At 39.6% G+C, this 1153433-nt stretch overlaps 2 protein-coding genes across 5 annotated transcripts; both read left to right on the top strand.

Annotated features, from left to right (window-relative positions):
* Nucleotides 1–23175: 23175 nt before the first annotated feature.
* On the top strand, nt 23176–168013 carry LOC136886233 (diphthine methyltransferase). 4 transcript variants are annotated; one of them, XM_067158970.2, is made up of 4 exons: nt 23176–23449; nt 146080–146762; nt 161038–161176; nt 167584–168013. In XM_067158970.2, the coding sequence occupies exons 2-4, from the start codon at nt 146102–146104 to the stop codon at nt 167954–167956; spliced, it is 1173 nt and encodes a 390-aa protein (XP_067015071.2). In that variant the 5' UTR covers nt 23176–23449; nt 146080–146101; the 3' UTR covers nt 167957–168013. The 4 variants fall into 4 exon arrangements, with proteins under 4 accessions (XP_067015071.2, XP_067015090.2, XP_068087136.1 ...); XM_067158989.2 differs by lacking the exon at nt 23176–23449 and adding an exon at nt 23963–24080; XM_068231035.1 differs by lacking the exon at nt 23176–23449 and adding an exon at nt 24109–24777.
* A 17155-nt stretch (nt 168014–185168) lies between these two features.
* LOC136886224 (uncharacterized) lies at nt 185169–1090826 on the top strand. The gene is made up of 24 exons (XM_068231034.1): nt 185169–185228; nt 383305–383370; nt 753594–753689; nt 773690–773799; nt 796432–796509; nt 799738–800021; nt 845856–846079; nt 846261–846358; nt 846672–846812; nt 863982–864152; nt 892413–892552; nt 895867–895993; nt 918555–918674; nt 943802–943993; nt 949142–949264; nt 956897–957101; nt 993364–993520; nt 1015660–1015862; nt 1022805–1022953; nt 1027752–1027864; nt 1066719–1066914; nt 1071488–1071697; nt 1081298–1081494; nt 1085220–1090826. Exons 4-24 carry the CDS (start codon nt 773752–773754, stop codon nt 1085782–1085784), a joined length of 3741 nt encoding a protein of 1246 aa, XP_068087135.1. The 5' UTR covers nt 185169–185228; nt 383305–383370; nt 753594–753689; nt 773690–773751; the 3' UTR covers nt 1085785–1090826.
* The last annotated feature ends 62607 nt before the right edge of the window (nt 1090827–1153433 follow it).

Here is a 1153433-nt window from a genome sequence, read left to right as displayed (position 1 = left end):
GAAATATATCTGCAACATATGAACGCATTCAAAAGTTTGAAATCTTCAAATAACGTTTTCTAATACTCCAAGAGAAACTTACGTCAAGAAATCAGCACAAGCCTCGACGTATTCAATGTAGCGGAAGCAGAATCTATTCGAGACAAAAGGCGTGGTTTTGTAGATACAAAGAAAGTTCGACTCGAATTGAGAAGAAGAGCTATTGACAACTGGAGCAAGAAAGAGCATAAAGGCAACGGTGTAGTCCTATTTAAACGAATACATGGATTCGTGATCATTAATAATAATAATAATAATAATAATAATAATAATAATAATAATAATAATAATAATAATAATAATAATAATAATAATAATAATTTATAATATAATATAATAATAGATTTAAAGTGTGATGTCATGAAACAAGATATAATACTGGAAATGAATGATGTAAAAAAATTTCAGCTACAAAATAATGATAGATGATAAATATTAAACATGAATTGAATATTACTGCGTCAAACGTTGAGTAGGGACTTGTGAAAGAAACCATTCGTCCGTGGAGATAGAATTTGTTCTTCATTAAGATTTCATTAAATCATTTTTAATTTATTTAATTATTAAATTCAGTGGAACCGTATTTGTGAAATAACTTTAAAGCAAGCGAATAACATGGAGATGCATTATGGAAATCTTAGTTTATTTTTCTGGGAATATTTAAATGTTAACGTAACGATTAAGGGGACATATCGGAAGGTAATGGATTTTACTGCCACAAAGTATTGTGAGCGTTGTTGTTGTTGCATTATTTGACTTTGATGGATTGAGCAGTAAATGTGCTGGGGTTAGTAAAGGGGAAACTTTGGTCATCAACCGATGTAACTTAATTGTGTTTAGCCTTCAGCTTAGAAACTTGGATGGTCATGGGGGCATCAAACTCAGTGACTTAGATTAGGGCCATATGCCACCGTAGCATCAGTATCCTTGCGGCCATCATCCAAAATGACCTTATAGTAACTTAGTTTAGAGGTCGGTCCACGACATAGTCGCAGGTCACATCGATTCAATTAAGGATCCATGCCGTATAACCACTGTGTGGCACACACCGATTGGACTGTCTTAATATAACCAGAGCCGGGCTGAGTGGCTCAGACGGTTAAGGCGCTGGCCTTCTAACCCCAACTTGGCAGGTTCGATCCTGGCTCAGTCCGGTGGTGCTCAAATACGACAGCCCCGTGTCGGTAGATCTACTGGCACGTGAAAGAACTCCTGCGGGACTAAATTCCGGCACCTCGGCGTCTCCGAAGACCGTAAAAGTAGTTAGTGGGACGTAAAGCAAATAGCATTATTATTATTATTATTAATATAACCAGAGCCCAGAGTTCGTGTTACGAGGGCTGGACCATCAAGAATCATTATGATGGTACATGTAGTCTCACATGGAAGCCGAATTTAGGGATTTCCAGATTTTCCTTTCTTTATTTAATAATTTAGACAATGGTTTCCAGTAAGGATGCCCATTAGGCAGTTACGTCAAAAGCTCAAACCAGCGTACGGCCCCTCAGTGTAAAAATGAATGTGGTGGAGTGGACAAGATAGAGTCCGAATTATACATGGATTTCAAATTATTAATTTTTTCAGTAAATTATTCCAAAATAAAAATACAAATATTTTATGAAAAAGACCTGTCATTTGAGTAGATAGATTAGGATTACTGAACCCTACCTTTACCTCAGCAAGTGACGAAGAACCCGAAACGACCCAAGAGACAGATCTCATGAAAATTTCTGATAGGTAAGGAAGGAAGGTATCCTTCGGAGTGTACCAAAGGGTTCAATACAAATTACATGTTTCACGGTGCATAACCTCTGATTGTGATTCACTCCTCTCATTTGATGTTAACCAGTGTTTCCGGCAGTGTTTAAACATGGCCAGTTGAACATCGGTTTTAGACAGTGTCTAAGTGATACATAACGTCTCTGCAATGCGAGAGCCACACGTAGACATTGTTTAACCGTAGACATCGTCTAAATACTGTTTCTGCAATCGGCCCTCACCCTTTACCTCTCTGTCGAAATTCGCTCAGAGATAATTAAAAACTTACCAGTCTGTAGACTTTTTTTCATTTTTGATCTATATACCCCCACAAACACCACCGTTATATCCCACAAACCCGGATACTTTTTGTTTTCTGTCCATTTTTCCCCTCCCAATTCCCAATGGCCGCTACTTGCCATTATGCCGTTTATTACGTTTCGCTTTTTCATCATTTCCTACAAGAAAAGTAGGCCTACTGTACAGATGCTGGATTGTATCACAAGGAAAGCAACATAATTATGATAATCGCCAGAGACTGTGTACCTTACTAAGAAAAGGTATTTGATACATCATTTTTGTTTTTTCTACGGTTTGTGCAATTGTATGCCACGCACTAAGACGGCAAAACTTATTGGGCCGATTGCAGAAACCATGACTACTTTTTAAGCCTTAAAAAAACGTCTACCTAAACAACGTCTAAGTTGCGCACGCTCTTTCATTGCATAAACAATTTTTCAGCCGGTGTTTGACTAGACATCGTTTAAAGTTTCAATATTTTTTCTAAAATGGAAATAGAAGTATCTTTCATGCAACTCTTTGCTTGTCGCAACCAATGAAATTTGTCGGCGTGCGCTCCGAACGCCAGTCAGCTGTTGTCTTCCTACACATTAGTCAAATATGGCTAAACATGAGCGTGACTTGCCCACGGTTAAGAACATCGCTTTCGGGGGAAATAAAATCTCATAATTAAAACATTATCGACATTACAGTAAAGCGACACGCCACCGCACGAGGAAGTGTAGCTTTAAGTATAGTCTTGTTATGGTGAGTGTAATCTAAATAGCTTAACGATGGGAAGATGAAACAATAGTTCTGTGTAACCGAATGAGTTGTACGGGTCATATAGCTGTAGCTTGCATATTGGAAATCATAGGTTCGTAACGCATCATCGGCAGCGCTGAAGATTGTTTTCCGTAGTTCCCTATTTTTGCACCAGGCAAATACTGGGGCTGTTATTATGGCTATGGCTCTTCTTCCCTAGTCCTCCTCTTTAAACAGTAATCACCACCATCACAACTTGCCTTTTCCTACCTCATAGTTGCCGAAAAAATATCTCAATTAGCGCGACGATTATATATACAGGCTGAAGCGTAATTCGCGCACTCGGGCGTCGCAGCGCGACTCCTCACATGCCAGCAATAAAAAAAAGTCCCTTACAAAATTTCATCTTGCGAGTATATCCGGCAGAGAAACGACATTGAAGATTAGCAATCTGGCAACACTGTAACCACATGTACGGTAACTACCTCTGTCGGCAGACATTACTCGTATTGTACAGTTGGTGCAATGGATAGAGTCTTGAGTTAGCATGCAGGAGGTCGAGTGGTCGATCCTGAGGCGTATGTTTTTTTATTTCGTAAATGTAGTCCAGGTGGTATGGTATGGTGGTATCTGGCATCTTAATCGTCAACAGCGATTGCAGTGGGTCCTCTAGAAACCATTTGCACTTACATACTACGATCCTAGAAATGGGCGAACAATCATTTTCATTGGTCAGCTTTGAAAGGCGCCATTTCCACGGCGTGGGCGTGAATTTATTCGCACCACTTCATCTACTAGATGTGAAACCTGTTTTCTTTGTACACCCCCACAATGGTCCCATAGATTAGTCATCATCATCATCATCATCTGTTTACCCTCCAGGTTCCGCTTTTCCCTCGGACTGCCTCAAGGGCAGTGTCCTGGAGTTTCAGACTCTTGGTCGGGGATACAACTGGGGAGTATGACCAGTACCTCGCCCAGGCGGCCTCACCTGCTATGGTGAACAGGGGCCTTGTAGGAGGATGGGCAGATTGGAAGGGATAGGCAAGGATGAGGGAAGGAAGCGGCCGTGGCCTTAAGTTAGGTACCATCCCGGAAACCACGGAAAACCACTTCGAGGATGGCTGAGGTGGGAATCGAACCCACCTCTACTCAGTTGACCTCCCGAGGCTGAGTTCCAGCCCTCGTACCACTTTTCAAATTTCGTGGCAGAGCCGGGAATCGAACCCGGACCTCCAGGGGTAGCAGCTAATCACGCTAACCACTACACCACAGAGGCGGCCCATAGATTAGTACCAACTATTATTCTTGCCTCGTTCAGGTCCATTACATTTCGTTAGGGCCTTAGGTTACCAGTAGGCCTAGCAACGTGCTCTGCGAATCATGTCCAAACTCGGTTACAATATGTATGTGTTATCACCATGGTCCCAATAATTCTGCCTTTCAACATTGCGTGTTGCGTCTGGTAACCGCATGCTGTTTAGTACGTATCTCAATGTATTATTATTATTATTATTATTATTATTATTATTATTATTATTATTATTATTATTATTATTATTATTATTATTATTATTATTGTTGTTGTTGTTGTTGTTGTTGTTGTTGTTGTTGTTGTTGTTGTTGTTGTGTTGTAAATGTAGGATACATGTCTCAATGTATTATTATTATTATTATTATTATTATTATTATTATTATTATTATTATTATTATTATTATTATTATTATTATTATGTTGTAAACCTAGGATTCATATGACCTCAGAAACGGTGTCTTACTGTATCACAGTAGGTAATATCAGATGGAAATTAGCAAATAAATAATGCGCCTCAACCCAGGATCGAACCATCGACCTCCTGCATGCCAACCAAAATCTCTACCCACTGTACCAATTGTACAGCACGACGTGGATGTGCTGACAGCGGTAGTTACCCTACATATGGTTACAGTGTTGCCAGATTGCTACTCTGTAACGTCCGTTTTCTACCGGATATACACGCAAGACGAAATTTTGTAAGAGGCATTTTTTTATTGCTGGCATGTGAGGAGTCGCGCTGCGACGCCCGAGTGCGCGAATTACGCTTCAGCCTGTATATATAAACCACATACAACTTACTTTTTAGTTTTCACTATTATGTGTGCTTGCTTGGCAGTAAATATTTGTGAATCCCTCCCGGTTGATGTATGTGACAACCCTCTGACGCTTGGGACAAGTAATTCTGACATGTATGTAGCCGAAGTGACCTATAATTCCATGGAAATTACCCCAAGTATAATAAAATACATCGATTGCCAAGAATTGTAGTCAAGTGGACAATTACGGAACTGTCCCTTTGTCAGTCTCAAGAAACGAGTCTCTTGAAAAGAAATCGTATTTTAAGTTCTTGGTCCCCGAACATTTCAGATGAATTGCTGCGATTTGACATCGGACGACACACAGAGAGGCCATCGGACTAAGCTTTATTCCCGGGATCGTCTCAACATGACAATACACATGACATGTTTCATGGTACATAAACTCTGATAATGATTCACTCCTCACATCTGAGGTTAAACAGTGTTCTCGGCAGTGTTTAAACATGGCCGATTGAACATCGTATTTTACAGTTTCTGAGTGATAAATAACTTCTGTGCAATGCGACACCCATACTTCGTCTAAACAGCGTTCCTGCAATCGGCCCGTTCGATCTAAGTAAACGGAAGTGTATGCATGGCGCTTAAACTATGCCGTAGCTATTTCGCCTTGGCACCACCCGGTGCGCTGTAGAAGTCACGTTAGCCCAGGTCTATAAGCACAGGTCTGGAAACGCTCCCATAATTATTTGCGACAGGAGTCATTTTGGGACCATAGCTCTCTAGTCTCCGTCGTCTACCTCTTACCCTTTGCAATGATATAAAAGTTACAACTGGTTACTGGGTGGTATGAATAAAACCTGTGTTCTTACTCAAAGTATATACTCATGAGCATGATCACTTTGTAGGAGTATATTCTCAGCTCAAGTATTATATACTCCATTTCGAAGGAATAAGAAGGTTCTCCTTCGATGTAGTAGGTACTCAAGCGCACCGCAATGTGGATAATTTAAAATGAGTAGGTATTCATGCTGGGTAAAATTGTCATCATACATAACCTCAATTACTGAGATTCGATTTCAGTACCGTCTGCATGTACATCAAGTTGTATTTTACTAATAGCAATGGCAAATATTCCGCCAATAACATTTTGCTAGAATATTCTCTTCTGTTCTCCAGAGTCCGTTTAAAAGAAATTATAAGCAATGTACCTGTACTGTAGAAGGTAGAAACGTGTGTGATAACGTGAAAGATACACAATATGAAAATGAGAGTGTGATAGAATATGTAATTTTAAAGCATGTAGATTATGGCACGTTAACAGTTTCATAGTATTTCCCCATTAGCATAATATCCCAAGGTTTGGAATAATTTGATGATGATGATGATGATGCTTGTTGTTTAAAGGGGCCTAACATCTAAGGTCATCGTCCCTGGAATAATTTAAACCAAAATGCAAGCCATACGTGGGCAGAATGTAGAAACCTGCACTGTGACTCAAATGGTAAATAACAAGAAAATTTGAATGAAATAAATGTGTGGCTTAAACCGCACATGCATAATTAATAATTTCTTTACCGGCACCTTACTTCTGTGTAAGCTATACTCATCATAATTTTAATAAATATCGGAAGGAAATGTCTGAGGCTTTGGGATTAGGCCTAACTCCAACCAAACTACAAGTAATGTGCAGGAGGAACGAAAGAATAAATAAATTTTACTCATTGTTATTTTACGCCGCACCGACACAAAAGGTCTTGCGGCGAACATGGGATGGGAAAGTGGTCTTAAAAATGATACAGCCACAGGATTTGACAAGAGAGAAAATAAGCTACGGAGAACCATCTTCTGAGATGCCGACAGTTGGGATAGAATCCCTATATCCTGAATCGAGGATTTAACTAATACGTGACCATAACAACGTAGCAAATTCGCTCGGTAGATAAATAGGTCTAATGTGAAAGTAAGAGTAAGAAAAGAAGTTCGTACCTTATGTATGTGTTTAATTTAAAAATTCACATGCCCATGTCCCTCCTGGAAACAGTTCCCACATTATTAATAAACTCAGCCATTTACATAATACTTTTAAGAACAATAAACCAGTAAATGCTCATACATGAGACTCATAGCAAACCTACTCAAATCAGACTGAGATTATACTCATCAATCTGAGAATGTAGTCTCTTATATTCATACCACAATGAGAATCTACTCTCAGACTTACGATTGTGAGTTTATACTACACCACCTCCATGGGTTGTATGAATAAAAATGAGAATATAGTATGTACTCAACTTTTTCTCAAAATATACTCCACTATATAAGAATAAAGTTCTTGAGAATGCACTCACTAGCTGAATATATACTCATGTTATGGATGAGGTGTAGTATATACTCATCTTCCTAAGAGTCTGAGAGTAGATTATCATATGTGGTATGAATAAAAGGAGTACCTTCTCAGACTGATGAGTATATACACATTTTGCTTTGAGTATGGCTGATAGTTGTTTCAAACTTGAGTATATACCGATTTTTAGTTTCTGAGGAGAAAGAACATGGCTGAATTTATTAATAATGTGGTGCCTCGTGGAAAATTTACAAGGAGAGAAGTAAACATGTGAAAGTCTATATCGTTTTTCAAAAGTTAATGTGGACTGCTTAAACCAATACTTATTTGAACCGGAGAAACTGGAAACAAGAGGTGGTGCTGTTAAAAATACAGTTAAATTAAAAGCATTTTTAAGACCGTTAGGTGACCCACGATTTCACTGTGGCATAAGAGAAGATCGTGGACTACATCAAACAACCGTTCTATAAATCTTGTTGAGTTTATGGATCGCATCATGGCTGCAGTGTGGATAAAGGTTCCAAAAACAGATACGGAATATGAATTTGCAAAAGAAGAGTGGCAGGAAAAGTACTCCCTTCCAGCAGCAATATGTGCTCTGGGCTGCACTCGTGTTGGAATTAATAAGCCTACACATTATGGTGATGATGATGAATACACAGTGGTCTGCCAAATCATTATACTCACGGGTAGGTACTGCATTTTTAAGTCGCCTGTGTGTTGTTCAAGGAACAATGGAGAGGGATCAATGCGAGCTAGCTTTAAGCAACGAACTTCTATCTCAAACAAATATTATACATTCACACTTGATACTTCACAGCGACATGAGGCAAAATCTCTTACAGCTATCCCATAGAATCAAGAAATTAATGTCTAGGACTGGCCAGCAAATTCTCCTGAATTCAACCCAATAGGAAACATCTGTATCACACAGAGGGAAGCAATTAAGCCTGATTAAGTTATAACAACCTAGAATATGCCCATAGAAAGAATATACAAGACTTCGAGAATCCCAGGAACTCACAAGAGTATGCATTTCAAGTGATTGTAAGTAAGTCTGACTTCATAAAGTACTAATACTTCAGTTAGTTCAGTGCGAAGAAAATTGGTGATTATCAAATCGTTTTTGTATAGAAGGTGTATTGTAAATCATGTAAAATATTCACACAATAGAGGGAGTGTAATCTTTCACCAGTCTGTATAATATACTACCAGCATATTTTCCAGAAAGTTAAGAAAATATCTCATTCTCTTTGTGTGTATAATAATTTGGCAGATAACTGTATAAACAGGAAAGGGTATGTAAGTATTAATGTACGGACAATGTGCAATACCAAGAAAGTTTTCACTAGTGTCGATGCATCATGGCCTGGATCTGTGCATGATTCACGAGTTCGGAGAAATTCAGCTGTCCAGACAACAGTAAGTTTGAATAGGGTAAATGCGTTACTGTTAGGGGATAGTGGATATGGTATTACACCATGGCTTATGATACCGTTTAGAAATCCACAGACACATCAAGGAATTGCTTATAACAGGTGCATTACGAAAGAAAATGTTGTGATCGATCGATGTTTTGGGCAACTAACACAACGTTTCCCAATTCTTCAGCACAAAGTACGCCTGTCTATAAATAACGTGCTAAAACTTATCATGTGTTGCTGTGTTTTGCACAATATTGCTAAGTAATTACAGGATGAGGACCCTGAACTACAACCATATTGTGGTATTATATTATACAGACTAGTGAAAGATTACACTCCCTCTATTGTGTGAATACTTTATGTGATTTACAATACACTTTCTATACAAAACGATTTGATAATCAATTTTCTTCGCACTGAACTAACTAATGTTAGGTGGAAATGTGAGGTTAGAAGATGGAAATGAGGATGACATGGCAGCTGCTGGGAATATCAGGTGAAATGGTGAAGCTAGACGAAATGAATTGGCAGAAATAATATATCAAGGTGTTTGAGTTGCAGCAAGTACCAGTGTCACACTTCCTTATTGTTCACTACCAAAAATCAAACATGTAAGCAAAACAAGTTATACTTTAAAAAAATACAAGTTAGTTATTCTAAATTTCAGATTTTTAACTTTTGTCTTCAAATCCAACACTCTTAATTGCTTTAGTAGCACCAAGCGCTGAGGTTCAGTGAATTTTCTCGTCTCTTCAGTCTCGTATTCCTCGAAAACACTTCGTTTCCTTTTAGGGGTGGATATAGGTGGGGAAATCATGAATTCCTTAGTGCTGCCTCCTTCTCCCCTTTCCTCTAGTACTACGGCTTCAACTATAGGTGGAAGAATGTGGTCTGGTTCTATCTCCTGCCATCCATCCGACCTACTCCATCCGCAGTGCTCCTATGAAAAAATGAAAATTCTTTAAAAATCACTTATATAGTTTATAGTTTCTATAGTTCCCCAAATTCAATTAATGAATTAAATGCTACTAACATCCCAGGACCAGGATTCAAACCCGGGTGCTCTGAACCAAAGGCCTGGGTACAGTTTGGTTCATATTGGCCTAAAGCAACAATGCATTACTAAAGAAAGTGTTGTGATCGATCGATGTTTTGGGCAACTTAAGATCCTTAAGATCTGGAGTGTTGGCACACAAAATACTCTCTACAACCTTTATAAACCCTTTCAAGGAAATAAATCGTGAATATACTTTGAGTATATACCTGGAATTATTGTCAGTATTGGATTGGTATCCCCTTCCATCAATTCGTGAATAATCTTCTCCGAGTCCTTAAAAATAATCTTTCTGCTACCCGTTTTATTAATATCACACTTTTGTTTAACTATTATTTTCATGTTGTTAATCTTCTTCGTTATGGTGCTCGTCTCCAAGTTCTTGCCGCAATGGCTTGCAGCTTTACCTGAACTGCTTCCAACGATTCAGATTTTTTCTTCTGAACCGCCGGCAATAGACATTTGCTAAAATGTACAGCATGTTCCCGAAAAATACTGGCGAAATTCAATGGGGAAATAGATTCCATAGCGAGGAACAATACACGCTACACGCTTCAACTAAACAGACGGAGAATACTGTACGGTTTGTGTTTGGTGTACGCAGTTGAGATTATGTAGCGAAACAAAGAGCGAACATTTGACGATCGCGCAGAACACGAGTATCTGCTTGATTTCGAATGATCCACATGGCGGTGCTCTTGAGTATCTACTCCATCGAAGGAGGACCTTCTTATTCTTACCAAATGGAGTACATACTACTTGTGCTGATAATATACTTCTACTAAGTACTCATGCTCATGACTTTATTCATACCACCCCATGGCCTGATTTAGTGAGTACATTCCCTTGAACTTTATTCTAATGAAGTGGGGTATGTACTCAGAAATGTTGAGTATATACTAAATACTAGTGTTCATTCATACCACCCATTGTGTCGCTCCAAGTCTGTAAAAGTCGCTCATCTATAAGGACTAGATTATTTAAATTCCAGAAAGATAAGTATAGGAGGGGAAAATGAGTGCAGAATTGCCGACGTTATAAATGGCACCCAACAGAACATTCACGGCTGTGTGAGGTTAATATATTTTTTCAAGAGAAAAATGAATAATCACCAAGCTTATTCCATTTGCTTTTGTGAAAAGCTTCTATATCAAAGTATTTTACTGACCATATCTTGATTATAATCTTTACCTCCAGCTTCGTTTTAAGGAATGTCAATTCTAAGAGTACTGACGGAAGGAAGCTTAAATACAGTAGAGACAATACGCGGAAGACAATTCGGGAGTGGCGCTCCTAGTGGCGTGACCTGAAAATTCGCGCTAAATTCAAATATCAATGGAAATGTATATACGGAAATGGATAAATAAATTACGTTTAGAAAGAAAGTGTTACTAAAATATTAACTTCAAAATTGCTAAAGCAATTCTGGATACATGAATGACGAATTATTAAACAGGTTATTATATAAAAACTGAAATTAGACATATAATCAAGTGAAATGGACTGATGTGAAAGGGCTTGATCTTTCGTTCATGCATTACTTTTTTACCTTTAGCATACCTGCCTGAACTTTCACGGCTAGATTTGTCTTTTATCTCATTTAAAGCATTGTACATCACATAAGGACACTTGTCAATAAAAATATCGGCACATGCCTTACACACATGATTCAATGAATTTACATTTAAGAGCTGGACAATTTTCCTTTTAACTTGAAGCCTATTAACAGAAAGAAAATGTATAAATTAAGCCGCAAAAACATTCAAAATTTCCCTATAAGAATTACTTGCCATTAGATCAGGGTAAAGCAAATTTGCATCATCATCACGTTTCTTAAACCACCCATAACGGCATTCCAAATGGGGTAACTTGGAACAGAACCAGACACACACATATGCATATGCATTTTCCTTAATTAAATCAAAACGCATAGATCACACCTACAACAACAACACATCGGTATTGAAGGTAAACTGCTGCACTAATACAATAAAATAAGCTTATTAGCCAGTTAAAATATGGTTCGAGCAGGTCAGAGGTTTAGGAAGTAGGCCTTCTATAAAAATATCTTTGTAAGTGGAAGTATATATATATGCAAACACAGTATTTACTTACATTTTCTTGTCACGAGGGAAACGGAAGAAATTAGTAGGAATGGCCGAAAATAGTTAAGAATATGATGCAGAATCTACCATGCGTGTGTTTATGGCTTTATCATTGCATTCTGGGAATAAAGATATCATTGGCCTTTTTTTTCCTGGTGAATAACATTAACTCAGACACTTAAAGTGTTAGAATTCATGGTTGAATTAGGTTTTGATGTTTTGTACTTTACTGCTGATACCATTTTACACAAAATATTTTGGTCATTATATTTGATTTCCTTAATTATCTTGTTTTTCTTGGAACTGTCGTGGTCCCCGTTTTATAGAACTTCAATATAATTTCAAATCCTTGTATTATGAAAAACAAAATTGATATCGAGATATATCGATATTTTGTTTTGATAGTAGGATAATATCGGCATATCGATATCGAAGGAAATATCGATATTTTAGTACGGTATATCGGAACGTCCCTAGGTGTTATCGTTGCCTACGAGATAAGTAAAGGCCTCCGCATGCACGGTCTCTTCAAGTACTAAATTGACAGAGTAGCAGCAGTTCAAATAGCGCCGCTGGATGTCAGGTTTTCCCTCCATTCCTCAGCACGATTCCAATTGGCATTACGAGAATAACTTGCACATAAAAGCACATTACAAACATAAAACATTGCGTTTTGAGTAGGAAAGTGATATTTCTATGACGTTTAATGAAGAAAAATAAACGTACCACCCAGTAATTCAAGATGAGGTAGTATGATTGCAACCGGAAAGTTCACGTCCTAATAAAAATGAAAATACTCCATAGCAAATTTTAAAACACTGCAGTATTCACATAGCGTACGTCGATGAATGCAGAGTGGGTCTCGGTCCGCAAGTGGCCACGGCTGGCCCGTGGTCCCTCAGTTCTGTACTCCGACCGGCCAACCGAACAGAGGAGGTGTGGCCACGGCTCTACCGTGGCTCTTCACCTCTGTATTCGGAAGACGGGACAGGGCTGGACTTCACGGCTGGTCCCCACTGTCGACTGCCCTGAGAATGGTTTTACATTCTCCTGCACTAAGGCGAATGCCGGAACAATTCCTAGTATAGGCCACGGCCACTAACCCTCTCACCTTCTCCGAGCATCTCCTTCAACGTGACAAATCTCCCAGCCTGAGAGACGGCGTCACCGTCTAAGAGGACAGCCTCCTCCTTCAGGTGAGAAATGAGAATATTTTAGTAGTAGTACATAGCCTAGTCTTGCCATGCAAATATGACGGATACCCTGAGGAAAGTGTTGGCATTGATTGCGGCTAGTTTTAGTAGAAATGCTAAAGAATGTGCTTTCAAAATGTTTACTACATACTACAGACTTCGAGGAAGGTTGCCACATGCTATTCTTCTCGTCACCCCGACATGATATAATTTTGACCCATTTTTCTCGTAGTTCTACATTTGGAAAGAAATGCCACTACCTTTCTGAAGTTTACTTTGGCAGAATGGTACACAGCAATAAACCATTATTTATCACGCGCATTAAACATCCTGTGAATATAATGTTTACAAAAAGCTCTCTCGGCTCTTGCATATTTATCAATATGCACAAAACATTTCCTTAATATAAATCCTCAGCTTGTTTAGTCATTTGACCGGGTCAGGAATGGAACGAATAAGGCCTCATCTAGCAGCGAGGATGGGAACTATGTCGGCTGCCGAAGCCTGTCGCACTTCTTGGGGCAATTAATGGCTGACAGATGAAATTAAATGATAGTGGAGAGTGTTGCTGGAATGAAAGATGACAGGGAAAACCGGAGTACCTGGAGAATAACCTGTCCTGCTTCCGCTTTGTCCAGCACAAATCGCACATGGAGTGACCGGGATTTGAACCACGAAACCCAGCGGTGAGAGGCCTGTGCGCTGCCGCCTGAGTCATGGAGGCTTCTATTTTCTTAATGTTACGTTGAAATATAAACCATATACACACCCCAAGCTGAACACACAAATCAACGCCTCTTATAATTAATTTTAAGGCTTATCTCACATAAAAACTCACTGACTTACCTTTTTGCTTCACAGTTTCCTTATACCAAATACAGTAGAGACAATACACGACACTGAGCGAGATATCGAGGGACAGCTATTGGAGCTCACTCTAGCGGATAGACCTGAACGGTATTGATTCTGTCATAAGAGCACGTGTATTTTTGTGTGAAGTTTTTGGTGTTATTTATGCGTTTTCAGTGAGATGACATAATTAAATAGTAGCGTGTGTCATTCCTTGATATCTCCTCTCAACATGAGGGGAAAGGTATGTGCTGTGTTTGGCTGCAGTAATTACGAAGTAGAGAAAAATGCGCGCTCGTTCTTCTGGTTCCCTCGTGACAAGAACATGTAAGTAATATTGTGTTTGCATATATATTCTTCCAGTGACAGAGATTTTTATAGTACTTCATTATCTTCTGACCTGCTCGACCCATGTTTTAACGGGCTTAAAATATAATACGCATATTTTATTGTATAGTGCAGCAGTTAACCTTTAATACCGATGTGTTGTTGTAGGTGAGATCTGTGGGTTTTGAAATGTCACAGAAGCGATTTGGATAAAGTGTACAAGAAAGAAGGGACGTTACGCTTGTATAAGAATTATAAGATCTGTTCAGATCATTTCCAGGCCAGCGACTTTAAAAATCCTCGACCATACAGCCAAGGGTATATTACATTTTTACTCTAATTGTACGTAAATATTCCTCAAAGCATCACTATCGACAACATTTTAAAACTTTTCTTTCTTTTATCCCTCTTCTCAGATTAAAGCCGGGATTTTATAGATTTTCTTTCTGTTAGTAGGCTTCATGTTAAGAGGAAAATTGTCCAGCTATTAAATGTTAATTCATTGCATCATATGTGTAAGGAATGTGCCGATATTTTTATTGACAAATGTCTTAATGTGATGATACAATGTTTTAAATGAGGAAAAAAGACAAATCCAACCGTAAGGCAGGTATGCTAAAGCTAAAAAAGTAATGCATAAATGAAAGATCAAGCCATTTCACAGCAGTCCATTTCACACCTTGTTTATATGTCTAATTTCAGTCTTTGAATGATAACCTTTTAAATAAATCTTCATTCATTTATCCAGAATTGCTTTAGCAACTTCGAAGTTAATATCTCAATACCACTTTTTTTCTAGACGTAATTTATTTATCCATTTCCGTATATATATGTCCATTGATATTTGAATTTAGCGCTATTTGCTCAGGTCAAGTCACTAGGAGCGCCACCGTCGAATTGTCTCCCATTTTAGCAAGGCGAAATCCGTAAGTGTCGTGTATTGTCTCTACTGTATTTGCTTATACGTCTGTGTTGTTAAATAATGGAGGGCTAACACGAAGTCTAGCGGCGACTCTGGAACTAGAACGTATTTCACGCTGCGTAAACTGCCATGCTGAGGCCTTATTACTAATCAAGTAGGCAACGGTGTTACATATTCCACCGTTTGTATTCGAATTATAATCCAGCCTATCAGAGGCTCAGAGCAAGGTATTGATTAAATTGGATATTTCCAGGTTGCAATTCCACTTTCACTAGCACCATCTCTTGAAGAATTATAGGCGTTCTCTAGTGCGGATGTATTTATGAAAATAATAATTGAAAGAAAAACGATACATTTACGGAAAAACCGATATATTATTCGGTAAATTGAATCAAAATTTCGGTATCGATATACCGATAAATCGAAAGGAAAATATCGGTATTTCGTAAAAACCGATATATCGTTGTCATACCTACACCCAGATATTTGAAGTGACTAATCCTTGTTATTTCTTTACCATTGTAATGGACTATATCAGTCACTGCTGGCGATCTGAAGGTCTTCTCTTTTTCTCGATCCTATTATCATATCATCTGCATAGGCATAAAGCACTGTCGATATATTATCTGTTGTTCTTGCGATGTCTGTTGTAACTACGTTAAAAAGCGTAGGGCTAATGGGGTCTCCTTGTAACACACCGTTTGTTTGAGTGATGGGGGAAGAGAGTGATACCCCATCGTCTATTCTCACACTATTGTAGGCTAGAAGATTATTTATTAGAATCTTAAGTTCATTGTCTGCTCCAATCATACCGTCTAATTTTCCCATTAACTTTGATCTGTTGAGCAAGTCAAAGGCCTTACTGAATTCAATGAATACAGCATAAAATTTTCCTTGTTGATGCCTAAGTGCTTCTTGCACCTCATCTAGTAAATTAGCGACAGCTTGTAGAGTTCCTCTGCCTTTCCTGAACCCGAATTGTTCCTCTGGGAGATGATCATCTATTAATTCGTTAAGTTTGTTATTAAAGATTTTTGTATATACTTTCATAATGTTGTTCTCTAACGCTATCCCTCTATACGAGTTTTCATCATCAGGCTCTCCTTTTCCCTTATCTAAGATTTTAATGTGGTATGTCCTCCAGCTCTCCGGGATTCTACCCTTTCTAAACGTTTATTGAATATTTTGGTCAAATAAAGTGCTAGCAATTGTAGAGTGTCTTTTAGATTCTCGTTGTAAATTCCATCCGGACCGGCTGCTTTGTGTTTTTTAGTGTCTTGAAGTGTTCTCGTCACTTCATCTATTGTTATTTCTAGATTTTTTGTCGAACTACATTTTAAGACATCTAGTGGCAATGTTCGTCCTCCTGTATTTAATACATTATTAAAGTGGTTTTCCCATTTATTCATATTTATTTGACTCGATGGATTCACTCTTTCCCTCTTTAAAGCCACAAAATGATCTCTTAAAGCTTCTTGGTCTTTCTGTTGTGCCTGCATTTCGGTATAATTGTTCCTTTTCGTTTTCAATAATTGATTATAACTTCTTCGTTTTATCGCGTAAGCTTGTAAGATTGTTTCGGTTTTAAGTCTTCTGGCTATCGGTAGTAAGTAAATCGCATTCCTTCTTTCTATGTAGCATTCTCCATCAAACCCATTCATCGGACTTCCGAGGTTTCTTGTGGAACTAAGAATCCTTTATTATTCCATTGATGGCACCTAAAGCTGTTTCGAGATTACCTTCCTCAATGAGCTGATGAGTCTCTTCTATCCTTTGGCTGTTTTCCCTGAGTTTGTTTTCATCTACACTTCTTGACCTTATGTGTATATTCTCTGTTTCATGTGGGACCTTTTGTCTAATTAAGAAATTTGCCGATACTGGTAGATGTTTCTTTTGTGCGGCGATAACTTGATTTCTCATAATCTGATGTCCTATCAGTTTAATAATTCTTCCTCGGTAGAAGATTAAATCCATGGTACTGGAACCGTTTGGAGCCAAGTAGGTGACCTCCTCACTTTTAATGATTAGACTGTATCCTTCCGTGAGCAGCGGAACCGTTTGGAGCCAAGTAGGTGATCTCCTCACTTTTATTGATTAGACTGTATCCTTCCGTGAGCACCGGAACCGTTTGGAGCCAAGTAGGTGACCTCCTCACTTTTACTGATTAGACTGTATCCTTCCAAGAGCAGCACTTCTATTACGATATCTGTTTTGCTATTCTGTTCATCCGAACGACAGTTAAAATCTCCAGCTAGTATTACATTTTCATCCTTGTCAGTAAAGGCTAGAAGATTGGCTATTTGCTCGACCGTGTCTTCCACTTTTTTCAACGGGCTAATATATGTTCCTACTATAGTAATTTCTTATGCTTTCAGGATTACTAAGTTTTCATCTATTATTGTACCTCTAAGTCTTCCCATTTTGTTGTTGTACATGAAGGTCACTCCTCCTTCTGGCCTTCCTCGATACTTCTGAAGTGACAATGCGTGTTTGCTGTAGTAGCCTGGGGTATCCATCCTCTCTGTCAACATTGTTTCTGTGATTATAATTATATCATGTCCTGCCCAAGGATTTTCTGGAGTTGTTGAATCAATCAATCAATCAATCAATCAATCAATCAATCTGCATTTAGGGCAGTCGCCCAGGTGGCAGATTCCCTATCTGTTGCTTTCCTAGCCTCTTCTTAAATGATTGCAAAGAAATTGGAAATTTATTGAACATCTCCCTTGGTAAGTTATTCCAAACCCTAACTCCCCTTCCTATAAATGAATATTTACCCCAATTTGTCCTCCTGAATTCCAACTTTATCTTCATATTGTGATCTTTCCTACGTTTACAGACACCATCCAAACTTATTCGTCTACTGATGTCCTCCCACGCCATCTCTCCACTGACAGCTCGGAACATACCACTTAGTCGAGCAGCTCGTCTCCTTTCTCCTAAGTCTTCCCAACACAAACTTTGCACAATTTTGTAACGCTACTCTGTTGTCGGAAATCACCCAGAACAAATCGAGCTGCTTTTCTTTGGATTTTTTCCAGTTTCTGAATCAAGTAATCCTGGTAAGGGTCCCATACACTGGAACCATACTCAAGTTGAGGTCTCACCAGAGACAAATATGATCTCTCCTTTACATCCTTACTACAACCCCTAAATACTCTCATAACCATGTGCAGAGATCTGTACCCTTTATTTACAATCATATTTATGTGATTACCCCAATGAACATCTTTCCTTATATTTATACCTAGGTATTTACAATGATCCCCAAAGGTAACTTTCACCCGATCAACGCAGTAATTAAAACTGAGAGGACTTCTCTTATTTGTGAAACTCACAACCTGACTTTTATCCCCGTTTATCATCATACCATTGCCTACTGTCTATCTCACAACATTATCTAGGTCATTTTGCAGTTACTCACAATCTTGTAACTTATTTATTACTCTGTACAGAATAACATCATCTGCGAAAAGCCTTACCTCTGATTCCACTTCTTTGCACATATCATTGATATATATAAGAAAACATAAAGGTCCAATAATACTGCCTTGAGGAATTCCCCTCTTAATTATTACAGGGACAGATAAAGCTTCACTTACTCTAATTCTCTGAGTTTTATTTTCTAGAAATAGAGCCACCCATTCAGTCACTCTTTTGTCAAGTCCAATTGCACTCATTTTTTGCCAGTAGTCTCCCATGATCTACCCTATAAAGTGCCTTAGATAAGTCAATCGCAATACAGTCCAATTGACCTCCTGAATCCAGGATATCTGCTATATCTTGCTGGAATCCTACAAGTTGGGCTTCAGTGGAATAACCTTTCCTAAACCCAAACTGCCTTCTGTCAAACCATTTATTAATTTTGCAAACATGTCTAATATAATCAGAAAGAATGCTTTTCCAAAGCTTATATACAATGCATGTCAAACTGACTGGCCTGTAATTTTCAGCTTTATGCCTATTAAAGCAAGCCTCTTATTCCTTCTACATTCCATAATATCAGGTCAAGTGTGAGATTTCCTGAATCAAAGTTATCTTTTTTTTATTAATGTGTTAATTGACCTATTGAAATTTTGCGCCTTCTTGCCTTCTGTTTCGAAAATGAAACTGTTTTACTAGAACTCCAGCTGGCCAGAAATCTGGTTCCATGGCTCGTTCTTTTTCCGCAATCGGGATGGAAATCTTAAAAGCTCAAGGAACTTAGAATACTCTACAGGTAGGCCATTCCGGGCATAGTGCTGCCATTGGTCAGCGGCTTGTGACGTCATCGGGAAGAACACATCTCCGGTCTGTAATATTCTTTTGCATTAAATGCTGAATGCAAAGTAATATTTATCGTTTCTTTTGCGCTTTCAAACTGGAATGTTTTTCTTTCTTGACTTGGAACATATATTTAAATCATGAATATGTTTAATGAATGAGAGAAAAATAGAAAATATTTATCGTAGGGCAAATTATAGTGCATAATGTATGTGCCAGCCTCGTAAACCTTAATTAGGTGTGGGTTTTTTGTTAATAATCATATTACAATGAATAGGTAGTTCTTAAAATTGTTTTAACGTTTTTCTTCTTTATCGGACAAGACGGATGTGGATTTCGCAAGGCTATCCTTCCACTGTCTGCTACGGCGCTCAGTGGGATGTTTTTGCCACAGTGGGTTGTAAATATGCTTCAAAAGTTGAAGTTAGCAACACTGTCACCGGCTAAAGCTTATTTTTTTTATGTTAAGGCAGGAAATATAATCTATGGCTGTTAAGGAGATACAACCCAGAGTGGGTTCTTCTTTACTGCGTTCGTCTTCATTGCTTCCCATTTGGCCTTTTTGTTCAAATGTCTCATACGAATGAAAGTCCCTGTCCTTCCATATAAGGCAATGATTTTCCTATCGACTTCGGGAAATTTCGAGTGTATAGTTGATGTTAATGTTTCCATTACTTTGTAGCACCTTGAAATACAGTGCCCGTGGAAGGAAGCAAAAAAAAACTTCAAACTCCATTGTCGTAGCCAAACACTCAGGGGAAGTATAAATGATAGTAATCCGGTCTTGTTCAGAGGATAGTATCGGATCAAGACGATTTATATCCGTTTTTGTTCCCAACGAACTGTCAATGTTTTTACACCTGTAGACGACGTAACCTGCCAAGTATTTTAAAGCATCGTCTGTTACATCTTCATTGGGAATCGTTAAACTGCTTAGGTCAATATCAAGTAGCAGGTTTTCTTCACTTCTATCAAAACTCAAAACATCGGACGGGTTGTCAGTCACTTCGATGCTAAGTTCGCTGGAAAGGAAATTCTAGAATTTTTCTTCAGTTCCTTCGTCAGGTGTCAGAGGGTCAGAAAATGTAGAAAGTTGCCTTCTGTCCTGAGAAACAGAGGCTCCACGAGACAGAGGCATGTCGTTCGCGTTCCCAGTTAGTATTAAGAGTCGCATTCTGTTTTTCACTTCGAAAGGAGTGGGATTGTTATAAAATATACCGAGACCCGGAAGTCTAGAAAAATAATTTTCCAGAAAGTCTGATTCAGTCTGGAAGTCAAAATGTACTTTGCCCTAATACCTTTCACATCTCCAAATAGTCCAATAAGGGAGTTTATGGATATTAAAAACCCTTTCTGGAACGGAAGGAGACTGCTTCTTTTCCCCAACCGCATACTCGAGCAAATGTCAAAAAATATTTTTAAAGTGTTTTCTTGACTTCGATGTTTGAGGCCATAACCACTTCTAAGAGGAGCTTTTCCGTCGTTAGGGACCCTTGAGTTCAAAACAACGAATACATCATTTATTAATGATGTTTGTGTAGAATATATTTAATTTCTGGTCTTTCATTACTATATCTGGATCAGGAGCGGGTTTTGTGTTGGTTGCCTGGTCTAGTTTCTGGTTTCTTCGGAGATAATGAGTCTAATACTGTTACGGCCCTTTACCTAACTGATCTCATGTCACCGCGGTGTTCTCCCTCCGTTATAACCTAAACAGAAAAGAAAGGTATTGTGGTTTCTGAGTATGGCACTTTTTTTTTACAATTGGCTTTACGTCGCACCGACATAGATAGGTCGTATGGCGACGATGGAATAGGAAAGGGCTAGGAGTGGGAAGGAAGTAGCCGTGGTCTTAATTATGGTACAGCCCCAGCATTTGCCTGGTGTGAAAATGGGGAACCACGGAAAACCATCTTCACGGCTGCCGACAGTGGGATTCGAACCCACTATCTCCCGCATGCAAGCTCACAGCTGCGCGGCCCTCAACCGCACGGCCATCTCGCCCGGTATATGTTACTATTAATAACAAGCATTTCAAGTCTGAATGTAATTTTAAATTTAAAAACATCAAAATAAAAGCCGAGAATAAGGAAAGTGAATATGACTTACTGCACTAGCCTCAGTTTTATTCTTCTTCTTTTTAATTCCTTTACCCTCCAGGTTTGGTTTTTCCCTCGGACTCAGAGAGGGATCCCACCTCTATCACCTCAAGGGCAGTGTCCTGGAGCTTCAGACTCTGGGTCGGGGATACAACTGGGGAGAATGACCAGTACCTCGCCCAGGCGGCCTCACCTGCTATGCTGAACAGGGGCCTTGTGGAGGGATGAGAAGATTGGAAAGTACAGGCAAGGAAGAGGGAAGGAAGCGGTCGTGGCCTTATGTTAAGTACCATCCCGGCATTTGCCTGGAGGAGAATTTGGAAACCACGGAAAACCACTTCGAGGATGGCTGAGGTGAGAATTGTACACACCTTTACTCAGTTGACCTCCCGAGGCTGAATGGACCCCGTCCCACTTTTCAAATTTCGTGGCAGAGCCGGGAATCGAACCCGGACCTCCGGGGCTGGTAGTTAATCACGCTAACCACTACACCACAGAGGCGGACCTCAGTTTTATTTCCATGCCAATTCGGTATTTTCTAGGATGGAACAGCGTCCGATTTCAATATCTTCCGTATTGGGAGACCCAGTAATTCATTTTTAAATTCTCGTTCATAATCATCCGAAAGAAAATGTTCTGAACATACGCTTGCATTATTAATATTTATCCTGTACATTCGCTTGCACCGAGCTACCCATGTATTTTGCAGTGCCTCATTCTTTGGGAATCGATGGTAAACTATGACCTCAGTTTTGTAACCAATATTATTACACAGAGCAACGGCACAGTTAGTTCTATTTTTACTCATCTCGCTTAAATACGTAGAACACTAAAGCAACCAATCGCTTGTTAAATGAGAAACGAAGTGTTTACACAGGCAAGTTAGATTTTATAACATAGACTTTACTATTTATCACCCACAAACTCAACACAACCAAGACTTCAAAGCGAGTGGCGAGTTCAAAGCTCACTGAATCTTCCCAGTGACGTCACGTTAGTCTTGACTCGTTTGCCACCAAATGCGCGGGAAGCCGGAATACACCCCCCCTGTTAAAAGCTTAGAAATATCCTTTAGTTTGTAATTCTTCTCCAGTTACCTCGTTTGTTATTCTTTTTTTTTTTTAAGATGTTCGTTAATGTTTTCTACGAATTAAGACATATTGTAATTAGATTTGCTGTTCATGGTTTTCACTTTAAGGTTTGCAGAACCAAAACATTTCATGAACCTGAATTCGGATGCATGTGTAAATTGTGCGATCGTGAATGTTTTATATACCACGTCTTGACATGTCCTAATAGAGGGAAATCGTTGATTAAGTTCTGTTCAGAAGAATGAGACGTATGTGGCTTGGAAATGTAAAAAGTAATGCTGTAATTAAACTATTATAAGTAACATTATTTGTGTCCAGGTCTGTGTATTTAGACCTTGATGTTAGCCACTCATACTAGCGCTAAGTAGTGCATAAACATTATCAAACAGCACCAGTGGCCTAACGGAGATATTGTATTTAGTCAACTATGGGGAAACCCTATTTTTGATTCTATAAGCTATGGATGTACCTTCCTGGCTGGTGCGGCTGAGCTATTTGTTTTGTGTGTTTGTTTTTCCCCGTAGGGGACTATGGGCAATGGTTTTCCTAGGGAGGATCCAGACGGCGGTGGTTTTCGAATTTGCATACGTTAGATCAGCTTCTAGTAGTAGTAAGTTTCGCTAGATGGCAGGCAGTTGTAAGTTGTGCGCGGATCATGTGTTAATTATTATTTTTGTAGACATAATTTATTACAAAATACTTTGATTTGTGCTGTGGCCTGTGTATCATTTATCATGGCCAAAGAAGAAAGTAATTAGAGTATTTTATTAACAAATATATGCATAGCACAGTCTTTTATTTCATCCGAAGTTCTGAATCTCCAAAATTCATTTAAATATTTCTTAAGAAAGAGATCTGCAGGTAAGTTGAGATTCTTTGTAGTAAACTCTTATTTTGAGTATGGGCTATCGTATTTATTTTGAGTTCACTCAAGTGTGTAGAAGTTGTAAGCTTAGGTTTGTTCTCTCCATTTATGGCCTTTGAGGTTAGATTTAATCTGAAACAAATATCTCGTCAGCAGGAAGAAATCTTCACACTGTGAAATATAAATTCCGATAGTCATGATGATGGACGATGATATACAAGCAATGGACTCACCAATGACTGCTAGTCCTGCTGCAATGATGAGTGCTGCTGATATTATGTCATCACCTACAGTGACAGGAGCATTTCCAGGGGGAGCAATTGGTAGTCCAGCAACTGTAATGCGCCAACAGCAGCAGCCAACAGTTCCTCCTGCTCCACCAGGCCAGTCAAAGTATGCCCAGTTGTTAGCTGTCATAGAAGAAATGGGAAAAGATATCAGGCCAACATATGCAGGAAGTAAAAGTTCAGCAGAAAGACTGAAGCGAGGAATTGTGCATGCTAGAATTCTTGTCAGAGAATGCCTCATGGAGACAGAACGAAGTGCAAGGCAATGACCCACGGGTATGCCAGATGTCTCTTTTGATGCAGTACTACACAGTCTACTTGAAGAATACATGCACAAAAAGTAATGGTTTCCTCATCACATTTTCGCATGTATAAGTCACATCTCGCAAGCATTATGGTTGTTGATCATTAATTTTAGCTCTGTGTGTCATTAATTTAAACTGTTATTATTTATAAAAAATATTTTTTTTACTAGTTAAGTACAACCTGGTTTTTGTGTAGATGTCTCTTTTTTCTCTGTCTTATTTTATTTTCATTGTGTCATGTGTACATAAAGTTATGTTCATTTCCTGGTTTATTGTTAACTTTTTGGTTTGTTTTCTCACAGTTTGTTCTTTATGGGTAACTTTCATAATTCTTGAATGTACTCTTAATCATTCTTTTAAACATATCAAAGAGGCAGAATATTACCTACTATACATGTAATGAAATTAATTCCTCAGAGAGAAATTCACCAGTAAGGAATGTCCAACTCCTAACTTACCAGTAACCTTGAAGGATTTATCACAACAGAATTGTAAATTCCCTCAAGGAGCTGAGTTTTGTAAATGAAAAAAAAAAAGAACGTTGTAGATACCGGTATATTCTGAACTAAAACTAGTTAGGTTGTCATTCTATCATAATTGTTATGTAAGTGGTTTGATCAGAACTAATGCGGTATATATACAGGTTTGACTATTTCAACCTTGGGAAGAGTCCAAGTTGGTAACGATTGTCTTCTTCCCCCTGAGCTTGGCCTTCAGATTTGTTGAACTATTGTAAGTACTGTTAGACATTATACCTACACGTTTCAATCATGTAGGGACCATATTGACATCATATTGGAAATGATTGATCATATTGATCAAGGTTGTAGAGTAGTGGGTTCTCTAAAATGTAATACAGTGGTATCAGAAAAGGAGTGAAATTTTTCGCATGCCATCTTTTGGTGAAGTACTTTTATTTTTAATTATTATTTCCTTTTTAAGATAGTGATTTAGAGTTCTATTCTGTGAAGTCTTTTTCCATTACTTCTCACTGATATTATTATGAACCTGCATGTTGCCAGGATTCTTAATGAAGAACTTCGTCTCAGAATATTTTCTCAAACTTTTGCTAAGGGGAGTCATGACTGAAATTTTGAACTTCTACAATTTACCACTTATCGAAAACAAATTTAAAACACAAATACATATTAATAAGATATAGCCGCACACAAAACTTGGCATTGATATTCAGTTGCTTGCAAAATTATTTTTATATGCCGCATGGAAAAATGCTCTTTGTGGCATAGTTTTCATTTTTTAGGGTTATAATTTGGCAGACTTGTCAAAAATACTCATATATTCAAGAAAAACTCCAGATTTTGCAATCAGATATAAATTATTGGAGATATATTTTTTCAGTTTTTCATTATTCATTCAGCAGGCAAAAATCTAGTTTCATGGTATTTCAGGAGTAAAAACATGAAGGTAATATTCAACTGATAATAAAATGCAGAACTAATTTTAATTCCTGTACATATTCGAACATTCTCTTAAAATTTCAGGTAAATCCAATACTGTAAGAACTCTCGTCGCAATGAGCATTTATGCATGGCAAAGATCTGAAAATTTTTTAAGGTAGATACAAGCAATTGAATGTTTTTAGAATCATATTGAACTACCCTGAACTGTAAATTACTCCCTCAGATATCTTTCTCCTCTTACGCACAGTGTAGGCCTACTACAATGTAAGCAGCCTATATTCCAGCGGTATTATTGAAATGGTAGTCCAAAAGAAATTTGAAACTAATTTTGTCTGACAACGTGAGAGAAGGGTGTGTGGGCTTGCTCCATATATGCCGAACCGCTACCCATTAAATCAGGCATTTAGAACTTCGAAAATGGCATTAGGGACAAACTGATGACAGGATTCGAAAGAGGAAGAATTGGGGGATTTTTAAGGTTAAAATTGAACGTTTTATTTTTTTTTTGTTCAAAACTTGCAACATTTCAGTCATGAATCTCCTTAAGGTTTATTCAAGTTACCATAACGTTTTCGTCTGTGTAAATAGCATATTTACTGTAAAACATAAATCTATGTTTTTAAGTTGACTCGGGGATCTGAAATGTGACAGAAATTTTAGAATTAACAATAATTTTATAATGACGTCACAGTACTAAACTACTTAAGTGAATCATGGATGATTGCTCGTCTGTAGATAGAATGTAGATTTTTGTAAAAACATTTAAGTAACCAAGGTAACTTATGTTGTACTAAAGATTTACTCAAGCTCTTAAATGTAACCAGTTAGTATAATAATCTAAATATTACTGAAACAAATTTATCCAGTGCCGTAAGATAAGAAATCTAGCTGGTTTATTGGTCATCACATGAGGAGTCTCTGAGAGCACAAATAATATGAATGTATCATTGTCCTGAAATTGTATACATATTATTTGTGTTAAACATCGTCTGAATTATTAATTGTTCGTCATCTTTTTCTGGAGCCGATGACCTTTGATGTTAGGCCCCTTAAAACAAGCATCATCATCATCATCCACTTTTTCTGAGTGGATGAATGTCTTTTCTTATTAAGCAGGCTTTCTAAAGCTGCATCTATTGTGAACAGTTTTTTAGATGATGTAGGCCTATATGCTATGCCTGTTGGACCTTTTCTTTTTCCCCTACATTTTACAAACTTGTCACTGTTTTACTTATTTTTAATCTTGGAACTTCTCACTGGCTACCATATTAGCATATGTCAAGAATAAGTGAAGGGAAACGAAGAGATAAAATAGGGACTCATACAGGGACATTTTTTTATCTATGCAGGGGATTTGCTGGCTTACTGGAAATGAACTGACGAAATGGCCAATTTCTTCTGAACGCCAATAATCATCAACAGTGGTATATTCACTGGGAACGTAATATTTTTCAAAGCTATTGACTACAAGTTCAAATAAGTCCTGTATTGGAGCTAATTTGTCAATTTCTTTGTGGCTGGTTCTGTTCCTAATATTGTCAAATCTGATGGACCGCAAGAGAAAACAAAATCGCTTTTCGCTCATAGTCAAGTAGCATGATTCAAGACCATTCCCTCTAGAATTGTCCCATAACTGATGAACAGTTTTTCTAGGGTATCTTCGAGTGCCTATCATGTACACAACACCCAGAAATACCCTAATTTCACCACTGTCAGTATGATGGGCATCTCTTGTTCATTCAAAATTTAATTTTACAGTTTCAATATAGATATTGATTGAAGTCACAATAATGTCGATCACGGTTTCAGACAAAAACAAATTGAAAATATCAATAGCTGTTTTTGTTTCTCGAGTTTTACCTTTCAGACCAGGAAGATGCAATATAATGTTATCCGCACGAGGTCTAATGTTCACCGGAGGACTTGTTTTCCTCCACTTTGTTTTGGCATCCCTACTGGAGTAGTAATTTCCAGGTTGATCCTCATCATTAGTTTTATCAACTTCGGTCTCACTGAATTCTTGTTCGGACACTGAAATGTGGTCACTTTCTGTAATGTGATCTTCATCGTGCTCACTTTCGTTACTGCTTTCCTCTTCCTTGCTCTCTTCAAACATCCACTTTATAATAACATCCAGATCCCTAGTGTGTTCTGATTTTCGCTTCCTCGTTTGACTTGTATCCATTTTCAGTGGCTGTCAATATTCAAGAAATATCTGAAAACAAGATAACCGCATTACAGTTTCTGTCTTTGAAAAATAAACCTGCCATTGAGAAAATCCTACAAATCATAGGGCCTACCAAGGTTGTGATTTGGCCTGAGGATGACAATACTCATCCAGGTAAATAAAATGCCCTATAATAATGTTGTATACCCAATGTTAGAATTTGAATGAGCCATTAGTTCAACCTTTGTCCGAGAGGTACATAAAGTGGCACATGCGCAACTCTGCTCAGTTTGAAACAACAGTTACGATAAGTAGACTGGATGACACCTGTCATCCACGTTCCTAACGGAAGGTTAATCTTTGAACTGTTTTGACTTGGATGAAAGACTAATGGAAAAGAACCAGGTACAGCATTTGAATGTTACAACTACACTATAGTCTTTCTGCTAATATGATGTCCCAGTCGTCACAGCAAAATCCATTTGTGAATTAAGAACCGTTTGTAATTATGACACTAGCTGATGTACCCGTGCTTCACTACGGGAATCTCAGAAAGACTGATTTTGTGGTTTTCCTAACTGAAGTCAACATAGGTCAATACAAAAACGTCAGTAGGAATGTAGCCATTAAAAGCAATGTTATCATATAAAATACTTGATCAAATGAAAAACCGCACATTTTATCACTTTTAACGAACAATACTATGGTGACAGTCTAACAGTCCAAAGTTCCAGAGCTGGAATGACCAGGCCGCAGACTGCTGTCAACACTACTCTGCCATTATTCCGTTAAATATGCACACTGCTCATTCCAATCAGTGCCTCAGAGTAGGGATTGAATAGTTTGAATGCTATGATTAACCAGTGTGTTACGTACCAGTAGTATCAGAAAATGTACGAACCAGAGGAATGGCATGCTAAAGACCAAAGTTATCTAACTCCCCAGCTACTTCCCATCAATATTCAGGCAGGCTGTTACACTCTGTACGACCGGGCGAGTTGGCCATGTGGTTAGGGGTGCGCAGCTGTGAGCTTGCATCAGGGAGATAGTGGATTCGAACACCACTGTTGGCAGCGCTGAAGATTGTATTCTGTGGTTTCCCACTTTCACACCAGGCAAATGCTGGGACTGTACCTTAAATTAAGGCCAAGGCCGCTTCCTTCACACTCGTAGCCCTTTCCTATCCCATAGTCACCCTGAGACTTATCTGTGTCGGTGCGACGTAAAGCAAATAAAAAAATACTTGGTACGCAGCAGTAATCCTATCTACCAGAGATGAGTGGCATAAGAAGACACAAAGCACATCACAACAAACAATGGTCAATGTAATGTTATTGTTGATCAATGTTATGAGCTTTCTATATTGTAGGCCTTCCATTTAGTTTTCTTTCAACTCTGTGATTTGTAAAATTATTTATAGCATAGAGTGTAGTTCCTTATTCTCCGACTTTACGTACCGATTTTCATTAAATTCCGTTTACCCACTTTCTCGTGACTCGGTGCTGAATTGGACTTAATAACAACAATCCAAATTCATGAATATCTTTGTGATCTTAGCCAGTACGGTAACGATGTATAAGACCTAAATGATCGGAAATTTAATACTATATAACTTGTGTAGTATTTATCGATACGATCTCTAATAACAAATATTTGAGAATTAAATTTTAGGCCTTCCCCTAAACTACCATTTCACTCAGCATGAATAAAATTATTTATGGCCTAGATTGTAGCGACTTATTCTCAGACTTTGCATACCGATTTTCATTGAAATGTCGTATGGCTTTTAGTGCTGGGAAATCCCAGGACGGGTTCAGCTCGCCAGATGCAGGTCTTTCTATTTGACACCTGTAGGTGACCTGCGCGTCGTGATGAGGATGAAATGATGATGAAGACAACCGATTTTCATTAAGATTGGACCACTAATAACATAAATATTTAAGAATTAAATTTTAGGCCTTCCCCTAAACTACTATGTTTCTCAGCGTGAATATAATTATTTATATCCTAGATTGTAGCAACTTAATCCCCGACTTTGCATACCGATTTTCATTCAAATACGGCCACTAATAACATAAATATTTGAGAATTAAGTTTTAGGCCTTTCCATAAACTACAATTTCACTCAGCATGAATACATTTATTTATAGCCTAGATTGTAGCGGCTTGTTCCCCAGGCTTTGCATACCGATTTTCATTAAATTCTCTTCAGCTGTTTTCTCGTAATGCGTGTACATACAGACAGAAATTACGGAAAAGTAAAAAGTGCATTTCCTTGTTACTGTGGACATGACTGATACATAAATGCCATCCTTTTTCAATTCTGAGCAATGTACAGACAAAACTCTTATTTTATATATATAGATAGATTGTACTGAATTGATATCTAGATTCCTTTTCTTTAATGTAGAAATAAATGAAAATACAGGGTGATCAGATATGCTTTACCCTGGCATGCAGGTTTTTACTGTTGGTGAGTTCATGCTTATTTGCCGCGTGCCGGTGAAGGCAGTTGTGGGAAGGTGAACGGTTCATAATACAAACTATTTTAAGAAGTTCATTGCTTACCAAATTATAAAAGGACATGCTGAAACTATCCACCTTCATTCTCCACACATTTTTGGCACCACATTAGAAAACTATTCATCACTCACTGTATTCATGTTGAGTAATCTCAGCAATTTCCTGATGAATATTATTTTTCATTTCTTGTATGAAGTGTGGGTTTGTTTTGTACATGACATTTTTTAATTTATCCCAGAGATAATAAATTGGGAGACCGAGGGGGCCACAAATTCTTATTAATAACTCTGTTTATGAAGACACTGTGGAGAATTTCTCTCATGGAATCATTCACAGTGTGAGCAGAGGTAGAATCCTGTTGAAAAAAATGCGAAAACTCTCGCCCTATCAGTTAATTCTCTAAAACTTTGATAAGCAGTTTGCATGTTGGAATCGTAGAAAAATAATGTTGTATGATACCTCGATGATTGGCAGAAACTCATCCCAAAAATTAATATGTATATAGAATTAAAACCAAACAGCCTGAAATTTTAAAAAATTAGACTATTTACTTTGTTACTGTTGGCCAGCTTTTGATCAGCTGTCATGAAGGCAATCTTCATATTGTTTCCAATAGAGTGTGCATGATTTGTGGCCACAGGGTTACCACATTAGGTGAAAGGAGACATGGTGGCTCCTCCAGTTTGTACTCTCATCCAGCTCATTGTTTCACCTGTGCTAATAAAGGTAAGCCGTTGGTCATTAATTATTTTGCCCCGTGTCCAGGCCGATCTGCACGAAACCAAAACAGTGGTCCCTGTGTGAGGCTCTTTTCTATGGCCACAGCGCATACTGTCTGCACAGGAAGAAAAAAGTCAGTCAGTAATTCTAACTTATCTTTCTTATTTGTTACGAAACAACCCCACGCTCCCTTCGAGGGTCTCTTTTCTACAGCTGCAGCGCATATGGTCTGCACAGAAAGAAAACAGTTATTTAGTAGCTCTAACCTATATTTAATTTTTTGTCACAGGCCCAGCACCACGCAACTTGGGAGCGTGGGTTGGCGACCACAGGGCTCTTAGCTGAGTCCTGGCATTGCTTCTACATACTTATGCTAGGCTTCTCACTTTCATCTATTCTATCCAACCTCTCTTGGTCAAATCTTGTTATTTTTTGACCCCTACGGTATTAGAGCACTCGAGGCCAAGGTAATCTTTAATTTGTATGCCCTTTGTGGCCCTTGTCTGCCAGCACAGCAACAAAAAGTCATTTTAGTAGCTCTAATCTATCTTTTGTGTTTGTCACGGGCCATTGTATAATATGCAGACTTCAGTGAGTCTCTTCAGAGCATTGTAAGGTTGTTGGAACTGCCACGTTGTTCGATATGCAACCTGCAAACCAGTAATGGAAGTTATATCCTCTAAAAAAAAGTGGGGGTTAATTAATATGGTGTTTACATAAGTAATAGAATCAACCATATTCTCAAAAACAAAATGATCCTATGATACTTGCACCACTGATGGTACACCATACACTGATTTTTGTATCATGGTAGGGCACTTCATGGATGAAATCAGGTTTAACAGAACTCCAGGAACAATTAGTTTGTGTACACACATAACTATGGAGGTGGAACCAAGCCTTGTCTGAGAAGTATATTATTAATTTTGGGTCTATTTGTCCATTGTATAAAATTTTCCAGGCACCACTCGCAAAATGTGCACCATGTACATCTGGTTAAAGAACATATGCCACAATTATTGTATAGGCTATGGCTTTAAGTGTAATCATTTGGTAGCCTTTTGCCAGACCCATAATGGACACTTGTGCAAGTTAATGAAGTGAGTTTTTTAGGTAAATTTTCCATATGATGACCAATGTTATCTAATTTTTCTTTGATGAGAACTCTACACTGCTTTTTTTTGTTCCTTAGACTGGAAGTATCCAGTTTCCCAAAATTTATCATAAAGATTATGGCCTGCTTTGCAACTTGGAACATTTACACCCCAGAATCTTTCTTGAAATCATCTTTGAACTTCATGAACTGATAGAGCGAATCATACACAATGATATGCGGTGCCGTTGAACGCACTTGAGCGATAATACCCTCTATGACTAATTAAAAAAGAAGAAAAAAATACATACATACTGAGACATTGGACATGTCTACACTCCATGGACATGGTCCTTAAGGTCACCTGTCCAAAATCCTATTAAGCATGAGCACATCTAGGATGCTGTCGAGAGATGTGTGCGCCGCTGACCCTGCTCCAAACCATTTCTGTGCATTACGGGAGGCTGTGCAGTGGTCATGACTTCTCACACTTCCTGTATCTTGTGTTGTCCCTGTCACGCCACATTGTCATCATCACACACTAGTCAGGTATCTCTAAGGCCGCGTGCACACCGAGCGTGCTTCGCATAGTGTGTCGCGTGTAGCGTGAAATGCTATGCATAGCGCAAGGCGTGCTTGCTGTTCACACCGAAAACTCTACGCCGTGCTCTCAGCTTAGTTTGGCGCGAGGCGTTTTAGGGTCGTCACAAACTAATGCCGTGATCCAAGTACACTAGAAACAGTTTACTGATGGATAACAGTTACCTAAAATAGAAAATTAGGAAAAAGAATCGAAAGTGGGTTCATGGATTTAATGAAGAACGAATTACTTTCAGAGAATTCCATCGTTTGCACAGAGATGCAAGACTTTATCGCGATAAATTTTATGATTACTTAAGAATGACAAAAAATACCTTTGACCTTCCAAACCCTGCAACTGAAATGTGGCGTCAAGTAGCAGAGAAGTATTCGGTGAAATTCAATTTTCCGAATTATCTAGGAGCACCGTGCAGCAAACACGTGGAAATTAAATTTCCGGCTAAATCACGCTCTTTATGTAATAATTATAAATAGTATTTTGCAATGTTGTTACAGTTAGCATACACAATTAATCATCGTAACAAAAGTGGAGTAAATGTGTGACAAATATACTTAATAAACAGAAATATTTACTTCTAAGCCCACTACTAGCCTGCGGGGCCAATGACCTTCGATGTTAGGCCCCTTGAAACAGCAAGCATCATCATCATCATTACTAGCCTGCAGAGTGATATTCTTCATGTTACCACCCTCCATTGGCAAAATTATAAACCGATATGACAGAGTCTGGGAGATTCTATGCACTTTGTCACAAAGTGTCCGGCTACATGGCTAAATGGCTACCATACTAGCCTTTAGTCACAGAGTCCCGGGTTCGATTCCCGGCAGAGTCGGGAAATGTAATCATAATTAGTAAATTGCATTGGCGCGGGGGCTGGGTGTATGTGTGTATTTATAATCATTTCATCCTCATCATGACGCAGGTCATCTACGGGAGTCAATTCAAAAGACCTGCACCTGGCAAGCCGAACTTCTCCTCGGACACTTCCGACACTAAAATCCATACCCAATTTCATCCTGTCACAATGTTAAGCCCAGTAAAGTGTGACAGTAGAAGTAATATTACTGTATATGTTTACTGTAGGAATGCGATACAACTGTTATAGATACTTAAGTCCACTTATTTTGCAAAACAGTTACATTTTGATAGTTTTTGTGTCTTGGGTTCCATATTCCTTCTCTTTGAAACACCGCATGAATAATTTCTTCTTCCATAACTTCAGAACAAGCTAGGTAACGCTAAGCAATTAACCAACACTGCGCGTTGTCTGGCGCTTCGCTTAGCTGTAAGATAGGCGTTCAGCGCAGCAGAGCGCGGACGGTGTGAACACCTAGATTACGAACAAAGCACTGGTTATGCTTAGCGTGACGCTTAGCGTTGAGCAACACGCGACACACTATGCGAAGCGCGCTCGGTGTGCACGCGGCCTAATTCATTTGGTCATCAATGTACATCTTAACTACTGTAATTTGAACAGACATTCAAATTTTTCATCACCTTCTTGTTATATTGTCTAGAATTCCACCTGTAAGGAACGTTTTGCTGTAGAATTATGTTAGGATAGGGATGCCTGACCATTCTCCTCTCCAGTCCTACCAAACATTTCTGCCAAAATCCATGATTGACAACTTCTTTTTAAAAAAGTTACGGATAGGCTGAGGGTTGATATATCTTAAAAGTTTGCCGTATTTCAATTTTATTTCTTGTTAAGATACAAAATAAGAATACAGTAGGCCTACTACTTATGTCTCATTAGGCCTGCAAGAAATACAACATTATTGTATTTGTCCCACAACCTAATATTTTGCTTCACTCTTAGCTTGGACTAGTAATATTGCATTTAATCAATTAAATAAATGGTTGTTTGACAGCTGTACTGAAACTTGAAAGAAACTTTTCAATCACAGCTGTTGATCTATTCTTGTCATCACAGTGTTTAAGAATTGGGAAAACTCTTACAACTAAGGAGTTCGATTCTAATATACTCAAAACATGTCTCGGCACTAAAATATTTGGTTAAGTCTCTTTGGAAAAGAGAACCACTTATTTTGGGCTTAATCAATCAAAATTCATGATGTGTTTCACTCAGAGGTCCGTTGTAAAAATATCAACTGTAAAACCTTTACAGATTTTAATGAAATTCAGTGGATTACTTTTTTCTTCAGCAAGATCTCTAAACAGTACAACTTGTGTATGTAGCTGTAACCTTGCATTTGGGAGGTGATGGGTTTGAACCCCACTAAATGCAGATCAGTATTGATTGATTGACCTATTTGACAAAAATCAGAGGCAAGTATTCATTTATAGGAAGGGGAGTTAGGGATTGGAATAACTTACCAAGGGAGATGTTCAATAAATTTTTAATTTCTTTGAAATCATTTAGGAAAAGGCAAGGAAAGCAACAGATAGGGAATCTGCCACCTGGGCGACTGCCCTAAATGCAGATCTTTATTTATTTATTTATTTATTTATTTATTTATTGATTGATTGATTGATTGATTGATTGATTGATTGATTGATTGATTGATTGATTGATTGATTGATTGATTGATTGATTGATTGATTTACCTATTTGACACTATTGGCAGCCCTGAAGGTGGTCATCTGTGGTTTCTCTTTCTCACCTTGGAAATGCTGAGGCCAAACCATAATGAGGCCACAGTCGCTTTCTTCCTAGTCCTAGCCATTCCCTATCCCAGCATCACTGAAAACCTACATATGAATAATAGAAAGGAATAAACAAGTGACAAATCAAATTATAGTACATATAAGACAGGTACATGAAAAGGAACACACAACAGGATAAGCACAATGACAGATCAGTGAGGGACTTGTGCAACACTAAAGAACCAACATAAGAAAGTACATCTTCAGAATCTAAAAATGTAATATTTATTAAATGTAATATTCTTTGATTCTTGGAAATATTAGTATGATAGAAATTGTATGAATATTTCAAAGAACTAACTACAACACTTAATTTCCTTTAGTTTTAACTTTAAGAATATTTAAGCCTAGCTTGTCTTCCACTAGCCGGCCCCGCAGTGTAGGGGTAGCATGCCTGCCTCTTACCCGGAGGCCCCGGGTTCGATTTCTGGCCAGGTCAGGGATTTTTACCTGATCTGAGGGCTGGTTTGAGGTCCACTCAGCCTACGTGATTACAATTGAGGAGCTATCTGACGATGAGATGGCGGCCGCGGTCTAGGAAACCAAAAATGACAGCCAAGATAATTTGTTGTGTTGACCACACGACACCTCTTAATCTGCAGGCCTTCGGGTTGAGCAGCGGTCTCTTGGTAGGCCATGGCCCTTTGGGGCTGTTGCGCCATGGGAGGGAGTGTTGTTTTCCATAAAAATGTGTCCTCACATCGTACAACTTCCTGTGTTAAACTATGGCACTCTTAAGATTCTCAAGATAATCATACATTAAAAAGGTGTGTTTTTGCATTATTTTTTTTCCCTCCCCAACTCTTGTCATGGTCTGGTTCAATTCCTCACCCTTCCTGAGATTTTCCTTAGCTTAGGGATTTTAATGGGGTTTTCAGCATTGTGGGGACAATTGGAGAGTTATCAGTCCACAAGATATTGACAGCAGTAAAGTCTGTCGCACTGGTTGTGCAATAAATCCATTTCTGCCCCATTAAGGACACTGATCAGTTACTAGGTCAAGGTTCTGTAAGTCCCTTGTTCCACTTTATTTTCTGGAATTTTCTTATGTGTATTTATTAATTTAGAGTGACATATTCTCAGAGGCTCCTAAATTACTCATGTGAAAGGTGACTTACAAGGGTAAGATGTATCCTAATTACATGCAATAAGACTGAGAAACAACTTAGTCCACTTAGTGAAGTTGTTATTTGTTAAGATGCTTTAAAGAGATTTAAAATGTAATTGATGTATATATTTTAAGTTTATCCTTAATACTTTAGATGATACTAACTTGGTTAACATTTTATTGGACTTGGTTCAGGAGCATTATTACACTTATATTGTTGTAGGTATTTTATTCATTTATACAGTTGGTGTTTGGAGAAAAATGTTTCAATGTAACTACAAGAGTTGTTTTCTGACAGGTGTAATAGTAAAGCTCTGAATTATCACACATTGTCATTGGGAATCAGTATTCTGCATTTTTTTCAGGACAGGGTCGCTTGCAGTCTGAACATCATACTGCCTTTCAAGCACTACTTTGAAAATTACGAGTAATTGAGTATTGTACTTGTAAATCTGAACCTGATATGAAGGTCTTTCATTTAAACATGCATTGAAGCATGATACTGTATTTGTGGTAGAATATGCTAGTATGCCTGATGAAATATTTGAATGTGCTGTAAAAGTAAGGCTCTAGGTTGTAGATTTAATTACTATTTAGAGCTGTCATAACGGCACAAGTAAATAAAAGCAGGTATTGGTCTATGTCAGTGGTTCTCAAACAGTGGGATGCGACCTCATGGTGGAGGAGGGGTCTTGTTGCTGGAAATAGGGGCACAGTATACTCTTCTACTGATGAAAATTAAAACTGATCTAGATGGATTAGAAATGCTAAGAGATAAAATACATAAGTGATTTTGGCATATTTAATTTGATTACGAATCTACTTGGAGGGGTCCTGGACTATCATCTCTCAATACAAATAAGAACAGCTCATGGATTTCACTGTTACCTACATTGTCCTATTTCCTTTCGAATGAACATCTTACTTATGTGAGTCGAGCTTTTCTTCGCTGGCAGCACTGGAGTACTGCAAGGTGCATTCAAGTTACAACACCTCTTATTTTTTCCTCACTAACTTACCACACAAAAACCATGAAACTTGTGTTACTTCTCAATGTAATCTCCTTGTAGCCGTACACACTTTTCACAATGTCACCGCCATGATTCCATAGCCGCTGCAAACGCTTCTTTAGGGGTCTGTTATGACCACTGGAAAATGTTGATGCAGTAGCAGCACAGCTAGTGAATGTATGGCCACAGAGTGTGTCTTCCATCATTGGAAACAGCCAAAAGTTGCTAGGAGCCAGGTCAGGTGAGTAAGGAGCATAAGAAATCACTTCAAAAATGTTTTCACAAAGAAACTGCTGCGTCACGTTCACACTCACCTGGAGGACACTTTTCGCATTTTCGGGTCATCATGCAGTATTTGTGCGCTGATTCTGCGGAAATGCCAACTTTGGAGGCGATCTGTTCCGCACTCATTCAGTGATCCTCAAAAGCAGTTCTCTTCACTCGCTCAATCAGGTCGTCAGACCGGTTGTGCGAGGCCAAGATTGTCTTGGTTTGTTGTCACACAATGTGCTGCCTTCTTTGAACTGTTGCACTCACAAAGGCACATTAGACACATCCATGTCACCATCACCACATGTCTCACTCAACTGGCGATGAATTTGTCGGTGTCACACCACGCAAATGGAGAAAACGAATGATTACACACTGATCTTGTAATGAAAACTTTGCCATGTTATGTAAATATTTTATTTTCTTTACAGAGAAAAGTTTCTTACTTATTTAAATTATTGTTTCATTTGAATACTTTCATGTTGGTCAGCTACAAGAGTTACCCTGAGTAAAAGAAAAACCTACTAAGAAGTATGAACAAGAACACAAGTAAACTGAATAAAAATAGGAACCTTGACTTCTGTTTTGATAAATAAAGCTGAAAGGAGGGATCTCAACAGTAACTTATTTTCTCTTGTTAGAGGTAAAATGTTTGAGAACCACTTAGTAATGGGCGTTACTGACTGTGAAAGTAGGACTGCAAGCATGATGCCCTAAAACGCTCCAGTACAGTTATAGTGGGCGACATGCATTGATTGTTAGTTGTTTACCAGCTGTTTCTTAATCTCTGCACTGATGTCAGAGTCCAGCTCTTATTAATATGCATACCTAATACTTGTACTTGCTGATGGTTACTCAGCAGCAGATTATGTGCAATGTATAGCTGTGAAAAAACAAAACTGGTTGTCAGTTATATTGTTTAAATAATATATATACAGGGCAAAAACAACATAAACTTGTGGTTTGTATTTGATTGTATGTGTGTGTCAGAATTCTTACTTTAGGAAGGAATTGTATGAATGTAGTCATTTAAGTTTCAGCTGTCTTTTTTAAAATACCAAATACAGTAAGTTGTGACCAAAGTTCATTGTTAGACCTGAGTGGCAGCACTTTCCTCATTGCATCACTGCCTTATCAGTAAAACATAGTTTAATATATCATGGAATTTAACGGCTATTAGTATATTAGAGTGATATTTTAATTCACAATAAATATTTGTATCATTTTTAATCCAGCTTCTATGTCTTTATTGTAAATTCCTTGCCTTTTGAAGTTCTACATATAAATAAGTTGAACAGTTAACAAAACGTAAATTTGGAAAGGTTGTTGGGTTGATCCTGAATGTTGCAAAAATATTTTACTGCAATATAATTTAACAACTCTTTTCATCTTGGTTGTTAAGTCTTGATGGATAAAGAAACTGTCTTTCTAGAGATAAATTCAGGCAAAGAAACTAGATCATGCAAGTGGTGTGGTGTGGTTCTCAAGGTGCAAAGAACGATTGTCCCACCCACATTTTGTTCAGTTTTTAGATGTATAAAAACTATAAAGTTGTCTTTCTGAATGAAATACCTGATGTATGTCGACACAAATCTAAAATTGAATTACTGTATAATACAGTCAAATGGCAAATTATCCATTGATATAGTTCATCTGGTGGGACATCACTTGTGTGCAAAGTCATTGTGTATGTGGCATCTATGGTTTAAATTGTAGCCACAGCAACTCTGAGTAGGGATTACATGCAGATTTGACCTCACTCATGCTAGAGTAATTATCTAATCCCAGAAATGTACGACGACTCAGTGGGACATAAAACTTACAACATTATTTTGTGCATTTACTCTCTTCATGCTCCTTATGACACTCTTGATGGTGATTCGTCTGTCAGATGGAGATGTTTTAAGCTTTGAGCAGACCCCTTGGTGCTATTTCACAGGAGTGGGCTAGATTCACAACTAAGTAGGCTATGTGCCAGCACCAGGTTTCACTCTCTCCCTTCCTACTATCATGTATCACGTCATTCATTTCATCTCATTAACTCCTCTGATAAGGCTGACATCAGAAAGGGCATCTGGTTGGGAAAACTTACTACGAAGATTCATCTCACTTCATACCCAAACAAAATCTACTACCTTATTTTAGACAGTGGAAAGAAAAATGAGGAATATTCAATGGAGAATCAGGAATCTCTATAGGATATTCACAGTGTATCTGTGCATATTGTAAGCTCTGTTGACCTATAGAAGTACCTTATTCTTAAAATGAAATGGAGTTGTATCATTAGTCCTGGAACAGTTCTTTGGATTTTTGAAGTGTGGCAGGGCATGTTAGCCAAGTGGCATTGTCATTAGATTCTCATCAAGGTGGCTGCAGTTCAGATCCCAGCCATTGTCCCTGCTATTCAGATTCCACATAAAACTGGAGGTCCCATGGCAATGATCACATATCAACAGTCACTTTAAACTACAAGCTAGCTTACAGTACTTGTTTTGCATTTACCAAGTGTGTGAATTCTTTCTGATAATTTGTATTACTGCAATGTCTATTTGTGATAAAATGCGACAAAGTACAGTATAAGAAAAGAGCCTTAGCCTAGAGATAGTTGTGATCATAGAAATTACCCTAGGGTTGGAATCATTCCTAGGTTGATTGATTGTAGTATTTGAACCTATCTGTCTTTCTCGTTCCTAGGTTGTCTTGCTGAGCACTTCAACTTTCTGAACTGCTCTGATTAGTAAAAGAATATCTGTGAGAGAAAGTCGAATAGCCTAATTCATCATAATGTTCATGAAGGTCATGTGAACATGTTCAGCTGTAATATCTCAGTGTGCAAATATCTTAATTCACTAGTAGAAAAGTCAGTGAAGTGATACGACCTCATCGGGCAACTTTAAAGTAAGATTGAGGGTAAAATTAATGAAAAACGCCTTGTTTTTTTCGTCCTGTAAAAATGTTTTGACATTTTTTTATGTAAAATTTGTATGAATTGGAGACATTCTAGACAATCTAATATTTTTTAAAGAATCAGTTCCACCTAAAAATCTTCCCTCTTGGATACATCAAGCTACTTGAATGGACATATCTATGAAATCTTGCAGTTTAGAAGGCTGTGTTTTGTTTTGCTTGGAAATTGGTACCGTAGTTGCTTGGACTTGTAAACAGTGTAGTGTGGAGCTTTCAGCATTGTTGTTTGCTTGTAAATATTCAGTATTATAGTGATCTCTTACTTGATTTTTTTCTATGGTATTGCTGCTTCATTGAATGTTTGTATAAAATGACCAAACCAAAGAGAGTGTTTAAGGAAACGCACATGTAAAGTAACAAACGCTTGAAAGTTAATCTGATTGAGTGATGTTAGTGGAATTAGTGAGATAAGTGTGGATGTAAATGTTGAAAGTACCAGAATAACAATTCTGGAAGTAAAGATGAAGTGACAGTACTCCCTAGTACTTCAAAAAATAAACCGAAGCTGGAGACACACATTATTGCAGTGGAACGATTGTTTAGATAATGTGTTGGCCATCAAATTCTGAAAACTGAGTTACTGTTGATGTTTGTCATTCAGTAATTTAATGCTTAATATCTCAAAAAGTATTTTTTTAAATAAATGCCCTGTTTTCTTAGACTAATGGTGATGCAGCAGTGAAATTTTGACATGTTGCTTATACCTATATTTTGAAATTTTGGTTGGTGGTAGAATTACCAAGTGAGTTGGCCATGCAGTTAGGATTGCGTAACTTTGAGCTTGCATTTGAGAGATGGTGGGTTCAAATCCCACAGTCGGCAGCCCTGAAGATGGTCTGAATATTCTTACTTCGATAGTAGAATAACTAACAGTGGCAGAAGCAAGGGTTGGTTCACACTATGGGTTCAGTCACAGTATGCTCTCATCGTAATCCAATCACAGACAGCAGGGAAGCTCCAGTCTTGATCACTCAAGTTGATATCACGCCACTGTTGCTTTAATAATGTCAGACAAGTTTTCTACAACATAGTTAGCAATTATTATGATTACGTTGGACAGCAAGGAAGATGTATATAAACTGAGAGCATGTTGGATACATCCGAGATTAATCTATAGGAAAATTGAAGGGAATTTTATATCCTCTTCCCTCATTTGACGGACGATGAAGGTAATTTTTTGCAATACTTTTGAATGAAAAGATACTGTCAAAAATTGCTTCCGGACTTCAGAAAGAAAACTCAACATTTAGAGAAACCATAACTCCAAGGCAGAAACTGACCATGTGTTTGAAGTAAGTAACAGAATATTTCACACTTGTATTAATCTTAAATGAGTGATTATTTTATTTATGTTGTCTATATTTAATTCTTATCTCAAACAAACTCAAAATGGCAAGTTTAACTGTACAGCTGTTTAATATTGGAGATAATTTCACTGTTTTCATCCAACACACAGAACGAATTAAAGTCTCCCACACGTTCCTTAACAATCTAGAAAAGTTCTGAGCTTCAAGGTGATATCACAGAGTCGACTGGAAACTGGGATGGGGGCTTAAAAGCATGGGCACTACGCGTGCTGGTGTATTCACACTGCCGGTCCAGTCATGGAACAGTACAATCATGCTCCAGTCAAATACTCTTTGAAAAGATCGTTGTTGCTTCCGCATTCTCGTCCCGTGACCGTACTGTGACAGCTAGTGTGTACACTTGCCATCACATCAGTTCAGTAATATCTAACTGGACTGTGACTGTACCCATAGTGTGAATCATCCCTAAGGAGGACATCAAATGCAGACTAGCACAAGCAAAGAAGGCCTTTCTTAAGGAAAGAAATTTGCTCAAAACAAACGTTGATATACAAATTAGAAATGTTTTTGAAGACTTTCGTCTGGAGCATTGTATTGTATGGAAGTGAAATATGGACAGTAACTAGTTCAGAGAAAAAGAGAATAGAAGCTTTTAAAACATTATGTTGCAGAAGAGTTCCGAAGGTGTGATATGTAGATTGAATCACGAATGAAGAGGTACTAAACTGAATAGGTGAGAGAACAATTTGGCAAAATTTGACCAGAAGAAGAGATAGAATAATAGAACACATCTTAAGATATCCACGGCTTGTTCATTTAGTTTCTGAGGAAAGTGTAGGCAGTAAGAATGGTACGAATAGACCAAGGCATGAATATGACAAACGAATTAGAGTAGAAGTAGGATTTAGTAGGTATGTAGAAACTAAAAGCATGGTAAGCTGTATCAAACCAGTCTATGGACTGATGACCCAAACAACAACAACAACATAGAACATACAGTCTTACCTTAAGTGATATGAAGAAAGTAAAAATTGAAGCCCTTTCTCTTTAATCAATTTTTTTCATTTCTAAATAATAACTTTAAAAAAATGCAATTTTGTTAAGTTACAAAACAGCATTTGACCACAGGAACTTCTTATAGTCATAATGAAGATCTGATGTAGGTTAGTTAGCACCACTATCTTACATCATTGTATTTTCTTCACTGTGCAAAAATTGACGTTTGAAAGGAATATGGTGTTCTCTTCTGTAGTTAGAAAAAGTTAACTATGATAGGATATCCTGTTTAGATCCCCATAAGTTAACTGATAAACTCTATAGTGTTACATGGGTCAAAAAGCAGTAACTAGAGGCAAATCAACTTAATCTTCCGTCTATATGTTAGGCAATTTTTAACTGCTGAACTCAAAATCCAAGTGAATTGAGTGAATCATAACAATGACTTCAAAGATCTTTTGCCATACCTGTGTGCTGGCAAGAGCTTCATCTCCAGACACATCATATAGCTGGAAGTAAATAATAAATACAAATAAAAATAGTCTTGTAAATCCCTCTAAGGGCTATGTATGACCTCCTGCAATGCAGAGACAGTGTTCAGTTTAACTCATCAGGTGGGGCAGGTCCTGAGGAGCATTAGTATCATTGGTTTGTCCTTGTTTGTTTCGTGAAAACTTATTACTGCATGTTGTATACATGTGTAGTCTCCTCTCTGAGTGGAAGAACAATATAATTAATTCTAGCTGCTGTATCCACTGCTGTTGTAGTACACTTCATGTTGATAAGATGAGAATTTATCTTAAATTTCTTCAGCTAGAGATGATCATAGGAACTTTCCTCAGGAATTCAAAGCTATTAACATACATTATTCTCTGTTGAGGAAGATGTCCATACTGATCTAGACAAAAAACCCAATTGTGAACCATTAAAGCAGTCCTACCTAGTTAGCCAAATAACAATAAAATTATGGTTAAATCTCAAAAAGGGAGCTTGCAGATATAAGCTCTTCAAGAGAGAAAAATCAAGTGGTCCCTCTTACCATCAACTGTTGAGGAGGGTTATTCAAGAGGAGGAGGCAGGACTGCTTTTCCTCCTTATTCATATCTTACTAATGCTAACAAGCAACTAAACTTGGCAGTTTATGTGAATTGTAAGTCATGGAATGTATAACATAAAGTAGAATCTGAACCATTGCAAAATGACTTTCTGTTTTGCAAGTATCACTTGCACTGAGTGAGATTCTGACTAGGTCACCTTAATTTTCACCTTTAGCGTTCTTCCAGTCAGTCTGTGTTCTGTCTGATACTTTTATAATGTACAATTTCTTGATAGGACATGCTTTCAAGAATTAACTTTTAGGCCATCCTCTAAACTACCGTTTTACTTTGCTCTTATCAAATAATTTATGCTCAGTTCCTTTCCTTCATCCTCTTACTTAACGTTCCCTCAATTCTGAGGGTCATGATTCCCGAGGAAGCTATTGTTATAGTCTTCTCCATCTTTTGTGGTCCTTGACCATATGTACTGCACCAGAGAGGTTCAGCCTATTTACATTCTTGATAATATTGGACCAGCGAGCAGGAACTCTCCCACGATTTCTCTTCCCAGGAAAGATTTCAGATTTTCTAAATTGTCTTTCCCATGTTTCATAGTGTGTCCAAAAATTGTAAACATTGATGAAAGTCGTGATTCTGAGATCAGCTGTGTAGTTATGCCAACAAGGGAAACATTTCTGTAATGCATTCTAACAGGTGACAAAACTTAGTTCCAGTTAATAATGACGTGGAGAGGAAGAGATTGTGTATGGAATGTTACCATAGGACTTTACCATATAAGAAGAAAGTAACCTGCCAACTGTGCATGTCTATAGTATTCTGGTACTAAGCCGGAGTACTGCTTTGGTTTTCATGAAGAGAATAGCATGATCAGCTCAGAGTGATGGGTGGAAGCACTAAAGAAATTGGAATCTGGTACTTGCATGGTTTGATCCAAAATAAACATGATCTACCTCCACTGCAACACAACTCAGAGGTCAGTCCAGACAAGGGAAGAAGTTGCTAGAATTGATTGGACTGTTTCTGGAACCCTCACATTGCCATTTTTGCCCCTTGAAGGATATGTTTTATGAACACCATTTTTCAGATGAAAGCGTACTGATGGGAAGTGTTCTGCTGGCTTCTGAATCACATCAAGGAATTATACGAGGTTAGGATACAAGTTATTGAGTGGAAAATTGGCAGGATGTTTGTGAGAGATACTGAAATAAATATAATCACGTTTAGTAATTCAGGTTTTTAAGTAAGATGAAGGCATTATTTTTATACAGCTGAATTACAGTCTAACCCTTCTGCTTCAGAGCTTTTGTATGAGACAGCATCAAAGTTTAGAGTTTGATATGTTGAACATTTTATCTTAGAATGACTAATAGTGGAACCATATGTGAGGAAATTGATATATAAGATGTTCTGCAAACTATTAGAAGATGAATAAGATCCATGGATAAAAGTGTAAAGCCTCCTTAAAATAATGAGAGAAAATGCTAGATGATAGAAGTAAGCAGAGAATTTTCAAGACAAAGACTTGGTAAGACTGATGGAATTTGTTGACTTTTATAGAACATAGTTTTATCAAAGTATCAAAGGAATCTCAACACTACAAAAGAGATGAGTTCCCTCAAACATCATTTTCTGGAATATTATACAAGTTCATGAACTGTAAAGTTAGTTTAGTAACAATGTTGCTACATGTCACTATGTTTGAGTCATATATAGAACATCAGATTTTCAAAATTGAAACTAACACCTTTGTGGTCATACCATTCACAAAAGGATTACATATATTTTTTCAAATTTTGTTTTTAATTGAACTATATTGCATAGAAATATAATCCCCAACACAGTATGTAGTGTCAATCAATCAGTCAATACTGATCTGCATTTAGGACAGTCGCCCAGGTGGCAGATTCCCTATCTGTTGTTTTCCTAGCCTTTTCTGAAATGATTTGAAAGAAATTGGATATTTATTGAACATCTTCCATGGTAAGTTATTCCAGTCCCTAACTCCCCTTCCTATAAACAAATATTTGCCCCAATTTGTCCTCTTGAATTCCAACTTTATCTTCATATTGTGTTCTTTCCTATTTTTAAAGACACCACTCAAACTTATTCGTCTACTAATGTAATTCCACACCATCTCTCCATTGACAGCTCGGAACATACCACTTAGACGAACAGGTCGTCGTCTTTCTCTCTTCTTTCTCTTGAGAGGCATGTCAAAGCAGCTCAACATAATCTTTTACTTAGAGGTGGTTTAAAACTGAGTATTAAATCCTTATGACGATCTGTCCTGAAATAATTTGTTTAAATCCCTCAGTGGAAATAAACATGTGATTATAAACCTGTAGGTAAATAACAGTCTCAGATTCTGATACATACAAGTAACAAGCAAGGTGACATGTTTCATTACAGTATGTTGACGTGACAGTTTTGATTGACATTGGACACTTTTCTGCAGTAATCATCCTCACGTTATTAAATTGTAATATCTCTATATCTGCTATTACTTTTATTATTTATTAGACCTGCGCCAGGCCCCCATTGTAATTCCTTGATACTTACTATTACTTTTATTAGCCACACACTTGGGTGCCTATTGTAATATAACTATAATACTTGCTCCACACTGCGGCGTTAATTGTAATAATAATAATAATAATCCAAAAATCCAGGTAAAGGGGTACCAGAGTTCACCAGATGATCCCTAAAATTGAAATAATAATAGTGGCAAAGCAAATGGAAAATCTCATCCCAGGTCACATTAATGAAATGCAAGATTGTGTGATATTCTGTTGGCACTGAAAACAGAATTGAGGAATAGCATACCACAAGGATTTCTCCATGTAGAACAAACTAGGAAAAAGTAATGTATTTAAACAAACATCTTGAAATACTATACAAAATCCGATCAGAATGGCATTAATTATAACATGTTTGCAATTTGTGCATTTATCCCCTGTCCTGTTGCAATTAGTTTTAAATCAGCATTTTAACAGGCCCACATTTCTCATTACTTAATGAGATTTGGGTTATCTTGTGGATTTGTACCACGCTGGATACGTAATAGTCTGCGTTCCGTTCCTCCCTTGTGACTCAAATAGCTTCCAGTGAAATTGTTGATAAGCTTGACTTGAGATCATTGAACAGTGTACAGACTGTTATCCCACAGCGAGCTATAGTCTTGAGGATTTATGTCATATACTGAATGCCGTTACACTATGCATTTCACTGAATGAGAACTGGTAGCAACAAACTAATCTCCATACTGTAGAATTATGTTATACACAAATATGCTTGAAAAGCCAGTTAAATTCACAAATTAATAGCTTGTAGACGTAATCACCGTCTCACACTTACCGGCACTGTTTCACAAAGAAAAATATATTTTCTGGCAATGACACCACCTCACTCAATCATTGCTGCAATATCATAAGTCACTTCCTGATTATATGTCCTGCCATTTATACGAGGGCATGCAAGTCTCTGGTGAGACCCCAACTAGTGTATGGTTCCAGTGTACGGGACCCACACCATGATTACTTGATACGAGATACAAGATATCAAAATCATTCTGTATTGATGTTTGTCACTTTACAAAGGAAAGGATTTATTGAGTTCTCCTATTCAATACATACATATCCATCTTTAGATGGAGATGGTGTAATTCTAATCAAACCTGTTTTGGCACATTTTTGAGCCATCTTAAGTGAAAAGTTAAAAACTATGTGATTAATGCTAAAGGAATGTTACTAAAAAGCACGATGGGAAAGAACGTATAAAAACTTGTGCAACATGATGAAGTAAATACAGTGTGAGTTATTAGAAAGGTTGAGAACTGTTAGTCTGAAAGTTCAGTATGTCACACTAAAAAACGAGAACAAAATAAAAATAAAACTTGTAAAACAGTCTATCTTCATTGAGTCACATTCTCGAAAAGTCCGAGAACATATTTAGAGGAAACAATGCCAAGTGATGAGTGTGTGACTCAGTAGTGGAAACTGTCAATAAAATCCCAATCTGTAATGGAAAAAAAGAATGAGTATGTATGAGAAGCTTGGGCTAATAAAATGAAAGAGAAACTAAAAGAAAACTTTAGACTTATTAAATAATTGCCCTCTCGAATGGCCAGACCTCAGATTAGAGGTCCCACTTCCACTGGTCATGCTTTTAGCTGGCTCAGCTGTGTTTGCGAGGACAGGGGAAGAAGTGAAAGGAGCCGATGGGGAGAGAAGGATGGAGGGGTGGTGTTGAGTTGGAGAGCTGGAAGCGGGGTTTGTTTTTCTTATTGTTGACAAACTAATGGAATGAACGTTTTGAACAAAATGTTATTTTTATGTTGATCTCATTTAAATTATAAGAGGGGTTTCTAAATTGATCAGTATCAATGTGGATGTTCTCAAGAATGTTGAGCAAGGTGCCCTTTTGCTCACAATGGAGGATCTTAAGATCATTAATAACATTCTTGTAACATTAATCATGTAGTTTTTAACATTTTCACTGAAGATGGCTCAAAAATGAGCCCGAAACTTGTTTGATTAGAATTACTCCATCTAAAGATGGATATACAGGGTGAAGCGAAATTCACACACTCGGGCATCGCAGCACGACTCCTCACATGCCAGCAATAAGAAAATGTCTCTCACAAAAGCTCGTCCTGCGAGTATATCTGGGAGAAAAAGATCGTTGAAGAGTGGCAATCTGGCAACACTGTAACCACATGTAGGGTAACTTCCTCTGTCAGCACTTACCAGTCGTGCTGTACAGTTGGAGCAGTGGATAGAGGTTTTGGGTTAACGTGCAGGAGGTCGATCCTGGGTTGAGGCGTATGTTTTTCATTTCGTAAATGTAGTCCAGGTAGTATGGTATCTGGCATCTCAATCGTCAACAGCGATTCCAGTGGGGTCACTTGAAACAATTTGTGCTTACATTCTACGATCCTAGAAATGGACGAACATTCATTTTCATTGGTCAGCTTTGAAAGACACACTTTCCAGGTCTTGGGTGTGAATTTATTCGCACCACTTCATCTACTAGATGCGTTAAAACGTGTTCAGCATTACTAAATTGTGTAAATGTGACCTAAGAAACGGTGTCTTACTGTGTTACAGTATGTAATGTCCTATGGAAATTAGCAAATAAAAAACATGTCTAAACTCAGGATCGAACCCTCAAACTCCTGCATGCTAACCCAAAACTCTATCCAATGCACTAACTGTACAGCACAGCTAGTGTGTGCTGACAGAAGTAGTTACCCTACATGCGGTTGCAGTGTTGCCAGATTGCCACTCTTCAACGACCTTTTTCTCCGGGATATACTCGCAGGACGAACTTTCATGAAAGACATTTTTTTTATTGCTGGCATGTGAGGAGTCGTGCTGCGACGCCCGAGTACGCGAATTTCGCTTCATCCTCTATATGTATTGAATAGGACTCAATAAAATCCTTTCCTTTGTAAAGTACTTGATATGAGGACTGGAAAAAATTCAAAGAAAAGCAGCTCAATTTGTTCTGGGTGATTTCGGACAAAAGAGTAGCTATATTGACAAAGTATCAATGCTTGAGATGAAGTGTCCTTAAAATTAACATAAGCAAAATTGTGAAAAAAAGAAAAATTAAAAAACGAACAAAGTAATAGTGAAGTCTAAAGTGGTGCTATCAAGGCCATCTGCTTACCTATTTCAACATTCAGATATAATAGTTACAGTCAGTACATGAAGACCTCAACATTGAAGGAGGACATAATTCTACTTGCAAAGCATATGATGCTGTGTATACCATTAGAGTTGTGATAACCCAGTAGCCTAAATCTAGGATGTAAATAATGTAATTCTGTTTGTTGTGGTTTCGAGTACAGGAGGGTGGTTCCGCAAATGGCAGTGCTAAAATAGACAATTACAATAATTATGACTCATCAAACAAAACTGAAAATAAAGATGTTCATTGAACTAACAACATTGGTCGGGTTGATTAGTTCAAGCGGTAGAGTCCTGAGCTCAGATTAGTAGGTTCGATCCGTACTCAGTACGGAGTATTTGAAGGTACCCAAATATGCCAGCATTGTGTTGGTAGATTTACTGGTACAAGAAAGAACTTCTGCTGGACAAAATTTCTGCACCTCAGCATCTCTGAAAGTTATACAAGTGGTTAAAGTGACATTAAACCTATAATAGTGTTATTGTTACAACACAGGGTTTTGGTAGGATTATTTGGCTCTCTTTTCCTTAAGATTGCATTATCACCAATAAAAAAATATTAAGAGGTAACTTTATTTAATGATAACATTTCATTATATTCTCAGTTAAACATTCTGTGTACCATTGTAAGGCCAACCATCCCGGATTTGCGGAAGTTTGTAACCATCTCATATAGAACAGATTTTGTCCCACATTGTTCATAGGCTCTTTTGTTTGTGTTGATGTATTCTTCAAAATTAATATTTCTGATGTTGTGTTCCCCGAATTTTGGTCCCGTTTTCAGAGTACAAGCCAATATTCTCACAACTTTCCCTGGTTGACTCTTGTTGATTACTCCATAATCAAACTTGCCTTGTCTGCCACCATCTGATGGCAGCAGTTGTTGAAAGATGTTCGGTGTTATGCATGTGCTGTCAGCGTAGCAGCCATTTTTAAGTGCAAATAAATCAGAGAAATGAGATTGAGTTTGAATAGTGATAATTTTGATAAGATATGTCTGGCATACATAGTAAAAGAAGTAAAATTTCAGCTGACAGGGTAAAAACAAAAGCAAAGAAGCGTTCAAGTACTCCTAGTAATAAATGGAAAATGAACTAGTCGTATGTCCAGTCACCCACACAACATGTACAATGCTTTCTGTAAATTGATAAATAAGACATTTAGTGTTGGTCAGGGGAAGTTTAATAATGTAATAAAACATGGAAAAGAACAAGATTTTTTAAAATTATGAGTTTAGCTGTCAAAATCAAAACTATTGTATCTATTTTTTGTTCCAGTGCAGGAATGAGTATTTGAGATAGAATTAACCAATACAGCTTCAGAGCTCACTGCGGTGTATCACAATGTTGTACCTAACTACAGATGTTTTGATTGCAATACCATTTTTTATTTGATTTTTATTATTATAGTCTGCACATGCAGTTTTCCATCAAGTTAAAAATTGGTTATCTGCTTTCGATTTAAGTTCTGCAGAAGATGCAGATGTGAATTTTGGTCTAACACATTCCATATTTATACCCTGAAGCCGGGAAATAGGATATTCAATACCATCATCTTGCTCAGTTCATAAAATACGTTGTACAGCTAAACATATTATTACTGGGTGAGTTGGCCGTGCGGTTAGAGGCGCACAGCTGTGGGCTTGCATCCGGGAGATAGTGGGTTTGAATTCCACTGTTGACAGCCCTGAAGATGGTTTTTCGTGGTTTCCCATTTTCACACCAGGCAAATGCTGGGAGTGTACCTTAATTAAGGCCACGGTTGCTTCATTCCAACTCCTAGGCCTTTCATATCCCATCGTCGCCATAAGACCTATCTGTGTCGGTGCGACGTAAAGCTACTAGCAAAAGAACATATTATTGATAGATTCAATGCTTCTGATTTTTTTCTAATGTCATTTAAAATGAATGTAAGAACTGAAGGATTGTTTTGAATTTTGTGGGATTAATTACCAGGAAATTTTACATGTCCCTACAAAATGACTTAGTATTTACCCGGCTGTCAATTGACTTTTGCAGTGTGTTCCTGCTGTTCTGTCCTCTATTTTTTTAAATCTTACTTGGGAAAGATTGGCCAGCATGAATCCATAATACTGTAGAATCATTTGAAAGAACTAGATGTTTGCCAAAAAGCCCAGGTTTAATTTCAGACCTCTCTGCAATGCTCGTATGGAGTGAGGGAATATGATGCTGTTTAAGGTGATTCATCTATCATATGGAGATATACAACCTTAAGCTGACCCCTTGGTGTTATACAACAAAAGTAGTCTATATGCTGATATTGGGTTTCATCCTCGGCCTATATCATCATCACCACCACCACCACTACCGCACACTCAGACGTGCAGATAGTCCATGGGCGTCAACTAGGAAGACCTAAACCAGGCCTCTCTGGAAGCCACACATCACATCACTTGAAAGAAATGATTAACTGGCTGTAGAAGTTTTTGATATCATGGAAACACTGAAGAAATAATTTGAAAGCAAATTTCAGACAAATTTTTTATGCAAAAACTACAGCTATGCTTCATGTATTGCCAAAGAAAAAGGCTCTGGTAATACAGAAAGAATTCCTAAAAGAATATGACAGAGCACTGAAGTATCTGACTTCCCAGTTTGATTTTTCAGCTGATAACAAACTGTTTAAGTTTAATGTCCCTAAATAATCAAATAAAACTATGCACCGGTCAGAAGTTAATTCAAGTTCTTATGTTGGAGAGTTAAATAAATGTTAATGAATTACATAAAGTTTGCTGAAGAATTCAATCATTGGATCTGTGTGTTTGAAAGGGGCATTTGTTCATAGCAAGTAGATGATTGTTACAAACTCCTTATCAGAAGGAAGACGTAATGGGCATTTCTGTAAGTTGCTTCAATTTTTATTCTCAATTCCTGCATCAAATGTGTTTGTTGAAAGAACATTTAGTCATGAAAAAATGCTATGGTCTGATATCAGAAACAGGCTTCATGTGGATACACAGCTGAACTACAAACAAAAGTAACTTTCACAATGTAATACAAAGAATTTTAGTGCCATGTTAAATCAAAAAGAAATTCTTTCATGTACTCTCAATTAAGTAATCTACTGATATTAGGGACAGTGACCTCTTTGCTGCCAAACAGTGCTACCAAAAGAGGGTGATATGGAGAAGGAAAACGATCATCATTGTTGCCTATTTTCAATGTGGTAAGGGACTCCACTAGAGGTGCCTTAGCTGGACTGAGTGGCTCAGACGGTTAAGGCGCTGGCCCTCTGACCCCAACTTGGCAGGTTCGATCCTGGCTCAGTCCGGTAGTATTTGAAGGTGCTCAAATACGTCAGCCTCATGTCGGTAGATTTACTGGCATGTAAAAGAACTCCTGCAGGACTAAATTCCGGCACCTCGGCGTCTCCAAAAACCGTAAAAGAATAGTTAGTGGGACGTAAAACAAATAACTTTTTTTTTTTTTTTGCTAGTTGCTTTACGTCGCACCGACACAGATAGGTCTTATGGCGACGATGGGACAGGAAAGGGCTAGGAGTGGGAAGGAAGCAGCCGTGGCCTTAATTAAAGTACAGCCCCAGCATTTGCCTGGTGTGAAAATGGGAAACCACGGAAAACCATTTTCAGGGCTGCTGACAGTGGGATTCGAACCTACTATCTCCCGAATACTGGATACTGGCCGCACTTAAGCGACTGCAGCTATCGAGCTCGGCATTATTATTATTATTATTATTATTATTATTATTATTATTATTATTATTATTATTATTATTATTATTAGAGGTGCCTTAATTCAGACTCTGGTGATCTTTTATAAACCTGTACTTTTTTGTTTTTCATTTGCAAGCATCCGCATTTCGAGCGAGTTTTAAATTATTAACATATTTTCTTCATGTAGAGGTTGCCTAGCTGAGGCTGTAAAGGTATACTCAGTTCACCCGGAAGGACGTGGGTTAGATTCACCATCAGAAAGTCAAAACATTTAAGAAACAAGATTTCCACTTTGGAAATGGCCTCGAGGTTCACTCAGCTTACACCAAAAATTAGTACCAAGTTAATTCTTGGGTTAAAGGTAGCTGGGCATAGAGCTAACCACTATATCCCACTAAATGCCAAGGTTACAAGTAGTGGAAGCCTTTATCTTCCACACCTCCAAAGGTCGTATGATCTGTATGGAGATGGCTTTGTTTTTATTTGTATTTTTTTTTTTAGTTTCTACATAGACCTACTAAAAGAAACATTTTCATTTCAAAAGTGCATTTCTTCATATGCCAATTTTTCATATTAAAAGCACAAAATATAAGTTTTGCATGTTAAGACATAGAAATAGCAACACAATGTATAGTAAAATGTAATGCCATTATTGGTTTCCCAGCCACAAATTTCTCAAGTTATTTTACTTAATATATTTTTCTTGTATGGTGTTGGCTATTTTCGTTACATACTTTTTTTATTGTCATTATTCTGGAGTAATGTGGACAAACCTAAAAGGTTGTCAAGTCATTTCAGTTGTACATATATTTTTATTCTGCATATTTAACCAGGTATTAATTCATTCATACAAACATTGTGGACTTACATTTCTGATAAAAAATAGATGTCCCTCAAAATTTTTCAATGCCCTCCATTTTATGCTCTGATGTCCCTCATTCTTAAACTTTAGAGTTGGTCACCATATGCATTAACTATGATTTCTTACATCTGAGACCAGTCGTATTTCTCAAAGGCGTGGACAGAAGAGAGGAACTTAGTTTGGTTTTGAATGAGCTTATAAAACTCAATGCAAGTTACAAATTTCACACACACACACACACACACACACACACATATATAATTTTGTGTGGCTATTTCTAGCCAAGTGCAGCTCTTGTAAGGCAGACCCTCCGATGAGGGTGGGTGGCATCTGCCAAGTGTAGGTAACTGCGTGTTATTGTGGGGGAGGATAGTGTTATGTGTGGTGTGTGAGTTGCAGGGATGTTGGGGACAGCACAAACACCCAGCCCCTGAGCCACTGGAATTAACCAATGAAAGTTAAAATCCCTGACCTGGCCGGGAATCAAACCCGGGACCCTCCGAGCCAAAGGCCAGTACGCTGACCATTCAGCCAATGAGTCGGACATATTTTGACAAACTTGACCATATCGGTCCTTAATTGGTCCGTATTGACTCATAATAACAATAATGTACAAGGGTGATTGTTTGGTCCGCCCTGTCAGACCAAACAATCACCCGTTGTACGTTATTGGACATATTTCACAAGCATTTCTCTGTCCATTGTGTGATCATCAGAGGAAACACTCACTCTACATTGATATTATGAAGAAGAACAGAGAAATAATACTCCACCATTTTAAGCAATTTAGAATACAGTTCATCAGAAAGAAAATAGGAAAACTTTCTCCAGCTTATCACAGTTAATTCTGGGTTTGCTGGAACCACCCAGGCTTATTTTGGTTTTGGCAGCAGTTTATGGTCAGATGCCCTTCCTGGCGCCATGCAAATTTTTCAACCCAGATTCGACCAGGATTTGTGTATCTCTGCTTTCCGGATGGGAAGCCAGGAGCTAAGCTACTGGGCCAATCTTGCCCACCTCATCAGAAGCACAGTCTTGAAAGGAAACTACCCAAATCTTCTAAAGCAATGTATCCTGCAAACCTTTACCCTTGGACTCTGCTAAGAAACATTTCAATTTCAGTACTTGTTAAAGAGAAGATTCTCATTGATTTTACAAGTTTATTTTCATGCACTACTTTTGTTTTGTCAGTCCAGACTTTTTTTATACACCACAAAATTGCATATTGTCCATGAAATCCATAATTGTGGCAATCCTGGATAAAAGTGATGCTAGTTTCTTGTGAAAGCAACTACTAACAAAAGTGTTTCTCCTTATTGTTATATTTTAATTGTATCCCTATTTCATCATTGTTTTTTGAATCATTAGTCCATTGACTGGTTTGTTGCAGTTCTTCCTGCCACCTTATTTGCTCTCCTCTATTCATAACCATTCCCTCCTACATTTACTCTAATCTGATTGTCATTACTTTATGTTATGAACAGAGAATCGTTTCAGGTGAAATTAATTTGAGACCGGTAAATGTGGTCGCATAATTGTTATGCTTGTTGTTATAGCTAGGTCAACTTCGTGCTATATAAAAACCAAGAATAGTGTTCGCATCCTTTAATATTCTCTACGTACAGCATTGTGGCAAAGTTGCTATGAATTTTACTTTCACCGAGCAGATTAGCTTCGGCTAACAATGGTCACAGCTTTTCAGCTCTGTGTTCGGGAGGCAGTGGGTTGGTCCCGCCATCGACTCTCCTGAGAATAATTTTCCATGGTTTCCATTCTCCTCACTAAGATGAATGTTGGTAGAGTTCCTTTCATAGGCCATGGCCATTCTCCTTTTACCTTCACCGCAATACATCTCCTGGCTTGATAGAGGACGTCACCTTCTAGGAGACTCGCCTTGCCCCACCACAGTATGGAATGAAAACATTTTAGTAGTTGTCATTGAACACTTGGTTGTTAAGACTATATTCTCAACCTAAACGTTTTGGCTGACAAAGCATCATAGTACCATAATTCTTTCTTGTCACTCTCATTGGTGATTATTCTTTATTCTTCAATTCCTAGATTCTATAATTAGAAAGATTCATCAGTGAATTTAATTTCACACATGTCAGTTGGTTCAACTGTTTGAAACTGTATGAAACTGAAACTGGGAAGAGGAGGAGACTTCCACCTGTATGTATGCAGATTAATATACGTAGAAGTTTACATACTCTATTACGAATGTGCATATTTTTCCATACATTTCAAAAGTAATTCTAAAATCTATGGAACGGAAAACAATGGAATTCAGCAGCTCATCATAATGTAAGCAGGGACAGACTATGCTTGGCTAGTGTCAGTTGCAAAGAAGTAGGAGCGAAAGTTTCCGAAGTACAACAAGTGGAAGTATTCCTGGAAAAATACAAAATAATTCTATACTTTACCTTTTCATATTATTTAGCATGAAACTCTTATTCTACTTCCTGCAGTTGGAGACTACCTAATTCAAAAAACTTACAATGCATAGAAATTTTAAAAGAAAGGTATTTGAAAAAAATCTGAAATTTTACAGTATAATGATCCTCGTAACCAAGAAGAATATAAAATGGCTTAATTTGTTCAGGAAATAACACTATTACTTGACATCATCGCATTTCTGTGGTATTGTCTAAATTCAATGTAGTAAATAAGGAGCTGCAATGTAAAAAAAGAAGAAGATAGATTCTTTGTACTTGTATTTTACCACTGCATAAAAGGCCAATATGACTTAAGCAGACGGATCTGAGCATTATTATTGTATAAGTGGATAGGAGAGAATAAATTAGTGAAGTGAATAAAGACTAGCTGAAGCTAATTCTTAAACATTTTTGAGATGTATCCCTGTTTCATGTGAATAAAGACTAAAACCTACTTACACCTAGATGTATCTTGCTTTTTCCGGGTAGGCTAGATATATCTTCATTTTGGTGTGAATGAAGAGTAGATTCTACTTATTGTGTTTAGATACATCTTAATTTTGTAAGACTGTGGTGGGGCATGCTAGCTTTTTCCTTGCTGCTTGTCAGTTCTCATCATGGTGATGTTCATGCCAGTTAGACAAGAGAAAACATATTGTAATGGTTATAGCGTCCGACATGCCAACTTGCTACGGGCCGAGCTCGTCGCCCATCGCCCCACCCCCCTTACGCTCGACCGCGCCAATCGTGAACAATATTTAAGTGCTGGGCCGGCCCTTCCCTCTTCTATCCGTGGTCGCGCCGCATGGGATGACGGAAATTACTCGACTATTAGTCTGAAGTCTTCCATCTCGCGAGGTTTCTGGATCCATTGAGCATCTGGACGATTCTAGAAGGGCCAGCGCAGGTATATAAGAGAGGAACAACCTGCCTGCAGTTAGTGAGTGAGCGAGAGCGAGATTGAGTTCGCTGGTGTGAGTTAGCGAAGAGCACAGTCAGTGATAGCCTGGGCTGAGATGTCAGCCTGATGAAGTATCTGCCTGTTGGAGCCGAGGACTCGTTCCTGTTTCCCTGATGTCGTGTGTGTGTCCCTTGAGGCCAGCTGCTGGAGAAGAACCTGGGGTGTTCTGGAGCAGCGCGAAGGGAACACTGGGTGCAGCCATGTGCAGACTGCGAACGGGGTTCGACGGATTTAGTGAACAGCGGATACTATCCCGACCTGCGAGGCTGACGTGTAGGCTGTGGACTGTGACAGCGCTAACGTGTGTGACTGAGTGGCTGTGTGAGTGTAGCGTAAATAATCGATGACCTTGTGTGTGAGTGTAAAACTGTGTAGAATGAGAACAAGTAAGAAACTGAGGAAGAGAGAGAGCGCGCGCGAACCGTGTACACGTGTAAGTTGTAAGCTCAGCTATCGTCTGTGTGTGTGTAAATCTGTAATTATAGTGCTTAGTTAATAAATCTTAGAAATAGGACGCTACCAGGTTCTGTACTCAAGTTATTTACTTATTTACCCCGCCAACGCATTACAATATCGTGTTTGAAGAGATGTGAGCAAATGTAAGGAACTGTTATGTAGACTTTTTGACATCGGAATTTTTGGCAATAACTGAAGAAATGTGAGGGGAGTCCTATCTCCCAGAAAACAGATGGGGATACTGCTTCATTATATAGCTGATACAGGCTTCCAGGGTGGAGTAGCAGAGCACTTCGGAGTTGAAGTTGATTGAACAACAGTATGTGAAACTGTTAATTTTGTTATGGATCATGTTCTTGACAAAGCTAACAATTGGATAAAATTTCCTTCCACAATGCAGGAAATTAATAATGCTAAGTTACACTGGCAAACACGTTTTCATCAGCCAGCCATCATAGGCAAATTGGACTGCACTCAAATAGAAATTAAAAAACCATTTGTGCACAGCAATGAGTACATAAATCGAAAAGGGCATGCCAGTATTAATGTGCAAGCTACTGTCAATGCTGATGACAAATTTACAAGCATAAGCACAGAGTGGCCTGATAGGGTGCACGATGCTAGGATATGGAGACGTAGTCCAATTAGAAACAATTTCTCAGTTCGATGGTAATGCTTGCTTACTTGGCGATTCAGGCTATGAAATATCTCCATGGCTTATCACTCTGTTTAAGCCAGCAAGAAATGCTATTCAACGCCATTTCAAATTGACTCATGCCAGAGAGAGAGTAATAGTGGAAAGGACCTTTGGTCAGTTAAAAAAACGGTTTCTGATCCTTGGTAATTCTGTCCGAGTTGCCCTGGAAAGAATCTCCAAAGTAATCATGATGTGTGCCGTGCTGCACAACGTTGCTAAGCACTTGAATGACCCATTTGAGTATGAATTTGAGTATGATTTGGAAGACGGAGAAGAAGCAGAGGACGAGAATGACGAAGATTGCAAAGAACCTGTTGGTGGACAGCATGAGAATAACGTAACTAAAGTTTATGGTGAACAGAAGTGCCAGGACATGTTAGATTTTGATATAGTCTTTTATATTTAGTTATATTTTACATTTTGATATAGTTCTTGGTAGTTACAGAAATAGAAGAAATAATATAAACTGTTGATAAATAAAAAGTAATGAAAATAAAATGTTAAATTTCAAGTTGAAAAAGTGCAATAAACAAAACTTAAAATTAAACGCATGTGCTGAAAGAAGGAAAATTATAAATTAAATAAAAATCAGGCTTAAAAAAAAAAACGCATCGCTCCAATTTCACGACACACAGAAGTTATGTGACATCACGATTGTTGGCGCATAACAGGAATAATGCCGTTTTATGCGTGACAGTTGGGTAGGCCCTGCTCACTTATATCGAACGGGTGTGCCACCATGTGCATGTCTGTACTGAGCTCAGTTGTATTTTTTATTTTATATATTATCCATTTTTAATTTATTTTACATGGATAGGGGTGAAAAATACAATCCAATTACAATCCAAGTAACAAATACAGTACAATCTACAATTGATATAAGGTATTGCAAGTTATGAATCTCATTCCGTATTGACGGTTATCACTTTACAAAAGAAAATATTTATAAAATCCTCCTATCAATACAATTCAAGTCATCTGTTAGATGAAGCAAAGTCTATACATGTTTCAGCCTAATCTCAAGGCCATCTTCAGTAGTAAAACAATGATTACATAATATACAAACAAATTAAAAAACGTAATGATGTGAAGTGACAGTGATCATGATTAGCGAGTTAAAAAGATCTATTAGACGAGAGGACTTTGCACCTCAATGTGTTTTTAACTCACTAATCATGATCACTGTCACTTCACATCATTACGTTTTTTAATTTGTTTGTATATTATGTAATCATTGTTTTACTACTGAAGATGGCCTTGAGATTAGGCTGAAACATGTATAGACTTTGCTTCATCTAACAGATGACTTGAATTGTTTTGATAGGAGGATTTTATAAATATTTTCTTTTGTAAAGTGATATAAGGTATAGCAATAGTCATCTGTTTCAGTTGAGTTGTCCACTAAAGTTTGACTCAGCTTCTCAAGCTCTTTTGTCTCTTTTAATTTGAATTTCCTGCAATTTCAACTGCTGAAGTAACACAAGCCTTTGCAGCTGAGGAAGTGACAAATCTTTTGTTTCGTCGGTTTCATTGGACCAGACCTATCATATGAGTTTATTGTAGGCGTGGTTTTAGATGTTGATACGGTCGTATTCACTGATAAATTGCCATCACTTTGCTCGTTTGCATTACCAGGACTGATCACTTTGGTTGCTGAATCTTGTTTGGTATCTGGCTCTTCATATTTATGAATAGTTTATTCAACTGAGCAACAGTAACATTTTTACCTGTTCTTTTTTTTCTTGCAGAACTTAGGTACTTCAGATTTTTCAGATAATAATAAACAAATAATTGTTTATTTCCATAATTTTTATCACATTGTTCACCTTCACTGGATAACATGCTGGAGTTGTGAATTTGTGTGCTGTATGTTATCTTAGCCATGTGAAATATCAACTACTGGCTGTGCTGTATCGGATGACAGGGGCAGAGGAGAGAGAAGAGGAAGTGCTGATAACAGGTCGCAAGCGGAAACCAAGATGTATCTTACTTCTTTTCCTCAAAATTAGTTGACACTAAGTCTAGGTACTAGATTCTACTAGGGGGCCAATGACCTAGATGTGAGGCCCCATCATCATAAGATTCTACTAGGTAGATTCTACCTTTTATTCACTTCACCCATTAGCCATTATCTAGAGAGGGGAAAGAACACACCCTTATTGTAGCTTCTAATTTATCGCGTTGGTATGTAGAAGTCTTGCATTTATGTCCTATGCATTGTCTTGAACAGGTATATACATTTTATTGTTTCAGAGGAAATAATAATGATAATAATTCTAACCTTGAGCAGTTAACAGCAGTATTAAGATAAAAAATTAAAACTTGAAAAATTTTCAATTAAGAAAAATAAACAAATAAAACTGGGTAAAACTAACGACAAAGGCCAGGATGTGGTAGGTGGAATGGACCCCACGAGGCATGAATCAAAGGAATCTTATGAACTGAACTTCAAGAAAACAACATACCTATCTAAGAGAACAATTTATTTCTATAAAATACTAGATTTTAAAATGAACCCTGTAAAATTGAATTAGTAGTACAACTAAAAGGATCAGAACGAAGATAGATAAAATAAAACTTACATTTTCCAAGAAAAAACTCTGTATGTGTCTCACTTAACCTACAAAAGTTTGCCAAATAACAAAAGCGAAGTCGCAGTTTAGAAGGTAAAATCAAGTGACCCTCACACGAAATCAGAAACCCTACTTAGATGATTCACATGTATTTTACAGTGAGCTAATCCCATAACTACATTTAAAATTGCAAAATGATTATTAAAGTTTGCATCTTAAACAAAGTTGAAAAGCGAAGAGAAACATCTTCGCAGTTAACATTTTTAATGGGTTTAACAGCAATTACTGAGGCGAGGCTAATGCACGTCCTCAGCGGTGTGTGAGCGAGCCGGAAGATAGGAAATTAGCACATCAAAATTTAATACCCACTAAGCGTGCAGGATTGACCTCACTGGAAACTAATCGCATTTTATTTTATTTTAACCAATATGGTGAATCTTCTTTCTTGCTGATACAAGTAATTTAAAATTTTCTCGAAGTCCAAGCACACTATTTTGGAAACAGCATGTGTACCATAGGGTACAACTTTTATTATGATTTGTGTCCACCTTATTCAATACATAAAAATTGTTGCATAGATTTAATTACAACATATATTTCAATCGGTACTAGTTTCGATGCCCCTCTGCATCATCAGCTGATAGAAGTTTGTAGAAAAATTGACAATCATATAAGTTTATCAACATCAAATTGATCACAATTTAAAACCATATTAACAACGTGTAACTGTGTTAAAAATATACTGTCTCTAAGTTTATATTTTCTACAAGTCCAAGCGAGCCTTATGCCATAAACTGATAAAACATATGCAAACCGGTTTGCTCACTTACGATATAGAGTGGATTTAAAAGAACAACAAATTTAAATAGGATAGTCTTGAAGCACTATGTCCTTAATTTATCGCACTTCTTAAAACTTGGCGTCGTAGCATAGTAGAAATAATTCAATAAAAACTACAGTGTCACTTTGATGGAGCAATCCTAATGAGGTGGAAACGAGCAAGAACAACGTTCCCAGTTCAATTTGGACCTCTAATAATAAGAATATAATAAACTATCACTTCACCGAAGAGGCAAGATATAAAATTGCATCTTATAACGTAATTGTTTTTACGTGACTCACCTCAAGTAGCCTGGAATGAGTTAGCTGAAAAGAAAAAAATTTATGATGTCCAATAATGGACCATTTATAAATTTACTCATAAATTATACTTATAAATTTACTCATTCATGACAAATATTTCAGGTTCCTTATGGGAATCAACATCTATATCATGTGATGGCCAAGCAGGCATCAATTTTTGGTAATCAGACAAAGTCTCTCATAGTGCATTAGCACTGCCGGTGGCTCCAAGTAGTCTACGCAGTGGCCTCCACGGTATGCACTAACCATGCGTCTTGGTTTATGTGCTAAGTAGCAACTGATGAGCCCAACTTAGCACATGGGGGCGAAACGCTGGCAACCAGGAATGAGTTAGCTGGAAAATTTATAATGTCCAATAAGGGATCATTTATATTGGTATTATAAAATTTTTTTTTTTTTTTTAATGCAGTAATGCATCATTTCAAACAACCTGGTATAAGAGACCCACGGCAACCTCTCGCACCCATGGAGCGAACACGACCTCTCTTGGGTTAAATAGGGACCATTAAAACTATATATTTTTACTGTCTAACCTTATTTACTGCAGTACTTCATAACATGAACCACTACAAGATTATGGAGTCTGTAGAAGGAATTATTACTTTTTTAAACTTCTTCATCTCCTTTTATAAAGTTTGTCCTTTAGCTTTCAAAATTGCTTTGCAACCTTCATAAGAGATTTTCCATTGCTTCTTTTTTTTTTAATTGAATGAAGCTAACTGCTATATTCCACTGCAGTGTTAGTATTTTGAATTTATGAATTATAACAATTTATAATTTAAAGGTAGATCAATGAACTGGAATGCTAATAAATCCCTAAATGTTAGAATATCCTTCATAATTACTTCACCTTCTTCTGAATATCCTTTCATAATACACAGTTCTAATTTGAAGCTTGCACATTTATTTATTTTTCATATGGATTTTAGTGCTAGGTGTGTCCGAGTATGTGGTCGGTTCACCCGATGCAGATTTTTCTATTTGACACACATGGGTGACCTGCACACCTGGATGTGGAATGATGATGAAGTAGAGAGAGGATGAAACCTAGAGTCGTAACAGTACTCCTGTCGAATAACACCAAGAGGTCTGCTCAAGGCTTAACTTCCCAATTGAACGGATGAATCACCATCAGCGACGTCATATGCAGGCTTTTGACACACAATCTAGTGATTAGAAAATTGTATATTTCACCCAACATTCTGATAGTGTTTTTTTCCCCAAGTGGACTGAACCGCTAATCACAGTGACAGATTATACAAACTTGAAGCCTTAATGATCATTGCTACCAGGCGGGCTTGCACATAACATGCCTTACGAACTAAAAATTATGCTATTAGCAGGGTTTTATTTCAACCACCAATATTCTAGTCTGTAAAAGATTCGTGTTGCTGTAACTAAACTTCTTTGGTCAAACCTAGTATTCATCAAATATATGTTTAATGTAAAAATTGAAGGGAAATTTTAATTTTGGCAGCTAAAAGATTTCACAAGGTTAGCCTCACTCCCCTGTAGGACTATGCTTCATTGATAACGTGGGAACTTTGGACTACTGCTTGTTTCTTGTTACATTCAAATCATGATGATACCTTTAATTGTCTTGTTACTCTTGAGGTAATACATGAAAGTGTGTACTCTTCATATTACTTTCATGCAATTTTAGGATACATCTGTAGAGAGTCAATATTTCCTCTGCATTGATTACAGAGAAAAAGTGTTTCTCTGTATTTTATTTACAGCTGGGATAATCTAGGAGTGCCGTTTTGATTGGCTACTATAACAAATACAAGATAAGATACTTTTTCTTGTATATTTCCATGGTGCTATTCATATAAAATGATAGCACACAAATAACAATAATAGAAAGATATTATTTTACAAACCTTTCACATGAACTTCTACTTCATAGTATCTCTCAATTTCTCTTTAAAAGAAATCATATACAGTATCATAGTTGTGTCCATCATGAAGTAGATTTTATGATGTTTTTTAAGTGAAACTAGAATTATTATTACATAGATCTTTATAAACACTGGCATGGAATATGATTTTTCTTATTTTATGAATTATCTTCTTTCACCGAATTTTATGTTTATGGATATTAAGTATGTCATGTAGGCCTAGTCTGTAAATCATGCCACATGATACCCATTAAGAATTTTTTGCAAGTTATGCTCATAAGTCTGTAAAATATGTCAACACAATTTGTTTTTGGTAGTATGGAATATAGACTGGATACGTACTTATATAGCGGTATCATGGTACAATGTATTGTTTGAAAGTGAATAAATAGATGTTATACTTTCTAAAACTGCACAAGGCACAGCCTTGGTGAAGTGTCACCAAGACACAGGAGCCCTTTTTATCAAGAGATGCCACTCTTCTTGAAATCAAAAGTTTATAAGACCAATCGCATTGTACAGGACAAAGCGCTGGCCAGCCATTAAAAACATTGGATGTCATGGAGATGAAGGTGCTCTAGTAGACCACATTACTAACTAAGAAGTTCGCAAGAAATTTGACGTAGTGGCAATCATTAACAGACTGCGTAAAACTTGGCTATGATGCTACGAACATGTACTGCACAACTATGGCAATTATTTTCAAAAACAGCACTCCATCTGTGTCCAGCTGGGCAACGACCCCAAGGACAAACAAGAAGCATTGGTTTGACATACTATGTGGAAGTAGCCATTCAAGATTCTGTTGAATGGTCGTCAAGGTGCAAATAAACGGACCCTGCACTAAGGCAGGATAAGCGCTAGAAAGAAGAAGGTACGGTACTTTCCAAGACTAAAATTTTCGCTCTTGAAAAACCTAAATATCTAGTTTGTATATTGAGTAGTTTCTAATTTCACATAGCACAATGTGAAATGTGAGCCATCAAGAACAGATGGGTATCAATCAATCAATACTGATCTTCATTTAGGGCAGTCACCCAGGTGGCAGATTCCCTATCTGTTGTTTTCCTAGCCTTTTCTTAAATGATTTCAAAGAAATTGGAAAAGTATTGAACATCTCCCTTGGTAAGTTATTCCAATCCCCAACTCCCCTTCCTATAAATGAATATTTGCCCTAATTTATCCTCTTGAATTCCAACTTTATCTTCATATTATGATCTTTCCTACTTTTAAAGACGCCACTCAAACTTATTCATCTACTAATGTCATTCCACGCTGTCTCTCCGCTGACAGCTCGGAACATACCACTTATGAAGGATGCTAAATAGTTTATTATGTCACCTATTCAGTACATCTTCAATACGGATCAATAATGATATTTATCACTTGCAACATACCACTTAGTCGAGCAGCTCGTCTTCTTTCTCCCAGTTCTTCCCAGCCCAAACTTTGCAACATTTTTGTAACGCTACTCTTTTGTCGGAAATCACCCAGAACAAATGAAGCTGCTTTTCTTTGGATTTTGGGTTTAAGATTCAGTGACTGTATTGCTAATTTGTCTGCCTAATGGCTACAGCTTTTTACCACCAGGTACGGAGATAAATATGGAATAAATATGTGCCAGTGAAGGCTAAAGAAGTAATCTACAAGGGATATTACCTATAATGACATATGCAACAGAAACTTGGACGATGACTCAGAGAGATGAGAGTAGAGTAAAGGCAGCTGAAATGCAATTCCTGAGGAGTATGGTACAGAAGAGGAGGGATAGAGTGAGAAATGAAGACATACGAGAAGAGCTAAATGTGCAAAAACTAAATGGCAAAGTGGAACAGAACAGATTGAGATGGTTTGGTCACGTCAAGTATATAAAAGAAGACTGCCAAGACAAGCAGTAGGAAGACAGATGACAGGGAAGGGAGGACAAAGACGAAGAAGATTGCAATGGATGGACTCTGTGAAGAACAGCATTGGACAATGGAACCAACACAGTGTTGGATGAGGAATGGTGGAGAGACAGGACAAAGTGAAGAGGAACCATATCTGCCCCCACCCGATGTCAGTGAAAATAATGATGATGGGTGTGGTTCAAATTTGATGAGATTTTTTAAAATAGGAAACTCAGATTTGGTTGTTATATAAAGGAGAAAACGATGGAGTTAAACAAGAGGAAATTTGATGTTGAAATAAGAGAAACTGTGATCATAACCAGAAAGAGAGAGATATCCACAGAATAATCTTCAACAGGAAAAACTGAAAAAACTGGTATCAGCAAAGTGTGGTCAAAGAAAGTAGGAGAAATGATAATGCGTTGATTTGGAACAAAAAGATTCCTTGGAATATTATGATCACCTACCTAATAGCCGGTACGTCCACCTTTGGCACGGATAACAGCGACGATGCATCTTGGCATGGAAGCAATGAGGCTGGAGGGAGTTGGCACCACATCTGCACATAAAAGTCACCTAATTCCCGTAAATTCCGGGGAAGGGGGCGATGAGCTCTGATGCCATGTTCAGTTACATTCCAGATATGTTTGATCGGGTTAAGATCTGGCGAGTTCTTAACTTAAATCAATTGCAACGCGCCACTGTGTTCCTCGAACCACTCCATCACACTCCTAGTCTTGTGACATGGCGCATTATCTTGCTGAAAAATGCCACTGCCATTGGGAAACATGATCGTCATGAAGGGGTGTATGTGGTTTGCAACCAGTGTACAATACTTCTTGGCCATCATGGTGCCTTCACGAGCTACACTGGATCCATGGATGCCCACATGAATGTTCCCCAGAGCATAATTGAGCTGCCGCCAGCTTGTCTCCGTCCCAAAGTACAGGTGTCAAGGAACTGTTCCCCTGGAAGACGACGGATTCGCACCCTCCTATCGGCATGAAGAAGGTATCTGGATTCACCAGACCATGCAATGCTCTGCCACTGCGCCAACATCCAGTGACAATGGTCACGTGCCCATTTCAGTGGTAGTTGCCGATGTAGTAGTGTAAACATTGGCACATGCATGGGTCGTCGGCTGCGGAGGTTCATCCTGAGGAGTGTTCGGTGCGCTGTATGTTCAGACACACTTGTACTCTCCCTAGCATTAAAGTCTGTTGTTAGTTCTGCCACAGTTCACCGCCTGTCCTGTTTTACCAGTCTGCCCAGCCTACGACGTCTGACATCTGTAATGAGGGGTGGCTGCCCAACCCTTTGGCGTTTGAACATGGTTTCACCTTGATTTCGCCACTTGTTAAAGACACTCACCACAGCACTCCTCCAACACCCGGCAAGACGTGCAGTTTCCGAAATGCTCGTGCCGAGCCTCCAGGCCATTACAATCTGCCCTCTGTCAAACTCGGATAGATCCCGCGCCTTCTCCATTCTACACACGAACAGCACGCTCACTGACACTACATGCACCGTGCGTGTGTCTGACTAGCAGTCATTCCTCATCAGGTGATGCTGCTATCACCTGGACGGGTTTATATCAATAGTAGGCAGCTAGTCATAATGTTCTGGCGATCAGTGTATCTGTACTGTTAAATATGTTGGAAATATCAATACTGAAGAAAGCAGAGTAAGAACAGGACATGAAATTTCTTAGCAACAAGATAAATGATATGGATGTATAACCTGGTTAATGGCATCAGAGAAGTAGTAAAAGAGGAACCTTTTTGCAAGAAGTAGTAAACAGGTCTTACGTAATTTAGAATCTTTGTATCCAAATAATGTGTACATTGAACTGTAATAAGAAAACTAAAAATGAAATAGCGCTTATATAATCCTTCTTTCCTTGCTAGCTTATCTGTTCTTTTCTTTCTCTATATCACTTTATACAGGGTGAAGCGAAATTCGTGCACTCGGGCATCGCAGCGCGACTCCTCACATGCCAGCAATAAAAAAATGTCTGTCACAAAATTTCGTCCTACGAGTATATCCGGGAGAAAAAGAACGTTGAAGAGTGGCAATCTGGCAACACTGTAACCACATGTAGGGTAACTACCTCTGTCAGCACATATTTGTCGTGCTGTACAGTTGGTGCAGTGGTTAGAGTTATGGGTTAGCTTGCAGGAGGTCGATCCTGATTTGAGCCGTTTGTTTTTTTATTTTGTAAATCTAGTCCAGGTGGTATGGTGTCTGGTATCTTAATCGTCAACAGCGATTGCAGCGGGTCCTCTAGAAACAATTTGCACTTACATACTACGATCCTAGAAATGAACAAACATTCGTTTTCATTGGTCAGCTTTGAAAGACGCTCTCTCCACGTCGTGGGCGTGAAGTTATTTGCACCATTTCATCTACTAGATGCGTTACAGCGTGTTCAGTGTTACTACATTTTGTAAATGTAGGACACATGTGACCTAAGAAACGGTGTCTTACTGTGTTACAGTATGTAATGTCCGATGGAAATTTGCAAATAAAAGAAGTGCGCCTCAACCCAGAATCCCACCCTCGACCTCCTGCATGCTAACCCAAAACTCTATCCACTGCACCAACTGTACAACACGACTACTGCATGTGCTGACAGAGGTAGTTATCCTACATGTGGTTACTATGTTGCCAGATTGCCACTCTTCAACGTTCTTTTTCTGCTGAATATATTCGCAGGACAAACTTTTGTGAGAGACATTTTTTTATTGCTGGCATGTGTGGAGTTGCGCTGTGACGCCCGAGTGCACAAATTTCGCTTCACCCTGTATGTAGCCTCCTTGAAAATCTCCACACATGCAACAATCAGTTTTATTTCCCTGTTTTTTTTTCTTTTAATAATAATTTTGCATAGACTATCATATTTCTTTCTGATGTCCTGAAAAACCTACAGTAGATCTTTTCTGTACATCTGATAGCAATCTTTTAAGAGTCTTAATATCAGTGTTTACCGTGGTCAAAAATCATAATGCTCTTCCTTCAGTCCTCTGAATTCTTTTTTCTGAATATTTCCAAATATCTTGGCATACTGAAAAATCACTGATGTATCTCCTGTACAATGTAGCATTGTCATATCTGCATTCTTGAAGAAAAGTAGGATTATTTTCATCTTCCTGGCTTCATTCTTTTTCCCTTTCCTCATAAACATTATCGCACAATATTATCTTTCTATACACAACCATATATGTAGTCCTCGTTTCCACATCTGTTATGCTATTTTTTATCATCTTTCTAGTCGCTTCATATAGCCGTGAACCATTCTCTCCTTTGATATTTCCATCGATGCCTTCACTTCTGCATTATGTTTAATTCATCTGGCCACTGGCATTCTAGACATTAGCATTGACTACATCATGGAATTTCACTTTTAAGCTTCCTGGATGGCTGAGAAATAGAATCATGATGGCTGCAATAGCATCAGGGGTTTATTAGCATGCTGCATATATGTACCCCTGCAGCCCCGAGAAGTCATTGAAGTCTACAGTCAAAATTGACCTAGGAAGCTTCTCAACTGGAACGTTGAGGATTAAATCTCAGTCCTCTAAGCAGCTATTATGAGTATGGATTTTATATTTACTTCAAGAAAATGCTGGCTGGCATAGTACAATATTTCATTTATCTCAGGACACCTATTCTGTTTCTAGACCTGATTCCAATTATACATACTGCCATAAATATTATAATATTACAAGTTATAAAACAGTTCCTTAATGAAGTGACAACTACAAGATTTTTAGAAATAGCAATAATATGAATTAATTTTCCGAGTTGTGGCATGTTTTCTTGAGTTTCATAACATATTTGTTATTCACAGATCACTTTCTTTATTGGAAAGCTAGATAATATTTTTTTAAAGACATGGGTAACAAAATAACTGTTTGCAAAATAAGAAAGTCATATCCATTTTAATGACTCATAGAGCAGTTTATGCACTTCAATAGTTCATGAATTTTTTCTTATTCATAACATAGGTAGCATGTAGAAAATAATGTGTATAGAATTTTGTCTATCTGGAAAACATTGGCCTTGTTGTGGCAGGTGCAACAAAACCTTAATTGATTAAAAAAATTAAGTACATTGATTGAGTTAGCATAATTAATAGGTTTCATCGCCAAAAGACCTATCTGTGTCGGTGCGACTTAAAGCCACTAACAAAAAAAAAAAAAAAATAATAATAATAATAATAATAATAATAATAATAATAATAATAATAATAATAATAATAATAATAATTAGTATGTTGACAATTGTATTACTAATATGATACAGTCTGCCTTGTATTTTAGATTGATAAACTATCTCAAGATTGCTGTAAGTGTTAATGGACAGCAGCTGAAGAATGAAATAGCACTTCATTACACTACCTTATAGTTGGCATGATATATAGGATATTTTAAGAATTGAGGGAATTGAGAAGACACAATTACAGATAATGGTATACAAAGCGAATTTTTTAATGATTCTTGTATTTTTTTTTAATATACTTCAGTTCAGTTGTTTGTAAAATCTGAACTGAAAGTACCTTCGGTAGCAGAAATGGATGTGAATATATGTTTGTTATATTCTGTTACTGTTTGAGGTGAGCTAGAAAATTTGAGTTCAAAATAGTTCTTTACTTTTATATAATCTTACTGGTCAAACCCCAGCAGTAACATGTTACACTGTTCTCTGGATGTTTGAAATGCTGGAAATCATTAACATTTCTTAATATAACCTATTGTTTCAGGCTTCCTACGTGCTTTGGAAAATTTTTGTGATTGGTTGCAACTTCAGTTAAGCATTGGCAAGAGATTCTATGAAACCATCATCAGTGAGATTTGTTCTTCAGATCTATTTATAACTAGCATTTGTACCCATTATTGATGGAACCATCACTTACTATATGCATGATTACATTTCTGTCAACCCCTCGTGTCCTTGCTGAGATTTGAGACACATAGGTGGCTCCTACTGGTATAAAAGCCAAATATCTAGTCATCATCATCATCATCATCATCGTTTCCCCTTTGTCCAGCTGTAGCCGGGTAGGGGCAAATATGGTTCCTCTCCACTTTCTTTGGTCTTTCTACCACTCCTCCTCCAACACTGTGTCCCAGTCCAGGTTTCTTTCTATAATACTGCGTTGGATTGTATCCTTCCATCTCAATCATGGTTTATCCACAGCCTCTCCTTCCTTGCATTTGCATTTCCATCACTTTTTTTTTTTGCATTCTTTCATCACTCATTCGCTTTATGTACTCTTCTCTATTCTATCATTCATTTTTTCCACTTCAATTTCTTCCCAGATTTTCTCATTCCTTATTTTGCCTCTTCTGCTCTTCTGTATCATACTCCTCAAGAACTTCATTTTGGCAGCCTGTATTCGACTCTCATCCTTCTTTGTCATTGTCCAAGTTTCTGTTCCGTACGTTGTTATGGGTATGTAATACATCTTGTACATAGTTTCCTTTGCTTCCATTGATGCATCTTTGTCCCATAACATGTTTCTTACACTATGATAGAAACAGCTTCCAGCTTGAATCCTCTTACTATTATCAGCATCCAGTCAAGCATTCTCCATTAATTCACTCCCCAGGTATTTGAACATCTGTATTACTTCCAGGGGCTTGTCTGCAAGTCTAATCTGGCCTTTCCCTTCTTTCTCCCCTCTAGTCATAACAATAGTTGTACTCTTTTCTGCACTTATTTTCAATCCACACTCTTTGATCTTCCCATTCACCACATCCAACTGTTCTTGAACATTCATGTCGTCTTCTCCCTAAATCACAATTTCATCTGCAAATAACAACACGTTCATTTCTCTTCTTCCATATGTTACTTTTGCTGTTCTCATGATGTCATCCATTACTATTGTGAACAGGATTGGTGATAGAACACTTCCCTGTCTCAGCCCACTAGTGATTTTAAACCAACTTCTCCTGCCAACTTGTATTTGCACGCAAATACAACATTCCTTGTACATTGCCATGATAATTTTTATTAATCCCTGTCCAATTCCTTTTTGCACCAGACTGTCCCAAACTTTAGTCCTGGAGACACTGTCATATGCCTTTTCAATGTCAATGAATGTTATCACCATATCATTCCCATACTCCCATTGCTTTTCCATTAGTTGTTCCATAATAAAAATGGGCTCTATTGTTGACCTTTCACTTCTGAAACCAAACTGATTTTCCTGTATGTGATTTTCAACCATCAACCTTATCCTACTTTCCAGTATCCTCCCCATTATCTTAGCAACATGGGATATCAGATTAATTCCCCTGTAGTTCTTCATTGCTGTCTTATCGCCTTTCTTGAAAATTGGGATGATTATTCCTTTTTGCCAATCCTCAAGGACCTCCTTATTCTCCCAGACAATCCAGAGAACTTGATATGTCCACTGCAGGTCTACAGCTCCAGTTGTCTTTATCAATCTCCACTGAAATTTCATCTATTCCAGGAGTTTTTCCATTCTTCATCTTTTTTACTGCCATTTCAATTTCATTCATTGTAATTTCTTTATCCATTTCTTTATCAGCTAATTGCCTTTCCTTGTCATCCATTAGTCATTAGTTCTCACGTTCATCAACTTCTGAAAATACTCTCTCCATCTACTTCTTATTTCTTCTGGCTTTGTTAATATTGTGCTGCCTTCATCCTTCACAAATCTGGGGTTTACTTGATCTCTCTTTTTGTTTCTTAAAATACCATACAGTAATTTCTTGCTGCCGTGCATATCATCTGTCAATTTCTATGTGAATAAGACCCAGCTTTTCCTCTTTTCTTCCTCCACTACTTTCTTGGTCAAATTCTTTGCCTCCACATATTTTCTTCTACTATCTTCAGTCTTAGATATTTTCCGTACTTTCCATGCCATTTTCTTTTCCTTTACTTTAATCTTTACCCTATCATTCCACCAGTGTGTCTCTTTGTCTTTCACATTTCCTGATGTTCTACCACATACCTTTCCTGCACATCCAACCAGTGCTTCCTTCAATCTTTTCCATTCATCTTCAACATTTCCCATCTCCATCCTGGGTACCAAGGGTATTATTTCCCTTTGAAATTCTTCTTGTATGCTTTTCTCCTTCAACTTCCATTACTTTAATTCCTTTCTCTCTTCTTAATGGGGGTTTTTCAATCTTTCCTACTTTCAATTTTCCTATCACAACTCTATGATCTCCACCAAAGGCTTCTTCAGGCTTGGCTGTAACATCTAAAAGGTTCTTCCGGTGTTCTTTATGATATTACAATCAGTCATGGTCTTTGTTCGTCTGTCTCCCCAACCATACCTTGTAATTTTCTGACTGTTCTTCTTCCTAAACCAGGTGTTTCCAACAATCATTTGGTTCCTCATGCAAAAAACCATCAACAACTCACCTTCTGGATTTACATTTCCATATCCAAAAGGCCCTACAACATCTTCCTTTCCTTGTCTTTCCATTCCAACTTGTGCTTTTAGATCTCCCATCAATAGCACTTCCTTATCTTCTATTTGTCCCTCCTATTCCTCTAAAAAATCCTCTAGATGTTTATCTATGCAACCTGTTTGTGAAGCATATAACTGAAATAGATCTGAAATAGATATTAAAAAAGTACAGAGAGATGTACAGGGCATTTAAATCATTGCCGGTATGATCTCCATTGCAATTTTCCATAGAGTTAGTTATCAGCTCTTAGACTTAAATGTGTATTGCTGGAGGGTTTTTTTTTAATGGTTTATTGCTGTTGTGGGAACAATTAGATGCCATGGAATAGAATATTATTTTTCTGTCTTCAGACATGTAGGCTATAGAAGTTTTATGTGTATTTATATTCATTGGTACAGTCCCTTATAGTTCTGTCCCTCAAATTTTTAATTGGGAAGGAATCCTCATATCTTGTTTATCAATGTATATTTATTATTATTACTGTGGAGACTTCTGTTCTCAAATACTTAGAGCTGTGTCTTGCCACCATGCTTAGCCTTCTACCTATATGTTTTAGAGAAAGAACCGTACTGAAAATCCTCAGTTGCCAGCCACTTACAGGCTTCTGTATCCTATACAGTATTCTAGTAACTAAACTAAAGCATAAAAGTGTCTAATGTTAAAGTGAAATGTTTGAGTTCTTGGTTAGTCAGTAGCTTGTCTATACTAATAGTATAAAGAGGAAAAATTTGTATGTATGTTTGTAACGGATAGACACAAAAACTACTGAACCGATTTTAAAAATTTCTTCACCTATAGAAAGCTACATTGCCAGTGAGTATCATGGGCTGTATGTTATTTTTAAAACATTTTGAGGTGGGGGCACTTGGGGGAAGGTATAAAAATAATAGGCTAATATAGGCAAAATATTGAATTTGTCGTATAAGGACGAGACAAAGCTCAATTTAATCCTCTTGACGCAAAGAACAAAACTTGGTGAGCCCTAAGGGCCCGAAAACAATGTTTTAAGGCCCTAAAACCAACCGTTACGGAGATATTGGCACCATACTACCCCTGCTCTTCTTCTTCTTAAGACGCAGTCTCTGAGCAGAGGTTGGCGATCCGCGTAACTAGCTCTGATCTTGACAGCGCAGAATGGAATGCCATTTCTTAAGTACAGCAGTGCCATCTTTGAAGATCTTTCAGTCATGAATTTCTTCTTCTCCAAACAGATCTCTTCCCCTGTATCTTTCCTTCGATAATAAGCTGTAATAACTGATACCTCTCACCTCTCATGATATGTCCTGGGTATTGCGTTTTCCTCTGTTTTATGGTGAGCAGTAGTTCTTTTTGCTTTTTTATCTGACGAAGGACCTCGGCATTTGAGATTTTCATTACCCAGGATGTCTGCAAGAGACGGCGATACAGGAATATTTCGAAGGCATCAATACGTTTTTCTATGATTGGATCCAGAGTCCAGCTTTCACATCCATATAGGAGAACAGAAAATATATAGCAGCGGATCATACGAATTCGTAGTTGGAGACTGAGATCTGACCTCGCAAAGAATTTCTTTATGGTAATGAATTGTTTTCTGGCCTGCTCAATTCTAGATATTATCTCCCGTTTGGAGTTACATTGGTCATCCAAGATGGTACCCAGATATTTGAGAGAAGACACTTGCTCAACTATTTTATCTTTTATTGTGAGATTTGTCCAAATTGTCTTCTTAGAGAACACCATCAGTTTCGTTTTTGAGGGGTTAACATATAATCTAAACTCTTCACTGTGCTGAACTAAGGAGTTTATCATGCACTGAAGGGCAGGCATGTCATCAGCTATGACAACAGTATCATCTGCATATCTGATGTTGTTGATGATTTTCCCGTTAATTTTGATCCCACCATAGTCTTCCAATGTTTCTTTAAAGATTGCCTCTGAGTAAATGTTAAACAACAGAGGTGACAGTACACAACCCTGGCAGACGCCCTTCCTGATCGAAGCAGTTTCTGAAGTTCCTTGATCAGTTTTGACATTTGCAAACTGATTCCAGTACAGGTTACTGATTATACGTAAGTCACCGGAGTCAATACCTGTTGATCTCAGAATCTCTATCAGCTTATTGTGTCTGACACAATCAAAAGCTTTTTTATAGTCTATAAAACAGGCATAGACATCAACATTCATATCTCTGCACCTCTGTAACAACACATTTAACGAGAAGAGTGCCTCACGTGTACCAAAGCCATTTCGGAAACCGAACTGAATCTGATCCATGTGGGATTCACATATTTTGTATATTCTAGTGTGAATGATTCGCAAGAATATTTTGAGCATGTGAGACATCAAACTTATCATACGATAATCATTGCACTGAGACGAGTTAGGCTTCTTCGGTAGTGGTATGAAGGTTGATTTCAGCCATTCTGATGGTATTTCTCCTGATACATATATTTAATTCGATAATGATGTTAAGATATTGAGGCCGGTAGATTCCTGTTCTGTTATTACTTTGAGAACTTCAGCGTACACACCGTCAGGTCCAGTTGCTTTATCATTCTTTTGAAGTTTTACGGCATGTACAACTTCACGTTTTGTTATTTCAGGGCTATTTTCATTTATTCTCTCGTCAGGTGAAGGAGGATCATTTCTGTCATCATTGAAGAGATTTTCTATACATTCCTTCCATCGTTTGAGTTCCTTCCACACCCAAGATGATTTCATTATTGACATCTCTCAAAATTTGACCATATCGTCTCCGTTTCAAACCAGCAAGTTCTTTCACTTTCTTATGCAAGTTAAAATAGTCGTGCTTCTCTTGAAGGATCTCAATTTCTTTATATCTGTCTGTCATCCATAATTCTTGGGCTTCCCTGCACTTTCTACGAACAGCTTTGTTTAGAATTTTGTATTGAATGTGATCTGTATTTTTGTGCTTTCTCCTTTCATCCATAAGTTCTAGAATTTCATATGTCATCCAGCTCTGTCTTTTGATGTTGTTGCAGTGTCTAGTTTCATTTTCCTGAATTTCAATCACACTATCTTTAATGGCGTTCCATGTGTCTTCTACCTCTGATGATTCAGTATGTGTCTTCTACCTCTGATGATTCAGTGTATCTTATTAATTCCATCTTCTTTTCCAGTGCAGTTCCAACATTAGTTCTTACTTTGGGATCCAATAGTTTCTTAATATCTAAATGCTTGGATGGTTTAACATTTCTTTTAATTTTTCTAAAACGTATCATTTTAAGGTCCATTGCAACTGGATTGTGGTGACTATTTACATCAGCACCGGGATACGTCTTAACGGATGTCACATATTTCTTTAGTTGTTGTTTTACCAAAATGAAATCAATTTGATTTCTTATGATCTTTTTGTCATTATCGGCGGGTGATATCCATGTGTAAAGCCGCCGAGGAGGAAGTTTGAAGAATGTGTTAGAGACAAACAGATTGTGCTCCATACAGAACTGAACAAGTTTATCTCCTCTTATGTTACGTTCACCAAGACCATGACCAATGTTATTTCTCGATTCTTAGTTATTTTCATAGTTTCCTCTAAGGTGTCATAGAATGCTTCTACTTCATCATCATCTTTATCGGCAGTTGGTGCATGGACCTGAATAATGTTCATGATCCGGTGTGATGTTTGTAACCTCAGCAACATTACTCTATCACTAAGTGGTACAAAATCTAGAACTGAATTTGCGATCATTGATGAAATAAGCACAGCAACTCCATATCTGTGATTGGTGTCGGTTCCTCCCGAGAAGTACATGTATCCTTCCTTCATGTTCTGAATTCCTGATCCAGTCCATTTTACCTCACTCAATCCAAGGATGTCTACTTTCAGTCTACATCTTTCTGCTTCCACATTTGCTAGTTTACCACTCATATACAAATTGCGTACATTCCAAGTAGCAACTCGTAATTTCTTGTCATAGATTTTGATTTTCCTAGCACTGTCAAGTACACAATCGTTCACAACTATGTTCACAGCATTTCCCCCTGGAGATCCAATTGGGGGAATAGAAACTCCAGATACTAATTTCCGAGCCATGTTATGTGAATTTATAGGGATGTCCTTCAGGACCTTTAATGCAGTAGTTTCCCGTTGCCTTCTGCATTCTACTGCCGTTGACCACACTTGGTTCCTCCGCCTTTAGGGGCAATTTCTTACCCCTTGGACAATAGAGTGCCCAGACCTACACCCGCTCATCCACTCTCAAGGAGACTGTTGGCATCAGGTGTAGGGTGTCTCCTTATACCGGGAGATATTCGGTCCCCTTTTAGTCACCTTTTACGACAAGCATAGGTTACTGTGGGTGAATTCTAACCCGCAGACCACACCTTCCAAAAATGAATTGTAGAGTAGACACTATCAGTAAAATATTCTACAATATGAATTTTGATTAGTAGTATCCTTTGGAATACGACGTAGCATATGTACATTATTCTTATATGAAGCCGGTTCCTCATAGAAAGAATCCCGTGATGTCGTTATCATACCATCTCCTTTAATAGGCTTATCAGGATGATTGTAAGACCAATGAATACGAAGACATTTCATGCCTTTAACGAATTTATCGCAGATAGGACAGTTTTATTAATTCGCACAATGGACACAACCAGAGTCAGCAGCGCTGGTAAGAACTTAAACTTCCACATCAGAGATGCCAGCGTAAACTCCGTGAATCCTCAGATGACATATCTCACAGAGAAGTAATTCAGTGAATATAACGTCACCTTATTTCCCACACAGACGTCAGGCAATTGTTCGTTATCTTCTGTCTGACATGCACAATAACAAAGAATAACTTAAACATTGAATATCATACTGGAAATACACGACGCATGAAGACTAACAAAACATGGCTACCGTTCCATAGTTGGTGCAAAGTTAACTAGGAATCGGATAAAAGAAATGAACTGCCGTAGCCATGGCAACATCAGCTCCAGGATTCTAGAGCAGCGAGATTTATGTGTGTACGTTTGGGCATAGCTTCCAACCAAAATTGGTACAAATAAGACTATCTGGAAAAAATATACTGTTGTGTAAGGCACTCATAGGACTCCTTTGGATGGGGATGGAAAGGGGGTGAAGTATAAAAATCTTACTATATATATAAAAAAGAGAGAGAGAGAGAGAGAGAGAGTGTGTGTGTGTGTGTGTGTGTGTGTGTGCGTGCGTGTGTGCGTGTCAGTCAAATCTCCTCCTGAACCACTGGAGCAATTTCAACCAAATTTGGTACACATATTACTTACTATCGGGAGACAAGCACTGTGGGGGTAAGCCATCCCTAGCGCCCTTAAGGGAAGGGGGTCGGGGGGGGTAGTTTTAAAAATAATCGAGAATATTGTCGAATTCGTAGTTTTTGGAGTTGCTGACTTGAAAAGTAATACTCCAGAATTTTTTAAAGTCACCAAGTTCAGCCCCCTTTTAGGTGGGGAGCGAAGGAGGCTGAGATATAGAAATAATTAAAAACAGTTTTGAATCCATATATTTCAGGGTCTCTGAGATGAGTAGTAATACTCCGGATTTTTTGCAAGTCCAAGTGGGAGGGCAGAGGGAATGAGATGTAAAAATAATCGAAAAATATATATAAAAATCTTATCTCCTTCTTACTATATATAAAAATGGATGTATGCGTGTGCATGGGTGTGTGTGTGGGTGTGTAAATGACACGTCTCCTCCTAAACCACGGGAGCAATTTCACCAAACTTGGTACACTTATCAATTAGTAGCAGGAAACAAACCGCATTGGGGTAAGACACCCCTAGCACCCTTATGGGCAGGGGGCGAGGGGGGTGGTATAAAAATAATCTAGAATATTATCAAATCTTTTTAAAGTTCATGTTCCGCCCCCTTTGGGGTGTTGGTGAAGGGGAAGTGAGATATAAAAATAATCGAAAACAGTGTCGAATCTACAGTTTTCTGGGTCGCTGAGATGAATGGTGACAATCCAGATTTTTTTCTCTTAGGGGTGGGGGCGAGAGAGGGACAGTCTCATTGACAGTTGAAATCCTGTACATCGTACCTATAGTGCGATGGCTAAATACATGTAGTTATCACTTATTAATTTTTGACAGGATCAAATATTTCCCTGTCGATTCAAGCTTCCATAAGGACGAAGTTTAACTCAAAAATTAAATAATCTAAAACTTGAAATCAAACACATCTAAATAATTCTAAAACTACATAATAGATCATAACATATCAATCTGCAAGTCAAAAAGGAATTCTATAAAAATTCACATTACACATAACTACGTGGTAATGCAAATCTTAAAGGTAAATATTCAGAAACTATCCGGGCAACGCCGGGTGCTACACCTAGTACTAAATGAAATTGACATTGACTAGGGAAACAGAAGACTCATCCGCAATCTATGTCTGGGACAAAAAGTAAATGTAGGTCTGCACCACGGAGAAATAGATAGTGTGCATTTCATTCATCTTATACAGCCTCCACGAAAAATGGTTGGCGAACGAAACCTCGAAAGGACTCCCAAGTCTTCATAATAGGAGATTGAGTCATTAACACCATCAAGTACGCTAGTAATATAATAAATTCATTTCTGCAGAATAGAATTAGTGAGTCATTTACAAGATAAGGTTTAAGGAAGAAGGGCACATGGGTTAAGGCTCTGTTATCACACATTCAAGACACATATACTGTATTTGTGAAGGTTTGCTATAAAGAAAATCCTATTTCACTGGTTTTTGTCTGCATTACTTGATTGAGAAAGACTGAAACCTTACCTTTGTTCCTTTGAGATTACATGATTGTCTATTTGCCTTGAGTAGAAGTTCCATTGAGTATGTAACACGGTTATGTTTCTACTATTACCGGGCAAGTTGGCCATGCAGTTAGGGGCATGCGGCTGTGAGCTTGCATCCGGGAGATCGTGGGTTTGATCTCCACTGTTGGCGGCCCTGAAGATGTTTTTCCGTGGTTTCCCATTTTCACCCCAGGTAAATGCCGGGGCTGTACCTTCATTAAGGTCATGGCCGCTTCCTTCCCAATCCTAGGCCTTTCCTATCTCTTCGTCGCCATAAGACCTATGTGTCGGTGCGACTTAAACCCAATTGCTAAAAGTTTCTACTATTTTGGACGAAAATAGCTCATGATATGTTTTAATATCAAATTCCATTCTTCACCTGCTGACTTGATCAAAATCATTGAAAATGCTCTTCATATTATGTGTTAGTACTTCATTGTAATTTGCCTCAACATGACCTTTGTAAAATACTGCTTTATTTATTGTACATTTTAGCTGTAAGCTACTAACCAATAACAGTTAATATAGTACAAATCTAATAGTGATACCTACGAGACAGAGTAGTTCCGATACATTTTGGTAAAACTCTTTGCTGTACCACAATTACAATCAGATGATAAAATAGTTACAGGTGTATTTTTATGATATTAGGTATAATAATTTTCATAACTGGTATTGAAAAGTGAAAGATTAAACTTTTTTATTTTAAGATACTGGGATGAGTAATTCATGTATTATAAATAAAAGAACATCTTTCTTTGACTGTATATTGTTATCAGCATGTATGATCAACTTATCTCATGAGCTCAACATCAAAAGATATTTTGTTCAGTGTTCATATTAATTAGAGGTTCTTTTTTAACCATGTAAACAGAGAAGAGTTAAGTACGCAGAGTAGAAATGTACTTGAAGTTATGTGCAGGTTAAAACTAATTTTATCAGAGGTATTATATGAAAATGTTTTTTCAACACAGTTTGTAGAAACTACAATTTATTTTGTGGATGTTGGAGGATATTTCAGAGTACCTCATTTTGTCTTGATTAGTGGAAGATGATTAGTTTTTCTTTCCTCTGTCATATCTATACTGGTAAAGAATGAAAGTTATTTGTTCTCTTACTTATCATTCAGTAGCTTCTTACATTATGCAGTTTATCTGTGTTGTGTGCTTTCTTAATTCCAGTATTCAGATATTATGTATAACTACAATTTCCATGTGGGAAAACCTACACACATGCGCATTAAATTTTAAAAACTCCAGAATTATAAATTACTTTAAAATTACTCCTACATAGTTTCTGAAAAATAGAGCAACTAATTAGTAACCTTTTGTTATCATTACGGATATTACCGCTACAAAACTTAGCATAAATCTTGCGAAATATCTTGCATCAGAATGGTGTATTTAAAATAATATGGAAAAGTCACTTTGCTGTTGAAAAGGAAAGCATGTGTAAATAATGCAATGACATTGTCCTGTTATATTTTCCTTTTCTCTCCTCTTCCTCCCCCACTCTTTATCTTTCTCACCATATGACTTGATTTGACTCTCTTGTTTGTTCCTTTCGAATACAAATAACGTATTGACTGTACATTCTCTTTTCATTGAGCATGCACCTGACTTGTAAGAATATTAAAAATATGCAGGATTTTATTAAGAAGGTATACAAATTAGATATAATATGAATACAAATAAATAGATAAGACAAGTTTATTACTATTTTGTTTTCAAACAGAAGAAACTTCCTCAGCCCTAGTGCATAGAATGCCCTGTGTTTCTGTTGTGATCACACCTGGTTACACGGGTGGTATTATAGAGGCTCAAAAAGTATCAGGGAGTAATTAGATATTTAAATTATTCAAAATAAGAATCTTATTGAAAAATTTGACCTTAGCTCTTCATTAATGATATTAAATTTAATATATATTTATTTTTTACCATGTTTAAGTAAAAATACTGAGCTGTGTTGATTTATCCGAATGTTACATGCAGGTAGTAGTGAAGAATGCACATCTCTGAAGGCCAGATATATCCCTACCCTCAAATGTAAACAAATTTCTATAAAAAAAGAACATATTAAAAGAAAGAAGAGAGAAATTGCAAGGAAATACACCTCTGCTGGCGATCACGCTTACAAGCATGGCACTTGAATATGGTATAAGGAAATACCATATTACATTAATACTGTTTCATTATCACCATTGCACCACCACATATTCGAAGAGAAGTGGATGCCAACAAGGAGAGGACACGAGTTGAAAAAGAAAGTGCTCATCCACTACTTGGTCTCCCAACATCCCTGGACAGATAGCAACTGAATGCTTACCACCTGGCTACAAGGAGAACTGGACAGCCTGGAAATCCTGAAATAGGTTGGGTTGCAACTCGCACACCACACACTACACTATCCTCCACCACAATAACACGCAGATACCTACACCTGGCAGATGCCGCCCACCCTCATCGGAGGGTCTGCCTTACAAGGGCTGCACTTGGCTAGAAATAGCCATACAAAATTATTATAACCAGTGCTACTTTATCTAGATCCAATTGACTTCTTCTGATCATTATTGGTAAACCTGCTCACTAGAAGCACTTGTTGCTAGAATATACAATGTTTGTTTTGCAGATGTGGCTAGTAATGGTAGATGTAATTCATTTTCTTTTCACCAGGTGAGATCATTGTCATTTTCCATGATGTTCAGATCCACCTCATTATTCACAGATGAGTTTTTGCTATGCCATTCTTTCTTTTCTTTGGTGGTGGATTATGACTTAATGAACCTACAGCCAGGGATAGTGAGAGGTCATTTAATTGAGAACACATCTGCCACACCTCTTCATACAATGTGTGATCAATAAATACGGCGAATGGATTGCTGACATGCGATGTAGTTGGCACTGTTGCAAATAAAACTCCATCAGTTTTATTAGCCAATAAATGCACACACGCATATACACACACAATTCTAATCAGCTACAGTATGAATGGCCACACTTACTAATTGCAAGTCTATTTACAAGTCGCTCTCTTCCTTACAGCACAGCAGGCAGTCCGGCCCATTGCTATACCGGGGGACGTTTAATCTTTACTTTCACTTCCCCAAGTCCAATCACCTCATACAGCAGCTGTGTGTAGACCACTGGATCTGAACACAAGGGCTATGGGCTACTCGACACACAATGACTGTTCATTGGTTTGACTCCACAGACAGTCCAGTAATTCACACAGTCACATGCTGTGAACAACTAAACAGCTCAACAGTTTTCAACAGCAGGATGATACTCACAACAGCGAACATTAACACAGGTCCATTAACCCTCACACTCTCGATAGTGGCTTCCCTCACTGACTCACACTGAACCTCAGTCCACAGAAATACACAAACACACAATACAGTCTTCCGTTCCGTTGTCTCCAGCCCACCCACTCACTTGTCTCTCCGACACCACAACAACAGTTCCTGGTTCAGACCTCGGTAGGACACTAGCGACAGCCAACACCTTTGTCGCCCTCAGCCCAGCCACCGAACCCCAACACTATGAATCTCACACTGACTCCACCACAGAGCCCAACTCTGACTATAGCTCCACCACGGAACCAAAATGTGACTGACTCTCTGAGGCTAGCCTCCCTTTTTATAGCTCGGGTGATTTGAGCCACAATTTTTGCGAGGTGGCTAGAGGCAGAACATTCCCATAGAATCTTCAAGAAACTCACCGGTAAGCCGGCTGACGAGAATAATACACGGAATGGCTGTCTCCACCGGCTGGGAGAACCCAGGTCATTTGAGTTACTAGCACCTTCCTAGAAGTACCGAAAGGGGCTACCACAGGGCTGGCACGAAACAGTACTATAGGCCTGAAATCAGTTGGTCATCATTCATGAAACCGAGTGGTTGTCCAGTACGCAGTTTGTGCATACACGTTGTGGAAGTATGGTGTAGTGCCACAACGTTATTAAGAGCAAAATATAGCAATGTACAAACATGAAATTTTACTTCAGACTTGGGAAAACGCCAAAGGAATGTCATGACATGCTGCACCAGGTGTATGAAAAATAACAGGATGGAGGCTCGAGGAGACTTTATCGGCATGGTGGATTGCGACTTCGCCTTTCTTGAATGCATTGTTACAGTCATGGTGCCAGAAGTAAGACCCAGAATTGAAGAGACAAAGCATATAGAGTGGTGCGATCTAGGGTCACCAAAATCCAAAAAAAAATGTTAGTCGAAGTCGCACAGCATGAGAATACTCATTACTTTTTCTTATGCTAGAAGGATCATTCATAAAGAATACCTTCCAGAAGGCATGAATGCGACCACCTATGTGGACATTTTGGATCACCTCCTGAAAAGGATCAGGTGTGGATCCTAGTGGCTGCTGCATGATCATGCACGCCCCCATACCGCCATACCCATGCAAAAGTTCCTGTCACGTCAGGGGGTGGTCGTGCTCCATCACCCCTCTCATTCACCAGATCTGGCTCTTGTCGATTATTTCCTTTTCCATCTCTTTAAGAAACATTTAGAAGGACAGTGGTTTTCGGACATTCCTGACATTCGTCGTAATCTCTGAACTCAATTCGCATCCCAGAGACTGCCTTTGCCCAAAGTATGCGAGACCTTTACAAGCAGTGTCAGAAGTGCATAACCATGGGAGGCAATAATTTTGAAAGACAATAAACTGTATTCCTACATACATATAAACATAAATCATGAAATCAATAATTCACCATATTTATTGATCACAGGTTGTATACTTGATCTCCTTCATGCTCTATGCACACTTTCAAATGTTGGAGATAGGGTCAGAGGAATGCCCCAATTTTGTAAATGGAGCTGATTTCCACCTTGGCTTCTAGCAGTTTATATGCTCATTCCTTACTCTTTGCCATTTTCTCAAAATCACTCAGAAACGGAACACGAGTTATGAAGAGATTTCCAACTTCTGCTTACATCTTGTTTCAGAGTAGCCTCCAGCATCTCCCCACATCCACTCTTTCTCATATAACGACAACTTTTGCAGTGTTTATGGTACAGAACGCGCAACTGTAGGATCTTGTTGTAGAAGAAAGCCTCATTGATGTATGAGGCACCGGGCGAGTTGGCCGTGCAGTTAGGAGCGCGCAGCTGTTAGCTCACATCTGGGAGATAGTGGGTTCGAACTCCACTGTCGGCAGCCCTGAAGATGTTTTTCCGTTGTTGCCCATTTTCACACCAGGTGAATGCTGGGGCTGTACCTTAATTAAGGCCACGGCCACATCCTTCCCATTCCTAGGCCTTTCCTATCCCATCGTCGCCATAAGACTTGTCTGTGTCGGTGCGATGTAAAGCAAATAGCAAAAAAAAAAAAAAAAAAGAATGTATGAGTCAAAACAGTGTTTAGACAATAAGCTGTGCAGGGGTAGCAGATGTCAGCTCATGCTGCATATTGTTGTACATGAACATTCTTTAACTAGTCAAGAAACACACATATGCATAATGCGTGGAGCACACAATGTTCTCTAGTGGTTCACAATTTGAACTTTCTTAGATTAGTGCAGGTCTCTAGTCTGTACTTGTGTATGGATTTGTACTTAACTAGGACAAGGATTGTTAAGGAAGTGTCTATGGTCGTTATATGAGGTACGTCACTGAAATTCTCCTCTAGTTGAAGTGTGAAACCATAGCAGTCAGCATGGCTAAAGTGGAAGTTTATTTTACCAGATGCCGAGTGCACCCTATTCCATTCCCTCAAACTAATCTTAAAGTGATGACAGAACCAGGAATCAAACACCAGCAAGCTGGGTGGGATGCTGCAGTACTGTTTTAATCCCTTGATCATGGCAGCAGACTATGAGAAAAATGCTTTCATGCTGAAAATTCTGATGGTGCCATCAGAATTATCTTTACATTTTAAACGACTGTGACTCAATTAGGCTCAGTTTAATAATAATAATAATTTTATTTGTTTTTTACGACCCAGTAACTGTTTTTGCAGTTTTTGGAGATGCTGAGTTTCTGGCATTTAGTCCCACAGGAATTCTTTTACGTGCCAGCAAATCTACCAACAAGAGGCACATGTATTTGAGCACCTTCAAATACCATCAGACTGAGCCAGGATCGAACCTGCCAAGTTGGGGTTAGAAAGCCAGCGTCTCAACTGTCTGAGCCTCTCAGCCCAGCTTAGGCTCAGTTTCTTAGCGACTATAAATAAATTCCAGAATCAAAATGCATGGCTGAAGAATAACTATACATTGCTCTTTCCTAACTCATTTTATAACATGATAACTTCAGTAGAAACATACTTTGTAATGAAGCTTGGTGAAGCCAAACACATTTTCCAGTATTTGCTAAAATAGTGCTTCAGGTCTAATAGTGATTTGTTAATATTAGTTTAAGGAGAAGTTCAAATATGTAGCCATCCTCATGTTTCTATTTTATTACACTTTCCATATAGTGTTGTTATCAATCGTGTTTACTTTTCAAAAAAGACCAAGGCTCTACAGCCCTGAAGGTCTGCAGATTATGAGTGGATGCATGGTCAACATGAGGAATCCTCTTGTTCATTATTCTTGACTTTCTAGACCAGGGCCTCTACCTTACTGCCAGATAGCTCCTCTATTGTTCCCACATAGCCTGAGTGGACCTCGAATCAGCCCTCAGGTCAAGGTAAAAAAATCCCTGATCTGGCAGGGAATCAAACCTGAGGCCTCCAGGTGAGAGGCAGGCTCTCTACCCTTAGACCACAATGCCCACATTTGTTCCAGCTATCTTCAGTGGATGACATTGTAGAATTTGAGATTGATGGTTTCAATGCTGCTTTGATGGTAGCTCAATGTTCTACTAGTCTCCACCATTTAATGCATTCAATCTTCATGCTGATACACAATCTGTATCAACTGTGGCATCTAGTACAGGCAGTCAGTGTTGAGGAGCAATGCTGTCATATTGGATGCAGCCAGTCTGTGGGGCATAGCATGTCACAACTGAAATTAAGCTGGTCCCCATGTTGACCTTTATTGACATCAGGCAGTCGCTGCTGCGTGTTACTTCAGAGACGCTGTCATGTATCCACTGGCCTACTATCATACCTACACCATTTGCACTTTTCTTACCATTGTAGATTAGCTTTTATCCCTCTTTGATATCTCTTGATTTTGCACCTGCCCCTCTGGTTTCTTTAACACAAGCTGTGTCCACATTCCGCTGCTTCAAAGAGGCGGCCATTTCTCGGCTTTGGCCTGTCATTGTGCCAATATTGACAGTGGCTAGTCTGATACTATTTGATGTCTTTTTGGTCTAGTTCCTTGGCCGACATCAACCACGCATCGGTAACTCTTGTCCATTTTCCACATCGTTTGGGAGAAAATTTTGTGCGTCGCTTAGAGGGGATGTTCATACTGCATGTTGATATGACAAATAATACCTCACCCGACGTGTCACTCCGTCTGTCGTCAAGGGCATTTTATACCTACTGCCAGGATTTCTTGACGTTGCCCCTAACATGGGAAGAGTTGCCTTTCGCAGCCACTCCTGACATGGAATGCAGATGCTGCGTGTTGGCTTTCAGTGGCATTTCCTCCAACACAGGGACCACCACCCTCCCAAAGGAGCTTCCGCCCAAAGCCGTTGACTCCTTCAGGGTGTTGGGTTATTTCCCACCACCCAGCACTCATCGTTGAGTTACTGGCTATGCAGTCTACTCTATTACTGTAGCAGGATAAACCTTGCCAGGCAGGAAAGCATAGATATAGAGATATCAGTGGGAAAAGATACACCATTTGTACATTGAACATCTATCAGGTAAAGCTTGGGAGAAAGCTATTTATGAATTATCTATCCATGATGAATGATAGAGGCATGTTGTTTTCACATCTTCTCCAGGTGTAGATTCTTTCTTTCCTCAGACCAGGGATACCTTTTCTCTTCAGTGGTTTTTCTTAAAAACCACAGAATTTCTTCAGGATCTGTCTCGCAGCCTGTCTGTTTTTTAAGTCTGTCAGACACACTTCTTTTATGTCCTTCTTGGTCTCAGTCAGCCATGTGGTACGGACTTTCTGGTTTTTCCAGAATGTAAACATGCCATTCGGAGACAGTCTTCTTGCTCAACCATAGAAAGCAAACCTCCTTGGGACAGTCGCCTTCTTGAATAGGGCCTCCTTCAGTTTATCCTAGTTATTCAGATCTCCATTGTTCAACCTCTCACTTATTTCTTGGTTATTCTTCAGTCATTCTGTGCTGAATCTTTTTGCCCCAGGGGCTTTGTGCCGTCTGTTGTTTTGTTGCAGAAGTCTCACTTTGATCGAGAGGTATTGATCCAAATCCAGGTTGGCACCTTTCCGTACTTTTACATTTTATATTTCCCTTTGTTACTTTCTGAAGATAACCACATGTCTATCTGGAATTCACCAAAGTTACTATTGGGAGAGATCCCCAGGTCTTCTGTATCCTAAGTAGGTATCTGAAGGCTGTGGTCTTTATGACCAAGCTGGAAGTCCTACACATTTCCACCTGTCATTGTCTGGGGTTAGTTTGCTTATGTTATTTAAATTAAAATTATAATGAAAAATCCAGTTAAGCTTATATTGCCTCATTTCCCCACTGTTTCTGTCAGCCTTTCATGGATTGGGTATAAAAGGTGGATTTTTTTCTCCTAGATATGTATGATTTATTTTTTGTTATGTTGTATTGACACAGACAGATCTTATATCAGTGACAGGATAGGTAAGGGTTAGGACTGGAAAGAAAGTGACCATGGGCTAAATTAAGGTACAGCCCTATCATTTATCTGGTATGAAAATAAGAAACCACGGAAAACCATGGTCAGGGCTGCCGACAGCGGGATTCGAACCCACTATCTCCCAAATGCAAGCTGACAGCTACGGGCACATAGCCAGCTCACTTGATGTATGATTCCCCTCTTCCCATTTCTCTCAACACGGTACATAACTTTATTTTATCTCATAGTTACGTATTCCTTGATCTTGCACCATGATGCTGAAAAGCATTACAATGTAGCAATAAATTTAGAAATTGTAATAGATTACATTGAATAGAGAATGTCACGAAGTATGAGTGATTACTACTATAAATAGTATTAACATATATTTTAATCTGTAATGGTGGTGTGTTACCTGTTGCTCAGAATGTTCCTCCAACTCCACTTTACTTCCTTTTTATTTATTTTATATTGGTGATATCTTGCATGTTGGCTATGAGATCAGTTTGAGTCTGATCGACCTCTAGAATACTAAAATCTAGATTGCCCCATGAAATAACACCATTTTCATTTGCATGGACAACCTTGAATTTCCATGCATTAATTTGAACCAATAATTCAACATTATATCATACTCAGGTATTTAACACAAATTATTGATTTAATTACTGACATCATATCAAGGGTTGTGTACTACTATATTAGCATAAGTAATTTAGAATAAATATTATACATAAATAATACCTGTACCAGACTGCATCATTGGGAGCGAAGAGATTCCCATGTATGATAAAATGAAATTGTTCTGAAACTGCAAATCTGTGAATTTGTTTTTCAAAGGATATTTGTATCTTTTAATTAATTTGTTTCATCTATAGTCCCCCCCTTAGTAAGCCACGATTCCGAAGCAAATATTGTATTTCATTATGTGTACCTCATAATTTTGTAAATCGTTCTGCACTTGCTCTTAAAACTTCATGTACTGTACATCATTTTTTTGCAGTGCTATATTGTTCACACAATAGAATGTATTCACTTTTTTGTGGTTCCATTCAGAAGCTGATTCTTGTAGGGTGGCCAGTTGGCTTTGAGTTCACGTCGAGTGATCATTATCTCTTGTTTGTTGATGCATCATTCGTTTATTCTTCACAGAAATTTATCGTTGAGACCTTTTCGAAAAGTTTGAATCGTGCTTTTACAGAAGTGATAAAAAGCACTGTAAGTTTACAACTCCTTTGATGTCATACATCTTCCATTTAAAGAACAACTTTCATATTGTACACATGGTTCTTGAAACTTTAAAGAACATTGAAGTAATTATATTTTTATACTACCATTATATTAAGTGATTTTTCTTATCAGTCCATAATGTCCTAGGGTATAAGCAGGTATGACAGTTGAAGAATGCATAGTACTGCTATTAAATAATGGAAGAAAAGAATATATTAGTACTGTAGGTGACTTGAACAGAGCTCTAAACTCAGCAGGTGTAACAGTGAATTAAGGTTTAAGTTTTAGAATGTTCTGTAGTTTTCATGTGTGTATATATTTGTGTGTGTGTCTGAGTGTGTGCGACTTGAGTCAGTGAATGTACCTGGGAAATTCTCGGTAAGTGTTTCTTTAGTTATGCATGGTAATGGCTAAGACTAATGAGCCTGTACTTGTAGCAGATGACAAATTTCTGCATTCCATTGACCCGGGCATGTTCGAAAACAATGACAATCCTCTTTCACTATCACCAGTGTCCGGCTCCATGGCTAAATGGTTAGCGTGCTGGCCTTTGGTCACAGGGGCCCGGGTTCTATTCTCGGCAGGGTCGGGAATTTTAACTATAATTGGTTAATTTCCCTAGCATGGGGACTGGGTGTATGTGTTGTCTTCATCATCATTTCATCCTCATCACCGCGCGCAGGTCGCCTACGGGAGTCAAATCAAAAGACCTGCACCTGGTGAGCCAAAGTCCTCGGACACATCTCGGCACTAAAAGTCATACGCCATTTCATTTCACTGTCACCAGTAGCTCTTCTCCCCCAACCTGAACCCACAGGAATCCTATTGAATCGTGCCTTGTCACAGTTTCCTAGAACCCTGCAATGTTGCCACATTAACTGTCTATATCACTTTTAAGTCACTTTGATGAAGTCCGTTCTGTAATTACTGATACGAATATGCATTTAATTGGTCTGAGTGAAAGCTGATTGACTAACAGTATCAGCTCTGCGCTTGTAAAAATAGATGGGTATACTTTACACAGGCATGACTGTGCAGGTAAATGAGGCGGCGGTATGTCAGTGTACTGTAGGGATGACATAAAGAACAAAATTATCTGTAAATCTCCTGATGACACCCTGCATACTGAATATATGTTTCTTGAGGCGATTGTCAACCACCAGTAGGTGTTAATAGTAGTAGTTTATAAGCCACCCAGCACAAGAAATATAGACGCACTTGAAGCGGATCTGCTGAAACTTATACTGGGTTATGAACACATCATAATCCTTGATGATTTTAACATAAACCTCCTGACCCAGACTAGTGACTCGGACCGAATTCGCAGACTGTTCATTTCAGTGGACATCTTACCATTAGACGCAACTAATCACACACAACACAGATCAACCCACATTCTAATTGACTACTTAGTGACTAATAATCCTCATAAGGCTGTCAAGCATGGACAAATCTCTGTCCGTGGTCTCTCTACACCGATCTTATTTATCTCTGCTACTCAGTGCAGGTGCCAAAGCGTAAAGCTAAATATATAAACTACAGAGACATGAAAAATATAGACTTAACTCAACTACAATATGACGCATATAATTTGGCTTGGCACAACATACGACAGTTGCACGACGTGAACTTAAAAGTACATCGATTTAACTCCTTATTGTTAGGACTCTCTGACAAGGATGATCCCGCTCTGCAGGCAAGCGTTACCCGCTCTCCTGCTCCGTGGTTAACCACTACGATAAAAGCAACAATAGCCCACCATGATGCTTTGTTTTGCCGATATAGAGCAACAAAGGAGCAAACGGATTTTGAACAATACTATCTTTTACGGAACAAAACAAAACAACCTATTAGAAATATTAAATTTAAATATATCAGAAATAAAACCAAAAATCTCAGTACAGCTAATGCGTTGGAATCAGTTACTTTGAATAGGAATAGGTAAAATTAAAGAACCTAGTTTTCCAACAATATCGCTTGACACATTTAACTCTCATTTCACTGGTAAACGAATTAAAGAAACTTGATCCCAATCCAGAATCCCGTCACATAAAGATGGCAATTACTTGAATACTGAACCAACATTTTCATTATGAACTGTCAGTATAAATGAACTAAAACAAGTCTTCCATTCCATGAAATCTCAAGCGAAAGGAGCAGATTAATTTCCAATATGCTTCATAAAAAATTTCATCGGTGCAGTATTACTGATCATTACCCATTACTGTATAAATTTAGAAACTTTTCTGGCCATTTGGAAGGATGCTCTAGTGATCCCAGTATTAAAAAACTCCACATCAAATTCTCCATTAGATTACTGCCTTATATCTATCCTCCATCCGCTTGTGAAAACCTTTGAAGACTAATACACGAGCAACTAACTGAATATCTCACAAATCATTCACTATTAGACCCGCTGCAATCTGCCTTCAGGAAGGGCCACAGTACGACGACAGCACTTCTTCAGATAACAGATGATATCAGGCTTGCTAAGGATAAACAACAGGTGACGGTAGTCACGCACCTTGATTTTAGCAATGCATTTGATACAGTCAACATACAACTCCTCCTTTCAAAACTGCGCTCCCTTGACGCCGACAGGACAGAGCTCAATTTCTTTATATCCTACCTCACAAATCGTCGTCAGTGTGTATCAGTAAACAATGTTATGTCTAAATGGGCTATCACATTATCTGGTGTCCCACAAGGATCTGTGCTGGGACCTTTATTATTCGGCCTGCATATGAATGATATTTAGTCTCCACTTGCCCACTGTAAATACCATATATATGCTGATGACTTACAGGTATATTACAATACTAGTATAGATAGTATATGCAAAGCGATCTAGCATATGAATACAGACCTATGACGACTCACTACATATGCCAGAAACAATGACTTACTCATCAACCCATGAAAGATCTAAAACATAACAATTGGACACAAAAATTTACTATGTGCTGTAAGTAATAATAACAGTCCTCTGCCAATTACCATTAGTGATACTGAAGTGCCATACTCCAAGATAGTTACAAACCTTGGGGTCACCTTAATTGAGACTCTGACTTGGAATGAACATATAACTAATGTGTGCAGAAAGGTACATGCATCCCTTTATCCTTTAAAGCGTCATAAAAACGTTCTCGCTCTGGACTTTAAATTAAAACTCACACAACCACTTCTATTTCCAATTGTGACAGTATACTGATTGACCTAACCTGTGAACAGGCAGCAAAGCTACAACGTGTACAGGATTCTTGCATTCAGTATGTCTTCCAGCTCCGACATGATGCTCATATAACACCATACTACAAAAAGTTGGGATGGTTATGTTTAAACGACAGTAGAAAAACCCACCAAATGACCCTCGACTATCATTTGCGTTCTACAAACAGCCCCACCTATCTGTCGTCCAATTTTAGGCTTCTTTCTTCATTCCAAAAAATTAACACTCGATCCGAATCAGTACTTGAAATAGCACCACATCAAACAAATACCTACAGCCATTCATTCCTGGTCTCTGCTTCGAGGTTATGGAATATGATCCCGGAAGGTTTTAAAAAATTTTGCTCGTCTAGGACGTTTAAAAAAGCCTACCTTAAATTCCTCCAGAGTACATACAGTTGACTTGAATGTAAGAGTGAATGACGTGAATGAAACCCAAAAATTACGCACTAGATTTAAGTATCTTATATTCACGATCATTAGCTTTTCGCAAAGGGAAAAGTTTTTTCTGTTCTACCTACACTACCCTACATGCCTTACCTAAAATACACAAACTACACATACCAATATATCGCATCATGAACAACACACATGCTCCTGCCTTCAGACTGCCCAGATTCATGGATAAATTAATGAAAAAGAGTTTGTCTAAATAAATGGGAATGACGCAGTCCAGAATATTGAAGATCGAGTTTCTGTACTATTCAACATTAGCATTACTTGACATTACAAATATGCTCACTAACACACCTGTTACAGAAACACTAGACCTATTGTAGAACAGACTAGAAAAGTAAATAACAAACCAAAAGATCATTACAGAAACCATCAACATTCTAAATAGCAAAGCAAAATTATTTCACCTTTAACAACAAAGACTATGTACAACTTGAAGGACTCTCCATGGGATCACCTACTTCTGGCATACTTGCTAAGATAATTTTACAACACATTAAATAAACCAAAATTCTACACACCAACTATAAACATGTTCATGAGGTAATATACTGGAGCCAGTATATTAATAATGTTACCTCCTATATGCAGATACCCCACACAATATCAGGAAATGACAAAAACTTGCAGTCCACAGCAAAATATCAGTCCAACAGATCCATCAGACTTCATTTCAGTCTTCAGTATCACAAAATACTACTCAGAAACATTAATTCAAGAAGTACAGAATGCCCACAGTGATTGACAACCATGATTTGTATGTATGTTGGGTATTCAGCCTAAAGGCTGATTTGATCCTTCACAGTTCCACCAACAGCTGTCATAGATAACGTATACATCACTGAAGAGGCATACTAGGGAAATGAGGAGTGAGGTAGTTTCCCATTGTTTTCCTCACCATGCCAGAAGTTGCTATTGCATATCAGTCAACCAAGTCCACTGAAATGCATGCAACAACCGACCTTCACAGTGCAAGGATGAAGGAGTACTGGTCAAAGAAGAAAGCTGCTAGAGATAAGAACCACGTGGTCCATAGCAGGCCCAAACGGAACTAAAAAAATAAAAAATAAATAAATAAATGTTTGTCTTTTCTAACATGCTTTAACATACTACACTAATACCCTAATAGTAAACTTCTTCTGCAATCAGATCATACAATATTCTTGTTCTTTGTCTTCAAATGTTCATATAGGTGTCACAGATAAAATTATTAATAAATCTGTTGCTCAAAAATGGTTGAATCTGGAGGAATGATTAGACACCACAGATGTAAGATTCACTTGTTAAATATACTTGAGCTCTTGAAATCTTTTTCTTTTTTTTTTTTTCCTTTCCTAATGAGTTTATGCTAAGTTTGTATAATGGATTTTCATCTGTCATTTTTTATTTTAAACTTATATCAAAACAATTTTTCTGTGCAAGGTAAATTTCCAAATTTTCTAAAATGTTCATAAATATAAGTTTTTGGACCAAATGAATTAATTGCATAATGCTATTAATGTCTGTGACTTTATGAATATTTTCTGCCATGTGTTCTCCCATTGCTGAATATCTCCTGAATATATGTTTAACATGATTACCATGCCCCTTATATCTTATTCCCAAACTTCTTCTTGATTGTCCAATGTGCTGTTGCTTACATGTTTGACATGTTAATTTGTAAATATCTGACTTATTATACATATTTTTATTCTCAAATTTATATGAATTAAAAATTATCTTATTAGTATTAGTTCTGAAGGCGATATTATCGTTCCTTTTCTTTAAAACTTTATCTTGATAACAGTGCTTATTTCCAAGAGTCAAAACTTCACATCTTTTTTCTCATTTCAATCATTAAATAAATTTGTTTCAGGTTCATTTTTTTTACCTTATTAACAAATTTTCTGGAATATCTGTTGTTCTGTTATCATAATTCTTCTTAGATATGAGTAATTTCATAGCTCTGTTAATTAAGATGTAAAATGTTGTCTTTTTATGTTGACCTGGGTGATAAGAGTCATTTCTAATAATAGTATCTGTTTGAGTCCCATTTAAAGTCCCATTTGGATGTATCGTCATTTTGATTTTCAAATTCTCAGAAAGCCAACTCATACAGATACTATTATTAGAAACAACTCTAAATCACCCAGGTCAACATAAAAAAGGCAACATTTTACAGCTTAATTAATAAAAGCTATGAAAATACCCATGTCTAAGAAGAATTGATAAATATAATCCACCGAATTGCTCGTAACAATGGATATTCCAAAAAATATGTTAATAGAATGATGAATAAGGTAAAAAATGAACCTAAAACAAATTTATTTGACGATTGAAAGGAGAAAAAAGATCTGCAGTTTTGATCTTGGAAATAAACACTGTTATCAAGATAAAATTTTCAAAAAAGGAATGTTAATCAAATCAAAATCAATCAATACTGATCTGCATTTAGGGCAGTCGCCCAGGTGGCAGATTCCCTATCTGTTGCTTTCCTAGCCTTTTCCGAAATGATTTCACAGAAATTGGAAATTTATTGAACATCTCCCTTGGTAAGTTATTCCAATCCCTAACTCCCCTTCCTATAAATGAATATTTGCCCCAGTTTGTCCTCTTGAATTCCAACTTTATCTTCATATTATGATCTTTCCTACTTTTATAGATGCCATTCAAACCTATTCGTCTACTAATGTCATTCCACGCCATCTCTCCGCTGACAGCTCGGAACATACCACTTAGTCTAGCAGCTCTTCTTCTTTCTCTCAATTCTTCCCAACCCAAACATTGCAACATTTTTGTAACGCTACTCTTTTGTCGGAAATCACTCAGAACAAATCGAGCTGCTTTTCTTTGGATTTTTTCCAGTTCTTGAATCAGGTAATCCTGGTGAGGGTCCCATACACTGGGACCATACTCTAGTTGGGGTCTTACCAGAGACTTATATGCCCTCTCCTTTACATCCTTACTACAACCCCTAAACACCCTCATAACCATGTGCAGAGATCGGTACCCTTTATTTACAATGCCATTTATGTGATTACCCCAATGAAGATCTTTCCTTATATTAACACCTAGATACTTACAATGATCCCCAAAAGGAACTTTCACCCCATCAACGCAGTAATTAAAACTGAGAGGACTTTTCCTATTTGTGAAACTCACAACCTGACTTTTAACCCCGTTTATCAACATACCATTGCCTGCTGTCCATCTCACAACATTATCGAGGTCACGTTGCAGTTGCTCACAATCTTGTAACTTATTTATCACTCTATAGAGAATAACATCATCCGCAAAAAGCCTTACCTCCGATTCCACTCCTTTACTCATATCATTTATATATATAAGAAAACATAAAGTTCCGATAACACTGCCCTGAAGAACTCCCCTCTCAACTATTACAGGGTCAGACAAAACTTCACCTACTCTAACTCTCTGAGATCTATTTTCTAGAAATATAGCAACCCATTCAGTCACTCTTTTGTCTAGTCCAATTGCACTCATTTTTGCCAGTAGTCTCCCATGATCCACCCTATCAAATGCTTTAATATCACCTACAGAACTAATACTAATAAGATCATTTTTAATTCATATATATTTGAAAATAAAAATATGTGTAATAAGTTGGGTATTTACAAATTAACATGCCAGACATGTAAGCAACAATACATTGGACAATCAAGAAGTAGTGTGGTAATAAGATATAATGAGCATGTTAATGATGCTAAACATACATTCAGCTATGGGGGAACACATAGTAGAAAATATTCATAAATTCACAGACATCAATAGCAACATGGAATCAATTCATTCGGCCCAAAAACGTAAATTTTAGAAAATTTGGAAACATATCTTGCACAAAAAGAACAAAAGAAGAAAACGAAAAGATTTCAAGAGCTCAAGTATATTTAACAAGTGAATCTTACATCTGTGGTGTGTAATCATTCCTCCAGATACAACCATTTTTGAGTAACTGATCGATTAATAATAATTTTTATCTGTAACACTTAGATGAACATTTAAAGACAAAGAACAAGTATATTGTATGATCTGATTGTACAAGAAGATGGTTTACTATTAAGGTATTGGTGAAGTATGTTAATAGCATGTTAGAAAAGACAAACATTTATTTTCAAACCAGATTATATTTCATTCTATTATCCGTTTTTTTTTTTTTTTTCAATAAGATAATTTCATCTTATTTAACAACATCATAATAATGACTATTTTTATATCTTAGTAGTTCCATATGTACTATGGGTATCTTTCCAGTATCCTATTTCGACTAGTTTTTAATGACATAAATGTCAAGTGATCAAATTCTGGTGCAGTCAGTTGGCAATTGACGGCTATCACTACAGCTTATGCAAGTACATAAAACAACACTCTGAAAGACAGGAGATATTAAAGCCATATTTATTATATAGACACCTGCTGGTACAAGAACATAGTTATTGCACTTAATGCTCAGTTCAACTTTTGGAATGTTCATCTCATTCTATTTTATTAACTCCTCTGTTTATAATGGAGGGAGAAATAAACTCTCACTACTCACTACATTAGTTACCTAAGTATGCTAGTACATACATTTGAAATGTCTTTAACAGTAGATTTACTGGTATGTTAGAGGGTCTCATAAGCAAAATTGTAACTCTTTTGTGTGTCTCAGGGCCATCATCTATTGAAGGAACATCAATTCCATAGCATTATTACACATCTTTGCTTTAATTCCCACTTAATTTACAGTGTATGTTTCCAAAAACCAACCAGTCTCTGAACCGATCACTCAGTAAACAACTGGTCACCCTAAATTATCATGTTTAGTTTTGGTTGTACCTCAACCCCCTGAAGATCAACAACTCACTTCATTTTGATTGTGTGTTTTAATATCTTATAACTTTTTTTCCAATTGAAGTAAGTTTGTTGATTGCATGACTAAGTTCCTGATATATTTAGACCCTGACTAATGGAGTTTATATACTATAAAATACTGTGGCCTATGCAAGAATGTTCCATATATAACACATTTCATAGATTATCTATAGTCTAAATCATGCAGTTACTATATATGCAAAGTGTAATACCCTTATAGTCTTTCTGTTATTCAAGAAATGAGTATTTCTGACCAAGTTGTATGTTAGAAACAGTAGTATAGTCAGTGAATTGTGTAGAAATTGTAGATAATGAAACCTCTGGATTACCAGAAGATAAACCTCGTAATATAGTGCAAATTTTGTTACATGTTTGAAGCTCTACAAAGTGAATAATTTTTGTAAATGGCATAATATAAGAATATAGATTGTATTAATCATACCAGTTCTGCATCTTTTATTCTGCCCAGACATTTCCTTTTCTAATGCAAAACACAAGCGCATGGTTAAAAGAACTATTTTTAAAATTTTATTGTTCTATATTGTGTGACAGAAATTACCATTAGGTGGAATTCAGAAGAACATGGCTGGATTGCATTGAGAAAATATAAGCAAAGGAAAATTGTTCATAATAGGTCATTGTAGTTATATTTAAGACCCCTCATTTTTTTATCTTACTACGGAGATCATCAGAGTTAATAATCAACAAACTCATATATTATATCTAACCTAAAAGAATTTGTGCCTGATCCTATTAAGTTATTACAGCTATACCGTTGAGTTCATGCTTGAGAATATAGATAAACCTAAGAATCAAATAATTATTTAGCCACCTAATCAATACCTTAAAAGACGTTTTTTATCTTGTTATTGGAAGATAAAACTGTTCAACAGTATTTTAGTTAAGGACAAGTTGTTAAGTACTTTTCAATCATTTCCCCTTCCCCTCCTCCTCCAACCCCCCTCCCTCCTACTATCATCCTCCCTCAACAAACAAAAATTCAAGTTTCCCATGAGAAGATATCAAGGCTAATACTAGAACACATATTGTGCATCCTTTTACCTTATTTACGCCTAAGCATACGTGAATGTAGCTGATGATGACTGCGAAGCAGTCGAAACATGTACTATTAATGATTTTATAAAACTGCCAAAAACAAATAAAGCTATTGATTAGGTGACTAAATAATTCTTTGATTCTTAGATTGTCATATTGATATGGACATGAAGTGGATAGTTTGTACAGTAATATAGATAAAATCGTTAGCATCAATGTTTTTTCATTATATAAACTACAATGAATGTTTAAAACAATCAGAGCTGCAGAGCTGCAATAACACTACAGAAAGTGTCTGTTGATGATGATGCTTGGTGTTTAAAGGGGCCTAACATCGGAAGTGTCTATTAGGACTACAAACAGATTCCATATGTGCCAGTCATTTGCCACAGCTCTTTATAGCGAAAGTGGCTATATCATGCATCACTGCTGTTGTGGAGCAATCTACAGAAAACAGGTTCAATTCTTAGGCTGGTACTTCTTTTTTTTTCTTTGCTTTATGGCATTTACTGTGAATGTGATATGATTACACACTTACTTGTTCCAACAATAATTTTTATTTGGTCCTAAAAAGGATGTTTTTATCGGATGTACATAGCCAGTTCGGACTAAGACATGAAGGTCTGTAGGAAGCAGGCTACCCTGCATATTCAGTGCATCAGTGCAGCGATTACTTGAAATTTTGACCACCATGGTTTATACAGATTTCAGCACAACAGTGTAAAGACATTCTTGCTCTTGTAACGTGAACTGTAACAGCTTGTCAGTCCGGCTCCATGGCTAAATGGTTAGCGTGCTGGCCTTTGGTCACAGGGGTCCCGGGTTCAATTCCTGGCAGGGTCGGGAATTTTAACCTTAATTGGTTAATTTTGCTGGCACGAGGGCTGGGTGTATGTGTCGTCTTCATCATCATTTCATCCTCATAACATTGCGCAGGTCGCCTACGGGTGTCAAATCAAAAGACCTGCATCTGGCGAGCCAAACTTGTCCTCGGACACTCCCAGCACTAAAAGCCATACGCCATTTCTTTTCATGCCTTGGTGATCCATTGCCAAAGGTGGTAGGATTTTCAGGCTCCTATGCAAAAATACCTGCTTTAATTAACCCCACAGCAAGAAGTCAAATGGCATAAGATTGGGTGATATGGCAGGCCAGGGAACAGGTCCTCCCCTTCCTATCCACTTATTAGAATATGAAGCATAAAGATGGTTCCGGACAACTACTGATCTTTATGGTGGGACCCTGTCCAGTTGAAACTGTAATCAGTCAAGAAGTGGCATGTTCTTCAGTAATTGTGGGAGCTCATTTTGAAGAAAATGAAGGTAGCATGCTCCCGTCAGATGGCCACCAAAGAAATATTTTCCACATCAGACATTTGCTCCCAACTGCACTTGATGTGTATCCTGTCATTCCCAATGAGGATTCTCTGTGCTCCAGTAGTGCATTTTGTGCCAATTTACAGTGCCATTGGTCACACTGAGTAATGCCCATTGACAAAATATTACTCGAGCATTGAAATCACACCAGTGGAGTTGCTGATGTAAAATGCAGATGGCACGGATGAAAAGTATTAATTATAGTATTCGCATAACAGATGACCGGCTGATATTGGTCTTATAAATTTTGGTATTATAAATTTACTCATTCGGAACAAAAATTTCAGATTCCCTATGGGAATCAACATCTATATCACATGATATTGGTCTGTCATGCAAGTGTCCAAGTACTAATATGAGGATTATTCTGGACAGCGTCCAAAACAGCCTCTTCATTTGGGCCAGAATTTATCTTTATCTCCAGCAGGCTACTTCCTTTCATACAGAATCTGAGAATTCCTGAAATTTTTACATCTTCTTTTGATGGAAGCCGGCTCATTATAGATTCTTTACGACTGCCATAGAATGTGCAAGGAAAAATTGGTGGGTGTCCTGTTCCCATACTTTGGAGTGGAACGTTACTAAACCTGAGGATTTGTACAGTTTGTACAGCCTGCTGAGCTGCTTTGTAGACTGCACCAGTGTTTTCTTTTTGCTTTTCAAAGAACTTCACTCGGGTTTCTATATTGGTATGATTTTTTTTTTTTTTTTACATATTCATGTTTCTTTCTTGCAGATCTGAACTCAAGTCTGAAAGTTCCTACAGAGCATCAGACATGAATCATAGATCCAGAACAAAGTTTGTTGAGGTTATCTTCTTGTGTAGGCTTTCATACTTGCATTGTTCGCTCTTATCATGGTTCTTATCAGTTCTACCTATTTTAAAGTGAGAAATCAAAACTTCTTAATTTTGCCAGATTGTAAGAACAATGTTGTAGCTAGATATCTTCCGTACGGTAGACAAAATCCTGCCAGTTCTTAAAATCTGTGTTTCAAGAGAGTAAACTTAAATACTGAGCTCTCTGCATATTTTAGTGGTATTTAGTTTATCAAGGAAACCTATTTACTGCCCCAGTCTCCCCGACAGGATCATTTACTGAGAGTTTGAGTGCCAAACAATGACATTTGGAAATTTTTCTTGTAACAGAGCAGCCACACTGCTTTGCAAACCTAGCATCCCAGTAGCTCCCCGAGTTGGCCGTGCGGTCACAGGTGTGCAGCTGTGAGCTTGCGTTTGGGAGATAGTGCATTCGAACCCTACTGTCAGCAGCCCTGAAGATGGTTTTCCACGGTTTCCCATTTTCACACCAAGCAAATGCTGTACCTCAATTAAGGCCACGGCCGCTTCCTTCCCACTGCTAGCCCTTTCCTACCCCATCGTCGCCATTTGACGTATCCGTGTAGTTGCGACATAAAGCAACTTGTAAAAAAAGAAGAAGAAAACAACAACTCCATTACAAGTTATTGACATAAGATGATCCCTCAAGATTTCCTCCGAAAATCCCAATTCTTTCAAGCAACACATCGAACAGTTGAAGATCCTTCTGGCTGTAACACTGTTGATTTCAATCAGGACCACAAAAATATTTACCGGGTCTTCATTTCCAATTGATTCATGAAAAACACAAAAATACAATTAAAACAGATTTGTGGCCAACTGTTGTTGATTCTTATTAAAAAATAAATTTCTCATATATTATTTTCAATACGAATTCGCTATGATTTTCATTACTTGTAGTGTCATTGATTCATCAATGATAATTGACAAACTACTTTTATATTTGATAACTTCCTATATCAGCAATTTTCTAATTTCTTCACATGTATGATTCGTGGCAATGCATGAATTCATTGAATGCAGAATCTTTACTATATGTAAACCACCATTGCATTCTTGTAGGTTTTAGGTTGATTTCATCTTCAAAGTTAGTCATTTTTTATTTATTTTTTCATTACCTTGTAACATGTGATTTCCTTTTCTTTTGACAATGATTTCAGATGGACAATTTCAAGATTTATTTCTTTGCCCTGTTATCAAGCCTTGTGATCAAAAATCTGTTTTCTAAGCGACCTGATTTGTTGTTTTCTCTTTTCACCATAAAAGTAAACTTCACAGGTAACCCACTCTCTTAATACCAACACAAATAGTCCGCCACTGGACACAACAAATCCTCCAGCCAATTCACTCCTGGCTGCCTGCGCCCCGCCCCCGTATGCTAGGTTGGGCTCATCAGTTGGTACCTAGCATACCTACCAAGATGCATGGCTAGTGCACACCGCGGAGGCCACTGCGCAGGCTACCCAGAGCCACCGACAGTGCCAATGCACTCAAAACTTTGTCTCATTGCCAAAAACCGATGCCTGCCCGGCCATCAGACTACGTGGATGTTGATTCCCATAGGGAATCTGAAATACTTGTCCCGAATGAGTAAATTTATAATACCAACACAAATAGTCTGCCACTGGACACAATAAATCCTCAAGCCAACTCATTTCTAAAAATTCTAGAAGGTCCAGAAGCTCTTGTAGATGTGGAAATAGAACACAGCAATGCACTTGTGCCCGAAATGTTCTCGTTTGACTTCTGCACAGACAAAGTTATCAGGAGTAGTGGTTTCAAAATAAATCACTAGTTATGACAGAATGTCACTGAAATCTGATCGCACTTGAAAACTTTTAGAGTAAATGTTATTAAAATTGAACACACAAATGCATTTCATCGAATGTGTAATGGGATCGAACTTGTAATGCAAAATAGAATTGAACTTGTGATGCAATCAGCCACTTAGGAAAGAACAGAAAGTATGTCACTTTTCACTGTCAGGAGTTTCCAAAATCGACTGAAGAATAACGTGAAAAAGTACTCCACTCATGATTACACGTAAGTTTACACAGTTTTTAAGTGAAATTAATCACTGTAATAAAGCTTTCATCTTGTGAATTTAGTCCCGTTCACTTCACTTGGTTATAAACAGCAATATTGTAATGCAAGCAAAGTCTATTCGAGAAGAGTCCTTGGTTCGATCTATTTACAGATACAGGAACGCGAGGTATGTCTTTCGTGCATAAAACACAAGTTGTGAATTTAGTTCTGTTCACTTCACTTCACAGAAATATTGTAATGCAAGCATAGATTGTTCGAGAACAGTCCTTGGTTTGATCTGCAAGTTCTATCTTAAGAATGCGAGAAATGTCTTTGGTACGTAAAAGCACAGGTTTAAGGAATCACAAGTCGTGACAAAGTCCTACTTAGAATGGTATTCACTAGAGAAATTCTAAGTTTGATCGTAATGTTTTACTCAGTTAAACATTTAAAGTTAAAAATTTCATTGTTCCATATTGAAGAATATTACAGTTAAAATTGAAATAATTGATAAAGAGATTCAACCTATTCAATACAAAAAAATAAGAAATGTAGTGAATTACATTCCTATTTAATAATTAGTAGAAATGGTACCAGTTTCGACCCTAGTCCAGGTCATCATCAGCCGATTAAAACTTATAACCTTTGGGTTTTTACACTGAGTTATATTTAATCACTTGGAAAAACGTTGCACTCGTGAGAGAAATAAAATACAAGTTCTCATAATACTTGAGCTGGTCACTAAATAGTTAAATCACTTGGAATACACGTAAAATTAACATGTCTTAATTCACAGTGCAACTTCTCTATCACACGCGAGTGATGTTGAAATTTCTAAGTCCGATACGAAGCATTGTAAAGTTAAAGTTCTTGTCATGCAGACTTTCAAACACTCGACAAGAATCAAGCTAGTAACTCACAACACAGCATTAAACAACCATCAGCCGACCGTCCAGTCTCGACTGTGGCACATAGTTGACTGACTTGACATGCAAATACGCTTTCCTTTTATACAAAATTCTGGAGATTTGAGGCTATTCTATTTTATTAAATATCTCCCTTAATCTTTGTTGGATTTCCTTCAAACTTGAGAATAATGATGGGAAGAAATTGGTCAACACAGTGACATTGTTCATTTAATCGTACTCTAGTCCAAACAAGAGTTATTCACGATAGAACATTGAGAATGTTCTCCCAGCTGACATAATTTAGCCTTGACCGAGATACAGGATGTGACGTCATACCCTCCACAATGCTCGCAGCTGATGTGCTTATAGCCGGCTGGGTGTTAGCGCATGGCGCGGAACTTGACTTTAAACATCAGGAACTCTGTTTTGGACCAGCATTTCTGGTATAACATGAACTCGCCGGACCAAAGATAGACACCATTGTCGATGCTGAATGACATCACAACACAATTAAACACATAAACACTCAAGAAAAACACAGAAATTATATACACAACACAGGTGAAACACAACTCCCCAGTCCCAACATTGTTAGACTCCCAGTCATACACCCAGAGCCAAACCCAAGATCTACAAAGTTTGCAGAGGACCTGAAATCTCTACTAATGATTTTATATGCACAAGAAACAATTAAAAAAGGAAAACTGGGTCATTGATTTCTGACATCTATCAATTTGGTTGAGGAAATGAATTAATTAGCACTCCCCGCGGGGACAAAAACGAGACGGACCACAACTTCACAGTGCGGGGTTGAAGGAACAAAAAAATACAAGGTACTCACTCGTAACTACCAGTCCCTAGGTCTTCCCACCCTTTCGACCGTAGGCGTGGCAGTGGGACACAACTTACCACTGTCAGGAAAGAACAATATTGTCCCTTTAAAATATCACTTAAACACATCAATTCGCTATATAGAATAAACACTCTCATTATGGTGAGGTGATTCATAATTCAGTTCTCAATTCATAAGCCTTCACATGTGTTCAACCACAATCTGACTTCAAAAATTAAAACCATGAGTCCTGACTTCAAATCCATTCTAACATCGTCACCTGACACATTTTTCAGCAGACTATTTCCTTATTTACGCACACAATCTTTTACACAGCTGGTACAATAGTAACCCAGCAAACACAGAAATCTAAATAACAAAACACCGACTTCTACTACTATTATTATTGGTATGAATCTCTTAAAATGGTCCTAATCTCTACCTGATGGGCCTACGTGACTTAAATGGTCACTAATTCATTACTTTACACTTACATCATGACAACAGAAACACACACATTAATTATAAACTAGCACAATTGTAATTTCACATAATTAAAGTGTAATTAGGGTCCTACTGTTATTGAAACAAACGTTATAGGCATACACAATTTAAAAAATGGGACCTAGCTATATATTTCATGGGAGGTCATCGCTTGGCTTTCTGGGTGATTTCACAGCAACATTTTTTCTTTCACACGCACAAATATTACTCGGCATTCATGATAGGTCAGCCGGTTGAATACCATAATCGATCCCAAGAACTAATGAAACTAACCATTGTATTCAAAGTAACTACACAGAAAAGTAACCCCAAGGATACTAGGAGTATTCCCCAAATAAAATGGAAAAAAACTTTCCCATAAACAAATTTACCCATATCTACAAGTTAATTCACTCAGACTTGTTACTAAAATAAACTCTGTGCCATGCCTTTGCGCATTTACAATCTAACAAACTAAGAATCCCTATCAGTTAATAGCTGCAGCTTTGTTAAATGAATTCCCCGTACCCTCCATGTCATGCATAATAGAATGGTATTACTCAGCCTCATTGTCCCTCCATGACACCTCAGTTAGCTACGGGACGTACATCCTTGGGTTTAGCGTTGACTCATGTCCACGTCGAAAGCTGTTAATTCTATCTGCTGGCTGCAACTGCTAATCTCCATAGTCCTAAGCACTGGAAATCTTCAGCATCTAAGGCACAGATACACACACAGGTAATATCCGTTCCGTTCGTCTACGTCACCGCGCACTGATCAACCCAAACTTTGATTCAATGTCCCAGCATCAAATAGATTAATACAGGGTATGTCTACACGTATCATACAGCTTATTGATAGCATGACTCCGAATTAACTCCTTTATCATTGCTCATAGTGATGCTTATATTATTACATGTGTCCCTTCTTTATCTCGGGCAACGGAAGTAATAATAATTCTACGAGTTCAATTTATTGTTCAAAAATTGTCAAAATTTTTAACCGTGCAGTTAATTGTATCCCTCTTCTTAGTTCACTTCATCTACCACTCGAATTAAGTCATTTTGCCTATTCTCTGCTTTAACAGTACTTACACAAAGGCACTTAGTGCCCAATACAGACATCTGTCCCTCGCAAGACGAAAACACTGACTGCCCTGGGGTGACGCTTCTAAAGCCTTATATTACCTGAGAAGATTCACCCTCTCAAATTTCCTATATACCCTGTTCTCAGTGTATTTGAGACTCAATAGTGCAATAACCTGGTGACCAGTAATCTTATAATATAGTTAGAACACTCCCTTGTGAAATCCGATTGCAGAATCTCCTGTAATAAAAAAATGTCTTCAGATTTCCCCTCGCTCACAAGATTCCCCTTGTCAAGAGAGTGTGAAGACATTTGATACAAGCCTCTGTAACTTTCCTCTATTATGTAATCATCTGTTCCTTTTTTTTTTTTTTTTTTTTGACAGAAGATTATCACCTTAAAGGACTTCAGGCACTCTAAAGAAATTCTCAAATCACAAACAGCTCTTGTGAATCGTTGTGCAGTGCAAATTTATTAAAATTGAAATTCCTCTATTATAGAAGACGAAATTGGTCATGCTGTTTTAAAGATGGTTCCCAGATTACGATGCTAAAAATTGTACCTCTCCCACTCGCCAACAACATGTGGTGGGGATGACTTCTCCCTTATTTTCAGCCAGGGATTCCGTAGCTCTGCCACACCCATGGCGTTCCAAGCTTCGAGTTCCTGTGAGCTCGCTAGCAGACAAAGAAATGCGTGTCCTCTTGATCACTAGTCCTTGGCTCATGTCCCTGTTGGGTACAATGTATTGTGTATTGTGTTTCTTTTTACATGGCTATGCAGGGATATAGGTTCTCTGACGGCCTGGGCAACAATTATTTCGCCCCCCTCCCCTCTCAGGCTTATCACCGGAATGACAAAGTATGAGGTCTAAGATAAACAAGAATTGTGGTTATAATAAGTTAATTTCTTAATGAACAGGTAGGATACGAGTGAAATCATACATTAATACCAATGTAAATGTTTAAAAAAACATAAGAAGCCTAAGCTTAACTTAAAAATCAACTTTATCGAACAATATTCTTAAACAACGCAAAATATTTCATGTTAATTAAAAAGATAAATGTAGACTTACAAAGTCAAGTCTAGTTTTATTTGAACACACCACTATTTTCTCAACATAAGCATTACATTGCCCAGATTTTAAAGTCATCGTCCATTAATGCCTGCAGCTGAGCTCCGTGTAAAAGCCCAAACAAATTGTTTACATTTTGTAATGCATGAAACCTGTTCCTCAGTTCATTAAGGATTTGGTCTATTATTTCAGGAAATTCACATTTAAAAAAACCCTTGTTTTCAAAACTTTCTTAAAGTTATTCTAACATAATATTGGGTTTTTACTTGAAGTATAAAAGAAGAATTGATTGCACGTGAGTCACAAGTTCCTGAATTGGTCACACTTTATAAATATCTTTGCAAAAATCAATTTATTATAAAAGTTATAAACAAATACATATTTATGCATTGTTGTTTGCATAATTAATAACTTGAGAAATATTCATTCAAAATTTATGAAGTTTATAACTATAATTTATTTTGATTAGTACTTTCATAATATAATACAACTGCTGCATTTCATATACGCAGGTGAAAAAACGTGACCACTTCACGAACTTTGACTCTTGTGCAATACGCATAAATACATAAGACTACAACTGATTATGAAAAACACTTGGAATATGAGGAGTATTATCAGAGGTAAATTAATTGAAACACAATGATTCAAAATCATGATTCTGACATATTGAACCCTTTAGGTCCATATTGAGGGATACCTACCTACCTTCCTTACCTATCAGCAAAGTTCATGAGATCTGTCTCTTGGGTCGTATCGGGTTCTTCGTCACTTGCTGAGGTAAAGGTAGGGTTCAGTAATTCTAATCTATCTACTGGAATGAAAGGTCTGTTTAAAAGATTCCTATTTATTCAGGAAATTCTGAAGTAATTTACTATGTCAACGGTGTCATAGTCAATTGTGTCCACTGGACACCACAATCATTTTTACATAAATGTCAGAACACTGGTGTGAGACTTTAACGTAATTGCCTGATGGGCATTCTTACTAGAAACCATTGTCTCAATTATTAATCATTTAAGAAAGGAAAGTCTGGAAATCCTTAAATTCGGCTTCCATGTGAGACCACATGTACCATCATAGTGATTCGTTATGGTCCAGCCCTCGTAACACGAACTCTGGACTCTGAGTATAATTAAGGCCGTCCAATCGGTGTGTGCCACACAGTGGTTCTACGGCATGGACCCTTAATTGAATCGATGTGACCTGCGTCTATATCATGGACCGACATCTAATCTTCTAAGTTACTTTAAAGTCATTGTGGATGATGACCGCAAGGAAATGATGCTACGATGGCATATGGCCCTAATCTAAGTCACTGAGGTTGATGACCCCCTGACCATCCAAGTTTCTAGGCTGAAGGCTAAACACAATTAAGTTACATCGGTTTATGACCAAAGTTCCACTTTACTATCCCCAGCACATTTACTGCTCAATCAATCAAAGTTCAATAATTACAACAATAGCAATGCTCACAAACTTTGTGGCAGTAAATCCATTTCCTTCGGATATGTCCCCTTAATCGTTACTTTACATGTTAACATTCCCCAGAAAACAAACTAAAATTTCCAGAATGCATCTCCAAGTTATTCGCTTGATTAAAGTTATTTCAAATGCGGTTTCACTGAATTAAATAATTAAATAAATTTAAATGATTTAACGAAATATTAACGAACAACCAATTTTATCTCCGCGGACTCTGGTTTCTTCACAAATTTCTACGCAGCTGTGATGTGAGTTCAATATTGCGATGTTTATCTGGCTGGAAAAGAATTTTACATAATTCATGTCCAGCTATATATATATCCTGTCTCGTGATATCACGCTAAAAAATCTAATCTAGTCCTAACCGTAATTAACACTTGGATATCCTAATAATCTACGCACAAACCAAACAACTCGCCATATAATTACGATGTCATATCTCGTCATTACCATAATGAATTTTGCACACCCCTCACAGACAAACCGATCATCACGACAATCGCTCTATATTTTGGACAACCCTGAATTAGGTTACTCAGTTCCTTATACTCAAAGTTCGTGATTTCAAACGTTCATTACATCCCCAATTACAGTATTTCACAATACTTAGATCATTACCGGCTATGAATTTCAACTAAATCCAGCATTTTAACGTTTCCCCTGGCCGAGAATTACAGTACAATCTCAACTCCACTCTTTTCCCGTTATCATAGCTGAGGCCTCTCATCCCCCCAAGCTCGCTCGGCAGTTATAGGAAACACCTGGTTTATTCACAGTTGACTGACTTCTCAAAATGCTCCCTTTAAACTCTGCCGACATAATTAAACAAATACGATATTCTAACCAACAAAATGCACAGATTATGTTTCAAGATGCCCACACTAATTACACGCGTCGCCAATTGATACCGCTATGGATTTCTATGAATTTCTTTCCATTCCCAACATTACAAAATATTCCTCGGGCTATCATGTCCCGGCTTCAAATGACAGGACTCTAACCTGATTCGCACATCTCATCTCAACTCATATAAAACATTCCTCGGGCTTCCGTGTCCCGGCTTCAATGACAGGTCCAACCTGATTCACAAACTAACCTCTGTTTCCCAGCTCCACAATTATCATCGACAAAGAACTGGAATAAAATCTTCACTAGAAATCCCGACGTCTAATATCGCACAATGCATTAATCATGAATAACTTCGCATAAATGATATCGTATTTAATAACTCGATTTTTACGAGAAATGACTGAAACATTCTACTAGATCTTCTATTGTCAGTCAGACACAGTTTAAAATGGGCATTAAAAAAAGAAGTTTCTCTCCGTGACCAAATTCATCACCCTAGGTTCTCACCCGACAGCGTGCTTCCACTCGATTGAAAATGAGTAACCATGGATTATTATTATTAACGTCAAATTGCAGACAGAAGAATTTTACGTCGAATGAATATCTTACTTTGACATCACAAAATACAGGCAGTACACTCACACGGATAACGATCTACATTGGACGTGATATCACTTCGGAACCCTATGCAATAACTTTTTACAACATTATACGGCACTCGCAAGACTTCAAATTTTTATCCAAGTGGAAAATAAAACATTTACAAAACTTAGTAGGGGTGACCACTGCGTCGTATATCCCCATTCAAATACAAGAAATCACGAGACAAGATATAAGAGGTAGTAAGATGGAAAGTCACCTACCTCATGTCGTCACGCCAGTATTCGTCATAGGGCTCACCTGTGACCCTGGCATTTTATTTAGCCATTTTTACATTCATGGCTTCACAGTTCATTATTAATTTTCTTCAGGTTTCCTGGAATAAAGCATAAAAAAAAAAGAAAATACCCTTCACTTGTTTGTTGAGTGCACACGATGGACTATAGTTATTTACGCACACGAATTACTTAATCACATTAGAATTTATTCAGTACTTTGACCGTCTTATCTGGTACAATTATTTCACTCAAGAAAACTATCTCCTCATGGAGTCAAGACTTAGCCGCAATGGCTAAAATCTGCAGTTGAACTCAATCTACTTTCGTTGGTTTGATTTCGCAGTGCAGCTCAACAATTTTTCGTCCGCTTTGTATCACAAATGCCGGAGAAGGAGAGTTCGCCATGGCGTCCCTTCATATTTATAGCAGTTACCCCCTCTCTTCGGATCTCTCCCTTTGCCGCCAAGAAAATTTCTATAAATTTTCTGACTTACCTAAACTGCAATTTCAAGAGTTTTGAAAGTGACTACATGCTTGCTACATTTCTGGCGGTAGTGTTCACGGACATTTAAAAATTTTACGGGTTCGATTTGTGAGATGATTGACCCCCTTTGATAGGCACTATATTTTTTTGACTTGGCGTGGTCACGCCATGTACACGCGCTTTGAAATAGTTCATAAAAATTACTTGAGATTCTTCTGCCGTCGACACGTGTGGTTGACGTCACGTACCCCAGAGCGTGGGACCGAAGGTAATCACCCCCTCGTCACGTGTCAAATCCATGCTATCAAGAATCCAACTTTTAGTTTAATTGTTACATTATGCATAATGTTCTTAGGGCACAAAGGTCATGGGTTCAATATCTTGACTGATCTGACTAATCTTGCTTATAATGCACTCACCTTCTTTATTTCCTCCCAACTAAGTTGACATTAATGAAGAAGATTTCTATGCTTCTTCCTCCTTTTCTGAGGCTTTCCTCCTGAATGCTGCTCCTGATAGTTTTTTGGCATGTTTCTGCACTCCATGTAAATAATAGGCTAATATTTGATATTCATTTATTGTTGTTATTAAAACAAATAAACAGAGTTAAACCAATTAGAACTATTTTAGTTTCCAACACCAGGAATGCATCCAACAACAAGTAAAACAACAACAGCAGATTTCAAACAGCAAATTAAAAATAACAATAATAACAAGAATCTGTCAGATCAATTATGATTACAAGAATTGATAGTACATGCAATATAAATTCAGAACTTGTGTTCCTGCCACTATGGCATGGTTGTCACAATATTACAGTATAAACAAATTTAATGGTCCGTGGTCGGCGGGTGACTGGAAACTCAGCCAGCATTTGTCATCTAAGAAGCACAGGCGCAGCTGAGGCATTTATGTATTTAAAAGTTGTAAAATGGGCAGGAATACAAATAAAAGTATTTATAATTAGTTACTACAAATATATAGAGGCACCTGTTTGTGGTGATTTCTTTTTGCCTAATTTTGTCATTTTAAAAAAATATTTTGATATCATTCTTTGCTATTTTCATTTTATTTAGTCAATAATTTTGCTAAATTTTATTTCCACATTTCTGTAATAATACTTAAATCAAAAGGTAGTTAATAGCATATTTTCAACAAAACGTATTTTATTTCTACATATGTACAAGAAACATGAGATTTATGCTTGTGCTGAAAACACATATTGCATATATCAAAGCAAGAATGCTTGGAAAAAAATTATCCTGTCACTTTAACAAGCCGTAGGGCTTAGCCTGCGGACATAATGTACACATCAGTCTTGATATAGAGCTGTTCTCTTGTCAGATATCATAGTACACTACGTTGAAAATGACCTCTCACATTACTGACCGGGATCCATAAAGCCTTCTTTGCAGCTTCCACAAAATGCCCATTTATTTTGATTTCAAGGAAAGAAGAGTGGCTATCACATCAATACATTAACCTGCTCTACATGAATGACCAACTAGATCTCTAAACACTGTGTATAGTTGGATATTCTGATGCTGAAGGTTCTTGTAGGATGGGAATTTGCATTATTAGATGAGGAACTGCATCATTTCCTAAATGACCTTTCATTATGCTTATTGAATCAAAGAGTGATTCCACATAATTTTGTCAATTATTTTGCGATTTTGCTTAAAGGTAAATACTTTCATGTTTTGAGCCAAATTTGTATAAAATTTCACAATTTTGCACTTTTTGAAAAACAGGTGCCTCTACTAATATAATGTTATATATAGCTTATATAAAGATTGGTTTATTCATTTGTTTATCTCCACAAAAACCATAATAATTATTATAACGCTTCTGTCCATTTTGGCGTCCCCCTTAACTCTGCGCCCGGGGCAGCTTGCCGTCCCTATCCACCCCCCCGATCCGTCACTGTTGCTATGTAATAATGCCACCTTCACCAAAACTCTTGGAGATGTAAAATTCAGATATGTTTAGTATGTGGGTCAGTGAAAAATTTTATAATATTTAAAAAAAGAGAAAAAAAAGGTGGTGCACTCTGCCAGAATAAAAGCACATTATTATTATTATTATTTTTATCATCATCATCATCATCATCATCATCATCATCATCATCATCATCATCATCCTTCTTGCAGGTATTGGGCCATGTCCCCCATTACAGTCTTGCATTTTTCTTTTTGCAAGACTTGAAAGCAATCAAATGTCCTTCTGACGGGTTGCTAGCCTGAAGGAAGTAAGACCATTGGTGGGCTGCCACCTCTCAGCTAATGGACTAGCTTAAATTACAGCATTTATTTATTTTACCTGTATATAAAGCAGAATGTCAGTCTGTCTGTTACTTATACAAATCTGTACCATTCCACCCTGTCTACAAGAAATTTGACAGCCCTTTCCATTCTCTAGATTTAGGCCCTTCGGCACATTAACATAGGCTAATCTAGGCAAAATATTGAATTTGTCATACAACGACGAGGCAGGGCTCATTGAATGCCCCACGATGTGAAGAACAAAACTCGGTAAGTCCGTACAGGACCGAAAACCATGTTTTAAGGCCCTAAAACCAACTGTTATGTATATATTGGCACCACACTACCCCCGCTATAGGAATCAGATGAAGTGACCAGCCATAACCATGGCAACGTCATTTCAGCATCAAGATTATGGGTGCATGTTCCAGCATAGCTGTCAACCAACACTGGTACACATATGGCTTACTATATGGAAAAAATACTGTGGAGGCAAGACACCCCTTACACCCCAAGGGGAGTGTGTGAAATGTAAAAAAAATACTGATATTAGTGTCGAATCCATAGTTTTGGGAGTCACCGAGTGGAACTCTGGCACACTCAATGTCGTTTGTCGTAGTTCATCCACAGTCGGAATAGAGTTTGAGAAGGGCTGAAAAATAATATCCAAAATGACTGAGATTATGGATGTGTATAACTGACTTCTTCTTCTTTTCCTACCGCTTTCCCCACACCTTTCAGTACCTTTCCTTATAAAATGTGGGAAACAAACTAAACTTATTTTCATTTTACATCCCATTAACTGCTTTGCCAGTTGATTTTTGGAGACATCTTGGAAAGATGTGGCAATCCAGCTGATGAGCTTTAGTTTGTGATGAAGTTAAACAAATATTGAGGAAAATCTTTTCACCCAAACAAATAAGACAGTTAAATGGATCTAAATGAGTCCAGTGGAATAAGTAGGACATTTGTAAAGCATGCTGTTTTGCAGATATGCTACATTCACTTGCGAGAAAAATGGGTCACCCACTGCCTGCAGTTGCAATGCTAAGAACGTGGATAAACCGCTCTTTTTGCTGTTGGCTAGCCATATTACAAGATGTTCTACTTCTAATGAAAATACAGGCTGAAAGACTGAGCGACAAGGAACAAATCTGCATTGTATCATTCAATGAAATGACCGAGAAGAAGACAGAATAGCACGCCCACATAGCAATGTTCTTGTTATTACGGTACGAGGGTTGTTTGCATGTTGGAAACATATCTGCTTTGATTTTGACATGTAAATTACAGCTACACTCCTGAAAAGAATAATATTGTCCTTGGAGTGAATCTCGTACAATGTTATAGGTACTGTGGCAGACATGGCAGCCAAGAATGCATCTGTGTGGAAAGAACTTGAGGTTACATACCTAAACCCTCATTTTCCTAATCCTCACAACTTGAGTAGAAGTGTGTGGATATTTGCTGTTGTAATTTATTTAAGTTAATGAGAAATAATTTCTTGGGCAAAGATATTGTACTACTTTGCAAAAAAGAAAAAAATTGTGATAGAAAAATTATTGGTTTCGGATAATGGTGAATTTAAGATGTGTTCTACGCTCAGGAACATATTAATGTGATAGGCAGGGAATGACAGCGTGTACGATTAGCAGCTGAGCTGTTTCCTAACACAACAGCACAGGCTATCCAACACTTGATGCCAGACAAAGAACATGTTAGTGCATTCATACAGCTTGCTGATGAAATACAAGACATTTTGAATTCTAGAATAACTGAGAGTGACAAGCCACTTGCATGTGGGTTTGGCATTCTTTGCGATGCACAGGAGAAATGCCTCACAGAATTTTATGAGTGTTGTGAGAACATGCATGTTGACTCTGTGAAGCTTCCCTTTCAAAAAAGATTTTTTTTTAAAGTATCTGGTCCTTGTTTGGCCTTTTCAAAGACTTGGAATCTTTTGGTGTTAAATACATTCTCACAGCATGTTTGAATCAAGACTGCCTGGAAAATTTATTTTCATGCTTAAGAGATCGCTGACATTTGTATTACCTGATGTCAAAAGTAGGATCAGATTGTTATTGTTAGGAGCCAATTCCAGTGATATTCCTCTTTCCAATGTGTCATCTGTAGCTCCTGCCAAAGGAGGAGAATTTGTTACGTCAGCTATGTTTGGTAACATCCTCCCTATATGGATGAAGCTCTGGCAATGATTGAGGGTGAAAAGGATATTGATGATATTGAACTGTCAGCTATTGAATCTGTCTCTTGGAGGCTTGCCCGTCCCTTCCGATGATTTAATTGCAACAATCAATAAATTTGAACTGATATTTGCTGAAGTTCATGATAAATGAATTTGAACTGGAACCAGAAGTTGTGAACAATATGTTTGTGAAGCTCAAAAGCCATTTTCCTAATGTCCATCCCCAAGTCTTGAAATCATATGCTACTCATATGCTAATCATATGCTTACTCCGTTTGGGTTGGTTGGCCACAAAACAGAAATCAAAAAAATAGAGGCTGCTCATAAGTAAAAAGCGAGGATGTGGCATTTATTAGCAAAGTAATGTTTTCATGGTCAAGAAATGTTCATGACCATTGTATGTATTGTTTTAAACTTCACGCACAAAGCCACAGGAGCTTTGCCTTTTATGCAGAATTTGTAAAGAAACTTGTTTTGTATCCTGCCTCACCTTCATCTACTACAATTCAAACCGCAGCCCTTTAATGAAAATCGATTATTTAATGTTAAAAACTTCATAGAGGTTCCACATTTTCAATACACTGTTATTAAGTTGCACCAATATTAAGTTACAACATGTTATCTTTGGGACCGGTTTCGACACATTTAAAGTGTCATCATCAGCCGATTAAGAGAACAGGGCAAAAGGACTAAATCATAAACACTTATAAACACACATAACAAATATAAGACAATATTCACAGTCAAAAAGTGTGCGTAGAAATATCAACACTTTTTACATACATACATACATACATACATACATACATTATCATTATAGACTGTTATGCCTTTCAGCGTTCAGTCTGCAAGCCTCTGTGAATTTACTAAACGTCACCACAGTCCTTGATTTGCAACTAGTGTTGTGGCCTCATTTAGTTCTATACCTCTTATCTTTAAATCGTTAGAAACTGAGTCTAACCATTGTAGTCTTGGTCTACCTCTACTTCTCTTAACCTCCATAACAGAGTTCATTATTCTCCTAGGTAACTTATCCTCTTCCATTCGCCTCACATGACCTCACCACCGAAGCCGGTTTCTGTGTACAGCTTCATCCATCGAGTTCATTCCTAAATTAGCATTTATCTCTTCGGTCCAAGTACCCTCTTGCCATTGTTCCCACCTGTTTGTACCAGCAACCATTCTTGCTGCTTTCATGTCTGTTACTTCTAACTTATGAATAAGATATCCTGATTCCACCCAGCTTTCACTCCCGTAAACCAAAATTGGTCTGAAAACAGACCAATGTAAAGATAGTTTCGTCTGGGAGCTGACTTCCTTCTTACAGAATACTGTTGATCGCAACTGCGAGCTCATTGCATTAGCTTTACGACACCTTGATTCAATCTCACTTACTATATTACCATCCTGCGAGAACACACAACCTAAATACTTGAAATTATCGATCTGTTCTAGCTTTGTATCACCAATTGACATTCATTTCTGTTGAATTTTTTACCTACTGACATCAATTTAGTCTTCGAGAGGCTAATTTTCATACCATACTCTTAGCACCTATTTTCAATCAATCAGTCAGTCACTACTGATCTGCATTTAGGGCAGTCGCCCAGGTGGCAGATTCCCTATCTGTTGCTTTTCTAGCCTTTTCTTAAATGATTGCAAAGAAATTGGAAAATTATTGAACATTTCCTTTGGTAAGTTATTCCAATCCCTAACTCCCCTTCCTATAAACGAATATTTGCCCCAATTTGTCCTCTTGAATTCCAACTTTATCTTCATATTGTGATCTTTCCTACTTTTAAAAACACCACTCAAACTTATTCGTCTACTGATGTCCTCCGACACCATCTCTCCACTGACAGCTCGGAACATACCACTTATATTAAATAACACTTGAAAGTTTCACTATTCATCCACCTATTCAATACAATACAATACAATACAATGAATTTTATCACGTGTAACATACCACTTAACCGAGCAGATCGTTTTCTTTCTCCCAAGTCTTCCCAGCCCAAACTTTGCAACATTTTTCTAACGCTACTCTTTTGTCGGAAATCACCCAGAACAAATTGAGCTGCTTTTCTTTGGATTTTTTCCAGTTCTTGAATCAAGTAATCCTGGTGAGGGTCCCATTCACAGGAACCATACTCTAGTTGGGGTCTTACCAGAGACTTATACGCCCTCTCCTTTACATCCTTACTACAACCCCTAAAACCCTCATAACCAGAGATCTGTAGCCTTTATTAACAATCATATTTATGTGATTATCCCGATGAAGGTCTTTTCTTATATTAAGACCTAGGTACTTACAATCATCCCCAAAAGGAACTTTCACCCCATCAACACAGTAATTAAAACTGAGAGGACTTTTCCTATTTGTGAAACTCACAACCTGACTTTTAACTCCGTTTATCGTCATACCATTGCCCACCGTCCATCTCACAACACTATCGAGGTCACCCTGCAGCCGCTCACTATCTTGTAACTTATTTATTACCCTGTACAAAACATCATCTGCAAATAGCCTTCTCTCTGATTCCACTTCCTTACACATATCATTGATATATATAAGAAAACATAAAGGTCCAATAATACTGCCTTGAAGAATTCCCCTCTTAATTATTACAGGGTCAGATAAAGCTTCGCCTACTCTAATTCTCTAAGTTCTGTTTTCTAGAAATATAGGTTCCCATTCAGTCACTCTTTTTTTTTTTTCTAGTCCAATAGCACTCATTTTTGCCAGTAGTTTTCCATGATCTACCCTATCAAATGCCTCAGATAGGTCAATTGCAATACAGTCCATTTGGCCTCCTGAATCCAGGATATCTGCTATATCTTGCTGAAATCCTACAAGCTGAGCTTTAGTGGAGTAACCTTTCCTAAACCCAAACTGCCTTTTGTCAAACCAGTTATTAATTTTGCAAATATGTCTAATATAATCAGGAAGAATGCTTTCCCAAAGCTTACATGCAATGCATGTCAAACTGACTGGCCTGTAATTTTCAGCTTTATGTTTGTCACTCTTGCCTTTATACACAGGGGCTACTATAGCAACTCTCCATTCATTTGGTATAGCTCCTTCTACCAAACAATAATCAAATAAGTATTTCAGATATGATGCTATATCCCAACCCATTGCCTTTAGTATATCCCCAGAAATCTTATCAATTCCAGCTGCTTTCCTAGTTTTCAACATTTGTATCTTACTGTAAATGTCATTGTGATCATAGGTAAATTTTAATACTTCTTTAGTATTACTGACATCCCCTATCTGGACATTATCCTTGTAACCAACAATCTTTACATACTGCTGACTGAATACTTCTGCCTTTTGAAGATCCTCGCATACACACTCCCCTTGTTCATTAATGATTTCTGGAATGTCCTTCTGTGAACCTGTTTCTGCCTTAAAGTACCTATACATACCCTTCCATTTTTCACTAAAAGTTATATGGTTGTATGACCACCAATTATGCTTGCCATCATGTTATCCTTAGCTGACTTCTTTGCTAGATTCAATTTCCTAGTAAGTTCCTTCAATTTCTCCTTACTTCCATAACCATTTCTAACTCTATTTCGTTCCAACCTGCACCTCCTTCTTAGTCTCTTTACTTTTCTGTTATAATATAGTGGTTCTGTACCATTCCTTACCACCTTTAAAGGCACAAACCTATTTTCACATTCAAGTTCCAAGATATTAGACTGCAGCTTTCGGCACAATCTGCCATTAAGACCAAGTTGTCAGCATAGGCCAGACTGCTTACTACATTTCCACCTAACTGAATCCATTTCTGCCATTTTATACCTTTCAGCAGATGATCCATGTAAACTACAAACAACAAAGGTGAAAGATTACAGCCTTGTTTAACCCCTGTAAGTACCCTGAACCAAGAGCTCAATTTACTTTTTACGAAGAAATAAATTCAGTTGAAGTTCATTTGTAACGTGACAGTCTTGTATATTCCTGCTGTGCTGTAATTACGTAAAAAGACATTGAATTCATGGTAAATAATGAATTAAAAAAAGCTTGACCCAGCATGAAATCTTGAGGGATGACTTGTTAAATGATTGATTTTGAGAGATGCAGCTTGTGTGCAGTTGTTGCTAAGCAAGGTCTTATAGGCATTTGTTTTATCAGCACATTGAAGAGTGGAAAGTGACATACATGAAGTCCTAGGGTACAGTGTAGGACTTAAGTTCCTCAGGTCGATGCAGATATATGACGTCTAAAGAAAAGGAGACTTAAATAGAAATGAAACAAGGGGTAAGAAATTTAGAACAAGTTAAATTATGAAGCTCACCTTTATCAGTGTGCCATGATGATTGACATGTGTAGGGGAGGCAAAATATTGAGCAAATGAGGAAGTACAGAATAAGTAGAGGTAGCAGAGGGATAAAGGAGATTTTGTGAGGGGAAGGCGGGGAGGAGGGATTGTCTAAGGTGGATCAGCGAGGTTATTTGGAAGGGGCAAGTAACGTGAAAAAGTGTTGTGTAAGAAGTGAAAGATCGATCGACTACTTGTGAACTTGAGGTTATTCTTTTTTTTTGCTAGTTGCTTTACGTCGCACCGACACAGATAGGTCTTATGGTGACGATGGGACAGGAAAGGGCTAGGAGTGGGAATGAAGTGGCCTTGGCCTTAATTAAGGTACAGCCCCAGCATTTGCCTGGTGTGAAAATGGGAAACCACAGAAAACCATTTTCAGGGCTGCCGACAGTGGGGTTTGAACCTACTATCTCCTGAATACTGGATACTGGCCGCACTTAAGCGACTGCAGCTATTGAGCTCGGTTTGAGGTTATTCAAAATTGAGACGAGGAAGTCAAAAAGATGTTTGGCTTCTCAGAAATATCATTCAGGTTAAAGTTGGGATTGAAAAACTGATCAAGGTGTATAAAACAGTTTTCAGTGATATCAAGGAGAGGGCCTTTGTTTAGGGTGCTGAGAATTTTGAAATCTTGGTTATAACAGATTTTTGTTGAAAGAATAATTAACAAATTTAAACACCGTCCAAAAACAACACTCTTAGAAGATAATTCTAAACCAGTTGCTTACCCCACCTTTACCTTCAATGAAAACGTTTACAGTATTGTTAATATCTTCAAAACACATAATACCGGTACCAAACTTTCATTTCAGACTAACAATAGAAGCTTGGAAGTATTACATAACTCCAATTCAATAAACAAAACTAATGTCTTTTCAAAGTCAGGCGCATACTGGTTTAAATGTAATAACTGCAACTCTTTTTACATAGAACAAACTAGTCACAACTTCAAAATTAGATACTCTGAACACATTAATGCATTAAAATATAACAGGCTTTCGGCAGTAGGGCAACATATGCATGACGTAAAACATAGTTTCACTATGATAGACCAAGCTTTAGAAATTCTCAGCACCCTAAACATAGGCCCTCTCCTTGATATCACTGAAAACTGTTTTGTACACCTTGATCAGTTTTTCAATCCCAACCTTAACCTGAATGATATTTCTGAGAAGCCAAACACCCTTTTCGACTTCCTCGTCTCAATTTTGAATAACCTCAAGTTGACAAGTAGTCAGCATCTTATACAACACTTTTTCACACTACTTGCCCCTTCTGAAAAGCCCCCTGATCCACCTGAGACAATTCCCCCTTCCTGCTACCTCCTCACAAACTCTCCTTTATCCCTCCCCTATCTCTGGGTATTCTTTACCTCCTTATTTGCTTCACATTTTGCCTCCCTACACATGTCAATCATCACGGCATACTGATAAAGGTGACCCTCATAATTTAACTTGTTCTAAATTTCTTACCCCTTCTTTCATTTCTATTTAAGTCTCCTTTCCTTTAGACATCATATATCCGCATCGACCTGAGGAACTTAAGTCCTACACTGTACCCTAGGACTTCTTGCATGTCACTCTTCAACGTGCCAATAAAACAAATGCCTATAAGACCTTGCTTAGCAACAACTGTACACAAGCTGCATCTCTCCAGATCAATCTTTTAACGAGTCATCCCGTAAGATTTTATGATGGATCATACTTTTTAACTCATTCTTTACCATGAATTCAATGTCTTTTTATGTGATTACAGCACAGCAGGAATATACAAGACTGTCACGTTACAAATGAACTTCAACTGAATTTACTTCTTTGTAAAAAGTGTTGATATTTCCACGTACACCTTTTGACTGTGAATATCGTCTTATATTTTTTATGTGTGTTTATAATTGTTCATGATTTAGTCCTTTTGCCCTGTTCTCTTAATCGGCTGATGAAGACACTTCAAATGCGTTGAAACCAGTCCCAAAGTTAACATGTTGTAACTGAATATTGGTGCAACTTAATAACAGTGTATTGAAAAGGTGGAACATCTATACTTTCTTTTTAGTATTGTGAAAATCGAATAGGTAGTGAATATACTGGATTGTGATACTCTTTTTGATGTATGTGAATGGGAAAAAGGCGCACCATTCATATGATGCTAGTGTTCCAAGATGTGAAGTGATTGCATATCGCAGTGTGTCCTGTAAATTTTCTTTGTTAAGTGCTGAACAAATTAACAATTGTTGTGATACAAAGGAAAGCAATAAAGATAAGAACACAATTCACAACTCGTCTTGTTCTTCAACTGTATTACCAAAGAACTTAAGATAAAACATGTGACACAATGAACGAACAGTGGACACAGTTAAGAGTCCTTCACCAACAAGAAAGTGTGCAGGAGTCAGGTGTTCAGCCTTGTCTCCATGGGAGACCGGTCTTGAGTTCACCACACCTTCGATGTTGACTAAAGTGGTGCAGAGCTGTTCTTCTCTGAGTCTTGGTTGTCCCAGTACCTTTTGTAGATGTCACTTAATTCTGCCTATCATCCTCTCCCACCATCCTCCCCACCAAGCTGTCTGTGGGGCGATACATTTCCAGGTGATACCACATTTTGCAAGGAATCAATGGCTCTCCGAAGATGATAATGTCTTCCAAAGCTCCTGCAGTTCTGATTTAGCAGCCTGAAACACCTTTGTGTTGTCCATATAAATGGTATGTGGGAGTCTGCGCCTACCAGCAAACCTCTGAAAAGCCATCAGAAATGTGTCGGTGGCCATACTGGAACATAACTCTACATGTACTGCTCATGTAACAGCACTAGTGAACAGAGCTATATAGGCCTTTACCATATTCATGCCCATTTTGATGTAGAGAGGGCTGGCGAAGTCTATCCCAGTGACTGCAAAAGTCTTTTGTGATCTTACCCGATCCACAGGTAGTGAAGCTTCAATTTGCTGCCCTCTTGGGTTTTTCGTTATTCTGCATGGGAGGCATGCGTACAGGACCTTCTTAACCGTTTGACAGGCTCTAAGGATCCAAAATTCTTTCCGGAGTTCTGGCAACACTATCCGGACTCCAAAATGATGCAACCTAATGTGTATCACCAGAAATATTTTTCATAATTAATCCGTATTGTCAGTCTCAACAAGATAGGTCTTAATGATTGAGTGAGACTCCACCTTTACAATACAGTACAGTATTATTCCTTTTTTACTTTATTTTAAAAACGGGTCATGTTTCATCTTTTCCTTGTGAGATATCTTCAGCCTAAAATATTACAATGAACACATGATATTCTTAACACTAAAAAGCAGTGACATATCCTTATAATGTTAAAGAGTCTAGATGACTCAATCTGTCCCATTACAATAGAGTAAATTAATATATTATTTTGGGTCCACCTTTTCAATACAAAATGTAAATAGTTTAAATTACATAGGGACTAGTTTCGACCTAGTAATAGGTCATCATCAGCCTGAAGTAAATTAAAGCGTAAATATCGATGAAAAAATAAACAATGTAAATACAAGTACAGTCTTATTAAAAGTACATACCATGTGGGATATTGAGTAGCAATACATTAAAAATAATAACTCTTCCAATTGACGAAGCACTGAGCGGAATTTATGTTGTTTATTTATGAATAAAGTTCAGTGCGCCGTATAGCATTAAAAGTCCAGTGTGCACTAAAAGATGTTATAAAGAAGAATTATCAGTTGAATGCTGGCTTCTTGAGTTTGCTGTTGTATATTCGAAGAAGTTATGTCATTTTTTAAGGTATTCATAGACGTCAAAACACATGGATGTTGGAAACGTTCTTCAGTTTTTTGGAACTAGGTAATTGTTGCGCATGGAGGCTTAGGAGTCCAGAGAAGCGCTATATTATGTTAAAAAATAGAGATCTATAAAAAAGGTCCCGTGCGTCGTATAAAAATGACAAGTTGTGAAAGTGGAAATCGAAAAAGGTTGGTTTTCAAGCGATGATGTTGTTCATTCAGAGATCAATTGAAATTGAAGTACCGTAACAATGTCTTCTCAAGATGTTTATAAACTAGAAATAATTGTCGATGTGAAGTAAGATGCTAGAAGAAAGCTCTTCTGCTTCTGGAATCTTGAAGGACGATGGATGTTTCACGAGGCGGAATAACATATATGGAGTTAAATAAAGGTGGATATAAATTCGCAGTTCAATGCGGACCATGAAATTGACTCTGAATAAATGACAGTAGGAAATAAATAAATTTGGTCAGGTGGAAGAAAATGTTTAAATAAAATATGTCATAAGGGAATTTACGCGTGTTGTGATAAGATGAAGAGAGAAATGGTGGTAGGTAAGGTTCAAAGGAAATCTTGAGGAGGTGAAGGGAGAAAAATAAAGGAAGGAGAAGAAAAGGATTTTTTTCTTTTTAAAGGTGGGGCTGAGGGATGTGGGAATATGGAAGAATGATTAAGAAAAGTACTATAAATAGAATGAAAAATCGGACCTTTAATATTAGATTTTGATTGTCTGAAAAGTTGAATGAGCAGGTCAAAAAGAATGTTTGATTTTTCGGAAATGTTATTAAGATTAAGATTGAAATAAGGATTAAAATATTGGTCTAGATTTATAAAGCAATTCTCTGTTATGTTAAGGAGGGGTCCTTTATTCATAATTTTTAGAATTACCATATCTTGTTTAATGTCAGTAAATTTATGATTATAATCATTCATGTGTTGACCAACTGCAGAAAATGTATTGTGTTTTTGGGCATTGACATGTTCCAAGTATCGTATTTTAAAGCTTCTTCCTGTTTGTCCAATATAAGAAGAATTGCAGCTGTTGCATTTCACCCTATATACACCAGATTTTGAAAAAGGATCAGTTCTATTAACAGATGATGAGTTGTGTAAGACTTTAGCGTTATTATTGTTGGTTCTGAAGGAGATTTTAACATCATGTTTTTTAAAAAGCGTTAGTGACCTTATAAATATCTTTATTGAACGTAAAGGTAGAAAATAAAGAAATTCTTGGTTTTTCAGAGTGGTTATAGGACGATGTTTGTATTTATTGATAATACCTTCAATGAAAGAACTAGTGTATCCATTGAGTTTAGCAATCATACGGATATTGTTCAATTCTTTTTTAAGATCACTTTCAGACATTGGGACCATATAGGCTCGATGAACCATACTATTATAAGCCACTCTTTTATGGATTTGCGGATAAGAGGAAACTTGATGAATAGTGGAAGATGTTTGGGTAGGCTTTCTGAAGATGTTGAATTTTAAGGAATATAGTTGCCTAATGATGGTTAAGTCTAAAAAATTTATTCTTCGTTCAGATTCAGATTCGAGCATAAATTTTATGTGTGGGTCAATATTATTAAGGTTGATAAGAGTGTAAACACAGGTTTGAAAAGAGTTCATGTTGTTAAAAATTGTCTTAAGACCAGTTACTAAATAGTGAAAGTCCCATTGAGTTTCGATACTCAAAATCAAATTAATACAATGATCACAGTGTTCTAAAATTAGAATTAAATCTTGAAATTATGTCAATGTCATCTCAAGTTTGAAACTTGAATACGTATATGTCTGGTTAAAACAGGGCTTGTTATTTAGGTGGAATTACTAAATATGTTGGATTATGTAGCCGGACAATTCATGCGATCCACATATTATTGAAGCCCAAAAAAGGGCGACTTTCTTCAGTTTGATCCATAGAGATTTCGGTGTCCCTTTATCAGCTAGCAGTCTAAAGAAGGAAATGAACATAATCTATAGTCTAGCTATCAAGAATAGTTTCTGTTCAGGGATTACCCGTGGTGCAGAAAGAGGTTAACGAATGTGCTGGGGTGAATGGGTCTATCTACAATATCAAAGTTGAGTTAAAACTTTAAAAGGTTATATTTCTTTTCCAAAAACAAAATAATATTTCACTGAATGAACAAGACAATATATCAGGTACAAAGCAATCTTGAAACAAGACTAGGAAAATCCAAGATTCAGAACTTTAACAATTTTGGGCTTCAAGCCCCTATTCTATAATGTCAGAGATACCGGATTCAGTTTACAGAACTTCAATTGAAATAAGAAATCCTTTAGTTAAGGGCAGAAATCCCGTAATTCAAGAGCACTTGCTCCCTCAATTACAAACTTTGAAAAGAGCAAACAGGCTCTCCATTTCTTACAGCCCGCTCAAGGCAATATTATCTCAAAAGTTACACTCTCAGAATTACAAATAACAAGGTTTAATACAGGGATATCTAGTACCCAACCTACAGGGCCTTTACGAAAAAGAGCAGTTAAAAAAAAAAAAAAAAAGGCCCGAACACAAAATAAATGGAGGCGTACACTTGCTCTCCTAGATAATGAAGAATAAAATCCTAACAGGGTTCTTGGCCCAGAGATACAGGGGCTAATCCCAAGCTACTGGGGTGACATAAATAAAGGTTCAATTAATGCATTACGGAAAGGAAGAAAAACAGTTACAAAACATAATCACCTCAAACCCAGATGAAGGGGAGCTCAAGAGGGTACATCGCTCTCTATCCCCGGTTTACAGTTAGAGATTTTATGAAATTTTTACATTAGCCAGAAGAAAGTTACATTTTAGAAAAGTAGGTTACATAACTAAAGATTCAGACCTTTCCCCTCGGATTAAGCTGCAGAGGTAGCTACAACAAGAAAGATGTAATTTATGTGGCCATTACCTTATAGATGTGCTTAAACACACGCACTCAGATAGACGATGATCAAATGGCCAGGAAACACAAAAAGCCGCAACTTATATACCCTCAGGGAAGGTTAGAGAGAATTCAAGACTAAACCAGCCACACCGTCTCAATTTAATTGGTTAATCTCAAAGTTACACTCAGAATCGAACAAGAAGCCTGTGATAAGTTGAAAATTAATTACAAAAATTTTTGATTGGCAGATTCAAAACTGGTGGAAAGAAAAAGGAACTATTGCCAACCCAAAAATAAATGAACATAGATCAGTTATGGAAAATCTAGGAGTATGAAACTTCTTTGAGTTATAAGTTCTTACACCTTGCACCAGGGTGCATGATCATAGTTTTTTTGGTAGTGTCATCTGTGGAAGAATGTCCAAACTTCTTGATGAATGGCAAACAAAACAAGGAGAAATCCAGTCAGTTTAGGAAACTTCACAACAAAACAATTACTTAACTTTTCAGTGGTGACATCTTCTGATTAAAGTTCTAAGTTCCTGTTGTATAAGTTTCCACTTTTGTTCGATAGAGGACATTAAGGCAGTTATTTTGAATGCGCAGCATTGAGGTGTACCTCCCGGTACAGACCTCCCCCCACAAATGTCCTTCCTTGGGGTGACACTGAAGAATTTAGAGAAAACATTTCCAATTGAAAAGAAAAATTTTAAGTTTTTCGGAAGTTGATTCGTAGAAAAAAATTATTAAATGCAGATTTAGATTTTCCTTGTTGTAGCAGTTGAATACATGTTGATAGATTTGACGGCAAGACCTGCTGCCGCTGCCGATACCCGGTTGAGGTTGCCTGGACCCCTCATGTACTCTGAGATACACCTCTCCTGCTACTATGAGAGGGGTAGTCGTGGTGATGGTCGCCACAGATTAGAAGTATATGTACAGTCCACAGATGAGTTGGCGGTAGGGTCACCGCACTTCAGCCTTTGCCAGGAGATGGCGCGCGCCATTCACAAGGAATTCTCACGGGAGTGGAGTGGGCCCTTACCCCACTTTCTGTTTTTCTCACCAGGTGTTGCAGTACAGCGGCAAATGGCTGAGGGGGCACTGAAACAGTAAGATCTAGGTGACAGAGAAGTGTTGTTGGAGACTTGAGAGTACGATCATTATTGGTGATGCAGAGGGGCGGGCGACATGGAAAGTGCTTGTGCACCAATAGTGCGGAGATGCAGAAGGCGGGGATTTAGTAATGGCCACCAAGGAATAAATAGCAGGAAAAGCAGAGGGGAAGATCGTACATAAAGATCATATACATAATGAAATAAAATAATTTGGGGCAGAAGGCCTCCAATAAAAAAAAATATAACCTTCAAACTCCTGCCAAATTTAGAGGCTAACGAAAATAACAAATCAATTATACAGGTTTCACCTGGGAGAGGTGCTCTAAAGATCCTCTCTGTGGCTGGATTGTTTACCAGTAAGGTAACTGGTGTCAAAAAATCTAAAATGACGCACGGCCCATGGAATCTGGGGGTAAGCTTGCCCGCAGAAACAAAATTCCTAACCATGACTTGATCGCCAACTTTTAAATTGGTGGGCCTCCGCCCACAATCATATCTTTCCCTAACCTTTTCATGGGACACTTTAAGATGGGCCTTAGCCTTCTTCCATATATCTCTAATATTATTGGGATCTATTGTCTCTGGTAATACCTCATTAAGTGACCAAAGGTTAGAGAGCGGCGTGTTAAACATAAGAGAAGCTGGCGTGAACTTATGGGACTCATGAACCACCAAATTTAAAGCAAAGGCCAACTAATGCAGGGACGTATCCCACCTGGAATGATCTTCATGATGAAATGTGATGAGAACTGATCTAAGATTACGATTGACCCGCTCAGCCAGAGATGGTTGAGGATAATACGCCGATGTAGTTACATGTGATATAGACAGATCAAAACAGAATTTGCGGAACAAGTTGGATGTGAATGCCATAGCATTATCAGAAACGATATATTGATAGGGGCCAAAAGAAGCAAATATAGTATTTAAACAAGAAATGGTGGACTGAGCGGTTGCCAGCTTAGTCGGAAATAACCAGGAAAATCTCGTGAAACCATCTACACACACTAGAATGAATTTGTTGGCATTCCCCTTGATTGGAGGAAGGGTCCGATGTAGTCTATATAGAGGCATTCCATGGGGCGCGACGCTTGGTGAGATGATAATAGACATAGCTTAGTGGACAAGGTGGGTTTACTAAGCAAACAAGATTTACAAGCTTTTACCAATTCTCGAATTTTGCCGTCCATACCTTTCCAAATGAACATCTCTGAGATCTTTTCCCAAGTTTTGAAGATGCCTAAATGCCCCTCTAATGGGGTCTCATGATTGTACTTGAAGATCACAGGCACAAGAACAGCTGGAACCACTACTTTCATATTTTGATCATGCCTTGACGGGCATTACAAAACCCCGTTCCTCAATACATAAGGGACAACATGTTCCCCAGAAGAAAGGGTTTCAATAATAGGGGCCAGCACAGGATCTTCACGTTGATATTTTTTAATATCCCTAAACAATATGGGGGCATCAGTTAGAATGGCATTTATACCTGAAGGTATGGGCACGGGAAGAGAAGAACTATCTTCCTGTTCGGTGGTCTCCACATCATGAGAAAACATGCGGCTTAGTCCATCCGCAACAACATTTTCAGATCCTCTGATATACCTAACATCAAACTGGAATGCAGAAATCCTGATGGCCCAACGGGCTATACGACCAGTACGACGCGGCCTAGCTAATACCCAACTTAAGGCTTGATTATCTGTTTCCAGGTCGAACTTAACATGTTCCAGATAGAGTCGGAACTTCTCTAGTGCAAATAAGACTGCCAAACCCTCAGGTTTATAGATGGAATATTTGGCTTCTTGAGCCGATAATGTCCTAGACGCATAAGCTATGGGTCGTCTTCCAAGTTCAGTTTCCTGAAGAAGGACAGCAGCCACTGCCGATAACAAGGCATCGGTCTGAACAGTCAATTTCTTTGAAAAATCAGGCATAGCAAGGACAGGGGCGTTGCAGAGAGCTAATTTCAGGTCTTGAAAAGCGGCTTGTTGAGAAGGCCCCCATTCAAATTTGATGCCTTTCCTACAGAGTAAGTTCAAGGGTGCCGCTCTGTTAGCAAAGTTAGGAATAAATTTTCTGAAGGAAATTCACCATGCCAATGAACCTGGCAACACCTTTGATATCTTTAGGGGTTTTGAAATCACGGATGGCCTGTGTTCTAGAATGATCAATAGAAACCCCATCGGGCAACACAAGCAAAAGCTACCTTAGATAACTTCCCAGTCAACCCGGCCTTACGAAAGCGATTGAGTACTTCCTTTAGATGATCTAGATGTTCCTCAAAGGTCTCAAAAAGTATGACGACATCATCAAGATAGTGATACAAGTATTCAAATTTGATGTCGGAGAAGACCCTATCTAGCAATCTAATGAGCACAGCCGCCCCCGTGGCAAGCCCGAAAGGCACACGGTTGTACTCATACAAGTTCCAATCCATGGCAAAAGCTGTTAGATGTTTCGATTCTTCAGCTAGAGGGATCTGATTGTACGCCTGATTGAGATCAAGGATGGTAAAGAACTTAGCTTTCTGAAACCATGAAAAACAAGAGTGAAGGTCGGGAAGAGGCACAGATTGTAACACCACCTTCCAATTTAAAGCCCTGTAGTCAATCACAGGCCTGAAGCCACCTTGGAGTTTCGGCACCAGAAAAATGGGCGATGAATAAGCCGACTTGGAGTGTCGAATAATACTGTCCTTTAACATCTGATCGATGATCTCTTTAAGAGCCTTAATTTTTTTTTGCTAGTTGCTTTACGTCGCACCGACACAGATAGGTCTTATGGCGACGATGGGACGGGAAGGGCCTAGGAGTGGGAAGGAAGCGGCCATGGCCTTAAGTAAGGTACAGCCCCAGCATTTGCCTGGTGTGAAAATGGGAAACCACGGAAAACCATTTTCAGGGCTGTCGACAGTGGGGTTCGAACCTACTATCTCCCGAATACTGTATACTGGCCGCACTTAAGCGACTGCAGCTATCGAGCTCGGTAGCCTTAATTTTGGGTGGAGACAGCCTGTAGGGTGGAAACCTAACTGGGATCGAGTCCGTAACTTCAATCTTGTATTCAATGAGGTCAGTAACACCAAGAGTATCAGAAAATACATCCAGAAACAACTGACACAACTTACGACGAATACTTTCTTTTTTCTTTTTTTTTTTTTTTTTTTTTTTGCTATTGGCTTTTTGATATGCTCTATTGGTGGAAAAATATCTAATTCCCTCCATGGGAACTTAGAATTTCCATTGGCTTTACGTCGCACCGACACAGATACGTCTTATGGCGACGATGGGACAGGAAAGGGCTAGGAGTGGGAAGGAAGCAGCCGTGGCCTTAATTAAGGTACAGCCCCAGCATTTGCCTGATGTGAAAATGGGAAACCACGGAAAACCATCTTCAGGGCTGCCGACAGTAGGGTTAGAACTTACTATCTCCCGAATACTGGATACTGGCCGCACTTAAGCGACTGCAGTTATTGAGCTCGGTACGAATACTTTCAGCCTGCTCCTCAGGTAGATGTCTAAGGTCTAACAACATCTCATCCTGGGTAAGCGAAACAGATGAACATGATACAGAATTATATTTGAGCAAAGGAATTTTATGATTATTAGCAAATTTGAAGGTGCACGACTTGCTCTGAATGTCGAGCACTAGACCATTAGAAGACATGAAATCCGCTCCCAATATTACAGGGTAAGACAAGTGCTTAGCCACAAATAATTTTATTTTCCAAGTGAATTTAGAAATACGAATTTGCGCAAAGATGAAACCTAAAATTTACAATGGAGAGGAATTAGCCGAAACACATTGGACCGAAGACGAAGAATAATCAGAAAATTTACAAACAGTCTTTAATTTGGAATACCACTCAGCCGAAATTATAGAACACATGCTCCCTGAGTCTAATAGAGCAGTGACGGGTTCACTATTCAATTCAATTAAGAAAAGGTACCATTGCGGGGTTCTCCACCGCAATCCTGAGGCATTCTTTAGGACCTTCAAATGATAGGTTAGAACAACTTTTACCTGTACCGGAGCTTTCGGTGGGTTTAACGGGGGCTGAGCCTTGGGAAGATGAACTTGCCGACTCAGGCAATGACACTAGTCACTTTTGATTATTAGAGTTCACGGAGGTTGCACCAGAAGTTGAGCAGGAGGGGGTGCTATTGGCATTAGGGCAATTCTTGGCTAGATGAGTAAAAGAGCTGCATTTGAAACATCCTTGGGATGACCTTGCTCCATTCTTTGTTCCACTCGATTTTATCACTGGGCACTTGTTACGTAAATGATCCGCAGTCCCACAAGCATAACATTTACGGGTGTTGAAATTTCGGCGAGGTGAAGGCTGAAAACTATTAGAAGAACTCATAAGGTGTCGGTGTACCTTATTCCTTTAGCTGAGACTGCCATGGCCTCTAATTCAGAAAAGTTTTGAGGGCGTGACGCGAAACACAAATACGACCTGTAGGGCGGGGAAATCCCTTCAACAATCGTCTGCACGATTTGATCTTCGGGGAAATGAAGAGCGAATACCCTGGTGTAAAACTTAATATCTTGGATGAAGTCTGCAAGATTTTCATCCAGTCGCTGTACTCTGAAATAGTACTTTTGGATTAATGAAGACATGGCTTGAGCCAGAATGAAGTTAGCCAACAAATGTGTGTGGAAGTCTTCATTGGAAGATTGTTCAGCTATTGCTTTGACTATTTTGTCTGAGAGGACACCTATGGAGTAAGGGTAAATAATTTGAAGAATTTGAGAGTGAGAGAGGGAAAACACTAGTGCGTGATCCTGAAATTCAACTAGGAATCTTAGAAATGAAATAACATCATTGGTGGAGTTTACTGAAAATTTAGAAATTCCCCTAAGCAACAAAGCCAATGGATGAGGCAAGCAACTAAACCCAGGTGACATAATAGGTAACGGCCTAGAAGGTTGAGAAGTCTCTACCACCGCATTATTTAGAAAGAAAGGTGGAAGTTGTGTACGACGATCAGACTCATTTTCTAATGGGGCAGAAGTTTGTTGAGTTGCCACAGATTTTCTACTTTCTACAACTTTGGATGAATCCTCCTCAGCAGGCAAGTTGATTGAAGGGGCTTGATTGGTTTTGGGAGCAGCTGCCCCGGTCAACAATTGACTAACTTTATTTGACATTTCAGAAAGGTGTTCAACAAGATTACTAGCCTCCTTAGCATGATCTTCTTTTAATTTGAGAGACAATAGGTCCCTAACTCTGCGGTAAAAATGGAACAGTCTAGCCTGCACTCTTTGAAGTTGGTTAGCAGAAGGATCACTCACTTCAAAAAAAACTTACTACCGATGCTAGTTGAGTGATATTGTCAGTGATAGTGGATAGAGCCTCATCAATTTCTTTTTCTCCCAAATTTGGGATACAAATAGGTAATTCTAATGACTCTTTAAGTTTGGTGGTATCTGATGCAACTGTGCCTCCAGATTGAACATTTCTAATAAGTAATTCATAAATTAATTCCTCCTTGCGCAAGTACCCGGGATGAAGGACTTCACGAGGACCAGACATGATGACAGAAAATTTACAAATTGAGAAAAAAAAATTCCAGCGACTGAGAAAATTCTTACAGTTCGATGCGGATTCTATGTTTAATCATCAACAAGGGCTTAATTGAGACCCACTCAACCATGCTCTGCTACCACTTGTTCCGGGATTACCCGTGGTGCAGAAAGAGGTTAAAGAAGGTGCCGGGGTGAATGGGTCTATCTACAATATCAAAGTTGAGTTAAAACTTTAAAAGGTTATATTTCTTTTCCAAAAACAAAATAATATTTCACTGAATGAACAAGACAATATATCAGGTACAAAGCAATCTTGAAACAAGACTAGGAAAATCCAAGATTCAGAACTTTAACAATTTTGGGCTTCAAGCCCCTATTCTACAATGTCAGAGATACCGGATTCAGTTTACAGAACTTCAATTGAAATAAGAAATCCTTTAGTTAAGGGCAGAAATCCCGTAATTCAAGAGCACTTGCTCCCTCAATTACAAACTTTGAAAAGAGCAAACAGGCTCTCCATTTCTTACAGCCCGCTCAAGGCAATATTATCTCAAAAGTTACACTCTCAGAATTACAAATAACAAGGTTTAATACAGGGATATCTAGTACCCAACCTACAGGGCCTTTACAAAAAAGAACAGTTTAAAAAAAAAAAACAGCCCGAACACAAAATGAATGGAGGCGTACACTTGCTCTCCTAGATAATGAATAAAATCCGAATAAAATCCTAACGGGGTTCTTGGCCCAGAGATACAGGGGCTAATCCCAAGCTACTGGGGTGACACAAATAAAGGTTCAATTAATGCATTACGGAAAGGAAGAAAAACAGTTACAAAACATAGTCACCTCAAACCCAGATGAAGGGGAGCTCAAGAGGGTACATCGCTCTCTATCCCCCGGTTTACAGTTAAAGATTTTATGAAAATTTTACATTAGCCAGAAGAAAGTTACATTTTAGAAAAGTAGGTTACATAACTAAAGATTCGGACCTTTCCCCTTGGATTAAGCTGCAGAGGTAGCTACAACAAGAAAGATGTAATTTATGTGGCCATTACCTTACAGATGTTCTGCTGCCGATGAAAGAGGCTGCCCACCTCCTGCTTAAACTCACGCACTCAGATAGACAATGATCAAATGACCAGGAAACACAAAAAGCCGCAACTTATATACCCTCAGGGAAGGTTAGAGAGAATTCAAGACTAAACCAGCCACACCGTCTCAATTTAATTGGTTAATCTCAAAGTTACACTCAGAATCGGACAAGAAGCCTGTGATAAGTTGAAAATTAATTACAAAAATTTTTGATTGGCAGATTCAAAACTGGTGGAAAGAAAAAGGAACTATTGCCAACCCAAAAATAAATGAACATAGATCAGTTATGGAAAATCTAGGAGTATGAAACTTGTTTAAGTTATAAGTTCTTACACCTTGCACCAGGGTGCATGATCATAGTGTTTTTGGTAGTGTCATCTGTGGAAGAATGTCCAAACTTCTTGATGAATGGCAAACAAAACAAGGAGAAATCCACTCACTTTAGAAAACTTCACAACAGAACAATTACTTAATTTTTCAGTGGTGACATCTTCTGATTAAAGTTCTAAGTTCCTGTTGTATAAGTTTCCACTTTTGTTCGATAGAGGAGTTCATTACGGTGCTTATTTTGAATGCGCGGTGTTGAGGTGTACCTCCCGGTACAGTTTCAATAAAATTAGAAATAAGCCTGTGACTACTCTTACGAGAGAACCAAAAACAAATAAAAAGAGAGAACTACATCGCATTTACTTATAATAATGATAAGATATATCAAATCACAAATTTTTTAAAAAGACAGAACTTTAATATAGCTTTTAAGACTGTCGACAACAATTCTACTTTGTTTTATAATCATCACAAAATCAATACTAGATCTAAATTCTCAAATTCAGAAGTCTACAAATTGACTTGCACCCACTGTCCCGTCGGCTATATTGGGCAAACAGGGTGCAGTTTCTCTATTTGTTATCAAGAACATGGTAATGCCAAAAATATGGTAGATTCTCAACCATGAGTAGTCACATGTCTGACTTTAACCATTCATTTTCTGACATTGAACAAGATCTTTCCACCCTAAAAATAATTAATAAAGGCACTCTTCTCAACATATATGAAAATATTTTTATTAACATCGATCAAAGAATTAACCCCAACAGTAACCAAAATGAAACTCTGAAACTTGTAACATTACCTTTGAGGAAATCCTAAAAAAAATTTTTTTTTTTTTTTCAGAATACGAATAATTCTAATGCTTCTAATTCATCTGTTCCCCTCCATCTGACTCCCCCCTACTACTACTCCCCTCACCCTTGCTCTGGAACACACTGCTCCTAGCTTACAATCAACAGCAGACAGCAGTCCCACACAGAACCACATGAGCCGACCGGGTAAGAGACAGAAATAAACAGGGTGGAGAAATTAGTACTCAGACACCATAAACACTTTATTTACCTTCGAATGTTGCATCAGTCTCTTACCTTTTTCTTCTTTTTCTTTTTTTTTTTCAGAATCTTTCGTACACCAATAATATATGGATTGCACGAATTGTCTGGGAACATAATCCAACTTATTGAATAATTCCACCTAAATAACAAGCCCTATTTAACCAGACATATACTTATTCAAGCTTCCAACTTGAGATGGCAGCGGCTTAATTTCAGTATTTAATTCCAATTTTAAAATCTTGTCATCATCATTAATTTTTTTTTTAGTATCAAAAGTCAATGGGATTTTCACCATTTAGTAATATTGGTCTTAAGACAATTTTTCACAACATGAACTGTTTTTAAATCTGTGTTTACACACACGGCAGATTGAGTCATCTTGACTCTTTAACATTTTATGGATATGTCATTGTTTTTTAATGTTAAGAATATCATGTGTTTATCATAATATTTTAGGCTGAAGATGTCTCACAAGAAAGAGATGAAACATGTCCCTTTTTTAAAATAAAGTGAAAAAGGAATAATATTGTATTGTAAAGGTGGAGTCATTCAATCATTAAGACCTAATGTGTGTTTGCCGAATAAGGAGGATCGTGAATTGATGAGATCCGTCAAGGAATGTGGAATATCGTTGCTCCCTAGCAAGGTCTGAATAATCCAAGTGACCCCGGAGGTGAATGAGTCTGTCTTCAACAAAGGGATTCTACTATTCTGGAGTGCTTGAAGCTGTAGGGCAAAACATTCCCATTGAATAGCTCTTAACCAGTAGGTAAGTACTTTTGTGAGTTTAACTGATGTTAACTCTCCTGCAAGTTTTTCTCATTGATGAATTCTGTGTGCGAACCGAAGTATCCAATCAGTTACACGAATCAGCTTCCAATAGGAACTGAACTTGGAGCTGTCGATAAGGCTGGGATGTGTGATTGCTGTCTTTACATGTTTTAAGTTTCCTTTCTTCTCCTCAGGAAGTTGCTGGCTCGTTTTAGGACCGCATGGCCAACATTCCTCTGATCACTGTGCTAGCCACAGTGGCCCACTCTACCATTTACATATAAACTGTATCTGGTCACCAAAAAATCTACGTGTAAGGTGATTAGCCCGGTTCTTCTCTCCAGGGCAGTGCCTCCATTTCTCGGAGTTGCATATGATTAAATCCCCATTACTCAGTTACAAACAAAGGTCTTCCATTTGTTTGAGTCTCTATGTACCCAACCTAAGGTTACAGTAAGATCTGTCTATAGTACCGCCTGAGTGATATCGTGGCCTCTGGGTGTGCAGGAATAAGGCAGTAGTCGAGCACCCACTAGCGGCGCTAGGGGCTCAAACCGTGGCAAGGTTACCTTCTTAACCAGTGTGAACCTGTTCTCACTGCAGGCCAAGTGAGCCTCGCAATTGCTCTCTGTGTTTGTGCGAGCGTACAAAGCTGCCCCACATGGACTTTCTGAGGCATCACAAAATATGTGTATCTGAGCTCTACGCTCTGTTGAAGTAGCTAGCCATCATGGAATTTGTATCTTGACAGAGAGGATAATTCATTATTGAAAACGTGCACATGCCTTGCAGAATACCATTGCATTACATTTACATTACTTTCCTTTGCTATAAGCTACGATGGATTTCTGTCTATTCCTGCATTTAACAATATGGTATCTATCACAGAATTCCAAGCACAACTCACACACACATTCGTCATTTGGTTCGTGAAATAATTTGTTGCAGCCCACCTTGTGATGGAAACCATGGATCGCCAATCTCGTCATCACGTGTCGCATATCATGGTTAGCTTCCATCCAGGTCCTGTCTTGCATAGCAGATGTTGCATAGAAGTCCTCCAGTATGTTGTTTTTCTTCTCATACAGATCTTGTGTAAGCTGTTTGAAGCTGATACTAGCTGGAAGTATGAGCTCGCATCTCAGATCCTCTATTAAGAAGGTCTCTCTGGTAAGCTCATACACTAGCCTCGATCTTACATTCTGCGGGACTCCTAAAATTCTCTTCAGGTATCTAGCCTTTACTCATTCCAATTCTTCCAGCTGTTTATACGTGAGGTATTCTCCTACTAATTCTAGGCCATACGTCAGAACAGGTAGTATCTTTAACCTAAACAGGTCCTTAGCTGTGCTGATTGATAGTTGTGTGATGTTTCTGATTTCATTCATAGCTCTAGTGGCCACCACTGCTCTAGATCTTATATATAAACTGAAACTCTTTCCCGTTGTTTGAATTGTGATACCTAGATATTTAAAATTATTAGCCCACTTGAGTAGTTTGCCATTGCATTTGACGTTCTCTGCTTCAGTGAGTCTTCCTCCTTTCCTAAATACTACCAATTCTGTCTTCTCTTCATTTATCTGGATGTCTTTTCTCTCCGCTCATTCACATAGTGTATTTAGCGATACTTGCAGTTTATCTATATCTGTCGCTGCGATGGCCATGTCATCATCGTATACGTATGTGCTTGTTTCTGCCATTCCTTTGGTGACATCGTTCGTGAGAACATTAAACAGGATAGGGCTGAGTGGATCGCCTTAGAGGACACCGTTTGTCTGTGACAGCCAGTCAGATATGCCTATTCCATCATCTATCTGTATGTAGTTTTCTGCCAATATATTCGATATCAGGGTCATTGTGCTTGTTCTTCCAATTAGTTCCTCCAGTTTATCTATTAATACGTTTCTGTTGACCATATCAAAGGCTTTTGAGTAATCAACAAAAACCACATACAGTTTTCATTTTGGTCTTTCTATCGTCTGTTTTATTTGTTCCAACAGGTTTTCTACTGCCAGAGTCGTGGACCTTCCCTTTCTAAAACCAAACTGTTCCTCTGGTAGAAGGGGTTCTAGCTTCTCTGCCAGCCTTTTGGCGAGGATGCTTGTGAGGAGTTTCAGTAATGTAGATTCGAACGCTATTCCTCTATACGCATTTGGGTTCTCTGTGTCTCCTTTTCCTTTGTATAATAGTTTGATTGTTGACTTTCTCCATTCGTCTGGCATACTCGATAATGCGAATGCCTAAGTGTTCCATAGTTCTACAAGATCAGGAGGTAGCAGCTCGTTCCAGTCAATTCCCGTTCTCCATGTATCCTGGAATATCAGTTTACCAATAAGGGATATGGGAGATAAAGGTCCGAGTGAATCATAGAATTTTACCATGGTCTGCAACAGCTTCCTCTTGGTAATTGGTAATGTTTTAGTAATTTCCTCTGGATTGATGAGGATGAAATGATGATGAAGACAACACATACACCCAGCCCTCGTGCTAGTGAAATTAACCAATTATGGTTAAAATTCTCGAACCTGCCAGAAATCGAACCCGGGACCCCAGTAACCAAAGGCCAGCTCACTAATCATTCAGCCAGAATATGTCAATATTTAATTAATTGGTGGGACTGACATGGAAGTCAGTATAATTTTTTGTGGTGCTATTTTAGATCTACATCATTTATTGTGTTTTTCCTTCATTTTCATTATTGTTGACATTATTGAATGTTGTGTTATCTTTAGAATTATTTATTTTTTCCTAGTTTTTCCCTTTTAATTTTCTGCCTGTGTTATACTAACTATACTGGTGGTTTCAGTGATCATCCTAAGGAGAATAACAACATTACAGTTTTGATAATTTTAAGGTGTGATCTACCATGTATTTCCCTAAAGATTAAGGAGCTCAAAATATAAATCTAACTTTTTTTCTGGATTATATTTTAATATTCATATATCCCGTGTTACTTTTCTCGTACATCCATTCATTTATTTTTTAATGTATGTTGAACACATTTATCAGTTTATTTATTTCTAATTACATTTACTTACGTAATGAGAACTATCTACTTTCAAATAGTTTACCTTTTCTTCAGTTTTTTGCTTATGAAATATTTTGGGAATAATCATGTGCAGCAAGGCACAGCCTAATATTAATTTTAGTCTTAATATTATGATGCATTTGTACTTGATTTCTAGATAATTTTGAATTTTACCTGCACAAGTAAAAAAATAAGTTTTAAAAGGAAATCATGTTTATTGAGGTGAAACTTGAAGTATATGCATTATTTGAATTATTCAATTCTGTTCAGATTCCCTATGTTCTTTTGTTTCATTTATGGGTCTGATGACCTTGGTTGATCACAACACCTTTCTTTTTCTAATGATTCTTGTTCGTAATTCAGATTTTCACACTATTCACAACACCTTTTCTCAGCAGCTATCTGTTTTCCCACATCCTTTGGCCCCGCCTTAATCTTCCCTTCCCCTCTCTCCCCATTCCCTTCCCTGCCTCTCCCTTTTCTTTGAATCTCACAACCATAATTACATGTGCGACCGTAACCACACAGCTAAATCACTCAGCCATTTAAATGTGATAATTGGGTTATAGTAATATGTCACAACCTCAGGACACTGTAGGTCATTCATTATAATTTATTAAGTTACTTCTCTAAAAAACAACTGTACATTTACTTGTGGTATCATCTTAGCAGCTTGAAACTAATGAGTTACAGAATATGTTAAAGAAATGGTATATGGCTTTTAGTTTCGGGAGTGTCTGAGGACAAGTTCGGCTTGCCAGGTGCAGGTCTTTTTTTTTACTGATGCCCATAGGCATGATCAAAGGAGAGGGCATATAAGTCTCTCCTTTAAATCCTTCCTACAACCCCCAAACACCATCATAACCATGTGCAGAGATCTGTACCCTTTATTTACAATCCCATTTATGTCATTATCCAATGGAGATATTTCCTTATATTAACACCTAGATACTTACAGTGATCCCCAATAGGAACTTTCACCCCATCAACACAGTAATTAAAACAGAGAGAACTTTTCTTAATTGTGAAACTCACAACCTGACTTTTAGGCTTTTACGTAATTTTTTCTCCTTTATACCAGAACAAGAAATGATTGAATACTTTATCAAATTCTGCTTAAGTAGTCATGCTGAAAAACCTAAAAACACTAATTTACTCCGAATATCTTGTTTTGGTCTCTTTTATTGTATTTTGGTTTCTTTGTGTGGAAAAAAATGATCATTATCCTGAAATAGAGGAAATAAAATCCTTTTTCCCTGTTTTTTCACTGTAAATGGCATTTTCCTCTATCCATATCAGTCTCATTTAGAAGTTAAATTGCTTGCAGTTAGCTGAATAGAGTGGGATGAACTGTTGTTCTGCTAATCAGCTTGAGGTCCTGGGGTTAAAGTAAATAGTTTTCGTATACTAGATGTTTCTCACTGTTGTTAATTGCCCACAATAATTTGAGCTGCTGGGTGGGGAAGAAGTTTACTGAAGTTGTCAATGGTTCAATATTTCCAATTCAGTATTGTTTTTTAGAAAGACCAAAATCAAAACAGAATTCTTCTATCTGAGTTTGATGTTTACGAGTGGATGTTTGCTCTTAGTATTGCCCTGGAATCCATACTGAATGATCACAGTCTGCATTTCATATAGTGTCAAGCATGTCAAGAAAGCGAAGTCATATATTTTAGGGCAATGGATTGGTGACCTCAGGTGGCAAAGTGATGTTCTACAAAGCCTGCTAAAAACACATAAGTGTCATTTGCCTTTCTGGGGGAGAAGAATAAAGAGCCTTACATTTAATTTTAGAACTAGTAAAACTTGATCGACTCGCCACCACCGGCAGGACGTCCCACGAACCATGCCAGTTAGACACCGACGAGCGATGAACCGACAGCGTGGGACACAAATCCAACTACGAGCTTTTTAACCACAACAACTTTAATATACGCTATTGGAGCTGGAATTACCGCGGCTGCTGGCACCAGATTTGTTGATCTAATATATAGTTTCTCTTTGTAACAGTTCAAAACTAATAATTTAATGTGATCAGACATTTCATATTATCCTCTGCCAAGGATAATCAGTGCTTTGTATAGAATCATTGTATTCAAAAATCCTGAAATGAGTAGTTTCTCAAGAAATTAACACTTTTGCCCTCCTTCACCTAAATTTTTGGTAATCTTTGATGAGTAAAATGGTAACAGGTTTTATTTGCTGTACCATAATGATCCATGTATTTGTTGGAAATATCAGTAGACAGAAGAACAAAGTTCATTCCTTCCATTATGGGAAACTATAATTTGTGTGAGGTCAACGAGCTAGAATAACATAGAGGGGTTGTATGCCTGACATCAGCGCTCCTTGCGGAGGCAAGTTGATAAAGGGCAGCCATGTTTCGAGTTGTCAAAACAAAGTGAGCTGCCGTGAGAACATAATATATTATGATTAGATGACCTGGAGGTTGTTTGCGGCAATTGAACATCGTTAGTTTTAAGAAGACCGAGCTTGATAGCTGCAGTCACTTAAGTGCGGCCAGTATCCAGTAATCAGGAGATAGTGGGTTCGAGCCCCACTGTCGGCAGCCCTGAAGATGGTTTTCCGCGGTTTCCCATTTTCACACCAGGCAAATGCCGGGGCTGTAACTTAATTAAGGCCACGGCTGCTTCCTTCCAATTCTGAGGCCTTTCCTTTCCCATCGTCACAAAAAGACCTATCTGTGTCGGTGCGACGTAAAGCAAATAGCAAAAAAAAAAAAAAAAAAAAAAAAAAAGATTTAAGAAGTGAAAAGTTAGATTCTCTCCAACAATGCCAGCTAGCCGTATTCTCAACATATGACTGCACTAATCGGAGTAAAGTGATTGATAATGTTCCCTTTTTCCAGACTTATCAGAAGTGATGATTTCTTGGTGCCTACCTATTTATCTTTGCCCTTGAAAGTTCATTTTTGTTGCCATCTGATATTGGTGTATGATTCATTGAAGTTTTATATTCAGGTTCTCTTTTTTTCTTTCTTTCTTTCTTTCCATAACGGTCCTGACAACTAGTCTTGTGCTTGGGCATTGGTTTGATGTAGGCCTGTTTCAATCAAACGTACACCAAGCATGGTAAATACAGTATTGTACAGGTGTTTGTGAAATTTATGAAGTGTTTATTGTACACCAAGTGAATTGGCCATGCGGTTAGGGGTACACAGCTGTGAGCTTGCATTCAGGAGATAGTGGGTTCAAACCCCACTGTCGCCAGCCCTGAAGATGATTTTCCATAGTTTATCATTTTCACACCAGGCAAATGCTGGGGCTGTACCTTAATTAAAGCCACAGTCACTTTCTTCCCACTCCAAGCCCTTTTCTATCCCATTGTCGCCATAAGACCTATCTGTGTCGGTGTGACGTAAAGCCAATTGTAAAAAAAATAAAAATTAAAGATGTTTATTGTAGACATCAGTAAAACCCTGCATGGATATACAAAATAATTTCCGCATCCGCACTTCCTTCATCCGCATCCGCGAATGGTTATCTGCGGATATTGTAAATATTTAACTACAGTATATTACATCCAAGGTATTGAAATGGATGTATCTGTTAACGTAATACAATAGGCCTGACACCTGGCATCAGACCCGTACAGTCACAGGTTTATGAGGGATTCTCTCTTGCGACAACTACCGATGTATTGACCTTTGTTTTTTCCTTTTATTAATTGTGGGAAGGAGCCAGTTAGGCTTAGGTCAGATTTACGGCTTTATGGTCTCACAGCCCTTTATACAGTATATCACCATCCTCCCATACCACTGTCAAGGGTTGCCTAACCACAAGCAAAAATAAGAGTATACCTGACTGAAAATCAGTAACCGTCATTATTTAGAAATTATCCGCTCTGCCATACAGTTTGTATCCGCTAAGACACTAACTTCGTAGATATCTGCATCCGTGCAGGGCTCTATACATCAGTCGCATTAATATTTTAAACTAGGATACATTTCATAATTGACAATTTTTCAAGGTTACCGGTACCTTTCAGCTGGTTATTCTAGTAGATACAGTAAAAGGAAAAAAACAAGTATATGTCTCCTAGAGTATAATAAATCCTTTTTACAACCGAGTTGACCATACAGTTAGGGTCGTGCAGCTGTGAGCTTGCATTCGGGAGATAGTGGATTCATTTTGCACCATCAGCAGCCCTAAGATGGGTTTCTGCCGTCTCCCATTTTCACGCCAGACAAATGCTGGGGGCTGTACCTTCATTAAGGCCATGGCCGCTACCTTCCAATCCTAGCCCTTTCCCATCCTTCCATTGCTTAAAACCTTTGATGTGTTTGTGCGATGTTAAAAAAAAGGTAGCAAAAATAAATAAATAATTACATTAATCATTTACAGTGGTACTCATTGGGATGCAGTATGTTTAAAAATATGATCAGAATGAGGTTGTAACCTATCGTAGGGCACTTTCGTTTTAAGGACTTCTTTCATAAATACTCATTTATGTCCATGGTTTTTGTTGTAATTTATGCTTAATCACAACAGACAATCAGGGTAATGCTTGTGTTCGGATTTCGCGGCCTGTTTCTATGTCACTGTATGACAATTTTCCTTATATCCTTTTCAAACTACCCTGTTACCAACTGATCATGATGCTGGCCTGGCGCCGTAACATCGATGAAGTGACGCTATTCACACTGGATTATTAATGCTCTAAGCTTTTGTCTAACTATCTTTAATTTTGCACCAGTGATTCTGTAATGCATATTTTCAATATTTTTTGTCATTCGACAGCCACGCCCCCTTGTTTCTGTGACCACCGAAAACATGGGAGGTATTTGTTCAATTAGCTTCATCCAAGCAGCGCTTCTGTCTCTCTATTTTATTCTAGCTCATTGTGCAAGGTATTTCTTTCAGTTAATATGCCATTTCATACCATGTTATGTGAAATGAAGGAAATAAAAATGCCACTTATGAACTAGTGTGGATTGCATGACAAGATGATACAGTCATAAATGTATGAGTACAATACATTTATAATGAATCCATCCTACACTCTTGCATGTCTATCGAATTATATTTTGATCCAAAGGTGATAAATCAGTGACAATGTCACTATCTCCTGATTAGTGTGGCCGAGATTCAAAGACATATGAGGTATTTAAAATGGAAATTCTTGTAGGCCCACCCATGGTTTGGAATCCACATAAAACTGTAGAACCCACGTATGATCATCTAATTTAAGATACTAGCTATAAACGTGTTTGTATTTAAATAAAATAAAATTGTTGTCCATTTAATAGTATTTAAAAGCCTGTTTTCTTTCCCATGGATATTAAACTATGTACTGTACTGAGCGGTCAGTTCAAAATGTATAAACTTGATATGGAAATTTTCTTTGATATACAATGGAAATATTTATTTTTCAGGCATTGTCAGAGATAAGATCACATGGAAACACTTCATACTTGGGACACTGAGTACAGTGCTGATTCAGTTGAATGGTGTCCTGTTCAACCGTATCATCATATCTTTGTCTGTGGAACTTATCAGCTGTCTCAAGAATCTGAATTACAAGAGAATTCATCCTCATCAGATGTCAGAACTGGAGAGGAAACAGTTTCCAGGAAAATACAGAAATTTGGACGACTGTACCTATTTTGTATTGATTCATCAGCAAATTTAGTTCATCTTCAAACCCTAGAAACACCAGCAATTCTGGACACAAAATGGTGTCATAGAAAAATAAATGATAGAGTACTATTAGGAGTTGCAAATGCCAAAGGAGATTTAGCTGTGTATGAACTTAGTGAGAAACATCCTGAGAATGGTGATAATGCAGTAGAATGCCATAATTATAAATTATTGCTGGTAAATAAAATCAACATAAGTGATGAAGATGATTCAGGAGTTCTTGCTCTTTCGTTGGATTGGTCTACTGGAAAATTTGATGAAAGTGAGCCATCTATCATTGTCAGTGATTCCCGTGGGGTAATCAGTCTACTTTCTTTAAGACATTCTTCAATCCAACAGTTTCGTTCTTGGAAAGCCCATTCTTATGAAGCCTGGATCACTGCTTTTAATTACTGGAATACTTCTGTGATCTATTCAGGTTTGTAAATGTTACTTATTACAGTATTTATGAATTAGCTTCATAAAAACATGCAGAGTCTTGATTACTTACTAATAATCTTCTTTATTGTTATAAAGGGATTTACCAGGTGATTTAAGTTGGAGAAATTGCCCACAATCTTAAATAGATCAATTCTGTTAACTTTTATATTTTTATCAATGAAATTAATTATATATTATTACTTTTCTTGCTACTCTACTGTTATGCACTCAAACTGCAAAAAGATAACTTTCTATCTGTATCTTTTGTTGATTTGCCAAATCTGTTTCTATGCAAACACTTCTGTGCATGAAACTGCTACAAATTGCTTTGTCACCAAGTTTTTGTAATGTAATAATTATTTGGTCATTTGAGCTGAAAGTAATGTTTATTAACCAAGCAGATAAGGTCATGTACCAGTCGGTACCCCTTCTCCTCTGGGGTTCATACTTTCACGACATCTAGTATGAATCTGGTCTGGTCTAAACAGTACCATATCTCAATTTACCTTACCTCTCATCAGAAGTAGTCTACTAGTTGAGTCGGTAGTCTACTAGTTGAGTCAACCAGAAAGAGATATGATATGAAATGTCTGTCACTGCTGGTGTATGAATAGAATTATCATAAAGTGGGGATACACTGAACACTTTTTGACTTTACTATAGAATTTCAGGTATGTTTTCAATGCATTTATTTGTTACCTTTTCACCAAAGTTCAGTAATTCTCATGGAACAGATTTTAATAACTTATTGAAAATAAAAAATAAAAGAGTACTTTTTAGTCTTTACCTGCAGTTGGGCTAACATTGAACGCTTAATTTTCTATTGGTGTTCAAAGCGGTCTGTTCCAGGCTGTCAGTGCAGAGAGAGAGCATGCAATGATATTAGGACATGAATAAGCTTGAGTCAAGTTTTTAAAAGTAGGAAAGATCATAATATAAAGTAGGGATTCAAGAGGATTAACTGGGGTAAGTATTCATTCATAGGAAGATGAGTTAGTAATTGGAATAATTTACCAAAGGAGATGTTCGATAAATTTCTAACTTTTTTGAAATTATTTAAGAAAAGATTCCATAAACAATTGATGCAGAATTGCCACCTAGGATACAGCCTTAAATGCAGACCAGTTGTAATAATGTACTATGATGTAAGTAGTACCAAAAAAAAAAAAAAAAACTGTGAATGATCAAATATACTTCAAATACTAAGTAAAACAAATAAACAATTCCACTGCGAGTACATAAACATGAAAAAGGCCTAATGTCATACAAATGTAGTTTGGACATTAGTAAAAAAAAGAGTTAATGCAAAAATGAGAATGTTCAGCCCTTTTGTGATCAGAGTAGGCTACTGTTTGTATTGAAGGATCAATCAATCAATCAATCAATCAATCAATCAATCAATCAATCAATCAATCAATCAATCAAACACCATTGATCTGCATTTAGGCTAATCACCTAGGTGGCAGATTCTCTATCTGTTGTTTACCTAGTCTTTCCTTAAATAATTTGGAAATTCATCAAACATCTCTCTTGGTAAATTATTTCAGACCGAGCTCGATAGCTGCAGTCGCTTAAGTGCGGCCAGTGTCCAGTATTCGGGAGATAGTAGGTTCGAACCCCACTGTCGGCAGCCCTGAAAATGGTTTTCCGTGGTTTCCCATTTTCACACCAGGCAAATGCTGGGGCTGTACCTTAATTAAGGCCACGGCCGCTTCCTTCCCACTCCCAGCCTTTCCCTGTCCCATCGTCACCATAAGACCTATCTGTGCCGGCGCGACGTAAAGCAACTAGCAAAAAAATTTATTTCAGTCCCTAATGCCTCTTCCTATAAATGAATATTTGTCCCAATGTATTCTCTTGATTTCCCATTTTATCTTCATATTATGGTATTTCCTAATGTTAAAAGCCTCGCTAACGTCATTCCAAGCCATCTCTCCACTGGCAGCTCAGAGCATACCGCTTAGTCGAACAGCTTGTCTCCTTTCTCCCAAGTCTTCCCAGCCTGAACTTTGCAATATTTTCATAACGCTACTCTTTTGATGTAAATCACCCAGAACAAATCGAGCTGCTTTTCTCTGGATTTTTTTCCAGTTCTCAAATCAAGTAATCCTGATGAGGGTCTCATATGCTGGAACCATACTCTAATTGTGGTCTTACCAGAGACTTATATGCCCTCTCCTTTACAGCCTTACTACAACCCCTAAATACCCTTATAAACATGTGAAGAAATCTGTAACCTTTATTTACAATCCTGTTTATGTGATCACCAAAATGAAAATATTTCCTTATATTAACACATAGGTACTTACAGTGATCTCCATGAGAAAATTTCTCCCTATCAATGCATCAATTAAAACAGGGAACTTTTCCTCTTTGTAAAACTCACAACCTGGCTTTTCACCCTGTTTATTATCATATCATTGCCTGCTGTCCATCTCACAATATTGTCAAGGTCTTTCTGTAGTCACTCACAGTCTCACAGATAGAACAAGGATCCACAAAACATTACATAATTAACAACACTTAAATTAAAATGTTTTGTCGATGACAAGGCGAGTCAATCAATCAAACACCATTGATCTGCATTTAGGCTAATCACCTAGGTGGCAGATTCTCTATCTGTTGTTTACCTAGTCTTTCCTTAAATAATTTGGAAATTCATCAAACATCTCTCTTGGTAAATTATTTCAGTCCCTAATGCCTCTTCCTATAAATGAATATGTTCGAGACGTGTATATTTGTTAATCTTGAAGATAAAATTAGAGATATACAAGATTTTCTTAACGTATAGTTATCGGGGGAACTCTTGACAAAACAACCATAGTTGAAGTTGAGTTGCAGTTGGACTATTAAAATGAGTCTGAAACGAGAAGAGAATGAGTAAAAAGGAGGATATTTTAAGAGGAAAAAAACCTTGTAAAAATGTATGTTCGTGAGAATAAAGGATAATGGAGTTGATTACCTTATAGTTGATCGTGTCGTATTTGATGTCCTTCCTTATGCCGTGTCGTTAACTGACTGAGTTCTGTGTACGTATGTGAGGCACTTGCGGTGGGCAGGGAATATCGGAAGGAGAGGTAGGTGAAGTGAGGAAAGCGGGTGAAATGTTGTGTAGGGTGGAGCTAACTGAGGAGTGGCGCTGTGATAGGCTGGGGGAAATGGAAGGAAAAGTAGGGGGAATATTGTGTAGGGTGGAGCTAATCGGAAGGAGGTGTTGGTTGTCTTTTGGGATCCTTTTTGATGGTTTTTCTAGATGAGTCTAATTTGGTAGCCTCTCCTAATAATATATTGATATTGTCCATGATTTCGTTAATATTCTGGCTGGGATTTTGTTTCTGATCAATCTCAATATAGATATTTTCAAGAATATTCATTAATTTGCCTTTGTTTAACTTTCATAGAATGGTCAAGTCCCTTTCTATTGATGTAAAACTGTGTTTATATTCAGTCATATGAAGACTCATGGCCGAGTACTTCCTATGTTTTTCAGCATTAATATGTTCTTGATATCTTACTAAGAAATTACAGCCTGTTTGCCCGATATGAGAATTGGCACAATTTGAGCATTTAAGCCTATATATCCCCGAATTTAAATATTTGTTCTTACTTGCAACGCTTTGGTGATTGAAAATTAAATGTTGATTGTTGTTATTGGTGCGAAAAGCAATTTTAAAATTGAGTTTCTTAAAAATATTAGTAATCTGGTAAATATTCCCATTATTATAAGTAAAAGTGGTGAAGTTTTTCTTTTTATGTTTTTACCAGCTGCGTTTGAGGTTTATTCTTCATTTTATTCATTAATCTATCTATGTAGTGTTTTGTGTATCCATTGCTTATCGCTATTTTGTAAATGAGATTAATTTCTTTTTGGAGATCGTTTTTGGACAAGGGAATGTTAAAGGCTCTATTTAACATGCTTAAAAAGGAACTCCTTTTATGTGCCTCAGGATGGTACGAATCTTTTTGTATGGTATTTATAGTTTGAGCCGGTTTTCTAAAGATTGTAAAGGACAACTTTTCTTCTTTCCTTTCGACTGTTAAATCAAGGAAATTATTTTTTTATTGTTCTCGGTTTCTAACGTAAATTTTATGAAACTGTTGATTTGGTGTAATAAATTAGTGCTACTATTGATTTGTTCATCTATAATTGCAAAGATGTCATCGACAAACCTTAGCCAGATAATGATACCTTTTTCGTAATTTAAAATTTTATGTTTTTCTAAGTGAACCATGTATATTTCAGCAAGGATACCGGACGCTGGAGATCCCATAGGGAGACCACTTTGTTGATGTACTGTGTTATTGAAGGAAAAGTAATTATTGCTAAGTGTAAATTCTAGGAGTAACATAAATTCTTCTATTTCATGGTTACTAAGTTTCCTGTGTGTCCTTAAGTTGTTCTTAATTATATTTAGAGTTTCTTTCGTGGGGATCGTAGAATACATATTAGTAACGTCGAATGAGTTCAAGGTGAAAGATGGTTTTAATTTAGTGTTCTTAATAATTTTACAAAATTCTATTGAATTACTGTTTGTGGTTCTGCTTTGAAAAGTATAATACTTTTTTAGAAAGCTGTTTATAAATGTAGAGGTAGGTGGGGCTGGTTTTGAAGTTAATGATTGGTCTTATGGGTATCTCAGGTTTGTGTATCTTAGGCAAAGCTCTTGCTGTTGGTAGTCTTGGATTCATATTAATTAGGCTTGATATTTCATTCTCATTAAGGATGAAAGTAATGTTTTTAAGTATTTGTTTTAGTTTTCTGTGGACAGAGTTAGTCGGGTCTTTTTTAATTTTGTGAAAGTATTATCTGAGAGAAATGCTTTGGTTTTTTCTATGTATTTTCTTTGTGCATAATAACTGACACATTACCTTTATCCGCCTTTGTGATCATAAGGTCATTATCTTTTATTTTTTGTTTTAAGCCTTTGATGTCTGTAGAAGGTAAATGGGGTGTGTTAATTTTCTGATCTTTAAATAATTCTTAAAGTTTCTTTTTGACTTTGAATTTAGTTTCAAGTTGTTGATCTGTTGGCGGCTGAGCTATGACTTGTTCTACTTCAGCAATGGTTGTTATGTATTGCTTTTGGTTGTATGGATTAGACCAATTATGTTTGGGTCCTTTGTTGATAATCTGTAACTGTTTGTCCTCGAAAACAACGTCGGTTAGATTCTTAGTTGGAGGGAAAAGAAAGAAAAATACATATACTACAGTATTTTGAATTCCTGTGTGTGAAAATCTACGCATTGGCCTCAAAATATCATTTTAAAAAAACACAGAAATTAAGCCCCAAAAACCAACACAAATAAAAGAAATTATCAAAAATGGTAGGTAATAAAATAAAAATAGTAACTCATTTTAAATATCTTGGAGAAATAATAACACATAAACTAAATGAAAGAAATATCAATCCAAACAAGAACAAATAGATTAGCTAAAGCACAAAAATTAACATGGGACATCTACAAAAAGAAATGTCTATCAATAAATGCAAAAATAAAACATTACAACACAGTTATAAAACCGGAAGCTACATATGCAGCAGAAACACTTTTTCACCTGAATAAACAATGAAAGCCTGACAGACTTGGGAGGATTGGAAGAACCTGCATCAACAAAAAATACCAGAAGGATGAACAGTGACAGATAATACCTAAAAAAGTTGTATACAAAGAGCTAGATCCCATTACAGATACTATGTGTGAGAGGAGACTGGGATTCTTTGAACATATCATAAGGATGCAGGATTCGAGACTTCTGAAAAAACTAGAACAACACAATCTCATCTCAAAATATACAACATGATGTAAATGGATCAGAGAAGTAAGAGAGGATATGAAGGAGATATGCCTTACAATAGAAGACACCACAAACAAGATAAAATTGAATACAAAACTTACGCAAAACAAACCCACAACACTCTTATTTTCAACCAAGGAAAGGGCACGAAGATCAGAGCATCTGCAAAAGTACTGGGAGTACCACAAAGCCCAAACAATCCCTTCAAAGAGACCTGAATGATGGACTGACTAAAGTGATCCTATATGGTCATAAAACATGAAGAAGAAGAAGAAGAAGAAGAAGAAGAAGAAGAAGAAGAAGAAGAAGAAGAAGAAGAAGAAGAAGAAGAAGAAGAATAGGATATCTTGAGTCCACCCAACTTTCACTCCCGTAGAGCAAAGTTGGTCTGAAAACAGATCGATGTAAAGATAGTTTCATTTGGGAGCTGACTTCTTTCTTACAGAATACTGTTGATCGCAACTGCGAGCTCTCTGCATTGCTTTACTGCACCTTGAGTCAATCTCACTTACTATACTACCATCCTGGTAGAACACACATCCCAAATACTTGAAATTATCTACCTGTTCTTTAGATTGACATTCAATTCTCTTGGATTTCTTACCTACCGATATCAGTTTAGTCTTGGAAAGGCTAATTTTCATACCATACTCCCTGCACCTATTTTCAAGTTCCAAGGTATTAGACTGCAGGCTTCCAGCACAGTCTGCCATTAACACTGAGTCATCAGCATAGGCTAGACTGCTTACTACATTTCCACCTACCTGAACCCCCCTTCTCTCTGTCACTTTATACCTTTCAGCATATGATCCATGTGAACTATGTGCCACACCAAATTACCCTTATGTTGTACCTTCTGACATTGTGTTCTTTATTGGTGCCATAGATTAATCTGACTGCTTTAATATTCTCAAACTTGACATGTAATTCACCTTTATTTGACAGATGGCAGCTCTTGTTATGATAGATTGATGAAGCATTTCTTTCTTACTATTCTTTGCTTCTTTTACTCTCTGAGAGAGAGGCAAGAATGACTTGGATTGAAAAGATAGAGGCTTTGGGTTATGAGATGATTTTAATAGATTTCTAATGGTATTCTAAAAAAAATTCCTTATTTGCCATATATCATTCTCCTTTCTGAATCAATGTTTGTGATTAAATAGAATCTACGGATTCTATTTCTCAAGACTTCAGGTATTTATCTCTTTTGCCTTTCTTGGCTTGCCATATTTATGCTGATCTTACATGCTGAGAGATTTCTGTTCTGTAGACTGATTTTATTTCATTTGCTGCAGACCTTTTATGCCTTTCATCTTCTCGTCTGCTTGTTGTGTATTTATCCCTACATATGGGGTGGGAGATAATACTGGTCCATGTGATCCATGTGGATGATGTATTTGTGTGTGATTATTAGAGACCTTTTATCATTCTCTTCGGTTTCTACATCTGGCTGGAGCTTATATTCTGTCTATATGGTTTAACGCTAATGCTGTGCAATTCATGTTAGTCTTCGGTTTCTACATCTGGCTGGAGCTTATATTCTGTCTACATGGTTTAACGCTAATGCTGTGCAATTCATGTTAGTCTTTTTGGACGATGTGAATGTGTTAAGTAGCGTGTGTGCTGATATTCGGTTATGTTGACAACTGGGTGAGCCTTGCCTATATTTTGGCAAACCAGGATTCTGATATGCATTTGGATCAAGCGCATGAGCCTATGATTACTTTTTTCATGCTGTTACGAGTCTCATCATAATGTGTCTTGACACTGTATCATTTATTCTACCTTGCTTATTTTGGTCTCTGCGTGTGTGTTGATGTTGTATGATTGCTGGATCCATGTTATTTTTCGGGTCTTAGAGATGTTGCTTTCTTTCTATTACTTGTTAATTAATCTTACACTTGTTCTTGGCTGTATCTGCCTGTTTATTTGCCCATTTTCGGGATTTTTCTCTCAGTTCTATTTATTTCATTTAAGACATGTTTATTTACCTTCGTAACTATGGCAACTCCCTTAATCTCTTTGTATTCCTTGTTTATTCTTTTTCTGCCAGGTTTATTTTTCTGACTTTTTTTCTACAATCTTTTTTCAAAAGGAATGAATTGCTTTCTAGTCTTGTCCATTCCGATGCTACATATTATAGTATTCTTTTGATGTGAAACGTTGTTTCTTTCATATATCATTAATGTTTTATTCTGAGGAAAGAAATGCTTGGCATCAAATCAGTTATTTTTGTCAAAAAAGGAAAGAACTGAATATTATTGTAATCACTTTTCCCTACGCTCCTGTGACGCATATTCTGAAATTCATAAGATTGGATTTTATGATTGAAATGACTCGACTGTGTTCACAATACCCTAAAAGATTATGAACGTGAGTATCCTTTCTCCCTTTGTATTCCCCTAATAGTTTTTTTTTTTGGTGTTCTCATTTTCTTCTATTTACCAAGTTATGTCTTTAAACCTTATTTTATGCCCCTAATTGTTCTGTGTTTGGTACATGCCTTTTACTGCTATTCTTTAGTTTAAAAGGCCCAAATTCAGTTCCTGGCAGTTTCTAGCCAGTTATGATCGGTCCACATGGGTTTGTTAGTTAGGTTGGTGGGTTGATTGGTAGCAGAGCATGGTTTTGCTAGATAATAGACAGGGACAGTGGGAATCTTGTTAATCCATTCATGCGCATCAGTAATTAGATGATGAGGCATTTGGCTATGTTCTATCACCAAGGTGGAACTTCCTCTTTTTGCCTTACGGCAGGTCGAGGTACCCTGTAAGGGGTGTGCAACAGACTTTTGGCTTACCCTAGTTTCGCCAGCAAGTCTTAGGCATAAATGCATGATTAACAGAACCCCCGACCCTGAGCAGCTGGCCTTCACATAGCAAGGAGGGATGGGCACCAAAATCTTGGGAGAATTAGGAAGCGGGACCCTTCCGGATAGTGAGCTTTAGTGTTACCCAGGGAAAACCTTATGGAGGTACCCACCTGACTGCTCCCAATAGTCACCCGCCACCTACAGGGTGTATAAAGCCCTGCAGACTCACACGTCACTCCCTAACCATGTGTTGTTGAGCGGGTGGAATGTCCCTTGTCAAGGGAGTGATGGCTGGGCCAACTTGCGGAAAGAAGTGAGAAACTTGAGATTCATTGGGGCGAACATTCAATAGGTCAACCAATGATCCCATAATATGTGTTAAGGAAGTAGGTGACTCCCAAATTGGCCGTATGCCCCAGGATGATGATGATACTCCTCTGTAGCACCACCAGAACCAGCAGGGTGGCACTACCCAGGGATGGACTTCCCCCTGCAGCATACGCCTGGCATAGCTTCACACTAGTATCCCGCTTCGGGGGAGCTTCCCACTCAGCAGTAGTCCGTATATTTTACGTCTGAACTCATCCCAAAGGAAGAGATGACCAACCACCCCCGCGGCAGAGGAGGAGACCCATAGAACTATGGCCTCGACCGCAGGGACCCCTTTCCACGTTTCCAGACCGGATCGAGTTGGCGGCCACCCAACCGCGGGACAAGCCCCGGAAAGTCACCTGCCTGCATCAAACCCTCCTGTTTAGTTCATCCCGAACAAAGAATGGGATTTTATCTGCACCCGGGTGGCCTTGCTCAAGGGCCGGACCCACAGGTTGGTACATGGGGCAAATACACGCAGGACTTGGGCGGATGACAGGGCCCACTTTGTACGCACAGTATCCACCTCCTTTGACCACAGGTGGACGTAACGACCTGGGGGGCAAACGGGGTGATACTTGAGCTGCCCCAGAGGCTTCTTCTCGGATACTAGATCATATTACATGTGATAAATATCATTTTTGATCCATATTGATGATATTTGATTGGAATAATAACAATAAATTAACTTATTGTTATTATTCCAATACTAGATCTTATACGCCCGACACCTCAAATGATGAGCAAATATCGTATGCTTCATCTTGCATACTAGGACATACATGCCCAACACCTCAAACGACGTGCCTCCCCAAGATCTATGTGTTGTAACCAAGGTTGAAATTTACAGAACACAACTTTTATTGCTTCACTTTATGATATTTACACAAATAACTGAAATTTATTTTGAAGCAAAAAGGAATATTGAATCTTGAGAAAAGTCTGTCTTTATACAATATGTACAGGTTTACAGTCTTTATATACACTTCTATCTTGAAAAGATAGTCTTTGTGAATTGACACGTTGATAGTCGAGAACTATCTGGCACACTAACATAAATGTCTTTGAGAGTCCTTGTTTGTTGAAGTGCCTGAATTCCTAAAAAGCAAGTTCAATTGATTGAAGAAATTCCACCTAGCGAAACTAAGGGAGCTTGCGTAAATTAGGGAATGAAAATGGCTTGTAAAAGAATTACGGAACATAGGCAGCGGAAACAGGTAAGGGAGCGGTGACCAGAGGTGAGACCTCGTACTGCCAGAAATTCAGTCCACCTGGTCGAAGCACATTTTCAAGAGGAGTAGCCTCCGTGCTCGACGTAGGGTGTATTCTGGAGCTGGACACCGGGGCAAGTGGGCAAGTGAGCAGGCAGGGAGCTCCTATTTATAGTACACTCGATGGTCAGGCACGCGCACTGAGGGCTGCGCGTCGAAGCTAGCAGAATGATACACAGGCGCGCGTGTAGCTGGCTGGAGGAGCGAGAAGGGGAGCGCCGGACATACAACACCCTCCCCTCCTAAATACGCCGGTACGGCGTGAAACGGCGGCGGCGCTGGCGGCGACTGCGATGCTGGGGTGGAGCTGCTGATGTCTCTGTTGTATTGTCCGGAGCTGGAACTGGGCGGAGTGGCGCTGTCTCGTCCTGAAAGGAACCCATTGTTATTAAATGATCTAAAGCTCGTTCAGCAATAGATTTATCTGGTGTAGCAATAGCATCAATAGCTGGACAGGGGCGGTAGCGCAGACGTATCTGATCTTGATGGCGGCAGATACGTTTCTCCGTAGTCTGTATCTCGTATAGACGATGACCCAAAGATCTGCAGATGACTCCAGGTATCCAGAGTGGGTTGGATTTGAATGTCCTGGTGTAGACCTTGTCGTTGAGGGAGAACTTCGTTGGTGAGGTCTTATGCTGGGCCGGAAGAGGCTGTAACAGAGAAAGTAAAGTTCTGTGAGGTCGTCCATGGAGCTTCTGTGCAGGAGTGATATTATCAGCGCCGGGTAGAGTTCTGTAGTTGTTTAAGAGTTGGAGCAAGGCTTGGTCTTTAGTTAAGCCTGAAGAGACAGCTTTCTTCATACTTCTTTTAAATGTTTGTACGAAGCGTTCAGCTTCACCATTAGATTGAGGGTGAAAAGGTGGAGCTAGGATATGACGAATGCCATTATGTGTACAAAAGTTCTGAAAAGCAGTAGCTGTAAATTGAGGTCCGTTGTCCGAAATGAGTACTTGCGGTAAGCCTTCTGTAGTAAAGATTTTCTGGAGAGCACGAATGGTAGCTTCGGTTGTAGTAGTCGAATGCATATCCACGACATATGGAAAGTTTGACAGTGAATCGATGACTATTAACCACATGGAATTGAGGAAAGGACCTGCGAAATCGATGTGAACTCGTTCCCATGGAGTAGTAGCAGGAGGCCATGAAGCAAGATCAGAAGACGGGGCGTTCTGATTCGTTTGACATTGCTCACAATGACGTATTAGCTTTTCGATGGCGGCATCAATACCGGGCCAGTAGCAGTATTGACGGGCGAGTTGCTTTGTTCTGGAGATACCCCAATGGCTTTGGTGTAATAATTCGAGAACTTGTTTCTGTAGGCTAAGTGGGATAACCACTCGGAAGATGGTGCCTGCTTCTAATAATACAACTCCGGCACGAGTCGTGAGACGATGCTGCATACGATGATAAGGTGCCAGGTGGGCAGGAAGTGTGCTCTGAAGAGGCCAACCGTTGCGTTTTACCTCGTCGCCATAGAGTTGGCAACTGGGGTCGAAGAATTGTAGGTTGTTGCGTTTTACCTCGTCGCCATAGAGTTGTGTTGTAACCAAGGTTGAAATTTACAGAACACAACTTTTATTGCTTCACTTTATGATATTTACACAAATAACTGAAATTTATTTTGAAGCAAAAAGGAATATTGAATCTTGAGAAAAGTCTGTCTTTATACAATATGTACAGGTTTACAGTCTTTATATACACTTCTATCTTGAAAAGATAGTCTTTGTGAATTGACACGTTGATAGTCGAGAACTATCTGGCACACTAACATAAATGTCTTTGAGAGTCCTTGTTTGTTGAAGTGCCTGAATTCCTAAAAAGCAAGTTCAATTGATTGAAGAAATTCCACCTAGCGAAACTAAGGGAGCTTGCGTAAATTAGGGAATGAAAATGGCTTGTAAAAGAATTACGGAACATAGGCAGCGGAAACAGGTAAGGGAGCGGTGACCAGAGGTGAGACCTCGTACTGCCAGAAATTCAGTCCACCTGGTCGAAGCACATTTTCAAGAGGAGTAGCCTCCGTGCTCGACGTAGGGTGTATTCTGGAGCTGGACACCGGGGCAAGTGGGCAAGTGAGCAGGCAGGGAGCTCCTATTTATAGTACACTCGATGGTCAGGCACGCGCACTGAGGGCTGCGCGTCGAAGCTAGCAGAATGATACACAGGCGCGCGTGTAGCTGGCTGGAGGAGCGAGAAGGGGAGCGCCGGACATACAACACTATGACCTGTTGAAGAGAGTCATAGTTACTCCCGCCGTTTACCTGCACTAGCTTGAATTTCTTCATGTTGACATTCAGAGCACTGGGCAGAAATCACATCAATCAACCCACCAACCTAACTAACAAACCCTCGTTGACCAGTTGAAACTGGCTAGAGACTGCCAGGAACTGAATTCGGGCCTCTTAAACTAAGGAATAGCAATAAAAAAGGCATATACCCAACACAGAAAGATTAGGAGGATAAAATAAGGTTTAGTTCCTGGTAAATTTCCTGGGAGTCTCTAGCCAGTTTCAACTTTCCACGAGGGTTTGTTAGTTAGGTTGGTGGGTTAAACTATGAACAACAAAGGTGAAAGATTGCAGCCTTGTCTAACCCCTGTAAGTACCTTGAACCAAGAACTCATTCTACCATCAATTCTCACTGCAGCCCAATTGTCAACATAATACCTTTGATGGATTTTAATAATCTACCCTTAATCCCCCAGTACGACAAACATCTTTTTCCTCAGTACACTGTCATATGTTTTCCCTAGATCCACGAAACATAAACATAGCTGTCTATTCCTCTTGTAACATATTTCAGTTACCTGGTGCATACTGAAAATCTGATCCTGACAGCCTCTCTGTGGTCTGAAACCATACTGGTTTTCATCCAACTTTCTCTCAACCACTGCTTGCACCCTCCCTTCTAAGATGCCAGTGAACACTTTGCCTGGTATACTGATCAATGAGATACCTTAGTAGTTGTTGCAATCCTTCAGTAGGTGCAATTACTGCTTTTGTCCAAGTCCAAAAATAATTGTATAGTCTAAGGGTTGAAAATATCCAGCCACCTTCAAGATGCCTTGAAGTTGCCAACGACTTTGGAAATGATGAGAGCCTTGTTCTTTAGCAATGGTTGAGAAATTGGTAGGTTTCTCAGATGTATGTTCAGGGACCACTCTGTTAATATATCTGTGGCGGAACACTCAGTCAGTCAAACTCTGGAAATCTCCTCGTTTGAAGGTCTGTATGCAGTATATATATTTAGTAGTTTCCTTTCTAACAATAAAAAGAGGTTAGTACCACTGATTAGTTTTTTAATTGTGCATTCATTAACTACACCGGTGATCCTGACATGATTTCTTCATTGTTTTAACTTTTTTCTTCGTCTGTCTATAGCACTCCATCCACTGCTTCAGTAAGATACCCTTTTGTTTTAATGTACCCTAAATTCTAGCATTTCAATTTCTAAAAGGCCATTTTTCATTCCCTTAACAACTATAACCTTCAGCCTTTTATTCAAAGTTAACCTTTTAGTCATTATCATGCCTCTAGAAACATGTCGCAAGTCTATTGAAGATAAGATATCGTTATCTCAGAGATGCACTGAACAACAGCCATAACAAAGAAATGCCCGCATTCCAGTCATTTATCAAAACAGCGATAATTCAATCAGGAGAAATAAATCCCTTTCTACTTTCTTCCAAGAAGGCCATGGAAATGAATTCCAGTTGAATTTAAATTGGAATTTATATAATAAATCATACTTAATATGTTGTGATGTAGCAGATACATAATTTTGGAATTAATAATAATATACTGTATTTATTTTTGTATAAATTTAATGTGTATATAAATGGTATATCAATCAATCAATCAATCAATCAATCAATCAATCAATCTATCTATCAATAAATCAATCAATCAATCAGTCGATCAATCAATCAATCACCACTGACCTGCTTTTAGAGCTGTTGCCCAGGTGGCAGATTCCCTGTGAGTTGTTTATCAGAACTAATGAACTTGTAATTTTGTAGGTGGTGATGACTGCAAACTGCATGCATTTGATCTACGATATGATTCTGACAGCCCTGTTATGACTAGCAAAGCACATGAGATGGGTGTAACAAGCATACACTGCAATGTTGTTCATGAGAACATTATGATTTCAGGAAGGTAAGTTCATAAATGAATGAAATCTTTGGTATATCCAAAGTTATTTTGGTGTTTTATAGACATGTCCACGTAGATTAAAATTTCGGTCTTCACTCTTTGAGAACTATTTTTGTCTTGGCCCAGTGACCTCGATGTTAAGTTACTTTAAATCCCAATAATCATCATCATCATCATCATCATCATCATCATCATCATCATCTTCATTATTTTGCCTTGTTTTCCTTTAGGTTGCCTAAATAACACTAGTCAATAAGATTGAAATAGTCTCAGTCATCCAACATAAACTACCTCATTCTAAATGTTTCTAATGCAGAATACTAAACTGCCAGGTCTACCACAAAATCAAGCAGACTTCTTACAGTTTCACTTCACACTATGAATCTTCTTTGCACCTTAACCAAGATCATCTACCAGTTTCATGAAGAGTCTTCCCACCGAGCTTGATAGCTGCAGTCACTTAAGTGCGGCCAGTATCCAGTAATCGGGGGATAGTGGGTTCGAGCCCCACTGTCGACAGCCCTGAAGATGGTTTTCCGTGGTTTCCCATTTTCACACCAGGCAAATGCCGGGGCTGTACCTTAATTAAGGCCACGGCCGCTTCCTTCAACTTCCTAGGCCTTTCCTATCCCATCGTCGCCATAAGACATATCTGTGCAGTGCGACGTAAAGCAAAAAAAAAAAAAAAGTCTTCCCAGCCTTCTGCATTGTATAGAGATATTGGTAGTACCAGAATATCACCTGAAAAAATGTTGCAAGCCCCATTATTCACATCCAGGTCCACCAAAACAAATTTGAACTGTTGTTTCACAGACAACATTCTAAAACATTTACCTTTGTCTTCCCTCACCATCAGTTTGAGAGACTGCAAGATTTGACATCTTCTAGTGCTTAAATCCAGGGAAACATTTGTCCTCATTATCCACTTCCACATATCTTTTTTTCTTTTCTTCTTTTCTAAACAGTGTCCTTGTAACATTATTAACAGAAGAGTGACTTTCCTTCTTGTTCATGTAATGAAATTCATTTTTAACATCTGCATTGACGTAAATACTCTAATCAATAATTGAGAAGGGTCCATCCTTTTCAATACCAGTTATTGTATTATCTTTAAAAGACATACACTTTTCAGCTAATTTATATTAAAAGTACATGTTTCATCCCTCATTAGGAAGATGCATATTCCAAAATAAGCAAGTACTTATCAAGTAAAGACTGTAAAATTTAAAAAGTTTGAAACATTGTGTGTATGTAACATTATTATCTTCCTTGTTCTACTTTTTAATGGACTGCCAGGTCTTATGCTAATGGTATTTCAGTTTATAAAAGATGATGTAATATGATGACATTTAAAGTTTGAATTAAAATATCTTCTTGGAAGTTGTTTGTACTTAAAATTATTGTCCTGATAAATTTTTGATGGGTTTGTTATTGTAATCATCCTAGCAAAGGAAACTCCTCTCAGTAGTGTTTGACTGCTGTACAGATGCAAAGTTTACCAGTTGAAATATGTATTGAGGAGTTTTTCTGTTGGTACCTTTAGAACAGTGAACACACAAACAAATTCTTCAAGTTCAATCGGCAAACTATGCATCTATACAACAGTCAAATAATATTGAGAGGAGTTTCCCTTGCTAGGATAATAACAACAACAAACCCATCAAAAACTCAACCAGACAATAATATTAAGTATAAACAAACAACTTCCAAGAAGAGATTTTAATTCAAATTTGAAATGCCATTATATTACATCACCTTTTATAAACTGAAATACCATTAGCACAAGATGTACTATGCAAGAATGGTGTATTAAAAAGTAGAACAAGGAAGACAATAGTGTTACATATGCACAATGTCTTAAACTTTTTAATGGATTTTAAAGTATTTACTTGTTATGTATTTGCCAGTGTATTTTGAAATATGTATCTTCTACAAGCTGAAGATGACCCCAACGAGGGATGAAACGTGTACTTTTAATATAAATTAGTTGAAAAGTGTATCTTTTAAATTATTGATTTCCTTCTCTTCTCAACCTATGAAGGTTGATCCATATACGGCGTCACTAATAGTAAAAGGAGCCTCAATGTATTCGTTTACAAAAAAAAAAAAAAAAAAAAAAAAAATGGACAAATGTGATGTTCTTTCAAGTGATTTCTAAACTAGCATCTTATTGTTTTCATCTGTTCCTTTAACTTTTAAGTATGATATGGCAATAATAATTATTTGCATACAGTAATGTAGAGGTTACAATAACGTAAATTCCACTTGCTCCAACAAATAAGTATTATGTCCACAAATGTCCCTACTCCTTGGTAATTATTGTCTTAAGAGGAAGTACAACTAGGCAACCATTCCCTCTTAACACTAATCAGAAGACATTCAATCCAGCAAGGAATGAAGTTATCAGCAAAATAAGGGAAAAACGATGAATGGCATAGAAAGTCCCTGAGCCTCGTAAACCTAATACCATCAGGGTCAGAAAAGAACAGGAGTTGACTAGGTGAGGACAGGTAGGAAAGATGAAAGTGAAGAGCGTGGCACAAGTAAGTGAAAACAATATCAGTCTCAGTGGCATTTCTTTGCCAAACCATGCTCCCAAGTTGGGAGCCCTGTGGTGTTAGCCCATCATTTGCCTTTCACAACAGGCAGGGAATATGATGGATGTATTCTATGTCCCCACCCCCAGGAGGCAAAAAAGAAACAAAAAACCATGACACTAAAGCCCTAATGGGCCTTGGCCTGAAGGCCTGCAGATTACGAAGTGATATGTGATCATATTTCTATAGAACACTTTCCCACCTTGTGTTTTATAGAAATTTGAATATAAGTCAATACGGACAAGATTAACCAACATGGTTAAAATAATCAATTCTGATATGTGATCAGCACAGAAAATCCTCTCAGTCATTATTCGGGGCCACTGTTTCACTGTCGGGTAGCTCTTCAATTGTTCTCTCATAGGCTGAGTAGACTTCAGACCAGCCCTTAGACCCATATAAAAATCCCTCAACTGGCTTGGAATCGACCCCAAGGACTCTGGGTAAGAGGCAGTGACACTGCCCTAGACAGCAGGCCCACAGCGGGCCCTAGTCCTTCACTTGAATTGGCCATGTTGATAATTTACACTACATTGTTTCTAAGTTGTTCACACTGTACATTCAATAATATTAATAATTGTATCTTATAAATATGAGACACATTGTTACTGGATTTCTGTTTTGAGGTTTCCAAGCATTGTTTATTTATTTATTTATTTATCATGCCTTTGTAGGTGGCGAAGTTAGGGCTCTTGGCCCTCTCTTACACTTAACCTTGTTTTCTTCACTCAGATACTCAAAGTTGAATCATGATGATGAATGTTCCAAATAGGTAGCTTGAGTTTAAAAAGTAGAAGGGCAGTGTTTTCTCTCAAAAACTTGAGCATGGTGTAATATCCTAGATAAGCTATTCTCACATTTGTCAGTTCTGCAGACCTCCTCAGAGTGATAATGGGTAAGTTAGGTATTGGGATGAGTGTTAAGTGAATATAAGTAGTCACAGTTCTGTTATATTTAATAAAATTCATTCCATTGTATATTTAAAGTTTCAAATGCTAAACTAAACGAATAATAGCAGTTCATAGAAAGCAAGAGCTTAACTGTTTCCTAATGCAATTTTTTCAATAATACTTCTTGTTTGTTCAATTTCTTCACCTTTCATTTTTTTAATATCAACTGACTTACTAGAATGATCTGTATGTCTGTTTTTAGATGTAGCTAACAGCTTGCATTTGGGAGATAGTGAGTTCGAACCCTACTGTCAACAGCCCTGAAGATGGTTTTCCATGGTTTCCCATTTTCACACCAGGCAAACAACACACAAACATATAGATTTTAGCTAGACAATGTTCAATCAATCAATACTGATCTGCATTTAGGGCAGTCGCCCAGGTGGCAGATTCCCTATCTGTTGCTTTCCTAGCCTTTTCCGAAATGATTTCAAAGAAATTGGAAATTTATTGAACATCTCCCTTGGTAAGTTATTCCAATCCCTAACTCCCCTTCCTATAAATGAATATTTGCCCCAGTTTGTCCTCTTGAATTCCAACTTTATCTTCATATTGTGATCTTTCCTACTTTTATAGACGCCATTCAAACCTATTCGTCTACTAATGTCATTCCACACCATCTCTCCGCTGACAGCTCGGAACATACCACTTAGTTGAGCAGCTCTTCTTCTTTCTCTCAATTCTTCCCAACCCAAACATTGCAACATTTTTGTAACGCTACTCTTTTGTCGGAAATCGCCCAGAACAAATCGAGCTGCTTTTCTTTGGATTTTTTCCAGTTCTTGAATCAGGTAATCCTCGTGAGGGTCCCATACACTGGAACCATACTCTAGTTGGGGTCTTACCAGAGACTTATATGCACTCTCCTTTACATCCTTACTACAACCCCTAAACACCCTCATAACCATGTGCAGAGATCGGTACCCTTTATTTACAATCCCATTTATGTGATTACCCCAGTGAAGATCTTTCCTTATATTAACACCTAGATACTTACAATGATCCCCCAAAGGAACTTTCACCCCATCTACGCAGTAGTTAAAACTGAGAGGACTTTTCCTATTTGTGAAACTCACAACCTGACTTTTAGCCCCGTTTATCAACATACCATTGCCTGCTGTCCATCTCACAATATTTTCGAGGTCACGTTGCAGTTGCTGACAATCTTGTAACTTATTTATCACTTTATAGAGAATAACATCATCCGCAAAAAGCCTTATCTCCGATTCCACTCCTTTACTCATATCATTTATATATATAAGAAAACATAAAGGTCCGATAACACTGCCCTGAGGAACTCCCCTCTCAACTATTACAGGGTCAGACAAAGCTTCACCTACTCTAACTCTCTGAGATCTATTTTCTAGAAATATAGCAACCCATTTAGTCACTCTTTTGTCTAGTCCAATTGCACTCATTTTTGCCAGTAGTCTCCCATGATCCACCCTATCAAATGCTTTAGACAGGTCAATCGCGATACAGTCCATTTGACCTCCAGAATCCAAGATATCTGCTATATCTTGCTGGAATCCTACAAGTTGAGCTTCAGTGGAATAACCTTTCCTAAAACCGAATTGCCTTCTATCGAACCAGTTATTAATTTCACAAACATGTCTAATATAATCAGAAAGAATGCCTTCCCAAAGCTTACATACAATGCATGTCAAACTTACTGGCCTGTAATTTTCAGCTTTATGTCTATCACCCTTTCCTTTATACACAGGAGCTACTATAGCAACTCTCCATTCATCTGGTATAGCTCCTTCGGTCAAACAATAATCAAATAAGTACTTCAGATATGGTACTATATCCCAACCCAGGTTACAGGTGAACGTGTTATGAAAATACAACAACACCACTATATCACTTACAAAGAATGAAACAGGGTGAATTATTTCTGAGCAGCAGTTTCCATAAAAACCAGGAGAAAACCGTGAACCGGACGGGGCACCGGGACAGAGCTTCCAAACCAGTATGGTCCCGGCTAAACCGGGATGTATGGTAACCCTAATAAGCCCTATCTGTCGGTGCGACATAAAGCAAATTGTAAAAAAATTCTTTTTTAAGAAGCCAATGAAGTTCAATAGGTTTTATTAATATTAGCGTGATTTTTTTTCATCCATATTTTTATTAATTTTTAAGCCAACAATAATTAAAACAAAACATAAAATGTTTGTGATATTTGCATTTAAATTCAGTCTTACACTGATTTATAACTTATGAAGGTTGTCAAGCAAAGCAAAGCAAAGACATCTCCGTACAGGCCATGAAGGCCCTTGGAGGGGTGGAAGGTAAAGGCTTCCACTATCCGTAACCTTGGCACTTGATGGGGTAGAGTAGTTAGCTCTACGCACGGCCGCCTTTGCCCCCAGTAATTAACCTGGTACTCATTTTTGGTGTACGCTGAGTGAATCTCAGGGCCATGTGCACCTCCGGAAGTGGAAATCTTGTTTCTTAAATTTTACGACTTCCTTATGGGGATTCGAACCCACGTCCTTCCGGGCGAACCGAGCACGCCTTTACCGCCTCGGCCAGGCAGCCCTGTTATGAAGGTTGTCAACAATAACAAAATGAATGCATTTTTACCAACAATAATGTAATGAATTTATTACTGATGCACTTTTGACATTATTGCTATATAAAAATCCTTCTGAAAGAAGAAATTTCCCTATCGAGAATATTCATTCACAGACCCTCGATAAGAGCTTTGGGGGCCCCTGGAGGTCTGGAGACCACACTTTGAGAACTACTGTCCTAGAAGATTTGAACAATGTTTGTATATTATTGCTAATATAACAAATTTTAAATAAAAATGTTTAATTTAATGTTTAAAATTGTAATGTATTTATTTTATTTATTGTAGTTATGATGAAAAGCTTCGTGTTTGGGATACAAGATCTATGAAGCAACCACTGAGTGTAAGGTCCTTAACAGGTGGTATTTGGCGACTTAAGTGGGATCCTCACCACTGGCAACATGTTTTAGCTGCTTGTATGCATGGTGGGTTCTGTGTGATCAACTGCCCCAGCAATTCAGATTGTCCCAACATTGTGACAGAGTATAAAGAACATAGTAGTCTTGCTTATGGTTCAGATTGGTGTCACATGGAAGGCACACAAGTCAGAGCAATTTTAGGAAACAAAGTGAAACATAAATCGGCCAGTAATGACACTTACGTTATTGCTACTTGCTCTTTTTATGACCACAAATTGTGTGTCTCTATTTTGAATACTTAATAATAGGCAACAGAATTTGTAGATGTAAAATGTCTCTCAGGATAAAAAATATATTGTTTCCTAAATTCTGTTTTTGTATTTTTTGATCTTAAATATATACAAGATCCTTTTTCGTGTAGTCCTTAGTCCTTATATTCCTCCCTGTCGTATCTTAAGTATTATACACTGTTGTTCTTATAAGCATCTACTTTTATTCCTAAAGAGATCTCAGAATATATATGTAGTCTGTAATATAGCTTACTGAAATAAAGAGGTGGGTTAAGAATTAACTTCTCCGACAAGTGGAAATAGAGGAGATTAAGACAGTATAGAACATTCAGGCATTACAGTAGTAAATTGGACATAACGTCCCTTTCTTCATCATACATAGTCCTTCTCATGCATAGCATGCTTGCCAATTTTCTGCAAATATGAATGTTGGTTGTTAAAATACAGTATATTAATATAGTCATGACAGAAATATTAATGCAATACAGTGTTTTTTTAAATATATGGATCTGTATAAGTGCAAATTCAAACGAAAAATTATTAATGATTAATATTAATATGTTGTTATTGGAATATATATGGGATAATTGGCCTACGTAGAGATATCATGTAAAACAGTTCCCTAATGAACAGTATGTTCCAAGACATATCACGAAGATTTGTCGTAACAACTTAGAGGATTACAAGTAATATATGACATGTTTAGCTCATATTGTCAAGTTTGAACAGTTTAAAAATATTAACATTAAAAGATCCACCTGTATAATACTTACAAAAAAATTTATTCTTAAAACAAAGTTAAAGGTACAAGTTTTGTCGCTCTTGGGGACATCTTCAGCCTAATGAAGAATGAAAGTTAAATACTAAAAGGTGTTATAGACATGCTATAGGCTTTTGGGCTTATGCCATGTCAAGAAAATAAGTTGAAATTCTTTAGGATTTGTAGAAAACTTAGATCTTCAGAAGCCTTTGAGAAGCCTTTCTCGTGGACAGTTGAGATTTTCTTCTGAAGATGCAGAGCAAAGTTCTCTGCGAAACGTAAAGAATTTCATCTTATTTTCTTGACACGGCATAAGCCCAAAAGCCTGTATCATGTCTATAAATATGGACTGTAAAAGCATCAATGGCAACAAAAAAGGTGTTACATACATATAAATCAATCACTACTGATCTACATTTAGGGCAGTTGCCCAGGTGGCAGATTCCCTATCTGTTGTTTTCCTAGCCTATTCTTAAATGATTGCAAAGAAATTGGAAATTTATTGAATTTCTCCCTTGATAAGTTATTCCTATCCCTAACTCCCCTTCCTATAAACAAATATTTACCCCAATTTGTCCTCTTAAATTCCAGCTTTATCTCCATATTGTGATCTTTCCTACTTTTAAAGACACCACTCAAACTTATTCGTCTACTGATGTCATTCCATCCCATCTCTTCACTGACAGTTCGTCTCATTTCTTTCAAGTCTTCCCAGCACAAACTTTGTAACATTTTTGTAACGCTACTCTTTTGTCGGAAATCACCCAGAACAAATAGCGCTGCTTTTCTTTGGATTTTTTTCAGTTCTTGAATCAAGTAATCCTGGTGAGGGTTCCATACATTGGAACCATACTCTAGTTGGGGACTTACCAGAGACTTTATGCCCTTTCCTTTACATCCTTACTACAACCCCTAAATACTCTCATAACCATGTGCAGGGATCTGTACCCTTTATTTACAATCATATTTATGTGATTACCACAATGAAGATCTTTCCTCATATTAACACCTAGGTACTTACAATGATCCCCAAATGGAACTTTCACGCCATCAATGCAGTAATTAAAACTGAGAGGAATTTTCTTATTTGTGAAACTCACAACCTGACCTTTAACCCCGTTTATCACGATACCATTGCCTACTATCCATCTCAAAACAATATCAGGCACTGTGGTTTCAAATGCCCAAAGTAAAATGGAGAATAGCTTGACGATCCAGTAATTTTCCTCGGTCGTGGGAAAGTAAGTATATAGATAAATATAATACAATTCAATATAATTGAATAAGTAATTGTGCTCCTATAGAATTCTAAGTATATAGATAAATATAATATAATTATTGTATTGAATGCGTCGCGCTGATCACCGGGAGCTGGCAAGTTGCTTCAATGGATCTACTCATCTTCAACTCCTGCACGATTATGGATCTTCGTACGTGTTCGATTGTGATGTGACTTTATGCCTGACAGTATTTAAAAACTGGCTCATTTAACCGTTCTCCGCTATTCGTAAACATTGTGGGACTTTGCCTAGTGCTGCGTGTGCTATGCTACCGCTCAGAGAATTGCGCACTGTTTTCTTTTGAGTGATTTGCATTTTACTTCTTCTAAATTTTACAGTGTCTACCCCCATTTCATTTTTATATTGCCTCTTCTACTGATCCTATGCATTGTTTTTCGTCTTAATCAGCTGACAATGACCTGGACTAGGGTCGAAACCGGTACCATTTCTACCAATTATTAAATGGGAATGTAATTCACTACATTTCTTATTTTTTTGTATTGAATAGGTTGAATCTCTTTATCAATTATTTCAATTTTAACTAGAGTGCATAACACTCGTAGGGAACTGGATTCAGTCTCCTGAGAGTTGTTTCGTGTACATCTGCTGTTAAGCAACACTCTCTCTCGGGAATTGTGGTTGGCTTTCGATCGCATTACTGCTGTACAGTTTGAACAAAAATTCAACCAGGTGTCATTCAGACAGAAATCGAAGTTCCTCCGGCTAGCTCAGAAACAGGCGGTCTCTTGCATGAAACCGGTTCCTAGTAAAACTGTCATCAATCTTTCCAAGAAATCCTTGGACAAGAACCAAACGGCAGTTCTAGCTAGGGGTCTTAATTTCCCTGTCCGCTCCCTCTGAAATTCCCACTGAGGAGTTAATTACTTCCATTGAGGCAGCCATCCACAAACTACCTACAGATGAGGCTGAGGTGTTACGACAGAAATGTGTGAGATTCATAAGGTCCGCTGTTGTACTCGCGCCCAAATTAACAAGAGGCGAAAGGAGAGCTCTGAAGGAACTTAGAGATGATTCTGAACTGACCATTCTCTCATCTGATAAGGGTAATGCAACAGTGGTTATGGACACTGACGAGTACAAGCATAAGATCTCGGCTATATTGTCAGAGCCTGTTTACAGACTGAGCTCACGTGACCCCACCACTCGTGTGTCCAACGCCATTTTGAAGCTCTTAAGGCAATCTTCAATTCCAAAAGAGGAGGCTAAACATCTGTCCCCGGGGGATGCAGTGCCACCTAGATTATATGGACTGCCTAAGATCCATAAAAAAAGATGTTCCCCTCAGACCTATTGTTAGTGCGATTTTTCCTATGTATGGTCTGGACAGAAGGTCCTGAGAAACTTCATCTATTTCTAAACCACCTAAATCAGCAACATCCGTCAATAAAATTCACTATGGAGATGGAGTCAGACAGATGCCTTCCTTTCTTGGATGTTCTGGTAAGCAAGAAACCGGACGGCTCCTTAGGACATACCATCTATCGTAAGCCTACCCGCACAAATTGCTATCTTCATGCAGATTCTCACCACCATCCAGCACAAAAACAATGCATTCTCACGACACTCGCCAAGAGGGCGAGACGAATTTGTGAGCCATCACATATCCATGTGGAGATGGACACGCTCAAAGTGCGTTCAGGGGTAATGGTTACAGCGATTTGCAGATTCATAGAGCCCTACATCCCAGAGAAATGACCAAGCAAAGCTCATAGAAGGAAGAAGTGAAGGGAACTGCCTACTTGCCTTACATTCACAACACCACAGATCGAATTGCCAAGGTCCTCCGCAAACACAATTTAAAAACCGTGTTTGGCACTGCCACTAAAATTGCTCGGTCAGCTTCCGCTTCGAACGCTAGTGTTGTGCCACATCCTGGGGGCCATCTGGTGGCGAATGAACATACCATTACCACTTGTATTATAATCTCCAAATTTTAAAGTGTCATTGTTTTAGGAAGCATTTCTCATGGTCAGTTGAGATTTCTTCTGAGGACGCAGAGCATAGTTTTCTGCAAAACGTTAAGAATTTCACCTTATTTTCTTGACACGGCATAAGCCTAAAAGCCTATACAGTATCATGTCTATAAGTACAGTCCGTAAAAGCAATAATGGCAACATCTATATCATCTGATGGCCAGGCAGGCATCAATTTTTGGAAATGAGACAAAGTCTCTCATAGTGCACTAGCCATGCGACTTGGTGGGTGTGCTATTTACCAACTGATGAGCCCAACTTAGCACACTGGGGCAAAACGCTGACAACCAGGAATGAATTAGCTGGAAAATTTATAATGTTCAATAACAGATCATTTATATTGGTACTTTCATAGGTAGACCTTCTTGCTGATATACTGTGTTGTTAAAAGAAAAATAATGATTGGATAAAACAAACTTCAGGATTGTTCTAAACTCATCAATTTCATGTCTATCTAGTTTACTGTGTTTAATTCAAAATAATCTTCTTTTAATTTTAAGGGTACCAGGCAAACGTTTTTCTTTGACTTGCTTCATATTTCTTTGCAATACATGCTCCACGTATGAGATAATGTGATTGCAAAACACAGAAAAGTTTCTTTTGTTCTGGAATACTGTTAGAATTTTGAAGGTAATGCTTTTCTAGGAAATTGAATTTTAAGTACATTTGCTGATTCCACTGTTTGATAGGACTAACCGTTTAAGAAGGGTATTTATTTTTAAGGGTCCCGGACATACATTTTCCTATGATTTGCTTCACATTTTATTTCCCCACATGGCCCCCTTAAGGTACACTGTAATAGTAAGTAGCCTGTATGTTAACCAAAGGTTCCTGTTGTATACTTGCCAAATTTGAACACGGTCTGGCAAGTAGTTTTACGTGAAAGAAACTGACAAAAGAGACCAAGGATAAAGCCTACACCAAAACACAACAAAACTTTTTTTCTTCTCGAAAACTATTTGAGATTCAAAGAAAATTCATATAAACTCTTTTCTGGGAAAACAAATTTCAAGTGCACAAGGTGCTCTCCATTGTTCAATAGGACTAACCGTTTAGGCAGTGTATTCAATACTTAGGATCCCAAGCATTCATTTTCCTCTTGACTTGCTTTACGTTTTCTTTCGGTACATAGTGATAGTAAGTAGCCCTATATGTTAACCAGCTATAAGTTATCAGCTATAAGCTTACCAAATTTGAACTACTATAGGTCAAATAATTTTTATGTGAAGAAAAAAAAACACATACAGGCAAGTCAAGGCTTCCACTACTCGTAACCTTGGCATTAACCTCGGCAAACTTACAAACTTTCAGAATTATTATTGCTGTCATATTTTCCTTCACTTATGGTTCTTGTGAGAACCCTTTGATATTACTTGAAAATTGTATGACAGATGCCTTGAGGTTCCACCTATTCAATACAACTTGTAATCATATAGATTACATATACTTTATTTTTCATATTTATTTTCTTATAGTAAAAACATGGGACATGTTTCATCTCATATTTGAGATATCTTCAGCCATAAAAAGTCGTTAAGATTAAAATGCGACAAGACTGGCCGCTGAGAATATTCTTATTATACATTTAAACTTTTAATTTTTTTTGTAAAGTTTTTCTTCATCCTGTAGAGAAAAGTCCTTCTCATTTATTAATTCAAAAAAACAATGTTAACCATATATATATACAGTATAATCTAAAACACTTTAAGAAACACACTTTGTTCTTCTGTTGGAAACAGGACTAGAGTTTATGTAAAATTGGGCTTGTTTTTGTAAGTAACTCTTCAATAGACTGGGAGGACCGCAAAGCCCGAACAATCCCTTCAAAGAGACCTGAACGACGGACTGACTAAAGTGATCCTATGTGGTCATAAAAGAAGAAGAAGAAGAAGACATGATATAGGCTTTTGTGCTTATGCCGTGTCAAGAAAATAAGGTGAAATTCTTCTCAAGAAGCCTTTCTCGAGGACAGTCGAGATTTTCTTCTGATGACGCGGAGCAAAGTTCTCTGCAAAACGTAAAGAATTTCACCTTATTTTCTTGACACGGCATAAGCCCAGAAGCCTATATCATGTCTATAAGTACGGGTCGTGAAAGCATCAATAGCAACTCTTCAATATTTAGTGATTATACAAACTGTTGTTTTTTGTTGTAGCCTTATTTCAAACTGTATGTAAGAGGGGACTTCTCAAGGTGTATTGTAAACCAATACAGACCTAGTATTCCATTTCAAAAATCTCAGTAGATATATGGTATTTAGATTTATCCCTCTCTACCGTTCCACAGTTGACTACACTTGCCCAGACTTGCTGGCTGCTGCTGTTCGTCTCTTATTATAATTGTGTTTCTTTTCTTTTTTTTTTTTTTTTTTTTTTTTTGCTGGTGGCTTTACATCGCGTCGACACAGATAGGTCTTATGGCGATGTTATCTGTGTTTCTCATTGAGCAGCAAAACCTGACTGAAGTTTATAATATGCAACCCTTTGATATTCTAGGATGATACATAGCTTATGTTACCCAGAATGATATATTTCAAATGATGAAAGAAATTTCAAAATCAGTCCAGTAGTTTCTGATATTATCCGTTGCAAGCAAACAAAATTACGGTCACCTTTTATACATTAGTATAGATATAATACACTGACTGACAGAGCAAATGCAACACCAAGAAGGAGTGGTTCGAAAGGGATGAAAGTTGGGGAAAAAGCAGAGACGGCACGGATGAATAATTGATGTTTATTTCAAACCGATATGCAGGTTACACAATGCGCACGGCATCGACTCAGTAGGATGTAGGACCACCGCGAGCGGCGATGCACGCAGAAACACGTCGAGGTACAGAGTCAATAAGAGTGCAGATGGTGTCCTGAGGGATGGTTCTCCATTCTCTGTCAACCATTTGCCACAGTTGGTCGTCCGTACGAGGCTGGGGCAGAGTTTGCAAACGGCGTCCAATGAGATCCCACACGTGTTCGATTGGTGAGAGATCCGGAGAGTACGCTGGCCACGGAAGCATCTGTACACCTCGTAGAGCCAGTTGGGAGATGCGAGCAGTGTGTGGGCGGGCATTATCCTGCTGAAACAGAGCATTGGGCAGCCCCTGAAGGTACGGGAGTGCCACCGGCCGCAGCACATGCTGCACGTAGCGGTGGGCATTTAACGTGCCTTGAATACGCACTAGAGGTGACGTGGAATCATACGCAATAGCGCCCCAAACCATGATGCCGCGTTGTCTAGCGGTAGGGCGCTCCACAGTTGCTGCCGGATTTGACCTTTCTCCACGCCGACGCCACACTCGTCTGCGGTGACTATCACTGACAGAACAGAAGCGTGACTCATCGGAGAACACGACGTTCCGCCATTCCCTCATCCAAGTCGCTCTAGCCCGGCACCATGCCAGGCGTGCACGTCTATGCTGTGGAGTCAATGGTAGTCTTCTGAGCGGACGCCGGGAGTGCAGGCCTCCTTCAACCAATCGACGGGAAATTGATCTGGTCGATATTGGAACAGCCAGGGTGTCTTGCACATGCTGAAGAATGGCGGTTGACGTGGCGTGCGGGGTGCCACCGCTTGGCAGCGGATGCGCCGATCCTCGCGTGCTGACGTCACTCGGACTGCGCCTGGACCCCTCGCACGTGCCACATGTCCCTGCGCCAACCATCTTTGTCACAGGCGCTGCACCGTGGACACATCCCTATGGGTATCGGCTGCGATTTGACGAAGCGACCAACCTGCCCTTCTCAGCTTGATCACCATACCCCTCGTAAAGTCGTCTGCTGGAAATGCCTCCGTTGACGGCGGCCTGGCATTCTTAGCTATACACGTGTCCTGTGGCACACGACAACACGTTCTACAATGACTGTCGGCTGAGAAATCACGGTACGAAGTGGGCCATTCGCCAACGCCGTGTCCCATTTATCGTTCGCTACGTGCGCAGCACAGCGGCGCATTTCACATCATGAGCATACCTCAGTGACGTCAGTCTACCCTGCAATTGGTATAAAGTTCTGACCACTCCTTCTTGGTGTTGCATTTGCTCTGTCAGTCAGTGTATATATGTGATCAAAAATAATTTGAACAGTTGTTAATTGAAAACTTATTCTGAAATTTGTAGTAAAGTTCGTTCTTGTGTTCAAGAGTTCATACAGTAGTTCAAACAACAAAGCAGAAAGATGTGGAATGGATACTCAAAATAAGAACTGTTTCATAGGTTCATGCAGGGAAAAAGGCTGCTGTACTAAGAACATCCTCGACTACTTTTAGAAAAATAATAAAGGTGTTCTTTAATCCACCTAATCAATGCTTTATTTCCACTTAAAGTGGTTACATAAACACAATAACACTTATTTGGGACATGTTTCGCCCTTAATTTAGGGCATCTTCAGCCTAAAATAATTTTCAAAAATACATATAATATTACAAATTCCGTAGGTTCATGCAGGGAAAAAGGCTGCTGTACTAAGAAGAACATCCTCGGCTACTAAATCTTTTAGCTTCTATTTGTAATATTATATGTATTTTTGAAGATTATTTTAGGCTGAAGATGCGAAGGGCGAAACATGTCCCAAATAAGTGTTATTGTGTTTATGTAACCACTTTAAATGGAAATAACGTATTGAATAGGTGGATTAATGAACACCTCTATTATTTTTGAACTGTAGATTTTCAATACGGACCAATAATGAGGTTTATAACATGTAATACTTTTAGAAAACCATGAATCGCCGTCGTTTAATTAGTGAAAGAGCAAAAGTAACAGGTTGTTTTAAAAGAATAAATTATTCCATATGGATTGAAAACACAGAGGACCTTTGTAAACTCCCTCTAAGAAGAGGCAAGAAAGAGAAAGACACTATAGAATTTATACCACCTGAATCAACTGCTCCTACCAATATTTTGTTCTGCAACCCAGCAAACATGAGAGATCATAAAGTTGATATTTCTCTGCTAGTATCCCGTATGATACTAATGCACTGTAAGCACATCCTGCAAATGATTTTGAACGCTATTATTGTTCCCACCATATGATTATATGCATGGGCGCCCGAAGGATCTTTTCCAGGGGGGGGGGGGGCACATTAACAATTTTCTTGAATATAAAAACCAATATAACGTCAGCAACATTAAATTGTTTACAGAAACTTCCAGTTATAACATATGCTAGATGACTGTCAGTAATTTCAGTTTATGAACTAATCTGGTATGATATTAAACAATTGAACATCAACATCTTTAGAATTCCGGGGGGGGGGGGGCAAGTGCCCCCCCTTGCCCCCCCTTGCGGGCGCCCATGATTATATGACATCAATTTTACCATACAGCAGTCTATATGTAACTACATGAAAATTGACCAAATAACCGGGTAGCACAAAACTTGAAATAATTATTAAAAAGTGTGATACAGCAATGTGGAGAGCATATGAAACAGCAAACTGGAGGAATAACACACTCTATAAAACATTTGTAATACAAGTCTTGCTTACAGCTACGGCATAGTGCATGTGGTCAAACACTAGCCTACCAATTAACAGAACATCATATAGGTAGTTCAAATCCTACACCATACCTTTTTCTTTTACATCAATATGAAGCTTTAGTGCTTAAACACGGGCCAGTGTGTGCCACACACAAGTAGTAAAACACTGCTATTATTGTTTTTGCGCGCTCTACACACTGTACAGCCATACGGTGTGATAGTACATATATCACACCCTCACACTGTATTCAGAAGTAAGAGTTTATTATTATTATTATTATTATTATTATTATTATTATTGTTATTATTATTATTATTATTATTATTATTATTTTGAGCTGGAAGGTATGAGTAATTTTTTTGTACAAACGGATGGGAAAACAGTGTTATTTACAACTTGGGTAGTTGTTATACGGAATGACCGAGAGTCTGATGACGCAGCCTGGTTGTTGTTGTCATGGGATCCGGAAGTGGTTCAGGGTGTGGTCTTGACAAGAGGATCTTCTATTTGTGATTGGATAACCAGGATCAATCTAGATGTATCATGTGAGAGGAAGGGGGAAGCTGAGGTCTATATAGGCATGTGATCAAATGGCAAAAAGGACTGATCTGGACTTCAAACTTTGGTGAAGGAGACTTGACTTCAAACAGTGGAGGAGAGAAGATATAACTTTTGTGGAAAGTGGTCTTATTATGTTTGTGAAGTGTGGTAATAACCTACAACTGTGTGGAGTGCGTAGGCACTTGGTATTGTATGACTTGTGGTGGCTTGGTATTACATGTTGGTGAAAGCTGTCGGGTGCTGTATCTCAGATTTTCCAGAATTTGTGTTTTAGAATGATAAGCATGTGTTGCTCAATTGAATGTATGTTTAAACCAACTCTTACAGTCAATGAACACAGTATTATAAGGTATAGTATCCGTGTGATATAACAAGTGCCAATAATGAGAATACGCAAGTTGTGTTGATATACAGAGACAGTGAAGGGTATTCATCCACATATACAGGGTGAACAAAAAATTGCTGCACTTGGAGGTCGGCATGCGATTCCTCATCCCAATGCAAGACAAAAGTTTCTATAGCCAAACCGGATCTGGTGCTGTTGGAAAACAAGTCAAAAACGAGAAGCTGGCAACACTGTCACATGCTGCAGCGCATCGGAATGTAATAGAGAAACGTGCATCATCCCACTCTACCATACCCGCCATCGCAGCTCACTGAGTAGACGGCTGGGTTATCAAACCCACATGCACCATGGAGCTACAGCTTGAATCTACATCAGGTAGTTTTTTTCTTTTGTATGTGTGACGTCAGGTCCCTAGTTCCTGTCATGTAACTGCGTTTGTAAGCATGACATCCTGTTGTCACATGACAATAGTCGAACACATGACAGTGTGATCCATTCAACTGAATGCATGAGTCGACTAACCATGCAGTGCACAACCATAACTTGTCCTGTCAAGTGCATGTAGGGGGGCTTCCTGATGGAGTACACAAACGGCGAATACGTCGATATGCTTTTAGTGTTGGGTGCATCCGATAACCAAGCTTCTGCTGCTGCTCGTGAATATGCAGCACGGTACCCTCAAAGGCGCCATCCCGATTAGAATGTTTTTCGTTGCCTTGAGCAACGCCTGCGGGAAACTGGTAATCTTCATCCACAAGTAGTGGACAGAGGTCGTCCAAGGACTAGACGTACTCCACAGACAGAGGACGACATTCTTGAAGTCGTTCACCAATCACCTCGGCGAAGTACCCGTGATATTACAAGGCAGTTCCAGGTATCTCAAACACTGGTTGTTGACGTGTTGCACGACGAAAAACTGCATCCATATCATTACACGTTAACTCGACACCAGTGGCCAGAAGACCGCATTCAAATTATTGAATGTTTTATCTTCTGTTCCTTCCAGGTAAGTTGTTATATATTATGAGTTTGCTTATGGTGCCTTTGATTGAGTCTAATGTGGAACTTTGAAGCTGATTGCTGATCAATTTTTGTGAAGGGAGCTTCGTTTCAATTTCTTGCTATGTTAGACTCCAATTCTACTGGGACCCTGGAGGGACGTGTGTTGCTGCTTTGCGTCTTGTATATTCAGTAATAATTTCAATAATTTGAACAGTGTTACGAAGTCAAACATTTTTTACAACTTTTAACCGCAAACAGACATTTTAATGCAACAAAATGAAATTTTTAACAACTATTCAAATGAATAGACATAGTTTTTAAGCTGACCAACTATGTAATCATCCGTTCTCATATCATTAACACACTAACCCCTACATTGTTTTTAATATCATGTAATTTAATTGGTATTTTTAGTAGTTTTTAAGTGAATCAATGTACCTGCAAATTAACGTGTTTAAAATCTTAGCAATTCACCTAAGCTACAATAACAGCTGAGGATGTTCCTAAATAAGGAACGAAACATGTACTGTTGACAAATAAAAAATTTGCCAAAAAGCAAAAAAAGTATCAAAACGGTGGAAGAATTTTAAATATTGTAAAACTTAGTGCATAATGGGTAATCCAGTGTAGCCTACCTACTGTACTGTATTGTTTCCTTGTACCGGATTGGATAGAGACGATGTTACTGTATCCACTATTATGTTCTACGTATTGGCTTTATTTGTACCATGGACGAAACAAAGTGGTCGTTTACCTCTGTAAAAAGTTCATGTTATGTTTGAATGTTTAAATAAAGGTAACTGTAATGGTAAGACAGAACATAGTGTATTGCTTAGTGGAGGTGTATTGGATACAATTTGATACATTAACTGGAAAAAAAACAAAAAACAAAAAAAACAAAAAAAAGCGCAAACGTGACTCGAACATCGTCGTGTCTGCACAACCAGCATTTATGGCATTACATCGCCACACTGAGCTAATGAGACAGCTCTGGCAGTTAAAGACAAAAATTTCATTGTTCCGTATTGAAATTATTGATGTTAAAAATTAAATAACTGGAAAGGAGGTTCAACCTATTCAATACTCAAAAGAAAGAAACGTAGCAATCACATTTCTATTTGACCGGTTTCGACCTTAGTCTAGGTCATCATCAGCCATAAAAAACATGTAAAATGTTTATGAATGTTGGAGGTCAGTTTCACACTCTGTTAGGCACAAAGACACGACACCACATTCTGTCCTGCAACAAAGTCACAACACTACCAATCAACATGCGAAGATCAAAAAGGCTTGAATTCGCAGACGAACAGATCTGTAGTAGAAAGCCGCCAGCTCCCGGTGACCAGCGCGGCACACTCAAGGTCACGCGCTGCGGCCAAACACCAAAGTAGAGTGGAGAACGTTTCGAAGGTCCAGAACCTGTCACGGCTGCGGGAAGCCAAGTACGGGTGCTCATTCGGTTGTACTAATTGGCGTCGTATATTTTTATATAAGTACTTGGCTTCCCGCAGCCGTGACAGGTTCTGGACCTTCGAAACGTTCTCCACTCTACTTTGGTGTTTGGCCGCAGCGCGTGACCTTGAGTGTGCCGCGCTGGTCACCGGGAGCTGGCGGCTTTCTACTACAGATCTGTTCGTCTGCGAATTCAAGCCTTTTTGATCTTCGCATGTTGATTGGTAGTGTTGTGACTTTGTTGCAGGACAGAATGTGGTGTCGTGTCTTTGTGCCTAACAGAGTGTGAAACTGACCTCCAACATTCATAAACATTTTACATGTTTTTTATGGCTGATGATGACCTAGACTAAGGTCGAAACCGGTCAAATAGAAATGTGATTGCTACGTTTCTTTCTTTTGAGTATTGAATAGGTTGAACCTCCTTTCCAGTTATTTAATTTTTAACAGCTCTGGCAGAGCGCCGAGTTCATGCGACCTGTGCTTGACCACGCTGCACACCATTACAGCGTTGCGAGAGCCTAGTTTCTTAACTCGCATTTCTATTAAACCTATTGGTGGGACTAGGTTTTGCAAGATAAACTTTTGTCATGAATTTCGACGAGGAACCACATGCCGACCTCCACGTGCGGCATTTTTTGTTCACCCTGTATATGCTTTGTAATGAACTGGCTGCAAACGGTAGCTTGGTCCTCGCTTTTGTTTCCCCACGGTGGTGGTGGTGGTGGTGGTGGTGGTGGTGGTGGTGGTGGTGGTGGTGGTGGTGGTGGTGGTGGTGGTGGTGGTGGTGGTGGTGGTGGTGGTGGTGGTGGTGGTGGTGGTGGTGGTGGTGGTGGTGGTGGTGGTGGTGGTGGTGGTGGTGGTGGTGGTGGTGGTGGTGGTGGTGGTGGTGGTGGTGGTGGTGGTGGTGGTGGTGGTGGTGGTGGTGGTGGTGGTGGTGGTGGTGGTGGTGGTGGTGGTGGTGGTGGTGGTGGTGGTGGTGGTGGTGGTGGTGGTGGTGGTGGTGGTGGTGGTGGTGGTGGTGGTGGTGGTGGTGGTGGTGGTGGTGGTGGTGGTGGTGGTGGTGGTGGTGGTGGTGGTGGTGGTGGTGGTGGTGGTGGTGGTGGTGGTGGTGGTGGTGGTGGTGGTGGTGGTGGTGGTGGTGGTGGTGGTGGTGGTGGTGGTGGTGGTGGTGGTGGTGGTGGTGGTGGTGGTGGTGGTGGTGGTGGTGGTGGTGGTGGTGGTGGTGGTGGTGGTGGTGGTGGTGGTGGTGGTGGTGGTGGTGGTGGTGGTGGTGGTGGTGGTCGTCGTCGTCGTCGTCTTGTCTCTTGGCCCGACAGATCACCGGATTTAACGCTGTTAGACTTCTTCCTGTGGGAGCATTTGAAACAAACAGTTTATATCCAGGAGCCAGAACGTCGTGAGTGTTTTCAACAACTCATCGCCCAAACCTGCAGATTAATAACACTGGAAATGATGCAGTGCACAAGAATATCCATTCTCTTGGTGCTAAGTACCAACTGATGAGCCCAACTTAGCACACGGGTGCGAAACACTGGCAACCAGGAATGAGTTAGCTGGAAAATTTACAATGTCCAGTAATGGACCATTTATATTGGTATTATAAATTTACTCATTCGAGACGAATATTTCAGGTTCCCTATGGGAATCAACATCTATATCATCTGGTGGCCAAGCAGGTATCAATTATGGTAATGAGACAAAGTCTCTCAGTGCATTGGCACTGCCGGTGGCTCCAAGTAGCCTATGTGATGGCCTTCATGCTATGCACTAGCCAGCGTCTTGGTGGGTGTGCTAAGTACCAACTGATGAGCCCAACTTAGCACACGGGGCGAAACACTGGCAACCAGGAATGAGTTAGCTGGAAAATTTATAATGTCCAATAACGGACCATTTATATTGGTATTATAAATTTACTCATTCGGGATGAATATTTCAGGTTCCTTATGGGAATCAACATCTATATCATCTGGTCGCCAAGCAGGCATCAATTTTTGGTAATGTGACAAAGTCTCTCATAGTGGATTGGCACTGCCGGTGGCTCCAAATAGCCTATGTGGTGGCCTCCACGGTATGCACAAGCCAGCGTCTTGGTGGGTGTGCTAAGTACCAACTAATGAGCCCAACTTAGCACACGGCGGCAAAATGCTGGCAACCAGGAATGAGTTAGCTGGAAAATTTATAATGTCCAATAACGGACCATTTATGTTGGTATCATTTAACAGGTGCACATTAGCTGCACGTTCTATGCCATGAACTCTGACTTCTGGTGAAGGATGTGCCACTTGGAGAACTTTCAATGGTCTGGTTTCAGCAGGATGGAGCTCCACCACATTGGATGTTAGCCATCTGTAACCATATTAATGAGACACAAGCAGGAAAAAGGGTAGAATGAAGAGGACTTGTCTCTTGGCCCGACAGATCACCGGATTTAACGCTGTTAGACTTCTTCCTGTGGGAGCATTTGAAACAAACAGTTTATATCCAGGAGCCAGAACGTCGTGAGTGTTTTCAACAACTCATCGCCCAAACCTGCAGATTAATAACACTGGAAATGATGCAGTGCACAAGAATATCCATTCTCTTGGTTCTCTCCCCTCCCCCTCCACCACTACCTATCCCATCTTCTTCTGACCCTGATGACATCTCAGCCCTTCTTAGGGCCACAAATACTTTCATTCAATTAAAAGTCCATAGAAGAGTATATTTCATATACATTAAGAAATGGTAAAAAACAAAATAAAATCGAAATGTCTTAGAGATCTGAATGGGGGACTATTATACCTCCAGATTATTTTATCCAGGAGGAAGCCATCATCAGTACATCATTCATTTATACGGAGAGGTCTGCATGTTCATGGGAGTTAGTTACGGCTGTATTTTCCAGTTGCTTTCAGCCTTGTAGCAGTATCAATACGGCTAAACCATGTTAAATATTATTCCAAGGCCATAACAGTCAATCATCCAGACTGTTGCCCCTGCAACTTTTTAGTCTCTCCACAGATACCCATTTGATATGGTTGCACCTACAACTAGGCTACTTGCTTCATTGGGATGCACAAGCCTCTCCACCGCGAGGTCACATTGTTCACATGGTACAAAATAAGATGAATACAGGGTCTTCTTGCATATCACTGGTACATTTTCATTGCACATAATGTCTCTAACACGTTGATATAATCGTGTGCTTGCTCAATTCCTGAATTAATTTCTTTGCCCAATCTTCCATTGTGTGATACGCTGCCAAGATATCTAAAACTGCCATTCAGACATTACAACATCAGGTCGTCCATCATACAGCTGCTCCATGAAAAGGGATTTCTAGTGTATGATGAAGTCCATGGCATCAGAGTAAATGGCAGCACGAGAAGGATAAACTTGATTGCCATTAAAGGGCGAAAGGGATACTTATTAGACCCAACAGTAAGATTTGAAACACACTCTGACCAACCAGATGAAGTAGACAGAGAAAAGAAATCCATCTACCTGCCTACAATGCTGTATTATAAAAATAATTACAAGCTGGACAACATAGATGTAAGGAGTCTGATGATCGGTATGAGAAGGACAGTCCCTAAGCCGACAGAGCTAATGAAGACCTTCATCATCAGTACAAAGGAGTTCATTGACTGGGGGCTGAAAGCGTTCAGGGTTCTCTTTTGACCCTCAGACATCACTTGTATTTGCCAGACTTCGATCATGGATTTTCAGTGTACTTTTTATTTATTTAATTTTTAACAAAATTGTTTTAGTACCAGTATATTCTTTGTCTTTGGTAGCCTCCAAGTGGATGAACATTTTATTTTACTTTCACAATTTGTTTTACGTCGCACTGACACATATAGGTCCTATGATAATGACGAGATAGGAAAGGGCTAGGAGTGGAAAGGAAGGGACCATAGCCTTAATTAACTAAGGTACAGCCCCAGCATTTGCCTGGGGTGAAAATGGAAAACCATAGAAAACTATCTTCAGGGCTGCCGACAGTGGGGTTCGAACCCTCTGTCTCCTGAATGCAAGCTGTTAGCTACGTGACCCAAACCGCGCAGCTACCTGTTCGGTGTTTTTTTTTTTTTTCCAACATTCATAAGGAATTACAAAACAAATGGAAAACCACATACATATTTACATAATTGAATGATGATATTGTATTTCGGCTTATTTTAGGTTGGACCCAAAAGAACACAGAATTTAATCCGAGTCGAATACGAAGTTAAGAATCTTAAAGAACAAAATTTTATAGGTTTTAAAGAACCCGCGAGTATTGTTCGTTTGTTGTGGTAGATGACAGCACTGGCGCTCTGCCGGGGCGTCTCGTGAGACTCTCGTTTTATGCGTCATGAAAACGAGATCTGTGTGTCTATGTTGTTTGTGAAGGCAGTAGTGGATCGTTTCTTTTGTGAAATTTGAAGGTAAGACTTAAATTCATTTTCTTCAAAGTGACATGACACTGTTCAAACGCCAGACCTACCTTTACTATCAACCATGTTTATGGCTGAATATTGCTAGACTCGATATTAAGCCGCACATGTCCCTGTCATTTACTTCTGGTGTTCCGCCCTGTCTTGTAAAGTCAGAATTGAAAGGGATGTTTTTATGTTCTAGTATCTCGTTTCCGAAAAGACCTCCGTGTGGAAATTGTTCTCTGTACACTCATTTGTTATTTTATTCGTATAAGACTGCGTCAGTCATTCATCCTGTACAGGTTATTCTCGAATGTTTCGTAGATAAACCAGCGGGCGCACCTGAAAGGTGATTTAATTTTTTGCGGGAAGATTGAACTATCCGTCATTTATTTAGTGATTTATGTCGTTCCTTTGCTTTCGTTATAACTGTGAATAAACAGCTGATAGTGATGTTTCAGTAATAGAATTTCAGTTGGTTATGTGGATATGTAATTTAGATCTCGTTGTTAGTAAATGCATTTGAAATTAATATTTCTGTGTATCATGCTAATTTCTCGCAGTTATCTTGCATTTTAAAAATAACTAATGACTGTTTAGTATTACGTCAAGAAATGTAAATTTATAATCTTAATAACTTGCACAGTATTAGTTGATTTAGGTACGTTTAATGAGTACAGTTTTTGCTTGTAGGCTTCGATTCATGCATGTCCAAATGTTATAATTTTCCATGTTGAAAGGTTTGTACATTTTTCCTGGAAAGTATTTTAAAGTCCAGTCTGACAGATAGCTGGCTGTGTAATTATAAACACGGACATTGATCCATATGTAGGTCACATAGAGCCGCTCCGCCCAGAACTCATGTGTCCAATGCTGGTTGCAACGTTATGTTATCGTGTTGTTTAGCGAGTGCTTGACGTACAGTTTTCCCATTGTTAATCGCATATGTTTGTGTAGTACTGTATCTGTCAGGTTTGTGCCGAAAAGTTATTTTTATTAGGTATTCTAATTCCAGTCATTTTTGTTTGAGATGTTCATTCATTTGAATGAGATATGCGGCTTACATGATCATTAATAATACGAATAATAATAATAATAATAATAATAATAATAATAATAATAATAATAATAATAATGTAATTTATTTAATCCCTTGAATTGCTGTTGGTGTTTAAGACATAGGAGTTATTTATCGTGCTAGTAGAAGCCAGTGAGTGGGAATTAGCTAGGATCGAACCCGCTATCTTGAACAGAAGGAAACGACTTCGTCACTCGTTTTGGAGAAAGTCTTAGAATGGATAGGTACGGTAGATTTAGAAAATATATAACAAGGCGTAATAAATAGAATTTCTGCAACACTTGAACACGTTGCGAATGAACAAGCCTTGACCAATAGAAGATGACGGGAAGAGTATACCGGTACCACAGGTACATTAAGTCATAACAATTGTTCTGAAATTGTTCAGTGACATTGCGGATTTAGCAATGAATTATGCATTTTGTAAGACTTAACTGCCATCTGCGAGCCCTATAGTGTAGACGTAGCGTATCTGCTTCCTACCTGAAGGTTGCGGATTCCATTCCCGGCTAGCTCATTGATTTGAATCCTGAATTAAGAACTGGATCAGGGTTCACTCAGTCTCGTGAGATCAGGTGTTGTTACGAGAGGCTCAAGAAAAAATACGGGCTGAGGATGTCTTCACATTGGATCATATAATTAAGACGATTGCAGTAGGCCTATTTGAAGGCCAAGCCCCTTAAGAGCCTTTGTATGCAACGGGAGAGCAGAAATTTTCGCTGTGGTAATCAGTAGTGTATTTGTATGATACCTGGATATCGCAGAAGAGTAGGCTACTGGAAAATGTAACCGAACGAACTTGGTATTTGCTCGCGAGTTCTCTAGATGTTTTTGTTTATTTTAATTTAGATTTCATATTAGTAATTCTTAAGCCTACTTCGAAGGCGTGAATGCGTTGATTAATATATAATATGAACTAATTAACTCATACTTCCGTTCGCAGATCGCCAGAGATATGAAATGTAAAAAGTTTGCGGCCTCAAAAGCCGGCCGGTCGTTGATGGTTCCCTGAAATGAATGTGTTTTGTGTTGTCAATGCGGAGACCTGGATTGGTGTGACTCTACGATCTGCATAAGTGAACAACAGTAATTGCTAAGTCGTCCTCTGCGGTTCTTGACACCCCGATCTTCTTCATGTAGGTAGCCCTGGATGCTTCTAAGATGTGCACTACCCATTTCTTCCTATTACACATAACGTACATTTTCCTTCTGCCATCCACCGTTAAAAAAAAATCTTTTACTCAGTCTTCTCATGCTATTTCATTGCTTTCGAAATACATTGTATGTTAACGCTTCTCTTCCCTTGTACTGAACCAACAGTCTTAGGTGTCGTTTATTATCGCCGTACTCATTACGTAAACGTTAAGTAAATACTTTGTCCTGACGTACTTACGAAGATTTATTTATTTATAATATGAGTCTTTATCCACCTGCAAGACATTGGAAATCCAACACACAGTAAATTATTCCCTGGAATAACTGGAACACTACGGCCTAAATGGCATTGCACATATTTTCATGGTCTGGTATCTTCATGTAAACTTTCTAGATTTCATTTGCATTGTGCACAAATCCTTTTGTTGGGTACGTGAAAAAATTGTCAAACGAGATTTTTGGTTGTTGAATACAAACTGGTTTCGTTAACTTTGTGAGAGCGGTTAAGGTATATGACTTTTATCTGCAGTGGAACATGTGTTTCTCACCGCACGATGTTTAGCAGTATTACCTATATCTAGGCGGGTATCAAACCCTTGATATATCACTGATAGATTGTTGTGTAACATGTCATTTATCAGCGTATGCAAGTATAATAACCAGTTCTAAAACTCTATTAATGACTTGTTCTGTTACTTTACGGAGGGCATGCATATATTTAGTAGGCTCGCCCATCTGTGTTGTACCTTCTAAAGCCCACTGTGGTTGCCATCAATGCACTCTAGTTTTCGAGATGTTTGCATTTTTTGAATGTTCAGCCTCATTGCTAACGTAGCTTGATGAGGAGAGGAGATTTTAATATGCTAGTGTTATAAACTAATTAAATAGTTTGTCGTCGTCCCCTCCCCGCCCTTTTCTTTCTCGGAGATGGTAGATTCGAAACCCAATGTCAGCAGCTTTGAAGGTTTCCAGTGGTTTCCAGCATGCGAATACCGGCGCTGTAGGTGAAAGAGGGTAAAGCGAATAAGTTGACAAGAACAAATCATGGGAGGTTTTTTTACACACACGCTATGTTTATAGCCAATGTTTCTATGGGGGTTCGCAGTGTGATGTGTTGTATGTAAATGGAGATATGTAAGGCAAACACAAACATACAGCACCCGAGCTACATGAATTAACTGGACAAAGTTAAAATCCCCGACCGGGCCGGGAATCGAACTCGGAGCCCTCTGAACCGAAGTCCACTGCCCTACCAATTCAGGCAGTGAGCGAGACTGCCACTATCATTGTTACCACTTTTGTGTTATCATAATATACCGTCTCGCAAATCACTTACAGTAATTATAGGAATAACTCTTGGCAATAATATATATTTAATTCTTTTCAAGTCCCAGGAGTGCTGGAAGGATGTCTATGTAGTTCTAATTTTGTTGACCCTGGCAACTTCTGTAGATGATTTTTATCTTATGCAACTTAACTGTAGTTTTTAAAAGGCAGGTTAGCTCGCATGTTATATGCCTAGTAAATCCGTAGAAATACATAAGCGTACGAGTGTAGTGATGTCTTAGCATTATCAGGCTGAGACAGCATAGGAAAACTCCTACTGATTCTAAATATTTTCTGTTTAGGGGAACTAACTGTTATTGTTTAACCTTACCCAGTGAAAGACATCCATTTCTATTATTATTATTATTATTATTATTATTATTATTATTATTATTATTATTATAAAGAGTCGTTTTCGTAATGACATAATGAAAATGAGGTCTGCCTTCAGTTATTGAACACATGCATTTGCTTGCTTCTTGTAAATACTGTATTTGATTGGAACAAACCCCCAAGGCTATGGCCAAGGTGCTCCTGTTATAGTGAGGTTTTCGAAATTAAATTCGGACTCCACATGAAACTAGACATTTCGTGGCTGTGATCTTGGTATCAACAGTCACGTTATTTTTCGTTTTATTTATCATATCCTTAAGTAAATAAATTAGACTGGTCATAGACGACTCGTAAATGAACGCAAGCTTAGTCGTTGTAAAATCATTCCCCAGTAACATAACCATGGCAAGGTTAACACAAAGAGCAGTACTATTATATACATAAAATGCACTCGTGGGCCCTAAATGAGGTTGTGACTTAAAGGCCAACTACAAGCAGTAGCGGCGATTGGGGGTCGCATAATTAGTAACAGTGGCGCAAGACAATTTTGTTTCATTTATATTAGGCCCTCATAATAGTCATGATGATAATTACACATACGGCTACTGGATATATTACGCCATAACACAAGTTGGCAGTTTCCGCATATATGAGTACGTAGGATTTGTAACCGGTGATCTTGTTTGCTAATTAAGTCCAATCAGATTGTCTGTGATTGTAAACAAGGTCGTAGTTACACAAATGTCAGTTTCCACTGTTTTATCAAATATGCCAACTCTGTGCATTTCCGAAGATTCTCTGAAAATATTTGGTGCTTTTTATATTATTATTATTATTATTATTATTATTATTATTATTATCATCATCATCATCATCATCATCATCATCATCATCATCATCATCATCATCATCATCATCATCATCATCATCATCATCATCATCTCAGGTCATCCAGTGTTTGATCTGAGTCCCTATCGGAATTTCAGTTGTCAAATTTGTAATCGTAACCAGGTGATTAACTTTCGACGACTTAATAATAACGTCCGGCTCCATGGTTAAATGGTTAGCACTAAGTGGTCCCGGGTTCGATTGCCGGTCGGGTCGAGTATTTTAATACTCCGTAGTTAATTTATATAGCTCGGACAATTAGTAACAGTGCCGCAAGACAATTTTGTTTGTGACGTTTTCAGCATTAGATTTCATCTTAGATAAGACCCCGTCCTCACAGACACGCAGGTCGCCTATACGGCGTCAAATCGAAAGACCTGCACCAGGTCTCTCCGAAGGCCACACGTCATTATTTATTATTATTATTATCATCATCATCATCATCATCATCATCATCATATGACTTCAACTACCATGTTGCTCACCTGAAATTGAGCCGTTAAGACGGACTGCATAATAATAATAATAATAATAATAATAATAATAATAATAATAATAATAATAATAATAATAATGTTTGAGTCATCAGTCCACAGACTGGTTTGATGCAGCTGTCCAGGCCACCCTATCATGTGCTAACCTTTTCATTTCTACGTAACGGTACTGCATCCTACATCTGCTCTAATCTGCTTGTCATATTCATACCTTGGTCTACTCCTACTGCTCTTACCACCTACACTTCCTTAAAAAACCAACTGAACAAGTCCTGGGTGTCTTAAGATGTGTCCTATCATTCTATCTCTTATTCTCGTCAAATTTAGCCAAATCGATCTCCTCTCGCCAATTCGATTCTCTTCATGTGTGATTCGATCTATCCATCTCACCTTCAGCATTCTTCTGTAACACCACATTTCAAAAGCTTCTATTCTCTTTCGTTCTGAACTAGTTATCGTCCATGTTTCACTTCCATACAATGCCACGCTCCACACGAAAGTGTTCAAAAACATCTTTCTAATTCCTATATCAATGTTTGAAGTAAGCAAATTTCTTTTCTTAAGAAAGCTCTTCCTTGCTTGTGCTAATCTGCATTTTATGCCCTCCTTACTTCTGCCATCATTAGTTATTTTACTACCCAAGTAACAATATTCATCTACTTCCTTTAAGACTTCATTTCCTAATGCTGGCAAGATTACAGTGCGCTGTTGTCTTCTGGTACGGGCTAGAATAAAATAGTTACTTTCATTGACCTGTCTCAGTCTTATTCTTGGTTTTGACAATATGAAAGTGGCTGAGGTATGAATTACGCTAGTAATGGCATTCCTTATGCAGCCAGTCCCTGCTATGAATGGTGTGAAAATGTCGCTTATAGGGTCGGTTTGGTGCACGCATTTCAGTGGGCTTGACCGACTGATGTGCAATAGCAACATCTGGCTCAGTGAGGAAAGCAACAGGAAACGACTTCACTCCTCATTTCCCTAGTACGCCTCTTCAGTGACACCTAGGCCATCTATGACAGCTAAGTGTGAACCTGTTGAGGATCCAACCAGCCTTCGGGCTGAATACCCAATAATAAAAATACTGATACTAATGTCGACGTTCCAGTCACTGGCGACGAAGCGGACTGATAAGACTAATTTTGTCTGGTAGACGCAGATTACGTTACCAGAGATCTTTCTAACATTCCGGATGCCCTTCCTGATGCTAACTCTGTGTGGAGGGATGTAATCACTATTGCGTATTTCTGTAGTGCGTTGTCTGAATATGACGAGGAATGTGTTGAGACAAACACAAATACCCAGTCTCCGAGCCAGAAGAATTAAACATACACTATTAAAATCTCTGTCAACGCTGACCATTCAGTCAATGAGTCGGACCATACCTGCACCTTTATAGAGGCGAAATACGTATTCAAACAGTAGAATTGTATGCACGCTTCTGGGTCCTTTATTCCCTTCAGTATGGGCTTTTTCAACGCGGCAGTGGTACACACGTGTCCTTGTAGGGCATACCTATATAAAGTTTTAGTTGCTGCGCTGTTAGCGTGTTATAGAGAACATCCCTCTAAAATGAGTCGGAAGCCGAAAGAAATTACTTTTGGAGAAAGAAAGGCAATTATTAGATTTCACAACCAATGTAAATTACTGCGAGACATATCTAGGATAGTACATAGAGCTGTAACAACAATTCAACTGGTTCGGCAACGAAAATCATTACAAAATTTGCCACGAACTGGACGGTCAAGAAAATAAGTGACGCGGATGGCAGAGCTATTTCTAAGAACAATCAAACAATATCCGAAGATCAGTGATCGCAGCGGAGCTGAAACCAGATTTCACTATGAACTCGCTAATGTACCCGTGCTTCGCTACGGAATTCTACATTGCATACAGAATTCTAGATTAGGTAGTGTACACGTTGTGAGCAAGATTGTATTAAATTTCTTAGCTCTTAACGTTACCATAGAAACGCGACGGGGAAGTGACCAAACGTCTTTTCTCATATGAAGACTGGGTTAGAGAATTTTCATTGTAATGGTAGGCCCGCCTGTTTACCATCAGTCACACTCAGGTTGGGGAGTTTTCATTATAATGGCAGACACTCACTCTCCACCTGCCTTTTTACATCCTCAGAAAGACTGTGGTTTTCCCAACTGAAATGAACATTGGTCATTACAATGACGTCAGTAGGAATGGCGCTTAAAATCAATCCTTTCATATGAAATACTCGATCAAATGAAAAACCACACATTTTTTCACTTTTAGCGCACAGTACTACGCTGCCGATCCAACAGTCAGTGGAGAGTCCCGGGGCAAAAACGATGCCCTTTTACCATTGATCTCTGATCAGTGCCTTTTACTAATCTGTTTCCTACGAGTACCCGATGCATACCTGCCAACTTGCCCGATTTAGGCGGGAGACTCCAGATTTTCGACATTTTTTCCCGCCTCCCGATTTTTCTATTATTTCTCCCGATTTTACCTCATTTTTTGGTGAACTTCAAACATTTGTTTTCAAATCCTGCCATTTCAGCTTTGTACGCAGGTGGCCGGAATGCCTTCGCTCATTGGCTGCTTTCAAATGAAATATTACCGGGCGAGTTGGCCGTGCGGTTAGGGCACGCGGCTGTGAGCTTTCATCCGGGAGATAGTGGGTTCGAATCCCACTGTCGGTAGCCCTGCGGATGGTTTTCCGTGGTTTCCCCATTTTCACACCAGGTAAATGCTGGGGCTGTACGTTAATTAAGGTCACGGCTGCTTCCTTCCAACTCCTAGGCCTTTCCTATCCCATCTTCGCCATAAGACCTATCTGTGTCGGTGCGACGTAAAGCCGCTAGCAAATGAAATATCGACGTTTATTAATAGGAAATAGCGAATGTGTGATGTTTGTTGAAACCTGTATATCGGGGCGCGTATATCGATTGTCATTCCCTCGTTGTTGCGTGCTGCGTGTTCGTTCACATCAGTCTAGTCGATTCTAGAAACTAGTCGCCGGATTTGGAGTCTTTTTTAGTAATTTAGTGACAGAATGTCAAAGATAGCGACTAGTGACTTCTCTAGAGATTTTAGGAGGCATTGGGAGACATAATCGCGTGAGCGCGTGATGCAATATATTTATTTATGCATTTGCTAAGTAATGGCCTCAGAGTGCATGACTGATTCACGCGTGTGGAGCATGAGTTCATACTATTTTCGGAAGACTTATCAGAGACCAATCATTTCTCTCACATACTTCCTGTGAGGGAATAGTGTAAATTTTAGCGTTGTATCCTCGTATAGCAACAGTCGGGTTTTGATACAGTAAGTGTTATAATATACCATATAACTCCTATATTGCGCAAGACATGTACAGTAAGGAGTTTTTACCAATTGCATCTCCTGATTTCTCCCGATTTTTCATGATTTTCATATCTACATCTCGTAATTTTTTGTTTTGTAAAGTTGGCAGGTATGCCGATGAGTCGAAAAATCTCAATTCACCACACTGGCGGTGGAAAAATCCATCTGACTTGGAGGCAAATTTTTCCTTCAAGCCAGAGGAGAAAACCCCTCTTCACTGCTAATTTGGAATAAAAGGAATGTAGACATTTTAATTAAAGCGAACAGGAAGAAGCTTTTATTAAGAAACAGCTCTTTTCTGGGTTGAATTTTGAGTTCCTTAGTGAATTGTGATGCTATAACTTGGAATACCGGTAGGCCTAAATTGTATTTCTAGACCAGGTCATACTACTACTACTACTACTACTACTAAGTGAGCCTCTGCTTTAAGTGTGCACACTGTTCATTCAAAACAGCGCGTCAGCGTAAGGAGCGAATAGCTGGAATTATATGACGAACCAGTGTGTTACGTACCAGCAGTATCAGAAAATGTATGAACCAGGGGAAAGACATGCTAATGATGAAAGTTTTCTAACTCCCCAGCTATTGCCCGCCAGTATTCAACCAGGCTGTTATACTCGGTACGCAGCAGTAATCCCATCTATCGGAGTCGACTGGCAGCATAAGAGACAAAGAACATCACAACAAACAGCGGTCAATGAAATGTTATTGTTGATCAATATTATGCGCTTTCGATATTGTAGGCTTTCACATTTAGCCATCTTCCGACTCTGAAATACCACTATCATAGTCGGTACGGTAAAACTGAATAAAACATAAATGATCGGAAATTGTATTCTCTATAACTTTTGTTATGTAGTACTTTTCGATAGGACCAATAACATAGGTACTTAAAAATTAAAATTTAGCCGCCTTCCCCTAAACTACAATTTCATCCATGGTGAATAAAATTATTTAGAGCTTAGATTGTAGTTTCTTATTCCCCGATTCTATACACCGATTTTCTCGTGGCTCGGCGTTGATATGGACTTAGCAACAAAATATACAAATTCATGAATATCTGTGTTGTCATAGCCGATACGGTAAAAAAATGCATGTTGTTGCTATTTTGCTTTACGTCGCACCGATACCGACACGTTTTATGGCGACGATGGGACGGGAAAGGCCTAGGAGTGGGAAGGAAGCGGCCGTGGGCTTAATTAAGGTACAGCCCCAGCATTTGCCTTGTGTGAAAATGGGAAACCATCTTTAGGGCTGCCGACAGTGGGATTCGGACCCACTATATCCCGGATGCGAACTCACAGCTGCGCGCTTCTAACCGCACGGCCAACTCGCCCGGTGGTAAAACTCGTATAAGACATGAATGATTGGAAATTTAATTATATATAACTTTAGTTACGTAGTATTTATCGAGAGGACCACTAATAATATAAATATTTGAGAATTAAATTTTAGTCTTTCCCCTAAACTAACATTTCACTCAGCGTGAATAAAATGACTTTTAGCCTAGATTGTAGTGACCCACATCCCCCGACTTAACATACCGATTTTCATTAAATTCTCTTCAGCCGTTTTCTCGTGATGCGTGTACATACATACATACAGACAGACAGACATTACGGAAAAGTAAAAAGTGCATTTCCTTGTTCTGTGACCTTTTTAATTTTCCGTCATCTCTGTATGTATGTATGTATGTATGTATGTATGTATGTATATACAGCATGTACGCCCGCGCATCACAAAAAAAATGGCTGAAGAGAATTTAATTAAAATCGTCATGTAAAGTCGGGGAATAAGGCACTGCAATCTAGGATATAAATTTTATTCACGCTGAGTGAAATGGTAGTTTAGGGAAATACCTACAATTTTAGTCTCAAAACATAGTAGTGGTCGTGTCGATAAATACTACATAACCATAGTTATATATGAATTAAATTTCCGATCATTTATATCTGATATACGCTCATGTTTATAAAAACCAGAACACCTTGAAAGACGTGAGATAAGTTCATATTACGGGTCGTGTGCATTAGTGTGTTTTGAAGAAATGATTAGCATTTGAACCATGTCGGCCCTCAGGTTCAAGGTCCACGTCGATATCTCGGCGCACTACCACCGATTGGTAAAATGTGCCAGCGGCTCTCGTTGTCACTATAAACCGAATGTAATGGTTCAGTGTGACTTGAGCAGACGTGCAGGATGCCTCGCAGACGTATGCGAGAACCGTACCATCGAATGAGTGAGTTTGAAAGAGGGCGCATTATTGGCATGAGAGAACGTGATACATCCATCCGGGAAATCGCTGCTCGTGAGGGACGAAGTATGTCGGCAATGCAACAGGTGTGTGCAATGGTTCACAGAAGGCCGTAGAACACGACGAGGTGGGTCTGGTCGCACCACCCAGACCACACCCCGAGAAGATCGACACCTTATCCGAATGGCATTGCAGGACAGATCTGCGTCCTCCTCGGCTCTGGCACAACAGTGGAACAGTGTAACACATCGTACACTATCAGGAGTGACATTCCGTCGCCGTTTGTTACGGTCTGGGTTACCGGCGCGTCGTCCACTTCTCCACCTACCTTTGACTACTGTGCATAAACATGCTAGACTGCAATGGTGTATGGAACGACGTCACTGAGGACAGGGATTAAAGCAGATAGTGTTTTTGGACGAATCCAAGTTCTGTTTGTTTGAAAATGATGGCCGTATTTTGGTTTGCCGCAGACAGTGTGAAAGGCATTACATTGACTGCATTCGCGCAAGACATACAGCGCCACCAACTCAAGGCATTATGGTGTGGGGTGCTATTGGGTACAACCACAAATCACAGTTGGTGCCTGTCCAGGGCACTGCGACCAGTTTGGCCTACGTAAATGACATCTTGCGTTCCGTAGCCACACCCTTTCTGCACGACACCCCAGCCGCCATATTTTAGCAGGACAATGTGCGACTACATGTTGCTGCACGAACACGTGCCTTCTTGTCACAGGTTGTCAGACTGTTGCCGTGGCCCGCCCGATCACCGGACTTGTCGCTAATCGAAAATGTGTGGGATATGGTGAAACGACGGGTGCGGCGCTGTGACCCATTGCCAACCACCAATGATCAACTGTGGAACCAGGTGAATGCAGCATGGATAGCTGTAACCCAGGACGCCATTCACGCCTTCTACGCGTCGATGCCATCATCACGCATGGAACAAGTTATCAGTGCCCATTGAGGACCCACTGCCTACTAGGCAACAGGAGACATGCTGAATCTAGGTGATTGAAATACTAATCGTTCCTCCAGAACATACTAATGAACATGTCCTGTGAATATGAACTTCCTCTCTCTAGTCATTCATGGTGTTCTGTTTTTTATGAACATGAGTGTGTTTTTTGCCATATCGGCTATGATAACAGAGATATTCACGAATTTGGATTTTTTTGCCAAGTCCATATCAACGCCGAGGCACGAGAAAATGGGTGAACAGAATTGAATGAAAATTGATATGTTAAGTCGGGGAATAAGGCCCTGCAGTCTAAGCTATAAATAATGTTGTTCTCGCTGCATGAAATTGTAGTTTAGGGTAAGGGGCCTAACATTTAATTTCTAAATACCTACCGTATGTCATTGGTCCTATTGAAAAGTACTAACTTGCATAAGAAAATTATACGTTATAGAAAATGCAATTTCTGATCATTTATGGCTTAATACAGTTTTACCGTACCGACTACAGTAACAGAATTCATGAATTTAGACTTTTGTATTTGAGAATTCAAATTTAGACCCTCTCCTAACTACAATTTCACTCAGCGTGAATAAAATTGTTTATAGCCTAGACGGTAGTGCATCATTTATTTCTGATTTCTGCATGCTGTAAATTCGGCTGGGCGCGCGTGCACACACACACACACACACACACACACACACACACACACACACACACACACACACACACACACACACACACACAATCGCTTACTTCTATTAACTATATAAATAAAATTGTAACGACCGTGTGTCTGTTCATCGACTATTTTGGCGAAATTTCCGTACAGTTGTCAGTTTTAGGTGTATTAATGACCATTGCATATTTTTCAGCGTTGGTGTCTGTTTACTGAGTTCTTATAACTTGAAAACTACTGGATATATTTCTACCAAACTTGATATTTAGAAGCCAAGATAAAACTTGGAAATTGGGAAGGTCCCAGAGAAATAACAATAGGCTCTGCGTACCTCCATACAACTCAACGGATCCGCCTCCATCGGAAGACGTTGAAGAATTGATTTGCAAAACAAAGAAGAAAGGTGAACACCTAGTCCTCGGAGCAGATGCAAATGCACATCACACGGCATAGGGCAGTAACAAGTGCAATGCAAGGGGCGAGTCTTTACTAGAGTTTATTATTAGTACAGATTTGATAATATTAAACATAGGAAATAAACCGACATTCATAAATAAGAATCGTAGAGAGGTAATAGATATCACATTGAGCACCACGCATATAGCAAACTTCATTAGGGATTGGAAGATACTGGAGAAGCCATCCTTGGCAGACCACCAGCATATCCAATTTGCGATAGTTGCGAGGCAATGTGATATTGAATTGTACAGAGATCCTAAAAGAATGAACTGAGATGGTTACAGAGAAGTTCTATACAAAAGATCCAGACAAACGTAATGGGACGGAGGGAATTGGATGAGGCAGTGGAACAATTAGAAGAGGCCATTTTAGCCTCATACAATGACAACTGTCCTCTTAGAGAAAAGAAAACTGCCAAAAATGTTAGGTGGTGGAATAACAACCTAGTCAAAGTGAAGAAAGAGGTTAAAACATTGTATAAAAAATAATCAAGAGATGGTATGTGGGACGTATATCATAGGAAACTCACTGAGTATAACTTAGAGATACGGAGGGTAAAAAGAAAATCTTGGAGACTGTTTTGCGAGAAAGTGGAAACAAACACTGAAGCAGCAAGGCTCCAGAAGGTTCTTAAAAAGGTACATATAAACCAAGTGGGAACACTGGAAAAACCCGATACTCAGATGGGAAGGGAGACGCTGTAGCTTTTGCTAGAGTGTCATTTTACTGAGGCTGAGGAAGAAGGGGAAGGAATGGTTGAAACAGAGACCAGATAAGGAAGGGCGGATTGGAACTGTGCCAATCGATTAATTAAGCCTAACCATGTGACCCAGATAACAAAAAAGGAAGACTGGGACATTAACAGATAGAAAACTGGTACGGAAGATATTGTGTGGTGGACAGATGGCTCAAGTACTGAGAAAGGAACAGGAGGAGGGATCAACGGGGAAAGACCTGAGAGATCACTCCAAATGAGTTTTCCAAGCTGAAATGATAGCCATCACAACATGCCTTGAGGAAAATCTGAAAATGAACTACAGAGATAAGTACATTTTCATATTTACAGAGAGCCAAGCAGTCAGTAAGGCACTTGAAGCTGTCCGAAGTACATCCAAAATTGTTTGGTATTGTCATACACTTCTCCTGAAGCTCTCAGAGTACAATGTTTTTAAAATAATATGGGTACCAGGGCATGCAGGTATAGAAGGTAATGAAAAAGCAGATAAACTGGCAAGAAAAGGGTTTGAAACACCTTTTGTGGCCCCAGAATCGGTATGTGGGATCTCTTATAGACAAGTCCGACTTTACATAGGCAAATGGATACAAAAGAAACAAATGGAAAACTAGAAAACTGGAACCCAAACAAGAAACATACTAAGGAACTGCTGGAACTCAGCAGATAAAATATAAGATGGGTAGTAGGACTGCTGACTGGCCACTGCCATCTTAAAAAGCACCTACATAGAATTGGAGTAATAAGAGAAAAAGTATGTAGGAAATGCAATGACGCGGAAGAATCAGCTGAACACATACTCTTTGAATGTACGGCGCTGGGAAGAATCAGAGAAAAGAAATATCCGAGAAGACCCAATAAGGAGAACCTGAAACTTTATGAAGGGAGCAGGGATAACTAGATGGCAATGAAGGAAAACACATGGTAGCAAAAGATCTTCGAGGTCGACGCTAAACAGGAACTTGTAAAGAGACCCCATGAGTAAAGGAAGAAGAAGATATTTAGAATCCACCTGTCCTTGGGTAGGTTTAGGGCATATTATTTCTGAATATCTACATTTACTGGGGGTTTATTCGAAACCATAAGTTTGTAGTCCCACAGAATACGTACACACATTTATCGGGCAAGTTGGCCGTGCGGTTAGGGGTGCGTAGCTGTGAGCTTGCATCCCGTTTTCACAACAGGCAAATGCTGGGGCTGTATCTTAATTAAGGCCACGGCCGCTTCCTTCCCATTCCTAGGCCTTTTCTATCCCATCGTCGCTATAAGACCTTTCTCTATCGGTGCGACGTAAAGCAAATAGCAAAATACGCACATCCAAAAATGAAATCTAACATCCTTAATGGAAATCAATTTCTAAGACTTTTTTTCTTATGTGCATCATTTCGATAGGATTAATAAGGGAGATACCATTAAAGGGCGTTTTTTCAGCACAAGTCCCAACGGACTTAACTCAAAAGCGGGTCCGTGTAAAACTTATTTCTTATAACTTGACAACTACTGAAGATATTTAAACCAAACTTTATATTTAGCATCCACCTGTCCAAATTTAGGTTTTATGGTCCTTACCATTTCAAATTCCCGAAATGGACTGGGGGTTTACAGGGAACCGAAACAGTGATTTTACTCTCCCAAAATATATAAAAGACCAACCTGACTGGAAAGCGACCAACCTTGATGGAAATCCATTTCTAAAACTTTTTTTCTGAAATGCATTTTTTCGACAGGAGGATTGGTAAGGGAGATATCATGAACGGTTGGTTTTGCAGGCTAAGTCCAGCGGACATAGCCCAAAAGGTGTTGTACGTGGAGAAGATTCCTTATCTGTCTATATAAATAAAATCGTAACGAGCGTGTGTGTGTACAGTTATTTTGGCGAAATTTTCGTACAGCTATCCGTTTAAGGGGCGATAATGACCATCTGCATATTTTTTACACTTTAGTTTCCTGAAAGTCCTATTTTTACCACCCCCTCCCCCACCCCCCCCCCCCTCCCAAAATCGAGACTGCGGCATAATCTGCCAGGCAAGCCCATCATCATTCTTGCAAGTATTGGGCCATGTGACCCGTTACGGTCTTGCATTTTCTTTCCATCGCTTCATTGGACGTCCTATAGACCTGTGTCCTCTTGGTTGGTAGCGTAGGATCTCCTTTGGTAGTCTTCCAGATTCCGTCCTTTGAACATGACTTTTCCACCTTTTTTTTTTTCGTAACCATAGGTGTAATGGATGACTGGTTTCACATTAAGTCCTTTAAGCACATCTTCATTTCTTTTACGATCCCATTTTGTATAGCCTGCTGTTATGTGCATGAACGTTATTTCACGTGCTGTAATTCTGGATATGTCTTGTTCTTATTGTCCATGCCTCACTGCCGTAGCAAAGGGCTAGTCTGGCTAAAGTGTTATAAAGACGTAAGCGAGTATGTTTTTTGACAAGAGATGGCTTCATAATGTGATTTATAATTCCTGTTGTTCTGGTAAATTTGATTTTTTTTTTGCAGAGATTTCAATTTCCCTTTGGTAAGATAAATTGTATCTCAGATAATTGAATTCATTGACTCTTTTCAAAATTTTATTCTAAACAGATTTTACTGAGGATAAGATCCTTCCCCTTAAAGGCCATTATTTTGCTCTTTTCTGGTGAAATGATCATGTCGAATTTTGAAGAGACTTTCTGGAGATTAAATACTGACCACTGAAGATCATCTTCTGATGATGCTACCAATGTAACATCATCAGCAAAGAGTATGGCATCTAGATGAGTGAGATATCTGCTGACTGGGATTGATCCATGCCTTTCATGCCTCCACTCCTGCATTATGTTGTTCATATAGCTTATGAACAAAGGAGAAAGTCCACAACCTTGTCTCACACCTCTGCTGATCAGTTCCCATTCAGTCCGATGATTTTCTAACTTTACTGCAATAAAGTTGCCCCTGTACATGTTGTATATGTTATCTGTTAACTGTTGTGGGACATTATCTTCTGCTAAGATGTGAAGAAGTCTGTTCCTGTTAACTAGATCAAAGGCTTTCTTAAAACTAACAAATGCTATGCGAGTTTCCAAGTTAAATTCCCTGTATTTTGTGCTAAGACTTTCAAGGTAAAGTAAGCATCAGCACATGAGCATCCCTTTCGAAATCCGTGTTGTTCATTTCCAGTCACATTTTCATAATGCCTGAATAATTTTTCTTTGACAATATTAAAGTAAATTTTGTTACCTGATTTGAGTATACTTACCCCTCTGTAATTTCCACAATCTTTTACACTGTCCTTCTTATGAAGAGGAATAAATATAGCTTTTTGCCAATTCCCTGGTGTCTGTTGCCATTCCGAAATAAATTGATGAAATTGAGAAATCTTTGCTTGAAGATGTCACTGGAGTACTTGAATAGTTCTGCGTGTATTGAGTCTCCTCCAGACGCTTTTCCATTTCTAAGTTTTCTGAGTTCTAGCTCCAGTTCTTCGAGTGTAAGGTTTTCGAAGTCTTGTTAAGTGTGAGTGACCGCGCTCGATAGCTGCGGTCGCGTAACTGCGGCCAGTATCCAGTATTCGGGAGATAGTGGGTTCGAACCCCACTGTCGGCAGTCCTGAAGATTGTTTTCCGTGGTTTCCAATTTTCACACCAAGCAGATGCTGTAACTGCACCTTAATTAAGGCCACGGCTGATTCCTTCCCACTCCTAGCCCTTTGTCTAGCCCATCGTCGCCATAAGACCTATCTGTGTCGGTGCGACGTAAAGCCAATTTAAAAAAAACTTAAGTGATGTTGGCAGAAGAAATGCTCAATATTTGAACCCCTCCAAAGGTTCCGAAGATAAATGAGTCACTCCATTAGAGGTACTGGATTAATGTGTGTCTTTTTTTACATCATTATTCAGTGTTTTGAGTATTGTATAAGTCTGTGGTTGTGGTCTTGTTATATCAGTCTCCAGGTGTGAAACAAAGTTTTCCCAACTCTTTCTGTACTTTTTCCGCTCTTCCCTTTTTGCTATTGCTGCCTTGTGGTGATACTCTTTTATTTTCTAATTTACTAGTTGACAAAAACATTTTATAAGCGTTTCTTTTGTCTGAAATAACTATTTCATTTTCTTCATCCCAGATTCGTAAACCCTTTTTTCTCTCCCATTTTTTCTTAACTTCCGTACTCTCTAAAGTAGACAAACAAATCACATGATAGTAGGACACCGAATGAGGAGGAAAAGACCTCCCAAATTACAACAGAAGAGGTTGAAACAATAATCAAAAACACAAAAAACAAAAAGGCAGCAGGACCAGACGGTATTTATGAGATGTTAAAGGAATCAACAGGAGTGTTAATTGAAATATGGACAGAGTTATTCAATAAATGCCTCAGCTCAGGAGAAATTCCAGATAGCTGGAGAAAGTCGACAATCAAAGTCCTATACAAGGGATCAGGGGATACAAATAATCCGAATTCTTACCGTGGTATAGCACTTGAAAATAACATATTTAAAATCTATACAAAGTTACTCAACAAACGTCTCACGGAGACAATAGATCCATTGATTCCAGACCAACAATTTGGCTTCAGAGAAGGAAGGTCCACCTTACAGGCCGTATGTAATCTTCTTAATGACATTGACCAAGCGCTGAGACATCCAAAAGGCAAATTCAGAACCGTCTTTATCGACTACACAAAAGCCTTTGATTTGTTGAATAGGACAAAACTCGTAGCAAAAATGGAATCCATGACAAACGGAGGAAATGAAGTTACAACAGCCATAAGAAATATACTGACCTACAACAGAATACAAATAAAGGACGGAATAACAACTTCAAGAGAGATCCTGCAGACAAATGGGGTTCTACAGGGGGATCCCATCAGCCCCACCCTATTCAACATCGCCACCGCAGATATCGTGAAGATCTTAGAAAAATCGAATTCATTATCTTTATATATGTATGCAGACGACATGGTCATAGGTTCCTCAAACAGACTTGAATTACAAGAAGCACTAAATGACTTACATAACTGGGCAGAAGAAAATGACTTCAGTATAAATAGTAACAAAACAAAATACATGGTGTTCCGGAAAGGTGGAAGATTAGCAACAGAGGATAAAATGACTTTAGGAGGGAAAGAACTGCAGACAGTAAACTACTATAAATATCTAGGAATTACCCTACAAACAACACGCAATTCATTCAGGATACACGTAAAGGAAAGAATAACAGCTGCTATAAGAGGAATATATGACATAAAGAACATAACCAGTCTATCCCTCCAGACGGCTATGATCTTATTTAATGCCAAAATATCGCCAATGCTGACCTACGGATTAGAATTGATATGGGAAAACCTATCTTTTTCAGACCTAAACTCAATGGAGAAAGTAAAAGCCCGATATCTGAAAAGAGCACTTGGAGTGGCAAGAACAACACCTTCCAGGCTTGTTTACGAATTGGCAAGAGAAACCTTCTACATCGAGGACTTACGTTACAAACTATCCCTGCCATCTACTGAGCAAGCGACAAAACTTATCCAGACAAGAGAGAAGAGGCGCGAAGAAATCCCTCTGGACTTCTATAGCACAGATGCAATGATCGACAGGAGATGGGTAAAAGAAAATCAAGAACTTAGAAATGTAATTACAAGATTGGCAGTGCATGGTTTTCACCATAAAATTTGTAAAAACAAAAAGTTTCATGAACCAAACAATAAATGTGTATGTGCATTGTGTAATAACCACTGTGACAGATACCATATAACCATGTGTCCTAAACGAGAAAGATCGATCGTGGACTATAGCAAAGAGTAACTATATAGGTGCGAATTTTCCTTTTACTTCATCTATGTACATTAGTATGCAATAATAATAATAATAAAGTAGACTGCCTTAAAATTGAACACAAATTAGACCACTCCATTTCCACGTTGTCACTGACTGTGTAAGATTATTTAGCCTGTTCTGGTATAACCATCTTACACTGGGGTCTCTTAATAGAAGTTTTAATTTTTTGTGTTGTTTGTTTCTTTCTTTTTATACCATCTAGGCCTCAGACGAATAGGTGCTACTAATAGATAGTGGTCAGTTTGCAATTCAGCGCCTCGATAGACCCTTGTATCCAAGACTAAATCTGCCAATTTACCCTTACAGATTATATAATCAATAATATTGATTTCTGATTTCGTGCAGACCATGTGTACTTGTGGCTGTCCTTCTGTGGGAACGGTGTGTTCATGATCTTTAACTGATTGAAGACAGTGAAATCTGTTAATTTTGTTCCATTGTTCATGTTTGTGGGTTACTGTAGTCACGTCCTAGTTCGTGAACCATGGGCAACGGCTGAGTGGCCTAGTAAGTGGTCCTGAGAGTCGGGATACCAGTTGCTATGGAATGGGAGTGGGCATCTCGGACATATTCTGAGTCGTGGCCCTCCTTGTGCTCAGGCGGCTAGGACTATACAATTCACCGGTGGTCCATAACCCGTTAGAGGAGAGATCCTCACTTGGACTATGTGCAAGTAGGGCAGCATCCTGCTTCATGAATTTACCGAGCTCAGAACACTTTAAGCAAGCCTCGGACCTATGGGAGTACTGGAGTCCCACTCCCATTTGACAGGCGAGGGACTCCTTGGAAACAACTTGGCGAACGAAATGGAATTCGATGAGGATCTATCAATATTAATGGGGCTTACGGAAGAAAGAAGGTAGAACTGGCTGAGTCAGCAAAGAGGATGCATCTGGATGTGCTAGGAGTAAGTAATATTCGGGTAAGGGGAGATAAGGAGGAAGAGATAGGAGATTATAAAGTGTACTTGACGGGTGTTAGAAAGGGAAGGGCAGAGTATGAGGCAGAGCTGTTCATCAGGAATACTACTGCACGCAACATAGTTTCTGTCAGGCACGTAAATGAGCGAATGACGTGGGTAGATTTGGCAGTTGGAGGAATTAGGACGAGAATTGTCTCAGTATATTCACCATGTGAGGGTGCAGATGAGGATGAAGTTGACAAGTTTTATGAAGCTTTGAGTGACATTGTGGTCAGGGTCAACAGCAAGGATAGAATAGTGCTAATGGGCGATTTCAATGCGAGAGTTGGGAATAGAACTGAAGGATACGAAAGGGTGATTGGTAAATGTGGGGAAGATATGGAAGCTAATGGGAATGGGAAGCGTTTGCTGGACTTCTGTGCTAGTATGGGTTTAGCTGTTACGAATACATTCTTCAAGCATAAGGCTATTCACCGCTACACATGGGAGGCTAGGGGTACCAGATCCTTAATAGACTATATCTTAACAGACTTTGAATTCAGGAAATCTTTTAGGAATGTACGAGTTTTTCGGTGATTTTTCGATGATACAGATCACTATCTGATCTGTAGTGAACTAAGTATCTCTAGGCCTACGGTATAGAAAGTGAAATCTGTCTGCAAACGAATAAGGGTAGAAAATCTCCAGGACGAGGAAATTAGACAGAAATACATGGATATGATTAGTGAGAAGTTTCGAACAGTAGACAGTAAGCAGGTTCAGGATATAGAAGGTGAATGGGTGGCATACAGGGATGCTGTAGTACAAACAGCAAGGGAATGCCTAGGAACAACTGTGTGTAAAGATGGGAAAAGGCGAACATCTTGGTGGAATGATGAAGTGAGAGCAGCCTGTAAACGTAAAAAGAAGGCTTATCAGAAATGGCTCCAAACAAGGGCCGAGGCAGACAGGGATTTGTACGTAGATGAAAGAAACAGAGCGAAACAAATAGTTGTTGAATCCAAAAAGAAGTCATGGGAAGATTTTGGTAATAACCTGGAAAGGCTAGGTCAAGTAGCAGAGAAACCTTTCTGGACAGTAATAAAGAATCTTAGGAAGGGAGGGAAAAAGGAAATGAACAGTGTTTTGAGTAATTCAGGTGAACTCATAATAGATCCCAGGGAATCACTGGAGAGGTGGAGGGAATATTTTGAACATCTTCTCAATGTAAAAGGAAATCATCATGGTGGTGTTGCAAACAGCCAAGCTCATGGGGAGGAGGAAAATGATGTTGGTGAAATTATGCTTGAGGAAGTGGAAAGGATAGTAAATAAACTCCATTGTCATAAGGCAGCAGGAATAGATGAAATTAGACCTGAAATGGTGAAGTATAGTGGGAAGGTAGGGATGAAATGGCTTCATAGAGTAGTAAAATTAGCGTGGAGTGTTGGTAAGGTACCTTCAGATTGGACAAAAGCAATATTTGCACCTATCTATAAGCAAGGGAACAGGAAGGATTGCAATAACTATCGAGGTATCTCATTGCTTAGTATACCAGGCAAAGTATTCACTGGCATCTTGGAAGGGAGGGTGCGATCAGTGGTTGAGAGGAAGTTGGATGAAAACCAGTGTGGTTTCAGACCACAGAGAGGCTGTCAGGATCAGATTTTCAGTATGCGCCAGGTAATTGAAAAATGCTACGAGAGGAATAGGCAGTTGTGTTTATGTTTCGTTGATCTAGAGAAAGCATATGACAGGGTACCGAGGGAAAAGATGTTCGCTATACTGGGGGACTATGGAATTAAAGGTAGATTATTAAAATCAATCAAAGGCATTTATGTTGACAATTGGGCTTCAGTGAGAATTGATGGTAGAATGAGTTCTTGGTTCAGGGTACTTACAGGAGTTAGACAAGGCTGTAATCTTTCACCTTTGCTGTTTGTAGTTTACATGGATCATATGCTGAAAGGTATAGAATGGCAGGGAGGGATTCAGTTAGGTGGAAATGTAGTAAATAGTTTGGCCTATGCTGACGACTTGGTCTTAATGGCAGACTGTGCCGAAAGCCTGCAGTCTAACATCTTAGAACTTGAAAATAGGTGCAATGAGTATGGTATGAAAATTAGCCTCTCGAAGACTAAATTGATGTCAGTAGGTATGAAATTCAACAGAATTGAATGTCAGATTGGTGATACAAAGCTAGAACAGGTCGATAATTTCAAGTATTTAGGTTGTGTTTTTTCCCAGGATGGTAATATAGTAAGCGACATTGAATCAAGGTGTAGTAAAGATAATGCAGTGAGCTCGCAGTTGCGATCAGCAGTATTCTGTAAGAAGGAAGTCAGCTCCCAGACGAAACTGTCTTTACATCGGTCTGTTTTCAGACCAACTTTGCTTTACGGGAGCGAAAGCTGGGTGGACTCAGGATATCTTATTCATAAGTTAGAAGGAACAGACATGAAAGTAGCAAGAATGATTGCTGGTACAAACAGGTGGGAACAATGGCAGGAGGGTACTCGGAATGAGGAGATAAAGGCTAATTTAGGAATGAACTCGATGGATGAAGCTGTACGTATAAACCGGCTTCGGTGGTGGGGTCATGTGAGGCGAATGGAGGAGGATAGGTTACCTAGGAGAATAATGGACTCTGTTATGGAGGGTAAGAGAAGTAGAGGGAGACCAAGACGACGATGGTTATACTCTGTTTCTAACGATTTAAAGATAAGAGGTATAGAACTAAATGAGGCCACAACACTAGTTGCAAATCGAGGATTGTGGCGACGTTGAGTTAATTCTCAGAGGCTTGCAGACTGAACGCTGAAAGGCATAACAGTCTATAATGATAATGAATGTATGTATGTATGTATGTATGTTATTACAGATTGTTTCTCTATAAATTCTGACGTTATTCAGAATTTTCTCATTACAAACTAGCATTGACGTCTCCCAGTAATAGTAATCATCTTGGTTGTTAATTTTATTGACTATGTTTTGCGGATCATTATAGAACCCATCACTTTCTGTTGAATTACCCTCCACTGTACCGTATACCCCTATAACTGTAAGATAACCTGTGGATAGTTTTAGTCTTAATTGGATAATCCTGTCATTCCAAAAATTCTAGCTATCAATTCTTGATCTTAATTTTTTGTGTGCCATGAGCAGTACACCCGCTTGTGCTCTAGTATGTCTGTCAACCCCACCTTAAAACTGTAAATAATTTACTGTTTCTTTGATCCCTGAAGCTTTCCTTTTGTTTCTGAAATTGCCGCAATTAAAATGTCTTTTTTTCCTGCGAGAATGTCGTCCAGCTGGTCATCTTTGTGTGAGATACCCTGTACATTCCGGGTAGCACATGTAAACATATTTTTCTTATTCCAGTCTTTGTCCTTTTTTGCTAAGTTCGTCATCTTTATAATCCGTCCAGTTTTTCTTTCTCCTGCAAAACTTGAAAGCAACCAAATGTCATTCCGGCGTGTTGCTAGCCTGAAGAAAGCAAGATCATTGATGGCAGTGCTATCTCTCAGCCCATGAACTGGCTGTAATACAGAATTTCCTCTGTACTGGATGTAACGGGTTAACCGCCGTGACTCGGTTGCCAGAGCCTTGTCTTTGGAAACGGATTAGTTTACCGTGTTAAGGAAAGGTTGGTATTTGGATAGGAGAGGTTATAGATTGCACATCACTACCCCTTGAACACCCTTGAACAACGAGCTAAATATTGAAATTATAAGTTTTAGCCTGTAACCGACGGAAAACTTCCAAGATCTGTAATTTTTTCACTTTTTATCCCCGAAGAATATCTCGAAATATTGAGGCAATTTTAATGACGGCGCAGACCTTCTTTTCGAGGTATTTCGTGGCTAAACGGTAAGGCCTATCACAAATCGGATGGTAGAGTCTTGGTGCAATTTGGAGTGATCTACAACTTTGGTCCTATGACTTTTTGTCGTATCTCTATGCCTTATACGTTAGATTTGTCTCTATTTCTCGACTGTAAGTACATTTTGCACCTTTTACACACATAATTCATACTTTGAATCACTTATAAGGATGATAGGATCGTCAAATTCTACACGAACATTGGCCCACTCAGTAGCCATATGTGAGCCAAATGCTATGTTTGTAGCTTTCACATAATTATCCGAAGAGTAATGCACTGTGCGACTATCTTGCTCAAATTTTACCCTATTCAACGTTTCTGACCCAAACTAACCCATGAATAGATTAGATACGAGAAAATATCCTAGGCAAAGCCATTTAGACCGCTAAGTGCGGGGTCTTATGGTGCAATCCGTTTGGCGATATGACGTACCATTTAGCAGCAGTTTATCTATTTATATAAAATAAGAGTTTTGTCCCTACATTGCTCAGAATTTGAAAAGAATGGTATTTCTGTATCGGTCATGTCCACAGTAACCAGGAAATGCACTTTTTTCTTTTCCGTAATTTCTGTCTGTCTGTATGTACACGCATCACTAGAAAACGGCCAAAGAGAATTTAGTGAAAATCGGTATGCAAAGTCGGGGAATAAGTCGCTACAATCTAGGCCATAAATAATTTCATTCACGCTGAGTGAAATGGTAGTTTAGGGGAAGGCCTAAAATTTTATTTTTAAATATTTACGTTATTAGTGGTCATATTTCATTGAAAATTGGTATGCAAAGTCGGAGAACGAGCCACTACAATTTAAGCTATAAGTAATGTTATTTACGCTGAGTGAAATGGTAGTTTAGGGGAAGGTCTAAATGTAATTCTTAAATATTTATATTATTAGTTGTTGTATCGATAAATACTACATAACCAAAGTTATAGAGAATTAAATTTCCGACCATTTATGTCTGATACATTTTTACCGTACCGGCTATGATAACACAGATACTCATGAATTTGTATTTTTGTTGCCAAGTCCATATCAACGCCGAGCCACGAGAAAATGGGTTAACAGAATTTAATGAAAATCGGTATATAGAGTCAGGGAATAAGAAAATACAGTGTAAGCTATAAACAATTTTATTCGTCCTGAATGAAATTGTAGTTTAGAGGAAGGTGCTTAAAATGTAATTTTTAAATACCAATGTTATTGGTCCTATCGAAAAGTACTATATGAAAAAGTTATAGAGAATACAATTTCCGATCATTTATCTTTTATTCAGTTTCACCGTGGTATTTAAGAGTTGGTAGAAAACGAAATGTGAAGGCCTATAATATCGAAAGTGCATAACATTGATCAGCAATAACATTACATTGACCATTATTTATTGTGATGTTCTTTGTCTCTTATGCTGCCTCTCAACTCCGATAGATGGGATTACTGCTGCGTACCGAGTGTAACAGCCTGACTGAATATTGGCGGGAAAGAGCCGGGGAGTTAGAAAACTTTCTTCTTTAGCATGCCATTCCTTGGGTTCATACATTTGCTGATACAGCTGGTACGTAACACACTGGTTCTTCATAGTATTCCAGTTATTCGATCCCTAATCTGACGCGCTGTTTTGAATGAGCAGTGTGCATACTTAAGGCAGAGGCTGACTTAGTAAGTGTAGTAGTAGTTGTTGTAGTAGTAGTATGGCCTCGTCCAGAATAACAATTTAGGCCTATTCCAAATTATAGCACCATAATTCACCCAATAACTCAAAATTCAACCCTGAAAAGAGCCGTTTCGTAAGAAAAGCTTCTTCCCTTTTATTAAATTCTACATGCATTTTAGTCCAAGTTATCAGTAAAGAGGGGGGGTTTTCCTCTGGTTTGGAGGGAAAATTTGCTTCTAAGTCAGATAGATTTTTCCGCCACCAGTGTAATGAGTTGATATTTTCCGACTCATCGGGTACTCCTAGGAAACAGATTAATAAAAGAGCATAGTTTTTGCCCTGGGAGTTTCCACTATTCGACCCTCTCCCCGCCGAAAAATGACAAAGAGTGTTCACGAATGACGGCTGTCTGCAGCTTGGTCATTCCAGCTGTGGAACTTTGGACTGGTAGATCGGCAGTGTAGTCCTGATCGTTAAAAGTGAGAAAATGTGTGGCGTTTCATTTGATCAAGAATTTCATATGAAAGCATTGCTTTTAATCGCGCCATTCCTACTGGCGTCATTGTAATATATGTTCATTTCAGTTGGGAAAACCACTAAGACAGTCATTCTGAGGATGTAAAAAGACAGGTGGAGAGTGAGTGTCTACCATTATAATGAAAACTTTCCAACCTGATTGTGACTGATGGTATGCAAGCGGGTCTACCATTACAGTGAAAATTCCCTAACTCAGTCTTCATATGAGAAAAGATGTTTGGTGACTTCCCCGTCGCGTTTCTAGGGTAACGTTAAGAGCTATGCAATTTAATACAATCTTGCTCACAACGTGTAGGGCCTACACTAGAATTCCGTATACAATGTAGAATTCCGTAGCGAAGCACGGGTACATCAGCTAGTCTGTAAATAAAGGTCTGCAATATTGTAAACATGCATATACTTTGGTATGTTGATATAGATATATTCCTTGATGTCGATTTGTAGCGATCGAGAAAGGACGTGTCTGCTATTGTAATCAGTACTCTCCACATCGACTTTGACTGGCAATAGGAATGGGGTCCTTCTCCAACTCCTGTGTAACTGGCATTAGTAAGGAGGGCCTACGATTTTAATGAATAATTCCCTTCTCTATTTGATTCGCAGAAGGCAAGGGAACATGCAATTTTGTTCAAAACTCCCCTACCCGTTTGTGTTTGGTTGTAGGCAAATGTGCTCGCCATTATAAACAAATGTACCCATCTACAATGTGACTGGCATTAGGCATAGTGACCTGCTATTTTAATTGAAACTCACCAACTCGGTGTGACGGGCAGTAAGCTGGCTGGCAGTAGGAAAAGTTTGCTAGGGGCTTTACGTCGCACCGACACAGATGGGTCTTATGGCGACGATGGGATAGGAAAGGCCTAGGAGTTGGAAGGAAGCGGCCGTGGCCTTAATTAAGGAACAGCCCCAGCATTTGTCTGGTGTGAAAATGGGAAACCACGGAAAACCATTTTCAGGGCTGCCGATAGTGGGATTCGAACCTACTATCTCCCGGATGCAAGCTCACAGCCGCGCGCCTCTACACGCACGGCCAACTCGCCCGGTAGTAGGAAAAGGGGCCGGTCATTATAATGATAACAGCCCAACTCAATTTTGACTGACAGTAGGGAAGTTGCCTCCCATTATAATAAAAACTTCTCAACTGTAATCTGTCTGGAAGTAGGAAAGGGGGCCTGCCATTGTAACGAAAACTTCCCAAATCGATTGTGACCGCGCAGTAGGCAATGGGGTCTGCCATTATAATGTAAACTTCCCAACTCGATTGTGAATGACAGTAGGCAAGTGAGCCTGCCGGTATCATGACAACTCCTCAATTCACAATTTACCGCGGAAACATCGTATGGGAACCTGCCCATGCTGTTTCTCGGATACTGCTAAGAGCCATGCACTTTAGACATCTTATTAACTGCATGTACAGTAATTTACTTCGATATCCGTATCCAATGTAGATTACCGTAGCGAAGCACGGGTACATTGCTAGTTATAGAATAAAGATTAGTACATCTATACGCTTTGTCTCTTTCCAATGCCTGATCTTTATTAGGAAGATTTTGGTATCTCTGACCCACAAGAGGTCATTTAGAGGATATCATCTCCTTATCTGTGGAATGCAGCGACCAGTCCAATTTACGTCCTCTTATGGTATCCGCCTGATGTATGCTGCCAAAGATCTCCAGCGAGGCAAGATTTAATGATGCGGGAAGAGCATTTTACAGTACTAAAAACAAAAGAAAAGTTTTGCATATTCTGTTTAGTGCAGTGTTTAATTTAATATGTTTTTGTACGTACACTATGCCATATGAATGGCCATCATCATCACAAATCGATTTACTTATTTCTGAGTGTCGTGACTCCACCGGCTTTGTCTCTGCTGTAGCATCTCCATCCCGGACACTTCTAGTTTCCTTAGAACACATTGGAAATATAAACCGGCGATAGTTCCATCCATCCGCTTGCAGTCCTTCCCCGTGGTCCACTGCCCTCAATCTCCTCTTCCAAGATTAACTTCTTGATTTTCTCCAGGTCGTTTCGCAGTGTGTCCAAAGAACTAATTCTTTCATTGATAGGAAAAGAAATACATTTTAAAATATTCAGCTCCTGAAAAATGAACGCATTGGCTTTTCTTGCTGCCCAAGGCACACGTAGCATTCTACGCCAGTACCACATTTCAAAGGTATGGATGCGTTTTCTGTCCAGAGCCTTTACGGCCCAGATCTCACAGCCATAAAAGAAAACAGAGAATACAAGGGTATCAACGAGACAGTTATAAACAAAGAAAAAACATGCAGTCATCTACGAAAAAGCAGCATGAATGCAACAAAAGCTCAAAGTTGGTAATGTGCATATTTGATCACAAAATGATCATTCACTGTATGGCAAATCAGTGTCGTGTATAGCCATTTCGGGCCCTGAGGCCTGCTTGAACATGGCGAAGCATATTCAGCATCAAAGAATCCAACTTGCTGTGGGGCAGATTATCCCACTCTTGGATAGCAGCTCAGTCATTTGCTGAATGTTAACCGGAGGAGAACGACGGTGGGCAGTAGCTCTCTTCAGTTCACGACATGCACGTTCAGCGCAGGGCATGTCCGCAGATTATGACGGCTATGTGTCATGCTTCTCAAGGAACTGGTTGACCATTCTGGCTCGATTGGGACGAGTGTTATCATCCACTAGTATAAAGCCCTTGCAGCAAATCCTCTAACTACAGGTTGGAGGATGTTGACTCTGTGTACCAGACCAATAATGTTACTCTGGATAGGATTTAAAGGCGTACGTCGATCAAACATAATCCCTTAGGGACTGATGGCCTAGATGTTAGGGGCCTTTAAACAACAACAACAACGGTAAGAACAACAACATTCATCATCAAACATTGATCCCACCCGTAAACATGGTGGAACCCCTTTGCTGCTGACGGCGCTACAGGGTGAAGGGCTCGTTCCATCTCTCACAGAATGTCTGTATGGGTGCAAGGTTATGGTGACATCACCAGAAAATAGGATACGCTTCCACTGTTCGTGGTGCCATTGGGTTGTTTTCTCCTTCACATGAGTTGCCTTCTGGTGTAGTTTAAGGGGAGCTTTTAGCGCAGTTTTCGTTGATATTCCTCCGTCGTGCAGCTGATTTCGCACTGTTTAATCGGATGCATTTACTCCGGTGGCGTCCGATGATCCTGGCGGAACGAGGTGGCAATAGCAGTTGGCCTACGACGTGCTGGAAACAACAAATATAATAATGTTATTGGTTTTACGTCCCACTAACTACGTCGACCCTCTGTGATTTGTTTTGAGTATGATCGTTGTCGATCAGCAACCATTTGTTCCCCTGGACTTCTTCCAAACTCTGTAGACTCACCAGTCTGACTCACTCCAACAAGAGCGGCGACATTCACTTGTCACCATCCATCTTGCAGCAATACCACGTTTCAGGTGCGGTCAGCAGCAGAAATGCGTATTCTTCCCATAGGCTATTCATCTCAGTCCTACAGGTGATGTCTATACACCACCGATCTTTTACAAGTGATGTTACTAAACTGACCAACACGACAAATGGCTCCTATCGGATTAATATCAAATTTGATATGGGATTGGTGTTGCTGTGTGTCTCGGACATTAGCTAATAGTACATGCTGTAAGCAGGTTTGAGATACTGTGAAATTGTAATATGCAAAACTTTTTTTAAGTTTAGTGGGTTCAAAACAAGCCGGCATTCAGTGTGGAATTATTTTTATCGGTTTCCCATTTGAACTTCAATTTCTAGATTGATCTACCATAACTCTAGACTTGACTTGTTCATCTGATACACTCGTGTAGGTATTTTTTATTTACAGTTGCAAGTTCACTGCAAGACACTGCCGATTGGTCACAGTAGATTTGGTCGCTCTTAAGAGCTGAAAGTGATGTCGAGCTTGGGGGATGAAGTGTTAGGAAAAAAATAGATCTGTCATACGTAGACCCTTATGTGTAAATGATGTAAGAGTACTAGAATATCGGAAGAAAAGGAGTGAAATCATTTTTACACATTTTTAAATTTTGAAATACAGCAACGGTTTGAATGTCGATTTTCAGTTATAATATATTTGATGTTCGCAATTTCTTCGCAATATGTTTTTAATATATTAAACAATTTGATAGGATTTAGACTCCGTAATTCCCAAAGAGGAATGGTTGAGTTACATTTATCAGCAACATTGATTCACTATTGAAAATTTAACCTACTGAAAAACATACTGTTCGTTATTGGCGTGAAGGGACTAATCTTTGAAGGTAATCCATGTTCTAATTTAGACGAGAGATAACCCTCAGTCTCCTCCTGAGATGTGTGTTTCCCATATATCAGCTATGCGCTTCAAGTTTTCAAGATTTAAGATTATTATGTAAAAAAAATGTTTGATTTTTTATGCGACCACGATGCCATCTTACGTGGAATCCAAACCATTGGGACATCCCTTTTCATTCCGAAATTCTCACATAGACTGACCGGGATGTGAATCGTGGACATCTTGGTGCGAAGCTTGCGGTGAAGACCCTTATTCCCGCTACATTCGAGAATACGGTTATGTGAGTAGCCACATCGAAATCTCGCTGTCTGAACCGGGGATCCTTTGTCCAAATTGAATGAGAACTTGACTGAAAATAATCTCTCGATGTGACCTGAAAGAATAATTATGACACGACCTGCTTTGGTAACAAGAAGTAATTAAATCTGTTATAAAGGAAATAGGGCACGAATAAAGTCAATACTTAAAATTGGTTGAGTTACATGTTAAAATTGGCATTCTCGAGGGATATAGTTCAGTGGATGGAGCAATCACATGAGTTGATTGTGCGACTTATCGGTTTTGTCTGGAATCTAGTCAGTTGTACAGTCTTCGTGCGTTATGGCTCATTATCTTCATCATCGTTATTATAAAATTCCTACATCTTCGCGCTACTTAATTTTCGAACAGCTTTTTTCACTGTCTGCATTAGCGCGTAAGGAATGCCACAGGAGGCTACTCTGACGCTAAACTCCTGAAATATGGTGTAGAATATTCTTATCTGTAGTAAATTCTCTGAAATGCAGCGTTGTCGCCGCTCGAGACGTTTTAGTAGATTATTATTATTATTATTATTATTATTATTATTATTATTATTATTATTATTATTATTTTGCTAGTTGTTTTACGTCGCACTGACACAGATAGGTCTTATGGCGACGATGGGACAGGAAAGGGCTAGGAGTGGGAAGGAAGCGGCCGTGGCCTTAATTAAGGTACAGCCCCAGCATTTGCCTGGTGTGAAAATGGGAAACCACGGAAAACCATCTTCAGGGCTGTCGACAGTGGGGTTCGAACCTACTATCTCCCGAGTACTGGATACTGGCCGAGGTTATTATATATCACAGAATAATGTCATACACGATACTCCTTAATTCAGTTCCCCACTTTTATTTCATCAAAATCATTATCATGCATTTACTCCTTAATACACAGAAAGACATTATAGGATGACCAAACAATACTTTCCTTCCCCTCTCCACTGAACAATTATTCCCTACAGCATTCTCGGGACATTCCCCTCATCCCTCTATATTGCGACCACTATCGGAGCAGGGGAACTGGCTTCAGTTCAAACGTTGTCGTTAGAGGTAACGGATAGATACGTACAGAAAAATTCTTGAAGTTACTAAAGTATCAGTAGAGGACTACTACGATCATAATTTGCCTCACTTGTTCATAACATCACCCATAATCTTTGACAAGGTTACGCAACGTAAACAATATTCTACACATATAACTCACCCGTGTTTTAAAGTTTGTATGGAAAGTATGGCTTCCTTCTTAACAAATTAAAGGATGTTCTTGTAGAACGAAACTTGTGATTTTTGTACGGGTATGTTGTATATGTTATTATTAGTGTTTTTGACAGACTGAAGGAGCTTTAAATTTGCAGTTAAGTTTTCGACAGACAGAAAACTAAATTTACAATAAATAGAATGATAAACACATAGTTCGTGTGTTCGAACCTGAGTGTGTGAAGCAGCTGTGTGGAGTGACAGTGGTGCATGCGAAGTGTAAGTTGAAACCTGTCTATCAAGATAACTGACGGAGCGTCCGGCTCCATGGCTAAATGGTTAGCGTGCTGGGGCCTTTGTTTACAGGGATCCCGGCTTCGATTCCCGGCAGGGTCGGGAATTTTAACCATTATTGGTGAATTTCGCTGGCACGGGGGCTGGGTGTATGTGTCGTCTTTATCATCATTTCATCCTCATCACGACGCGCAGGTCGCCCACGGGAGTCAAATCAAAAGACCTGCACCTGTCGAGCCGAACATGTCCTCGGACACTCCCGGCACTAAAAGCCATACGTCATTTCATTTACTGAAAGGATCGCTCTTCCCAGGTCAAGACCGCCACCGGTAACAATCTGTGAGAGGACAAGATTCTTTTGTAAATCCACTGATTAGTGGCGTGTGTCATTCGTTGTCGAGTATAATTGTGTGTATGTGTGTGTGTGTGTACTAATAGTCATCCTCGATTACATTAGTTCAGTAAACCAGCCAGTGTTTTATTCGTAACGGTAATTAATTAGATCAGCGTCTTTAAATTGTAAGAAATTCGTCGACGTCTATTGCATAATTGAGGAAAATGTAGGTGTTATTCTGAAGCTGATTATTATAGTTATTGTTTCGTATTAGTAGCAGGAGACAATTTGATCATCAGACCTGTATATTTCTATGAGTACAGAGGGAGTTGGCTATGCGGTATGGATCATGTTGCTGAAAGCTTGCCTGTACGAGGTAGTGGGCTCGAGTCCCACCTTCGACAGCCATAAAAATATTATTATTATTATTATTATTATTATTATTATTATTATTATTATTATTATTATTATTATTACGGGGTTACCCGTGGACCAGCAGAGGTGAAAGAAGGTGCCGGGATGAATGGGTCTAACTACAAAGTCAAAGTTAATTTAAAATTTTAACAAAGGTTATATTTTCAAAAAACAACCAAATTTTAACAACTTTTCACTTAGTGAAATAACAATGATATAGCAACTTAGAAACAAGACCTAGAAAGATCCAAGACTTCAGAATTTTAACTCTCTTGAGCTACAAGCCCCTAGTTTTACAATTTTGAGCTCCTAGCTCAACTTTACAAAACCACAAATTTGTTCAAAGGGCAGAAATCCCTTAATACATGGAGCACTTGCTCCCAATTTACAATATCAAGCCTCCCAGAAGCATTCTTACAATACTTGAAAAGAGCTGACGTGCTCACAGTGTTCCCAGCCTACTCAAGGCAACACAATGTGAAAATCTAATAATCACTGGCCTTGCAAGGCACTATTTACAAATAGCAATCTTATTACACAGAGGTATCTAGTACCCAACCTACGGGCCTTACTGAAAAAGAACAGGTTCAATAAACGGCCCGAGTACAACTGGAATGGAGTCAAAGATTGAGCTCCCCCCAAAACATTTACAGGCCTATAGGGCACTTGGCCAACGAAACAGGGGCTAATCCCAAACTACTGACGTAGCGCGAATGGAGATAACTTCAATACATTGGAGAAACAAAATGCAGTACCTCGAACCAAGATGAAGGGGAGTTCGAGAGGTTATATCACTCTCTATCCCCGGTTTACAGTTAAAGATTTATGAAATTTTACATGAGCCGAAAGGAGATTTACATTTAGAGAAGTTAGTTACATAGTTACATTTTCGAACCTTTCCCTCGGGTTAAACTGCGGAGCTAGCAAAAGGTGAAGAAGTTAAGTGGCCATACCTTGTCGGAGTACTGTTGCCTGATGAAAGAGGCACCTCCCGCCTCCTGCTTGACACACGCACTTAGTTAGATGTTGATCAAATGGTCAAGAGACGTGAAAATCCGCAGTTTATAAACCCTCGGGGAAGGTTCGAGACCTTTCATGAATAATCAAGACACACCCACAGAGTTTTATTGGTTAAAATCAAAAGTTACACCCAAAATCGAAGAAGAAATATGGGGTTGGTTGGAAATTAATTACAGAAATTCTTTATTGGCTAATTTCAAAACTGGCGGAAAGAAAAGATAAATATTGCCAACCTACAAATGAATGAACGAAGTTTAGTAAAGATAAAACTTATGAATACAAAGTTTGTTCAAAAAAAGGTTCCTTCACTTCGTACCAGGGTGCATGATCAAAGTTTGTTAGTAGTGACATCTATGAGAGAATGCCAAACTTCTTGATGAACGGAAAACAAAACAAGTTGAAATTCACACAGTACTGGAAACATCACAATAACTAAAATTACGGTAGTTACATCTTCTGAGAAAAAGTAGAGGAGTTTTTGGGCGCAAGATTTAAATGCGCGGTGTTGGGGTATACCTCCCGGTACAATTATTATTATTATTATTATTATTATTATTATTATTATTATTATTATTATTATTATTATTATTATTATTATTATTATTGTCACCCCCGTTTAGAAATGGTAACATAATGTAAGGTACATATCAAACAAGTCATAATATAAAAATCCAAAATAACAAATCTGAAGTAACATATAGCCGCCGATGATGCACCGTGAAAAACATTTCAATGTCAAGAACATACACATGGCTAGAAACAGCGATACGCAGGATTACCAACATGACAACAAGAGAAAGGATATTGGAAGCAGGCCGGGAAACCCTACAGAGGACGTGATCTTACGTGACGTAGGGAAAAAGACTTGAGAGCGATTACCCTTCTTCAAGTTTAATAATTAAGAAAAATTTTAAAAAATAATATTACAGCAGTTAAAAGAATAACATCAACCAGAAAACAAGTTGATACGGAACACGAGCTTTCTGTCCATGGTTCTTCAGAAAATTAAAATAGCGATAAAGTGTTTTAACTACTTTTAAGGAAGGTGAGCAGTAGTGATGGGACATTCGATTCATTTGATTCCGTTCACGTTACTGAACCGATACACTGATCCGATTCACGGCGCATTAGATTCACCGCTCCTACTGCATCTGTGTAGTATGTACTGGTAAGACGGCAGCAACAGCATTCAGTGCTCGCTGCTGCCATCTGGTCTTCATACTATGAACTCCTTTCTTAGAAAAGAGTGCTAGTCAATCTACAGTAATACATCGAAGGTTTCCGGCGATGGAGGATGGGAAAGGCCTGGGATTAGGAAGGTAGCAGCCATGGCCTTAATTAAGGTACAGTCCCAGCATTTCCTGGTGTGAAAATGGGGAAAGTACGGAAAACAATCTTAACGGCTGCCGACCCACCATCCCCCGAATGCAAGCGCATAGCACGTCCAACTCGCTCAATCATTTTTTGAAACTATGTACACTGACTAAGAAAACGTCATGGGATAGCGGAGCACTGATGCGCAGGTGTGTTGTCTGCGCACCACACGCCCCCTGTGCCAGCGGCAGTTGTGTAGGAGACCTTGTGAGCAGTGGCTGTGCATGTGACAGGTTTAACATGGAACGTCGTCGTGAGCTGACACCGTTCGAACGGGGTATGGTGGTCGGTGCCCGACGGATGGGAAGTGCGATTTCGGAAGTGGTGCAGGAATTCGGCTTCACACGATCAGCCGTGTCCAGGGTGTAGCGTGAATGGTTGAATGCGGGTGTCACCGTCCACAACAGACAAACGGCCGGCCGTCCAGCCACCGTCGGACCGTGACCGGCGACATCTGAGACGGATTGTCAATAGTGACAGACGGGCAACCGTGCAACAAATCACGGCTCAATTCAACACAGGCCGTGCTAAACACGTCTCCCAGTGGACAATCCGTAGGAACATGGGTTATGTGGGGTATGGGAGCCGGCGCCGCACACGGGTGCTACTGTTAACCCAACGTCATCAGGCACAACGACGCGCATTTGTCGCCAGTCACCAGGGATGGACACTGGAACAATGGCGTAACGTGATATGGTCGGACGAATCACGATTTCAACTGCACCATGCCGATGGGAGGCACCGTGTATGGCGCAGACCACATGGAGCGATGAATCCCGCCTGCCTCGAAGGTGTGGTCCAGGGCGCTGGTGTCTCTGTTATGGCCTGGGGTGCATTTTCCTGGTATGGAATGGGGCCCCTAGTTGTTCTGGTAGAGACTTTGAATGGTACGCGGTATGTTGAGCTGCTCGGAGACGCATCTGCACCCATTTTTGGCCTTCCAGCGAGCAGACGGTTCTGCTATGTTTCAAGATGATAATGCGGAGGTCAACGACTGCCATGGTCACCCAGGTGCCCCGATATGAACCCTATCCATGAAACTACTACGCTAGCGTAGCAGGGGGAGAGGAGATTCTCCCACGTGGCGCGCCCCATGTGGCCAAAAGGGGGGGGGGGTGGGTCCTGACCAGCTTGCCGGCGGACTTGAGGGAAATAAAATACCTCTCGCGGACCAAATACACAACCCTCTGTGGGTGGGGGATGCAGACGAAGAATACGCCCACGGTATCCCCTGCCTGTCGTAAGAGGCGACTAAACGGGGCGACCAAGGGATGATTTTCTTAGAACTATGAAACTACTTGTGATTAGTACCACCACGCGGGGAACACCATGGATCGCTTTTACTTGCGCGTAGTACCACTATATTAGGTGCCAAATAGGTTTGTGATTATTAGCACACAGGAGCACCGTGCGGTCGGCTTTTGCAGTGCTTGTGATTAGTACCACCGTATGAGCAGGACCATGGGATGATAGCTATCATGGTTCTGCCTCGCCTGTGATTAGTACCCACTATATGAGGAACACCACGGGATAGTGCATGTCCCTGTGGTTAGTACTCTTATGTCATAAACACCATAGGTTTGCGTTGACTGTAAATGGCGCCGCAATGTGCGAAACACCATAGGTCTGTAGTATATGCCGAATATCATAACCTGTGAGTAGTACCATAATGTGTGGAATACCGCGAGTCTCTGCTACTTTTGATTAGTACCGCAACATGACAAATACCATGGTTCTACTTTCCTAGCGATAAGTACCGTTATGAGGGGCCAATAACTTGGATTTTGGACGCCCTTTAAACTGCAAGTATCATCGATTCAGTGTTATGCTATTGCAGCAGTCCCTTGGTCAGTAATACTATTGTTTTACGTCAGTTTCTGTGAATGTAAGGCATTGCGGGTCGCATCCACTGATTGTTTTAAGTTCATATCCATCCATTCCATTTCGTCTCATTTCGTACCATTAGGGGCCGATGACCTCGATGTTAGGCCCCTTTAAACAAGAAGCATCTTCATCGTGAACCCTATCGAGCATATCTGGGATGTCCTGGAACGCAGGCTCCGTGCCATACATCCTGCACCCACGAACAGACCACCATTGGCGGCCGCACTGCAAACGATTTGGTGTCAGCTGCGTCCAGAGGACTACCAGGGACTTGTTGACTCACGTCCACGGCGTCTCACTGCAGTTCGCAGGGCCAGAGGAGGCCCCACACGCTATTAGGTGACTATCCCATGACATTTGCTAAGTCAGTGTATTGCTTCAGAGGAAGTTCGGCTCCCCGCCAGTGTCCAGTGTGTCGATAAGGAGCCGTGTGTATCTTGTGTCTCACTGAGCCCCAGCAGGGTTGCGAATCCGTCTCCGGGTATCGCAGCACCCCTAATCCTCAGGACTTCTTCGAGAAGCCGCCCCCAACGACCAGTCAAGATTGAAGAACAACACGGCCACCAAACTACATCGTCATCGCCTGGAAAGAAGATCTTCCAGCATTAGCACTCAAAGCCCAAAATGAGGCTCTGCATTCCGACCGACCAACTGAGCTGAGGACGGCTCTACCGTGGCTCGAAACCTCTGCATTCGGGTGAAGCTGGAGGACAGGTCCCCACCGTCGGCTGACCTGAGAATGGTTATCCGTGATTTTCCATTCTCTTGTACTAAAGCGAATGCCGGGACAGCTCCTAGTATAGGCCACGGCCGCCCCATGAGGCCCGCTTCCCTCCTTCAAGGAAGGAATGAAACTAATTTAGTAATATTAGTCTTCTTCTTCCATCGCCTTTCCCACATCTGTGGGGTTGCGGGTGCGAAATGTGACGCACATGTGAATTTGGCCCTGTTTTACGACGGGATGCCCTTCCTGACGCCAACCCTATATTAAGATACGTAATTACTAATTCGTGCTTCTGTGGTGGTTGGTATGTAGTGTGTTGTCTGAATATGAAGAGGAAAGTATTGGGACAAACGCATACACCCAGTTCCCGGGCTAGAAGAATTAATCAGACGCGATTAAAATCCCCTGACCTGGCCGGTAATCGAACCCGGGACCCTCTGAGCCGAAGGCCTCAACGCTGACCATTCAGCCAATGAGTCGGACTTAATTTAGTAGTATTAATAGTAGTTTATTTTTGCTTTCTTTCTTCATTCATCAGCTTCATACATCCAGATCATCTTAGCCTATTTTTCTCCATTTTGTCATTGTACACCGTGCTTAATCCTGTCCGTTTGTTTTCATTCATCTTCTACTTCTACAAACTTCTCAGAAATGTTATTTCTGCTGTCTGTATTCCATTTTCATTCTTGCAACTGATCCGATCACAATAGGTATGTAATATGTCCCAGTTAATTGCATATTCATTCTCGAGAACAGACACCACAGAAATACAGGTTATCAGAAAAATATGTACTATGGACACGAGGTTGATGACCACAATGCCTGAGGGTGATCGCTAGGAATAACGCTTTTTCGTTGCTCTGGAGCTTGTCATAGTTTCTGCCCTTACTGAACTTCCAAACCTTGCAAGTGTACACACTTCAGTGGTTTTTTACTGTTCTTTATTCTTTAGTGTATCTGATTCGTTATGGCCATTTTCTATCGTTATTCTAAACAGTTCATTGCGGAGTCACATTGTATTGACTAAAGCGATACGGTGTGGAGTTAAACTTGTTGGTGTGCAAATTGTATGCTATAAATCCTAGCGATCACCACTCGACTAGCGCCAGGCCGAACGAGATGGGCTGATGTCACGCAAGCTGTATGCGGTTGATGAGCGTAATTGTATGCGACAACTGCGGCATTCTTTGGCTACTCGACAAAATTTATGGTACAGTTGTGGGGTCTGATGAAAGCGTTTGTTACACTAGACAAGCTTTGATCTCAAATGCCCCCACACTGATAACCTAGTCTGTTAAATACAGACGTACTATAGAATGAGTTCAATGGCAATCTCGGACGAATAGTACTCGAAGTGCTGTCCTTGAGGGAAAGAATGCATGCATTTAGCTCACTGTATACGCACTGCTTGGAATTGTTGATCATTTCCTTAGTTGGGAACCTAATTCCAGCAGCATTACTTCTTCTTCTTCTTCTTCTTCTTCTTCTTCTTCTTCTTCAAATATTTGGGGGTTGCAACACATACAGATATGTCCCAGTTTTGCGGCCGAATACCCTTTCCGATGCCAACTATATTTGAAGGGATATGTTCGCTATTCCGTGTCTCTGTGGTGGTTGGCAATATGATGTGTGTGGATGAAGATATGTGTGTCAAGACGAACATAAGTATCCAGTTCCCGAGCCGGAGGAATTGACCAGACGCGACTGGGAATCGAACCCTCGAAATCGAACGCTGCTGTGATTACTATTAAACCAAAGAGCCAGACTTATTCCAGAAGAAGAATGGAATAAAATTTTTGTCTAGAACTGTCAGTAAGATAACATTTTGAACATGGAAATAATCGTTTCCTAGATGACCTAAGATGAAATTGGAAATTTAATAGAACTATATCTAGGTATGCAGACCATAGTCTATTGGTTTCAGACCAATTTGATTATTTACACAGCACACTTTTGGTTCGAATGAACCATACGAGGCTGTTGTATTTGATCTCCTTCAAATATTATAACGTCGGTCTAACCCGGGATGGAATCCGCCATCTTCGGCTCAGAAAGCCAACACTACCGTCTCAGCCACTTGCTGTGTGTGAAGTGTTGTGATCCCTTGTCAAGCATGCCTAACCGACAGAGAGGAGCACGATAATAACAACTGTCGTAGTTTTAGAGGCCTTGAGTGTCTTTTTGAGGGTTAATTTTCTGTGGGGCCGATGACTTCGATGTTAGGCCCCTTTAAACAAGCAGCATCAGCATCATCATCATCATCAATTTTCTGTGAGGATTGTAGTTGGCGGACACGCAACTGCGATGCAACGTGTATGACATCAGTGATCATAGACACACATGCTCGTAGACGTGGCACAGAACCAACCAGGCAGGTAACAGTGCGCGAGGAACGTCGCATTATTTGGATCCTCAAGGGGACCTCCGTACAAAATCGGTACAAATTCAATATGCCGTGTTACGCAACAAACAATCGGTAATCGGTTGCGTCCAGCTGGTTTACGAGTCCGTGTTCCGTTGATCCAAAATGTTAAATTTTCTATTTTTTTAAAATATTCCAGAAAATACAAAAATAATTTTATTTTGACGACTTTCAGTGATGGTTATTCATACACGTGTGGGGTCGGATCGTTCCTTCCCGCTAATAGAACTGAGATTGTAAGCTCGATACAAGATACAAGCCGCTCCCCTGGAGCACGCTTTTTGCAGCCACTTCACTGAAACGCTGGTAGGACAAGGGGTCCTCCTCCGCTTTCAGAACCGTTGACTGTCTTCTCCTGTAAGCCTAGAGAGGGCCCTTACAAGGTCCCACGAGCCGGGCCAGCTGGACTAGTTTTTTTAACTTGTATTTTTACAAAGTATTACTCCTCTCGCTCCCTCTTGCACGATGAGGCCCCGGTCGTGCGACCGGCATAGTGGAGGTGGAATCAGGGTAAGCATGCGAAGGCGCTGGCTGATGGGTTCAAGAAATACTGGTAGGATGTTAAAGCCTGGAGAAGAACAAGATCTAGACACTAAAATGAAAGTGGTTATCATGCAAGCTCAACTCGATACGCTAAAATACCTTTTTTTTTTTCAACTGTAAATAAAGGCTCTTAGCTTTTGAATGTGGGATGGTGAGCCTCTAGCTCAGTCTGATGTTGCTTTCATTTACTTGCGCCAGCGACGTGAAGCAACTCGTAAAAAAAAAAAAAAATAATAATAATAATAATTTTAAAAAACAGAACACTAGCGCCAGCTACTTCGTTTTCATCTTTCCTACCCGACCTTCCAAACGACCCTGGCGGTATTACTGTAAGTTTATGAAGCCTAGGGCGTAATTTCATTTTCACGCATTTCATGGCCTTTCCTTTCCTTTTGTAGGTATTCTCATTCTTCAAAGGGTTGAACTTATCCCCCGCCCCCAACACACACACACTTTTTATTAGCGTTAACAAGGAATGGTTGCGTAGTGTACTTCCCTTTAAAACAGTTATTACCACATAGGTGTACATTTTCCGATTTGTTTCTGCTCGCACTTCATAATCACAATATAAAGCTGGAAGCTACATTTTGCAAATTACTGAATTTTCTTGAAACGTTCAAATGTATTGTCATCTTAACTGTTCATAATTGTGATGGGTGATATCACGAAGGGCAGCACAAATAACTTTAAGATAAAAGTGTTAGGAAAGATAGCGATCACAGTTGCACTACCTTCGTGCTTTATCCAAATGTCCCCTTGGGACCTGATAGCCGAGTAGTATAGTCACTGGCTCCTCATCTAGGCGGAATCCAACCCAATCCTTGTGAGACTCTTGAAGTGAAAAGCCACGTAAACCTACACGCTTGCTTTCTTTCGTTCAACCCCCCCCCCCCCCTTTTAGTCAACATTGTAGGCCTGCATTAATATTAATTAAAATTCGACATTGACGAAGTTAAGCAACCTATTCGACTGTAATATTTTAGATGCGTAACTTCCTTTCGCTGTGTGTTGAATGAAATATTACATCACCGTTCGAGATGCTGCATGGTACGGACCCAACTACCAAAAACCACACCGGTCGAAATTCACATTATTTCACTTTAAAGGAAACAACACACTGTTACTCATTGTTAATTATCTTGGGAGTTTAAAACAACATTTAGATATAGAAGTTGTTTGATCAATAAAATCTGTAAATTTGCGGACGGGAATTAGAATTTTGGACCTGTCTTGACTGCTTATTTATCGAAGATGCTACTGTTTCACTTCCTCACAATTTCTGCTATATGCGGTGTGTGACACTAGGGAACGGCCTAACTTTCAGGACACATTCCTCACACATACAAGGAGAAAATATGATGTATGGACATGGATCCGGAAATAACAAGTCCTGGGTGTCTTCAAATGTGGCCTATCATTCAATCTCTTCTTCTGGTCAAATTTTGCCATATCGTCTCCTCTCAACAATTCGATTCAGTATCTCTTCATTCGTGATTCGATCTACCCGTCTCACCTTCAACATTCTTCTGTAACACCACATTTCAAAAGCTTCTGTTCTTTCTGAGCTAGTTATTTTCTATGTCTCACATACAGTGCCATGCTGCAGACGTAAGTCTTCAGAAAACGTCTTTCTAATTATTCCTATATTAGTATTCGAAGTGAGCAAATTTAGATTTTTAAGAAAGGCTTTCTTTGGTTGTGCTAGTCTGGATTTTAAATTATTATTATTATTATTATTATTATTATTATTATTATTATTATTATTATTATTGTTGTTGTTGTTGTTGTTGTTGTTGTTGTTGTTATAAGCAATTTAGGCACCGGGCGAGTTGGCGGTGCGGTTAGGGGCGCGCGGCTGAGAGCTTGCATCCGGTAGATAGTGAGTTCGAATCCCACTGTCGGCAGCCCTGAAGATAGTTTTCCGTGGTTTCCCATTTTCACACCAGGCAAATGCTGCGGCTGTACCTTAATTAAGGCCACGGCCGTTTCCTTCCAACTCCCAGACCTTTCCTATCCCATCGTCGCCATAAGACCTATTTGTATCGGTGCGACGTAAAGCCACTAGCAAAAAAAAAAAAAAACCCCAAAACATTTAGGCAACAAGTTGACTTCGTGGAACAGGTGATGTTGCTGTACACTTATATTCAGGAGATGGTAGGTTCGAATGGCACCGGCGGCGCAATCCTATTGATGGTTTTCTGTCGTTTCGCCTTTTGCATACCTGGCAAAGGCCGAGGCTCTCTTACTCAAAGGCTCTGGTCGCTACCTTTCCAGTTATAGCCCATTCCTAACCCATCGCCGCCGAAAGCCTGAGTTGGTCCGATATTAATTCGTAGCTAAATGTGTTCATTATTATCTTCATTTGTACTCTGAAATACCTGCGGTCCTGTATTTTCAGGTACTTACAGTCCTATCACGTATTACCTTCTATGGGTGGGGACCATAAACGAAGAATACATCCACAGTATCTCCTGCCTATCGTATGAGGTGACTAAAAGGGGCGACCTAGGGGCGGAAAAGGATTATGGCATTGGAATTATGAATTGGGCCCCCTGTGGGCGGGAGAGTTTGAAACATCCACAGGTAATCCCTGGCTGTCGTAGAAAGCGACTAAAAGGGTCATGTGGCCATTGGTTCCCTCTCGAGAGTTGGTTGTAGACCGATAAAAAATGTATGTGCGTGCTGCTTGGAAAAGGGCCTCTTACGTGTGCGATTACGCTAAAAAATTCAGACGGTATTACTACCAGTCGGGTGGGAGCTGCATGTACCCTAAAGTAGTATCCGCCTGATGACACAGGTTTCCGCACAGCCGAATACGAGAACATATTATTATTATTATTATTATTATTATTATTATTATTATTATTATTATTATTATTATTATTATTATTATTATTATTATTATTATTATTATCTCTGTGGCAAGCAGTAGTGGAATGGCACTGAGAAGTGGGAGCTGAGTGTCAGCCCGCCCTAGGCATCGGACCCCGGGCAATACCTGCTATGCCAGGTGGATATTGCCTTGGCTGCGTGGTCGGCTACAGAGGCCCCAGATCGGAGTGGGTGGCATTTGGGGAGGACGTTTGCGGACATGGCTCATAAACGTCAGAAACTTGTCCAGGGTGGTCCCCCATCCAAGAACATGCGCAGCGTGAAATGATGGAATCCAGTTTCCCTAGGTTCCTAGTTGCTACCAGAACAGATGGGCATAAACATCAAGCTGGTCAAGTCTATCTTGTTCATTAGACACATCGACGGTGTATACGGCGAACTTGAAGACATCGAGAAGATGCGCAATGGTAGCTTGTTGCACACCGTGCATATTACAGTTCAGGCTCATTGGTTGCTCAGCTGCGAACATTTTGGCAGAATCCCCGGCAAAGTAAATGAGCACAAATCCTTGATTCTGGTTCGCGGAGTCGTCTTCCACTATGGCCTGATCTTGAACACTGGCGATAAGCAGATGGAAGTTATGAAGAACCGTAACGTGACACCCGTCCGCCACATTACGCATAAAGTCAACGATGAAGATGTCACCGGTGCTTTCATTATCTCATTCAAGTTTTGTTACCGCAGAAATTCAAGATAACATATCGCTGCGATGCGAGGCCGAACATCCTGCCTCCCTTGTGATGCTACCCTATGACTTCCAGAAGTTCGAACACCGTGGCATCTCGTTCGAATCAGTCTATGTATGGTACACGTGGAAAAGAAGCTGTTGGCGCGCAACAATGCACACATTCGAACAAGTGCACTAACTGCCCTGGTCTTTATTCTCCTCGAGATAGAAACTGCCCTGTCTATCTCAGTGAGAAGAAGATCCAGGAGACAAGATACTGGATGACCTTTTATACCAGGAAGCGCGCCTTAAGTTTAATTCCTTGAATGCACCTGCCAAGCTACTAGACTTCGGCGTTATAGCGCAAAGCCTACCAAGTTCGTCGTCTCTTCCAGCGCCGGGCTGAGTAACTCAGACGGTAGAACGCTGGTCTTCTGAGCCCTTCTTGGTAGGTCCGATCCTGGTTCACTCCGGTGGTATTCGAAGGTGCTCAAGTACATCAGCCTCGTTTCGGTAGATTTACTGGCACGTAAAAGAACTCCCACTTACTTTCCTCCTCTTTTATTTTAACGCCCATCACCCATTATGGGGCTCTGAAATGCCTTGCCCCAGAAGAAGGGAGCCGGAGTTGATAGAAGAGCTGGAGCTATGCATTTTGAATGCAGGGGAACCAACACTATTTAGCGTAGCGCACGGAATCTTCTCCCGCATTTAAGTTAGTCTGTGCAGTCGTGCGCTCGTTCCCTTGCTTCGGTGGGATGTACACGACGACTTCGGTGGCAGTGACCATTTCGCCATAGTTCTTACTTTGTTGAAACAGAAATCAATCGAGGCTCCTTGAATAGCCGGAGAGTAGACGATGATATGACTTATATCACACATGTTATTCTTGCTGCTGCTGCTGCTGCTGCTGCTGAGGAGTCCATCCCATCTTTTTCTGTGACTCCTCGACGAGGACTCGTTCCTTGGTGGAACGAAGAAATTGCAGCAGTTATAAAAGAGCAACGTCACGCTCATAAATGTCATCGTAGGTAGCCTATTTTGGCCAATTTGGTAGCGTTTAAGAAACTCCGCGTTAAGGCGCGAGTTCTTATTCGACAAAGTAAGAAAGCTTTAAGGGAAAGGTATATGTCGTCCTCTACGGCACATACACAGTCATCTCAAGTGTGGACTAAACTTCGACGAATTTGGGTTGTACAAGGACCATAATTTGTACCGGGAATTTCTATTGCAGGCAGTATTGTCACTGATCCATTCACGGTTGCTATCGTCTAGCAAGTCATTTCGAGGCTGTGTGGTTCAGGGAATTGCCATCCTGATTTCCTTGCTCTGAAGCGGGAGGCAGAACGTCATCATCTTAGTTTTGCTACTTACACTTTAGAGGATTATAACGTGCCCTTCACGGAGTGGGAACTCAGCAGCGCCCTGCTTTGCAAGGACACGACTCCCGGACCAGATAACGTCCACAACCAGATGTTGAAATATCTCAGCAAAGATAGCCTAGTATATCTTCTAATATTGTTGAACCGAATCTGGTTAGAGCAGAGGTGCTCACACTGGGCATTTCATCCCGCGGATGCCCAGCACTGTAAGCGGGCCGGCAGGCTAGATGAGCGTATGCTGTTTAGCCACAGTGACGTTGTGGTTTCGTCGCAAGCCGTGAAGGTTGGCGAAGTTCTCCCAGTCTCGATCACTGCGGCGATACGGTACACGGGTTTGAAATGGAGGCAAAAAATACTGAAAGAAACAGGACAGAAATCCACGTCACGTTGTAAGAAATAAGTTATTTATGTTCATTGCAGTCAATGTATTTTGACGAGATGCAATAAAGAGTCCTAAAGCCTCAAATATTTTTGTAATGTACGTAGTGAATTACAATGTTCACTATTCAATTTTAAGATGTACTTTAGAAGCATTCCGAATATAATACAGAGTTACGGTGGATAAGGTGTGGCTTGTGGTTGCTTGGGATATTCAAACAACACTACAATACTGTGCACAATCAAGCAGTAACCTTGTTGAATTATGTAAATATATTGCATTTTGCTGAATGACTAACAGATAGATAGATAGATAATGCCTTTATTGGTGGCGAAGTTAGGGCTCAAGGCCCTCTCTTACACTTAACCACTAGATGAGTATACATATACATAACTTATAATTTCGAATACAAATAAAACAAATAATACTAATAGTAATAATAATAATAATAATAATAATAATAATAATAATAATAATAATAATAATGAAAGAATCCTTAATTTTAAAATACACAAAATAACGTACACTTAATTTATGTAACTGCAGTAATCCATTCATTCATCCCATTCATTCCTTCATTCACTCAACAATTTGTAACTTTTTGATGATAATAATAAATAAATTCATGAATAAAAATATATAAATCAAATTACTCAAAAACTTAATAAAATTAATAAGCATAATTAACCAAAATGTCCGTAGTATGGGCGCCAGAGTTCACCAGAATGGATCCCTCGAATTTAGATAAGAGCATGATAAACTTTATATCCCAGGGCGTGTACATAATGCTGCGTACTGGTACATCTGCTGCAGGCCTTACCTAACCTCCTGAAAACGACTAATTAGGTAGGAACTGCACCTAGGTTTATCAATAACACTGATTCTAAAATAGCTAACTATATTCTGAACAAATTCCGTGCATGAGCACCTCATCAACATACAACATTATACATATAATACACACATAAAATATTGCTGGAAGACTCCATATTTACAACAACAATAATGAAAACCGTGGGAAAACGAAAGTGAGAACTAAGTTACCATTTGTAAATAGTCCGATGAACAATGTACATGTATGAAGATAAATACCCTTCACTGTCTCTATGAATTCGACTTACCGATTCTCATAATCGGCAGTTATCACATCACACAGATACTGTACCTTGTACTACTGTGTTCACATATTTTAACACTTGTTGTAAAGATATATACACACGTCTGTCGATCCTCAACATAAATTTATGGAAAGTCTGAGATAGCTTTCACCAACGTATAATGCTAGGCCGCCACAAGTGCTACAATACTTAATGCGCAAGCACTCTCCACAATCAGCCACTTTCTACGAACATAACACGACTACGCTCCACGAACGTTTGAAGTCCAGTCCATTGCAGCCATGTCAATCCAGTACCGTGTATCAGCACCACTTCCTTCCCGTACAGTGTGTCAGTTGTAGTTGTAGTTATCTTCCTTCTCGTTCCTTTACAATCACCTCTACAATCACCCTTACAATGTCTCATACAATCTCTCTTACAATGTCCTAATACAATTATCTGGTTGCCGCCGTATCATCAACCTTTATAGACATCAACATCCCCCTCCTCTCAGATGAGACGTCTGGATTGGTGCTTGCCAGCCAATCATGAGTGATCTCAAATCAAGACCAAGCCCTGAACTACTTCTTCCTCCCAAGATAATAACAAACTCTGGGGAGTTTTCATGAATCACCAAACTTTCCCTGGTACAACAACAAGCTCATCTCATCAGGCTGGGATATATACATGACAAATGGAATTCCCTGACACAAGTACATCACAACACACACTGGGGTAGCCAGATGACTCATTCAAATTACCAGAGTTATTACAGCAATGTTTTCCCACTCGTGCAAAACAAATTACTCATACCTACATATGTGGATATCTTCCAGCTTATAAATATAAATGACAAAACATACACATGAAATACCGATAATAATAATGATAATAAATCGAATACTGACAATAATATCTCTACCTTCTACATATAATTCGGGGGTGTGATATATGTACTATCACATAACGCCCCCTTGGTGAATCGATGATATCACATATTATGATTCACCATAAAACAGAACTTCAAACATAACCTTATAATGGCATAACTGAACACATAATTTACTGTAATAATGATATATACATTGCGTCTACTGCATTGTATTCGCACACACGAAATACAATTTGTCCAAACAATAATAATAATAATATGGCTATATACACACAACTCCGATTGTTTCATATAGCATTGAACACAATCCCTTCTTGCTACTGTACACATACATTAAAATTGATAATATATACATCCAAGGTGCAGATCCTATCTCTTATATCTGCGAAGGCTATAGATATTAAATGTCCCAAGGACCTTTTTGTCAGCGGTTAGGAGCCTATAAGCACACTTGCCTATTCTACTGTCCACAGTATACGGACCCTGATATAAATTTAAAAAAACTATACATTAACTTAACATTGGCATCGATAAGCGAGGAATGCGTACCGTAATAAAACTAACTACTTCTAGAATACACTCTATCTCACACACAAAGATTCGTACCATCCAGTCACACAAGAATCATACAAACTTTCATTCGGAACATAGAAATCCCAATTTCTGAAATGCGCGGGAATCTCACTACGTTTACTCTTCCACAAAACCATAATTAATGCAAGCAAACAGATCACATACTTTTTCACACATTCCACATCGCTATCACTCAGCACGTCGTTCACATCATTCACACAACTCTCAGTCTTAAATGAAACATTACGCACTCGCTTGGATAGACTTTCTTTCATCTCACGCACACTTCCATACTTACACACGCTTACTCTATCACAGAAATTATTACTATAATACACATCGAAATTGCTGTCATTACTACTTAATGACCCAACAATTAAACCATCTTCACCACATTTCATATCAGCTCCCACTTGCACCACTTTCATGCCAATAACACTGCTACTTTCGACTCTCTTATCAGAAGTTTCATTAATCTTAAAGTCACCATTTTCACACATAATGGTCCTAACTTTACTCTCCTCACTTACACTTAAATCAACAAAAACATCCTCATGATGTATACTCCGTGAACACTCTTCACTTACTAAACAACCTTCATCAACTTCACAAAAAACTTCACTTTCAATTTCAGAAACTTCCACAAGATTATCGATCGCAACACCGCTATTACCATCACCACTAGCACAAAGTAAGTCATCCGACACAGCTTTCTTACTTTCATCACGCCCCTTATTCTCAAAATCTCCCTGAACACAAAACACATGGTCATACAATAATTCCTCCTTCACGTCTACCTCGTAACTTACCTGTTTCGTCGCGTGAATAGGAATTTCGGTATCGGACTGCCTATCTGACCCAACTAAGAAGTCCGATTCCGATTTAAATTACTTGACGTAGACTGTTCACTGTTATCGTGTCTCGGCACTTGATCTGGAGGTCTTTGATCCGTACGCCCCCTACTTTCTGATTCCCCTTGATTAGGACTTCTGCCATAACATTCCTGGTGATTAACTCCCTGATTAGACTGTCTGTTTCCCCTTCCGGAATTACCACCCTGATTCCCTTGCCTAGAATGACTAAAATTCTGATTATTCCTATCTCCCCCTAGCTGATTACCTTGTCTCCCATTATCCCCGTAATGTCTACCTTCACTTTGCCTAGTCCTCCCTTGCCCTTCCAAAGCATCAAACCTCTCTAACAGCTGTTCTAATTCTTTAATCGTAACAATATTCTGCATACATGCAGCTAATCCGACCTTCTCAGGAAAATGCCTCAACATCTGGCGGACTGTATCTCTCTCCGATGCTAGACCTTCAATATTCTGGCTGATCAGAACATGCGCCAAGAAATACTCCGTCATAGATACACCTTCCTGAGGTTTATACTTGCCAAATAGCACGCGATCTCTTTCCCTTCCCTGAATAGCTTCACTCCAAAATTTAGAACTAAATTTCTCCCTAAATTCCTCTAAACTCGAAATACCCTGTCTATAAACTTGAAACCAGGATCTCGCTTCTCCAACAAATGCAATATCCAACATCTCATCAACCATACTCCACTCGATCAAACCATCGTCAAGATTCTTGGAAAACCGTTTCTCCACCGTTTTCAAGAATTCCATCGGATTAAACTGCCGACCATTAAACTTGGGTAATTCAGAGTCCTTCGTACCAGATACGTACCTATTACATATGCTGCTACCTAATTGGATTTGACTGATCTCCTGCCTTAATTTCACATGACATGATTTAATTCCTTCTTCCACTACCATTCTGGCATTTCCTTCTACTGACTTGAGGTCATCTTTTACCGACTTAAGGTCTTTCTCCAATTTCTCATTCTTCTCATCTATACGCTTCGCTAAAACGTTCTGATTGGATTTAATTCTATCTATTTCTTCTACTTTATCTTCCACTATTTTTATTCTCTTATCACATTCCTTGCTGTTTTCAACAAATTCTTTCCTAACTACATTAAATCGGCATTCAATTTTCTCAGTCAATTCCAAGCATTGAGCTTCTACCTTATTATTGACTTCCTGAATTTCCCTGCTTTGATGGTCAAATTTCTGGTTTAATTCATCTATTCTACCATTCACAGCACTGCTTAAACTATCAATTTTACTAGACAATTCAACACTCACTAAATTTAACTCCTTACTTTGATTCTCAATCTTACTGGACAATTCCGTACTAACTGAATTTAATTCACTATTAATACTGTATATTTCATTACTTAAAAAACTCAATTCACTTTTCAACTCTTTACTCTGACTATCAATCTTGCTAGACAATTCAACATTATTATTATCGATTTTACCGGACAATTCAACATTATTATTATCGATTTTACTGGTAACAGCATTTAATTCAACACTCACTGAATTTAACTCTTTACTCTGGCTATCAATCTTACTGGACAATTCATTAAATAGTGATTTAATCATACTAAAAGTTAAAGCCTCCCCTTGATCCCCTACATTCTGAATTTGAGACGGGTTACTCGGTTCCTCACCCATCGTTGCAAATTGATCTTTCCTACTATCAGCCATTTTGCTACTCTCACTTAAATTAGATAAACTCAATGTGGTGGAATTCTTTTGCCTTCTCTTCTCCTGATTCTTAGTACCAGCAACTTTCAAAACCTCTCTACTTCTCAACTTTATAATACTCGACTCGCTACAACATTTCTTCATACTCCAACATACATATCACGTACATATAAAACACTTCACTGACATAGTTTGCAGAATTCCAACCACACCTGACAAGTGCACCTACGCTTATAAGCCTAACAGATGTACCAATCATTCAGCCACACGTTGGGAAGCCAATTGTAACTTTTTGATGATAATAATAAATAAATTCATGAATAAAAATATATAAATCAAATTACTCAAAAACTTAATAAAATTAATAAGCATAATTAACCAAAATGTCCGTAGTATGGGCGCCAGAGTTCACCAGAATGGATCCCTCGAATTTAGATAAGAGCATGATAAACTTTATATCCCAGGGCGTGTACATAATGCTGCGTACTGGTACATCTGCTGCAGGCCTTACCTAACCTCCTGAAAACGACTAATTAGGTAGGAACTGCACCTAGGTTTATCAATAACACTGATTCTAAAATAGCTAACTATATTCTGAACAAATTCCGTGCATGAGCACCTCATCAACATACAACATTATACATATAATACACACATAAAATATTGCTGGAAGACTCCATATTTACAACAACAATAATGAAAACCGTGGGAAAACGAAAGTGAGAACTAAGTTACCATTTGTAAATAGTCCGATGAACAATGTACATGTATGAAGATAAATACCCTTCACTGTCTCTATGAATTCGACTTACCGATTCTCATAATCGGCAGTTATCACATCACACAGATACTGTACCTTGTACTACTGTGTTCACATATTTTAACACTTGTTGTAAAGATATATACACACGTCTGTCGATCCTCAACATAAATTTATGGAAAGTCTGAGATAGCTTTCACCAACGTATAATGCTAGGCCGCCACAAGTGCTACAATACTTAATGCGCAAGCACTCTCCACAATCAGCCACTTTCTACGAACATAACACGACTACGCTCCACGAACGTTTGAAGTCCAGTCCATTGCAGCCATGTCAATCCAGTACCGTGTATCAGCACCACTTCCTTCCCGTACAGTGTGTCAGTTGTAGTTGTAGTTATCTTCCTTCTCGTTCCTTTACAATCACCTCTACAATCACCCTTACAATGTCTCATACAATCTCTCTTACAATGTCCTAATACAATTATCTGGTTGCCGCCGTATCATCAACCTTTATAGACATCAACATCCCCCTCCTCTCAGATGAGACGTCTGGATTGGTGCTTGCCAGCCAATCATGAGTGATCTCAAATCAAGACCAAGCCCTGAACTACTTCTTCCTCCCAAGATAATAACAAACTCTGGGGAGTTTTCATGAATCACCAAACTTTCCCTGGTACAACAACAAGCTCATCTCATCAGGCTGGGATATATACATGACAAATGGAATTCCCTGACACAAGTACATCACAACACACACTGGGGTAGCCAGATGACTCATTCAAATTACCAGAGTTATTACAGCAATGTTTTCCCACTCGTGCAAAACAAATTACTCATACCTACATATGTGGATATCTTCCAGCTTATAAATATAAATGACAAAACATACACATGAAATACCGATAATAATAATGATAATAAATCGAATACTGACAATAATATCTCTACCTTCTACATATAATTCGGGGGTGTGATATATGTACTATCACAAATTATCCAGCAAATCAGCGGGATCTACCCAGCAAATGCTCCCGGCAAGCCACTTTAAACTTGCGATGAGAAATGGCAATTCTGTTATTCCCAAACGACGAATTGTAAATCGTAGCTTGTACGCTTAAACCCTGTACGTTTGTAAATGCAACACAAAAATTATAACGTGTTAATTTTCTTTGAATGTATAAATATAAGAAAATAAAACTGGCTGTTTATATCTAGCGCAGTTTAAATCAAACCGAAATATCTTAAAGGTCGGTTTATTGCGATTATAGCGGTTTTTCTTAATTATTGTACCCTATTCAATATTTCGCTGAGTAGTAGAGGAGAGCTTCGCAGTGACGATCGAACGTCACTGTTCCCTTCCCTGTGAAGTGTGTTCTCTCTCTCGCTTCACTCTGACGTATGCTTGCTACGTTAGCTGACCTCATTTACGTCACGTCAGCCCGGCCGCACTGGGCTAGCCTCAACTGGCGCCCAGCTGAGCACCTCTAGGTTAGAGGGTGAGTTTCCGTCACAGTTGCGGAAGGGGATAGTAATTACTCTCCTCAAGGAGGCTCTTCATGTCCGTTGTTAGCCGGTAGTCACGGTTAGTAGTGATTTACACGGATCTTTCGAGGGCAGAAACGAAGGTAAGCTGTGCGTTCATTATAGTATACAAACCTATTTCTTAAAAATAACTGGGTAAACTATTTGAAGAAATGGTGAATCGTCGACTTGTGTGGTGTTGGAGAAAAGAGGACTTTTGTCCGAGTATCAGTGTAGTTATCGAGCTGCTCGCTCTATCATTAACCACCTGGTAGTCCTGGAGAGACTGAAAGAATGTGTAGAAATCCATTGCATAATCGTTCTGTTCATAATACAATTTCATAACGTCTAAATTTGTAGTCCGGATAAGGAATAGCCAACAGGCTTACCCTTCTTTTAAAAATAAAATGCAGCATTTACCTTATTCGTCATCCTCGTCACTGAGCTTTCTGAACCGATTGTTTCAATTCTTTTACACAGAAGTTGACACACACGAGCATTCAAAGTTGGGATAACATTATTTTTCCTAACATACGACTTCAATTAAACTCAGATCATTTCTATGAGGTTTATATTACAGTGATATGGAGGATGTTGCAACACTTTGTGTCCGCATGAAGATGCTATCTCTCATACAGCGTACCTTTTACTGATATTGGCTGATTTGATTTCCTGCAACATAACTGCCTTGATGAGGATAGGTTTTGGCATGGAATGTTATAGTACTCCGTTAACGTACTAATGCCCATAAATTGCCGTTCACTCTCTGTGAACACGGACCCCTCCCCTTATTGGAGGCTCGTCATGTCCGTTGTTAGCCGGTATCCAGGGTTAGTAGTGATTTACACGGATCGTTCGAGGGCAGAAACGAAGGTAAGCTGTGTGTTCATTGTAGATAACAAGAGGTTTATTTTTCTTCTACCGGAAACCTATAGCTTATGCACAGCAGAGCTCTATGCTATCTTTGAAGCTCTGCGGTACGTGCGGTCCAGTGAACGTCAGCACTTCCTGCTGTGTGCTGATTCCTTGAGCTCGTTACAGTCCATTGATGTAATTTTCCCGCGGCACTACCATGGTGCAATAGATCCAGGACCTTCCGGTCGAGTTGTGGAGGGTTGGCATCAGAATTATACTTCGGTGGCTCCCATGCCACATGTGTATAGCGAGAAATGAATTAGCTGATAGGGCTGCCAAGGAGGTAGTCGCATTGCACCCCTTGCCTTACAAGGTTCCGGCCAGTGATATTCGTTCTCAGCTGAAGCATTTGGTAATGAAGCTGCGATCTGTCATACAGCGTATCTTTTACTGATATTGGCTGATTTGATTTCCTGCAACATAACTGCCTTGATGAGTATAGGTTTTGGCGTGGGAATGTTAAAGTACTCCATTAATTGAGTAATGTCCATACATTGCTGTTCACCCCTTGTGGGCGGGAGACGCAGACGAAGAATACACCCACGGTATCCCCTGCCTGTCGTAAGAGGCTACTAAAAGGGGCGACCAAGGGATGATTGTCTTAAAACCATGAAACTACTTGTGACTAGTACCATCACGCGAGGAACACCATGGGTCGCCTTTACTTGCGAGTGGTACCACTATGTTAAGTACACAATAGGTTAGTGATTTAGTAACAGCAGAGTGGTTCACTGTGGGTTTACAGTACCTATGATTAGTACCCCTATATGCGGAACACCACGGGCTTACGCTGCCTGTGATCAGTTCCATTACGTGAGAAACACCACGGGTCTGAGCATTGCCTGTGATTAGTACCACTATAAGAGCGACACCGTGGGTCTGCGTTACCTGTGCTTAGTGCCCATTATGTGAGAAGCACCATAGGTCTGCGTTACCCGTGCGACGTACATTACTTGTGAGTTGTACGCGCACGCACATTAATGGTGTCGCGATATAAACAATCAACACTGCCCCACTCCAGTACTGAAAAGGAGGGGAGAGAGTAAAGGGATAGTGTTGAAGGCCACTCTAGTACTGAAAAGGAGAGGAAGGGAGTGAAGAGGTAGTGCTGAATACACAGTGTGTGTATTCCGGCGTTATACTGTAACATTGTAATAAGATGGCTCCTATCTTATCACAGATGAATCGAGGACGTATTATTGGCATGTGGGAGGCTCACAAGGTCCCCCAAGCAATAGCACAAGCAATAACATGCAGTCTTGAGACAGTTTGGAGATGGATAGAAATATGGCAAGAACGAGGTGAAGGATTGGTAGACCCGATATAACGCAGCTACAAAATATTCCTGACTAGTATAAAATACTTTTCGGTTAAAAACCTCCTTTACCTCTTAATACTGTAATTATCAGAGTAGGTTACTTTTTAATTTTTTTAATGTTAAAGTGCTATTTGTTCGGGGCGTCGACCTATATAGTTCTTTTGCCCCTAGTTGCACAATATATGAACCTGCATGTAATTGGAATTGCGGAAGTGTTGAGTGTTGAATGTGAGAAACGTTAAGGACGACACAAATACGCAGTCCCCAGGCCAGGGATATAACCATTTACAACTAAAACCCCCTGACCCGGCCGGGAATCGAACCCGGGGCGGCCGGACACGTTGCCCCTTACAACGCGGGGCCGGTCGAGTGGGTAACCTAATGCTGTACTTCAATACATCCGCCACTGTGCCCATTTCGATCACAACGAAGTCTTGTAGCGGGCTGTCTGCATGCAGTCCATGCAGCAATGCGTTAAGCGAGAAGGTGAGTCATTGTACCTTCGACACTACCCCTTCACTCCCTTCCCCCATGTTTTGTACTGGATTGGCCTTCAACACTACCCCTTTACTCTCTCCCCTTCTTTTCAGTACTGGAGTGGGGCAGTGTTGATTGTTTATGTCGGGACACCATTAATGTGCACGTCTGTACCATAATGTGTGGAACACCGCGAGTGTACGCTACTTTTGATTAGTACTGCAACATGAGAAATACCATGGTTCTACTTTACTAGCAATAATTACCAGTATGAGGGGCCGTTGACCTGGATTTTGGACCCCCTTTAGACAACAAGCATCATCGATTCAGGATTGTGCTTTAGAAGCAGTCCCTTGGTCAGTAAAAATATTGTTTTAAGATAGTTTCTGGGTAGGTGGGACATTGCGGGTCGGATCCACTGATTGTTTCAAGTTCATAATCATTGTCCTTCGTCGTATTTCTGAATTCTGGTCATTGGATGAATTTTGGACTTTTAAATTGCCATTACATTTCGTCTCATATCGTACCATGAGGGGCCGATGACCTAGATGTTAGGCCCCTTTAAACAACAAGCATCATCAAATTGCTGTTCATTGAAGGAAACCGAATCAGGTACCGCCCCGAGGTCTGCACGTTATTGCATGAAGCTAACTGAAAAGCAATACATATAATTAAAAATATTAATTAATGAAGTACATTTACAAGACTTTCCAACAACAAAACAGAAACAGGTATTAATTGACTGAGCTGAAAAGACGCGTCTATTGCAGTAAGAGGTGTACTGGCAACATAGCTGTGAGGATTTGTATTGAGGAATGAAATATTTCGTTTTAAAGCCCACTATTGTCATAAATCACCACCCCCCCTGCAGCCGGGCTGAGTGGTTTAGGTGCTGGCCTTGTGATCCTAACTTGGCCGGTTTGATCCAGGTTCAGTTCGGTGGTATCTGAAATACGTCAGCCTCGTGTCGGTAGATTTACTGGCACGTAAAAGAAGTCCTGTGGGACAAAATTCCGGCACCTCGGCGCCTCCGAAAACCGTCAGAAGTAGTTAGTGGGACGTAAAAACAATAACAGTATTATTATCACCCCCTGCAAGGAGGGAGCCAGTTTTTTCTGGCAGGCTGGGGGATCCGTAGCCCGTCTCAACAACTACGGAGTGCGCAGACCTGCCCGATCCGCGCCGCAGTCTAAATCTTCCGAGTAAAATCTCCCTCATTCTACGAGATGACGAACAGTCGGTAGACCTCACGTCCGTTTTATGAGGGATAGTGGCCTATTTTATTATATTTGAAAGTGTTGTGAACTTTTTTTAAAGTTCTGTTATTGTTAAGTTTTAATATGTTTTTAGCTTTTAAGTTTAATAACATAAATTATTTCACTTCAAAGGTAAGCGCCTTATTCAATTTTATTACATTTTAATATATTTTTCTAAAATCATTGTATAGGAAAAAATGCCACTGCGAATTAGACCCATTGGTTATTTTAAATTCATAATCATGATCCTCATCGTTATCATTTTTCTTCAAATCCTAGTCAGTGAGTAAATTTTAATCTATTGTTTCATTTCGTTTCATCGCATATCATCAACGACTGATGACTTAGATGTTCGGCCCTATTAAACAACAGTCATCATCACCATCGTCATCACTTAATGCGCATTGATCGATTGTAAAACTCTTTTGATCATGTGTGCTAGACGTTTATCTTTCATTTTTCCTACCCTGCCTCCGTTCGGCATTTATGGCAAATTTCTTTCCGATCCCGATGATAAGGATACGTGAAGTCAGTCTTCCTTAGATATTCCCTTCATTTAACCGATACTTTCATGTTCTAATTTCTTTAGGGGTCAGATTTCCTCTTCTTTCACGAAATGGTACAAGGGGCCGATATTCTCATTGAAGTGTCCATTTACCCTCTGTATCGACACTATTTTCCTAATCCAGTACTGAAATGCCGTGTAATTCAGCCGCCCCTTCCAATGTAGTTTTATGCAACCCGCAATATTAATTCCGTCCTGGAAACATCTGCCCTGCCGGTATGCTCAGACAACACTACCGGATATCTCGGTATTTATCGCCTCACCATGATAGGATGCCGTAATATTATTATACTCGCATTAAACACTGGAAGGACCGAGCTCGATAGCTGCAGTCGCTTAAGTGCGGCCAGTATCCAGTATTCGGGAGATAGTAGGTTCGAACCCCACTGTCGGCAGCCCTGAAAATGGTTTTCCGTGGTTTCCCATTTTCACACCAGGCAAATGCTGGGGCTGTACTTTAATTAAGGCCACGGCCGCTTCCTTCCCACTCCTAACACTTTCCTGTCCCATCGTCGCCATAAGACGTATCTATGTCGGTGCGACGTAAAGCAACTAGCAAAAAAAAAAAAAAAATGGTGGCATTATTTAGTTTCAGGCGGTTTCTGTTTTAATTCTATATAAGCAGGACGAATAGAATATTTATGTTCGTCCTGATATAAGTAAGAATACTTTTATTTGAGGGGAGGTGTAGGTTGGTCTGTCAAGTATCGAAGACGGATCTCTCCTATTTGCTCCTTCAGGTGTCGTAAAACATTTTTATATGATTCCAACACCCGAACCGAATGCGCCAACGAAAAAAAGACACATTGTCAAGATCTTGTTAATACTGTCGACTATCAATAGCAATGCATTCTAAAGACTTCCGACGGCTAACGGAAGCTTTACACTTTCATTTCTTTGCATTGTGCCGATTTGAATTTCAATATAGAATATTATGTTTTATACAAAATAATAAAAACTGCAGTTATGAATATTTATGCACGTATGTTCAGAATATGCGCGCATTCCTTATATATGCATTTATATGCGTTATAAAACTTTGCCATTAGATTTCAAATGGTTAGATCGCCTTTACGTATGGGTATATCATTTTTTGAAACAGACAAAACATGCACATATGCCAAAATCCGCCCTCTAATAATTACGAATCCAAAAAAGTAGACAAAAAGTACCTGGTCATATATAAAATAACATGTCCTGACTGACTGATTCTTCATCGCCGAGCCAAAATTACTGGACATAAAGAAATGAAATTTTGAGGACACATTTATATTGCAATGCAGGTGCTCACTAAAGGGAGGATTTTTGGATATACCTTCGGTAAGGGGGTAAAAGGGGGGGTTAACTTTTAAAACCTAACAGTTTAAAGACGTGAAAATTGGCAATTGAAATCTCCTTTAAAAATAAGGAAACACGTATTTTTTTGTTTTCGGAAAATAATCTTGTGGGGGGGGGGGGAGTTTAAAAAGGGGTTGAATACCTTTTATGAGGATACTTATTTCTCTAAAAATGTCCGGCTCCATTGCTAAATGGTCAGCGTGCTGGCCTTTGGTCACAGGGGCCCCGGGTTCGATTCCCGGCAAGGTCGGGAATTTTAATCATCATAGGTTAATTTCGCTGGCACGGGGGCTGGGTGTATGTGTTGTCTTCATCATCATTTCTTCCTCATCAAGACGCGCAGGTCGCCTACGGTCGTCAAATCAAAAGACCTGCACCTGGTGAGCCAAACATTTCCTCGGACATTCCCGGCACTAAAAGCCATACGCCATTTCATTTCTCTCAAAAAATGAAGATATTACAGTCATAAAATTTGGTATTTAGTAGACTATCTCCTTTAAATATAGAGACTGGTATTTTTGGTTTGTAGAAAGTCTACTTAAGAGGGGGTAAACAGGAGTGACAAATGAGGTGAATTTTTAAAATGAGCATATCTACAGTACTGGTAAATCTCAAAAACTCAACATATTACAGACGCGAAAAGTGGTATTTTTAATCGTTCAAAAATAAAGTAACACGTATTTTTTGTTTTCGGGAAAAACACTTCAGGGGCAGGGGGGCGAAAGTGACTGTAAAAGGGGGTTGAATTATTTTTATTAGGATACTGGTATCTCCAAAACTGAAGACATTAACAGGCGTGAAAATAGGTATTTTGGGGTCTCCTTTAAAAATAAAGAAACACGTATTTTTTATTTTCGAAAATTCACTTCAGAGGATTATAGAAAGAACTGAAAAAGGGGTTGAATTTTTTGAGGATACTTACATCTCAAAAACTGAAGATGTTACAGACATGAAAATTTGTATTTGGAATCTTCTTTAAAAATAAGGAAACAGGCATTTTTTTGTTTTCGGAAAATCCACGTAAGGTAGTGGGGTGGGTGAAGAGAAGTGAAGGAATTGTTGAATTATTTTTATTAGGATACTTATGTATCAAAAACTGAAGATGTTACAGACATGAAAATTTGCATTTGGAATCTCTTTTAAAATAAAGAAACACGTATGTTTTTCTTTTCGGAAAATCCAATTAAGCGGGGAGATAAATGAATTGAAAAATGAGTTGAATACTTCTATCTCGGAAACTAAGGATGTTGCGGACGAGAAAATTGGTATTTGGAATCTCCTTTAAAAATAAATGCACACGTATTTTGTGGCGGGGAGGGGTGGAATCAACTTAGGGGAGGGTTGTAAAAGGAGTTGACTTATTTTTGTGATGATACAAATAAGAAGTGGACTTAAACAATACACCCCTTAGGGGGTTTTGACTGGGAGTGAGAAATGATGTCAAAAATATGCGTTTATATGAAACCGTTTGAATTACGAAGTTAACATTCAAATGACATTCTACGTGTTCAATAACAGAAAGTTTGAAACACATTTAACCGCTCAGAGAGTTAAATGGGTGTTTAGATCCGAAAACAAATATATTCATTCCTTCCTCCGAAATGGTTTAACGTACGAAGACAAAATTCCAAATATCAATATAGGCCTATATTTTAAATCCTAGGTGTGAAATATGTATTAACGTTCCACCCCTTAAGTGTTAAATGAGGTTAGCTCTGTAAACGAAATTAATTATCGCTCCAGAACCGTTTGACGCAAAACGTAATTTTACGAGAAGGGTCTTCTTTTAGGTCCTAGGTATAAAGTATCATATACTTCAAAATATTTCTCCCCTAAGGGGTTTAGATGGTGGTTGACTTTCAAAAACACAATATCCATTCTTCCGAAACCGTTTCAGGCACGATTTTTTTAAATGAAAGGTGGTCTTTTATGTCCTAGATCAGGGATGGCGAACCTTTTCCAACTAGTGTGCCATTTTAAGTCTGGTTCATTATTCTCACCTGTTGACTGTGCCACTTGTTTTCCATTAAGGGATGTCTACAACCTACAATCCAACTCCCCCCCCCCCCGAGACTTCCTTTCCAAATTCCCGATTATGTTTAATAATATGCTATCTATTTATTTATTTATTTATTTATTTATTTATTTATTTATTTATTTATTTATTTATTTATTTATTTATTTATTATACATATATCTTGTAAATACATTTGATTGCATGGCTGTACCTCAATTATGGACACAACGGTTTCCTTCCCACTCGTAAGCCTATCCCATCGTCGCCACAAGTCCTATCTGTGTCGGTGCGACGTAAAACAAATTGTAAAAAAAATATTAGATATAAAAATCAAAAGTACTAATATTCAGAATGGACTTCACTTCCTCCATTAGCTTCATTATCTTCCCATGTTGTAGTTTGTACGCTCAACAATTAAACTAATTTCTCCCTCATCACATTTCCATAAGGAAATCTTAAAAAAAAAAAAAAACAGCTATCCTTGTTTGTAAGGTCCCATTCATGCTTTCATCAAAATATACTGCATACATGTGGGAGTTATCCAAATTAGCTTTCAACTACTCCGAATCTTCTTCACTCATTTTTATTATTCTATCCTTGACAGCAGTTCATCTGGCTGGCATTCCTTTAATTCTGTTAATTATTAGTTGTTTGTTAGGGAAGTTTTCAAATAACGTGTCGGACGTCAATAAGAAACTTTCTTTCAACAACTCACCGTCAGAAACCGGTTTCCCATGCATGCTGTACTGTGCAGCCTCACCGATATTATTCCTAGGGCGGAAGTGTGATACACAAGAACTAGTTTGTTTTGTGTAATGTTCGATATTTTGTGAAACGAACTCTCTTCTTTCTTCATTTGAAATCGAACAAATATCTGAATGACCAGTCTTGAAATTGCGCTTTACATTAAATGTGGGGGATAGAATTGTTTCCGAACACAGGCAACATATCTTTTTATCAGTCCGAATTCCCTTGGCCAGAGTTCTTGAAAAATACGGTCATCACCACCTTTGTTAAGTTTCTGTTCTTTTCGGCACCGAAAACATGTTTGCGACGTCCGTATAAAAAACCACCAGAAAACGACACTATCTCACTTGACTTTCGGAGCAGTGTTGCCATATTGCACGTCCGAATGGAACTAGTATTTAGATTTTCGATATTTATTTCTTACACGTGAAACACTATAAGATATGCATTGTCTGTAGTACGAGACGTATATATAAAGTATTATGTTCATGTGGCGTGCCACCGAAATCGTGTTCGCGTGTCACCTAGTGACACGCGTGGCATAGGTTCGCCATCCCTGTCCTAGATGTTAATAAATATTTAAAAACATTCACCCCTTAACACTGTATTCTTTCCTCCATTACTGTTCGACGTAATATTAACTCCTATGGGACTACCTTTCATTTAGACGTACAAAATCAAAATTTCACAGGTTGGTCGCTTTTCATCCTAGATGACATACGTCGGCGTCTACGAAAGCCGTAAAAGTAGTTGATGAAACGTAAAACCTGTATTTTTTATTTTTATTTTTTACTTTGGGGGGCCCCCGAAGCCCGCTCCCCCCGCGTGACCAACGACTCAATCTACATGGCCTCCGACATGCTATTATTTCTAAGAAGAAGAAAGAGATAGCAGGGAGGAGTGGGAAGTGATACAAGGAGTATCTGCCGGTTTCCGAGTCAGACTCGCTACCACGGCAAGAGTTTGTGTTAGGTATATGGTGTTGAAGTATGGTATTGAAGGGTCAGGGAAAAACCACATAGGCAGAAAGAAGAAAGAGCCTACATGTAAAACCTGACATCTTTTGATAGCACATGCAAGGATGTGGGCTGGAAAAAGACCAGAGGTTGTGTTAGTTAGGAACAGGTAACATGCACAAAACATAAACCAATTCCTCGCCATTCCATCGCCTGGGGATCAGTCCGTCTGGGCACTGCTGGGACTAGCGCGGTCCTTGCCGGCTGCGGAGCCATGCGTCGAGTACCACTAGGGCCTATCGCACGGCTCCACCACCTTGGGGTACCTCGTACCCAGTCTCCGATCCCGGAGAATGAGGCCAAGCCCGCCGAGGCGGGGGCCTCCTGGAATGGGGTGGGTCATGGCGCCGGGCCTCCCTCCTCTCTGCCCTCGCCATGGCCCTGTAGACTGGGCAACTGCGGTGGGAGGCCGGGTGGCCCCCAGCGCAATTGGTGCACACCGGCGCCTCCTTAAGTGTTGCGCAAGCCGTGTAGTGGTGATCACCACCACAGCGGTTGCACTTCACTTGGAGTCCACAGCTAACTTGACGGTGGCCCCACCTCAGACAGCGGAAACACTGCAAGAGCTGCTGAGGGGGACGTTTTACTCTCACCTGACTGCCGCTACCCGCTGAGGTCCTCTCCTGATTGGCTCCTCGGTTGACTGCTGTCCTGGGAGCAATCTTGGGTTGCGGCTGGGCGGCCCTCTCCTGGTGGGCCGGCGTCGCCTTCTGCTTCGTGGTCCGGCGTCGTCGTCTTCTTCTTCCCGGGCGTGTCTTCTCGGCAGGGGAAGAGGCCTCGTCCTGGTAACGCTCCTCCCGGTCTGGTGACCCCAGGGTGCCTGATGGCTCCGCTGCGTCGCCGTCTTCTTCCTTCTCCTGGCTTGCGGCGGCGGCGTCGGTCGGTGCTAACGCTTGACTGCGTTCCCTGTCCTGTGGGGCGCACATCGAGGTCTGCAGCTCGATAGACGTGCTGGCAGGCTGGGCCTGGACAGCTGCCTCAGAACGCCAGGGGGCGTCCTCCTCCACTGAAGTCGCACAGTCGCGGCGCCAGAGGGCGTCATGCCCCACCTCCGTGGTGGCGTCGCTGGTCGCCGGCTGGGTGACCAGGACTAGGTCGGTGTTAACCGCCCTATTCCTTAGCCTCCTCGGCGTCTCCCTGGTCTCCGTCGCGGCCCTGACTGCGCCGGTGTTCATCCCTGGCACTCCGTCCCTCCCTGGTAGACGGATGACCTGGAACAGAGAAGAAGGCTCCCTCTCTGCGTCGCGCATCCGCTCCTGGTCGTGATGCCTGATGATGAGGCCTCCTGGTAGGAAGCTCTCGACGGCCATGGTTGTCGAGATGATCCTGCCTCCTCGGCGAGGGCGCCGCATTCTGTCCAGGACGAGGCCCCGTTCAGAAGTTACAGGGCGCCTCGGCCTGTAGTACACGAGCAGCGCTTCGTGCGCCGGGTCGGTGTAGCCTTCGGAGAAGAAGAAGCCGTTAGGGGGGTCACACCCGTCCCTGTAAGGCTCCGTCTCCACCTCGATCTCTGGCTCCTCCTGCGGCAGCTCCGACTCGGGTGCCGGGGTCTCCGGCACAGGTTCCAGCGTCTGCGGCTCCGTGTTGCTCTCCGGTGTCGGTGTCATGCCGGTGAAGAGATCTCGGAACAAGTGCCCGATCGCCACCGCCCGTTCTTGGGTTGTCATCGTATCCGCCTGGTTGTCCATCCTGGCCCTCCTGTAACAAACTCTGAAAGAGAAAGAGCGAGCACTGAGAAGTGCTCAGCTCAGACAAATGCTCTTCCGAAGTCGTACTAATAAGTACAGCTGCCTGGTTAGCACTAGAAGTACTGAGCGCCTGGCAAGGAGAGAGAGAGAGAGAGCACAGCGAGAGGCACGTACGTCCTTTCACTTCGGCAGTCACCTCTGAAGCCCGCTGGCGGCGCTGTTATCAACTTGAGCACATCAAAACGGGGAGTGATATTTCATGTCTGTACTGAGAACGTGTGTGTAGAGTTTCGTGACATTAAATACAATGATGCCGAAGCGGATTGGCCCGTACTGGGAGGGCTACATAACAGCCATTTACGATGCGAAATACCGAGTTCGATGGCTTGCAGTCGCTTAAGGCTGATTCTCCACGAGCAGCTAAAACGCCGCTGTTCGCCCGCCTGAACTCTCAAACTTTTTGCCTATTCTACACGAGCGGTTGAATTGACGCCTGTAAACAGCGCCAAAAATGCCGGCGACACGCGCACCCATTCTCCACCAGCAATAAACCCGCCATACTGTAATGATGGATGTCGTAAAAATAGGTTGTGTTGTCGGAGCTGTTAAACTACAGTTATTAGCAATATTAAAAAGTAAGCCGGGTAAGAAAAGACGTTGGTATCTCACCCTGCGTTATCAAATCGGCTCACCACTGGACAATTTCATTTAAAGTTGTGCGAACACAGGAACTATCCGGAAATGTTTTTCCAGTATTATAGAATGTCATTTGCTTCATTCGATGAGCTTTTTGAACTTATTAAGTTGGGTATTACTAAACGAGTGAAGTGGTAGTTTAGGGGAAGTCCTGAAATTTAATTCTCAAATATTTATATTTTTAGTGGTCTTATCAATAAATACATAAATCAAGTTATATAAAATTAAATTTCCGATCATTTATGTCTCTTATATGTTTGCCGTACCGGCTATAACAACAGAGACATTCATGAATGTACATAGAGTCGGGGAATAAGAAACTACAGTCTAAGCTATAAACAATTTTATTCACCCTGGATGAAACTGCAGTTTAGGAAAAGGCACCCAAAATGTATTTTTTTAATACCTACAATAAGTTATTGGTCCTATCGAAAAGTACTGCATAACGAAAGTTAGAGATAATGCAATTTCCGATCATTTATGTTTTATTGCCAAAGACCGTAGCCGTGTTGAAACACCGGATCCCGTGAGATCTCCGAAGTTAAGCAACATTGGGCGTGGTCAAGCTTGGGATGGGTTGCCACACGCGGTTGGCGGGGGTAAGGGAATGGAGGAGCGAAAAAGAACTGGCCACTCCACCGCACATAAACTCCGGCTCAGGCACACCTCTGTGGAGGTTCGGACCTGCTTCCGAGCAGAATACACCCTTTCCTTTATGTTTTATTCAGTTTCACCACACCGACTATGATAAGAGTGGTATTTCAGAGTCGGAAGAAAACTAAATGTGAAGGCCTACTATATCGAAAGCGTATAACATTAATCAACAATAACATTTTATTGACCATTGTTTGTTGTGATGTTCTTTGTCTCTTATGCTGCCGCTTAACTCCGATATATGGGATTACTGCTGCGTACAGAGTATAACAGCCTGACTGAATATTGGCGGGAAATAGCTGGGGAGTTAGAAAACGTTCATCTTCAGCATTCCATTCCTCTGGTTCATACATTTCCTACTGCTAGTACGTAACACATTGGTTCATCATAGTATTCCAGCTATACGATCCCTACTCTGACGCGCTGTTTTGAATGAGCAGTGTGCACATTTAAGGCAGAGGCTCACTTAGTAGTAGTAGTAGTAGTAGTATGACCTGGTCTATATTCACAATTTAGGTCTACTCCAAATTATAGCACCACAATTCACTAAATAATTCAAAATTCAACCCTAAAAATAGCCGTATCTTAAGAAAAGCTTCTTCCGCTTCACTTTTATTAAATCTATATTTATTTTATTCCAAATTAGCCGTGAAGAGGGGCTTTCTCCTCTGGCTTTGAGGAAGAATTTGCCTCCAAGTCAGATAGTTTCTTCCCCCGCCAGTGTAGTGAATTGAGATTTTCCGATTCATTGTGTATTGCTAGGAAACAGAGTAGTAGGTTTTCCCCTGGGACTCTCTACTATTCGACCCTGCCCCCCCCCCCCGAAAAAAAAACGAGTGTTCACGGATCACGATTGTCTGCGGCGTGGTCACTCCAGCTCTGAAAATTTGGATTGTTAGGTCGCAAGCGTAGTACTGTTCATTAAAAGTGAGAAAATGCGTGTTTTTTCATTTGATCGAGTATTTCATATCAAAAGATTGCTTTTAATCGTGTCATTCCTACTGACATCATTGTAATGACCTATGTTCATTTCAGTTGGGAAAATGACTAATACAGTCTTTCTGAGGATGTAAGAAAGGCAGGTGGAGAGAGTGTCTGCCACTATAATGCTCTCCAACTTGATTTTGACTGACGGTAGGCAAGCGGGCCTATCGTTACAATGGTTATTCCCTAATACATTCTTCATATTAGAAAAGACGTTCGGTGACTTCCCCGTCGCGTTTCTAGGGTAACGTTAGGAGCTATGGAACTTAATACAATCTTGCTCACAACATGTACACTACCCAACCTAGAATTCTGTATACAATGTAGAATTCCGTAGCGAAGCACAGATACATCAGCTAGTAAATAATATACTACACTTCAGGCAATTCCTATCGTGCGACAGAGGCGGGTGAACTGCTCTCTGCCGCCACGTGGAGTATGACTCGCTGTTCTTCCGCTAGCGGGAATAACGCCTCGGCTGGCGTTAAAGACCCGCCTGCCCGCTCATGGACGCTTCCACCCGCGGCGTGCAAACCGCCCGTGTAGACAGCTCTACACATACCCCATAGTTCTGTTCCGCAAGCGGGTTTGTAGCGGGCGAACAGCGGCGTTTTACCTTCTCGTGGAGAATGAGCCTAAGTGCGGCTAGTATCCAGTATTCGGAAGATAGTGGGTTCGAACCCCACTAGCGGCAGCCCTGAAGATGGTTTTCCGTGGTTTTCCATTTTCACACCAGGCAAATGCTCGGGCTGTACCTTAATTTAGGCCACGGTTGCTTCCTTCCCACTCCTAGCCCTTTCCTGTCCCATCGTCGCCCATAAGACTTATCTGTGTCGGTGCGACGTAAAGCAACTTGAAGAAAAAAAGATGCTAAATATAGCTATTCTGCAATTTGAGGAACGTGCAAGAAGCGTGAATTCTTGATATCAAAGAACAGGTTCATTGCTGTATTTAATAAAAAAAAAAAAAAGGCAAAGGCCGACTGGGCTTAATTCCAGAGTGGAAAAAGCAGGCAAATCCACGAACAGCCACCAGCCGTACACAAGAAGTGGTGAGGAAAGTGAATGCCCTTGTCTCAGGTGGTAATCCTTTCCCCCTCCGACTCCCCCTTCCCCCTACATAGGACTATCACATAAGTTGGGGATGTCTGTTTCAACAGTTAACACCATAATAAATAAGGACTTGCAGTTAGAAAAGCGGCATAAGCGCCTATTTCACAGGCCGTTGCCTCGTCACATTTCGGAACGTCGCACTAACTCGAGAAAGCTGTATGAGGGCTATCTGGCAGGGGACAGATAGAAAAATGAGGTGACATTAGACAAAGCATATGTGTACCTTAGTGATTGTTTACTGGTCCCATGATTATTACCTGAAAAAATGACTGATATGGACAAGAAGCCAACCTCATTGAGGAGAATAGGTGTGCAGTAATATCGTAATCCTTTTACTAAAGGGTGGGTCATTTCAGTAGAAAGATTCACGTGCTTGTATGTAATAAATTTTGAAGAAAGGTGTATACGCAACATAGCCAATACACTTATTTAACATTTTTCGCAAGTAAAGGAAATAATAATAATAATAATAATAATAATAATAATAATAATAATAATAATAATAATAATAATAATAATTAGCGAGAGGATTTTAAGGTGCAGCACCTTTTCAAAAATAGATATTTCCTATCAGATAGGCCAATATATGTATTTGAGGACATGAAATGAAGCGAAATAAACAGTTTGTTGAATCTTTTTTGTGACATTACTACATTTTGCCCCCTTTTCCCTTCTATTTCATGTTCCAGCACTTTTCTCCCCCACTTTTATCTGCGTTTAAGAAAATAGACAGTGTTCTTCTCTTACTGAACAGATTTTCATAATGTTTAATCAGAAGACAGCGATAGTCAATAAATACATAACATAAATTACTGAACATCTTGTTTCGGACCATCTAACTCTGTATCGCTTGCATGAATCACTAACATTTCCCTCTCTCTTCAATCCACCTGCTAATTGCCATTAGTTCGCCAGCTTTGATTCTAAATTAGACTGCTTTGTCCCAAAGAGTTGTGGGATGACTGGCTGTTGTCCAACGTTTCAATAACCTTAGGCAAGACGCCCATCATTGAGAATTCTACCTTTGAGAGTTATGTTTTAACGTGTTTTGTTTAATCATTTTGCTTTTTTAACCAGGATAAAATAATGATGTTTCCTAAAAGAAGACACAGTGCTATTTTCCAGAAAGTAAAAGACTATAGTTTAAAGTTGTAACAAAGACTTTCCAGCCAGTCATATGGTAAGAAAACAATCCATTTGGGCGGGCGATAAAATTAAATAGCGATAGTGGGATAACTGAAATTAATCTCAAATATAAACAAGGATTAAGTGAAGAGAAATTATTAATGGCACAGATATTAAAAGCACCTAGGAGAAAAATATATTTATATACAACAGTATTACGTTAATATGGAAAGGGGGATCGCCTGTTCATATTGGCAGTTAATCTTCTTCACACTGGCCTCCCGTTCAGAGGGTCCCGGGTTCGATTCCCGGCAGGGTCGGGAATTTTAACCAGCATTGGTTAATTTCTCTGGCACGGGGGCTGGGTGTATGTGTAGTCTTCATCATCATTTCATCCTCATCACGACGCGCAGGTCGCCTACGGGAGTCAAATCGAAAGACCTGTACCTGGCGAGCCGAACATGTCCTCGGACACTCCCGGCACTAAAAGCCATACGCCATCTCATTTCATCTTCTTCACACTTCTAAAAATTAATTTCTAATATTAGTTGAAGTAAAATAACTCTCCAACATGTAACCCCATATTTTCTACACTAGTGTCCAAAAGTGAAGCGTAAGTTACGAGTAAGCAGGGCAACAGGAAATAGACCGCAAATCGCACCACAAATGCATCTACCAACCTTGCATGTTCGCTCTGTATAGGAAAAGTGTGTTCCCTCCTTTGACTAGCTGCGTAACCGCAAGGTACACACAGCCAATGCCTGCGTCCCATATTCCCTCAGTCGTGTTTGCCCCGTTATAGTGTGCGGAGTGTAGCCTCGTGGTGAACGTGACAACTTCATGGCACAATGACGCCATTTGGACCCCGTTTTGCTGGGTAGAGTATTCGGCCGCCTGGAAGTAGGGCAGACACAGACCGAAGTCGCCGTATCCTTGAATGTGCCACAAAGTGTCATTTCCAGGCTTTGGGGACGATTTCGAGACACAGGAGATGTTAGTCGTAGGCCAGTACAGGTCGACCAAGGGTAACCACCCCACAGCAAGACCGATATCTGGCCTTAACCGCCCGACGAAATCGGAGTGCATCTGCAAGACAATTGTCGGCGCGGAGTGCATCTGCAAGACAATTGTCGGCGGAGCTTGCAGCCGTCTCAGGGGTTGCCGTTTCCCAGCAAACTGTGCACCGGAGGCTCAGAACAGCAGGACTGTTTGCCCGACGCCCAACGGTGTGCGTCCCGCTCACTCCAGCACAGAAACGGACAGGGATGAGGTACTGAGACCACATGTTCGACTCTTCCGAGGTGCGGTTGGTCCAGACTTCCTCTTAATGGACGATAATGCCCGACCGCACCGCGCTGCTCTGGTGGATGAATTTCTGGCTGGGGAAGACATTCATCGCATGGACTGGCTAGCGAGGTCTGCGGATCTGAAACATATAAAACATGCCTGGGATGCTTTGGGGAGGCGAATTGCATCCCGCCAGTCTCCACCAAGGACCCTCCAAGACCTTCCCATCGCCCTTTCGGAGGAATGGAATCGACTGCCACAAGAGCTTTTGGACCATCTGATAGAGAGCATGCCTCCTTCCATTTCATTGGTTGGATGAAAAGGTAATTTGCTCCGATCCAGGTAAACAGCTGAAGTGCTGGCGTCCAGTTGGAAAGCGTTACAAATATAACTAATTAGTCTGGTTGCGTCACATGTGGCGTATTGGGGTGGATATGTTGTGCCAGTCCAGGAGAGTTGATAGAGGTCACTCCACATATGACTGCTTGTGAATACGTGCACATTTTAGAAGGTGCTCTTCTTCCTAGTGTTCGAGCTATTTACCCCTTAGAGGTAGTTCCCGTTATCAGATTTGTGGAAGATACAGTAAGTGCTCTGTTCACACTGCACATTTGACTGACTATTTCTTCAAACAGCACCCTGACGTTCACGTGTTTGACTGTCCTCCCAAGTCGGCGGACTTAAACGTAATAGAACATTCCTTCCTTTCTTCAATTTCTTCAACTTCAGATGGCATCTCATGACTAACAACTTGTGGTCAGAGTCCACGTCTGCTCCTGGGAAAGTCTTGCAATCTAGCACCTGTTTTTTTTTTAATTTGTGCCTAATCATAATGATGTCTGTTTGATACCTTCCAGTGTCTCCAGGTCTCATTCACGTACCAGCCGTCGTTTATGATGTTTGTATCAAGTATTAGCAGGGACTAAATTGAAGACATTTTTACAAAAAACAGCCATAATCCAAAAATTGGATTTTTTTTTTTTTTTTTTTTTTTGCTAGGGGCTTTACGTCGCACCGACACAGATAGGTCTTATGGCGACGATGGGATAGGAAAGGTCTAGGAGTTGGAAGGAAGCGGCCGTGGCCTTAATTAAGGTACAGCCCCAGCATTTGCCTGGTGTGAAAATGGGAAACCACGGAAAACCATTTTCAGGGCTGCCGATAGTGGGATTCGAACCTACTATCTCCCGGATGCAAGCTCACAGCCGCGCGCCTCTACGCGCACGGCCAACTCGCCCGGTATGGATATTTTTACCGGTGACTACCACTCTATACTTTGCAACATGATGCACCGTTTGACATTGAAATATTTCCAAAAAAAAAACATCCATAGTCCCGTGATAAATTCATGTTAAGATTTGGCCTGTTTTACAAAAAACACGTCCTTTGATGATGATGATGATGATGATGATGATGATGATGATGCTTGTTAAAGGGACCTAACATCTAAAGTCATCGGCCTCTCTATTGTCCTTTAATTTTGTTACAAAAAGTGCCAATGCCCAGAATAATCTAGAAGACATATCGTTATCAAGTAAGAAGTGACTTCGAAATGGCTGACGTAGAGAGGGACGATGTGTATACTGATCCTACAAACTCAAGAAATTGGAAGCGGAAAAGAGAAGATGTAATTAAAAAGAAGAAAATACCTCGCGAAACACACATTAATCACCAAGGCAAAGAGGTTGCTGTGCCAACAACTGGACCATATTGGAGGTAAACATAACCGTACTTTACTCATAATAACAACGATGTGCGTCATGCAGCTAGCATTAAATGCTATTGTTTATTTGTAGGTGTTCGAGATTTCAATACCTCGTTAAAATCAAGGCCGAAGAAAGGGCCAATATTTTTACTCTGTTCAACAAACTAGCAACTAAAGATGAACAAGATTCTCATTTTGAGTGGTCTGATATCATTTCTTTCGCCACAGAGGATGAGATATCGAAAATCTGTTCACACGGATAGTGAAGGTTGTGCAAAAAGGATGTGAAAAACAAAAATTGTGCAAGCTTCTGCTATAAAGTTCGAACATCAGACAAGGAGATTCCAGTTTGTGTTGCCGCATTTGCCTCTATTTTTGGAATCACACGTGGACGGTTGCGAAAGATTCATCAGTTGCAGGTTAATACAGGATGTTCACCGAATGATATGAGAGGAAGGCATGATAATCGTTTTAGAAAGACTCCTCCGGCAGTTATTGACCTGATTATTAATCACATGCAGTCATTTGAAGTACGAGTCTCATTATTCTAGAAGAAGAAGAAACCCTAACAGAATGTATCTTCCTGAAACTCTGACTGTGAAAGCAATGCGCAAACTCTTCTTGAAATCCTATAGACTGAATGTGTCATATCTCATTTATCTAAAAGTTTTCAAAGAGAAATTCAATATTGCCTTCGGCCTACAAGAAGTGATACGTGTTCAACATGCGATTCACTGCACCTGCAGATTGATTCAGCTAAAACTGAAGACGAGATTAGCAGGTATAAAGTTGAAAAGCAATAAGCCTCCGTGGCTCAAGCGGCAGCACGCCGGCCTCTCACCGCTGGGTTCCGTGGTTCAAATCCCGGTCACTCCATGTGAGATTTGTGCTGGACAAAGCGGAGGCGGGATAGGTTTTTCTCCGGGCACTCCGGTTTTCCCTGTCATCTTTCATTCCAGCAGCACTCTCCAATCTCATTTCATTTCATTAATCATTGCCCAAGAGGAGTGCGACAGGCCTCGGCAGCCGGCACAATTCGCATCCTCGCCGCTAGAAGGGGGCTATGACTGGAAACAGGTTGTGGATTTTCAAAGTTGAAAAGCACGTCCACCTATGTAAAGCTGATAATTATTTTGAATTTAGGAGAATGCTCAACTGTTTGGCTTTAAGGAACAAGGTTACCTGCATCTCTTTTGATTTCCTGGAAACCCCTCCCATACCTCGTACTAATAGTTGTGAGGTTTTTTTATGCCTGCCAGCTTTGGTGCTATGTATTTAGGATTCATGACATGGAGACGAAGATGGTCGGCATGAATGTATATGATGAAATGACTGCCAAGATAGGCCAGATTAATGCAACTTCAGTGTTACTTAATCATTTCAATATATATGGCACTTGAACTGAAATATTGGTACTTATTAGCGACGGATGTTCAGGCCAGAACAAGAACAAGAATCAAGTTGTAATCCGATTCCTCTTTGCTATGCTTCACTTTTTCAAGGTAGGTATTCAAAACTATAAAATACATATTCCCCATTATAGGTCATAGCTATCTCCCCCAGTGATCAAGATTTCAGTCTCATTGAGACTAAAAGAGAAGCACATTGCAGAAATCCAAGGTGATTGGGACAAATTGATCAAATCTGCTGGAGTCAGCGCTTCACCGTTTGATTTAGTGAACATTAAGCAAGATGTTTTTGATGTAGCCTCGTCTCCGTCTCTATATTTTCGTAAGCAGTGTAAGCAATCTATGAAGCTTAGAAGTGTGAGAATCGTCAAAATATATACAGAGACGTCAGATATTCTAGTGTATTACACCTACAGTGGGGTTTGGGAGCACATTGTTATACACTAAGCTCAATCCCAACCCACGACACTTAATCTAGTAGATAGGGCCTACCCAACTACCATGGGCCACTAGCATTGAAATTTGCAAAGTTGCAGGACATACGAAGATTGGCTTCGTTTCTTAAAAAACCTCAGAACAGAGAATATTATGAGTCTTGAAGCTGAAGTGAGTGTTCAAAATGATGAAGTGTTACATGACATTGATTCTGATGATAATAGCATTGATGATGTAGCACCACAATAAATCAATGGACTACGAAGTATTATTTTCATTTGTGATTTTGCATAAAAACAACCAATGGCCAGTGAATTAATGACAAGTTTATATTTTTTCACATTCAGTACAATTTATAAATTTAATGTTAAGTTCAGTGCCAAGTTAAATAAATGCCATAGTCTGATATAACATTAAGTATAATACGATTTAATGGTAAGAAGAGACTGGACACAGGTTTTTTTTTACTATCCTGAAAAATTTAATTTTTGAACTATGACGGTTTTTTGTAAAAGTGTCTTCAATTTTGATCGGTGCAGAAATCATCCCGTCGACTTCCTCTTTCATTCCTTTGTCCCAGTCCGAATTTTCCTACTGTATTACATTCTTTTCCTCGGCCTACCACTGCATTCGAGTGTCCCATGACAATTAGATTCTCGTCACCTTTAACATACTGTATTAAATTTCTCTCTTTATACAGTCTTTCATCATCATCCGCTGAACTAATAGGAATATAGCTCTGCACTATTGTGATGGGCATTTGCTAGGTATCTTTCTTGACAGCAATAATCCTTTCACTATGGTGATTGTAGTAGCTTACCCGCTGCCCTGTTTTCTTATTATTCAACAGACTCCTGCATTTTCCTTGTTTGATTTTGTGTTGATAATGCTATAGTCGCCTGACCAAAAATCCTGCTCTTCCTGCCGACGTACTTCACTTGTACCAACTACATCTTTTAGTCTATCCATCTCCTTTTTCAGATTCGCTGGTTTACCACGACGATTCAAACTTCTAACATTGCACGCCGCGACTCGCAGAATGTCAGTATCCATCTTCCTGGTTGTTGCCCTCTCTCGTGTAGTCCCCACCCGGAGATCCAAATAGGAGACTATTTTACCTCCGGAATATTTTACCCGGAAGGAAGCTAACGACAGTACATCACTCATACAGAGAGAGCTGCACGTCCTCGGGAGTTAGTCACGGCTGTAGTTTCCCGTTGCTTTCAGCCGTATAGCAGTGTCAATATAGCTATGTCATGTTAAGTATTATTACAAGGACACATCAGTTAATCATCTAGACTGCCGCCTTTACAACGTCCGAAAGGCTGCTACCCCCCCGTTCAGTGAGCCATTCGTTAGTCTGATCTCTCGAAAGAAAGCCATCTGATATGTACGGGTTGCACCTGCGGCTCATCTGTCTGCTTCACTGGGATGCACAAGCGGCAAAGTCACATGGTTCGCATGGGAGGCCTGTCCGTCATACGAAGTGGAAACAATTCAGGTGCAGTCTCGTCTACTTCCTGATGACAAGGTTTGAGTACACTGGCGAGGTATCACAAGCCTGTAACATCCCCTGTGTTGACAGTGTTTGTCTCCCAAACATCACTATCTCAAGAGTAATGTGCTTTCGTGCTTTGTAGACGTAAATTTTGTAAAACTATTTATTTCTTAAATAACAGGATCAAAATAAAGTAGACTCCAGGCATCATGGAAGCATTTTTAAAATATTTGTTATGGACTTCACTCCCGCTGGATTGATCACAATGTTTCCTTTCGTGCGCTGCTATGGCGGCTGAAAATTCCATAAAGTAATGTTGTCTTTCAATACAAATTGTGTACCGGGAATATTTACAATAATAATGGAAGGAGGATCGAATTTGGTAGGAGGAAGGTCGTCTCCTGAAGTCTCACTGTCGTGACTATGATGATGATGATGATGATGATGATGATGATGATGATGCGTGTTGTTTAAAGGGGCCTAACATCTAAGGTCATCGGCCCCTATGTCGTGATTATTACATTATCATATGGTATCAATACATCACATCATCTGCAGACGAGAGAGCACTAGAACAACAAATAAAACTGTAACGGAAAATGGTAAATCATGTGAAGAGCTGAAGTTTATGGGAAGAGATATTAAACAAACAATTGCAGAAAATAAACAGTCCTATGAGGAGGTGAAAAATGGAATGGAAGAATTAACCCGTACGCTCACGGAAAAAATGGCATTCATTCTTGATGCACAAATACAAGAAGCCACATATATTGAGCAGAGTGATGGTATGCATCCATTAATAATGATAGCGGACAACAAGGAAGTTGGAAACAACAGCAGAATATCAAGACCTTCAGTGATTCGAGAAACTGAGTCTCCTGTGCAAATTACCCAACAAGAAACAGGTCTCAGATCAGGAAGAAACTCATCATGGAATACGATTACGAAAATAAGCAACACACAATTTCCCAGGCCAAGGCAAACCATCGGGACCAAAGGAATTTTAGATCCCGGCATTGAGGCAACTCCTATGATAGCATGGCTCTTTGTCGGTAGGTTAAACAATAACACAACTCCGCATGCTCTGAAAAACTACATTAAAAAGAATGGCATAACAGGAGAAATTGATTGCGAAGACCTGAAAATTAAAGGAAACAACAAGGCCTTCAAAGCAGGAATCGCCTTCAGCGAATTATCGAAAGTTGATTCGCTAGAGTTTTGGCCTAAAGGAATAATAATAATAATAATAATAATAATAATAATAATAATAATATAATAATATAATAATAATAATATGATTTATTTGTCGCCGTTGGTACCAAAATGGAGTATCACTTGAAGCTTAAGATGATTAATTGGAATGTTGAAGGACTTAAACACGTCGTGCCCTTCCTAGAGCCAGAAGAAATTAACAAATATGATATCATGATCTTCACTGAAACATTCATAATGGAACCTACTCACATAAATAGTTTTTAAGGAATACATTCATATGCTATCCCAATTAAAGGAAAACCATCCGGTGAAGTCTCTTGTTTTATAAAGCTAACACTAGGAACCTTCGAAATTTTACACAAAGAGGAGAACATGCTGATAATAGAAACTATAAACTTGACAATAATAGCTATGTATGCTAGACCACAAATAAGCACTGAAGACATAATAGAAACCATCATGACAGCAGCATCTAAAACAAAAGGAAACGAAAATGTCATATTGGCAGCAGATTTCAACTGCCAGATTGATAAAGAAAACTCTAAAACAGCCATTTTACTCGAAACTTCAGGTGAAGAAAGCTACACACTGGTGAACAGGAGAGACATGCCAATATATATAGCTCCAAACGGCACGAGCGCAACGGACCTAACATTCTGTAAAGGACACAACATTACAGTAGCAAACCAACAAGGAATGTGGACTTTGGCCGCTGCCCCCATCAGAAAGCATATCCCTATTGAAGCAGACATTCAAATTAAGATAGACTTGAGACAGAATACTCCAGTCACTCCAGAAAATAGAGTACAAAGACTTCTGGATAACGCTCTTTTACTAAGAAACAAAACAACTTTGGCAGAAGCAAGGACACGTATAACAGAAGGAAGATTAGATGCCGCATTAGAGATAACAGCCTAATTAGAGGAGCTTGTAAACCTTTTACACACACAAAAAAAAAAAAAAGCACAACCATGGTTTCATGAGTCTTGCTATAAAGAAAGAAAAATTACTCTTCAAATACTATGAACAGCCAAAATGACTAAAACAATACCAAATCTAGAAATCTAGAAATCTACGCAACCCAGCGGAGGAAATACAAAAATATGATAAAGGACAAAAGGAAAGAACACATTGAAGGTTAAGCCATAAAAAAGCCGAGGACGCAAGAAGCGATCATTTCATTTTTCTTAAGAAATATCAACGTAGGAATGCAGACATCCAATTGAAAAATGGGAAAAACACTTCTCCGACATATTGAACACAGAACGAAAAAATCAGACACACTTAATAACCCAAGGTAAATGTAAACAATGGAAATGGCGTATGGCTTTTAGTGCCGGGAGTGTCCGAGGACATGTTCGGCTCGCCAGGTGCAGGTCTTTTGATTTGACACCCGTAGGTGACCTGCGCGTCGTGATGAGGATGAAATGATGATGAAGACGACACATAGGCCTACACCCAGCCCTTGAGCCGGCGAAATTAACCAATGATGGTTAAAATTCCCGACCCTACCGGGAATCGAACCCGGGACCCCTCTGACCAAAGGCCAACACGCTAACCATATAGCCATGGAGCCGGACAGGTAAATGTAATAGAAAATAGATAGAGAACTAATACTTTCACGGGAGGAAGTTGAACTTACCATTGCAACAATGAAAAACAAAAAGGCAACTGGACCGGACCAAATAGCATACGAACACCTGAAGGCATCAAAGGACATACTTGTTCAATTGTTCAATTCCGGACAGAATTTTTCAACGAATGCTTGAAATCGAGAACAATCCCTGAAGAATGGAGACGAGCAACGCTAAAGATTCTCTACAAAGGAAAAGGTCACACAGACATGAACTCTTATCAAGGAATTGCCCTGCAAAACACCAGTTTTAAAACCTTCACAAAAATCTTGACAAGCAAATTAACAGAAATTATAGATGAAAAAAAAAATACCTGATAACCAATTTGGCTTCAGAAAAGGAAAGTCGACGCTTCATGCAGGAAAGTTTTATTAGACGACATAGAAAACAACTGGAGGTTTCCGAAAGGGAAATATCATGCAATCTTCATAGATTATACTAAAGCCTTTGATTACGTAGACCGCGGAACACTCATATCAGAACTCGCAGACATGATTAGAGAAAACCATACAATAACCAAAATTATACAAAAACATTTTAAAATACAACATGCTTCAGATCTAAAGATATTGTACAAACAAATGGAGTCCCACAAGGTGACCCCATTAGCCCCCTTCTTTTCAATATTGTAACTGCTGACATAGGGACATTTTTGGAAGGAACGAAAGGAACATTGCTTATTCTACATGCTGACGGTATGGTCCTAGGTTCGTCCAACAAGGAAGACGTGCAGTCAGCTTGAAGCAACCTTGAACAATGGGCACAAAGGAATAAATTAAATATATCTAGATAAAACGAAGCAAATGACTTATAAAAAAGGGGGAAGAAACGCGGGATTGACCCTTGTTAATCAACATCATAGAAGATTCTGGAAATAACCTGATCTGAAGAAATGAAAACTGAGGAGTTCAAAGTCCTGACTCCACTTCATTCAGAAACTACCGACAGAACTCAACGCGTGAAGGTTCGTCTGGACACTTTAACGCATGCACAACAGTAAATTCGTAAGGATACAGATGTAGGTCCTTTATGATAATGTTTCGACACGACGATCTCGTATTTCCCACTTGCACAGATAAACGGCGTTGAGATTTCGTCAGACTTCGTTCGAGGCTTTACTTCACTCCAGCATTGTTTTCTGGTGGTCGAACTTTTTTCTGCTAGTTACTGTTCATTAACATGGGCCAATTCCGCGTCAGTCTTATTTTCTGAGCCAATTTTATTTTGCCCAATCTGTATAAGAACCAAGTGCTAGTTAATATTCAAACAATATAGAGAAATGCACAAACCACTTAAAGTTTTCACTCATACTGATATTTAATTTCGTGGTTGATTTTACATTTTTATGTGAAAAGTATATTTCAATCATGGATAGAGACGATGTTATCAGAGAGTGGTTGGAAAAGAGTGACAACGAAGTAAACACTGAGTTACACGCAGGATGAGAGGTATATGAAGAATATAATATTGATGAGTCATATTTTTATTGTTAATGAAAAGGTGCGCCCGAAGGTGCATTTGATACATTCTGTTAATTCTGTACCTGAGAACCAGACTATCTTAAGTCCATTTTTTGCCTTTTTGAGATAATCCGGCGTGTAGATGATGAAAGAGCGCTTTATTGAGCCAGACTATGTTAAGTCTTGTAAAACAATAATTTTACGAATTAGCAGTGTCAATATAATCTTTAGTCCTGAGAATCCTGTGAGCCAACTTATCCTAAGTCCACTTACGATACTTTGGTTCTAAGCAAATCATAACTTGCGATAGCCTAAGTCCGTTTAAGATAGCTTGGCATTGAGATTTTGCGTTACCATTGTAGTTCAAGTCACATTATTGACAAGGATTTTGTTGACTTAGGCGGGAATATTACCATTGTTTTGCATGTTCTGCTCGGTTTCATTCATAAGGAGCAATGAGCCGTGGACGGATGTTGGTTGATCTTGCACTGCAGCTAAACCAGTGTCCAGGAGGTAAGAATAATGTTGATTAGTACAATATATTTCTATTTCTATGCTCTACAGATATTGAAAAATAATTTTTTGACGTTTTAGGAAAGAGTCTTCCTCTTTATGAGCCTCACAGTAATTAGCTTGTTAATCAATTTCTTTTACAGGGTTTAATGACAATGACAATGAGCTTAAGGGAACAGAAACTGCCTTTCCTTCTATGAATCTACAAGTAGATAAAAAAAGTGGAAGTAAGTGAATCCTCTAGATTCAAAATCCTCTATATCCACTTCCACAAATTGTTCAGGAAGTGACTTTTTCTGTGACAGGTTATTCTTAAAATGTTATTGAACAATTTGTGTTATCTACACATGCAAAGAGGATCCAGAAGCAATTATAAGTCATATAAAATACATTGAGAGATATTAATATGCAGTAAAATCGGTGTTAAATATGAACATAGGGGGTTTTGAATCTCAAATACTAACATAGGGGATTTTGAAACTCATAATCATGAATACTACTGGATATGGAGCATTTTGAAACTAACGCACTATACTTCAGCTTTCCTCATGAAAATGGTGTTAAACAATACATAAGATCACTGAATCACATTTTTATACAACTGTTTTGTATTCTTGGACTAATAAACATGAATACAAACTTCTAAATCACAGCCAACAATGTAACTATGAGCACATTAACAACCCTTCTTCCTGTCTATTCCAGACTGAAAGGAGAAGTTCTTGAACAGCATATTACACAATTAATATTGGAACTTCGTTGAAATCTTCACAATCAAACTGTTCGTCACATTCTGCGCTAACAGACTGCTCTTGAGCAACACTTTCTAGTCTACTATAAAATGAGAGGCTTGCAAGATCTCTCCAATTTTGCCCATAATGTTTTGCAAGTAGCTTGCCCACATCCGATACTTTGTTGAGGTTCAGTGCGATATTACCATGAACAATAGGAGTAGGATTTATATCAGTAACAGTTTTCCCCTTTTTTGTTATATATTTTGAGACACCTAGATCAATTTTATATGCATATTCTCCTCGAATGTTGATATTGTTCCTGGTTTTCGTTATGTAGAATCTTTTAGACTGGTTGAATTTGAAGTGCCAAGATCCTGTGTTCTTGAAACATTTAGTTGCTTCTGACTTCCAATTGTACACTTGCACATCATCACTTCCTAGCTTGTGTAGGGTACCATGCTCACTGATAATGTTCTCATAGGTGGTGGGCTCCACAACAACTTCTTTCCTCTTCAATACTTTTTCTATTCGTGCAAAGACCCTATCTGGGGGAATGAACGAATGTCCAACAACCGGAAAAATAATTTCTACATTGGATACACTATGAGGAGCGTCTGAATAGAGCCATTTGCTAGCCATAGCAATTACACTTGAATTCTTATTTTGCCCTCCGCAGCCATCTGCTACTAACCTAACTGTATCTATTCCCTGCATGTCTGTGTGTTTAAGTCTATGGTAAACACAACTAGCTATTTCATTCGAACCTTTCGGACGATCACTCTCATTCCAACAGTAACAATGGACGTTCTGTTTTGACAAAGGACTCCTAGAACTGCCACTTACAACAGTAAAATTGTAAAAATTATACTGTCTACTAAAATAAGCAGCCTGATCAGGTAGTTTCGGCAGTAACATATTCTTTTGACAATCATAAGAGACAATCAAAAGTCCCTGTCTTTCCTCTCGTAACATATCATAGAATGCACTTGCTTTTAATTTATGAATTCTTTTCTCTGTCATAAGTTGTTGCTTTACACTAGTAGTTTCTTCTACCTTAAGTCTTTCTCCCAATTCCAAGCACACAGAACAAACATCTGTTCTGGGACTTCCAAAACCAATATTGTAATTTGTACAGAATACTTGACGAAAAAAACACTCCTTAACCTTAAGTTCACTTTCAACAGTTGTGTTGTACATTCGCCAAAGCTTTTTAATATTTAATTCTGGTGGCAAATATAATCTACGATCACTTTTCCTGCTCCGACAGTAGTGAGGCTCTGTACACTTCAAGGACTGTATGTATTTGCCTATAGCTTCTCTACGACTTTTATTTTTAACACTTTTTCTGTCCCCACCCCTGTTTTCCCTTGCAGTTTGACCTCCACTAATATGTGATCTTCTAAGAACACCTTGCACACGATCCTTCTTCAACCCCAAAATGCTGATAAATGCGTCACGACACACAGGAATGAGTGAACCACAAGTTTTCTTCCGCACATGGTACGTGAACGTTAGGCTTCGTTTTGAATCTCCTGCAATTCTCCTCCTCTTTGCTTGTGAAGTAATGCAGTGCTTGATTATGAAATTGTCCTGATCTAATTTGTTTTGTGTTATGTAAAATGCACGGTTAAATTCTCTGATATCCTCGATCTGCAGCGTAGAACACTGTAATGCCTTGCTATTGTGCTTGCATTTTGGGTATTCAGGTGGAAAACTGGCACCGTATCTGGAAGAAATAATAATATGACATAAGAATATGAGATATTCTTCTACTTTATACAGGACAACAAACTGTCAGTTGTGTGATCAACAGAAAAACTGCCGCTCATAACCTCTAAACTCGCTAAATATTACTCACCTTTCTCGCTTTTCCCTGGACCTTTTCCAAGTATCCACCTGCCGCAACCTTTTTCGCCCTCTTCCCGGAGTTGCTTTAGCAACAAGAAAACTTTCGTCACTCATATTTCAGTAAATGATACCAAGGAAATAGACAACGAATATCTTTCTCCTTAATGCACTAGGAAGCCATCTTACTATCAGAGTAACAATAATTGCCAATATGCTGCTTTAGAATTCACCTGTCCGAGGTAAAAAGAACGAAAAATGTGTCCATTCTGCAGCGATTAAGGCTTTTACTTTTATCCAAATCACCGGAAATAATTCAAAATATCCTCTGACAAATCATATTGTTTCGTCTTCATTCGGGTCTATTAGTATACGAAAATCTGTGGCAAAGAGAAGATCGCAACAGGTGGCTGCACTGATAGACAAGTGACGTCATCCTTATTCCTCAATATATCTCGAATTTCTCATTGGTTGATACACATAGAGGCTTTTGAAAGTAACTGGTGGTGGATATAGAGGATTCTGAAATTAACAGTGATTTTCAAGTAGCTTGTTCTACGTAAATTAGCGAGTTTTGAAACTGAAACGTTCACTAACCGATGGAACTCATCCTTGGAAATCTACTGCTATGCTTATCTCAATTTTTAAAAAAATGGTCTTTAGGGGGTTTTGAATCTAGAGGATTCAAGTATTAAGTTCACCGCACTTTATAATCATGAAAGGTTATACTGTATTTGTTTTCAAGAGCCAATGCAATGTGTTCAAGAACTGTTATTCATGCGTGTGCTTTTATCTGTTGGATAGTAGTTTAAAAATGTTTTTGGTCCGCAGGCCCCTACTGTTACGAGGCCCGATTTTGTGAAGAAGAAGAGGAAGAAGAAGAGGACGAAGAAGATAGTGGAGACAAGGTGTACACTCAATTAGAATGTGTTAAAGTGAATTCGCATTGCACTGACGTAGGTTACAATGATCAAGTCTCCACGCCTATTTACCCGCCGCTTGTTGCTGAAGAGACTGAAATAGAATGCAGTGCCAACTTTCAAGGGCTTGTGGGTAGTTCTAGTAAGAGATCACAGCCCCCACAAGAGCATTCGTTGGAGAGTGACTCTAATGATACCCCATCCAGTGCCCTTTCTTCTGTTTGTGACGTCAAGCAAACAGAGAGCGGAACATTTTTGCTCCCCTCTTGTACAACTGGTGCTAGATTGGTTCCGTACTCAGATTCTGGAGATGAAGTTGAAGATTTTGAAAATAATAAGAATGGTTGTAGGAAAGGGAAAAGATATACTCTTTTGTGGAAGAAGAATGTGAGGAAAGTAAAGTTATTGGGTGGATAAGAATGTGTCTCTTCAGCTGGTAAGTTAGTTGGTAAGCGTGTTCTTCGTTCAGAATGTAGAAACTGCAGAATGAAATGTTCAACAAAGGTAACTGAGGTTGAAAGACAGCAAATATTTAATGAATTTTGGAGCGCAGAGAAGAGTTGGGACCTGAAGAGACAGTACATTATTTCCCCGTTTGTCAAGGAATGTTTTTAAATACACTGAAGATAAGTATTCAAATGGTGAAAACTGCCTTGAAAAAGGCCAGTGGATGTGGTATGATTGAAGTTGATGGAAGAGGTAAACACACGCCATCAAATAAAACCTCAGAAGAGCTTTGTCGTGACATTAGAGCACATATAGACAGATATCCAGTTTATGAGAGTCATTACAGCAGGGAACGAACGAAGAGGAAGTACATAGGAAGTGAACTGAATCTATCAAAAATGTATTCTTTATACTGCCAAGAATGTACCAAGGAAGGAAAAATAGCAGCAAAAGAATGGTTGTTTCGAAAAATATTCAATGAAGAGTACAACATCGCTTTTAAGTTGCCAGATAACGATATGTGTGACAAGTGCGATGAATATAATATCCAGATAAACCAACAATCGTCCACACAACATGAGATATCTGAAATTATGAAAAGGAAGAAAGAGCACTTGGAAGAAGCCACCCGCCGCTACAAGATGAAAGCAAATGACAAGGAAACTTGCGGCGAAAATGAGAAAGTCGTAATGGTGGACCTACAAAAATGTTTACCGACACCATATCTAACAAATTCAGAGTGCTACTACCTCAGGAAGTTATGGGCACTAAACTATACTCTATATGATTCCACACTAAGACAGTCCTATAGCATGATGTATGATGAAACCTGTGGAGGCCGTGAAGGAAATGAGATGGCTTCATGTTTCTTGAAATGGGCAAATAATCATCTAACTGATGAAACTCACATCCTCACTGTCTAGTCAGATAACTGCTCAGGTCAGAACAGAAATCATCAAATGATTATCATGTACTTCTGGCTTATTTCAAAATGGAAAAATTTACAAGTTATTAACCACAAGTACTTGTTGCGTGGGCACACCCACATGGAAGTGGATACTGTACACAGCATTATTGAAAGGAATAAGAAAAGGATCGAGACACAAAACATCTTTACTTGTAATGATTGGATAAACTTAGTAGAAGAAAGTGGGAAAAAAATCAAAGTTGAAAGAATGTGTTTGGCAGATTTCAAAGATTTCTTGGGTTTTTCAAGCAAAGACAGCAACATGATTGTTCTGAGGAAGAAAAACACCCTGGGTGAACACGCACATATTTCTGAAATGGTTTGGATCCAGGTGAGAAAAGACAAACCATACACCTATCAGTACAAAACCTCGTTCCAGGATGAAATGTTCAAAGAAGTCGATTTGAGGAGGAATACCAGAAGTGCCAGGACATCTTTTCCACAAACTCTTCCTGTGATTAGAACTGTTAAGAAGTCAATTAGTAAAGAAAAGTATAAGGATTTGTGCACCATCTTAAAGTGGGTTCCAGAAGAATATCACTTGTACTTCAGGAATCTCAAGACTGAAGAATCCGTCAAAGGAGACTACCCTGACTCGGAATAAAAATTGCCTGGTTAGCAGTTTCGGCTCATGATCTATAAACTTTAACATAAGCGCAGTAGCGCTCAATGCTGTACTGAATTTTATTGATGTTTTCTTCCTTGTGATTTTTATATGTTTAAAATAAAGTCAATTTGAAAGGAGTTAGTGCTATAATTTTATAGTTTAACACGTCTTTTTCCTATCCTAAGTCCTCTCCACATCCTGACAAACAGATATCTTAAGTCCACAAAAGTATTTAAAAAATGAGAGAACAAAAACCCGTCATCACAGTATGAAGTACAAGTGCTTATGATTATATAAATGTAAGATAAATGTTATTTCAGTCTTTTGTTACGACCTTGTAGGGAAATTTGCGAGTAAAATTTCGTTTTCTGGTTCTACTGTTAAACTTAACATTTGGACTTAAGATAGTCTAGTTCTCAGGTACAGAATTTGCTGCACATAAAAGCATAGGATCAAACTATAACTACCTTCCACCGGACCGTACAATGAACTAATAGCAGAAAGAAAACGGAAAGCAGAAGAGATAGACTACAATTTCCTTGGGACGGACGCAATGGTATACAGGGATTGGACCGGAATAAACCAAATACAAAGACCTGCTATCATTAGGATAGCGATACATGGGTTTCACCATAAACTATGTGTAAACAAAAGGTTTCATCAAGCAAATGATCAATGTATTTGCACATTATGCGGTCAGAAATGTGAACAGTATCATTTTACGGCTTGCAAGAGTCGAACAAACTTTTTATGCTCTTATAGCATTTTTCCGTATATTGGTCTGGATACGTTAGGTCCGGGTAGTGACAAAGCGATAGGTCTCTGAACAAGCAAACGTTACAAGCCGCGAAGCGGATTTAGCGCTCTATTTTTTATTAATATTAAATCATAAGTGGCGCAATCTATTCTTTACACTTTACAGTGTTCAGATCCGTAATTACTGCATGGCTAGTGACAAAACGATTGGTCTGGGTAGGTTAGATCCGGCTAGTGACAAAATCATTGGTCTGGATTCGTTAGGTCCGGCTAGTAACAAAACTATTGGTCTGTGAACAAGCAAACAAACCTTTTTTTTTTTTTTTTTTGCTGTATACGTTGCACCGACACAGATAGGTCTTATGGCGACGATGGGACAGGAAAGGCCTAGGAATGGGAAGGAAGCGGCCGTGGCCTTAATTAAGGTACAGCCCCAGCATTTGCCTGGTGTGAAATGGGAAACCACGGAAAACCATCTTCAGCGCTGCCGGCTGTGGGGTTCGATCCCACTATCTCCCGGATGCGAGCTCAGAGCTGTGCGCTCCTAACCGCACGGCCAACTCGCCCGGCCTAACCTCTATTGACAAAGCGATTGGTCTGTGAACAAGCAAACGTTAGAGCTTTAGGCTTCTATTTCTTATTAATATTAAATCATAAGAGTGGCGCAATCTATGCTTTCCAGTGTTCAGAATCGTAATTACTGCATCGCTACTTCTGAACTATTTCAACATGTTGTTATTTCTCTTTGGTGTTCATATATCATGGCCGGAGATGGCACGAATGGATCTTGCCATTGGCTGAAGATTTGCCCTATGAAACGTCACTCCCATAATTCAAGACAGCGAGATATTGTTATTCTTATTTGTTTCATATGCTTATTCTTTCATATTGCCTCATTCTCTTAGGTCTTTTTATACCCCGTAAGTTGGTCATAACTTCTCGCTGTCTTGAATAATGGGAACGACATTTCATTGCCGCAATCTTCAACCAATGGCAGAGTTCATTCGCCCAGCGTCAGCCATGATTACTTACCAACATTGGAAATATACAGACAGTTTTTACAATTCTTTGAATGAGCGTTCCATCAAACTTTATTATTGAAGTTCGAAGGTGGAGAGTCCGTGGCTCAGGGGGCAGCGCGCCGGCCTCTCACCACTGAGTTCCGTGGTTCAAATACCGGTCACTCCATGTGAGATTTGTGTTGGATAAAGGGGTGGCGGAACTGGTAATTCTCCGGGTTTCCCTCTGTCAGTCATTAATCTTTGTCCCAGAGGAGTGTGACTGGCTTCGGCAGTCGGCACAATTCCCATCTTGCCGTTATATGGAGGCTTCACTCATTCCATTCCTGACCCGGTCGAATGACTGGAAAGGCTGTGGATTTTCGGAAAAGTAAAGATTAATCGTATTTTAATTACGTTTAGGAATATTAAATATCTAACTTGCAAAAAAAAAAAAAAAAAAAAAAAAAAAAGTATTCTTGTCATGATCAGTTAACCATCTGAGACTCGCAACTAATGAGAAAAGTAAGGTAAGGTAAGGGTCATTCTGCCTGAAGGCAGGACCGAACCTCCGCAGAGGCGTTCCTGAGCCGGAGTTTACGTGCGGTAGGGTGGCCAGTTCCTTTCCGCTCCTCCATTCCCTTACCCCCCACCAACAGCGCGTGGCAACCCATCCAACTCCTGACCACGCCCAATGTTGCTTAACTTCGGAGATCTCATGGGATCCGGTGTTTCAACACGGCTACGGCCGTTGGCATGAGAAAAGTATATCTGGTTATTTTCAGGAGAGGGGAGAGAGTAGTGAAAATACGGAACTCCACTAGTGATATCCGTTCCTTCTAAAATATCTACTGTTCGTACACATCTGCTGTCAGCAACATACCAAGACCTTTATTGAGGCATATTTTACTATAGAAAGAAGCGTATCCTCTTCACATGGAAGATCTTCGAATGAAGAACCATCGTTAACCATGTATTTCACGCGCGGTTGCAGGAGCGCCTTGAATGTGGAGTGGGAATTCCCGGAAGAAGCAGGTTGAACGAGTGAGCCCGTGACCTCTTATCTGCAAGAGAGTTGCGTCATAGCACTGACCTACTCATGATTAGGTCACGCACGCATCTCCCGTGCTCACGGTTTTAGTTCAGCCTTGTGTGGCGTTCGGCACCATTGCAGCCAGCAGACGCTCAGGGTCAAGGTGCCAGGATGTGGATTTTCTTACAGTACGATATGTCCTTCGCCGGTTCGAATCCGGGCTCGACCATAGTTGTGTTGCTTTCAGTATTTAATTATATCCTATCGAATCAACATCGCTAATAATAATAATAATAATAATAATATGTTTTTACTTCAACAGTTAACATTTTTTTCGTGGTTCCATTAATGGTGTGTGGCCTCAGGAGGTGCCTGGTGTAAGTCTTCGGAGTTGACGCCTTATGGGTGACCTGTGCGTCTGTGAGGATGGTGCCGTAATGATGAATTCTAATTCTGAAGATGCACATACCCCGCCCCAGTCCATCGGAATTAACCAGTGGAGGTTAAAATTCGTATCCCGACCGGGAATAGAACTCGAGACCTTGGACCAAAGACCAGCGCGCTAACCATTTAGCTGTAGAGTCGAACAGTTTCGTGGTGGATTACTGCAAGATCACTTAGTTCAACTAGACACACAAACGCCTGAGATATTAAGTTCCTGGCGAACCAATTTCCGGAGTGTTGTTAAGTCATTGCTAATTGTAAAATGTTTCCTGTGTATTTTTCACCGATTTCTTTCGAAACAAGGAGCAATGAATCTTATTTTCCATCAAACACAACTCGTACATAAACCCAATCACGGGGCATTAAACAGAGTGCAGAGTCCTGAAGTCCTGAAACACCACAATACATTGTTTTACATCATTTATTTAAACGTGAAATTCTGAATTGAAACACTTCGCATTCCATTCAAAATCACGGGTGCGGCGGTTTCGACTCCCATTAAGCGGACTCGCCGTCTGACTGCTGATTGGGACAGGTGGTTTCAATTGCCGTCTCAACACTTAAGTTGGGCCGGGTTAACATTTCCCCTAACATTTAACAGGCTTAGGACTGTCAGTTAGCAACCATATCAATATATTACGACTAAGTATGATTCATTCATGTTATAAACATTTACTGAATTTTTTTTTTTTTTTTTTAATGGCAAGGTAAAAGTAAATTCGTGTCCTCGTCCCGAGATGGTGCAGATTTTTTCAGGCACACCCCCAATGGGCGTGAGCTGCATGTATAATTTTTACCACATATGAGCCCTCCTGTCAATGTTAAATATCTGGCAGTACCGGGAATCGAAGCCGGGCCTCTAAGGGCGGCAGGTAATATTGTCAACCGTTACGCTACGGAGGCGGACATTAGGATGCTTAAAAATGTTGTTAACGTAAGTACGTTTCAGTTCTCCAGAGTGTTCTTTTGGTGCCGAATTCTCTGCGTCCCACATTCTCGCAGAGTGCGCGGATCTCTTTGGCCTAGGACGAAACCTCAGTCTACAGAAGACACTCGAACTCATACTAGCTGGTGACGAGAATACTGCTGATCTCGGTCATTCGCTTTATGTGTGAGAGTGGTTTAATCAAGAGCATATCATTTCAAGTGTTCTGTTACTCAGGGAACTTGCGTTTTCTTTTGATGAGTTTGTCTTTTTTCGGCTTTATAAAATACTAGCTGATGTATCCGTGCTTCGCTACGGAATTCAACATTGTATTAAATTGTACACGTGAGAAATGTATTAAATTGCATTACTCTTAACGTTACCCTAGAAACGCGACGGGGGAGTCGCCATACGTCTTTCCTCATGTGAAGACTAAAAATAAACACCATGGCGCAACAGCCCCAAAGACTGAGTGGACCTCGAACCAACCTTTAGATCCAGGTAAAAGTACCTGACCTGGCCGGGGAATCTCGCCCGGGGCCTCCGCGGCCGGCCTCATATGAAGACTGGGCTAGCGAACTCCATTGTGATGGCAGGCCCTCTTGCCTACTGTCAGTAACAATCAAGTTGAGAGTTTTCATTATGATGGCAGGCCCACTTGCCTACTGCCAGTCACAATCATAGTGGGCAGTTTTCATTATAATGTCACTCACTCTCCACTTGCAATTTTACATCCTCAGAAAGACTGTCTTATTGGTTTTCCCAACTGAAATCAACATAGATCATTACAATGACGTCAGTAGGAATGTCGCGACTAAAAACAGTGCTATCACATGAAATTCTCGTTCATATGAAAAGCCGCACATTTTCTCACTTTTAACGGCCACTACTACGCTGCCAATCTAACAGTCCAAATTTCCAGAGTTGCAAAGACCAGGCCGCAGACAGCCGTGAACCCTCCTCCTACTACTAAAACGTTTTCATTCTGTCCCTGAAGGGGACGGCGGCCCTCCTAGACGGTAACGCTGTCTCTTAGGCCAGGGAGATTTGCTGCGGTGAAGGAGATGTACGAAGATGGTGAGAGGGTTGGCTGCCGTGGCCTTTACTAGGAACTGTCCCGGCATTCACTTTAGTGCAGGAGAAACGGAAATCACGGAAAACCATTTTCATGACAACCGACGGTGGGGACCAGCCCCTTGCCGTCTCCCGAATACAGAGGCGTAGATCCACGGTAGGGCCGTGGCCACTTGTGGACCGGAACACTGCTCTGCCATTATTCCATTAAGTGTGCACACTGCTTATTAAAATCAGCGCCTCAGATTTGGGATCGAATTGCTGGAAGACTATGACGAGCCAGTGTGCTACGTACCAGTAGTATCAGAACATTTATGAACCGGAGGAATGACATGTTAAAGAAGAAAGTCATCTAACTCTCCAGTTTCTTACCGCCAGTATTGAGACATGCTGTTGTACTCGGTACGCAGCAGTAATCTCATCTATCGGAGATGAGTGGCAGCAAAAGAGACAAAGAATATCACAATAAACAGTGGTCAATGTAATGTTATTGTTTGTCAATTTTGTGAGCTTTCGATATTGTAGGCTTTCACATTTAGTTTTCTTCCGACTCTGTGATAGTGGGGCATTTAAAAAGGGAGTCCTCCTTTCTTTCATAACTTCCTCTTGTCTTATTATTCAACCGGTCGTTCCTTTGGGACCTTTTCTCATTTTTATAATCTAGATTTTTTCTTGTGGATATGGACTGATGACCATGCATTTTTACACCTTGAGACAATCATGACAAAAACCATCGCCAGTTAACACGATTGAACAATATTTTCATGTCAGTATGTTCAGTGTTGATATGGACGAAAAAACAAAAGTCTAAATTCATTTAAATTCATGTAATCTCTTATTATAGTCATCCCTCTGTGACTGGTGGCAGTAGAATTACACACACGGTATCCCCTGCCCGTCGTAAGAGGCGACTAAAACGACCCCCAGGGGCTCTGAACTTGGGAGAATTAGTTGACTACGGGGTCCTTAGCTGAGTTCTGACATTGCTTTCATTTACTTGTGTCAGGCTCCTCACTTTCATCTATCCTATCCGACCTCCCTTGGTGAAATCTTGTTCTTTTCTGACCCCGTTCAGCATTATATATGGAGGCCTAGAGAGTCTTTCATTTTCATGCCCTTCGTGGCCCTTGTCTTCCTTAGGCCGATACTTTCATTTTTCGAAGTGTCGGGCCCCTTCCATTTTTTCTAATTACTTTTATATAGAGTTGGTGCCTAGTTGTATTGCCTCTTAAAACAATAATCACCACCACCACCACTGTTATACCCGGTACGGTAAAAAATATATACAATTAAGGCTAAGATCGCTTCCTTCCCACTCCTAGCCCTTTCCAATCCCATCGTCGCCATAAGACCTCTCTGTTTCGGTGCGACAACAAGTAAATCCTAAATTTTTTTTAAAAAATGTGTAAGCCCTATATGATAGGAAATGTAATTCTATGCAATTTTAGTTATGTAGTGTTTATCGATAGGACCATTAATAACATACGGTAAATATTTGAAAATCACATTTCAGGCCTTCCCTTAAACTGTCATTTCAGTCAGCGTGAATAAAATTATTTATATCCTAGATTGCAGTGCCTTATTCCCCGACTTTACATACTGATTTTCATTAAATTCTCTTCAGCCATTTTCTCGTGATGCGCGTACATGCAGATGGATAGACAGATAGACGTAGTTGACGGAAAATTTAAAAGTGCATTTCTTTATTACTGTGAACACGACCGACACAGAAATGCTATTCGTTTTAAATTCTGAGCAATGTACAGACAAAACTCTTATATAGATGTATTTCGTTGTATTTTTAAAATTCATTTTCAAATTCCTCCGTAGAATAAATAGTTTTCATTTTATTTAATTTTTGTCTCCATTTAATTTGTTCAAAGAGGATGATTACCTAGTTATACTTCCTCTTAAAACAAAAAACCACCATCACCGCCATTACCACCACCACCTGCACAGAAAACAGTACATCTCATCAGCGATGGATCTGGGTTTCGTAACATTAACAATATGTTCTGAGCTATAGGCCTACACAATCTCAGAAAGTTGTATAATTACCAAACATTATTAGTAGACTAGAAATAAGTTTTAAAATGTGCATTTTTACTTGGTTAAATAATTGTCCGTGTTAAATTCTTCTACCGAAATAGTTTCTTATTCTCTGGTGTCTGAATTAAACTAAAACTAAACCAGTTTCTAATAGAGCCCACTAAAGGCCTTTCAAATTCATTGCTAGCTAGGTGGATGGTCTGCAGATATTGAAGCCGTATTAAGTGGCTTCTTGATTTCGTTCGCTGGCTTTCTCAGGCAGTATCTCAGGTGAACTCATGAGGCTGAATGAACCCCGCTTCAGTCTTCAATCTTCTTCTTCCTGGTAATTTTCCCTACTTACTGGAGTCGGAGCGTGGTACGTATTTGACCCAATTTTGCGACCGGATACCCTTCCTGGCTCCAACCCTACATGTAGGGATGTATTCACCATTGCGTATTTCTGTGTTGGTTAGTATTGTGATGTGTTGTATGCAAATGAAGAGAAGTGTATCAAAACAAGCACAAACACTTAGTCCCGAACCTGATGAATTAACTATTCATAGTTAAAATCCTCGGCCCGGCCTGGAATCGAATCAGGAGCCCTCTGAACCGAAGATCAGTATGCTAACCATTCAGCCAAGAACCAGGCTGTTTCAGTCCACTATCCAGGATTAAAATAAATGAGTCAGGACATGTGGGTTGGAGGCAGATACATTACCCCTACACCACGCGGCTGACATTTTCTGATGTCTGAATTTTTGTTATTTCATTTTTAGAATTCTGTTAATTACACGAAGAAATAAGTCATATTGCATTGTCGTTCAACTCGTAGACAGACGTAGACAGACATATACTGTACGTGTGCCGTCATTATCTGAACTAACAGGTGGTAGAAGATAAGCGCAAGGTTATACGTATGCTTGATTATATTATCTCTTGTTCTTGGCTTCAAGAAATTAGTACAAAGTAGAATTTTGTAGAATGGAAATTGATGGTTTTGGAGGTTAGTAAAAACTGAAACACGCAGTCTCCGATTACCATTTCAACTTGACTTTTCAATACCTTGTAATGGACAGCAAATAGCGACTTATTAGTTATTCCTCTCAGTAAATGACTACATTAGTAAGTTGTCTTCGTCTTACAACTGCGAGAAAATTGGCGTATCTTAACGATCATATGTCAGAAATAGTCACTAGACTTTCAATTAACTGAAGATCATAGTAACAAAATAATAGTAATAAATACACCTTCAATGAGAAACAAATTTCCCAGTGTTAATTTTAACATTGTAATTATTGTCTATAATTGGAGATAACCTAACATAGCTTCGTCGGGCCCGTGGCGTAGGGGTAGCGTGCCTGTCTCTCGCCCGGAGGCCCCGGGTTCGATTCCCTGCTAGGTCAGGGATTTTTCTCTCGACCCGAGGGCTGGTTCGAGGTCAACTCAGCCTTCGTGATTGGAATTGAGGAGCTATCCTACGGTGAGATGGCGGCCCTGGTCTCGAAAGCCCAGAATAACGCCGAGAGGATGCGTCGTGCTGACCACACGACCCCTCGTAATCTGCAGGCCTCCGGACTGAGCAGCGGTCGCTGGGAAGGCCAAGGCCATTTCAAGGGCGTTAAGTGCCGTGGTTTTTTTTAACATAGCTTTGATTTTAACCTCAAATCACATCCCTCTCGAAATGAGAAAGGCAAATGTTCTTACAAAACTTTAAAGGTACATGGCAATCGAAGACTAACGGGTTCCAGATATCATACACTGTCTTCGGTATGGATCAAATAACAGCCTTACAATTTTTCTATAATATAGATTCGCCACTCTACTTACATTCGCTAGCATTCATTAAGCAAAAAAGAATCTTCATTGACATGTGCTGTAATTTCATCACTGATTCATCGCGCTGACCATTTACAATAAAAGGACGAGAAGAATGCTTACTCGATTGTTCAAGGAATTTATAGGATTAACTTGTCAGAACACAATGATGTGAAGCTTATCAGTATCATTCCTTGTGCCAGAGGTTAAAAAAAAAAAAAAAAAAAAAAAAAAAATCAGGAAGTACAATTAAATTCCATACATTGAAACATAGACTATTTACCCCCTGTGAGCTAGGGACGCAGATGAAGAATACACCCACAGTATCTCTTGCCTGTCGTAAGAGGCGACTAAAAGGGGCCCAAGGGGCTCTAAACTTGGGAGTATGGGTTGGCTGAGTCCTGGCATTGCTTCCACTTACTTGTGCCAGGCTCCTCACTTTCGTCTATCCTGTCCGACCTTCCTTGGCCAACTCTTGTTCTTTTCCGACCCCGACGGTATTAGAGCATTCGAGGCCTAGGGAGTCTTTCATTTTCACGCCCTTCGTGGCTCTTGCCTTTCTTCTTCTGTTACTTCATTTTTTAAGTGACGGATCTCTTCCTTTTCTTTTTTCTCTCTGTCTGCCCCGTGTGGGTGGGGGATGCAAACAAAAATACACCCTCAGTATCCCCTGCCTGTCGTGAGAGGCGACTAAAAGGGGCAACCAAGGGATGATTGTATTAGAACCATGAAACTACTTTTGATTAGTATCATCTCGCGGGGAACACCAAGGGTCGCCGTTACTTGTGGGTAGTACCACTATACTAGGTACACCAGAGGTTTGTGATTAGTAGTAGCAGAGAGTGGTTCACTGCGGGTTTCCAGTACACGTAATATCATTGTGAGAAACACCACGGGTCTGGGCGTTGCCTGTGATTAGTACCAGAGGGAGGGGAAGGAAAGGGAGGAGTTGTAGAAGACAGGTGGTCTAATGTTCTAAGGGGAAGGAGATTGCAGGCCAAGGGCTCTATTCAGGATCAGAATTCAGGATAGGTGTCTGTGCGAAATCGGTACGAGTCACTCCAGGTAGAACAACAGAGGGAAGATGAGGGACAGGGAACTGTTGCTGAGATACGTGGAAGTAGGAGGAAGGGAAAAAGTAGGAAAGGGAAATGTAGAGTAGAGGATAGGAAAAGACAGGTGGAACAGGGTTATGGGAAGGAGAAAAGGGAGGAGGAAGTAGCTTCTGCAGCTATCAGGAAAGATAGGGCTGACCAGGAGGGGAGGGGATCAAATGAGGTGGGTAGGGTTGAGGCTCTGGTCATGGGAGATTCCATCGTTAGACACGTGGGGAAAGTGTGTGGAGGAAAGGGAACCAGGGTAGAATGTTATCCAGGAATTAGGTTGAGGCAGATGTTGAGGAAAGTAGAAGAGAGGGAGGAGGGGAAGGAGAAAGTGGTAGTGTTTCACGTTGGTACCAACAACGTAAGGCAAGCTGATATAAGTACCAACATAGTTGGAGATGTGTGGGATCTGGTAAATGCAGCACGGGTGAAGTTTAAGAAAGCGGAGATTGTTATTAGTGGAATACTGTGTAGGAGGGATACTGACTGGAGGGTGATTGGGGATTTAAATGAGACTATGGAGTGGGTATGTGGGAAACTGGGAGTGAAATTTCTAGATCCTAATGGGTGGGTAGGAGATAGGGATCTGCGCTCGGATGGCCTTCATTTAAACTGCAGTGGTACGTATTAGTTAGGAAATTTGTTTGGAAGGGTAATAGGGAGGTACTTTCAGGGAAAAGGGATGGCCTAGGGAGCGGTGATAAGGGAACAGGGAACTGGAAATCAAGTAGGGATGACATAAAATTGTTAGTGTTGAACTGTAGAAGTATTGTAAAGAAAGGAATAGAATTACGTAATTTAATAGATATATATTTACCAGATATTGTAATATTAGTTGAATCATGGCTGAGAAATGATATAACGGATGCAGAAATTTTCTCACGGCACTGGAGTGTGTATCGTAGAGATAGGATAGGAAAGGTGGGAGGGGGAGTTTTCATTCTGGTGAAAGAAGAATTTGTAAGCTACGAAAAAGTTAAAGATGAGACACATGAAATTCTAGGTGTAAGGCTCATTTCTAAAGATAATAGGCAACTTGATATATTTGGAGTGTACAGATCGGGAAAGGGTAGCACTGATGCGGATTCGGAATTATTTGATAGGATAGTCAGCTATGTGGGAAACGACATGGAAAGAAATGTGATTATAGCGGGAGATCTGAATTTGCCAGATGTCAATTGGGAAGGAAATGCGAACGACAGGAAGCATGACCAACAAATGGCAAATAAGTTAATATGGGAAGGACAGCTGATTCAGAAAGTGATGGAACCAACCAGAGGGAAAAATATTTTGGATGTGGTGCTGATAAAACCAGATGAGCTCTATAGGGAAACTGAAGTAATAGATGGTATTAGTGATCATGAAGCTGTTTTTGTGGTAGTTAAAAATAAATGTGATAGAAAGAAAGGTCTTAAAAGTAGGACTGTTAGGCAGTACCATATGGCTGATAAAGCAGGTATGAGGCAGTTTCTAAAAAGTAACTATGATCGGTGGAAAACGGTAAATAAAAATGTAAACAGACTCTGGGATGGGTTTAAAGAAATTGTTGAGGAATGCGAAAACAGGTTTGTACCTTTAAGGGTGGTAAGGAATGGTAAAGACCCACATTATTATAATAGAGAAATAAAGAGGCTAAGAAGGAGGTGCAGACTGGAAAGAAATAGAGTTAGAAATGGCTGTGGAAGTAAGGAGAAATTGAAGGAACTTAATAGAAAATTGAATCTAGCAAAGAAGGCAGCTAAGGATAACATGATGGCAAGCATTTTAGTGAAAAATGGAAGGGTATGTATAGGTATTTTAAGGCAGAAACAGGTTCCAAGAAGGACATTCCAGGAATAATTAATGAACAAGGGGAGTGTGTATGTGAGGATCTTCAAAAGGCAGAAGTATTCAGTCAGCAGTATGTAAAGAGTGTTGGTTACAAGGATAATGTCGAGATAGAGGAAGAGACTAAGGCCAAAGAAGTAATAAAATTTACATATGATAACAATGACATTTACAATAAGATACAAAAGTTGAAAACTAGAAAAGCGGCTGGAATTGATCAGATTTCTGGGGATATACTAAAGACAATGGGTTGGGATATAGTACCATATCTGAAGTACTTATTTGATTATTGTTTGGCCGAAGGAGCTATACCAGATGAATGGAGAGTTGCTATAGTAGCCCCTGTGTATAAAGGAAAGGGTGATACAGGCCAGTAAGTTTGACATGCATTGTATGTAAGCTTTGGGAAGGCATTCTTTCTGATTATATTAGATATGTTAAGTGGTTCGATAGAAGGCAATTCGGTTTTAGGAAAGGTTATTCCACTGAAGCTCAACTTGTAGGATTCCAGCAAGATATAGCAGATATCTTGGATTCTGGAGGTCAAATGGACTGTATCGCGAGTGACCTGTCTAAAGCATTTGATAGGGTGGATTTGGGAGACTACTGGCAAAAATGTGTGCAATTGGACTAGACAAAAGAGTGACTGAATGGGTTGCTATATTTCTAGAAAATAGATATCAGAGAATTAGAGTAGGTGAAGCTTTGTCTGACCCTGTATTAGTTGAGAGGGGAGTTCCTCAGGGCAGTGTTATCGGGCCTTTATGTTTTCTTATATATATAAATGATATGAGTAAAGGAGTGGAATCGGAGGTAAGGCTTTTTGCGGATGATGTTATTCTCTATAGAGTGATAAATAAGTTACAAGATTGTGAGCAACTGCAACGTGACCTCGAAAATATTGTGAGATGGACAGCAGGCAATGGTATGTTGATAAACGGGGCTAAAAGTCAGGTTGTGAGTTTCACAAATAGGAAAAGTCCTCTCAGTTTTAATTACTGCGTTGATGGGGTGAAAATTCCTTTTGGGGATCATTGTAAGTATCTAGGTGTTAATATAAGGAAAGATCTTCACTGGGGTAATTACATAAATGGGATTGTAAATAAAGGGTACCGATCTCTGCACATGGTTTTGAGGGTGTGTAGGGGTTGTAGTAAGGATGTAAAGGAGAGTGCATATAAGTCTCTGGTAAGACCCCAACTAGAGTATGGTTCCAGTGTATGGGACCCTCACCAGGATTACCTGATTCAAGAACTGGAAAAAATCCAAAGAAAAGCAGCTCGATTTGTTCTGGGTGATTTCCGACAAAAGAGTAGCGTTACAAAAATGTTGCATTGTTTGGGTTGGGAAGAATTGAGAGAAAGAAGAAGAGCTGCTCGACTAAGTGGTATGTTCCGAGCTGTGAGCGGAGAGATGGCGTGGAATGACATTAGTAGACGAATAGGTTTGAATGGCGTCTATAAAAGTAGGAAAGATCACAATATGAAGATAAAGTTGGAATTCAAGAGGAGAAACGGGCAAATATTCATTTATAGGAAGGGGAGTTAGGGATTGGAATAACTTACCAAGGGAGATGTTCAAGTAAATTTCCAATTTCTTTGAAATCATTTCGGAAAAGGCTAGGAAAGCAACAGATAGGGAATCTGCCACCTGGGCGACTGCCCTAAATGCAGATCAGTATTGATTGATTGATTGATTGATTGATTGATTGATTGAGCGACACCGTGGGTCTTCGTTGCCTGTGATTAGTACCCACTATATGAGGAACATCATCGGTTTGCGTTGCCTATGGGTGGCGCCATTATGTGAGAAACACCATAGGTCTGCGTTATCTGTGCGACGTACAATACTTGTGAGTTGTACCATCTTGTGTGGAATACCGTGAGTCTACGCTACTTTTGATTAGTCCCCAACATCACAAATACCATGGTTCTACTTTTCTAGCTATAAGTACTATTCTGAGGGTCCGTTAGCCTGGATTTTGGACCCCTTTAGCCAACAAGCCTCCTCGATTCAGGATTGTGCATTAGATGTGGTCCCTTGGCCAGTAATATTGTTTTAAATTCATATCCCTCCATTCATTTCCATGATATTTTTCATTTTAGTCAGTGGATGATTTTGAACTTTTAATTTGTTATTACATTTCGTACCATTAGGGGCCGATGACCTAAATGTTAGGCCCTTTAAACAACAAGCATCATCATCATCAACATCAACATAGCCTATTCATGAAAATACGAGTCGTATCATTGTAGGTAGTTCTCCTCCAACAGTGTACAGGAGATGGTAGGTATACAAGAGAGAGGGGAAGGAAGTGGGGGAGTTCTGGTTGAGAGGTGGGCTAATATGTTAAGGGGAAGGGAATTGAGGGCTACGGATTCTCAGCAGGGAATGAGTTCAGGAGAGGTATCGGTGGGGAATCGGTATGGGTCACTGCAGGTAAAACGGCTGAGGGAAGATGGTGAACATGGAAGTGTTTCAGAGAGGGGGGGGGGGGGGGAGGCAAGAGGAAAGAGAACAGTAGGGAAAGGAAACGTTGAGCAGAGGATAGGAAAAGGGAGATGATACAGAGTCGTTGAGAGGTATAGAATGGTGGAGGAAGAAGGTGACTGTATTGTTAGGCATGTGGGGGAAATAGTGTGGAGGAAAAAAACTAGGGTAGAATGTTATCCAGGAAAAAATTAGGTTAAGGGAGATGTTGAGGAAAGCAGAAGGGAAGGGAAGGGAAGGGAAGGGAAGGGAAGGGAAGGGAAGGGAAGGGAAGGGAAGGGAAGGGAAGGGAAGGGCAACGAGAAGGTGGTAGTTTTTCACGTTGATACCAACAACGTAAGCAAGCAGAAATAGGTACTCAAATAGTTCGGGATGTGTGGGATCTGGTTAATGCAGCACGGGAGAAGTTTAAGGAAGCGGAGATTGTTATTAGTAGGATATTGTGTAGGAGAGATACTCATTGGAAGGTGATTGGGGATTTAAATGTGACAATGGAGTGGATATGTAGAAAACCGAGATTTGGAGATCCTAATGGGTGGGTAGCAGATAGGGATCTGTGCTCAGGATGGCTTTCACTTGAACCGCAGTGGTACTATAACGTTTGTTTAGAAGGGTTATAGGGAGGTGCATTCAGAGAAACAGGATAAACAGGATGGGCTAGGGAGTGGTGATGAGAGCTCTGGGTTTTACTCCATTTTGTCGCCTTTCCTTGATAGTCAGGAGACGCCGTGGATCTGTTATACGTCCCTCTCCCCACATCAGGAATTTAGGCACTTGAATGTGAAATGTTTATTAAAATGCCTATTGAAAGACTTTCACAGTTCTAAACATGTAATAATAATAATAATAATAATAATAATAATAATAATAATAATAATAATAATAATAATAATTGCTTTACGTCCCACTTTTACTGTTTTCGGAGACGCCGAGGTGCCGGAATTTTGTCCCGCAGGAGTTCTTTTTACTTGCCAGTAAATGTACCGACAGGAGGCTGACGTATTTGAGCACCTTCAAATACCACCGGATTGAGCTAGGATCGAACCTGCTAAGTTGGGGTCAGAAGGCCTGCGCCTTAACCGTCTGAGCCATTCAGCACTGCAGTACTAGTAGTAGTAGTAGTAGTAGTAGCATCTTTAATAATTATTCTAGCATTTCATTTTTTTAATTTAACACAACATATAGGCTACATCCATCCATTCAGAAATTCACTATGCACTCATAATGAATAGTAATTTAGATATTTAAAGTCATAGTCAAATTATAGTTTGGAATATGACGTTTCACCTATAATATTAAAAAACTGCATTTGTTTCAATAAACTAAATGGTTTTCTCAAGAGTAAATACTTAAGCATTAGCTTATTGGTTACCTCAAGAAATGTATCCGCTGCGGTCTGATCACAGTCCGACAACTCCAGGCAGTTGGGTCAAAACCAGATATCTCCATTTTCTTGAGTTTAATACCTGGGAAATGAAAATGGATATTTCACGTTTGATTTAACTCTCGGAATACTGTTTCCTCTTACTCTCTTTGGTATCGTCTGTTTTTTAACTTGAGCAGCCACAACTTTATAAGTGTGTATTCCATTCTCAAAGAAGTGCTTCTCTGAATTTATCTGTTTTTTCAATGACGCTCCTCAAATGTGGTGGCACACACCACCAGACTCAGTGCGTTGATTTCTAACCTATTTGTGTGCACTGTAAAGGATGTCATGACATCCTCAGAAAACGTTGTCCACAGTTCAACAAAAAATTACAGATAAGTGAAATTTTCGCGAAACATAATGTAATATTTAAGGAATGTTAGCCACCCGAAGACCATACACAGAAGTTGCAAGTTATACAACATGCACTGCCTAACAAAAGAATAGAAGCATCCAGAAGAAATGGTCGGATGTCAATGTAACTTCATACACGTACACACCTTCGGCAGGTACTGTAAATGATTAGAATCACAATTCTCTGTGACAGGTACAACGGCCACCACAGTGCGTTAATGTTGTCGTGTTTAGTGTTTTTACCAGTCCTGGTGGGGTATATGAGGCGGGTGAACAGCGGCAGATGTTGAGCGATCACTGTGAAGGACACGGAGTTGCCGTGTATTCGTGGGAGACAGCGTTATCAGCACCTGACAGAGTTTGAAAGGAGCCTCAATGTGAGTCTCCATTTGGCCGGCTGGTCGAATCGTGCAATATCTAGACTTGTGGGGCATTCGGATGTGACAGTGGCCCGATGTTGGACTGCACTGGAACGTGAGTACAGGCATACCCGTCTTCAAGGTTCCGGTCGACCACGGGTGATCACCAAATGAAGACTCGCCGTATTGTGCACCAAGCACATCGCAACCCCTTCACATGTGAGCCTGCCATCCGAGAACAAGTAACAGACTCCTTGCAGCATTCTGTGTCATCCCGCACCATTGGTCGGAAACTAGCAGCAGCCGGACTAGGGAATTACCGTCCCATGCGTAGGTTGCCGTTAACACCAAAACACAAACGGTTGCGTTTGGAGTGGTGCCGTGACCGGGAAGCATGGAATGCTGATGAATGGCATCACATTTTTTCAGCGATGAATCACGCTTCTACACTACCCCGGATGACCATTGTCTGCGAGTATGGTGGCGACCTGGGGATAGGTTCTATTCTTCCAATGTTTTGGAGAGGCACAGTTGTTACACTGGCGTTATGGTGTGGGGAGCCATCGGCCATGACTTCAGGTCACGTTTGGTAGTAATTGAGGGAACTCTGACGGCACAATGGTACGTCATGGACATCCTGCGTCCTCGTGTGTTACTTCTTATGCGACAGTATCTTGGTGCCATTTTTCAACAAGACAGTACTCGTCCACACACGACAGGTTTCTCTATGAAACGTCTGCGTGATGTTGAGGTACTCCCGTGACCAGCAAGATCCGCTGATCTGTCCCCGATAGAACATGTGTGGGGCTAGCTCGGACGTCAACTCCGTCCCAGTGCCAGTATCCAGGATATCAAGGACCAGTTACAAAAGTTGTGGGACATTTTGCCTCAGGAGAGGATACAACAGCTTTGACACCCCTTCCAACCGAATTATTACTTGCATCCAGAACAGAGGGGGTGCAGGGTCATCCTGATAAGTGGGTTCGTACTGCTAAGTTTTTTGTACTATCTGCGCACTTTTTAGCGATAGATTTACACCCTAGTGCTGAATCGATCGACTTCGGTTATCTTCGAGATTCGTATTGGCAACTTTTGAAACACAAATTAAGAATCGCTTATCATCGCTGTGCGACATCTGGCGTACACTTTAAGTACTCGTACTGTTGTTGTTTACACAGCAAAGCCAAACTATAGAATTCATGCTAGGAACAAGATTCGCATCGGGAAATATTATATAGTATTATACATTGTGTGTGTGACACAGTTGTTGGCGTTAAGATAATAAAGGTTTAGAAAATTCATATCGATCGGTCATCGATTCAATTCAGATTTCATTTCCATTCAGTTGGCAGTATTTACCGGAACCGACAGTGCTTCCTTCTTACTCCTCACCGAGTACAAAAATCTATCACCAAAAAGTGCGCGTGCAGTAAATGTGACTCGATTTTGTAATTACTGAAATAACATCACATACCCTTTCAACACATGATGTTTCATTTCGTTTCCTCGTCTTCTGGGTGCTTCATTTATTTTTTTAAATTTATTTTTTTGTCACGCAGTATATGATGAACAGGCTTATCCTCGTTTACCGCGACAAAAATCGCACTAATTACTGTTACTCAGTGGCGGCGTCTCCCATCAACGCCGAGCCTTCCAACTTTCTATCTATTCCATGAATTACCTAGTGGCTCAATTGGACCAAACCCATACCCACCCTAACCGCACCGTGTAATCGCTCCGGATAATAGTTCTGATCCCTCACCACGAGAACCGTTGTCTACTGCCGCCTGATGCGCTCGTGACAAATATTTGCTACTTGATTTGGAAGTACATTCCAAACAAGTTATCCCATTACCAGACGAAATACGACACTTGATAACACAAAATATTCACGATGACTCACGCAGATAGATCTTATGGCGACGATGGGATAGAAAAGGCTAGGATTGGGAAGGAAGCGGTCGTGCCCTTAATAAAGGTATATCCGGAGTATTTGCTTGGTGTGAAAATGGGGAACAACGGAAAACCATCTTCAGGGCTGCCGACAGTGGGGTTCGAGCCCACTATCTCCCGAATGCAAGCTTATAGCTGCGCGCCCCTAACCGCGCGGCCAACTCTCTCGGTGAATTCATTACTTCTGTGTGGCCTGGTTAAATGTACATCCTCACTGATGGCTCTAAACCCGAGGGCGTTGTGGAATTCACGTACTACAGCCTGTGTACTGAAGATGAAGGCATGTTCTCCTTAACAAGTGAGGGATCCATTTACTATGCCGCAATTCTCGCTTTCAGAAAAGTTTTCGGGTTTTGTTGGCGCAGGAAATTCCGACCAGCACACGTTATAACCGTTTCGGAAAGTGTTCTCCAAAAACTTCAGAAACCCCAATGGAATACTCAGCCTGTCTGTTTGATATAATCGGCATTACACTTAAAGCCATCAGGTTATTAAGTAGTATTTCTCTGGATCAAAAGTCATTCTGGCATCTTCGGACACGAGAAAGCTGATGAATTGGCAAAACATGGTGCTCGTGATGGACTTGGCAACATGCCACCACTGCCGTATGCGGACGTTTATCCCCTCGTTGACAACAAGCATACCAACACTGGCGATCGGACTGGGAAATATCAAGACTGATAGGACGTGGCTATGCTGTAATTCAACTCATCATCCCTCAACAGCCATGGTTTATGGATCACAGCTGGGAGTAGGAAATATCCGTAATTCGTATTTAGTTCAACCACGGTACATTCCCGACACACTTCTTCCGCATAGGAGACTAGGAGTGATCAATTCTTCAAAGTTGCAGTATCAATCCTCATAAACTGGTGATTTGAATCACATTCTATTCCAGTGTGTTTATTATTCTGGGCCAAGAATTCAATTCATTCATACGGTGGTACGTTTGGGAATTCCCTTTCCAACGCAGTTTTCCCTGCTTCTGGATGTACAATTTTCGAAATCGTGTGGTATTAGAATATAAAAGTGTAATTATAATGTGATGTGTTCTGAGTTACTTGGACTTAATAAGAACACGACTATTTAAGGTTGGAATAAGATGTATTCCAAATCTCGATTATTCGGTAATACGTGTTGTAAAGTTTTCTGTATTGCTCTATGTATATTGTTGTATATCGATGTCTGTGATGACCGAATGGTAATGTCGCCATAGATTAAGAAAAAAACTGTCAACAATAAATTGACAGCTTGTTGATAGGCTGGCTACCCGCAACGCTAGTGGAACCGTAGGAAACACTTGGCTCCACTGTAAATATTAACTTTTGATGTTTTAAATCTAATAATCTCATTACATGATTAAAATAATTAATTACTGGAAAGACAATTATCTCATTAATTTCAACTTTTAAATTAAAATTCACGTCACTGTGGTTCGGACACCACGTGAAACTAGAGGTCCTGCAGTTATGATCATATCAACAATTACATAAAATTACAAGCTTACTTGCTTGCTCGACCCAATAGCTTCAGTTTTTGGAGAGAAGAAGAGAAGATAGAACTCGGATATTGTACTGATACGTGTCAGAAGAGGTGGGACAGGGAGTTGGAAACCGTGCTGGTTAGCTCGGGTTAGTGTGTTTACCATGCACACCTCACCTGTTGTTAGACCTAGTTGGATGTTGATGTTAGTTTTATAGGCTAGTATGGTCGCAGTTATCAGAGCTGGAGAGTGGTATGTACTGTGGCAGTGTAGACAAGCTGAAGTTATTCTTAGTTTACGGGCATGTGGACAAAACAAGAGTACTTCGTTGGTACGTCGCTCTCTGGCGGACTGGCGACTGTCCAAGCAGGTGGCAGGATACCACCACCTCTTTCCTAGAATCGTCAGTTTAGAACTGATTGTCGGCGTCCACCCTTCGCATTCCTTTCACATAGCGAGCATTGCCATTGATAGTTTAAAGACAGTGTCTGAACATTCGTATACTACAAGGGATCGGTGAATGTTCCAATGACTGTTTAAGAGACGGACCAGAAACCCTCAAATTTGCACTTTTTTTAAACCCGCGAAGGGTCACATTTTTAAATTCTTAATAGTTTACGGTATAACGCTTCCTCCCCTCGTGTACCTTTCAGTGGACTTGTCCTCTGCTCGTGTTGACGTTCCATCACTAGTCAGTAGTCACCGTGCGCGGCTCGTGGCGTTGCCTTATTACCCGGTTCTTTTCTGTCTCATTGATATATTTTTCATTAATAATATGTGTTTTGCAAGAAAAACGCTGATTTTGTTTCACAAACATATTTTTCCTTAATAATACAACGCGTTTTGCTTCAAAAACTGTTCTTTTTATATTCCCAGTGAAGTTGACCGTGCGCGACCCACCACGTAACTTTTTTGATCCAACCTCTCACGGGTTAAACATAGAAATTATTTCTGAATGGAAGCTTTCGGGGGCTGTTGTGGAACGGTAGATATTGATTTTGATTTGGGGAACCCATGACCTCTAGTACCTTATTGCTGAGTAATTTGATACTAATGTTGGATATATGTTATGTAGAGGAGGAATTAGCTAATGACTTTCCACCTGGACGGTCGATATTCAAATTCAACTCATCGTCATTGTCCACCCTTCGCATACGGTGCCTTTCACATTGCGAGCATTGCCGTAAATGCTTTAAAGACAATCCCTGAACATTTGTATACTAGAAGATTGATTCGGAATTCCAATGACTGTTTAAGGGACGGAGCAGAAACCCTCAGATGTGTACTTTTTAAACATCGAACCACCACGAGGCTGACGGATTTGATCACTTACAAATACCACCGGACTGGGCCGGGATCGAAACTGCCAATTCGAATCCAGAATGCCAGTGCTTCTACTGTCTGAGCTACTCAACCCAGCATTTCACCTGCTGTCATCGTCTGGCTTTAAACTCCCGGCTTATTCTCAGAATGAGCCACGATTCCTCCGGCTACCCCAGAAATAACCGTTTCGGCTCAAGGAAATTTTTAGATACTATACCTCTTCGAGGGGTTCTGGTTCATTACATAAACAAACTACTACTACTCTTCTGACGTACTGTAACGACATGAATAACAAAACAAATATAAACAATTATATGACTAATGAAACAACCTCTCGACAGTCTCGTGTTTGTTTATATGCTACATATATCTGTTTCCTTAAAGCAGTTGTTCAGAATATCGCACACCACCATCACAAAAAACTATACAGTTGAGTGACGTATCATGGACTGTTGCACACTCTTTAGCATCCCAAGCTATTTGCGCATTTCTTCAGCGGCTGCTACGATCCCATCAACCAGGTCCATGGGCGTGTTGACTGGAGTATCATAACTCAAGCTCTTCACATACCCCCAGAATAAGAAGAATTGATTTAACTGGTTTATTTATCATCAACAGAGTCAGTAATAATTTTTTCTAGTGATCGAGTTGGTCATTAAGGGTGTAGTATACGTATCGTCAACAATCTAAAAATTTGCAATTTTTTAAAATGATAAAAAGTTCATATTCTGATATGACATTTAACTTTATAAATGGTATCATCTCTCTGGTTCACATCCTTCGGAAATCTTTATTATATTTATATTATATATTATATTTGTAGGAAAATGCGCTATTGTTTCATACCAGGCGCCCAAGTTGAAGAGCTGGAATGTTCGGCATTGTCTCTCTGGAAGCTGCCTTTTTTTAGAATTCCTGTTGATCGTACATGAACGCCCTGCTCACGACAGTTCCACTGGCACCAGTACTGTTATGATAAAGATCAATATTTCGAAATTTTTATACTGTAATCTCGTAAAGCAAAGATAATTATTCACTAAGCAAGCACTAATTATACGTATAGACCTATTTAGGCGATATCAAATTTAACTACGTGCATCGAATAACCCTGAAATATGCTGGTCAGTTAAAAAAGGTTATGATTCCTCACGAGGAATAAAACAAGAAAAGAAATGGGACCATCATGAGTCGCAGTGACTTGCCTGCAATTTATTTTCTCTGTATACAGGGTGAACTTCAATAAAACCGACAAACTGCAGGGACTTATTCCTGACTGAAAACGGAGGAAGAAAGGTCCTAAGAACATGTATCCGGAAATGCATCGTTGCGACGGTAGAGGGCACGAACGAATGAAATTTTTTCTGACTACTTGCAGTGTGTTTCTTCTGTTGCAGATAGTTTGATTGAAGCAGCGTACTGTCGGAAGCAGAATGGTGCGCACACACACACACACACACACACACACACACACACACACACACACACGAGACAACTGTGGGTGTCTGTGTCTTAATCCTCTATCGCTGTTTACTTGTTTATTAATCGGTGAGAACAGGCCTTGGGGGAAATATGGAGAGCTCGTGAATAAATTATATTCAAGTACCTCTTCTAGGTAGTTGATTTATCCCTCGGCGGTCATTGCCTCACGCCCGCGCATATCTCTTCCGTGTTGAAAGAGCGGAGGTAGCAGGTTGCGCGGCTGAAATGCGGCAGCTATTAATTTTTCTGCTAATTTAGAAATGTTGACCGATCTCTCTGCCCATGATACTGCATCGCTTGGCCCTGATATACGGCCCGACTGCTGACTTAATTTAGCAATAAACCGTCGTACATGTTCCACGGCGTGTTATTCGACGTATTAGCCTCGCGAGACTGTTGGTGAGAGCGTGATAGCACTCTTTGGCTAGATGATTGAGATAGACTGTTGCTCCGCAAGTAAAGCTGTGAGGCATTGGGACTTGGAACATCTTAGGTCACCAGTCTCATGAATTAATTCACATCTCAACAAAAAGTTGGAAAGACATCGTAAATATAACTTGGATTATAATGGAACGAATTCTATATCCCATTTTACAAGGTCAAGCCGAACACGTCTTGTCTTGATTTAATATGCAAATTAGCATAACATAGACTGCATACATCTTTATTACAGACTGTGATGCCTTTCAGTATTCAATCTGCATGCCTCTCGTATTTACTAAACGCCTGCACAGTAATCTATTTGTAACTAGTTCTATGGCCTCGTTTAATCCCGTGCCTCTTATCTTTAAATCATTAGAAACTGAGTCTAAACCATCGTCGACCCCCTGTGGGTTGGGGCGGTAGAATAACACCGACGGTGTCCCCTGCTTGTAATAAGAGGTGACTAATAGGGGCCCCAGGGCCTTGGAACGTGGGTTGGCGACTACGGGGCCCTTAGCTGAGTCCTGGCATTGCTTCTACTTACTTGTGCCAGGCTCCTCACTTTCATCTATCCCATTCGATCTCCCTTGGTCATCTCTTGTTCTTTTCCGACCCCGACGGTATTAGGTATCGAGGGCTAGGGAGTCTTTCATTTTCACGCCCTTCGTGGCCCTTATCTTTCTTTGGCCGATATTTCCATTTTTCGAAATGTCGGATTCCTTCCATTTTTTCTCTCTGATTAGTGTTACCGGTATATAGAGGATGGTTGCCTAGTTGCACTTCCTCTTAAAACAATTATCACTACCACCACCTAACCATCGTCGCCTTGGTCTCCCCCTATTTTTCTTACCCTCCATAACCGAGTCCGTTATTCTCGTAGGTAACCGATCCTCCTCCATTCGCTTCACATGACCCTACAACCAAAGCCGGTTTATTAGTACCGCTTCATCCATCGATCCATTAACTTAGCAGTACGGAAGTAAAACCTGACCGGACTCGAGATATCTTGGCCATCATTACAAACTCTGTTGAGGTGTGTACAGTATATTAAGATAATATAACTAATAGTGTGGAGGCACACATTGTTGAGACTGCTTTAGTTAAACATGTGTATTAATGTTTTCCTGTTTTAGTTGGAAGAATTTGGAATCCACTACTACCCTATACGACGCACAGTTCTGCTGTTATAGGGTCGCATACCTCATCGTTAAAGATGATTTTTTTTTATCGGGATATACTGTATTTAACAAAATAAAGCTTTTTGTTCGTAAGAAAAAAACAACGTTCAAGTTTCAAATGCCGTTCGTAGATATGCAGAAGTTTGAAAACTTGTTTGTGAATGGAATTGCCTTTCATATTTTCTCAAGGAGTGTGCGGGTGAATTAATCGCTTTATTCTCCCTCAAAAAAAGTTAGGCCACAAAACTCGAATTGCAGATTTTGGAGTTGTTGTAAACGGAGAAGACAGAATAAGTCGAGCAGTTTGTTTCCTTTCTCCCAAGTCTTCCGACGCTAAACTTTGCAGCATTTTAGTGGCGCTACTCCATTTGTCGGAAATCACCCAGATCAAATCGAGCTGATTTTCTTTGGATTTTCCCCCGTTCTCGAAGCAAGTATTCCTGGTGAGGGTTCCATACACTGGAAACGTACTCTAGTTGAGATATAACCAGATACTTCAATCAATCAGTCACTACTGATCTGCATTTAGGGCAGTCCCACAGGTGGCAGATTCCCTATCTGTTGTTTTCCTAGCCTTTTCTTAAATGATTGCAAAGAAATTGGAAATTTATCGAACATCTCCCTTGGTAAATTATTCCAATCCCTAACTCCCCTTCCTATAAACGAATATTTTCCCCAATTTGTCCTCTTGAATTCCAACTTTATCTTCATATTGTGATCTTTCCTACTTTTAAAGACACCACTCAAACTTATTCGTTTACTGATATCATTCCACGCCATCTCTCCATTGACAGCTCGAAACATACCACTTAGTCGAGCAACTCGTCTCCTTTCTCTCAAGTCTTCCCAGCCCAAACTTGGCAACATTTTTGTAACGCTACTCTTTTGTCGGAAATCACCTGGAATTAATCGAGCTGCTTTTCTTTGGATTTTTTCCAGTTCTTGAATCAATTAATCCTGGTGAGTGTCCCATACACTGGAACCATACTCTATTTGGGTTAATTAAAACTGAGAGGACTTTACCTATTTGTGAAACACTCAACCTAACTTTTAACCCCATTTATCATCATACCATTGCCTACTGTCCATCTCACAATATTATCAAATTCATTTTGCAGTTGCTCACAATCTTGTAACTTATTTATTACTCTGTACAGAATAACATCATCTGCAAAAAGCCTTATCTCTGATTCTACTTCTTTACACATATCATTGATATATATAAGAAAACATAAAGGTCCAGTAATACTGCCTTGAGAAATTCCCGTCTTAATTATTACAGGGACAGACAAAGCTTCGCCTACTGTAATTCTCTTGAGTTCTGTTTTCTAAAAACATAGCCACCCATTGTCACTCTTTTGTCAAGTCCAATTGCACTCATTTTTGCCATTAGTCTCCCATGATCTATCCTATCACAGCCTTAGATAGTTCAATCGCGATACAGTCCATTTGACCTCCTGAATCCAGGATATCTGCTATGTCTTGCTGGAATCCTACAAGTTGAGCTTCAGTGAAATAACCTTTCCTAAACCTGAACCGCCTTCTATCAAACCAGTTATTAATTTCGCAAACATATCGAATATAATCAGAAACAATGCTTTCCCAAAGCTTACATGCAACGCATGTCAAACTGACTGGCCTGTAATTTTCAACTTTGTCTATCATCCTTTCCTTTATACACAGGGGCTATTATAGCAACTCTCCATTCATTTGGTATAGCTTCTTCATGTAAACAGTAATCAAATAAGTACTTCAGATATGGTACTATACCTCAACCCATTGTCTTTAGTATATCCCCCAAAACCTTATCAATTCCAGCCGCTTTTCTAGTTTTCAAGTTTTGTATGTTACTGTAAATGTTATTGTTGTCATAGGTAAATTTTAATACTTCTTTAATATTAGCCACCTCCTCTATCTGGACATTATACTTGTAACCAACAATCTTTACATACTGCCTACTGAATACTTCTGCCTTTTCAAGATCCTCGCATACACACTCCCCTTGTTCATTAATGATTCCTGGAATGTCCTTCTTGGAACCTGTTTCTGCCTTAAACTACCTATACATAACTCTTCCATTTTTCACTAAACTTTGTGTGGCCACCAATTATGCTTGCCATCATGTTATCCTTAGCAGACTTCTTTGCTAGGTTCAATTTCCTAATAAGTTCCTTCAATTTCTCCTTACTTCCACAGCCATTTCTAACTATTTCTTTCTAGCCTGCACCTCCTTCATCTCTTTACTTCTCTGTTATAATATAGTGGGTCTTTACCATTCCTTGCCACCTTTAAAGGTACACACCTATTTTCGCATTCCTCAACAATTGCTTTAAACCCGTCCCAGAGTCTGTTTACATTTTTATTTACCGTTTTCCACCGATCATAGGTACTTTTTTAAAACTCCCTCGTGCCTGTTTTATCAGCCATATGGTACTGCCTAATAATCCTAATTTTCATACCTTCCTTTCTTTCACATTTATTTTTAACTACCACAAAAACAGCTTTATGATCACTAATACCATCTATTACTTCGGTTTCTCTATAGAGCTCATCTGGTTTTACCAGCACCACATCCAGAGTATTCTTCCCTCTAGTTAGTTCCATTACTTTCTGAATCAGATGCCCTTCCCGTATTAACTTATTTGCCATTTGTTGGTCATGCTTCCTGTCGTTCGCATTACCTTCCCAATTGACATTTGCTAAATTGAGATCACCTGCTACAATCACGTTCCTTTCCGTATAGTTTCCCACATAACTGATTATCTTATCAAATAATCAGCGTTAGCGCTACCCTTTCCCGGTCTGTACACTCCAAACACTTCAGGTTGCGTATTATCTGTTGAGATGAGCCTTACACCTAGAATTTCATGTTTGTCATCTTTAACTTTTTCGTAGCTTACAAATTCTTCTTTCACGAGAATGAATACTCCCCCTCCTACCTTTCCTATCCTGTCTCTACAATGCACACTTCAGTTCTGTGAGACGATTTCTGCATCCATTATATCATTTCTCAGCCATCATTCAACTCCTATTACAATATCTGGTAAGTACATATCTATATGCCCTCTCCTTTACATCGTTAATACAACCCCTAAATACCCTCATAAACATGTGCAGAGATCTGTACCCTTTATTTACAATCCTGTTTATATGATTATCCTACTGAAAATCTCTCCTTATTAACAGTGAATAAGGATCTTTCACCCCCATCAACGCAGTAATTAAACTGAGACGACTTTTCTTATTTGTAAAACTCACAACCTGACTTTTAACCCCGTTTATCATCATATCATTGCCTGCTGTCCATCTCACAACATTATGAAGGTATTTTTGCAGTTGCTCACAGTCTTGTAACTTATTCATTTTTCTGTACACTGTGGTATAACATCATCCGCAAAAAGCCTTATCTCTAATTCCAGTTATCGGAAAACATGAAAATCCAGTAATACTGTCTTGAGGAACTCCCCTCTTAATGATTACGGGATCAGAAAATGCTTCACCCACTCTAATTCTCTTGAGTTCTGTGTTGTAGAAATATAGCCACTCAATCAGTCACTCTTTTGTCTAGTCCAGTTGCAGTCATTTTTGCCAATAGTCTCCCTATCAGATGTCTTAGATAGTTCAATCCTGATACAGTCCATTTGACCTGAATCTAATATATCTGCTATATCTTGCTGGAATCCTATAAGTTGAACTTCTGTGGAACATCTTTCCTAAACCCGAACTGCCCTTTATCGTACCAGTTATTAATTTCGCAATCATGTGTAATATAATCAGAAGGAATGCTTTCCCAAAGCTTACATACAACACATGTCAAACTGACTGGCCTGTAACTTTCGTTTATCACCCTTTCTTTTATACACAGGGGCTTCTATATCAACTCTCCATTAATTTGATACAGCTCCTTCATGGAAGCAGTAATCAGATAAGTACTTCAGATTGTATTTAGTACATCCCCAGGAACCTTAGCAATTCCAACTGCTTTTCTAGTTTTCTACTTTTGTATCTTATTATAAATGTCTTTGTTATCGCAGGTAAATTTCAATACTTCTGTAGTATCAGTTACCTCCACACACAGTATTCAGTGTAAACTATATGACTTAATCCTTTTTTCATTCCCCATTGTTTTGTGTTTTATGTAACTCATACGCTAAATAATAATAATAATAGTAATGACTTAATACCTAAAATAGTCGGCTCATTAGCGTAATCAGCCAGTCGCTTTTCTTTTGTTCTTAAGATAACTTCTTCTCTGAATCAGCTTTAGTGTGTCGGCTTCTGCGTTACAAGATTGTGGTTTCAAACCTGGCAGATGTGGTTGGATTTATGACGGGTGGAAGAATGTCCATTCATCCGACTCCTTGGCAGAATGGTCAGCGTTGTGGCCTTCGGTTCGGGGGGTACTTGGTTCGATTCCCGGCCGGGTCTGGTTTTTATCGCGTCTGATTAATACATCTGGCTCGGGGACCGGTTGTTTGTGTCTGTCCCAACTCTCTCCTCTTCATATTCAGACAACACACCTTACTAACAACCACCGCAGAAACACGCAGTAGTGATCATATCCCTCCACATATGGTTGGCGTCAGGAAGAGTATCCGGCCGCAAAACGGGGCAAAATCCACATGTGCGACACAGTTTTCATCCGCGACACCACGGGGTATGGGAAAAGTAGTAGTAGTGGAATGTCCCGTTCGAAACTCCTTGTAGTACGTTTTAGGATGCTGAAGACCTCGTAACATGGCCGGTAGTTATCCGACAACATTTCAAAAACTCAGCTCAGCAGTTTATCCAATAGAGGTCATCTTGTAAAAGAAAACGGAATATCAAAACTGACAAGTAGCTTATGTGGGGTCAAATCAAAATACTTGAAACGTTCGCTGAAGCAATGTGATGACGATGATGATGATGACCGTGATAAAGATTATTATTATTATTATTATTATTATTATTATTATTATTATTATTATTATTATTATTATTATTATTATTATTATTATTATTATTATTATTATTATTTAAAAGTATAGGCAGCATATACAACTGAGGTGAATTCAAGTAATAGTGTCAATAAAATTTCCTCAGGTTTTCCCAGTTCTGGGGTTGCTGGAGTCACTCAGTCTCATTCTGGTTTTATCCAAGGTTTTAAGACCGGATGCCCTTTCTAACGCAATGTGAATCTTGAGATTTTTTTTTGTAAGCTGCTTTACGTCTCACTGACACATATAGGTCTTTTGGCGATGGGACAGGAAAGGGCTAGGAGTGGGAAGGAATCAGTCGTGGCCTTAATAAGGTACAGCCTCAGTATTTGCCTGGTGTGAAAATAGGAAACCATGGAAAACCATCTTCAGAGCTGCCGGTAGTGGGGTTCCAATCCACTATCTCCCGAATACTGGGCATTGGCCGCATTTAAGCGACTGCAGCTATCAAGCTCGGTATGAAAATCTTGACACAAAATCGATTGCGATTCGAACCTCAGCCTTCCAGGTGGTGAGCCAGGATAGACGAAAGTGGGAGGCTGTTCAGGGCTATAAGGAATAAATAAACAGGAAGTACAAACAGGCAAAAGGCGCATTCTTACAGGAAACGTGTAAAGAAGAGCAGATGATGTATGGGAAGTTTGAAACTGCATTTGCCAAAGTAAGGGGCTTCCTGGTAAACAAAGAATCATGGGAGCGGCGATTGAGGGTGAGGATGGAACGCTCAACACGAACAGGTTGAGAAAGGGGAACGATGGAAGGAATGTGTGGAGAAGCTGTACAGCGGAAGAACCGTACCAATAGAAATGCTGGAACCTCTTGAAGGATTGGAGAAGGCGAACTATGTGATGACGATGAAGGAGGTACAATTCTGGGGAAAGGATTAAATTTGGCAGTGACCAGAATGAAAGATAAGATAGCTTCAGGCATTACCAGTATATCAGTTGAACTGATGAGAGCATCACGAAGCGACTTTGCGGAGACGTTCCTGTGGACTTAAAGAATTGCCTACTTGTTCCAATACCAAAAAAGTGCTTTAGCGAAAAAAATGTGAACAATACCGCACTATCAGTTTGATTTCACATGCTTCTAAAATTCTAACAGCCATAATAGTAGTAGGGCAGTGTGTGTTCTAAATCACTCGCGTCAGCATTTTTTGTGTCGAGTCAGCACCCGAGGTCATTGATCCCTAGTAGTAGGGGTGAGGGGTTATGACCCGAAGTCATTGACCCCTAGTTGAGTAGTAGGACAATGGGGATTCGCGGATTTTGCGTACGAGAGCAACCCTAACCTCACAGTCGCCATCTTGGAGGGGCCTAACCTCACAGGGCCTAGTTTTATGGCCAGATACCCTTCCCGGCGTCATATTTTGTGTACGAGAACAATCCTAACCTCAACGTCATCTTGAAGGGGCATAACCGTACATGGCGCAGTTTTACGGCCAAATGCCCTTCCCGACGCCATCTTGGAGAGGCCTAAACTCACATTGACTAGTTTTACGGCCAGTTGCCCTTCTCGTCGCAATCTTGAAGGGGCCTAGCCTCACAGCCTGGTTTTACGGCTAGATGCCCTTCCCGGTGCCATCTTGGAGGGGCTTAACTTCACAGGGCCTAGTTTTACGATCTTAGATGTTTGGCCCCTTTAAACAACAAGCATCATCATCATCGTCATCATCTTCATCACCTCTTTCTCCTAAAACGCATCTGTACTTAGTTGTGCACCTGTGTTAGAGTTGTCTCCGACGTGACAGAGCATATGTAATACTAAGGTCATTCTGTTTTAACATGCAGCGATCACGTCGACATGATTATGCATGTTTAGACTTGTTCGTTATCAAGGTTACTCTCTAGCAAACTCAAGCCTTTACGATAGGTATAATGAGGCAAACGGAATGCAATAAGTAGAACATTTTAAATTTAATAAATTATTTAGTGTGTAATTATTTACAAAATTAAACAAACTACTACCGGTGTTATCTCATTCCTACGTGTGATGTCGCCGTCTACAACGGTAGGTGCGATGAGTTCGTAGTTGTAACTCATGTGCGTCTTCTCTTTGAAGAGTCATTACACAATAATACCCTTACGGCGTAATTCTTCCTCTATTTCTTGAATCTCTCGTTCAAACACTGTGTAACCAGCTTCTTGATAAGCTCGTAGGAGTTGTAATCGTTCAACGAGTAAGTTAAGGTCTTTTCAGTATCTTACATCTGCATAGGATAACAGTCTTGCTGTTAACATTGAGAATACGTGTAGACAGTTGATGCGTAGGAAACGGAAAACTTGTTTTGATGTAGTATGTGCTTCTGCAATGTCATCTGTAGATAAAAACTTAACATGTTTGATTGTGACGAAGCGGTAAAATCATCTTTTTTTTTATCTTTTACTACCACATCTTGCTTCTCTTCTTGGGATGTTTGCACAGCGACAGAACGTGTAGTCGGCGTAGAAAATAAAGTAGAATGATAAAGCTCCGATGATAAAGAAATGCTGTGTTCTTCCTCTTTCTCCTTATGCATCTCCTCTCCTTGCTTCTCTTTATCTGGTGGTGAGGTTAGTAACAGAACTTGTAGTAGGCTGAGACGATGTTGAATCGTTTGGATCACGCTTCTTTATATTGCGCATTCGACATCTAGTCGCAGCTTCTAAGCGTTCTACTGGTAGATTACTTAAACAAATGTGTTTAGTATTCACATGCCGTGTGGGATTATCACGTCTGTTGAATGTAGCAGTACATTGTTTGCATGCAAATATTCCGAAGTTATGCTTTACAGCTTTGTCATTGAAAATTTGCTCGTCTTGGAAAAAAATCACACTACAAAGATCACACATAAGCATAATATATGTTTTAATATTAACGTGCACACTTAGGTTGATATGATGTATAGTTTTTACACTGCAATCAGTAACAACTGTTCATCTGTTATAAATATAATTGATTGCCATGTGAATATAAGTAATAACATTTCCTTTTCTTATAGAACTACAGAGTCTATAAGGGCAAGAGTGAACAGCGTTGTTGTGTTCGGTTTAGAGGGTCCCCGGGTTCGAATCCAAGCCAGTGTCGAGAGCCACAACTGTCAGAGCGACTCACCCTGGTTATTATTTTCCACGGTTGAATGGTCAGCTGTGAAACCCTATGTCGGCAGCTGTGAAGATAGTTTTACGAGGTTTCCTATTATCACACCAGGCAAATACTGGGGCCTTACCTTAAGACCACTGCCGCTTCCTTTTCAATCCTAGGCCTTTCTTGTGGCCTTCTATTCAGAGGGTTCCCTGGTTCGAATCCAAGCCGGGTCGAGGGCCGCAACTGTCAGAGCGACTCACCCCTGGTTATTATTTTCCACGGTTAAATGGTCAGCGTTAAGGCATTACAGGATCTAGGGGTTCGATTCGGCACCGAGTCGGGGATTAGAATTATTCTGAGTTAATTAGTAATAATAATGATACTGGCTTTTCGTTCCCACTAGCTACATTTGTCGGTTTTCGGAGACGCCGAGTTAGCAGAATCCACCCCGCAGGAGTTCTTCTATATACTAGATAATCTATCAGCTAGCACCAAGCAAATGCGGGGGCTGTAACACTCAATCCAACATTTATTATTATTATTATGATTATGCAAATGCTGAGCTGTAACACTCAGCTCCGACAATTATTATTGTCCAACTCCTTGGTGAATGGACAGGGTTGTGGTCTTCGGTTCAGAGGGACCCCTGGGTTCGAATCCAAGCCGGGTCGAGGGTCACAAACCATATACACTATGTAAACCACAAAATAGCCCCCAGATGCAGGTACAAATCCCTAACCTGGCCGAGAATCTAACCCGGCCACGATCTATCCAATGTAGTCTGTGTAGACCACGAACTAGCCCTCAGATGCAGGTAAAAATCCCTGTCCTGGCCGGTAATCGAACCTGATGCCTCTAGGTAAGAGGCAGAAACGCAACCCCCCACACCGCACGGCCGGCGCAACATTTTAAAATAGTAGATTCTGTTAATTATTTCATAATTTTATAATTCTGTTCTACTAGTACTGTATGCCAGAGATTGTAACACAGCGAAAACAGCAGTTTTTACATGTGTGCTGTCACGATGAAATTTGAAACATCCGTTTCCTGTTGCGGCAGCAGGCGGACACAATGTTGAGCAAGTAACATTCATTTCTTAAGATATCCGACTGACTACAGTCGACATACAAAAATTTTATTTATGTTTAATTCCCTTATTTTACATATGTAAGTAGTATCAATTACGGTAATCTGAGGTAAGCAATTAATTCTTTAAAAGTGATCGATGTGTGTGTGCAGAATTAAACACGCTAATGCTTCTGTAAATACGTCATTTTCTAGAAGATGCTATTTCATATCAGTGTTTTAAGCCTAAAGTGTTGTTTCTCAATGTTGTGTGGTAACCTACTAAAGTCTAGAATCCACGAACCTGCTACGCATGCGTTGCAGGGGGAGAGGCGATACTCTCACGTGGCGCGTCCCAGGTGGCGGATAGGGGGATCCTAACCGGCTTGCCGGCGGACTTGAGAGAAATAAAATACCTCCCGCGGACCAAACACACAACCCCTGCGGGTGGGGGAGGCTGACGAAGAATTCACCCACGGTATTGAAACAGGAACGCCCGTACTTCAGTTTTGCGGAGAGCATGGATAACGCCAAGGCGTGTACGGTTCATGCTTTAGAGAGTACGCGAGAAGGGTAGTGAAATAAGTTCATATTTAAAGTGGAACTTGCAGTTTATTCAAAAGAAATGCATAGAAATTATATCACCTTTTACAGACGAATAGTTCGAATGCCCTTGAAGATGTGGAGGCGGCGTCGTTCTGGGGCGCCGACGTCGTCTCCCGTCGTCGGCGCTGGCGTCGTCCCACGTTGTCGGTGTTGACCCACGGCTGTTGTCAGCCCTTGATGTTGACGGAGACTCGAACCTGGGGCGGCCGTCTAATGATAGTGCAGGGTGGAATAGTTGTTGAGTTTTGTATTCTACAAGGAAAGGAGCAGAGAAATGTGTAACTTTCACACAGAATGTCAATGGAATCTGATACGACACTTCTCTACCGCACTGCACTGCGAATTAAGGTGAGACACTGTTTGCTGATCGAATAGGTTCCACTGTAAATGGTGTTCGACGCACTTTTGAAAAAAGAAGATGAATTCAAAGTCACAGTTCTGTGAGAATAATGCAATAGACACTATCGAACGTATGATAAGCAATGAAAATAATCTGGAAATTTCCGAGATGCGATAGTTTAGCACTTCACTCAATCTCAAAAGAAAATAAATTAAGTTCTTTGGACACAGTCTCTGCACTGTTTGTAACAAGTACATGCAATGTCCTAGCACACACACTCGTAGAAGACAGAAAGAAACAGTTTTATGACAGTCTTGTGAAAGGGAAGCAAGTTCTGTTACGACTCAGTCTTAACAAAAATCACGTAACTTCTCAGAGGTAAAGTTATCACTGAGGCACAATATTACACGTAAATTTAGACAGTCTTTATGAGGGGAATTGACATAGTCCCTCGAAAAGAAATAAAGGTGCCGTATTCCACGAATCAGCACTGTCCTTGAAAGGAAATATCGGCACAGTTTTATGCAAAGGAAATGTTGACACTGTTTTTCCCACGGAGTGATTGACACCGTCTTTGAAAGAAAAGTAGGCACTGTTCTTTTACGAAATAAAGTGACACTGTCCATAAAAGAATTGTTATGTCGCTAGGGCACAATTTTACGAGATAGCCTAACACAGTTTCTTGTAGAGGAAACAACTAAAGCACAGTCTTTATGCCCTAAGTCCTTGAAGCACAGTTTCAAAATGTACAGTCTCTTCAATTACACAATTCACAAAACGAAATGAAGTTACACGGCTCGACAGACTGATATTAACAAGAATAAGTTTTCGCTTACACGCAATAGTCCACAGAGAAGGCTTTCAACACTAGTATTACGTACTTTCGAACCCCGGTCCTCAGCCGGACAGAGTAACGAACCGTATCACATAGCGAGGCGACTGGTTCACGACGATGTGCTCACACACACACACACTCTCTCTCTCTCTCTCTCTCTCTCTTTCTCTTTCTCTCTCTTTCTCTCTCTCTCTCTTCTCTCTCTCTCTCTCTCTCTCTCTCTCTCTCTCTCTCTCTCTCTCTCTCATCCAGTGGCACACTGACCCACTCAAGGCTGGCAACTTCCTTTTATTGCCGAAGGTCGGACGGCGAAACTGTAAATATGAGCATCTTAAAAAATTCATATGTCGGCCATCCTTCCGCCGATTTTAATGAAATCTTGGTTAGCAGCATTTATTGTCCAGACCTACCAGGTGACGTTCTCAAAATTATGATTTAACTTTCCATTCGTGATGAAATGCCATAGAACAGAAGAGAACTTTCGGTGTGACGTCACTTGTCCTTGGCTGGCACTCTGGAGCGGCGCTTGCTTGCATGCTGTCCCCCACAATGCCTGCGCGCTCGGCGCTCGTTTTGAATCCATACAGCCGGGTGTTAGCGAGTTCCTCTCAAGAAATACATGAACGCGAATGCTCGCAGGGCATTCCCGTTTCAGTATCCCCTGCCTGTCGTAAGAGGCGACCAAAAGGGGCGACCAAGGGATGATCCAATTAGAACCATGAGACTAGTAATTAGTACCATCACGCAGGGAACACCATGGATCGCATTTTCTTGCGCGTAATACCACTATGCTAGGTACGCAATAAGTTTGTGATTAGTAGCGACAGTGTGTGAATCAGGAGGTGGGTCGTAAGGAGCGACACCATGGGATTAGCGACACCATGGTTCTGCCTTACCTATGCTCAGTTCCCACTATGTGAGGAATTCCACGGGATAGTACGAGTCCCTGTGGTTAGTCCACTTATGTGAGGAACGCCACTGGTTTGCGTTGCCTGTAAATAGCGCCGCAATGTGCGAAACACCATAGGTCTGTGTTACACTACCTGTGAATAGTACCATAACGTGTGGAATACCGCGAATCTCCGCTACTTTTGATTAATACCGCAACATGACACATAGCATGGTTCTACTTTCCTAGCGATAAATATCATTATGAGGGGTCGATGGCCTGGATTTTGGACCCGCTTCGACTATAAGCATAATCGGTTCAGCATTGTGCTATAGAAGCAGTCCCTTGGTCAGTAATACTATTGTTTTGTGCCAACTTCTGTGCATGTGAGGCACTGTGGGTCGGATCCACTGATCGTTTTAAATTCATATTCGTCCATTCATTCATGCTTCTTCCTCTCGCTTTGAATTCTGGTCAGTGGAGGATTTTGGACTTTTAAGTTGTCCTTTCATTTCGCCTCATTTTGTACCATTAGGGGCCGATGAGCTCGATGTTAGGTCTCTTTAAACAACGTCAATCAATCAATCAAGTCTAGAATTTCACTCATGGTATCCCTTGCCTGTTATAAGAGGAGACTAAAAGGGGCACCCACGAGCTTACAACTTCAGTGCGCTTGTTGACGACCACGGTGCACTTAGCTGAGTCCTCGCCAATCATTTATCGACTACACAACAAAGACAGAAATAATAATACTCGTATTGTCTCAGCTGCTTGGGTGCGCGGTGTGCGTGTCTATTCATCTTACGATATAGTTAAATCGCGTTCGATAATGCCGGGATTGTACTAACTTAACGCCACGACCTGCTACCTCTAGAGGTCCGATTTCGATTCCCGGCTCGAGGCGGGTTCGATTCCCACCTCAGCCATCCACGAAATGTTTTCCGTAGTTTCCCGCTTTTCCAGGCAAATGCCGAGACAGTACCTAACTTAAGGCCATGGCCGCTAGCTTCTTTCTTCCTTGCCTATCCCTTCCAATCTTCCCATCTGTTTACAAGGCCCCATAGTTGTCTGTCTGATGGAGACGTAAAGCCTTAAGCAGACCTCACAATGACCCAGGTGCGCAACTATGTAGAGATGCGTTTTAGAAGGAAACGTGTTCATACTTATTTGTCTGTTGGGTATAAACGTAAATGCTTGAGCTGACCTCTCGATGGCACAGGCGTACAACTAAGTAGTCCATCGGATGGAGGCGTAAAGCCTTGAGATGACCTCTCGATGGTATTGAACAGTTGAAGGCTACCTGGATTCGCATTTTCACACCGGCAAATACTGGGACTGCAGTTCTTTATTGTCTCCCCTTGAAGGAGTTGAATATGTAAGGTTTCTTGTTGGTGTGGTTTACTCTCCCCTTTCAAATGTGCCTCAGTTACCGACACAATCTTTTTAGAAGTGTTAAAATAGTCATTCACCAGAAAACATGTAGATGTTCTTTTTCTGTTCAGAACACAAGAGATTGTGTGCTGAATATTCAAATCTTTCCTGTTCATTATAAAATACAGATGTAAAAATTGGAAACCACGTAAAACTCTTTTCAGGGCTGCCTTCATGAGGTTCGAATTATGTCTGACACGATCTGTCTAACAGCTGTTACATGTAGTAATAATAATTATTAAATTATAAATCCATTTGATTAAAAATAATTTTTCTACTTTTCCCAAACCTGTTAGCTGCTACGAACAGAGGTCCGGATTCAATTCCCAAGAACATACTGTTAGATAGCACATCAAATGTAATGATTATTATTCCGCTTAATCAATAATAATAATAATAATAATAATAATAATAATAATAATAATAATAATAATAATAATAATAATAATAATAATAATAATAATAATAATGTCCTTCGAGAATACGGTGTTGATAACAAAACAGTCATGTGAATCCAACAAACCTTAACAGATACAACCTCTAAGGTGAAGTTCATGGGTGAAATCTCTGCACCCTTTGAAATAAAAACAGGCGTTAGACAAGGTGATGGACTGTCCCCACTTCTGTTCAGCCTAGTACTGGATAAGGTCATTAAAACATGGGAGAAAGAGGTACCCGGAATAAACATGGAAACGAAAAATAAACGGATTAACATTAAATGTCTTGCCTTTGCTGACGATCTAGCAATAATTACCCGGACTCCCGAAGAAGCCAGGCACGCCATCGAGAAGCTTCACGAGATTGCAATCAAAACTGGTCTCCACATCTCTTATGAAAAAACGCAATATATGGACTCCAAGTGCACACACCTAACATCACTAGCGACCAAATATGGCAACATTTTGCAAGTCAAACAGTTCCAGTACTTGGGTGAAGTTATTGGTAATTCAGGCAATGAAAAAGCAGCCAACAAAATGCGCGCAGAAAAACTACGTAAAGCATACCTAATCACCTGGAACTTCTACAATAAGAAATTAATATCCACAAAAGCCAAACTCCGACACTACCACACTGTTGTCCTCCCTACTCTACGCAACTGAGACATTAACACTTACCATTAACATCAAGGATATTGAGAAAATTGAACGACAGGTACTGAGGAAGATATTCGGGCCCAAGTTTCAAGAGGGTATATGGATGCGAAAAAGCTCGGAAGAACTCTATGCATTAACTGAGCGATTGACTTCAGTCGCACGCAAACGGCGTGTGAAATTTTATGGACCGGGCTGAGTGGCTCAGACGGTTGAGGCGCTGGCCTTCTGACCCCAACTCGGCTGGTTCGATCCTGGCTCAGTCCGGTGGTATTTAAAGGTGCTCAAATACGTCAGCCTCGTGTCGGTAGATTTACTGGCACGTAAAAGAATTCCTGCGGGACAAAATTTCGGCACCTCGGCGTCTCCGAAAACCGTAAAAGTAGTTAGTGAGACGTAAAGCAAATAGCATTATTATTAAGTTTTATGGACATTTAGCACGAATGGATGACTCACGACTGACTAAGAAAATATTTCTTATTATCAATGCAAACCGTCAAACCAAAGTTCGCTGGCTAGTGGATGCACAAAAGGACCTCGCAGAAGTCGACATTGATCCAATGGCAATCACAAGGAATACATACAGACAAAAGATCAACAGCCATAAATTTGCACCCAAGAATCCATCTGAGAAAAGCTTGAAACTCAAAAACTCATGGACGCAAGAAAGACGGCAGACCCATAGTGAAAGGATGAGGAAGTTTTGGGAAGATAAGAAGAACAAGAAGATGAAGAATACCAGTGCTATTTAATGGTTCCACGTGCTCTTTAAGGGGCTAAACGAATGTATATAATAATAATAATAATAATAATAATAATAATAATAATAATAATAATAATAATAATGGCGTATGGCCCCCCGACAGGCGTGGTGCAGGATTTTTCTAGTACGTATACGGCCTATAGGAGACTTGCATGTCTGTAAGTATAGGGCCTTTCTTAAGATGATTTCTAATGATGAAGACACCCGGCCCCGAGCCGGCCGAGAATCGAACCCAGGACTCTCTGGACCAAAGGCCAGACTGCTAATCATTTAGCCATGGAGCCTGACGGTTGAAGACAATGTTGGAAGTAATGGATAGTACCTTTCGAACTGGGTACAACATTAACATTAATACGAACAAGACACGCATATTGGTGGTAAGCAGGCGCTACACAGAAGATGAAATAACGCTGCAAGAGAAACATGTCAATAACGTTGGAAGAGTTTACTTAAGTAGGAGAGCAAAATAACAGCTGGACATGTGTGGATCATGTTCCTCTATGGAAGCGAGACCGGGACACTAGGCGTGACAGAAGAGTCGAACCATTCGAGTTATGATGTTGCAAAAGAATGCTGAAGATATTTTTTTTTGCCCCATCAGCCATACAGCCAGCAAACCATTAAAAATTTACAATTCACACAACAATGTATATATACATATGACAGACACAGGAAAGAGATGGCAGGAATGGCAGATATAAAGTATCACCTGAGTTCTCTTTCATACCACACACTCCCTGCATGTTCTGACCTTCAGAATTCACAATTTGCACTTTTTTTGAACGTGACTAAAATCGGTACAAATTTCTGATTAAATAAGAGGGGCAAAAACACGAATTATATATTTAAATAACTATTTTTGAGAATCTCGGCTAAAATCGCATACACTCTCTGGTTGACAGGAGAGAGAAGAAGTGGCACGCTGGTGGAAAATGGACTTATAATTTTAATCAATTTTGAGACCATTACTGTTCGTGCAGCACTGAACTTTGAACAAACAAATGCGACGTGGTTCAAATTTGCAACACATGGAGGGTCAAACTCACACGTGGGAGAGTCCAACACTTTTATACGGTAGAGATGGTTGGCATAACATCCGTGTCCGAGTTGCATGCGTATGAGTAATGCCGAGGCCGACGAGAAAGACAGGCCGCGGCGCGCACGTAAGGCGGGGAGCAAAGCAGAGAGCACAGCAGCGAGCAAAGCATTTTATTATCAACGCGCCGAGGAAAGAGGTTGGTGGTCATAGTGAAGCGGAGGGCAAAGCGGCGAGCCTTGCGCGCCAAAAGTCTTCGCAGGCAGGTAGTGAATGATGGACAAGTTGTTTATGCTAGAAAATTCTGCATTAAAAATCTGGCATGTGCTGCAAAACGCGTAGATACCAGTACCAGTAGAAGTTGTAATGTGCACCCAATAAACAAAGACAGGAAAACACTGGGTGAATTTCACCACCTCTATAATCAATTACGCAGTGATCCAGATACATTTCATGCATATTTTCGAATGACTACACTAAATACCATTTAAATGTTATTCTAAAATATATTATTAAGCCTTTACTACAGGCCACGTCCGTAGCTGCCGCCCTCCAAGGCCCGGATTATTCCCATAAGCCAAAAGTGTAAGATGGCAAGAGGGCCGGTATGTGTTTTAAACCAGTAAATGCATCTCACCTCCTTTGACGGTGTACCTGATGAGAGCTGCACCACCTCGGAATGAGAACAACGAACGTTTTAACTACGGCAGTGACCAAGATGTTAAGCCCCTTTAAACAACAAACAGCAATCTGTAGGCCTAAAAATGTTTCAGCCGCCGGGACTCCGCATTTTCCCCGTCCGGAAAACCAGCTACTGCTACGGTCAACCGACTTACGAGAAGTCCCGTAGAAATGCCGCTACGCAACGCGATAGTTTAAACATTAGTATAGTTAGGGACCTACCCTAACAAAACTCACCTCATCTCCTATAGGCGCAAAATGTCAATACACTTTACACTGATATCTCAAAAAGTAGTTACGGTAATACAGTACATATTCTGTAATGGGAACAAAGATTCCCCAACCTCGCTCTCAGATGAAAACAAGAAAACTACCAGTCATTACCGCACGATTTGAGATGTTACGAATTTTCAACTAACATACCTAATAGAACAAGTAACAAAAGCCTATTATATTGGAATTAATCAAGTTTGCCCAGATTCCTTAAATTTATGGCGCGTGTAAAGTCATCTAAAAACTACTACAGTCATTTAGTATATCTACATACTTGTTTTCATTTCTGCAGCAACTTCATCCCAAAGCTTATCTAAAACAAAGCGATTGTGGTGTTCTGCGTCCTTCTGGTACCACAGAGCATTACGAATATAAACAACACTAATTAATTGATCGATATCCATGTTGCATCCAAGGTAAGAGCAGCGAGCAAAGCAGCGAAATCAAATTATTTTGAACGCTCCGCTTTGCTCTCTCCTCACGTTAAAAGTGACGCTCTGCTCTCCGCTGCACTATGCAGGCTCCCACTTGCAAACATGTGTTTGGTTTCGCTGCTTTGCTCCCCGCTCCACTATGTTTTCAGCCTAAGGGTACGTCCATAGTTGCACCGCTTCCCGCTTCTCGCTTTGTCGCGTAAACCGCGCCAGTTGCAAGCAGCGAGGTGAAACCGCGCGATTCTAGCTGGTGGTGGTTATAGTGCCCCGCTCGCGGAAGGCCGGAAGCATCTGTCAGTAGGCAAGATAGAGGTGTCACACGAGGATCTAATGTGTATGTTGTTGACAACAGATATTATTTATCATAAAATTAAACAAGAAGGAATTAAAAACGTCCACGAAATGAACATTTTTTTGCTAGTGGCTTTACGTTACACCGACACAAATAGGTCTTATGGCGACTATGGGATAGGAAAGGCCTAGGAGTTGGAAGGAAGCGGCCGTAGCCTTAATTAAGGATGCAAGCTCACAGCCGCGCGTCCCTAACCGCACGGCCAACTCGCGCGGTACGAAATGAACAGAACTCGCCTTAAAGTAGGGGAATAACGTACTTTGTTACCTCAACTGAAAGCTCACCCCGAGAAATTTTACGAATATTTCCGAATGGATGAACAGACTACATCTTGAACAAAATCGAATACCGGATAAGAAAAGGATGGTGTAACTTTCACCAACAGAAAATTCAAATGGAAATTCTAAATTCCCATGGAGGGAATTAGATATTTTTCCACCAATAGAGCATATAAAAAATCAGATCAAAAATTAGATGTATGGCTTTTCAGGCGTTTGCTCTATTAACCAGTATTTCGTCTTAGGTCTGACACTAGACTCGTCAGAGTGGGATGTGTCAGACCCTACCCACCTGCATACACCCCAGCATCATAGACATTTTAATCTCCAAAGTATTTATGAAAAGTATAATTTGGGACAAAAGGTTGCAAGCTCATGCCAAAGTTGTTGACAAAGCATGGAAGGAAATAGCTGCTGAAATGGGTGTTGAAGACGGTAAGTGAGAAATAGACAGTACTTTTATTATTATTATTATTATTATTATTATTATTATTATTATTATTATTATTATTATTATTATTATCAGCACACATTAAGTCGTCATTATTATATCAAACAACTACATTCGTAGTTACTAAACATTACTGCATTTCCCAGTAATGTGTTTTCAGGTATTTCCTAATGGTTGAATAGTTTTGAACGGGACTTCAGATGATCAGCGAGTTATTAACAGTATAAAATTAAGTAAATAATCAATCGATAAACTAATAATTTTCTTTTCTCAGATGGGGTTCTGCGGAAAAAGTGGAAGTATCTGAGAAACCAATTCGCCATAGAAATGGGAAAGTTCCCTCCCTGTCGTTCAGGTGATCCTGGCGGTCATCCAGAATCCAAATGGCCTTATTTTAAATCACTGATGTTTTTAGTGGGCATCATCAACCCAAGAACTACATCGAGCAACTTGAAAAGCAGTAAAACTCCAGCTCAACAGGAAAATGAGCATTCTGAAATGGTTGCCCACACTGCTGCTGGGTGTGGAATTGAACTTACGGAGGGGATTCAGGAAGTGGAAAAACAACACACAGCTCAGGAAACACAGCAGGATGAAACCATAGGCTTGCCGAGAAAAAGGAAGCGAGACGAATTAAGTTCAAAGTATAACCAGAAAATGATACTGATTGAGGAAAAAAAAGCTTCTTTGTTGGAACGCGTCATACAAGAACGCAGATGTGACCGATGTGACGACAATGATGATGCATGATAGTTTTTTCGAACTGTTTTGGCTTATGTAAGCAAAATACCGCAACATTTGAAACTGCGGCTCAGAAATAGAGTTCAGCAATTAGTTGACGAGTTCGTTTACCCGAGTACCCAGGATATTCCACACATTCCCAGCCCTAATTCCAGTCATGGTACTTCATACTCAAATGAAGAGACCGTTCAGACCGCACTTCATGGTGATGCATTTTGTTAGGTGAATTTTTGTTACGTTAAAAAGTGTAATGCTAAACATTTTCATAAATATTTACTTCGTATTCATTCTCCAATAAAATTAGTTTTGAAAAAAGTGTACGTTTAACGCTTCCACCATTAATTTATCGTTGAAATTATGTTTTTATTTTATTTTATAAGACGATTTACGTCGCACCGACGCAGATAGGTCTTATGGCGACGTTGGGATAGGAAAGGTCTAGGAGTGGGAAGGAAGCGGCCGTGGAAAAATGGGAAACCACGGAAAACCATGAACCATGTTCAGGGCTGCCGACAGTGGGGTTCGAACCCACTATCTCCCGAATACTTGATACTGGCCGCACTTAAGCGACTGCAGCTATCGAGCTCGGTAATTAAATATTTATAGCCTAACTATTGTTATAAAATCCTTTTCAAAATTATCACACCATCTCATTTTCCCTTTTCTATAAATAAAATAATCAAAACTAATAATTCAAGACTACTTTCCTCAAAGTTACCATAAGACGTTCTTCTGGAAGAATTGTCTGTTGGTGAAAGTTACACCATCCATTTCTTATCCGGTATTCGCTTTTGTTCAAGATGTAGTCTGTTCATCCATTCGGAAATATTTCTCGGGGTGAGTTTTCAGTTGAAGTAACAAAGTATGTTATTCCCCTACTTTAAGGCCGTGCGGTTAGGGGCGCGTGGCTGTGAGCTTGCATCCGGGAGATGGTGGGTTCGAATCCCACTGTCGACAGCCCTGAAGATCGTTTTCCGTGGTTTCCCATTTTCACACCAGACAAATGCTGCGTCTGTACCTTAATTAAGGCAACGACCGCTTCCTTCCAACTCCCAGACCTTTCCTATCCCATCGTCGCCATAAGACCTATTTGTGTCGGTGTAACGTAAAGCCACTAGCAAAAAAATGTTCATTTCGTGGACGTTTGTAATTCTTTCGTGTTTAATCTTATGATAAATAATATCTGTTGTCAACAACACACATTAGATCCTCGCGTGACACCTCTATCTTGCCTACTGACAGATGCTTTCGGCCTTCCGCGAGCGGTGCACTATAACCACCACCAGCTAGAATCGCGCGGGTTCACCCCGCTGCTTGCAACTGGCGCGGTTTACGCGACAAAGCGAGAAGCGGGAAGCGGTGCACTATGGACGTACCCTATACACTGCATGTCACGTGACTTGGCCGGTCTTGCTGTAGAGAATGCATCCCCAGGTTCACACGAGAAACTATCGTAGCGTGGTAAATAAAATATATTTAAGCGTATTTCAACCTACTAAAATAACACTACTGAACTACAGATCAAATGAAACATAGTGTCTCTTATTATCCTTGGTTGAACAAACACAAAAAATCTTACTCAGGTACAAATATGCACACTTAATAATGTTAACGGTTAATGTACAAGTAATCCTATATTCATAATAACATTCGTGTACGAAATATCTTATTGAATCCAGAGTGAAACGTAGGCCTACTCTAAGCTATTTACAAGCCTTACATTTGTTCCACTCCATACCTGGCTTGAGCATCATATCTAATACTTAAATGTTGGTACCTTCCTGGAAGTTATCTAGGCCTATTTTAAGCTATTTACAAGTCTTGAATTTGTTCCACTCCATATCTGGGCTTCAGCATCATATCTAATACTTAAATTTTGCTACCTTCCAGGAAATTGTCTTGGAACCGCTCTATTGAATTAGAAATTAAATGAAATGGAGTGTATCTCACTAGACTTGGTTGACAACATCTAAAAATCTTACTGCTGTAAAGAGAAGCACACTAAGATAAGTCAAATGTTGCTAATGAAAGTGATTAATGTACAATTAAGCCTATATTTACAATAAAATTCATGTAGGCCTAAGGAATATCTTATTGAATCCAAGGTGAAAGGTAAGCCTATTGTAAGCTATTTTCAAGTCTTATATTTGTTCCCTTCCATACCTGGCTTGAGCATCATATCTAATACTTAAATTTTGCGACCTTCCTGGAAGTTATCTAGGCCTATTTTAAGCTATTTACAAGTCTTGAATTTGTTCCACTCCATACCTGGCTCCAGCATCATATCTAATACATAAATTTTGTTACCTTCCAGGAAGTTGTCTTGGAGCTACCCTATTCAATTATAAATTAAATTAAATAGAGTGTATCTTACTAGCCTTGGTTGACAAAATCTAAAAATCTTACTGCAGTAAAGAGATGCTCACTCAGATGAGTCAAATGTTGCTAATGAAAGTGGTTAATGTACAATTAAGCCTATGTTTACAACAACATTCATGTAAGGAATATCTTATTGAATTCGGGATCAAAGGTGGGCCTATTGTAAGCTATTTACAATCTGGTTTCAGCATCATATTTAATACTTAAATTATGCTCCCTTCCTGAAAGTTATCTTGGAACCACCCTATTCAGTTCGAAATTAAATGAAACATTGTGTCTTCTACTAGCCTTGGATGACAAAAACTGAAATTCTTACTGCAGTAAAGATATGCACACTCAGATAAATTAAATGTTGCTAATGAAACTGGCTAATGCACAATTAAGCCTATATTTAAAGTAACATTCATGTAAGGAATATCTTATTGAATCCAGGGTGAAAGGTAAGCCTGTTGTAAGCTATTTACAAGTCTTAAATTTATTCCACTCCGTACCTGGCTTCAGCATCATATCTAATACTTAAATTTTCATTTTCATATATCTGTAATTAAATAGGATATGAATGCTACCTCTAAATCGTCAGCACTGGTGTTGTAATTTATCCAACTCGTGTACTGCAGCCCAACATTGCTGAATGATGTGAACAACGTTGAGGTTATATACACATTTTTGTAAATTAATACTTACACTTCCGCACACAAGACTATGAATGTAAGGAACTGTTGCACAACACCAACATATTCACATAAACACAAAATCTCCGTTATTTCCTTCCATAATCCACAATAAACTAGGAATAACACCGCAAGAACACGTGTAATAAACGGCTTCACCCTACCATTGCTGGGACTGGACTTGTCACGTGACTTTAACGGACCGCGGCCTGTCTCTCTCGTTGGCCTCGGAGTAATGCGATGTGACGTGACGTCTGGCGAGTTTGATGCTGTCGAACCATGGTTTGTTGGGGATATTAGCTTGTAAGGATTACCGTTTTAGTCACCTGTTACGACCAAAGACTTTAATATTACTTATTACGACGGTCAGGGAATACCTTCGGTGTGTTCTGTTCCCCCTACCTACAGGAGAACCACTTAAAGCGGCCTATACACATACGAGCATAGTCTATCTCAAAGTTCACGAACCAAGATCGCTTGTATGTGTTGTCTCACAAGCCATGTTCGTGGCGAATATGGATTTCTGTCGAGTTGGAAAACTTGGTTCCTGGAGCTGCCAGCGTGTGTAGTAGAGGGTGCGAACATGGTCTTCCTGTCAACTGTACAAACCGGTTTTGACCGGTTGAGTTGATAATAAGAGACCAAGCATTGACAGCGAACGGTTGATTAGTAGTCGGGGTTGGCGGTGTCCGGACATTTCGTACCACGGACATTCCGTACCATTTGATTTTTGAGGACATCGTACCACCTAGGTCGTTATCTATCTACCTGCGAACGGTTTTCCCATAATCCCCAAATATTTACCCCAGGACAATCCGTACCACGTGATGTCAAATTGGAATTCCATTTCCACGCCAGTGGGTGTAATGAGCCTACCAGACACACTTTAGAAATCAGAAACAAAAATAATTTACAACATCTGCTGAAGAGAACTATATTATTTTAATAATTGCCGTTTAAACTATACTTATCACTTATATTTACGTAAATATCAAAAGAAAGTCGATTGTTTGAAGTATAAAGCCTGAAACAAAACAATACAATATAAATATACATAGGCTACATTACGTTCGGGCGCAATGTGCGTAACGAGCACAGTTGAATAATATTACTATTAAACTTATTGTGATTATTTATAAACTACTGCATTATTTCATTATCAAGTAAAATAAGAGATTCTGTTGAACTGGCCGATATGGGCTTGAAGATCACGCGGAAATAGTAAACTACTGAAAGGTGGAAGTAGTAGCTAGGTCCTCGCGAATGGGCACCAATCAGGTCAGTTACGCCCGACGGAAGGTTAACATTAGAGCCCGGATTTTTATGCATTAATAGGTTAGAATGCACATTTAATCAAGCGAGTAGCAAGTATAGTCTACCTTCACAACGTATAAGCTATCGGGCTTGCATAAACATTAGGGGTACGGCCCATCAGAACCCCTACAATTTATGTTACTCTTGCTACATTGTCGAAGAGCGGGTGGCCGACACTCCCTTGCTAAACAAATTAGTTAGTAATCTAACCTGTCACTGCATAAAAATCCGGGCTTTAGTTAACATAAGCAGTGGTCACACCGTGCCGAGACTTCCGCGCCACCAGTGGGGACTGGATATACGCATGAATACAGTACTGCACATTCATTAGGAACTCATTTTAACTTCGCGATACTTCCATTCTCTTTCAAGCAGTACGGAATGTCCTCTCCTAAATATTTAACTGACACTTCGCAGGTAATCAGCCGGTCAAGTGGTACGAAATGTCCGGTGGTACGAAATGTCCGTGGTACGAATTGTCCTAGAACCGGGGTTGGTAGACACTGCGACCTTCATGCATGCTAGCTTCTTGACAAATGTTATAGTCTTCCAGAGGCTTTCCTTGTTTTCGGAAAGCGAAGCCAAGTGAATATAGAGACAGGTATAAGCGGGATGAGGCATTATAGGAGCTACTGAGAATGACGCGAAGAGAAGATACCCGAGGAAGATTTAGCGATTTTAACTGCTTGAGTTGCTTCGTTGAAACAAAGTTTTGGTAGGGAAATGAGGAAAGTTAGTCGAAACGTAAAACGGGTTCGTCGTAAGAAAGTGTCCGTGTACCGAAATTGTGGTATTTCGGTATTCTTTCATTTATCACCGACCAAGAGGAAATACGAAACTCGAAATCCAACATTGATGTTCCAGTCACTAAGGAAGGGGAGCCGGATGATGACAGCCAGTACGAGGAAAGTCAACTACTGGAATTGCAGATAATAATTTCTTGCATTTAAATATTAGTATTTATTAAACTGATTCTAACAATGATTTAAAAATGCAATGCATTATGTTTCATATTGTTCATTTTAAATTGATTATACCATTCGGGCCTGCCAGGCAACTTTTCCCCGGGCACTAAAATGATTTACATAATCCAGTCTGCTCAGCTTTTTAACTGATTTCTATATTCGACATTTGGCATTCGCAGAAAATTTTGATAATATTTTTGGCAGTTTAAAAAATTAATATGCATCCACTTGTCTCTTTGCCGTAACCAGTCACACTACGTGCTCTGTTTCTTCCTCTTCTTCCTAAAAAAAACCCAACTCGTCAAGAACAATAACAGCAGCCGCAACCTTAAAAACGCTCATTTACACGACAAATGTGAGACAGAGTTCTTCGTGCTGGGTGAACGTGTGTGTAGCGCAAGAGAAGCGAACTTGGTTCGCCAACCAACTTCAGGAACCAAGTTCGCCGAGCCATGTTCGTATGTCTGCAGGGCGCTCAAAGATGGTGATTGTGACAAGATTCAGAGCAGCCCTAAAGTCGACTATAACAATAGGTGTTTTCTTGTTTGATCGTGACTGTTAGACCACACTTTACTGTACTGTCTTCGTCATTCGTTTGGGATGTAAGTGCTCCCTGTTTCCCAAGGATTACGTTTCCGAAACAATCTTACACTAAAGCATAGCATGGGAAATGCTTACCTCCTTGTTCATAGTTAGTACGGACCATTTACTGAAGGGTATTCATGGCGGAGTGTGTTAAAACTTGTTTTTCAATGTGTGGGAATTTAAAGATAACTGGAACAAATATTGATATTACAATTTTCATTACCGAGACTAAAATGATTTCTAATTGGATTGAATGGCATGTAAGGAATACGGACTGAACAGGTAGATCATGTCAGGTACTTGGGATGCGTGTTCTTCCTGAGTAGTATTGCAAGTGATGTTGAATCAAGGTGCACCAAAGCTAATACTGTAAAACCGCAATTGCTGTCAACGGTGTCCTGTAAGAAAGAAGTGAGTTTCCAGACGAAATTATTCTTGCATTTGGGCCGATGACCTAGATGTTAGGCCCATTTAAACAACAATCATCATCATCATCATCATTCTTGCATCGTCCGACTCGTTCGCAGATTGGCCAGCGTACTGGCTTTCGGATCAGAGGGTCCCGGGTTCTATTCCCGGCCGGGTCGGAGATTTTAACCTTCACTGGTTACTTCCAATGGCCCAGGGGATGGGTGTTTGTGCTGTCCCCAACATCCCTGCAACTCACACCACGCATAACACTATCCTCCACCACGATAACTCGCATTTACCTACACATGGCAGATGCCGCCCACCCTCATCGGAGGGTCTGCCTAACAAGGGCTGTATTCGGCTAGAAATAGCCACACGAAATTATAATAATATTCTTGCATCGATCTGTTTCCAGGCTGACATTGCTGTACGGGAGTGAGAGCTGAATGAACTCAGGATATATGTTTTTCAGGCTGGAAGTAACAGACACGAAAACAACGAGAAGATGGATGGCACAAACAGGTGGAAATAGTCAGGAGGTCTCTCGTAATTGAGGAGATGCAGGCTGTTATGAATTAACTCTTATGTTGACACTGTGCATATGAACTGGTTTCAGTAGTAGTGCCATGTGAGGCGAATGGAGAAGGATAATTGTGTTAATCACGGAGGGGAAAAAAGGAAGACCCTGTAGACTTTCATTAGACTTCGTTTTTTTTATGATTTCAATGTGATAGGCGTAGAAGCAGATGATACATCGGTGCTAGTTGCAGATAAGGAATTGCTGAGGCGCTCTCAATAGTTAATGCACAGAGGTTTGCAGAGTGAACACTGAAAAGCATGAGAGTTTATGAAGAAAATATCTGTTTCTTTGTGTATAAGTCTCCGAAAACCATTAAAAAAGTAGTTAATAGAACGTACAGCAAATAGCATTGATATTATTAATATTATTATTATGTGTATAAGTAATAGACATCGGATTTATATGCTGTATAAATCACCAATATAAGCATGCAACTATTCTACAAAAATGGTGAAATATGCACTTAAGTATGCACTTATTTTCATGCTATTAAACATTTGTACGAAATGCAAACCTAACATTTCTTTACTAGACACACGCGACTCACCAACACCATTGCATAAAAACATGATCATGAATAAACAACCGAATGAAAAACAAGAAAATCGCATTACTTACAGCTACGGCTGTTCCATAGTACAAACAACCTGTGCATAGTTTGTGAGATGTATCAATCTACCAGTGTTCCCTCTTAAAACAATATGCACACGTCTTCGAGATAAGACACAGTGTGTCAATTAATACACATGATCAATCAATTAGTAAGCTTTTTAAGAAAACCGTATAAACAAACAGGATCACGAAGAAACACAAATACACATTCCTCTTTCATTTTACACTGCACACACTACTTTTCCTGTCTGTAATTTGCTCTGCAGTACACTACAACAATCTTCTCCAAGTTTTCTGGTTTAAATCTGTGGCGTTTGTCTGTTAAAATTAGCTTCAATGCGGAGAATGATCTCTCAACATCTGCGGATGTGATAGGACAGTACTTGAATTCGTGAGCGAGTGCAGGTGTTAAAACAATCTGGTAGGTCCGCATTACCAGTACCAGCCAAATATTTGTGTATAGCTATCATGATGTCATAGCCCGGATTTCGTTTAAGGACATCACGATATTTTGTTTGCAGACGGAGTCCGAGGTTTCCTGGGATACCTTCCAATTCACGCTTCACCTTCTACATAATGTCTAGCGAATTACCAAGACGCAATCTACGTGTTTATAGCTTCTTGATTGATTCTGGTATGATTTGGAAGTGTGTCTTGATAAGTGCCAATTCCCTTTGAACCGTTTCATTGCTGTAGGAGTTCACGGCATTAAATACTTAACATTTTGTTGAAGACTGTTTGTAAAACACGTTAAAATATGCATAATAAAAATCCAAACATGCACAATAAATCCGGAATTTGAAAGGTATGCTCTAATCTCAAATATATATTATTTTTATTACGTGTATAAGTAATAGACATCGGATCTATATGCTGTATAAATCACCAATATAAGCATGCAACTAGGCTACAAAAATTGGTGAAATATGCACTTAAGTATGCACTTATTTTCATGCTATTAAACATTTGTATGAAATGCAAACCTAACATTACTAGACACGCGCGATTCACCCACACCAATCATATATATATGAGGCGTATAGTTTCAAACACGACCAAGTCCATCTTTTTCACGTTCTGATATTTTGACTTCCATGGATTCCTCTTTACAAGATGAATACAACGGGAACGAAAGTGGGTTTCAAATCCGGCCAGATCACATTTAAAATTGCAGCAAAGAATGAGGTTTCATATCAAAGTCGGCCAAGTCCCTGTTAACTCGCACGGACTAATAATCCTGCGCTATCCAGTCACGTGTTTTCTTCCGGTAATATGGCGGCCTGACGTTTGTTCGAGTCACATGTGGTGGTTTTGTTTGCGTGTATTTTAATAAATATTTTATAAATTATAAATATATACATAATTAATTGGTCGTTTTTAATAGTATTCATATTTGCTGTGCAATAAAATGGAGGACATTAATAAACGCCATACCAGAAAGCGGCAACGTGATCTTTCCACCTGGAAGCGCACGAGGGAAAGACAGCTGAGATGAGTACAATCAACAACGTGTTGTTAGTGGTGATTTAATCAAGGCTCGGTGATGTGTTTCAAAGGCGCGATGGTATTGAATAGGTATGATATGAAGAATATACATTGAAGTAGCTACATGAATCCATATATTTGCAAAATATACGCTATTTAAATGTTAATTAGCTTCTACATTGGTTACAATTTTGGGTAATTTTACACAAACATAATGTTTAAAATAATAATCTTTATAAAGATTTTTCACTAAATCTTATATCATTTGTAATAATATTTGTTCTAAATAAAGTCAAGATGAACACAGTTGGAAAATAGGCCTAATCTAGATTTTCTTTTTCTTTAGGTATTAGGCCAAATTTTCTAATCTAAGTTTCAAAGATGGCCAAGTCCTCTTACGTAAGTTTCAAAATCGGCCAAGTCCCACAGTTAGTTTCAAACATGGTCAAGTCTAAATTTTAAATACTTTTTCAATTCATGTAATATATTTAGACTGTAAAAATTGTATAGTAATGAATCAGAAGCCTGTGCTAAGCAACATAATGATTAAAGTGTCTGAATATATATGAATTAATACCCTAAATGAGTTTTTTTGCTTCTCCTGAAAAAAAACCCAGCTCAACGGACTTGGCGATGTTTGAAACTATACGCCTCATATATATACTATTAAACTTATTAATTACCGGACGAGTTGGCCGTGCGGTCAGGGGCATGCGGCTGTGAGCTTGCATCCGAGAGATAGTGGGTTCGAATCCCACTTTCGGCAGCCCTGAAGATGGTTTTCTGTGGTTTCCCATTTTCACACCAGGCAAATTCTGGGGCTATACCTTCATTAAGGCCACGGCCGCTTCCTTCCAACTCCTAGGCCTTTCCTATCGCATCGTCGCCAAAAGACCTATCTGTGTCGGTGCGACGTTAAGCAACTAGCTCCAAACTTACTGATTCGTCCAATTTCACCTTCAAACGCACTTCTTTGTCGGTTTTGGAGGTCTACATATCAGCAAACAAAATATGGATGTGTATATAAACCGGATGTCTAGTAACAATAATTTTATTTATTTTACGTGTGTGTGTGTGTGTGTGGTTGTATAATTGTAATTCTCTTAATAATAATGACGTTCTTGAACCATTTTTGTGAATTTTGTTACCTACAACTTATGTATCTGCTCTCTCTTGTTCTAGGTAAGTACTCGTGCTACGTGACTACTGTGTGTGAGTATTCCTTTCATCATCCTTGAAAGCAACTGAGTATCTTCATTTATAATGACAATTTGTTTTTTGGAATGGATTATAATTCCAACCAAGAATTATCACCTTCAGTTTTGTACAAGTGTAGAGGCGTTATCCGTATTGGTAATCAAATAGTTACGTCATCTTCATCAGTGTGCTGCCATACGGCAGGTCTTCATATGGCAGCTCTCCACGCAATCCTCTCTCTTGCCACCCTCTTTGTTTCCTCATACTTATATTCTATCCTGATACTGTCTAGCATCTGATATCTTCTCCGTCCTCTTTGTGTTTTTCCATTTACCGTTCCTTCTATAGCATCTATAAGCAAGCAATTTCTCCTCATCCAATGACCAGTCCAATTGTGCTTTCTCTTCTTGATTACTTTCAAAATATTTCTCTCTTCCCCAACTCTTCTCAAGACTTCTTCATTCTTTACTTTTTCTATCCATTGTATACTTTCCATTCTCCTCCAAATCCACATTTCAAATGCTTGCAGTCTTCTTTCATCTTTTCTCAATGTACGTCTCAGCTTCATACAGTGCCACGCTCCATACAAAGCACTTCACGAATCGCTTCCTCAAGTCTCTATCCATGCCCCCACAAAAACGTCTGCTCTTATTAAATGCTTCCTTCGCATTCGCAATACGAGTTTTCACCTCTCGACTGCACCTCATGTCCTCTGTTATTACACTTCCCAAGTATTTGAAAGCATCCACCTGTTCTATTATTTCCTGCCCTAACTTTATAGTTGTCTTCACTTTTCTTGTTGTGCTTATCACCATACATTTTGTCTTTTTCTTATTAATTCTCATTCCAAATTCTTCACAGACAGCATTTAGATCTGTTAGCATCGCCATCATAGTTCGTTCACTCTCTGCCGTTATGACCATGTTACGTAAGATAAATAGTAGGACTTCACTTAACTGTTCGGAGATTCGAGATTCAAATCCTGCAGTACTCGGTGACATCCAGACATGTGCTGATCTCTTAATCTCTACTCAACTATTGTATCCTACATATTCTCCAGTGCGTGCCCCTTATCCCGTTTCTCTACAGGGTCGGGTATGAAGTGAGATAAATCTTCGCAGCGAGATTTTATGACCGGATGCCCTTCTTGACGTCATCCTCATCAGAGGAGTTAATGAGATGAATGACGTGATATACGATAGTACGAAGGGAGAGGGTGAAACCCGGTCCCGTCATATAGCCTACTCCTGTTGAATTGCACCAAGGGGTCTGTTCAAGGCTTTAGGTCACCATCCGACGGACGAATCAGCATCAATAGCGTCATAAGGCCTCGCTTCATATAAGCACTGCGGAAAGGTTTGAAATTGAATCCAGGCTTTTGGCTCACAAACTAGTGATTAAAAATTATATACCAGCACTTCTACCCTGTCGCTGTCATTCTGATGGTGAAATTGTTTTCGACTCAAGTGACTCGAAGCGGCTACCCACTGAGTTACATCATGTAGACTTTTTATTTTACAAGTTGCTTTGCCTCGTACCGACATAGATAAGTCTTATGGCGACGATGGGATAGGGAAAGGCTAGGAGTGGGAAGTAAGCGGCCGTGGCCTTAATGAAAATGGGATACCACGGAAAACAGACAGTGGGGTTTGAACCCACTATATTCCGAATGCAAGCTCAAAGCTGCACGCCCCTAACCGCACGGCCAACTCGCTCGGTGATTTGTCACCTTAACGATCATGGCCATCAGATGGGCTTCTTGAACCTGTTTGTATATTCATGTTTTGGCCTCTTCCTAGCATTCTTATCTCCCAACATTTCCCTCCAAATCCATTTTTCTCTCACTGATTTGATTCGTTGTTTCCGACCTACTCTTCTAACCTTTAACACTCTTCGTTAACTTCACATTTTAACGGCTAATATTTTCTTTCGTTCTGCACCGTTATTGTCCAGGTTTCTCTTCAGTGCAGTGCCGTGATGTACACAAACGTCTTCAAAAGCGACTTTATAACAAGCTTATCTTTTCATGCGAACAGCATTTTTTTTTCTAATGAAAAGCCTTCGTTACTTGTGCTAGTCTACATTGTCCTTATTTTTTGCCATCATTGGTTATTCTACTATCCGGGCAGTATTTCATCTACTACCTTTATGAATAACTGAGAGTTTCGGACACGGTGAAATAACTAAAGACTCAATTTCGTAATATGTTATTTCTTGTATAATCTTATTTCATTCGACTGCAATTAATTACTGTTTATTTATTTATTTTTTCAACTTGTACTCCTCAAAGACAGTATTCATGCCATTCAGGAATTTCTCTAGATCCCGTGAAGACTTGTATAAAATAACAGTATCATCCACAAATCTCAAGAGTTTTGATTTCCCCACTTGAACTGCGATTTCTTCTTTCAAATCAATGATACCTTTTTGTTAGCGTTGAAGTAGTAACGCAGTTTTCTCTAAATACCGTTTAAGTACTTGTACTGTAGTTTTAAAACTCAGTGTCACAGCAGTTGAAAACGTTGAATGATAACATAAAATATAAGCTCACCGAATAAAAAATTAGTCACGCGTCGAAAAAGCGTTACAAGCATCACTTAATACCGTGTAAATCCGCCTCTAAACGTAATAATAGCCTGGATTTGGTTAGGAAGAGAGTCCACAAGGTTGCGCAGATACGTCGCATCCAGGTTTTTTTTTTTTTTTTAAGCCATTCGCTGATGATTTGCGGGGATGCTCACGTCGGAGTTTTACTCACGGTTCCAATATGTCCCGCAGATCCTCAGTGGGGTTCAACTAGGTAATTTTGCAGGCCAGTCGAGATGTAATATGGTGGGGGAGTGTTCATAAAACCAGTCACATTTGCGTTCAGCCCGATGAACTTTGCTGTTCTCATTTTAAAAATCGGGATACCAGTAGCATACCATCATGCAGATGTTGATTGAAAGGCAACACCTGATCGTCCAGAATGTTTAAATAAACATGCTGGTTCATGCTAGTGGTCACCCCAATGAGCGGGCCCAATCCATGTCCCCAAAACATCACAGACACACCTCCTACTTGAACCAACCTTGCATACAGCCAGGATGAAATGTTTCATTTCGCCTTCCGTGGCCTCAACGACGTGCGTATTTGGAATACAGACAAAAACGTGATTTTTCAGGCCACATTACGTTCCGTCAGTCAGCTACTGTCCACGTTCGATGAATTCTAGCCCATTGAAGATGTGCAGCTTTATGTACCGGTATAAGCAATGGCCTCTTGCGAGGTAGCTGACTCCAAATATTCATTGTATGCAGATCCTGTCGCAATGTTCTCTCCATAACAGGTTGGGATGGACCTTCATTCACTGACTGCAGCAATTCCTGTCTGGTTTAGAAGTTATTTTGATTCACAAGCCGTTAAACGCGTCTCCGGTACCTCTCAGTCAGTATCTTTTTTCCGACCACAATTCTGACGTGTTTCCTGGCCACGTGTAGTACACCACTGCTTGTAGAAATGCTGAACAATCCGCTGCGAAACCCCAACGAACCTACAGCTGCTCGCATAAGTAATCGTCCACGTACGTCATGGGAGGACAATGGCCAATAGCACCAATATTATAAAGAAGTTAATGATAAACAACTAATAGTATGTTTTATTTGCCATCTGAACATCTCAGAACATAATGTATAGCACTGTAAGCACTGGCATTTGGAAAAAATATGAAACAATCGCACTGCTTGCAGAAAAGTCACGTTGCAAAAGTATTCGTCCACAGTAAGAAGTCGAGGAATGTACAGTCATCAGTAGCGCATCGAACGTCCTTTGGAAGCAGTCACGGCTTGAAGGCTTTCGGCATGGATGTCACCAGCTTTTCTATCACTTACGGGCCTATTTTGTGCCATTTGTCCATGAAGTATTGCTTCAAAGCTTCCTTATTTATAACACGCTGCTTGTTCAGTTTACATTTTAATTCCGCCCAAAAATGCTCTATGTGGTTTAAGTCTGGAGACTGGAGTGATGTCTGCAGCACATGAGGTGTATTGTAGAGTAGCCATTTCCTAACAACACGAGCAGTGTGCTTACTGTCATGATCTTGCTGGAAGAAGTACCCACTATCAAGACCTAATTTTGCTACGCTGGGTGATATGTGTTGTTTAAATTATTCAAATACAGCATCTTATCAATCCGTTCAGGTATTATATGGCAGTTAGCTAGCCCAACCGCCGACATACACCCCCATACCATAATGGAGCCTTCTCCATATTTTACGGTTGGTTGCAGACTTTGATTTTCGAGCTCGGCGTTCTTCTTTCTCCATACACGTCACTTTCCAGAGCAATCATATAAACAGAATTTGCTCTTCTCGGTAAACAACACGTGTTTCCATAACCCCGGAGGCTAACGTACCCTTTGGCGAATGCCAGCCTTTTCTTACAGTTTACCTGACTCATCCAGGGGGTTCTTCTGTCTTTTACGGCCCTGCAAAACAGCTCTCTACAACACGTCGTACGGTGTTTGTGCTGATGTTCTTCCCAGTGAAGGTTTGTACATCTGTCCGAAGCACAGGTCCAGACACATGGGAATTTTGCTGGACTGTGCGTATAATGCTTCGCTCTTTTCGTGCTGTCAGCTTTCTTGGCCACCCAGTTCTTGTTCTGTTGAGTACAATTACAGTGGTCTTATATCGCTGAATGATACTTGCGACTGTATTTCGCGGTATTCCTGTTTTCTCAGCAATTACTCTCTAATAATCATCAATTTGGTGGAGTTGGATAATTCGTTCGTGTTCAACAACAGCTCGTTTCCTTATCTTAACCATTGTAGTCGGGCCATGCACTAGATGTTCACTCACTGACAGTGTCCGCATCACTGATTGGCTGAACTTGGTGATATGACTAACTTCCTCAATGCTGTGATCGTTATGCAAGACAGTGCACAAGGTGGACGAATACTTTTGAGTTGCCATTTGTTAGCCCAATCACACTAATTATTTTTTATTAAAGAGTAATGACCTGCAAGAAGGTATATTCTGCCGTTATCATTGTAAGTATGTATTGCACATCCACTGCTTACTTCTTTCTTAACGTACCTTAAGCTTTGTAGTGTATTCTTGGTGTTCAGTGTATGAAAAGGTCAGATGGACGAATATTTATGCGAGTGACTGTAGCTATAGCTGAGACGGGCATTCAAAAAGTTCGGCAAACGTTTGATCTCCCTGGCCACTTACTTGCCTAGCAGGGGGTGATTTATGACGGCAATGGGCTTTAAAACGGAAGTTCGCATTCCCCTTCAGAAATCCTCACAACTCAGTCTCTTTTTTCAGCTCAGACAATTCACACTTGCTTTGTTCGCTGTTTGAAAGTTTTGGATTATTTCTTTGCTTCGTTAATTAATATTTGTGAAGTGTGTTGCTTTTCATTTCACTTCATGCAGTGATGTGGAGACCATGGGAATCACACCTGGGAATTATACAACCGGGGAGAATTACCAGTACCTCGCCCAGGCGGCCTCACCTGCTATGCTGAACAGGGGCCTTGGTGGGGGATTGGAAGATTGGAAGGGATAGGCAGGGAAGAGGGAAGGAAGCGGCCGTGGCCCTAAGTTAGGTACCATCCCGGCATTTGCCTGGAGGAGAAGGGGGAAAACACGGAAAACCTTTTCCAGAATGGCTGAGGTGGGAATCGAACCCACCTCTACTCAGTTGACCTCCCGAGGTTGAGTGGACCCCGTTCCAGCCCTCGTACCACTTTTCAAATTTCGTGGCAAAGCTGGGAATCGAATGCGGGCCTCCGGGGGTGACAGCTAATCACACTAACCACTACACTACAGAGGCGGACAATTATTATTATTATTATTATTATTATTATTATTATTATTATTATTATTATTATTATTATCGCAGTCCCTAGTTCGTGATTTTACTTTTCCTTTGCTGGGCGAGTTGGCCGTATGGTTAGGGGCGCGCCGCTGTGAGCTTGCATCGGGGAGATAATGGGTTCAAGCCCCACTGTCGGCAGCTCTGAAGATGGTTCTCCGTGGTTTCCCATTTTCACACCAGGAAAATGCTGGGGAAGTACCTTAATTAAGGCTACGGGCACTTCCTTCCCACTCCTAGGCCTTTCCTAGCCCATCGTCGCCATAACACCTATCTGTGATGGTGCGACATAAAACAAATTGTAAATACTTGTTGTACTTTTCCTTTCTTTACTGAAAGCGAGACACTGATATTAGCAGCATGAAATTACGTATAATATTTGAATAGGCCTACTTTGGTATCAAATTTAGTCTTTGTCGAGTTTATTTGCCAATTCCTTCCTCCTGTTTTTTCTTTCTTTCTTTCTTTCAACATCTGCGACCACCGCACGTGTTAACCACGAAACAAATTATTCTGCGATATCGGTGTGTGCTGTGGTTCATGATCAAGTTTTTATATTTATATTTTGACTTTAGAAAAATGTTAACATGTTTAAATAATCGACGCAAAATATGACAACCTTGCTTTTGACAGAGCTCACTTGCCTTTTAAACGACACGCGCCTCTTGTGTCCAGAGGAAAGAAACCGACTGACAACCCTCATTATCACTAGGGCGGGCAGACTGTCAACCCTCATTATTACCAGGGTGGGCCAAGTTTTGTGATCAGAGGATACCGCGTCATAAAGTTTTGTTATTGTTTTGCGAGCGAGGTTAAGACGTGTGACAATCCTCACCCTTTCCCAGCATGCTACTCCTTTCATAATAAAATCCATTATAACTACATGACCTTCATGTAACACAAATAATTATTCGTAACTTGAACATAAATTCTACCTAAATTGGTAACGTTGCAGACCCTATGAACGACAAAACATGTCGTACTTGAGTGGGATTCGAACCTTTAAACACCGTCCACTATCACAACTCCCACCGCGCCCCTGCCAATTGCTATTGCGAGGCAGCGCGCAGTTTCCTGGTCTGTGTGTACACTTCCTGTTCTTCGTATCTCTGCTCGTTTTACGCATTCATTCGAGGTACCCGTAATGAAGTAATAGTGACGTTCACGATTCCTGCTGTCTTCTAGCCCGTAAACACACATCTTGTTATATTGCCCCGTTTTAGGGAGAATTGTAGTACAAATGGCGGGATGCATAAAACTAAATCACAAGGAGCTGGAGAACCACCCGGTATTTATACACAGACGCAGTATACACGTAACCTGGGGTAGCGTCGCGAAAAAAATGTCGTTAACCTCTCTAAATTTCCAATACAGATTGACATAATGGTCTTCCTATACATAATTGTCCTCATATTCATTATCTATATCCGACGACTCTAATAGAATTTCAACTCCGTGGCTTACAATGCAATTATTTTTTTCATATTTAAAGGCCTCATCATCCATTATATTTCACGAACGCATATCCGTCACTTCCCGTATTAATCATTTCTGACTTACATTGGGAAGACTGCGTTATTCATTCCGCATTCCAATAAGCCAGCCTAGCTAATAAGTTACCAGTATATATTCAAATTACACATTAAAAAGAGTTCAGTTTTTTATTTTACGATCCTCACAAATTCACCAGTATACGGTGAGAATCAAAAGTAATCGGACACTTCAGCATTTTGGATGTAAAAGGTAATATTTCCACTCCTGTGATTATGAAGTGAAATTCGGTACGTCAGATGTATTACCAGTGAGCTTACTTCCGAAAACAAGCGGGATTTGTTCACCGGTCCATTTCATGCATCTTATACTAAACAGCAGTTGGAGAAGCTGGTCTGTTCTACGCTCCAAAAGTATTCGGATACGTAATGAATGAGAGAAACAAATGAGTATTGTGTCGTCCCTAACGTGTTTCAGAACCGTATCGTGCCTAAGGACTAGTAGTGTGACACATTGCAGTAGGTGGACAGCGTGAAATCAACTGCGAAAACAAGGAAACATAGAATGGGTCGGAAAAGTAGGTAGACAACACAGGATGAGAGAAAATTTATTATAAGGCTATATAATGAAAATCATTGAATGAGATATCGGGATTGTTAATATACCTCGTGCAGCTGTTTACGATGTAATAGACAAATTCAGCAGGGACAAATCCTTCTAAAACAGGTTAAGAACGAGATGACAGCAAATCCTCACACCATACGATAAGCGTGCTATCCGTCAATCTATCAAGAAAACCCCCTGCCTCAGTGCTCCGAAAATTGTGGTGTCAACAGTTTCTGCAAGCACAGTACGGCGTGTTTGTAATTGTGAAGGATACCATGGTCGAGTCGGTCGGAAGAAGTTCTGGGTGAGTGAAACGAACAGGAAAAAGCGTCTGGAATTTGCTTTGAAATATCAGTTTAAGACTGAGGAATTGTGGAAACAATTTATATGGACTGGTGAGAGTAAATTCAACGTAGTTCGAATGGAAAATCGAAGGTATGGCGGAAAGTAAACGCTGAACTGGAGACTCGGGACATCTTCCCAACTGTTTAACATGGCGGTGGCTCTTAATATGTGTGGGGCTGCATGAGTACACTCTGCATGGTAAAGCTGCACGTTATTGATGGTGTAATGGACTACAGAATGTACCTGAACATCCTTAAACAAGAACTACCACCCATTGAAGGAAAATGGGAGTAATTGATGACTGGACCTTTGTGCAGGATAATGACCACAAACATGTTGTTCATAATGTCGAACTGTGGCTTTTGTATAATACTCTCAAACACCTACACACTCCACCCCAGTCCCCTGATATTAGTCCCATTGTGTATACTGTATATGGAGCCTGTGGAAGAAGAACGTAAGAGGGAAAGAGAGGCTAAAAACAAAGATGATCTCAAACATGCTTTGCTGGCTGAATGGGAATTAATACCTCCGATAGAAAGTGCACGTTACGTGAACTCCATGCAACGCAGAGTAAAAGCGATATTCAAAAGTAAAGTACTGAAATAACAGTTTTGTAGGGTAAATTGTGTTATATCTTTACTGGGACTCTCAGTATCCGAATTCTTTTGATGCGTGACCGGTTGTTTCCATTGTTGTTATTTATATTTTTTGTGAAGGTGAAGTGTAAGGTGTAAGTGTCCGATATTTTGTATGATAATATATTCAAGCTTGCGTATGTATGCCACTCTACGCGTAAATGGCTCAAGAAGCTTGCGATGTCCGCATACGTTTGGTTCTGTCTGTACAGTATATATATATATATTCATCTCGTATGATATACGTCACACCGATATCTTTGGCCATAACCCTCATAAATATGAACTCGAGTTCATCACAACAGCTGGTCTAAATTCAAATACCCTTGACATTATTATACTTGGCTCTGAGGACGTTACCTACACTGATCAGCCAGAACATTATGACATCCTATCTAATAGCCGGTATGTCCACCTTTGGCACGGATAACAGCGGCGACGCGTCTTCATGGAAGCAGTGAGGCCTTGGTAGGTCGCTGGAGGGAGTTGGTACCACATCTGCATACACAAGTCACCTCATTCCCTTAAATTCTGGGGAGGGTGGCGATGAGCTCTGACGCCACGTTCAGTCACATCCCAGATGTATTTGATCGAGTTAAGATCTGGCGAGTTGAGGGGCCACCGCATCAATTGCAACTCGCCACTGTGTTCCTCGAACCACTCCCTCACACTCCTGGCCTTGTGACATGGTGCATTATCTTGTTGAAAAATGCCACTGCCGTTGGGAAACATGATCGTTATGAATGGGTGTACGTGGTCTGCAACCAGTATACGATACTTCTCGGCCGTCATGATGCCTTGCACGAGCTCCACTGGACCCCATAGATGCCCACGTGAATGTTCCCCGGAGCATGATTGAGGCACCACCGCCGCCAGCTTGTCTCCGTCCCGCAGTACAAGTGTCAAGCAGCTGTTCCCCTGGAAAACAACGGATGCGCACCCTCTCATCGGCATTATGAAGAAGGTATCGGGATTCATCAGACCATACAACGCTCTGGCACTGCGCCAACGTCCAGTGACGATGGTCGCATGTCTGTCTCAGTCGTAATTGCCGATGTCGTGGTGTTAACATTGGCACATGCATAGGTCGTCGGCTGCGGAGGTTTTATCCTGAGGAGTGTTCGGTGCACTGTGTGTTGTTCAGACACACTTGTACTCTGCCCAGCATTAAAGTCTGATGTTAGTTCCGCCACAGTTCGCCGCCTGTCCTATTTTACCAGTCTGCCCAACCTACGAGGTCCGACATCTGTAATGAGGGGTGGCCGCCCAACCCTTCGACGTTTGAACGTGGTTTCACCTTGGTTTCGCCACTTGCTGAAGACACACACCACAGCACTCCTCGAATACCCGACAAACCGTGCAGTTTCCGAACGGACCATCACAATCTGCCCTCGGTGAATCTCACATAGATTGTGCACCTTCGCCATTCTACGCACGGACAGCACGCTCACTGATACCACATGTACCGTGTGTGTGTCTAGCAGTCATTCCTCGTCAGATGACGCTGCTATCGCCTGGATGAGTTTATATCGATAGTAGGTAGGTGGTCATAATGTTCTGGGTGATCAGTGTAAATCATTTCAACCTAGCACACGTACGGAAAAATTTGGCAGTTATAATACACGTTCCACGATATATGATGATCCTTTGTTGAAACTCTACTTATTCCCTCAAGCTACCAGTCTGTTTTACGTAAACAAATCCCAGCCTTACTTTACTGAATTATAGCAAATGTACTATAAACAATACTCGACACTTCCGTATTCTTCCGTACTAAAGTGGAAGACATGTTGACGGTAGCGCACGTGGAGGCCCGACCTTAAATGTCAGGCGGCAAGATTGAAACTACAAAAGTGGCATATTATAATCGATAGAAATAATGAAACTAAATAATGATTTCGTTTTGTCGGAATCCTTGGATGAATTGTTAGCGTTGAGGCCTTCGGTTCAGAAGGTCCCGGATCAGGGATTTTAATCCCATCTAATTAATTCTTCTGGCTTGGGAACTCGGTGTTTGTGTTTGTTCCAACACGTTTATCTTCATATTCATACACCACATTACACTTCCAATCACCACAGAAACATGCAATAGTGGTTACTAGACCTAGGATTTGTAGGTGCTTAAATGTTATTTTAGCTCCCTAAAATAGACTCTCAAGTAGATTCTAAAATATTTTTATGCAGCTTCAAATTTAGTCAATTAAAATACCATGTTTATTTTGCTAAATTATGATAACTCATTAGAGGGAAATATAAAACAAGTTTCACTCATCTCTTTGGTGCGAACGTCACAGCATAAAATTTTACCATCCGATGTGAAACGGGGATGTATTGTGATAGTACATATATCACACCCTCGCACTATATGTAGAAGTTAGAGATACTATTGTCAGTATTCGATTTTTATTATTATTATTCCCGATCTAGGATGCCAAGAATAACGGCCGAGAGGATTCGTCGTGCTGACCACACTACACCTCGTAATGTGCAGGCCTTCGGGCTGAGCAGCGGTCGCTTGGTAGGCCAAGGCCCTTCAAGGGCTTTAGTGCCATGGGGTTTTGTTTTATTATTATTATTATTATTATTATTAGTATTTCATTGGTATATTTTGTCATTAATCTTTGTAAGCTGGAAGGTATCCATATAGGTAGTATGAGTAATTTGTTTTGCACGAGTGGGAAAACATTGCTATATTGGACTCTGGTAATTTGTATGACTCATGCGGGCATCCCAGTGTCTGATGAGATGTGCTTGTTGATGTTGTTGTACTATGAAAGTTCTATGACTCATTCGAAACACCCGAGCGTTTGTTTATGTCTTGGGACCAAGTATGAGTTCAGGGCATGGTCTTGACTAGAGGATCACTCATGATTGGCTGGCAAGGACAAATCCAGACGTATCATCTGAGAGGAAGGGAGAAGCGGATGTTTATATAAACTTCGACATCACTACGGAAGAGAACCACAACTGACACACTGTACGAGAAGGAAGTAGTGCGGACGCACTGTACGGGAAGGAAGTGGTGCTGATACACGGTACTGGAGTGACACGGTTGCAATGGACTGGACTTCAAACGTTCGTGGAGCGTAGTCTTGTTATGTTCGTGGAAAGTGGCTGATCGACGGATTGTGGAGTGCTTGCGCATTATGTATTGTAGCACTTGTGGTGGCCTGGCATTATATGTTGGTTAAAGCTATCTCAGACTTTCCATAATTTATGATCAGGATCGACAAGCGTGTGTTTCTCAAATTATATATCTTTACAACAAGTGTTTAAGTCTGTGAACACAGTATTACGAGGTATACAGTATCTGTGTGATGTTATAACTGCCTATTATGAGAATCGGCAAGTCGTATTGATACAGAGACAGTGAAGGGTATTTATCTACATATATGTACATTGTTCATCGGACTATCTACGGATGATAGCTTAGTTCTCGCTTTCGTTTTCCCACTGTTTTCATTATTGTTGTTGTAAATATGGAGTCTTCCTGCAATCTTTTGCGTGTGTATTATATGTATAATTTTGTGTGTTGATGAGGTGCTCATGCACGGATTTTATTAAGAATAGCTATTGTTAGAATCAGTGGAGTTATTGATGAACCTAGGTGCAGTTCCTACCTATTTAGTCGTTTTCAGGAGGTTAGGTAAGGCCTGCAGCAGATGTACCAGTACGCAGCATTATGTACACGCCCTGGGATATAAAGAATTATCATGCTCTATCAAAATTCGAGGGATCCATTCTGGTGAACTCTGACGCCCATACTACGGACATTTCGGTTAATTATTTTTATTAATTTAATTTATTTCAAATATTTTATTTATGTATTTATGAAATTTTTATTCATGACTTTATTTGGTAGTCATCAAAATGGTTACAGTATAATATAGAGAATGCGTGCCACTTTGCGAGATATCGCAAGACATTGATTGCCAGCTCTCCTAGCGGGACTGCATGGAAACTGAGTGCAATAGTGCACCGAACACTATGAAATACGCCGAAAGTGTCAGGTTACAAGTCGCCGTTAATTAAAATGTGGTTACAGTAGTTTCCCACTGCGTCGACGGACATCTGCCTATGTCTTAGGAATGTTAACTTCAAACACACTTCTTATGTGGCATATATTCCTGTTCCAATCATTTTCAGTCAGAGCCGGCCCCGCTGTCTATAGCGGCAGCGAACCTGTCCAATGGTTAGATTCAACAGGAGAAAATCTCAGTGTGTCAGTACGTGAGCAGTAGCTGAAATTGCCTTGCACTTTACTCGACTTTTGTGTCTCACCAAGTTGACGAGAAACCGGCTCAGGATCACGAGCCGGCATCCCTTGCCATATCGGATTCCGGGAATGTGTTTCAAGTAGACCTTGTTGGCGTGTTGTGAAGCGTGTTAAGTAATCCAGTCGCCGAGTGAAGCCGAGCGACGTGCCGCGACCACTGATCACATCAGGTCCGCCGTAGTTTAATAATTATGCCTACGAGGCACGTAGAACCCGCTTGCAGTGCGCAAGTTTGTTTTAAATGTAGAATTTATTGCTCCTTATATTGGGTCGTTTATTTTTTGTTACAGAATGTAAAAGGGGCGGCGATGGAATGCTTGTGTGCAAATTAATCGGCACGTTTTGAGAGTGATGGAATACATTTGTAGAATTTATGAAGTATTATTATTATTATTATTATTATTATTATTATTATTATTATTATTATTATTATTATTAGGACATCGCCTGTTGGCACCAAGCCCCAAATGGTCGATATTTTCTTGAGGTTTTCTCACAAATATTCCAAACACATGCTGAGATAGTACCTACATATTAACTTCTAAGTCATTTTTACTAATCTTCGTCATCCAAAGACCAGCACGAAAGAGGTTCGTGATGTTCTCAAGATAGATTCATTCGGAAGTTCTGAAGGCCCGAATAGTATGTATTCCTTTAATATTGGTCCAAGTATAATTCGAAAGAGTTTTTGAACACTTGGAAAAATTTATGGAACTCAGATAACTTTGAACTTATATGAAAATTGTGAACCTACCTTTCAGGTGACCCTTTTCGAATTTTTACTTTTTCGTGATGACCCCGACCTGGTTTGAAATCTGTAAGTTTATCGCAGTCTAGCTCGAGCGGTCGAGGAGAGAGGTTGCGTAGCGAAGTGCGTGCTGTAAACATGGTCGGCATTGAACAGTACCGGGCCGCTATTGGGAAATGGCAGGCAAGGCAGAAGAAGGAGGCCAGGAGTGGATTGGTGACGGACGGATTGAAAATGAGTGAAGCGGTGCTGGTGGTGACAGTGATAGCAGTGTTACTGGTTATTGGGGGGGTGGAAGTAAACCCAGGCCCAAATACCAGTGGAAAATATAGTACGGAGGATTTGGCCGCACTCAGGGTGGTTGTAAGTGAAGTTATGCAGGATAAGGTGCAGGAAATAAAGGACATGATGGAGGAGCAGAGAAGGGAGATAGGGAACATGAAGAAATGGCTTGAAACGAAGACAGAGGAATCGAGCAGGAGAGTGGTCAATAACGAGAAAGAAATCGAGTTATTGAGAGGGGAAGTGAAACATCTGAAAGATGAGGTGATGAAGTTGAAGAAAGAAGCGGAGGGGTACAGGCAGGAGAGATTGAAAAAAGCCATATTTATATATGGAATTAAGGAAGGGGCGAGAGAGAGCAAGATTGAGCTGATATTTAAGGTGGTGGAAGCTATACGTGATGTTATGAAGATAAACTTTAGTGAGGTAGACATTGATGATGTAGAGAGAGTTGGTAAAATCAAAGGTCGGAGGCCAATTAGGGTTAAATTGTTCTCAACCTTAATGGCAGATTCTGTGTTAAGGAACAGCAAGAATTTACAAGGGCGGAAAATAGGGGTGAAAGGAGACATGGGAAGAGAAGGAAGTGAAAACGCGAAGATCTTGAATAGGCACCTATAGAGAGCGAGGAACCAGGGGCTAAAGGCCCGAATAAGAGGTCTGAGGTTGGAGGTGACAAACGGGCGATGGGTCAGAGTTCATTCAGTGACTAAGCTAAAGGAAATGGACGAAAACGAGAGGGTTGAGAGTGGTGAGAGGACAAGGCAAGATGGGAAGAAGAAAGAAAAGAAGAGGAGGAGGGACGTGGCAGGAGAGCAGGGCATCTCGGAAGAGAATGGGCAGTGCAGCCGGGAGACAGAAGACCAAGATAGTGAAGTGGACGGTGAGAGTGGGCCGCAAGAAACTGGGAGAGGAGAGTGTAGAGGTGCAGTGAGCAAGAAAGGACAAAGGGAGGTGGATTCAGAAGTCCAAAATAGTGAGGGGGAGAGTGGGGGTGAGCAGCAAGAAGGGATGAGTGCAGGGTGCAGTGGTGTAGTGAACAAGAAAGGTCAAGAGGAGACAGATCGACAAGAAGGTAAAAAAATTATGAGTAAAGTCAGGAGTAAGAGCTTAAAAGACATATGGGGAAAAGTACGTAAAGGGATGGAGGATACAGAGGGAGAGAGGTCGATAAATACTAGAAGTAAGAATAGAGGGGGAGACCTAGAAGGGAGGGAGGGAAAGTTATAACAATATTGGAAGATAGGATGTGTGAATATTGAAGGAGTAAGGAGCAAATTAGGAAACAAGAAAGTTAGGGAAGTAATTGAAAGTTTCGATGTTGTGGCACTCTTGGAGACGTGGTTGGAAACAGGGAGGGAGATTGCATGGAAGGGGTTTGAGATAAAATATAAATATAGAAGAAAAGAGAGGAATAAGGGACGAGCACCAGGAGGGATGATAGTTCTAATTAGGGAAGAAATTAGTGAAAGAGTAGAGGATATAGAGACCGATATGATGGAAACCATATGGCTGAGATTGAATTTGGGAGGGAGAGAGGGATGGAGGAAGAAAATAAACCTAGCTTTTGTTTACTGCCACCCTAGTAATTCAGAATATGCAAATAAATATTTTTTTGAAGAGTTATTGGTGGATATTGGTAGGATAAGGGGAATGTATCCAGGGGAGGAGGATATGTTGTTATTTGGGGATTGGAACGCGAGAATAGGAGAACAGAGCCCAGTTTATAGTAGGGAGGATGGAATGTGTTTGTTAGAAAGCAGAAGGAGTGAGGACAAAATTACAAATAGTTATGGAGAGAAGCTCCTAGAGATGTGTGCTGTGGGAAACTTGTATATTCTGAATGGGTGGATAGAGGGTGACAGGACGGGGAAATTGACATATGTTACGGAGAAAGGGGGTAGTGTGATAGATATGGTTTTGAGCTCGGAAGGGATGATTGAGGAAGTTGTAAGTATGGAAATAGGAGATTGGATTGAGTCACACCATTTCCCGGTGAGGGTTATGCTGAAAAGAGAGGAAGAGAAGTGTACAATGAAGGAAAATGAGACAAAGGATAAACGAGGGAGGGGTTATAATAAGTACAAATGGACAGAGAAGTTGGGCCGGGATTGGAATAGGGTAGTAAAGGAGGAGCTACATCTTCTGAAATATGGGTGGGAAGGGGCGTTAGAAGAGAATGATACTGATAAAGCCTTGGAATTGTTGCTACATCCAATAAAGATGATAGCGCAGAAGGTGAAAGCTAGAAAAGGAAATAAGAAAGAGGGAGAAGAATGGTTTAATAGGGAGTGTGAAGGATTGCGGAGAAAGGTGATGGACGCGTTAGGAGAATATAGAAGGAAAGGTGGGAGCCAAGAAAGGGAGTTTTTCTGTAGATTGAGGAAGGAGTATAAAAAGAAAATCTCTGAGACAAAAAAGACGTGGTTAGAGGAACAAATGGAAGCCATAAATAATGACTGCAAGACTAACAATTTTGAGAGAGTCTGGGATAAGATTAATAGAATTATTAAGGGTGGAAGGAATATGGAGAGAACGAGTATTGAGGAAGTGCAATGGGTCAGGCACTTCGATGAATTACTAGGAAAAAAGGGGGGTGATAGATGGAGAGGTTCGGGAGAAGAAGTAATTTGGAGGAATAGGGGAGTGGCAATTTATGACTTGGATAAAGAAATCACAAGAGAGGAAATCCGGGGAGTGATAAGCAGAGCCAGAGCGAAGTCGGCCGGGGGGTGTAATGGTATAAATAATAAGTTTTGGAAGGAAATTAGTAAAAATGAGATAATGATAGAGGGCATGGTGAAACTATTCAATAGGATATTCGAGGGAGGAAATTACCCTAGGGAATGGGAAACAGGAATTATATGCCCTATATATGTAAGTTTATCGTTCAGCTTGGCCTCTCCTGTGCGTACTCGGGCTTGGTAGTCTGTGAGATCTTTCACGATCATATGCTATTCCGGCTTTGCCTTCAGACAGCCTCGTCATTGCGGCTTTGTCCTGTCACTTTATCTTCATCCACAAAACCTAAAGGGCCATGATTGCTTAGTGGCATTGTCATTAACTTCTCCCTGATGTAGCCGTTATTTCGTTGTTTCTTTTATTATTATTATTATTATTATTATTATTATTATTATTATTATTATTATTATTATTATTATTATTATTATTATTATTATTATTATTATTATTATTATTATTATTATTGTACCGGGCGGTACACCTCCACGCCGCTAATTTAAAAGTTGCACCTGTTGAAACTCCTCTGCTGGAGGAAGTCTGAACTTTATTGACGGTATTAATTTTCAAGTTTCTCAGAAGATGTCACTACCTGGAAATTTTGGAGTTTTTGAACTGTGTCATTTTCGACGTATTTTTGTTTTGCTTGTAGTAAGAAGTGTGAACTTTCTCTTCTAGAGGACACTACTGAAGATCAACAATAGTGCACCCTAGTGCGGAGTGAAAGAACTGTTTTTTGGAGAAATTTTTATTTCAAAAGTTTGTTTCTTGTTAAATTTCTTTCTGTTATTGTTTAAGTTGGCTGTATACCCCTCTCTTTCCCCTTGTTGTGTATTTACCCAATCCCGAATTTCTTTTATTAATTGCTGACCAATCCGAGGTATCTTCCCCCAACTTGAATATGTTGCTGTATCCTACCCAATAAAGACTTTGTGGGAGGGTGTTTTCATTCCCCTAACGCCTCGAACCTTCCGCGAGAGGATATAAACTGCTGATTTTAGGGTCTCCGGGCCACTTCTGTTCCATCTTTCAGTGTGTATACTACATAGCAGGGGGCGGGAAGCGCCTCTTTCTCCGGCTGCGGTCAACAACCAGGTAATGGCCAATTAATAACTTCTTTCTTTGCTAGCTCAGCAGTTTAACTCTCGGGGCGGGTCCGAAGTTTTTCCGTTATGTAACCTTCCTTAAAAATGTAAAGAATCTGGTATCTATTTTATCTTTTAAACTACGTATTGGGATAGAGAGTGCTTAACCCTCTCGATCTCCCACTCATATTGTTTTGAGGAGAACTTTTTTTCTCAACCTATTCTTCCTTAACATTATGTAAATTTGTTTCTTTTCTAAAGTCACCTCCGTAGTATGGGATTAGCCCTTGCATCAGTGGCCTACGAGCCAAATTAGGTTTTAAAAACAAAGTGTATTAGGAGTGCAGATCGCCTCCTCTCAAATTGTTATTTTGGAGGTCATGTAATCAACCTTCTTTTCATTTAATAGACCTCAGTAGGTTGGGTATTTTACCCCTGTGTCTATGTCCAGTGAGGACAACTCGAAGGTGGAGTTTGGTGTGGCCTTTGAGAGGCTTAAAGTTGAGAGCGAGTGGCTCTTTTGAAAATTGAGTGTTGCATGCCTCGTGGAGGCTTTTCAGTGTAATTTGGAGCAAGGGCTCCTAGGCATGAATGGGGTTTTCTGCCCCTCTGTTGAAACTTGTGTTTGGGGTAAAACTGAGCTGATTGCCCAAGCATTGTGAAGTCAGGGCGCGAAGCCCAAATCCTGTAAATATTGTAACTACCCTTTTGACTTGCTACTTTGTACCTGCCATGCTTGTTATTTCCTTATTTTGAAAAGAAAATATAACCTTGTTAAATTTTAAATTAATTTTACTTTTGTAGCTTGAGACCCGTTCACACCCGCACCTTCTTTCACCTCTACCTACCGCTAAAACACGGTAACAATTATTATTATTATTATTATTATTATTATTATTATTATTATTATTATTATTATTATTATTATTATTATTATTGCAAAGTAGTATGTTCTGATATGTACGAGGCAGTGAATTCCACGACCAACCAACCAACCAACCAACCAACCAACCAACCAACCAACCAACCAACCAACCAACCAACCAACCAACCAACCAACCAACCAACCAACCAACCAACCAACCAACCAACCAACCACGCAGCCAGAGCCAGCCAGCCACCAGCCACTAGGTTTTGTCCGCGTAATTTGAGACAGAGAACATGTGTAAATAAAATAGCGTGGCAGCAGATGTTATGGGGGACCCCTCCGATGCAGTGCGAGTTATTTTAGCGCTCTCCGAACTGGTGTGGCAGAGGGCATGCATCTTGCAGTACTATTTCCAGTCTTATCTCCCACTGCGGAAGACCACTTGTAGATGTTTCTCTCCACTGACCAGGTGCCAGAACTTGCGGTTCGCTCGGAACAACGTATTATTATTATTATTATTATTATTATTATTATTATTATTATTATTATTATTTATATTGTTATTATTAATATTGTTATTATTATTACAATAAAACTTTTAATCTTGTTGAAGGTTTCTGATGACGTCAACGACCATTCTTGGCAAGATTCTGTCATCATAGGCTCGGGGGGTTCATAACTTGTGAGGTCAGCTTAGTTTAGCATTGTACTATACGCAGACTCCTATCTCTCTACCAATTCTCGTGTTCAACTCATGTTATTTTCATACCAAGACGGAATTAGGTTTGCGAGTCCTGTAAATCACTTCATTCTCTCGCATTTTGTGGCTCTTTCCTTTCTTTTGTCGATACCCTCATCCTACCCTTCCTTCCTTCCTTCCTTCCTTCCTTCCTTCCTTCCTTCCTTCCTAAATAGTATGAAGGCCTGAATATACCGTTATTTCCACTTTAAAACAACAACCGCCAACTCCACCACATGAACACCCATGCATTTCTGCCGTTGACTTTCAATTTTCATGACTACCAGATCGTCAGCGAAACCAAAATCGGACTTATTTCTACTGTATGGCCTTCAGTGAGTGATTCTTAGGATTATGGATTTGGTTTGTATAATGGGAGTGGTCCTTTCTCTAAACAAAGCTTGTTGCATCTGCCATGATGTGGGAAGTATTGTTTTATGTAGGTTTAAATTCTATGTATCGACACTGTAAAATGAGGATCTAAACCAAGTAGCGTTGTCATGAGTATGAGACAGACAAGTTGAATCCCCTGGCGCAAGGCTATCAACGACCTTCACTCACTGTCATGGTCTGTGTCAGCGAGACCGTGGCACAGCCGCTTGTAGTTAAATTACAATCGAGATGATATAATTATGCCACGGAGAAAGGTGTGATATATTGTGCTGTGTAGTTTGTTTTCAATTGGTTTGATATTTGTTTAAAAACTACATTGGTGTTACTACAAACAACATTCATCAGCGCATATTATTAAATAATGATAATAATAATAATAATAATAATAATAATAATAATAATATCATTTGTAAGTTACACGTCTTTTTAGTGCGATTCTTTTATCACAGTTCCACAGTCTTCATATGATTAAAGACGTTTGGTGATTTCCCCATCGCGTTTCTAGGGTAACGGTAAGAGCTATGCAATTAATACAATCTTGCTCAAACGTGTACACTACCTAACCTAGAATTCTGTATACAATGTAGAATTCCGTAGCGAAGCACGGGTACATCAGCTAGTCAAGATATATGTGAGAATAGCCAAACACATTACTACGCTACTACTGTATTTTCTAGATTATTATTATAGTTATGCTGATTAGTTACGCCTTATTTATGAATAACGTAATTAATATAAACAAATATACAACAAAATAAAGAGCACATAATCAGTCATAAACGACAAGAGAAAATCCCCATATTAAGTAGGTACATATAAAGTTAACATATACATTACATATACGAAGTGATCATAAACCGATAGTTCCATTCGCTTCTGCGTCGCTGTGACGGGAATGCGACTGAATTCAGTCGACTTGTTTTGTGCTGACTGGAGAGTGAAACGTGGAGAGATCCGTGACGGGAATGCGACTGAATTCAGTCGACTTATTTTGTGCTGACTGGAGAGTGAAACGTGGAGAGATCCCTGACGGGAATGCGACTGAATTCAGTCGACTTGTTTAATGCTAAAATAATAATAATAATAATAATAATAATAATAATGGCGTATGGCCTCCGGAGAGGCCTGGTGCAGCTCTTTTTCTAGTAGACGGCCTATTAGGCGACCTGCATGTCTGTGAAGATGAGGGCCCTACCTAGGACGATTTCTAATGTTGAATACGCCACACACACCCAGCCCCCGAGCCATTGGAATTAACCAATTAAGGTTAAAATCCCCGACCCGGCCGGAAATCGAACCCGGGACGCTCTGAACCGAAGGCCAGTACGCTGACCATTCAGCCAACGAGTCGGACTTGTTTTGTACTGACTGGACAGTGAAACGTGGAGAGATCCATGACGGAAATGCGACTGAATTCAATCAACTTGTTTTGAGCTGACTGGACAGTGAAACGTGGAGAGATCCGTGACGGGGACAGCGACTGAATTCAGTCGAGTTGTTTTTTAAAGTGTTCGATAGTTATCAGTCGATAGTGCCCATCTCTACTACAGCGTATGTGCTCGCTTGCAGTTGCAGTAGTGGTGCGGAGCGGACGTGCTTTCGACGTGGTAATGCGGCTTTATACATATTATGAAGAATGCGAATATATGAAGTATGAACATATGTACATTCTTATTTATCGTTTAATTTGTCGATTACCTTCATAACAATTTGCTTTACGTCGCACCGACGCGAATAGGTCTTATGGCGACGATGGGATAGGAACGGCATGGAGTGGGAAGGAAGCGACCGTGACCTTGATTAAGGTAGTCCCACCATTTGCCTGGCGTGAAAATGAAAAATCTCGGAAAATCATTTTCAGGGCTACCGGCAGTGGGGTTCGAACCTACTATCTCACGAACACAATCTGACAGCTGTGTAACCCAAACCGTGTAGCCACTCGCTCGGTATGTAGATTACTAGAACACTCATTAAAATGCCAAGAAAGTCGTCTGATGCTTGGCATTTTTTGAAGTACATGTGTGAAGAAAACAAATCCGCGAAATGTAAGTTATGTGGTAAGGTTTATTCCACGGTGATGGAATATCTCTAAACTAATGGAACATATGACAAGGGCCCACAACGAGAATTTTGATGAAGTGACCTCTCAATCTTGTAGTAGTAACCCCTGTTGCAGTATACGATCGTAACACTGCGGAAAAGAACGACTCGCACAACTCTTTCCCTCTGTTCGTGGTAACTGATAGTGATAAGCAAACTTTGCAAATTGTGGAGGACAAAGTGTTTAAAACGTTTATACGTAAATTAAACCCTCGATACGAACTTCCTTCATGCTGCAATTCATCGGATGTAAGTAATAAAATGTGATATGTTTGCATTACAGACAAGGCCTGATTACTGTATGTTCAGAATGTGGAGGTTGGAACAACAATATGTTATACCCTCTGTGATGTGTTCCAGGTACATATGCCACAGATTTATGTGGAAATACAGGCGAAAGTTTCTAGCGACTTGTTTAAAGCAAAGCATGTCACATAAACAGGTGATTGTTGGTCTTCTCACAGACATGACATTGACAGCCCATTTTGCACTTAGCGGGGAATTCAAATGTTATCTTGAGACGTCTATGTTAAGATGTGCATATACAGTATATATGTAAGAGAAACACTATTGTACATAATGCATCTTCACTTGGCCTGGCATACAACTATTACTTAAACTATGTTATTGTATACGTGCCGCTAATATAGTAAATACAATATATGGTTGTATGGAATTTACATAATTCTGTCCACCTGACTGAATCATACTGTATGGTCAGCAAATCACTATCGTTCATACATAACGTAACAGCGAATACGTAGATTTTGAACGTACGACACCAGCATTTGCGTAATATAGCACATCACATGCATCTGTCGAGGCCGTATTGAAACATAGTGTGGCCTTGTCCAAGCACTAGTTGCAGCCCTGAAGATGGTTTTCCTTGGTTTCCCACTTCCACACCATGCCATCTACCTTCCTAATCCTACCACTTTCCCATCCTTGCATCGCCAAAAAAATGTCGATGTGTTAGTGCGACGTTAAACTGCTAGCAAAAAGAAAACCACAACTATGAAACGGTAGTATGACTGAAACGGCACTATCGGTATTGTCCGGTATTAAATCAGTCACTGCTCAGTCGGAGGATTGTAAAAGGCTCAGAAGCAGTCGACCGATTGATGTCGTTGCCTACGTGTTACCTTGTTTAGGTAGATTACAAGTGATAAGCTTTAACAGCTTCACCACTTAGTTATAATATTTCAGTTTATCTTTAATATTTACTAATTGATTGTTTAGGTAGATGCAGTGAAGTCTGCACGTTCAAGTAGGGATAATTTGTGGAGATGGTGCGATTTACTTTGTATTTGCTATTTTTGCTTTACGTCGCACGGACACAGATATGTCTTATGGCGACGATGGGATGGGAAAGGTCTAGGAATGGGAAGGAAGCGGCCGTGGCCTTAATTAAGGTACAACCCCAGCATTTGCCTGGTGTGAAAAAGAGAAACCACGGAAAACCATCTTCAAGGGTGCCGACAGTGGGGTTCGAACCCACTATCTCCCGATTACTGGATACTGGCTGCACTTAAGCGATTGCAGCTATCGAGCTCGGTTACTTTGTTTTTAAAATTGAACTGGTTTACTTTCAGTTTCACGGAATTTATTCTATTTTTCATTTCTCCGTTTTCCTTTGTTCGTTTCCAGCATTTGTTTTATTGAAATAATGCATGCTATGCAGGGTAAATCTTGGATGCTTGACTTTTTTTTTTTTAATTAGGTTGTTCATGCTTCTGGGATAATTTCTTCCCAGCCATTGCACTTGCATCCTACAGCTACGTCATATGATCAGAGCAACCACGCAAGACAACCGAAAATAAATCAACTGTCAATAAAGCAGGCTAACAACTTTTTGAAGGAAGACTTTGTCTAATTCATAAAGATTGATTTAAAATATCCAGCGCGAATCTTAGGATAACCCGTACTGTATGTAATCAGGAGAGAATAGGGAACATGCATGATCCGGGGTTTTAATTAAAAATATGCTAATCTGATTCAAAATTTCATGCAGAATTCAAAAATGTGATCAGAATGTACAAATAATAACTCCAAACATGATAAAAATCTAAATCAATGTACGAAACTGTCACGTGACGCAAGTACGCGATCTCATTGGTCTGACGTCATCGTACAGGTTGACTGAATTAGCAGACGAAATAACACATAGTGTGCTGTGAGAAGCAGGATACACTTCGCGTATTTCTACTTTATGTTAGTGTCTGGTATGGTTAAATTCGAGGTCTATGCATTGGATAATAATCTGAGTGGTATATTTTAGACTTAAAATGAATCCTGCGCAGACAGTGAGGCAGAAAACTTATAAATGGTGTAGAGTTCCGATGTGCAATAGCACATCGCATACCGTCCGACTCGTTGGCTGAACGGTCAGCGTACTGACCTTCGGTTCAGAGGGTCCCGGGTTCGATTCCCGGCCGGGTCGGGGATTTTAACCTTAATTGGTTAATTCCAATGGCACGGGGGCTGGGTGTGTGTGTTGTCTTCATCATCATTTCATTCTCATCAAGACGCGCTGGTCGCCTACGGGCGTCAAATAGAAAGACCTGCACCTGGCGAGCCGAACCCGTCCTGGGATATCCCGGCACTAAAAAAAAAAGCCATACGACATTTCATTACATCGCATACCATCCCAAACAAATTGTTTATAAATGTTCCAAAGACGCTAAAACTAGGGAGAATGGATTTTGGCGAGCCGGAGAAATGCTGGTGATATATCGGAAAAGTCTACAGTTTATTTTTTTGAAGATTTTAACGCAAGATGAATTTGTTTGAATTTTCAATCACTTTTCCATGTCAGCTGTTCTAGTGGTAAAACTTTAAATTTTAATGTATGATGATTTATTTAAATGCTTCAATTACATCTTGGGATATGAAAGTAATAAACAGTGCATTAATTAACGCTGATTAAAGTATTCTCCAAACCTAACCTATGTTTTGGGTGATCCATGTCAAGATAATAAATCAAAGGGGTTATGAACCATTTTGACAGCTCTATTTCTACCAATTTATCTTGGCATGCGACAGTTATTTATGTCTTTATTGAAGAGCTTAATTTGTAAAGAAATTTAGGCTATATCTAAATACTCTATAATATAACAAAGAATAGGCGGGTACATCATGAAAGGAAACAATGTGAATTTAACAAATGTATAACTCTGCACAAAAACCAATGCTTGTCTGTTGGGGTCTTATAAGTTAACAATGCTCAATTATAATAATTATCATAATATTAATTAAATAAATAACATAATTGCACACAGGTGAAAATAGTAATGTTGGTGTTTAAAATATTATCCAACTTAGCCTAAGTTTTAGGTTATACAAGCCGAAGTCAATAAACCGAAGGGTAAAAATACTGGGCGAGTTGGCCGTATGGTTAGGAGCGCGCAGCTGTGAGCTCGCATCCGGGAGATAGTGGGTTTCGAACCCCACTGCCGGAAGCCCTGAAGATGGTTTTATGTGGTTTCTCATTTTCACACCAGGCAAATGCTGAGGCTGTACCTAAGGCCACGGCCGCTTCGTTCGCATTCCTAGGCCTTTCCTGTCCCATCGACGCCATAAGACCTATATGTGACGATGTGACGTAAAGCAAAAAAAAAAAAAAGTTAGTCACAGCACCCAAAGACATTCCTGTATTGAACGACTAAAATGTCACCAGAACACTTCTCTTGCCTGACATGCTCAGATTGTTAAAAGCCAAATGTAATTAATGTTATTGGCTTTACGCCCCGCTAACTACTTCTACGGTTTTCGGAGATGCCGATGTGCAGGTATTTAGTCCTGCAGGAGTTCTTTTACGTGCCAGTAAATCTACCGACACGAGGCTGACGTATTTGAGCACCTTCAACTACCACCGGACTGAACCAGGATCGAACCTGCCAAGTTGGGGTCAGAAGGCCAGCACCTCAACCGTCTGAACCACTCAGCCCGACTTGTGAAAACTAGATGAAGTCATATTTATCTTTATCATGTTTAACTTTTCCCCTCCACAAAGATATTTAATGTTTCTCTTTCATGGGCCCCGGAAGTGGGTAGGCCAGTTGTCCCAACCATAAATATATATTTTGGGGGGAATGATAGATTATAGCCCTATAGTACTATGATCTATCTTTATTTCCTTCTTTCTTTCTTAATCAGTTTATCCTTCAGGGTTGGTTTTCTCTCGGACTCAGCGAGGGATTTCACCTCTACCGCTTCAAGGGCAGTGTCCTGGAACGTGAGACTTTGGGTATGGTGATGCAACTGGTGAGGAGGGCCATTACCTCGCCCAGGCGGCCTTACCTGCTATGCTCAACAGGCGCCTTGTTGGAGGATGGGAGGATCGGAAGGGATAGACAAGGGAAGGAAACGGCCGTGGCCTTAGGTGCCTGGAGGAGAAGTGGGAAAATACGAAAAACCACTTCGAGGATGGCTGAGGTGGGATTCGAAACCCCTCTACTCAGTTGACCTCCCGAGGCTGAGTAGACCCCGTTCCAGCCCTCATACTATTTGTTTTCAACTTTCATGGCAGAGCCGGGAATCGAAACCGGGCCTCCGGGAGTGGCACACATTAACCACTACACCACAGAGGCGGACTAGTACTATAATGCTACCTATATGTTTATGTTAGTGCTGAAATCCGATTTCTTACTGTACTAATGCTGAAAGCCAGAAAATGTAATGTTATTCTTTAATATGGGAATCAGTCTAGAAGGAAATTTTGAAAGTTAATGTGATATCTATCCAGGTTCGTTGTTATCCTTACTATGGGTTACAGTACATTGCATGTATATAAAAGATGCCACTTACATACTTGCTTTTTATCCGCGAATTTCTGCGGCCACAAAAGTCACTATGTTTCAAGAATGATGACATCTACACATGGTAGATTGTCTGATTGTGCTGTTTTGAATCTTTCTTCTGTCATTTCGAAGTTATTCGCGATCATGAATAATAAACAATCGGCTTTTAGCAACGGCTGATGCGCAACGGCTGGTAGAGCTGCATGCGGTACTGGATCGTGACGTCACAGCGCGCCGCTTACGTCAGAGGCCGTTCACTCGCCTTGCGGAAAGGCACTATTCAAAAAAAATTTAATGGTAGAAAACAAGGCAACTTACCACAATGTAATACGTTTACGAACTATTTCAATGGTGTACTTTTCAAAAAAATTTTTTTTTTTGAAAATTATGCATGTTCCCTATTGTGTTTAAGATTCTGGGCATACAAAAAGTTGAGGTGGTAAAACATTCGGCTATATTTAGTAACTCTTACGTGTCTCCAATTTGACGTGGAAGGATTAAAATCTAATTTTGATCATTTATCGTAAGATATATGACCATACAATTGTATTTAGAAGGTCCGAAATAATAAAATACTTCCTTTTGGAAACAAGGTATTGGAAAAAGAAGGTATGTTGATGCTTGTGTTGTTTGTTGTTTTAAGGGGCCTAACATCGAAGGTCATCGGCCCAGAAGGTATGTTAACAAACATGGTATTTTAACAAATATGGTCTCATAACACCAAATGATTTATCTCTCATCACACCCACGTTTAAACGCTTCTTCGTCTCTCTGTGGCAATTGCTGTTCATGTTCTTTAGGTTACTTTCCTCCTCGAGATAAATGAATGCTGTTATGCGAAGGTTGATTGTGGAATATGGTTGGATAGATATCAGGTGACAAGTTTTAGGGATGCGAGTTGGTTCACAATTCTCAACGGAAATACATATTTGCGTATAATAAACTTAGAGTGAAAATTTTCGTTACACGCGAGTTGAATTATTTACAGTAAAATTACCGCGATCGATGCACCGAATTAATTTCTCTCGACGACTTTGTCTTTCGGTGAGGGTAGAATACCCGAAGAATTTCCGTTATTTGACTTACAAAGTGGTATACAATGATAAACAGACACTTAACCTATCGAACACCACGATCAAATACGAAATAATTAACCTACAGGTAGTCCGACTCGTTGGCTGAATGGTCAGTGTACTGGCCTTCGGGGATTTTAACCTTCATTGGTTAATTCCAGTGGCCCGGGGGCTGGGTGTTTGTGCTGTCCCCAACATCCCTGCAACTCACATCACACATAACACTGTCCTCCACCACAAAAACACGCAGTTACCTACACATGGCAGATGCCGCCCACCCTCATCGGAGGGTCTGCCTTACAAGGGCTGCACTCGGCTAGAAATAGCCACACGAAATTATTATTATTATAACCTACAGGTATGTTAAGCTTCCACGTAAAAGCAACTAGCAACTCAAATACTTCTTTATCAGTATTGAAAATCACGAAGTACGATCGCAAGCAGACTCGAAATACGTATTTCACAGTGATTATTTTAAACTCGTATCCACGATCACATTGGACCTATGCATAGCCCGCGCCCACGGCCATATAGCCGCTAATCGAAACCTGCCTTGAGATCGGAGTATTGAGGTTGGTCTTGGATAGATGAAGCATTGATTACACATGAACTTTCCATCATATTTCTGATTTTATGATGTTATCGGTCAGTCACTTAGCGATTGTTCCTTGTCAGAGTTAACACTCCTAGCTTAACTTTCGATCGCAGTTCCGCTAGACTGAGTGATTAAAACCGTAGGAGCCGCTGGCCGTCTGAGCGCGGGGTGGGGGTTCAATCGCGGTTCAGTCCAGTGGTATTTGAAGGTGCTCACATACGCCGGCCTAGTGTCGGCAGATCGACCGGCACGTAAAATAATTCCTGCGGGACAACATTCCGGCACTTCGTCGTCTCCGAAAACCGGAAACGTAGTTAGTGGGACGTAACTATTCTTCTTATCTCAATTTCACCACGTTTTTATCTTGCTAATCCATTTTTATTGATCTTGTACCAATATGTGTAGGATAAATAACTTTGTCATACTTGACGCTATAGCAGCACGATACGTCACACAATTCAGCAAGACTTACGTGACTTCGTCAGTGAAACGTTAAGTGAAGACTGTGAGCAAAATTTCTTTTATTGTTCAACGCAAAGCTCAGCAGACATAAGTTATCCTGTGTAAGAATGCTTGACTGCTAGAAATAGCCAATGGGTAGTGTATTATTTAGAACAGAAGGGTCCAGTGAAGGATGTCAAGCAGTTGAGAAATGTAACGCACAGATATTTGTCACTGTTAATTGATTCTTTGAAAAATGAGCAAACCTTAAATAGGGCCTATTTTAATAATTATTATAATGCCGTTATGTTTAATGTCCCTTCAACTTCAGGGCTCGCCTTTTACGAGTTTGTACCGCAGTGGTCTCTCTAACCCTTCCTGTTTTCTGAACTTATCCATTTAGTCTTTTTCGGTAGAGGTTGGCGTGTCTGTTATGCGACTCTCTTCTTAATACCTCGTTTTGAAGTCCCAAGATTATCATTTTCGTTTCCTTTTGCTATTTTTCTTCGAACTAACATAATGACCTGTTGAATAGTTCAGCTTCTGGAAAGTCCTAGTGAATGCCTTGGATGTAGCCTCTGGATCTGCCACTGTGTTAACCATGTGGGCAATGTGCTGGTGTGTGTGCAGAGTGATAACGCTGGCTGATCTGCTGACAGAGGCCTGCTGTGTGAGAACGGTGCGATGTGCGATCCTACATGCTTCACAGCCACCTGCCTGTCGCTCAGTCGGGTAGAACTTCAACAGTCATAGAATTTCGTTCCTCATCCTCTCCCCAAAGTGTGTGCATTTGTTGCACTGTAACAAATATAGTCTTCTTCTGAAATGTCCACGATGTTCTTTGACACACACTTTTTGTTCTCCGTTATTTATACTAATGGAGAAAGTTTGCGAGTTTGTTTATAGAGGCTAATCTTGAGAACCACACAATCGATTTTTAAAAATATAGGTGATGTGTATTATTATGCTATGTTACCAAGGACGCAGGTATTATTTTTAAGTAAAGCAAATTGGAAAAGTTATTCGGTCCGCACTATTAAAGATGGAGCCACGCAGGTCTACACAGAATTAAGTTTTCTCAAAATAAAAGTTCGTACGCATTTATTTCCTCTGCAATTTTGCATGAAAAAGTACCATTATTTGTTTTGACACATGCTTTATCCGATAGAAACCAACGTAATGAGTGAACTGTTGGTTGAATTTAAATAAAGGAGCACAGATGTCCACACGCATGTTCTTCATAACTTTAGTTTGCTTGACAATTGAGCGTTTACATGTAACAGGAACATTTCGAGCATACCACCCGGAGGACTCGCAAGTCTAAGAATCGTTATTATTTCCCACTGTTTGGCAGTGGAAGAAGACGGCGGGGAGCAACAGATAAAATGTGGAGCAAGCCAAAGTAAATCTGTTCGAGAGTATAAGTAATTAAGTTATGTTCGCTGTATACGGGAAGTGACTCGTTCATTGATGTAGAGACTGAAGAGAGATGAAACATGTCAAACAGGTTAACAAGATAAAGTCATTATTGGACTGTGAGTATTACAATACAGGGATTCGGCCGCCGCCTCCTCCTCCGGGCTCCCAGGGGCCCCTCCGCCTCACGGGAGGCCCCCTCCGCCTCCGCCTCACGGGTGGCCCTCCCAGAGGCCTCCTCCGCCTCCGCCTCCCGAGGGGCCTTCCCAGAGGCCTCCTCCGCCTCCCGCGGGAAATTTGAATTTGTAAACAAAGCCACGTGCTTTTTGACAGCTGTCATCGACAACAACGCATCGCTAACCTCACTGCTGCCATCTTGACGGGCCTAAACCTCAGTGGTACCAACTTAACCTAACTAGCGCGAGGTAAACAAAGCCACGTGCTTTTTGACAGCTGTCATCCGCCATCTTTAAACTACAGAGCACCGTGCTGCCCTCTTCATCGCAGTAGCTGTAAATTCGTCACCTGTCATCGGCAGTGCTGCCATCTTGACGGGCCTAAACCTCAGTGGTACCAACTTAACCTAACTAGCGCGAGATAAACAAATCCACGTGCTTTTCTGACAGCTGCCATCCGCCATCTTTAATCTATAGAACACAGTGCTGCCCTCTTTAGCTACTTACCGCCCTCTTTGTGGCGGTGGCAAATTCCACGTACTCTTGTTTGGAAACAAACTCACGTGCTTTTTTCTGACAGTTGTCATCCGCCATCTTGCATCAAAAACCTCAGTGCCGCACTCTTTAGCTAGATACCTTTTGAAATGTGGTGGCGGCAATTTGAAAAATTCTATGTGCTCTTGTTTGGAAACAAAGCCACGTGCTTTTTTGACAGCTGTCATCCGCCATCTTTAATCAATAGAGCACTGTGCTGCTATCATGCGGGCAATTTCGTCAGCTGTCATCCGCCATCTTTAATTCACAGAGCACCGTGCTGCCCTCTTTATGACATGTAGTAGCGGGCAATTTGAAAAGTTATGTTAGCTGTCATCCGCCATCTTTAATCAAGAGAGCACCGTGCTGCCATCTTTAGCTAGATACCTTTGAAATGTGGTGGCGGCAAATTGAAAAATTCCACGTGCTCTTGTTTAGTAAACAAACTCATGCGCTTTTTGTCAGCTGTCATCCGCCATCTTACATCGCAAACCTCAGTACTACACTCTTTAGTTGAAATATGGTGGCGGATAATTTAAAAAGAAAAATTCTTCAGCAGCCATCTCTCGACGCTAATTGCACTAGATGGTGGCTATACATGACTCTTTAAAGGTGCTTATGCAAGATGGCCGCTATACATAGGTTCTTATGAGGCGCCCTTAGGATGCTTGCGCAAGATGGCGGTTATACAAGGCTCCTCATGAGACGCCCTAGGGATGCTTGCGCAAGATGGCGGTTGCTCTTATGAGGTGGCTTAAGGGTCCTTGCACAAGATGACTAGAGACGCCCTAAGGATGCTTGCGCAAGATGGTGGACGCAAGATTTCGGCTATACATGACTCCTTGTGAGACGCCTTAAGGGTGCTTGCGCAAGATGGCCGCTGCAAATATGAAGAAAGCTAGCTTAGAGGCTAACGTGTCATGCTAGTTCGATTCATTAAATTTGGGGCTCAAATGCAAAATGTTAAATATCTCGAAAACGGTGCATCGTAGAGCAAAACGGACAAAATTTTTCCGCCTTATACGTAGGTTCGCAGTATCAGGAACAAGAGAAACATAGTCTAATGATGAGATCGACGGTTCGGTTCCTACTTAGGCCCTTTGGCATTTGCTCTGTTTTAGCTTGTATTGAAGCAAGTCTTCGTAACATGATCAGGTCTAGCAGTGATAGAGAGTATAACGTACCGTGCTGGTTCGATTCATTAAATTTGGGGCTTAAATGCAAAATGTTAAATATCTCGAAAACGGTGCATCGTAGAGCAAAACGGATAAAATATTTCCACCTGTTACCTAGGTTTGCAGTATCAGGAACATGATAGCATAAGAAAAACATAGTCTAATGATGAGATCGACGGTTCGATCCCTACTTAGGCCCTTTGGCATTGGCAGCTATCTAATTCTACAAGATGGCGGCTATACATAGCTTCTTATGAGGCAGCTTAAGAGCGCACATGATGGCTGCTGCTCTTATGAGACTCCCTAGGGGTGCTTGCGCAAGGTAGCAGCGACAAGACGGAGAATATACACAGCTCCTTATGATACGGCCTAGAGGTGCTCACACAAGATGGTGGCTACTCTGATGAAGAAAGCTAGCTTTGTATCGTGCAGGTATCTTTACAGCACTAAACCTCATACCTTTGAAATGTGGTGGCGGGTAATTTGAAAAATTCTACGTGCTTTTTCTTAACAGCAGCTATCTTTAAACAATAGCGGCTATACATAAGCTGTTAAGGCCTCCTCTTATGTCAAGGCATAGCTCTATCGAACAAGTTTAAACCTGCATCGGGATAGCTAGAGTAAGCACGTGCTGCAGTGATGACGTCATTATGCATGTTTAGACTTGCAAATCACTAAAGAAACATAACAAGACTAGAATCGAACACTGTACTCTATGCCGTTAACTTTATCATGTGATCGGAACATTGATTGAAGTGTTTAGAACACTAAATAAGTGATCAAGACTAAAATAGAACACTGTACTCGATACAACATGTGTTTAGAACATGTCAGGGGATACCTTTGTTCTAAGAAGATTAGATTACCGCACATTCCTTGTAGGGCTAATAGGCTAAAGGGCTAATGGGCAAAAGGGCTAATGGGAAAAAGGGCTAAAGGGCTAGGGTGCCTCTCCTCTCTTTATCCGGGCTTGAGACCGGCTCTACAACTAGAGGCGGAGTTAACACCCTAAAGAAGGGAGAATGTTGGGAAATAATCTATACGAATATAGCTACTCGATCGACTATATACTACAGATGGATGACTTAGGTGAGGGTAAGCGCTTACTTAATAATACCTACACGACGTAATTCATGCTCTATTTCAAAAATATCTTCTTTGTACTGTGTGTAATCAGCATCATGATAGGCTCTTAGCAGTTGTAAACGTTTCACGAGTACGTTGGGGTCTTTACAGTATCTTATATCTACATAGGGTAACAGAGGCTTGTTGCGAACTTTGAGTCTATATGCAGACAGTTGATGTGTAGGGACTTGTTTTGATGTAATACGTGCTTCAGCAGTAGCGTTTCTAGGTACAAACTTAACTTGTTTCGATAGCGATGAAGCGTTGAAATTTCCTTCTTCTTTACCTTGCATCTCTTCTTGAGATGTTTGCACTGCGACAGAACGTGTAGTAGGCTTAGGAAATGAAGTAAAATCATCAAGCTGTAATGGCAATGAAACATTAAGATTTCTTCTTCTTCTTCTTCTACTACTACTACTTTCCCTTTACTACTGTTTTGATCAACATCATTATCCTTATTATCATAATCATGATCTTGCCTCTCTTTATCTTGAAGTTTGTGCTTAGTAACAGAACTGCAGCAGGTCTAGAGAACAAGGGAGAATTAAAAAAAATCTCGCAGAGGTGTACTTTTTAAACATAAATCAGTGTTCCCTTGAATATGGTTGAGCTCTTTGTCTTTTGTTCCCGATGAAGCTACATTACACGCGGCTTCATGACGTTGAGCGTTGTATGCGTTCTTGAACTCTCTTCTACAATGTTTGCATTGAAAAATTGTCCTACATGATATCTCATGACGTCTCCTGTGATAACTTCGGGAAAATGCTTTTCCACACTCTTCGCAAATATACCTAGAAGTAGGTTTTTCCATGACGGACTTTTATCTTCTGCTAACAGATTCTTCTTTAAATCTACTTGACATTTGTTACTCTCTACTTCGATGATGCGAACAGCTTAGCGATTAACAGTAAACTAACACTACTACTACTGTACTACTACTGTGCATTGTTGTTTCCAGGAGTGTTCAAATTTGATTTCTAATTCTGACTTCAATGCGCATGGAACCGCGGGCATTTCTAGTGTTCTATAATTGAAATTACTGTACATCAGAGTAAAATGGAATAAACTTATTATAATTAAATATTATATCTGTAGGGTAATTGTAACTAGATGCACATAGTTTTAGGACATATTCCTCGTCGAATTCTATACCAACTAAACCGAACATACAATGCCTTAGTGGAAACATTTAATAGTCTGTCATATAGATAAACCTACATTTTGGTACGTTAGATGACGATTTACACTAGTGTCCAAAAGTTAAACATAATCAGTAAACGAGGCCATACCGCCTGCTAGGAATGTCAGACGGATTGTTGAACAAACGGAAGCTGACTCACACCATATGTCACACAACTTGTCCAAAAGAAGAAAAAACAGTGTCAGAAAGGTTCTGATAGCTAATGTACACCTTTGACAACAACTGACAAAACTTGGCAATGTCTGCCACAACAAAATATGTTGTTAATAGGGTGTGTTTGGTTACCCCTAACGGCCGCACATGCTTCGCCGCGACGTGGCATGCTCTCTATCAGATGGTCAAAGAGCTCTTGTGGCAGTCGATCTCATTCCTCCGAAAGGGCAATGCGAAGGTCTTGGAGAGTCCTTTGTGGAGACTGACGGGATGCAATTCGCCTCCCCAATGTATCCCAGGCATGTTATATAGGATTCAGATTCGCAGACCTCGCTGACCAGTACATGCGATGAATGTCTTCCCCAGCCAGAAATTCATCCACCAGAGCAGCGCGGTGCGGTCGGGCATTATCGTCCATTAAGAGGAAGTCTGGACCAACCGCACCTCGGAAGAGTCGAACATGTGGTTCCCTCTATCTCCGAGCGTTAAGAGTGTTCCTCCGACTACCCATAAAGATGTGCAGGTCCGTACGGCCATCCTCATGATGCCGCACCACATCATGACGCCACCACCACCATACTGGTCCCGTTCCACGATGTTCCTGTGGTTGTATCGGATACTCGGTTCTCTCCAGATTAATGTGCGACGGGAATCGTTCTGCAAACTGAAGCAGGATTAATCTGTGAAGAGCACATGCCTCCATTCATTCATGGTTTAGTTTCGATGTTGACGGCTCCACAGTAAACGGGCCCGTTTCTCTACTGGAGTGAGCGAATCGAACACTGCTGGACGTCAGGCAAACAGTCCTGGTGTTCTGAGCCTCCGGTACACAGTTTGCCGGGAAACGGCAACCCCTGAAACGGCTGCTAGCTCCGCCGGCAATTGTCTTGCAAGTGCACTCCGATTTCGTCGGGCAGTTAAGGCCAGACATCGGTCCTGCTGTGGGGTGGTTACCCTTGGTCGACCTGGTATTGGTCTACGACTAACATCTCCTGTGTCTCGAAATCGTCTCCAAAGCCTGGAAATGACACTTTGTGACACATTAAAGGGTACGGCGACTTCGGTCTGTGTCTGGCCTGCTTCCAGGCGGCCGAGTATTCTACCCTGCAAAACGGGGTCCAAATGGCGTCGTTGTGCCTTTATGTTGTCATGTTCACTATGAGGCTACACTCTGCACACTATAACAGGGCAAAGACGACTGAGGGAATATGGGGCGCAGGCGCTGGCTGCGGTTACACCGCTAGTCAAAGCAGAGAACACTCCTTCCCTATACAGAGCGAAAACGTAAGGTTGGTAGGTGCATATGTCGTGCGATTTGCGGTCTATTTCCTGTTGCTCTGCTTACTCGTAACTTATGCTGAACTTTTGGACACTAGGGTATGTGATGAAATATGTTGGTAATCATACGAAACATGACAGTCAGTACTTCAGTAGAAGAGTATTAAGTCTTTCAAAAGTGACGCGTGAAAAACTTGTTTACAGTCATTTTAATAAATTATTACCTTTCCTTTTGTTTTGTCGTTTGTATCTCTTAAAGGTACACTTTTGCAAACCGTTGTTAATTTCTTAGCAAAGCAATTGCCGTGTGTTGAATAATTATTAGTACCTTATTTTAATTTTTCCTATCACAGAAATGTTTGTCTAAAATTTCCAACTTTATAATTGTCTGTCTCATAAAGTGTTAGAACTTGTTCTAGGGTATATCGTGTTAAATATATTTAGAATGTAACTAAGAATATGCACCTAAAATTATGCACATTTAGTTGCGATTATTTTATATCAAATTGTGGAGCCTGAAAAGAGCCTAATGATTTTTTAAACTTTCAATCAATCAATCAATCAATCAATACTGATCTGCATTTAGGGCAGTCGCCGAGGTGGCAGATTCCCTATCTGTTGTTTTCCTAGCCTTTTCTTAAATGTTTTCAAAGAAATTGGAAATTTATTGAACATCTCCCTTGTTAAGTTATTCCAATCCCTAACTCCCCTTCCTATAAATGAATATTTGCCCCAATTTGCTCTCTTGTATTCAAACTTTATCTTCATATTGTGATCTTTCCTACTTTTAAAGACGCCATCTCTCCGCTGACAGCTCGGAACATACCACTTAGTCGAGCAGCTCGTCTTCTTTCTCCCAGTTCCTCCCAGCCCAAACTTTGCTACATTTTTGTAACGCTACTCTTTTGTCGGAAATCACCCAGAACAAGTCGAGCTGCTTTTCTTTGGATTTTTTCCAATTCTTGAATCAGGTAATCCTGGCGAGGGTCCCATACACTGGAACCATACTCTAATTGGGGTCTTACCAGAGACTTATATGCCCTCTCCTTTATATCCTTACTACAACCCCTAAACACCCTCATAACCATGTGCAGAGATCTGTACCCTTTATTTACAATCCCATTTATGTGATTACCCCAATGAAGATCTTTCCTTATATTAACACCCAGATACTAACAATCATCCCCAAAAGGAACTTTCACCCCATCAACGAAGTAATTAAAACTGAGAGAACTTTTCCTATTTGTGAAACTCACAACCTGACTTTTAACCCCGTTTATCAACATACCGTTGCCTGCTGTCCATCTCACAACATTATCGAGGTCACGTTGCAGTTGCTCACAATCTTGTAACTTATTTATTACTCTATACTGAATAACATCATCTGCAAAAAGCCTTACCTCTGATTCCACTTCTATACTCATATCATTTATATATAGGCTATAAGAAAACATAAAGGTCCAATAATACTGCCTTGAGGAATTCCCCTCTTAATTATTACAGGATCAGATAAAGCTTCGCCTACTCTAATTCTCTGAGATCTATTTTCTAGAAATATAGCAACCCATTCAGTCACTGTTTTGTCTAGTCCAATTGCACTCATTTTTTCCAGTAGTGTACCAAGATCCACCCTATCAAATGCTTTAGACAGGTCAATCGCAGTACAGTCCATTTGATCTCCTGAATCCAAAATATCTGCTATATATTGTTGGAATCCTACAAGTTGAGCTTCAGTGGGATAACATTTCCTAAAACCGAACTGTCTTCTATCGAACCAGTTATTAATTTCACAAACATGTCTAATATAACAAGAAATAATGCCTTCCCAAAGCTTACATGCAGCGCATGTCAAACTTACTGGCCTCCGTTATCGGATACCAGTTTTTGAAAGATAGAATCAGGAATGTTTAGAAACTGCGTTCTTCGGTACTGCCATGCCAGGGTTCCTTAGCTTTTCAGTCATTATGTTAACTGAAGGCAAACAGTTCAGCCAGATATGGGATCTTGAAGCCACATTTCCTACATTTTTATGTTAATAGTGTCGTAAAATAATGCCTCGGTCTTGAGCGAGTATTTACTCATTTTAATTTGCCTAGGAAAATTATACACATGAGTCGCATTGTAGCGTTCTTCTCATAGTTAACTGCATGCGTTACCACCGATACTTCCAATTGATTGTAACATTCATTGATAATGTTCGGAATGCCGTTGTAGTTTCAGAGGGGAAACTGCGAAACGTATAGGACTCCAGACACTTAAATGCTGACGGGTGATACTCATTTTAGTACGTTAGTAAATGCTGTACGTATCCGACAGATGGCACTATTTCCTGATGTTCCACTTGTTACAGGTGCGTCAGTCTTGTCTATCTGTGCTGTGCCTGGTGGGACACGTAGTGCACCGGTTTTAAATTCAATCTGTATGGATCCATTTCTGTGTTCACGGTTTAGGGAGGACGACCCAGCTTCGTGCATCACACAACTCTGTTGCAATGGGTCCGATTGGTCCGTGCCAATTTTTTCCGTATCGTTGTCTGGTGATGATGAGGTGATTATTCTCGTAAGAACTACTAGTATACTTCAATCAAAAGCTGAAAAGATGGTCGTACCCTTCGAAAAGTGAAGGTATCAGGCTATCAGCAAAAGAAGGAAAGGGCCACGTAAGGCGAGAAAATGGTGGACTGCCTAGGCCCCTCAAACTTAATACCATCCGACCTCTCAAAACTTTTTTTAATCACTACTGATCTGCATTTAGGGCAGTCGCCCAGGTGGCAGATTGCCTATCTGTTGTTTTCCTAGCTTTATCTTAAATGTTTGCAAATACATTGGTAAGTTATTCCAATCCCTAACTCCCCTTCCTATAAACGAATATTTGCTCCAATTTGTCCTTTTGAATTCCAAGTTTATCTTCAGATTGTAATCTATCCTACTTTTAAAGACACCATTCAAACTTATTCGGATCAGAAAAGAACATGAGCTGACCCAGGCAGGTCGAGTAGAAAAGATACGCTAGACTCAACTAGGGGCCCCGTGGTCATCAACCCATGCTCCCAGATTGAAAGCCCCTAGGTTACCCATTTTAGTCGCCTTTTACGACAGACAGGAAACCCGTTGAAATACTGTATTCTACAGAATGCCGTTATCCTCTGAGGTTATTTTGTTGTATCTGTTCTAGAGTAAGATCATGATTGCGAATGCGAACGTACAACTGAAATGTGCATAAACTTTGAGAACTTCGACGTCAAACACTGGCATTATTATCAATCCCGCACTTATGACCTGTAACCAGATCGTCATGGAGCGCGACGTTTATAAATGTCTGTTCCACTCGGCATCAAATGGCGTGTCTACTATACTAATCATCTCATCATTTCCCATTATAGACTGTGAATGAATCCTTTTCATACTGTGCGGTAGAAGAATGTGAAGCGGATGAGGTAATGGCTGCTTGACCTCGTGTACAGTCATGTGAGCAGAATGAGAATGAAAGTCAGTATGGGGTGAGCCAAAAGGAACACCTTAATAGTCTTTTCCCCGTCCCTGTTTAAGTGTTATAATTTGTTTTTACATGTTTTAGATCGTAGAATATATACAGTTTGAAAATATTGCGTTTATTTATTTGTTTTAGTTTCGACCGAGCTCGTTAGGTGTAATCGCTTAAGTGCGGCCAGTATCCAGTATTCGGAAGATAGTTGGTTCGGACCCCACTATCTACAGCCCTCAGAATGGTATTCCGTGGTTTACCATTTTCACACTAGGCAAATGCTGGGGCTGTACCTTAACTAAGGCCACGGTCGCTTCCTCCCCCTCGTGGCTCTTTCCTATCCCATCGTCGCCATAAGACCTATCTTTGTCGGTGCGACGTAAAACAACTTTCTTTTTTAGACATGATATAGGCTTTTGGGCTTATGCTGTGTCAAGAGAATAAGATGAAAGTCCTTATGTTTCGCAGAGAACTATACTCTGCGTCATCAGAAGAAAATCTCGACTCCTCGAGAAAGGCTTCGAAAACAATGAACGAGCTTGAATTTAGAAGTTACCCAATAGAAGTGGAAATGGTATGTTCATTCATCACCAGATGGCTCCTCTGACGCGTACATCGCTAGCTTTCGAAGCGGAGGCTGACGGAACCATCAGAATCATTCTGAGAGGGTCATATATCATAACAGGCGTACGCACATATGAAGGTATGACATTGACACAAGTCTGGAATGAAACATGTGGCGATGAGGAACGTACGAATTTGGGAAACACCGATACGAAATAACAGTAGTGAAGGGACAGGGAAGGGAACTGCCTACGTAAATCCTTAATGGTTCGCAATCAGGTATTACTTAATTGATAGCCAGTGTCCCTGTTGAAATTGTTAGGATTTCTACGTATTTCCACAGCTTCCCGTATAATCTTGGACCTGTAGTGTCTTGTGTGAGTAAGAGCTCGAGCATCTTGGACCATGACATCATGACCCGACGATAGAGCGTCCTCAGCTATTGCTGGATATTTGATGGCTCACAAATTCCTCTCGCCCTTTTGGCGAGTGTCATGAGAATGCCTTGTTTTTATGCTGGATGGTGGTGAGAATCTGCATGAAGATAGCGATTTGTGTGGGTAGCCTTACGGTAGACGGTATGTCCAAAGATGCCGTCCGGTTTCTTTCTTACTAGAACATCTAAGAAAGGAAGGCTTCCGTCCGACCCCATCTCCATAGTGAATTTAATTGAAGGATGTTGCTGATTTAGGTGGTTTAGAAATAGACGAAGTTTCTCAGGGCCTTCTGTCCGGACCACAAATGTATCATCAACAAACCTCCATAGTATCATAGTTTTGACGGGCGCCGAAGCAATAGCCTCCTCCTCAAAATACTCCATAAGTAAATTAGCCACTACGTGCGAAAGTGGACTTCCCATAGCCACTCCGTCTGTCTTTTCGTAAAAATTCCCACCCCACAAGAAATAGCTGGAGGTCGTGCAGTGGTAAAATAGCTTAGTAATGTCCTTAGGGAACAGGTGTTCAATGGGAGACATGACCGAGTCAATCTGTATTTTAGTGAACGTGGACTACACACCAAAAGTGCATTAGGTTGAAGGGTTATGGCTGACAGTTTGTTGACGAAATACGAGAGTCCCTGACGTATGATTCAGTACGTCCTCTCTGTGGCTGAAGCAGTTTGCTTAGGTATTTAGCCAGAGCATACGTAGGAGAACCTATCGCACTAAGAACAGGTCTGAGGGGATCATTTTTTATGGATCTTAGGAAGTCTATATAATCTAGGTGGCACAGCGTCCACCGGGGACAGATGTTTAGCCTCCGCGTTTGGAATTGAACATCTAAGACAAGCTGTCAGCCATAACCCTTCAACCTAATGCACTTTTGGTGAGTTTCGATGTGGAGTCCTTGTTCACTAAAGTGCCGATTGACTCGGTCATGTCTCTCATTCAATACCTGTTCCCTGAGGACATTACTAAGCTATTGTACCACTTCACGACTTCCAGCTGTTTCTTGTATGGTGGGAATTTTTACGAACAGGCGGACGGAGTGGCTATGGGAAGTCCACTTTCGCCCGTAATGGCTAATTTCTTTATGGAGGATTTTGAGGAGGAGGCTATTGCTTCGGCGCCCGTCAAACCTATGATATGGTGGAGGTTTGTTGATGATACATTTGTGGTCTGGACAGAAGATCCTGAGAAACGCCATCTGTTTCTAAACCACCTAAAAAAGCAACATCCTTCAATTAAATTCACTATGGAGATGGAGTCGGACGGATGCCTTCCTTTCTTAGATGTTCTAGTAAGAAAGAAACCGGACGGCTCATTGGGACATACCGGACATACCGTCTATCGTAAGCCTACCCACACAAATCACTATCTTCATGCAGATTCTCACCACCATCCAACACAAAACAAGACATTCTCACGACACTCACCAAGAGGGCGAGACGAATTTGTGAACTATCAAACATCCAGATGGAGATGGACACACTCAACGTCACGTTCAAGGGTAATGGTTACAGCGATTTGCAGATTCATAGAGCCCTCCATCCCAGAGAAACGACCAAACAAAGCTCGCAGAAGGAAGAAGTGAAGGGAATTGCCTACCTGCCTTACATTCATTCATTCATAACACCACAGATCGAATTGCCAATGTCCTCCGCAAACACAATATAAAAACAGTGTTTGGCACCATCACTAAAATTTCTCACAGTGTGGAAAAAACCAAGGACAACTTGTCCCCACTTTTACATCCTGGGGTATACGAAATTTCCTGTACTTGCGGCAAGGTATACATTGGCCAAACATGCCGGCCCATTCGTGCTCGCATCAAGGAACATGAACGTAATATTCGTCTCAACCAGCCAGACAAATCAGCAATAGCTGAGCACGCTCTATCGTCGGATCATGATGTCATGTTCCAAGATGCTCGAGCTCTTACTCACACAAGACACTACAGGTCCAGGATTATACGGGAAGCTGTGGAATTACGTAGAAATCCTAACAATTTCAACAGGGACACTGGCTATCAATTAAGTAATACCTGGTTGCCAGCCATTAAGGATTTACGTAGGTAGTTCCCTTCTAGTGTTGTGCAAAACACGCTCTATGCTCGGTTCATATTTGGCGAGTATGGCTATGACCGAGCCTCGCTTCTCACAGGCGAGGCGAGCTATGTTCGTTCGAAGTTGCCCCTTCGAACTCGCTCCTTCACGCGCTGTCTCAGGCACAGGTGGACGTGCTAGCTTCCCCTCGTTCTTGTTTAGCCGTACTCTGTTGTTTGTCTCGCGCACGTTTATCTATGTAAACGTTCGCTTTTGCCTCAGTGGTGGACTTATGACTGAGCATGTAACTGTCAATAATTAAACTCGTATTTTTACAATATACTGAACTCGGGCGGCCTCGTGTATATATATAGGTAAGCAATACTGGAAAATAATGTAGTAATTATCGCTCCTGTCGGAGAAATGGTTAATGAATTTCACGTGCTACCACGTGTATTCCTCCTGCTTAAGAACAGACTGTAACATCGTATAGAGACTATTCCACGTCGTCATTACTTCTTGCTGTACCGTTGTTTGAAGCTGGGCAGCAAGACCCCTTTTTTCAGGTACCTCACAACTGCCTTTGTGGCGTTTATTGTGTTTGCAGGTACTGGAGCATCTTCCATAAGAAATCTCGTTTCATCGAATACGTGCGCAAGTGCTGTATTTATGCAGTGAGCATCACAAGGCACACGTCTATGTTCTTCGAAAGCTGTCTTTATGTTTGAACCCTGATCTGTTACAAAAAACATATCTTATAATCACACTGAGGAATGTTTAACTCGGACATTATTTCGTGAACGTCCTCAATTATACTTGCACTTGTTTTCTTTGTACTTCGAAATTTTGTAGTAAAAAACACATTACTGATCAGCTTCCACTCTCTGTCTATATATTGCGTAGTCAGCGTCAGATAATGGGTTTGGTTGTATTGGTCAGTCCACATATCAACAGTAGCCGAGCAACATTTGTCGTGCATAGCAGAAATAATCAGCGGCATTATTTCGCTTCGTATTTCATCTGCCTTTGCTTGGACGTTTCTCCTGATGGTGGAAGGATGCGGTAACACATCAACAGTATCTACTTTCCCAAAATTAGCACCCATATGAATCAGTTTTTGCCTTAATTCTTTAATGCATTCTCCGGCAACAGTGTTAAACGGTCGGAAATCTTTGGCACACATGAAATCACACCCGCTAGTTATGGTTTGCTTTGTAATGCCGGGCAATACTTGGAGAGAAAAGCCAGCATTAAATTTGCAAACGTGTTTCTTTTTAAATGAGTTGTACCGGGTTTATATGTTAACAGTGCATTGCACATTTCACAGGAAACATACCATATCTGCTGACTATCTGCAGTGACTACAAGCAGGAACTTCTTCCAAACATTAGAACTGGGCCCATCTCTCTTGATTAGTTTATATTCACTGCTTTGAATTTTAGTCATAACGCAGTCCGTCGATTCACGTGCCATGGTGAGCTTCAGCTCAAAACAAAAGGGTAAGTCAACCATTCCTTCGCCCTTTTATAGCTCCGAATACCTGGGCTTTGCTGTAGGTAAAGAAGGGATTCCCTATATCTGGAGAAAACTACATTGCTTGCAACGTCAGTAAGGCAAGCAAGGCCATCGTCCCTAGTCAGCAAACTTCGCTCCGAACATGACCTGTCGAACGAATTGGAGCAAACTCGGGCATTTTAGCTTACACGCTCCACTCATACGTGATACTGGTTGCATATGCAGCTAGGCACATGATATTCTGTCTTGGTTACCGGTCTCAAGTTCGAACAATGCACGACACTATTCCCTTCCCTGTCCCTTCACTATTGTTATTTCGTTTCGGTGTTTCCCAAATTCGTACGTTCCTCGTCGCCAGATGTTTCATTCCAGACTTGTGTCAATGTCATACCCATTGAGCTATAGGTTATACTGGAATGCTGACTGTAGTGGTAGCTCTCGGAGAAAACTGCTTCCTGTTCCTTGGCTTGTCACGCCCCCTCGTGTATGGCAAAGTGGACAAGATACAGTGTGTGGAAGTTAGCTGATGTGTTGTGTTTGATGGACTCTTTTGGTAATATCTGACCGTACATCATTGTGATACAATCAAGATGCTTATTTCTTGTGTATCGTACGGTTATACTAACAGACAGCAGAAGGAAACAGATGTGAACTCACAAAAGCTTCGTTTCCACAGGTAAACAGTCTTAAGCACTATCTCACTGCAAAGCAATAAATATGGTATTTTAAAACGATAATTACTCATTTCTTCCGGTTTGGCTCTTGTCATTAAGTATTCTATGTTTATTGAGATATCTTACATGATATTTTGGCATATTCAAAGTCGTACGTTACGTTTTATAGGTTATAGTCAGAATGATATTGTTACCAGTATAGAATTTATAACTTCAATTGCAGATTTCCGTAGAAACGTCCGGAAATATTTTAAAAAGTGGGTTATAGTTGTGAGAAGGGTACACTGGACCCTAACAAAATGGGAGATGTTCGATACATTTTCAACTTCTTTGAAATAATTTCAGAAAAGATTAAAGAAACAACTGATAGGGAGCCCTAAATGCAGATCAATGGTGATTGATTATTTTGTAAAGTGTATATATTTTGTTTATTAAGTGTATATTCCGACGTGAAGTTGTGTATTGTGTATTAATACATGCACGCATACGTATGCTGCCTTTGTCCTGATAATAAATATGGTTCAAAAACTGATTTCAATGTCTTTTCAATTGATCGTCATTCGCAGATATTTCCCGTCTGAAATCACTACCGGTAGGCTATAATTTTGTATGCATATGTTTCGTTTGTATGGCGTCTTTCTAGTGTACGTATTGGTCTCGAAAGCCAAGAATAATGGCTGAGAGGATTCGTCGTGCTGACCCCACGACACCTAATCTGCAGGCCTTAGGACTGAGCAGTGGTCGCTTGGTACGCCCTGGCCCTTCGAGGCTGTTGTGCCAGGGGTTTGGTACTTTTTCTTTAGTGTAGATATACGCATTTACTGTCTTGTGATCTTAAAGAAAAAATGTTTGAGAATAATCGGGTCTAGAATATAGTTTCATTTTATCTAATATTCCTAGGCATTTTCAGTTTCAAATTGCTATTAATCCGCTGAAATATATATTTAATCGTAAATCAGGTGAAATTTGCAAGAGACATTCCGCCTAAATGTTTAAAATTCACTAAGATACCTGTGTACGTATACGTCAGTCACGACTCCATGTCGTACAGCTAGTCGCCCCGGAAGCCGCACTTCGCTCCCATACAGTCAGCGTTCCAGTGTTACCTACAGTTCAATGGTCATGCCTTCATATGTGCGTACTCCTGTTATGTTGTGTGACCCTCTCAGAATGATTCTGATGGTTCCGTCAGCCTCCGCTTCGAACGCTAGCGATGTACCGCGTCCGAGGAGCCATCTGGTGACGAAACGAATGAACGTACCATTTCCACTTCTATTGGGTAACGTCTAAATTCAAGGTCGTTCATTGGTTTACAAGCCTTTCTCGAGGACAGTCGAGATTTTCTTCTGATGACGCAGAGCATAGTTCTGCGAACCGTAAAGAATTTTACCTTATTTTCTTGATACGGCATAAGCCCGAAAGCCTATATCATGTCTATAAGTACGGGCCGTGAAAGTATCAATGGCAACTTTAAAGAAAAAGTTTGTTTAGTTTTTCAATAATTTTTATTCAAAAGCAAAAGGAATTCTTATGGCCTCAGTTACCTAATTGGAGCCCGTAGGGGGCCTGGCCTTTAGGCCTATATCAATTTCTGCGCTTCGATTCCGCTGACAGCGAAGCGGTAGTCTGCTGGCCGGAGCCGAACTTAGTGATACAGATGGTAGGGATTATAGTTTCAAGGGGAAGTATGACTGGGCAACCATCCCTTCTTAACACTAATGAAAGGAGAAATTGGAAGAGGTGAGTCTTTAGATCTAGAAAATCTAACCTCAGCGGGGTCGGAAGAGATAAAAAGTTGATCAAGGGAGGTCGGATAGGATGTTGAAACGAACAGCCTGTCACAAATAAGTGGAACCAATGCCAGAGTTAGGTAGGTGACCATTGGTCGCCGACCCACATTCCCAAGTTGAGAACCTGTGGAAATAATAGACTCAACTAGGGTCCCCCGTCGTTGCTCAGTCACTCTCTCTCGAATTGCGAGTTCCTGGGGGTCCGTCTGCAGAGGTACTATTGTTTAAATGGGATAACTCCACGCCTTTAGATTCCGGTACGGTAAGGAACTCCTGTTGAGCAAAATCTCTGGTATCTCTTTAAGAATCTGTAGCAGTTGAATAGACTTTACAAATAACATTGTTGGGCAGGTCCTAAAGTTGAGTTATGCTTATCTAGCGTACAGAGTGTGTTCCACCTGATGGTAACATGCCAATAATTGTGACATGGAATGCCAAAACGTATTTTCTTCTCCTTCGAAAATAGATTACCTCAGCCGGGATCGAAATCGGAAAATTAGGATCATGAGTCGAACCGCCTACATCTAATCCACCGAATCAGCATATAAGAACGGTAATCATTTGGAATGATTCACATAAAACTTATGTTTTTCTATGATATGTCGTTTGAACATCAGTGCATTGCTAGCTTTAATTTTTCTTTCAAATTGTGTAGGAAATCTTAGAGTTTCACCCATGTGTTGCAAGATGGCAGTTGCAATCGCATTTGCATCGCAATGTTTCGTTTTCCTTGGAAACTGAGCGAGAGGTTGGAGTTTCATGAATTTGAGGCGGAGGGAACTTTCAGCTCTGTAAAGGTAGACTGATCTCCCAGATACAGTATACTCTAAATTTAAGATGCAGCACATAGCTGACAGCATAATTCGTGTTACAATATACAGTACGCAGAATGAAACGCATGAGTTCTATGCGATTCGCTCTGTATTAAGCTTACAGAACATGCACCTCATTGAACCCGTTACTCGATCCAGCCAGTTTGTGCGTTTGATATCCATTTAACTGGTACGATAATTTGTTCAATGCAGTAATAACACAGAACACATACACAGTATGTACGTATGTACAGTGAGTCAAAGTGAAACTCATACATCACTGTAACGAGTATGTGTTTATGGATTGAAATGTGGACAATAATTTATGTTCGCATTTTATGTGTGGAAAAAGACATGTCCTGAATTATTAAGTCACCACAGGCTAGTTAGCGTATCCCTTAACTTAGCAAGATATAACAGGTTCTTTGTCTATATGTTGTTGGGGCACGTCAAAATGAAACTCATACAGTTCTATATGGGCAGATAAAAGGGCAGTATAACTGCTGTATGTTTGTGTTTCGACACCACATTCAGTTTGTTGTGGAATGTTGTGAAGTATGGACAATCTCCGGTGCTATCATTGAGCGTCAAAGAGGACAATCTTCGTAAGAAAGAGAAATGATGATTTTTCAATTTCGAGAAATTGGTAAACTTGTAATCAGGAGTCATGCAACTGTACAATGCCTTATAAATAAATATGAAAGTACACTCAGCATTGAAAATAAACACAAAGTGAGTGGGAGAAAAATGTTCTACCTCAGGGAGGATCGTTGGATAGTAAGACAAGTGAAGAAAATCCCGTGATTAGTGCTCCGAAACTGGCTGTGATAGCTGAGGTACATACCAGTAAAAGAGCATATTCGGAAACTGTTAGACTTATCGTAAGGAAAAGTAACAGGCATGGACGAATAGCTAGGAATAAAACATTTTTAGCAAGATTAATAGGAGGAAAACGTTGAGCTTCGTTAAGGAGTATGTGGAAAAAAGGTTTTGACTTCTGGAAGACCGTTATTTCTGCAAATGAAAGCAAATACAATCTCTTCGGATCAGATGGAAAGGGGAAATCAAACGAGGAGTTGAAACCTAGCAATCTACGCCCAACTATTAAACATGGTGGAAGTAGTGTAACTGTCTGGGGTGCATGTCAGCTAGTGGACGAGGATAATTAAATTTTAATGATGAGACCATGAATAAACATGTGTATCTAAATATACTGAAGGAAAATTTACGACCTAGTGCTCAAAATCTTGGAATACTTGATCGATTTAAGTATTACCAAGATAACGACCCGAAGCACAAAGCTCATATAGTACGGATGTGGCTGCTGCATAATTGCCCAAAAGTACTGGAGACATCTCCACAGTCACCAGACTTAAATGTCATAGAAAATTTATGGCGTTACTTGGAAGTAACGCTAAGGAAACACCAGACTTCGAACAAAGATGATGTCAAAATGGCTTCAATGTGAAGAATTAACGCAAATAGATCCATCTTATTGCGAAAAGTTGGTACAATCTATACCTAACAGTTTAAGAGCCATGAAAAGTACTAAAGGGTATCCTACAAAGTATTGCCTGTTAAACACATTGTGTTATTAGAGATCGTTCAGGAACAACTACTTGAAGGTGTATGAGTTTTACTTTGATCTGTTTCATGCATGTTTAAGAATAATGTATTAAAGCAGAACCAAGACTAAAATAAAATAACAGGTATTTTTTGTTGTTGAATCCAAATAAACAAGCTCTCCTCTAGTGTATGAGTTTCATTTTGACTCACTGAATGTATGTATAACATGGACGAGCTATTCTTCTCATATAAACAGTGTTGTTGTCTAACCATCTTTCTGACTTATTTCTTCGTGTTTCGTCTTCCTACTAGATCAGTCGTTATTTGTAAAGTTGCCCTTTTTTAAACTTATTTATCTGCTAATAGCTTGAGCATTTTGTTAGTACCTAGTTTTTTAGACACTCAACATCCAAACTCCCTCAGTGAATCAGTGGTAGTTTGTTGGCTTGGGTATACTAAGATCTCGGATTCAAATCCGACAAAGTCGGATTTTTTGAAGGGCAAGAAAGTCCGTTTGGCACTCCATGCCGTGCGATATCGACATGTAAACGATCTCTGGCGAATTTTTTGTGTTTACCCTACAAAACTAATTGAAAATAACTCAGCCATAGGTCGCCCAACAGACATCGGTTTCTCAGCCATCTAGTAGAGTAAAATGAAACGTCGAAATTGACACACAGGCAGCCTAAATGGCGTTAATCTGCGCAGGGTAGGTGATGCCATATTATTATTATTATTATTATTATTATTATTATTATTATTTGCTAGGGGCTTTACGTCGCATCGACACAGATAGGTCTTATGGCGACGATGGGATGGGATAGGCCTAGGAGTTGGAAGGAAGCGGCCGTGGCCTTAATTAAGGTACAGCCCCAGCATTTGCCTGGTGTGAAAATGGGAAACCACGGAAAACCATCTTCAGGGCTGCCGATAGTGGGATTCGAACCTACATCTCCCGGATGCAAGCTCACAGCCGCGCGCCTCTACGTGCACGGCCAACTTGCCCGCTGTTGTTATTATTATTATTATTATTATTATTATTATTATTATTATTCATTTTGGTCTACAATGGACCACGTGGTTCTTAACTCTGGTGAGCTTTTTTCTTCTTCTTAACCCAGTATTCCTTCATTCTAGCGCTATTGATGTCTTTTCTTTCTTGAGTTCATTTCATTCCTACTCCTGGAGCTGTTAGAGACTGGAAAGAGTCAGAATTCTTGATTAACTTTCCGAACTTATCTCGGTTGTATATGTCAATGTGATCAATGTTTATGTATTGTAGGTCCTTCGGAACTAAATTCGTCCACTTGGCATTTGTTGCTTTCCCTCTAGATACAGTGTTGAAGATCCTTGAAGTGAGTCTCTGGCTCTCCATCCTGACTATGTGACCATAGAACGTTAGTCTTCTCTTTCTCATAGCTGTTGTAATGCTCTCTGTTTTACTGTATAGTCCTTTGTTGTGCCTGATTCTGTACCCATCTCTTTCTTTAATGGGACCCATAATCCTTCTGAGGATCTTTCGTCTTTCATTTCCAGTTTTCTGAGTTGTCTTTTCCGGGTCATGTTTAGGCATTTTGAGGGGTACAGTACAGATGGTCTTACTGCGGTGTTGTGTCTAAGCTTAAGATTCATGGAGAGGGATTTAGTGTCTAAGATTCAAGGAGAGGGATTTAGACTTGTATATGTTCTTACAAAGATAAGCTCTTTCTAATTTACTGCATCTGCTCTTCATTGCAAGGTGCTCATTAATATTTCAGGTTATCCATTCTCCAAGATATTTGAATGAGTTGGCCTTTCGTATTTTTTTGTCCCCCAACGAAATGAAGTTGGGTGCTTCTCTGATGTTGGTCAGAAATTGTGTTTTGTTGATAGCTATCTTCAGCCTTATTATTATTATTATTATTATTATTATTATTATTATTATTATTATTATTATTATTATTATTATTATTATACTCTTTTCCACACTGGATTTCTTATTGAGCGAACGTGCCTCTATAATATTGTGGTTCATCTCATATGCCAACTTTGCGAAGCGGAATTAAAATGATTCAGTCTGTTCCCTCATGTTCTCGTTCGTTTTGCAGGTCTGTCACGCTAGGCACACTGGGGAGAAGCGTTTTACTTAACAAGACCGCGTATGCGTTTTATTTAGCCGTCATAAAACTGGTTGAACACGATCCTTTTGTCATTTTGTTAAACTCTTTAGGCTTGAGTAAAGCTATGCTATTTTATTATCATTGTGTAACTAAGCCCTATGGCTTACATGTCCACTCTGGAGTAATATTAATCAGTCCTAGTACCTTGTATAATGGTAGCAAAGTAAATGTGTTTCTATTAGATTGAACCATTGCATGAAAAATGAAATGGCGTATGGCTGTTAGTGCCGGGAGTGCCCGAGGACAAGTTCGGCTCGCCAGATGCAGGTCTTTTGATTTGACTCCCGTAGGTGACCTGCGCGTCGTGATGAGGATGACATGATGATGAAGACGACACATACACCCTGCTCCCGTGCAAGCGAAATTAACCAGTTATGGTTAAAATTTCCGACTCTGCCGGGAATCGAACCCGGGACCCCTGTGACCAAAGGTCAGCAAGCTAACCAACCATTGCATGTTGGAATTAGTGATGGGACATTCGATTCATTTTACTGAATTGATTCATTTGATTCCGTCCACGTTACTGAATCGATACAGTGATCCGATTCACGGCACATTAGTTACCGCTCCTACTGCATCTGCGTAGTATGTGCTGGTAAGACAGCAGCAACAGCATTCGGTGCTCGCAGCTGCCATCTGGTCTTCATACTATGCACTCCTTTCTTAGAAAAAAAAAAATGCTACTCGCTCTAATACATCGAAGGTTTCCGGTGACGCAAGGTAGGAAAGGTTAGGATTAGGAAGGTAGCAGCCATGGCCTGAATTAAGGTACAGTCCGAGCATTTCCTGGTGTGAAAATGGGGAAACTACGGAAAACCATCTTAACGGCTGCCGACGGTGGGATTCGAACCCACCATCCCCCGAATACAAACGCATAGCTACGCGATACTAAGGGCACGACAACTCGCTCAGTCATTTTTGAAAATATGTATTTTTTAACAGCTGAGGATTTTTTAAAATCGTCATATTTCGTATAGGCTACCCGAGATGTACAGTAGCCCGCTGGTTTTCTGATTCAGCATACTGTTGGTGAAGTTATTGCGTCTGTCCGCATATGATTGAAGTCTTGTGCAACGATGTGACATATGAACCGAGGGAATACTGAGCCGTTCTTCCCAATATAAAACAGGTACTTTTGAATGGTCATGAGCATGACTCATAGTCATAGGACAGGCTAGAGTAGAGTTTAATTGTCAAATGTCAACTAAGTTATAATACTAAGATACATTAAACTAATAAATAGTACAACCTAATAGCCTGCCTACTTACTAGCTACTTCAGAATTATGTTTTGACTACCTTTTTAACACTGCAAATAAATCCATCTATTATTTAAACCGCCCTATGAGAAGAGGACAGTGAATGCAAATGGGTATTATTTTCAAATGAGCTGAGCTCGAGAGTCTATTATAACATACGATTTTTTCAGTGTACTATGGCTCAGTGTATGTCTCGCTGCAGCGGAAGCTCGGCTCTCCGCTAGTGTCCAGTGAGCCGATAAGTATAGTCCTGACGCTCAACGCATACCCAAGCGGTATCTTGGGATCTCAAAACTTGGCCCGCCCTAGTGATAATGAGGGTTGATAGTCGGCTCCTTTCCTCTGGACAGAAGAGGCGCGTGTCGTTTAAAAGGCAAGTGAGCTCTGTCAAAAGCAAGGTTGTCATATTTTGCGTCGATTATTTAAACATGTTAACATTTAATTTATTCTAAAGCCAAAATATAAATATAAAAACTTGATAATGAACCACAGCACAAACCAATATCGCGGTAATAATTTGTTTCGTGCTTAATCCGTGCGGTGGTCGCAGATGTTGAAAGAAAGAAAGAAAGAAAGAAAGAAAGAAAGAAAGAAAGAAAGAAAGAAAAACAGGAAGAAGGCATTGGCAAATAAACTCGACAAAGACTAAACTTAAATTGATACCAAAGTAGGCCCATTAAAATATTAATTTTAAGCTGCTAGTATCAGTGTCTCGCTTTCAGTAAAGAAGTGAAAAGTGCAACAATTTTTTACAATTTGTTTTATGTCGCACCGACGGAAATAGGTGTTATGGCGACTATGGGCTAGGAAAGGTCTAGGAATGGGAAGGAAGTGTCCGTGGCTTTAAATAAGGTACTTCCCCAGCATTTGCCTGGTGTGAAAATGGGAAACCACGGTGAACCATCTTCAGAGCTGCCGACAGTGGAGCTTGAACCCATTATCTCCCCGATGCAAGCTCACAGCTACGCGCCCCTAACCGCACGGCCAACTCGCCTGGCAAAGGAAAAGTAAAATCACGAACTAGGGACTGGGATAATAACAATAATAATACCGCCACTGTAGTGTAGTGGTTAGTATGATTAGCTGCTACCCCCGGAGGCCCGGGTTCGATTCGCGGCTCTGCCACGAAATTTGGAAAGTGATACGAGGGCTGAAACGGGGTCCACTCAGCCTCGGGAGGTCAAATGAGTAGAGGTGGGTTCGATTCCCACTTCAGCCATCCTGGAAGTGCTTTTCCGTGTTTTCCCTCTTCTCCTCCAGGCAAATGCCGGGATGGTACCTAGCTTAAGGCCACGGCCACTTCCTTCCCTCTTCCTTGCCTATCCTTTCCAATCTTCCCATCCCCCACCAAGGCCCCTGTTCAGCATAGCAGGTGAGACCGCCTGGTCGAGGTACTGGTCATTCTCCCCGGTAGTATCCCCCGACCAAATGTCTCACGCTCCAGGACACTATCAAGAAGTGAAGATTTAATCGTTGAAGCAGTTATCTTCGTTTTTCTTACTTCCGAGTACAGAGGTTGGTCGAGAATTTGACCGATTTCATTCACGATAAAGTTCTATACCAGGGTATTCGCTCTCCATTTTCCCGAAGATCAAATTGTGCAAACCATTGCCGAAGGAATTTCTCCATCTTATAGGTCGTACTTATGTTTTGCCTCTCGACCTCAGTCCTTCTCTGAACTTGAGACAATGGCAGTGTCAGCACAGGGAGTGAGGTACGCTGACACCTTACGAGTCGCCAGGGAGCCTCCTCCGTCATCTATTAGTTAAATATGCACCAATAACGTCTTGTGCCGTAGAAATGGTCTTCTCTTCTTACAAGAATGTGTTAATTGATAATCGGAGGTCTTTTGCGCCTGATGCTTTGAAGATGAAACTTGTCATACACTTAAATACCACCTGCGGAGAGGAATAAAAACGTGCGAGTTTGCACTATATGCTGAGCCGCCCTACCATAATGTATCGAAAGACATCTACTTAATTCGTTTCGTGGTGCTCAATTTAAACTTTAACACGTTTGAGAAATATTAATGTAATCTGGGCTTCACGTTCCAAAATATTTTTTTTAATTGGTAGATTTCTAGTTTTCTTCATATTTCAAACCACCAATGAAGGGTACAAACATGTTTTGACTTTTAAAATGTTGTGTGATCTGATAATCTTAGCGAACTTAGTACTTGATAGGTATGTATTCACAAATGTTTGATAAGTGAATCGAGGACAATATAAATCTTCATTTCTTAATATTTTTAAACTCCATTTAAATTGAAACTGTATTTCGGATCCAAATGGTCACCCTCATTGGAGGACGGACGATTTATTTCTTTAATAAATCTCTCTCTCTCTCTCTCTCTCTCTCTAGGAATATGGACAATAATTTATGTTCGCATTTTATGTGTGGAGCAATATAGATGTCTTGAATTATTAAGCCACCACAGGCTACTTAGCGTATCTCTTAACTTAGCAAGATATAACAGATTCTTTGTCTATATGTTGCTGAAGCACGTCAAAATGAAACTCATACACTCCTACATGGGCAGATAAGAGGGCAGTACAAATGCCGTATGTTTGTGTTTCGACACGACATTGTTTGCTGTGGAGAGTTGTGAATTACAGACAAGTTCCGGTGCTATCATAGAGCGTCAAATACGACAATCTTCGAAAGAAGAGAACTGATGATTTTTCACCATAAGAGAGGAAAATCACTCCGAGAAATTTGTAAACTTGTAAACAGGAGTCATGCAACTGTACAGTGCGTTATAAATAGATATAAAAGTACACGCAGCATTGAAAATAAAGACAAAGTGAGTAGGAGCAAAATTTTCAACCTCAGGGAGGAACGTTGGATAGTAAGACAAGTGAAGAAAAATCCAGCGATTAGTGCTCCGAAACTGGCTGTGATGGTTGAGGAACATACGATTAAGAGAGTACATCCAGAAACTATTCGATTTATCTTAAGGAAAAGTAACATACATGGACGAACAGCTAGGAAAGAAACCATGTGTCAGCAAAATTAATGGAAGAAAAGGTTGAGCTTCGTTAAGGAGTATAAAGAAAAAGATTTTGACTTTTGGAAGAACGTTATTTTTGCAGACGGAAGCAAATACAATCTCTTGGATCAGATGGAAAGGTTAATGTCTGGAGGAAACCAAATGAGGAGATGAAATCTAGCAATCTGCGTCCAGGTGTCAAAAAATGTGGAGGTAGCATAATTGTCTGGGGGTGTTTGTCAGGTAGTGGACCAGGAGAGTTGACTTTTATTGATGGGACCATGGATCAACATGTGTATCTAAATACAGTGAAAGAACATTTACGACCTAGTGCTCAAAAGCTTGACATACTTGATCGATTTAAGTATTACCAAGATAACGACCCGAAGCACAAAGCTCATTAAGTACGGATGTGGCTACATTATAACTACCCAAAAGTTCTCGAGACACCTCCGCAGTCACCAGACTTAAATGTGATAGAAAATTAATGGCATTACGTGGAAATAGCGATAAGAAAACACCAGATTTTGAACAAAGATGATCTGAAAATTGCTTTAAGTGAAGAATGGAAGAAAATAGATTCATCTTATTGTAAAAAGTTGGTAAAATCTATGCCTAACCTTTTAAGAGCTGTGAAATTTGTTAAAGAGTATCTTATAAAGTATTGACTGTTAAAAACATTGTGTTATTATAGGTCGCTCAGGAACTAATTGAAGGTGTATGAGTTTTACTTTGACCTGTTTCATGCATGTTTAAGAACAATGTATCAATTTTCTTTGTAAGTATAAGAAATAAGAAATATTCTCGCCACAAGATGGGGGCTTCATTCTTTCCATCCCAACCCGGTCAATGACTGGAAAATCAGGTTGTACGTTTTCATTTTCACTGTCTTATACGCTCAACAGTCTGATATCTTTAACATGAAATGAATGAAATAGATTTTAACAGGAGTAACAAGTACCCATTCTACGTGGCCTTCGATAAAAATAAAAGGTTAAAGTTACTTGCCAAAAACCAAAATGGTAAGGAGGCGAACTCTTGCACTCCTAGAAATTTAGAGAACTGTTTAAAACTCTATTTGGGCTTATGACCATACGTCACAGAGGCTACGCCTATACTACGGAGGTGACTAGATGGCGAAAAATATATTTAAGTTGCAGAAATTACAAGATAGATTTTAAAGATTACGAAATCCTAGTCACCTCAAGATCAGGTTGAGAGGAAATACAAGCGGGTACCTTACTCTCTATTCCCTGATTTCGGTTAAGTTCTTTCGACTTGTTTGAAATTTACATTTATAGTTAGAAATTTGTATTTTAGAAAATAAAGTTACATTACTAAAGATTTGAAACCTTCCCCTGTAGCTAGCTTTAAAAGACTATCACATGTTAAACAACATCTGCCATTACCCTGAGCTGGTGGACCTCCCGAAGATGGATGAGATGGCCCCGCCTCCGTTACAAACACACTCTGGACTAGAGCGAACACTAAGAAAACCTGATGTGAAATATGCCAGCTTTTATAGCCGAGGGGAAAGTTCCAGAAAACTCTGGGCCAGGGCCCTGACACACCCCCAGTTTTCATTGGATAATCAAATAAACATCAAAATTTTATCATTGGTGAATAAACAAATGTACAAAAATTTTCATTGGCCAACGCTTTAAGTTGGCGGGAAGAGATAGAAGTGTTGGTAACTTTTGAACATAAAAAAACAAACACTAAACATTCCAGTTTAGAAAACCTTAACACACAAATTTTATCTTGAATTTTAATAGTTCTTCACCCTAGAGGGCGAGACATAAGTCGGTAGTAGCGACATTTGTTGAGAAATGTCCAAACTTCTTGTACTAGTAGTTTCAGATGGCCTTATCGAAGACGCTTAAATTAAATATGCGGGCCGGGTGTACATCTGGTACAAACTTTATTATTATTATTATTATTATTATTATTATTATTATTATTATTATTATTATTATTATTATTAATGAGATCTGGGAGCGATGGTCTATTCGCGTGTATATGTTGTTTGTTTTCAGTTTATTTTAAAATAACTTTTGCACTGTCGTGCTAATGTGTTTTTCTCCTACTTTTCCAGGTGCGTGTAGTTTCGACTTGTGATAGGCAGTGACAGTACACTGGAGGTCGCAGCTCCTGCTACAAGGTGAGCAGATGGTATACATTACTGTATCGAGTTGCTCGGGGAGGTATCGCTTCCACGACCAGCGCCAGGGAGCCGGCTGTGCTAAATGTGCAAACATTTTGTTGTGTACTTGTGTACTTGCATCCTTTCGCTAATCTGTGTAAAGTGATCCATACTGAAGTAAAGCAACATGAATTTGGGAGGGTTAGGTATATATTTTGTGTGTGTGTGTGTGTGTGTGTGTGTGTGTGTGTGTGTGTGTGTGTGTGTGTGTGGAGATTAATTGAAGAAATGGCTTTACGTCGCATCGACACAGATGTCTTATGGCGGCGATGGGATAGGAAAGGCCTAGGAATGGGAAGGTAGCGGCTGTGGGAAATCACCGAAAACCATCGTCAAGTCTGCCGACAGTGGGGCTCGAACCCACTATCTTCTGGATGCAAGCTCACAGCTGCGCGCCCCTAACCGCACGGCCAACTCTCCCGGTGGCCCGGAATGTAAGGCCAGACACTGATCCTAACACCACGTGATTTTTCAGATGAATATTTCAACCCGAGACCTACCGGGATTCAAAGCTCCAGCGTCTAGGTCGAAAACCAGCAGCCGGTGTGGATAACTAATAGGTTAAATTATCCAAGCTCAAGCAGTATACGGAATAGTATATCCAACCTAAATATGTAACTCTACCATGTGTTATGAACGAACTTAGATTGGTGTCAATATTTTCTGATTCTGATCCAGCATTAACAGATGCTATTCAAGCAAGTCGTGACAAGCTTAAGCCAGATGATAAGACATTCAGTTTTACAGAAAATCCAAATCAATGTAATTTGACTTCCTACATCGAAAACATCACTTGTATTGATCAAGATTCGCACCACGGCCGCCTTGGCCGGGAGCTAGCCTCGAAATCACTCAGTTGTCACGCCTCGGCTGCAATTAATGCACCGGGCGAGTTGGCCGTGCGGTTAGGGGCGCGCAGCTGTGAGCTTGCATCCAGGAGATAGTGGGTTCGAGCCCCACTGTCGGCAGACCTGCAGATGATTTTCTGTGGTTTCCCATTTTCACACCAAGCAAATGTTGGGGCTGTACCTTGATTAAGGCCACGAACGCTTCCTTCCCGCTCCTAGGCCTTTCCTATCCCATCGTCTCCATAGGACCTATCTGTGACGGTGCGACGTAAAGCAAATTGTAAATTCCGGGGAAAAACATAGAATGGTCACATTGGCTCCAGCGACCACATAAATATCGGATTGCGCAGGGCCGGTTGCTCATAATTGCAGAATGACTGGCGCGAGAAATCGGAACGTGCAATGGATTTTCTGTGATGCAGACCAGATTCAGAACCGTCTCGAACAATCACGGCAGTTGAAGACCAACGCTATCACGGGGATTATTACAAATCGTGTCACTCAACAATCCACATTCCAGATGTGATTGCAGGTGAAATCCAGCCATGCTTAAGCAGTCCAGAACTGTGTAAGATAATTCTAGTGACAAATTACATTAATAACAATTCATAACCACTATGTCGTCTCCAAATTTGTCATTACTCCTTTTGGTTTTCAAAGTTTTGCTGTATTGAAATTATTCCTGTGGCGTAGCCCTTATTCATCAGTACGAAATGAACAATATTTTCGTATGTATTCTTGAACTTGCATAACGCGTTGCGTTACGACCGTCGTGTATAGAATATCTCCATGTTTTGAATTGCAGTCCTTCCTTTGTTATACGTTTTATTCTCTAAGTTTATTTTATAAAAAGATTTGCTCGTAGTATGCAATTAATTAATGGAACTGCACCCAGCGTTTGTAGTGCCAGCAAAATATTCTTTAAAATAACAATCGTTATTGCAGTTCTTGTTATCAGGCTAGGGACATCTGGCCAGCACAGTCTTATGTACTTAGAGAGTGCGTACTAAGTATACCTTAAAACTCGTGTAATCATGGTGCCTTTGTTTTTAATAGATATCATCCTAGCATTCGCTTGGAGATGATGTTACGTTATGTGACAAAGTGAGAATTTTAATTCATTTTGCATACTAATGGTCTTATCTCGGTATAGCCTCCAGTTTGTAGCGCAAGCGTGAATGTGGAGGTGGTGGTTTTAAGGGCCATAAAAATAGGGTTATCAGCCTTTCTTAACAACTATTACAAGAGAAAGGAGATGGATTCCTCAGAGATGGAAGGGGCGTTAAAGGCGAGAAAATTATAGACCTGATAGATAATCTTGGCACCTAATACCGCCGGGATGAGAAGATAAGAAGGGTTGACTAAGGAGTGGGGGGGGGGGTGTCATGTGAGTCGTTAGTTTCAAAAACAGATAAATCAAACGTACAGCATTTTTCAGCAGACGTATAAACCACTCTAACTCTACTGCATGAAGAAGTAAATCTTGAACCTCTGGCAAGATTTTTGCACGAGATAATTGCACACATACCTCAGATATAAACTATCATTAGTTTATAATTTCGTAAATAATTGGGAATTTATTTTGGATGTATTTGGTATAGAAGCAAGCTGCACGAATGTATCCCGTTTTGAAACAATATAAGTACTTATTAATAATTACCATTGTCAAAACATTGTTAACCAGGCATCGACCGCGTGGTGAGTTGGAACGGGAGCGGGCGTGTGGTGAATTTTTCTCTCACCCATGAAATGAATGAAGAAAATCATCTTTATAGCACATATTTAGATTTAATTGGTGATTTAAAGCTTTCTGTATTTATTTTCATAAGAATTATTGTATTTTACAATATTTTAGTTACAAATGTAGGATATTACTTGACTTAATTATATCCGTTACTCCACACAGGAAGTTACTTAGTAATATAGAAAAGCCACAAAACCACAACAAATAAAATTCTAAGATGTTGTATATTCAAACCGAGTCCAGTGTAATTGCAACGTTTTAGTTATCACTGTCTTCACGTTGTTCACGTCCTCGGCACCTGATACAGAGAACAGCTGGAGCGTCTTCCTTGTACACCGGTACAAGACAGTGGGCACAGCATGGTTTGTTGTTACGATTGTTTTTCCTTAGACAGAAGCTGCCCCCTTTAAAAGAAAATCACCATCCCTTTATGGTAATTCAGAGGGCACAGCCTCTGCAGAGTCTACAACGATCCTATTTATCTGCGATCGCAAAAGTGTAGGCAAACATCCTGCTGTTGCTCTCCTAGTGAGGTGAGGCTTGCAGAGTTTCGTTGCTAACTTTTTCTGATAGAGTTGTCTTGGGCTAGCATTCTCACAGTTAAAACTGTATAGCATGTAACTGTTTAGAGCAAGTATATCATGGAGTGTATAGAAGATTCGTAATCTATTGCCAAATCAACTCCACAAAATCCCTGGCTACTCTGTTTGTCGCACGGATAGAGTAGCAATCCTCATCCGGAATAGAAGTTCATATGAGTACGTAAAAGGTTGGTGAATGTTGCGCGTTTTTGTCATATACCATGTTCATTCCAGTTTAGGATAGTTGACTGGCTAATTGGTGAATGGGGATTATTATCTATGATGGAAGACTCGTGATGTAATAGATAGGCTAAATTCTTGAATTTGTGAAAGGTAAGACAGGATTAATGACTAGGCTGGTAAGCTGGGAGAAAAATTCGTTTGGGGAATGTATAGGAGGTGGAATTTGAGGGTTGTGTTCAGGTTGCCTATGTAGATGTTGCCTCAGTGGTCGTGAGTTTAGTCCATAGTGGGAATTGCTGTTTGGGAGGAATACGTTTGGATCGTGGTGATACTGAGAAACAAGTTAGGAGAGGAAAATGGGAAAAAAATATTTGGAGATGCGGGAGGGGGTTGAATTTGTAATTTGTTGGCGACGATTTCTTGGTGGTGCTGCTGCTGGTGGTTGTGATTGCTGTGAAAGATTCTGTTGTACTCGTTGCCAGTCAGAGGAATTTTTGTTGGTTTCGGTACGGCGCACGTAGTTTTAACTTTAAATAATGAGGACAGCATTTGTAGTTAGCAGCAGCGAGATTTTGGTTTCAGTTAACACATTGTGGAGGTACGGTTTTCGAAATATGGCATTTTGAGCAATAATGTTTACCTGTACATCGTGCACACCTCGCCTCCAAGAAACAATATTCTTGGGGGCCTATAATTTGACAGCGTGTGCGTTAGGAATATCTCAATTGTAATGACGTAACTCAACTTCCACAACATTGCGAGCAATTTTGGTTAAGTTTAATATCGCTTTGTTCGCGTCATTGTTTTTGAGTTGAACTGCACACAGAGGAGTGGATTGCTGGTTTTTGTTTATAAATCGTGTCACTGTATGTATTATCGTATAATAATACTTTTCGTGACTTCCGAGGCCCACGTTTCAGTTATCCTCCAAGGCAGAAAATTACATGATGTTTTATTTTCACACATACAGTATAATTCAGGCTTTTTAACAATATATATGAATGTGTGTTGTTCATGATATTATTGAAATTACCATTAAAGTTGTATATTTATTTCAGAATGGAGGATGTATCTGAATACATCAGTGCCTTTAGTTACGGCAGTTGAATAAATCTGCATTGTAAAATTAATGGGCCATGAATGATCTACAAATAGAGGCTGATGATGGTGGTGTGTGTGTGTGTGTGTGTGTGTGTGTGTGTGTGTGTGTGTGTGTGTGTGTGTGTGTTCACCCGGAAGTCATGGGTTCGATTCCCCGTCAAGAGGTTAAAATATTAAGAAGCGACATTTCCACTTATAGAGGCACACGGCCCTGAAGTTTATTCCGCCTGTACCAAAAGAAGTATGGAGCATTCCATGTGGAACTGGGCGGAATAAACAGTATTTTTAAAATTTTAATACGAAGTATCTTAGAAAATAAAGTTTTTGGAGATAATCATTACTGCACAATATCAGCTTTCTCTGTTCAACGTTGTCTGTTCTCAGCTATGCCGGAGGTATCTTCTGCTCCCTCGCCTCTCACCCTAAAAATAATGAGATACAGACTCTTTTATCGTCTTCTAAATCGCCCTCTGCTACCTCTGTTGTCTTGTGGAGGTAGTACATTAGTCTCCTAGGTAACCAACCCTTCTCAGTTCGCTTTACCCACACCATATGGCGTACCATACGAGCAGATGTATTGAAGATGGTCATTTTGAACTTTAATATGTTATTTCTGCCATTTTCCCTCTTATTCTTCCTACGAAAACATTCTCGCTACTTTTAATTGTTGTTATCCCCAGGGTTACGAGATCCATATTTGATCTGTATTTGATGATTTCTCTTGAGTTTAATTTAAGCTCTGCGTTTATTGACCGCGATGTTTAGCTGTTGAGTGTGCCTTCTGGTGTTTCTTCTCTGAACTCTATGATCGTCATCATCATGAAAATAATACCTGTATTAGCTAGAAATGTATTCATAAACTTCTGCCTCAGATTCTAATTCCTTAAAAGCAAAAGCTTTGTATATACGAACATTCAAACACTGATTTAAATTTTTAATTAGGGTATACATTTTATTAATTAATTAGTTGTTTGATACGTCCACTGTTAAAAATTCATAAAGCACTCTGTGACAAAGTTCATTGAAAAGGTATAGAAATGTGGTAGCGCTAGTGGCCGACGACCACATCAATATTAGCGAGAGCACGGAGGGACCATTCCGAGTGCAAAGCTCGTAAAACGTCGTGGACCATATGTTCTTTACTGCTCCATATAGAACAGCAGCCAAATGAACGGCGTCCTCTAACGTAGTTACTCCTGAAGGGGTTTTACGTCGGATTAAGGTGCTTCCCCTGCTTGTTAATGTTTCAAGACGGTTGGTTTATATCCTATTGCTGTCCCATGATACGGAAATTATATCTTTGATCAGCATTTTGTCCCCTTGTGGAAGGGTCTTGTTTGTGAGATATACTCAGTTTGAAAATCAAACTAGAATTCGTTCGTTTACATCATGTGCATCAGTGTTATACACGTAACCTCGTTAACTCAAAATGTGTAACTCGTTCGTTCGTAATTCGCAGTTGTGTGCAGTAAGTTTTTTTGCAATAAAATTTTACGTTTGAGTTCAACTGCAGTTAATTGGTATATTTGAAGAGGTGATCGGAGATTCTTTCCTTCAGAAATGTGTAGAATTTTTCTCGGTCTTAGCAATAATTCGCGAGAAAAAAGTTCCGATGGTCTGGCTTTGCTCGTAGGGAATTCAAACACTTAACAAAATTGTTACAGTGCCTGAATAATTTCGCAGAAATTATGAAAATCAAAGAAAAAACTTCTGATAATATTTAATCACGCTCATGTACTTTATTTTACTATACAGAGTGTTAGGTGTATACGTGCAGATATTTCTTGTAGCAATAGAGAACGATGTGACGAACCACTATATATCAAACTTTTAGTAATCCGCGGAAGTTATTTTCGAGAGCAAAGTGATATGATGTTTTTAGAATAGGTAGTATGCCTCGTTCTGCGAATGAATAGCTTTCCGTTGATAACAGGCAAGTCACGCGCCATCCGTACCAAACTGGTTCTACTGTAACAGCTGAACGCTACCTTTGTAATGCCACGAGATGTTACGTAATATACTTGCCAAACTGGTTTTATGTTTACGAGCAACTGAACTACGATAACAGCTGAAGGCTGCTACCGGTGTTCACCATGTTACGTTACATTCTCGCCAGACTGGTTTTGTTGTTAGTATTTAGTTTCCGTCAGACAACCCTAGTTATCGGTTTCGGACCCTGGAGCTGTATCGAATTGTCAGCGTTAATACTGGTTCATTTGCTGTTACGTCACTTAGGGGATTGGGATATCTGTGGTCGTCAGCCCCGTGGTCTAGTGAGTATGGAAATGACCTGAAAACCTATGTCTTTACGCCAACGAAAGCAAGCATGGGATTGAATTGAATTAGGCAAGCACAGAGTCAACGTTTTACTTCAAACGAATAATGGACATGTTATACAAATAAATAAATTAAACGTACCTACATTTCGTGCCTCCTGTCGGGCTGTGTGGCTCAGAAGGTAGAGGTGCTGGCCTTTTGACTCCAACCTCGCAGGTTCGAACTTGGCCCAGTCCGGTAGTTTTTGAATGTGCTCAAATACGTCACACTCGTGCCGGTAGATTTAGTGGCACGTAAACAGAACCCCTGCGGGACTAAATTCCGGCACCTCATCGTCTCCGAAAACCGTAAACGTAACGCAAATACTATTATTATTATTATTATTATTATTATTATTGTTATTATTATTATTGACTACTCGCCAATAATGTCTGCCTAGAAAATACTTCTCATCGTTTATAACTATGGATCTCGACAGTTGTATAATGTCCTAATTATGATGATTTTCAAAATTGGCTTTAAGTCGCACCGACACAGATAGGTCTTATGGCGACGATGGGACAGAAAAGGGGTAGAAGTGAGAAGGAAGCGTTCTTGACCTAAATGAGGTTCAGCTCCAGCATTTTCCTGGTGTGAAAATGGGAAACCACGGAGAACCATCTTCAGGGCTGTCGACAGTGGAGTTCGAACCCAGTATCTTCCCAATGAAAGTTCGCAATTTCGCGCCCCTAACCGCACGACCAACGTATTCCAAGCAGGTTCGATGGAGGCTCAATTCGGGGGTATTTGAAGGTGCTGAAATACGCCAGTTTCGTGTCTGTAGATTTACTTGCATTAAAAAAAGTCCTGCGGTACAACATTCCAGCACCTCGGCATCTCCAAAACCCGCCAAAGTAGTTATTGGGACGTAAAAAATTACATTATTATTTCGTGCTTGCAAACGAAAAGCATATGTGTAATGGTAAAATAAAGCAAAATAAAAGTGGCCAGTCTGACTTGCTCAGACGTTTAAAGCACTGGTTTCTTGTTTCCAACTTAGCAGGCTCGATTTTGGGTCCGTCCGGTGGCATTCGAAGGAGCTCGTCAGCCTCGTGTCGGTAGATTTACTGGCACGTAAAAATAACTCCTGCGGGACTAAATTACAGCGCCTCCAGAAACAGTATGAGTAGTTAGTGGGACGTAAAGCAAATAAAATTACCGGTATTATTATTATTATTATTATTATTATTATTCAGTCTTATTATTATTGCTACTACTCATATTGAACTTCTTCTTATTACTCTTTTTTCTCGTTTGATTATTATTATTATTATTATTATTATTATTATTATGCACCTGTTCATACTTTCGTCTTATTCCTCTTTTTACTCTCCTTATAAGTCGTATACTTGTTATTCATATTTGATGTTTTGTTATTAATATTATTGTTATTTTTATATTATTATTTTTATTATTTAGTTTAGCTTCATGTGACACAATACTTTTTCCGTCTTTAATTCAAATTTGTGTCGTGTGCCGGTATACTTCTATGTTTCTGTCCTGTGTTTCAAGACAGTGCTGCAAGATCTGTGTTTGTTTCCCCAGCCCGGGTGTGTTTCGTTTCTCATGTGACAGAGTTACATCTTACGTTCTGTTACATGTTTAAGTTTGGCCTTGTGATAGATCGCCTTTAATCTGCTCTGTAGCCTTTAAAAGTGTAGCATGGTCAATGACCTCAGTGCTTGTTTTGTTCACATATCTGGACTAAGAACTCGTCTCACTCGGCACAGCAAGTTCAAGGCCAACTACTTCTATCTGTTTGTTTGTTTGTTTATTTATTTATTTATTTACCCAGGTATGTATGTCAACATTGCACTATGTCAACACCGTACCACGAACATTTACTCAATAAACGGGGTGTTTGGGGGGGGTCTCTGTCCTGGGTGGTGTGTTCTGCGGGCCTACTCTGGGGTCCGTGTTGTTGCTGCGGTTATCTCTCTGTGCGTTCAGGTATTTACTAACATGTTCAATTCAATTTATTGTATGTACAAGACATACGTCCCACTTGAATTATTTCATCCTCACAACTCTACTTCCTTACTCCATGGTCCAAGAGCTACACGTATAGCTGACGGCCCACCCACCCCTCTACGAGTGTGGGAATGAAATAACTAATTTGATTGAATTCTTTTCATATTTCAGTAGTGATGAATATAAAACAAGCATTTTTTTGAATTTTTATACGTGTTAATGATGATGATGATTGCTGTTTTAAGGTCATCGGCCCTTAAAAACGCAAAGTGTCTTCTGTTTTAACTCGAGCTCGATAGCCGCAGTCACTTAAATGCGGCTAGTATCCAGTATTCGGGAGATAGTAGGTTCGAACCCCACTGTCGGCAGCCCTGAAAATGGTTTTCCGTGGTTTCCCATTTTCACACCAGGCAAATGGTGGGGCTGTACCTTAATTAAGGCCACGGCCGCTTCCTTCCCACTCCTAGCCCTTTCCTGTCCCATCGTCGCCATAAGACGTATCTGTGTCGGTGCGACGTAAAGCAAGTAGCAAAAAAAAAAAAAGAAAACATGCAGTGTAGGATTGAGCAACTGCCGAAATGTGTTGAAGGTCAATGTCTAGCGTTTTAACAAGCACGTCTTCCGCACTCGCGCACTGAAACTCTCGATTATAATTTTTGTTACCGGTACATAAGTTTCCCTGCTCGGATTTATGAAAATATCGACCTATCGAGACTCAAAATACTATAACGATACTGTACTGTACTCCCAAGCCATTACGTTGCACAAATGGCGTAACATCTGACATACCAAAGTAAAACTCGTAGCAATTGTTCAAAGTAATCACCCTGGGCTTCCCTGCAGGCTTCACTTCTCCGAATCCAGTTGCGACGCATTCGAGCCAAGACACCAGGGTTGTGTCCGACTCGTTGGCTGAACGGTCAGCGTACTGGCCTTCCGTTCAGAGGGTCCCGGTTTCGATTCCCGGCCGGGTCGGGGATTTTAACCTTAACTGGTTAATTCCAATGGCACGGGGGCTGAGTGTATGTGTTGTCTTCATCATTTCATCCTCATCACGACGCGCAGGTCGCCTACGAGAGTCAAATGGAAAGACCTGCACCTGGCGAGCCGAACTCGTCCTGGGATATCGCGGCACTAAAAGCCATACATTTCATTTCATTTCACCAGGGTTGTTCAGAATATCCTCTGCTGCTTAAACAATACGTTCACGGAAGTCGTCCGAAGTGGGTACTTCAGTTCGATATAGTTTGTGTTTCATGTTCCCCCAGACATTAAAGTCAATTGGAATAAGGTCTGGAGACCTGGCTGGCCAATTGATAGTTCCACATCGTCCTGTCCACCGTTGAGGAAATGTCTGCACCATCGTGTTAAATCCACGTGGTTCTGCGTAGTCGAAGCGACACGTCCTCTGAAAGCTCAAGTAACGTACTGTATCTACAGGAGCAAGGTAACATTAATAAAAAGATGATTAGTCCACGTAACCAACTTCCTACTACACCCATCCAGGTATTAATTCATAACCGGTGCTGGAAATTGCCTTCTTCTACTGAATGGGGATGTTCCACAGCCCATGAGTGGGATATAGTGGGTTCGAACTCCTCTGTCGGCAGCCCTAAAGACGGTTTTCCGTGGTTTGCCATGTTCACACCAGGCAAATGCTGGTGCTGTTCCTTAATTAAGGCCACGGTTGCTTCTTCACCATCCTAGCCCTTTCCTGTCCCGTCGTCGCCGTAAGATCAATCTGTGTCGTGGCGACGTACATCAACTCGTAAGAAAATGGTAATCAGCTGTCAAAGACACTGCACCCGTTGAATATGGTCAGGATGAACTAGTTCTTCATGCAGTGTCCTACGTATGGTCCAAGTTGGTACACCAACGGCACGTGTTATACTACGCGTACGGCGCCCGGGATCATCGTTTACTATTGCTAGGATGCCCGGCTCCATGGCAAAACGGTTAGTGTGCTGGCCTTTGGTTACAGGGGTCCCGGGTTCGATTCCCGGCAGGGTCGGTATTTGAACCATCATGGTTATTTTCCCTGGCGTGGGGCTGGGTGTATGTGTTGACTTCATCCTCATTTGATTATCATCAAGGTGCGCAGGTCACCTACGGGAGTCAAACCAAAAGGCACCTAGCGAGCCGAACCCGTCCTGGGATATCCCGGCACTAATATCCATACGCCATTTCATTTCCATTGTCAGGATGTCTTCTTCCGCGTCTAGAATTACACGTGGCCGTTTAGGTCATCGCTTCTGAAAGCGTGATGTAACACAACCTGCATCGCGAATACGCTGCAGTACAGCAAGTATCGTTGCGGGATTCGGCACCCGTCTGTTGGGAAGCCTTTTCCGATAGGTTCATGGAGGGCGACCCGTGTTCTGTTCTGCCACACGATACACTAACAGCATATCATGGTATTCGTGGTATTCATACACTGGCATTATTCAAATACAACGACGTTGCGCAACACATCTGCGCAGCGGTTCATCATATATTCGCGGGCGTTTGACTGTCGCGACCGATCGGACCTTGAAAAAAAATAGCCCTCGTACTACTACGAAGTAACTCGCGTACTAGTACGGACGATAATTCGCCTCTCTGACAGCTGTTATTCAGGTCAAGGTCAGACAGACAGCTCATACCTCTAGTCCGGTGGTTTCATGTAGGGGCGGGAACCCGTCCCACCACACCCCCGTCGCTAGGAACAGCACACGACCAAACCGGCACGTGACAGGTCTAGTGAATTTGTCAAACTGCTTACGTGAAATATTGTCCCACAGTGTGATTTCAATACCATGGATTCTTGGGAGACCAACTCGCCGTATGCAGAAACACCCCGTGTTGACGTGTACGTAAATAAAGTTTCTTACGTAAACGAAAGAATGCGTGGGATAGGATTTCCAAGTGAGTGGTATCAGAATTGAATTGTCAAAGCACATCGAACGTTTTGCTTCATATCAATAAGGGACATGTTATAAAAATAAATTAATTAAACGTACCTCCTCTTCATGCTTAAAAATGAAAAGAACTTGTTTAATTGTAAATTAAAGCATTCTGCTTTTGCAGTGCCTATTAAACGTATCAAAATAAACGTTGCCAGGCTGAGTGGCTCAGACGGTTCAAGCTCTGGTTTCATGAACTTAGCAGGCTCGATCCTGGCTCAGTCCGCTGGTATTTGAAGGTGGTCAAATACGTCCGCTTCTGATCGGTAGAATTACAGGCACGTTAAAGGATACCCGTGGGCAAAATTCCGAAACCGCGCGTCTCCATTGGCACGTAAACATTTATTATTATTATTATTATTATTATTATTATTATTATTATTACTGAGCGAGTTGGCCGTGTGATTAGGAGCGCGCGGCTGTCAGCTTGCATTCGTCGTAAAGCCACTTACCAATATTATAATAAAAACTGTGTTAGTCCATTATTACTAACTATTACTAAAATAAAAGTTAAACGCCCCACTCAAACTCCGTAGCTGGTAATCTGTCAGAAAACACTACAGAAAACACTGAACTTTTAACAAGTCCGAATTATTATTAATCTTATAATTGCGGACATGTCTCCGGAATTACCGAAACATGTACTTACAAATTGTTTTACGTCGCACCGACACAAGTAGGTCTTACGGCGACGATGGGAGAGAAAAGGGATACAAGTGGGAAGGAAGCGTTCGAGGCCTTAATAAAGGTACAGTCCCAGTATTTCCCTGATGTGAAAATGGGAAAGTACGGAAAACCATCTTCCCGGAGTTCGAATCCACTATCACCAAAATGCAAACTCACAGCTGCGCGCCCCTAACCACACGACCAACTTATTCTAACCTCTAATGCCGGACTGAGTAGCTCGGACGATAGAGCGCTGGTCTTCTGATCCCACCTTGGCAGGTTCGATGGCGGCTCAGTTCGGTGGTATTTGAAGGTGCTCAAATAAGCCAGTCTCGTGTCTGTAGATTTACTTGCACTAAAAAACACTGCGGTAAAAAATTCTGGCATTTCAGCGTCTCCGAAAACCGTGAAAATTAGTTAGTGGAACGTAAAGACATTATTATTATTATTATTATTATTATTATTAGTAGTAGTAGTAGTAGTAGTAGTAATATTATTATGATTACGGAAGTTCTAATTAAGCGGGTCCATTACAGTCATCACTTTACCTATCGGCACTTACTGTCCAGTAATAAGCCTTCTGTCCGCCTGTGTGGTATAGTGGTTAGTGTGATTAGCTGCCACCCCCCGAAGGCCCGGGTTCGATTTCGAGCTCTGACACGAAATTTGAAAAGTGGTACGAAAGTTGGAACTTGGCCCATTATGCCTCGGGAGGTCAAATGAGTAGAGGTGGTTTGATTCGCACCTCAGCCATCCTGAAAGTGGTTTCCCGTAGTTTTCCACTTCTCCAGGCAAATGCCGCGATAGTACCTAGCTTAAGGCTACGGCCGCTTCCTTCCCTTTTCCTTTTCTATCCCTTCCCATCCCCCGCAAGGCCCCTGTTCATCCTAGCAGGTGGGGCCGCTTGGGCGAGGTACTGGTCATTCTCCCCAGTTGTATCCCCGACCCAATGTCTCACGCTCCAGGACACTGCCCTTGAGGCGGTAGAGGTGGGATCCCTTGCTGAGTCCCAGCGAAAACCAACCCTGGAGGGTAAACATATTAGGAAAAGGCAGAATAAGCCTTCTATTACAAATGCCCGGCGGCAATTCCACAGTAGCTCTTTTTCCTTCGAGCAATGTTCACGATGGATGAAACTACGGTTTTTGAAATTTGTCTCATTAATAACAATTTCACTGAATACTTAAAGTCTTTTCTTTCAGTGCCCACCGTCCTTTCATTGACCTGAAAAGTTTATAAATAAGCATAGACAACTCGCATTGTCTATTGTCAGAAGTTCATCGTAGAGTGTCGCAATAACAGCACAGAAATTTTGCGCCCATTTTTCATTACTTATTAACTATTTCCTTTAATTTTGTCAGCTTGGATCACTGAGTAATGCCAATGACGTCTTATAAATCACACACAACTACACAACACTTGATTCGCATGCATGTAGTGGTACGGATCTTCAACGTCACTGTAAGAATTCTGTGTACTTTTCACACAGACTACCCTAGACCGGTTTTCGAGTACAGCAAGTGGCCAGGCACGTGAGTCAACCTCTCCTACTTGCCAAGCCTTTAGGGGAAGTGCACAACAACATGTGTTGGCCTGCGATAAGAAACAGGTTCAACAAGCCCTATACTCTGCTACTGTACTTCCACTACGCGTGGACAGAATGACGTAACCGGCGTATCCTACTACGGCCGTTCAAAACACATTAGCTCCTGAAATATTTGGCTCAGTTACGGGCAAACTAATAGGACAAGGTAAAAAGTTCATATCATATATTGTGAGATGTATTTTTCTTTGCCGACTAGCTTAATATCTGCAAGGAATACCCCTAACACCCTGTATATAGAGAGGAAATTCAACGAGTGAAACAGTTCTAATACCTACCTCGAACAAATATTAATGGAATATACAGTTTTCGGTGTGGAACTACCGAGTGCAGTGGCCGCGCATGTTAACTCGCTACAGCTATGTAGCCGAGCTCTGCATTCGGGAGACGCGTGGGTTCGTACCCAACTCTCGGCTGTTCTGAGGGTGATTTTCTGTAGTTTCCCATTTTCTCTTCAAGGCAAATGAAGGGGACCGCTCCTATTCATAGGCTACAGCCGATTTCATCCAAATCTTTACCCAGTTTCATTAACCATCATTCATTTCATCTTTATTAACACCTCGCCTGCGGTTGGTGTCTGAAAGGACATCCGACCTTAAAACACGTCATTTCAGTTCATCTCACCTCATCGCCGACCTCGTATCAAGGAACGGGACTAAGGGGTAGGCATACATATGTTCGGTGTGGAACTGATATAAGGAGTCGTAAGTCCTACAGCTATGTCTTAATAGGCATTTCGCGAAAAACAGTCTCTAATACGTCCATCATCTTAAGACCTACACGACCCCCTGTGGGTGGGGGACGCAGACGAAGAATACACCCACGGTATCCCCTGCCTGTCTAAGAGGCGACTAAAAGAGGCGTCCAAGAGATTATTGTATTAGAACCATGAAACTACTTGTGATTAGTACCATCACGTGGGGAACACCATGGGTCGCCTTTACTTGCGAGGTTTGTGATTAGTAGCAGCAGAGAGCAGTTCACTGTGGGTTTACAGAACTTGTGATTAGTACCACTATATGCGGAATACCACGGGCTTACGTTGTCTGTGATTGGTACCATTATGTGAAAAACACCACGGGTCTGGGCGTTGCCTGTGATTAGTACCCACTGTGTGAGGAAAAGCACGGGAATATCGGCGCCCGTGGTTAGTACACCTAGGTGAAAAACACCATAGGTCTGCGTTACCCGTGCGACGTACATTATTTGTGAGTAGTACCATAATGTGTGGAACACCGTGAGTGTACGCTACTTTTGATTAGTAGCGCAACATGACAAATACCATGGTTCTACTTTCCTAGCGATAAGTACCATTATGAGGGGCCTATGACCTGGATTTTGGAAACTTTTAGTCAACAAGCATCATCGATTCAGTATTGTGCTTTGGAAGCTGTCCCTTGGTCAGTAAATACTATTGTTTTAAGGTAGTATCTGGGAATGTGGGGCATTGTGGGTCGGATCCACTGATTGTTTTAAATTCATATTCATATATTCATTCTTTGTCATGGCGTTTTGAATTCTGGTCAGTGGATGATTTTGGACTTTTAAATTATTACATTTGTACTCAGCTGATTTTCTCCAAACGACGTCAGCACCATATCTCAATGCTTTCTCTTTTCTTAATGTCATCTTTGTTCATAGTCCAGGTCTCGCCACATGTAGGTTTTGATGTTGATTCTTGTTGTTTAAACATCTAGGTCATCGGCCTCTAATGGTACGAAATGAGGCTGAATTTGTGAGGAACGACAGTTGTTGATTAGTCAAATACAGAGGAAGAGGTCATCGAGGCTGGGGTACAGGCTACGACATGGTGGACTGATGATCGGTGTGTTAGTGAGTAAAATACTTGGAAAATGTCTTCGCCTGATACGTGGTGCCTGGTGCCTGAAGAACTATGAAGGTGCTAAGAGGACAGCTGAAGGTAGATTCACTTCGAGGAAACTCATATTAGAGACAAACCAGTCACAAGACTGAATACGCATCATGCGGTTGCTCCATCATACTTCAGTCCGGTTCCATGGCTAAATGGTTAGCGTGCTGGCCTTTGATCACTGGGGTCCCGGGTTCGATTCCCGGCAGGGTCGGGAATTTTAACCTTGATTGGTTAATTTCGCTGGCACGGGGGCTGGGTGTAAGTGTCGTCTTCATCATCATTTCATCCTCATCACGACGCGCAGGTCGCCTGCATCTGGCGAGCCGAACTTGTCCTCGGACACTCCCGTCACTAAAAGCCATATGCCATTTCATTTCATCGCACTTCAAAATTCATTCTATGCTATTAATAAAAATGATATAGTATATGTTTGTTCCGGTTAGGCTTGAACTCTGCTGGACCAATTGAGCTGAAATTCGGTAAAGATGTAGCTCGGAATCCCGAGTTACACAACGGATGTCTTCGATTTTGATATATTTCACCGTTTCGAATTAGTTTTTTTCACAGGTGTATGTTCCATATTTGGGCAATTTTTGCCCTACACCAACTAAAATAACGGGTAAACCGTTGGTCGTACCGAAAAATGACGTGCACCATGAGGCCTTGAAAGTAAATTTTCTAGGAGAAACGTCGTATGCATTTTCTTCGTAATCCTGACAGTTGTAGAGAAAATTCAACTTTCTTGTTTTTTAGTGTGTGTGGGTTTTTTTTCCCTGTGGTCGCCTTCAGTAATGAATAGGCTACTCATTTCGCGCGTGAGTAGTGGTCACTTGAAGCAATGTTCTTTACCATTCATTTAAAGTCGTTGCTCGTTAGTTTAATAGGCCAACTGAAGAATGAGTGCGTCATTCTGCGTAAAGCATTCAGTTTTACTGAGAGTACTAATATTTTTAATATTTGAGAACTGCTGTGGGCTGTAGTTAATTTATCGAACCATTTTCATTATTATCATCGTATTATAGTTATATTCCTTATTCCTATCTTTTTAATATTGTGTAGGTTTAGGATTCATATCTAACGGGTTTATAATTCAGATTTCATTTTGCGTCGTTAACATCGTCATCGTATTATATTTATATTCCTTCTTTCTATCTTTTTAATATCGTCTATTGATTGATTGATTGATTGATTGATTGATTGATTGATTGATTGATTGATTGAGAGATAGTATTTATATTCAGTAGACTTAGAATTCAGATTTCATTTTACGTAGTTTTAGAATTCGCATCTCTTATTCAGTTATTTGAATTATTATATTTTTTTAAAGTCTCCCGTTTTTATGTATAGCAAAATCTTTTATAATATTGTGAGACGTTGTGTGACGACTACGGGCCCCGATCTGAGTCGGGCATGGGTGTCACTTGTGCCAGGCTCCTCCTGTAATCCTTCCTGTGCGACCTCCCTTTGTCAGATCTTGTTCCTGTCCGACTTCCGCGGTATCAAAGCTTTCGAGGTTTAAAGAGGCTTTCATTTCCCCGCCTCTCCCTGTTCTTTACTGTGCCAGAGACCAGAGTGTTTTCATCTCGCGCATCCCACTAATATCATCAGAATTGTGCCATTCGACTTCAAGAGACTGCAGTTCCGTGCAGATTGGCCTTTGCAGTGTCAATGAACAAGTCGTCAGGTCATTAGTAGGACTGTATCTAGAGAACCAGTACTTCAGTTACGGCCAGTTTTACGTAGCGTGCTCTCGAGTGTCGATTGGGCATAACTTGTATATGTATGTATCCTGTGAGATTGTCGTAAATTGGAGTGCCGCCCGAGCTTCGGTCGGAGAAGGTTGTGTTTTATTCGCTGTGCTCGGTTTGTTGCTACGTTTTCTAGAGCTCGTTATCGCTTTTTTTTCTTTTTGCTTTACGTCGCGCCGACACAGATAGGTGGGATGGGATGGGAAAGGCCTAGGAATGAGAAGGAAGCGGCCGTGGCCTTAAATAAGGTATAGCCCCAGCATTTGCCTGGTGTGAAAATGAGAAACCACGGAAAACCATCTTCAGGGCTGCCTAGTGCCCGTTGAACTGTGTTTACAGAACAGTATAACAGTATTGTATAATATAAATATTTATTGCAGCTAATAGCCAAAAGAGAGAATGATACAGACAAGGTAAAAACGAATATACAATACATTATAAGTGCTAGCAGGCTAGTCGTTACAACAGAAAGACGTCAAGGATTCAAGTCTATGTGTACAGTGCGTCGCATGATACCTTTCACAATATTTGCCGCAGCGTTCGCAAACACATTCTGCGTCTGGTTGGTGAAACTTCTTCAACCTGCACAGCTTATGATGGAAGCCATGTACGGCGAAACGTGTGACCGTGTGTCTTAGTTCGTAATTTCCCCGTTTCCAATCGTTGCAGGTCATTGCGTCAGTGATGTAAAAATCCCACCAGATGTCTCTCTTCTTTGCTTGCAGGTTCTGCATGAGTGGCACGTATGCTGGTGTCTACTGTAGCGGCAGGTGGAGGCGGAGCTCTTCCAAGTAATATAATTCACGTGTTAGTTCGTAAACTAGTCTTGGTGGCATGTATTTTGAGACACACAGAACCTTCTTCAAGAAAGACGCCTTTAGATTTTCTAGCTTTTCCAGGTGTTTCAGCTTGAGGTGTGTCCAGATATTCTCTAATCCGTATGTTAAGACAGGTGTAACCTTGAGATGAAAGAGTTCCAATGCTGTTTTGACGGAGAGTTTTCTCAGCTGTCTGCCATAACAGTATTATATAGACGAGTTCAAATAAGGGATTACCGGGCGAGTTGGCCGTGCGGTTAGGATCGCATAGCTGTGACCTTACATCCGGGAGACAGTGGGTTCTAATCCCACTGTCGGCAGCCCTGAAGATGGTTTTCCGTGGTTTCCCATTTTCACATCAGGCTAATGCTGGGGCTGTACCTTAAGGCCACGGCCGATTTCTTCCCATTCCTAGACCTTTCCTATCCCATCGTCGCCACAAGACCTATCTGTGTCGGTGCGTCGTAAAGCAAATAGCAAAAAAAAAAAAAAAAAAAGAAGAAGATTAGCATTAACTGTGTGTGGGGACGAGGATCCACGGGACTCGGTGAGGATAGAGGAATCGCCAGGTGACCAGGGAATTCTAACCATAATTTAGTTAGCTCAGCTGTAGGAACTGCATTAAATGTGTGTTATTTAGACGAGCCGATAAGTGATGTAGAACAATTACATTATCATGTGTCTGCACTGTGTAAACATTGACCCCTCGGACGTACATCATGTTTACTGAAATGAAGAGACTAAGTTTGAAGAAACTATCAGTGGTGACAGTAAGTACCAGTGAAAATACCTAGCAACCTCAAACTAGCTGCCTAATTCTGGCAGCCCCATCTGCGGTCGCTGTACAGTCTGTGGGGATGAATACATCACAGCCTACACCAGGCCGGCCGGCTCGCTCCAAGTCATCAGGTACAAAGCAGCCGTCAGCCCGAGTCACACTTCTATAAACTAGATGATGAAGGGTTGTTGATTGTGTATGCAGAACATAAACCAGATGTGACAGGTGTGGTACCTAAACACATCGGCCGGTTACATCCAATGTCCGTAGGAAAGTGTATTAGGGCCTTAATACCAGACATGCGAACTGAAATAATGAGCATTAATAAGAAGGGACGTAATAGGGTGCAAATAGAACTTTCTTCCGCGATCCGTGCGAACAGGCTTGCACAGTTACAATCTCCCTCACTCAGTCTTTACATACCAAGGCACGGAACTGTGAAGACAGGTCTAATTTGTGAGGTGGATACGATAATCTCGGAGGAAGAATTCCTTTCAGAAATACAGTCAGATAAGAAAATATTAGAAGTACATCTCTTCCACCGTAAAATCGCGTGAGACGGACAGACTGTACTAGTGGCTCGACAACTGTTGCATGTTGTATTTCAAGGTCGTACTTTACCATATTTTTGTATACTGTACATATTTACCACTCGGTGTGATGTAGAGCCATACGTCCAGAATGTTACCCTTTGTTACCAATGTCTTAAATACCGACACGTAAACAAACAGTGCCGAAGCAAACCACGTTGTGCATGCTGTGGTGATGGTCATGTAAGTGAAGACTCCTTTGCTCCAGATCCGCCTAGATGTGTCTGCTGCTCTGGTTCTCATCGTACAAATGATCGATCCTGTTCAGAATACGAACGACAGCGTAAGATTTAATATAATATGGCACACTTAAATATAATATTAGGGAGCAAGCACTAGAAATGAAATCCACAAGTACGCCAATATTGTGAAGCAGAATAACACTCCTCCAGCAAATAAATTATAGTACAAGGAATTTACATCCCGTCCTTTCCCTGCACTTGTGCCATTTCCCATCAATAACCTCTCCAACTCTAAGGTGTCCTCTAGTTTTACACCTAAACGTCCTTCCACCCCAAAGACCAGAGTTCCAGTTCACAACCACTGCAAAACATACTTCAGCGGACAGCGTTCTCGTGTCAACTGCATTGGACCTATATACCCTTCACAACAATTTCAACCACGGCAACAGCTTCAAACAAAACCGCAGGCGAATGCTGCAACTCCATTGCTTCAAAACATTCTGCAGTTTATATTGACTCTTACAACAACACGTCTCCTGGGAGATTGATTCCTCTCATATATGTGACGTTATCTCACTGCTTCTGAATCACAATAACCATGGATGACTTCAATTGAATAGAATAATTCATTGCAAACTGTCACTCAATCTGAGCGCATAAACGTAGCCTACAGACTCTAATGGAACATTTCTCTTTACGATGTGTGTAGTTAGCGAGACCTGTCTGATGGATACAACCCCGTTTCAGCTCCCAGACTACAATTTAATAAGAAGCGATCATGATGATGGATATGCATGGGTCGGAATTCTCCCCAAGACGAACATCATTTATGATCAAGTAACTATTAGTATTAGAGGAACTAGATTGAAAATATATAACATTAAGGTTAATTACAGAGGTTCATCGTTAAATATTGTTCACCTTGTAACTGATCGTTCTCCTCATCTTAACACTTGGAGAGACGAAAGTTAATACCTGGGGGACACATGGATATAAAATAAACTATATGTGGCTTGCCTGCAAATTGCTACGCAAATAGAATCACTAATCATTCCATTGTTTCCCATTTCTCTATGTAATGTATGGGCGCCAGCGTTACAGTTTTAAACAAAACTGTAAAGTAAAATTTATATATACTAGCATAGAGACTTATACTTAAATCACAGGGGTAGGATTTTAAATAATTAACCATTAAGTATCGCTTGTGAAAGAAAATTAACGCAATATTAAATACAAATGAATTTATTATACAAAAATGAGATGAATCGGAAAAGTTCCTTAAAGCTTGGAAGGATTTTAGAATTTACGTTACTGAAATTAACTATTGCTTGCTTTATCTAATTGAAGCTCACCAATTACAGCTTCCGTTGAGGTCATCTATATTCCGTAGTTACTCGTTCCCCTCTTCTCGTTGTAGAATTGGCTCCATGGACATCCTTCCTTCCTTCTGTGATATGGCTTGGGCTATCTGGACTAGCACTCCCTAATTGCCTAGTATTTAAATTAGACATTGGCCCTATACTTGTGAAAATTGATCACCGTTGATCGTACGAGGACAAAGTTCAGAGTTATGAATTTTTCCATGTTATTAGAAATCTCAATCCAACTTAGGTATTCTACTGATACAATGCAGACTTGTACGAAATTCCGTAGACTTGAACTAAATATAGTTCTTCGTCCAGAATAATTACTGAATATCTCACAACCCGTAAGCTTGTTTCGTCTCACCCTGATCCGATAGCATCACAGCAGCTAAGTACTGTGTCGAAGCGACAACACACCTGTACGGAAAATCACTGTCTCGAAGCGACCACTCACTGTCTCAAAATAATAAAGTAGTTGTGGTTCTGTTAGTGTGCGTTAGATCTTATACCCGGGCTCTCCACACTTGGTAGCAGCTCAGTACCAAATCTCAGTAGAACGAAGCATCTGATTCGTAGATCGCATTATCATCTCCCTCTCTTCATTCTTCACAAGTAACCAGTAGGCGTAGCGATGATGTAGATGCCTGGCTTGTTAGCCTCGCGCGTGGGTCGCTGTATACTACCTTTACTCATGAGTTAAATCCGTGAGTCATCCAACTTCCCCACTTCAAGAATACTTTTCCGTATACACAAGTATGAGATGAAATGACACCAACTCTGTCTCAACATTGACCATATATACAGTACATAATGAATTCCTATCCTACATAATATAATAATTTAAATAATAAATGATCTAATATATACAATATGATTCCAGAAGCCTTATTTACATATGATTGAAGTTAAATTAATATCTAATTATGAACAATTTCCGATGGCGGTTAATCTTGATATCGAGTGATATCGCGTAAAAGGATTGAACACTAAATTAGTATGGGTGGAGAAGCCTGGACGTTTACAACCTAACCAACTGGCAAGTGAGCAAGAACTGTTTCGAATATTTTTCACAACTTTCACAGCCTTTACTAATCCTTGGAGACTTTAATGCACACCACGTACATTAGGGAAGAAATTGTGCTGACTCGCATTGAATACAACTAATGGGAGTAGCTGAAGAAGAAAACTTAGTGCTAATGAATGTTGGGCCTCCTACCCCTCTTTCCCGACCTAATCAAGCTCCTTCAGCAGTAGAGGTTACTTTAGCATCTCCTTCAGTAGCACTTGATTTCTCCTGGCAGGTTGTCCAGGACACTCTAGGATCTGACCACTTTCCAATATTATTAACGTCGTGCAGTCCATCAAGCACTCCTCATTCCATTTACCCAACATATCGTTGGAAAATTCGACAAGCTGGCCGGGCAAGTTACAAGGTGACAGTAGACCTAGTTCATCCTGGAGGAATACATTGTCAGAGATTGCGTAACATTCTGTGACTTTGTTAATTGAGCAGCCTGCCTTAAAATTCCATATGCCGAGCTCGATAGCTGCAGTCCCTTAAGTTCGCCAGTATCCAGTATTCGGGAGATAGTGGTTTCGAACCACACTGTCGGCATTTTGAAGATGGTTTTCCGTGGTTCCCCATTTTCACACCAGGCGGGCTGTACCTTAATTTAGGCCACGGACGCTTCGCTCACACTCCTCGCCCTTTCCTGTCCCATCGTCGCCATTAGACCTGTTTGTGTCGGTGCGACGTAAAGCAACTTGTAACAAATAACTACAGTTACATAGATCAAACCATATGAATACAGCAAACGACCACTAACTCCCTGATGGGATAAAGAATGTCTAGCCGCGTTGGTTGACAGGAGTGAAGCACTCCATCAGTATAAACAGGACGCTTCAGAGGTTAACTTGCTCATCGTACAACAAACTCAAGCGAAAGCAAAACGCTCATTGAAACTTAAAAGCGACAGTGTTGGCGCCAATATTGTAATTCACTCAACTCTTCTATCTCTTCTCTTACGATGTGGCGGAATATTCGCCGTTTTCGAAACTCATAGAACTGCCTCAGTTTACTTCGTTCATGTACGATACCAACGATATATACTGAGACAAATGGCACCTGCTTCAGCTCATGTAAGCTATACACTACGTAATGCCCATGAGGAGAACTTCCACATCCAGTACTTCGTCCATTTAATTTCAAGTACTAAAGCCTTAAAGACGAGCAATAATACAGCCCCAGGCCCAGATAACATTCACTATCCATTGTTACTGAACTTGTCCAGTGCTACTTAAGTTGATGTACATAATGCGGTTCCAGAGAATGCATCCTCCAACATTCAAAACTTATTCGTCTGGTACTGTCGTTGAAGAATGTGAAGAATCCAAGGCTGTCTTCATATCGCTCAATCTACTTGATATACTGCTTGTTCAAGGCTACGGAAGGAATGGTTAAGCAACGATTAGAATGGTGGGTAGAACATGACAAGCTTCTACCACCTCAACAGATGGTTTTTCAAAGTGGGAACGGTGTAGTAGACACAATTGTACGGTACATATGACAGACAGCCAACTTGGTCTGAGCAATAACAATTACGTTGTAGGATTGTACACTGATCTCTCTTCTGCTTATGAAGGTGTACTTCTCCCGGTGATAGAAGAGTAATTGCGCTTCCTACATGTCCCAGAAGTACTTACGGGGGACCTCAATTTTAAAGGAATTTTAAAGTCAACTCTAGCAATTTCTAGACGGGATGAAATTCACCAATTATTTTACTACATACATACAGTACATGCATCTTCATTACAGACTGTTATGCCTTTCAGCGTTCAGTCTGCAAGGCTTTGTGAATTTAAAATAGCTGCCACAATCCTCTATTTTAACCAGTTCGGTGGCCTCGTCTAGTTCTATATCTTTAAATCGTTAACAACATAGTTTAACCATCGTCGTCTTGATTTCCCTTTACTCTTCTTACCCTTCGTAAGAGAATCCATTATTCTCCTAGGTAACCTATTCTCTTCCATTCGCCTCACATGACCCCACCACCGAAGTCGGTTTAAGCGTACAGCTTCATATATTGAGTTCATCCCTAACTTATCCTTTATTTCCTCATTTAGAGTACCCTCCTGTAATTGTTCCCACCTGTTTGTACCATCAGTTATTCTCGCTACATTCATGTATGTTACTTCTATCGTATGAATAAGATATTATGAGTCTACCCAGCTTTCAATCCCGTAAAGCAAAGTTGGTCTGAAAACAGGCCGATGTAAAGATAGTTTCTTCCGGGAGCTGACTTCCTTCTTACAGAATACCGTTGATCGCAACTGCGGGCTCACTTCATTAGCTTTACTGCACCTTGATTCAATCTATTTATACTACCATTCTGAGAGAACGCACATCCTAAATACTTAAAATTATCTACCTGTTCCAAGTTGGTATCCCCAATCTGACATTCAGTTCTCTTCGATTTCTTACCTACTAACGTCAAATTATTTTTAGAAAGGCAAATTTTCATACCATACTCATTGCACCTATTTTCAAGTTCCAAGATATTAGACTGCAGACTTTAGCCACAATCTGCCATTATGACAAGTCATAAGCATAGGCCAGACTGCTTACTACATTTTCACCTAGCTGAATCCCTCCCTGCTACATAATACCTTTCAGCAGATGATTACAGCCTTGTATAACACCTGTACGTACCTTGAACCAAGAACTCATTCTACTATGAACTCTCATTGCAGCCCAGTTGTCAACATAAAAAATGCCTTCGATTGATTTTAATAGTCTACACTTAATCACATAGTCCCCTAGTACTGCGACCATCTTTTCCCTCTGTACTCGGTCATATGCTTTCTCTAGATCTACGAAACATAGATATAACTGTCTGTTCCTCTCGTAGCAATTTTCATTTACCTAGCGCATACTGAAAATTCGATTATGATAGCCCTTCTGTGGTCTGAAACCACACTGGTTTTCATCCGTCTTCCTCTCAACCACTGATCACACCCTGCCTTCCAAGATGCCACTGAACACTTTGCCTGGTATACTGATCAATACAATACCTCGATAGTTGTTGCAGTCCTTCCTGTTCCCTTGCTTATAGATAGGTGCGATTACTGTTTTTGTCCAATCGCAAGGTACCTTACTAACACTCCATTCTGAGTTTATCACTCTATGAAGCCATTTTATCCCTGCCTTCCCACCATATTTCACCACTTCAGGTCTACTTTAATCTATTCCTGCTGCTTTATGACAGTGCAATTTATTTAGAATCTTTTCCACTTCATCAAGCGTAATTTCACCATCATTGTTCTCATCATGAGCTCGGTTGTTTGCCACGTCACAAGGAATATGTCCTTTTACATTGAGAAGATTTTAAAAATATTCCTTCCACCTGTCCAGTGATTCCCTGGGCTCTATAATGAGTTCACCATATTTACCCAAAACACCGTTCATTTTCCTATGCTCTCCCTTCCTATGATTCTCTATTATTGCCCAGAAAGGTTCCCTGCTTTTTGACCTAGCCTTTCCAGGTTAATACTGCAATCTTCCAACGACTTCTTCTTGGATTCAACAACTACTTGTTTTGCTGTGTTTCTTTCCTCTACGTACAATTCCCTGTCTGCATCAGTCCTTGTTTGGAGCCATTTGTGATACGCCTTCTTTTTATGTTTGCAGGCTGCTGTCTTCTATCTAATTGCTCTTAAAACAATAATACCACTCACCACCATCCTATTCTATCATTCCAACAAGATGTTCGCTTTTTCCCATATGTATACACAGTTGCTCATAGGCATTCCCTTGCTGCTTCTACTACAGCATCCCTGTATGTCATTCATTCTCTTTCTATATCCTGAACCTGCTTACTGCCCATTGTTTGGAACTTTTCTCTAATCGCATCCATGTACTTCTGTCTAATTTTCTTGACCTGGAAATTTTCTAACCTAGGCTTAGAGATACTTCGTTCACTACAGATCAGATAGTGGTTTAAAAAAAGGGAATACCGGCACATTCCTAACAGATTTCCTGAATTCAAAATCAGTTAAGATATGGTCAGTTACGGATCTGGTGCCCATACCTTTCCGTGTGTAGCAGTAAATAGCCTTGTACTTACAGGATGTATTCGTAACTGCTAATCTCATACTAGCACAGAAGTCCAGCAAACGCTTCCCATTCGTATTATCTTCTATATCTTCCCCACATTTACCAATAACCCTTTCATATCCTTCGGTTCGATTTCCAACTCTCGCATTGAAATCGCCCATTAACACTATCCTATCCTTGGTGTTGATTCCGACTACGATGCCAATTATTAATGCTTCTTAAAACTTGTCAACTTCCTCATCTGCACTGTCACATGGTGAGTACACGGAGACATTTGTCGTCCTAATTCCTCCAACTGCCAAATCTACCCACATCATTCGCTCATTTATGTGCCGAACAAAAACTATGTTGCGTGCAATAGTATTCCTGATGAACAGTCCTACTGCACACTCTGCCCTTCCCGTGAAATACACTTTTTTTTTTTTTTTTTTGCTAGTGGCTTTACGTCGCACCGACACAGATAGGCCTTATGGCGACGATGGGATAGTAAAGGGCTAGGAGTTGGAAGGAAGCAGCCGTGGCCTTAATTAAGATACAGCCCCAGCATTTGCCTGGTGTGAAAATGGGAAACCACGCAAAACCATCTTCAGGGCTACCGACAGTGGAATTCGAACCCACTATCTCCCGGATGCAAGCTCAGGGCTGCGCGCCCCTAACCGCTCGGCCAACTCGCCCGGTGAAATACACTTTATAATCCCCCATCTCTTCTTCGTTATCTCCCCTTAATCGAATATCATTAACCCCCAACACGTCCAGACCATCCTCTTTGCTGACTCAGCTAGTTCTACTTTCTTTCTTCCCAAATCCCCATTAATATTGATGGCTCCCCATAGAATTCCATTTCCTTCACCAAGTTGTTTCCAAGGGGTCCCTTGCCTACCAAATTTGAGTGGAACTTCGTTACTCCCATAGGTCAGATGCTTGCTTAAAACGTTCTTGACGTGCTCGGTGAAAACTCTGTGAAGCAGGATGCTACCCTTACGTAGACATAGTCCAAGTCAGGATCTATTTTCTAACGGGCTAGGAACCACCGGTGGATTGTGTACTCTTGGACGCCTGAGCAGAAGAGCCATGTGTCTCGGAATATGTCCGAGATGCCATTCCCCCAATCCATACCAGCTGGTATCCCGACTCTCAGGACCACTTACTAGGCCACTCGGCCGTTGCCCATGGTTCACTAACTAGAACGTGACTACTGTAATCCACACAGTGAACCACTTTAATATCTTTTTTTTACAATTTGTTTTACGTCGCACTGACACAGATTGGTCTTATGGCGACGATGGAGTAGGAAAGGGCGTGAAGTGGGAGGGAGCGACCATGGCCTTAATTGAGTAGAGCCTCGTGTGGAAACGGGAAACTACAGATCTTCAGTCTTGCTGGCTGTGGGGATGGGATCCACTGTCTGCCGAATGCAAGATGAAACCTACGGTACTCAGACCGTGCAGCCACGCTCGGTAAATCGTTTTTTTTTTTTTTTTTTAGGGCTACGCTTTTTGTTCAGCTTTTTGTGCTCAACAGTTCTTCCGCACATACTTAAGTTCAATGGTTGACGACTTAGGCATCGTCAGCCAAGAATGGCTTTGGATGGCAGTTTTCTCTTTTGACTTCCTTCACTGCTCAACTCCCTTTTGTCGTAGATTAATATTAGGGCACCTGAACCTTCCTCGATAACTGTTCTGTACAAAATCCGTTCGATGGTTAGCATGCACAACCACAGACAGACACGAGGAACTTTCTTTTATTGCATGTGTAGGTATTTTCTCTTTAACACTTAAAAAAATGGCGTAACAGTCCCGAAGGGCTATGGCCTATCAAACGACCACTGCTCAGCCCAAAGGCCTGCGGATTATGAGGTGTCGTGTGGTCAGCACAACGAATCCTCTCGGCCGTCATTCTTGGCTTCCTAGACTGGGCTCGCAATCTTATCGTCAGATAGCTCCTCAATTGTAATCACGTAGGCTGTTTCCTCTTTAATATGTAAAGAAAAAACCCTCTACTGCTACTGCCTCGGAAGATTTGTTTATGAAGATCGATGTATGTCACTTGCTACATCTTACACTGTCATGTTTGTTGCTCATTTTCCGTAACTTTTTTTTTTCAGACATGATTTTTCTACTTGCTAGTCGTTTAACATCGCACTGACTTATCGAAGATTTTCGGCAACGAAATGATCGGAAAGGGCTAGGATTGGGAAGGTAGCGGCCGTGGCCTTAATTAAGCAGCAGCTTCAACCTTTGCCTCGTGTGAAAATAGGGAAACCACGGAAAACTATCTTCAGGACTGCTGACGGTTGCATTCGAACCCACCATCTCCTGAATGCAGGCTCACAGCTACGCGAACCTAACCGGACTGCCAACTCGCTCGGTACACGTGATTTTTATCATCCAAACAGCATTGAAAAATATTTGCATGGTAGTAGACTTTATTTATATAAACATGTTCTAGGCTTTTAATATTGACACAAGTAATTTCATTTTTAAACTAATTAATAGCGTAAAAATAAGGAAAAATTATACTTAAAGTAACGACGAAGAAAGATAATATTGTAAGAAAGAGAATATTTTCTTATGGGACATCTTTCAGACAACAGAAATCTTTTTTTATTCAACAGTATTTACAACTGCTTACAATTATGTACTACATAAAACTAGATTTCACTTCAAACACTGGCAAAATATTGTCCCGATTTTTCTTTCATATTGCTGTGAGCTTTCATCCGGGAGATAGTGCGTTTGAGCCCCACTGTCGGAAGCCCTGAAGGTGGTTTTCCGTGGTTTCCCATTTTCACACCAGACAAATGCTGGGGATGTACATCCTACCGCATCGTCGCCATAAGACCTATCTGTGTCGGTGCGATGTAAAAAACAAAAACAAATTGTAATTGTTCTTTCATATTAGACCACACTACAAATAAAATCAGTAAATACACTACGCACTCCGGCTTCTCACCGCTAGGTTTCATGTTTCAAATCCCGGTCACTCCATGTGGGATTTGTGCTGAACAAAGCGGGGGTGGAACAGGTTTTTCTACGGGTACTCCGGTTTTTCCTGTCATCTTTCATTCCAGCAACACTCTCCTATATCATTTCATTTCCTTTCATCTGTCATTCATTAATCATTGCCCCAGAGGAGTGCGACAGGCCTCGACAGCCGGCACAATTCCTATCCTCGCTGCTAGATGGGGGCTTCATTCATTCCATTCCTGACCCGGTCGAATGACTGGAAACAGGCTGTGGATTTTCATTTTCACACTACGCACTCACTACATCGCTGTAATCCACACTAATTGGTAGAGCAGTCTATTTCTACTTCACTGTCACAACCACGGCCTCAAGTGACCATTCTACCCTGCTAATTCACCTTCAGAGACTGAGGGACAGCGTGGGAAAACCCCTATCAGAGCCCTTAGTCACCTTTGTCGGGTGCCAGTGGTATACTCACATAGAAGTCACGAGTTAAGCTGATGGCATCCGACACACATACAGTAGTTTCTTCTTCAGATGCAGATATTTCTTGTTACAGATTGAACGTAACACCTTGTCATTAGCCGAGTCCCAAGATCTCAGTGACCCAACTAATATCGCGTCCACCGCCACAGATGTAAATCGAGCAAGAAAAGCCGTCGCCAAGGTCGCATATTTTTCTCTTTTGGCCTATCTGGCTTCTTCGAAGGCGGATATTCTGTTGTTAAAATGTAAAGGTAAAAAGCAAGAACCAAGGCTTTTCCATTATTTACTATAACCAGGTCTGGGTGTAGGTTGTAATGCACGGCGTGGTTATCACTGAAGATATGTTTACCTGCCGGTAGCTGCCCTCCGGATCTTGGATACTACAGCGTTGTGTCTCTGCTGATATAGTGCCGAGTACCTCATGCAGTTATTGGCTACATGAGACAGGGTCTCCGTTTCGTAGCCAGATCTTCAGCACTTGTTGTTGCCATTAGATGTTATGCGGCGACTTCCTTTGAGTGGTAATAAATTAGCCTGACTCGATGAATGAATCTCCAGTCTGCAAACCTGGTGAACACACCGGTACGTTAAAGTGCAAACTCGCTGTACTGCGGATACGCATTCCAAAACTTTCCCTTGGTTTGGCAAGTTGATCATCCTATGAAGGTACTTCGACTGGAGTTTATTTCTCAGTGTATGCTATCTTGTGTATCTATCTGTATCTGTTATTGTTGTACAGGTACGCCTTGTCCTTGGGCAACCTGCAGATGTTGCACGAAGATTGTGTAATAAGTAATTGGTAGATTTAAATAATGGCGGCTAGAGTAGACACGCGCAGGCTTAGTGCTGCTGCAGTTTGTGTTGTTTGTGTGGTAATAATCAGAGTTGTTGCGCTTTACGGTTCTTTGCACGGGTCTATTCGAGTTAAGGAATCGGTGTGTGCAAGTGAAAAAGTGATTTCTCCTTTTGCTTGACTACTAGCAGAGAGAAACTACTACATTCCGGCGTTCTCTCTGACTGGATGCGCCATTTTCCAGACTTATAGACGCCTCCCTACTAGCTCTGAGCCGAACGAGCCTAGGCCTGGTCGCTCAGCGATTAGGGGCTTGCTTTGCCTCCTACTACTGACGGGAGATATCCACTTAAACCCTCGTCCCACCACTTGTGAAATGAAAACAGACATAAACATCTATTGTCAGAATGTGCAAAGCCTAAACAATAAGCTGTCTGATTGTGAACTATCCCTGCCAGACTTAAGAGAAGTTGACGTGATCGAACTTACTGAAACATGGCTCTCGTGGGCTAGTGACAGTGAACTACCACTCAGTGCTAATTACAGCATATTTCGTCGCGATCGCGCTACTCTAGGTGGTGGAGTGATGCTAGCAGTAAACAGTGCGTTACCGTGTAAACGAACGACAGATCTCGAACGGAACTGTGAGTTAGTGTGGGTGGAGCTACTCTTTCCTCGACGCCCTGTACTTGTGGGATGTTACTACAGACCGCCAAACAGCCCATTCAGTGACCTTGAACAGTGCCTGGACTCAGTAATTGCAGCTCTCCCTCATGGTGAAGTAATTTTAATGGGCGACTTTAACTTGTCTATAAAGTGGTCTTCTCCAACTTCCGAACTGTCAGCTAACAACTGTGACACATGCTTTATAGACAGTTTTATTAAAGGCCTCGGACTGAAACAGTACCCAACCCGTGGACCCAACACCCTGGACCTCATACTCTCCTCGTTAGAACTTAAAACAATAACACCAGGCAAAAACCTTTTCCTGTGCGACCACCAGTCTCTCGATGCTACATTCCTCCTTCCCTACCCCTCCTCAAAGCCTCACAGCAGGACATCCTACCGCTCTACCTACATCTGGCGCCGTACCGACTGGCCTGCAATGTGTCGTGCCCTGGAATGCCTTCCCTGGAGTCTGCTCGAAATAGCTGATATCGAATCGGCTCTTGACCTGCTGTACGACTGGCTGCAAGCTGTAATTAAAGACTTCGTACCTGCACAACGGGCTACTACCAGCAAATATTAACACTGGATATCACAAGAGACCAGACTGATACTATTTAATAAGAAGAGAGCTTGGCGCCTATGGAAAGACTTCCCTAACCCACACACTCACAATACTTTCGTTAAAATCCGCCGCCACGCAAGGTTTATGGTCAGAAGAGACTACAAAACACACGTAGACACTGTCACTGAAAACGTCCGCAGTAATCCCAAGCGCTACTGGAGTCTCATCAACACACGGGGAAGGACGGAGCGGATTCCTGTCAGCGTGAATCACACCTATGCAACAGCAGACGGCGCCGATCGCAATAAACTGTTCAACAGGTATTTCTTCCCCAACTTCTCCCCTCCCGTACAAAACCAACTGCTCCCTCCCGTTGGTACAGCTTCAAACATAACCCTATCGAGCATAACTACCACACCAAGTGAAGTTCATAACCTTCTTCAAACTCTTCGTACCAACAAAGCTACCGGTGCCGAGACTATAGGTCCTCTTTTCCTAAAAAATACTGCCAGCACTCTTTGCGTCCCTCTCTCTAAATTATTTAACAGATGTTTTTGCCGCGGGCTATTTTCATATTATCTGGGAAACAGGCAAATGTTGTTCCACTTCTCAAATCAGGCAACAAATTTAATGTTTCATCTTACCGACCAATTTCTATTCTCCCCACACTATCCTTTATCTTTGAAAAAATTATACACCAGCGACTCCTCGCATTCACTTTGCCATATATCTCAACCAAGCAGCATGGTTTTCTACCAGGTGGCTCTTGTCTAACAAACCTGGCCACCCTGCATAGCTTTGCATCACATGCCATTGCAGCTAAATCACAGCTGGATATCTGTTACGTAGACATTTCGAAAGCTTTCGATTCTGTAGACCATACTCTGTTGCTCCACAAACTCTCCGAACGATTTAATATACATGGCAGTCTTCTGACTCTTCTTGCTGGCTTCCTACATAACGGTTGGCAGAGAGTGGTAATATCAGGCACTTCATCCTCATGGTTACCAGTCACCTCCCGTGTACCACAAGGCAGTACTTTTGGCCCCTTGCTGTTTTCTTTGTTTATGGACGATCTGCTGTCCGAACTCAACGAGACAGCGAATACCCTACTCTTTGCTGACGACTGGAAGATATTTAGGGAGATCAGGAATCCAGCAGATGCAGCTCTGCTACAATCCTCACTTAATGCCCCCTCGAACTGATGCCGTACTTGGAAACTTATCCCCAATCCACAAAAAAGCAGCCACATGACCATAACACTATGTAAATCTCCTCTACCGACATATTACCTACTCGACAAGCCCATCACCGTAGTTACGCAACAGCGTGACCTAAGTGCAATATTCGATACTAAATTACAAATCTAAGTCCCACATAGAAACATATACAACCAAGGCTATGAAATTACTAGGCATTCTCTATCGCTTCACAGAAATTTCTGACCCCATTGCTCTTCGTCACTTCTTCCTCACGATCATTCAACCTTTCTTAAACTACTGCTCTCCGATTTGGACAACAGCCGCCCCCTCCAAAACTAAGCAGTTCTTTGCTGCAATTGTAAGGAACAGAAACCCCAAGCTCAGAAATCTGTCTACGCAGCAGGTATTAATGGCAATTAATGTGTCACCGCTGCACATCACGCGACATGTAGCTGACCAGAGTTTCTTCCACGGGAACTTAAATGGACATTACCGCTCGGAACATCTTGTCTCACTCGTCTCTCTCCGTGTTCCTTCCTGCTCCACCAGAACCAAAGACCTTCTCCACATTCCCCACACTCAGCACTCAATAATTCAACGATCTTTCCTAATCCGCCTCCCAACAGTAACAATAGTAATAGGAGACAAGAGCTTGATATAACATCAAATAAAAGCATATTCGAGAGGAGTGTAAATAGTCTCTTAAAGATAAGTTGATGTGAAAGGGATTATACCGCCATCTTGACCCACGACTTGGCTATGAACATGGACATTCTCATGGTTTTCGATTTGGACAGTTGTTATTAGTAGACTGTGTATCTGATCTTGTTATATTTTGTTATGTTTGTTATATTTTATTATGAAAGTTGTGGCGGCCCCTTTTACAATGAGTATTGTGGTAAACAATATATAAATTATGGTATAGTCCCTAGTAGTTGTAGTTAAGCAGGCCAATTCAAAACAACACTTCAACTAAAATGGAAGCGAATCTCACAAATCAATCCAGGGTCAAATGTGCCCAGGAGTAAGCAGAGCGCAGGGAAGCGTAAAGTACTCGAATATTTACACAGTTCGAAGGCCGTGTTTAAGTCACCACATTAACAAAGCAACGTGCAAGGAGTATTTTGGGCCATAACCCTAGAGAAAATCCGCAGTAAGTACATGTAAGGAAAAACTCCCCAAACAACAGGTTTTGAAAATAACAAATATATTGAACAACATCAAAGGTAATGACAGATATTTCCACAGGAACAGATAAAATGTATCATCTTCGGGTACATACAAGTATGAGTTATGTGCAAATCACACAAGTTATTATTATTATCGCAGGTGCATACAGATACTGGAAAAAGGGAGAATACACTACTTATTATTGTTGTCTTGGGTATGCGTTGCTACAATTTACAGATATCTATCATTGGCAAATAGGAACACGAAAACAAGGGAAAAAATATAAGTTACAATTGCTTTGAGTAGTCTATATACAAGGACACAATGAAAGACAAATTTCACTCGTTATTACGCTCATCTTTGGTAAGCACAGGTACCAAAGGAGAACCATGCGAGTTCTTCTTCTTCTTCTTATTATTATTATTATTATTACATTTGAGATTCAGAACGGAGACTTTGACAAGAATCGTGACCCTCAAAACAACAAGTTCTGAAACGAACATTCCCGAGGCTAGTGAACGAGCAAGTATAAATGACATATGATCCCCCAAAGCTCTAACACGCTTACTTGAAAGGGGCAATATGCTAAAATGTTCGAAAGGTAAACATTAAAATTACAATCGAATAGGCAGACCACAACATTTCCACAATCACTTCCCCACTATGATTAAATCTAACTGATAAGAAATCGGGAAAGTAGGGAGGAAAGGAAGTAAAAAAAAGGAAGGAGCAAAAAAGAAAAGTAAGTAAGCGAGAACGATGGGATGGGAAGTCCTGGGAAGATCAGGCTACCGAGTCCCCAGCTCAAGATGACGGAAAGCAATGTTCATTACACCACCCGAGAAGTTTACAAGTTACTATTTTGTTGCAAGTCCAGCACTCCTTTGCCTCCACATTCCAAATAATAAAGTCCAAATGCAAGATATTAGTGCATCACAGCTACGTCGAGTCCTGATGGGACTAGAGTTCAAAGTTTCAGCAGTAGCAAAGCCCATGCAGGGGAAAAAAAAGCAGTTATGAAAACATGACAGTAATAATAAGTATCCTGCTCACCCAGTCAGTAGAGAAGAACGAAGTGAAGTTAAAATCCACACGGTCCAGCCGTGTACACTACTACAACTCCCACTGCCTATTACAGTGTCCGAAATCACAGCTGATCGCCGAACGAAGAAAAACGGCGAGTATATATACACGGTAGGGAGCGGAATCTAGAAATTACTGGGGCAGATGACGTCAAGTGGATGCGCAGAGAGGGGCAACGGCCCAAGCAGTAGTAAGACAGACAAGCAAGCAGACAGTTCGTAAAGTCGCGCAGTATAACGTGCACTAAATCGAAGCGGTGAAATCACATAAGGTAAGAGAAAAGAGCTCGTAACAAAGTTTACGTTTGTTAAATAGTCTGTTGACTGTGCAAGTGAAATTTGCTCAGTGTAGCTGTATCTTGTGCTTCGTGAATAAATAAATAAATAAATAAATAAATAAATAAATAAATAATTTCCGCAAAAAAATGTGTATTTCATGAATGACAATGTATATACTGTATGTTAGACAGACAAATTTTATTTAAGGGGGGAGGCCCAGCTTAACAAAGGAAAAAAATAGGTTGATATTCATTCGATTTTTAAATATGCTACAATTGTTGTTGACAATTGCTGCACATATCCCAGTATTGGCATGCTTCCTGGCAACCAGAAGCAACTTCAATAATGTCAGAATTTTAATAATTTTGATATTTTAAAATAAAATACTCAAAATTTCCCGCCTTTTTAACACTATATCACTGTTTCCCTTATAAATTCCAAGTTTACAAGAATTTTCGTACTTATCCTTTTTTTAAAGAGTGTATCAAAACTCCATCTACAAAATGAACCTCAATCATTAACATAGACTGTGATTTGGATTTTTTGTCGCGTTTTTATTCCGAGCACCAGAAAATATTAATAGCTTTTTAAATAAAAATGTTATATAAAATCGAATTTAAATCCTATTGGTCTGAATGAGGTACAGATTGTAGTACAACATTATTGGAGGAAACTCTGAAAAAATCATAATTATCCGTGAATCAGTAAGAGAATTATGAAGGAAACCGTGAATATTGTTAAAAAGGTGGGAAATTTTGAACATTTGGCGTACGTGCAGCATTTGTCAACAACGTTTGTAGCATATATAACAATCGAATGAATATTGGCCTATTTTCCCCGTGTTGATCTAGGTTTCCCCCCTTAAGTACCTTGTATAGTTGTGGAGTTATAAATATTTAATTTTACTAAATTTCAGCTAGCGAATTGTGTGCCTGCTCCCTTGCAGCAATCACCACTACCATTCAACAGTGTCGGTTGCGCTTTCCTTAAAGAGAAGAGAAACTACCGTATATAGCCGTCCCCATCGGCACAGCGGTCAGATCTATATGGATCAGGGGCCGATGACCTTCGATGTTAGGCCCCTTTAAACAACAAACAACATCATCATATGTACGCCAGTGCTTCAGTGGAGATGAATGCTTTTGTCACATTTCGACAGCACAGTTTTATGTTACGAATGTCAAGTATTACCAATGCGCTGTTGTGTGAATCGCATTAGTGTCAGCTGTCCTGCACAAAGATTACCAAGCTTACCGAGTTAACTAGCAGGTTGCAGCAAGGAACATACACTAGTGTCCAAAAGTTAAGCATACGTTACGAGTAAGCAGGGCAACAGGAAATAGACCGCAAATCGCACGACATATGCACCTACCAACCTTACGTGTTCGCTCTGTATAGGGAAGGAGTGTTCTCTGCTTTGATAGCGGTGTAACCGCAAGGTAAACACAGCCAGAGCGCCTGCGCCCCATATTCCCCCAGTCGTTTTTACCCTGTTATAGTGTGCAGAGTGTAGCCTCATAGTGAACATGACAACATAAAGGCACAACGACGCCATTTGGACCCCGTTTTGCAGGGTAGAATACTCGGCCGCCTGGAAGCAGGCCAGACACAGACCGAAGTCGCCGTATCCTTGAATGTGCCACAAGGTGTCATTTCGAGGCTGTGGAGACGATTTCGAGACACAGGAGATGTTAGTCGTAGGCTAGTACCAGGTCGACCGAGGGTAACCACCCCACAGCAGGACCGATATCTGCCCTTAACCGCCCGACGAAATCGGAGTGCACTTGCAAGGCAATTGTCGGCGGAGCTTGCAGCCATCTCAGGGTTTGCCGTTTCCCGGCAGAGGGAACAGAGGGCTGTTTGTCCGACGTCCAGCGGTGTGCGTCCCGCTCACTCCAGCACAGAGACGGTCCCGTTTACTCTGGGGCCGTGATAGAATGGAGGCATGTGCTCTTCACAGATGAATCCCGCTTCAGTTTGCAGAACGACTCCCGCCGCACATTAATCTGGAGAGAACCGGGTAGCCGATACAACCACAGGAACATCGTGGAACGGGACCAGTATGGTGGGAGTGGCGTCATGGTGTTGGGTGGCATCATGTTGAATGGCCGTACGGACCTGCACATCTTCATGGATGGTCGGAGGAACACTGGAAACCCTCGGAGATACAGGGATGAGGTACCGAGACCACATGTTTGAATCTTCAGAGGTGCGGTTAGTCCAGACTTCCTCTTAATGAACGATAATGCCCGACTGCACCACGCTGCTGTAGTGGATGTATTTCTAGCTGGGGAAGACAATCATCGCATGGAATGGCCAGCGAGGTCTGCGAATCTGAATCCTATAGAACATGCGTGGGATGCATTGGGAGGCGAATTGCGTCCCGTCAGCCTCCACCAAGGACCCTCCATGACCTTCGCATTGCCCTTTCGGAGGAATGGGATCCACTGCCACAAGAGCTCTTGGACCATCTGATAGAGAGCATGCCCGACGAACCTGCTGCGCAGGTGTAGCAGGGGGAGAGGTGATACTCCCACGTGGCGCGTCCCAGGTGGCGCATAGGGGGGTCCTAACCGGCTTGCCGGCGGACTTGAGGGAAATAAAATACCTCTCGCGGACCAAACACACTACCCCCTGCGGGTGGGGGACGCACATGTAGAATACACCCGCGGTATCCCCTGCCTGTCGTAAGAGGCGACTACAAGGGGCGACCAAGGGATGATTGAATTAGAACCATGAAACTACTCTTGATTCGTACCATCATGCGGGGAACACCATGGGTTGCATGTACTTGCGAGTAGTATCACTAACTTGGTACGAAATAGGTTTGTGATTAGTTGCAGTAAAAAGCCTGGCCTGGTGGATTCCAGTACCCGTGCGTTGTACCCATGTGGGCAACACCGCGGATCTGGGCGTAGCCTGTGAATTGTACCACTATATGAGCGACACCGTGGGTCTGCGTTGCCTGTGATTAGTACTCACTATGTGAGGAAGACCACGGGGCCCTTGGGACCGGCACCCGTGACTAGTACACCTAGGTGAGGAAACTCATCGGTTTGCGTTGGCTGTAGGGGCGCCATTGTGTGCGAAACACCATAGGTCTGAGTTACCTGTATGAAGTACAATACTTGTGAGTAGTACCATCTTGTGTGGAACACCGTGAGTCTTCGCTACTTTTGATCAGTACCCCAAAATGACAAATACCATGGTTCTACTTTACTCGCGACATGTACCATTCTGTGGGGCCTTAGTCGTGGATTTTGCACCCCTATTGACATCAAGCATCATTGTGCTTTATAAGTGGTCCCTTGGTCCGTAATACTATTATTCACGTTCTTTTTTGTGTCTGATCCACTGTTTTTGTTTGTTTGTTTTTGTTTTTTGTAGGGTTCATGTCCATCCATTCATTCTTCATGACATTTTTATTTCATTTTGGTCAGTGGATGAATCTGAATTTTTTGTTATTTCATTTCGTACCATTAGGGGCCGATGACCTCGATGTTTGGCCCCTTTAAACAACAAGCATCATCATCATCATCATCAGAGAGCATGTCACGTCGCTGCGAAGCATGTGTGGCCATTAGGGGTAACGATACTCCCTATTAACAGCATATTTTGTTGTGGAAGACTTTGCCAAGTTTTGTTAGTTGTTGTCAAAGGTGTACCTTAGCTATCAGAACCTTTCTGACACTGTTTTTGGGCAAGCTGTGTGACATAAGGTCTGTGAGTCACCTTACCATTGTTCAGCAATCCGCATGTCAGACGGTATGGACTCGTTTAGTGATTGTGCTTGACTTTTGCATACTAGTGTAAATTCTCTTGAAAGCAGGTGACGCTGTGTGGCAGGTGGAGCCAATAAATTTCAAAATTCGGATCCGGTAATGTCGGTATTTGGCAGGTGGTGTTCTGGATAGGGAGGGTCGTTTAGCGGAAGTCTTCTTCAGCTGAATAATAGGCACAGGCAGACGAGCGATCTCTTCCCTTTCACAAAATGTTCTCCCCTTAGTTCTGAATAGGATGTTGAGTAGATGAAAAGAAAACATTTTCTAATAATCAAGAAGAGTTTCGTTAATTTAGTCGTAAAAACTAAGAGAAAGGAATTTACGGCACTAATGAGCCGCTGTCATACTAGAACAACATGGTTAAAAAAGTGAGAATCCTGATCACTTTTCATTTACAGAGTTTTACGGGACTTCAGGTATTGTAATCATAACCGACGTAGAATTCGAACGAAAAGATCGTAACTCTTCTTAATTCGAAAATCTCACTTGAAATGACTTATACTTGAGCTAGTGACATCAAACAGGTGTCACGTACAGATAATAAACGATAGGAATGGTGCTGGTGGTGGTGATTATTGTATTAAGAGGAAGTACAACAGGGTAACAATTATCTTTTATCACTCACCATAGGAAAAGTAAAACTATTCGACCCTTCGAAGAATGAGGATGTCGGCGAAAGAAACGGGAGAACAATGAAAGGAATGAAAATGAAAGACAATAAGAGTTGACCTAGGGCAGGGATGGCGAACCTATGACACGCGTGCCACTTGGTGTCATGCGAACACGACTTATGTGGCACGCCAGACAACTTACTACCATATTTTAAAGTTTTCATCGTTTAATAAATAGGTCAAAAAATCAGGCAGCATAGCATATTTTAACATTACGCTTTAATAAAGAAGTATATCTCAATTAATTTGATGGCCATATTTTTTTTTACAATTTTATTATTGTACATTAAAGCAAAAGAAAAATGAAAATCCACAGCCTGTTTCCAGTCCTTCGACCGGCTCAGGAATGGAATGAATGAAGCCCCCTTCTAGCGGTGAGGATGGAAATTGTGCCGACTGCCGAAGCACTCCTCTGGGGCAATGATTAATGAGTAGCAGATTAAATGAAATGATATTAGAGTGTGTTGCTGGAATGAAATACGACAGCGAAAACCGCAGTACTCGGAGAAAAACCTGTCCCGCCCCCACTTTATCCAGCACAAATCTCACATGGAGTGACCGGGATTTGAACCAGGGAACCAGCGCTGAGAGGCCGGCGCACTGCCACCTGAGCCACGGAGGCTCTTTAGTTTAAAGCAAAGATTTACCTTATTCTGAAAATGTACCTGTTTTTTCAAAATGTAATTTTCAGTGATGTTTGCAAAATAAAATCACGAAACATTCAGTCGAATGGATTTATACGTAATGCAATTTAATACGTAAATGAAATCAAATGAGGGGTTGAGTGGTGATTTTAAAGGAAAATAACTGATGGCACATTAGACAGTAAAAATTAATAAACAAGACCTTAATTGACAGCTACTCGGTAAAGGTTTGCCGTCCCTGACCGAGGGAGAATGGTTTGGAGAAATGAGTGAGGAACCATCAATCAATCAATCAATCAATCAATCATTACGGATCTGCATTTAGGGTAGTCACCCAGGTGGCAGATTCCTTTGATTTCCTAGCATTTTCTTACATGATTTCAAAGAAATTGGAAATTTATTGAACATCTCCCTTGGTAAGTTATTCCAATTCCTAACTCCACTTCCTATCAATGAATGTTTGCCCCAATTTGTCCTCTTGAATTTCAGCTTCATCTTCATATTGTGATTTTTCCTACTTTTAAAGACGCCACTCAAACTTATTCGTCCACTAATGTCATTCCATGCCATCTCTCCGCTGACAGCTCGGAACATACCACTTATTATACATGAAAAAATTCATTTTTGGATCCGTATTGAAAGTATTTGTGTTAAATAGCACTAGTATGTTTTTATTGTTTAATGTACTGAATAGGTAGGAAAATAATAAAAAATATATTCGTGTTCTTTAATAGACACACCACTTAGTCGAGCAGCTTGTCGTCTTTCTCCCAATTCTTCCCAGCTTAAACTTTGCAACATTTTTGTAGCGCTACTCTTTTGTCGGAAATCACACAGAACAAATCGAGTTGCTTTTCTTTGGATTTTTTCCAGTTCTTGAATCAAGTAATCCTGGTGAGGGTCCCATACACTGGAACCATACTCTAGTTGGGGTCTTACCAGAGACTTACATGCCTCTCCTTTACATCCTTACTACAACCCCTAAATACTCTCATAACCATGTGCAGAGATCTGTACCCTTTATTTACAATCCCATTTGTGTGATTACTCCAATGAAGATCTTTCCTTATGTTAACACCTAGATATTTACAATAATCCTCAAAAGGAACTTTCACCCCATCAACGCAGTAATTAAAACTGAGAAGACTTTTCCTATTTGTGAACCTCACAACCTGACTTTTAACCCCGTTTATCATCATACCATTGCGTACTGTCCATCTCATAACATTATCAAGGTCATATTGCAGTTGCTTACAATCTTGTAACTTATTTATTACTCTATACACAATAACATCATCCCCAAAAAGCCTTACCTCTGATTCCACTTCTTTACTCATATCATTGATGTATATAAGAAAATGTAAAGGTCCAATATTATTGCCTTGAGGAATTCTCAATTATTACAGGGTCAGATAAAGCTTCGCCCACACTAATTCTAATACGGTAAATTGATTAATGAAACATGGTGAATATGAAATAATTTCGGACCTTGTAGGTGGTGGTTGGAAATGTTCTTCTACTAGGAGTATAGATAAATTTTTCGACTAAGGACTGGTTGTCGAGAAATGAACAAGAATCTAAATTTGAAACTTAAATTCATAGGCTCAAACATACTTTCTTTGTGTAACTGGCTAATAAAATATTCTCACAAACATGGAGCTCTTGAACAAATTATTATATATTTTTTTTAAATAAGTTAAGTGAGGAACGTTAATATTGCATTTTGGTATATCTCAAAATGTCCATATCCAAACATTGCGTAACCATTTCATCCTCTATAGTCCTGTGTTTCTCTTGCCCTTATGTTGTATTATTGTTGTTGTTGGGTACTATTCTATAATATTGTAACGTGTTGTAAATGAGTCACAACGCTGGCGGCGTTTACTCTAAAATATAACTCTAATAATTACTTGCACAACTACACAGGTACACCGTCACGCTAGTCCGCGCACTCTCTCTTCTCTCACTATCCCGTCACATTCACTCTGACACTATAACCAGAACAGTCACACTACATACCCTGACACACACAGCTGACACTTGGAAGCTAAAACAATTACACTGGTATTCTCGCTGTCGCTCTCACAACCCGTCAGCCCGTGAAAATTAATTTTAGAGGAAAATGTTCATCACTTAATCCACATTGATTCACGTCTGTGGCTGAAGAATCCGTTTGGTTTTTTCATTACAAGGGTTGTATCACGGGGTAAAAAACACTCTGTTTTGCTCTACAAGGCGGAGCTGTGAAGGAACTAGAGTGAAAATGAAATTTACATTCGCGGTTAATGTCCAGCACAATGAATTGAGGAGCTCAGGCGGTAGAGCGCCGGGCCTCCCGATAAAACTGCGTGGTCATCAGCCCAATGGGCCGAGTAACTCAGGCGGTAGAGCGCTGGGCCTCTGACGTTACCATGCTGATACCAAAATCCAGAAGCTAAGTCAAAGGATTGCTGATCGGGAGTGGATACATACACTGATGTTTCGGGGACTCTAGCCGTACAATGGGGAATGGTCTACTCCGCAGAAGAAACACTGATTTTTACACTTTCATCCTTACGATTATTTAAAAATCATATGAAAAACGGAACGTTTTCAAAGCCTTGAGTACTAATTTGCAATAGAAAAAAGTACTGTATGTAATCTCTGCAAAACAAAATTAGGTCAGTTTTTTAATACTTAAAGTGTGTGGCCGAATAGGGATCTATGTTTCATTTCCCCCCATTTTCAAGTATTTGGCAGAGTAAAGGTCTATGGGCTCTCGTACACGATTTCCACAAGTTATGTTAGAGAATTAGGTTGTGCGGAATAAGGGTTTACATGCGCACTTGTCTATAGCCAGGCATACTGAACTTCTCCAATATTTTCAAGCTCATAACTCGAAACTCACCGGGTGTAACATAAGCCTTTATACGGCCGCACGCTCCAGTTTTTATAACTCTTTTGCTTCACTTCGCACAATATAGGTATAACACCAGCAAACGGTAGTAGTTTTAGCGTTTTGAACCTTGAACAGACGTTACAGACCTACGATTGACTGCTGTTGGCTAAGTGTCTCTCTCAACTCCCAGTTGCTTTGCAATGGAAAGGTGGAATCATCTCCGTGGTGATGGAAATTCCAGTCGTAATGATATTGAGGATCTCGCTAATTTAAAAAAAAAAAAAAATTTGCTATTTTGCTTTACGTCGCACCGACACAGATATGTCTTATGGCGACGATGGGATAGAAAATGACTAGGAAGTGGAAGGAAGCGGCCGTGGCCTTAATTAAGGTACAGCCCCGGCATTTGTCCGGTGTGAAAATGGGCAACAACGGAAAACCATCTTCAGGGCTGCCGACAGTGGGGCTCGAACCCACTATCTCCCGATTACTGGATACTGGCCGCACTTAAGCGACTGCAGTTATCGAGCTCGGTCGCTAATTCTTGTACTACGTTGTGAAGAAATTCTACTCTTGACTTTTCTTTGTTTTCTGTAAGAATAGTGTTGTCTTAGTGGAAGATAATGTAGGCATTCAACATGCAGTGTTCAGCATATCATACAGCACGTAAAGTGACTATCACCTCTTTTATGGATGGTAGGTGTACTTGACGACAAACATTTGGTCCGAAACGTCTCTTCTTCTTTGAAATGTACTCGTCTTCAACACACAGGACCTCTGTATCATTAGTAGACGCATCAGTAGTGGTTTCAGCTTGAACGCCAATGTCTGTCTTAATTCGAGGCTTCTTTCTCGTAACTTGTTCTGCTCTTTCTTCTTCTGTTTCCTTCTCTTTGCTGTCTGATGTAGGATGTACTCATCTGCTGAAACATCAGGGAAAATGCATTTTTTCTACCATATCACCATCTTCAACAAAGTCTATCTCATTATCGTTTGAAGCATATTCGATATCATCAGGATTGTCAGGCTCAGACCTACACATTTCTAGTAGGATATGTTCATCACTTTCTAGGCTAGCGATTTCAAACACATTCAACATTAAGTGCAACTTTACTTGCTAAAAACATCAGAAACGAAACTGGCTAAAACAAAATAAAATCATTCACTTTACACTGGGAACTGCATGCCCCAATCATACGTTTTGAGAATAAGCAGATGTCGCTCGTTAATTGAAAAAGACGTGGAAGTCAAAGAAAAATCATGGCGGTAGGAGGCTATAAGGGTTGCCAATACCCCGGTGTACAGTTCCATGACCACCAAGGATGGACATATTTTTTTAATTCTTTTATAAGACTAATATAATTTGTTTCGGTCTTTTTTTTAAATCCACAATTCTCTACTAGATGGATCAGATTAAAATTATGCAAAGTCGCAACGTTGTGTTTAATGTTTATGCTTTTTCATAGTTTGCCTATTTTTAGACGAATAATCTTGAGTGGAGTTTCCAAGAGCAGGAGAGATAATAATATTGTTAGGAATATAACACTGTCTGTTTTATCACTCGTGTACATATACGAGTAATTCTAGTCATCCACGATTGACCACATTCACTAACTGCTGCCTATTTACAAGTCTTTGTTCCCTTCACACAGCAGGTACATAGTCCGGTTCGTTGGGATTGCCTGAGACGGCTTTAATCCTTATTTTCACTTCTCCTCGAGTCCATTCACCCCACACAGCAGCTGCGTGCAGGGAGCTAGGTTTGAACACAGGGCTACTGGCCCCACAACACACGATGACTGTTCATTGGTTCGACTTCAGAGAAAGTCCAGTAATTCACATGAGTCGAATACAGTAAACAACTAAACACTGACAGCTGTGCAGCAACAGCGCAACAATGCTAACCAGGGGGATAATAACGCACGGTAAAGACCACACTGTTCCAATTACATTCAGGATAGCCAGTCCAATCGCTGACTGTACGGCGGCCTTCAGTGCACACACACTACTTTAAGGCAGCACACGACGATACTCTGACTCCGGTGGGCAGTCAACACTACTAACAGCCATCCTCAGTCCAGCCATCGAACACCAACACTCAACCCAATACACTGACTCTGACTGGTAATACTAATCAGAAGAGTATAAAGAAGAGGCTTGTTCCTTCAAATATGGGAATATCGACAAAAGAAAGGGAAGGGACGTGCAGGGTGTGAAAATGAAAGGCTACCTAGGCCTCACAAACCTAATACCATCGAGGTCGGATACGGTATATGAAAGCCAGAAGGCTGACAGTAACTAGAAGCAATATCAGGCTCGGCTTGGGGTCCTGTGGTCGCCGGCTCCATCTCCCAAATTGAAAACCGCCAGGAGTTACCCCTATTAGATGCTCCCCCCTATCCCGCCCACCCACAGGAGGTATTTGATGATGTTCTGCCGGGTGGGGATTTTCGCATCCATATTGTGGATCTTTTTGTTTCCCGTACTGCATCTCTGCCAAAAGAATCGTTTGTTTCAGAAACGACACTTCTCCAACGTACCAAATTGTTCAGAAAACAGGAAAAAATTGTCTCTAGTGTGTAATGTCATTTCTATCCTTCCGATATTTATTATGCTTATTGTACTGTTGAAATGACTATGACAGATAGGTTGTTTGTATGAATTAGTCCAATACCTTCCTTTACAGACTTTGTTGAAAATGGTGGAGACGTGTTGTTTCTGCGACAAACACCATTAATGAGAATATAAGGAAGTGTAACATTGATTTTTTACGTCATTTCAATTTCAAAAGGAACTTTATTAAATAAAGTACAAATTTTGTACTGTGGAAATACAGTGTTTAAACCCATTATTTAATAGTTATTTGTAAAACTTACTTATTTGCACATATTATGATTAGACCACTTTGTATAGAAAAATAAACAGAAGAATACTCCTTTTATGTCCCTTTCCAAAGTTCGTAAAACAAAACAACACAATATAATACAAGTAACATATAAGTCTCTTATCTTTGAACAATGCTTCTCGCTTCTATTGCGCTGATGTCCGTGCAAACAGTTCATTATAAAACTCATGGTGTTCTTGTGGTATGTAAGATTCCAACTTCTTTATGTCTGCTAATTTCTTTTCATTTAATGGAACACAGCCTTTTGGATAAGCAAGTCCAGTTGGCAACAAAGGGACACGGGTTGCAGAAATAAACAACTTGAAAGCATGAACGCACAGTCCATCATTACAGTATTTTCCTAAGACATGATTTGCCTCATACTTAAACTCCATAAATTGATTTATATGAAACGCGACTTTTGCATCTCTTTTCACACCTCTTCCTAGCGACTCAAGTGAAGTAAAAACAACACCTCTCCAGGATAAGTGTTCTTTCTGCACAAAACGGAAACTTTCATTCGCGACTGACAGGCAGAGATATATGGTAGAAGTGTTTTTTTCTTTTTGCACAAAATGGTAGCCCTTCGTGCATTAATCATGGCAGTATTAATAACTCATATAGTGTCAAAAAGTGGAGAAGTGCTGTTTCTGCAACAAGCGATTCATTTGTAATTATTTAATTCTTCCTTGTCGTCAAATAGAGCTGGGTTAACAGGTGGCGGTGGAGCGTTTGATAATGTCACGCATTGTAATGTAGTTAAAATCAATTGCGCGATGATAATGAAGTAACATTGTACCTCTGGAATTGAGTTACTGAGCTGCTATTGTGTGGAGAAGACGCTCCTCACAGGCTCCGGAACTCGTAATAGGAAAATCTAATCGAAGTATGCAGTATGTAAATTGTTCATTGAACCAAGCTTAGACGAACGATCTGTATAAATTCATTAAATTCATATGTGGTGTCTGTGTGTCGGCCAATTTGGTTTGTAGCGAAGAAACTGTAGTACTTGCTGCATTACAAACAGTTTTATATATTCAGAGGCAGATTTTAGCACACATGGTTTCAAAATCACTGCACGGACAGAGGAGATACTGGAAGACCTTAACAATTGTTTTCTCTTCATTCCCTGCGAGTTTGCACGGCCTACTGAGGATTATCAGTTGCAGGGGGAGGGGAGGGAGAAGGAGCAATCTTATGGTTTGCGGCATTGCACATCTGCATATCACATGAGATAACACCCTCGGAAAGCAGTGTAATAGGGGAGGGCAAAGAGCAGCTTTTACGCAGTTCTAGAATTGTGATGATGTATATCCATTCTATAGCGAGTTTCCATACTGTGAGTAGTAGGACAATAGCGGTTCTGAACCACGGCGGGCGATTTGAATTTTACTGAATCGGTAATTTGATTGCTGTAGATAACAGCAAGGTCAGTGAACTGACTTCATCATGACGTCATAACATAACATACCCCAACCTAACAGTCCTAATCTAACCTTACAGGCTCAGCCCGACATCTGTTAGTTGAAGGCTGCCTGCGTGAAGAGACTTAATATGCTTAAGTTTCTCAGCTGTACCTCCTGGGGGCTGACTGTGCGGTGTTGTTACATATTTAAACGGCCATGATTCTATCCCGAATGGACTATGATATTGCGGCTTATGGTTCAGCATCAAAATCTACGCTGGAACTTGTAGATATTGCAGTTAGGTTGGCTACCGGAGCTTTCCGTACTAGCCCCATTCCCGGCCTACACGCCAAAACGGAAGTTCCACCTTTACGAATAAGACGGCAGCAGATATTCCTAACGTACGCTGTCAAAATTTGTGAAATGCTGCATCGTCCAGGCTATCAATGCATCTTTAGTACCCGATACCATCTCAGATACCAAAACCGAACAAATGCCACACAGCCGGTTGGGCTTCGAATTGACAGCTTGTGTCGTGAATTAGATGTGGCTATCGGTGGTTGTCTTGAGCGAACCCATAGCGAAGTATCTCCGTGGCTAGTTCCACGGCCGGATATACGGCTAGATATACTCCGTGGACCCAGGGTGAACACGGACGCCTCTGTTCATCAGAGGCATTTCCAGGACCCGTTCACCAATATCCGGTCGCGCGACATTTCCTTACTGATGGTTCTAAGATCGGGGGAAAATAGGATTCTCTTTTTTTCTCCCGATGATATTAGATCTCGCTTCCCAGTGTCTGTAACATGTGTACTGTGGAGCTTCTCGCTAGCTTAGAAGCTCTTCAGTTTGCACTGGATGACAGAGAAGACCACTTTGTCGCATATACCGACTTGTTACATTCTATACAGTTTGTTGACATCTGTTTCCCAGTATACCCACCGGTGCGGCGGATTCATGGCCTAGCCAGATTGGGTGATGCTGACACCAGAATGTCTTTCGCGATGCTCCCAAGCCACGATAGGATTGCGGGAAATCACTTTCCGGATGAAGCTGCCAAAGAAGCGGCAATTTTACCACCTACAGCTATGAACGTAACTATTACGGATATTTGTTGTCAGCTACGTCGAAACACCTTGGCGTCCATGTCCTGGGAATCGGAGTAAATAATCACAGAATTTGAATCCAAACTCCCAACAAGCTGAGAGCATTAAGAAGACAACTGCCGTATGGCGGTCCTGTTTCCGGCCTTCACGGAGAGAAGTCGCAGTTCTGCGCAGGCTGAGGATAGGTCATGTTAGATCTACGCGCTCTTACCTCCTGAAGAGGGAAGACATTCAGTGTGTTCTTGTGGTGCCGAATTCACCGTGGCCTACATCCTCACAGTGTGTGCCAATCTCTCCGGCCTAAGGCGGAACCTCGGTCTGCAGAAGACACTCGAACTCATACTAGCCGATGACGGTAATACTGTTGATCTCGTCATTCGCTTTATGTGAGAGAGTGGATTGATCAAGGGGTTCTAAATTTTAAGTGTTCAGTGTCATTTTCGGCTTAACACCATACATTATTATTATTATTATTATTATTATTATTATTATTATTATTATTATTATTATTATTTTCGTTTCAGCCATCTATGGGCTACAATTACGCAACTTCATTGTTTTCTCAAGTTCTTTCTCCTTCCTCTTTCGCCAGTATTCCTTCATCCGTTGGCTTGCTCGTGCTCGTTCTTCTGCCGAGAATACTCTATTCTTCCTCGTTTTCTCATCAGTTAGGTCCTTCACCTCCGCAACTCTGTGCCTGAAGATTTTTCTGTTTGTTATATCTTCTGCCGTGATCCCACATTTTTCTAAATCTCGGTGGACTTCTTTTACCCATGGGACTTGTGTCTTCCTGTTCTCCTGGAAGGTGAGGATCCTGTTGGCGAGTCTCTCCGATCCCATCCTTTTAATATGTCCGTAGAACGTCAATGTTATTATTATTATTATTATTATTATTATTATTATTGGGATTATTTATTAGAATTCATTTTCTAATCCCTCCGTTTAGTAAATACAGTAGTTTAATATTAATTTTCATTTTTGTTTCCACTTCATTTGTTCAGAGAGGATGGTTATCTACTTGTACTTCGTCTTAAATCAACAATCACCACCACACCAACACCACCCCAGAGATCATCGGTTAGGTTAATGACCGGTATGGGGGGGATCTGACCGTCTCCTGGTCCACCAAATTATTTATTTATTTATCGTATGGCTTCTAGTGCCGGAAATGTCCGAGGACATGTTTGGCTCACCTGGTTCAGTTCTATTTGACGCCTATAGATGACCTGCGCGTCTGGATGTGGGATGACAGTGATAATGAGATAGGGTCAGGGTGAAACCCGTTGCCGGCACGCAGCCCACTCCTGTTGAGTAACACCCGGGGGTCTGTTGAAAGCTTTACATCCGCATCCGACGGACGAATCTCCATCAGCAGCGTCATATACCCTTACTCCATATGAGAACATCGGAGAGGTCTGGAATTTTATCTAGGCTTTGGCACGTAGTCTAGTGATTAGATATTGTATAACACCACCTTCCATACCTGCCTGGCCAACAGTCTAATGGTGAAATTTTTGCGACGAACGGGGCTCAAACCGGCTCATAACGATCATGGCCACTAGGCGGGCTTGGTCCATCAACAGGTTTGAGGGAGAGGGAGATGGGATCTCCCCGTTGACCGTCTCTCGGTCCATTAAAAAATTGCCGGTATTCTTAGCTGTCCTCGTCAAGCTTGATGCCCGAGGGCGGTAGACTGCTGGAGACTCGATCTGTGCGAAGGGACGACCTTTTTCAGGGGGAGGGGGCACCCAAACCGGCTCTTCCCCCTACCCCGCGTGGCGATCAGTACAATTTACATCGTCTCTGACATTCTGTTAATTCCGAGAAGAGAAAGATACAGAAGCGAGGATTGGGAGTAAGTGGTACTGAAGGAAGTATCTGCCTATCTCCATGTTCTGCATGCTACCAGGCCAGATGAGGTATCATAGCAGTGTAATCGAATAGTAAGGTTCGGAACAAAACCATATAGGCAGAAATACATGCCTACATGTAAAACCTGACAAATTGCAGATAGCATATGCAAGGATGTGGGCTGAAAAATTCCATGTAATATTGTTAGGTAGTAACAGGTATCGTGTTCAAGTCAGTATCCCATTCCAAGCCGGTCCAGTTATTCCGGGGAGCAGTCCTTTTGGGCACTGCTGTGACTAGCGCGGGTCTTGTCGGTTATCAAGCCGTGGCGCGAGAAATCCTAAGCCCAGCTTGATCTCCTCGGGGTCCCTGGTACGTATTGTCGGCGCAGAAAGCATGTGTGGACGAGTTTAAACTCTAATAATATTTGAACCAGTCCACCAATCTAAAATATAATCACCCCATCGTAAAGCTTGTTTTACTCTCCGTTCTTTGGTGGTATCTGCATATTTTTATGTTTCTTATGAAAGTTATATTACCGAACTCGATAGCTGCAGTCGCTTAAGTGCGGCCAGTAGCCAGTAATCGGGAGATAGTAGGTGCGAGCCCCACTGTCGGCAGCTCTGAAGATGGTTTTCCGTCGTTTCTCATTTTCACACCAGGCAAATGCCGGGGCTGTACCTTAATTAAGGCCACGGCCGCTTCCTTATACTTCCTAGGCCTATCTGTGTCTGTGCGACGTAAAGCAAATAGCAAAAAAAAAAAAAAAAAAAAAGTTAGGTGGAATGCAAAAGGTACCTATTTTCTTGCCCTTTTTTTAAACATCTTTGTAGTACCATTACATGAAAACGCACTGTCCAATTATGAAACTGTGACGATGATCACGTGGCTTACTGTGCTATTCCCCCAGCTGATATTCACGTGTGTTAGCTGAATAGAACACTCAATTTCTGATCTTAACACTTGTGCTTATAGGTCTGTACTCGATTGAGACTTCTAATAGGCTACAGTAGTTTTACATTACTCGGAGTTCCAACCCTCATTTTCAGAAAACATTAGAATCGCTGACTGTCCACGCCACGTGATCTATGTACATATGTACCTGTCATTGTACTTAGATGGTGCTCAGAGCAATTACTTCTTCAAATGACATACGGCTTCAGAATATGCACATTTTGTGAATTCACTCTGTTGACCGATATATACATATATGATTCTACAATTTATCTTGCAGCATCTGTCTCTTCACTGTTGTTATTTCGTCTCGGTATTTTCCAAATTCGTACGTTCCTCATCGCCAGATGTTTCATTCGAGGCGTGTGTCAATGTCATACACCTATCAGTGTCATATGTTACGTACACATGTTATTGTACCACGGGCACGTGAACATACTGGTAATTCCAAAACTCTTGAAACTTACACGATATTGTATAATAAGAACAGCATTTCTGTACGTTGATAACGTTGTAAGTGCCGATTCACTTTCCGTTTCCATTTGAATCACGCGCCACGCCAGCCGATCACAACCTCGTTTTGAACTACAAACTTCAGCGAATTGCATAGCTAGAGCTTCAAGGGGCAGTGCTGTGGGCATGGCGAATATGATCACAGTTTGCTGTGTGATCACGGCACTGCCTGCTCGATATGCATCCGATGGCTGCTTCATATTCAGCGGGCAGTGGGTTGCGGACCGCTACCTCCCTTCCAGTGCCTTCTCTAAAAGTTCTTTCCAAATCCCAAAGATGGCAGCACGTATCGTGTAGTCCATGGCAGTGGTTAGTGCACTAAGCTGTTACCCCGGAGTGGTTAATTGACTGACCGCTTGGTGTTGTCGACAGTCGCACGTGTAACATAATATTGCTTAATGAACCAAAGGCATGACACAGTATAGGCTAATTGAGCTCCTGTGAACGTATTGACCGACTGAGGAGGTAACGAACAACTTAGACCTATACACCGGACTTTTTTTATCTACTCTCAGCTCTGTGTGAACACCCAAAGATTTTAAGCACACGACGCCCCTGATTCCGCTTCTCTATTAAGGAAAAATTATTATGAAAAACGAAATTATCACAGAAAAGAATTCTACAAAGAATGGAATGCATCTATTGTGCTTGTTTCTACGCACACTAGTGGACCGGCATACTATTCGAACGACACTTCCTTTTACTAAAGAAACTGGGAACTTATGCCTGAGTTTCTGAACGCTACCATTCATTTCTGTTACGAGTGTGTTTAGAAACTGGCAAGCTCACTCATGCCGATTTCAAGCATACAGTCCCTGAGAAGCACAGGCGTTAGTTTGAAGAGCGATTGACTAATGAGTTGCTGCGAGCAATGTAATTCGTTTTCCTTGGTTGTAGTATAACTTGTAGTGGCTGTGTACGATGGGTTTACTGATAACCCACTTCACAGATTGGCACTTTATGACAAGTTCTAGCTTGTTTGACTTATGATGGATTTATCTAAAGTTCTTTATGCCATTATAATTGTTCGTGCAAAATATGTTTCTAGATGATGATCCTAAAGTATGATAAACATGCTCGAGCGTCACTCTTATGTACCATGTCCCACTAATTTTGATGCAGGGAAAACAGATTTAGGTTACTATGGCTCATTTCACGTTAAGAAAAATTGCTCTTACGGACCTACAACGAGTGAACATACCCCCTCTGAAACAGCCATAACTCCTCGTGATTAAGAGATATTATACTGTACGTTGTAATGTATTATGAAAGATAGAAAAAAGGATGAGGCATTTTTGTCCGTGAGATATAAAATAACTATATAACATTTTATTTTTCATAAATACATTCGTAGGGAGGAAGTACAATGGCGGGAACGGCCATCGCTTCGTTGCCTAGCTTCATTTGCCTTCTATGTTGCTCTGGTACACGCATCTGTGAACCGCGGGCAGCTCACTTCTGTAGTGAAGTCATGTACAATGTTTCTTTATTGCATGTGTATTTTTAGGCTGTAAATCAGTGCGTACTTGCCTTCTGTTATAATAATCTTCTGTTGAGTGAGACCATAAAGTTGTCTAATGGCAGAAATTTTAGTTTGGTTGTATAATGCATAGTATGTGTGTGTGTGTTGTATTATTTTCGTACTGTACAGAAGTTGTTACTGAAGATTTTGATGCTGTGGTGTGCAGCGATAAGTCATGGCATAACTTGTACTGATACAAAAATTTGTCATGTGTTTTGTTTGTGCTTGGTTTTGTTATTTAGCTGTTCTTTCTTAAGCGTATTTTAATTACCGCTGTTTTCTTAAAGACCGCATTTAATTTTTACTCTTGTCAATTGTTAAGCGATACGACAGCGCAGTAGTACCCCGCGTTGACCGGTGAAATTTAATAATAATAATAATAATAATAATAATAATAATAACAGTTTTACGTCCCATTAACTACTTTTACGGATTTCGGAGACGCCGAGGTGCCAGAATTTTGTCCCGCAGAAGTTTTTGCGTGCCAGTAAATCTACCGACACGAGGCTGAAGTATTTGAGCACCTTTATATAGCACCGGACTGAGCTAGGATCGAACCTGCCAAGTTGGGGTCAGAAGGCCAGCGTCTCAACAGTCTGAGCCACTCAGTCCGTCTGGGGAAATTTATTATATGCATCCTTCACCCTTCGAGCCCATAAAAATATTATTTGTCTATTTTCTCCGCCGATTTACCATACACTTCAATGCTGAGGTTTTTTATGTGCCGTAGTTTACCTCTGATTCTGTACAAACCAAAAATAGCCCCTGTAAACTCTCCGTCCCCTTTAGTTCACACAAATTATTTGCAGCTTAGTTTATTCCGCTTGTTATCTTGAAATTAAATATTGAATTTCACAGATTTATGTGCTACCGTTTCACCGTGATTGTGTTGCGCAGAGCCGTTCGATATGGCAACCCTGTTGTCATAAGAGCAATACTATTTTCTTAACGTGGAATGAACCATAGTGGGAATCCTGCTCCAGTGTCAGTCCTTGCTGAGCCATGTAGCGTAAAAGAAGCATGTTCATAACTATCACAGCCGCAGACTAGTTCCGTTTGTGGGGACATGAATAGTCACACTGATCAGCCAGAACATTATGACCACCAACCTGCTATCGATATAAACTAGTCCAGGCGATAGCAGCGTCAGCTGATGAGGAATGACTGCCAGTCAGTCACACGCATGGTGCATGTAGTATCAGCGAGCGTGATGTCCGTGTGTAGAATGGCGAAGGCGCGCGATCTGAGTTTGACCGAGAGCAGATTGTGATGGCCCGGAAGCTCGGCACGACCATTTCGGAAACCGCATGACTTGTCGGGTGTTCGAGGAGTGTTGAGGTGAGTGTCTTCAACAAGTAGCGAGACCAAGGTGAAACCACGTCCAAATGTCGAGGGGTTGGGTGGCCACCCTCCATTACAGATGTCGGAGGTAGGCTGGGCAGACTGGTAAAATAGGACAGACGTCTAACTGTGGCAGAACTAACATCAGACTTTAATGCTGGGCAGAGTACAAGTATGAACACACGGTGAACTGAACACTCCTAAGGACGAACCTCCGCAGCCTACGACCTATGGATGTGCCAGTGTTAACACCACGACATGGGCAACTACGACTGAAATGGGCACGTGACCATCGTCACTGGACGTTGGCACAGTGGCAGAGCGTTGCATGGTCTGATGAATCCCGATACCTTCTTCATCATGCCGATGGAAGGGTGCGAATCCATCGTCTTCCAGGGGAACAGCTCCTTGACACCTGTACTGCGGGATGGAGACAAGCTGGGTAACATTCACATTGGCATCCATGGGTCCAGTGGAACTCGTGCAAGGCACCATGATGGCTGAGAAGTATCGTACGCTGGTTGCAGATCACGTACACCCCTTCATGGCGATCGTTTCCCAACGGCAGTGGCCTTTTACAGCAAGATAATGCACAATGTCACAAGGTCAGGAGTGTGATGGAGTGGTTCGAGGAACACAGTGGCGAGTTGCAATTGATGTGCTGGCCCCCCAACTTTCCAGATCTTAACCCGATCAAACACATTTGGAATGTGATTGCACGTGGCCACATCTCATTCCCCCCCCCCCTTTTCCCCGGAATTCACGGGAATTAGGTGACTTGTGTGTGCAGATGAGGTGCCAAATCCCTCCAGCGACATACCAAGGCCTCATTACCTCCATGCCAAGACACGTCGCCTCTGTTTCCGTGCCAAAGGTTGACCTACCGGCTATTATTTAGGTGGTCATAATGTTCTGGATGATCAGTGTAAATTGCTCGGTGTTAAGTAAAGCAAGGGGGTGGGCGGTTTGAGTCAGGAAAGAGTAGTGTTCGGACACATTTCCGGCTCAGTATTGGTCAAATGTCGGTTGGAAGACTGAACCATAGTTGGAGTGATTGAGACATCGGCATTCTCTGGGTGTTCTTCGGTCGTATAAAAGTTGAATCGTAGAGTAGTTTTACCGAAATAATCTCCAAGTTTTTTGTGGGAATCAATTAATTAGGTATAAGAATGGATAAAAAAATTCCCTCCTCGAACCAGTTTCTTTGAGCACACCCAAAAGTATTGATAATATTTTCTGCTTTAGTCCTTCTGAAGAATATTCAGTCTGAAAATAAATTCTCCCTGTGGGTGCGGATGTTGTGTTCTGGACCTAAGGCATTACGAATCGATTGCAGCCGACTGGCTGCAGCTATACAGCGCGCATGTACGTGACCTGATGGAATAATTCCATATGTTTGGGTTTACAGCTGACAATACAAACTGTGGTGCGAACATCAATCACTATTGCTAACTGCCAGTTGGGAAATCGGGAAAACGAACCTTGTTAAGAGTTAGTGTCGAGCTTAATGATGTTTCCATCTATATCTTCCAAGGCATTCTCAAACATGGAGTTTGTAATGTACTGCTGCTGTACTATTTCAGGAATACAATCTAGCACGTAACTTGTGGCCACATTAGCCAGGTCAAGTAAGTACAGTGTATACGGGAAATCACATTTCCTAATTCGAAAAGTGGTTAAATTAAAGTAAGTACGAGCACGACCGAACGGAACACATTATCATAGGGTTTTCCTCACTAGTTAATACGCATAGGATTATCTACACTTCGACAGTAAAACATTGCACTTCTTTGCTTTTAGAACGGGTTTAAATGTTACCGTTCTCTAGAAATTGTCTGAAACACTTCTCGTCATTTACTTAACATAATGATATCACAGAGTCGAAAGAAAACTAAATGCGAAAGCCTGCAATATAGACAGCTCATAAAATGCTTGTTGTTTGCTGAGATGTGTGGGAGTAGGAGGAAGGGAAAAGGTAGGAAAGGAAAATGTAGAGTAGATGATAGGAAAAGACAGGTGGAACAGGGTCATGGGAAGGAGAAAAGGGAGGAGGAAATAGCTTCTGCAGTTATCAGGAAAGATAGGGCTGATCAGGAGGGGAGGGGATCAAACGAGGTGGGTAGGGTTGAGATGGGGTCATGGGAGATTCCATCGTTAGACACGTGGGGAAAGTGTGTGGAGGAAAGGGTACCAGGGTAGAGTGTTATCCAGGAATTAGGTTGAGGCAGATGTTGAGGAAAGTAGAAGAGAGGGAGGAGGGGAAGGAGAAGGTGGTAGTGTTTCACGTTGGTACCAACAACGTAAGGCAAGCTGATATAAGTACCAACATAGTTGGAGATGTGTGGGATCTGGTAAATGCAGCACGGGTGAAGTTTAAGAAAGCGGAGATTGTTATTAGTGGAATACTGTGTAGAAGGGATACTGACTGGAGGGTGATTGGGGATTTAAATGAGACTATGGAGTGGGTATGTGGGGAAACTGGGAGTGAAATTTCTAGATCCAAATGGGTGGGTAGGAGATAGGGATCTGCGCTCAGATGGCCTTCATTTAAACCGCAGTGGTACTTATAAGTTAGGAAATTTGTTTGGAAGGGTAATAGGGAGGTACATTCAGGGAAACGGGATGGCCTAGGGAGCGGTGATAAGGGGACAGGGAACTGGAAATCAAGTAGGGATGACGTAAAATTGTTAGTGTTGAACTGTAGAAGTATTGTAAGGAAAGGAATAGAATTAAGTAATTTAATAGATATATATTCACGAGATATTGTAATAGGTGTTGAATCATGGCTGAGAAATGATATAATGGATGCAGAAATTTTCCCACGGCACTGGAGTGTGTATCGTAGAGATAGGATAGGAAGGGTGGGAGGCGGAGTGTTCATTCTGGTGAAAGAAGAATTTGTAAGCTACGAAAAAGTTAAAGATGAGACACATGAAATTCTAGGTGTAAGGCTCATTTCTAAAGATAATAGGCAACTTGATATATTTGGAGTGTACAGATCGGGAAAGGGTAGCACTGACGCGGATTCAGAATTATTTGATAGGATAGTCAACTATGTGGGAAACGACATGGAAAGAAATGTGATTGTAGCGGGAGATCTGAATTTGCCAGATGTCAATTGGGAAGGAAATACGAACGACAGAAAGCATGACCAAGAAATGGCAAATAAGTTAATATGGGAAGGACAGCTGATTCAGAAAGTGATGGAACCAACCAGAGGGAAAAATATCCTGGATGTGGTGCTGATAAAACCAGATGAGCTCTATAGGGAAACTGAAGTAATAGATGGTATTAGTGATCATGAAGCTGTTTTTGTGGTAGTAAAAAATAAATGTGATAGAAAGGAAGGTCTTAAAAGTAGGACTGTTAGGCAGTGCCACATGGCTGATAAAGCAGGCATGAGGCAGTTTCTAAAAAGTAGCTATGATCGGTGGAAAACGGTAAATAAAAATGTAAACAGACTCTGGGGTGGGTTTAAAGAAATTGTTGAGGAATGCGAAAACAGGTTTGTACCATTAAGGGTGGTAAGGAATCGTAAAGACACACCTTATTATAATAGAGAAGTAAAGAGACTAAGAAGGAGGTGCAGACTGGAAAGAAATAGAGTTAGAAATGGCTGTGGAAGTAAGGAGAAATTGAAGGAACTTACTAGAAAATTGAATCGAGCAAAGAACGCAGCTAAGGATAATATGATGGCAAGCATAATTGGCAGTCATACGAATTATAGTGAAAAATGGAAGGGTATGTATAGGTATTTTAAGGCAGAAACAGGTTCCAAGAAGGACATTCCAGGAATAATTAATGAAGAAGGGGAGTGTGTATGTGAGGATCTTCAAAAGGCAGAAGTATTCAGTCAGCAGTATGTAAAGATTGTTGGTTACAAGGATAATGTCGAGATAGAGGAGGAGACTAAGGCCAAAGAAGAAATAAAATTTACATATAACAATGACATTTACAATAAGATACAAAAGTTAAAAACTAGAAAAGCGACTGGAATTGATCAGATTTCTGGGGATATACTAAAGACAATGGGTTGGGATATAGTACCATATCTGAAGTACTTATTTGATTATTGTTTGGTCGGAGGAGCTATACCAGATGAATGGAGAGTTGCTATAGTAGCCCCTGTGTATAAAGGAAAGGGTGATAGACATAAAGCTGAAAATTACAGGCCAGTAAGTTTGACATGCATTGTATGTAAGCTTTGGGAAGGCATTCTTTCTGATTATATTAGACATGTTTGTGAAATTAATAACTGGTTCGATAGAAGGCAATTCGGTTTTAGGAAAGGTTATTCCACTGAAGCTCAACTTGTAGGATTCCAGCAAGATATAGCAGATATCTTGGATTCAGGAGGTCAAATGGACTGTATCGCGATTGACCTGTCTAAAGCATTTGATAGGGTGGATCATGGGAGACTACTGGCAAAAATGAGTGCAATTGGACTAGACAAAAGAGTGACTGAATGGGTTGCTATATTTCTAGAAAATAGATCTCAGAGAATTAGAGTAGGTGAAGCTTTATCTGACCCTGTAATAATTAAGAGGGGAATTCCTCAAGGCAGTATTATCGGACCTTTATGTTTTCTTATATATATAAATGATATGAGTAAAGGAGTGGAATCGGAGGTAAGGCTTTTTGCGGATGATGTTATTCTCTATAGAGTGATAAATAAGTTACAAGATTGTGAGCAACTGCAACGTGACCTCGAAAATGTTGTGAGATGGACAGCAGGCAATGGTATGTTGATAAACGGGGTTAAAAGTCAGGTTGTGAGTTTTACAAGTAGGAAAAGTCCTCTCAGTTTTAATTACTGCGTTGATGGGGTGAAAGTTCCTTTTGGGGATCATTGTAAGTATCTAGGTGTTAATATAAGGAAAGATCTTCATTGGGGCAATCACATAAATGGGATTGTAAATAAAGGGTACAGATCTCTGCACATGGTTATGAGGGTGTTTAGGGGTTGTAGTAAGGATGTAAAGGAGAGGGCATATAAATCTCTGGTAAGACCCCAACTAGAGTATGGTTCCAGTGTATGGGACCCTCACCAGGATTACCTGATTCAAGAACTGGAAAAAATCCAAAGAAAAGCAGCTCGATTTGTTCTGGGCGATTTCCGACAAAAGAGTAGCGTTACAAAAATGTTGCAATGTTTGGGTTGGGAAGAATTGAGAGAAAGAAGAAGAGCTGCTCGACTAAGTGGTATGTTCCGGGCTGTCAGCGGAGAGATGGCGTGGAATGACATTAGTAGACGAATAAGTTTGAATGGCATTTATAAAAGTAGGAAAGATCACAATATGAAGATAAAGTTGGAATTCAAGAGGACAAACTTGGGCAAATATTCATTTATAGGAAGGGGAGTTAGGGATTGGAATAACTTACCAAGGGAGACGTTCAATAAATTTCCAATTTATTTGAAATCATTTAGGAAAAGGCTAGGAAAACAACAAATAGGGAATCTGCCACCTGGGCGACTGCCCTAAATGCAGATCAGTACTGATTGATTGATTGATTGATTGATTGATTGATTGATTGGTTGATCAACAATAACATTCCATTGACCGTTGTTTGTTGTAATGTGCTTTGTGTATTCTGCTGCCATTTATCTCCAATAGATGGGATTACTGCTGCGTACCTAGTACAGTGACACTATATGTACAGTGTGGCCAAGTCCAGTCCAGCCGCCATGTTTTGATGATGATGATGATGATGATGATGCTTGTTGTTTAAAGGGGCCTAACATCGAAGGTCATCGGCCCGCGCCATGTTTTAGCCAATTACTCGTACAATCGGTCACTACTGATGTGCATTTAGGGCAGTCGCCCAGGTGGCAGATTCCCTATCTGTTGTTTTTCTAGCCTTTTCTTAAATGATTTCAATGACATTGGTAATTTATTGAACACCTCCCTTGGTAAGTTATTCCAATTCCTAACTCCCCTTCCTATAAATGAATATTTGCCCCAATTTGTCCTCTTGTATCCCAACTTTATCTTCATATTGTGATCTTTCCTACTTTTAAAAACGCCACTCAAACTTATTCGTCTGCTAATGTCATTCCACGCCATTTCTCCGCTGACAGCTCGGAACATACCACTCAGTCGAGCAGCTCGTCTATTATTATTATTATTATTATTATTATTATTATTATTATTATTATTATTATTATTATTATTATTATAGTGCATGGCCTCTGGAAAGGCTTGGTGGTGCCATATTGAGGATGAAATGAATTGCGAAGACGTCATAAACAACCAGTCCCCAAGCCAGTGGAATTAAAAGAGTGCGAAGAGGTTGATTTCGAGGACAGGCAGAGGATACCAATCATATTCTACCACACCTACCTACAAGGAGACCTCAACTAGGGAGCGTGGGTCGGCAAAGTCGGGGTCTCTCTCTGTTTCCACTTACTGTACTTATCCCAGACTTTCATTTTCCTATGCGGCCTCTATTAGTCAATTCTTATTCTCTTCCGATCAGATGGTATGAGGTTTGCAAGACCTAAGGAGAATTTCAATTTCACACCCTCTATAGCCCTTCCCTGCTTTTGCCGATAACCTCCTCCTTCGAAGGCTTAGAACTCTGAATTTTTCCTCTGATTAGTTTTAAGAAGAGATAATTATCTGGTTGTTTTGGAGCCCCCTAGCTGAGTCTGACATTTATCCCACATACTTGAACAAGGCTCTTAATTTTCACATTTCGTATCTGATACCCTAACGCTATTTTTTTTTCAGAGCCTTCGTGGCTCTGCATTCCTGAATATAGCCTACTATGGATTTCTCGTAAATTTTGTTTCACTTCAAATTATTGAACAAAACATACACATTTCAGTGAGAACCATGTGCTGAGTAAAGAGTAGTAGACTATATTGTAAAAGTCCTCAGTGCAGAAGTACACTTGAATGAAAACCTACAACCTGTTTTCCAGTCATTGACCGGGTCAGGGATGGAATGAATGAAGCATCCATCTTGCGGCGAGGATAGGAAGTGTGCCGGCTGCCAAGGTCTGTCGCACTCCTCTGGGGCAATGATTAATGACTGGCAGATGAAATGAAATGATAATGGAGAATGTTGCTGGAATGAAAGACGACAGGGGAAACCGGAGTACCCAGAGAAAAACCTGTCCTGCCTCCGCTTTGTCCAGCACAAATTTCACATAGAGTGACCGGGATTTGAACCACGGAACTCAGCGGTGAGAGGCCGAAGCGCTGCCGCCTGAGCCATGTAGGCCCTGCAGAAGTACACTTCTTGACACAAAAACTTATCTCAGCTGTGAAGTACTTCAAACCATCGAACAGCAAACACATATCTTAAAAAGCCAGTACACGAACACTGAAGCAATGGTTATCATATCAAATACCAACTTTGATGAGCCGGCCGCGTCATCTGCATGCCTACCAGTGGCGTATACTGAGGGCTACCGCTATCGGTGAAGCCCAAGTCTCAAATGAGAATGATGGAAATCTTAAAGCACATTATAATGTAAGTATCTGACACATTGTTCCATTTACAAAACTTGAACGCAATGAGAAAAAAACGTCGCTCGTATTTCCGAGTGCAAAGCATCTGAGACTGAAAGTGCAGCCCAGGCGCTCCGTCCCTCTCCCCTCGACCCACCACGCACGTCTTGCTGCTGAATGTCCGATAAGTGCGGGGACCAGGGGGATAGATGTGCAAGGTTTCGCTCCGTCAGTTCTCCACTGGTAACGAGCTAAAGAGAACTCGAATACTTGAAATTCTCCAGAAGACTCCGAACTGACACGTCTGACCCCATGTACTACGGTATCACGTGATTGTTGTTGCATGTACAAATCTTACTGTTTTTAGTTGAGAAAATTGCTTGTGTATTTCAGTATTATTATCGTTCACAGAACAATTTTAGTTAATTCGAAGCTACAGTGTATAACGTGACTGACCCTATGGGGGTTACATTTGTAAAATAGCTAAACCGTGTGTAATACAATAGTTACCGGTACTGGATAAACCATTCTCGCAACTGAAGTATGCAGATAAATAGCTGATATTTTAGGATGGTAAACCTACTCCACATCTTCCTTGAAATCAGCCTCTTCGTACTGTTAATTTCCTGGCTTAGGGACTGGTTGTTTACGACGTCTTCGTAATTCATTTCATCCTCAATAGGTCACCACCAAGCCTTTCCAGACCATGCACTATAATAATAGTAATAATAATAATAATAATAATAATAAAATTAAAATGTAAAATTTTACAGCATTACTAACGGTCGTACCCGTCGTACCTCCGTAGCATAACGGTTAGTGTCATTAGCTGCCGTACTTGGGGGCCCGGGTTCGATTCCCGTTACTGCCAGAAATGTAAGAATGGCAGGAGGGGTAGTATGTGATAAAATGGTACATGCAACTCACCTCCACTGGGGGTGTGCCTGAAAAGAGCTGCACCGCCTCGGGATGAGGACAGGAGTTTACTTCTGACTGTCGTAAGAGCCGACTGGAAGGCGGGTCAGGCCTCTCAACTTCGGACTATGGGTTAGTGACCACAGTTCCCCTAGCTTACGCTGGCATTGTCTCCATTTACAGTACTTGTATCAGACTTCTCGCTTTCATATTATTTCCTATCCAACCTCCTTTGGTCAGTTCTTATACTTTCCCCGATCCCGTCGATGTTCGGTTTGCGAGGCCTTGTGAGACTTCCATTTTCACGCCCTTCGTGGCTTTCGCTTTCTTTCGCCGTCTTCGAAATGTCGGACTTTTCCATTTTCCTACTGATTAGGGTTAAGACAGGATGATTGCCGAGTTGTACTTCCTCTTAAAACAATAACCGCCATACAACTCCCTAGTTGAGAGCTCACAGTGACCGTGGATGTATAGTGCACCCCACTTACAGTGATTACGGATACTGAAGTTGTGCTAGATCATTGTCTTGTACAAATTTTAAAGCACTGGTCGAGAATTGAACTGAAAACACAACATTGAAAGACCGTTGTCTAACCGCGTGAACGATGGAGGTGGTCTAATAATAAGTGCTAACGCAGAATTTGAATTAAGGAGATTGAAGTTATTAACGTTAAGATAATGTTAGTCTCCGAGCGTCGCACAAGTAATCCCTGAAGGTCACCAGAATGTTCTATAGCTCATCCATGTTTGAGGCGCGAGTGCACAGTAAAAGCCTTGTTACAATGGAAGGAGCGTCTATTATGTCTTGCTGCACAATGAGCTGCTTGCTGTTCCTATGCACAAAAGCTCTCCCTCTTACAGATAAATATGTCATACACGGCGGAAGGTTGCAGCCCGATATTCTTCTCGATCCTGTCACTGGTTTTTAATAATGCGGCGCAGCATTCCTTACACAAATTTTGCAGAATTGTAGTGCTACAAATCTAATGCTTGAATTTGCTTGTATGACCGTAGAAAAACATGAGGTATGGGGTGTTCGAATTTCCATCACAGCTTTTTATAGACAGTACACTATATTACCCGGAGTGCCCGGTAGATTTTGAAGCTTGGAGAAATGTATTTAAAAAATCAGAGTAGATGACTGTTAATAACCTCTTCTACATCTAGTTCATCCTAACTGAAGCTGACTATTTAAAAAAAAATCTAAAACGGCCATTCTTGAAAGTATGCTACTCAACTAATTTCAATTAACCCATGTCCATACAGCGACGGGTTGTATTTAATTCGGAAATGCAGTACTGTGACTGCTTAATTCACTTATTTTACCTTGTAAACTTTTTAGGCCTAATTCCGCACGTTTCTGTAGTGTACTTCTTTTTAATGGGCTATCTTGTTCATTGAATACCTTTTTGTATCTTCGAACCTAAATTGTATCACGATTTTGGGTGATAAAAATTAATAATCGCATGGCCTCAGCTATCGTGTGCAGGCATTTGAATTCGACGCTGTTTAGGTTGCCTGGGGGAGGGGGGGGGCGTCGTCATTTAATTTTACTTCTACCAGATCGTAGAACAAACTGGATCTCTGTTGAGTGATCTGTGGCTGAGTTTCAAGAAATGTGATGAGTAAACACAAAATGTGTCATAAAAGATATTTGACATGCCGACATCGCACGACATAGTGTCGAATGAACTACTTGCCCCCTTCAAAATCTGACTACATCTGCCGGGATTTGAACCCGCGATCTTGGGATCCGCAGGCCGACACTCTACCACTGATCCATAGAGGGAGCTATTGGGTAATAATCTATATATTAAAAAGGTTTACTAAAAGTAGCTTTGTCCAATCTGTCCGTCCTTTCTAGTGGGCCGATTTCCTTCATCTATATATTTAAAACACTGGGCTAATTTTTGTTACATCGATTTTGAGAGAACGGCTGAACCGATTGACGTCGTAAGGCATTCTGACGAAAGCTCTTGGCCTGTAGATTTGCAGGGTGTCTTCAAAATCATAAACATTTCTTGTCGTATATTTTTAAATTATTAAAGAAAATATAGCATTCTGATGCCTGAACCATGAGAGAGCAGTCGGTGTCTGCTGGTATTTCCAGGACAGGAAAAATAGCTGTTTCGCTGCCCATCTGTTAAACAGTGCACATTACATTCAACATTCCTTTAAATTTAAATGAGTATTCGATGTCTGGTTTAAAATTAAATTCCAAAGCAACTGGCGATATTCGATTAGCACGGCTCATTATCGGATAAAGCCCCAATGGCAAATAGTTTCATTAATGTATGTGAATCGCCTTCTAAAATACATCATAGGTAACGACATTCCATTCCTTCTGGTGGGAAAATTATTGTTCTTGGGAGATATTTCATAAAGGTTTTGTCTGTTTTGCCACATACTTATCACCAAACAGTTATTTATGAAACCAAACCCCATGGTGTAAGAGCCCCGAACGGCCATGGCCTACCAAGCGACCGCTGCGCAGCCCGAAGGCCTGCATATTACGAGGTGTCGTGTGGTCAGCACTTTGAATCCTCACGACCGTTATTCTTAGTTTTCTAGACCGTATTTATTTATAATTGTATTAAATAATCTCCTCTTTGAACCTTTTTTCAAAATTCGCCACTTAACTACAAAAAAAATATGCTGGCAAAACCACAAAAGAAATAGAATTGGCTGGTTTGTTTTGCAAAAAATTGGTAACACCGACTGCCCCTCTGTAGATAGTGTCGGATCATATGTTATTGAACTACCAGACAGAATTTTAGCACATGATAATATCGTAATTGAAATTTATAGCAAAACGTTCACTTCTGCGGAAGATATTTTCTCGAAAATTGTTATTCTTAATTAATTAATTAACTCATTAATTAATTAATTAATTGGAAAGTCATTGGGCTTATACCCGGTGATTCAATACCGTACACTAGCGTCAACCAATGAATACTGAAGATGAAAGCTAGCTACTTCGATTTCCTACATAATTCTTGAATTTCTTGGAATTAAAGGTTTGCCCCCACATATTCTTATTCTAAAAATTAGAGCCATAGTTACGCTCCTTAAAAATCGGAACGTTTCTCAGCGGCTCCTAAAAGGGAATCAGATTAGGGCCTAATTCTAGGAAGTATGTACGAAAATTGTTTAGATTTTTAAAAAAATAAGTGAAGATAAAGCTGGACAGAGAGCTCTAATCCCTCGAATTGACTTAACAATATCTGATAAAATACTTCAATGTTCTTTCAGGAGACATCAGTTTCCTATTCGTTTGGCATTTTGTATCGCGATCAGTAAACCTCAAGGTCTCTGTTTACCTCAGCCAGTTTTCAGCCATGGCCAGTTAAATGTTGCAATGTCAAGAGAGCGACATTTTAAAGTTGCTATAGTGCCGAAAGGTGCAACGTTTGAGGTACAAGGAATGCACCGAGCAAGAGGCTGCGTGGTTTCCGTCATGTAGCTATCAGCTTGCATTCTGGAGACAGCAGGGTCGAACCCCACTATCGACAGCCCGGAAGATGGTTTCCCACGGTTTCCTATTTTCACACCAAGCAAATGCTGGGACTGTAGCTTAATTAAGGCCACGGCACTTCCTTCCCACTTCTAGCCATTTCTTATTCCATCATCGCCGTAAGACTTATGTGTCCGTGTAACGTAAAGAAAAGGGTAAAAGAATAAACTACAAGAAATGTCGTATATAAGGAAATCTTTCAGTAAATATTTACCCCGTTGGCCGCCATATCGTGATGGGTTTCAGCTAGTTTTTATTTAATTTCCTCCGGAATTACCTGCTGGTGAATCATCAAGCATTGATAGGTTTTTAAGTTCAGTCATCTTTGAGTAATCATAAAATCAAGTCACTAAATGACCACTGCAATAATTACTAGCGAAGATTTACCGGTGCCCGAAATACAGCGTAGCTCATGCATCCTCACACCATGACATGACCTCCGCCATGCTTGACAGTTGGTATAATGTTCTTAGGATCAAGTTTTTGATTTTGTTTACGCCACACATACCTTCGCCCATCAGATTCAAAAAGGTTGAACTTGCTCTCATCCGAGAATATGAGCTTCGCCCAGTATTCCATGGGTTTGTTGAGATATGAGCGAGCAAACTCCAGTCTTTTCACCCTATTGGGGTGGTTAATGAATGGTTCTTTTCTTGTCACTCTGCCTTTTAAGTCAGCTTCGTGACTGTATTTCCTTATGGTTTGAGGGTTACTTCCTTGCCTGTTGCTGTTGCGACGTCTTCAGAAAGCATTCGGGCCCTAATGCACGTGTACTTGCGCCCTTGTTGTACTACATATCGTGACTCTCGGTCCGTTACGCTCTAGAACGTCCAGGCCTTCGCGTATTCGCCGTAGATCTTGTTCTTTTGTATTTCTTCACAATATACTGGACAGCAGCGTGCGAGATGTACAGTTTTTTAGCAATGTTTCGGTAACGAAGTCTCTCTTGCCACAAGGAAACTATTATTTTCCTTCACAACAGTCTTCAACTCACCCGATCGATGTCCTGGATACACTATGAATGATTTGTTTACAGTTGTCAGTCGGCGACGTTTGGGTACCAGACATGACTACGATCTAATTGTATGAAAACTTCTTTTTGTGCGTCGTTAAACAATACTTTGTTCTAAATCAAAGAATATAGTGCGTACGCCCATTGTACGCAATGTGCATAATCACGGGATGCATTCGGAGCACGAACACGCTATGGTTTCCTGTTCTCAGCAATATTCCACCTCCAGCCCTAAGACGATCAGAAGCTCTCCTAAATGTTTGGAAAAGCATTCAGTAGAAAACTACCCATCCATCAAGATATTACACACACTGAACATCAACGACTGAAATCAAGGAAACCACCCTGGCGTATAGCAATGGATCTTGAAAGAACCTCTTTTCATGTTAACATTTCATGGAAAGCCCAGTGGGATCAGTCATAAGTAGTCAACAAATCCTTGAGAATCCTTCTAAACGCGTACAAGGATTTGATCTTCCAAGACGACAATGGAGAATCATCAATCGTATAAGAACTGGACAAGGCAGATGTGGTTATCTATTGTGCGTATGGGGTTGGACTAGCTCTGCTGGTTGTGATTGTCGTGCATCTTCTCAGTCAATCCACCACATTGTTGCTGACTGCCCAATTCGAGCTTTCAAAGGAACGCTAATGGACATTCACCGCACATTGGATGAAGCGGTTGATTGGGTAAAAGTACTAAACCTAGAGTTGTAGTAATGTACGGACTTGTGACTACGCACATTTATCCTGAAACTATATATATGTACATACATTCATCATACGATAAATAATAATAAATAATTACATCAAACAGTAGTACATCTGTAGTGTTAGTATAAATCGCTTACCGATAATTCCCGTTTGTGCATCGTTTGAAACCATTCATGTATGAATACTTATTTTACCCACCGTCCATTACATTTTTTTCTAGAAGTACTTGTCCGATTTTCAAAATAATCATGGTGCAGAATTTGTAATTTTTGTAAGTTCAAGGCTATTTGTAGAAAAGAGTGTAGTTTAATTTATAAACCAATGTTAGTACCATTACCTCAGAAGATATTGACGGCATGAAAATATACTGTAAGCCCAATTATGAGCCCTTAGTACTATCAACGGAAGTGAGAATAAAAAAAATAAAATGTCGATATCTTGAACCGTTCACGAGTTATTTGCGGTGGACAGCTTAGTTTAATAATCTTGTGTATATACAGTCATGGAAATAAGTATTCGTACAGTATGCGCTGAAAATAAATTGATTTCTTTTAATAGCAAATGAAAAACTACATCCATAGGTACCATGATGTTGCGTAATATAACTTAGCCATTGGTTATACACCTTTCCATATGCCACGGAAATGGTCTCTGATTAAAGTAATTCGCACAGCATTCAACCAGGAACAAAGTATTCATACACCAAACTAATTGTAATTTTTTTTTAAAAGCAGCTGATCCAACCTCGTAGTGCAAGGAATACTTGTGTAGTCGTGTGGTGTACCGTGAAGTACGAGCTGGCAATATGTGCATACTTTGGAACAGCAGAATGGTCTACGAACGGAAGGAAACGGCCGTGGAGGAAAGAAACATTGTTGTCTCCCAATATCTGTAACACAAATCATATTCTGAAATTGTAAGTATAATTGGAAGAAATAGAGCGACTGTGCAATCCATCATTAAACGATATTAGGACAGAAAAACAGTAGTCAACGGTGAAGAAAAAAGTAGTTCACAGAAGCTTACGAGAAGAGAAACTATAATTCTGATAAAACTGATTTAAAAAATCCATAAATTGGCGGTGTCTACGCTATCTGCACATGCGGTGACTGGTTCGGAAAGGATACCACTCCATGGGCAATCCGTACCATTCTCAACCTTCGGGTTACACAGCTAGTGTACCTAGACGAAAACCCTATATTAGTAAGCAGAACAAGAAATGAAGATTGGAATTCACGCAACAGTCTGTATCCAAGACAACAGGTTTCTGGGATACTGTATTATTTATGGCTGAAAGTAAATCTAATATCTTTCACAACGATGGTAGGTTATTGGTCTGGTGGAGACCAAATACGGAACTAGACCTTCAAAATCTCAAGCCACGGTGAAGCATGGTATGGGGAAGTATGGCAGCTTCCGGTGTTGGGAAACTTGTGTTTATTGAAGGTAACATGGACAGATTTGAGTATTTGAATTTGAATATTCTCTAAGAAAACATACAACAGTGTTGATGTCTTGCGAAAAATTATTACTTTCAACAAGACAATGACCCCAAACAACATCGGACACTGTACGTCTGTGATTGATGTACCACACTCCACATATTCTCAGAAGAGTCCAGACCAAAACCCAATCGAGCACTTGTGAAGAGAACTTGAAGCAAGTGTGAGAAAACACGAAATTCGTAGTAAGACAGCTTTGAAAGAATGTCTGTCACGGGAATAGCAAAGTTTTACGCCAGAGACTACAAGAAAATTTGTCCATTCCATGCCAAAGTGGTTGAGAGACGTGATACGAAGTATAATAACAAGTTGTGGCTTTGTTATAAATATTATTTTCAGTCAATGTGAAAATGAAAATCCACAGCCTGTTTCCAGTCATTCGGCCGGGTCAGGAATGGAATGGAATGGAATGGAATGGAATGAATGAAGCCCCCATCTAGTGGCGAAGATAGGAATTGTGCCGGCTGTCGAAGCCTGTCGCACTTCTCTGGGGCAATGATTAATGAATGACAGATGAAATGAAATGAAATGAAATGATATTGGAGAGTGTTGCTGGAATGAAAGATGACAGGGAAAACCGGAGTACCCGGAGAAAACACTGTCCCGCCTCCGCTTTGTCCAACAAAAATCTCACATGGAGTGACCGGGATTTGAACCACGGAACCCAGCGGTCAGAGGCCGACGCGCTGCCGTCTGAGCCACGGAGGCTCTCTTCAGTCAATGTATGAATACTTATTCCGCACTGAAAAGAGCATTTGACATTATGTTCCTGTATTATATTTTCTAAGTGCTTGTTTTATACCTGCATAACTAAACTTGTGAACGAACAATGCACGTGTATATGTTACAAACGTAATGCATATTTGTATTTCCATATTGGCAAAAATAAGGTTTATTTTTTTCTACACTGCAGTGTATGAATACTTATTTCCATGACTATATACGTAATGTCAGTGCTGTATATCTGTAGTGTATTTACACTGCATCTGTAGGCTACACCTGCTTTCACGAATTTTGCATTTAGAACTGCGGAGAACATTTCCTGACGCCCGTTAGTAAAATGTATGTAGGCCTACGTGTACATTGCGTTACGTGCGAGGCAGAAAGCTTTTGGATCTTACTGATTATTATTGTAGTCAGAGGGTCGAACTGTAAAAAACAAGTCTCACCGTTACCTCCGATTTACCTCCGGAGATCCGCAATTTATTCACCTCCATCGGTGACATCGGAGACTACCGGAGGAGCGCTGTAATCGCATTCTCCGATTCAGTTAGATACCAATGTGGCCGTGATAATAAGCAGTTGCGTTTTATAGCTGTGCAAGTGACCATACGACCATGGTTTGTAGTTGAAACAGAATAGTGGAGGGTGACCGATCCTATTGCACTTGCAATATTCTCGATAATGCTGATCGAGAACTCGCAGTGATGTCATTATTTAGTCACAAATTCAACAGTGGATGAATTACTTTAATACTGTATTAAAGTTAGAATGATAGATGACAGCTATATGTTTCAAAGAGCTTGCAGTTCGAACATATGTTTACAGTGAATAGAATTTACAAGCATTTCATTGTCAAATGAAAAATGATAATGCGATTTCTGACAGTTTAAAGAAAAATGAAACTCTACAGTCTGTTTCCAGTCATTCGACCGGGTCAGAAATGAAGACCCCATCTAGCGGCGAGGACAGTAATTGTGCCGGCTGCCGAAGCCTGTCACACTTCTCTGGGGCAACGATTGATTACTGACAGATGAAAAGAAATGATATTGGAGAGAGTTGCTGGAATGAAAGATGACAGGGAAAACCGGAGTACACGGAGAAAAACCTGTCCCGCCTCCGCTTTGTCCAGTACAAATCTCACACGGAGCGATCGGGATTTGAACCACGGAACCCAGTGTTGAGAGGCCGGCGCGCTGTCGCCTGAGCCACGGAAGCTCTTTGGCAGTTTAAAGAAAGGGTTTTAAAATAAAGATGGGCTTTTACTCCGGTTGTTAGTGTTGTATCCTTCTGAAGAACATAAAGCAGTCTCTGAGATCTCGCATCCACGTCAGTGTTATAGATAATGCTGGGCTGTACCTTAATTAAGGCCACGGCCGCTTCCTTTCCACTCCGAGCCCTTTCCTATCCCATCGTCCTCACAGGACCTATCTGTATCGGTGCGACGTAAAGCAAATTGAAAAATAAAAGAAAGGAACTGGTCCGACATTCGAAGAATGATGGTATCGGCACAAGAAAGGAGAAGGCTCTAAGGGCATTAAAATGAACGACACCCAAAGGTCCCTCTTGAACTGGTCCGACGAGTAGTTGGCAAGTAGAGGCAGGAATTCCCGAATAGGTTACTAAATTACCCCCACCCCCACCTCTCAACAACTGTCTCATTTCCCAGTGTCAGTTCTCAGACAGTTTGAGTGCAGTGTAGTACGAGTAGAAGTGTACAGTGTTTTCCATGTTAAACGAGAGGGGCTTTAAGTAAGTCGTTTTTGAGGGATTTAAATATTCGAAAGGTGACAAGACACAATCATGTCAAAAGAGGTAACCCTAAACTAACCTAACCTAACTGAAAGGCTACTACATATACAATATGCGTTATTTGACAAGGCCGAAAGGGCGCTCCATACTGTAGTCTATGTTTACTATATTGACCGGGTGAGTTGGCCGTGCGCGTAGAGGCGCGCGGCTGTGAGCTTGCATCCGGGAGATAGTAGGTTCGAATCCCACTATCGGCAGCCCTGAAAATGGTTTTCCGTGGTATCCCATTTTCACACCAGGCTAATGTTGGGGCTGTACCTTAATTAAGGCCACGGCCGCTTCCTTCCAACTCCTAGGCCTTTCCTATCCCATCGTCGCCATAAGACCTATCTGTGTCGGTACGACGTAAAGCCCCTAGCAAAAAAAAATACTATATTGGATTGCGTCATTTTATTGGACAGAGAGCGGACGATAAGGCTTCTTCGATCCTTGTTTTTGATATTTTGGCGTCGGACCAGTTCGACCCCACCCCCTGTGTTAACTATCGGACCATTTCGACCCCACGCCCTGTGGTAACCGTTGGACCAGTTCGACCCGACTAATTGGTTGATCTCCAAATACCTATAACCATCAGACCAATTCGACAACACCCGATAGAGAATACCGTGGGTGTATTCTATTCCTAACCAATGGAGTTGGGAGTGGAAGCGAAAATGCTAGCTCGACTCATCTCTCTCAACGATGACTGTGCAGGCCGCACATCGGTGGCGGATAAAAGTGGTTTAATGGCTGTGCACATGAGTAGTACTGGCTAGGGTACAGAACAATGCGTAGCATTCAGTCTCTCTGACTTCTTTAAAAACACATTCCATCGTGTAAGTGGAACGTCAGAAGATAGGCAAGGATAGAAACAAGTGTCCAAGCATCGAAATTTCACGGTTTACCATTGTTTAACTGCTGTATAAACGTTACAGAATACGTTTATAACCGAAAGACTCATGTGTATAATAGCCATATTGTTGTCGGAGCAAGGCAACATGCTAGCCTTATTTCTTAAGAAAAAATCTCTGCTCCCTTTAAGGCTGCAAAGAAAAGAAGAAATGTGAAGTGCCAGGGGAGAAAAAAAGAGCAGCTTGTTGAATGTGAAGGCGGCATTGAGATGTGAGCGTGTGGAGATAGAATTCCAACCAGTTTTGTACAGTGTAGATCTATTTCCGGCCTGCATTAAGATATGAGAGAGGCCTGGGAAGAAGTGCTCCCGGTCGTACGACAAATTCTGAAGTACATGGTAATAAAGTACCCAGTATCCTTTTATTAATGTAGTTTTGTCTGTGAATTCGAATCGTGAATTTGAAATCCCCATTGAAAGAATAGGAGCATTACCCGGTATAGGCGTTTCCGAGGAAGAAATTCAAATATCTTAGGTTGAACTTTCGTTTTACAGGAACGATTGACTCAAAAGTTATTTTCTTCGGACCAATACAAAGAATTTAAATAGTTAATAAAAAAATAATCTAAATGAAGTTTCTGTTAAATGGGTATTTTAAGAAATAAAGCGAGAAACGTCGTGTCTGTTTTAGGTACATCGTAAGGTTCATGTGAATAGTATTCCCTCCACTCACCTTCCAAAAAATCTGAACATTTCTGATTCATCATGTGTAAGATATCTGTTTAGATATCAACACTGTTTAGATGTTTAGAAGGGACAAACGCAACATCTCTGCTTGCACTAAGGTTAAACTTTTCTCAGTGTAAAAATGTCAAAGTGAAAGTAAACGGGAAGTGGAGTCGCATCTGTTCATCTTGGTTCTTTTCTCCACTGCTTTATAATAGCTTGTAAGCTGCGTTGTTAAGTCGTCTGTTTTAGATCGGGTGACACATTACGTTTCTGACTGCTTTCAATTGTTGTTTTTAATAATAATAATGTTATTGGCTTTACGTCCCACTAACTACTCTTTTACGGTTTTCGGAGGCGCCGAGATGGCGGAATTTAGTCTCGCAGGAGTTCTTTTACGTGTCAGTAAATCTACCGACACGAGGCTGACGTATTTGATTACCTTGAGATACCACCAGGCTGATCTAGGATCGAACCTGCCAAGTTGGGTTCAGAAGGTCAGCGCCTCAACCGTCTGAGCCACTCAGCCCGGCGGTTATTTGTTTTTTTACCGCCTTTCATTCTCGTTCAACTATACAGCCAACCGCAGTTTGCTTTAAAAAAATAATGTTGATGATAGTGGTGGCCATTATGGTTAAAACAAAAAAAGTAGTACAGGTGAACAACTAGTGGCGTACGCTAAAGGGGTGGCGAGGGTGATAACCGAGTTTAACCCCAATGAATTTGTTAGTTTAAGGTGAACCTCTCCTTGACGAAATGCTGTACACGCCACTTGTAGGCAGCCATCCTCTCTTAACACTAATGGAAGGACAAAATGGAAGAAATCCGATCTCTCCAAGAATGAGAATATCGGCAAAAGGAAGGAAAGGGCCACGAAGGGCTGGAAATTAAAAACAGGTTCGATCCTGGCTCTGTCCGGTGGTATTTGAAGGTGCTCAAATACATCAGCATCGTGTCGGTAGATTTATTGGCATGTAAAATAACTCCTGCGGTTAGGGGATCGAAGCTGTGAGCTTGCATCGAACCCCACTTTCGGCTGTACCTTAAGGCCTCGGCTGCTTCCTTCTCACTCCTAGGCCTTTCCTATCCCGACGTCGCCATACGACCTGCCTGTGTCGGTGCGACGTAAAGCAAATAATAATAATAAAAACAATAACATTATTGAAATTAAAAACATCCTAATTCCATCGGGGCCAGAGGAAGGTCGTATATGAGAGATGGAAGTGATTTGCCCGGCACAAGTGAAAGTAATGTCAAGCTCAGACACGAGTCTTGTGGTCGCCAACCCACTCCTGGAGGGGAACGTTGGTTCATGTTTAATTATCAGATTTACTGGTAATATTTTACACATTACGTTATAAAGTAGTGTTTCGATGCGATTATAGTACAGTCACTGACAATGATAAATTTTGAGTGGTGTAGAAGAATCAGCGTCAAACTTCATTCATCTCCTCCCATGCTATGATCATTTGTAATAAATCATTTTTTGTTTTACTTTTTAATATGGATTTGTCCACTTCACTCTCGGACAATACACTTGCGTAGTTCTTTTACGTAAATCGAAGGGGTGTTTTTATAAACCATTAAATCTTTTAAAATGAAAATTTAAGAAGCTGCCAATTTTTGTGCGAATTAGTTTGCGGTTAGGGTCGCGTAGCTGTGAACTTTCATTTGGGAGATGGTGGGTTCGAATACCACAGTCGGCAGTCCTGAATGCGGTTTTCCGTGATTTCGCAGTTTTGCAGTAGGCAAAAATTTTGATAGGGTTTCTTCAATTTTATATGCCTCCATAACCCTATTATTGCATCTCTTTTTCATTATATCAATTTTCTCAGTAGTATAGGAAATACACACGGTAACAGCCGAGGTAGTGGACATAGCACCACTCTTGGGACGTCACAGTTCTTTGCGACAAGCTATATCAAGATGGCTGTGGCTCGGCCCACTTACTTGTCGCGTGCCTGAGTTTGCCGGACCTGTTGTTTTGCTTGCTGTTGACCCCGCCGACATAGTCACCGCTGCGCTTCACGATGGCCGCTCGCACTCTCGTCCTTTATTGACACATTATTATAGTATTACCAATTATAATTATAATAAATCATTTCTAGATTACAAAATAGGGCCTAATATTAATGCTGTCTTTTGTTTCTTTTTTAGGTGAGTTTTTAGTGCTGCTTTGCGGAGAACCTGAACTGCTGCCTGTAAGTTATGAATAATCAGCTTTTATTTTCGTATTTTATTTCTTACACGTTTGACAGTAAGGTTCTTGACACATCAAACAATTACAGTAAGTTTTTCCTAGAGTGTTCTTTCAAATGTGTGTGTGGAATTTAGTACCGGGAATCAGGTATGGGCTGTCATTGAAATAGGAAGGAAAGTAGTTGTAGCAGAGATACATTGTAATGACGCGACCTTTATTATTAGATTAACAAGTGTGATATGTGTATAATATCTAGACTTATTTTATATCATGGATAGGTATGTGTAATTTGTATTGCATACAGAGGGAACAATGACCAGGAGGTAGCTGGAGTGAGGATATAAAGGTTAAATTAAGAAAGAAGTCTGTGGATGAAGCTGTACTTTTAAACCAGCTTCAGTGGTGGTGTCTTATGAGACGAATATAGGAGACTAGCAAGATACCCGTGCTTCGCTACGGCATTATACTGAAATTTATAATTGAATGCTTATTGTTTTAGATATATAATCCGACGAAATTCGCGATCTGACTCGTTTTCTGCGAGAATCCACCAAAATTCCCGATCTGACTGGTTTTCTATTATTTTACGCACGTTTCCTCCCATTTTTCAATCGTCCTTTCCAGCAATCGATTTCGTACTTCCCGGGCTAGGCTCAGGTATTCCTCCCGGTCAGATGGGTCCGTAAATCTTTGCCATCTTTTCCTATAATCATTTTTAATATGGATAAAATCCTTCAGGAGATCCGGCGTGGTGTCATATTGGGTGCCTTGGCGGCACTGAACCCGCGGCCGGACTGCATTCTTAGTCATTACCCGTCCAGGAGCCGTTTCCAGCGCGGTCCGCACATTTGACGACGGTCGGGATTATTATTATTATTATTATTATTATTATTACTATTATGTGTTGCTGGAATGGCTGATGACAGGGAAAACCGGAGTATCCGGAGAAAAACCCGTCCCGCCACCGTTTTGTCCAGCACGAATATCACATGGAGTGACCGGGATTTGAACCACGGAACCCAGCTGTGAGAGGCCGGCGCGCTGCCGCCTGAGCAACGGAGGATCCTTATAAGTACATTAATAACAGCTAAAATCAATTGGTCTCATCTACTTCTACACCCCACCGATGTTAAGTTTATTTACCGCCCCCCCCCCCCAAAATTAAAAGAATGCTTGTTTCTTCATGTTTAAGGGAGATTCCAAACACCAATGTTCACGTCTATTACCTTCAGTTTTGAGATATAAGTATCCCAATAAAAACAATTTACTTTCTGCACTTCATATCACAATACTCCCCCCCCCCCCAAGTGAATTTTCCCGCAAAAAATACTTGTTTCTTTAATAGTAAAGGATCTTCTTAAATACCAATGATCACGACTCTAACTTCTTCAGTTTTTGATTTATGTGTCCTCATGAAAGGAATTCAACTCCTTTACACTCCCGCCCTCCAAGATGGTTTCACCACCAAAACACGCTTTTCTTTGTTTTTAAAGGAGATCCAAATACGAATTTTCACGTCTGTAACAACTTTATTTTTATTAGATGTATGTATTCTCATACAATTAAGCCAATTCATTTTTCAATTCTTCCCCCCCCCCCCCCTCCCTTCATTGGATTTTCCGAGAATACGTGTTTCTTTACTTTTAAAGCAGATTGCAAATATCAAATTTCACGTCTGTAACGTCTTTATTTTTGTGATATCAGTAGCCTAATTAAAAGAATTCAACACCATTTTCAGTCACTTTTACCCCCCCCCCCCCTCCACCCAAGTGGTATTTCCGAAAACAAAAAACACACGCATCTTTATGTTTAATAGAGATAAAAAATACCTTCACTTCTGTAACATGTTAAGTTTTTTTTTTAGATATACTGTAAAAATTCTCATTTTAAAATTTCACCCCTTTTGAGTTCCCCTTAAGTGGAGTTTCCAAAAACAAATCACATATGTTTATTTACATTTATAGGAGATTCCAAACACCCACTTTTTACGTCTGTAACATTTTACGTTTCCAAGATATTCTGTAGATATAGTCTTTCAAAAAAATCACCCCAATTTGTCACTCCTGTTTAACCGCCATTAATTGGATTTCCCAAAACTAAGAATTACGTGTTTTTTTATTTTTAAAGGAGATCCCATATACACATTTTCAGTTCTGTAATATCTTTCGTTTCTGAGATATATGTATCCCCATTAAAGGCATTCAACCCATTTTTCACCCCTTTTACACCCCTCCTATTAGGATTTACAGGAAACAAAAAAATACGTGTTCCTTTATTTTTAGAGGAGATTCTAACTACCAATTTTTACATCTGTAAATTTTAATGTTTTAAGATGTAGACGCACTAATTTAAAAAAAATCACCCCCCCTTTTCACCCCCCAATATTTGGATTTTCCAAAAACGAAAAAAATACGTGTTTCTTTACTTTTAAAGTAGATCCAAAATACCAATTTTCAGGTCTGTAATATCTTCAGGTTCTGAAATATAAGTAGCCTCATTAAAGGCATTCAACCCATTTTTCACCCTTTTACACCCTTCCTATTGGGATTTTCCGAAAACAAAAGAATACGCGTTTCTTTATTTTTAAAGGAGATTCTAAATACCAATTTTTACATCTATAAACTTTAAAAGTTTTGAGATATAGATACACTCATTTTAAAAAATCACCCCCTTTTCACCCCCCCCCCATTAATTGGATTTTCCACAAACAAACAAACAAACAAACAAATACGTGTTTCTTTATTTTTAAAGGAGATTCCAAACACCAATTTTCAGGTCTGTAATATCTTCAGGTTCTGAAATATAAGTAGCCTCATTAAAGGCATTCAACCCATTTTTCACCCCTTTTCACTCCTCCTATTGCGATTTTCCGAAAACAAAAAAATACGTGTTTCTTTATTCTTAAAGGAGATTTTAAATACCAATTTTTACATCTATAACCTTTAAAAGTTTTGAGATGCAGATACACTCATTTTAAAATATTACCCCCCTTTTCAGCCCCCCCCCCTTAATTGGGTTTTCCAGAAACAAAAAAATAAGTGCTCCTTTATTTTTAAAGGAGATCCCAAACACCAATTTTCAGGTCTGTAATATCTTCAGTTTCTGAGATATAAGTAGCCTCATTAAAGGCATTCAACCAATTTTCACCCCTTTTCACTCCTTGCGATTTTTCAAAAACAAAAAAATACGTGTTTCTTTATTTTTAATGAAGATTCTAAATACCAATTTTTACATCAGCAAACTTTTAAAGTTTCGAGATTCACTCATTTTAAAAATTCACCCCCTTTTCACCCTCCCATTAATTGGATTTTCCAAAAACAAAATATACGTGTTTCTTTATTTTTAAAAGAGATCAAAAGTACCAATTTTCAGGTCTGTAATATCTTCAGTTTCTGAGATATAAGTACCGGTATCCTGATTAAAGGCATTCAACCCATTTTCCCCCATTTTCACCCTTTCTCACCCCTCCTATTGGGATTTTCTGAAAACAAAAAAAATACGTGTTTCCTTATTTTTAAAGAAGATTCTAAATACCAATTTTCACATCTATAAACGTTTAAAGTTTTGAGGTATAGATACACTCATTTTAAAATTTCACCCCCCCCCCTTTTCACCCCCTTACCGAAGGAATATCCAAAAATCCTCTCTTAGCGAGCACCTACATCATAATGTGAATATATCCCCAAAATTTCATTTCTTTATGTCCAGTAGTTTTGGCCCGGCGATGATGAATCAGTCAGTCAGTCAGGACAAGCTATTTTATATATATATATGAAACTTTAAAGCTTTTAAGTCTGTCGAAAATACTAATTGTCTATACCAATATATAAAATAACATTCATCATCGCCGAGCCAGAACTACTGGACATAAAGAAATGAAATTTTGGGGATACATTTGTATTAGAGAGTAGGTGCTCACTAAGGGAAGATCTTTCGATATTATATCGCTAAGGGGGGTGAAAAACAGGGGGCATTGTTTAAATGAGTATATCTATATCTAAGAAACATAACAGTTTACAGACGTAAACATTGGTATTTGGAATCTCGTTTCAAAATAAAGAAACTTATTTTTTATTTTCAGAAAAGCCCCTTAAGGGGGTGAAGAAAGGTGAAAAATGGGTTGAATACTTTCATGAGGTTACTTATTTATTAAAAACGAAGTTACATGGAAATTGGCATTTAGACTCTCCTTTAAAAATAATGAAACATGTACTTTTTTGGTTTTTGGAAAATCCACTTAAGGGGGTTGAACAGGAGTGAGAAAGGGGTGAATTTTTGAAATGAGTGTATCTACAGTATATCTCAAAACCGTAACATGTTACAGACGTGAAAATTGGTATTTAGAATCTCCTGTAAATGTAAAGAAACACAGATAATTTGTTTTTGGAATATCAATTTAAGGGGCAAACGAACAGAAATGACAAAGAGGGTGAATTTTTAAAACGAGTATATCTCAAAACCTTAACATATTACTGACGAGAAAATTGGTATCTTAAATCCCTTTAAATAAGAAACACGTATTTTTGTTTTCGGAAAAGCCACTTAAGTGGTGGTGGAGTGGGTGGGGTAAAAAGGACTGGAAAGGGGGTTGAATTCTTTTTATTAGGATACTGATATCTCAAAAAACTGAAGCTGTTACGGTTGTAAACATTGATATTTGGAATCTCCTTTAAAATAAAGAAACGTTTTTGTTTTCGGAAAATCCACTTGGGGGGGGGGTGAAATAATTGAAAATTCAATTGAATTCTTTGTATGAGGACAGTTATATCTCAAAAACTGAAGTTGTTACAGACATGAAAATTCGTACTTGGAATCTTCTTTAAAAATAAAAAAATGCGCATTATGTTTTCAGAAAATCCACTTGAGGGGGGGGAGAGAGAATTGAATTGAAAATGTACTTGAATTCCTTGTATGAGGATACTTATATCTCAAAAACTAAATATGTTACAGTCGTGGAAAATTGGTATTGGAATCTCCTTTTAAAATAAAGTAACACGTATATTTGTGTTTTTGGAAAATCCACTGAAGTGGGGAATGAAAATAAGTGAAAAAATGGTTGAATTACTTTTATAGGAATACTTATCTCTCGAAAACTGATGTTACGGACGTGATAATTGGTATTTAGAATCTCCTTTAAAAATAAAGAGACACTGATTTTTTTGTTTTCAAAAAATCCATATCGGAGGGGGGCTGAAAAGAAGTGAAAAAGTATGAATAATTTATAAGGATACGTATATCTCAGTAACTGAAAATGTTACACATGTGAAATTGTTATTTGGCATCTCCTTTAAAATTAAAGGAGTGCGTATTTTTTGTTTTCGTAATATCCACTTAAGAGGGGGGTTAAAAGGACTAAAAAGGGGGTTTATTTCTTTTTATGGGGATACTTACATATCAAATACGGATTTTACGGACGTGATAATTGGTATTTGGAACCTCATTTAAAAATAAACAAAACCCGTATTTTGTTTTTGAAATATCCACTTAGGGGGTTGAAAAGAAGTGAAAAATGGGTCGAATTCTTTTTATGAGGATATATCTCAAAAACTGAAGATGTTACAGACGTGAAGCATGGTATTTGGAATCTCCTGTAAAAACAAAGCAACACTTTTTTTTTTTTCGGAAAATCCATTTAAGGGGTGGAGGGTGAAATGAGATGGAGTTGATTTAATTTTATGAGGATACTTATATATCAAAAAAATGTTGTTTTCGGAAAACCCACCGAGAGAGAGAGAGAGAGTTATAAACACACTTGTGTCTTAATTATTGCCATAATGGGCTTGTTGCATAATGTCCTAATCTTCAACTTTTCTGATTTACAGTGCAAATATAATTGTATATCGACAGCGTCGATGTGGTGTAAGCAGTTGTTAACCGATGACTAAATGACGTTGATATAGACGGAATATAGAGTGGGTCCTAGCATAGACCCCTGTACGACACAAGTCTCTACGGATCGCTAGGATTAATAATCATTATTGTTATTTTTTACACACTGCAAACGACCCTGGAGATATGAGTTCATTCACTGGAGACTGTTTGTTGAAAAATGGAGCTTAAATAGTTTGAAAGTAGTATCTCTCTGTCAAATGAGTCAAAAACCTTAGATAAGTCACCATAAATTAAAAATTGCTCGTCAAAGCCGGGGTGGGTCGCTGTGAAATAGAAATTCTTCGTAGATCGCTATTTTTCATGCGCATCTCTCTATATAAAAGAACATGTACTGACTGACTGACTGACTGACTGACTGACTGATTCATCATCGCCGAGCCAAAACTACTGGACATACGGAAATTAAATTTTGTGAAAACATTTATAATACAATGTAGGTGCTCGCTAAGGGAGGATTATTTAATATACCGTGGCTAAGGGGGTGAAAAGGGGGGGGGGTTGAATTTTTAAAATAGGTGTATCTATATCTCAAAACTGTAAACATTTACAGATGTAAAAATTGGTATTTAGAATCGCCTTTAAAATAAAGAAACTCGTATTTTTTGTTTTCGGAAAACCCCACTAGAAGGGGGTGAAAAGGGCGAAAAAGGGGTTGATTGCCTTCAATGAGGATACTTATATCTCGGAAACTAAAGATATTACAGACCTGAAAATTGGTATTTGGAATCTCCTTTAAAAATAAAGGAACACGTATTTTTTTGTTTTCGGAAAATCCAATTAATGGGGGTTAAACAGAAGTTACAAATGGGGTGTTTTTTGAAAGAGAAACGTAAAATGACAGAAGTAAAAAATTGGTATTTAGGATCTCCTGTAAAAGTAAAGAAACATAGGTGATTTGTTTTCGGAAACTCCACTTAAGGAGAACTAAAAAGGGGGTGAAATTTTAAAATGAGCATGTCTTTAAGGCAGAAACAGGTTCCAAGAAGGACATTCCAGGAATCATTAACGAACGAGGGGAGTGTGCATGCGAGGATCTTCAAAAGGCAGAAGTATACAGTCCGCAGTATATAAAGATTGTTGGTTGGTTACAAGGATAATGTCCAGATAGAGGAAGTGACTAATACTAAAGAAGTATTAAAATTTACCTATGACAGCAATGGCATTTACAGTAAGATACAAAAGTTGAAAACTAGAAAAGCAGCTGGAATTAATAAGGTTTCGGCGGATATATTAAAGACAATGGGTTGGGATATAGTACCATATCTGAAGTACTTGTTTGCATGAAGGAACTTTACCAAATGAATGGAGAGTTACTATAGTAGCCCCTTTATGGAAAGGAAAGGAAAGGAAAGACATAAAGCTGAAAATTACAGGCCAGTCAGTTTGACATGCATTGCATGTAAGCTTTGGGAAAGCATTCTTTCTGATTTATATAAGGCATGTTTGCGAAATTAATAACTGGTTTGATAGAACTCAGTTGGGTTTAGGAAAGGTTATTCCACTGAAGCCCAACTTGTAGGATTCCAGCAAGATATAGCAGATATCCTGGATTCAGGAGGTCAATTGGACTGTATCGCGATTGACCTGTCTAAGGCATTTGATAGGATATATCATGGAAGACTACTGGCAAAAATTAGTGCAATTGGGCTTGAGAAAAGAGTGACTGAATAGGTGGCTCTGTTTCTAGAAAATAGAACTCAGAGATTTATAGTAAGTGAAGCTTTATCTGTCCCTGTAAGAATTAAGAGGGGAATTCCTCAAGGCCGTATTATTGGACCTTTATGCTTTCTTATATATATCAATGATATGTGTAAAGAAGTGGAATCAGAGATAAGGCTTTTTACAGATGATGTTATTCTGTACGGATTAATAAATAAGTTAAAAGATTGTGAGCAACTGCAAAATGACCTCGATAATGTTGTGAGATGGACAGTAGGCAATGGTATGATGATAAACGGGAATAAAAGTCAGGTTGCGAGTTTCACAAATAGGAGAAGTCCTCTCAGTTTTAATTACTGCGTTGATGGGGTGAAAGTTCCCTTTGTGGATCATTGTAACTACTTACGTATTAATATAAGGAAAGGTCTTCATTGGGGTAATCACATAAATATGATTGTACATACATTGTACAGATCTCTGCACATGGTTATGAGGGTATTTAGGGGTTGTAGTAAGGATGTAAAAGAGAGAGCATATTTGTCTCTGGTGAGATCCCAACTAGAGTCTGGTTCCAGTGTATGGGACCCTCACCAGAATTACTTGATTCAGAAACTGGAAAAAATCCAAAGAAAGCAGCTCGATTTGTTCTTGGCGATTTCCGACAAAAGAGTAGCGTTACAAAAATGTTGCAAAGTTTGGGCTGGGAAGAGTTGGGAGAAAGGAGTCGAGCTGCTCGACTAAGTGGTATGTTCCGAGCTGTCAGTGGAGAGATGGCGTGGGAGGACATCAGTAGACGAATAAGTTTGAGTGCTGTCTTTAAAAGTAGAAAAGATCACAAAATGAAGATAAAGTTGGAATTCAAGAGGACGAATTGGGGCAAATATTCGTTTATAGGACGGGGGTTAGGGATTGGAATAACTTACCAAGGGAGATGTTCAATAAATTTCCAGTTTCTTTGCAATCATTTAAGAAAAGGCTAGCAAAACAGCAAATAGTGAATCTGGCACCTGGGCGACTGCCCTAAATGCAGATCAGTAGTGGTTTGATTGATTGATTGATTGATTGATTGATTGATTGATTGATTGATTGATTGATTGATTGATTGATTGATTGATTGATTGATTGATTGATTGATTGATTGATTGATTGATTGATTGAACAGTAGGCTTATATCTCAAAAACTTAACTTGTTGCAGAAGTGAAGAGTGGTATTTTTTATCTCTGTTAAAAGAAAGAAACCTTTATGTTTTCGAAAAAAGCACTTGGATGGGGGTAAAAATGGCTGAAGATGGGGTTGAATTCTTTTTATTAGGATACTGATATCTCAAAATGTGAACATGTTTGTTACAGACGTGAAATTTGGTACTTGAATCGCCTTTAAAAACAAAGAAAAACGCATTTTAGGGGGAAAGTCATCGGGGGGGGGGGGGGTGAAAAGGAGTTGACTTCCTTTTATGAGGACACATATTTCAAAACTGAAGATGTTACAGTCGTTTTCATTGGTATTTAGAAGATCCTTTACTAATAAAGAAACGAGTATTTTTTTCCGGAAAATTCACTTAGAGGGTTTGGGGTGGTGTGAACGGAAGTGGTAAAAGTGAATTCTTTTTATGGGGTAACTTATACCTCAAAACTGAAGGTAACAGACATGAACATTGGTATTTGGAATCTCTTTTAATCATAAAGAAGCACGCCTTCTTTCTTTGGGGGGGGATCAACTTATCGGCTGTGGGGTGGATAGGGAATTGAGACCAATTGATTTTACCGTTCATAATGTACTTGATTCTGATCATAAACCGATAATTTTTAATCTTTCCTGGGTTCGTTTTCCTTTGGAGAAAATAAAGTTAGATTACAGTAGATTCTCCTGGCACATAAATAAAAATTTAAACATATTTGAAATAAACGATGGGAATGATAATGGCCGTGCAATATTTTCACCTCTATAATAAGGTCAATAATGCACGGAAGTATATCATTCGTATCGCCAGAAATCCCGCGCACTTGCCTACAGTGACAATGGTAGCAGTTGTAATTTACCGCCAAGTAGGATCTTGCATCTTTCTGCGGGGTGCATAATAATAATAATAATAATAATAATAATAATAATAATAATAATAATAATAATAATAATAATAATAATAATAATAATAATTGTACCGGGCGGTACACCTCTACGACGCAAGTTCAAATCTTGCGCCAATTGAAACTTCTCTACTGGAGAAACCCGGAACTTTAACAACTGAACTAACTCTACTGTTTATCAGAAGATGTCATTGTGTGATTTTGATTTGCTTTTGTTTTTCATTGATCAAGAAGTGTGGACATTCTCTAACAGGTCTCTACCAAAAAACTATGATTATGCACTCTAGTGTGAAGGAATGAACTTTCTTGAAGAAATTTTGTATTCATAAGTTTTGTCTTTACTAAATTTTGTTCTTTTATTTGAGGGTTGGCAATATTAAGCTTCCTTTCCGCCTGTTTTGAATTTAACCAATTCTAAATTTCTGTAATTAATTTCCCACCAATAAGGTGTTTCTTCATCGCCTTGTGTATAAGTTTTTGCTGTCAACCAATAAAAATTGAGTGGGTGTGTCTACTCATTCCTGAAAGGTCTCGAATTTTCCACGAGGGTATAAAAACTGCTGATTTTCTTGTCTCCGGGCCATTCTTATAACATCTTGCTCAGTGTGTGAATATGTAGCAGGGGGCGGGAAGCGCATCGTTCTTCAGGCAGCAGCTCTTCATCAAGGTAATGGCCTCTTAACATCTTTATTTCTTGCTAGCTCAGCAGTTTAACTCCCGGGGAAGGTTCGAAACCTTTAATATGTTACCTATATCTTTAAATATGTAAGCCTTTTCAATCTTTGTAAATACTCCACTTAACTGGAACTGTAATTCGGGGATAGAGAGTGCTTTACCCTCTCGAGCTCCCCTTCATTTCGACTTGAGGTGACTACGTTTTCGTAACCGTTTTTCTCTTCCTTCTTAATGTGTTAAATTTATTGTGCAGTCTAGTCACCTCCATAGATTGGGATTAGCCCCTGTATTATCGGCCTAGCGCCACATAGGTTTTAACAAACTTTAGTATAGGAGTGCAAGTACTCGCCTCCATTCATCTTTGTGTTTGGGCCATTTAATTAACCTTTAATTTGCTATTCAGGCCTCGTAGGTTGGGTACTAGATACCCCCGTGTCCTTATAATTGTGCCCTGAGAGGCAGTTTTGAGGAATGTTTGTTGTTGCCTTTAACAGGCGTGAGAAATTGAGAGCAGGTTAGCTCTTTCTGATGTGATAGATGTGCCTCTAGGAGGCCCAATATGTGTCTTTGGAGCTAACGCTCCCGGTAATGAAGGGGTTTTCTGCCCTTTGGTAATTTGTGGTTGTGAGCTGAGAGCTCAGACTTTGGGGCTCGTAGCCCAGAATTTGTAAAGTTGCATTGTACGTGATTGTTCTTTGTTATTTTACCTAGTGAGAATTGTTAACCGTTGTTATCTGTTGAAAATATAACCTTTATTTAAATTTTAAATTCATCTTTCAGACTTGTAGTTAGACCCATTCCAGCCCGCACCTTCTTTCATCTCTGCCTTCCACGGATAACTCCGTAGCAATAATAATAATAATAATACATGTTCTCGACCGTCGTCAAAATGTGCGGACCGCGCTGGAAACGGGTCCTGGCCGGGTAATGACTACGAATGCAGTCCGGCCGCGGGTTCATTACCGCCAAGGCACCCAAGACTACACCACGCCGGATCTCCTCAAGGATTTTATCCATATTAAGAATGTTTATAGGAAAATATAGCAAATATTTAGGGACCCAACTGACCGGGCGGAATTCCTGGACCTAGTCCGGGAAGTACGAAATCTATTGCTGCAAAGAAAGATTGACAAATGGGAGGAACTTTGCCGTAATCTCCCAGAAAACGAGTCAGATCACGAATTTGGCGGATTCTCGCAGAAAACGAGTCAGATCGCGAATTTGGCGGATTCTCTCAGAAAACGAGCCAGATCGCGAATTTCGGTGGATTATATATAAAACTTGAAGCATTCAGTTATAAATTTCAGTATAATACAGTTGCGAAGCACAGGTATTTTGGTAGTTTGATATAGAACTTACATTTTAAGATAATAAAATTGTGGAATAATTGTTAGTAGAAGAATTTCTGTGCTTTTACCCTACGCAGGGCAGCTTGATGTAATTCAGGCTGCTACTGGAGAGCTATCGTGATTCGTTGGCTTGAGTCCAGATGCGGATGGCTTGCTACTCTTCTATTACAGTATCAGAGTTACAGAAGGCTCTTAGTAATCCGGTGATCTATTATGCAGTGCATCTTCACGGATGTCTGGATTGAAAATAAAACCACCTTGTAACTGTTTCTACACGTACATAAATACACATTTGTATAGCGGTCTCATCCTTTTCACAGTCAGTCTGCAAGCTTCTGTGAGCTAATTCTGTAACTTCATGGTTCAAAGATGGTCGTCTCTTAGTTTTCCTAATAATTGTCAACAGTAAAGTCCACATCTGTGGGTAGTTTACACCTGACGAGTATTTGGTCGAGAAACTCGCTGTATTACTCGGTCGAACGCCAGTCTTGACCGAGTATGCCCCTACACACATAACATTTTGAGCGCGACAGTTCACTTCCGACTTCATGCTGTCAGGAACGTTTGCAGAATCAAAGTACGAGAATGAAGTTTTCAGGGTTTACGCCAAATGTATTATTCCTACTTTGACTCAGCTACTAGAAGAAGATGAGTTGCAGAATGAACATACGCAGATGTGGACTATGAAATAGGTACTCGTGGAATCTCAGTTGGACTTCTGCGAGAACGGTTAAGCGAAGATACGACGGGGTATAACATGAATACGGAACAATTTAATATGCTATTACAAAATATGGGTGATAACAACTTCACTGTTTTGAAAGAATCTGTCCCGACTGAAGTGAAGTGCACTGCCACTTCGAGGCCATTTTACATGCAAACCTTACAAAACTTCGCATGGAACATGTGAAACCTTTTGCATACTCGACGCTCGCCAACAACAGACTGTTCAGACAAGCCTAATAGCCAGCGAGTTTACTGCTACTGGTGGTGGAGGGCATCCACTCGCCAAACTAGATAGAAATGATTCTGTTTGCTCGCTCGGTCTTTCTACTCGTCACATCACTCGACAGAGTGCTGTACTTCGCATTCACACTGAGAAAGTATTCGGCCGAATACTCGTCAGATGTAAACTAGGCTTACGTCTCGCCACCTAAACCTATCTATACGTTCAGAGCGTAACATTTTTGTAGCCCAACATAAAAGCGTGCGAGGATTTCGCGAGCTGATTCATTTTTATAGCATGTAGGTAATTGTGACGGATATAATCACGAAAGAAACTAAATTCATAAATGTTTAAACAATTGAGATACGTAAGTTATGTATTCAAAATAAATCTGGGTTCGCAGTAGGTAGACTATGTTTAAAACCTACATTCTGTATATCAGAGAAATAAAATCACTGCTAAACTAAAGCAGTGAGTGCTCGGTTGTAATCTACTGTATTTTACACAAGGGCCCAAAGTCATCCAGCGTGTTTGTTATCTTCATACTTATTTCTTTATTACAGTGCCCCTGTCTTTGTTTCTAATTCTTTGTGCCATGTTGAATACTGTTTTCTGAAATTAACTAGTATTCTCTCTCGTACTGCGGGATCCGTTTATTATCACGAATCTACTATTGAGGGATAATTCGGGGTTCGAACTATTTACTAAGTGATTTTAAAGTTGGAACTGGAGTGTTTACGATATCCTTGAATCGAGAAGGTCAAAATGCAGTGAAAATAAGCTGGGAGAACTCCGTCCTCTGTTTCTTCGGCTGACGACATTGAAGTTAGTGTTATTACCTCATCCCACAGTAGAGAAGATTGTAAAATAAAAGGTAAATGCCTTCACCGCACAGAATAGTCTGTGGATATAAGAGATGGAAAGCGTTTTTTAATGGTTGAATTTACGTCGCCTAGACACAGATAGGTCTTATAGCGAGCCTAGGAGTGGGAAGGAAACGGCCGTGGCCTTGATTAAGGCACAGCTCCAGCTATTGCCTGGTGTGAAAATGGGAAACCACGGAAAATCACCTTCAGGACTGCCGACAGTGGGGGTTCGAACCCACTATCTCCCGAATCCAAGCTCACAGCTGCGCGCCCCTAACCGCACAGGCAACTCGCTCGATGGAAAACTGTTATATTTGTCCAACGGTTAGTATGCATTACAAATACTACGTTAAAACTGTGTTAATACTCTCCCACCGTTATAGCAGTTCATCGTACCAGATCGGATACCGTCTTCAGTTTGTGTCCAACCAGACTGACTGCGCTCAGAAAAGTCTGAATTACGTGATAGATCCGGAGGTCCAACGCAGCAACTTGCTTGCATTAGCTGCTTGACTGTGGAGAGGTGAACATAATTATAGAATAACAAACTTGCAATAAAGTTTAAGGATTCTAATAAAGAAGTGGAGTATTTTTTTTTTCCCACTCTATAGAACTTTCACTGGCCTTTCGCCCCTTAACATGTAATTTCTTTATAGTACTGCATTGCTTCCACCTTTTCCGTTTAAGTCACTTCACCGTAGGCCTATGTCCGTGTAAGAATAATTTAAAGTATTTCATTTATATTGTAGTGATTCATTAATAGCCTTGTAGTTTGTCTCTGTAGCTATTCCGTATTTCTGGTTCGCGAATGTAAAGGCGTTCTTTAAAATGAAGTACTGCTTCACATTGATGATAGCTTCACCGTTCTCATGCTGCTTGTTACTGCCCAGCTTGTCTCGTCTCGCCCGCTGTAATGGACGGCTTCCGGACTCATGGTCATTCATGGCGCAGGGCCAATAGCTGCACATTCCAACAGTAATCGTGTCAGAATAGAGGTCCATTGTGTCACCGCAACCAACACGCCCTCCTGCAGGATTTGCGTGGACAATTCTGCAGTCACATTTAGATCACGTGATACCGCCGCTACTCCCATGCAGTTCTTACAGAAGTTCGTGTTCATGGTCTATGAGAAAATTCGTTAATACTCGGAGAGTGTCGTTTTCAAATATATTGTATCACATGTTTGTGCCATAAATCTTTGTGAGTACTGCAGATCAACGCCTTCTGAAGGAACGTGTTAGTTAAAACTCATGTTAATGAATATAATTCATTGGGTTATCTTGCTGTACATCTTAAAATAACAATCGCCACCACTACTATGAACACCATTCTCGGGCTTCGCTGCCAGTGTCATTAATGAAATGAAGTAAAGTTTGGGATGTCTCTAGCTTTTACTGTCGTACAAATGTTGTTTAATTTTGAACGTAGTGTCGGGGATTTTACTTGTTATCCGAAACGGTATTTCATCTGAAATACTCTGAGAAACCGAACCATTCTCGAAACGAATGGGGAGTGGAGATAATAATTTCGCGTGGCTATTGCTAACCTGCTGTAGCCATTGTGAGGCAAACCCTTCGACGAGGTTGGGCGACGTTTGCCGTGTGTGGGGAAACGTGTATTGGTGTGGTGGAGGATAGCGTTGTGCGTAGTATACGAGTTGCAGGAATGTTGGGGAAAGCACAGCCGACCAGTCCCCGAGACAAGGGAATTAAACATAAGATTGAAATCCCCCGACCCTGTCGGGAATCGAATCCGGGGCCTTCTGAACCGAATGTCCCCACTCTGACCATTGAGCCAAAACAAGTATGTGCCCGATACGATTTCAAAGACAGTCAGTACTAGAGAGTAAGCTACAGTACTACTTCAGATGACCAGTCTGTATGTTCAGTATAGTCTATTCGAAACATTATTCCGAAGCATTGAACAAAAGAGACCAAAACTGGTGAACAAAAGGACGTATTCCTGAAAGACAGACGGTATAGTCTCGCGTAACTTAGGTACACACAAACACAAAATTGGCTGGTCGTTTGTCTACACCAAGAGACGTATTCCTACAGAAAATAATGTTACATAACTGTATTATTTCGATATTTGCCAGTACCGCTATAGGAAACCGTACGTCGTTTATACCTTCATTATGTCGTAATAGGACATGTATAACAGTACAGACGTGCATCAACGATATACCGGTATAAAGTATCCAATATCAAAAGAGTAAAATCTGAATACTTAAGAAGGGATTTATGTAGTTCTGACAGGCCTAGTCATTACGTTTGTATGGTAAAGAAGTGGCCCTTCTGATCGGCTGCTTGTTTCGTTGAGGTAAGCACTGACCTGTGCAGTCTGCTGTTTCGTTACCTTTAGTCGGGTTGCAGTTGTAAGACCTGTTGTGTGCTGAGCAAGTCAAATGTGTAGAAAACAAATTCCGTGTACCGGTACTTTGAATATCAGCGAACATCAAACACATCCAGATGCGCAATAAACAACTGCTTGCATGTTGTGAAGGTTTGTACATTACATTACGTACTACTACTACTACTACTACTACTACTACTACTACTACTACTACTACTAGGATTCCTGCACATCGCAGACTTGCTCTGCTATGTTGTACTTTCGATGGATAATTATTGGTGAAGATATAATCATAATAATGCGAGCCTTATACGAACTAATTTATTTCTAGGGCAGTCGTGGCAGGAATTTGGAGATACATTTGAGCAACACGCATACAGACGAATTCATGACAATTCCAGCCACACAAGCTTTCGTGTGCCTTCACAACCACATCGGGACGGCACGGCTGAATGTCATGTGCATGTATTCTGAAATGTGATGATACTGTAACCAGAAAACATCGCTTACTGTGGATTAGTCCTGATAACAAGGTATCTTATAATATATCACTGCCTAAGTTGGAACGATGAGGAGAAAGTATGTACTTCAATGACGAACGTTTATTATCCTTATTTAATATTCAGGATCATTTTTTGTTTTTAGTGTTTTGTTTCCGACTCGGCTCGGTACGTTTAGGCTCACTAGTTTGTCCTAATGCTCGTGAACGTTTACTCTGGAATCTCCCTCTTCGTAATGTATATTCTAATGTGTGAATTCAATCGCCGATAAGGTATTTCTTTACGATTGTATTTACCGATAATGTAACCTTTATTATATCGGTATGAAAACACCGGTATTAAACGTATTTTACCTGTAATAATAACGGTTTCCACAATTACGCTTGCATATGGGTACATGTATTTTTTAATATCGGTATTCTACTCAAATCTAAATTATTCCGATATTAGGTTTCTCAGTAGAATTTTTCAGCAGAAAGTGGCTTGTTCTTTGTGGATTCCACACTGTCAAGAAGCATTCGAATGATCCTCAAAATTAATCCAGTTCTGCATGTAGGCCTACAGAATTTAAATATGTTCAGATAAGGGGACAAAAGCCACAGACAAAACGGAGGATACTTGAATAGATTGTGACTTCTTAAACGTTAAAATGTAGCTTAAGAAGTGCATATTACGTGACTGTTGATAACACGACCATAACCATGGGACCTTCAATTTTGCGTAGTGTCTAATCGACAGGTCCTTCTTTTCTAAATCACGTGCATTGGCTGGGATTCGGACCGTATCAGAACTTCAAGAAAAACCTCAGTATTATTAAATATTGTGCTTACACGATTATATGTCATGTCTCTCTTCATTAATCATCTCTAGTCATACTTGGTTCTTCTCTTGCAGGCTGTGTGAGAAATGTAAATAGATTTGTAGAGTACTTTTGGTCTTTTTCAGTCTTTCAAATCTTCTGATCATGTAATGTTTTGGGTTGACTGGAGTTACCAGAAAAAGAAATGGAAAGTAAGACTCGAGCTTTTGAATGTGGGGTAAAAACTGGACAGGAGCTACCAAAAGCAGGACACAAGTTTTTGAGATAAACGTCCTGTAAACAAAATCGAACAAAGGTTTAACTTTGCACACACTTTTAAATGGTTCAGTAACTATACAATACTGCAGCCGTTGGACTACATGTCCTTACAATGTACGATACCTGCGCAGCCTTCTAGATCGTTTTTTGATTTTGAGGAGGCAATGCATTGAAAAACTAAATCGATTATATTTTACTCCTTTTACTAGACACATGGACAGTCAGACAACATATAAAAAATGCGGACATGTCCTCCTAATAATCCTAGGTTTGGCCTCAATGTGAGATCGTCGTCCGCAGGTCTTGTAGAACGACCCGTCTCTCCTAAACGGAACGGAATTACAAAACTAACTTCGAACTACCTCCACCACCTCGCTGTCAGCACTTTGAGCATGCACTTCACGTATGATATTACACATCTGCAGGGCATTTTTCTTACTTGTCATAAAGAAGAAGAGCACCGTGTTAGAAACATAAATTTTGCTTATTCATGTTCGAAACTAAACAAAGCGCTCGACTGTTTGTGATTGCGAAACGTCAAATGTCGCGCAATAATAGCCTAATAAAGTAGGATACTCTATGCCTGATGCTGATGATTATTATTTTAAGGGAAATTACGAGATAATCATTCTTCTCGTAATTTTAATCTTAGGTTAAGTAGGATGAGGTCCGACCATTTGTCAAATGAGTAGTTGACCAAGTCGGATAGGAAAGATGAAAATGTAGAGCCTGGCCCAGGTAAGTGGAAATAACTGCGGATTCAGTTAGGGACCTCGCAGTTGTCATCCTACGTTCCCAGGTTGTGAGCTCCTGGAAGGTGGTGATACTAAGCCCGTAGAGGAGTGGAAGATAAAGGATCCCACCAACTGCAAACTCGGCACTAAGTGGGATGGATTGGTTAGTCCTGTCGCCTTCTAACCACCGCACAGAATTAACCTAGTACGGTACTCATTTTTAGTGTAGGCTGAGTGGGCCTCAGGGGCATATACGTCTCCAGAAGTGGAAATCACGTTCCTAAATGTGTTGATTTCCTGCCGGGCATTCCAGCCCACGTCCTACTGGGTGATCAGAGCACCTTTTTACCACCTTCTCTGGCCCTAAGCGTACATGGTGTAAATTACAGTAACGCTCACAGTTATGGTATCCATTATCCTGGTATTCTAACAACTATTTGGAATTACACATGAAACAATATATTCTCTAGGAAGCGCTTATGACTAGTTCATTTTGGAGGTTCGCTTTCGTTCCCAATATATCTTGAGCCCGGTCAATGATTTAACCATATGGAGTGGTCTAGGACATCCAGGTCAGAAATCCAGCGGGATCTAGGTTATCTTAGGCTTCGTTGAGCCAAAGACTTCCAGCTTTTAGTTAGTAAGCCTGTTGTCCATTTGTCAAAGGTGCTTGCTGAATTTAAGCCGCCTACTTCGTTTGTCAACTTTTTCCAAGTCGCCCATGGTACCTTTCCTGTTCCTTAGCAGAGTCCCTGCTGCGTATAGAAACTGGGGTCTGACTACAGTTTTGTTGTGAGATATCTTGGCATTTAGTTTTCGCGACAGGTGGGAGATTGTGTTGAATTTCATACGTCTTTCTAGGAGGGAGTCACTGTCTCTGCCACTGAGGTGAAATCATGCACAGAGATTCAGGAAATGTTCAACTCTTGCAAACTTTCCATGGATGGTTGTCAGAGGGGTTTTTCCGCGGTGCAAGTTCTTGAACTACTTGATCTTGTCATACGATATCAGCAGTTTTAAGTTCACCGCTGTCTCATGCAGGACTTGGACAGCAGTGGTAGCTTCCTCGTAGTTGTTGTCTAGGATCTTCTTGTCGTACCTCGATTTTGATCTTGAAACTCCGTGACAGTTCTCCTCTGAACGATGATGTTCGTGAGGGTCTGTTCAATGAGGGTGCGCGTGTGATGGTCTATGCCTCGTTCTCGTAGCACTAAGAAGAGCATCTAGCAGTCGATCGAGTCATGATCCTTCTTGAAGTTGACAAATACCACAGCAGTGTTAGTGCTTCTTACCAAAAATTTTAGTTGTAGAATGGTACAGTTGTTAATTCTGACGTCTTTCTTGTGTAATGGGTGTATTAGAGCTGTTTTCCAGTCGTCATCATCAATCTCCCAGCATTCTGCGAGGATCCAGTGTATGGCCTCGATGATTGCACTTCCATCTGCTTTCAGAGCTTCCGCAATGACGCAATCTTATCCACCCTCTGTGGGGGGGGGCGCAGATGAAGAATACACCCACGGTATCCCCTGCCTGTCGTAAGAGGCGACTAAAAGGGGCTCTCAACTTGGGAGCGTGGGTTGGCGACCACTGGGCCCTTAGCTGAGATCTGACATTGCTTCCACTTACTTGTGCCAGGCTCCTCACTTTAATCTATCCTGTCCGACCTACCTTGGTCAACTCTTGTTCTTTTCCGACCCCGACGGTATTAGAGCATTCGAGGCCTAGGGAGTCTTTCATTTTCACGCCCTTTTGTGTCCCTTGCCTTTCTTCGTCCGTTACTTCGTTTTTGGAAGTGATGGATCCCTTCTTATTTTTTTCCTTTTTCTCTGTCTACCCCCTGTGGGTGGGGGATGCAGACGAAGAATACACCCACGGTATCCCCTGCCTGTCGTGAGAGGCAACTAAAAGGGGCGACCAAGGAATGATTGTATTAGAACCATGAAACTACTTTTGATTAGTATCATCACGCGGGGAACACCATGGGTTGCCTGTACTTGCGAGTAGTACCACTATATTAGGTACGAAATAGGTTTGTGATTAGTAGCAGCAGAGAGTGGGTCACTGTGGGTTTCCAGTACCCGTGAGAATTCGACGTGCAGCCCAGCGAGAGAGCACCTCGGAGAGCTAACCTCGACAGCCGCGACTGGTCACCCAGACTGCCAGCTCGCCGCCCGTCAAGCGAAGACTCACCGATCCCGACTCGCCGCCGCCTAGCAAGTAGGCCACCTGTCAGCGATTTACAGCGAGGTCTGACCTTTTCGATACGCTCCTACAGGTCTGCCTGCGAAGCAGCTACCCAAACTGAGCTGGACGCAACAAATACAGCAACTCAAACCAACCCTACCCCTCTAACATACACTAAATTTTCACAAACTCACTCCAATCATGCACACCAGACAGCACAGACAGACGATACACTAATCATCACAGACTCACCCCTATCCCCTCCACCAGCATCCGAACCCGGGACTGAGACCCCATTAGTCTCACAACCGAGTACGGAAACACACTCCAGATACACCCAGACTGGGAGCAGGCGTAAAAAACCTGCCCCTAAGTCCAAGAAACCTCCAACATCCAACACCAACACCACAGAGACTCGAACCCGCACACCATCCCACACATCACTCATCACACAGTGTTTCAATTGCCTTCGACTGAACCACTCTGCAGCCTCGTGCTCAGAGGCTCAACGGTGTAATAGGTGGGGCGGTCCTCATCGTCACACTGAGTGCACTGTACCACGCAGCCAGCCGAGGTGCGCGAACTGCCAAGGCAGTCACGCCGCCTCATATCCTGGTTGCCCGTTCTTGAAGAGGGCAATACGAAACCACTACAGACGCGCCAGGCATTTACAGGCTCACCACTACATACCTCAGACTCAACCCAACCTTAATAAACTGCACCACTCGAACCCAGGACCTTCCACCAATGCACATACCACCCAGCCCTGCCAAGATACCTACGCCCTGATCAGCCTACTCTCCAAGCTATTAACAATTCAGAATCAGCCTTTACTCCCTACTATGCCTGCCAAGCAACTGATTCTCAACTAAATCCCGCCCAGTAACCGTCCCTGCTCAGTAAAAAGCAAAGACCTCACTTCCTTTCAAAGCACTGGAACATACGGAAACCGAGGCGGGAGCACTACATATTATGCTGCTTAATTAATAATGCTGTATTTTCCAAATTTAACACCTACAGATGCTGTTAACTTATTATTTAACATCCGCAGATACTTGCACTTTTAAAGTAAAAGAACAAGTTGCGAACTCAAGATACGATGAAGCGTTACAAACCTCCTAACGTGACAATAAGCTAGGCAAACTCTGCTCCGACAGGGTGAGCCACATCGTACACTAAAAAAGCTGTGCTAGCCATGATCACTGAATGAGAACGTTGCCTTAGGCACCTAACACACAAAAACACTACTCGCACACAAACAGTTAAGCAACATCGGGAGTGGTCACCCACTGGATGGGCGACCGCAACATGTACACACACACACACACATACATTCAACAGCAACACGATACTATCAATATACTGAGAACTAACACACAACAGATAAATCAAATATACTGACAACACACACAGCTGTAAATCCACCACAAAAGGTCGACAGAGGAGTCTCGAAGAGACACCGGTATCGGCACAACACAAACATCTATCTCTTTGAGATAGGTGTAACATACTGAGTCCTAGGGCGCTGCTTGCCAGTCCCTCCAGCGAAGCTGACGCTAGCACACGCTAGCCCCACCAGCCAAGAAGACCAGCGCTACCACCAAGGGTAGCCCCAGAGCAGTTGTCAGCCAGCTTGGTGTCCTGAGATCGTGCCTTGCCTGTGGCGTAATCCACTCAAAAAACTAGCCTGACACGACTCCGGCAACAAGTTGAAAACGAATAGCCCGGTCCGCCTGTGCATTTGACCTCCAGTATTCATCCGCACCTATCCCTACCACACCCAGTCAACCTCAACCAAGGAAAAATCCCACTATGCCCCAAAAATCAGGATCGCGGAACAAGCCCGATGAATCGAGTAGCCGGGCCCCTTTTCCCCCGACAACCAGAAGCTACCAAACACGCAGTAACACTGCTTCCAAGAAAGTAACCCAGGTATCCCCTCCCCCAATCACTGACCATTGAAATTCAAGCAAAACCCCGTCACCAGTGCCTTCTAGCAAGCTTGACACCACTTCAAAATGTAATTCCAGAATTGAAGACCACAATTTCGAATATCCATATACATATATCCGAAATAACTCTCCATTCCTAGTCTCGCCAAGATCCAAAGTATTTATCATCCCCCTCAGTGTCGGAGGACTGTACCACTAAATCGGTACATCATCCTCAGTGCTTTTCAAGATCTTGTTCAAGCACACATCGCCCTAATAGAAGAAACACACAATAACCTACTGCTAATACAAACTGAACTCAACGACCACCGCTCCGAAGATATTGCAGACCGCTTATCGGCACTTGACGAGATCCCCGCACCAGTAACCTTCCATCCATCGGACACATACCCAGTCCACAAACCACGAGACTTCCTTGAAGTGGGAGAAGACGACTTGGAATACACGAATATAGAGGAAGAAGAAACAACGGAGGAAGGGCCCACATACAGTGAATGCGGCTTCCGAACCACTTCTCAAACAACTGAACAAGAAATCCAAACTGATCCTTGTCTTCAAATCATACCTCAAACTGCAGAAAAAGAAATCCAAACTGATCCACCAACTGAACCCACAGAACTTCCAGGTAATTCTCATACCCCTACTACATCTCCACGACCTCCGCCACCCAAGACTCGAACCCGCACCGCACCAAAGAAGCCTCAACCTCACTCACTACTCATGTGCTTCAACTGTTTACAGCTGAACCGTCCAGCTGCAAGCTGCGAAAACCAAACCCGTTGTAACCGTTGTGGTGACCATCACCACCACTCAATCTGTCCAGTTCCCCGAGACCAGCCCAAACGTGCAAACTGCAGCGGTAAGCATGCCGCCTCTTACCCAGGCTGCCCTTTCTTCAAAAAAAGCTATTAAAGCCCACCACATAGCCAGAAAACATCTCCGACAATCACAACCAACAAATCTCTCTACCGAAGTCTCAAATCAAGGCCACCACCACATCTCAAATATACCTCACTCCTGGATCTCAGCATAAACCCTTATCATGTAAACAACCAAAGCCGCACATCACAACCCAACCTCAACACACAACTTCTCAGAAATCTCCTTCTCCTACTAACCAATATCACATAAACCAAGTATCCTCCCCCCACCCAGCAATACTGCATGCCCCAACACCCCACGTCGCATCCCACACCACATCACGAGCACCTCCTAAATACTGACAACCTCTTTACCGAAGTCTCAAATCAAAGCCACCACCACATTTCAATCGATCCATTTCGTCTCTCCTATCCTTCGAAATACTGGAATTTTACCAACAAAACCAAAAGTCTACGCTCTCAGGGCCTCACATCAAATTGAGATAAAGGACCAAGTAGGTCGGGGATCTCAAACCCACAGCTGCCGCTCAAGGGCGGCAGCAATCGCAATGCGAGGTTCAGGTTCAGTACCCGTGAGTCGTACCCTTGTGAGCAACATCACGGGTCTGGGCGTTGCCTGTGAGTTGTACCACTATATGAGCGGCACCGTGGGTCTGCGTTGCCTGTGCTTAGTACCCACTATGTGAGGAACACCACGGGAATGCCGGCGCCCGTGATTAGTACACCTAGGCGAGGAAAACCATCGGTTTGCGTTGCCTATGTGTGGCGCCATTATGTAAGAAATACCATAGGCTTGCGTTACCTGTACGGCGTCCAATACGTGTGAGTAGTACCATCATGTGTGGAACACCGTGAGTCTACGCTACTTTAGATTAGTACCCACAACAAGACAAATACCATGGTTCTCCTTTACTAGCGATAAGTACCATTATGCGGGGCCGTTGACCTGTATTTTGGACTCCTTTAGACAACAAGCATCCTCGATTCAGGATTGTGCTTTAGAAGTGGTCTCTTGGTCAGTAATACTATTTTTATGGTGGTTTTTGTGTAGGATCCACTGATTGTTTTAAATTCATATCCATCCATTCATTCTTCATGCCATTTTTTTTTATTTTGGTCAGTGGATGATTTAAAACTTTTAATTTGTCATTTCATTTAGTACCATCAGGGGCCGATGACCTGGATGTTAGGCCCCTTAAAACAACAAGCATCATCATCATCATCCATCTTCTCCGGGCGCCTTGCAGTTTTTGAGGCGTTTGACGGTGATAGTGACTTGCTACAAAGTCGGTGGTTCAGATAGTAGCGGGGTATCTGACGGATCCTCTGAATATCAGCTGTTGAAAGTAATTGGCCAGACGTTCCACGTTCTCACGATTACAGGCGACCCACTTTCCTTCCGGGTTATTGAGATTACTGGATGGTAGATTATGCTCTGAGAGTTCATCATTGAAGGTCCGGTAGAAGTGTCTGGTGTTGTACGGTCTTAATTCTACGTCGCTGGGCCGAGTGGCTCAGGCAATTAAGGCGCCGACCCTCTGATCCCAACTTGGCAGGTTCGATCCTGGCTCAGTCCGGTGGTATTTGAAGGTGCTCAGATACGTCGGCCTCGTGTCGGTACATGTACTGGCACGTAAAAGAACTCCTGCGGGACTAAATTTCGGCACCTCAGCGTCTCCGATAACCGTAAAAGTAGTTAGTTAGACGTAAAGCAAAATAACATTAATACTACGTCAGTGTTTCTAATCTTGATCGATCGCATAGTCTATTCACACGCTTGACTGTCTTCGCACTGCTGTGATGTCCTCCCAGTCTTCCTGTCGTTTAGTCTAGTTCTGTTTCGTCCAAGCTGTGTCATATTCATAGATCACACGGTCCCAGTCAGTGTTCCATTACTGGTTACATCGCTTTCTTCGAGGGTAATGATAGTTACACATACAGTGGACTTCAGTTGGTTCCAGTTATTTATTGCTCTTTGCAAGATGCCAGTTGAAAAGCGTTCTTCATTCTCACGAAAGAATGAGGATCAGTATATAGAAGTCCATTAATAGAGGTTTCTGTGAAGGTCATACTGAAACCAGTGAGCAACAACGTTTCCTCAGCCAGGATTTGTTATTTTTGTAAGACTACATGCACTATTTTTAATGTACAGAATTTTAAAAAACTTTTCAACATAGTCTCCATTTCTTTACACCCGTAGAAAAAACCCGTACGATGGACTCCGTTCCAGCAACTAGAAGACACTGATGCACTACTTTCTATATTTCCTTCGTCGTATCGTAGCGTTAGCATCGCGTCTATTCCTTCGCGAAACCGAAGTGATGCTATTTGTAACGTGCTATGTAAGCAGTGTGTGACAGAATTTCCCATCCCGTTTTCCAGTTTCTTCCGTGGTGAACTGAGCAGAGCGAGGACGTGCATTATCGTCTTGAAAGTTGAACTTTGTAGAAAGATTAACACACAATGCACGACGGAGTGACATCGTACTTAGGGCCAACAGCAAGGATAGGATACTGATAATAGACGAATTCAAAGCGAGTGTTGGAAACAGAACTGAAGGGTACGAAAAGGTGATGCGTAAATATGAGGAAGATATGGAAGCTAATAGCAGTGGGAAGCGTTTACTGGACTTGTGTGCTAGTATGGGATTCGCAGTTACGAATACATTCTTCAAGCATAAGACTATTCATCGCTACACATGGGAGGGTAGAGGCACCGTACCCATAATAGACTATACTATAACCGACTTCAAATTCAGGAAATATGTTAGGAATGTGTGAATATTCCGTTTTTTTTAATGATATAGACTGCTGTCTGATCTTCTGCAGTGAACCAAGTATTTCTAGCCCTTGGATGGAGAAAGCGAAACCTGTCTGCATACGAATAAGGGCAGAACATCTCCAGGATGAGGAAATTAGAAGTAGGCCTATATGGATATGATTAGTGAAGAGTTCCAAACAGTGGACAGTAAGCACGTTCATGATATAGCAAGAGAATGCAATGATGTTGTTGCACAAACACCGAGGGGCTAGGGAATGCGTAGGAAAAACTGTATGTAAAGATGGGGAAAAAGCTAACTTCTTGGTGGAATGATGACGTGAGAGCAGCTTGTAAACGTAGAAAGAAAGGCGTATCAGAAATGGCTCCAAACAAGGACTGATGCAGACAGGGAATTGTACGAAGATGAAAGAAACAGAGCGAAACAAATAATTGTTGAATCCAAGAAGAAATCGTGGGAAGATTTCGGTACGAACCTGGAAAGGGAAACCATTCTGGACAGTAATAAAGAATGAATAGTATTTTGGGTAACCCAGGTGAATATGTAATAGGTCCTGGGAGTCACTGGGAAGATGGTAGGAATATTTTGAAAATTTTCTCAGCGTAAAAGGAAATCTTTCTGGTGATGTCGCGAAAAACCTAGCTCATGGGGGGCGGGGCGGACAATGATGTTGGTAAAATTACGCTTGAAGAAGTGGAAAGGAGGGTAAATAAACTCCATTGTCGTAAAGCAGTAGGAATATATGAAATTAGACCTGAAATGGTGAAATATAGTGCGAAGGCAGGGATGACATGGCTTCATAGAGTAATAAGATAATGTTAGTAAAGTGCGTTCTGATTGGACGAAAGCAGTAATTGCACCTACCTATAAGCATGGTAACAGGAAGGATTGCAGGAACTATTGAGGTATTTCATTGATCAGTGTATCAGGCAAGGTGTTCACTGGCATTTTGTAAGGGTGGGCGCGATCAGTGGTTGAGAATAAGTCGGATGAAAACCAGTGATTTCAAACCACAGAGAATTTGGCAGGATCAGATTTGTAGTATGCACCTGGTGATTGAAACATGCTAGGAGACAAATAGATAGCTAAATTTATCTTTCTTAGATTTAGAGAAGAGTACCGGGAGAGAAGACGTTGGCCCGTATTGGGGGACTGAGGGTTTAAGGATTAAAAGTAAGCAAAGGTATTTATGTTGACAATTGGGCTGCGGTGAGCATTGATTGTATAATGAGTTCTTGGCTCAAAGTACTCGCAGGGTTGGATACGGCTGCAATCTTTCACTTTTGTTGTTCATAGTTTACATGGATCATCAGCTAAAAGGTGTAAAGTGGCAGGGAGGGATTCAGTTAGGTAAAACGTAATAAGCAGTTTGACGTATGCTGACGACTCGGTCGTAATGACAGATTGTGCCGAAAGCCTGCAGTTGGAAATAAGTGATGTCAGTAGGTAATGAATGTCTAGTTTGGTATACAAAGCTGGAACAGGTAGATAATTTCAAGTATTTAGGATGATTATTCTCAGAGGATGGTAGTACAGTGAGATTGAATCAAAGGGCGTAAATTCCTGCTATGCTCGGCTAATTCGATATTAAATTCAGTGAGACATATGTCCTTAAAATTATTCACATTAAGTTACGACCACTTTATATGAGTTGTAAGGCAACGCCACACAGTCACAAAGTTATTCTAGGCTTGGAGTAGTAAAATATGGAGACCTCATTACCACATAGTGGTCAATTACAAAACCGCATGTTGGACAACGCTGATAGTTTATTCCCTCTGGGCTGCATTAGTGGGAATCAGCTATTGCGGCAGTGAATGGTGTTTCGTGCCAGTGCTGTTGGCGGGATTATTGGACGATGATGTTCCATTAGCCAGACTGTTCCACTCCCGGCATTGGAAATACAGACAGGTTGACTCAGTGCTCTACAAGAATCTGATCCAGTTCCCGAGTCTACCACAAATTAGTTCTGGTTTTTGGGTGAGGAGCGGGTTGCACACAGCTTCTGTTAACATAATCTCTCTTTCAGCCACTCTAGTAGAGGTTTTTCATGGTTTGTTACGTTTATTCTGGACTAGTGGAATGATAATACAGCTGTTCTTCCAACTTAGTTTACAGTTAATTAGAGAGAGACGCATCAATACAGACACCATACATTCAGGTTATCACACACCTACTGTTGAAATGATGTTCCAAGCTATCATTCATTAAACAACAGTGACGAAAACATTTCTTTCATTTGTCTGTGCCAGGTTATTCCTGTCAAACTTCGCCTTCGACATTCGTTGCTTAATATTTGTTTTCTTCCGATTTTGATTTAAATAATCCTTTGCACTGACTTGGTAGCCGACGACCATGACTGGATACGACACTAATCCTAAGTCTCCTCTTCCTACCACATTAACTGCTGAGTAACATCATCACTGGTTTCTTACCAGCATGGCCGCAGTTTTAATCCCGGCCGATGCTTGAAGACATTTTCAAATGAAAAGTCGCATCTGTGTGGGTTCGATTCACGTAAAACTGGAGGCTCCGTGGCTATGATCACGATGTCAACTTTCGCGTGAAACTTGCAGGCTTGTATTTTTTTAATTGTCTGATGACATTACTTTCATTATTTTGCAGTACCTTTTCTAGTTGAGAGTATTTATATGTCTTCCCCTTAGTTTCGTTTCCTGATACGGGGTCGGGAATGAGGTGAGATGAAATTCTCTGGCATGTTTTTTACGGCCGAATGCTCTTCCTGTCCTCAGTTGAGGGGTTAATAAAGATGAAATTAATGTTAGTGAATGAAACTGGGTAAGGAAGTGGAAGGAATCGGCTGTGACCTATGAATAGGAACTGTCCCTGCATTTGCCTGGAAGTGAAAATGGGAAGCACCCACTTGTCTCCCGAATAATGCAGAGCTTGCCTCCATAGTCGTAGCTCGTACACGCGCGGCTGCTCCGCTCGGTAATTTACAGCGTTTGTGATGGTGATATTGTTTTAAGGAAGAAATTAGAGGAAACAGTGGAAGAAGTCCGGTCCTACAAATCGACTTCCATCCATTTATATGTAAGTAAGTAAGTAAGTAATTCGTCTTTATTCGTGGCGAAGTTAGGGCTCAAGGCCCTCTCTTACACTTAACCACAATATTTAAAATAATTAACATACATACGATATTTAAATACAAAACATCTTTTTAAAATAATATATAATACTATTACTAATAAGAAAATATAGAGATTGTAATAAAAAACGATTATAGAATGTACAACATGACAATCTAAATGTACATGACAATAAATATAAAACTAACACTAGTGATAATAAGAGACGGAAACACAGTAAAAACCTATAACTAGCAAATATATTTCTAATTTTTATGAAAATATGCTTCACGCACTCATTCACACTACACACATCGCAAAGTCAGCTAGAGGTATTCAGAAAGTGATTTCGGCAATCCATCTTAAATCTCCTACGAGAACGCAAATCCCTAATGGTAGCAGGTAGGGTATTCCACAGCCTCGCGGCAGTGACTACAACGGAGCGGTTGTAGGTCCTGGAGTGACTGAGAGATATTGTTAAACAGGAGCCAGATCGTGTATCGCGGTTGTGATAGGAGGAGAGGTAATTAAATTTTGATGAGCGATAATTCGGTACACCTGTGTTTAGAACTCCATGCAGAAGGGACTACATGTGGAGACTGCGACGCTCACGAACACGAAGCGATGACAACTTCCTGTAATAGGGTGAAATGTGAGAACCATATCGCAGCTTAAATATAAATCACCGAGCTCGATAGCTGCAGTCGCTTAAGTGCGGCCAGTATCCAGTATTCGGAAGATAGTAGGTTCGAACCCCACTATCGGCAGCCCTGAAAATGGTTTTCCGTGGTTTCCCATTTTCACACCAGGCAAATGCTGTGGCTGTACCTTAATTAAGGCCACGGCCGCTTCCTTCTCACTCCTAGCCATTTCCTGTCCCATCGTCGCCATAAGACCTATCTGTGTCGGTGCGACGTGAAGCAACTAGCAACAAAAAAAAAAGTATATATAAATCGAATACAGGTGTTTAAACTCCGTTCAAGCATCTTGTTACTATCTTGAGATATGTCCGTAAGTACAGTGTCGCAGTAGTCTAGAATTGGTAAGATTAGGGATTTTACCAGTTGTATTTTAAGATGTTTTGGAAATATAGTGGAGTAGCATTTGAGAGGAAAAAGGGATTTCTGCACTTTACGGCATGTATTTGTCACTTGTTCAGTCCAATGTAGTGTCTCAGTCATTATAACGCCTAAGTTTCGTACTGACGTACAATAGTGCACGACAATATTATTTAAAATAATTGGGGGTACATGTCTACTTTTTAACGAGTTAAGGTTCCTTTTGGTACCAAATATAATAGCCTGAGTTTTGTTAGGATTTATTAACAAGCTGTTATTTTACGCATAGTCATTCAGTCGTCGTAAGTCAAAATTTAGTCAATGGCTACATCTATGTCTTGTGGATATGAGTGATAATAAATCTGAAGATCATCTGCATAGATATGGTACTTACTATATTTCAATGCGTCCCCTATGTCGTTCACACTAACAACAAATAAAAGTGGGCCCAAAACCGACCCCTGAGGGACACCTATTGACTTGTTCTGCCATCCTGAGTACCTTGTTCCCACTGATACTCGTTGCCGACGGTCAGTCAGTTAGGAGCTACAAAATTTAAGAGATGTCATATTAAAGTTGAGACTATGGAGTATCCCGTCCATCCATCCATCCATCCATCCATCCATCCATCCATCCATCCATCCTTGACATTTTTGACATTTATTTTAAGATATGCAGAAGTAAAATAAAATTTTAACAAAATCATCTCTTGCTGAACGTTGACGAACTCCTTCGTATCCTTGAATAATAATTGATCCATGCTAATAACATCCGTAAGTGATCATTGTGACATATTTAAGCATAATACCAGCTGCATTATTTTAAGCAAAGATATAATAAATATTCACTTAGTGCGCGTGGTTGATGGCCATGCAATCCCTATACCTAATCTGTACACTATATTACAGTAAAACACGCGACTCTATCTTAAATGAAGATAGTCTCTCAACTAACACAATTTTGCATTGTTAATTAGGATTAATATTTTAATTATTAATCCTTGAAAAGTTATTATATGAATATTTAGGGTCGACTATAGCTTTAAATGTCTGTCTGTCTGTCTGTCTGTCTGTCTGTCTGTCTGTCTGTCTGTCTGTCTGTCTGTCTGTCTGTCTGTCTGTCTGTCTGTCTGTCTGTCTGTCTGTCTGTCTGTCTGTCTGTCTGTCTGTCTGTCTGTCTGTCTGTCTGTTAGGTCATCAGCCCAGAGGCTGGTTGGATCGTCAAATAGCACCACCAAATGCTGTGCAGTTATAGGGAAACAGAAAAAACCAATGACAGAGCCCAAATGAGGCGTACTAGGCAAGATGTGGAGTGAGGTAGTTTGCCATTGCTTTCCTCACTGGGCCAGAATGTGCCGTTGCAGCACGACTGACCCTATGAGCAACACCTTTCGTAACACTCAGACACTATTTTTGCTCCGAATGTCATTATTCAGCACCACCCATACCCCAGCAATTTCCATCTTGTCACAGCTATGGATGAGACTGGGACTTCAGTGGAAGTTACACTTTGCTCGGGCCTGTGCCAAGAGACGGATACAAAAGTACTGCATCCATCAAGAAATGGCAACAGGCTTTAAATAATTACTGTTATTTACATTTTACATTGCAATCCTTTACCTTGCTTGTACTTTCTTATTTTTAGAAAATTAATCGATCTTATTCAGTTCAAACTAAATCATTTTATAACTGGGTAATTCTGTCACTAATCTTTGCCTCAAGAATTAAACAACAATCCACAACAAAGCCGAATCCACAATAAACGAACAAAAGCACTGACAACCCTGGAATAATCTGGCCCACCGTGATGAACACGTGGTCAGATTAAGAAACACATTTCAAATCAAGTGGCACTGAAAAATATTTCTAACTACAATCGCATTCATTCCATTCATTCAGGATACTCGAAATTTAGTTACGAAGTTATATTCGAATCATAGACTTCATTTTTATTCATGATCATGACTTAAATGGGGAAAAGAAGGTTGGATTGCATCGACTGATGACCTTCTATTAAATTCTGTATTTTCAACACCTGTCGTGACTTGTGATTGAAGAAGAATTATCACTTAATCGAATATTATTCTAACATTACAACGACGGTATGCTCCAAAATCATTTTATTATTCAGAAGACTGGGTAGGAACAATAACTATGCATATCACCTGGGTTATATTTGATTCTCTTCTACCACGTGGTCATTGAGTATCTAAAATGTATTATTATTATTATTATTATTATTATTATTATTATTAGTAGTAGTAGTAGTAGTAGTAGTAGTAGTAGTAGTAGCAGCAGTAGTATCACAACGTTGAAATAATTTTCTTGAACGGTTAGGGGCGCGCAGCTGCGAGCTCGTATCCGGGAGATACTGGGTTCGAACCCCACTGTCGGCAGCCCTAGCACAACTTCACTTATTCCATATGAGCAACTCTAACTTCATTTATCACTCACGACCTTTATATATTTCCAATTAATTTATTATTATTATTATTATTATTATTATTATTATTATTATTATTATTATTATTATTAATTTTTTAGTCTACCACGGACGTCTGAAATAAATATTTCTAGAATATGACACAATCTGCAATATCGCGTAGCAATGCAGTGAATGAAACACAACCTAGAATTTATCCCACAATGTTTTATGAGATTCAGAAATGCTCTTTACATTCTCATTTAGGCTATCCGAGAGGGTAATGAAATGATTATTTAACTCTTACTTTTAGAAATTACACTAAGGTAGTAACATTTCAGAAGACAAACTACTGTACTTCTAGTCTAATAGAACCCAATACACACACGTTCACTCTCAAATCTACTTATACCTGGGTAAGAATGAAGTATAATAATATCTCAAAAGTACTCATAATTAATAGAACTACAATTCTACTGAAGAAGCTCGTTAAATTTTCTAAATAGATGGACAGATGAAAATGAAAATGAAAATGAAAACCTACAACCTGTTTTCCAGTCATTGACCGGGTCAGGGATGTAATGAATGAATCATATATAGGCTGTTAGTACGATGGGGTCGCCACTCCCAAAGTGATTTATAAATGACTGATGGATGCTATGAAATGAGAATGGAGAGTGTTGCTGGAATGAAAGATGACAGGCAAAACCGGAGTACCCGGAGGAAAACCTGTCCCGCCTCCGCTTTGTCCAGCACAAATCTCACATGGAGTGATCGGGATTTGAACCACGGTATCCAGCGGTGAGAGGCCGACGCGCTGCCGTCTGAGCCACGGAGGCTCAGATGGACAGATAATATTACAAAATTGTACTTAAATTTTATGATGAAACTCGATTCCCGTCTGCATTCTGCTGGGTTCCTTTGCCCCTCATGTCCTTCTTTCGATGCTGGCGACGCTTACATGTTTAATGCCACATATTCGTAGTTGATGATGAATCCCACGTTGCTAGAAGTGGCCCTCTTGAAATTTTAGATGGCACTGTCGTTCGATCCTGTGTCTGTAATCCTCTTTCTGAATGAAGTGAGTATAAGCTGAAACTGACAAATGAAAATTTACGAAAAGTGTGTGCCAGACCAGAACAAATATTTCACGTGTCACACGAAACTTAACTTACCTCTACGATGAAGATTTCAATACGTCTGGAAATTCTCCTACTACTACTACTACTACTACTACTACTACTACTACTACTACTATGTTTTCATTCCTCCCCTGAGAGGAGGCGGGCCTCTTAGACGGTGACGCCTCTTGTGACGGTGAAGGAGATGCACGGAGAAGGCGAGGGGGTTGGCGGCGACCGTGGCCTATACTAGGAACTGGCCCGACATTTGTTTTAGTGCAGGAGAATGGAAAACCACGGTAAACCATTCTCAGACAGCCGACGGTTGGGGCCAGCCGTGAGGTTCGGCCCTGTCCCGTCTCTCGAATGCAGAGTCATAGAACCACGGGAGAGCCGTGACCACCCCTCCTCTGCTCGGTTGGCCGGTCATGATGCAGAGCTGTTGGACCACGGACCAACCGTGGCCACTTGTGGGCTGAGACCCGCTCTGCATCTACCGACCCCACGTCTGGAATAATAAGGGAAGGTTTAGGCAGTATCATCGGTGTTGCATATACTTGAGGTTGGAAGCGTGACTGTTAACAACATTACAGTTGACGTTTTTACTACACAATTGCTCCCCATAATTGGTTCACTTACTTCAGAGAATGTTCCACCTCGTGCACACTCGATAGACACAAGTTTAGCCTCGAGCTGGGCCAGCATATCACGTGATCTCACACAGACACACTTTACTGCAGAGGGTGAAAAGGCAAATAAAACAAAATAACTTCAGCTCGCCACAACACCTGTCTGAATGATATGGAATCTATCACCACTAATATCTCTTGAAAATAACACATATCATAGGAATGACACTGGCTATTAAGACACATAATTATTTACGCGGAAAGGGCAATTTTTACGGGGACAATATAAAATAAGGGTTTTGTCTGTACATTACTCAGAATTTAAAAAGAATGATATTTCTGTATCGATCGTGTTCACAGTAACAAGGAACTGCACTTCTTACTTCTCCGTAATTTCTGTCTATTTGTACAGTATGTATGTATGTACACGCATCGCGAGAAAATGGCTGAAGAGAATTTAATGAAAATCGGTATGTTAAGCCGGGGAATGAGCAACTACAATCTAGCCTGTAAAGCATTTTATTCACCCTGAGTGAAATGGTAGTTTAGGGGAGGGTCTAACATGTAATTTTCAAATATTTATGTTATTAGTGGTCTTATCTTATTGACTGTAAAACTAAAGTTATATAAAATTAAATTTTCGATCATTTATATCTTATACATTTTTACCGTACCGGCTATGATAACAGAGATATTCATGTATTTGTATTTGTGTTGTTAAAGTCCATATCAACGCCGAGTTACGAGAAAATAGGTAAACATAATTTAATAAAAATCGGGACATAGACATATAACTCTAAGTTATAAACAATTTTATTCACCCTGGATGAAATTGTACTTTCAGGGAAGGCGCCTGAAATTTAATTTTTAAATACAGTACTTATTTTATTGGTCCTATCGAAAACTACTACATAACAGAATTTATAGAGAATACAATTTCCGATCATTTATATTTTGTTCAGTTTTACCGTGCCGACTATGATAAGAGTGGTATTTCAGAGTCGGATGAAAACTAAATGTGAAGACCTACAATATCGAAAGCTCATACAATTGATCAATAATAACATTACGTTGACCATTGTTTATTGTGATGTTCTTTGTCTTTTATGCTGCCACACATCTCCGATAGATGGGTTTACTGCTGCGCACCGAGTATAATACCCTGCCTGAATATTGGCGACAAACAGCTGGGGAGTTAGATAACTTCTCTAGCATACTATTCCTCTGATTCGTACATTTTCTGATACTGCTGATACGCAACACACTGGTTCATCACATTCCAGCTATTCAATCCCTACTGAGGCACTGATCGGAATCAGCAGTGTGCACATTTAACGGAATACTGTCAAAGGAGTGTTCCTGGCTGTCTGCGGCCTGGTCATTTCAGCTCTGGAACTTTGGACTGTTATATCGGCAGCGTACTACTGTTCGTTAAAAGCGAGAAAATGTGTGGTTTTTTATTTGATCGAGTATTTTATATGATAGCATTGCTTTTAATCGCAACATTCCTACTGGCGTCATTGTAATGACCTGTGTTGTTTTCAGTATGGAAAACCACTAAAACAGTCTTTCTGAGGATGTATAAATACAGATGGAAAGTGAGTCTGCCATTATAATGAAATTTCCCCAACTTGATTGTGACATGGCAGGCAAGAGGGCCTACCATTACAATGAAAATGTGAGTACCGTCGCCTGTCGTTTATCTATAGCAAGCCTGATATCATCCGTTACCCGAAGAAGTGCTATCGTCGTACTGTGACCCTTCCTGAACCCAGATTGCAGCGGGTCTAATAGTAAATGATTCGTGAGATATTCAGTTAGTTGCTCGTGTATTAATCGTTCAAGGGCTTTCTCAAGCGGAGGAACGTAATCTGATGGATACTTTGATGTGGTTTTCTTTAATACTGGAATCGGTTAGGGAATCCTTCCAAATGGCCGGACAAGTTCCTGAATTTATAAAATAATTGAAGATATGAGTAATGATCGGTAATATCGCGCCGATGACATTTTTATAAAGGTTATTAGAATATGATCTGCTCCTTTCGCTTGAGATTTAATGGAATTTAAGACTCGTTTTACTTCATTTCTGAGAGTTCGTAATGAAAATTTTGGTTTAGTATTCAATAATTGCCATTTTCATATGACGGGATTCCGAATTGGGGTCGAGTTTCTTCAATTCGTTTACCAGTGAAATGAGAGTTCAGTGTGTCAAGCGATATTGTTGGAATATGAGGTTCTTTAATTTTTCCTATTCGTATTGAACGTAATTGATTCCACGTATTTGCTGTATTGAGATTTTTGGTTTGATTTCTGATATATTTAAATTTACTGTTCCTAGTTAGTTGTACGGCACTGCTAACCGCTATGTCCCAAGTCTATAGGAACAATAGTATAAAATTTGCCACATCAATAGTGAGCGGGAGTGCTAAGTTTCTTGGCTGCCGTTAAAATGTCGAGTACCTCGGCTAGGATCGAAGCCGGCGAACTTGGGATTATGAGTCGGACACACTATCACTGATACACTGAGGCATTTTCAAATTCAACATAAAACTTGTTCTTTCAAGTCACGGTTACTCGTGTGATCCGCAGAGATTATCGTTCGTATTATGGTTGCCGAAAGTCTGGGCAGGCAATGCGATGCGGGGTCCAGTTGAGGTTTCAGAAGACACCACCAACAAAAGCATGGTGGTGTTAGTTCGGGAGAAACGACCGCTCGGTTCTAGCAGCTTAGAAGAAAGTCCGGAAAGTGTTAAGCGCTCGTCTATCGGAAAGCAAACTCTACTGACATTTTATGATCGCTGTAGACCATAGGTGCTCACTCTGGGCATTTCGTCCCGCGAGTGCCCAGCACTGTTAAGCGGGCGGACTGGCAGGCGATGAGCTTACTGCTGTTCAGCCAGTGACGTGGCTATATCACAGGCCATGAAAGTTGGGCGCAGTTCTCCCAGACACTTTCGATTGTGGCGATACACGAGTTTGAAAAAGAGGCAGAAAATAAACGAAAGAAAGAGGACAGAAATCCACATCATTTTCAATTTACTTTGTAAGAAACAATTTCTTTATGCTCATTGCATTGTATGTATTTTGACCGGATACAATAACGAGGCCTACAACCTCAAATACTAGTTGCTTTACGTCGCACCGACACAGATAGGTCTTATGGCGACGATGGGACAGGAAAGCGCTAGGAGTGGGAAGGAAGCGGCCATGGCTTTAATTAAGGTACAGCCCCAGCATTTGCCTGGTGTGAAAATGGGAAACCACGGAAAACCATTTTCAGGGCTGCCGACAGTGGGGTTCGAACCTACTATCTCCCGAATACTGGATACTGGCCGCACTTACGCGACTGCAGCTATCGAACAACCTCAAATATTTTTGCAATGTACGTAATGAATTATGATATTTATTATTAAATTTCAAGAGGTGCTTTAGAAGCATTTCTAATATAATACAGAGTTAAGATTGATAAGCTGTGGGTTGGTTGCTTGGGTTTAAATTATCTGATAAACTCACCAACAATCCAATCATGTTTATCGAGAATAACATCAGTTAGGTTATTTAATTAGAAGGGATACCGTACATCTATTTGGTAGATACATTTGCATTGTTGTATTTAATCTTCGGTAGTAAATATCTATGTCCCCATTCGTGATGAAACTCCTCGCCGTTAAGAGGCTAGCTATTATCATCGGACGCCTGATAAGTTTTAATTATTATTTTCATATTCAATGAACAGGGAATTTCAAACAACACTACAACACTGTGCAAAATCGAGCAGTAAACTTGTTCAATTATGTAAACACTAGCATGTGCCCGCGGCTTTGCCCGTGTTTATTAATTCAACCGTTAGATGTTTCTAAACTATTTATTTAAAAGCAAATTAAAACTTTATATTTATTAACTCACATCGTTTTGACGTAAATTTCACGAAATACATTATTTTATTTTTATTATATTGTTACTTTCAATGCTTAAGATACCGGGTTGATGGATGGTACAAATAATGAGCCCCACTGTCGGCAGCCCTGAAGATGGTTTTCCGTGGTTTCCCATTTTCACACCAGGCAAATGCCGGGGCTGTACCTTAATTAAGGCCACGGCCGCTTCCTTCCACTTCCTTAGGCCTTTCCTATCCCATCGTCGCCAAAAGATCTATCTGTGTCGGTGCGACGTAAAACAAATAGCAAAAAAAAAAAAAAAAAAAGGTACAAATAATATTAAAACCATGTAAAAGACATGTTATATAATACAAAATATATTGTTTCCTTATAGAGCTTAGGTATAAACTATATTAATGTCCTTCCATTTGGAGGTAAGATGTATACTGTTTGTGTTTGCTTTTCGAACTCTTGAACAATCTACGTACAGTTGACAATGGCAAAAGCACCGTTTTCGAAGATGGAGTCCTACAACTTTAAGCGTCTGTGTGTGCCGTAGATTTGACTGGGCTTCGCACACATACACCCGAACACTTCCGAATATTACGGGCTGATGGCTCCTCGTGTCGCAGACCGAAAATGGCTTCCTATTCAATGGACTTACAGTCCGAGGAATACTACTTCGCCCGCGGCATGCTCAGTCATGATGGTGGCGTCAGTAATATTCTTCATCAGTTTCAGAGCCGTGTTCATTGCAGAGCATCAACAGCGTCATATGCCCTCACACCATATAACACCAAAAACGGTTTCCTACGCCCTGGACTTAAAATGGCTCCTTGAATATTGTATTCTCTACCTATCTTATGTACGTTGCCCAGCGACAGCGACTCTATGCATTTAATCTTGGTGGCAGCACGTTGGATTGTCATATCCCAATGCACGTTTTCCGATGGTTTTTCGTTCATAACTCACCAACGAAAGCGAAAATGAAAATTCCGGCTTCGAGGTGCATTCGGACCCCTTTCCATCTACCTATGTTCAAAATTTCAGATCTCTGCGTGCTGTAGATTTTGCTGAGCATCGCGCACAGACAGACAGACAGACAGACAGACAGACAGACAGACAGACAGACAGACAGACACTTCCTTTTATAATTATAGATATTACTTTTTGCTGAATGAATAACAGGAATTTTACCTTTTGAGACATGAAAATACTGTCATTCCCATCCAAGGAATTGTAAATTGTAACACAAAATTATAACATGTTAGTTTTCTTTAAATGTATAAATATAAGAAAATAAAACTGACTGTTTACACCGAGCGTAGTATAAATCAAACCGGAGGTGTCTTGAAAAGGTAGGGTTTCTTGTGATTGTACAGTTTTTTCGCAAATACGGCGAGTTGTGTTATATAAGCGCATTGTCCATGAATATTTACGAAATATGGTTTGTTGATTATTTGGGGGTACAGTAATTCGAGCTAGACGTTACGGGATTAACTGGACATATCTCAAATTTAACAGCAGTTCTGCCCGTTGACTTGATGTGGTGAGGGTGTTTCGGGCAGCAGAAGTCAGCAGTTGGTAACATATATTATCTCCCGCTGACCAATTTTGGTAGTGTTTTCGCTTGCGATCCCAACACATCAGCTTCAGCAAAATTACCATACTAACGAGTTGTGTTCAGCTCCACTGCTTGCATTAATTGCTTTAAAAATGCAATTAAAATGTGTGCGCAATCCTGGTGATGGAAATGTGCCTTTGTGATCTCCACCACGCCGTGTAGAATGTATGCCAGAAGTCCGGCTCCATGGCTAACTGGTTAGCTCTGGCCTTTAATCCTGGGGTCCGGGGTTCGATTCCCGGCTGGATCGGGGATTTTAATTTTAATTGGTTAATTCCGATAGCTCAAGGGCTGGGTGTGTGTGCCGTCTTCATAATTATAATTCATCATAGGTCATAGATGGAGATAACTCCAAAGATCTGCACCATGCGTTTACGGAGGCTACACGCCATTTAAAATAGGTCGAAAGGGACGATATAAGTCAATGTGAAGACCTCTGCGCTTCGATTTAGTACGAATCTCATTAAATTGTAAGAAAATGCCAACGATAAATATATATTACCATTGGAATGGGCCGTGTTACATAATAATATTAATAAACAAATGAACCAAGTCCATAGCATTTTTCAAATTATAGGGCAAGAATATATATATATATATATATATTTGCTATTTGCTTTACGTCGCACCGACACAGATAGGTCTTATGGCGACGATGGGATAGGAAAGGCCTAGGAATGAGAAGGAAGCGGCCGTGGCTTTAATTAAGGTACAGCCCCAGCATTTGCCTGGTGTGAAAATGGGAAACCACGGAAAACCATATTCAGGGATGCCGACAATGGGGTTCGAACCCACTATCTCCCGGATGCGAGCTCACAGCTGCGCGCTCTTAACCGCACGGCCAACTCGCCCGGTCAGAATAAATTTAGTAAGATAGATGTATGCATTATTTCTTTCCTGTAGATTTATTTAACATTTGTAATACACGTCAATACACGTGTTTTGTTATTAAGCACATGGTTTCAATGTTCCTTATACTGTGTACTAGATTGTTTTAATTAATCCATATTTATGATTTTTTTTTTAGTATACAGTATGTTGAGGATCGTAGTCGGGCGCTTTCCAGTATGAAGATGTCATGGCTTTAGTTACATAGAATTCGGACCATATTTGTTTCTTCTTAGCTTGTAACTTTGTTAGCAGGTCTTGGCAGTTGGCTGTGGATGGTAGACACATCTGTAGTCTCTTGACCCACGACGACTTGGCTATGAACATGGTTTTCGATTTGGACAGTTATTAGTAGGATGTGTACCTGATCTTGTTATATTTTGTTATGTTTGTTATATTTTATTATGAAAGTTTATGTTTGTTAAATAGTCAGTTGACAGTGCAAGTGAAATTTGCTCAGTGTAGCTGTATCTTGTGCTTCGTGAATACATAAATTATATACTCTATATAAAAGGATTCCCTGGCTAATTCATAACATCATAAGTTAGTCTGGACGGGGCGTATCGCGACGAACACAAAATCTTCCTCAGATAAGTTGTCTTTGTTTTTCCAATTACTTTTAGGTTGTTCTTGGTGAGACAGGACATCAACCACAATAACGTGGAGCATTAGATTAATAAATCTGAAATTCGAAAGATATGCACCTCAAGGAATATTATTAATTTACACCTCATTTGACCGATTCGTTGGCTGAATGGTCAGCGTAGTGGCCTCCGATTCAGAGGGTTCTGAGGTTCGATTCCCAGCCTGATCAGGGATTTTAATCTGAAATAGTTAATCCCTTAGTTTAAAGACTGGGTACTTATGTTTCCTCAAAATCCTGCATTTCATACACCACGCAAAATTCTGGATCACCACAATAGAAAGCAGTTTCCCATACACGACAGGTACACCCACCGTCGTCAGAGGGTCTGCATTACAATGGCTGCACCAGGCTAGCAGTAGCCACACGAAATAATTATTATTACTCAGTTATGTGACATGTTGGGACCTTATATTTTACTATCTATATTTTGGCTGATGACCTATATGTTAGGCCCCTTTAAACAACAAACAGCATTATCAATATAAGATCTTTAAGCCATATTTTAATAATAATAATAATAATAATAATAATAATAATAATAATAATAATAATAATAATGGTGTGTGGCTCCGTAGAGACCTGATACTAGTCTTACGAATTGACGCCTATAGACGATCTGCGTGTCTGCGAGGATGGGGCCTTACCTAGGTTGAAATCTAATGTTCAAGGTGGCACAAATACCCAGTCCCAGAGCCAGAGGAAATAACCAATGGCGGTTTAAATCCCGACCCGACTGTGAATCGTTCCCGGGACCCCTTGGACCAAAGACCAGCATGTTAACCAGTTAGCCACGGAGCCAGACATTGACAAAAATAAACAAACAGTTACAAGTCGTACTCATAAAGGAACTACTAAACCTGCGAAATAGGTGATAAAATACACACTAGACACTTAATCGGTACTAAAGCAACGGAATTGCCAGTTTAATAGGCAATAAAATTAGAAGTCTGGAACTATGTAGATAGTTACTATAAGGGTTGTTTCGAAGCTGTATATACCAATATTTTCTTATTGAAATTCCAAATGGTTCGAACCCCACTGTCGGCAGCCCTGAAGATGGTTTTACGTGGTTTCCCATTTTCACACAAGGCAAATGCTGGGGCTGTATCTTAATTAAGGCGGCCGGTTCCTTCCCACTCCTAGCCATTTTTCTTGTCCCATCGTCGCCGTAAGTCCTATCTGTGTCGGTGCGACGTAAAACAACTTGCACTGTACAAAAAAGAAATTCAAAATACTCTACAGTATTGATCAGCCAGTATGGTGTTTGGAATGTCCTATTACCTTAGGTAAAACGTAGTTACTGTTAATGCAAAACAAGAAGCCGAATCTTTAAACTATACTAGCTATTTGTATATGTAAATATATATAATTGAAGTAATATTAGAACCATAGTCTTTAATGGTCAAGATGCTAATTACTCTCAATTTCGCATTGTTAGAAGGATCGTGTTTTCTTTTGGCACAAAGCAAAGGTCGTTATAAAACGTTATAAACTAAGCATTTTGCCTCGTTTTGTTCCCCATAAATACAAACAACTGCCACATGTAGTGTAGTTGTGTGGACCGTGCAAGCTTCAGTGATATCTGCATAAATATTGCTGACTTCTAGAGGGAAATCATAATTTATACATTTTGTCTCTGCTAATTTCAAATAACTTCTGTAGGAATGCTACATGTTTTGTTGATCATCTTCGATATTCTGCTAATAAGTGTGATACTGCATAAATTGGCAGGGTACTTGTTTTCCGTGAAGTACTACTTATCGATTTTTTAAAATAATTATTTTTATTAATACTGTTTACAATTATGGTAGCTAGAAGGTAATTTTAATAATGTGTTATGTTTCAGACATCGCGAATAATGTAACTTTTAATTCAACTCGAGTTGGTATATGTACAGTTTTGTACAGTACTAATATAAATATGTTAATATTACATTAATTTTGTATATATTCTGAGCTTAAAGGGGCTTTTCAGCCTCAGTGGTATGTGCACTAACATTAAATTAAATTCAGTTTGTCTAGTATAGTATTACCAAAGACTGCTTATATCTTTTGCTCCTGCAGTTATTAGTCTAGGTCAGTCATTCCCAAAGTGTGGTCCGCGGAGCCCTGGGAGGCCGTGACGATAATCCAAGGGATCCGCAATAATACTGTACTTGGAGAGGAAATTCTATTATACACACACACACACACACACACACACACACACACACACACACACACACACACACACACACACACACACACACACACACACACACACACACACACACACACACACACACACACACACACACACACACACACACACACACACACACACACACACACACACACACACACACACACACACACACAATTAATAGATTATTATTTTAAATTTAGGAATTATGTCTTCACTGTTGTATAACTTACATAAAATATATATTACGGTCGATCAAGTATAAACGGGATTTTTGTTCCATAACATCAACAGTTGGTATGACTGGTCCCCCGCTTCTGCTATGCTTAGGCGGGACCGTTCGGAGTGGGGAGCGCGTGCTGTTAGATATTTCCCGCCGTTTCGTCAGTAACGCTCACGATGTCGGAGCAACAGTTGCACCCCTCAACTGCGCAACGCACAATTATAAAATTTCTTGCTTGTGAAGAAGTTACAGCGGCGGAAATTTGCCAGAGATTGACCGCACAGTTCGGTGATCAAACATTGTCAAGGACGCGTGTGTTTGCCTGGCATAAAGAGTTCAAGGAAGGACAACAACGTGTGGAAAATCAGCAACACGTTCGCCGTCCTCGGACCAGCATTACAGACGAAAACATTCGTGCGGATAAAGACATTATTGACGACGATCGACGGGCGACAGTATCAGAAATTGCAGAACAAGTCGGAATCAGTTATGGAAGCTGTCAAGCAATCATCACAAACGACCTACAGTTCCGTAAAGTGTGTTCCAGATGGGTCCCTCGCCTTTTGACCGAAAATCTGAAGTTGAGACGTTTGGGGGTCTGTCAGAGCTCACAGCAAGGTTTGCGGAAGAAGGTGATGCATTTTTGTGTCGGATCGTCACCTGCGACGAAACATGGGTCCACCCCTACACTCCCGAATCTAAACAAGCCAGTAAGGAGTGGCGGAGGATAGGGGAGGCAGCACCAGTGAAATCCAAGACTCGACTGTCAGCTGGCAGGGTTCTTGCAACGTTTTTTTTTCGATCGACGAAACATTTTGCTGATTGATTTTTTTGCATGAGCGACGCGCAATCAATGCTGGTTATTATTTTAGCTGTTGAGCAAGACGAGGGTTGCATATCGCCGCAAAAGACGAGACCAACCGATTCGACAGGTCATCCTTCTCCACGACAAAGCGCGGCCCCATACTGAAGCTCTGTTTCCAAGCTACAGGAAATGCACTGGTCTGCACTTGATCATCCTCCTTACAGTCCGGACTTATCGCCCTGCGATTTCCATTGGTTCGGACCGCTTATAGAAGCTCCTTTGCGGGCAACGATGTGAAGATGATGACGAGTGTGTAAGACTTCGTGCGCAATTGGTTGGTGACACGACCCTGTTCCTTTAAAGCTGCCCATACACCGGGACAAACGCATTTCCAAACCAGGAAACTACGTGGAAAAATGCATTGTAATTGCTTTGTGTTTTCTCAATAAATTAATACATACATAATCATTATAGACTGTTATGCCTTTCAGCGTTCAGTCTGCAAGCCTCTGTGAATGTATCAAACGTCGCCACAATCCTCGATTTGCAAGTAGTGCTGTGGCCTCATTTAGTTCTGTACCTCTTATCTTTAAATCGTTAGGAACTGAGTCTAACCATCGTCGTCTTGGTCTACCTCTACTTTTCTTACCCTCCCTAACAGAGTCCATTATTCTCCTAGGCAGCCTATCCTCCTCCATTCGCCTCACATGACCCCATCACCGAAGCCGGTTTATGCGCACAGCTTCATCCATCGAGTTCATTCCTAAATTAAACGTTATCTCCTCATTCCGAACACCCTCCTGCCATTGTTCCCACCTGTTTGTACCAGCAATCGTTCTCGCTACTTTCATGTCTGTTACTTCTAACTTATGAATAAGATATCCCGAGTCCATCCAGATTTCGCTCCTGTAAAGCAAAGTTGGTCTGAAAACAGACCGATGTAAAGATAGTTTCGTCTGAGAGCTGACTTCCTTCTTACAGAATTATGTTGATCGCAACTGCGAGCTCACTGCATTAGCTTTATTACACCTTGATTCTATCTCACTTACTAAATTACCATCCTGGGAGAACACACAACGTAAATACTTGAAATTATCAACCTGTTCTAGTTTTGTATCACCAATATGACATTCAATTCTGTTGAATTTCTTACCCAGGCTAATTTTCATACCACACTCATTGCACCTATTTTCAAGTTCCAAGATATTAGACTGCAGGCTTTCGGCACAATCTGCCATTAAGATCAAGTCGTCAGCATAGGCCAGACTGCTTACTACATTTCCACCTAACTGAATCCCTCCCTGCCATTTTATACCTTTTAGCAGATGATCCATGTAAACTACGAACAGCAAAGGTGAAAGATGACAGCCTTGTCTAACCCCTGTAAGTACCCTGAACCAAGAACTCATTCTACCATCAATTCTCACTGAAGCCCATTTGTCAACATAAATGCCTTTGATTGATTTTAATAATCTACCTTTAATTCCATAGTCCCCCAGTATGGCGAACATTTTTTTTCCCTCGGTACCTGTCATATGCCTTCTCTAGATCTACGAAACATAAACACAACTGCCTATTCCTCGCGTAGCATTTCTCAATTACCTGCCGTATAGCCTACTGAAAATCTGATCCTGACAGCTCCTCTGTGGTCTGAAACCACACTGGTTTTCATCCAACTTCCTCTCAACCATTGATCGCACCCTCCCTTCCAAGATGCCAGTGAATACTTTGCCTGGTACACTAATCAATGAGATACCTCGATAGTTGTTGCAATCCTTCTTGTTCCCTTGCTTATAGATAGGTGCAATTAATGCTTTTGTCCAATCTGAAGGTATCTTACCAACACTCCATGCTAATCTTACTACTCTATGAAGTCATTTCATCCCTGCCTTCCCACTATACTTCACCATTTCAGGTCTAATTTCATCTCTTCCTGCTGCTTTATGACAGTGGAGTTTATTTACTATCCTTTCCACTTCCTCAAGCGTAATTTCACCAACATCATTTTCCTCCTCCCCATGAGCTTGGCTGTCCGCAACACCACCAGGAAGATATCCTTTTACATTGAGATGATGTTCAAAATATTCCCTCCAGCTCTCCAGTGATTCCCTGGGATCTACTATGAGTTCGCCTGAATTACTCAAAACACTGTTCATTTCCTTTTTCCCTCCCTTCCTAAGATTCTTTATTACTGTCCAGAAAAGTTTCCCTGCTGCTTGACCTAGCCTTTCCAGGTTATTACCAAAGTCTTCCCACGACTTCTTTTTGGATTCAACAATTATTTGTTTCGCTCTGTTTCTTTGATCTACGTACAAATCCCTGTCTGCCTCGGCCCTTGTTTGTAGCCGTTTCTGTTAAGCCTTCTTTTTACGTTTACAAGCTGTTCTCACTTGATCATTCCACCAAGATGTTCGCCTTTTCCCCATCTTTACACAAAGTTGTTCCTAGACATTCCCTTGCTGTGTCTACTACAGCATCTCTGTATGCCACCCATTCTCTTTCTATATCCTGAACCTGCTTACTGTCTACTGCTCGAAACTTCTCACTAATCATATCCATGTACTTCTGTCTAATTTCCTCGTCCTGGAGATTTTCTACCCTTATTCATTTGCAGACAGATCTCACTTTCTCTACCCGAGGCCTAGAGATACTTAGTTCACTACAGATCAGATAGTGGTATGTATGTCCGACTCGTTGGCTGAATGGTCAGCGTACTGGCCTTCGGTTCAGAGGGTCCCGGGTTCGATTCCCGGCCGGGTCGGGGATTTTAACCTTAATTGGTTAATTGCAATGACTCGAGGGCTGGGTGTGTGTGGCGTATTCAACATTAGAATCATCCTAAGAAGTGCCCCCATCTTCACAGACATGCAGGTCGCCTAATAGGCCGTCTACTAGAAAAAGACCTGCACCAGGCTTCTCCGGAGGCCATACGCCATTATTATTAGTGGTATGTATCATCGAAACATCCCCGGAAAAGACGTACATTCCTAACAGATTTCCTGAATTCGAAGTCGGTTCAGATATAGTCTATTACGGATCTGGTACCCCTAGCTTCCCATGTGTAGCGGTGAATACCCTTATGCTTGAAGAATGTATTCGTAACTGCTAAACCCATACTAGCACAGAAGTCCAGCAAACGCTTCTCATTAGCTTCCATATCTTCCCCACATTTACCAGTCACCCTTTCGTATCTTCCAGTTCTATTTCCAACTCTCGCATTGAAATCGCCCATTAGCACTATTCTATCCTTGCTGTTGACCTTGACCACGATGTTACTCAGTGCTTTATAAAACTAGTCAACTTTCTACTCATCTTCACCCTCACACGGTAAATATACTGAGAATTCTCGTCCTGAATCCTCCAACTGACAAATCTACCCACATCATTCGCTCATTTACGTGCCTAATAGAAACTGTGTTGCGTGCAATTGTATTCCTGATAAAGAGCCCTACCCCAGACTCTGCCCTTCCTTTTCTAACACCCGTCAAGTACACTTTATAATCTATCTCTTCCTCGTTATCTCCTCTTACCCGAATATTACTTACTCCTAGCACATCGAGATGCATTCTATTTGCTGACTCAGCCAGTTCTATTTTCTTTCTTCCATAAGCCCCATTAATATTGATAGCTCCCCATCGAATTCCATTTCGTTCGCCAAGTTGTTTCCAAGGAGTCCCTCGCCTCTCAAATGGGAGTGGGACTCCTTTACTCCCATAGGTCCGAGGCTTGCTTAAAATGTTCATGAAGCAGGATGCTACCCTACTTACACATAGTCCAAGTGAGGATCTCTCCTCTAACGGGTTATGGACCACCGGTGGATTGTATAGTCCTACCCGCGTGAGCACAAGGAGGGCCATGACTCAGAATATGTCCGAGATGCCCACTCCCATTCCATAGCAACTGGTATCCCGACTCTCAGGACCACTTACTAGGCCACTCAGCCGTTGCCCATGGTTCGCGAACTAAGACGTGACTACATCAACCCACACCATTGAAATAAAAAGTAAAATCCCGTTTATATTTGATCCCCCCTCGTGTGTAAATTTTAACTTGACCGATAGACGGTACTACTTAGCAGCGGACTGTTAGTACGAGTAACTCTTATAGTATTTGTTACGGGGTTACCCGTGGAATGCAGAGGTGAAAGAGGGTGCGGGCTGGAATGGGTCTAACAACAATCCAAGAAATTAATTAAAATTTTAACAAAGGTTATATTTTCGAAAATGGCAACTTAACAATTTTCACATAGAATTTGAAAATTTAACAACAAGTCAACAAAATCAACATTCAGGTGCATGACTAGGAAAAGCCGAGATTCGGAACAATTCTGGGCCTTACGCCCCTCGTTTTACAATTTCCATGCGTTCATAGCTCAAAACACATATCTACCAAAGGGCAGAAATCCCCTAATTACATGGAGCCCTTGCTCCCACCTAGCAATGTCAAGCCTCCTAGAGGCACATATCCAAATACAAGAAAGAGCTGACCCGCTTTCAATTTTTTCAGCCTATTAAAGGCAATACCACACTTTTACACAAAATTGCCATCAAGGCACAGCTTACATCAAACGAAACGGGGGTATCTTGTACCCAACCTACTGGGCCTTACTAGAAAAATAACAGGTTAAGTTAATGGCCGAAAATGCAAAATGAATGGAGGCAAGAGTCTGCACTCCTACATGAAACTTCTTAAAACCTAAGAGGCACTAGGCCTATGAAACAGGGGCTATTCCCAAACTATGGAGGTGACTCGTCTACAGAATAAATTTAACACATTAAGCAAGAGTAGAAGTACGGTTACGAAAACGTAGTCACCTCAAATTCAAAATGAAGGGGAGCTGGAGAGGGTAAAGCACTCTCTATCCCCGAATTACAGTTAAAGATATATGAAGATTTACAAAACGATGGGAGATTACGTGTTTAAGAGATAGGTTACATAATAAAAGATTTCGTGCCTTGCCCGAGGGATAAACTGCTGAGATAGCAAGAAATAAAAATGTTAAACGGCCATTACCTTGTTGAAGAGCTCTGCCCGAAGGAAGAGGCGCTACCCGCCCCCTGCTACACGTCCATACACTAAGCTAAATGTTGATGATGTGGCCGAGAGACAGGAAAATCAGCAGTTTTTATACTCTCGGGGAAGATTCGAGACCTTTTGTGAATAATTAAGACACACCCACAGGCGTTTATTGGGTAGCTTACAGTTACACATCAAAATCTAAGAAAGACAAGATTGGTCGAAAATTAATTATAGAAATTTTGGATTGGCTAAGTTCAAAACTGGCGGAAAGAAATATTTATACAGCCAACCCACAAATGAAAGAACGAAATTTATTAAAGAACAAACTTATGAATACAAAATTTCTTCAAATAAAGTTCTTCCACTTCGCGCCAGGGTGCATGGTCATAGTTTTTTTGTAAAGACATCTATCAGAGAATGTCCACACTTGTTGATCTATAGAAAACAAAACGAGTTGAACTTCACACAGTACTGACAACTTCGTAATCACAAAATTTACGGTAGTGACAATCTTCTGAGAAACTTATGAATGATACAGTTGTTAAAGTTCAGAGTTTCTCCTGTAGAGGAGTACATATTGGCGCAATATTTAAACTTGCGGCATAGAGGTGTACCGCCCGGTACAGTATTCAATAAATGTCACGGAATGTCTTCATTCGTATTATTTATTTGTGCATGTGTATATTTATTTATTTATCTATCGTATTTCTTTTAGTGCCGGGAGTGTCCGAGGACATGTTCGCCTCCCCTGGTGCTGGTCTTTCTCTATGACTCCCATAGGCGACCTGCGCGTCTGGATGTCGAATGATGATGATGGTGATAATGATGAGGTAGGGTGAGGGTGAAGTCCGGTGTCGGCACATAACCTACTCCTGCCGAATAACACCAAGGGGTCTGCTCAGAGTTTTACGTCCCCATCCGATGGACCAATCACCGTTAACAGCGTCATATGCCCCCACTCCATATGAGCACTACGGAGAGATTTTGGAATTTAATCTATGCTCTTGACACGAAATCTAGTGATTAGAAATTGTATACCACTACCTCCCCTACCCTGCCCGCCAATATTCTGACGGTGAAATGTTTTTCGACCAACAGGACTCGAGCCGGCTAACCACGTTGTCTTCATTGGTAGTTTGGTTTGGTATAAAGCCAGTTGCGCCAGTACAGTCAAGTGTGTTGTCTGCTGCCATCATTTTATATTAATTATCGATAATCTTAAACAACACAGTCTTCCATTACTTGTGCCACTTTCATCTATCCTACCTGTCCCCCGGTGGTCAACACTCGTTCTTTTCCGACCCCGATGCTATTAGAGTATTCCAATGCTAGGGTGTCTTTGATTTTCACGCATTTCGTGGCTCTCGCTTTTCTTTCGCCGATATATTCATTTTTCGAAGAGTCGGATCCCTTCCATTTTTTCTCTCTGATTAGTGTTATATAGAGGATGGTTGCCTAGTTATACTTCCTCTTAAAACAACACCACCACCTTCGAAGAGCGAGGTTGTTTGTGAAAGAATGGAAACTGCCACGAAAATGAAAATGTCCTAGGTCTCGCAAACCTGATACCGTCAGGTCGAAAGAAAATGAGAGTTGGACTAGGGATGTCACATAGTAAAGATGAAAATGATAACCCTGAAACAAATAAGTGGAAGCAACGCCAAACTCAGCTTGGGAACACGTGGTCTCCAAACCACGCTGCCAAGTTGAGAATCCCTGGGGCTTAGCCCTTTTAGACACTTCGTACGAACGACACGCAGAGGATTCTATGGATGTATTCATCACCCCCACGTACAGGGGGTTAAGTGCCTCAGATCTTCTGATGAACAGAAATTTATTTCTTAAAGATATATATTTTCTAAAATTTCTACCTAAAAATACACTAAACCTGTCAATCTTTGTAGGTCAAGACAACAAATTTTGAAATGAAAGTATTTTAATTCTAGAACAGTCTTTTGCATTTGAGGGGCATTTTCATAACACTTGTGATCTAGAAAACAAAATTTCAGTATAACATTTTGTTTTAATTATCTCAAGTTTGACAAACGTAAAATGGTGATTTTTTTACATTAAACAATATGGGCCATTACCTTCATATGAAGTGCCATACAACAAATTCTTGAAAATACCAGTCATGTAAACACATTATAAAACACAAGTTTTTCACAAGTTGTATACTCTTAATTTTTGTTCCTCTTTAAGGTTATGTATGCATGACTTTACACCAGAGAAAACACTAGGAAACATCGACTTAACAGTATAACAATATTAGTGGATCTCCGCTTCATCTACAAATCTGCAGTTTTGGAAGATCTTCATAGAATGTTTTTGTTTCTTCTCCTGATGTGTTAAAGTATAACAGTAGTTTTTTATATCCTCACTTTTTCTGGCTCACATGATTGGTGAGCAAAACTTCATCAGCTTGGTCCGAGAGTTTTAATTTTTTTTACACCTGTTGCTAAACACTACCTCTATACACGAACCTGCACTGCAGTAGGTTTGAACAAACACATTGGTTCTCTTGTAGCATATAACACGTACTTCAGTCATTCTAAAAGGCATCCTTTTTTAGGTTTTTTTTTTTTTTTTTGCTAGTTGCTTTACGTCGCACCGACACAGATAGGTATGATGGTGACGATGGGACAGGAAAGGCCTAGGAATTGGAAGGAAGCGGTCGTGGCCTTAATTAAGGTACTGCCCCAGCATTTGCCTGGTGTGAAAATGGGAAAGCACGGGAAAAGATTTTCAGGGCTGCCGACATTGGGGTTCGAACCCACTATCTCCCGGATGCGAGCTCACAGCTGCGCGCTCCTAACCGCACGGCCAACTCGCCCGGTGTCTTCTTTAGTAGGACTTGAGATTTCTCCCTGAGGTTATAGGCCTACAAATCCAATCTTTCCCCAGCACATAACATTTTCCATGCCGATACATTATGCTATGATATTCAGAAAGTACAGTGATAATGTAAACTTTCCTGTAATTTTTTTCGGTATTGCCAAATACACGATCTGGTGGCGTGAAGTTATGTCCTCTAATAGGAAAGTAATGTATTTTTTTTTTAAACACCTTAGATCTTTCCACAATGCACATTTCTGTATTCTTGTTTTGTGAGTATCAGGAGTCTGAGAACAACCGAAGGACAATAATCTTTTTCTTTTGTAGTAGTTGATTTTCTAGATTGTTAATATAATGTCTTAAGGCAGAAGCAATCTCGTTTGAACCTCAAGAACTCTGTGTTTCTAACCATGCATAATGTGCAACATCTTTATTCATCCTATCTTCTTCCATTGTCAGAAACATGCAGTTATATAGCCACATCTGCCAACTGTAAACATTTCTCCTACAGTTAACTTGGGTAAAGGTTGGTTTTGTCGACCATCAAAACAGACTGTTATTGTAATATCTCTTCTCATTCCCATTATATTAAAAAAAACTGCTTAGTTCTTATTTTGTGAAGTCTGTAGTCTGTATGGATTACTTTTTTACGTTCCACATCTTGTTCATTCTTAATCTTCACTAATAATTCTGCACAAGTAGAACAGGTATCTGATTTGGGACTGCCGAAACCCAAATATAAGTACTTGTAGAAAACTGATTTGTACTTCGATAATGAACATCTGGCCTTGCCACTACGAACATTCTCACCGCAGTAACGTTCCCACATCATCTTCGTGTTAGGTTCTGGTGCCAGGTAGCAACGACCTGTGTCTCTCCTGGAATAATTAACCTCTCTGCATTTCTACTTTAGTATATTTCTCTTAATGGATTCGGTTTGCTCCTCATCCCTCTTTCAACCGCCTCCCTCCCCGTTTTTCAAAAGGCATTTCTCCTCTCAGTAACTTTTAGCTATTCATTGTACTCTAGTTCGTGAAATACCCAATATGCCTAAAAAGGTATTAGAACACACAACAGTGTTTCTCATTTGTTCAGGTTGTACATATATACACAGTAGGATATTGAAGTAGATCTTGTCTTTTGCGTATTCCTGTCCTCTGTTGTCTTTATAGCAGGTTCAGCAACAAGAATACACTTCAAAATAATCCTCTTCAACCTTTGTCTTATTGCAATGAAATCTCTCCTTAAACCACATGAGATCATTGTACGTGAGATGTGAAGCATTACAGTTACTACGCTTAGGATTATTGCTTTCATACCTTATTCCATGACATCAAGATATATCTTGTTGAGATTCGTACCTGGGTGATTTTTGGCTTTTGGTCCATCGACCATACAGCCAGCAAAAAACATTACAAATTCACAAGTCACACAGTAGTATATATATACATATGACAGACACAGGAATGAAAGGACATAAATGGCAGACAGAAAAATCACCTGAAAGTCTCTTTCACTTCACAAACTCACAAACTCCCTGGATGTTCAGACATTTACATTTTTTTAACTTGACTAAAATCAATATAAATGATAAAATAAGAGCGGAAAAAAGGCACAAATTATATATTTAAAACGCTATATTTGAGAAATTGTACTGAACCCCTTAAATTCTCCGCTTGATAGGAGAAAGAAGAACTGGCACGCTGGTTAAAGACAGTCTCCTTCACACCACATATTCCTTGGATATTCTGACACAATTCATGATTTGCACTTTTTTCCTGACCGTGCGGAAAACCATTACATATTTTTGGTTAAGAGAGGTAAAAACAAAAAGGAGACGAATTAGATATTTAGATCACTATTTTTGAGAAATTCGGCTAAAATCGCATATACTCTCTGGTTGGCAGAAGAAAGAAGAACTGGCACACTGGTTGGAAATGGAGTTCCAATTTCAATCAATTTTGAGAGCATTATTGTTCGTGCAGCACTGTACTTTGAACAAACTAATACAACGTGGTTCAAATCTGCGACACACGGAAGGTCATACTCGCACGTGGGAGAGTCCAACACTTTTATACGGTAGAGATGGTCGGCGTAACATCCGTGTCCGAGTCGCATGCGTATGAGGGATGTGATGTGACGTCTGGCAAGCTTGATACTGTCGAACCATGGTTTGTTAGGGATATTAGCTTGAAGTGCGGCATAGTATCGACCTTTGTGCAGATCCTGTGTATTCCATTCCGTTGACCATTTTCTTTTAGTTTTCATACGGATAATGGGGAGGAAGTCTGTATAAGGGAGTTGGATGGCTCGTAAGTTGGTTGCAGTTGTACTTTGTTTAGCGAGGTGGTCTACTGTTTCATTGTGTTCGATTCCAGCATGTCCCTTGATCCATAGAAAGTGAAGTGTTATTCCTCGGAGTTCTGCGTTTCTCACTAATTGCATAATGTCAAGGATGTACTTATTAGTCTTAGTGGGCCAGTCAGGTTGTTTTAAACGTTTGTTTTAAACGTTGTAACACGCTGAAGCAGTCTGTTAGGATGAGAATTTTCTGGAATTGTTGTGAGGTACCATAAATTATAGCTGCTTGAATTGCTAGCATTTCCGCTGTGTAGATGAAGGTTGGCTCTGGTAGGGACCGTTGTTCAGTAACTGCTGTTAATGGGCAATAGTAAGCATATCCTACTCCTTCTGAAGTTTTGGAGCCGTCTGTGTAGATGCATGTGAACTCTGACCAAGCTGTTTGTAAGAGTACCTTGACTGAAGTGTTCATATTCGTTCCTGCAATCAGTGTATCAGATATAGAGAAAGTGTTCGGTGGTCAGGATATAAGCTCATAGTCGTAGCAAAATGCAGGTACTGAGGCGTCCTTGAGCACAAGGGGGGAAATATACCGTAGTTCATGGTAGCTCGTCACCAGCAATGGAGTGCGACAATTTCGTAATTGCTGATATGAATTTATTAATCTACTGAGGGTAAGTACTTTAGTTGAAAGAGGATGGTTGATCTGGGTAGCTCGGCGTAGGAAAAAAAAAAAAAATATCTGATAGCACCTGTCGTCTGATTGAAAGTGACATTTCGATGGCTTCGACTAAGAGAGCGTTCGTGGGTGAAGCGCTCATATCTTCTAAACAGAGCCTGATAGCCCGATTCTGAAGGACATCAAGTTTACGATGAACGTATTTTGGCGCGTTGCCTAAGAAAATGCTCCCGTAATCCAGGACCGGTCGAAGAAAGGCGCGATAGAGTGTTAACATAGTGGACGGGTCAGCTCCCTACCACGTGCTAGTAACAGCTCGAAGAACATTGAGCACACGTCCGAATTTTGTTGTTACGTGGTTCATATGTCGACTTCAAGTCAGACGCCTGTCTAGATACAGACCCAATAATTTTGCTGTTGTCTGAAGTGGAAATGAATATGGACCGAGTCGAATGAAAGGTGAAGCAATTGACTGTTGTTTCCTGGTAAATATTACCACTGAAGATTTAGCTTCCGAGAGACTGAATCCATTTTCAAATGTCCATGTGGAGAGAGCCTTTGTTGCATCGTCAAGCCATAATCGTGTGACCCAGAAGCAGGATGAGGACGCGTTGAGGCAGATATCGTCTGTATACTGGAGGATCTTAATGTTTGGTTGGAATATGGTGTCTAGGTCGGCCGTATACAGAGCGTATAGTAACGGACTAAGGATGGCACCTTGTGGCAAGCCTTTCGTTACTATTCGTGGTCCGTAGAGTGAGTTATCACGTCGAGGGATATACATCGTACGTCGTTGAAATAAGGTATGAATCTCACGAAGATAAACTTCGGGCAGACCCAGTCTGTGCATTTTGCGAACAAGAATTGATATAATGACGCTATCGTAGGCTCCTGATATGTCTAAGAATAAAGCTGTAAGAAATCCTTGTTTAAGAAAGGTCATCTCGATATCTGCTGTGAGGAGGCTTAAATTATCTAGTGTGCCTCTTGATTTACGAAATCCACACTGAGAGGTAGATAAGATGTTGTTGTATTCTAACCACCACTCTAGTCTAAATTTTAATGTCTTTTCAAAGGTCTTACAGACACAAGATGACAAAGCTATCGCTCGATAGGAAGCATCTTCCTCTGGATCCTTTGTGCTCCTTGATTTACGAAATCCATATTGAGAGGTAGATAACATGTTGTGTTCTAACCACCACTCTAGTCTAAATTTTAATAGACCATGGTAGAGAGCTGGCCTTGTTACCCCAACTTGGCAGGTTCGAAGTCGGTCGGTCGGTCACTTGCTTTCTTGGCTTACGCTGCCTGAACCGTCAATGATATACCCCAAGTGTAAGCGTACGAATTGTAGAGCATAGAAACATCTACAAAAAAGTCCGGGATGGCATATACCTATTTCCAACCGGTTGCCCTCTAGAAGCGATTTTATGTTATAGTCCGCGGTAAAAAAAAAATAACTCCTTAAGATTCAATAAATATTTCGATATTATCCTCGAACTCCTCATCGAAATAAATTGTTTGACCTCCTCCACTATTTCATAAGGATTGCAATAACCTTTTCAGGACATTATTTGCATGAATGGTTCAGAAGTTATGACCATTTTAAACTATAGTGGTAATTCGTTCCCTGTTGCCTGCTAGCAAGTTGCCTCTACCTCGCCGCTTGGAGCGCTGTAGTCACCTCGGATGAAAAATATAATCATAGCTTCGCGACTGTATATATTAGACTGTGGTAATAGTAATACATTTGAGTTAGAGGTAGGTAAAGATGGGAATTCCTCTTGACTTCGCCAACGAGGGACAGATTGGTTTACTGTGGACGCATATGTCCTGTTGTGGAACAAGTGAAGAGCGGCCTACTGTGTGATGTTATTGTGTCATGACGTGTTTAACGTAACTCCACTTCTTGTATTCCGGGCAGTCTTTATCTGTCGACATGTGTGCAGCGTGACAGTGTACACAATATGGAGGTATACTGTCCGAGCACTTTCTAGTCTCTATTCTCCCGTCACCGAGAGAACCGAACCTGATGTAAACAAAGAAAAATGTGTATCCGTATGTATCCATCCGCGGTCTAAACGCTGATTGGAGAATCACTGGGCTACTCCCGGACGCATGGCAGGAACCACGTGGGCAGTCTTGAAACTGTTGTTACTTCGCTTGATTGCGGCGATTACATCAGGATTAACTCTACATGGACTGTTGCCGGATACCACTGACGTCAACATGTAGTTGACACGCAATTGTGATGTGGATTACGGCACAGATTATACTCACTGACTGCGAGAAATAAACAACAATGAATGATAAATGGCATCTCGATATTTAACATATCAGAAAAGAAAGGTAGATTTGAATTTATGGCCGAAACGTAAATACGTAATAAATTAATCATAACAGCACATATAAGTAAAACACACATTTAATATTCTAATAAAATAAATTTCTAGCGAGGAACTTATAGCATAGAAAGGCAATATTAAAACAATAAAATGTACAGTACTTTACCTAATCAGAAAATGATAGAAGACGAACGCCTTCCAAGTCGGCACTTCTTCGATTTCCCAGGTGTTCTTACCAATCCTTCGTGCAGTCGTTCGCTGCGCGTGGTTATAATGCTCCACTCCGAAACACAGTTGAACTCGGATGTCAGCTTCGCAAATCCTTTAAAGCTGAAGTCGGGTATTCCTTACAAAATTTATGAAACACATTCAATGCAATTGCCTTCTCGCCACTTTTCAAAGTTTTCCCTTTGCGATGCTTAACGAACTCAACTCGGTGATCCACGTTGCACAAGAACAAGGAATGTCTCACTCACTCACTCACTCACTCACTTACTTACTCACGCACTGTATCTGCTTGGTTCCCAATCTTACAGCTTAACAAAATGGCGGGTCAAGTATGAGATTTCTCTGACTTAAATTATTTGAGGAATTATATTTCGGACATTTTGCATCTAGGATCGCATTAGCCATGATGTGGCTAACGAACTAGTTTCATGTCTCCGCGTAGGTGTCCCGCGGCAGCACTAACCAATAAACGTTAACCCAGGCACGTGCTTATGTTTACATCACGACCGGTTCTCTGGGTGAAATCTGTATAATTGAATGGGGCCCTGTGCACCGACTGCAGCGTACTGCAGAAAGGCAAGCTGAAGCAACATGGTTATATCTGAGACATTTTTGACATTGAATGACAGGTAAAACATATGGTAATACTGTACATCTTGTTCCATGTATATAAACATATTCTGGCAGACACTGAGTGCGGAAAGTAAGCAAGCAGACAGGTATTGGTCTTGACATTGTCTGCCCATTTGTAACATATTGCTTTGTAAAACGTTTAACTTTTACTACAGGGAAGGCACTCTGTATTTCCTGCATTATTCCCTCCTCGCTAAGTGTGACGTCAACGTCCTTGATTATACCCTGTCTGTGCACGGTGTGATGCGGTATGTAAAAATCTAAATTCCTCTGCTGTAGGAGTTTTGATTCCACAAGGCGATTCGCTGCAACACTAGTGGTAGTTTCAATACGTAACCTGTTCTTCCCTATAGGAGTGATATTAACTATGTCCTGCTTGCAGGCAAGGCGCTCACCAAATATCATTCTTCCCACTGACATGGGATGCAAATTTCCAGTGGACTGTTCTAAACTTTCTAGTATTACGTAGTAAGGGCCATTATCTAGGCGGCTGTAACGGTTAGTATTATTTCTTAGGTTGTTGTTGTTGTTGTTGTTGTTTAGATGAGGAGGAGACTGACTAGACAACTGAGATGGAATATTATTGGGTGGGACATCGGAATTTGATATGACTACTCGCCGAGGTTTCTGTAATTTCAGAGCTAGAAGTCGAATCGAGTAACATTTACTTTCGATCTCATGACGGTCATTTGAGCAGAAACGTTTAGTTTGAGGATCTAATTCAGTATTAAAATAAGATCGATTGTTCTCAATACCTGTTTGTTAGGAGACTGTAGTGGTAGAGTAGTTGACATACTCACACCTGGTCCGTATGTCAAGTTGCCTTGGAGGTGCTCCTGCGGGAATTCCTGCTGCTGGGGCTGTTGCTGTTGTTCACAAAATGGGGTAGCAGTTGGTTGAAAGTTGACGGGATATTGTTCAGGGTCCCCATAACAAGTCTGTAATGCCATGTTTAAAACTTGACCGGTATCAGGAGGTTTCTCCATTGCTGGAGATGAGTGAATAAATTATAACTCTATAAGAGTACACTGGTTATACTGACACTTGATAATGAATTAAAATGAGCACACACACTATTTTCACACACGTTCACCGCGTCGCTAGGCTAGCACTGGACGATGCGTGCGCTTGCTACGTCTGCCTAAGGTAAACTGGGGTGATTTCGTCACTTCCTTGTCATCAGACTTCTTCCTTTTGCGACCTCTTTCCATCATTTGCACAGGAGACGAATACTCATCCATTGCTTTTATTTACGGCAGAACCAAACTACAGAACAACTTACAGTAACTCGAACATTGCCTTTCTAAGAATGACCAGAATACCACGACAATGGATCAAACTAATGAAAGGAATGCATTTTTAAGATCTCCAGTAAAATTATCTTTTTTTCCCTCCAAACCGATTATATTTCCATTCTTCCCTGGAGATAAGTTTTGTGAAAATACTGAAAACTTAGATAACAAGTTTTGTAAAAACTCACCAAATTCTCCATTAAATTTCACAGGTAGAGAACGACTTTAGAAAAATCTGACTATTCCAATGGATTTCTGAGTCCTGAAAACAATGGAAACCAGTAATGTTCGGGACTTATAGGCTCTAATTAAAGGGTGAGTGTTCGAATATCGCAAGACTAGTACATACTGTTACTCATTTAATGAGTATTCGACATAGGATGTATTTAGTCTTCTGGCAGATTCTACGATGTCTCAAGGGCGAGAGGGAGGTGTATACCGTTCAAATCTGCATACCTCCTGCGTCATTCCGTTCACACGATGAATGACACAAATGACTGCCGTAAGGCTAAGATCTAGGATAGATTCTGGCTCAGATTGTCTTGTAGTTCTCTCAGATTTGTAGTGTTATACTTCGATAGTCGTGCTCCAACAGTATTCCACAGATTCACAATTTTGGACTCTTATGTACACCGTGCATAACAGTCTTGTTTGTACACCCCATTTAACAGATATAATGTCTTTATAATTTCTAAATACTACATAACCAATGCACGAGACTTGGTTAAGTTAGTGCTCAAGGTGTTGAGAACTTGATGTTCGCGATCAAAAGTCTCGGTACATCATTTTTAAAGAATGGGAGTGAAATATGTTGTGTAGTGGCCTACTTGCTTGCAACAGTCTTGTTTGTACACGTTCACTACCTCGTATTTGCTCGGGAACACTCCTAGTCAGATGGTGTGTATCTGTGCTGTGCTAGTGTGTATATTTTCGCAGTTTGTGCACCAGACCATGAGTTACATAATAGGTAAAATAACAGAGTTACGTGACGAACTAAAAAATGTAATTTTATCTCTTGGATTGCAAGGGTATTCTTTGCCTGAAATTGGACGCAAAGTAAACAAACCGCATTCCACAATACACTATGTGTTGGACAAATTCAGATATAGAGGAACCACAAATAATTTGCCAAGAAAAGCAAAAGAAAAGATACTGAACAGGAGAGACGAACGTTATATTGTGAAACAAGTAAAACAGAATCCACAATTAAGTGCACATAAGATCCGCATAATGCTGGAAGGAAGTACGAAGAAGAAAATATCAAGTCAGACAATTCGTAGCATATTATGGAAATATGATTATCACAGTAGACGGCCACGGAAAAGGCCGTTTGTTACTAAAACAATCGAAAAGCCAGAATGAATTTTTGCAGAGTGTGTGAAAACAAGGATTGTACGTTCTGGAACAAAGTTATTTGGTCAGATGAGACCAAAATATCTCTATACGGTTCGAATGGAAACAGTTCTGCATGAAGACAAGTAAATATAGCCAATAAACCTGCAAATACCCTAGCCACCGCAAAACATGGCGGTGGATCAATTCTGATTTGGGGGTGCATGTCGTCTTGTGGAGTGGAAAATATCGGAATCATCAATGGCATCATGGACAGATGAGGTTATTTAAACATTTTAAATACCAATGTCAAACAGAGTGCAGTAAAAATGGGGTTGGGGTCTCACTACATCTTTCAGCAAGACAATGACCCTAAGCGCACAGCTAATATTTGCAAACAGTGGCTGATATAGAACTTACCAACGCAACTGCGAACTCCTGCCCAATCCCCTGACTTGAAACCCACAGAAATTTTGTCGGTCGACCTAAAAATAAGGGTTCATGCAAGGAATCTTCAATCATTTGAGCATTTAAGAAGTGCAGTTGACGAAGAAGGGGTAAAACCGATCCAGAAAGATGTAACAAACTGGTTCATTCCATACAGCGAAGGTGCAAGGCAGTTCTCAAGGCCAGAGGATACTCATCGGGGTATTAAATCCAAGGAAACAAGTATTTTGAGTGAAATTTTCAGTTTCTTCTGCAAGTGTACAAACAAGATTGTTGCACGATGAAACGCCCGGTTGTGATACATTGCTTGTATTTGTGTTAAATTGTAAGGTCACGTATGTCTCTTTATTATTTAAATTGTTTATTAATGTATCTATTACGATATGGGTAATAAAATACATCACAATAATTGTATACAAAAGTTTAACCGTTATTTCGTTGCAATAAGCTGGTGTACAAACAAGACTGTTATGCACTGTATACTACGAGATGGCTGTGAGAGAACAGGGATGTCATTTCTCTCAAAGCAGTCTCCAGTTCTTCTTGACTTTTGACAGGATACGTTATACTTCGGAGCGAAGAAGTAGCGTCTATCAGTCTGATCTGTAGAATGCTGCGCATTTTCTGCCACCGTTTGCGAATATTACTCTCTTTTTCCTTTTTCTTCTTTTAACGCCGTCTTGAGACTGTTTTCTTCACATCTTTACTCATAATTAACACGATAAATTCATATTAAGGAGCTTAAAATACACGAAGGAACGACTCAATGTTTTAAGAGTATATTTCAGCAATAAATGTCGCAATGTTTATCTAAGATGTTCAGCAGAGAAAATATTAAAAATGTGTGTTTGTACCCCAAATTTAATTTCACTAACGACGACTTGCACCACCTTGCTTGTTGCGCGTTAACTATGTCTAAGTCAGTCCTTCGCAAACTTTTTATGTCGCGTCTCTTTTCTGGAGCATAAATTTTCGTGCGCCCTCCGTTACTGTTTTTTCGCTCCATCCCTCTCAGTACCGGTACTCATCAGACTGCATAAACATCCACATCACGATAATTTCTTGTCAACTTGCATTCGAGATGTGGTGGGTTCGAACTCCACTATCGGCAGCCCTGAAGGTGGTTTTCCGTGATTTCCCATTTTCACTCCAGGTGAATGCTAGGGCTCGGCCGCTTACTTCCCATTCCCAGGTCTCCCTATCCCATCGTCGCCATAAGACCTATCTGTGTCGGTGCGACGTAAAGCAAGTTTTAAATTAATAATAATATGCTAGTTAAAACCTCTAAGGATACTCTTAGTGCTTTCTAAGGAATTGAAGCATGCTTTTCTAAGAATTTGACATTTACTTTCAGTTGCTACTCTGACGCTTAAAAAAGTCAATAGGTTTAATCACATGTTATGGATGTTTTGTATGAAAGTGTCTTGTGAGTTTTAGGTTTCAAACTATCGTTGATCCGGGAGATAGTGGGTTCGATCCCCACTCTCGGCAGTCCTGAAGATTGTTTCCCGTGGTTTCCCATTTTCCCACAAGGTAAATGCTGGAGGTGTACCTTAATTAAGGCCACAGCTGCTTCCTTCCCACTCCTAGGCCTTTCCCATCCTGTAAGACCTATCTGTATCGGTGCGACGTAAATAAGTTGGAAAAATATCTAAGCAAAGAGCAAACTGCAGGCGTTCCTGATTATTCACAAGATATTAGTGAAATCTAGTTTTAGATAATCGCCTTGACATTTGCGCATTTTTTGTATTTTTCTAATAATTAACCTTACTGGAGAGAGCTGAAGCAGATGTGGAACGCAAGCATTCGACTAAATTCGCTCCCTCTTCTTTATTCGGTATTTTCATGAGAGAACAGGCATTCGACGGCAGGGCGCTGGGTAATTGTTATGGTCAAAGACGTGAGCCAACACTTAAGCCACGAACTCGTTCCGGTAGGATCTGATTGCCAGCCCTTCTGGTTAGCATTCGTGAAATTCTAAGTGAGGTAGTATGCTTCCGTGAAACTATATTCGTTTTAAATAGGGGTGGAAGAGCTTCTTGCCTGGCTTACTGTGCTGAGAATCTGAGGATAGTAATAGTTGTTAAAAAATTAGATCAAGTTTGTATCGTTATATGAACTTCCGAACTTAGACGCCCTCCCTACCCCGTCCTCAAGGTCCCGTCCCCTCCCACCGCTTTGCGGACCACTGTGTTAGTGTAGGCCTATTAGGACACTTTTGCAAGTAGTCTTCTGCCTCTTTGAATGTAGTTTTAGGGCACACTTCGCACCTACGCATTTAACCAGACAACAAACATCGGGCCATGCCGGTGTGCACATATTACGGATGTTATTGAGTACACTCCGTAGAGCTCTGACGCACTTATGCCACGGATTTGGACTTCTGCTGTTCTGAATGAACTCATTAGCCATTCTCTACAGCGAATAAACCTTTAGTGTTCATTAGGTCTATAGGCCGGTCAAAATCGACTATAAATTAACAAAACATGATGTATCTCTGATTTTAATATGTTGTTTGGACCCATTAGGGCTATGTATACCCAAGTTTGCAACTCTCAAAAGGATGTTGAAAATTTTTTACACCAAAAACAGACATTTTTGGACTTGTTTCAGATTCTGCTCTATATCTCATAATCCATGTATTTTGCGTCGAAAGTTACTCTATACGTTTTAAGAGCATTAAATTTGTGAGAAATTAAGCCCAACTAGAGCTCCGCAGGTCAATTGGTTACCGAATTAAGGCACTTTGAAAATAGGCCAGTTTTCCAAAAATTGTAAATTTTAGTTTTAGTCCTTTTTTGGACCGAAATGGCGTCGAAACCATTGATCCTACGAGTAGAACTCGTAGAATATAATTTGTAGGTAATTTAACGAGCTTTAAATTAAGCGCAGAGCGGGGTCTGTAAGCCTCTTGGTTCTCTCAAATTCTATTTTTTAAAAGAAACATATAAGGTAAAATCGCATTTTTCCAGAAATGTTTCATAACCTTTCCTATCTTTTTTTTTTTGGTTTGGTAATGAAAAAGAAGGCATGTAATCTTAAAAAAAAACGGTGAAATGTATTTTAATATAAACATAAATAATCAACAGTAGAATAACTTAATCAATCAATCAATCAATCAATCAATCAATCAATCAAATTAGACACATAGTCAAACTCGTCACCTTGTTTTTAATGGCCTTGGGCCGTCACTTTCGTTGCTCTCTTCAATAGGTAGGTCTTCGTCCCCTATAGGTAGGTACTCCAGTATTGGTGGATCGTCAGGATTGTCTTGAGGCTCGTCATCGTCGTCGTCCTCTTCAGTGATGATAAGGGCAGCGTTCTGTCACGTTTCCCCAGAGCAGGTAGCACACATCACAGAACATTTGAGCCCTGCTTTCAGGCAAGTGCAGCCACCTCTGCACCCCTTCTTGCATTTGCAAGAGAGGAGTTTCAGGAGCTCTGCGGGTGCAGGAGCTTGCCGACTGGTAATGGGGATGAGTCCAGCCGAGGTCACTTAACAACCCCAGTCGGTGGCATCTTTCTCCACCCCCAACCACTTTTGCACCTGGTGGTATGTGCGGTAGTGGTGATACGACGCAGCCTCTGTTGTTGAGACAAACGGTCCAGATTCGCTTTGGCGTTGGCTGTTGTCTTCACAAAAGTACGGAAGCAACGAAAGTGACGGCCCAGGACCATCAAAAACAAGGCGACGAGTTTGACTATGTGTCTAATTTGATTAAGTTACTCTACTTTTGAATACTTATGTTGATATTAAAATACATTTCACCGCTTTTTTAAATGATTACATGCCTTCTTTTTCATTGCCAAACCAAAAAACAAAAGATAGGAAAGGTTATGGAACATTTCTGGAAAAATGCGATTTTACCTCATATGTATTTTTAAAATAGATTTTGATGTAACTAAGAGGCTTACAGATCCCGCTCTGCGCTTAATTTAAAGCTAATTAAATTGCCTTCAAATTATATTCTACAGGTTCTACTCGTGGGATCAATGGTTTCGACGCCATTTCGGTCCCAAAAAAGTCTTAAACTAAAATTTACAATTTTTGAAAAACTGGCCTATTTTCAAAGTGCCGTAATTCGGTGACCAATTGGCCGACAAAGCTCTGGTTGGGCTTAATTTTGTCACAACTGTAATGCTCTTAAAAACGTATAGGGTAGCTTTCGACGAAAAATGCATGGATTACGAGATATAGAACAGAATCTGAAACAAGTCCAGAAATTTCTTGGTTTTTCGTGTGTAAACATTTTTCAATATCTTTTTGAGAGTTGCAAACGTGAGTATACATAGCCCAAATGGGTCTAAACAACATACTAAAAAAAATCAGAGATACATCATGTTTTGCGAATTTAGCGATTTAGTGTCGATTTTGACTAACCTACTACGCCAAGTGTACTGGATGAAGTGTTATCTTCCGATGACCGTCTTGGTGTCTCGTTAGCTCATTTGGAACCGGTACAGTGAATTCATGAGCGGCACATTTGGGCACGCCATTTTTAAACCAAGTTTTCGATTTCGGTTTTATCGACCGTGCAGCGAGTTGCACTATTGTATTTTGTGGCTTGCAGACTGAACGCTGAAAGGCAAAACGGTCTATAATGATGTATGTATGTATGTATGTATGTATGTATGTATGTATGTATGATGAATTGACTTGATGAATGGAACTTATACATTCAAGATGCGCACACACACACACACACAGCCCCCGAGTCAGAGAAATTAACCAGACAAAGTTAAAATCCCCGATCCGGCCGGGAAACGAACCTGGGGTCCCCCAAATTAAAGATCACTACAGGGCACTAAGATTCTGACTTGCTGGAGCATGTTAGGCGTAACAGATCTGCAGGCCTCCGTAATAGATTTCGAAGGCTCTCAGGATCTTCCCGACTGTTGTGCGTAGACTACATGTTTTAAATGGCCCCGCAGAAAGAAGTCCTGTGGTGTTGAATCTGGTGATCTGGCGGGACAGGGAACAGTCCTCTCTTTCCTATCTATCGACCGTGGTGTGTAACATTCAGGTGGTTGCGGACGACTGCGGAACTGTGCAGTGGAACTCCGTCTTGTTCAAACATAACACGTGTCGTAGGGGCAGATCCTGTAACAATAGTGTTAATTGATAGCGGAGAAAACGTAGGTAGTGGGCTCTTGTCAAATGGCCCTCAAATGTGGGCCAATTAGGTGGGCACCCAAAATACCACACCAAACATTTACTCTCCATCGAACCTGAAATGTTGCCTCTCTTTTCCAGTGGGGATTATCAACGCTCCAATAATGCTTGTTGTGGCAATACACGGTGCCGTTATTGTGAAACCGTGATTCGCCCGAAAACTCTATTTTCGGAACGAACGCCCCATCATATGCCACTTGCCTCAGTATCCATTCACAAAAGTTGACCCGAGTTCCGAAATCGCCCCCGTGGATTTCCCGGTGTAGTTGTCGGTTATAGGCGTGAAAGCGACTGTCATGCAAGATACATACTATAGACGACTTTTGCCTGTTGTGTAACTGCCCCTGTACTCGTGTGTGGGTTATCCGTAATAGCGTTCACCACACCTCTGCACTAGCTCTAGAAGTCACAGATGCCTCTCTAACTGGCGGCAGTCAGGAGAGTGATCTTGTTGTACACGAACGGCGTTCCACATTACTGAAAGTAACTGCGACCAGTTGACGTCTGTGTGGAGATCACTTTTTGTAAATGCGTTGTGCCTGCAGTGCGTTCGCCCTTGATTCACCGTTAATTAGGAGCATATCAACGTACTCATCCGCTGAATACGTTGCGAAGGAATGATCAGCACTACTGAGACCTCGCGCTATGGTATTCCAATAAAACGGTGTCCTATTGGTCGAATGTGGCACGAAGAGGCTGTGTTTGACAGCCGAAGCCCCGATTGCAACTGCAAAACAAAATCAAACAAAAAATATTTCGAGAGGAGATTCGAACATTCGCCGAGCGACGCGACAACACCTGTCAAATGTCTACAAATCGTACTTAATTTGCAGTCACTTCCTTTCACTAAGTCGAACACTTGTATTTATTTATAAATGGGAAACCACGGAAAACCATCTTCAGAGATGCCGACAGTGGGATTCGAACTCACTAACTGCCGAATGCCGGGATGGTATCTAACTTAAAGTTAACGGTCCTCAGTGGTCTAAACAGCGATTCTAGCCGGCAAAAAATCGATAAAATCGAAGCCAAGAAATCGCTGAAAAAAAGTTTAGGAACTCATTCTAGACACCCCAGGTACCTCATATCTGCCCTACATAATGTGCTTGGAGTGTGCAGGTGGCGGGGAATGAAGCACGAATATGACAATTTTAAAACTTTGAAAAAAATTAACCATTTATATCTTATTGGGACCAACCAGGATATTTTTTTTCCTAGGGGCTTTACGTCGCACCGACACAGATAGGTCTTATGGCGACGATGGGATAGGAAAGGCCTAGGAGTTGGAAGGAAGCGGCCGTGGCCTTAATTAAGGTACAGCCCCAGCATTTGCCTGGTGTGAAAATGGGAAACCACGGAAAACCATCTTCAGGGCTGCCGATAGTGGGATTCGAACCTACTATCTCCCGGACAACCAGGATATTGAAGAACCTCTTCTTGGAGGGTATTTGTTGAGTAAATTCACAAGGATAAGTCCTTCTGCACGCGCTAAAAGGACCGTATCAACCAGTTAACTTCTCCATATTTCAGACTTCACTGTACTTTGATTTTACTGCGTTTTCAGGGCCGGAAACCGAAGTTATAGGTAGTTATGTGTTACTGATTGATTTAATCTATATTATACACCATATTAAAGATTTTCCATCAAAAATCAACTGCCACTTTTTTTTTTTTTTTTTTTTTTTTGCTGGAGGTATTTGCTTATAAGCAACCCGAAAAAATTTCACCGTACTACTTTTTCTTATCAGTGTCATTCCCCTCCCCCCTACCACCCTCTACCCGCAACGAAAAACCCACTGTCTGTAACTCATGGCCTACCGCTCTCCGAGCCTTTCTATACCATGGATCTGACTGTATTTCTTTACATTGAAATTTGTTGTTCAAAGATAATTTACGAAACCCCACGGATGAACAAAAGAAAGATGTCAAAGATCGAAAATCCACTATTCAGGAGGCTTTGTAGAAAGAGCTGGGCCTGAAAGTTGACAGGGTTGTTCAAGGGACTGGGACCTCGAACACCGGCAACATTTCAAGGTCTATCGCAATCCGAAAAAGGCAGCGGAAGCAACCGGAGTCAGCGAAGAATTTATCATCAGATTTACTGTTATATTGCAGGTACAACAACAAAACCCATTCCAACTATATTTGGACTTAGTTTTTTCGCTTCACGATATTTATACTCTTCTCTGAGTTTTAGGTTTTGTCCAGTGGTCATCAGGTGAACGATTAGGCTTTCGGCGCGTACGCTTTAGACACTGCAAAATTGTACGTGTACTTATATAATTGTTATCCTATGCCTCCGACCGTTCACAAAGTCTTAATTCATGGTGCTCAGGCGTTCAGATACGCCCTACTGCCAATCGGAAAGCTGTCCAAGGAGGCCCAGGAATCCCGACACAAGGATTACAGGTTCTTCCGGGAGCACCAAACCCGGAGGACCTCCAGAAAGGACACAACAACTGATCTAATACAGTCTCCTGTTTTCGTCGGACGTAGTAGTTACAAGGCACCTCATCAAAACCGAAATTCACTGGAATGAACTGGCCCTTGAAGTACACGCTTTGCTCGTGTTCGATGAGGACACAGATGAAGAGGAGGCTTCGGATGAAGAGACTTCCAAAGCAGAAGAAGAGGACGTTGAAATGCCAAATACAGCCAGTGAACACAAGGCATAGCTCGTAAGTAGTCTTACTAATAAGTAATATAGGGCCAGAAGATCAACATGGATCCACGCCCCGAACAAATAGCATATAAAAAAATAAGTAACATTGCTCTAAAAAATCGAAACATTTCAAATATAACGCAATATATTCTTATTCCTTTTCAGGATTTAGATGGCCGATTCTTATGAAAATAAAATCATGACATTTGTCAAGGATTCCATACGTTTTTCTTTTTAAACGCTGTTCATAATTTAATTAAAGAGTTAACGAGAGCGTAGAGCGCCATTTACCATGAATCCATTCGCGGAATACTAAATTTTGTCCGAAGTTTTGCGAGTTAGCGGTCGTGTAGTGGATCCGGTACTCCGTTAATCGAAAATCCGTTAACGGATTCGTAATCAGCGACCTCGAAAACCCCCGAATATGAATTTTCATCGGTATTTGTGAACCCGGAAAGATGATACGATTTATTGCCGGCTAGAATTGGTGTTTAGACCACTGTGCGGCCCCTTCCTTCCCTCTGCCTTGTCTATCCGTTCCAATCTTCCCATTCCCCCTCAAGGCCCCTGTTCAGCATAGTAGCTGAGGCCGTCTGGGCGAGTTACTGGTCCTCCTCCGCAGTTGTATCCTCCCTACCTAAAGTCTCACGCTCCAGGACACTGCCTTGAGGCAGTAGAAGTGGGATCCCACGCTCAGTCCGAGGGTAAACGGATTAAGAAAGAAGGAAGAAATGCATTTGCATACATGTTTTTACAACGATCTTTCCGTGCTGACGTCATCTGGAGGCTAGTTTCCTCTTCAAATTCTACTCATTGCCATTGTACAATATCACTGATAGGCGAAGGAATTTAGACCTTCTGTATCCTTGTCGTTTGAAGGGTGGTCGAAGATCTAAAATTCAAAGAGGCAGAAGTCTCACACCGTATAACAGCTATATTATTAAGAAATAGGAAAGCCCCAGACATAGATGACTTTTCTATTGAACTCATCAGATCAGCTAATGATATGATCACCGACGACCTGTACGACCTAAGTCAGACAGTCGTACGCAAAGGGTATTTGGTCATCCGAATTTCGGAACTGCACCATTGTCACTTTACTAAATTAAGGAAATGTGACTAACTGTAGCATGTACAGAAGAATTTTAGTTTGGTATATATCCAAAATCAGATTCCGAATCATGCAGAGAAGGCTAGAACGGGCAACCTATCGCTACATTCAAGAAACACTATTTGGTTTCCGTCGAGGAGTTGGTATCCGAGATGCCATTGACACTCCAAGAATTCTTGGTTTACGTATGGTGAGCAGGAGCCAAAATCTGTGCATATGCTTCATTGACTATAAAAAGATATTTGATAGTTTCCTGGCATAAATTATTCCTGTTAATACGGAAGTGGAAGAACAACTCATCTCATTCGTATGGGACCTCTACGGTGGTCGTAATGCAGTTTTATTTTCGAGACAAGGTCTTACTAATCCAGTCCCTACCATAAAACGAGTAAAAGGATGCGCCTCTCACTCTCTCTTTCTCTCCCTATCTTATTTTGTTTAATGCTTTTGGTGAGTTTACTATGGCGGAAGCTCTGCAGCACGTAGAACTAGGAGTAAAAACCAGTGCAATGCTTAAACAAGTAATTCAATGAAGTTTGCAAACCATCAGGCCATTCTAGCTGAAAGCCCTTGTAGGCAATGCTGTCAATAATACGGTATGAAAATAAATACCACAAAGACAAAATGTATAGCAGTTCTAAAATTTCAAAAAACCTCTTCGCATAATGATTGATGGCTCAGATACGGAACAAGTCGAAGTCTTTCACTCGCCTTGGTCAGATGATTAAAGTGGATGGATGGTGCACCACTGAAGTTAAATATCGTGTTGCTCAGGTCACAGTAGCTGTTATACAATAGAGAAAAAATACTATGTGTTAGTCAATATAGTCTTTCTTTCGGTCTGATGATACGTGCATTTGTATGGAGATTTATATTAAATGCCTTCGAAACGTGGACATTAAGTATAAATGTAAAGATCCGTCTTCAGGCCTTCGAGGTGTGGTGCTATCGTAAGATGATAAATATCACGCGGAAATATATTCAGACACCAGAGCTCTAGACTCAGTGAACCAACGCAGATGAATCCTTCTCATAATCCAGAACCTACGTCTCGCATGGTACGGTAACGGCCACTGCAACTTCTGAACTATTGGAGGTAGGTTTCATTGAAGAAAAAAATCGAGGGGAAGTTCTAGAAATACCTTCTAAATGACATCCTGGAACAGAACTATATCAATGAAGGATCCGCAAACAGCAGGATGATGTGGAAATATTTTACGGTAACTGATCAGTCGTAGGGCAGTAAACTAATGATGATAATGATGATGGATATTTACCGAGGGGCCCAATAGTAGAACGAAACGATATACGCATTCTACGTCAATATAACGTTCTGTGCGTTTCAGAAGTAACCTTGCAGTTAGGCCATGCGGCGGCAGCGTTGTCCACTGCTATGGAACCCCGCCGTTAGCGGTGTGGTCCTTGCTGAATCGATCGGCAGTGCAGGCGAACAGACCTGACGGTCCCGCTGTGCAGAGGCGTGCCAGCAGCACCCATCCGTGCGTGGTTCAGGTTGACAGTGTGACAAAAAATGTTCTAACCTGCTCAGGTGTACATGCCACGTGTTAGATCAAGCTCCTTCTGTTATGAATATATGGCGTGCATCTAGGCCCACATTTATAATATTTCAGGTCAAGTGTTGCCACATTGAATGACCAAAACGTCTTATCTTGCGAGATTAAAGCTTTGTTAAGTTGATGTTTAATAATATCCACAGAATTGGAACTGAACCTGAAAATTGGGCTATGTCTCGTAAGAGCAGTATAAAATATGTTTGTTGAAGGATCCATTGGCCTACGGTTCTTTTCCTTTTAAATTGTAAGTATAATATAAGGTACTGATAGTTTAAATTTCTCCTTATGTTTTAATTTCTTTGGTAAAATAGGCCTCTCAGTTTCACTGGTAGAACTGTAAGGAAATGTTCCAGATTTGGACTGAAGTTTCACTGTTCGGAGATATGAAATATGAGTCATAGAATTCACAACAGCCAGGCTGAGAATGGTTTTTGCAAATTAACTCCTGGGAAACCGTGCAACTATTGTAGTATTCTTATGTTCTTAAATACGTGGGTATGGTGACTTAAGATGTTCCTTAAATAAATACCGCTTTTGAAATTACGAGAATCTGCGAATACTGATGGTAGTGTTGCCAAATATTCATGATAGATATCAAATAAAGCGAACTTTTTTTTAGAATTGGGGATTTCTCATACAAATTTCTATGCCTGTTGTAGTACTGCATCCCTCTGTAGGTGCGGGCGGGAACACATCCAAGGTATCCCCTGCCTGTCATAAGAAATGTCTAAAATTGGCAATCCTCCAGGGGCTTTCAGCTTGGCGTGGGGTAGTATCAACGGACCCCAATCAATCAATCAATCAATCAATCAATCAATCGATCGATCGATCTATCAGTTGTTTACTGTGCCTTTTCTTAAAAGAATTAAGAGAAGTTGTCGAACATCTCCCATGGTAAATTATCCCAATCCCTAATTCCTTGTCCTATAAACGAATATTTGCCCCAATCTGTCTCTCTGAATTCCAACTTTATCTTAATATAATTATCTTTCCTACTTTTAAAAACTCAATTCAAGCTTATTCGTCTACTAATGTCATTCCACGTCATGCCTCCGCTGACAGCTCGAAACATACCGCTTAGTCGAGATCTCCTGGTAAATATCACATCACACAACAGAACAAGAATGAGGCGAGAAATGGTCCTTTTGAGGACTATCCCTCTAGAAAGGACAATGTGCAAGAGTTTGTCAGTTGAATATTGAAGGCATTAGATGAGCAAAATGTCAAGTACTGCATAAGATTTTAGTTGACAACAAAATTGTTTTAGTTGCAATCTAGGAAACCCACGCAGCAAACGGAGCTCAACTTAGTTCAAGAGGAAAAATACCTGGATATGACGTACAAGGTGCTACCTACGATAATGTGTATGGTGTGGCAACGTATGTCAGACAAAATATAGAAAACGCAAACCTTCCCTGCTGATGGTATTCATGAAGTTGTCACAAGAGTAGGCGAAATGACCATAAAGCTTCCAGGCATCAAGTGGCCTTCTAAAGTGCTTAATACTCACAATCATCCTACAACATATTTCGGGGACTTCAGGAGCCATCATGAACAGTGTAAATACAGGCACAGTAATGAAAATGGATACGCTCGGTGGGGTGGATTGAAGAACATGATGTTCATCTAATCTTTGATGCTAAGGGCCAGGGCATTTTCAGATCTGGTGCCTGGAAAACTGATCACAATCCGGAGCTTTACTTTCTCTCATCTGATAGAAGTCAACCACTTCCAGTAATAATAAAAAAAAGTCCTTGGAGACTTCCCACACATCAACACCGCCATTTTGTCTTGAATTTGGGACTAGCATCCCTTTAATGAGAGCATTTTCTAGGCCCAGATGGAATTTTATAAAGGCCGATTGGGACACTTTCTCGGACAATCTGAACAAATGTGTTGGATGGATCCCATCAGCAAGTTCAAACTACAATTGGTTTGTTGAAGTTTCAATTAGTACAACAAAGAAGTGTATTCCAAGAGTTTTCCGTATGGTATATAGGCAGAAGAGTTTGGACACCTACACAAATAATTATTTGAAAGGAACGATCATGAAATAGCAGATGAGTTGCTGAGTAACATCGACGCAGCTAGACGTTGAATCCCTGGACTCCCGTACATCAAGTAGGAAACTTGGTATTTGCTCACAGAACGAGATGTTGGCACCCCACGAGATCGCACATATGGTGCTGTTACCCCAACCAAGTTGCAGCCAACATTGTGACAATCAATCAGTCAATCCCTCACTGCAGATCTGCATTTAGGGCAGTCGCCCAGGTGGCAGATTTCCTATCTGTTGTTTTTCTAGCCTTTTCTTAAATGATTGCAAAGAAATTCGAAATTTATTGAACATCTCCCTTGGTAAGTTATTCCAATCCCTAACTCCCCTTCCTAGAAACGAATATTTGCCCCAATTTGTCCTCTTGAATTCCAACTTTATCTACATATTGTGATCTTTCCTACTTTTAAAGACACCACTCAAACTTATTCGTCTACTGATCTCGTGCCACGCCATCTCTCCTCTGACAGCTCGGAACATACCACTTAGTCGAACAGCTCGTCTCCTTTCTCCCAAGTCTTCCCAGCCCAAACTTTGCAACATTTTTGTAACGCTATTCTTTTGTCGAAAATCGCCCAGAACAAATCGAGCTGCTTTTCTTTGGATTTTTCCAGTTCCTGAATCGAGTAATCCTGGTGAGGGTCCCATACACTGGAACCATACTCTGGTTGGGGTCTCACCAGAGACAAATATGCTCTCTCCTTTACATCCTTACTACAACCCCTAAATACCCTCATAACCATGTGCAGGGATCTGTACCCTTTATTTACAATCATATTTATGTGATTACCCCAATGAAGATCTTTCCTTATATTAATACCTAGGTACTTACAATGATCCAGAACTCCTCAAGTTTGAGCACATACCATTGCGGCTGAGAAAAAATTAAAGGCTCTTAAAACAGTTTGCAAAGGTGAAACTGAATATTCTCTACCATTCAGTATCGAAGAAGTAACGACTGCCATAAAATAAATAAACCAGGGAAAGCCCCGGGCTTTGATGGCATTCACACGGAATTCTTTTAGCACTGTGACAAGTATGTGGAAAGGTGGCTGGCCCAGTTCTTCACGAACATTTTGCAAACGGGCAAGATACCACATGAAACTAGCGGCAATCGTAACATTACTGAAACCAGGTAAACCAAATGACAAGCCAGAAAGTTATCTACCTATAGCTTTACTTAGTATGTTATATAAACTCCTGGAAAGAATAGTGTAAAATAGAATATGTCAAAAGATCTTCGAAAATATACCGGTCGAACAGACGGAATTCAGACCTAATCGCAGCTTCACAGATAAAGTCCTCTCCCTAACAACTTTCATAGAAGCTGACTTCCAGAATCAAGATAAGTCATCAGTCGTATTCATTGATCTGGCAGCTGAGTATGGTATTGTCTGGAGGCAAATAGTCATTTTGAAACTTCTGCAAGTAATCCCAAGCCTGAAAATTAGCAATCTCATCAATGAAATAATCCGTAACTGATGTTTCCAAATACTAATGGGCAACAAGATGAGTTCACAGATGAAGCTAAACAATGGGCTACCACAAGGAACATTCCTGGTCCCTCTCCTGTTCAGTTTTACATATCAGATATGCCGGAAATAACAACAAGGAAGTTTGGGTATGCTGATGACTAGGTACTCGCCATGAGGCATAGAGATCTTAAAATTACCGAGTCCGTATTTACCAGTGACTTAATAATATGAATATTTCCGCAAATGGAGGTTGCAGCCAAGGGTTGCTAAGACAGAAGTCTAAACATTTCACCTAAACAAGAAGTTGGCCAACAAAGAACTCTACGGTTTAGGGGTCACGCTTAATAGAACGCTCCGTTACTAACAACACATTAAGAACAGCTGCCAAAATCAAAACTCGAAATAATATTCTCCAGACGCTGTAGCACATCATGGGGGATCCTCTGCATTGACAACTCCGTACTTCAGCTCTGGGGTTGGTTTACCCTGTTGCGGAATATTGCTGTCCAGCTTGGATGAATAGTACTCACACAAGACTTACTGACACACAGCTCAGCCAATACCATGAATCTTATAACTGGCACAATCAGACCTAGACCTACTTTCTGGCTACCCATACGTATCCACATAGTGTGTCCTTCTATGCAGCGGGAAAGTACATCTGTAGGTACAAAAAACTACAGAAAAATCGCCACTTCCCTCTTCACGCAGACATCTCAGCCATCAGTAAAGGAAGGCTTCGCTCTCGTCACCTAGCCCTCGAAACTGCAAGGATGTTAGATGGCAACGGCTGTAATGACTGCTGGAGACACACATGGCAGATTAATGCTACGACGGAACAAATAGATGCCATGAGTATCGACCAAGTCATCTGGCTTTGAATTGTCACGCAAGATCTGGTCGGTTCGTAACCGAATAAGAACCAACACTGGCAGATGTGCCGATGTCCTGCACAAGAGGAAGAAATGAACTCCACGTTGTGACTGTGGCGCTGAAAAGCAGACTATTCACCATGTAGTTCAAGAATGTCCTCTGAGAGTTTTCCCTGACGATCCAACAGAGTTACTAGTTATGGCGGAGGTATCAGTAGAGTACATTCGTGGCCTGGATATTAGTTCGTAACGTAAGATAATTTCTAGTGATGTCGGCACACGCTAGTAAATAATAAATACTCCTTAGTCGAGCTGTTCGTCTCCGTACTCCCAAGTCTTCCCAGCCCAAATTTTACAGCACTTTTGTAAGGCTGCTTTTTTTTTTTTTTTTTTTTTGTCGGAAATCACCCAAAACAAATCATGCTGCTTTCCTTGAGATCTATTCCATTTCTCGAATTAAGTAATGCTTGTGAAGGGTCCCATACACTGGAATCATACTCTATCTGTGGTCTTACCTGTGACCTAAACGCCCTCTCATTTACATCCTTACTAATCTCTTTACAGTAATACCCTCATAATCATATGAAGAGATCTGTATCCTTTATTTCCAATCCTGTTTGTGATTACCCCAATGAAGATCATTCCTGATATTTTCAGCCTATCAACGCAGCAATTAATAATAACAATTATTATTAAAAACGCAGCAATCGAAACTGAGAATGACTTTTTCGACCCGTTTACCATCACACCATTGTTCGCTGTGCATCTCTCAATATTGTCGAAGTCTTTTTGCAGTCGCTTACAATCCTGTAACCAATTTGTTACTCTGTACAGTGTAACATCATCTGCTGAAAGCCTTATCTGTGGTGCAAGTTCTTTATTCTCATCATACAAGCTGTATACGAATCTAATACAGTATAAGAATCTGAGGTCTGTTTTCTAGAAATTTAGCCATGCAGTCAGTCACGCTTTTGTCTAGTCCATTTTCCCCCATTTTCGTGTGCTGTCTCCCTTAATCTATCCTATCAAACGCCTTGGATAGGTCACTAGGGATACAGTCCATTTAACCTCCTGAATCTAAAATATATGCTGTATCTTGCTGAAATCCTGTAAGTTGAACCTCCGTACAATAACTTTCCTTAACCCGAACTTTCGTCTATCAAACCAGTTAGTAATTTCGCAAACGTGTCTAATATAATAGGAAAGAATGCTTTCCGAACTTTTACATGAAATACATATCATGGTTTTTTTTTTCATGTGGCTTTACGTCGCACCGACACAGATATGTCTCATGGTGATGATGGGAACGGAAAGGCCTAGGAGTTGGAAGGAAGCGGCCCTGGCATTAATTAAGGTGCAGCCCCAGCATTTGCCTGGTGTGAAAATGGGAAACCACGGAAAACCATCAGGGCTGCCGACAGTAGGATTCGAACCCACTATCTCCCGGATGCAAGCTCACAGCCGCGCGCTCCTATCCGCACGTCCAACTCGCCCGGTCATGTCATGTTTATCTTCCTGCAAATCCCCATTCATTTGGTATAGTTTTTTTTAAATATTGGCTTTACGTCGCACCGACACAGATGTCGTATGGCGACGACGGGACAGGAAAGGGCTAGGGCTGGGAAGGAAGCGGCCGCGGCTTTAATTAAGGTACAGCCCCAGCATTTGCCTGGTGTGAAAATGGGAAACCACGGAAAACCATCTTCAGGGCTGCCGACAGTGGGGTTCGAACCTACTATCTCCCGAATACTGGACACAGGCCGCACTTCAGCGACTGCAGCTATCGAGCTCGGTTGGTATAGTTCCTACATGCAAACATTAATCAGGTATGTACTTCAGATATGGAACTAGGCCCTATATCCCAACCTATTGCCTTTTAGTACATCTCCAGAAATATTATCAATTCCAGCAGGCTTTCTGGTTTACAACTTTTGTATCTTTTTGTATTTGTAAATATCTTTGTTGTCATAGTCACACATTGCTTCCGCTTACTTATACCAGCGTCATTGGTTTTGTATCTTTCCTGTTCGATTTCGCCTTTTAAACTCTTGTTCTCTTCCGACTCCGCCGGTATTATGATTGTGAGGCTAGAAAGTCTTTCATTTTGACGCTCTTCGTGGCCCTCCCTTTTGTTTTAACGTTGCCTTCATTTTTCGAAATGTTGGACACTTCCATTTTTTCCTGTGTTGCATAGTTATGCTTCCTCCTGAAAATAGTAACTAACGTTTTAGTGCTGCACTTTTTATATGGGAGAAGTGACGTGATCAAACAGATAGTATTCAGGGACGCCATTGTCATTCTAGGAACGGTCTGCCGTAGTATATCCTTGTGCTGGGACAGAAAATGGAAAAAAAAAAAATGTGTTGTGGTGCTATTGTAGAGATCAACGGCAATCTTATATGTTATAGTTGTACGTATACAGTATGTTAGAATCTGAACATGGATAGGAACATATAACAGGATAAACTTAACGCCAAGTCAGTAGGAGAAGAGGGGAGCAACATAAGGAAGAAACAAGGACATACATGAAAATACGAGAGGTCAAGGACACATCTTCATACACTGCTGTCTCTTTTTCAGTCCCATTTCTCCTAAATCCATTTCTTCTAAGCCTCCGACGAACTGTTCGCACCCAAGCAGTCGAGTGGCATCACTCCAAGAGCTATGAACTGTTGAGGAAAGGCGAAATCATGCAGTAAATGGTACCATACATGATGTTAGAATACAAATATGTGCAGTATGCATTTCTACAGCAATTTAGGCTCGGTAGAATAGCGACTGAAGAAGATGGAACTATGAAGTGTGAAGCATTAAGTAAACCCAATAATTGATCGCATAGCTCACTTCGTGTGTAGGAAGTACACTGTACACATTACACTATTTACCTCGTACTCATGGGTCAAAGTGCAGTCCTCATGGTAGCACTGTAGTCGTATTCTCGTGTATGGATTTACAACAACAGGCGGGCTTCAGTGACAGATGGAGTTTGTAACATGCAGTTTTGTGGGTAAGTCGACCTCCTAACCCAAAGGGCCTGAAACGCTTGAGTCTTCCATGGTGGTTACCACAAGATCCCAGCTGAGTCGGACATTTGTTCTTAGATAATTTTCACAATTTGTAACTGTTCCACCTCGTCAAAACACTTGGGGAGATGAAAGTTTCAATAATTCAAATTTTCAATAATTAACCATTAAGTATCGCTTAAGAAAGAACATTAACGCAATATAAAATACAAATGAATTTATTATACAAAAAAAAAAAGAGATGAATCGGAAAATTATTAAATAAACTATTTGTGGCTTGCCCGCAAATTGCCACGCAAATAGAAACAATTAACATTCCATGGTTCCCCATTTCTCTATGTAATGTTTGGGCGCCATGGTTACAGTTTTAAATAAAACTGTAAACCAAAATTTATATTTACTAGCATAGAGACTTATACTTAAATCACAGGGGTAGGATTTTCAATAATTAACCATTAAGTATCGCTTAAGAAAGAACATTAACGCAATATAAAATACAAATGAATTTATTATACAAAAAAAAAAGAGATGAATCGGAAAAGTTTCCTTAAAGCGTGGAGGAATTTATAATTTACTGAATTTACCATTGCTTGCTTTATCTAATTGAAGCTCACCAATTGCAGCTTTCGTTGACGTCATCTGGTTTCCGTGGTTACTCGTTCTCTTCTTCTTGATGTAGACTTTGCTCCATGGACATCCTTTCTTCCTTCTCTGATATGGTACGGGCTATCTGGACTAACACTCCCTACATGCCTAGTCTTTAAATTAGACATTGGCCCTATATTTGTAAAAACTGATCAGCTTTGATCGTAAGAGGAGAAAATTCAGAGATATGAATTTTTCCATATTAGTAGAAATTTCAATCCAACTGAGCTATACTATTTATACGGTACAGACTTGTACCAAAATTCCGTAGACTTGAACTAAACATAGTTCTTCGTCCACAATATTTACTGAATATAACACAAGCCGTAAGCTTGTTTCGTTTCACGTAGATCCGATAACATAACCGCACCTAAGTACTGTATCGAAGCGATAATACATTGTACAAAAATAACTATGTCGCGGAGCGACTACACACTGTTTCAAAATCAAATCACGTCGTTCAAAGTAGATGTTCACAGTAGAAGTACTAGTGATGAAGTATCTCGTTAGGTTGTAAGGTTGTAAGTTCCCGTTCTCGTGTTGAGAATCAGTATATATCCGGGCTCACCCCCACTCTTGGTAACAGTTCAATCTCAAAACTCATATACAACTAAGTATCTGATTCGATAGATCGAAGCATCAACTCCCTTTCTCTTCTTCCTCGACAAGTCCAGAAGGCGTGGCGATGATATAGCTGACCAGCTTGCAAGCCTCGCGCACGGGTCGCTGTTTACTAGCCTTGGTCATAAAATAAACCCATGACTCACGCAAAATCCCAAGCTTCAAGAATAACCCTCCGTATACACAAACATGAGATGAAATGAAAACAACTATGTCTCAACATATTGACCGTATTTACAACATAATGAATTCTTATCCTACATAATATAATAATTTAAATACTAAAACGATGTTATTATATATACAATATGATTCCAAAAAGCCTTGATTACAAATGATTGACGTTGAATAAATATGTTATTACAAATAATTGCCGATGGCGGATAAACTTGATATCAAATGATATCGCGTAAAATTATATTATATTAAATTAGTAGGGCTGGAGAAGCCTGGACGGTTACAAATTTTCCTGATTTTACCATTGTTGACCATGTTTGAACTCATTTTCTGTCTGTTAATGTTACACGTAAAACATTCATAATTATCAGTAATTTCAGCTGTTGACCTGTGGTTGCATTGCCTTAGGTGGTGCTGGTTGAGGATCCAGCTATACTCCGAGCCGAAGACTTATGTGGCACCGTTAATATGATACAATGTTATAGGAAGTGCAGTTTTTCCATTGTGCAATGGCTGACGGTTGATGCATTTAAAGGGCTCTGCTTCGATCAGTAATGTTTACTATAAAAGCAAACCATTTCATTGTCTTTCAAAACGATAGTCGTTATTGCGCTTTGTCTTACGTTAGCTATTCTAGAGCGTCTTCACTTATATATTTTGTCGAATTATGCTAGTTGCTTTACGTCGTACCGACACAGATATGTCTTATGGCGACGATGGGATAGGAAAGGTCTAGGAGTGGAAGGAAGCGGCCGTGGCCTTAATTAACCCTCTACTGCATACTGTTGCCTTTAGGCAACAAATAACTTTTCACCTGTATAAATGGGTAAATATTGTAGACAGAGGTAGTTTTACGGCACACCTTCAACTGTACAATCAATTAAACACATATCCCAGTGATGCCTTGTTTTTTCTACACATAAGACAAAACAGCCCTACAACCAAAGGTACTCCTTCCACTCCGTCAACATCCACGCGAACCAACCACCGTTTATTTTACGTGGGCCCTCCCCATCACATTACCACAGGCTTCAGGAGTACCTCTGGCTCAACCTCAAAGACATTACCGACCTACGGTTCTGCAAGTTGTACTTGCGCCCTGCAATACGTACCCATGGCCAGTAGGTGGTAATGTTCGGTCTTTGAATGTTAAAAGCTTAGCGTAAAATCGTGAAAAATCGTATATATATTCCAATATGGCAATCCACATCACATACGAGTGTTAAGCTATTAGCCCCAGTTAAGAATTGCTGGTACATCTAATACACTGAACGTATGTTGAACATTAAAGCTTGAAATTTTCTTCACCAAACGAAAACGAAAAATAATTCATGCAGTAGAGGGTTAAGGTACAGCCCCAGCATTTGCCTGGTGTGAAAATGGGAAACCACGGAAAATCCATTTTCGGGGCTACCGACAGTGGGGTTCGAACCCACTACCTCTCCGTTGCAAGCTCACAGCTGCGCGCTCCTAACCGCACGGCCAACTCGCCCGGTTGTCGAATTATGTACTTTAATATTATGTTTAAATAGGTAATATTCGTCAGCATTTTCAATTATACTTCATTTGAAATATTGTCTTCCATTCGTCTCCACAACAATGAAAGGAAGCAAACCCGAAATATAAGGTGTATCTAAAAAGTACGGTGAATGGACCGATATCGCAATGGCAATAAATGGTAACACTGCGTGCATGCGCATGCGAATAAAGACACATCTCGAGAAGCACCACGAAGCGTTGAACACACGGAGCTGAAGCAGGTTAGTCTGTTGCAGCCAGTCAAACGTAGTGCGCGTGAACACTCGTGTCATAGTGTGATGGAGCAACGCATAAACATCAAGTTTTGTCAAAAGATTTTAAAATTGGCGATGGAGAGGCATGCGATGTTGGTACAAGTGTACGGAACAGAAGCATTAAGTATCAAAAGTGTTAACGGCTGGTTCAAACGCTTTCGGGAAGGACAGGAAACTCTTGATGATGCGCCACCTCCGGATCCACCGTCAACACGCATAAGCGTAGAAAACAACGAACAAGTGCGACAGTTGTCTGCGACTGCCTATAAGGACATCAGAAGATAGGGATTAACAAGGACAGTGTGAACACCGTCATTCACAATAGTTTGGGTAAGCGGAAGATGTGTTCTGCATTTCTGCCGCGCACATTGGGTGGCCTGCAGAAGGCAACACAAAATAATGTAAATTGCTCGAGATTTCAGTGATACGTGTCTTTTCTGAAAACCACCATCACAGGCAATGAGAACTGGTATTACCAGTTCGATCCGGAGACCAAGCGGCAATCAGTTGCATGGTGTTCACTGGGTTTCCACACGTCCCTCTTCCAAAAGCCCTGGATCAAGACACTGTTGATTGCCTTTTTCGAAAGCAGTAGCATGATCCACCAGGAGTTCTCACCGTAGGGTCGAAGTATCAACGCCGCGTTCTTCGAGAACATTTTGAAACGGTTGTGCTATGCATCCGTCGTGTTCGGCCAGAGTTGTACAGGGCTGGAAAATAAAGGCTCTTCTACGACAAAGTCCGCCCGCACACTGCGATTTGTATGCGTAACTTCTTGGTTAAGAGGCGCGTATCTGTTCTCGAACATCCTCCGTATTTCCATGATCTGGCGCTTGCAGATTTCTGTTTGTCTCCCTGCCTCAATGGAATCCTGAAAGGCATACATTGCGCTGACATACCGGGCATCCACAAAACGTGTGACATCGGTGCTTCGATCGATACAAAAATACGCCTTCGCTGCCAGTTTCCAGAAGGTGTTACTCGTTACGAAAAGTGTATTGTGGCCAATCGAGGGTACTTTCAAGGCGTCTAAACGTATTTTGCTTGTAACTTCTGTTTCCTTTGTGTTATGTTATCATTAGAGGTTAGCTTTTAGCATATTTGCATGTTTTCTCTATTTGAAGTTATATGCCCATAAGAAATAAACTCGATTCATACCATTTGAAATGGAATGGTTAAGTTTTATAGCGCATATAAATCCATATATACATAATACGAGCATATTCTTGACATACATGCATATAAATGCATAATTGCAGTTTACTTATTTTGTATAAAGTAACATATATATGTGTACAAGGTATTAGGGCGTAACATGCAGATAATTTACTAGTAGTCCGGCTCCGTGGCTAGATGGTTAGCGTGCTGGCCTTTGGTCATATGGGTCCCGGGTTCGATTCCCGGCAGGGTCGGGAAATTTTAACCATAATTGGTTAATTTCGCTGACACGGGGAACTGGGTGTATGTGTCGTCTCCATCATCATTTCATCCTCATCACGACGCGCAGGTCGCCTACCGGTGTCAAATCAAGAGACTTGCATCCGGCGAGCCGAACTTGTCCTCCGACACTCCCGGCACTAAAAGCCATACGCCATTTCATTTCATTTGCTAGTCGATAATGAAAAATAGATCTTAGATCATATGTTATGTACGGCTTACCTTGTGCTATAAGTTTCCCCATAAATGAGCCAAAAAATTTAGGACCTAATGTGTTTTGAATGGCCGTAGTAGAAAACGTCGGTTATGTCGTACTGTCGTCGTGTTGTGGAGTTAAAGGGCTGGTTTACACGGGTAGAGTAGCGAGGCGAGTAGAGTAGTTAGTAGAGTAGCCACGTTCCTCTACTCTACCGCTGTCTGGTAGAGTTGACACTCGTATCGTTCATACGGGAGTAGAGTCATACAGTAGAGTAGAGTACAGTAGTAGCACCATGTCAAGACGTAAGCACATCGTAAGGAAGTGTTTAAAGACATTTACAAACATATTACTGCAAGAGGTTAGTGAAGCGTTAGAAGAAGAAGTAAATGAGGAAAAAAGGGAATGGGTAAGAGGCTGCCTTAGTAGGAGAGATACACTCGGGGCATCGGCATTAATTCTGAGAGAACTTGGCAATTTGGAGAAATATGGGGGGACAAACTCGACACAGTTGGCCAAGAACATGAGGGATCGTCTCAGGAATCATTTTGTTAATGAAGGAGCAGTTCCCTGGCAGTACAAGCATGTATTTTAACCCAGGAACACAAACGATTGAATTGTTATGACTTCATTCATTGTTGTACAGAAAGTAACGACAGTGTAATCATCCCCTCAGGATTTTACTAGTCTTCGTCTGTAAATACTGTAGTGGTGATTTCTAAGATAAAACTATATGAACGAGCTCCAGTCTAATTATAAATCATAATTCTGGCGAAGGTTTTTGTTCCACGGTGAAGGGGTGAGGTACTCCTTTCCCCAGTTAGACTGTAGTGATGTTTCTATTTCCTGTTTTTTTTTTTTCAGCCAACCTAAATCTTATCCGAATGAAATTTTACAGAATTCATTTCAAAAGTTATAGAAAGAATACCCATTGGCCATCAGTGTGTCGTCTCAGAACCCACGAGTCTCAAAACTCACGAGTATCAAAATTCACGAATTCTAAGAAGAGGATTAGCAAGACTAGGTTTCTCTATCTGGGCCAGTCTCAAACCTCACGAGCAGGACCAGTTCTTCTTTGAATGGATATGTGCCCACCCTACTAGTGATGATATAATCGGATATTTTTTAAAAATCAAATAGCTTCCATCCGGTTATTTAAATAATGGAATAAATAATCAAATGAATTTCAAATATCATTCAGTTATATCGCATAGAATAATCGGTTGCGTCATGAATATATTTTTCGGTGTGTGTCGGATGGATAATCGATTGAATTATGTGAATAGATGAAAAATAGAAATACGCCTCTTTTTTTGCAATCCATGAAGTCCAATGCTGAAGACGGCACAAACACTCAGTTCCCGAGCCATAGGAATTAACAAATGAAAGTGAAAATCCCGGCCAGGAGTCGAACCTGGGACTCCCTGGACCCATTGGACCACAGACCAGGATGCTAACCATGTATCCATGCATCCGGACGACATAAAATTAAAGTAGGTATATTGCCTGCTGCTAGTTAAAATAAATTTTCAGTTGGTAGTAATTACCGGGGCTTAGTTCTATTATGAGGCCAGAAGACGGCATTTACTTATATAAGAAACTTTATTTTACCGATATTAAATATTACGACTGTTAATTCACTCATTTAGTTTCATTAGAGATTAATTTGGTCATGAATCTCATCGCAGGGAAATTAAATTACTTATCTCCATTCCCTTCAGAAAGTGGGCGAGTATGATGAACGGTCTCTGATACGCTTTCCGAAAATAATATGAACTCATGCTCCACACGTATGACTGAGTCATGTACTCCCAGATGCCTTACTTAGCATAGATTAATATATTACATCACGCCCCCACGCGATTACACGATACGCAATGTTATATACTTGTAGTATTGACTACTTGGCTCACCAAATTTATAAAATCATAAGTTAAAATGTGTCAGAATTTTATCTGAAATATAGCGAAGTAGCCAATCGCTATCTTGGCGTTCTGTTGCTATATGACTTAAAAAAGACTCCACAGCGCTGGCTATATGACTTAAAAAAGACTCCACAGCGCTGATGTTGATGATATTTTATGATGGTGGTTCTTTCCCCAGCCAAGAAAATGTGGAAAGGTTCATTAAAAATCAATAAGTGTTGAAAACAATGAAGGAAAAGGTGGTGGTGGTGATTACTGTTTTAAGAGGGAGTGCAACTGGGCAGCCATCCTCTATTAATACTAATCAGAGGGAAAAAATGGAAGGTGGCCCATACTTCGAGAAAATGAAGGTTTCGGGCAAAGAAAGACAAGGGCCTTTTCTAAAAAATGTAAGTACCCCTGGGGCCCCTTTTAGTCACCTCTTACGATAGGCAGAGGATACTGTGGATGTTACTCTGCCACCCCAACACACAGGGGAAAATAATGGTCGATGAATGACACAGAGGTGTATTATTATTATTATTATTATTATTATTATTATTATTATTATTATTATTATTATCAAAACATTTTTCTGTGGTCTTAAAGGTAATATAACGTATTTTTCCTTTTGATATAAATTTAATGTTAATGGTATTGTGGCCTCAGGAGAGGCCTGGTCAGTGAGTCACCGCTCACCTCACCCCTCCTGCAGTCATCGCAGGCACCTGCTATCCGGAGTCGTGGATTTTGAGACTCATTGGAATATTAATTTAGCTATTAGTTTGCAGTCGTGAGTTTTGATACCATTTGCTACTAATTTTTGCACGTGAGTTTTGAGACGAAACCGGCCATAAGTACACTGTAAATTACGCTGGCGTAGGCGTAATTTGCAGTAGCTTCTTCACCATAAATATCCCAATTACTGATCTTTTTTTTTTTTTTTGTTCTTTTTGTTCGTTGCTTGTACGGCCCAAGTGTAGAGCTTAAGCTTCTAGATCTGACACTGTACTGTAAACAATAATTATTTTGGATATTTCAAACAACATATGGAAACTATTCAATTTGTTGGGGAAATTATTGTTATTGCTGAAAATTAACGGCAGTGGCAAGTGATATGTAGAAGATCCCTATGTATGTTATTAATATGATTAATGTACACAGTCCTGCACCATTGTATTGCCTAACTTAAACATGTCGAGACACATGATGAACACGCTGTGTAACATTGAAACTTGAGAAATCTTCATATTAAGTGAAAATCCAGCTGACACTTGTTTATATTTTATGTTGCATCTTCGAGTGTAGATGTCTGCGGCACCACCTCCAGACTTCTTGGATCTTCGTATTTTCATGAGTATTTGATTGTATGTACATCGTAATTTTTTTATTTTCTGTTTCAGTTCCGTTAACCCAAAACCCTCTTTACCCATTTTCGCAATCAAGTCCTCTTCCGCCGCCCGTCACATTTTCTTATTTCTATAAGTAACGCTGTTTATGTTCCATAAACATTCTTTTTCGCTGTAGAGCTCCACAAATTTGCAAGTTTCTTCTTCCGTCCACTTCATTTTGCCGCCAAATAAACGCTCGACGTAATACCACCGCATAAGTAATATTAAAGTCTTTGACCGCATGTACACACATGCAAATACAGCAGTCGAATGACGCGTCAGCTGAAAAATCGAACGTCCTCGGACTTCTCCGCCAGCTCTCGGAGCTCGGTTCCGGTGGAGGGGGAAGGATAGTGGTAGAGTTACTTTACCGCAGCGGAAACCCACTCTACTCTACTGCCTACTAACTACTCTACTCTACTTGCTACTATCCCGGTCGTTTACACGATGCTAGTAGCTCTACTATCCACTCTACTCGCCTCGGTACTCTACCCGTGTAAACCAGCCCTTACGTGTTAAAGTAGGGTGGCAGAGTATAGGGGTTGTTGAACCTGTCTGTTATAGCAGGCCAACTCTCGTTGCTGTGCTCTTCCCCTAGCCGCTTAGCAAGTACGGGAAGGATACGCACTTGCCAGACCACTTGCTGTACCCGCGAACCGGTCTAGGGTACTCTCTGAGAAGTACACGTTACCCTTACCGAGGTATCCACTCTTGTACCTTGTCATGTTGCCGCCGAGTGCTATTTTTTTGCTAGTTGCTTGACGTCGCACCGACACAGATAGATCTTATGGCGACGATGGGAGAGGGAAGAGCTAGGAGTTGGCGGGAAGCGGCCGTGACCTTAATTAAGGTACAGGCCCGGCATTTGCCTGGTGTGAAAATGGGGAAACCACGAAAAACCACGGTTGTATGTTCTACCTGGATGGTAATATAGTAAGTGAGATTGAATCAAGGTGTAGTAAAGCTAATGCAGTGAGCTCGCAGTTGCGATCAGCAGTATTCTGCAAGAAGGGAGTCAGCTCCCAGACGAAACTATCTTTATCGGTCTGTTTTCAGACCAACTTTGCTTTACGGGAGCGAAAGCTGGACGGACTGAGGATATCTTATTCATAAGTTAGAAGTAACAGACATGAAAGTAGCAAGAATGATTACTGGTACAAACAGGTGGGAACAATGACAGGAGGGTATTCGGAATGAGGCGATAAAGGCTAATTTAGGAATGAACTCTATGGATGAAGCTGTACGCATAAACCGGCTTCGGTGGTGGGTCATGTGAGGCGAATGGAGGAGGATATGTTACCTAGGAGAATAATGGACTCTCCTATGGAGGGTAAGAGAAGTAGATGGAGACCAAGACGACGATGGTTAGACTCGGTTTCTAACGATTTAAAGATAAGAGGTATAGAACTAAATGAGGCCACAACACTAGTTGCAAATCGAGGATTGCGGCGACGTTTAGTAAATTCTCAGAGGCTTGCAGACTGAACGCTGAAAGGCATAACAGTCTATAATGATAATGTATGTATGTATGTATGTATGTATGTATGTATGTATGTATGTATGTATGTATGTATGTATGGAAATGTGTAACCCCAAGGAGGGACATTTTTTTTTGGGGGAGGGTAGGCCTGTATCGGGTGGTACACCTCAACACCGCGCATTCAAATTAGCGCCTTAAAACTCCCGTATCGATGAAACAGTGAAACTAATAAAACACAACCAGTTGGAACTTTAATCAGATGTCACCACTGAAATATTAAGTAATTGTTTTGTTATGAAGTTTCCTAAACTGATTGAATTTCTCCTTGTTTTGTTTTGAAATACATCAAGAAGTTTTGGACATTTTTCTACAGATGACACTACTAAAAACTTTGATCATGCACTCTGGTTCAAGGTGGAAGAACTTATAATTTAAAGAAGTTTCATATTCCTATGTTTCCCGTAACTGATCTATGTTCATTTATTTTTGGGTTGGCAATAATTCCTTTTATTTCATCCAGTTTTGAATCTAGCCAATCATTAATGTTTGTAATTAATTTTCAACCAATCCCGCATTTCTTGTTCACTTTGAATCGGCCAATAAAAATTAAGAGGGTGTGTCCTGATTAGTCTTGAATGATCTCGAACCTTCCCTGAAGGGTTATAAACTGCGGCTTTTCACGTTTCCTTGCCAATCGATCGTCGTCTTTCTGAGTGTGTGTGTGTGTGTGTGTTTAAGCAGGAGGCGGGCGGCCTCTTTCGTCGGCAGCTAGAACATCTACAAGGTAATGGCCACATAATTCCATCTTTCTTGCTGTGTCCGCAAATTATTCCGAGGGGAAGGTACGAATCTTTAACTATGTAACAGTACTTTTCTAAAACGTAACTTTTCTTTTGGATAATGTAAAAACTTCATAAAATATTTACTTGTAAATTGGAGATAGAGAGTGAGTTACCGTCTCGAGCTCCCCTTCATCTTAGTTTGAGGTGTCTGTGATTTTGAAACCTTTTTGTAATGGATTACAATAAATTTTATGCGAGCCACCTCAGTAGTTTGGGAATAGCCTCTGTTTTACCGGCGTAGAGCCCTGTAGGTTTTTAAGTTTTCATTATCTTGGAGCGCAGTGTTCGGCTCCATTCATTTGCGTTTGGGCCAGTTATCTAACCTGTTCTTTTTCCATGAAGGCCCAGTTAGGTGGGTATTAAATTACCCTGTAAAAGTAATTTCAATTGTAAATTGTGCCTAGAGAGGCCAGAGAGCGTAAGAGTTGTGTGTAATATTGCCTTAAGTGGGCAGTTAAATTTGGACGAATGTTGGAGAGCCTGTAAGCTCTTTTTTAAGTTGGCTGTAATTTTGAGGAGTGCCTCTAGAAGGCTGTAAATTTGTTGGAGCAAAGTGCCCTTGATTCGGGAGATTTCTGCCCTTGCCTAAGTTATATCACTTTGAAATTGTAAATTTGTTAACTAGAGGCTTGAAATCCAGAATGTGTAAAATTCACTATCTTGGATCTTCCTCGTTTTGTTTCAAGGTTGCGTTGTACTTGACATGTTGTTATGTGAAAATGTGTTGAGTTGTTGTTTTTGAAGAAATATAACCTTCAGTTCAAGTTTTAAATTAATTTTGGTATTGTAGGTACCCGTTCACCCCGGCACCTTCTTTAACCTCTTTCTGCTCCATGGGTAACCTCGGAACAATTATAATTATTATTATTATTATTATTATTATTATTATTATTATTATTATTATTATTATTATTATGATTGAGGCTCAGGCGGCAGCGCGCCTGCCTCTCACCGCTGGATTCCGTGGTTCAGATCCCTGTCACTCCATGTGAGGTTTGTGCTGGGCAAAGTGGAGGCGGGACAGGTTTTTCTCCGGGTTCTGCTGTTTTCCCTGTCATCTTTCATTCCAGTAACACTCTTCAAAATAATTTCACTTCATCTGCCAGTCATTAATTATCGCCCCCAGAGGAATCCGGCAGGCTTCGGGAGCCCGCACAATTCCTTTCCTCGCCGCTAGATGGGGGCTTCATTCGTTCCATTCCTGGCCCGGTCGAATGGCTGGAAACAGGTTGTAGATTTTCGTTTCATGTTTACCGGTACTCTAAATGTACTGTTTTCAACCTCAACACACTGTTAAGTCTACGTATACCAATCAGACGAGGAAACGAACTGACGCAGCTGTTACACAAGCAATCCGAGTGACGTTACACTGAGAGGTGGGATGTGGTAAGTGAATGCGGCACTGGATGTAGCTTCCACTGGCGCTCAGTCGTGGAACAGTTGTAGAACTAACATCACTGTAGGCAGTTGATTACATAATGGAAACAGTTACTTGTGCCGAATTAGCTGATACTCACTTCGTTTACAGAGCAGCTGAAGAATTGCACATGAAATGTGGGAGCTGTATAGACAACGATTTTCATATCGCCGTATTACCAATAGCCGAACGTTATTCGCTGTGCACCAAAGGCTCCGGGACACAGGTTCGCTTCATCGTCGGATTGAGGGTCGTGGACCGCATCGTGATCTGCGGAGCTTCGGTGGAAAGAAGAAAGTGCACTATTTGTCGAAGAGAGACCGACTACAAGCACAAGGAGCTTGGCAAGGCAAATAGGTACATCTAATTGGACTTTTCACCGTACATTGCGTGAACGGGTATTATATCCATAAATACCACTACCAGAGAGTTCAGCATCTCCAAGAAGCGGATTACCTACCAAGAGCTGAATTCTCTACCTGGTTCTTGCAACAATGCGAACGTAATGCAGACTTTCCGCACGACGAGTTGGGTACAGATGAGGCATCCTTTATCCGGGAGGGTATCATTAAATTTTACAATGCCCATACACGGGCAGAAGTAGACCCTCATGCCATTCACCAAGGTCATTTCCAGCACAGGTTTTCTATAAATCTTTAGGGCCGGAATTTTGGGAGATCAGCTTCTTGCATCGTTGGAGCTGCCTGCAAAACTGGCTCTGGTTACCTCCATTTTCTGCAGTCTTCTCTGCCAAAGCTTCTGGACGACGTTTCACTACAGATACGTCAGCGGATGGTGTTCAAATGTACGGCGGAGCACCTCCTCACGCCAGTATGTACGTTCGTTGATTTGTAGATCAGTTTTCCGAATTGGTGGGTTGGTTGGTATGGTCCCGTCAGCGGGCCATCGAGGCCCCCCGATTTAAATCCACTAGACTTTTAATTCTGGGGCACCTCAAAGACTTGTGTACCAAGTGGAAATTGCCGATGAAGCAAGACCTGTTTACACGCGGACAGTAATTTAGTGGTAACTGCATTTTTAACTTAATTTTAAGTGACTTGCAATGTGTGAACTGGGTCTTTAGTGGTTAGTGGTAAGTAAACGATTAAGTAACAATTTAGCCAAGTGGAATAGCAACCCGTCTATTTTTCCTTTCAAGTAGACTTCCCACAAGCCACGCCCGCACCCATCAGTAAAGTAGGGGAAGCACTGTACTTGCTACTTACCACGTGCGAACAGGCGCTATTTAGTCAAGTTTATAAATAATGTGGGTGAAGCTATGGAGTTGATCATCGCTGTGAGTTAGTTTTTCTTTCGATCGTTCGTTCTAATTGCTGAGAACAATGGCTACATGGACAGAGGATAGCACTCTAAAATTCCTTAGTGAATAAGTTCAGCACGAGTGAGTGCCTTTGTAATACTAAAATGCACTTCGCATGATCATATCTGTCTTTTGTATAAAAGGTTCAACTTTGTGCACTAACTCATTAAATGTTACTTCTGACATTCGCAAGGTTAACAAAATATTCCTGATGATCTTCCTCGCCTAATTCTTGAAAGAGAATTGTTCTTGCTCCGAGATTATTCCTTCTGGTTATCAATTTTCACCCCCATTATCTTTTTCTTCTAACTTTGGTCACCTAAACCTCAACTTCCTCTAAAATGTCATCTAACTCGCAACCAACAACGTTATTGACGTATTTTACATGTTGATGATGGCCAGCCCTCTTATCTGTGATCTAGTTGACGACGGAAGTACGACTGAATCACCTGACTTGAGTGACAACATTGCTATTTGCCACTGTACTAAACAGTGCCTATGTGTAAACTGGCAACAAGAAAACTTACCTGGGATACCGTCACAACTGTGAGAGTTGACGTGGAAATGTGGAGGCAGCTGAGGGCTTCGTGGTGTCACCGCATGAAAGCTTGTCGTTGAGTTAACGGAAGGCATTTCGAGCATTTACTCTAAAGGAATAGAACAGTAACTTGGAATATTCAAGTTCATGTTCCAGTAATCTCGGGGACATGTCCAGAGAATAATAATACTCTCTTACATCCCATCAGAGATGCGAGGTGTCGGAATTTTCCCCGCAGGTATTTAACGTGCCAGTAGATTTATCGGTAGGAAGCGGACGTATTTGACCACCTTCGAAAACCACCGGACTGAGCCAGGGCCGAGCTGTCAAATTGGTACCAGGAAGCCAGTGCTCTAACCGTCTACCCCCTGTGGGTGGGAGACCCACATGAAGAATACACCCACGGTATCCCCTGCTTATCGTAAGTGGCGACTAAAAGGGTCTACCAAGGAATTATTGAACTAGTAATAATAATGTTATTCGCTTTACGTCCCACTAACTACTTTCGGTTTTCGGAGACTCCGAGGTGCCAGAATTTTGTCCCTCAGGAGTTCTCTTACGTGCCAGTAAATCTACCGACACGAGGTTGACGTATCTGAGCACCTTCAAATACCACCGGGTTGAGCCAGGATCGAACCTCCCAAGTTAGCGTCGGAAGGTCAGCGCCTCAACCATCTGAACCACTCAGCTCGGTGATTGAATTAGAACCATGGTACTGCTTGTAATTAGTACAATCACGCGGGGAACACGTTGGGTCGCTTTTACTTGCGAGTAGTTCCACTATGTTAGGTACACAATAGATTTGTGTTTAGTAGCAGCAGAGAGTGGTTCACTGTGAGTTTACAGTACCTGTGATTAGTACCACTATATGCGGAACACCACGGGCTTACATTGCCTGTGATTAGTACCATTATGGTGAGAAACACCACGGGTCTGGGCATTGTCTGTGATTAGTACCACTATATGAGCGACACCGTGGGTCTGCGTTGCCTGTGATTAGTACCCACTATGACAGCAACATCACGGGAATACCGGTGTCCGTTATTAGTACAGCTATGCGAGGAACACCATGGGTTTGCGTTGCCTATGAGTGGCACCATTAAGTGAGAAGCACTATAGGTCTGCGTTACCTGTTCGACGTATAATACTTGTGAGTAGTACCATAATTTGTGGAACACCGTGAGTCTACGCTACTTTTGATTATTACCGCAATATGACAAATACGATGGTTCTACTTTACTAGCGATAAGTACCATTATGAGGGGCTGTTGACCTGGATTTTGGACCCCTTTAGATAACAAGCATCATCGATTCAGCATTTTGCTTAGGAAGTAGCCCCTTGATTAGTAATACTATTGTGTTAAGATAGTTTATGGGAAGGTGGGCATTGCGGGTCGGATCCACTGATTGTTTTAAGGTCATAATCATTGTTCATCGTCGTCGTTTTGCATTGTAGTCAGTGGATCGATTTTGAAATTATTTTTAACTTTCAGTCTTATGAGTTGGATCCGCTGGTTATTTTAAATTCATATTCATTCATTCTTCATCGTCACCTTTTGAATTCTGATCATTGAATGAAATTTGGACTTTTAACTTGTCATTACATTTCGTGTTATTTCGTACCATTCGGGGCAGATGACCTAGATGTTAAGCTCCTTTAAACAACAAGCATCATCTTCATCATCTTCATCTTTAACCGTTTGAGCCACTCAGCCTGGCAACTTTTATTTTGATTCGTTTAATAAACAGTGCAAAAGCAACAGTAAGTTGTAATGCTGCTTTATTTTACCATTACACATGTTTGTTTCGTTTGGAAACACGAAATGTAGGTACGTTTGATTATTAGTTTTATAACATGTCCATTATTTGCTTGAAAAGGAACGTTCGATGTGCTTCGACAATTCAATTCCGATACTACTCATTAGAAAAACCTATCCCGTGCATTCTTTCGTCGACGTAAGGAACTTTGTTTACGTACATGTCAACACGATTTTGCCTTGTTCCCTTTACCTTTACGCAATGCAAATGGGATTGTACCAAATTTTACGTCCCGCAGCGCCTATCTCAACGTTACGCTCGAATAATTATAATATCTCACGGTTGTCCAGACGCCGCACCGACACAGATTGTCAGGTCATTTCCACACTCACGAGCATGGGGCTGATGACCACAGATGTCCCAATTCCCTAAAGTACGTAACGGCAAAAGTACCCGCATTAACTCTAACTATTCGATACATCTCCAGTACAGGAGATCGATGACCAAGGTATCTGAAGCCTCTAAAAATGAAATAATTACAATTTATCAACAAATGCAAAAACTAGTCTGGTGAGAATGATACGTAACCTGGATGCCCTAGTAGCCACAGCCTTCAGCTGTTATCGTAGAACAATTGCGTTGGAACAAAACCAGTTTGGCAAGAATGATACGGCGTGCCTTAGTAGCCACAGCATTCAGTTGTTATCGTACAGCAGATGCTCTTTATATATGCAAAACCAGTTTGGCAAGAATGATGCGTAGCGTGTCTGTTATCGAAGCAAACGTATTCGTTCAAAACAGCAAGGCACCTATAAAAACATCATATCCCGTTGCTGACGAAAGTAACTTCCGAGGATTCTAAAAGGTTGATATACATAGTGGTTCGTCACATCGTTCTCCATTGCTACAAGAAATGTCTGGACTCATACCCCTAACCTTCTGTATATTGGTATTGAAATCTGTACAACAATGCAAATGAATGAATATTTAACAATTTTATTCGCCGCCCGAATCCTTTAAAAAGCATTGTTGTTAATAGTTCACAATATTAACAACAGTTGACAATGTATAACTCTTTTTTACAATGTTTGCTTTACGTCGCACTGACACAGATAGGTCTTAAGGCGTCGATGGGATAGGAAGGGACTAGGAGTGGGAAGGAAGCGGCCGTGGCCTTAATTAAGGTACATCCCCAGCATTTGCCCGGTGTGAAAATGGGAAACCACGGAAATCCATCATCAGGGTTGCGACAGTGAGGTTCGAAGCCGCTATCCTCCCAATGCAAGCTGACAGCTGCGCGACTGTAACTGCACGGCTAGTTCGCTTTGTGTAACTCTTCTTTTTTACGGTGGCGTTTTGGTAGTCAGTTCATATTATGCTGAAATCATAGAAAAATTATGTTTACGATACCTGAATTAGCAGAGAGGGGAGATCCTTCCTCGATATATGTCAGGACCCATCGCACCCACTAAAATAGTATTCCTACTTATAGAGATGAAATAAAACGGAGACAGCCTGAAACTAAATAATGCTACAATTTGATTTGTTCTTATGGTCTTGTCACTAGTCCGACCAGACCAGTTGTCTTGTCCAGACTTAATATTTTGTAGCTCTAACCTATGGATCATATTTCCTGTTGTTGTGTATGTGGATAATGCGCTGACGTTGGCAAACCTGTTCAGTGCATTGCGTACTCGCCAGTCCTGTCTAGAAACAAAACCAATTTGGCAAGAATGATTCGTAACATGGCGCGCCCTAGCAGCCACAGTCTTTAGCTGTTATCGTACAACAGATGCTCTTTATATAGACTATGCTGCTATGTTGGATCTATAACTTATACTTTATCTCATCGTTGTATGAAGACCAGTAACCACTAGCAGTCATGCCAAAAGAAAAAAAAAACAACCTGCTGCAAGTATACTACTTCAGCAGTGGATATTTGGAGAAAACGAAAAACCTTACAGTTAGAGGAAAATTAAGTATATTGCATACCGGGCGACTTGGCCGTGCGGTTATGGGGCGCGCAGCTGTGATCTTGCATCTGGGAGATAGTGGGTTCAAACCCCACTGTCGGCAGCCCTGAAGATGGTTTCCGTGGTTTCCCATTTTCACACCACGCTGTACCTCAATTAAGGCCACGGCCGCTTCCTTCCTTCTCCTAGGCCATTCCCATTCCATCGTCGCCATAAGACCTATCTGTGTCGGTGCGACGTAAAACAAATTGTAAAGTATATTGATTGCATAGTGTGCAATAGTGCATATATTCCTGTTTTTAGTGTATAGATGCATGCATAATTTGCCCTTTTTAGTGCATATGACTCCGCCCTCTCGTCATTCACCGAACTTTCGAGACGCATCTTATGCTTTTCTCAAGTGCGAGGGATATTGTGTCTTAGTACATAACTCCGGATTATTATATGCAATATACTTGCAATATCAGGGTCAGTTTCAGTTTGAAGTTGTTGTATGTGCTTGCTACTTAATCTCTCTTGATTTATTGACACCGCATATTTTCTTTTGTTTCAGGTAAGGTGTCGCTTAGGCCAGTGCTGATAACACATTGTTCTGGTCCATGTGCAGTGAGGTAAAATTAGATGAGATTTATAACTTTTAAAGTCCATTTCCTTACGTAAAAACAGAACGGACTCTTGCATAAAGGAATTAGCGTCAAACTTTGTATATATCATCCCGTACTATTGTATTGGAACGTTCTGGACGAGTCTCACAAGTACCGTAGAGAGAACGGGGCGAACGACAGTAGGCTAAATTGAAGTTTCATCCGACGATTGTTGGTGGCGCCCGATATCGTTCGCTAATTCATCCATGGGGCACGAATCTCCAGTAAGTCGGCCATAATCAGAGATCGTCGACCCCAATTTTATTTTTTCGCACGAATGCGAGATCTACCAAACAAATGGAAATATACAGGTGGGAATGGTGATCATATGGTGCTGTAGAGTGTATGAATAATGTCGATTAGGTTTATCAGGTGTAGGATATAGTGCTAGGAAACTGTTAGCCATGAAATCCTTGCGCTACATAATGTTTATTCTCATGGTGTACAGTTAACCTGTACTATAAACCCTCAAAGTAGTTCCCTAAATTGTCCACAGCACGTTGCTAACGATGCTGGAGACGTCGGATACCAGTCGCCTCATCATGTGTGAATTTTAATAATAGAGAAAATATTCGCACAATGTGCAAAGAAAATTGTAGCTCTCATTTTTATCGAGACAGAATTTAGTCAGTGACACTAATCTTTTCCAGCATGATATTGCGTGGTACCTGTGAGAACTTTTCCTGCACAATTTGCATAAACACTGTAATTCGTTTGGTTCATTATAGTTGGCTCTGCTGCATATCCGGTGGTGTGTGAAGTGTCGTATGGCTTTTAGTGCCGGGATATCCCAGGACGGGTTCGGCTCGCCAGGTGCAGGTCTTTCTATTTGGTGAAATTCGTGAATAGCAAATCGCGTCATTGCGTGTCTAAGTTCATATCCGGGCTTTTTCTATTCGCTGTTTAACATAGCGTCTGTAGAGTAGAACTCCAGCCATATACACTGACTGACAGAGCAAATGCAACACCAAGAAGGAGTGGTTCGAAAGGGATGAAAGTTGGGGAAAAAACAGAGACGGCACGGACGAATAATTGATGTTTATTTCAAACCGATATGCAGGTTACACAATGCGCACGGCATCGACTCAGTAGGATGTAGGACCACCGCGAGCGGCGATGCACGCAGAAGCACGTCGAGGTACAGAGTCAATAAGAGTGCGGATGGTGTCCTGAGGGATGGTTCTCCATTCTCTGTCAACCATTTGCCACAGTTGGTCGTCCGTTCGAGGCTGGGGCAGAGTTTGCAAACGGCGTCCAATGAGATCCCACACGTGTTCGATTGGTGAGAGATCCGGAGAGTACGTTGGCCACGGAAGCATCTGTACACCTCGTAGAGCCTGTTGGGAGATGCGAGCAGTGTGTGGGCGGGCATTATCCTGCTGAAACAGAGCATTGGGCAGCCCCTGAAGGTACGGGAGTGCCACCGGCCGCAGCACATGCTGCACGTAGCTGTGGGCATTTAACGTGCCTTGAATACGCACTAGAGGTGACGAGGAATCATACGCAATAGCGCCCCAAACCATGATGCCGCGTTGTCTAGCGGTAGGGCGCTCCACAGTTACTGCCGCATTTGACCTTTCTCCACGCCGACGCCACACTCGTCTGCGGTGACTATCACTGACAGAACAGAAGCGTGACTCATCGGAGAACACGACGTTCCGCCATTCCCTCATCCAAGTCGCTCTAGCCCGGCACCATGCCAGGCGTGCACGTCTATGCTGTGGAGTCAATGGTAGTCTTCTGAGCGGACGCCGACGCCGGGAGTGCAGGCCTCCTTCAACCAATCGATGGGAAATTGTTCCGGTCGATATTGGAACAGCCAGGGTGTCTTGCACATGCTGAAGAATGGCGGTTGACGTGGCGTGCGGGGCTGCCACCGCTTGGCGGCGGATGCGCCGATCCTCGCGTGCTGACGTCACTCGGGCTGCGCCTGGACCCCTCGCACGTGCCACATGTCCCTGCGCCAACCATCTTCGCCACAGGCGCTGCACCGTGGACACATCCCTATGGGTATCGGCTGCGATTTGACGAAGCGACCAACCTGCCCTTCTCAGCCCGATCACCATACCCCTCGTAAAGTCGTCTGTCTGCTGGAAATGCCTCCGTTGACGGCGGCCTGGCATTCTTAGCTATACACGTGTCCTGTGGCATACGACAACACGTTCGACAATGACTGTCGGCTGAGAAATCACGGTACGAAGTGGGCCATTCGCCAACGCCGTGTCCCATTTATCGTTCGCTACGTGCGCAGCACAGCGGCGCATTTCACATCATGAGCATACCTCAGTGACGTCAGTCTACCCTGCAATTGGCATAAAGTTCTGACCACTCCTTCTTGGTGTTGCATTTGCTCTGTCAGTCAGTGTATCTTCCCCTTTTCTCTGAAGGTTTGTGAGCAAATTCTGATATGCCGGTGTAGAGGACAGTTGCAGTTGTAAGCGGAGATCTTCTATGAAGAAAGTTTCTCTTGCCAGCACATATACCAGGCGCGATCGGATGTACTTTGATACATATAGATATTTTTTAAGAATTTGGCTTTTACTTTTTCTATATCTGCTAGATTGCTTTTGGTAAGGTGCTCCCAAATCAATGGCATGCCATGTTATTACGGGGGTAATTTTCAATTTAAATATTTCCATTGCGGTACCCAGCAAGATCTTTGATAGATTTTTACACTAGTCATGGCTAAGGTTGTAGCTGTTATTCTTTCTTTGACATGCATCGTGAAAACTGCTCCATATGCCTGCAAGGCGATCCCTAGGTATTAAAGTGTGGGACGATTGCTAGTGGATCATTCTTGTATGTGAATTTTGCAATCTCGTATTTCACAGCGCACGGAGTCAGGTCTGGCGAGTATGGCGTTGTCATGGAGAAGGATGGCATTGTTGAGAATATCCGGGCGTTTGTCCCTAATGGCACGACGTAACTGTCTCTGCAGGAAGGTTATGTAGTACGTTGCTGTCTCCGTTGTGCGATGTGAAATGAAGTAGCCTCTTGACGTCGTTAACCACCTGCTTTCACGGGGACAGGGGCTTACCGGAACATCTGTCTTCGTGGTGATCCTGCATATCGCGCCATTCTGCAGAGTGGCGTTAGAGCTCTGGTTCATATGCCCTGGTCCAAAATTCGTCTGTTCTCTCCAGCATTGTTAGCTTTCCTGCTGGTAGCGTACCGAGTGGTCAGAGCATATGGCATACCATGTCCATTTGCGCACGTCAGTGAGTGCGCGTGGTACCCACCGTGGTGCAATTTTAGGCAGATGAAGATCTTCCCGTAAGATTCTCCGGATGGTTCGTTTTCAGTACCTGTTTCGGCTTATAACTGAAGCGGTGTCCATTCTGTCGATGTCTATGCACCGGGTAATTCCTAGAGTTTGGAATTTTAGGTGCTGCTCCTTAATTTTTTGCTATTAAAATATTCATATTGTCTTACAACGAAAATAAGAAATAAACAATCTTAATTGTTTGGTTTGCACTTTTTTGCACCTTTTCTCAATGCCAGCATCTTTCTGCACCTTATCTCAATGTCGGCACCTTTTAGCACTCTCCCCCGCCTCATGTTTTTGCTTCTTTGCCGCGTTTTCGCCATAATAATTAAACAAAGGAAACAGAACATCTACGGCTTAAGCTTTTCACTCCCACGTATCTTCCCTGCTTATACATGCCCCATTCCAGCTCATTTTGTATATTTTGACACTAGCTGAAACAGTCCAATGATGTTATTAACCGAATGCAACCAATCCGCTTCGCGCCTTAATCTTTGTACCACTAGTTCGTAAGTTCAAAAATTGCGCTGCCGCACCAAACAATATAAGACTAGTTCTTAATTTCAAAAGTTGGCAGCCTTGTGTACCGCACGATCACGTCGACCACGAGAAGTGCATGAAAAAAACAAAACAAAAAAAAGAACGAAAGACCGTGCAATCGCGCCTAGATGTCTGCGCTAAAAAAAGGGCTGTAGTAATTGAACTTATGCCACACCGCTAAAGGACAGCAAGTGAAACCCGTACTTTTGATTTACTTTCTGTGTAAACAAAACAGACAATTTCAGTGTGATGCAAAATTTCAACAATGCATACGTTCTATTGTGGCTATTGCCAACCCGAAACATACTCTAATCTAAAACATGTAACCTACATTACACATAAATTGCATGACATTTGTGAGGTACTAATAATAATATTGTTATTGGTTTAACGTTCTACTAACTACATTTTAATTCTTTCGGAGACGCCGGAATTTCGTCCTTCAGTAGTTCTTTTACGTCCCAGTAAATCTACTGACACGGGACGGACATATTTTAGCACTTTCAAATACCACCGGATTGAGCCAGGACCAGACCTGTTGGACTCACAAGCCTGTGCTCTACGGCTGTGCTACTCCGCCGGGCATACGTATTCATTTGCAAATGAATTTGTGTCTTCCATTAAGGCAATTCTGAAAAAGGAAAGGCTACTGTTATTATACAATAACCATTTTAAGGCTACATGCGATTTCCTAGATGATTTACCGAATTATTTCTCAGCTGTTACAAAGAACGAAGATCTAGCACCCAAAGATGAATTGCAAGATGAACTTGTACTGTGCACGGTCATTCTTCCCTGACAAATGTCGTTAAAATTGGAGGAACAGTGTCACAGAAAGGTGCGATGGGTTGTTCTGATGGATGGGAAGGAAGCAGTGGAGGAGGCAGGTGGAAAGCGAAAGCTGGAGCAGGTCTTAGCCATAAACACTGACATTGAGGATTTTGCAACAAACTAGGATCTACGTTACCGACTACAAACAAAATATGCACCACTTACGTCTACTGACCTGGAACATTCCTTTTCGGCACATAAGTACTTATTTAGTGAGCGGAGGTGTAGCTTCACTGATTAAAAAAAAAGTTTCTGGACGAGCGACTTTAATAACATTGTTTTAGGGACTGTTTTATAGGCAGCCTTTCTAATACATGTGTGAATTTGTGTCCTAAAATGCAATGCTCTTGGTTATGGTTCAGTTTGTAGTGAATATTTACATTTTAAATTTGAAACTCTTTTCACATCTTTTCAAATAAATTATTGCACCTTTCTTGGACCTTTCCTCCCCTAATTTTTCACCTAAAATTCCTAGCTCGAGTAATTACTGCACGTGACATACCTGTCCGGATTCTAACAGGTCTTCCGGACCGCTGCACGTAGCTGCGTGCTTCACATCCGGGCTGAAGTGCGTCTGCCATTCTTGCAACGGTTCGGTACGGAAGGCCATCATTCCCCACAGCTTTCACAAGCTCTTTGGCATTGCGACCTCGGCCAGTTTGATGTATGCACGCTGTTCTTGTCTCGTCGCATCCATTCTGCACGGAGCCTGATTCACTACTGCAGTCCCATCGCCGTGCGCGTGTTACCTGTTATTTCCAAGACATATGACCGTTGTATGGTAGCACCGTGCAAATGTGAGGAAAAGGTAGGTGTCATGACTTATGGGCATGGCCCAACCCTCTGTAGATAATGGTTGTTCTATTGGTGGTGTGTGTGCTTTGCCTTCTAGAACTCGACAATTTCAAGCAGCACATTATACCCAGGATTTTTGGAGAGAACGTTTGCTATGTTTGTTTCATTGTTTCTCCTACAACCCCTTTAAAGTGGACACGATTTTGTCAAATTTTGCAAATGAAAGTAAAGTAAACTCGTGTCCTCATCCCGAGGTGGTCCAGCTCTTTTCATGCACACCTCCGATGGAGGTGAGCTGCATGTACCATTTCAACCGCATACCAGCCCTCCTGCCATTCTTAAATATCTGGCAGTACCTGGAATCGAACCCGGGTCCCCGAGAACGGCAGCTAATAGTGCTAACCGTTTCGCTACGGAGGCGGACAATTTTACAAATGACTAATGTAAAGGAGTCCAGATTGCTTCCAATGACGTAATAGCTTTAGGAATACAATGAAAATTAGCTATTATAAACACAAGGTTACTTTCTAATTGTTTGCTTGACAATGTTTGCTGAGCCAGCTAATAGATGCTGCTTCATTAGGATGTATTGTTTTACAGCTTCTCTAATTTTCGGTAAATGTTCAGATTAATAGAGCACTGCCTCAAGCCATGGTCCCCAGTGCAAGAAAATAGGTTGTGATGGCAAGGGAGTATCGGGTGCTATTGTTCTGAATATCTTAACCCATGGTGGAGGTTTTACAAACATTTTCTTAACATACGACACTACATTGTCCACTAATGGATACCATGAACGAATAGTCTCTGCTGTGCGATGGGAGTCCATGTGTGAAACATGTTAAATGAATTAAATTAGGGAAAATACTTGTTACGTTGACTCAGTGCTAGCAATATTTTAATAAGCATTTCTCTGCCCTGGTGCAATGATATGGGTAGTTTATTACTAGCAGTTGGCAATATGATACGTATTATGTATATCAACTTGTAGACTCTGATGTCATTATGTTATGTTCGTTTGTTTTGAATCTTAATTACCCTTACTAATGAATAAATGTTGGGCTGTAACGTTTGGTAACTCGTCTATCATTGAATTTGGTTAAGGTGCTGGGCAATTTGACTTTGTTCCGTGGAAGGTACAAGAGGAAAGAAAACCTGGGCAAACAAGAGGGGACTCTATCCGTGATCAATCTAGGGTCTCAAAGGGGGTGAAATGCAAATGGGTGTTGAGGCCGGAGTGGGAGGTTTGAAAGTGCATATTAAGCGTTTGGTTGGCCGCGGCTTGCAGTTGGCTCAGGGCCATGGGGGGATGGAATGGATGAATGTTAAAGAGGGATATTAGTGATGAATCGAATGATGTCTTCAAGGGTAGGAGGGCGAAAGATTGAGCGAGCTGGTTGGATGGGGGAATCTACGGTACGGATGGGAGCGACTAATTCAGGGCGGTTTTCAGGATGGGTGGGACGGGCCTTGCATTCACGGGCGTACGTGGTGTGGGGGTCACCATAGGTCTTGCACTCGGGTGGTCGTTGAACATTGGGGCAACGGGATGTAGGATGTGGTTCTGAACAGTGTCCGCATACTGGATGTTCGGCGGTGCAGTATGGTGTTGGGTGCTGGTTATAAACCAGGCAGCTTTCACAACGGATGGGTTGGGGAGCTGGGGCGCGGGAAGGTTCCACCCTGTGGTGGTGGCGACAGATGGAAACCCCACTAGCAATGACTCTATCCATATCCTCAGTTGTAGGAAGTAGGATCCTCACCATGAAGGTGGGTCCTGATGAGTTTCTGATGCGGAAGGCTTTCAGGACGGGACCGCCCTCTGCATTCAGCTCGGGAACGATGGTGTCTTCTGTGATATCCCGGTGCACACCCCGGATAAAACACAACTGAACAGGCTGTGATGAGTGGGGGCGGTGGAGGAGTTTTAGTAGTGGGAGTGGATGCGGGCTTCAGGTGTGATGTTGATCCTAACTGGACGGCTCCGATGGTGTTGGTGAGCCGGCGTGCGGCATCCTCCCCATTGACTTCAAAGATTACACCATAGAAGTTGGAAGGATATCAGCTATCTCATGGCGCTGCATGTTAAATCTGACGAGGGTGGCGAAGATGTTTCTTGGCTGGCGGAACTCTGGTGAAGGGTTGTGCGTGAGAAAGGTGTGTGTGCTTGGGGAGTTTACTGAACAGTGCGGAGGGAGGTGAGGATTGTTTTCTATTTTACTCCATAAGTTAAGCAGTGACTGAGATCTTCTTTGGAAAGGGGTTGGTATGTGGCTTAGGGTGGGAAGCCAGTGTGTGTTAGTTGGTCGGATGTACCCTGTAATGATAGGCATTGCTTGGTTCAGTTGGGTGTCTACTAGTCCAGTGTGAGCACTGTTAAGCCAGGTTGAGCAGCAATATTCAGCGACGGAATAATAAAGTGCAAGAGCAGTGGATCTGAGGATTTGAGAATTAGCACCCCAGGATGTAGCCGCCAGGTTTTGAAGGATGTTATTCCTGGTCTTGATCTTGGCTGAAACACTACAGAGGTGATTCTTGTAGGTCAACGACCTGCCCAGGGTGACTCCCAGATATTTTGGTTTGATTGTAATCCAGGTGTAATTATCGTTACTTTGGTGAAAGTTTTATTGTAGTTTATTGAATCAAAATCTCAAAAATATTACCGCGCTTAAGTTGGTAAACTGTCAACCTTTACTTCTCTGTCGAAATTCGCTCAGAGAGTATCAAAAAACTTTCCACTTTGTAGCTTTTTTCCTTCAGTTTTGATGTATATAGGCTATATTCCCCCCACCCCGCCATATTCTAGAAACCCGGGTACTTTTTGTTGTCTGTACATGTCCCCCTACGACGACTTCCAGTTCTCGCCTCTACTGCATGCATTTATAAGTATAATGAAAATGATAATAACCTTTTAATATACCATTGTAAGGCATAAAACCCAAAATATGATGCATTTCTTTTAAAAGGCGAAATATATGTATTTTTATGCTCAATAAAAATGGTTATATTCCGTTCAGATATTAGTGATTTGCATAAATAATTTACCAGCATTTTCGTACAGCTGTAGGAAAAATATATGCAAATACATAACTTCCGATCCCTTGTAATTATTAATGTTTCCTCTTCCCGGAAGGACTTTTTAATATTCGTAAATATTCTGTGTGATAATAAGATTGAATTAATGTGGATGTAAATTGAGGATAAGTGCAAGCAGTGGTTAAGTCGGAAACAACGACGCTAGTTTGAAAGGCCTAATTGTAGCATCTAGCATACCTTCATCCAAGTCTGGTAAAAATATTATGCATGGTAATAATAAGATTGGACGATAGTGAATGAAAACTGAGGTTGTGCAGTATAAACAGCGCTCACAGGTCAGGATACAAATCGATGGCAATACTTGTAGGAGTAATTATTTACTTGTTATCGTCTAATTGGCGCGGAGATATGTTTTTATGATAAGATTGAACGAACTCTGAATGAAAGTTGAGATTTTATTGTTAAACCCCTCAAGTGGCGAGTGTAGTAAATATCAGTTTTGCACTGGTTGTAAAATGATATGAAACATTTCACTTACAACAGTTAAATATATTCTGGACACCAAAGCAAAGACTGACTACCAGCTTAATTAATAGTGCTAACTTAATAAATATTGACAAGAAAGAAACTCGTAATACTAATCAAATTCACTTGCATGGCGAGAACACCGTAACTAAACAGAGAGCTCTTCCAGCACGTGGGTCGGATGTTAGCTAAATAAATATAGCCGTGGTTATTCCCGCTGTTGACTTTAATGCACAGGTATTGATTAAGAATTGAAAGTACTGCTTTTTGAAGTGAAAAGTGAAATTAAACGGCAAGAGATGACGTAGCCTACATTTAACGTTCACATGGAAATAACATTAATCTACACATTTGAAGTATTTGTAATACTTTAAGGAAAAGTAAGCTGTTCCACATCATTTCCCAATTTTTTGTTTATTTTTCTCCCAGTTCATTTGAGATAGAGTTAAGTAGTGATTTTCTAATGGAAGAGTCTTTAAATTGAGTGTGTTGTACTGTACTTGTAAAAATGTGCAAGAAATTTGCCTTTTAACTTAAAATGAGTTAATCCAGGCCGAAAACTGGATCCAGTATTGGGAGGATTTAAAAAAAAAAATCTTCTTACTTTAAGTGGAAAGAGCATGAAAGCTACATATAAATCATGCAGTTTAAACATGCATGTATTACTTGCCAGAATGAAGTTAATTATTCAGAGATGTAACAACACAATATATAATCAAGAAAAATTGTTGATTCTGCAACATCTGGTAGTGAAGATCAAAATTCAGAGACAAATCCAGTAGTTTCACCTTCAGCATCAAAACAAAAGAAATTATTAGTTACGAATCAGCTCTGCTCATATTTTGTCTTCTTTCCAGGATCTTGTCGAGGACACTTCAGACATAAAGGAACATGCAGTGGAAATTATGAAATACTTCTGCAATAATAGTTTTGCCAATGCAGAATTTAAAAGTGAAGGAGGACAGTCATTAATCCTGCATCAAGAATTTCGATTGGAATCCATTGTTTGACTGCCTTCAATCTTACAGTACATTAAAAACTGGCCACTACATGTGAAGATTTGTGAAGAATATAGAGACAAGATTCAAGATTCCGTTAAGAGAAAGATTAGTGACCTTCAAATAAAGCGAAATGAAGCCGTTTCAAACGTGTTAAAAGCCAATAGCACTGGCTCCTATGGTAACCTAGAGAAGTGACTACAATTTCACGAGCAGTGAAAGTGTGGAAAAAATCGAAGTTTGACTTAGAGGAATTACAAGTGTTAAAGAAATCTGGAATTAATGACATAAAAACTAAGATGTTTGAAAAATATTATCAAGCATTCATAGGCTGCACCACATTTTCTGGCTTTCATTGTTCATACAACTCAGAATATGTTTTACATCCACCCGAGCATGAATGAGCATTTCAATTCTCCCAAGAAAAATACGTGCGAACTTAACTTCTATCAATACTTGTGAAATATCAAGCAACATCTCATCCGTTCGTTCTAACGATGTTCTCCGAAGAAGTAGTGCAAGGTGTGTCTGCCTTTCAGAGGTGCAAATCTCAAGAAAATGTCATTGGCAAGTTGTTAATAGACAAAGCTAAGCAACTCTTCAACAGCTAGAGCGTCATCCGCATGTGTAGAATGTTTTTTCTACTTTTGGTGGTGTTCATTCAAAGTTAAGCTGTGAAAGTGACAGAAGATGAAGAACTAGTTTAGAAACGGTCTTGGTGTAAAAAAAAAAAAGAAAGAAAGAAAGAAAGTAAGTTCTGGTTTCTAGTTCGTGTTATTTAAAAGAATGTCACGAGACAGAAAAATTGGTTTAGAAAAATATGTTAATTTATCATACGCCAATTCAAAATTAAAACACAGAATTTAGGTTGATCCTTCATTATCCATCGTAGGTACATAAACAATGATGCATACACGAATCGGAAAATAATATCAAATGATTAGTAAAAATGTAAAATAGAAAAAATCTTATTTAAATAAAAAATAATTGTTCAATAAAAATCGTGACTTTTTTTTACACCCTGCTTTGTGGCCACCCGCGCACAGAGGAAGTAGATACATCCACGGTCACCCTGTCTGTTGTAAGGGGTGTCACCTTTAGAGCGTGAGTTCGTGATTACAGCTCCCCTAGCTGAGTCTAGCATTGTTTCCACTTACTTGCGATAGGATCTTCACCTTCTTTCATATTCAGCCTCCGTTGGTCACCTTCGTTCTCTGCCGACCCAGACGGCATTAGATTTTGGAGGCCTAGGGAGTATTTCATTTTTACGCCCTTCATGGCTCTTCTCTTTATTTTGCTGATACTGTTATTTTTTGAAGTGTCGGAGACTTCTTTTTTTCTTCTTCTCTGATTAGTGTTAGGAGGTTGCCGATTTGTACTTTTATAACAATAATCACCAACACTTTTGTTGTCCACTCTGTACTACGCGACTTGACGATTTCGTCGTGATGACTTCCGGTTACTACACCTTGCGTGATGTCACCGTCCCCTACCTCTGTTTATCAAAATGCATACACCTCATTTGTAGAACCTGTTTGGAATTTTAACAAGGGCTTCAAACAATAGCCTACCCAAATCAGGACTTGTACGGTGGCTTTGTGATTGCGGGTTGCAAAAGGGAGTTTCACCCATTGTTTTGAATTCTGTCTCTCTCTAGGAATAAGCGGGATTTCTGTCAGGACGAAGGTATTTCGCGGTTTTGTTATCTGCTTATCTGTCTTAATAATGCATGTACGGCATAGTAGTGTTTTTCATTAAAAATTGTTTATTTTAGTACTATCATTTTTGCTGATACCTTAATTACATCTGGCACTTTTAAACACAAAAAGCAAAGCCATCTCCGTACAGGCCATGAAGGCCCTTGGAGGGTTGAAAGTAAAGGCTTCCACTATTCATAACCTCGGCACTTGATGGGGTTAGCTCTACGCCCGACCGCCTTTGTTCCAAGGAATTAACCTGGTACTCATTTCTGGTGTAGGCTGAGTGAACCTCACTCAGGGCCATGTGCACCTCCGGAAGTGGAAATCTCGTTTCTTAAATTTTCCGACTTCCTGACGGGGATTTGAACCCACGTCCTTCCAGGCGAGCCGAGCACGCCTTTACAGCCTCGGCCAGCCAGCCCCTACTTTTAAACACGGTGATCAGAATACCCGATGACTTCGTAGGATAAAAATAAATAAATGATAATAACACCGGCCTGCGAAGATTTTCCGGCAAAATTAATTGTATGTGATATACGTTACATTTAGTGTCCTTATGTAAAAAATAATAATAATACCAGTTGTTTCGTATCATGTACAAAAAATGGCATATGGCTTTTAGTGCCGGGAGTGTCCGAGGACAAGTTCGGCCCGCTTGCAGGTCTTTTGAATTGACACCCGTAGGCGACCTGCGCGTCGTGATGAGGGTGAAATGATGATGAAGACGACACATACACCCAGCCCCCTTGCCAGCGAAATTAACCAATTATGGTTAAAATTCCCGACCCTGCCGGGAATCGAACCCGGGACCCCTGTGACCAAAGGCCAGCACGCTAACCATTTAGCCATGGAGCCGGACCGTATCACGTACAGATTTGTCACAAGTCCGTCTCGTGTTTATGCTAATGGAGCTTCGTTGTTTTAAAAGAGGTTTGGATTGGTTGTATGGAATGGAGGTATGGACATGTCTGAGAGAAAATACTATAGGCCTATGTGCTCTGTTTTGGAGGGGAGTAGGTAATCATACAGGAACACTGGAAGAACAATTAGAACAGTTGCATTTTGCTCATGCGCAATGTCAGACAAGGTTAAAACGCCAAGATCGCGTTTCTCCGTAGTCTGAGAGGAGAATCTGAGAACGTGTGTCACGCCTTTGTCTACAAGTTACAACGTGCACTTGCAGTCGATTGAGTGAACAAGTGAGTTTGTGTTAAAATGGCAAGTGGCAGTGATGTTCGGAGGCGAAAATGTGTGAACAATCTCAATTCTTTCTTTTATATTGTGCCCTTTCCACACGAACACGTGCGATCCACTTGACGACTTGGGCTCCGCCAGCTGTAAAAGAAAAGGACTTACCACCACGTAGACTCTCTTCCCAGGGTTGGACCGTCCGACGATTTCCCATACATAGGCAGATAGGGGTGCAAACAACTAACTGATGACCAAGCTAGCTACTAAAATTATGTAATCCAAGACCGATTAAAGTTTGAACAGATAGCGTTTATTAAATAAATTGAAATTGAATTTAGGATAAAAATGCAAAATTAAATTGAAATTAATCAGTTACAGGACTAATAATACGATAAATCGGTAGAGAAAAATGTGAAATTCAAATAAATTGAAACTCAGAAATTAACTTAGCAAAACTGAACATTTAAGTTACATTTAAATATCTCCAAAAACATCTAGTCGTCTAAGCGAACTCAAACATGATTGAAACACATCAAAATGAAAACCAAATAAACTGTGATAAGCATTGATACAACTAACCAAAATACATCACTAGTTACATAGAAATCAGACCCCAAATTTGTCCTCCTAGAATTTGTAATTATTACAGGAATAAAAGTGTGACCTAAATTTCTAAGTCACCATGAACACACATTTCCTTGTGAAACCGTTTCTCTTTCTCAGCTTTGAACCACACTCAACATTTAAATGGCCGCAAGTCGCCTATCATGGCTGTCTTTACGTTTAACAACACAATAATGTTATAGACCAAATTATCTGCCATGATAAAAGTCTAATTAACTACACTGTGATCTCAATGGACTTAATTTTACATTCGTTGTCAGAGGTCAACTTAAACCTTTCTATACGTGAGAATTACTTTAATAATCCCTGATTACCTTTGCAACATTTAGCATCAATCACACTGGTATTACTTCTCACCCTCATTAGTTATACAGGGTGATTAATTTAAAAGTTCAGAGCAGAGTGCCGAGGATTAGGCGCGCTGGGAAGCGGAGACAGCGAGCGCAGTGCCCGCCATGACAAGCAGGCATAGTCGGCTAAAAGAAGCGGCATGATTACGCCTATAGAATCAAACGAAACTGAACTCACCGGCTACATAGACGCTCTGGACAAATAAGTAAATGAATAAACAAATAAATAAATCCCGGGGTATCCGACGGGCTTCATGCAATGTCTAAGGAGTACGTTTGGGATGATCACTACTATTATCATTTATTGCGGGTAGTATTAATTTTATTGGTAGTTTGTGTTGTCTATTTCTGTTTATTATTATTTATTTATGGTATTATTATTTTATTAGTAGTGTGTTTTGTCAATTTCTGTTTGTGGAGTTGGTGACTTATGTTGAACATTGTAATTTTTCTCATTCAATGGATCGAATGGGTTAAACTTTTCCTTTAAGATTTCCCCATAGATAAAAATCACATGTGCTTAAATCAGGCGAACGAGGGGGCCATAAGCCTTTACTGATGATCTGATCATCATCGAACACTACCCGTAACCGTCGCATAGAGCTACGCGCCGCATGGGCCGTCGCACTATCCTGCTAGAAATAGCCGTACCTTTTCTCTTCTTCAGTCAGTTCAGCAAAAATTGGTTCCAGAATGTTGTGAATATAACGTCAGAAGTAATCATGTCCTGAAAAAATATCGGGCCGATAATTCGTAGGGCACTGATAGCACACCACGCACCCACCTTCACATGGTGCAGAGGTCTCGGCTCTAAAATGTGCGGGTTGTCTGTATCCCAGATTCTATTGTTCTATGAATTGACATATCCACTCAAATGAAACCAGGCTTCGTCGCTCATAGAAAGAAAGTTCGGATCCACAATACCGTCTTGGACACTATTCATTAGCCAATTGCAAAATCGTATTCTTGCATTGAAATCTGTAAGGCAGTATGTTATGCACTGAATAAATCCGATAAGATCGTAAACGTAACAATTTTGTTGTTATTACGAGCTGAAGAAGGTGAAATGCCACTTTCCTTGGCTACTCTCCGAAGCGACTTATGTGGACTGACCTGGAGTCTTGCCTGTATATCTTCTAATCTCTCCCGTGTGAGGGCTGTTCTTCGGTTCTTTTTCTTATTGCTTACGGAACCAGTACTACGCCACTTGTAAACGAGCTGATGCACTTAACGTTTTGATGGTACTGTCGCACCGGGAAATTGTCTACGGAATTTTCGTAGGCACCTTTTAACTGGTTTCTTCTTCTTGTGCAAAAAACACTCGACCAAAAATATTGTTTGCTCTGTAGTGTATTTAACCATCGTGATAATAACCTCACAACACACCTTAAAAGTCCAATAGCTTCTAGCGAACTGAGGGACAGAGTGCTATACGGCTGCGCGCTGACAGTGAACACTTCTTATCTCGCCAGTGTTGACACATGTCATATGGCGCTCGCTCGGGACTTCCCACGGCATGCGAGCAGAAATCTGAACTCTTAAATTATTCTTCCTGTGTTTGTGGCATTTACTTACACTATTAACCTAATACAGAACCGTTTAATTGACATGATCTAACTTTAAGTTAGAAATGTTTGACTGTGACGTCTAAATTCAAGTCAATTTGGTAATATGTTTGGCAGTGCCATGGCCTTAGCCTTTTGTAAAAACAATGCTGACATTTATTAGACTACAAACACGAGGTTGTCCTTTATCTTACCCTAACATTTACATGAATATAATGCACTTCATACACTAGTATTTACAAATATTTACATAACACTCAGCGTAGCGTTCGCTACATAAAGCAACAAAACAAATCAACTGAATAAATACTTACAAAGAAACTTTATTTACAAATTTTAAATCCACAACCTTTATACCTGATTTTATTAATGAAACCCATTAATTCAAAACAAATCTAAGTGGCACAATTACCTGCGCGAAATTTACTTTACGTTAAGTTTTATATAAATGGTATTAGTTCAGTATATGCTTAAGTCCACATGATCTATTAAACAAATTTTTATTTTCAACAACTCGAGATACCCTAGTAAATTTAAATACAAAATTATCCTCGTCATTTATAAATTATTCACATGCGGTGACAAAATTATTATTATACTTTCCAGAAATGTGGAGCGGAAAGGAACTGGCCACCCTACCGCACGTAAACTCCGGCTCAGGCACACCTCTGCGGAGGTTCGGACCTGCCTTCGGGCAGAATACACTCTTACCTTACCTTACCAGAAATGTGGAGTTACTACTGTCGGCAATCATTTCCCATGCTTGTTACACTTTAACTAAATTACCACCTACAGTTAGACAATGTCTCATCAACAAATCCAGCTACTTTCCATTCTTATCTCGCTCTTTCATCTCATACTGTTACTATCTTCCTCGCGAAGCTAATACACGTGTTCACAGGCTAAACTCTCATCTTATTTATCTCATCAGTCGTCTTCTATCATATAAGACGAAATTCATTATTCATTATTTTCTGGGATAACATTTACGTTCGTGATCACATTTTCTTGCCTTTCGATTCGGACCTTAATTATGACATTCTTTTACCTCATGCGAGCTAACAATGAGCCTGCTCAATGAACAATGTAGCATATCTATCTGTCTTCAACATGATTGCCTTCACATTAGTTTACTCTCCCCTTTGATTCAAATTCGCGTACAATAAAAGTAAATGTATCCAGTTAGATCCTGACGTCGTGTATCTATATATCTATCTATCTATCTATCTATCTATCAATCATTATTATTATTATTGTTACCGTGTTTTGGTGGTAGTTATGCATGAAAGAAGGTGCTGGGTGGTGAAGGGGTCTCAAGCTACTAAAGTGAAATTAATTTTAAAATTTAACAAGGTTATATTTTCTTTTCAAAATTAGGGAACAACAAATAGAACAGGTACTTAGTAGCCGAAACACGATTGACAAATACATTTACATAGGTACCCCATTTGGGGCTTCAAAAGGTCAGAAACATAATTCTTGAGCCATGAGCCCAACCTTACAATGAACACCATACAACAAAGGGGCCGAAAACCCCCAAACATGCCAGAAACACCGGCTTCCAATTACATCCAAAAGCCTCCTTGAGGCAGAAACACAATTTTCAAAAAGGGCAACTTCCCCTTAAAATACAAGCCTATCATAGGCCACTCCGAACTCCACCTTTAAGCCGTCCTCAAAGGACATACACACAGGGGCAAAATACCCAATCTACTGAGGTCTGTTAAATGACAAGAAAGTTAATACATGACCTCTAAAATCACAATTTGAGAGGAGGCGAACTTGCACTCCTAATACACTTTGTCTTTAAGACCTATTTTGGCTCTAAGGCCACTGATGCAAGGGCTAATCCCATACTACAGAGGTGACTTAAGAAACTACTAACTTACATTACTGAAGAATAGGTTGCGAAAAATAAGTTCACCTCAAACAATGTGAGTGGGAGCTCGAGAGGGTTAACACTCTCTATCCCAGTATGTCGCTTTACAAGAGAATAGAAGAAAAGAGAAGTTACATTTTAGGAAAAGGTTACATAGGGGAACGCTTAGAACCTGCCCCGAAAGTTAAACTGCTGAGCTGGCAAAGAAAAAATTTATTAATCGGCCATTACCTTATTGTTGACCGCTGCCGAGGAAAGAGGCGCTTCCCGCCTCCTGCTATGTACTTAATACACTGAAAGATGGAACAGAAGTGGCCCGGAGACCCTAAAATCAGCAGTTTAAATACTCTCGCAGAAAGTTCTAGGCGTTAGGGGAAAGAAAACACCCTCCCACAAAGATTTTATTGGGTAGGACCCCGCAACAGATTCAAGTTGGGGAAAGATACACCAGATTGGTCAGAAATTAATTGAAAAAATTCGTGATTGGATACATTCAAAACAAGGGGAAGAAAGGGGTAAATATTGCCAACTTAAATAATGACAGAAAGAAATTTAACAAAGAACAAACATCTGAAATTAAATTTTCTCCACCAAAATAGTTCTTTGACTCCGCACTAGGGTGCACTATTGTTGATCTTCAGTAGTGTCCTCTAGAAGAGAAAGTTCACACTTCTTAATACAAGCAAGACAAAAGTACGTCGAAAATGACACAGTTCACAAACTCAAAATTTTCCAGGTAGTGACATCTTCTGAGAAATTTGGAAATTAAGACCGTAGATAAAGTTCAGACTTCCTCCAGAAGAGGAGTTTCAACTGGCGCAACTTTTAAATAAACGGTGTGGAGGTGTACCGCCCGGTACAGACCTCCCCCCCCACAAAAGTTCCTCCACGGGGTAACACAGAAGAACATAAACTTTTGTTTGAAAATAAGTTCCAAGTTTTGATGTTGCTATTAAGATAACTTGCAGAAGTATTTGAGAAATTTCTTAATTCGGTTCCAAAATTTTGTTGTTGGAGGTGAAGTGAAGTCTTCAGGTTTATAGAAGTTGAATTTCTGAAGATAAGCTTTTACTACTTAAAAGTGAAGGAAAAATTTGCAATGTCCATCAGATATTGCTGTTGAATTCCCAAATGTAGTTATCTCTTATAGTAACTGTCCATGTAGTTGATGTTGATGAAGTTGGATGGCCGGACCGGCCGTTGCCGCTTGCGTCCAAAAGGAGGCCGCTCGGACCCCTTAAGTACCCTGAGATACCGCTCGCCCGCACTATGAGGGGAGCAGAGTGTTGAAACACGCCGCGCCCGCGGTGAACATATACAGGCTACGGGCCAGTAGCAGGTCGTGCGCCGCACATCAGCCTTGGCCGGGAGGAGAGCTCCGGCTCGCCGTGCACATGTCGTCCTCGCTGGAGAGGAGGGGGCCCATCCCCCTCCCCAGTTGCTGCACGGCGCTGCGCGGCTGCGGGGGCACTGAAACATTAAGGCTAGGCGGCAGAATTGTGTTGGACCATCGTCTTTTTGAAGGCACAGGCATTATGGAGAGGTTGAGGGGCCAGCGGCGTGTAGATATCCGTGGCATTTAATCTTATGAAGCCACAGTGTAAGGTGGAGCAGGAGACGGGAGCGTGGTAATGGCCGTGGCAAGAACAGGATGGCAGTTTAACGGATCGGGGCGGGTTTTACAAAAGGCTTACATCTAAAACCAAAATATTATAGAAGGGGCAGAATGCCATAAAAGTGAAACTCAAAAAAAAAAATATAACCTTCATATCCTTTCAAAATAATATGAAGCAAGTTAACACAAAATTACACCGGTTTCACCTGGGACAGGTGAACCCTAAATATCCTCTCGGTGGCTGGATTACTTACTAACAATGTAACCGGTGTGAGAAAATCGAGAATGATGCATGGCCCATGAAATCTGGGGGCAAGCTTGCCCGCGGGAACAAAATTTTTGACCATAACCTGGTCACCTACCTTCAAAGGGGTGGGTCTCCGTCCACGATCATACCTTTCCCTAACCTTTTCATGAGACACTTTAAGATTGGCTTTAGCCTTCTTCCAAAGATCTTTAATGTTATCCGGATCTATTGTCTCGGGTAGAATGTCATTCAGAGACCAGAGGTTAGAGAGCGGCGAGTTCGGAACAAACTTGAACATCAAGGAAGCTGGAGTAAACTTGTGAGATTCATGAACCGCCGAATTCAAAGCAAAAGCTATCCAATGCAGGGACGTGTCCCACCTGGAATGATCTTCATGATGGTAGGCAATAAGTGCTGACCTGAGATTACGGTTAACCCGTTCAGCCAGGGATGGTTGAGGGTAATAAGCAGAAGTCGTTACATGAGAGATGGACAAGTCAAAACAGAATTTACGAAAAAGATTAGATGTAAAAGCCTTAGCATTATCAGATACAATATATTGGCACGGACCAAACGAAGCAAAAATAGAATTTAAGCAAGTAATTGTAGACTGAGCGGTAGCCAGCTTAGTCGGAAATAACCACGAAAATCTTGTAAAACCATCTACGCATACAAAGATGAACTTGTTGGCATTCCCCTTTGACTGGGGGAAGGGTCCTACATAATCAATATACAGGCGTTCCATGGGGCGCGACGCTTGCTGAGAAGACAAGAGGCCTACCTTGGTGGACATGGTCGGTTTACTGAGCAAACAAGATTTACAAGCTTTTACAAGTTCACGAATTTCGCCGTCCATACCTTTCCAGATGAACATTTCACGAATCTTTTCACGGGTTTTAAAGATTCCAAGATGCCCTCCTAATGGGGTCTCATGATAATACTTGAAGATCATAGGTACAAGAACCGCTGGAACAACAACTTTCATCAACTTATCATGCCTCGAAGGGCAACATAGAACACCATTCCTCAGAACATAAGGGACAGCATGTTCCCCAGAAGAAAGGGTTTCCATTATCGGAGCCAGCGTCGGATCTTCACGTTGGTATTTCTCAATATCCCTAAAAAGCATGGGAGCATCTGTTAAGATGGCATTAACACCAGATAGTATGGACTCGGAAGGTGATGAACTGTCGACCGGTTCGTGGGTCTCGACGTCGTTATGAAACATACGGCTGAGTCCATCAGCAACAACATTTTCGGTACCTCTGATATGTCTAACATCAAACTGGAAGGCGGAAATACGAATAGCCCAGCGGGCTATACGACCAGTACGACGCGGCCTACCTAAGACCCAGCTTAAGGCTTGATTATCTGTCTCCAGGTCGAATTTGACATGTTCCAGATAGAGACGGAACTTTTCTAAGGCAAATAAGACTGCCAACCCTTCGAGCTCATAGATGGAATACTTGGCTTCTTGAGCCGATAGAGTCCTAGATGCATAGGCGATGGGTCGCCTCCCTAGTTCAGTCTCTTGAAGAAGGACTGCAGCTACAGCTGACGATGACGCGTCCGTTTGGACGATGAATTTCTTTGAGAAATCAGGCATAGCAAGGACAGGGGCATTACAGAGAGCTAATTTCAGATCTTCGAAAGCGGCTTGTTGAGAAGGTCCCCACTCGAATTTGATGCCTTTCCTACGAAGAAGGTTTAAGGGCGCTGCTCTATTAGCAAAGTTAGGAATGAACTTTCTGAAGAAATTCACCATACCAATGAACCTGGCGATACCTTTAATGTCCTTGGGAGGTTTAAAATCACGGATGGCCTGTGTTCTAGAATGATCGACTGCTACACCATCGGGTGACACAATATGCCCTAGGAATGACATATAGGGCTTAGCAAAGGCAACCTTGGACAACTTAACAGTTAACCCAGCCTTACGAAGGCGATCGAGAACTTCTCGCAGATGATCTAGATGTTCTTCAAAGGTCTCTGAAAATACGACGACATCATCTAAATAGTGATATAAGTACTCGAATTTGATGTCGGAGAAGACCCTATCTAGTAGCCTAGTGAGCACAGCTGCTCCCGTAGGGAACCCGAAAGGCACGCGGTTGTATTCATATAAATTCCAGTCCGTGGCAAACGCTATAAGGTGTTTAGACTCTTCGGCAAGGGGAATTTGATTATAGGCCTGATTTAAGTCCAAGATGGTGAAGAACTTGGCCTTACGAAACCATGAAAAACAAGAATGAAGGTCAGGAAGGGGCACAGATTGCAACACCACCTTCCGATTGAGAGCCCTGTAATCAGTGACAGGCCTGAAGCCTCCTTGGGGTTTCGGGACTAGAAAAATAGGCGATGAATACGCCGACTTAGAGGGCCTAATAATACCATCCTTCAACATCTGATCGATAATTTCTTTCAGAGCCTTCATTTTAGGTGGAGATAGCCTATAAGGTGGAAAACGGACAGGAATCGAATCCGTGACCTCAATTTTGTATTCAATAAGGTCAGTAACACCAAGAGTATCAGAGAACACCTCGGGAAACGACTGACACAGTTTGCGAATACTATCAGCCTACTCCTCAGGTAGATGTCTAAGGTCTAACAACATCTCATCCTGGGTAGGCGAAATAGAAGAACATGACACAGAATTACACTTTAATAGTGGTATTTTACAACTAGAAGCAAATTTGAATGTGCACGACCTAGACTGGAGATCGAGCACAAGACCAGTGTGAGAAATAAAGTCAGCTCCCAATATAATGGGGCAAGACAATTGCTTGGCCACAAACAATTTAATTTTCCATGTAAACTTAAAAATACGAATCTTGACCAGTAAGGAACCTAGAATTTCTAATGGAGATGAATTAGCCGAAACGTATTGAACAGGAGAAGAGACATAGTCAGGAAGTTTACAAACAGACTTCAATTTCGAGTACCATTCAGCCGAAATAATGGAACAAACACTGCCTGAATCTAATAGAGCTGTTATAGGTTCGTTATTTACCTCAATCTTAAGGAAAGGAACAGGTGCGGGGGTATCCGCCGCAATCTTAAGACACTCTTTGGGGCATTCAAAGGACAGATTAGCAGATTGAACGTTCCCAGAATTTTCGATCTGCTTACCAGGGGCTGAGCCTCGGGAAGATGAATTAGTTGACTCAGCCGAAGCCACTAGTCACTTTTGATTGTTGTTGGAAGTTACCCCAGAAGTTGAGCAGGAGGGGGTGCTATTCGAATTGGGACAATTCTTGGCGATATGTGAGAAAGCCCCACATTTAAAACAGCCTTGTGATGAACCAGCTCCATTATTTGCCCTACTAGACTTGATCAGAGGACACTTATTGCGCAGATGATCAGGCGCCCCGCACGCATAACATTTACGGGGATTGACTGGTCGGCGAGGTGGAGGCCGAGTGTTACTAAAGGAAGGCGGGGGTTCTTTCGCGACACGCAAAGAATCGGCGTATCTAACTCCTTCCGCCGAGACGGCCAACGCTTCAAGTTCCGAGAAGGTTTGCGGGCACGCCGCGAAACACAAATATGACCTATAGGGAGGTGAAATTCCCTCTACAATAGCCTGCACAATCTGATCTTCAGGAAAATGAAGGGCAAACACCCTAGTATAAAACTTAATGTCCTGTATGAAATCAGCTAAGTTTTCATCCAAGCGCTGTACCCGATAATAGTATTTCTGAATCAGAGATGACCTCGCGCGGGCAGGAATGAAATTTGCAAGCAAGTGTGCGTGAAAATCTTCAATAGATGACTGTTCAGCAATAGCTCTTACTATTTTATCTGAGAGAACACCAATAGCATAAGGATAGATTATTTGTAAAATTTGACAAGGGGAAAGAGAAAACACAAGGGCGTGATCCTGAAATTCAACTAAAAATCTTAAAAATGAAATAACTTCACTGGTGGTGTTGACAGAAAACTTAGAGATACCTCTTAGCAACATTGCCAATGGATGAGGCAAGCTGCTAAACCCGGGTGACATAGTAGGTAGAGGTTTCAGGGGCGAAGAAGTTAATTCAGAACGGATGTTACTCAACGATGCACGGCGTTCGGACTCGTTGTCCAATGGGGCAGAGATAGTTTGAGCAGTGGGGGTTTTCCTATTTACTTCTCCCTTAGGAGACTCTTCCTCGCTACCTACATTCACTATGGTGGGTTGATCAGATTTGGGAGGAATTTCCCCAGTTAACAATTGAGTGACTTTACTAGACAATTCAGAAATAGTTTCAAGGAGCGTATTAGCTTCCTTCCTCTGAACGTCATTCACCTTTAGAGACAACAGATCATTAACTCTATTTGAAAAATGATATAGCCTGCCTTGCACACGCTTAATTTGATTAGGAGACGGATCATTTTCATCAAAAAAACTAACGACCGATGCTAGCCCAGTAATGTTCTCGACGATCGTGGAAAGAGAGTCATCAATTTCTTTCTCTCCCAAATTGGGGATGGAAATGGGCAAATCAAGGGAGTCTCTAAGCTTGTTAGTGTCGATAGCAACCGTGCCTCCAGATTGCACGTTTCTAATAGTTAATTCGTAGATCAACTCCTCTTTGCGCAAGTAGTTAAGGAGGAGAACATCGCGAGGGCCGGGCATGATAACAGAAAAATTTTGAAAAACCTCAATAAAAAAAATTTCCAGCAACTGAGAAAATGGTTAGAGTTCGGATCAAAACAGAGCTTAGCCGTCAAAAGGGGCTAAATTGAGACCCATTCAACCACGCTCTGCTACCACTTGTTACCGTGTTTTGGTGGTAGTTATGCATGAAACAAGGTGCTGGGTGGTGAAGGGGTCTCAAGCTACTAAAGTGAAATTAATTTTAAAATTTAACAAGGTTATATTTTCTTTTCAAAATTAGGGAACAACAAATAGAACAGGTACTTAGTAGCCGAAACACGATTGACAAATACATTTACATAGGTACCCCATTTGGGGCTTCAAAAGGTCAGAAACATAATTCTTGAGCCATGAGCCCAACCTTACAATGAACACCATACAACAAAGGGGCCGAAAACCCCCAAACATGCCAGAAACACCGGCTTCCAATTACATCCAAAAGCCTCCTTGAGGCAGAAACACAATTTTCAAAAAGGGCAACTTCCCCTTAAAATACAAGCCTATCATAGGCCACTCCGAACTCCACCTTTAAGCCGTCCTCAAAGGACATATACACAGGGGCAAAATACCCAATCTACTGAGGTCTGTTAAATGACAAGAAAGTTAATACATGACCTCTAAAATCACAATTTGAGAGGAGGCGAACTTGCACTCCTAATACACTTTGTCTTTAAGACCTATTTTGGCTCTAAGGCCACTGATGCAAGGGCTAATCCCATACTACAGAGGTGACTTAAGAAACTACTAACTTACATTACTGAAGAATAGGTTGCGAAAAATAAGTTCACCTCAAACAATGTGAGTGGGAGCTCGAGAGGGTTAACACTCTCTATCCCAGTATGTCGCTTTACAAGAGAATAGAAGAAAAGAGAAGTTACATTTTAGGAAAAGGTTACATAGGGGAACGCTTAGAACCTGCCCCGAAAGTTAAACTGCTGAGCTGGCAAAGAAAAAATTTATTAATCGGCCATTACCTTATTGTTGACCGCTGCCGAGGAAAGAGGCGCTTCCCGCCTCCTGCTATGTACTTAATACACTGAAAGATGGAACAGAAGTGGCCCGGAGACCCTAAAATCAGCAGTTTAAATACTCTCGCAGAAAGTTCTAGGCGTTAGGGGAAAGAAAACACCCTCCCACAAAGATTTTATTGGGTAGGATCCCGCAACAGATTCAAGTTGGGGAAAGATACACCAGATTGGTCAGAAATTAATTGAAAAAAATTCGTGATTGGATACATTCAAAACAAGGGGAAGAAAGGGGTAAATATTGCCAACTTAAACAATGACAGAAAGAAATTTAACAAAGAACAAACTCCTGAAATTAAATTTTCTCCACCAAAATAGTTCTTTGACTCCGCACTAGGGTGCACTATTGTTGATCTTCAGTAGTGTCCTCTAGAAGAGAAAGTTCACACTTCTTAATACAAGCAAGACAAAAGTACGTCGAAAATGACACAGTTCACAAACTCAAAATTTTCCAGGTAGTGACATCTTCTGAGAAATTTGGAAATTAAGACCGTAGATAAAGTTCAGACTTCCTCCAGAAGAGGAGTTTCAACTGGCGCAACTTTTAAATAAACGGTGTGGAGGTGTACCGCCCGGTACAATTATTATTATTATTATTATTATTATTATTATTATTATTATTATTATTGTCTCAAATCGGCTACCGATTGTTATTTCTTAATTATCACTGTGTCCATACTCTTCTTCTTCTTCTTCTTCTTCTTCTTCTTCTTTGTCGTTTAGGTCTACTGAGGACCACGGGGCTCGTATCTACTCTTCGGTTAAGTTGTTGCTTTCTTCTTCTTCCAATACTCCTTCATTTGCTGACTATGAGACAGCTTTCTCTCCTTTGTCCACTTAGTTCCTGTAATCTTCTTACTTGTAAGGGACGTTGGGAAAACACCGTGTCGGATGGCTTGACAGAACAATATTAGGTCATGAGTTTTTCCCAGTGGGATACCTAGTTGTTCCATATCCGACTTAACTGACGTGATCCATTTGTTCTTAGAAGCCTTGCCTCGTCCTGTTACTGTGAATATCCTGTTGGTGAGTCTTTCGGAATCCAGACGGGCCAAGTGTCCAAAAAGGTCAGGCGTATAAGGAGACGATGTCCTCCTGGTGTTCATACAGTTCATCATTATTGCGTATTCTGTAAATGCCTCCTTCCTCTCTGATTGGTCCTAATATCCTCCTCAGGATCTTCCTCTCTTTTAACTCCAGCTTTCTGAGTAGGCCCTTCCTAGCCATTACAAGGCACTCGGAAGCATACAGAACAGATGGTTTGACGACCGAGTTGTAGTGTCTGAGTTTGAGGTTCTTGGAGAGGTACTTAAATTAATAGATACTACGACACGAGTGATAAGCCCTTTCAAACTTGGTACATCTGGCATCTATGGCTAGGTTCTCGCTCTGATTCGCAGAGATCCATTCTCCCAAGTACTTAAACGCAGGTACTTTTCGTATGGTAGCGTCTGGAGAGGAATTGCAGAAGGGGCGTCCTTGATGTTTGTCATAAATTCAGTCTTCTGGATGCTGATCTTCAGACCAGTCTTAACCGCTACACTATAGAGACTGTAAGTTGTAGGTAGCCTCCTCTGTATTGTTTGCTAGTAGAATGAGGTCATCGGCAAAGGCTAGGCACAGGACAATGAGCTTGTCTCTCTTGTACGCAAGCTTCAGTCCGGCTCCCGGTGGTAGCATCGTTCTCCATTCCCTAATGATCTTTTCCGGGACACAGTTGAAGAGAATGCAGGAGAGACCATCACCCTGTCTAACTCCTGTTCTGATTGGAAAGCTTTCGGATAGTTCACCTCTGAATCTGACCTTGGACGTCGTGTTCCTCAGAGTGGCTTGAAGTAATCGTAGGGTCTTCCATCCCGACCAAGTTCCCATAGTATGGAGAAAAGGGTGTCTCTTTACACAGAGTCATACGCTTTCTTAAAATCTGCTAGGACCACCAGCCAGGGATGTCCACCTCGGCTTTTGTAATTGAGAACTATCTTAAGATTGTGTATCTGTTCTGGACAGGATCTAGTCTTACGGAAACCAGCTTGGTATTCACCTAACTGTGAGTCTAGCTGTGTGGTGACTCTATTGAGCAGGGCTACAGAGAAGATCTTGTAGGTAATTTGTAACAAGGAAATACCTCTATAATTGTTGAGGTCTGTCTTACTTCCCTTCTTGTGGAGGGGATGAATCACGGCAGACGTCCATCCTTCGGGTAGGGACTCTGTTGTCCATATGTCCGTTGTGATTTGATGGATGCTCTGCAAAGACTGGTCGTCTGCATGTTTCCACATCTCGGCAACTATGCCGTCTTCACCTGAAGCCTTGTTGTTCTTGAGACCACCGATGATGTCCATTATTCCTTCTCTCGTAGGTGGTTGAGAATCGGGGTTCCTGTGTGAAGGCTCATAGAAAATACGCTTTTCTTCAGGTTCCTCCGCGTTTAATAGCTTCTGGAAATAATCTGCAAGAGTTTTGGTGCAGTCTTTATTGTTCGGTTGAAGTTTTCCATCTGGTCCATGGAAGATGAGGGTAGGAGCTGTGTACTGGGTCGTTTGCTTTATAAGTCCTTTGTGCAGGTCTCTTGAGTTGTTTCTCTGAAAATTATTTTCAGCTTGTTGCATTAGGCTTCTGAGGTAATTTCTCTTGGCATTGCGGATGGTGTTAGCTGTAGCTTTTCTTTGCATGAGGAAGGCTTCATAATAGGCTTCAATTTTATGTTGGTTCCACCTAGTCCAGGCTTTACGCCTTTCTTCTACAACATCATCACACTTTGTACGCCACCACGGGTGTTCGCTTTTGGTTGATGAGGCAGGGATAGTTTCTTGAGCGGCATCCAGCAAGGCCTTATTTAAGGCAGGCCATCCTTCTTTCTCTGTATTCTTCCGGAGGGTATCCTGAAAATCACAATTCTCATCGCGCAGTCGCAGTACTTTGGAGATTTGGTGTTCTCCTAAAGGGTTGCATATTAATCTTGACAAGTGAAAGGTAGTGATCAGAGTCTATGTTGGCTCCTCGTAATACCTTGACGTTCTGTATGTCCATATGATGTTGCCGTGCTATAGTAACATGGTCTAACTGGAATTCACCTAGCATAGGATTTGGACTCTTCCAGGTTTTGGCCTTTCTAGGTAGACGTTTGAAGGCTGTTGATTTCAGGACTAAGTTGTACTTTTCACAGAGTTCTATGAGACGTTCTCCATTTCTGTTTGTTCTCTTATGGGCTGGATAATGGCCTACTATTTTCCGATACTTTCACTCCTTACCGACTTGTGCATTGAAGTCTCCCATGAGTATGCTGGAATGGTGGGAAGGGATCTTATCTATAGTTTCTTCTGAGGTGGCCCAGCATTGTTCTACATTTTCCAGGTTTGAACGGTTTGTGTCATTCGTGGGTGAGTGGAAATTTACGATTGTGTATGCTCTATTACGAGACCTGAAGGATAACGAGGAGGTCCTTCCGTTAGGTGAAGTGAAATCTAAAATATGGTCAACCATCTTGTGGTGTACCGCAAACCCAGTACCAAATTGCGGAAGTGTCTTGATAACTCTTTCACCACGTTTCCCCTTGTAGATTCTGTACACTCCGGACTCTATTTTATCCTCATCGGTAAGCCTTGTACTTTTCCAGCACGTCAAGCGTTTGTTTTAGCTTACCTACCTTCAGTAGCGAATTAATGTTTATTGTAGCAAAGTACTCGAAGTTTCTTTTTGGTTGTCGTTTAGCAGAATTAAATAGCAGTGGGAAGCATGAAGGTGTAGGTTCCCAAGAATCCGATGACCTGCTTGCCCCAGACTGTGTGGGGGTGGATTGTTTACTACCTGGGGTACATTTCTGAATATTCGTTGTCTCCATATTTCGGGTATTACGAGAGTCTTAATGGTAGTTACCTAAAAGGGAACGGGTTTTTAACTATCGAGGTTGTAAGCCTAGAATCCACCAGCACTGATCGGCTCACCGACCCAGTTTCCCGCTGGGATTCGTTACCCAACCTTCCACTGCGTTGCTCAGTTTAACAGGGACACCTCTTGTAGGTTACATGCTGGAGTTGGAGTGAAAGAGGCTAAGTTGGGTTTTCTTGTTGAACCCAATATGTTACAGTTGCAGGTTATTATTAATTTCGTGTGGTTATTTCTAGCTGAGTGCAGCCCTTGTAAAGCAGACCCTCCGATGAGGGTGGGCGGTACCTGCCATGCGTAAGTAACTGCGTGTTAGTGTGGTGGAGGATAGTGTTATGTGTGGTGGAGAGTTGCAGGGATGTTCGTGACAGCACATACACCCGGCCCCCGGGCCATTGGAATTAGCCAACGAAGGTTAAAACCCCCGACCCCGCCGGGAATCGAACACGGGACCCTCTGAACCGAAGGCCAGTACGCTGAGCATTCAGCCAACGAGTCGGACATAGTTGCAGATGACAAGCAACGACGCATTTCACTCCCATTTGCCCAGAGCCATGTGATGACAAAAGCCACATGGACTCCTCCCAGGTTAATTCCTGGGACTTGTGTCCATACTCTAATTATCAAGGATTGCATGATTAGCTTAAACATGTTTTACTGACTTTTTTTTTTTGCTATTTGCTTAACGTCGCACCGACACAGATAGGTCTTATGGCGACGATGGGACAGGGAAGGGCTAGGAGTGGGAAGGAAGCGGCCGTGGCCTTAATTAAGGTACAGCCCCAGCATTTGCCTGGTGTGAAAATAGGAAATCACGGAAAACCATTTTCAGGGCTGTCTACAGTTGGGTTCGAACCTGCTATCTCCCAAATACTGGATACTGGCCGCACTTAAGCGACTGCAGCTATCGAGCTCGGTTTACTGACATTTACTCCTCTTATTCTTCTTATTATTGAAACAATCGTTATTCTTATTATTAATAGGGTAACACACGGCGAAATCAAGTCAATTATTATTATTATTCTGTATCTACGTTAGATCTTACCATTTATACACATACAATGAAATTTGATATAGGGAAATTTTATAAGCATCACTATGTTCTTCTTCTTATTAATCTTCGAGTTTACAACATTCAGGTCACGATCGCAAACCTGACTGTATAAATATCATCGATAGGGTCTGATTTTTACCACCAACGCCTCTCATAACTATTATTACAATCAATATTACTGGGTGCGTGAAATCAATCTGATACTATACTATTAAATTCTAATTTAAACGGACAACGTTTTATTCTACAGTCTTACATTAACACAAGTGATAAGTTCAACATTTCTTTACCTTGGACCTGTTGGCTGCCACCGCATCTCTACGACCCTCGTTATATGGTATCTACTCCATGGTGAATTCCATTATTGCCTCGTAATCAGCATGGCACACGCCACTTACACACATTTTGATATTACGTAGCACTCGCATTATTTTTTCTACCGTCTCTTGATGTGTTAAGTTATAACACATCTTATTCACTAACATACATTGTCGGTATTTATAGTATTATATATTTAATGATGTACGTCATGTGAGATTTGTTGAGATAATTATAAGATGATTAATTTTTGTAAGAAACTGGCAAAATAAAACTAACATCTGCGAATTTACGTGTGAACCAAGTGTCGTATTGGTGTATTGGAAGAATAAGTGCTACATTGTCATGTGTTGTGTGGCAAAAGCGGAGAACAGGACATTGGACAGTTATCTACGATAACAATATGCGAGAAAAGTTCTCATATAAGTGATATTTCACAAAAAGTTTTGATATGTTAAAAAAAAGAAGAATGTTGTATAATGATTTAAAATTATTTGTGTGTGTTAAATTAAGGGCTATGCTCTTGTGAATTGTATGAGAATGGGACACTGAACAGTTATCTACGATGGCAATGTGCGAGAAAAATTCTCATATTTGTGATATTTTATAAAATGTATGGATGTTGAAAAAAAAATTATTGTTGTATACTCATTTAAAGTGTTTATCTGTGTCAGTGTTATATATATAATTTTGTTCATAAATCAATCGATTCTTTGTTTTTCGATTTATTTATGAGGGAGGCGAATTGTAACGGTTCAAATCCCGTTACAAGATGATATCTGTATTTTTATTATTTTATCTGTATTATTATTATTATTATTATTATTATTATTATTATTATTATTATTATTATTATTATTATTATTATTATTATTATTGTACCGGGCGGTACACCTCCGCTCCGCTAAGTCAAACTTTGCGCCAGTTGAAACTCCTCTACTGGAGGAAGCCTGAACTCTAACAACCATGTTAATTCTAAAGTTTATCAGAAGATGTCATTACTATAAATTTTGAAGTGTTCTGAACTGTGTCAGTTTCGATTCATTTTTGTTTTCTCTGTAGCAAGAAGTGTGAACATTCTCTTCTAGATGGCACCACTTAATAACTACAATTGTGCACCCTAGTGCAAAGTGAAGGAACTTTTCTTTGAAGAAATTTTGTAGTCATAAGTTTGCTCTTTGTTAAATTTCTTTCTGTCATTGTTTGAGTTAGCAATGTTAATCCGTTCTTTCCGCCAGTTTTGAAATTGGCCAATCGTAAATTTCTGTAATTAATTTTCCACCAATCCTGGTTTTCTTCTCCAGTTTTGACATGTAATCTTTTGGCCGTCCAATAAAAGCTCGTGGGCGGGTGTTATCATTCATGAAAGGTCTCGAATGTTCCACGAGGGTATATAAACTGCTGATTTTCGGGTCTCCGGGCCACTTAAGTAACATCTATCATTGTGTAAATTATGTAGCAGGGGGCGGGAAGCGCCTCTTTCTTCGGGCAGCGGTTCGTCAATAAGGTAATGGCCTTTTAATAACTTATTTTCTTGCTACCTCAGCGGTTTAACTCTCGGGGCAGGTTCGATACCTTTTACCATGTAACTTTCCTCTAAAATGTAAAAGACACTTTGTATAGATTCTATCTCTTTAAACTACATATTGGGATAGAGAGTGCTTAACCCTCTCGAGCTCCCACTCCTATTGCTTTGAGGTGAACTTATTTTCACAACCGTTTCTTCCCTTCCTAATGTAATATAAATTATTTTCTTATATAAGTCACCTCTTTTGGTATGGGATTAGCCCTTGCATAAGCGGCCTAGTGCCAAATAGGTTTTAAAGAAATGTATCAGGAGTGCAGTTTCGCCTCCTCTCAAGTTGGTATTTTGGAGGCCATGTAATTGTCCTGTTTCTTTATTGAGTAGGCCTCAGTAGGTTGGGTATTTTTACCCCTGTTTTCATGTGCTTGGAGGTCAGCTTGAAGGTGGAGTTTGGTGTGGCCTTTGATAGGCTTGAACTTTGAGAGCGGGTTGCTCTTTCTTAAGTCGGTTTATGTGTGCCTCGAGCAGGCTTTACTGAGTAATAGGGAGCTAGTGCTCCTGGGCATGATTGGGTTTTCTGCCCTTTTGTCAAACCTGGTATTTGGCTAAAGTTGGGCTAATTGCTCAAGAATTGTGTGTCTGGCTCTCGGAGCCCAAATCCTGTAACAACTGTAATTGTACATTTTCGATTTGTTGCTAGGCTACTAAGTACCTGTTATATTTGTTATTTCTTGATCTTGAAAAGAAAATATAACCTTGTTAAATTTTAAATTAACTTTAATTTCGTATATTGAGAACTATTCACCCCAGCACCTCCTTTCCCCTCTGCTGATCCACCAAACCTCCGTAACAATTATTATTATTATTATTATTATTATTATTATTATTATTATTATTTTATCTGTGATATTGTTACTATTATTGTAATTATCAGTCTTATTCAATTCAGTTTTGTAATGCTTGTTGCTTGCAGGATTGTACTTAGATGTATGCATGTATACGTACGTGTAGAATAACATTCAATACATATACAGTGAGAACTGTTATATATCAGATGGTGGATATGGCATCGTTACATTGTGCAATATTGCTGGCGATTCTGCCAAGTCATTGCCACGTCATGGCTACGTCATCGTATTCAGTTAGCACTAAGCTCACTTTTTTTGTGAAACCCAACGAGCCGGAGGGCATTTCACCATTACATGCAACAGTTTGAGGCGTTGTGGGAGTTTGTCATTGTTATTTCTGGAGATTACGTAGCTGTGTCAACCAACGTCTATATAAGGTGGATGCATATTGTAGCGTCAGTCATTAGTTAAACGGAAGCTGAACAGTGAAGAAGTCTACGAGATGAAGAGACCTCAGTCGGTCAGTCAACGAGTGTGAACGTGAGATAGAGAAGACTCAGTGAGCCATTAATCATTGGTCATTGAGAGAGTGAGGCCAAAGTTGGTCCGTCACTTAGTGGAAGACACGGACGCAAGGGCTTACCATGGAGTCAGAGAGGGCAACCCTGGACCTGCCAAGAGGTAATACCATATTGACTTACAAAGAAGTCAGATGATATGGAGAAGAAGCAGTCACAAGGATGTATCACCAAGTTAGGCGTGATACATCTACAGTAAACACCAGATCAAAGGAATACGTCGTAATTATACTAAAAGTGTTGAAGGTACAGTCAAGTGAATCAGTGAGGGAAATATTTCGAATAAATTGTTAAATGTCCGGTCAAGAAGAATTCAAATTCATGCCTAGTTTCTTTCATTTGCAATGTCATAATTTCATATTCTCATCTGTTTTATCGCAACAAGACTCACTATTTTTTGATATATTATTTAAAGAATATATATTGTTCTACGAAACGAATTCATAGTTTCATTTCAATGACAGTAAAATATCTTAACCTCAAAATTAATGGGGAAACCGAACGCCAATCTCCTTTTCCCAGAACTTAAGCTTATTACCCCACACCCTAGAGATAGTCAAGAGTCTCATTCTATTATTGCTGCACTGAGTGGTAGCTGGCGCCCTTCAAACAACGTATGTGTAAGTAAGCATTTAACAAGTAAGTGTGAGTACAAGGTCCGACGAGTGTGTATTTTATTTAATGAATATTAATTGTCATAATTTCCAATATAAATGCAGATATTTCAGATATTCAGATTTTTCCATAATAAATTCAGATTTATATGTTTCAAAAGTTAGTCGACGAGTTAGGAAAGTCTCAATACACATACAATGAAATTTGATATAGGGAAATTTTATAAGCATCACTATGTTCTTCTTCTTATTAATCTTCGAGTTTACAACATTCAGGTCACGATCGCAAACCTGACTGTATAAATATCATCGATAGGGTCTGATTTTTACCACCAACGCCTCTCATAACCATTATTACAATCAATATTACTAGGTGCGTGAAATCAATCTGATACTATACTACTAAATTCTAATTTAAACGGACAACGTCTTATTCTACAGTCTTACATTAACACAAGTGATAAGTTCAACATTTCTTTACCTTGGACCTGTTTGGCTGCCACCGCATCTCTACGACCCTCGTTATATGGTATCTACTCCATGGTGAATTTCATTATTGCCTCGTAATCAGCATGGCACGCGCCACTTACACACATTTTGATATTACGTAGCACTCGCATTATTTTTTTCTACCGTCTCTTGATGTGTTAAGTTATAACACATCTTATTCACTAACATACATTTACACCTGAAAACAAAAATCAACGTTGTATCCTGAAATAGCCTACTTCTGTTATTGATATACACGTCGATCAGCTGGTCGGCGCTCCCGTTCCAACTTCGTTCCTCCTACGAAATGTTTGTCAACAAGCTTCTCGTGTCTTTCCCCTGCTTCTGGCGCCTGCAGTTTGACCTTGGCGGACTGTCCTTGTTCCTTCCTACCTGCGAGAGACTACCCCTTCGTCTCTAACGACCTGTTGTAGTACATTTAGTTCTTTATTTGTACCGTCTTCCTGAATGTTAGCCACTTCCGTGTTTCCCTCCGGTTTTCCGTATGATCAATTCCCTGCATGAAGTCTACCGTTAATAGCACAATTTGTCTCGGCTTTCTAATCCACAGTAAGCATAACTGCTTAATAATAATAATAATAATAATAATAATAATAATAATAATAATAATAATAATAATAATAATAATAATAATAATAATAATATTTGTTTTACGTCCCACTAACTACTCTTTTACGGGTTTTTCGGAGACGCCGAGGTGCCGGAATTTAGTCCCGCAGAAGTTCTTTTACGTGCCAGCATAACTGCTAGTGTCTCCATTGTTTGCTACATTTAATACAGAAACGTTCAATTTAAATCTCCTAAACTGTCCCAAAATTGACCGTAAAGTAGCAACGAAGCAACGTCTTCACTCTAATTTATCTAAGGGTTCGTGACGATTGACATAGACTGTTCAGTTCATATGGTGCGATCAAGCATTATTAACTTTTCCTCAAAAATAAGACTGCATACTGAAATATTGTATGCTGAAGATCGCATAGTTAAGCTTGAGTTTGGCTGAAGGTTGTGTTAAAAACTAACACTCGCCTCGACCGGCACTAGTACTCACTGACGATCACCGAAAGCTTCCGGGTAACCTCTGCGTGTCAACTAAAATGATTGAGTCTAAGTTGCGAGTACTGGCGCGAATGACTGTAGGGAAGTGACAATTGGATAATTATTTCAATGTCCGTCACCTAGTTCCATATTAAATTATATGTGGTGACTCCATAAATTGGTGCGGTTCCATTGTTTTACGTTATTATGGAAATGGATCATACACTTTCCTCGAATTTCGCAAGCGTCACTGGCGTTATGTTGATAGGTGGATGTTCACAGGGTCGGCGCCATGCGAGTGTACTCTTCGGATGAATCCATTCCACTATAGTTACGACGTAGTTGCTGATTATTAATTACGAGATAATTCACTACCAAAATAACCACAAAAATTTTCTTTAATTTATCCCAGATGCGGGCACACAAATTCACCTCTAAGTTCACACTCGCGAAAAGACTGGTAAATAATTCCTTCTGGTCATGGCGGTTATTTCTTCTAAATGTTGTGATTGTCCGTATTTTTCCTTAGGCTGTTGTGACGTCTTCCAAACACGGACTGAACCACCTTATTGAAGGGGTGTCTGGCACATTCCTCATGCTCAAGTGAACCCCCTCTGTCTAAACTGACGGTGCGGCTTCTTTGTTCTGAGTTCCCGCTTTCTGTGAGAAAGTCTTAGCAGAAGGTTTCACTAGGCGGCGAATTAAATTTTATTTGACCGTGTTTATGGCTATGGGTCCATCCTGGTCGTGTCTAAAAGCAAGTAGAGAGGACTTACTCTGGCCCCTCAAATCTCTTCGTTGCAAAACCTGAAAGTCTCTGCTGTGAATGTTCACTACGCAGTTTCGTGTACGAAATTTGACGAATTAATTCTAATTATCCATAGGCTATTTGCATAATGGGTGCAATATATGTGACCAGTATGTAATAAAGGCCAGCAGCGAAATATTACGCCATTTAAAAAGCCTGTGTGGGGTTTCATCACCTGTTTCTGGCGTAGCAGTATGACGTATATTTTACCAAATGTCTCCATGATCCATCTTCCAAGCCTTCAGTAGCCAGTAAAATGTCTCATTTCGTCTACTGACAGCTTTCATTCCGTTCATGTGGAGTTACGTGTGTTATCATCATCATCATCATCATCATCATGCACTAAAGACTAAGCCTTGTCGCTGCATCGATTCTCCTCTCAGTCCTGCTGTTCTCTTCACTTCCTTGTAGTCTTTACATGCCATTAAGTGCCCGGCTCTATGGCTGAATGGTTAGCTAGCTGGCCTTTGGTCACAGGGGTCCTGGGTTCGATTCCCGGCAGGGTCGGGAATTTTAACCATCATTGGTTAATTTCCCTAGCATGGCGACTGGGTGTATGTGTTGTCTTCATCATCATTTCATCCTCATCACAACGCGCAGGCCGCAAACGGGCGTCAAATTAAAAGACCTGCACCTGGCGAGCCGAAACCATCCTGGGATCTCCCGGCACTAAAAGCCATACGCCATTTCATTTTTCATCTCATTTTCTCACATCCTCGAAGTACGCCTTCCTCGATCTTCCTCTTCCTTTCTTTCCTATATTTTTCCTTCAAAGACGCTTATTAGGAAGTCATGTCAGGATATGACCAAGATTTATCTTCCTTCTTTCCGTATCCTTTATCAGTCTCCGTTGCTCATTGATTTCCTTAGAACATCTCAATTTGTCTTTTATTCAGTCCTGCATGCCATCGTCATTTTCCTCCAAATCCACATGTCAGTTGCTTCCTATGAATTTCTTTCTTTTCCAATAGTCCAGCTCTCACAATTGTAAAGTAGTACACTTCAGACAGAGGATTTTACAAAAGCCTTTCTTGTTTCTAAACTTATATGGGTATTTTTAAAGACTTTTTTTATTTAGAAAGGCCTGTTTAGCAAGAACTAATAAATGGAGCCTAATACATGGATTTCCCTGGTTATCAGAACTCTTTAAGTTCGCTATGTAGAAGACCATTCAAGTAGCATATCCTTAGGCGATCAAGAGCTTGATCATTTTCTTATCTTCACATCATCATTTTCGTTTCTAGCTCCAGTACTATTCTACATTATTTTTCTCTTCCATCCAGACAGTGTTCCCTCATCCTTCAATGGATTTTTGGAAAAGGTTAGGGTCTAAATTTGAATTTTATTCGAATTAATGATTATAATATTAGAATTAAACACGAATAGTTAACTCGTGTAGGAATATCAAGGGACCGTGAGTAAAAACGAGTTAAAATCGTTCGAGTGAACTAATAAGTTATAGTACATGCCAAAAAGATGTTAAGTTCCTCCGGTGCCCAGTTCGCCAGTTTTGTTCCGTACTTAATGTATCTTTAGGACCGGCTCCTTGATTGGTCAGCCTGCTGGCCTTCTGTTCAGAGGGCCCCGGGTTCATTTCCCAGTCGGACTTAGAGTTTTAACTGAATATATTTTTTTTTGCTAGGGGCTTTACGTCGCACCGACACAGATAGGTCTTATGGCGACGATGGGATAGGAAAAGCCTAGGAGTTGGAAGGAAGCGGCCGTGGCCTTAATTAAGGTACAGCCCCAGCACTTGCCTGGTGTGAAAATGGGAAACCACGGAAAACCACCTTCAGGGCTGCCGATAGTGGGATTCAAACCTACTATCTCCCGGATGTAAGCTCACAGCCGCGCGCCTCTACGCTCACGGCCAACTCGCCCGGTGTATATAGTTTATTACTCTGTGTTTGTCTTGATACGTCTCTTCATGAGCATATAGCATACTACCAACCACCACAGTAACATGGATTAGTGAATTCATTCCTCCACATAAGGTTGACGTCGGGAAGAGCACTTGGCCATAAAACTAGGTCAAGTCTACGTCAAGTACCGATTCTAATAATTCGGAAAAAGAGCCAGGGAGAAAATATTCATTCCTGTGAGGTTTTGTTTCAAGCTCTGCCAAACGACACTGGGCTCTCCATCGCAGATTTACGGACTCACGACTATAACCAAGAAAGCCTCTGCCTCTGGCTGTTGCTGTTATGGTTATGCAGTCTGTCTGACAGATCGACCGTCTTTGGTTGGCCGACCTTGGAAGTTGTATTATGGTGGGCGATCACTACGTCATTGGCACGCGGTTAATTAACGCTCCATTTTGTTGTAACACAGTAGTGACCAAGTGTTCCATAGTTAGGGTGCTTCAGTTCGTGTATAGATGTGTGTGATAATCCTAGATTTTCAGCTGAGTTTGGCAATTCTTCTATCTGGCGTAGTAGTGAGTCTTCTCTCCCTTGTCTTTCCTATTAGGTCTTCTTTAGACCCCAGCAGTGTTCAAAGCAAAACAAAGCAAACAATGTCATCTCCGTACCGGCCATAAAAGCTCTTGGAGTGGTGGAAGGTAAGTGCTTTCACTATCCGTAACCTCGGCACTTGGTGAAGTAGTGTTTAGCTCTTCGCCCGGCCCCCAAGAATTAATTAGGTACTCATTTTGGAGTAGGCTGAATGAACCTCAGGGCCATATGTATCTCCGGGAGTGGAAATCTCGTTTCTTAAATTTTTCGACTTCCTGATGGGGAATCGAACCCACGTCCTTCCGCGTGATCCGAGCACGCCTTTACCAGCTCGGTCAGGCGGCCTCTCCCACCAGTATGCATGTGGTGATATTTAAAAGAATAGATGTAAGTTTTAATTTTCTAAGAAATTTTATCATTTATGACTACAGGCTCATTACGCTACCGTAGGGTTCACGACACGTTGGTGACTCCGAAAATCATAAAATTAGTTACCATACTGGGATGAACACCCCATAATTTTATTCTCCTTGTCGCTTCATAAGTCGATGGTGGTGATGATGATAATAATAGTAATAATATAACGTTTTCGCCGACCCCGACAGGAGCAGCTAGGTCGAGCTACATTTAGGGCATAGGAAAGTAGAACAAAAATCATTTAACGTTACTGGAATTGCTATAGATTTTAAGACACACATTTTCTTCTTATTCTTCTTCTTCTTCTTCACGGATGCCCTTCCTGACGCCAAGAGATCCCTATCGCGTGTTTATGTGGTGTTAGTAGTGGCGCGCGCGCGCGCGCGCGCGTGTGTGTGTGTGTGTGTGTGAGAGAGAGAGAGAGAGAGAGAGAGAGAGAAAGAGAGAGAGTGAGTGAAGAGGAGTGTGTTGGGACAGTAGAACACCCAGTCTCCGAATCTGAGGGATTAACCAGACGCAGTTAAAATCCCCGACCCGGCCGGAAATCGAACCCGGGAACCTCTGAACCGACAGCCTCGGTGCTCACCATTCAGCCATGGAGCTGGACTGATTCTACGAGACGCCGACATGTCGAAATTATGTCCCGCTGGAGTTCCTAAATGAGCTGAAATCCAACTGCATGGAGTTGTCACACTTCTTTAAATGCCACCCTCCTCAACTGGGATCGAACCTGCTATCTTGAGAACAGAAGGGCATTGGCAGCCCTACTACGCCACTGAGGCTACCAATAGTGGTAAGATACTCAATAGAAAATTCGGTGTTTTACTGTTGTGCTGTTTGCAGCAGTGGATAAGTATGAGGTGGTAATACTACACATACTTTGGAATCATGGTTCTTCTAATTGTTAATATATTATTTGTTAAGAAGTAAGCCATATCGAAAAAAAATCACCATCAGAATGTTGGCCAGCAGGGTAGGGGAGGTGGTGGTGTACAATGTCTAATCACTAGATTGCGTGCCAGAAACCTGGATTAAGTTCCAAACCTCTCCGCATTGACGCTGTTGGTGGTGATTCATCCGTCGTTTGGGGACGTTAAGCCTTGAGTAGAACCCTTGATGCTATTCGACAGGAGTAGGCTATGTGCCAGCACCGCGTTTCACCCTCTCTCTTCCTCCTATCATACAGTCATTGGCAAAAAAAAGAAGCGAAACACGACGCATTTCAGACAAAATTTAATGTTAGTCCATTTGTGGTAAAAACCAAATATTATTACATTACAACAATATGACAATGTATCACAAGTTAATAAGCCCATTTGAAAAGTTTCAGCGGAATAAATGATAAAGATTGTTGATCGTGACAATCACAACAGTCCACCAACACGAATTTGGAACTTTCGAAACCTAGAGCTCTGCACAGTTTCGTATGCAGTCCGTTTATCCACATGTTTTCAACACATTTCCATTGCCTCGGTAACGGGTATTACCACCTCTAGCCGCAGTTACAGCTGTGATTCGATCAGGTTCCAGGATGCAATCTCCAATATTCCCTTGTGGAATGAGCTCCCATTTTGCCTGGAGCTCAGCCCGAAATTGAGCCAGTGTGTCATGGGAACGACTCTCAGCATGTCTCCCAAGCATATCCCAGGCATGCTCTATCGGGTTTAGGTCGGGACTACGAGCAGGTCACACCATGCGCTCAATTCCGGCTTCATCCAGGTGCTCACGTACACAAACAGTAACGTGTGGGCGAGCATTGTCACGCATCAGGATAAAGTTCTCGCCGATGACAGGTGCAAAAGGCACCACGTGATACACTAAAATCTCCTCGATTCATCGGTGGGCTGTCAGACTTCCATTCTCGACGAACACAAACTCCGTACGCGCATCAGTGATAATGCCAGCACGTTTTTTTTTTACAACTTGCATTACGTCGCACCGACACAGATAGGTCTTATGGCGACGATGGGATAGGAAGGGCCTAGGAGTGGGAAGGAAGCGGCCGTGACCTGAATTAAGGTACAGCCCCGGCATTTGCCTGGTGTGGAAATGGGAAACCATGGAAAACCATCCTCAGGGCTGCCGACAGTGGGGTTCGAACCCACTATCTCCCGGATACAAGCTCACAGCCGCGCGCCCCTTACCGCACGGCCAACTCACCTGGTAATCCCAGCCCGGGCCATCACAGAGCCTCCATTGAACGGTGTCCTTGCAGAGAAAGCACAGGGTGAATAACGTTTTCCGGACTTTCTCCATACTCTCTTCCTTCCATCCGGTGCGTTCAAACAGAATCTGGATTCATCCGTGAACACCACTTGAGGTCCAATGCTCCACAGTCTACTTTCGATGGACGTTGGCAAATTGCATCCGAGAGATGCGGTGCTCACGTGTAAGCCGAGGACCTGTGGCGTGCCTCTTGCACTTTAAATCCGCTTCATACAACCTCGTTCTTACCGTCCTTTCGCTTATGTTAATGCCCGGAACTTGCTGCTAACGATTTCTGGCCTCCGCAGCCGTCGTGTGAACTTGCATTAGGAGAAAACGATCATCGTGCTCAGTAGTGCTTCTCCTACGACCAGAACCGGACTTCTTGGTGAAGATAATGTCCTCTCTGTACCTTTGAACGGTTCTGTACATGCCAATAACGTCTGCTACGTAGCGTATACTGCGCCGATGCTCCGCTAATGCTACCGCCCTTCCTGCGCTTTCAGGTGAAAGATCCATTATGACCTGACTTAGAAGTGAGACTAACTGTTCTAAACAATCCGTAATGTCCACAGAAATAAGCGGACCGAGAATTCACAGCAAAAATCCTATAGGCAGCTGTTAATGGTTGTTCTTGTCAAAAGGCGGAAAACGGGAAACGAGGTTGTATTATTGCGTTGAAACTTCTCAAGTGGGCTAATTAACTTACGATACATTGCCATATTGTTGTAAATGAAATGAAATGTCGTATGGCTTTTAGTGCCGGGATATCCCAGGACGGGTTCGGCTCGTCAGATGCACGTCTTTCTGTTTGACTCCCGTAGGCGACCTGCGCGTCGTGATGAGGATGAAATGATGATGAAGACAACACATACACCCAGCCCCCGTGCCATTGGAATTAACCAATTAAGGTTAAAATCCCCGACCCGGCCGGGAATCGAACCCGGGACCCTCTGAACCGAAGGCCAGTACGCTGACCGTTCAGCCAACGAGTCGGACGCCATATTGTTGTAATGTCATAACATGTAATTTATACAAGGTTTCAAATGGACAAACATTAAATTTTGTCTGAAAGACGTAGTGTTTGGCTTTTTTTTTTTGCCGGTGAGAGTATATCACGTCATTAATTTCATTTCATTAACTCCTCTGATGAGGTTGACGTCAGGAAGGGTATCCGGTCATAAAAGTCCGCCACGACAGATTCATCTCTCCTCATACCTGACACCGTAGGTAAACGGGACAGGGGTTGGGCAAACGAGAATGAAGCCATACATTTCCGTGTCGACTCAGTTAACGTAACTTTAAAACTGTTAAGACTGTCGAAAACACTAATTGTAACACATAACAACACTATAACGTACCTGTAAAATAACACTTATAAAGAAAGAATGACAAGTTTCGTTCTGCAAGAATATCCTCAGATTCTATCATATCACTTTTAATCGTGTGTGTACAGTATTGTTCACGTTGCGTAAACTTGTCATTGTGAATTGATGATGTTATGAACAAGTGAGACAAATTGTGATTGAGTAGTCCTTCACTGTCACCTTAGTAACTTCGAGAAAGCTTTCTATATTAAACCAAAGCTGCTGATATTCCATTACCTCCAGCGACTACGTTTGGACTGAAGGTAAACGAAACATATCATTCTTTGTTTATTAGTGTGTGTTTTACTGGTGTGTAATATGTATTATAATTGGTGTTTTCGACAGACTGAAAACTTTTAAAGTTAGTGTTATTTTCAAGAGTCTCTGCTTTCATTTTTTTTAATGTGTAACAAATAATCCAGTACAGTACCTTCTTAATGCACCATTATTAATGCGGTAATGCATACGTAGGAAAGCATAAATACAAATTAACAGATAATAATTGTAACCGGGATTCCGTGGCCCGCAGAGGAATAGGACGCGCCTGGGCTGAATGGCTGGACAGAGGATCACTTAGAACAAATTTTTAAAATTTTATTTCTCCGTGCTTGAAATTCGGACGGAGTAATTCAACTTCATAAGAAGGAACAGTTGAAATATTAACAAGCTCGTCAGCTCCAACAATGCATTGGACTTAGAACTCCTAAATCAGGTTAAAAAATAAATTGGGATAAACTCCCAGTAATTAACTTACGTACGAAAGAGCATAATTGCTCCTGACAGGTACAATATTAAGAAAGAGCGTAGTTGCTCCGAAAAGGTACAATCTATAGGAGTCTCAGCTCCAAGATACAAGAGGCTAGCCTCAATCAGGCAATCAGTTGCTTTTCAAAATCTTAGTTACACTCGGCAACCTCTAGGGTGATCCCACTTTATAGTGTTCATACACTGGGTGCCCCATGATGTGCTTATATATTACCAAGGTCCACAGTTAGTTTAAGTAATGTTCCCAAATGGAACCAAAAACCTAGACACGGTTATCCTAAAAACTATAAAGAATTAACAGGGGCATAATTACCCATACAAGGTTACACGCAACTGACCATTAACAAAAGCCAAGAAGGCGAAAAACCAGCACTCCTCAACGAACATTCTGGAAGACATTAAAACCTACGTGGGCGTCAGGCCCAATGATGCAGAGGCTAATCGCATTCTAAAAAGGGTGACTAAAGGGGGGAAATTTAAAAGCCGAGACAAGGTTTCCAAAACTTAGAGGTTGAAAACTTTAGTCGCCCAGTTCAATAGTTAAAGGGGAGAGACCTGAGGGTTACCACTCATGCTCCCGTACTTGAAATGTTTTCCCGGTAGGGAATATAAATAGTCCGAAGACTGCGCAGAAGGTCCTACATTTCAGCCCCCACCCAAAATTACATATAGCCTAGGTATTATGGAAACTGCTGAAACCTTCCCTTCGAACGATCACATGGTTAGGTAAATACTGCCATTACCTTGTAGCGCTGGATCTTCAACCCGGCCGCAACCTGCCCCTAACCCTCTCTGGCCTCCGTCAAGTTGCTCTCGCAATAACTGGAGCAAATCAGACAAGACGGCCCTAAAGTGGTCTTAAATAGTTCCGTAGCGGAAAATTCCAGACTAAATTAAAATACGCAGTGCAGCACATGGCTCAGCAAGACCAAGCGTTATTGCGAAGCTGAACAACATCCATCACAGCGGTGTTAGGTTGGCGACGGGAGCTTTCCGCACAAGCTCAGTTACCAGCATGCTCGCTGAGTCTGGTGTGCCGGCTTTACACCTGAGGCACCAGCAAATGCTTTTTTCGTATGCTGCAAATTTGCGACAGATGCCACTTCATCCAAGCTATCCTTGCGTGTTCAACAATGGCAACCGTTTGCTGTACGCTGCTTGTCCTCGAGCAACGCGGCCGGTTGGAATACGCTTGGATAACAGTTACAGATTGTTTCACGTACCTTCGGTTCCTTGCCTTGTCAGACAACCAAGTGGGATACCTCCGTGGGTAGTACGGCGACCTGAAATAATCCTGGACCTGCACACTGGCCCGAAGGAAAACACGGACCCTTCGATTTATCAGAGGCTCTTCCTGTCCGTTGTTGGCCGATATCCAGGTTCAGTCGTCATCTACAAGGATGGTTCAAGGACAGAAAGGAAGGTGGGCTGTGCGTTCGTTGTTGACAATGATAGGCTCCTTTTGCTCTCCCGGAAACCTGTAGTGTGTACACAGCAGAGCTCTATGCTATCCGTGAAGCTCTGCGGTACGCACTGTCCAATGAGCGCCGACACTTTCTTCTGTGTACCGACTCCTTGAGTTCGCTCCAATCTATTGATACTTGTTTCCCTCGGCACCCTCTGGTGCAGCGGATCCAGGACCTGCTGGCCATGTGTTCGGATGCCGGCACCAGAATCACGTTTATGTGGCTCCCAAGCCACATGGGTGTAGAGGGAAATGAATTAGCAGATCAGGCTGCCGAGGAGGCAGTTACACTGCCCCCGTTGCCTTTCAAGGTTCCAGGAAGTGATATTCGCACTCGGTTGAGACATCTGGTTATGTCCCGTTGGGAGATGGAGTGGCAGGCCACTTCACTTCCTAATAAGCTGAGAGCGATAAAAGGAACAACGAAGGTATGGAGGACTTCCATTCGTTCTTCGCGGAGGGAAGCAGTGGTATTATATCGTCTTCGGATCGGCCATGGTATCCTGACTCACTCGCATCTTTTTAAAGGAGTACCCCCTCCGGTGTGTATCTGCGGCGACCATCTTACCGTGGTACACATCCTTACGGAGTGTAATGACCTGGTCGATCTTCGCCGTAGTCTTAACCTCTCGAGTACAATCTCCCTTATCTTGCGAGATGACGAGCAGTCAGCAGACCTCGTCATCCGCTTTATGCGGGATAGTGGTCCGTTTTATCGTGTCTAATGATGTCCTTTGTCCTAGTGTATTTGTGTCAATTGCGCTTTTATCCCATTGACTTCATTTCAGTTTGTGTTGCGTATTTTAATGTGTTATTTTAACGACTAATGTAAATTATGTATATATATCTGCACTACCATGCAATGCCTTATTCCTTTTTTCCTGTATTTTCTCTTATCTTAAAAGCGAATTAGATCCACTGAATGTTTTAATCTCATACTCATTTTCTCATCACCATTTTTTTAAACTCTCGTCAGTGGATACATTTTAAAATTTTAAATATCATATATCATGTCGTCCATCTCGTTCCATTAGGGGCCGATGACCTTCGATGTTAGGCCCCTTAAAGCAAGCATCATCAAATTAAAATACAAAGTGTGTATGGGCTAAATTTCTATACACCACCACCCCATCCCCTCCGCCACCCGGATTTGGTTGACTAGAGAACAGTTACAAGCATGCGATAGGCAGATTACAATAGGGGAGAAACGAGGTGAAGAGTTGGCAACTTCGGTGCATTAAAAAAAACAGTCCTCAGAAAAGAAGTTTACAAACTACAAAAACAAAAATATCTTCACCAATTAGTTTGTCTCAACCTTTAAATGTCGCTAGAAAACAGATAGCAGAGCCATCTAACCCTCGAAGGAGAAAGTTTTTGAAAGTTTTGAAAGGTCCGTGTTCACCGACATAGATGGCCATAGATAAGGCGCGCAGTTTAAGTAGCCGGGGAAAGTATAGCCGTGGTACAATAATAATAATAATAATAATAATAATAATAATAATAATAATAATAATAATAATAATAATAATATTAATAATGGCGTATGGCCAGGCGTAGGGACGTGGCGCCCCCATCGCCCAGTGGGAAACCACTGCAATCAGCCACCCGAGTACCGGCGGGAGAACCGAAGCATGGGGTATGGAGGAAATGCCATCCCGAGTCGAACATCAGGCTCTCTCCAAGGCTTACAACCTTGGAAGTAACCTGGTCGATGTAAAACTACACCGACCCCAAACTACAAGTTTTCAACTGCAAAGCATGGAGGAAAATTCAACAGGAAATTGTACCCCAGGTGGTAACCAATCCACCGTCGCCTTGAGTGACGCAAGCAGGCCTTCGGATTCTGGGGAGCCTGCACCTAAATGCAAGGAGGTATCGGAGACTCCTAAGAACAAAATCAGCCACAAACATCGACATTTTTTTGCTACCTTCAATGCCAACTCCTTCTTGAAAGTTGGTAAACTCAAACATCTTACGGATGTCCTCTCCCATCATGAAATCCTAATTACAGTAATTCAAGAGTCAGGGTTTACTGATGAACATGAGTTTGAATCACGAGGTTATAGAATCTTCAAAGGGAAAACTGGCAAACGTGTGATGAAAACTGTTCCACACCTTGGCACAGGATTTATTGTCAGCAAGAAAATCATTGATTTAGTCACTGATTTCAGCTCTCCTAACAGCAGGGTCTCGATGCTTAGCTTTCGGAGTATGACCAACGTACACACGCTTGTGAACGTACATGCGCCAATCAACCAGGCAAACAAGAAAGACCCAGAAGGAACAGACAAATTCTGGGAGGACCTGGAAGATGTTATATCAAAAATTTCTGACAAACACACAATCATTTTGCTTGGAAACTTCAATGCCCAGATTGGCAGAGAAAGGAAATTCCAAAATATAGTTGGAAACTATCCAGCCCACAGACGAACCAACCGAAATGGGGAAAGGCTTATAGAGCTTTGTAAGGCATTCAGTCTTGTTTTTAAGTAAACAGCCTTCAAACATCTACCGAGAAAACGAAAGACATGGATATCACCAAATCCTCACTTGGGAAAATTTCAAATATATCATGTTGCCATTGCACGAAAAGCAACACAAGAGATCCAAAATGTTAAAGCCCTGAGAAGTGCTAACCTTGACTCAGACCACTATCTATCCAAGATCAAAATTAAGCTTCATCCAAGAAACACCAAAAGAGTTAAGATAAAGAAAACTAGCAAATTTGATACAGAAAAGCTGAAAACCAGCGAAGAATTCACTCAAACTTCAGTCTTTGGACACAGAAAATTGGGAACAACTGAAAAATGCCATTGTTGAAACGACTGAGGAGACAGTATTGCTAAAGAAACCAAAGAAGCATCCGTGGTGGACTCAAGAATGTGATGAAGCCATAATACAAAGACAAATCGCTTGGCAAAGATGGAATTCCCTGAAGAATCCAGAAAGATATGAAGACTTTCTGGAGGCTAGGAAACATGCAGCGAAAGTGATCCGCCAAGTAAAGCGCGCATTTGACAAAAACCAACTGACACACATCGAGCAGGACTTCAATAAGAATAATACTAGGGATTTCTATAGAACCTTCAAACGCAACCTCACCAAGTACACTCCATCAAGTCTACATTTCCGAGATCACAATGGAAAAGTTGCCTACAACGACAAGGATAACTGCCAAATCTTGGCTAAATATTTTGAATCTCTTCTTTACTGTGAAGAACCAGAATCAGAATTCACCTTTGAAGAATCCAGACATCCCAACCCAGACTCTTCTCACCGAGGAAATCAAACAGTTTATTACATCATTAAAGAACAACAAAGCACCTGGAGAATATGCGATAATTGCTGTACTCTGGAAGTCTGCAGGTGAAAAGGCGATCGATAAACTGAGATCATTCGCGAGATCTGGGAAACAGAGAAGATCCCAAATGATTGGACAGCAGCCCTGATTCATCCCCTACATAAGAAAGGTGACAAAACAGATGTAAACAACTATCGCGGCATCTCCCTTCTCTCAGTAACATACAAAATTATCTCCAAAGCCCTTCAAACTCGGGCAGAAGAGCAACTTGATTCACAGTTGGGTGAATACCAAGGAGGCTTTAGAAAAGGACGATCTTGTGCAGAGCAGATCATGAACCTGTCGTACCTAAAATCCAGGAATAAGAATTTTGTAGCAACTTTTGTTGACTTCCAAAAAGCTCACGACTCCATAGATCGACGCACTCCTCCGCATTCTGGAGGAAATGAGCTTAGACAACAAAACGAGAGCTATCATTCAACAGACCTTAACCAGCACTGCGTCCAGGTTGAAATTCAGGGGAGAAATTTCGAACGTCTTCGAAATCAAGACTGGTGTTAGGCAAGGGGATGGACTATCATCGCTTTTCTTCAACTGCGTTCTGGAGAAAATCATTCGGGAATGGCGCAAGGAGATGTGCAAGGAAGAGGTTGAGAATGGCCTTAGAATAATAATATAAGAAAGATGATCTTATCATAGACTGCCTAGCTTTTGCAGATGGCCTAGCGATCTTTTCTGATTCCCTAGATACTGCTGAAAAACAAATTAACCAACTGAGAATCCAACCAGCAAAAGCTGGCCTCCAAATCTCTTTCCAAAAAACAGAGTTTATAACCAATATCAAGCTAGCTCCCAGAGAGCTCATTGTGGAACAGGGAAAAATCAAGCAGGTGGAAAAGTGTAAGTACTTAGGCGAGTGGATAGTACCTAACAACTATGAGAAATAAGCAATCGTGTGCAGAATCAACAAGATGGAGGTGGCATATCAGCTGACTAGGAATGTCTACAATAAAAGATCAGTGTCCATCAACGCCAAGCTTAGGCATTATTGTTCGGTTGTACGCCCGGAAGCACTGTACGCAGAAGAATGCCTTGCAATGAACAGAAAATGTCTGAAAGAGAAGCTAGAAGCTCAAGAAAGAAAAATCCTGAGAAAGATTCCTGGACTAATCAAAGAAAATGGTGAGTACAGGAGACGACACAACAGCGATCTGTACCAGCATATGGAGAGGATAACGGACACGATTCGGGAAAGGAGAATGAACTTTTATGGCCATATAGCATGCATGAGCACACAGAGACAGACCAATAGGATCTTTTCCTACTTTCTTAACAAGAAAACCAAGGGACCCTGGTTTATCGAAGTTGAAAAAGACCTTCAAGAAATAGGAATCACACTCGAAGACATCCAGAAACGTGCTCCTCTCCAGAAAAAGCTCCAGGGATACAAGAGGTTCCAAGAAAGTTGAAAACAGGCAAGAAGTGGACTGATGAAAGAAATGAGGCTCACAGAACGAGAATGCGTGAGTAGTGGGGAAGAATTAAAGCTCAAGGATGCAAACACTTGAAATAACGTGGTCCACAGCAGGCCGAAACGAAGAAAGAGGAAGAATGGCGTATGGCCTCCGGAGAGGCCTGGTACGGGTCTTTTTCTCATAGACGGCCTATTAGGCGACCTACATGCATGTAAAGATGAGGGCGCTTGCTTGCTTGCTTGCTTGCTTGCTTGCTTGCTTGCTTGCTTGCTCTACAGTCCTTGTAGGTCCTTGGCCTCCTTTATCACCTGCCTCCATTCATCTCGGTCCTCAGCTTTTCTTCTCCAACGTTTAACTCCTTTCTAAGGTCATCCTCAACATCATCAATCCATCTTTTCCTGGGTCTTCCTCTCCTCCTTCCATCAAGTTTTCCTATAAACACCTTTTTAACGGTGCAGGTTTCTGCCATTCTCTGAACATGACCAGCCCTCTTAATTCTTCCCTGCTTAATTTTAGTAACAATATCTGGCTGGCCAAACAGTCCTTGCAGCTCTATATTTGTCCTCATTCTCCACCCATCCTGATCTCTTACTGCACCGAATATCTTTCTCAATATCTTCCTTTCCCACCGTAACAGCCACTGTTCTTCTCTGGAGGTCATCAGCCAGCATTCTGATCCATACGTAACTATTGGTCTTAGGACTATTGTGTATATTTTAATTTTTGTATTCCTGCTGACATTCCTGGATTTAAACATATTTTGCAAGGCGTAAAAGCATCGGTTTCCACTTGTTATCCTCTCCTGTATTTCCACGGAGGTTTTATTGTCCTCTGTTATTATAGAGCCTAGATATCTGAAAGATGTGACTCTTTGATATACCTTCCCATTTAATCTTAATGTGGCCCTTCCTCCTACTCCCTCTGTATCTCCCATCTTCACATATTTTGTTTTGTTTATATTCACTTCTAGTCCTAGGTCCCGTGCTTTCTCTTCTAATACTGAGTAGCTCTCTTAAAGAGCTCTTTCATTTCTTGCAATTATTGCTACATCATCAGCATATGCTATCACTTGTACTAATATGTTCAAAATGGTTCCCCCTGGGTTAACGGGCAATTGACGGATTACTTTTTCCAATGCTAGGTTAAAAAGGAGTATGGAGTACATCTCCCTGTCTTAGTCCTCTCTCCACTAAAAACTCCTCTGACAGATCTTGCTCCACTCTACCTTGCATACTGTTGTTTTCAAGGTCACTTTCTGTTAATCTAATCAGTTTCCTCGGGATTCCAAATTCTTTCATAATCTTGTAAATTTTACCCCTATCTAGACTGTCATATGCCTGTTTAAAATCAACATACAGCTGATGTAGCTGTTTGTCAAATTCATAAAACTTCTCTAGCACGTGTCGTAATATAAATATCTGATCCAGAGTAGAGCGATGTTTTCTAAAGCCTGCTTGGTAATGCCCTAATATTTTTTCCATCCATAATTCCAATCTTAAGGCTAGTACCTTACCAAAAACCTTGTACGTTCTATCCAACAAGGTGATCCCTCGATAATTTCCACATACTGTCTCATCTCCCTTTTGGGTAAATTATACCCAATGATCAATCCTTGGGCATTTCCTCCTTTGTCCAAACCACCTTAATTCATAAACAGCCTTTACTATTACCTGTCCCCCATATCTCAACAACTCTGACTCCATTCCATCTTCACCTGGGGCTCTATTATTCTTTGATGCATTAATTGCAGCTTTGACCTTTTCTAAGTCTGGCTGTTAAACTGATTCCTCTTCCAATTCTCTTTCTTCACCATCAACATTTATATTTTCCTCCTCTTTATCATCATTATTTCCATTGAGTAACTCGTAAAAATACTCCTGCCATCCTCCAAGCACTTTGCTTTTATCACCCAGAAGGTTTCCATCTTTATCCTTGAAGAAAACAGCTCTTGGTTGAAATCCTCTCTTAAGGTCTTTTGTTCTTTCATAGAACTTTCGTACCTCGTTTCTATCCTTCATTTCATCCAGTTCTTCGATTCTCTTTCTTTCAAAAGCTCTTTTCTTATATCTACATATCTTCGTTTCTCTCTATACTCTTATACTGTTTGTCTTGTTCTCCTTTGAAGCATTATGTTCCTAGCATCATTCCTCTCTTGGATTAATGTTGCACATTCCTCATCAAACCATTCTGCTCTCTTTACCAATTTCTTCTTTCCCAGGGTACTATCTGCAACTTCACTGATAGTTGTTTTCGGTATTTCCCATTTATCTTCCACTTCTCCTATCTCCCATAATTCCGTTTTTATTTCCAAAGATTCAGCCATTTTCTTGTTGTATTTCTCTTGCAATTCCTCATTTTTATACCTTCGAATTGTGCTTTGCCTTTCTTTTTACTTTTTCCGTTCTTGCCAAATCTATTTTTTGTCTGTACTTGACTCTAAAACAAGATAGTGGTCTGTATGTGCATCAGCACCTCTGCAGCTTCTAACATCCATAATATCTGACGCATGTCGCCTGTCTGTCATAACATGGTCTATTTGATTTCTTGTCACACCATTTGGTGAAATCCGTGTCTCCTTGCGAATGTTTTTCCTAGGATGCCAAGTACTTTTAATTACCATCTGCTTTCCACTCACAAAGTCAGTCAATCTCAATCCGTTATCATTACTTACTTCGTGCAGGCTTTCTTTCCCTAGTAAATGTTTGTACACCTCTTCTCTTCCAATTTTTGCATTTACATCTTCAAGGATAATTTTCACATCGTGTCTTTGAACTTTATTAATTTCTTCTTCCAGTGTAGTATAAAATGCATCTTTCTTCTCATCTTCTGCCTCCTCAGTAGGGACGTACACACAAAACACAGTTACGTTGAAGAATTTTTCCCTAATTCTCACAGAGCACATCCTGTCATTGATTGGAGTAAAGTTGATCACGCTTTGCTTTACCGACTTATGTATGAGGAATGCTGTGCCATTACTGCCTTCTTCTTCTCCACTGTACATCAAGATATGTTGTCCAGACATCGTCATCCCTTGCCCTTTCCATCTTAGTTCCTGTAGAGGTGCCATTTTCACTCCATACTTATCCATTTCATTCCTTAATTCTTTCAACTTGCCAGGTCTCTTCAATGTCTTAACATTCCACGTTGCTAATATAATATCCTTTTTCCTTCTCTTTAGCCGTTTTTCTCGCCGGTTCGTCACCAAGTTTTTCCAGTCCTGCTTTATTCATTCTTAAGGTATCCGTAACAGTTGTTATTTTACGAGGTAAGGGAGTTAACCCTACACTCAACCCCCAACCTGGAGGACCAGGGTATCACTCTTAGTCTGGATCATCACCTTAGACCTGTCCAGCTTGGACCAGGAGCAGATGCTCCCGCCGGCATAGCTCTAAGGATCATTTGACCACGCAAGCCTCCAATAAACACCCGGCAAAATATATTTTGCCTTCGTCAAGGTGGTGATACCTTCGGGAGGATGAGGGCCCTACCTAGGATTATTTCTAATGCTGAATACGTCGCACACACCCAGCCCCCGAGCCATTGGAATTAACCAATTAAGGTTAAAATCCCCGACCCGGCCTGGAATAAAACCCGGGACCCTCTGGACCAAAGGCCAACACGCTAACGATGATAATAATAATAATAATAATAATAATAATAATAATAATAATAATAATAATTGAATAGGCATGCAAATCAAATAATAATTGGAAGTTCGTATAAGATTTTGTCCATACTGCGAATATTAAGGAATTAAAACAAAGACAGAAAGAATAGGTGAACAACAGCGATTGCTGAGGTGGGGGAGGGACTGGCGGAGGGGCACTAGTTTTTCACAAATTTACGTTCTTACTAAACACACAAGTAAACAAATGCATACCCGGATACACATTAAACAGTATGATATAGTTGATCATTATTCATCTAATTCAGTGTCTTCTTCTGATTATTCTTCTTCATTTTAAGAGAAAATGTGGAATGAAATGTTGATGACCATTCGAAGAAGGCGGCGATCTAGATTCTACACACAAACAAACGTTGTTGACAAATGCTGCACATATCCCAGTATTGGCATGCTTCAGAGCAATCAGAAGCAACTTCAATAATGTCAAAATTCTAATTCTAATTTTTTAAATAATATGTTCAAAATTTCCCGCCTTTTTAACAACGTATCACGGTTTCCTTCATAACTCTGTTACTGTTTCACTGATAATTATGATTTTTTCAGGGTTTCCTCCCATAGTGTTGTACTACAATCTATACCTCATTCAGATCAATAGGATTTATATTAGACTAGCTGATGTACCCGTGCTTCGCTGCGGGATTCTCAGAAAGACTGACTTTGTGGTTTTCCTAACTGAAATCAACATAGGTCATTACAAAAATGTGAGTATGAATGTAGCGATTAAAAGCAATGCTATCATACAAAATACTCGATCAAATGGAAAGCCGCACATTTTATTACTTTTAACGAACAGTGCTGCGGTTAGATTGAGGTGCCAGTCTAATAGTCCAAAGTTCCAGAGCTGGGATGACCAAGCCGCAGATTGCCATGAACACTCATCTGCCATTATTCTGCTAAATATCCACACTGTTCATTCCAATCAGTGCCTCAAAAGAGGGGTTGAATAGCCCGAATGCTATGATGATCCAGTGTGTTACGTACCAGTACTATCAGAAAATTTATAAACCAGGGGAATGGCATGCTAAAGAAGAAAGTTATCTAACTCCCCAGCTACTTCCCATTAATATTCAGGCAGGCTGTTACACTCTGTACGACTCGGCGAGTTGACCGTGTGGTTAGCGGTGCGCAGGTGTGAGCTTGCATCCGAGAGATAGTGGATTCGAACCCCATTGTCGGCAGCGCTGAAGATGGTATTCTGTTGTTTCCCACTTTCACACCAGTCAAATGCTGGGCCTCTACCTTAATTAAGGCCTAAGGCACTCCTAGCCCTTTCCTATCCCATCGTCGCCATAAAACCTATGTCGGTGCGACGTAAATCAAATAGAAAATACTCTGTACGCAGCAGTAATCCTATCTACCGGAGATAAGGGGCAACAGAACCCACAAAGCACATCACGACAAACAATGGTCAATGTAATGTTATTGTTGATCAATGTTATGAGCTTTCTATATTGTAGGCCTTCACATTTAGTTTTCTTTCGACTCTGTGATTTGTAAAATATTTTATACCGTAAACTGTAGTTTCTTATTCCCCGACTTTACATACCGATTTTCATTAATTAAATACTGTTTACCCATTTTCTCGTTACTCGGCGCTGATAGGGACTTAGTAAAAAAAATCCAAATTCATGAATATCTTTGTGATCATAGCCAGTGCGGTAACAATGTATAAGACACGAATAATAGGAAATTTAATACTATATAACCTTAGGTATGTAACATTCATCGATTACACCTCTAATAAGAAATATTTGAGAATTAAATTTTAGGCCTTCCCCTAAACTACCATTTCACTCAGCGTGAATAAAATAATTTACAGCCTAGACTATAGCGACTTATTTCCTGACTTTGCATACCGATTTTCATCAAGATAGGACTACTAATAACAATAATATTTGAGAATTAAATTTTAGGCTTTCCCCTAAACTACGATTTTTCGCAGCGTGAATACAATTATTGATAGCCGAAATTATAGCAACTTATTCCCCAACTTTGCATATCCATTTTCTTTAAAATACGGCCACTAATAATATAAATAGTTGAGAATTCAATTTTAGGCCTTCCCCTAAACTACCATTTCACTCAGCGTGAGTAAAATGATTTATAGCCTAAATTGTAGAGGCTCATCCCCCAACTTCACATACCGATTTTCATTAGACCACTAATAACATAAATAGTTGAGAATTCAATTTTAGGCCTTCCCCTAAACTACCATTTCACTCAGCGTGAGTAAAATGATTTATGGCCTAGATTGTAGAGGCCCATCCCCCGACTTCACATACCGACTTTCATTAAATTCTCTTCAACCGTTTTCTCGTGATGCGTGTACAGACAGACAGACAGACAGACAGACAGACAGACAGACAGACAGACAGACAGACAGACAGACAGACAGAAATTACGGAAATGTAAAAAGTGCATTTTCTTGTTACTATGGACATGACCGATACAGAAATACCATTATTTTCAAATTCTGAGCAATGTACAGACAAAACTCTTATTTTATATATATAGATTTTATGTAACATATTTATTTACAAATATATTGATATTTTCATGTGCTTGGAATAAAAACTCGACAAAAATATCTAAATCACAGTCTATATTAATGATTGAGATTCATTTTGTAGGTGGAGGTTTAATATACACTTTAAAAAAGGAAAAGTACGAAAGTTCGTATAAACTGGGAATTTTTGAGGGAAACAGTGATATATTGTTAAAAAGGCGGGAAATTTAGAACATTTTATTTTAAAATATTATAATTATTAGAATGTTGACATTATTGAAGTTGCTTCTGGTTGCCAGGAAGCATGCCAATACTGGGATATGTGCAGCAATTGTCAACAACAATTGTAGCATATTTAACAATCGAATGAATGTTAACCTTCTTTTTCCTTTGTTAAGCTGGGTCTCCCCCCTTAAGTATATTGAACTGTTTTAATGTACCTGCTGTCACAGGTCTATCTGCAATACGTTCACAGCGCTGTATACATTATCGAACGAACTGTCGTTGAATGGCTAGGTCATCCGTAAGTCCATCAAATTACTGTACCTACTGATAGGCCTACTAGTGAGTCTGTTGCCTGCATCAGGACGAATGAAAAAGTAGGTGTACTCGTGCTTGACATACAAATGAAGAATATCGTAGGGCCTGTGCATTGTTCGACGATGGCGGTATTATTCTTTTACTTAAACAACGAAGTCCATTTTCTATGCCATAAATGCAAAAAACTTAGAAAATGACTTTATCGTCAAGGTCAGGCTTTCGCAACAGAAATCATTGCCAGACTAGAGAGTCGTTCTTCGATCATTGTATTACGTAGAAATGTCTTAATACGAACCAGTGTCGAGAAACAGCGGTCTGCTTCAGCTGTGGACATGGGTGTAGTCAGAATTATCCTGAGAAGCTTTAGAGATTCTTTGAACGTTGATTTGAGATGATTTTCTAAAATAAAAACGAGGAGTGGTAGAGCTCTTTGACTTGCCTGAAATCTGTCCATTTATAAATCACTTCTGATTCCTTCCGTCTTTAACCTTTCTTTCTACAGAATTGGGTAATGTAACACAGTAGAATTTAATACATTTTGTGGTAAGTTATTGGAGAATTTTTCAAATGAATCGGAGTACAATAGTGTTGTAGCATTATTATACCCAGTAAATATAAACCTATCATGCACCTGGTTCATTACGTCACAGACTTCTTTCGCTGCAATGGTCCTTTTGTCACTCTATGTCGAATATTATTGTAGTCTTTGAGATCACGTATAATGATATCTACACTGCCGGAAAAGAATATGTCCAAACCCCACGACATAAGGAATGTAGAATACGGACATGTTGCCAATATATTTTTCGATGTAACATATTTAATTGAGAACAGGTACAAGACTACAGGTTGATATACACGCGAGAAAAGCCATCGCAAATGTGCCATGCTGGTCCATTAATAACCGGTGTAATCGCTTGACTGTTGAGGCATGCAAACGTGCATGCATTGTGTCGTACATGTGCCTGTTGTCAGCTTGTGGGATGGAGTTCCATGCATGTTGCACTTGGTCTGTCAATACAGGGACGGTTAATACTGGTTGTGGATGACGCTGGAGTTGTCGTCCAGTTATGTCCCATACGTGCTCGATTGCGGACAGATCAGGGAATTGAGCAGGCCAAGACAACATGTCGACACTCTGTAGAGCACATTGGATTTCAACAGCGGTATGGAGGCGTGCATTTTCCTGTTGGAACACACCCCCGGGAATGCTGTTCATGAATGGCAGCACAGTAGGTCGTATCACCAGACGGACGTACACATCTGCAGTCAGGGTGCGTGGGATAACCACAAGAGCGCTCCTGCTGTCATAGGAAATTGTTTCCCGGACCAGAACTCCCGGCGTAGGTCCAGTGTGTCGACGCCGTAGACAGGTGAAATGCAGGTGCTTATCTGGCCTCCTTCCAACCAACACACGACCATCACTGGCACCAAGGCAGAACCGGCTTTCATCGGAAAACACAACGGACCTCCACTCCATCCTCCAGTAAGCTCTCGCTTGACACCACTGAAGTCGCGGACGGTGGTGGTTTGGGGTAAGTGGAATGCACGCCGCAGGATGTCTGGCTCGGAACTGTCCTTCACGTAACCGATTTCGAACAGTTCGTTGCGTCACTGTGGTGCCAACTGCCGTTCGAATTGGTGCTGCAGACGCGAGCGTACCGTGACCACCGATAAAGAAGGCCTCAGCTTTGCCTGGCGAGCTATGAGTGACGTCATCATGAGTGGTGACACCATATACAGTAGAAACAATACGCGACACTTACGGATTTAATTTAGCCTTGCTAAAATGGGAGAGAATTCGACGGTGGCGCTCCTAGTGACTTGACCTGAAAAAATCGCGTTAAATTCAAATATCAATGGAAATGTATATACGGAAATGGATAAATAAATTACGTCTAGAAAGAAAGTGTTATTGAGATATTAACTTCGAAGTTGCTAAAGCAATTCTGGATAAATGGATGAAAAATTATTTAATAGGTTATTATTTAAAGACTGAAATTAGACATATAAACAAGGTGTGAAATGGACTGCTGTGAAATGGCTTGATCTTTCACTTATGCATTACTTTTTTAACTTTAGCAGTCCTGAATTAACTCTTACGGTTGGATTTGTCTTTTTTCTCATTTAAAAACATTGTATCATCACATTTAGACACTTGTCAATAAAAATATCGGCACATTCCTTACACATATGATGCAATGAATTAACATTTAATAGCTGGACAATTTTCCTCTTAACATGAAGCCTACTAAAAGAAAATCTATAAAATCCCGGGTTTAATCTGAGAAGAGGGATAAAAGAAAGAAAAGTATGAAAATGTTGTCGATAGTGATGCATTGAGGAATATTTACGTACAATTAGAGTAAAAATGTAACATACCCTTGGCTGTATAGTCGAGGATTTTTAAAGTCGCTGGCCTGGAAATGATCTGAACAGATCTTATAATTCGTATATAAGCGTAACGTCCCTTCTTTCTTGTACACCTTATCTAAATCACTTATGTGACATTTCAAAACCCACAGGTCACACCTACAACAACATATCGGTATTGAACGTTAACTGCTGCACTATACAATAAAATACGCGTATTACGTTTTAAGCCAGTTAAAACATGGGTCGAGCAGGTCAGAAGATTATGAAGTACTATAAAAATCTCTGTCACGGGAAGAATATTGATGCAAACACAATATTACTTACATTTTCTTGTCACGAGGGAACCTGAAGAACGACCGCGCATTCTTCTCTACTTCATAGTTACTGCAGCCAAACACAAGCACATACCTTTCCCCTCATGTTGAGAGGAGATATCAAGGAATGACACACGCTACTATTTAATTATGTCAACTCACTGAAAACGCATAAATAACACCAAAAACTTCACACCAAAATGCACGTGCTCTTATGACAGAATCAGTAGTTTTCAGGTCTACTCGCTGGAGAGAGCTCCAATAGCTGTCCCTCGATATCTCGCTCAGTGTCGCGTATTGTCTCTACTGTATTTGGTGACACTATCTTGGGTTTTCTGTATGTACGGAATGTAATGGTGGTGACAAATTTGTGCTGAGTTACATTGCATTTACCTGAGTGATATTTGCGTTTTTTGTCAATTCTGTAAACGAGTTGCGTAATATAAATCAACTCAAACATCCCACACTGCGTACCCTCTCGTGACCACTGCTGCTAGCACGCATGCACAGTGGAGACATTCCTGCCAAGTCATTCTGCAATAGCGCGGAAGGAAAATTACCTTCACGTAGCCCTATTTTACGGCCTCGTTCAACCGCAGTGAACTGTTGATACTGGCCTCTTCGCCGTCGTAAAGGCATTCTTAACCCATTCAGTCACTCCGTCCAATCTCACAGGTAACTAACGCTCTCGCACAGTACAGCCCGTATTTAAAGCAAACCTGATGTGCAACTTCATGGGGCCGCTACCAGCGCCACATTAATGCGATTTGCGGGAAATTTGAACTCAGCTGTTCAACAGAAGGTGTTACAAACATTACTTACATATAAGAACATAATCTAGAGAACATATCCAAGATAATTTAAGTTACTCTCTTCATGTAAATATTAACCGTAGGAACTAGATTATGTTACTATTATGCTATTATGTAAGTGATTGGTGGATAGTTGGCCCATTATTTAACTATAAGGTTTGAAAGTTTTATTCTTGCGTATAGTTGTTTACTTGTTGTATGTTTTACATCTGCACTTTAGTATGTTGTAGAATTCAACACAAATTAAACAGCGTATTATGGTTGGGCATAATTGCAGGCTCTATAGCCTGAGCCACGCCATACAAAAGAAGACTAAAATAAATAAATAAACACGCCTGCCAACGGTCGTTAATTTAGCACAACCCCTACGTGGTGTTAGGAATTTTTTTCCACCAGTGTATATCTTCACGTTGTTGTGTTACACACTTTACGAAGTCAGAAATCGCCTTTTTATTTGGACTAGATCTGTTTTCGCGATTTTGTAACCGATTGTACAGTATATCAACATGCGGTATTAATTTATGAATAAACAGACAACCAGAACATAAATATGGCATCTTCAAGAGCACGGTGCAGTCCATAGGTTTTATTTACGCTAATAGACGTTTTATCTTCGTCTATTCTACGAAAGCACTCTACCAGTTCCTTTCCATTCTCGTAAACTACATTCACCGTACGAATGTTGTAGTTCTAGCGGGTAGTGATTGTCCGAGGGAGTCTTCATTATTTCATACAAGAGGCCACTTTTGTGAGACGAGTTGAAAAAAAATACCGTTAGGATTTCGGACGTGTTACAGAAAATAATTTGACTTGGGGAATTTACGAGCAAGCCTTCTGCATTGTCAAATGTAGTTGGTGTCCATAGCAGTGAATGAAATGCGCATTGGGATATTGTACGGTACTTTCGATTTCGCCTGCACACCCACTGTTCTTCCGCTCATCACGCTGGCTCCGCCATTGCTCTGACAAATAAGTTTGTGGTGTGTCAATATGGGATTAATTTGCTCTAACAGACATCGACTCAGTCCACCCGCTGTCCTGTCGGTTGGATTCATGAACCCCCAAAACCTTTCATGGACGTGACCCTCTAATGCATATCGAAAAATAAGTAGGCCTACCAGTTGGCATTTGTTTGAAACATCCGTTGTTTCATCTGCTTTTGTTGCAACGAACTGGGATTCCCCAATTTCTGAAGAAATTTGTTCCCTGCACTTATTCAACATACAGTCGAGAATTTCGTTCTGATCGGTCTTCGACATACTTGGCCAGCTGCTCTTTCATAGCAACGTCTATTTCAGCTGTAAAATAGAGACCTTCGAAAATTCCAGGATTTAGGGAATTTTCTGTCTCATCATGGCCACGCAGTGCCACTTCAAATAAACTACATAATTTTATGCATTGAATAATTCTGCGTAATATGTGCCTATTTTTTCTATGCAGGTGTGAACGAAAATTACCCAAGAAAGAGTTAACAGCGAAGGGCGTGACCAGCTTGACCAGCGAGAAACCCTGATGAAAACATTGACGTACTACTTTCATGCGGTGCATAATAATAATAATAATAATAATAATAATAATACCCTCCACGGAAAATACTACAGCCAGCTAAACCAACAGAGCATAGACAAGAATGGGTGGTGCATGTGGTTACAAACTGGGCGCTTATTTGGGGAGACAGAGGGATTTGCAGTTGCTATACAAGACCGAGTAATAGCTACAAACAATTACAAAAGTACATCATCAAAGATACCAGCATACTCTCCGACAAATGCAGACGTTGCTCCGCTCATCTCGAGACTTACTTGCCCCCGTAGAATACATGAGACGGACACAATCATGTCTCGGGAATTATACACCAGGCACTTGCTCAGGAAAACCAATTAATTCGGGAGCGTATCCCTTATTACAAGTACCATCCAACACTACTCCTGCAGAACGAGTCGATTAAGCTTTATTGGGACACTGCTGTAGTGACAGACAAAACAGTCAACCATAACAGACCAGACATCATACTGGTAAAAAAAAAAAAAAAAAAAAAGAGCAGGGACAACTTTCATTATTGACATCGCTATTTCCAATGACACCAACATTGACAGGAAGTACCATGAAAAAATCTACAGGTACAAAGAACTTGCAGAAGAGATCAAGAGGATCTGGAAGATGAAACTGGTACGGATAGTTCCTGTCATTCTGTCAGTCAGCGGCCTCATTCCACACCCACTTCACAAGAGTCTGCAAGAACTGGGTCTTCCACCGAACATCTTCAAACTTATGCAACATTCTGTCCTCCTGTCAACATGCCACATTGTGCGATCGTTCCTCTCGCAAGAATGAAAATCCCGTGATCTACAGTTTTGTATATACCTGTACATCAATATTTTTATTATAATGTGTAAATACTTCAATTATTGTAAGGCACTTGGTGCATCCCGTGCCCCATTACTACCCTTATTTCCTGTGGAGAATTGTTTGAATAATAATAATAACAATAATAATAATAATAATAATAATAATAACAATAATAATAATAATAATAATAATAATAATAATAATTGTACCTGGAGTACACCTTCTCCGGCCAGTTAAGCTGCGCGCCTTCTATAAGGCCAACTATGTAATCTAACTTGAATTGATGCATTAATAGATACTTTGGTTTTCAACTGCTAGATATCTCTATCTTCGGTTTAAGCGCCCCCGGCGGAATCAGCGATAATTAATTCTTAAAGGAAAGGTAATTTTTACAACTGATCAACCTTAGGTTTTGGAGATTGTTTTGTTCATTTATCAAAGTTGTCAACACTTTTGCTGGTTTCTTCTTCAATAGTAATCAGCCTATCAGATTTTTTAAATATTTTCTCTATCCAACTAAAATTGGGGGTGTGTACAGGAATCCTGCCTATCAGTAAAGAGTTCCGGGACCGGGTGAGTTGGCCATACGGTTAGGGGCACGCAGGTGTGAGCTTGCATCTGGAAGATAGTGGCTTCGAACCCGACCGTCGGCAGCCCTAATATGGTTTTCCGTGGTTTCCCATTTTCACACCAGGCAAATGCTGGGGCTGTACCTTACGTAAGGCTATGGCCGCTTCCTTCCCATTCCTAGGTCTTTCCTATCCTTTCGTCGCCATAAGACCTATCTGTGTCGGTGTGACGTAAAGCAAATAGCAAAAAGAAAAGTTCTGGAAGCTTTTCCTCAAGAATACTATAAAAGATGGGCGCTTTAGGGCCGTATTGTCTTCTTTTACTCCAGTTATTTGAGTGCGGCGTGTACTAAGGAGGCAGAGGCCGCGGGCGGCTCTCGAAAGGCCCAGGGACAAAAGTTAATGGCAGATAGCTTGAGGGGAAGGTTTCAGCCTCTTTTATTTATGTAAAATTCTAAATTTGGAGGTTTAAATGTAAATATTTCGATAAGTCTGTGGACTCTAATTTGTTCCTTACTGGGAAAGGCCAGATGACCTATATGTTAGGCCCCTTCAAACAACAAGCATCATAATTAGAAGCATCTCGCTGGGAGATCTGTATGCAAGGGAACAACGAGTGATTACTCTCGGTTGCTTCCCATTCACTTGGCATGAGGTGACTACAGTTTTCAAAACCTCTAAAATTCTTAACACTCATTTGGTATATAATATTTCTTACTTAGTCACCCCGCTGTAGAATAGGCTCAGTCTCTGTATCATAGGACCATAAGCCCACTTAGAGTTTTAAGTATTTCTAGGAGGAGTGCAGGTATTTCGCCTCCTTGCATTTTGTGTATGGCCGGTTACAACCGACCTTTTCCTTTGTCATTAAGGCCATTTAGTATGGGCAAAAATACCCCTGCAAATCTGTTGTGGTGTGTAGAATTGAGTATGGTGAAGTTCCCTTGAGGAACAGAAACTTATAAACTGTTGAGCAATTGATAAACCCACGTCGGGGCTACTTTGTGTAAATACTTTAATCATGGACAATCGATAGGGTGTAAGTGCGCAATTAGAAATTGATGCCTCTGCGAGGCTGGACTACGGTATAGTTGGAGCGCAGACTCCTACAAGTGTATTTTCCAAGAGCAAAACCGGCTCTTTGTAAAATATTGTACCTGTTAAGAGCAACAACACTCTTTTCTATGTAAATCAACCAAACCGTACCTATTGTAAATTTTGAACCTGTTTTTCGGACTTCAATTCCTTGTGATTTCTAGAGCTGACGAGCTCATTAATACTCTTATTATTCATTCAGATTTTCTATTTATCAATTTTAAAATAGAGAAAAAAGGAAAGAAATAACATTTCAGAATTTGCCCTTTAAGTTATGCTATACTTAATTTCTTGTCCACTTATTCACCCATCTTGCTTCTTACACTTGGGTGCTCCATGGAATCCCCGGAACAACAACAACAATAATAATAATAATAATAATAATGTTGTTTGCTTTACGTCCCACTAACTACTTTGCTGTTTTCGGAGACACCGAGGTGCTGGGATTTAGTCTCGCAGGACTTCTTTTACGTGCCAGTAAATGTACCGACGCGAGGCTGACGTATTTGAACACCTGCAAATACCATCGGACTGAGCCAGGATCGAACTTGCCAATTTAGGGTAAAAAGGCCAGTGCCTCAACCGTCTGAGCCACTCAGCCCGCGCCTAATATCAAAACTGGTTGCATTATCGTTCAGATTTGATGATTGTACACTCTGGAAGGAAACCAAACGAATAATGCATGAACCAAGACTCATTCTTCCTCTGAAAGCATCTGATACCCATTACTTGAGTGATTCTGAAAAATGTGATATACTTGCAGATGTTTTTGAAGCTTCCTTCACTCCAAACCCGCCAATCAACCACGAGTATAATAGTGAAATAGAAGCGTTTCCAGCATTCTGCCCTACAGTTCCGGAAAGAATCAAATTTACCTCACCGGGAGAAATACGAAATCTGATCAAGAACCTGCCCGTCAAGAAAGCTGGTGGACATGATCTCACATCCCTAACATAGCCTTGAAGCACTTCACTGGAAAAGCACTATCATTTCTTGCATCTATATTCAATGCCCTTCTTCGTCTTGGATACTTTCCCGACACATGGAAGCATGCAAAAATAATTGCAATTCATAAACCTGGGAAACCTTCGACACTACCCACGAGTTACCGATCAATAAGTTTATTACCAACGTTATCCAAATTATTTGAGAAAATCATCCCTAAACGTCTAAATACTTTCTTAGAGGACACATCTCTCCTTCCACATCACCAGTTTGGCTTCCGTCAACGGCATTCGACAACGCTGCAAGGTTTCGAGTTCAAACATCACACACTTGCAGCGTTCTTAGATTTTACAAAGGCATTTGATAAAGTTTGGCATAAAGGCCTATTATACAAATTGCACACAATCGGAATCCCACATTATATATACAGCATCATCTACAGCTTCTTGATTCAAGGTATCTTTCGCGTACGTATCAATTCCACGCATTCAACACCTCGGCTCATTAACGCCGGAGTCCCTCAAGGTTCTATTCTTGGTCCAACCCTCTTCAACATTTATACCCATGATATTCCATCGCCTCCATTTGTCAACATCGCAATGTATGCAGATGATACTGCTTTCTTCACATCCCACTATGACATTTTGACAGCCACTCGCCGACTGCAAGCCTCTCTGCAAACCATATCAACGTAGTTAGATGACTGGAGAATTTCACTGAATGTACCAAAATGTGAAACCATGATATTTACTCTTCGACGTCCACCTCTCCCACCACCAATCTTCCTAAATGGAACAGCCATCCAATGGACGCCTAACGACGAGGCCGTGAAGTACCAGGGAGTATTCCTTGACCGTCGCTTATCATGGAAATACCATATAAATCAGAAATTAAATCTAAGTTATGCACGACTAAGAAGACTATATCCTCTCCTAAACAGGAAATCTTCCCTCAAATTTGAATGTGGATTACTTCTCTACAAATCACCCCTCCGTCCTTTATTCACCTACGCCTTTCCAGTCTGGGGAGGGGCGGCTCGAACCACTATCAGATGTCTGCAATCATTCCTAAACAAAGTTCTCCGTATCATCACAAACGCTCCTTGGTATGTTCGAAACAAACAGTTACATCGTGAACTTCAGTTAGACACTCTGGAACACGTGATTTCAACGCAAGTCAAGACGTTCTTCAAGAAACTCCAAAATGTGCCTGGTGCTTTGTTCTTCGCCCTTGGAAAACGATCCACACTTCCACGCCGAATTAAAAGTAGACTTCCTTAAGATCTTTCACTTTCGCCAAGAGAAAAAACAAAGTGTACGAATTTCCCCTCGAGTGCTATTGTTGCTCAGTGCTTCTTTTAATCAACTGCCAATTTACTTCTCAATGAAAAATTTATTATAACAAGCATTACAAAGAAAATGAGTTAACTTGACAAGAAAAAGTGGAACATCCCTTTGTGTTAGTGAACAATTGCTTTTTTAATTTTTATTTATTCTCTCTGTGTGTATCTTTTCCAGCACTTTATTACAAACTTTCCTCACTTATTCTAGTTACAGAAGGGCCTACAGGAGGTCGACTTCAAATCTCGACGTTAGTAAGTGATTGTTTTTGCCTGTATTATTATGTACTTACATTTTTGTTTGTTGTTTGTTTCGTTGTTTTTATTTTATCTCTTATCAATAGTAATCTGATTTAGCATGTATTTATGCTGAACGATTAAATACTACATTAAAAAAATCGTTCAGATTGCCAGTACTTGTGAAACAATGCAATAACATTTTTTTATTACTTAGCTGGAGGGGCACGGTCCCCGCTTATCTTTAGAGCGAGCCGCTACTGTAAGTGAATAAACTCAACAGTTTCGGGTGATACAGAAAATATTTGATTAAATCTACCTCCTACTGCAAATCATATCATATAAGACTTCGAGCACCAGTATTAGAAGTAGACGTACCTAACTTATTGTTAAATTGTTGTGAAAATGCAGAAAACTAGCCAAGTACCTTCTTGAAAATTACATGCATTGCAAACATAATGACATTTTGTATACAAATAATTACAGAGGCATTATTCTATTGGACACACTCAAAAAGATTTATACTGGAATATTGCCAAGAAGACTTATAAAATAGGCGGAAGATTAATCTGTACTCTCCGCATATCAGTCTGGATTCATCAAAACAATAATAGATAGATAATAGATAAATAGATAACTGCTTGGAGAGAAAATGTGGTAAATTGTATATTCCAGCAATAGATTTACAGAAAGCTTTTGACTCTGTAAGCAGAGGGGCGGTCGTTGCGAAGCTGGCTAAAATAGGGGTGTCAATTAAAATGAATAATGCCATAAAATAACTGTATTCAGAGGTTAAGTGCACGATTAAAGTGAGAGAAGACTTTGTAGTAGGAGTTATATTACAAAATTGGTCTAAAACAGGGGTTCAAATTATCACCTACATTCCTCATACATTTTACTAACGATATTTTGGAAAATGAATATATGATAAGCTTATGTCTTAACAATAGAGAAATTCCTGGCTTAGTTTTCGAAGACGACATTCTTCCGTTATCTTTAACATCAGTTGGCAAAGAAGCATCACAAAAACTGCTGGATATTGTACAAAATGGAATTTAAAAAATAACATTAAGAAAACGGAAGTTATGGTATATAAAAAGGGAAATAAACTAAAGAGAAAAGAAAGGTGGTGGTTAGAGGTGTAGAGTTAGAAGTAGTCAGTAAGATAGAATATTTAGGAATAATACTAGCATCTAATGGTAAGTGGAAAGAACAAATAAGACGATCAAAAATGAAAGGACTGGTAGCTTTATCTAGCACGGGATGTTTGGAAAGGAAGATGCCAAATACTGAATATAAACTGCAGAAAAATGTTCTGAATTCACTTGTAAAATCCAGAGCATTGTACGGAGCAGATATATGGGACATTGAAGAAGGTGGTAAGGAATTAGAGGATAGATAATTTCTGAAAAATAATAATGGGGCTACCGGAATGTACAGTGATGTTAGAAGTTAGGATTCTACGTGAAGATATAAGTGTACTAGCAGATATAGCTAAATAAAAAGTAACTGAATATTGGTTAAGATTAAAGAGGGGGAAACGGGAGGGAAATACTAAATTTAGCATACCTTCATCAGACGAAACACCTACAACATGATTATAGGGAAACCAAGGTGAAAAGTAAGCTAGATAGAATAGGAATAGGGAACGCTTGGGATAAAGAGGTTCAGAACGAAGAAAAGAAATTGAGTAAGAAAGTAACCATTAGAGTGAAAGATATTGAGAAACAGATGATGTCAGAATGTAAGCCCAAAAGAAGATTACGGAAATTCTGTGAAATTAACAAAACATTGTCAATAAAGAAAGAGAGACTTACGAATAAAGAAGTAAGAGGTATTTTGTGGTGGCTAAGAGGTATCTGTAAGAAAGGGTCTGAGAGAGAAAAATTAAGATTTTTTTAAATTATGTGAGAGTATATAGGGCAACAGACTCACTTGGGATCAGATACCTGGGTAGTGATTGCAAAGCTAAAATAGAAAGGGAGAAAGCATTTCATACAGTTATAAAATTGTTAAAGAATGGATCGCACAGGGTAGGACATCAACATTTTTCGCTATAGTAAAACTATCTGGCAAAAAATAAAAGAAAGCAAGCACAAAGTCAACTTTCAGTATTATGGTTGTGTTGTCGTGTCATTATTATTTTCATTAAGGTAACTATGTGTTAAATTGTCTATGAATGTGCTTAGGTTACAATGAATAGAATGTTCATTCCTCAGCTGCTGGAGTTCCGTAGCTGTTGGCTGAGAGCATTCATTCATTCATTCATTCATTCATTCATTCATTCATTCATTCATTCATTCATCCATTCATTCATTCATTCAATAATAAGGGCTCTCTCCCTGGTTGGGGGTTATCCGTGACTGGAAGAGAGGGGTGTTTATTCATTCATTCTTTCATGCATAAATGCAATTGTCATTCAGTCATTCATACAGTCATTCAGTTAATTCATAATTTCTATTGTAAGCTGAGAATAGTTCTGTTCAGACTCGTGACATAAATACTTGCAATAATACAAATTAATAAGGGTAAGGTACATGTTGTCCTAGACTATATAACACTGCAACGCCTAGGACAAAAAGGAAATAAAATTTTGAAAACTACAATTTACAGGTTGGATGCAAATAGTGATTAGGCTTAATTGTAATGATTATTGTAGTAGTAGATACATTAATTGTAAAACGAAAATCGTGCATGTATCAATTGGCAATAAACTATTACTCTCTCTCTCTCCAGTTCCAGGCGATACGCAAATAGGGGATAGGAGTATTCTATTCTGTTCTATGAAATTTTGTGACTTGAACACACTGGAGATTTTAAAGTCCAAAAAGTGCAAGGAATGAGGTACTTGAATGATTTGGCCTCTGTTCGATTTCCGAGCCATAAGCATGAGGGTTGAGACGGAATGCATTTGACGTTATGAGGACAGGTAGAAAGATGTTTTTAGATATCATTTTCTTTGTTTAACGTCCAAGCGCAGATAGAACGCTGGGAGAGGAAAGGACTTGAACCAGAAAAATAGTAGCTGCAAACATCATCTTCCTTAGCATGACGGTTTGCCCTATTTGTTGTCGTCGTTGGTGGGCTCCCGTCATGTCCCGGCGCAGTCCAGGCTTTATAATTGGCAAGGTCATGGGGTTTGATTCCTGGCCAGGTTAGGGATTTTTACGTGGATCTGGGCTTTGGTTCGAGGTCCACTCAGCCTATGTGACTACAGTTGAGGAGCTGTTTTACGGTGATATATCCACTCTGGTCTAGAAAGTGAAGAATAACGGCCGAGACGATTTGTCACGCTGACCGCGCGTCTCTGTCTAATTTACTGTCCTCCGGACTGAGCGGCGATTACTTGCCAGCCAAGGCTTATCAGGGTTGTAGCACCGGGGCTTTTTTTTTTTTTTTTTTTGGTGGGAGGAGGGGGAGATTGACATGTTCACTGACTGGATTCCAAGTACGATAATACAGACTAATCAAGGCTGGATCCTAGTCATAATATCACAAAGTTATCGCGCCTTACCGAGCGAATTGGCTGCCATGTAGCTGTAAGCTTTCATTCGGAGAACGGTGAACTCGAAACCCACCATTGGCAGCTCTGAAATATGGCTTTCTGTAGTTTCCCATTTTCACACCAGGCAAATGCTTGGGCTGAACCTTAAGGCCACGGCCACTTCCTTCCCAGTCCTACCGACACCGTAAGGCTGAATGTGTTAGTGCGACATTAAACCCCCGGCAACAAATAAAATAAAATAGACGTTATCCCGCAATACCAACAGCAGCAACGTGTTAACAGTTCCTTTCCAATGTCTGTCTTGGAGAATAAAGCCGGAGTTACATCATCTGCAAACGGCTCAAACTGATGGCTGGGACGCTCCGTTGCAGAATGATAAATCCCCCGAGGCTTATTAGCCCCCTTCCCTACCCAATGGACCTCAATAAAACTAACAAGTTATATTCGTGACTAGCTGATGTACCCGTGCTACGCTACGGAATTCTAGATTGTATACAGAATTCTAGGTTAGGTAGTGTACACGTTGTAAGATTGTATTAAATTGCACAGCTCTTAACGTTACCCTAGAAACGCGACGGGGAAGTCACCAAACGTTTTTTCTTATGTGAAGATTGCGTTAGGGAATTTTCACTGTAATGGTAGGCCCTCTTGCTTACCATCAGTCATAATCAAGTTGGGGAGTTTTCATTATATAATGGCAGACACTCTTCACCTGCCTTTTTACATCCTCAGAAAGACTGTCTTATTGGTTTTCCCAACTGACGCCAGTAGGAATGTCGCGATTAAAAGCAATGCTGCCATATGAAATACTCGATCAAATGAGAAACAACACGTTTTCTCACTTTTAACGAACAGTACTACGCTGCCGATTTAACAGTCAAAAGTTCCAGAGCTGGAATGGCTAGGCCGTAGACAGCCGTGAGCTGTGAACACACTTTTATTTTCGGTGGTGGTGGTGGTGGTGGGGTGAATGGTGGAGAGTCCCAGGTCAAAAACTATATCCTTTTACTCATCTGTTTCGTAGGAGTACCAAATGAGTCCTCCAAGTCAGAGGAGAAACCCCCTCTCTGCTGTTAAGTTTGAATAAAATGAATGTAGAATTTAATTAAGAAACGGTTCTTATCAGGGTTGAATTTTGAGTTATTTAGGGCCGATTGTATAAACATCATTGACTGGAGGGGCCGATGACCTTCGATGTTAGGCCCCTTAAAACAGCAAGCATCATCATCATCATCATCATCACTGACTGGAGATCAGTTTTAATCTAAGTTCAGAAAATGACCTGAGATCAGGCCGGTGTCGTGTTGTATAACACTGGTCTAATATCAACTAATCGAAGTTCAATTTTGATCCCAGTTCATATGTGAGCGCTTGGCAACAGCGCAGAAACAGTTGAGTATCGCGAGTCGCATTGAGCAGTGTGAATCTGTTTTCCTTCGTATTCTCTGTGTCGAGCGAAAGAAAGAAAGAAAGAAAGAAAGAAAGGAAAAATGACAAAGGAAGCAGAAAGGACCGTTCTCCTAATTTTTCCAAGGCGGATAAGGATGCCGTAGTTAAAATCGAACCGGGCGAGTTGGTCGTGCGGTTAGGGGCGCGCAGCTGTGAGCTTGCCTCCGGGAGACAGTGGGTTAAAGCCCCACTGTCGGCAGCCCAGAAGATAGTTTTCCATGGTTTCCCCATTTTCACACCAGGCATGTGCTAGTGTTGTACCTTAAGACCACGGCTGCTTCCTTCCCACTCCTAGGCCTTCCCTATCCCATCGTCGGCATGAGACCTATCTGGGTCGGTGCGACGTAAAGCCAATTCTAAAAGGAACACGAGGTAACTTCACTCTTGGCCCCATACTGAGACAAGGGAACCGTCTTTTCACAACCCCAAATGTTCTATCTATTGCTGACCTGGTTGCTTCATGGGTTCGATTATAAGCTCTATCTGCAGCTGTTTCGGCGTGAAGTACTGGAGCCAGCAGGTAACGACAACACTGATAACCATTGCCTCCCAGGAGTATGCTTTCTGGAATGTCTCCTGTTTCGAACTGAGCATGCACTCGTAAATGAAGATATTGCTGTCGTAAGCAGATCCTGGCCATCTTGCTACAATATTTAGGGGCCTAAGCCGAGCATCACAAATAACTTGAACATTTAACGAAAACCACCCATGACGATTCCTATAAACTTCTGCGTTATCATCCCCAGGAGATATTATAGGTATGTGGGTACAATCTATAACGCCTGAAATACTAAGGGCGTGTTGTACATCGAAAACATCACGCATGATTTTACTCACGTCAATTTGTCCGGAAGACATTTTGATAAACTCGTGTTTCAGTGCAGCAATAAGGTTAGATACACGATGAATGGCTCTGCAGACTGTCGCTGGGTCTACGTGCAATAAATCACCAACGACTAACTGAAAATTTCCCGTGGCAAAGAATCTCAAAGTTAGTAATAACATGTGCATTGGAGACAAAGGGTTTAATAGAATATCACGCAACCTGAGTTCTAGCTGTTCTACGGTATCTTTTCCCAAGCGATCCCTCAGTGTAACCTCCTCACTCAATTCTCTCATCGGATTTCCTCTTTCACAGAACACACGGAGAGCCTGACGAAATTCATCATTTTCATCATCAGAAGGTATATCCGAGAAACCAGAGTAATCAGACATCTGTAAAATACGAACGAGATAAGATAATAACGGAAGCATTTTATCGAGGTTATGTTATAGTATTATTACATTACACTGCAGTAAGAAGCGTAATATTGCGTATATACGGACAACAACTATAGCTAGCAATGTACAGTTTGAGGTTATACTTCAGTGTATTTTTTTAAACCATTTATCGTAACAACATGTAATATTTTATTAACAATCAGCTGTTCTTGTATCTCAAGTAGAAAACAACTCCTTGATCTGAGATCAAAGAGTTTGATCGGAGAAATTTCTGCAGTCAAATTTGATCTTAGTTCAGTGCGAATTGATCTCAGATTAACGTTTATACAATACAAATGTCTGAGTTTTGCGTGAACTGAGATCAATTTCGTCTCTGATCTAAGATCAAACGGTTTATACAATCGGCCGTAAGTGAACTGTGGTGCTATTTTTTTGGAATAGGCCAAAACTGTAATTGTAGACCATGTCATAAGCGAACCGCTGCCATTATTCCGTTAAGTGTGCACACTGATCATTCCAGTCAGCGCGTCAGAGTATAGATCGAATAGCTGGAATAGTATGATGAACCAGTGTGTTACGTACCAACAGTATCAAAACAATGTATGAACTAGAGGAATGGCATGCTAAAGAAGAAAGTTATCTAACTCCCCAGCTATTTCCCGCCAATATTCAGGCAGGCTGTTATACTCGGTACACGGCAATAATCCAATCTATCGGATATGAGTGGCAGCATAAGAGACAAAGAACTTCACAACAAACAATTGTCAATGTAATGTTGTTGTTGTTGATGAATTTCATGAGCTTTCTAAAAGTACACTAGAAGGCATCAGCATTCGTAAAGTCCCTGCTGTCAAGTATCGAGGAGAGTGGATATCAGCCAGTGAGAGGGAAACATTGGCAATAGACACCAGATGTGTCAAGTGGGAGAAGGTCTGTCGTTCCTGCAAGAGCATGTATAGTACGCGAACCTTTTCTTGACCCCAAGTTCCCATTCAGCACTATGAAGATGTGGAAACCAAATCAATAGGTCTTACAGTTATTTATGCGGTTGGCATTTTTCTGAGGAATGAAACAGTACCTTTCCAAGAATATTGAACTTAAATATTACAACTCACCAATAAGGCCCTCTGTACTCTACGCCTCTGAATGTCTTTTGTATGTTGATTTCTTCACTAACGTGGTCTCGCTTTTTTATATGAACTTCTTGGTTCCAATAGAGCTTCTTGATGACGTTCATATGTTTACTGTTTCTGCTACCGAGCTCGATAGCTGCAGTCGCTTAGGTGCAGCCAGTATCCTGTATTCGGGAGATAGTAGGTTCGAACCCCACTGTCGGCAGCCCTGAAAATGGTTTTCCGTGGTTTCCCATTTTCACACCAGGCAAATGCTGGGGCTGTACCTTAATTAAGGCCACGCCGCTTCCTTCCCACTCTTAGCCCTTTCCTGTCCCATTGTCGCCGTAAGACCTATCTGTGTCGGTGCGACGTAAAACAACTAGCACAAAAAACTGTTTCAGCTGATGAATATGCCATTATACAGACTGCATAAATTGCGAGATGCATAGTGACCAAGGGGTCTCATGTATGTATGGCATTGCATTCACTAGGGTCTGGCTCTTGTCTTTCAAATTTCCCGGCCGTCTTGGTTTGTTCAACCTTTGAACTATTTCGTTCCGGTAGTTTGCAAGATCTTTTTTTTATTTCTCGCCCTTTCAGGCCTCTCATTCTTCGAGGTGTTGGGGTAACTCCCTGTCATGGCATAGGAACAATTTGACACATTTTGCTTGTTAATGAGCTCTTAAAACCTTACAGTATCTTTTTCTTTATAATCTCATCTGCTCCTTCTCAACGTGTACCAGAACTGTTCTTTAATCACCCTCCTTCGATGTTTTTTCATTCATTGTCATAAAAACAAAATCTAATTTTATAATATTACAATAATACTTCGGTTCGCATTTCATGATTCCTACTAAAACTACTATGGTGTAATCTCCTTACATCTGTTTTTGACATTTGAGGAACATTTAGTCTTACACAGTCGCTCTCTTCATCCAAGGAAATATGCAAAGGAACACATTCTGCCATTCATTCATCTTCTAAATGCATACAGTCATGGCCAGACTACACTAAAGGCCGTGACACTGAAACTTGGCAACACTGTACTGTTACTCCTTCGAGTCTTACTGGTAACATGTGGGAAGTTAACCTGCAATGATGTTTTCTCAAATAAAACTTTGCTGGAAGAGCAGTTTTCATTGGATACATATAAAACAAGGTGAAAATTGAAATAAAGACGTCAAGGTAAAGTTGAGAATATGGCTACAACTAGAAAAAACAATACAATCCTATGTCCATCAAAATACATTTCTAACATTGGGAATCAAGTTACTCCATGGTCATCAGTTTCCTTTTCTTGCCTGAACTCTTAACCATGGCATCAGCATCATTAACATGTTTCGTGTAGTTGTTGATAAAAATATTTGCAAAATAGGGCAACGATAGGCAGATAAGATAATATAGAGGTTTTTCACAATATGAGCAGCACTCCCTTGTATCACTTACACTTTGCCTAGCAAGCTGAATCAATACACATTTCTGATTCTTGCTCTGAAAGAATGCTACTTCATATTCCTCAGAGATTAAAATCTGCATGATCTTATATATACTTGTACACACATTTAAGAGCAATTCTTATGGGACCGATAATCCACCTCTGTTTAAGGTATTAAACATGCCATTTTCCAATGTTTCATTTGATATGTTCGAGATACAGTATGTGACGGCTCAAATCCCGTTAGAAGGTGATATCTGTATTTTTATTATTATGACTTATTTCATCTGTATTATTATTATTATTATTATTATTATTATTATTATGCCCGTATTATTATTAACTTGAGATTACTATTATTGTATTATAATTATTATTCAATTCAATTCTGCAATGCTTGTCGCTTGCGTGATTGTAGTTAAATATATGGATATATACGTGTGTAGATTAACACTAAAACATGTATAGTGAGAGTTGCTGTATATTAGATGTGGATGTGACATTGTTACATTGTGCAATACTGCTGACGTTACTGCCAGGTCATTGCTACGTCATCGCTACGTCATCGTGCTTATTTAGCGATGAGCTCCCGTTCTTGGAGATACCTACTGGGTGCTGCGGGGTATTTCGCCGTAGGGTGTAATATTTGTCGCGAAGTGGGAGTAGATCATAGTTATTTCTGGAGATTACGTATCTGTGTCAACCAGTCTATATAAGGTGGCTGTATCTTGTAGCGTCAGTCATTATTCAATTGGAAGCAGAGGCCACAGTTGGTAGGAGTGTGAACGGGATGGAGAGGCCTCAGTGGGTCAGTCAACGAGAGTGAACGAGCTGAAGAAGACTCTGGTCATTGAGAGAGTGTGGCCACAGTTGGTTTGTCACTTATTTGAAGGTACGAACGGAAAGGCTTACTATGGAGTCATAAAAGGATACACTTGCAATGAAGTCCTACAATATAGACTTACCAAGAAATCATATGATATGGAGAAGAAGCAGTCACATGGATACATCACCAAATTAGGCGTGACACATCCACAGTAAACACCAGATAAAAGGAATACGTCGTAATTACACTCAAAGTGTTGAAGGTACAGTCAAGTGAACAAGTGAGGGATATATTTCGTGTATAATTGTTAAATGTCCGGTCAAGAGGAATTCAAATTCATGCCCAGTTTCTTTCAATTGCAATGTCATAATTTCATATTCTCATCTGTTTTATCGCAGCAAGACTTGCTATTTTTTCTATACAATTTAAAGAATATATTTTGTTCGATCAAATGAATTCATAGTAGTATTTCAATGACAGAATTAGATAACCTCAAATTAAATGGGGAAACCGAACGCCAATCTCGTTTTCTTAGAACTTATATGGTATGTTGTCAAAAGTAAGCTTATTACCCCACACCCTAGAGATAGTCAAGATTCTCATTCTATTATTGTTGCACTGAGTGGTAGCTGGCGCCCTTCAAATAACGTATGTGTAAGTAATCAGGTAAGAACCAAGTGTGAGTACAAAGTCCAACGATTGAATATTTTATTTCATGAATATTAATTTTTATATTTTTCAATTTAAATTCAGATTAGTATGTTTTCAAGTAAGTAAAGGAGTTAGGAACATGTTACATTGTGACGCCGCAAAGTGGGACTCGAATAAATTCAGAATTTGTTTTGAATGACAGCATATCATTGGTTCATTTTGGGAAGAGTATGCATATTTGAGCCAACGGAATTATAACCGGTAAATGTCTGGAGTGTAATTTTGTGATATATATTTGTATTTTGGGGTTATGTCAAGGGATTCGAAGAGGGAAATTAATTTGAGATCGCGACCTATTAATAGTGAACCAAAGATGGACAAGGAAGACAATAGCAAGTCACGTGATGACGGGGCTGTTGCTTCTAAGGATATCCAAGGGGAGGTTGAAAATAAGGAGCAGGTGAAAGCGATGGAAGGTTCTTAAGCGAGTCAGGAAAGTGCAGAAATTGAGAAGCACACTGAAACTCAAAAGGAAGTCGCGGGGGGAATGAACGAAGATTTTATAAATTTGATGATGGCCATATTTACCGAGATCAGTAATGAAACTAAAAAACTGAGTGAAAAGAATAGCGAAAATTTTAATAAACAGATTATCTCTCTAAGTAGCAAAATGTAGGAAAATATTGATAATAGTAGTTAAAATAATAAGAGATGAAATAATTAATTAGTAGTAACGAAAATAGTAAGAAAGAGATAAGTAGTAAAATGGAAGATATGATTGGTAATAGTAATGAAAATTGTAATAAGCAGATTAACGCTATAAGTAGTAAAATCGAAGGAATGATTAGTAGTAACAGTGCGATCAATGAGGAAATAGATGTGTTAAGTGAATCATTAAATTCTAAAATAGATACTAAGATAGTAGAGGTAACTAGTCAAATATCTAAGTTAGAAAATAAGGTAAATAAAGAGTGTGTTGATCTTAGAGGTGAAATGGAGTTGAGTCGGAGCGATCTTCATACCCAAATTGAGCATATCAAAGGAACATGTACAGATAATATCGTAGAGTTAAGTGATAAGATTTCTAGTAATCGGGAAGAAATCCATGAGATGGCTGAAACAAGATTTGACAAGATCCATAATGCGGTGGTACAAGATTCGAGGGAATGCGTCAGTAAGGTAGAAACGTTTGAAAAAGAACTTGGGCAGGTCAGAGAACAAAAGAACAAACAAGAAACTTTGCAACAGAACGTTACAGATACCGAGGAAAAATTACAGGAAGAATTGAGGATAATAAAAGAGAATGCTGAGAGAGTAGCTGAAGAAAAAGTTTTGAATTGCCAGAGGGTACTACGGCAAAAAATGAGAGGAGGTCACATTACAAGAGAAATAGTAATAACGAGTGGTTTATACAATAGGGGCCAAGATTTGCCTAGGTTTTCTGGAAAACAGTTTAATCCTATGGAATTTGTAAAGTTAGTCTAGAAAGATTTTTCAAGTAAGTTGAGGAATAATCTTATTGAATGGGAATATGTGTTGGAGATTTTGTCGAATGTTTTTATCGGTGAAAGTAAAATATGGTTTCGAGTGTACTGGGATAATGTGTCTAATTTGGGAGAATTTAAAGAGAAGTTCATTGACAGGCTTTGGGAGGAATGTATACGAGGGCGCGAGAGAGAGCGCATGATGGCTGAGGAAAGTAGTATAGTAGAGAGGGGGGGAAAAAGGTTAGCCGAGTATCAGAGGAAAAGTAGTAATTCTGATGAGTGGAGGATTAAGAGTTATGTCGATGGTGATAGGGGTCAGAGGAGTAACCAGAGAGAATCAGAAGATGGGAGGCGTATGGATTTGAGATATCAGAGAGATTATGATTGGCCAAATATGAATGTTATTCAGGAGTGTTTATCGTGCCAGAGTATTCCAAACGCACAGGGAATCGGGTAAGTTAAGTGGACAGGCTGAAGGTAGAAGATGAACAGGTATGTAGTATAAGTAGTTATTTAGTGAAAGTAGATTTAAGAATATAGTGTGATTGTATGCCTTTGCTGGCAAGATGTACTGTTTACAGTGCGCTATGTCTTCTGGTATGGGCTAGAATAAAATTGTTACTTTCATTGACCTGTCTTAGTCTCTTCCTTGGCTTTGACAATATGAAAGTGGCTGAGGTATGAGTGATGCTAGTAATGCCATTCCTTATGCATCCAGTCTCTGCTATGAATGGTGTGAAAATGTCGCTCATAGGGTCGGTTGCTGCAGGCATTTCAGTGGGCTTGGCAGACTGATGTGCAATAGCAACTTCTGGCTCAGTGTGGAAAGCAACGGGAAACTACCTCACTCCTCATTTCCCTAGTACGCCTCTTCAGTGACACCTAGGCCATCTATGACAGCTAATGGTGAACCTGTTGAGGATCCAACCAACCTTCGGGCTGAATACCCAACAAACAAACAAACAAACAAACAAACAAACAAACAAACAAACATACATACATACATACAGTGTGATTGTGACCTAAGTAATGTTAAGTGAGATATTTAAGTAATGACGTAGCCATAGATAATGAAGTAATTAATGGTAGTAGTAAGTTAGACGTAAGAAGTAATATGTTTAAGTGATCTAAGTACTTGTAATGCTGAGAATATGATGTAAGTAGTGAGGTAGTAACTCCGACGATAGCAATTCTAATATGAAGAAGGTAAGTGAAGGTAATATTAGATCTTATAACAGCTGTTGGTAACAAGTCATAGAGAGTTAATAAAATGATAGCGCTACCAATCACGATTGAAGATAATTGTAAGTTTCAGCCTGTCTTGTACCAAAACTTGTGTGTTCAGTTATTTTGGGAGCTGACTAGGTTGCAAATCATGGAAGTAGAGTAGACTTTAATTTAGGTAGTGTATGTTTGTTCTGCGAGAAAAACTACCAAAGCAGTATGTGTTAATTATGATGGTCTGAGGTAAGTGTGTTGGTGACGTGTGTTCTATTAAATATAAGAGAGGTAAGTAAAGGTGTTCCTAGTGAGAGGAAATGTTGTGATGTGTGTCACGTGTCTATACGATCAGGATCCAAGGGATAGACGGTATGAGGCAGTGACGTGAGGTAATTTGAGTGAATTACAGGAGGAGTAATTGTGTTCGATGTTAGGTAAGCATCGAGATGTATTTAGTGGTAAGTCAGGAAGAACACGTATATGAACATAAATTTGTAGTACATGACCATTGATCATTTGTGGGAGGTAAGTACCCCATTCAACTTAAATATGCTAGTGACGCCGAAGAACAAATAAACATAATGCTGGATTACGGAATAATTGAACCATCTTGTAGCCATAGTACTAACCTTTAATTATTGTTGCCAAGAAGGATGTGATTTATTGTGATATGAAAGTTAATAAGGGAAAAATTGATTCAGTTTGGGTGACAAGGTGCTACTTAGAATTCCATTCCCATCATCTGCAGAGGTGGGAAATATGTCTAAATTCTTTCTTTTGTATCAGGGGTATTTCAAAATTGTGAACCGTATCGGGGAGTGTGCATATTCATTAAAGATCAGGAAGGGAAGATTGTAGGTATTTATAGTATTATATATGTAAAGAAGTACTTCACGTCAGATTTGTTGAGATAAAAGATAAGATGATTAATTTTTGTGAGAAACTGACAAAAAACTAACATCTGCGATTTGCATGTGAACCAAGTGTCGTGTTGGTGTATTGGAAGAATAAGTACTATATTGTCATGTATTGTATGACAAAGCGGAGAACAAGACATTGGGCAGTTATCTACTATAACAATATGCGAGAAAAGTTCTCATATATAAGTGATTTTACATAAAATGTTTTGATTGTTAAGAAAAAAAGAATGTATAATCATTTAAAATTATTTGTATGTGTGAATTGTATGAGAGAGAGAATGGGACACTGGACAGGTATCTACGATAACAATGTGCGAGAAAAATTCTCATATCTTTGATATTCTATAAAATGTATGGATGTTGAAGAAGAACATTACTGTTGTATACTTATTTAAATTGTTTATATGTGTCAGTGTTACACACACACACACACATATATATATATATAATGTTGTTCATAAATCAATCGATTCTTTGTTCTTCGATTTATTTATGAGGGAGGCGAATTGTAACGGTTCAAATCCCGTTACAAGGTGATATCTGTATTATTATTATTATTATTATTATTATTATTATTATTATTATTATTATTATTATTATTATTATTATTATTATTATTATGTCTGTATTATTATTTTAACTTGACATTACTATTATTGTATTATAATGATTATTCAGTTCAATTCTGCAATGCTTGTCGCTTGCGTGATTGTAGTTAAATGTTTGGATACATACGTGTGTGTAGATTAACACTAAAACATGTACAGTGAGAGTTGCTGTATATCAGACGTGGATGTGACATTGTTACATTGTGTAATACTGCTGGCATTACTGCCAAGTCATTGCTACGTCATCGTGCTTATTTAGCGATGAGCTCACGTTCTTGGAGATACCTACTGGGTGCTGCGGGGTATTTCGCCATAGGGTGTAATATTTGTCGCGAGGTGGGAGTAGATCATAGTTATTTCTGGAGATTATGTAGGCGTGTCAACCAGTCTATATAAGGTGGCTGTATCTTGTAGCGTCAGTCATTATTCAATTGGAAGCAGGGGCCACAGTTGGTCGGAGTGTGAACGAGATGGAGAGGCCTCAGTCGGTCATTAGTCATTAGTTAAACGGAAGCTGAACAGTGAAGAAGTCATTATTCAATTGGAAGCAGAGGCCACAGTTGGTCGGAGTGTGAACGAGATGGAGAGGCCTCAGTCGGTCAGTCAACGAGAGTCAACGAGAGTGAACGAGATGGAGAAGACTCGGCGAGCCATTAGTCATTGGTCATTGAGAGAATGAGGCCACAGTTGGTCTGTCACTTAGTTGAAGATACGGACGGAAAGGCGTACTATGGAGTCATAGAAGGATACACTTGCAATGAAGTCCTACAATACAGACTTACCAGGAAGTCATATGATATGGAGAAGAAGCAGTCACATGGATACATCAGCAAATTAGGCGTGACACATCTACAGTAAACACTAGATAAAAGGAATACGTCGTAATTACACTCAAAGTGTTGAAGGTACAGTCAAGTGAACAAGTGAGGGATATATTTCGTGTATAATTGTTAAATGTCCGTTCAAGAAGAATTCAAATTCATGCCCAGTTCCTTTCAATTGCAATGTCATAATTTCATATTCTCATCAGTTTTATCGCAGCAAGACTAGTTTTTCTATACAATTTAAAGAATATATTTTGTTCGATCAAAAGAATTCATGGTTTTATTTCAATGACAGAATTAGAGAACCTCAAATTAAATGGAGAAACCGAACGCCATTCTCCTTTTCCCAGAACTTATATGATATGTTACCCCACACCCTAGAGATGGTCAAGATTCTCAATTATTGCTGCACTGAGTGGTAGCTGGCGCCCATCAAATAACGTATGTGTAAGTAATCAGGTAAGAACCAAGTGTGAGTACAAGGTCCAACGATTGGTGAATATTATTTTTTTATATTTTTCAATTTAAATTAAGATTAGTATGTTTTCAAGTAAGTAAAAAAAGTTAGGAACATATTACAAGTACCTGCAATTAAGTTTACTGGCTAGCTTAAAATCTCTATAACCTGAAATGTAAATGACAGGAAACATGTTATCAAAGTTTACTTCTATTTCATTTACTTTCACTAGCACACTGGAAAATTCACTGCATATATCTGTTTCGTCAGTTATGTTCAATGAATCGGAATCTAATTCAAACGTGTCCTCGCTTAAATATATTTCTTTATATTTTGCAGACCTTAATCCTAGCAAACACTGCACTCTTATCTTCTTCTCAGCTTCAAAAATTTGTAAAACAGATACATTATAATTGGCATCACGCAACTGTCTATTAGAATCATAGTTGCTGGAGCACGAAGGAACACAGCAATGCCTTGGCATCTGAAATTAAGCCTAGCTTTATTTGTTATTGTCATACTTGTCATACTTGTCATACTTGTGCAACGTAAAATAACAATCATTCTGCTCTTTCCGACTACTCATTTTTAAAAATACAAGCACAGAATTGCTTAAAAAACGGTGTGGATTGTCACTCTTATACATACTGCAACATGAGAAAGCTCACCTTTGCCGTAAATTAATGCCGTTCCAGGATGCCAAATAGCGTGTATATTAATTTTTTAAACTATAACACATAAAATATCTTCAGTATACTTTGAGTTTTAAACAATGCCATCAAGTTAATTCACGCTCAACACAAAATATGATGATACACCACGTTAGACTTGTTTACAAATTACGAACACAGAAGTCATATACTCCGACTCCAAGCGACGTTGTCGGATCTCCAATGTCACGGCCTTAGTAAAGTCCGGCCATGATACAATCCATGACTCCGCACACGCCTTCTTGATAATTAAACTTGTACCATTCCAAACCGTTCCATGGCCTCCGCCGCGTGACATTCCTAGATTTAACTTCTTCACAGCTGTTGATGTGATCTTTTATTTGCCAGTCTCTATTTGTATCACAACTCATGTTTTCTTAACTCAATCATCCGAATACCACGGGGTTTTGAGCTTGTGAATTTCTCCTGATTTCATTCCATTAAATTTCCTCTTAAATGAGCGAGTTATCTCGGTTTACGTACGTAGTTGGGCGTATAAATTGGACGTATTCCTGCTGGACATGTACTTCTGCACAGTTTCTGTTGATCTATTCTTATCATAACTTTCAATGGTTTCTTCATACTCGACCTAGAGACCATTGAAAGGTTATAATAAATAATAATATAATATATATATATTATCATTATTTAATATTGAGCCGTATAGAGAATACGTAATAAGAGGAGATGGGTAATTTGAAGTCTGTTGGATCTGTTGTAATGGCACGATGTTATAAAAATATATATACCGGTACTAATTTATGAAAAAAATACTTCAGCTTGTGGAAGTTATTAGTGAGGTACATTTTGGCGTTGTAGCTGCTATGGTGTTTGAAAGTGAGGAGGTAATATATGGTATTTATTCCAGCTGTGGTGCATACATATATCTATTGCTTATAATGAATATAAAATATACTCTTTATAAGAAAGTTCATGAAATTAATTTATGAAAGTTTTCGCTTCCTTGTCTGCTTCTCCTTTCGGATATGTTACTGAAGAAAGTTGTACGGGTTAGGTAATGAGACATGCTCTTCATGTAACCTCGTTGGCTGAATGGTCAGCGTACTGGCCTTCGGTTCAGAGGGTCCCGGGTTCGATTCCCGGCTGGGTCTGGGATTTTAACCTTCATTGGTTAATTCCAATGGCCCGGGGGCTGGGTGTTTGTGCTGTCCCCAACATCCCTGCAACTCACACACCACACCACACTATCCTCCACCACAATTACACGCAGTTACCTACACATGGCAGATGCCGCCCACCCTCGTCGGAGGGTCTGTCTTACAAGGGCTGCACTCGGTTAGAAATAGCCTCATTCCGTTTATTAAAATCACTGGTGCGTGAATGTCGAGCAGATGCGAGTTCAGCGGAAAATTCTGGGTGTTCTGGTGTGCGAGATTGTTTTCCGAGGTCTTCTCTGCTGTGCTCTGTATCGGTTACCACCAAGCGTCGCATACTCCCTGCCACGACTATTCAAATGCCGCCAGCGCTCGATATTACAGAACGACCAACCGCGTGACACGCCGAGATATTGCCTTATTCTCTCGCCGTGGTCTTTTGCCATCTGCTGCTAGCAAAGGCCACTGCCTCTTTTTTTTTATGCGGGTAGCCCATGTGCAGGTGCTCTGATGAAATATCGCCTCGTGAAACGGAACTAGAGCGTTTGGTTTCTTGGGGGGTTAGCCTCGTTTGATTTCTCTGTATTTGTTTGTTGTTGTCATCGATAATTAAGTGAAGATGGATCTTTCTTTGCCGTCTGAACATTTACTGTTAGTAACGTCGTGATAAATATAACCGAAATTCTAAGCGACTTTGTAACAACACATAAATAATGTTTGGATAGGTGATGGAGACTACTTTGCTCACTTCGGGAGAACATTTTGATTTATTGAACATCGTACATGGTAAACCCTGTGACAAATTGGTTGGCTTCTAGAATTGCACATCGGCCCGAAGGAAAACACGGACCCCTCCATTTATCAGAGACACTTCCTGTCCGTTGTTGGCCGGTACCCTGATTCGGTCGTTGTTTTCACGGATGGTTCGAGGGCAGAAGCGGGAGTAGGCTGTGCGTTTGTTGTTGACAATAACAGGTTTCTTTTTCCTCTGCCGAAAATCTGTAGTGTGTATACAGCAGAGCTCTGCGGTACACACTGTCCGATGAGCGCCGGCAGTTTCTGCTGTGTACCGACTCCTTGAGCGCGCTACAATCTATAAATGCATGTTTCCCTCGGCACCCTCTGGTGCAGCGGATCCAGGACCTGCTGGCCGGCTGTTCGGATGCCGGCACTGGAATTACGTTTATGTGGCTTCCCAGCCACGTGGGTGTAGAGGGAAACGAGTTAGCTGACAAGGCTGGCAAGGTGGCTGTTACCTTTCCCTCGTTGCCTTACAGGATCCTGCCAGTGACATTCGCTCTCAGCAGAGACATCTAGTTATGTCCCATTGGGAGATTGAGTGGCAGGCCACTCGTCTTCGGATCGGCCACGGTATCCTGACGCATGCTCATCTATTGAAAGGAGAACCCCCTCCGGTGTGTACTTGGTCGATCTGCGCCGTAGGCTCTACCTCCCGAGTACAGTCTCCCTCATCTTGCGAGATGACGAGCAGTCAGCAGACCTCGTCAACTGTTTTTTGAGGGGTAGTGGTCTTTTTATCGTCCTAGTGTATTTGTGTTGACTGCGCTTTTATCCAATTGGCTTTTAGTTCGTGTTTGCGTATTTTAATGTGTTATTTTAACTTTAAACTTGAATTAATTATATATATCTGTACTTCCAGGCAATCCCTCATTCCTTTGCCACCTATATTTTCAATTATTTTATTAGAAAATAAGGCATTGCGAATTAGACCCCCTGATTGTTTTAATCTCATAATCATTTTTCATCCCCACTTTTTTAAACTCCAGTCAGTGGATATATTTTAAAATTTTAATTATCACATCATGTCGTCCATTTCGTTCCATTAGGAGCCGATGACCTTCGATGTTAGGCCCCTTTAAACAAACATAATTTCTCCGCGGGTGGAATTGAAGTGTATGACAAGATTCATCTTCAAAGCATCAGGCGCGAAAGATCTCCGATTATCACTTAACATATTCTGGTAAGAAGAGAAGCTCCTTTCTACGTCACAAGACGTATTGGTGCATATTTAAATAAAATCACGGCTGTCGACTATGCACTCAACTTGAAGTGTACTGGTACCTTCTCCTCTAAGAACATCATTTATCTTGCTCACACGGTGAATTCCATCATTTCGATTAAGCACATTTTGAAGTTTCCGTTTTACACTGTCACCAACTCTTCCATGTAATTGTTACTGAAAGTTCAACACTTCCAAGCCAGCTGATTCTAAACGAGTAATTGCACTCGATATAATTCGACTTAATATATGCCAGACTTTCTGCAAACCATTGGGAACAATTCCTGCGCAATCTTGATAGAAGAGGCATCATCTTTGTTGAGGCCCTTAACAATGGTTTTGATTGTGTAGTAGTTTTCGCGGTAATACGCGGCTGCATCGAGCCACGTCCCTCGCCTGGTAAGAACTGGCTGTCGAAGGAGCTAACTCCGTGAAAGTCGCAACCCGCAGTGGTGCTTTAAATAAATAAATAAATAAATAAATATATATATATATATATATATATATATATATATATATATATATATATATATATATATATATATATATATATATATATATATTTGACGTTAGATGTTAATTTATCGCCTTCAGGAAAATTTCCACGAATTTCTTCTGCCACCCTACACAGAGCATGCGCACGGCAAGTGACGTGAATCATTCTTGGATAAAACAGCTTGAGGCCTTCAGCAGCTTGGACCCTGTACGGAGCAGCATCAGTAACAAAGATAAGAACGTTTTCCCGCTTAATTTCATCCTTCCACAAAATTTTTAGTGCATTATCAAAAGAATTGCAATCGTTGAATGATTTGCTCTCTAAAAACTTCTGAGGTTAGTAGAAAATTATCCCCAGGACGATCAGCACGGAGTGTTCCAATAATTACATTCCCTGCAGTGTCCGTCGTCTCATCAATAGATATCCAAATCTTATTGTCTGCTACACTGTGTCGTATTCGATTTAGAGTATCTTCATAGCAACGCGATAAGTAGTTTTTCCGCAGTGTTGATTCTGTAGGAACAGATTTTTTAGTGTATTTCTCCAGGAAATTCTTGAAATGGGGATTGTTCACCTTGTTTAGGGAAATGTTTGCAGACACCATCATCTCACAAAGTTCCTTTGAAAAATCTGAACATCTGTTCATCGCTGAAGGTGTAACAGCCTTATTGAATATCAATTGCTGCCTCTTCGTATCGACATGTCGTTTGACATTGCTGCTGTGTTTTGCAGTGTTACAATATTGTTGCACATTAAAACGTTTTTTCAGCCACGACTTTAACTTCACACAACTTGCAAAATAGAACTAAACCGTCTGTACAGATATTTTCTTCTTTAAATTCCTTAACATTCTTCGTAACTTAACACTAGTAAAAGACTTTTCCTTAGGCATCCTGGAATGCGTGCTGGGATACGATTTACTGTGAACTGACGCTTGTGCAAGTGAAAGGAGGTTGAGGTTCTAATATCTGAACAGAGACAAGTGAGCGATTACCAGAAATAATTAGCTCACTGCTGGGACGGAATTTTTGCTATTATTTCTGTCTCTACCTGAGAGGCCGGGTTGTCGTGTACAGCGGGTTGGTTGGGGTGAGGTCTATTACCTTCATTGTATACAAAGGGTATTCCACTTGTATTAACAGCGTGATACCGAGAAGCAGTTTTGTGAACACTAGTTCACATTCGGTAAGTTGAAGATGATTTTGCACACCTACAGCTGTCGACAAACCGCCGAAGTATGACCGAAATATGACGTTTCTACTAAAACAGCTAAAAATATGACCTTATGGCAAAAATAGCCAAAATGTGGATTTGTATGGCAAATTAAAATCACTTAATTGTGACGATTATCACCTGAATTGCACAGAAATCCTATCAGACAAGAAAATAAAGTAAAAGAAAAAATGACTTTTCCTTAACATCCGAGAACTCATTATGACGCTGCACCCTCTTTGGCCTCTATGCATGCACTGATTCGGTTAGGAAGGGTGTCAAAGTCGCTGTGTCCTCTCCTGAGCCAAGCTGGCCCGCAACTATTGTGACTGGTCCTTGATATTCTGGATACTGGCACTGGGACGGAGTTGACGTCCGAGCTAGTCCCGCACGTATTCTATCTAGGACAGACGTGGGTATCTTGCTGGCCACGGGAGTACCTCAGCGTCACGCAGACAATTTATAGAGACACGTGCTGTGTGTGGACGAGCATTGTCCGTTTGAAAAATGGCGCCACGATACTGTTGCATGAGAGGTAACACATGAGGACGCAGGATGTCCGTGACGTACCGTTGTGCCGTCAGAGTTCCCTCAGTCACTGCTAGCTGTAACCCGAAGACATACCCGATGGTTCCCCACACCTTTGCGTCATGAGTAACACCGCTGTGCATCCCCCAAACTTTGGAAGAATGGGACCTTTCCCCAGGTCGTTGCCATATTCGCAGACGATGGTCACGCGGGGTATTGCAGAACCGCGATTCATCGCTGAGCACAATGCCACGCCATTCGTCCATGCTTCCTGGTTACGGCACCAATCCAAACGCAGCCCTTTATGTTTTGGTGTTAACGGCAGCCTACGCGTGGGACGGTAATTCCCTAGTCCGGCTGCTGCTAGTTTCCGACCAATGGTGCGGGATGACACAGATTATTGCAGGGAGTCCATTACTTGTTCTTGGATTGCAGTTACAGAGGTGAAGAGGTTACGATGTGCTTCGCGCACAATACGGTGGGTGATCGTCCCTTGTGATGGTCAGACGTGGTCGACCGGAACCTTGACGACGAGTATGCCTGCCCTCACGTTCCCTCGCAGTCCAACATCGGGGACTGTCACACCCGAATGCCTCACAAATCTGGATATTGCACGATTCGACCAGCGGGCGAAATGGAGACCCAAAATGAGGGCACTTTCAAACTCATGTCAGGTACTGATAACGCTGTCTCACACGAGAACGTGGCATCTCCGTGTCCTCCACAGTGATCATTCAACATCTGACGCTGTTCACGACCCTACCAGGCCTGGTAACAACACTAATGCACTCTGTTGGCCGTCCTACCTGTCACAGAGAATTGCAACTGTAATAATTTACATACCCACTCATAGTGTGTACGTGTACGAAGTTACATTGGCATCCGACCACCTCTTCAGGGTGCTTCAGTGTTTTGTCTGGCCTTGTACTTTTTTCACACTTCTGTTATCATTATGTTAATTCAATCAAACAAGACGTAACCACGCAGATCTACTATCACTTTTAAGGCCCATTGTTCAAACGCTGCTGTGTGGCCACCTGAAAACTCCCGTAAAATGTGCAAACTACGTGTGACCGTCAAAACCCGGCTTTTAAACAGCGATCGATGCACTCGGCTGTTCTACACGAACAGTTAAAACGCTGATATTGAGCAAGTCACTTCTAAAAGTTGCTTGGTTGTATTGCGGGATTTATTTCGATTGAAAAAAATTCGTAAACAAATATTCCGTGACAAGAGACGTTGGTGGGCCCGCCCCACATTATTTAACCGCCTTTCAATGGGACACTTTCATACCATGTTCGGTAAACATAGGATGTATCCAGATACGTTCTTTCAATTCTGTAGAAAATCTGTTTCTTCATTGTTTGATCTACTTTATTTTGTAGGTGGTAATGTTGCAAAACGTGATTCCGCCATGCGGAAGAGTATTAAGTACTCCAACAGACGGTAGACACAGTGCGGACGCTGTTCAACTGCCTGTTACTTTCTTCTGTAGATCGGTTCGCGTTCGTACCGCCTCCGAAGGCGTGCCACCACCTGTAGTTGTTTAAATACCAACGAAAGCCCGTCGTGAAAACGCCCATGTAAACGAAAAGGAAATTTTCCATCCTTATAGCTAGGGAATGTTCGCAGGCGCGGTTTACTACCGGTCTCACAGCGGCGTTTATACAGCTTGTGTAGAATGGACCTAACGGTAGCAACAATTAAATACATCACCGTAGTTAATGAATAAGTCTCTGTGGCTGAATGATCAGGGTTTAGGCCTTCTGTTCAGAGGGTCCCAAGTTCGATTTCCGGCCGAGTTGGGGATTTTAATCGCGTCTGATTAATCCTTCTGAATCGTGGACTGGGTATTTGTGTTTGTCCCATCACTTTCCTCTCCATATGCAGACAACACACTACACTACCGAACACCACAAGACACGCAATAGTGATTATATTCTTCCATAAAGGGCTGGCGTCATGAATGACATCTGGCCGTAAAACAGGACCAAATCCAAATGTGTGACACAGCTCGCACCAGCGAACCCACTGCTATGGAAAAAGCTGAAGAAGACGAAGAAGAAGTTATTCAATATACCGTGGAAGAAGCTGAAGACAGTATCATCTGCCCATAAACTACCCCAAATATCTTTGATCTATACGTGGATACCGTCTAGCCGACTAAATCATACAGTGATAAGGCCCGAATAATTAGACAACGTTTCACATAACAGAGGGTGTTTAAATACAACTAACAACTCTTTTCTCTCATACACGTAAATAAATTTAAAATTTAGTTTAAGGACTCAAGTAATAACTTAGTTGTATAATCGTAATTATCAATCTTAAAACCATATATCCCTATAATGCTTCTACATAAAATAAAGGTTTTGTTTGTACATTGCTCAGAATTTGAAAAAAAAAATGGTGTTTCTGTATCGGTCGTGTCCACAGTAAGAAGGAAATGCAAGTTTTAATTTTCCGTCATCGCTGCACGTATGTATGTATATGTATCAATCAATTAATCAATACTGATCTGCATTTAGGGTAGTCGCCCAGGTGGCAGATTCTCTGTCTGTTGTTTTCCTAGCCTTTTCGTAAATGATTTCAAAGAAATTGGAAATTTATTGAACATCTCCCTTAATTTATTCCAATCCCTAACTGCCCTTCCTATAAACGAATATTTGCCCCAATTTGTCCTTTTGAATTCCAACTTTATCTTCATATAGTGATCTTTTCTACTTTTAAAGACACCACTCAAACTTATTCGTCTACTAATGTCATTCCAAGCCATCTCTCCGCAGACAGCTCGGAACATAGCATTTAGCCGAGCAGCTCGTCTTCTTTCTCCCAAGTCTTCCCAGCCCATACTTTGCAACATTTTTATAACGCTACTCTTTTATCGGAAATCACCCAGAACAAATTGATTGTCGAAAATCACCCAGAACAAATCGAGCTGCTTTTATTTGGATTTTTCCCCCCAGTTCTTGAATTAATTAATTCATCCTGGCGTGGGCCCCATACACAGGAACCATACTCTAATTTGGGTGTTACCAGAGACTTATATGCCCTCTGCTTTACATCCTTACTACAACCCCTATACATCCTCATAACCATGTGCAGTGATCTGTACCCTTTATTTACAATCTAATTTGTGTGATTACCCGAATGAAGATTTTTTCTTACATTAACCCATAAGTACTCACAGTGATCCCCATAAGGAACGTTTACCCCTTCAGTGCAGTAATTAAAACTGAAAGGACTTTTCCTATTTGTGAAACTCACAACCTGACTTTTAACCCCGTTTATCAACATACCATTGCCTGCTGTCCATCTCACATTATCGAGGTCATTTTGCAGTTTGTCACAATCTTGTAACTTCTTTATCACTCTATACAGAATAACTTCATCTGCAAAAAGCCTTATCTCTGATTCCACTTCTTTACTCCAATCATTTATAGCCTATATATTATATATGTTTGTCATTATATACAAAATTGAAACATTATTTAAAATAGAAATGAGAATAGTAAGAACATGTATTAATAAGAAGTACCAAAAAGAAGGAGAATGGCGTATCATCCCAAATTCAGCAGTATATCAGGAAGTAGAACCTATAAGGGATTTCATAAGAAGAGAATATAATTCTTTGGTCATCTGTTGAGAACACTTCAAGACAGGTTAATACGCAGAATTTTGGAAAAGCTTTGGAAACAAAAGCAACAACCTGTCTGGATAAAAGAAATAAAAGAAGACATGAATGAATTAGACATAACACTGGAGGATTTAAAGAATAAATCAAACAAAGTAAATAAAGTGAAGAATATTAAAATTAGATTCCTACCAAAATGTGATACAAGAGAAACAACTAAAAGGGTATTTTCAGAAGAAGAACGACAACGAAGATTAGATAGAATGAAGAAATAATGGAAGAACAGAAAAAAGACTACAGTGGTCCAATGCGGCCGTAAAACACAATAATAATAATAATAATAATAATAATAATAATAATAATAATAATAATAATAATAATGAAAATGTAAAGGTCCAATAATACTGCCTTGAGGAATTCCCTCATAATTACTGCAGGGTCAGGTAAAGCTTCGTCTACTCTAATTCTCCGAGATCTGTTTTCTAGAAATATAGCAACCCATTCAGTCACTCTTTTTTCTAATCCAAATGAACTTATTTTTGCCAGTAGTCTCCCATGATCTACCCTATCAAATGCTTTAGACAGGTCAACCGTCATACAATCCACTTGACCTCCTGAATCCAAGATATCTGCTATATCTTGCTGGAATCGTACAAGTTGAGCTTCAGTGGAATAACGTTTCCTACACCCGAATTGCCTTCTATCGAACCATTTATTAATTTTGCCAACATGTCTAACGTAATCAGAAAGAATGCTTTCCTAAAGCTTACATGCAATGAATGTCAAACTGACTGGCCTGTAATTTTCAGCTTTATGTCTATTACCCTTTCCTTTATACACATGGGTTACTGTACAAACTTTCATTCACTTGGTATAGCTCCTTCTACCAAACAATAATCAAATAAGAATTTCAGATATGGTGCTGTATCTCAACCCATTGTCATTAGTATACCCCCAGAAATCTTATAAATTCCAGCCGCTCTTCTAGTTTTCAACTTTTGTATCTTATTGTAAAATGTCATTGTTATCATATGTAAATTTTAATACTTCTTTAGCATTAGTCACCTCCTCTATCTGGACATTATCCTTGTAACCAACAATCTTTACGTACTGCTGACTGAAGACTGCTACCTTTTGAAGATCCTCACATACGCACTCACCTTGTTCATTAATGATTCCTGGAATGTCCTTCTCGGAACGTGTTTCTGCCTTAAAGTACCTACACATACTCTTCCATTTTCACTAAGATTCGTATGACTGCTAATTATGGTTGCCATCATGTTATCCTTAGCTGACGTCTTTGCTAGATTCAATTTCTTAGCAAGTTCCTTCAATTTCTCCTTACGTCCACAGCCTTTTCTAACTCTATTTCATTCCAATCTGCACCTCCTTAGTCTCTTTATTTCTCTATTATAATAAGGTGAGCCTTTGCCATTCCTTACCATCTTTAATGGTACAAACCTGTTTTCACATTCCTCAGCAATTGCTTTAGACCCATCCCAGAATCTGTCAACATTTTTATTTACCGTTTTCCACCGATCATAATTACTTTTTAGAAACTGCCGCATGCCTACTTTATCAGACGTATAGTACTGCCTAACAGTCCTACTTTTAAGACCTTCTCTTTTATCACATTTATTTTTAACTACTAAAAAAACTGCTCATGATCACTAATACCATCTGTTATTCGGTTTCTCTGTAGAGCTCATCTGGTTTTACCTGCTGTACGTCCAGGATAGTCTTCCCTCTAGTTTGTTCCGTACCGGGTAAGTTTTCCGTGCGCTTAGAATCGCCCAGCTGTGAGCTTTGTTCTAAGAAGATCAGATTACAAAAGAAGTGATTAAGAATAGACTCGAACACTGTACTCGATACACAACATGTGAACAGAACATTGATTGATGCGTTCAGAACACGATACACGATACACGATACAACATGTATGGGGGATACATTTGTTCTAAGAGAAAAAAATAATAAGACTAGGATTCTGAATAGCTTGCGCAAGATAGCGACTGTTATAACCTCCTTTTCATCTTCCTGCTCTGTCAAGGCATAGCTTTATCGAACATACAACGCGATCTTATGCATGAGGCAGTACACATATCACGTCGCCAACTCGCTTAGTAAACGATATAGCAAAAGTACAGATTCAATGATTTGCCTAGTACGAAAATCAAAAAACTATAGAAACACACTGTGCGCATACTGCAACCAAGATGATTCCTGGAATGTCCTTCTCGGAACGTGTTTCTGCCTTAAAGTACCTACACAGACTTACTTTTGATTATTGTTTGGTAGAAGGAGCTATACCAAGTGAATGAAAGTTTGTACAGTAACCCATGTGTATAAAGGAAAGGGTAATAGACATAAAGCTGAAAATTACAGGCCAGTCAGTTTGACATTCATTGCATGTAAGCTTTAGGAAAGCATTACTATCAAATGCTTTAGACAGGTCAACCGTCATACAATCCACTTGACCTCCTGAATCCAAGATATCTGCTATATCTTGCTGGAATCCTACAAGTTGAGCTTCAGTGGAATAAAGTTTCCTACACCCGAATTGCCTTCTATCGAACCATTTATTAATTTTGCCAACATGTCTAACGTAATCAGAAAGAAAACGATATAGCAACACTTCAATGATTTGCCTGGTGCGAAAATAAACAAACTACTAAAAACCTTACCGCCTAGCCAACTCGCTCGGTTACACATACCGCGCAGCTAACACGCTCAGTAATTGCAAATACACGGGTAATCGGCTAGAGCACTAATATACGTTCTGTAAAAATAAAAACCATACAACGTAGCCGACTCGTTAAAAAAGGGAGGAGGAAAAATAATAAATCATGAATATTTTGTATGCATGTTGTCTCATCCAAGTTGTAAGACCAAATGGGAGCAGCACTGGGAGTTTCTGCCAGGGCTTGTGAAACGTGAACGGAAGTGACATGTTATCTCAGCAAAAAAAATACACATGACCTTGTTCCTGCATACACGCAAGTCAGACACTTACAGAAATAAAATGATAGATACCGCGATTCAAATCCCGGTCCTAGCGTCAAGAAGGGCATCCGGCTAGGTCCTTATGTTTCTTGTAATTACACGTTGTCAGGAAGACTGACAATCTCGCAGGAAAGGGCTAGGAGTGGCCAACCCCCCCCCCCCCCCTAGCATTTGCTACCTTCGGGGCTGCCGACAGTAGGGGTTCGAACCCGCTATCTCTGTATTAAGTTAGAAATAACAGACGTGATAGAAGTAGCGAGAATAATTGCTGGTACAAGATGTTGATGGTGATTTATCTGTCGGATGAGGACGTTAAGCCTTGAGCAGGTCCTTTGATGTTATTCGATAGGAGTAGGCTATGTGCCGGCACCGGGTTTTACCCCCTCCCTACTGTCGTATATTATATCGTCAGGGAGGTGGTAGTATACAATTTCGAATAACTAAAGGGTGTGCGAAAAGCCTGCATTATAAATTCAAAAAGAGTAAGGGCATGTAATGCTGTTGATGGTGATTCGTCTGTCGGATGGGGACGTAAGTCTTGAGCAGGCCCCTTGGTGCTTTTCGACAGGAGTAGGTTATGTGTCGGCACCGGGATTTACGAAGACATCCGGTTATAAAATTCGCTACGACAGATTTATCTTACTTCATACCGCGTATAAATCCTGGTTTCTGCGTCAAGAAGGGCATCCGGCAGTAGAAAGATTTTTGCGATTTGAAATCCCGGTTCTTGCATCAAGAAGGGCATCCGGCTTTAAATCAACATGCTTTAACTATTCTTGTGCGGCAACTGTAAGAACGTATTTTTTTTTACCTGAACTCTAAGTCAAACATAACAGGAGAAGTAAGCATGTAGAATAAATTATATGTATTCTGCTCTTTGCTAGTGCTTGTAAACAGAAGTAACTTAAGACCCTGGATACTGCGATTTAAAATCCCAGTCCTTGCGTTAAGAAGGGCATCCGGCTGTAAAGCAGATTCTTGCGATTTAAAACTCCGATCCTTGCGTTAAGAAAGGCATCCGGCTGTAAAACAGATTCTTGATGGTGGTTCTTGCGTCAAGAAGGGCATCCGGTTGGAAAACAAATTCTTGCTGAGCAGGAAAGGTAGAAAAGAAACAGCCGTGACCTTAATTAAGGTACTGCCCCAGCATTTGCCTGGTGTAAAATTAGCAGAGCTGACAACAGTGTAGTTTGAACCCCGCTACTTTATAACGCTGTGGATCGTGATCAACGTACAGTGCTTGCAAATCCTGGTTCTTGCGTCAGGAAGGGCAACTAGTCGTAAAAGAGATTCTTGCGATTTAATATCTTAGTTGTTTCGTTGAGAAGAGCATCCAACTGCAAAACAGATTCTTGCGATTTAAAATCTTAGTTGTTGCCTCAAGAAGGGCATCCGGCTGTAAAACAGGGCTAGGAGTAGGAAGCAGCCAGCCGCCTCTTAGCATTTGCAGTGTAGTCGAGCTTTAAGCTTTGGGAGTAGGCTATGTGCTGGCACTATGTTTTAAATAAGTTCCGGCACCGGGTTACGTCTTGTGTTGTTAACATAGCAGGTTCGATCCTTGTTCTGCATAACAGGTAAAGTCGCGTAGGTGAGGTACTAGTTTTATTTTCTAACCGAAAGTATAACTGTTTAGAACACTATCTTTGAGGTAGTATGTGTGTGTTACACAGTCAGTCAGAGCGAGGTAAGGAATGCTTGCGTTGACAGAAATTGTACACTGCTTTCCGGCTGTAGTAACCTTGAGCAAGCAGCGAGGACACTGTGTGTATGATAAGGCATACAGTTTACACACCTGTAACTCAACGATCGATAACAGTGCAATGGCATTTTCTTGACCGTTTAGGTAATTCCCTTAGTATTGCTTTCTAGCATTTAGCTGGTGTACGTTCCTGAGATAAAATATGATTGTACGGAGAGGGTAAAACCCAGTGTCGGCACATAGGCTACTCCTGTCGAATAGCACCAAAGGGCCTGCTCAAGGTTTAAGTCCCCATCCGACAGACGAATCACCATCAACAGCATTACATGCCCTTACTCTTTTTGAATTTATAATGCAGGCTTTTCGCACACCCTTTAGTTATTCGAAATTGTATACTACCACCTCCCTGACGATATAATATACGACAGTAGGGAGAGGGTAAAACCCGGTGCCGGCACATAGCCTACTCCTATGGAATAACATCAAAGGACTTGCTCAAGGCTTAACGTCCTCTTCCGACAGTAAAATCACTATCACATTGTACCAGCAATTATTCTCGCTACTTCTATCATGTCTGTTACTTCTAACTTAATATAGAGATAGCGGGTTCGAACCCCTACTGTCGGCAGCCTCGAAGATAGCAAATGCTAGGGGGCGTGGGTGGTGGTGGCTGGCCGCTCCCAGCCATTTCCTCCGCGATCGTCAGTCTTCCTGACAACGTGTAATTACAAGAAACATAAGGATCTAGCCAGATGCCCTTCTTGACGCTAGGACCGGGATTTGAATCGCGGTATCTATCATTTTATTTCTGTGTCTGACTTGCGTGTATGCAGGAACAAGGTCATGTGTATTTTTTTGCTGAGATAACATGTCACTCTTCCTCTGCGAACCATGTGACCTTGCCGCGGTGGGGAGGCCTGCGTGTCCCAATGATGCAGATAGCCGAGCCGCAGGTGCAACCATATCGGATGGGTATCTGTTGAGAGACCAGACTAACGAATGGTTCATCGAAAGGGCGGTAGCAGCCTTTCGGTAGTTGCAAGGGCGGCAGTCTGGATGATTGACTGATACGGCCTTGTAATAATACTCAACATGGCTTAGCTGTGTTGATACTGCTACACGGCTGAAAGCAACGGGAAACTACAGCCGTAACTAACTCCCGAGGACATGCAGCTCTCTCTGTATGAATGATGTACTGATGATGGCTTCCTCCCGGGTAAAATATTCCGGAGGTAAACTAGTCCCCCATTCGGATCTCCGGGTGGGGACTACACGAGAGGGGGCGATCATCAGGAAGATGGATACTGACATTCTGCGAGTCGGAGCGTGGAATGTTAGAAGTTTGAATCGTTGTGGTAGGTTAGAGAATCTGAAAAGGGAGATGGATAGGCTAAAGTTAGATGTAGTTGGCATAAGTGAAGTACGTTGGCAGGAAGAACAAGATTTTTGGTCAGGCGACTACCGAATTATCAACACAAAATCAAGCAGAGTTAATGCAGGAGTTGGTTTAATAATGAATAAGAAAATAGGGCAGCGGGTAAGCTACTACGACCAGCATAGTGAAAGAATTATTGTCGTCAAGATAGACACCAAACCAATGCCCACCACAATAGTGCAGGTCTATATGCCTACTAGTTCAGCGGATGATGAAGAAATCGAAAGAATATATGAGGAGATAGAAGATTTAATACAATATGTAAAAGGTGACGAGAATCTAATTGTGATGGGAGACTGGAATGCAGTGGTAGGCCAAGGAAGAGAAGGTAGTACAGTAGGAGAATTTGGATTGGGACGAAGGAACGAAAGAGGAAGTCGTCTGGTTGAATTCTGCACTGATCATAATTTAGTCCTTGCCAATACTTGGTTCAAACACCACAAACGACGGCTGTATACGTGGACGAGACCTGGAGACACTGGAAGGTATCAAATAGACTTCATTATGATTAGGCAGAGATTCAGAAACCAGGTGTTGGATTGCAAAACTTTCCCAGGAGCAGACGTGGACTCTGACCACAACTTGTTGGTCATGAAATGCCATCTGAAGTTGAAGAAATTGAAGAAAGGAAAGAATGCAAAAAGATGGGATCTAGACAAGTTGAAAGAAAAGAGTGTGAGGGATTGTTTCAAGGAACATGTTGCACAAGGACTAAATGAAAAGGCTGAAGGAAACACTATAGAGGAAGAGTGGAGAGTCATGAAAAATGAAGTCAGTAGGGCTGCTGAAGAAATGTTAGGAAGGAAGAAAAGATCAACTAAGAATCAGTGGATAACTCAGGAGATACTAGACCTGATTGATGAACGACGAAAATACAAGAATGCTAGAAATGAAGAGGGCAGAAAAGAATACAGGCGATTAAAGAATGAAGTGGATAGAAAGTGCAAGGCAGCTAAGGAAGAATGGCTGAAGGAGAAATGCAAGGATGTCGAAGGCTGTATGGTCCTGGGAAAGGTAGATGCTGCATACAGGAAAATCAAGGAAACCTTTGGAGAAAGGAAATCTAGCGGTATGAATATTAAGAGCTCAGATGGAAAACCACTTCTAGGGAAAGAAGACAAAGCAGAAAGATGGCAGGAGCATATCCAACAGTTGTATGAAGGTAAATATGTAGATAATTTGGTTCTGGAACATGAAGAGGCTGTTGATGCTGATGAAATGGGAGACCCAATTTTGAGGTCAGAGTTTGACAGAGCTGTGAGTGACCTCAATAGGAACAAGGCACCTGGAATTGATGACATTCCCTCTGAATTACTGACTGCCTTAGGAGAAACCAGCATGGCAAGGTTATTTCATTTAGTGTGCAAGATGTATGAGACAGGAGAAGTCCCATCCGATTTTCAGCAGAATGTTGTTATACCTATTCCCAAGAAAGCCGGTGCTGACAGGTGTGAAAACTACCGCACCATTAGTTTAGTATCTCATGCCTGCAAAATTTTAACACGTATTATTTACAGAAGAATGGAAAAACAAGTTGAAGCTGAGTTAGGAGACGATCAATTTGGCTTCAGAAGAAATGTAGGAACACGTGAAGCTATCCTGACTTTACGTCTGATCTTCGAGGATCGAATCAAGAAGGACAAGCCCACGTACATGGCATTCGTAGATCTAGAAAAGGCATTCGATAATGTTGATTGGACCAAGCTATTTATGATTCTGAAGATGATAGGGATCAGATACCGAGAACGAAGAATTATCTACAATCTGTATAAAAGTCAGTCTGCAGTGATAAGAATCGAGGGCTTTGAAAAAGAAGCAGCAATCCAGAAAGGAGTGAGGCAAGGCTGCAGTTTGTCCCCTCTCCTTTTCATTGTTTACATAGAACAGGCAGTAAAGTAAATCAAAGAGAAATTTGGAAAGGGAATCACAGTCCAAGGAGAGGAAATCAAAACCTTGAGATTTGCCGATGATATTGTTATTTTATCTGAGACTGCAGAAGATCTCGAGAAGTTGCTGAATGGTATGGATGAAGTCTTTGGTAAGGAGTACAAGATGAAAATAAATAAGTCCAAAACAAAAGTACTGGAGTGCAGTCGAACGAAGGCAGGTGATGCAGGAAATATTAGATTAGGAAATGAAGTCTTAAAGGAAGTAGATGAATATTGTTACCTGGGTAGTAAAATAACTAACGATGGCAGAAGTAAGGAGGACATAAAATGCAGACTAGCACAAGCAAAGAAGAGCTTTCTTAAGAAAAGAAATTTGCTCACTTCAAACATTGATATCGGAATTAGAAAGATGTTTTTGAAGACTTTCGTGTGGAGCGTGGCATTGTATGGAAGTGAAACATGGACGATAACTGGCTCAGAAAGAAAGAGAATAGAAGCTTTTGAAATGTGGTGTTACAGAAGAATGCTGAAGGTGAGATCGATAGATCGAATCACGAATGAAGAGATACTGAATCGAATTGGTGAGAGGAGATCGATTTGGCTAAATTTGACGAGAAGAAGAGATAAAATGATAGGACACATCTTAAGACACCCAGGACTTGTTCAGTTGGTTTTTGAGGGAAGTGTAGGGGGTAAGAACGGTAGGGGTAGACCAAGATATGAATATGACAAGCAGATTAGAGCAGATGTAGGATGCAATAGTTACGTAGAAATGAAAAGGTTAGCACAGGATAGGGTGGCATGGAGGGCTGCATCAAACCAGTCTATGGACTGATGACTCAAACAACAACAACAACATGTCACTTCCGTTCACCTTTCACAAGCCGTGGCAGAAACTCACAGTACTGCTCCCATTTGGTCTTACAACTTGGATGAGACAACATGCATACAAAAAATTCATGATTTATTATTTTTCCTCCCCCCATTTTTAACATGTAAGTATCATAGGTGTAGTATGTCGCAACATTCTTGTCCGTGTGTTTCAAAAAAGTGTGACGTGTATGCGTATATCAGTGTTATAGTCGTGTTGTGATGTATTTGCAATTACTAAGCGTGTTAGCTGTGTGACCGAGCGAGTTGGCTACGCAGTATGTTTTCTAAAATTTTTACATAACGTATATTAGTGTTCTAGTCGATTACCCGTGCATTTGCAATTACTGAGCGTGTTAGCAACGCGGTATGTATAACCGAGCGAGTTGGCTACGCAGTGAGGTTTTTTAGTAGTTTTTTATTTCCGCACTGGGCAAATCATTCAAGTGTTGTTATATCGTTTACTGAGCGACTTAGCTATGCAGTATGCGCATAGTGTGTTTCTATAGTTTTTGATTTTCACACTAGGCAAATCATTGAAGTTGTACTTTCGCTATATCGTTTACTAAGCGAATTGGCTACGTGATATGTGTACTGCCTTATGCATAAGATCACGTTGTATGTTCGATAAAGCTATGCCTTGAGAGAACAGGGAGAGGAAAAGGAGGTTATAACAGTTGCTATCTTGCGCAAGCTGTTCAGAATTCTAGTCTTATTTTTTTTCTCTTAGAACAAAGGTATCCCCAGACATGTTGTATCGTGTTCTGAACACATCAATCAATGTTCTGATCACATGTTGTATCGAGTACAGTGTTCGATTCTATTCTTAATCACTTCTTTTGTAATCTGATCTTAGAACAAAGGTATCTCCTCCCATGTTCTAAACACATTTTGTATCGAGTACAGTGTTCGATTCTAGTCTTCATTACTTATTTAGTGATCTGAACACATCAGTCACTGTTCTAATCACATGTTGATGTTAACGACATCGAGTACAGCGTTCGATTCTAGTCTTGATATTCTGAGCACACGAATCAATGTTCTAATCACATGTTGAAGTTAACGACAACGAGTACAGTGTTCGATTCTAGTCTTAATCACTTATTTAGTGTTCTCAATACATCAATCAATGTTGTAATCACATGTTGAAGTTAACGACATCGAGTACAGTGCTCAATTCTAGTCTTGTTATGTTTCTTTTGTAATCCGCAAGTCTAAACATGCACAATAATGTTATCGCTGCACACTCTTGCCTTCGCGATGCATGTTCGATAGAGCTATGCCTTGACAGAGGATGAGGAGGAAGTGGAAGAGGTGTCCATAACAGCCACCGCCATCTTCTGTAGTAGCCTCTAAGCGCTAATTAGCGTCGGAAAGGACATATTCTCGTAAACTAAGGATAGTCTCCTTCAAAATGGTAGATGAGAGGTTAAGTTCGCGTATGCACTAAAGTTTTCCTGTTTAATGATGATAGCTAACGGAATTTATCAATTTACCCGCCACAACATTTCAAAGGTATGTAGCTAAAGATAGCAGCACGATCCTTTGTTGATTAAAGATGGTCGCAGCTGCACGTGGAATTTTTTTAACTTGCCCACTACTACGATAAAGATAGCAGCACGGTGCTCTGTTGATTAAAGATGGCAGCTTGTCTAAAAGCACGTAGAATTTCAAATTGCAGCCACCACATTTCAAAGGTATGTAGCTAAAGATAGCAGCGCGGTGCTCTGTTGATTAAAGATGGCAGCTGTCAAAAAAGCACATGGGTTTGTTTCCAAACAACAGCACGTGGAAACTGCCACCACCACATTTCAAAGGTGGTAGTTAAAGAGGGCAGCACTAAGATTAGCGATGCAGGATGGCGGATGACAGCTGTCAAAAAAGCACATGGAATTTAAATTACCCACCATCACATTTCAATGGTATGAAGCTAAAGAGGGCAGCACGATGCTCTGTTGATTAAAGATTGCCGCTGTCAGCTGTCAAAAAAGCACATGGCTTTGTTTCCAAACAAGAGCACGTGGAAATTGCCGCCACCATATTTCAAAGGTAGTAGCTAAAGATACCAGCACTGAGGTTTGTGATGCAAGACGGTGGATGACAGCTGTTAAAAAAGCACGTGGAATTTTTGAAATTACCCGCTCGTACGGTTTAGTTCCGTAAAGAGAGCAGCACTGAGGTTAGCGATGCAAGATGGTGTATGACAGCTGTTAAAAAGCACATGGAATTTAAATTACCCACTACTACATTTCAAAGGTATGTAGCTAAAGAGGGCAGCACGATGCTCTGTTGATTAAAGATGGCCGCTGTTAGCTGTCAAAAAGCACGTGGGCTTGTTTTCAAACAAGAGCACGTGGAAATTGCCGCCACCACATTTCAAAGGTAGTAGCTAAAGAGGGCAGCACTAAGGTTAGCGATGCAAGATGGCGGATGACAGCTGTCAAACCCGCCACCACGTGCCTATAAGGTTTAGTGCCATTAAGATGGCAGCACTGAGGTTAGCGATGCGTTGTTGTTGAGGTTTTGAGCCGTTAAGATAGCAGCACTGAGGTTAGCGATGTTAGATGGCGGATGACAGCTGTCAAAAAGCACGTGGCTTTGTTTACAAATTCAAATCTCGCGCCAAAATGTAAATTTCCCGCGGGGGGAGGGGGCCTCTGTGGAGGGCCTGTGGCGGTGGAGGCCTCTGCGGTGGGCCTGCGGCGGTGGTGGCGCCCGAACCCGTGACTTTATCTACTGTTGGCGTTATTTTTAAACTGTACCAGAGAGATTTTCAGTTGACGGCCACTGATGAGAGTGTGAAATTAATCATAGTCCCTACTTACGTTGGGATTGCCAGTTTATTTTGCTTTGTGTCATGCTACGTAAGTTCGGGGACATTGTGCACTAATCATCCCGGTCTTTTTTATTGTGTTTCAGGTGAGAACGGTAGCGACTTGTACCAGTGATGTGCTGCCTTTTCTATGAGATACAGTAAGAACGTATATGCATCTAACATATTGTAATATATAAAACATAACATTGGGCTGTGTTTTGGTGTAATTTCTTTTCATTCTTAGGATGTGCTGCAGTGTTTCTGTTACATTTTGACGAAATAAGCGTTTTGATTCAATAAATGCTTCCTCTGCCCTCTCTTTGGCCTAGGTTTCGTAAAAAGAAATTACGATTGCTATCAGTCTACAGTATCATAATGATGTTTTGCAAAACTCTGTGCATCTGAATTTTCCTACATGTGTTGAATGTTTTTGACTACTGGCCGTGACAACGCATTGATGCATACAGGATGTGTGAAAATAAGTTACGGAAAATTTGTGGGCATAATAAACCCAATAATATAAGAGAGGATCCGTCATCCATTTTTCCTAAACCCTTTAGTTAATCGCCAGGGGTAACTGGTTCATATCTCTTATGTCCTGCGACGTAATGCACTGAATTCGCAACAGAACTTGAGCGGTGAAGAGTATTGATATTAGCATTTAAAATTCCCAAGGATAACGCTTGTGGTACGCAGAAATGATCAGAAAGTCTTCTATCGAACGGAGTACAGACATGAGCGCCTGACTAAAGAACGCACGGTATCTTCTGTTTACATGTGATGTGCAGTCGGCAAGCAATACAGCAGTGTGAATTGCGTGACTCAACACATGAATGTGGGGGCGGGGACAAGAGGAGCATCGCGAAAGAAAAATTGTAAATATAATTTCCTGTAAGTTTTCGCGTTTGTGCCCTGCGCCGCGTAAAGCACGCTATAAAAATAAAATAAAAACGTTAGTGTTCACATTATGTACGATATGTAAACAGTTAACAGCATTCAGTTATCACTAAACATATCTCCCCAGTGGCCTAAGGACTCTAAAGTTGAGGTGAGAAGGACAGGCCTGTTACGTCAGGAAATCTAAATAAGTAACGTAAATAATATATTTAGCATTAATAGTGGTGTACATTTCTGAGTAATATCTATCAAAACACAATAACGTACGGAGCTACTTTGGACTAATTTTATTAGCCTATATCCTAGGATGCTCTGTTCCAAACAGCCTTCAATACCTGTCAATACCACCAGACGTGTTTGCACTGTTTGCTTTTATTACAGAAGTCATGTTACATGGGTATGTTATTTCAAGAATTATTTTGTAGTGTTGCGAACTTGATATGCACGAAATGCACTCTGTTTACCGACATGCTTCATAAAACCAATGCACTGTGCTCACCCGAAACCGGGGCAGGAGTTTTACTACTATGGTCTAATATTGAAAGAGGAATTCTGACAGTTCGTAGAGGGAGGTCCGTTTACTGCCTGCCTGGGTGGGAAGAAGGGAGTAGGGGATATGGGTGCCATAGAAACGTGAGAGTGCCTGCTGCGGTTGTCATGGAGATAAGCCTGCTGGCCGGGTCGAGTTGCTTGGAGTTGCAAAATCTTTCTCTCCTGAACGGTCTTAACGAACGAACAAGTGAGCCGAAGACAAGGGGAATGAAAACGGAATGCAGGAATGTGACCACTGTGCAATAGCACGTGCAATGCTTCTCTCTCCAGCCCTATCTGTTAGAATGCTTCTTTAAATATTACGGGTACAGTATTCCAGCTTTGTACGCCCGTCGGTTTAGGATACCTTAGCGCATGATAATAATAATAATAATAATAATAATAATAATAATAATAATAATAATAATAATAATAATGAGAATAAAGACGCTACATTATCCGAGCATGATTATCAGATTTTGCTCAGTGATACGCCGCCATTACCAACGAAGTTACATGTGAGCGAGCGACACGTCAGTATACTACGGTAGCGCACCGCCGAACGTTATCAAGCAAGACGGTTTGGCCGGCTACACGCTGCATAGACTGATACAGAAGTTGCTCACGATTGAACTTACATTTCTTTGTTGATTTTCCAGTGAGCTATCACTAGGAGGATTTTTGTTTCAGAACACAATTTCCGTAACTTATTTTCAAACACCCTGGATATGTATATGCATGTCTTACGCCGGAGTCAGACGATGCCACACGGAAAGCGCCACTCGCGCCGCACTGCCATGTGGTTTGGGACATTTTAACTGCCCCTGTTCGAGGTGGCACCACCAAACAAGTCGCCCGCGACAATTTGCCAATTAGCGCTATCTCTTTCATATGCTGCTTTTCAGTCACTTTGTCTCACATCACGAGAAGCGGGCATTGCCAAGGGACCTTGACCTTGATGTCTTCATTAATGAAATTCAACAGCGTCCAACAGTACCGGGTGTTGCCTTACGATGATGATTCAAACAGGGGGTGGAATGGAAAGAAGAGTGGGCTCATATCTTTATCAGTATCTAGCTGATGTACCCGTGCTTTGCTGCGAAATTCTACATTGTATACAGAATTCTAGGTGAAGTATTGTGTGCGTTATGAATAAGATTTTATTAAATTGCATATGTAATGGACACTCACCTAATTACGGCTGCCGTTATCACGAACTCCACTTGTCTTGCTCCACTCGCCGCTATCAACACTCACGTAACCGGCCTTGTACATTCGCTGCGGCCTCATTTTCCGCCCGACCTGCTGGACAGCTCACTGCGTACTGATCTACCAATGGGTTACGTCACCCGCTGCGTCACTGTCTGATGTTTCCCGAACCCATGTGCGCTTCCTTCTCGAACTTTTTATGGTGGTATAAATCCGACCTCCGATCCCTCGGTCTTCAGTCCAGCCAAATACTTTAATATGATAATACCGGACAGCTTGCTGTTTTCAGTGAGAAAGTCGATAGTGCTGCTACCTACATGGCTTGGTGTGACCAACTCTTCAATAACATATTGTCATCTGTATGATTCTTGGCGCACTGCCGTGTTGTTTATAATGTATCATTGTTTGTCACTAAATAATCTTACATTGCAGTTATATTCCAAGAAAAGTGTTATGCGCTGAACAAATTACCCACAAGCTAATGGGCATGGGAACTGATAAGGACAGCAAGTATTAAAAAAGTTATAACCTCGCATCTGTGTTGAGGTTACATTCTATGACCCTTATATTAAGAAAATCAATCAAATACTCTACTGAAATGTTAGTGGGACGTAACAACAATAATATTAACATATATGGAACTCTAGTATACTCAAACTTGAGGGTCCACATTGTTAAACAGTACCATAAATTTCACAAACGAAAACTTGTGGTCCTGTAGCGTAATGGTTATCGCGGTAGTCTTGAAATTGAAAATTGAAGGCCACGAGTTTCGAATCCAGTCATTTTTTACTGTAAGATAATAATAATAATAATAATAATAATAATTTTCTTTACGTCCCACTAAGTACTTTTACGGTTTTCGGAGACGCCGAAGTGCCGGTGTATAGTCCCCCAGGAATTCTTTTACATGCCAGTAAATCTACCTACACGAGGCTGACGTATTTGAGCACCTTCAAATACCACCGGACTGAACCAGCATCGAACCTGCCAAATTTGGATCAGAAGGCCATCGCATCAACCGTCTGAGCCACTCAGCCCGGCGTAAGAAAATTCTTCTTCTTCTTTATCTGTTTACCCTCCAGGGTCGGTTTTTCCCTCGGACTCAGCCATGGATCCCACCTCTACCGCCTCAAGGGCAGTGTCCTGGAGCTTCAGAATCTGGGTCGGAGGATATAACTGGGGAGGATGACCAGTACCTCGCCCAGGCGGCCTCACCTGCTATGCTGAACAGGGGCCTTGCGGGGGCATAGGGAGATTGGAAGGGATAGACAAGGAAGAGGGAAGGAAGCGGCCGTGGCCTTAAGTTAGGTACCATCCCGGCATTTGCCTGGAGAAGGATGGCCACTTCCAGGATGGCTGAGGTGGGAATCGAACCCACCTCTATTCAGTTGACCTCCCGAGGCTGAGAGGACCCCGTTCCAGCCCTCGTACCACTTTTCATTTTCGTGGCAGAGCCTGGAATCGAACCCGGGCCTCCGGGGGTATTAGCTAATGACATGAACCACTACACCACAGAAGTGGGCAAGACAATTATTTCAGTGTATTACAGGCATAGGCTTGAGCACCAGTCCAACTAATTTAATATCTACGTGTGTATGGTAATGCTTCATGCATAAATTTGTGAAAGAGACTTTAGGAAATTCTGAACACTTCTTCCTTGTCAAGAACATCCTAGTTCACTCACCGTAACCCCAATGTATTATGTATTTCTGTCTTCAGAGGTAAAACAGAAAATTCAAAGTACAGCAAAAACGAGAGAGCAGTGTGAGCTGAGTTCTCCTGTAGCATTCGGGAAGCTCGGCCTATCGAAGAATAAGAATATGAAGAAGAAGAGAAGAGGAAGAAGTCAAAATAATGGATCAGAACTCCTGTTCCTTAATTACAGCTTCTCTTTCCCAAAATTGCAATAAATCATGGATGTTGTTAAGTTATCTGCCCGCTCTGGCGCTTTGGCTGAATGGTTAGCGCTTCATGCCTCCCGTTCTTCATTCTTCGGAGTGTTGGATCTCTCCCATTTCCCTTCTGATTAGTCTTAATAGAGGATGGCTGGCCAGTTGTACTTACTATCAAAAATAATCACCACCACGGAAAGGTCAGCGTACTGGCCTTCGGTTCAGAGGACCCTGGTACGATTCCCGACTGAGTCGGAGATTTTATTCGCGTCTGTTAATTCCTGTAGATCGGGGGCTACGGGTTTGTGTTCGTATTCATACGCATCTTCAAATAGATACAACACATCACACGAGAAACAACCACAGAAACACGAGGTAGTGAATATATATCCCTCCACATACGATTGGTGGTAGGAAAGGCATCCGGCCGCAAAACTAGGCTAAGTCCATATAACGTCCTTCGCCAGGCTAGAAAAAACTGGAGAGAGTAGGTAGTTGTTAAATATTTCCCCCAGAGAATGGTTGGATCCTCAAACAAATGCTGCTTTTAATTTTCAAGACATAGCGAAAGGCACGGGTAACATAATGCTCGTTTGGAGGTTTATGAAAGAGACATTTCATATTTTAAAATGTCATTCTTAATTATTATGATTATTCAATTTTAACAAAAATATTTCCATTGAGTGTACTGCATTCCTCTCAACTGTAGCATAGACGAGTATGCAGTTCACACCAAGACGCTAGATGTCACCACCATCGCTGTTCGCACTCGACTCAATGCTGTTGAGATAGAGCTGTCCGGTATTGGTGTATTAAAGTATTTGGTCCAGCGCTGATACCGAGTGAGGTTGGAGTGTCGTCCAACGGGTTCCCAGTATTCTGCTGGGAAACTGTTTGTTTTCTACTACAATGGGTGAGCAACAGAGTACTTTATTTATTTAATTATTATTATTATTATGATTACTGTATTATTATTGTTGTTGTTTGCCTAGTGGATTTTAGCAATCAGGGCCCTCAACTTACCTTCGTCTCCATAGCTGGTTTCAGTTTACATGAGTGTTTCTTTTTAACAAAATAATGACATCCAATTAATCAATAGTCTCAAGAGTTTTGAATGATTGAACACGAGGTCTGGACTCAACAACCTTACTATGTACTGACTTTGTACTCTGCATCTCAAAGTGCTTAGCCGACTGCCACTGTTGCGATCCCGTCCTCGTCCCTCCCCATCGCCTTCCTTCTCTTTTTGTTTATTTGGAAACTGTGTTCATTTATCCCGTTCTGCTGAGGCTTGCAGTTTGCTACGTCCTTTTGAATTGCCTCAATTAATATAACATTTTTTAAATGGTCTAGGGATTTCTTGTAAGTACATTATTCAAAATAATGGTTCTAATACTGTACCATGTTACGCATTTTTTTTTGGTTATCTTTCAAGTAAAAAGAATGCATAGTCTTGATTAAACTTTATTATTGTTCTTATTCCTTCCACTGACCTCCCATTGGTCCCAGCCTGTTTCTTACCGGACAGCTTGTCAATATATTTTTAAATAGTTATTACGTCGTGTGAATTAGTGCCTTCTATGAATTGCTGCTTATGGATTATGTGTTTGGTTCTATATACTTCCAAAATATAACACATACCTCTTGGCGTTACCCCAGTAACATTACGGGGAGGTCGCCATACGTCGTTTTTCATTTGAAGACCGTGTTAGGAAGTTTTCATTATGATGGCAGCCCCCCTTGCCTGCTATCAGTTACGTTCGAAAGTCAGTCAGTCAGAAAGACTGTCTCCGAGGTTTATCGCAAGTCTTAAATGATCTGCCAATGGACAGAAAATCAACACCTGTCAATAATATCTCATCTTAAGATAGTTCTCGGGAACATTTATATGTAGATGAGGGCTCACCCTTTTCCTCTAGACCTTCCATATTTCTGAAGAAAATTGTGGTAAATAAATACTAATATTAACGCAGTAAGACGGTTTTTTTTTAAATACGTATCCGCGCAGGTACTAATTCATAGGAAACATTATTAATAATTAATATTAATGTTTTATTATTGGAATATATATGGGATAATAAGCCTGCGTATAGATAGTGTACAAAACTGTTCCCTAAAGAACAGTATGTTTCCAAGACATATAGCTAAAGTTTGTCATAACAACTCGGAAGTTGTTAAGAATCAAGAAGGCTGTGACTGAGCGAGAGGTAAAGCTATCTCTGTTATATTATTGCAACTCAACAAAATCCCTGTCGTGTCTCGCTGAACAAGCTAATGTGTCATTATCTTCTGCCCACAAAGCAACAAAACTGTTACAAGCAAATCCGTACAAACCCACCTCTGCCCAATATTTAAGAGGACCTGACAGTTTCGCTAGGGTTCGGTATTGTAACCAGTTGCTTCATTCAGTTCACGATGGGTATGTTGACCCAGAACGTTTATTTTATAGTGATGAAGCATGGCTACACTAAGTTGCTATGTAAATAGTCAAAACAATCGCTACTGGTGTGCAGAAAATCCCTGCCACCTGCATGTCCGTCCACTTGATGTAAAGATAGGAGTTTGGTGCGCAACAAGTGCTTGCAGAATTATAGGGCCTATATTTTTCCGTGAAACAATAAATGCCGATCGATATATAGACCCCATTCTCAGACCATTCTTTCAAGAGCTGACGGAAGAAGAAAGGATTAATGGTTAAAGTATTAATGGTTACTTCATGCAATAATGCGACGGCACACACTGCTAATCGGTCTATGGAGGTAATACGGGAAGTTCTCGAAGATCGTGTGGTTAATTATCCCCCAGGTCTCCTGATTTAAATCCCTGTGATTATTACTTGTTGGGAATGCTGAAGGGAAAAGTGTATGTGAACAAGCCTCACACAAGAGAACAACTACAAGAGAACACAAGTTATTTCGAACATCACATGGGCTGAGATTCGCTGAGTGTCTGCAAACCTTTTTACGGGGTGTCAGGCGTGTTTGACAGTTGAAGGACAACATTTTGAACATCCAATGTAATGCCAGGTAGGTTTTAGACTAATAATTTCACTAGAAATGGATTTCTATAAGTGTTAATTGCCGTGAGTAGTGGGGGGAAGAGCGCGCATTATACCGGTTAGCGACGGAGTGTCATTGCGCCAACCGTGCCGTGCTGTGCTCTTGAGTCGTGCTGCGGAGCGAGCCCCCACCCCCCTCCCAAAAGAGACCCTTACCTTTAGGAATACAATGAAAATGAACTGTTATAAACACAAGGTTACTTTCTAATTATTCCTTGCTTGACAATGTTTGCTCATCCAACTTAATAGGCTCTGCTTCATTAGGATCTAAGATTGTGATGGCGAGGGAGTATCAGGTGGTGATGGAGCTTTTTACAAATATTTTCTTGACAGACGACACTAATTTGTCGACTAATGGATATCATGAACGAATAGTTCCTGCTGTGCGATGGAGTCCATGTGCGACACATGTTAAATGAATTAAATTAGGGAAAATACCTGTTAACGTTTTCCACGATTTAATCACGTAACTAGCTGCGTCCGTTATCAATCAATCAATCAATCAATCAATCAATCAATCAGTCGTGATCTGCATTTAGGGCAGTCGCCCAGGTGGCAGATTCCCTATCTGTTGTTTTCCTAGCCTTTTCTTAAATGATTTCAAAGAAATTGGAGATGTATTGAACATCTCCCTTTGTAAGTTATTCCAATCCCTAACTCCCCTTCCTATAAATAAATATTTGCCCCAATTTGTCCTCTTGAATTCCAACTTTATCTTCATATTGTGATGTTTCCTACTTTTAAAGACGTCACTCAAACTTATTTGTCTACTAACGTCATTCCACGCCATCTCTCCGCTTTTGTCTAGTCCAATTGCACTCATTTTTGCCAATAGTCTCCCATGATCCACCCAATCAAATGCATTAGACAGGTCAATCGCGATACATTCAATTTGACCTCCTGAATCCAAGATATCTGCTATATCTTGCTGGAATCGTACAAATTGAGCTTCAGTGGAATAACCTTTCCTAAAACCGAACTGCCTTCTATCGAACCAGTTATTACTTTCGTGACCGAATGGGTTGCTATATTTCTAGAAAATAATCTCGGAGGATTAGAGTAGGCGAAGCTTTATCTGACCCTGTAATAATTAAGAGGGGAATTCCTCAAGGCAGTATTATTGGACCTTTATGATATGAGTAAACAAGTTGAATCAGAGGTAAGGCTTTTTGAGGATTATGGTTTTCTGCATAAAGTAATAAATAAGTTACAAGATTGTGAGCAACTGCAACGTGACCTCGAAAATGTTGTGAGATGGACAGCAGGCAATGGTATGATGATAAACGGGGTTAAAAGTCAGGTTGTCAGTTTCACAAATATGAAAAGTCTTCTCAGTTTTAATTACTGCCTTGATGGGGTGAAACTTCCTTTTGGGGATCATTGTAAGTATCTTCATTGAGGTAATCACATAACTGGGATTGTAAATAAAGGGTACAGATCTCTGCACATGGTTATGAGGGTGTTTAGGGGTTGTAGTAAGGAGGTAAAGGAGAGGGCATATAAGTCTCTGGTAAGACCCCAACTAGAGTATGGTTCCAGTGTATGGGACCCTCACCAGGATTTCGTGATTCAAGAACTGAAAAAAAAATCCGAAGAAAATCAGCTCGATTTGTTCTGGGTGATTTCCGACAAAAAGTAGTGGCGTTACAAAAATGTTGCAAAGTTTGGGCTGGGAAGAATTGGGAGAAAGAAGACGAGCTGCTCGACTAAGTGGTATGTTCCGAGCTGTCATCGGAAAGACGGCGTGGAATGACATTAGTAGACGGATAAGTTTGAGTGGCGTCTTTAAAAGTAGGAAAAATCACAATATGAAGATACATTTGGAATTCAAGAGGACAAATTGGGGCAAATATTCATTTATAGGAAGGGGAGTTAGGGATTGGAATAACTTACCAAGGGAGATGTTCAATAAATTTCCAATTTCTTTGAAACATTGCATTAAACTGTCAGGTGACCCCTCAAAACAAAGTGTATAGCGGTGCATCCGTGTGTCGTTGTGAGGTTCACAGACTACTGCGGTCATTTGAGCACGGTGTACGTAAACCAGCATATCCCATGAGACATCTTAACGAGGTTCAAATCGCAAGGGCCGTCTCTTTGATCCAGGAAGGATGAACTTTTCGTCGTGTAACTGTGGATCTCATTGTCTCTCCGTCAGATATTCAACGCTTGTGGAATCGCTACAATGAGACAGGCCAGTTCACAAGGAGTGTTGGACAAGGTCGTGGACGCATGACAACGCCACAGGATGACCGATATCTGACCCTCTGTGCGCTGCGGCGTCGTTCAGCAACTGCCAGAGAACTGCAACAAGACCTCAGGAGGGTCACTGGAGTTACGGTGTCTGACCAGACAGTAAGGAACAGGTTAAGAGAAGTGTCCTTACGACCCAGAGTCCTGTTCGAGTGCGCCATTTAACGCAGCAACATTGTAACTGTTCGCTCTCCTAAGCTCACACTTGAGGAGACGAAAGTTAATACCTGGGGACACATGAATATAAAATCAACTATTTGTGGCTTGCCCGCAAATTGCCACGCAAATAGAATCAATTAACATTCCATGGTTTCCCATTTCTGTATGTAATGTTTGGGCGCCAGCGTTACAGTTTTAAACAAAACTGTAAAGCAAAATTTATATTTACCAGCATAGAGACTTACACTTAAATCACAGGGGTAGGATTTTAAATAATTAACCATTAAGTATCGCTTAAGAAAGAAAATTAACGCAATATAAAATACAAATGAATTTATTACACACAAAAATGAGATGAATCGGAAAAGTTCCTTTAAGCGTGGAGGGATTTAAGAATTTACATTACTGAAATTAACTGTTGCTTACTTTATCTAATCGAAGCTCACCAATTGCAGCTTCCGTTGAGGTCATCTATTTTCCGTGGTTACACGTTCCCCTCTTCTCGTTGTAGAATTGTCTCCATGGACATCCTTCCTTCCTTCCTTCTGTGATGTGATTTGGGCTATCTGGACTAACACTCCTTAATTGCCTAGTCTTTAAATTAGACATTGGCCCTATACTTGTGAAAATTGAACAGCGTTGATCGTAGACAGACTTGAACCAAATGCCATGGACTTGAACTAAACGTAGTTCTTCGTCCAGAATAATTACTGAATATCTCACAAGCCGTAAGCTTGTTTCGTCTCACGCAGATCCGACAGCATCACAGCAGCTAAGTACTGTGTCGAAGCGACAACACACTGTACGAAAATAACTATGTCTCGGAGCGACCACTCACTGTATCACAAATCAATAAAGTAGTTGACGTTCTGGTAATGATGTGTGCGTCTCTCGAGGATTGCTCCGCGCTAGAAAATATATCACCGGGCTCTCCCCACTCTTGATAACAGCTCAATACCAAATTACAATACAACGAAGCATCTGATTCGTAGATCGCATTATCATTTCCCTTTCTTCTTTCTTGACAAGTCCAGTAGACGTGGCGATGATGTAGTCTGCCTGGCTTGCTATCCTTGCACGCGGGTAGCTGTGTAGTGCCTTGCTCATGAGTTAAAGCCAGTGACTCATCCAACTTCCCCGCTTCAAGAATAACTTTTCCGTGTACACAAGTATGAGATGAAATGACAACAACTCTGTCTCAACATTAACAGATTTACAATACATAATGAATTCCTATCCTACGTAATATATTTAAATAATAAGTGACGTTCTAATATATACAATATGATTCCAAAAGTCTTATTTACAAATGATTGATGTTATGTAAAATAAATATGTCATATAAATAATTGCCGATGGCGGATAATCTTGATATCGAGTGATATCGCGTAAAAGTATGGCTGGAGAAGCCTGGACGGTTACAACATCGCGCAGCTCGCCTTCTCTTTGCCCGTACCTACGTCAACAGGCAACTTCGCCAATGGGGACCTGTGTTGTTCACAGACGTATCCATATTTTCCCTGACACAGCGTGATGGACGTCAACGTGTATGGAGACGCCGTGGTGAGCAGTACATGCCAAATGTTGTCCAGGAAGGCGACCGATTCGGACAAGGTTCTGTGATTCTGTGGGGTGGCAGCAGTCCTGATGTCCGTACAGATCTTGTCATCGTCCGTGGTAATCTTACCGCTGCCGGGTACTTCGAGCAGATACTGCTACAGCATGTGTTGGTTGCTGTATACGATGTTGGCCCTGAATTCGTACTCCTGCACGACAATGCCGGGGGTCATGTAGCGCACATCACCAGAGCTGTCTTGCGAGAACTGGACATTCAAGAGATGGACTGGCCAGCAGTGAGTCCCGACCTTAATCCTATCGAGCATGTGTGGGATAGACTTGAGAGAAATGTTCGTGGGCGTCCTGTTCCACCACATACTCTCCAAGACCTCAAAGAATGGGACCTGGTACCGCAACGTGACCCCTGCCGACTTACGCGGAGCATGCCACGTAGGTGCCAAGCTGTGATAAATGCTCGTGGAGGATATACACCATACTGAAGCTCTCCAACTCTGATAAAAATCCACCCTGGAAGACTGTTATCACATTGTTTTCGCCCCTTTTTGGACATTTCCGTTTGTGTTCTGAAAATGAACGCGAATCCATCGATGTTATTTTGTATACTTCAGTGGTAAAGAATAAAGGTTTAGTTTGTAATATACAGGAGTGTGAGGTATTGTTTTGTGGAGCATGGCATACTTTCACAAATATGTTCCCCTAATTTTTTTGAACTGTGTATTATATTCGTTACGAAAGGACCTTCAGAGTCTGTTATTTCACACTAACCTACACATATTGATTTATTAATTCTGATTATTGGGCATTTTGCGTAAAGTCCGCTCATCTGGAATATGTTCATTGGTGTATTTATGAAGGAAATTTCTGAGTGTTGGATGTTGTGTTTAGACAGAGGAATATTTGCTGCTAGAAAGGCCTTACATAGATCTGAGGAAAACTGGTTTCCCTACTCCCGAAACACTTTGCAGGATGATTTTGCAAAGCAGAATTCGTGTAACGTTTCCTAGCGACTGACCCCTTTTGTTTGGATGTGTTTAAATGCTGCAATACTTGATACAGTTTTTCACTGCCTACTTTCTTCTTGCATGCCTTATAATTTAGTAGTTTAGAATCTGTAGAAATAAATTCAGAAGAAATCTTGTCTTGGTAGCCCTTAAGCCTACCTGCACTACTATTTTAATTTTCGGCATGATGTAGACTCTGTGAATATTAATCAACAATGTATACACACACTTAATACTTAGTCATTGTCCACAACTCACACGTAATGCACTCAGCAAAGTCGACTTGGCTAAACAAAATATCAAATCAACTGCTACCAGAGTTGCGGCACTACTGTTTTGAAAGACTGATTCGCCACGTGAAACCCTTACACTAAGATTCCCAACAGTGTTATCAACTTCCATAAGGAGGAAGTAGCTGCTCAGCCGTGGAAAAATAGCGGAATCCATATACAAACAATGATAAATCAATTCTTTTGTAGCTGAATGTCTTCAAAAAATAGATAATTCCCTATAAAAGCAGTATGGAATTTTCAATTTCTTATAGCGAAAGAAATAAATACAAACCGCTTGGTTTAGTGTAAAATAGCAAGATTGTCAACACTGATTCCCAAGCGTGTGTGTGTGTGGGGGGGGGGGGGGCGGGTGACACCTGGATTGCATCATACACATGACATCCAGCGTCGCCTATCAAATATCGTTGGCCAGTCGTGCTTCCCTGCTCGCCATCGTGCTGTTCCTTACTGAAGCATATTTTCCACTCTTTCATACTGCGCAGCTAAATGCTCATTTCTTATCTGAATTGAGCCCTCTTATCTACGAGTCATCATTGCCATCAGTTACATTCCTTGCACTCGCGGAACATATTACATATTAGTAGAAAATGCCAAGACATGCATTTATAATCATAATAAAAATGATGTGTTTTATATATTCCATTTTAGGTCATAAACCCCAAAATATTATGCATCTATTGAAAAGACAAAATATGCATTTTTATGCACAAATTATGTGGTCATATTCTGTGTAATTGTTGGTGATTTGCATGTACATATTTTACCAGAGTATTCATACAATGGTTAGAAAAAATATACAACTGCATGAACTTCCTATCCCTATTTAAAATGTACGAGGGCGAATCAAAAAGTAATTACATTAGCTCGCCGCAAGAGCACGCTGTGTGTCGTGACCGTGGCTAATGCGGAGCAAGCTACAGTAACTGCTGACACGTCCGATAGGAAGGTTGTTCTGGTATCCCGTCGTGTTTTGTGAGCAGAGCGGGCTAGGCTCAATGGTGCGTCAACTGGATGTTCACTCCAAGTTGGAGGTGCGTGCAACGACTAGATTTCTACGAGTTAAACTGCTCAATTGCATGGGCATTCATCGTGAAACCACTGGTGAGCGTGCAATTTCTCGCTCAGGTATTGTAAAATAGTGTAAGCAATTTGTTGCCGGACGCACGGATATCACGGACGAATATTGCGAAGGCAGGCCCGGAACGTTCAGTACCGTTGCAAATGTTGACCGTGTGGATACTATCATTAGAGAGAATCGGCGCATAACACTGCAGGAAATTGCCAGCATGCTGAACATTTCGTATGGCAGTGTGTTCTTCATTGTTCACCAGCACCTTGGATTTCGTAAACTATGTCAAAGATGGGTCCCACGTCTGATCACCGATGTTCGCAAGTGGCAACGTTTCCAATCATCACTGGCATTTTTGCAACGACATTCTGTAGAGGGCAACGAGTTTCTGCGGCGAATCATCACAGGCGATAAAACGTGGGTCCACCACTTCACCCTCGAAACAAAGAGAACATCGATGGAATGAGTGCACACTACATCACTACCACGAAAGAAGGCCAAGGTCCAACCTTCAGGAAGAAAGGTAGTGGCGTTAGTGTTCTTTGACATGGAGGGTGTGGTGCACGTGGATTTTATGCCGAAAGGCACGACAATCAACTCAGCTTCGTATTGCCAAACGTTGAACCGGTTGCATAAGGCAATTAAAGAATAGCGGTGGGGAAAATCGAGAGCCGGTGTGATTTTTGTTGCACAATAACGCAACACCTTACACGGCCTGCCAAACGTCCGAACTGCTGCAGCGATTCAAGTGGGAGGTATTGCAATATCTTTCGTACAGTCCAGATTTAGCGCCATGCGATTATCATGTGTTCGGTAAACTGAAAAAAGGATATGAGTGGATGACTATTCCGAATCGTTGAGGTGAAAGCAGCTGTCTTCAGGTGGTTACATAGCGCTGGAGATATTTCTACGCATCCGGAATCGAAAAGTTGGTTTGCAGTTCCGAGAGATGTTTACAGTCTCTTCGAGACTATGTACAAAAGTGAACTTACTTTTTATGTTGTCATAGCCGTGTTGCTTATTTAGAGATGGTTTCATAATTGGCCATAACTTGGAAGCATAACTTACTTCTTGATTCGCCCTCGTACATCCCTGCTCATGTCCATTATTTGAAGGTATCTCTCCTACCGCTAAGTCTTCCTTTATTTTAATCGTACATTTCACATCCGCATACAGATCTTCTATAGCCTTAATCATTTTATTTTACAGCCCTATTCTAGTCAGTTTTACAGAGATAACCCGTCTGCTGACCGAATCAATTTTGTATAGGTCTATAAAATATAACCTACCATCGTTTCCTTTTACATATTTATATTTTTTTAAATTATAAATGTACTGCCTTTTGTTCTCATTCTTCTATTTAATCCCGACGGGTATAAGGGGAGTATAGAGGAATCCTCTGCCCATTTTTTTGTTGCTAATATCCCTGTATTTATACTACTATAAGTGTAATAGCATGATAGTAAGTAGCCTGAGCAATTCCATATGTGAATGACATTTACAATAGCCTACACTTCAGCAAGAAAATGTTTATATAAACGTTGTGGTGGGTGTAAATTGAAAATAATTGTAATAACATGATATGGTAAAGGAACACTGGACAATTACAATGATATATAAAACATGACTTAAAAATAAATTAATACTAAATACTTGGTCCAAAGTTTCCGTGACTGACTGACTGACTGACATAAATGTTAATTCTCTATTCCCGTGAACATGTTTCCTTGTATATTTCTCTCGATAGTTTATTTCGAATAGTGTTTTACGAAGTATTATTTGGAGAGGAACGTTTATGGTGCTCCTTAATAAAAAGAAGATATCTGAAGCTCAATTTACAAGGATGTAATAGGTAAAAATGTGGTGTGTTACTGACTGACCTTATTATGTGACTGACTGACATTTCTGAAGTTATACATTTCATACTGAGTTAGTTTACTGATTACCGAGCTCGATAGCTGCAGTCGCTTAAGTGCGACCAGTATCCAGTAATCGGGAGATAGTGGGTTCGAGCCCCACTGTCGGCAGCCCTGGAGATGGTTTTCCGTGGTTTCCAATTTTCACACCAGGCAAATCCCGGGGCTGTACCTTAATCAAGGCCACGGCCGCTTCCTTCCATTTCCTAGGCCTTTCCTATCCCATCGTCGCCATAAGACATATCTGTGTCAGTGCGACGTAAAGGAAATAGCAAAAAAAAAAAAAGTTTACTGATTATAATTCTATATGTTAAGGAAATATCGTGGATCAGAGGTGTAAGCGTGAGGGTTGAATGGGTTGACAATGTATTAACTTGAGCATAACGTAACACAAGAAATGTTGAAATTTTATTTATTTCCTGTTTTTCTCTCTTTAATATTGATAAATGGAAAATCTGAATGAATAATAACAATATTAACGAGCTCGTTAGCTCTAGAAATCACAAGGACTTAAAAGACCGAAAATCAGGTACAAAATTGACAATAGTTAACGATTGGTGATTTACATAGAAAAGAGCGTTATTGCTCTTGGAAGGTACACTTGTAGGCATCTGCGCTCCAACTCTATCATAGTCCAGACTTGCAGAGGCATCAGTTTTCTTACAATCTACCGGTTGTCATTAATTAAAGTATTTACACACCGTTGCCCTGATGTGGGCTTATCTATTGCTCAACAATTTGTAACACACTGTCCCTAAAGAGAACTAACACCAGAAAAACTTCATACTAATCGATAAATTTACAGGGGCATAATTGCCCATACTAATTAGTCTTAGTGTAAAAGGAAAAGGCTGAACATGACTGGCCATAAACAAAAGGTCAGGAGGCGAAAACTCTTGCCCCCCCTTATAGAAATAGATAAAACCCTAAGTGGGCTTATGGCCTAGTGATACAGAGGGTAAGCCTATTCTACACCGTGGTGACTAAATGAGAAATATTAAATACCAAATAAGTGTTAAAAATTTTAGAGGTTTAGAAACTTTAGTCATCCCATGCTAAGTTGAATGGGAATCAACATAGGGTAATCACTCTTTGCTCCCTTACTTTACATATTTCCCAGTAAGGAATATAACAGATTCCTTAGACTTGCCGAAAATTCTACATTAAAACCACCAACTTTAGAAATTTACATGAAATAAGAGATTGAAACCTTCCCCTCAAGCTATCCGCAGGAGCGATCACATGCTTATGAAACTTGTCATTATGAGTTGCTGGGCCTTCCGAAAGCCGCCCGCTACCCTTGCCTCCCTTAGGACACGCCGCACTCAAATAACTGGAGCAATGAAGGCAATACGGCCCTAAAACGCCAAGCTTTTATAGTATTTTTTAAAAGAAGCTTCCAGAACTCTTTACTGATAAGCTGGATTCCTGTACACCCCCGCTTCCCCATTTTAATGGGCTAGAGAAAGTATTTACAAAATTCTGATAGGTTGATTGCTATTGAAGAAGGAACCAGCTGAAGTGTTGAAAATTTTTACACATGAACAAAACAATTTTCAAAACCTAAGGTTTATCAGCTGTATAAATAGTTTCCTGTAAGAATTAATTATCGTTGATCCCGCCAGAGGGGCGCTTTAACCGATGATAGAGACCTCTAACAGTTGAAAACCAAAGTATCGTGTAATATATCAGTTCAAGTTAGATTACATAGATGGCCTTATAGAAGGCGCGCAGTTTAACTGGCCGGCGTAGGTGTACCCACGGAACACTGTATTCAGATTATTTTACTCTCATACAATTTTACGGGCATTGGTTTATTAAAAAAACATGATCAAAACACTGTCAATAATATAAATGCAGTTTTCTCAGTTTAAATAACAAGAACGAAAATATCATGAATAAATAACACAAAATAATACAGTAATTTTAATAAACACATAATGTACCTGACTAGTGGTAAGTTACCATTGACAGTCAGACTAGTATAGTGCTGTGTTTTATTTGTAGTTTCTAATTTTCGTCAATACCTTCTTCACTATGTGTGTGTGTGTGTGTTGGTAGACCACGTAACACATTTGGCCACGCGTGACTGACACTGCTGTGAGAAACGCTGTCTAGTACAATCTTTCAACGTGTCACTTTGTTGTCCGACAGTTTTTGTTTTTGTTTTTGTTTTGAATCCTTCTCACTGATTTTCACACGAAAGATGTGCATATTCTATAACATATTCGCCCAATACTCCTACATAATGAACTTACGTGTGACCGGAATAACTGAAATAATTATTCTGAAATGGTTTTTCAAGATATATCTTTACCTCCTCTATATCAACCTGTGGTACCTCCTGAACCTCATGCACGTTATTTCGTGTATATCTCATTGTACTGAATATCACAAAATTTGAAGTAAGAAATGGGCTGTTGAAGAATGTTTTTCCGACGCTTCCTTAAGTATACTTGAACAGAAAAATCAATTTGGCAATTTGCACTTCGGTATGATATTTTTGTGGAATCATAGTATCGACTACTTGACTCACCAAATTTATCAAGTTATAAATTCAAATTTGTCAGAATTTTCCCTAAAATATAGTGATGTCGCTAGTCGCCATCTTTGAAATTATGTTCCTAAAAGATGATGTGTAAATGGTTGAAAACAATGAAGGGAAAGGTGGTGGTTTTGATTTCTGTTTTAATGGGGCGTGCATTCGAGAACTTGAGTATCTCGTGGCCAGAAATATTCATTTTAGGCAAGAAATCAGTACAGGCCTCAGAACCACCGAGTACCTGCTTACACACTCTCTCATTATTCACTAGCGCTGTGAAGAGGAGGCGGACCTCCTGTTGATTGAATCGGATAATACGATTACAGCGCTCCTCCGGAGACCTCCGGTAGTCCTCCGATTGAATTCACTGGCGGAAAATTCAAATGCTTTGATGTGGGCAATGTTGCAACGGTGATCTTAGGAGGAATTACAATTTAGATTTCGGTACTAATTCCACAGGTGCATGTGTTCCCCTACGTTTGTCATTCAAATGATGTAATCGTTTCAAGATCGCCGCATTATTTGTTACGTTATGAATAACAGATTTTGATCTGCTGACGTTCAGTTTGCAATAGGTGCAGGTGGATAGAACACTGTAGATTGAATATTGGCATATATTATACTGTTGCAAATGCGTTAACAATATTATTAATACTGGTAGTAAAATAGTTTAAGTGGTAATTATATTCCATTGCATGTAAACATGTATTATATACGATGTTCTTACATTAATTATACTCGTAGCTCATTTATTACGGAACAGTACATCCGGCTCCATGGCTAAATGGTTAGCGTGCTGGCCTTTGGTCACAGGGGTCCCGGGTTCGATTCCCGGCAGGTTCGGGAATTTTGACCTTAATTGGCTAATTTCGCTGGCGCTGGAACTGGGTGTATGTGTCGTCTTCATCATCATTTCATCCACATCACAACGCGCAGATCGCCTAAAGACGTCAAATCAAAGGACCTGCATCTAGTGAGCCGAACTTGTCCTCAGACACTCTCGGCACTAAAAGTCATACGCCATTTCAATTTTTACTGAAGAGTACGAACTGATTGAAACTGGTTATATGCTGTACCGGGCTGAGTAGTTCAGACGGTAGAGCGCTGGCCTTCTGAGCTCAAGCTTGCGGTTTCAATTCCGATTTTGCTCGGCGGTACCTGAAGGTACCTATAATTAGAAGTAGGGGGGAAAATGTAAAGACAACAAAGTACCCCAGTTTGTGGGATATAGCGGGGGGGGGGGGATATACGTTATACATTAAAACTAGAAAAAAAAAGCTACTAAATGGAATTTCGACAGAGAGGTAAAGATTCTCAGCCTACCAACTTACCTGTGTTGATAATATTTATTTGAGATTTTGATTCAATACTATACAATAAAACTTTCACGAGAGGAACAATATTACACAAGTATTACAATTAAATAGACGTACGGCGTGATTATATAATTAAAATCATTTAGTATTTGACTACAAACTAAAAAAAAAACCTAACTGACACTAAATAGACTGCCAGACTAACGAATGCACGCGTACCCTTCCTCACAGCACATACAAAGTCTCCACTACAGTACTCGCTGTGGCGCTATACAAATCGGTTAACCGCGTGAACGACTTTGTTGCGTATTTCCGCTAATAATTTCGTTATTAATAAAAGCAAATAATTAGCTGATAAGACAACAGGGCTTGTACAAATTGCTTGTTTTAATAATTCATATAATACCTTGTTTCATCCAGCTAAAATGGAATACAAATGCAAAGTTTTCTCCACAAAGTAGGAGGGCGACTGTCCCCTCTCGCCCCCCACCCTAATCGCCGCTACTGTACCGGCACATGAAAGAACTCCTGTGGGACAAAATGTCGGCACCTTAACGTCACAGAAAACCACAGAAGTGGTTATGGGAGTACAATAATAATAATAATAATAATAATAATAATAATAATAATAATAATAATAATAATAATAATAATCCTTCCATCAATTTACCCTCCAGGGTTGGGTGTTCCCTCGGACGCAGAGAGGGATCCCACCTATACCGCCTCAAGGACAGTGTCCTGGAGCGTGAGACTTTGGGTTTTGTTTTATGTCGCACCGACACAGATAAGTCTTATGGCGACGATGGGATAGGGAAGGTTTGGGAGTGGGAACGAAGCGGCCGTGGCCTTCAGTTAGGTACCATCCCGGCATTTTCCTGGAGGAGAAGTGGGAAACCACGGAAAACCACGGAAGATAGTGGGATCGAATCCCACTGTCGGCAGCCTTGAAGATGGTTTTACGTCGTTTTCCATTTTCACGCCTAGAAATTACTCTCCTTAGCCGTTCCTATCACATCGTCGTCATAAGACGGCATGACGTAAAGCAAATTTTTACAAAAGTAATCGACAAATGAAACACGAACGATAAATGAGAATGTATATATTTCCTATATTCTCCTTCGTCATACTTATAAAGCAGTATTTACTATGTCGCTAGCACATCCGTTGCGCACCACGGATGGAACGGCAAGCGAGGCACACATTCAGTACTGTTGCTCCGTCCTCCGCTCGCCTTCCGCTCGCGTGCCGAAGCACCGATTGGTTTCCCAGCAACAGTTTACTACCGGAGAATATCAGAGGGAGCGCTCACTCGCACTACCGATTGCAATCATAGGAGCAACTGCTCCGTTCCCAGCTCTATTCGCAACAGTAGCTCCGAGTGTAAGGACTTAGTGGGCTGTAATTTCAAACTTACGTCCATGAATGTAGGCGCCCTATAAAAATCGTTACCTACATAAACAAAAATTGATCTATATCACCGATATTCCATACAATACCCCTTAACAAAGAACGTATAGTCATTCAGAATAATTAATGCATCCTCTCATTTGTTATCAAGAAAATGCAATTATATCGACATATAATACATACCCCATATACCTGTAGATATAACAAACAGTTCAGTTGTTCCTCAGAAAAGTACAGGCCCTACCTGTGCAGAACTTGCAAAGTGGTTCGTTCATTATTATTATCATTATTATGGAAATATTCCCATTATATTGGCGCTAGAATACAGTAATTTCAAGTTAAATTTGAATTCGTTTTTAATTTCTGGACATATGTAAAACACGTGAAAGACGTGGCAGAAGTAAGGGATGATTATTTGCGAGCGGAGGGAGGAGTTCAAGCGGTTCAAATCTGTAAATGCTGCTCTGTAAAACATGGCACAAATGACTCCTAACCACTGGTCTTGCGGTGTAGGTGGCAACGCGTCCGCCTGTCAGCCGGCGGTCCCGGGTTCGATTCCCGGCCAGGGTCAGTTTTTTAATTGTAAATTATGAATATCCCTGGGGACTTAGTGTTTGTGTCATCCTTAACGTTCCTTTCCTCGCATTCAACACTTTACCCTACCGCCATTTACATAATACACGCAGTTTTCCTCATATATGGTGCAAATAGGGGCAAAGGATCTTCATAGGTCGACGCCCCGAACAAATAGCATTAAAAAAAGTTAAAGAAGGAGTGTAGTTTCGCGCAAAAACAGCGACGTCATAAATTCCTGTGAAAATGCTCGTTCATTCCTCCCGTATGAAGTTCACACTACGCGCTTGTCATTCAATGGTTTTTTTTTTTTTTCTTTGCTAGTTGTTTTACGTCGCACCGACACAGATAGGTCTTATGCGACGATGGTATAGGAAAGGTCTAGGAAGTGGAAGGAAGCGGCCGTGGCTTTAATTAAGGTACAGTCCCGGCATTTGCCTGGAGTGAAAATGGGAAACCACGGAGAACCATCGTCAGGGCTGCCGACAGTGGGGCTCGAACCCATCATCTCCCGAATACCATCTTCAGGGTTGCCGGCAATGGGGTTCGAATCCACTATCTCCCGGATGCAATCTCACAGCTGCGCGCCCCTAACCGCACGGCCAACTCGCTTGGTCGTACCGACTGTAACAGCCTGCCTGTATATTGGTGGGAAGTAGCTGGGGTGTAAGATAACTTTCTTCTTTAGCATGCCATTCCTCTGGTTCATACATTTTCTGATATATCTGGTACGTAACACACTGGTTCATCATTGTATTCGAGCTATAAAAACCCTACTCTGAGCCACTGATTGGAATGAGTAGTGTGCATATTTAACGAAATAATGACAGAGGAGTGGTCACAGCAGTCTGCGACCTGGTTATTCCAGTTCTGGAACTTTGGACTCTTAGATCGGCACCGTAGTACTGTTCGTTGAAAGTGAGAAAGTGTGCGGTTTTTCATTTGTTCGAGTATTTTATATGATAACATTGCTTTCAATCGCTACATTCCTACTGACGTTTTTGTAATGACCTATGTTGAATTCAGTTAGGAAAACCACCAAGTCAGTCTTTCTGAGAATCCCGTAGCGAAGCACGGGTACATCAGCTAGTAATAATAATAATAATAATAATAATAATAATAATAATAATAATAATAATAATAATATTGGCTTTACGTCCCACTAACTACTTATAAGGTTTTCGGGGACGCCGTGATGCCAGAATTTGGTTACGCAGGAGTTCTTTTACGTGTAATTAAATCTACCAACACGAGGCAGACGAATTTGAGCATCTTCAAATATCACCGGACTGAGCCAGAATCGAACCTGCGAAGTTGGGGTCAGAAAGCCAATGCCTCAAACGTCCGAGCCACTCAGCCCGGCATGCAATGATAATAGTATTAATTATTTCATAACGAAGTAATTTACAGTCACGGACAAGGCCTAAATTATAACATGTTTATATTTAAGAAAATACATAATTATGTTTGTACGTAAGAATGCTATGTGTAATATCGATAAATAGTTAAGGTATTAACTGAGGGGCCTAGTTTCGCACAATAGTAGCGACAAGTTTTAAATTCCTGAGAAAATGCTCTTCCATTTCTCCCGTACCAAGTTCACACTACGCGCTTGTCATTCAATCGGAGGTTCCGTTACATAATTATTATGTCTGTACGTAAGAATGCTAGGCCTATTTGTAATATCGCCAAATAACTGAAGTATTAACGGAGGGGCGTAGTTTTTCACATTAATAGCGACAAGTTATAAATTCCTGTACAAATGCTCGTTTATTTCTCCCGTGCCAAGTTCAAACTACGCGCTTGCAATTCAATCGGAGGTTCTCCGGAGGCAAACGATTGAAAGCGCCCGGAGCCTCCGCTCCGTAAACAACCGCTCCGTTAACAGCGCTATTATTCACATCCATGAGATGCGTAACACATGCACACGTCTGAAGAATGAGGGGAGGTGGAGAGAGCGAAGTATGGGCGTCTAGCATGAATGGAACACACGCGTAGGGGAAGGTACTTGCTTCCCCGCCTGCCCACATGTCCCCCTGGGTCGGCAATGGAGAGAGAGCGGAATGAGGGGAGGAACCACACGGCTCCTTCCAGGCAACAGACGCACTGTGTGTGTGTCAACTCATTGAGGGTCAAATTCTCCAGTTTCTTCGTAATTCTCGTGTGCGAAGGCTGGCTGAAATTTTAGCAGTCCCTACCATAAATTCATTATCAAATGGCATCGCGCTCAACCATTGTAAGCAAGAACGACCCTTAATTTTCGTCAAAGAATGACCCTTATTTTCGTCAGTATGGGTCCTATTAAACTCCTTTAATACCCCTGCAAGCACTGTCAAAAGAACAAATAATATACCTTGTAGTAAAATATGCACAGATATCAAATTTGAATGCAAGAAATTAAGATGAAAGGAGGTAACCGTTTCATTTAAAGACCTGGGGCCTACTCTTTTACTGAAATGTTATACCATTTTTTTTCTTAATAGTGGTTCATGATGTGGGTTACTGTAGTCACGTCCTAGTTGGTGAACCATGGGAAACGGCTGAGTGGCCTAGTAAGTGGTCCTGAGAGTCGGGATACCAGTTGCTCCGAAATGGGAGTGGGCATCTTGGACATATTCTGAGTCATGGCCCTCCTTGTGCTCAGGCGGCTAGGACTATACAATCCACCGGAGGTCTCTAATCCATTAGAGGAGAGATCCTCACTTGGACTTTATGTAAGTTGGGTAGCATCCTGCTTCACGAACTTACCGAGCTCAACTCATTTTAAGCAAGTCTCAGACCTATGGAAGTAACAGAGTCCCATTCCCATTTGACAGGCGAACAAAATAGAATTCGATGGGAAGCTATCAATATTAATGGGGCTTATTTAAGAAAAAAGTAGAACTGGCTGAGTCAGCACAGAGGATGCATCTGGATGTGCTAGGAGTAAGTGATATTCGGATAAGGGGAGGTAACGAGGAAGATATAGGAGATTATAAAGTGTACTTGACGGGTGTTAAAAAGGGAAGGACAGTGTGTGGGGTAGGACTGTTCATCAAGAATACTATTGCACGCAACATACCGGTAGTTTCTGTTAGGAACGTAAATGAGCGAATGATGTGGGAAGATTTGGCAGTTGGAGGAATTAAGACGAGAATTGCCTCAGTGAATTCACCATGTGAGGCAGCAGATGAGGATGAAGTTGGCAAGTTTTATGAAGCATTGAGTGACATCGTAGTCAGGGTGAACAGCAAGGATAGGATAGTGCTAATGGACGATTTCAATGCGAGAGTTAGAAATAGACCTGAAGGGTACGAAAGGGTGATTGGTAAATGTGCGGAAGATATGGAAGCTAATAGGAATGGGAAGTGTTTGCTGGACTTCTGTGCTCGTATGTGTTTAGCAGTTACGAATACATTCTTCAAGCATTAAATTTCCCGTAGGGTGAATTATCATTGTTAATGTTATTAATAATATTATATTTTAACCTCAACAACCAAAGTAAAAACCTGGCATTAAATAATTATGATCATCAGAGGCGCAAGTGTATTTGAAAATTTCCCGTGGTTTCCCGTTTTCACACCAGGTAAATGCTGGAGCTGTATCTTAATTAAGGCCACGGCCGCTTACTTCCCACTGCTAGGTCTTTCCTATCCCACCGTCGCCGTAAGACCTATCTGTGTTGGTGCGACGTGAAACATATTCTAAATTCTGTATTTGAAAAACCGTTCGTATAGAGTTATTTTCAGCGCTGATCAAACACTTAAATGCCAATCGTATTGGGATAAGATTACATCGTGCACATTTCTTCACAATTAAATTTCAGTTATGTAATTGTTTCCCTTGATTAGAAAACGCCAGTATAGCCAGAATGAACCATAGAAACATCTTAATCAGTTCTCGAGAAAATGGAGTTGGGAGTGGCCTCTGAGTGCCTAGCGTCACAAGCCACACCTCCTGGAAGACGAACACATGTGACGTTGCCTTGGTTACTTCCCCTTGTTGTCGAGACTCCCACTCTTCTCTAGCCATGAACGCCCATATATGTTCTATGTGATTGAGATCAGGTGACTTAGCGGGCCAGTCCAATGCCGACACTTCCGGGTGTTCTAATAACCACGTTCTGGTGGTGTGTGATGTATGCACGCTGCTGTTATCGTGGACTAGATGGATGGTAGGCGTATCCTCCGAGGGGTAGAGAACTCGGACAGTAGGAAGCATACACTCTTCTAGAATCTGAGTGTATTCTTCTGAATCTTCCAGTAATTATCCTAATCCATTGGCGCTCATCCACCCCCAAAAGCCCACGCTGATTCTTCAACTCCGTACTTTAGAAAAAACACGTTGAGGAGAGTACCGTGTCTTGTTGGGTCGCCGCAGTGATAGCGGTGATAGCCTGCCATCGGGATCTGATGAGAAAACCTTCTCATCGCAATATGTAACAGACTCCCAGAAGGCTTGTAGTGCTAGAAGATACTGGAGGCAGCAAGCCACGCGTGATTTTCGATGATCAGATGCAAGGACTCCCTTTCTGGCAGGTCTTCGATGATGGGATGCCAGCAGCATGAAGACGGCGGCGGACTGTTAACAACCACAATGATATTAGCTGCTAAACGGACGGCTAGCGTTCCTGGGTGAATTACATTATTAATTGGACGATTGATCCGTTATTAACGATTATAAGATAAAGTTACCTTAGGGATAACAGCGTAATTATTTTTTGAGAGATGTCTGAAAAAAAAAAAAAAAAAAAAACCATTACCATGAGTACGAATCGTAGATGATGGATGAAGCTCTCAGGAATAATGTTCTTGAAGTCTCGGAGAGCATCAGGGAACGCCGTCGCATCTGTAGTTCTCTGGTCTCCTCCATTTCTCGAATACTCAAACGAAATTTTGGACATTGACGGTTGGTAGTCGTCCTGTTAATCGAGTAATGAGGAACCATTCGGTTTCAACTTTCCCTGATTAGTTCCATTCAATTATTTGAATGGCTATAAAATTATTATTTATGGAAAACTAGTGCATTGTTTATGATTATACTCTACTTCTCATTTTATGAACATGCAATTATTTTCGAGCGCAGGAAGCGTTCTTCTTTCTTTCTTTCTTTCTTTCTTTCTTTCTTTCTTTGGTAATCTGTTTAACCTCCATTGTTGGTTTTCCCCTCGGACTCAGCGAGGGATCCCACCTCTACTGCCTCAAGGGCAGTGTGCTGGAATGTGATACTGGGTCGGGGGATATAATTGGGGAGGAGGATCAGTACCTCGCCCAGGCGTCCTCCACCTGCTATGCTGAACAGGGGCCTTGTGGGGGGAAAAGGTAAGATTGGAAGGGATAGACAAGGAAGAGGGAAGGAAGCGGCCGTGGCCTTAGGTATCAACCCGACATTTCCCTGGAGGAGAAGTGAGAAACCACGGAAAAACCACTTCCAGGATGGCTGAGGTGGGAATCGAACCCCCCTCTACTCAGTTGACTTCTCGAGGCTGAGTGGACCCCATTCCAGCCCTCGTACCACTTTTCAAATTTTTAGCAAAGCCGGGAATCGAACCCGGGCCTCCCGGTAGGGGGGGGGGCAGCTAATCATGCTAACCACTACACCACAGAGGCGGACGCAGAGAGCGTTCATTTATTTTTATTCTTAAAAATGCTCTCCTTTGTTTCTTTCAAGAGAGTTTATTACGATATTATGAGAATATATTTTCTTTATTACAACTCACTTATCATTATATATATTGTTTTGGATTGTGAAAAATATTCATTTACAAGTCTTTGTAAAAGGAAGCATTGTCTCTGTCTTTTATTTTTATGTCATTTGTCCTATTTAATTTTTCTCCCAATTCCATAATTATATTTAGAAAGAATCGTATAATATTTCAGTAAAACTGTAGGTCCTAGGTCTTTAAATGAGGGTGTTACCTTCTTTCATCTTAATTTCTTGCGTTCAAATTTGATATCTGTGCACATTTTAGTGCAAAGTACATTAATTCTTCTTTTGACAGTACTTGCAAGGGTATTCAAGTAGTTTAATTTAATAGGGCCTATATTGACGAAAATAAGGGTCATTCTTTCTTACAATATTTGAGCGCGGTGCCATTTGATAATGAAGTCATGGTGGAGACCGCTAACATTTCAGTCAGCCTTTGCACACAAGAATTACAAAGAAACTGGAGATTTTTTTTAATAGTTGCTTTACGTCGCACCGACACAGATAGGTCTTATAGCGAACTGGAGAATTTAACCCTGAATGAGGAGATATACACAGTACGTCTGTTGCCTTGAAAGAGCCGTGTGGTTCCTCCCCTCATTCCCTTCTCTCTTCATTGTCGAGCCAATGGGACGTGTGTGCAGGCGGGGAAACAAGTACCTTCCCCTCCGCTTGTGTTTCGTTCATGCTAGATATCCCGTACTTCACTATCTCCACCTCCCCTCACTATTCATACGTGTGCATGTGTTAGGCATCTAATGGATGTGACCAATGAGAGAGAGAGAGTGTGTACGCAGGTTCTGGGTGGTTCTAAGGGCTGTACTGATTTCTTTCCTGAAATGAATACCGAATTTTTGACCACGAGATACTAAAGATCTCGAGTGTACAACTGGGCAACCTCTCTATTAATTCTAATCGTAGAGAAAAAAATGGAAAGTGTCCGACACTTCGAAAATGGAGATATCGGGCAAAGAAAGACAAGGGCCACGAAGGGCTTGAATGACTCCCGATGCATAGGAAACGTAAATACCGTCGGGGTCAGAAAAAAACAAGAGTTGACTAAGGAAGGTCAGATAGGATAGGTAAAAGCCAGGAGCCTGGTATGAGTGAATGGAAGCAATGCCTGGGCTCAGGTAAGGGCCTCACGGTAGCCAACCCACGCTCTCTCGCTCGCTCAATCACGCAATCAATCAACACTGATGTGCATTTAAGGCAGTTACCCAGGTGGCAAATTGCCTGTCAGTTGTTTATCTAGTCTTTTCTTAAGTAATTTAAAGAGCCCCTGGTGCCCCTTTTAGTCGCCTCTTACGGCATGAGGGGGTAGCGTAGATGTTATTCTACCACCCCAACACACAGAGGAAAATAATGGTTGGTGAAGTGAAAGAAACAGATATGTATTTTTATTTTATTATCATCACCATCAAAATATTTTGCTGTGGTCTTAAAGCTAATTTACGGTAATGTATCTTTTCCCTTTTACATACATTTATAATAATAGCATGTGGCCTCTGGAGAGGCCTGGCGCAGGTCTTTCGAGTTGACGCCGTATGGGCGACATGCACGTCTGTAAGGATACCTACAGTAAGTCTAATGCTGAAAACGGCACAAACACTCAGTCTCCGAGCTTTAGGAATTACAGTAACTAATGAAAGTGAAAATTCCCGATCCGACCGGAAATCGAACCCGGTACCCCCTTGATCCAAAGGCGAGCATGCTAACTATTTATCCATGGAGCCAGACGACATAAAATGCCAGTTAGAAGAAATTTTCAGTTGGTAGTAGGCTTATCCGGACTTAGTTCCATTATGTGGTCAGAAAACGGCATTTACTTAAATAAGGAACTTTGTTTTACAGATATTAAAGATTATCGTATATAATTCACTCTTTTAGTTTCAACGTCATTTAAAAAAAAGGTGTATTTCTATTTTTCATAAGAGTTCACCTATTCGCTTATTTCAGTCGATTATCCATCCGACATACTTAAACCGAAAACTTTATTGATGTCTCATCCCATTATTCTGCGCGATACAACTGAATGATATTTGAAACTCATTCGGTTATTTATTCGGATGGAGGTTATTCGATTATTAAAAGTATTTGATTATTTATTTGATTATTTAAATAATTAGATGGAGGTTATTCGATTATTTAAAGTATTTGATTATCCCATCCCTACCTCATACCGACGTCATCTAGCAGTTTCCTCACCCCACTCAGTCGGTATTCCTCATTCCGACGTTTCAAGACGAAGTTGTGTAAGTATATGGAGCCGCCTCAAATTTTAAAAGAGTGAACAAGAGCAAAGATAACAGTATCTTTTACTAGAAAATATCTACCACGGATGTAACGCAGCTAGATTAATATGGGAATTACTGGAGTTAATTAAAAGTTTAACGACGCGCCTGCATGACCTACATGTAAGAGAAGAGATTCGTGTTATGAAATACAAGCGTAATGCAGATATGTGCGAGTGGGAAAGTGAAGTCAGGACTCGCACCCCGCATGCGCATGGCCGCGCCAACCTTGATGCCAGGACGCCGCTATCGACCACCGACTAAACTCCCCCAGCCCCACTCCTAATCCGAGGCTCGAACACAACACCCATTACCGCAAATGAAGAGCCCTTCCTTAAATTTCAGCATGCACAGCAATGCCGAGTACAAAGAGAACAAAGGCAAAACAGTACGAAACTCTGTAAGTACTGCCTCTTCTTGTAGGCCACACTAGTCAGCGATCACTGAAATAAAAGTTATTCGTTCATAAACTACATTAAGTTATGTCCTTGAGGTCTTGTTATGCTACATATAGAAATACTGGATTTGTTCGTTTATTTTACTTCAGTCTAATTCCATTTTAATTTTTTATTTCTATAGCCACTTGGGCGCTGGAACGGAACAAAGCAGCAGGTTTATATGTAATATAGCCGAACTTTTAAAACTTGCTAGTCCAGACATGACATTATTTCACCAGATTGTGCAACGCGTGCTGAGGAGGAAAGCAAGTTCCAGAAAGTTGGAGGCGACGTGTCATTGTTGAATAAATATGGCTGAATTCACAAAAGGGAGAGGTATCACGCTCCTTTAGGCAACAGGAAAAGTGTATTTCTTAGTTCTCCTTCAACAAGCTGCACAGGGAATTTTTGTTTTTTGAAATGTAATCGAACAGAGTTCAAATATTGTTGTACATTAATTTCATTGGCCGTAAAAAAGGCATCTCATAGTGCGCATCACGAACCGCTATGGAATATCTTAACGCCTCAACAAAATTTCTGATCGCTTCCATTAATAATAATAGTAAAAATTGCGCAGCCTATAGGCTATAAGAGTTTGTCCCATCGTCCTCTGTTCAGCAAAAATATTTCAGACTAGAAGACCTCGGGAACTGCAAGTTTGCGTGCAGGTACCTCCTAACCCACAATGTTGTAGGAATGCTTGGTGACCGGAGAGTTCCCACGGAGAGCTGACAAAGGTGGGGTATTCCGAAAGAAAAATCTGGAATTGAAAAAAGTAGATCTACCCATTGTCACACTGACCATACTTTCACCATACACCTTATATCTCTGTGATGAATGTCAGCTGCTTGAACTATTGAACTATATTGTCTTTACCATAATTAAACACTCACTACAAGTTGGCCAACTATATAATGGATGTCTCTGACGTTGCATGTGGTGTGTCAACAGATGACGGAAGCAATTGCGCATGCTTGACATCGCAACCTAACGCTACACTGGAAATATATAGAAACGGCACTTACCAAAAAACGCTCTTCGTATTCTATAACCTCATCCAACGTAATTCCTCACCAATAGTCAGTCTGCTTTCACGATGACTCGAATGCTGACTTGCTTGCAATTTTTTTATTCCTATAAATATTTTACGGTTTTCGGAGACGTCCAGGTGCCAGAATTTTGCTCAACGGAAGTTATTTTGTATGTTGGTAAATTCACCGACAAGAGGCTGAGGTTTTTGAGCACCTTCAAATACCACGGGACTGAGCAGGGAAAGAATCCGTCAACTTCAGCTCAGAAATTCAGTGCTCTACCGCCTGCACTTCTCAGCCTGGCGTTTTTTTCTTTTCTTTTATCGCCGTCTCCTGTAGTAGTATGAGGCTATGATCACGATATCAGTAGTCACGTAGGAATGACTGCAACCTTCCTTACTTGTCTTTTCTTGGTGAAGTGGGAGCCAAGAGGCGGGAGGCAGGGTAGGTTGGACAGGAACTATAGACATGAAGTTTTTACATTGTTTGAGAAAATTACCATCACAGATCCAAGGTTGCTTACGAATTAAAAAACAAATTCCTAGGTGACTTGTGTAGAATGAGTTCACGTTAGCCCTTGGATATTATTCTCTTTAAGCGAACTGAACATTCATTACGGCCATCACAGATATGTTAAAGGAAACTGCTAAACTTGCATTAAAATTCATTATTTAATATCTGGAAGAAGGGCGACGTAAAGCAAAGTGTAAAACAAAACAAAAACCAGATTATTTCACTAGTACGCAGGCCTGCGCGCGACTGCGTCCGAAGTTACTGAAAATGAAACAGCAATAATAACGTCGTCGACGAGTTAGTTTTTGTACAACTCCATAAGTAATGTCGGTGGTGGTGGTGGTGGTGGTGGTGGTGGTGGTGGTGGTGGTGGTGGTGGTGGTGATTATTGCTTTAAGGGAAGTACAACCAGGCAACTGTCCTCTATATAACAATAATCAAACAGTAACGGCGCTAAGAAGCTCGGAGCCCCGTCGCAATAATTAAAAATGGGCTCCTCGTTTCCTGATAAGGAAAGTTAGAAGTTTATTTCGTAGTACAAGGGAGTATATTATTACAATGAACAGCAGCAGCAACAATAATAATAATAATAATAATAATAATAATAATAATAATAATAATAATAATAATAATAATAAGTTACACAATTTAGTTTTCAAATCCTAAGGAATTAAAATAATACACTTACATGGTACGAACACACTTATATATGAAATGCATATTCCAATTATAGTAACCAAAACACGCTCACCGTTACAGTATTAAGAAATAATCTCGATCCTAGGACCAAATAATTTACTACTATTTACAACTCAACCGTCAATCGTAGGCCTACTTAGCTACACTGACTGCTGAGAGTTATAAACAGGCTCGAGACTTCAGTACTTGAAAGTTTAGATAAGGAGGATGTCTTTGTTATCGCATCTTCGCTGACTTCTGGGTTCTCAGAACTGGCTGATTACTTCAAAAACCGTGTTGATTGTTGTGAGTGGCCGCAAGGGATGGTTATTATTGGAAAAGATTGGGAAGTCAACATTATTTCAGAAATAACTGTCGTGCTTCTATTGACGAAAGAAGCTCTGTAATACGACGGCCTAAAAACCCTCTGTAATACAAATAATACTGTGGTGTGAGTTGTACCTTTATCAATATGTAAAATCACTCTTCAGCTACCGAATTAAGAAACAGTCATGGGACCCTTACAAGTCATCCCCCACCCCCCGCCTCGCCCTGCGGGGTCCTTATCGCCGCCACTGCAAATGATAGTGAAAAAATGGAAGGGATCCGGCACTTCAAAAAATGAAGATATCGGGCAAAGAAAGACAAGGGTCACGAAGGGCGTGAAAATGAAAGAGTCCGTAGGCCACCGTACGTAATACTGCCGGAGTCGGAAAATAACAAGAGTTGATCAAGGGAGGTCGGATAGGATAGATAAAAGTGAGGAGCCTGGCACAAGTGGAAGCAATGCTAGGACTCAGCTAAGGGCCCCGTGGTTATAATCCACGGTCCCAAGTTCAGAGCCCCTGGGGCTCCTTTTAGTCGCCTTTTACAACAGGTCCATATTAATTTAGGCCTTTCACCCGCTGCGGGGGGCGGGGAGTTTTGATTCATTACTGGTACCGGTGCGAATTGAATCGCTCCTCGCCCAGTCTATTTGGATTTAGTTATTGTTTAAGTTAGATTTGTGGGTGTTTTAGTGAAGGAAACATGAATTCAATTTTATAAATTAGTGGATATTAGTCATTGAGATAGTATACATATAGTAATAACTAGCTGATGTACCCGTGCTTCGCTACGGGATTCTTAGAAAGACTGACTTGGTGGTTTTCCTAACTGAATTCAACATAGGTCATTACAAAAACGTCAGTAGGAATGTAGCGATTGAAAGCAATGTTATCATATAAAATACTCGATCAAATAAAAAACCGCACACTTTCTCACTTTCAACAACAGTACTACGGTGCCGATCTAACAGTCCAAAGTTCCAGAGCTGGAACAACCAGGTCGCAGACTACCATGAACACTCCTCTGTCATTATTCCATTAAATATGCACATTACTCATTCCAATCAGTGCCTCAGAGTAGGGATTGAATAGCTCGAATGCTATGATGCTATTTATTTATTTATTATTATTTTTTATTTTTTGCTATTTGCTTTACGTCGCACCGACAGAGATATGTCTTATGGCAACGATGGCTTAGGAAAGGCCTAGGAAGTGGAAGGAAGCGGCCGTGAAATAATTAAGGTACAGTCCCGGCATTTGCCTGGTGTGAAAATGGCAAACCACGGAAAACCATTTTCAGGGCTGCCGACAGTGGGGCTCGAACCCACTATCTCCCGATTACTGAATACTGGTGAATGCTATGATGAACCAGTGTGTTACGTACCTGCAGTATCAGAAAATGTATGAACCAGAGGAATGGCATGCTAAAGAAGAAAGTTTCCCAACTCCCCAGCTATTTCCCGCCAATGTTCAGTCAGGTTGTTATACTCGGTACGCAGTAGTAATCCCATCTATCGGAGTTGAGCGGCACCATAAGAAACGAAGAACATCACAACAAACAACGGTCAATGTAAAGTAATTGTTGACCAGTGTTAAGCGCTTTGGCTGCCGACAGTGGGGTTCGAACCTACTATCTCCCGAATACAGGCCAGTATCCAGTATTCGGGAGATAGTAGGTTCGAACCCCACTGTCGGCAGCCCTGAAAATGGTTTTCCGTGGTTTCCCATTTTCACACCAGGCAAATGCTGGGGCTGTACCTTAATTAAGGCCACGGCCGCTTCCTTTCCGCTCCTAGCCCTTCCCTGTCCCATTGTCGCCATAAGACCTATCTGTGTCGGTGCGACGTTAAGCAACTAGCAAAAAAAATAAATAAATAAATAAATAAATAAATAAATAAGCGCTTTGGATATTGTAGGCCTTCTGAAATACCACTCTTATCATAGTCGGTACAGTAAAACTGAATGAAACATAAATGATCGGAAATTGTATTGTCTATAACTTTTGTTATGTAGTACCGTACTTTTCTATAGCACCAATAACATAGGTACCGGTATTTAAAATTAAATTTTAGGCGCCTTCCCCTAAACTACCATTTCATCTCGGGGAAAATAAAATTATTTACAGCCTAGACTGTAGTTTCTTATCCCCGACTCTATATAGCGGTTTTCATTAAATTCTGTTAACCCATTTTCTCGTGGCTCGGCGTTGATATGGACTTAGCAACAAAAATACAAATTCATTAATATCTATGTTATCAGAGCCGGTACGGTAAAAATGTATAAGACAAATGACTGGAAATTGAATTCTATATAACTTTAGTTATATAGTATTTATCGATAGGACCGCTAATATAAATATTGGATAATTAAATTTAAGGCCTTCCCCTAAACTACCATTTCACTCAGCGTGAATAACATTATTGATAGCCTAGATATAGCGACCTATTCCCCGACTTTGCATACCAATTTTCGTGAAGATACGACCACTAATAAAATAAATATTTGACAATTAAATTTTAGGCCTTCCCCTAAACTACCATTTTTCTCAGCGTGTATAGCGTGTATATTGTAGCGACTTATTTCCCATCTTTTTCTAGCGATTTGCATTAAGACACGACCACTAATAACATAAATATTTGAGAATTAAATTTCAGGCCTTCCCCTAAACTACCATTTCACTCAGCGTGATTAAAATAATTGATAGCCTAGATTGTAGCGGTTCATCACCCGACTTTACATTCCGATTTTCATTAAATTCTCTTCAGCCGTTTTCTCGTGATGCGTGTACATACAGACAGACAGACAGACAGGCAGACAGACAGACAGACAGACAGACAGACAGACAGACAGACAGAAATTACGGAAAAGTAGTAAAAAATGCATTTTCTTCTTACTCTGGACATGACCGATACAGAAATACCGTTCTTTTCAAATTCTGAGCAATGTACAGACAAAACTCTTATTTTATATATATAGATTATTAGAGGAAGAGAGTAATAGTTATTTAATAGAGAGCATTTAGTTTTAACGATTTGCTAATTATTTAGTGAAAATAGCAATATTTAAGATAAATTTATGGCAGAAATCGATAGCTTCATATCTTCAGACAGCATGGCTGACACAGTTTGCGTTTTAGTGCGGCGGTATATGGTAGACCAAAATGGTCGCCCATCCAGGTACTGACCATGCCCAATGTTGCTGCAGAATAGCAGCTGGGTCTATGCCGCCGATTGTTCGCAATTTACTCTTTTATTGAAATCGTTGCGGGTGTTAACCTATATATATAAAATAACTTGTCCTGACTGACTGACTGACTGATTCATCATCGCGGAGCAAAAATTACTGGACATAAAGAAGTGAAATTTTGGGGATACGTTCATATTAACACGAAGATGCTCGCTAAGAGAGGATTTTTGGATATTCCGCCGCTAAGTGGGTGAAAAGGGGGGTGAGATTTTAAATTGAGTGTATCTACAGTATATCTCAAAACCTTAGAAGTTTACAGATGTAAAAATTGGTATTTAGAATCTTCTTTAAAAGTAAGGAAACGCTTATTTTGTTTGATTTCGGAAAATCCCAACAGGAGGGGTGAAAAGGGTGAAGAAGGCGTTGAATGCCTTTAATGAGGATACTTATATCTCAGAAACTGAAGATATTACAGACCTGAAAATTGATATTTCGGATCTCCTTTAAAAATGAAGAAACACGTATTTTTTGTAGTTGGAAAATCCAATTAATGGGAGGGTGAAAAGGGTGGTGCATTTTTAAAATGAGTGTATCTATATCTCAAAAAACTGAAAGTTTACAGATGTAAAAATTGGTATTTAGAATCTCGTTTAAAAATAAAGAAACGCGCATTTTTTGTTTTCGGAAAATCTCAATAGGAAGGATGAAAAAGGGGGAAAAATGGGTTGAATTCCTTTAATGAGGATACTTATATCTCAGAAACTGAAGATATTACAGACCAGAAAATTGGTATTTGGGACCTCCCTTAAAAATAAAGAAACACACGTATTTTTTTTTGTTTTTGGAAAATCAAATTAATGGGGTGGGAAAGTGGGATGAATGTTTAAAATGAGTGTGTGTGTGTATATATATATATATACATATTAACACGAAGATGCTCGCTAAGAGAGGATTTTTGGATATTCCGCCGCTAAGTGGGTGAAAAGGGGGGTATATATATATATATATATATATATATATATCTCAAAACTTTTAGAGGGTACAGATGTAAAAATTGGTGTTTAGAATCCCTTTTAAAAATAAAGAAACACATATTTTTTGTTTTCGGAAAATCTCAAAGGGGGGTGAAAAGGGTGAAAAAGGGGTTGAATGCCTTAAATGAGGATACTTATATCTCAGAAACAGAAGATATTACAGACCTGAAAATTGGCATTTGGGACCTCTTTTGAAAATAAAGAAACACGTGTTTTTTGTTTTTGGAAAATCCAATGAATGGAGGTTAAACAGGAGTTACAAATTGGGGTGAATTTTTAGAAAGACTATATCTACAGTACATCTCAGAAACGTAAAATATTACAGACGTAAAAATTGGTATTTGGGATCTCCTGTAAAAGTAAAGAGACATAGGTGATTTGTTTTTGGAAACTCCACTTAAGGGGAACTAAAAGGTGGGTGAAATTTTGAAATGAGCATTTGTACAGTATATCTCAAAAACTTAACATGTCACCGAAGTGAAAGATAGTATTTTTATCTCTATTAAAAATAAAGAAACATGTATTTTTTTGTTTTCTGAAAAAAAAACCACTTGGGTGGAGGGGTAAAGGTGACTGAAAATGGGGTTGAATTATTTTAATTAGGATACTGATATCTCAAAAGCTGAAGATGTTACAGAAGTGAAATTTGGTATTTGGGATCTCCTTTAAAAATAAAGGAATACGTAGTTTTGTTTTCGGAAATCCACCTAAAGGGGGGAGGAAAATTGAAAAATTAGTTGAATTATTTGCAGGAGGATACTATTATCTCAGAAACGAAAGCATTTGCAGACGTGAAAATTGGTATTTGGAATCTGCTTTAAAATTAAAGGAACACGTATTGTCGGAAAATCTAATGAAGGGGGGGGGGGGTGAAAGAATTGAAAATTTAAATTAATTGTATGAGGATTCTTACATCTAATAAAAACTAAAGTTGTTACAGACGTGAAAATTGGTATTTGGATCTCCTTTAAAAACAAAGAAAAAGCGTTTTGGTGGAAATCGTCTTGGAGGGCGGGGGTGAAAAGGAGTTTAATTCCTATTATGAGGGCTCATATCTCAAAAACTGAAGATGTTAGAGTCATGATAATTGGTATTTAGAAGATCCTTTACTATTAAAGAAACAAGTATTTTTAACGGAAAAATTACTTAGGGGTGTGTGAAAAGAAGTGAAAAAAGTCAATTCCTTTTATGGGGATACTTATATCCCAGAACTGAAGGTAACAGCCGTGAACATTGGTAATTGGAATCTCCTTTAAACATACGGATACTCGCCTTCTACTCTTTTTTTGTGGGGGGGGGGGGGTAAATAAACTTAACGGCGGTGGGGTGGATAGGATTTGAGACCAATTGATTTTACTCTTCATAATGTACTCATTCTGATCATAAACTGATCATTTGTAATCTTTCCTGGATTCGTTTTCAAGAGCCATCTTTTCCTTTGGAGAACATAAAGTTAGATTACAGTAGATTCTCCTGGCATATAAATAAAAATTTAAACACATTTAAAATAAACGGTGGGAATGACATTGATAGTGCAATTGTTCACCTCTATAATAAGGTCAATAATGCACGGAAGTATATCATTCGTGTCGCCAGAAATCTCGCGCACTTGCCTACGCGCGACGATAGAGCTGGTCACATTGTCAGCAATGACATTGGCAGCAGACGTAATTTACCGCCAAGTAGCGGTCTTGCATCTTGCTGTGGGTTCCAGACCATCAATAATAATAATAATAATAATAATAATAATAATAATAATAATAATAATAATAATGTTCTGGACCATCGTCAAAATGTGCGGACCGCGCTGGAAACGGGTCATGGCCGGGTAATGACTACGATTGCAGTCCGGCCGCGGGTTCAGTACCGCCAAGGCACCCAAGACGACACCACGCCGGATCTCCTTAAGGATTTGATCGGTATTAAAAATGCTTATAGGAAAAGATGGCAAAGATTTAGGGACCCAATTGACCGGGCGGAATACCTGGTCCTAGCCCTGGAAGTACAAAATCGATTGCTGGAAAGAAAGATTTAAAAAATGGGAGAACTTTGCCGTAATCTCTCAGAAAACGAGTCAGATTAGGAATTTTAGCGGATTCTCCCAGAAAACGAGTTAGATCGCGAATTTCGGCGGATTATATATAAAATGTTAAACATTCAGTTATAAATTTCATTATAATACCGTAGCGAAGCACGTGTATCTTGCTCTTTTGGAATAATGCAGCTTACATATACATCGCATTTAGCATAGCACCGCCTCGGTTGTAGCTAGCTTCCAGTGCTTCGGTTAGTTTAAGGTGAGTTTAATGCAAATGTTAGAGAAGTGAGAACTGTTGTGATCTTGGGACGTGGTAGCTTGAGGGTTATTGAGGGGTTCTTGGTGGCAGGGGGGGGGGGGGCGGTCTGATAAGGCTGTGGTTGTTGTGATATGAGGAGGTAGGGTGGGCTTCGTCTGATTTGGGTCGATATTATAGGTAGTAGTAGTAGTAGTAGTAGTAGTAGTAGTAGTAGTAGTAGTAGTAGTAGTAGTAGTAGTAGTAGTAGTAGTAGTAGTAGGATAAAGCTATTGGGGTCTTGGCTTGTGACTTGAGGGTTTATGGTGTTAGGTGTGATAGGTTGGTGAGTGTGGTAGGTGCCTGGGTTTGAACTAGGAGGAGTGGAGGTGGGTATGTGTTGTTGGTTGTGTAGTGTTTCGTGCTGTAGTGTGCTGCTTTAATTGCCCGTTTAATGTACGGGCAGCCAGGAAACGAAGCGGCATGATTACCTTGGAAGTGGGCACACTTCGTCTGGTCCCGTGGCACCTTACAATCAGTGTGGCGGCTGGCACCTCCACATCTGTTGTAGCGGGTGGCTTCTGAGCAGGACGCTGCATAATGGTTTAATTTGAGACAATTGAAGCACTGTGTTACAAGTGAAGTGTTGAAGTGAGGTGGGGTTAGGGGTTTGATTCCCTCCCTTTGCCTGTGTGGTTGTGTCTCTTTCACGAGCAGGGGTTCAGGGGATATCGTGGGTGTTATTGTACTGCGCCCATCCACAGCGGGAGAAATAATGTCTTCTAGTGAATATGAGTGGCAGCGGAAGAGACAGAGAGTACCTCAGCCAACAACATTGAGTCACTGGTTTGTTATTGTTGATAATTTTTGGGTCCTTTGGACACTATACGCCATAACATTTTGTTTTCTTTCGGCTCGGCGACATGAGAGCCTCCGGGTCTGAGGGAGTCTCCCCGCTTTTACGCCAAACACCGTACTTTGATTCTTTGCCCTCATTCTTCGAGTGTTCGCCCTATTAGCTACCGTTGTTGGAAGCCCGGGTTCGATTTACGGTACTGCCAGAAATGTAACATTGTTAAGAGGATTGGTAGGGTTTGTGACAGCTCACCGCTATTGTGGGTGCACCTGAAAAGAATTGCACCACCTCGGGATATGACTTTACATTACATTCGAGTACCCATTCATTCACGTGTTTCTTCTCATCTGATCAAAAGGGGCAGTTATGCACGTGGTTATGCACGGCTGCAGCCACTGTTATCCCAGGTTAATGTTTCCATGTTGGCGAAAATCGCTGTTGATAGACTTGGCGATAGAGTGTGTGTGCCCTTTCAGGGTTGACACTCAGAATGTAAAATGTTCAAAATTAAATTTAATGTAAGTTTTGTTAGAAACATCTCAAAATAAAGCTGATCGCTTTCAAAATACCAACAAGAGACAATTTCAGCCCCTATTTAGCTACTCTTCCTCCTTTGAATACAAGTATGCAAGTTAACCCAAGATCTAAGGTATGGCAGTTGTAAACTACTGTACACTGTCACTGTCCAGGGAAAAAAATGCAACATCCTCAAGGACTGTGTTCAGTGGCACCTGGGTATGTGCATATGGAAGGATTGTTGTTTTAGTGATTCATTTGTCACGGACATCGGCGATCAGATTGCGCTCAGGAGGCCCGTTCGTGCGCGCACTGTTTAGACTCTGCAGGCAGTAACTGTGAGGTTAGAGGTGAATAGTGTTTGCAACATTCATTCTAGGGTACAACCATGCCCCACCGACGAGTACGTGCTCCTGTTGAACAACTGCAGCCATTTGAACGGGGTCACATTGTGGACCTGCGGGAAGCTGGATGGACGTATCAACGGATTGTTGTACATGTTGGTGTGTCGCTGCTTTCAGCAGTGGTCTATGGAACATTCCAACACCCGTAGACCAGGCTCAGGCTCCGGACGTCCGCGTAGTATAGACGCACAAGACCGACGAATTGTTCGAGCAGCGGTGGCCGACCAAACTTCATCCAGGAATGAAATCCGGTCACATGTTGCACTTGCTGTGTCACCAAGGACCATTGGGAACCGTCTGCTTGAAACAGGATTACGATCACGTGTGTGCTCTGGCCAGGCTACCACTGACACCACGACATCGCCAAGCACGGCTACTCTGGTGTCGTGAAAGAGTCGACTGGAGAGGGGAATGGTGTTCTGTTGTCTTCAGTGATGAGAGTAGGTTCTGTCTGTATACGAGTGATGGACGCACGCACGTGTACGGCGTAGACCTGGTGAGCGGCCTGTTCCAGAGTGCATTCGCCGACGACACCCAGATCCCACCCCAGACTTCATGGTGTGGGTGCCATCAGCTACAACTCGCGGTCACAGTAGGTGTTTCTGCAGATTAATGTAACCAGTGCCCGCTACATTGAACAGGTTGTTGACCCCGTGCTACTGCTATTTCTTCGACAGGAAGGTGATGTGTGTTTTCAGCAGGACGATGAGAGTCCACATAGCGCTGCTGGGACGCAACGTGCTCTACGTACTGTACAACTGCTCTGGCTAGCAAGATCACCGGATCTCTCGCCAGTTGAACACGTATGAGACATTATGAAGCGGGAACTTACGCGTTCTCCAGAGCCTGCAAGAACCATTGCCGAATTGCATCAAAAGGTGCAAGATGCGAATACATGCCTGCATTGCTGTCAGAGGGGGGTATACTGTGTATTGATGCTACTTTTTGGGAACCCTTGACTGTGACGTGTGTTTCATTTGGTCTGAATTTGTCATCATATACCCCGGCCATGATGAACTATCTGTCACATTGCTTGCGAATAAAATGACCTTGTGGATGTTGCATGTGGCTATTTTTCGCCAGTGTACAGTATATGCACAGTTTTTACGTGATACTCGAGCTTACATACATATATACCAAGCGCGGCTCCACAATACGATCTGCAGAACCACCAGAATGAAGGATATAATATACAGCGATTAGCGATCCCATCCTTCGTACTGAGTGTTGATATCGAGCCAGAGATTGATTCCCATACAGATACTGGTTATCTGGCAACCCAGTTTAGATCTGTGAACGACAGAACATCTGGAGAGCACGCTTAACTATAGCTTCCTCCGAAAGGTGGCTAAGTGTCGCCCATAACGTTCTGTATGAACTGCACGCCTTGCAGAACGGCTGGCCTATTTGCGTGTGTGTCACTCAGACCATAGAGTTAGTAAATAATCCACTAGATGTAGGACCAGCGCCACCGTCTGTGAAGGAATCGCTGCAGCGAGCGAGCATGTTGAAATCTCAGCTGTTCCGCAGAAAGCTCCCTCTCCTCTAACCTGTACACATTAGTGTGAATAGGACAATAGAGAACTTTTAAAACTGTGTAGATATTGACATGGTTCAAAATTCTTACATGTCAACATTCTCAGATACTATAGTATAGTTGTGATGCTTCTGTTCAGCAGGAAGAAAGCTCAAATAGCACAAGTGCAGGAGAAACGCGTGATAAAAGATGATGAGTGTTTATGTTAAGTTTTCAAACAAAGTACTTTATGATTGGCGGTATATTTTTCTTGCCTGCCTGGACGGCATTTCCATTACAAGATATTAGAATCATTCCGTATTGACGGTTTTCACTTTCACCTTTTACACCTTTGTAAAGTCATGAAAATGTAAACAGGAACTTTAGTACCCTCAGATGATGTTCCCCCTACATAAGGAAACTGACCCTCGACGGGTTTGCCATAAGGCAGTGTATTGTACGATTTTTATGTTTTGGAACATAAATGGTTCTTTAAAATAAGCACGGACCCATGCCCAGCCGTCTCGGCACTCGTGCTAGGTAGCTTTCCTTGAGGACAAACGTCCTTCCACAAACTCCGCTATCATCCGTGCTATGGTACCACTTGCACGAACTAACAACCCGTAAACGGTGGCGGAGTTTACATATTTCTTAAAGATGTAATTGGATACTGGAACGTACATATCTTGCTTCTCAGAGTGCACATCGTGCAGCTGTTGTTCGCCTGATTCTAGACGTACTGTTGGGTCCAATATTACAGAACGGTCTCTCTGTTTATCGATGGCTAGAATATCTACTCTTCTCGTGCTGCCAATTTCAGTTAAGCAGTTCACTTCTTCGTGATGTTACGCGGCAGCCCTGTGATAATCCGTTTCGGTATTTCTTGAAAGGAACTAATGGGAAGTTCCCAGCTGTCCTGGGGGCATGGCTGCCATTTCCGTGTATTGTTCTCGTCGGCTGGCTTACCTTTGAGTTTCTTGGAGATACAACGAGAATGTTTCACCTCTAGCCGCCCCGTGAATATTCTTGTTCACATCACCCGATCTATGAAAAGGGAGGCTAGCCGCGGACAGTCAGTCTATTTTGGGCTCCGTGGTGAAGTCAGAGTTAGTGCTAGACTCAAACTCAGTGTTGGACTCGGGGTCAATGGTGGAATCAGTGTGAGACTCAGTGTGTTTGGGTTCGTTGGTTGGGCTGAGGGCGACAGAGCTGTTAGGTGTTGGCTGTTGCTAGTGTCCCACAGAAATCTGAACGAGGAGCTGTGGTGGTGGTGGTGGTGGTGGTGGTGGTGGTGGTGGTGGTAGTGTCGCAGTGTTCAGTGCGTATCTGCATTGGAGACGCGTACGGGACAGAAGACTACTGTGTGTGTGTATGTATTGAGCCATGCCCGTGTCCAAGTAGGCATACGCATAAATTCCCGGTAGCTTCTCAGGGTAAAATATTAACCTCTAAAATATTATAATATCGCAGGTTCCGCTGAAGAGTAAATGCATGTCCACAGAGATATAATTCAATCCCCAAACTCTGCCAGTGGACTTCATCATTCGTCATATACTATGAATAATTCCTATCATGAATGGTAATATTACCTTAAGGCTACGTATCTAAAGCTATATTTCAAAATGAAGACTCAGAAATAATTCTTACACTAATTTATTAGCATGCTAACTTTAGATAAAAGAGAATAAAATTAAATCTGTAGAGAATAGAAAATGGATATTTGATAATCATCTCATCTACACTGGTTTCTTGTTGTTAACATAGCTGAAATGGGATCTTCCTTGTTCACACATACAATATTTGCCAATAAACGCTTCATTGAATGAATTAAATCTATCATTTGCCTTCCAAATTTATGATTCAGCTCAACCAACGGAAAGCTAAAGTTAATCATGTCGATAACATGAAGAACAACATTTAATATTCCAAAATGCTCAATAAAATTTATAATTGGTCATGGGATTATTCTTATACAAGGTCATTTCCTTTATTTTTATTGGGATATGGAGGATTCTTCATATTTGAGCCTTCGTATGTAACTTACGAGATGCGAGATATTCAACAAGTTTCCTTATTGTGGCTAATAACCACATTCTAAAATATCATCATAATTAGAAATATTAACTAGACATTGCTATATCAAGTCGTTTACGGCAGTGGAAATCATATATATATATATTCAATCAGTGCTTTTCATAAAATAATTTATCAATATTAACTGAGAAGTTGTGCCTATTATTTATATATGTCCTATCATTAACCATGAATAATCTCGTGTCATATACCGCTGTGCCAGTAATTAAGTGTGATTTAACTCCTTAATCTACTGTTTACTTGGGAGGTATATATTCTCTGTAGGACGACAATTCTTAATGTCCCTACATCTACGCCAATAAGTTTCTGAAGCTCAATAACTATACATAATCTGTTACGTTAAGTCGCAAATCCACATTAAATCAGCTGGACTGTTGCTCCTATGTTCATCTCAACATGACCTATCCTTGTAACCTTCAATCAATTTATGATACATTACCAACACCTATCATACGAATCCGTAACAACTTCCTCCATATAACCTCACGACGAAACAAACATTACATCTCAATACTTTTATTACCACATATTTCACATCCATCTCTTCTTATTAATCCCTCTGAAAATATATAATCTCATTTTGCTTCCTTTAAATATCATCTTTGTTACGGTCCGATACTCCTTCAACGACATATTCTTCATAATAAACGCATATTCCAAGTATGATCCATTTATTCGTATTAATTAAGTCATTACGGCCATATCTGTCGATCTAGCTTCTTGTACAACAACTTTGCTTTTCAATTCATGTATTCTTCTCAATATCTCCCAGTTCATAGCTAACTAAACTTTCCGTGTAGATTGGGACGTCAAAATCGATATACACACATCACATATGTTGACATAACCCTATCATTTTATGTTTGAGTATATCTGTTACTTAAATTGGCACTCATGCGCGGTTAAATTCTTAGGACCTACCTCTAACATTCATAATTTGGCACATATGATTCATTTATAGGTAATACTCCACTGATATAAATGTCCGACTCGTTGGCTGAACGGTCAGCGTACTGGCCTTCGGTTCAGAGGGTCGCGGGTTCGATTCCCGGTCGGGTCGGGGATTTTAACCTTAATTGGTTAATTTCTACATCATCACTTCATCCTCATCACGACGCGCAGGTCGTCTACGGGAGTCAAAGTGAAAGACCTGCACCTGGCGAGCCGAACCCGTCCTGGGATATCCCGGCACTAAAAGCCATACGACATTTCATTTCATTGATATAAATTAACTCCAACCAATATTACTAATATTTTATATATATCGGAAACTTATCTCATATCTCGTCTCGTCTCTGGTAGCTGTTGGCTTCTGCTTGCGTGCTATGTCATCTCTATGTAGCTGGATTCCACCTCTGGATACGTCACGGCTGGTTTCTCGGCATGGCAATATTGGTCCTCATTACGGTAGCATGGGCAATCTTCTCCCCGTCAGTTTAGGCGGCTCTTATCATGTTACAGGTGTCCATGAAAGTAGAAAACGATATTATATGGGCAGAATACATAACTGATTCCTTCATCTCAAGCCTTTTAACATATATGAATACATCTTAGTGCTTTCTTTATATCTGGAAACTGCGCATTTATATTTTCTCCAACGCGGCTTATTTTTATTAAATATATCTTTTTCTTTAGGTTGACTGCTGATTTAAATACTCTTGACTACAATCAGTCGCTTATAGCACAGGAATTCGCCCTTTCTCTTCAATCTTGTAAGGGTTCGTATATTTATTCTCTAGTATTTTTGAATTAGTAGATATTTGACTCTCTCCGCGACTTGACTTGGTCTTTAGTTACACAAGTTTGAATCTTTCATAAATACTTATATTTTTTACTTCGCCCGTTTTCTTCCTGTCCACTGAATAACAACCTCTTCTTGCTTCCAAGTGGATTTAAAAAAAAACGATCTTCTTTCTCAAGGTATTAAGAATTAATTGATATCAGTTATTTTTCAAAACAATAGTTGTTCCATCTTGAAACTTCTTTTCGAGGTCTTTTATGACTCTCCGCCTTCTGAGATTGATTTGCACCTCGGTGATACTTCATATGTGTTTGTGCTGCATGAAGCTGCCGCGCGCCATTTTGTCCGGTACTTTCGTGTGTGTACGATCGCCTCGAATGTAACGTAATGGTACAGTATGTATGTATGTATGTATGTATGTATGTATGTATGTATGTATGTATGTATGTATGTATGTTTACTTTTGTGTATTGAGGACCACAGTGAGTCAGTGATTGAAGCAGTTGTAGTGAATGTAAGGGTAATTGGGCCCGTGTTCTGCTGTTGAATACTGTTGAGCTGTTGCTATTTAGCTGTTCGCTGCATGTGACGGTGTGAATTACTGGACTGTCTCTGGACTCGAACCAAGGAACAGTTGCCGCGTATGGTGTAGGCAGTAGCACTGTGTTCGAATTTAACGGGCTTCACGAGCTGCGGTGTGGTGCGACTGAACTTGGAGTAGTGGAAGTAAGGGGAGCTTGTGAATGAAATTATAGACCTCTCAGGAAATTCCATCCGGCCGGGACTGCCTGATGTGTGTACAGAAGAGAGACTTGTAAATGAACAGTAATTAGTAAGTGTGGTGATGCAACCCAGCTAACGTTCGACATGGTTGTAAGGTGGCTATTCCCCTGCAGGCGTACTGTATGGTACTAATGTCCTGTGAACACATTTTGCACACGGTTCTGAACACTACCGACAGATTTTATCGTCCGCTCGCAAAACATGACTCTGAAATCATGTAGTGGTGTCCTTTGATCATGTAACTATGTTAATGTGTCGTGCTTGGTGTAACGAAGAGGGGAATCAATGCATAAAACTTGGTAACAGTGCAGTAATTAATGTCCTAAATACCGGACCGAATGTCGTATGTACTCTTACTCTCGTCGTACTACCAGCGTGTTCCCAGCAGTGCAGCGTAGCGGATATGATTAGGCATTAGCCTAGCTATCGACGGAATGTGCTATCGACGGTTCGAATTCTGCATCGGTATGATGTTTGAATACGTAAACACAGGCCCACGTTTGCCACATTCAAACAGTAAAACGATGCTGTTATTCATCTTATGCCCTGCGCATACTCCGCTGGTTAGGGTCTGAATGTAATCTCTGCTGTCATTCGGCATGTTTTCCACAGAGGAATACGTTGACATGCTCCTCATTTATGGGAATGCAAGACGAAACGCGTGCGAGGCACTACATCTGTACCAGGAACGGTATCCCGACAGGTTACACCCGGCTGCTACGACATTCCGCCGTGTTGAAAGACGCCTAAGAACAACAGGCGTGATTTCCAAGCAGCCACGAGTCCGCGATAGGCCCGTTACATCGGATGAAACAGACGCCGTTCTGTAGTCAGCTCTTAATCCACATATCGGTACAAGAGCGATTACACAATAGGTGAACACCAGCCAGCCATTCGTCTGACGAATACGACATGAACATAAATTTCCCCCATACCATCTTCAGCTACACCAAGAGCTCCACGGGCGGGATTTCGAAGTTCGAATGGAGTTCTGTGGCCATTAGGTAGCCTGGAAAATAATGCAGCATTCGTATCGCACATCTTGTTCTCGGACGAATCATGCTTCCACAATAATGAAAAAGTCAATCGCCACATTGGTGTCCGGATAATCTTCACTGGGTGCGACAGGCGGCCCATCAAGTTCGATGGGGAGAGAATGTTTGGTGTGGAATCTTACGGGATCGTCTGATTGAACCTTATTTATTTGAAGGCCATTGAACGGGCGCATGCTACCTGCACTTTGTGCGTCAGGAATACCTACTGCTGCTGGAGATTGTGCCCTTGCACGATCGTTTGACGATGTGGTTGCAACAGGATGGAGCTCGGCCACATTCGACTTCGCCCGTTCATAACCATCTGAACGAGGAACTGCCAGTTAAATGAATAGGTCGAGGGTGCCCTTTTTCTTGGCCCGCCAGATCACCGGATTTAACGCCGTTAGACTTCTTATGGGAGTATTTGAAGAACGTCGTTTACACTCAACCGCCAGAAAACCTCCACCAGCTCCGGCAACTCATCACGGACGCCTGCCGAGCAATTACACCTGGAATGCTTCAGCGCGCAAGACTATCTATTAGACACCGGAACCGAATTAGCATAAACCAAAACGGTCATCACATCGAGCATTTGCTGCGATAAAACATTGTCAGGGCAGTTGTGTTTCTATTATTCTCGGTCCGTGTATGTCCGGCCTGCTACCTAATCGGCCCGTCTTAGTGCCATAAACACATTCATTCACATACATTTTGCATGAAAGCGGGCATTGGACTTACATTACGTGCGGTACGTATTAAACAAATATTTAAAAAATATGGAGTCTTCGCCCGGAACTCGAAACTCCCACCTCACACGTAAGCCCTCTCCGCCGCGCCTTTACCAACTACCGGTTCCGTACAGCACACTGTGTAGCTTATAGCATGCGTTAGGTTTACTGCAGTCACATTATCAATTTAGTGTTTCGCGAGCGTGTCAGATTCATATGATCTAGATGGCGCACGCATGCCTTTCAGTGTTTAATACGAGTATAATAATATTCTGCTTCCTTTCATGGTGATTCGGTAGATATCAATATATCCGGTTGTGTTGTCTAAGCATACAGGCAGGGCAGATATTTTCCTTACGGAATTACCGTAATTTTGCGGGTTGCATAAAACTACATTGGAAAGGGAGGCTGAATAACACGATATGCTTGTGTTTTACTCGGAGATGAATACTACAGTGGAGATTAAAGGTACGTAACTGCAAAATAACTATTGTATAGTACTGTTTAAAAAGAAGCTATATTTTCATTCGCTTAATTTTAACTGTGTCAGGACACTATTGGCCGTTTTAAAGGGCAGCCTTGTAATATGGCCACTAGAGGCGTAGCGTGGTTTTTCTGATTAGAGGAAGCTGTCACCTAAAACATATCATTGAATTCATTTGCGATTATCGTTAAACTAACACAAGTTTTTTTAGCTCTTTAACAATTACTGAATGATTATGAAAGCATTTGCGTAAAATATTGCTTACGTGACTTCTTGTAAGCTAGATCCAATCTCCGATTATTCGCGGAGAAGTAAGGTAAAATATTAAGACAACAAAACGAGCCTCTCATAGTCAATAACTCAAAGAGAGAATATTACATCATTCTGAGTGTCGGGGAAAGCACCACGAGAAACTAGTGAAGTTTCCAAGTAGGTTCGAAGTTGACTGTCGTAACGTGACAAGATGGTGAAAATCTGAACACAGATATCCCACTTTTGCTGTAAGCTTGCATCCGGGAGATAGTGGGTTCGAATCCTACTGTCGGCAGCCCTGAAGATGGTTTTCCGTGGTTTCCTATTTTCATACCAGTCAAATGCTGGGGCTGTACCTTAATTAAGGCCACGGCCGCTTCCTTCCCATTCCTAGGCATTTCCTTTTCCATCGTCGCCATAAGACCTATCTGTGTCGGTGCGACGTAAAGCCACTAGCAAAAAAAAATATCCTACTTCAGAGATACACTAGTTTCCTTATGACCCCTAAAATCGTGTTCCTTAGAGCCTAGAAAGCACGCAGTAGTTACTAAATAACGCAAAACTTCCCTGTTCAGTTCAGTAGTTTCGTTATGCTTTTCCTTAGATATGTTATGCTGAGCACGTTAACAAAACTCAGTTGGCTTTTTTTTTTTTTTTCAAAATAGCTGAAGCTTAGATTAGTGCATTTTATCTTTGTAAATGTTATTCAAATTGCCGTGCCCATGCATGTTGCATACGTTCCTTTCTTTGGGAACATGAAAGACAGGGCCAATAGTACATTCTGTTTATTTGTTTATAGCCACACAGCCACGCTGTAGAGTCATGGATGCGCTCGTTGAAACGTTGGATAAATTAGTTTTTGTTTTCAAACAAAGAGTTAAGTCTTGGTCGATCATTTTCAACAATGCCTAATTTTTCGTGAAAGGGTAACGAAAAGAAAGCCTTGAGCAGTTTCCAGTAAAACATTTCCAACTACTTTTTTTAAATCCCTGTACCGCACTCCGTACTTATACCAGTTTTGCCCGCTGTCACCAAGTTTTCCACACTGGATTCAGTGGGAAGTGAGTTTCCAACTTACATACTGTACATCTACGCTAGTTCACAGCGTGCTGGAAATCTCAAATGTATAACTCACCTCTTATTCATCTAATGAAAAACTAAACAACGATACGGAAGCTAACCTTATTGTTCATTCGTACTACTTCTTTATCTTGCCTGTATTTCCAAAATCACATCCCTGGGGCTTGGAAGTTCGCACTTCCTACCCAGAACCATATGCTATAGGCCTAGTATAATATGGTCCTGCGGTCAGAAGCTATGTATCGAGCCTGAATGCGCCTGCAGTATGCCGCAGCCCGTGACACACGACTGAAGTTAGGGTCACATAATCACACGGCACGTGAACATTACATGGTATGGTCTTCCATTATACCCCATCGTCCGGAAACAGAAGCAACATAAACCAGTCCAACCTTGCGTACCTCTAGCAGAACTAGTAAAACTAATAACATCACAGTTTTGAGTTTTAATCGCGCCACCACTGCAAACCGCCAGTGTAGATTTCAGCTCAGGTTACAGCGACTAATCATACCACATACCACATTCAGCTATTCTTGTATTTCACTGAACACGATACTGTTATCGCTTAAATGTCGAATTTACGAACTTCATGGTCAAGAAGGCATACCTAATCAACATTTCCCCTGATTTTCACTGAAAGCCTTCGAATAAGGAATACACGAGAAAACGGAAATTACGAACATTGGCTGGTTCAAAACTTCTCGGTCAGAATAGAAAGATATTCTGCTTCAAAATATTTACGGCATAATACGAGATTCTGTTGTAACACTATTGGTGTCCAGGGTAATAAAAAATCGGGCGTGGCACTGTTTAATCAGCTGAATTTTGTGTCGCAACAGTTTGACCTACTGTCCGAATTTTATAACAGTCCCGGAAACAAATTCGTTCTTGAGATTGTGATGTAGCGAGGTGAAGAGCATGTTACTTCCTCATCTCTGCACTCTGGTGTGATACGTATCAGCCTAGCAGATGTCCCCGTCACCGTTGGTGAGAAGTACACTACCTTGCCTCGATGCCTCCCCCCCCCCTTCCCTTCCTGTCCCTTTACCGTGCACCGCCTCGGCGAAATACCATAGACGACGTTAGTGAACTTCATGTAGGTGCAAAAGCTAGCTTTGTTATTTTACAGCGATATTGGTCGTTGTTAAACTGGAGAACACTTTTCACATACATACATACATACATACATACATACATACATACATACATACATACATACATACATACTGCACCCGTCCACCTCCCGAGTCCCAGACTAGCATTTATCTCAGGGGTGTCGGTTCATTATTTAAGTCATCAAATATAAATATAACGGCATAATAGAACACGGGGATGAACGGAGCAATTTAAAATTAAAATGGGGAAGGCTCGATTGTAACTTGAATTTAAGGACTCCATGATAGGACTAGGAAGTGACTGTTAACTTTAAAAAGGGCATCATCTAACTACAATAAAAAGATTATGAGAGTGGTTTCCTTTGAAATAATTGCCAGAAGGAGCGGTTTATTACGCCATCTGACGTATGAAACTTTGATACATTTGGCAACGACATTTAAATTTCCACACATGTTACATACACAAATCACTTGCCATACCGCAAGTGGTATCAATATCTTGCTGGGTTGCTTCTGAAATAAAATGACATTTTGGAGGTATAATTTACGGATCGATTCCATTTGAATCGAACCGTTGTTCAAAGATATAGCTTCCTTCTATCGGGAGCCCGAGCATAACCCATGTTACGGTCGGCTTCCCGATTTAACTAAGATGACGTACTCCGGCTATATACATTTTTCCGAGACCGGTGCTCGGACTGGGTAATGTTTCTCGTGAAATGCGAAAACTGGATTCCACGGACAGTTCCTATCTTACGATATCCAGCTGATGCCATACCACTGAATCAGCATTTATATTTTATTTACATGTGATTTGAAATGTTACAAAGTAGCATCAGCAGACTACTGCCACAGATGAGATAACGAGAAGCGGTTGGGAAATACCGTGGCAATGGCCCCCCTCGCATCGCGAGCGAAGTAAACAAACACGCCAAGTATTACTGTAACATCGTCCCATGCGGAAACCGTACAAAAACGAGGTACCAAATGACTCTAATATTATCATTCTCATTATTCAAACATACGAATAGAGGGATGTTGTCAACAAATAATTAACTCCACCGTCGTCACAATATTCATGAAATTATCATCCTCGAAATTATTATTATTATTATTATTATTATTATTATTATTATTATTATTATTATTATTATTATTATTATTATTATTATTTAACGGTTCCTGGCACTGTCACGTTTGATTAATATCGTCATTATTATGCGGGATGCAAACACAAATGGTTATTACCGTTATTATTATTATATCCCTCTTGTGAGTATTATTATTATTAATGAATAGGTGACTCAAGATATTATTATTATATTTCACGTCACTTAAGAGGTTATTATTATTCACGTCACTTAAGAGATTATTATTATTAATGAACCGGTCACTTCCGCCAAAATATATGCAGATATCGGTCGCAATTACAAATATTTCACTGATCAACCAACGACATCATTACTGTTATTATTATGACAATTATTATTATTAATCTGACCGCGATGATTTAACATCGTCCTTACATTATTATTATTATTATTATTATCGGTTGCATATTATCATTTAGATTCCCGTTTAACATATTTATCAACGCTCAATTAATTAAGGCGGTCCAATCCTTTATCTGCAATATTTATTATTATTATTATCACGACATCATGATTGTCCTCGCTCGTCATTACAATGATTACAATATACGATCATTTATGTGGGATCTGAACTCTCATTATCCTTAGATCCGTTGTCTCTCAACGAATAGCTGTGCAGTCTATTTATTTCATACATGCTGTCACGGGTTCGAATTCTACCCGCTATGTAACTCAGTCTTTCTCTGTGACACTGCCCGTACGTTTTACACTCATATCAATATCCTAAGTGTCTCTCGTACGGAATTTATTTTCCTCTCTATCTCAATATTCCTTGATTCATTTATTTATTCCTCACAGAATTATCAACTGACTTATTTATTCCACTTTTGACATCGTACGACCTTTTATTATCTGACTGCAAATTCTTTAACATTTTCTATCTCATTTTGATCTACGCTTTAGTTCATTCTCCACAAATAATCGTAACATCTTGAAATTATATTTACCAAAATTTGACAATCATGGTCTCGTAATATTAGTCCTACGTGTTCCGCCTAATGAATCGCAACTTTAAGACACGACATTTATACGTAAAAAATTATTGGACCGTAATTTAAACCACACGTTGATAACATGTACGGATTATTAGCACCGATCTACATTTCAATATTATTAATTGATCAAATTAAATTACCACGCACTTTAATTCCGAATTAAAAACGACCTCCCGTCATTAAATGATTCCCAATAAACTCAACACCTGATCACATAAATTTATTATTACGCACTGCTCGCTAAATATTCCAATATCACATGAATTATTATTATATCCAAATTATATAAAAAAATATCTTCTTCAAAAAAAGTAGTTATATTATTTATTTATTATTATTATTAATTAAAAATAATAATTTTCGCCTGTTACACGGTAGTTCCCTCTTAATATGTTTAACGCATAACCCCTTTCACAAACTCGATTTATTCTGGCACTAAACACTCCAGATATGATTTACTTTGAATATTATATTAATCGCATCTCACAAATTTAACAACTTCACTATGAAATATGACCATATTAATTACAACAGAACACAACTGGTATGGCGAAGCTGGATTTTCCTTCCATGTCATTACATAGCTCGTTAAAATGGTAAAACAGAAAACACATATCGGGTCTTATTTAACTATAATAACCAGATCAGATGTAAAGAAAATTATTGACTACAAAGAAATATGAATGCATGCGTGACTTAACGTACTACACTATATATACAAATTTACATCTCCAACAAACTGAATACATAAAAGACCCGATTATTTACATTATTATTATTTACTACTGTCCGTGCTACAAATTTAGGATGGGGTCGTTAAGCGACCCATCTTGTTACAGAAGGTAACCAAGTATAATCAAATTATTCCCATTTTTCCCATCACGATAACATTTCCCAAATATTATTTACAATTTAGTACTCATCTTAGTTATCGGTATTCCATTACAGCTTTGCAGATGAGAGGCTCCTCCGGCCCCTCTCTGCGTTTTACTCCTCCATTCTTGATGGCGTAGTTCCACAAAAGATTTCCTGGCACATTACCATTTTACACTCGTATCTTAATTTCCACAAACCTTCACCATTTACAACGCTAACACTGAATACTTGAACTTTGATACAACAAATTACTATCCTAGACCCAAGAATTTAATATTTACACTATTTAATCTTCGTCCAACTACCGCACAATGGACCTGGACACGTACGACGAGGTGTCAACTTTTACGCCCGTCGCGATACGCTTGTTTCGTACGGCACTCTTGACATGTTCATGACATCGGTTCGATATAGCAAAGTACAGGCTACTACTTCCTTAAAGTACTGTTCGTCACACAGTCTATTATGTACGTACTTATTTGATATAATTTATACTACTCCCTTGCAGTGCAATTACTTTACATCACTGATATTTATAAATGACAAACACTGTCCTACGTTAACTATTTCTAGTTCATGTTGCTTAAGCGCGATCACATTTTACAAACACTGGCGGATGCTCGCGCCATTAAATGACTGTACGCCCGTAGAATTCGAAGATAGCTGCGACCAACAGTTCAGCTCCCGAGATTCAGTTCAAGTGTGCTGCGACCGTCAATTCAGCCCCCGAGATTCACTTCAAGTGTGTTGGCGAGGATCCCTTGCCCCGTATATATGGATGAAGCCTTTTTCCCGCGGATTCGTTGACGTCATACCCCTGAGGGAGGGGGTGGAATTTTAATATCGGTACTTGCACTCCGAATTGGAAGTTAAAATTTACATCAAATTAATCCACTCCGCTAGCATATCTGCTGGATTAAATATGAACTCCTGGTGATCACAGATTTAGGAGATACGGGTGGATTTAGCTCCTCACATTTCGCGCCTTCGTAAGCGTCCCTTACAACGTGGTCTTCTTTCAGCCAATGACATTCAAGCTGTCTGGTTTCCAAGAAATCCAGCCTTCAATTTATTTAATTTGCCAATAATTATTGATTATTTTTCCATGCGTGACATCTAATAAATTCATTACATCCATCCGTGTACTCACAATAATTTATTACTGAATACTTTTGTAGTTACGAAAATATCTCATCCATCATTCCTTAAGATGGTATCCCTGAGCCTTCCATTAAATTTTTACGATTGGCCGGCAAGCGGTCACGTGATTTAACTCTCCACCTGCTCGAACTTAGGCCAGCGAACGTACACGCAGCCGCTGTAATTTTCCACGAGGTCACGGAATTTCCGTCCTGCCAAAAATATCCCAAGGTATTACTCATGTTGTGAGTTTCCTTTGTATGATTCTCCCCCTTCTCTTTCTGACTAAGACTTGTTTGTGGGCTCTGTATTTCCTTGTTCGCCAACTAATGAGATTCCCTGCTGTGAAGTAGCTAAAAGTTGTCGTGTTGAGCTAATCCGTCAGGCTCCAGTCTGTCGTCCTTCCTTCGCTCTGATTTCGACATTACATAAACGAAATATTTTCAACTACAATTCTGTATTCCAATAAATGTACCATATATTATTTTACCAATCAAATCATGACTGACAATGGGCCTAAGTCACTCGGGTTCAATACATACATACATACATACATTGTCATTAAAGACTGTTATGCCTTTCAGCGTTCAGTCTGCATGCCTCTGTGAATTTACTAAACGTCGCCACAATCGTCTATTAGCAACTAGTGTTGTGGCCTCATTTAGTTCTACACCTCTTATCTTTAAATCGTTAGAAACTGAGTCTAACCATCGTCGTATTGGTCTCCATCTACTTCTCTTACCCTCCTTAACAGAGTCCATTATTCTCCTAGGTAACCTATCCTCCTCCATCCGCCTCACATGACCGCACCACCGAAGCCGGTTTATGTGTACAGCTTCATCCATCGAGTTCATTCCTAACTTAGCCTATATCTCCTCATGCCGAGCACCCTCCTGCCATTGTTCCCACCGGTTTGTACCAGCAATCATTCTCGCTACTTTCATGCCTGTTACTTCTAACTTATAAGATATCCTAAGTCCACCCAGCTTTCGCTCCCGTAAAACAAAGTTGGTCTGAAAACAGACCGATGTAAAGATAGTTTCGTCTGGGAGCTGACTTCCTTCTTACTGAATACTGTTGATCACAACTCACTGCGTTAGCTTTGCTACACCTTGATTCAATCTTACTTACTATATTACCATCCCGGGAGAACACACAACCTAAATACTTGAAACTATCTACCTGTTCAAGCTTTGTATCACCAATCTGACATTCAGTTCTGTTGAATTTCTTACCTACTGACATCAATTTAGTCTTCGAAAGGCTAATTTTCATACCAACTCATTGCACCTATTTTCTAGTTCCAAGATATTAGACTGCAGGCTTTCGGGACAATCTGCTTACTACATTTCCACCTAATTGAATCCCTCCTTGCCATTTTATACCTTTCAGCAGATGATCCATGTAAACTACGAACAGCAAAGGTGAAAGATTACAACCTAGTCTAACCCCTGTACTGTAAGTACCCTGAACCAAGAGCTCTTTTTACGTCAATTCTCACTGAAGCCCAATTGTCAACATAAATGCCTTTGATTGATTTTAATAATCTACCTTTAATTCCATAGTCCCCCAGTATGGCGAACATCTTTTCCCTCGGTACTCTATCATATGTTTTCTCTAGATCTACGAAACATAAACACAACTGCCTATTCCTCTCGTAGTATTTTTCAATTATCTGGCGCATACTGAAAATCTGATCCTGACAGCCCCTCTGTGGTCTGAAACCACACTGCTTTTCATCCAACTTCCTCTCAAAGACTGATCGCACCCTCCCTTCCAAGATGCCAGTGAATACCCTGCCTGGTACATTGATCAATGAGATACCTCGATAGTTGTTGCAATCCTTCCTGTTCCCTTGCTTTTGTCCAATCTGAAGGTACTTTACCAACACTCCATGCTAATCTATTATTCTGTGAAGCCATTTCATCCCTGTCTTCCCACTATACTCCACCATTTCAGGTCTAATTTCATCTATTCCTGCTGCTTTATGACAATGGAGTTTATTTACCCTCCTTTCCACTTCCTCAAGCGTAATTTCACCAACGCCATTTTCCTCCTCCCCATGAGCTTGGCTGTTCGCAACACCACCAGGAAGATTTCCTTTTACGTTGAGAAGCTGCTCAAAATATTCCCTCCACCTCTTCAGTGATTCCCTAGGATCTATTGAGTTCACCTGAATTACTCAAACCACTGTTCATTTCCTTTTTGCCTCCCTTCTTAAGATTCTTTTTTACTAGTCTTTCCAGGTTTTTACCAAAATCTTCCGACGACTTATTTTTGGATTCAACAACTATTTGTTTCGCTCTGTTTCTCTCATCTACGTACAGATCCCTGTCTGCCTCGGCCCTTGTTTGGTGCCATTTCTGATAAGCCTTCTTTTTACGTTTACAAGCTGCTCTCACTTCATCATTCCACCAAGATGTTCGCCTTTTCCCATCTTTTCACACAGTTGTTCTTAGGCATTCCCTTGCTGTTTCTATTACAGCATCCCTGTATGCCGCCCATTCTCTTTCTATATCCTGAACCTGCTTACTGTCTACTGTTCGAAACTTCTCACTAATCATATCCATGTACTTCTGTCTAATCTCCTCGTCCTGGAGATTTTCTACCCTTATTCGTTTGCAGACAGATTTCACTTTCTCTACCCTAGGCCTAGAGATACTTAATTCACTACATATCAGATAGTGGTCTGTATCATCGAAAAATCCCCGGAAAACTCGTACATTCCTAACAGATTTCTTGAATTCGAAGTCTGGTTAAGATATAGTCTCTTATGGATCTGGCACCCCTAGCCTCCCACGTGTAGCTGTGAATAGCCTTACGCTTGAAGAATGTATTCGTAACAGCTAAACCCATACTAGCACAAAAGTCCAGCAAACGCTTCCCATTCCTATTAGCTTCCATATCTTCCCCACATTTACCAATTACCCTTTTCATATCCTTCAGTTCTATTTCCATCTCTCGCATTGAAATCTCCCATTAGCACTATTCTGTCCTTGCTGTTGACCCTGACCACGATGTTACTCAATGCTTCATAAAACTTGTCAACTTCATCCTCATCTGCACCTTCACATGGTGAATGCACTGAGACAATTCTCGTCCTAATTCCTCTAACTGCCAAAACTACCCACATCATTCGCTCAATTACGTGCCTAACAGAAACTATGTTGCATGCAATGGTATTCCTGATAAACAGCCGTACCCCATACTCTGCCCTTGCCTTTCTAACACCCGTCAAGTACACTTTATAATCTCCTATATATTCTTCGTTATCACCCCTTACCCGAATATTACTTACTCCTAGCACATCCAGATGCATCCTCTTTGCTGACTCAGCCAGTTCTACTTTTTTCTTAAATAAGCCCCATTAATATTGATAGCTTCCCATCGAATTCTATTTTGTTCGCCAAGCCAAGTTCGCCTGTCAAATGGGAATGGGACTCCGTAACTCCCATAGGTCCGAGACTTGCTTAAAATGTTCTGAGCTCGGTACACTTACACATAGCCCAAGTGAGGATCTCTCCTCTGACGGGTTATGGACCACCGGTGGATTGTATAGTCTTAGCCACCTGAGCACAAGGAGGGCCATGACTCAGAATTAGTGAGTTTTTTAATTCCATGTAAAGGGATGCAAATAAGACTTGACATCGCTCCTGAGCGTACAAACTATACTGAAATGACTAAACTGGTGAACACCAGTACGATAATGACATCGAAAACTACGTGTGTTAAGCGACATGCTCTGCCTGTCTCATCGCTCAGTACCGTACAATATTTCAAGCAAACGACATGTGCAAATGTGGTAAAATCAAGGCTGGAGATACGTTCTTAATTGCATTCATTGATACTGCAGAAAAAAAGCCATGTAGTGTGGCCGCGCTTTCACGTGCTACAGATGCGGCGCCAAGCTCTGCATCGGGAGACGCATGGATTCGATATCCACCGTCGGCTGTCCTGATAATGCTTTTTTTTGGTTTGCTATTTTCACTTTCAGGCAAATGGCGGGGCAGTTCCAGTTCATAGGTCACAGCTTATTCATTTCCGCTCCTTACTCAATTTCACTTATTATTCATCTTCATTGGCTGTCCGCCTCCGTAGCACTGTTAGCTGCCGTCTTCGGGGTCCCGGGTTTGATTCCCGGTACTGCCAGAAATTTAAGAATGACAGGAAAGCTGGTATGTGGTTGGTATATGTAGATCACCTCCATTGGTTGTGCCTAAAAAGAACTGCGCCATCTCAGGGCGAGGACACGAGTTCGTCGGGAAGGGCATTCGGCTGTAAAACCATGCCATGTACATTGATTTCACCTCATCCCCGACCTCGTGTCAAGAAAAGAGGCGTAGGGGTAGAAAGGCAGTGCAGTTCAAAACCAATTTTTTTTTTAAATTTACGGAATTGCAGTCTTAAAGATTACAGTGAAGCCGGAACACCAGTTGTGGGTAGTAATGCAAGATGCGTGGGTCCAGATCCTTCTAGAACTATTCCAACACCTTGTAGAGTCGATGCCTCGCCGTATTGCTACCGTTTTGAGGGCTCGCGGAGAAACATCTCGTTATTAACATCACCTTCCCACTTTTGTTGACTCGGTGTATTATAGTATTCAAAATTGTTAATAACGTATCTGATCACCCATTTTCCAGGCTACAGTGAAGTTTATTCCATGATTACATAATAAGATAGGGAAACCACGTCGTGTAGAGATCCTGTGTTTGAATCCAGGAACTAACACCAGCAATCATGAGTGGGGAATATTCGCACTAACTCTCTCCAAATAAAGGTCATATTCCAAATCCAGGCGCACCTATCCGATTATCAAAATAATAATAATAATGGCGTGTGGCCTCCGTAGACGCTTGGTATAGGTCATTCAAACTGACGCCATATAGGCGACCTACGTGTGAGAATGGAGCCCTGCCAAAGATGGATTCTAGTGTTGGGGACGGCACAAACACCCAGCCGGAGGAACTAACCAATGAAAGTTAAAATCGCCGACGCGGCGATTCGATCGCTTGATCCCTTGAGCCAAATGCCAGCATGGTAAACATTTAGCCATAGGTCCGGACATAATAATAATAATAATAATAATAATAATAATAATAATAATAATAATAATAATCCGATGCCACTTCCGTAATAGAATTCTGCTTCCGAGATAGAGCGATGAGGTAGCGAAAATTAGATAATATCGTGAAGTGAAAAGAAAAAAAAAACTTGGAAACAAAGTACTGCAATTACAGAAGACCTACATATCATTAAAACATCGACAGAAACATGTTTTATGTGCACAAAACCACTGGGTTCAATACACTATATTCGATTCAGGTAGAAGTTCAACAAACATAGGCTAATATATTACACACATGCAGGTAAAACGAAAGGGTACTCGGATCTGTCAGAATGTGAACACAGCAGAATGAATACCGCCAACAAGAAAGTTCAACAACAGGATTCGAAAAGCGATTTTTGTAGGTCATAAAATGTTAGTCATTTGAACGCTATTAGTGTAAGTACACTATTCTTGCTTTGAGGAGCATGATGATGATGGTGATGGGATGACTAATTACGATAACTTAGCTGACTTGCTTGAAGAAAATTCAACTACTGGCAACTATCTTGTCAGCTGGTCCACGAAGTAGTTGATGACACGCTCGTTTAAGTCGGGGCCGGCCACCGGTTGTCTCTCGATGGAACACATAGCAAGTCATGGACTGAATTCCCTAGCGTACGCGTTTTTGTTGTTATAACCCTTCTTTTTTGGGAAATATTTTAATTCGATCGAGGAAGCCGTAACTTCTTTAATTCTAGCCTGTGTTCAAAATTAAATTACCGCCACTACTTAAAATGCTATTTACTCATTTCATCTGTCTTGTCTGCTTGAATCAAGAATGTATAACTTAAGTTTTCAACTATACATATAAGGGACATTCTGCAGAAAGAAGAAAAAAGGCAGAGATGTGTCCCAACTGGTTTTCTGGCGGAAACATGTTTTTGTGAATGATAAATTATTATTGTAAATTAGTTTGACATACGATCTATTTGGTCCATTAATGTATTTTTTCAATAAAGGTTTTAATTTTTAAAAATTTTAGAGCACACTATGTGACATCTCACCTCCGTGTCATGTCCCCACACCTGACTTGGCATTTTGATCATTTCATAATTTGACAGATTTTAGTTTCCAAGCCATTTTGGTGTTATAAGAATAAGCGGTTGAAAATTGCACATAAACACTTAAGGAGCATTTGTATTTTTTTTATAAATTAGGACTTTTTGTACTGAATATGTCTGTCTTCAAGTGAAGTCTCACCTTCGTGAAAAATTAAAAAGAAAACTTCAATAATACCCCCACAGATAGTACTGTAGGCTTCGTACCTTCACTGGGTTCAGTTATTTGCAGCTGTCTTGTCAGATGCCTGAAGCCAAGTTGTGCATGTGCTTTTTTCGACGTATTGTTTTCGGTGTATGAAAGTGTTAGTGGAGATTTGGTAATTGGACATTCTCACCACCGAAACATGCTCCTGAAGGAAAAGTTGTATTACATAGTTTAATTATACTACAAATTATAATCATAAGTAATACATAGTCTAACTCTAAAAGTGAGATTTACTAAACTCAAATGTTTTCAAGTAGTTCAATGAAGAGAAAAATCTCACATCTTGAGTGCTATTCACGAAGGTGGGAACAAGTAACGGAGTTTGTGATGCACTAGTCTATTTTATAATATTGTGTACTATGGATTTCTCCTTAATACACACAGTCTAATTCGTAATTTAATTAATGAAACTGCAAAGTAACTTTTCCTAAAATTAAGCTTTATTTTTACAGTAACATAATGGCTAAGAACAAAAAAGAAAATATCTCAGAAAGACTACAGAATCTTCAAAAAAAGGAGAAATCTATGCAACCGAGCGAGTTGGCCAAGCGGTTAGGGGTGCACAGCTGTGAGCTTGCATTCGGGAGATAGTAGGTTCGAACCCTATTGTCGGCAGCCCTGAAGATGGTTTTCCGTGGGATCCCATTTTCATATCAGGCACATGCTGGGGCTGTAAACCTTAATTAAGGCACGGCTGCTTCTTTCCAACTCCTAGTTCTTTCGTATCCCATCGCCGCCATAAGACCTCTCATTGTCGGTGCGACGTGAAGCCAATTGTAAAAGAATCTATGCGAAATCTAAAGGAATCAGTAAAGAACGATCCAGTCAGATATGAGGATGCTGAACAAAAGGAAAGGGAGCGATACCATGCAAGGAAAGAAGCAAGAAAAATAAAAGTTATATGGAACATTAGTCCACGTGAGCAGAGAGAGATCATAAAAACTGGCGAGAAAGAAGTAGAAATTATGAATCGGAAGCAAAATTAATGAGAAAATTAATGGAATGTTAGAGAAAAGTACGCCACCACTTAGTCTCCAGATGGTTCAAGTGTAATCAGTGAAGTCTGTAACAACAGGTTAGCCCTTAGAATGAGGAAACTTTGCAGAACCAGGGCTGAACTAAAAAGTAAAATTAAGACATTGGATGAGAAGATCGTCATCTAATAAATCTAATCATTTCATCTTCCCAAATATTGTTGACATACCTATTGTAGAAGTATCAGATGTAGTTTGTATATTTAGGCGTAACCAGCTACTGTTGAACAATCGTGGCTATTACATGTTCAGTAATAATGTTACGTCCCACTAACTACTTTTACGGTTTTCGGAGACGCCGAGGTGCCGGAATTTATTCCCGCAGGAGTTCTTTTACATCCCACTAAATCTACCGGCACGAGGTTGAGGTATTTGAGCACCTTCAAATACCACCGGACTCTGCCGGGATCGAACCTGCGAAGTTGGGGTCAGAAGGCCAGCGTCTTAACCGTCTGAGTCACTCAGCCCACATTACATGTTCAGTAATAACATGAGCAACTATGACAATTTAATCTAAACCTCTCCAATCCTTTTGAGGAATTGTGCAAACTGAGTATATTGACAGCCATTGCTTTTAATTTTTAGCAATTGATTTTGTATCCCTAACCCTAATGTTAACATTTATTATTTTTATACTTTGAGACAACATAAATAAGTTTTGATAATACTGATTTTAAGGAGAATTTTTTTTTCATTTTATAATATGGTAACAAATGTTGTTTCCTCGTATAATATCTAACAGAGTTATTGCAGTAAATTAAGTCCTTATTCTCACAGGTACTCCACTCCGTGCAATTATTTTCTCACCTCCGTGAATGTCTCATTTTTCAAAGTGGTTATATAATAAACTGTACCGATCAGTGATTAGGACCAGTACCTTAGTAGTACTCTGCACAATGAAATGAAAAACACACACAAACGATATCAATTGAAAAGAAACATATTATAATTTTTTTAAACTTCTATGAAACTCTGTTCTCGTATGGAGAATGACCCATAAACACTAAACACATGTATAAAGAAATGAACACTAGACTTAAATACTGAAGGTGGAATTTACACTTCTATTTGAACTATTATGCTACCTATTTTTATCTACTGAACACTTGCTTTACTACAATAATTAATTATCTAACTACATTACAATGCCATTTTGACACCTTAACAGGCTAACAGCTACTCCAACCGGGCGAGTTGGCCTTGCGGTTAGGAGCGCGCAGCTGTGAGCTCGCATCCGGGAGATAGTGGGTTCGAACCCCACTGTCGGCGGCCCTGAAGATGGTTTTCCGTGGTTTCCCTATTTTCACAGCAGGCAAATGCTGGGGCTGTACTTTAATTAAGGCCACGGCCGCTTCCTTCCCATTCCCAGGCCTCTCCTGTCCCATCGTCGCCATAAGACCTATCTGTGTCGGTGCGACGTAAAGCAAGAAAAAAAAACCCAACTGCTACTTCAATCACTACTACTATGGCACTGCACTGTTTCACCGAATATATACAATAGCATTGATGAAAATAAATAAACAATGGACGAATTTTATCTCTTCTCGCTACAGATGGTGTAAAATTTGACATCCTACTCAAATCTCAAAGCATGAAGACGTATTTAACAACTTCACCTCACACAGCAGTTACATTTTAAATCTTTATTTTAATTTCGTTTTAGAATTGAATTGTTTAAAAGGCTAGTGCAGTTAAATTCATTATATTGTAAAAAATGTTTTGGAATTTGTTCTTAATAACAATTAATGTAAGAAGTAAGGGGAAAAGCCTACGTACATTTTGAATGGTTTGCGATATTGTTCACCGGTGTTCACACGACATGAGCCCTACTGAGCATTTATGGCATGCAGTGGACCAAAATTGCGACCAAAATCCTGTGATGACAAAAACCAGTGAATTGTGGGAACCTATCCAAACAGTATGGGCATCTCTGCAGAGGTTTCTGCGTTATTTTCGAATCTATGTCACGTCGAGTTGGTTCAGTTCTCTGGGCTAGAGGGAGTTCTACACGATCTGAACAGGTGCCTGAGGACTTTTAATATGACAATTCAATATATAAAATTGAAAGGCAAATAACCTAACCCAGATGTGGTCGAGTGGCTAGCATTGTGTCATCAAAATCGTGGGCTCGATTTCGATCGAGGTGGGAAAATTGTTGAAGATCATGAAACACTATTTCGTTCATATCGGCATATCAGATAATTCTTGTGAAGGATTTAAACGCTCTAAAAGCAAGTTTCTCTCGGGATTTTAATGCGTTCATTATTATTTGCTTGACTCTAGTTAACTATCGTGGTGCTACCTGTCGGAAGTTAACATTGGGACGAAAGTCACCCTTGTGACGCCAGCTCAAAAGACTGGCAATCGGAAGCCTGGTCCTACGATATTATTATTATTATTATTATTATTATTATTATTATTATTATTATTATTATTATTATTATTATTATTATTATTATTATTGTTACGGAGTTTTGTGGATGTGCAGAGGTGAAAGAAGGTGCTGGGATGAACAGGTCTCAATCTACGAAATTAAAGTTAATTTAAAATTTAACAAGGTTATATTTTCTTTTCAAGATTAAGAAATAACAAATATAACAGGTACTCAGTAGCCGAAACACAAATCGAGAATGTACAATTACAGTGTTACAGGATTTGGGCCCCAAGAGCCAGACACACAATTCTTGAGCTATAAGCCCAACCTTACGATATACAAGATTCAACAAAGGGGCAGAAGACCCCAATCATGCCCAGGAGCTCTTGCTCCCAATTACACAGTAAAGCCTCCTCTAGGCACGCAGAAACATTTTTTTTTTTTTGGAAGAGCAACCCGCTCTCAAAGTTCCAGTCTATCAAAGGCCACACCAAATTCCACCTTCAAGCTGTCCTCTAAGGACATAAACACAGGGGTAAAAATACCCAACCTACTGAGGCCGATTTAGTAAATAAACAGGAAAATTACAAGGCCCCAAAATACAAACTGGAGTGGAGGCGTAACTGGCACTCCGAATATACTTTATTAAAACCTAATTTGGCCTTAGGCCGCAAATGCAAGGGCTAATCCCATACTAAAGAGGTGACTTATATAAGAAAACGATTTACATTACATTAGAAGGGAAGAAACGGTTGTGAAAATAAGTTCACCTCAAAGCAATATGAGTGGGAGCTCGAGAGGGTTAAGCACTCTCTATCCCAATTTGTAGATTAAAAAGATAGAATAGATACCAAGTGTCTTTACATTTCAAAGGAAAGTTACATGGTAAAAGGCTTCGGACCTGCCCCGAGAGTTAAACTGCTGAGCTAGCAAGAAAAGAAGTTATTAAAAGGCCATTACCTGGTGGTTGAACTGCTGCCCGAAGAAAGAGGCGCTTCCCGCCCCCTGCTACGTACTTTACACACTGATAGATGTTACTGAAGTGGCGCGGAGACCCGAAAATCAGCAGTTTATATACCCTCGTGGAAAGTTCGAGGCGTTTCAGGAATGAGAACACCCGCCCACAAGCCTTTTATTGGATAATGATAAAAACTACTACACTAGACGAAGAAGAAACACCTTATTGGTGGAAAATTAATTACAGAAATTCCTTATTGGTCAAATTCAAAACTGGCGGAAAGAAAGGGTTAATATTGCCAAGTTAAACAATGACTGAAAGAAATTTAACAAAGAACAAACTTATGAACCCAAAATTTCTCCAAAAACACATTTCTTTCACTTCGCACTAGGGTGCATAATTGTAGTCCTTCAGTAGTGCCATCTAGAAGAGAATGTTCGCACTTCTTGCTACAGATAAAACAAAAACGAATCGAAACTGACACAGTTCAGAACACTTCAAAATTTATAGTAATGACATCTTCATGAAATCGTTGAATTAATATGGAAGTTAAAGTTCAGGCTTCCTCCTGTAGAGGAGTTTTAACTGGCGCAAAGTTTGAATTAGCGGCGTGGAGGAGTACCACCCGGTACAATTATTATTATTATTATTATTATTATTATTATTATTATTATTATTATTATTATTAGTCTATCATTTTTATTTCAGGATTTAGATATGTAAGGCCAACCACAGGTCCCAGATACACTCTCGGGTTTCTAATTTTAATTGTACTGGCAGAGAATAATTTTTTTTTCAATGATTCTCCATATTTTGGCGAATTACGTCAATCTGAAAACATGATCGTCATCAGTCCCGTGAAGTTTACGTCCGAACTTTTATTGCTGCTTTGTGTTGTGCTGGTTCTAAGCGCGTGGCGTTAAAATTGTATATCTGCCAGCTTCTCTCGATTTTCCGTAAAAATGTACGAATTTTTGGTGGTTTAACGGATGTACGGGTGTACTATGGTGTTGTACGATTTTTCAGTTTTCGTGCTTAAATGTATTGTATCATCGCGCCGATAGATGATGTTTAATTATTTCTGAACGAATTCTGATTCGGTAATCTCTCGTTTCCCTCATTCCCTCATTCATGAAATAGCTACGCCTATAAAATAGCGCAGGAAACCTTCTTCATGGAAGACATTAGGCACATTTTTGATCTGCGGGAAGCGCATGCATATAAAACTATCATCGAGGAGAGACGGAAAAAAGCCGACGAGATACCCCAAGAAATAATGGAGACTGATGCAATGAAGTCCGAAATTTGGAAGGGACCGAATTTCAAGCTTCGACATCTATATACACGATTCGCTGTCCACGGGTTTCATGGAAGGATCTGCCAGAATGAGGCATTCCATGAACCCAAGGAGGATTGCGTCTGCAAGAAATGCAATAATCCATGCTCTAAATACCATTTAGTGGAATGTGTAAACAGACCTCAATCTCTAATCACAGAAATGACAGAGTGGTGAAAAACTTGATTGTACACATTGTGTTTAATGAATGAATTAAATTTAAATTGTTAAAGTTTTCAGTGCTTTCTAAAGTCGAATGACCGAGCTCGATAGCTACAGTCGCTTAAGTGCGGCCATTATCCACAGTTCGGGAGATAGTGGGTTCGAACCGCACTGTTGGCACCCCTGAAGATAGCTTTCCGTGGTTTCCCATTTTCACACCAGGCAGATGCGGGGGCTGTACCTTAATTAAGACCACGGCCGCTTCTTTCCCACTTCTAGCCCTTTCCTGTCCTATCGTCGCAATAAGACCTATATGTCTCGGTGCGACGCAAAGCAACTTTCAAAAAAAAAAAAAAAAAAAAAAAAGTCGAATGGTCATTCGATAACCGTTTTCGTACACTTCCACTTTTAATGTCGCTTATCGTGGCCGCCTCGTGGTATTGTCTCTGTCTTCCCTTGTTGTGAGGTTATTGTGTTTCGCGTGTGTTCTTGTGATTATTTTGTATGTAATTATAAGTGGTGTTTTGTAGTTGTGAAGAAAAGCGCTAAGAAACAATACCAGTCTTTCAATGAGGCTTATTCCATACAATTCCCGTTTAGTTCATGGAGAAGTATGTTTTTGTTACGTGGCATTATTGATTTTGTATTTATGTTGTACTATTTTCTTGCACGAGAATCTTATGTATTTTTGTTTTTGGACATGGGCAGGTATGACTGATTGAGAAAAACTGAACATGGTCTTCAGAAGAGAACAATCCTCGCAGTATCTTTGAATTCAAAGTGGAAAACTGCGGAGTACTGAAAAAAAAAAAGCCGAAGATGAGATTCAAATCATAGTCGAGCCCCACTGTCGGCAGCCCTGAAGATGGTTTTCCGTGGTTTCCCATTTTCACATCAGGCAAATGCTGGGGCTGTATCTTAATTAAGGCCACGGCCGCTTCCTTCCCAGTCCTAGCCCTTTCCTATCCCATCGTCGCCATAAGATATATCTGTGTCGGTGCGACGTAAAGTCAATAGCAAAAAAAAAAGAAGAATTTTTAAACACTGCCAGGGCGTGAAGACACGCTGCCATTTCGGTCGGTAGATGGTTTGTCTTCCCACAAGACCGAGGAAGCATTTGTTGTCAGACGGCGCCACCTCGGATCCGTCACAGACTCTCGTGGCCATTCGGTCTCGCGGATCGGATGGAACAACGGAGGTCGGAGAGCAGTCCAGAAAAAGTATAAGCATCGAAGAGATTGCAGCATTCGCGTATCTGTTTAGGAAGGGAAAGTATAATCACTTCTAGTTACAAACTTATTTAAACGAGAAGACAGTGTCAAGATTGATTATTGAGATGTATCCACGTATCAAAGTAGATACTCTCTAATACAGTATTTTCTTCTCTTCATCTATCCTAATATATGGACGGTGTTATGTAAAAATGGGTCAACCCAAAAATCTTTGGTTTGGAATAAATTGAGTTCAAAATCGAACCTCTTCTCAAAAATCCGAAACATACGGCTGTACGTGTTCAAATATACTATCTCAAAGTATGGCATAAAGACAACATGCTACATGCGTTTTCAATGTGATTTTCAATATTTCACAAGAGTAGGAGCATAAAATGAGGGTTGAGTGAGTTTTTACATAATATCAGTTTATTGATCATGAGTTAAGAAAAAACTATTTTTTTTTCTAGTGGCTTTACGTCGCACCGTCACAGATAGGTCCTGTGGCGACGACGGGATGTGAAAGATTCAGGAGTTGGAAGGAAGCGGCCGTGGCCTCAATTAAGGTACAGCCCCAGCGTTTGCCTGGTATGAACATGGGAAACCACGGAAAACCAGCTTCAGGGCTGCCGACGGTGGGATTCGAACCCACTATCTCCCGGATGCAAGCTCGCAGCCGCATGCCCCTGACCGCACGGCCAACTCGCCTGGTGAGTCTTGGATTAGGAGATCGGGGAGGAGGGGACAGATTATTACTCAGTGATCGATAGCGTCGTCCTGGTGACAAGATTGGCGCTTCTGACCAGGAGCAAAATAGTATCGGCTGTGGCCTCCAAAAACTTCGAGGTCTACGTGGACGTCTACTGCGTTGCAAGCAATGGAAGATTTATGAGGTCTTGATGCAGATCCCTTCTTATTTCATTTCATTTCATTTCATTTCATTTCATTAACAAATATTCTGTTGATTTGATATTTGTAGTAAAATGGACACTGTTTGCACAGGCCTATTGACAACGATGTTTCATGTCCCTGAATTGAAGCAATGACTACAACTCCATCACTCTAACACATTGAAATATATCTTGGTTACCTTTCATATGTATTCAGTATGATTCCTGTTTAACAGTTGTGTTGAAAATGCCAGTTTAATGACTTTTTGTTATCCTTTACCCAACAGTTCATTATTTCTGGCATGTTATCTCTTTAATTTATGCTATGTGAAAGAGTTAAACTTCAGGAAATTGTTACGTTTTGCGAAGGCTTTGTTACGTATAATGCATTGCAGTTATCATCTTCCCAATCCAAAAACAGATATTTCCTGTAGTTTGTTTTCGGTTGTCTTCCTTTTATTTGAGGTGAATAGTTGCTCTTGCTTATGTAACGAGGCTTTTTTTAAAAGTAAACTGTTAACTCTCCTCTCCCGATGGTATCACCACCTTGACGAAGGCAAAATACATTTCGCCGGGCGTTTTGGAGGCTTGCGTGTTCAAATGATCCTTAGAGCTATGCCGGCTGGAGCATATGCTCCTGGTAGGGCCACCCAAGCCGGACAGGTCTAAGGTGATGATCCAGACTAAGAGTGATACCTTAGTCCTCCAGATTGGGGGTTGGTACGTGGGGCTAACAACTCCACTACCACAAAACTACATATTGTTCAGAAACCAAATCAAGATAACCGGACGGTCCCAAACTTACGACGACCAAAGCGCGCTAAATGGCAACGATACGGATATATTGGAACATGGAATGTGAGAAGTATCTTTCAGTCTGGGGCTAGTAGAAAATTGGAGGAGGAATTACTTAAATATTAGATTGTAGTAGCAGCATTACATGAGATAGGATGGAAGACAATCGAGGTGACAGATCTACAGCACTATATTTTGTTCAATAGCGGGGAGGAAGAAAATAGAATAGGAACAGGGTTTATGGTCAAGAAATCGGTCAGTCATAATGTGATTGAATGTGAAGCAATAAGCCCCAGACTATGCCGGTTAATATTGAGAGGGAGATTTGCCAACATATCACTAATTAGTGTCCATGCCCCGACAGAGGATGCCGAAGAGGAAGAGAAAGAACAGTTCTATGAAAAAATGGAGCAAGTATATGACAAGTTGCCCAAATATGATGTTAAAGTTGTCCTAGGGGATTATAATGCCAAAGTAGGCAAAGAGAAAGAAAACCATCCAGTGGTAGGATATCACAGTAAACACCAAGAATCCAATGAAAACGGGTGGAAATTGATTGACTTTGCCTTTAGCAAGGAGCTGGTGATTAAAAGCACATGTTTTTCCCATCGGCAGATCCATAAAGAGACATTGATATCACCGGATGGTCTGACAAAGAACCAGATAGACCATGTGCTGATAAATGTGCGGCATGCCTCCAATATAATGGATGTGAGAAGCATGCGTGGTGCAGACAGTGATTCAGATCACATACTGGTGAGGATCAAGTTCCGAGAAAGACTGGCAATTAAACCCAGGGACAGAGCTGAGCAGAGCAAGATCTATAACGTAGAACTGTTAAGGGATGAGAAGAAGGAGGAAGAGTATAGAGACCAGCTGCAAAGAAAGCTACAGATGGGCAGAAACGGAGATGTGGACATCAACACAATGTGGGAGGAAACCAAGCTAGCAATAAATACAACGGCGCAGGAAGTACTTGGAGAGAGAAGGAAACAGAGTAGAAATAAATGGTATGACGAAGAAGTGGGTAAGGTTCTGGAAGAGAGAAATCTTGCCCGACAAAGAATGCTACAGAGACCCACTCGAAATAATATGACGGTTTTTAAAGAGAAACGGAGAATAGCAAAGACATTGATAAGGAACAAGAAAATAATAGAAGAAAGAGAGAGAGTGAATGAAATGCAGAAGAATTTTGAAAACAAACAAGGTAGAAAATTCTTCCATGGGGTTGGACAAGTAAAGAAGGGATATCAACCTAGAGTGAATATGCTTAAGGATGAGACTGATAGACTCATTGTTGGGAAAGAACGGATTCTGGAAAAATGGGCAAAACATTTTGAAACATTACTTTCTGTCAGACCAATAAATGAAGAAAGAGAAGGATCAGGCCGTATGGAAACTTCAGAGAGAGATGAGGAGGTTGAGTATGGAGATGAGTGTGAGAGGGAAGAGAGAAATGAGGAGAATGGAGATGAGGATGAAGACGATATGGGATCACCATCGATTGAAGAAATAAGAGAAATTGAAGAGCAGTAAAGCCCCAGGGAATGACCTCATAACGGCAGAAATGGTAAAACATGGAGGAGAAGTGTTGGTGAGGAAAATGCATGAGATAATTGAAACGGTATGGGAAACAGTTACAATGCCGGAGGACTGGACATTAGCAAATATATGTCCTATACATAAGAAGGGGTCACGCATGCAATGCAAGAATTATCGAGGTATATCCTTACTGAGTATAGTATACAAAATCCTCTCTACAGCCATAACAAAGGGAGTTAGTAGTAGAGCAGAAAGAATTATAGAGGAGTACCAAGCTGGTTTCAGACCTGGAAAATCGTCGATGGACCGTATTTTCACCATGAGAATGACTCTGGAAAAGACATATGAATAGAACGTTCGACTAGGACATCTTTTTATAGATTTTAAACAAACCTGTGACAAAGTTAAGAGATTGACATTGTGGGAAACAATGAAGGAGTTTAAATTCCCACAGAAGTTAATACAATTGACTAAGATTACCCTGGAGAACCGCAGAAGTCAGGTAAAAGTGCAGGGAAGTCTGTCAAGATCTTTCAGAACCGAAGAAGGCCTAAGGCAAGGAGACCCCTTATCACCAGTGTTATTTAATCTAGTGTTGGATAAAGCTGTAATATCAGTAACTACTAATCCGGGTGGTAATATTTACAATAGACTGATCCAAATTTTGGCTTATGCAGATGATGGGGGTGATATCTGCTAGAAGTAACGAGGCACTTACAACTGCCTTGAGGGAGCTGAAAGATGCGGCTGGGTCCTTGGGCTTGGAGATAAATGAGGCTAAATCTAAATATATGGTAACGGAGAGAAGTGGAAGGAACACAGAAAAACTCCAAGTGGATGGTTACACCTTTGAAGCAGTAGATAGCTTCACATATCTTGGCTCAGTAATAACATCAGAAAATAAAGTTGAGACAGATATTGTAAATCGAATTAAGGCTGCCGACAGATCCTACAGGGCACGGTATCCCCTTCTGAGAAGTAAAAAGTTAAGCAGGAAATTAAAACTGAATCTCTACAAAACAATAATTAAACCAGTGCTTATGTATGGGAGTGAGGCGTGGGTATTGACTGAGGCCACAGAGAGGAGATTAAATGTGTGGGAAAGGAAAGTACTGAGGAAAATATTTGGACCGGTGAAAGAGGGAGATTTATGGAGAATCAGAACAAATGAAGAAATACGATGATTGCATAAGGAGCCGGACTTGGTGACCTCAATCAAAATGAGAAGAATTGGATGGCTGGGGCATGTACAACGGATGGAGGAGGGAAGACTTCCAAGGAAAGCACTGACAGGACACCCTGGGGGCAGGAGAAGGAGAGGTCGGCCCCGGATGAGATGGCTGGAGGATGTGGAGACTGATCTGAGGACTGTTGGGGTCAGGAGGTGGCGTAGGTGTGCTGAAGACCGGGACGACTGGAAAGCTGTGGTCAAGGAGGCCAAGGTCCTTAAAGGACCGTAGAGCCATGGAGTAAGTAAGTAAGTAAGTAAGTAAGTAAGTAAGTAAACTCTCCTCTTGATGGCTAATTCATATATGCATTGTACATGGCACAAAATCTGTGACTTTTTCCTTCTAGCCTCGAGCGTCTCCCAACCTTCTCTGTCGTTCTTGTCACTGCTTCTTGGATTGAAATAATTATGTAGCTGAGGCTATACCTTAATTAAGGTCATGGCCTCTACCTTCCCAATCCTTACGTCGCCGAAAACCTATGTGTTAGTGCGACGTTTAAGCTTCTCGATATTCCCGGAATGAACCCAGGAGTGATAGACAGCCCAATGCCTGGGAACTGTTCCCCTTTGGCTCCCTCATGACTAAATGTAAATAAATTTTACGTTTTAGTTATTAAGCAGAGTGGCCCGTACACGATTAAGCAATTTGCGCCGCAGAGGCTGCTGTGCGAACTGATAGATCGTTTATGGTGGAGTTTGAAGTGCTGAGCAACAGTTTGAAATCTGTGGTGCAAAATCAGATACATTTCAAATAATTTGTGCAACACACAGTGTTGTACGACAGATGATTGTTTGTATGGACGTGTTTGCGAAGTGTTGCCGCTAAGACTCCCCGGTCGAAATGGAGTTCTCATGCAGCTCAAAGATTACATGTAGGCCTACATCTAACATCATGACATCAAGTTGCAATAGAGAATTCTGGAGATATTTTATTCACGCTTATCGGTCTCTTGTAGAGTTGTGGTATGTGAAAAATGACACGTAACTTATATGGTTCGTAACTTAAAAGAACAATGTAGTTGCAAGAGTCTCTCTGCAGCAGCGTCCGATCCGAAACAGTATTGGAAGCCCTCTTGCTTTTGTTTCTTCCCTGTTCTTATGAGTCTCATTTTCGAGATCCCACTTCTAATATATGTTTAGATCGTCTTGTAATAACCTATGATCATCTGAGTTTGACTAGTCCATATGTTATGCTATCGTCCGGAAACAATCCGCGGTCTCTTCGAATTTCGTTCGGCAGTTCATTGATAAACAACCAAAATAGAAATAGCCCAATAACACTGCCGTATACTACCCCCAATATTATAACAAATTCGTCGGTATATGTAGGCCTACTTCCCATTTTTACTGTTTGCGTGTGGTCTATTAAATATTCTCATATCCACTTAACCACCCTTTTATGTCTTTATTTCCGCTAGTTTTCGGATTAGACTTATTATCTGTTACTACATGCTTGGTGATGGACGTGAGTGAGTGAGACTCCACAGTATCAAGTGATTTGAAGGGGTTGTACAGCAATACAAGTTATAAAAACCCATGCAAGTGTTACTTTTATGTTTACTAATCAGTATCCCTACACAATTTTTTGTACGTATCTCTTATTTGTTCCAAATATATAATATCTTGAAGAAAATGAATCGGCGAAATGACGAAGGTTGTATATTGTCAAGTACTGTGGCGCCAAATCAGTTATTTAAAATTGTATCCCACAGTATTGTGTTAATCAAGTAAATGTATTGGGGAGTCCTGAAGCCTGTAGTTGCATCCGATATCACGGGCATGCTCAAACACTCGCTAGAAACTACACTATTTTAGTTCTGTATGCTGATGGTGTGGTCCTGGATTCGAACAATAAGGAACAGTTACAGGAAGCCCTACAAGAACTAGGAACATGGGTGGATAAAAATGATCTACACACCAGTGTAGAAAAAATAGTTGAAATGACTTTCAGGAAAGGAGGAAAGTCCCCTGTAAATGACATATCACTTAACCAGGAGCCTACCGACTGCAGCATCTTCATTGAGCTACCACATACAGGAAGCTACCAGCGCAATATATTTTGTTAAGAAGGAAGCCATATTTTCCAGTATCGACTTAATGTAACTTTACAGCTTTTCAGTCTGTTGAAAACACTATTTATAACACTACAACATACCTGTAACAATATATACACTATTAAACAAAGAATGGCATGTTTCGTTCTACAACATCATCCTCAGATTCTATCAAATCACCTTGAAGCATGCGCATGTATGTACAATATTCTTTACGTTGCTTAAACTTGTCAGTGATTGAGAATCGGTGATATTATGAACAAGTATTAACAAATAATCGTCTGTGAGAAAGTGTGAAATAGAATAAACCAAATCTGTAGAGAAAGAAAAGGCACAGCATAAGTGAATATACTGTACATCGTGCTGAATGGATCGAACATTTCAGGCGGCTGTTACATGGAAGCATAATTGGATACTTAATATAGAAAGGACTGGGGTTTCGAGGCGAATGGAGTGCACCGTACTTAAGACGAGGACATTTCAGTTGGTGAAGTAAAAGATTTAATAGAAAAATGGCGAAAAGGAAAAGCAGGAGCAATTTCAGGTATCATTAATGAATTTCGGAAAGAAGTAAAAAAAAAAAAAATCCTCGATAGCATAGTGAAAATAATAATCAGTAAGATATTTGAAGGAACAAGAGTGCCAAAATCATGGCATAGCTCTTGCATGCCATGAGCTAAATTGGCGTAAACTAAACTAGCGCCGTAGCTATCATTCTTTGCTCCTACTACACAAAATAATATAGGCCCACAAGCAGACACCCTCTTGTCTAACCGATTATTTTCAGTTGCACTCAACCATTCATAACATTCCGATCAGAGCTGCTCGATAGCTGCAGTCGCTTAAGTGCGGCCAGTATCTAGTAATCGGGAGATAGTGGGTTCGAGCCCCACTGTCGGCAGCCTTGAAGATGGTTTTCCGTGGTTTCCCATTTTCACGCCAGGCAAAGGCCACGGCCGCTTCCTTCCAATTCCTAGGCCTTTCCTATCCCGTCGTCGCCATAAGACCTATCTGTGTCGGTGCGACGTAAAGCAAATAGCGATCAGAGCTGCAGCTAGCCTACTCCTCAAAATACCAAGTCACAGACCTACTCTCTACAATAATTATTTTGTTGTCAGTACGATTCGAACATGGAATTCGTTGCCCAATGACCCGACCTAAGGGACACCATATCTGAGCTGGTATTTAAAAGGAAATGTTGGCAGCGGTACTGGGACGGATGAAGTTCAGTGTAAATACATAAATTCTCTTTTCTTGTGTTGTTATTCCTTGTATTACTAACTTTCGTGCTGAATTTGTTTTAATTGACAAATTAGGACAACTTTCTTTATTCTGGGTTATTTTATATACGTTTCTTTTTCTTTCTTTTGATGGGTTTTTTATAACTATGTGTAGAGTTTGGTACTATGGTGCGTCTGTGCAATACATTGTTCAACTATATGTTCATTACAAGACATGGTTTGGCAGAATAGCAGGGACCGGGCTAGTTGGCCGAGCGGTTATGGGCGCGCAGCTGTGAGCTTGCATCTGGGAGACACTGGGTTTGACCCCCACTGTCGGCAGCTCTGAAGATGGTTTGCCGTGGATTCCAATTTTCACACCAGGCAAATGCTGGGGCTGTAGCTTAAGGCCACAGTGTTTCGCAAAATAATTATTTTAGTTTTAGTGTTGACAGAAGCTGAATATTATCAACGAAGCAAAATAATAATTATGCTCCTTTAAAGCGTTATGTACGTATGGGATAGTGTTCCTTCTTCACAGATCTTGCTGTCTTCTTCCTGGACTTTTTCCAGTTTTTTTTAGGTCGGTTTTATGGCCGTATGCAATTTGTGACGATAACCGTATGTGGAGGAGTGTATTCACTATTGTGTGTTTCTGTGGTGTTGGGTAGTGTAGTATGCTGTGTGTGAATGAGGAGGTGTATCTCTATATTAAAACTAATATTAACACTTTGTCCCATAACCAGAAGAATTAACTTGACGCGGCGAAACTCTCCGACCCGACATAGAATCAAACGCAGGACTCTCTGAACGAAGGTTGCTACGCCGACCATTTAGCCGGAAATAATTTCAATTTTTTTGCTAGTTGCTTTACGTCGCACCGACACAGATAGGTCTTATGGCGACGAGGGGATAGGAAAGTCCTAGGAATGGGAAGGAAGCGGCCGTGGCCTTAATTAAGATACAGCCCCAGCATTTGCCTGGTGTGAAAATGGAAAACCACGGAAAACCATCTTCAGGCCTGCTGACAGTGGGGTTCGAACCCAATATCTCCCGGATGCGAGCTCACAGCCGCGTGCTCCTAACCGCACGACCAACTCATCCGGTAATTTCAATTTTAATGGCTACAGAAACTCTTCAATATTATTAACGGAAGTAAGATAATAGTTGCGCTCGTGTTATGCTTTTTATGCTTACGAGATAGGATTCCTTATTCACAGATCAATTTGTTAAATAGATAGATGAATAAATGTCTTTATTGGCCGGGAGGTGTCTGAGGACTTTGGCTCGTCAGGTGCAGGTCTTTTGATTTGACGCACGTAGGCAACCTGCGCGTTGTGATTAGGATGAAATGATGATGAAGATGACACATACACCCAGTTTCCGTGTCAGGGGAATTAACCAATTATGGTTAAAATTCCCTACCCTGCCGGGAATCGAACCCGGGACCCCTGGGACCAAAGGCCAGCACGCTGACAATTTAGCCATGGAGCCGGACATAAAGTATGATAATTACGACGAACATGGAGTCGCGACCACTCTTAGATTGCATAAATACCTCACACATGCATTTTGAGCGCGTTGTAGCCTTAGGGACAATAGTGGCCTCACATATTTGAAAACAACATCTCAAGTGCCATTACAAGTGCTTCGATTAATTTCTGTTTAAGTTTTATTGGAAATATATGTTTATATAAAGAATGAAATACTATATTAATGAGTGACATATCCTGGGAAACTAATTTTTATCCCCATACAATTGGCAACCTCTCTCTTTCTGCGTTGTGAAGAAACCGTAGTGATAGAGGAAATTGGTGGCCATCTTTAAATATACCCAAATAGTTACGTATATACAAATATAAAACAGCTTTCAAGGACTTAAATGACCTACAAGCTTGTGTAAAATTATTTTATTATTATTATTGTTATTAATTAATTAATTAATTAATTAATTAATAATAATAATTTTTCTAGACGTCCTTTCAGTTTCTTTAACTTTAAATGGTCTCTATGGTTCTGTAAATTTGCTTTGAAAAGAAGGTATTTCACGTGATGGCAAATCTGACACGAATTTCACGCATTTCATAGACATAAAACACCTAATTTCAGAAGAGTGTTGGGTCAGTATATGAAGTTAAGGTATAATTTGGCGAAGCGTGTCACACTCCTTGAGACAGTCGAATTATTATGTAGTTCCTGACTTGAAATTCACACAAACTGGAGTTCCTAGAGATAGCTTATCCCTCCTCCCCTTTCTCCAGCACAAATTTCAAATGGAGTAATCGAGATTTGAACTCGGGATACATTGGTGAATGACCCGCATCTAACCACCTGAGCCACAAATTGACTAATGATGTTTGGAAATCGCCATACTGGCTCGGGAGCAGTTTCAAATGATGCTACGTCAGCTGCGACTAATGCCTGAAGTAATGTTCCGTGAAACCTAAACGCCCAAGGAGGTCGCTTCAACAGTGGGTGGGGATCGAACAGTGGCGGGTGTAACGCAGTCGGCTATCGATCTGTGTCTCTCCAGCATAGAGTCAGCAAAACTAAGTCAAGGTCATCCATGTTGCTTTTTTGCTGCAGCCTTCGGTCTTTATGAGGATATCAGCGATGAAAAGGACAGGCAAAGGAAGATAAACATTCCCAGTACAGTGATTTCGTTTAATCACTGGCGGCAGCTCGTCATCAGTCGGTGAGGGCAACAAGTCGGGTAACAAAGAATAATCTCATCCTCCTCCTTGCTGTAATTCTCATGTTCATATAGGATTGGTGCTTCCTTCTTTAATGCTTTAATATCTTCCTATCTTAGGTTTCTTGTTATGCCCATTCTTTCTCGTATCCTCAGCTCAGCTTGGATCTTCCTCTCCTCCTCTTTCTAGCAACAGTTATCATTATCAGCTGAGGTTTCTTGATGGCGTACTAAGTCTTGCATTGAAAACATCTGCCGCATAGTGTGCAGTGGTACCGAGCTCGATAGCTGCAGTCGCTTAAGTGCGGCCTGTAACCAGTATTCGGGAGATAGTGGGTTCGAACCCCACTGTCGGGGGCCCTGAAGATAGTTTTCCGTGGTTTCCCATTTTCACACCTTAATTGAGGCCACGGAAGCTTCCTTCCCACTCCTAACCCTTTCCTGTCCCATCGTCGCCATTTACCTATCGGTGTCGGTGCGACGTAAAGCCAATTGTAAAAAAAGTGTGGGGTGGGGCGGTAGAGTAACACCCACGGTAACCCCTGCCTGTCGTAAGGATACGGCTGAAGGGGGCCCAAGGGGCTCTTAACTTCGGAGCGTGGGTTGGCCACCACGGGGCCCTTAGCTGAGTCTTGGTCTTGCTTTTACTTACTTGTGCCAGGATCCTCACTTTCATCTATCCTATCCGACCTCCCTTGGTCAACTCTTGTTCTTTTCCGATGCCGACTGTATTAGGAGTCTTTAATTTTCACGCCCTTCGTGGCCCGTGTGTTTCTTTGGCCGATACCTTCAGTTTTCGAAGTGTCAGAGCCCTTCCACTTTATCCCTCTGATTTGTGTTAATAGAGGATGTTTGGTTAGTTGTACTTCCTCTTAAAACAATAATCATCACCACGACCATCATCACCACCACTCTGCCGCGCAGTACTTTGTTTCATTTGAAACAGCCTATATGGGTTTTAACTGAAGTAGTCAGTCCTTCATACCAAATCAGATTGAGAGTAACTGCGGGAATATATACATAGATATACATAGATCAGGGAAAATGTCAACTTTGTGTTTTGAGGATAAAAATTACATGAAAATTAATTGAGTTCGACATAAACCAAGTGTATTTTGCAGAGTGTTTTCTGAATACAGGCCAGTTAGTGGTGCCATATCATTAGTAATCGTATATTTTAGATATTTTTGTAAATATATGTATTTAGTCATCTCACCCCGAGGATCGGATTAAGATGGCAGTTGCATCGCGATGAAAGATGAGATTCGAATACCAGTTTTATATCATTCATGGTACTAATCAAACATGTTTATTATGACTATAAAAATAAACGTGTAAAGGAATATTGTAACCACATTTAGCTGTAACACTAACTCCTGCTTCAGAATTCTTCAGCAGTTACTGCATTGTTATCTGAATGAAACTATTTATCACAAGAGATTCACTACAGTCTCCCATTGGTCCATTTTATCATAATAATTGAGAGCGCATTAGTCACTATAGTTAGCGTCAATCTCTGACTTGCTTTGTCTAATAGGTGGACTCGGTCGATTTCTTGCCCTTAATTTTCTCTCAAGTTCTTGCATCTTCTTTTTTAAGGTTAGAAATCAGTTTCATTTTGGTCCAGAATGAGAAAAAGCATTGAAATGAATTGGATACCACTTACTTTTGTGGACCCTTATCGTCGTTCTTCTCTAGATGTCTTTTCGGAGTTCTATATGGGATGCCATAAACCTTGGGAAGATCAAAAACCATACATCCCGCAGGTCCTTGCATAGGTATTCCATGACCATTTGTGGACTATTTTCGGACCACTGACCTTGTTTGATGTCGTAATAAACGTTCTAGGCACATTCCTTCGAAAGGAGAATTGTATATGTGGGCAATGGATTCACCCCGTAGAAAGAGTGGCATTGGCATCTCTACTGCAGGTCAGGGTGAGATGCCAGTTTCCGCTACGTGTGCAGTAATATCAGCTTCGGAGCAAATGAAGCTTAGAAACTACTCTGCGAAATAGAGATGTGTGCGACTGAAGCCGGGATTCCGCGATTTGAAGACCTCAGATCTAGAGGTAGTTAAAGTATTGAATTCTTCTAAATTTTAAGAGTACTTAAGTCATTTTCCTGAGAGAGAACTGCTCTTGCTGCCCAGGTTACGGTATGCTAGAGAGACGTGGGCAGAAGGCGGAGTTTTCAGTGTTACATCCAAGACTAGACTTCAAATCATTGAAGGAGTTGGACAGATAGTTCAATTCATCCTGACCAGCAAACTGCAAGCACGCTTTCTCTGTTACCGGACTGTTGAGTATGTTAGCCACAACATCCATGACGATTGCTGAACCGGAAAGATGTTTTCGCCGAGCTGGGTAGCTCACACGATAAGCGCCTTAGGCCCAATTTGGCACGTTCGATGCTGACTCAGTCCTGTAGTATTTGAAGGTGCTCAAATACTTAAGCCTCGTGTCGATAGATTTACTGGCTCGTAAAAGAACTCCTGCGGGACAAAATTCTGGTACCTCGGCCTCTCAGAAAACTGTGGAAGTTGTAGAGGGACGTAAAACATTGAAGATGCTTTCCTTGCCTCAACAAAATCAAGACCTTTCTTTGAAACACCATGTGACAGCAACAGCTTAGTGCCATTGCTATTCTCTCTGTTGAGGAGAACATGGTTGCCAGCATCGAGGGATTCAATTCTGAAGTCATCGACACGTTTTGCAGCAGAAATCAGCAACGTATAGACGTTTTTCTCATTGAGTTAGTACTATATATTACTTATACTGTATATCATTCTTGTTGGCTGTTTTTTCTCGATCTCTTACATGAACATTGTAGCACACAGTTGAATTTTTAACAGGTTAAACTATTTTTTCCATTTTCACGAAGAACATGTCGTTCTAGTGAAACTCTAAAATGGAATGGTAATTTTTGTTTGATAAATGAGAGAGGAAATGTTAAACCTAGATATATGAAGAGTCGAACGTTCCGTAATTGCGTATCTCACTCTGTTCGGCATGTTTACCACTGGGTGGTCGCTTTGGCTCTTAGGAGCTGGTCGCTCCCGCTGAGCTGCTGTACTGTCGGCCAACTGACCAGACATAGTTTTCAAGCTGTCATAGAAACTTCACTTACACCATTACATACTGTACTATCAACGCTTTCACCGTCGTATCAACATTGTCTGTTCTTTACAGCCTGATATCTTTCTGTTAACGTCATAAATTCAGCCCACAGATTTTGATAACCTAATGCGCGGCCTCTCAGAGTGCATGCACTGTGCACGGTGTAAAAGACGACTTCGCCTGGTTGCCCAGAGTGCAGACCCCACTCCTCCATTTGGAGCAATAGCGCTGTCTCTCTCTTTCCCCACGCCTGTCTTCCCCTTCCTCACTTGCTCCGTAGTGCTCCAAATCCGAGCCGAGCTGAGTTGAGCCGAGTAGTCCAGAGACGAAGCGTTGGTCCGAGCCGAGCCGAGTGGAACCGATGTAGAGTGCACGGAGCTCTTACGCCTCGATTTGCACGCGTGAGATTTTGGGCGTTTGAGTGGCCCTGACCTAATGAATGCCAAAATGACTTCGTCTCTGTTGATGGTTGTAGTTTTAATTCAAACAACTTCAAGTCTCGAATTTACTTCCGGGTATAAAGCCATTTTCAAGAAAGAAATTAGCTGTACACTTCACTTAAAAGGACAGGGATGTAAGAAATTCGTAGAATTGCTATATTTCAACTTTGTAACAAATTAGCTGCCGTACCCGTCGTTGTCCGGAATTGCTTTGTACAATTGCGGCAGTACTATCATTTAGCAGAGACTTCAGTTAATAACCGTAAGTCGGTGTAATTGTGTTGTTGATTAATTTGAGAGACTCTCCAACGCGTGCTTTAACATGTAAAAGACCGAGCGAGTTGGGTGTGCGGTTAGGGTCCCGCAGCTGTGAGCTTGCATTCGGGAGATGGATTCGAATCTCCGCGTCGGCAGCCCTGAAGATGGTTTTCGATGGTTCCCCATTTTCACACCAGGCAAATGCTGGAGCTGTACCTTAATTAAGGCCACGGCCGCTTCCTTCCAACTCCTAGGCCTTTACTGCCCCATCGTCGTCATAAGATCTATCTGTGTCGGTGCGACGTAAAACAAATTCTAAGAAAATAATAGTAATGCAGTGCCTTTAATTTGTGTTACTAATTCGTTACTGCTGTGGCGTGATCTGTGTATTTCGTTCTGAATTTTCGATCGGTTTGGGCGTTACTGCAGTTGAGTTTGATAATAAACGCAGACAGTTGATCTAAATATTTTCTTTAATAAAATTGTCTATATTTACCAATAAAATATAACAGTAGTCATTAGTAGTGTTCCATTGCTCCCTGTCGTCGTTTGAATTGTGTTCTTGCTCATAATCAGAATACTGTACTTTTCACCTTAGTGATAAGTTTTTGGTCTTCCTCAGACTCATAGTTATTTGTGTTGCCTGGTGCGATGTTGAACTCTAGATCCTGTTTAGCGAGTATCCAGTCGACTTCATTTTGGTAAATTTTGTGTCTCAAGAACTCTGTGTTTTATTACTCCATGCATAGGAAATAACAGAATAAAAGAGAACAACATTTTTTTTTTTTTTTTACATCTGGGTATGCTGCATGGTGGTCAGGATTATTGTTTTAAGAGGAAGTATAACTGGGTATCCTCTCCAAACATTAATCAGAGGGAAAATATATTCAGAGAGAAAATGGAAGAGGCCTGAGACCTCGAAGAAAGAAGGTGTCGACAAGAGAAATGGAAGGCCCACGGAGGGCGTGAAAATGAAATGCAGTATCCCTAGGTCTCGCAAACCTAATTCAGTCGGGGTCTGGAGAGAACAAGAGTTAACCGAGGAAGGTCGAAAAGGAGGATAAAATGTTTGAGACTGGCACAAGTGCAAACAATGCTAGGCTCAGTTTTGGTCCCCATGGTCGCCAGTCCCACGCTCCCAGGCTATGAGCCCATGAGAGTCCTTTCGGTCGCCTGTTACGGCAGGTTAATAATGTATTCTGCAGGGTGGCTCAAACCTTTTGGGTCAGAATGAAACAGGTGATTCACAACCGATTATATTGAGATAGGGAACCAATGTTTGGCAATTCATATTTATTGTGTTACGGCATACACAGCGTACACCGCATACCAACAACATAGCTCATAGTAATTGTTCAAAGTGACGACCTCAGTCTCAATGCGTGCATGGCAACGGCACATGAAGTTCTGCCGCACTCTTTCAAAGATCGCTGCTGTCTGTTGTACCAGGAGACAGACAGCTTGGGCCCTAGCAGCAGGTCTTCATCCGTTTCTACGGGGGTTTCATACACCAACGACTTGACGTAATTCTAGAGGAAAAAGTCCAGAGGTGTGAGATCCGGTGATTGCGCTGGCCATGGGACGGGACCTCCCCTTCCAATCCAAAGATGAGGGTACGTGTTGTTCAGGTGCTCGCGAACATGAACATTGAAGTGGGCTGGTGCACCGTTGTGTTGAAACCACATTCTTTCCCGGGCAACAAGGGGCACAGTCTCCAGGAACTGTGGCAGTACAACTCACAGAAACACCAGGTAACGTGGACCAATCAAACGGTGGGGGGTGGGGGGTGGAGCAAGTATGGTCCTATCAGGTGATCTTGGACAATGCCCGCCCGTACGTTGACAGAATTATTGCTGATGTCCACCGATGTGGGGATTGTTCTCACTCCAGGCATGGCTGTTGCGGCTGTTGATAACACCATCACGGGTGAATGGAGTCACATCCGTGAACAATACAAACTGTACAAAGTGCGGCACTACAGCACTGCGGTGGATAATCCATTGACAGAAGTGAACGCGGAGCACCAAATCCGTTGGTCCCAGTGCTTGCACACGTTCTCAATGTAGAAGTGTAATACTTGTTCCGCCAGTACTCTCCACACTGTATCCTTTGAAGTGTGCGTTTGAGGGGCAAGTTGACGGGTGCTTATTGCTGGGTGGTCGGCCACACGATCCAACACCATCTCCTCAAAGTCTGGTGTTCGGACATGTCTTTGGCAGGAACCTTGGCCGGCTCTCTGTGGTATGAACCAACCCCATCTCTCGTAGGTTGGTATCCAAGGAGAAAAACTTCTTCCAATTAGGATGACGCCTGTTGGGAAAGCGTTCTCTGTACATTCGTGCTGCATTACGGGCACTACATCCTGCCGCACCGTACATTAAATGCATGTCTGCCAAATCTCGGGACGAGTAACGTTTCATTTTTGACTACACGTCCTGTACTGTGCACAATAACACACCTCACCATGGACACATCACAAGCTGTCTGATGCAATGGACAACTGACCCCAGGGATAGTGGTGTGCGTGTGGCGCAGGTCAGTGTGCCGGTGTGATGCACGTGGTCGTCACATACACACGTGCTATTAGCTAAGTTGTGTACAGTACGTCTGTTTCGCGGTCAGTGGTGTAGGCTGTTTATCACCCGCTGCCTGTTCCAGTGTACAGCAGACACCCGGGATCTTTGCGAGAGTGAGGCAGAACTGCTTGTGCTGTTGCAATCATTGCATGGAGACTGGCGGTCGTCACCATGAACAATTACTATGAGCTACGTTGTTGTTATGCGTAAGCCCTGCGCGGATATACAAGATATTATCCGCATCCGCACTTCCTTCATCCGCACTGGCATCCGCGAATGGTTATCCGCATCCGTAAAATGGTTATCCGCGGACAATTTAAATATTTATCTACAGTATATTACACCCAATATATTGAAGCAGATATATATGTTAATATAATATAATAGGCCTGACACCAGGCACCAGAACCCCTACAGTCACAGGTTTATGAGGGATTTTCTCTTGCGAAAGCTACTGACGTATTGAACTTTGTTCCTTCCTTCCATTAATTGCGGGCAGGAGCCAGTTAGACTCTTTATACATCACTATTCTCCTATACTAAAGTCAAGGGTCGCCTAACCACAAGCAAAACCAAGAGTATACCTGAGTGAAAATCAATAAACGTCATTATTTAGAAATTATCAGCAAAATTATCCGCACTGCCATACGTTTTGCATCCGTCAAGACACTAACTTAGCTAACGCACATAGATTAATGAAAAGGAATGTGGCTATTACAAGTTCCTACTATGCACGATTTTTTCCTCTTATATGAAGAATTATTGCTATTCTCGAATTCCATTCTTATTGCACTGAACTCACACAAGGAGTTCTACGTCTCCTGTAATTTAACGAAATTAAGAGAAGCATGAACATTACAGTTTTAAATGGATGTCTGTATGTTACAACTAAATACACTTTTGCCCATCGTTCATCATTTCCCCTTATTCGATAACGTGTGAGTTGGGTGAACATAGTTCTTCTACTTTGCTTTGCACTCGATCATTCAACCAATACCGTGTTCCAATTTGGGTTTCGTGTCCCTACTTCACACGAATTGGTTTAATTAGTGTCCCTCAGTTTGTGAAATAATAAGAGTCCGCCTCCGTAGCGTAACGGTTAGTGCTATTAGCTTCCGTCCTCGGGACCCGAATTAGATTCCCGGCACTGCCAGAAATTTAATAATGGTAGGCGGGCTGGTATGTGGTTAAAATGGTACATGTAGCTTACCTCTGTAGGGGGTGCGCTTAAATAAAGCTGCACCACACAGGTCGAGGACACGACTTTACTTGCTTAAGTAGTACGTCACAAACTCGATCTAATGTGGACTGAGGCGGAGTATGAGTTTTACGGACTCTTGGAAGGATAATACAACACTCATACCAGGTTATATTAAAATATTGAGAGCTTTGGACATGTAGAGGTCGTAAGAAAATATAAAACCTTTTCTATAACCATTTATTTGGAATATAATAAATCAACCTGCCTGTACATTAACTTTTAAAAGTCTTTTTCTGGAGGAAAATCTGGTGATTGTATTTTCTCTCTCGTACTCGTCCCTTCATCTGGAGGCTTCATGTTCCTCGAAATAATGCAGCATTCCTTCAGCAACCTTCAGTCCTTCAGATTGTCATCTATTTAATTACCTTGCACTTTACCGTCCTCTGATTTCTCCTCATCTTTCTCTTCATTTTCTCTCACCTCAACTATTTCACTATCGCCTAGTAAGTCATCATTTTCAGCCCGTTTTCATAATGCTCTTATATATTAGAGTATGTTACCAAAATTACTGTCCATAATCATGCCACTCGATCAGTGTAAGTACAGAAATACAAAATAAAATAAAAATATTAACTTCCGCAGATGTTGAGTTATACGGAATGACGGAATGTCGAGTTATCGAGAGTAGAGTTTACCGGACCCCACTGTAATAATATTGGTATTATGTCCCTCTAACTATTTTTACAGTTTTCTGAGACGCCGAGTCCCGGTCTAGAAAGCCAAGAATAATGGCCGAGAGGATTCGTCGTGCTGACCACACGATACCTCGTAATCTGCAGGCCTTCAGGCTGAGCAGCGGTCACTTGGTTGGCCAAAGCCCTTTAAGGGCTGTAGTGCCATGGGTTTTTTGAGACGCGAGTTGCCGGAATTTTGCCCCCACAGGAGTTATTTTACGTGCCAGCAAATATCTACCGCTACGGGGCTGACGTATTTGAACACCTCCAAATACCACCGGACTGAGCCAGATCGAACCTGCCAGCTCGGACTCAGAAAGCCAGCGCCTTAACCGTATATGCCACTCAGTCCAGCGACATAATAATAATAATAATAATAATAATAATAATAATAATAATAATAATAATAATAATAATAATAATAATAATAATAATAATAATAATAAACTAAAAATGAAAATCCACAGCCTTTTTCCAGTCATTCGACCGGGTCAGGAATGGAATGAATGAAGCCCCCATCTAGCGGCGAGGATAGGAATTGTGTCGGCTGCCTAAGCCTGTCACACTCCTCTGGGGCAATGGTTAATGAATGACAGATGAAATGCAATGATATTGGAGAGTGTTGCAGGAATGAAATATGACAGGGAAAACCGGAGTACGCGGAGAAAAACCTGTCCCGCCTCCGCTTTGTCCAGCACATATCTCACGTGGAGTGACCGGGATTTGAACCACGGAACCCAGCGGCGAGACGCCGGAGCGCTGCCGCCTGAGCCGTGGAGGCTCAATAATAATAATAATAATAATAATAATAATAATAATAATAATAATAATAATAATCATTGTACCGGAGGTACACCTCCATCAATTGAACTGAGCGCCATGTAGAAGGCCATCTGTGATGTAAACCCTGAACTGTGTACTTGAAGTTTGGAACTTTAATTTTCAGATGTCTCTACTGTCAATCTATGTGCCCCATCTGGTTTGAGGACGGACAATTATTTTCAAGGGAAAATTCTAGCCTATGTCTTTATTAACCTGAAGTGTTTGTAGATGGTTTTTATGTGCTGAAGTTGTCAGCACTACACGACTTCCTTCTTCCTTTAATTATTAGCCAATCGGAAATTTTTGTAGCCAGTTATAAATGAGGGTGTGTACAGGCATTCGGCCTAGAGAGTTCTGGAATTTTCCCCCTCTGCCATATAAGCTGGGAACTTTTACGCCATCTTCTTCGCTCCAGTCTAGAGTGCATACTGTTAGTAGAGGCAGGGGAAAGCCTTGCCCGTCGTCGGAAGGCCCATCAGTTCAAGGTAATGGCAGACATCGTTTAAATATGTGATAGCTCCTGATAGCTGACTTGAGGGGAAGGTTTCAAAATTATTTCTTAATGTAAATTTCCAAAGTTTAACATCGTCGTTTAAATGTAAATTTTCAAGCAAGTCTAAGGATATTCGAATTTCTGCTGAAAAAGATGTAACTTAGGGAATAAAGAGTGTTCACCCTCTTTTAATTCCCATTCAACTTGGTATGGGGTGACTATGAATTACTAAAACTTTACATTTTAACTCTATTTTGGAACTTAATATATTCGCCGTCTAGTCACCCTCTGTAGTATAGGCTTAACTTCTGTAACTTCGGGCCATAAGCCCATGTAGAATCTTATGTGTTTTTGAAAATGTATTTCAAAAGAAGTGCAAGTGTTTCGCCTCCTAGCATGTTGTTTATGCCCGATATCTTTAAACATTTTCTTTTGACCTCTAAGGCCATTTAGAATGGGCGCTTATTGCCTCTGTTTAAAGTGTCATTAATAATTATGGATGAGTGTGTAATAGACTGTCAACCTAAAATGACAGTGAACACTGTTGTCAAAGTTGATCTAGTGTAAAATTTAAGTAAGAAACTTTTGCCGTTGAGAGGCTGGATGGTAGTCATTTCTGGAGCTCAGTCTCCTTAAGGGTAATTAAGTGGAGCAAATGTGCTCTTTCAAATGGTGTAACCTGAGAGCTACAAAGCAAAACTCATCTCTTTGAATTCATTGTGTCAACAGTTTTCGCTATGGTACCTGATTGTTTTAGGACTTTAAATCATTATTGTTATAAGAGCTGACGATCTCATCGTAATTCTTAGCTGTTTTTGTTCCTGTTTACCAATGTTTAAAGTGAGAAAAAATAAAGGAACGAAATAAAATTTCAAATTTTAGCGTTTTAAATTATGCTCTCATCTTTTCTCTGTCCATCCATTCACGCTCGGACGTTCTTACACCTCTGCAATCCACGGTATTACGGTAACAATAATAATAGCTAGAAGAAATCGCGTGACCTTGCGTACTGTGTGCAGGCACTTTGATTCGACGTCCTTGAAACTGGCTGTGTGTTTCTGATTTATTTATTTATTTATTTATTTATTTATTTATTTATTTATTTATTTATTTATTTATTTAGCCTACTAGTGGTTTAACGTCGCAGTTTACATACCGAATGCTTTTGGTGACGCAAGGATGGAAGGTGATGACAATAGGCTTAATTACGGCCCTTCCCCAGCATTTGTCTGGTGTAAAAGTGGGAAACCACGGAAAACCATCTTCAGGGCTGCCAACGATGGAATTCTAACCCACTAAATCCCGAATTCAAGCTCACAGCTACATGATCCTAACCGCGCGGTCAAAGGGAGTTAGCTGCGTTTTACTTCAGTTTGTCAATTAACCTCTAGTTATGTGAACAGAGATCGTTTACATGCCTATATCAAACGACATGGAGTGCCGAATGAGCTGTTTTCCGCTGTTCAAAAATCTGACTAACTCTGCTGGGTTTGTAGCCGGATCTTGGGATCTGAATGGAGGTTGACACTCTACAAATGATCCACTGAGGACATAGAAATATACATTTGGTCGAATGAATTTACCAATCTACGCATGATTTGTGAGAGAGAGAGAGAGAGAAAGAGAGAGAGAGAGAGAGAGAGAGAGAGAGTGTGTAATGGACTGATCACCACCAACCAGCAATTTGCAAGGAAACTCCGTTATCCCAAAAACTCGCGGAACAAAGATAGATGGGAAGGATTGTATTGGATAGAGCGGTTATTATTCATTTTACGCTATTGTGGTGGGTAATATCGTATGGCCTTCCAATTCCTTGCCGTGCATGTCTTGAACTGTTGCAGTACTATTTGCCATTAAAGTTACTTTATTTGTTTAACAAGTTCATATAGGATACTTTTATTCTTATTTAATCCTCCCGAAAACATGTTTTCTAAAGAAAGTGCAATAATCATTTACTGTATGTCTGACATTATTAGTTCCTGTATAGTTTTCCGCAAATTTTTCGTAGTTATTCTGCTTGTGCATTATGCTCAATTACTGTAGGAAAGTGGGAGCAACTAAGATAACGGTAAAACTAGTGCCGGAATATTCGTGTTTGTCACTTTCTAATTGCAGAATTCCAATAATGATTAGCATTGTTAACTAGGTATTTATTCACATAAAACTTACATCTATGACATTCCTTTTTTTTTTTTATGCTTCACATTATTGATAAGAACATTGTTAGTACTCGTTTTCCTCATTCACAAAATTTGATGTTAGTTTGAGACCTCTAACGTAGATCCTTTCCGACAGAAAAGATCTGACCTAGGCCACGACAGCTCAGTTAGCATCCGAGGTGAAATTGGAAGGTTGTGAGGTCGGATACCACTGGTGCCCGATTGACCTTTTTTGTTCTTTAATCGAGATCGCTTCGATTAACGCGACCTAATACGTTGAAAGATTATTTCGAGTTCAGTACTTTTTCTTTTCATATTCAGATAGTTAATCAATGCCCACCGCCTCTGTGGTGTAGTGGTTAGTGCGATTAGCTGCCATCCCCGGCGGCTCGGGTTCGATTCCCGACTCTGCCACGAAATTTGAAAAGTGGTACGAGGACTGAAACGGGGTCCACTCAGCCTCGGGAGGTCAACTGAGTAGAGATGGGTTCGATTCCCACCTCAGTCATCCTGGAAGTGGTTTTCCGTGGTTTTCCACTTCTCCTCCAGGCAAATGCCGGGATGGTACGGTACCTAACTTAAGCGATGCCCGCTTCCTTCCCTCTTCCTTGCCTATCCCTTCCAATCTTCCCATCCCTCCAAGAGGCCCCTGTTTAGCATAGCAGGTAAGGCATAGTGGGCGAGGTACTGGTCCTCCTCCCCAGTTGTAACCCCCGACCCAATGTCTCGCACTCCAGGACACAGCCTTTGAGGCGGTAGAGGTGGGATCCCTCGCTGAGTCCGAGGGGAAAACCAACCCTGGAGGGTAAGCAAATTACGATTAAGGTAATCAATGCCCTTGGAATTAATCTGTGTTGAAGTACTTTTCTATGTGTTCAGTCTAACGATTTCTTAAGTAGGCCTAATGAGTTTTCTTTTATTGATTTTTCACCAGGATTTAGACCTCTTCCCTTTTGTTTCAGAACTGAGCAGGAGCACATCCTAGAGTGGCTCCCCCAACAGGTTACCGTACTTCATTGCTGCTGAAACTTCGTGGTGGCTGAACACCTCGAAAACCTGTAAGTCAAACGATATTTATTATCACTGCCTTAACCTTTAAACTGAAAGTACAAGCTATGTACAAGAAAAATGCAATCAGATACTGCATACATAACTGAAGGTAGGATTCCAGTTTGTTATGAAAGGCGGAGTAACCAAATGTTGAGGAACCAGCTTGGATTATTGCGCTGTAAGAAATGTACAAAATCGGGTTTTGAAGGCAGCTAGTTTAGTTTAGTAATGTTTTATTTTACCTCGCAAGATTAAGCCCTTCGGGCTTTCTCTTCCATCTAACCAGACAATGAAATATACGTGTATTACATTACAATAATTAGATCAAATGCAAATTAAATTACATTAAAAATAGTACAAAAATGAGTGATGATAAATTAAGTTGAAATAAATTAAATATAATAAAAGAAAATATTCTTAAAATTAATGTCCTGCATATAAAAAGGAGGTATTGCGTAAAATGTAATAACATTTGAAAAATAAAACGATTAAGAATTTCAACAACAAAAGAATGATTGTGAGTAGCAGCTTCAAGTTTACATATGATCCTTATTGGTGCATAAAATGTCTCCAAAGTGCTTCTTTGATACGAATAGCGCCTAACCCTCTGATACTTTCGGGAAGAAGGTTCCACTCACGGCAGGCAATTGCAGTTCTGTGAATGAATTATCGTAATTTGTAGGTAAAGCAAGGATGGAATTGTTAGTAGTAGTAGTAGTGTTAAGAGTATGGTAGGATGAGAGGTATTTGAAATATGACGTAAGGTAAAATGGCTGTGAAGAATGAAGGATTTTATGGAGATGACATAGGGTATGCACAGTGCGACGGATTACTAGTCGGGGCCAAGGTAGGTGGTTATATGAAGGGAAGAAAAATGAAATGGCGTATGGCTTTTAGTGCCAGGAGTGTCCGAGGACATGTTCGGCTCGCCAGGTGCAGGTCTTATGACTTGTCTCCCGTAGGCGACCTGCGCGTCATGATGCGCATGAAATGATGATGAAGACGACACATACAGCCAGCCCCCGTGCCAGCAAAATTAACCAATTATGGTTAAAGTTCCTGACCCTGCCGGGAATCGAACCCGCACGCCAGCACGCTAACCACTTAGCCATGGAGCTATATGAAGGAGTTACATGGCCATAGTACCGTAGGTTACAGACGTATCTGACGCATGCATTTTGACCACATCGCAATCTGCTCAATAACTTGCGCCCAGCGTCTCTATAAAATCGCGTCACAATAGTAGAAATGAGGAAAAACCAGCTTCTACTAGCATTTTTTTGATTTTTTTTTTTTTCTTCAGGAAATAAGTGCCTGAGCTGGCTGGAAGGTGATGCGCACCGCTGGGTTGGCAGTGTAGGACCGCTCTGCTGAATCCGTCGATGAAGGGCCCCTCATTTCCTTCTGCGATGATGAAGTCGGCTCATGGGTATCTCACAGTGACAGACTTGTGGCGCTCCGTGCCTCGCCTGACACCCAACTGCTACTCCCTCCACGACTACTACTACTACTATTACTACTACTACTACTACTACTACTACTACTACTACTACTACAAAATGTTTTCATTTCTCCGCTGAAGGGGGAAGCGGGCCTCCTAGATAGCGACGCCGTCTCTCAGGCCAGGAGATTTGTATCGGAGAAGGAGATGTGCGGAGAAGGTGAAAAGGTTGACAGCCGTGGGCTAAACTAGGAACTGTCCCGGCATTCGCCTTAGTGCAGGAGAATGGAAAACCACAGTGAACCCTTCTCAGGACAGCCGGCGGTGAGGACCAGCCTCTCTGTCTCCCGAATACAGGGGCGTAGAGCCACGGTAGAGCTGCGGCCATCTCTCCTCTGCACGGTTGACTGGTCGGAGTGCTGAGCTGTCGGACCACAGACCAGCCATGGCCACTTGTTGGCCGAAACCTACTCTGCATCCACTGACCCTACTCCCTCCATGGTGCGGCCTCCTTGAATAGCTTAAGGGAGAGCCGCGTGTAAAATTTTGAAGCACTGTTCTGGAGGGAAACATCAGCCGGATTATCTTGCGAGGAGACGGAATACCACGAGCGAGTAATCCCTCTCTCAGCTGCCTTTTTAATGAAATCAATACCGAGCTCGATAGCTGCAGTCGCTTAAGTGCGGCCAGTATCCAGTATTCGGGAGATAGTGGGTTCGAACCTCACTGTCGGCAGCCCAGAAGATGGTTTTCCGTGGTTTCCCATTTTCACACCAGGCAAATGCTGGGGCTGTACCTTAATTAAGGCCACGGCCGCTTCCTTACCACTCCTAGCCCCTCCCTGTCTCATCGTCGCCATACTATCTGTGTTGGTGCGACGTGAAGCAACTAGCAAAAAAAAAAAAAAAAAAAAAAAAAAAAAAAAAAAAAAAATCAATGTAAAACTTGCTTTTATACACGGTTGAGTGCTCCTTGATTTTCAATCATCTCAAAATACTATATTTGATTGCAATATATTTTAGCCGCCATGTTGTCATATAACTTGCAAAGAGGTCATAATCTCTAGGAGACTCTAACAACGACAGGGTGACAACTAGCGCTATCTCCTGAGCATTTCTGCAACTACAAAAGAAAACACATTGTCAGACACACGTCACGAGAAAATTCACGGAACATTATTACACTAACCGACTAACAAGAAAGAATGTCTCAGTCCTCGCTTGACAAGCTAAAAAGGAAACGCACTACTCAGCGTTCCAACGTTACACGTTTTACTAAACAGATAAATGATTTCAGCGATACTGCGGCGCTGGACGATGTAGAACACTGCTTGGAACGCCTTAAAGACACTTTTGAGAGCTTAATCGTTCTAGATGGTGCTATACACGATCTGATTGAGAACAACGAGTATGACGAGGATATACAAGTCTGTGAAAACCTCCTTCCTGAAATTCTGTCAACGCTAATCCGCTTTCGTACATATCGAAAAGCAATAGTCGGGGATGGAACTCAAGCCTTTTTGCAACTGTACCTAGATAAAAAAGACAGAGACTTAACCAGATTTTTCTGGTATCACGTCCAGAAGGGGGAAGATGGTAACGGGCAAACAGCAGATGAAATTGTCACGTACAGGTTCACGCGGCTACCGTTTGGTCTTACGTGCAGTCCTTTCCTTCTGTCTGCGACTCTACGTGAACTGGCTTCAAGGTGCAGTAACAAATACCCCACAGCAGCAGAACTCTTAGATCAGAGCACATTTATGGACGACTTCGTTGCTGGTGCTGACGACGACAATGGGGTCATAAGCTTATATTACGAAGTAAGCTCCATGCTCAGGCACATACGACTACCAATAGATAAATGGGCAACGAACTCAGAAACACTTAAGAGCGTATGGCAGTCTGAGAGACGAGATATCAAACAAGAAACTGGAGTATTAGGTATGAGGTGGAACACAGAATTGGACTGTATCCTTTTCGATCATCGAGAAATTACTGAAAAGCTAGCTCACATTCCTACCACGAAACGTCAGCTCTTACAAGGAACAGCAAGATTTTACGATCCACTGGGGTTATTCTCACCCGTCTCAATTGTTGGAAAGTTAATCTTCCAAGATACTTGGTGTCGAGGCATAGAGTGGGATGAGATTCTTCCACAGGATATAGCCTTAAAATGGCAACTTTGGATCTCGAGCATCAAACAGCTGTCACTTATAAACGTCCCGAGGTGGATTGGAATGTGTAAACAGATGCCAAACGCTACGCATGTCCATGTGTTTTGTGACGCTTCTGAGAGAGTATATGGAGCCGCATTGTACACTAGAACGGTAACAGACGATAATATATCAATACACTTAGCCTGCAGTAAAAGCAGATTGTCTCCAGTTAAAAGGATTACACTCCCACGACTAGAACTTCTGGCTACTTTGATAGGTTCCCGCCTCTTGAAATATTTTTGCCAGTCAACAGGATTTGACAGCACGCGAGCTACACTATGGTCAGACTCTATGGTGGCCCTCGGTTGGATACGGAGTGACCCAAATCGCTGGAAGACATTCGTATGCAACCGCGTGACAGAAATTCAAGACTATCTGTCGCCGGTTCAGTGTCAATATTGTCCCAGTGAAGACAACCCCGCAGACCTTCTGACGCTTGGAATGTTAGCGACAGATCTAAATTCCTCTTCATTATGGTGGAATGGACCACAATGGCTTGCTGAGGCTCCCACTTCTTGGCCACAGGAAATCTCACGTCAGAAGGTATCACTACCCGAATCCAAGGAGGCAAACCCTCAAGTCCTTGTAATCAGTGCCAATGAATCACTGATAGATATTTTACGGTATAGTTCGTATTGGAAGGTAATACATATCACCTGTTGGATTTTACGTTTCATGGAGGTGACACGGAGAAGAGTGGAGTATCCACGCCATTTGACAACCACAGAATTAGAAGCTGCAAGGCTCTACTGGATACGCCGAGTTCAGGAGGAATGTTTCTGTACAGAGTTTACTGCCCTGACACGAAAGGAACCGGTACCGGCTACAGCCAAGATTGCACGATTCCATCCACTTCTAGAAGACAACCTGATTCGACTTGGTGGTAGGCTCCAGTTTGCAGATCTTTCCGAGAATGAGCGAAACCCCCTACTTCTTGATGGCTCTCATCATTTCACTAAATTATTGATAAAAGAAACGCACGTAAGACTTCATCACATGGGAGTTCGTGTTGTGTTATCAGAATTGCGTCGTGAATTCTGGATTTTGAAGGCTAGGCAAGTAATCAAGAAGGCCATTTACTCATGCCTTCCCTGCAAAATAACACACGCCAAGAGATGTGAACAGATAGAAGCTCCTTTGCCAATGGACCGTGTTAAGTTTCAACGGCCATTCACCGTTTGTGGTGTAGATTTTGCAGGCCCGTTGTTCGTGAAGGCTGGAGCTGCAGAGAAGAGATGCTACATCGTGTTGTTTACCTGCGCAATGACAAGAGCCATTCATCTGGAGCTTACAACTAACTTGTCAACTGATAAATTCCTACTTGCCTTTCAGCGCTTCGTAGGAAGACGTGGACTTCCGAACACCATGTATTCAGACAATGCTCACACGTTTCACGCCGCCAACAAAGAAATATCCGAACTCCAGGAATTATTAGAAAATTCAAGAGTACAAACTCACTTGTCACACCACCATGTTACATGGAAATTTATAGTATCAAGAGCCGCATGGTGGGGAGGCTTCTGGGAAAGGATGGTAGGGTCCACTAAGATGTGCCTCAAGAAGATACTCGGACGAGCTCAAGTAGACGAGGAAGGGCTAAATACTATTTTGGTGGGGATCGAGGCCACTCTAAACTCGCGCCCTATTACCGTAGATGACAGTAACTCTGATATCCTGACACCTTCACACTTCCTCATAGGAGAAAGGCTGATATCTCTTCCAAGTACAGCAGATACGTCCATCTATCAAGATTTGACTAAAGTGTACAGACAGAGACAAAAGCTAATCTTACACTTTGAGCAAAGATGGAAAAGGGAATACCTCCTTCAATTAAGGGGTTACCACGAAGTGAAGCAGATCAAGAAAGAAACCGAACTACGGATAGGTGATGTAGTACTTTTACAAGAGGATCTGAAGCCTAGACTGGCATGGAAACGAGGCCGAATCTGTGAACTGCACCGAGGACGAGATGACAGAATCCGAACAGTCATTCTTCAGCTCCCGGATCGCTCAATGGTCACAGGACCAGTGCAGCTGGTCGTTCCCTTAGAAATCGACCGACCAGGGTGGGGAGGATGTTGAAGATTATGACCATGTACAAATTAGAGAATTTTACTTTTGTATGTTGACAGTTGATATAGATAATGACGAAACAGTTGACAGTAGATTTTTATATTGTATGTTCACGAGACGTAATAAAACATCACGATCAGCTAGTTTTGTAATAAACACGCTTTCAATTAACACCCGTAAAATATATCAGATGTGGTTGTAGCCCAGTGGTCACAAGTCCTGGAGTGCCCAGTACGCTCCCGTTACGACGACGGCGACCTCGTCGACCCAATATTTTTTTTCTGTTGGCTTTACGTCACACCGACACAGGAAAGGGCTAGGACTGGGAAGGAGGCGGCCGTAGCCTTAACTAAGGTTTTGCACCAGCATTTGCCTGGTGTGAAAATGGGAAACCACAGAAAACCATCTTCAGGGCTGCCGACAGTGGGGTTCGAACCCACTATCTCCCGAATACTGGATACTGGCCGCACTTAAGGAGAATGGTACAGTAAACAACCTTCAAAGTTTGGTCATTTTAAATCATTTTTATATCAGTTTCTACTGTATGTACAACAACGAAGCTTTTTATATGAAGCATAATATACGTTTACTATGCAAGCACATATCTCAGAATTGATTTTGGCATTATCAAACTCGCCAATTAATTACTCAAAATGGCAGCTCTTTGTGTGTCCGTGCTAACCGTTTCCTTAATAGCTGGGCCATTTATCAATATATTAGTGTTCTGCTTTTTTAAATGTACTGATTGAAGTTACAGCTACAAAACTGACCACTTTCAGAACTATATTTGCAAAATTAGTTTTTTAACTTTGTGTTACTTAAATATTGTAGGCCTATATTTCGGTAATTTTTTTCTGCATGTGGATATTTAGTTTCCAAATAATTATCAACCCTAGGCACATGAGTTTGGTCAGTTTTGTAGACTCTATCACTAAGATCATGAGAGAAAAGTGGCATTGTATTACACCATACAATTTAGGAGTTAGGAGGGAAATGGTTATGAAAAATATAGTTTTGAGAAAATGAGCTGCGAATTTATATGACCTATATGAAGACACAGCAGCCTTCCAGTGGCTGTTAAAATGCTCCTGGGGCATAGGATGTTCCCTCTAAAGCAGTTTTCTTAGCTTCATTTTCCAGTATTAAGCTTCGTATGCTTTGTCTGGCCTCTTTTGTGGCTTTTCGTACCCCTTTTTTTTCAGCAGACTTTATACGCATGACGTCCTCTTGTAGCATTGCACGTTCACTAAAGACACCAGGATTCATGCCTATTTTTTTCAGCACAGCCAACCTACTCATCACTCCATCACTAAATGTCATAACCGCACCATTTGTGGCAATCTTCACAATTGTTTCCACAGAATCCAGTTTTTGGGCACACTTTCCAAATTCTAGCATTGAGAGAATCATTAGCATTCTGTGTATAACCTCCTAAACACCTTTTCAACAGTTCAGTAGCAACTAAATCCTTGAAAACATGCTTAATCACATCCATAATAGCTATTGGTAATGCGTTTTTGTGTTTATATATTTGAACTGTGCCTGCAGCTCGCTGGTACGGGCAGCAGGAATTATCTCCTTTTGGGCAGAAGTATGCAAGTGGATTTCCATCAGATTAGCTTTTACGGTACCAAATAGCCCAGATAGCAGTTCTCATATCATTTACTGATGTTTAATTACTTCTTATGGCATTTCCACAGTAGGTCGTCAGAGTATATATTGCAGAATCTGTCAGTCTGTTTTTTCCAGACAGTAATTTGCCATCTGAAAGGTTTTTCCCCTTGAAGTTTTTCTTCAGGTTGCTCAGTCGTGTACCCATACGTTTCTGAACATGACCCACACATTCAGTTTTGGTGATTGATACACTAGGACCATACGGTTGTATATTTGACACAGCTTTGAATGACTTTGTGTCATCATCACCAATGTATGTTATGTACCGTACGCCATACCTTATCTCTGAACATTCAGAGCTCTCTAAATAGCCTATGCAATGTTTAGCATTTTAAATCATAACTCCTAAAATAGTGCAGATATTTAAATAATTATTTCAGCAAAACGAACTAGAAGAGTGCAGTTAAACATTAAAATATACTTTGAAAAATCAAACTTTTGAAGGTTGTTTACTGTGCCGATCCCCTTAAGCGACTGCAGCTATCGAGCTCTGTGGACCCAATAACACACACATACATACATACATACATACATACATACATACATACATACATAAATACATACATTATAATTATAGACCATTATGCCCTTCAGCGTTCAGTCTGCAAGCCTCTGTGAATTTAATGAACGTCGTCACAATCCTGTATTTGCAACTAGTGCTGTGGCCTCATTCAGTTCTATACCTCTTTAAATCGTTAGAAACTGAGTCTAACCATCGTCGTCTTGATCTCCCTCTACTTCTCTTACCCTCCATAAGAGTCCATTATTCTCCTAGATAACCTATCTTCCTCCATTCGGCTCACATGACCCCACCACCGAAGCCGGTTTATGCGTACAGCTTCATCAGTCGAGTTCATTCCTAATTTAGCCTTTATCTTCTCATTCCGAGTACCTGCCTGCCATTGTTCCCACCTGTTTGTACCAGCAATAATTCTCGCTACTTTCATGTATGTTACTTCTAACTTATGAATAAGAGATCTTGAGTCCATCCAGCTTTCGTTTCCATAAAGCAAAGTTGGTCTGAAAACAGACTGATGTAAAGATACGTCTGGGAGCTGACTTCCTTCTTACAGAACACTGTTGATCGCAACTGCGAGCTCACTGCATTAGCTTTACTGCACTTTGATTCAATCTCACTTACTATATTACCATCCTGGGAGAACACACATCCTAAATACTTGAAATGATCTGCCTGTTCCAGTTTTGTATCACAATCTTGACATTCAGTTCTGTTGAATTTCTTAACTGACATCAGTTTAGTCTTCAAAAGGCTAATTTTCATGGTTGTGTCTCATTTGCGATCAGTCCCATCTGCGATCACAGCAAAATTTGTCATATTTACCATCACTCCCATTACAGTGGGAAAAAAAGAATGTGAAGGAAGACCAGTTCGTGTCCCATTTGCAGTCACTGTAAAATTAGCAGCCTGTCAGAGTTTTCCGTCAATGCAGCAAGGGGACTGCTAATTATGGCGTACTCCACGCAACCGTGTTATAAGGATTCTCCCAAACCGTCCCCTCTCTCTTGAACGATTTTTGAGGTAATATTAGTATATAGTTTGTAACATACTGTAATTATTCCAGCTGTAGACATCCATCGTTGATGTAGCTTTTGTTGTTATGTTATCTGCGTGCTTACTTATGACATGCAGGTAAAATGAAATAGCGTATGGCTTTTAGTGCCGGCAGATCTCAGGACGGGTTCGGCTCGCCAGGTGCAGGCCTTTGGATCTGATGCCCTTAGGCGACCTGCGCGACCTGATGAGGATGAAATGATGATGAAGACAACACAAATACCCAGCCCCCGTGCCAGGGAAATTAACCAATGATGGTTAAAATTCCGGACCCTGTCGGGAATCGAACCCGGGACCTTTGTGACCAAAGGCCTTGAGACGAAGAGAGGCAAGCCTTGTGCTTTATATTACGGATACTCTTACAGAAATTTACTGAAAAGTCAGGGATGTATGGTGACATGGGTGTTTTTCTTTTTACCGCTGGCTTTACGTCGCACCGACACATATAGGTCTTATGGCGACAGTGGGATAGGAAAGGGCTAAGAGTGGGAAGGAAGCGGCCGTAGCCTTAATTAAAGTACATTTGCTTGTTGTGAAAATAGGAAACCACGGAAAACCATCTTCAGGGGTGCCGACAATGTGGTTAGAACCCACTATTACCCGAATGCAATCACATCTTTTCGCGCTATCATTATAGAACTATAATTTCTTCAACTTATTTTTAATCTAAACATTTTCGTAATATTAAGTTCTGGGATTTTGTACATCTAATCCGAGCGTACAGTCAAAAATTATCATTTTACTTATAAAGGTGAAAGTAGGTTGAGCGGCTGCGTGTTTTAACGCGCTACGGCTATGGAGCCAAGATCTGCAGTCGGGAAACGCGTGGGTTCGAACCCCACCGTCGGCTGTTCTCAGAATGGTGGTTTAATATTTTCACTTCCAGGCAAATGCCGAGCCAGTTTCTATCCACAGGCCAGAGCTGAGTCCTCCCACCCCTTACCCAATTTCTTTCACCATAACACACTTCACCTTCATTAGCTCCTCAACTGAGGTTGGTGTCAGGAAGGGCATCCGGCCGTAGAAACATGCCGTATAAATTAATCTCATCTCATCCCCGACCCGGTATCAAGAAATGAGACTAAGGGGTAGACATACATACAGATAGATGAAAGTAGGCAAATCTGATTACTTAACGTGTCTGTATGAATATATGAACAGTTTGAGTTTAGCAGTAATTGAATAGTGTCCCCTACTGTATAAGAAAGTGTAAGTTAACTGCTAAGTTTGAAATGAGATATAATTGCTTTAAAAAAGGGTAGCACTGTCGAAGAAACAGTGTTACAGCAAAACGTTTGATTTGAAATTGCAAAGTGTAAAATTCAACTGTTTTAATACGCCCATCTTTGGACCTACTTCTTAAAACTCATTTAACCGCCTTTACACCCATAGCCATCTGGTAACTCTAAATAAAAAGTTCATTTGAGTCCTTCTTGTTCTCTGTCAGTCCCGGTACTAATGCATCAGTCTCAGACGGTAAATATAAATAATTTAATGCGTTTCAACATACGATTCGTAAGAATCCTAGTATGTAGTTTTGCCAGTTATTCGAGGGATGTCTTCCTGCACCAGACCTTCAGTAGGGAATTCCCTCACAGCAACCTGACTGTATGTCACTGATAAGAGTGATCGCAAATGGGACAATGCTTCACCCGTCAAAAATAAACTAGTTTTGTATTCTACCTGAGTGATCGCAAATGAGACTGATAGCAAATGGGACGACACCATTTTCATACCATATTTATTGCACCTATTTTCAACTTCCAAGATATTAGACTGCATGCTTTTGGCACAATCTTCCATTAAGACCTAGTCGCCAGCATAGGCCAGACTGCTTACTACGTTTCCACTTAACTGAATCCCTCCCTGCCACTTTATACTTTTCAGCAGATGATCCATGTAAACTACGAACAGCAAAGGTGAAAGATTACAGCATTGTCTAACACTCGTAAGTACCCTGGACCAAGAACTCATTCTACCATCAATTCTCACTGCAGCCCAATTGTCAACATATATACCTTTGACTGATTTTAATAATTTACCCTTAATCCCATAGTCGCCCAGTATGTTGAACATCTTTTCCCTCGGTACCTTGTCATATGCTTTCTCTAGATCTATGAAACATAAACACAACCGTCTATTCCTCTTGTAGCATTTTTCAATTACCTGGCGCATACTGAAAATCTGATCCTGACAGCCCCTCTGTGGTCTCAAACCACACTGGTTTTCATTCAACTTCCTCTAAACCACTAATTACAACATCCCTTCTCCCCCTTCCAAGATGCCAGTGAATACTTTGCCTGGTGTACTGCTCAGTGAGATACCTCGATAGTTTTTGCAATCCTTCCTGTTCCCTTGCTTATAGATAATTGCAATTACTGCTTTTGTCCAGTCTGAAGGTACAAACCACGGTGAACCCTTCTCAGGACAGCCGATGGTTAGGACCAGCCCCTCTCAGTCTCCCGAATACAAAGGCATAGAGCCACGGTAGAGCTGCGGCCACCTCTCCTCTGCTCGGTTGACTGGTCGGAGTGCTGAGCTGTCGGACCACAGACCAGCCGTGGCCACTTGTTGGTCGAAACCTTACATTGCATCCGCCGACCCTACTCCCTCCATGGAGCGGCCTCCTTGAATAGCTTAAGGGAGAGCCGCCTTTCCACTATACTTCACCATTTCATGCCTAATTTCATCTAATTCTGTTGCTTTATGACAACAGAGTTTATTTACCATCCTGTCCACTTCCTAAAGCGTAATTTCACCAACATCATTTTCCTCCTCCCATGAGCTCGGTTGTTCACGATACCACCATGCAGATTTCCTTTTATGTTGAGAAGATTTTCAAAGTATTCCCTTCACCTGTCCAGTGATTGCCTGGGATCTATGATGAGTTCACCTGAATTACCCAAAACACTGTTTTTTTCCCTCTCTTCCTAAGATTCTTCATTACTGTCCAGACAGGTTTCCCTGTTGCTTGACCTAACCTTTCCAGGTTATTACCAAAATTTTCTGACGACTTCTTTTTGGATAAACAGTTATTTGTTTCTCTCTGTTTCTTTCATCTATGTTTCAATTCTGTGTCTGCATCAGTCCTTGTTTGGAGCCATTTCTGATAAGCCTTCTTTCTACGTTTACAAGCTGCTCTCACATTATCGTTCCACCAAGATGTTCGCTTTTCCTCATCTTTACACACAGTTGTTCGTAGGCATTCCCTTGCTGTATCCATTACAGCATCCCTGTATGCCACCCATTCTCTTTCTATACCCTGAACCTGCTTATTGTCAACTGTTCAGAACTTCTCAATAATCATATCCATGTATTTCTGTCTAATTTCCTCGTCCTGAACATTTTCTACCCTTATTCGTTTGCGGACAGATTTCGCTTTGTCTATCCTAGGCCTAGAGATACTTACTTCACTGCAGATCAGATAGTGGCCTGTATCATTGAAAAATCCCCCAAAACCTGGTACATTCCTAACAGATTTCTTGAATTCGAAGTCTGTTAAGATATAGTCTATGGATCTGGTACCCCTACCCTCCCATGTGTAGCGGTGAATAGCCTTATGCTTGAAGAATGTATTCAAAACTGTTAAACCCATACTAGCACGGAAGTCCAGCAAACACTTCCCATTCCTTTTAGCTTCCATATCTTCCCCACATTTACCAATCACCCTTTTGTATCCTTCAGTTCTGTTTCCAACTCTCGCATTGAAATCGTCCATTACCACTATCCTATCCTTGCTGGGTTGACCCTGACTACAATGTCACTCAATGCTTCATAAAACTTGTTAACGTCATTCTCATCTGCACCCTCACATGGTGAATATACTGAGACAATTCTCGTCCTAATTCCTCCAACTGCCAAATCTACCCACGTCATTCGCTCATTTACGTGCCTGACAGAAACTATGTTGCGTGCAGTAGTATTCCTGATGAACAGCTCTGCCTCATACTCTGCCCTTCCCTTTTTAACACCCGTCAAATACGCTTTGTAATCTCCTATCTCTTCCTCGTCATCTCCCCTTACCCGAACATCACTTACTCCTAGCACATTCAGATGCATCCTCTTTGCTGACTCAGCCAGTTCTTTCTTTCTCCCATAAGCCCCATTAATACTGATAGCTCCTAATCAAACTCTGTTTCATTCGCAAAGTTGTTTCCAAGGAGTCCCTCGCCTGTCAAATGGGAGTGGGACTCCGTTATTCCCTTAGGTCCGAGACTTGCTTAAATTGTTCTGAGCTCAGTAAATTCATGAAGCAGGATGCTACCCTACTTACACATAGTCCAAGTGAGGATCTCTTCTCTAACGGGTTATGGACCACCGGTGGATTGTATAGTCCTAGCCGCCTGAGCACAAGGAGAGTCATGACTCCGCATATATGTCCAAGACGCGTACTCCCATTCCGTAGCAACCAGTGTCCCAACTCTCAGGACCACTTATTAGGCCACTCAGCCATTGCCCATGGTGACTACAGTAACCCACACCATGAACCATAATAATATAAGAGGTAATTTTTCAACTGCTTATTCTTATTATAACACCAAAATGGCTTGGAAACTAAAATCTATCAAATTATGAAATGATCAAAATGCCAAGTCATGCGTGGGGACATGACACAGAGGTGAGAGCTCACATTCATGAAAACATATTTTACACCAGTAAACCAGCTGGGACACAAATCTGCTCTTTTTAGGAGAATGACCCATCAGTAAAATTTGACATGGTAAAGTGGCCTGCTGAGCTCATATTGCTGAGTTTCCATCCAGATTCAGTCCAGTGGTACGGTATCGGTTAATTTACCTGTATGATAAAGATATTGATTCCCATAAGGAACCTGAAATGTTTGTTCCGAATGAGTAAATTTATAATACCAATATAGTTATTCCGCTATTGGACATTATAAATTTTCCAGCTAATTCATTCCTGGTTGCCAGCTTGTCGCCCCAGTGTGCTAAGTTGGACTCGTCAGTTCTTATGCACGGTATGCACTAGCCATGCATATCGGTAGGTGTGCTATTTACCAACTGATGAGCCCAACTTGGCACACCGGGGTGAAACGCTGGCAACCAGGAATTAGTTAGCTGGAAAATTTATGATGTCCAGTGACGGACCAACTATATTGGTATATGCGCCTCTGAATCCCCAAAAGCAAAGTTGTTATTGGGACGTAAAACCAGTAACATTATTTTTATAAAGCTGTAAATAATAATAATAATAATAATAATAATAATAATAATAATAATAATAATAATAATAATGATGATAATGTTGATTTTACATCCGACCAGCTACTTTTGCGGTCTTTGGAGAATCCGACGTATTGGAAATTTTGTACCTCTGGAGTTCTTGTATGTGGTGGTAAACCAACCAACACGAGACTGGCTTATTTAAGTACCTTCAGATACCACTGGACTGAGCGAGATTTGGCTCAGAAAAGCAGCGCTCTACCAACTGTGAACCACTCAAGCCTGGCTACCAGGAGTTGAATTATAACACTTCTATTATAAAACAGTTTTACAATTTTTCCTCATTTATGACAGTTTTTTGCCTTAGTCACACAAATCATTAAAACTTTTAAGTTAGATAATTTACTTTGGATTATGTAGCATCTGCTAAGTACAGCATAGAATATCATACTATCTTTAAAATTTACTTCCAAAAAAATTAACTGAACTCTTACCTTTATGATTGTTTTGAGAAATAGATAACTGTTCCTACTTACTGCTATTTTCTTATAGCACAGGGTTGTTTAATTCAAGTGAGAAGCATTAGTTGATAGAATGAAATATCAGACATAATTTACTGCAATTTGCATTGTCAAAAACGGCCAATGGTGGCTTTCGCCGTAGAGCTGCCAAGAACCTCTGGCCATTGCTCTTCGTGCTCTGACATCTCGCCACAACAGTAGTAAGACGGCAACAAGTGGAGGTTGTCAGTGTGTGAATAATGGCTGTTTCTCAACCTGTGGATATGATTTGTTTTCATGCACCAAAGAAAATATGCTCTTTAATAATGACAATAATAATAATATAATATAATATAATATAATATAATATAATATAATATAATATAATATAATATAATATAATATAATATAATATAATATAATATAATATAATATATTATTATTATTATTATTATTATTATTATTATTATTATTATTATTATTATTATTATTATTATGTACTGGAAATATTTATCAAATACTCTACTAGTTTTTGTCGTTTATCTCATTATGATATCGCAGCCCTAAGGCTGGTTGGATCCTCAACAGCTCTGCCATCAGCTGTCATAGATGGCCGAGGCATTACTGAAGAGGTGTACTAGTGAAATGAGGAGCGAGATAGTTTCCCGTTCCTTTCCTCCCCGAACCAGAAGCTGCAATTGCATATCAGTCTGCCAAGCCCACTGAAATGTATGGACTAACCGACCCTATGTGCAACATTTTCACACCATTCATAGCAAGGACTGGCTGCAGAAGGAATGGCATTACTAGCATCGCTCATACCTCAGTCACTTTCATTATTGTCAAAGCCAAGGATAAGACCAAAACAGATCAGTGAAAGTAACAAAATTTTTCTAGCCCATACCAGAAGACATACTGCACTGTAAACACAAGGTCCTGCCAGCAAAGGCATTAAGATTGCATGCATACATACATACATACATACATACATACATACATACATACATACATACATACATGCATAATCATTATAGACTGTTATGCATTTCAGCGTTCAGTCTGCAAGCCTTTGTGAATTTTCTAAACGTCGCCACAATCCTCGATTTGCAACTAGTATTGTGGCCTCATTTAGTTCTATACCTCTTATCTTTAAATTGTTAGAAACCGAGTCTAACCATCGTCGTCTTGGTCTACCTCTACTTCTCTTAACCTCCATAACAGAATCCATTATTCTCCTAGGTAACCTATCCTCCTCCATTCGCCTCACATGACTCCACCACCGAAGCCAGTTTATGCGTACAGCTTCATCCATAGGCTTCATTCCTAAATTAGCCTGTATATCCTCAGTCATAGTACCCTCCTACCATTGTTCCCACCTGTTTGTACCAGCAATCATTCTTGCTACTTTCATGTCTGTTACTTCTAACTTATGAATAAGATATCCTGCGTCCACCCAGCTTTCGCTCCCTAAAGCAAAGTTGGTCTGAAAACAGACCGATGTAAAGATAGTTTCATCTGGGAGCTAACTTCCTTCTTACAGAATACTGTTGATCGCAACTGCAAGATCACTACATTAGCTTTACGACACCTTGATTCAATCTCACTTTACAATTTTACCATCCTGGGAGAACACACAACCTAAACACTTGAGATTATCGACCTGTTCTAGCTTTGTATCACCAATCTGACATTCAGTTCTGTTGAATTTCTTACCTACTGACATCAATTTAGTCTTCAAGAGGCTAATTTTCATACCATACTCATTGCACCTATTTTCAAGTTCCAAGATATTAGACTGCAGGCTTTCGGAACAGTCTGCCATTAAGACCAAGTCGTCGGCATAGGCCAAACTGCTTACTAAATTTCCACCTAACTGAATCCCTCCCTGCCATTTTATACCTTTCAGCAGATGATCCATGTAAACTACGAACAGCAAAAGTGAAAGATTACAGCCTTGTCTAACCCCTGTAAGTACCCTGAACCAAGAACTCATTCTACCATTAATTCTCACTGAAGCCCAATTGTCAACATAAATGCCTTTGATTGATTTTAATAACCTACCTTTAATTCCATAGTCCCCCAGTATAGTGAACATCTTTTCCCTCGGTACCCTGTCATATGCTTTCTCTAGATCTACGAAACATAAACACAACTGTCTATTCATCTCGTAGCATTTTTCAATTACCTGGCGCATACTGAAAATCTGATCCTGACAGCCTCTCTGTGGTCTGAAACCACACTCTGGTTTTCATCCAACTTCCTCTCAACGATTGATCGCACCCTCCCTTCCAAGATGCCAGTGAATTCTTTGCCTGTTATACTAATCAATGAGATACCTCGATAGTTGTTGCAATCCTTCCTGTTCCCTTGCTTATAGATAGGTGCAATTACTGCTTTTGCCAAATCTGAAGGTTCCTTACCAACACTCCATGCTAATTTTACTACTCTGTGAAGCTATTTCATTCCTGCCTTCCCACTATACTTCACCATTTCGGGTCTAATTTAATCTATTCCTGCTGCTTTATGACAATGGAGTTTATTTACCATCCTTTCCACTTCCTGAAACGTAATTTCACCATCATCATTTTCCTCTTCGCCATGAGCTTGGCTGTTCGCAACACCATCAGGATGATTTCCTTTTACATTGAGAAGATGTTCAAAATATTCCCTCCACCTCTCCAGTGATTCCGTGGGATCTATTAGAAATTCACCTGTATTACTCAAAACACTGTTCATTTCCTTTTTCCCTCCCTTCCTAAGATTCTTTATTACTGTCCAGAAAGGTTTCCCTGTTGCTTGACCTAGCCTTTCCAGCATGTCCTGGAATCTCCACTGAGGCATGCAACTAGTAACCATGCAGTTAACACAATGTATTAAGTAAATTTCAATTCTACTCACCCTAATTACATGTAGGTGAATTCGAAGCAAACAGCTTTACTGTAAGTTTCTGGATTGAACGTGCATACACAATACTTGTTTTCTGTTTTTAAATTTACGAGGGAAGGTAGAGGTCTCCCGGCTTTAACTGTTTGAATATTTTCATCAAACGAACGGCCAGTAAATAGCTTTTCAAACTGATTTACAATTATATCCATTTTAGACTCATCCATCGTTAATACCACATGTGCACAAAATATAATAAAACACCGAAAACGACGAATAGCACAGGAACAGCACACATAGAATGAACTCACTAATCAGCAAAACACACAATGAATCAACTCGCTAGTTAGCCACAACTCAAGCACTGGAGGTAAGTCACCCCATTGGAATTGGTCAGTTTCATCACGTTGGGCTCTCGCTAGGGGGGTAATCTGTGGGTCCCGTTCGCTGTAAACTTACAGTATACATGCCGACTTTCTCCAAGTTGCTAACAGATGGCAGAGGATAGCATGGGTATGGGGTGACAAATTCTGACCAAGTTTCAATTGCAGCGACATCATTCGGAGGGTTTCAGAACTACATCTGCCACTGAATGCAATTTTAAGATTGAATGCCTTACATCCTTAACTCCTCCATTTGCTGTCTCTTTCTTTCTAGAGTGGAATAGACGGCGAGACCACACCAGCACCACATGTAGTCAAGCAATGGAACTATACAGTTGCGCGGACCTTTTGAACTTCTGAGAGATGAAATCGTTAATATTTGATTTGAAACAACCTAAAATTGTACATCAGACAGTTCTTTGTGTTATCATAACGCATGCAATGAATGCCTTGCATTCAAGGAGAATACGCCCCTGCTTTCCAGGTTATTAGCAAAATCTTCCCACGACTTCTTTTTGGATTCAACAACTATTTGTTTCGCTCCGTTTCTTTCATCTACATACAAATCCCTGCCTGCATCAGCCCTTGTTTGAAGCCATTAAGCTTCATCATTCCACCAAGATGTTCACCTTTTCCCATCTTTACACACAGTATTTCCTAGGCATTCACTTGCTGTTTCTATTACAGCATCCCTGTATGCCACCCATTCACTTTCTATATCCTGAACCTGCTTACTGTCTACTGTTCGAAACTTCTCACTAATCATATCCATGTATTTCTGTCTAATTTCCTCGTCCTGAAGATTTTTTACCCTTATTCGTTTGCAGACAGATTTTGCTTTCCCTATCCTAGGCCTAGAAATACTTAGTTCACTACATATCAGATAGGGGTCTGTATCATCGAAAAATCCCCGGAAAACACGTACATTCGTAACAAATTTCCTGAATTCAAAGTCGGTTAAGATATAGTCTGTTATGAATCTGGTAGCCGTAGCCTCCCATGTGTAGCGGTGAATAGCCTTATGCTTGAAGAATGTATTCGTAACTGCTAAACCCATACTAGCACAGAAGTCCAGCAAACACTTCCCATTCCCATTAGCTTCCATATCTTCCCCACATTTACCAATCCTCCTTTCATATCCTTCAGTTCTATTTCCAACTCTCGCATTGAAATCGCCCATTAGCACTATTCTATCCTTGCTGGTGACCCTGACCACAATGTCGCTCAATGCTTCATAAAACTTGTCAACTTCATCCTCATCTGCACCCTCACATGATGAATACACTGAGACAATTCTAGTCCTGATTCCTCCAAATGACAAATCTACCCACATCATTCGCTCATTTATGTGCGTGCAATGGTATTCCTGATAAAGAGCCCTACCCCAGACTCTGCCCTTCCCTTTCTAACACCCATCAAGTACACTTTATAATCTCCTCTCTCTTCCTCATTATCTCCCCTTACCCGAATATCACTTACTCCTAGCACATCCAGATGCACCCTTTTTGCTAACTCAGCCAGTTCTACTTTCTTTTTTCCATAAGCCCCATTAATATTGATAGCCCCACATCGAATTCCATTTTGTTTGCCAAGTTGTTTCCAAGGAGTCCCTCGCCTGTCAAATGGGAGTGGGACTCCGTAACTCCCATAGGTCCGAGGCTTGCTTAAAATGTTCTGAGCTCGGTAAATTCACGAAGCAGGAAACTACCCTACTTGCACATAGTCCAAGTGAGGATCTCTTCTCTAACGGGTTATGTATTGAATAAATAAGACAGGAAAGTTTTACATACAAACATAGTGATACAGTCAGAAACCTAAACTGTACATGCTGCACTGCTATGCTTAATATCTGTGCTTACTAATCCTGCTGGTGTTGCATCATTTACCCTTGCGCTCATATATTGTATGCATTTTGGTGGCATTAGTGCTTATCCTAAAGCCTTCAAATAGTATGTTATGGTTATTAATTTATCTAGATTTACAGTATATCAGTGCATCTTTTTGTCTTCTCTCATTTTATAAATTTGAGGGCGTGGATTCAAAATTCTTTAATGCCTTTTTTGTTAACTATGTATTGTTGCAGGCTTGAGCATGGTGCATGAAGTGACTCGTTTGAAGTGCAGCTGACCCTGCTTGGCCGTGAACATGAGCGGACCGCGGTCTACGCACCCAGGAGACGGGCTTGAACCAGAGGTAACGTATAATATAGTGTGCAGCAATTCAGAGAATAAAGTTATTTAAGTGTCGTCCATGGAAGGGTAGGAAGATTTAAATAGTTCCGCTCTCCTAAAATTAAAAAAAAAAATCAGTTGTAACATCTCTATATGTACTACTACTAGTTTAATTACCTCCCAACAGTACAGAATGAATGTGTAATGACTTTGAAGACTGTGATTGATTAGCATGAAACCAAGGAGATTTTCTACTCAGACTTGGATGGCTTATTATCAAACATCAGTCAGCAAGATAAAATCATCCTTCTCAGCAATCTCATTGCTATAGTGGGGAAGGATTACGGAGTGTGGATCAATATCATTGGTAAGGAGGGAATAGGCAAAGAAAATTCCAGTGGAGTAAGACTCTTACAGAACTCGATAGCTGCAGTCGCTTAAGTGTTTCCAGTATGCAGTATTCGGGAGATATTAGGTTCCAACCCCACTGTCGGCAGCCCTAAAGATGGGTTTTCCGTGGTTTTCCATTTTCATACCAGGCAAATACTGAGGCTATTCTTTAATTAAAGCCATGGCCACTTCCTTCCCATTCCTAGCCGTTTCCTGTCCCATCGTCGCCATAAGACCTGTGTGAGTCGGTGCGACGTAAAGCAACTTGCAAACAGAAAAATAAAGGAGTCTGACTTCTCTCCAAGTGTGGTGAGCATGGACTAATCATTAATAACACCATATTCTGTCAGAGATCACTTCTAAACATCATGGCTGCATCCTACATCAAAGTGTTGGCATTTCATACACTATGTGATAATCTGCAAAGGAAATCTATGGGATGTTCTTATTGCAAGAGCTAGGATAGGAGCTAATGACTGTTGGACGGATCACAGACCCGTCAGATATATGAATTGAATAGAATGATGCTCTTTTCTGTCCCTTATCAGATGAGGAAACAACAGAAGAACTGTAGCAGCGCTTGTGATATTGAGAAATGCACTGGAAGAGCTTGAAGTCATTCAGGATGCTTGCAAAGATGCTGTTGGCCATCAGACTAGTAAACATCAGGACTGGTTTGATGAAAATGATCAAGAAATTGCAGCTCTGATGACAAAGAAGAGAAAGGCCTTGAAGCCCATGACAAATTGACACAAACTAAAGAACATTGGAATTCAAGAACTGCAACGTGACCCTACAGATAAATTTCAAAACAAAATAAAACAACCTTTCAAGGAAACAGACTTTATTCTCACAAGAAAAGAAAGTCTCACCATCAAAATCCCGAACTCCCCATACTAAGAGCCCTCCTCAAAATACACAAAGTTCGTGTCCCATTAGACCAATAGTAAATTTTAAAGATGCGCCAAGTTACAATTTAAACAAAGAACTCAACCAAATTCTAAAAGAGAAAATTTCACTTAAAAAAGACAGATCAATTAAAAACAGCCTAGAACTAATTAAAGAACTAAACAAACTTAAAATAACAGAGAGACTTCTTTAACATGTACACCAACATACCAGTAGATGAATCCATTAAAATTATCTAAAGTCTTCTTAAAGAAAACACTTCACTACAATAAACCAAAGAAATTATTAGCCTTCTTAGGACAACACTACATCAAAATTGCTTTACATTCAACGACAAAATCTTTCGTCAAAAAGAAGGGTTAGCATTGGGCTCACCATTGTCAGGTATAATAGCAGACATTTTTCTGAAACAATTTGGAAATATCATCTTAACAGGCCAGCATTCAAAAGGAATCTTACACTGGAGCAGATATGTAGATGATATAATATGCATATATGATAATGCCATCATTAATGGGCTCCAGTTATTAAAAACATTAAATTCTTTACACAAGTCCATCAGGTTCACAATGAAGCCAGAAAATAACAAGAAAATAAACTATTTAGACATCACAGTCAGCAGGAATAATGACAACCTGTCTTACAAAGTATACAGAAAGCCCACTCAGACGTCGTACACTATTGACGAGTCGAACCACCCATACACTAAATAGCAGGACTGAATACAATGATACACAGAGCTATTTCCATTCCAATGAGCACAACAGATTTCAATGAAGAGATAAAACTCATTAAAGAAATCGTGAAAGAAAGCTACCATCCTCCGGGCACAACCTAAGAAAAATCTCCGAGAAACCACCACACATGACAGGGAAAAATACTTGGTTCTCAACTACATTAACCTCTTAACATACCAATTATTTACAAAATTGTGATCTTTTTTTTACCTAATTTTTTTATTGTTAAAATGGGCTATTTATTGAAAACTAATGACAGTGGTAACAATAAAAATACATTTTTCGAACTTAACAATGAAATATAAGCCACTGAAAAGTTCCTGCTTTAAAATCCCGAGTATACTTGTGATATTTTTTACGGGTTCTAAAATAAATAACACAGCACTAAACAGATGGCAAGTAATACAACATGACACTCAATACTGTTCAAATGTTTGTGGCTATGTGAAATGCCCTAAAGCAAGGATCAACACACAATGCTACATCGCTAGAAAGCCGCAAAAACGAACTGCCTGAGTCACCGACATCCACTACGGTTGAGTCAGAGACATCTGTTGGCAAAAATAGGACTCTAAAGTAATAATTTCATAAACATCTGGCGGAAATATTGAGAAACAACAAGAAATGAGTATGTTCGGGCTTTTAAATTAGGTACCGACCAATGAGCGACATTCCCGAGTATACTCGGGATTTTATTTTATATAAAAATATAAAATGCCGAGTATACTCGGGCTTTCATGTTAAGAGGTTAACAAGAACACACATAAAGAAGCTAATATTTTCAAGAAACAAGGTTGAAAGTAGCCTTTAGAATGAACAACACACTGCAGAAACACATCAGCAAGTGCAACCTACACAAAAAAGACCCTTTCTCAAAGTTGGCAGTCTATAAACTCTAGTGCCAAGGACCTAACTGAATTGCCACATCTATAGGTCAAACAACATGCAATTTCCACACAAGATACAAAGAACACAAAAACATGATCAGATATAATCGGCATTCATCCTTCGGGGAGCACATATACGACAGTTCACATCATTTCACAGACATCAACACAGATCTAACAATTTTACACATCGAAAATAAAAGTAAATCTTTGAATATAAAGGAAGTAATTGAAATTTACATCACATAAAAAAGCTAACGTAACCAACCTAAATGACCATACACACTTAAAAAATTCTGCCCTCTTTGGTCTACTCACATAACATCTGACAACACTTACTCTTTAAATTATAATTTATCATAATAATAATATCTACTGGGTGAGTTGGCCGTGCGGTTAGGAGCGCGCAGTTGTGAGCTCACATCTGGGAGATAGTGGGTTCGAACCCCACTGTCGGCAGCCCCGAAGATGGTTTTCCGTGGTTCCCTATTTTCACACCAGGCAAGTGCTGGGGCTGTACCTTAGGCCACGGCCACTTCCTTCTCATTCCTAGGCCTTTCCTGTCCCATTGTTGCCATAAGACCTATCTGTGTCGGTGCGACATAAAGCAAATGTCAAAGTAATAATAACATCTAATAGATGCTCTCTATTTCAATTCCATACTTTTATTTACCTAAAAATCATTGACTTGCATGCTTCCATATTACATAAAAGTATATTATAACATGAAGAAGGTTAATAACTTTCTCTTCCCTCTTCATTGATGAAAGAAGGTTCCACAGCGCTCCACTCGCTCCGCTCCTATTTCCCCCTCTCCTCTCCACGGTACAGTATACTAGATTATTATATCCAATTAGAAGGATCCAAGATGTTCCACACGCTCCTCCTCTTCCCCTCCCCTCTCCGCAAATAGTGTGCTATGCTCAAAACTTTCCATTTGCCTCTCCATGACCATAGTGTTTGGTGACAACAGACGTAGCATCATCAGTCTAGATAAGCAGAGAAAAATGTTTACGCAACGTAAACAATACTGTACATATATACGCATGTTTTAAGTGATTCGATAGAATCTGAAAGTGTTGTTGTAGAACGAACATGTCATTCTTTGTACAGTAGTGTGTATTTTTTACAGGTATGTTTATAGTATTATAATTTTTATTGAAATTGTTGTGTGTTGTAAAGACTGGAAAGTTTTCATATTTCACTAACTCGCAAGCTAAGAAAGTGATCTTCCATCTTACTAAAGCAAAAGTTCAGCAAAGTTTCATGAAATAAAGAAACAGTAGTAGATGCCTTAAGTCTAAAGAGTTGCAAAATCTACCAGGCATTTACATTCATTTTTCCAAGCTACAAAAGCAGTTTAATGCCCCAGCACTAATGGTAAAAATCCAGTCTGGTCAAAGTATATTTTTACTCTCCTTTAAGATCAGTATTCTGTTATGAACAGGTGGAAAGAACACTTTGATGAGTTACTGAATCAAGATTCAGCCATTGATGAACAGGTGTACAATATCATACAGCAAGCTCCTATTAGAGTTGTCTTTGGCTTCTTTACCAACATTAGATAAAATTAAAACAGCAATTTATTGAAGCAAAGCAGCACAAGGTAACTGGTCCTAATGGAATTACTATCTGAAGCTCTCACAGAAGAAGGTGAAGAACTGGCAAGGCATTTACATGTACTAATTCTTAACATTTAGAGCACCAAAAAATCCCTCCTAATTTTAGAAATAGCCTAGTAATTCCTATTTTCAAGAAAGGAGATAGAGCAAATTGCAGCAATTATCGGGGAATATCTTGTGTGGGTAAGCTAATTGCTTGAGTTTTAGCAAATCTTATCCGGATCTTCACTGCACAGCAGCTGCAGGAAAAGTGCAAAGAACAATATGAACCTGTGTGTATTGCCTTCATTGATCTCGCCAAGGCATTTGATTCTGTAAACCATGAAGTTCTATGGAAGATCTTGAGTTTGGGGTTCAAAGATATGACTGCAGCAGTTGTCAGCAATCATTTTATTGGAGAACCATTCCACATTAACCCGGGAGTTAAGCAAGGCTGTATGATTGCTCCCACTTTCTTCTCCCTATATGTTGCCACATTAATACAGTTTATTATACTTGCATTCATACTTGCAAGATAATCTTTCTCGAGGAATACAAATAACATGCAGAATGGATGGGAGACTTTTCAACTTGAGTAGACTAAGAGCAAGAACACTAACATCTGCTGTAACTTTAGTTGATGACAGTGCCATTGTAACACAGTCGGAGGATGAACTGATACTCATTTAGAATGCTTTCAGTCAGGAAGTACTGAAGATATAATCTTCACTGAACATGAATGGGCATCATGCCCTATGCTCCACTTAGGAGATACAGGAAATAAGTAAGTAAGTCAAGAACATGAATGGAGAAGGTCTTTGAGTTGTAAATACCTTTCCATGTGTAGGTCTTCAAGGGCAGATATTAACCTAGAAGTCCAACATAGAATTAACCATGTGGGTACATCGTTTGGCTCTTGAGAGCTAATTTCTTTGACAGTCACAATATAAATGAAATGCTGCAACCAAAATCCTCATGTACAATTCAGTTGTAACTCCCACCTTGTATGGTTGTGAATGCTGGACGACCTATAGGCAACAATAAGAAGATGTACAATATTATAGGGAAGGATCCACCTTTCAATACTCCGTAGTAAAAAGTAGTTACAACCTGTTTATTGGGGACCGGTTTCAACACATTTCAAGTGTCATCATCAGCCAATTAGCGAAGATCTTAAAACAACTAATATATTGAACACAGGCAAAATATTAACATTGTATCATATCGTAGCAATTCAGTTAATGTTCAAAACACAATAATCACAGTCAAGAGAGTAAACAGAACATCACTATCTTGCGCCGAAAACAAATATATTTGAAGTTCATAAGCAGATCAACAGGTTGTAACTACTTTTTACTACGGAGTATTGAAAGGTGGATCCTTCCCTATAATATTGTACATCTTCTTATTTCTCTATTCAATACGGAACAATCATGAAGTTTTTAACTTTAAATAAAACTATAGGCAACATTTAAAAAGGCTGGAACAATATCACCAGTGATGTCTGAGGAGAATACTTGGAATAACATGGCAAGACAAGTGTATAAATATCAGTGTCTTGGATGGGATTAAGGCCTCTGGTGTTGAAGCTATGATTGTCCAGTGGCAATTACGCTGGATGGACCATGTGGTCGACATGCCTAACAACCGCCTTCCCAGACAAATATTATATTCTTAGCTATCACTGGGTAAATTTGGTATCGAAATTCCAAGAAAACTCTTTAAAGATGTGATTAAAGCAAATATCACAAGTTGCAATATCGGTATAAATAATTGGGAGACATCAGCCTTGGACTGTACCTCTTCGAGGGTACTGGTATGTAATGTAATGTAAGGTAATGTAATGTAATGAAGAAAGATGGAGACCGACTGACATTGACAGGAGACAATGAAAGAAAGACTGGGAAGTTCTCAGAAGAAATGGAAGGTTTCTCGTTCAACATCCCAATTATGCCTGCACTCATTGCAACAAATTGTGTGCTTCCTGCACTGAGCTATGCAGCCATCTCAAGACCCACAGATGAAATTGAAAGATCAACTTACTCATGTTTGAGTATTTGCTGTTTTTATTATTAGTCCTGACTGATTCATCATGGCCAAGCCAAAACTACTGGACATACAGAAATGAAATTTTGGGGATACATTTTTATTACAGTGTACGTGCTCACTAAGGAAGGATTTTTGTATATTCCATTGCTAAGGGGGTGAAAAGGGGGATGAATTGTTTAAATGAGTATATCTAAAAAATTTGACAGTTTACAGACGTGAAAATTGGTATTTGGCATCTCCTTTAAAAATAAACACACATCTTCTGTTTTCTACTTGAGAAAGGACTGTTTTTCACATATACAGTTCAATGTTGCATGTTCCAGTCACAAACGTATTTACAAAGAGGTTCTAGGGTAAATGAAACTCAACTTTTTGGTGAGTTTTTATACTTTAGGAATTTTCAGATAATGTCTTAGTGCAGAACCAGTACTTTTATAAAATTACGAAATCCTCATGAGCGAAGCTGCAGATATGAGCTGAGCTAGTATAACTATAATAATTTACCTCACAGTTGGGCACCATTTGTAACTTATTGATTCTACTCATTAATAATAAATGGAGGGTGAAAAGGAGTGAAAAATAAAAACAAAAATAATAATTCCGAGCAAGTGGCTGCGTGCTTTATGTCACGTAGCTATCAGTTTGCATTCAGGAGATAGTAGGTTCAAACCCTACTGTCGGCAGTTGTGAAGATGGTCTTCTGTGGTTTCCCATTTTCATATCAGGCAAATGTTGGGGCTGTACATTAATTAAGGCCACAGTCACTTCCTTCCCACTCCTAGCCCTCTCCTGTCACATCGTCGCCATAAGACCTATCTGTGTCGGTACAACATAAAACAAATTTTTAAAAAAAAGGAAAAAAGTGAAACAGAAAATAAATAATAATAGGAAAATCTGGGTAAATGGGAACCAGAGGTCACCAGATGATCACTCAAATTTAAATAACGTGGTGGTAGAGCAAATGAAAATCTCATCTTAGGTTGCGTTCATGAACTGCAAATTTGGTATTCTATTGGGTCTTACCTAACACCTCCTGAAAACAATAGATTGAGGAATAGCATGCCACAAAGATTCCTCCACAACCGACGGCCCAACCGACTGTCCGATCGATCGAAAAGTAATATATTCAATTATGCCTCTCAAACGTCATACCAGAACATAACAAATTCTGATCAGAATGGCATTCATAACATGTGTATACAATTTATACACTTCTCCCCTGTTCCTCTGTCACAATTCCTTGCTGTATTTTAATTTTAACATTTTAACAGGCCCAAATTTGTCCTCAAACATTTCTAATTAAGTTTTGGGTTGTCTTGTAGATTTATACCATGCCGGATACGTAATAGTTACCATCACGTTCTACCTCCGTGATTCAAACAGCTTCCAGTGACGTTGTTGATGAACTCGACTTGAGCTCATTGAACACCATACGGATAGTTGTCTAAAAATGAGTTATTAGTCTTGAAGATTAGTAGCATATTGAATTTGATTAACACTACCATTACATGATGCATTTTACTAATGAGAACTGGTAGCAACAAACTAATCTCTACACTGTGGATTAGATTATGTGTAAAGATGCTAGAAAAGCAATATCAGTTCAGAAGTCATCAACTTTTAGACATAATCACTGTCTCACATTTATCTGCACTGTCAACAAAGAAAAATATAATGTGTGAGTAGGGTTGCCATAAGGTTCAGGGTGAAATTCAGGACACCAACGTTGACAAGTTCCAACCATAGGCGCCGACTCCACGGGAGCACTTGCCCCCATACATATAGTGGTACGGGAACGCAATCGTGTTGTTGCTCCCATAAGGATATTTGATATTTTCATCGTTGCCCCCGTGCTCAAGAAAAAAAGTCGGTGCGTATGGTTCCAACGAGTGTAATTGGGCAATTCTATACGAACTGTCCCGTCCGTTACCAAAAGACACTTGTTATATGATGATAATGTTAAAAATCAATTAGAGAAATATGTAATAAGAAATCATACTTTATGTAAAACACCTACTTTACAGACCACTCCAAAACTATATAATATTCAGTGTTATTTGTATTGATTTTTAAGTAACATGTGGGACAGCTCACGTGGAATTGCTCATTTCTCAATAACACAAATAAGTGAAAACTAAAAACAGCATTTATTTACCTTTGCTTAAAGATATTTATGATACAGAAGTGCCCTGATGCTGATACCAATCATACCTTATCTGAACTTGACACACTTTTTAGCTTCTCATCATTTTTTAAATGTAATCATGAAATTCCTGCCAAGACATTTCTCTAAAATTGTATTGCAGCAAGAATATTGATATAACAGATTCTACTTTCAGTCTGTTTCTGTTATCTGTCCATTATGAATACATTAAAGAAAAAGTATTTCTACACAAGTATTATGGCCAGGTAAACAGAAATAGAACTGAGAATTTAAGCAATTCAGAATATTGCTCACTGAATTTACATTGCTTTAGAAACTGAACTCATTTATTATGTAACATGGATAGAAAATAATTTTCATCATTATTCAACACGCTGCTCCCGGGTGGAAGATGATAGCGTTAGCGTAGGTCAAGCCTGTTACCATGACAACGTCAGGTAATGACGTCGGACACTGCTTCAGGATGACCAACCAAAAATAATCCATTCCCTTTCATAAACATTTGAGCAAAATTTTAAATAATTTGCTCTGATTTTTTAAAATTCAGGACAATCCCGCTTTTTCAGGACGCATGGCAACCCTATGTGTGAGCAAAGTCAAGACCTCACTTATTCATTGCTGCAATATCAGAAGTCTTTTCCTAATTACATGTTCATATTTTTATACCTAGAGGCTCGGCCACACCCTAAGTTTGCAGAGCTTGCTAGTGCAACCCAAGCATTTGGTGCATCTTATTCTTTTCTTACATAAAACAAATTTTCCATTTGAGTCATAAAATAAGCCATGTCCTTGGTACTTTGTCCCAAAATACAACAACTTGCACAATTCCTGACCCCTTACAGATATAATATACAAATAATATGTTGTCTGATCTCAGTCAACTACAATATATATATTGATTTTAACAGGTACAATCTTGAATCTAATAACAATATGCCACTGTATAAAATATACATACATCAATCCTAATTGATGGTGGCTAAATTGAATCAGTTTAGGGTTTGTAATATGAACATTTCACAAAATATCCCCTTGATTTGCTTGAAATTATACTCACAAAAACCAGATCAACACAACTTCCTCCACTTATACCAATCATGACACTATATTCAAATTTACCAAATCTGATATATGAATATCATCGTGATATACATACACGTAACAATATATTACCTTATACATCTTGATTTTCATTTTGCCATGAGAGATGACTTGTCATATTACATGATCCTAATTGACATATTTCCTCAAATTTACAACATTGTACTCCTTCAGGATGATATTATCTACATTACACAGCTGATATGCACACATTCCTACCTTTTTTAGTAACAGAATGTTGTCCTTGAAATAACTGGAAACTTTTTTGTGTGGACTTATCTCCATTAGACATATGAGGATATCCTTCTTGAAATTAATCACTTTCCTTACCCTTCTGCTGCCTAATGTGCTTCTTGCAAAACTTAAATCTCTCATGTAATCGTTCCATTCCCATTAAGCTGTTGCTGCCACTTTTTTTCCATCTTCCTTAACTACAGTTTCAGTGTTTAAATTATAATGTATTTTAATATAATATCAAAAAAGGCTTTCACGGCCGCAGATCTTAAAATCACAGGAATAGAACCAGCTTTTGGGTGGTTAGGCCGTGTGCATTATGCAGAGTTTCGTCCAGACATGCCATTTGGACTCATCAGCTGGAATGGCACGCCCCTCCTAGTTGGCAACCCAAACTGTTTGGGAGGTTAAGGTACATAAATTGTTACTCTTAATACTGTACCTACCTGCAAAATCTTAGTCAACTCATATGTAGGCTCACTTCCCATTCTGTCACACTAGATTCAAACAAACTTTCATTTGGAACACACAGAGCATATTCAAAAAATCCCTATTCTTAAAACATGCCACAATCTCACCAAGCTTTCTCTTCCACAAATCTATTGCTAATGCAAGCATACAGGTCACAGACCCTTTCTCACATCTCACATCTGTATCATTCAAATTATCCACACAGCTTTCAGCATTAGATCTTGAATGCTTGAATTCTTGAATTTAGTAACCTTGAATGACCATACAGTTCCATCCTGCCTATAAATTCTATTATGTACAAAATGTAACACATAATCTACTTAATACAAATCTTTATGAGCAAAAGTTAGAGATTGTCATCTCCCTCTTATAAAGCAAACTCTTTTCAATCACCTCTAGCTTTTTCACACAACTATTATCATGTGCACTATCACTCACACTCACTCTACTACATTAGAACCCCGTTTATCCGCCACTTCGGTTGATGCGTTTTTTCGGATGACACATGGTAAATATTTTCGGAAGTTAAATGTCGAAATAAAACTGCATGAACTCTGCTGAGCAAAGATGCATACTGTATATTAACATTAAAATGTTTACATAATGTCACTGATTGGATAAAATCAGTGATTTTCTTCTGAATTTTCTTGGTGCAGCGCTGTCGTTCAGCTATGTTACGCCACCGTTTAATCAACCATACATCAGCTGGTGTAGATTCATTGCTTTGTTCAACAAAGCGCAAAGCAATATGAAATAATGAAACTTTTTTGGTTACTGTTGAACTGAATACTGTACACAGTCATTTTATTACAGTACTGTAGTAAAAGCGTGTGGTACTGTATTTTAATAAAAATTCAAAACCAATCTTACCTCCAGTGCATTAAATCCATCATCTAATGTTAACTCAATTCTCAGAATCGCTATTGTTATGGTCGGTGTCGTCTGCATAATAGGGTGGGCCGAAAAAACTCAAATTCTTTTTTCCAAATTGTAATACCGCGGAAAAGTTGCGAATTGGGGAGAATAAAATGGGTAAAAAAAGAAACAAAATAAGTTCAATTCTTCCAGTCACTCACGTACTCTGTAGTTTGCCGAAATTCAGAAAAAAATCACTTTTTTACGATAATTGTTAACATTTTTATAATAGCCTCTTCTCGAATGCAATAGCTTGAATTCTTTTGTTTTAGAACCACAGAAAATGATGTTTAAATATTATTTAAATCCATCAGCATCTTCCGGTCGCACATTTCATTCAAAGTTAATGAAAAATTGAAAAAGAAAACAAACAAATAAAGTAGATCATAGTTCAAAGAGAAGGAAATACTAACAAATTCCGCGTTATATATTTTTTTTTATTGAATACAAGCTTAAATGTTCAAAAACAAATTATTTTAGACCATCAGTAATATTTATAAACACCTTTTTAATTCAAAAACAAGTTTTTGTGCAAAGAATCGTAAGTCCAAGAAACTCATGTAGAACAATTGAACATCACCGTTTTCACTCATTTAGCTGAAGGTAATTTGAAATCTGATTTATGGGCGAAGTTAGGCATGGTTGCCCTTGACAGCAGAATCGTTCTGATAAAACCATCCCTAGACTCAGCTACACAAACTTTTCTTGAGGTTTCTGCCCCGAGTTTCACACATCGTTCAACTGCCTGTGTGTGGACTGGGAATGTCTTGAATGTTATATACCAATTAGGGACTGAGTCACTGTGAATATATGATTTAATCTCATCGTCACTGATGTCTTTTAATACTGGGGGAGAAGACAAATCACAGTCCATCCAGTTAATTATTTCCCAGTAGTCTTGAGCCTTGAAATTGAGTTTTGGCAGCAGGAATGTTCTGATAGTTGTTCTCTTTCGATCTAACTGTCTAGCCTTTAGAATTCGTCGAATTCCGAGCTCTCTTACGTGTTTTGTATTGTGTTATGGCTAACATTAAATGTTCTGGATGAGCGAAAAAGCCATTTCGTTCTATCACAGGGTCGACAATATTACGTAAATTTTCAGGCAGGTGCCTTGAAGATTGTATTGATTGGTACACAAGTTTTGGTGCCTCTGTAAAATATTTACTTGTTTTGATTCTAAACCACATTGGCATGTATGACTTCAAAGTAAATACAACTATTTCTTGAAGTTCAGGTCTTGGACTTAAAAAAAAAAAAAAAAAATCGAAATCTCTTTATTTGCAAATGAGGTGTCTACCTCGGTGGCAAATGGTACACTAAAATACATTATTGTCAAGCACTAAATATTAAATTAACAAGAGAAGAACATTTTCCTATAATACAATATTATACAATTTACGCTAACAATTTTTTTTCTATTTAACACACAGCTCATCCTTAATGATATTGTTTACAAAATTCTACTTATAATATCTCCTGTACTACTTACCAAATATAGTCAAAGCACTAAATATTAAATTAACAAGAGAAGAACATTTTCATATAATACAATATTATACAATTTACGCTAACAATTTTTTTCTATTTAACACACAGCTCATCCTTAATTATATTGTTTACAAAATTCTACTTATAATATCTCCTGTACTACTTACAAATATAGTCAACTGATATACAGTATGTGGAATTATTTCAAATGATACTATACAACTGGTATAAGATTAAAATTTACATTGCATTTATTTACTTTTTTTATTTTTTTAATTTTTTTTTAAACCTAAGTAGCATAATGACCTGCTGCGTCTTAACCAGAGCCCCTTTTGCCAGCACTTTTCAGAGTTCCTGAAGGACCTTCACAGCTACAGTAGCGGTCCCAGGGCCCTCGAAGTCCCCACTGTACTTCACCCCTACAGGCAGTCCCCTACTTTGGCTGTCCAAACTCCTTAGACAAGACTTAAGTACAATATGAGAGTTCGACTTGCTGTTGTCAACCACCTCGAGTGTGACAAGGGACCAGGATCTCGTACAGCCAAATCCTCTTTACAGTTTCCCGACTGTATTGCTATATTGCTGACCCTTACTTAGTATACTTCTGTTTATTGTAGGGATCTGACAGTCAATACTTTTGAAGCCAATCACTGGACGTTTTTCGCAGCCACTTAGCTTTTCACCGATCGGTCCTCTCAATGATTTTGGACCAGTTGATTTACCGTCTAGGTATTGAAACAGATGCCGGAATGGCAATTCATTGAAATGGAGAAGGCAAACTGCCCATTGTAACGGTTTCCCCAAATGTATTTCGAGTCGGCGAATCAGACCGGTTTTCCAACCTGTATTAACATGAGTGCCATCACATCCTACGACAACTAACTTTTCGAGAGAAATACTACGACCAAACAGATAAGAAATAATAGAAGTGAGAATATCTTCAGAGCTTCCAGAAGTTGGAGTAGCATGGCCGATGTAGACTGAACCACGTTCTTGAATTAGCGAGTAATGCTCTTCCACTTTTACTCTACGGAACCTTTTCGAATGAGTTAGATCTACCACAAACGTGTCGTCTTTCCTCCCAACGAAATAGAGACCTTCTAGTGGAAATTCTTCAGATTTACTGCACAATTCAGCTCTAACATTTCATTTTCCTCTTCTTATTTTGTTTTTGTCTATAACATGGGAGACATCAGAATCGGTAATTAATCCTACGTCGTGCAAAACACTTGATGCGATTGCAGCGGTAGCATGATCAGAAACTCCAACACGATCGCTCTGTAATGCAGTAGATGTTAGCTGATTTATCATCTGCCAATTATCAGAGGAAACCTTTTTTGGAACTTTGAAGTCTTGGTCGCTATCACTACCTTTACCAGAAGGATATTGGCTTTCATCATCAGTTTCAACAATATTTACATAGGAATACGAGCACGAGGGTTTCATATGAGATTCAGATTCATCATCCAGAGTTAAATGGCTGTCACGTGATCTCCTTTCCAATGATTTAATACGTTTCTTTGTTTCAGACATGTCCACCCCTCCAATTTTTCCTATTCCATGTGCTCGTAATAAGTAAACAAATCTTAGCTCAATAGCAGGTATTTTGTTTGATCTTGCACAAACACAGTTGACAGTTATATTGCATTTACATAAATCAGGGGTTCTGTTAACAATGGAGCATTTGCAAGCCGCTACGTCAAAAAGCAATGAGCATTTTTGCTTAAACTCGTCAATTTTCTGCATAAACAAATCCTTATTTTTATCCCGAGTGTATGATTTTCGAATGCTTTAATATTTATCATGCAACGCTTTTATAAGTTGCACAATTCTCTTATCTGTAACCATTGGGATGGATGCTTTCTGATACAAACCAATTATTTTGTTACCTACTGTACTGGCAACGTGTGAAAAACTGACGCTCTTATTATTAACTTTATGTAAGAGCCAAGTGGTATCTCTCCTGTGAACAACACCAAATCACGTCCTCTCCAGTAGGAAGTTTGCTTGATGAAAAGTCTTTAGCTGCACCAAATATAGGGCAATCAAATACCTGTCTTGTGATGAGTTTCTTAGGTACAGCCATAGTATACCACCGTTAAGTCACAAAGTTACACAAAAATGTCATAACACAAAACAAATATCGAAGTACAGTAGATGTAAATGCCACAATAGTAACTGGAAGAGCGAATGAAACACACATCAAACACGAGGGATAAGTGCAAACTGACACAACAATGGCGCAGCGTGGTGACGTGAGTGGTAGGTGGGCGGAGCGTCAGGGTCTTTGACCCGAGCGAGTTATGACGAGCGTGAGAATTTGTTAGATTTGACGGCTGTTGCGCGAGCGAAAGACCTTAACCGTTCTGAACCATTCTTTTTTCTAAATCATTATTACAAGTAATCATTATTGGTTCGAGTAAGAGTCGACTAGAGCTATTACATTTAAAAACTGACAAGTTAAGCAAGGTAGAAAGTTATCGTAAAAATATACATTTTTCCAAATTTTGGCAAACTTTAGAGCACGTGCACGACCGGAAGAAATGAACCTATTTCGTTTCTTTTTTTACCCCGTTTTATTCTCCCCATTTCGCAACTTTTCCGCGGTATTACGACTTGGAAAAAAGAATTCGAGTTTTTTCGGCCCATCCTACTACATAATCTTAATAAAAAATAAAAATAATAATAATAATAATTACTGCTTGTTCAAGAAAAAATGTGTCATGGAACAATCTAGAGGGTAAGAAACTGTTTTGTTTTATGGTACACGTGTATTCTGGCATAAGTCATAATATAAAAATAGGGTTTGCCTAGTAGCTCTCAGCACATATAGCAAGAAAATTACTAATATCGACGGCTAAGAACGAAAGGGTAAAAACAAAGTATTAAAATACAATTTTGCCAGAGCATTTTAGTTAAGCCGGGTTTCGGTTAAGCAAAGTTTTGTAAGTGGCGTTCTACTCTACCTAAATTACTACTCTTGTGATCTAAATTTCTAATAGATACCCCAACAACCATCTTGACAACCTTTCTTGTCAGTACCTACTTGTACATCTTTCATACCCACAAACTGTTACTCTTAATTCTTTCACTAGAATTTTCACTAATCTCAACATCTTCATTCTCATATATAACCGATCTAACATTATTATTCTCACATACACCAACATCCACAGCATCCTTGTCATGTGGTATTCCACGCAAACACTCATCACTTACCAAACAATATTCCTCCTAATTTTATCAATCAGTCAACACTGATCTGCGTTTAGGGCTGTCGTCCAGGTGGCAATTGTTTACTGAGTTTAAAAAAAAAAAGATTTCAAAGAACTTGGAAATTTATCAAACATCTCCTTGGTAAATTATTTCAGTTCTTAATTCTTCCTGTAAATGAATATTTACCCTAATTTGAATTCAAACTTTATCTTCATATTATGATTTTTCCTACTTTTAGAAACTCTATTCATAGTCTTCTTACTCCAAAGTCTTCCCAGCCCAAAGTTTATAATATTTTTGTAATACTACACTTTTGTTAGAAATCCCCAGAATAAATAATCCTGTTGCTTTTCTTTGGATCTTTTCCCATTCTTGAAACAAGTAATCCTGGTAAGATTCCTATACACTGGAACCACACTCTAATTCAACTGTTTAGGACCAGACAGACGTAACTACATTTTTGTCGTTTTCTGTAAATTGCTATTTAAGTGATTCCAAAGTTCATATCCATCTTGGGATCAGATGAACGTATCTCTAGCTTACATATTTTAGAAGTTAGGCATTGACGTATCTGCATTTCATAAATAATATTAAGTGTAATGCAGATGCAAAAGCTGTTCCATCTGTCTGATCCTAACCATAACATAGGTCAAAGAGAGGGAAAAGCTGTTCTCTCTCTCTGACCCTAAAAACAGCAAGGATCAAATAAGCAGGTAAGCTGATTCATCTTTTCAAGATGAAAAGTTGCATGCTACTGGAATGTTGTTGACAAAGGTTTATCAACATCTGCTGATTATTCTATGAGTAATGATGCTCAATAATGATTCCAACTGTAGGAAACCAATTTTGTTTCATTCTTTGACTTGTATGTGAGTGTTGAATATTGCAATAGAATTAAGAGGAAGGAAGATGGTTAGGATGGTGCTGATGACGCAGAAGAATGAAAGAAATGTTGAATGTTGTGAGTATTATTATCATTACTATAACCTAATATTATAGCACATACTGGTATTATACTTGCTGGTTACTACGTGAAAGGGAATACATTACAGCATCCACAAGAAGTGAAATATCAGAAGAAAGGGATGAAGAACTGCCAAGGGAATTCTTAGGTTCTGATTCCAATGACGATCCTGATTATCAGTCAGATGATTCAGCTAACAGTGATAAGTAGGTTAGCAAACTGTTTGAGGCTATAAGAATTTAGCCGAGAAGGAGATGACAATTCCTCCTTTATATTTGTATTGCATTCTTCCACAGATATTAGTGAAGAAAATTCTCCAAGTCATAAAAAGGAAGTCATCTGAAAATATCGGGGGGGGGGAAATGTAAAACAAGGAGACGTAAGAATTGCTGGAAAGTCAGCAGAAAATTTGGAAGGAGAAGCTGAATACATAGCAGTTGCAGTTAGAAGGAAACAGATGAAGGCACCAGTTCCAAAGTAGTGGAAAAGAAACAAAAGAAGAATCTATATGCACCTAGGAAAATCGTATATTTCTACTACAAATGTCGAAGTTCCTGCAAGAAGCGTAAAAGAAAAAGTTCATCAGACAGTGCAACGTTAATTTCAGTGAACATGAAAGGAGAAATATTCACTGTATCTTTTGGTAACTTTGATCAACTGAATTACAAAGACATTATCTTAACACCTTGGTTGAAGAGTACCACAAGCAATGTTTAAGGACAAAGGCGAGTACATCACAAAGGAATAAGAACAAGAGGTACTTTCTGATTAAGGGGAATGAAAAAATCAACTATAAATTGAATTCTTTCTGAAGTAATAAGATTTTTCAGAGACTGTAATGTGATCAGCCATGCAAAGAAGTAATGAGCACAATATAACTGAGAAGGAAAGAAGGACATAATGAACCCGGTAAAAAGAGACCAGAAGACACAAAGGGAATCATATCCAAATTTTCTATACTTTCTCTTTACACTACAAAAGAAAGGACTCCATGCATGATAACTAGAGCTGGGATTTTGTGTGATTACATATTAGTTCCTTGCTATTTAGATGCTGGGAAAAGTTATATATTCACAAGCCACTATGTTAGGGTTATACTAACTGAATTTGATTTTACATACAGTATTTTTTTAATATTTGTAGGTATTCTACATATTCTTTGTGATATTACGTAAAATCACATATTTTAGTATTTTAGTTTTTTATATTATATAAATTGCTGTGTTGAAGGGGCTGTTGTCAGTTGCCTCAACAAGGGAGAATAAGAAACGGTAATTATGAGTGATAAGTATTTGAAAGGATGACAAATGCAAGTAAAGGCACATGTGAAATTGGTTTTTCTAAAGGAAACTCTGTGACTTTAATTCTATGTGTCTTTCATCGCAGTTTAGAGTTAATTGCTTTTAAAACTAGCCACATGGGAATGGAAATTTCCAGAAATATTTTTCTAAACATATTTTTGTGGGAATTTCCAAATTTATTCGTAAAGATTTTTCTTTTGAAATGTCTCAACTAAATTGTAGTTTCTTTTAAACAGTTGAACATAATTCGTGAGCATAAATTTTCTATAGTCAGTATGGCACTAAACTTTTATAGCGAGCCTCTAGATGCTATAAAAACTTTTGTAGATACTTTCGATCCTGAAAGTGCTATATCTATACGTGAACCACAAATTGCCTTTAGTGACTCCAAAGCGGTCTCCTTGATTGTCTACATCAGGCATGCCAATCAAGAGTAAAAATGCCTTCGGAGACAGTTTGCTCCCTGCTCTTGAGCAGGTAGGGGAAGTGCATGACGTAGTATGTACTGAAGGTCAGTGGCGCAAAGGTATAAAACATCTTTCTGGACAGGTTAGATTGCGACACGATACACTTGAACTCATGTGAGGTGACAGTAGTGTGTTCTGGCCTTTATCCTCACACGACATGACGTTCGAGCCTAGTCGGTAAATGTTGCATTTACTACGGAAGAGAGTTCAGCACGGTGTAGGCCATCGACGCCAACAAGTTTCAAACCTTCTTGGGAAAAAGAGAATTTGATACTTCAAGAAAATAACACACAAAATGTTTAATATGTAATAAAATATTGAATCACATCAAAAATTTAATCTGCAGCACCGTTGTTCCTTATGTCATTCCAACAAGTATGATAAATATGAAGGCCGGGTAAGCATTGCGTTACTACAAAAACTTAAAAATAACACACTTGAGGATTTAGTACATTTCATATTACCCTACTCAACTCTATTTATTTTATTATGTTTGATAATTTCTCAGGGATGATTTAATTATGTACCGGTATTTCATTGCTGTTGTTCATATGGTAATATTTCCGAGCGGCAAGTACATTATCAGATCAAAAATTAGATGTATGGTTTTTCAGGCGTTTGCTCTATTAATCAGCATTTCGTCTTGGGTCTGACACTAGACTCTTCAGAGTGGGATGTGTCAGACCCTACCCACTGATGCTGGGGTGTATGCAGGTGAACTTATCAGAAGCCTTTTATTAGGCACAGTCTGATAACTGCATACGGGAGATAAGACTCCACAGTGGAATTAATGCCCGCCAAGCAATTCCAAATGGAAATTCTAAGTTCCCATGGAGGGAATTAGATATTTTTCCACCAATAGAGCATATCAAAATCAGATCAAAAATTAGATGTATGGTTTTTCAGGCGTTTGCTCTATTAACCAGCATATGGTATGCAACCCGCCTGACCACTGCTCTCTTGTCACATGACTGACAGCCGTCTGGAGTGGAGCAAGTAACACCGGCTCCCTAGAGCAAGTACGTGATTCTATTGCTGTCATAGAGGACAAAAATCCACAGCTTGTTTCTAGTTTCAACTGGGTCAGGAATAGAATGAATGAAACCCCATCTAGTGGCGAGGATAGGAACTGTGCTGGCTGCTGAAGCCTGTTGCACTCCTGGGGCAATGATTAATGACTGGAGAGTGTTGATGGAGTGAAAGATGTCAGAGAAAACTGAAGTACACGGAGAAAATCCTATCCGCCTCTGCTTTGTCCAGCACAAATCTCGCGTGAAGTGACCGGGATATGAACCACGGAACCCAGTGGGGAGAGGCCAGTGCTGCCTAAGCCATGGAGCCACTGTTGTCATAGATACATTGTTGCCAGAACTTGGTCAGTTTCATAACGTGGTGAGGGAACGCTCACGTACATAGATGGAACCAAACATTGAAAGAACTTTAACAACTTGCCTGTGCAGTTGAGGATATTGCTGTTGAGGAAGTATTTTATAAGAATTATGAACAGTTTGACATTGCAGATGTACATCCACAAACTGAGTGTTGCACTGGAGATCTATCAGCTTCAGCTGGAAGTAATGGGGAATGTTCTCAGTTAAAAGCATGAAAGTTCTGATAAATATATCAGGTTTGAAATCTGTTTGAAAACTCTCCTGCAATGTTTGAATTACAAGCTGGCAAGATGACTGTGCTGCTGACCTTTCTCTTCTCCTCTCCCCTCGATACTAAATCGCCAATGCTCTCGACTGGAATGCTGTTTGGCCAGGCCTGCACTATATCATGTGGCAGTGAGATGGAAGGTTTTTGGTGTGGCAGATGTCAGGCAAATTATACATGCCAACCTGTACTATGCCCACTGTAAAATTTATTGGTGGTGAGGTGTTAGTGTGGGAGTGGTTTTCATGAAAGGGATTTGGTCCTCTTGTAAAACTACAGAGTATGTTAATACAATGAACCAGATGGTGGTAGTAATACTACTGCACTTTGCGCACTGTCTGTTGCTGTTTATAATATACCATGGACTTCCAGATTCAGCTGCGTGAAAGTCATTCATGTTATCGATTTATTTGTCATCATAAAGTGTTGTCAGTTTCTTTTTCTACCAATAGATTTCATTATCTTTCATAAATAATTGGTGTTGGTGCCACCAGGGGACTATATTTCATAAGTGTATGCACTAAGCTAGTTCTGATGTGCTGTTGACAAAATTCACATGATAGAAAATAATATTATTGGTTTTACATCCCACTGACTACTTTTATAGTTTTCAGAGATGCTTTTAATTTTTTAATTATTTTCTTTATGCTGCACTACCACAGATAGGTCTTATGATGATGATGATGATGATGATGATGATGATGGGATAGGAAGTACTAGGAGGGGGAAGGAAGCAGCTGTGGCCTTAATTAAGGCATAGCCCCAGCATTTGTCTGGTATGAAAATGGGAAACCATGGAAAATCATTTTCAGGGCTGCTGACAGTGGGGTTCAAACCCACTATCTTCTGCATGCAATCTCACAGCTGTGTGCCCCTAATCACATGGCCAACTTGCCCGGTTTTCAGAGTTGCTTAGTTGTGGAAGTTTGTCCCATAGGAGTCCTTTCATTGAGCCAGTAAATGTACCGACACAAGGCTGGCATATTTGGGCTCCTTCAGATACCACCAGACTGAGCTGGGATTGAACCTGCCAACATGAGCACAGAAGACCAGTGCTTCTACCATCTCAGTCACTGTATATTATATAGCAGAACTTGACAGAACTGTGATAATTTTTCTGAGAGTCTAAATCATGTTAGCATAGGAAAGTGATGCCATTTTAAATAGTCTGGGCATATAATGTTAAAGGCAGAATGGTAGACGAGCATTTTGATCGGCTGTTGGTCGTCTGTTAGAAGACCAGTTCAGAGGTGATCACTGTCTATTTTAGCGAGATAATGCTCCCTGCCATAAAGTGGGGTCTATTCTTGAGTAGATTATGAACACTAAGGCTCTGGCAATGAATTTGTTAACCGAGAATACTTTTGGGATGAACCAGAATGGTAACTTCGCTCCAGACCTCAATGACCCTGAGTACTAACTATGCTTGCTCCTGTGCTTTAGGAAGTATGGTCCGTCATTTTCCCAGAGAAGTTCCGGCACGTGGTAGAGTAGTGTCCCCTGAAGGGTTCAAGCTGTAATGAAAGTCGATGGTAGGTCCAGTTGTCAACTGCTGGGGAGTATCCAAGCACTAGAGAATGATTGTGAGTTGGTGTCTGGATACTTTTCATCAGATAGTGTTGTAGATAGGTGTTTATTATGAAGTTGCATAGCCAATTAAGTGCTTACCTTGTGTGCTTGAGGTTCTGGGGTAAGGCCCTGGTTTAGTGGGCAGACATTTAAGTTTCCTTGGATTACTATATATAGTTCATGAGAGAAAATAAGTTGAGGTGGTCAAGAAAGAAGTGATGACTTTCCAAAGAAATCTTATGGTGATGATGGGATAGGTAGTCCTAGGAGGGGGAAGGAAGCAGCTATGGCCTTAATTAAGGCATAGCCCCAGCATTTGTCTGGTATGAAAGTGGGAAACTTACTGAAGTTTGATGATATAAAATAAATTGATGAGTCTTATTCTGTTCTCATAAACACTTGATCTAAAGGATTCTGGGCACACCTCGTGAATGATTATCATCTTTGTAATGAGTAGTTTATTTCATAAGTCTTTGATTATAGTTAATTTAACAATTTTATTGGTAAATATACAATTTTATTTATTTGTTCCCAGAGGGAGCCAGTTAAGTTCGATGTTCATTTACGAGGAGCACCAGAAGAAGTGGTACAGCTTGTCCAGAACATCAAAGATGTGAGTATTTATTTGAGAATTGTTTTGTGTGTATTGCAGTGCAAGACTGGTAAAATGTACATTTTAAGAAACTTTCTTCAGCTTATCCCATGTATTTCTAGAGTCACTGGAGCCACCCAAGCTCATTTTGGTTTTGGCTGGGAATACCTTTCCTGACAGTATGCAGTTTTTCAGGTGAAAATTCCAGCCTGAAACCGACAATCAAAGATCCCAATGGGCTGTAAAATCATCCGGCGTCCCTCAAGGGTCTGTTCTAGGGCCCTTACTATTCGTCTTGCATATTAATGACATATCTTCCACACTTCAGTATTGCAACTACCACTTATATGCTGATGATATGCAGATATACAAACACACCACTACAAACAATTTACATGAAACAGTTCAGCACATTAATTCGGATATTGAAAGGCTTACCGCCTATGCTAAAAACAACCACTTACTCCTAAATCCTCGTAAAACACAAAGTATTATCATAGGAAACTCTAAATTATTACATGTAATAAGCAATATCAATCCTCCTCCAATCATAATCAATGACATTGCTGTACCGTACCTTAAAAATGTAACTAATCTTGGAATCTCCATCAATGAGAATCTGACCTGGAATGAACACGTAACAAATGTATGTAGAAAGGTTCATGCAGCTCTATATCCCCTGAAACGTCACAAGAATTCTTTTCCTCAAAAACTTAAATTAAAATTAATCCAAGCACTACTATTCCCAATTTTAGACTACTGTGATACAGTACTAGTCAATCTAAATGCTGAACAAGCTTTGAGACTTCAGCGAGCACAAAACTCATGCATACGATATGCCTTCCAACTGCGACATGACACTCATGTTACACCATATTTCAAAACATTGGAATGGCTACGCATAAATGAACGAAGGAATTTTCACCTAATGACACTTGTTTACCAAGTGCTCTCGACGAACACTCCTACTTACCTCTCTTCTAATTTTCGTTTCCTTTCCTCATTCCATGAAATTAGTACACGTTCTGGTTCCTTACTTGAAATTCCACTAAGTCGAACGAATTCCTACAATCATTCCTTTTTAGTTACCGCATCGAGACTCTGGAATACACTCCCAATGGACATTCGGCACCTTACTTCCTCTCATGAATTCAAATCTGCCTGCAGAAAGTTTTTCCTGGTAACATAAAACTGAGTTGTGTGAGTCATTGTGTGTATGTTTGTGTGAATGGGTTTTCTTCATTTTTTATTATTATTATTATTATTATTATTATTATTATTATTATTATTATTATTAGTATTATCACATTAATTTCTGTACTGATACGTAGGCCTAACTTACCGGTAGTCTTAGAATTATCTGTCTGTAGTATTATTTCTTTTTAGAATTGCTATGTCTTACTTTTATGTTTACATTTTTAAATTCTGTTTATAGTGGTTAAGTGTAAGAGAGGGCCGTGAGCCCTAACTTCGCCACAAATGTAAGTCAGGAATAAATAAATAAATAAATAAATAAATAGACCAAGATATGAACCTCTGGGTGAAAAGCCAGCAGCTAAGCCACTTAGCGAATCATGCCTCCAAAATAAACTTTTTTCTTTAGATATTTTTCTAAAAACAAAATTTTTCAAAATTGATGAAGCCTTTGCTCGTTTTTAGAACATTATTGTATTTATAATAAATCATTGTATTGTATGTCTGGCTCCATGGCTAAATGGTTCCCGGGTTCGACTCCCAACAGGGTCGGAAATTTTAACCATAATTGGTTAATTCCCCTGGCATGGGGACTGGGTGTATGTGTCGTCTTAATCATAATTTTATCCTCTTCATGACGCGCAGGTCACCTACGGGCATTAAATCAAAAGACACATCCCGACACTAAAAGCCATACGCCCTTTCATTTCATTTCATTGTATTGTATTGTATTGTATTGTATTGTATTGTATTGTACACTCATATCGTAGGTCTAGTTGCCCCTTTAAAAAGCAAGGATTTTTAAAAATTATAAAACTATTTTTGGTGATTTTTGGGTTCAGAGGTGCTGTTTAAGTGGATAGGGAGTGGTTTTGAATGGATTACTTGTTAATTTTACTTAAAAAAAATAGTTAAGAAGAGTTGCATTCAAGCACACTGTACCTTGTATGCAGATAGTGGTTACATATTTAATCACCATTGCAATTACAGTGTATGAGGTGTTATTTATTTTTAGTTGCAATACAACAAGGTTTACAGGTGAAATTTTCTTTGTTGGAGCATCACAAACAATACAACTAGGTTTGTATGCAGTGGTACAAAGCACTCCAAACGGAGCATGATCTCACACTTTGAGCAGACAAGACTGGATTGCTTTACAGTCTTTTTTGTGCTACAGTGAGTACAGCACCTGTTATTAACTCTCACAGACATATGCTTGTCCTCATTGTTGAATTGCCTTGCTTACAATAAAACTTAATTTGAGTGCAAAAATATCACAAAAAGCAAATATGAGATTATTTTCCCCAATCAGAGTAGCAGTATTGTTATTGTAAGTATTATCTAAGCGGTTCAAATCCCATTTCAGAAATACATCAAGGTTGATTTACCATTTAGTACCTTATTATTTGCCTGAGTACAAATTCATAAAAATTTGGATGTTACCAGTTTAAAAAAAAAAAAAAGTAAATGAAAACATTAATGCAATACCAACTATATATTTCCCTAAAATACTAAATATGCAGTAGTTTAGCTTACCTGTGACTTTTGATGTTGGATGAATGTTGGACGATAATGCACATGTAAATACAGCTCAATAATTTAGTTTCATTCAGCAGTAAAACAGATTCAAAACTATTGTAAGGAAGAAAATGTACTTTTAGCAGTAGACCCAAAACAGATGGTGGTTAAATCCTTATCCACCTTGATCTACATACCCTCCTACCGATTCGCCACAACGGTCTAAATCTTATTATGTCTTCTAACATTGTCTTGATTCATGCCTACAGATGCATCATTCAGCATAATTTGTAGCCAATAAAAGTTAATATATAGAGTTTTATAATATTTAGCCACCATCCTATAAAGAGTTACTAATGTTATAATTTCATTTTTCTTGTTTTTCCACTGAGAAAATATGTTCAACTTCACGTACTCTTTCAGAGATAGTCTCTTCATGTTCTGAATCTGTTATTTTGCATATTATGATAGTGATTTTGTCAGTTAAAGACAGATTGTATGTGTTTTCAATTTCTGAGAGGGAGCATTAATCCACAGGTGGCGGAACAATTCCTGTACCATTGGCGGACATTTCCCATTGTGCTCCCTCCTCCTCTGGCTACTTCAGGTCATGCAACGCACAGCATCAATGAACCTCACGGTGGTGGTCCAGATATTGGTGGTTCTTCCCTCTCCTTGCCCCGTCGTGGCAATAAGCATATCAACATGCGGGATTTGTTTGTGGCACCCACGTTCGATGAGCTGGATGCTGTGGCTGTTGATGCTAAGGGAGAGCCATGCCGCCTCAACAGCAAGCAGCTGGAGTCAATTAGAGAGCGTGGGTAAGTTATGGACTCAAAAAATAGGAAGGAATAGTGTTGCATGCTATCTGTTAATATATATATATATGTGCAAGTTTTCTTGAGTAGTCGGTTCCTGAGCCCTCATTTGCTAGCTTTCAGTCAACTTTGTACGCAGAACTAGTGACTTTGAAATATAGAATGCACTTCAACTGCTCCGACATCTTGTGATTATACTGTAGAGCTTTCAGTCCTGTCATGTTTGCCATGCTAGTACTTAGTATTCTGGTGATAAAAGCATTGCTTTTAGTAGTCCTTTTGAAGTGATGAAGTGAATTAGATAATCACTAACTTACTTTCCATTATTGAGTAATAAGAATTGTTTCAATTTCTTAGGTATTCGGTAAAATGTACAAGCAACAAGCTTGTTAAATTTAGAAATGTTTATAGCAAAGTGAAGTATGAGATTGTCATGTTGATACAAACTCTTCATTTTTGTAGATATAGATTTCAATACATTATCTTGTAACAAAGTTTTCTCATGATAAAATTGCCTTGTATATGGCTGATATCTTGATCTGGTAGTATTTTAAAGGACTTTATGCTGAACATCAGAAATGAAATAGTGTAGCGCATAGTTATGATTTGCTTCATAGATTCCGTCGTGTTACTGTGACGTTTATTAGGACCACAAAATGCATGTAAGACAGGCACAAATATGTACATCACCACACTCCTTTACATTTGCCTGTATTATGTTTTCTCTTCACATGTGTATGTGAAGTAAACTTGCATGTAGGAAGTAAATAGTGTTCCGACTAAGCTTCATTTATTGTTTTTGGCCCCTATTTGTTTCACCCTCTTTGTTGGCAGTAGAACGCCAAAGTGGCACTTTTCTTCCTCCCTTATCACCTACTTCTCGTATAGCCAATGCTCAACAAAGCATGTACGCATAGTATACTATCCATCCAGGTGACCGATTCCCTGTCAATTGTTTACCTTGAATATTTAACAAAGTTGTACAAAAATCAAATAAAGATTTTTTTCTTCTAAATTAAATTAGGGTACAGGGATTATTTGTGTGTATCTAAAGTAACCAGTCATAGCCCTGAAAAAGGTGTGTTCGGGTTTAGTTGTCATTTTGAATATTCATAAATCAATTCCTTGTATTGATGAGGGCATGGCTTATGCTTGTTATGAGCTTTATATAGTTATGAAAGTAAGAAGTTGAGTGCATAGTAAATTGTAACTGTTTAGGATAGTGCTGATAGTAATGTTAAGGCTTATAATTTGTACTTTTGATGTCTGAACGGTTATATTTTAACAATTCTTAGTTGCAAATTCTAACCTGGTGAGGTTTTATAATATGCTAGGATTCTGAATATTAGTTCATGATTGTTGTATCAGTTACTGTGGTAGATATATTCTGCTTTTCTTTAATGTTAGATTAGTTAACTTATTCTTATAGGACAGACTCTCCATTGAAAGTTTTCCTTGTACTCTTCATTCCTAATTAAATATTATTTAGCATTTTATCTTCGATTGCTGACCTCTTGGTTATTTTTCTGATGAAATTATAAAATCCTATATATACCATTGCAAACCGTTCATTTTTGGTGTGTTCAGTTTCATTCCATTTTTTTTTTTTTTGCTTCACTTCGTATCAAGCCTTTTTATTTCTTATTGTAAATTTATCTAAATATATATCTATCAGATGGACACAGCAGCAACTAAAATCCTTGGAATAACAAAGCAGGGATAACAGTTCATTAACGTGTTAGTGGAATGAAGCAAGTCCAACCAGCAGTAAATGCAAAGAAGCAAGCTTTTAAAACCTGGCACCAGATAAGGTTAGTGGAGGATCTACACTAGTACAAACTGCTGAAATTGGCTGCAAAAAGTACTCTGAAAATGAAGAACTGCCTCTATCAAGAACTGCATGACCTGTGGACACACCAGAAGGTGAAAATGTCTATCGCTTGCAAAATCTCGTTGTCGAGCTACCCAGGATAATAGTTCGGAGGATATAGGACATGTACTGCAGATTTTGGAGAATGCTACAACTATCATCCAATCCACCTGCTCTGCCACACAAGGTAAATCTTTGAGATATCTTCAACGTCACTTACTCAGCTTTGTACAAGTTTTCTAAAACCAGTGTGGATATGTTAAGAAGCTCAGCATAACTGATGCAATTCATGCACCTGCCCTCTTGTTGAAAAAGAACAATGAAAGGAATCGGCCTCTACACCTGACATTCCTTGATCGTGAGAAGACATTTAACACGGTACCACATTAGCTCATCTGAAAAGCACTACATGAACATGACATCCCAGAAGCTTATGTGCGATATATTCAGATTCTTTACTGCAGTGTCAGAAGTGTGGTATGTTGTTCATTTGGAACTTTGCCTCCTTTTCATGTCAAGGTTCAAATCCACCCAGGATTAGCACTCTTGCTCCTTGTGTTCATTTTGTGCATGCATACTGTACTTGACAGCTGATATTCAGACACCAACCCATGGACAATCTTGTAGGCTGATGATATGTTTATCATCAATCGAACCTATCGGACTTTAAAAGATCGAATTCTTAACCCCTGTGGTATGTGCGGCACAATGGTGTGCCCACTGGTCTGCTACTTTCACAGCATGTATGGCGCAATGGTCCACCATGACATTTGAAATGCCCACTATGTGGATTTCATATTAGTTATTAGTTTTATTCTGAGATGGCAGGAAGAAGCTACTTTTGGCTATACTTCAAGATATTTATTATTGCCAAGACATGTCGCATATCTTCACAGTATTTTTATTTTTTAACTCTGCACAAGTTTGTTTGTAAACATGGCAGGTCCTGGTGGAGTTGTTAGTGATACAGAAATAGCTAATTTACTGATTAATAATGGAGGGGAAGTAATTCAGAGCATGAGAGTAATACAGAAGATGATAACTTCCAGTGGAGATAGTGATGCTGATAACATAATTCATAATAATACGCTGATAAATGCGAACTCATGGGGTGACTACTACACACAGTCACATTACTGATGTGTAACTGTCCAGGGATAATCAGGTTAGTATATATTTATAATTTCTGTAATACTGCAGTGCTCCCTTCTGCAGAAACTGACACCCATCGATCTCTATTTTCCTCCCACTCACTTAAAATGTCATTTTTATTCTTCACAATTGTTAAACTCCAGGCTGCACCCACAGCGTGTTTTATTTCTAGCCTACTCCCACTGCTGAGTGCATTATCGTATGAATTTTGCTATAATTTCCTAACTGGCAAACATTGTGTTTTCCTGCAGTTTATTTTTTCAGGGAGCTATTCTCACTGAAAGTCATTTTACAGTTTCTGTAGTAAGATGTTTTCTTTTCTTGAGATCTATACATGTTCATACCCCCTATTTATGTTTACTGGGCGATTGAAATGCTGCGGTATTTCTGTCTCAACAATCAGCACATGAAAGTCTCTTCCTGGTCAAGTTTAATTGAACTAGCTGACCTTGACCTTATCATCAGCAACAATCAGAGTTAAGAAGAAGAAGGTAACTTGTGAGTAAACAGTCACTAGTAGCATTCCCAAGCAACTAGAGTTCTCAGAAAGTACACTAATTAGAACACAAGACAACCCTAAAAGGTTTGGAAAGAGCCCTGTACAGAACAATTAACTTAACGGCTACTACAGCATTCCTATGTACGTTTCTTTCATTTTTCCTTGGACACAAAATAGTACAAGCATTCAAAAGGAATTCCATATATTTTCAGAATGATTTTAAGAGCAAGGATGACACAGCCCTGTGTAAAAAGCATGTTCTGGAACGTGTAAAGTGTCCACTTAAGACAAGTGGACAAGATTAATGGTGATTTCCACTGTCCGGAATTCGAGGTGTTCGCTTAAATGAGGCGTATTCAACATGTGTGTTATGTAAAATAAAATCTGTTCCCTGCAAAAAGGTCTGTATAGGGAGTTGTCTACTGAATAAAGGTGTCTGTTAGGGCAGGTTCGACTGTAATAGGAATAATCTTTATTGGGGTAATCACATTAACGAGGTTGTAAAGGAAAATTAAAGATCTCTTTGCATGGTTATGAGGATACTCAGGGGCTGTAGTAAGGATGTAAATGAGAGGGTGTATTAGTCTCTGGCAAGACCCCAATTAGAGTATGGTTCCAGTGTATGGGACCCACACCAAGATTACTTGATACGAGAACTGTAAAAGATCAAAGGAAAGCAGCACGATTTGTTCTGGGTGATATCCGACAACGGAGTACTGTCTTGATTAATAAATTTCATGATGTTCCGTATTGATATCTATAGTATGCCATAGAAAGAAAGAGATCCACCTTATCAATACAAAATTTAATATTGTTATTTAAAACAGGACCGGTTTCGACTTATTACAAGTCATCTTCAGCTGTCATTTACATTCACATTAGAATACATGTTCAAACAGGTGTATCTTACAAATAAACATGTCGTGTTTGATAGACATTAGACAGTATGTCTAGAAGTGAAATTCTGCTTCTTATATCTAAGTTTAAAGGATCAAAAATATTAAAAAGATATCTATCTTTAACACATTAAAAAATTACAACACATGATAAAATTTTTGTTGTTTACACCTGACCTTGAATATAGCATTATCGTTCAAGTTTTACTAATAATAGTTCTTAAAAGGACTTTTATATTGCATTGTTTTTAGTCGACTAAATATGCTTAAATGTAGCCGCATGTGCTTATACAGATACTTCTTATTAGGCTTAGACTTCGTCAAAATGAGTAATGTGAATTCAAAGTTGAAATTACAATAACAAAGTGAAGTGCGTTTGAATTAATATTGAATGACCTCTTCAAATATATACTGTGTAAAATACATTAAAATCAACATAAAACAATGGTACATTTCAATATAAGTTAAAAAGTAAGAGGCAGTCCTGCAAATTTGTAAAACTTCATATGAAGTACTGTTCTTCATGTGTACATGCCAAGTTCAAATGGGGCACTATTGGCCACTATTTGCTTAAAGTCCAATCACTATAAATTTATATTGTCTGGTTGAATATACAGATTGAAGATGAATGTGCTGCTGGGGTTATGAAAGCTGTTGTTGTAGGTGGTTCTTTTTCGGTCTATGATACTTGCTAACTATCTGTAAAAAGTAAATGAAATCAGTTAGAAGCGCATTAGAATGTTAAAGTGTTAAACTTGTGTGTGTCTGTGTGTGTATTGTAGAGATTACTTACTGTCGTGAGATGATTGGGAAGTGTATCGCTTGGCAGCTTGGCGTGTACTATATCGTGAACTTGTGGTATTGGTGTCTGTTCCCGTGAGGGGAATGGAGGGGTGGGGAAGGGGAGTTGCTAATTGTGTAGAGGTGGAGTTAGTTGTGTCTTTCTCCTGCGCTGTGGATTGCGCGTGGTGTTGTTTATTGACTGTTCTCAAATAATAGTTTTTTATAAAAGGGATAATTTTATTAAATAAAATATTGGTTTTTTCTGTGATTTCATTAATATTATAATTAGGGTTGGCATATTGGTCTATTGTTATATATAGTTCTTCAGTAATATTGAGTAAGGGTCCTTTGGGGTTTGTGCTTAATATTATCATATCATTATCTATATTAGTAAAGTTATGTTTGTAATCAACCATGTGTTGTCCTATTGCCGAAAAATGGTTGTGTTTTATGGCATTGACATGTTCGTTGTATCTGATAGTAAAGTTTCTGCCTGTACGTCCTATGTAGCTTGTTAGGCAGTTATTGCAGCGGATACGGTAAACTCCAGAACGAAGGTATTTGTTGTTATTGTTGATAGTTTTTGTGTTATGTATGATGATGTTGCTGTTATGTGTAGTCCTGTAGGCTATTTCAAGGTTATGTTTTTTGAAAATGTTGGTTAACGAATATATGTGCGTGTTATTAAATGTAAAGGTTGCGTAGTTTTTCTTAGGTTTGTCTATTTTTGATAATTTAGTTTTGGGTTTTGATTTGAATTTATGAATGATTGAATTGACTGTATCTTTCTTGTATCCATTTTTTCTTGCTATTTCTCGGATTAAATGTATCTCTTCATTAAAATCTGTTTTTGAAAGCGGTATGTTAAAGGCTCTATACACCATACTGTAATATGCTGCTTTTTTATGGGAGCTAGGATGAATGGAATCTGTTGCTATTGTGTTTATTGTATGGGTAGGCTTGCGATAAATTTTGAAGGATAAATGATTGTCTTGTCTAGTAATGGTCAAATCGAGATAGTTCAGTTTGCAGTTGTTTTCTGATTCTTTTGTAAACTGTATATGTGGGTCTATGGTGTTTAATGTGTCTAACAAAGTGTTGTCATTGGTTAGTCTATTATCGATGATAGCAAATACGTCATCAACAAAACGGCACCAAAAGAATATTCCGTTTATTGTACTGATTGAGTTGTATTCGAGGTGGTCTAAATATATTTCAGCAATTACACCGGAGGCGGGAGAACCCATTGGTAAGCCTAGTTGTTGATAAATTGTGTCATGGAACTTAAAAAAGTTGTTATTGACGGCAAATTCTAAAATTATTACGAATTCCTCGATTTCTAAATTACTTAGTTTACTGTAAGTTTTGAGGTTGGATGAAATTATATCTATAGTTTTTTTAGTGGGGATATTGGGGTACATATTGGTAATGTCATAAGACGCTAAGGAATGGTATCGTTCTAGTTGTAGCTCTTTAGTTTTGTTGCAGAAGTCTACTGAATTGTGTATAGTTTTATTGGCTTGAAATGAATAATGTTTTTTGAGGAATTTTTGGATGAATTGCGATAATTTATATGTAGGACTTGCTCTGTAATTTACTATGGGTCTCATTGGTATGTTGTCCTTATGTATTTTTGGAAGACCTCTTGCATTCGGTAGTTGGGGGTTCATAACTATGAGATTTTGTGCTTCAGTTTCGGTAAGTAGTAGGTGCGTGTTTTTAAGTAGAGTCTTGAGATTTCTTTGTATTATATTTGTAGGGTCCTTGCGTATGATCCGAAATGTGTCGTTATTGAAAACTTCTTTTGTTTTTTGAATGTATACATTTTTGTCAATGACTACTGTGGTGTTGCCTTTGTCTGCTTTAGTTACGACCAGATTGTTTTGTTTTATCTTGTTGTTTAGTCTATTTATCTGTGTTATATTAATTTTTTTATTGTGTGAACTATTTTCTTGTAATTTCTTAATATACTGTGGTAGTCTTTTTGCGATGTCGTGTTTTACTTCATCTCGTAGGTCATATGGAATTTTCTGTAATGCAAGTTCAGTTTCCGCGGTGGTAGTTGTGATATTTTGCAAAACTGAGGTATTACCCCAATTATGTTTCGGACCTTTACTCAAAATTTCAGTTTCTGTTTCATCGAATACTGTATTCGTGAGATTTTTGATCGAAGGATGGAAATTATGTTCAATGTCAGAATTAGGTTGGGATGAGGTAATCTTATTTATATTAGGAATCATGGGTTCCGTTCTTCGTGTCTGTTTTAAAGACTCTAATTTTTTATTAAGGTTGTTTTGTTTTTTTATGGCTAAGTTCTCTATTTTGTCGTTAGTGATACGTTAGTCCTTTTAAGAACTATTATTAGTAAAACTTGAACGATAATGCTATATTCAAGGTCAGGTGTAAACAACAAAAATTTTATCATGTGTTGTAATTTTTTAATGTGGTAAAGATAGATATCTTTTTAATATTTTTGATCCTTTAAACTTAGATATAAGAAGCAGAATTTCACTTCTAGACATACTGTCTAATGTCTATCAAACACGACATGTTTATTTGTAAGATACACCTGTTTGAACATGTATTCTAATGTGAATGTAAATGACAGCTGAAGATGACTTGTAATAAGTCGAAACCGGTCCTGTTTTAAATAACAATATTAAATTTTGTATTGATAAGGTGGATCTCTTTCTTTCTATGGCAACGGAGTACTGTTACGAAAATGTTGCAAATTTTGGCCTGGGAAGACTTGGAAGTAAGGGGACAAGCTGCTCGACTAAGCAGTATCTCATGTTATAAACTTCATTGTTGGTCCGTATTGACAGTAAGATACTTCAAATAAAAAGATTATAATATATTTTTTGACATTAATTGAATTTAATTACTAACATAAAACCTAACCCCGTGGCACTACAGCCCTGAAGGGCCTTGGCCTACCAAGCGACCACTACTCAGCCTGAAGGCCTGCAGATTACGAGGTCAGCACAATGAATCTTTTCGGCCATTATTGTGGGCTTTCTAGACTGGGGTCGCTATCTCACCATCAGATAGCTCCTTAATTCTAATCACGTAGGCTGAGTGGACCTCGAATCAGCCCTCTGATCCAGGTAAGAATCGCTGACCTGGCCGGGAATCGAACTCGGGGCCTCCGGGTAAGAGGCAGGCACGCTACCCCTACAGCACGGGGCCGGCTAATTACTAACATGATTATGATTATGATTATATATTGAAAAGATGGAAACCTTAAGTCTTTTTATTTGAAGTAAGTGGTATGTTTCGAGCAGTCAATGGAGAGGCAGCGTAGAATGACATTAGTTAGACAAATTAGCTTGAAGGGAGTTGTTAAAAGTAGGAAGAATCATAAATGAAGGTAAAGTTGAAATTCAAGAGGACAAATTGGGACAAATACTTATTTGTCAGAAGAGGAATTACAGATTGAAATAATTTACTAAGGGGATTTTTGGTAGATTTCTAACTTCTTTGAAATCATTAGGTAAACAATTGATAAGGTATCTGCCACCTGGGTGACAGCCCTAAATGTAGATCAGATCAGATCAAATCCAAATCAGAATCTCTTTATTTGCAAATGAGGTGTCTACCTCAGTGGCAAATGGTACAATATTAAATTAACAAGAGAAGAAAATTTTCCTATAATACAATATTATAAAATTTATGCTAACAATTTTTTCTATTGAACACACAGCTCATCCTTAATAAATTTATATTGTTTACAAAATTCTACTTACAATGTCTCCTGTACTACTTACAAATATAGTCAACTGATATACAGTATGTGGAATTACTTCAAATGATACTATACAACTGGTATAAGATAAAACTTTACATTTACTAAGTAGCATAACGACCTGTTGCGTCTTAACCAGAGCCCCTTTTGCCACCACTTTTCAGAGTTCCTGAAGGGCTTTCACAGCTACCGTAGCGGTCCCAGGGCCCTCGAAGTCCCCACTGTACTTCAGCCCTACAGGCAGTCCCCTACTTTGGCTGTCCAAACTCCTTAGACCAGGGGATGGAATTAATTTATTCACACACATTTTTTTTAAATTTACAATAACCTGCACTGGTCGTATGCCCTCTAACACTTCATTTATTTTCACTGTTGCAGTTTATTCTCTTCTTGAATATCTGTACAGATTTTGGAAAAGGATCAAACACTACCCCTGGTAAACTGTTCCACTCCTTCACACCCTTCCCAATGAATGAAAATTTACCCCAATCGTTTATGCTAAAATTCCTTCTAATTTTATATTTGTGGTCTGTCCTGCTGATAGTTATTTTTCAACTGAAGCCTCTCACGGATTTCTCCCCATGCTGCTTCTCCTGTATAGCCTCTATATAATCCTATAGGTCTAGTTTTCTCCCTTCTCTTACTTAAAGTTTCCCACCCAAGTTCCTTTACCATTTCTGATACACTACTCTTTCTCCTGAAATCCCCTGTTACAAATATTGCTGCTTTTCTATGCACACGATCTATTTATTTTATTAGGTATTCTTGGTGAGGATCCCAAACACTGTTTGCATATTCCAATAATGGATGAACCATACTTAAGGAACTTTTTTCTTTTAATTCTTTATTGCATCCTTTAAGTAGCCTCATTATGACATGTAACGATCTGTATGCTTTCCCAACAATGTCGTCAACATCACCCTTCCAGTGCAAATTACTTTCAAATCTCACACCTAAGTATTTGCACTTGCCATCTTTTGGGATAACTACCTCATCCAAAGTATATTCAAATTCAGTTTTAAAGCTCCTGTTTGTAAAAGTTGTAACAGTTGATTTGCCTCCATTAACCTTCATATTATTTTCTTCAACCCATTGTTGGATACTTTCAAGTTCCCTTTGTAATTCTGAACATCCTCAATGTTATATATTTCCCTATAAACAATTATGTCATCTGCATACAATCTTATTTTTAATGTTATATTGTTCCCTAAATCATTTGCGTATATTAAGAAAAGTAACGGACCGATTATACTACCCTGTGCAATTCCCTTCCAAACTTTCTCTTCCTGCTATACATTATTTCCTACTTTGACTTTCTGAACCCTTGAATTTAGAAATGCTTTTATCCAACGTGTAACCCTTACGTCCAATCCTATTCCCTTCAATTTCTTTAATAATATTCCATGTTCCACTCTATCAAAGGCTTTGGAAAGATCTATGGCTATGCAATCTAACTGACCTCCTGAATCCAATTGATCTGATATGTCCTGCTGAAATCCCACCAGTTGTGCCTCACAAGAAAATTTCTTTCTAAATCCATACTGGCTCCTCATGAACCAATTTTTATCATCACATATTCCTCAGATGTACTTTGATATTAAACTCTCCAGTACTTTACAAACTATACTGGTCAGGCTGATTTGTCTGTAGTTCTCTGGTTTCCTTTTATCACCCTTTCATTTGTAAATTGGTTTTATTATAGATTCCTTCCATTCCTTTGGTATTACACTATTATTTATGACATAGTCAAAGAGAAATTTTAAATAAGGCACTATGTACCACCCCATTGTCTTTAATACCTCCCCAGTAATTTGATCACTTCCTGCTGCTTTTCCTTGCTGAAGCAGTTGGATTTCTCTGAAAATATCTTCATTTGTGAATGAGAAGCTTCTTGTTTCCCTCTGTGTCTCTCCCTCTCTACCTTCTGTTTCGGTTTCCAACTCCTGACAATCATCTACTGAATCTCTGAATTCCCTACTAAATAGGTTTGTTTTTTCAATATCTGTTAAATAGTGTTCACCCCTTTCTCCCACCATTGTAGGAATTTGGATTCTTTTCCTTTTTGATTCCTGATATATGAATACAGCTTTTTCCATTTCCCTTTGTGGTCATTACCCTCTTGAAGTATGCCATTCATATAATTTTCTTTTGCTTCCTTTTTCACTCTATTCAGGTTCCTCATTAGCTGTTTTCTAGTTTCTGTACTCTCCCTACCCTCTTTGATTTTCCTGTTTACTATTCTACATTTTCTTTTTAATTTTCTTATTTCCCTTGTATAATAAACAGAGTCTGAGGTCATTTTACACTCTTCTCTCCTTCCCAAATGATTCCTTTAAATTTAGCCCAAAGTGTATCCACATTACCCCCTTCACTTATCCAACAACTGAATTATGGGCCGTTGTTATGCAGCTGGTTTGATAGAGGCTAGGAAACATGTGACAGGATTTCAGTTATCCACGTTGCTTAACTCAGCACCTGCTTGAACTGATGACCTCCGTGATTAATACAGAGCTGCGTGCGATGTTGTAAGGACCGCCTGGCCCGTTACAACATATCTGGCAAAATGGATCGGCATGCCTCGGTGATGAGCTGTTTAAGGTGACAAGGACTGGCCAGTTCCTGTGTGTACACCAGTTGTTTTACATGGCCCCACAGAAAAAAATCCAGCGGTGTAAGATCTGGTGGGCCAGGGGACAGGTCCTCCTCTTCCTATCCATTTATCAGGATACGTCGCATGGAGATGGTTCCGGACGACCACTGCCACGTGCGGTGGATCTCCGTCATGTTGAAACCACATCCTGCAGCGGTCAAGGAGTGACACATATTCCGAAAATGGTGGTAGTTTATCTTGGAGAAACTGCAGATAGCGTTGGTTGGTCAGATGGCCCTCAAAGAAATGGGGACCGATGAGGTGATCACCCATGATTTCATGCCCCACTGTACCTGAAAAGCTGTCTGTCGCACCCACTCAGGATTATCCACACTCCAGTAATGCATATTATGGCGATTAACGGTTCCGTTGTTGTGGAATCGTGCTCCGTCCATAAATAAGTCGCTAGGAAAGCAGGATCAGTGTCCACCTGCTGTAGGATCCATTGACAAAACACCACCTGGGCATCGAAATCATGACCATGGAGCTCTTGGTGAAAGTGCAGATGGTATGGGTGAAACCGGTGGGTATGCAATATCCGCATAACAGACTCTCGGCTGATGTTCATCTCCTATACAATGGATAGCGTCAGACATGACCTCTTCATTGTCAGCAGACGTCACGGGATGATCTCGAACAGGCCGTGTCCTTCCCAAGGATGCAGTATCCCGCAGGTGTCTTTCCATACTCCGAACTGTCATGCCCGTCGGTTGTCGTCTATCCAGATAGCGTTCTTGGTACAGGCCTTGTGCCTGGTATGCATTCTGTCTAGCTTCTCGATAGATAAGTAACATATCCACATACTCGCCCTGGAATACATCTCAAGGCTGTGAATAACTTCGAAAGAGGGGGGTTCGCGCAGCTACATACTTACCTGCTATCGGATATTGTTATCGTTCCAATGGGGCATACTTTGGTCTACGAAGCTTGGAATATGTACGATGTAGCTAACTGGCCACAGACCATCATATCCTCATCCTCGTCCAACCCAATAGACATAATAGAAGCTAAAAATGTGTTAAAAACATAATGAAGGAACGAATGAAAAACAAGATACGGTATATGACGGAAATAACAAACAATTCAATATATACACATTTCCATTATTAGATGGAGTAATAATCAACTCGTTTCAGACATCTTCAGTGAAAACGTTAACATTTTTACATAATTGAAGTTAAAAAGTGTGTTGAAACCTATAAAGAAAAAATGAATACAAATGAGATAAGACTGAGACAAACAATCAGTGTATATAGTGAGGTTGTGGACCTCTTATTCTAAAAAATTTGTAGTTTGATTCAATTAAAAAGCAGGACAAAATCACTGTGTTACAGAATTGAGAGTCTGTCTCTGTAGAGTCACCATCACAAATAGACAAGAGGGGAGCAAAAAAACTTGAGAATCTCAGTTTGAGAGGAAATACGTGCCAGGTGGAATGTATGTGATACAGTGATGGGAAACCGCCAATGAAGTTCAAATTTTAGAGTAGTGGCAGTCTCGAAAGGTCCGATCTTCTCACTTTCAGCAGTCCCGTCCTCAATGGTTCTCAAGGTGTGATTGCCTTATTTTAAAAAGTCAGGAGGGCAGTGAAAAAATTGAGAAGCTGTGTTGGAGAAGATAACAGATACCTAGTAAACTGTATGAGACCATAGTGTAAACCGTCCATGAAGTTCCAATCTGTAATGGAAAAAATTAGGTTGTATGAGAAGCTTGAGCTGATAAGTAAAAAATAAGTGTGAAGAAACTATTTAAACTTACTTATTAAGTAGTTTCCTCTCAAGATGGCCATATTTTCTCAAAGTTAACGGTCCCGTTCTTACGATCGTGTCTATTGTTGGCTCAGCTGTGATTGCGAGGATGGGAGGAGTGAAGGGTGAAGGGGATGGGAGGGTACAGTGCTGGTGGGAAGAGGGGGGAGTGGTGGTGAGTTGGAGAGATGGAGGCAAGGTTTGTTTTTATTGTAGGAGTTCTGACAAATATATGGAATGAATATTTGAAGTAGAATATTGCAGAACACAGCGGTTTCAGTAGAACTTTCATCAACAGAATCATCAATAGATATAAGAACAGACCCAAGACTACCCTAGAAAAAACTTCTGCTCCTAAAGAGAAGTTTTTTTTTGCTAGTGGCTTTACATCATACCAACACAGATAGGTCTTATGGCGACGATGGAATAGGAAAGGGCTAGGAGTTGGAAGGAAGTGGCCATGGCCTTAATTAAGGTACAGCCCCAGCATTTGCCTGGTGTGAAAATGGGAAACCACGGAAAACCATCTTCAGGGCTGCCGGCAGTGGGATTTGAACCCACTGTCTCCCAGATAGAAGCTCACAGCTGCGCGCCACTAACCGCACGGCCAACTCGCCCGGTAAGAGAAGTTTTCTACTTTCACATTCAATAATAGTAACATTTACCAAATTTCTAATATCTTTAAAAAACACAACATTGAAATAACGTTTAGAACCTTCCGCACCAACTCCAGACTCATTTTCAATCCACACAGTGTCAACAGTAATAATAGATATTTGAACTTCGGAGTTTACAAATTAGAATGCCAATCCTGTAATTCCAGCTATGTTGATTTTGTTATAAGATACGCCGAACATCTCAATGCTCTCAAATGTAATTGTTTTTCATCTATGAGTGAACATCATAAGGAATCCAGTCATGAATACACATCAATAGATAAAGATCTTAAAATCTTGCATTATGAGCAAAAAGCACCTTGCTCAACGTTTTCGGGAGCATCCACATAAATATAGATCAGTTTATAAACCTCTCTCATAATTTAAATGAAATCAACGAAAAAAAAAAAATTCTACTTGAAACATTCATTCCATATATTTGTCAGAACTTCTACAATGAAAACAAACCCCACCTCCACCTCTCCACCCCTGCAACTCACCACCACTCCTCCTCCCCACCAGACCTGCATCCACCGGGCGAGTTGGCCGTGCGCGTAGAGGCGCGCGGCTGTGAGCTTGCATCCGGGAGATAGTAGGTTCGAATCCCACTATCGGCAGCCCTGAAGATGGTTTTCCGTGGTTTCCCATTTTCACACCAGGCAAATGCTGGGGCTGTACCTTAATTAAGGCCACGGCCGCTTCCTTCCAACTCCTAGGCCTTTCCTATCCCATCGTCGCCATAAGACCTATCTGTGTCGGTGCGACGTAAAGCCCCTAGCAAAAAAAAAAAAAGACCTGCATCCCCCCTCCCCCCATCTCCTTCACCCTTCACTCCTCCTATTCTCGCAAACACAGCTGAGCCAACAATAGACACGATTGTAAGAATAAGACCGTTAACTTTGAGAAAGTCAGACTGTTTCAATAGGACAATCTCTTAATAAGTAAGTTTAAATAGTTTCTTCACACTTATTTTTTATTTTTTACTTATCAGCCCAAGCTTCTCATACAACCTCATTTCTTCCATTACAGATTGGAACTTCATCAACGGTTTCCACTATGGTTTCATACAGTTTACCAGGCATCTATTATCTTCTCTAACACAGGTTCTCAATTTTTTCGCTGCCCTCCTGACTTTTTAAAATGAGGCAAACACACCTAGCCAACATTGGAAACAATCATTGAGAACGGGACCGCTAACATTGAGAAGATCAGGACTTCCGAGATTGCTACTATTCTAAAATTTGAACTTCAATGGCAGTTTCCCAGCACGTGTCACATACATTTCACCTGACACGTGTTTCCTCTCAAACTTAGGTTCTCAAGTTTTTTGCTCCCCTCTTGACTATTCATGATGGTGACTCTACAGAGACAGACTGTCAATTCTGAATTTTTAACACAGTGATTTAGTCCTGTTTTTAAATTGTATTGCGCAGCAAAATGTTTAGATTAAGTGGTCCACAACCTCACTATACACACTTATTGTTTGTTTCAGTCTTCTCATTTGTTTTTACTTTTTTCTTCATAGGTTTCAACACACTTTTTAACTTCAATTGTGTAAAAATGTTAACTTTTTCACTGAAGATGTCTCATACGAGTTGATTATTACTCCATCTAATGATGGAAATGTGCATATATTGAATTGTTTCTTATTTCCGTCATGTATGTTTTGTTTTTCATTTGTTCCTTCATCATGTTTTAAACACATTTTTAGCTTCTGTTATGTAAATAAGTTTAACCCCCTTTTTTCACTGAAGATGGCTCAAATGAGTCTAAACATGTTTAACTTTTATTACTCTATCTAATGATGGAGATATGTGTGTATTGTATAGGAGGACACATTAAATTTTCCTTTATAAATTGTGTTGAATCTCGCAATGCACACTACTGTATTGCTTCCCATCTGCACAGCTGATACTGTGCGTTCCTTAGTCACACACTCACATCTGTACTCCATTCGCTAGAAGAGAATCTGATCATTTCTGTGTACCCCATGCGTTTTCCTTGGGAATTTTGAATGCTAACATTGTGTTGCAAATTCGGTGCACTACATCGCAGGACAGAAGAGATATGAACCAGTTATCTCTGGCAATTAACTAAAGGGTGTAGGAAAAAATGGATGACGATCATCTCTTATATTATTGGGTTTATTATGCCCATATATTTTCCGTAACTTATTTTCAGACACCCTGCACATCTGCAGTCATTCTCCTCTCAGACAACTGTCAAACGCCAAAATTTGCTTCAAACTCAGAAACAGGAACATTCTTGTCAGTATAACCAGCTCTTAATCCAAGAATTGTGATGAACTCGCTGAATGGACTGAATCTGATCAAAATGACCTCACTGGTAAGGGCACCAAACAACTGAGCCATATTCTAGAGTTTGGCAAACTAGAGACCTGTACAAAATAATTAAAGCATTATTGATCAGACCATATTTTGCAGAGTGGAGTATAAGCTTTATTACATAATGATGCAATATGTCTTCCAGAATCCAGTGAAGAGTTAAAAATTATTCTTAGGTCTTTAATATAGTTTCATCTTTTAATGGATATTCCATTAAGGGTGTAGGCGTAAGAATAGAATCAGTCTTCCTATGATAGGGGAACCGATTTAATTTTGGCAATATTGACTTTCATATAATTTTGCTGACACCTATGCAAGTCGATCAAGTGCAATTGAGGGGGTCAGCAGCGCAACAGTGGCCTAACCCCCTCCAATACAGAAAATGAGATATTGGTGCCATCTGTTATCTAGTCAGGTGAACTACCTTTCTGTCATGTGGCATAGACCAATATCACCTCGTACATATTATTTAGAAGCCACTAATTTCTTCCCTTGAACAAAATTCCGTTTTGTTTGAGTACAACATTGGCCCAACCTCAACCAGCCAATGAGAGGTCAGTATCTGGATCACGTGTAATAACATCAAGTATGGCTGACGTTCAGGGCGAGAGTGATGTCTCGAGCATTGAAAATAATGAACAAACCGTGGAAAACCGTGTATAAATTCTTGGGACAGGAATATAAAGAAGAGGAAAAGAAATTCAGGAGAAGAATGTGTAGGATGAACAGGCAAGAAAGCCCACAAACATAAACAAGGCCCACCATGTGGTTGTGAACATAAGAGTTACGCATGTTTCCGTGAAGAACGACGCGAAACAGTGTTCAAAACGTTTTGGAATATGTGTGTCTTTAGTTTACAAAATGCGTTTATTAGTGGGTGTGTGAAAGTAAACCTAGTGAAGAAAAGATATGGTGCAAGTGGAAATGAGAGCAGGAGACAACACACCTGTGTGTATTATATTTCGTTAGGTGGTAGTGATAGAAGAGTTTGCAAACAGGCATTCATATCTTTGCTTGGAATCAGTAATGGTAGACTTTCGAGGGCAGTTTCAAAGAAACAGACTGAGGGAAAACCAAAACAAGATGGTCGTGGAAGACATGTAAATAGACCCAATAAAACTAGTGATCATCAGTCCAATTTAGTTGTAAATCATATTAATAATTTTCCATTGTGTGAAAGTCATTATTCTAGAGTTTCTGCTCCAAACAGAAAATATTTACCTGAAGGTCTTAATGCAGCTATGATGTATAAATTTTGTTACTTGGATGAAATAGGAATATAATTCTGAAGATATTGTTAGTGAGTATATTTACAGGGATATTTTAAATACAAAATTCAATCTCTCTTTTTACCTCACCATCTACTGACACATGCAAGGTGCCCATAAAACTTTCAGATGCAGGGGAAGATGTTGAAAAAGCAAATTTCCAAAACGAGTTAGATTTGCATCAATTAAAAGTGCAACAGGCTTATAATAATCTAAAGACTGATACAGCTTATTCTAAAGACCACAGTTGTGTGAGAGTGATAGCATTCGATGAACAATAAGCTCTGCCCACTCGCCATCTACACACAAGTGAAGTTTTCTACAAGAGACAACTGTGGACTTATAACTTTTGTGTGCATGATTGTACCTCAGATGATGTGCACATGTATGTATGGCCAGAACATATTGCAGGACGGGGTGCTGATGAAATATCATCATGTTTAATTAAATATACTTCCAACAATCTTCGAAATATTGATAAATTAATCATGTATTCTGATAAATGTTTTGCTCAGAATAAGAATATATCATCAGTACGTTTTTGGTTGCAAATTATTCACAAACAATATGTTAAGGAAATAGTTCACAGGTATCTAATATCAGGTCGTAGCTACCTACCCTGTGATAGGGACTTTGGATTCATAGAGAGGAAAAAAAGAGTGGAAAAATGTGTATACACCTGCTGGGTGGGTAGATCTTATAAAAAATACTAGGACAGGTAAAAGAAAATTTAATGTAACTGAAATATAACAGGTTGATTTTGTAAGTTCAAAGCCTTTAACTGATAAAATTACTTATCGTAAATTTACTGAGGATAAAGGACCTGTTGCTTTCAGTCACATTTTGATGCTGAAAGTCTCTGTTGAACAACCATGGAAATATTGTGTCAACGTGTTCAGCTAATACCAAAATATTCCAACCCAAGGCCAATAAACCCAAAGAAACTTAAAATATTAATGACCGTGTGAAATATGTTCCACCCATTCACCATTCATTTTACAATAGTCTGGTATTTCAAAATAGAATGGAAGAAGATGAAAATGTACAACATATTGTGGAGGATGATAGTGAAGACATTTTTGATATTCCTTATTATGTATAGTAGGCCTACTGTGTAATCTTGCAAAAAATATACTGAAAAAGTATACAGAACTGAAAGCTCATGCTTGTAATGACAGAACCACTTTGTGTACTGTGTAGTCACTTTAAATTCATATTAAAACTTTTAAAAGAACTATTAGGATGAAAATATGATTCATTACATTACATTTATTCAAATAACTTTTTTCTTCTTTCTCATGTACAAATAAATGTCAGTGTAACAGTGGTCTAACCAAGAAAAAGAGTTGCAGGTTCCTCATAAAAACTGCGATATTTCTAAAACTACTTAACAAAACACTTTATAACATTGTGGTTAAGTTAATGAAACACCATGGAATACACCACTACCAAAAAAAGTGGGATTTACAAATTCCAAGAAAAACCACAATTGTATAACTTTGACTTGCTGTTTCTCTATTTTAAAAATTTTTTTTTTAAGTGGCTTAGACCACTGTTGCGCTGACCCCCTCAATTTGAAGGTTGCAGATGTCATCAATAGAATACATGGCTTTAGATAACTTCAGATCATCAGCAAAAATTAAAAGATTAATGTCAAAACATTCAGCAGTATTATTGATGAAGTTTGAACAAAAATGGTCCCAGATGAGACCCTTGTGGAACTCCAGATACAGGTGTAAATATCTGGGACAAATGACCGGAATATCTTCCTGCAGACGAGTGTTCTGAAAGATACCTGTGGAACTGTTCCACATCTGTCCCAGAATACCATATCCCATGAATTTGTCTAATAGATGCCTATGATTGACCTTGTCAAACCCTGTAAATGATAAATGATATTGACCTGACCACCTCTTTCAAACGTATCAAGCACGAAATACTGAAAGGTTTGTAACAGTAGATCTATTCTGAAATCCATGTTGCTATTCATTGATAATTTGTTTAAACAATGGTTGAATTATATAAAGAACCAGACTTACAAAGGCATTACCAAGTGCTTATTGGATAATCACATGTAAATAATTTCTCATATCAGTAATATCTCCATACTTAAAAATGGGAGCAACAAAAAGTCCCAGCTTAGAGGAGGAAATGGAGGGATCCAAATTAGTCTCTGTAAACATGATGATATCACGAACACATACTGATGAAGCCTTCCTTAAAAGCGACATCTTACTGCGTAGACCATTAACATTTTGGCACAAGACGCTTATGTGAGATTGACCATAGGATTTGAAATGTTTTTTGAAATTATTTTAGGAGTATCATTAATGTGTTTAATAGTGAGGTCTGCTTCCCACATATTTATACATTAACCTAGTTCCTTTCTCGAAATTTCAAAGTGTTGCAATTCCCTTGTAGTTCATCTGTGAAGAGTTCTATGTGTGCATGTTTGGGGTCTAACTTCCTGATGATTTCTTGAGAAAATCCCTTCAAAAGCTATAGAACATCAGCCTTAGAATTAAAATGACTTTGCTATGCCTAGGCTTATCAGAAAATGGTTTTCCTACTCTAAATACTTTGATATGATTAATATTATTGTCCAAGTTGATTGCTAAAAAGAAAGAAGAAATAATATTCAAGTCATCCATTTTTATGCTCCCAAATTCTTTATGGGACTTTCAAGCACATCATACACTATTATATTTCTAGAATGTCTGACTCTGTCATTAACTTTTTCCATGATAAATTCAGCCCACATACTGGGAGACAATGTTTGACTACAATTTCGTCCAAGTGACAGAGTCTGGTTTCATTAGTTTTCAAACTGGTAATAGATTTATCTGCATCATTTTAATGAATCTTCAATTGCAATAATACTAGGATCTAAAACAGATATCTTGGTGTTAATAGAATACAAATCAGATTTAATTACATCAAAACTGGTTGATATTGCATCAGTTTTCTTTACTTCAAGTAGGAAAACATCAAGTTTACTAATGACATCAGCTAATTGGGATGATGAACGAAAATTACAAGTACAACAGCAGGTACAACACGTCTCCATGCAAATCACACATTCAACTGAATGGTATGGAATGTCAATAAACCTGTGAGGGTATGGGGCATCACATGATCGTTCAATGACGTACGTACTCTAGTCAGTGATGCATACAATGCAGGAGATTTGAACATGTGCTATGGTGGGTTTTTTGCGGGTAGCGTAAATACGGTACATTTGTAGGATGCTAATTAGTTTATAATATCACCTATTCAATACATATTTTAAAATTTATTTTTATCACTTACAAGACAGTACGTTTCCAGACACAAGTTCCTATGATAAACTTAACCGTCTTGGTCCCCACTGCAAGCCCTCAAAGTTTGTAATGGGAATTTAGAAACATCCTGTATAATCTAAACTAATTTCTGGATAACACTCTACTGTGATTCCGTTTCCTCCACAGAAACTTTCTCCATGTGCTTAACAATAGTCTCTCATGACCAGAGCCTTAACCCTACAGACCTCATTATATCCCCTCCACTCCCCTCCAGGCCTCCCTTATCTTCCCTTAGATCTTCAGAACCATTTTCTCCCTCCCTTTTCTCCCTCTCATGACCCTCTTCCGCCTCCATCTCCCATCGTCTGCTTTGTGTTTTACTTTCCTACCTTTCCTCTTTCCTCCCCTCTCCTCTATAATACCTCCATGTTTTCCATCTTCCCCTGCTGTTCTACATGCAGCGACTCATACTGATTCCTCACTGATATCTCTCCTGAACACTCTCCCTGACCAAATCCCTTAGCCCTCAATTTCCTTCCCCTTAAAACATTAGCCTCCTGTCTTTCACCATTTTTCCCTTCCTCTCCCTCTTGTTTACTTACTGTACCCTGTGGACATTGTTACTTGATTCAATGCTGACATTTCTCTATGCTAATAGAAAACGCCACTTGGAAATAATTTCATTGTTTCCTAGCACACATACCACAATGTTTCCATCTTTTCTACTGCTAGAGTCTGGTGATTTGTCCATCTTTGGCTATTTTTTTAAAAATTCACATTTCATCCTGATCTTTCTTAGTGTTTCTTCATGAAATGCAGGGACATAGAGTTTTCTTAATGTTGATTCTTCTGGTTTAAAAACAATGTATTTTGTAAGAAAATTTCTCAACTCTGGAGTTCTCAGTTTATATGAAGGGATATCAAATGTGAGGAAAGCTTTGACCAAGCGAGTTAATCATGCAGTTAGAGTCATGTACGTGTGAGGTTATATTCGGGAGATGGTGGGTTCGAATTCCACCGTCAGCAACCCTGAAGATGGTTTAAAAAAATTAAATGTGTATTGAGAAGGGAAAACAAAAGATTATGCACAATAGAACTACAGGTTTTACCTGTTTCTTAACATGTGAACCAAATCTCTCGAGACTTTTCTCCCATTGTGACACTCCGTTCCCTGGGAGTATAGTCACCTGTGTACAACCGATTTCACATCTTCTCAAAGATTCTTCAGTGGTCCAAAAAGGTGCAGTCAGTGCAAGGACTGGATTATATGATTGTTGGTTGAATACCTTTCAGCCATACTTTCCAGTATGTGCATAAACAGAGATTGCAATGTTGGTGCGGCCATTGTAACCCTTTTCGCCAATTACATTATCTTTAATTTTCTCATTGGCGGGAAGTCAGAATGTTTCAGCACCATACCGGCCTACCTTTTCTTTTTTCTTTTTTTTTTTTTTTTTTAAGTATTGAATTCTTGTCCCAAAGCCGGCTTCCATTAATTCAACTTGCCGCCAAAATGCTCCTGACAGTAGCTGGTGTTGAAACAGTCGTGGATTGGCTGAAGCATGGTTCATTGGCATGGTTTGTTCTGCCTTCTTCAATTCACACAATCAGCACCATACACTTCCCACATTCCACTGAATTCCAGTTGGTGTCTTTTTTTTTTTTTTCTCACAAAAACACACAGCTCCTTACATATAGATGACACTAGCACACACCCCATTTTTTCTCCCTAGTTACTGCTCATTCCCTCAGGGCAGCATCTCACTGAGCCATTGCTTCCTGTGGCACAAGGTTCAAACTTGCTCTCTGCCAGCTTTGGACATCCAGACCCCAATAGTTTTTTGTTAAAAAATGTGTGTTACTTTTTGATCCACCCTTGCATGCACAGTTTTTGGATTGAATTGAAAAATTAGAATAAAGAAAAGTAACAATTTATGTATTTATAGCCAAATTATTGAATATATATGCAGTGAAGTCTTGATACAACAATACCAGCTGGACTAGAGGAAAATATTGTTGTAGAGTGAGTTACCATTGTATATTGAGGATTTAGCCATAAATCATTCTCATTTTGGCACGTGTATACTGTATGTAAACATACCACAACTGAACTACATTACTTACCTCACAATTTGTAATATTTAATTGCAACGAAGACTAGATTTGAGAGTCCAAAAAGACTCATGATCAATTTTTCCTAGGAACTTTTCTGTGGACACTTACTCCCAAAGTAATATTTTCCCTCGGACCCTATTCCCCTACAACCACTTTACCCTTTACGCCTTTTGCTTTTCACCCTGTTGCCCATTCATCCATTAACAATCAGAAATGTTATTTTCACTGAAATTTATTACCAAATAAAGAAGCATGGATATTATATTTCACAGTGTGAAATGGTGACCCAGCATCCTTAAATATTCTAAAATCTTTTCTTCTTTAGTGATCTAATCCACAACAGAGGATTGTTCAGTATTTTTCTTTATTGGTCGGCCACTTACCATAAATCACGCTATGCTTTCGGTTCAGGTAATTGATCTTCCTTACGTTCCTGTCCAAGTTCTTTTTAAGTTTTTCCATTCTGGTAAAATGACATAAAATACCAGATGTAACTCTAGGCAGTTCTTTTCGAATCAGTTGTGGTGGAGTCACCTTAGAATGTTCCTTGGCTCTTCTCTTTAAATAATTATAAGTTCTACCTGAACTTGATCCTGATTGGGAGCATGAGCATGATTTCCTTTTTTCACTACATTTATTGTATTTCCAGAACCCGTTGTGGCATTTGTTCTGCGTTTCGGCTGCTTATTATAAGTCCAATAATCCCTTCTCCCCTCTGAAATCTTTCCTGTGATACACGTGCCCATTGTAAATGAGCTTTTTACCACCCTGAGATGAGGTTACAACCTGAGGTTCATTTGACATTCCACTTCAAACTTTTTGCACTCAAATGTGATCATTGTTAATTGTGATTGTAAGTTTTGAGGGATAGAAATGCGAATTACACTATGGAAATATGGCCTAGACAGAAAAAATTTCAGGAAGAAAAGTTTTGGGGTAGAAATGCAATTGGGGAAAAAGGGTCTAGGGAGAAAATATTTAGGAAAAAAGCACCAGGGGAAAAATGTTCAGGAACAGCACAAAACACAAAGAAGATACAAAAATTAAAACTAGAATAGCTTACGTCTCGTTCAGTTGGCAACAATCTCCTTTACATAGTTATTTACTATCTTAACTCATTTTTGTTCTGTTTGATAAAACTTCGTTTTTCACATTAGCAATGAACTCTGATATTCACAACATTATATTGTTATTAGCACTGCTCAACACTACTGCAAACATCAGAAATGACAGACTGCTTCTTATTTTTTATAGACAGGGAAAGATCTTATTGCACCGAGAGTCACCAAATTATTTTCCTGAACACAACCGTATCTCTAAAGAAAATTGGTGAGTGCTTTATAGCACCTTCTGAAAATAACAATGGCTCATTCAGATTTCTGCTCTTCAAATGACAGCGACATGTTTTCCTGACTCTTTCACAGTTCATTTTATAGTAGTACTGGGAGGAAAGTATGTCAGTGGGTCTGAAAATTAATCTTAATTGAGAGATTTATTGTTATAAGAGGTATCATTAAATTGAGATGAATTTTACTTGGAATTAATGCCAAGACAACATTTTATCATCATAAGGTGATTATCATTGTATCAGTAAGTGTTGTATGGAGATTTTACTGTATTTACTTAAAGTCCTTTTCCCAATCATTCTGTATTACAGCGCTCGCAGAAGTCTTACCTCAGAGTTTATTAGGTTAGCAATGAGAAAAGGATTGGTTTGTAATATTATTCTTAGGATTTATACCATAATTGAATAAGAAATGCAAGTCTACAGTTTCACATAACTTCAAATTGATAGATTTATTGATTGATGTATTATGTTAATGACTTGAAAGATAACTGAGACATTGTGTTTCATCTCCACACTTGCAATACGTATGTAACATGAGAACCTAGCTTGACACAGTAGCACACTATTTGAGTAGCTATTTGCTATGGCTCAGAATGCTTGAGGTTTGATGCTGGGTAGAGAGATACACTCAACTACATAAAAATTGGCTGGCAAAGAAATATTTAATTTTATACATTCTTGAAATGTGAGGATATTCATGAACTGTGGATCGTTGGTGTCCAAAGTGATAATATTAATTGGAACCCTACCACCTGCATAACATGTTCATACCTAACCTATTTCAAACAAGAGGATTTTGAAATAAACTCATCTTCTGTGATGGCCAATTCTTGTGCTGTTGAGTATACCTGTTTTGACTGCAAGTTGTGCCATGTTCTTTTTGCTCTGCTCTAAACATATGTATAATTAGTAGTTAATGTGCACTATGTAATCTACTAGCCGAAAAGCATGTAGGTCTGTTATTAATTATGGTGATTTAATAAGGGAAGGTGTGTGAGAGAGTGAACTGGCAAGCTTCAAGGAATAATGGATCACCCTATCCAATAATTTTATATCTTAAATCCATGAAACAAGTGATGATTATACATCAAATGCAGAAAGCTAGGAAAGAGGATAGGTATACATGTAGAAGATGAATAAAATGACAGTTTGTGAGAAGGAGCAACAGAAAAGGGGAACAAGAATGTACATGAAAATACAAATGGACAAGAATGACCCCACATCTTCTCTCACTGCCATCTTCATAGTTGGGTAAATCCTCTTCAATCCCAGTTCTTTCAAATCTAATTTTTCTCTCAGCCCCTGATAAGCTCCATTTCTGCTTCTGAGCTTTGTTAGTGGGTTGGACAGCCACACCCATTGAGGAAGCTGTTCCTCAGAAAGCTTCATTCTTAAATTGGGAAGTTTTAGACAAGAAGAATATAACCATACAGAAAGAGAGATCAGAAGCAAAATGAAAAATGATGATGAATGTTCTATATGCTTCCCTCTCGCAATTCCTTAATCAAACTGTTTTGAGAAACTGACATGGATAAGGAAGTAGCTGATCTATGAAGATGGATTTAAAAATGAAAATAATTACCATGAGTTTACATTTAAGATGGTAAAAATCTCAGGTTGTATAAGAGAGGGCCAATAGCCCTAACTTTGCCACTTAATAAATAAATAAATGAATAAATAAATAAATAAAATAAATATGTATGTCCTTGTCCTATTTTCATGTATGTCTTTTTCTCACCTTCCTTTTTATCCTTCTTGTATATAATTTTCCTTCATAACTTCCTGACTTTGATGTATATTTATACAGTTAGTTGCTTTTTTTGCAATACCAGTAAATTATATAGAATATACAGTAAATTAAGATTAGCTGCTTCCTTGTTTGACATTGGGTTCATGAAAAATGTTCTATAAATGGGGATTTTGTTTAGACGTATAACTTGCAAGTGAGAAGACCTAGAAAGAGTGAGCTGGGTAAATGCTTGTAGTAGTAAAGCTGTCTGTATAACTTTATTTAAAGCTGTCTAGTGTGTTCTTCCTGATTCTTTATTAGTAGTATATGTATCTTCTGTATTCTTATGTGCTATTATTTTTCTTTCCTTCCTTGCTTCCATACCTGAAAGCTTGCACAAGGATAAATACGGAAAACCGAAGAAATTGAGTGCCACTCAGTTGGAAAGTATTCGACTGTGGGGGTATGTCATCTGCTTGGATCACATTATTCTTAGTTTGGAAGGTTGCGGATTTATTTTTAGCATTTATGTTGTTATAACCTGTGGTGAATGTATTTTTATTAGTGTGGTGTGGTGAACTAACTTTATGTAACATTTTGGTTGTAATGTATTTCAAACTTACTAGAACTATCCTTAACCTCTCAGAGTGGGGCACAACTTTCACTACCTGGCTACCCTGTACTGCAGGAGGAGTATAGCATCAAGCATACTATGAGTGCAGGCTTTTAGTTAATCGGGCGTAAATGACAAGTGGTTCATTGAATTTTACCAGAATGTTCAGTATTTTATTAGTGCATAAACACATAATCAGCATAATTTACTGGAATTATTCAGGGTCAGTGAAGTGGAGGAATCTTCTGAGCTTTCAAATCAAACAAGAGATATGGCTGGACCAAAGATAGAAGTAGCTAGTACCCGGATTTTTTGAGAAATAAGACCTCAATACAGGCTTCTGTTCTATGCTCATTAACATACACATTGCAAACACTGCATACATTTCCTCCACAGTAAGTGGTACACATTCATTTACCCTCGATCAGAACGGAAATAACATATCATGTGACCACATGCGATTTTGAGAATAAATATTTGCCTATTCTACTATCATCTTTATGAACTCCACAGTAGAAAACAACTGAAATTTTTTCACACAGGACACAAGCAGTTCTTTGCAGCATTCTGAAACCCATAATTTGCCATAAACATGTCCCTTTGGCCTCGATAATTATCCATGTCTTCTCACACAAATCCACCATCAATTACATTATGACCGATATTTTCCCACGTACCAAAATCAATATCAAAGTCATGTTCACTACTTTCACTCTCAAATTCTATATCCTAGTCCTAGTCCTAACTTAACGAAACTAAACTTTCCGTATCATCATTTCATAAAACATCGTTAATTTTCGAATTTGCTATCACAAGAAAACGTTTAGCTGCCATGATGTCAACAACAGAACTTGTTGGTTTTTCAGACGCGATATATCATATGTGGTTGATAAAATCTCAATAGATATACGCATCAAATGAGAGATTGATACTTCGTCCATAGATATATCTTACTACATTTATAATAGTTCAAGAAATATTCGTTAGATAGAAGCACAAATCAGAAGCTCCTATGCACGTGCATTGTACATCACTCCGCGACAGAGAGTGTTGGGCAGTCTGCGTGCAGTGTATGGCACTCCACGGTGAGTGGTTAAGGAGATTGTTGTAGTACTCAGCTCTAATCTGTATCAGTAATTTATTTTTTAGGAAGATGAGTAGTTCTTGAAAGCATCTCTGTGTTTACATATTTTGCAGTCATTGTTACAAAACATAAAACTGATGTATCACTATTATAATGATAAAATTAACATTATTTATTAGTGAAGAAAAACACAACACATGAATGTGATACCGTCCATATACACAACTCAGCAGCATCATACACCTATATTCTTGGCTACATCATCTCAGTTTAAACAAAGGCCGAAGAATACAAACAAAACATTGTCAGCTGTAGGTTTGTCTTGTACATCCTCCTGCCATATCCTCATACCTTGAGGTGATCTTTACAACTCTTCTTGAACATGTAATGTTTGGGGGATTAAACTACATTTCCTGTCAACGCTCCTGAAGCAGCAGCTATTTTCCCATCCAGACTAGTCTTCATGAGAAACTTGTCGAGTTTCTGTATGGGTCTGGGAAGTTCTGCTTAAGATGCAACAACTATTGAAAGTCTTGTAATGTAATCACTTCTTGGGAACAACTCTACAATTTTTTCCAGGGGCCAGTCCATCCTGTTAGAACCATCTGACCCAACTAGGACTATGTCACCTATCTTGAACACAGGAGATGATTGATAAGTTGGTTTACAAGTGCCAAAAGTCCCTGATATTCTTGCTGGAATCTCTTCTTTAATTTCATATCTACGTCCAAGTAGCGTATGCAGTGGCCTCCATGGTATGCACTAGTCATGCGTTTTGGTGGGTGTGCTATGTACCAACTGATGAGCCCAACTTAGCACATGGGGGCAAAACGCTGGCAACCAGGAATGAGTTAGCTGGAAAATTTATATTGTCCAATAATGGGCCATTTATATTGGTGATTATGATTGTCGATTCAGGCTTCTAGCATCCAACACATCACATTGTAAGACTTCAGTTTCTTTAATTTCTTGTAAGAAGCAGGAAGAGGTCAGTGATCTTACATCTTCACATCCATCTGTAAGATATTTTACTGGCCATGAGTCAGTGTTAGCTTCTACTCTGCAGAAAAGGGTAAGCATCTCTTGGTAAGTTAGACTAGCTTTACCCAGAACTCATATTTCAGAAGACTATAAACCCTTCCAAGGAGCACTAAGGGGACTAAACATCCAAATGATAGGTTCCACTAGGTTCCACTAAATTGTGTTCAGAAATATCTTCCCAGTCAACATTTTGATAAGCGTTATCCAATTCCGTGAAATTACTACTGTTGTGAGAATAAATGACAGAGGGATGTCCCCTTTGAGTTACAAAATGCTGGAAAGCTTCAATGGAGAGAGTAGTCATCATTTTCAGATGTATGGTGCAGTATACTGCACAGGTGAAAATCACAACCCAAACTGTACTTTCAACTCACAGGAATAGAGGACCTGCCAAATCCACACCTATCACTTCAAAGACGTGCTTCCCGTATGCAATTCAGGAGCAAAGCGGCCTGCGCAACTTCAGCATGTTGTCTATCAGGCCTACGGCACTGGACACATTTTCTTATGGTTTTCCTAATAGTTCTCCCTCTTATGATCCAGAAGCGTTGTCTCAGATGATTAAGAAGTAGTTATGCTCCTAAATGATCAGGCGAGGATTAACAACATGGTTCGCTGGGAGAATCATTGGGAACCTGAACTGCTTCAGATCTTTTCTTAGAATTTGTCTTGCTTTGACCCTGAGAGCGAGTGTGGTGATGACAGCCACTTATCATATGATCTATTGAAATTTTCTCATTGGATTACATCAGTTAGCCTAATTTCAGCCTCCTCTAACTCACTAGCTTGCAGATTCTTCTGCGAGGTCCTCTCTTGTTTTGGACAATTCATACAGAAATGAAGAATTCATGCAATCAAACAAACTATTCTGCAGTAGCTGGAAAAATATATGGTATACTGTGGTGAACCTTCTTCCATTACAGTCATAGAACTCACCGGGTGTTTCTTAATTTCCTTCATGATGCTCTTTTCGTCGTCATTTTTCCTTGAGGCCTGCAGCGTGGTGATTCATAAAATCCACCATAGAGAGGCCATTAGCTGAGAAGTAGAACATCCAAGACATGTTTAATTAATTGTGCACCAATGGTAGCCTCTAACAGTTCAAATGTGAGGATAGTCACTTCTTTAAGTGGGGCTACATGAGATCTTACTTTACATGATTGTTCCAATCACATCTTATGAATACCACCACTGCATAGGCAAGTTGACTGGTATCATAGACGATATAGATTTGCACATGGTCACTTCATCCAAACCACCGAGGAATCTTAATGTCTACCAGGAGAGCTAAATCTTTTATCCAGGCCAGATACTCATGAAACTCAGTCAGTGTATCATCATCCTAATCCAACAAGAGGCCCAAGACTGATGACAGGATGGCAGATTGTATACCATCCTGAAAGAACTGCCTCCCTCGCAAATTAAACCTGCCTTCTGATAACACAACACTATCGTGCTGCATAACTCAAACACCTCTGATTTGCTGTCAATGCTAGTGACAATGTTGCCCACCTAAAAGTTCTCCAGAAGTCTCTTAATGAACAGGGGTTCGAATTGAGAGTTTTCCAAGTGTTTCTTCAGATAATACTCCAATAGAGTCATCAGAAGAAACAGACTGCAAGTTAAACTGAAAACCTGCCTTGCGTGCCTGAGGATCTTGTAATTATTCTCGACTTCATTCCACCACAGGAAGCAGAGATAGTTCCTATCTTCTTCATATATGCTTATCTGAAGGAAGGATTTCTCAATGTCTGCAATAATTCCCAGTTTCCTCTCTCTCTGAATCTAAAAAGGATAGCAGGGGTCAACTCAGGTTGGGACCATCATACAAACAATTATTCAAAGGAGGAGCTCCAACTTCCTTTGCTGAGGCATCAAATACAGGACTAACAGGCTTTCTTGAACTACTTACCTTCACAACAGCTGAATGTGGTAAATAGTGTCTGAAACTTCCATTCTCTAGAACAGGTTCAGTAACATAGTTCCTTTCACACTCAGTGCAAATATTTTCATATTTCTCACAAAGTCCAGGGTTTTTCAACTTCTTCATGGTGTTTACTAACCACTTCTCAGCAACGACCTTGTTAAATGCAAGAAACAGTTTTTCTTTTTCTTTCCAGGGTAAATGGACTTCATACCCAGTTTCTTCATTAACAGGCACAGTTTTCAGAAAGAGTTCCTTTGTTGTTATTTTTTCTTCAGCTTTAGTTTTTTTTAAGGCAGGATCATTGTTGCCAAGTGCATCTAATTCCCACAGATTTTCTACTAAGGTAGAGAGAGGTGACCAGGTTGGACTTTGTTGAAGGATTGCTGGAAACTACTTTATCCATTGTGGGCCATCCAAGCAGTATCTCAATATAAACAAGATCATTACTTAATGTACACATTCGTCCACTTATTAATTTCCCTGCCTCATCAGCACATATTAAAACCTCAATGGGACTATCAGTATCGTTAATGTGTATCTCCTTTGTTCTTACTTCTTGGAACGATGGACCCTTTTGTGCAGTATTGTACCCTGTAATTACTTGATGCTTTAAAACTTCAAAATTGCAAGTATACGGTTTCACTAAACTCTGTAGGAAAATCCTATAGCATAAATGTTGTATTTCTTCTATGACTGCACCACCAAGTAGACAATGGCGTAGTGTTTCTGTACGATGACTACGGTAACATATTATTTACATAACTGATTCTAAAATGTAAGATGTCTGACTACCTGTATCCAATAGAGCTCTAACCTCCATAGCAGAGGATTTTCCAATAACCTTAACATTCAAAGTTTACATAAGAACACCTTGCATACTCTACTCTTCATTTGAAATCAAAGAATGAGGATTAAGTTGCTCGTTAGATGCATCGGTTGGATGTATTGGGCCTAAACATACTAGACTGTTATGTCTTTTGCTGCAGGAGTCATATTTTAACTTACGTTTGCACATTTTTGAAATTTGCCCTTTCTTTAAACACAAAAGGCATGCTTTCTTATTCTTCAGAGATTCTCTCTTTTAAAGCAATCTGTTTTGCTAAGGAGCAATATACACTAGCATGAGAACTATCCCAAGATATAAAAGTCTAATTGAGGATCAAAAAGTGCAGCTGCTGAAGGTAATTTATTTTCATTGTAAATTTTGATTTTCTTCTTACCTTTCGACTTTTCAGGCTTGATAGTGACATTACCTCTACTTGGGATGTTGATGGTAAGCTTGCTTCTTTACTCACTTTCTACTTTATTGTCCAGGAATTTCATCAAACTTTTAAGATGCTGCCCAGGTATGCTTTCCTTTCCAGCACCACTCCTCTGTCAGGCATGCAACACATTTACAGACAAATATGACTCTATCATAGGGAATAACATTGCTGTGTATTTCTCTGAAGTTATCCTAGACTCTCCACAGCACTAAGTTGGATTTCAAGTTTGTCATGTAACCGTGAAATATCAAGACCCCTACAGGAATTTATCATTGTTAATAATTCTCTACCATAGACTTTTACCGACAAAGAAGTTTTACCAAACCGTGATTTAAGTTTCCGTATTGCCTCCATAGCAGAGGATTTTCCAACAACCTTAACATTCAAAGTTTACAAAAGAACACCTTCCATACTCTTACTCTACTCTTCATTTGAAATCAAAGTTGCTTGTTACATGCATCAGTTGAATGTATTGGGCCTAAACATACTAGACTGTTTGCCTTGGAATAATTTTCACCTGTGGCCAGAAAACTGTCAATATCATGAGCTATGTACTTTCCACCAAATTTTTGAAATTTTATATTTCTTCTTCTTATTATTTTTCAGCAGGTGTAGGGTCCACTCTTTGGCTCGACAAACACTATTTTAGGTTATCAGATGCAATGTTCAGTGTCAGCTGAGTAATCTTCACATCTTCAGTTAGGGCTTGCCATCATTGTCTCATTGCCTTCTATGTAGGTGCTTTTCATTGACAGTGAAGTTGTATGCATCACGAGCGACTGTACCATTTGCTGCTCACGGGATATGGCTGTACATTCTCAGACGCCATTCTCACATATTTTACATTTGCTGCTCACAGTATATGGCTGTACCTTCTCAGAGGCCATTCTCACATATTTTATTGAATGGGAAGAACTCCCATCCTCTGTTGATCGTGTCCTTCATTATCACTCCTTGTTTGAACACAGCTCTGCAGGTCCTCTTTGGTTGTAGCTGCAACTAGGATGTTGTTGGCATACAGTACGGTCCAAGGAACATTCCCATGCAGGTCGCATGAGATGAGTTTCCGTAGGAAGTATGAAGAGCAGCGGTGACAGGGCTCATCCCTGATGTACTCCTGCTCTCATAGGGAAGCTCCCAGAGAGGCCAGCAGCGTACCTTACTCTACTACAAGTATTCTCATATAGCATCTGAACCCAGTCAATAAGCAGCTCTGGCATCCCATGGTCACGCAACGCGTACCAAATGAGCTGATGCTTTTGAGTTCTTCATACACCCCATAGTATGGGCGACTTCATCAGAGATGATGTGGCTTACTGGTCCGGAGCAAGGCAGGCCATTTGGAATTCCACATTTGAAATATCTTCAAAGTATTGCTGCCACCTTTCCAGGATATGGTTTCTGTCCTGCAGTCAGCGCCCATCCTTGTCTTGATGCACATGAAGTGTTCAGTACCTCACGTTGCATTATCGCTTGCTTTTCAAGCTGATATATGCATTTCTCACCTCCCTTAGTGTCTATCTCTGCATACTGATCTTCGTAGTGCTCAGCAGCAGCTTTTCTAGCTGCTCATCCTGCTGCGACATATTCTTCCTTGTTCCCTTTGGTTTTGTTAGCATGCCGCTTCTTGTAGGGATTTTTCTTTTCCTCTACTTTCTCCTGGACTGGTTTAGTTTATAGCAGTGCCTGCTTGTGTATTCTGCATTGGCCTACCTTCATTGTACCCAGGTTGTCTTGGCAACCTTGACAACAGAATCGCAGAGGCTATCTATCTGGCATCAACTGAACCTGGAATGACTGGGGAGAATTTGATGCAGTTGATAAGAGCTGCCTTATGCTTCTGTAGATTCCACCATTTGATGAGCTGAATGGCGATCGTACAATGACCCTTGTTGGAAGGTTTTCTGATCTTCATATCAGAGACGAGCTTATGTTGCTGGGTAAGATAGTCGTAGGAAGACGATATTTACTCGTACGTTTTAGGTTTTATGAGTGATACTGTACTGTTGACTGGGCTTGATGTTCACGTCCTCTTCCCTTTACAAGAACTTCAGAAATTGCAAATGTTAATATATCAAACTTACATTTATAGTCATCTACTACCTCTACCTCTTTGATCAGGTTTTCTTCTGTCACCTCATTTTTTATGAGATGTTGGAGGATCTCGTGGTCCAAACTATTTATGACATTAGCCTTCTCCTCAAAAAAAGCTTAATTTTCTTCAATCATGACTAAATATTTTTCTCTCGTCTCCATCGACACTTGTAATGCTGCGCAATATATAACATGTTTTCTGACCAAACTATGAATATCACTTGTTTCCCTTACTCGTCCTGTCACAGGTACCAGATGTTACAAAACATAAAATGAATTGGAAAACAAAGCAGGTAGCCACGTGTTTTGGGTCACGCAGCTATCAGCATGCAGTCGGGAGATAACGGGTTCGAATCCCACTGTTGGCAGCTCTTAAGATGGTTTTCCATGTTTTCCCATTTTCACACCAGGCAAATGCTGGGACTGTATCTTAATTAAGGCTATGGCTGCTTCCTTCCCACTCCTAGCCCTTTCCTATCCCATCATTGCCATAAGACCTATCTGTGTCTGTGCGATGTAAAGCAAATTGAAAAAGAAAGAAGCATCTGGGTTTTGCTGCTTTCCTATAACTAATGACTTTTCAATTTCCCCAGAACGAAAACCACGTAACAATCTATCGGTCTCTTTGGAATGTTTCCCTCCTGCACATCTTTCCCCTTTCAGAGATAATGTTTTGCTAGGTAGTGCTCGGAAGAATAGTCCGGTTTCATCTCTATTAGTTATGTTCCGGGGTTTGTAACCTTTAATTAAAGAGCCTATTTTTTAAGTCCAATCTGCCAATGTTCCCTCAGTGACGTCTCCAGCATCTCCGCAGACCTCCTTCAACACTATTGATGTCTTTTAAAACTTTCCAACCACCCATTGAGAGTGGTAAAATCTTCTTTTCTGAGCTTTTCTAGAACTACTCTTGCATTATGTTGTAGCATTTCTTGCTCTTGCATAACAAACCATTCCCAAACAATTTTGTTTATTTCCTCATTCCCAGTTACTCTTAGCTTATATTTCACTGCTCCATTTCCCCGTAACCACTCTTCATTTAATTCCAACATATACGTGCGTTTTTCCCATCTTAAATGTTACGATCTGCTTAACAGACAATTTGTCTTCCTCACTAGCTTCTAAAACTTTAAACTTTGTGCTCAAATCTAAAACCACGTGTTTCTTTCCTTCTATCACCTTTAAAATTACACTGTAACTACAGCACAAAGTTCTGCAATTGCTAACTATAAGCACGCTAAATCTGTGACCTTTCAAGGAAAACTGCACTGCACCCTCACAAATTTCTGCATTCTGTTAATGAACAACTCATTAAGATTACACCCTCATGGTGATGAAATTAGATAAGGAATAAAGAAGGCCCCTAAGTTTCCTGCCTCAAGATGCAGTCTTTCCACATTCCTACAGTAAAGGATGTTCAAACCACATGGATATTTCCTTCATGGTCTAAAGATAGTGTTGCCACCTTGCAACCAGGTTGTCCGAGTTCATTTCCTGGCCAGATATTATCTCAACCATCTTATTTTGCTTTTTTGCTATTTGCTTTACGTTGCACCGACACAGATAAGTCTTATGGCGACGATGGGACAGGAAAGGCCTAAGAATGGGAAGGAAGCGGCTGTGGCCTTAATTAAGGTACAGCCCCAGCATGTGCCTGGTGTGAAAATGGGAAACCACGGAAAACTATCTTCAGGGCTGCCGACAGTGGGGTTCGAACCCACTATCTCCCGGATGCGAGCTCACAGCTGCATGCTCCTAACAGCACGGCCAACTCGCCCGGTCAGCCATCTTAGATCCATTCAGAATACACATGTAATGAAAAGGATTAGGAAGTAGATTTACATATTTTTTCCATTATAGTCACAAAATTTCCTTCCATTTCCGTGTCAGACATGTTCTGCTAAATACAGGTAAACTTGTATGAATATTAAACCATCATTCACGCGACTGGGAAAATTTTCCCATATGGACAGTTCTCTGGTTCATAAAGGTTTTACTGTAATTCGCTAGTCTCTGAATTTTTATTTACACACCGATTCTATTTGCCTGTTGGTCAGTCATCCCATTTACTTCATCAAATTGATTTTGAAACCCCTCCTGTCTCTTATTACCTCAGGGACATAATTAGCAAAAAGCATTGCATTTCTCCTTTTGCTGCTCACATTATATCATTCATCACTACTATAAACAGTAATGGTGATACTGGGGGCTGCTTGTTTAAGCCATTAAAATTGTGCTTGGCCCACCCAGAAGGGCATGGATTTGATTCTCCACCAGGAAGCCAAACAATTTATCAACATTATTTCCACATCTTGTGAGGTAAGTCATTCTGGAATCTACTCAGCCTACACCAGAAATGAGTACCAGTTTAAAGTCCTAGAGGCACAGACAAATTGGGTACAGGGTTAAACATTGTTTTCCACTTAGGGCGAGGTAAGGATAGTGAATTTTTTAATTTCCTATCCTACCGAGCTCGATAGTTGCAGTCGCTTAAGTGCGGCCAGTATCCAGTAATCGGGAGATAGTGGGTTCGAGCCCCATTGTCGGCAGCCCTGAAGATGGTTTTCCGTGGTTTCCCATTTTCACACCAGGCAAATGCTGGGGCTGTATCTTAATTAAGGCCATGGCCACTTCCTTCCACTTCCTAGGCCTTTCCTATCCCATTGTCGCCATAAGACATATCTGTGTTGGTGCGACGGTAAGCAAATAGCAAAAAATAAAATACAAAAATAAAAAAATAAAATCCTGTCCTCCTGGGTTTTCTTGGTCTATACAGAAAAAAATTTGCTTTAAAAGGTGACTTTAGACTTCTGTATTATTTTGAATTCAGTTCAGTTCTATCTTAACTCAGATTGAGGATTTAAATTGTATTTCTTATACTATTTTCATTGATTAACGGTTAATTCCTGAATATATTTCATTAAGAAACCTTGATCATGTTCAATAATACAACTTCCTTCCTGAAGTTTTTCAGTTGCAGTTATGCCCATGCTGTCATACTTTAAAACTCTCTGAAAACCATAAAAGGAGTTAGTGGGATGTAAAGCAAATAACATGATAAAACTTTAAAACTATCTATTCAGAAACCCTAAAATATACTGAATTTATATATGATAATACTTGTTCTTAGTATTTCCCACTTCTCAAGTTACTTCTGTAGTGAGTATATTAAATCACTAATGACAGTATTAATTTTGTTTTTCGAATTCATGTATCTGATGAATAAAAAATGGAATATTTTATAAATTATAGGGGCTATAGTTATGTACTTATACCACTTTAAAAAATTAATTTAATGGAAATTTAATTAAGCTGACACAATTTTTAAAACACACAACTTAAACAAAGTTAAATTCTGCATTCGTGACACCTTCTTATTGTGCAATCAAATACTTTGAAAATGTTAATTATGTGAAATTTTCTGGAGAAGTTATAACATTACTGTCACACAATAGGATATGAGGGTAAGTCAAATATAAACAAGCCCTTTGTTGTAACTGTTTTATTTATCAAAATTATGTACATTTTTCCATGTTACCGAGGTTACCATGTGCTAATTTGGAAAAGAGAATAACAGGTAGAAGACCAGCTGGAAGACCAGGAAGAAGACGGATGGACCAACTGACAGAAGATGTGTTGAGAAGAGAATGGAATTGGGAATCTGTCACGGACAACAAAATCTTCTTGAATAGGCAACTTTGGAAGATGCTCGTTTTCAAATACCCTATCCGGCTCGCTGGAAGGACAAACTGATGATGATGATGATGATGATGATGATGTACATTTTACATTGTTCTTACTTTTCAATCCAAGTCCCCATTGTATCCATACACTTTTGCCTCCAGTTAGCAATTTCTTCATCTCATTTCCAAAGAAGGTAGCCAGGTGTGTCTGAAGCCAATTGCGCACAAACTGTTTCACTTCCTCATTGGTTGTGAAGCACTCTCCACCAAGAGCGCCCTTCAGCGGCCTAAACATATGGAAAACACACGGTAACAAGTCTGGACTATAGGGTGGATGTGGCAGGACAGTCCATTGCATTTGTGTCCATGTTTGCTGGGTTAGTCTTGCAGTGTAGGGTCTGGCATTGTCATGAAGGAGCAGCAGTGCGAGGCCGGCGCGCTGCCGCCTAGCCACGGAGGCTTATTGCTTCTTCGTTATGCCCTAAAATTGCGTTAAGATGTCTGACAGTTGCTGCATAACTTTCTCTGTTTTGATCAAACATTTTCACAAATAGCACATGCTGCACAATAGTAAATTTCTCCATGGCTAGACACACAATGAAGGAATGCAAGAAAATTCAGACTGAAGCAACAATCGGAATGTTTATGGATACCGAAATGATATGCAACATGTTGACAGCTGAGAAACAAAAATATACCACACAATTCAAAACCAGCAAACTTTTTGAAGGACCCTATGTTTAGTACTTTTTAGTCCATAGGAAGTGAACTGTACTTGCATTTACACTATTACATTTTAAGAGAACTAATAATGACAGAAGACAAAGATACAACATTTTCAATGTTCTATAGTAGTTAGGGATACATGATGAAATTCAGTGACATGGGGAAGCTTCCCTGCCCACAAAATACAATATAATTTGCCTGTTATTGGAAATTATACATTTTCCAGCTAACTCATTCTTGGTTGCCATTGTTTTGGATGTAAAAAAAAAAGGCATTGGTAAATATATAAATGAGGTCTATAAAATAATTTTGAAGAATACTACTGTAACATCTTTAGGCATAAGAGTTCATTTGATTGAATTTCTGATATTATCTTTACTGCATTATACTTCCCCATTCAGCCTGCTTGGTGGCCATGACATTAAGGTGTTAAGTCTATATGATCCGACACTGTGGTTGGCCAGTTCAAGTTACGTTGGTCGAAAAACTTTCCACCATCAGAATGTTGCCTGGCAGGGTAGGAGCGGTAGTGATATACAATTTCTTATCATTAGATTACATGCCAAAAGCCTGGGTTCAGTTCCAAACCCCTCTACAGTTTTCATGTGGAATGAGGGCATATGACACTGTTGATGGTGATTCATTCATCGGATTGGGACATTAAGCCTTGAGCAGATCCCTTGGTGTGATTCGACATGAGTAGGCTATGTGCTGGCATGGGTTTCACCCTCTCCCTTCATACTATCATATATCACATCATTCTTTTCATCTCACTAACTGCTCTGATCAGGTCGACGTCAGGAAGAGCATCCAATCATAAAAACTTGCTCTAAAAATTCGTCTTGCTTCATACCCAACCAATCCCATAGAAAAATGGTGCACAAGTTGAACACACACAATCTTCTCATTCATGTTATAACATTTTAACATATTGGTTAATTTTTAAGCAAACAAACTACACATCTTAAAATATAGTTTTCTTAATAAATTACTGGTACTCCTTGCACATGTTAGAATTTCTTTCAACAAAGTTTCAAAACTTTTGCATCTTACGTTGAAATTTATCTTCACTTTTAGTTCTATTTTCATTGTCTTTGTTAGAAGTCTGTCCCGGATCTCGACCTCAAAACATTTTTCTTTAACTGCTAATTTTCTCAACAATTATATATGAGGGGAAGTTGGAAACAGGAAGTGATTTAATTTTTAGAAGTTTCCATTAATTTCTTTCTGATAATTTTCTCAACAATTATATATGAGGGGAAGTTGAAAACAGGAAGTGATTTAATTTTGAGAAGTTTCCGTTAATTTCTTTTTTAACATATGAAGTGTCAGCCACCTTTTTAGACAGGTATCTTTACATTTATTTCTTGAATTTACATTAATGGATTCTTTCTTCCACAACCAATAATAATTTTGGTTTTTGGAGATGCCGGTATTTTGTCCCGTAGAAGTTCTTCTATATGCTAGTAAATGTACTGACATGGGGCTGACATTCGAGCACCTTCAAATACCATTGGATTGAGCGAGGATTAAACTTGCCAACTTGGGCTCAGAAAGCTATAGCTCTACTGTTTAAGCCTCTCAGCCTGGCTCTTCCACAACCACGAATTGCTTGTATAGATTATTTTACATAAAAGATTTCAAGAATAGAATGGTCAGTTGAATAATACATTTATTGACATGTGAAAACAAGAGTGATACTTAAAACTATACGCTTGGGAACAGCACTAACAGACCATTATCCAAAATTGCAGGCACTACTTGCAAAAGTGAGGAAGTAGTGATACACGGCACAAATTCTGTACCCTGCAGGATGCTGTGAAATGAGTTACAGGACTGTTTGAGCTTATCAATTGACCACCTTAATGATATATTGTGTATACAGTTCTTTATAGGTGATGTATAATTTCAATAAAAAATGACAATATCGGTATTTGATCAACCAATCTGTCGTCTGTTATTAGTTTCTTTATTAATGGTATGTTTGGAGGGTTGTAAAGGTAAGAGAGCATGCTGCAGTCTGTGTAAATCCTTGTTTTAATGCTGCATGTATCTTATTGAAGTATGTCTTTTCTGTATATTTTCCTTTAATACTTGCTTTTCCTGTCTCGGTTAATATCGATAATTTTTATTAATCTAGTTTAAGATTGATAACTATTATCTTCATTTGAATATAACACTAGTGCATCCAGATCTAAAATCCATCTTGTTATGGGATTAAGGGAACAGTATTAAGTGAACTAGAAATCTTACCCAAACATTATTGTGTAAGTTTTATTTTTCAAGAGAAATGCAGATGCCATATATTGCTAAATTGGTATTTTGTGTTTATGTTTAATAATGTCTGGAAGGTTCTGAGTACTTGTGTGGAAATTAGACAATTTTTTATGTCTATGAAAAACACATTTATTCTAATATCTCCCAAAATGTTTATGTATGCCTAAAGATACTTGCGTCCTCACATTTTGATGGAATACAGCAGTCTTTCTGTTTGCTAATTCTGACTTTTTCTGTTAAAATATCTCCGACTGGTTACATTATTCACCTGTCTTGATTGTCTGATCCTATGTGAGAGATGTTCATCTGGCTTTGAAATGTCATCCGAGCCAGAACATGATGTACCACAAACTACTCACTAATTTTTTTGTATGTGCAATATTTCCAGCATCATCTTACTGCAAATAAAACTTTCATTGATCTATTTTAAAACATTAGTAACATATACAGTTGCTTCTACTGTTCACAGTCAAACTTACTCAAATACACCGTCACATATAAGCTTATAGTGTACTGAGATTTTTGAAATAGTATGATTGTGTATAGAAGGCGTAAATATGTAGATATTACACTTGCAGGACACTTCAGTAATGTTTTGTGTAAAGAAGTTGGAGTTGATGATAACGAGAAGAATATTTCATTGCATAAGGTTGGACTGCTTCTACTGTCACCATATGTTTTTCTTTTTTTACCAGTATCCAGTATTCGGGAGATAGTAGGTTCATTTTCACACCAGGCAAATGCGGGGGCTGTACCTTAATTAAGGCCACGGCCGCTTCCTTCCCACTCCTAGCCCCTCCCTGTACCATCGTTGCCATAAGACCTATCTGTGTCGGTGCGATGTAAAGCAACTAGAAAAAAGAAATTTTTTTTATTAAAAGACCAAAGGCTGGTTGGATCCTCTACAGCTCTGCCATGAGTTGTTAAGGGTTACAAAACACTGGCAGCTGCATGTTGTCATGTGACCGAATCCTTTATTGACAGTCATATGACAACACAGAGTGTATAGTTGGGTGTGAGATTTCATTGTGGTGTGGATCACTGTGTGTGTACTACACCGAAAAGATGACTGCAGCACAAGCAATTAAGTGACAGAATGTGGACATATAATGGGGCTGAACAAGGCTGGCTATGGATCATGATGTATGCATGGTCCATCATTGGAGGAGATGATGGGAGGCAGATGGTTCCCACAGCAGACAAGCCTACAGGTGCTACCATGAAACGCTAATGAGCACCTGGTCAGAAGGGTTATTGAGGCCATCCTGACTGACAAAATACTGACTATTAATGCAGGCAAGGCGTGAAATCGTATAATACAATGTAATATACTTGACAATAGAAATATATAGTAAGGTTTATAAAATTTCGTATGTCAGATTCTTGAAGTTTGGATATACAGAACAGTTGATATAAAAAAACAATTGTGACGCCTAGCAACATTCAGAAACTTGATCCTAGAGCTATTTAATTTTTCATCGAGTTTCATAAACATTTAAAAACACAGAGCCATTAGCACATATGTTTTACAGTTCTCCAAGAACTTACATATGGCTTCATTTATATGATTGATCCTTGACCTCTTCAAGATTTTAGGAACTTTCAACTCGCAGTGCTACTGCCAAAAGTGTTATAATACTTCATGAACTACAACTAGTTGAAAATTTATACATCACCTATTATTTTCTTGTGCATTGTTTTTTTATATTTTAAGTGATCGCCTGATGATGACCCAGAATAGTGGTCTAAACCGGTACCGCTTATAATCAACTAGTAATGTAACGTTACGTATCTAATTCTACATGTATTGAAAAGGTTGAACCATTACAAAACTTTTTTCAATTTAATTGTCAAAGTCTATGTCGTCCGTATGTTCGTATTAACAACAAACAATAAATTGATTGTTGAAGATAGATCTGTGTTTCTCCGGCACATTTACCACTGTCACCTGCTCATCATTAAGAACATCTCCTATGGTGTCGAGAGAGAATGCACTGGAGAGGCTAATGGAGAGCAGTGGTATTCACTGATGTAAGTCGTTTCTGATTTAAATATGTGTCCGTAGCATGTGAGTGAGCTGGAAAATCCATTGTGTGTTCACACCTGCCATTCAGGACTCACATCTGGAATTATGGTATGGAGGGCACTAAGCTACACATCCCAATAATCTCTCGTATTCATTTAGGGGACAATGACCAGTGCTTTGTACATTCAAGATGTTGTTAATTCTGTCCTTTGAGTATATCTCAGCAGGATTACATGTGTCCACATGCCGGGGACGTTTAAGACATGATGTGAAGGCATCTGACCTCTAGCCTAGCTGCAATAATGACCATTGTCCAGTGAAGCCAAGAGATGGACAATTAGTGTGTGATGCTGTACCCCAGACAGACAGTTAGCATTTGTACTACAGGTCACCTGCCATATTAGCTGCTTGCATGGCCACTTGCAGTGGTTATGAAGGTCTCTAGTGTCTACTGTGTATATGTTGTATTAAATGTCTCACAGGCTCCATGATTTAATTAATTAAATATACCATCACCACCTTCTTGTGCATCAATTTTAAGGGAGTGTGATGGCTAAGTGACATTGTCACTGGCTTATCAGTAAATTGTTTACATTTATAACCCCATTCATTGCATGTGAGATTTTTGAAATAAAAACTCACATCTCTGTAGGTCTGATTCTATGTAAAACTGGAGGTTCTATGGTTATTATCACACTGTCAACAGTCCCATAAAACTACAGGTTTGCTTGCTCTGTACCAACTTGGGATAGATATGTGGATTCTTACTGGTTGCTTTTCAGTGTGTTTGTGGTTGCCTATTATTACAGTAATTCTATGATTTGAAATTTGTAGTAACATTACATGAAAATTTCATTCAAGATGTCAGACAGTTAACTGAAAAATTTGTAAATTTTACTTTAGATAGATGTACCACACATAATTCCCAGATTTTCCCTACCATATCTGTGCCAGCATGTAGAATTTAAATTCAACAAAGTTGAAAAATGTCTGCCAAGTGAATACAGTATGCATATACTTTTATGTATTAACAGTTTGATGTGGAAAAAACTAGTATGCACTTGTGTTGAAAATGTGAACATTATTTAACAATAAACAGTTGTACGAAATAATCCTGCCCAGCAAAATATAGGTTTCTTAAATGTTATTATCAAAAAGAGTTTTCCAAACTTACGTATGTGTGTACCCATTAAAACTGATCTTTGCAAATTGTATCCCTCATTTTAAAAATAGCCTTTTTAAAACATTGGTACTCTTGTGCAGAGCATATCTTAACATGGAAAAATTGAAATGAGGCAGTGAATTGAAAAAGGAAATTTCCAACACTAAAAGTATATAATACAGATTTAATGTTGCAGTATTTGTGAACAGAAATAAGTATAGCTTTATAGTAAATATAAATGACTAAGTATTTAACAGACTCTTAATTTAGTAAAATATGTGCATGTTTTATTCGAAGAATCTGCAATAATTGTTACACAGGCCATTAACCGGTGGAAACATTGTTTGACACACCTAGTTTCTTAAAATCAAGCTGAAGAGATGCGAGATACAGTCTTAAAGCAGGACTTCCTTTAAATTTGTTGTGGTACTTACTTTTTATGAAGAAGGAAAAACTCTCCCCAATTGTTCAGTGCTAGAAAATGGCAAGAGTTACTTGAGCCATATCACTGAGCTGTACAGCTTATTTCTTTTCTTGTGTGTTCTGCAGTTCTTCTAATTCTTCCGGATTTGATTTGTAGACTTTGTCTTTCTCCACCATTACTGATTATTGTACACATACCCCTGAATGGTCCAGCGTATACCCCCACGGGTGCACATATCATTAGTTGAGAAATATTGATCTAAAACGTACATTTTATTTGTATAAATGTTGTTATCTTTATCCACCACCTTAGCTGAATGGTCAACATGTGAGATCTTCTGTTCAGGGGGCCACATATTTGATTTCCTGGCCTGATCAGGGGTTTTAATCATGTCTGGTTAATTCCTCTGACTTCTAGTCCACTGCACTGCTAACCACCACAGTAGTGAATAAATCCCTCTACACAGGGTTGGCACCAGAAAGGGCATCTGGCTTTAAAACTGGAAAAAAACCATATTATTATATTTTAAGTTGGGTGATAAATTATTATTTACATCATGATTATGAACAGACTTAAATAGAACAGTGTTGTTATTAACTACAATGCAGAAAGTTGGATTTTACAGACATTTGACAATTTTGATAGTAACCACATAAGAGTACAACATTTTCCTTTTTTGAGATAATAACCTAATGTCTAAGAACCCTACTTTCTTTACGTGAGTTTATGGTACAACAATGTAGGTGGTGTCTTGCATATCATATCTGTAGCTTCAGTCATGAACTGTCTTTAAACACTATATATTTTGGTTATCTTATTTTTTGTTATGTCTGCAGCTTTTAGTTATTTAGGTAAGATTTCTGGTTTATTAATGAACAGTCATTTGTCTTAACTTCATCAACTATAAAATACAATATAACCTGACTCTCTTGAATATCTAACCAACTCTTGGTGGTATTTCTTTGCAGAAAATCTATTTTACTTACAGTCTTTGAGTCTGCATGAAGAGAGCCCCATTTTTTCTTTCTCCTGTAGCCTGGAACTTTCTCATAATGTTAATGTTGTTGTTATTATTATTATTATTATTATTATTATTATTATTATTATTATTATTATTATTAAATTGTATTTTATCTAATATGATTTCTGAATATTCATTAAAAAACTTGGGTAAGAAAAGAAACTAAAATAGATCAGCTGGTCAAGTCATCACAAAAAGTATTGATTGGCTAAACCATTGTACTATGATCTGTTTTAACTTCCTTTGAAATTAATATAATTGCAGCAGATGAATATGACTTTGTTCTTTTTCACTATTTTAAGTTGTCATTTGAACAGTCACTTGAGACAAAGAAATGCTGATCAAATCTTGTGATATCAGTACTAATTTGCTGATTTTTGCATTCTAACATTAGTGTTTGTGTGAATTCTAGGGAATTTGAGGTGGACAGCATCAACTTCCCTGGACAAGTGCATAAGTGGCGCCTTAGTCAATTACTCCAGAAGGGAACAGAACGTAGCCGAGACTCATTACTCGATGATTTAGCCCTTGCACTTAGGTTCATCATAGTGACAGGCCGTGGGCGTTTGATATCCCATTTCTTCAGTGTATATGAATCACTAAGAGCTCTTATTACTGGACTTGTTAAACTCATAGGTATAGTATATTTGTTCATTTGTAGAATTTTAGGTTAGGGTGTATATAATATTGGGATCACCTAATTTATTATATGAAATATATCCTTCAAAATTAATTTAAAATATGTTTAACAGTGTTGCACAGATCAGTAATTGAATTTCATCATAAGAAGCTACTTCTGTTTCTCTCATCATAACAGATATAGTAATTGGAGTTCCATCATTACAAGCTCATAACTTGGATGCCAAAATTCGGGAAGAACGCTGTCGATACTTGGTTGCAGAGTTGGTATGTAGGGTTAGTATTGTTTTGATAATTCATTGATTAACTGGTCTTGTTAAAATTAAAACATTTTAAATTTAAAGATGGGGCTTTGATTGTTTATGTGTAAGCAATCCCAGTCCTCTGAAAATTTTGCAAATAAGTAATGGGCTATTCATTGAGAATGATCAACAGTTTCCTAGTTTTGTGTTGGTCACAGATACTTTTAAAACTAGTTTCATCGATAGCGAAGAAAAAGTGGGTGGGGTTCTCTTATTATGAAAATGAAATATTTCTCTATGGTTTGATATAGGATTTATTCTTGCATTTCACTTGAATTCTGTTGCAGACTGAGTTTGAAGAATCTCTTGAATTGTTGTGTGCCTTTGTGCGACGACAGTTGCGGCGGGCTGCAACAGAGAAGTTTGAAGTGGAGCGTGAATCATCTCATCCACCTGTCCCTGTACCATACCTCTTCCTTACTCCAAAGGTAATTGATATTTTCTTCTTCAGTGATTATTTGCTTAAATGAAAATGATAGATACAAAGCTTTACTTTTAAAATTGTTAGTGAATATAGCATTTAAAATATCTCTTAATTTTTGCTCAGTTATTGGCATGGGCTAATAGAGTGTAGTATTATAGCTGGGTGAAGTGTATGAATTGATCAACTTTACTTTTTCTTAAATTTGCTCCACGTCACACCGACACAAGTCTTATGGTGACGATGGCGTGGGAAAGGGCTAGGAGTGGGAAGGAAGTGACCATCGCCATAATTAACCCCTCAGCGCCTACCTCTGTACGTGATATAGACCCTCTTTTTTTCCGTAGCCGCCGACCTCTATACGCTGTATAGACCCATACAACGTATCCATTTACAGCTATAGCGCGAAGAGTTTTGGACTTATGGATATGCAGATGGTTTTGTTTCCAAGAAGACATTTTCGTGTTTATCAGGGTTGTAAATAAGAATTGAAAATTGTTAAAATGTAGTTGTTTTTGCAAGGATACAGTATTTATCAAGTAAGTCGAGCACTAATCTCTGCTTTTTTAACAGTCTGTTTGCTTCATTCATGATGATCTGAGAAGTTTGTCTTTTCGCGTGATGTTCTTTGCTCTCTTGTGCGGTTTATTCATCATATTTATTTTTATTTCTCAGCTTGTAATATTTTCATAACTCTCCATGAACACTCTGTGTAGGCATCAGTTAGTGCTGCTTTCTGTCATACGATACGAGAACCAGTTGTTTATGGTATATATCTCGTTTGAAAGACTATGTCTTGACCTTTTATCTGAAATATGTATAGAGTTGGTTTGTTTCGTCATTAATGTTATTCCCCTCATTCAGTTTCGTCCTGCTGCTTTTGGTGTCGCTGCAGTCCGTGTGACACACCGCGCTCAATGGCTAGTGCCAGTCGTGGTTTGACTGACAGTAACGTGCTTGAAATGTATAATTCAGATGAAAGTTTAGTCGGAAGTAGTAGTGACAGTATTAGCAGCAGTGATAATGAAATAGATTATGTGGCTGTGGCGGATGCAGTGGTAAATGATGAGAGTGGCGATGAGGAGGAACCAGTACTTCGAAATTTCGTGTAGGAGGCTATAGATAATTATACAGGTCAAAGGGAAGTTTTCGACAGTGAATTTGGATTCCTAAATTCTCTAATAATATTCAGACAAGTCACAGGAACAAACATTGAGCAGTTATCTTATCGGGTTCAGCTGATGGAAGGTTTGTTTACAAAATACGATTGCTCGGGCGGGGAGCGAAATATTCAAGGCCGGCGCGCATCAGATAATACAGTTCCAAGGTTGCAGGAAATACATTTTATCAGGAAATTAGCACCCAAGGGTGAGAAATCCAAACCTCAGAGACGTTGTATCGTGTGTTCAAAACACGAATGGAAAATTCTAAATTTCCATGGAGGGAATTAAATATTTTTCACCAGTAGAGCATGTCAGAAATGTCAAAAACACAGCGAAAAGACGACGTCAGTGTACTGTTGCCAGGAGTGTGACTTGGGTCTCTGTCTCGAAGAGTGCTTCAAACTCTATCACACGAGACTAAATTACTGAGGAAATGTGAAACAATTATTTAATTATCTGCATGTACATAGTTCTACCATAAGGAATTCCATATTTCGTGAATATTGGGCTATTCTTATACTTGTAGTAACGCTTTAAGTCGGTGTATTTCAGTCGGGCGTAGTTGAAATCTCATCCGGCCGCTTGGTAGGAAGCTCTTTAAATGGCTGCGACGCTGAGGGGTTAAGGTGCAGCCCCAGCATTTGCCTGGTGTGAAAATGGGAAACCACGGAAAACCATCTTCAGGACTGCCGACAGTGGAGTTCAAACCCACTATCTCCCAGATGCATGCTCACAGCTGCATGCCTCTAACCGCACAGCCAACTCGCCCAGTAACTTTATCAATCAATCAATCAATACTGATCTGCATTTAGGGCAGTCGCCCAGGTGGCAGATTCCCTATCTGTTGCTTTCCTAGCCCTTTCCGAAATGATTTCAAAGAAATTGGAAATTTATTGAACATCTCCCTTGGTAAGTTATTCCAATCCCTAACTCCCCTTCCTATAAATGAATACATATCCCTTTCAGACCTGAAAGAAAACTGCCGGTGTGAATTTTTGTTTGTACATCAAAAACTGACTAAAATGCTCTTAAATAGATATATTTTTAGTTTATTCTACAAAATAAAAATTAACATCTGAGAAAAAGCATCCACACAATTGTGCGTGTCAGGACTTAATTCACTACTTACAGAAAAGAAAAATTACCTCATTGCATGTGAATATACACATGTATATGATCAAATGTTCTATTTTACAGTGGGGAATAATTTAAAACAATTAAATCTCCGTTAAAACACAAGTAAATATTACATTTTCTACACTGAGGACGAGTTTTGTTTTTACTGCTCTTTTGGCAGCAGCGCCTTGTCATCGGTTCTGAAAGAAAACTGGAGGTGAGAATTTTCGTTGTACGTCAAAAACTTACTGAAATGCTCTCAAATACATGTTTTTACAGTTTATTTACAAAATGAGAACTTTACAAAATAAAATATTTATAAAATCCTCTTATCAATACAAGTCAAGTCATCTGTTAGATGAAGCAAAGTCTATACATGTTTCAGCCTAATCTCAAGGCCATCTTCAGTAGTAAAACAATGATTACATAATATACAAACAAATTAAAAATCGTAATGATGTGAAGTGACAGTGATCATGATTAGTGAGTTAAAAACACATTGAGGTACAAAGTCCTCTCGTCTAATAGATCTTGCTGACTGTTAAATAAAAACACTATGCTGAGGAGTGTAGTGAGACCGTCAATACTACGAATAAAACGTGTATAACATCTGTAATGAGAAAAAAGGAATATATGAGTGTATGAAGAAAAAGTTAAACAAGTGTTTTTATTTAACAGTCAGCAAGATCTATTAGACGAGAGGACTTTGTACCTCAATGGGTTTTTAACTCACTAATCATGATCACTGTCACTTCACATCATTACGATTTTTAATTTGTTTGTATATTATGTAATCATTGTTTTACTACTGAAGATGGCCTTGAGATTAGGCTGAAACATGTATAGACTTTGCTTCATCTAACAGATGACTTGACTTGTATTGATAAGAGGATTTTATAAATATTTTATTTTGTAAAGTGATAACCGTCAATACGGAATGAGATTCATAACTTTCAAAATGAGAACTTTCAGCTAAAAGCAGAACCCACACAATTGTGCGTGTCAGGACTTAATTCACTACTTACAAAAAATAAAAATTCAGCTCAGTACATGTGAATATACACATGTACATGATCAAATGTTCTATTTTACAGTGTGGAACAATGTATTTTAAACAATTTAAATCGTATAAATTACATTTCTCACGTAGAGTACAAGTTCCGCTTTCACAGTCCTTTCGGTGGCAGCACCCAGCACTCTTGCATGCATTGCCTGTAGGGAAGCCTAGCCCACACACATGTGCGTATCAACATTCAAAACCTCATGGTATTACGTACGAAAATCTGATCTATAGTGGACTTTCGTGTGATAAATCCACACTGATAAATCCCAGTCTCTCTCTGAACAATTGGGAGAAGACGGTCAAATAGAATGTTGGAGAATACTTTATATCCCAAGTTAAGTAGCGTAATTCCTCTGTCACACTGAAGCTGATCCCCTTTCTTATATATAGGACATATAATTCCTTCTTCCCATTGCTGAGGCATTTTCTCCTCACCCCATACTGAAGTAAGCTATTTTTAGGAAAGTCCGTTCCAGTTCATTGCCACCTTGCTTGAGCAGTTCCGCTGGAATATAATCTGTTCCTGTTGCCTTGTTATTCTTCAATTTCTTCATGGCAGTTATCACCTCTTCTAAAGTTGGTGGACCTATATTTTTGTCAGGGTCATTTTCTCCTTGCGCATCAATTGAGTGTCTTGTTATCATTCTGAAATTCAGGAGTCTATCAAAATGTCACCACCATCTTTCACATCTCTTTTCCCTCGCTAACAATTTTTCCTATTTCATCCTTTATCAGGCTAGTTTTGCCACAGAAGGGTTTCCGTGCAGCATTTACCTCTCTGTAAAATTTCCTTGTCTCATTTTGGTTTCTCAGAAGCTCCATTTCTTCGATATTTGCCTTCATCCACTCTCCCTTTTTCTTCTGATGGATGTTCATTTCAATCCTCTGTTTTTCTTTATGGACTTCCTTCATTCTTCTAGTACAATTTGATTGTAATGCTCTTCTATATGCCATGTTCTTTTCTTCTGTTGCTATTTCACACTCAGTGTCAAACCAAGGATATCTTTTATATCTTGTTTCAATTCCCAGTGTTTCATTTGCCGACGTCTCCACTCCATTTTTAATAATTTCTCACTGATACTCAATGTCGTTGCATTCTTCAGTATTTTCAAGGATCTGTATTATCCTCTCCTGGTATTGCTTTTTAACTTCAGATGATTCTAGAGCTGTTATATTATGTTTTGGTATGTTGGTTCGGGTTCCTTTGAATGCACTGGAGATCCTAGCCCTAATTCGCGCACGTACCAGGAAGTGGTCTGAGTCTATATTTGGGTATCTGAGACTCCTCACATCCAAGAGATCTGATTTGTGCCCTGCATCTATCAACACACGATCTATCTGGTTAACTGTGTTTCCATCCGGCGATGTCCACGTTCCTTTGTGTATGTCTTCGTGTGGGACAGTGAGGAGCCCACAACCAGATTTCTAGATGCTGCAAATAATATAAGTCTTGTTGCATTATCATTACTTACAGTATGTTTGCCGTGGGGACCAATTGTTGCATTTAGACCTGAGCATTTAGATCACCAGCAACTATTTTAATGTCATGCCCTGGGCAACCATCATATGTTCTTTCCAAAAGTTCATAGAACAATTCTTTCTCTTCTTCCTCAGATTCTTCTGTTGGTGCATGGGTGTTAATTATAGAGTAATTAAAGAATTTACCCTTTATCCTGAGTACTGACATTCTTGGACCAATAGGTGTAAACCCAATTACAACGTGCATTAGCTGGTGGTGTACCACAAATCCTGTGCCAAACTCGTGCTCCTCCTCACTACAGCTATAGAATATACTAGCTTCTCACTTTTCTAGAATTCCAGTTCCGGTCCACCTTACTTCTTGTAGAGCTGTGATACTCTTGTTTGGTTCAGCAGCACCTTCAGGGCTCCTGGGTGATACAAAGATCTCACATTCCAGGTTCCAATATATAAATCTGACTTATGTTTTATATTTCTTTTCTTTCTTTCATGCACTAATGGTTGATTATCATTGTCCTTTCCCACGCCAAGTTTGTCTCCATTGATCAGTCCGACTTTCTTTCATTGAAGTTTCGCAACTGGACATTTTTTTTACAGAGTGGGGTGTCAGCCCTACGTCCAACCTCTTCGAGGCCGGGTAATTTTTAATCAGGGTTTTCTTCCCTTAGCCTTTGGAGAACCAATCCCACATACTACAAGGCAGCAGCATCTTCACCATAGCCCCGTTAGCCGCCACTTTTCAGGGTTCCTGCTGGGCCTTCACAGCTACCGAAGCGGTCACGGGGCACACTCAGTCCCCACTGTACATCACCCCACCAGGCAATCCCTTACTTTATGACGTTGCCCATCTCTCACGACGTGGACGAGGGGTTGGACTTACGGGAGATGAGTACTTTTCCTAGTTAGTACAATTTTTACCTCAGACCGAGTAATTGGAATATCATCTGTACTCGGCCTAGTAGTTTTCCCTCATTCAGAAGTGTATCAAAATAGGTCTACATTTCGTGTCTAATCTCTTGTTCGCTCCTGAATATATTCCCATTTATTGTTTCTATTGCTCTGATGTTCTCTTCGTCAGATCTCTTGCTTTTAACCAGGCTGTACAGCATCTTCATTTTTCCTTTACTATCTTCCTGTAACTTTTAGGTAAATTCACCGCAGCACATCTCGTTCTCTTCTCTCGAAATCCTTTTCTCTTCTAATTTCCTGTTTCGGTATTCTTGGTCTAGCTTTTGAATTTTCCCTTCATCTTTCAGTTGACTGTTCTCACAATTTCTGGTTCTTTCAACATTCCTCACTTTCTTGGCCTTATTTTGTTTTTTTATCACTTATTTCACTCTGTCACTCATTTCTTCCCCTTCTTCCACCCACTATTTCTTCACTACTGATGAAACTAGTTTTAAAATTATTCCATTCCTCATCACTATGGTTGGACCCTGGCATAATTTCTTGGAACTTCTGTGTACAGTCCTCTTCCTTTAGCTTCCAGTCTTTAATCCTTGGTATCCTCTTCCTGATCTTCATCTTCAGCACTTAGATTCCTGCCAGTTCAGCCACCAGAAGCTTATGGTTGTTATCAAGACATTCACTAGGAATACGAGGGCTATGCCGAAAGTTTTTAGCAGAGTGTGAGAAAAAATGTTTATTTGCAAAACAACAATTACAACTTTTCAAAATACTTTCCATTACCACGTATTCATTTTTCCATTCTCTGAAACCACTTAGAAAACGTTTCAGTCCAAGCTTCTTTCGGGATGTCACTTAGTGCACTGCAATGGCATCTTCCTTTGACGAAAACCGCTGCCCACGTATTTTTTCCTTGGTCTTTGGGAACAGAAAGAAGTCACATGGGTCCAGGTCAGGTTACATAAGGGGGGTTTGGTAACACTCGCACTTTTTCTCTTTCCAAAATGTCCATTGTTCTGGCAGCCCTATGTGCAGATGCATTGTCGTGATGCAGCAGAAGGTGCCCACTCTTGGACTTTGGGTGCTGTGACCTCCAAGTGGCGAGGACTTTGGGAAGACAGTTATTCACATACCATTCGGCATTGACTGTACGATGTGTGTCCAAGGTCACAGAGGTGAGATGCCCCATTTTCATAAAAAAAAAGTTGCCACCATCTTCTTTCAGGAGCTCCGACTTCGTCGAACTTTTGTGGATGGTTCCTCCCCTGGAAAGCACCACACAGAAGACTCTCTCTTCGTTTCAGGGTGATAATGGTAGACCAATGTTTCATCACCTGTGACAATATTGTAGGTGTCTTCGGACTGCCCTCCATTGAATTTTTCTAGCATGAAATGACACCAGTCCACTCTCTTCTCCTTTTGGCTTTCTGTCAGGGAATGTGGCACCCAACGGGCACATCTCTTGGTGAGGCCTAAATAATCGGGAACGATGGTCTGCACTGCCTTTAGCCCAATATTTAAGGTGCCTTCAATGTCACAAAATGTAAGATGTGGATTGCTTTGATCATTTCCCTCACAGCATCAATGTTTTTTTGAGTCACAGCTGTTGCTGGGCGACCGGGACGAGGTTCATCTTCAATTGACTGCCGACCCCTTGAAAACTCGCGAAACCAATTTCCAACTGTGGCTCTAGAAGGGCCAGCCTCACCAAAAACTTGCAGCAAAGAAGAATGGCATTCTTCGGCACTTAATTTCTTTTTATAATCATAAAAAAAATCATTGCTTGAAAATCGTGGTGTGACAGATCCATCTTACACCGTGTCTGACTCAGCACTGCCTGTGCTTTCTTCCCTCACTGTGGAGGAACTGCCATTGTCCTCAGAATTACGGTTTATGCACTGCTAAAAACTTTCGGCATAACCTTCGTAGCTTTCACATCATGCAATCATTCTCCTTACCTGTCCGGCTCCATGGCTAAATGGTTAGCGTGCTGGCCTTTGGTCACAGGGATCCCGGGTTCGATTCCTGGCAGGGTCTGGAATTTTAACTATCATTGGTTAATATCTCTGGCATGGGGGCTGGGTGTATGTGTCGTATTCATCATCGCTTCATCCTCATCATGACGCACAGGTCGCCTACGGGAGTCAAGTCGAAAGACTTACACCTGGCGAGCCGAACATGTCTTCGGACACTCCCGGCACTAAAAGCCATACGCCATTTAATTTTTTTAATTTCTCCACACCTCAGGTCAGTTATTATGTTATCTATTACCAACTTCTGGTTACCATTCCAGCTGTACCGTGTTATTTTATTATCTCCAAAGGTATTCAAAGTTAGTTCTTCAGTTGCTTTATTTTTCATTCTGAGGCTCGTTCCTTGTTTGAAAGCAAATTGCACAGAATCTCAATGCCTTAGCGATTGTTTGAATCAACTAGGCAACAAGCCGCCCCAATTTAAATCTCATAAAACATCTCTGATGTGATCTGATGGCAGCACTCCGAAGAGGAATGGATCAATATCAACCAGACACACACTGGAACTTTAATTGAGACCTTATCCGTAATTACGGCTGAGAGGGGACACACCAGACACTGAGTTTTTGTTTCTGTTATTGTTAGTGTGGTCCTAAGTTGTGTGCATTGACATGTTTTTCAGTGAATTTTTTTTGACAAAACTTTGTAAAAAGTGTAGTTCTTTTTTTACAATGGACATTGTCATTGCTTAAAAGACCTGAATTTGTGTGTCACCAGTTCATGAAAGTATACTGGTAATCTTTAAGTTGAATACAATTGCAGCTGTTTTATTTCTAGGATTACTTCATAATTCACATTTAATTATTATTTTTTAATTACTGGGTGAGTTGACCTTGTGGTTAGGGGTGTGCAGCTGTGAGCTTGCATCCGGGAGATAGTGGGTTCGAACCCCACTGTTGGCTACCTTGAAAAATGGTTTTCTGTGGTTTCCCATTTTCGCACCAGGCAAATGCTGGAGCTGTAACTTAAGGCCACGGTTGCTTCCTTCCCACTCCTAGGCCTTTCCTGTCCCATCGTCGCCATAAGACCTATCTGTGTCGGTGTGACATAAAGCAACTAGTATAAACAAAAATTATATTTTTCAAGTGGTCTGTTCGTTTTTGCCAGTCAGCATAATTTCTACCCTTTTATGTTTCGTTCATTTTTAGTAAATGAGAATTGGTGACGGCTATGTTTGTGATTATATCATTTTTTCACATACTTCAAAATATCTCTGGAAATATTAGTTCTATCTAAAGAGTGTTCATAACAAATATTATAGAAAATCTAATCTCCAACCTTTTAATAATGTTATTTGCTTTACGTCACACTAACTACTTTTACGGTTTTCCGAGACTCTGAGCTGCCGGAATTTAGTCTCGCAGGAGTTCTTTTATGTGCCAGTAAATCTACAGACATAAGGCTGACGTATTTGAATACCTTCAAATACCACCAGACTGAGCCAGGATTGAATCTACCAAGTTGGGGTCAGAAGGCCAGCGCCTCAACCGTCTGTGCCACTCAGCCCGGCTCCAACCTTTTATATCTGATACGTTTTTACCATTTTACCATTTTATCATTTACATTGGTATTATAAATTTACTCATTTGGGACAAATATTTCAGATTCCCTATGGGAATCATCATCTATATCATCTGATGGCCAAGCAGGCATCAATTTTTTGTAATGAGACAGTCTCTTTAGTGCATTGGCACTGCCGGTGGCTCCATGTAGCCTATGCAGTGGCCTCCACGGTATGCACTAGCCAGCATATTGGTAGGTGTGCTAGGTACCAACTGATGAGCCCACCCTAGCACACGAGGGTGAAACGCTGGCAACCAAGAATGAGTGAGCTGAAAAATTTATAATGTCCAATAACGGACCATTTACATTGGTATTATAAATTTACTCATTTGGGACAAATATTTCAGATTCTCTATGGGAATCATCATCTATATCATCTGGTGGCCAAGCAGGCATCAATTTTTTGTAATGAGACAGTCTCTTTAGTGCATTGGCACCGCCGGTGGCTCCATGTAGCCTATGCAGTGGCCTCCACGGTATGCACTAGCCAGCGTATTGGTAGGTGTGCTAGGTACCAACTGATGAGCCCACCCTAGCGCACGAGGGTGAAACGCTGGCAACCAAGAATGAGTTAGCTGAAAAATTTATAATGTCCAATAACGGATCATTTACATTGGTATTATAAATTTACTCATTTGGGACAAATATTTCAGATTCCCTATGGGAATCATCATCTATATCATCTGATGGCCAAGCAGGCATCAATTTTTTGTAATGAGACAGTCTCTTTAGTGCATTGGCACTGCCGGTGGCTCCATGTAGCCTATGCAGTGGCCTCCACGGTATGCACTAGCCAGCGTATTGGTAGGTGTGCTAGGTACCAACTGATGAGCCCACCCTAGCACACGAGGGTGAAACGCTGGCAACCAAGAATGAGTTAGCTGAAAAATTTATAATGTCCAATAACGGACCATTTACATTGGTATTATAAATTTACTCATTTGGGACAAATATTTCAGATTCCCTATGGAAATCATCATCTATATTACCCTAATATTGCCGAGGTGAAAGAAAATTTTGAAAACATATAAGAAATGACATTGCATCTACTGACTATTGTTAGTTAAAGTGTGCTTGTGTCTTCTACTGCCACTTATCTGCGCTACATGGCATTATTGCCACAGTACTGCCGTCAGTGACATGCACAGCAGTTCATCATCATCATCATCATCATCATCATCATCATCATCATCATCATCATCATCATCATCATCATCCTAAACCATCTCCAGTTTCCCGGGTGTGGTATATGAGCCTCCTCCATCTCATCCTGTCCTTGTACCATTCTTCCTCCACCAACTTGTTCCAATCATGACCTCTCAGCAGTACATCGCTCTTAACTAAATCTATCCATTTCCTTCGTGGCCTTCCCACGGGTCGTCTTCCTTCTACCTTTCTGTCAAATTCCTTCCTTGCAGTTCTGTTTATTGGCATCCTCTTCATGTGACCAAACCACTTCAGTCTTGATATCTGAATCTTATTGAGGAGAGAATCATCTATTCCTACTTCTTCTCTAATTTTCTCATTCCTAATCTTGTCTTTCCTGGTTTTCTGGATCATAGTGCGTAGGAATTTCATTTCAGCTGCCTGAAGTTTGGAATTATCTCTATTGGTCAGTGTTGTGGTTTCGAGACTGTACGTAAGAATTGGTGTATAAATAGGACTTGTACAATGTCATTTTTGTTTTCATGGGTATTTGCTCATCCCACAGCAGGTGTCTTACCTGGTGGTAAAATTGTGTTGCCTTATTGATTCGATTGTTCACCTCATGTTTTGCTAGGTTATCATTTGATATAACGCTACCCAAGTATTTGAAAACTGGCATGCAGTCCAGTTGAGCTTCATTTAACATGACTATTGGTTCTGCTCCTTCCCCATACACTTTCATCACCACCGTCTTGGTCTTGCTGATGTTTAAACCATATTTCTTAAACTCCTCATTCCAACTTTGTATTCTCTCTCCCAATTCCTCTTCTGAGTCACTCCAGATCGCAACATCATCTGCAAATGTGAAGGCTTTGATATCTCCATGTTCTTTCCTTTTAATTGATTTCATTACTACATCCATTACAATAATAAATAGAAGTGGTGACAATGAGCTGCCCTGCTGCACTCCTCTCTTTGTTTCAAACCAGTCCGACAAACCACATCCTACTTGTACACAGCTTCTGTTCCCACTATACAACATTTTCACTTTGTCTATGAGGCTGTCTCGCACTTGAAGTTCTTTCATGCATTGCCAAATTCTTTCCCTTGGTACACTATCGTATGCTTTCTCAATGTCCAAAAGTATTAGAAATAAAGGCTTGTTCTTCTTCCAGTATTTTTCCATTAGCATCCTAATTGCAAATATAAGGTCTGTAGTTGACCTTCCTAGTCTGAAACCATACCACTCTTCTTCCAAAATTAGTTCAACAATATCTCTGATTCTGGTCTCTATTATTTTTTCCAATATTTTCAGGACATGAGACAGTAGTGTGATACCACGGTAATTAGTACATTTCCGTCGGCTTCCTTTCTTGAACAGAGGTACAATGATGCCCATCTTCCAGTCCTCAGGAATAGTATTTTCCTCCCATATCTTGTTGAGCAGTCTGTAGAGCCATTGGATTCCTGGAATTCCTGCTGCTTTCAGCATATCTGCACTTAGTTCATCTATGCTCACTGCCTTTCCTTTCTTCATGCTCTTGAGCGCATTTTCAACCTCAAGCCATGTAATTGGTGGTTCAGTTGTGGTTCCTCGACTTGGCTCTCCTCTATCCATTGTTATGTTTTCTGTATCTCCATTCAGCAGCTTTTCGAAATAGATCTTGAGTTGTTGTTTAATTTCTCCCTCTTCTTCTGCCAGAGTTCCATCATCACGTTCTATTGCTTTTATGGTCTCTTGATCCCTTCGCTTGTTTTTCACTACTCTGTATAGCAATTTCATATTTCCTCTACTGTCCTCTTCCAGTTTGTCTGCAAACTCATTCCATTTCTTCTCTTTTTCTTCCTTTACAATGTTCTTTACAGCAAGTTTCTTGTTCCTGTATACTCCTTGAAGTCTTTGTATTTCTTGTTCTTTTCGTTCTTGTCCCTGTTTTTGTTTTTCCTTGTCCAGTACCTTCTTTATTGGTTTCTTTCTTTCACTGCTGTTTTCACTCTATCATTCCATGGTGTCTCCTTTTTTCTTTTGATAGAACTTGTAACTCCACATTGGTTTTTGGCTTCTCCCACAAAGGTGTCTTTGAAGGCCTTTCATTCTTCATTAACGCTGGTTACTTCACACTTCGGCACTCTGTTGAATCCTTAGTTTGTATTCTTCCTTTATTTGGACTTCTTGCAACTTCCAAGTTTTAACCCTTGGTTTCTTTGTAATAAGTTTCTGCGTTTCTTTTGCCTTATGTTTGAAGTCTACTACCAACAATCTGTGGTCACTCTCCATGCTTCCACTAGGGATGACCTTTACATCTGTGATGTACCTGCCACCATCTTTATTTGTGATTACGTAGTCAATCAATGTTCTATACTGGCCATCCCAACTGTACCTTGTTATTCTGTGACTGTCTCTTTTTTTGAAGAATGTATTTTTGATTATAAGATCATTTCTTCTGCACAGATCTAATACTTGTTCTCCTTCTGGGTTCCTTTGTCCAAATCCATGTGGACCAATGATGTTCTCGTACCCAAGTCTGTCTACCCCAACTTGCGCATTTAGATCTCCAATAATAATAACATTTTCCTCAGTAACTGTATGTTCCAGGTCTTGCCGAAATTTCTCTTTGTCTTCCTCACTGCAGCCTGTCTGTGGGGCATACACTTGTATGATGGTGTACTTAGTGTTCTCCAGTTTCATGAACATTTTAATGATTCTATCACTTTTGCAGATAACTTCAGCTGTAGCATCAGTCCTTTCGTTAACTAAGAATCCAACACCATTTTTTGCTACCTTCTCCTGTCCACTCCAGTATAATTTATAACCTCCACGAAGTGTCTTACTTCCAATTCCTTTCCATTTGGTCTCACTTAATCCCAATATTGATATTTTTCTTCTATCCATCATATATAGGAGTTCTTCTAACTTTCCAGTTAATGATAGAATGTTCATAGTTCCAATTCGGTATTTGGGTCTCTTTTTTATTTGGGGTTTCCTTTCAGAACATTGTATATCATCAGCCTTACGGTTATCATACTTTACAATTGTCTGAGAGGACGTGTCAGTCCGGTCTATAATATTCTTTCCGAGGCTCTTTTTCTTATTGAAAGCAACTGTACTCAATACTCTCCTGCTGACTTGCTAGGCCTAACGCATAAGAGGATTTTCTTTCAGGGTTTACTCTCTTAGCCTTTGAGGATGCCTTCCTCGTCCTACAAGGCAGTAGGTTCCATCTGTACACCCCAGAAGAATGGGTTGCCTCTTCCGTCATCTCCACCGTACCGAAGTCCATCTTTTCCTCCGTAGATGCCGTTGAGGTCTTCACTCTTAACCCAGGGCAAGGGCCCTCCATATTTATGACCCCTGGAGAGAGGGTGTCCCAGTATTTTAAAACCCCCAGGAATTGGGCTACCTGTTGGTCCGCAGGTTGTATTGGTTATTTCAACCAGCCCTACATACTGTAGAGGCCCCCTATCTGCCACCTGGGGACGCGCTCTGTAGGGGTCAGGTTCCCCTGGTTACTTATTAGAAGTTAACCCCACCCACAAGGAGTAAGGTTATTTGCAGAGATGCACAGCAGTTAGGTTAATATAATTGTGATTTTTCTATAACTGCCCAATACTTCCCTATCTATTTTTGCAAGTGTGAGTGGCTTGTATGGTTGAGAACGGGCTTTCAGACCCCAACGTGGTGGGTTCAGTCCTGACTCAGTCTTGTGGTATATGACGGTGTTCAAATAATATAGCCTTGTGTTGATGGATTTACTAGCAGGTAAATGAACTCTTACAGGACAAAATTCTGGCACCTCACTGTCTCTGAAAACCATATAATTAGTTAGAGGGAGCAGTGGTGGTGATAATTGTTTTAAGATGAAGTACAACTAGGCAACCGTCCTCAGTTAGAGGGATGTAAAACCAATAACATTATAAATATTATCATCTCGCTGGCCTCTTGGTCAGGCGTAGCATGCCTGCCTCTTACCCGGAGGCCCCGAGTTTGATTTTTACCCCGACCTGAGGGTTGGTTCGAGGTTCACTCAGCCAATCACAAAGTTTACACAAGGACTAATTTTAATACCACCTATTCAATACAATTTATTCCACTATTGTGTGGTCAAATACACATAGAAATGACCATAATTTTAAAGGTACATGTTTCGCCCACTGTGTTTCGCCTCGTTCAATCTTAAAACACATACTGGTCTGAGGAATCTTAACAAAATGTATATGTATACGTTTTGTTAAGTATACGTTTTGTTAAGATTCCTCAGACCAGTATGTGTTGGTGGTATTAAAATTACTCCTTGTGTAAACTTCGTGATTAGCTATTTTTCAATACGGAATAATGATGAGAATAATGGTTTGTAATGTTCACTCAGCCTACGTGATTACAATTGAGGAGCGACCTGATGGTGAGATGGTGACCCCAGTCTAGAAAACCAAGAATACAGAAGTTTGTTTGGGATCTCTGGGGACGATTTTTGTGGTAATAAGCTTATGAAAGGCCATGTCTCCGCCAACAATCATGTTCAGTTAGAATGACAGCACTTCTAGTTATAGCCTGACAATGTAACTTCCATTGCAGCAGACTTTTTGCAGAGCTAGCATGTCTATCTTATCCCATTCCTCCTGACAGGCTTTCCAGAGGTCATTGATAGAGTGTGGGCGTCTAATTCCTAAAGCTCTTTTTAGGAGTCCAGATGCACAAAAGTCCTTGGGTAACCCATTGGGTGCCTTTACCGGAATGTCAGTGAAAGGAATTGCATGGATTCCTGTTTCCAACTCCATTCTCTCTAAGAAGTGACAAGTAGAATGAAAGGTGTGGCTGGATGCTTTATATTGATGCACCCATGCCTGAATTTTTGTCCCCCCATACAGTGCTGGGATATCTGTGTTGTAAATGGGTGTTAAAATCTCTTGGTAATAGTATGTAGAGTTCACCTTCACATTATTAGTGACACGGCAAATGATTAACTTGTCATTGTCATTATCCAGGGATGATCATGAACCCGCTTGGAAAACTTTACTGGCATTCTTTATACAATGTTTGATAATTTTCTTTTATCTCTAGGGCGGTAGTAAATTGAGCGTGGTTTGTTACAGTCACTAAGGTACACATATGCTTCGTCTGATGTCACTACATTTTTCCATCAGTCCTCTGCCAGATAGTACAACGTTCTGAAAAGTGACGAGGCAACAGCTTGTGAACTCGGCTCTTATGCCACTTTTCTAATTGCAATTTCTTGTTGATTATGGTGTTAACTGTTGAAACAGACATCCCCAACTTACATGCGATAGTCCTTTTGGGAGGGTAGGGTTACCACCTGAGACAAGGGCCTTCACTTTCCTCACCACTTCTGGTGTACGGCTGGTGGCTGGCCGTAGATTTGCCTGTTTTCTTTCCCCTCTGGAATTAAGCCCATTCAGCCTTTGCCTTTTTTTTAATTCAATACAGCACTGATTCAGTTCTTTGAAATCAAGAAATCATGCTTCTTGCACATTCCTTTGATTGCTTGATTGCAGAATAGCTATATTTAGCATCGGAAAGTGCTGTTATGTAGCCCTTCCAGTAAGGGTCAGTCTGCTTTGGCATCATTGCAGTAAATGACACAAAACTCTACTCATACATTTTCATTACTGATGTGAATCATCACTCCCTGTTTTGACGTGCTCACGTTGATAACAGTATCACCAGCAGCCTTCAAACTCATCACCAGAGATCCCGAACGGCCTTCTGCAATGTCCGAGAGGATTTGTCGCACTGACTGTGCATTACCTCACAATCTACAGGTCTTTGGGCTGAGAATTGGTCGCTTGGTAGGCCAATGCCCATCAGGGTTGTAGTGCCATGGGGTTTGTTTTTCTTTAAAAAAATCTCCTTTACTGGAAATGAGAATTATTGTTTTGCCAACTATCTAGACCTGTTTATCTTAACATAAACTTTTGGGTAGTTCGTTGTGTACTGAATTTCCAAAGATTCAGCTCCTTTTATAATTTCTACTGCAACTTTATCTATTCCATCTGCTTTTCCCACTTCCATCTTTTTAATTGTCATTATTAATGTAGTAGTATGTTGGTAAACTTAGCTGAAATAATTTGTATCATGTTGATGGTGTCTAATGCACATCATGTTTAGTCATTAATAAATGATTCAATGTTTCGTCCTATCTGCTTTTTATTTTTCACTAGTTTTGTAAATACTGCTCCACCATTGTCCTTTACAAACCAGAGTTAACATCTTCACCTTTCCAGTATTTTTCAGTTCTGTATTTCTCACTATTTATATCTTGTAATTCCTGATTGAAAGTCTCAACATCCCCAGTATCTACTTTCTTCACATTGATGGGCCCTCAATTACAGTTCATCCAGATCCATTCCCTCTCATCCCCCAATCATGTTTTGCTTCCCAGCGTCATCAGGACACCTGATATCCTCAGTATTTAAAGATCCCATTCCTGATAAATGTTCTATTTTAAAATGGGAAATATAGGTTAAGGAGAAAGCCAGATAAACCAGGAAAGTGAGGAAAACAAAGATAAGACTGATACAAGTCGTTTGTGACATGGAACACATGACAAACCCGTAAACAGAAAATGAACTCTACAGGTTGGTATATCCAATGGAAAGAGAGTGTATGAATATAAATAACTACTCTTCATAACTACTTTTTATGTTTTATTATTTTCAGTTAGAGTAACAACATATTTTACTTCTATCAGCAGGACCTAGAGCTGGATCTACGTCTTTTCAACCGAGATATTATGCGTCGAGCACTACCAGTGTTGGTGGGTATTTTGGAACGTGAAACTCGTGGCTGGTTTCTGCACTTCCGTGAGAGACTCATCTCTGAATTGAGGAGTCAGAAACTACCAGATGAGGAAATTGAAAGAGTAAGTGGTTTGTCAGTAAGATAGGAGTTTGAACTTGGCTTTCATGAACTGAATATGTTTCTCTCTTTTATTTGCAGCATTTTAACTGTAGATCACTTTGTGACAATGTTCATTTAGTCCTTTAGCTTGTGTCATATTTCCTTACATAAACCATTGTAATATATGCTGTTTCATACTTCAGTCAGTAACATTTGAAAGGAAAGAAAATACAAATTGATACTGGTGATTCGTTTTGAAAAAATAACAATAAATTGTCCATTATATCTTTTCCGACATTCCCAGGCTTGCCCTGATGCAGGGTTTTTTCCTATACTATATGTTCCTATTCAGCCCTATGTGGGCTACTTCAGGTTCTATGCATTATGCAGTATAAAGGCCTACTTATATTTTCCTTTACAGCTGGGGTTACCATATGTCCCGGTGTCCCTCCTGGTTCTTTATCCCAGTTTTTATGGAAGCCGCTGCTCAAAAATAATTCATACTGTTTCATTCTTTATAAGTGATCTTGTGGTGTTGACGTATTTTCATAACACATTCATCTTTAACATTGACTAGCTAAAATCTGTATGATTATGTGTTGTTCCATGTGCACTACTAACGATCAAGAAGACAGTGGTTCTTTATGCCATATACGTCATTTAGCTATGGGAAAACATATTCAGTGTAATAACACAAGTAACCTAGCACTTGGTTATTTTCTCTGTTGTTTGGGGAATGTTGTCTTTCTCTTGTGCTAGTGTTTGTACTTCCTTTCTGAAATGCCAAAATGGAGTTGTAAGTATATGGATGAGCTTTGGAAAGAACGTCCGTTTTTGAAAAAAAATGTAGGGGAGAGTCCTACAGTACCGGCCGGCTTGCAGTACCGGCCATTGCTGGTTCTCGTTTTAGGTGCTATATGGCAATAGCTTTCAGGTGGCATATGAAGGATGCTACATTCCCACGTGTCATACTTTGGGGGTTTCGTTTAGCGTTAAGTCTTGTATGAGATGTGAGTATTGTACGTTGGCCGGCTGACGATCGCGCGCGAAAAGTTATTTTCAAGCCCCACGTACTCCTTTTCCAGATAGCTGTTGATTTTGTTTTTACTTATATATTATTTACATTCTTAGAGGATGCTATAGCTGGTAAATGTTTCATGACATCGTCTATTAAACAATGTCCAGTTGGGGAAGTTCCTTCACGTGAGTGTCGTACAGTACCGGCCAATGATACGTCTTCCAGCACCGGCCAATAGGACTTTTAAAGAAATAAAATATCTACTTCTTTTCACTTTCCAAAGTGAAATGACCGAGAAAAAGGGTAAAATAAAATGAAAGCGGACCGGGGACGGGATGAAGATGGTATTAAACTATTTCTAACAAAATGACTGGAAGGCAGGCTGCTGAGGCTTTTTGAGCGCCTAGAAGTACGTTAGGAGATCGTCTGAGAGCACGCAGAGTTAGTGTGGCTGTGGATCTAACTCCTCAGATGGGAAGAATTTTTTTTAAAAACTTGTATTACGATATGTAAAATCAGTTGGTTACTTATATGAGGGATCCAGATAAAATTCATGTCCCTGAGCAGGAAAAAATTTTAAATTAGCATTCTCTTTGGCCGAGCATTCAAAAGTACCTCACCAGTTCAGCAAGGAAAACAAAACTGCCAGAAAGAAGTTTTATTATGATTATTATGTTAATACTAAGGAAATGGAAGAAAACAATATGCAATATTTGTTGTGAGTTATTTGAAGGAGAATGGGTGCAGTGTACGAAATGCAAAGACTGGGCGCGTGTTGGATGTGCAGACCAAGGGAATATTTTGTATTTTATTTGCAATTATTGCAAAAATTAAAACCAACTTGAAGTTAGAGGATGTCAATTCCAATAATTATTTGTTTTCGAGTTCATTCCGTATTTGTTTGATGTTAGTAATTTATTAGGCATATATATCTTAGAAAATAGTAACTGGCCGGTACTGGAAGAAGATTTTTGTAGTCCTTGGAAATTAAGCTTTGTTGTATTTTTAAATATTATAAAGTTTTGATAAGATTTTATAGAAATCACACCCTGACATTGCAAAAGCATTTAATGAAGTACAAGGTTATTGTATTAAAATCTCATTTTGTACAGCATTTTATTTTTTATAAGGGAAAAAGTTAAGGTGGCCGGTACTGCAGGACTCTCCCCTAATCAAGAAAGCAGAGTTACGTGTTCACATTGTGGCAGTGGCTTTTCTAGGGCATTTGGAGGCGATCTGGTATCGCAGATCATGTGCGGAGAGCAAAGAACAAATCTGCTGTATCAGAAGTATCTCATTAAAATATCACCTTGTATTTGAAGAGCACGGATCCTCAGAACAAGGAACTTGCAATGGCTACAAAAGAAGCAACCTTTGCTTTCCACACAGCCTCTCATGATTTCAGTTTCAAATCATCTGACTGTGATTCAAAACTAACTTCTTGCAACTGTTTGACATAAAATTCAGTCATGCACGTACAAAACGTGAATCAGCTTCTTTATCAGTTGACGAGGTCAAGGAAGATTTAAAAGAAGCCTCTTTTGTAATCACATCCAACCTCTAATATGCAGGGGATGACAATGTTACCAGTGTTAGCGAGTTATTTCTTACGTTCAGAGGTAGTGAAAGTGAAACTTTTAGACTTTTGATCAATTGCAAGGGAAACTTCGGATATATAAAGCAACTTTTTAGTATCTGTCATCAAGAAGTATGAACTTGGGCAGAAAGTTATAGTAGGTTTCTGTGCATATAAATGAAACACAAACTTGGATAGGGATGGGGTGAAAAGAAGAGGCAGAAAAAATGTGTACTGTCATCTGAATAATGAATTTGACAGAGAACTGAACTTTTGGGTATTGGCTGTGCTGCCCATATAGTGCACAGTTGTCCTCAAACATCAGTGGATGTACTTCCTGTAGATGTTGAAGTTCATGCGGTGAAAACATTAAAGTACTTTCATATATCTACAGTACGTGTCATGGAGTTGAAATCTTATTGTGATTTTGTCGATGTAGAATAAAAGAAGCTCTTACAGCATGGGAACACAAGGTTTCTTTCTCTTCTTCCTGCCTTAGAAAGGATCATCCAGATGTTCCTAGGACTTAAATCCTACATCTGCTCGCAAGAGCAATGTACAACAGTAATTAATAGTTCTTTGAGAATGAATGTGCAGAAGTGTACTTGCAGTTTTTTGTGGACAGCTGCGTTTATTTAATCAGGCAATTCTGAGAATGGAGAAGACTAAGATCACTGCAACAGAAGTGGCTTGCAAACTCAAACACCTGAAACAAAGCCTAGCAGACAGAAAAGAGAGTTACTTCATACCAGAAGGAGCTAAAGCTTTTTTTAGAGAACTTGAAGAAAATGGAAGTATAAATGCTGTTGTCTTCAAAGAAGAAATGGTTGCATTTTCTTCAGGATGTATTGAGTATATTGAATTGTGGGAAGGAAACACTAATGAAGTGAAATCCTTCAGCTGGATAAACCAAACTGAAATTAAGTGGTCTGAAGTTGAGAAAACTGTGGAACTAATTGACATTAAAGTGAGACAGTCAGTTTACAAAGGTGAAAAATGAGAGTATCCTCCTAATTCAATACATAATATATTCTGTCATTAGACGGAGTAAACAAATTCAAACATGTTTCGGCTCGTTTGAGCCATCTTCAGTGAAAAATTAGGGGGGTTGAAATAATTTACATAATATAAGTTGAAAAAATGCTAAAAAACATAATGAAGGAACAAATGAAAAACAAACAAAAGAGAGCCTAGACAGAAACAAAATTAGCACAAATATACAATATTTACATCAATATGCGGAGCAAAAAACAGCTTACTGTGACAAAATTCAGTGAAACAGGTGTTAATTTAAAATAATAATTGAAACTAAAAACTGTGTTAACCTAAGAAACAAAGGAATGAAAAAAACAAATGATGCAGATGGAAATGAACAATAGTAGCACATGGTGAGGTTGTGGGCCTCATAGTTTACAAAATATTGGTTTAGTAACAGTAACAAAACAGGTTGAAATCACTGTCGAAAATCATCCTTGTAGAAACCCATCACATCAAATTGGTCAGGAGGGGAGCGGGAGCAAACATTTTTGAGAAACCAAGCCTGATATAACGTGCAGGCAAAAAGCCTGTGACAAGGAAAAAACACCAGTGAAATTTAAAGCTTTAGAAACAGCAGCATTCTCAATATCTTCTGAATCTAGCGGTCCCTTTCTTGATTGTTTCATAATGTTGGCTGGTGTCTTGCCTTATTATAAAGGGTCGGAAGGGCCACGATATAAAATTGAGAAGCTGTGTTAGGTAGAAGACAGATGCATAGTAAACTGTAAGTGATCTAGTGGAAACCATCAATGAAGTTCTAATCTGTAATGGAAAAAAAATTGAGGTTGTACCTGATGAGTCGGAAAATCTCAATTCACCATACTGGCGGGGGAAAGAACTATCTGACGTGGAGGCAATTTTTCCTCCAAGCCAGAGAAGAAACCACATCTTCGCTGCTAATTTGGAATAAAATGAATGTAGATTTTATAAAAGTGAAGAGGAAGAAGCTTTTCTTAAGAAACGGCTCTTTTCAGGGTAGAATTTTGAGTTATTTAGTGAATTGTGGTACTATAATTTGGAATAGGCCTAAAATGTAATTCTAGACCAGTTCATACTACTACTAACTGAGCCTCTGACTTAAGTGCGCACACTGCTCATTCAAAACAGCGCGTCAAAGTAGGTATTGAATAGCTGGAATACTATAATGAACCAGTGTGTTACGTACCAGCAGTATCAGAAAATGTATGAACCAGAAGAATGGCATGCTAAGGAAGAAAGTTATCTAACTCCTCAGCTATTTCCCGCCAATATTCAGTTAGGCTGTTATACTCGGTATGCAGCAGTAATCCCATCTATCGGAATTGAATGTCAGCATAAGAGACAAAGAACATTACAACAAACAACGGTCAGTGTAATGTTATTGTTGATCAATGTTACACGCTTTCGATATTGTAGGACTTCACATTATTGTCTTCCGGTTCTGACATACCACTCTTATCATAGTCGGTACGGTAAAACTGAATAAAACATAAATGATCGGAAATTGTATTCTCTATAACTGTTGTTATGTAGTACAGTACTTTTCCATAGGACCAAGAACATAGGTATTTAAAAATGAAATTTTAGGTGCCTTCCCCTAAACTACCATTTCACTCAGGGTGAATAACGCTGTTTATAGCTTAAACTGTAGCTTCTTATTCCCCGACTCAATATACTGATTTTCATTAAATTCTGTTTACCCATTTTCTCAGGGCTCGGCGTTGATATGGACTTAGCAACAAAAATCCAAATTCATGAATATCTGTGTCATTATAGCCGGTACAGTAAAAATGCATAAGACGTAAATGATCGGAAATTAAATTCTATATAACTTTGGTTATGTAGTATTTATCGATATGACCACTAATAATATAAATATTTGAGAAATAATTTTAGGCCTTCCCCTAAACTACCATTTCACTCAGCGTGAATAAAATGATTTATAGCCTAGATTTTTATTAAATTCTCTTCAGCCGTTTTCTCGTGATGCGTGTACATACATACAGACAGACTGACAGACAGAAATTACGGAAAAGTAAAAACTGCATTTTCTTGTTACTGTGGACATGACCGATATAGAAATACCATTCTTTTCAAATTCTGAGCAATGTACAGACAAAACTCTTATTTTATATATATAGATTAAGCTATTTGATGCGATTTAAGGTTAAGAGTAAATGTATTTGATTCCATAACGTATATTAATCCTTCAGTATTACTTATATAACTAAATATGATCCATGTAACTTGCATATGTCGGTTAGATACCTAAAACCAAATCCATATAAGGAAGTGAAAGTGAAATTAGCCCATATTATCCTGAATCCTTAACCACAGATGTGTTTATTCAAATAAATAGAGTTAGGAGGCTTGCTTGCTCATATTAAATGGTATCACTGAAGAGGTTCTCTGTAATTGGATGATTGGTTATTAGAGTCTTCTTAGATGACAGACCACAGAAATTCCAGAAATAACATTAAATATCAGGTGTTATTGATGACATGATGATCGATCACATACGGTAAATATAATTGGCACTTGAATTAATTTTGGAAATTTATGTTTTATTTTAAGAATGTCTTAAATAATGATCAGTAATGATAATTTTTTTATTTTTTGAGAGTGAAGTAATATTTAAATGACTTATCTTTATATTTTCTTCCTTGTGTTCATGAATATATATATATATAATTTAAATTCTCGATACAAAAATGAATGAGAAAACGAATGCTTTCCTTATGCGAAAGGTTATTAAATGTGATACAACTTTAATTATAAAATGTTGACAGATAGATGCAGGCAAAACAAGCTGAAAACTTGTGGATAGATCTGCAAACGTATTGTATAGAAATTTTAGGAGAAGTAAGGAATTATGTTACGTATAAGCAAAGAAAGAGTAAGGAACATGATTTTAATTTAATAATTTATCTTAAATGACGAGCATCCTTGAATCATTTCCTATATTCAACAGAAATAATGTATACAGCAAGGACTTCGATATCAAAGGCATTTAAATATTCTATATAAACATTAATTAGGTTAGTTAGGTAATGGGATAACTAGATTTCTTTAAGATATTCAATTTTTACACTATTTTCAAAATCTTTTAAGTTAATAAAGAGATTGAATTTATTCATTCTTTTTAATAGTATCTTAGGTTAGATAAGTACTTATAAATATCCAGAGGTTCAGAATCATAGAAATTTATGATGATATGAAATATTCGCAAGATGGAGACGTCCAACGCGTTACATGATACAGATTTATCCGTTTGTCTCATCTGATGACTAATTTCTCAGAACTTACAACCCCAAATCGATATTAATTTGATGGTTGATGATAACATTGAGCTAGTCTGAATCTTTTAGCAACTCGACCTGGACGCGGGAACAGCGCACTTTGTTACAAGTCATTAATCTCATATTTGGTCCGTATTGACGACAGTGATTACATATAATTTAAAAAAAAATATTTGTTTAATGTCAACCTAGTCAATACTTACAATTACCACTATTGTGGTTAAATGATCATAAATAATTGAAAAATCGTGAACATGTTTCGCCCTTCTTAACGGGCATCATCAGCACTATGAACAACTTTAAAAATAATAGTTACATTTAAGACTGTCTTACAATAATCAATCATATAAGATTGGAATAAAATGTGACATTAAAAGTTGTTTTTGATACCATTATTAAAAAGTTATAAGTAAATCTTATAAACAACAAGTTAAAACAATTGTAGGTCAATCTCATAATCTAGTCTAAAAAATATATATGTTAATGTTGGTAGGAAGATTGTCAAACGGCATTCGTCTGAAATTGAAATGGATCCATTTTCTTTAACATTTGGTGAAGGTCCATATTAAGCTGTATTCATCAGCAAGTAGAAATTCGAAGAACAAAATATATACAAAACAAGGGCTCTAGAATTGTAAGTATTGACTAGGTTGACATTAAACAAATAATTTTTTAAAATGATATGTAAACAGCGCACTTTGTCGGAAATCACCCAGGACAAATTGAGCTGCTTTTCTTTGGATTTTTTTCCAGTTCTTGAATCAAGTAATCTGTTGAGGGTCCCATATACTGGAACCATACTCTTGTTGGGGTTTTACCAAAGACTTATATGCCCTCTCCTTTACATCCTTACTATTACCCCTAAATACTCTCATAACCATATGCAGAGATCTGTACCCTTTATTTACAATCCCATTTATGTGATTATCCCAATGAAGATCTTTCCTTATATTAACACCTAGGTACTTAAAATGATCCCCGTAAGGAACTTTACCCCATCAATGCAGTAATTAAAACTGAGAAGATTTTTCCTATTTATGAAACTCTCAACCTGACTTTTAACTCTGTTTATCATCATACTGTCCATCTCACAACATTATCAAGGTCATTTTGCAGTTTTGCATTTTGCAGTTGTTCACAATCTTGTAACATATTTATTAGTCTATACAGAATAACATCATATCCAGAAAGCCGTATATCTGATTCCAACTCACATGATTTATATCTATAAGAAAACATACAGGTCCAGTAATACTGCCTTGAGGAATTCCCCTCTTAATTATTACAGGGTCAGATAAAGCTTCGTCTACTCTAATTCTTTGAGTTCTATTTTCTAGAACACCCATTCAGTCACTCTTTTGTCTAGTCCAATTGCATTCAGTTTTGCCAATAGTCGCCCATGATCCACTCTATCAGATGCCTTAGACAGGTCAACTGCGACAAAGTCCATTCGCTTTCCTGAATCCAAGATATCTGCTATATCTTGCTGCACTGGGCGAGTTGGCCGTGCGTGTAGAGGCGCGCGGCTGTGAGCTTGCATCCGGGAGATAGTAGGTTCGAATCCCACTGTCGGCAGCCCTGAAAATGGTTTTCCGTGGTTTCCCATTTTCACACCAGGCAAATGCTGGGGCTGTACCTTAATTAAGGCAACGGCCGCTTCCTTCCAACTCCTAGGCCTTTCCTATCCCATCATCGCCATAAGACCTATCTGTGTCGGTGCGACGTAAAGCCCCTAGCAAAAAAATATATATATATATCTTGCTGCAGTCTTACACGTTGATCTTCAGTGGAATAACCTTTCCTAAACCCAAACTGGTTTCTATCGAACCAGGTATTAATTTTGCCAACATGTCTAATATAATCAGAAAGAATGCTTTCCCAAAGCTTACATGCAGTGATGTCAAACTGACTGGCGTGTAATTTTCAGCTTTATGTCAACCGCCGTTTCCTTTATACACACGGGCTATTATAGCAATTCTCCATTTATTTGGTATAGCTCCTTCATGCAAACAATAACCGAATAAGTACTTCATATATGGTACTATATTCCAATCCATTGTCTTTAGTATATCTATGTCTACCTATAACTCAGCTACCTATGCCACCTGGCACAGTTACAAACTGGCCTATTGTGCATCATACACTGACTGACAGAGCAAATGCAACACCAAGAAGGCGTGGTCAGAACTTTATGCCAATTGCAGGGTAGACTGACGTCACTGAGGTATGCTCATGATGTGAAATGCGCCGCTGTGCTGCGCACGTAGCGAACGATAAATGGGACACGGCGTTGGCGAATGGCCCACTTCGTACCGTGATTTCTCAGCCGACAGTCATTGTAGAACGTGTTGTCGTGTGCCACAGGACACGTGTATAGCTAAGAATGCCAGGCCGCCTTCAACGAAGGCATTTCCAGCAGACAGACGACTTTACGAGGGGTATGGTGATCGGGCTGAGAAGGGCAGGTTGGTCGCTTCGTCAAATCGCAGCCGATACCCATAGGGATGTGTCCACGGTGCAGCGCCTGTGGCGAAGATGGTTGGCGCAGGGACATGTGGCACGTGCGAGGGGTCCAGGCGCAGCCCGAGTGACGTCAGCACGCGAGGATCGGCGCATCCGCCGCCAAGCGGTGGCAGCCCCGCACGCCACGTCAACCGCCATTCTTCAGCATGTGCAAGACACCCTGGCTGTTCCAATATCAACCAGAACAATTTCCCGTCGATTGGTTGAAGGAGGCCTGCACTCCCGGCGTCCGCTCAGAAGACTACCATTGACTCCACAGCATATAAAGATAAAAACTTCATTGTTCCGTATTGAAATTATTGATGTTAAAAATTAAATAATTGAAAAGGAGGTTCAACCTATTCAATACTTAAAAGAAGGAAATGCAGTAATCACATTCCTATTTAAATGGGACCGGTTTCGACCTTAGTCCAGGTCATCATCAGCCGTAAAAAGATGTACAATGTTTATGAATATTGGAGGTCAGTTTCACACTTTGTGCATACAGAATGTGGTGTCGTGTCTTTGTGCCTATCAAAGTGTGAAACTGACCTCCAATATTCATAAACATTGTACATCTTTTTACGGCTGATGATGACCTGGACTAAGGTCGAAACCGGTCCCATTTAAATAGGAATGTGATTACTGCATTTCCTTCTTTTAAGTATTGAATAGGTTGAACCTCCTTTTCAATTATTTAATTTTTAACATCCACAGCATAGACGTGCACGCCTGGCATGGTGCCGGGCTAGAGCGACTTGGATGAGGGAATGGCGGAACGTCGTGTTCTCCGATGAGTCACGCTTCTGTTCTGTCAGTGATAGTCACCGCAGACGAGTGTGGCGTCGGCGTGGAGAAAGGTCAAATCCGGCAGTAACTGTGGAGCGCCCTACTGCTAGACAACGCGGCATCATGGTTTGGGGCGCTATTGCGTATGATTACACGTCACCTCTAGTGCGTATTCAAGGCACGTTAAATGCCCACCGCTACGTGCAGCATGTGCTGCGGCCGGTGGCACTCCCGTACCTTCAGGGGCTGCCCAATGCTCTGTTTCAGCAGGATAATGCCCGCCCACACACTGCTCGCATCTCCCAACAGGCTCTACGAGGTGTACAGATGCTTCCGTGGCCAGCGTACTCTCCGGATCTCTCACCAATCGAACACGTGTGGGATCTCATTGGACGCCATTTGCAAACTCTGCCCCAGCCTCGTACGGACGACCGACTGTGGCAAATCGTTGACAGAGAATGGAGAACCATCCCTCAGGACACCATCCGCACTCTTATTGACTCTGTACCTCGACGTGTTTCTGCGTGCATCGCCGCTCGCGGTGGTCCTACATCCTACTGAGTCGATGCCGTGCGCATTGTGTAACCTGCATATCGGTTTGAAATAAACATTAATTATTCGTCCTTGCCGTCTCTGTTTTTTCCCCAACTTTCATCCCTTTCGAACTACTCCTCCTTGGTGTTGCATTTGCTCTGTCAGTCAGTGTATTACTGAACTTAGACAGATAAACATAATTACAAGCAACATGTATGTTTCTTAATTTACCAGGTTAATAAGAGCCAGTGTTAACTCTAATTCCTTTCATTCCATCATTTCATTGCTCATAATAATCTAATAACAATAGCCATACAGCCAAACTGTCTTCAGGAACGTGTGAACCATACTTACAATTTATTAAAATTCGTATCCACCTTATTCAATACATTAAAATGTTGTTAAGATGAATTACAACATATATTTTATCAGAACTAGTTTCAACGCCTTATTTTGCATCATCATCAGCTGAAATACATTCTAGGAAATATTTGGCAAACATATAAGTTTATCTACGTCACATAAAACAAATTTTAAAAACATATTGATGATTTAAAAACATGTTGTAATTAAACTATTTCCAAGTCCATATTATCTAAGACTTGCAAGTATTAAACTTTGAATTGATAAAATCTGATGTAGGATGGTTTATATTATCGTGGGTTTAACAAAAACAACCACTGAAAACACAATCTTCTTAAAAAACATTAGCTCTGTTTGACACTTTATAAAAAAAAAATTTCATGTAGAACCGTATTAAAACTAATTCCAATAAAATCTTCAGGCTGTTATATTGTAGCAATCGTAGTGAGGTGGAAAATGAGAAGCCGGTGCTTTAAGATGTTAACGATTATCTCATTCCCAGTTCAATGCGGATCTGAAATAATAGGAAACTAGTAAGCTATTGCTTAACCAAAAACGTAAAATTTACATCTTATAACATAAACATTTATTGACTCACCTCATATGATCGCTGTCCTTGCGAAGCACCGAGTAGCTAAGCGAGCCTTGTTGTGTTGGCAATCAAGTGTCCAAGGTTAGTTTGGGTCAAAGAGGGGAACTAGGGGAACTAGGGGAAGAAGGAAGGAGCAAATGAGGGGCGGCAACCTGTTGGAGCTCTGGAGGGCGTGATCGTGAAAGGTAGCACGTAAAGCTATTGCGCATAATATGAAATACTGTCCTATTGTCCGGTATATGTACATTTAAAAAAAAATCAACAAGAAAATCAAAAAGAATATTTGATTTTTCGGAAATTTCATTTAAATTAAAGTTTGGATTACAATACTGATCCAAGTGTATATAACAGCCCTCCGTAACATCCAGCAAACTACCTTTCCCTAAGCTCTCCAAAATCTCAATGTTCTGTTCTATGGATGTGAATTTATGTTTTAGATCATGTACATGTTGGCCAACCGCTGAAAATTTGTTATATTTTATTGCATTAATATGTTCAGTGTATCTAATTTTAAAACTTTGTCCTGTTTGGCCTAGATATGTGCAACTACAGTCATTGCTTTTGAATCTATATACTCCCAATTTGGTATAAGGGTTCGATCTATTAACTGAAGTTGCATTGTGCAATACAACTGTATTATTATTATTATCAGTACGAAATGAAAACTTCATGTTATGTTTCTTGAAAATATTAGTAAACTTATAAATATCCTTGTTATAGTAAAAGTTGCGTATGACTTATGATTGGGTTTGTCCTTGACCAAAGTGGTTTGTAAGCGAAATCTAAACTTGTTAATAATACGTTCAATAAAGCATTCATTAAAACCATTAGCGCTAGCTATTGAATGTATTAAATTGAGTTCTTTTTTCAAATTTGCTTTTGTCATGGGAATCTTAAAAGCCCGTTCTACTAAACTATTGTATGTAGATCTTTTTTGACTCTGTGGGTGTTCTGAGTCCTGTCTAATAGTGACTGCCATTTGTGTAGGCTTCCTAAAAATGCTATACTCAAAAGCAAAACCCAATCTGTTAATTTTTAGGTCAAGGAAATTGATTTATTACTTTCTGACTCCAACGTAAACTTAATCTGCGGGTCAATATTATTAAGTACCTCTAGAGTAGCCTTTGCATCTCCAACCCTTTCGTCCAAAATTACTAAAGTATCATCAACAAATCTAGCCCAAAACAGAATATTATCAAAAACTTTGTCGTTCTCCATCATGTATGTTTCCAATGAATCCAGATAAATCTCCGCCAAGATACCCGAGGCCGGAGATCCCATTGCCAAACCATCTTGTTTATAAATGACCTTGTCAAAGACGAAGTAATTATTGTTTACAAGCAACTTAACCAATTTCATGAAATCTTGTATTTCGAGTTCACTTAGCTGACTGTAGGATCTTAGATTTTTAGAAACCATAGGAAGCAGCTTATTAGTACTAAACCTTGGAAACATGTTGACAATATCAAATGAATGTAAGGTATGGTGATCTCATAATTTGAAATTGCTTAATTTATTAACCAGTTCTATGGAGTTCTTAATGGAGTTGTTTGCCGTAAATTTATAGTGTTTTTTAAGGAATTTCTGAATGAACTTAGCCATTTTATAAAGAGGACTAGGTCTATAGTTTATTATGGGTCGAATGGGAACCCTGGCCTTGTGAATCTTGTGGGTAGTGCTCTTGCTGTAGGAAGGCCCGGGTTCATATTTACTAGTTTTTGTTTCTCCTGTTCAGTGAAGAAAGGATGTATTCTTTAACGTTTGCTTTAATTGGCATTGTAAAGCTTGCGTTGGGTCTTTCTTGATCAATGAAAAGTTTTCATTATCGAAAAATTGTTTAGTCTTATGAATATAATCATCTTTATGCATGATAATCGTTACATTCCCCTTATCTGCTTTTGTGATAATGAGCTCCTCATCTTTAACTTTCTTTTTAAGTTCTATAATACCCTTTTTATCAATACTGGTTTTATGTGACATAGATAAACTTATATGTATGCCAAATATTTCCTAGAATGTATTTCAGCTGATGATGACACAAAATAAGGCGTTGAAACTAGTTCTGATAAAATATATGTTGTAATTTCATCTTAACAACATTGTAATGTATTGAATAAGGTGGATACGAATTTTAATAAAATGTAATCTTGGTTCAATACGGACGAATTATGAAATTTATCTACTTAACTGAACCATACTTGACGGACTCCTGCTTGTACAGATGTGCCTGCAAAGAACTTAGGTAATACCATGAGCTCATTCTTTTTCCCTTTCCTTTATACACACGGGCTATTATAGCAATTCTCCATTTATTTGGTATAGCTCCTTCATGCAAACACTAACCAAATAAGTACTTCAGATATGGTACTATATCCCAATCCATTGTCTTTAGTATATCTGTGTCTACCTATAACTCATAACTCAGCTACCTATGCCACCTGGCACAGTTACAAAGTGGCCTATTGTGCATCATATTACTGAACTTAGACCGATAAACATAATTACAAGCAACATGTGTGTTTCTTAATTTACCAGGTTAATAAGAGTCAGTGTGAACTCTAATTCCTTTCATTCCATCATTTCATTGCTCATAATAATCTAATAACAATAGCCATACAGCCAAACTGTCTTCAGGAATGTGTGAACCATACTTGACGGACTCCTGCTTGTGCAGATGTGCCTGCATTTATTTGTTTGTTTGTATGTTTGTTTGTTTGTTTGCAAAAGTGAATGGACAAATATGATAAATTTGTGCTCAAGGAGTTGAAGAATTAAAATGCCTGCAGAGAAGACCTAAGTTTTTTCAGAAATGTGGTAATATGCCAGTGACACGCTTCAGACCTCCCTACACATGCCTCTGTCAAATATCTGGATAACAGAAAATTTCCCCAAATGTTGGACCATGGCTATCATCCACCCACTCCAAAGAAAAGGAGATAAGAGCAATCCAGATAACTACAGAGATATATCTCTCTTCAACTACATACTGTATACAAGATTCTCTCCAGTATCCTATATGGTAGGATTAAAGAACAACTGGAGCGGGAATTACGTGAATACCAAGGAGGTTTCAGACCTTGGAGAAATTTGCACAGTACTGATCATCACTTTAAAGTTAGTCATGGCATATTACAGGAAACAAAGCAAGCCTCTTGCAATAACCTTTGTGGACTTTAAGAAAGCATATGACTGTACCCAAAGACCTTCAATATTGAAAGAAAAAATTCTGGACTTCACCCAAAATTAATCAAATTGATAGAATTCACCTTAACCAACACGAAATCTAAAGTCAAGTTCAGAGGGGAATTTTCTGAGCATTCCTCATAAAAATAGGTTCACGACAGAGAGGCAGCCTGTCACCACTGTTGTTTAACTGTGCCTTGAAATACATAATGAGAGAGTGGTACAACCTGTGTCTAAAAAGTTCGGTGAATGGTCGCGTAGGTTGTACACTGTGCTAATTCGGACGATGCACTTGCGCATACGCATTGCAGGACATGACACCAAGTGCCCCCTATCGGACAACTCAACACAGTTAAATGGAGTTGAATGCTGCAACACATCACACGAAGTCAGTGTGAGGACTCGTGTCATTGCACAAAGGAGTGCAAAATGGAGCAACGTGTTAACATGAAGTTTTGCTTCCACCTAGGCAAAACGGCAACGGAAACACACACAAAGTTAGTGCAAGTTTACCGCGCTCAAGCAGTGAGTAAAAAGTGCGTTTTTAACTGGTTTAAACGCTTTTGAGATGGAAAGGAAGGTGTTGAGGACGAGGCGTGTTCGGGTCGCCCAACCACAAGCACATTTCCAGACAATATCGAACGAGTGTGACAGATGCTTGCGAATGATCGGCGACTGTCCTTACGAATGTTAGCAGATGAAGTGGGTGTAGGCAAGGACAGTAAGGACCATTGTTTGCGAACATTTGAAAAAGTGGAAGATTTGTGCCCGGTTTGTACCGCACAACCTGACAGACGAGCAGAAGCAAACTTGGGTGGAAACATCGGGAGATTTCATTGACGTTTGTGACCAAAATGCAGAGCTGTTGAAAACCATCATTACAGGAGACGAGTCGTGGTGCTATCAGTATGATCCGGAGACCAAGAGACAGTCAATGGCATGGTGTTCAGCATTTTCTCCGCCTCCCAAGAAAAGTCGGCGCATGAAGTCCAAGATTAAGACAATGCTGATCACCTTTTTTGACAGCAGTGGTGTCATTCATCATGAATTTGTACCCCAGGGTACACCTGTCAACATGGAATTCTATGAGGGAGTTTTGAAACGGCTACTGCAATGCATCAGGCGGGTTCGGCCTGAACTGTACTGGAGTGGACAGTGGAAGCTCCTCCACAACAATGCCCGACCGCACACTGCGATCTACGTGACCCAGTTTCTCGCTGAACGCCAGGTGTCTGTTCTTCCACACCCTCTGTATTATCCAGATTTGTCTCTGGAAGATTTTTTTCTTGTTCCCCCATCTTAAATTAGCCCTGAAAGGCCACCGGTGCGGCAGTGTAGCAAGTATCCAGCAACAACGTGTGACTAGGGTTCTCTGGGAGATTCCAAAAGAAGCGTTTGCTGCCAGCTTCCAGCAGCTTTACAGTCGATGTCAAAAGTGTATTGTAGCTAACGGAGATTACTTTGTGAAGGCCAGTAAAGGAGTTTTTTGTGTAACTTGCATTGTCTTTATTTCATGCGACCATTCACCAAACTTTTCAGACGGAGGTTGTGTAATGATAATCCAAAGAATATCAAAATTGGAACATCGATAAGTGTAAACTGCCTGGGATTCGCTGATGACCTTGCTGTCCTGTCTAACATCATTCAGGAAACCGGACAACAAGGAAATAGCACAGAAAATCGGCACCAGAATGTCCTTTGAAAAGACAGAAATTGTGTTAATTGATCCGCCATTCATAAATAAAATCCCATTAGGTGGACAGGAAATTAAAATCTTTGGCAAATTCAAATATTTAGGAGAAATAATAACATATAACCTCAGCGAAGAACAGACATGGCATAATAGAATATATAAACTGACCAGAGCACAATAGATCACCAAGAACAACATAATAAAAATGCCTGTGAATAACCACAGAATTTTTGCAAGTTCCTTTATGTCGCACCGACACAGATAGATCTTATGGGGACAATGGGATAGGAAAGGGCTAGGAATGTGAAGGAAGCGGCCGTGGCCTTAATTAGGGTACAGCCCCACATTTGCCTGGTGCAAAAATAGGAAACCATGGAAAACCATCTTCAGGGCTGCCAACAGTGGGGTTCGAACCCACTATCTCCCAAATACTGGATACTGGCCGCACTTAAGCGACTGCAGCTATCGAGGTCGGTGGCCACAGAATTAACAAACTAGAAAACAGTTACATAACCAGAAATAGTATATGCAAATGAAACCATTTTCAAAACAACTAATACTGCACAAATAGTTGGATTACTAAAGATTGAAAGAAGAATCAGAACTTGCATAAATAAAAGCTCAAGTACAAGTATGAAGGATGAGTTCTCCACCTAATCAATACTTTATTTTACATAGTGTCAATGATTTACATAAAAACAGTACCGGTTTCGACCCGTAAATAGGTCATCTTCAGCTGTTAGAGAACTTACTTAATAGCGACTGTACAGAATAAACAGTGCTAAAATTAAAACTAAACAAGACTGCCATTAAATAAACATGATACCACTATTTTAAAATTACTTAATATTTACATATATATACATATGGTACAGTTTTGGGGTTAAGGGTGTTATTTTCAAATATTACATATATTGAGGCTGGAATCGGATACAGTTCTTGGAGTTGATCAGGAATCACTGGTATTCAGATGTCAGGTTATCTGTGTTAAAGCCACTATTATGTCCAACGGTTTATGAGATCATTGAAGTGCATTGTTGTGCCGAAAATATTCGGGGGGTGTCGTGTTCCTTAGAATAAGAGGTTCAGGGACCAGTTCACGGACACATAGCCTATACCCAGTCTATAACAGTGCTGAAAAATACATTAGTGAGTGCCACTATTCTAAAAAATACTTAAAATATATACATATGGTACAGTTATGGGGTTGAAGGGTTTCACACTGGCCCCATGATTACCACATATTACAAAAGTTCCATTTGCTGAGGTTGAAATTGGATACAATTCTTAGGTTTATGGAGAATCATTGACTTACTGGTGTCAAGCTTAGATATCCAATGTTAAATGTCAGTACCATGTCCAACGGTTATTCAAGGTGCATTGTTGGGCCGCAAATATGCGGGAACGTCGTATTCATTAGAATGAGAGTTTTAATAACCTGTTTACAGGTACATAGCTTTTATTCAGTCTATCATCATCATCATTTCCCTTTATCCAGCTGTAGCCGGGTAGGGGCAAATATGGTTCCTCTCCACTTTCTTCAGTCTTTCCACCACTCCTCCTCCAACACTGTGTCCCAGTCCAGGTTTCTTTCTATAATGCTGCGTTGGATGGTATCCTTCCATCTCAATCGTGGTTGTTCACGGCCTCTTCTTCCTTGGATTTGCATTTCCATCACCTTTTTTGTCATTCTTTCATCGCTCATTCGCTTTATGTGCCCAAACCATCTTAGTCGGCTCTTCTCTATTCTATCATTCATTTTTTCCACTCCAATTTTTTCCTGGATTTTCTCATTCCTTATTTTGTCTTTTCTACTCTTCTGTATCATACTCCTCAAGAACTTTATTTTGGCTGCCTGTATTCGACTCTCATCCTTCTTTGTCATTGTCCAAGTTTCTGCTCCGTAAGTTGTTATGGGTACGTAATGCATCTTGTACATAGTATCCTTTGCTTCTGTTGGCACATCTTTGTCCCATAACATGTTTCTTACACTGTGTTAGAAACAACTTCCAGCTTGAATCCTTTTACTAATCTCAGCATCCAGTCGAGCATTCTCCATTAATTCACTCCCCAGGTATTTAAACATTTCCACTACTTCCAGGGGCTTGTCTGCAAGTCTAATCTGACCTTTCCCTTCTTTCTCCCCTCTAGTCATAACAAGAGTTTTACTCTTTTTTACACTTATTTTCAATCCACATTCTTCAATCTTCCCATTCACCACATTCAACTGTTCTTGAACCTTCCTGTCGTCTTCTCCCCAAATCACAATATCATCTGCAAATAACATCATGTTCATTTCTCTTCCTCCATATGCTGCTTTTGCTGTTCTCATGATGTCATCCATTACTATTGTAAACAGGATTGGTGATAGAACACTTCCCTGTCTCAGCCCACTAGTTATTTTGAACCAGCTTGTCCTGCCAACTTGTGTTTGCACGCAACTACAACATTCCTTATACAATGCCATGATCATTTTTATTAATCCCTGTCCAATTCCTTTTTGCACCAGACTGTCCCAAACTTTCGTCCTGGGGACACTGTCATATGCCTTTTCAATATCAATGAATGTCATCACCATATCATTCCCGTACTCCCAGTGCTTTTCCATTAGTTGTCTCATAATGAAAATGGGCTCTATTGTTGACCTTCCACTTATGAAACCAGTCTATATCAATGATAAAAAACAAGCTAGTTTATATTAGACTTCCTTATTGAGGTTTACGTTGCTGTGCGTGACATATTGAAATCAGTGAAAGCTAGTTGTGGGTGCTCCTCTCTTCATACTTGCGTTCCCTCATATAATTTTATAAAATCTGAGAAAGAAGAAAAGGAAGTAGGTATTAGAATAACTGATAGTGTGCCCGTTAAATACGTTGTGTATACGGTATGTGTGTGTGTGTGTGTGTTACTTACGTGTGAGCTGGATATGTCCTTGAGCATGGTTAGGAGAGTGTTGTACATTGTTGCGTGTACGTCGTGTGGCTATCGTAGCGTTGAGAAAGAGCGGTGGTGGGGAGGGGGTGGTGTAGAGTGAGGCGTGTATTATGGGGCATGTATGGGCCCATGTTTGCTGATTCTTTTTAAATATGTCTTTTAGAAAGGGTATGGCTGTGTTGAAAAGGATGTTTGTTTTATCTGCGACTTCATTTAAGTTGTAGTTGGGATTAGTGTATTGGTCGATGTTTATGTATAAATCTTCCATTATATTGAGCAATGGGCGTGAGGGGTTTATATTTAAAATTTCCATGTCATTCTCGATGTTGGTGAATTTATGCTTGTGTTCCTCAACATGTTGCCCTATGGATGAAAAGTGATTATATTTGGTAGCATTGATGTGTTCATTGTATCGGATAGAAAAACATCTGCCTGTGCGCCCAATGTAGCTAGCTTCGCAGTCGTTGCATTTTATGCGATATACTCCTGAGTGGCTGTATTTGTTTTTTTTTTCATTGACCGATTTAGTGTTGTGTAAGATAGAAATATTGTTACGTGAGGTTCTGTAAGCTATTCTTAGATTTTTTTTTTGAAAATGTTGGTTATGGGGTGGATGTGGGTGTTGTTAAATGTAAAAAGAGCATAGTCTTTCTTAGTTTCACTGTTTCTGCTTAATTTAGATTTCGGCTGATGTTTTATTTTGTGAATGATTTTGTTTATCATGTTTCTGTTGTATCCATTATGCTCAGCTATTTCGTGAATTATGTTCAGTACTTTTTTCAATTCTTCTCGAGAGAGAGGTATGTTGAAAGCTCTGTAAATCATGCTGTAGTATGCCGCGTTTTTGTGTGCGTTTGGGTGAGTGGAATCACTCACTCTACACCACCCCCTCCACATGCTGCCCCCCCCCCTCCCCACCTCCGATCTTTCTCAACGCTACGATAGCCACACGACGTACACGCAACAATGTGCAGCACCCTCCTAACCATGCTCAAGGGCATATACAGCTCACATGTAAGTAAGACACACACACACACACACACACACACACACACACACACACACACACACACACACACACACACAACACACACACACACACATACCGTATATACAACCTATTTAACAGGCACTCTCTATCAGTTATTCTAATACCTACCTTCCTTTTCTTCTTTCTCAGATTTTCTAAAATTATATGAGGGAACGCAAGTATGAAGAGAGGAGCACCCACAACTAGCTTTCACTGATTTCAATATGTCACGTACAGCAACGTAAACCTCAATAAGGAAGTCTAATATAAACTAGCTTGTTTTTTATCATTGATATAGACTGAATAAGAGCTATGTACCTGTAAACAGGTTATTAAACCTCTCATTCTAATGAATACGACGTCCCCGCATATTTGCAGCCCAACAATGCACCTTGAATAACCGTTGGACATGGTACTGACATTTAACATTGGATATCTGAGCCTGACACCAGTATGTCAATGATTCTCCATAAACCTAAGAATTGTATCCAATTTCAACCTCAGCAAACGGAACTTTTGTAATATGTGGTAATCATGGGGCCAGTGTGAAACCCTTCAACCCCATAACTGTACCATATGTATATATTTTAAGTATTTTTTATAATAGTGGCACTCACTAACGTATTTTTCAGCAGTGATATAGACTGGGTATAAGCTATGTGTCCGTGAACTGGTCCCTGAACCTCTTATTCTAAGGAACACGACACCCCCGAATATTTTCGGCACAACAATGCACTTCAATGATCTCATAAACCGTTGGACATAATAGTGGCTTTAACACAGATAACCTGACATCTGAATACCAGTGATTCCTGATCAACTCCAAGAACTGTATCCGATTCCAACCTCAATATGTGTAATATTTGAAAATAACACCCTTAACCCCAAAACTGTACCATATGTATATATGTAAATATTAAGTAATTTTAGAATAGTGGTATCATGTTTAGTAGAGTGGAACAGTTTACCAGGGGTAGTGTTTGATCCTTTTCCAACATCTGTACAGATATTCAAGAAGAGAATAAACAGCAACAGAGAAAATAAATGAAGTGTTAGAGGGCATTCGACCAGTGCAGGTTATTGTAAATAAAAAAATGTGTGTGAATAAATTAATTCCATCCTCTGGTCTAAGGAGTTTGGACAGCCAAAGTAGGGGACTGCCTGTAGGGGTGAAGTACAGTGGGGACTTCGAGGGCCCTGGGACCGCTACGGTAGCTGTGAAGGCCCTTCAGGAACTCTGAAAAGTGGTGGCAAAAGGGGCTCTGGTTAAGACGCAGCAGGTCGTTATGCTACTTAGGATCCAGAACGGGTAAAAAAAAAAAAGTAAATAAATAAATGCAATGTAAATATTAATCTTATACCAGTTGTATAGTATCATTTGAAGTAATTCCACAAACTGTATATCAGTTGACTATATTTGTAAGTAGTACAGGAGATATTATAAGTAGAATTTTGTAAACAATATATATTTATTAAGGATGAGCTGTCTGTTTAATAGAAAACATTGTTAGCGTAAATTGTATAATATTGTATTATAGGAAAATTTTTTTCTCTTGTTAATTTAATATTTAATGCTTGACAATAATGTATTTTAGTGTACCATTTGCCACTGAGGTAGACACCTCATTTTCAAATAAAGAGATTTTGATTTGATTTGATTTGATTTGATTTGATTTGATTTGATTTGATTTGATTTGATTTGATATGATTTGATTTGATTTGATTTGATATGATTTGATTTGATTTGATTTGATAATGGCATTCTTGTTTAGTTTTAATTTTAGCACTGTTTATTCTGTACAGTCGCTATTAAGTAAGTTCTCTAACAGCTGAAGATGACCTATTTACGGGTCGAAACCGGTACTGTTTTTATGTAAATCATTGACACTATGTAAAATAAAGTATTGATTAGGTGGAGAACTCATCCTTCATACTTGTACTTGAACTATCAATACGGACCATGAAACTAATAGATTATAGTAAATAAAAGCTACCGAGAAAATTGACACTGCAGACTAGATTCTAATAAAACACTGTACAAGGAAATGGAACTGGTAATGAGCACAATCAGGAAGTAATGAATCTCATTCTTTGGACATCTGCTTAGGACACCAGAGAAAACAAGATCATCAAGAGAGTTATTGAAAAATTATGGAACTATAAGAGCAACAATAGATCGATTGCAGAAATCAAGAAAGATAATGAGGGAACTACAAATTACAATAGAAGATATAATAACAAAACAAACAAACTCAAGAAACTTGCAGATAAACAAACCAGACTACAAAGCAAGGTCAACAGACAGATTTTAGTTAAAGAATAGTACATTATGCAACAAGCCTATAATGGCAGTAAGTAAGACACGAGTATGTTTATAAAAAGAGTGAAGCAAGTTTTATAATTTCCATACGAGTGTCTTAGGCGAGTTGCATACAACTGTTTATGCTCAACGATAATTATAACTCTATTTTTTAAATATTCATTAATTTCTGTCGAGATGTTGCTTGACAATTGAGTTTACTGAACAGAGCACAGAGTGCATGCGCTGGGTTATTGATTTTCCGTGAGTGGATCAGAGACCTTGACAATGCCATATGTTTCCAAAGCTTTGATAGAAGGTTATCATAATCTAAATTGTTTATTGTACTGTTGGTGAAGTGAGTTTGTGGGAATGTGTCGTGTGGTTGTGGAATATTTGAAGTATAAGGCGCATTGATGTTAATATGTGTGTCCGACATGTTTGATTTTGGAAACAAGTGCGAAGCTAGTGCATTGAGCGCAGTGCGATGCTATCCTTACCTAATTGGTCAAACAGTTGTATCATAATGAAAATCTGAATTATGATTGGTGGAGAACCTGTATAATAATGAAAATCTGAATTCTGATTGGTGGAGAACCTGTATTATAATTAAACTTGAACTATAATGAGCTTTATTAAGTTTCCTGGCATGTAATGTTTATGTTTTGGCATCGTCGAGCATAAAGAATGTTAAGCTCCGAGAGGGTGAAGTGGTCCAATGAAGGTCATAAAATATAAATAAATAAATAAATAAATAAATAAATAAATAAATAAATTGATCAATCAATCATCTAGAATGGGCCTTCATAACGTATGGCCCACAGACTGCATGCACGGTTAAAATCACAAATCACATGCTAACTAAGACTAAACAAACTACAGCATGAACTAGCGCGTGCACAGTGCTTTGTTTTAGTTTGCAATATGGCTTCTAAAACTTGTTGTTTTATTGTTAGCAGACAAATTAGAAGTCATTGGACAATTAGACAAAGGAGTGACTGGTAACCAGTTATGTGAGATGTATAGTGTGGAAAGAGCAAAACAGGTCTTCAATTTAAATCTCTGTGTCTCTCCTCAAGAGTGAAGATGGGGGTTTGTTGAAACGGGTTCAGATAGTGAAATAGCTGACTTTGTCCAATATGCTCAAGCAGTGACACAGTACAGTACTTGAATACAGTATGTAAGTACAGTACAAAATATAAGCAACGTTGTTCTTGTCATTATTAAATTTATACTTATATACATACTTCTTCATTATAAACTGTTATGCCTTTCAGCGTTCAGTCTACCATTGTGAATTTACTAATCGCTGCCACAATGCTCTTATTGTAACTAGTTCTTTGGCCTCGCTTAGTTCTATATCTCTTATCTTTAAATCATTAGAAACTGAGTCTAACCATTCATCCTCCATTTGCCTCACATGACCCCACCACCAAAGCCAGTTTATGCGTACAGCTTCATCCATAGAGTTCATTCCTAATTTACCCTCTGTCTCCTCATTCTTAGTACCCTCCTGCCACTGTTCCCACCTGTTTGTACCAGCTATGATTTTCACTACAATCATGTCTGTTACTTCTAGCTTATTAACAAGATATCCTGAGTCCACTCAGCTTTCACTCCCGTAAAGCAAAATTGGTCTGAAGGTTTGTTTTGCCTGTGGGCATTGCCATAATGTGTGATACACTTTGGGTCTACATTGGTTATGATTAGTACCACTATGTGAGCGACACCATGAGTATACGTGGCCTGTGATTAGTTGCACCATGTGAGGAAAACCATTGGTCTGTGTTGCTTGTGAGTAGTGCCCTTATGTGCGAAACATCATGGGTTTGTGTTACCTGTGATTGGTGCCATTGTGTGTGACTTACCATGGGTCTACATTAATGTGATTAGTGCCACTATAAGAGGAACGCTATGGTTCTGTTTTACCAGTGATTAGTACCATTATGAGGGGTCGGTGACCTGGATTTTTTTTTTTAGTCTTCTTGGTTTGCTCAGGGTATTGTTCATGACCGCTTGAATTATTCTCTATCTGAAAGCATGAGATTGATTAGATTTGTAGTGTTTTTACACTGTAAGGTTTTCAGGAGTTTATACATTAATCTGTCCCTCCATACAGTGTGAAAAGCAGCCATGAGATCTATGAACACCATGCTGGTCTTTAGCTTCTCTTCAAATCCACCTTCAGTTAATTTCGTCAGAGAAAGTACTTGGTCTTCGCAACTTTGTTCCGGTCTAAAGCCAGCTTGTTCTGTGGGGAGGATGTTGAAAATATCTGGACTGATTCTGTTGTAAATCAGCCTTTACAGTAGCTGTAGGTTGAGCTTAATAATGCTATTCCAGGTTTCAAGAAAGCAATGATTTTTGATCTCTTAAACTCCCGTGGCAGATGTCCTGTGCGTTGTATGGATGAAAAGAAGTCGGCAAGCCATTTCCAAGTGTTTTCACCACAGTGAACAAGGAACTCATTGTGAATGTTGTCAGAGCTCGATGCCTTTCTCACTTTGCAGCTTTGAAGGGCTATTGAAACTTCATTTATGGTGAATGGTGATGCTAGCTCCAGTATAGGGGAGCATGATTTTCTTAGTTTTCACAGGTCACGTCTGATTGCTTTGGAGTGTGCTTTGTCTGATTTAGCCCTGGACATCAGAATGATTTGGTCTGCTATTCTGTTTGGTTTGACTTCTTGAAGTGCTTGTGGTTTGTGGGAATGGCCTCATAGTTTCTATAGAAGGCTCCAGGCCTTTTTTGTTTTTTGCTTGAGTGCTTAAAATCTAGTTCCTCATATATTTTTGTCCATCTTTCCTTTCTGTCCTTATCCAGACTGCTAATGAGATCATCTTTAACTTCTGTCTGACCACTCTGTATAAAATCTTGATACAGAAGCTTACTAGTGTTGCTCCCACATGGTATGTATTGTTACCATTGATGATTTCACAGCCCATACTTATAGACATGATATAAGCTTCTTGGGCTTATGCCGTGTCAAGAAAATAAGGTGATATTCTTTACATTTTGCAGAGAACTTTGCTCTGCATCTTCAGAAGAAAATATTGACTGTTCATGAGGAAGACTTCTCCAAGAATGAAAGTTTGAATTTAGATGTTCCTAGTAGAATTGTAAGTGGTACGTTCATTCATCATTAGATGGCTCACCGTACGCGGTACAGCGATAGCATTCGAAGCGGAAGCTGATGGCACCATCAGAATCAATCTGAGAGGAGGGGGTCACATAACAGGTGTACACACATTACGAAAGTATGGCACCGACACAAGCATGGAATGAAACATCTTGTGATGTGGATTGTATGAATTTGGAAAACACTGAAACGAGATAACAGTAGTGAAAGGATAGGGAAGGGAACTACCTATGTAAATCCTTAATGGTTGGCAACCATGTATTACTTCATTGATAGTCAGTGTCCCTGTTGAAATTGTTAGGATTTTTACGTATTTCCACAGCTCCCCATATAATCCTAGACCTGTTGTGTGTAGTGTGGCTAAGAGCTCGAGAATCTTTGAACACGACATCATGACCCGATGATAGGGCGTGCTCAGTTATTGCTGATTTGTCTGGCTGGTTGAAACAAATATTTCGTTCGTGTTCCTTGATATGAGTATCAATGGACCGGCGTGTTTTGCAGGGAATTTTATAGGGAATTTTGTATACCTCAGGATGTAAAAGTGGGAACAATTTGTCCTTGGTTTTACCTAGACTGTGAGCAATGTTAGTGACTGTGCCAAGCACGGTTCTTATATTGTGTTTACGGAGGACCTTGGCAATTCGATCTGTGGTGTTGTGAATGTAAGGTGCGAGTCACCGCGAGTTAAGCAGCCCTGTAACCAACCATATTAGGTTGATTTGTAGTTCAAGTCACAACTTTGCTATGCTTCCTTAGTTAAAGTGACTTGTGCGAAGAAGAAGAAGAAGAAGAAGAAGCTCTGTAAACATTATTTTTATTTCTGCTTTACTAATGGAAATAATATGTTCATGGACTTCATCTTCATGACTTTGCTAGCCACTAAGGATCATGTTCAATTTTTTCCCAGCCTTGATAAGGTCTTCCGTGAAGAGCAATGTGCAGTCAAGTGTTATTGTGATGAAATATCCTAATGAGTAAGAAAGTTGCATCTTTCGCACAAATTCATGTATTTATTTATTTATTTAGGATCACCAACAGCATAACACTGCATTACAAAGATCCGTAATATGTACGACAGTTATTAATCTAAAATGAAAAATATACAACATTTATAAAGGACACAAATATACACAATAAAAACTCCAATCATATATTTTACATATTTACATAAACAACAATGTAAATAAAATAAAATTCACTTAAAATTTAAAAAAAAAAATATGATAGAGATGGACCTTGTGTTAAGAGACAGCCGGGAGTAAGGAATATGGAAGAAGTCTTCATTCTGGTACTACGGGAAGGGACGTGGGTTGGGAATAAGGAAACTAATTCTGGTGACCTAAATAAACCATTAGCTGCTCTGTATAGCAGCTTGAGGTTGGTTCCTTTCCTCTGAGGAGAAAGAGTTTCGAGGTTTAGTTTCTCATGGATTTGGTTAGTGCTAGAGTTGTGACAGACAGGGACCCCGACTCTAGACGATTGCACAGAAGAAAGATTGTATTTCTCGAAGCCAAGGCAGTCTTCCACACATTCAAGTATGAATGATTATGAAATATTGGGAAAGTGACAGAAGTGCCTATTGCCTACTAACATTCTCTTAACCTCAGGTAGTCAATGCTTTGCTGCTTATCATTGATAAAGTGTACACATTTGTAATATGCATCAAAAAGGTTGTGCTATAAACAAAATGCTCATTATATATCTTGATTCTGATTATAATGACAACTCATTTGTGCTATAAACAGAATGCTAATTGTATATCTTGATTCTGATTATAATGACAACTCGTAATATGAAAGTATTTCTGCAGTTCAATTAACACAAAAAATGAAAAATACCAGCTTTCAAAAAATAAGTTTGTATTGTTCATTTTCACAACACTTATCTTGCAGATGCTTGCATCTTCCATTAAGGTTTCCATCCCAATTGCTTGCCATTGAATTACTCCTAGCATTTTCTCCATACACTGCAGAAAGTTGAAGGTGACTGTCTTGCAGCTGTACACATTCCTTGTACTTTAGAAACAGATTACATACTGTATTTTACAGGCAGTGATTGCTTTCTTAACTCTTATGTTAAATACATAGAACAATGTGTCAACTCTATGCAATATTCTCAAGAAAAAGGTACCTCTGTCTTGGTGGTGCATAAGAGCACTCACCATACATGTGCTGCAGAGACTGTTTGTGAAAATGTATTTCTCTTGATAGAATTTTGCTAAAATATCTATTTGCAGGAATATATTTATGATAAGTATTGAAATATATAATTTTAAAACATGTCATATAATTGTAAATAATTTGTTAACCAGGAAGTGAACCAGGCTGTGATGAAGGAATACCTACAGAGGGTCTATTCTAGTATTCTAACTCATCCTGACATCCAAGTATTAGGGGAGGGAATTCCCCAACTACTAGTCCAGCAAGCTCAGTCAGTTGTTCTCATGCACAGGTAAATACAGTTATAGTGAGTTACAATGTTATTTACTAGTAAATGGAGCAAAGTAACAAGTTTGTATACAGTTAAACACAAATCTGTATCATATTTACTTTTGTAATTCACACTCTCACACAAGTCTAAGTTACACACTCTAGTTTTTAGTTTTATTTATTTAAATATTTTAATTTCTTGTCTCTAAACTTATATGTGGCTGAGATGTGCATTGCATTTTTTGACTGTTGATTTAGAGCTATTTTAATATATTTTATTTGTCATTCCAGCTCGGTTGTCAAGAAGCAGTCTTTGCTTTTCAGAACCTTTTCTTTTCCACTCGTGGTATTCCTGTGACTTTGAATCTTGGTTGAACTCGAGCTCAGAGTGATTCCATACCAATGCATTTCAAAATTTGTTTACTAGTAGATTTAATTCATTAAAAGTGAGTTTGTATGTTTTATGTCAATTTGTCCTCTTTCTGCTAATGCACACTGAGTAAGGAATGTGTTTGACTGAGGGTTGAGAAGAAGTGAATCTAGAATGAAATTGAAGAGAAGAAAGTTAATGCAAACAAGAGTACAGGAAGATGTGTAGTTTCTTATATTATTTTGTTTTATTTTCATATATTTGTCCTTGCCTCTTTCTTTTGCTCTCTCCTCTTTCATTGAACTATCTTCTGTTTTACTATAGTCTATGTTTCATTCTCTTCTCATTCCCATTTCTCTCTTATATTAATTTCATTAATCATGTTTCTCTTTGCCTGTTCCTAACTTTCTACCTGGCATCCGATGTATATATCATCAGATAGTGATAATCCTCGATGTTTGTTAATAAGAAAAATATATTTTTCACACACTACTCCCCCCTGGCCCAACCAGTATGGGGCCTTTGGCCTACTAAGCAACCATTGCACGCTCAGCCTGAAGTACTCTGTGGATCTGCCTCTACCTTGGATAAAAGATGTGATACTAGTGGGCAAGGAGACATACAGATTTTGTATGATGTCCTGTGTCATATCTGTATATATTTGCTGCAACAGGTTCTCTAAATCATGTCAACTACATAGGCTGCTGAAGTTGGTGCCCCAGGTGGTCCCAAACATGTTCGATGGACAACAAATCTGACTGTTTTTGGCACAGAAGTGTGGCAATAGTGCAGAGGCGTTCCTGTGACACTCTTGCTCTGTGCAGCCAAGCATTATCCTGCTGGAAAATGCCTCTTGAAAGCTCAGTCATGAAAGGCATTACATGTGGCTGCAGTATGCCTTACACATATCGCTGTGCTGTCGAATATCCCTTGTATCATTAATAGGGGTGAATAATTGTCACATGTGATGGACCCCCAGACCAGCACATGAGCAGTGGGGGTGGTATCGTGGACTACAACAAAGGAAAGATTGTGAACTCATCACAAGGCCTCCAGACACAAACATGGCCATCTTTAGTGCACAAAGAGAACTTGGATTTGCCAGTAAAGATAACCCAGTTCCAGTCCGTAGCAGTCCAGGTTCATCATTCATGACACCACTGTAAACGGAGATGATGATGAGTTGGTGTCAGTGGCAGGACACGTAATGGGTGCCATCAGACTAAATTTCCCTCAACCAAGCTCCTGGAAATGTTTTTGGCAGACATGGGCTTGTAACGATGGTGCTACATGCCCTTGGATGGTAAGGTCACCCTGACAGTTGATCTGCTCATGCTTGTCAGAGGATCAAATGGTCAGTGGTCAGTTGAGGTCATGTTGATCAGAATGGCCTGGGTGATGGGCAGTCATTAATATGGGCATCCAGCCTTGCACATTCTAATAATGATCCCCTGTCTCAAACTCTGATAACTGGGGAAATTCTGTTTGATTATATCGTAGAGGCATGCTGAGTGGTCAGCGAGCTTTCCACAACCAGAGGAGCCGGGCTGAGTGGCTCAGACGGTTAAGGCGCTGGCCTTCTGACTCCAACTTGGCAGGTTCGATCCTGGCTCAGTCCGGCGGTATTTGAAGGTGTTCAAATACGTCAGCCTCGTGTCGGTAGATTTACTGGCATTTAAAAGAACTCCTGCGGGACTAAATTCCGGCACCTCGGCGTCTCCGAAAACCGTAAAAGAGTAGTTAGTGGGACGTAAAACAAATAACATTATTATTATTATTACAACCAGAAGCAGTATTCCACTACATATGAGTAGCCTCTATGAGTCTTTATATAGACCATGGGTGGCAGCAAGTTCATGGCCTCTGGTGGCAAGATCGTTCAACTAATCACGACATTATCATTTTGACTGTCTGCTTGAGGTGTAACTGCTTGCTGAGTTTTGCATCGAAATGGCTGCTACTTCATGGTGCACAATTTTTTGTTGCAAATGAGTATATTTTAAGTACAAACAGTAAACATGAAGTTATTTTCATGCAATCATCGTAAAGACTGCTAGTCAGTTAAAGGAATTACTGAATGTATGACATCAGACCCACAAGAAATCAATCCAAGTTGATGGTGAAGATCCACGAGTGTGAGGTAGTGAAAAAATTATGGTTATTGCCTGCGTGTGCGAGATTGTCTGACCATCTGAAATCAAACATCTGTCACACTATCGTCCGTCCTTTTGCACTTGCTGGTACGAAATATTGGCTGATACCAAAACAGACAGAAGATCATTTAAGCCTTATGGGGAAAATGATTTTCAGATAGTCGTCTGGCATCAGTAGATTGAATTTTGTTTCCAGTATAGACATAATAGTTTGGCATAGCACTGGTTTAGGAGAAAATGTTCAAAAGTCAGTTAAAGTGGTTTGGACATGTGCAGTGAGGAGAAGCATATACAAATAGCAAAGATGGACTATGTGCTTGGAAAGTGATCTAAGGAACAGTTTAAGCAACAGTAGGCTGATACGCTATAAATGTCATGAAGAGAGTAAATCTTCATCCCAACGTGGCTCATTGGAGCTACATAGCAGACTCTACCACTAGGCAGGACAAATGCTGATGAAAATGATTAGGATTGTTAAGACTAAAATGCTGTCTCTCTGTTGACATATTTCGAGTTATAATGATGGGCAAAGTAATGTGCTCAATCTCACGTTACCAGATAGAGATCTTGTCATGTATCTTAAGTTCAGAAAATGTTGTATCTCCTTTGAGTCACAAGTTTGTGTTTGCTAGGTAATCTATAATAGTTATTACTGGTAATTTAAATGTTGTGATATTGATATAACTTGTACCTTTCTTTCCTTTCCTTAAGCTTGTAATCTTAATACTTCATCCCTTACTCATCAACCACTATCATAAAGTAATATGTTATGATATGAAAGACCTATGTATTAAGACTGTCTCATGTTTCTAGGGCTGTGGAAAATCTGCAGCGCAAATTGTCAAAAACGAAGGAATCTCTGCGTCAACGAATTGAGTACATGTATCCTGTCTTGTCACGTATTCAACCGTGGATGAGGGACAAACTTAGGGATGCAGAAGTGAGTTGTCTATAATATTATTACCTATAATAAAAACATTTTGGTTATATATAATTCTAAATGAATTTGATAAATAGTGTACAGAGGCTTTGTTGCAATCATCATCATCATCATCATCATCATCATCCCCCTTATCCATTTGTAGCTGGGTTGGGATGAATACTGTAGATCATATCTGCAAGCTCACAGCATTAGCTCTCCTACACCTTGATTCAATTTCATGTACAGTACTGTACTACCATCCTGGAACAGCATCCGGCTCCATGACTAAATGGTTAGCTTGCTGGCCTTTCGTCACAGGGATCCCATGTTCGATTCCCGGCAGGGTTGGGAAATTTAACCATAATTGGTTAATTCGCCTGGTACGGGGACTGGTTGTAGTGTCGTCTTCATCATCATTTCATCCTCATCACGCCACGCAGGTCGCCTTCGGGCGTCAAATCAAAAGACCTACACCAGCCCTCTCTGGAGGGCCACATGCCTTTATTATCCTGGAACAGCTGGCATTTTGCAGGGTTTAGCTTATGTTGAGCCCCTCGAAGTCTCTGGAACACTCTGCAGGTTCTCATTGTGCTCCATGAACTCGAGTACCACGATAATGATGTCATCCAGATACACGACTTGAGTTAGCCCTCTCAGTACAGACTCCATGAGTTGTTGAAAGGTTACTTGTGCATTGCAGAGGCCAAAGCACATCACAGTGAACTGGTACAGCCCCTGGCTGGTTGAGAACGCCATATTCTCTTTGTCTTCCGGATGGAGCGCCACTTTGCTGTACCCAGATGTCTTCTTCATCATCATCATCATCATCATCATCATCATCATCATCGTCATCAATGAACAAATATTGAAACTGGTAGAACTGCTAGATTAATGAAATAACATGTATAAACACGTCAAGTTCGTAATTGAGTCCAAAAATAACAAAACTTTAAATTACCTTGATATATTAATATCAAGAAATGACAACCATTTTGAATATCAGATATATAAGAATAAGAATATTTATTCACCATTGATCATTTACATGAAATAGGTTTTGTTATCCAATACTACAGTATTATTTCTATTATCTATATACAGTTATTAAAAGTCAATATTAACAGTTTTCATTTCTAAGAATTCCTTTACATCATAAAATGGATTTTCCAACATCCAGTTATACAGTTTTCTTTTAAAATTATTGATGGACACATCCTGTGCAGAGAATGGTAATTTATTAAAAAATATTATACTATTTACTATATGTGAGTTACCTGTTTTCACAAGTCTTTGTCTTGGGACATCAATATTGCCCTTATTACGAGTATTGTGTTGATGGATGTTTTCCCTGATGGTAAATTCATTCAAATGGTTTTTAACACACAATAATGAGATAAAAATATATAGATTTATAACTGTTAACATTTTAAGCCTGATAAAAAGGGGACAAGATTGCTCAGAAGAACCAGCTTTACACATTACACGAACAAGCTTCTTCTGTATTAGCAGTACATTATGGACATAAGATGAATGTCTCCACAATAGCAGCTCATATGAAATATGGGACTGCAAAAGTCCAAAATATGCCATTCTCAAGTTGTCTGCTGTTACTAATTCCCTCACTTTCCACCTAAGATATGAGACCCATGATACCTTTTTACAGACATGATTGACACGTACTTCCCAGCTTAATTTGGTATCAATATGAATACCCAGTAGCTTGACTGACTGAATTTCTATATTATTGGACAATCCTAACAGAATATGTTTGGTTTTATTCTTGTTGCAGAGTAGTTTATTACCTGAAAACCATTTCACTGCAGTCCTAAGAGCTTCTTGTGACATCTCTTGCAGATTTAACACGTCCTGATGCATGTTGGTTAGTGTTGTGTCATCTGCATATGATACAACTGATTGTGACATAACATTTTGTTGTAGGTCATTAACAGCAACATTAAAGAGGAATGGGCCAAGTACAGATCCTTGTGGAATGCCTGTAATAACATCTTTCAATGTGGAATGTCTATTTCTAATTGCAACAAACTGGCTTCTCTTACTTAAATTCATCTTAATTACATCCAAAGTGGGACTATTTATGCCATAATACTGAAGTTTTTCCAAGAAAATGTCATGATCTGTACAGTCAAATGCTTCACTCAAATCACATAAAACCAGAAAAACCATTTTCCTATTTTCAAAGGCTGTAAAACTTTGATTGACAATTTCTAGAACCGCAGAGGTAGTACTTTTACCCTGGTGGAATCCATATTGATTACTAGACAACAGGGCATGATTTTCAAAGTAGTTAATATATGTATTGCACCATCCTGAGGGGATTTCTTTCTTGCACCCTATTGGGCGACCCAACAATTGCTCCGGCTATTTTCCCCTCATTCAACCATCACTTCTACGGATCATTAAATGGATCAATGCATTTAAAAAGAACGATGCTAAGTGTCGGTAACTATGCTCGCTTCTATCATTCATTGAATAAACAGTATGCGCATCAAAAATTTTAGCGACATCGCAATCTTCACTTCTCATATCTCATTTATTGATAGAATAATCCTTAAATTGCCACACGACACCTCTCAGGGATAATTAAAATGCATCTGTGAATAGTATTATTTTTATGTGAGGTCAACTGGGAAACCGCATTTCCTTTTTAATAAATTACCATCAATACCATCCATCTATCGGAATCAATATTAAGTTGTCCAAGTCCAATTATTCGAAGAAAAGAAAAGAAAAAATAAAATAAAATAATTTTTTTTAAAAATTAATTAATTCAAAATCATCTATACCATAATGATATTAACCTATCTTCAATAATAACCTCTAAATTGGAAAATCTATAATTTATTTCATGATTCTAGAATCATAAAAGAAAATCCGATAACATTTATTTACATCAATTATCTTCCTCCTCTCTATATAAAAAAAAATAAATTTATTCTACCTACAATCTGATTCAACTGATCCTCTTGCACTTATTATCCGCTTCATTAAAATAAAGAATAAATTCTCTTAAATACATAAATCGTAGTTGCATATTCTATCTGTTGAAGATGTAGTTAAATATTCTCTGGAATTAATTATCTCATGACAATAATGACAATTAATTGATAAGCAGAAAATGTTAATATGGGTTTAAAAAAACCTAAGTCCCTAAGCCTTAGTAAACTTCATAACAAATATGCTTAATCTGAGTCCATCAGCTCTTTTCTTCTTTCTAAAAAAAATAAAATGAAAAAAATAAATGCTTATTTTTGTCGATATTAAATTAATATTCTGTCACTCAGACATTTGTATCTTCCAATATTATAACGTCAGCAGTTGCAAGTAAGTTCCAAGTATATAACAACTCAAAATGGCTATTTCAAATATATATTGATCATTAAATGAAAAATATTGGTCACTTTGACCATGTCATTTGGTTAAAATATTCAGATAACATCCTAAAATTAAATGTAGGTATCGTATAAAGAACAATTATTATCGTAGTTCAAATAGAAAATATACCTATCATGATTTATAGTTTCACCAATGTCCAATCAAGTATCATAAAATTCGTAGGAATGTATTTGGTAACCTATTTTATTTAATTGTGGTAGAGATTCAAATTATGAAATTGCACTATCAATTAAAGACATTCTCAATACCAAACTTCAAATAACATTCAGTACAACGTTGACATATTCTCTGTGAAGACAACAAGTTTCCCATTATTTATTTCTTATTTGGATATTTAATCTGAAGACAGTTTACTGTAACCCACATACGAAATCTACGATGTATTTCATTGTATTCATGTACCACTAACCCAATATATCTCGCATTACCATTTTAATATCTTGCCGCATATGTCAATCATCACCATTGGCCAGTAATACATCGTATTTACCACCAAAATTATCCATAAGCATATCTATCTCTCCATTTACCAATATTAATTACCATAATATCTCTTTATTCATTCCCATAAATATATCTCAGCTAATAATTATTCGTAAAATCATATCAACATGTCACTCAAATCCTAACTTCCCTACGTAAACATTTATCATTTCCAACTAGGCGGAAAATCGTCTTAACATGTCATTAATGTACTGCAACGGTACATTTCTGGGTTAAGTTTCATTTATAATACACATGAACACGTTATCCTGTAAATGAAACACATATATAAATAAACAAGTTAATATTTATTCACATGTCATCGCGTCATAATAGTAATCAGATCTAAGTTACTCAGAAATCAACTATCTTCTTTTAAGCATTACGTCTGGGATATGTCTCTTTGTATACGTTGTATCAATCCCGTAATGGATGAAAACATCACTTTAAATCTCTCCTTGTTCATTTATAAACATTCCTATACTATGACATTGATTATAAACTCTGGAAGAAATACCTATTCCCATAATGATAAATCAACTAGGATAATCTCATTGCAAAGATAGTATCGACTGAGATTTCATCATGAAGAACTCCGTAACAAGCAACATATCAATGTTCACTACAACTACTTAAATACTTCGTCTACGATACATTAGTCTCAAGATAATAAATTAATTCTTTGGAACTTAGCTTGCGGCTGCTGATGTTAGATGACTGGGTCACGGCTCTGATGTTGTCATCTTAGGGCTGCATAGAAAGTCCCCAACATTCGTTACGTCACCATCAGGTTGTAGTCTCAAGACCCCGGGTTAGCAGGAGCAGCTGGGCGGTCTACGTCGGAAAGTCGGCTCCATCTCCGATTTAGCCTCTCATGTTGTAGCCGTTAGTCATATGTGAAAGAAACATTTCCAATATGGCAATTAATATCACGTCCATATCCTTCGGAATGTTCTACAAAGAATCTAGATTATATTCTTGTTTCAGGTTATTATGTCAGAAATTCAATGTCAATTCGTTGTGACAGATTTTAACAGGTAAATTATCAAATTAGCTTTAATTTTTTTAAATCCAGCCAATCAACCTATAATACGTTAAATTTGACTTGGTATTTCGTAACGGCCTTCGGTCTATATTCCGACTACTGTCCGGATACTATTCAACTTCTTCTGACTTTCCACCTCGATATTTGATCAGATATAGGCGTAATTCTAAAATCTCTTCACTGTGCAGGCTCTTCAGCTCTTATTAATTGAAATATCTCCCTTCTTTCCGCGAGGATTTTTTTTTTCGTAGATAAACTTACTTTGAAGTCTTGCGTACCAAATTTTTTTTTATTGTTCACACTCTTCCTCTTTTTTAACAATTTTAAAAACTTTCTATTATTTTTATCACGGCCGCATGGATCCTTTATAACTTTACATCTAACTCCATGACCTAGGCATACTTAATTCACCAAAATGAACATCTTTGCCGTCACATGCATGGCCTCCTTGATTTTATGCGTCCGTATTATATATACTCTGAAATCACGGCCTATTTCACTTAATATACTCGTTCTTTTTAGATGTATGGCTTAATTACATAATCTTTGCGATCTCATTACCGTGCATGGCAAACTTTAAACATCGTATGACATCCTTTATTCCGTTACCAGGACGATGAAAACGGAACAGTACATATCATATGGTTGTACAAGTACACAAAAGTTTACAAATAATCAAATGGAAATATCCAAATTTGACAACCATTCCAGAGCACATGGTGTCACTTGGTGTAGAGTCTTCAGACCACCGTCAAATGCACGAAGTGGGCACTCTTGAACAATGTGTTGTATGGTTTGGTCCTCCACTCCACAGTCACAGGCAGCAGATGTACGGAAACCCCATTTCTTTAAGGTGTGACCACACCTCCCTCGACCCATTCTAATGCAGTTCAGCTTCGACCAGGTTTGGCGTGGTAGTTGGAATCCCTCTACCTTCTTTGTAGGATCTTCAACCAGGTGAGCATTGTTGGGTGGATGTTCGTTCCAACGTTGTTGCCACTTGTAGGTCATGTTGAAAGAATTGATACCTTCTAAATCAACCCAGGGTGGCTTGCGTGATTTCAAACGTGTTGTTGTGGATCTTGCAGGGCATCATACAATGGAGAGTTCTTATTAGAGGTGATCTTCTTGAGCAAGCTTACCTTAGCTGCTTTCCTCCTTAGACCTTGCGGAGCGATATTAGCTAGGACTGGTAGCCACTGTGTGCGAGTAGATCTAACAGTACCAGTGATAACCTTCATGGTCTCATTGAGTTGCACATCAATCTTAGTGGTATGAACGCTGTTTTCCCATACAGGGGCACAATATTCACCAGCATAATACACAAGAGCGAGTGCAGCAGAATGTAGAGTATTAGCGTCTGCACCCCAGCTGCTTCCGGCAATCTTGCGGAGTAGATTCTCTTGAGCCAAGTTTCCTCGATAACTTGATGCACTGTTGTTTGAATGCCAAGGACCGATCCAGAGTGATTCCAAGATATATTGGATTGAAGTTATGGGGTACTTCGGTTCCGTCAAAAGTCACATGTAGCTTCCTTTGGGCTTCTTTATTTAGATGGAATGCAGTAACCTCAGTCTTGTTTGGGTTGGGTTGAAGTCTCCATTTGTGTAAATAATCGCTCAGTTTCGCCAGATCACTAGTTAGAACATTCTCACAGTTCATAAATTCTTTACTCTGGATAATTAATGCTAGGTCGTCTGCATACTGGATTTTCGTGGAATCTGTGTGAGGCATGTCATGGATATACAGGTTAAACAAAATGGGGGCCAGAACTGATCCCTGAAGTAGGCCATTGTTTAGAATCCTCCACCTGCTAGCTTGCCCATTCAGAAACAACTTAAAGCGCCTGTCAGAAAGCATGTTGATCATTAAAAGTGCCAACTTTTGACATGGGATGATTTCAATAAATTTGGGCATCAAGCCCTCCCTCCATACAGTAAGATCCATGCTGTAAGATCCACGAAAACTGCAGCTGATTGGAGACCTCGTTAAAATCCAGCTTCTACTACCGCTGTCAATGTTAAGACCTGGTCGCAGCAACTCCGATGTTTCCTAAAGCCACCTTGTTCGATTGGGATGATTTGATCAATAGCCTCTTGAATGTGATTTAGAATAAGCTTTTCTAGTAACTTATAGGTTATGCTGAGTAGTGATATTGGTCGATAATGAGAAGCATCTTTTCCCGGTTTCAGGATGGCAATTATCTTAGCCTGTTTGAAAAGCTTCGGCAATTTTCCAGTTTTCAGAATTTCATTGAAAAATCCAATAAGCCACATCTTTGTTTTCGGTCCGATGGCTTTAAGAAACTCTGGATATATGCCATCAAAGCCAGCGGCTTTGTTTACCTTTAGCATATTCAAGGCTTTATCAAGTTCCTCGATGCAGAAGTCACGTGAGTAGACTGGGTGTGGTTTTAGATGGGACCTCTTTATGTACAGTTCATTCTTCACAGTTCGTGTCTGTTCTTTGTCTATTTTAGTTTTTGAAATATTCATCAGTCTGGATGCAACAGCATTAGCATTCACATGTGTGACTGTACTTGACAACCTGGGATCTGAACCAAGTTTTCTAATGAGGTTCCAGGCTTTCCGAATAGAATGTGTGAAGTTGAGTCTTGCCATTGTTTTATGCCATTTTTCTCTTCTGTTCTTATTCAGATCTTTCAAGAGGTCATCAGCCGTCACATCGTCGTGAGATTCTTGATATTTGGCATATAACTCATCACATTCTTGGGACCATCCGGGGATGTACTCCTTCCGAAAACCACGTGGGATACATTTCGTGGCATTTGCTTTAATCGCACCCACAAATCGTTCATAATTGGATGGTACTGGAGGAATCCATTGAACAGTATTATCCAGACCTTTCTGAAATAGTTTCCAGTTTGCAAGTTCAAAATTCCATCGAGGTTGAGGTATGGAGGTGACTAATGGAATTTCAGTACCAAAATGAATTATGACTGTCCTGTGCTGGCTGTGTGGGAAAGACTTGATGACTTTTCGTTGTCATTTCATTATTTCCAGATCTAGATGTGATGCACAAATCAGGAGAATAATCCTTTAACCATCTGCCAGATCGGAATGTTCCAGGATCTTTAGCATTATACCCAAGCTGAAGATGGTGCATGTCCATCCATTCATTTAGAATAGCTCCATTTTGGTCTTCTTTCTGGTATCCTCAGACATGACTTTGACTGTTGAAATCACCAACATGCACAACTGGATGACTGAAGAATCTTACAGGTGAATTTGGCCAACTAACTTGTGGTGGTTTGTAAATATTTGCAACCGTGGTGCCGGCAACTTCTATACCCAAAACAAAAATATCTGCCGTTCTATCCTGGTAAGTTACTTTGTAGTCAGTAAGATGGGACCTGAGATATGTTGCAATGCCATACTGTTCACCTTTTATGGACCCAACCAGAACGTATCCATAAATTCTTCCTCTTCTGTAAAGATCTGCTTCATTTCTTGGTGTGAGTCTCGTGTATTGCTATAACATCTACTTCGTTCTGCAGCATCAGACGTGAAAGGTATTGACTCTTAGCAGAGGAAATCGATTCAATGTTCAAATGACATATTCGTAAGCTGTTACCAATAGGGATTGATGAGTGTTCTGTGCCTGGTTGGTCCTGAAAAGGACTTTTCGTTCGTAAGTTCTCTTGCATACTTGTTGCTATGAATAACCCATTCAATTATTTTAGATAATATGGGAACAATTGAAACTGCACGGTAATTTTGGGGAAGATGTTTGTCACCACTTTTGAAGACTGGAATAACTTTTGAAATTTTAAGCATATTCGGAAAAAACGCAATCTTTAATAAATGCTAGTGGTTCACAAATCAGATGTATTGTTTGTTTAATAATGTAATTGGACAGCCAATAACAGTCCATACTTTTTGAATTAGATAATTTTGAGACCGTCTTTATGGTTTCATTTGACGTAATGTCAACCCATTGGAAAGTATGTCCCCCTAATTGATGTGGACCAGGCTATAGAAAGCCAACTCAAACTAACACAATGATTTAAAAAAAAAAGATTCCAACCACCCAGGGCAATGCAAGAGGACCACATTTTACAGTTAAATTAATAGGGCGTTAAACACTCCACTAACAAAAAGAGGTTTCAAAAAAGAAATTAAAATACAGTAGAAGTCTGTTATAGCGAGAATTCATAACAGCGAAAAATTTACTCGCTGTAGCGGATTGTCGTTATACCCGATTATGTATGAAAGTCGGAAAAACCCCCATACACATCAAAATCGGTATGAAACGGCAATCAGTTTGGTCAAAACTTGCATTTCCGCAGATGATATCCACACTATGGATTACTTGTTTGTTATTTTTAGTGGAAGCGTGTGTTTAATTTCATTCTGAAAAAATTATAGTAACTTACCGTATTTCTCCGAATCCAAGACGAACCCGAACTTTTTCCTTCGAAAAATTTAAACCAGGCTCAAAAAAAGTGCCTTGTAAAATCATATGAATGCCTTTGTTGTACAGTACACATTTTTAGACGCCAAACATTGGCTTTCGTTATGCCGTTTTTTTTTTTTTGGCTGTACAATTATTCTTTATTTCCGCGGGTTTAATGACCACTAACTTAAAATTGGCATCATAATACCCAAGCGAACCTGTTGAAAATTTGCCGGCAATACCTATTCCATGCGTCTACAATACGACGAACCATCAGGAAAATATTCTTGGTGTGTATAAAACTGTTACTTTTACTAAGCGTCTGATATAACCGGCTACCGCTACACGCATGTCTTGCTTGCTGGGTTTGGCCACCTTCAGCGGCGGGCGATGTACAGGCCTAATCGCGGACGTTGAAGGTCAACGAATGAGTTTATTGCGCCACGGTATGACCATTCTGCCCTTCAGATTTTCGTGCGCATGCCTCACAATTTCGTCTTCAACTTCTTTAAAGCATCCTTGTTGCGGACCACTGAATGAATTTTTTTGTACAGTACGCATTTTTAAGCTATCTTTGTCTTCACGCTAACGTCAAATATTGGCTTTAGTTAGGCCTATGTCATATTTTTTTGCGGCTGCACAATTATTCTACCGACAATACCGTACCTATTCCACGTATATTTACAAAACGACCATCCATCACGAAAATGTTCCTGCTGTCTTTAAAACTTAACTTTACTAAGCGTTAGGTACAGTAGACGCGTTATAACTCTACCACTGAGTAGCCGTGGCCGTGGTCAAAAGGCTTGCATGTTTTGATGCCATTCTGCACATTTGAGAAAAGTTTTTGTAGAGGGTAATAGAACGTCGTTCTCTCTTCAGTATTTCCCGAGATCCAGTGACGTTACACACAGGCACTGTACAACCGGTTGTCGCGGCTAGCGATGTATAATAGAGAGGTGGTCGTTTATTGTCAACGAGTTTTGTGTGTGCGCGTGCGGGGGTGAAAAGAAGCAGCGTGGTTACCGCGGTCGTGGTAGTTGCCAGTGGTATTCGTTACTGTTAGGCCGCGAATGCAAGACGACCCTTGATTTTTCGCATGAGATTCTGGAAAAAAAAAAAAAAGTCTTCTTGGATTCGGAGAAATACGGTATCACTCCAGAGGCTTCTGTGGCAAACATTTTCACTTTTCTTCTTTAAATGGTGCCACCTAACCTAACCGTATATATATCATGAAAACATATTTGAAATGCATGTAGAGAAGTGATAACTTCCTCGCTAAAAATTTACATGTGAATAGCCTTTCCGAAATTTAACTAGACGCGAGAAAATATGAACTATCCTCTGAAATCAGTGATGTACTCTGCCATATCTTGAGGTGTATCACATTCTTACTTAATTTCTGTATATAACATTAAAATTAAGCGATCATTTACTACAGCCTTTATTTTTAACAACTTGACAACTGCTATCGACCACGTTATTTACGCATTTATTACGAAAATGTGTTATTCTCTTTCATTTCAAATTTTCTTCAGAGAACAACAGGCGACGCGTATTACTAATAGACTCCAACATCGCCATCGAATGTCTACGAGAGAGCTCGCAAATACACATAGTGAGAAAACTATACCGTACCGAAGATGATCGATCGCATTTCGTGGCAAACATTCGAGTTTTCTTATTCAAACAGAGTCACCTATCCTAACTTAACCGTACTGTACGTAAGATGAAAACACGCTTCAAGCGCCAGTAAAGAAATTATAATCTTCTCGCTATAAATTTACACGATAATAGCCTTTCCATAATTTAACCAGATGCAAGGAAATATAAACTAACCTCTGAAATCAATTACGCACTCTGCCTTATCTCGAGGTGTATCCCATTCTTACTTGCATTATTTTGCATTAAAATTAAGCGATCGTTTAGTCAGCCTTTATTTTTAACGAGTTAACAACTGTTATCGGACATGTTATTTACGCGTTTATTACGAAATACGTCCTTTCATTTTGAATTTTCATTACGGAACAGCAGTCAACGGGTATTGCTAATCGACTCCGACATCGCCTTTGAATTATTATTTATAAATTTCATTTTCCGTATTGATAGATTCAACGTATAGACAAGAAATGTGTTTTTCCACCAATCAATACTTAATTTATTGTAAATAGATTACACTAGTACCGGTTTTGGCCCTTAACGGCCATCATCAGCTACTGCATGATTAGTTTCCAGCCATTAGACAAAATCACAAGTTGTTATTATGTTAGACATCCGGATGCCTAGTGGGGGATGGAAATGCAATATACAGTAGCATGAAGTTAAAATATCTGTGGTCAAAGGTAAAAAGTTACAATAAGTTAGAACATGAGTATACAGAACACATTAAAACATATGGGCCATAATATAAAACACTTAAAAAGTTTTAACACATTAAAATTTGGTATGTATAGGTTAGACACTTATTAAAATTTAAGTTCATGTTGCTTACATTCCATTCTTCTACCTTCTGTGTGGTTCCTTTGCTTCTATGTCATGTTGGTTTAGCTGTGTGAGGTAATCTTCGAGAATGTTCTGAGGCTGGTATGTGTCATATTGGTATGGACCATGTCATGAACATTTTTTTTTTTTTGTGTTATATAATCCAACTGTAATGTACTTCAGTAAATTTTTAATATAATAAACTGCAGGTCCTGAGTTTGAATTTAGAAGCTGTTGGTGGCGACACCTCTCTTGTCTATGTTCGTTTGTGGTTGTAGTTATTGTTGTTGTGGAGATCTTGAACCAATATGTCTGAAGGCATGCTGTGTTCTACTACAAGTGTGTCTGGGGCTCAGAGAACTCTCTAGTGGAAATAGCAAGGGAACGATACCGAAGGTAATCGATCACATGCAACATAATCGCTGGGCTGCATAAATACCGGCAACGGAAAAATCCCTCACACTTAATCACTCGTTATAACAGATGCGTAAGTGAGAGGGCTCTCGCTGTAACCGAAGATAATACACGGTTTAATATAGGAATTTTAAAGGGACAGCGAAAAATTGACGTTATAACGCGGTTCTCGTTATATGCCGTACTTGCTATAGCGGACTTCTACTGTAATTTATGAAATACCAAGAAACAATGGTTATTCAAGAAATTACATTAATAAAATAAAGAATAAGATTATCAATAAATCAAAAACTGTTCTTGAAAACCACAAAGAAAAGAAAAAATATGTTGTATTCATGTACACAAATAGGCATTTATATGATTTATCCAAAAAAATTAAAAACACAACACTAAAATATCATACCAAACAAATAATAATAATAATAATAATAATAATAATAATAATAATAATAATAATAATAATAAAATCCTTTTCAGTTCACATAACAGTAACAGTGACAATCAATACAATAAATCCAGCGTATATGCCTTAACATGTCAAAATTGCAAATAACAATACACTAGGGCAATTGGGAAGAAGCATAGCAGTTCTGTATAACAGGCATGTAGGCATCAAAATGCGCACACGGTATTGGGCAATGTGTGAACATATGTACAATAATAATAGCATTATTACAAACATTGAGCAGGATATGAAGTTATTATATTCGGCACGTAAAAGGAAGTATGTATGTCTTGAAGAAACTGGAAATTTATTTATTGCATGAACATAGACAATAATTTAAATGAAAATTCATTAGAAGAAAATCCATTATTCACATTAGCAAATCAGTATTTAAAGAAAAGAAAAAGTAAGGCCAGATGACATCGAACCAGATTCATAAATCCCTTCTTGGGAGCCGTCACCTTCTTGCTACACTTAAGAGTCAAATGGCCCCTCCCTTCTCCGCTAGTTGTTCCGAGCACGCTCAAGGCTTGTAAGTGCCTTCCTTCATTCAGTGGGTGTCTGGCCACAGAGTGACACATGATTTGTTGCAGTGCTAAAAATGTAGGTCTTCTCGCATCACTTCAAGAATTTTAATATACAGTTTTTGACACTCTTTAACTCTGATTCTCTTCTTGTTTTAGAAATAAGGGGAACGTCACACAAACAGGCAGACTCATACATATTTAATGTCACAACGTCCAGCTTCTAGCTGAATAGTCAGTGAAGTCGCCTTTGGTTACGAGGGCCCTCGGTTCAGTTCCCAGCCAGGTTGGAGATTTTAACCTTAAATGGTTATTTCCCTTTTCTCAAGGATTGGGTATTTGTACTGTCCCCAAAATCCCTGCAACTCACACACCACACCCAACACTATTCTCCACTACATAAACATGCAATTCACATACACAGCAGATGCCGCCCACCCTCGTTGGAGGGTCAACCTTACATGGGCTGCACCAGGCTAGGAATAGTCACACAAAATTATTATTATTATTAATGTCACAACGGGACTTTATGGATCTGATCTGTTCTTGTATCGGGCCAACATTATCACAAGACAAGGTTGCTCCGTTATTTGTCTGCTTGTTAAAAGGGGCAGCCCAAACAAGAATTGAATTTTGTAACAGTATAGACAGCCTTAACACAGGCACCAAAAAAGTGTTAAAAAATTAATTCATCATAGCTGGATTATAAGATTTTAATAACATTAAGCATTCACTACTAGGCATTTTAATACTTTCATAATCTGCTGATTTACCTGCACATCATACTGGTGCTACATTACCCAAACTTTTAAGTGTGTTTTTTGAACATTAATTTAAGTACAAATGCAGCAATATTTAAGGAATCGAATTACCATATTTACTCGAGTAATCCCCGCGTATTTTTTTAAAAAAAAATTTGAGGCATGAAATTGGGGTGCAGGTTTTATTTGCGTCAAGTTGCCAACATGCTCCTGGCTCACCTAGTTTTCGTTGCTGAGTGTACAGTTATGCTTTGTGCAACCGTAGATGGAAGAAAACTGTCTCCATATGTCATATTTAGACGGAAAACAATTCAGACTTTTAATTCTAAACTGAGTTTACATTTTTTTTAAATAGTACCGTATTTTACAGAGTAATTTAAATTCAAAATTTCTCCGCATCACAACAGAACGCGTCTTTCAGAATGTGCAGAGGTAGCTTTCCGCACTTTCACTCACTTCGGTGTTTCTATAGTATGTTTCATAGTTGAAAATAGAGTGAAATCATAATTCTTTTGTATTCAGCGTTTCAAGGAACACCACAATATCACATAGCAGGCAGTACGCGGAAAAGCAGAATCCATTAAAACTGGCGAGGGTTGGCATTTCTGAATTACAAGGTGACTATTAATTCAAAATCACGTAATTGGAGGTCCGATTTCTGTATTACAAAGACTTCGAATAAACGAGGTTTTACTGTATCGCAAAACTAACATCAGATTTTGCCGATGTGTCTATTTCAAGTGTTTGCATTGTACGAAAAGAATTATGGACCACCGGTCGTGTTACTGTCCAGTAAAAAGAGACCACGTGTTAGAAGTGTTTTAGGCCCGTATTCACCAACGTCAGTTACTTTTGCTGTTATCTTAGATTTTCAACAGATAATGTCATTATCTCGGATAACGCTCACTTCCATATTCACCACAGAATTTATTATCTCGGTTTACCAAAACTACGTTTTCACTTCAACCTGAGTTTGAACTGCAAATTTTTCATACTAACGCACGCCCGCACGGAAAACAAATGACAACGTGCTGCCACCGCTATCGAAATGTAAACCAAGTTTGTGATTCCACTCGGGGTTTGCAAATAATTTGCATAAATTATGTCGGCTATTGAGCAGAAACGAAGAAAGAAGCCTAACATGACTTTCTGAGAGAGTGATTATTATTAAATCTGGTGGCAGGAAGCATTAACAAAGATAATAAGAAATAAATTATGGCCTATCCATTGTATATTTTACTCCAATTATAAGGCAGTATTTCTTCGTTCTCTTTTTAAAAGTCACCCAGTCGCGTACCGTACAAGATATAATCGAGACTTCATTTTAGGCTTATCTGTGTTGGGAATTCCAGGTTCAATCAATCAATCAATCAATCAATCAATCAATCAATACTGATCTGCATTTAGGGCAGTCGCCCAGGTGGCAGATTCCCTGTCTGTTGCTTTCCTAGCCTTTTCCTAAACGATTTCAAAGAAATTGGAAATTTATTGAACATCTCCCTTGGTAAGTTATTCCAATCCCTAACTCTCCTTCCTATAAATGAATATTTGCCCCAGTTTGTCCTCTTGAATTCCAACTTTATCTTCATATTGTGATCTTTCCTACTTTTATAAACGCCATTCAAACTTATTCATCTACTAGTGTCATTCCACGCCATCTCTCCGCTGACATACCACTTAGTCGAGCAGCTCTTCTTCTTTCTCTCAATTCTTCCCAACCCAAACTTTGCAACATTTTTGTAACGCTACTCTTTTGTCGGAAATCACCCAGAACAAATCGAGCTGCTTTTCTTTGGATTTTTTCCAGTTCTTGAATCAGGTAATCCTGGTGAGGGTCCCATACACTGGAACCATACTCTAGTTGGAGTCTTACCAGAGACTTATATGCACTCTCCTTTACATCCTTACTACAACCCCTAAACACCCTCATAACCATGTGCAGAGATCTGTACCCTTTATTTACAATCCCATTTATGTGATTACCCCAATGAAGATCTTTCCTTATATTAACACCTAGATACTTACAAAGATCCCCAAAAGGAACTTTCACCCCATCAGCGCAGTAATTAAAACTGAGAGGACTTTTCCTATTTGTGAAACTCACAACCTGACTTTTAACCCCGTTTATCAACATACCATTGCCTGCTGTCCTTCTCACAACATTTTCAAGGTCACGTTGCAGTTGCTCACAATCTTGTAACTTATTTATCACTCTATAGAGAATAACATCATCCGCAAAAAGCCTTACTTCCAATTCCACTCCTTTACTCATATCATTTATATATATATAAGAAAATATAAAGGTCCGATAATACTGCCTTGAGGAATTTCCCTCTTAATTATTACAGGGTCGGATAAAGCTTCACCTACTCTAATTCTCTGAGATCTGTTTTCTAGAAATATAGAAACCCATTCAGTCACTCTTTTGTCTAGTCCAATTGCACTCATTTTTGCGAGTAGTCTCCCATGATCCACCCTATCAAATGTTTTAGACAGGTCAATCGCGATGTTCGATCATACTAACAGTCAAGAAGTTAATATAAAGAACCACCTAATCGATACTTTATTTTTTGCCTCAGGCAAAAGTGAATATATATTAACACTTACAGAACATGTTTCGACCACTTAGTGGTCATCTTCAGCTGTATAAAGAAAAAACTAAGATGAAAAAACATTAGGATAATAAGCACAAGTAATACTCTTAGGTTATAATGAAAAAAATTGCTGTGTTGACTGTTTGGTAAAAGTTCTTTGGTGACTCCTTTGTTATAAAATGGCGGTCACCTGATCAGAACATCTTGCCTCTCGTTCTTATTTGGAAAAGACGTTTATTCTGCGCTGTCCAGATGGTCTGTCTTTGAGCGCGATCTAGTGTAGTATCGATGTGACACATTCTGACATTTGGTGCAATACTCTAGAGAGAAGGGAAGTAGAGTTCTGTCGTCATCTAATATATCAAGTGAGGGAGGAGGAAGATTAGGCTGAGCTTCTGCGATGTCGTGTTTGATTATATCTCTTGTCTGATTTGTCTGTTTCCTGTCTAACCATTCCAAGTATTTATTGATATGCTCGTATAAGATGTTTTTTTGCTCGTTGTTTTCGTTAAGATTCTGTTCACCGTTTTCTAATTTATCAAGAACGATGTGGATGTTTTCCAGGTTGTTCATTAGACTTCCTTTATTGATCATACAGATGATTTAAGCTCCTGTCTGATATTAGTGAATTTGTGGTTAGTCTCTTTCTTATGAGTTCCCATGGCAGAGAATCTTCTGTATTTTTCTGCATTGACATGTTCTTGATATCTAATTAAGAAGTTCCTTCCCGATTGTCCCACGTAAGTTTTTTTACACTGAGTACATGTTAGCTTATAAATGCCAGATTCCTGGAATTCGTCGTCCTTAACCCTTTACTGCATACTGTTGCCCTCAGGCAACATACAACTTTTCACCTGTATAAATGGAAATAGATTGTGGACAGAGGTAGTTTTACGGCACACCTTCAACTGTACAGTCATTTAAAGACATATATACATAACATAAGACAAAACAGCCCTACAACCAAAGGTCAGCATCCACGCGTACCAACCACTGTTTATTTTCCGTGGGCCCTCCCCATCACATTACCACAGGCTTCAGAAGTACCTCTGGCTCAACCTCAAAGACATTACCGACCTACGGTCGTGCAAGTATACTTGCGCCCTGCAATACGTACCCATGGCCAGTAGGCAGTAATGTTCGGTCTTTGAATGTTAAAAGCTTAGCGTGAAATCATGAAAAATCGTATATATACCCCGTTATGGCAATCCACATCACATACGAGTGTTAAGCTATTAGCCCTAGTTAAGAATTGCTGGTAGATCTAAAACACTAAACGTAAGTTGAACATTGAAGCTTGAAATTTTCTTTACCAAACGAAAACGAAAAATAATTCATGCAGTAAAGGGTTAAGTTTATTAGCTTTATTGTGATTAAAGAACCTATGTTTCGTGTTGTTGTTGGTAGAGAAAGCTACTTTGGTGTTGTGTTTCTTGAATAATTTGGTGATCTCATAAATCCTCGGGTTATTAAAGGTGAATTTGACTAGATCGCGCTCAAAGACAGACCATCTGGACAGCGCAGAATAAACGTCTTTTCCAAATAAGAACGAGAGGCAAGATGTCCTGATCAGGTGACCGCCATTTTATAACAAAGGAGTCACCAAAGAACTTTTACCAAACAGTCAACACAGCAATTTTTTTCGTTATAACCTAAGAGTATTACTTGTGCTTATTATCCTAATGTTTTTTCATCTTAGTTTTTCTTTATACAGCTGAAGATGACCACTAAGTGGTCGAAACATGTTCTGTAAGTGTTTCACTTTTGCCTGAGGCAAAAAATAAAGTATCGATTAGGTGGTTCTTTATATTAACTTCTTGATTATACTCATCAATACGGTCATGAAATGGACGACTTGTAACATACTAACAGTTCTGAAACTTTAGTTAACCTAAAATGTGTCTGGTCGTCATAGTCCTCAAAATATGCCGCACATACTTTCATCCATCTAAGACATTTGTTAATTGCATAATCTTGATCATATCACTTGTCGCTGTGATTTTCTCTAGCAATTAGACATTTCAGCCGTCTTCGAGTAGCCATCTTGGAAGGCTATTATCTTAGATTTCCTATTTTACCGGCCAACCAATCTCCGTTAAAATTTTTAACCGAGATAATACTCGTTATCCGAGATAATGTTGTTGGTGAATACAAACTTAACTGTTATCTTGGATTACGTAGCATTAAACTAAGATAAAGGCCAACTCCACGAACTTGTAAGTAATTTAGGAGAGAATTCTAGTGATGCAAGAGACAACGAATCTTCCCATCTACAGAGAATCGAGCCTATTGCAAGTTCAAATTAATGAAATACCTGTCACGCAAGTAGGCCTACTTGCTCATTTTCATGGAAAATATTCATAGCAGTGATATTTGCGTAAAGACCACGAGGACCTCACGGAGTGATACGAAATATTTGTTTAGGCCTATGTTAGTCTTTCGATGGAAGGAATTTTAGTCCATTTCATTTTTTTCAAAATGAGCCTTCTTAAAATGAGGGTGCGGGCATTATTTGACGGCGGGGATTATTCGGGTAAATACAGTATGTCCTGAAAAATCATCTTTAAGGAGAACATTTTTTTTTTTGTTAAGTTTTTAGATTTGTTACAGTATATGTTTAATAATTGTATTATCATCTTGGGTCCTAGAAAGTAAGGATGTTATGCAGGTTCTTGTGATATCGCTGATGAAGAGAATGGTACGAAATGGTTTATCTGCATGAGCTAATATTACATATGAGTGTCTTGGTAGCCGAAGAATGAATAATGTAGATTAACTATGTTTTAGTAGAAACAATAAATGTTGACAGAGCAGACCCATTGATAACCTGTTGTGGTGTTTATTTGATGAGATAGTATTGTCAGAGAACTACTGATCCGCAGCACATGTATCACATAGAACAAAAATTTGTTGATATAGTTAATGCAATACTGAACATTAAATGACAGAATCTTTTTTGTCTGAGTTCTAAGCTTAAATATACGACAGTGGTTTTTCTAGGCACAATGACAGTGTACTTGAAGGAAAACCACTTGTTTCCTTGCCCAACATGCTTGTAGCTGGAGGGTGGAATATTCGTACAGTATCCGGTGTAAGAAGATAGTTGAATGGGATTGTGCTTAGCGTGGAAGTGTGGGGAGATAGTACCCGCAGGGCCCCTCGGTGAGTCTGCATGGCTTCCATTGTGTGAGATCTTTTGCTTTCAATTTTCCTATCTGAGCTTTCTTGGTCAACACATTTTTTTTCTTCTCTTCCTAGTCTTTCATTTTTACATTTTCACACCATTCATAGGCCTTCCCTTTCTTAATACCTACCTCCTTAGGAGGGTTGATTTTTTTTCCTTTACTCCCATGATTGGAGTTACGAGAGGATGATTTTCTCACTGTTTTTATCCAATACCACCACCACCCTTCTCAAACTAAATTGTCAGAACAAAGATCCCATTTGTGACTTCCGATCTTCCTCTGTAGCAGGATTTCCCAAATTTTTTGTGTCTGAGGCCCCCTCAGCATATCCCATGTATGTCCAAGGACCCTGTAGCCACAGAACGTAATATTTAATTCAGTAAACAAAAGGCAGAATTTTGTGATATTACCATTTCTAATTTTATTTGTATAATATAGGCCCAGTATTTACTTTCCTTTAAATGTTTAAAGTTTAATTTAACTTCATTTACATGCAGATATTACAACAGTTGGGATCTAGAAACTTATTTGAGAAAATTCTCTTGACACAGTTGTTGATTGAATGGGATTTATGGTGCTGTTTTCCAAAGACCAAAGGTCTGGTTCAAGTGTAGTCACACTACATTAGCTCCGTTCTGTACTTCGTTTACATTTGTTTGAGAAGAGAAAAGTTACACTCACCCAGGCATGTTGTCATGAAGGCATTGAATGCAGTGTGCCCTTCTAGAAATAGCAGGGTGTAGGGGACTTGCGTGGATCCGGAAATTGATCAGAGACATGGAGCTGTGATACAGGGTCTTAAAGAAGAATCGTGAGATACTTCGGCTAATTGATCTTCCTCAAAGAAAGGCAGTTTATGTTCATTTTCCCAGAAAGTATTGCTGATCCGCAAGATTTTCTCAACCAGAGGTGGCAGATATTGTCTTGAGTGTGGATCCTAGCAATATCTGATGTTTCACCATTACATCCCTTACACTGTCTAGTAGTATTTCTTCATCAGCAGACAGGAAGTCATAAAATGTTGTGAAAGAAACAAATTTGGTTTTGGTGACTCGGTGTGGCCATATATTCATTTTCCTTATTGTTCTATTTCTGTCTTTGACTGTGAAGAGTGTGACTTGCGTCCTTGCAAGACTTGAATTCACTTCATTCAAGCGATTGAATATATCTGCTAAATAAGCAAGTCTCACATGACGTGAGAAATTATTGAAGAAATCTTTGGAGTTGGATGTCATATCGGGAAGAAATAGCCTAACTTAATCTCACCGTTTAAATAAACAGGTCAAAATTTTGCCTTTCGACAGCCACCTAACTTCTGTATGCAATAACAAAGATTCATGGTCACTCCCCATCTCCTCGCATAGCTTCGAAAATAATATGGGATTTAGAGGGCGGCTTTGATTATTAATTTTCACAGCTTCTTTCAGCACATCATCCAGTTCTGGGGACATGTTGTGAGTTACTAGTGCTTTACGGTGGATTCAACAATGCGTCTACGTGCATGAGGGACGACAGCCTTCAGCGTGTGCAATTGCGCCTTAATATTTTCCAGATAAGGCCCTAGTGTCATCTATAATTAATCCAATGTATTGATCCCAGTTAAAAGTTAATTTTCAGTCATGAATATGTTGACGACCTCAAATATACTTTCACCATTGGCTTGTGTTTGTAAAAGTGAACAAAGCAGCAAATCCTCGTGGATTGTCTTTTCAGTTTCTTGTCAGATGAAAGTTAATAAGTTTGTCATTTTAGAAATCAGTTCTTTCGTCAAGCTGCAACACGTCGAATTCACCTGTTTCCACTTGTTCCAACAATGCATCTCTTACATTTGCTGCCATTTCTTCTATTCTTTGCTTGACGGCGTTATCATACAGCGATATAGCACCCAATAGTTTTGAGTACTTTTTATCAAGTACAGTATTTGCCATCAGTTTTAGTATGTGCTTGGCCATGTTTTACAATTAGGTAATAGGGAAACTCGATATGATGCTAAAAGTACATTTTCCTTGACTCCCAAAACGCTGTCCATGAGCACTTTCTTCGTTTCATGAAGTTCAGCAAGTTTGTTGCAAAAATAATCGGTTGGCTTGTCAGCTGCACTGCCATGCATGATCTGGAGATGTCGTTTTAATTTCATTGGTTTCATATACTCATTAAATAAAAGGTCACTACACAGCACACACTGGGGCTTGTTTTAAAATACAAAATTCAGCACGGTGAATCCCAGTTCCACATTTATCTTTATATTTCAGACGTTTTTCACTTGTTCAACAGTTTTCCAGCTGGCAGTTGGGATTCCAGAACACACTCGGTTGCATCTCTTTTCGAATGAGACACACACTTCAATGAACCTACTGTCAACCATTGATCTATATTATAATCTGTGTGTGTTATTATATTTACACTTTGTTACTGTTCACTTATGGGTTTCTGTGGTTTTAGTACCTGGAAAAGAGAAGATGAGTCTCTATATAATATAAAATTATGGACCAGGTGTAATGTTTCATACACCTAATACAAACTAAATTCTGGCAGGATTAATTGTCGTTACGACCTTGCTCCCATTATTCAGAATAATTGAATTATAAGTACTTGCATAGATATGGTATTGTCTAGCATGTGATGATTTTTCTTGGCTTAGAAATAAGGGCAGTGCCATGATTTAAGGAATTACTATGATTTGTACACATTTTAATGTATGTACTTGATAATACACTATACAACTGTAGCCAACTATTTTCATTAGTACATAACTGATATAAGTTTTTAAATCTATTCATATTGTTAATCATGTAATTTTTATGTAATTTTTAACAGAGCCATTTCATTGAGGAATGTCAGTGGAGTGCCCACGAGGAAGCTCTAGCCCTGTGTGCTAAACAAAACTTGCATCAGACTGTGTACTTCCTGAATCGAGATCTAAGTTTCATGAGAGATGTAAGTATTCTAAAATAACATTAGATCCTGTATAGGAAGCCTCTATTATTGCAGTAATTGAATCGGCTGGTGGAAGAAAGACATAAATCATTTATTTCATTTTTTAGGAGAAAGGAAAATGTTTTCCTGCTGCAGTTCTGTCTCTGGACCCAGTTATTTTTGGCTGCATAAACTACATTCTGCAGTATAACAGTTTGAATAATGTAGATTTTATTCCTTTCTCCACTTACTAGCTTATTTCAAGACATTTTGGAGTTTTATGGAATACAGTACCAATATTGTATGAAGATACAGTAGAAGTCCGTTACAGTAAGAATTCATAACAGCAAAAAATTTACTTGCCATAGTGGATTGTCGTTATATCCGATTTTTCATAAAAGTTTGGAAACAACGCCACATACAATGAAATGGCAATCACTTTGTTCAGACCTTGTATTTTTGTGAATGATGTCCATACTACAGCTTACTAATTAGTTATTTTTCTAATTCCAATACTTCGTGAATGTGAATGTTCAATTTCATTCTAAAAAATTGTAATAGTATAACTCCAGAGGCTTCTATGGCAAACACTTCAGTCTTCTTGTTCAAACAGCTATGATAATTATGTTTTGGGTGTTAACAGTATATTATAAAAATATATTTCAATCACCAGTAGAGTTATGATAACCTTTTCGCTATAAATTTACATGGGAATAGCCTTTCCAAAATTTAACCAGATGTGAGAAAATAAAGATTAACCTCTGAAATCAGTGATGCACAACACCATATCTTTAGATGAATCAAATTGTTACTTAATTTCAGTACATAGCATTCAAATTAAGTGATCGTTTACTTCAGCCTTTATTTCTAATGAGTTAACAATTGCTGTTAGCCACATTATTTACGCATTTGTTACGAAACCATGTTCTCCCGTTTCATTTTGAATTTTGTTTACAGTACACCATTAGTCATCAGTTGACAGGTATTACTACTAATAGACTCAAACATCGCTTTCGAATGTCGATGAGAGAGCTTGCTAATGTACATAGCGAGAAAACTATACCGAAGATGATCGATCCCATTCAGTATAATTGCTGGAATGCATAAATATTGATAACAGAAAAAATAACACAATTACTTGTAATAATGGATTCATCGGTGTTGGGTTCTTGCTGTGACGAAAGCATAATACACTGTTTAATATAGGAATTTTCAAGGGAAAGGAAAAATCTTTCGCTATATGTCATACTCGCTGTAGTGGTCTTCTACTGTAATTCATTTGAAGGCAGAATTGATCAGTCTGCATTATCTACTCAGAGAGCATGATTTTATTCATACATCTTTCCACAATATTAGCTGGTTGATTTATTGTGATTCTGTATATAAAATGCACAAAAAACAAATTTGATCACTTTTTCATATATTCATACTTCCACGATAGACATACTCTACATACTGAAATGAAAACAGACATGCAATGAAAACAAACCACCTCCTTTGCAGTAATTAAAAACTGAAGTGAAAATTGTTTTTTGGACACTCAGTACACTAAATCAGTGCCCAACGTGTTATAAAAAAAAGAGGTCCAAGGTCATACACCCAAATGACTACGTGGTAATTAAGTGTCGTAAGGAGAAATATTGCCATCCCCTGCATGGATAACAGCTTCACAACGCCTTCTCATGCTTCTGATAAGGTGCTGCATATCAGTTGAAGAAGGCGTCCCCACTTTTCCAAAAGGGCATCTTCGAGGACTTCGAATTCAAGTTGGGACGTCTGGATGGCCACTCCACTTGTTGCACATGGTGCTCTTGCAGGAATCTCTGAACAATGTTAGCATCATGTGTTATAGCATTATCATGCATGAATACTGCATTTTCTGCAAGTTGCCTTACGTTAGGAATCACATTTGGCACTGAGATCTTGTCAATGTACCGTCAACATCATTACAATATTTATACGGATGGGTCCCAGATTAGCAAAGGAAAAGCTGGATGGTTTGTAGGATGTGCTTTTGTAGTGCTACAGAATAACAGTGAGGTGTATGCGGAAAAATTTAGACTTTCTCCCTCATGGTCAGTCTTTCAAGCAGAACTGTGCACTGTACAACAGGCAGTTATGTGGATTAAGAAAGACAGTTGTGCTGCGCAAATATTGAGTGATTCTCAGGCAGCTTTGAAAGCAATCCAAGTAAAATACAACTTTCATCCGGTAGCTGTTAATATATCATCACACATATTAGGCTACAGTAAACCTATCTGCTTGAAATGGGTCCGCGATCATGACAGAGTAGAAAGAAATTACAGAGCTGATGAACTTGCCAAAGCAGCTGCTACTTCTTCTGACACTCTGTTGATATATGAAAAGTGCCCTGTGTCTTTTGTAAAAAAGGAACTGAGAGAGTATACACAAGATATGTGGAACAACCAATGGATCACCAGCATAAACAGCCGGCTAACAAGTGACTTGTTCTTTACACATATTCAAGACAGACTACAAAATAGATTATTGCAACATGAACATATAAGTTTCTGACAGGACATAGAAAGTTTGGATTGTACTTCGAGAGGTTTAGAGTTAATATTTCAGAAGCCCTATAGCTGACCCGTGAAATGCCACAAACTGTTCCTCATCTTTTATTTGAGTGTCCAATTTTTGACAGGAGTAGATATGAATTATTAATGCATTTAAACAAGTGTAATATTGAATACCAAGCACCTCTCACTATGGTGTTTCAGAGAAGATACTGTTATAAAGTGTTTGTTAAATTTCTCCACCTCATTTATAAGTCATCTCCGTTTTAAATGCAATTGGCATATATTAACTATTTATAGCCCTAATATACTACTTGTAAAATAGGGTTTGTAACTGGATATTCAATAATAATAATAATAATAATAATAATAATAATAATAATAATAATAATAATAATGATGATGATAATGTACGATCAAGCCGTTAAGAATCCACTGAAAATGAATAGGAGATTGCTTTTTGTGTCAAGACTTATGCCTGCCAACACCATAACAGATCCATCTACATAAGCAATGGTAGATTGTAAAGCTGTCAGATGAAAAATTTTTTTTTGCCAGTGGTTTTACGTTGCATCGACACAGATAGGTCTTATGGCAGTGATGGGATAGGAAAGGCCTAGGAGTTGGAAGGAAGCGGCCATGGTCTTAATAACGGTACAGCCCCATCATTTTTGTGGTGTGAGAATGGGAAACCACGGAAAACCATCTTCAGGGCTGCCGACAATGGGATTTGAACCCACTATCTCCCGGATGCAAGCTCCAGCCGCGTGCCTCTAACCGCACGGCCAACTAGCCTGGTCAGATAAAATCACTCCCCACAGCTTTTCCAGACTTGCAGACAACCATCTGAACAATATAATGCGGAACATGATTAATCCAAGAACAGCACAGGACACCACTGTCGTTACTGCCAGTGCACATGATCTCTAGTAACTGCAGTCTCCTGCCATGATGTCATCTCTTCAGTGCAGGTACTTGAGTGGGTTGTTGGTATCTTAGTTGGGCCTCTTGAACCCTATTTCTGACTGTGTGGTCACTAACTCTTACTCCGGGGTTGGTGTAAGTCCACTTGGAGTGCTTGTGGACCCATGCCAGGGTGCCTGGCAACACTTCCAGTCTCCTGGAAACAAATCGTATTCTAAGCAACTTCTATCATTCTGGCAATGTACCTCTGCAAGTAGTCTTCTTGAAGCAGTGTAAGTACACAAGTAGCTTAATTCAAAAACAACTGCTTCCCCCATTGCCTACTTGAGTTCGTATGATCAGCCGTGTCTTTTGAACACACACACAGATGAACCTTTACACACACTTTGTATTGAGGTACTTGTACCTTTCAACTCCCAAACATGTCAATGGAGCCCTCTGTTATGTAAACAGGATGTGCTATTGCCATAATAGTCTAATTCCCATCCCACAAAAGCATTCGTTTAAGTATTTAGGAACATCTAAGGACATGACTAAAATTTCTTTTTCGAGCCGTGTATTACAGTACAATGGTATATACAGGGCTTATCAGAATTATACCGACAAAAGAATCGTGTTGTATTAATAACGATAGTGCAGTCAGATGGTGGAGAAAATTTTCCTTGTTGAGAAAATGAGGTTACTTTGTTACTTCTGGGCACGTGATTCAAATTGACGAACTCGCCGTATTTGCTGTACCAGAGTACAATCTGCTGCTGTGCTTCTGGGAAGAGAAGGGGAGGGAGGGGAAATGGGGTGTGTGATGGCGACAGAGATAATGCTCTGCGCGTGTGCACAAATTTCCTCATTTGATTCGTACGGGATTGCCCTTGTCTCCTACAGGCAATATCCATAGTTCATTCATTAAACAGCCGTAACTGCACACCCTGTACAAGAACACACTGTAATTAAGACACATTGGCAGTCAAGGAATGCACCAGATCGTTTCTCCTCTCATCTGCTGGTCACAGTAATGTTCTTTATTTTTTAACATGCTTGAAGATGCAACTTTACCACCCCACGATTGTGTATTCCTTCACTCACAACATTGTAAATGGAATGAAATACTGAATGAAGGAAACAGTACCCTGAAAGCTTTGATTACAGTACATGTTCAATATGCCCCCCTTCCTACTTTGATGCACAGTTCACAACAGTGTAGTAGTGACCTTTGGACTCCGTTCAGGATGTGTGGTATTACAAACTATCCACTGTAATTACTGCAAGCTATTGAAAATATGAAATGTATAAACGGTGAGTAAAATAAGTATAAATACCAAGACTGGGTGCCACCTGTAAAACAATTACAGGAATATATAACTATGTAGAGCAATGAGTGACTCCCTCTCCCAAGGCGACGGTCATCAGGCTGACGAAGCTCCAGACTTACTTTATAACCTTACCTATTTACCCCTGAAATTAGATGTGGGTAGCATGCCAGGTTCATCCTCACTCCACTGATAAAAAGATTTACTGCAAGTTTCATTCCATGACTTTACTCCCAAAATAATAAAATAAACAAAATAATAAATACCACAATAATCATCACTTGATGAGACCCACTTCTGATTGCCGTCCACAAAGGCAACTTACAAACAACTACGACCAACATAAATCATTACTTGACAAGACCTACTCGTTTGTCGTTTACAAAGGCAAATATTCACACTACTACCAACAACAAAATCATTACTTTCATTAGATATATATTTCTTAAAATACCTCCAGGTAAGAGTCGCATTACACTCTCCACTGTTACAGAACAAAAATCGTATTCTGGTAAAGAAAAGTACGACGACTTTCTCTACGTACAGATGCAACCTTCTTTACGAAGAGTATCCCTAACCTTATTTACACACTTCTTCATTGACGTCTTGAGTCCTTCCCGACTGCCGCACAGGTTAGTGTGACGCCTCACGTTGGAGCATCCCTAACCTTATTTACACACTTCTTCATTGACGTCTTGAGTCCTTCCCGACTGCCGCACAGGTTAGTGTGACGCCTCACGTTTCTCCAACTGAAACTGCATTCTCGGCCGACGATTTCCTTTACCAAGAATTAGCTCTGTCCATAACCACACATCCACTACCAAATGTAGATTCGGTACGCATCACCACATCCACTGTACATTATCTCGTAGAAGAATTATAGTCTAATTATTATACAGAGTTAGAATTACAAATAAACACTTAGTAGCATCTTTTACATAACGGCCACCAGAAACTCGTAGCATCAGCGATATTTAGCGTGCTCACTCCGTAGGTGAAATATACTTAAGAACAATAGAGCATCGCCTAGGAATCTGCGCAAAGTAGCTCCCGCGCGCCGGTCCGAGTGAGAAACACACAGAATCAAGAACACAAACACGATCAGAAACAGATTCAGAGTCAGAATGAATTGCCGCACATGCGTACATACTTATATAGGCTTGCTGCACGTGGTTATAGCGTCCTGAAAAGTTTACTAGTAGCAACGCTCTCACAGGCACTTCTTCACGCGTCACTCAGTCAACCCAACCTCGCTTAAAACAAAGCCCTCGTATTGGCTATCGTGCATCTGATGTGACATCGAACGTCCACTCACGTACATCCACATTGATCCACTCCAGTCTTTGTTGCAACACATTCAACTGACTTCAACCGTCCTTCCCGATATAGTCACTGTTTTCCCGGTTGCACAATCCTTACGGCTAGGCCATATTTACAGACTATTACCCAAACGGAAATTTATACAAAATATAATGATGCACATATGCAATATTCCCTAACTACACATTCTTCTTATAATATTACGTTTTTACATTCTAAATAAACAAAATTACATGATTTTCATGACTTTAACATTACAAATTATTTTACGAAATTTCTTAACCTAAAATTTGGGGATCGTACTTTTGTACGGTTACACCACTTCATAGTTATATCGATGATATAATCTAATGGTTTCGTAAGAAAATATTTTCCACCTAATCGATACCTTTTATTTTGTCTTTGGCAATTTATATTATAATTAAAATAACAGTACATGTTTCGATCGCTTTGCGATCATCATCAGCTGTATACCCAAAAGCTTAGATAAAAAAGCATTAAAGTAAGCACATAATAAAAATCTTTCTCTACGTATAGATGCAACCTTCTTTACGAAGAGCATCCCTAACCTTATTTACACACTTCTTCGACGTCTTGAGTCCTTCCCGACTGCCACACAGGTTAGTGCGACGGCTCACGTTTCTCCAACTGAAACTGCATACTCAGCACTGACATGATAAGGAAGAATAGGAGAATGACTACACAATTTAAAGATTCTAACAGAAAATTTAAACTGGAACTCGTACTGAAGGTCCAATATCATTCCAGTTTTGGCAATAAAATTAGCTCCCGAAATGAAAGGTCAAGATAAATCTTTTGCCACTAGCATGGGCATTTTTCACGTGAAATTACGGATTGTAATTTTGACATTCAGACTTCCAATCACATTCAGTGAATTAGAGTTAGCCGTATGGGAGGTTAAAGACACAGGTTTTAAAGAAGGGAGCTTACAAACAGATTTTACAGAGTTATACCAATTTTCGCTCATCAAGGTGAGGCTACTTCCAGAATCAACTAAAGCACAATCAGGTTCATTGTTCACTTCAAGGCATATGTAAGGTAATTTACATGGAGGAATAGCAGAAATACCACAAGATTATGGGAAATTGACACTTGGGTCAAATACAGGTCTATCATCAACTACAGGATTGTGTGAGTCATCATCTAGCTGACAGCGATAACAGATGAAACATGAAGATACACTATGAGGTTTGGCACAAGAATTGGCGGTTAGTCATCTGGAATTGCCATTACCAGAACGCCCAGAACCGGAAGAATTGCAAGGACACTGTCTAGAAAAATGTCTATTCAACCCACAGTATCTGCAAGAATTAGTCGAGGAAGAAACTCTACCCACATTAGGGTTTGAATTGCCTAAGGGCTCAATCTTAGGACAATTCCTCTGAAAATTTTCAATTTGACCACCCACGGATGGTTTTGAATTGCCTAAGGCCCCAATCTTAGGACACTTCCACTGGAAATGATCAGTGGATCCACAGTTGTAGCATGCACGCAAATTACGTGGCTTGGGAGGAGAAGAAACGGCACTAGTGACCTGAGAAGACATGCTCATAGGAGGAGGAGCTAATGCAATGCGTAGCTGGTCGGCATACCTAATGCCTGTAGGATGTTAAAAGGTTTGTTTTTTTCACCTATTCAATACATATAAATTTTATAATTTAGGAATTTATTGTAGATTCCACTTGAAACATGTTTCGCCCTTCATTGAGGGCATCATCAGTCAAAATATCACCTCAAGGTAAAAAATCAGGTAACTGGTTAGTAGTAGACATGTACAAATTAATACATATTATTAACAACATACAAAAATTAAGTATGGGAAATAGTTGCACAAAAGTGATGGTTGTACATGTAGGTTTATAGATGAAAAGTCAGCACCAATGCCTAAAATTAACATAGTAGAGTTCTGCAGTGGTGCTCTGGAGAAACAGTTGACGCAATCATATGATAATAAAAAGTTTAAAAATATTTACATTATAACAATTAAGGGAGAAAAGGTGTAGTGTTTGGCGTCAATGTTTGTAACCTAAAATTGATGTCAAAGGTTGGTAACTATACAGTATTTACATTGTTCTATTGAACAGTTGAGATAAAGTTTTAAAAAATATTTACATTTAACATTCAGCGTAAATGTTTGTAAATAAAAACTAATGTCAATGGTTGGTAACTATATAGTAATTACATTATCTAATTGAATAGTTGAGAATTTACAATTATATACATAATTACACAAGAGCAGTTGGTGCGCAAGGATAAAAAAAATTTTAGTACCAAGTGCGTCCTGATGTTTTAGAGGTTGGAAGAAGGAAATAGCATTGACATTTCAGAAATATGTAGAGCAGTTTCTATTAGTTAAAAATCACCGGGGGTAGGGAAAATTTCATAGCCAAATGAGGTTTTATAGGCATCAAACTGAAAGTTTTCCAGTTGCAGCGCCGAGATCGGGACGGAGACTGGTCAGTGTGGCTGGTTATTCATGGGTAATCCGTGCGTTTGAACGGCAACAATGGTGAACAGTTAATAGTGGGTAATTGCTAATTAGGAAAAATGTTGCGGGTTGAAACTTCCGCTTATTCTTTTAGTTCACTTCTGTAGCATCGATTGTGATGTGAAGACCTCGGTGTGAAATGCCGGTGAGACAAAATGATATTGTTCCGTGGAATAAAGTAAGGTGGACTACGGGATGAAGTTGTTGTTCTTTACTGGTCTGGTGAGATAGAATAGAGTTGCTTGTGTTGTGGACTGCTGCGGAGAGATTAGAATGTATAACGGCAACTGCAGAGTCAGAGCATTATGGCTGGGGTGAGGCATCTTCTTATTCTGACTGCGAAGAGAAGCCGTAGTGGCACGCCATATTTGTGCCGATGTGCGCTGGGTTCCGGCGAGTTGTTGAAAGTTGTATTGTATGAAGTGGAAGTTATCTGTTGTGTCGCTGAGATGTAATTGTTGATGAGAATTGGTGGACTATGAATGAGGCTCAGTCGGTAATACGCACATACGGTTAGCAATGGCGGCGGGAGGCGTGGAGAGCTTTGGGGGGGAGGGGCATGGGCGGAGTCATGCGCAAAGGTGAGCTGTCAGAATGGAGGAAGGTAGAGTGGAGGGGCGAGCTTGTTGTGTATAGGGAGTGCAGGTTGATGTAGTGTTGGTTATAAAAAGAGGGGGGGGGGGGGGATAAGGAACCGAAAGTTACGCGGATAATATTGATGCCATTTGTTAATGTGGTGAATGTTATTTGCTTGTGCTGGGTGTTGTACTGCTTTTGAAGGTCGAGTGGTTCTTATTTCTCGTGTTGTATCGGTGGGGTCGTGGTGGAGGGGGAGGTGCTTGGGTGAGAGGACGTGTGGGCTTGCTGTTGTTGTGTGTGGGGGAATTGGTCGGAAAGGGGGAGGTGGGGGGTAGGGGGGTAATTGTCGACGTGCTGGGTGAGTTAGTTAATGTGGTATTGAGGATTTTAGACAAGTTGTTGCCTTGAAAATTTATTTTTTGTAGTAAGGTGGGAATTTGTTCATAAAGGGGGTTTTTTAAATCTATTATCTCGTTGAGGTTTTTATCCTTGTTGAAGTGTTGGTCTAGATAGATGTATAGGTTCTCAAACTCAGTCATTAGTTTGCCTTTCTCGACTTTTTTTAGGATTGTTAAGTCTTGTTCTATTGTGGTGAAGTGGTGGCCAGTGTCCCTCATGTGGGTGCTCATTGCGGAAAATTTATTATGTTTTTGGGCATTGTAGTGTTCTAAATAACGGGTTTGGAAGCTTCGGCCAGTTTGTCCGATGTACGAGGAGTTGCATTGTGAACAGGTGAGTCTGTAAATACCTGAGCCCGCGTAGAGGTTTCTTCTTGGGTTGACAGAGTTCTGGTTGAAAAATATGTTCTGGTTCGTGTTCTGCGTTTTGAAAGCAATGTTGACTTCGTGCTTTTTTAGGGAGTTGGCTATCTGGTGGATGACTGGATTAGTGTATGTGAAAGTTGCGTATTTGTGTTTATTGGGTTTTATTGGGGAAAGATTTGTTGTTAATTTTAGTTTTACCTTATTGATGATCTTGTTGATCATGTTGGTGTTGAAGCCATTGAACTTGGCAATATCTGTTATGTAATCAAGTTCTTTTTTCAGATTGGTAGGTGAAAGGGGGATTTTTAAAGCTCTGTATATTAAGCTGTAGTAAGGGGCTTGTTTATGGGAGTTTGGGTGTAAGGAATTATTGTTTATTGTTAGTGGGGTGAAGGAGGGTTTTCTGTGTATTCGAAATTCAAAAGCGTTGTCCATTCGTGTGATGTTGATGTCTAAAAAATTGATGGAGCCGTTGTCCTCATCTTCTTTTGTGAATTTTATGTTGTTGTCTAAAGTGTTTAGGAATGTGAGGATGTTGTCGCTGTTGTTGCACTGTTTATCGATGATTACTAGTGTGTCGTCGACATAGCGGAGCCAAAGATGAATACCATTGATGGAATTTATAATTTTATTGTGTTCTAAGTTGTCCATATAGATGTTCGCTAGAATGCCAGAAATAGGGTCTCCCATAGCTAAGCCCTTTTGATGGTAAATCTTGTTGTTGAACGTGAAGTAATTATTGTTCAATACAAAGGTTAATATTTTAATGAACTCATCAATTTCTATTTTGCTTAGTCCACTGTGATTGGAGAGGTTGTTTTTTATGATGTTGATGGTTTCGAGAACTGGGATGTTCGGATACATGTTAGTGATGTCAAAGGAACATAGAATGTGGTTTGGTTGCAGTGTAAATTTATTCAGGGTTTGACATAGGTCAATTGAGTTCTTAATGGGGTATTTGTTGTTGAATTTGTAGTGTTTTTTGAGAAAGTAGTGTAGAAACCTTGAAGTTTTATATGTTGGACTGCCTCTACTGTTGATAATTGGTCGGATGGGGATGTCTTTTTTGTGGGTTTTGGGTAAGGACTTGGCTGTGGGTAAAGTTGGATTCATGTTGACTAGTTTAAAGATTTCTTGGTCATTTAAGAGGAAAGTTGAATTTTTGAGAAGGGTTTTCAAGTTGCGTTGTACTTTTGGTATAGGATCCTTGTTGATGGTGGTGTAGGTTGTGTCGGAAAAGAATTCTTCAGTTTTTTTGATGTAGTCCTGTTTGTTCATGAGTACAGTTGTGTTACCTTTGTCGGCTTTTGTTACTATAACGTTATTGGTGTTTATTTTGGTCTTTAAGGTATGGATTTGTTTTGAGAGGGTACTGTTTTTGTTGGTTTTTAACTCATTAACTAGGGAGGGCAGTTTCTTTTTTATTTCGTGTCTGATGTCATTTTGTTTCTCTGTGGTGATCTGTTTACTAATGTTGGATTCTACTTCTGCAATAGTGGTGGTTAGGTCATCGATAGTATTGGGGTTAGGCCAATTGTGTTTTAGGCCTCTGTTTAGGAGGTTCATTTCTATGTCAGAGAAGGTGGTGTCAGACAAATTGATGGTGGTAGGGGTGTTGTTTGAAATAATGGATGTAGTATCATTGTTCTTATTGTGGTTTGATGTGCTTGGTTTCCGACACAACCTACACCACCATCAACAAGGATCCTATACCAAAAGTACAACGCAACTTGAAAACCCTTCTCAAAAATTCAACTTTCCTCTTAAATGACCAAGAAATCTTTAAACTAGTCAACATGAATCCAACTTTACCCACAGCCAAGTCCTTACCCAAAACCCACAAAAAAGACATCCCCATCCGACCAATTATCAACAGTAGAGGCAGTCCAACATATAAAACTTCAAGGTTTCTACACTACTTTCTCAAAAAACACTACAAATTCAACAACAAATACCCCATTAAGAACTCAATTGACCTATGTCAAACCCTGAATAAATTTACACTGCAACCAAACCACATTCTATGTTCCTTTGACATCACTAACATGTATCCGAACATCCCAGTTCTCGAAACCATCAACATCATAAAAAACAACCTCTCCAATCACAGTGGACTAAGCAAAATAGAAATTGATGAGTTCATTAAAATATTAACCTTTGTATTGAACAATAATTACTTCACGTTCAACAACAAGATTTACCATCAAAAGGGCTTAGCTATGGGAGACCCTATTTCTGGCATTCTAGCGAACATCTATATGGACAACTTAGAACACAATAAAATTATAAATTCCATCAATGGTATTCATCTTTGGCTCCGCTATGTCGACGACACACTAGTAATCATCGATAAACAGTGCAACAACAGCGACAACATCCTCACATTCCTAAACACTTTAGACAACAACATAAAATTCACAAAAGAAGATGAGGACAACGGCTCCATCAATTTTTTAGACATCAACATCACACGAATGGACAACGCTTTTGAATTTCGAATACACAGAAAACCCTCCTTCACCCCACTAACAATAAACAATAATTCCTTACACCCAAACTCCCATAAACAAGCCCCTTACTACAGCTTAATATACAGAGCTTTAAAAATCCCCCTTTCACCTACCAATCTGAAAAAAGAACTTGATTACATAACAGATATTGCCAAGTTCAATGGCTTCAACACCAACATGATCAACAAGATCATCAATAAGGTAAAACTAAAATTAACAACAAATCTTTCCCCAATAAAACCCAATAAACACAAATACGCAACTTTCACATACACTAATCCAGTCATCCACCAGATAGCCAACTCCCTAAAAAAGCACGAAGTCAACATTGCTTTCAAAACGCAGAACACGAACCAGAACATATTTTTCAACCAGAACTCTGTCAACCCAAGAAGAAACCTCTACGCGGGCTCAGGTATTTACAGACTCACCTGTTCACAATGCAACTCCTCGTACATCGGACAAACTGGCCGAAGCTTCCAAACCCGTTATTTAGAACACTACAATGCCCAAAAACATAATAAATTTTCCGCAATGAGCACCCACATGAGGGACACTGGCCACCACTTCACCACAATAGAACAAGACTTAACAATCCTAAAAAAAGTCGAGAAAGGCAAACTAATGACTGAGTTTGAGAACCTATACATCTATCTAGACCAACACTTCAACAAGGATAAAAACCTCAACGAGATAATAGATTTAAAAAACCCCCTTTATGAACAAATTCCCACCTTACTACAAAAAATAAATTTTCAAGGCAACAACTTGTCTAAAATCCTCAATACCACATTAACTAACTCATCCAGCACGTCGACAATTACCCCCCTACCCCCCACCTCCCCCTTTCCGACCAATTCCCCCACACACAACAACAGCAAGCCCACACGTCCTCCCACCCAAGCACCTCCCCCTCCACCACGACCCCACCGATACAACACGAGAAATAAGAACCACTCGACCTTCAAAAGCAGTACAACACCCAGCACAAGCAAATAACATTCACCACATTAACAAATGGCATCAATATTATCCGCGTAACTTTCGGTTCCTTATCCCCCCCCCCCCCCCTCTTTTTATAACCAACACTACATCAACCTGCACTCCCTATACACAACAAGCTCGCCCCTCCTCTCTACCTTCCTCCATTCTGACAGCTCACCTTTGCGCATGACTCCGCCCATGCCCCTCCCCCCCAAAGCTCTCCACGCCTCCCGCCGCCATTGCTAACCGTATGTGCGTATTACCGACTGAGCCTCATTCATAGTCCACCAATTCTCATCAACAATTACATCTCAGCGACACAACAGATAACTTCCACTTCATACAATACAACTTTCAACAACTCGCCGGAACCCAGCGCACATCGGCACAAATATGGCGTGCCACTACGGCTCCTCTTCGCAGTCAGAATAAGAAGATGCCTCACCCCAGCCATAATGCTCTGACTCTGCAGTTGCCGTTATACATTCTAATCTCTCCGCAGCAGTCCACAACACAAGCAACTCTATTCTATCTCACCAGACCAGTAAAGAACAACAACTTCATCCCGTAGTCCACCTTACTTTATTCCACGGAACAATATCATTTTGTCTCACCGGCATTTCACACCGAGGTCTTCACATCACAATCGATGCTACAGAAGTGAACTAAAAGAATAAGCGGAAGTTTCAACCCGCAACATTTTTCCTAATTAGCAATTACCCACTATTAACTGTTCACCATTGTTGCCATTCAAACGCACGGATTACCCATGAATAACCAGCCACACTGACCAGTCTCCGTCCCGATCTCGGCGCTGCAACTGGAAAACTTTCAGTTTGATGCCTATAAAACCTCATTTGGCTATGAAATTTTCCCTACCCCCGGTGATTTTTAACTAATAGAAACTGCTCTACATATTTCTGAAATGTCAATGCTATTTCCTTCTTCCAACCTCTAAAACATCAGGACGCACTTGGTACTAAATTTTTTTTTATCCTTGCGCACCAACTGCTCTTGTGTAATTATGTATATAATTGTAAATTCTCAACTATTCAATTAGATAATGTAATTACTATATAGTTACCAACCATTGACATTAGTTTTTATTTACAAACATTTACGCTGAATGTTAAATGTAAATATTTTTTAAAACTTTATCTCAACTGTTCAATAGAACAATGTAAATACTGTATAGTTACCAACCTTTGACATCAATTTTAGGTTACAAACATTGACGCCAAACACTACACCTTTTCTCCCTTAATTGTTATAATGTAAATATTTTTAAACTTTTTATTATCATATGATTGCGTCAACTGTTTCTCCAGAGCACCACTGCAGAACTCTACTATGTTAATTTTAGGCATTGGTGCTGACTTTTCATCTATAAACCTACATGTTCAACCATCACTTTTGTGCAACTATTTCCCATACTTAATTTTTGTATGTTGTTAATAATATGTATTAATTTGTACATGTCTACTACTAACCAGTTACCTGATTTTTTACCTTGAGGTGATATTTTGACTGATGATGCCCTCAATGAAGGGCGAAACATGTCTCAAGTGGAATCTACAATAAATTCCTAAATTATAAAATTTATATGTATTGAATAGGTGAAAAAAACAAACCTTTTAACATCCTACATTCAGTATCTTCAATACGGACAACAATGATTTTTATCACTTGCAATACCTAATGCCTTCGGCAGAATCTTTGATAGCTTCCAACTGAGTAAAGGTAGCAGGTCGTGGTGACAGAGCAAGATACGACCGATAATTAGGCGCAAGTATTATTATTTATAAGTTTATTAGTTGTCTATACAATTAGGCGCAAGGCCCTCAACAATGCTAGCAACCATTTGAGATTCAGAATAGTTGAGCATAAAAATCCTGGCATTGAACTTAATGTCCTGAATATATTCAGACAATGTTTCATTCAAATGCTGCACACGATAATAATGCTTTTGCACCAAGGAAAACAATGCACGGGAAGGAATAAAGAACTCAAGCACATGCGCGTGATTTTGCTCAGTTGTCCACTTTTCAGAAATAGTTCTTATGATGTGTTCAGAAAGAGCTCCAGATACATGTGAATATAAGACTTGGAGAAAGTATCACTATTTAAAGCATATACATAACGTGATCTTTAAATTAAACCAAGAAACGTAGAAATGTAATGATCTCTTCAATTGAATTAGCGGTGAACTTAGATAAGCCCTTAAATAGAGCAGTTAACGGGTGAGGTAAATTAGCAAACATTTGAGAAACACCAGGCATAGTAGGTACCTGAGAAGGACTGAATTGGTTATGGGAAGGAATCGCAATTGTATAGTAATCTTGGTTCAAACGCCCTTGGGAAAAGGTTGGAGTACTGAAAGTGAGGTCAGGACTGTAATTAGATTGCAACGAAACCAGCACAGATATTCACATCTGCAAAACATTTTTGCACATTTGAGAAACAACCGAAGTGTTTGACACAGATGGCACTTGGGCTCGGGAATAACTTTGCATAATTGGAAGAGAAACAGCTTGTGTTGCAACAGAAGGTTGAGATAAGGATACAGTTGAATTAATAGTTCCCATAGGAATGATAGACATACCAGCTTGTGTAAAAGAACCATCACTGGCATTATTCATGGGCAGAGAAGCACTTGTAAATATAACAGGAGATGATTGCAGGGAAACATTATCTCAAGTTACCACATTACTAACTTGTGAAGCAGTAGATACCGAGATAGTGTCACTGTCACAAGTTTCAGATGGAACAGACACATTAACTACAGAACTGGAGCTAGACGATGCATTGCCTTCTAGCAAGCCTACTATTATCCAAAATATCGGAAAACTTTGATAACAACAGCTCACATTCCTGTCGCTCATTTATAGATAAATTAAGAGTTAACAGGTCACGAATCCTGTCCACGTAATGCTGCACTTGGGCTTTCACACGTGCTAACTGAGCATTAGATGGTTTTGAGGAACCAAAGGACAAAAGAATAGCTTCGAATTCATTAAATTTATCTTTAACAAGGGTCAAAGATGCACACACTTCGTCTGTTGATAGGTTGGATACAGCTATTGTTACGTTAAGCGATTGCTTTAACAAGCTCGCGTCACCCCTAACACTTCCTGTCTAATTCAATTTATGAATATGAAGTTCGTAAACTAATTCCTCCTTCTTCAAATGGAACAGAACAGGGACCACACGAGACATGTTAACAAGAAATTACGTTACGAGATGATACCACGTTATTTTTTAGGTTAGACAGGGATTATTGCTCTTGCATCTTTCTTCTACAACCACGCTCTGCTACCATATGTAAACCCCCCCCCCCTACAGAACAGAGAGCACATAATATAAGTTACATATAAAACAGGTAATGAAGTAATAATCAAAAAATAACAAACCTGAAGGAACAACGTCAGCCGATGATACACAAGGAAAAACATTTTAAAATTTCAACAACATACACATGGCTATGCAGGGTTACCAACATGACAACTAGAGAAAGGATGTATGGGAAGCAGGCCGGGAGACCCTACAGAGGACAAGATCTTACGTGACGTTGTAGGGAAAGAAACGTGAGTCTGGTTTACTCACAATAAAGAATTTTAACAAGGTATAAAACACCAATTAAAAGGCTAACATTATCAATTAAGAAAAAGGTTAAATCGAACCACGAGGTTCCTATCGGTGGTTCTTCAGAAAATCAAAATAATATCAACACAATATTACAATTACATTTAAGAAGGTGAGCATAACTTCGACGATGAAATTTACAAGGAAAATCTAACAGGGAATATGACATAATTACAACCATCTTACAAGGCAAATAGCAAAGACTTTACAAGGAAGGTAACAACGGAAATCTGAATTTAGCGCAGAGCACTTTAGAGGTGCAGTCCTTTCGTAATACACATCAGCGAGGGACGCATAGCTCAACAGGTGGACACTATATTGATGCTGCATTACTGGAGGCAACCCGAAAGGAAAAATTAAAATTTACACAAAAGGTTAAGAAAAGGAATTGCCTCCAAAACAAAGGATATGCCTAGCTGGCGAACTAAGGCATTACAAAACCAAAACTGTGAAAACCAGGGTCTAAGGTAAACTCCGAACAAATGAATTTCCATATTAATTTAACATTTGAGAAAAGAAAACATGCTTACATGCTTACCCCAGGATGACTGGAGCCGCTGAGCAGACCACCTTACAAGGTGCGTCCGATCGTTTAGACGTACGAAAATCAAAGACGCGGAACAGATCCCTGCTATTACCGAGTAGCCGAAGGCCAGAAATTGAGAAACACTCAAACAGTCAATCAGGGAAGCTACCTATGATTCAACCCGAAGTTTCACCAATTCAAATTAATGTTATTTTTGCCAATAGCATTACAGCACCATATATGGTAATGTGGGAAACATATTCTAGAGGTTTTGTTTGCAAAACTTGGCAATTTCATGATCGAAGCCTCCTCGTAGCAACTACAGGGTGATACAAAAAATGGGTTACAACATGTACACTACTGGAGGTCTTCAATACCCCAAAATCACTGTCTCTTTTTCTTAACACTGTGAGTCCTGAAAATTTGTTAAATCCACAAAATTTCACAACAAATAAAACACATAAAAATTTACATAAATTTACAGCAACAAAAAAAAAAAAAAAAAAATTTAATTCTTCGGAAATGTTCGAGTTCCTTAGTTTTCATAATTTCTCACCACCGGTGACACCGACACAGATACGTCTTATGGCGACGATGGGATAGGAAAGGCCTAGGAGTTGGAAGGAAGCGGCCGTGGCCTTAATTAAGGTACGGCCCCAGCATTTGCCTGGAGTGAAAATAGGAAACCACGGAAAACCATCTTCAGGGATTCTGACAGTGGGATTTGAACACACTATCTCCCGGGTGCAAGCTCACAGCCGCGCACCCCTGACAGCACGCCCAACTTGCCCGGTGTCACGCTTCTAGGGTAACATTAAGAGCTATGCAATTTAATACAATCTTGCTCACAACTTGTGCACTACCTAACCTAGAATTTTGTATACAATATAGAATTCTCTAGTGAAGCACGGGTACATCAGCTAGTTTAAATATAAAAATGTTAAGGATATGCTGTAACTATGAACTGTACCCAAAACATTTTAGGTGTTTTTTCATATTTTATAATCTCTCTGTGTCCTGAACAGTTCTGAATTTATGAAATTGAATCAGTTTCATTCTGTGCATTCTGTTTTTACAAAATTAATTTTAAGTTCTAGTGTTTCAGTGAAGTAAACATGATATTTTCATAAATATATTACATTCTGTTCCAAAATCGAGAAGAATGTTTAAATACTTTTTCAGCTTAGTATTTGCCTGCTAGTGTGGGTTCTGCTCTTTGGATTGACAAAGACCCTTTTATGCAATTATATGCAGCATTTGCTTCAATCTGACCAGTTGCAACCTCACCAAAAAGGTACACAAGCAACAAAATGAAAACCAAACACAATACTTACCGTAAGGGCAGTAGCACAAAATACGAAGCAGGGAGGGCAAAAACATGAAGGAGAAAGGCCAGGAACTTACATTCACGTTTGACAGGTTGCCAGGTCAATATTACTAACTACTAAATAACAGACAAGATTAAATTTAAAATAAGGAATATTTACTTAATAAATTAAATTTGAAAGTTTAAAATAGTATAAGAACAGTTAAATATATATATTCTTTAAAAAAAAAAACGCAATTAAAACTAAAGGGCGAAACAGTATTTTATAATGAAATTTAAATTAAGACGAAATGAAGCTGATATCAACATAGGCTTTCCCAAAAACTCAAAGTTGGAAAACTCATAACTGATACCATTAAATAAAATTGTCAATTACATTACTTTAATGTACAGAAAGATTAAAATATTTTTTTTTAAATTGGTTGCAACCAGAATTTCCAGAACGATAAACACTAGGTAATTACTACATGGAAGTTCATTTAAAAATATAAACTAGTCGGAAGATAATCGGTATGCGGGCCCACGACTATAAATACTGCTTAAAATTGAAATTTGCTACACTACCAACGAATAAGAAGTCACACGCAAAGACACATGCAAGAACACATGTACAAGAAATCAGCGGCTCCAACCACGAATTAAAATTACATAAATAAACCAAACCAGATTAAACTATAAAAACAATAGTGGAAAACTAGTCCAACTAAATGAAAAATATCAAGGGAAAAATAATATAAACGTTCCCACATAATAACAGAACACGGCAGCACACCACAGGAGTGACCATTTACCGACGCCAAGCCATAATCCCATAATAGTCATCAAAGCCCCAAAATTAATAACGTGTCCATCAGATAAGATAAGAAAGGGATGACACATTACGTTATAATAACAAAGGCAAGGAACCCCAAACAATGAGTAGAATGTGACAAGAAAACGTAAAGAGAATGGTATAAATTAAGTTAAATATCGACCAGCAAATTTCAATTTTTCACAACTTGACGTTATTGAAAATAGTAATAATGATTATTATTTATGCAAGAGGTGATAGTTAGAAATTACATTTTCTTTTGTTAAACAGTTCGCCTACAGCTTAGATAATTTAGAATGAAGGGGGCTTTGGATTACGCTAGGATACGTACATGAGGTGTCATTAATTAAAGCCCAAACAATGCAAATAACAGTCACATCCAAATAATTAACCGGCCAAGGCAATAGGAACAGTTAGAAGGAAAATACAAATGACGAAGAAAATTAGGGAGGAAAATCAACACCAAAATAAAATAACATAATAATAATAATAATAATAATAATAATAATAATAATAAACATCTCAAAGAAAGAGTAGGCAAACAAGGTACAAACCACAACACAGTAAGTTTAAACAACGCACACAAAATACAACCTCATAGACGCATAACTATTGATTCCAAATTCCCACATAATTTAGTTACATACTTTCATGAATTTAGTCCATAACCGATACAATAAATTTTGTTACCAGACGTTTACAGTTTTTAATTAATGAATTGACGTTCGAAGGATGTGCTCCTTGGCAGTACGAGATCACTTGAATAATATAGACTTTCCCGTACGTACTTGAGTAGAGTTATCCAACACATTTACAACACATTTAGAACTTCCCATGTCGGTAACGGTTAACACACACAAGGTTTTCTTCTTACACTAGTACAATAAATATGGGTTGGAGCACACTGATAAATATTCAAAAGATCAAGGGCCAAGCTCTGACATCCTCACACTTATCCTGGCGAGTAATTCGCCATTACTAGCACTCTCCGACTGCACCAAGATGTCTTTTTACGAGCGCGGCTAAAACCAGCCATGTTGAATGCTCCAACACAACAGACAGACTGCCCCTCTCTCACACAGACAAGGCGGAAGTCAGCAGCTCCCAGCATTCAAAGTTTGCACCACGCAAACTCATGGCACACGATAAATAATCAAGCGAATCAGATTAATCCAGCAAATACGTAACAATAGGAGATATAGTTTTGAATTAAATGTGCATGGTAAATTCCACAACTAGACGACAGTTCCAAACAATGAGCGATAATGTTAAATAATGTCTCGATCCACAAGTAGACATGCCAGATAAATAAATAAATAAATACTCGTAGATGTTTTCATGTTATAATTCCATTATGCCAGATAAATATTAGTTGCCATTTTCACGCCACACAGTGACTAGTGTATCTTTGCATTGTTACCTTGGCTTTCCATGGGAGCACTTGCCTTTAATGGTGAAGTTATATGATGGAACTAGCTGCTGCTCTCAGGACATGACCATGTCACCTGAAGTCCTCCTCTCACTCCCATCTTCTGCCAGGTTGAGTTATCGGTTATGTGAACAAGAAGAGAAATTTCAAAAGACCAGTGAAACATGCGAATCTCCATGCTATGTAGAGGACACTTGGCATTTTTGGTGATGGTCAGCTCTCAGCCTCATACGATGCCACTGAACAGATCATAATGTGATATACCTTTGATTTAAGATGGATCGGCATATACCTAATGCACAGTACTCCCAAGATTCCTTTTCATCACTCTTGCATGCACTTCCTGATCAATAGTACCATAAATCTGTGGCATGGCAGGGATCCTAAAAACTGAAAGCAGCTTGTTTTCACTAGATCTTGACCACTTACTTTGATGATGAATGTGTTTGTGTTACTATCCAGATATCCACGCTTCTTAATAGGCAGGTGCAACTCGAATTGGTTTAGGCAGTCACTTACTATGTGGCCTTAAGAGCTATGATTTGACTGTCTATATAACAAAAATATATGTGAACTTTTGTTATGAAACAGATATTTCTTGTTAAATCAAATTCCAAGTACAGTGAACCCATTGAAAATTAATTACAGAGTATTTTAAAGTTGACCAGGCAACAAGTATAACTGTGCATGTCTTTAAGGATTAAGATGACCTGGCAGAATGTTCAAACTACTGACCGGTTCACCTTGGGGTGAAGATCTCTATCCTAGACTGACACCTGCAAGAGATCATAAAAAAATGGGCATCAACCAGTGTAGTTTTGTGAAAGGAGCCGGTACTTCTGATGCAATCTTTGCAACACACATGCTTCTGAGGAAACACAGAGAAATAAATAAGCCATTACGTCTAGCATTTCTCGACCTGATGAAAGCATTTATGTTTCACATCAGCTAATATGGAATGTGTTGTGTGACCATGGTGTGCCAGAGTTGCTCGCTGACAGGCTTCAGAAGCATTATGAGAACACTGGTAACAAGTAAAGGGTGCTTATGGCCTCTTTAGGAACTTCTCTGTGAGAGTCGGAGTTGCTTTGTCGTGATGTGCAAGTATGGTCAAAACATGTCGTCCTTTGAGCATGTTCCCTTAGTAACTTTTAAGTTTAGACTATTATCTTGGCATTTAGTACAGTTATTATTTTAAAGGCACGTAGTAACTTGTTTCAAGTAATTGGACTGAACACAACAGGCTGGATATTATAAAATTGCAATTAATATTTTCACGGAACATGATGTAAAAAGCGACATCACCACTGTCCACTCCCGGTTGCAATACATAAAGATAGATCATTTAATTCCATTACGGCTTTCAGTGAAGTTGTATTGAAATCATTGTTCGTTTTAACTATGTTTTTATGCAATATTTACCATGCTTAATTTGACGGTGGATGTACTGGTCTCGGCCCCTTTATAATGCTGTTCTAATCAAAAGCCTTACTGACAATTGCGCGGCTAGAAAATTTTGTCTGAAATGTTCACATAATAGCCACATCCCGTATTGTGGGACCTTAAAAATGGCATAAAAAGTGTAGCCGATAAGCGAATAAATACTGTAATTTATATTTAGTGCATCCTTCTTGCACCCTATTAGGCTTCTGCCAATTCTCTTCAATAGTCCAGTGCATTTGCTTGCTTTATCTGCAGTTCCATGCAGATATTCTTCCATGTTTAATTTCTTGTGTAGTACCACTCCAAAGTTTTTTTATTTTCAGGCTCTCATGCCCTAGTTTCAATCTGAGGTGTGTATTACTATGTTTAAGAGAGATCTGGTTCACTGTTTTGGATTTGATGGTGGTTGCGTTGTTTTCTTCCACCAACAGCAAATTTCAAGTTAACCCTTTCGTAGTTATTTGATAAGATAATCAGCTCTGTGGGAAACGATATGGAAAGGAACGTGATTGTAGCAGGTGATCTCAATTTACCAAATCTCAATTGGGAAGATAATGTGAACGACAGCAAGCATGACCCACAAATAGCAAATAAGTTAATATGGGAAGGACAGCTGAATCAGAAAGTGATGGAACCAACTAGAGGGAAGAATATTCTGGACATAGTGCTGGTAAAACCAGACGAGCTGTATAGAGAAACCGAAGTAACAGATAGTATTAGTCATTATGAAGCTATTTTTCTGTTATCATTTCTTCTACCTACTCTTTATTTTCCTCTTGTTTACTGATGTGTAAACCACCACATCATCAGGAAATATGCTGACCTTGACACACCCAGTTTTATTCAGCTTCTCTGACAGATTATTAATATACATGTTGAAGATCATAATGGAGGCAACTTCTTGGAGGAGGCATTTTTCAGACTACTTGTAGCACAATTTTACATATTCCCACCAAGTCTTCACAAGCAAGAAATATTGCATACAAACTTAACATTATCCAAAATGCTTTGTACTTCTTGAGTATTAGCTTTGTCTTCCAAACAGTATCATAAGCTCATTTAACACATTAGACACACCACCCATAGAAACTACGGGCATGTTATTTCAGTGCTGCTGACAGAGCTTGGAGAATCTACAGACGCATGATTTCACTGTAGCTAAAAATAGTAGCCACCATTTCAGCAAGCTGTGACCTCACCAAAATACTGTTGGATTCTTCTGTAAGCTTAAAATGTACTAATTTTGAACATAACTTGAGGGCTCTTCTTTCAAGGCATATATGACATTCCTGCATAACCTGAGGCTGCATCATTGTTTACTCTCAGCTCAGATATGAGCAGAAAAAGAAGTGTGCAGACAGGAAGAGTGTGTGTTTGAGAGGTAGGCTTATTTGTGTCATTCTTATGAATACGGTATTTAGTATGTCTAATTCAAGTGCATGAAATTTAGATGATGAATCTATACTGGACGGAAGACTCAGATTCTGAAATTGAGTATGAGGACAACAATTGCATACCAAGTAAGCGTGATAATTTTTGATGCTTCAGGCATGTAAGCTGGATAATGAGCGAATTTCAAATTGGTGTGAAGTGGGTTCTGTAACATAGTTTTATACAGCTCCCTAAAAATGTGGGTTATTTCCTGTGTACAGCAACTCGATGCTAGCCTGTCATCAAGCAACGAACAGTGGGAAAGCAAATTAGTGGTTGTAAACAAGGATACCTATGCCAATTGACCGATTAGTTTCGAATCTGTGTTAGTAATGTTTCAGTAGATGTGTCCTCAGTATTTGTCAAATTTCAAAATATTAACCTAACTAGCATCCATAGATGTGTCAGAACTTTTGTTTGTTTGTAGAAATTATCTTCAAAAGTATATTTAAAAATATTATGATAATTAAAACTAATTTTTGTGTAGAGCAAAGTGTGATCTTTCTAAATATTCCAAAAGTTATTTCAACCATTTCTTTCCCTACGTTGAAAAAAAATTTAAAAACCATTAAAAATCCTGCAGTTTCTGAAGGGTAGCACATTCAAATATGGCCGTGTTGAAATCAATAAAAACTGCAAACCATACTTGTCGTGCAACTAAACCCTTGTGTTAACATCTTGAACAAATTTACTTATGCGTTCTAAGTCGACATGTTGCTTCTAAACCCAGTTTGTTCTTCAGTGAGTTGTTATTCATTTCCAAGTACCAATTTTGTCACAATGTAACCATTTTTCAAAGCATTAGGCATTGACAAGTATTGAAATAAGGACTATAGGTCTGTATGAGTCCTTTTTATCTTCTCATTTCCCAGACTTTAGTATAGGTCTAATTCTTATCATTTTTTTGAATGCTTTTCTTTAAACAGCATATGTAAAGTCCCTAACTACAAGTGTTCTCACATCTGAAGCTATGAAACAGGTAAAGATTGTTCTCTGCTCTTCAATGGAAACATCAAGAGACCTCTTGGTTTAGGGATTTTGAGTAAGTTTTAAGGAAGTATATATTAATAATATTAATGTTTAAAATGGTTGACTTTCTCCTCCTCAGAGGGAACCTGTTCTCTTGAAAGAACTACGTAAAGTTAAGACTCCAACTCGCAGTTTCCAATGGGTGACACAGATCTGGTTTCCAAGCAACTGGATTGTGCGACGCAGCTTTCAGGGCCAGTCTGAGGTGATACCTACTGTCCTAAGTGCCACTGCTACATCCATAACAACTCCTCGTTCAGATCCTAGCCAGGTAATATATCTCTTTTAAATTTCTGTGTCTACCTATGCAAAAAACAGTGGTTCATGCTAGACTAAGCTTATTCACATACTGGCAGTATTGTGCTTATGTAATGTTTAGGGATCCCATATCACTAACGTAAGAAAAGAGGACCACCAAACTGATAAAAAGAGGACACAGTCTACTGCACCATAATCACTTTTATCAGCTTTACTTTAATCAGAGACCAATAGCCTAAAGACTAAATCTTCTCTGACAGTATTTTGTTCTCCAACAAATAGTGGTAAAACTGGATGCAACCGAAATGTTTGAAGTCAAACTGCAAACACACTGCACCTTTCACAGTCTCATTTGTGAATGTGTTTTTGTCCTTGGTCCACTGTAAATTAAGCAATGAAAATATTCATTCTGTGTTTGCATTATGACTTGAAATACAAAAGAATAATTCGTACTTACGGCAAAATAGTACTTAATAAAACTTTCAGAACTCAAATTTATACACGATTTAGGCACAGACACAACCTCTAAACATTGCTCAGCTATTTAGTTTTTCTTCTGGGTTGAACTGTGTTGTTGTTTTCTGTACATTCCGTACAGTTTTGAGCTAAAAAGAAAATTGAAGCAAACAGTAGCTGTAAACAAAAAATGCTACCTATTTAAATGTGGTGGTGAAGTTGTGAAATTTAAATCATTTTTCTAAAACCCCCAAAAAGAGGACATTTGTCAAGTTACCTGAAAATCTGTCCGTACATTTTTCGTGCTGTTAATGTTGAATAGATTTTCTGTAGGTTATGAGCAAATGTAACTAACCCATAGTTGACACATCAATATGTGTGATTTCCTCCTATGCGGTTTTCTAAAAAAAAAAAAAGGTGTACCAAAGGAAAAAGGAGAATGTGGTGTAACCCAGAATCAACATTGCTGAGTTATATTGTGCAATATCTGTTTTTTCTTTTTAAATGTAAATTTGTGTCCTCATTCCAAGGTGGTGCAGCTCTTCTTAGGCATGTTCCCAGTGGTGGTGAGCTGCTTATGCCTTTATAAGCACATATCAAATCTCCTGCTAATCTTCTCGCAGTCCTGGGAATTGAACCCGAGCCACCGAGGATGGCTGTTAATAGTAATACCTGTTACACTACGGTGTGGACTGCAATATCTGATGATTTATGTGTAGAAGTAATTTCCAATGCAAGGATGTTTCTTCTATAAGTTGCAAGATGGGACATTTTCTCCATTAGAGACCTTTATGTATGTTTTGCTGATTACTGTTTTATCACTTTTGTAGCAATCTTGTCCAAAGCAAACTAATTTTATAATTAACACACTTCTTTGACGAAAAATATGAAAAAATCCAAGTTTGTAAATTAAGAATTCCGGATTAGAAAAACATCACTTAACTAAACATTTTAAAGTTACATTAAGTATACTCAGAATTAATTAATATTCATGGCAGCATGATATTTCGCACACCACTTCATATGTATGTACTTTTCTGTGTGGGTTATTTGAATTGCTAAAACTATAAAAATAATTTTATATCTACACTGTCTTTGATTTATTTGTGTAAACAGTTGTTCTACTGCTATGCTACTGAATATGACTTTGTTCCTGTGTTATTCATATCTCTAATTCTCTGAGCTTAACAAGCAATACATACATACATACATACATACATTATCATTATAGACTGTTATGCCTTTCAGCGTTCAGTCTGCAAGCCTCTGAGAATTTACTAAACGTCGCCACAATCCTCGATTTGCAACTAGTGTTGTGGCCTCATTTAGTTCTATACCTCTTATCTTTAAATCGTTAGAAACTGAGTCTAACCATCGTCGTCTTGGTCTCCCTCTACTTCTCTTACCCTCCATAACAGAGTCCATTATTCTCCTAGGTAACCTATCCTCCTCCATTCACCTCACATGACCCCACCACCGAAGCCGGTTTATGCGTACAGCTTCATCCATCGAGTTCATTCCTAAATTAGCCTTTATCTCCTCATTCCGAGTTCCCTCCTGCCATTGTTCCCACCTGTTTGTGCCAGCAATCATTCTTGCTACTTTCATGTCTGTTACTTCTAACTTATGAATAAGATATCCTGAGTCCACCCAGCTTTCGCTCCCATAAAGCAAAGTTGGTCTGAAAACAGACCGATGTAAAGATAGTTTTGTCTGGGAGCTGACTTCCTTCTTACAGAATACTGCTGATCGCAACTGCGAGCTCACTGCATTAGCTTTACTACACCTTGATTCAATCTCACTTACTATATTACCATCCTGGGAAAACACACAACCTAAATACTTGAAATTATCGACCTGTTCTAGCTTTGTATCACCAATCTGACATTCAATTCTGTTGGATTTCTTACCTACTGACATCAATTTAGTCTTCGAGAGGCTAATTTTCATACCATACTCATTGCACCTATTTTCAAGTTCCAAGATGTTAGACTGCAGGCTTTCGGCGCAGTCTGCCATTAAGACCAAGTCGTCAGCATAGGCCAGGCTGCTTACTACATTTCCACCTAACTGAATCCCTCCCTGCCATTTTATACCTTTCAGCAGATGATCCATGTAAACTACAAACAGCAAAGGTGAAAGATTACAGCCTTGTCTAACTCCTGTAAGTACCCTGAACCAAGAACTCATTCTACCATCAATTCTCACTGAAGCCCAATTGTCAACATAAATGCCTTTGATTGATTTTAATAATCTACCTTTAATTCCATAGTCCCCCAGTATAGCGAACATCTTTTCCCTCGGTACCCTGTCATATGCTTTCTCTAGATCTACGAAACATAAACACAACTGCCTATTCCTCTCGTAGCATTTTTCAATTACCTGGCGCATACTGAAAATCTGATCCTGACAGCCTCTCTGTGGTCTGAAACCACACTGGTTTTCATCCAACTTCCTCTCAACGACTGATCGCACCCTCCCTTCCAAGATGCCTGTGAATACTTTGCCTGGTATACTAATCAATGAGATACCTCGATAGTTGTTGCAATCCTTCCTGTTCCCTTGCTTATAGATAGGTGCAATTACTGCTTTTGTCCAATCTGAAGGTACCTTACCAACACTCCACGCTAATTTGACTACTCTATGAAGCCATTTCATCCCTGCCTTCCCACTATACTTCACCATTTCAGGTCTAATTTCATCTATTCCTGCTGCCTTATGACAATGGAGTTTATTTACCATCCTTTCCACTTCCTCAAGCATAATTTCACCAACATCATTTTCCTCCTCCCCATGAGCTTGACTGTTTGTAACACCACCATGATGATTTCCTTTTACATTGAGAAGATGTTCAAAATATTCCCTCCACCTCTCCAGTGATTCCCTGGGATCTGTTATGAGTTCACCTGAATTACTCAAAACACTGTTCATTTCCTTTTTCCCTCCCTTCCTAAGATTCTTTATTACTGTCCAGAAAGGTTTCCCTGCTGCTTGACCTAGCCTTTCCAGGTTATTACCAAAATCTTCCCATGACTTCTTTTTGGATTCAACAACTATTTGTTTCGCTCTGTTTCTTTCATCTACGTACAAATCCCTGTCTGCCTCGGCCCTTGTTTGGAGCCATTTCTGATAAGCCTTCTTTTTACGTTTACAAGCTGCTCTCACTTCATCATTCCACCAAGATGTTCGCCTTTTCCCATCTTTACACACAGTTGTTCCTACGCATTCCCTTGCTGTTTCTACTACAGCATCCCTGTATGCCACCCATTCACTTTCTATATCCTGAACCTGCTTACTGTCTACTGTTCGAAACTTCTCACTAATCATATCCATGTACTTCTGTCTAATTTCCTCATCCTGGAGATTTTCTACCCTTATTCGTTTGCAGACAGATTTCACTTTCTCTACCCTAGGCCTAGAGATACTTAGTTCACTACAGATCAGATAATGGTCTGTATCATCGAAAAATCCCCGAAAAACTCGTACATTCCTAAAAGATTTCCTGAATTCAAAGTCTGTTAAGATATAGTCTATTATGGATCTGGTACCCCTAGCCTCCCATGTGTAGCGGTGAATAGCCTTATGCTTGAAGAATGTATTTGTAACAGCTAAACCCATACTAGCACAGAATTCCAGCAAACGCTTCCCATTCCCATTAGCTTCCATATCTTCCCCACATTTACCAATCACCCTTTCGTATCCTTCAGTTCTATTCCCAACTCTCGCATTGAAATCGCCCATTAGCACTATTCTATCCTTGCTGTTGACCCTGACCACGATGTCACTCAATGCTTCATAAAACTTGTCAACTTCATCCTCATCTGCACCCTCACATGGTGAATACACGGACACAATTCTTGTCCTAATTCCTCCAACTGACAAATCTACCCACATCATTCGCTCATTTACGTGCCTAACAGAAACTATGTTGCGTGCAATGGTATTCCTGATAAAGAGCCCTACCCCAGACTCTGCCCTTCCCTTTCTAACACCCGTCAAGTACACTTTATAATCTCCTATCTCTTCCTCCTTATCTCCCCTTACCTGAATATCACTTACTCCTAGCACATCCAGATGCATCCTCTTTGCTGACTCAGCAAGTTCTACCTTCTTTCTTCCATAAGCCCCATTAATATTGATAGCTCCCCATCGAATTCCATTTCGTTCGCCAAGTTGTTTCCAAGGAGTCCCTCGCCTGTCAAATGGGAGTGGGACTCCATTACTCCCATAGGTCCGAGGCTTGCTTAAAGTGTTCTGAGCTCGGTAAATTCATGAAGCAGGATGCTGCCCTACTTGCACATAGTCCAAGTGAGGATCTCTCCTCTAACGGGTTATGGACCACCGGTGAATTGTGTAGTCCTGGCCGCCTGAACACAAGGAGGGCCACGACTCAGAATATGTCCGAGATGCCCACTCCCATTCCATAGCAACTGGTATCCCGACTCTCAGGACCACTTACTAGGCCACTCAGCCGTTGCCCATGGTTCACGAACTAGGACGTGACTATAGTAACCCACAAACATGAACAAGCAATATAATAACAATTATATGGCTTTAAGCTACTGTGTGCAGGAATTTTGATTATTTGATATCATGTAAGATGTAGGCTGCATTCATGTAAATTTCATTACCAAATGGCAGAGAAATGGATCTGGGTCGAGTTGTAATTAATTCAGCAGTCTACATATTGTTGCCTTTGTTTCAGCCAGTTTTCTTGGTGGAGAAGGAGGTTATTCGGACTACTACCACCAGATGGCCCATGTGGAGGTGGATCAATTACTGCCATCGAACATGGAGTTGGAGTTGGAATGCTATGTTTTTCTTTGGTGTAAGTGCCCACGTCATATAGAAATACACATGTTAATAGTGACATATATTCTTTACTTCTGATATGTACCATACCAATTGTATAATTAACATACTTACTTGACAAAAAATGAAAATATCCAGGTTTGTATTTAAGAATTTGGGATTAGAAAAACATTACTTACCTACGTGTTTTTATGATACATTAAATTTACTGTACTCAAAATTAATTAAGATTTAACATGATTTCTCCAAACTCTTTGTATTTAATCTTGTACAAGTGATGCAGCAATCTACCATTTTTTGAACACACATGAGGATTCCATTGCAGGAATATTTATTTTAACATTCCCCCCTCCCCCCTTCCCTGTATTAACACATTATATTATATGTATCAGCTGTTAATGAAAGCATTCTAGTACCTCTTCATTTCTCTCTTTCAGTTCCATTTATGTAACTTAGTTTTCTTTTGTGACATATGGAAGTTGATTAAGATCTGTTCTACATTTTTGATTTAGGAAAGTAGTAATTCTTCTTGTTCCATTTCATTACAAAGTGATAACACTTTTCTTTGGTCAAAATATTTTTACATTCTATGGCAAATTGATGTTCTCCATTGAAGAGAATGACTATTTCTCTTAATAAACGTATCGCCTAGCCTTGGCTTACGTTACTATCTAAAATGTTGGTACCATGTGCTGCAATTATTTCCCATCCATTAAAAATGCAGCATTTTGTAGGAAACAGCAAATCCATCATGTATTTCAACTTGCAGAATCTTTTGTTTTTTAGCACCATGAACTTTGTGAGACTTGTAGGTTGCTTGATATGCGATTTTCTGTTTCCACCAGTGCCATGGATTGGACTCCAACGTTGAATATTCGAGGCCCACTGTCCCATTATTTATGTTTCTGAATAATTAATCACTGTGAGCTGAATAATTAATCAGTGTGAGTTTATAAAAATCAGTATTACTCAAATACTTGATCATTGTGGATTAGTAAGAAACCATTGGAGAGATCACATAAAGCCTCCATTGTTCAGGTGGCATCACGCTGGCCTTTCACCGCTGGAACCCGTGGTTCAAATCCTGGTCACTCAATGTGAGATATGTGCTGGACAAAGCAGAAGCGGGACAGATTTTTCTCCGGTTATTTTGGTTTTCTGTGCCATCTTTCATTCCAGCAACGCTCACCTATATCATATCATTTCACTTCATCTGTCAGTCATTAATCATTGCCCTAGAGGAGTGCGACAAGCTTTGGAAGCTGGCACAATTCTTATCCTCGCTTTTGTAGAGTATTGAAGCTTGCGTATTGTTTCTCAAACGACTTAAAATTTGTAGCTGGTGGCAACACTGCTCCTCCTTATTCTGTCCCAACCTAAAACAGCTGTAAATTTGTTCAGTTTGTTGTTTGTTTTTGTCAGTGTTTGTTTCTGAGTAAAAATGAGTCCAAGTGATATTAGTAATTCTACATGTTTAAAACGTAGAAAAGGGCAGAAGCAAGTTGCATACAAGTGTGAAATAATTAAAAAATCATGAGTGAAGAATGAAGAGTACAAAAATTGGAAAGGGAATGTAGTGAAACCAAAAGAACACAGATTCAATTGCAGGTAACTGAACCTATAAACATAGTATAGCCTAAGTTGTTCACACATGCTTGTATAGTTGGTGCCATTAAACAGAAAGCCTAACTTGTTTAAAATTTTAAATTATTATAAACACTAGGCCTACTTGATTAACCTACCTGTCAGGAGTTGTTAGTTTATTAACAGTAACCTCTTTTTAAACACTGAAACATAGTTTTGAAGAAAGTGACGCCCCATCGCTGACCACAAGCTGACTCACAACTATTTTTTATTTTCCACCTTGTCAATACACTAAATTGCGTAAGGCAACTTATTGGTTAAAAGTGGTACATGTTTCGTATATTATAAACATCTTCAGCCACATAACACTGTTTATATGAAAAATTCATATAATGGCAAAGTGTCAATGCTTTAGAGGAAGTGTCCTTAAAAACCAATAAGTTGCCTTAAGCAATTTAGTGTATCGACAAGGTGGAATATAAAAAATACTTAGTTGTGAATCTGTGTAAATGCGATACGGACCACGAAGCTGATTTTATGTAAAGCAAAAGCCGACTGATGACCCTCCCGGAGCGAGCCCCGCTTTTATAGAGTATTAATGTTCCTGGGTTGATCCAGGAGTTGGCATTCCCCATCTGCATAGACGAGCCACTTGGTTTATAGATTATGTTTTGTACAGTAGTAATGTGGGTAATTACCCATTAACGTTTGTTCGCTGTAGAAGCGACAACATAGTTCGGCACCAACAGCAGCAGTTTTGAAGTGTCATTTAATTTCAATTTTGGATGTGTTGTTTGGACTTCATCAATATTTTGAAATTTGGATTGTAAATTGAAACATACCAGATTGTCTAATTTATTATGTGTTGTATGTGAGTGTGTGTTTTTCCAATTGGATCGTGGCTAAAGATGACCCAGTATATATTGGGTCGAAACTAGTCCCAATTATATAAGACATTATACAAGCTAATGGTATTGAATATTGGTTACAAATTTGGTTGATGTTTCTTCTTTTGTTCCCAGAAATGTTTCATTTTCTCTGACCTGGCTGCCTGTTCTTCGTCAGTTATGTTGTACTGTTTGCATGTATCGGTCCTCAGTTTAAGTCTCACGTCGTTATTTCTCAGGATCCTCTTCTCTTCTCTGTTTTCAATTTGTTGCATTGTCAAGCCTAATTCATTTAAATCTTCTTGGACTTCTTTGAACCAGTGACTTTTAGTTTTACTTTTCCAAAAGTAGTTGAATAAATGTTTGAGTATCCTTGTCTCTGATAGTCATGATATGTGACAGAAAAAAGCAACTCTTCTTTTCCACATTGTATCTATTATAGACTCAGTCTCCTGGTATACAACTTCATTAGGTAGTAATCACCATTGTCCATCTACTTGGTGTTTTTTGTTTAGAATTGTTCTAATGATTCGTTTATCTATTTTTTGTAATTTATCTGTAGTTGATTTTGTATTCAAATTGAATAAGGTTTCGCTAGCATAGGTTGCTTCAGGCTTAATAACGGAGTTGTAGTGTTTAAATTTTGCATTTATCGAGAGGAATTTCTTCTTGTAGGTTGGGCAAGTAATGTGTTGTGCTTGTTTTAATTTGGTAATTCTATTTTGAACTGATATTTTCTCTTTTAAGTTCCAAGTTATAATCTCTCCAAGATATTTAAATTTATTAACAACCTTAATTTGTTTGTTATTAGTCAGTGTGATAGGTGATGTTTCCACTTTGAAGGATGGCATCATTTCCATCTTTTCAAAGGAGATTTGTAATCCAATTTTTGCTGCTATTTGTTCTAATTCTTCAATTTGCAGTTTAGCCTCTTCCACACTACTTGCAAGTAGAGCAAGGTCATCTACAAATGCTAGACAATTGAGTTTGATATTTTTGCCAATCTTGATGTTTGGCTGACATTTCTTAGACCATTCTCGCATGAGGTTCTCCAATGCACAGTTAAACAGTATTGGTGAGAGACCAACTCCCTGCCAAAGTCCAGCCCGGATTTCAAATGATTCAGACAACTCTCCTCGGAATTTAACTTTTGCTCTAGTGTTTGTGAGATTAATGAGTTTCTGGTGTAACCCAAATTCTTTAAGGATTTTAAGTAATGACTCACGATGAATACGTCGTATGCTTTCTTGAAATCAACAAAAGTGATAACTAGCTTTTTGTTTCTCATCCTTTCATGATTCATAATCCACTTAAGACTAATGATTTGGTCAGGACAACTTCTTCCAGGTCAAAATCCCCCCTGATACTCTCCAAGTTCTTGGTCGAGCTGTTCTTGAATTCTCGTGAGGATAATTCTAGACAGGATCTTATATGTGATATCAAGTAGAGAGATCCCTCGGTAATTATTTGTGCCCAGTCTATCCCCTTTTTTTTGTGTATTGGATGAATTATATAGCTGTATTCCATTCTGCTAGCAGTTTTTCGAAAGATTGTAAAATGAAGATAAAATTGGAATTCAGAAGGACAAACTAGGACAAAAATTTGTTTACAAGAAGAGGAATTTGGGATTGGAATAATTTATCAAGGGAGATGTTTGATAAATTTCCAGCTTCTTTGAAATCTTTTAAGAGAAGACTAGGTAAACAACCAACAGGGATTCTGCCACCTGGGTGATAGCCCTAAATGCAGATTGATGGTGATTGATTGAAATGATTGAAATAAGTCTGTTGATTCTCTTCCTCTTTCAATTTATTCTTCTTTCTCTAATATCCTTTATTACTGCCATCTTCCCAATCCTTAACTTGACAACCACTACTCTGTGGTTGCTATCGAATGCCTTTCCTGGCATTACAGTGATATGAAATAGCTCTTCCCTTTTTCTTTTCTCCAACAGAAAGTAATCTACAAGTGACTATTCTTCTTTTTTCCTAGCCATATCTTGTTATTTATCTTGAGTTACCTTTCTTAAACCATGTGTTTCCAAGCATTATCTGATTTCAATTGCAAAAGTCCGATGATTTCTCTCTTCCTCTGTTTCTACTTCTGTATCCATCTCTGCCCATGTGGGCATTCAGATTCTCCATAATTATCACTGGTTTGCTTCTAATCTCGTTCTCAACTTTCACCAAAAGTGTATGTATATATATATTAAATATTTGAGGCATTCTTGAATCTGAACATGAAATCTGAAATAATCCAGAATGGGCTTATTTTGAATTTATGGCTTTTGGTTCCCATGTGAATTGTCTCTCTTCTCTACTCCCTGTCATAAACAGTTCATTCCTGCATGAATTGTTTCCCTTTCCTCTCCTGCTCCACTTTCTTTTTTAATGCTATTTGTTCGGGGTGTCGACCTAGAAAGATCTTTTGCCCCTACTTGCACCATATGTTATGAACCTACATGTATTTGGATATTTCAGAAGTGTAAAGTGTTGAATGTGAGGAAAGGAACGTTAAGGACGACACAAAACACCCAGGCCAGGGATTTTTATCATTTACAATAAAAAACCCCTGACGTGGGTGGGAATCGAACCCGGGGCCACCGGGTGACAGGCGGATGCCTTGCCACCTACACCGTGGAGCCGGACTCCTGCTCCACTTACTGGCTGCTTTTCTCACGACCAGTTATGTGGTACGGTACATTCTCGAGAGTGGGCAGTAACAAAAACCTTTTTCATTGGTGCTCCTGAAAATACAACAGAGAATGTTCTATATCAGGAGACACTGAAATAATATCAGATACTAAAATGACCCCGCCAAATGTATGTATGTAGTATTTATGTATGTATTTATGTATTTATTTATTTTATTTTGCGCCAGTAAATATACTGATAGGGGACTGGATTATTGGAGCACTATTATTAAGAAATGCACACAAGTTGTGTATGTATGTTACATAGGTTTTGGCGATATATTTTACCCCGCATTTTGATTGTACACATTTTAATTAAGCACAATAGTCTACCAGGGGTATTACTCACTTTTTACAAGTGGTAATATGGTAACGATCACTAGGTTGATCACACAACTCACATATACAGTTATTCCCGGGATTGTGAAAACTCTTCTTCTTGCATACTTTGTGGTGGTACCCATGCACAGCTATTGAGGTCACCAGGTGTCGGAGGTCTTGATTCGTGTTGGCCCAAGACCTATTTACCATGGCTTCTCTAGTATAAAAGTCCACCCAAATTTCTCTTCGTTTCTTTTGTCTTTCAAGGAGTAGTTTATTCGAGCTGTTGGTAGATGGGAGTCTCATACGCAGTTCTTCTGTAAAGAACGATTCTCTAGCGAGCTCGTATACTAGCCTCGACTTTGTTTCGAAACACCTAGAGCGGCTTTCAAGAATCTTGATTTAACTGCTTCCAAAGTCATTAGATCTTTTAGACTTAACTTATCCCAAATAATATCTATTCTGTATGTTGCGATGGGAACTATTTTTGCGTTGAATAAGGCCGTAGTGGTTGTTAATGATAATCTGGATAATTCTTTGATGTCAAAAATTGCTTTTGTGGCGGATGCTGCACAGGATTTCACGTGTATTCTGAGAGATCTGGCAGTGGTTTGTAGAGTTACTCCCAGGTATTTGAAGCTGTTGACTGTCACAAGAGGTTTCGGTCCTAGATATATCCTGTCCCCCGCAGCTTCTCGGCCTCCGTTGCGGAATGTCATCTGTACAGTTTTTTCTGTGTTAATTTCAATTTTGTTTTCCTGTGCCCACTTCTCAAGTTGGTTTATGGCTCTTTGCAGGTTGTAGGTGGAATTCGATCCAATGACCATGTCGTCCTCATATATGTAGATTTTTATATCTTCCGTCTCTTGTCTAATCATCTGTACAGCATCGTATGTGGCAACATTAAAGAGTAGGTCTCCCTGTAGGACGCCGTTGGTCTGAGTTATTGTTTTCGATGTGGTTACACCATCTGTGATCTGAATGAAATTGGCTGTCATCATGTTATGGATCAGTACAGTGAGCTTATTTTTTCCTGTTATTGTTTCCAGCTTCAAGATTAGGATACGTCTGTTTACTGTATCGAAAGCTTTGGTATAATCTACAAAGACTACATGGAATTTTCCTTGAGGATGCCTTAATGTATCTTCTATATCATCAGTTAAGTTGTTAATGGCGTGGAGAGTGCACTTTCAAACATCATTGAATTTTAGGCTGGATAGAACCTTCCAGTTTGGGCTCAGAAATTCACTCACCCCAGCATATAAATAATTCTCATGTGCATTATACATTCTGTGTAGTTACTAAAGAATGGTGGTGATGTATTTCTCTTATCTGTAAATATGCACAAATTCAGCATGCACTGAAGGTAGTTTGCTTAAGGGTACACATTCTGCTCATGTCAGGTCGATTGGATACATCTTTAATGGCTTATGGAGTATGTTTGTAGTCCATATCTCCTACTTGGTACCTGTATTGACCTTCATTTTTCTCTCTTCCTTTCCTTGTGTTTATCTAATGTTTTTCTTATTGTGTACTTCCTTCATCAGGAATAAAGGTGTTAAAAAAAAAAAAAAAAAAACAAGCTTGTTGTGGACTGAAGAAATATGAATCTAGAAGGAATAGGGTTGATGAAGAGAGATATGATTGTATGTGAAGATGAGGAGTAGGTCCTTGTCCTTGTGCTTTTCCTGTCTGTGGTTCCTTTCTACTCTCACTGACCTCTCATTGTGTTCATATATGTGATGCAGGCCAGGAAAACATGCCACATATCACTTGAAGATTTCTGTTAGTTAAAATGGAGCTTATTAAACACCTTAAATTGAAATCAAATGATATATTTGTACACTTTTATTTTCTTAAACTTTGATTGCCATTTCTGGAAATTATTAAAAATGTATAGTATATTTAAGTTTCATATGGTATAAAACCTGTAATTTTGCTGAGAGGTAAACTTAAAAATGAAATAATATACATTATTCAGAATTGAGTTCCCTGTCGGAAGGAACAAAGAACAGAAAAATGATTTTGGCTACATGTGCTATGGATTTTTGGGCTGCATCACATATTTGTGTATATTTCTAAGATCCTTCCTAGCTATCTGCTTTTCATGAATGCATATTTTATGATGTATGTGTTTTATGTCAGTGCAGTACTTTATTTTTAGGTTGTAATTCCATGGTGCAGTCCTTTCAGTCTTCGTGCTCTGTTCTGTATGGAGCCGTTCATGCCAGACTTGGAGTTATCTCAGGTTAATGGCACGCTCTTCCCTCGCAAGTCATCATTGACTTCAACTTTATGTTCACGCCTTGTTGCTCTCTGGAGGCACATATCCAAATCACGAACACACTTTGAAACGAAACCTGATACTGGTAAGATCCTATATTATAAAAATATTTTGAACTTGTTGCTTTTTAATATTCAGAAGCTTGAAATAAGAATAATCACAAAGTGAAAGGAAATTACATTAACCATACATTGCAAATCAAGTATTATAAAGAAAAATATGTAATCGACTCTTCTTTGTATTAACCCATTGGCATGTTGATTTTCTAGCCCTTCGTATGCCCGCGATTAGTATTTAATTTACATAAATCACAATTCATGAGAATTTTAATTTATTAGTTTTTACTGTTTTCTTACGCAAACCTTAATTTGGAAAAATGACTATCCACACCCTGTTTCCCGTCATTCAACAGGATCAGGAATGGAATGAATGAGACCTCACCTAGTGGCAAGGATAGGAATTAAGCCGGCTGCCGAAGCCTGTTACACTCCTCTGTGACAATGATTAATGACTGACAGATGAAATGATACTGGAGAGTGTTGCTAGAATGAAAGAGGACAAGGAAACTGGAGTACTCAGAGGAAAACCTGTCCCACTTCCGCTTTGTCCAGCACAAATCTCATATAGATTGACCAGGATTTGAACTACAGAACCTACCGGAGAGAGGCCGGTGTGCTGCCGCTTGAGCCACGTAGGCATGCAAACTTCAGTTTACGAAATGAAAAATCATAAATCTTATATTTGGATATTTTGGCATTTCAGTAGTTTTCATTTTTTATCTCTTTAGTGCTTCTAGCACCCGGCACTTCAACATTAAAGACATCACTATCACCATCAGAATTTTCGGATTTGCCATCGCTTTTCTTCGATCCACCACTGTTCCTATCAGCACTGACACTAAATAATTCTTCAAAATCTGAAATTTCTGACTCGATTTCATTACCACACCTGTTCAGAATATTCAATATATCACCACTAGTTGACAACTGCCTTCTATGTGCCATGCTACTCATCTACTCGCCTTGGATAGGGACAGACACAACTTTTCAAGATCAGATATAATGCTAACTATTCAAGATAATCAAACACGATTACCATTGTGAGAAAGAGCGACTCTTCCTCTTTCTAATGGTATATAACATGATAGTTCCATCTCTTGATAAAAGTCTGAAATACGTGCTCAAATATACTCTTGCTCGGCTCCATGGCTTCTAGCCTTCAAGCTACATCTTTCAAGGTCAATCGTAATGCAAACTGTTCGAGATAATCAAATGTAATCACTAGCAAGAGAAAGAGTAACTCTTCCTCTTTCCGACAGTATATAATATAATATGCTTACAATATTGTGATTTTTTATTCCACCTTTTCAATACAATTGGTTTTATGTTGTTAGATCATAATGCTACAACACTATTTTATAGGGACATGTTTCACTTGAATTTCAAGCATCCTCAGCCTATATAATCATCTCAAGGTTAAGAGCTGTCATATTTAATTTGCTTTGACAAATTTGTGCTTAATTATAATTCTAAAATTAAGTAATAATATATATAAACATAGGAATTTGTGAACACATTAACATTTTATTAACAATATGAATGACTATACTACAATTGGAATAACCGTTAATTCTAAAGAGATTGACATCCTAAACACAGTATCTTCAAATGTTGAAAATTTGGCTAAAATTGTTTTCTCAAAGTTCTAGTTTATTAAAAACAATTGTAATTTGACTTCTATGTTAAAATTTGAGTCGTAATTATAGTTAAAATTTATTGGTGTCTGAAGATTAAAATCTTGGATACGTTGGAATTCAGCTTCACGTTTTAATGTTGAGGCTTGCTACTATAATTTAATAGTTTTGAACAGTAAAATGTTGAATTAATTAGTTTCATCAAACTAGTCTTGTTTTTACGATCAGATTTTCAGTTGGTAGTAGTTTGTATTCATGAGGGTTTTAGTCAAAAGGGACGTCAATCCAAAATCTTGAGGAGTTGATTTGTTTCTTTCATAATATTTGAATGATGGTGCGTCCCTTTGACTGCTACTACAAAACCTTGTGGACTTTGTTACATTACGGTGACTGTAATCTGTTGTGGTTCTTCTCCTCTATATATATTATTACTTAATTTTAGAATTATAATTAAGCACAAATTTGTCAAAGTAAATTAAATATGATAGGTCTTAACCTTGAGATGATAAATAGGCTGAGGATGCTTGAAATTCAAGCGAAACACGTCCCTATAAAATAGTGTTGTAGCATTATGATCTAACAACATAAAACCAATTGTATTGAAAAGGTGGAATAAAAAATCACAATATTGTAAGCATATTATTGCAAATTCAATACGGGTCTAATCATGAGATTAGTTACATGTAAAGTACTATCTGTGCACTTTTTAGCGATAGATTTACACCCTGGTGCTGAATCGGCCTTCGGTTATCTTTGAGATTCGTATTGGCAACTTTTGAAACACAACTAAGAATCGCGTATCATCGCTGTGCGACATCTGGCGTACACTTTAAGTACTCGTACTGTTGTTGTTTACACAACAAAGCCAAACTATAGAATTCATGCTAGGAACAAGATTCGCATTGGGAAATATTATATAGTATTATATATTGTGTGTGTGACACAGTTGTTGGCGTTAAGATAATAAAGGTTTAGAAAATTCATATCGATCGATCATATTATCGATTCAATTCAGATTTCATTTGCATTCAGTTGGCATTATTTACCGGAACCGGCAGTGCTTCCTTCTTACTCCTCACCGAGTACAAAAATCTATCACTAAAAAGTGCGCGTACAGTATATAATATGTCAGTGCCATTTCTCGGTGAACATTTGAAATATGTGCACAAAGCTACTCATGCTCGGCTCCACGGCTGTGAGCCGTCAAGCTACGTTATGTTCCACAAACAATCACACGGCTGGGAGCCGTCAACATGTGCCAATGAGGTAATCCATTAAAATTCTTGTTTTCATTGCCCAGATCCACATATTATAGTTCACTCATCGGCAAGCCCGCCTGGTGGTCCCGATTGTTACCAGCGTTAAAGTCTATATGGTCTGACACCGTGGTTGGCCAGTTCTAGTCCTATTGGTCGAAAAAAATGTCGCCATCAGAATGTTGGCTGTCAGAGTAGGGGAGATGGTGGTATACAGTTTCTAATCACTAGATTGTGTGTCAAAAGCCTGGATTAAATTCCATACCTCTCTACAGTGTTCATATGGAGTGATGGTATATGACGCTATTGATGGTGGTTCGTCCGTTGGATGGGGAGTAGACCCCTTGGTATTATTCGACAGGTGTAGGCTACATATTGACACCAGGTTTCACCCTCTCCCTACCTCATTATCATAATCATCCCACATCCAGACATGCAGATCATCTGTGGGCGTCAAATAGAAAGACCTGCACCAGGTGAGGTGATCATGTCCTCGGACACTCCTGGCACTAAAAGCCGTAAAAATAATTAAATAAACTCACTGGCAAAAAAAGCAAAATACTATGTATTCCAGACAATGTTTGAAGTTGGTCTGCTTCAAGCCTTGTATAAATGCAATAACATTACTACAAAATGTCAATTTTTGTTCTCATTATAATGGAAGCTGCTTTTTTTCAGTCTGTTGAAACTAATACAGTATAACATAAATTTAGAAAATACCTGAAAAAGAAAACATTAATTAACAGATAATAGTATCTTTTTCAGGTATAATCTATTTGTAAATTAATCAATTAATAAGTAATGAATTAAATGTTAATTAATTAAATTAAAAGAAAATATTTATGAACAGATTGTGATATCTTTTTCAGGCATAATCTATTAATGTGTTGTTGTTTTTTTCCCAGGTATTTTCTGAATTTATATTGCACTGCATTAGTTTAGACAAACTGAAGAACCTCACAGTTATAAAAATGGTACTGTATCGTAACTTAATTAGCCCATTTGAAAAATTTCTGCACAGTAATTGAGAAATGTTATTGATCATGACAGTCACAACACTAATATTGTCATTTCCTGCCTTTGGACAAAAATAACAACAAACAACTGTCTTAAGGTTTACTGCTGTGAATTCTCATACTGTATATTTTTGAGGACAATATAGCTTGTCTACAACAGTTAGTCTCACTAAGTCACATCATAATAGCTCTATCTTCTGAAAACTCAGCAAGGGCTATGGCATTAACAGAGGGTGGACGCAGCACAGTATATGCTATATGCCAGACACTATAGGTGTGTCTTATTCTAACGTGTATAGAGCTGTTAAAAGGTACAGAGAATAAATCCAACGACATAGTGCTAACTGGTGATATCAGTTCACACATATCCTGGCAATCTAAAACCGCTGGAACAGTAACTAACCCACTGGACTCATTTATTTTGTCAAACTTCATAAACGGTCTTCATCTACACCAAGAGGCCTGGTTCTTGTCATAGGAAAAGCACTGCTGAGTGTGATGATTGCTTTCTCTTAACGTAAGTTCTTCATGATCGACACACAACAGCTGTGAAGTTCGGAAATCATTTACAACTAGTACAGGGCACGAACATCAGCGAAAGGACAGTTAGAAGGAGGGTTGTATGTAGTGGATTTACAGTCCAAGAAACCCAACACAGGACCTCTGCTTGCACGTGAGCACCATGCCACTCGGATTTAATTCACCAATGCCAGTTGAAAGTGGATTGTGAAACATTGGAGCTCAGTGTTGTTTATGGATGAATCCAGACACTGTTTGAGGGCAGCCCATGGAAGGGAGAGTGTTTGGAGAAGGTCCAGAGAATGTTAATCACCCTGCACTTTCTCTACAAGGACACCATTCAGTGGAGGGTATATCATGGCTTGGGGTGAGATTACTATTGATGTATGCACAGAGTTTTGGTTCATCAGCAGTGGGAGTCGAGCAGCTTATCAATACATTGAGGAAATTTTAGTGGATCACGCGATGCCTTTTGCACCTGCCATCGATGAGCATTTTATCGTGATGCCTGACAACACTCATTCACACATTGCCATCTGTGCACACGAGTACCTGGATGACGTCAGGATTCAGCTTGCCATCTGTGCACATGAGTACCTGGATGAAGTCAGGATTCAGCGCATGGTATGGCCTGCTTATAGTCGATAGACCATGTCTAAGATATTTTTGGGAGATGTCCTAGGAGTTGTACCTGTGACACAGTGAAATGCAGCCTTGAAAATGGTTTTCCGTGGTTTCCCATTTTCACACCAGGCAAATGTTGGGGCTGTACCTTAATTAAGGCCACGGCTGCTTCCTTCCCACTCCCAGTCCTTCCCTGTCCCATCATCGCTATAAGACCTATCTGTGTCGGTGCGAAGTAAAGCAACTAGCAAAAAAAAATAGCGACACAGTGACTCAGTTTGAGCTGCGCTCTACAATGGGAGCTCATACCACAAGAGAACATTCAAGATTGCATTCTGAGCATGCCTGATTGAATCATAGCTGTAACTGCAGCTAGAGGTGGTAATACCCATTAATAAGGCACTGGGAATGTGTTGCAAACAAGTGGATAGAGGTACTACCATACAACAGTGCACATTTTGAAATTTCCAAATTCATGTTGGTACACTGTTGTGATTGTCTTGATTAATAATGTTTCTGTGCTGGAACTTTTCAAATGGGTTAAGATACAGTGGCATACTATTGTAATGTCATAGTATTAGAATTTTACAAGGTTTCAGATGGACTAATATTAAATTTTGTATGAAATACATAGTGTTTCGGTGTTTTTGATGGTCGGTGTAGATTAGTGTAAGAGTCATAATACTGTACACTGAGATTCTTCGTGTAACAAAATATTTAAATACCATGACCAGTATGTAAGTGAAATATCTTATTTATGTGAAAACTAGGTTAAAGTACTTACACTGTTGTTCCTTGTTATATAGTAATGAAGTGAAATCACAACAAGTTGTGACATGAAACTACAATCTTACTTGCTTCCTTAGGAATGTACATTTTCTGCATTTATATTTGGCGGCAGCTGGCAACAGTCGTGTTTCTGTACCTCTGATGTGTCGTGCTGTGCTTTCATATCTGCAACCAGCTCTGAAACAAGTGTGATTCAGTACTACTACAATGGTGCTTTGCTGAACGGCATTTTATTTTCCCCTCTTTGGGTTTTTCTGATCTCCCTGTGCTTCTCTATACTCCTGTCTCTTCCAGTGAAAGGATGAAAGGTTGCCATGCTTCCTCAAGTGCTGTGTACATTTTCTTACTTCTTCTTTGTGGCAACGTTCACCTAAATCCAGGGCTCCATTATCAGAACACTCAGAATCTGAAAAACAAATTAACTGACTGTGTGCTCAGTGAACCTGAATTTAGCAGGTTCAATATCTATAGTGTTTCACTGAAACTTGGTTACCTGATTTTGTTTCATGGTGAACTTCTATTCTTATCTAACTTTTCAGCGTTTCATAAAAACAGAGATACCAGTAAACGTGAGGGTGGTGTTATGATTGCAGTTAGTAATAAACTAAAAGCCCATCAGAGACCTGACCTAGAAACAGAATGAGAGTTAACCTGAGTTGAGATTACTATCTCTAAAACTTGTTAGGTGGCTGCTTCTACCACCCACCCTCCAGTGATATCACAGTGTTAGAAGATTGCTTTAATTGTACAGTTTTGGCTCTGAATAAATCCAACTATATAGTGCTGATTGTTGATATCATTTCAAACATATCCTGGCAATCTGCAATCGCTGGAACAGTAACCGACTCAGTGGGCTCATTTATTTTGTCAAACTTCATAAACGGTCTTCATCTACATCAGTTCTGCTAATTAACTTCATGTGGCTATTTGTAGCAGAGTGCAGCCCTTGTAAGGCAGACCCTCCGATGAGGGTGGGCGGTATCATTCATGTGTAGGTAACAGTGTGTTATTGTGGTGGAGGATAGTGTTATGTGTGGTGTGTGAGTTGCAGGGATGTTGGAAACAACACAAACACCCAGTCCGTTAACCCATGAAGGTTAAAATCCCCGACCCAGCCAGGAATCGAACCCAGGGCCCTCTGAACAGAAGGCCAGTGCACTGACCATTCAGTCAACGAGTCGGGCATCAGTTCTGCTTTAAACCTACCAGAAATGTGGCAACGTTGGACCTCCTCTTTTCTACAGTAACTAGCGTTAGTGTGTCTGTTGGCAGAAATATTCTTAGCACTGACCATGACTCAGTTGAAGTTATCCTCAGCCTACCTGCTTATCGACATAAAGGCTCCACACCTGCTGCAAGGAAAGCGTTTCCTGTAGGGAGTAAAGTAAACTGGCTAGTTGTCAATCAGGACTTGTCATCTCCCCCTTGGTGCTGGTTATCAGCTGAGTGCAACGTCAACAGAGCGGTTTCTCTTTTCGAGGATTTAATATTTAACCCAATTAAAGAGCACGTACCTTTCTCGAAACCCAGAACACACAAATATCCCCCCTGATTGAGTGCCGAAACTAAACTGCTACTTAAGAAGAAAACCTGTGCATGGTCACTCTGGAATTCTATTCCCAATCCACTCACATACAATACTTTTAAACACCTAAGGTAAATTTTAAAATCGCCTCTTAAGAATGACTATAACTGGCGCATCACTTCTATAGCTGGAAACCTTAAAAACAACCCTAACAAACTTTGGACCCTCATTTTATCCTATAGGAAGTTGCCTTGAATACCACTGAATCTAAAACTACATAGTAATGATGTCTCAACTAAATGAAGGTCTCAAAAATTCAATTAGTTCTTTCACTCTTTACTGTAACATTTTGGCAAAATTGAAAATACTAAATGGATAAATTTTAACTAGAATAAAATATCAACAACGAACTTGGCCGCCACCTGCTAAAGATTTACAGGAATAATTGACTCTGTAGAGCATGAAAAAACTCCCTCTCCCAAGGCAACAGTCATCAGGCTGACAAGGCTCCAAATTTGCTTTATAACCTTACCTGTTACTGTTTTCCCCTGAAATTAAATTTGGGTAGCATGCCAGGTTTTTTCTTACTCCACCGATAAAAGATTTACCACAAGTTTCACTACATGAATTTACTCCCAAAACAAAATTAAGACAAAATAAAAACCAACAATTATCATCATTACATGATGAGACCAATATAAACATACACAAACAATCTACAAGCTATTCACTACAACTATACATAGTTCTGAAGGCCATGCTTCAAAATGGTTATATCCTATGGATAAGAAGACTGTCCCTTCCTAACCTTATATACATTAGCACAATAGCATCATCACAGTTGAATCTATTTATCCCGGGTTATAACTATATGTGAAACCAACCCAGTCACCGCACTATACACTGTTAACACTAGAACCACCGGAATATATAGTATACCTCAAACCGCCGTTGACCGCTATTGAAAATATTATATTTTCGTTTTCAATATGCACGGTTACTCTTTATTATCATTTTGCCCATGTTTATGTACATTGCTTTCTGAGTTTCAATATTTATTTATCAATAAAAAGACGTCACAGACTCGTTACACTGTCGTCAAAAGCATGCCGCTTTGAATACGGATTTTCTTTCAAGGGGATATGGCAAGCATACAACCACGTGTCATCTTTCCAGTCTGCTACAGTCCACTCAATGATGCAATCAGTACCTAATTGCACATTGTCTGGCCATGGGGGGCTTTTTTATCTTGGTTGTCGCATCCCCTATGATAACCATGCTTTACGGGTTACTGTTCCTATGGCTGTAATAGAATAATTGAAAACTGAGTAATCAGCCTATGTGAGGCATCATTATAATTTGAATACGGTATAAATCAAGGAATTTCAAGAAATTTGTTATGCTGATAGTTATAATAATACTAATATCAACTTACCTTCAGCCTGAACAATCCGGTTTTCTGCGTGATCTGAATCGCTGCTTTCTGAGTTATCACTTGACTGGTAGTAACCTTCGTATGCATTTTCTCTTTTTAGGTCCTTTATAATTGGACCACATTTTACATGAGACATATCTTCAGGAATGTCATACAATAAACTCAACAACTGATGGTTTACGACACAGTTTTACTGTACTGTGAAGAGCTGATGAGTGGTAACAGTATTGGAGACGTAGTGGACATAATGCTCGTACAATTCGTAATATATCCGATATATCAGAGTTCCATTGTTGTGTTTTTAACATTACCTGGCCACTAACCAGGAAAAGTTCCTGCAGCTCAAGATCCTACAATAAAAACTGTCGTCAGAATTGAGTTTGGAAAATGTGTAGTGGTCATTTTGACTGCTCCGGCGGTTCTAGTGTTAATAAGCCATACACATCCACAATGTAAAATGTCTGCTGTGGGATTAATAAATAACGACAACCATGTTGTATTATTAAAAAAATAAGCAAGTAATAAACACTTGGCCTATGGTTTCATCAAGTCATAATCAGTTCTGTGCACAACAAAATATTACCTCCAGGTTACCTATAAAACACTGCCCACAATGTGCATTTCCTCAGGGAGGAATGATCCATACTCTTCAAAATCAAAATTTCTTTATTTGCAAATGAGGTGTTTACCTCGGTGGCAAATGGTACACTAAAATATATTACTGTCAAGCACTAAATATTAAATTAACAAGAGAAGAAAATTTTTCTATAATACAGTATTATACAATTTACGCTAACAATGTTTTCTATTAAACACACAGCTCATCCTTAATAAATTTATATTGTTTACAAAATTCTGCTTATAATATCTTACAAATATAGTCAACTGATATACAGTATGTGGAATTACTTCAAATGATACTATACAACTGGTATAAGATTAATATTTACATTGCATTTATTTATTTACTTTTTTTTTTTTTTTACCCGTTCTGGATCCTAAGTAGCATAACGACCTGCTGCGTCTTAACCAGAGCCCCTTTTGCCACCACTTTTCAGAGTTCCTGAAGGGCCTTCACAGCTACCGTAGCGGTCCCAGTGCCCTCGAAGTCCCCACTGTACTTCATCCCTACAGGCAGTCCCCTACTTTGGCTGTCCAAACTCCTTAGACCAGGGGATGGAATTAATTTATTCACACACATTTTTTTATTTACAATAACCTGCACTGGTCGAATGCCCTCTAACACTTCATTTATTTTCTCTGTTGCTGTTTATTCTCTTCTTGAATATCTGTACAGATTTTGGAAAAGGATCAAACACTACCCCTGGTAAACTGTTCCACTCCTTCACACCCTTCCCAATGAATGAAAATTTACCCCAATTGCTTCTGCTAAAATTCCTTCTAATTTTATATTTGTGGTCAGTCCTGCCGATATAATTATTTTCCAACTGAAGCCTCTCACGGATATCTCCCCATGCTTCTTCTCCTGTATAGGCTCTATATAATCCTGTAAGTCTAGTTTTCTCCCTTCTCTTACTTAAAGTTTCCTACCCAAGTTCCTTTAACATTTCTGATACACTGCTCTTTCTCCTGAAATCCCCTGTTACAAATCTTGCTGCTTTCCTCTGCACACTATCTATTTCTTTTATTAGGTATTCTTGGTGAGGATCCCAAACACTGTTTGCATATTCGAATAATGGACGAACCATACTCAAGTAACTTTTTTCTTTTAATTCTTTGTTGCATCCTTTAAGTAGCCTCATTATGACATGTAACGATCTGTATGCTTTCCCAACAATGTCATCAATATGACCCTTCCAGTGCAAATTACTTTCAAATCTCACACCTAAGTATTTGCACTTGCCATCTTTTGGGATAACTACCTCATCCAAAGTATATTCAAATTCAGTTTTCAAGCTCCTGTTTGTAAAAGTTGTAACAGTTGATTTGCCTCCATTAACCTTCATATTATTTTCTTCAACCCATTGTTGGATACTTTCAAGATCCCTTTGTAATTCTGAACAATCCTCAATGTTGTTTATTTCCCTATAAACAATTATGTCATCTGCATACAATCTTTTTTTTGATGTTATATTGTTCCCTAACTCATTTGCGTATATTAAGAAAAGTAACGGACCGATTATACTACCCTGTGCAATTCCCTTCCAAACTTTCTCTTTCTGAGATACATTATTTCCTACTTTGACTTTCTGAACCCTTGAATTTAGAAATATTTTTATCCAACGTGTAACCCTTACATCCAATCCTATTCCCTCCAATTTCTTTAACAATATTCTATGTTCCACTCTATCAAAGGCTTTGGAAAGATCTATGGCTATGCAATCTAACTGACCTCCTGAATCCAACTGATCTGATATGTCCTGCTGAAATCCCACCAGTTGTGCCTCACAAGAAAATTTCTTTCTAAATCCATACTGGCTCCTCATGAACCAATTTTTATCATCACATATCCCTCTGATGTACTTCGATATTAAACTCTCCAGTATTTTACAAACTATACTGGTCAGGCTGATTGGTCTGTAGTTCTCTGGTTTCCTTTTATTACCCTTTCCTTTATAAATTGGTATTATTATAGATTCCTTCCATTCCTTTGATATTACACTATTATTTATGACATAGTCAAAGAGAAATTTTAAATAAGGCACTATGTACCACCCCATTGTCTTTAATACCTCCCCAGTAATTTGATCACTTCCTGCTGCTTTTCCTTGCTGAAGCAGCTGGATTTCTCTGAAAATATCTTTGTTTGTGAATGAGAAGCTTCTTGTTTCCGTCTGTCTCTCTCCCTCTCTATCTTCTGTTTCGGTTTCCAACTCTTGACAATCATCTACTGAATCTCTGAATTCCCTACTAAATAGGTTTGCTTTCTCAGTATCTGTTAAATAGTGTTCACCCCCTTCTCCCACCATTGTAGGAATTTGGATTCCTTTTCCTTTTTGATTCCTGATATATGAATACAGCTTTTTCCATTTCCCTTTGTGGTCATTACCCTCTTGAAGAATGCCATTCATATAATTCTCTTTTGCTTCCTTTTTCACTCTATTCAGTTCCCTCATTAGCTGTTTTCTAGTTTCTCTACTCTCCCTACCCTCTTTGATTTTCCTGTTTACTATTCTACATTTTCTTTTTAATCTTCTTATTTCCCTTGTATAATAAACAGGGTCTGAGGTCATTTTACCCTTCTTAACAGGCACAAATCTCTTCCTTCCTTCCCAAATGATTCCTTTAAATTTAGCCCAAAGTGTATCCACGTTACTCCCTTCACTTATCCAACAACTGAATTGTGATTTAAGGTAAGTCCCAAATTCATCAACTTTAGTTTTTCTGTACAATTTCTTGTCTTGTGTAACCCTCTTATTAAGCCTTTTTGGTACGAGTCTTACATCCATTATTACAGCCTTATGGTCTCCTATTCCTTCAATTACCTCAGTTTTATCAACAATTTCCCATGGTTTAACCAAGAATACATCTAGTAAGTTATTGAGACGAGTCGGTTCTTGTACTACTTGCGTAAATCCTCCCTCCTAAATTAACTTATTTGCCAGTTTCTGTTCATGGGCTTCACTTGCAGCTCCATTCCATTCTACTTCAGGCAAATTTAGACCTCCCCCAATTATTACCATATCATTATTATTGTTTTTACTTCTTCTTCTTCTTCTTCTTCTTCTTTTATGACCACATAGGATCACTTTAGTCAGTCCGTCGTTCAGGTCTCTTTGAAGGGATTGTTCGGGCTTTGCGGTCCTCCCAGTACTTCTTCAGACGCTCCGATCTTCGTGCCCTTTCCTCAGTTGAAAATGTGCGTGTTGTTGGTTTGTTTTGTGTAAGGGTAAAGCGGAGGTTTGTATTCTTGAGTTTTGTATTCAATTTTATCTTATTTTTGGTGTCTTCTGTTGTAAGGCCTATTTCCTTCAGATCCTCTCTTACTTCTCTGATCCATTGTTTTTACTAGTATAATCTATTATTTTCTCAAAGATTTCCATGTCTCTTTCCTCTCTTCCAGGCCTGTATGTTCCTATAACTCCCACCTTCTTCATATTATCACAAACTAATTTTATCCCTAATATTTCATCCCTTTCATCGGTAAACCATTCATGTGAACAGTAAGTTTCCTTCACCAGAATAAACACCCCCCCTCCCATTTGTATCTCCTCGGTCTCTACGATAGACTGTGTACCCTTCTGGAAATACTTCTCTATTACCCACCCCTTCTTTCAACCACGATTCCACTCCTATCACCACATCAGTCTCATAAGATTCCATCAATGTACCGAATTTTAATTGTTTATTTACTACACTTTGACAGTTTACCAAGAGCAATCTCAGACCCCCTTCCTCCCTAGAACTTGACTGTTGCAGTTGGGTAACTTGAAATTCCTTACTATCCTGAGTGTCTTTTTCTAGTTGACTGAATTGTGATTTAAATAGGTTTGCTTTCTCAGTATCTGTTAAATAGTGTTCACCCCCTTTTCCCACCATTGTAGGAATTTGGATTCCTTTTCCTTTTTGATTCCTGATATATGAATACAGCTTTTTCCATTTCCCTTTGTGGTCATTGCTTTCTCAGTATCTGTTAAATAGTGTTCACCCCCTTCTCCCACCATTGTAGGAATTTGGATTCCTTTTCCTTTTTGATTCCTGATATATGAATACAGCTTTTTCCATTTCCCTTTGTGGTCATTACCCTCTTGAAGTATGCCATTCATATAATTCATATAATGAAGTACAGCTGGCTCTTTCTACTAGTTTTCCTGGTCAGTATTATAACTCAAGGGAGTTGCCTGTTTTACAGTACATATCTTAAGATTAATAAAATCTAGAACAATATTTGCTATCTTTCGTTTACCTGAATTGTTTAGATGGAGGCCATGTTTTGTATAACAGTATCTCTTAAAACTGCTGCATTCAATAACCTGAGTATTCCGAAAATGTTTACAAATTTTAACAATATCTGTATTGACCTTGTCCACTTCAATGTTCACACACAAGTCTCTACTCAAATCATGCCTGTGGGGCACGTTCACTACAAAAACATTAGTGTGGGTCAGCTTCCCTAGTGTATGTTTAAGTTGTGATCTTACATTCTTGGCGTTGTCGTGCGCTACGTCGTTCGTCCCACCAATGATAAGCATTGCATCGTTGCTCCCGAAGTTCCTAGTTGCTGCTTCTACGTTTTCCAGAACACTGCTGATAGAAGCTCCTGGATACATTTCTCCGGTTGCTGCTGTATTCTCGTCGTTAATCACTCCCGCAATTCCCCTTCCTTGGCTATCACCAAACACAGCTACCTTCGCTGATTTAGGCCTAACTGGGTCTTGAATCTGAATTCTAGGCCTAAATTTTAAACTCGGCACGGCAACGGCAGCGGATCGCGATGATTTGGTTTCACGCGCGCGATCACTTTCTTCCAGAATTAAATTATTTAGGGCAGAAAACCTATTTCTGATGTTTATTTCCGGAAATTCAGTTGTAGATTTCTTCTTAGCCGGCCATCCACGAACTACTTGACACCACGTGCTCGAGTTTGTTACTTGTACCGGTATATCACTCGAAGAATGGTCAGTCCCAAATTCTAGCGATCGCAGTCTTTCTTTTAATTCTTGATTTTCAACTTTAAGAGTCTCATTGTCCTTTTTTAGAATGTTTATAATTTCTAATGCACTTTTATATTCCTCTTCGACTGTTTTCGGTGCTTCGTCAACGCCGTCCCCAACAACAACATTCTGAACACACTGCTCACAAATCCAGTCAACATTTTCATTAGTTTTTACGTCTCTAGGGCAATTTCCGCACTTATAATGCCACCATTGATCACATGAATCTTACTTACAAAAGAACACTATATAACATAACATCATCCACCAACTGCTCACCGGGAATGTGAATTAATGAGTAACACACTCGTCATGACTCCGTAATTGTACAGTAATGCAACCATAAAGAACTCGTACAGCAAAACTTCGTAGTGGTAATCTTCATGAACAGCAACTGCACTAGTCATGAACAGTAATAATAATAAACTCGTAGCACGCACACACAATATGCTTCCTCCAGCACTCCATAATAAGTAAGACCCTCGTTGCACGTGCACACATGTATATATAGGCTCGCTCCATGTAGCATAGCGTCTGCCAAAATCCACTGGAAACAATACTACCACTGCCACATTTTCAAGTGTCTCTTGGTCAATGCAACCTCTTTCAAAATCGGAGCTTTCAGATTGGTTACCAAGCTGCGACCTGTATATAGCGATCTTGCACGTTTATCCACATAGATGAATTACCATCTTCAGCATTCACTCCCCAGCCTTGCCCCAGGTTATAACTACATGTTGCAACACTTTTAACCGACTTCAACCGTCTTTGCCGATATAGTCGCTGTTTACCAGTTTGCAAAATCTTTATTGCTAGGCCATGTTTACAGACTCTTACCCAAGCAGAAATTTATACAAAATACAATGATGCACATGCGCAATATTCCTTAACTACACATTCTTCTTACAATATTACATTCTTATATCTGAATTTAAAAGCTCGCATGTTATTTACTACTTTATATTACAAATTATTTTACAAAAATTTCCTAACCTAAAATTGTGAGACAGTCATATACAAACATTTCCTATCCTAAAATTAGGGATCATACTCTTGTACAGTTCTACCTTTACCCCTTCGTGCCTATCACTGAACTACCACAGAGCAATGGTGTTTGCAGTAGCTCACTATCACAAATATCAACGACCCCTAATAAATTTCAAAATATTCTCAATAGTCTCCCAACAAACTGCTCCACTGTACCCAATGATATTAGCCCTATATTCCTCAAAAATACTTCTGCATTTCTCTGTGCACCGTTATCTATAATTTTAAACCTGTGTTTTGCTTCTGGTACTTTCTCCGACAGTTGGAAACAAGCTGATATCACACCTATTTTCAAATCTGGCAACGAACATGATATTTCATCATACCGCCTAATATCTATTGTCCCAATACTATCCTCTGTCCTTGAAAGGATAATCCACTGCTGACTCCTCCTTTTCACACAGCCATACCTCTTTGAAGAACAATACAGATTCACTCCCAGAAAATCATGTCTCACTAAACTCACAGTTCTCGATTACCACGTCATTTCAGCAATAGAAAATAAATTTAAGTTAAATGTAATCTACATACATCTGGCCAAACCATTTGACTCGGTGGATCATCCACTTCTTCATAAGCTAGCTACCAGGCTCCGTCTTGTCAATGATAAATAGTTTCCTCTCTGGCGGAAAGCAGAGAGTAGTACTTCCTGAATCTACTTCATCATGGTTATCTGCGTTATCAGGTATGTCTCAGAACAGTATCCTTGGACCCTTACGCTTTGTTCTGTATATCAATGACATAATTCTTTGCACACAGAGTTCCTCCCTGTTGTACGCTTATGACCTGCCCCCCTGTTGTACGCCGATGACCTGAAAATCCTAAGGCCTGATGATCGTGATGAATTACGGACAGTTCTTAATTCATGTTGTGACTGGTTTAAGAAATAGAATGTTTCTTCCAATGATAAGAAATGTAACATAATGTCTTTTTCAATGCTAAAGCAAGGAATGAACACTGCTTATACCACCCAGGGAAATATACTGCAACCGGCTTCTCAGGTACGAAACCTAGGTGATATAATCGACTGTAAACTGATCTTTTCTGCTCATATCGAGTCAGTGAAATCTCGAGCTATGCATTGCCTAGGCATTCTTTACAGGCTCACTGAACTTGATGATATTAACACCTTAAAATTTACTTTGTCTTCTGTTATTTAGTTTATTTTCTGGGTTGAACCGTGTTGTTGTTTTCTGTACATAACGTACAGTTTGCCGACCTTTCAAATACATTGCAGTATTTTTTGTCAAGGCGACATAAATACCCCTACTTGATCCAAGGTAATCGGTCTTTCAGGCAGCAATCACACTACAAGAGTGGTTCCTGACCTTTGTCTTATATATCCTAGTCTTTCTGGCTGACGTAAGCCCTCTGGCTGTCTCGTGAGAATTTGGAAAGTATTTGTCACAACCAGGTAGTGGGGTCTGCCTGCGCCGTTATGTAATTGGAAGTTTGACCTGTGTGTTTATGTTGTGGTCTGTATGTCTTAATCTGTGTATGATAGGCACCCAAGAATTGCTGATTTTATATCCTTCTTCTAACTTCATTTTGTTTGGATGTTTCTTGATTTCAATAGCCTCCTGGATTTTCCTTTCCATATTCAAAGGGATAGCTGCTAGGATCTTGGTCTTGTCAAATGATATTCCATGTCTTGTTACATAGGAATGCTTGACTACTGCTGAAATAACTGTGTTTTGGTTCTTGGTGTGATGCATATGTACTTTTAGGCAGGTGGAGATCAGGCGTTTTGTTTCACCAACATAGCACATTCTGTAGCTACATTCAATGTGATATACTCCAGGAGCCTGTAGTTCTGTTGTGCCATTTACTGGTGGTAGATAATGGGCTAGCTTCCAGTGTGGTTTATAGATGGTTTTTATGTCATATTTGTCCAGTATCTTGCCAATTCTGTCTAGTGTTTTTAATGAATAGAAGTATCACAGTTTTCAGGCAGGTCAGTTCTTCTTTCCTGTTGTTTTCTTCTACGGCGGCCTTTTCTTTGTTAACTTTTGATTTTCTAAAGACTCGTCAGATGTTATTGAGCGAGTAGCCATTTCTCCTGAGGGTTCTCATGAGGTTGTTCTTTCTCTTCTTCGAGGTGTTCTGCATCTGATATCGCTATGGCCCTGTTAACCAGTGATTTTAGAACAGCCTGCTTTTGCGATGGGTGGTGATGAGAAGAGGCGTGCAGGTACCTGTCTGTGCGTGTGGGTTTCCTGTATACTGCCTGACTCAGAGTCCCATTGACATTGTGTTTTACTAGGATATCCAGGAACGGTAGTTTTCTGTTTACTTTGATTTCCATGGTGAACTGAATATTTATGTGAATAGAGTTGAATTGGTAGAGAAATAGTTCCAGGATATTGCTCCTGTGAGGCCAGATCATGAACGTGTCATCCACATAACAGAGAAAACATTTTGGTTTCAGAACAGATGTGGCGAAGGCTTTCTGTTCGAAGAATTCCATATATATGTTTGCTATTATTGGAGAGAGCGGCGACCCCATCGCAGCCCCTTCTGTCTGTTCGTAGAACTCCCCATTGAAGTAGAAATAAGTGGTGGTAAGGCATTTTTTAGCTAGTGTTGACAGGTCTCTGGAAGTTTCTGGTCTAATAGTGGAAATACTTCTGCTAGCGGCACCTTGGTGAAAAGTGACATGACGTCAAAACTTGCTAATAAATCCGTACTTTTGATTGATTGGTCCTTAAAGAGCTGGATGAAATGTCGGTAGTCCTTCACGTACGTTTCAGTGTGTCCTGTAGGTGACTGAAGTAGTCCGGCTAGGTAATGGGCGATATCGTGCATCAGAGATCCTATAGCACTCGCAATAGGTCACAGAGGTATGCCTTCTTTATGGATATTAGGGTGGCCATACAATTCAGGAGGTATTGGGTCCGAGGATATCGGCTTCTTCTGTATTTTGGTTGGAATTTTTTTACTAGTCTGTGGAGTTTGTTCTTAATGCGGTTGGTAAAGTTTCTTCTTTTCTTGTATTTATAATCAGTGAGTAATTGTTCTATTTTCCATGTGTAGTCAGTGTGTGTCATTATCATCTTAGCGTTGCCTTTATCTGCAGGTAGGATTATTGTTTCCATATCATGACATAGTGTTTTGAGGGCATGAACTTTTTTTTTTTTTTTTTGGATCAAATTGGATGGCTGGTGCTTTGCGCTTCTTAGTAGACATGATATATCCTGTCTGATTTCTTCTGCACGTTCGGTAGGGAGGTGTCGGATTGCAGTTTTAACTTTGCTAATTATTTCTTCCACCTGTATCCTATTAGGAGCTATCGCGTGGTTGAGTCCTTTTTTCAAGGCTGAGGTAGTAGGTTCACTGAGTGACTTATCTGTGAAATTAACTATTATATTCTTCTGTAATGCATCAGATGGTTTCAGTTTCTGTTTTAATAGGAGGCGGTCAAATTTCTTGTTCTGTTTGGCAGTGGCTAGTTCCATTGTTTATTGGGATTGTGTGTTGCTAATGCTGTCTAACATGGTCCAGTCGTTGAGAGACAAAGTGCTGGCAAGTTCCAAGTGGAGGCGAAATAATTTATTGCTGAGCGCTATAGGATCTCCGACGCACGATATCGCCCGTTACTTAGCCGGTCTACTTCAGCCACATACAGGACACAATGAAACGTACGTGAAGAATTCCCGACATTTCATCCAGCTCCTTAAGGACCAATCAATCAAAAGTACAGACTTATTAGTAAGTTTTGACAGCTTGTCACTTTTCACCAAGGTGCCGCTAACAGATGTATTTCCGCTATTAGACCAGAAACTTCCAGAAGACCTGTCAACACTAGCTAAAGAATGCCTTAACGCGACTTATTTCTACTTCAACGGGGAGTTCTACGAACAGAAGAGGCCACGATGGGGTCGCCGCTCTCTCCAATAATAGCAAACATATATGGAATTCTTCGAACAGAAAGCCTTAGCCACATCTGTTCTGAAACCAAAATGTTTTCTCTGTTATGTGGATGACACATTCGTGATCTGGCCTCACAAGAGCAATAACCTGGAACTATTTCTCTACCATCTCAACTCTATTCACAGAAATATTCAGTTCACCATGGAAATCAAAGTAAACAGAAAACTACCGTTCCTGGATATCCTAGTAAAACACAATGTCAATGGGACTCTGAGTCACGCAGTATACAGGAAACCCACACCCACAGACAGGTACCTGCACGCCTCTTCTCATCACCACCCATCGCAAAAGTAGGCTGTTCTAAAATCACTGGTTAACAGGGCCATAGCGATATCAGATGCAGAACACCTCGAAGAAGAGAAAGAACAACCTCATGAGAACCCTTAGGAGAAATGGCTACTCGCTCAATAACATCTGACGAGTCTTTAGAAAATCAAAAGTTAACAAAGGAAAGGCCGCCATAGAAGAAAACAACGGGAAAGAAGAACTGACCTGCCTGAAAACTGTGATACTTCCATTCATTAAAAACACTAGGCAGGATCGGCAAGATACTGGACAAATACGGCATAAAAACCATCTATAAACCACACCGGAAGCTAGCCCGTTGTCTACCACCAGTAAAAGACACAATAGAACTACAGGCTCCTGGAGTATAATACACTGAATGTAGCTGCGCAATGTGCTATGTGGTGAAACAAAACATCTAATCTCCACCCGCCTAAAAGAATATATCCGTCACACCAAGAACCAAAACACAGATATTTCAGCGGTAGCCAAACATTCCTATGAAACAAGACACGGAATATCATTTGACAAGACCAAGATACTAGCAACTATCCCTTGGAATCTGGAAAGGAAAATTCATGATGCTATCAAAATCAAGAAACATCCGAACAATATGAATTTAGAAGAAGGATGTAAAATCAGCAATTCTTGGCTGCCTATCGTACATAGATTAAGACATACAGACCACAACATAAACACGCAGTTTGAACTTCCAATTACATAACAGAGCGCGCAAGTCCCACTACCTGGCTGTGACACATACTTTCCAGATTTCTCACGATACAGCTAGGGGGCTTATGTCAGCCAGAAAGGCTAGCATATTGACGCAAGTCTGACAAACAGATATAACTTGAAAACAATATTCTCTCATCGTGGGTAAATAATGCAAGTATCAAGCTCGAATTATTATTATTATTATTATTATTATTATTATTATTATTAAATATGCACATACGAAACGATCGTGTTGTTTGTGAGGTTATGTCATGAAATGTGTGCTGTACATAAATATTTGTATGAGTTCAGTTAATGTAAATACCTGTAAATTAATATTATATAATTTATTGTTACCTGTATATGATGAGTAATCCGCTACAGAATTGTGAAGCACACTGTAATATCCAGAATGGCTCTAGATCAGACGAGATGATGGTAGAATATTCTGTACATTATAACCATGTTGTTAGGCACTCGAGCATGTACAAGAAGGTATTTTTATACCGTATCTTTCTAGAAGCCTGGCCAGGCACCTATATCAAGAGGTGGTCTCGATGGTAGAGGTGTGTTATTGTTTAGTAGAAGTTTCACTGGTGGACACGTGTTGTGGTTACGCTGACATGCCGATGTAGGCAGTCGGTAGTCAACTGTTTCAACTGTGTTTTTAGGTTACAACCTCAAGGTGCTGTGATAGGCAGTTGTTAAAATGGTGGCTTGTTGATGTTCTTGGAGTGAAGTGTTTTGTGTGTAATATAGTGATTAAGGTTATGTGCATTTAATTTGTAAATAATTGTAAATAAATCCGTGTACACAAGTTGACAGCATTTTGTGTGCGTCATTGTAATACATCAATATATAAGACCAAGGTCTTAGTGTAGATGCTGCCTGGGAGACTGATTACCTCTGATCGAGTAGGGATATTTCAGTCGCCTTGATAAAGAATACTGCAATGTATTAGAAACGTTGGCAGATTGTACATAATGTACAGAAAACAACAACACGAGTCAACACAGATAATAAACTAAATAATTCTACACACCGTGGAAGCTTCATGTCTAAGAAACAAAATCTTGATGGGGAGGATATTCTCAAAGCTACTAGGCAGTTTGATAACCTTCGAAATAAGATGAGTAACTACCTGGCACGACTTGCCTTTCTGAAACGCTGCAGGGTCAACAGCATTATACCAGCATGTGTGAGACTGAAATATCACACCAAGAACCGACGGACAGACCATGTTCTTCACGAAACCAGCATTCAAATTCTCAGGGAATGGATCAGTGACACCAGAGAGACTCTGGACCACCTCAACAATAAATTATTTCACCTCCACTTGCAACTTGCCAGCACTTTGTCTCTCAATGACTGGACCACGTTAGACAGCATTGGCAACACACAATCCTGATTCACTACAGGAGAATGTAATAGTTAATCTCACAGCTAAGCCACTCAGTGAACCTACTACCTCGGCCTTGGAAAAAGGACTCAGCTATGCAGTAGCTCCTAATAGATACTGGTAGAAGAAATAATTGGCAAAGTTAAAATTGCAATCTGACACCTCCGTACCGAATCTTCAGAAGAAAAAAGACAGGATATATCATGTCTACTGAGAAGCGCAAAGCCGCAGCCATCCAATTTGACCAAAAAGAAATTCATGCCATCAAAACACAACGCCATGATATGGAAACAATAATCCTACCCGCTGATTAAGACAACGCTAAGATGATAATGACACGCACTGACTACACACGGAAAATAGAACAAATACTCACTGATTCTACATACAGGAAAAGAAGAAACTCTACCAACCGCATTAAGAACAAACTCCACAGACCAGTAAAAAATTCCAACCAAAATACAGAAGAAGCTGACCTCCTCGAACCCGATACCTCCTGAATTGTATGGCCTCCCTAAAATCCATAAAAGAGGCATACCTCTGTGACCTACCGTGAGCGCTATAGGATCTCTGATGCACCATATCGCCCGTTACCTAGCCGGACTATTTCAGTCACATACAGGACACACTGAAACGTACGTGAAGGACTCCCGACATTTCATCCAGCTCCTTATGGACCAATCAATCAAAAGTACGGATTTATTAGTAAGTTTTGATGTCATTGTCACTTTTCATCAAGGTGCCGCTAACAGAAGTATTTCCACTATTAGACCAGAAACTTCCAGAAGACCTGTCAACACTACCTAAAGAATGCCCTAACACCACATATTTGTACTTCAATGGGGAGTTCTACGAACTGACAGAAGAGACCCCGATGGGGTCGCCGCTCTCTCCAATAATAGCAAACATAATATATATGGAATTCTTCAAACAGAAAGCCTTAGCCACATCTGCCCTGGAACCTAAATGTTTTCTCCGTTATGTGGATGACACGTTCGTGATCTGGCATCACGAGAGCAATAACCTGGAACTATTTCTCTACCATCTCAACTCCATTCACATAAATATTCAGTTCACCATGGAAATCGAAGTAAACAGAAAACGCAACATCAATGGGACTCTGAGTCACGCAGTATACAGGAAACCCACACACACAGACAGGTACATGCACGCCTCTTCCCATCACCACCCATCGCAAAAGCAGGCTGTTCTAACATCACTAGTTAACAGCACCATAGCGATATCAGACGCAGAACACCTCAAAGAAGGGAAAGAACACCTCACAGGAACCCTCAGGAGAAACGGTTACTCGCTCAGTAACATCCGACGTGTCTTTAGAAAATCAGAAGAAAACAAAGAAATGACCGCCTTAGAAGAAAACAACGGGAAAGAAGAACTGACCTGCCCGAAAACATCGATACTTCCATACATAAAAACACTACAGACAGGATCGGCAAGATTCTGGTCAAATATGACATAAAAACCTCTTTAAACCACACCGGAAGTTAGCTCGTTATCTACCACCAATAAAGGACACAATAGAACTATAGGCTCCTGGAGTATACCACATTGAATGTAGCTACAGAATGTGCTATGTTGGTGAAACAAAACGTCTGATCTCCACCTGCCTAAAAGAACACATCCGTCACACCAAGAACCAAAACAGACGTTTTAGCGGTAGCCGAGCATTCCTGCGAAACAAGACATGGAATATCATTTGACAAGATCAAGATCCTAGCCGCTATCCCTTGGAATCTGGAAAGGAAAATTCAGGAGGGTATCGAAATCAAGAAACATCCAAACAATATGAATTTAGAAGAAGGATAAAAAAAACAACAATTCTTGGACGCCTGTCATACATAGAATAAGACATACAGACCACAACATAAACATGCAGGTCGAACCTCCAATTACATAATGGTGCGGGCAAGCCCCACTACCTGGCTTTGACACATACTTTTCAGAATCCTCAATAGACAGCCAGGGGGCTTAAGTCATCCTGAAAGGCTAGGATATATAAGACCAAGGTCAGGAACCACTCTTGTAGTGTGATTACTGTCTGGGAGACTGATTACCTCTGATCGAGTAGGGGTATTTCAGTTGTTTAGACAAGGAATACTGCAGTGTATTCCAAATGTCTGCAAACTGTACGTAATGTACAGAAAGAGCAACAACACTGCTCAACCCAGAAAATAAACTAAATAATTCTACACACCTTGGAAGCTTACCTTTAAGTTACTTTGTCTACTATGTTCTCCCCATTATTGGCTTTTTTCCCCCTACTTGGTCCTCATCTGTGATCAAAAACATATCTCAACTAAATAGTTATTTTAAGTTTTTCACTTTCATTGTAAAGACTCACAATCCTGTTTTTAAGAACTCAACTAAATCTAACAACTTTGAACTACCTGGTCAAACTTGACCTAAGAAGCCGTTTACGGTTCTCCTTCATAAAATAATCATTGGCAATAGCAAATGCATTACTATTCCAACATACTTCCCTATATACTTTTCACCCTCCCAACATATTCACACCCTTTACATCATTCAAACACAAAAGATTCCTTTTGAAGTTCACACTAGGTTTCAATTTTCTTCTGTCCTTCCAACCCACGACCTTACTTCTTACTAACTCTGTAACTGACCACTGCCAGTTGTTGTTGCCATTCTTGTTACATTGTTATTGTTATTAATTTACTGTTGATACTCAATATTGTTGTTTATACTGATTGTTATCTTATTATACTTTTTTAAATTTGTTATATTATTAGCATGACGAATATAAGACCAAGTGTGAGGACTCGGTCATTATAGCATGGAAGTCTGTCATCCCACCACTGCAAGCAATTATATCCAAAACGTGGTCCTGTAGTTCGGGCAAGCCGGGTGTAGGAAAGTGCGGGAGTCGTTAATGTGCGAGATATTTCAGTGAATAACTTGAATTTTCTTTGCTTGCAGTTCCTAAACTCAGTTCACTGTGTGTTGTGTACTTCAAGCATGTATCTTATTTGGCTTGATTAATTTAATAGTTTAGTATGCCGTACTGTTTTGTGCCTGGCTGTAAGTCAGAGTATGGTAGAGTAGATGATGATATGCAAATTTTTCACCACCGAAGGATAGAAAACAATTTGAAAAATGGGTCAGAGCTATTCCACGGAAGGATACTGAGTTAACGCGTTACAGCAGAATTTGTCATGTTCATTTCTCTGATGATTTGATAGTAAAATATCGAAGACTGTACCTGAATTTGATGGCACAGTTACAAACTCTTAGATTGAGAAGTGTTTAGTGTACCATTTGGCTGGATACGTTGTTAATCACTATTCTACATGAGAATAATCAAAGTAAATGTTCAGTTCTCACTGAAATAAAAGACTTATGGTTCAAGCAACAATTAAATGTTTTTAACATGTCCTTCGAAAAGTGTATATGACATTCTTTTGCCGACTGAGGAAGTCATTAATGGAAAACTGAACTGAAAATTGATGTGGAGCAAAATATTTTTTGATTGTATCAATTCCATAGAAAAATTTCAGTAGATCCTTCAGGAGCTGGCTGTTGTCTTTAACGTGTTATTGATGTAATCCCCAGGCTTGTTTATCATTATCTGAAGTGACCATTTTTCTTCAGAATGAAGGAAATCCGGCGAGATTTACAAGCTCAAACATCCGCCAAATCTTCACGCAAGCTTTCGAAAGTCCAGTAACTGACAAATTGAGTTGATAAGTAGAGTATTACCTTTAAATAATTCATGAGTGTTTGTTTTAATATGCCGGGAGTTATGTGTTATCTGTATATGTACACTCCTGTAACCTGTGCTTTCCGCAACGTGATAAAGGCCGTAGCTCTTATTTCCATGTATGATTTTTTCTATTGTAACCTGCCGAGGTATTTTAATTGTAATCTCTCTTTGTTTTTTTAAAAGACAGTGAATATTCTTATCAGTTACGGAGTAATACGTTTCCTCGGGTATCACACTCGTTCGTCATGTTATTAGTGTAAATTGACCCTCTGCCAGCTGGATCTAATAATTAAATAAATAATCAGTAGAACTTAAAGAACACATAAGAGAATTACATATTACAATAGAAGATTTAAAATACAAAACAAATACACTCAAGATATTGAAAGATAAACACACTAGACTACAGACGAAAATCAACAAGCAAAGAATAGGAAGAGTGATTCCAGAAGCAGAAAGAATCAATATAAGTGGACACTCCTCTGCCGCCATAACTTGGCTGGCCTCTTCTTAAAAAAGAACAGAATGAATGTAATGATGTTTGTGGTTGATGTTCTTGATGTTCTGACCTGGGGAGAAGATGAAGAGGAGGTACAACAACAGGTGAATGAATGTACTGATCAGAAGGATTGAGCAATGGTTGATTGAGGATCAACGTGGAGAAGAGCAAGACAATGGTGATGAGTAGAGGAAGTAGAAAAAGAAAAGGAGCTATCAAAATTGGAGACAAGGAACTGGAAATAACAGAACACTTCAGATACTTGAGAAATGAACTGACAGAAAATGGAAGACCGGGTGAGTTGTCCTTGTGGTTAGGGGCGCGCAGCTGTGAGCTTGCATCTGGGACATAGTGGGTTCAAACCCTACTGTCGGCAGCCCTGAAGAGGGTTTTCTATGGTTTTGCATTTTCACACCAGGCAAATGTTGGGGCTGTACCTTAATTAAGGCCATGGCTGCTTCTTTCCCACCCCTCACCCTTTTCTATCCCATCTTCGCCATAAGACCTATCTGTGTCAGTGGGACATTAAGCAAAAAAAGGAATAATGGAAGACTGGATAGGAAAATTAGTAGGATACAACTGGGGAGTACTTTTTACCACCAGATAAATATGGAATAAAGATGTACTAATGAAGGCTAGAGGAGTTATATACAATGGATTTTGTTTACCTACAATGAAACCTAGACAATGACTCAAAGAGATGTAGAGTACAGGCAGCTGAAGTGAAATTCCTGAGGAGCATGGTACGGAAGACAAGGAGGGATAGAGCGAGAAAAGAGCTAAATGTGCAAAATCTAAATGGGGAACAGAACAGATTGAGATGGTTTGGACATGTCAAGCAGATGACAGAAGAAAAAGACTAACAAGACAAGAACTTGAAGACAGCTGACAGGGAAGAGAGGATGAGGAAGATCAAGATTATGATGGATGGACTCTGTGAAAAACAGCATACGATGACAAAACCTGGACTGGAACACAGTGTTGGATAAGGAATAGTGGAGAGACTGGATGAAGTATAGAGGAACCATATTTGCCCCGATTGGGTGTCAGCTGAAAAAGGAGAATTGATAATGATAATGTACTTTTTAATATACAGTAGAACTTCATTAATCCAGACTAATTGGGGCTTTCAGTTGTCTGTATTAATGAAAGTCTAGATTTAACAAACATAACTTATGAAATGAGCCAAGGTACATATTTAAACACTCTGTTCAGTAAAAAGAATGAGTACAGTATTTTTAAATTTAAGAAATATAAATGTTATTTAGTATACAAGATGTAATGCAATATACTATTGGGCTCTACAAAATATAGAATAACTATTGCAGTACAGAATTAGAACATGGCAATCAAGGCACAACTTCATTGAGCACACTTGACACGCTTACTGGTTTGAAGAAACTGCTGATCCTTTGTTGTCTGCCATTAATTTCTTTAATAATTGTCTGGCTCCATGGCTGGCCTTTGGTCACAGGGGTCCCGGTTTCAATTCCCAGCAGGGTTGGTAATTTTAACCATAATTGGTTAATTCCGTTAATTCCATGAAGTTTATAACCTATAATTCCGCTGACACGGGGGCTGGGTGTATGTGTCGTCTTTATCATGATGCGAGGTCGCCTATGGGCGTCAAATCAAAAGACCTGCATCTGGCAAGCCAAACTTGTCCTCGGACACTCCCAGCACTAAAAGCCATATGCCATTTCATTTCTCTTAAATAATTAACTCACGTAGTTGCCTCAAATGTTCGCAATATGCAGATACGTTTTCGTTGTTATCTTCAACATATTAAATGACAATGTTTGGATGGTCATTAATTTCACGAAGTTTTGGCTTAGGGTTAATAATATCACCTTCTTCATCCTGGTCATATTCATCCATTCCAGAGCTTTCTGCAGCGATCCCACTTTCAATGATCTCCTCCTCTGTTTGGTTTACAACATTGGGCTTATGCATTTATGTCCAGATTAATGCACTAGCCATGCATCTTGGTGGGTGTGCTATTTACCAATTGATGAGCCCAACTTAGCACACTGGGGTGAAATGCTGGCAACCAGGAATGAGTTAGCTGGAAAATTTATAATATCCAATAATGGACCAATTATATTGGTATTATAAATTTACTCATTCGGGACAAATATATCAGGTTCCATATGGGACTCAACATCTATATCATCTGATGGCCAGGCAGGCATCAATTTTTGAAAAATGAGACAAAGTCTCTCATAGTGCATTGGCAGTGCTCGTGGCTCCAGGTAACTTACGCAGTGGCTTCCACGGTATGCACTAGCCACGTGTCTTGGTCGGTGTGCTATATACCAACTGATGAGCCCAACTTAGCACACTGGGGCAAAACGCTGGCAACCAGGAATAAGTTAGCTGGAAAATGTATTATGTCCAATAATGGACCACTTATATTGGTATTGTAAATTTACTCGTTCGCGACAAATATTTCAGGTTCCCTATCGGACTCAGCATCTGTATCATAAGTGGTATGTTCAGAGCTGTCAGTGGAGAGATGGCATGGAATGACATTAGTAGGTGAATAAGTTTATGTGGTGTCTTTCAAAGTAGGAAAGATCACAATATGAAGATAAAGTTGGAATTCAAGAGGACTAATTGGGGCAAATATTTATTTATAGGAAGGGGAGTTAGGTATTGGAACAACTTACCAAGGGAGATGTTCAATAAATTTCCAATTTCTTTGAAATTATTTAAGAAAAGGCTAGGAAATCAACAGACAGGGAATGTGTCACCTCGGTGACTGCCCTAAATGCAGATTGATTGATTGATTGATTGATTGATTGATTGATTGATTGATCACTAAATCAGAGTAATAGAAAATATAGTCGATAGGGATAGTAAAACTGCCCTCCTTGTAGAAGAAGGTACCACAATTAATCATCTGTCATCTCTTATTATGTGGTACCTTTGAACAGTGCTGCTGGATGCGAATAAACATACTGGTATTGTTTTGGACATTATGGAATTAGAAGAAGTCAATGCTGAAGGCATATTTAAGTTGTTTTTCTTTTTTTTTGCAACTTGCTTTACGTCGCACCGACACAGATAGGTTTTATGGTGACGATGGGACAGGAAAGGACTAGGAGTGGGAAGGAAGCGGCCATGGCCTTAATTAAGGTACAGCCCAGCATTTGCCTGGTGTAAAAATGCGAAACTGCAGAAAACCATATTCAGGGCTACCGACAGTGGGGTTCGAACCTACTATCTCCTGAATACTGGATACTGGCTGCACTTAAGCGACTGCAGCTATCGAGCTTGGTATTTAAGTTTTTGGTGACACATTATACGAAGATCGAGTCTTAAGTCATGGCAACTATTTTTTTTTTTTTTCTCACGAACAGGAGACAACACGGAAAATCTAAGATATGCATTTAGAAATATAGGGCATGTACTTATGCATAGTGCCTGAAGACAAATTCTGACTTCAGGAGATTCTCGTAGGAAACAACATTCAGTGCTTGCTGCTGCCATCTGGTCTTCATTCTATGAACTGCTTTCCTATGCGCCATCTTGATTTCAGATTCTCGATCCTCCTGCAGCCACTTCTTCACATCAAATTTTGATGTTACAAAGCCTTTCCCCGACAGTGGCAACTCCATTAAATAAGTATATAGAGTTAGATGAAAATGAATTGCACACACAATCATCAATGATCTGCATTTAGAGATGTTGTGCAGGTGGAAGATTACCTATCAATTGTTTGCGTAGTCGTTTCTTAAATGATTTCAAAAAACTTGTAAATTTCGTTATATTCTTGGTAAGTAGCCTACATAATACAAAGTAAATAAGTTAAAAATTGAAATGCAGGGAAAAATAGGTACTTGTGCAATACTATACACCAGGGCCTCTCAGGGTGCATGCGCTTGGTGCATGCACTGTGCACGGTGCAAAAGACGACTTTGCTTGGTTGACCAGAGTGCAGACCCCCCCCCACTCCTCGATTTGGAGCAATAGCGCTGTCTCTCTCTTTCCTCGCGCCTGTCTCGCTCGCTCCCCCTGTCTCCCTCTTCCACACTTGCTTCGTAGCACTCCAAATCCGAGCTGACTTGCACCGAGTAGAGATGAGCTTAGCCGAGTAGCCCACAGACGAAGTGTTGGTCCGAGCCAAGACGAGCGGGACCAATGCACAGTGCGCGGAGCTCTTGCGCCTCGATTTGCACGCGTGAGGTTTTGGGCGTTTGAGAGGCCCTGCTATACGTGCTTATTACAACACAAAACTTATGTAGTTAATAATAATAATAATAATAATAATAATAATAATAATAATAATAATCTATATAACTCCAATTTTATACACTACCTTTTGGTTTTCCACAGTTATCTGAAATTCACAACTCTATTATACGAGGGTCGAGTCATAAGTCATGGCAACTTTTTTTTCTCTCACGAACAGGAGACAGCAAGGAAGATCTAAATCTAAGATATGCATTTGGAAATATAGGGCATGTACTTATGCATAGTGTCTGAAGACAAATTCTGACTACAGGACATTCTCGTGGGAAAGTGACAGAACACAGGCCATTGGTAAACATTGTTTTATTATGGTATAGACAGCAAATACACAAGACTACGTACAAAGGACACGTCTCCACTGGTTACAGACCTTCGAAATAATCACCTGAGGTTTCCACTGCGCGTTGCCAGTGATGGGGCAGGCGCTGAATACCATTTGCTGCATGTGTATCACTAACGTGCGATACCTCTCTCCAAAATGCTGTTACAATGTCCACTTTGTTAGCAAACCGTTGTCCACGTAATGGCTTCTTGACTTGTCACACGCCTAATGCTTCCTGCAGCTCTGCATGGCATTGGCATGCATTTCTGCCGTGGAGAACTGCTATTTTAATATACGATCGTTGCTGCTGCTTGTTGACTTCCATTTTGTGACGCTCTCACTCACACACTGAACTTTGGGGCATGTAGCCTACATAATACAAAGTAAATGTTAAAAATTGAAATGCAGGGAAAAGTAGGTACTTGTGCAATACTATACACCAGAGCCTCTCAGGGTGCATGCGCTTGGTGCATGCACTGTGCACGGTGCAAAAGACGACTTCGCTTGGTTGTTTACATACACTGTTGCTTACATACACCATCTAGTGGCATCATACGCAAATACATACCGTATGTTTCCAAATGCATATCTTAGATTTTCCGTGTTGTCTCCTGTTCGCGAGAAAAAAATTAGTTGCCATGACTTATGACTCGACCTCCGTAGTATACAGGTATTCAATGTTGATTCTTTAAAACATAATTTTGTTACAGTTACATTTCATGAGGCTGCAGTAATAGCGGGAAGGAAGAATGGTGTAATTCACTTAGTTAAGCAGCAATAAATTGTTTATATTTGTTCATCTGTCTTAATATGTAAATTGCAAGGTGGTGATGTTTTGTTTAGTTCAAACTGAGAGTAGCCCTTGAATTTTTTTAAAAAGGAAAAAGCTTTAGGCAGCAATAATGACTGACTTCACTGACTATAAAATGGCACAAAATGTCCAAATGAGTTGGTTACATATGTGAATCATTACATAAGAAACTATGTAAATGTAAACATAAGAGACTATTGACATATTCACTGATGACCGTGCAGCCCAGAATAAGAATGGTACAATGAATTTTTGTTTTTGTTTTTGTTTTTTGTTAGTGTCATTGATGCTAATACTGATCTGCATTTAGGGCAGTCGCCCAGGTGGCAAATTCCCTATCTGTTGTTTTCCTAGTCTTTTTTTAAATGATTGCAAAGAAACTGGAAATTTATTGATTATCTCCCTTGGTAGCTTATTCCAATCCCTAACCCCCCTTCCTACAAATGAATATTTACCCCAATTTGTCCTCTTGAATACTTTTAAAGACACCACTCAAGCTTATTCATCCACTAATGTCATTCCACCACATCTCTCCACTGACAGCTTGGAAACATACCACTTAGTCAAGTCTGTGTGACTCAGTGTTGAAGATTTTTAACCCAATCGCTTCAGGTTTAATGGTCCTGCGCACTCGCTTAGAAATCAGATTTAAATCGTCATCAACGCAAGTAAGGCACTTGGTCAGAACTACAGTGGACTGCTCTGAAATAAATACCATAAATGGAACAGCAAACAGAATTTTCATGCAGTTTTCAGCAAAGCATTAAAAAAAATTGTAATCAACAACAATGATGTTAGGACGAAGATTTTATGTGGTAAATCTCGAAACATTTGGGTATATTTAGAGGTACTTCACACTACTCATTGTCTGTTACATATTAAAAGTCTCATCTTGGCTCCATATTGATGTCACCAAACATATACAAATGTGAAAGATCCATCAGTTCAGTGCACTATTTAATCAGATAAAAGATATCACCTGAGCATAAATATTAATACGTGTTTCGTCCACTCGCTGTCTCTCGAAAAATTAGGGTCTCAATACATTTGTCTTTGCACAAATATAATTGGATGCAAGGCTTATAAACCTGGGACATCATAATGCAGAGGGTAAAGAAGGCCTTAATTTCATAGTCATTATTGTCAAACCACTTTCCACCATCTTTTTCCATGTGAGTCCAATATTTGTTCCATAGTGTAAATATTTGTTTCCGGCGTAATATGGGAAACGATGGGTCCATAACCTCCAAGAATATAGACAACTCTGATGCAGAATTATTTAAATATTTATCTCTCATTTCTCCTGATACCTCTGAAGATCCTGTAAAATGATGAATAATTGGTTGGTTGTCTCTATTACTTCTTCTTCTTGCTATTGGCTTTACGTCGCACCAACACAGATAGGTCTTGTGGCGATGATGGGACAGGAATGGGCTGGGAGTGGAAAGGAAGCGGCCGTGGCCTTAATTAAGGTACAGCCCCAGCATTTGCCTGGTGTGAAAATGGGAAACCACGGAAAACCATCTTCAGGGCTGCCGACAGTGGGGTTCGAACCTACTATCTCCCAAATACTGGATACTGGCCGCACTTAAGCGACTGCAGCTATCGAGCTCAGTATCTCTATTACTAACCCACACCCAGTCACTTTTTTGGTTTACATGCGAGGCTTTAGGTACGATTTCAGTGTCACTCGTATCAGATGAAATATCACTTTCACTTCATATCTCTTCTTCAATGTCATCAGAATCGCCATAACACCGAGCTCGATAGCTGCAGTCGCTTAAGTGCGGCCAGTATCCAGTATTCGGGAGATAGTAGGTTCGAACCCCACTGTCGGCAGCCCTGAAAATGGTTTTCCGTGGTTTCCCATTTTCACACCAGGCAAATGCTGGGGCTGTACCTTAATTAAGGCCACGGCCGCTTCCTTCCCACTCCTAGCCCTTCCCTGTCCCATCGTCGCCATAAGACCTATCTGTGTCGGTGCGACGTAAAGCAACTAGCAAAAAAAAAAAAAAAAAAAGAATCGCCATAACTGTCCTCTGAATCTAGAACACTTTCGATTAACTCAGCAGTAGCATTGCTGTCAGTTGTTTATTCTGTGCCTGGAGCCATGGCTAGCAGAATGACATCCACCTGATGAAATGTTTGTGCTTTTACAGGCTACAATTAGGCAATAAATAATGGTGCATGTTCTTAGAAGGAAAGCTGTAAACAACCCACATTCTTGTTCTATTCATAGACGTTCACAAAAGGGAAACCGTTGCAGGGGTGATCAAAATAGAAGCTAATACCGTACATATGACTCGGCACGACGTGTGAATGTCACGTCAAATCAGTTGAGTGGGTTAAGAAATCTGTCACATATTTCCTGAACCAGGTCACTTATATCTCCCTTCCAAACAGAACTTTGCAATCCTAGAAAAAAAAAAAAAAAAGCGATGCCATTATGAGGTAGTATACAGAGTGGTCCACTTAAACCTTTCACCGCAGATATATCTGGAACAACAAGATATATTGAAAAATGACTTTCACCGGCATGAAGGCAGGGAAGGGGCTAATTAAAGTAATTACTATGAGCCAGTAAAAAACGTAGGAAAATAGTATTTTCAACACCAACTTACGTTTTTTAAATGGACATCCTGTATTATTTCATGCGCAATCGTTGACATGAAAAATCACATAAGTAATGGCGTTTGTTTCATCACAATAGGTCATTTACATCCCGAGATATTGCAACGTGAAGTTGACGTTTGAGATAAACGAAACGCGCAGCAGTTGCACATCCCGACAGTCAAGCGCGAAACTCACGGTCCTCTTACTCACGATATAATTGCCGTACTGCGATTCGACAGGCACTGCACTTAATGCTATTTGCACTGTTATCAAGAGGGATGAAAATAAGAGAAGGGTTTCCTGCCACAGCAAAAGGATATGTAAATAACAGTTTCTCTCTTGCGTATTTTATTTACCTACACAGTACATTGCAGTACTCTGTACTGTACTACTTCAGAATGTACATAATTCGTACAGCAAAGTTACTGTAACGAAATTCTCTTATTTTCATCCCTCTTGATAGCAGTGCAAATAGCATTAAGTATAGCGCTTGACGCATTGCAGTACGGCAATCATATCGCGAGTAAGAGGACCGTGAGATTCGTGCTGGAATCTCGGGATGTGCAACTGCTGCGCGTTTCGTTTATCTCAAGCGTCAACTTCACGTTGCAATATCTCGGGAGGTAATTGACCTATTGCGATGAAACAAACGCCATTACTTATGTGATATTGCATATTAAAGATTGTTTATGAAATAATACAGGGTGTCCATTTAAAAAAACATAAGTTGATGTTGAAAATACTATTTTCCTACGTTTTAGACTGGCTCATTATATTTACTTTAATTGGCCCCTTTCCTGCCTTCATGCCGGTGAAAGTCATTTTTCAATATCTCTTGTTGTTCCAGATATATCTGCGGTGAAAAGTTCAAGTGGGCCACTCTGTATAACATATAACATACATGGATCGGTTTATATAATATCCACATCATCACACTCCTTTCAAGTCATCCGTATCATCTGCCAGGACTTAAAGAACTACTGTAGTCGCTGCAATATTACACAAAAAATCCATGCTCAATTACGGGATCAAAATTTGCCATCTCCAAGTACAAAAACACTATTCACAAGTATTTCCTGAACATGCGGCTAATAGTTAAGCCCTGGCAATAGACTCAGCTATCTCTGTCAGATTCGTCTTTGCCAACAAAATCCTTTCCGTCCAGATATGTCATAGCTCTGTAGTATCACAATTGTGATCCAAAGTTTAAAAATATACTGTACAATACAAAACATTTAAAAATAATTGTTTCAGCTGTGTATCATCCATTTTGTGACTCTCTGATCAGCAAGACTCTTGGACAAAAGAAGTCATCAGAAGAATCAGAGTAATGTACAATATAACTGATTGATTGAAGAATGTGCAACATCCTGAATGTTTAAAGTTAATTGTTTTGCAAACTTAAGTAGCATCTAGAACATAGATTAAGAAAAATAAATTGTGATATTGATGAATATAAAGAGATTTCCTTGTTATTAAACTCAAATCAGACATAAAAGAGCATGAGTCTAGACAATTATGATGCATTTAACTCACATGAAAAAAAAATTGCAATCCCAACATGTGCACATTCATAATACACCACAGACGACGTCCAATGATGGTGCCATGATCACAACCACCAAGTGTTTGAAAATATGTTCTTGTCTGATGCTCTTTTTTCGACCATACTCGACCATGCTCTTGAATTATTACAAACCATCACTCTCATTTTTGTTCCGTATTGAAAACAGCGATCTCACTTAGTTCACAAGAGGAGTAATTTTTAGCGCTGGAAGGCAAAATAAACAAAATTCACCCTCAATATTTCAACCACTTCAGTACCAGACATGTGCCGTTTTTAGAATTTTATGACACAAATTTTCTTTTGGACAAGATTTTAAATTGTTTACAATGATTATAACATGTGTTGTATATGTCATGTCCCAACATCATATTTTATAACTACTATTCCGTAGTGTTAACATCATAAGAAATCATTCAATTTTTACAAATTATAAATGTCATTGTCAATGATGACTTGTTTTAAGATGTTTTAATATGGCTGATGATGCCCAATAAAAGAAGGGCAAAACATGTCCCCATAAAATTTAGATTTTCAATGTTTATTTAACCACATAATGTGGTACCAACTGTATTGAATAGGCAGGATAATAAATATACTCCTCTTGTAAACTAAGTGAGATACTCTTGAATTTCTCTCCACTGCTCAAAGCTGCTTATGTTTTCAGCAGATCTGAATTATATTTTCTCATCTAGGCTTTATTGGTAAGGGATTCACTCGGCACATCAATCGATTTTGGAACTACGTAGTGAAAGGCTTACTTGGTACATTGGCTATCGTTCTCATCTTTCCACTTGTTTGTTTGGTGACCAGCTGTGGCAGCCTGATCATCGCACTCACAGGATTCATATGGTAAGTATTAAAAAGGTATTAAAGTTAAATTTTTGTGAGAAGTTGCTAGAGCCATAAGACCTATCTGTATCGGTGCGACGTAAAACCACTAACAAAAGGAAGTTGCTAGACTGTACAATAAATAATGGGAAGGAACAAACAAGTGTATAGATTGCAGTGTACGAAGATGTGGCCGTGGCCAGACCTTTAGTGTTTTTATGTTTCTCCTTGTATCATTTTTTCTGTTGCACTAATTTTTGATGCGGATCACTCGTTGTATTTATCCCATTGTATGTTATGTTCATGTTCTCATCTTTCTGCAAGGCCCATCCTGGATGTAAGTTCTGATGGGCTGTAAAAGGAAACAAGAACACTGTAGATATTTTTAGAATTCTCAACTTCAGTGACTACTTCAATATAATCTAAAACTTCCTCTTCTTCCATGAAGCTGAAATATATTCTCTTTGAGCAAATTGTCACCCTTGAATTTGCATTCTACTTGAAAAGTGCCTTTAAGACTCTGGCCCTGGAATCCAATAAGGGAGGAGGGCCGAGGACGTGAGGAAGTTGAACTTTAAAACGACTTGCAGATGTTTGAGTAGAAGTTTGTGTGAAGAGCTGCTCACAAACTATTTCTTCATAAGTGAGTTTAGATTTCTGAATGGTACAATTCTCTATAGTCCAGAATTCCTCTGTATCTACATGAACATAATTTCTGACTAGGTGACATAGGGATTTCACTTGAATAGAACATCTAGGAATTTGTCCTGTTAGAATACAGTCAATAGTCTGGTGGGCAAACAAACCAGGATGAATCTTAATTTTCTGAGAGAGTAACACTTTCCAGAAAATATCTGTACATAGATCTTCAGGAGACCTCGTAAAGAAAGAAGGATCAGTTAGGTGGAATTACCCAGTCATGAGTACTGAAAGACATATGGTGTGTTATTATCAGTGGTACCTATGGCTGTAGATGACAAGGTGGCTGTAAGCAGTTTAAATTGGAACAGATTTTGTTGGAGGAATCTCGAATCTGAACTCAAACAAAGCTAGAGGATTGTTAAATCTACAGAGGTGGAATTTTGTTTGAGACCTGGTTTCTGAATTAAGTTCTCACTGATGGAATCATGGGTAGCTGCATTATCCAGCAGGTAAAGTGCACAGGACCAACGTCCTTAGGGAGTTTTGGACTTGTACCACAGCTTTCCTCCTCTGTGAACATGCGACCTTGCTACAGTGGGGAGGCTTGTGAAGCAGATAGCTGAACAACAGATGCAACCATATTGGAGGGGTTTCTGTCGAGAGACGTGACTAATGAATGGTTCGTCAAAAGTGGGGTAGCAGCCTTTTGGAAACTGCAAGGGCGGAAATCTGGACAATTGACTGATAACGGCCTTGTAATAATAAACATGGCTTAGCAGTGTAGATACTGCTACACGGCTGAAAGCAACTGGAAACTACAGCCATAAATAACTCCCAAGGACATACAGTTCTCTATGTATGTATAAATGAATGAATGAATGAATGATGTACAGACGATGGCTTTAACCGGGGGTAAAATATTCCAGAGGTAAAATAGCCCCCATTCGGATCTCCAGGTAGGAACCACATAGAAGGGGGCAATCATCAGGAAGATGAATACTGACATTCTGTGAATCGGAATGTGGAATATTATAAGTTTGAATCGTTGTGATAGATTAGAGAAGCTGAAGACGAAAATGGATAGACTAGAACTAGATGTAGTTGGTATAAGTGAAATACGCTGGCAGGAGGAACAGGATTTTTGGTCAGACAACTGTCGAATTATCAACACAAAATCAAAAATAGGAAATGCATGAGTTGGTTTATTAATGAATAAGAAAATAGGGCAGCAGGTAAGCTACTATGACCAGTCTAGTGAACGAATTATTGTTGTGAAGATGTCACCAAACCAATGCCCATCACAATAGTGCAGGTCTATATGCCTTGTAGTTCAGCAGGTGACGAAGAAATTGAAAGAGAAGAAGATAGAGGAAGAGATAAATTTAATGCAATATGTGAAAGGAGTCAAGAATCTAATTGTGGTGGGAGACTGAAATTCGGTGGTAGGCCGAGGAAGAGAAGGTAATGCCATGGGAGAATTCAGACTGGGATGAAGGAATGAAAGAGGAAGTTGGCTAATTGAATTCTGCACTCATCATGATTTAGTCCTTGCTAATACTTGGTGTGCCAGTGGAAAGGTGCAGCATTTTGGATTAACTGATTGGAACTCTCCTTTATTTGATTGTACAAACAAAAAGTATTATTTAATTTTGTCTTGTGAAATTTGCTTCTGTTGGTCGAAACCTTTTGAGTACCCTGTGGTACACGTGCAGTTCTAGAAGCGCGTTTCCTGTTTCATAAAATTGGACTTTTTGAGAACTTGTGTAATTAACAGCATCAGCGAGAAGGAAGAGCGATTTCATTTGACAGAATAACAATGATTTCAAATGGTAACATAAGGGCTTGAGGGTCAACTCTGCATTCCTATTGGTTTCCTTGTTCTTACCACATTTCCTGTTTCTGGAACTTCACCGGTCCTCAGAGGGAGCAAGTGAGCATCTGTTGTCTTTCCTGATTGACTGTCTTAGTGGCTAGACATGGTCGTTCTAAGCTTCCCTCACAGGGGGAGTTCAGCTCTCCTAAGAAGGTAAGCAATCTTGTTTCTTTTATTTTCAGTTGTAACTTCACTTCAACTTTAATGTAAAACTTTTCTTTAATTATGCAGGAGTTTGTCCTCAGATTTTACTTCTAATGATGTCCGACTCGTTGGCTGAACAGTCAGCGTACAGGCCTTCGGTCCAGAGGGTCCCGGGTTCGATTCCCGGCCGGGTTGGGGATTTTAACCTTAATTGGTTAATTCCAATGGCACGGGGGCTGGGTGTATGTTTTGTCTTCATCATCATCATTTCATCCTCATCACGACGCGCAGGTCGCCTACAGGTGTCAAATAGAAAGACCTGCACCTGGCGAGCCGAACCCGTCCTGGGATATCCTGGCACTAAAAGCCATACGACACTTCATTACTTCTAATGATGGTGAGATTCAAAAAGTTTAAAGAATTGTTTAGATTCAAGGGTAAATTTTATGTGGGTCTAATGAATTGAAGTGTTGAAGCAAAGTGTTTTATTTAAAAAGGTCAGTGATAGTAAAAATGTCATCTACGTGTCTAGTCCAGAAAATGTGTTTTAATCAACATTTATGTATTGACCAAGGTGGTCTACTGAAATTATGTATTAGAAAACACACATTGATGACTGACGAAATACTTGGTTTGATGGGTCAGCGAAGGCTGGCAAAAAACAAGAACTTGGGAAAGTATCAATAACTTCAGACAAAATTCTACTAGATAATGATTAAAAGGACAAAAAGCGAATGGCTGGGTAACCAGTGTATGGAAATAGAAGAATGTAAATCTAAGCATTACAGTTTTAACATGCTCAAAAAGGTTATAGTAGCTGCAGGGTTAATTCTAGGAGGTCAAAAGGACTCTTATATAACAATCAAAGGATCAATAATGCTATTTGTTTTACGTCCCAATCAAAGGATCATCATCATCATCATCATCATCATCATCATCATCATTGAACATGAAGAAAAACTAAACAGGTAGAAAGTTTATGTGGATGATCTTTTACATGAGAATAAAGGACCATGTCCTTCTGTTTCTGATAGAGATGAATATGCTCGCAAGAACCACAAAAACAGAAAAGTACCTGGTCCTGATGGTATACCTGCAGAAATAATAACAATTCTCAAAGGAGACCAGTTACTGGATATCCTGATAGAGCTATTCAGTATAGCTTACACCAATGGATCAATCTATTCTGACTGGTTGACATCAACTTTCATCCCTATTTCAAAGAAATAAGCAATGTCCAGGTAGGATTTAATTATGGATTTGGCACCAGACAGGCGCTGCTGGGGATGCTGGTTTTGGTGCAAAGATGAGTAGATATGTCTATGGATGTATATGTTTGTTTTATTGATATGAAAAGCCTTCGACCGTGTGCAGCATGAAATATTGCTGCTTCCCTGGATGGTAGATGCACTTGAATTATTGCCAACCCCTGTATTAGAATTAGACCGTATCAGTTCACGTTGATAACACAGACACTTGTGCTATTGAAGTAAAGCAAGTAGTGAGGCAAGATTATGTTCTATCTGCACTTCTCTTCAATATCTACTCTGAAAGGGTAATTTTTGAAGCATTGGAATGAAAACAGGACGGCATTGTTCATGGGATCATCATAAATAATCCGCAATATGCAGATGATGCTGTTCTGTTTGCAACAAGTGCTGAAGATCTACAAATATTACTAAACTGTATGAACGCTCACACAGTGCTGTAGAAGTGCGTTTAAACATGAGAAAGACTCAAAGTAATGGTCGTAAGCAAGGGTGTCATTAACCCTGTTAACCTGAGTACTTGGCATATCACTAGAGCAAGTCAAACACATTCAAGTATCTTGGCTGCATATTTGATCACAGCTGGAACAATGTTTGAATGGGCAGGGGCTGTATTACAGAGAATGAGTAAAATTCTGTGTAACAGAGACTTTAATATTAGTTGCCATCTCTGTTTACTTCGGTGTTATGTATTCTCTGTCTTACTTATGGGGCTGAGGTTTGGACCTTAACTGAGAACACAAGCAAAAAATTTCAATCCTTCAAGATGTGGTGCTACAGATGTCTGCTCAGAATATTATGGCTTGATAGAATACTTAACACTGAAGAAGTACTCCAGCACCTGAACGAAGAGCTAGAGGTCGTGTACAAAATCAAAGAGAAACTAGACTACTTTGGTCATATCATTCCAAATGTCAAGAACAGAAGTCCTTCAGCTTATATTACAAGGTAAAATTGAAGGAAGGAGAAGAGGGAGAATATCTTGGCTATGGAATCTACAGGAATGGTGTTGACTCAGTACCCCCACGGTTTTCTGCCATGCTGAGAACAAGAACCAGATTGCTCTGATGACAACCGATATCCAATGAGGTAACTGTAATGACAGATATTAAATTTAGCTTTATTTTTGTACTTCTTGAAACCATCTACATTGAATTTTAGGATTGCTTCCCTAGCAACAGTCATCAACCCCTAACCCCAATCTTTCCTCTGAAGCTGTACTTTCCTTTGAGGTAAGGAACTGTGGGTTCAGGAATGTACTACTTCTCAATATTCACTCTATGTAGCTATTCGAGATCCTTCTCAAACATAATATGTGGCTCAAATACTAACCATCCTTTCTTTTGTCCATTGCAATTATGTAGGTGGCATTCTCCACCTCCTGCAGCAAGACATAAACTTTCTCATGAACCTCCAAACCAGAAACCTTCAAGCTAGTTGCTATTATCTTCTCTACTGAACAATGATATACGCGATTCCCATACATTTTTCTGAATCCATTTTTCTTTACGTTCATTTTTCTGAAAGTTTGTTATCCTGTTGGCTGTTGCTAATTTTCCAAAAACCAAGTTCCAAAAGGCATTAATTCTGAATAAATATACTAGTTATATTCCAATCAGATTTAATGTGAATAACTTGCATGAAATTTTAATCTGAATAATTTACACTAATAAGTTGTATCTTATGATATGCAGGTATTCCATTTGTCAATTCTTCTCTTTGTAAGGTCAATAATTCACAGCAATGAATTGGATGCGTTTTTGTACTGTATACCATTTCTTCTTGGGTAGTGGTTTTCCTGCTCGGCCCATTGTGAATTCTCAAATCATACATTCAAAATCTGCCTGCACCTTTTGTAGTTCAGTCAGAGCTGACTAGAAGTTTGGATGATGCTTCCTGATCAGAAGTTGTAGACGATTATGAAAACCTTCAGCTAGATTATTTGTTCTATGCTGATTGTGAACTGTGGCACTATATAGGTTAATAGGTCAATAGAGTAGCGAGGAGGAACAGTGTGTCTTCTTCCTCGTGCTCTGTGGCATGAAATATACAGTAATTCAGATTGAAATAATCAGTTATTGGTAATAATTCATCACAGGCTTCATCCCTCAATAGCTCAAAACAGTCAACTGGGATCTTCTTCAGGCAACAGTGACAATGTTTGAAGCTTAAGCTGCTAATTCTGTGGATTATTATACTCTGCTTGTAATTCTTCACTCTGTATTTGTCTAAATACTGACTATCCCTAGTGGTAAAAGTCCGAGTTTGGTAAAACCATCTTCACACTATTAATTATAATGACTTCAAAATCACAAATTACCCAAACTGGTTGTGATGTGTTTAAAGAATTTGTGTGCTGAATTTAACATTTCCTCTAGAACTGTTGTTTATTGGGCAATAAAGCAAATATCAGTGGCATACACATTTGTATTTAGTCATCTGTTCCAGGTCTTCTGATTATGCCAAGTACCATGAACAGTTGCATTACGATGGAAGGACTGACCTTGTACATGACTTACTCAATTCCTGTTATTCTTGGGTGGAGCCTAGGGCACATACAAGAGCTCTCAATCTGACTTGATTTGCTGCCACTGTCTTGATGTTCTTCCAGGACTTCCCAACCACCTCTGCTTCCCCCGTTTGCCGCCATGTTATTTTTAATCTCCCCCTTCTTCTAGTTCCTGGGGATTCCATTAAAGAGCCTGTTTTGGTATGTGCAGGGTGTGTGCTATCCATTTCCATTTCCATTCTTTTATCTGGACTTTAGCCATTTGTTGCTGGGTGTGCTCACACTGTTCTTGGTTCAATATAATGTCCGGCTATCACACTCCTAAAATGGTTCTCCAACACTTGTTTATGAAAGTCTGGACTTTACATGTTATATCTTCAGTCACCTTCTATGTCTCATAATGATAAAAGAGTACAAATTTCATGTTAGACTCAAAGATCCTCAATTTTGTCTTTGTTCTCAGGTCTTGAGACTTCCATTGGACGAAGCCCCCTTTGGCCTTGTTGATCCTATTTTGGACATTTTCATTTGCCCCTCCATTTCTAGAAACAATGCTTTCTAGGTAACTGAAGTGGCCAACTCGCTCTATCTCTTTTTCTATTTTCAGCGGGTTCATATTTCTGGAATTCACCCTTAGCTCCTTTGTCTTGATAATGTTAATTTCGAGTCCCACCCTATGTGCTTCTGTTTCAAGGTCTTTCATCTTCTCGGACATATATCTGAATGAATACGATAATAAACATATATCATGTGTAAAGTCCAAATCTTCTAAATGTTCAGTCATTCCCAATTGTATTCCTCTCTGTTTTCCTTCAGTGACCTGGTCCAGTGTCAGCAAGAATAGCATAGCACTCCTGACTACTTGGAAGGGCTCTGAAAGATCTCCATCATGTTCCACTTGATAGGAATAACCTCTGTATAACATTTTTACCATGTTAATGATCTGCATTGGAACACCATAACTCCGCATCACTCTCCAAATTGCTTGACATTGTAAACTATCAAAGGCCATTTCTAAGTCAACAAATGCCAAGTACAGTGGGGACTGATATTCGATAGATTGCTCTACTATGATTCTTAGGCTATTAATTTGGTTTGTGGTTCTCTCAGTCTATTCAGTATGACTCTGGAAAATACTTTACTTGGTGTAGACAGGAGTGTAATTCTTTGCCAGTTGCTGCAACATGCCGATACCCCTTCTTTGGTAGTTTTATCAAAATGCCCTTCTTCCAATCTTCCAGAAGTGTCTGTGATCCACATGTCTTTAAACAATGGCAACAGCATCTCAGCAGTCATCTCATAGTCCGCATTTAGCTCCTCAGTCACAACGTTATCCACACCAGGTGCTTTGCCTGTCTTGCAACTCTTCAGTGCTTTTACATTCTCGCTCTTCATCGGCGGATTAATATTCACTCTCAGTTCTGGGTCCTCTTCGATGATCTGTCTCGCATTGATCTTCCTATTCAACAACTGTGTGTGACACTTCACTGAAATGATCCTTCCATCTTCTCATGTGCTCTTCTCTACTCATAAGCTGTTTGCCTTCCTTGGATTTTTCTGACCTGTGCTGATTTAATTTCTTTCCAGAGACAGCTACTGTGTGATGTTATAGAGCTGCTTTGAATCTCCCGTGAGTGCTGCCTCCTGTGCCATCTCCACCAGTCTATTTACTTGGTTCCTTCTATCATCTCTTGCTGCTTTCTTTATTTGTCAATTTACTCCATTGTATTGATCCATTAAGCTTTTCTTTTTCATTTTATCTTTGCAATTGTTTAACTGTGCTTTGATATCTCTTCTCTCTTCTGTCTTCTCCCAGGTTTTATCTGATATCCAAGGCTTTCTCTTGTTTTGCTTGAAACCTAGTATTTCCTCTCACTTGTTTTCAGGAAGACTGATTTTATCCTTTCCCATCTACCATTCACTCTCTTTTCATTGGGGTCTTCACCTGAGCTATCAAGATCAAGAGCATTATACCTGTTTTTCAGCTCTAGTACAAATTGGTTTTTCAGTGTTAAATTTCCTTCTTCCACTTCATTTGTTCCTTTGATTTACTGCAGCAATCTTCATTTTAACTTCTGTGATTACGAAGTGGTGATCACTTCCGCAGTCTGTGCCTCATTTGTTCCAAGTGTCTAAGAGGGACCATCTCCACACTTGGCTGATTGCAAAGTAGTTGATTTGATTTTGTGTTCTCTCATTTGGCAAAACCTATGTAACTTTGTGGCATGTCTTGTGAGAAAAGATTGATCCACCTATAACCAAATTGTTATTAAGACAAAAATCAACAAAGAGTTCACCATTATTGTTCTGATCCCCCATTCCATGTTTTCTTAGTACTCTTTCCACTCATTTTTGTTTCCAATCTTGGCATTCAAATCTCCCATTATCATTTTGATCTCTTTCTTCTTGATTTTTGTTAGGACATTTTCAAGCTATCCATAGTAGTGATCCTTGTCTTGAGGATCTGCTGTTTCTCTTGGTGTGTAAGACTGAATGAGGTGAATATTTCTAACTCTTGTCTTAAGCCTTGCTGTAATGATATGGTCTGATACTGGGTTCCAGTCTAGAAGGCATTTTTGCACTTCTCTCATCAGTAACATTCCCACTCCACTTTGATGGTCATCATCTTCTTCCTTTCCTGAATACAACAGCGTCTTACCATCTCTCATCTGATGCTCTCCAAATACATTTCATCGTGTTTCACTCAGTCCGAGAACTATAATCTTATAGCAATCCATTTCCCGTGAAATCTGTTACAGCTTTCCTTCTTCCCACATTTTTTGTGTGTTCCAAAAGCCAATTCAAGTCCATGTTTCATTCCAAAAGTTGTCATCGAGATATCCGCCTGGTTTACTTCTGTATGGGTTTCTGTAATAATTCATTCTCGGTTGTGAGAGTTATTAGCCTACAGCACCAGAAGCCCAGCGGAGGGGCTGCCTCCTATAGCATCTAGGCGTGCTGATCTTCTGTCGGGCTTTCTTCCCTTAGCCTTTGGAGAACCAACTCCATTTAGTACAAGGCAGCAGCTTCACCAGAACCCCATTAGCTGCTATTTTCAGGGTTCCTGTAAGGCCTTCACAGCTACCGTAGTGGTCCTGGGGTATGCAAAGTCCCCATAGTACTTCACCCATACAGGCACTGCCCTACTTCTAACATTGATCATCTTCCACGACGTGGACGAGGGGTTGATCTTATAGGAGACCTTTAACATATGCAGATTTTCGTATGTCCTAAACATTAACACTCTATTTTCATTGTTTTCTTCCTCATGATAGGAGTCATGTAACAGAAAGCGATTGCCTTGCATGGTTTTTCTATACCTTTCAGGAATTTCTCCAAGTTCTTCCAGACAGGTGGGGGTTCGCTGATTGATTATGCCCCCACTCTCTGCAAATTGATTTTCTTGAATTTTCTTATTTTGGTTAAAACACTAAAACTTCAGAGGGAACATGATTGAATTCAGTGCACAAAATCTGAACTGGGTGTAATTCTGGATGATTGTCAGCTCTACACTTGACATTAGCTCTTCTGCATCACCCTTTATTACCCTCTGACACACTATGATGATAATTGATATGTCTTGTAGAGATAAGGGCAACGGCCATAGCCATGTTGAAACGCCGGATCCCTTGAGATCTTCAAAGTTAAGCAACATTGAGTGTGGTCAAGATTTGGATGGGCTGCCATGCACTGTTGGTGGGGGGTAAGGGAATGGAGGAGCGGAAAGGAACTGGCCACCCTACCGTACATAAACTCCACCTCAGGCACACCTCTGTGAGGTAATTCCAGGAATATTCATGAAAGAGCGTTGAACCATATAACTATTTTTAGGGCTTTACCAGAGGAGGGTTCGTGGATGTACAGAAGAATGAAAGAAATGTTTCAACGAGTATTAAATTTAATTAATGACAATCATTAGTGTGTGTTTAACATGATTATTTAAAAAAAAAAGAGATAACAACATTAAGAACAGAACTATGATACATAAACAATTGAGAAACTTACCTCACTGGGAGGATAAATGTAATCAAACAATGGCTTATAACAAGTAATGATCAAAAAACTAGTGCATCTTTAAAGGAAATTACAATTCAACGCCTTTGCATTTTAGAAGATTTAAAGGCTCAGTGATTTGAGATAATTTGGAAATAAATTTATTGTAAAAGGTGACCATTCCCAGTAATGAACGTAATTGCTTTAGATTCTTAGGACAAGAAATTTGATGAATAGCAGCCATACATTCGGGGACTACTGAAATACCTTCTCCAGATATGATATAACCAAGGAACTTAACAGAAGTTCTAGCCAAAAAAAATTTAGAAGGGTTTACAGTGAGGTTAGCAGTGTGCAAACGAGTTAAAACTTCAGTGAGATGTTGCATGTGGGATTGAAAATTAGGACTGTAAATTAGAAGATCATCAGTTTACGGATAAACAAATTAAAATTTTATATCAGCAAACAAATGATCAACCAGGCATTGCATGATTTGGGAGCCTAAATTAAGGCCAAAGGGCACCTTAGTAAATTGGTATAATCCAGTAGGTGTAATGAAAGCGATTAACTTATGACTAGCTACATCAAGAGATATTTGATGAAATGCAGAATTAAAATCGAGAATAGAAAAATACTTTGCGTTAGCAAAGTGGTGGGATGCCTTTTGAAGTTTAGGGACTGGGTATGTATCATAGATAATTTTACGGTTCAACTTACGGTAATCCACTACCGAACGTGGGGAACCGTCTGGTTTATCTACGATAAATACAGGATAAGCATAATTTATCAGTGACTTGGTGCATAGTCTTTAACCTTTCAAGCAGTAATGACGGAATAAATCATCATAGCCGCATGGCTTCCTAAGTGACCATGACAGAACATTTCGTCATTGCATTGTAAATATCTTTCGGCAATGGGTATGACAACTTATTCAGCATCCGAGATTGCTTTCCTTTGTGCATGTATGTTAGTTTCGAGCTTTGCCTACAGCATCACTCTCCTAAAACCACGCGACCAGGCAAAATGCTTTCGTTCCGCGTCCAGCTGGCAGCCAGCCAGTACCGGCTGGTACCAGCCACCATGATGCTGAGAGTGGTCGATAATGCATTATGGCAGGTGCAGGTGGAGCTCGGAAAGGTCTGTGAGAAAAAGAACTGATTTATTACACTGTGACAATTCGGAGTGTGTTGTATCATCTGATAGAGAGGCTAATGTTGAAATATCAGGAGATAGCAAGTGCAATGGTGAAAATGACTCAAGTGAACGTGACGGTAACAGTAGCGGTGATATACAGCTTGGTGTATGGATGAAGGTAGGATCTGAACGGCCAAGATTTACATTTACGGTGCATCCAGGACTAATTGTAGAAATTGAAGACGTAAATAATCCGCTAGAATATTTTCAATTGTTTATCACTCCTGAATTAGCGGAACTAATATGCTCAACAGTTTTTAGAAAGCACATCGACCTTGAAACTATATTCAAGAGTGAATCAGTGGAATGACGCAAATAAAGATGAAATTATGACTTTACTTGCATTCTTTCTCTTGCAAGGCATTCATCAGTTGCCTTACAACAAGAGCTACTTTTCTCGTAGACAGATATTAGACACACCAATATTTTTGCAGTTGTTGTCTGAAAGAAGATTTCATCTCCTCCTCAAATTCTTACACTTTGTCAATAATGAAGCATACGATGAAGCCACATGTGGTCCAAAGAAACTTTACAAATTGAAACCTATTCTGGACTACTTGCATAGCAGATTCCGAAGTGTGTACACACCCGAAAGCGATGTGTCTGTAAATGAGTCTCTTATGTTGTGGAAGGGAGGATTGTCATGGAAAGTTTTCATACCGTCTAAGCGCTCAAGGATTGGTATCAAATTATGTGAACTGTGTGAATTTACGTCTGGTTATGTGTGGAATTTCTTGGTGTATATAGGAAAAGACACCCAGTTTGATGACACTCTGAAAAATGAACCATTTGGATTGAAAGTTTTTTCCCTGTTGCTTTCCTCACTGAGGCAGATTCCCTTTCCTTGCCCTTGGCACTGTAATCATTTTAGTAGCTTGATAGTGAGACTTTCTTTTTTTTTAAACCTGATGAAAATACCTGACCAATTGAAAGTATCTCACCGTAAGTTCCCCTTGCTTTCCTCAGCGAGCCAGATACCTTGCCCTTCATACCATGATCGTTTTTTACAGCTTAATACATATTCTGTACTTATTGAACCTGATAAAAACGTTATACTGCACAAGAGTATCACACTATATGTTACTTCCCAGTACCTTATGGAAAATGTGCCACTGTGTTAGTAGCTACTCAAAAGAAATGTACCACTTGAAAGGTTAAACAAAGAGGATTTAAATGGTATGGGGGAGGGAACAAACCGGAATAAAATCAGTAAGATCAATATGGGTGTTATAATTTAAAACAGTACCAAGTTTAAAAGTAATTACATCAGAAAACTTGTTACTAACCGATTAATAGAATCAGTGTAACTAGAAGTACAATAAATATTTTGTTGAGATGTACAATAGGTTGTAGAAATGGGATAATCAGAGCAGAGGGTATCTTTATGTTTGGTTGAAAGTTAAAGGAAATAGAAGAAGTAAGAGAATTATATATTAAACCAGTATGATGACATTGAAGAAAGAATTATTAATTAAGGTAACTGAAGCTCCAGAATCTAAAAGAGCAATAATGGGGACATGATTTAATTGAATGAGAATATAAGATGTATGGGGTGGTTGCACAGAAGTAGTCTGAAATGGTGGAGGAAAAACTGGCAAATTTACTCAAATTGCCGTCCACTGCCTAATGACAATGGTAGAAGGAGTTTCCCTGGCATGTTGTAGGGCAATTCCCAGCAGAGGCACAGCAGAATCATATGAGACATTACTGTATGTATTAAGGTACTCATCAACCCTCCATACAGCCATTTTCAAGAAAATTCTGGAATTTTTTTTATTGGCCCATACGAAAGTATGTTTTATCTAGTTTCCAGAAATGTATAATTTATACATTTTTCTTGTTATTTAGCTTATTTATATACATTTAAATGATCAGTGCGCATGTTTCAGCAGCTGTCACTTTGACAACTTCACGTTTCTGGCTTGATATTTCAATATTATTTCATTCAAAGCATGGGATGTGTTTGAACGCTTTATTTCTCATACTCAGAAGTTAGTTTTCCTGGTAGGCAGCAGATGGAAGAACTAACTATGTTGTATTCTTCCTTGCCATGTGGTTATGTGAGTGATAGTTATTTTGTACATGTGGTCTTCATGTTATATTTTGAAAGATGGGCTTCAAGTCTTGTACGCAAAAGAGAAGGAAGACACGCGTGTTTCAAGGGAATCAAGACACCTACGCAGTTTCAAAATAACACTGTTACTGATAGTGTGAATAATTGTGTGTCAAAAAGTGATTCACATAGGTTAGGTTCAGACATTGTAAATACTGACGTATTTAGTGATGTTAATTTTTGTTCCGGGAACATTCTGTTTGATTTAGAATGTCTACAGACTATGATTTCGTTTGCAGCTTGCCCTGAATGTTTGACATGTGGTAGTTTCGTTATAAACGAAGTAGATAATAATAGATTGGGCTGAGCCATTTCTATATTATTATCATGTAAGATGTGTGGCTATCAAACACAAGACATTTGTTCCTAAAATAAAATTTTAAAAAAGCAAGGACAAGTTCCTGATGTAAACGGGAGATTGGTGTACAGCATGCGATGCCAAGAAATTCTCTTATTTAATGAATATGCCTCCACCACTGAACACAAATTCATTTCAGAGACATGTCAATAATTTTAGTGGCATCGTTAGCAAAGTAGCTGAAGAAAGTCTGCAGTCAACTGCACAGAAAGTTAGAGAAATCACTGGTGGCGAATGTGGGTTGTCAGTTGATGGATCATGACATCGTTGTGAGTTTACATCGTCTTTAGGTGTGGTGACAGCAATATCAATAGACACTGGTGATGTCATTGATACTGAAATATTAACAACAAGTTGTGCTGGCTGCAAGAAACACATGAAATGGGATAAAAATTTTCCTGCTTTCCAGGCTTGGAAAGTGGAACACAAACATAAATGTGGTGCTAACTACGATGGTTCTTCTCCTAGTATGGACCTGTGGGTACTGCTAGAATCTTCCTTCGTTCCAAGGCAAATAGAAATTTGGAATATCTGAAGTACTTGGGTGATGGGGATTCTAAAAGTTTGAAAAGTGTCCATGATGTGAATCCATATAATGGTAAAGAGATAGTGAAGCTGGAGTGTGTAAAAGACCCGGTACTGCACTCCGAAACGTAGCTGCTGAGAAGAAGCTTGGTGGCAAGGGAAAGCTCACGGGTGTAATGATTGATAAACTGCAAAATTAATTTAGCATTGCACTGTAGTTGAACACCAGCAGCATACAGGCTATGTCAAATGCAATTTCGGCAACAATGTTTCATCTAAGTGTCATTGATAGTCTCAATCTTCACGGCAAGTGCCCAAAAGGTCCAGAAAGCTGGTGATCATTTCAGAGGGTAGTGGCTAATGGTACAAATGATTCCTATAAACATAAGCATGGTTTGCCATTCAAAATTGTACGCATTATAAAGCCTGTATATGAGAAACTTACTGCTCTTGAAATGCTGAGAAAATGCTTACATGGGAAAACACAGAATCCCAATGAATTGTTCAACGGCATGATTTGGCAACGTTGCCGTAAGGATGTGTACATAGGACAAAAAACCGTACAACCTGGAGTAATGGACAGTATTTGCCACTTTAACAATGGCTGTACGTCAGAACCGGACATCCTCAAGAAGGCTGGCATCGATCCAGGCAAGTATACAGTGTCCGCCGTAGGTGTCGCAGATAAGGAGCACCTTACTGTAGCTATGAAGCAGTGTACTCCAGAGTAAAAACAACATTGGAGATACTAACGGGCGAGGAGGAAGCACAAGATTGACCTAAAATCTCAAGAAGGCACCACGTATGCATCAGGGGGCTTTTAGGAGCATAGAAGTAAGCTACTTTACTGTAAATGTGTATCTTGACTTTAAGTGACTTTTCCTCACGTTTCATTTTTTTTTTTTCAATATTTGTTATTACTTTGGCAAATTAAATCTACACTTAGAATACAGATATTAACTTCATTTAAAAACTAAATTATAGCTAAATAATGCAGCTATGTTGTATAGCAGAATAATACAATTACATTGAAATTCAGGGTCTGGACCCCTGCAATTAAATTACTTTTCTGTACGAGAATAATTTAATTTATAGAAAAACATTAATAAATTTGGCCCTATGAAAGCTACGATAACTATTCTGCTATACAACACTCAGAATGTATGGCAAAGCAATCTAAAGCAACAATGAGTCTTTTAAATTGAATAGGAGCAGAGATATTATGTCCCAAAAATGCTTGTCATTTTTTCAAAATTTCTTTCAAAAAAACCATAATTCATTTTGGATTATTTTATGCCAGAAAGCCACTAGTTTATACCCTTACAATCTGTGATATCAGTTTCAACAAAATAGAATAACTTTGCTGAAATTTCATCACTAGTGTCGATGAGTATCATATTAAGAGTATCTGCCTGAGCAATGTTATATAGTTGAGCAATAGAGGTTGGGGGTGAAAAGGGATTTATTAAGTTTTTAAAAGATGGTGAAGCATAAAATTGGACTATAGAAATTAGTTCTTGGATGGTCAACAATAGCTAGAACGTCACTGTAAGTAATGATCGAATCCAAGTAATCATGGGTGGATTCATCAATACGTTGGTGTCGTCTGATTAACTCATGACTGAGATTAAAATGAACTTCACATGATAAAAAATGATTATACAGTACAGTTCGAAATTGAATCCAATTTGGAATTTTATTCGTATGTTCTAACCAAAAGCTACTTAAATGATATTATGTTTTCGGATAGAGAAGACTAATAAGTTGCTGAAAGGGGGCTGATTCTGTTTTTAAAAACCTCCTAATATGAAATAACCAATTAACTAATGACCAGGGGTCTGCAGCGACAAGTTGGGTTACTTGGATAAGCAACTATTTAATAATATGAAAATTAAGTGAATGATTTAAAGTACTACCGGAAAATGAAGGTTCAAATGCAGACTGAGATGGAGGCAACAGTTTCTGATTTATAGACGGTAAATTAGCTTTACGCTGCAATGGACAGGTCACAGGAGGAAGTTCTTTGTGATTTTCAGGTGGTAAATGAAAATCCGAGAATTTTCTGATTGGATCCTCATTTTGTGGTGTAAAAGTAGGTTTCACCTTATCTTTAGCAGGAACATCAAAGTGAGGTGGCACAGATGATTCGGAAGTAGTAGGACTTTGCACGTTTATGTGCATCGCTGGTAATCTGAAATTTTCACATAGTAAATCATGAATAGATAGATTTGTTTCTAAGAGAGGAAAGGCATCCGAAAAAGTAGCCATAATAAAATTAATAGTTAATGAAATATAAAGGAAGCTAATCACAACTTCTTTTTGTATGTAAAAGAATTAGAACATGAAATATTCTGCTACCTTTAACGTACAGAACTGAATTGAATGCTGTGCTACCAATTGACGCACTATGATGATATTTGGTATATCTTATACAGATAAGTATTATATAGAATAAATGAATAATTCCAGGAATATTCATGAAAAAAGGGTTGAAGCATATAACTAATTTTAGGGCTTTACCAGGGGAGGGTCCATGGATATACAGAAGAATGAAATAAATGTTTCAACGAGTATTACATTTAATTAATGACAATCATTAGTGTGTGTTTAACATGAGTTAAAAAAACAGAGATAACAACATCAATGCATTGAAGATGATATCACCCCTTGTGGGGTGACGGACGCCCACACAAAATATAGTGAGGGGTGACATGGTTGTGTGTCCAGGCCTCTCAACTTTAGGCTGTCGCGTGAAACTAGCGCTACCATTCACTGTTGTATTGCATTGCTTGTTCACATAAGGTGTTCATAGAGTGCAGTGCGTTGCCCATTCCTTTCTCAGCACGCTGTACATTGTGCAACAGACAGTAGAATTTCTCTGACATTTGTCACCTCGTAGGCTGTTGATGCTGATGAAATGGGAGACCCAATTTTGAGGTCAGAGTTTAACAGAGCTGTGAGTGACCTAAATAGAAACAAGGCACCTGGAATTGATGACATTCCCTCTGAATTACTGACTGCCTTATTAGGAGAAACCATCATGGCAAGGTTATTCCATTTAGTGTGTAAGATGTATGAGACAGGAGAAGTCCCATCCAATTTTCGGCAAAATGTTGTTATACCTATTCCCAAGAAAACCGATGCTGACAGGTGTGAAAACTACTGCACCATTAGTTTAGTATCTCATGCCTGCAAAATTTTAACACGTATTATTTACAGAAGAATGGAAAAACAAGTTGAAGCTGAGTTGGGAGAAGATTAATTTGGCTTCAGAAGAAATGTAGGAACACGTGAAGCAATCCTAACTTTACGTCTGATCTTAGAGGATCGAATCAAGAAGGACAAGCCCACGTACATGGTATTCGTAGATCTAGAAAAGGCATTCGATAATGTTGATTGGACCAAGCTATTTAAGATTCTGAAGATGATTGGGATCAGATACCGAGAAAGAAGAATTATCTACAATCTGTATAAAAATCGGTCTGCAGTGATAAGAATCGAGGGCTTTGAAAAAGCAGCAGCAAGGCAAGGCTGCAGTTTGTCCCTCTCCGTTTCAGTGTTTACATAGAACAGGCTATAAAGGAAATCAAAGAGGCATTTGGAAAGGGAATCACAGTCCAAGGAGAGGAAATCAAAACCTTGAGATTTGCCGATGACATTGTTATTTTATCTGAGACTGCAGAAGATCTCGAAGTTGCTGAATGGTATGGACAAAGTCTTGGGTAAGGAGTACAAGATGAAAATAAATAAGTCCAAAACAAAAGTAATGGAGTGCAGTCGAACGAAAGCAGGTGATGCAGGAAATATTAGATTAGGAAATGAAGTCTTAAAGGAAGTAGATGAATATTGTTACTTGGGTAGTAAAATAACTAACAATGGCAGAAGTAAGGAGGACATAAAATGCAGACTAGCACAAGCAAGGAAGAGCTTTCTTAAGAAAAGAAATTTGCTCACTTCAAACTTTGATATAGGAATTAGAAAGATGTTTTTGAAGACTTTCGTGTGGAGCGTGGCATTGTATGGAAGTGAAACATGGACGATTACTAGCTCAGAAAGAAAGAGAATAGAAGCTTTTGAAATGTGGTGTTACAGAAGAATGTTGAAGGTGAGATGGATAGATCAAATCACGAATGAAGAGATACTGAATCGAATTGGTGAGAGGAGATCGATTTAGCTAAATTTGACGAGAAGAAGAGATAGAATGATAGGACACATTTTAAGACACCCAGGACTTGTTCAGTTGGTTTTTGAAGGAAGTGTAGATGGTAAGAACGGTAGGGGTAGACCAAGGTATGAATATGACAAGCAGATTAGAGCAGATGTAGGATGCAATAATTACGTAGAAATGAAAAGGTTAGCACAGGATAGGGTGACATGGAGTGCTGCATCAAACCAGTCTGTGGACTGATGACTCAAACAACACATGGAGTAACATACGCAAGCATCAGAATTCACTTATTAATGGCAAGGAAATTGATGTGGATTGGAGTCCATTATTGCTTTATTCTTACATACTGGTTGAGATTTAGCACTTAGAGGAAATTGTAAACTGGGACTACGTGTGAATAAAAAATGTTTCTGCAAACCTGAGAATGCTCCCCAGTAATTGTCACTGGCTGGTGATATGGTTGAATCATTGCCCGATGCAGCACTGGAATATTTGCTAGTGTCCTCACTACACAAACTACTGTCCAATTCCAACTCTGAAAATGTGGCATCACATGACAAATCCGAAATGTCAACATCACTTGATTCAGCATTCAACCCTTTTCAAGTTGTTCTTCTATCTCTCTATCGGTAATCATGGCTTACTCAACACAGAAACACATACAATATGAATTAAATTCTTGTCACAAAACTGTTAATTACAAGGAACTCGTTGAAAGGCTCGTAAACCAACAGCTCACAACACAGAGCACTGTGTTCCACAACAACAACGGTAAGAAGGCCGTCACCCCAATAGGGGGACACAAAAATAGTAACTTTGAATATAAATTTTGTCTTTGATTATTATCTACAAATGAAATTACGCACATTCGTAGCCCACAACAACCTGAAATATGTATATCACATTTCCGCAGTTTACCATGAAAAAAGCAAATGTACATGTCGACGCTAACGTGTTAAGAACAGTTAGAACTGCGATACATAAACGATTATGAAACTAACCTCACCGGGAGGACAAATGTAATCCAGCAATAGCTTATAACAAGTAATGATCAAAAAACTAGTAAATCTTTAAAGGAAATTACAATTTAAAACTTTAACAAGAACAGAATAACAAGGCTAGGCATCTGAAAATACAGAAGATCGATAAGTAGAGGAGTAACCTTTCCTTCTTCAAATATTAGAAAAATTGACAATTTAAATACTCACAGTATACAGACAATGCACAATTAGGGAAAATATAGTAAGATCTGAACATATTCAAAAGAGAAATGTCACACTGTTTACATAAGTAGCCATGGCACAATAGTCTAGCCAACTTGACCACACGAAATACAGGTCTTCGAACTGTTCCAAGAAGAAGAAGAAGAAGAAGAAGAAGAAGAAGAAGAAGAAGAAGAAGAAGAAGAAGAAGAAGAAGAATGAGCTCACTAGGTTCAGCGCATCGGCACGACAGGCCAAGTCCAGAGTTCTGTGCTATGCCTTTTGGTCGAAGGTACAAATCGAAGATTTAAAAAAAGGGGGCGAGGGTTTAATGACAATGAAGGAGAGCAGAAAATTTTAGTAGTCCATGGATTAGGTCCCCAGGATCATTTAGCACTTCAGAAAAGGCCACAATGTAGATTAAAACTTTCTAAGAAAAAACTGAACTGGGAAGAACCAGCTTACCCATAAAGTTGAAAGGTCTCTCCCCCTACCTGGATCATTGATGAAACTTCAGGTGGAATGAAGTAAAGAACCATCATCCAGGCGGGAGTCGAAATAGGTTCCAGTCCTAAGCTGATCCGATGCACACTGATGAAGAGTGAAATGATGGCCGAGAATTTATAGTGTGCAGAGAGTGACGAAAACAGGCGTAATGATAGGGGCAAGAGGGGGAAAGACAGAAAAGTTCTAGAACATAGAAGTTGAAGACTCGTTTAGCGTAAGTGAAAGTGTAGAAATCCGGGGAAGAAAGTAAGGTTAGAAACGTGTGCCATGGTATATTGGTGGCGGAAGGTAAAAGAACATTACACCTCAGGTTGTCTCCATAACCAAATGTGATGATGGCTCTTGCTGAACATTCCTTTGACCTTATTCTCTTGCACTCCCAGTAAATTTTATCTTGATTACCAAATATGCTTTTACAACAACCAAAGGCATTATATAATAGCTTCAACCCTCCTCTTTCAGAACTAATAATACTGGGATTTATGTCCATCGCACATCAAATCTTAACAGAACAATGATATAACAACATGTAATAATTCATCAGTGTGCAAGAATTAGCATGTTTAATTAGGAAGAATGACACTTTCAGAAAAATGGACATTTGGAGGAATGGAGTAGAAAAATTAAATTCGGAAAAATGTACCTATCGTAAAAATAGACACTTTGAAAAGTAGATTCAGGAAAATGGTTGGGAATGGATGGACGTTCCTTATGTCTCGTCCAATTTTCTTGGTAAGCTTATCATGGCTCCTACTAAGCCTGAGTCCCCTTATCAGTCATTCTGAACCAGTATTTATTTGTGGTAAGTGGGGGTCGGTTCCTTACTGCTGCTCCTGTAGCCAACAATACATGGTCTACTGATTAAACTGCTTACCATGCCCAAAGTTGTTTTACTTTGAAGATATCATGGAATCTGTTATGTTAACATGACTACACTGGACAGCTTTTAAAGATCTATTATCATTCCTTGCTTTCTGACTCTGTCTTTACTAATATTCTCAGGACTGACATATTTTGAATTGCTTGTAAAAACATAATTTACTTTGGTGGATTCATGATTAATCCACATTTGTAATTTCCCATCTTGTACGTCAAGAAATGTAAATTCAACAATAGTCATCTTTTACTAAAGTGAGTTATCATGGGTTGAACTTCTCTAGGAAATGTTGATTGTATTATAAACATACAGCTTCACCTATTTTAGGAATAGTTGACAGTCGCAAAATTTTTGTTTTCACAGTAACGCATATAACGAATGGTCGATTATTCATCAATGATCTGCATGTAGGTCTGTCGCCCAAGTGGCAGATTCCGTATCAGTTGTTTACATAGTCTTTTCTTAAATGATTTCAAAGAATTTGGAAATTTGTATTTATAACACTTTAATATCTCCAACAACTGTATTGCGAAGGAGACACAAAGTAGCACTTAAAGCAAACTGTAGGTTTCAGCTCACAAAATGTTTTTCTGTACATAATACTGCAAGAAATAAGTTGAATGACTGGAAGTTATGTGATTGCTAAGAATGACAAACACATTCCATTGATGTTGTCACCCAGCACACCTCTGTCTTTAATATGTTTTTATTGTATCATTGTTTCAGTATTTTATACTATTCCAGCTGTCAATGTTGATAATAATTTTTTGTTGTATATTACTTTCAGGATGCCTGTAGTCACTCTAGGACATCACCTCTTCATGTCCCTAATTTGTGATCTAGACAGCCCTCATCCTGGTCAGAACAGACTTCTCATAATATTGGAGGCTATCATTTGGAACATTGCTCTTCAGGGCTGCATACAACCAGTGCTGGCTCTGTTTGTGGCACTAGTGGTTTGTCCTCTTATCTCCATCACCGTTCTCACAGGCAAGTTAATGTGTATCTGTACGTGCTGGTAAAAGGGTTGGAATCAAATGTTTTGACCAAGGGGAGGAAGATAAATGCTGGTGCTAAATACTAACATAATTACATTTAGCCTCATATAAAAAATAAATGTAATAATACTAGTGAGTCTGATGAAAAGACCTCAAATCATTCTAAACAATAACTAATAAGAATATAATCGCCAAATTTACTGCTTCCAAATTTTGAAAACTTGTTTTGACTATACATCCCCCGATTAGGCTATTGCATTTAATATTGCAATTTGCACTATCTTATCACTACCACTGCTTGAATTTCTGCATGATGAAGAGTAGATCTGTTACTTGACACTTGATACTTCGTTCTGTTCTGTTACTTTATTATGCTTTTCTTTAATCACAAATTTATCCATTTTTGATTCTCATCTAGTATTACGTCTTAATATAGCCTAACATTCATAGGTTCACTCTCTTTAGAGAAACTGAACTGTGAATGACTACTGAGCAACTGAGACTAGTACAAATTTAAATTCAGAGAAACAAACATTATTAGCAATTTTGTCACTTGAAGTGTTTAGGTTGAACAGTTATGGACACAGTACAGCAATGAACTTTAGAAAATGTTTAAAATGTTGTGACGTGATACGAGTGGTATTTTTATGTAGAGTTAATATATCGAGAATCAGGACTTCAAATCTATAACGTGCTAAGCAGATGTGTTAATGAGGAGCACAGTAACAAGGTTTCACTGTAAATGAAATTATAAATTTTCCAGCGAACTCATTCTGGTTGCCAGTATTTCACCCCGGTGTGCCATTTTGGGCTTGTCAGTTGGTAACTAGCACACCTACCAAGACACATTAGCTACTGCATATAGTGCAGGCCACTGCGTAGGCTACTTGGAGCCACAGGCAGTGCCAGTGCACTATGACAGACTTGGTCTCTATTACAAAATTGATGCCTGCTAGGTCATCAAATTATGTAGATGTTGATTCCAGTAGAGAACCTGAAACATTTGTCCCAAATGAGTGAATGCATAATTCCAATATAAATGAAATTTACCGGGCGAGTTGGCTGTGCGGTTAGGGGCGTGCAGCTGTGAGCTTGCATCCAGGAGGTAGTGGGTTAGAACCCCACTGTAGGCAGTCCTGAAGATGGTTTTCCGTGGTTTCCCATTTTCACACCAGGCAAATGCTGGGGCTGTACCTTAAAGCCACTGCCGCTTCCTTCCCACTCCTAGGCCTTTCCTACCCCATCATTGCCATAAGACCTATCTCTGCCGGTGCAACGTGAAGCAAATTTTATAAAAATATGTGAATTTTCCAGCCATCTCATTTTGGTTGCCAGCATTTCGCCCCATTGTGCCAATCTGTTTGTTGGTAGGTGTGCTAGTTACCAACTGACAAGCTGAAATTGGCGCATTGGGGAGAAATGAACCAGAATGAGTTAGCTGGAAAATTTATAATTTCATTTATATTGGAATTATGCATTCATTCATTCAGGTTCCCTGTAGGAATCAAGATACACATCACGCAGCTTCATACCAGCACGAGCGTCTTGGCCAGGTGATGTCCATGTTCAGTAGCTGTCAGTCCAGGTTCCACTACTCTGCTGTTCTCCTCAAGAGATCCAGACGTGCAGTCACCACCACCTCACTGTGGGCTGGTATCACTTCCTCCCTGCTGCTCGAGAGCATGTTCTGGAACAATGAAACATAACTTCTTGACAACCCAGCCATAGCACATATTGTCCCATGTCAATGGTCACTTGTGTAAGCCTGAAGCACATCAAGTCCCAAGATGATCTCATCGGTGATACGCATGACAAAGGCAGACTTCTCTGCCCAAATGTCAGTAGTGCCTCCTTATGAACAGGAATGGTGTCTCCTGAAGCCATCCGTAGCAAATATGGGCAGTTCGGCTCCTTCTCGATCTGCCCCTTGTCAATGTCCAACCTAGCGATGGTGAGTGTAGCCCACATGTCTATCGCGATGCAACACCACTTGTCTCTGAGCCACCTGTCTGTGATCAGGCTGTTGTTGCTCCTCTTGGTGATTACTAGGGGGCAGGTTTCTATGACATGTCATATTTTTTTCCTTAACATTACATTTATCTAGTCGTGTATTTTCAGCAAGTTTCCAAGCACGATAATCAAAATTAAACAGGTTTTATTGGGCATATGTAAGCTTTTTTAGTTTTGAGGCATATTTTGAACAAAATCTCATTTTAATGACATATTTTGATAATTTTCATCTGAATTTTGTTTTATAAAAATCAGAGTAAGCTCTAGAAATTATTTTTCAGGATAGACTGGAATAGATTTCTACTGAAGAACCATTGAAAAATAGTGCATGGAATGTTTCTAAGAGGTACGAGCTATTGTTTGCTGGTTGGGTCAGTTCCTGGAAACGGTGCTATTGTTTACATGGAAGCAGAGGCAATTCAGCAGTCATTTGTCATTCTTAATATCTCTCTCCTTCCCCTTCCTCCTTCAACACACTGAATGAACTTGGTTACTGAGGGCGCTTCAGTCATTCATTTGTTGTCAATATGCCTAAAATGAATCTCAATTAGCGAGAAGTTGCTAAGTTTTGTTTGCAAGTTTGGTAAAAACATATTCAGTACAGATGGAGTGATATTATTTTGTAAATAGTGTGAAGTAAAATGTACTGCCAAAAAAAAACCACTTCACTATGCTACAACGCTGTAGTACTGCAAAACTAACTAGACATTCATCACTCAAAAATAGGCAACGTCTGCTATTCCAAACTCCGTCATCAGGTTCACAGTGTTCACAATTTTTGCAAGATCTCTGCAAGATGATGGTTTTGTCTAATATTCTTTTAAAGAAACTCAATAACCGAAACTTCAGACAGTTTCTGTTCCCAAACAGATCTATTCTCAGGAAGGACTAACTGACCCCTTGTTATGAAGAGACGTTGAATATAATAATATAACAATGGGAGACTGTAAGATACGCATTTCAATAGATGAGGCTACAAATGTGGATGGAAGATCTGTAGGAAATGTGATTGTTGGCACGATGAAAGATCAGCCTGGCGATACATTCCTCCTGACGTGAAGTGCCTGGTGTGAAGTGCTAAAGAATGCAAATCATTCCACCATTGCAGTTCTCTTTGACAGTTCAATGAATCTGTTGTGTCCGAATGGGGCAAAGAGAGAACACATTTTTCTATTTGTAACTGATGCTGCTTCATATATGGTGAAGGCAGGCAAGAGACTTAAAATGCTATACCCTTGCATAGTGTGGCTGAAGAAGTTAGAAGTAGCTGTCCTGAAGTAGCTAAATTAATATTGAACTGTAAGAAAGTGCTTGTCAAGGCTCCACTTCGTGTTCAGGAATTTCAAGGAGAAGCACCTTCATGCCCCTTCCTCCCCAGTCATATTAATACATTGGGGAACTTGGCTTAGATGTTGTGGAGAAGATCATAAAGTCTTTTTATCGTCCAGAATCATCCTCCATAAAACCTATTCAAGATTTATTTTCAAACACTACATTAAAAGTGGACCAAGCTTACATAAAGTCCAATTTCAATTCTTTATCTGAAGTAGTCACGGAACTCGGAAGTTTCAGGTGCATCTTCATAGCAAATGTCTTTCTGGGTGACCGGAGGTGTGGTTTGGTTTCGATTACAAGGAACTGTGGGAGTGTTTGCACTGGTAGTGGGGGAAGAACTTGGTTCCGTCCTTCGGCTGACACAGTAAGCGGACGTAACACAGGGAGCTGTAGTGTGAAAAGCTTGTCATATTTTACTCTCTCTGCTCCAGGTGCGCAAAATATGTACTGGGAATGACTGATGTGTACATGTGTTTTATTTGTATGTGAGGCCATAGTGAAATGTAGCTGCAGTTTATTAATAGCATTTCACAACTACAATCAATGGTAGTTAGCAAGAAGGAAGTTAATTTACTGATAATTTTTATCATTACTTTGCTTTATTACCAGATTGGCTTCACTCACACTCTGTACATGCATGCTTGTGTGCATGCATGCATTCACACGCGAGAGAGTGAGTGAGTGAGTGAGTGAGTGAGTGAGTGAGTGAGTGAGTGCATAAAAGCACGATGGACTTAGCTACATTTTACATAAACTGGGGGTAACAGGTATGAAGGTAGTGATAATGATTATTGGTACAAGCAAGTGGCAGCAATGGAATTTGTAATGAAGAAGAGAGTAAGGCTAATTTAGCTGACTGGCAGTCAACAAGTTTTGCTTAGAAGCCATAATTTGTAGGTGATCAATTATTTAACCAAATTTTAAACTTAAAATGAATATGTCAAAAGTTTTAGTTAGCTGACTGTAATCGAAGACATAAAATTATATGAGAGATGAAATATGTAACACAAAAATGATGAGCGTTAATAGTAAGCTTTGGTTTTAAGAGATCATTTGTGACATAAGAACTAGGGAAACCAAATTATGACTTAAACTCAACATACCATTAGAGTATGACAAGGCAATAGAATTAAATGGATCAAGCGAGATAGCTATGCAGTGTGGATCATGTAGTTGTGGGCTTACATTCAGGAGATGGTGGGTTTGAATCCAACTGTCAGCAGTCCTGAAGATGGTTTCACATAGTTTCTCATTTTCTCACCAAACAAATGTTGGGTGTGTACCTTAATTAAGGTCACAGTACTTCCTTCCCAGTCCTAGCCCTGTCCTATCCTATCACCATCATAAGACCTGTCCGAATCGGTGTGATACCAATAGCAAAAAATAAAAATGGAAATATAGGATAAGTACGTAATTATTACAGAGAACATTCATAATGTGTATTCAAAACACCCAATAGCTTGATCAATTAGATCAATTTTATTCTCAGTATTCTTTAATTACAAGATTGCTTTGCAAGACAAAGCTTCATAAGTTAAGAACTTAATGTTTTATCCATATTGACATGTAATCAGGAGAATAGGTGAGAATAGGTATGAAGTTATCGACCTTTCAATACACTATAAGTAAAATGACAAGAAGAGATTTTCGATCATTTCACAATTAAAGGACTGGTTTCAACCTAACCAGGAGCCATCCTCAGCCTTTTAATTCTAACATTGGCAAGTTATATAATTTATGTACAATAATTAAAATCCTGGCACGAACTTGAGCACAGTGTCCCTCATATTGCAAACATTTCAACATGTGGGGAATATGGACGAAGGCCATTTAAACATTTTTCGTACATTGGCGCGTTCAGGAGGATACTCTTGAACCTAATTCACTGGTTGGCCTACAACTTATATTTTTTAAGAAGCTTGGTCACAGGATAATGCCCATATGTTATATGGTTCTCTTTTATAACCGTTGATGACTTCTAATTAACCACATAATTTCGGCCAACATTTTAAAACATTATTTAAGAAGATATAGTTTGAACTTTGTGTAAACTGGCACTATCAACAGATGGGACACACACAAGGAATAAATGTGAGCTGAGTGACACACTTCAGACTTCCAGTCCAACAGAACTTGTTTACCAGTGGTCAATTTACCAAAACTTTTATTTGAATTTCACATTTGGTGTTTCAGGTGTCTTGTATATTTTTCGTTATATACCCATATTTTAATGTGTGTTTTATGTCTTGTGATAATATGCAGTATATGGTAAGGGATTTTAATGATTGTACATACACTCTATAACTTGCCGATGTTTAGAATTATAAGGTTGAGAATGACCCCTGGTTGGGTTGAAACTGGTCCCTTAAATAATGAAATATCGGGCGAGTTAGCCTTGCGGTTAAGGGCGTGCGGCTGTGAGCTTGCATCCGGGAGATAGTGGGTTTGAATCCCACTGTCAGCAGCCCTGAAGATGGTTTTCCGTGGTTTCCCATTTGACACCAGGCAAATGCTAGGGCTGTACCTTAATTAAGGCCATGGCTGCTTCCTTCCAACTCCTACGCCTTTCCTATCCCATCATCACCATAAGACCTATCTGTGTCGGAGCGTCGTAAAGCCACTAGCAAAAAAAATAAATAAATAAATAAATAGTGAAATGATCTCAAATCTTTGTCATTTTACTTATAGTGTTTTGAAAGGTACCTCATACCTATTCTCCAGACGAAACTTAGCAAAGGAAAAAATATGTACCTATTCACAAGAAGAAATTGTAGAAGTGGTTACATAATATGGTAATTGATCCTTTTGAGGGCAGCTATGGAAATGTTCTTCACAGTGTAGGAGATCCCGAAATCACAACAGATATTAGTGAACTTCGATTTTAAAATATGGTGCGCACTGATCCTCACCCAAATCATCTTTGTTTCTTCTAGCTTGTGTTTTTCATTAAAATAAGGCTCTGTTGGTGTATAAGTAGTCATGTTTTCCTGGTCCACTTTGTTTGGCTGGTTGGTGGTTTTGAACTGCACTATCGGATCATATATATACACACAGCCCTTCTTTGAGCTCCACCAATTTTTTAAAATTCTATTTGTTCGGGGCTTCGACCTATAGAGATCTTTTACCCCTACTTGCACCATGTGATGTGAACCTGCATGTAATTGGAATGGAAGAAGTGTAGAGTGTTGAATGTGAGGAAAGGAACATTAAGGACGACACAAACACTCAGTTCCCAGGCCAGGGATATCAATCATTTACAATTTAAAACCTCTGATTCAGCCGGGAATCGAACCCGGGGCCGCCGGGTGACAGGCAGACGCGTTGCTCCCTACACCGCGGGGCTGGACTAGCTCCACCATACACAGCCATGAAGATGATTTTCCATGGTGTCCCATTTCCATACCAGGCAAATGCTTTAAGGACACTGGTGCTTCCTGCTCAGTCTTTGCCTTTTTCTCTCCCATCATCCTCAAAAAACTATCTTAGTTAGTACAATATTAAAACTATAGCAATAAAGGTGTATGTATAATTTGAAAAGTCAGTTCATTTGTCAAAATTACTAAGAAGAGACATTACTACCTTCTTTCAGTGGGTGTTCTACGTTATTGGCTGCGGCTGATGTGGGACTCTACAGTCTTCCATTTGGTGATCAAGAAGAGAGGACGAGTGCCTGCCTGTGATAGCTTTTTGGTCAAGAGGATAGCTGGCCCAGGACTTGCTTCCAATTACTTTTATCAAGTAAGTTAGTAAGAGGCAAAAGATCCACATGGGTCGATGCCCCAAACAAATAGCATTTTCTAAGTTTGTTTATTATCCACCTAATTTCATTAGTTTCCTCTGTCCTGTTGAATAACAAGGTTATAAAATAACGTACTCATGTCCATAGATTTAAACTTTAAGTACCGTACATGTGACCCCCGGATGGTGCTAAGCAAGCAACAGTGATCAGGCTGATGATGGAGATACTTGTATAAAGGGGCCTAACATCTACGGTCATTGACCCAAGTGATCAGGCAGCCAGACTTGTCTTCTTAGTAAGTTCTCCTGGCAACAATACACATGGAATCAACTTGCATCTAAATAACTCTTTTCAGAGCCACAAGACATGGAATGTTGGGCCTAGCCTTTGATTATGCCAGCTCAGCAAAGAAGGATCAAGTGGATCAAAATGTGAGATACTGTCCAAGATCCTGAGAGAAAAAGATATTGACATTGCTGAAATGCATGAAACTCATTTTACAGTACAGATGGCCTTAGGTCAAGAGGCAGAATACAGAAGGTCGTTCGGGATCTCTGGGGATGGTGTTTGAAGGGTAATTGGCTTATGGAAAGCCATGTCTCCACCAAAGATCATGATCAATTGGAAAGCCAACATTTTCATTGCAGCAGACTTTTTTTTGCAGAGCTAGCATGTCTGTCTTATCCCACTCCTGACAGGCTTCCCAGAGGCCATTGATAGTGCATGGATGTCTATATCATAAGGCCCTTTTTAGGAGTCCAAATGCACAGAAATCCTTCAGTGGAATGTCAGTAAAAAGAATTGCATGGATTCCAGTTTCCACATCCATTCTAAGAACAGACAAGTCAAACGAGAGGTGTGGCTGGATGCTTTATTTTGATATATCCATACCTGATTTTTCACCCTCCCATGTAGTGCTGGGATATCTGTGTTGTAAATGGGTATTAAAACCTCTTGCTGATAGTATGTAGAGTTCACCTTCACATTATTAGCGACACAGTGAATGGTTAACTTGCCATTATAGCAGTATCCAGAGATAATTATAAAACCCCTTGGAAAACTTTCCTGGCATTCTTTATACGTTTGATAAATTTTTTGACTCTAGGGCAGTAGTAAATTGAGTGGAGTTTGTTTTAGTCACTAAGGTACATGTATACTTTGTCTAATGTCACCACATATTTCCATCTATCCCTTGCCAGATAGCCGTCATACAGCTTTCTCGCATTAGTGCGACGTTCTGAAATGTGATGAGGCAAAAGCTTTTGAACTCGGCGCTTATGCTGCTTTTCTAACTGCAGGTCCTTAACTGTTAACTGTTGAAACAGACATCTCCAACTTACGTGGAATAGTCCTTTGGGAGGCAAAGTTACTACCTGAGACAAGGGCCTTCACTGTCTCCACCACTACTGGTGTACGGCTGGAGGATGGTTGTGGATTTGGTTGCTTTTTCCCCTCTGAAATTAAGCCCAGTCGGCCTTAGCCTTTTTTAGTCTATACAGCACTGATTCTGTTCTTTGATATCAAGAAATCGCGCTTCTTGAACACTCCTTGTATTGCAGAATAGCTATATTTAGCAGCAGGAAGGGCTATTATGTAGCCCTCCCAGTAAGGGTCAGTCCACTTCAGCATCGTTTTAGCTTAAATTCACAAAACTCTACACACACTTTCTCAGTATTGACGTGAATCATCACTCCCCGTTTTGTCCTGCTCAAGTTGATAACAGCGCCACCAGTGATTTTCAAACTCATCACCAGAGATCCCAAACAACCTTCTGTATCAGAATATGAAGTATTTGATGCTATAATGTGGAAATATAACACCAGCGACCAGAATGGTAATGCACTTGCAGAATGGACAGAGGAGAACAAGTTGAGCCTTGTTTTTGATGCAAAAGACAAGGGTAATTCAGTTCTGCAGCATGGAACAGAGAATACAACCCAGACCTTTTTCAACACAAAATCCTCAAAATCAACCTCTACACATATACAAAATAGTCCGAGGAGACTTCCCTTGCAGTCAACATCATAGGGATTCAGATCACAGTGATTTGATCAATCTCTAGATCAAGATAGAACTTTCAGGAAGCAAACTGGGAAATATTATCTGAGGATCTATACAAGATGGATCTCAGCAACACCTGAAAATTATGACAGATTTGGTTCTGTAATCTCAGCTACAAAAAATTGTATAACAAGGGGATACTGCAAGGAATATATTCCGGGATGGAACAACGAATCCAAGGAACCTTGTGAATCTGATGAGGAGTGAAGGTGATCCAGATTTACTCAAACTGAATGCTGCAAGAAATAATGAAATGGATAAAGACAACAACAGATCTGGATTTTAAGACACGTTGATAGTCTTGGAAAACTTACTGAAGAAATCGGGAGGATACAGCCCACAGATACGGAAATATCAATCAGTATCATCAGATCAAATAGCCAGTAGAACTGTCTCACTGTCCAGAGCCCCACAAGATAAAACAAAATGGAAAGAACTTGGTAATTTATGGTAAATATTACTTTACACTGCAGAATTCTCAAGAGTTTGCAATGGTGTAACTAGAAACAGCTCAGCGACTTGAAGACAGGCAGGGCACCTGGTTTTGATGGGATACACCCTGAACCTAAGACAATGTGGAAAGAAGCCAAAAGCTTTAAAAATTACCAAAGTAATTGCCGTCCTAAAACCGAACAAACCTCTGGATAAAGTAGAGAGTTATCATCCAATAGCACTACTCAGTTGCTGCTATAAAGTTCTGGAAAGACTTCTACGAACAGGATAGGCCAAGGGATCCTGGAAAACATCTCAGTGGAACAAGCTGGTTTCACATTGACAGGGGCTGTACAGATGAGGTGTAAAGTCTAACTACAGACATCAAAGCAGGGTATCAGAGACAAATAAAGACATCTGTTGTTTTTGGCGACCTGACTGCTGTCTACAACACAGTAAGGAAAGAAGGACTTCTGTGTAAATTGTTCAGAGTCATCCCCTGCTGAACCACTTTGAAACTTATCAATAACAAGCTCTCAGACAGGTACTTTAGAGTAATCCAGGGTAATATCATAAACAAACAAAGAAAACTAAATAATGGCCTACCTCAGGGGTCAGTACTATCCCTGCACTTTTCAACCTTTATACTTCAGACTTTGCTGAAACCAGTGCAAAAATGTTCAGTTATGACCAGATAGTCTTGGTGCTGATGTTTGTCCATGTTGCAGAAATTTCGTTCAATTGTTTGTTATTATTTGATCAAGAAGAGTGTGAATGCAATTAGTGGGGTGGGTTGGTCCGAGGGGTAAAATTGTCACGTTACATGCTTGGAAAGTATTATGAAACTGTCGAGTTGAAGCTGCGGTACTGTCTTAAAAAATTTGTGTTGAAGACTCCAATTATAATAACGTGTTCATAGTCTGTCAGAAGGCTTAGTATTTCATATTATGTTTTTAATTAAATAGTTCACTTGTAAAGTGATGTGTATTGATTGGGTGGACCAAAACCTAACATTGTTTTGTAGTTTTTACTGTATCAATACGGATCTACACGATGAAGTTCATAAATTGTACTAAATTTGTGACTCATGTCTCAGTCACAATGAATAAATTAATTACCCAGTTGGAGGACTCTTCCTATCCTTTTGTACCCAAGTTATGGGAAGACTTGTTAACTTTATGCACTGTGCTGGAAAGGTGTGCTGGAGGAGCAGTTATGTGGTAGAAAATTCAAAAAGTTGTTTTTTCCAAAAGTTTGGCAGGCCTTTTAATCCTGTCACTGCTAGCAGAGTATTGTCAATTCAATATATTTGAAATATTTAAGTGAAAGCAAAAAAAGATCCCATTTTTTTCGGATTGTTAATGTGGATAGTTTTGTTGAGAGCTGTGAATATTTTCATTCCCAACTGGTACGAATTATGCAGAAAAATAAAGATGTAGACTGCCTGCAAATGCTGTTGGCAATTAAGCTCAAATACCCAGAGTTTGACCAAGCAGACAAGCAGCTCTGCAGTGTATTTGGGCTCGTACCAACAGCATAGATGCTGAAAGATATGTCAGCAACTGCAATTTCATTGTAAGTAACAGGAGAATATGAAAGACTGTGTTACTGATTCATGAACTTGCACGACTTGAGTTAATTTTGTGTATTTTCTCTTTATTATTCTGCTTTTGCATCAGTGTTATGCTTTAGCTGGTATCAATTCTTCTGTTTTTCTCTGTGTCACTTTAACCTATACATCTTACAAACGTGACTTTAATTTCACATTCATGTCATTTCAAAAGGCACTACTCGTTTATCAGTGAAAATTAAAATCCACAGCCTGTTTCCAGTCATTCGACCGGGTCAGGAATTGAATCAAGCCCCCATCTAGCGGCAAGGATAGGAAATGTGCCGGCTGCCAAAGCCTGTCGCACTCCTCTGAGGCAATGATAAATGACTGGCAGATGAAATGAACTGTTAATGGAGATTGTTGCTGGAATGGAAGATGACAGGGAAAATGGAGTACCCAAAGAAAAACCTGCCTTGCCTCTGCTTTGTCCAGCACAAATCTCACATGGAGTGACCGGGATTTGAACGGCGGTATCCAGCGGTGAGAGGCCAGCGCGCTGCCATCTGAGCCACGGAGGCTGTTCATTTTTCAGTATTAACACATAAAATATTGTTTCCTCCAAAGTGCTATAAAATGCTAAATTGCAAATGTATAAATGCTATAAAATGCTAAATGTCCAAATCAAAATGCTAAATTCCTGATTTCAAAATGGTATGCACCTCTAACCATAGTTCATTATATTATGATTTCAGATCAGAACTGAGCAGGCATTAACTGCATTTGAAGCTAAAATGGAGCTTGATGAGCTGAGTGCCTATCAGCATGAAATGGAACAGAAAATACTTCAGCCGCAAAAGGATTTCAGGTACTGTATAATAATTCCCAGATGTTAGGCCACTTAAAAACCTATGCTTTAAGAATAGGCTTGTGAACTTATTTAGACAAAGAGTATCACAGGATGTGTGCTTCAGTTGCAAGCCATTACACTTTCAGCAAACAAAGTAAACAAGGTAGATGTCGTGGCATGGATGTACAAGCCGTCTACTCCACCCAACTATCACTCAACATGATTGAATATCAAGAAAATGTCATGGCAGAAATTTCTGCAAAGAGCAAATCTGTCAATATTTTAAGAATGTGAACTATGTGGAAAATCCATGCCAGTGTGAGAATATCATAAAATGCGAATCATTTTTTTCCTTTCATTGTTGGTTGCTAGAAGTATTACATTTACTAAAATTTATTTTGCTATTTTAGATAATGAAGATACATCATCTCCTCAAATGAGATTGGTGACAGGAAGTGCATCCAGCCATAAAAACGTGCGACCTAATCTCATCTCACCTCGTACCCAACCCTGTATCAGGAAATGAGACTTGCTGGTAGACATACAGATTATACAGATAGATTTCTTTCAATGTTTCAGTTTCTTAAAAGCTTAATAAGAGAAATTAAAATTTTTGTTAAATGAGAAATTTGTGAATACTGTGTTATGCAGCTAGTTTACTAGCCTTCTCTATGTTTGCTGGATCAAATCCGGACACAGTTAATTGACTTTTTTTGGTGCTCAATTGAGAGATGTATAAGCCACATCACAGAAACCTTTCTAAGGGATCACTCTCCATCATGAAAAATCACCTCTTATTTCAGACTGATGTTATCTTGCAGGGGGATATATATTGGAAATGCAAATTTTGTTTACCTTTCGGAGACTCATTTTTGCCTGCTATGTATTTTTCCATTGAAGCAGGTGAACTTGGTTTTGACTGCACAGATATTTAACAAATGTATCAAACAGTGAACCTACCTTATTATGGTAACTGGAAAGTGAATAGAATACAGTGAAACCTCAATTATCCGTTCCCCAAAACTACGTTTTCCCTTAATATTCGTTAAAATTACGTGGTCCCGCAAGCATCCCATTTAAAACCTGTATTAAAAACTCCCGCGTTATCCGTTCCTCGAAAAAACGATTTCCTGCATCAACCATCCAGAAATTTCAGTCCCATCAACGCTAAATCCTCGATCAAGCATTTTTAAAGATTTCGAGAATGGACGGCAGGAATCGAATTTGCGAGTCTAGCATATTTTAATTTCGTTGGATATCTTGCGCGATTATACTTAACCCATATCTGCCCAAATTATTTTTTCTGTGGAAGAATGCGATATATTTCGTAAGTACAGATGTTTGTAACCTAAATGAAAGGCTTACGATGATTTTAGGTTTCATTAACATATTTTCGCGGAGATTTACCGTGTCGACATATGTCGACAGTGAGCATGAACGGGTAGGGTAAGAGACATGCTCAAAAAAGGAACGTTTCTTCGCATTTTAAGCTTATATGAATGTAATAATTAATCAGTTAGTGAATATTAGTCACATAAGTGTTGAATAAGCAGAAAATATTTAAAAAAACATGATTCAAAACATAAATGAGGAATAGTTTCGTCTCAGTTTAGAATGCTTATTGTTTCAAAACAAAAGGACAATATTCGTATGTTTATAGTACTTGTTATACACACAATACCAAATTTTGAGCAAATATGATCTCACTGAAAAAAAAAAAAAAAAAAAAAAAAACTACGAGTAGAATTTCAAAACAGTTTAGTCTGCGTTTTAAGGTTACACTCTGCTTCTTTTCATCCAGTCTGGTTTAGTGTGAGTGAAATAACTCGAAGCAAAGGACGTGGCAGCCAACGTTAAATTTTTGCACTCTTTCCTGGCAGCTTTACCACAGTGAGCGCACCGCACTTGCTTCCCTCTTGTTTCGAGGTAGTGGGATACCCCATCGGAACGCACTTCTGGCAACACGCGTGAAGATACTTCCGTACTCGGTCTTCATGCGTTAGGACGCGTAGCGGGACGAGATAGGATATATGTCCTAACGATGTAGCGTGTGAAGCCGAGAAGGTCTAAATTGGGGTCAGACGGTAAAGTTGCCATGCATTGTCCATGGAGACGTTCAGAAGGAACACAATTAGAGGCCAGTACCATTTCTTGTTTTTGATGCTGATGCGGTAACAAGATACATTTTGATCCAATTGATCGATGCTCCCCATGTGCATATTATACAGAATTATACATGCTGGCTGAATTACTGTTATGTATTTCATTTCAGCATTACCATTGTACCATTTTCACTTATTTTTGTACACACTAGTTCAACATCAGCCCGGAGTTGATTATCAGAGAGTCTGTAAATATCTCCACAAGACTCATCATCATCGCTATCCCCGTCACTATGGAAAGCATTTTCAGGTTGTTCTATGTATATATTAGCATCTAAGATGTTTTGTGATTCCTCTAGGATGATAACGATCTGCTCGACGGTCACTCTGAGAAGAATAAATGAAAATTGTATATCAGTACTGAGGCAGTCCCATTCGCGCCCACTGTCGACATATGTCGACGTGGAAATTTCTTGCTCTGCTAGACAAAAGCAACTATAAATCAGCCATAAATGAATTCAAAACCTGTTAAAGGCATGTTTCGTTATTACGTTTACCACAACAGTCCGATCTTACTTTCAACTGTAACAATATTATTAGAAAATATTACTCACTGCGACGGAAGTGTCATCCTCTTGAGTGTATACGGAATGATATTTTATACGCAGCCACGATATAAGGCGCGAAAACGAGTGATTCTTGTTTTCGTGCTGTGCAGTATCAAACTATGAACTGTAAACAATGCACCTCAAAAATATTATTCAGGTTTACCGATATAAGATCGACAGTATTCAGATATTAACGTCGACAAATGTCGACAGTGGGCACATATGGGTTAAGGAAAATTCTGTACTAGGCTAACAATGAAGGCCTCAGCCAACTTGCGCTTTGTTAAGAGCTTTCTGTGGAATGTTTCGTTCAGTTGGCTATGTTACTAGCTGGTGAAAACCAACAATTTACGCAGTAAAGTTTCGGTTTGCTTACACGTACAGTATTGAAATGGCGCGACCTGTAAAACATGTGAAAACCCTGCAAGAAAAACTTCAGATTATAGAGGAAGTTGAAAGAAATCCAACAGGAAAAAAAGTTGACATCGCAAAACGTTTAGGCTTACCTGCTTCGACGCTGAAGACAATAATAGGGAAAAAACAAGAGGGTGAACAAGTAAAAAAATGTAGATCCTCCGCAAAGAATAGAAAAACGGGGAAGGAATCGAGATATTCCAAAATGGAAGCAGTTCTCTTTTCTTGGTATTAGCAAGCTCGGGCGTCGAGAATTCCTGTGGATGGTAACATTTTGTGCGTAAAAGCTCGAAGCATCGCTGCAAGAATGGGTGTCAAAAAATTTTCCGCTTGGAATGGATGGATTTCCCGGTTTAAGGAGCATCACGGGCTGGTGTATAAAAAGCTCGCCGGCGAGTGTGCTGCAGTTGACGGTTCAGCTGTGGAAGATTGGGGGGAAAATCTCCCAGAGCTGCTTGAAGGATACGAACCGAAGAACATCTATAACTCGGATGAAACAGGCTTATTTTTCAACTGTTTACCGGATCGCATGCTGGCTCTTAAAGGAGAATCTTGTCATGGAGGCAAAAATGCGAAGGACCGCATAACTGTTTTGTTGTGCTGTAACAGTGACGGGTCAGACAAACATATCCCTATCGTTATAGGCAAAGCAGCGAAACTGAGATGCTTTAAGAACGTGAAGAAGTTACCAGTGCGATACTACGCAAACGGTAAAGCTTGGATGACCACAGACATTTTTTTGGATTTTTTTTTTCATGGACTGGATGCTTCTATGGGTGCTCAAGCGAGAAAAATAGTTTTGTTTGTAGATAACTGTGCCGCCCACCCGCAGGAACTTTCTTTCTTACGAAATGTGAAAGTTATTTTCTATCCCCTGAACTGTACCAGTGTCCATCAGCCTCTGGATGCGGGGGTGATAAAGTGCTTTAAAGGGCACTACCACAAGCAGCTGGTGCAAAGGGCTGTGTGTATATTGGACGCCGGGAAAGAAGTGAAGACGAAGTTCAGTATTCTACAGGCAATCCACTTTGTTGTGTCAGCATGGTTCCACGTTTCGCCCTCCACCATTCAAAATTGTTTTCATGAATGTGGCTTTGGCGAGAAAGCAGAGACACAAACGACACCAACACCAGCAGCAAAGAACAACTTATCAGTGAGGACTGGGAGAAGCTCGCGCCGAGAGATGTTAACTTCGAGACGTACACTACAGTCGATAGTGAGCTCGCCACTTGTGGTGTAAAGAGCATCGAACAGCTGTGTGATGATGCTACTGCCACAGCCAGTGCATGTGCCGTGCATGAGATCGCGAGCGAGGGGGAAGATGAAAACGAAGATGAAATTGAACCCCTGCCAACGTTTGCAGAAGCATTAGCCGCCTTCGACAAAATTCGCGACTATATTACTGCGTATGACACAGACAGCAGCGAACTACAGAACGTTTTAAATATTGAGGGAGCACTGTACTCTGTTAAGGCACGACAAAATAAAAATCAACTGATGATTAAAGACTTCTTCACTACAAAGTGATTACTGTATTCTGTGACTGAGGAAATGACAATTTAAGTGTTTTGTGTGTACAGTACGTAACCTATATGTGTGCGATGTGACACCTATTTTTGTGAGTACGAGTCTGTTTCATTACATCTTCTGGGATTTAATGTATTTTGGTATCATTTTTGTATTTGTGCGTTGTGATTAGCTTACTTGATTATGTGACTGGACCTGTTGCAGCCTATGCTTATTTACGTGTTTTCAGCGATCTTTCTTAACTATAATACCACAGGTAGGTTCATGTGAACTGCACCAGTAATTATGCCTATCATGCAAGCCACATTTCTCGCCTGTTTATCAGTCAAAAAAATCATTAATGGAAAGTACCGAGGCCTAAAACGTGGGCGAACTTGAAGTTAAATTTCGTGCCGTAAGTTTGTAATACAGCACGAAAACATTTACTGATAAACAAGTTACATTGTTCTTTTTTAGGTTATTAAAACAAAGTCTTCTAATTTACATGAGACTGTCGTCAGATAACGATTACTGTAAATAACTGTACCTGTTCCAGTTAGATTTATTCAAGATAAAAAACAGAGGTAGCTACCGTAGACGTTTATAAGTCTTCAATTAAGTGACTGGATTATAATGTTGTTTTCCCGATCGGCATAATTACTCCGATACATTCTCCTAGCAGCAATAGTGAAACTGGAGTCTCAGAAGTGGTTTTAAATTTCTTAGATATCAATATAATTCTGATAACTTATTTAGTAGAATATTTTTCGATGAGCTTGGCTGATGAAAGTTGCTGGTCTGAAAGACGTTTTTATGGGAAAGTGACGAAGTTCCTCGGTAAAACTGAATTTAAAATATAAAGTTTTTTAACTAATGTATTTAATGCAGGCATTTTTGTACAAATAAAATGATATATATTTAATTACTGTGAAGTACAGTCAAACTGTTGACGGTTTTAATTCGTTCCCGGATTTTTCGCTTTCCAGTATCGTACGTTTTTTTTTCCGAGGTCCCTCCAAAAACGGAGAATCGAGGTTTCAGTGTATAAGTTAATATAAAAAAAGTAAATTCTGAAGTTATTCTTGCAAGATATTGAAAATATTTGCCCTGATTTTTCCTGTCTGTTCCTCCCACACTGACCTTACATTGCATTTATCTGTGCGAGTGTTCGTATCCTTATTCATAGATGCCTGTATGTAATTTCAAATCAAATATAAAATCAAAATCACTTTATTTGCAAATGAGGTGTCTACGTTGGTGGCAAATGGTACACTAAAATACATTATTATCCAGCACTAAATTTTAAATGAGCAAGAGAAGAAGACATTTTCCTAGAATGCAGTATCAAACAAATTACACTAATAGTTTTTCTATTAAGCACTGTCGCGGTCCCCTTTATTATGAGTATTTGTAATAAACAATATATATATATATATGATATAGTCTCTAGTAGTGTAGTTAAGCAGGCCGATTCAAAACAACACTTCAACTAATGTGGAAGCGAATCTCACAAATCAGTCCAAGGTCAAATGTGCCCAGGAGTAAACAGAGCGCAGGGAAGCGTAAAGTACTCGAATATTTACACAGTTCGAAGGCCGTGTTTAAGTCACCACAGATCCCAATACATTAACAAAGCAAAGTGCAAAGAGTATTTTGGGCCATAACACTAGAGAAAATCCGCAGTAGGTACATGTAAGATAATAAAGAGGAAGGGATCATGTAAGAAAGAACTCCCCAAACAAAAGGTTTTGAAAATAACAAATATATTGAACAATATCAAAGGTAATGACAGATATTTCCACAGGAACAGATAAATGTATCATCTTCGGGTACATACAAGTATGAGTTATGTGTAAATCACACAAGTTATTATTATTATCGCAGGTGCATACAGATACTGGAAAAAGGGAGAATACACTACTTATTATTGTTGTCTTTGATATGCGTGGCTAAAATTTTACAGATATCTATCATTGGCAAATAGGAACACGAAAACAAGGGAAAAAATATGTTACAATTGCTTTGAGTAGTCTATATACAAGGACACAATGAAAAAGAAATTACACTCGTTATTACGCTCATCTTTGGTAAGCACAGGTACAAAAGGAGAACCATGCGAGTTGTTCTTCTTCTTCTTCTTCTTCTTCTTCTTCTTCTTCTTATTATTATTATTATTATTCAAAACGGAGACTTTGACAAGAATCATGACCCTCAAAAAACAACAAGTTTCGAAACGAACATTCCTAAGGCTAGTGAACGAGTAAGTATAAATGACATCTGATCCCCCAAAGCTCTAACACACTTACTTGAAAGGGGCAATATGCTAGAATGTTCGAAAGGTAAACATTAAAATTACAATCGAATAGGCAGACCACAACATTTCCACAATCACTTCCTCACTATGATTAAATCTAACTGATAAGAAATCGGGAAACGAGGAAGGAAAGGAAGTAAAAAAAAGGAAGGAGCAAGAAAGAAAAGTAAGTAAGCGGGAACGATGGGATGGGAAGTCCTGGGAAGATCAGGCTGCCGAGTCCCCAGCTCAAGATGACGGAAAGCAATGTTCATTACACCACCCGAGAAGTTTACAAGTTACTATTTTGTTGCAAGTCCAGCACTCCTTTGCCTCCACATTCCAAATAATCAAGTCCAAATGCAAGATATTAGTGCATCACAGCTACGTCGAGTCCTGAAGGGACTAGAGTTCAAAGTTTTAGCAGTAGCAAAGCCCATACAGAAAAACAAAGGGCAGTTATGAAAACATGATAGTAATAATAAGTCTCTGCTCACCCAGTTAGTAGAGAAGAACGAAGTGAAGTTAAAATCCACACGGTCCAGCCGTGTACACTACTACAACTCCCACTGCCTATTACAGTGTCCGAGATCACAGCTGATCGCCGAACGAAGGAAAGCGGTGAGTATATATACACGGCAGGGAGCGAAATCTAGAAATTACTGGGGCAGATGACGTCAGGGTGGATGCGCAGAGAGGGGCAACGGCCCAAGCAGTAGTAAGACAGACAAGCAAGCAGACAGTTCGTAGTCACTCAGTATAACGTGCACCAGATCGAAGCGGTGAAATCTCATAAGGTAAGAGAAAAGAGCTCGTAACAGCGCATCCTTAATAAATTTATATTGTTTACAAAATTCTACTTATAATATCTTCTCTAGGCCTACTTACAAAACATAGTCAACTCATATACAGTCTGTGGAATTACTTCAAATAATACTATACAACTGCTATAATATTAAAATTTACATTGCATTTATTTTACATATATATATTTCTCCCATTTTGGGAGCTAACTAGCATAACGACCTGCTGCGTCTTAAACCAGAGCCCCTTTTGCCACCACTTTTCAGAGTTCCTGAAGGGCCTTCACACCTACAGTAGCAGTTCCATGGCCCCCGAAATCCCCACTGTACTTCACCCCTACAGGCAGTCCCCTACTTCGGCTGTCCAATCTCCATAGACCAGGGGTTGGAATTAATTTATTCACAAAAATTATTTGTTTACAATAACTTGAACAGGTCATATGCCCTCTAACATTTCATTTCTTTTCTCTGTTTCTGTTTATTCTTTTCTTGAATATCTGCACAGATTTTGGAAAAGGATCAAACACTACCCCTGGTAAACTGTTCTACTCCTTCACGCCCTTCCCAAGAAATAAAAATTTACCTGCCCTGAAGATTGGAACAGCAGACCAGACGAAAGTAGTGTAAATTTGGAGAAGGAAAACGAAATAAATGAAGATCAGATTGGGTTCAGTATATTAGAAGAGGAAATAGAGGCAACTATTAGGGAAATGAAGAATGGTAAAGCAGTTGGTGTAGATGGAAATACCAGTTGAACTACTCAAAGTATTGCAGGGGAAAGGAAAAGATATATTTGTAAAACTTTGTCAAGAAATATACTTAAAGGGGAAATGGCCAAAAGATTTTCTGGAAAATATAATAATACCAGTAGAAAAAAGGAAAAATAGTAAGAAATGTGAAAACACAGGACACTAAGTTTAATTTCTCATGCAGCTAAAATACTATTAAGAGCAATAAACAGAAGGATTTACAGAAGAATGGAGAATTATATTGGTAGAGAGCAATATGGATTTAGGCATGGAGTAGGCACAAGGGAATGCCATTGGTTTACTGAAAGTCATAGGAGAAAGGTATACACAGTCTTTGCAGACTTAGAGAAGGCATTTGACAAAGTGAGGTGGGATAAGCTCTTGGAGATACTTAAAAAACATGGAGCGGAGAGGGGGAGAGAGAGAGAGAGAGAGAGAGATCAGACTAGGAAAAGGTGTTAGACAGGGTTGCTGCTTATCACCAACTTTGTTTAATATTTACTTGGAGGAAATTATTTGTGAATGCTTGGATGGTAAAAGGTGTCAACGTTGGAGGTAAGAGAATTGAATGTATAAGATTTGCTGATGATATGGCAGTAATAGCTGAAAATGTGAAGGACCTTCGCAAAATGCTGATAGAAGTAAACAAAAAGAAAACCAAATTCATGATATTTGGAGGTGAAGGTAAAAAAGCAACAATCAAGATAGGGGGAGAAATTATTGAACAGGTGAATAAGTTAAAGTATCTTGAAAGTATTGTGACTGAAGACCTTTACTCTATAACAGACATAAAAGCTCGAATTGCCTTAGCCAAGGAAAGCTTCAACAAGAAGAAAAAAACTGCTTTGTGGCCCGCTAGAGAAAGATCTGACGAAGAAACTTGCAAGGTGTTACGTATGGCGCTGAAACAATGACTTTAAGGAAGAACAGAGAAGAATAGAGGCATTTGAGATGTGGATTTGGCGAAGAATTGAAGGAGTAAAGTGGGAAGATAAAATATCAAATGAAGTTCTGAAGAATGGGAGAAGTGAGGAGCATGCTGACCGTAATCCAAAATAGGAAGAAAGATTGGATAGGGCATAATCTAAGACACAACACTTTACTACGAATAGCAATTGAAGGGATGATAAAAGGAAAATGAGTGTAACCGTAAACGGGATAATTACGCCTACACATAATAATAATAATAATAATAATAATAATAATAATAATAATAATAATAATAATACAAAAATATTGACATAAATAAATAGTAAAATGACGCAGTGGCGGTGAATTCACATCAGAGCATGGAAATGTGACGGATAACTATCAATACCAGTACTCAGAATTAAATCAAATACAAGGGAACACTTACAGGCCTAAAAATGACAACTAAGAGAGCAGAGGGGAAGGTGCGGGGGCCCTGTGAGGTCCATGGGAACGTATGACGTTATGGGGGAGAAAAGACTTACAATCATCATCTCGAAACTCATCATATTAACATAATCAAAACCAATATTACAAGAAACAAGATCATGATATAGCACTTGATACTTATGCACAAAGGAAGGGTGTTTAAAGGACTTTAACAAAATACAGTTCCATGACACGGAATCAAGACATACTTAAGAAACTTAGAGAAAATTTGATTTAACAATAGAAGGGTGATGCACAATTGAAATATCAAAGAGGTTCAACCTTTTCAATACAAAACGTGTTGTATAAGAAGTTCACAACATAATATTTATTGAATAATAAGGACCGGTTTCGACGCTCACTGCGTCATCATCAGCTAACAAAGATCAACAAATAGGCAAAGTACATGTCATGAATGATTTACATTAATAACTCTTGTATGGCTGAATACAAATGGTGAACTGCTTTGTCATAAAAGCTAGGAGAAACTTGAGTAAAATATGATAATGTGATGTGACACATAAAACATAGTGGTTTGATGGGTAAAAATTATGCATAAAATTGAACTGATGCTATGAGCATGAGAGTCTGAATATGGTGATAAAACTATGTGGTAAAAATAATATAATGGTAAAACTGTCCACTCTTCTGTTGTTCACTTCAGGCACATAAGTCCAGGTCCGATGTTATATAGTCAAACCAATAAAAAAATTTTGTCGAGGCCGGGACACCTGATGTTGGGCGATTGAATAAGGTTGCTCTTCAAATTAGTCTCAGATCAACAGGGTAGTGAATCTTTAAGAGAGGAAAGAAAAACTAAGTTAGTGAAATGGAAGTCTAAATCGAGTTCGGTCAAGGGTGATAGAATATGAGACTCACCTTGTTTGGCGTGCTGAGTGTGTGGTGTAAGAAGAGTTCTGGACTAGTGAGAAGGTGTGACTGAGTAGCGAAGTTAGAGTGAGAGGGGTGGGGAGGGGAAGTGGAGAGGAGAGGGGTAGGGAGGCGGAGTTTAAGGTGGGTCAGGAGGGCGGAGTGGCAGTGGTGTGGGACGTAAAAGAGTACTGTGGAGAGCGTGAAAGATCGATTTTTCTCTCGTGGTTTTTATACCTCTAAAGACTTCTATTAGGTAGTCGAAAAGAATGCTGGATTTTTCTGAGATTTCGTTAAGATTTAAGTTAGGGTTAAAAAATTGGTCTAGGTGAATAAAACAGTTCTCCGTAACGTCGAGTAAAGGGCCTTTATTTATGTTTTTGAGAATTTCTAGGTCTTGTTCTATGGTGGTAAAATTATGCTTTAAGTCATGTATATGTTGGCCTATTGCGGAAAATCTATTATATCTGATGGCATTAACGTGTTCTAAGTATCTAACTTTGAAGCTGCGCCCGGTCTGTCCGACATATGAGGAAAGACAGTTATTGCATTGAAAACGGTAAACACCTGACATTGCATAAGTGTCAGACCTGTTAACTGATTTGGAATTGTGAACTATATCTATGTTTCTATTGCTGGTTCTGTAAGAAATTTTAATATTATGTTTCTTGAAAATATTCGTTACACTGTGTATATTTTCATTAAAGGTGAAGGTGGCGAATAGGGCAGGGTTATGTCTTTCTTTGGTTAATGTTGACTTCAGTCTATGTTTACATTTGTTAATGATGCGTTCTATGAATGAGGCATTATAACCGTTAAATTTAGCAATGGCCCGAATGGTGTTCAATTCCTTCTTTAGGTTTTCCTTGGATAAGGGTATTTTTAGTGCACGGTCTACCATGCTATAGTAAGTGGCACATTTATGTGCATGTGGATGTGTAGAGTCGTTTCTGATAGTGGTCGCTGTTTGGGTTGGTTTTCTGTAGATATTGTATTCTAAAGAAGAAGGATGTCGTTTAATTGTAAGGTCTAAAAAATTGATCGAGTAATTGGACTCAGATTCTAATGTGAATTTTATATTAGGATCAATCTTGTTTAAGTTATTAAGAGTAGTGGCTGCATTAACCGTTCTATCATCTAGAATAACTAGAGTATCATCAACATACCTAGACCAGAAGTGTATATTTGAAAAAGTGTTACTGGTGTTAATTGCAGTGTCTTCTAGGAAATCTATGTAAATTTCAGCCAAAATTCCTGAGGCCGGCGACCCCATAGCCAGTCCATCTTGTTGGTAAATGCATTTATCAAATGCGAAATAGTTGTTATGTATTACGAGTTTTAGGACCTGCATAAAGTCTTGGATCTCTAGTTTACTTAGCCCACTATATGTTTTTAGGTTTTTTAGTATTATGGGAAGGAGTTTTTTGGTGTTGATACTGGGATACATATTATTGATATCGAATGAGTGAAGGGTATGAAATGGCAGTATTTCAAATTTATTCAGTTTTTCAATTAGTTCGATGGTGTTTTTTACGGATTTTTTCGACTGAAATTTATAGTTTCTACTAAGAAATTTTTGTATGAATTGGGCCAGTTTATATAATGGGCTAGGTCTGTAGTTAATGATGGGGCGTATGGGGACGTCGGTCTTATGGATTTTGGGGAGAGCTTTAGCGGTAGGCAGGCCGGGATTCATATTAATTAATCTCGTTTTTTCATGTTCTGTAAAAAGGAATGATGTATTTTTTAAAGTTTGTTTTAGGAGACGTTGGATTTGCTGTGTCGGATCTTTTTTGACTAAGGAGAAAGAACCAGTATTGAAAAAACTTTTTGTTTTTTCGATATAATCGTTTTTATCCATGATGACCGTTGTATTACCCTTGTCAGCTTTTGTGATGATAAGGTTATGAACTTTAATTTTATCCGCGAGTTTTTTAATGTGTTCTCGTTCTGCAAAGATTTTTTTATGTGAAATAATATTAGTAGCAGTTGTCCTGTTTTTTAGGTTATTGATTTTGTTTAAAGTTCGTTTGACCTCGAATCTAACCTCATCTTGTGCATCTAAAGGTATTTTATTTATGGCTGTTTCGGATTCTATGACTAGTGTGGTAGCGATGTTAACTTTATTTGAATTGGGCCAATTGTGTTTTGGTCCTTTTTCGAGGATCTCGTTATCCTTGTCCGAAAGTGTTATTTCTGTTAAGTTAACTACTGGGGGATGGAAATGTTCTATTAAAGACTCTAGGTTACGGGTACTCGATTCGTTAGGAAATGCTGTAGTTGGACTATTCAGCTTTGCGTTATTTTTAAGGTTGTTGAGTTTCTTCTCATGTGTTACTTGTTTTTGTTCAAGTATGTAGAACAGTTTGTCCGCAATTTTACTTTGGAAAATATTCCATTGGGCTTTAGAAAGTAAATGTGCTGTCTCAAGGTGCGTCTCATATAGTTTGTTATTTAAAAAAGATTTTTTCTTGTATAAAAATCTTATTTCATTCTTAAGCAACGAAAATCTCCTCAACACTCGAAAACCCAAGCCAAGGTAAATAAAATCTGGCTTAAGAATGAAATAAGATTTTTATACAAGAAAAAATCTTTTTTAAATAACAAACTATATGAGACGCACCTTGAGACAGCACATTTACTTTCTAAAGCCCAATGGAATATTTTCCAAAGTAAAATTGCGGACAAACTGTTCTACATACTTGAACAAAAACAAGTAACACATGAGAAGAAACTCAACAACCTTAAAAATAACGCAAGGCTGAATAGTCCAACTACAGCATTTCCTAACGAATCGAGTACCCGTAACCTAGAGTCTTTAATAGAACATTTCCATCCCCCAGTAGTTAACTTAACAGAAATAACACTTTCGGACAAGGATAACGAGATCCTCGAAAAAGGACCAAAACACAATTGGCCCAATTCAAATAAAGTTAACATCGCTACCACACTAGTCATAGAATCCGAAACAGCCATAAATAAAATACCTTTAGATGCACAAGATGAGGTTAGATTCGAGGTCAAACGAACTTTAAACAAAATCAATAACCTAAAAAACAGGACAACTGCTACTAATATTATTTCACATAAAAAAATCTTTGCAGAACGAGAACACATTAAAAAACTCGCGGATAAAATTAAAGTTCATAACCTTATCATCACAAAAGCTGACAAGGGTAATACAACGGTCATCATGGATAAAAACGATTATATCGAAAAAACAAAAAGTTTTTTCAATACTGGTTCTTTCTCCTTAGTCAAAAAAGATCCGACACAGCAAATCCAACGTCTCCTAAAACAAACTTTAAAAAATACATCATTCCTTTTTACAGAACATGAAAAAACGAGATTAATTAATATGAATCCCGGCCTGCCTACCGCTAAAGCTCTCCCCAAAATCCATAAGACCGACGTCCCCATACGCCCCATCATTAACTACAGACCTAGCCCATTATATAAACTGGCCCAATTCATACAAAAATTTCTTAGTAGAAACTATAAATTTCAGTCGAAAAAATCCGTAAAAAACACCATCGAACTAATTGAAAAACTGAATAAATTTGAAATACTGCCATTTCATACCCTTCACTCATTCGATATCAATAATATGTATCCCAGTATCAACACCAAAAAACTCCTTCCCATAATACTAAAAAACCTAAAAACATATAGTGGGCTAAGTAAACTAGAGATCCAAGACTTTATGCAGGTCCTAAAACTCGTAATACATAACAACTATTTCGCATTTGATAAATGCATTTACCAACAAGATGGACTGGCTATGGGGTCGCCGGCCTCAGGAATTTTGGCTGAAATTTACATAGATTTCCTAGAAGACACTGCAATTAACACCAGTAACACTTTTTCAAATATACACTTCTGGTCTAGGTATGTTGATGATACTCTAGTTATTCTAGATGATAGAACGGTTAATGCAGCCACTACTCTTAATAACTTAAACAAGATTGATCCTAATATAAAATTCACATTAGAATCTGAGTCCAATTACTCGATCAATTTTTTAGACCTTACAATTAAACGACATCCTTCTTCTTTAGAATACAATATCTACAGAAAACCAACCCAAACAGCGACCACTATCAGAAACGACTCTACACATCCACATGCACATAAATGTGCCACTTACTATAGCATGGTAGACCGTGCACTAAAAATACCCTTATCCAAGGAAAACCTAAAGAAGGAATTGAACACCATTCGGGCCATTGCTAAATTTAACGGTTATAATGCCTCATTCATAGAACGCATCATTAACAAATGTAAACATAGACTGAAGTCAACATTAACCAAAGAAAGACATAACCCTGCCCTATTCGCCACCTTCACCTTTAATGAAAATATACACAGTGTAACGAATATTTTCAAGAAACATAATATTAAAATTTCTTACAGAACCAGCAATAGAAACATAGATATAGTTCACAATTCCAAATCAGTTAACAGGTCTGACACTTATGCAATGTCAGGTGTTTACCGTTTTCAATGCAATAACTGTCTTTCCTCATATGTCGGACAGACCGGGCGCAGCTTCAAAGTTAGATACTTAGAACACGTTAATGCCATCAGATATAATAGATTTTCCGCAATAGGCCAACATATACATGACTTAAAGCATAATTTTACCACCATAGAACAAGACCTAGAAATTCTCAAAAACATAAATAAAGGCCCTTTACTCGACGTTACGGAGAACTGTTTTATTCACCTAGACCAATTTTTTAACCCTAACTTAAATCTTAACGAAATCTCAGAAAAATCCAGCATTCTTTTCGACTACCTAATAGAAGTCTTTAGAGGTATAAAAACCACGAGAGAAAAATCGATCTTTCACGCTCTCCACAGTACTCTTTTACGTCCCACACCACTGCCACTCCGCCCTCCTGACCCACCTTAAACTCCGCCTCCCTACCCCTCTCCTCTCCACTTCCCCTCCCCACCCCTCTCACTCTAACTTCGCTACTCAGTCACACCTTCTCACTAGTCCAGAACTCTTCTTACACCACACACTCAGCACGCCAAACAAGGTGAGTCTCATATTCTATCACCCTTGACCGAACTCGATTTAGACTTCCATTTCACTAACTTAGTTTTTCTTTCCTCTCTTAAAGATTCACTACCCTGTTGAGCTGAGACTAATTTGAAGAGCAACCTTATTCAATCGCCCAACATCAGGTGTCCCGGCCTCGACAAAATTTTTTTATTGGTTTGACTATATAACATCGGACCTGGACTTATGTGCCTGAAGTGAACAACAGAAGAGTGGACAGTTTTACCATTATATTATTTTTACCACATAGTTTTATCACCATATTCAGACTCTCATGCTCATAGCATCAGTTCAATTTTATGCATAATTTTTACCCATCAAACCACTATGTTTTATGTGTCACATCACATTATCATATTTTACTCAAGTTTCTCCTAGCTTTTATGACAAAGCAGTTCACCATTTGTATTCAGCCATACAAGAGTTATTAATGTAAATCATTCATGACATGTACTTTGCCTATTTGTTGATCTTTGTTAGCTGATGATGACGCAGTGAGCGTCGAAACCGGTCCTTATTATTCAATAAATATTATGTTGTGAACTTCTTATACAACACGTTTTGTATTGAAAAGGTTGAACCTCTTTGATATTTCAATTGTGAATCTCAGTTCAATACGGGAAAATGAAGTTTTTAACTTATAAAGAAGGGTGATGCTCATTACAATGTATAGTTTAAAATGAAAGTAAATGTTTGAACTGAAATTACGGCAACGGGAACCTAGGGCAAACTCGGACACGTTAAATTTAAAACTTTGAAAATGACGTTAAGCAAGGAAATACCGAAATACCAAAGTAATTAAATTAAATCAAACAAAACCAGAAAACATTGAGAATAACATTGAAATAACACTTACCGCGGAAAGGCAGGAGTTCCCGAGGGAAGCCCTCGAGCTTGCGCTCGCTAGAGCGGTCAGATGTAAATGACGCCGAGCACATGCATCATTTTCCCAAAGCCAGCAGAAGACCGGAAATTGCCCGATCACAATTAACCAATAAGATCAAACTTACACTAGATTCCCGTTCGCCAATACAATTGCGTGACCCTATATGGTCATTTCCTGGCCTACTGATGTGAGAGAAATTACGTCATCTATTTCAACATCGGTAACCACGCGTGCGGTATACGATGTTTCACAACTAAAGCACCTTCACATAATTTTCCATCAGATTACAATTTTGACATACAGAATTACAAAACAAAAGGTTCCCTCTCCTAGTACTGGGATACCCCAGCCTCCCTGGCAAGTGCTATTTCAGAATTTAGCACAATTTAAAAACCTAAAAGGAAATCTGCCAGAGTTTACCCTAGTACCAATAACATTACAAAATCCCTAACGAAGCATATGAATAAAATTCTAATCTTAGCTATAAAATTGTTAATGTATCCAGCCAGATGTTTACTCCAAAAACAAAATTTTATTTATAACTAAATCTACTAAATTAATTTACCGTGTGCATTCTTAATAACCCAACGTTAAGAAAAGAACCAAACAAATAAAAGGAAAAATTTAGAATGTTGCAAGGAAACGCGAAACAGGGAAATAAATACTTAATTACGTTAGCTTGCAACTGTTTTCAAGAAATTGAGGTTAGTAAGACACTATTCATTACCATGTCAAGTAGTCATAAAATGTTTGCATAGATAAACTCATATAACATATTACGTGTCACACCAGTCAAATTAAAATGCAATTAAGCCAGGACTACTAAATCGAAATCACGTTACTTTACCGATGAACAGAAAATCTCAAACGATACCGATGAACGGAAAATCTCAAACGAAACGATGAAAGTAATTCAAGAGTGTGCATACAGAAATCCAACTCACTGATATAAGAAATAAAAGGCACAAGTACAACCTTCATACCAGAGATTACCAGATAACTGCATAACACACAAGACTTCCGAACTTATCTGTCCTCCAACATACACACAGGCAACATCACCAAACCCCCCAAAACAAGTGCGACGATCTCTGAATCAGCATAACAAACCAATGGTAAAAGCACGAACGATCTCAATACTGACTCCCCTCACATGACATTACCAAAACACAGTATATATACACACACACACACGTGCGATGACATATCAAGTAATACTCACAATAGAAAAAGGACAGAACATCAGAACATGACCTCAAGTACACTTGAACTTATCACACGACAATGAGACTCTTAGGGCCAATATTGTACTCCCAGGAGAGGAATGGCCTCTCAGCACCTTAAGCCCTAAGTCTCAGTACACACAGATGTGCCTTCCCAAGGCACCCAAGACAAACACACAATTATGTACAAAATGGTAGGACAGATACAGCCTGGCTACCCAAATTTTGAACTGTACTCAGTCTAGAGAATCCCATACTTCTTCAAATTGAGTACATAAATTTTGAAGACACGAACCCGTAATGCAAGAAATTTTTAATATCGATAAAATCAAACAAGACAAACAAGCAGGAAAATTAACTGACTGGCTTAGCTAAATTGCGATACCTTCAAAATTCCACTAGTGACAAATTTAAAATAACAGAAATTAAAATCTTGATAACCCGCAGACCTACTATGAATTTAACAACAATTTATAGCTCAACATAAGGTCACCGAAATGAACATTTGCAGAAAATCTTCCTGGCATTTATACAATAACAAGGGACATTATTTTCCACCTAGTCACCTAGTACCAAGAACAAAGATTACGAGGAATCTCATACCAGATGCACCAGATTTCAAACATGTCACGAGCACAAGTGCAGATCCGTAACCTGTCAAATTTGCCCAAAATGGGCCTCAGCAAACACTGGCCTATTAATATGATGAGCACGTAAAGATAAAAATTTCATTGTTCCGTATTGAAATTATTAACATTAAAAATTAAATAATTGATGTTCAACCAATTCAATACATAAAAGAAAGAAATGTAGTAATTACATTCTTATTTAAATGGGACCGGTTTCGACCCTAGTCCAGGTCATCGTCAGCCGTAAAAACAAGTAGGCGAAATCACACAATGTTTATGAATATTGGAGAAATGGGTCAGTTTCACACTCTGTCAGGCACAAAGTCACAACACTATCAAATAATATATGAAGATTATAAATAAATTTATTCTACCTTCTCTATTTATTAAAAAAAAAAAAATCGACCTTCATTTCGGTTCTCCTCTTTCAAATTTTAACTCTTGTCTTGCGCCAACTTCGACTACTTCAATCATGTCCTAATAATTTTTTCAATTTAAAAAATAGCGCACTGTGCATATAAGTTTTCATTTGTTTTCCGATATTGCGCTTTTTACTACATTTTTTTCTCTTTACAATTGTTTTTTCAAGTCAACTGTTTTCCAAGAACTTAGCAAGAGCACAAGTTCTCATTCAATTATACTGATTTGCGTCGTATATTTTTTATATACGTACTTAACTTCCCGCAACCGAGACAAATATTGGACCTTCAAGACATTCTCCACTCTACTTTGGCGTTCGAGACCGCAGCGCATGACCTTGAATGTGCCGCGCTGATCACCGGGAACTGGCGGTTTGCTTCTACAAATCTATTCGTCTGCGACTTCAAGTTTATTTATAATCTTCATATATTATTTGATAGTGTTGTGACTTTGTGCCTGACAGAGTGTGAAACTGACCCATTTCTCCAATATTCATAAACATTGTGTGATTTCGCCTACTTGTTTTTACGGCTGACGATGACCTGGACTAGGGTCGAAACCGGTCCCATTTAAATAAGAATGTAATTACTACATTTCTTTCTTTTATGTATTGAATTGGTTGAACATCAATTATTTAATTTTTAATGGTGAGCACGTTTCACCCTACAAGACTGTCACAGTCAAATGTAGACCCATCGTAACAAGTATAGGAACACACGGTTAAATAAATATACGTGACAAGGGAACAGACACTTACACGATGGAAAAGCACAAGACAAACTAGGAAACCTTTCGAAGTTAGCAACTAGCTGGGAACGGTCCCCAAAATAGGCCCATACCTACTCAGAAACAAACCCAGATCCAGCAAAAGACCAAAAACAACATCACATGACCGGAAATTTAAATTTAAACCGAGCTAAAACACAACACCAAAATAATTTCCAAAGAACACACACGTGGAATACTGCCAAATAAAATACACCAGGCGACAAGAAACAAAATTTTGAAAATACCTTCCCAAAACACAAGATTTACAAACAGAAAATACTCGAAGAAATAGACGAAAATTTACGAACCTTAACCTCAAAATTATTGCCGAAAATTTACGAACCCAGAAATTTGAGAAAACTTAATGAGACAACATGCTAAAACTTGACCAAAACACACTGATCACTCTGACAATTCACACTACTATTTATGTGGTCTAGAAGGTAAACAAGCAAAACGTGACACGCGATAACTTAGAATGTAGGGTGTGTACACTTCGCAATGGGTCAAACGCTCAGCCTATTTTCAACACACTTCAGCTGTTCAAGAGATAAACATGAATTTAGACAGGTAAGTACAGTACTTAGCACGATATCATGACGTAGTTTAACGCAACAAACAAGCACTCAGATGTTATGATCCAAAACACACATAACGAAGAAAGCTTGACATAATCAAACATATCAAAATTTGTCAAAGAAGACTTTCGGAACGCGAGCATAGCACATAAAATGTGAAAATATCACTTTACTACAAAACACGTGGTCAAGCAAAAACTTGCCACACAACAAAATTTATTAAAATTAATGAACCCAAAAAAACTTGTTACAAATAGTGACGCACGATTTCCTCCAACCCTTAATTACAAGGTAAAACACAACAACACAAAATGCACAACGCGGAACGAAAAACACATGGGGCAAAAACTCGGGCAAGAAACGTGAAAAACAAAAACCGGGAATTAAGAATACACACGTAAGAATTACAACCTATATTCAAACTTAAGATATGAAATTAATTTTAGAAAAGTCAGCAAGTCCTTCCATAACACACACTCTGCTACCAATGTAACCATAAACGGGATAATTACGCTTACACATACTGCACCGTACGGGGTACATTATTCGTATTGTGCCTTTTCCCTCACTGCCTCAAATACTCCGGCTAATAATCTAATATAAAATGTTGGATGGACAAATAAATATAATCATCTCCTAAAAATTCAGGACGACACGCAGGTAAGAATAAAATAATTACATCAACTTAGGTCTGCGACCAAATCATATTACAATCATCTGTACCTGCAAAAAAAAAATCATTTGTATATTCCATCCCATCCAACATGTGCATTCATTTATCTACACCGATATTGGCTTATTTCGGTGAATAACACATGAGAACCATATTTTGTTATCAAATCATATATTCGTTCGCTGCACAATACCTTTCAGGGATACTCATTTCAATTAACCTTTTTTTATCGTGGACTCAACTGAGAAATGCACAGCCTTTTCCCCAAATCCGTCCGCAAAACCAATTCCAATTAATTGTAGCCAACAATAAAATAGATCTTTGACTTTATCTATTGATTATTTATAAGTACTCCATCTAATATCTCTTCCGATAATGAATTGAATAAATAACAAGAATTCCGGTTGAAATCCTTATCTCCTATTTTATTGAAAGTTCGTTGTACTTGGAATGAAGTATAATTACAATTACATATTCAGTTACACTCTTAGGAATTCCAATTCCAAATTGAAATACAATTCAATATTTTCTTATCATATAAAAAAAAATCGTCGACATTAACATTACAATCTCGTTTCAATATTTTTGAAATATTAATAATTCATCGAAATATTATTGAAACCTTATAAAATTTCCTTAAAAATTGTTGAAAAGTCATTGAAATGACTGAAGCACCTTGGAATATCGGCGAAATAATGTTTAAATATTGCTTAAAAATTATTGAAAAGTCATTGAAATGACTGAAGCACCTTGGAATATCGGCGAAATAATGTTTAGATATTCCTTAAAAATTGTTGAAAAGTCATTGAAATGACTGACGTACCTTGGAATATCGGCGAAATAATGTTTAAATATCCCTTAAATATTGTTGAAAAGTCATTGAAATGACTGAAGCACCTTGGAATATCGGCGAAATAATGTTTAAATATTCCTTAAATATTGTTGAAAAGTCATTGAAATGACTGAAGCACCTTGGAATATCGGCGAAATAATGTTTAAATATTCCTTAAATATTGTTGAAAAGTCATTGAAATGACTGAAGCACCTTGGAATATCGGCGAAATAATGTTTAAATATTGCTTAAAAATTATTGAAAAGTCATTGAAATGACTGAAGCACCTTGGAATATCGGTGAAATAATGTTTAAATATTGCTTAAAAATTATTGAAAAGTCATTGAAATGACTGAAGCACTTTGGAATATCGGTGAAATAATGTTTAAATATCCCTTAAATATTGTTGAAAAGTCATTGAGATGACTGAAGCACCTTGGAATATCGGCGAAATAATGTTTAGATATTCCTTAAAAATTATTGAAAAGTCATTGAAATGACTGAAGTACCTTGGAATATCGGCGAAATAATGTCGAAATATCAAGAATATTAACTAAGTACCACTCAAATATCAACTAGACATCATTAAAATATCATTTGAATTTCATTGAATATCCCTACAAAATTCATATGTATGATCTTTGCTTTCTTTGTTTTCTCAAGTCTTCATTGTGTAATAACGAAAACAACATAAGTAAGTTCCATAAATGTGGTTCAAAAATTACCATACAGCTATATATCGACTCAAATAAAACCGAAAATAAAATATTCTTTATACTAGGTAAACTAATTTGGTCCTAAAACCATCTGAAAATAAATAGGAGTAGCCTATCATAACATACATGTGCAAACAAGCTAATCAAACATCTTTCCGCGAAATTAAAACAGAAAATGGTATCGGAAATTTACCTGTCCACAAGCAGTAGTCATCTCAGTCATGAAGACGTTTCCTCCCTCCAAACATGCGTTTGACAGAAATTCAACTTAGGCTTAGCTTATTATGTGAGATTCTTAAAAAAAATATATATATATGTTAACTTTCAATCGCGAATGCCTTATTTTAGGATATAATTTTTGATGACCGTATACCATAAGTAGCCTGTAAGTTCATTAACCTCTTACAATCGTATGCATGTGCCACATAACCCGACTTCGTATACTGCTACGTAATTCACATGACGAAAACATCAACTATAACGTAACATTAGCGTTATGTTGCTTAAATATTACCAACTGCTCAAATCTAGTCGTATTTCACCGAATACGCATTCTGTCAATAACAATTCCTCATTACTTATACACTTCCCTATCTCCATTATTTTAGCCTATAATCTCTTAAGATTATTGATCATAACAACGATTCCACCTAACAAAATCATTCGTTGCTTTAACTATAGTGCAGTATACGTATAATCCATTCACATAATCTCATCACCTATCATGGGTTTACGGTATTCCGTAACACAAGCAATCACATATTCTCAGCAAAATAACGCGAGTGTTAATATTTCAGGTTCTACTTACTTACTTTTGGTGTCAAGTTATCGTCAAATTAAGTTCTATTAATCTAGAAGACGGTCTAATACCATTCTGCATTGCACTGGAGTTGAATTACCCAATGAAAGGCATGAATCTTCAGAATCACATTGATAATGTCGGTTTTCCAAAGCTTCACATAAAATAAACAAGCACTCCTACTCATTGATTATAGATTTGAAACGTCAAAGACTACCTAACTCCATATCTTAAATAAGCTATAAGGATTCCTTTTTAATGACCCTACTCATAGAACTTTTATCTTGAAGAATTAAACATTAACCATACTGTAATCATATATTAAATTAAATATTTACTATCGTTCATCCAAATATAAGTAATTTTAACTACGAAAATTTAAATATAAGGAACTTAACTTATCTTGCTTTCGTTATTCGACTGGGATGGTCTTCATTCTGGATCTCCCTTGGCTCCCGACTCGAGTTGCGGTTCACGTCATCGTTGGTTACTGGTGACTGGCCTCGGGTGTGGGTGATGACGGCTGGCAAGGGCTCCCACCGGATTGTGATCCCATTCTTCTGGTTTACTCAGCCATCGTATCTCCGTCGATTACGTGCGGTAGAAACATAATGAAGGATAGCATTAGGTGCATTCTCCAGACAGGGAATAAATAATTTTGAATATATATTTTAGCTATCTAGTAAGTTATTTGTCAAGATGCAATATTTAGCGCAATACTTTAAGTATTTCTTGTTTGTCGCTAGCTTAAACAATAAACTGCCGATCTCTAAATCTTCTTTAAGATTTCGGCTATGAGTTCGTATTGGCAAATCTTATGGGCGATATCTTCCTCTTTCCTTTCACTTCTTTCACGCCCGATGCTTTTAATTCGTATTTTATGGTTTATATACCGCCGTAATTATACTATTAGCAGTTTTCTTCTCTGAATTCAACCTCTTCTTTTCTTGAATACCAATTCTTGCTCACAATTTCGTTCCGATGATCAATACGATTTTTTTAAAAGTGTCGTCTTTTTTTTTTACTCGGGACAACAATCTGATTCTTTTATCACAGCCATTTGGATTGCTAAGGTCCGATCGTCGCAATATCAACTCATGGCCTACTTGACTGGTTATATCTGCATTTTCTCTCTAGAATATACTCTTTCATTATGTAACCTCCGTCATTTTTATCGCGATGCATGGCAAGTATTAGGGATGTAACTCCCGATCATGACGCAAATCGGGCAATGAAATGGTACAATACTCATAATAATAATAATAACCAAAATAATACAAAAATATTTACAAATAAATGAGAATAAATAAATAGTTAAATGACGCGGTGGCGGTGAATTCACATCAGAGCATGGAAACGTGACGGATAACTATCAATACCGATACTCAAAATTAAATCAAATACAAGGGAACACTTACAGGCCTAAAAATGACAACTAAGAGAGGAGAGTGGAAGGTGCGGGGACCCTATGAGGTCCATGGGAACGTATGACGTTATGGGGGGAAAGACTTACAATCTTCACCTTGAAACTCATCATATTAACATAATCAAAATCAATATTACAAGAAACAAGATCATTATATAGCACTTGATACTTATGCACAAATGAAGGGTGTTTAAAGGACTTTAACAAAATACCGTTCAACGACATGGAATCAAGAAATACTGAAGTAACTTAGAGAAAATTTGATTTAACAATAGAAGGGTGATGCTACATTACAATGTATAGCTTAAAACGAAAGTAAATGATTGAACTGAAATTACGGCAATGGGAACCTAGGGCAAACTCGGACACGTTAAATTTAAAACTTTGAAAATGACAGTAATCAAGGAAATACCAAAATACCAAAGTAATTAAATTAAATCCAACGAAACCAGAATACATCTATATATATAAAATAACAGTTTTGTCTGTACAGTGTTCAGAATTTAAAAAGGATGGTACTTCTGTATCAGTCGTACCCACAGTAACAAGGAAATGCACTTTTTACTTTTCCGTAATTTCTGTCCGTCTGTATGTATGTATGTATGTATGTGTGTATGTACACGCATCACGAGAAAACGGCCGAAGACAATTTGATGAAAATCGGTATGCAAAGTCAGGTAATAAGTCGCTACAATCTAGGCCATAAATAATTGTATTCATGCTGACTGAAATGGTAGTTTAGGGGAAGGCCTAAAATTTTATTCTCAAAAATTTATGTTATTAGTGATCGTATCTTAATAAAAATCGGTATTCAAAGTGGGAGAATAATTCGCTACAATATAGCCTATAAATAATTTTACTCACGCTGAGTGAAATGGTAGTTTAGGGGAAGGCCTAAAAGTTGATTCTCAAATATTCGTTTTTAACGATCGTATCTTAACGAAGATCAGTAGGGCAAGTTGAGGAATAAGTGGCTACAAGCCAGGCCATAAATAATTGTATTCACACTGAGAAAAATGATAGTTTAGGGGAAGGCCTACAATGGAATTCTCAAGTATTTACGTTATTATTGGTCCTATCTTAATGGAAATCGGTATGCAAATTCGGAGAATAAGTTGCTATAATCTAGGCCATATATAATTTTATTCACGCTGAATAAAATGGTAGTTTATGGGTGGGCCTAAAATTTAATTCCCAAATAATTATGTTATTAGTGGTCGTATCGATAAATACTACATAACTTTACCATACCGGCTATGATCAGAGATATTCATGAATTTGAATTTTTGATACTAAGTCCTTATCAGTGCCGAGTCACGAGAACAGGATTTAAACAGGATTTATTGAAAATCGGTATGTAAAGTTGGAGAACAAGGAACTACAGAACTACAGTCCACTCTATAAATAATTTTATAAGACGCCCTAATATCACAGAGTCTAAAGAAAACTAAATGTGAAGGTCTACAATATTGAAAGCTCATAATATTGATCAACAATAACATTACATTGACCATTGTTTGTTGTGATGTGCTTTGTCTTCTTTTGCCACTCATCCCCTATAGATAGGATTACTGCTGCGTACCGAGTAATTTTTAAAAATTTTTCTTGCGTCCCACCGACACAGTTAGGTCTTATGGCGACGATGGGATAGGAAAGGGCTATGAGTGTGAAGGAAGCGGCCTTCGCCTTAATTAAGGTACAGCCTCAGCATTTGCCTGCTGTGAAAATGGGAATCCACGGAATGACATCTTCAGGGCTGCCGATAGTGGGGATCGAATCCCCTATCTCTTGGATGCAAGCTCACAGCTGCGTGCCCCTAACCACACGGCCAACTCGCCCAGTAGTACGAGTGTAACAGTATGCCTAATATTGGCGGGTAGTAGCTGGGGAGTTTGGTAACTGTCTTCTTTAGCATGCAATTCCTCTGTTTCATAAATTTTGGATACTACTGGTACGTAACACTCAGGTTCATCAAAGCATTTGAGCTATTCAATCCCTACTCTGAGTCACCGATTGGAATGAGAAGTGTTCACGGCTGTCTGCGGCCTGATCATTCCAACTCTGAAATTTTGGACTGTTAGATCGGCACCGTAATACTGTTCGTTAAAAGTGAGAAAATGTGCAGTTTTTCATTTGATCGAGTATTTTATGTGATAACATTGCTTTTAATCGCTACATTCCTACTCATGTTTTTGTAATGACCTATGTTGACTTCAGTTAGGAAAATCATAAAGTCAGTCTTTCTGAGAATCCCGTAGCGAAGCACGGGTACATCAGTTAGTTGAGAATAACATTGAAATAACACTTACCGCGGAAAGGCAGGAGTTCCCGAGGGAAGCCCTCGAGCTTGCGCTCGCTAGGGCGGTCGGATGTGAATGACGCTGAGCACACGCGTCATTTTCCCAAAGACGGCAGAAGACCGGAAATAGCCCGATCACAATTAAACAATAAGATCAAACTTACACTAGATTCCCGTTCACCAATACAATTGCATGACCATATATTGTCATTTCCTGGCCTACTGATGTGAGAGAAATTACGTCATCTATTTCAACATCGGTAACCGCGCGTGCGGTATAGGATGTTTCACAACTAAAGCACCTTCACATAATTTTCCATCAGATTACAATTTTGACATACAGAATTACAAAACTTAATTTTCAAATAATTCTTCAAGAATTCTTCAAGTTAAAACTTCCCAAGTGTTTTTGTTCATGCTTGCTGACATTAATTTTAAATGATCAATTACATGAAATTTACAAACAAATAATAATCACTTCAAAAAAGCTTTTGCATATTGCAATGTTCATACTGTTGAATTTCCTTATTTAAAAAAAGATTATTACAAACATGTTTAATTTACACAAACAAATATTCCAGCAAAGTCCAGAGGTTCTCTTATTTCTTCCTTTCTCACAATACAAGATATTACCAACAAAAATGAAATCCTGCTGTCCGTTCTTGGTGACCAAATTGTAATTCTGCTGTTCTTTCTTGATAATACATCTGCCACAAAGAGGAAGGGGAAGGAGACGATACCAGTTATTAGACAGCATTAGAAAAAGAAAGGAAAATTATGCAGAAGTGATACACTACTTTTTCTCCTGAATTCCCTGTTACATATCTTGCTGCTTTTCTCTGCACGCCATCTATTTCTTTTATTAGGTATTCCTGGTGAGGATCCCAAACACTGTTTGCATATTCCAATAATGGACGAACCATACTTAAGTAACTTTTCTCTTTTAATTCTTTGTTGCAACTTTTATTTTTTATTTTTTTTAATGTTCTTTGTTCGGGGTCTCGACCCATGTGGATCTTTTGCCCTTACCTGGCACCATATTATATGAACCTGTGTGTAATTGGAATGGTGGTAGTGTGAAATGTTGTGTGTGAGGAAAGGAAGATTAAGGACGTCACAAACACCCAGTGCCCAGGCCAGGGTTATTAATCATTACAATTAAAAACCCTTGACCCGGCAGGGAAACAAACCCGGGGTGACAGGCAGACGCATTGCCCCCTACACTGCTGGGCTGGACTTGTTGCATCCTTTAAGTAGCCACATTATGACATGTAATGACCTGTATGCTTTCCGAACAATGTCATCAACATGACCCTTCCAGTGCAAATTTCTTTCAAATCTCACACCTAAGTATTTGCACTTGCCATCTTTTGGGACAATACCTCATCCGAAGTATATTTAAATTCCGTTTTTAAGCTCCTGTTTGTGAATGTAATGGTTGATTTGCCTCCATTAACCTTCATATTATTTTCTTCAACCCATTGTTGGATACTGTCAAGTCTCTTTGTAATTCTGAACAATCCTCAGTGTATTTTATTTCCCTATAGACAATTATGTCATTTGCATATATTAAGAAAAGTAATGGACCAAATTATACTACCCTGTGCAATTCCCTTCCAAACTTTCCCTTCTTGTGATACATTATTTCCTACTTTGACTTTCTGAAACCTTGAATTTAGAAATGTTCTTATTCAATGTATAACCCTTATGTCCAGTCTTATTCCCTCCAGTTTCTGTAATAATAATCCATGTTCCACTCTGTCAAAGGCTTTGGAAAGGTCTATGGCTATGCAGTCCAACTGGCCTCCTGAATCCAACTGATTTGATAAGTCCTGCTGAAATCCCACCAGTTGTGCCTCACAAGAAAATTTCTTTCGAAGTCCATACTGGCTTCTCATGAACCAATTTTTATCATCACATACCCCTCTGATGTACTTTGCTATTAAAATACAGTATTTTACAAACTACACTGGTCAGGCTGATTGGTCTGTAGTTCTTAGGTTTCCTTTATAAATTGGTATTATTATACATTCCTTCCATTCCTTTAGTATTACACTATTATTTATGACATAGTCAAAGAGAAATTTTAAGTAAGGCACCATTGTCTTTAATACCTCCCCAGTAATTTGATCACTCCCTGCTGCTTTCCGTTGCTGAAGCAGTTGGATTTCTCTGAAAATATGCTCATTTCTGAATGAGAAGCTTCTTGTTTCCTTATGTGTCTCTCCCTCTCTATCTTCTGTTTTGGTTTCCAACTCCTGACAATATTCTACTGAATCTCTGAATTCCCTACTAAATAGATTTGCTTTCTCAATATCTGCTATCTCAATATCCCACCATTGTGGGAATTTGGATTCCTTTTTGATTCCTAATATATGAATACAGCTTTTTCCATTTCCCTTTATTGTCATTACCCTCTTAAAGTATACAATAAATTAAGTATATATTTTGGTTCCACCTATTCAATACAAGAATATTTATGCGAGTTACATCACATGCGAGTTTATAAATGGTACCGGTTTCGACTCCAGATCTGGGTCATCAGCCGATAGTTCAAAAAGTGCAAGATACAAAAAGCACAAAATCAATGTACAGACACATAACAAGAAGTAAAAAGGCAAAAAATTAATAGTTAAAATAATTGTTTGTGGTGAAAGTTCACATGGTGCTGTATATCATATTAATATGATGTATTACGCTGGAGCATTAAAAATCATTAAAATCTTGATATGAGGATAAACGAATACAATGATAAATCTTACAAAACATGTGAAAGATAGATGAATCTGGGTCATTAAAACTTTAAAATAATTATAACTATTTGACTTGCTGTGAGGAAAATTGAAGTCAAACACCAAAGTGTTTAATAATATAAAATGCAGGTTTCAGCAACAAATAAGAATCATAGTTGACATTCGAGGGTATTTTTATAACCTATGTCCAAATAATTCTTGAGATAGCGAGGTGTTCATGTGAAGGTCATATTTTACTGAACAATGGTTGTTGTTAGTCCCAGTTCGATGTGGAACCAGAAAGACCTAATGAGAATAATAAGAGCCAAGTTAGGTGTAGTGTAGAATTTAAGGCAAGGGAAAGAATGAGAAAAATAATGTATAACTCACCTTGCGCAGCATGATGGAATGCTTGACATGCAGTGAGGGACTGAACAAAGAGATGTGTAAGAGAGCGGAAAGAAAAAGAGAACAGAGTGAGAGTGAGGGAGGAGGAGGGGAGAGGAGAAGAGAGGGACGAGGGTGAGGAGGGGAGGGTGAGACTAAGGCGGGGCAGAAAGTTGAGGTAGTAAGGGTAAATGACGTGGGTAGGTACTCTGCAAAGCGTGGAAAATCAAACTCGAGTTTAAAAATTTAATGCTTTGAAAAATAAAGATGAGAAAGTCAAAAAGAAGTTTGTTTCTATGAAATGTCGTTTAAATTAGGATATTAGCAAAATTAGTGATGCGAATTTTTGTATGTTCTGAGAAGTCCTCAGAATCCTTGTTTTGGGCCAGATATGTTGATGATACTCTAGTAATTATGAACGAAGAAATTACTAACGCGGCTTCTACGCTTCTTCTCAATAACATTGACCCTCGCATTAAGTTTACTCTTGAATCTGAAACCAACAAAACTATAAATTTCTTAGACTTGGCTAATAACAGACACCCTTCTTCTCGATCCTACAAAATTTTCAGAAAACTCACACAAACAGCGTCTACTATCTGACAAGATTCTTTGCACCCACAAGCACACAAATGTGCAACTTACAATAGTTCAGTTTTTTTTCGTGCACCAAGCTCGATAGCTGCAGTCGCTTAAAGAGCGGCCAGTATCCACTATCGGGAGATAGTGGGTTCGAGCCCCACTGTCGGCAGCTCTGAAGATGGTTTTCCGTGGTTTCCAATTCTCACACCAGACAAATGCCGGGGCTGTACCGTAATTAAGGCCATGGCCGTTTCCTTTCACTTCCTAGGCCTTTCTTATCCCATCTTCGCCATAAGACATACGTGTGTTGGTACGACGTAAAGTAAGTAGCAAAAAAAAAAAAGTTTTTCGTGCATTTAACATACTGATGTCCAAGAAAGACTTTAAAAACTAATTTAATACTATCCGCACAATTGCTAAATTCAACGGCTACAACAATTTTTTCATAGATCGGATAATCAAACAATTCAAACACCGCCCCAAGACAAGTTTAACGAAAGCAAAACTGAACTTTTCTGCATTTTCCACCTTTACTTTTAATAAGGAATAAATCACTTTGGGAGTGGCGACCCCATCGTACTAATAGCCTATATCTGCTTCATTCATTACATCCCTGATCCGGTCAGTGACTGGACAACAGGTTGTAGGTAGGTTTTTCACTTTTAATAAGGATGTTTACAAAGTCACCAACATCTTCAAAAAGAACAACATAAAAATAGCTTTTAGAACCAATAACAGGAATGTAGAAGTTTTACACAACTCTACTTCAGTCAACAAATGAAATGTTTTTTTCAAAATCTGGGGCTTACAGATTTAAATGTAACAACTGCAGTTCTTCGTATGTGGGACGGTGCAAAGTTTTACTATTAGATACTCAGAACATGTTAACACTTAATAGGTTCTTGGCAATAGGACAACATATACATGATTCCAAACACAGTTTCACTAACAACTGAAAATTGTTTCATACATCTTGACCAGTCCTGTGATCCTAATTTTAATTTAAACTACATTTCAGAGAAGCCGAACATTCTTTTTGACTTTCTCATCTTTATTTTTAAAAGTATTAAGTCTTTAAACTCGAGTTTGATTTTCCACGCTTTACATAGTACCTACCCGCGTCATTTACCCTTACTACCTCAACCTTCTGCCCCGCCTTAGTCTCACCCTCCCCTCCTCTCCCTTGTCCCTCCCTTCTCCTCTCCCCTCCCTCTCTCTCACTCTCACTCTGTTCTCTTTTCGTTTCCACTCTCTTATACATCTCTTAGTTCAGTCCCTCACTGCATGTCGAGCATTCCATCATGCTGCGCAAGGTTATACATTATTTTTTTCGTTCTTTCCCTTGCCTTAAATTCTACTCCACACCTAATTTGGCTCTTATTATTCTCATTAGGTCTTTCTGGTTCCGCATCAAACTGGAACTAACAACAACCATTGTTCAGTAAAATATGACCTTCACATGAACACCTCGCTACCTCAAGAATTACTTGGACATAGATCATAAAGATACCCTCGAATGTCAACTATGATTCTTATTTGTTGCTGAAACTTGCATTTTATATTATTCAACACTTTGGTGTTTGACTTTGATTTTCCTCGCCGCGAGTCAAATAGTTATGTATTTTAACATTTTAATAACCCAGATTAATCTATCTTTCACATGTTTTGTAGGATTTATCATTGTATTTGTTTATCCTTATATCAAGATGTTAATGATTTTTAATGCCCCAGCCTAATGCATCATATTAATATGATATACAGCTCCATGTGAACTTTCACCACAAACAATTATTTTTAACTATTCATTTTTTGGCTTTTTTCTTCGTAGGATTTATCATTGTATTTGTTTATCCTTATATCAAGATGTTAATGATTTTTAATGCCCAGCCTAATGCATCATATTAATATGATATACAGCTCCATGTGAACTTTCACCACAAACAATTATTTTTAACTATTCATTTTTTGGCTTTTTTCTTCTTGTTACGTGTTTGTGCATTGATTTTATGTTTTTTGTATCTTGCACTTTTTGAACTATCGGCTGATGATGACCCAGATCTGGAGTCGAAACCGGTACCATTTGTAAATGATATGTGATGCAACTTGCATAAATATTCCTGTATTGAATTTTTTTTTTTTTTTGCTTTACGTCGCACCGACACAGATAGGTCTTATGGCGACGATGGGATAGGAAAGGCCTAGGAGTGGGAAGGAAGCGGCCGTGGCCTTAATTAAGGTACAGCCCCAGCATTTGCCTGGTGTGAAAATGGGAAACCACGGAAAACCATTTTCAGGGCTGCCGATAGTGGGGTTCGAACCTACTATCTCCCGAATACTGGATTCTGGCCGCACTTAAACGACTGCAGCTATCAAGCTCGGTGCCTGTATTGAATAGATGGAACCAAAAGATATACTTAATTTATTGTAATCTCAGTTCAATACGGACCAATATGAAATTCTTATCTTTCTCTTGAAGAATGCCATTTATATAGTTTTTTTTTTTTTTTTTTTTTTTTTTGCTTCCTTTTTCACTCTATTAAGTTCCCTTATTAGCTGTTTTTTAGTTTCTCTACTCTCCGTACCCTCTTTGATTTTTCTGTTAACTATTCTACATTTTCTTTTTAATTTTATTTCCCTTATATAACAAACAGGATCTGAGGTCATTTTACCCTTCTTAACAGGTACAAATCTCTTCTCTCCTTCCCCAATGATTCCTTTAAAGTTTGCTCAAAGTGTATCCACACTACTCCCTTCACTTATCCAACAACTGAATTGTGATTTTCAGGTAAGTCCCAAATTCATCAACTTAAGTTTTGCCATAAAATTTCTTGTCTTTTCTTTTATTAACCCTTTTTGGTACCAGTCCTACATCCATTATGACAGCCTTATGGTCATCTATTATTTCAATTGCCTCAGTTTTATCAACAATTTCCCATGGTTTAACCAAGAATACATCTAGTAAATAATTGAGGCTAGTTCGTTCTTGTACTACTAGTGTAAATCCTCCCTCCCAAATTAACTTATCGTGGTTTCCCATTTTCACACCAGGCAAATGCTGGGGCTGTACCTTAATTAAGGCCACGGCCGCTTCCTTCCAACTCCTAGGCCTTTCCTATCCCATCGTCGCCATAAGACCTATCTGTGTCGGTGCGACGTAAAGCCCCTAGCAAAAAAAAAAAAAAAAAACTTATTTGCCAGTTTCTGTTCAGGGGCTTCACTTGCAGCTCCATTCCATTAAACTTCAGGCAAGTTTAGATCTCCCCCAACTATTACCATATCATTTTTATTGTTTTTATGAGTATAATCTATTATTTTCTCAATTATTTCCATGTCTCTTTCCTCTCTTCTTGGCCCATATGTTCCCATAATTCCCACCTCCTTCATATTATCACAAACTATCCCTAATATTTCATGCCTTTCATCGGTAAACCATTTGTGTGAGCAATAAGTTTCCTTCACCAGAATAAACACCCCCCTCCATTTTATCTCCTTGGTCTCTACGATAGATTGTATACCCTTCTGGAAATACTTCTTTATTATCCACCCCTTCTCTCAACTACGATTCAACTTCTATCACGACATCAGTCTTATAAGATTGCATCAATGTATCGAATTTTAATTGTTTATTCACTACACTCTGACACTTTACCAAGAGCAATCTCAGACCCCCTTCCTCCCTAAAATTTGATTGTTGCAATTGAATTACAGCTGGCTCTTTCTACTAGTTTTCCTGGACAGTATTATAACTCAAGGGAGTTGCCTTTTTTTTTTTTACAGTACATGTCTTATTATTAACAAAATCGAGAACAATATTTGCAATATTTCGTTTACCTGAAAGCCATGTTTTGTGTAACAGTGTCTCTTGAAACTGCTGCATTCATTTACCTGAGTATTATGAAAATGTTTACATATTTTAACCATATCTGTATTAACTTTCTCCACTTCATTGTTCACACATGAGTCTCTACTCAAATCATGCGTGTGGAGCACATTCACTACAAAGATGTTAGTGTGAGTCAGCTTACCTAGTGTACATTTAAGTTGAGAACTGACATTCTTGGCGTCATTGAGAGCCACGTCGTTCATCCCACCGATGAACACTACTACGTCATGACTTCTGGGATTTCTTGCTTCCTGCTCCGTGTTTTCCAGTTCTTTATTTTGTATTTACCGATGCTGCAATATCTTCATTGTTCATTTCCTTCGCAATTCCTCTCACCTCGCTATCATCAAATATAAGAATGTTCGACACTTTTGCCGGTGCACTGTGTGAGATTTTAGGCCTAACTTCACCGCGTCTCATAACGGAGTTAGTGCTATACATTTGGCTGTTTCCCATACGGATAAGTCCTTGCGTATCGCTTGGTTCCCTCAGAGCTGAAAATCTATTTTTGGTATCAATTACAAAGTTTTCTTTGACTAACTGGAGATTCTATTTTCTGCCCATTGAGTAGGGTGACCAGATGTCCTGCTTTTCGCAGGATACTCCTTTTTTTTAACACCCTATCCTGCGGTCCGTGAAGAGGCTTGAAAATTGTATAAATATCCTGCTTTTTATAAAATATCCTGTGAAAATACTGCAAAAAATGTTTGCATTATAAATGGTTTAATTTATTTTGCAGAATGTGGTACATGTAATTATTAATATTTTAATCGAATGAAAGGGAATGAGAAATAAAAAATATTTTATTTAAGATGGCCACAGCTTCAAATACAAACACTCCCATTTCCGGTTGTCGTTGCGGTCATTACTTTCAAGACGAGAAGTGCAGTTCGGAGCAGTGTAGTTGTGTACTAGCGTTGTGACAACTGCTCTTTCACGGCTTTGAGCATAACGTATGCAACGGTACTGGTGATTATCCAGATGATCAGGTAGTGTGGTTTAAGCTAACCGTGGTAATCATGCTGGAAGTTAAAGGTAAATGTGTACTAAATGCCAAATTGCAGTTTCTTTATCCGTTCATTGTACCAGATAAATCGAAAAGCGATGTTCGCTGCACCAAATGTTCAGTTTGTTTTCAATAGCAAACAGTGGGAATAGCGCGATTGTACGACATTTGGATACTAAGAAGCACAAACTCGCTGACAATGCTGCTGCATCCAGCTCATTGCTCACTACTTTCTTTCGAGGAGCTGAACTGGGGTCAGCTAAATAGAAATTGTCAGCTTTGAAGGCAGTTTTACATTCCATACTGTTAAACATAACCAATGTTTTCTGGCAACAATCTGGTTCTCCTATCATGCAGAATGTTTTTGTACAGAGAGAAAATCTCTCAACATCACATGAAGTGATTGGACAAAACTTCAATGAAGCCACTTCATCTGGTTTTAGTTCCGTTGTTTCATCTATCTCAGCTCCTAGCACTCTGACTTCTTTTGCCAACGCTTTCCATCTTGGATTCCTCTGCAGAACCCTATCGAACTTTACGCTGACAGCGGCTACCTTCCCAGACATTTGGTCAAAACTTCCCCTGACATCTTCCACAATCCTAAATGACTCCATCTGGGGCATGCAACTTTTCTCCAAGTCGGTGATTGTTCCCGGCATATTGTTGACGTTTGAAGATGCTCCAATTTATGCAGCGGATATTAGCTTCCACCATTGCAGTGCATAGGTCTGAAGAAAATTGTTGTTGGTCGCTGTTCACAGTGGATTGGTAGAAAAGCTGCGTTGATACAGCTTTTCTGTGCTCGTGTCAGATGCATCGCAGTATTTCTACGTTGATCTATATGTTTTTTCCACATTTGATCTGAAAAATAATGAAATTTACTTTAATTATAATGTTCCTATATCTTAAATTTCTACAGTTGGGATAATTTGTAATAAAGCTTAGTATATATATCATGCACTTATTTCATAAAAAAGAAAAAGACTATTAGAGATGATACTTCTAGAAGTACAAAACGTTAAAGTAGGAACAAGGGAATTTGTAATTTACATGGAAATATGCCCCCAAAGATTTTTCAGTTATAATTTGGCAGTATCGTGTCGAATTCACCGGGTGAAAATAAATAATAAAAATGACGTGAAGCGATACGTGAATAGCGTAGAGGAGAGATCCATCCTTTATGCTTGCCAGGGACCCATCAACTTCCCCTAGCAGTATTCCTACTTACATAGACAAATTAAAACTATAAATTTCAGATATATGAACATTTTATTTGTTGCTATTTGCCAATTTTGGTCAGCCAGGTCAGGTGTCATGAAGACTATTTTCTGTTACCTGCAACAGATCCTGCATCATGTGTGCCCACAAGGCTACTAACCTCGTTGAAAATTAGAAAATCGCATAATTTGAAATTGTCGTGGAGTGCGCCCATAACCTTGCTTTTTGACATAATTTAGCAAGACGCTAGGGGATGCTAGAGGCTTATTGGCCGCTTTAGGGTCTTTCTAGCTAGATTTCGTTCATTTTATTGTGCCTATAAATGCTTATTTCAGGGGTTTGTGCCTATTTGGAGTATAATATTTGATGCCTTCTTTCTCTATTTTTAAGGAGCCGATTTTCGTATAGTGCATCACATTTTGCTCAACAGAATTTATCTTCTCATTGGCTTCAGGAATATAGGTGATATTGTAGAAATTTTGTTAATTTTGTATGCTACAAATGCTCCTACAGAAAGGGACAAATGAACAATATTTGGACAAATGAAAAATCCAGGCTAAAGCCTGAAAATTTAAAACACATGGTAATCGCTAGGTGCAACTTGGATAATAACTGCGTAGAGTTTTGTGACATACTGTGTGGAAACTTAAAGTTGTTGAAGACAAGTCATTCAAGTGAAAAGTACGAGAACCTTCCACAGTGACTTCACACTGCAACGTGTTAATGTAACACTATGTGTTGTAATGTAAAGAAATGTAATAGCATAATAGGTCAGTAGGTTAAAAAAAATTGGTAATTTTTGTTATTGGAACATATTAATCTTTTTTATAGTATCTAAAATCTGAGTGTTTTTAAGTTTTATCATGCTGTAGTGAGTAATAATGTCCAATATTTTGTATGCTTGTTACGCTTGGTATCGCTTAAAAGGAACGAGAAAAATCGACGATTAAGTTCGCTGATAGATCATATTTATGATCAGGTCCTGCATTTTGTCTCTGAAAATCTGGTCACCCTACATTTGAGGCAGTTCAATTGATGCATTAACCCTTAGCCCTCCTTTTCTTCTGAACACTCCTGCCTCTCCAGTTCCATTTAAGAATCTGCTTGCAGAGGGATAACAGACAGCACAAACATATTGACAGCGTATTTATAAAAATCAACTAAAGCAAAGGACAAAATAAATATAATACAATTACAATACAGTATTCAGGTGCAATGTTCAGCATTTTCAAACATGAAATTATCTCAGACAGTCACTTTTTGTCTGTAATAGTGCATTGTGTGGAACTTCCCAAAACACTCGCCGGGATGTAATCCAGGCTTTCTTCTGCAAGTTTTGCTGAAAAACACAGTCTCGCATCGTAATTTAGGCTTACTGTTCATTGCCATATTTAGGATTATGCCTAAAAATGCTTTGAATTCAGGAAGAGTGACATCTATCCACAACTTCCTAATAGACTCGCGTGCGAGGGGCGTAACCTTTTGAATGTTTACACTAGCATACCGGTTAGTCTCGCGCACAATTTCCGGCAATAACTCGTCAGTCAAGAATAATAACTGGAAAAAGGCAAGTTCATTCAATCTTGCGGTGGTTTATAACCTGACGTACCTGTGAATGGGCTTTTGAAGTCCAAGTCAGTGTCACGGTATTTCCTCCATGCCATGTTGCTAAGGAACATTTGTTTACAAACTTACATGGTCTTCAAAGAATACACACAAATCTGATTTCAAAGAGATTATAGCTATACATGGCTTCAAATTGTTGTGGAAGGATTGCAGTAGCCTACTGTACCTGTAATTCATGTATGCATAACCCGACAAAGGAGTTATATAGGGAAGAATATGTTCTCGTTGTCGGGCATGGCCTGCCGCGTGAGTGCTAAGGGTTAATATGTTGATTGAAAAGCTGCCTTCATTTAGGTATACTGCACTGATGTTTGCCCTTAAACTTTCCCGTTTTAGATAGTAGTACTGGTTTAATATGATGTGTCTTTAAATTTGCAGCCAGTTTGTCGAAGGTTGTTTTGGCCCATTTTCTGCTCAACTGGCCAAGAACGGCCCATATCGAGCCTTGGAAAAGGAAGCACAAGATCTTATGTCTGCCCTCCATGAAAAGTTGGAGCGAAGGAGAAGAGATCTACAAACTGGCTTGGGAGTGACTGTTAGGAGCAAGATCAAATTAACCACCGTAGAACTTAAGGTAAGCGTGTTAATGTAGCATGAGTTACGGGCATAACCTGTTTTTTAACATTTCTTTCCGTAGTAAAATTGAGCAAGAATTTTCCCTGCACCAAGAGATGACCCCCACCCTAATGAAGGTGTGAAGTGGAAATCAGCTGGTCAGAGATCGAGAAATAATTGATTTGGTATTTCCAATGTTAATGTAATGATAAATCTTGCAGGTAACTCATTCTTGGTTGTCACCCAGTGTGCCAATTTGGGCTAGCACACCTACCAAGTCTCTCATAGTGCAATGGCACTGCCTGTGGCTCCAAGTAGCCTACGCAGTGGCATCCACTATATTAACTAGCCATACATCTTGGTATATTCCTAGCTATATGTGATTTGATAAATGACAAACATTAAGGTTCAGCTATTCATTTATACATACTTACTCTTCATAGATTAGGCTATTAGCTTGTTCCAACTTAGTTTTTAAGCCATCTCTTCATGAGTTGATCAGTATCTTTCCTTCCACTCTGATGATATTCAAGGGCAAGCTTCGGGATTCTGTTGTTATCCATCCATAGAACATGGTTTTTCCAATTTACCGTCTTGGTAAATTCTATCATTCACGCTGACACAGACAGGTCTTATGGTGACTATAGGATAGGAAATGTCTGGGAGTGGGAAGGAGAAGCATCCATGGCCATAAGGTACAACCCTAGTATTTGCCTGGTGTTAAAATGGGAAACCACGGAAAACCATCTCCAAGGCTGCCGACTCTTATTTCTTCATTTTGCTTTTTACCTTTTAGGGAATGTCCTTTTACTGATCTGAGGAACCTAATTTCTGATGCTTGTATTTTGTTTCTGTCACTTGATTTTTATTCACCGGTGCCTCACTTCCATAAATCAGAGTTGGTACTGCCATAATCTTATAGAATTTAAGTTGAGCATCCTCTCATACTTTTCCTTTCATTGTTCAGCGAATTGTTCCACACACATATATTGAAATCTATGGAGCTTTTTCTCCATTTTGTCATTAAAAGATAAATCATAGCTGAGATAAGTGAAAATTGATACTCTTGTTCTACAGGTTAATTGTCAATTGCTGTCTTTGCACGGATAGGATACTTCCCTTGCTATGCCATAACTTCAGCTTTCGTTCTTGATAGCGTGGCGACAATAATATATGCCCGTCTCATGGTGGAGCTAGGAGACAGGAACAAGCTTGTGTAGAACACAGAATAAATTAATCTAGAAGAACTAGTATTGATCAGAAGAGAGCCCAGTTTTGCAGAGGGCAGTATGTGAAAATGTGAATTGTCCTCTTTCTGTTTTCATATGCCTGCCTCATGGCCATAATCACTGAGGCATCAAGTCTTTATGGACCAACACCTTGGCTAGCCATTTTGAGTCCTGTTGGTGGGGGAAAATCACTAGATTTCATGCCAAAAGCCTGGATTCAATTCCAAATTTCTCCACAGTGTTATGTAGTGAGAACATATGACACTGTTGATGGGGATTCATCCATCGAATGGATCAGTAGTAGGTCTTGAGCAGACCTTTTGGTGTTACTCAATCGGAGTAGGCTATGTCCTAACACTGGGTTTCACCCTCTCTACATCATCATCTCGCACTCAGATGTGGAGGTTTCCAAATGAGCGTCAAATAGAAAGACTTGCCTCAGGCGAGCCAAACATGTCCTCGGACTCTTCTGACGCTAAAAGCCATATGCTAAATAAATAAAATTAATATATTTTTTAGTATTCGGGAGATAGTGGGTTTGAACCCCACTGTCGGCATCCCTAAAGAGGGTTTTCCATTGTTTCCTATTGTCACACTAGGCTGTACCTTAATTAAGGCCATGGTCTCTTCCTTCCCACTCCTAGCCCTTTCCTGTTCCATCGGTGCGACATAAAGCCACTTGTGAAAAAAAAAAAATGTTTGTGTTTGTACGTATCTCTTCTTTCTGTCACTCCCTCTTCTGGCAAAGACCAGTATTGTGTTTATCTGTTTCTGTGTTCCTCTCCTCATTCCTTGCTTCTTATTTTGTATATTTTTGGTCTGGATTAGAGTAATTTTTACTGTAGAACAGCTCATCATAGTTTGAATTTTTGTCTCATCATCTGATATTGAAGCATTTAATATTATTTTGTGGCTTATTATATATATCAAAAGTATGTTCACAGAGTCCTTTTGTTCACTTCAATTTCCAAATATTATAGAGAGGTAAGATCAAATTCCACCGTCAGCAGCCCTGAAGATGTTTTTCCGTGGTTTGTAATTTTCACACCAGGCAAATGCTGAGGCTGTACTTTAATTAATGTGATGGCCACAACCTTCCCAATCCCTTCCTTACATCACAGAAAACAATAGATATATTAGTGCAATGTTAAACCACTATCAAAAAATATATATGGGAACATGAAAGGGGATCCACAATAGCATAGAAACAAGGACATATCAATATGAAAAGAGGGAGCAACAAAAAAGACAAGGGCAAACAGTGAAAATAGAAAAGGGCAATCTCCAGTTCTACATCCATCTCTTCTAGACCTCAAAAGTTTGGTTTTGCAGAATTGGGCAGAAGACATGAATGTAGAAAAACTATGGAATGATGAAGAGAGAACCAGTCTGTTTGAAAATGGTCGTCTCATAAAGATGTGGAGATTGTCCTAGCCCCCTTTGTGTTTTCAGTGTTTGTCCTTGTATCCTCTTCCTGCTGCTCCCTCCTCCCAAACTGATGTGTCATTGTTTATCCTACTGTGTGTTCTTTTTCATGTTCCTATCATCCTACGAGGCAATTTGGAAAGTAAAGAGCATTTAGCTGTAAAAAATTTCATTTTAATATCAAGCAAACTGAATATACAAGTATTGTCTCATGTTTTACCCTACTTTCCCACATGTAGTTCAATATTTAAGCACTTGTCGTACCTGGAACCAGTTTAAGTATTTTCTCATCGTAGAAATTTGCTGCCTGTTGCTTTAACCGGTCCATGACAGCATCCTTTACATTGTCATCATTGCTGAATTTTTTTACAGCAAATTGTTCCTTCTTCTTCTTCTTCCAAAACGGGTGAAAATTCGACGGTGCCAAGCCTGCACTGTTGTAGGGTAGGTGTGGAAAAGTATCCCAATGAAATTTACACATTAAGTTCTGTGTCTTCCTATCAGTATGTGGTTGAGTATCATCACAGAGAAGAACAATGCCTTAGGGGAGCATGCCTGTGCAGCAGTACTGAATAGCCCAACAAAGACATCTTAGAATAGTGAAGTAGCCCCCAGCCTTTATGGTGATGTTCCTTAGCATGAATTCAGCGTGTAAGACACACTCTCTTGCAGAAAGTATATACCATGGGTTTCTGCGATGAAGCAATTTGTTCAACTTTGTGCGGCAGTTTTAGGCGATTTTGAGTGATGCCATTCAAGTGATTGCCATTTTCTTTTGGGGATTCTATACAATACTCCTGTTTCATTCCCTGTGACAGTTTGATCATTGAACTCATTTCTATAATGTTGATAACACTTCAAGAAAACAGAACCCATTCATTTAGCTTGGTGCCCACCTGTAACTATCCATGGTATTCACCTTGAACAGAGTTTGTGGTACTGCAAATGTTCAGTGACAATTTTGAACGCAACTGTGTGGACACTTCCGGTCAATTTGCATGCACCTCACTAATCGTAAAGCACAAATTCTCTTGAACAATGCAACAAACAGTTTTGTTTATGTTCATCCGTAGTGACGGGATTACCTGGTATCTCCTCATCGTGAACATTTGTCCTCCCACTTCCTAATATTGGCCTCATTCAAGTCATTGATGAATGTTAATATATCTAATGTTTTCAGCATTAAAAAAAAAAAAAAAAAAAAAAAAAAAATCACAGTTGGAAGGATTATCAATGAATGAAAACCTACAACCTGTTTTTGACCGGGTCAGAGATGTAATGAATGAACCAGATGGGGTCGCCACTCCCAAAGTGATATTTTAATGACTGATAGATGCTATGGTATGAGAATGGAGAGTGTTGCTGGAATGAAAGATGACATCGAAAACCAGAGTACCCGGAGAAAAACCTATCCCACCTCTGCTTTGTCCAGCACAAATCTCACATGGAGTGACCAGGATTTGAACTTCGGTATCCAGCGGTGAGAGGCCGACGCGCTGCCAATGTTTATTAGTACACTCAATAACTGAACGAGTTACGTGCCAACAACTATACCAGAAGATGTCCACATCACTTTTAACACAACCCATGCAAGACTGGCTGCAACAACCCAGCTGTGCAGTCTGTACATGCACACATTCTTTATTTTCAGAATTGCTCTCATATATATGATGTGGTCTGTCGCTCGTTTGATCCCATTACTTATAATGACAGGTCTGTGTGAGAAAAGGGAACAGAAAGAGGAGACAAACATGAAAACATAAAAGGATAAGGTTCATCTCATTTTCATACACAAAATATTAATTTGATTTCTCACTTGTTTGTTCCTTTCCATTAGTTACCTTGCTGCTTATAAGAGAATTATTTTCTGACTTCATCTTATATCTTTGTCAGCTAAATACCCACTGCAATTTTACTAATATAACTTTTATTCCACAGATAGCACTCCAACAAGCAGCTCTAATGCTTGAGAGGTTCTATCCCACTCATGTACTTCAGAGGTTACCCATCAATGAGGAAGACTTCTGGGAAAATAAAGGGCTCTCTGTTAATGATTGGGCTGGACTTGCTAGTCTAATGTATGCTGACATCTTTAGCCTGGACTTCTTGACACCTCTCGAGGAGATGGACACAAAGTTCCGTTTAGAGGTAATTAGTGTTAATGTTAATAATAGGAAATAGAATAGTTTAGGAAAGAATTATAATATAATAAGACAAGAATTAGAAAATAGTGTTGTCTTCAAACATTCATTTTTTTCTCTTTTTTGTGTGTATGTACAAGAATTGAACTAGGGAGGAGATCTTTCTTCTGCAGATATTTTTGCCTCTCAGTGATTCACTGCTTCTCTTTTCCATCTCTGAATCTTGTATAAGGTAGCCACTGTATTTATTCTTTACTAGGATAATACACGTTGAACAATCAAGGGTTTAATTTGGTCTGTTTAATGTGTCCCATCAACATGTTTTAATTATGATAGAAAATAGGATCATTTTTATGGCTCTTCGTATTGAGAAGATGGTTTTCATTTGAAGAATACTTATGGGAAATATGAACTTTATTGTAACATTAACTTGATTGTAAGGAAGAAGCTGCACTTCAATTAAATACAGTGGAACCTTAATTCTCCATTTTTGGAGAGACCACAGAAAATAACGTACAACACGGGAAAACGGAAAATCCAGGAACCAATAAACTATCAACGATATGGCTAAACATCACAAAAATGAAATATGTATTACTATAATCTTAAAAACACTCCTAAACAAAATCAAAAGCATCTTAATATTGCCCCCTATTTACCCGGTCTAACTTAGCGAGCATACGAGAGATCCCAAAGTGGATCGTTTGTTTGCTAGCTGTCCCAAGTTTGAAGGACAAGGGTTGACGACAATACAAAAGAAAACAATTTAAAAACCTGCTTGACATTTATTTTGAGATATGCACATGTAAAATAAAATTTGAACAAAATCCTTTCTTGCTGAACGTTGCCCGATTAACTCACGAATTTACCATTTCCAAAATAAATATGCATTTTATAAATTTACATTGCTGGATTTTTGTGGATGCTGACATATCTGGAATATTCTGCAAAAGAATAAATAATAAAAATTAGCCTAATCTTCTGGCTGCGCAAAAATTAAATAAATGGAAGAACTCCTTCCTATCCTTGTATAATTGAACCATAATAATAACATATCCATAAATGAACATTGTAACATCTTTAAATATAATACCAGCTGCATTATTTTAAACAAAAAATTAAATGTCCCCTTAGTGCACGTGGTTGATGACCATGCTATCCCTAAACCTAATCTGTACACTGTATCACAGAAAAACACACGACACTATCATCATCATAACTATTTTTTAAATGACAATGACATGTTTTACAGTACTCTATTTATTGAATTATCACTTCAATTGTACAGTACATGCACTATTGAACGAAAACATTCCAAATTCTTACGAAAAGAAACTTGTCAACAATCAAAGATGAAAGGATTTCCGCCGATATTCCTCTTCAGTGTTTCCAGCACACCTTGGTCCGCTGGCTGGCATAATGACGTCACGTTATGAGGGAGGAACGTGAATTTGATGTCACCACTTCTAAGTTGCTGTTCATTTGGGTGTGATGGAACGTTGTCTAGTTGAAGAAGAGGTTCTCTAGGGAGATTGTTTGAATCTAGAAAGTTTTCTACATCTGGATCAAACTGTGTAAGAAAAAAGTCTTTAAAGATGTCTGACATCCTGGCAGCCTTCTGATTCATGTAATGGACTGGAAGAGCATTAACAAAAATATTTTTAAATGCTGTAGGCTTCTTTGCTTTACCAATCATAAGCAATTTTCCTTTTAAGTTCCCAGTAACAGGCAAAAACAGTAAATATTTCCTTACTACGCTTGCAGCCAGATGCAGACGTCTCAGCTTGGGCTGCGAGAGTTTTTGATGGCTGCATCTTGAAATTTAGCCCATCTCATCACAATTAAAAATCAGACAACTGGTTAATCCTTCAGCAAGTATTTTTACTTGGAATTCCTTTATAAATTTCACAACCTCATTGGGTTTAGCTGACATTTTTCCTCCACAGATATTAAGCTGCCTAATGCCGGACCATTTTTTTCGACCGATCAAGCCACCCAGCACTGGCAGTAAAATTAGGGTCCCCTTCATTAAACTTCTGGAAATACACCGCCTTTTCTTGCAGAATGGGGCCAGATATTGGCAGGCCCTTTTCCCGGTTTTGAGTAAACCAAAGAAATAGTGCTTCACTTACTTTTTTGTACTCACATTTCTTCGTTGTTTCTCTAATTTTTAGCGCTTCAGTTGTTGCTCTGGTAGAGCACCATTTTTCAAAACCTTCCCTCTTTATTTTTCCAGTCTCCCACTGTAACACGTCCAATACCATAATCTGAAACCACTTTTGAAGAGCTTCCCCTTTGTCCAGTCTCTTGAACGGACTCAACTTTTCTTCCATAGAAAGAATCAGTTTCTTCCGTTTACTCGCTATACGCACAGCGGATATGAAAACTATAACATCCGCACCCAACAGATACTACACTGAACAATGACTGAAGACTCGCTGCACCTGTCGTTGAGAAAAAGTTGGTTCTACGCCAGCAGTCAGGCCAGTGGTTTTCCGATGGTCGCACCCTCCACACCGGGTGTCCCAGAATTTAGTCTCCACCAAAAGTTCAAAAATTAAGTCTACCAGTATCGGATAACATGGAATGTCAGATAAGCGAAGGTCTGTTGAGCGAACTCTACTGTACTGCAATTTTAAAAAGATAGAAAAGTTGAAAGCTAGAAAAGCAGCTGGAATTGATTAATACTTCTGGAAATATAATATAATATAATATAATATAATATAATATAATATAATATAATATAATATAATATAATATAATATAATATATAGTTCCATATCCAAAATGCTTTAATAGAAGTTGTGTATTTATATAGCTACTGTAGAAATCGTGGAATTTACTGTCTAGAGCTACAACGGAAACTGAATGAAATTTATTGTAGTTTTAATATATTTTGGTATCACTAAATTAATGATGTTTTAAGACCATTATTTTTAGTTGTTACTGTTCTATTATTCTTTATTGTATGATATTAAAATATGATTGCATATCATGAACTAGGACCACTCATCATGCAGTTCACTGTGTGTCATAATGCAAAGTAAAGTATTGCAATATAAAATGTAAATAACGTTTAGTCCGTCTTATTTAAAGGCAGGATTTATAACTCAAATATTAATCCTAATTAATAATCAAACATTGGGTTAGTTGAGAGACAAATACAATGCATTACATCAAACACAAACTAGAGTTTGGTTATCTCTGTAAAGATGAGTACAAATAAATAAATTTACTGTAAACAAGGGAAACCATTTGCACAGGTGCACACACATTCTCTCACTAAGTTTTCCCTTTTTCCCCACTAGGGCTTCAATCCTCACCTGCGAACCATGTGACCTTGCCGCGGTGGGGAGGCTTGTGTGTCCCAGTGAAGCAGTTAGCCAAGCCACAGGTGCAACCATGTCGGATGGGTATCTGTTGAGAGACCAGACTAAGGAATGGTTCATCGAAAGGGGGGTAGCAGCCTTTCGGTAGTTGCAGTTGACATACGTCAACTTCAATACGGAACCAAAATGACATACCTGCCAACCCTTCCGATTTACCCGGAAACTTTCCGGTTTTTAACTCGTCTTCCGATTTTCCGATTTATTTTCACATCTTCCTATTTTTGACCAATATAACCTCTAGTACGGCCAATACTCTTCCCCTATGATAAAAGATAAATTCTTATGTGCTAGTTTAATTTACGAAACCTCATTTTTAAGCGTATTTATTTGATGCTTTATTTCATGAGTGTTTCCTGCTCACCACAGCAGCGTGTGGACTTAATACAGCTGGGGATTCGGGGCGGCAATCGTCCTGCAAGCAAGAGAGGCTAGCGCGCGCTGGCGACTCAGTTAATCCGGACGAAAGAAAGAATTTCTTATTGTGTTGTTTGCGCGCTGTAAACTTCGTTTCTGTGCGTAGTTTCGTCGGAGTTGTAGGCCACGTGTTTTTTCTTGCATCTCTATGCTTTCCCCCTCTGTCAAAGTTGTATATTAATACTGTATGGGACACATTGAATTGTTTTGTATGTGGTAGTTTAGCGTATTTAAGTGCATAATTTTAATGAGTTGAATGTTTTTAAGGGTGTTGTGTCAGTGACAGTTTCTGGTATTTTCTTTTCTCGTAATGGCAAAAAAATATAACAAAGGTTATCTGCAAGTGTTCAGAGATACCTATAAATTTCCGTTCATGTTACCGTCTGATAAAGGAAACTACCGTATTTTCTCACGTAATTAACGCCCTTTCACAATTTACGCATCCCAATATTTTTGGGTCCAAAGTGGAGAAAAAGAAATGGTCACTTATTTGACGCACCCACAACTTCAGACATCCATTACGCAGCTCCGGATGCTTTCCGAAATAAATAGTATGTCAACTACTCAAGTAGCAGGCTTCCTATTACGAAAACGGGCATTCCGAATACAGTGCAATGTGCTGTTATTAGTCGTTAGGAAATCCCACTGCCCTAGTTTTAGGAGTGTTTTGGGTACGGGACATTCTGTGATCTCAAACTTGTCAGTCCACAGTATTCGAGTAATACTGGATCATTCCAAACTCGCGGTGATCAGTTAACGCCGAAACATACGGGAATAGGGCAGCAAGTCTTCAGTGTCCAAATGAAACGTGCGTTACCGCGGTAACAGATGTGCACTTCAAGCGGCCAACAACTCTCGCAAAGCATTTCGCGGACCAAAAAGCGGCAAGTTTCCGCATGTAGAGGAGGATCTGTTTAATTATATGATTTTGTTACGCAACGTTGGATAAGCCGTTTCTCACGTAATGCTGTACTGTATTTTAAAGAATGAGAAATAGCTTCTGCACATGGAATCAGTGTCTCTGATATGAAGGTTAGCCGAGGCTCGATTAATTTTATGAAGAGATATGGACTTTCCTTCGACAAAGAACAACATTGTGCCAAAACATGACGAATGTTTTAATCATTTTCATCGCTTTGTGATTGAGAAGCGTAAAGTGAAGGAATATTAGATCTCTTGTATAAGAACCGCAGGTCAGACGCCAGTCAGTTTCCATATGCGACAAAGTCGAACAATCGATAAGAAAGGAACATCGTACGCGCTACTGTAAGCAGAAAAAACAACGATGTACTGCAATGCTTGCTGTAACAGCTGATGGCAGAAATCTTACAACTTACATTGTTCTAAAACGAAAAACAATGCCTAAAGCAAAATTTCCGAGAGTGATGCACGTTCGTATTCAAGAAAAAGGGTGGATGGTCATATCACTCGTACAAGATTGGATACGAACGGTTTGGGGTAATGTAGCACGGTCCCTCCTTCGATGACCATATTTTATGTAGCCTATCTTTAAAATATAAATGAATTGTTAATAATTGGTAAATATCTGAATTCCTTGAATAATTTACGTATTTGAAGTTTTCGCCTGTATTTTTCGTAAAAAAAAAAAAAAAGCGTTAATTACGCGAGAAAATACGGTATTATGCATTTTGTTGTGTGTGTCGGTGTGACAAATATTATTCGTACGTAAGTGTTATAAATGAGAATGATTAGGTACATTTTCTTGTAACCATTTTTATGTTTTCTTAGTTTAAGATTTTAAATTTAATGGTCAATTCGCATTGCAACTGTAGGATATGTATGCCTTTTATCCTGACCTTTTTTTCACCTAGACCGTGGTGGATTATATGTGATGAAATCCAAGAATTTAAAAAATCTTCCTATTTTTGGTTTCTAAAAGTTGGCAGGTATGAAATGAGAATAGTTACTTGTAAGTTGCAAGTGTGCCAGTCTAGATGATTGACTGGTACGGCCTTGTAATAATACCCAACATGGCTTAGCTGTATTGATACTGCTACCCAGCTGAAAGCAGCGGGAAACTACAGCCATAACTAATTCCCGAGGACATGCAGCTCTCTCTGTATGAATGATATACTGATGATGGCTTCCTCCCGGGTAAAATATTCCGGAGGTAAACTAGTCCCCCATTCGGATCTCCGGGTGGGGACTATAAAGAGGGGGCGATCATCAGGAAGATGGATACTGACATTCTGCGAGTCGGAGCGTGGAATGTTAGAAGTTTGAATCGTTGTGGTAGGTTAGAGAATCTGAAAAGGGAGATGTACCAACTATATCTAACTTTAGTCTATACAAGTGAAGTCAGGCGACTACCGAATTATCAACACAAAATCAGACAGGGGAAATGTAGGAGTTGGTTTAATAATGAATAAGAAAATAGGGCAGCGGGTAAGCTACTACGACCAGCGTAGTGAAAGAATTACTCTCGTCAAGACAGACACCAAACCAATGCCCACCACAATAGTGCAGGTTTAAACCTACTAGTTCAGTGGATGATGAGGAAGTCAAAAGAATATATGAAGAGATAGAAGGTTTAATACAATATGTAAAAGGGGACGAGAATCTAATTGTGATGGAAGATGCAGTGGTAGGCCAAGGAAGAGAAGGTAATGCAGTAGGAGAATTTGGATTGGGACAAAGGAACGAAAGAGGAAGTCGGCTGGTTGAACTCTGCACTGATCATAATTTAGTCCTTGCCAATACTTGGTTCAAACATCACAAACGACAGCTGTATACGTGGACGAGACCTGGAGACACTGGAAGGTATCAAATAGACTTCATTATGATTAGGCAGAGATTCAGAAACCAGGTGTTGGATTGCAAAATTTTCCCAGGAGCAGACATGGACTCTGACCACAACTTGTTGGTCATGAAATGCCATCTGAAGTTGAAGAAATTGAAGAAAGGAAAGAATGCAAAAAGATGGTATCTAGACAAGTTGAAAGAAAAGAGTGTGAGGGATTGTTTCAAGGAACATGTTGCACAAGGGCTAAATGAAAAGGCTGAAGGAAACACAATAGAGGAAGAGTGGATACTCGTGAAAAATGAAGTCAGTAGGGCTGCTGAAGAAATGTTAGGTAGGAAGAAAAGATCAGCAAAGAATCAGTGGATAACTCAGGAGATACTAGACCTGATTGATGAACGACGAAAATACAAGAATGCTAGAAATGAAGAGGGCAGAAAAGAATACTGGTGATTAAAGAATTAAGTGGATAGAAAGTGAAAGGTAGCTAAGGAAGAATGGCTGAAGGTGAAGTGCAAGGATGTCGAAGGTTGTATGGTCCTGGGAAAGGTAGATCCTGCATACAGTAAAATCAAGGAAACCTTTGGAGAAAGGAAATTTAGGGAAAGAAGACAAAGCAGAAAGATGGCAGGAGCATATCCAACAGTTGTATCAAGGTAAAGGTGTAGATAATTTGGTTCTGGAACATGAAGAGGCTGTTGATGCTGATGAAATGGGAGACCCAGTTTTGAAGTCAGAGTTTGACAGAGCTGTGAGTGACTTAAATAGGAACAAGGCACCTGGAATTGATGTCATTCCCTCTGAATTACTGATTGCCTTAGGAGAAACCAGCATGGCAAGGTAACATGTATGAGACGGGGGAAGTCCCATCCGATTTTCGGCAGAATGTTGTTATACCTATTCCAAAGAAAGCCGGTGCTAACAGTGTGAAAACTACCGCACTATTAGTTAAGTATCTCATGCCTGCAAAATTTTAACACATATTATTTACAGAAGAATGGAAAAACAAGTTGAAGCTGAGTTGGGAGAAGACCAGATTGGCTTCAGAAGAAATGTAGAAACATATGAAGCAATCCTGACTTTACGCCTGATCTTAGAGGATCGAATCAAGAAGGACAAGCCCACGTACATGGCATTCGTAGATCTAGAAAAAGCATTTGATAATGATGATTAGACCAAGCTATTTAAGATTCTGAAGATGATTGGGATCAGATACCGAGAACAAAGAATTATCCAAAATCTGTATAAAAATCAGTCTGCAGTGATAAGAATTGAGGGCTTTGAAAAAGAAGCAGCAATCCAGAAAGGAGTGAGGCAAGGCTGCAGTTTGTCTCCCCTCCTTTTCAGTGTTTACATAGACCAGGCAGTAAAGGAAATCAAAGAGGTATTTGGAAAGGGAATCACAATCGAAGGAGAGGAAATCAAAACATTGAGATTTGCCGATGATATTGTTATTTTATCTGAGACTGCAGAAGATCTTGAGAAGCTGCTGAATGGTATGGATGAAGTCTTAGGTAAGGATTACAAGATGAAAATAAATAAGTCCAAAACAAAAGTAATGGAGTGCAGTCGAACGAAGGTAAGTGATGCAGGAAATATTAGAATAGGAAATGAAGTAGATGAATATTGTTACTTGGGTAGTAAAATAACTAACAATGGCAGAAGTAAGGAGGACATAAAATGCAGATTAGCACAAACAAGGAAGAGCTTTCTTATAAAAAGAAATTTGCTCACTTCAAACATTGATATAGGAATTAGAAAGATGTTTTTGAAGATTTTCGTGTGGAGTGTGGCATTGTATGGAAGTGAAACATGGACAATAACTAGCTCAGAAAGAAAGAAAATAGAAGCTTTTGAAATGTGGTGTTACAGAAGAATGCTGAAGGTGAGATGGATAGATCGAATCACGAATGTGGAGATACTGAATCGAATTGGTGAGAGGAGATTGATCTGGCTAAATTTGACGAGAAGAAGAGGCAGAATGATAGGACACATGTTAAGACACCCAGGACTTGTTCGGTTGGTTTTTGAAGGAAGTGTAGGTGGTAAGAACGGTAGGGGTAGACCAAGGTATGAATATGACAAACAGATTAGAGCAGATGTAGGATGCAATAGTTACGTAGAAGTGAAAAGTTTAGCACAGGATAGGGTGGCATTGAGAGCTTCATCAAACCAGTCTATGGACTGATGACTCAAACAACAACAACAGGGCTTCGATGTAGATTCCACTCTGCAGGGTACACTGGCAAAGCAGCCTCGACATGTGCAACAAATGGGTGGCCAAATTAACATTAATTGTAAGTTTTGTCAATCTAGGCAACCTCCAGTTATGGAAAAAGAAGAATAAAAACAACCCATTCATGAATGAATTCATTTAATATATATCCTGAAAGTATTTGAAAATTTTCACAGCTTAACACAACCAACATATTACACTAGGCCTAGATGATTCAAGGAATGCAAATATGTGTACTTTGTTTTGCTGTTTATGGCTAGCTCATACTCCAATCCATCAGCTCTCTTGTGTCCCAAAAGTGTTGTGTGATGCTTCTTGTGACTCTAGGTGTTTTCTGCAATGGAGGTGTAGTCTTCGTTTATCTTGGTATCTGATTCAACACAAGGTGCACATTCTTCAATTCTGAGGATATTAAAACTTTGGAGATGAGCAACAAGACACTTACGGTCAGTTTTCAGTCTGAAGGAACCTGCGGCTTCCGGTTTAATTTTATTCTCATCTAATATATCAGCTACTCTCATCCACACTGTGGTTTCTTCCATTCTCTTAGCTTCATTATCATTGATAGTACATTTAAGAATTTATTTTGTTCCACCTTGTCTAAAAAATAATACCCTGTTCTTCTTAGGAGAACAACAGATAGGGAATCTGCCACCTGGGTGACTGCAGATCAGTAGTGATTGATTGATTGATTGATTGATAATTGCTCCACTAGAATAAAATCCACAACACAATCATAATTATCTACCAAGTCTGAGTTTTATATTTTAGTGTCATTTTCCCATATATTTTTTTTTTTCCCCCTAGCCTCATCCAGGTGTGGATCTGTCACGTTACATCGAGATGGTGCATGTTGCTGAGCTGAGTCAGGCAGGACCTGACCTCTTAGGACCTGTATATGCTCCTCGGGGTAACATCCAAGTCCACTCTCCATATTTGGAAGTGTCTGCATTTAATCCTAGGAGTCGTGCTACAGCAACAGGACGCAAGCAGGATAAGCGAGTGTAAGTATAAGTACATCATGATTTGAAAAATTCTCTAAGTTGAGCAATTCATCACTTGTGAAGTAATTATTTTATACTGCTATTCACAAAACCTAGTACTGTATGTAAATATATTTCATATGGTACAAACTGGCTACCTGTCCTTCATACGGGGATGAAAACATTGTGCTCAGTTCTTAGTTTTACCCAAGAAACACAGTATTTTCTCTTTTCCTTTTTTGAATTATTTAGTAGAATAATCAATGAATAAAGAACTTAGAATGCAGAATGAATAATTAACTTTTCATTTTTGCTGTAAATAATAACGGTATTAATTACAGCATAACTATGTTAAGTACTCTGTGTGGTTTTACCGGGGAACCTCGTGATAAACGATGTTGGGTCTCAATCCCCCTGGGGCATACAGAAACAAACTATTGGAGACCCAGGACTGCAGTGGCTTGAACTAAAACAGGTAGTTGCTCGGGATCAAGGAGATGTGAGGTATAAAAATCATTCTCATCTGCATTACAGCCTATGAGAACATCCCCCTTAATAATGTCTCTGCAAATTACCCACCCATAGCTGCATGCTGTTACACAACTGGGTGTGCTCAAGTTTTACAGGAGCATTACGGGAGCTCCAATCTTGAGTGTGAGCTAATAAGCCGGTAATCCAGGAGCGGTCTTACTATCAATTTTTGAACTTTTCACTTCATATCCATGTACTTCTGTCTAATTTCCTCATCCTTGAGATTCACTACCCTTATTCGTCTTTGTCTGCAGACAGATTTCAGTTTCCCTATCCTAGGGCTAGATATACTTAGTTCACTATGTATCAGATAGTGGTCTGTAAAATAAAATAAATCCCTGGAATACCTGCTCATTCCTAACAAATTTCCTGAATTCAAAGTCAGTTATCATAATTATAGTCTAGTAGGATATGGTGACCCTTCCCTCCCATGTGTAGAAGTGAACAGCATTATGCTTGAACAATATATTTGTAACTGCTAATCCCATACTGGTACAGAAATCCAGTAAATTCTTCCCATTCCTAACAGCTTCCATATCTTCCCCACATTTGCCCATCACTTTCTTCATATACTTCAGTTCTGTTTCCAACTCTCACATTGAAATTGCCCATTAGCACTATCCTACCCTTGCTGTTGACCCTAACAATGTGATGACCTGTGAAATTCTACTTGGGTTATTTGGTTGGCCTGCCTGTGCTCTAAGTGAAAACAACTGATCTGAATTCTGTTTGGATTAGGTTTCAGATGCCGGACATTGAAGTAGTTGTTCAGTTTAAGGAGATATTGAGCAAGCATGTTTTCAGCTGTTTTGAAATTGCGTGACTGAACATTCAGAGCTATGTCATCAGCATAATTATGTGAACTTTCTAGAAACCATAGCTGGTAAGTCTGCAGCATAGAGGTTAAAAAGAAGTGGAGGAAGAACTGAACACCGAACAAGTGGCTATATGGTTTGGGTCATGTAGCTATCAGCTTACATTCGGACCCCGCTGTTGGTAGCCCTGAAGATGGTTTTCCATGGTTTTCCATTTTCACGCCAGGCAAATGCTGGGGCGTACCTTAATTAAGGCCTTAAATACATTGTCGCCTCCTCCCCACTCCTTGCCCTCTCCTATCCCATCGTTGCTGTTGACCCTGACTACAATGTCACTCAGAGCTTCATAAAACTTGTCACATTGTAAATAAACTGAAACAGTTCTAGTCATAATTCTTCCAACTGCTGAATCTGCCCACCTCATTTGCTCATTTCCATGCCTAACAGAAACTACGTTGCATACAGTAGTATTCCTGATGAGCAGTTCTACTACACACTCAGGCTTTCCCTTTTTAACACCTATTAAAAGCACTTGATAGTCTCCTGTCTCCTCCTCGTTATCTCCCCTTACTTGAATATCATTAACTCCCAACACATGTAGATGCATCCTCTTTGTTGACTGAGCCAGTTGTACCTTCTTCCATAAGCTCCATTAATATTGTTGGCTCCCCATTGAATTTCATTTCGTTCACCGAGTTGTGTCCAAGGATTCAGTCATCTGTCAACTGGAAGTAAAACTCTGTTACTCCCATAGGTCCGAGGCTTGCTTAAATTATTCTGACAGAGCGAATGGCTGTGTGGTTTGGGTCACGTAGCTGTCAGCTTGCATTTGGGAGATAGTGGGTTTGAACCCCATTGTTGGCAAACGGGTATTCTGTGGTTAACCATTTTCACACCAGCCAAATGCTAGGGCTGTACCTTAATTAAGGCTATCGATGCTTCCTTCCCACTCCTAGCTCTTTCCTGACCTATCTTTGAGATGAGTTATATCTTTGAATGACCTATCTTTACATGTGATAAAATTCATTTTTGGGTCCGTATTGAAAATATTTGTATTAAATAACACTTGAATGTTTTATTATTCATCCACCTATTCAATACAATTTTAAAAATTAGGACATTGTCCTTATCAAAGTTGTTAACATGAAATTAATATATTATATGGTACATGTTTTGGCTATCAATAGTAGGCATCATCAGCCACATTTTTCACCTTAGGGTAGATCAGGTACCTGATTGGAAATAATTTATGAATGCTGTTAAAAACTATGTCGTTTAAAATGTATTGGAGATTGGGTTAAACACTATTACAATATAAAATGTAGTATGCTGTTCTTTGACAATATTTGTGATAATATTGGAGTCTAAGAACATGATAATTATTTGACGATTATGACATATTAAAAGATATTACAATAGAGATAAAAATCAGAAAACACATTCCATTTAGTTGTCAGATGGTGTATTGTTAAAAACTTATGGAAAGTTGAGCAGTGGTAATGGTCGTTGGTTCTTGAAGTTATAAAATTTTGATTTTCATTCATTTGCTTATAAATATTGGAGAATTTTCATATGGTCTGGTTTCTTTTTGAGATAATAGTAGTTGGAAATGTTGGTAAGCAAATGAATGAAAATCAATATTTTTATAACTTCAAGAACCAACGACCATTACCATTGCTCAACTTTCCACAAGTTTTTAACAATACGCTATCTGACAACTAAATGGAATGTGTTTTCTGATTTTTATCTCTATTGTAATATCTTTTAATATGTCATAATTGTCAAATAATTATCATGTTTTTAGACTCCAATATTATCACACATATTGTCAAATAACAACATACTACATTTTATATTGTAATAGTGTTTAACAATCTCCAATACATTTTAAACGACATAGTTTTGAACAGCATTCATAAATTATTTCCAATCAGGTACCTGATCTATCCTAAGGTGCAAAATGTGGCTGATGATGCCTACTATTGATAGGCGAAACATGTACCATATAATATATTGATTTCATGTTAACAACTTTGATAAGGACAATGTCCTAATTTTAAAAATTGTATTATATTGAATAGGTAGATGAATAATAAAACATTCAAGTGTTATTTAATGACCTATCTTTGTCGGAGTGATGTACAACAAATTTTTAAAAAAGAAAAGAAATTGGAGCTCGGTAAATTCGGTGAAGCGGGGTGGTTCCCTTCCTGCACATTGTCCCAGAACAACATAATAATGATATTTTATATAGTCAGTAGTATTAATTAAAACAATCTGTTTGGGAACTACAGTTTTGTCAGATTTTTTAAGTTTCTGTCTTTGATTTCATACAGTTCTGTGTTTTGAGTATTTTGGGTATTCTTTTTATAAGTTTTTTTTTTGTGGTTGTTGTTTCAGGGAAACAGTTGGTGGCCTTGCTATGGGGAGAACACATAGAAGAGCAAATTCGCCATCGACTGTATCTACTTTGTGGCAGCCTTGGAAGCGAAGAAATTGTCCCTACAATGCAGAGAAACTACTGATACCACTTCCAGTCCCACATCCAGCTCACATTGCAATTACTATTCATAATCGAGATAGTGAAGATCCCATACCTCTAGATTCTGAGTTATGCCAGAATATTCTGAAAGCAGTGGAAGATTCTCATGGACCTCATTGTGGAATGCAGGATGCTGTGGAAGAAGGCAATGGAGACGCCAATGTGGCACGGTATCGTGGTGGAGGGGACAGTAGTTTTGATTCTGTTGAATCCCAGAGTTCTGTCTCTGCTGTAGGAGTTGAGGACAATGGGCAGCCGAGGGGAGAAAGCTATAACTGGAGACATTCAGAATGGGGAGGGGGAACGACACGGAAAAGAACAAATTCCAGTTCATTGAGAGTAGATTTAGCATCACCCGAGGATGTCACTCTAGATACGGACACTACACGAGTTATGTTTAGTACATACGGCACAACAGTTTGAGTTGCAGTGCAGTGAGGGCTTATGAGACTGAATACTCTGCTTGAAGTACTATAAGGAATTTCAATGGAAGTCATATTGCAAAATTTACTTTCAGTAGATCCATATTGCCAAATTCATGTTTTAAATGTGTTTTAGTTCAACTTAAAAAATACTCATCCTGGAAGACACTGCAGGATTTTATTTATGGTCCTATGGGGAAGTGTCATAGGAAGGTTTGGAGAATATTTTACTCTTGAATCTTTAACATTTTTGTTCTTGTGCTGTAAGTTTTTGAGTTTTTAATTTTAAAATAATAATAATAATAATAATTGGTAACAGAACTGCTACTAAGTAAGGAGAGGAAGCATAAATCCTAGTTATTTTATCAATGGGGGTTGAAAAAAAAAAAATAGACAACTCCAATTATGAATGAGGAAGTAAAATAGGAAAGAAAAACAGAGAGAGATTAGGCTCTCTTTTCTTGGAGCTAAGACAGTGTCATCACTTCCCACTTGGAAGGTTAGCACAGTGAGCCATCTGGTGACGAATGAGAGTACGACTTACAATAGACCCACGATAAAATTCAAACCTTCATTATTAGAGAAGTCTTCCTCGTGAACGGATGAGATTTTCTTCTGAAGACGCGGAGGAAGGTTCTCTGCAAAACTTTAAGAATTTAACCTTGTTTTCTTGACACAGTCAAAGCCCAAAAGGTTATTATCTTGTCTATAAGATCCCACTTGTTTGTTTCTTGAACAGTACCATAATTACGTGACATTGATTTCATCTTCATTTTATTTAAGTATGAAATTATACATTAAACAAAAGTGGCCAGTTATTCTGTTTTTGACCATACCATGGATAAACAAGCAATAAAAATGACTACATAGTCGAGTTGTATGGGATTATTTAGACACATTCATAGTATAAAAGATGAAGTAACTAACCATGATTAGAGTATAAATATAGCAGAATCACAACAATGATAGTTTATTGATAACATTCCAGAAATTCTGATAGATGAGACATAAATGAACTGAGAATTAAAAAATTCTGGCGTGTACTTTGAAATCTGTACGAATTCCTGAAATTTTTGTTTTCTTTTTCTCTGTACCCATTATAATTATTTGTAAGCTTTCCTATGCATTAGATTAGGTTGACTTTCTACATTAATTTGGCATATAAATGTCAAACAATCATTATTTTTCTATTTAAAAATATGACTTTTTTTTTTTTTCATTAAAACCATCAAAATCAGTCAATGAGTGTTATACATATTTTTGTTGAAAAGGCAAAACAATTCACAGGTTAAATGGAGTAGAACGTGTTATTCTTAATGACAAGCACTATGAATCGTAATCTATGAGCTTCATTTCCGTATTGATTGCTACTGCAACATAAAAATGATATGGAAGCCTCCACCTTATCAATACAGTGTTTATTTACTATTGATTACAGTAAATCCAGTACCGGTTTCAACCCCTATGGGGTCATCCTCAGCTGTCATATATCAAACTAGTTTCAAAAACATCACATTACAAAGCGTTGCATATGCATGAAAACTGACCCAATTTGACAAATGATTAAAAACAAGTTAAATGTTCAAATAGTAAGAATAATAAAATGGGTCCTTTCTTCTTTAACTTTAAAAGTTACATGTTGTGAGAGGCATGTCACCTCATTATTTCGTTGATCTAATGAACATGTTCAGTCACCACTGATCTACTTTTAGGGCATCACCCATGTGGCAGATTCCACATTAGTTGTCTATGTAGACTTTCTCAAATGATTTCAAAGAATTTGGAAATGTATCAGATATCTTCAAGATTAATTATTCTGATTTGTAATTCTTGCTCCTATGAACAAATATTTGGCCTCTTTGGCCTCTAGAATTCCAACATTATCTTCATATTATGATCTTCCCTATTTTTAAAAACTCCATTCAAGCTTATTCGTCTACTAATATCGTCCTATGCCATCTCTCCACTGACAGCTTGGAACATACCATTTAGTCAAGCTGCTCTTTTCCTTACTTCCAAGTTTCCCAGCCCACTTTTTTGCAACATTTTTATAACAATACTCTTTTGTCAAAGATCATAACAAATTGTGCTGTTTTCCTTTGGATGTATTCCGGTTCTCAAAACAAGTAATCCTTGTGAGGGTCATATAAACTGTAACGATAGTCTTATTGGGGTCTTACGAGTAACTTATATGGCCTCTCCTTTAGATTTTAGATTCTTACTGCAACCTGTAAATACCTCCATAACCATATGATGAGACCTGTAACCTTTATTTACAACCTAATGCGGGCTATGATTGCAGCACAACCAGAATGTAATTTCTGTAATTTTATTAAAATGTTCATTCTAACTACATACAAACCTGTACAGTGAGAGTATCCTTAAAACATATTTTTGGTCAGTCAAGCTGTTCCTCACTCCTCAGTCCTGTATACAACTAGCTATTGTATATTTGTGTTCTTTCCCCGAGATAGAGCAGCTCTATTTTAGGCACACCCCTAGTGGAGATGAGCTGCATGTACCTATTCAACCACATATCTGACCTGCCAATCAAATATCTGCAATTACGAAAATAAAACCTGGGCCCCCAAGAACGGCAGCTAATAGTGCTAACCGTTACACTCTAGGTAGGCAATAGGAAGAATTTGTCCAAGTGGAAATAATTATTGGTACATTCTGTTTTTGTTTTTTCATTTCTTTAGGAATTTTAAATTATTAGAATCATTCTTTCATGAGAAGGATATCCTGGTAATTAATAAATAATTCAATTGTTCCAGTCAGTTTAACAGTCTTGCTCTGCCTTAACATCAATAAAATACCGTATTCAAGCAAATAATCCCTGCACTCTAATTTTAAGAAGGTTCATTTTGAAAAACAATGAAATGAGCTAAAAATTCCTTCTATCGAAAGAGTAACGTGGCATAAACAAAAATTTCATATCACTTGTAGAGTTCCACGTGGTCTTTATTCAAATATGAACATGACGGATTTAGCTACTTTGTCAGAAAATGCATTATCACTGCTATAAAATATATTTGCCATGAAAAATAGCTAGGAGGCCTTCTTACTTGACAGGTATTTAATTAATCTGAACTTGCAGTAAGCTCGATTCACTGTAGAAGAGAAGATTTGTTTCTTGCATCACTAGAATCCTCTCCTAAATTACAAATTAGTCACTTTCCACGTCTAAAACACTTTTAACACGAGGTCTCTCTTTACTTGGATAGTAACGTGACCAGTGGTGAATAATTCTTGCAATATAAACACTTCAAACAGACACACCTAACACTCATTCGTTTGTTTTGCAATACAGTAAAACCTCGTTAATTCGAAGTCATAGGGACGCAAAAATGCAACTTCGAATTACGTGATTTTGAATTAACTGCCAACTCGTAATTCAGAAATGCCCACCCTTGCCGCGTCACAAAATATTTTAAGACCCGTTACTGCATGCAATTAATATTACGTATCATTAACATTATGTATCCAACAAGGCACATTTACAGTATTCAAATAATGCACTTGGATTACTCACTGGCAACATAACCTCACGCAACGAAAGAAAAAAATGATCCAAAGACGAGGAGAAATCTATGCTGGCTCCCCAGTACAAGTGCTTTATTCATTGGATTACTATACTGTAGGCATGTTAGATGCCTTGTACTTGCACGGAAAGTACCTGATGGCCTTAAAACATCGTGGCTTATCGAACATTCCTATGACAAGGGGAGGAAGTAGGAAGTCCTTCACTTCCGTCTGCATTGCAACACAGGCCAGTGACTATCCTTGTACGATTTCCTGCCATCGTAATTCAGAAATGCCAACCCTTGCCGCACCACACTAGCCAACATGATTTTGCGGTAAAATAGAAAATATGTAATTCTTATGGAAATCGCTTCCCTGATTCCGAAAATGATGCTATTTTTTTCCTATCACATCTAGTTTTGACGCCATTCGGTGTTTTAGTATCTGCATGAATTCGTAAGATGTAATGTTGAGAGATGTTCTCGGGCAACTTTTTTTTTTAGAATACAATTATTTGATTTGTTACTGTTTGCATTTTATTATAGGTTTATTGCTGTCTAAATTTTCATTTTGTAGTTGGGGGTTTCCTGGTAAATTCATAACAAACTCCCCCAGATACGCAATTGACCGCAAGGTATGTAGGATTGAAGATAAGACAGTTGAGCGTTTGTCTTTCACCTTAGACCACTTGAATAAACAGGCGTGTTAAAAGCCCCAGCCCTTATGCAATGTTTATGATGGACTGATAAAGCAGTTTCCTTTCAAAGATAACAGTCCGAAAGTATTATACTCACGAAGATGAACTTGTATTTTGTACGGATGTTTCAAATCTTCTACGTCAATTGGGAGAGAAAGAGTATGATCCTAGTAACTGACATGTTTTTATTGACCCTTTGCTTCATAATACAATGTTCTGGCATCCGTACCACTTACACACTCCACAAAAATTGTCTGAAACATACGAGACCTTAGTTGGTGCCTGAAAAAATTAAATATCACGGGCATGGGTGGCAAATTTGTGGTGATTTGAAGATCATTGGATTGTTGCTGGGACAACAAAAAGGCTATACAAAATTTCCCTGTTTCGTATGCGAATGGTATAGCAGGGCATGGGATGAACACTGAGATACAGTGAATTGGCCAGAAAGGAAACAACTACAACCAGGATCCAAAAATGTCTTGAGTAAGTCTTATTGACTGTGAAAAAATTCTTCTTCCACCCTTGCACATCAAATTAAGATTGATGAAACAATATGTCAAGGCATTAGATAAAAGTAGCCTATGCTTCCAAAATTTATCCACTAAATTTCCCCCATTATCAGATGCAAATATCAAAGAAAGCGTATTTGATGGACCACAGATTCGTAAACTGATGAAGGATAAAAATTTCACAGACACGATGACCAAAATTGAGAAAGAGGCATGAAACGCATTCAAAGATGTAGTGACTAAAGTCCTTGGCAAAATTAAGGACCCTCAATACAAAGAAATTGTAAGGAAAATGTTGGTAAAGTTTAAGGAACTTCATTTCTTAGCTTCGCATCTGGATTATTTCCCTCCAAATTTAGGAGCTGTCAGTGAAGAACAAGGTGAAAGGTTTCACCAGGATCTCAATGATGCAGAATGACGATGTCCGATTACTGTTGGTCGATTGCACGAGATGACCCTTCTAGAGATCATTCAGGACCTTCAAAAACCCAGAAATTCCACGGAAAACGGGAAAAGATGGAGGTGTGAATCTAACCTGCACACAATGTAACAAAACTATGTATGTTTAACCATGTAATTTTTATTCAAGGTATGGTTATATTAATTTAAAAGCAACTGTACAGCCGAAACTAAACGGGCGCTTTATGTTTCAGTTTCACGAATTTCATTATACATTAAAAATATAATACAAACCATCTACTTGCTTACAAAGCAGCATTTATATGTATTTAATGCATGCAAAATATGATTACATTTTGCAAGCTGAAAATTATATTAATATATCAAATTTAATCAATACTAAGTATCAACAATTTTACGTAAGAACAAAATAACATTTTGTAAAATTGCCACTAAACCAGGCGTGATACGCCAAAACTAATTTTTTTCTCGAATTCTGCGTTAAGAAATTCATTTTCGTTTTTACCGCACAAAAAGTTTTATTTGCAGGCTAGTGCCATTAATGCATCCAATCACCTTGATTCAAATGCCATGGGAAAAAAACTATTTCCGAAATATATCCAACAAGGTGCATTTACATTATTCAAATAAAGCACTTGGATAAATCACTGGCAAACGTAACCTCTTGCAACGAAAGAAAACAAGATTCAAAGAAAAGGACAAATTATGCTGGCTACCCTGTGCATGTACATTATTTTTTGAATTACTGTACTGTTTGCATTTTTAGATGCCTTGTATTTGCAGGGTAACATCGTGGGTTATCGAACTTTCCTACGACGAGGGGAGGAAGTCTTTCGCTTCTGTCTGCATTGCAACACAGTACAGTAACCCCATCTCCTTTAACACATTCACGGCCGCTCAGATATCGGCAACCATTACTGTGGTACCGTAATACTTTTTTTGTTTAAAAAAGTTCATTTCTGTGTCCTTATGCATTTTAGATTATTATTTTAGTTATTTCAATATTACTTATGTTCATACGAGCCATGACGCACACGCTACGTCAGTGGCACCACCGATGAGCTTTTCACCTTCGGTGCCATTTGACGCAGCGTGTGCGTCATGACTGGTAATGAAGTGGAGTGAGGAAAATAATGTTTTGTTCGATTGTAGAACTTCTTTACTACAGAAAAATGAGTTTTTGAACATTTCACACAAAAATACTGTACAGTAGAATCTTATTATTGTTGTGTGAACAATGTATACTTACATTACTCCATAAGCTGTACAATGTAACTAGTCAATACAGTGTGCTACAACAAACATAGGGAGACATGCTATTGTTTGTGGTCATTTATTTCTGTCTCTTTTGGAATTCCACGAAACATTTCTCAAGGCACAAGCCTGGCTGTCCTGGACACTCGCTGCAGTAGAACATGCTGTTCCTGCACCGCCCCTCTTCGTAACACTGTTTGCACCGTTTTCTCAGTCTACGTCCATTCTCCTTAGCCGCACATTTAGTGGCAAAATGAGTCCCAGTAGGCGGTGTGAAAGATTTTGGGAGCCTACGAAACTGTGGCCTGTAGTCAGCTGGTAATAACTCCTCAATTATTGCCAGTCAAAAGTCGTAGAGTGATACCTTCTTTACAGAGAACTTGTTATACATCATGTAGGAATTGTATAGTATCATTTCAACCATATGAATTCCTAGTTTTCGATACCACTTCGTTGTTTTTCTTGGAAAGGATAGTAGGAAATCATTTGGTCGTGACGATCTGTGCCTGACATATGTCTATTATACTCCACTATTGCTTTGGGCTTACATTTTTTGGCCCCTCTCTTGTTGCTCACCTCCACCACGTCAAGCTCATATTGCGTGGAAATGAATCGTACCTTGCGCTTATTCCGCCACTTTCCCACGGCTATCATTAATTGCAAATCACCTGTTTATCCCCATAAGATGGAGTTTCTTCTGGAGAGAAGGTTCTGAAACTTCACTGTTCTCTCTTGACATCGCAGAAATGTATGCCGACTTGTAATGGCTACAGAGATTGTAACTAACAACTGATCTGATGCCCGGATGGTGCATATGTTTAATAACACCTTAAAAATGCACAGATAAGAAGTCTTTTTGTTTACATACAAATTGGCGGAAGTACGAGCTTTAATATTTGGCGCGGAGTGTGATGCACGTGTCGTCATCGGCCCTGAGTGAAAGTGGAGTCGTGACACACATGTGTTGGCATCAGCTGCGAATGTGTTAAAACTATAAGTCCGTCTGATCTCAGCATTTAAAAAAAAAAAAAAAATGCAGTTTCAGTGGTATTGACAATATTGTTCGGTGCGTACGAATTGATTATAATTGTGAGCTACGCTTTTTCGACAAATGTCGGCATTGACAGTATTCGTGGATTCTGCTTCTCCGCACACTGCCTGCTACGTGATATTGTGGCATTCTTTAAAACGCTGAATACAAACGATTTACAATTTCACTCAAACTTAGCAACTATGAAACACACTGTAGACAAACCGAAGCGAATGAAAGTCCAGAAAGCTACCCCTGCACATTTGGAAGACACGTTCTATCATGATGACGAGAAAATTTGAATTTAAATTACTCTGTAAAATACTATTTTAAAAAATGTAAAGGCAGTTTTGAACTAAAAGTCTGAATTGTTTTTAGTTTAAATATGACACATGGGGGTAGTTTTCTTCCATATGTGGTTACACAAACCATAACTGTACACCCAATATCGAAAAAATGCATGAACCATGAGCGTGTTGCCAACTTTGGTGCCAATAAACCCGCACCCCAATTTCGTGGCTCAAATTTAAAAAAAAAAAATGCGAGAATTATTCGCATAAATACGGTAATCTAACAGATAGTGTAAGGAATACTTCGGCTTTTCTAGCAGAAAACCATCATATAACCAATAAAAATAATCCAATATCAATAACTGATCTCTTGTAGAATTAACAAACCTGAACTAAAAAGCAGCAAAATATGATGCAATCCACTATCACTCGTCTGGGGCAGCATACTTCAAATTTTAGGAAATAGATACAGTATAAAATATTATTATTAGCATTTGTCTGTCTTTCTGTCTGAGAGCTAAATTAAAACAAAAGAACATAAGAATGAAGCAATGTTAGTCCTAGTACTTAACGCCCAAATAAAGGTCAAACAGTAAGGTACTTCACTGAAGATTTATAACGCTGTAACGTACAGTCCGAGCCCGCAGACACACTAGCAATAAGAGAAAACTGGAAATGGTTTTAGTCGCTCCAAATAGTTTTCGCTTATAAGTTGAAGTGTTACTAACAGCAATTTCTGCATAGCAATAATTAGACATATCAACATATGGATTATTTCAAAAATGTATTTTTGTTTATGCAGATATATTCAATATGATGAACTTAAATGGTTTACTTGTCAGAGAACAATTTTCCTCTTGTGTTCCCACTGCCACAACTGGATTGGTTACCCAGCCTATTAATTAAGAAGCAAGTTTTAGCTTACAAATTATAATTACAACTGCAATTTATTAATTAAAGTGCATATCATACTATTTCTGAAGTCTATAATATTCATGGTTAAGAAAGCCACGCTTAGGCTATTCTGACTTAAATTATACCCCCCAGTATGTTGCTTTGGAATGTTAGAGAGATAATAGTATGAAAAGGATTACTTATGTTTTTATGAATCTCAACATTAATATTTCTGTACCAAGAGATTATTGTTTTTATGAATCTCAACATTAATATTTCTGTACCAAGAGATTATTTTATTACCATTGAATCTCATATGAATTTGGCATATGGAACTGTGAATTTTTTTATGTACACATATTTGTTGATTTTTCATGATTATGTATCATATGTGCATAGTAAAAATGTCAGTTTACATGAATTGTGGTAATTAAAAATCCTTGTTAATGGAACAATTGTGCCTTTTTCCTTTATCCCATTTCCAGTCCCCATCCTTTAATACCATGGACAGAATGAAATCAGTCACCTGTCGTTAAAATCCATAAGACATGGATATTTAATGCTTTCAAAATAAGGTATAAAAGCAGGAGAGGCTGCAGTGCACAGATTTGGTTGAAACTGCATACGATTTTGGTTCACTCATACAGACATAAGACTGAATGCTGAAAAAATGAAAATACCTAGGGTAACCAGAAAGTAATTTTTGTTCACAAACACAGTCTATAGCAGCACAATTATATGCAAGCTACGAAGTTCCTGTATCCATTAGCAAACCTCAAACATCCTTGTAGGTCGGTAAACCCATTCCCTGACACTAAAGGATACAACCATTATGTATATACATTGTTATTACATTAAATGCAACTGTTGTGTGTATTTAAATTGGAAATGCAGTGTAGTTCTGTGACTACTGATTTGTTTCAATTGTGATTTTCTAGACTAATAACACAAATAGCACTGTTATCATCTGAAAGCCATTTATAAAGCTGTATAAAATTGGGCATTTAATCCATACAATTCCCTTTTCAAATTTATATAATGAATTTGAGATGATGATGGTTAGAATAATTATAAAAACGCTATCACTGCAATGAAGAGGAAATAATTTTCCAATTTCTTCTTGATAATGGATAAGACAGAATGAACTAGCTCTAGATAAAATTATGATGTTACCAGAGTCTAAGACGGTTCAAAAAGTTAGAATATTCAAGAGGAATGATGAGAATAATAATGATGATACCAGTCTCAAAGTGCTGCACACGCACTTAAATAAACTCTAAGTCACATGGCTCTCATTCCACATGCTGCGTTCTCCATAGCGCACTTTCAGTAGTTAGCTAATAAAACTCGAGCTGCCAGCACACGGTGACATACTCTTCAAAATTCATACGCCCTTCCTAAGAGTCTCCAAGCCATAGCCTGGCCTCGTCATCTTGGATAAACTGTCGTCTGTTGGAACCTTTTCTACACATAGTTAACTTGCTCAATCTCTGCCAGGTTGTTTAAGTTACATTACAAGTTAAATTCCTATGCTCAAATTCAAGATATCTCACAATATACATCTACAGTATTATACACTCTTATTAAATCTATTTCATAACGATGAATAATTCTATTACTTTACCGCACACGATTAACGGGATTAAATGAGATGGTTGATGAATAATCAATAGAGGCCTTATTTTTTGGTGAAATAAAACTGTTGATTTCGGTATTAAAACTGACACTATTTCGGTAGGTATTTCGTGAAATAAATTGTTATACTGATCGATGTTTCCTGCGAAATCTTCCTTGTAGTAGCGTATGGGGTAAATGTAACTAACTTTGTGATAAGGGGTTTTAAAGTAAACTCTTGTAATATATCATTGTTATTAAATCTTAGAAAAACCAAATATGCAAATTGTTATAGAAATAAATATATAAATCACTATTAAAAAAAAACCCAAACCCCATGGCACTACAGCCCTTGAAGGGCCTTGGCCTACCAAGCGACCGCTGCTCAGCCCGAAGGCCTGCAGATTATGAGGTATCGTGTGGTCAGCACGACGAATCCTCTCGGTCGTTATTCTTGGCTTTCTAGACCGGGACCACTATCTCACCGTCAGATAGCTCCTCAATTCTAAACACGTAGGCTGAGTGGACCTCGAACCAGCCCTCAGGTCCAGGTAAAAATCCCTGTCCTGGCTGGGAATCGAACCCGGGGCCTCCGGGTAAGAGTTAGGCACGCTACCCCTACACCACGGGGCCGGCATATAAATCACTGATACTTCGAAATGGAGTTAGGTGATCTGCCCTGTGATATACATTTATACATAGCCTACATTTTTAGACGTTGAATTACTTGTCTCCAAAGTACAAACTAAGCGTGGTTTCAACATTATCAGGATACAGAGTTGTGCGACAGTCAGATTGTGTCTTTGTGTAAGCAGAGAAGCTCCTCTCGCTGACCACATTAGACGTCGGAAACCATAAAGCTTGCGAACACTTGGATGTAAATTCACTGTGGTCTTATATAAAACCTCCTAAAACTTTGCTAACACTGTCTTCTTTCACTTACTCAACCAGATGTGCTTTCATTGCATTTTTCAAAGTAATGTAGCTCTGGAAGATGTTCATGGATATGCTCTTTTTCCCCAGTCGGGGCTGAGTAGCTCAGATGGTTAAAGCGCTGGCTTTCTGACCCCAATTTGGAAGGTTCGATCCTGGCTCAGTCCGGTGGTATTTGAAGGAGTTCAAATATGTCAGCCTCGTGTCACTAGTTTACTGGCACGTAAAAGAACTCCTGCGGGACAACATTCCGCTATCTCGGCGTCTCCAGAAAACGTAAAAGTGGTTAGTGAGACATAAAAACAATACCATTATTACTACTCAAACAGGCGATTTATTTACAATAGGCCTACCAATACCATCATATTTTACAGTAAAGACAGTATTATTTATCTTTCCTTTAATATTCATTCTCTTCCTCATGCCAGGATTATCCTATTTTTCTAGAGGCATGTTGGCTTGCATGAATGCTTTATTTTGTATCTATTACAAATTGCTCTCTATAATTTTTCAACACCTTTACGATATGTAAAGCATCGCCGATTGTTATTTGCCGCTTGGAATTATGTTCATTTGCTTCATTCTGATTCTCTGCACTGTATATCGTAGCCTACGTTTCAACTTTACGAATATTACCGGTACACTATTGATACATTAGAATCTTTCTTGCAACGTCAAATACATAGAACCCCTCACTGTTGTATTCTTCGGCCCTCGGAAAACCTGTTGTGACTTCAGTTTTCGGTATTTTTATACTTAAATGTTGGACATTTGCCGATAAAGGTTCGTTTCGAAAGTAACGAACTCTCATTGCGCACCAAAGAGAATGTGTAGTTGCGCACTGCTCAAGGTTCTTAAACACTACGCACTGCTGTATCTACGACCGGTCTTGTATCTTGTTACGACCACAACGCTATTTGCTGTAATCGATAACAGATATTGATTTTTATCGACTGCCTTAGAGATCGCAGAACTGAATACACATACTTTTGATACACAGTGTGTACCGCTTTGTGTGCTTTTGTGTGGGGAATATACAGCGCTATCAAGCAAATGAGAAGGAAACTACAATAGTCAAGTTCTCAGAAGCATTTAAACGTTTATTGGAGAGCTCTTCTGGTGCCATTTTGCATTTTTCGCACCAAATGGTGTATATTTCTCGATTATTTGCGCAATAAATCAAATTTCGCGAGTTCATTATGCTAAAATACGGTATTTTTAGTACCTGGAAAGTCATATATAGACAAGAAAGAAGATATCAAGATGGGGATTTAAACGAGACTATGGAGTGGGTATGTGGGAAACTGGGAGTGAAATTTCTAGATCCTAATGGGTGGGTAGGAGATAGGGATCTGCGCTCAGATGGCCTTCATTTAAACCGCAGTGGTACGTATAAGTTAGGAAATTTGTTTGGAAGGGTAATAGGGAGGTACATTCAGGTAAACGGGATGGCCTAGGGAGCGGTGATAAGGGAACAGGGAACTGGAAATCAAGTAGGGATGACATAAAATTGTTAGTGTTGAACTGTAGAAGTACTGTAAGGAAAGGAATAGAATTAAGTAATTTAATAGATATATATTCACCAGATATTGTAATAGGAGTTGAATCATGGCTGAGAAATGATATAATGGATGCAGAAATTTTCTCACGGCACTGGAGTGTGTATCGTAGAGATAGGATAGGAAGGGTGGGAGGCGGAGTGTTCATTCTGGTGAAAGAAGAATTTGTAAGCTACGAAAAAGTTAAAGATGAGACACATGAAATTCTAGGTGTAAGGCTCATTTCTAAAGATAATAGGCAACTTGATATATCTGGAGTGTACAGATCGGGAAAGGGTAGCACCGACGCGGATTCGGAATTATTTGATAGGATAGTCAGCTATGTGGGAAACGACATGGAAAGAAATGTGATTGTAGCGGGAGATCTGAATTTGCCAGATGTCAATTGGGAAGGAAATGCGAATGACAGGAAGCATGACCAACAAATGGCAAATAAGTTAATATGGGAAAGACAGCTGATTCAGAAAGTGATGGAACCAACCAGAGGGAAAAATATCCTGGATGTCGTGCTGATAAAACCAGATGAGCTCTATAGGGAAACTGAAGTAATAGATGGCATTAGTGATCATGAAGCTGTTTTTGTGGAAGTTAAAAATAAATGTGATAGAAAGGAAGGTCTTAAAAGCAGGACTGTTAGGCAGTACCATATGGCTGATAAAGCAGGCATGAGGCAGTTTCTAAAAAGTAACTATGATCGGTGGAAAACGGTAAATAAAAATGTAAACAGACTCTGGGATGGGTTTAAAGAAATTGTTGAGGAATGCGAAAACAGGTTTGTACCATTAAGGGTGGTAAGGAATCGTAAAGACCCACCTTATTATAATCTACACTGTCTGACAGAGCAAATGCAACACCAAGAAGGAGTGGTTCAAAAGGGATGAAAGTTGGGGAAAAAACAGAGACGGCACGGACGAATAATTGATGTTCATTTCAAACGGATATGCAGGTTACACAATGCGCACGGCATCGACTCAGTAGGATGTAGGACCACCGCGAGCGGCGATGCACGCAGAAACACGTCGAGGTACAGAGTCAATAAGAGTGCGGATGGTGTCCTGAGGGATGGTTCTCCATTCTCTGTCAACCATTTGCCACAGTTGGTCGTCCGTACGAGGCTGGGGCAGAGTTTGCAAACGGCGTCCAATGAGATCCCACACGTGTTCGATTGGTGAGAGATCCGGAGAGTACGCTGGCCACGGAAGCATCTGTACACCTCGTAGAGCCTGTTGGGAGATGCGAGCAGTGTGTGGGCGGGCATTATCCTGCTGAAACAGAGCATTGGGCAGCCCCTGAAGGTACGGGAGTGCCACCGGCCGCAGCACATTTGCACGTAGCGGTGGGCATTTAACGTGCCTTGAATACGCACTAGAGGTGACGTGGAATCATACGCAATAGCGCCCCTAACCATGATGCCGCTTTGTCTAGCGGTAGGACACTCCACAGTTACTGCCGGATTTGACCTTTCTCCACGCCGATGCCACACTCTCTGCGGTGACTATCACTGACAGAACAGAAGCGTGACTCATCGGAGAACACGACGTTCCGCCATTCCCTCATCCAAGTCGCTCTAGCCCGGCACCATGCCAGGCGTGCACGTCTATGCTGTGGAGTCAATGGTAGTCTTCTGAGCGGACGCCGGAAGTGCAGGCCTCCTTCAACCAATCGACGGGAAATTGTTCTGGTCGATATTGGAACAGCCAGGGTGTCTTGCACATGCTGAAGAATGGCGATTGACATGGCGTGCGGGGCTGCCACCGCTTGGCGGCGGATGCGCCGATCCTCGCGTGCTGACGTCACTCGGGCTGCGCCTGGACCCCTCGCACGTGCCGCATGTCCCTGCGCCAACCATCTTCGCCACAGGCGCTGCACCGTGGACACATCCCTATGGGTATCGGCTGCGATTTGACGAAGCGACCAACCTGCCCTTCTTAGCCCGATCACCATACCCCTCGTAAAGTCTTCTGTCTGCTGGAAATGCCTCCGTTGACGGCGGCCTGGCATTCTTAGCTATACACGTGTCCTGTGGCACACGACAACACGTTCTACAATGACTGTCGGCTGAGAAATCACGGTACGAAGTGGGCCATTTGCCAACGCCGTGTCCCATTTATCGTTCGCTACGTGCGCAGCACAGCGGCGCATTTCACATCATGAGCATACCTCAGTGACGTCAGTCTACCCTGCAATTGGCATAAAGTTCTGACCACTCCTTCTTGGTGTTGCATTTGCTCTGTCAGTCAAGTGTATATATATATAAAATAACTTGTCCTGACTGACTGACTGACTGACTAACTGATTCATCATCGCCGAGCCAAAACTACTGGACATAAAGAAATGAAATTTTGGGGATAGATTCATATTAAGATGTAGGTGCTCGCTAAGAGAGGATTTTTGGATATTCCTTCGCTAAGGGGGTGAAATTTTAAAATGAGTGTATCTATATCTCAAAACTTAAAAAGTTTACAGATGTAAAAATTGGTATTTAGAATCTTCTTTAAAAATAGGAAACACGTATTTTTTTGTTTTCAGAAAATCCCAATAGGAGGGGTGAAAAAGGGTGAAAATGGGGAAAAAATGGGTTGAATGCCTTTAATCAGGATACCGGTACTTATATCTCAGAAACTGAAGATGTTACAGACCTGAAAATTGGTACTTTTGATCTCTTTTAAAAATAAAGAAACACATATTTTTTTTGTTTTTGGAAAATCCAATTAATGGGGGGGTGAAAAGGGGGTGATTTTTTAAAATGAGTGTATCTATATCTCAAAACTTTTAAAGTGTATGGATGTAAAAATTGGTATTTAGAATCTCCTTTAAAAATAAAGAAACGTGTATTCTTTTGTTTTTGGAAAATCCCAATAGGAAGGGTGTAAAAGGGTGAATAATGGGTTGAATGCCTTTAATGAGGCTACTTATATTTCAGAACCTGAAGATATTACAGACCTGGAAATTGGTATGTGGGATCTACTTTAAAAGTAAAGAAACACGTATTTTTTCGTTTTTTGAAGATCCAAATATTGGGGTGTGAAAGTGGGGGGTGAATTTTTGAAAATGAGTGTGTTTACATCTTAAAACTTTAAAATTTACAGATGTAAAAATTGGTAGTTAGAATCTCCTCTAAAAATAAAGGAGCACGTATTTTTTTGTTTCCTGTAAATCCCAATAGGAGGGGTGTAAAAGGGTGAAAAATGGGTTGAATGCCTTTAATGAGTATACTTATATTTCAGAACCTGAAGATATTACAGAACTGAAAATTTGTATATGGGACCTCCTTTAAAAATTAAGAAACACGTATTTTTTAGTTTTTGGAAAATCCAATTAATGGCGGTTAAACAGGAGTGACAAATTGGGGTGAATTTTTTGAAAGACTATATCTACAGAATATCTTGGAAACGTAAAATGTTACAGACGTAAAAAGTGGGTGTTTGGAATCTCCTGTAAATGTAAAGAAACATAGGTGATTTGTTTTTGGAAACTCCACCTAAGGGGAACTCAAAAGGGGTGAAATTTTAAAATGAGAATTTTTACAGTATATCTAAAAAAAACTTAACATGTTACAGAAGTGAAAAATGGTATTTTTTATCTCTATTAAACATAACGAATCGTGTATTTTTAGTTTTCGGAAACACCACTTGGGTGGTGGGGGGTGGGTAAAAGTGACTGGAAATGGTGTTGAATTCTTTTAATTAGGCTACTGATATCTCAAAAATGATGTGAAATTTGATATTTGCAATCTGCTTTAAAAGTAAAGAAACACGTATTCTCAGAAAATCCAATGAGGGGGGGGGGTGAAAGTAATGAAAATTTAATTGACTTAATTGTATGAGAATGCATACATCTAATAAAAAAAAAGTTGTTACAGACGTGAAAATTCGTATTTAGATCTCCTTTAAAAACAAAGAAAAACGCGTTTTGGTGGGGAAACCATCTTGGAGGGTGGGAGTGTAAAGAAGTTGAATTCCTTTCATGACAACACATAAATCAAAAGCTGAAGAAGTTAGAGTCGTGATAATTGGTATTTAGAAGATCTTTTACTATTAAAGAAGCAAGTATCTTTTGCGGGAATATTCACTTAGTGGGGGGGGGGGGGGAGTAGTGTGAGATGAAGTGAAAAAAATAAAATTATTTTTATGGGGATACTTATATCTCAAAACTGATGGCAATAGACGTGAACATTGGTGTTTGGAATCTCCTTTAAACATAAAGAAACAAGCCTTCTTTTTAATGTTTTTTGTGGGGGGGGGGGGGGTGGCGGTAAATAAACTTAATGGCGGTGGGGTGTAGAAGGAGGTGAACCCATTGACTTTACTGTTCTTAATGTACTTATAATTATCCTCTGTTGCTCAGGCGGCAGCGCGCGGGCCTCTCTCACAGCTGGGTTCCGTGGTTCAAATCCTGGTCACTCCAAGTGACATTCGTGCTGGAAAAAACGGAGGTGGGACAGGTTTTTCTCCGGATACTCCAGTTTTCCCTGTCTTCAGCCTTTCCAGCAACACATAAAAGTAGTAATAATAATAATAATAATGTTCCGGACCGTCGTCAAATGTGCGGATCGCGCTGGAAACGGCTTCTGGACGGGTAATGACTAAGAATGCAGTCCGGCCGCGGGTTCAGTGCTGCCAAAGCACCCAATATGACACCACGCCGGATCTCCTGAAGGATCTTATACATATTAAAATGATTATAGGAAAAGATGGCAAATATTTACGGAGCCAACTGACCGGGAGGATTACCTGAGCCTAGCCCGGGAAGTACGAAATCGATTGCTGGAAAGGAAGATTGAAAAATGGGAGAAAACGTGCCGTAATCTAATAGAAAACGAGTCAGATCGGGAATTTTGGTGGATTCTCACAGAAAACGAGTCAGATCGCGAATTTCGATGGATTACATATCTAAAACAATAAGCATTCAATTATAAATTTCAGTACAATACCGTAGCGAAGCACGGGTATCTTGCTAGTAGAGAAATAAAGATACTAAGAAGGAGGTGCAGACTGGAAAGAAATAGAGTTAGAAATGGCTGTGGAAGTAAGGAGAAATTGAAGGAACTTACTAGAAAATTGAATCTAGCAAAGAAGGCAGCTAAGGATAGTATGATGGCAAGCATAATTGGCAGTCATACGAATTTTAGTGAAAAATGGAAGGGTATGTATAGGTATTTTAAGGCAGAAACAGGTTCCAAGAAGGACATTCCAGGAATAATTAATGAACAAGGGGAGTGTGTATGTGAGGATCTTCAAAAGGCAGAAGTATTCAGTCAGCAGTATGTAAAGATTGTTGGTTACAAGGATAATGTCGAGATAGAGGAGGAGACTAAGGCCAAAGAAGTAATAAAATTTACATATGATAACAATGACATTTACAATAAGATAAAAAAGTTAAAAACTAGAAAAGCGACTGGAATTGATCAGATTTCTGGGGATATACTACAGACAATGGGTTGGGATATAGTACCATATCTGAAGTACTTATTTGATTATTGTTTGGTCGGAGGAACTATACCAGATGAATGGAGAGTTGCTATAGTAGCCCCTGTGTATAAAGGAAAGGGTGATAGACATAAAGCTGAAAATTACAGGCCACTAAGTTTGACATGCATTGTATGTAAGCTTTGGGAAGGCATTCTTTCTGATTATATTAGACATGTTTGTGAAATTAATAACTGGTTCGATAGAAGGCAATTCGGTTTTAGGTAAGGTTATTCCACTGAAGCTCAACTTGTAGGATTCCAGCAAGATATAGCAGGTATCTTGGATACTGGAGGTCAAATGGACTGTATCGCGATTGACCTGTCTAAAGCATTTTATAGGGTGGATCATGGGAGACTACTGGCAAAAATGAGTGCAATTGGACTAGACAAAAGAGTGACTGAATGGGTTGCTATATTTCTAGAAAATAGATCTCAGAGAATTAGAGTAGGTGAAGCTTTATCTGACCCTGTAATAATTAAGAGGGGAATTCCTCAAGGCAGTATTATTGGACCTTTATGTTTTCTTTTTATATATATATATGATATGAGTAAAAGAGTGGAATTGGAGGCAAGGCTTTTTGCGGATGATGTTATTCTCTATAGAGTGATAAATAATTTACAAGATTGTGAGCAACTGCAACGTGACCTCGATAATGTTGTGAGATGGACAGCAGGGAATGGTATGTTGATAAACGGGGTTAAAAGTCAGGTTGTGAGTTTCACAAGTAGGAAAAGTCCTCTCAGTTTTAATTACTGCGTTGATGGGGTGAAAGTTCCTTTTGGGGATCATTGTAAGTATCTAGGTGTTAATATAAGGAAAGATCTTCATTGGGGTAATCACATAAATGGGATTGTAAATAAAGGGTACAGATCTCTGCACATGGTTATGAGGGTGTTTAGGGGTTGTAGTAAGGATGTAAAGGAGAGGGCATATAAAGTCTCTGGTAAGACCCCAACTAGAGTATGGTTCCAGTGTACGGGACCCTCACCAGGATTACCGGATTCAAGAACTGGAAAAAATCCAAAGAAAAGCAGCTCGATTTGTTCTGGGCGATTTCCGACAAAAGAGTAGCGTTACAAAAATGTTGCAATGTTTGGGTTGGGAAGAATTGAGAGAAAGAAGAAGAGCTGCTCGACTAAGTGGTATGTTCCGGGCTGTCAGCGGAGAGATGGCGTGGAATGACATTAGTAGACGAATAAGTTTGAATGGCGTTTATAAAAGTAGGAAAGATCACAATATGAAGATAAAGTTCGAATTCAAGAGGACAAACTGGGGCAAATATTCATTTATAGGAAGGGGAGTTAGGGATTCGAATAACTTACCAAGAGAGATGTTCAATAAATTTCCAATTTCCTTGAAATCATTTAGGAAAAGGCTAGGAAAACAACAAATAGGGAATCTGCCACCTGGGCAACTGCCCTAAATGCAGATCAGTATTGATTGATTGATTGAACTCGTGCATATTGTTATTACCAAAAAAATAATAATCAATAATGAAAATATGTAACAATTGATTATAAAAATTATGATTTGAATTAATAGCTATAATTAATGACAAGGAGTGGTTGTAACTGAGTTGAACAGCTACACTATATCCTGGTATTTGCATTTAGAGTCTATGGCATTATTTTGAGAGAGGTTATCGAGAAATTATTTAAGACTTCCTTTTCTTTTTCTGCATTTTAAAGGCAGTTTTAATTTCTGTCTCATGTAGGAGGAAAATTAATAATACTAATAATAATGATAGTAATCTACCAGGTGTAATAATCTGTCTAAAGATTTAGTTTGAACCACATTTCTATTATTTCCGTTAACTTGTTGAAATTAAGACTCTTGAGTGCAACTTACAATATTGTAGATTCTTTTTGATATTCAGTAATTAACAGCATTTTCATTTCTGTTAGGGTGTAGTATGATAAAATAACAACAACAACAACAGAGAGAGAAATGCATTTGGAGGCTGCCAAAAAGACAAAGCGTACATAAAAAGTTGATTGACAACTACAAGTGTCATATAAAATATGTCTATAAATGATTGGTATACCATATTATAGCCTACTTATTACTTAATAAAAATCGTATCAGTCAATAATTTTGAAATCCATGAGGAAGTAACTCGTTATAGGACAAAGATATAGCTAAAAGTATAAATGATTTCTTAGTACTGTTAGCAAGCTTTTCAGGACTGCTAACCTGATGTTTTTAATAAATTGGTTACCCAAATTAAATTTCTTACAAAAGTCATGAAATGTGTGAGTAATGGTGCCTCTTGCTCAGACAAAGTATCATCAATCCCAAAACTTCTATGGAGTCCAGATGATATTTCTCAGTGTAACATGGAATTGTAGGTTCATATATGTCACATTTCTCCTTGTGTACATTATGCAGTTGGGTAGATGATGATTCGCTTCTAATTGTGGGGCCTATTATGAACTCTTTACTCGATTCCAGTGGTATCAATCCGGTGGCATGACCCAGCCTGAGACAATCCATGTACCTCCACGTAGACTGTATATTGCTTTCCTCTTAGGGCTTCAACAATCATAGATTTTATACGATGATGTTGTGAATTCTGCAGTGTCATTAAAGACGTGACCAAGAGACCTATGCCGTATTGTACTGTAGCTACTTTGTTAGTATATTTCTTACTTGACTGCCATCATGTGATCCTTGTGTAATATCCAATATATTTCCTTTTTATATTTTTTATTCACAGAATAAGTTATTACCTACATTTTTCCTGATTTTTCATCTTTCCATACAGAAGAGTAAACCATGGCTAAGGAATGCAGGAGTAAGGACTGTGGGTGCATTAAGAATTATGAGGGAGTAGTTGGAGAGTTTAACGGATATAGTTAGGATTCTCGCAGAGGACAGGAGGGAAGGTAGTCTTTCAAACAATGTACAGGATATGATAGGTGTACAAGAGAGATGGGAAGGAAATGGGGAAGTTATAAAAGCAGGTTTAATATTACGGGAAAGTAAATATAGGGCAAAGGACTCTATTCAGGGCAAGTATTGGTGAAAAACTGGTATGAGTCGTTGCAGGTAGAACAGCAGAGGGAAATGTTGCAGAGGAGGGGAGAAGTAAGAGGAAAGGAAAAGGTAGGAAAGGGAAATGTAGAGTAGGGGACAGGAAAAGAAAGATGGAACAGGGTCATGGAAGGGAGAAAAGGGAGGGGGAAGTAGGTTCTGTGGCCACTGGGAAAGATGGTGAAGGTCAGGAGGGGAGGGGATGAAATGAGGAGGATGAGGTAGAGGCTCTGATCATGGGGGCCTCCAATCGTAGGCATATGGTTAAAGTGTATAGATGAAATGGAACCAGGGTAGAGTGTTATCCAGGAATTAGGTGAAGGCAGATGTTGAGGAAAGTAGAAGAGAAGGATGAGGGTATGGAGAAGGTGGCAATTGTTCATGTTGATACCAATAATGTAAAGCTAGCACGTACAAGTACCAACATAGTTGGGGACAAGTGAGATTTGGTTAATACGGCAAGAGAGAAGTTTAAGGAAGTGGATATTGTCATCAGTGGAATACTGTGCAGGACAGATAATGACTAGAAGGTGATCGGAGATTTAAATTAGACTATGGAATGGGTTTCTGGGAAATGGAGAGAGATTTGTAGGGATAAGGAACTGTGCTCAGATGGTCTTCACTTGAACCACAATGGTACGTAAAAGGTTTGTTTAGATGGGTTTTAAGGAGGTAAATTCAGGGAAAAGGGATGGAATAGGGAGCAAGGTTAAGAGTTAATGCATCTTGAAGTCAATTAACCCTAGAATGCTTACTGAAGAGTTACCTCAACCCCACCAAATTCTGTTTTCCTGTTTTGCATGGTTGCGCTTGTGTGTTGGGTTCTCCCCTTCTCAGTCATCTCCTACAAAGGTGAACCAGTTAATGCCATCAGTGTTTTATAGGCAGTAGGCATGCGCTGAGTGTACTTGAATGGAAACGTTTAATGGGGTTACAAGCCACCCTGGTAAGCATTTACGTATGTGATACAGTGTAAACTGCATTAGAGTTAATAGCCATTTTTATCATGGAAATCAGTTTAACGAATGCTGACTTTACTTGATGTCGAAAGTTACAGTGAAAATTACAATAAATTTCAGGAAAGCGAGACAGAGGATAATGTTAAGGTGGATTCCGATAACCCTACTGAAATGTCAAGAGGATTTTGACTGTGATACTGACCTTCCTGGGAGTAGCCGTGTTTCATATAATCATGCATGTCAACACCTCGCTTTGAGGAGTTGTGACAAAGAAGCCAGAAATGAACTATTTTACATTATAAATTTTATTGTTTGTAACAATATAATTTCATGAAATAAAAATTTATGAAATGATTGACTGTTACTTGGATTCCGTGGCAAGTGTCCATTTCAAGTATACATTGCAAACAAGCTGGATAAGTAAGGAATGAAAATAGTTTTGTGTATGATTCTCATACTACATACCGGTACATGGCATCTGCTATTCTGTACATTGGAAGATACAATAGGATTGCGGTAAGAATGCTGAGCCACTTCCATTCATTACGTGAAAAGGCTTACAGCATAAATACATGGAATGGGAAGAAACATCACTTGTGATAATTGGTTCTTTCAGTACCTTTGCCACAAACCATGATACTTAACTATAATATAACAATGGTAAGATATCTGAGCAAAAACAAACCTGAGATTCCAGCTTCATTCCTTCCATGTAGAAAAATAAGATCTTTCATCTGTTTGCATTTGATCACAAAACAACATTAGTTTCATTTGTCTGACAAACGGGGAAATCAGTGATATTGTTATAAACAATGAAACTGATAGTGTAACAAAGCCAGAAATGAACTATTTTACAACTCCTCAAAGGGAGGTGTTGCCTTGCATGATCATATGAAACACAGCTACTCCACAACAAGGAAAACAAGGCATTGTCCCCTTTGTTTCTTCCCTGGCATACCAGATCAGGAAGGGATTATTTCTTTTTTTTTTTTTTTTTTTTTAATGATATATTTGTTTGTGGCATTGACTTCTGTAGATCTTTTGCCACTACTTTCACCATTTGAGAGGAACCTGCGTGTAAGTGGAATTGCAGAAGTGTAGAGTGTTGAATGTGAAGCAAGGAACATTAAGGACGACACAAACATCCAGCCCCAGGCCAGGGATGTTAATAATTTACAATTAAAAACCTGGTTGACAAGCGGACGCGCTGCCCCCTACACTGCTCCAAGACAGCAAAAAGAATTGAGAAGCTGAACAGATGTTCTTACTTGAAAACTTTTGGAACTGAACTTGGTGGGCCCAATATGTAACAACAATTGACTCAGCCCATCTCTAAAGAACTTGCTACTGCTACTAATATCAGAACTGCGGTATGTACAGAAATGAATGAGGCAGAATCAGAACTGAAAGCAAAGAAACCAAAACAAGGGCGCTGTGCTATCTGCCCAAGAGCCAAAGACAGGAAAATGAAAACCAGATGAGTTTCATGTGATAAACTTGCTTGCTCTCAGCAGAATATGCAGAATATCTAATCAATGATGGAAATGTGACTTTTGTTCAGTTTACCTGAGGTACATTTTGAATGCAGGTGAACTGTGAAATGAGTAGTGCCATTGTGTAATTTGTGTCCCAAAATTCAAACTGCTATTTCCCACAATTGTGTTTCAGTATGCTCTGGTACATGATTATCATTAATGATTTAAGTTTACGGACTTTGTACCTTTGTTAGAGTGCCTAATACTGTCTGAAGTATTAAGAATTTTGCAGATATGAATTTTAATGGATTAAAACGAAGTATCTTTTCTAATACATTATGTTCCTGATTTCAGTTTAAACTTCACTCATCATATCCTAGTGCTGTATGGGTACTGTTCAAATTATATGCAAGTGCACAAAACAAAATACCTCCATACTCCAGAGTAACAGGAAAGAAACTAATGGGGTGATGCATGACCCCAGGTAAACATTTGTGAATATCAGAAACAAGTAAGCATTCTAGGGTTCAGGATGACATAAAAATGTTAGTGTTAAACTAGAGAAGTTTAGTTAAGTAAGGAACAGAATTAAGTCATTTAATATAGGTATACCGGGTGGTTCACTAGCCCCTTATTTTTCGGAGATAGACAACCCAAATAATGCGTATAACCTAAAGATCTTTATCATTTAGTTTTATGAGCACCAAATAACAAATTTCTCCTTCTGGTCAATAAGGCTCTCCCCTACCTGTGTCTCATCACTGTAAATTGATCCATGGACTTAGCAAAGTAGAAACTACTACGCACAATTACGTGCCAAATACTAAGAACCATTCTGCAAACAATGTGATTTATTGTGCCTTGAAATAACACAGGTACCCGTTATATGATCGAATTAATAGGTTATGCTACGTGCTCTGTAATGTAAGGAAGTTAAATGAAAACTATAAACCTTCATTGAAGACTTTGACATGTATGTTAACTTTTGAGGTGGAACTGCTGTACTTAAGTACTAAACCTCTAGCACGCTTCATGTATGTTGACCTTGTGGCTGAATCGGGTAAGTGCTAGAGCACAAGATGTATGAGTATCAGTAGTGTAGTGGTTCAAATCCAGAATAAGGCAAATTTTTTGAACAACAAGAGGTGATCCATTTTAGCGGGGATACAATAATAATCAATATTTTCTTGCTATTGGTTTTAATTTTTCTTTTGCTAGTTGCTTTACATCGCACCGACACAGATAGGTCTTATGGCGAGGATGGGATAGGAAAGGCCTAGGAGTTGGAAGGAAGCGGCCATGGCCTTAATTAAGGTACAGCCGCAGCATTTGCCTGGTGCATGAAAATGGGAAAGCACGGAAAACCATCTTCAGGGCTGCCGACAGCAGGATTCGAACCCACTATCTCCTGGATGCAAGTTCACAGCCGCGTGCCCCTGACCACATGGCCAACTCGCCCGGTGAAAGGGTGTGCTCTGATTTGGCATCTTTCCCCTAACGATGGGTGGGTGAAGGAAGGGTTGGGAAGGAAATCGGCCTTGATCTTTTATTAATGTACCGTCCCAGCATTCGCCTGGTGGTGAAAACGGGAAGCCGAGGATAACCATTTTCAGGACGGCCAGCATGGGATTCATATCCACAACCTACTGAATCCAAAATGCACAAATAATAATCCACAGCTACCAGGTCATATCACAGCACTTATTAATTTCCGCACAATGTATTCCTATGAAGAGTACATTGAATTGTTGCTAATCTATGGAGAAAGTACGGTCAAGTCCGGCTCTGTGATGTAGTGGTTAGTGTGATTAGCTGCCACCCCCGCTGGCCCAGGTTCGATTTCTGGCTCAGTCACGAAATTTGAAAAGTGGTACGAGGGCTGGAACAGGGCCCACTCAGCCTCAGGAGGTCCACTGATTAGAGGGGTTCGATTCTCACCTCAGCCATCCTTGAAGTGGTTTTCTGTGGTTTCCCACTTCTCCTCCAGCCAAATGCCAGGAAGTTATCTCACTTAAGGCTATGGCTGCTTCCTTCCCTCTTCCTTGCCTATCCCTTCCAATCTTCCCATTCCCCAATAAGGCCCCTGTTCAGCATAGCAGGTGAAGCAGCCTAGGCGAGGTACTGGTCCTCCTCCCCAGTTGTACCCCCGATCCAAAATCTCGTACTCTCAAAACTGACTTTGAGGCAGTAGAGGTGGGATTTCGCGCTGAGTCTGAAGGAAAAACCAGCCTTGGGCGGTAAATGGATTAAGAAAGAAAGAAAAGTATAATTAAATAACGTATGCCACGTGCTCCCTAATGGTAAAAGTTTAAATGTGCACTGTAAAGTGGTAAACATTTCGACCACTTGTTACTCTGAATATGCAGGGTACCCTAGTTCCTATCTACAGACCATCACGTCGTAGTTCAACCTGGTTATGTAACATCGGATAAAAACTGCCCTTTTCAGGACCAAATAAAAATTCACTCTGGAACAGGATGATATGCGGCCATATTACAGCCACAATAAACAGCGTTAATAAAAAAAATGTTTACCAGCCTGATTTGAACCTATAGTCCCTGCTTTGCTGATGCAACAGCAATGATGTGTGGTTTAGCCACCTTAGCTACCGCGGGCCTCGATATGTTGCTAACATGTTGTAGTCCTTATAGACACTTCCTGTTCAAACGTAACATAGTGTTATTCACAGTTGTTATCGTTTTCCACATTCATTATAGTTTAAGAAATATAAATTATAAATAACACTGCCATTAATGATTTCTAGCATATTCCCAAGCATTATATGAACTATATGCCATAAAGAAGCAGGTACTTATGTTTTTCGCATGACTATGATATACGCGTTAGTCGGGTTACCTACCTCCAAAAAAATAAGGGGCTGGTAAACCACCCAGTATATTTACCAGATACTGTAACAGGAGTTGAATCACGACTGAGAAGTGATATTCTGGATGTGCAAATTTTCTCACAGAACTGGAGTGTTTGTCACAGAGAGGGGTAGGAGGGGAATCATTCATTGTGGTGAAACAAAAAATTGTAAGCTACCACAAGTTAAGGGTGAGAAACATGAAATTCTAGGTATAAGGGTTATCTCTAAAGATAATAGGCATCTTTTTTTTTTTTTTTTTGCTTTACGTTGCACCAACACAGATAGGCCTTATGGCGACGATGGGACAGGAAAGGCCTAGGAGTGGGAAGGAAGCGGTCGTGGCCTCTATTAAGGTACAGCCCCAGCATTTTCCTGATGTGAAAATGGGAAACCATGGAAAACCATTTTCAGGGCTGCCGACAGTAGGGTTCGAACCCACTATCTCCAGAGCTGCACGCCCCTAACCGCACGGCCAACTCGCCTGATAATAGGCAACTTGATGTTGGGATGTAGCGACCTAGAAAGGGTGATGCTCATGCTGATGTAGAATTATTTGATAAGATAATCAGCTATGTGGGAAATGACAACGAACGGAACGTGACTGTGGCGGGTGGTCTCAATTTATCAAATGTCAATCGGGAAAGTAATCCGAACAACAAGAAGCACAATCAACAAATTAATCCGGGAAAGACAGCTGAATCAGTAAGTGATTGAACCAACTAGAGGGAAGAATATTCTGTATGTGATGTTGGTAAAACCAGATGAGCTCTAAAGAGAAACTGAAGTAATAGGTGGTATGCATGATCATGAAGCTGTTTTTATTGTAGTTAAAAACAAATGTTATATAAAAGGAACTAGGAGTATTAAGCAGTACCATATCATTCATAAGATGGACATGAAGTAGTTTTAAAAAGTAATTATGATCAATGTAAGATGGTGAATAAAAATGTAAACAGTTTGTGGGATGGGTTTAAAGCAACTGTTGAGGAATGTGAAAACAAAAGGTGGAAAGAAATGGTTGTGGAACTAAGGATAAAATGAAGGAACTTACTACAAAATTGAATGTAGAGAAGTTGTCGGTTAGGGATAACATGATGGCAAGCATAATTCACATTTATACAAATTTTAGTGAAAAATGGAAAAGTACAAGTAGGTAATTTAAGGCAGAAACAGGTTCCAAGAAGGGCATTCCAGGAATCATTAATAAACAGTGGAGTGTATATGTGAGATTTAAAGAAGGCAGAAGTATTCTGTCAGTAGTATGTAAAGATTTTTGGTTAACAGGATAATGTGCAGGTAGAGGAGGTGAATAATAATAATAAAATACTGAAATGTACATCATCATCATCATTAGTCATTGTGCTCATTATTGAGCATCGTGACCTCATAATTCCATCATTTCCTTGTTGCAACCTTGACAAGATGTCTCCATCCCGAGCAGTTTTCACATTTCGTTAATATGACCTGAAATGGTAGCCCAGTGATCTTCTTCGCCTGATCTATCCATCTGCTTGCTGTTCTTCCTCGTGGTCTACTGCCTTCAATTTTGCCTTGTAAAGTTACCTTTTCCAAGTTCTCTCCATCTCGTCTTAAAATGTGGCCAAGGAACTGGAGGTAACGTTCACTCACACGGGAAGATAGGCGTTTCTTGATGCCGAGTTCATCCAGAATGGAAACATTCGTTCTTTTTTCTGTCCAGGATACACGTAGCATTCTCCGCCAACACCACATCTCAAAGCATCAATGCGCTTTTTGTCTTTAGCATTCATGGTCCAGGTCTCACAGCCGTACAAAAAGACGGAGAACACTAGTGATTCTACCAAGCGCATCTTCGTGGCTTTTGATATTGCCCGGTTCTGCCAGATCTTAGTAAGTTTAACCATTGCAGCACGACCTAAGACAATACGTCTATTTACCTCTTTATCACAGCTTCCCGTGTCATTGATGACAGACCCCAAGTATACAAATTCCTTAACTATATCCAGGTCCTTTAGGTATCCCGTAAGTTGGATTTCACCTTGCCGATCAACTACCATTAGTTTGGTCTTTTTGATGTTTATCTCTAGACCATACTGAAGACTAGTGTTCTTCACCCTTGTAAGCAAGTCAGGAAGTTCCTCTTCACTATCAGCAATGAGGGAAGTGTCATCTGCAAAGTGCAGGTTATTAATTTTTCTGCCACCAATCGAAATTCCACCATTCCAGCCATTGACAAAAACATTTACAATAAGATACAAAAGTTGAAAACTAGAAAAGCAGCTGGAATTGTAGTTCTGGGGATATACTAAAGGCAGTGGGTTGGGATATACAGTGAAAGCTCGATTATCCGTCCCTCGATTAACCATTCTGTGGATTATCCGTCGCCAAAAAAAATCTTGATTTTTTAAAAGCAATATACAGTCGCTCCAAAACTGAATGAGCGTACTCTTGATGTCAATAATAATAATAATGTTATTGGTTTTACATCCCACTAATCACTTTGACAGTTTTCGGAGACCCCGAGGTGCCAAAATTTTGTCTTGCAAGAGTTCTTTTACATGCCAGTAAATCTACCGACACGAGGGTGATGTATTTGAGCCCCTTTGAATACCACCGGACTGAGCTAGGATAAAACCTGCCAAGTTGTGGTCACAAGGCCATCGCTTCAATCGTCTGAGCCACTCAGCCCGGGTCTTGATGTCAAGGTATCTTGATACAGTATTCTGTTTTGAAACAACTGTACATTGACTCTCCGACTCCTAAGTCCACGATCATAACGTACAGTAACTACCGTACGTACACGCAGCATAAACCGGCAATCGGCACTGGAGACATGACTTCATTCATTTTTTTACTACGTAATTTTGTGTTGTGTAAAATTACTTAACTTTTAAATGTTATGAAAGAAGAGGGATGCTATTCAAATTCATTGTAAATATTTCACAATGCACAGGAATCGGATAGTAGCCTAGCGGTCCGTCATAGTCGACCTCCGATATTAGTAGACAGGTAGCCTACATACTGTACTGTAGTGCAAAGTAAGGAAATGTAAGAGTGACTGATAACGTTGAACATTTATTTTCCGTTCTAACAGCCGAGAAATATCGAGATCAAAATCTGCAGTAAAAAGAAAACGTGTAGTTTTAACCATACAAAATAAAGTTAATATAACTGAACGGTTAAAGAAAGGTGAACTAGTCTCAAATTTAGCATCATAGTTCGGTATGGGTATGACAACAGTGCGGGACCTAATGAAGAATAAAGACGAAGTGTTGCAGATTGCGGCGAATTCTGAGAGTTTGCATGGACTCTCTAAAAGAAAAACAATGAAATCATAATCTTTAAAAGAACTGGATGCTGCGTTATTCACGTGGTTTCAGCAAAAGAGAGGTGAAAGTGTACCTATTAGTGGTCCTATGATAACAATCCAGGCACAAATTTTTCACAAAAGGATGGGGCTCTCAGTGTCCTCACCAGCATCCAATGGTTGGCTACAGAGATTTAAGGACAGACATGGCATTTGAGAATTAAACATCGAAGGAGTAAAACTAAGTGGTGACAGCAGTCCAGCAGAAAATTTTACATACGAGTTTAAGTGCATAATTGAGAGATACAATTTCATTCCAAGTCAAGTGTACAATGCTGATGAAACTGGACTTTATTGCAAGTGCTTACCCAGTAAAACACTAGCAGCTGCTGAAGAGAAATCAGCTCCTGGTTACAAATCTAGTAACGAGCGCGTTACCATTTTGTCCTGTGCGAACACTAGTGGCGACCATAAATTAAAATTAGCTCTTGTTGGTAAAACAAAAAATCTGCGCTCTTTGAAAGGAACAATGATGAAATATTTCCTAGTAGATTATTGTCATAACGAATCTGCATGGATGACACGCGATATTTTCAGAACTTGGTTACATAATAAGTTCGTTCCACGGGTTTGAGATTTCCTGGCGTCCAAAGGCTTGCCACTAAAGGCCGTCCTTTTCCTTGATAATGCACCCTCTCACTCTGTCGATACAGAGTTGAAATCAGAGGATGGAAACATTTTTGTTTCCTATTTGCCACCTAATGTAACTTCATTAATTCAGCCGATGGACCAAGGCGTCATCGCAACTTTTAAGGCGCATTATAAGCGAGAATTGCTAGGCCTCTTACTTTCCGAAAAAACTTTGATGGTTGAGTTCTGGAAAAAATTCAAAGAAGCACTTTATCTTGCCCAGAAATCACAGGATCTAGTAACCGCTGAGAACATCACTCGATCGTGGAGAAAATTGTATGTTGATGTTGAAGAACTCACTGACAATTTTCATGGATTCACTGATGAAGATGAAAATGAGGGATTGATGATCAAAGATATCCTGAAGACTATTGAAAATAACATTCATTTTAGAGAAGTGGACAAAAGTAACATTGAGGAGTGGCTTCATACTGACGAAGTATTGCCTGGGCATCACATTTTAACTGATGACAAAATAGTGAATGAAAGCTCTAACGGGAACTCGGCAGTCAGCTGCGAAGTGATGAGTGAAAGTGACGGGGATGGGGAAAAAGAGTGCATCAAAAACAATCGCATACCGCTGCAGACCGCACTAGAGTTGGCTGAAACAATAATGGAATTCTTGGAACAAGAGGATGATATGTATTTTTAAGACATTCTTGTAATTAGAAAGCTCAGAATAGACATAAAGAAAATACGTTGTAGGAGAGTGCAAAAAAAGGTCACAGATTTTTTTTTAAAGAAGCTTAAATGACACCACGTAAATTAATTATTTATATGGTCTGCTGGTAATTTAGGCGGGCCGGCCCCGTGGTGTAGGGGTATTGTGCCTGCCTCTCGTCCGGATACCCCGGGTTTGATTCCCAGCCAGGTCAGGGATTTTTCTTTCGACCTGAGGCCTGGTTCGAGGTCCACTCAGCCTACGTGGTTAGAAGTGAGGAGCTATCTGATGGTGAGATGGTGACCCTGGTCTCGAAAGCCCAGAATAACGACCAAGAGGATGCGTCATGCTGACCACACGGCCCCTCGTAATCTGCAGGCCTTTGGGCTGAGCAGCAGTCGCTGGGCAGGCCAAGGCCCTTTCAAGGGTTTTAAGTGCTGTGGGTTTTTTTTTTTGGGGGGGGGGGGCAATTTAGGTGAATATTTAGTATTATTGTTGTAGCTTTAACTACACTTTGGTTTTAAAGAGGGTTTAATGCACTGCATTTTAAGGTTATACGGTATGTATTTTATGTAATTTAAAGTCCATTAAAATTAGTAGTATGGATAATGAGTTTTTTTTTATTAACCCCTTCCCGGGCATTACAACGGATAATCGATGTTTTACAGTGGAACCTCGATTATCCGTTCCCGTAAACTGTGTTTTCCCAGAATATGCGTTCAAATTACGTGGTCCCACGAGCACTGTATTTAAATCACATTGTAAAAATCCTGCATTATCCGTTCCTCGAAGAAACGATTTCCCGGATCAACCGTCCAGAAATTTCAGTCCCATCAACGCTAAATCCTAGATCGATCGCTTTTTAATAAACTGTACCTCATGAAAGGACGGCTATGCATACTTTGGATCTTGGCGTTAACGCCCCGTCATTGCAATAATTAGAGCAAGTACTGTACTGGAAAAGCGACCGGCGGTGAACTTGCAAAGGGACCATCTTAGCATCGCGTTCGGCTGGTATTGTTTAGAGAATCTCGGAAATCATAAAGCAGAGAGTGGCCACAACAAACTGTAGGGAGACACGGCCCATTTCGACAGCTCTGCTTGAAGACGGAACAAGTTTTGTCAAGTGTTCGCGCTTATAAAACGTCCACATTATATCCAGGGTTTATATTTTTTATGTTTATATTTTTACATTTTTTCGATTGTACTGCCGAACAGGTTTTCGGCACTCTCTTCAGGGCACTGTAGAGTAACGGGGCTTTCGGGCAGGAATCGAAACTGCTCCCTCTTAACACAAATTTAGTATTTTAATATTATCGTACACGATTATGTTAGTGAGACCAGAACCACATTAAAAAATAAAGCCATGGGAGGTTTTGGGATTGCCTATTACTGTTTTGGTTCTAATGTAAGCCTGGGAATTTCACGTTTTTGTTTTAAAATGCCAAAACCGCAGTCGTTTTATTTGTGCACATTACACTGAAATGGTTTGTATCATTTCCAACTTGTACTGACATGTGCAGCGAGCGTGCTTTCCAGATGACCTCAAGGTCACGAATAACTTCTAACGGGGCCAATGACCTTCGATGTTAGGCCCCCTAAAACAACAAGTATCATCATCATCATCATCAAACAAAACTAACAATGTTCAACATGGCTAAGAGAAAAATACACACAATCATGTTGACAGAGGTTAAAACATCATCGTACAAACATAGATCTGATAGTAGAGTAATTAAAATCTTATAGGATATCATATTGCTATCAGTCAATCAATAAGAATAGATACTGGTTAAATCTCTTACCTTCTTCATTTCTTTGAACATAAAAAATAATCATTTTTATGTATAAACATCTTATTGATTGACAGATAGCAATATGATATCCTATGAGATTTTAATTACTCTACTACCAGCTCTATGTTTGTACTATGATGTTTTAACCTGTCAACACGATTGTGTGTTTTTTTTCTCTTAGCCATGTTGAACATTGTTAGAAGTTTTCACACTAGTTTTAAGACTATTGATTTTCATAATGTAAACGTCGAATCTTAGGGCACCATATACTTTAAGGTCACTAGGTCCGGGGCCCTGACCTAACTTAAGGCTAAGATTTATTTTGGCTGATGATGCTTAGTATAGTTAAACGAAACATGTCCCAACTTACAACACCAGTTGTAAAGTTTATATCCTAAATACAAAGAAAGATAAGTATTGAAAATGTGGTGGAAATCATTATTTCTTATTTTAATGTTTATAATACAAAACTATGTCGCTACTTCTTGAAAAAAAAAATACACTATCATGAGCCAAAATGTTGTATCTGTGGTGATTTAAAAGTTATCACTATTCTTATGGGAATGCAGACAGGGTACACCGAGTTCTGCTGTTTTATATGTGAGTGGGACAGCAGAGATAGAAAACACCACTACATAAAGAAAAATTAGCCAGTCAGACGGAATGCAGCTGGGAAATAAAAATGTGTTTCATGTGCCGTTGATTGACCGTTACAAAATGATCATGCCACCGCTTCACATCAAGCTGGGACTCGTGAAGAATTTTGTCAAGGCATTAGACAATGACTCACATGATTTTCGGTACCTGTGCGACAAGATTCCGGAGTTGAGTTATGCGAAAGTGAAAGAAGATGTGTTCATAGGTCCTCGTGTAAGGAAAATATTTGCTGACACCCACATTGAAGATTTACTGAATGATACTAAAAGAGATGCACGGGTGGCATCAAATTAGTTGTAGCCAACTTCCTTGGAAATTATAAATTGCTGACGATGTGAATGTTGTGAAGAAGAGCATTAGTGCATACAAACAGCTGTGTTGCAATATGTCCCTCAAAATTCATCTCCTCGCTCTCATCTTGATTTCTTCCCCAAAAACCTAGGTTCAGGCAGTGACGAACATGGTGAACGTTTTCATCATTAAATCTGAATAAATAATAATGTTATTGGCTTTGGTGACGGATATTCATCCTGATTCCCGACCAAAAGTGGAGTCCAGCAAGGCAGTGCACTATCCCCATTATAGTTTATCACCATCATGGATGACATCATGAAGAACATCAAGAAAACCTCTGGTGAACTAAATGCAATGGTTTTCGCTGATGATGTTATGATCTGGCGAGAAACTGAGGTACAAGTACAATCGAGACTCAATGAATGGAAGGTTAAGTTCCAGGAGTTTAATCTCAAGATAAGCGAAACCAAAACAGTATTGATGGCAATAAACAGAGAGGAACGACCAGCAAATATCATGCTAGGAAATCATCCACTAGAAAGTGTGGATCCTTCCCGCTCCTAGCCCTTCCCTGTCCCATCGTTGCCATAAGACCTATCTGTGTTAGTGCGACGTAAAAAAAAACAAAAAGTGTGGAAAGCTTTACTTACCTCAGGTGGCAAATAAAGTGTATTCAATGTTGCTTAACTGCGGTGATCGGACGGGAACCAGTGTATTCAACATGGTATGGCCGTTGGCCAAATAAAGTGCAGAAGAGCTCTCACTTTTACCAGCAAGTACGGACTCTCCTCTGGGATCCCAAAGTACCAACAAAATCAAAGCTGGTGATGTTCAATCAGTAACTCATGCCAATCTTAACCTATGATATCGAAACCTCACCAAAGACTCGTCAAGGTTACAGGCATCTGAGATGAAGTTCCTGAGGTCCACAATAAAAATTAAAAAAACAAATTGGACAAGTTAAGGAATGATGTGGTTAGGAAGGAAGCTGGGATTGAGACATCATTGTTAGATCAGGTCAGCATGTCCAGATTGAGGTGATTTGGGCATGTAATGACGATGGAGCCAAACAAGGACACTATATGTTAACTTGGAGAGACATGTGGCAGGAAAATGAATGGTGGGAAGACCAAGAACCCACTGGATTGACATCGTAAAGATGGACATTGCAGATTGGGGAAGGACGCTGGAGGATGTCATTAACAACAGAACGTATCTCAATAAGACAGAAAGGAAGAGGTTCGCCAACAATACCCGGGAAACTGGAACTATAAAATGATGATGATGATGATGATGATGATGATGGTGATGATGATTGGCTTTATGTCCCAATAACTACTTTCACGGTTTTTGGAGATGCAGAGGTACCAGAATTTAGTCATGCATGAGTTCTTTTACATGACAGTAAATCTACCAACACAAAGCTGACGTATTTGAGCACCTTCAAATACCACTGGACTGAGCCAAGATCGAACCTGCTAGGCTGGGGTCAGAAGGCCAGCGCCTCAACCATCTGAGCCACTCAGCAAGGCGTGAAATCTTAGTGATGGAGTGCAGCAATGTTGGCTGACTATTCCTGGACGATTCAGCGTACATGCCAAATGCTCAGCACAAAAGCAAGTCTACAGCCAAGGAATTTGAACCAAGCACACCTTAGTTTAAGGAAGTATTTTCAATGTGTATCAATTATATATGTGTAATGTACCTTGAACTAGATATTACGAGGATCGATCAAATATAAACAGGATTTTTGTTCCTGAACATCAACAGTTGGTACGACTGGCCCCACGCTTCTGCTATGCTTAGGCAGGACCGTTAGGAGTGGGGAGGGTGTGCTGTTAGATATTTCCCGCCGTTTCGTCAGTAATGTTCATATCGGAGCAACAGGTGCACCCCTCCACTGCACAACGCATAATTATAAAATTTCTTGCTCGTGGAGGAGTTACGGTGGCAGAAATTTGCCAGAGATTGACTGCACAGTTTGGTGATCAAACACTGTCAAGGACATGTGTGTTTGTCTGGCATATAAAGTTCAAGGAAGGATGAGAACATGTGGAAAATCAGCAACATGATCATCGTCCTTGAACCAGCATTACAGTCAAAAACATTTGTGCGCTTAAAGACATTATCAAGAGGCGAGAGTATCAGAAATTGCAGAAGAAGTCAGAATCAATTATGGAAGCTGTCAAGCAATCATCATAAACGACCTACAGTTCCGTAAAGTGTGCTCCAGATTGGTCCCTCGCCTTTTGACCGAAAATCTGAAGTTGAGATGTTTGGAGGTCTGTTAGAGACTTACAGCAAGGTTTGCAGAAGAAGGTGATGCATTTTTGAGTCAGATCGTCACCTGCGATGAAACATGGGTCCACCACTACACTCCCGAATCCAAACAAGCCAACAAGGAGTGGCGGAGGAAAGGGGAGGCAACAACAGTGAAAGCCAAGACTCGACCGTCAGCTGGCAGGGTTCTTGCAACCGTTTTCTTCGATCGGTGAGGTTTTTTTTTTTTTTTTTTTTTTGCATGAGTGATGCACAATCAATGCTGCTTACTACTATGAGCTGTTGAAAAAGGCGAGGGTTGCAAAAGACGAGACCAACCAATTCGACAGGTCATCCTCCTCCATGACAATGTGTGGCCCCATACTACAGCTCTATCTATCTCCAAACTTCAGGAAATACACTGGACTACACTTCATCATCCTCCTTACAGCCTGGACTTATCGCTCTGTGGTTTCCATTTGTTCGGACTGCTTAAAGAAGCTCTAGGAGGGCAATGATTTCAAGCTGACAAGAGTGTGGAAGACTTCGTGCGCAACTGGCTGGTGACACAACCTGTTTTTTTACGATGAGGGCATCAAAAAGCTTCACATATGCTGGGACAAATGCATTTCCAAAGCCAGAAACTATGTGGAAAAATAAATTGTAATTGCCTTGTTTTTTTCCAATATATGAATTTAAATAAATAAAATCCTGTTTATTTGACTCCCCCTTGTACTATATAGTATACTAGCTGTTACCCGCGGCTTCACTCGTATGAATTTTATAATTTGATAAAAGTAATCGTTCCTCCGTACTGCACTAATATATCACCTGAAAATCCCTAAAGTATAAAATCTCACCAAAATATTGAGTTTCTTTCACCCCAGAACCTCTTCATAAGTCATGAATTTCATTATGGTCCGTATTGACAATTGATCACTATCAAAGAGTAGGAAGGGTCCACCTATTCAATACTATTAGTTTGTATATTGTCTTATAAAACTGGGACTAGTTTCGACCCCATATATATTGGGTCATCTTCAGCCACGCTCCAATTGGAAGACATAAGCACTCATATAACCAATAATGATATAAACACTGATATGACACAATTTATAGTCTTAATTTAAACCACTGACGAAGTCTGAATAACATATCTACACTTTAAACTAAATAACACATCAAAAATGTTGTGGTTGATGGCGAACTATTTTATCATTTCTACTGCAGCTATTGTTTTTGAGTTGATCTGGGAGTTATCTTTTTCTGTGTACACTGACATAATTTAAACCATTTGATGAAGTCCGAATAACATATCCACACTTTAAACTAAGTAACATATCAAGAATGTTGTGGTTGATGGCAAACTATTTTGTCATTTCTACAGCAGCCATTGTTTTTGAGTTGATCTGGGAGTTGGTATCTTTTTCTGTGTAGACGAGCAACTTCATTCATATTAATGTTTGTTCAATAGTAATATGGTTCAAGAAGTATGTAGCTTTAAGGGAAACATTCGTACCAGTACTTTGAATAGGTTTTCCTTATTATCAATGTAGTGATCTATTGTTTAATTTATTTGGAGGTGAATGTCCCTATGTTGTTCGTAACCGAGCAAGTTGGCCGTGGGGTTAGGGGCGCGCGGCTATGAGCTTGCATCCGGGAGAGTGGGTTCGAATCCCACCGTTGGCAACCCTGAAGATGGTTTTCCATGGTTTCCCATTTTCACACCAGGCAAATGCTGGGGCTCTACCTTAATTAAGGCCACGGCTGCTTTCTTCCCACACCTAGGCCTTTCCTATCCCATAGTCGCCATAAGACCTATCTGTGTCAGTGCGACGTAAAACCACTAGCAAAAAAAAAAGTTACGTGCACTTGGTACGGATACCAACACCAGACTCCTCTTTGTAAATCACGTTTCTTGTATTGCCTTTTGGGGCTAACGTGACCAGGCTACTGGCAGAGCTAACTCTGGAACATGCAACATAGAACTGTACGTGTGAGAAATAGTCTTCTCTCAAGTAAAAAAAAAAAAAAAAAAAAAAAGGTGTTTTTTATTTTTAAAGGAGATTCCAAATACCAACTTTCATGTCTTTAAACTGTTATGTTTTTGAGATATAGATATATTTATTTTAAAAATTCATCCCCCTTTTCACCCCCTTAGTGAAGGAATATCCAAAAATCCTTCCTTGGTGAGCACCTATAAAAATAAAACCAGTCATCTCCGAACAGGCCATGAAGGCCCCTGGAGGGGTGGGAGGTAAAGGCTTCCACTATCCGTAACCTCGGCGCGTGATTGGGTAGAGTGGTTAGCTCTACGTCTGGCCGCCTTTGACCCCAGAAATTAACCTGATACTCATTTTTGGTGTAGGCTGAGTGAATCTCAGGGCCATGTGCACCTCTAGAAGTGGAAATCTCGTTTCTTAAATTTTACGACTTCCTGAAGTAAGCACCTACATTGTAATATAAACATATCCCCAAAATTTAATTTTGTTATGTCCAGTAGTTTTGGCTCAGCGATGATGATCAGTCATTCAGGACATGTTATTTTATACATATAGGGTTGATGCATAAGTTTGTGCAGTTCTTATATTTTTATTTTATTTTATTTTACTGTCACTATCGTGCACTGTAAATCACAATCACTCAGTGATATATTCACCTCCACTCCCTATGACCTGCCAACATTCAGGTAGCAGTCAGTTGAATGCCTCACCTGTAGAACTGTTTTGGTATTGACTGGAAGAAATCTGTTAGCCATTGGTCAAGAGAAGCTTTGTCAGGAAACATTTGCCCCTGAATGTATTTAGAAAGAGAGTGGAGAAGATGGAAATGTGAGGGGTCAAGGTCAGGGCAATAGAGGATGAGGAAGAGGTTCCCAGCCAAGTTCAGCAATCACACCTTTGGTCAACTGCGCTGTCTGCAGACGAGTGTTATCATGGAGCAATTAAGACTGGTTGTTGTCTTTGTCTGTTGTTGTCAATAGCAACGGCAAGCCATCTTAGCTCTTCACTATACACAGCAGAGGTAATCATTACGTTTTTCAGAAGAAGTTAATGGTGAAGAATGCCATCTTTGTTCCACCAAACACACAACATGATTTTCTGTAAATGGGCACTATCCTTGGCATCGGGAGTTGCTTTGTTTGATGGGCTGAGCCACTCTTTCATCTTCCTCATGTTGACATACAGGCACCATTTCTCGTCACTGGTGTCAATGTTCGAAAGTAATGCTTTGTGCCTATCACAAGCCAACCAGTACTGAGCAAGCAATGATGAACAGATGCTTACTCGTTGATTATTGTTGCTGTCACTTAGCACATGTTGTACCCATATACCCAATTTCTGTACCTCACCTATCGAATGCAAATGGCATACAACAGTTGACTGATCACATTCAAAAACTTGCGCCATTTCCCACGTTGCTTGACAAGGATTCTCATGAATCAACTCATTCAAGCGAATTTCATCAAAATCTGAAGGTATTCCAGAACGTGGATCATCAGTCGAGTCAAACCATCCTGCTCAAAAGCGGGAAAACCATTTCAGTGCTGTTCTTTCTGCAATTGCTTTATTCTCGTACACCTCACAAATTGTTCTCGCAGCTCCTGCTGGACTGGATCCTCAGTTAAACTCAGAGTAAAATGTGTCAGAAATGCTCACTTTTCTCAACTTGACATTCCATATCCGTTTGTCTGAAATATACACAAATAATATGTTCACAATGTCATAGGTAAGACATCGTAATTGGTGTAAAACCTTCAATTATTATGTTTATTATATTTTAATTATAGTTTATTTAATGCTAAATTATCTTTTATTAAGTGTTAAACATGACATGGTTTCTCTGTAAATATGTAGTATAAAATTGTATAACCTCAAGTACGTATTGTGTATAAGTTTAATCTCAAATCTAGATAGTTGAAAGCGGTAGAAAATTCCATAATGTTCATATGTTAGACTTGTTTGGTATATATGAAAGGTCCTGGAAACTTACTGTAAGGTTTTATTATCTAGATACATGTAGAGACATTACAAATGTTGTAGATGTTTCCATATGGATTAGTAAATAGTCGACGAATGTTCGAGTACCCATTCGACTAGCTGGTCGATCGATGTTTCGAGCGTGTTCCATTAGAGTGTTGTAAGAACTCTATCAGAAGTCGATCATTCTAGATGGTTGATCAAATAGTATATATATCGAGCTGTCAGTCAGTGAAGTTAGTTCTTAGGACTCAGGCAAGTGATGGAATGGGAGTGACTGTTGGGCTCCGAGGTGGAGTCTGAGTATTGGACTCGAGTGAGTGAGGCGGTGAATTCAAGAGAGTGCATGTTACAGTGCGCGAGTCAGTGTTGTTGATATCTGTACTGGTCAGAATCGACTTCAGGGTACTCCGCTATTGAGTTTTGTATATAGTGTCACTTGCGACTGTGTATAATTGAATGTTGTGACATACAGTGTAAATAAAGTAATTTATATAAGGAAGTGAACGTGTTCTTGTGTGATATTTATTTACGTAAAATAAAATCACAACGCAGAATATTAACAATCAAGAAAACCTGTTTCACAACACACAAACTCCAAACTCAGTAAAAATAATGGAATAACGATACGCAATCCCTTCACGCCACATTGTTGCCAACCCAAAATAATACCGCACCAACCACACGTACCAATATAAATGGTCCGTTATTGGACATTATAAATTTTCCAGCTAGCTCATTCTTGGTTGCCAGCGTTTCGCCCTCGTGTGCTAGGGTGGGCTCATCAGTTGGTACCTAGCACACCTACCAATACGCTGGCTAGTGCATACCGTGGAGGCCACTGCGTAGGCTAACTGGAGCCACCGGCAGTGCCAATGCACTAAGAGACTTTGTCTCATCACTAAAAATCGATGCCTGCTTGGCCATCAGATGATATAGATGTTGATTCCCATAGGGAATCTGAAATATTTGTCCTGAATGAGCAAATTTATAATACCAATATAAATGGTCCGTTATTGGACATTATAAATTTTCAGCTAGCTCATTCTTGGTTGCCAGCGTTTCGCCCTCGTGTGCTAGGGTGGGCTCATCAGTTGGTACCTAGCACACCTACCAATACGCTGGCTAGTGCATACCGTGGAGGCCACTGCGTAGGCTAACTGGAGCCACCGGCAGTGCCAATGCACTAAGAGACTTTGTCTCATCACTAAAAATCGATGCCTGCTTGGCCATCAGATGATATAGATGTTGATTCCCATAGGGAATCTGAAATATTTGTCCTGAATGAGCAAATTTATAATACCAATATAAATGGTCCGTTATTGGACATTATAAATTTTCCAGCTAGCTCATTCTTGGTTGCCAGCGTTTCGCCCTCGTGTGCTAGGGTGGGCTCATCAGTTGGTACCTAGCACACCTACCAATACGCTGGCTAGTGCATACCGTGGAGGCCACTGCGTAGGCTAACTGGAGCCACCGGCAGTGCCAATGCACTAAGAGACTTTGTCTCATCACTAAAAATCGATGCCTGCTTGGCTCCAGTTAGCCTACGCAGTGGCCTCCACGGTATGCACTAGCCAGCGTATTGGTAGGTGTGCTAGGTACCAACTGATGAGCCCACCCTAGCACACGAGGGCGAAACGCTGGCAACCAAGAATGAGCTAGCTGGAAAATTTATAATGTCCAATAACGGACCATTTATATTGGTATTATAAATTTGCTCATTCAGGACAAATATTTCAGATTCCCTATGGGAATCAACATCTATATCATCTGATGGCCAAGCAGGCATCGATTTTTAGTGATGAGACAAAGTCTCTTAGTGCATTGGCACTGCCGGTGGCTCCAGTTAGCCTACGCAGTGGCCTCCACGGTATGCACTAGCCAGCGTATTGGTAGGTGTGCTAGGTACCAACTGATGAGCCCACCCTAGCACACGAGGGCGAAACGCTGGCAACCAAGAATGAGCTAGCTGGAAAATTTATAATGTCCAATAACGGACCATTTATATTGGTATTATAAATTTGCTCATTCAGGACAAATATTTCAGATTCCCTATGGGAATCAACATCTATATCATCTGATGGCCAAGCAGGCATCGATTTTTAGTGATGAGACAAAGTCTCTTAGTGCATTGGCACTGCCGGTGGCTCCAGTTAGCCTACGCAGTGGCCTCCACGGTATGCACTAGCCAGCGTATTGGTAGGTGTGCTAGGTACCAACTGATGAGCCCACCCTAGCACACGAGGGCGAAACGCTGGCAACCAAGAATGAGCTAGCTGGAAAATTTATAATGTCCAATAACGGACCATTTATATTGGTATTATAAATTTGCTCATTCAGGACAAATATTTCAGATTCCCTATGGGAATCAACATCTATACCAACCACACGTGTCGGTCCCTCATTGATGTAGTTTAAGAATTTCTTGTCAAATCGACAACAATATGTTCAGATTGGCATAAATAAAAGTAAACTACAAAAGATCTTTGGTGTACCACAAGATATTGGGTCCAGTTTTTTTTCTTATATATATTAATGACATACAGTAGCCCTGGGCTCTTTTCAGGGTAAAACATCACTTCAGGCAGATGGTACTTCACTGTTCTATTCATTAAATTCTGAAAACAAAATAGTTGCAGATATCCAGCATGACTATCATATCTTAGATAAATGGCAAAGAAAAAATCTCCTAACACCCAATTACATAAAAACTGTCTGTATAATGTTCCATAAATCAAAAATAACCTAAATGCAACTACAAATGTATTATTTGGCACCTCAAATTTACAATGGGTTAAAGAAGTTAAATAGCTTGGACTGATAATTGATAGCGCACTCTCCTGGACACCTCATGCACCACACTTAAAAAAATAAAATCTCTGCCTTGGTTGGTATCATTGTTAAGATTAAGAACCTACTAACAATTGACACTCTTCGTCTAATTTATTTTACAACGATACAATCTTGACTTTCTTACTTGTGTTTCATTTGGGGTAAAGCAACCCAAATTAAATACTGTTACTTTGGACGTCTTACAAAACAGGGTTATCAGGTTTATGTATGGATTCTCATGTATGTATTCTCAAAATAAAATGTACTCTGAAACCAAGCAATTAATCTTAAGCAATTAATCTCATTGTTATTCATAAAGTCCTACATAATGAAATGTTCACCAACTCTCAATTTTCTTAAGTCACTGAAATCCATTTATATAAGATAAGGCAAAGAAATAAATTACACGTTTTTCAAAATTATACATCCATGTTTGGCACAAAGGGAGTGCAACACTTACTAATATCTGAATATAACAGTGTTCTTGACAATATAGCAATCATCTCTACAACTGTGCCATTTTGTATTAAGCATAAGAAGTACATCTTAGGCACACAGGGTGCATGCGTATCTTGAGTGTTACAGAGAGGTAGAGGTTTGCTTGAAATAAGTATAATGGAATTCAAAGAGAGCTGATGAATTTATTAACAAAAAAAAAGTCCAAATTTCATATCACCTCTGTACAGAAGATATACTGGATATGTCTTCTTTTCGCCCTGGGCTGGCAAAGTTTGTTGTGGTCCAGCTGCTGTTCTCGTTCGACCCTGGGATGCCTCCCGATGGAGGTCTAGATGGTCTGGATGTTCTGGAAGTTTAGAAATTCTGGATGGTCTAGAAGTTCACGTGATATGAGCATTGGTCGAGCTTATACATATACTCTGCACTCGCGCCCTGGACGTATTTCAGTTATACAAACAGCTTCTGCACAGATGAAAATGATTATAGAAATGGCCTCAGAATGATTTGCAACACTTACAGATTGTGCACTCAAAGAATTAATTAATAAATTTCACTTGACAGAATGTTAATAAAATCTGACCCGTGTTCTGAGATTAACCACTTGAAGGAAATTGAATGCGGTAGAATGTCACTAAAATTGAACATGCAGCTCGACATTGCTTCTGGAAATGTTAGTAGATTGAGTCGATTGTCAAATAGAATCAAACTCGTAACACAGAATAGCCACTCAGAAAATCATAAAATTGTATAATTTTTCACTGTCGAATGTCACTGGAATTGACTTAGGAAGTAATACAAATAACGCGATACCTGGCAAAATAAAGTTTTATCACTCGGTGATTGTTTTATAAGTTTACAAGATATCTTATAAATTTCACTCGGTGATTGTTTTATAAGTTTACAAGATATCTTATAAATTTGAAGATAATCACTTCAATTAATTAGCAACGAAAATATTCACCCTGTGAAATTAGTCTCGTTCACTTTAGTTAATCACAAATAATATCGTAACACAAATGGAGTTGAATCTGTCTATAGGCTGTCCTTGGTTCGACTGCATGAAAATTAAATACTATGTACAGAAGCACAAGTTCAAATATCGTCATCGTTCAGGCAGAAGTCACTAAGTCAGAAATTGGCGGTTTTGAGTTAGGTGCAAAACCAAACTAACAAAATGACGCTCTATCGGCAGGTAGAAATTACTAAGTCATATTGAGAAGCATTACATTGCAAAATGCACTCGCTATTTTCACTAAGTGCAATTTTCTGGTTTGTTAGCCAGGCAGAAGTTCCTTATTCCACTTAGTGACTTCTGCTTGGTGCAATTTCTTCCTTTGATTATTGTTCAGTAGAATTCAAATCATATTGTACCGTACCCAGGGGTAGTTACCCTCTAGGACGATGCCTCCATTCCTGTATAAACATCCGACTAACTCAGGTATGGGCAGATAAGTGGGTTGGTTGTCGATGGGCAAGTCTAAAAGTCGAAGTTTCTCTCTTAATTATAAGTAAATGACAGGAAAATGGAGGTATAACTCGAATGAGAAACAATAATATGGGGTAGGATGAGTTTATTCACAAATAACCCCGAATCATGCTAACATAAAACAAGAAAATCAAATAATAAAATGATAGTGATATAATCTCAAAGATTAAAAGGGCTGGACATTAAAAAGTTAAATATACAAATAATCAAATGTAAAATGAAAGTTCAAGCACAACATTGAATACTTGTGAACTTTAAAATATTCTTCATCTGATTGTCCAGAGTTCATATTTATAATGGTATACATATGCATATACAAGTACGTATTCAATTTGCATGGAGTAACACGATGTTAAATATCACACTGATATGGTTATTAATTTAAGAGAGTCCTCGCAAAAATTAACATAAAAGAAAATTAAGATGCAATGGGACACAATATGAATTATGAAAAATACTAGTGGCATTTCCCTACGCTATATTTACAATGAACACAAAATAAGCAAAGTATCTCAAATATCTACATCAGATAAAGAAAGGGAAATCTTACATATTACAGTGACTTGACGTGAAACGCGGTTCACCAAAAGATCTAGTGAGAACTAGATTGACGACCAATATTCAATCAACACTCGGGCTGTTCCCCATTAAACAACAAGACAACATATCCAAACAACATAAATATCACAAAACACCATCCTGTTAGAGAAAACAAATTATTATCCTTTATTACACATATGGAACGCAGTGGGCAACATTGCATTCTTCTGCTGCATTTGCACACCCAAAAGCACGTTCATCCGTCACATATTTCCTGCTGTGCTGTGGGCTGAAAAGAAATGTCAGAACTCAATACTGCACTCAGGCTTGGTTGCTGTTCGCCAAGATTGTATCACGGAAATAACATCTCATTCACGCTGTCTATGTAAACACGGCTGATAAGAAAACCTGTAAGTCGATCTCATATTTCCTCAACTGCACGGAAACTCACATACAATTGTGCTTCTTACTAGCATGCTACAATAATTTATCACACACATCAGACTCACTGGCCTGGCATCAATTTCCGTCAATCCTGATTATCAATATTCTCTCAGAATACAATAGCAGGGACATATTCACTGCACATCATGCTTTTCACTTCATCAGGCATGCAATCGGCCTGCATAATCAACTTCATAACTCAGCATGCATCAAAACCTCTTATATTTCTTACAATCTCATCAGCCTTTCCCATTATGAATCCAGGTTCGATTCCCATACAAATCATTGTGCGAAACAGTTTCCAACCTACATTGGAAGACTCCTTTCTCACTCAACGTTGCGACACAGCTCCACACACGTCAGCTCCTGAAATGCCATGCGTCATGCAATCTAACTTTTACTAACTTTCTAAATGACCAAAATTAAATTGAATTTTCTCTCAACGTAGCAAGTGTTTAACTCAGAAATTGGATGATCTTGGCAATCTAATCCTCCTATCACTAATATACAAGAAAATCAGAATAATACTAAGCTAATTATCATGCATAATGTAACAACAAAATAAATCCTAACAACTCCCTCATTATCCCATCTAGCTAATCATAAAGTAAAATAAAAATATAGAAATCATGCATTCCTCTCTTATCTGTATTTACAACATTACAAATGTGAAATAAACACATGCCGTCAGGCTAAATTTACGTTAAAGAAAAATCCCTACACTAAACTGCACTAGTATTCAAACATAATTCATATAACATGCCATCTAAGAAAACATGCGTCTTATCTTGGACGACTCTCTGGACATTGGCAATGGCTCACATCCTTGCCATTGTTGTTTTTACTCCATATTGATCACTGCTTTAACACATAGAAACAATCTTCTTTCTTCTATGGGTGGTGCCATCTTCTTGATGAAAGTTCCTGTACACTGCAACACAGAAGACTTTAGGTAAATGTCTCTTCACCGCTCGATTCTGCACGTGCCAAAAAAAACCTTGTTAGCTGTAAACTAAGCCAACATTACTGTCAAACAAACATACTTGAAACTAAACAATTGGGGTTTCTTTTATACTGTTAGTTAGAGTGGCTTGTGGTACGGTTCGAAAGTTCTTCGCGAAACGTGACTAACACGAAAATGCAATACAGCTGAGCGTTCCTTCTTCACTTTCCAGTCTGCGGCTATTATTACCGTCTATTTATCTGGAGTAAACTTTGTGCCACAATATAATTGGCAATTTAGCACGGCACCAGTTAATTCAGTAAACTTGACTAAAAGCACTGTTTCTCAGTCATAAAACCATACACTGTTATATATCTCTTAACATGGCAAAATTCACGCACAAGTATCAGAGCAATACCAAACCATGTTCACTCCCGGCGATTCACTTAATTAGAGTGACGCTCTCCAAAGCTTGGGACGCTAAGGAAGCGTGGCTAACGCCGTTGTAGCTGTGGGATTCCCGCATGTTTAAAAGAGCAACCAATCAACGTGCTTGTCATTCATAATGACTTAATATTAATTATAACACACCATAAAACACACTCCAAATGATATAAAATTACTCAGATTCCTTCTATAGCATATTCCTGATTATATTACACGTTTTGACCTGTGGAAATCCGTCAACTAACATAACTGATTCCTTTATAGTAATATCTTCTTCATGAATTGTCCATGTTGGTTAACCTGGGATCATGATTTCGCGCGATCCAGACTCCATATTTGCCACACCCACGCGTTCTCATTGGCTGAATATTCCTCCTGGCGAACGTCTTCTACACGTGCCGAGACGTGCTAACTTCTGGTAACGCTAAGCTTTTCTCATGATCCCGAGGAAGTATCGCGCAATATCCAGCGACTTGATGTCTCCATAGTCTTCCGCTCTCAGCTATCCTGTGATCCACTACTTTTTACCATGCCTGACTGAAATTTATTTCAATAAAATTATATAATGTGGCAAATAATAATCTGAGTGTCTCTTATGGGCCATCAGGATACGGCTCAGTATTATGCAGCTGTTATAACAATAATTCTGTCCATTTTTGGCCGTAATAATTACAGTATGGCTGCGTCATTATTACAATGTTTTTTCAGTCGCCAGTAAGCTGCTATTTGAGTTAAAAGCTGGTTGATATCCATAAGTTTGCAATAATGTTGAAGTGTAAAATATGTGATTTATCTTAAGAAAGCAGAAGTCACCTTATACAAAGGGCACTAGGAAAGTTTTACAATACGCAAAAATGGTTGGCTGGACACCCCTGGTATGGTGAGGGATTAAAAGAGGTGTGAAAACTGGTCTAGGAGACAGCAAGGCACGACCTTCACACCAGTTGTTACCAAGCAGTGGGATTGAAAGCAAGTTAAGATGTCAGTGTGGTCTAAAGATGTATATCACGCAATTATCCGCTACAATTTTTTTCGTGGATGAACTGTTGACTAAGGCCTGGAGGAAATGACTCCTGTGCTGGGGAAAGGCTATCCTCATCGGACAACATTTTTCCGCTGGTACAAAGAGTTCCACAGGGGAAATTTTGGGGTTGAAGACGATCCTCGTTCTGGGCACCCGTCTGAATCAGTGACTGAGGAAAACATTGAAGCTGAGAGGAAAATGTTGCAGCAAGAGAGGCAGTTGACATATCAGCAGGTAGAAGAGACCCTCCACATCCCTGCACCAGCTATTCATTCCATTCTACATGACCATCTCCATGTTAGAAAGGTTTGTTCCCTTTGGGTGCCCCATTCTCTTTCAGAGGAACAAAGGACACATCGGTGAAATGGTGACGAAAAATGCTAAAACAGTTTGAAAATGGGACTTCACATAACGTCAATAGCATCGTTACAGGTGACAAAACTTGGCTTTATTATTATGATGTCCCAACAAAATCCCTGAACAAGGTGTGGCTGTTTGAAGATGAGGGTACTCCTGTGACTGTGCGAAAGTCAAGGTCAGTGAAGAAAAGGATGATTGCAGTATTCTTCACTAAACGGGGCATCCTGACTCGGGTTATGCTAGAAACACAAAGGACAGTTACTGCAAAGTGGTAAAGTGAGACTTCTCTGCCTCAGGTCATCCAGGCTCTCAAGCAGCTCCGTCCAAGGTCATGGCTCAACACTTGGCTCTTGCATCACGACAGTGCTCCAGCACATCGCGCTAATGTAACAATGAATTTTCTTGCCAGATTAGGGTTGACTGTTCTTGATCACCCTCTATACAGTCTTGATCTTGCCCCATGTGACTTTGCACTCTTCCCAGAAGTGAAGATGAAGCTGAAAGGGCAGCATTTTGCATCTGACGAGGAGCTTCTGGCAGCATGGAATCAAGAGGTTGAAAATGTAACCGAAGAAAAGTGGCAGAGTTGGTTCAGTGACTGGTTTCGACGTATGGAGAAGTGTATCGAGTGTGGTGGAAATTATTTTGAAAAAGTCTAAAGCGTTCAATCACATTGCAAAACTTTCCTAGTGCCCTTTGTATGTGTAACAAAACCAAGGACAGTGATGGAAATAAAGTAAACTGGTTGAAAGTAAAGTGCTTTAGATTTGAAAAGGATGCACCGGGTATTCTCAAATATCAATATGGTCATTTTGGAAGATACTCTGACATAAATACTTATGGCCTAGGTAGCCCAAAAAAGATGCCCACCCTTCAGAAGGTTTACAAAACTCTTTTCCCTATGTATGTATGTTCAGTCGTCAGTCCTAAGGCTCGTTGGATCCTCAACAGCTCCGCCATCAGCTATCATACATGGCCTAGGCATCACTGAAGAGGCGTACTAGGGAAATAAGGAGTGAGGTAGTTTCCCGTTGCTTTCCTCACCGAGCTAGAAGTTGCTATTACGTATCAGTCTGCCAAGCCCACTGAAACACATGCATCAACCGACCCTATGAGCAACATTTTCACACCATTCATAGCAGGGACTGGCTGCGCAAGGAACGGCATTTCTAGCATCACTCATACCTCAGTCACTTTCATATTGTCAAAGCCAAGGATAAGACTGTGATAGGTCAATGAAAGTAACAAAATTGCTCTAGCCTATACCTGAAGATATAGTGCACTGTAAACACTAGTGCCCTGTTTCATAAAACATCTTTCACTAATATTATTAGTAAGAAACCAATAATATTAACTAATAATATTAGTATTATGTTTCATAAAATTATTAGCTAATAATATTAGTTATTAGTTTATGAGTCAAAATTATTAGCAGATGTTCCTAATAATATTAGTAAATTGTTTCATAGACAACATGACTAATAAAAGCTACTCATATTATTAGGATTATTTCCATGAGTGTATTTTGACTCATAATTCATATTATTAGTAAAACCAAAGTGAGCGGTATTTTAATATTTTGGCATAAAATCATGAAGATCACTGAAATGGTCAACTCTGAATCAAAGGAACGAGTGTAGGTATTCACCGTCCAATAAATGTTACGTCAAAAACAGCCTGTACTGGAATATAACAAACATATGAATACAATGGGAGATTTAGGTTAGATTACAGAACTACTGAGTATTTGCTTGATAGGATTGGTAATAGTACCTTCCACTGCAAGGAATGAAGCATAACCTTAAAATAGCAGCTTTGCATTGTACTCCACCGGTTGGTAGTGATACACAGTATCATTGTTTCTCTAGTGCAGTTCTGCTCGGACACTCCAGGTATCCTTTAAAATCTTGGCTTATATCACAAAGAAACCAAGATGATGCTGGTGATGATTATTGTTTTAAGGGGAAGTAGGGTACAACTAGGCAACCATCATCTATAATAACACTAATCAGATGGAAAAATGGAAAGGATCTGACATTTTGAAAAATGAAGGTATCGGCTAAAGAAAGAGAAGGGCCACGATGGGCGTGAAAATAAAACTCTCGGCCTCGCAACCTAATACTGTCAGGGTCGGAAAAGGACAAGAGTTGAACAAGGGAGGTTAGAAGGGTAGATGAAAATGAGCCTGGCAGAAGTAAGTTAAAGCAATGGCAGGACTCATCTCAGTGCCCCATGTTCGCCAACACACACTCCTAAGTTGAGTGTCCTGGGACTCCTTTTAGTCGCCTCTTACGACAGGCAGGGGATACTGTGGCTGTTATCCTGCCGCCCCCACCAATAGGGCGTAGTAAACAAAGATTTTGCTAGTCCATCTCAGAGATTTTTAAGAGCACATGAAATAAAGAAGTAAAAGGAACAAGGAGGGTTATAGTGTGCAAAAGGCTGCGAATAGTTGACGCGTTAACTCAATCACTTTCTGCAAAGTAACTTTCTTCTCTCACATTATTTTCACTTCTTTTATCCATTTTCACATGTATATAATTCATAACAATGAAAATATCAAGTGAGCCTTTTGAACATTTGGATTAATAGTCGGCTGTAGTCAAGCATTAGCCTACTGCGAGGAACGAACCCAAACAAAGAACCAGTGCAAGAGACCGATTCTAACCTCCATTTGTATCAGCTGACTAATGAACTAATATTATTAGTGAAGATATTTTATTAGTCATGTGTAAATCTTTATGAAACAGAATTTGGTTAACTAATAATTATTTTTATGAGTTCTAACATTATTAGCTAATATTATTAGTTAGTTTTATGAAACAGGGCCCCAGGTCCTGCCAGTAAAGGCTTCTTTTCCCTATAACAGAACAAAAGTACAAGGATCTTATTAGTCTCTGCAATAAAGCAGTTGTTCCAACAGAATTTCAAGCATGGCACCACCCCTTACCCCATTCAGGTGCAGTGAGGAATTGAAATCCAGAACCAAGTGTGGACAGTGAAAGTGGGTGTGAAACTAATGATAATGTTAATGAGTAAAACATGACACGTAACAATGACAAGGGTTTACTGATTTACTGACATGAGTGTTTTAATTTTTTTTTTTATATTGTCACACTTTCGCTCTCTCAATCACAATCAATCAGTCAATCAATCAATCAATCAATCAATCAATCAATCAATCAATCAATCACTCACTACTGAGTGATCTGCATTTAGGGCAGTCGTCCAGGTGGCAGATTCCCTATCTGTTGTTTTCATAGCCTTTTCTTAAATGATTGCAAAGAAATTGGAAATTTATTGAACATCTCCCTTGGTAAGTTATTCCAATCCCTAACTCCCCTTCCTATAAACAAATATTTGCCCCAATTTGTCCTCTTGAATTCCAACTTTATCTTCATATTGTGATCTTTCCTACTTTTAAAGACACCATCCAAACTTATTCGTCTACTGATGTCCTCCCATACCATCTCTCCACTGACAGCTCGGAACATACCACTTAGTGGAAATTGTAAATTCCCATGGAGGGAATTAGATATTTTTCCACCAATAGAGCAGCTCATCTCCTTTCCACCAAGTCTTCCCAGCCCAAACTTTGTAACATTTTTGTAACGCTACTCTTTTGTCGGAAATTGACCAGAACAAATCGAGCTGCTTTTCTTTGGATTTTTTCCAGTTCCTGAATCAAGTAATCCTGGTAAGGGTCCCATACACTGGAACCATACTCAAGTTGAGATCTCACCAGAGACAAATATTCTCTCTCCTTTATATCCTTACTACAATCCCTAAATACTCTCATAACCATGTGCAGAGATCTGTACCCTTTATTTACAATCATATTTATGTGATTACCCCATTGAAGATCTTTCCTTATATTTATACCTAGGTATTTACAATGATCCCCAAAGGGAACTATCACCCCATCAACGCAGTAATTGAAACTGAGAGGACTTTTCCTATTTGTGAAACTCACAACCTGACTTTTATCTCCATTTATCATCATACCATTGCCTACTGTCCATCTCCCAACATTATCGAGGTCATTTTGCAGTTGCTCACAATCTTGTAACTTATTTATTATTCTGTACAGAATAACATCATCTGCGAAAAGCCTTATCTCTGATTCCACTTCTTTACACATATCATTGATATATATAAGAAAACATAAAGGTCCAATAATACTGCCTTGAGGAATTCTCCTCTTAATTTTTACAGGGACAGATAAAGCTTCACCTACCCTAATTCTGAGTTCTATTTTCTAGAAACAGAGCCATTTTTGCCAGTAGTTTCCCATGATCTACCCTATCAAATGCCTTAGATAAGTCAATCGCAATACAGTCCAACTGACCTCCTGAATCCAGGATATCTGCTATATCTTGCTGGAATCCTACAAGTCTGGGCTTCAGTGGAATAACCTTTCCTAAACGCAAACTGCCTTCTGTCAAACCAATTATTAATTTTGCAAACATGTCTTATATAATCAGAAAAAATGCTTTCCCAAAGCTTACATACAATGCATGTCAAACTGACTGGCCTGTAATTTTCAGCTTTATGCCTATCACCCTTTCCTTTATATACAGGGGCTACTATAGCAACTCTCCATTTATTTGGTAAAGTTCCTTCATGCAAACAAAAATCAAACAAGTATTTCAGATATGGTACTATATCCTTATCAATTCCAGCAGCTTTTCTAGTTTTCAACTTTTGTATCTTACTGTAAATGTCATTGCTGTCATAGGTAAATTTTAATACTTCTTTAGTGTTAGTCACCTCCTCTATCTGGACATTATCCTTGTAACCAACAATCTTTACATACTGCTGACTGAATACTTCTGCCTTTTGAAGATCCTCGCATACACACTCCCCTTGTTCATTAATTATTCCTGAAGAGTCCTTCTTGGAACCTGTTTCTGCCTTAAAGTACCTATACATATTCTTCCATTTTTCACTAAAATTTGTGTGGCCACCAATTATGCTTGCCATCATGTTATCCTTAGCTGACTTCTTTTCTAGATTCAATTTCCTAGTAAGTTCCTTCAATTTCTCCTTACTTCCACAGCCATTTCTAACTCTATTTCTTTCCAACCTGCACCTCCTTCTTAGTCTCTTTACTTCCCTGTTATAATATAGTGGATCTTTACCATTCCTTACCACCTTTAAAGGTACAGACCTATTTTCACATTCCTCAACAATTGCTTTAAACCCATCGCAGAGTCTGTTTACATTTTTATTTACTGTTTTCCACCGATAAAACTCCCTCATACCTGTTTTATCAGCCGTATGGTACTGCGTAACAGTCCTAATTTTTTTTTTTTTTTTTTTTTTTTTTTTGCTAGGGGCTTTACGTCGCACCGACACAGATAGGTCTTATGGCGACGATGGGATAGGAAAGGCCTAGGAATTGGAAGGAAGCGGCCGTGGCCTTAATTAAGGTACAGCCCCAGCATTTGCCTGGTGTGAAAATGGGAAACCACGGAAAACCATTTTCAGGGCTGCCGATAGTGGGATTCGAACCTACTATCTCCCGGATGCAAGCTCACAGCCGCGCGCCTCTACGCGCATGGCCAACTCGCCTGGTAGTCCTAATTTTAATCTCTTCCTTTCTTTCACATTTATTTTTAATTACCACAAAAACAGCTTCGTGATCACTAATACCATCTATTACATCGGTTTCTCTATAGAGCTCATCTGGTTTTACCAGCACCACATCCAGAATATTCTTCCCTCTAGTTGGTTCCATCACTTTCTGTATCAGGTGCCCTTCCCATATTAACTTATTTGCCATTTGTTGGTCATGCTTCCTGTCGTTCGCATTACCTTCCCAATTGACATTTGATAAATTGAGATCACCCGCTACGATCATGTTCCTTTTCTTATCGTTTCCCACATAGCTGATTATCTTACCAAATAATTCTGAATCAGCATCTGTGCTACCCTTTCCTGGTCTGTACACTCCAAAGACATTTAGTTGCCTATTATCTTTAGAAATGAGCCTTACCCCTAGAATTTCGTGCTTGTCATCTTTAACTTTTTCGTTGCTTACAAATTCTTCTTTCACGAGAATGAATACTCCCCCTCCTACCTTTCCTATCCTATCTCTACGATACACCCTCCAGTTCCGTGAGAAAATTTCTGCATCCATTATAACATTTCTCAGCCATGATTCAACTCCTATTACAATATCTGGTAAGTATATATCTATTAAATTACTTAATTCTATTCCTTTCTTTACAATACTTCTACAGTTGAGCACTAACAGTTTTATGTCATCCCTACTTGATTTCCAGTTCCCTGTTCCCTTAGCACTGCTCCCTAGCACACCCTGTTTCCCTGAATGTACCTCCCTATAACCCTTCTAAACAAATTTCCTAACTTATATGTACCACTGCGGTTTAAGTGAAGGCCATCTGAGCGCAGATCCCCATCTCCTACCCACCCATTAGGATCTAGAAATTTCACTCCCAGTTTCCTACATACCCACTCCATAGTCTCATTTAAATCCCCAATCACCTTCCAGTCAGCATCCCTCCTACACAGTATTCCACTGATAACAATCTCCGCTTCCTTAAACTTCATCCGTGCTGCATTTACCAGATCCCACACATCCCCAACTATGTTGGTACTTATACCTGCTTGTCTTACGTTGTTAGTACCACCGTGAAACACTACCACTTTCTCCTTTCCCTCCTCCTTCTCTTCTACTTTCTTCAACATTTGTCTTAACCTAATTCCTGGATAACACTCTACCCTCTACCACTCCACTCTGAATCATACTGTGTAATTATGAGAAATAGTTGACAGAAATAATAATAAATAATAATAATATAATAATTTCATGCACCTACACATTTATTGTGAGCCAGTACTTGTTATTTTTGCCTTTATAACAACCTACGAAGAGGTTCCTTCCTTTCCTGGCAGAAGTCACTAAGTCAAAAAATATTAGATTTCTTTTAAACTTGGTACTTCAAATTTGCAAAAATAGTGAAATTATGGAAGTAAGTCGAAGTAATAGTGGCAACAACACCAAAAAACATGTATTACTAACTAATAATGCAAAACTGATTTTAGGAGTTGGTTTGAAACATTAAAACAGCTATAACTCAAAAGTAAGATTTCTGACTTAGTGAATTCTGCCTGAACGACGACGATATACTGTTCGTAGTCAAGAACCTATGGAATGTTTAGGAAGTATGTGAGAAAAAAATCTCCACTTCGCAAAATACAAGTTCAGTGAAGCATTCAAAGTACTATCTCAGTCGTCTATCACTCGAGAAATACTAAGTTCAACTATAATGTTATACTTTGTCAAAATATTTCAATCACTCGGTGAAAACTTAGGTTTTAATGCACTGTTCAAAGTCTATCAATATTATGATCAATTTGAAATGTAAGCACTTGGTTATTTAACGAAATATTTCAGAAAATAATACAAGTCCCAGAAACACATAACTTGAATTATAGAAATGATTAGTCACTTGGAAATGAACCCAAGTTAAATTACACTGTTCAAGTTCACAAGTTCAAGTTTTATGACTCGCGAATGGACAACACTGAAAATTTATAAGTCCGGTTTATGTTACCACGGAGTTAAAGTTTTCTAAGTACGAAGAACTTCCTCAAACACTTTACATTTGGCGAAACCCTAGTTTTGCTATGAATAATGCCATCAGCCGACCGTCCGGTCTCGACTGTTGTACTTGACTGGCTTTGACCTGCTAACTGGCCCTCCTTTTATACAAGAATCTTGGGAATTTAAGTTATTGTATTCTGTTTAACATGTATTATTTGCAGAAGAGTGCAAAGACAAGTTCAAGCTGAGTTGGGAGATCACTTTTGGCTTCAGAAGAAATTAACCTGGGTAGTAACGCGTGAAGCGATCCTGACTTTGCGTCTGATCTTGGAGGATTTAACTAAGACCAGCCTACGTACATGGTATTTGTAGATCTAGGAAAGGCATTTGATAATACTGATTGTACCAAGTTATTTGAGATTCTGAAGTTGATCTGGATTAGATACCGAGAAAGAAGAATTATCTACTGTATAATCTGTACAAAAGTTTCTGCAGTGATAAGAATCCAAGCCTATGAAAAAGCGGCAGTAATCCAGAAAGGAGTGAGGCAAGCCCGCAGTTTATTCCCTCTTCTTTTCAATGTAAGGAACAGGCAATAAAGGAAATCAAAGAGGAATTTGGAAAAGGAATCACAATCCAAGGAGACGAAATTAAAACTGAGATTTGCCGATGATACTGTCATTTTATCCGAGTCTGCAGAAAATCTGGAGAAATTGCTGAATGGTATGGACAGTCTTGGTGAAGGAGTAAAAGATAATGGAGTGCATGATAAAGATATTGATTCCCATAGGGAACCTGAAATATTTGTTCCGAATGAGTAAATTTATAATACCAATATAGTTGGTCCGTTATTGGACATTATAAATTTTCCAGCTAACTCATTCCTGGTTGCCAGCGTTTTGCCCCAGTGTGCTAAGTTGAGCTCAAAATTTATAATGTCCAATAACAGACCAACTATATTGGTATTATAATTTTACTCATTCGGAACAAATATTTCAGGTTCCCTACGGGAATCAACCTTTATCATCTGATGGCCGGGCAGGCATCAATTATTGTTGAAATTGAGACAAAGTGTCTCGTAGTGCATTGGCACTGCCTGTGGCTCCAAGTAGCCTTATGCAGTGGCCTTCACGGTATGCACTAGCCATGCGTCTTGGTACATATAAATTATAAACAAACATTTTCCACCTATTCAATACATAGTTTTATTTACATGGGTTACTTGGGACTAGTTTCAACCCTACTTGGGGTCATCATCAGCCATATTTAAACAATACACAATAATTGACGAATTCCTGAAACATGTTTCTAATGAGCAGTAAGGACAGTATGAAACAAATGTACAATTAACACTATGATGTGTGGTTGAATTAGGCAAAGTACTATGGTGCTAAAAATGTTACATATGAAAGTGACAATAGGTGAGCAATATATAATACAAGTACACACATATGTTAAAAAGTCTGGGTCTAAGTACAAATAAGATGCTCTATGTTGTGGATCAACTTGAGTTGAGTTTTATAGACACATGGTGTTTCAGATAGAATTCAGAAGGTCCTGGCAATACACTACGGTTGTGGACCGAGTGCTATCGTACTAAGAATGAACACAATATAACATGGCACTTATAATAATAGTATACTAGTATGTACAAATGTTTGAGTAACAAATGTGTACATGATTCTCACTAGAAGAATCTGTGAGGAGTTGATTATACACTGTATCAGCTTAAGCAGAAATTTTGATACTTGATGTATTAGGTGACCAAGCTATATTGATATGACTGCAGGATTGATCATTGGCTGAATATGAAGTTTTAGAATTCTTCTGGAGTTGTTAGTAGACAACGCGTGTGGTGATATGAATGGGTGGAACTTTCAGTTCATAGCAGAACAAATGGGACCTATTAAAATGAGAAAAAGCCAGTAAAAATGCAAAAGTACGCGGAAAGAAGAATATATAACAACGGAACAAAAGAACACTTGCCTTGCGCGGCAGTATGTGCAGCTTAACTGGTAGTGTGCAACTGGTGTGAAGATGTTAGTGGTGGAAGGAGATATATGGGAGGGGAGGAAGGTGAGGGGCAGGCGCATGCGGGTTGGGTAGAGTGGTAGTGGCTTGGGAGGGGATGGGGGGGAAGTGGGCGAGGAGGGGGGAATTAAAGGCGGAGCTGAAGGGTGTGGGAGAAAGGGTAATTGTTTCGGAAAAGTACCTTTAATTAAACTTGGGATCAAATTCTGGTTAGCTGAGTTATTATTTCTGAGAAAAGTTATAAATAAATAAAAAAAGGATGTTGGGTTTCTCTGAGATTTCATTATGATTGTAATTGGCATTGAAATATTGGTCTAGGTGTATGTAGTAATTTTCCATTATGTTGAGTACAGGACCCTTATTTGCTAATTCGATACTGGTGAAATTATGGTTATAATCTTGCATGTGTTGGCCGATAGCTGCAAACTTACATTTTATTGCGTTAGTGGGCTTGTGGTATCTTATATTGAAGTTTCTTCCGGTCTGCCCCACGCACGAATGTTACAGGTATCGCATTTGATCCTATAAACCCCTGATTTAAAAAAACTGCTGATCTTGTTGATATGTGACGCATTGTGTAAAATGTTCATGTTCTTATTGTTGGTTTTGAAAGCTATTTTAATGCCTTGTTTCTTAAAAATATTAGTTACCTTTTAAATATCATTGTTGAACGTGAATGGGGAAAATGTTAGAGGTTTAGTTATTTCTTTTTTGAGAGTAGTTTTAGAGTTTTAGATGTTTGTGTTTATTGATTATCCTTTCAATAAAATTATTGCTGAACCCGTTGGATTTTGGAATTCCGCAGACTGTGCTTAGTTCATTCTTTAGATCCTTCTTGGACATAGGTATGCTGACAGCTCAATGAAGTAGGTTATTGTATGTAGCTTGTTTGTGGGACTGGGGGTGCATTGAATCTTGGCGAATAGTAGAAGCTGTTTGAGTAGGTTTCCTGAATATTTTATAACTTAAAGAATCTGAGTTTCTAGTGATAGTTAAATCTAGAAAGTTTATTTTCTGATCTAATTCAGTTTTTAGTGTGAATTTGATATGAGGATCAATAATGTTGAGTCTTAGGAGGGTGGTGGAAGCGTTAATTGATTTTTCGTCCATAATTACGAAAACATCATCAACATACCTGGCCCAGAAGTGAATGTTATCAAATTTATTGTCAATTTTGTTGTATTCGAGGAAATCTAGGTATATTTATGCCCACACATCCCCTCCCAAGCCACTACCACTCTGCTCAATCCGCATGCGCCTGCCCCTCACCTTCCTCCCCTCCCATATAACTCCTTCCGCCACTAACATCTTCACACCAGTTGCACACTACCAGGTAAGCTGCACATACCGCCGCGCAAGGCGAGTGTTCTTTTGTTTTGTTGTTCTCTTCTTTCTGCGTACTTTGCATTTTTACTGGCTTTTTCGCATTTTAATAGGTCCCATTTGTTCCGCTATGAATGAGAGTTCCACCCATTCATATCACCATGCGCATTGTCTACTTACAACTCCAGAAGAATTCTAAAACTTCATATTCAGCCAACGATCAATCCTGCAGTCATATCAACATAGAATAGTCACCTAATACACCCAGTATCAAAATTTCTGCTTAAGCTGATACAGTGTATAATCAACTCCTCACAGATTCTTCTAGTGAGAATCATGTGCACATTTGTTACTCAAACATTTGTACATACTTGTTTACTTTTATTATAAGTGCCATGTTATATTGTGTTCATTCTTAGTACCACAGCACTCAGTCCACAACCGTAGTGTATTGCCAGCACCTTCTGAATTCTATCTGAAACACCATGTGTCTATAAAACTCAACTCAAGTTGATCCACAACATAGAGCATCTTATTTGTACTTAGACCCAGACTTTTTAACATATGTGTGTACTTGTATTATATATTGCTCTCCTATTTTCACTTTCATATGTAACATTTTTAGCACCGTAGCACTTTGCCTAATTCAACCACACATCATAGTGTTAATTGTACATTTGTTTCATACTGTCCTTACTGCTCATTAGAAACATGTTTTAGGAATTCGTCAATTATTGTGTATCGTTTAAATACGGCTGATGATGACCCCAAGTAGGGTTGAAACTAGTCCCAAACAACCCATGTTATGTAGGCTAAATACATGCAGTGTAAATAAAACTATGTATTGAATAGGTGGAAACATTTTATGTTTACTGTATAATTTATATGTAATCTCAGTTCAATACGGACCAATAACATTAAATTTATAACCCTTGATGTGTCTTGGTAGGTGTACTATTTACCAACTGATGAGCACAATATAGCACACTGGGCTGAAATGCTGGCAATCAGGAACGAATTAGCTGGAAAATTTATAATGTACAATAACAGACCAACTACATAGCTATTATAAATTTACTCATTCGGAACAATATTTCAGGTTCCCTATGGGAATCAATAACTTTATCATCTGATGGCCAGGCAGGCATCATTTTTGAAAATGAGACAAAGTGTCTCACAGTGCATTGGTATTAATGGAGTGCAGTCGAATGAAGTCTGGTGATGCAGGAAATCAAGTCTTAAAGGACACCTGGGTAATAGAATAACTAATGATGACGAAGGAGGACATGAAATGCAGACTAGCACAAGCAAGAAAGGCCTTTCTTAAGAAAAGAAATTTGCTCACTTCAAACACTGATTTAGGAATTAGAAAGATGTTTTTGAATACTTTCGTCTGGAGCATGGCATTGTATGGAAGTTTATTTATTTATTGTAGGATGAATCAAAGTTATTTACATATATACAAAATTTGTGGACGAATGTGCAGTCACAAGCTCGTACAATCTTACAATTCTAGATCCAGCTCTCTGACCCATTTTATTATTGCTTCAACTGATGCCTGATGGATGTCCGTTATTGTGCCTCTGAAAGCACGAAGAGGTCAGTCAGAGACAATGTGGTGGACAGTCTGCAAGGAGGCACCACAGTCATAATTTGCCGAGGTAGCCCATCCCCATTTGCATAGCAGATATCAAAATATGCCTTATCGGGTTCGAATCCGATTGATGATCCTCCACTGAAGTCTTGTATTCGCTTAATGTATGGAAGTGAAACATAGAAAATAATAAACTCAAAAGAAATATAATAGAAGCTTTTGAAATGTGGTGTTACAGAAGAATGCTGAAGGTGAGATGGGTAGATTAAATCACAAATGAAGAGATACTGAATGGAATTGGTGAGAAGAGAACAATTTGGTGAAATTTGACCAGAAGAGACAGAACGAAACACCCAGGACTTGTTCAGTTAGTTTTTGAGGGAAGTGTAGGTAGTTACAAGATATGAATATGACAAACAGATTAGAGTGGATACAGTAGTTACATAGAAATGAAAAGATTAGCACAGGTTCGGGTGGCATGGAGGGCTGCATCAAACAGGTCTATCGACTGACGACCCAAACAACAACAGTACAGATGTAAAAGAGAGGGCGTATAAGTCTCTTAAGACCACAAATAGAATTTGGTTCCAGTGTATGGGATCCTCACCAGAATTACTTGATTCAAGAACTGGAAAAAATCCCAAGAAAAGCAGCTCGATTTATTCCGGGTGATTTTCGACAAAAGAGTAGTGTTACGAAAATGTTGCAAAGTTTGGGACTTGCAGACATGAGAAAAAAGAGATGAGCTACTCGACTAAGCAGTATGTTACAAGTGATTAAAATCATTTTGTGTCTTATGGCGACGATGGGATGGGAAAGGCCTAGGAGTTGGAAGGAAGCGGCCGTGGCCTTAATTAATGTACAGCCCCAGCATTTGCCTGGTGTGAAAATGGGAAACCACGGAAAACCATCTTCAGGGCTGCCGATAGTGGGATTCGAACCTACTATCTCCCGGATGCAAGCTCACAGCCGCGCGCCTCTACGCGCACGGCCAACTCGCCCGGTCATTTTGTGTCTGTATTGAATCTCAGTATACTTCTTAAAATATATAATTATATAATTATTTTCTTGACACGGCACAAGCCCGAAAGCCTATACAATATAATGTCTATAAGTATGGGCCGTGAAAGCATTAATGACAACAATATATAATTTGTTTATTTTACAGCCACCTATTCAATACAATAATTGTAATTTATTGTAATTTAATTACAATTATTGTACTGAATCCTTAATTTATTGTGATTTAATTACAATTATTGTATTGAATAGGTGGTTGTTTAATAAACACATTATATATTTTAAGAAATATAAGCAGTATGTTCAGCGCTATGAATGGAAAAATGGCGTGAAATGACTTTAGTAGACAAATATATTTGAGTGGTCTATTTAAAAGTAGGAAAAATCACAGTATGAAAAGGTCTGTATTCAAGACAACAAATTCGTGCTAATATTTGTGCATAGGAAGATGAGTTATGGATCGGAACAATTTTCCAAGGGATATGTTTGATAATTTTCTAAAGTCTTTGAAATTATTTAAGAAAAGAGTAGGTAAAAAACAAATAGGGAATCTGCCACCTGGGTGACTGCCCTAAATGCATATCAACAGAGATTTATTGATATGCTCTAAAATGTTTTCTAAGTATCCTTGGGAGCCATCTATTCATGGTTTGTGTACAGAAAATTCAAAAGATTGATTGCAGTTATAATATTTCAATACATCATATGCTAATCCATCCATATTGCACCATATCCCGCGTCCAGGTGAGGACACATAAGATCCAGACTAGCTCTTAATATAAATGATTCTCACTGATTAATGTTTCTGGTCTATGAGTTCCGCTTGAGAAAGTACGCCAGTGGACTATGGTAAATCTCAACCTACGTAGAAGGACGTCTCCTACACGCTATCAGTCGGATACCATACATGCATGTCGCCAAATTAATCGCAGATAAACGACGTTAATATAGTATTGCCACTAGTTCATATGTGTCGCCAAAGAAATCACAAGTAAAAAAAAAAAAGTTATCATAGTCTTACATCTAGTTCTTATCCTAAGACATTAAAAGAATTGTGAAGTTTCACCATTTAACATTTATTGACTATTCAACCCAAATAATGAGAAAATGTTTCCCTAAAATCTCGTTGAAATGTCTCATACTATGTAAGTAGCCTCGTGGTGTTGAAAGAATTTCTGTCTGTCACCATTAAATTGAAATAAAATAGAAATTAAGCTTGGAAAGCTTGTAGCACGTAACTGAAATCTAGGCCATAATTATCAATTCATTATCATCTTGGCCTATCAAAAATATAAGCAATATGTAAGATAATGTTCAAAGAATAAATTGAAAAATTAAAAGTATTGATTAATTAAAACATACTAAATAACATTGAAAGTGTTAGATGCATCTAGTTGAAAATGAAAAGGAAATTACATTCATTAATATGTACATCATTCCAGATTACAGTCTTTTGAAAGAATGTAGAACGCAGTGTAAAATGCCAAATAAACAATTCATTGAGTCTTGGAATCTCTTCTTCCTGAGCTAAATTGCTTCTTAAAATAATTTTAAAATCCTGTCAGTAGATATCCAACTCATACATGACTAGTAAAACGAATATCACTCTGTGCTGTACTTAATATGTGTCCAAACACAATAGAAAATCACATGGGAAAGTACTTTCTGTCTTCTAAGAACTTCAGTTAATTAATATGCTTGAACGCTCTTTTCATCATCATGTTTCATAGTGTCCGGTCTCAGTATAAGCAAAATCAGGTCCGCTCTAAGTCGTAATTGATCTCAAAATAACATTATCATATGGCTTATGTGGTTAATCCAAAAATTTATTACCTTAATCCAAGGTTAAAAATCAATTTAAGTGCATATCTGGCTGAATGTAGCATTACCAAGTGTATTTTGCTAAATTTTTAACAAATCACATTACAAGTAGAAAAACTGGCATGTTAGAAGACTCTACCTTCAGCTAAAATCCTTATATGAATGACTAATATGTTACTTAATGTCGTCATCTTACAGTTTATCTTAGTTTTGGAATGCTTATTATATAAAAGTTCTGCTCTGGGACGATTAGTTTCAATATAGTAGTTCCAAATATGCTAGTATTGGTAATAACTATCTTGCTTGGAGAGCAAATGTGATTTCTCTGTGTTTTTATTAGAAACGCACTTGACAGCTGGTTGGACTCTGCCGTTTACAATAAGCAGTATCGGACAAATATATGACTTCTAAGTCAAGTCGTGACGTATCGCTGTACCAATCTTACTAACTCCTTTCGCTGGTCTTTTAATTTCGCGCAGTAATCTGATTTCTGCAGCTGATGTTGAGCGTGCTGCCGCGAATTATATTCTCCGTCAATATGAGAGAGAGAGAGAGAGAGAGAGAGAGAGACAATATTAATCATTTCTTGTATTTATTAAAATATACAAGGTTTGAGATGATATTTCTTCTGTCTGAAGACATTCACTTATGGAACAAAACATGTAACCTACATTTAACATTAATTTAAAATTTGAAAATAAAATACATATTTCTAACCAAAACATAGCCGTATTCCTGTGTTTCATCATTTTCTCTTTGTTAGTTTGTCCAACATTGTCCAGTTCCTCTACGGAGTCCATTTGATAAATTATCCTCCTGTGCAACTTGGCCCGTAATTTAACATACTGACAAAGTTGTTTTCAACATTTATAATGTTACTGAAGGTTGAGGCTGTAAATATTGATAGCTTCTGGGTATTACTTAACAATTGCATTCCACAAATAGATAAATATAAATGTAAGCTACAACATTTAGGTGATGATTAGAGCCCAGATTATATGTAATTGCATATTCTGTTCTCATACATGAAGCTACAAGAAAAGCTAAAATGTTAGCAAATCACACTAAAAAGACCATTATTTCAGGAGTTTAAAGTTACATATTTTTACATATTTTGGTATTACATATTTTAAAAATTTTGAAGGATATTGCACATCTGAAAGAAAACACAATATTTTTTTTCACTCATTTTACATCAATTGAAGTTTTTTAAATTAAACACTTGAAAATAGTTTTAAAAGCCTGTACGTCTGTAACATGTGAAAATAATTAATAATTTGAAGTGCAGTATTCTGTCAAAGAATCGCATCCCTTAGCTATGATGATGGTTTGTACATCCCTTAAGAAATAACGGTAGTGTGAAGGGTGGGTCAATGACATGTCGCTGCTACTACGGAGAAAGACACAAAGTAAAAGTATGACAAACGTATTGGGTTCAACTCCCTGAGAATGGGAACGTATCTTCCAGTATCATTCCTTATTTGAAATATGCGCCAGTGACTTCATGTGAAGTGAAAGGTCTTTATATATATATAAGAATATCCTAACAGACAGAAGGCATTTGATGACCACAGAAAATTTGGAAAAAAATTTGTTATTGTGCCCCCAAATGAAAATTAGAGGTTGAATAACATCTGCACTCTTAACTTTTTTCAGGTTTGTTTCCTTTTCTGTGTACAAGAATACATCAAATAAAGCTTGGACATCAAGATACATATTTTTTATTTATTATATATTTAACTACATATTTTGTCAACTTTAGCTACATATTTCTTATTTTTATATTACATATAATCCGGGCTCTAGTGATGATTAAAAGGAAAACATAATTTATCATGTGAACAGTGCTGTCAAGGAGGCCGTTCAGAGTACAGTAATAAGTCTTGTGCATTTTATAAGCAGGAGTTATGTTGTTTATACTGTATGTTGTACAGAATGCCAAAGACAATCTAATCAATCACTGTTTTTCATATAATTCCTTTATTGTCATTATTATTGTTGTTGTTTCATGATGGAGCTATGAATTTTAGACATGAAAAAGTCAATCTTAGGCACTTGAAACAGGCCAGGAAAATACTAAATTAGATGCAAAAGATTAGAAATAAGCTCGAAACATTTTTACAAAGCATCAATGTTACATTTTTATTCATATATTAGCAACAAACTAAATGTTTAACATGAGGAAATTAGTACTGGAGTAAGATTCACTTCCACCGTGGTAAATATGGGCTGTGAACTACTTAGCATCATAGGAAATATAATGCTTGTGGTATGAGCAAATTTTATGTGAAACTTTTTCTCCTGAGGGGAAAAAAAGTAATACAAATAGTGTGTTCTTAACTGGAATTGCTTGCACGGTCAAAAATAATTGTAGCAGTCATGCATACCTTCATTCCTTGCTACCTAAATTTCTCAAAATTACTCTGTAGTCTATTACCAATGCCGTCTACAAAATATGTACATTGATATCTTAGGGAGATCAAAGATAAATTATAATAATGTACTAAGGATGACTTAACTGATTCAAGGTCTAGTTAAGACCAACTAGGAGATTCAGCTACCTTCTTTTGACCTTATATATTTTCTCTAAGGACATGGAATATGCACATATACATCTAGTAGCCCATACTGGACATGAATTCTTGAACATATTATGTTGTTTTATACTTTCTCCTTAAGGAACTAATTAGGAGTAAATAGGCATTCACCTAAAATCCAAGGTCTATTAAGACCATACCTCTTCTTGACATATTTTTTCTTGAAAGCCATGGACTTTGACATGGAAGTAGTCTTTGAAGTACTATCAACAGAGAACATAAACAAGCAATAATATCTACCCATTAGCAACACAAGGAGGAATTGCAGAGTTATTTGATGGAATGTGATGAATATAACAAGAGTTTTCTCATTGCTTTGCAATGGCATACTGGATTATGTCAGGTATTTGTAGTGAGTATTTCAAAAGAAAAACCTAATTTTTCATGTCAACATACTCTATATAAAGGGTCCACAAAAAAAATATTTAAAAAAAATAAAAAATAAAAAAATAAAAAAAATACACACACAATAACAGATAGTATCCGCATATTGTTGTAGAAGTTGAACTGAATTATCGTTACAATATGGACCCGAGGTGATATCTCAATAGATGTGACGACTCTCATGACTAAGATCATGGACGTATGACTTATGATAGTTGAAGAAGATGGCCGGAGCATGGTTGACGTTTCAGGAACTAAAGTGCATTTTGAAGTGGTCACTGGAAAGGACGAATAAGCACATTTGAGTTCCCACAATGCTCACCAGATTTAACACCTATGGAATTCTGCTTCTGGTGTCCGGTCTGTAATGGCAACTACTTTGAGTACTTGCTTTAACTGTGTAAGTACAGAAAACTTGTGTTCAACTGGTGATGCACTAATTACATTTAATACTAACAACATGCAGTTTTCTTTTGTTAAAATGTGTATACATTTTTGTCAAGACCTGTATATTAATTGTGCTGATAAAAACTAAAAAAAGACAACTGACTGGAGCCTATCACTACAATGTAATGCTCATGGCTATCAAATGTTAAATTACAAATTGAAGT

The sequence above is a fragment of the Anabrus simplex genome, chromosome 1 (genome assembly GCF_040414725.1).
Source record: "Anabrus simplex isolate iqAnaSimp1 chromosome 1, ASM4041472v1, whole genome shotgun sequence".
NCBI classification, from domain to species: Eukaryota; Metazoa; Arthropoda; class Insecta; order Orthoptera; family Tettigoniidae; genus Anabrus; species Anabrus simplex.
This window is presented reverse-complemented; position numbering and strand designations above follow the sequence as displayed.

What these genes read in the sequence shown, in the direction of transcription:
- LOC136886233 (XM_067158970.2), top strand. Translation starts at nt 146,102, where the DNA reads ATGGAAACACTTCATACTTGGGACACTGAGTACAGTGCTGATTCAGTT. An exon ending in TACTTCTGTGATCTATTCAG is followed by an intron (nt 146,763 to 161,037) that starts GTTTGTAAATGT and finishes GTAATTTTGTAG; the next exon opens with GTGGTGATGACTGCAAACTG. An exon ending in AACATTATGATTTCAGGAAG is followed by an intron (nt 161,177 to 167,583) that starts GTAAGTTCATAA and finishes TATTTATTGTAG; the next exon opens with TTATGATGAAAAGCTTCGTG.
- LOC136886224 (XM_068231034.1), top strand. Translation starts at nt 773,752, where the DNA reads ATGAGCGGACCGCGGTCTACGCACCCAGGAGACGGGCTTGAACCAGAG. An exon ending in CTCGTTCAGATCCTAGCCAG is followed by an intron (nt 943,994 to 949,141) that starts GTAATATATCTC and finishes CCTTTGTTTCAG; the next exon opens with CCAGTTTTCTTGGTGGAGAA. An exon ending in CTTCCAATTACTTTTATCAA is followed by an intron (nt 1,022,954 to 1,027,751) that starts GTAAGTTAGTAA and finishes TTATGATTTCAG; the next exon opens with ATCAGAACTGAGCAGGCATT.